The sequence below is a fragment of the Natator depressus genome, chromosome 1 (genome assembly GCF_965152275.1).
Source record: "Natator depressus isolate rNatDep1 chromosome 1, rNatDep2.hap1, whole genome shotgun sequence".
In the NCBI taxonomy this organism is placed as follows: domain Eukaryota; kingdom Metazoa; phylum Chordata; order Testudines; family Cheloniidae; genus Natator; species Natator depressus.
Window position 1 is genome coordinate 322611004 of NC_134234.1, and position 1122093 is coordinate 323733096.

General features: G+C 41.6%; 11 protein-coding genes and 3 long non-coding RNA genes across 21 annotated transcripts; 6 read left to right on the plus strand and 8 right to left on the minus strand.

The window, feature by feature from the left end:
* Nucleotides 1–99165: 99165 nt before the first annotated feature.
* LOC141987323 (uncharacterized) lies at nt 99166–100959 on the minus strand. Its single transcript, XM_074952560.1, has 2 exons — nt 100338–100959; nt 99166–99756 (listed from the first exon to the last, which is right to left on the minus strand). The coding sequence occupies exons 1-2, from the start codon at nt 100771–100773 to the stop codon at nt 99215–99217; spliced, it is 978 nt and encodes a 325-aa protein (XP_074808661.1). The 5' UTR covers nt 100774–100959; the 3' UTR covers nt 99166–99214.
* A 2033-nt stretch (nt 100960–102992) lies between these two features.
* On the plus strand, nt 102993–241246 carry ORC5 (origin recognition complex subunit 5). 4 transcript variants are annotated; one of them, XR_012637614.1, is made up of 16 exons: nt 102993–103080; nt 105285–105477; nt 109294–109386; nt 114991–115188; nt 120602–120676; nt 124224–124335; nt 125677–125807; nt 133291–133339; nt 134739–134829; nt 141686–141738; nt 146178–146290; nt 149234–149281; nt 159063–159173; nt 209814–209926; nt 224696–225226; nt 240864–241246. XR_012637614.1 is itself a non-coding variant. In XM_074942514.1 (15 exons), exons 2-15 carry the CDS (start codon nt 105346–105348, stop codon nt 224739–224741), a joined length of 1365 nt encoding a protein of 454 aa, XP_074798615.1. In that variant the 5' UTR covers nt 102993–103080; nt 105285–105345; the 3' UTR covers nt 224742–229810. The 4 variants fall into 4 exon arrangements, 3 of the variants coding, with proteins under 3 accessions (XP_074798615.1, XP_074798616.1, XP_074798617.1); XM_074942514.1 differs by lacking the exon at nt 240864–241246 and having other exon boundaries at nt 224696–229810; XM_074942515.1 differs by lacking the exon at nt 240864–241246 and having other exon boundaries at nt 125716–125807; nt 224696–229810.
* Nucleotides 241247–264837: 23591 nt separating this feature from the next.
* Nucleotides 264838–269630, minus strand: LOC141980846 (uncharacterized). Its single transcript, XR_012637615.1, has 3 exons — nt 269596–269630; nt 267280–267361; nt 264838–265689 (listed from the first exon to the last, which is right to left on the minus strand). It is a non-coding gene; the product is annotated as an uncharacterized LOC141980846 (long non-coding RNA).
* Nucleotides 269349–721544, plus strand: RELN (reelin). Of its 2 annotated transcripts, XM_074942520.1 has the most exons (65): nt 269349–269613; nt 349331–349441; nt 395671–395806; nt 454719–454789; nt 467487–467519; nt 469737–469815; nt 486485–486581; nt 492947–492998; nt 516524–516620; nt 525028–525268; nt 544074–544219; nt 557914–558065; nt 562704–562816; nt 564766–564974; nt 569316–569444; nt 571186–571295; nt 577234–577300; nt 578264–578497; nt 579094–579255; nt 585896–586132; nt 590744–590936; nt 593610–593722; nt 606908–607045; nt 608571–608757; nt 618654–618859; nt 621718–621889; nt 622194–622394; nt 626255–626490; nt 630433–630590; nt 631506–631713; nt 635856–635932; nt 639451–639609; nt 640709–640897; nt 641130–641403; nt 642593–642733; nt 642833–643010; nt 650469–650553; nt 655561–655743; nt 658817–658988; nt 659085–659187; nt 661801–662030; nt 666054–666274; nt 667642–667789; nt 670726–670984; nt 672327–672576; nt 674615–674783; nt 678919–679059; nt 680565–680742; nt 684200–684393; nt 685535–685791; nt 687102–687256; nt 688420–688634; nt 690545–690722; nt 693130–693305; nt 695055–695161; nt 695569–695811; nt 696295–696470; nt 699125–699198; nt 699883–700044; nt 701706–701863; nt 702870–703089; nt 704097–704294; nt 704723–704821; nt 713479–713614; nt 720438–720531. In XM_074942520.1, exons 1-64 carry the CDS (start codon nt 269370–269372, stop codon nt 713606–713608), a joined length of 10431 nt encoding a protein of 3476 aa, XP_074798621.1. In that variant the 5' UTR covers nt 269349–269369; the 3' UTR covers nt 713609–713614; nt 720438–720531. The 2 variants fall into 2 exon arrangements, with proteins under 2 accessions (XP_074798621.1, XP_074798622.1); XM_074942521.1 differs by lacking the exon at nt 713479–713614 and having other exon boundaries at nt 269350–269613; nt 720438–721544.
* Nucleotides 721545–739484: 17940 nt separating this feature from the next.
* On the plus strand, nt 739485–781637 carry SLC26A5 (solute carrier family 26 member 5). 2 transcript variants are annotated; one of them, XM_074942517.1, is made up of 20 exons: nt 739521–739574; nt 749738–749902; nt 753160–753374; nt 753563–753702; nt 756232–756342; nt 756916–757100; nt 757732–757896; nt 759425–759577; nt 764161–764243; nt 764344–764491; nt 769257–769370; nt 769716–769793; nt 770525–770620; nt 772346–772452; nt 773435–773504; nt 776501–776593; nt 777307–777417; nt 778446–778652; nt 779060–779114; nt 779807–781637. In XM_074942517.1, exons 3-20 carry the CDS (start codon nt 753220–753222, stop codon nt 779980–779982), a joined length of 2247 nt encoding a protein of 748 aa, XP_074798618.1. In that variant the 5' UTR covers nt 739521–739574; nt 749738–749902; nt 753160–753219; the 3' UTR covers nt 779983–781637. The 2 variants fall into 2 exon arrangements, with proteins under 2 accessions (XP_074798619.1, XP_074798618.1); XM_074942518.1 differs by lacking the exon at nt 749738–749902 and having other exon boundaries at nt 739485–739574.
* A 3670-nt stretch (nt 781638–785307) lies between these two features.
* On the minus strand, nt 785308–798323 carry PSMC2 (proteasome 26S subunit, ATPase 2). The gene is made up of 12 exons (XM_074942519.1): nt 798146–798323; nt 795631–795668; nt 794919–795000; nt 791294–791393; nt 790358–790489; nt 789551–789623; nt 789331–789426; nt 788941–789105; nt 787325–787412; nt 786409–786611; nt 785667–785763; nt 785308–785585 (listed from the first exon to the last, which is right to left on the minus strand). Exons 1-12 carry the CDS (start codon nt 798300–798302, stop codon nt 785428–785430), a joined length of 1389 nt encoding a protein of 462 aa, XP_074798620.1. The 5' UTR covers nt 798303–798323; the 3' UTR covers nt 785308–785427.
* Nucleotides 798324–801471: 3148 nt separating this feature from the next.
* Nucleotides 801472–803869, minus strand: LOC141987332 (uncharacterized). Its single transcript, XR_012639500.1, has 3 exons — nt 803784–803869; nt 802808–802925; nt 801472–801489 (listed from the first exon to the last, which is right to left on the minus strand). It is a non-coding gene; the product is annotated as an uncharacterized LOC141987332 (long non-coding RNA).
* Nucleotides 803870–804496: 627 nt separating this feature from the next.
* DNAJC2 (DnaJ heat shock protein family (Hsp40) member C2) lies at nt 804497–827650 on the plus strand. Its single transcript, XM_074942522.1, has 17 exons — nt 804497–804680; nt 806431–806621; nt 807902–807977; nt 811094–811192; nt 813466–813607; nt 815325–815405; nt 816699–816764; nt 820068–820159; nt 820263–820384; nt 821923–822072; nt 822516–822604; nt 822691–822760; nt 823534–823718; nt 824124–824224; nt 825164–825271; nt 825897–826051; nt 827495–827650. The coding sequence occupies exons 1-17, from the start codon at nt 804623–804625 to the stop codon at nt 827567–827569; spliced, it is 1860 nt and encodes a 619-aa protein (XP_074798623.1). The 5' UTR covers nt 804497–804622; the 3' UTR covers nt 827570–827650.
* PMPCB (peptidase, mitochondrial processing subunit beta) lies at nt 827573–837296 on the minus strand. 2 transcript variants are annotated; one of them, XM_074942523.1, is made up of 13 exons: nt 837156–837296; nt 836197–836337; nt 835680–835766; nt 834705–834834; nt 833549–833747; nt 833128–833207; nt 832362–832474; nt 831698–831841; nt 830886–831046; nt 828934–829019; nt 828770–828858; nt 828053–828128; nt 827573–827960 (listed from the first exon to the last, which is right to left on the minus strand). In XM_074942523.1, the coding sequence occupies exons 1-13, from the start codon at nt 837255–837257 to the stop codon at nt 827896–827898; spliced, it is 1473 nt and encodes a 490-aa protein (XP_074798624.1). In that variant the 5' UTR covers nt 837258–837296; the 3' UTR covers nt 827573–827895. The 2 variants fall into 2 exon arrangements, with proteins under 2 accessions (XP_074798624.1, XP_074798625.1); XM_074942524.1 differs by lacking the exon at nt 837156–837296 and adding an exon at nt 836699–836834.
* A 46871-nt stretch (nt 837297–884167) lies between these two features.
* NAPEPLD (N-acyl phosphatidylethanolamine phospholipase D) lies at nt 884168–916617 on the plus strand. 2 transcript variants are annotated; one of them, XM_074942526.1, is made up of 5 exons: nt 884168–884399; nt 903127–903439; nt 908573–909219; nt 912949–913063; nt 915855–916617. In XM_074942526.1, the coding sequence occupies exons 2-5, from the start codon at nt 903143–903145 to the stop codon at nt 915981–915983; spliced, it is 1188 nt and encodes a 395-aa protein (XP_074798627.1). In that variant the 5' UTR covers nt 884168–884399; nt 903127–903142; the 3' UTR covers nt 915984–916617. The 2 variants fall into 2 exon arrangements, with proteins under 2 accessions (XP_074798627.1, XP_074798626.1); XM_074942525.1 differs by lacking the exon at nt 884168–884399 and adding an exon at nt 884426–884759.
* Nucleotides 916618–919074: 2457 nt separating this feature from the next.
* On the minus strand, nt 919075–936962 carry ARMC10 (armadillo repeat containing 10). Its single transcript, XM_074942527.1, has 6 exons — nt 936728–936962; nt 933911–934056; nt 932247–932381; nt 930853–931029; nt 923717–923788; nt 919075–920840 (listed from the first exon to the last, which is right to left on the minus strand). The coding sequence occupies exons 1-6, from the start codon at nt 936960–936962 to the stop codon at nt 920544–920546; spliced, it is 1062 nt and encodes a 353-aa protein (XP_074798628.1). The 3' UTR covers nt 919075–920543.
* Nucleotides 936963–942584: 5622 nt separating this feature from the next.
* On the plus strand, nt 942585–1119798 carry FBXL13 (F-box and leucine rich repeat protein 13). The gene is made up of 22 exons (XM_074942528.1): nt 942585–942815; nt 951172–951275; nt 958011–958104; nt 959226–959293; nt 963721–963875; nt 965618–965727; nt 967957–968076; nt 987271–987366; nt 996261–996393; nt 1027170–1027222; nt 1031504–1031604; nt 1038247–1038376; nt 1054407–1054505; nt 1055369–1055486; nt 1055654–1055816; nt 1062679–1062798; nt 1064496–1064622; nt 1091983–1092066; nt 1102643–1102777; nt 1107332–1107495; nt 1112576–1112803; nt 1119143–1119798. Exons 1-21 carry the CDS (start codon nt 942741–942743, stop codon nt 1112751–1112753), a joined length of 2427 nt encoding a protein of 808 aa, XP_074798629.1. The 5' UTR covers nt 942585–942740; the 3' UTR covers nt 1112754–1112803; nt 1119143–1119798.
* On the minus strand, nt 1010021–1038451 carry LRRC17 (leucine rich repeat containing 17). The gene is made up of 4 exons (XM_074942534.1): nt 1038317–1038451; nt 1020774–1021666; nt 1015124–1015279; nt 1010021–1013155 (listed from the first exon to the last, which is right to left on the minus strand). The coding sequence occupies exons 2-4, from the start codon at nt 1021537–1021539 to the stop codon at nt 1012752–1012754; spliced, it is 1326 nt and encodes a 441-aa protein (XP_074798635.1). The 5' UTR covers nt 1021540–1021666; nt 1038317–1038451; the 3' UTR covers nt 1010021–1012751.
* On the minus strand, nt 1079428–1094746 carry LOC141980853 (uncharacterized). The gene is made up of 5 exons (XR_012637617.1): nt 1094607–1094746; nt 1093576–1093636; nt 1090309–1090478; nt 1081629–1081715; nt 1079428–1080690 (listed from the first exon to the last, which is right to left on the minus strand). It is a non-coding gene; the product is annotated as an uncharacterized LOC141980853 (long non-coding RNA).
* Nucleotides 1119799–1122093: the final 2295 nt, after the last annotated feature.

Sequence of the window (1122093 nt, forward strand, 5' to 3'; positions counted from 1 at the left end):
CCCTATCTTCTTTCCATGGGTCTAGACCAGTGATACTCAGACCTCAGTGGTTCAGGAGCCAAATTAGTGAGCAGCATTCCCCAAAAGAGCCACAGTAGTGTGAATTCATTATTTCATTTACTATAGTACCATATATTCATTCACACAGATTTTTAATATCATGATCTGTAAAGAGCCACAGGAGACACGTTAAAGAGCCACTTGCGGCTTGAGACCCTCAGTCTGAGTATCACTGGTCAAAACCTAACTCATTTTGCTGCTATTCTGTGTGGCTGTGAAAGATTGTTTATTTGTTTTAGAGTCTCATCACAAACATATACAAATCCTGTGCAAATTGTACTGCATGTAGCTATCAGAGATATATTCTAATGAATAAACAGGTTATACACCTTCTTCCCTTATGAGATGTTTGTAAAGAAATTGTTTTGTTTGATTGTATTAAAGATGCTGCAAAATCCAACCTCAGCGCCTCATAGAGTATCAGGATTGGAAGGGACCTCAGGAGGTCATGTAGTCCAACCCCCTGCTCAAAGCAGGGCCAATCCCCAATTTTTGCCCCAGTTCCCTAAATGGCCCCCTCAAGGATTGAACTCATAACCTTGGGTTTATAGCAGACCAATGCTCAGAACACTGAGCTATCCCCTCATTGTGGCACAGTGCTGACCTTGGCTATCTGACAGCTATGGTAGCTGGACATATGCCCTGGCAGGTCTAACCATGCTACAAAGGTGTCGGACTACCCAATCCAGGGAGGGGGATTGCTCTCTCAGAGGAAAGGGCGCTTTTCCTTCTCCTTAGAGGTTGAAGGCTAGCTAAGCTTGAGGAGGTATGCATGCCTGCCTGCCCAGCCAGTGGGGTGGCTTGAAGTCAATGGCTAAAACAACACGAGTAAATGGGCCTCAGTTCCCTGTGTGTCATCAAACCGTTCTTCGGTGGCGGAACAGAAATCGAGTGATGAGACGTTGCTAAAAATATCAGGTGCTAGGCTGACATGGAAAAAGACAACCCTCGCTGTGTGTACTTACAATTGTAGGTTGCTGGCGAGGGAGGAAATGTTAAACCATCGGATGGAGGAGAAGAAAAGGATAAAATGCGACATCCTCGGTGTCTGCGAAACCCGACAAAAGAAGGAGTTGGAAGTCAACTGGAAGGATAGGAGCGCTGTGAGGCTCAGAAAGGGAGATGGAGATGGATCACATCCCAAATGAAATGATCAGAGAATGCAGCAGTGTGAAAGATATTGTCGTGGAAAGCAGACATAATAAGATGCGATGGGCGGGCCACACAGCACGGCTCATGAACAATAGGTGGACCGCAATCATAGCTGAGTGGTACCCACAAGAACAGAAAAGACCACCCAGCCGGCCTCCAAGAAGATGGGAAGATGGCATTGTTAAACGTTTCAGACGAACACGGAGAAGAAAGGTGAGAGTGCGAGAAGAATGGCGGATGTGTTGTGATCGGCGCAGTCTTAACGACAGCTGAAGACTGATCGATCCAGGTGATCCAGATGTTTAAAGATGTTTATTGGTGCCTCTAGATTGTCTTGAGCAGTAGAAATGCTGATTCTCATACAATATCTTTGCAATGCTCTAGGCCTTTCCTTATATATCAGACTGATGCGTTTCACTGGCAATAGCAGATTGCCCTCCAGAATTGATAACCTGAATTGACTATTGCCTTAGGAAAATTGTCAAATGTCTGCACCTATCAATGTGCAGTCATCCACAAACAGTTACTGAATGACTTGTTGCTCTAGGCAACTGCTGGTTCTGTCTCTTTGGCAACGTTGACCTGGCTGACACCTTTCACTTCATCCTGCACTTCTGTTCTCTCTTCCCTATTTCTGTATTGCTCATCAGAGGTTTAGCCCGAGTCTGTTCTGGTGTACAGAAGGAAAGTAATAAAGCGAAGCTAGGGAACATGTGCTTTCATTACGTTTCTAACTACAGCCAGTGCACTCTACCTCTTCCCTAGTAGTATCTTGAAATCTTTTCCAGTCCTTCCTGTCTCTGAAACCTCCATACTCTCCCCTTTCTGCCCCAAATCTTTTCCTGTTTCCAAGCACCCTCCTACTCCTCTCCCTGCTCACCGAAATGATTTCTGCAAATAGACAGTCTCCTCACCACTGCCCAGACTGCCTCTCACCAGGTGCCCAGCTCTACCCTTGATGACGTCCCTGTTCCCATCTCCCTAGCTCTGCTGCACAAAACTCCCTGTTGTGCATGCTGTTCTGTCTCTATGGTAACCGATAACTAAAGGAGGTGCCATCCTGTGAAACAGCATCCAGCAAAGGTGGGGAGACCAGACTGTTGTAGGAGCTAGTGTTAAGCAGCAGCTTGAACTATTCCATAGGAACCTACTCATTTACTTATTGCTACCTGCGCTCTCTCATGTGTCGGTTAGTGTGGGGAGCGCTTTTGTGAGGATCATTCCACTAGTTCTGCAGAACAGGCAGAGTGAGGGGGCACTTTAATAAAACTGGAACCACATACAGGGCCTCAAAGGACTTGTCTAGATTAGGAAAGCAGTCGAGATTAAGTTGGGACTAGGTACCATAAAAAAGAAATAGCTTGCTTCTTAGGTCTGATTCTGATCTCACTTATATAGGTGGGAAATAGTGGTAACTCCGGTTAAACAGTGGTAATGTAAAACTGGTGTTGAGATCAGAACCAGGCCTCTTTTATCTTCCAGAAGTCACCACACCCTATTAGCTTTATCTAACCATGTATATCCATTCCTGTAATGACATGGACAACTAGAGATTCTACTTCCTCAAGGGTTTCGCTGCTGTTATTTGTTTCTCTGCAAATTGTTTTACCTCAAGGATTTGTGTTGGTAGCCTCTAAACAATTAGTCATTTGTAGGGCTGTCGATTAATCACAGTTAACTCATGCAATTAACTCAAAAAATTAATCACCATTAAAAAAATTAATCTTGATTAATTGCAGTTTAATCACACTGTTAAACAATAGAATACCAATTGAAATTTAGTAAATATTTTGGATTTTTTCTATATTTTCAGATATATTAATTTCAGTTACAGCCTGGTATAGAAAGTAGAGTGCACTCACTTTATAGAGTTATTTTTTATTACAAATATTTGCACTGTAAAAATGGCAAACAAAAGAAATAGTATTTTTCAATTCACCTCATACAAGTAGTGTAGTGCAATCTCTTTATGGTGAAAGTGCAGCTTGCAAATATAGATTTTTTTGTTACATAACTAGACGCAAAAACAAAACAACGTAAAACTTTAGAGCCTACAAGTCCACTCAGTCCTACTTCTTGTTCAGCCAATCGCTAAGACAAACAAGTTTGTTTACATTTATGAGAGATAATGCTGCCTGCTTCTTATTTACAATGTCACCTGAAAGTGAGAACAGGTGTTTGCATGGCACTTTTGTAGCAGGCATTGCAAGGTATTTACATACCAGATATGCTAAACATTAGTATGTCCCTTGATACTTCAGCCACCATTCCAGAGGACATGGTTTCCTGCTGCTGATGCGCGTAAAAAAAAATGCATTAATTAAATTTGTGGCTGAACTCCTTGGGGGAGAATTCTATGTCTCCTGTTCTGTTTTACCTGCGTTCTGCCATATATTTCATGTTATCGTAGTCTTGGATGATGACCAGGCATGTTGTTCATTTTAAGAACACTGTCACTGCAGATTTGACAAAACGCAAAGAATGTACCAATGTGAGATTTCTAAAGATAGCTACAGCACTTGACCCAAGGTTTAAGAATCTGAAGTGCCTTCCAAAATCTGAGAGGGATGAGGGGTAGAGCATGCATTCAGAAGTTTTAAAAGAGCAACACTCCGATGTGGAAACTACAGAACCCGAACCACCAAAAAAGAAAATCAACCTTCTGTTGGTGGCATCTCACTCAGATGATGAAAATGAACATGTGTCGGTCCACACTGCTTTGTATGGTTATTGAGCAGAACCCGTTATCAGCATGGCTGCATGTCCTCTGGAATGATGGTTGAAGCATGAAGGGACATATGAATCTTTAGTGCATCTGGCACATAAATATCTTGCAATGCCAACTACAACAATGCCATGTGAATGCCTGTTCTCACTTTCAGGTGATATTGTAGACAAGAAGCGGGCAGCATTATCTCCTGCAAATTTAAACAAACTTGTTTGTCTGAGCGATTGGTTGAACAAGAAGTAGGACTGAGTGGACTTGTAGGGTCTAAAGTTTTACACTGATTTATTTTTGAATGCAGTTATTTTTTGTACATAATTCTACATTTGTAAGATCAACTTTCATGATAGAGATTGCACTACAGTACTTGTATTAGGTGAATTGAAAAATACTATTACTTTTTATAGTGCAAATGTTTGTAATAAAAATAAATATAAAGTGAGCACTGTACACTTTGTATTCTGTGTTGTAATTGAAATCAATATATTTGAAAGTGTAGAAAATATCCAAAACTATTTAAATAAATGGTATTCTATTATGGTTTAAAAGTGCAATTAATCATGCGATTAATCGTACGATTAATATTTTTAATCGTGCGATTAATCACAATTAATTTTTTAATTGCTTGACAGCCCTAGCCATTAGTTTATTATTTATCTACTGTTTGTATTGCAGTATCACCAAGAGGCCCCAGCCAAGATCAGGACACCACAGTCACACATAGTAAGAGAGAGTCCCTACCCTGAAGAACTTACATTCTAGGCCCTGTTCTGCCATTAATAGCATGCAGACAGACTGCTGCACTCAGGCAAAGCCCAATAATATTGACTTCTATGGAGCAGCAGTCTGCCCTGGTGCGGTCAGTTGCAGGACTGGGGCTTAAATAGACAAGACAGAAAAAGGAAGGGCCAGACAAAGGATAAGTTGTTTACTAGGCTTATTGGCACCCACACCGAATTTGTGATTTAAGAGTGCATAGCTCTGCTGAGTTGGTTTGTGGTAGGCAATTCAGTGCATCCCAAGAAGAATTTAGCTGAGCAAAAGTTTTTTGTTGGGTTCATGTGAAAAGATCTCGAGAGCGATATTACCTTTAACTCTAAATCTTTTGTTAACTGCCTCTTCCTTATTCTTTTATGGGCAGAGTGTGATATTATTTGGCCCTCTAGCACAGGTTAAAATGCCTCCCCAAGGAACGAAGGGGATATATCTTCTCCTTTGTTGAGTTCAAAGTATGTCTTTGTTTCCTGAATGACATGATACTTTAATTTTTCATCTTGTAGGTTATTGAACCTTCAGCTATTAAATTGCTATACGTCTTTTTATAACACACCCTTATCCACTCCAAATAAAAGCTTATTTGCAAGATTGCATAAGAGGGAAAAGTATCTGCCTTAGCTAGGTAAACAGGAAATAGACACTGCATTTTAAAAATATGTGAGACTGTGCTTAATTCCTTCAGATCCTAAGAACTGGAATATCCTATTATATGAGTCAGCGTGAGAGGGAAAGCCAACATAAACATAGGTTGAAAGTACCATTATGTTCCACCTCCCTGTTTTCACTCCTTCATAGTTGTCTTTTAAAATTAGCTTTTGGAGTTATAAGTTCTCTTGTTAAATCTCTCTGCCCAAAGGTGATTTTTCTTGGGGAGGGTACATTTCAACAAATTACTTGAGCTGTTTCTTTAATTATTCAGGCATTAGAAAAAAACAGGTACCCCGTTCTCTCTCTCGTGTGTGTGTATTAAATTAAGACTTTATTTCTGATTTGGAAAAAAAACAGGTTGCATTTTAATCATCATACTAAACACTCAGATCTCTTTCACACCAATACAAACCCAGAAACCTTTCATTGAAGTCAGTGGAGCCTCCATAGACCTACACCAGTGTAAAGGAACCACACTCTGGCCCTTCATCTTCAACTACATCACAGGCTTTAGACATGTTTGATATAATTTGTTTTCAAAATTAAAAGCAAAAGGGATAGTAAAAGAATGTAGTACCCAAGCACCACAATATTTCCCTTTTGTTATTGTTCTTTAACATGTACCAATGTCTGGATCTTATCCCCTCCTCCACAGCGGGAGATAAGGAAGAACTTAGTGTGGTTCTGCTGCTCAGAGAGCAGGGTGTTTGAGCCTGTGCAAGAGCACCCTCTGCATACCTGTACAGCACACTTTGGTCGTCAGGGCAGAGATGAGTAGCGAGAGGTGTGTTGGTAGGAATGATGGATCCACCACTATGCAGATATACTGGCCGCTTTACCCTGGTGCAGAAGAGGTAAGTACTGTATCACTACCACTCCAGAGCCTTTGGGAGAAGATTCCTTTCAGCCTTCATTGAATCGTCCTTCATCAAGCCCAGTTATGTGGAGCTGCTGCCAGGAGTAGGATCTGAGCTCAGGTGCAGCTCTCCAGAGGGATGCTATGCAAATGCATGGTTTTGAGGATCTGCACAAGCTGTGGGCCTAGTGTGGTCAACTACGCAGATGGGAAGAATGTAAAATTTAACTACAGATCTATTATTATAAATAGCAAAAATCAACTGGCTACTGCAAAGCCCACTGTTAAAGATAGTACAAGGTTGTGATCTTACCATTTCTTCCTATACCTCTGGACTTGCACCATAGTAAAAATGGTCTCTTCCCAGAGAAATAAGGTACAGACATACCTGAAGTGTGAGGAAGACTAAAAACTCTTCCTAAAAATTTGATACCACCCCTCCAACTATTTTTCACAATCTTCTGCTGCTCATAAAAGAGCTGAGAATTTTCCTACACTCTTATACTGTCATGATAATATATCACTGAGCAGGGTCAATGATTCTTGCAAGCTTCTTTTAAATACAATTGATTCTATGTCTGGCAGAAGCACTTTAGGAGGTCCAAACCATTTTAAAACAGCCTCTAGGCATCTCTTGTCTCTGACTGTTGCTACTGTACCAGTCCTGGTTAGGGCTGAGGCATATGGATCACTGTGGTCTAGTTGATATTATCATTATATCTTTTATGTAAACACATGGATCAATGGGCAGGGGTGAGGGGAGGAGGTATTAAATGTCCTGTTTATTGAGGAGCACCAACCCTTCAATTAGAATTGTCATGAAAGATGCCATTTTTACAGGAGTATGTTGAGGAATATTTGTGATTGTCCAACCTGTTTGGTTAGAATTGTTGAGTAAGGATGTCAGCTACTTGTGAACCTTACAAAAACTCCCAGGGTCAGAGGTTCCAGTTTCAACAAGCATACTTATCTCATTTCTTTAGACACCTTTAATGGGGCCTGATTTTCAGAAAGAGCTGAGCATGGGAAGCAGGTTCATGCACACTGAAACTCAGATCATCTTCTGGTGTCATATATCGGGAAGCCAAAACCTGACATACTCAAAGTTCATTTGGAAAATTGAGGTCCATATTTCCAGGGGGGACTATTTCATACATTTGGGTGTCTGTAGTCATTTGACTTTCGATATTATTTCTCCTCTTGCGTCCAAGATGCACAAAAACCATCCCTAGAATATTGAAAACATATCATATGTTATGCTCTAACAGTAGCTATCATTCATAAGAGACTGGCTGACAACACATTGAAAACTTTGGAAACTATTATATTAATAGCTAGTTCTGGTTAAAAATATAGCAATATACTATGCATTTCCATTCCCCCTCTGTTTCAGATATTTAATAAAAACAGTGTCTTAAGATAGGTTTTAAACATTTATTTCTACTGTTTATTTCTCCACATGCGCTCCTGGTCCAAGAGGTCTTTAGGAAGCCGATGAGATTGGCCCATAGTCCTATATTTTCATATCATGTCCATAACAACCAGTTGTCTCTTGCAGACTAGTTACTGCCCTTGAAAGGGGATTAATTGGATGACCTCAATGGTCATTTCCACTATAGCTGTAAATGACAATACCATTGATGTAGACTAAAAAGAAAAAAGAAAAGGAGTACTTGTGGCACCTTAGAGACTAACCAGTTTATTTGAGCATGAGCTTTCGTGAGCTACAGCTCACTTCATCGGATGCATAGCATATCGTGGAAACTGCAGAAGACATTATATACACACAGAGACCATGAAACAAAACTTCCTCCCACCCCACTCTCCTGCTGGTAACAGCTTATCTAAAGTGATCATCAAGGAGGGCCATTTCCAGCACAAATCCAGGTTTTCTCACCCTTCCCCCCCCCCCCACACACACATACAAACTCACTCTCCTGCTGGTAATAGCCCATCCCTCTTTGAAACCTCTCTTTATAATGCGCATGATAATCAAGGTGGGTCATTTCCAGCACTAATCCAGGTTTTCTCACCCCCCCCCCTCCCCACACACACCCCCCTCCAAAAACCACACACACAAACTCACTCTCCTGCTGGCAATAGCTCATCTTACAATGTGCACAGCAATAATCCAAGTTTAACCAGAACGTCTTGGGGGGGGTTTTGTAGGAAAAAAACAAGGGGAGATAGGCTACCTTGCATAATGACTTAGCCACTCCCAGTCTCTATTCAAGCCCAAATTAATAGTATCCAATTTGCAAATGAATTCCAATTCAGCAGTTTCTCGCTGGAGTCTGGATTTGAAGTTTTTTTGCTTTAAGATAGCGACCCTCATGTCTGTGATTGCGTGACTAGAGAGATTGAAGTGTTCTCCGACTGGTTTATGAATGTTATAATTCTTAACATCTGATTTGTGTCCATTTATTCTTTTACGTAGAGACTGTCCAGTTTGACCAATGTACATGGCAGAGGGGCATTGCTGGCACATGATGGCATATATCACATTGGTGGATGTGCAGGTGAACGAGCCTCTGATAGTGTGGCTGATGTTGTTAGGCCCTGTGATGGTGTTCCCTGAATAGATATGTGGGCACAGTTGGCAACAGGCTTTGTTGCAAAGATAGGTTCCTGGGTTAGTGGTTCTGTTGTGTGGTATGTGGTTGTTGGTGAGTATTCACTTCAGGTTGGGGGGCTGTCTGTAGGCAAGGACTGGCCTTTCTCCCAAGATTTGTGAGAGTGTTGGGTCATCCTTCAGGATAGGTTGTAGATCCTTAATAATGCGTTGGAGGGGTTTTAGTTGGGGGCTGAAGGTGACGGCTAGTGGCGTTCTGTTATTTTCTTTGTTAGGCCTGTCCTGTAGTAGGTGACTTCTGGGAACTCTTCTGGCTCTATCAATCTGTTTCTTCACTTCCGCAGGTGGGTATTGTAGTTGTAAGAATGCTTGATAGAGATCTTGTAGGTGTTTGTCTCTGTCTGAGGGGTTGGAGCAAATGCGGTTGTATCGCAGAGCTTGGCTGTAGACGATGGATCGTGTGGTGTGGGCAGGGTGAAAGCTGGAGGCATGTAGGTAGGAATAGCGGTCAGTAGGTTTCCGGTATAGGGTGGTGTTGATGTGACCATCGTTTATTAGCACTGTAGTGTCCAGGAAGTGGATCTCTTGTGTGGACTGGACCAGGCTGAGGTTGATGGTGGGATGGAAATTGTTGAAATCATGGTGGAATTCCTCAAGGGCTTCTTTTCCATGGGTCCAGATGATGAAGATGTCATCAATATAGCGCAAGTAAAGTAGGGGCGTTAGGGGACGAGAGCTGAGGAAGCGTTGTTCTAAATCAGCCATAAAAATGTTGGCATACTGTGGGGCCATGCGGGTACCCATAGCAGTGCCGCTGATCTGAAGGTATACATTGTCCCCAAATGTAAAATAGTTATGGGTAAGGTGTGTGTATATAATGTCTTCTGCAGTTTCCACGATATGCTATGCATCCGATGAAGTGAGCTGTAGCTCACGAAAGCTCATGCTCAAATAAACTGGTTAGTCTCTAAGGTGCCACAAGTACTCCTTTTCTTTTTTCTTTTTACGAATACAGACTAACACGGCTGTTACTCTGAAACCTGTGATTGATGTAGACTGTGGCATGTTGTCCATGAGACTGGAGTATCCAGCCCCTCAGGTATTGTAAGGTGGCGGCGGATACATGAATGCCAAAAGAGTATGGTCTTGAATTGATATTGACTGAATGAGGTGGAGAATAAGGTCTTTTCTTGTGAGTGGGGGTGTCAAAGGAATCTGCCAATACCACTCTTGACCTGACAAAGTGGTGGCCCCTAATCTCTCCAGCAACTCATCCAGTCTAGACATAGCATATATGTTTAATTCTGATAGTGCATTTATTTTCTGGAAATTGATGGAAAAATGAGTTGATCCATCAAGCTTTGGCACAAGTACAATGGGACTCCTCCACACACTGGGATACAGGCATACATCACCATGTGTGCACTGGAGATAGATGGTATCTCCAAGGATGTCTACAAGCCCTGCTCACTGTTTCCTAACTAATGTGTGGCTGCAGTCCTGGTACATCTATCCAAATAACCTGCACTGGGACTAACCTCTTAGCCAGGCCTCTTTTCCGAGCCCTGGTGTCTGCCGTCTATGGCTGCCAATAATTGCAGTCCGTGAAGGAGCAGTCACGGTGGAAATAACCAGGCTGTCCACAAACAAAGGAGCTTCCCACTGAGATACTGCCTTCAGCCCCCGATCATCTAAGGGAAGATGGATGCCCACAGAGGGCCCTCATTTGGGATCAGGCTTTTCCATGGCCTTATAGTCCATGCGAGGCCAGATTGCCAGGATCTTGCCACCTGTGGTTGTCTGTGGATTTGGGCAAGTTACATGGTTTTTCATAGGCTGCCCTCCTCATCTGGCCCATAGATCTGCAGGAAGCAGTCCCCTGAGATAGGCGGCTTCAGGCCTCAGAGACTCAGCAGCTGCCTTATAATTCGCCACCAGGCTCATCACATCAGCCAATATCTTGGGTCTAGGTCGCAACAACCACTCCTGTCCCACAACCAGGAGGATCTGTGTGAACTGCACCAGTACAACCTTTACAGGCATCTGCTACCCAGATCACCTTTCAGGTTGGAGTCAGAGCCATCAACATTGCTAAAGGATCTGGGCCACCATGCAAGATCAGGCCCTCAGTGGGTCTTTCTTCCAGCAAAAGCACTCTTGGGTTTTCATCCATCCACAGCTGGATGGCTGATCAGCTGTGAAGGCAGAACTGCTGCCAGCAGCAGCAGTGAGGAAGTAAGGTGGCAGGGTATGATACTGCCGCCCTTACTTCCATGCTGCTGCTGGCAGGGCGCTGCCTTCGGAGCTGGGCAGCTGGATAGCGGTGGCCACTGCCTGGCTACACAGCACTGAAGGCAGGGCTGCTGCCAGCAGCAGCACAGAAGTAAAGGTGGCATGGTATGGTATTGCTGCCCTTACTTCTGGGCTGCTGGTGGTGGCGGCCCTGCTTCAGAGCTGGGTGGCCAGAGAGTGCAGGCCACTGGCCAGGTGTCCAGCTCTGAAGGCAATGCCACCTCAAGTACCAGCACAGAAGGTTGGCATGGTATGGTATGGTATTGCCACCCTTACTTTTGTGCTGCTGCTGACGGTGGCACTACCTTTAGAGCTGGGCGGCCAGAGACCGGCAGCTGCTGGCTGGGATATTCATGTTGTTTGCCTCACAGGAGAAGTGTTTTTTTAATCCTGCTCCCATCCTGCCCCACAATACCCACTCCCACCCGCTCCCCCATTATTTGCTGAATTTTTATCCCACTCCTGCTATTATGGTAGTGGGTCCTGCTGGACCACCGGGATCTCCATCCCGCTGCAGGGCTCAAGCCTCTCTCATTTTTTCATCATTTTTCTGTCCCATTTTTCTGCCCCCTCCCCAGATCTGTGCCAGGGGCTGCTGCCCTACTCACCCCACCCTGGTTAGGGCCCGTCCAATAGAATAGCCTAGTGCTCAGGTGACCATTGTGTTGCCATGGCAACCTGGTCAAAGGTGATGAGGATGCGTTCTGGGTCATCTTCAGTCCTCTTCTTTGTGAGTTTTATCAGAATGTTCGAGCTGGAGTGGTGTTTGAAGGTCTTGCTGAAGGATTTACATTTGACACCTGAAGTTGTAAAAGGGATTTGTTGGATGACATGTTGTTGCTGTCCTTATTGCTGCACTGCCAACTCCTGATTAGCTGCTGCTGCTGTTGTGTCTCCTGTTGTTGGTCCTGGGTGGTCATTTGTTGAAACAGCTGGCTGTGGTGCCACCTAATAGTCACGTCACTGGGTATCAACTCTCCCCTGTCGCTGCCCTTCCTTGCTAGCAATCCCTCCAGGGCTGTGGTAGTCCACCTTTTGCTAGACTTGACCTATGGGGCCATTTCACCAATTGAAGTTAGCCCCCTTCTGAATTAACAGAGTCCAATACAATGCATACAGTCCAACATCCCCACAAAAGAAAGGGTCCTCAACCCACATGTTGCCTGTGAGTGGCACACCATTGATTCAGGGTTTAAAACATCTCTATCCTCTCCAAGGGAGGGAAAAGGGGTTTATCTACCCAGATCACCTTTCAGGTTGGAGTCAGAGTCTTGCTGCAGGATTTACATTTAACCCCTAAAGTTTTAAGAGGAAGTTGCTGTGCGAATACACCCCTTCCCCCTCTTGGGCAGGGCAAGGGCATTGCAGCCCCACGGCTAAGTCCAGCTGACTGCCCTTAACCTCAGGGCCACCTGGCACAATGGCCAGAGTCAATATAGGGGCCCTTTCCCTCAGGGCTATGTTACCTAATTGCCAGGGTCAATATGGCTGCCCTCTCCCTCAGGGCGGTATGGCCCGATGGCCAAAGTCAATATGACTGCCCTCTGCCTCAGGACTGTGTGCTAATGGCCAGAGTCAATATAGGGAGCCTCTCCCTTAGGACCACGTAGCCCAATGGTCAGAGTCAGTATAGCTGCCCTCTCGGTTGGAGTAGTGTGGCCTAATCGCCAGAGTCAGTATAGTACAGTTTAACGGCTGTAGGGAGATGGGCCACCACCCAGAGGGGGTGATGGCTGGGACTGAGGGACCCAGGCCCTCCCTAATCCACTAGGTCCCAGCCCAGGCCCCTGTCAGCGATACGTACTCTCGTTACTGTGTCAGCGGGGATCCTACTGAAACATGCTGACTTTACTACTGTTAAAGAACCAAAAGCTACGTATAGTACTCCTGTGCTACCTCCTACCCTGTCTCCCGATATGGCGGTCTGGGTGTTTCTGCGGTCTCCGGTTTCTCGGCCTGTGCAGCTCTCAGCATCTCTGTCCTCCCTTGGGCGTCTTCAGGTAGCTGGGTATCTGCCTGGGCCTCAATGGGCCTGGCTTCCGGTATCTGGTGCTTCCAGCTCCTGGGCTGGAGCCAGCGACGTGCATCCTCCATCCTCAGCGGTCAGCCCTGACTGAGCTGAGCTGCTCCTTTTTATACTGGTGCTTCAGTTAGAGCATGCCCAGAGAGGTGAGGGGGCATGGCTTCCTCAGCCCCCAGTGTGGGGTTAACCCTTCCCTGTTCAGTGCAGGGTGAGTACACCCTGACACAGAGGGTCACTATTTGTTGGACGATGCATTGCTGCTGTTCTTATTGCTGCACTGCCAACTCCTGAATGAGCTGCTGCTGCTGCTGCTGTTGTCTCCTGTTGTTGCTCCTGGGCAGACATTTGTTGGACCAGATGGTCCTGTTGTTGCTCCAGTGGGGCTGCCTGTTATTGTTGGCTGTCTAATAGCCACTTCAATAATTTTACAGTATCTATCCTTTTTCTCTTTTTTGGGCCTCATGGCAACATCCCAGACCTGCTGCCTGCTTTCTCCGGCAAATTGTGCTGGGGGCTAGGCTTAGGTGTGGTGTCCCCTAATAATCATGTCCCTGGGTATCAACTCTCCCCTGTCTCTGGCCTCCCTCCAGCAATCACTCCAATGCTGTGGCAGTCCACCTTTTGGTAGGTAGTGACTTGACCCACAAGGTCACTTCACCAACTGAAGTTAACAGAGTCCAATACAATGCATACAGTCCAACATCCCCACAGAGGAAAGGGTCTTCAACCCACATGTCGCCTGTGAGTGGCACACCATTGAGTCAGGGTTTAAAACATCTCTATCCTCTCCAAGGGAGGGAAAAGGTGTTTATCCCCACTCCATGAAAAGTGCGGTTCATATGGGAGCCCAGGCCTTCCTACTTGGCATATGGTCAAATGCCACATCAGTGATCCTCCAGAAGTTAGAGCCCAGAGTTCCCTAGTCTTAGGGAAGGGCTAGCCTCTTCTCTCGGGCCTGGGGTAGCTGCTGCTAGCAAAACCTTTCCTGCACCCAGGACTCCTGCTGCACCCTTGTTCAGGCACTCCCAAGGTAAGTCTCTCATTCTCTGCTGTCTCTCTTGCTTCTGAGCTGTCTTGCTCCCTTCTAAACTCCTTGTAAACAGGGGACTTGGAGGGTCAGTTGGTCTAGTGGTTGCAGTACTTGGTTTCCTGCCTCCTGCTTCTGTGGTCAAGGTGCCTCAGTGTTTAAGGCAGGGGGCAGTAAGGGAACCCAGGACCTCCTGCTCCACCAGGTTCCAGCCCAGGGTCCTGTGTAAGTTAACTCCAGAGTAGGAGATCTCCCAAGGGGAAGTCTACATTTGGTGCACGTCTGTCACCAAGGGTTCTTCTAAGGCCAGGTGCTCCTAGGACTCTTTCTCCATCTCCTTTGATCCAGAAGACAGTGCTGGGTTCCTGGTGGCTGCCTTGCCTGGCAGGCTACTGATCCTTCCCTCAGGTGGGGAGGCAGCTAGCTCCTGTCTCTTCACCAGTCAGCCCCGAACTGAGTCAGGTTCTCTCCTTTTCTCTCCCCTACACACCTGGCATTAGCTGCAGTATAATGATGCAGGGCTGGCTGGGCCCAAAGGCTCTCCTTATCCCCTTCTGTGCTGGTGGGTGGTTTCTCTGCTTCACCACACTCCCCCTCCATCTGGAGCAGGTTCTACAGTTTCAGTGGGGTGGGATCACAGTGGCCCAGGGCTTCTATCTAACCCCTCATACATCCATCACAGGCGTCCCAAGAGGCACAGCCCCTGCACTACCTCAGGCAGCTGGCAAAAGGAACTGATGGTGTGGAACTGGTGCATTACTTTGGCCATGATGTCCTCCTGCTGCAAGAGAACAAGAACCTGTCAAACTGCAAACAGTATCCTTGCCTCTCTCATTCACATTCCAATACAGGCAATTGGCAAGGATTCATGGCAGGATGACATCAGGCTCTTCATTTTGTAGTCATGTATTTGCCTTTTCCTTCCTAAGTGAAGTACTTTGCACTTGTCTTTATTGAATTTCATTTTGTTGACTTCAGAGCAATTCTGCAATTTGGCAAGGGCGTTTTGAATTCTAATCCTATGCTCCAAAGTGCTTGGTGTCATCTGCAAATTTTGTAAGCATACTCTCCACTCCATTATCCAAATCATTAATGAAAATATCAAATAGTGCTGGACCCAGATTAATCCCTGCAGAAACCCACTAGATACGCTCTCTCACTTTGACAGCCAAACATTGGTAACTATTCTTTGAGTATGGTCTTTCAACCAGTTCTGTACCCACATTATAGTAATTTTATCCAGGCCACATTTCCCCAGTTTGCTTATGAGACTGTCATGTGGGACTGTGTCAAAAGCCTTATTAACACCAAGATATTTCATGTCTATTGCTTCCCCGCATCCACCAGGCCAGTAACCCTGACAAAGAAGAAAATGGAGTTGGAATGATTTGTTCTTGACAAATCCATGCATACTGGCCCTTATAACCATAGGTGCTTACAAACTGATTGTTTAATAATTTGTTCCAGTATCTTTCCAGGTATCAAAGTGAGACTGACTAGTCTGTAAGTCCCCAGGTCCTCTTTGTTCCCTTTTTTAAACATAGGTACTATCTTGTTAATGGATGTGAAGATAATATTTTTCTAGGATCTCAGAAGAGAACTGGTGTAGAGCACCTGGTTTGTTAAGTACAGAAAAGCTGAGTCAGAAACCGATGGTTAAAATTTGTCTCCGGCCATTTCTTGTTTCCTAGACTAGACATTTTAGCAATTTTTAGAATGCCTTGGTGCTCAACACCTTGAAACGACCCTTTCTCATCCACAAAGTGTTTTAATGCCCATTATCTCACCCAGACTCACTACTGCCAGGAGTTACAGCAGTGTCCCCTTCCCATTGAACAGATTGGACTCCTGAGATACAGAGAAGGGGGCAGTAGGGGAACCCAGGTCACACAGCAGACCTACCCCAGGTCACACAGCAATGCGATGGTAGACCCAGAGAGAAAAACTAACAGTTCTCACTCTTGCGCTAACCAACAGACAACAAACCCCCCAGAGGCAGGGATAGACCTCAGGAATTGAGATGGTGGGAAATTTTCATTGAAACAATTTTCTGTTGGAAAATCCTATTAAGATTAAACAAGTTTGTTTTTTGAAATCATAAGTCGATTTGGTTGAAAATTCTTAGCAAAAATATTTTTTTGCAGAACAAAAACATCTCCTCCTGTTTGTCATATACTTAGGGCCCTGCCAAATTCACGGGCATGAAAAACGCGTCACGGACCATGAAATCTGGTCTTTTGCGTGCTTTTACCCTCTACTATACAGATTTCACAGGGGATACCAATGTTTCTCAATTTGGGGAACCTTTTCACTGACCCAAAAGGGAGCTGCGGGGGGGTCACAAGGTTATTTGAGGGGGGGGGTCACAGTATTGCCACCCTTATTTCTGCGCTGCCTTCAGAGCTGGGCAACCAGAAAGCAGCTGCTGTTGGCTAGGCGCCCAGCTCTGAAGGCAGCACCCGCGAGCAGCAGCGCAGAAGTAAGGGTAGCAGTATCACAACCCGCCCCCCACAATAACCTTGCGACCCCCCCCACAACTCCTTTTTTGGTCAGGACCCCTGCAATTACAACCCCATGAAATTTCAGATTTAAATTGCTGAAACCATAAAATTGACGATTTTTAAAATCCTAGGACTGTGAAATTGACCAAAATTGACCCTGAAGTTGGTAGGGCCCTACATATACCGTTAAATTATCTCATTATACACAAAGAGGAGATACTTCGATCTGGAAAACTAGACAAGTTGCTTCAGTCTGGGCTAAGTAGTTGCTCCTCTTAATTATTTAAAATTAATAAAATACAAATGAAATAGACTACTTCAACTATTATACCACTGAACCCCGTTTATCAAATTTAATTGGGACTTGGGCCAAATCGGATAATCAATCATTTGGATAATCCGGAGAATAGGAAGGTGCGAGGCTGCAGCGCCACCTTGTGGTCACAGGAAAAATTGACTGCCTCTGGACCTCTATGTGCTGATTGTTTGGTTAACGTGGAGAGCCGGACAATAAGGGTTGGATAAATGGGGTTCTACTGCATTACATCATAATCTGCCATGATGCAACATGATAGGACACCTCATATTATACACTGCGACTAGTGACACTCTCAAATGGATCTTCATGGCTCCCCAATCTCCATCCACCATGAGGTAGGTATGAGAGGATTGTTATCCCTAATTGACAGAAGGAGAAACTAAGGCTGAGAAAGGTGAAGGGACTTGTCTTACATCACACAGCCAGTCAGTGGCACAGTTGGGAATAGGACCCAGGAGTCCTGACTTTCAAACTAACCATCAATCTTGAATTTCATACACTGTATGATCAGAATAAAGTGATTTCAAAAGAGCTACAAACCAACAACTGTTCACAGTAATTATTCAGCAAGTATTTGAGAAGTACTAGAACATTAGAGAGAATCATGAACTGCTCAGAGAAAATTAATGGAGAGAAGCAGCAAAATTCATCAAGCATATGATTGGTTATGGCTTATTTGCTTGGTCTTAAAAGAGAACAATAAAGTCCTGAGTCTCCTTCCTGTCACTAGATCCCCAGCTCAGCCAATCAGCATTGAAACCCTGAGGGGCAGGAAGCTGAGGGTCCCCTCCAGATGGACCAAAGGATGGTTCAGGTCACCAGTGAGGATCACTGTCAGAGCACTTTTCCATTCCCACCTCCGTCTGAGGGCCTCCCACAGTGAGGGCTGGAGAGTAACCCCCTCCTCACCAGTGGAGGGGGGGAAGCAGGGAAAAGGTAAACCATAAAAGATAAATGCCAATGTCCCCAGTGATTTTAACGGACAAAGGCCTAGGTCGGGAAAAAATTCTGCCACATTAACCTAGTGATTTCTGTGCCTAGAATTTGGCCGGCACCAGATGGATCAGGCTGAATAGGTACCAAACCTTGCTGAGGCTCTTACCTTCCCAACAGGGATGTCAGTTTTCCAGCAAAATTAGTACTGGGAAATGGGAAAAATCCAAAAAGGCTCCTCCTCACCCTCATGTATGGGAACCTGAATTCTCTTTCAGTCCTCAAGAAGAGACCTTGAGAAGAGACTCGTCGCAGCATGCCTTGGGGGTCTCAGAGTGCTCCTGCCCTGCAGCCTTTTCCTGCCTGGCCGTTGTCAGGGTCCCTCTGTGAAGTCACCGCTTCCCGACCTCCTTTGACCAATAAACTGAAATCCTGCAACAGGCTCTTGTGATGTCACTGCCACACCCACCCCTGCCCTGCAGGGCTAATGTCCTGCCCCTGGCCAGCCCCTTTTGATGTTTGAGCTGCTCCCCCTGTATCATGCCACTCACTCATTGTTAGTTTTGGGCATCAAGCAGGCTATATATGAAAACATCAGAGGCTGCTTAGTGTGTCACACTCAGTTTTTCAGAGATTTCTAGACTCTAGGGCCAGAAGAGACCATTAGATCATCTAATCTGACCCCCCTGCATATCACAAGCCTCCTGTATAGCACAGTAGATAGTTTTGGACCAAAGCACACTCCAGAAAGGCATCTAGTCTTCATTAGAAGACATCAAGAGATGGAGAAACCACCACTTTCCTTGGTAGCTTGCAGGGAGGGGAGGGGAATTAACCCCAAGGCCACACTTGGGAATCTGTATCATAACACATATGCACAATGGAATGGTTGTGCAAGCAACCTTCATTCTGGTGTCTGCTAGTGTTTAAAGGCCTGGTCTGCACACAATTTTTTGTACTGGTATAACTATTTTGGTTAGGGATGCATTTCTTTCTTTTCACCAAAATAGTTGTCCCACAATATCTTCTAGTGTGGACACAGTTATATCTTTATAAAAGGGCCCTACACTGATATGGCTTATTCCCCTCCCTGTAATGGACTAGTTATACTGGTAAAGAGCACCTTTATACTGATATGACTGTGTCCATATTAGGGGGATTGTACCGGTTTAACTACACTAGTAGAGCTCAAGCAGTACAACCTTCTAGTGTAAACAAGCCCTACTCTCCCCCATACTCATGCTCCTTTATACTGAATTAAAACAATAAAGTCGGGCTCTTGTTAAGAGGGAAGAGAGATTGCCTCCCCACAGGAAAAATGACACTCTGATACTTTGCCTTCAAATACTATGGTGATAGTAACTGAAGAATCTAGATAAATAGCTCCCATATTCCATGTAGACTAATGAATGTCAGTACAGAGGTGTCATGTAGTTGCTGGTCCCTTTAAGGGGGTCTGGGCCCAGGCTACATATGTGTAAGCAAGTTCTGAATGAGTGCTCCTCTGGCAGCTAGTTTGGGAGGGGGAGAGACTTCAGGAACAAACTGTATTTACATGAACACACCTACTCTGTGTAGGTATCCAGCTGACAGAAGCTGTGTTGCTCAAAGTGATCAACTTTGGCTGGTGTTGGGTTACAAATCACTTTAGTACTGAATGCAAGGGTAGTGAAATGTTATCAATATTGTTATCTTTATTGTATGAGTAAAAGGGAGCAGAACTGTGCTTAACCTGTCCCAATTGAGGGGGTCACCCTGAGGTGAAAGGAACTCGCTAAGCCAGGGGCTCGAATGCCAGACCTCTGTGAAAGTAAGAGGGGGTAGGGACAGGTGTCCCTGCCAGGAAGTGTGGATTCTGTCTAAGGGTCCCCAGTTTGGTTTAATCTGTTCCTCTCCTCTGTTCAAAGATAGAGCTAAATAGGCCCCATTAGGAGTCTTTTGCTTTGTTAAGTGCTCACTAAGAGCTGAAATCACTTGTGGTGGGACAGCATTTCTGCCCAGCCTGCTAAGAGCTGACAAGCACTAAGAGTTGGGTGGAACCTCAGGAGACTGACCTGCAGAGGTCACAGCAGAGAGGCAGGTAGCAGCAGAAGCTGACTGGTGGGAGCAGCCAGCGGGAGAAGCAAGCAGCCAGACTGACCAGGTACAACAACTGTGAATGGGGTGTTAAGGTGGGAGGCATACTACAAGAACTTTGGTGTTGGATTCAAGAATCTGAAGCAAAAGACATTGCCCAGTGTACTCTGGGGTGGGTGTTTTGCTCATGCTTTTGTGTTTATGAATCCTTCTTATGCTGTTTCCCCAAATTATTGCTAAATTACTTTTTAAATAAAAGTAACTTACTACACTCAGACTCTGTGCTTGTGAGAGGGAAAGTATCACCTCTTAAAGATGCCCAGAGGGTTATGTGCAATTTTAGGTTAGGTTACTGGGTGGAGGCTTGAGCTGGTTGTGTGTTATATTGTTAAAAAGGAATCCCTAGATAATGAACCTGGCCCTTCTTGCTGCCCACTCCAAATGGCAGAAGGGTTACATATGGGAAGCTAATTTAAAAGGAAAGAGACCATATGGGCAGTTGATTATCTATCAAACATCTGGCCCTGATCAAAGGTCATCAAAACTCAGTTGCAAGGAGGTGCTCTTGGGGACAGGAGCTCTCTGTTGCTATAGGAAAAGGAGAGTTGCAGCCTGTTAAACTCTCTAAGTTGTCAGGTAAAATGATGGAGTAGAAAGGGGCCAGCTTTAGTCCCTAGCTCAGCCAATCAGCGTTGAGACTCTGAGGGGCAGGAAGCTGAGGGTTCTCACCAGTAAGTCAAATCATAAGAAGATCTGATAATTAAATGAATGTATCAGGCATCATTTATAATCACAATCATCAGAAATGTATTCACTTAAAAGGACTTAATACAAACCTACTGAGCTGCATTCACTATAGTTTGTTTATGTTGCTTTCCGGAGTTGAAGGGCACTCTCCATCTTTTCCTTATTTGTGGTTTAAATTAAAAGATCAGACAGCCCAAGTTTAAAAAAATCTGTAGTCCTGGCTGCTGTAACCTATTGGTCATCCTACTCCTAAATTGTATTTTGGAATTATTCATTCCCTAGAGATATAAAGATCATTTTTCATCTACAACCACTATTCATTCATTTTCTATGGAGACTGCTTGGTTCACTTTCAGCCTGTCAAGTACACATGTAAGATTCCTTTTCAAAGAGGCATGTATCAGTGAAATTCTTCTGCTGGATTTTCACCTACTAATTGCAAGCGGGGAACTAGTTCTCCTTTTTCAAACAAAGCCACAATTTTTAAATCTTCCCTGAGTTTAGCTGTGGTTATAGAACCATATAGTGGATAAATTGAGATCATGATAATGAGAAGCTTTCATCTGAGCTTGAAGTAGCATCTGTCCGTTATAATGTCTTTGAAATCTTGATTGATAAAGGATCTAGACCTCTTTTTAATTACTGCATAATGTGCTTGGCAAAGGTTAATATTTTGCATTGGGAAAGAGATCAGGATACAATTCCTGCAGCTAATGCAGAGAAGGGTGTAGAGTTCAGACTTGTGCTTGCCTACACCTTTCAACATTAGAGAAAACACAAATTTTAGAAACCGAGATATTTACTATTTTTATCAGAAATATGGAATTGCTCTTTTTGTGTATAAATAGAAGGCTTGTTGTCTCTGTGTATTTGGGACTAAAAGGAATTCACATGCATTCATTTATTTCATAAATTCCCACTTCCTAAAACAAAAGGAAAGAGATTTTTTCTAAGTTGGTAATTATAATCTGATTTATATTTTTCTAATAAGTGTACCAAATTCATTGTTGAATCATTTCCTCTAAACTCAGAGGAATTACGCCAGTCGTTAGTTCTCTGATAAAATGAACTTTAAAATGTCGTGCAGGTTCCACATTATGTTGAGAACCAAGATGTCTGCAAATTCTGATTTTGCTATTTGGACTCCTGCCAGTCAAATGAACCATACATTTTATCAATGGCCTTGAGTAATGCTGAGCATGTCCTGAGAAATGTCATCGCAATCTAGATATGGTTCTTTCTTTCTCCAACTTTCAGCATCTTTTGAAGACTTTTTTTTTTTTGCTGGCTGTCTGTGTAACCTAACCTAATAGTATTTTATGTACTGTATAAATATTTACTTCATGTAATTATTCTAGCAAAAGAACTTGAAATATCTTAATTACTAAGACATGTAAGGAAGAGTCGTAGTGTAATAATATACATTTAATTCATTTGCCAGATCAGATTTAAAGTTGGGTATTTTCAGGATCATAAGGGTAATGTTTGCTCTGGAGTGCTTTAGTGTGGTTTTAAAATGTCTAAAGATTAGCAGGGAATGGGTTGTTCTGATGATTAGTAATGGGATATAGTTATTTTTAACTCCTAGGTTTCTGTTTAATATCTACCCCATGTCTCTAGATTCCAAAATTTATTTGATATCTTTTCACTGGTCAGAGCTCTGTTCCAAATGTTTACAGGGAAACAGAAAAAAAAACTTGGAAGGAGTCATTTATTGGTATCATCTGGCCAGCCTCAGCTGAGAGGACAAGGATCAAATTGGCATGGAGATTAAGCTATCCTTTTGTGATGGGTTCCCTCCAGGGTGCTACCTGGAACTGGGGTACCACTGAGACTCCCTGACTCACCAGCCTGGGCTCCCTTTTACACTATACTGCTCTGAGCTAAGCTGCAAAGCCCTCTCTCTAGCCTGCACTTTCACTACCATACAGGTAGGGACACACCCAGCTGCAGTTACATGCAGGCAGGCTCTCTGACCAGTCCCTGCCTGGGAAGCCTCCAGCTAGGGCACCTCCCAGCTCCTCAGGCATGCACCCCCTCTGGAGTGTAAACCCAAAATTATACCATCTTGAGCTGCACAGGGAACTGAACAGCGCAAGCTCATAAAATTCGCCCCCCTCCCTCTATGTGGAGAGGAATATACAATAGTCTTTTGTCCCTGAGTTATGATTCCCACACACTGGTTTAGATAAAGCATAAACAAATTTATTAATTACAAAAGATAGATTTTAAGTGATTATAAGGGATAGCAAACATATCAAAGCAGATTACCTAGCAAATAAACGAAAAATGCAAACTAAGCTTAATATATGAAATAGATTGGATATGAATAGCCTAAGTGATGATACAAGCAGGCTGCAGATTCTTAAGGGGCAAGCTGCACTTGGAATCCCCAGGTACTGCATTCACAGGCTAAAAATCCCTTTAGCCTGGGTCCAGCACTTCCCCCAGTTCAGTCTTTGTTCCTCAGGTGTTTCCAGGAGCCTTCTTGGGTGGGGAGTCAGTGAAGAACCCCAAATGATGTCATTGCCTGCCTTATATAGCTTTTGCATATGGCGGGAACCCTTTGTTTCAAAGCTTAGTTCCCAGACCGCTGTGGAAAATTACTGACATCCCAATATGGAATCTAGAGACATGTGGTCTCATCACATGTCCTTGTAGAGCCATCACTCACTGGCTGTTTGGAGCGTTCACAGGAAGGCTCCCCAGGTGGGAGATAAGTTTCTCCTAAGGCCTATTGTTTTCCTAATGGCTCATTGTCCTGAATAGGCCCATCCTCACCCAGCTATCTAGAATGAAAACATCTTGTCTAGTGGGTGTTACCCAGGTGTAACTACATGTGAAATACAGCTACATAGTCAATATTCATAACTTCAGATACAAAAGTGATACATGCATACAAGTAGGATAATCATATTAAGCAAATGACATAAGCATATTTTCAATGACATCCCATATGACTTATCTTGCATAGAATACGTTATAACTATGTCATAATATCTCATAATATCATTATGAGGAATATGGGATGCAGTGTCTCACCTTTGCTCTCAATAGGTGGTCTCTCTATCCCGACAAACACCAAAGTGTTTTTTAAATTTCCCATTGTGAATGTGACAAAGAAATGTGAAAATCAGACAGTATTGGCCAGATTCTCAGCTGGTGTCAACATGGTTCCATACCATCTGAGGATCTGATGCTGTATCTATTGTAGTCACAACACAGTAATATAAAAGACAAACAAATTAAATACTAGCAGATGTCTCCCTCCCACAAAGCCAACAAAAATACCAAGAATGTCTTGGAAGGTGGAAAATAGTACCACCCACTGGAGTCCAATTTATTACTAACACAAAGTATAATCCTGTGTATTGGGATAAAATTAAATAAAAGCCCTTCATTTAAAAAATGAGCAGCATTCATTGGTAGAGGTGGAAAATGATGGAATGAAACATCACTACATTTGTAAGTATGTGATGATTTGTAGGGCTAATAATACCAATTACATTTCTGCAATAAACGAAATAGTACTATAAATCAGTGTTCCAGGAATCGCTTCCAGGGATCAATTTTTCAGGGACAACAGACAAGGAGCTGCTCTAGGTATTATACATCTAACAACAGGAATGGTTAGAAAATGGTTAGATGCACTTAAAGTAGGCAAAGAACCAGGTCCAGGTAACACTTGGTTCGGGGAAATGAGTTAGCCTTTAATGGCCATTTGAAAAAGCTCACTAGATTTGTGAGACTGAAGAGGTCTGGAAAGCAGTAAGTATAATTCCCGTCTGGAAAGCAGTAAGTATAATTCCCGTCTGTAAAGAATACAAGAGTCTTATTCTCAAATGGGATTACAGTAATGACCCTTTAACAGTAAAACTCAGAAGTAAGGAGAAACAACAATAAAATTCTGTGTAACACTCTCACTGGACACTATGGGCCCAGTAAAAAGAAAAGGAGTACTTGTGGCACCTTAGAGACTATCAAATTTATTTGAACATAAGCATTCATGAGCTACAGCTCACTTCATCAGATGTATGCAGTGGAAAATACAGTGGGGAGATTTTATATACACAGAGAACATGAAACAATGGGTGTTACCATACACACTATAACGAGAGTGATCAGGTAAGGTGAGCTATTACCAGCAGAAGAGGAAAAAAAAAACCCTTTTGTAGTGACAATCAAGGTGGGCTATTTCCAGCAGTTGACAAGAACATGTGAGGAACAGTGGGGGGGGGTGAATAAACATGGGGAAATAGTTTTACTTTGTGTAATGACACATCCACTCCCAGTCTCCTTTTCTTTTTGCGGATACAGACTAACATGGCTGCTACTCTGAAACCTGTCATTATGGGCCCAGTGTATACAGTTGCCCTGCATCCATTCTGCCAGAGAATAAGCTGTCACAGGAGGGAAGCTGGGAGCAGAGGGCTCAGAAAGGGTTAAAAGCCAGCCCTTGGGGAGCACTGGGGCTGCAAGCCAATAAGAAAAGGCTGGGAGGCAGCCAATCAGGGCCAGGCTGGGCCCTATAAAAGGGCTGTGAGCCAGGGACTGGGTTAGTCTCTCTCTAGGTTTGGAAAGAGTTGGACCTAGCTGCCTGAAGGAACAAAGGGTACCGAGGGCGAGCTGAGCTGAAACTTTGCTACAGTTAGGACCACCACAGCTGTACTCTCTTCAACCACCTGCTCTACTGATAAATGGAGGTAGGATAGGCCTCAGGCCCCAAAGGGTTAAGGCATTCTAAAATCCTTGTTATAACATTAAACAATTAAGTGTCAATAATTATACAGAAAAGGCAGAAATGTTTAGTAAATATTTCTGTTATATGTTTGGGAAAGAGCCACATAATGTATTCAGATGATGATGATGATGATTTTTTTTCCCATTCCAATAGTAAATAAGGGAGATGTTAAACAGCAGCTACTAAGTTTAGACATTTTAAATCAGAAGGCTTGGATAATTTGTATCCAAGAGTTAAAAGAGTGGGTGTGGGAGATCTCTGGATCATTAATGTTGATTTTTAATAAATCTTGGAATGCTGGTGAAGTTCCAGATGACTGGAAGAAAGCTAATGTCATGCCAATATGTAAAAAGGGTAAACTGGATGGTTTAGGTAAATTCTAGGCCTGTCACTCTGACTCTAATCCCAGACAAAATGATGAATTGCTGAAAGAGGACTCAATTAATAAAGAATTGAAGGAGAGTAATATAATTAATCCCAATCAACATGGGTTTATGGAAAATTGATCTTGTCACACTAACTTGATATTTATCTTTTTCTTAATGAAATTACAAGTTTGGCTGATAAACATAATAGTGTTGATGTAATATACTTAGACTTCTGTAAGGTGTTTGACATGGTACTGCACAATGTTTTGATTAAGAAACTATCATATAAAATCATCATGGCACACATCAAATAGATTAATAACTGACTACCTGATAAGTCTCAAAATGTAATTGTAAATGGTGAACCATCATTGAATGGAGGTGTTTCTAGTGCGGGTTCCCTATGCTATTTAATGTCTTTATAATGACTTAGAAGAAAACATAAAATCATTACTGATAAATTGTGCAGGTTACATAAAGATTGGAGGAGTGTTAAATACTAAAGAAGACAGGGCACTGTTACAGAACAATCCGGATTGATATATATAACTGGGGAGCAAGCAAACAATATCCATTTCAGTATGGGCAAATAAGGTCATACATCTAGGAACAGAGAATGCAGGTCGTACTTACAGGCTGGGGAACTATATCTGGGAAAACAGAGACTCTGAAAAAGACGAGAGACATGGTGGATAATCAGCTGAACATGTGCTCCCAATGCAATGCTGTGGCCAAAAGGGCAAATGCAATCCTTGGATGTATAAATGAGATTATCAAGTAGTAGCTGGAAGATTATATTACCTCTATATTTGCTATTGGTGTAGCCGCTACTGGAATACTGTGTCCAATTCTGGTGTCAACTCAAGAAAGATGTTGATAAATTGGAGAGGGTTCAGAGAAGAGCCATAAGAATAAAGGACTGGAAAACCTACTTTGTAGTGGTTGACTCAAGGAGCTCAATCTGGTTAATTAAACCAAGAGCAAGCTAAGGGGTGACTTAATCACAGTTTAAAAGTACCTACAGGGGGTACAGAAATTTGATAGAGTTCTTCAGTCTAGCAGGCAAAGGTATAATAAGCTACTGGCTGGAAGTGGAAGCTAGACATATTCAGGTGTGAAGTAAACCTCAAATTTTTAACAGTGAGGATAATTAATCATTGGAACAACTTACAAGGGTTGTGGTGGATTCTCCATCATTTGCAATTTTAAAATCAAGGTAAGATAAGATATGTTCTAGTTACAATAGAAATTCATTCAGGGAAGGTGTCATAAATATAAAGGGAAGGGTAAACCCCTTTAAAATCCCTCCTGGCCAGAGGAAAAATCCTCTCACCTGTAAAGGGTTAAGAAGCTAGGATAACCTCGCTGGCACCTGACCAAAGTGACCAATGAGGAGACAAGATACTTTCAAAAGCTGGGGGGAGGGAAAAACAAAGTCTGTGTGATGCTTTTGCCGGGGACAGAACAGGAATGGAGTCTTAGAACTTAGTAAGTAATCTAGCTAGATATGTGTTAGATTATGATTTCTTTAAATGGCTGAGAAATTAAGCTGTGCTGAATAGAATGGATATTCCTGTCTGTGTGTCTTTGTGTAACTTAAGGTTTTGCCTAGAGGGATTCTCTATGTTTTGAATCTAATTACCCTGTAAGGTATTTACCATCCTGATTTTACAGAGGTGATTCTTTTTATTGTTACTACTTTTTTACTGTTACTTCCATTAAAATTCTTCTTTTCAAGAACTGAATGCTTTTTTTCATTGTTCTTAAGATCCAAGGGTTTGGGTCTGTGGTCACCTATGCAAATTGGTGAGGATTTTTATCAAACCTTCCCCAGGAAGTAGGGTGCAAGGGTTGGGAGGATTTTGGGGGGAAAGACATTTCCAAACAATGCTTTCCTAATAAAATAAAGCCGGATAAATGTTCGGTGGTGGCAGTGGAAGTCCAAGGGCAAAGAGTAAAATAATTTGTACCCTGGGGAAGTTTTAACCTAAGCTGGTAAAAGTAAGCTTAAGAGGTTTTCATGCAGGTCCCCACATCTGTACCCTAGAGTTCAGAGTGGGGAAGGAACCTTGACAGAAGGCCTATGGCCTGTGCTGTCTAGGAGGTCAGACTAGATCACAATAGTTCCTTTTTGGTTTCACAAGCGATGAAAGTGCAGTCTGAGGTTTGCGTACTCCCAGTGCATACAGCCACCTTAAAATTCATTTTAACTCTTTATTAGACAGGATTAAAACATCTGGAAATTAATTATTTAACTGTAGCACTTACAATCCCTCATCTACTAGGATGCCATTGTGCTAGGCACTGAACAATTAATTTTCTGTTTAGCTGTATATGTACAGGGAGACTTTGGCAAACCAGTAAAGTACCTGGAACCACTATGGCTTATTGCTAAAAGCAGCCAAGTCAGCAGGCTTAGCTTAACCAAGGAAGGAGGGGAAGGCGGTCTTTGGGTGCTACAGAGAGGGCAGCTTGGCCCTGCGTCCTTCCTGATAAGAATTGTTGTAGTGGCTGATACATGCATCTTAGAAGAGCAGGATGTGCCCCAGGAATGTCTACTGGGGGGCCTCAAGGCTGAAAACTCTGGAAAAACCCACACCTGGTTAATCAATAATCAGAAGGAATCTTTTGCTGGACCACTGAAACTACTTGTAACAAGTTTTCTTTAAGGGACATGCCTAATGTACAAATAAGGGGGAAAAGTTTGAGGTAGTTGGACTCTTTTTGGACTCTCCCTCTGGATACATCTTGCAGTCCCCACCGACAGACGGATGATTTGGCCACTAGAAGCCTGCCGCTGTGCCACTCGAGAGCCACACTCAGCTTTGGTAATTATCAAGGGTTGGGGGTGTTCTACTAACCTGTTGCGGATGTGTGTAAGTGCTTAAGACTAAAGTTTAGCTTTAAGTGAAAGCACTCTTGTGTTGTCATGTTTGTGCCAGCCATCTATCAGTCAGATGGCTGTCTCCCCTGATTTATTTCCTGACACTACCTCACACAAAGTAAAAGTTACCAAGAGCTTTCGTTGAAAGAACCCCAGGTAACAGTCTTTCAAAGAAAGTCTTTGCTTGACACCCTTTTACAAGGGTATTAAAGATAGTGTTAAATTCCCTCATTGGAGTGAAAAGAAACAGTCAGCTTTAGATGGTAGTTTTGGGGCTGTTGGAGTCCAGTCCTGTTCTTTTTAAAACAAAATGAAAGGACAGACACGATAAGATGCAGTTTCATTTTCTGTCTCTCACTTGCAGTTTAGCTACTGAAAAGTCATAGGCACAGCACATAGCAAGCAACCTTATTAGCCACTTTAGCACCTGGCGAAGTGTCACTAGAATTAGGCTGTTGTCTGGCAAATAGTACGAAGACTCTGCATCTGCTAAATTTTAATGGAAAAACATTGTCCTGCAGTTAGTGAGTTTCAGGGATCCATATCTGAGGAAAATATTGTGTGACCTATACTACTACTACTTTAAGTGGTGTACCAGTGGTCGCCGTGACTTTAGCACAACCAAGTATGACCGTAAGCAAGTAGCACACAAAACTGCCACTCTATCCCAAAGCCTCATGTACAAGTGCTTAAGTGAAAGGCAGGCATCCAGCACGTACACAACTGTGCAGCACAGTGGTGGATTTAGAGTTAGTGGGGCGCTGTACTCAGCTTCATTTTCAGGGCTCCCACTCAGGACCCAGCCAAGAAAAAGAACATTCTCTCATCTAGGAAGTAAATGAAAATAAAGTGAGGTACCTTGATTGGGGTAGGGGTTTGGGGGTTGGGCTCTGGGAGGGAATTTGGGTGCGGGCTCTGGGCTGGGGCAGGGGGTTGGGGTGAGGGGTGCAGGCTCTGGGATGAGGTTTGGGTGCGGACTCTGGGCTGGGGCAGGGGGTTGGGATGGGGCAGGAGTCAGGAGGTGGCGTTTACCTTGGGCAGCGGGGCTCCCAAAGCTACTGGCACACCCCTCTGGCAGCGGCTCCTAGGCATGGAGGGACCAGGGTGTCTGCGTGCTGCTGACTGCAGGTGCCGCCCCTGCAGCTCCCATTGGGAGCTACAGAGTTGGTACTTGGGGCAGGGGCAATGCGCGGAGAGACACACACACCCCAGGGACATGCTGGCCGCTTTCGGGAGCGGCATGGCGTGGAGGGATGGAGGCAGCATGGGCAGGAGCCGCCTTAGCCCTGCTGCTGGCACATCTTGGCGTGCCCCTTAGGGGGAAGGGGCAGTGGGTCTCTGTGCACTGCCTGGATTGGGGGCAGCGCACAGAGCCGCCTCCTGCCTGCCAGGGGCATGTAAAGATGTGCCAGTAGCCAGCTGCTTCTGGGAGCAGCATGGGACCACAGAATGCAGGAAGCCTGCCTGCCTGAGCCCTTCTGTGCCACCAGCCAGATCTCAGGGGCAGGTTGTCAGATGAGATTTGTCCTGCATTTTGGGGGTCCCCCTGTCATTGTGGCAGGGGGGCCATGCCACTGCACTCTTTGCTTCATAAAAAATCTGGTGCGGCATATGCAAAATCTATCACTACAAATGGCACTTGGTTTAACAATTCATTCCAAAACTCTTAGCAAATTCCTCATGTCCCTTACGCACAGCATTGGCTCCTCCACTGACTATAACAAAGTACTTTGCCTGGAGACTGTAGATGCAAATAAGGTTCTTTGCCACATGGAACTGAATGAAGCATTGTACGTTGCCCAGACCTAGTCAAGGGTAAGTTTATATTTTGTGCTGTTGCTAAGTTAGATTTCCTTGAAGATACAGCAGATGGGAAACGTACCCTTCATTCTACTGTTATGGTCTGCTATCAGGAGAATATTATCAGGGACCAGTCCCAGCCTCGAGTGCTGCCCAGAGCAGCAAAGAACCATTCTTGAAGGAGCTTCCTGATTCATTTACTTTTCTACCAGAGTCCAAAAATTAGGAAGCCCAGTTTTCAATGAAACAGCAGTTAAATTGACTATAGTACAGCTTTCTATGTTCACTAACCTTGATCTCACTTGGTTATTGTACAAAAGTGGGATGAACTCCAGAAGCAAAAAATCATTGAGTATGACTTCAGATGAAGAGACTGAAGATGTACTCTCAAATGATCCAGGCATCCACGACATACCGTACCATACCATTTTAGGAGAAAGGTATAGTCCTTTAAGTTGGCATTACACAAGGTGCCAGAGCGAATGACCCACGTATGTATCCCTGCTAACCCCACTGATCACTTGGTTCAGTTAACATTCCTTATGCAGATGAAACGCATGTACAAATGCATACACAGAACTAAATCAAAACGTGTCGTGAGGCTAGACGTGGGTCCTTCCAACCCTGTTCAATAGCTAATAATATCCCATGATGATCCTCATCCCATGTTGCCAGGGCAGCATTCCAGTTTATGCAGAATTTACCATTTGAAGACCAACACTATGACACTTGCAGAGCTCCATTTGTGGATGTTTTTTTCCAAGAAGCAGACAAAGGAGGAAAAACTTCCACTGACAAGGGCTGCATTTATGCCTGTTGTCAAGAGAGCAAATTATCAAGCAATGGAATGGCTCCAGAATGATCGAGTGCATCTAAAACTACCCTCCCCTGTCAGAGCATAGATGGGTCTTGGAAGATTGACTGATTAAATCGGTTGTGTGAAATACCATGCACTCCTAAATCAATCCTTCAGCTAATCAAATGCTTATGTGCAAAGACCAGATGTTCACCACACTGCAAATGGTTGGCCAGCAGCCTACCTTGTACAGAGATGTGCGAGTGCAGCACGGATGAGGATCAGTGTGTCTAGCAGAGGTGCCCTTGATAGAAATGACACTGATGCTGACTATGATAAAATATTTTCAGTCCTACATGTTAAGGCTAACTTCCTTAGGATTACCAAAGAGCCGTGTCTTTTTATGTAAGCAATGAAGCCCTATGTTCATTTTTAATGTTAAAAGGTTGATTTTTAAACACTTTCTTGACTATATATCTACATAATTGTTCTAGGTCTGTCACGTTTGGTATCATGTGTTCATGGGAGAAAGAGCTTTTGAATGATAACATAGCATCATAGAAAATGGATATTAAAATTTCCACCAACTGAAGGACCTGGATCTGGGGGGTGCGAGTAGTGAGTCCCTACCACCATGCCATAGAGGGTGACACCATTGAAATTATGATTAAATATCATTTTATGAATCAAATGACACATCTCTTCCTTTCTATCACTAACGTGCCCATGGAATAACTTTAGTACATTACGCTCCCAGATTTAAAGATAGGAGAGAGAGACAGAAGAAATAAGTTGGAGGAAATTAACACCAGAGGGATGGGGGTGACAGCAAGAAACTTAGGCTCACATTGAAGGTGTTGCTTAGAATTTAGTTGAACCAATTGAGGTGATGTCATCAGGTCAGGTTCCCTCTCAGTGTCTGTTTACATTATCATCCAGGTTCAGGAAGATGGAAGCCGAAGGATTTTATGGCAATTTTGGGGGAACAATAGGTTGTAGTACCCAGAATGGAGAGACATCATTCTTCTTCTTCTTCCCCTATTCTTTCTTGGAAGCTTAAGTTGCCTACTGACCCACAGAAAATCAGTGTCCATCAAGGAGGGTCAAACTGATTGAATTGAAATTGACCAGTTAAAAGAAACACCCAGTAATTCCATTCATGTGCACTTCTTTTTATCCTAACATGTTGACCTGTTGCTACAATTGTTTTGTGACATCCCCAGAAACCTTGAAACCCTTAATCATCATTTTGTTTAAACATTGTCCAGTTTCTACCATTTTGATTGCTTCCAAATTTTGTTTATTTTATTAAGTTTTAAGATGGCCTTTGTCACCTTTTACCCTCTTAGACTTGGACATGCAAAGGCTTGGACATGGCAAAGGCCTAAATTAGCATAACAGCCCCAGCTTTCCACTGGCTATCACAGGGTAGTGGGGGCCATGGGCAGCTGGGTGTGTGTTAGACTAGTGTCATAACCTGTGCCGAGGCCTGAAATGGCCCCTAGTAGAGCCAAGATGGGGGAGGGGGATACAAGCCCCTGTTACTCCTTGCGCTGGACTCTGCATCAATGCAGGGATGAATAGGGACCTAAATAGCCTCTTAAGGTATATAAGAAGCTGTTTAAATCAGTTTTGCTCTCTTACAGAACAATGCTACAGCAATGGATGACTTTGGGAGGATAAGGGGGAATGGCCAAAATAAAAAAAAAATCCCTTATGGGTACGTCTACACTAAACTCCCCTTTCAGCAGCATGAAGCACAGGGGTTCTCAACCTTTTTCTTTCTAACCTTCCCCCCCCCCCCCACAACATGCTATAAAAAAACTCCACTCCCCACCTGTGCCACAACAAAACTGTTTTTCAACATATCCAGTAGATTAAAAGCCAGGGCTGGTGTTTGGTGGTAGCAAGCAGGGCACTTGCCTGGGGCCCCATGAAGCTAAGTTGCTCGGACTTCAGCTTTAGCCCCGGGCTATGGGGCTTTGGCTTCAGCTTTCTGCCCTGGGCCCCAGCAAATGTAATGCTGGCCCTGCTCTCTGGTTTATTTTGGTGGGCCCCAGATCCCTGATTGAGAACCACTGGTGTAGCGTACATAGCCCCTCTAGCATGGGTATAAATAGCAATATAGGCAGTGCGGCATGGCTTAGGGAAGTAGAGGAAAGACACACCTCAAGGATGTAGGTATGTATGTGAGTACAAACCATATGTAACCCTTCTGCCTGTCAGAGTTGTCAGCAACAAGGGCCGGGTTCAGTATCTAGGGGTTCCATTCCAATAACACAATGCAAAACCGGCTCGAGTCCCCACCCAGTGACCTGGGACAAATCTCTCTCTCCCTTCCCCCCCCGCCCCCCGGGCGCCTCTAAGAGGCAATACTTCCCCTCTCGTAAGCACAGAATCTGAGTGTAGCAAAAGCCTTTTAATAACGGAAAGAAACAATGTGGCATTATGTTGGGGAAACACCACCAACAGGATTCATAAAACAACCCATGAGCAAAACCCCACCCCAAGCAAATTGGGCCATGTCCTTTCCCTTTGGTTCTTGAGTCCAGCAACCCAAAACTCACCCAAAGTCCCAAAAGTCCTGTCATAAATATAAAGGGAAGGGTAAACACCTTTAAGATCCTTCCTGGCCAGAGGGTTTTCACCTGTAAAGGGTTAAGAAACTAGGATAACCTCCCTGGCACCTGACCAAAATGACCAATGAGGAGACAAGATACTTTCAAAAGCTGAGGGGAGGGAGAAACAAAGCCTCTCTCCCTCTGTCTGTGTGATGCCTTTGCCGGGGACAAAACAGGAATGGAGTCTTAGAACTTAGTAAGTAATCTAGCTACAGATGTGTTAGATTCTGATTCCTTTAAATGGCTGAGAAAATAAGCTGTGCTGAATGGAATGTAGATTCCTGTTTTTGTGTCTTTTTGTAACTTAAGGTTTTGCCTAGAGGGATTCTCTGTGTTTTGAATCTGATTACCCTGTAAGGTATTTACCATCCTGATTTCTCAGAGGTGATTCTTTACTTTTTCTTCTATTAAAATTCTTCTTTTAAGAATCTGAATGCTTTTTCATTCTTCTTAAGATCCAAAGGTTTGGGTCTGTGGTCACCTATGCAAATTGGTGAGGATTTTTATCAAGCCTTCCCCAGGAAAGGGGGTGTAAAGGTAAGGGAGGATTTGGGGCAGGGGGAAGACGTTTCCAAATGGGCTCTTTCCCAGTAATATACCGGTTAGATGTTTGGTGGTGGCAGCGATAAAGTCCAAGGGCAAAAGGTAAAATAGTTTGTATCTTGGGGAAGTTTTAACCTAAGCTGGTAAAAGTAAGCTTAAGAGTCTTTCTTGCAGGTCTCCACATCTGTACCCTAGAGTTCAGAGTGGGGAAGGAACCTTGACAAGTCCAACAACCCAAAAGTCTCTGTCCCTGGTCAGTACAGCCCCAGAGTTCAAAAGTTTATCTGCAGAGTTTTACCTCCCAGCCTGGGTGAAAATGGGGGGGGGGGGTTAAGGGGCACCTTACATGGTCCGAAGCTGACTGCCCCACCTCTCCATGGGGCTTCACTCCACTCTGCTCCACCAGCTGTCCCATAAATTGCTCTGCTCTGCCAGCCACTCCACTCACCATCCCGCGAGCTGCTCTGCAATATATCTTCAGCCCCCCCACTACTAATTAACACAGAACTCAATGATTTCAGCTTGTAGTAGGGGAGCCTCAGTGCTGGTGCACCATTGACCCAAAGTGAATTCAGCTCAGCAGCCCGTAACTAGACTCCTAATGGAATCAGAACTAGCTCTGATATTCTACAGTGGAGGGAGTGCAATTATCATTTAGGGCCCTCACCTGCAGGCCCACACCACCATGTATTAATACCTGTCCTCAGCCTCTCTCAATTCATTGGGTTTTGGAACCCATGACCCTTGCCTAGCAAGTGCTGCTTGGTTGATGGTGAGTCCCTCCATCATAACAAAAGGCCAAGTACAGTTCCACTGTCCTTGATTCACATAATCAGGATAATCACAGTTTATTCTTCCTGCCCCAATAACAGAGAAACTGGGGCTCCTACAGCAGCCAAAGTGACCATCTAGGCGGGGTGGGTGTGCCTAGGCAAATGAGATCAGCCTCTGAAGTTCTTTTCCACAACCCGCCAAAACTTGCCACCAGATGTCAGGGTAGAGCTCATACTGACTCTGCTTACACATACATGCTCTCTACTTGCCCAAGTGGTGCCTCCCCATCCACACTGCTATCCACTGCTGCCTCCCTCCTGCTAGAGTCTTTCCCAATTGCTGGAGCCTTTCCCTATGGCAGGGAAGAGATCCAGCAAGGGGAGCTGTCGGAGCATTTCCCCTCCGCCAGAGTCTTTCCCGACTGTTGGAATCTTTCACTGCAGTGGGGAAAGGCTCCAGCTATGGAGAACTGCTGGAGCCTTTTCCTCCTGCCAGAGCCTTTCTCCACTGCTGGAGTCTTTTTCTGGAGTGAGGAAAATTTTTGGTGGGGGGAGGCAGCGGGGAAAGACTGAGCCCCACAAAGGGGAAATTAGCCAGCAGACTGCCCCCAGACTTAACCAGCTGAGGTGTCCTCACCAAACTAACCCTACAGGAAATTAAAAGACGTCTTCAGCATATGCATTTCCCCATGCATCAAATACATATTTAATATGCAGTACTGCAACAGAACCCAGCATCTGTATCCATCGTTTCAGATCTGCAGGAACCCACTTTCATTTCTGAAAAACATATCTTAAGACTTGTAGCAAGATAACACAACAAAGAAGTACAATTTGATTAATGTGAAACTTTACTCTTTAAAAATACTGCTGTGGGGTTGTATATTTATTGTCTCTCTGATTCCCATACCTGAGCAATGTTCAGTTTGCAAGGATAATGATACTTTTTCTATTTGCTAGATTTGCAGACTCTCAACCAGGGATCTGAAAGTCATCAGAAAAAGTCATAAAGATTCTTCAAACAGCATCAACTGTTATGACTCTACAAAAAATCTTAAATAACAATTCTGTTGCCATTTATTACTGTTTCAGTTTATTGTAGAGACGTAGATTTTTAAAACTGGAGAAAATATTGATAAGATATTACTTAGCACTTATAGCGCTTTACAGTCATTACAACTGGAGTAGCCCAGGGGTCTGTTTTAGGGCCTCTGATTAATAGAATGTAACAGAATAGAATATCAAAATTATTATACCAGTTATTTTAAAACAATGGCCCCAGTCTGGCTGCCTTGAAACTGCCTTGCACTTTGCTGGTGGTGCAAAGTGACCCTAAAGTCAGTCTAGCCAGCCACAGGAAGATCATCCAATGTAGGGGATCCTTCAGTGGTGTATAGCCAGCATAGAGGCTCCTGTCTTATCCCCCCCATCGGTTTGCACAGGGGGCATAGCCAGGGAAAGGGGAGATTCCCAGGACTTCACTGAACCACAGTGATTCTGGCTACTATAATGGCCCCTTGGGACCAATGACAGCTGGTGTACTTTAGAGCAGCCTAAAGGCTGCTTTGACTTATGCCAGGGGATCAGATTGGTACACACTATGCCTAAGATGGAAGTAGGTGAAGGTGGCTCTCTTAACACCTCCTGCCTGAGTTGTGCTGTCCGCTTCGTGACTGCAGCCAAGAACTGGGGCCAGATTCTCCATGTTAGCAAAGGATGCTAAAGTTGGAGGCAGAGTGAATAATGAGGAATAATATAATCCTATTCCAGAGGATACGGATCATTAAGTTGATTAGACCAGCAGATGGCAAAGGCAATTCAGTGTAGAATTATGTAAAATAATTAGTCCAGGATCAAGGAACCAGCCCAAGAAATAGATGCTAAATGGAACAATCAGACAGCACTGTAATCAGGTAAAGGATATGGGAGCTCTTGTGAAACAAATAATTGAAACTATCAACCCACCCTACAGCTGCAGCAAAAAAGGTAAACAAGATACAAGGCTGTATTAGCAGAAGGATAGGCTACAAAAAAAATGATGCTGTTCCTGTGAAAAACATGTGTCAGACACTATTTAAAATACTGTGTGAAATATCAATCATCATTCACAGAAATGTTATTACCTTGAAGAGGGTACAGTCTAGGGCAACAATGATTACACCAAGTGTGCTAGATACAAGTTATAAAGTGAAGGCAAGGGAGCTGGGTTTATTCTTATTGGGAAAGAGGAGATTTCAAGGGATAGAATAGAAGTTTTCAAAGGTCTGAAATAGATCAGTACAGTCAATATAGATAATCCTTTCTACACTAGTAAGGTGTTAAAATAGTCTAAAAATGAAAAAATTAGGAGTGAAATAGGAAACTCATTCTCCCAAAGGATAATATATGGAATAAATTACTAGAGACGGTGATTGAAAGAAAGAGAGTACAAATGGGTTCAAAGGATATTTTTAAACTTATTTCAAAGGAAGGAATATTGAGGAATAGTGTTAAAATGTAAGTAGATAGAATTAAGATCCATTTTTAAACAACTGGCATGTCAGGTGAAGTTAAATTTCAAATTTCATGAGTCTATATGTAAGTCAGAAAGACCTTCATCTTTCAGTGCCCAGATCCACCATCACATTTACTCTGGCGTGACTATGATATCCATCAATCAACTGGGCAAAAAGCATAAACTGGACAGCTGTGTTCATTTTATGTATGGTCTCCTCCAAAAGGGTCACACAAAATATGTGACCACATTATCCAGGTTTTGGACATGAATTATAACACCACCAAATCTAATTAACATGTAATTAGCAGTCTGGGCTGTTAGAGAAATGTATCCTAAATAGATAATCATCGTGCCTGGCTCCCTATACCCAAGCAGCTGATAAGCCAAACGAGATGGTGTTCATCATACTGTATGTCTCTTTTCTGTTCCCAACACATCTTGACCTTTTTGATGAATACTCAGTTGTTTATTAATAATATAGCACTGATCTCTTTTTCTGCCCAAAATACCACTGAATGGCCATACACCCAAAAGTCCCTATAATAACTACACCTACTACTAACTGATGTTGCACCATTAATCCTAAAGGATCTAACTCATATATTTAGAGCACAGGACTGGGAATCAGAAGCCCTGAAGGCCTATTTCTGATTTGCCATTTACTAATTGAATGACATTAGGATATTAAACTCAGCAGCTCAACTTCTCCATTTATTTACCTGCCTTTGCAAATAGATAACTAGATGATATTCCTGGATGTGACAGCTGACAGATTTCTTCAACATATAGTCATTGAACCAACAAGAGGTGATGCCACTTTAGATTTAGTATTGGTAAGTATAGAAGAACTGGTTGTAAAGGACAACCTTGGTTCGAGTGATCGTGAGTTAATTCAGTATAAATTAAACGGAAGGATAAACAAAAATAGGTCTGCAAATAGGGTCTTTGATTTCAAAAGGGCAAACTTGAAAAATATTAAGGGAATTAGTTAGGGAAGTGGATTGGACTTCAGAACTCAAGGATCTGAATGTGGAGGAGGCTTGGAATTACTTTAAGTCAAAGTTCCATAAACTAGCAGAAGTCTGCATCCCAAGAAAAGGGGAAAAATTCATAGAGTAGGGTTGGAGACCAAACGAGATGAACAAGCATCTCAAAACAGGTTATTAAGAGAAAACGGAAAGCCTACAAGGAATGGAAGAAGGGATGGATCTAGCAAGGAAAGCCACCTCTTAGAGGTCAGAAAGTATAGGGAAAAAGTGAGAACTGCCAAAAGCCAAGGAAAATTGGATCTTGCAAAAGAAATCAAAACTTATAGTATAAGATTCTTTAGTCATATAAATAAAAAGAAAACAAGAAAAAAAGAAATGGAATGGCTAAGCACTGAGGATAGGCAGAGATTAAAGATAATCTGGGTATGGCCCAATGCTTAAATGAATACTTTGACTCAGTTTTATAAGGGTAATGAGGAGCTTGGGGGAAGTGGCAGGGTGGCTAATGGGGACAAGGATATGGAAGTAGAAATTCCCACATGTGAAGTGGAAGCCAAACTCCAAGCTTAATGGGACCAAATTGGGGGGCCCAGATAATCTCCACCCAAGAATGTTAAAGGAACTGGCACATGAAATTACAAGACCAATAGTAAGAATTTTTAATGAATCCATAAACTTGGGGGTCATACCCTAGGACTGCAGAATTTCAAACATAATACTTATATTGAAGAAATGGAAAAAATGTGATCTGGGAAACAGGCCTGTTAGGTTGACTTCAGTTGTATGCAAGGTTTTAGGACAGATTTTGAAAGAGAGGAGTAGTTAAGGACATAGAGGTAAATGGTAATTGGGACAAAATACAAAGTAGATTCTGCCAGACCAACCTGATCTTTCTTTGAGAAGATAACCAATTTTCTAGACAAAGGAAATGCAGTAAATCTAATCTACTTCAATTTCAGTAAAATACTTGATACAGTTCCACATGGAAAATAATTAGTTAAATTGGAGAATTAATATGAGGGATTAATATGAGAATTGAAAGGTGGGTAGGGAACTGGTTAAAGAGGAGATTACAATAGGTCTTGCTGAAAGGTGAACTGTCCGACTAGAGGTAGGTTCCTCAAGGCTCGGTCTTCCATGGGCAAGACAAAGCAAAATGCCCAGGTTGTCCACAATATAGAGAGAGGGTATGTCTACACTGCAATTAGACAGCTGTGGCTCACCTATACCAGCTGACTCAGGCTCATGGGGCTCAGGCTAAATTCAATCTGGTTCACTCCCCCCATTTCCCAGTCATTCTTGTCATCTCCTGGCTCACAGCACACAATCTGTATATTCAATTGGGACATGGGCATGGTCAGTTTTTGCTCAATGTTTTGCCAATAGTCTTGTCTCCCCAAACTCTGTTCCATGCCAGAGGCTATCCATCGTTTAAACCTGAGGAAACCCAGGGATCCTGGTAGAGGGATTAGCCCAGTACCTGCAACTCCTGCAGTAGTCCTGGTTGTACCGGCAAAGTACAGGGATTTGGCACGTATGTCTGATAAGAAGACTACCAATATCCTGCCGCCAGACCATCACTATGATTCCCTCATCAACCTCCAGCCATGAACCAAGGTTCCTTTTGGACGTATCTCTTCCCTCTCAGATCCTGAGCTGCGGGTGCTCTGAGAACATCTCAGACAAATGGTTCATCTGCCCATCCCTGTCCCCAGCAGAAACCTCCATTTCCTTTGTGGCAAAAAAAAAAAAGATGGCTCTGTATGTAGACTATCAAGCCTTGCATAAGGAAACCATCTGGAGTCATACTCTTCATCACTCATCAGTGAGCTCTTAAAGAGATTGTGCTCTGTTAAGATCTTTACCAAACTGGACCTCCACAGAGCTCATAATCTGGTCCATATTTGGGAAGTGGATGAGTGGAAGACTGCCTTCCATACCTGATATGGAAATTTCAGGTTTTGTCAACTTTTGTCAGTGTTTGATCAAGGGGTTTTCCCACCTGGCAATCCCAATGACAGCACTTCTCCAAATGGAAGTCCGATTAGTCTGGTCTCCTGAGGCTCAATCCACCATTGACTAATTAAAGAGTGTGTTCACAGTGGCTCCCATTCTCATCCACCCAGACCTCACCAAGCCATACACTGTAGAGGCCAATGCATCAGATTTTGAAATCAGAGCCATACTGTCACAATAAACAGCTCCACATAATCAACTACACCAATGTGTGTCTTATTCTCTAAAGTTAACCCCTGAAAAAAGAACATTGGATAAAGAGTTACTAGTGATCAAAGAAGTCTTTGAAGAGTGGTGCCACCTCCTGGAAGGAGCCCGGTTCCCAGTTCAGGCCCTTACTGACAATAAGGGGAAATATCTGCACAGTCCAAAACTTAAATCAGCATCAGATCTGCTGGTCACTATTTGCCCAATCTTAGTTTGTCATGGTTTACTGCTCGGGTACTAGAAAAGGAAAAGTAGATGCCCTTTGTCCTGCAAGGATGACTACATTGTATCCCACACAGGACCTTGTTCAACAGTCCTTAAACTGGCCAATTTTCTCAATGGAACAGTGGACAAGAGCCTAATCTCCATTATTTGGTATCTGCTGCCTCATGACCCATTCACTACCCAGATCAGCCATCCCTTGGACAATGCAGATACACAGCCCAGTTCAGATTTCCAATTGAAGACTGGGATCTTCCACCATGGGGAATGCATTTATATCCGCAATGACCCATCTCAACTCAAAGTTCTGAAATTTTGCCATGACATGCTGTGACTTTTGTCCAGACTAAAACAGCACGAAGCTTGGTTTCATGGAATTGTTGGTGGATGGGTATGCACTCTTTCATCAAGAAACATGTTAGCTTTTTTGATCTTTGCTCCTGAACCAAGAATCTGCTCACCTTGTCCCAGCCCTGGTCCATCAAGTTTCTGGACTTGTTCCAATGATTGCACCGTAGTGCTGGTAGTGATCTATTTTTGGACCAAAATGGCACATTTTGTTCCTTCCCGCACTGCCTCTACCACCTTGGAGACAGCCCATCTCTTTTTTAGAACATGTGTCCAGGCTCCATGGACTTCCAACTGGCATTGTGTGAGATCAAGACCCACAATTTGTTGCCTGCTTCTGGTGCAAGTTTTTAAGCTACTAGGTACAGAACTCCTTAACTCATTAGCATACCATTCACAGACTAATAGACAGATGAAATGGGCAAATCAGATTCTAGAGCAGTACTTCCATTGCTTTCTGAATTATCAGTAGGATGACTGGGTCTCTCTACTACCTTACACAGAATTCACCTATAATAATTTGATCCATGCTTCCAGCCAACAAAGCCTGTTCTGTGTCAACTATGGTTTCCATCCACATTTCCAACCAGCGATATCCACAGTTTCCCAGGTTCCTGCAGCAGCGTATCTAGTAACTCACCTGCACCACCTTCAGCAGGAGCTCATGGAACACGTAGAAGCCCTAAAGAGGCCTATAAGCACTATCTCAGTCAGGGCTGCCAGGCGGTACCCACCTTACTGTGGGGGACAAGGTCTAGTTGTCAACCAGAAACGTCAGGTTAACCTGGCTGTCAGCCAAGTCAGACCACCAATGTATAGGTCTGTTCAAGATCCTTGAGCAAATCAACCTTGTGACATTCAAATTGCGGCTATCAGAGTCAATGAAGACCCAGTATTCCATGTTTCCTTCCTAATGTAGAAAACCCAATCCCCAGTCAGTCCAACCCACCTCTGTCACCCATAAAGGTCCAGGGACAAGAGAAATACCTAGTCCAACGGATTCTGGACTCCAAGCAAGTGTGAGGTAAGCGTTACTATCTAGTGGGTTGGGAGGGCCATGATTCTGATGACTGGTCAAGGGATCCAGCGGGGAATGGGCATGCACCAGATCCACCCTGGGACTTCCACCAAACTCATCCAGAGAAGCCTGGGCTGAGGACTCCTAAAAAGCTACCCTGAGGGCAGGTGGAGTGGGGGTACTGTCAGGATTGAGCACATTCAGGTGGAACCTGAGGACTAGATAGGCTGGCCTCCAGATTGAGTGAATTCAGTGGGGTTGTGGTAGGATTGCCTAATGGCTGGCACACCTGATTGGCTGAAAGGAGCCAGCAGGCCTTCTTTTAAGCTCAGAAGCAGCAGCAGCTGCTGGTCACCAGCTGCTTAGTGCTTCTGCCCATAGTTGCAATCGCTCTTGCCTCTGCCTTTTCATGTCCTACTCTTGTCCTGCCCCTGCTTTGTTTCTGTTCTGCTCCAGCCCTGTGTTCCTTTCCTGGCTCCTGACTCTGGCTTCAACCCTTGGCTCTTGTTTTCAACTTCAGCTCCAACCCCTAGCCCCCAGCTCTGGTTCCTGGCCCCTTCTGACTGGATCTAACCATTGGGCAAAACTACTGGTGCCCACCCCTGACATGTTTCTTATAACATTCATTTTTGGACTCTGGTACTTTCTAAATAGGATTACTTTCTAAATAGAGTCAAAGGTAAATGGATACATAAGTACTAATTTTCCTAAAGATCTGCATATGTGTAATACATATATGTAAATGAGGTTCCAAGGTTTCTTCTTTTTATCATTTGCCTTCTCCAATTCAGACTGTAATGCAAAGTATGTTTTCTCATTTAATTATTTATTTTTTAAATTTGTTGTTTGCTCTCCATTTTCTTTTTGGTTTTAACTGAAGATATATTTAATAAATAGAATATTACCCCCAAATGTAAATAGAAAATGGAAAACCTGAGGCTGTTGAAAAGCAAATCCTTTCCCTTTATGCAGCATCTTTTAAAATTATCTTCACATCCTCACTTGTGCTATTTTCAGCTGTCTTATCTCTGGAGATTAGGAACGCTTAGGTACAGAAACAACTTGCATACAGGAACAAATCATTTTCAACACACTTAAAATAATCAGTGAAATCTTGTGATGGCAGAGTTCTGAATTTCTCAGGTTTCATGTTCAGGTTTTCCCTCCTTTGTAGATTTCATAACTGTGTGATTTAATCCTTTGAGACTCATATTTTATTTTGTCTAATCATATTTCATTTTATATTATATAGACTAAATGAAAGCAAACCCAGTTCCTTTCAAAGTTAGTGGGAATAGCACCCACTTATGTCTGGGATTTTATAGGACTACATTTTTCCCTTTTTCCTCTCTCAGAATGTGATCTCCACACTACAGAAGAAAAATAATGATGAAATAACGCACACAATTTCAATTCTTCTTTGTTCTACTACCTGGTCATATAATAATGGATAATTTAACTATTTAAGTTCTAACCTCTGATTATGATGGTTCTATTCTCTCCATAGTTTTGCACAATTCACATTAATTTTAATAGGAGTTGTGTGCTTTAAAAGTTTGAAATAAAAATATGGATAGCAACTTGACTTTTTGAGATTATGATGCAGTTGCCCACAAATAAATTTTAAAGTAATTAGAAATCTTAACTTTTGGGTTATCTTTTTATTCAGAGAATATATTAACCAAAATCTCTTCCTGTAATAAAGGTTCTCTTACTATTTACCTGAAGTTAGTATTAGGAAAACTATTAATTACAAGAGGAAAACTGAATAATTTTATTCAGTAGCATCTACTGTTTTCAAAGTCTTATTTTTTCCACTCACAGATGTGGCTGCAGGATTCCCTCCCTGGAGCAGAATTCTGCTCCAAAATAGAAACAATCATTTTTATAAAAATTCTAGTTCTCATAGTTATGAAAAAAATCTCCAGTGTGTGAACTAAACATAAATGGATATAGTGTTCTCTTCCTAAGTCTGCAGACAGAGAGCAGCTGAAATAATCACTGTAAGAGGGGCCATGAACTAGTGATGAATCCCATTCATCCCATGTGGAATGCTTACTGTGAATCATAATGATGACCATTTAAAAGTTGATACCTAACCATTTTACAGTTGAACTGCCTGTTCATCATTGTTGGATATGGAGGCAGATATTGGAGGCACAGTGAAGCTAGGTAGAAGGCATCCAAGCCCGCTTTCAAATTTCAGGTCCTCTCTACCCCTGCCGAGAAAAATGATGGAAAGAGGAGGTGTATTACCTCTCCAGGACCAAAATCCTCAAATGAAAGTGGATCCAGAAACCTTGACTGCTCTCCACCCCTTTCAGGACTAATGAACTTTCCCCTGACAACTTCCAAAATGATGTATAGTAAATACAAAATTCTGCAGCATGCTGAAAATTTGGGACTGGAGTAAACTGAAAATATTCTAGAACTGAAATTTCTATTGAATTTAATAGCCACATAAATAATATGAGAAATTCTGTGATGACGGGATTCTTCCTTTCCATAGTTAATTCAGTCGAAACCTCTATTTTTTGAATTCATCTGAAGCTGCCATAGAAACCTCAATATGCCTTAGTATCTCTCTGCCATAGAAACATGAAGGCCTTGGTGCATGATTTAGCTTCAGTGTCCCACAGAGTACACAAGACCTTGATTATATGGGAAGTAAATGGCAGGTAATCCATACTTTATAACTACTTTTACTGCTGCCATCTGCTGTGTTAGATTTAAACTACAAGCAATGCTCCTGTTATTCCCAATGTAAGAATGGAGATCAATAATAAAGCCATGCCTACCCGAAGCATTAGATTAGATTAAAGGAGTGGGAAAAAATCCACTTTAAATAATGTATTCTTCAAGGAGTATAATGCTTTAAAATTCAGACTAAAATTTTGTGTCATTTTTATTGTTAAAAATCTTTACATGCACTTGCACAGAAATGTCCCTAGAAATGTTTATCAGGCTTTGAGGTCTGCATTTTAAATTCCGTGTTTCTTGATATCAATATGCAAAATGCAGAGGACTAGAGTTCTGACACAGCACAGACTTGTGTGCTACAGGTGACCTTCTTCAAGAGACAGAGGGGAAATAGTGCCCTTAAAGCACTTTTTCTGTAAGAATTTCAAGCTCTCTCTGGTGATTCACTCAGGAGTAATTGCTCTGGGAAGTTTCAAAACTAACTTTTAAGTGGAGATTGTAAAATCACTTATTAGTGGAGCTGTAGTGAAAGTTGCTGACATTTCAATCAATTTATCAAAGCATGTGTAATTCCCATTTCAAGACAGGTGAAACAATAATAAAGATCATATCAAGAAAGTTCATGCATACGCATACCATATTATTAAATAAAACTATCTCTGGAAAAATAAGTGCAGATTCATTGGCTCATTCCAAAATTTTATTTTTGATTTATTAGGCAATGACATTTTTGTGAGGTGACTGCTTTTGATAACATGACTGGTTAAAGGAAAAAAATTTCTTTCTAACATAAACCTTTGTATGGTTTAAAAAGTGTTTGAAAAAGCTAATTCATTTTGATCTGTCTGCCTTCTGGCAAGGTACAATTTGTTTTGTGCTTGAATTGTCCTAGCCTGATGTTGGCATTCTTCTCCACACCCAGTTCCTTGAACAAATGAATTATGATTCTTCCCTGTGGTTAGAAAGCAGTAAATTTAATACAGGTTCAATTAATTTTCTGTGAAGCATCAGTCATAGAAAACCTCACAAGGTCCAACAATTGCAGCAATGTATAATGTCAGATGTTACTGTTGATAGATGTTTGGCTGTATGTGTGTGTTTAAAATAATTAATTTACTGGATTTATTTAAAGTAAAGTTTTTACACTGTTTTTGTTTTTGTTCTGTTTAATTGCGTTAGCTTTTGGAAGTTTTTGTAAAAACTATAACTTAACTTTTAAAACAAAGAGAGAGAGCAGAAGTGGGGGCGGGGGTAGGGTGTAGATGGGGGAAGAATAACCTAGGAAGGTAGGGAGAGATTAACTTTATCAAGTTTCAGAGTAGCAGCCGTGTAAGTCTGCATCCGCAAAAAGGAAAGGAGTACTTGTGGCACCTTAGAGACTAACAAATGTATTTGAGCATAAGCTTTTGTGAGCTACAGCTCACTTCATTGGATGCATTCAGTGGAAAATACAGTGGTATTTATCAAGGTATTTTAAAGTACAGGCAGCAGCAGCAAGTTTAGCAAACTGAGAAAGGATATAAAAGAAAACTTAACTAGTCTGTAAAAATATTTGAGAAAAAAGGTTATATTTTTAGCTATGAGTGCGCAGTGTGGTTCCGTGGGTTAAAGCAGTTGGGAATCCACACCCCGGTATTTTATCCTGGCTCTGAGAGGTGAGTGGGGGTAGTTACCTGCTTTTGTAAAACCTGAATTTGTTTCCCAAATGTATGTTGCTTTTGTGTGCAAATGGATTGCAGGAGTGCCCTTACATGCTGCAGCTAGCTGTTTTGGGGCAACTCCATATGTTAATGTGTGAATTTTAAGTGTTAACATGCTTAATTTTAGTTTTTTTTACTGTGAAGTTTTTTTTATTTACTTTCCTGCTATTGAGTCGCAGCTCCTGTTTTCTAATGTGCTTTGTAAACTGTTCTATTTTTTCCTTCATCTGATGTACCAATTTAGTGAAAGTATTGTTTGCTACTTTTTCCTTGTCCCATTCTGACAGGCACGAGTCTAGGTCCCGGTTTAGGTTTTACCAGAACCTGGCTTTTATTATATGGTGATGGTTGCAATGCAGTGGACCCAGTTTCATCTTTTAATTTTGCTAAGGCCACTTTTTTATTTGTGTCCCCATTCTTGACCACAAATATTTATAACGGGACGGCTTGTGGTTTTTTTGTCATGTTAGATCACGATTCCTACAAAGGACAGCTCGCTTACTTACCAGATCAGTAGTCAGGGTCACCAGTGTTGATTGATGTTTGGCTGAGTGTGTGTGTGTTTTTTCCTATGTTCTGTTCCAGCTTTGCGCAGACAGCTGGCACAGCAGACCTTGAGCGAACTGCCCAATAATCACAAGATTATTTAAGGTATGCAGGCACCCAGCCAGGTTTATTGCCGACAAAGCATGGTCCTAGCTTCCTGGATCAATGTCTACAGTTACACTAGCACGTGTATGTTTGTGACAATGGACACAGCTCAGTCAGTGGCGGAACTTTCCACTGCCCCACAGGCTGGCCAAAGATACTTCCTCTGAGATACATCTTTATACCCGAATACAAGCAAGTTACATACTACCCCTCTGACGTAGTTAGGTGCCACCTTCTGATGTTGTTAGTTACTGCCCCCTCTGACGTAGCTAATCACCACCCATCACCTTGTACCTGTTGGTTGGATCAAAACATCCCTATCCATCATCCGTCATCCTGATCTTATCTTTAAGATGCATCATTGTGTTCGTTATCTCTGGGGAATGTGCTGGTATCAGGGTGTTCTGGTACCATCCTTCTAGAATGTGTTTGCGTGTATATTCTTGTACTTAATGCTACTTAGGAATGTGTGTTTTTGCAATATCAGCCCTGTTCTTGCCAGATTCTGTGAGCAGGGCCTTCCTCTAGCTTACAGCCTGATTTTGCTTTATATCAGCAAAGTTTTGACCACTACTTTAGCTCAGGCCTCATATCGGGGCTTTGATACAAGGGCTTATGTTTCAGGCCCTCTTCCTCCTACGGTTACCTTAAGGAATTAGATGAGATGGAAGTGTAGACAAGCCTGTGGTGTTTAGATACAGAAAGCTAGAGCCAGTTAGTATCAGCATGGAAGTAGTGGTGAAGTTGTTATATGATTTGCTCAAGTGGGAGGAGGTAGAGAGAAAAAAGGGGGTCTGGAAACGGAGCATTTGGTCACCCTATAAGTTTATGGCTGGATTATCTGGTCCGCTAAGGCCACTTTGTTTTCCGTATATTAGCGGCTTGATTCTCTACTCCACTGAGCTCACAATCACCCTTAGAGATTAAGAAAATATGGTTAGGGAGACAGAAGTAAAAGCAGGTGAGGAGGGAACTAGAGACAGGAGGGTAGTTTTCAGAGTAATAGCTGTGTGTTGTGGTAAACAGTGTATAATGCTTCTCTTAGGCTAAGAAAAATACACAGTGTGAGGAAGGCCTGGTAGTAGAGTGGAGGAGATCACTGACCACTCTACTACCACTACTCCACTACTCTACCACTCCTCCACAGCACTGAGGAAAGCAGTCTCAGTGCTGTGGAGGAGCTAGTACCCAGGCTGGAATGGATTAGGGATTGTGGTAAATCACACGAGTGATGCAAGAGGAGGACTTTCACCATTACTTTGCTGTGTAAGGGTGAGTTAGGTATGATGAAGCAGTTGCTAAGAGTTAGCTACTGTGCCCATTTGCTTGTCTTGCTGGAGTGTTTTGCTCACAAGTCAGTAGTAAGGCTTGCTCCTCTCCGTTTCCGTGATGCAACTGATTGCGACCACATAGAGATGGGCACATTAGTCATTATTCCCTTGCTGCTCTGGAGAAAGCGCAAGTGTGTAAATAAGGAGCGTTTTTGAATAAATGTGGATGTGTTTATGCAAACGAAGTTCTTGCTCTGGTTGTGATTCTCCCATCAGCAAATAGCAGCTGCTCCTCTGGCAGAGGACACCATGGAGCCAAAAAACTTGTAGTAACTTACTCATTGGGCTGAGCTGTTCAGGTGAGCTCTGGCATTTGTATCCCTGGTTTATCCTAAACGTCTTGCCACGTGTCTTTGGCGATTTCATCCCATCATTCACATCAGGGAAGCAGAGGTGCAGCTTAGTACTTAGGAGAATGCTGTGACCAACAAACCGAAAAACCTCTCCACCTCTCTCAGGCAAATGACCACAAACCATCTCTGTGCTGGATCCACAGGCCTCACAGAAGAGCCTGTCAGGCTCACTGACCACATGCTGCAGCTGTGGAGACCCGCTTTTCCCAACTCTGAGTCACCAATATTTTTGTTAACTAGCGGCAATGCTGTGGCGCTAGTACCCAATATAGAATAGGAGAGGTTTGGCTGGTCATTTTAGCACAGTTTATGAAACCACTTGCACTGCTGCTGACCTTGATTTTTATTTTGAGTGCACATTCCTGTCTGTACACAATGAGTGTATTTTTGTTAAGGGGTTTGGATTATTAATTTAGTGAGACATAATCAGTTAAAATTCATGTGTTTATTTTGAACTAGGAGGCACCCAAGCTCTAACACATTTGAGTGATGCTAGTATAGAATTTAAAAGGCACAGTTATTCTTCCCCGAGGATTCACTATAGTCCAAACTGCCACAGTTGATATTTGGAGTGTGACTCCAAACTCCAGACGGATTACATTGTTGACGTCAGTAATACAATTGGATTAGCTAAACTGTCTGCATATCTGCTCATTTCAATAACCAGCACATGCTATTACATGACCCAGATACATGTCCTAAAATGCTTCCCTCACCTTCAGACCAGGCTGCCAACTTACCTTTCTATAGACATCCAGAGCGAAGCAGTGAGACAATGTCAATCTGCCAGACTACTGTGAGTGAGTGGGAACTATAGAGGGTCACAGAGAAGATATGGCGCATCAAGAACCAGATGGGACTGCGGGCTGGGACTGCGCACTAACCATAGCATAGACGACGTTGTTCAGGAGCAATGTGCAGAAACGCTATTAAGACCCTGTCCAGAATATCTGATGCTGCTTTTTTCAAGGTGCAAGAACAACACTCTTTAAAACCCTATTTAATCGAATGATTTATGATTTACAGTAACAAACAGGCCTGTGTCTCCTATTTTTGTCTCCCTTTTTTATCTATTCTTTTTTCTGTACTGTTTCTAAAAACTTTTATATTGCTCTTGATTTTTCCATCATTTCACCATTCTTGTCTCATTTCTGTCATAGATTGTCCCTGTGAGTCTCAGTGATCTCCCTTCAATTTTGTATCTGTATCCCTTTCTCTTTTAATTTGTATTTCTTGTCCTGAATGCTTTTCTCCAGATTTCATCTCTTACAGCACCTCCTGTAAACCTCTGATTGACCTCTCTCCTTTTTGGGACATTTTCTGTCACTGCCACACAAAGGAAAATGTGTCAGGGGTCCCTAAATTCTCTCTTATTCCCCCCAAACTCTTTCCCTCCAACCGCTGCCATGCATAGGTGCGGAAACTAGGAATGTGGTGGGTGCTGCAGCACCCCCAGGTTTTACACGGGGCTCCCAGCTGCCTGCCTTGCGCCTGGGGCTGGGCTCAACACATGGCCCCAGCCTCAGACCCCTTGTCCTGGCCACATCCCCACCTTCCTGGACCAATGGCCCTGCTCCTGGCCCCAGCTCTAGGGGACGGCAGGGGGTGCAGCACCCCACTCTAAAAAGTATTCCAGTGCCACTGCTGCCATGGATATTCCCTGTCTTTTCTCTTCAAGGACCTCTGTTCTTTCCTTAACGCTTCTTTCATCATGTATGTATTCCTCTCCAAAACTGGCAGCTTGCCCTTTCATGTCTTTTGCTCCATAGTTTTCCTTCTCCTATCTATTTCTCTTAATAGTTTCCCCTCTTCATTCCATTCCACCATCCTCCAACTACTCATATAGTGGCTTCAAAGTATGGGGAAGAAGACAGCTTTACTTTTTAAATGTATGAAATAGTACTTATATACCATGACATGCCTTAGTACTGCATACAATAATAACTATTGTACCAGGAGTGATATCTTAGTAAAACTGCATCCACAGCATTTATAATGCTTTAATATTAGAACCCTTAATACTTAAGTGGGACATAATAGAGAAATTTCAAGATTATTTTCACATACAATCAAAGGATATACTGATTGTAACCCGCTTATAAGGAAGTTGGGTGAAGACCTTGTTGAGTTGGAATGTTTAGATCAGACATAAAGGCGGCAAGCGTAACAGAAATGCTGCCATCTTGTCAAAGCTACCCAGCGGAGTAGGAAGAGGACCATATGGATTTGGGAAAGGTTTTCCTATGGAGTGATGTTACTGAAATGATTAAACCGGAACCATTAATGCGTACACTCACACACAGAGGTTCTATGCCTATGCACTCTGGCAAAGAGAAGATAATGAAATGAAAGATGTCAGGAAGAGGAATCCGTAAACGAACAGATGTTATGCTTGATATTGGGAAGAAAAGACAATTTCATAAACCTAGCACAAGAATCTGTGGATTTCTGTACTGGTCTATCCGGAGGAACAACTGAAAGCCACATACCTCTTCATTACATCAGATAGCTCAGGACCTTAAATTTAAGTGTGAAATCTGGCAAATTATATAGTAAATAGGGAAGCTTTTGAAACCAAATGTGGCCATGGAAGCCATTTTAGTATTAAAAGAATGCTGGCAGTAGGGTAGAAGAGCGAATAGTGACCCACACAGGCCAATGACATTACCCACAGGGTATGTAAATAAAAGATGCCTGATAGTTGGGGGGAACTAATTTCAGACAGTCATGTGAGTGTTTCATTTTTTGGAGTTGCACGTACTGCATGCAACTGCCAATGCAGTAATCTGTCTGTCTATTTATAGGACCCATATCACCATGGTATCTGAGCCCCCCCCCGCAAAGTATCAAAAAATAGAAAAAAATATAACAATCCTTTTCTTTCTTCCTTTCATAGCTGTAGGAGAAATGCTTAGTGTTTTTACTGAGAGAAAAACAAGTCAGGTTAGCTACCTGATACAAATGATCTTAAAAGGAAAAAACATCTGTTTTCCAATTTGGTTGTTTGCTGTCAGTAATGACAATTCTAGTTTTTTGGCACCCTTTACCAGGTCACTGTTGAGATAGGTCTACAAAGGCCTAATATTTTATCTGAAAGTTTTCTAATTAGGAATAGTTGTAGATTATAAACCTCTATTTATTTAAAAAGGAAAATCTACCTTGCCAGAAGATTCTTAGAGACAGCATTGTTTTTATGAGGCCTACAAAAAAACAAAGACTATCATGCTAACAGTGTTTCCAGCGATGTGCATGTTCCTGCTGATGACAATGCAAAGCCATTCAAACAAAAGGTATCTGAATTAATTTCTGTTCCATCTGAAAAAGATTACAGTCCCTCTTTGTCAAATGAATGAAGGACAATAAGCAAATGAAAACTCTTGTGCACTAAACTGGCTTCCTCCGAATTGCTCCTTCCTTGAAGCACACTTTTGCAAAAGGTTTTTCCAACTGTTTTTCCAAAATACTTCTAGTCTAAATTAGACTAAAAGAGTGGGGACCATGTCAGCTTTCATCTGTTCAGTGCGGAGCACACTGTTGGCACTCAGCAAATCAGTAACAAGGAACATTTATTTTCAAGCGTAGAAGTTCTGGCAGGATGATCAGGCCCTTGGGGTTATTATGCAATCAGAAAGTAGTAGCTGCTTTATCAAATATTGCCACAACATCGTTTTAGTGGGTGAAAGGAAGTGTGGCTTAGCGTCCTGCGACCTGACTCAAACCCGATGGGACCCAACTACAAGTGTTGGGTCTCAGTGGGGAAACAACCAGATCCTTTTGGGTTCAGGCAGGGTCAGGTTTGCTCTGCTCCTCCTGCCCATGGGGTCAGCATGGTGGCAGCTGTGCACCCCACTCCTGCTGCCCACTGCCACCTTGCTGCGCTGTGTGTGGTGTGGAGTGTGTGTGCCACTGAGTCACAGTGCCTCTCACTCTGCAGCACACACACAGGGCAGCAGGGGGCAGCAGACGGCACGAGCAGGGCACACAGCTGCTGCTGCATGCAGCCTCCACCACACCAACCCCATGGTCAGGAGGAGGAGAGCCAAGCCCATGTGCAGGAGGTGGTGGCAGTGGTACTGGCTCAGATTCGGGGGGAAAGGGTTGGGGTCAAGTCAGAAAATGACTTGACCCTCTGAGGCTCCAGCCTGGTCAGGTTGAACTGCAACTTCAATGTGAAACAGTAGGAGTTCTTGTTTGGGTCCCTGGAGGCAGTCCAACCAATGGTTAGGCCTCTTCGACTGGGGTGCCAACTCCAGACTATTACAAGCAAATAGGAATTTGCAGGTTTCCAGGCTAGGATCAGCTAGTGGTGTCTCTTATGGGAGGTCCCTTTGCAGCTTCCACACATGTTCCACACAGACCTGAACTTGGCTGCAATGTCTGACAGGCATGTCCTGTTCCATATGCATTTCCCCCATTCCTGCTGAAGCATGCTCTGCACACAGTTCACTGGCAGTTTCCTCTGCACCCACCTTCCCTGCTGCTCCTGGCTTGCTACTGGCCAGGGGAAGAAGATGTGCATACATGGCCAACTCGAAAGGTCATAGATCAGTGAGGAGGAGGTTCCTGGGAGTAGCACTTGCCTGTTTCGCTGATTCATTGCACAATCCTTAATTGTCTTCCCAGGTCTAACTAATATTATGAAAGAACTGCTCCTATACAGGGGAAAACTGATTAAGTTCCCAATCACTGCATGTCAAGAACAGAAAGTGAAGAATAGCACAATTTCTAAACAGTGACCATTATAGCCCCCTAGTGGATGTCAGTAGATGTTTATGAACGGAAAGCATTTTCATAGCTGGAAGGGTGCAGACAGTTTCCAATGCACAAAACATGTTCATCTATTACTCTGGATTTTTATAATTCTTTCACTTTTAGTGCTTTAGTCTAAAAACCAGGTGCTGTGTAATTGTTGGCAGGATATTGCAAATACTTCATGGTGTTCAAAAGCTGGTGGCATTAACAGAGTGTGGTGGGTCATGATGACCCATGGGCTTGCTACATGACTTGAAAATGAGTGGATTTGAATGTTATCATTATATGCATGTGTGCTGATCCAGGCTAGGTTAAGCTAGGCTAACTGTGAGGAGAGGCAACAGCAAACCAAGACAAAAGGTGTAATTTTGAATTTTTACAGCTTAATAAGGGAAAACCCAAAGTTGTAGCAGAAGCATAAAAATAGACTATTACATTTTATTATTATAAGGAGTAAATACTTGGTAAGTTACCAGCACATTGACCTCTGCAAGCTTGTACACTCTCTTTCTTACTTTGTGCCATTAATACCAAATGCATCACTATTAACATCAACAAAAGAAATTCCTCAAGCGTATACTGTGCTACTTCAGAAAAGAATTAACATTTCCTCTCCTTGGTTTCAGAGTAGCAGCTGTGTTAGTCTGTATCCTCAAAAAGAACAGGAGTACTTGTGGCACCTAAGAGACTAACAAATTTATTTGAGCATAAGCTTTTGTGGGCTACAGCCCACTTCATTGGATGCATAGAATGGAACATATAGTAAGAAGAGATTTTATATTTATATATATTATATATATATATTGACAAAGTTCCTGCTCTACCTTGGTGGGTCTTGTGCTTATTGACGGATTTGCTCGCCTTGGAGCTTCACAGCAGCCCTCAGCTTGGCCGTTTTTCTGAACCCACAGTCCAGGTTGACTCCTCCTGTGTCTGACCAGGAGTTGGGAGGATCTGGGGGGAACCCGGGCCCGCCCTCTACTCCGGGTTCCAGCCCAGGGCCCTGTGGAATGCAGCTGTCTAGAGTGCCTCCTGGAACAGCTGTGCGACAGCTACAACTCCCTGGGCTACTTCCCCATGGCCTCCTCCCAACACCTTCTTTATCCTCACCATAGGACCTTCCTCCTGGTGTCTGATAATGCTTGTACACCTCAGTCCTTCAACAGTCTGCTTTCTCACTCTCAGCTCCTAGTGCTCCCCCACCCTACGGCCCGAGGTGCTAAGGGTCACTGAGGTCGTGCCGGGCCACCTGCTGCACCTTCGAGCCCGTATGGAGGGGCTCGTGGTCAATCTTGTTAACATCTATGCCCCGCAAACGAACCCAAAGCGGCCACAATTCTACCAGCGGGTGTCCGACTTTCTCGGCACCCTAGATTCGCATGAGTGCCTGGTCCTGGGAGGGGACTTTAACACCACCCTCGAGGAACAGGACCACTCAGGGGCCGAGCTGAGCCCAGCCGCCACAGACTATTCCTCGGAGAATGTTCAACATCACTCCCTAGTGGAAGTCTGGCATGACCATCACCCAGATGACACTTCCACGTTCACTTTTGTCCAGGTGGAGGCCCATCGGTCACACCACTCTCGGTTGGACCGTATTTACTTATCCCGTTTCCATCTTTCACAGGCCCACTCCTCCACCATTCGGCCGGCCCCTTTCTCCAACCATCATTTTAGTCACCATAATGGTCTCCCTCTGTGCAGAGAGACCGGGGCCGGCCTATTGGCACTTTAACAACAGCATGTTGGAGGACAAGAGTTTCGTGACGTCCTTCCAGGAGTTTTGGCTGGCCTGGCGAGAGCGGTGGTGTGCCTTTCCCTCGGTGCGGCGATGGTGGGATCTAGGGAAGGTACGCGCCAAGCTCTTCTGCCGTGACTACACTCGGAGCACCAGCCGATGGAGAAATGCGGCGATAGAGCAGTTGGAATGGGAGGTCTTAGAGATGGAGAGGCGCCTGGCCGCCAACCCCGAGGACCCGTCCCTCTGCGGAGCGTGCCGGGAGAAGCGGGAGGAGCTTCGGGCCCTCGAGGACCACTGGGCCCGAGGTGCCTTCGTCCGGTCCCACATCCGCCTCCTTCGGGAGATGGACTGTGGCTCCCGCTTCTTCTATGCCCTGGAGAAAACGAGGGGGGCTAAGAAACACGTCATCCGCCTTCTAGCGGAAGACGGCACCCCCCTCACGGATCCGGAGGAGATGTGTGGGAGGGCCCGTGACTTCTACACAAGCCTTTTCTCCCCGGATCCGACCGATCCTGGCGCTTGCGGGGTGCTCTGGGAGGAACTCCCCATGGTCAGCGTGGGCGACCGAGACCAGCTAGAGCTGCCTCTCACCCTGGCCGAGTTCTCGGAAGCCCTCCCTCGCATGCCCACCAATAAATCTCCGGGCATGGACGGGCTGACCGTGGAGTTTTACCACGTGTTCTGGGACATCCTCGGCCCAGACCTAGTCACTGTCTGGGCTGAGTCCTTGCAGGGCGGGGTCCTCCCTCTGTTGTGCAGGCGAGCGGTGCTCGCCTCGTTGCTGAAGAAGGGGGACCTCCGCGATTTACGAAACTGGCATCCCGTCTCACTCCTTAGCACGGATTACAAAATCGTAGCGAAAGCAATCTCGCTGCGGCTAGGGTCCATGATGGCGGATGTGATCCACCCAGACCAGACCTATACTGTCCCGGGTCGCAGCATTTTTGACAACCTATTCCTAGTCCGAGACCTTTTGGAACTCAGGCGGAGAGATGGTCTGTCGTTCGCTCCCCTGTCTCTTGATCAGGAGAAGGCGTTCGATAGAGTAGACCATGGGTACCTCCTGAGCACTCTGCAGGCGTTTGGATTCGGACCTCAGTTTGTGAGTTTTCTCTGAGTGCTGTATGCCTCCGCGGAGTGTTTGGTTAGGCTCAACTGGACCCTGACTGAACTGGTCAGCTACAGGCGAGGAGTGCGGCAGGGGTGCCCCCTCTCGGGCCAGCTGTATGCTCTGGCGATCGAGCCTTTCCTCTGTCTCCTCCGCAGGAGGTTGACAGGGTTGGTGCTGCAGGAGCCGGAGCTGCGGCTGGTCCTGTCGGCGTACGCCGATGACGTACTCCTCGTGGTCCAGGACCCGGGAGACTTGGCGCGAGTGGAGGCATGCCAGGCCATCTATTCGGCAGCCTCCTCCACCCGAGTCAACTGGGTCAAGAGCTCTGGCTTGGCGGTGGGGGACTGGCAGCAGGTAAGCTCCCTCCCACCCGTGCTTCAGACCATCCGGTGGAGTGCAGGTCCACTGCTCTATCTCGGCGTTTATCTTTCCGCCACGCACCTTCCCCGCCGGAGAACTGGCAAAATTTAGAGGGCGGGGTGATAGAGTGGATCCGGAAATGGATGAGGCTACTCCGATGTCTCTCCCTCTGAGGGAGAGCACTGGTGCTTAACCAACTAGTCCTGTCCACGCTCTGGTACCGGCTCAACACCCTGGCCCCAGCCCCGGGTTTCCTGACCCACCTCCGGAGATTGATTCTAGAGTTCTTTTGGTCAGGAATGCACTGGGCCCCTTTTGGAGTTCTTCATTTACCCCTGAAGGAAGGAGGGCAGGGCCTGAAGTGTCTGTACACCCAGGTCCGCGTTTTCCGCCTCCAGGCCCTGCAGAGGCTCCTTTACAGTGCAGGTAGTTCGACGTGGAGCATATTGGCGCACGCCTTCCTGCGCCGCTTCCAAGGGCTCCGATACGACCGGCAGCTCTTTTACCTTTGTCCGAGAGGTTTTCCGTGAGACCTCTCTGGGCTGCCGGTCTTCTACCAGGACCTCCTCCGGACCTGGAAACTGTTTCTAACGACCAGGTCTGTGGCGGCCACCGTGGGAGCAGATCTCCTCACGGAGCCCCTGCTACACAATCCAACTCCGTGTGCAGGTGGCAGAGTCCCGCTCGGTGTGCCAGAGGTTGGTCCTGGCGGAAGTCACGAGGGTCGGAGACCTCCTGGACTATGACCGGAGAGACTGGCTGGATCCCCTGATGCTCGCTCGGCGCATGGGGCTCTCCAGCCCTTGTACCCCCCGGCGCGTACTTCAGGAGGTGAAGGCCGCCTTGACCCCCGCTGCTCGGGCTTATGTCAACCGAGCCTTGCGTGAGGGCGCACCCCCCCCATCCTCTACCCCAGGCCCGCCGGACCTTTCCATTGGGCCCCTACCCTGCCGATCCCAACAAACCCCTCACCGTTTCACTGCAAGCCGGCTGCATGAACTGCAGCCGGTCAGTTTTCAAATTGCACCACAGAAATATTTATATACACTCATGCTTCACACCCTTCACGCCCACACCCTGGTGTCCTGCCCCGATACAAAGTGGCGGGACCTCCTGCCACCTTTGGAGGGTGAGCAACCTCAGTGGGCCAGCCTGTACTCCACCTTGGTCCCGAGGCCCGTCGGGGACATCAGTTGGCGGCTCCTTCACGGAGCTGTGAGCACGGGCGTGTTTTTGACACGGTTTACCCCCATCCCGGATAATTGCCCTTTTTGTAATGTGAGGAAAACCCTGGTGCATGTATATTTAGAGTGTGCCAGATTGCAGCCCCTTTTCCGGCTCCTCACAAATATTCTATTGCGCTTTTGGCTTCATTTCTCCCCTCACCTCTTTATCTATACACTCCCCATCCGTGGCCCCACAAAATCGTGGGATCTCCTGGTTAACCTCCTCCTAGCCTTGGCTAAAACAGCCATTTTTAAAACCAGAGAGAGGAGGTTGGCCCATGAAACATCCTGCGATTGTAGGGCCTTTTTCCGATCCTCAGTACATTCACGTATCCGGGCGGAGTTCCTCTGGGCGGCGTCCACCGACTCTCTTGACGCCTTCGAGGAGCGGTGGGCGCTGTCCGGGGTTCTCTGCTCGGTGACCCCGTCCGGTTCCCTCCGTCTGACCCTTTGATTGAGGGGAAGAGCAAGAGATGCCAGCCCCAGCCGTTGCCGCTGTGGATACCATCATTACTGTCATCTAGGAGGGGTCCTATAATACATGGGTGTCTAACCCCCCCACCCCCAAACCGCCCACCCCGCAGCTGCGCCCATCTTGCCGGGCACTCTCAGGAGAGGGATAATCGGTGACACTGGGCGCAGCACTAGGTAACTCGAGGGGGTGGAAGACCACGAGTGTCGAGGAAGCCCCCCCCGCTCTAGGCCACCAGGTAACTCAGGAGGGTGGAAGACCACGAGTGTTGAGGAAGCCCCCCCGCTCTGGGCCCAGGCTAGCCTGAACACTTCTCCCTCCTGAAAGCTGCTGTGTTATACCTTCTGTTTGCGTTGTTTTGTGGCAAAGTTTGTTTATTTTCTTTGGTAACTCCTTGCAAGTGTTTCAAAAAAAAAAAATGAATTTTATTGTGTAACAGAAAACACCTTCCCTGTTCCCTTACCCAGGGAAAAGGGACCTACTTAGCCTGCTCTCCTACTCCTACCCTCTGGCCTGGGCTTTTCTTGCTTTTTGCCCCTGCTTTCGGCTTCTGCCCCCCTGAGTGGGCCAGACGCTCTCCCCCTTTCTTTTCTTTTTGTTTTTGTTTTTTTTTCCTTTCTCTGCTGTTGCTAGAGTGCTGGCCGGCTGCTAGCTCCACCCTTGGACGCTGCTGCCGCTCCAGCTGAAACCCCCCTCTCCTGAGGGGGGGGGCCTGCTGACCCACTCCCCGGAGTGGGGGAGTGGAAGGACCCAGACCCCAGACCCAGCCACTTGCTGTTTGTCTGCGGACCCATCTCCAGCTGAGAGAATTTCTTATCATCTGCTCCGGCATCCCTGGAATGTTTGCAGCTGCGACCCGGAACAGACAGAGAAAAAGCCGCCTACCAGAGGAACACCCCCCAGGGAATCTACAAATCGCTGTGGAGGGGGCCTAAGACTAAGTAACTTTCGAACTGTGCTCTCGTGTGGGGGGAAGCCTTGCCTGTGTCTTAACTGTGTTTGTAAGGACACAGGGGATGTGGTACAGAGCTGCCCCCTGATCCATCTGTGTCCTCCCAACCCCCACGCACCCATCTTCACAACTGCCTCCACCATCTTTGCTGGCTGTCTAACATCTGCCTCTGGACTTAGCTGCTCCCCCTGATTCCACTGCATGGGCCAGAAGCGCCAGCCAACCAAACTCTCTGGACAAGCGTACAGTGGTTCATGTGCCCCCCCCCCCCCCGAATTGTCCACCCCACAGCTTGTTCCTTTCTACCTGACCCCAACTCCTGTCAATCACCTGCCACTGCCCCTGCTGGGGCATCGGCAATGGAGGGCACCGGGGTGACCTCTGCTGCTGCCATGCCCATTGCCCCCCCAGCCTCTAGGGAAGCCCCCCCAGCTGGTGGGAAAGGCCAGGGCAAGAAGAAGGGGAAGGGCCCCGCTAAAACCACCAGGCCCTCTGTGGCAGGGGCCACCCCCACTGCTGCAGCCTTGCCACCGACCACGGCATCCTCCACTGCTGCCCCCTCCACCAGCTCTGCAGATGTCCCTCCCTCAGCCCCTAGGATGTATGCCCGGGCAGCGGCAGCCCCCCCGCCTGCTGCCTCATCATCTCTCCCGCCCACCGCCTCCGCCACCATCAATAGTGGCCGGGGCCCCTTTCCCACCATGACAAGGAAGCACGGAGTCCGATGCCTCCTGGTGCCTGCCTCACCCCACGTGGAGACCTACGTGCGGGCGTTGGCAAGGGTGGTGGGGCCCTCGGCCATTGTGGCGGCCTCCAAAATATACGGGAAGGTCATCTTCTTCTTAGCATTGGAGGCTGCTGCCCAGGAAGTGGTGGAGAGGGACCTGGCAGTGGGGGGGGGTGGGGGTGTTTGTCCCCCTAGAGCTGCTAGAGGACCTGGGCATCCACCTGGTCCTGACCTCTGTCCCTCCTTTCCTCCCCAATGCTGCCCTGTTACCTGTCCTTTCCACCCTGGGGAAACCTGTTTCTGTCATCAGCCCTCTCCCGTTGGGCTGCAAGTGCAGCTTCTACTGCCGTCGGTGGCACGTGACGGAGAGGCACTCAAGTGGTCCTTCCTAGTCCCCCACCAGGCGGCCCATTACTGGGTGTATTTCTCCACGGGGGAAGCCCGGTGCTACCTCTGCTGGGTATCAGGGCATATCCGGAGGGACTGCCCCTTAGCCTGGCAAGGAGGGGCACCTGGGATCCCCGAGATCCGGCAGGACATCGGCCCTGTCATTGCTGACGCCCCTGGCCACCCGATACCTGAACCCGCCCCCCCTCCTATTTGAGCCACCACTTCTCCCACTCAGGCCCAAGGGGCACCTCCCCTACAACGCCCAGACAAGCGGGAGAGCCCCGCCCTCGCTGCTGACAATCTGGCGGGGCCTATGGAGGAGGGTGTGGCAGAGATACCACCAGGCATGGGAGAGAGCCTGCCCCAGGGAGAATCCTCCCTCCCTTATGCCGCCCCACCGTCCCCCCGCCAAGCCCCTGCGCCATCGCCTTTACCCCCTGATACAACCCCTGCTAACCAGCCCCCAGATGATGCCATGGAGGGCTGGGCCCTAGTCCAGGGGAAGCAAGGCAAGCGGAAGGCTTGAACTCCACCTCATCTACCCAAGGCAGAGGCCCCCCGGAAGACCAGGAAGGGGGGCACTGATGCCAAACCTTCCGCTTTGCCCACGAGTGCGTCCCATCCACTGGTGTCAGCCGGGAAAGACGTGGTAGCACCAGAAGGTAGTGTCTCCCCTCCACGGGAGACCCTCCCCTCCGAGACCCTCAAGGAAGCCCTGTCTGTCCTGACACTGCCCGAAGCCCCCGTGAACCCGAGGCAACAGTTTTGGCGGGTGCCAGCGGGGAGAACCCCGGGGTGACGGAAAGTGTCCTCTCCTCCATGTTCGAGGAGATGGAGACCCTAGATCTGACCCTGGTCGTCCAGGGGGAGGATGACCTTTTGCCAGCAAACCTTGATTTGGGCGACCTCACTCCACCCCTTTTCCCCATGCTCCCTCCCCCTAACTGCTGCTTCTGCTCCCACCTCTGAGGAGCTCCTGGACTCCTCCATTGACCTGGCTGCTGATGGCACTCCGCTGACGACCACCGAGCCTGCTCAGGTGACAGCCGGCGCCATGCGACCGGGACACGAGCCGCCAGGGACACCCCCCGTTGGTGCAAAGCAATTGATTTCCTTCCCGGGCAGGGGCCCAACAGAAGATAATCCACCTCCTGATGCTGTAGCCGCTAAATCCACCATGGAGCCCGCGCCCGGTATCACTGAGAGCTCCCTCCCCACCCCCTTAACCCTCGAGCCTGATCGGGAGGCGCCACTATCCAGCTGCTCGCCTCCCAAAACCCAGAACCATACGGATCTGACTGCCGAAGATAGTTGGTGGCTGGAGGAGGGGGACAGGGTTTACTTCAGCCATTCCACGATTTGGCAGGCTGCAGTGGTGACCCTATTCTCCCCCGACCTACGGCCCGAGGTGCTAGGGGTCGCCGAGGCCATGCAGGGTCGCCTGCTGCATCTCCGGGTCCGTATAGAGGGGCTCGTGGTTAACCTTGTTAACGTCTATGCCCCGACATCGGGCCCGGAGCGGCTGCAATTCCATCAGCAGGCGTCCGCCTTCCTTGGCGCCTTAGATTCTCATGAGTGCCTGGTCCTGGGAGGGGATTTTAATACCACCCTCGAGGAGTGAGACCTCTCGGGGACCAAGCAGTGCCTGGCCGCTGCAGACACCCTCTGGGAGATAGTTGAACATCACTCCCTAGTGGACATCTGGCGTGACCACCACCCGGATGACACTTCCACGTTCACCTTTGTCCGGGTGGAAGCCTATCGGTCGAGCCACTCCCAGTTGGACCACATTTATCTATCACGCTTCCATCTTTCAGGAGCCCACTCCTCCAGCATTCGGCTGGCCCCATTTTCTGACCATCACCTAGCCACCGTGACAGCCTCCCTCTGTGCAGAGAGGCTGGGGCCAGCCTGTTGGCATTTTAACAACAGCCTGTTGGAGGATGAAGGCTTTGTGATGTCCTTCCAGGAATTCTGGCTGGCCTGGTGAGGGCAGCGGCATGCCTTTCCCTCGGCGCGGCGATGGTGGGACCTGGGGAAGGTGTGCGCCCGGCTTTTCTGCTGTGACTACACCCGGGGCAGCAGCCGACGGAGAAATGCGGTGATAGAGCAGTTGGAACGGGAGGCCTTAGAGCTGGAGAGGCGTCTGGCCGCCAGCCCTGAAGACCCGCTCCTCTGCGGAGCATGCCAGGAGAAGCGGGAGGAGCTCCGGGCCCTCGAGGACTATCGGGCCCAGGGCGCCTTTGTTCGATCCCGCATCTGCCTCTTTCGGGAGATGGATTGCGGCTCCCGCTTCTTCTATGCCCTGAAGAAAATGAGGGGGGCCAAGAAACATGTCACCTGCCTCCTGGCAGAAGACTGCACCCCCCTCACGGAACCAGCGGAGATGTGCGGGAGGGCCTGAGCCTTCTACGCAAGTCTTTTCTCCCCGGATCCGACCAACCCTAGCGCTTGCAGAGTGCTTTGGGAGGAGCTCCCTACGGTCAGCGCGAGCGACCGAGACCGGCTAGAGTTGCCTCTCACTCTGGCTGAGTTCTCAGAAGCCCTCCGTCGTATGCCCACCAATAAGTCTCCAGGCATAGATAGGCTGACCGTGGAGTTCTACCGCATGTTTTGGGACGTCCTCGGCTTGGGCCGAGTCTCTGCAGAACAGCGTCCTCCCTCTCTCATGCAGGCGAGCTGTGCTCGCCTTATTGCTGAAGAAGGGGGACCTCTGCGATTTACGAAATTGGTGTCCCATCTCGTTCCTCAGCACGGACTACAAAATTGTAGCGAAAGCAATCTCGCTGCGGCTAGGGTCTGTGCTGGTGGATGTGATCCACCCAGACCAGACCTACACCGTCCTGGACCGCAGTATTTCGGGACCTTCTGGAACTCAGGCGTGGAGATAGGAGGGTGAACGACAGACTGTCCCTAGATCAGGAGAAGGCATTCGATAGGGTGGACCACGGGTACCTCCTGAGCACTCTGCAGGCGTTTGGCTTCGGACCCCAGTTTGTGGGTTTTCTCCAGGTGCTGTACACTTCCGCAGAGTGTCTGGTCAGCTTCAGGCGAGGAGTACGGCAGGGGTGCCCCCTCTCGGGCCAGCTGTACGCTCTGGCGATCGAGCCCTTCTTCTGTCTCCTCCGCAGGAGGTTGACAGGGGTGGTGCTGTGGGAGCTGGAGCTGCGGCTGGTCTTGTCGGCGTACTCTGATGACGTGCTTCTCATGATCCAGGACCCTGGCGACTTGGCGTGGGTGGAGGCTTGCCAGGCCATCTATTCGGCAGCCTCCTCCGCCTGGGTCAAGAGTTCTGGCTTGGTGGTGGGGGACTGGCAGCAGGTAAGCTCCCTCCCACCCGCGCTTCTCAAACATTTCTCGATACAGTCTCAAATCATCCGTAATACGACGTGATTTTGAGGCTTCGTTCCATAGAGGGATCATATTCAGAAATTAAATCATTCAAGTGTTTTGCTGCTTGGAACACTTCTGCAAATTTATGAAGATTCCAACTTGCTGGCTCTTCCTGTTCGTCATCATCTTCGTCTTCTGAAGACGATTTTATCAGTTCCTCTAACTCATTAGTCAGTGTTTCTCTATGGCTCTCAATTAATTCTTCAATTTCTTCCTCAAAGATGTCGATGAAGCCATCACCACCCACTTGCCTGGCCACCTGAACAATGTGTTTCATTTCTTTGTCAATGGTTGGGAAACCCTTAAAATCATTAACACATTCTTTCTATAGGTTTCACCAACATGCATTGACTGTTTCAGGCTTGATTGCATCCATTGCCTGTTTAATATAAGTGATGCAATCGGCAGTGTTGAAGGACTTCCATCACATTAAGATTGGGATCAGCATCCATAGCGCTATGTACCTGTGAGAACATAAGCCTCATGTACGTGGCCTTGAAACAGCGAATCATGCCTTGGTAGAGAGGTTGGAGGAGGTAGAAAGACGAGTTCTGTGTCATTATGCGCAAACCGGAGTGCCAGCCGAAAGTTTAGAATCCTCTGCTCCCTATTGAGAATTTGTTGTTTTAATAGACTCCCTTGATTTTTGTAGGCATGTGGGAGCGATGTACCATTTGCTTAGTACTACATGTTTTGTATGTTAATATTCTATTTGCATAAACAGAGCTACCTCTGATACCTCCAAAAACAAAACAAAACTGTAACTCTCATATGTCTTAGCACTGCTAATGGAGTCTGTGATGGGTTGGATCACAGAAACCCCCTGGAAGCTGCCACCTGATGTGCCAAGACTACTTCTGCTCCTGCTTTCCTGCCCTGTCAGCTTAGGACTTCAGTGCCCTGCCTGGTTTGAGCCAGACCTGCTAGCCTGCTGCAAACCCAAACCAAGGTCGAAACCACATCCCCTAACAGCTGCAGGCTTAATTGAAAGCAGATTAGGAAGTGTTCCTGCCTTTAACACTCAGATGTCCAACTCCCAATGGGGTCCAAACCTTTAATAAATCTGTTTTACCCTGTATAAAGCTTATACAGGGTAAATTCAAATTGTTCGCCCTCTGTAACACTGATAGAGAGATATGCACAGCTGTTTGCTCCCCCTAGTATTAATACATACTCTGGGCTAATTAATAAGTAAAAAGTGATTTTATTAAATACAGAAAGTAGGATTTAAGTGGTTCCAAGTAGTGACAGAACAAAGTGAATTACCAAGCAAAATAAAACATGCAAATCTAAGTCTAGTACAGTAATAAAAACTGAATACAGATAAGATCTCACCCTTAAAGATGTTTCAATAAGTTTCTTTCACAGACCAGACACCTTTCTAGTCTGGGCACAATCCTTTCCCCTGGTACAGCCTTGTTTCAGCTCAGGTGGTAGCTAGGGGATCTCTCATGATGGCTGCCTCTCTTTGTTCTGTTGCACTCACATATATCTTTTGCATAAGGCAGGAATCCTTTGTCCCTCTTTAGGTTCCCACCACCTCCTTCTCAATGGAAAGCACCAGGATAAAGATGGATTCCAGTTCAGGTTATATGATCACATGTCACTGTAAGACTTCATTAACCACTTGCCAGCACACACCTATACAGGAAGACTTACAAGTGAAACAGAACCATCTACAGCCAATTGTCCTGGTTAATGGGAGCCATCAAGATTCCAAACCACCATTAATGGCCCATGCTTTGTATAATTACAATAGGCCCTCAGAGTTATATTTTATATTTCTAGTTTCAGATACAAGAGTGATACATTTATACAAACAGGATGACCACACTCAGTAGATTATAAGCTTTGTAATGCTACGTTACAAGAGACCTTTTGCATGAAGCATATTCCAGTTACATTATATTCACACTCATTAGCATATTTTTATAAAATCATATAGAGTGTGTCACAGATTCCATATACCACATTACCTAATTTTTACTTTGTCCAGCTGACTGTGACACTCCTGGTGCCTCTGTTTCCTATGTGTTGCTGATGCCACAGGTACTGTGTCATTACTGTGGTGAATATGAACAGTTTGTAGGAAAAGTGTGAGGACTGATTTGTGTGCAGACAAGTGAGATGTGCAGGAAGGCCTGGATTGTCAGTGTATTTGCACAGTGTAGATGGCCTCCTCTTGACAAGTCTCTGTGTGTAAGCATATAGTGCAGAATCTATATAGCATGTGTTTTCTTTAATGTGGGTTATGTCCATGTTTTCCTGCATGTAACTCATCAGCTGAAGCTGTATGCTGTAACTTTTAGTCAGCTCCAATACCCACTCAGGTTCAGCAGCAGCTGAGAATAGCCAAAGTGCTGTGCACTCAGCTATGTTCTCCACTGCCGCAGGTATGCCCTCTATGCTGGGACCAAGAGGGTTGTTGTAGGGACATTCATTAGTTCCAGTTGGGAAGCTACTTCACAGCTGGGGTATTCTCTGTGGGCATTTCTGTCCCCTTTATGCTGCCAGAGCATGGGGTGGAATGAAGAAGCAGGCTCTAGCATAGGTTACTTCTTGCTCTTTCTGGCCCATTTCTGCTGACCTGTCTTTTTCTACTTTTCAGCAGTCACTCTTTGTTTTCAGACCATTTTTTGATCACTCTCTTTCTAAAATGTAGTTGTCTTTTTTGTTTCATTTTACAGCAGTCTCTAACCTGACATCCTAGATATGTTGGGATACCAACTGTTTGAGCACACTGATTTCTGTCTCTGAACTCATGAATCTTATTAAAAATTCAGGATCTGTTGAAGTTGTTTCAAGAATTCCTGACAGATATAGCCGTATGATTTTAGAGGAAACAGCCACTGGCATGTAGTGGACTAGATTCCTTGCTCTCCCCCCCATGGTACACTCTGATATTAAGAATATTGAATGTGAAAGGAAGATACCTCAAAGTTAATGGGGCTTAATGAGAGTGCATGTCTTTTCTGCATGGAAATTGCATATGATTGCCTTAGCACTAACATGAGTATACTAGTGCTCAATCTATTTTCAGAATACTATACCTAGGGGAAGGAACTACCAACCCTTTATAAATTTCATAGTCAGGTTCCTAACATCCCCCCTCCCCACAACAGGGTTGTAGTGCCAGTCAGGTTTGGCCTGGCCACTCCTCCAACATGATGGAGGGGCAGCCAGGCCAAATTTGATTGATTAGCATTGTGACCTGGTGCAGGGGGTCATAACACCACTCAGGTTTGCTGCTGTGATCCTGTGTGCTGGGTCACAATGCTCAGAGTGGAAAGACAAGAGCAGCTCTGTAGGACAGGAGCCACTGCTGTGGGGTGAGTGCTGGGCAGGCTCTCTCCAGATACCACCTCCCTCAGTCCCCCAGGGCTTCCCTTCAGTGTTTTTTTTCAGCCTGGGTTTTTTGGAAGGGGTGGGGGCTACTTGGTCGTGTGATGTATTTGAAAATGTTGATCAGAGCACAAGGTGGCACAGACAGCTCCTTTCTTAAGATGTATGATGGCTTGCAGGTTAGAACATAAGAATGGCCATACTGGGTCAGACCAAAGGTCCACCTAGCCCAGTATCCTGTCTGACAGTGGCCAAAGCTAGGTGCTTCAGAGAGAATGAACAGAACAGGTAATCACCCAGTGATCCATCGCCTATCGCCTATTCCCAACTTCTGGCAAACAGAGGCAAGGAACACCATCCCTGCCCACCCTGGCTAATAGCCATTGATGGACCTATCCTCCAGGAATTTTTTTAACCCTGTTATAGTCTTGGCCTTCACAATATCCTTGGAAAAAGACTTCCACACGTTGACTGTTCATTGTGTGAAGAAATACTACCTTTTGTTGGTTTTAAACCTGTTGCCTATTAATTTCATTTGGTGACCCCTAGTTTGTGTTATGAGGGATAGATAATACTTCCTTATTTACTTTTTCCACACCAGTAATGATTTTACTGACCTCTATCATATTCCACCCCCTTAGTTGTGTCTTTTCCCAAGCTGAAAAGCCCCAGTCTTATTAAGCTGTTCCATACCCCATATCATTTTTGTTGCCCTTTTCTTGGCCTTTTTCCAAGATCGCAGCTGATTCAAGCTTTCTTTGAGTTCCCAGGCCCGAGTCCCTGTGGCCTTATTCCCATTGTGCACTGTTGTAGAACTGGAGTAAGGCAGTGGTGACTCAGATTAAGTTCTTTGAGCCTGGTAGCAGCATTTGATGCTACTGTTTAGGCTTGTCTTTTTAGTACGATTGCAGGCAGTAGCTGAATTATCTGTTTCAAATTATATTCATCACCAAGGCTGGTGATGGTTCCTGTGGGACAATTGCTGTTATATACAGGGTTTTTTCAATGTGGCAAGAATTTTTGCTTGGACCACTCCTTTGCATTTATAAGCTGCAATTAGGGACCATTGCTAGGAATTGTAGTTGGTTTTCATTTCTGTGCTGACGGTGCTCATATCTATTTAACTTCTCTGCCTTAGCAACATTCATGAAGTCATCAATGGCTGCCATCAGCCCAAAGCAGCATGCACCCTGCTAATGAGTGAGGAGCCAAATAACAAGCAACCCTCCACCCCAAACCAACAGAAAAGGAAACAAGAACAGAGGCAGAAAAGAATAGGAAAGAGAAAATAGGCAGGGAGAAGGAGACTGTAGCAACTGTGCTGGGACATAGTGAAAAGAGACGTAGAGCGAGCCCATCCTCCAAAATATCAATCACAAGTAGGGGAGAAAGGCTCTAGCAGAGAAAGGTTGGGAAGCATTTGCAGAGTGAGGCTTCCATCCTGGTGATCACACCTGATATTGCGCTCTGATATCCATCTTTGAGCCTTAAGAGCTTGGCTGTTTTATTGTCATGGGACTGATCAATAGATAACCTGGTCACAGACTTGAGACACCATCTTTGTGCCATCTCTGAAATATCAGCAGGCTGAGATGCTTGCTGGTGGAGAGGGATTTAGAATTGATGACAAATACTGTGCCTTTTAAAGGCTGGATTATTACAATTCTTTGTTTGCGGTTACCGACTATGTTATCTGCAGAATGCAGCAGCTTGTATTCTTTCAGGCAGTTGGTTATTTCAACATAATATTCCCATTTTAAAATCTCTTCCTGTAAAATTCTGTGTCAACTTTAAAGTCTTGCTACTCACATATAAACACATGTAATGGTATATTTGACTATTTTGCCATGTTGCAGTTTCTCTTGTTGCTCAAGAAGTTTGCAATGGACAGGAAATTTAGTTTGTGCCTGTTATAAAGATGGGACACTCCAGTGGCTAGAAGGGCCAGGAGCATGCGGAGGCCAATCAGGGCCCATCAGGCAAGATAAAAAAAGCTGGCTTCCCCCCACCCAAAAGGCCAGTTCTGGATAAAGTTGTGAGAGGGAAGGGAGACAGGCTGTCCCGTGAAGAAACCTGGCCAGGCCAGGGACTTGACTGACAATATTTTACTTGGAGCAGTGAAGGGCTATTGTTTTAGGTTACTGAGTACAGCCTTTAATGCCCAGGTGGCCATTTTGAGTAAAGTGTTAATTTATTTTCTGTAAATCTAATGTGAGCTCACTGTCAGGGGAGCCCATGATCATTACATTTGGTTCACCCATTGCCATTTCAAAATACCATGAGTTTTTCCTCTCTCACAGCTTGAGCTCTCTACACCTTTCTCCATTTTCCCTTTGTTTTTCCTCAGTCACTTTGTCATTATGAAAATTCTGGAATAGATTCTCATGTGTCCAAGATTTGCTACTGAGAATAACCAACAACTGCTTAATATTTCAAAAGAACTTATAAAAAAAGGGAAAGGCCAAAATGCTAAAGGCACTGAATAACTTTAGTGCTAAGGCAGAGTTTTGTTCCAATTTCAAACAGATATTTTTGTGCATAGCAACAAAATAGATAATTCCTTCCCTTCTCTTCCCCAAACCCAGAAAATTTTAAATATACTAAAGCTAATAGAAAATTGTATACTAGTTTGAGAAATTGTTCTCCCACCTTCTATATAACATAGCTTAGTGACTGAGCAGAAATGGAGCCATTTCTCTATTAAATTCCCCCCCCCTTTTTTAAGAAAACAAAATATTAGAAAGTAACTTTAGTTGAAGCTAATCTTCACTCAAAGTGTCAGGAACTGATGACCTGGAGTTACCTAAGTAGTGGTGCAACAAAAGGAAATTTTAAGGAAAATTCAGCACACACAGAGCTTGTATCTACAAATACAGGTACCTTGTTTTGCTGCACAGCCAGCTATTAGAAATACTTATTAGAAAGTCACTTCCCTTTGAAGATCTTTTTACTCAATGGGAATTTGGTTCCTTCTCTGGCTGATTATACAGGGAGCTCTAACAAATTTTCCACAGAAGAGACTTTGTAGCTAATTGGGGCAAATATATCTCCGTAATTTATGGAGAAGAGATAAATAAGCTTATACATGATGATCAGCTAACAACTGTTCTGTATTTTTGAATATGCCTCAAAGTTGTTACATGGTGCTTCCTAACTACTATGAACTTAGCAAAAATCTCCTGCTCTCATGTAGTTATTCACTGATTCCAATTCTCTGAAGTTGCCCAAGCTGATTCACTACTGGCTATTGACTTATTTATTATGCTGAAAAGGTCATTCAACTCCATGTTCTAGCTACAGTGGAAACATTCTAGATTTCTCTAGTAATCTGTTGTAGGGGAATGATGGTCCAGTGGTTAGGGTCCTTGCTTAGGAGGTGGCAGATCCAGGTTCAATTCTCTGTTCTGCCATAGACTTCCTGTGTGACCTTGGACAAGCTATTTAGCCTATGTCTCAGTTTCACAAATGAAACTATAGTGGGTTAGTGGTCAGCCCTCAGGCTCAGAGCAGCCACTATGGCTCAAAAGTCAATTAGCAAGTCACCACTCTATGGCCCCTTGGATAAAGCCTAGCAACAGATCTGTCTTTAGCTTAGCCTCCTGGCTAGGCCAGACAGCCCATGCAGTCTGGTGCTCTGGGCAAGGCAGAGCCAGGAGCAGTTTTTAACCCAGCCTCGTGGCTAGGGCAGACAGCCAACATAGTCAGGTTCAGCCCTCTGAGCGGGCCAGAGCAATAGGCTCTCTTTGGATGGGGTAGAGCAGCAAACAGTTGATAGCCCACTTCCCTGGCTGGGCAGTCAGCAGACAAACACAGGTTGTTCATACTAAGGTGGGTGGGCTGCCACCCCAAGGGTGGGGTTGGCAGCAGGGGGTAGGATGACCCAAGCCCACCCTACTCCACTGGGTCCCAGCCTAGGGCCCTAACAGCGGAGAAAGTGTCCATCACTGTCGACGGAGGGAATCCTACCAAAAACACACTGACTTGCACTATCGCAGCAAAACCAGACTAAAGTCCGGTTTCCTTGAGTTACTTCCTACCACAATCTGGGGACTGGGCTCCATAGTGCAGGGGTCCTCCATCTCCTCAGGGTACTCAGAGAGCAGTCCCAGCAGCTCCTCGGGGTACTTGTCAGATATCAGTCCTGGCAGCTCCCTAGGGTCCTCCTCCGGGGGCAGAAGTTAGTGCACCTCAGCCCCTGGTCCAGGCAGCACTGGATTAACTCTCCTGTGGGCCCAAGGCTATTAGATTTTGTGGGGCCCCTGGGGGTTTGGAGTGGGAGAGTGGGCTCAGGGCTGGAGCAGGGGATTGGGTATGGGAGGGGAATGCAGCTCCGGGTGGGAGTTTGGGTGCAGGTGGGGGCTCTGGGCTGGGGTAGGTGTGTAGGAGGGGGTGTGGGATGCAGGCTCCGGCAGTTCCTGGTCAGTGGCGGAGCAGGGCTAAGGCAGAATCTCTATGCTCTGCTTCCCAAGGAGGCACAGCTGTTCTTAGGCTGGGATATTAGCCCTCATATCTGTATTTTTATTGATGATATCCCATTGGGAGAATTGAGGGACATATGTATTTATAGTTCAGCTGTATTGAACAAAAAAATCCTACTGTTTCTATGTATTTATCATTCAATTTAGTATAATTATAATTTATCTATTGTATGCATAGAAGCAGTTTCCAGAAACCCCAGTCATGGATCAAGGCCCCATTGTGCCATATGTTGTACGAACACTAAACAGAAAGACTGTTCCTGCCCAAAAGAGTGAGTTTTATAGCTGTGGAAGGAATCAGCTGGAGAGATTTTCCAACCAACTATATGGTTTGGAGTTGCAGTGTGCAAAATTGATCATTTCATCTATTGTCTCCCTTTCTGGCAAAGGGCATAACAGAGAATTGCAGATGTGTTGGTGGTATCTGTGTTGTAGGTGGAATAATGGTATCATATGTAACAGACACAAAACTTAATACGCATGTTCCAAAACATCTGGGGAATGGACAAAATACTATGAAACAAGACTATTTAGTGCTTATATAACCTCCATAGCCCTTTCCCAACACTAAGCCTCAGAGCACCTCATGAAGTAAGTATCATTATCCCCATTATACAGATAGGGAAACTAAGGCACAGTCTTTTCCAAAGAAACACAGCTGAGCTAAGAGGAGAACCCAGGTCTCCTCCTGACTGCTTAGCCAATACCCCATCTACCAGATCACGCTGCATTCCTGACTGACACTGATGCAGAAAGGCAACATGAACATTTTTTTAGAGTCTTAGGACTCAGTCAGGATTATCAGCCATCTGCAAATCCCTGCTGAGGAAAGTATTGACACCTGTAGGGCTCTCAGCAGAAGCACATGAAAAGTAGTTGACCCTCCCTCAATTCTGATTGATAAATACTTGCAGTACAGGAAAAAAAGCTGAAAGATGTATGGCTGGAGTTAATGCTGATATGGGAAAATTTGGAGATTCTCTTGATTCTAAAGTTAAATCTAGAAACTCCTTATTAGAGTTGCTATGTTTATTTCTCAACAGAATGGAGCAAACATGAGATGCTGTTCACAATCTGTTACAGAAAAAGAAATAGTATCAGAATTAGAAAAAGATACAGGCAGATTCCAAGACTAATTCTCTAGGTTCAAACAAACTTCATTTACAGACATTATACAACTAAACAGAAAGGTGGAGCACCCAAAAATATGATTAAGGGTGGTAAGCTAAGGTTAATAAATCCTCCCATAGATTTCAAGACACTCTACTATTAGAGGGGCGTTGGAATTGCTTAAGCAGCATTTGAAATTTCTGCAGCTCTTTCTACTTTTTGTGAAGGCTTTAAAAAAAAAAAAAAGTATTCAGAGATCTCCAGCTATTCAAATGGGTTTGATGCAGGGGATGTTTGATGCTGAGTCTGGGGGTAAAGGGAAGAGACCGATCTCAACATGATGTTACAGAGAAGAAAACCTACAACAGGAGGCCATTTCCAAATTAAAACAGAGCTGAGTATTAGAGGAACTAAAAAAGTCTAGCAAAATAAGCAATGCAATATCTCCATTATTGTTTTGTTCTTGATCTGCACTGTGTTTATGCTTTTTGCTCCCCCGTGCAATGCAGAAGACCTATTAAGTACATCCATTTATTGCTGTTTAGTGGATGTTGCAAAGGCTGGTGAATTAGATACTGCTGATGGTTATTTTTTGCAAAGATTCATGTGAGAATGAACATGAAAGTAGTCACACAGTGTTTATTATAGTGATGATCCAAAAAAAAAAAAAAATGATCTCTGTGAAAAAATGATAGAGATTTACCTGATCTGAGTGGTGACAGGCAAAAACACCTGCTGGCATGTTCAATTGTTTTTTTGGGCACCTGCTGAGTTACAATGGGATGTGTGGGTGCGGATGGTTTCACTTTGAGTGGGTTGCCATAGGGATTCTACAGCTGGGGTGAGGTGAGAGCAGGTTGTGTCTTGCCATTATTTTAGTTTTGATCTTTCAGCCCAGTGTGCATTTTGAATATGTCACTGTTAACCCCTTTATTGATAAGGAAGGAAAAGATGGACTTGTGGGTAAGGCAGAGGCTGACAGCTAGGAAATCTGGGATCTATTCCAGACTCTTTCGGAGACCAGATTTGTGACTTGTGCAAGTCACATAACGTCTTTATGCCTCAGTATCTAGATCTGTAAAATAAAGATCACTAATTATGCCACAAGAGTGTGGGGAGGATCAATTCACTGTACTATGAATTCCTTGGAAAAAAGATGCTATAGACGGGTAAATTACCATTTTTTTTATCCTTCAGATAGGTCAGTGTTACTGTCCTATGGTGTTTGTTTAGGTATCTTGAATATTCAGCATAGTTTTATGAAAGACCATGACCTGGCTACTAATTGCTATGACTGTTTACTTCCTAATGCTGTAAACTGATCGCATAGAAATAACCTAAAGGGGATCTGGACTGTTCTCAGTGGTATCAGATGACAGAACAAGGCGTAATGGTCTCAAGTTGAAGTGGGGGAGGTTTAGGTTGGATATTAGGAAAAATTTTCACTAGGAAGGTGGTGAAACACTGGAATGCATTACCCAGGGAGATGGTGGAATCGGCTTTCTTAGAGGTTTAAGGTCAGGCTTGACAAAGCCCTGGCTGGGATGCTTTAGTTGTGGATTGGTCCTGCTTTGAGCAGGGGGTTGGACTAGATGACCTCCTGAGGTCCCTTCCAACCCTGATATTCTATGAACACAATTTCATATACTAGATCTGGTCTATCAAATCATGTATCCTGCCTCTTCCAGTAATCTATACCAGACACTCCAGAAGAAAGTGACTCTCCCCTATGTCCCATGATGCACCCAGCCAAATGCTGTATGGGCAGCAAGTTGGTTCCTGATCTCTAAAATAATCCTTTTCCAACCTGAAAAATGAGATTTGATTACCAGGAATATTATCAGGTATAGTGGAACTACAAGTGCTGCTAAATGTCATAAGGTGATACAGTAAAATGTATTTAATCCTATGGTCTTCTGTGCCAGTGAATTTTGACCAGCTGACTGTGCTGTTTGAACAAGTATATCCTTTTATTGGTTTTAAATTTACCTATTTTAATTGAGTCATCGATGACAGGATAAAAAGGAGATACCGATCAGTTTCACTATACATGTGGAAAACATACCTACATATGCTATGTGAGAGACTTGGAATGTAATAAACATTAGTCTGTAAGTGGGAATGATCAGTTTTGACTAATAGTTGCATGGTTCTATTCAGTTCATTTTAGTTTTGTTTGCAACTGTATATTTTGCATATTCAACAAGAGATAGGGATGGGCACACTTTAATGAACTGTAGAACAAAGCAAATACACATTCCATCAGTTTCCATGACCACACAATTTGTGCAAATATACTTTTTAAAAATTTTCATTGTGTGTCTCAGAAATTCCAAAAGGTGCTGGAGAAATTACAAGAGTTCTGACAGTGCTAGTGAACAAACAATGATGCTTTGCATTATTAATCACTCTAGTTTCTTGGACATGCAGTTTAAATGTGGATATGTCTAAATACAGGTACATATTTGGGTATATATTACTTTTCTCAACACCCAGAATGTGCAAGTATTTTTACAGACAAAAGAAAACCTAAGGTCTTTGATTCTGATTTTATTTACTCTGATTTTGCACTAGTGAAACACCACCTTTGTCAGGGCAGTTATTTCTGTTATGGCATTATACATGAAATCAGAATCAGGCCCAAGGTGTCTGCCCTGCGGAGCTTACAGCCTAAACAAACAAACGGGGAATGCAATGCAAGGTACCGAGTAAGTGGAGCAAGAGGAGATGCTAATGACATTCTTAGATGTTTAATTTATTTGCTATAGTGTATTTCCCCTGTAAAATACCAGAATATTTATTTAATTGAGCATTAAAGGCTAATACAAGTATTGAATCTTATGAAGTAGAACAGCATTCAGTTAAGTATCCCAAGTAAATCATTGCCTCTATGTATCAAAAGGAAAGTACAAATCCTACAATAAAATATTTACACTCTAGTACAAACCCACATATGTAAGGAAAGCTGGCCATTTCCCAGATTTAAGGCTACCTTTGGTGTTAACTCATCCATTGGCAAGATTTCAGAGTAACAGCCGTGTTAGTCTGTATTCGCAAAAAGAAAAGGAGGACTTGTGGCACCTTAGAGACTAACCAATTTATTTGAGCTTAAGTTTTCGTGAGCTACAGATCACTTCATCGGATGCATACTGTGGAAAGTGTAGAGGATTTTTATATACACGCAAAGCATGAAAAAATACCTCCTCCCACCCCACTCTCCTGCTGCTAATAGCTTATCTAAAGTGATCACTCTCCTTACGATGTGTATGATAATCAAGGTGGGCCATTTCCAGCACAAATCCAGGGTTTAACAAGAAGCTCAGGGGTGGAGCTTCTTCTGCTAGGAGGGAAGGATTAACCCCCTCCGTAGCAATGCAGGGCCGATCCACCCCATCACACATTTGGAATTGCACAGTTGTTTGGCAATGCTCTGTAAAATGGTGTGGATCCAGCACAGGATGATAAATATTCCATACAGGATGATAATAAGGAGTAAGGTTGTGGCTGTTTCTAGGTAGACGCTCAGTCCTTCAAGGTGCAGAGCATTCAATTCCTGATTCAGTAAAGCACTTAATCATGTGCTTAATATAAAGCATGTGAGTATTCCCACTCATTTCAATGTGGCTTTGCTTTAAGTGCTTTGCTGGATCAGGGTCAGAGTGTAGGATCTTGGGGGGTGGGGAAGAGGTGCTTTCTCTTCCCTTGGGCAGAAATGAGTAGTAGCCCCATTTGGGGTGGGTATCCATATCTGTCTAGCACCACTGCAAGCACTAGACTTCCCATAGGGGGTGGTGAGGATACTGCCTTGTGAAACCAACCAGTAGAACTGGCCCCGCACAAGGGGGAACTCATGTTTCATCCTGTAGAAGGGAAGGAGAACTCCTATAAACTGCCTCAGAATCTCTGGAGGAATTCTGGCTGAATCATATGTTCCTTGTATTGTATTTAGCTTAGTTGTGAACTATTTTTCAACAAGACAGTTGATGTAGAGCTGAGTATGGTTAATGCTTTGGCCACCACTAAATGCTGCATCATGTTATCTGCTGTCACACCTAGACATGTTAACAGGAACTACATACAATTTTTTGTACTCCAAGGGTTGCAATCTGGACTGCCAACAATCTGAGTGAAAATGGCATAATGAGAAAATACCAGACATAAATGGAGAGATTATTTGATGTTCTCCCTACATGAATATAACTCAAGGATAATATTATTTTATTAAAAATTGATTTGCAAATATATTTACTAGTACAATATGATTTTCTTTCAGAGTAACAGCTGTGTTAGTCTGTATTCGCAAAAAGAAGAGGAGTACTTGTGGCACCTTAGAGACTAACCAATTTATTTGAGCATAAGCTTTCGTGAGCTACAGCTCACTTCATCGGATGCATACTGTGGAAATTATGGTGAAAATGTCGTTCAGTGGTTGTGACAGAATACACCTCTGTATTCACACCCTACACACGATTGCAATCATCTGTGTACCACGTATGCCTTGTAAGGTTATCATTTGAAAACTCACTATGTGCTGGTCAGTATTGTCCTGATAACATATGTGTGGCAACATTGTATGAGAAGTTATAGGATTCCCCGGAATGATATTATTAACACATGTTCCAAACCCCAGAATATATGGGTCATAGCTCTATGTAGGGGGTGATTGGTCACTAGTACCAAATTTATCCCTTACACCAGTTGAATAGCCAGAATCCCTAGTTATTTTTGACCAGTCTCAATTATTTCCTTAGTCCAGGTGTTTTTGAAATGTATCCACTTCTGAATTTAAAGTATCTCAGAAACTGACTTCTTTTGGGCCTGCCTCTGGCTTATACTTCTTACTGCCAGTGCTTGAGCTATACCACTGTGTACTCTGAGGGTATGTCTACATTGCAATTAGACTGGTTGTAGCCCAAGCTCTGGGACCCTCCCACCTCACAGAGCCCAGGCTTCACCACAATTGAACTGAACATCTACACCACAATTAAACAGCCCCTTAGCCCGAACCCTGTGAGCCCAAGTCAGCTGGCCTGGGCCAGCCGCAGGTGTCTAATTGCAATGTAAACTTACCCTAAGTGGCCACAGCATGTGGAATATAGGCTTTGTCTACCTTCTTCTGCATTGTGAGCATGTTGCAGCTATTTTTTAATCCTTATGTGGCTTTGTTGCATCATGTGTTCACCTGTAATCAGTAAGTTTGAATACAGAGTGTGGGATCAGTCCTGCTGTCTGTACTAAGGGAAAACATCCAGGCTTTATTTTGATTAGACTGGTTATCTTGTCTATGCCATGGGCTAGATTATGGCTTTCAAGCCCCTACCTTGCATGCAGTGGTGGTGAAAAGCACTGCCTTCGGAGGCACACTCTCTCCAGTACTGCTCCTTGCGCATGGCGTGTGTGTGGTGCCCTCTGCACAAGCCCACGTTGATTTACCAGCCCAGTTCCATGAGCTGGTGGTGCGGAGAGAAGTGGGGCCTTGGCTTGCCCTTTCCCACCCCCTTTTCGTCATGCTGCTCCTAGGCAGATAGGATAGGAATGAGCAGTCCCTGTGCTCAGAGGCTGCTCTTTTGTGTCACTCTTGTGCAACATAACTGAGGGGGGGGAGGAAGAAGGGGATTCACCTGTCCACTGCTGTGTCACCACAATCTAACTCTTTATGCTGGGGTTTCAAATATGCTGACGTTAAAATAAAATACCTATATGATCATGGTATTTACTAATAGAGACAAGGTGGGTGAGGCAATATCTGAAGAAGAGCTCAGCGGAGCTCAAAAGCTTGTCTCTTTCATCAACAGAAGTTGCTCCAATAAAAGATATTTCCTCAGCCACCTCGTCTCTCTCTCATATTCTGGGACCAACATGGCTACATTAAATCTGCAAACATGATATTTAATGTACTGATTTCTTAACAAACTGTAATGTCTTTTTTGTGTGTGTGCTTGTTTTTATCTAACCTTCAAATACAGTACAAATGAAACAGGATCAATAGAAAAACCAATGACTGGCAATATATTAATAAACAGGCATCTGCCTCTCCTTGCTTCTCAACAGCAGAATCTCAAGCATTATTAGAAGGCTGGAACAACTCAGCATAGCAGTTTTCACCTCTGAAGAACACACAAGGCAGCCATCTTTAAAAATGAAGAAGCACAGATGTGGCTCTGTTGATATGTAAAATATTTTAAAAGGTACCTTTCCAATACTAAAGAGTTGTTGGGTTATGGTCTGAAATTCCACAAAATAATAAATAATAATTATTTAATTGTTTGCCTTTCTAGGATAAGATTTTAAAAAGTGATTGATTTGGGGTGATTCAGTTTGTGGATACCTAACATCTTTGATGCTCGTTATCTTCTGAAAATCAGGCTCCTTTAAGGTATCTCCAATTGGGCACCAGAAATCAATCATTTTCTGGAAAAGCCATGGCTGTAGTAATTGTCCTTAAACAATCTCAAACTGCACAGGATAAAACAGTAATTCAGTATAATTTAACTTGTTTCTTTTCCCCCTCAAACTATGTAATCCTGCTGGAGCATGGAGCCAGACTACTTAGCAAACTAGAGCAACATTTCATTTTATTGTGTTACATATATTTGTTACGAAAATACTTAGTAAAATTACACCCTACAGTACAAAACCAAGACTTAGCTGACCATGTATTGGTGGGCCCATCTCCAGTAGTGTTTCATAATGGCTGTAACATCAAAGGACTGAGATCTTGCATTGAGGGCCCTGGAATGGAGTGGGGGAAAATAAAATTTCACATCAGTTTTATACCAAACACATTTCTTATCCTGGTTATTGGGGCATGTTGCTAATAATAATCATAAAATTGGATTGGAAAACATATATTCATTGTTATTTGTTACTAATGATCTTGACACCCAAAGGAAGTGGATAAACATTCGACTGCATGGGATTTTTTCATATTTTCATTGGTTGCTGTTGTGAGAATATGAGAGAATGCTGGAGATAAAAGGTGCTGTATAAATAAAATGTAATGAGATGCATGAAAAGGAAATTTATAAGGTTAAAAAATCCAACGATTGACAATGTGGTCAAGTTTCTTTATGGACAAGATAAGATATTTGTCTATGACTTTGTTAGTATTAAGCTTATCAGTGCAATATGTAGTCATATCAAACTGTCAACTTAGTTTACCAAGTGTCTCAAGAATGTGCCTCCTCAAATATAAAATAATTCATGAGGAAAATATGATTTAAAGTAACATTTTTATAGGAGGACGATTTTTGATTTTTACAAATTGTGAGGTAGTAAAACATTATGACCGTGTGTTTATTAAGCTACAGATTCTTAACTTTTTGCTTAGATAGATATGCTAGATTTATTCATAAGCAGAAAATGGATTTTTACTCTAATTGAATCTGAAAAACTAAAGATTCTGCAAAAATGGTCCTAATATGTTCCATGCCCTTTTGGCCTCAAGGCATGATAAAGCAAAGTGTCTGTTTTAGCAAACTGAAATAGACATTAGCTTTGTGTAACTATCTGATGTACAAAGACACAGCTCATTTTTGCATGCTAATACTTCCCACTGAGGGGTTGATCTTTTGATGCGCTGGGCCCTTACAACTTTCATGGACTTCAGCAGGAGTTACAGGTACTCAGCATCTCTCAGTACTGTCTAGTACTGTATCACCTAGATCATCTTCCAGACTGAAGCATACCAAAGTTTGCTTCTGTGAGGATGACAGAGACTGGTCTCCTCAAATCTACCGGAATAAATGCTACAGCTTCGGTACTTTTATTTGACAGTTCTGACTTTATTAACCTTTTCCAGGTGATGGCTGCTGCAGTGTTAGCATTTGAGCTGTCCTGCAGATGAGATCTTTTCTCTTTTATTTTTCAGTTACAGAATCATGTTGAATATCACACCTTTTGGTCATACATCCAGAACTCATTGAGACGCTGTCAAGATTTAATCTACCCTAACATGTTCTTAATTTGCCCCTAAAATCTATCCTTCATAACTCAGACTTCATATAAGATGGCTGATTCTTTCCTGGGTGACTCACCACTACCAAGCCCACATGCAGGGTCCCAACATTAATGGGCGTTACCAGATGGTACTATTACAAAGAATGATACAAGTTCTGGAAATAGAAGCAGTTAGCTCTGGAAGTAAATGTTTATAGGCAGCTGTGATGCACTTATCTTACACGCTGAGCACATTGCCAGTAAAGTCTGTTCTGCCTAAGAGTCTCTCTGGCTGAAAAACATTTTCTTAGATGTAGCAGCAGCCTAAAGTTATACTCACACAAGCAAACACATTATATAGTGCCAAAACATGACAGAACACATATTTACATTTCATACCACCCTTCAGCTCAGACTGTATCTTATGTTTCACTAGAGAGAGTTGGAACTCCTAGCCCACAAGACTAGGAACTCAACAGCAGTGGTGGGACCAAATGAAATGTTTCCACCACTTTCTATCTTGTACCAGCTTCATGGCTTTGTTCATCTTTAAACCTTATTGTTCTATGGCATTCTTCGCTGTGTCTATCCAACACAATGACTCCTTGTTGTTTTTGCTGATACAGATTAACACAGCTACCACTCTGAAACCTGTGTCTATCCAACACATCCTCAGTCATCCTCTATTCCTAGTTCTATGCTCTCTGGAATGTATTGCCATGTATGGTGTCCTTTTTGAGTCCATTTGTGACACATACCCTAACGATCACAATCATCTTTCTTGAATCTTCTGTAATAGTATTATTTTTTGCCCAAGCCATTTGCTTATTTCTTAATTTTTTATTTTCTGCAGTCTTGAAACTCTCACTGTTTCTCTTAGCCAGTTCATTTCTGCAGTCAACATCTATTGTTCAAAGGCAGTCTTCATACACCAACATTTCAACGTCTATAGTAGTATTGGCATGTCAGTTGTCTTATATATGACAATTTTTCGTTTCATTGAAATTTCTTTAGCCTTCCAGAGCTTGTAGAGTTTTCCAAATGCAGTAGCGGATGGTCTGATTCTTCTTTTAATGTCATCTTCAAAATTCCAATTCTTCAATGGTAGGCTTCCAAAGTACACACATTTTTCCACTTGTTCTAGTTGTCTTATTCTTTGTCTTCAAGTTTGATCTTTATGTCTTTCTCTTGTCTTCTAAGTGCCATAATTTTTGTGTTCTCCATACTGATCTTCAGCCTGAATTTCTGCTTTCCCAGTCTACCTTGTTAGTTATTCTCTGTAAATCCTCCTTGGTCAATGCTGTGAGGTCAGTATCATCTGCAAATCTAAGGCTATGTACTGTCCTACCACATACCATGACTCCTGCCATTTCATCTCTCATGCTATCACCATTATTGCTTCCAGTACCAACCTGAATAAGTCTGGTGATAGCATGAATATTTGTCTTACTCCTATGGTCTTCCTGAACCACTCCATCAGCTTCTTGTCCATTCTTGCCATACTCATCAACTTGCTGTAGATGCTTTCTATAAACTTGATCAATTTTTCAGGGATGCCATACGTTCTGATAGCTTGTGGCACAAAAAGTTATGGAAAGTTATCAAAAGCCTGTTTGAAATCTATACATTTGTTGTAACAGGTTTGGTTATGTTCTATGTACTTCTCTGATATCTGTCTTATCACAAATAACTGATCCATTGTACTTCACCCTGGCCCGTTCCTCTCCAAACAGCACTTTCACATACCTCTTCCTTCTCTTCTGCAATGTCTTCGCTGTGACGCTGGCAGACCAAGTGCCAGGTCTTGCATAGGTCCCTAATCTCATTGACCACTGACAAATGCATAGCTGGAAACCAGTCTGGTTCACCTATCTGTTAGCCTTGTTAAAACAGATATTAAGTTAATAAGAATGTGTGTTTAGTGTTTAGACTTGATGAAATGCTTGTAGGATGCTGTATGTTTTGATTTCATATCATCTGTAGCCCATGGCATAAAGTTTTATTGAATGTTTGCATTGTAAACCCCTGTAATTGTGTAACTCACCAAACAGGAAAGAAGCAGTAATTAGTGTAAAGTGCTGGTCCTGCACACCAGAAGGCACACTGAAACCAAATAAGCCATAGTGAAATATCAAAAGACAAAGACTTTGTTGAATGCCCTCCACCCCACACCCATTAAGAGGAGACAGGCATCAACACTTGTTCCATCAGTTTGAACTCTGGGGGAAGGGAATAAAAATGCCTGACCAGAAGGAACTGGATCACTGTGCTGGTTGGAATTTGTAGAGGGCAATATTTCTAAGCATAAGCAAGGGATCCCAAAACTGCTTAGATTGGTTTGGCCTAAAGGACATATAGAGTTTGCACATTACATCAGCTTCAATTATTTTTTGAAACTTAAGACTGTCTCATTTGTGTGTGTATGTTTACCTGCTTTAACCTTGTAAATAGCTTTCATTTCTTTTTCCTAATTAATAAATCTTTTGTTAGCTTTTTATTGGATTGGTTACAAGCATTGTCTTTGGTGAGAGATCTAAGGTACAATTGACCTGGGGTTAGTGACCGGTCCTTTGGAACTGGGAGTAACCTGAATATTGTTGTGATTTTTGGTGTAAGGGACTGTCTATCACAAAGGCAAGCTTGACTAAGTGGCAAGATAGATTGGAGCACCCAAGGGGACTGTCTCTCACTCAATGTTCTTAAAAACCTCCAATGGTGGAGATCCCACAACCGTAATTTGTTCCAGTGCTTAACTACCCTGACAGAAAGTTTTTCCTAATGTCCAACCTAAACCTCCCTTGTTGCAATTTAAGCCCATTACTTCTTGTCCTGTCCTCAGTGGCCAAGGAAAACAATCTATCACCTTCCTCTTTATAATAACCTTTTATGTACTTGAAGACTGAGCAAGGATGGAACACTGCCTGCTGCCAGAAGTAACCAGCAGCCAGGTTCCTTCCTGTAAAGGAGAAGTTTCCTGCTCCCCTTGTAGTGCTACTGCAGTCCTCTGAGCTGGATTGCTTCCTCAGCCCTTGGAAGTCTCCATATGAATGTTTTCAATGAATTTCTCCTGTATACGGATGCTGCCCAAATCCCTAGTCTAGTCAGCTCCTCCTCTAGGTCTCCCACTTGCCTCCTGAGATATTCTACCAGTAGGTACCTCTCACGCTAGAAGGTCCCTCCAGCCTTGCTTTTTATGACAGGAAAGTGCAGGCTACAGTCTGCAAATCTACACTAGGACCTGGGCATCCATGGTCAAGTTTTCTGTCTGGACACAGGTGTAGGTGGAGAAGACAGGAGCAATATTGGTATTGCCAATGGCAACATGGCCTTTCTGAACCATGCTGATTTTATTCTTTCTCCCTCCTGCAAACTCCCTCTCAAACACCTCAGTTTGCAGCCCCCTGTTCATTAGCTCCCCTTGGCCATTTAGGGAATGTCTACACTACAAACTTAAGTTGACCTAGGTTAGGTTGACTTTACTACAATGGTTCGTGTCCACACCACTGTCCTTCTGTTGGTTTTGCATGTCCTCACCAAAAGCGCTTCCACTGACTTAAGAGGGGCAGTGTGATACCCCAGGCTATCAGCTCAGCATGCAGCTCCCCACCAGCTGCCCATTGCTCCTGCCCATGTAAGTTCCCTACTACACCGACATCATAACTCCACCTCCACGAGAGGTGTAGGGCTGATGTTGGTGAAGTTAAGGTGATGCAGTGTCCATGTAGACACTAAACATTACTTACATTGGCATTTAGCTGTCATTCTTGTCAATTTCACAGCTCCAGTTTTCCCTCTGGGGAACGTAGAGCCGGGGGAGTCAGCTGTGTTCCCAATGGGGAGAGTGGAGCTGAGAGCCCAGGCAGCTGGTATTCTCCCAGTGAGGAGTAGGGAGTGGAGAGCGCTGGGGGCAGCCATGTTCCTGGCAGGAAGCGTAGAGCTTAGAGCTTGGGGTAGGGTTGCCAACTTTCTAATGGCACAAAACTGAACATTCTTGCTCCACTCCCTGCCCCACCCCTTCTCCAAGGCCCTGTCCCTTCTCACTCCATCCCCCCTCCCTCTGTTGCTCACTCTCCCCCACCCTCACTCGCTCACTAATTTTCACTGGGCTGGGGAAGGGAGTCAGGGTGGAGGAGGAGGTGAGGGCTCCAGCTGGGGGTGTGGGCTCTGGGGTGGGGCCAGAAATGAAGGGTTCAAGGTGTGGGAGGGAGCTCCGGGTTGTGAGAGGGGGCTCTGGGTTGATGCAGGGGGTTGGGGCACGGGAGGGGGAGGGGGTGAGGGCTCTGGCTGATGTTCCGGGCTCTGGGGTGGGGCTAGGGATGAGATGTTTGGGGTGCAGGAGGGGGCTCCAGTCTAGGGGGTGGGGCTGAGGGGTTCAGAGTGTGTGAGGGGACTGTGGGCTGAGAGGGGAGTGAGAAGGGTACAGGCTCCAGGCTCAGGGTGCGGGCTCTGGGGTGGGGCCAGAAATGAGGGGTTCAGGGTGTGGGAGGGGGATCCGGCCTGGGGTCGAGGGGTTTGGAGTGCAGGGGGGGTTCCGATCTGGGGCAGGGGGTTGGGATGCAGAAGGGGGTGCGGGGTGCTGGGGGAAGACTCTGGGATGGAGTTTTGGTGTGGGGGGGGGCTCAGGGCTGGGGCAGAGGGTTGGGGGGCAGGAGGGGGTGAGAGGTATGGGCTCCAGGCAGCACTTACCTCGGGTGGCTTCCCAGAAGTAGCAACAAGTCCTTCAGCTCCTAGGCAGTGGGGCAGCCAGGGGGTTCTGCGCACTGCCCCCATCTTCAGGCACTGCCCCCGCAGCTCCCATTGGCTGCGGTTCCCGGCATGTGGACAGCACATGGAGTCCCCCTGGCCTCCCCATTCCTAGGAGCCGAGAGACATGACGCCGCTTCTGGGGAGCCACGCGGAGCCAGGGAGGGAGCTTGCCAAACGGACTTTTAACGGCCCGGTCAGCAGTGCTGACCAGAGCTGCCAGGGTCACTTTTTGACTGGATGTTCCGGTTGAAAACCGGACACCTGGCAACCCTAGCCTGGGCAGCTGCCATACTCCTGGTGGGGAGCCGAGAGCCTGGGGGGAAGCCATGTTCCTGGCAGGGAATATGGAGCTGAGAGGCCGGGCAGCTGCCATACTCCCAGCGGCGAGCCGAGAGCCCAGGTGGCAGTCATTTTCCTGGTGCAGAGCTGCGGACAGCTGAGAGCCCTGGCTCTCAGTTCCCCACACTGTCCCTCTTAAGTCAGTGGAAGTGCTCCTGGTGAGGGGGTATAGACATGGGTACACCACTGATAGAAGGAGGATAGTGTGAACATGAAAAACCTGAAGTAATTACTGTGGTGGCTGTAAATTGACCTAACAGAGGTCGACTTACGCTTGTAGTATAGACATGCCCTCAAATTCTGGATGGTGACCTCAGTTTCAAACTTCCTTTTTAAAAGGGCTTTTTCCTTCTTCTTTTCCCCCTACCCTCTTCCTGCCATGGTGATTCATGGTTATTCAGGTGTGGAAATTCTAGCCAGGATGTCCTAGTGTCTTCCCATTAACTCTAATGGCCCATCATTTGTCTTTTCCTGGGTTATACAATGCTAGGTGCATGAAACTAGTCTCCACTGGTTGGGGACAGAGCCCCTCCCTTCCTGAATGCTCACTGCCCCACTCTGAGGTGAAGGCAAAGCTGCCCCACAGATTATAAGCACAGTTTTCTATATACACAAATAATAAATTCATATTCTCAGTCTGTATACATATCTCATAATGACCATTCAGTTTAACATTACCAGCTTTCATAAAAGATATTACTTGACATATTTTTATACTGCAACAACATTATATACAATCCGTTGATTCAACTGCTTATTCTTTGGGGTTCAAATTCCCAGTTCTCCTGTTGGAGTGTCTGGACCCATTGTCACAATAGGTCATTTGTAGTCCTACATGACCATGTGACGTACGTACATGGACACGCACACACATGGACGCACACACATGGACTCTGTAATGTTTGGCATTTATTCCTTGTTTGAATCTCAAAAATCCCAGCTCACGGAAGCCGTGGGTTTGTTTGTTATAAAAGTCTTGGTGAAAGCTGACATCGTAAAAAATATGAACAGTTTTTGCATATTGGCATCTGAATTATACTGGTGTATAGCAGCTTTCCAGTCAGCAGTTCCCTTTTGAATGATAATATTTTGATCAAGCTTTATTCAATATCATGACTTGATTCATAAATAAGTTACATGGATGTTACACAATTTTGTCTTTGATCTTTTCAGAGTGATTCAAAGCCTGCAGTGTGCCTTGATCCAAATAAATAAATAAAACAGAGGTATAAGGAGAATGCATACTGACATGTACGCAGGTTTTGGTAGAGTTCATAGTTTCACAGAGAAATCAAGTATGGTATTCTTAAAGTAGAAAACCATCCCTGGACAAATGCCCTATATTGAAAACTGATTTTTTTTTATTTACAGTTGAGTGAATCCTTCTTGATAAATAGCAACAAGCACATTTCTTTAAACTCCCAAGTAGCAACAAAATGTCAGAAGAAAATGACGTGTGGTGACTTGTGTGGTGAAAGACATAATTCATATGGTTTCTGCTGAGCCCCTTAGGGCTGGAGCAAGTGTAACTGATTTAGTTAAGGGCGCAAGAGGCAGCCCACTATCATCCCCAGTTTTAATGGAAGACTTCTTTTTTGTTTGTCTCTTAACAGCCAAGGACTACTTTGTGCCTCCATTCTCCATCTGTAAAATTGTGATAATTCTTTCCTCATATAATAATATGGTGATAACCCTCCTGAGAAGCAGTGAAGTATCATGGGGAATCAAATTTATAATCCTCGAAGACTCTGGTGATGAGCGGGAACCACATAAGCACCTAGATAGTTTATCAACAATCTTAGTCTCGCTATCAGTCTGGGGTTCATTCTCAGCAGAAAGCAATTCAGTCAGCGCTCACTATTACAAAAGCTGTCAGTGTCTAGTATCTTTGAATCCTATTAGCTTTGTCATCAACCTCTGAAGTTAAACAGCAGTTCTGTTGTGGTCCCAGAAACAGTAGAATCCTGGAAACCATCTTTTGATACGTTGCAAAAAGAAATTATAAATGGGAATCATCATCCAATGGGAGTGTTTCCAGTGGGGTCCTATAGAGATTTGTTCTTCATCCAATGCTATTCAATATTTTTATCAATGATCTGGAAAAAAATATGTACAATTTTCAGATAACAAAAAAATTGGTGAATTGGTAAATGATGATGGGGATGGGAAAGGTAGGCACACTTGAAAACTGCATTTTAATACAGCCAAATGCAAGGACATACATACATCTATTATCTAAGAATAAAATATGTAGGTCACATAAGATGGGAGACTGTATCCTGAATGAAGTGAAAGTAAAAAGGACTTGTGGATCGTGGCAGATACCCGACTGAACATGAGCTTATAGTGTCATGCTGTAGGTAAGATGGCAGATGCAATCCTAGACTGTATAAGTAGACGAACATCAAATAGGACAGGGGAGATGCCTATGTATATGGCATTATGAAGCCATTATTGGAATACTGTGTCCAGTACTGGTGTCCACACTTCATAAAGGATGTTGACAAATTGGAAAGAATTTAGCAAAGAGCTACAAAAATGATTCAAGGTGTTGGAAAAATGCCTTATATTGAGAAACTTAAGAATCTCAATCTATCTAATTTATCCAAGAGAAGGTTTTAGGTGACTTGATCCTGGTCTAAAGTGCCAAGATGGGTGTGATGGGGTGTACTAGGTCTTCGTGGCCCCCTGCTGGAGGCCCCACAGCTTTGCTGCACCTGCACCCCTGTGATGTTATCTGATTAAAATATGACCATGCAAATCATTGTTGCTACCACTGTTAAATAATTACAAAGTGTGATGCATGGCCAGAAAGGGTTAAGCAGCTTACAGGCTAATTGACCAAAATTCACTCTGTGACCTGGCTGGAGGGCTGAGCCACAAAAGTGGAAATTTAATAGTGATGGTAATTAAACATTGGTGCAAGCGTCCTAGGAATGTGGTGGGTTTGCCAACATTTGCAATCTTTAAATTAAGATTGGAGAGCTTTCCAAACAGTATGCTACAGTTTAAACAGATGTTATGGGCTTGATGCAGAAATTCCTGGGTGAGGTTCTGTGGCTTATGTTATACAGAGGTCAGACTGGATGATCAGAATGATCCCTTCTTGTCTTAAAAATCGATGAATATTTTTCTGTCCAGCAGAATGTGTCATTACTTTGGACCGCTGAGTTCTAGAAATCATTTTAAAAGGCTATGCTCTTCACTTCCTTCCTGTGGCAGTGCCCTATTCCTTCCCAGTAAAGCTCTGTGAGCATGGGCAGCATGTGCCTCCCACATTTGAGTAGGCTGGCCCATGCACTGGAAGCTCCCCCATCACCCGGGTCATGGCTCTGCCATGAGGCCCCACCCCCTCTCGGCCTCCTCACCTGAGGGCCCTCCCATGCTCCAACCCTGTTCCACTCCCTCCCCTAGGCCCGCCGCCCACTGCTGGTTGAGTCCCTCCTCTCCTCCACCCCTCCTCCGTGAGGCCCCTGCCGCTGGTCGAGTCGCACCTTTCCTCCACACACCTCTTCCCCCACGGCCCTTGCCATTCGCACTCTCTGCCCCTCCTCCGAGCCGAACGCTCTCCCTGCCCGATTTGAACAAGTACAAAAACTTGTGGGGGAGCATTTGTTGCCTCCAGGTACCCCTAATTCCTGCCTGCTGCTTACCAAGAGGAGGGACACGGTGAACGGTGGGGCCTTGTGGGGGAGGAGGTGGAGAGGAAGGATGCAGTGGGTGGTGGGGGCCTCGCAGGGGAAGGGGGGTGGAGGAGAGGATGGATGCAGTGGGGGGCCTCACAGCAGAGAGGGTGGAGGAGAGGATGGATTCAGCCAGAGGCAGGCAGTAGGAGCCTGGGGGGAAGGGGGAGAGCAGGGATGGGAATGCAGGTGGGGTCACCACAGCCCAGGTGTCTGCTCTCTGAAAGGCGGTGGGTAGGTGGCTGCGCCACAGGGAAGGCTTAGCCTCCCCTGGCCTATTATACCCACCACCTATGTTTATGAGAATTTGTTGAGGGAAAATGTTTTCTTCCTGTTGCTGTTGGGAACAATAGAACAAGTCCCCGAGTCTTGCAAAGGATTGTGTAGCAGCCTTTCTTGTTGTTTCTGCCCCTTAACACCACAGGAGCACTCTGTGCCTCCATTTTTTACTCCTATAGAAAAAAGCAGGTCTTTATCCTATTGCAGATTTCTGGTTCAAAATGATCCACAGAAACAGAGCACAGTATTTCCCTTCCCCTTTCAGTATCTTCAAGCTCTTAGATTTCAACATCTTAGATTTTATATTTCAAAGCAATCAAACAGAAAGTCACCCAGAATCCAATTTGCCAATAACCACTTTTAGTACAAAGTGCTCTTGTGTGGGCTAGAACAGCTTTCTAATTCTTGACCCAGGTACCTGTGGTGAGAAACTGAGAATGGAAGGTGTGGTTAGATTATTTTGAGCCATTACATGAGACGCTAACACAGATACTAAAATCTGTGCCGACACAGATGCTAAAATCTTTTGCAGCTGTAAAAGTCTTGAACTTCATCACCTTGTCAGACAGCATCTAACTCAGTTCCTCTAGAAAACGTTCCCATTTTGGGGATTCTCTAGATTAACTGGATGTACATAGTGGATTTGAGCACCAAGGGTTTCACATGAACCTCATGTCCAGTGCGTCCATGCAGGCTGTAGGGTTGCCAACTTTCTAATTGCAGAAAACCGAACACCCTTGCCACGCCCCTTCCCTGAGGCCCTGCCCCCTGCTAACTCCATCCCTCCATCACTCGCTTTTCCCCATCCTCACTCACTAGCTCATTTTCACTGGGCTGGGGCAGGGGGGTTGAGGTGCAGGAAGGGGTGAGGGCTCCAGCTGGGGGTGCGGGCTCTGGGGTGGGTCCAGGGATGAAGGGGTTGGGGTGCAGGAGGGGGCTCCAGGCTTGGGCTGAGGGGTTTGGAATGTGGGAGTGGGCTCTGGACTGGGGCAGTGGGTTGGGGTGTAGGTGGGGTATGGGTTCTGGGCTGGAGGTGTGGGCTTCAGGGTGGGGCCAGAAATGAAGGGTTCAGGTTGTGGGAGGGGGCTCTGGGCTGGGGCAAGGGGTTGGGGTGCAGGAGGGGGTGGGGGCTCCAGGAGGAAATTTGGGTGCGGGAAGGGGTGAGGGGTGCAGGCTCTGGGCAGCACTTACCTCAGGTGGATCCTGGAAGTGGCGGTATGTCTGGCTTCTAGGCGGAGACGCAGCCAGGGAGGCTCCGTGTGCTGCCCCAACCCACAGGTGCTGCTCCTGCAGCTCCCATTGGCCGCAGTTCCTGGCCAATGGGAGCTGCAGAGCTTGCACTCAGGGGCAGTGCGCGGAGCCCCCGTGACCTCCCTTCCCTCTAGGAGCTGGACATGTTGCCATTTCCGGGAGCTGCGCAGAGCTGGGCAGGGGAGCCTGCCAGCCCCACTGCACCGCAACTCATAGGCTCTGACTCTGTGGGTGCTCCAGGGCACACTCAGGGGAGGAGGCAGGGAAGAGGCAGAGCCGGGGCGGGGATTTGGGGAAGGGGTTGGAATTGGGGTGGGGCAGGGGCAGAGTTGGGGCGAGGCTGGGGGCAGAGGGGGGTCGAGCACCCTCCGGCGCCAGCAGAAGTCGGAGCCTATGCCGCAACTGGACTTCTAATGGCCCAGTCAGCATTGCTGACTGGAGCCGCCAGGGTCTCTTTTCTACCAGTGTTCTGGTCGAAAACCGGACACCTGGCAACCCTAGCAGGCTGGACATATCTCAAAACAAAATGGAGTTGACCACTGATGTAACAGCAAGATCTTCTGGGCTCAAATCAGGAATGAAATTCTTCAGAGTACAAAAGAAATCTAGTCCCTTTTACAGGAAGCAAAAGATCTGGCTTTTTCATTGTTGCTGCAACGTCTGTAATGCCTTAAAATATGTTTGAAAATACTTGCATTTGATTTGCCTCCAGAATTACAGTTTGAAAACTTAATAAAAGCATCAACTCAAGGCAGCAAGGTGAAAATAATCCTTGGGTCATTGCTGCTGTGTAAAAGTTTACCAACCTGTTTTTCAATTTTGCATTGATCAAATTAAATTTTTCTGTTTTACTAGAACAGTCACTTGCTGAGATTTCTAGGTTGTTTTTCTTTCCTTTCTAGTATATGCTTTTCATTTAAAAAGCACCTGCCTCATTCTATCTTTCTGAAATCCAGATATTTGAATAATTTCTCTTTCAAAGATGCTTGTCCTAATCAAAGTGATATTACATAACCTTTTCCACATCTGTTAGCTTCAATACTGCTTACTTTCAGTCGTTTCAGAGAAAGCTGATGTGATATATTTTCAATCTCCCTCAGCCCAATATTTTAAGCAAGTGGTGTTGTCTAATAATTGTGTATCATATGCACACGCACACACACACACACACACACACACACACTTCTTGCTCGAGGAGCCAGATGTAGGACATACAGGTTGTAATGGGAGAAGGTTGTTCATTAGTTGGAGTGTGCTAACAATTAAAAACAAAAACCCAAAATATTTCCCCTTTAACTTCCCTTTTAGGCCCTACATCTGCAAACAGTTAATCACATACAGAACTTTTCTCATAACTGAAGTGAATAGGACTACTCCTAAGGGTTTAAGAGTCCTATATTTTAACATATTACTGAAATTATTAGTTATACAATAGTTACTTATACAGTACAGCTACAAAAGAATTTAATAGGAAATTCCATATAATCATAGGACTGGAAGGGACCTTGAGAGGTCATCTAGTCCAGTCCCCTGCACTCAGGGCAGAACTAAGTATTATCTAGACCAACCCTGACAGGTGTTTGTCCAACCTGCTCTTAAAAATCTCCAGTAAAGGAGATTCGACAACCTCCCTAGGCAATTTATTCCTGTGCTTAGCCACCCTGAGAGTTAGGAATTTTTTCCTACTGTCCAAACTAAACCGCCCTTGCTGCAATTTAAGCCCATTGCTTCTTGTCCTATCCTCAGAGGTTAAAAAGAACATTTTTTCTCCCTCCTCCTTGTAACAACCTTTCATGTACTTGAAAACTGTTATCATGTCCCCTCTCAGTCTTCTCTTTTCCAAACTAAACAAACCCAGTTTTTTCAATCTTCCCTCATAGGTCATGTTTTCTAGACCTTTAATCACTTTTGTTGCTCTTCTTTAGACTTTCTCCAATTTATCCCCATCTTTCCTGAAATGTGGCACCCACAACTGGCTACAATATTCCAGTTGAGGCTTAATCAGCATGGAGTAGAGTGGAAGAATTACTTCTCGCGTCTTGCTTACAATACTCCTGCTAATACATCCCAGAATGATGTTTGGGTTTTTTGCAACAGTGTTACACTGTTGACTCATATTTAGCTTATGATTCACTATGACCCCCAGATCCCTTTCTGCAGTATTCTTTCCTAGGCAGTCATTTTCCATTTTGTATGTGTGCAACTGATTGTTCCTTCCTAAGCGGAGTACTTTGCACTTGTCCTTATTGAATTTCATCCTATTTACTTCAGACCATTTCTCCAGTTTGTACAGATTATTTTAAATTTTAATCCTATCTTTCAGAGCACTTGCAACCCCTCCCAGGTTGGTATCATCCGCAAACTTTATAAGTGTACTCTCTGTGCCATTATCTAAATAAGTGATGAAGATATTGAACAGAACCAGACCCAGAACTGATCCCCTGTGGAACCCCACTCGTTATGCCCTTCCAGCATGACTGTGAATCACTGATAACCAGTGTTCACTCTAATTTTTCCCACCCATGTGCAGAATGAATTTTGTTATGTGCACCAATATGGTGGTGATGACACATCACCTTCATATTGGTGCACATAACAAAATTCATGTGGTGGGGGTGGGCTGAGGGGTTCGGCGTGTGGGAGGGAACTCAGGGCAGGGACAGAGGGTTGGGGTGCAGGGGTGTGAGGGCTCCAGCTGGGGGTGCGGGCTATGGGGTGGGGCTGGGGATGAGGGGCAGAGGGTTGGGGCGCGGGGATGAGGGCTCCAGCTGAGGGTGCGGGCTCTAGGGTGGGGCTGGGGATGAGGGGTTTGCGGTGTAGGCTGCCCCAGGGTTACGGTGGGGAGAGAGGACTCCCTCCAGCTCTCTCTCCCTGCAGCAGCACCTGGGCTGGGAGGGGAGAGGTGCCCCTCCCCCAACTGTGGCAGATCCAGGGCTGGGTTGGAGAGGGGATGGGCTCCCCTGCATGGCATTTAATAGGTGGCTTCGCGGCTGTGCAACTTACAGGGAACTTCGCTGATAACTATTCTCTGGGAACGGTTTTCCAACCAGTTATGCACCCACCTTATAGTAGCTCCATCTAGGTTACATTAACAATTAATGCAGTGAGCTGCCTGCTACCTAAATTTATCCTACACTTCCCTATTTGATTTTCATTTACCCTATAACTATTTTTATTGCTGGAGTAAATTGAAAACGTGAGGTTATTGCATTAATATTAGTCTCATTGGTAAATTGCTCTGGTTTTGCCAACAAACTACTTCAGTTATACCTCAAACAGGAGGTTAATTCTTTGCTTATTGTTATCAAAAATCAGTATTTAAAAAAAAATCCCCTGAGCATGGACTCTTTCTCTCTCTGCATCCACCCCCCTTAATTGCAGGATTATTTTACGGAGATATAAGTATAAAACTGAGACGTCTGTAGAAAATAGGCTGAGGGACCAGATCAAGCTGACAAGGAAACAGGGTTTCCTATTAGTCTCAGTAAGCAGTTAATCAACCCAAGGGAAAATTTATCTGCTTTTTTATAGATTGAGAAGTTTAAGGGTTTGTCCTCAAATGTGATGGCTTGTGTTTTGCTTTATATTGCAGTTTAGATGCTTTGCTGCTTTTATACGTATAGATTAAAAACTTTGTCAACTGCATATTGACAAAAATGCCTTGGGACTTGTCTTTTATATTCTTTCGGAAACTCACAAAAACAGGAATGATGTTAAACACAGTATTAGTGTGACTATGTAACAGCAACAGAATCACAAGGGGTTTTAGCCCAAATCCTAAGGTCAGATGCCACATGAAAGAAAATTTGCTTAAGATAAATTTTTCAGCAGTTCTGTACATAATATAAAGGGAGGAGAATTTTTCCACAGGATTATGCACTTCACAAATACAGATCCCACTCTATGGGCCTTACTATAATACACTAAGGCCATTTTATGCTGCTCTGGCTATGTAAAGGGACCTTAAAGTGGGCAGAAATGGCCTCTGGGGAATATCTCCTGGGCAGACAACCTCCTTTTCTAGTGTACAACTGGTATAAGGGTGGTATATGCCAGCCCTGCTGCCAGTGTCTGGGATAGGGGCAGCTCAGGACATGGCTGGACATTGCAGGACATTCTCTGGAACTATGGAAAGTAGTACATAAATTAGAGTAGCCAAAAGGCTGCTCTAATTTACGCTAAGGACTATGCAGGCCCCTGCACAGCCCCTGACTATAGGGAACACAATGGTACCTGAAAGCTACCCTTGCCCCTGTCCCCTGTCCTCCACTTCCTGACTCAAGCATAGGATCAAAGTAACTGAGAACCAGGCTCTGTGCTTCTGGCTACAAGTTACCGATGACAAGTGGCTGCAGATCAGCATTTCAAATACTCACATGGTCCGAGTCAATAAACTCCCAGTCTGGGCCTAGGTTTGGTGTTTTGGTTTTTGTTAATTCAAGGTGCCTTGTTCTATATAATAAGCTTCCTAAGTAATAGTTTAAACTAAGAACACACAGATTGCCTTAGTAACTGAGAACAGCATTTTTGAAAGGCACCTGTTTACAAAGAAACACCAGTGTCCTCTCTGATAATCTGGGTTATCCTAGGCAGAAATGTTATCACAAATACCTGAAAAGTGGAGGTAGGTTGCCTATGCCAGTCTGCCACTAGGGGAAGCCCATTGTTCTCTGTTCTCTAGGGCTAAAAGAAGATTGCTCATATTTTGTCCTCAGTGTAGTCTATTGCCCTTTCAATATTTCCAACATCAGATACTTAGGAGGCTGCCAAACACTGAATTATACAGGCTGCACCTATAACCGAACAATTCAATTTGTTATGCATTGCAGCATTCTGCAGTAGAGATTGAGGAATTCATGTCAGTGAAATGAACAGCATTTACCAATCATGCCTTTTGGCTATAGTCACCTAAACTGTGCCATGAAAACAATACAAGCCTGTAGTATGGCACAGCTACACACTACATTACACACTACAGCTAAAGCATGTGTGTGACATGCCTCCTATTTCACTGACATGCATGCCATCAGGCACTGTAAGGGTATGTCTACACTACGAAATTAGGTCGAATTTATAGAAGTCAGTTTTGTAGAAAGTAGTTTTATACAGCTGATTGTGTGTGTCCCCACACAAGAGCTCTAAGTGCATGTAGTCGGCGGAGTGTGTCCACAGTACCGAGGCAACCGTCGACTTCCGGAGCGTTGCACTGTGGGTAGCTATCCCACAGTTCCCGCAGTCTCCGCCGCCCATTTGAATTCTGGGTAGAAATCCCAGTGCCTGATGGGGCTAAAACATTGTCGCGGGTGGTTCTGGGTACATATCGTCAGGCCCCCGTTCCCTCCCTCCCTCCTTGAAAGCAAGGGCAGACAATCGTTTTGCGCCTTTTTTCTTGAGTTACCTGTGCAGACGCCATACCACGGCAAGCATGGAGCCCGCTCAGCTAACCGTCACCGTATGTCTCCTGGGTGCTGGCAGACGTGGTACTGCATTGCTACACAGCAGCAGTTTATTGCCTTTTGGCAGCAGACAGTGCAGTATGACTAGTAGCCATCATCGACGTAGTCCTGGGTGCTCTTTTAATCGGGCGCCTGGGCAAACATGGGAGTGACACAGCCAGGTCATTTCCCTTGTTTCGTCTCATGGCAATTCAGTCCTACCGGAAGTGTGCTGTCTTTAACCTCCAGCCAGCAGAAGATGATGGCTAGTCGTCATACTGCCGAGCACCCAGGAGATGATGATGGCTAGCGGTCGTACTGCACATTCTGCTGCCAGCAAGATGTATAAAGATAGATGAAGTGGCTCAAAACAAGAAATAGACCAGATTTGTTTTGTATTCATTTTCTCCTCCCTCCCTCCTTCCCTCTGTGAAATCAACGGCCTGCTAAACCCAGTTTTGAGTTCTGTCCTTGAGGTTTTGAGTTCTATCCTTGAGGGGGCCATTCAGTTTCTCGCAAAGCCACCCCCTTTGTTGATTTTAATTCCCTGTAAACCAACCCTGTAAGCCATGTCATCAGTCGCCCCTCCCTCCGTCAGGGCAATGGCAGACAATCGTTCCGCGCCTTTTTTCTGTGCAGACGCCATACCATGGGAAGCATGGAGCCTGCTCAGATCACTTTGGCAATTGGGAGCACATTAAACACCACACGCATTATCCAGCAGTATATGCAGCACCAGAACCTGGCAAAGTGATACCGGGCGAGTAGGCGACGTCAGCGCAGTGACATAAGTGATGAGGACATGGACACAGACTTCTCTCAAAGCAGGGGCCCTGGCAATGTGGGCATCATGGTGCTAATGGGGCAGGTTCATGCGGTGAAACGCCAATTCTGGGCTCGGGAAACAAGCACAGACTCGTGGGACCGCATAGTGTTGCAGGTCTGGGACGATTCCCAGTGGTTGCGAAACTTTCGCATGCGTAAGGGCACTTTCATGGAACTTTGTGACTTGCTTTCCCCTGCCCTGAGGCGTAAGAATACCAAGATGAGAGCAGCCCTCACAGTTGAGAAGCGAGTGGCGATAGTCCTGTGGAAGCTTGCAACGCCAGACAGCTACTGGTCAGTCGGGAATCAGTTTGGAGTGGGCAAATCTACTGTGGGGGCTGCTGTGATGCAAGTAGCCAATGCAATCAAAGATCTGCTGATATCAAGGGTAGTGACCCTGGGAAATGTGCAGGTCATAGTGGATGGCTTTGCTGCAATGGGATTCCCTAACTGTGGTGGGGCCATAGACGGAACCCATATCCCTATCTTGGCACCGGAGCACCAAGCCGGTGAGTACATAAACTGCAAGGGGTACTTTTCAATAGTGCTGCAAGCACTGGTGGATCACAAGGGACATTTCATCAACATCAACGTGGGATGGCCGGGAAAGGTACATGACGCTCGCATCTTCAGGAACTCTGGTTTGTTTCAAAAGCTGCAAGAAGGGACTTTATTCCCAGACCAGAAAATAACCATTGGGGACGTTGAAATGCCTATAGTTATCCTTGGGGACCCAGCCTACCCCTTAATGCCATGGCTCATGAAGCCGTACACAGGCAGCCTGGACAGTAGTCAGGAGCTGTTCAACTACAGGCTGAGCAAGTGCAGAATGGTGGTAGAATGTGCATTTGGACGTTTAAAGGCGCGGTGGTGCAGTTTACTGACTCGTTTAGACCTCAGCAAAACCAATATTCCCACTGTTATTACTGCTTGCTGTACGCTCCACAATATCTGTGAGATTAAGGGGGAGACGTTTATGGCGGGGTGGGAGGTTGAGGCAAATCGTCTGGCTGCTGGTTTCACACAGCCACACACCAGGGCGGTTAGAAGAGCACAGGAGGGCGCGGTGCGCATCAGAGAAGCTTTGAAAACCAGTTTCATGACTGGATAGGCTACGGTGTGAAAGTTCTGTTTGTTTCTCCTTGATGAAACCCACCGCCCCTTGGTTCACTCTACTTCCTGTTAGCTAACCACCCTCCCCTCCTCCCTTCGATCACCGCTTGCAGAGGCAATAAAGTCATTGTTGCTTCACATTCATGCATTCTTTATTCATTCATCATACAAATAGGGGGATAACTACCAAGGTAGCCCAGGAGGGGTGGTGGAGGAGAGAAGCACCAGAAGGGGTGGTGGAGGAGGGAAGGACAAGGCCACACAGCACTTTAAAAGTTTAAAACTTTAAAACTTATTGAATGCCAGCCTTCTGTTGCTTGGGCAATCCTCTGGGGTGGAGTGGCCGGGTGGGCAGAGGCCCCCCCACCGCGTTCTTGGGCATCTGGATGAGGAGGCTATGGAACTTGGGGAGGAGGGCGGTTGGTTACACAGGGGCTGTAGCGGTGGTCTGTGCTCCTGCTGCCTTTCCTGCAACTCAACCATATGCTGGAGCATATTGGTTTGATCCTCCAGCAGCCTCAGCATTGAATCCTGCCTCCTCTCATCACGCTGCCGCCACCTTTCAGCTTCAGCCCTCTCTTCAGCCCGCCACTTACTCTCTTCAGCCCGCCACTTAATCTCTTCAGCCCGCCACCTCTCCTCCCGGTCATATTGTGCTTTCCTGCACTCTGACATTGTCTGCCTCCACGCATTCGTCTGTGCTATGTCAGTGTGGGAGGACAGCATGAGCTCAGAGAACATTTCATCATGAGTGCGTTTTTTTTGCCTTCTAATCTTCACTAGCCTCTGGGAAGGAGAAGATCCTGTGATCCTTGAAACACATGCAGCTGGTGGAGAAAAAAAAAGAGGCAGTGGTATTTAAAAAGACACATTTTCTAGAACGATGGCTACACTCTTTCACAGTAAACCTTGCTGTTAATATTACATACACAGCATATGTGCTTTCGTTCCAAGGTCGCATTTTGCCTCCCCCCACCACGTGGCTAGCCCCTCCCCCCCCTCCCCCATGGCTAACAGCAGGGAACATTTCTGTTCAGCCACAGGCAAACAGCCCAGCAGGAACGGGCACCTCTGAATGTCCCCTTAAGAAAAGCACTCTATTTCAACCAGGTGACCATGAATGATATCACTCTCCTGAGGATAACACAGAGAGATAAAGAACGGATGTTGTTTGAATGCCAGCAAACATACACTGCAATGCTTTGTTCTACAATGATCCCAAGTACGTGCTACTGGCCTGGTATGGTAAAGTGTCCTACCATGGTGGGTGGAATAAGGCTGCCCTCCCCAGAAACCTTTTGCAAAGGCTTTGGGAGTACATCCAGGAGAGCCGCAAATGCCAGGGCAAATTAATCATTAAACATGCTTGCTTTTAAACTATGTATAGTATTTTAAAAGGTACACTCACCAGAGGTCCGTTCTCCGCCTGGCGGGTCCGGGAGGTAGCCTTGGGTGGGTTTGGGGGGGACTGCCTCCAGGTCCAGGGTGAGAAACAGTTCCTGGCTGTTGGGAAAACCAGTTTCTCCGCTTGCTTGCTGTGAGCTATCTACAACTTCATCATCATCATCTTCCTCGTCCCCAAAACCTGCTTCTGTGTTGCCTCCATCTTCACTGAAGGAGTCAAACAACACGGCTGGGGTAGTGGTGGCTGAACCCCCTAAAATGGCATGCAGCTCATCATAGAAGCGGCATGTTTGGGGCTCTGACCCGGTGCGGCCGTTTGCCTCTCTGGTTTTCTGGTAGGCTTGCCTCAGCTCTTTAAGTTTCACGCGGCATTGCTTCGGGTCCCTGTTTTGGCCTCTGTCCTTCATGCCCTGGGAGATTTTTGACAAATGTTTTGGCATTTTGAAAACTGGAACAGAGTTCTGATAGCACGGATTCCTCTCCCCATACAGTGATCAGATCCCATACCTCCCATTCGGTCCATGCTGGAGCTCTTTTGCGATTCTGGGACTCTATCATGGTCACCTCTGCTGATGAGCTCTGGCCAGCGTGGCAAGCTGCAGGTGACCATGCAAACAGGAAACTGAAATTCAAAAGTTTGTGGGCCTTTTCCTGTCTACCTGGCCAGTGCATCTGAGTTGAGAGTGCTGTCCAGAGCGGTCACAACAGAGCACTCTGGGATAGCTCCCGGAGGCCAATACCGTCTAATTGCGTCCACAGTACCCCAAATTTGACCCAGCAAGGCCGATTTAAGCGCTAATCCACTTGTCAGAGGTGGATTAAGGACATCGATTTTAAGAGCCCTTTAAGTCGAAAAAAAGGGCTTCATCGTGTGGACGGGTGCAGGTTTACATCGATTTAACGCTGCTAAATTCGACCTAAACTCCTGGTGTAGACCAGGGCTAAGCCAGGTTCTGGATAAGTGATTTCCTTTCAGTAGACTCACACATGGTGGTTTGGTAAAGCAATTACCATTTTCATTTTTCAAATGATGATGCCAAATTAAGTGTTCATATAGTTTGTGTCTTATTCATGCTTAGAGGTACTCTTTCTCTTGAAATTCTGATACAAGGCAAAATGAAACAGAAGCAATACTAGACCAAGATCCTTTACAGTTGAAAATGCTATCTTTGTCCCATTTGTAATCTAGTCACTGGTTTATGACTCAAATCCTCCAAAATTCACACAATGCTCTTGAATTGTAGATATTTCATTTTGATCAGCAATTTTGGTGCAGACATAGGTGAGAGAAATCCATGGAGCCAAACAACAGCTTAGCTGCAAATGGAGAAGAGGAAAAGTCATTTCAGCTAAGGCTGACTAACATTCGGTCAATATTTCCCCTCTAAATCCACCTTTTTCTGATGGCAGAATATAGCTAGTGTTGGTATTGTCCACCTAGTCGGTCCAATCAAGCCCCTTTTAGGAGTTATTCCGTCATAAACAAAGACATGAAGAAATAAAGATTCGCCCAGCCTGGAGGATGGGACAGTGTAAGTGTAGCCTCAGTTTGGTGCAAAGACTGCAATTAGTCCATTCAACATGCAAATTAAAACCTAGTTCTCTTGTGAACAATTACTAAAGATCCAACCTTTCTCTTTCAGGTAATTCAAAGTGATCAGGGCTGTTGATTAATTGCAGTTAACTCGCAATTAATTAAGAAATAATAATTGTGATTAAAAAATGAATCACAATTAATCGCAGTTTTAATTGCTCTGTTAAACAATAGAATACCAATTGAAATTTATTAAATATTTTGGATGTTTTTCTACATTTTCAAATATATTGATTTCAGTTACAACACAGAATACAAAATGTACAGTGCTCACTTTATATTATTTTTATTACAAATATTTGCACTGTAAAATGATAAAAGATAGTATTTTTCAATTCACCTCATACAGTACTGTAATGCAATCTCCTTATTGTGAAAGCGCAACTGACAAATGTAGATTTTTTTGTTACATAACTGCACTCAAAAGCAAAACAATGTAAAACTTCAGAGACTACAAGTCCACTCAGTCCTACTTCTTGTGCAGCCAATTGCTAAGAGAAACAAGTTTGTTTACATTTACAGGAGATAATGCTGCCTGCTTCTTATTTACAATGTCACCTGAAAATGAGAACAGATGTTTGCATGGCACTTTTGTAGCTGGCATTGCAAAGTATTTAAGTGCCAGATATGCTAAACATTCATGAGCCTCTTCATGCTTTAGCCACCATTCCAGAGCCTAGCTGCTCCCAGTCTTATCATAGAATATCAGGGCTGGACAGGACCTTAGGAGACCATCTAGTCCAACCCCCTGCTCAAAGCAGGACCAATCCCCAATTTTTGCTCTAAATCCCTAACTGGCCCCCTAAAGGATTGAACTCACAACCCTCACCCCTAAGCTCAAACCAGGGAGCTATCCCGCCCCCTGTCCCAAACACATCTGCCATTCCCGGCTCCTCCCGAGCGGCTCCCCGTCCCATCCCCCCATCTGCCAACCCCCGGGCTGCTCCACCTCCTCCCCTAGGAGGCGCAGTCTCCCCCATTAAGCTCGGGTGTGGGCACAATATGGGCGCCGACGCTGGGAGAGTTCAATTTCCTAACGCGCATGTGCAAACAGTTGGCACGTGCGCATTCAAGGGACCATAGGCGCAAGGTGCGCATGTGCACGGGCGGGCGCTCGGTTCGGAGGCCGCGGAGGGCGGCGTGCCGGGTCGGGGTGAGTGTCCGGCTCCGGCTGCTAGTGGACGGTTCGGGGGCTGGGAGCGCGCCTGCATCTTGCCTGGGCCCCGGGCGCCGTGAGCGGGGCGGTGACCGGGATCCCCCATCAGCGGGGGCGCGTCAGGGCTGCCCCGACACTGTAGGGCCCAGAAGGGGAGGGGCAGGATCCCCCCGAGCGCCGCAGTGTCTTGGGGGCGGAGGGGCGAGGGGCCCCCATGTCCTGGCGCAGCCGGGGCCAGGCTCGGAGTTGTGGGGCAAAGACCTGGCGCGCAGGGGCACGGAGAGTGGGGTGGCCCCTGGCGGGATTGCTCGCTTGAGCCACCTTCCGCTGGCCGTTGGGCCGAAGCGTGGGCAGAGCTGGGGGATGTTTTTATGCTAAATCCGTCTCCCCCCCGCATAGCGCTGGGGGTGTGGGCCTGGGCGGGATTGCTACCTGCTGCAAAGGTGTGGGGGATAATGGCTACTGCGATGGCGCCCCGCGGTTTCCACCTGCCCTGACAATGACAGGGTGCTGGCGGGAGCAGGGGTACACGGTTGAATTCCTTCCCCTGAAATTAAGGGGGATAGTACATCTGTGGCATTAGTAAAGTAGCCGCCTACCTCAAAGCTTGCAGCAAAGTCTTGATATGCAGGGTCGGTTGTCTGGTGAGTCCTGGGCTTATTCTGACTCCTGAGTGGGATATAACGTAGTGCCTTTGGGAGGTGGCAAAATAAGGTGATTGTATTGTCCTCATGCACTAATGCGATGTCATGATAGGCAGCACAAATAGTGTGATGTCAAGATGCACTTTCACACCATGATATTGTTTTTTTTTTTTCATGCTGAAGAAATGGGTGGCAAACCTTGAGAATCAGGATTGTTTGGTTCCCCCTTTTCCAGTCCAGAAACAGAGATGCTGTTCTTTTTTCTTTTGTTGTACACTATGCATAAAAAGATTTGCCTCCCATGGGTATTTTAAAGTTTGTAAAGCACTTGGTGTACCATCTTGACATTGGTAACTCACAGGTCTATCTCTCAGCTAATGAGGTATCTTGCTTCATCTAGTTCTATCTCGGCTTGTTTTTCTGACATCTCTTCCTGAATGTCCAGTCATCATTTTAAATTAAACATCACCAAAACTAAGATACATATATATATATATATATTTTAAGTCTGTCTTCTCAGGTTCTCCCATCTGGCCATTTTCTTTATCAGAGTAGACAACACCGCTATTCTCCCTGTCACTCAGGCACTGTAGCTTTTAGATGTCATCTTTGACTGGGCCATTGTGTTTTTAATCTTGCTTTTTAAAAAAAACCAAATCTCTAAAATCTAGCCTTTTTTCCCTCTCTCTACTAAGTGAAGACTCATCAAAGCCCTCATCCTGACTTGACTGCTGTAACTTTTGCTTTCCTCCAGTCTGTTCAGATTAAAGATCATTTTTCTGGTTTATCGTTCTGATCACATTGAATCCCTCTTTGAGGTGTCCACTGGCTCCCCATTGACTTCCACATCAAATATATGTTTCTTATTGTTACCTTTTAAGTCTCTTCATAACTTAGCACCATCTCCTAACTGACTTAGTAACCTATTATGGTGTCAGCCCCTGCTTTTACTCTGCAAGTGTTCCTATCCCTTATCACCCACCAGTCAGCTGCCTGCTTAAACACCTCTATGCTTGCTGCCATGCTGCCCTTTATGCTTAAGGAAAACTCCCTGATAATATCTGAAGAGCCACTATTTTATCCTTCATATCCTTCTATAAGGCTGGTCTCTGCTGTGATGCTTACTGATAGCAGCTTGCTAATCATGGCTAAGCAGATGACCAGCTGAGACTATTTCTCTCCTTTCCTTTCTCTACTCCTTTACTTCCTATCTACCCTCAAAATATAAAGTAAAAAACTGCAATTCATGTAACTAGCAAAGTTGTGATAGCATATTGATTGCTCATTTGTTGTATCTACCCCTGTCCTTTTGTTTGTGTCTTTAAATTGTAAACCTTTCAGGGCAGGGGTTCTCTTTTTTTGTTTCTATTTCTGTATAAGGCCCAGCACTATTGGGCCCCAGTCCTGAATGGGGTCTTTGGGTTCTACTGTGATATAAGTAATTGATCATCATTGCCCTTGGTTACAAAGTCTGATTATAAGAAGAGATTGTCACCTCTTATTTAGTTTACTTTTATTTCTCCACACAGGAAAAAATAACAACATTTTATTTTCCAGATCATCGCTTTGGTCCTTCTTGCCTCTTGGAAGGTGACATGCATATGCAGTTAGATGACTGATGACAGAAACTGGAATCAAAATGCCTAATTTCGAACATCCAGAGTATCCTGAAGCTACCTTGCTTCACTTGGAAAGTATGGTGCCCTGTCGAGAATCCCAAGTGTCATCACTCATGTCAATATTTGGAGAGGTAGCTCTTTCTATATTGTGTATTTGGGTAGATCATAGATGTTCTACTAAAATGTTTGTTTTTATGGACAGGATGAAAACAAACTTAAATGCATTATTACTCTGCGCTAGGCTAGCTGTTTACATTGTAATTTGAGATCTTGTATTATCTATCTTTCATATCAGCCTCTGGCTAGTAGGTGTCTGATAAACTTGGAAACACAAGATGCTCTAGCTACTGTAATGATGTTGATGTTGATAGTTTGTCTGGTACCGCAATAGAGTTTTTTTTACAAGGTATTTATAAAAAAAAAAAGTGGTAGATATGCTGGAGGGTAGGGATAGGATACAGCGGGACCTAGACAAATTGGAGGATTGGGCCAAAAGAAATCTGATGAGGTTCAATAAGGATAAGTGCAGGGTCCTGCACTTAGGACGGAAGAACCCAATGCACAGCTACAGACTAGGGACCGAATGGCTAGGCAGCAGTTCTGCGGAAAAGGACCTAGGGGTGACAGTGGACGAGAAGCTGGATATGAGTCAGCAGTGTGGCCTTGTTGCCAAGAAGGCCAATGGCATTTTGGGATGTATAAGTAGGGGCATAGCAAGCAGATCGAGGGACGTGATCGTCCCCCTCTATTCGACATTGGTGAGGCCTCATCTGGAGTAGTGTGTCCAGTTTTGGGCCCCACACTACAAGAAGGATGTGGATAAATTGGAGAGAGTCCAGCGAAGGGCAACAAAAATGATTAGGGGTCTGGAACACATGACTTCTGAGGAGAGGCTGAGGGAACTGGGATTGTTTAGTCTGCAGAAGAGAAGAAATGAGGGGGGATTTGATAGCTGCTTTCAACTACCTGAGAGGTGGTTCCAGAGAGGATGGTTCTAGACTATTCTCAGTGGTAGAAGAGGACAGGGGTAAGGAGTAATGGTCTCAAGTTGCTGTGGGGGAGGTTTAGGTTGGATATTAGGAAAAACTTTTTCACTAGGAGGGTGGTGAAACACTGGAATGCGTTACCTAGGGAGGTGGTGGAATCTCCTTCCATAGAGGTTTTCAAGGTCAGGCTTGACAAAGCCCTGGCTGGGATGATTTAATTGGGGATTGGTCCTGCTTTGAGCAGGGGGTTGGATTAGATGACCTCCTGAGCTCCCTTCCAATGATATTCTATGATTCTAAAGCTTAAATACTGGATATTGATGTATTTATTGTAGCTATAAAGGCTGGAAGCTTAATTTGTTTTTAAACAAAAGCTTAAATTCTGCAGAATCTTTATGGCTTAGGCTGTCCGCATATTTTCCAAGGAAAGCTTTCTGCTTGCCACTGGAGAGTGAATTTTTCAAGCATTGCCTTCAGGACATATTGAAGACTTACCTTTACTCGGGCACTTGTTTTGAAGTCATGACCTGAGTGCATTTAGTTTCATTGTTATTCAGAAGATGTTTTCTCTGTTAACTTTGTGTCAGTTTGGGTTTCTCAGGCCTTAGCTACACTTGCACATGATACTGCAATAAAGCTGCCCAGAGCGCTCTAACTCACTCCCCATCCACACTGGCAAGGCATGTAGAGCGCTCTGACTCCCTGGCCAGAGCGCTGCTGGTACTCCACCTCCCCAGAGGGATAAGGTTTGCTGCATATTGGGTGAGATGCTACAGTGTCAGTGTGAATGAGGAGTTACCTTAGAGTACTTTGATTGCCCTCTGGAAATGTCCCATAATTCCATTAACTGAAGTGGGCTCCCTTGTCTTTGTTATGAACTGTGCGGGGGGGCGGAAGTGGCTCTTTCAAAGCTCTGTTTCCCAGAGTGTGGGCTGCTTATCAGCTCTGAATAAAAAACAAACAACTAATGTTTGCTGTGAGTGAGAGAGAGGCGGGGGAGGGAAGGGGGTCTGTACTTATAAGACAGTGTGCTGACATACTTTCAGCACCCCAAAAAGCCACTCTCCTCCCCCCTCCCATACACACAACACTCTCCACCCCACCCCCTCCCCATTTGAAAAGCATGTTGCAGCCACTGGGATAGCTGCCCATAATGCACTGCTCCCAATGCAGCTACAAGTGCTGCAAATGAGGCCACGCCAGTGCACTTTCAGCTGTCAGCGTGGACAGATTGGAGCACTTTCCCTACTGCGCTGTATGAAGGCTGGTTTGACCCAAAGCGCTCTACATCTGCAAGTGTAGCCAAGCCCTCAGTTAATTTAAAAAAAAAAATGTACAGCTGCGTTAAATGGGCACATTTTGACAAAAAATAAAGATATCTTCAGAATGAATTGGATTTGCTTCCAGTCTTCTCCCTCAAATCTCAATTCTCTCATTTTTATTTTATTTTTTTAATTTCCTCCCACTTCCTCCTTTTCATTAAATTTAAACTGCTTTGGGTTATCCCTTTAATCATAGGGACATAGGTTTTAACAGTCGGGTAAAATTTTCAAAGCATGTAAGTGACTTAGGCTCCTAAGATACTTACATGGTTTGGGTAAAATTTTAAATAGCAGCAGCTGAAAAAATGGCTGCTCAGGCTCTGTGAAACAATAGCAGAGCTTCAGATATTAATTTTTTATTAGCCCTTAAAATGATTTCTAAGTTTACCTTGAGAAATATAGCATGAATACTACTATACTGGGTAACAACCAGGGTTTTAGGTATTATGGGTGAGGAGGCTTGCCTCCCTCTCTGTCCTTCTCCCTCTCCTTCCCTGTTCCAATATCTTCTGTCTTAGCCTTTTTGTAACTTGTATTTATCACTACATAATTTAAGAAATTACACTTTTTTTTTTGAGTTGTAAGCCTAAATTAATTGCTTTCCATTATAGAAAATATCTGGAGGGTGGAAGTTGATATTCAGCCTTTTGACTCTAAAAGAAAGTAAATCTATACTGCCAAAAAAAAACCCAAAATGCATAGTAAGACACGGAGCCCAGCTGGGTCTGTAGACTTGGGCTGTGCGACAGTGCTAAAAATAGCAGTGCAGTCTTTCCTGCCTGAGCTCTGCAAACTGGGAAAGGGGTAGGTCTCAGGACCTGAGCTCCAGCCCAACCAGGAACATCTAAACTGCTATTCTCCATCATTGGAGATTTTTAAGAGCAGGTTAGACAAACAGTTGTCAGGGATGGTCTAGATAATAATTAGTCCTGCCTTGAGTGCAGGGGACTGGACTAGATGACTTACTGAGGTCCCTTCCAGTCCTACACATCTATGAGTCTGATTTTTAGTGCCATAGTATGATCTTGTTTTTTGCAGTGTAGATGTACCCTTAAAGGGTCAAAGGCAAATACGACCGTAAGGCCAGTCTGACATCTTTACACATGTTGAATAGTACTCTGCAATTAGTGCCATCATTATCAGTGGGACATCTTGACAAGTAAGTTACTACTCAACATGAGTAAGGGTGACAGAATCCAGAACACTTTTTTTTTCCCCTAAAGAAGACATGATCTAACTTGGGTTAGCTAACTTGAGTTAAAATCCCAGTTGTCATTTTCTTATTAGTTAACAGATTGAAGTAAAGCCAACAAACTGCCTTGTCTTCACTAGAATTTTACCTCAGGTTAGCTAACCTGAGTTAAGAACGCACCCTTTGCCTAATGAAGACACAGCCTTAATGTTCTGGGAGTTTCAGTGGTGGCTTTAGGGCCTTTTTTGAACCCTGCTCTCAGGTTTGGAGGACCACAGAATCAACGTGATAAAATACCATGTTGCATCTTAATTGGAGTGTACTGTATTTGACTCTCAATTTAAAACAAAGCTTTTTTTCTGGCAGAAAACTAGATGAGCCAAAGTTCTCTAAATCTCAGAAATAAAGAGAGTGTTAGATATTAACATTTTTTTAACTTTTTTCTAGCGTCAGCATTTTAGCTTCCCATCCATCTTTATCTATGGACATACATCTAGTGGCAAGACCTATGTGATGCAAACTCTTCTAGAAACGTTAGAGGTAAGAATAAATTCTTATGAAATTCATAAAATACTTTGAGCCAATGAGGAATTTAAAAAAAAAAAAAGTTCCCAAACTAGCTACTTTCAGTTTGGTGGAGAACTGCAAGAACAATTTATTTTGCTCCTATTTCTTGTCTGTTATTCTTACAGTATCTCTCCCACTTATTGCTTGATGCCACATAAAACATCTTCCTTCTCATCAAGGCATTTTGGATGCTGCACAACACAATGCAAATTAAAATAGAATAAACTCATAACATTCAAAATTGATAAAAGGAAATGTTCTGGAGTTGGTGGGTCTAGTACAGAAAGGTGGGTGAATGGTAATTAATAAAGGGCCAATGTTGATCATCATAAGCCTGGCTAGAAATTAAAAAAAACAAGCAAACAAAGACTTTTTTTTTTTTTTTTTTTTTTTTAAAGTGAGGAGTGGTAAACTAAGATGTCTTTGCTGCAGTCAGCCCAGACAGCCATCACTCACTGGTCTGAGACAGTCATTTACAGATCACTTTTTTTGAGCTGAGAAATTCACCTTTAAATCCATTTTATAAAACTGTATTGGTATGCATGCTACAAATACTAAATACCCAAATTTTACTGGTTGTTGGCTATTTGTATTACAATGATGCCTAGAAGTTCTGATCATGTTCAAGGCACCACTGCACTAGGTGCTGTACAGTATATGAGTAACAAATTAATCATCTGGTAATCAGAAATGCAGCATTCACTATTTTCTAACAATTACAAAATTAAGAATCTGAATAACTCATGTGCAAAGCCATATAACTGCTTAAATAAATATATATAGATATAGCGTATCCTCCTGGTTAGCAAAATGAAGTACCAAAATATACTAACTGAAGTGAATGTTTCTCTCTCTAGGAAAATTACTAAAGTACAAATGCAAAATAAGATTAAAATCAATAATTTAAATTAAGTTTTTCTGTTCACTGATTTAATTCATGATTAAAATTAGGGCTCTCGAGCAATTAAAAAAAAACTTTTTAATTGCGTGATTAATTTTAATAGAATACCATTTATATAAATATTTTTGGATGTTTTCCACTTTTTCAAATATATTAATTTCAGTTACAACACAGAATGCAAAGTGTACAGTGCTCACTTTATATTTTTTATTATAAATATTTGAACTGTAAAAACAAAAGAAATAGTATTTTTCAATTCACTTAATACAAGTACTGTAGTGCAATCTCTTTATCATGAAAGTTGAACTTACGAATGTAGAATTATGTATAAAAAATAACTGAACTCAAAAACAAAACAATGTAAAACTTAAGAGCCTAGAAGTCCACTCAGTCCTACTTCTTGTTCAGCCAGTCGCTCAGACAAATAAATTTGTTTACATTTGTAAGAGATAATGCTGCCCTCTTCTTGTTAACAATGTCACCTGAAAGTGAGAACAGGCATTCGCATGGCACTGCTGTAGCCGGCATTGCAAGATATTTACATGTCAGATGCACTAAAGATTCATATGTCCCTTCATGTTTCAACCATCATTCCAGAGGACATGTATCCATGCTGATGATGGGTTCTACTCGATAACGATCCGAAGCAGTGCAGACTGACGCATGCTCATTTTCATCATCTGAGTCAGATGCCACCAGCAGAAGGTTGATTTTTTTCTTTTTTGGTTGTTCGGGTTCTGTAGTTTCCTCATCGGAGTGTTGTTCTTTTAAGACTTCTGAAAGCATGCTCCCCACCCCATCTGTCTCAGATTTTGGAAGGTACTTCAGAGTCTTAAACTTTCGGTCAAGTGCTGTTGCTATCTTTAGAAATCTCACATTGGTACCGTCTTTGCATTTTGTCACATCTGCAGTGAAAGTGTTCTTACAACGAACGACATGCTGGGTCATCATCCGAGACTGCTGTAACATGAAATATATGGCAGAATGCAGGTAAAACACAGAGCAGGAGACATACAATTCATGGAAGCATGTCCTCTGGAATGGTGGCCAAGCATGAAGGGGCATACGAATGTTTAGCATATCTGGCAAGTAAATACCTTGCAGTGATGACTACAACAGTGCCATGTGAATGTCTGTTCTCACTTTCAGGTGACATTGTAAATAAGAAGTGGGCAGCATTGTCTCCCTTAAATGTAAACAAACTTGTTTGTCTTAGTGATTGGTTGAACAAGAAGTAGGGCTGAGTGGACTTGTAGGCTGTAAAGTTTTACATTGTTTTGTGTTTTGAGTTCAATTATGTAACAAAATAAATCTATTGTGAAAACGCAACTTACAAATGTAAAGAGATTGCACTACAGTATTTGTTATGAGGTGAACTGAAAATTACTATTTATCCTTTTTACAATGCAAATATTTATAATAAAAATAATATAGAGAGATCATTAGACTGCCATAACTGAAAGCTCATTTTGCAAACCTGCAGTCGTGAGTTAAGAGTGTTTAAGATCTGATTTGAGCAATCTGATAAGGCAAATAAGATGTCATATAAAATATGAGCTTTGAGAATCTTAGAGCTAGGCCACCCTAACTTTGTCCACCCTGTTGGCTTCTCTTACCTTGTTTTATTGATGTGCCTCTTCCTTTACATGACTTTTTTTTGGCTAAAAATTGCATCCTGTTTGCGCACTTAACCACTTGAATTTTTGTTGCATCGATGGTGGTACTGGAGTAGACCCAGCCCCTCTCCCTTTAATTGGTTAACTGGTTAAATGATAAAATTTTAATCATTTAAACAGTTATCTTTTTAAACTATATATTTACATCTCTAGTTAGGATAAGTCCAAGAGAAGGCCTGAAGTGGACAAAGGTTTTGTATACTTAGTAACCATTACATCCTTGTGGGCATCTCCATATGTGAGGGACTTAGAGCATGTTCCGTTAGGTCCAAAGTAGCCTCTACAGCTTGTCTGAAGAATATCTATGTTGCCAAGTTATGCTACATTGAGTTGAAACCATACACTTAGACATCAGTCACTTGACTTTACAACTAGATCTTTGTGCAGTTTGTGAGAACGGTTCTTTAAATTGTCTTAAACAAATTGTCCTTTGAATGGTGGTTACTGCTACTTAATCTCCCATGAGTGAGACTCTTCTTTACAGTACTCAAAAAAGGAGATAAGGATGCTTTCTACTAAACATTGTTTGCGTAGGTTGTCAGCATGATCCACACTTTCCCACATCCACTGAGCCTTTTATATGGGTTCTAATTAAGTGGGAGGAGTGTAATGAGCTCAGTACCGGGGCTTCTGTATATAACCTTGCATGTGAGGTTTGGTTCTGCAAGGAATGTGTGTGTCCTAGTGACTACTGCTTTCCAGAAGGTTTTGATGTTCAGTGAAGAACATATATTTCCTGAAGTGTGAGGTTCTGTGCCAGCAACCTATTTTAAGAGCTACAGTTGCTAGATAAGTAACCTTTCATTCCTTATATATATGTGAGTGACAGATTGGTTCCATTTTTATTATTCTATGTTGTTCCATTAAGGCAGACAACCTTAACTTTTGAACATTAAAAAGATACTGCCAAAATTGACAAGCCTGAAATTTTACTTAGAAGTAGCAGTAAAATCACCCCCCACACACACACCTTTTTAATTTTAAAGCTCATTTTAGTGCTGAGATCTTTCCTCCCCCAGCCCCCCCAAAGTAATGGCTGAGGCTGTGGAAGAAGTCACAAAACTTGAACTCTTCTGCTGTAAACAAAATAAGAAGAGCTCTGGGTTTTCAGATGATTAGGGGCATGTGTTCTGGTGAAGTTTGTACGTAGATCGTGCTGTCTTTCTAAATGGTCAGTTTCATTCCTCTGACCAGTCATGTAGTCAGGGTGGATTGATTTAAATCGCCAAGTGCAAAGCCTCAATTTAAATGTTTTAATCAGCTTTTCTATTTGTACTTCAGTTATTTTTCTAAAGAGAGGTGCATTCTCATTGGTTGATACAACCATTAAAACATGTTGATTTACAGCCAAATAGAGCCTTAACACTACATTTGGTACTTCGTTTTGCTAGGAGGGTACGCTGTAACTACATACATTTATTTAAGAAGTTATATCTTAATATTTTCAGATACTTATTAATTGTACATTTTAGTATGTTAGAAAATGGTGACTGATTTATTGCTTATTTACTAGATAATTAACTTTTTGCTCATGATTTGTCTCAAGCTGCATTAGGATGGTAAATGGAGTTTGTTTAAACACACAAAACAGCATGTAAAACTTACTTTTTATTAAACAAAACCTTAAAAGTTTTGGATACATAAACTTCTCTAGTCAAAATATGTTTCACATTTACAACTCAATGATTTATTAAACAGAGGGATTAACGGTAGTCAGTGAATTAAACTAATTATTTCAGGTCAGCCTAGAAAAATAATATAACAGGCTGACCTATTGTGCTATATTTATGAAGCTTGGCCACAAAAGTTAGATGTTTTCCCACTGATTCTTTCTTTATATAGAAAAACAGTCTTCAACTCAGCTTTTCATAAAAGCTCATGGTTTCAGAATATTTTTTTATTTAAATGTTTTAAGAAATAATATGTTTAGGCCTTCACATATTTTGTATTAAATTCACATTTCATTTTAAACAGGCTTATTTTTTAAAAGAACTTATTATAATTTAAATAACAAAATAAAAAAGTCGTCATTTTTATAATCCACTCTGAAAGGAGTTAAATATGCTAATAACCTTATGGAAATAAGAATCTTATGTATTTCAATGCTTTGACTATACAGGACTTCACACACCAAAGAAGTACGAGTTGTGTACTGTGTTCACACAGACCTGCAACCCAAAACAAACTGATACAGCTAAATTGTAGCATAACCGCCTTGAAATGTCAATATAAATAATGCTGTGAGGTGATCTCAGGGCTTCTGTTAATGAAAAGTGTTGCAGAAATTGATTTGAGAAATGAAGTGAGGAGATGAGAACCTGAAATAGTGAAGCACAGTCATTGCCACTGTAAAAGCTCATGGCAGGAATATCTTTGAATACACATCATGCTATATGTAATGCTTCCAATCATCAGCACATTTTCACAGATAAATCATGGGTGCATGCTTCTGACAGTGCATTGGAACTATATATCAATACCTTGTCTCAAGAGCGTATGTGGAAGTTGCATTCCAAATATTTTTTTCTATTTAAACTAAATTCTAGATTTATTTACCATGAAACTTTACTGTCAAATGGAAGTCTGAGACCCAGACTGAGTCAGACGCTTTAGACCCAGTAATGTGTAATAGATTAAAAAGTGTTTTTTATCAGAATAACTCACAAGAAGAAAAAAGGATGTATTTTTGAAGAGTTTTTTAAACATAATTTACACTGAATGTTTCATATTAGTAACTCTGTCACAAGATAATATGCTTAAAATCTGTTTAGTTGCCCTTTGTGGTATGTAAAATTTTGAATTGCTACACATATGATAATCCATTATTGATCATATTTCTGTAAATATTGTGTCCTGCTGGGGGTGATGCAGTTTATTCCTATGTCTGGGGAGCAAAGAAATTAGAATATTGAGCTCTGATTTTTAACCATTTAGATTATTTTTTATCATTTTGTATTTCTTTCAATATAATTAAATTGTCTCTCTCTTCTCCTTTTTTAGCTTCCTCATGTGTTTGTGAACTGTGTTGAATGCTTTACTTCGAGGCTCCTTTTAGAGGAAATTTTGACCCAGTTGCAGAACCTTTCATCTGAAAGTAAACATGGTTCTCATGTGCCTTGTGACACATTTAATGATTTTGTACGTCTATTTAAGCAAGAAATTATTACTCAAGATCTACAGAATCAAACAGTATATATTGTAAGTAATTTAATTTGCATGTTTCTCCTGTTTTTATTTTGCTTAACTGTATTTATCAGAGTTCCTGTATGTATGAAAAAATAGGTGTTGCTCATAGAGTTTCTGTACTGTGCTGTGTGAGCCCAAATTGAAACTTATTGAAATAAATGAGAATCTTTCAGTTGATTTCACGGGGTTTGCTCAGGCCCTATATGTCTCTTTTTAGAAGATTATTCACATGCAAATACTAATAGTAAATTGTGCTAAATAGTTAACTAAACATTTTAACAAAAAAATGTTGCCAGTAGTGAGAACGGAGTTGATTTATAATGAGGCAGAGAGTCAACCTCACAAATCTCTTTTGGGAGATAGTTCTATTAGAGAGAAACCAAATGGGGGAATAGGGGAAGCTACATGGGGAGTACCCAAGTGGAGAGGGTAGCTAGGCTAGCACAGGTTTAATCTAGAGGTCATGCTGATTGGTTCCAGTAGTGAGCTGGAGCCGGTTCACACCGGTTTGCATGAACTGGTGGTTAAATTTTGAAGCCGGTTTAGACCCGGTTGTTAAAGGGGTGGGGAAGTTCAGGCGGGACGGACAGGATGTGGCCCGCGGAACCGTCCTGTCCGTCCTGCCTGAGCTCTCGGCTGGGGAGGCTCCCATGTGAAATTTTACTGACCCGGCAGCGCTCCGAGCCTTCGGCGGCACTTCTGCAGTGGGTCCTTCACTCGCTCCGGGTCTTCAGCGGCATTTCGGCAGCGGGTCCTTCAGTGCCACTGAAGACCCGGAGGGACTGAAGGACGTGCCGCCGAAGACCCGGAGCGAGTGAAGGAACCAGTTCTTGAGCTTCTGGCAGCTCATCACTGATTGGTTCCCTTATAAAAAGGGCTGTTTAACTCCCATAAAACTTCAATCTTCAGTAGCAAGATTTAAAACTCAGTTCTTACCTGTAAAGGCAGCCAGTGTGGAGAAAAGTAGAGCAATGAAAAGTTAAATTGGCAAAATTTTGTACTTCATGTGAACAGTGGATGGAGGAAGAAAGGAGTCCAGCAGAAAGACTATAGTTGTATTCCAAGTGAAAAATAATGCATGAAGTATAGTTGTAGTAGCAGAGAACTTCAAATAATATAAATAGTGGACACACTCTCCAGAATGTATTTTCTTTGGGAAAAAGGGAACAAAAGATTTGTTAAAGGAGGCCAAATTGACCATGTGACTAAAATTGAAGGTGTTCAGATCGCAAGTTTGATACCACTGGAAGACTTTTTTTTTTTTTTTTTAAATATTCCCTCTAACCAATTGAGTGTGGTGGTTTGCCTTACTTGAAGTCAAGTAAGGAAGAAGTGAACAAGCGTATTTAAACATCTTCATGTAATTTTGCAGGCACCCGCTAAATGTTTTATATTTTTTTAAAATACGTACAGTATTGAGTTGATGAAGTTCATATTCTGTTTAGTGGATGCATTAATATCTTGTAACTTATACAGGAGTGTTTTGAATAAAGTTTGAATATTTAAAGAACATGGAAGGTTAGTCAGAACTTTTTTTAATAGATAGCTACAAAAGTAAAACGAGTATTCTTAAACATGACTGTAAGGTTGAAATATGTGCCAGGGAATTTTATATAACACCATTGCTTTCATATCGGTATATGACTTAGAGGGGAAAATGCTTGATTTAAATATCCGTAGGAACATTTTATTTAGCATTACTGTCCCTCAGAATATTAGACGTTACTTGAAAATTGATATTGGAAGACAGGGCATTAAATACTGTGAAATGATCAATTGTATTGGGTAAAATGTTGCTAGATGAGGAGAATTACGTGATAAATTAGCGTGTTTCAACTCTGTTAATGGAAACAGACAGGAATTGGGGCGGAAATCAATTTGTGGGAATTAACTTGTCTCCCCTGGATTTATTAAAGGATGGTTTAAATTGAGATTGATGAAAGAACTGTATACTGGCAGCATAAACTGGCAAAACTAATATTATTCTATTTGATTTCTGGGGTAAATCATTTAAAATATTTCAGCCCTAATTAAATCAGAGAACATTAAGATAAATGGTTGCTCTCAGGCAAAGACTTCTAATCCAAGAACAGGTATTGAGCATGAAGACAAAATGATTTGTTCTATCTATTTGAAAGATGGTGCTGATATGACTTGTATTTATTCTTACATTTAGAATTAGTGTTCTTTATAATGTGATTTAACAATGAAATTGTAGCAATATTAAAAAAAAAAAAAAAGCTAAAACATCTAGCAAAAGTTATTCCATATTGCTTTCTGGTTGGATTCATAACATCTGCAATTATAGGCTGTTGGTATTTGAGTGTGTGGGTGATGAGCCACTAGAGGTGCACCAACAACTACTAGCGTACAACTGGTCATGTCATCACTATATATATTATCTGCTACAAAAAAACCCAGTCTGATATGTTGATCTGTTGTTTTTTTTTTTAAATTGTGTACTACTGTGCCAGAAAAAAATAAGTCTGAAGAGGGAATCTCTTCAGTATAATAGATAACGTTTAATATTTTCATTAATAGTTTAGTAAGTCAGTTTGGGATGTTAGCCTTTGGGTATGTATTATGGTGCAAAGGGGCGATATAGAAAGTGACTTGGAGATTCATTTATATATCTTTTCAGTGACCTGGACCCTAGCTGTGCATTGTTAGACGCTATACATTGCTTAGTCATAACTGAAAAGGCCAAACCAACCAATTTGGATGTGGATTTGGACAAAGGCATTCCAATTTGTTTGCTTCCCACTTTATTATTAATTATTTGTATTGCAGTGGCACCTGGGAGCCCTGGTCATAGACCAGGAACCTATTGCGCTAGGTGCTGTACAAACGTGGAACAAAAAGCTGGTTCATGCTCAAAGGAGCTTACAATCTAAGTACAGGACAAGAGACACATGGATCTAGATGGATGGGGGAGTACAAATAAACAGTGAGACAGTGTTAGTCAACATGATATGCCATGGTCTCTCTATGCTAGCAGCCTATGGAAAACAGTTGCTTAACACATGCTTAATTCAAGTTTTTAGAACTTGATGCTCAACAGTTACAAGGGAATTTTGTTAAAGGAACACTAGTGAATATCTGGTGAGTAAAAATACATGTGTTCCCTCTATAAGAAATTCTGAGTAAACTTGAGCAGTTCAGGTTTCCCAGAACAGATATCTTGAGTTCTGGTCCAATCAGACTTCAGTCTGAAATCTTGGGATAATGTAATCTTTACTACCTGAATAAAACAGATTCCAATAACATGAGCCTTTGTGACTGGGGTACTGCTGTATAATGTCCGTCCCAGTATTGTGTGATCATGAAATACCATTTTTTAAATTTGACATTCTTTAATTTTCTACCTAGTGCTCTTCTTCCATGAGCAATGAAGATTCATGCCTTTCAATGGTTTGGGGAAAAAAAAAGCATAAATAAAACTTTTTGAAAAGGACACTCATTAATGAGAACAGAATAATATAATCGTCTACAGATCTGTAGTGTCATTACAGCAACAATAATCCAAAAGAAATAATCAACTTTAATATCAGTAGTTAAATTCAGCGTAGTAAGTGGAACATAAAATAAACCTGTGTTTTCCCTCTTTTATTCTTCAGTGAAGGTATTAATTGTGTTCATCTTAAGAATTCTTTAATGAATTATAATCCGCAATATTTTCACTCTGGGTAAGGCCTCCATTTCTCTCTTCAATATAGTAATTGTTTATATGCAGTTGTGCCCATTTAAAAAGTTGATATTTACTAATAGTTACCACATAGTGTTGTTGTTTTTTTTTTTAGTTATTTCTTGGAGCAGTATTAGACTTCCACATAATAATACAAAGAATCTTGTAACTCTCTGGACCTAATTTTTGAGGCCAAAATACATTATTATAGAAGAAAATCAGACTCTTTACTCCTGGGGGAATTCTGCACCAAAAAATCAATAATTCTATGCACAATTTTGGAAATGCTGCATTTTTATTTGCTAAAATAACGCAATGTAATCATGCTAGTTTCAATTATTTTGGTAATTTATTTCAAAATCTGTCAGCAAGTATGTCTGTAACAATACAGAGCGGGAAAAAGATTCTTGTAATTTTTTTTTTTTTGGACAAATAGATTTCTGTATTAATATGCCAAGTAAGAACTTTGTGTAATTCATTTAAATTACAATACAGAACTGTATTTTCTGCCTCTGTCAGAAACAGTGCAAAGGCTTGGGGGAGTCAGGGGTAACAGAGGAGGTGAGGGAGAGGGAAAGAGCCTGGAGGGTGTTGGGTGTGGGTGGGAGGTTTTTCTCTGGGGCAAAGGCAGATTGTTAGGGTGTTGGGATGCCTCCCCCATGCAGACTCTGGCTGACCCCAAGCCTCTTGCATTGTCAGGCACATCTGCCCGGTCCCTGAATTCCTCATCCCCACGGGTCTCTTCAGCCCCCCTTCCCCATTCCTGTGCTCAGCACTGTCACCCTACTAGCTCCTGAGCCCATGGGCCAGTCTGTACCCCCCACTAGCCATTCTCAACCCTAGTCTGTGATACATACCCTCCCCCCAGCAGCCCTTTGTGACCCACTCTGTCCTAACCTCGCTCCACCGGCAGGTGCTCTGATGAACTTCTACTCCTGCGGGAATTCTGGAGCACTGGGCTTAGAATTTTTGTATTTTCCCACACAAAATCCATTTTGCCTAAGTGCTGCAGTTCTGCCTCTTGCCCACAGGAGGCCGCTGTGGCGCTAGAACAGCCAGCATGAAGGCAGCTGGCTGTTCTGGTGCCCCAGTGGCCTCTGGTGGGGAAAAGGCGGAACTACAACATGTCTTAGGCAAAATAAATGTTATGTGGGAAAATACAAAATTATGTGAGACAGAGGAATTCTGTGCATCATTTCCCCAGGAGTCTCTCTTTATGAACCTCAGAAGGATAGCTACATTGAAAAAATTAAGCAGTTCCTCAAACACATTTAGTAAAAGGTAATCTTGATGGAAAAAAGTATTCTTTTGTAATAACATATTCATGCAATATCCTAATAATGTGTGGGATATTTTAATCTTCTGAAAAAACATAATGCTGGATAAAAATGGAACTTTTAATTGGCCGTTTCCGATGTCATGGCTTTATGAATAATAACTCAAATAATTCACGGATGCATTTCCACTTCATAACTGCAGTAAGACATGACAAAGTTGGTTTCTAGGGGGTTATCACTTTTCTTGGATGGCTAAACTGCTAAGGCTGCTCCTATCACCCTTAAAACAGCAATCCCCCAGACATGCTCTGTTCGTGTCTTACCACTTAAGTAGTTACCTTTGCCATCCAAAGGTATGGGTGAAATGTGGCTCTATCTGCTGGACTAGAAAGTTTTTTTTAAAATCCACATAAAAGGTCAGAATAAAATTGAGTATATAATAAAATTTGTTGTTTGTTAAAAGGTGCTGGATAAAGCAGAGCAGCTGAGGGAAATGGAGGCAAATGTGTTGCCAGGGTTTCTTAGACTACAAGAAATGGTAAGTAACTGGGTAAAGTATTTTTGATGTATATTTCATAGAAGTTAAAGATAAATACAGGGTATTAAATCATCTAGCCAGTCTCACTACCAGTGAACTCCCTAGAGTAGAGAAGTTTGGGTATAACTTTTTTTTTTCCTGGAAGTTGTAACTTTTTGCAGAATTTTGCTCAGCGGCAGAACTCAAATCAGAATTTAAATATCATCATGGTCTTTCTTCTTGTGCTCTGTTTATTATTCCATTTAATATGTTGTCCTGTAAGGTCTGCTCTTTTATGCATTCTTTTGAAGCTGCTTCCACTGTACACTGCATCTTCTAAAATATGTATTGCTTTTTGAGATTACAAAATTCTGCCACTCTTCAAGGTTTTTTAATAGTTGCCAAAGAGTATAAAAATCTTGGAAGGACTGTAAGCTATATAAGGAGCAACTTCTAACTGAAAAAAGCTTACCACAGCTCAGCCTACTGTGTTGGTTAAACGGTAGCATGCTCTTAAAGCTTGGCAACTGGTTGTGTGGGGGTGCAAACCATCCTGAAACAGCTGCTTTAGTGGGAGCTAAACCCAAGTGTAGCGAGTGCGGGGTTGGACAGATGAACCACATTCCTGGAGTGTTTTTGGTTTTTTGCAATTTCTCCAACAGTGTCTGTCTGAGAAGCCTTTGTGATGGCCCTCCTGGAGACAGGTGCAAGGACTCTTGGAACATTGGTTATGCAATTGTGGCTAGCCCTGTTTTTATCACCCGCAGAGGCTCTCTGACTTTTGGTGTGTGTGTAACAGCCTCTTAAGAGTTTACCCTGTTGCAATAAGGCAAAGGCATTACTCTTTTGGGATTTTGTTTGGGATAGGAACAGAATATATTTTTCTGCTGCTCTTGCTAATTAATGATTTAGGAAAGGACTGTGTTGGATCATATTAAAGAAGTTCTGTATTAAAATCACAAATGAGTTTGATTCCCCAGAGTTTACATTCCAGGGTATTACTAATTAAGAGGTCTCTTGGTTTTTGGTACTGTTTCTCTCCCTCTGTGTGAAACTTGCAAGCTGCTAATTGTGTTAGTACATTCTAAGACAGAGTCTGTTCTCAAAGCAATTCACAGAGACTCAAAGCAATACTCTAACAACAGAAACAGCACCCAGAGACTCCTCGCCCTTTTGTTGTATTAACAATTGTGATTAAAATAGAGATAGAGGATGTATGTGGATGGATGCTTGGTGTGGATAATAACTGAATGATCAGGGAGGTGCCAGCCTAAGAATCCAGTGTCCATCGGCTGAAGAAGGCGTCAAGTGGAAATAACCAGAGGACCCCCGGAGGGCAGACTGGAATCCACCCAACAGCCTCAAGAATGGGAGAACCAAAGAACAAGATAACTTCTTGGAGCCGTCAGGAATGTGCTATCTGCTGATTGATTCAGCAACAGCATGATGAAGCAATTCCCATAGACTGGCATAGGAAGAAATTCCTATAAAAAGAGACTCTAAAAAGTGAGAACTTTGGGGTCTGATTCTGCAAACCAACTTCCAGGAGCATCAGATGAGCATCTGACAAGGCCCTGCTCCCTCCTCATGTCCAGGCCACCTGGCCAGTGGCTTGGCATGAGCAACTCTAAGGCTGGTAACTATGATAACAACCTTGCAGAACCTGTGTGTGTGTGTATGAATGAATGTGTGAATAAATATGAGATTGAATGGAATGTTATAGCTGTAACTAACTGCTTACTATGATTCTTTCTGTATTCACAATAAATGTGGTATTTTGCCTTTTTCCCTTTAATAAGATCCTGCTGGTTTATAATTTATTGGTATAACAACTGGACTTGAGTTAAAGCCCATTGAAGTTAGTGGGAGCCTCTCTGTTGTCCATTGGGCTGTGTCGTTTTGTGAAAGTGACTATTCCAATGGCTGTGGAAAGCTGTAGAGACTTGATGATGTGCTTGAGTTAGTGGATGGGACACTTTGTAGCTGTATGTTGATCTTGCTGGCAAGACACTTCTGTAGGTGCGTGTCAGTGTCACTCACTTTCTGCCTCATGTTTTCTTAGCAAATAACTTGTTCAAAGACCTAGTGTAAAATAAATGAAAAACGTGGTTGTTTACATTTTAATAAATATTTTTTAAATTGCTGATTGATTTGCAGCTGTAGAGGTAGATTAGAGAAGCATATCAATCCCCTTGCCTGTGGTGGGGACAATATTTAGGTAATTCATAAGCACTGGAAAATAAATAGGTTGTTCTACCTTTCCCTTAAAGAATATCTTTGAGCAAGATGGAAACTGTATCCTGAATCATTGCACATCAGCCTATTGTAAATCTGTTTATTATATTTGAAGCTACCAAGAAACAGAAGTGTATGTAAGGAAGAACTGCATGCGCTATGCTTTTTCTGATGATCTGTGCTAGTCCCTTATTCAGTTGCACTTTCTGGAATCCATGTGCCACACTACTTTACTTTTCTGTTTACTTCAGTGGTTCTTAATTTCTGGTGACTTTTGTATTGTGGAAGTAACCTGAGGAAACAAAATTTTTTACTTTTCAATTTATGGGCTGCTTCTAGAACTCTGAAATCTCTTCACGGAAGAATCATACTGGAAAGCATCTCTCTCTACTGCTGAGTTTTTAGTACAGTTGCAAAAAGACCTGCAGAGGTTAAAGAATATAGCATTATATTTGTATGGTATAAGCTCAGAATATTTTGAGGATTGATTGGTTTACCTTAACCATGTAGTCTTCATTTACTGAAGAAAATCTTTCCTAACAGTAATGATAGATGAAGATGACCCCCACAATGACATGTGGAATAACGGAATTGCACATTCTATTAAAATTGTATATGATATGTGAATATGCTAGCCTGTTTCTTTTTTTAAAGTAAGCTCTCAGATATTTTAAAAAAAAATTAATGGGGACATCAGAAATATTTCTCTCATTCTTAAATAAATTGTGGGAACTGTGTAAAATTATTTTTCATATAGAAATATTCTTATCTATTGACCAACTTAATATTAAGTTGGAACTTGCATATTGCCACAGACTTCGCTGAGGTGAAGGTTTAGTTACTTACCAGTCATAACCACATTTAAGATGGCAAAGCAATCAATTAAGTACAGAGCTAACTTTGTAGTGTCGTGAGTCAGATGACCTTTATAAATTAAGCCTGAGTGTGTTCCCTTCACAAAATATTGGTCCTCCTTTACCTCCTCAACTTGTTCTGTACAATCTCCTAATGAAATTCTGGGTTTAATTATTGAAGTGAAATGTTGGCTTAATTTTGGGAAGGGAAGCAACTTCATATTGCCTGGTACCCCAGGTCCCTAGTAGCTTAAATGTCAATTAAACGGCAAGAGAGATACAGGAATCCCAGATAATTATGAAAATTGCAAATGTATGAGCTCCTTGATTAGGCCACCAAAAGACTTTATTAATATGCTAATAATTTGTGTTAAACACTAAATTTGATGAAATTCTTCAAATGAAAAATCCTAACACTTGTTCTTCTGATTAATATTTTAATATGCAAGGTGACCTTTTCCCTCTTTCTTCTCTTACAGACAGACAGAAATGTCACTGTTATTTTCCTTAGTGAAATTGTGTGGGAACTGTTTCGTCCAAACACTGGATGCTTGGAGCCATTCACCTTGTATTTTCCTGACTACAGCATAGGTAATTTAATTTTTTTCTACTTTTTTTTTTTTTTTGTTGAATGAATAATATTAGTACTTTGCATCAAGGACTTTCCATCTAAGCATTTCAAACACCCAGGCCTGGTTTACATGGGGGGGGGGATCAATCTAAGTTATGCAAATTCAGCTACGTAAATAACATAGCTGAAGTCCTTGTACTTAAATCTATTCACTGTGGTGTCTTCACTGCAGTGAGTCGACAGCTGACGCTCCCCAGTCAATTCTGCCTGCACCTCTCGTTCCTGTGGAGTACTAGAGTCAACGGGAGAGCGCTCGGCGGTCAATTTATTGCGTCTAGACTAGACGTGATAAATCGACACCCCCCCACGCCCCCCGGGATCAATCGCTGCCTGTTGATCCTGCGGGTAATGTAGACAAGCCCTTAGTTTTTTGTTAAGCAATGAGAGTAGGCTGAAGCTTCAGCTTTAAATCAGTTAGAAAATGTGACAGTTGTGTATGCTGGTTACTAGAATCCAGAAGGCAGTGTTTTGTTTTTTAATAACTAGAGGTGGCTTTGGTAAAATTACAAGCTCTATATTCCCAATCACCCTCTACTTAGGCATCAGAGATACCCTCCTTCTTAATTCATCTAGATTTCCAATATGGATCCCCTATCTCAAACCACACACTGCATGCTAACTAGTGAACTGCCCACCAGGGTCAGAGACTCCAGCCTTCTCCTGTCCTCAGTTTTCCTCCCAGGGAACACCCATAACACATTTTGCTTTTGCATGCAGTCTGAGAACATACCACCGCCAATTATTATGCCACTTTAGTCCGCAAAGCCCAATCTACCTTATCCATTATGACTAGAAATCCCATTTTACTTTTTTGTTCTTGTTTGAGAATTGTTTCTGGGGATCCCCATTAGTGAGATGCACATGGCCCTCACAGGAAGAGCTCAGCCAGCTGATGGAAGTACAAGAGCATCTTGGGAGATCTGAGTTTCTCCCCCACAGCTGTGGTTAGCTGCAGATGTTGAGACTGTTTCTATATCCTTTGCCATTTTGGCAGCATATGGTTTAAGGCTTTTCTTGTAATTAGTTGTCAGTAAAGTTAGTGTGGTTTAGCATTGTAATGGTTAAGTTTAGGGGGGGGGTGTGTTTTTTTTTTTTTTTTTTTTTTATTTTGAGGGAACCGGGCCATTTTTGGTTGTGTTACCCCTCTTGGTAGGGTTTTCTTTTTGCTGTTTTGGGTTCTACTGTACAGCTGACTATCATTGTTTGGCTTGTGTTGCACTTAATTTTTAAAATATGATTAGTACAATAAGACAATCGCCACTTTTTGGGGAAAAAATTCAAACTTGTTTATATCTGAACAGGACATCTACAAAAGATTCTGTCCCATTATCATCCTCCAGAATATTCTGCTGATTTCTATGCTGCGTACATTAATATTCTGCTTGGTGTCTTCTACACAGTCTGCAGGGACTTGAAAGAGCTTCGACATCTGGTGAGGGATCCTCTAGATTTATTTTTCTTGTCCAAAATCTCAAAGGCTAGATTTATTGTTCAGTTTGGATAAAGAGCATGTCATAAGCATATTGCATCAAAAGGTACTGGGCTTATTTAAATCAGTTAGTGAGGTATGGGTGTCCTTATATCCCTGGGGGCTTATATCAGTCTTGTCTCTAAGGAGGGCCTCACCAGAGCTGCAAAGAAACTGATTTTAAAAGAAAAAGGGAGAGTCAGTCTGACAGGAAGAAATACTACTTGCCACATATGACATTTTAAGTAAGGCTTTTGAGAGGTGGATGGCTAAAAATAAAAAGGGACGATTACCTGGATATTTCCCAGAGATAAACAGTCTGCATTGCTCTCCTCAATGAGATTCAGTATTTTTCCAGAGTGCGTCATGTTCATTTGCTGCATACAGCAAAAATCAGCTTTGTTAGTGTAAACTCTATTTAAAAAAGGGGGGGGGGCGCGCGAGAGGGGGGGTTAACCTATAGAAGAGTGGAATTCAGCTTTGAAGAGTTGAATAGAGTCAGACACACCAAATAATCAATGGGACATCCTGATATTCTGAAATATTTTCATTACCATGATACAGATTTTCTATTGATGTGAACATCACACTGCAAGGCAAGGATGTTGCACAGTGGTTACTTTGTGATACTCCATGACTATTTAACAGAATAGCCGTTTTCACTCTCCACTCCTAGGCCTGAGAGGTAAGGTAGTTTCTCCCTTGTCTTAGCTGTTGAGGTATGAGGAGAAGTTGTATAGGAGGGAGCAGCTGTTAGTGGAGGGAAAAGGGCTTGGCAGCAGTTTCCTTCTGATCTCCATAAAACACTGACTAAAAGCTTGTTAATCTGCTTCTGCTACACTCCAAATGTTGCCTTGTGTGCATTAGAACATAGGAACGGCTATAGTGGGTCAGACCAAAGGTCCATCCAGCCCAGTGTCCTGTCTTCTGACAGTGGCCAATGCCAGGTGCCCCAGAGGGAACAAATAGAACAGGTAATCACTTAGTGATCCATCCTCCTCCGTTGCCCTTTCCCAGCTTCTGGCAAACAGAGGTGAGGGACACCATTCCTGCCGATCCTGGCTAATAGCCATTGATGGACCTGTTCTCCATGAATTTAATCTAGTTCTTTTTTTAACCGTTAGTCTTGGCCTTCACAACATTTTCTGGCAAGGAGTTCCACAGGTTGACTGTGTTGTGTGAAGAAATACTTCATTTTGTTGTTTGACACCTGCTGTGTATTAATTTCATTTAGTGACCCCTAGTTCTTGTGTTAGGAGAAGGAATTAATAACACATCCTTATTTACTTTCTCCACACCAGTCATGATTTTATAGACCTCAATCATTTCCGCCCTTAGTTGTCTCTTTTCCGAGCTGAAAAGTCCCAGTCTTATTAATCTCTCTAAATATTGAAGCTGTTCCATACCACTAATCGTTTGTTTCCCTTTTCTGAACCTTTTCCATTTCCAATATATCTTTGAGATGAAGCAACCACATCTGCACTCCGTATTCAAGATGTGGGTGTAGCATGAATTTATGTAGAGCAATGAGATTTTCTGTCTTATCTATCCCTTTCCTAATGATGCCCAACATTGTTAGCTTTTTTGACTGTTGCAGCAGATTGAGTGGATGTTTTCAAAGATCTTTCTTGAGTGGTAAGACCTAATTTAGACCCCATCATTTTATATCTAGGAGTTGAGATTGTTTTCCAGTTTGCATTTATCAAATTTGAATTTCATCTGCCATGTTGTTGCCCAGTTTTGGGAGAGCCCTTTGTAACTCTTTGCCGTCTGCTTTGGACTTAGCTATCTTGAGGGCTTCCCTTAGCTGAGGGTCACTGAGGGAATTTCTAGACTTCCTGCTTGCACTTGCAATAAACTGATGCACCAGAGCCTTAAAACTTGAAATCTCATAACATCCATGTTAAGTACTGTAGCTAGTATAGTAAGTAAAAGCCAAACGTTTAAGAGTCTACTAATTATGCATACCTCAAGTTTTGAATATGTAACTGATTATTCAGGTGAGATCAGTTGGAGTCATGAGTTCTTGATGTGTCTGAGTATAACATTCAAGTCAAGCAGCTATGTATGAAGGCATCCCAAATTAGTAGGCACTTTGAAAAATTGGGCCCAAATGACTTGCTCAGGCAATGTGAGTTATTAGGAGAGCAGGCAGACAACCCCATGAGTCCTGACTTCCAGTCATATCCTCTTACTTCTAGATACACTGCATAGTTTGGAAGCATATCAGGCAGATAGTCTGCCTGATACAGTTAAACTACAATTGTTAGAGGCTATGTTTGTTTTTAAATGAACATTGATTAAAACAGTGGATGAGAGAGAGCAGCACAACTTCATAAAGGCAGTTTTACAGTGAAGAAAACTGCCTTTGTTTCCACTGGAAATTAAATGCAAAACTTCTTACGTTTTGCTATATTGTATAGATATGAAAATGTAAATTTTCACTTCAAAAAAGCAGTACACAGCAGGCAATTAAACACACCTACTACAGACTACATCTGGTGCATAGTTTTATAGAAACATGGTTTCTGAATTTGATCCAAAAGCTTTTCTATTGGTCCTCAGTTCTGTAAATGTTTCTATACTCCTATTAAAAATTCTAATAGAAACAGATAACCCAAACATTGCAGCGGTGCACAGAGGATCTGAAAGTGAAATTTACTATAATTTAAAAATGAAACTGATTCTATTACCATTTTCCAAACTGAGAAAGTCAAAAGCAAACAGGTAAAGAAATGTTTTATTTTATCTGACAGTGACTTGTGTAATAAGTTAAAATTCTTGACTTCAGCAAAACTAATTATTTGATTGAATTCGTTCGTATTCAGATAAGTTTACATATATGTGCATACACATTTGTTTTGAACAGACTATGGGAAAACCACTGAATTTCACAAAAGCTGAAGTAAACGATGGCTTATGGTATAGTGTTCTAAGCTAGTTAATGGAATAATGAATACATGTTAAAATATGGAAAGCTTTAATTCTGTCTGTATTGCTATCAAATCGGAGTTAATTGTTCAAGGAGTGAGATCAGATCATGATCTGCCTGGCAGACTTGGGTTTTTAGGAAATTTGTGCTTCATTCAATTGTCTATCTTGGGAACACTGAAGTAACCAAAGCAAAGGAGCATGGGGGTATGGAATTTTTACACTTCTATTCACCTTTCAGATTTTTATAGATGTATGCTGTATCCTTAATGCTTGACAATCAAGCTTAAATTCTGAATTGGTAAAAGTAGCAAGAGGTCAGTAGTCAGCCATAGCTTACGTTTGGTAATTCCATGCACGTCTTTCAGTTAATTTCCCCCCTCCCTCTTTTTTTTTCCCCTCCCCAACCCTAAATTCTGACTGGGGTTGTGGGAAGGGGAAGAGAGTGGTTTCCCCCCATATTGCCTTCTTCCTTCCCCTCTTTGCTACCAGACCAGCTTCACTGTAAAAGCTCTGAGTAAAGGCAGGGAGGCCATCTTTATTCTGCATAAAACTGAATTGGCTAATAGCTAAGCTAGGCAGAGGTGAGATCTTGGCTGACTAAAGTAGAGCTGGGTGGGAAACTTTTTTCCTATCCCACAAAAATTGAAGATTTCACAAAAATGTTTGCAGTTCTGTATCAGGACAAAACCAAGACCTTTCAAATTTAGAGAGGGAAGGTGTAGGCACTCACCTAGGATGTGGGAGACACAGGTTCAAGTCCGTGATCTGCCCGATTCAGACAAAGTATAAAATGAGGGGTTTATTTCAAAATGCACCTAATCATTTAATTTTTGCATCTCTACATTTTGACTTAAATCTAACCTATGAAACATCAAATCAGTGGTTACTTGTTCAGTAATGAGCTGCTACTTGGTTACTGCCAAGGAGCATGATTGTCTTTACACAATTTCAGTGGTTATGATTGCATAACTTGAATTAATAAAGAAATAAGAGATTATGGATCTTTGTTGTATACAGGTCCCTTGATCTTTAGCTCATTTGAGTTTTGAGATCACTGCATGGTTAAACAAGTATAGACAATAGTAGATAAAAGGATCAAGATCAGACCCAGCTTTTTTCCCCCTGTATCTGTGTATCTATAGCTGTCTTGGTAAACTATTGTTTACTATGTTTCACTGATAAAATTGAAGATTCATGCTAGAGTGTGAAGTTAAGTTAGAAGCAGTCTTTCTTAAGAATACATAGAGAATAAAAATTAGCATAAAGGATTTGTCATTATGCTCTTTTCAGTTCTCATCAATGTTACACACGTAATTTGATTATATGTATGTTTACTTTAAAAAAAAAAAAACCCACAACCTACTATCCTGTTCACAAGACTGTTAAATGAGCTGTTCAAAGAGTGGCTTTTCGCTGTAATATTAGAGTATGAAGCCACTTAATGTGTTTACTGTTTTAACTTTCTGATATATTAAGTTTTATATTCTCATTTAAACACACATGCACACTGTATTTGAACATTACTTAGTATGTTAACTGGTGCATTTTTATTGACACCGACACACTATATGGATGGCACCTAATAAGTTATTTTCCTGAACATCAAGCTAGTTATGTATCTCTTGGTGAGTGGGAGTAGGGAATCAGTGGGAGCAACAAAATAGTCAAGATACAACGCTGGCATACACAGGATCTTGTTGAAAATGTAATTTTTCTGTTAGTTTTGATAACCGTATGCTGCAATTTTGAATGCACCAGAGAAAAATAATCCAGGGTATCTTTAATGTATGTTCTCTTTAATCCTATTAAAAGGAGCAGCATACTGAAAATAAATCTTAAGCAATGCAAACACTTGTGGTACAGTCATTTAATTATTCTGCAAAAATTACCATAACTCAGAAGTAAAAGTGCCCAATAGTGCACAAATAAGGCTGGCTAAGAAGAAAGAAGAGTCCTGTGAAAATAGGAGTAGAGCTGCCACACATACTACCCAGCTAGTTTCCCTAGAACTTCATATGTCCAGCAGTCTGTACAGTGTGTTTCTTCTTCTTGGAGACAGGCTAGACCTGTGATCTTGTGCTGTTACTGGAGTTTATTCCTAATTCTCTACCTGTCAGTACAATAAACTGCAGGATACAGGCTTCTTTTTGTAGTGGCTTTTTTTCCTCTTAAAAATCCACCTAGATTTTTGTTAATTTAAAATTAGATCCTGAGCCTGTATGGCTCTCTGTAAGCTTAAGTTCGGGGGGTGGGATGACACTCTTGAGGGCTTGAGAGAAGGAGTGTATGGCCTGACTCAACCTCCTTTTCTTCGTAGGGGAAAAAAAAAAAGGATAGTTGATAGGGAGGAGAGAGGAAATGGGGAGGCCAGGAAACATTCTACTTGTGCGGCACTCGAACAGCCCCATGCCAATGGGGCAGACTTCCTGCTGTGCCAGGATCCCCAGCAACAACAGCACCAGAGCTAAACTTCATCTACTTTTACACTTTTTTTACCTATAGATACAGTATGCTTGAAAGGATTTGCTACAGTAGTTGAGTCATTCAAGTTTGAGGGGCTCAGCCCTGCAGGCATGTATGTTCTTGAGCAATGGTCCCCAAACTGTGGGGAGCACCCACCCCCCCCAGAAGGGCACAGAGAAACATTCTGGTCTGTGCAGCAAGGCCCAGGCCAGCCCCCATGGGTGGTGGGGAGGGAGTACCACCCGGCCCCACTTGACCCCCTGCTGCAGCTCAGCCCTCATTCCCTCTCCGCTCCCAGGCCAGTTCCGCCTCTAGCCCCAGTTCCTCCCCCTGCTCCACCTTCAGCCCAAGCTCCTGAACTGAGGAAGCCTTGGCTGTGCAGTAATGGGGGCGGGGTGCAGACAGATTCCATTACTGGTAAGCAGGGTGCTTGATAGGAAAAGTTTGGGTACCACTGTTCTTGAGTAATTTTGCTAATTGGAGTTGTCCCAAAGTCATCAACTGGTCTACTCACATGAATAAAGATACTGTCTGTAAGGGTTTCAGGACCCAATCCTACAGGCTTTTGTATGTGAAAGGTCTTTTGCATGGCATATGTTAAGTTTCTGAACTACTCTACATATAATAGAATTTAGATTAATGCACACTGCATTTTACTGCTGCATATGTGTTTTATGATGTATCACTGTAAATATGGTTTTGAAGCTGCATTGAAATCAATATGTTGATGTCTAGGTATTACTATAAATGCTGCATAGAGCTTTCTAAAGATATGGGGGCAAAGTCATTAGTTGGAAAGGTTGCTGTATTACAAAATTCCAAGTATAAGGGTCACAGGGTCCACTCACCACAAATGGCATCTCCTGCTGGCCATCCTGGGGATTTAGCTGTGCCAGCTTGTGCTCTCCCTCCAGCATGGTTTTCTCCCGTCTTGTCTCACTCTGCTGCCCTGCTCACTCCTGGGTCTGTAGCTTCCTCTGTGTGGCTTGGTCCTCTGGCCAGGACACTAAAGTCCTCCCCTTCTAGGGTATTCACAGTCTTTCCAGACCTGCTGTCTGACTGGTGTCTCCAATGCCCTAGCCACTCCCACCGTGGCTGGTAGGGGAAGCCAGGCCCACATTCTACACTGGGTTCCAGCCCCAGGACCCTTTAAAAATCCGCCACAGACCTACCTCTTGCTGCTGGTTTTCTGGGCTTCTTCCTGCATATCTTATCTGCCTGGCTTGCTCTTGCCCCCTCTTGGGGAGTGACTGCAGCCTTTCCCAGCAGCAGCTCCCCTTTCTGCAGTCAGTTACTAGGCTTTATACAGGCCCTGCCTGTTCCTCCACAGGTGAGCCTGTCCTTAATTAGCTGCCTCCAGCCTAAATTGCCCCTGCTTGCAGCCTAAATAGCTGATTGGGCCTACCTGGCTTAATTCAGCTCTTGCGGGGGTAGTGTGGGGAGTCCACCCCATCACAATTAGTAAATATCCAACTTCATAGGCTTATACAAATTGGAAAAAGTATACATTAGATGCCTAGATAGAGTAGAACAAATAATTCTTATCTTAAGCAAAAATAGTTTATTTGAAAGTGGAAGAAGGGTTTCTGAAAATTGTGATTTTTATAATTTCTTCTCTGCATTTGCATGTAAATATATATAATCTATTATTGAACATATTTGCAGCACTGATGAAACAATGAGTTTTAACCAAAAAAGGGTGAAGGAAATAAACTTGTCTTCAGTAAGTTACTTTCTGCACTACTGGTTTAAAAAGACACAATTGCTGTATTGAATTTTTTTTATATATCAATATAGTGAAAAGATTTTTGTGGAGGTTTGTCTTTGCTTTTGTTGTGAATGTCATCTTGTTGTTTGTATTCCTGAATATAACACTGTGAAACATTACGACCTAAGTCAGAGTGAAAACCTTGGAAGCAAAATGCCATAATTAGTAGTTGAAACATATTTTTATTCACTTTACGTCACCCAGACATGTGTTAGATGCTGTACAGTATAGACTGACCATGTCTAATACATTGTCAATTTTTCTGTCTTTTTTTCCCTGCAGGCTGCACTAAATTTTACTAAATATTGTGAACCAGTGGTCAGAGGAGAAGGTAAGTGCTTTGCTTTTCTATTAGGCTGTTTCTATGAGTGCTGCAACAACACCGCTGTAGTGTAGACACTTGCTACAGCAATGGAAGAGGTTTTTCCCATCTTTGTAGTAAATCCACCTCCTCGAGAGGTGGTAGCTAGGTTGACAGAAGAATTCTTTAATCAGCCTATCAGTGTTTATGTCGGGGCTTAGCTTAACTATGTCTCTTGGGGTATAAATCTTTTACACCAGTGAGCGACGTAGCTAGGTCAGCCTAAGTTTAAGATGTAGACCAGGCCTGAGTAGCAGTCCACATTTAAAACGGTGCGGCTCCACCTGTGCCTCTTCTGGAGTGCCCAGCTTTGATTCACTTTCCATTCACTCTGACTATCACAGCAGTGTTGCTTTTACTGTCTAATACGGCTTCCGTATGAGGATAGATTAAGAAGACTAGTACTTTTTAGCTTGGAAAAGAGATGACTAAGGGGGGATATGATTGAGGGCTATAAAATCATGACTGGTGGGGAGAAAGTAAATAAGAAAGTGCTATTTGCTCTTTCTCCTAACACAAGAACTAGGGGTCACCAAATGAAATGAATAAACAGCAGGTTTAAAACAAACAAAAGGAAGTATTTCTTCACACAACACACAGTCAACCTGTGGAACTCTTTGCCAGAGTATGTTGTGAAGGTCAACACGATAACAGGGTTCAAAAAAGAACTAGATTAAATTCATGTAGGATAGGTCCATTAATGGCTATTAGCCAGGATGGGTAGGGATGGTGTCCCTCGCCTCTGTTTGCCAGAAGCTGGGAGTGGACGACGGAGGATGGATCACTGGGTCATTACCTGTTCTGTTTGTTCCCTCTGGGGCACCCGGCATTGGCCACTGTCGGAAGACAGGGTACTGGGCTAGATGGCCCTTTGGTCTAACCCACTGTGGCCGTTCCTGTGTTCTAATGCACACAAGGCAACATTTGGAGTGTAGCAGAAGCAGATTAACAAGCTTTTAGTCAGTGTTTTATGGAGATCAGAGGGAAACTGCTGCCAAGCCCTTTTCCCTCCACTAACAGCTGCTCCCTCCTATACAACTTCTCCCCATACCTCAACAGCTAAGACAAGGGAGAAACTACCTTACCTCTCAGGCCTAGGAGTGGAGAGTGAAAGCAGCTATTCTGTTAAATAGTCATGGAGTATCACAAAGTAACCACAGTACAGCATTGTTGCCTTGCAGCGTGCTGTTCACATCAGTAGAAGATAATTCTGTATCATGGTAATGCAAATATTTCAGAATGTCAGGGTGTCCCATTGATTATTTGGTGTGTCTGACTCCATTCAGCTATTCAATTGAATTTCACTCTTCTATAGGTTAAACACTTTTTCAGAGTTTACACTAAGAAAGCTAATTTTTACTCTACGCAGCAAATGAACGTGACACACGTCGACTCTGGAAAAATATTGAATCTCATTTGAAGAAAGCAATGCAGACTGTTTATCTCCGGGAAATATCCAGGTAATTGTCCCTTTATATTTTTAGCCATCCACCTCTCAAAAAAGCCTTACTTAAAATGTCATATATGTGGTGAGTAGTATTTCTTCCTGTCAGACTGACTCTCCCTTTTTCTTTTAACGGTTTCTTTGTAGCCATAAAATACCACAACTATACTTGTGTGTCTCAGATAGGAAAATGCAAACAAGTGTTCAGTGTGTTTTATGAGATGTTACGAAGCTATTAAGTTAATGTGTGAAGCAGATTTTAAGGCAAAAAGCATATAAAACTGTTTATTAACTGGACACTGAAGCAGTCCTCCACCAATGGAGATTTGCTTAGTCTTTCACCAATGCCCAGGCAAACAGGTGGACGTTGCATCATGCCTGGAAAGTCAACAATAATTCAGACTGTCTGGAAAGGGCCATCTAAAGGAGAGAGCCCCTTATGGATAATGTTCTGTCAGCAGCTCCTCCCTGTTATAACAAAGGTCAGATATCGGTAAGGTGTTTCTGCTGTCATTGGATGTGTTAGGTATGACTCAAGTGTCCTGTCTTGTTCTATAGTCTTTAATTTTTGGTATACTTAGTTGGTGGGTTTTTTCAGTGTTGGGCTTTTGGGGTTTTATTATTGACTTACATTTTAATTTACAAAAATGAAAACCCCTTTTAAACATGCTTATAATCCAATAAATCTCATAATTTGATTTGGTAGGAGATAGAGGAAAAAATATAGGGTGCTTTTCAATAATTCATGACTTCTGAAACATGGAAATCCATCACCAGAATATATAAGGATAACTGAAAATGCTCTTTTAAAAATTGCCTCTGAAGTTCCACAGTGTATCATTCATGTCTTACTATGCAAACCTCAGGATTCTTTAAGGTACTATAAATATGAGAGGCAAACACACAAGCTCCTCAAAATCATCTTATTGGGGCAAGGTTTATAAATCCACTGCACCATCATTGACCTGCAGTTCCTTTCTTTCCTTCACCTCCTGCTTTCATGGAACAAAAACCTTCTTCTCTTCATGGGATTATTTTTAAATAGCATTAAGAATTTATAGGTGGCTGGGTGGTGGTGAATTAAATTCTTGATCAACTTTTATTTGTGAGAGGGGCTAGAGACTGTCTCCATAATGGCACAGGCAAAAAAAAAAAAAAAAGTGCAGAACCAAGATGTATTTTAGAGACAAGCATAATCTGTGTTTGGATGAAGGGTATTTGTTCAAAAATTATGTGTCTGTGTGATTCAATCTGAGTGAAAAACCATAGCCTTGCTCACAGAAAAGGCTTTGGTGGCTAAAGGACCCAAATAAAGCCCCCTCCTCCCCCCCTTGTTAATCTGTTGGATCTGACATCCAAAGACTTTCCTAAAACTATAAAGTGACCTGTGAGGAGTATCTGAGGGGCTCATTTTAAAAAGCATCAGAATCTTTGGATCTGTGCCCATTGGGTAGAGCACTTGTATACTCTCAAGCTGAGAGAACTTCTCAGATCTGTTGTTAGCAGCTTCCAGAAAGAAGCAGCATAGGTGCTCAAATACAGCAAGAAACACTGATCTTCAAAAACTGCTAAAGAGTTCTCTCCCCTTGGGGGTTCTAGAAATAGCTGCTCCAAGAAGCAGTCATTAATGGTGTCTAAAAACTTCATCTCAGAATCCCATACTGAGGGACTGCAGATATCCCCCATTATGATTGAGTTTTCTACTTTTAAAGCCACTCTAATCTCCTGGAGCATTTCACAATCACTATCACCATCCTGGTCAGGTGGTCGATAGTATTTTCCTACTGCTATACTCTTATCATTCAAGCATGGAATTTCTATCCATAGATATTCTAAGGTACAGTTTGATTCATTTAAGAGTTTCTCTATTTGACTCTATGCTTTCTTTCATATACAGTGCCACTACCGCACCACCTAATGTCATTCCTATGTATGTTGTACCCTGGTATTACCGTGTCCCATAGATTATCATCACTCCAAGTTTCTCTAATGCCTATTACAGGGAGTCCTCGGACTTACAACGCAGTTCTGAGGAACGAATTGTGTCGTAAGTCAAAACGTTGTAAATCAAAACCACTTTTACCATAAGAATCAATGGTATGAAGGGGCGACTGGTTCCTGAACCAAGGCTTGATACACTATTTTCACCACAATAACCCAGATTTTTGTACTAAATGAATTATAGATGACCGATGTTGCATCAATGTATTTACTGTACCCTGTATTTTGTAAACACCATTCAAACAAACAAACTCATATATGCTGCTCAGAATGCAGGCAACACAGGCTCAGAAAGCCAGGGAGAACGACACACAAATGAGTAAGGTAGTTAAACGGAAATTAATAGGTACAGTCACAAGAGTGAAATGCCTGCAGGCTGCATGGAAACTTTTTAAAAACATCATAATAGAGGCTCAAATTAAATGTATACCCCAAATTAAAAAACACAGTAAGAGGACCAAAAATTGCCACCGTGGCTAAACAGCAAAGTAAAAAGTAGTTGGAGGCAAAAAGGCATCCTTTAAAAACTGGAAGCTAAATCCTTTTCAGGGATTATTGTCATGAGGGTCTTTTAAGACAGGAAGTACAATCTCTTGCAGTCTTTGTGGTGATAAAATCCAACGGAACTGATTCAATCAGGGGAGGGTTCTACTCCAGGTACTGTACTACTTGGGTTCCCAAGACAAGAGGAGGATGGAGACTGATTTTAGATCTCAGGACTTTGAACAGCTTCATCCTCTCTTTGATTCAGGTTAGTAACCCTGGAAGTGATCATTCTCTCTTTGGATCTGCGGGGGTTGGTCTGTGTATGTGTCTCTCCCTCTCTCCCTCCCTCCCTCCCTCTCTCTCTTCAAGATAAACACTTTCATATAGCTGTGCACCCTTATCTCACGTTTCCTATCGTTCATTCTTGGCAAAGACTACTACCATTACTGCATCCTACCCTTGGGTTTTTCAGCTGCCCCAAGGGTCTTTAAAAGTGCCCTTGGCGGTAGCAACTCATCCTTGTCAGATGGGAATAATAGTCTCTCCCTATTTGAACGACGCACTCCTTTCTCGAGGTGCAATCAGTAACCAACAGGACCCTATCTCTTTCCCACTCCTTGGGCCTCTGCCATTCTGGACACCATTACAGCCAAAGCATATTTGCCCATGGAGAGACTCGCTATAAGGTCCAGCCTCATTTCCACAATACATCAGACCTGCAAACCACAGTGAGGATTTGCCTTCAACTCCTGGCCACATAGCAGCCTGTATATCCATAACATCCCTTGCAAGACTATACACTTATTTTCTTCAGGTTTGGCTGTGCATAAATTGTCCAAGTGGGTGTCATACCTCAGAGGGTCATCAGCTTCCTCAATAGGTGGAAGGAGCCTCAAAAGGTCTGCTTTGGGAGTTCCATTTTCATGTCCCCCCAGATAATCTCTATAGATGCTTCCCTAGTAGGCTGGGGCACCCATTTCCAGGATTTCACAGCTTAATGGAGACCTTTCTCCAGATCAACATTTTAGAATTCAGTGCAGTCCATTAGACTTGCCATCACTTCCTACCCAACATCAAGGCCACTCAGAGTAATGCTGGGCAGCAGGGCTGCAATGTATTTTATAAATCGCCAGGGAAGAGCAATATCCCAGTCCTTATGCACAGAATTAATAAAACTATGGAATTGGGGTACATATCTCACCGCATAGAGATCTTAGCACCGGTCTACACTAATGGGGGGTCGACATAAGATACGCCAACTTCAGCTACGTGAATAGCGTACCTGAAGTTGGCGTATCTTAGGTCAACTTACCTGTCCATGAGGACAGCGGCGAGTCGACCGCTGCCGCTCCCCCATCGACTCTGCTTCTGTCTCTCGTGAGCTGGAGTTCAAGAGTCGACGGGGAGCGCATTTGGGGATCGATTTATTGTGTCTAGATAAGATAGATCACTACCCGCCAATCTGGCAGGTAGTGAAGACCTGCCCATAGTGATTTATCTACTGGGACCGAAGAACACTGTAGCAGACTTCCTGAGCAGGAAGTGGGAACTGAGTGACACAGTATTTCAGACACCTGGGGTTCCCCAGAGAGAGATCTTTGTAACACCATCCATGCAGAGTACTGACACTTCTATTCAAGGGGAAGGCACAGTCACAACTTGTTGTGAGATGCCCTCCTTACGCTCTTGGCCTCACATGTCACTCTGTTTATCCCTCAGCACCGTTGTTTCTCAAGGTCCTAAATAAGTCCACACAAGAGAAAGTGGTGGACATCATCATAGTGCCATCATGGCCAAGGCAGGTATCTGATTTGTCTGTCCCTGTGACCACCACTTCATCTTCCTCTGGCAGCAGATCTCCTCACCCAGCAGTCAGGCACTGTGTGACCCACCTCCGTGCCTGACTCCTAGGTGGCTCTCTAGCGCACAACAGGACTGGTCTTCAGAAGACCAAATGATATGGCTCAATAGTAGAAAGCCTACCTACAGAAATGAAGATGTTTTCAAGCCTGGTGTATCCATCAATCTGTACCTCCTCTTGAGTCTCTCCTCATGCACGTTCTCAATTACCTGCTAAATTAAAAACCACAGGCTTATCACTGAGCTCAGTTCAGGTTCACCCTGCTGCTATTACAACTTTTCACTTCCTCATGAGGTTTTCAGTCTTTGCTCACTCAACCATTGCAGGATTCATTAAGGCTCTGTTTAACTTTTACCTATTTATGAAGAACCTGCTACACATGGACTTCAGCTTAGTCCTCAACGCTCTGAGAACCCCCTCCATTTGAACCTACAGGGAGTTGTCCTTCATTTGTCCTTTTTAAGACCTCATTCCTCATAGCCATCACCTCAGTCAGAAAAGTAGGGGAACTCGGAGCACTTAAGGCTGACCCACCTTACACTCTGTTCTGTGGCAATAAGGTGACGTTATGTCCCCATTGCTGTCTTCTGCCTAAAGTTTCATCAGAATTCCATATTAATCAGGACATTCATCTACCAGTGTATTACCCCAAGCCTCGATCTTTGCAAGAACAAGGGAGTCTCCATGTGCTGGATACACAAAAATATACCTTGGCAGGATTAAGCTTCTTGGCTTTTCCTAGTCTGTTTTTTCCTGTTTCCATGGCAGAAAGAATGAAAGGGCAAAGACTGAAAATGGGTTTCAGGATGCATCCTCACCAGTAACAAAGCCTCGAAGGTGCGTTCTCTACCTAGGGAGATGGCCCGTTCCACCAGGGCTCAGTCTCCCTCTACGGCCTTACTGAAGAACATACTCATCTTGGACATTTGCAAAGCTGTCACCTGGTCTTCAGTACGTTTTCTCAACACTGCTCTTGTCGGTGCATCAGCTCTAGAAGTGGCCTTTGAGCCTCTTCTTTGGCTCATACTGAATCCACCTCCTCAGCACCCTTCCCCCTCAGTTGGGGTGCTCCTTGGGAAACTGCCAACATGGAGCACCCATAGGAGCAATAACTCGAAGGAGGAGAGGTTACTTACCTTGTACAGTAACAGGAGTTCTTCGAGATGTCGGTACTGTACTACCCACCCGCCTTCCCCTCAGCTTCAGAGTCGTTAAGAGCACAAGAAAGACCATATTGGATCAGACCAATGGTCCATCTAGCCCAGTATCTTGTTTTCCAACAGTGGCCAATGCCAGATGCTTCAGAGGGAATGAACAGAACAGGGCAATTATTGAGTGATCCATCCATTTTTTGTCCCAGCTTCCAGTGGTTAGAGGCTTAGGAAACCCAGAGCATAGATTGCATTTGTGACCATCTTGGCTAATAGCCACTAATGGATCTATCCTCCAGGAACTTATCTAATTCCTTTTTGAACCCAAAAAGTTATACTTTTGGCCTTCACAACATCCCCTGGCAACAAGTTCCATGGGTTGACTGTGTAGCTTGTGAAGTAGTATTTCCTTTTGTTTAAAACAAACCTGCTGCCTGTTAATTTCATTGTGTGACTCCTAGTTCTTATGTGAAGGGGTAAATACACTTCCTTATTCACTTTCTCCACACCATTCATGATTTTATAGGCCTCTATCATATACCCTCTTAGGCATCTCTTTTCCAAGCTGAAAAGTCCTAGTCTTTTTACTCTCTACTCATGTGGAAGCTGTTCCATCCCCCTAATCATTTTTGTTGCCCTTCTCTGTACCTTTTTGAGGTTGGCAACCAGTACTGCACTCAGTATTCAAGGTGTGGGTGTACCATTTAATACCAGGCACTCGAATTCACCCGTCTTTAGTATTTAGACTTCTAGCATTTATATACAAACACTTTTATAAAAATTTTCATTTTTTAGCTGTCTGCCATTATGTGATGTAATTGAATGGAACTCTTTTTTTTCATTTGACTTTCTCTTCAGTTCCTACCTGTACTCTATCAACTTCATTCCTATCTTGTTTACTAGGATATAGAGAATTGCCGTTAATAGATACTTCCCTAAGGGATGTCTCCATCCGAACTATGTGCTCCTTTGCACCTGTCGGCTTTCCCTCAGCCCTTACTTTAAAAACTCTTCTACAACCTTCTTAATTTTAGATGTCGGCAATCTGGTTCCATTTTGGGTTAGGTGGAGCCCATTCTTCCTGTATAGACTCTTTCTTTCCCATTCTGTATAGACTATGTTTGAGAAGGAACCGTAGTGGTGGCAAGCCTCTCCCACCCTGTATACCTTGTACCTGAGCACAAGGATGCATAGGGCACAGGTCTGGACCTGCTCACAAAATCTTGGCTCACGAGTCCATGGATTCTGATGTGGAGGACCCATAGGGACAAAACCATCTTGAACTCCAGTTACTCTGCAAGGTAAGTAACTTCTCCTTTTCATTTGGATATAACAGGTATTCTTTCTTTAAACACCTGTCTTTCTTTTTTTAGCTCACAGTGGGAGAGAATACAGCAGGATGATGGAGAACCTGGGCACTTGAAAGGTATCGAATAGATGCAATAATTCTAAATAGTAGTAGTTATGGTAGCAGTTATTTAGTGATATGATTGCTGATCCCTAACAAACACTTGAATGGAATTACTTTACTGAGGCCTAGGTTGTACCTCCTTCCTTGGTGCAGAATATGCCTGGATGTTGAGCCTGGGCATGAGGGGGGAAAATAAACCACTACTCCTACGTGCAAAAGGGTGGGGAGTAGGCTGATCCACAACCCTGTGCATGACCAGCAGAGATGGCTGGATCTGAAGGAGAAATATGCTGCCTCTGGTAATGGGCTTACACAGCATATACCTGAACAAAACAGGAACCCTGGACAAGTTGTGGCTGAGAGGTATGTGAATCATGACTGTCACAATTCCTTTCTACTGCTGCCTCTGGAGTAGTGCAGCTCTGTGCCACCACCCGTTAGGCAGAACTGAGAGTTAAGTCTTAATCTGCTCTTTAGTTTTCAATTACTCTTCAGGGAAGATTAACATAATAACAGCCATACTGGGTCAGACCAAAGGTCTGTCTAGCTCAGTATCCTGTCTTCTGACAGCGGACAATGCCAGGTGCTTCAGAGGGAATTGACAGAACAGGTAATCATCAAGTGATCCATTCCCAGCTTCTGGTAAACAGAGGCTAGGAGATTACTAAAATGTCTTCTTTGAAAAGCCCCTCTGCCATTCAGCAATAGATTCTTGCCCAGTTCTGAATTTTTGGACCATCTTTTCCCCCTAGTCTCCACCATGGTAAGACTCTCTTCTTTTGAGAGGCACTCAGATGCGGTATGTTCTGTCAAAGCTGTGGTGATAGTTTATAGATAATGTGGTAGTGATCAGAGTGAGATTCAGACCTTTACTTTTTAAACAAATATGTTACTTTTGCAGTGTGTCTGGTCAAGGGAAATAGAATCATAGGGTTATTCCTAAACCTCCTATTTTCACCAAATGACAACAATACACTTATTCCTGATTAGCTCAAAAAAGAGAAATTTTACTCAGTTACTTTCAGGATACTTAAAGCTTATACGCTAGGGAAAATGGTTTTGTTGGTAAATAACATTTCTGACATTAGCATTGTTCTAAAGAGAAATTAATATGTAATAAACTGTACTGTGGATGTAATTAAGCAAACAGTTATTCAATGCATAATGCTAATCCCAGCAGGTCAGAAAGATGGAGTAGGAACACAGGCATTTCGGTATTCAACTCAATTGTCTACAAGCAGGAGTTTCTTTTATCTGGGATTGTGTTTTTAATTAAAATACTGTACGAATAAAACAGCTACTTGACTGTTAGTAGAAGCTGAAAAAAATATGCCGTGCTTTCATGACTACCTGAAAGGAAACTTGTAAATAACCCTTCTCAAGTGCTCCACAATTATATTGTGGACTCTGAAATTTACACTAACTTTTAAACACGTTCCACTGTTTTGATCCTTATTCGTTAAACGTACAAAGATTAAAGCCTGCATTTTTTGTTTGAGCGTTGACAGGTACATGCTTGGTATTGTACAAAGCACAGAAGACAAGCTACATAGGGCAGGGAACAGTCTAGATGAAAAGACAAAACTGAGCAGTCACAAAATAAGACCCTCTAGGAAACTGACCTCTCCAGCCAGCAGCGAAGATAAGGCAGCCTGCTGGTCACACACATTTTAAATAAAAAAAAAAAAAATTACAGTGACTGGAAGAAAGTGGGGAAAGAGAAAAGTGTAGAAATGGAAGGGTGAAAGGAAGGAGGAAATACACATCATAGAATACTCTTGTGTATGTAAAATATATGTAAACTTGCAAAATGCATGTATAGTAGACTAGACCAAACAAATCAGGCTGAGAGTTTTGAAGGTAAAAGCAGTGGTGAGCTGGAGTCGGTTTGCACTGGTTCGCTCGAACCGGTTGTTAAATTTTGAAGCAGTTTTAGAACCAGTTGTTAACCCGCTTCCCTGCAGGGGGCGCTGAGGCTTTGATGGGCTCCGACCAGGAAGTGATGTAATTCCTCCTCTGGCCGCCGGAGGCGCTGCGCTGCGGGGAGCCATGTGGGCTGCCGCCTGGCCCTGGGCATGATCCCTGTTGCTGCTGCTGCTCCCCCAACCCCTGGCCCTGGGGCTCCCGCTGCTGCCTGGTGGGTCCCCCACTGCTCTGCTGGGCCTGGGTTGCGTCCTACTGCTCTCCCCGTGAATATCCACTACCCTGCCTGCAGCCAGCCCCTGCCCGCAGCCAGCCCCTGCCTCCAGCCATCCCCTGCCCGCAGCTAGTCCCCGTCTCCAGCTACCCCCACACCTCCTGTCTCCAGCCAGCTCCGCACCCCTTGCTTCCAGCTAGCCCTGCCGCACGCCCATCTGCAGCTGGCACCACGTCCACTGGTGCCCTGCAGTTCCCAGGGCAGTAACCCTGCACACCTGCTTCAATGAGGGGGACATAGAGCAGCTGGGACCCACACATGTGCACACCCTAGGGTGACCAGACAGCAAGTGTGAAAAATCAGGACAGGGGGTAGGGGGTAATAGGAGCCTATATAAGAAAAAGACCCCAAAATCGGGACTGTCCCTATAAAATCGGGACTTCTGGTCACCCTAGCACACCCCCAGGGAGTGGCGGGGACCCACACATGTGAAATGGAGCTCATTTCTAGTTCAGGCCCATCTTTTTAAAAAAGAACTTTAGGCAGGGTTAACATCCGTATTTTCCCAGACAGATCAGGCTTTTTGGTTCTTAAATCGCCATTCGGGAAAATACGGACGTATGGGAACCCTGTTGGTACAAAAAATACATACTGGGGCACATCCCTTAAATCAGAACTTTTTTATAGGGAACCGGTGGTTAAGATTTTGGCAGCTCATCACTGGGTAAAAGGTTTCCAATCCTAAATAAAATTAAAAAACTAAATGTCCAGATGCTGAGTTACAGCTGAGAAACCAGCCACCACCCGGGTGTCGATGTGTGTTCAAAGATGTAATTTGGCTCCCTAGTTGGAATCTGGCTCATTGTGGAGCTGGTTCCTTGAGAAGTTTATAGCAGCCTGAAGGTCAAATCTCAATTGGGAAGAGGACAGATTAACAGTTTTGCCATATCCACACTAGCGAACCAAACTGTCTTAAACCAGATTGGCCTGAAACTGTTTTAAAATGTGAGGATGGTTGGTTTTTTTGTTTTTGTTTTTTTTAAACCAATTCAGCAAACAAAGATCATAGCTCAGTGGTTCCCAGATCATTCATGAAATCTGTCGTCTTCTTAGTAGTGGTATTTGTCACAGTTCAGGGTAACTGGACCTGTATTCCCCCTCCATGGTTCAGCAAGGGCATCCCCTCTACACTTGCGGCTCTTAAGCCATCACCTGTCTTGGGTGGAGACCTGTAACTCTCTTCCTCGTGACCAGGGTACTTCTAGACTGCACAGCTCCTTGCCTATACTGTGACCTCCCCAACAAATTCAGGTTCCCTAAGTCGGTCTGCTTTGCTGTTATGTACATACATACATACAGTAAAGAATGTAATTGCCCACCGTTAACCTACCACACAGCTCTTTCTCAGTAAGCACATTTATTCTTAAGGTGAAAGCATTACAGAGAAAACACTAAAAACAAAACCAACAGCCCTACACGCATGCTAATAAGCTTACTGGAGGTCATCCCCTGACTCCAACAAGGGCTCTGGCTGGTGAACAGTTCTTCAAACCCCACACAGGGGTTTTCCTCTGGTTACTAGTTCATTATTCCTTTTGCACAGAACAAGAACACTCACTCTTATGGGGCCTCAGTAGGCCAAAGTCCTTCCCTAAGGATCCCCGCAACCATGGACCAGAGATCCTGTCCACTTGCTGAATCAGAAAGATGGCCCTAAGTCAGTTTAAACTCAGGCTGTTTATCCAAAAATCCTTTCTGTGCCTGCTGGTTCCTGGAGAATCCAGTTTGAACCAGTATATGTGAGTCTTTCTCCAGGTGGTGGTAGCTCTCTGAAAGTGTTACAACCTGAGTAAATTTGCCTAATAATCACCCACTGTCCCTGGAGGGCTGTTGTCCCTGTCCTCCATGGAATTACGTAAAAACCCTATCCCACAATGATACATACATTCAATGAGGTTTCCCCTGGATATTGAAGGAAATTGTCATCTGTTGCTGTATTTATTTAATCTTTGTATTACTGTAATGCCTGGGAGCCCTAGGGCAGTCCACCAGCAAACTGAGTGCTGGTTTTGTTTTGATTCAAGGGCCAACTATGCATGTCACACTGTTCCACAGCACTGCCTGCTTTACTCTTGGGATACCCGGGTTGTAGCAAATATCCATCTCTGCTGACTTTCAGGAATGGAGCAGGCAGAGAAGAGGAATGCTGCAATATGTTTGCCCTTGAGAACCAGAACAAAACTTACTGGTCTAATTTTAAGCCTCTCACGGTTAGAATGCTCCCTCGGTGACTCATAAACTGTGTTTGTTTTTATAGGACTTTCTGCACATGCTCACGTAGAACTTCCTTATTACTCTAAATTCCTTCTAATAGCTGCATACCTTGCATCCTACAATCCTGCCAGGACAGATAAGAGGTTCTTCCTTAAGGTAACTACTATGTATTTTTTTCTTACTGCTGTATGCCGGAGTCATGCGTACTTCTTCACTCAGGTCAGAACGCCTTTAGGTCATTTACTTTCAGTTCTCTTTTGTATCTTATTTATTTGGTTTGAATAAAACTGACTTTGGATCACATATTGTGGTATGTTGACAATTGTCACATCATTACTGATGTTTAATATGAAAAATGAACTGTTCTGATAATTAAAATATGCATAATATGTATGTAGCACTATTGTCTTGCATGGCATTTATAAGGTGACATAGTCCCCTTCCCTGAAGTATTTGTGATCCTGCAAATCGATGCGCTGGTGTGTACTATTATTCACAGTTTGAATCCCATGGAAGAGAGCAGAATTCCATGTGGATCTAAAGGGTTTGCACTAGTACATCTGTCTGAAGAATAGAGGCCTTAATTTGACAAGATACAGACGGTGGAGGAGAGGAAAAGGTTGCAACAAAAAGCAAAGTGATTGAGCAGTTATGCTTACCATTTATATTAGTAGCTGCAACAGTTTTTATACTGTAAAATGTGTAGGTGTTGTAGGCAAGGATAAGAAATTGGAGAGTGAGAACGCTGAGGGATAGAAGCTTGCTAATTCTTTAAGAAATCTTTTTTTTTTCCCCCTCCATCGCAAAACCTATAAATATACTGTCCATGTTTTGAGATACATATACTGGAGTCCTTAGTGTTGATATACTAATTAAGTAATAAACTTGGACGTGGTGTTCATTTTTTATGGTGGTTATATGTGCCCATAATGAAAACTAAATGTTTCACATTGGTCTGTATCATTTTGTATGTACTTCAGAAGAGGAGAGAATTATTTGTAATAATTTACAGATATGTGTACATAGCCAAATATTTCATTTCTAACATTTGGGAAGAAATATATCACTGGAAGAACTTACTTGCTGAATAATAACTCCACTGTTTTAACTTCTGATTTCATGCGGACTTCTCTCTCTCCTCAGGATCTAAATTTAACTGTGGGAAATAAGTCAACAAAAGCATTTATTTTCTTTATATATACTAAAAAGAACAAGGAAATTATGAGTGGTGAAAAGATATGGCTTTATTTATCTCCGTCATTGTAGCATGTCTGAAATCAGGCTCCAGTCCTTCAGTCCCTGTGCATGGGCATACTGGTGCTTCTCTTCAGTGCAGTGAAATGCGTAGTTGGAACATGCTCCTCAAAGACCTTTGAAGTGCGAGGCCGTGTAATAAATTTGTTGGCTTTTTAATTAGTCAAGTTAAATATCTTGTCAATCATTGATAAAGCATGAATAATCACCATTTCTACCACAAGTATCACCTGAGAGCACTTAATCAGGTGTTAAGGCCAAGTTCACAAATTAGCAATATCTCAAAAGCTAGAACAAATAGCACTTAGGGAGAAGCTTTCTAATCCTGTGTCCGTGTGTCCTGGGAGCTGTAGAAAGAGAACTTATGGTTGGAATTGTAATGAGATCTGATGGGATTTGGGCAAAAAACTTTATATTGGAATCATTAACCAAAGTCTCATAATTAAACAGGTGTGAACCAAAGGAACGTTGGACCATTAAAGGCGATACTACTATTATTAAAATAGTTACCACTGTAGATAAATTGAGACAATGTTGCAAATTAAAAGCAGCAGAATGTTGACAAACAATTACAACATCAAAATAATAAATCTCAGTGATGTCATGAGTTGAAAGAAAATTCCAGTACAATTTAACGTACAATTTTTCCCTTAAAATCTCTTAAAACATTTTAAGTGCCCTTTTGAAAAAGGATAACAGTTGACAGGAGGCCACCGTTTTGTGCAAAGTAGGATTGAAAGAAAAAATGGTCTTGTTCTATTGCATACCATATTGAAAATCTGCTTAGAATTTATTTTAAGAAGTGCGTACATGTGTATTTTGTACTTTATACTAATGCTAAAATGGATGCCTATCTATGTACTGTAAGCAGCCTTGACATAACTTAAAAATATATTACAAATAAGATTTTAATGTAACTACTCAACTGCAGCAGTATAATTCATATAACCCACCACCCGCAATCCAAGTAATTTTCAAAACTCCAATTATCTTTCCCTTACCCCTCCATCAATTCCTTATTTCTTCCCCAGCCCCTGTACTTTGCCCTTCCTTGATCCAATCCTTTCTCCCTCAACACAATCCTTCTAGATGAATTTTATCTGCTCACAGGACATCAGCTACTTTCTTTATTCCAATTACATTTTTACCTGTCTACTCTTGACGTGACCTTCACATCCTGTATGTTGGCCTCTTTTTGACACTTTATTGCTTTATTTTGTGGCTATCCTGTTGTCATCTTAAATATAAATGAAATAAAACTGAGTTCCTTGTATAGACTTCAAAAATGATGTAGGTGCAAACTGGATGCATTTAAAGATCAAGGGGCAGCCGCTTTCCCATTTCTAGAAAGACAAAGGAAACACGCTATGGCCTTTTCTCAAGCTGATTTTGAGGCACGGGATGGGGTGAGGTGGAAGGAGACTCATAGAAATGGCTCTCTGCCTCTTCTGATTAGTGTCAAATTTATTTTCTGATGGCTAAGTATTTAATTTTCTGATTTTTAAATTTGTACATTCCCCCCCCCCCCCCCATAAACCACTTTACAAACATAGCAACACCGCAGGGTGAAAGTTTTCACCTAGTGTTCACACAGTTTATATATGAGGGAGCCAAGAAGTTATGCCTAGAGTGTGTTAGGTACTGAATAAGCAGTATGTTGTTAAGGACAAAGATAACTAATTGGCATGTGATAAGTAGGCAGAACTATGGTAGTAGTACATTACTATAAATATGTAATGAACAGTTGTACGTTCGTTGATTTTTTCCCCCCCCCATCCTATTCAAGTTATATAACATTAACTTTTTGCTGTCATATTTGCTCATATTTTGCTTCTGTGTTTACAGCATCATGGGAAAATCAAGAAGACAAACTTTTTGAAAAAACATGAAAAGGTATTTATTTAGCTTTCAATCCTCACTCACAACTAAATACTGCTTTCACCTGTAGTAGTGGCTATATATTTTCCCCTTGCCACCTGAATGTATGATTTAAAGAGCATACAAGAGCATTGCATGCTATAATCTCTAGTTTATTGGTTTACTTGATGTTTACTTTTCATACAAGGCATTGTTATTATTAATAGACATATTTTTGTTTTAAGAGGACACGCATTACATTTAATTACAATCATGTAGTGGAGATCACTTCTGATCTTGTTAGATAACATCAATTTGTACATTTCTCATGTTTCTACTTTTTTAAACCAATACCACTTTTCCTTCAGATGTGAAGTGGTGCAGTGGTTTTGCTTATAAAAAAAAATACTGATGTGGCTCATGTTAGAAAAGCAGAGACCCGTTGCTTCATCCTCTTTTTTATGTCTGAGACTAAGTTTAAACTTTATGGGCAAAATTCTGTGCACATACAATGTGAGAGGAACAATAGGCCAAAATCTTCAAATCTGGTGCCTCAAGTTTGTCTCCCAAATCCATATTTAGCTATAAAATTAACTGAATAGGCACTAATGTATTAGCTAAATATGGGACTTGGTATTTAGAAGGTGTCAAGGTTCCTCCCCCACTCTGAACGCTAGGGTACAGATGTGGGGACCTGCATGAAAACCTCCTAAGCTTATCTTTACCAGCTTAGGTCAAAAAGTTCCCCAAGGTACAAAATATTCCACCCTTTGTCCTTGGATTGGCCGCTACCACCACCAAACAAATACTGGTTACTGGGGAAGAGCTGTTTGGAAACGTCTTTCCCCCCAAATACTTCCCAAAACCTTGCACCCCACTTCCTGGACAAGGTTTGGTAAAAAGCCTCACCAATTTGGCTAGGTGACTACAGACCCAGACCCTTGGATCTGAGAACAATGAAAAAACCTTCAGTTTTCTTACAAGAAGACTTTTAATAGAAATAGGAGTAAATAGAAATAAAAAAGAAATCCCCCCTGTAAAATCAGGATGGTAAATACCTTACAGGGTAATTAGGTTCAAAACATAGAGACCCCCTCTAGGCAAAAACTTAAGTTACAAAAAAGGTACACAGACAGAAATAGTTATTCTATTCAGCACAATTCTTTTCTCAGCCATTTAAAGAAATCATAATCTAACACGTACCTAGCTAGATTACTTACTAAAAGTTCTAAGACTCCATTCCTGGTCTATCCCCGGCAAAGGCAGCATAAAGACAGAGACCCCTTGTTTCTCTCCCTCCTCCCAGCTTTTGAAAGTATCTTGTCTCCTCATTGGTCATTTTGGTCAGGTGCCAGCGAGGTTACCTTTAGCTTCTTAACCCTTTACGGGTGAGAGGCGTTTTCCTCTGGCCAGGAGGGATTTTAAAGGCGTTTACCCTTCCCTTTATATTTATGACAGGTCATAGTTAAGGCTATGTTTATGTCACAGAGGTCATGGAAGTCACAGAATCCGTGACTTCCAGAGACCTCCATGACATTCTCTGCTTCAGCCCCAGCGGCTGCAGGACTCTGGAACCGACAGCCAGTGGGGCCCTGGCAGGGTTCCAGCAACAGTTGACAGCAGCAGCAAGTGACTGGGTGGGGGTCTCCTGCGAAGTTCTAGCCACAGGTGACAGACTTCTGAAGGGGCCCGCCTCAGGGTTCCAGTGACGGGCGACAGCCTTGCTTAGGGGGAGGGGGACACCTCGGATGAGCGGATGGGGTGTCCCATTTTCTCTCCAGGGTGACTGTTTCCCAAAGCTCTCAGCCGCTGTGGGCAGAGGGGGAACCCCACAGGTCCCAGCCACTACTGTAGTGGGAGAAACCATGGAACCGCAGCTGCAAAAGTCACAGACAGGTCAAGGCTTTCATTAATTTTTGTTTATTGCCCGTGACCTGTCTGTGACTTTCACGAAAAATAACATGACAAAATCTTCACCTTAGTCATAGTACCCGTAAACCCCACTGTTAGTTAGATGTTCAGTAGCTTTGAAAATCAGACCACTTTTAGGTGCCTAAATATGGATTTAGGAACCTAACTTTAGTCACTCAGGGTTAAAGTTTGACTGCTTGTCTGTTGTGTGTGAGGAAAATGTATGTTCCTTAAGGAAATTTTGTAATTATTCCATCAGGAGAAAGGATTTAAAGAATAGTGGCCAAACCCTTTACCCAAATAAGTTGTTGCAACTCCACTGAAATCCATGCAGTTACACCAGTGTACGCTAGAAGAGAATTTGATCCTATGACTGAGTAACGTGTAAATTGGTATATTAAAAAAAAAAAATTCTTAATCCACATAATTTCACCTGTCTAGAATGATGTGAAATGTTAAACTTATTTATATTAACATCTATCTTGTAAATCCTTAACTCCATGGAAAGCAAGTATCCTTTAATTATAGAACTCTCGTGTGTCTTGTCTCTGACATGTGAACTCCAGAGGATTTTCAAAGATTCTAATTATTTTCAGGACTGTTCTCTACCCTGAAAAACATCCACATCTCAAGTTGTGGTCACAGGTCTTGTGGGAGGGAAAGAGAAACAGGAATGAATAAATACTGCATCACAGCCCAAATCTTCATCCTTCCCCTCCAGCTGCAGGAGGTGCCTTGCTCCCTTTCCTATAGGCAGTAATATCTCATTTAAGGTGGCAAGATGGGGAAAGGCAGGAACACAAAGCAACTGGATAACCAGAGATTTGATGATGGGACATAGAGCCCTCCAGTTCATGGTCTCTATTTTGAATTGGATTCATATTGACTGACTGTGACCAAGGGCTAGCACCATTAGCGTCATAGTTTATTGGAGACGGATTGATGTCTCTGTCTAATCCCTAGTGGACAGATGTACTTGCATTTAAAAAAAGTTTTATATTTATAAATATTTTATTTCTATTTGTTTGTTTATTTAAGCACCCACAGGTGCTGTGCAAACACATAGTAAGATGTGGTCCGTGCCACCAAAGATTTTACAATCTAATGTAAAACAAGATGCAAAAAGTGAGTGTAACATGGAGTAAGAAGAGGAAGGAGGTCAATGTAACAGTGACAAGATCATGAAGTGACATAAACTAGTTAGTGCACAAATTGCTGATTCTGAGTCAATTACCTTTTTCTGTTTTTGTTTTTTACAAATTCTTTTCCTATTTTCAATTTTTTTAAATAAAGCCCCTGCCTATTTCTGTTTTCACTGATTTAAACCTTTGCTTACTTCCAGGGTTTGTTAGCCTCTGCCTGTTAACTTGTCACTAACTGGCACACACTTATTAGCAGTATTAGCATGTAGATTTAAACTTCCTATGACTGCATCTGTACCACAAACTAGAGATGTGGTTCCCAGCTCTCATACACATACTTGCACTACCTCTCATCGAGTACAAACAAGCCTGAAACTGATCAGGACGCACTTGCCACGTGACACTTCCTGGGGACGCCCAGAGTTGTGAGGCACCTTCCCTTATGACAAGGAAGCCTTATCTGCGCCTACTGTGGGTCAGTTCCCCAACACTACTAGCCTCTGGCAATACAAGCACTGCCTTCCAGGCCTCTGCAGGCCCTGCTCTGTCTTTACAGGTAACGATAAGGTATACTGCAACCTCTGAGCACTACACTACAAGTGTCCCCCTGGAGTGTCTGCCCCTGTTCCACTGGACACTCTGAATTCACAGATCCACTGCTCCCAAAGGAATAGTGTACACCAGCTTACTGGTTACACTTCAGGATCACCACTCCACTCAGCACACAGTACTTATATATGTTTGTAGGAAAAACAAAACATTAACAAAAAAAATACAGACTCAAGAAGAAGCAAGTAGAATTAATGGAAACGGTTACATATAAAATCATAACACTTTCTAAAGCCTATATTTAACTAACAAGACATTGTCCTATCATATAGAACAAAAATTAATCCAAAATCCTTCTGGTGTATTTCAGCCAGGCTTGGCTGTGATCTTCCATTCATGAGACAAATCACATTGTCCCCTTTTCGGTCCCAGATATATCAAAATAGCTTTTTGATCATATTCATAATCAGGGCATCCCCTGCTAATTGTTCTTCCCTGTGGCCTCCCTCTTGTTGACCTTGCAGTCTTTTAATTAGCATCTGGCTCCGCATGCTGATAGGCTTACCTGTGAGAGAGACGATGCACAATTCACACTTGACCAAACAAAAAGAGATGAGTCTCCAATCCCCTGCCTGAATGAATTTGTCCAAGGCCAGTCACCTCCTGGTGACCTGCTTTTAACTTCAAGGCTTTAAGAACATAATTCCAGTCTGAATACGTATTATCTTAAATATTATTCATTCATATATTTCACAATGACTAAAATGACCAGTGTATTGAGACCTCACATGCCACCCTTTGGCACTCTTATTTTGGAGATGTCAGATGCAGTGGAGCCTTCTAAACCTTATTCACCCCTCTGCCAGTTGACACCAAGATGTCCCTGGGTCACAGCATGGCTAAGCTGTGCTGCTGCCGCCTCTGCTATTGTGGTTTCACTATTCATACTCTTGTTAGCTCAGTGATTGTGTACGCAAGCTGGGAATCACACCCGTAGCTCATAGTGTAGACACAGCGTAAGTGTTACCCTACAGTAGGGTTGAGGCACATGAGTGGTGTGGATTGAAGAAGCTTTTGTTGCTGCCCACAACATAAATGACTTTCAGATAAATAGCGGACTTTTACCAGTTTGTATGGTTAATCTAGCACATGTCATGATCACAAACCATATTTTTTAAAGGAAGAATTCTTTCTCTCAAATTAAAATGAACCTTTTTGAATTACTATTTACATTGAACATTGCCACGTGTACCTAAAATTGTTTTTTTTGTTTGTTTTTTTGTTTGGCTAGGGCATTGGTATAGGGTGACATTTTTTTTCTAGCCACCATTGAGTCAGACTGCAAGCCTTGCTTTGCTAGTATAGGAAGCTGCTCTTAAGACTTGAATGATCTAATTCCTGGGATTCAAGCTACTTCCTTGCAGTATTTAGCTTCAAAGTAAGACTGATTCTAATTAGAATCTCTGATTGGAGCCCCTAAAAGTATTCTACATAATTCCATTTATTAGAATTGAGAAAACACCTTTACTGTATGGAAAATAGCTTGGAGTTGAATGTGTTCCCTTGATACTAAACTTCAGCTCCTGGGTATTGAGATGGTTCCATATAAGAAACTGAGAAGTGTATTCTAGGGTTTAATCTGTATTTAATCTGATCTATGCAACACTTTAAGTGGCTTTCCGGAGCAATTGCAGTATCCTGTTTCTCACATTACATTTCACATATTATTATTCTTTGACCAAGTCCCTTACATAGGTGTAAACATTGGTTGGTAGGTATTCCCATTTTACAGGTGAGGAAAATGAGACACAAAGATCGAAGGCCCAGTCTTTGATGTAAACTCATGGAGGTTCACTGACTGTAATTGAGCTTTGCTAGTTTACACCAGCAAAGAATTTTTCCCTAAGTGGCTTACCTAAGGGCACCAGGAGTCAGGGGCAGAGCCAGGCTAAAAATTTAAGAGATCTTGATTCCTAATTCCTTATTCAGTCTGTTAGGCCATAATTTTTTTTCTAGAACAAGCAAACCTCCCACTTCTGCTTATGTAAGACATACCCCTTTCTAGATAACTGATAGACTGATACTGCAAGCCCTACTGAGAGTTCTGCCAGATAGAGCTGCAACTGCAGCATCTCCCTAAGCATACTTTGTATGTTCAAGTATGTCAGGTGTTGTCTTTGAGACTGAGTCCTGGTCTACACTGCGGGGAGGGGGGGGAATTGATCTAAGTTACGCAACTTCAGCTACGTGAATCATGTAGCTGAAGTCGACGTACTTAGATCTACTCACCGCGGTGTCTTTACTATGGTGAGTCGACTGCTGCCACTCCCCCGTCGACTCCGCCTGAGCCTCTCGCAGCGGTGGAGTACAGGAGTCGACGGGAGAACACTTGGGGGTCGATTTATCGTAATGTGGCGGATAGTGTAAACATACCCTCAATTTTCTATTGGCTTTTGGTGCTGTACCTCTCATCCAGTTCCAGTGTGATAGACTCCTGTTGTGTCAATCTTCCAATTTAAAATGCCCCCTCTCTTTGTCAGTTGAGGGAGTTCAAACATGTTGGCTGGCTCAGAAAAGAGAGAACTGTAGTAGCATGGTGAGAGCATGAAATCCCCAGCCACGTGAGGTTAAGAGCCCATTCCCTTTTCCCCATACAGAAATGAGGTAGATCTAAACCTGATGGGTCCTGGTTGAGCTTCTGTTCTTTTTGAATATTTCAGGCTGTCACTCCTTTAAGAAATCTTAAAGCTTGGGTACATTGATAGGGTTTTGTGAAGCGGTGTAAACTTGTGGTGTGATCAGAGAGTTAAGTCAAATAACCGAGAGGTAGGGAATCTTCCACTGTAAAAGAAGAATGTAAACACAAGTAATGCCAACTAGGAGAAAAGCCTTAGTTGAAGTGGAGGGAGCTTTTCAGGGAAGAAAGTACAAGGTGTTTGTGGTGAAGAAAGCTGGGAAAGAGCAAAATGAATCGGAAGAGCTTTTAAAAAAAAATACAAAGAAAAAAGTATAAAAAATTCTGAAAGGGAAAGTGTCTTTTATAAGTTTTAAAGTATTTCATGTATATTGGAGTTTTTCTGCTTAGCTCCTTGTACAAAAGTCTTATAGAAATGAGACTTGAAAATTTCTAAACTATGCGTATGGGAATTTTCATAGTTTCTGCTAAAGAATTCTATAAACTGCTTTTGAAATTCTTTTGAAAAGGATCTTATTTAATTCCATCCCTGTTAAATTATGGGGCTTTTTCACAAGGTACTGTTTCTAGTAAATAGTCTGAAACTTCAAAGTATGGGAGTCAGTCACAGTAGAGAGACTTGTGAATTCCCAGTACTGTTGAGAAGTATCTGTACTGTGGTTACGCAAATCTTTGTACTCTAATTATTGCTGTTAGCTAATTAAAGTATATGTATATACGTAAAAAAATAAAGTGAAAGTTACTCTTTGAACCAAATTCTACTCTGTGACATTGGTGCATCCCCACCTGCCTGCATTCCTGATACAGACCATCTTAAACAAGGGCTTCCTTCACTAATTTTGTTTTTGTATGGCATGTACCTCAATCATTTCTGTCCAGAATATAGGAACAAGCGTTCACTTCTCCTCTCTCCCACCCGTCTACAGATACTTGCTGCCAGTCTCACCCCTGGACCTGACCCTAATTCTTATTCCATTCATTCAGAAATCTAGAGAGCATTACAGATTCTTGGGTATATTCCTAATTTTAGAAAATCCTGTATAATGAGGGTCTCTTGGAGTTAGTCTCAGAGCAGAATTTCGTAGCTAATTTCAGTATTGTGCCCAGGAAAGCTTCTTTGTTTCCAGCTTCCACAGTTAATCCTACTCCCCAGGAGAACTTGAAAGTTTTAGGTGCAACATAGGGCAAGCAATTACAAAGCTCCTATGACTACTGGTGGTGATTTTTCTTTACTGGAAGGAGTTAAAGTAAAAGTAATGTTACTGACTTTATTCAAATCCTAAAAGAGGAGAGACAGGCCTGTAAAAGGGAGATAGGTGACCTGCGCTACATTAAAAAGAAACGATTCCATCAAGTTATTCAAATGACATCCTAAACTAAAAGGATGTCACGACAGTAGTTTGAGAGATTAGATGTTGCCAGGAACTCCCGAGTTCTAATTCTGGCTCTGACGCTAATTGTCTCTGGGGCCAAATCATTTATCCCATCTACCCTATTTTTCCTCATCTTTAAAATGTTCTCTTTTGGGGGGAAGTATTGGGAGGATTGCTCAAAATGCTACCTGAGTGCTTTTATGATATAGATGTCAAATTAATTCATTACAGCATTGTTTGGGTTTTATAACATGACTTTGAGACTCTTAAATTGTTTAAAATTGAAATTATTTTTAGCACAATTACCATTGGAATGTATAAAAACTAATGTGGTTGCTCTAAGTCAGTGGTTCTCAAAGCTGGTCCACCGCTTGTTCAGGGAAAGCCCCTGGTGGGATGGACCGGTTTGTTTACCTGCCGCATCTGCAGGATTGGCCGATTTTTGGCTCCCATTGGCCTGGAGCAACGAACCGCGGACAGCGGGAGCCGCGATCGGCCGAACCTGCGGACGCGGCAGGTAAACAAACTGGTCCGGCCCACCAAGGGCTTTCCCTGAACAAGCGGTGGACCGGCTTTGAGAACCACTGCTCTAAGTAAAGGGGCTTAGGTTAAGGTACTGACTCTGAGAACGTGACTAAAGTAAAATTCCTAGTAGAATCTCCTTAATGGATGGACCTCTTGGAAATAAAAATGCCAATAAAGCACTTGTGTTCAATAAGCAAAATATACAAAATGTTCTCTTTATGTATTTATATGCTTAAAGTAACAACATATTTGAGGCTAACAGACTTCTAAGAGCCACTTGCCTGGCAAATATAGCTTCTGATTGTGTGGGTGTGTAGTAGGTTATGTGATGACAATAACAATAAATCAAATCCAGTACTTGTGCTCTGGGTGACTTGTTTACTGGGGTTTTTGTTTTTTAAATCAGTTAATCACACTGCCCACTTTTGTATTTAACAGTGTCAGGAGAGGGGAAAAATGGTCTTGTGGCTAAGGCACTGACCTGGGATTCAAAATCTACTTTCAGTCACCGGCTCTGCCACAGACTTCCTATGTAATCTTGAAGTCATTGATCTCTCTGCATCCGCTCTCTGTCCGTAAAATAGAGAGGTGCTTACAGAGGTGTTGTGAAGATAATTTTTTGTGAGGTGCTCTGATGTATGTACTCTCCCTGCTAAAGTACCTAGACAATTCTATATAACAGTTTAGTGTGTTTAAAAAAAAAAAAAAACTCTCTCTAGTTCCTGAAGGACCCATTAACATGGGAAATTTAGGAAATTTTTTTTTGCTAGAGACAACTCTTATTTTCTGTATCTTTCTTTTCCCCTCCCCCTTTTTTTGTTTATAAACATCTTGCAGGAGAACAGTTTTTATTTATTTATTTATTTATTTTTTATTTTAGATGTCATATTCTTCTATTGAAGTCACTATTCTGTGTGACAGTGGTATTATGATTTTTATGATAAGTGAAGAGTAAGCATCAGGTACAGAAGCTCTTGTTAACAGTTCTTAATTGGGATAAAACTGACTTACATTGTTTAGCACTCAATTCTGTTACCCTTAGTGTGAGGGTTGTACCTTGCTCCCTGAGTAGTCCCATGATAATGCTGAATCTGAATAAGCCTGGCACAGTTGAGTCCTAAGTGAGTTGGGCTCTTTATGACTGACAGGAAACTGAAGACCTGTGAGAAAATAGAATTTTTTCCCTTTTGCAACATTAGCTACAGCTAGGGACTGTAGAACATTCACATGAAGGATCCTAGCACACTAACACTAATAAATAATAAAATAAAGCTGTTTACAACTTGAGAATGCCGTGAAATATAGTCTGCCAACTTCTGTCCTTAGGACTAAATAATTCTTTTTTACCTTTAACACTATATATATTTGACAAAATTGTTTTATGTCCTAAATGTGTTCTTAATTATGCATAAAGCATTTTGGACACCTGCCAGATTAAATGGGTCTCTGTGTAAATTCAGAGCTGTGTATCTATTGAATGTTTTCCATACAGTGGCTGTGGGCCTTTGAGAAGGGATACTGTAAATAAATTGCCACCTAAAGACTAACAGGTATAATAAATAAGATCCCGTGGTGCTGTGCTCCAGAAAAATCCATTTAATTGAATGCCTTCTCTCTTACAGACCAGTAATCACCTCCTTGGGCCAAAGCCATTCCCCCTGGACAGATTGTTAGCAATATTATACAGTATTGTGGACAACAAAGTTGCTCCAACTGCAAATATATTTTCCCAGGTGAGTACAGATTTACTTGGGTTTTTTGTTGTATTTTTAAATTGCCTGGAACTTCTGAAAAGATTTACTGTGTTCTCTCAAAAGTAATCATAAGCTTGGGATGTTTTGACTTTGCAGTATAGTTAATCCCCTGGTAAAAAGTGCTTTCTGTCATCTAATGAGAAATGAGCTGTCAGTCAGCAGTTTAAACCTAAGATTCTGGATAATTTTTTTTTCTTCATCAATTATGAATTAAAAAAATCCATCTCTATAAAGCTCTGAAACATTTTAATTGCTAACTTCCTGGATTCTGGAATGTGATCTGCACTGGTGGGTCTCTGTGCCAGCATGGACTCAGTTGAAGTCAATTCGATTACTTGCATGCTTAAAGTTAAATATGTATGTAAGTGTTTGGAGGATCATGACAGTCAAAAGAAAAAGTCCCATTCGATTACATTATGTAATGGCAGACAGCTAAAAAGTGACAAGTTTTTAAAGTGCTAATATACAATGCTAGAAGTCTAAATAATAAGATGGGCGAACTAGAGTGCCTCATATTAAATGAGGATATTGATATAATAGACATCACAGAAACTTGGTGAAATGAGGATAATCAATGGGACACGGTAATACCAGGATACGAAATATATCAGAAGGACAGAACAGGTTATGATGGTGGGGGAGTGGCACTATATGTGAAAGGAAAGCGTAGACTCAAATGAACTAAAAATCTTAAATGAACCAAAACTGTACCATAGATGCTCTATAGATAGTAATTCCATGCTTGAATAATAAGAATATAGCAGTAGGGATATATTCCAGACCACCTGACTAGGATGGTGATAGTGACTGTAAAATACTCAGGGAGATGAGAGGCTATTAAAATAAAAAACTCAGAAATAATGGGGGATTTCAGCTATCCTCATATTGACTGGGTACATATCACCTCAGGAAGGGATGCAGAGATAGTTTCTTGACACCTTAAATGACTGCTTCTTGGAGCAGCTAGTCCTGGAACCAACAGGAGGGGGAGGCAATTCTTGATTTAGTGCTAAATGGAGCACAGGATCAGGTTCAAGCAGTGAATATAGCTGGACCACTTGGTAATAGTGACCATACTATAATTAAATTTAACATCACTGTGGCAAGGAAAACATCTCGGTGGCCCAACACTGTAGTATTTAACTTCAGAAAGGGGAACTACACAAAAATGAGAAGGTTAGTTAAACAGAAATTAAAAGGTACAGCACCAAAAGTAAAATCCCTGCAAGCTGCATAGAAACTTTTTTAAAGATGCCATAATAGAGTCTCAACTTAAATGAATACCCCAAATTAAAAAAACATAAGAGAACCAAAAAAGAGCCACCGTGGCTAAACAACAAAGTAAAAGAAGCAGTGAGAGGCAAAAAAGTATCCTTTTAAAAAGTGGAAGTTAAATCCTAATAAGGAAAATAGAAAGGAGCATAAACTCTGGCAAATCAAGTGTAAAAATATAATTAGGAAGGCCAAAAAAGAATTTGAACAACAGCTAGCCATAAACTCAAAAAGTAATAGCAAAAAATGTTTTAAGTACATCAGAAGCAGGAAGCCTGCTAAACAACTAGTGGGGCCACTGGACGATTGAGATGCTAAAGGAGCTCTCAAGGACGATAAGGCCATTGTGGAGAAACTAAATGAATTCTTTGCATCGGTCTTCACTGTTTAGGATGTGAGGGAGATTCCCAAACCTGAGCTATTCCTTTTAGGTGACAAATATGAGGAACTGTCCCAGCTTGAGGTGTCACTAGAGGAGGTTTTGGAACAAACTGATAAACTAAACAGTAATAAGTCACCAGGACCAGATGGTATTCACCCAAGAGTTCTGAAGGAACTCAAATGTGAAATTGCCGGACTACTAACTGTCATCTGTAACCTATCGTTTAAATCAGCTTTTGTACCAAATGACTGGAGGATAGCTAATGTGAAGCCAGTTTTTAAAAAGGGCTCCAGAGGTGACCCCGGCAATTGCAGGCCGTTAATCCTGACTTCAGTACCGGGCAAACTGACAGTTTTGTTCTTGACTATAGACACATAGATGAACATAATTTGTTGGGGAATAGTCAACATGGTTTTTTGTAAAGGGAAATCATGCCTCTGAGAGGGTCAACAAGCATGTGGACAAGGGGGATCCAGTGGATATATTGTATTTAGATTTTCAGAAAACATTTGACATGGTCCCTCACCAAAGGCCCTTAAGCAAAGTAAGCAGTCATGGAATAAGAGGGAAGGTTCTCTCATGGACTGCTAACTGGTTAAAAGATAGGAAACAAAGGGAAGGAATAAATGGTCAGTTTTCAGAATGGAGAGAGGTAAATAGTGGTGTCCTCTAGGGGTCTGTACTCGGCCCAGTCCTATTCAACATATTAATACATGATCTGGAAAAAGGGGTAAACAGTGAGGTGGCAAAATTTGAAGATAGTTAAATCCCAAGCAGACTGCAAAGACATACAAAAGGATCTCTCAGAACTGGGTGCCCGGGCAACAAAATGGCAGATGAAATTCAGTGTTGATAAATGTATAGTAATTCACATTGGAAAACATAATCCCAACTATACATATAAAATGATGAGGTCTAAATTAGCGTTTTCCACTCAAGAAACAGATCTTGGAGTCATTGTGGATAGTTCTCTGAAAATATCCGCTCAAGGTACAGCGGCAGTCGAAAAAGCTAACACAATCTTGGGAATCATTAAGAAAGGGATAAATAATATAGAAAATATCATTTTTCCTCTATATAAATCCATGGTATGCCTACATCTTGAACACTGTGTGCAGATGTGGTTGCCCCATCTCAAAAAAGATATATTGGAATTGGAAAAGGTTCAGAAAAGGGCAACAAAAATGATTAGGGGTATGGAACAGCTTAATAAAACTGGGGCTTTTCAGCTTGGAAAAGAGACTGCTAAGGGGGGATATGATACACGTCTATAAAACCATGACTGGTGTGGAGAAAGTAAATAAGGAAGTGTTGGTTATTCCTTCTCATAACACAAGAACTACGAGTCACCAAATGAAATTAATAGGCAGCAGGTTTCAAACAAAAGGAAGTATTTTTTCACACAACGCACAGTCAACCTGTGGAACTCCTTGCCAGAGAATGTTGTGAAGGCCAAGACTATAACAGGGTTCAAAAAAGAACTAGATAAATTCATGGAGGTTAGGTCCATTAATGGCTATTAGCCAGGATGGGCAGGGATGGTGTCCCTCGCCTCTGTTTGGGAATGGACGACAGGGGATGGATCACTTGATGATTTCCTGTTCTGTTCATTCCCTCTGGGCATTGGCCAATGTCGGAAGACAGGATACTGGGCTAGATGGACCTTTGGTCTGACCCAGTATTGCTGTTCTTATGTTCTTAAATTAAGGCATCCTTTACTGTATTACAGCAATGGGTAATGGTCAACAAAAGATACGGGGAAAGGTTATGGGTTCCAGCAGTGAAAGATCACACGAGGTGTGTGTTGTGATTATGTGCACATCTTTGTATCTTGGCTCCTTTTCAATGGAACCTTATTGATTATCTTTATCAAATATTGTCTTCAAGTACCTGTTTTTAACTACCCTATACACAATCCTAAATACTTAATGAAATAACATTTCAGTAGATGGCAGCATAACTATAGTATATGGTGTACAGAAAGAAACCTACAGTTTTCATTAGCAGTTTGGATTTATCAAGCAGCAATAGCTGCTCCATTGTTAACGCTGAAGCTAGCTTCATATTATAAACCTTATTCTCAACACTCTCACCTTCACCTTTGAGGGTCACTATAAATCTCTAATACTTTCCTGCTTTCCTCTTTTATTCCTCTTAAGTTGCCTCTTATCATTTGCTTTCAAAAACTGGTTTTCCTTGTGCTTTTTCTGTTTGAGCCAGAGCTGCATCTCCGAGGGAATAAGTTCTAATATGCTTAATTATAGTTAGGTTTTTACATCCTTCTTAACCCCCGCCCGCCAAAAACAAAACGAAAAAACCAAAACAAAAACACAAAAAACCACCACCAACAAACCTCAGTGTTAGGTATTGAACACTTAAGATATCCTTGCTGTCCTATAACCCTTCTTCAATTTTAGACATACAATTTGTACGTAGCATATTTCCCTCCCTAGCTCTCTGTGGTATGTTACAGGATAAATATTTTAAAAACAAACGCATCATGCTCATTTAAAATGTACACTAGATGGCATTGTTGTCAAGTTATATCTTTAATAGTTAAAGTTTTCCTCTTAAATATATGTAGATTAAACTTTAAAAACTGCAATAAATAACAAGGTTGTAATAAACATCCAACAACCAAGAGAAAGCTAAGGGTTGTCAATCAACTTTGAGCTTGAATTTTATGGATTTTCGCTGATTGTGATAACATCTTTTATTACATTAGATTTTCAATTAAATACATTTTTTTTCTTCAAGTTTCTAACTGGAATAATATCAAATACATTTTAACAGAATATAATTTAAGTTTTAAAACCAGAATTTAAAATAGGTTGAACAAGTTTTTATTGTTTTTAAGCATTTATGAGACTATTTCGATATTTCACTCATCACATTGTAAGCCTTTACTCATTAAAGGTTTTGTTCACATTAAAATAAAGCCTTGAGATTTGTATAATTCTTACAAAATCTGATTATTTTGCTAGTCTGTATATATAAAACTTTGTGGAATCCACAAATAAGAAGCTATATGAAAATTAGTCTGTACACTGTTTAAAAATGTTTTTCAAAGTAATAGTTGGCTCTTAGTTTGTTCAACAGCATTTTATTTTATCTACTTTGTGATCCACAGAGGAAAAGCTCTATTTTAGAGCCACTTGTTACATTTAGGTACAGTCTCACAATGAATTTTCAAAAACATGAGCCCATCTCATCTCTAAAGTTTATTAACTTTCAGGAGAAAATGTTAATCACTTGTAAAGGCTGCTGTAAAATCTAGAATATGTCACTGACAATGTCTTGATTCTCATTTCTGTGCCAAATTTTTATCCATGCAGAAATTCTACTCATTAACTTTTCAAAATAAGTCTTTCCATCAATAAAAAATGAATAGACATACAGATTTTTAATTTTCTGTTAATGCTAAGATTTATTAAATCTAATTTTGTTTTTTTACAATATAGACTTTCAAGGTGTAATTTGAAGATTCATCTGGGTTTTGCCTTTTATTGTTAGTCATAGCCCTTAATAAATGGGCCTTCCTTTAACTTTTTATGTGAGTAAATGTGTTCTTTTTTTGTATAAGACTGAACTTTCTGGTTGATGAGATGTATGAGACCAAATTTTTCCTGGTGTAACTCCACTAGAATCAGCAAAGTTACACTGGGAATAAATTTGGCCCGTTTATTTTCTTTTCTTTTCCCTCTCTTGTTAGCATAGACTTTCAGCAAATCAAACTTCTCTCAAAAGAAATTTCTTAATTACCACTTTAAACGTTGAAACTCATTTTGGCCTTAGTACTGTGTTTTTAAATACAGTTTCACACATTTGCAGAGAATATCTAATGTATTTGAGGAAAACTTGAGATTCCCCCCTCCCCCTTTCTATTATTACTGTGTGTGTTTGCCTGTGAAGGCGTTCTGTTCACTAGAAAGGTTTTGAATTATCTTTTTCTTCTGAAATGTTTATTTTTTTTCAACTGGATTGTTCTAATTGGCCAGAGATAAGACATTACTGGAAATGGTAAGATTAATATATTTAGTATAGTTTTAAAATGTTTCCAATAGGTTGCTTTTGTGTCATTGAAGTCATTTTTTGACAAGGCATCAATATTTTTTGAACTTAAGAGGAAAAAAGGGCAGATAGAAAGCAGGCTCCTAAACCACGGAAGTTCTAGAATGAGGAAACATACTATTTTAGAGGTTATTCTTTAGACACACTTTTGTCTAATCATTTAATAAGCTGAAGATTTTATATTTGCCTTTCATAATCCCTTAATACAACTTTCTATACCTGGGTGAACATACATAAATACAGTTGATCCTATTGGGTTGGGTATTTGCCAAATCAACTTTGAGAACAAATGTTATTAATGAAAAATGGGAATAAATCCTACAATTACATAAGGCCCTAAAAACAGTGGAGCCACCATGATTTGCTGGTGCAGATTGAATAAAGGCTGTAGAGGATTCCATCTTCTACACACCACTGAGCCCTGCTTTATAACACATCTGTGACAGCCCTATGGGACAACTGGGGTGTAGTCAGTGTCTATACCTGGATCCAAGTGTATATATGGATCCACTAGCTAAAACCTCAGTGTAGGGCAGGTAATATTACTACAGTTTGGTTGTTGGAGAAGCTACCTAGTTGCTTTATGCGCATTGGGAGGAAGATTCTGTGAGTCCATTTAATTTTGCCTTTGCATGAGGGATGAGAATTTGGCTTTAGTTGTGCAGCATTTAAGAGAGAAAACTGTTGAAGATTATTGTATTTTTCTTGTTCCCTGTTTAAAGCCTAATAGGTATTAATAAAAACCATACTTGTGAATTTATGTATGATTTCTCTGTGTTCTCTCTCACCATACAAAAACAAAACAAATTTAAATACTCTCATCCAGGCTTTATCTTTTGGGTTGACTACTATAGTCCTGACCACTCATATCTTGGACAGCTACTGTACACACATACGCTCATACACCCTTAGGTCCATTCAAAATAGTGCTGCTAATATTATTACCTGGACAGTCAATTTTCTATTCTATTTACGTTCTAAAAGATGGCAAATAATGCTAACCTCCATCTCTTGTTAGTTCTCTTCTCCTGCTAGTTCATAGGTGGTTTCTTCTGTGCCACCTTTTATATATGGTACACCTTCCCTGAACTAATCTGTTAAACCACTACACTGTAGTCCTCCACATCCCTCTTAAGACTTGCTTCTACCATGATCGCTAAAATAAATTGTGACCCAGAGTTGGCTAGGCCAGCAGGTATTACTATTATTATAAAAACATATTTTTGTTCTTTTACTAAATGAAAACTTCCTGCAAATTCTGCATGTAGCCCGTTTACACAGTCCTATCACTCTTGGCATTTTTCTAATCTTATTCTCCCCTCCCCTCCCCTCCCCTCTGATTGTTTGTTGGACCCACTTAGTGTGTCATGCCTTAATTTAGGCCCTGATTCTACAAGTACTTATGCACACATTTAACTTAAGTATATCAATAAACCCATTAAAGTCACTGTCATAAGACTAAAGGCTTTGATGTGAGGGCTGTCTTTTACTGTGTGTATGTTATGGCAATCAGCAAAATAGGGTATACCATGGTAAAAGAGCACAATTGGGTCTGAGAGCTCTACCTTGTATAAATAATAATTGTAACAAATATTGGTTAGAATAAAGAAACGTGCGGAAATGGAGAGGCGTATACCCTTCTATGCCCAATAATTAAGTGTGTTTATAGTTGAAAAATGATTGGAATAGAATTGGGTTTTATTTGTATTTTCACTTTATACTGTCACATAGTATTATAGTAGAACAAACTATGCTGGGTAATTTGAAAGGAGTTTGATGTTTATTTGGATCAAAAAATGAAGATGTCTACTGTCCCCCCGCTTGGGTTAAATTCAAAATAGGAATTATATGTATTTCTGAGTGGAGTAGTATTAGAAAACTGGAGCTCTGCAAAAACCCTGTATCCTCCCGCCATTTCCAGATGTTTTCTGTTTTTGTTTCTGTTGTCAATCATTTCATAAGTCGTGAGCATGCAATATAAAAAGTTTTTTGTGGTTCATTTGTTCCATGTTTCTGGTGTGTTTAACACCAGCAAAAGCAACTGAATTTATACAGGTCTGCCACGGGTATTACTCATAAAATGAGTGCAAACTGTAACATATACATGGTACTGTCTGGGATTCAAGTGTAGAGGAGGAACTTTCTAATATGGCAAAGCAATGGATGTAATTCCAAATGAAACTGACACTGGAGTTTGAGCCTTTTAACTTTGAAAAAGGATATATTTCATATTTACAGTTATCCTTCTTAAAGACTGTTACGCTAAATGCTAATTTAACGTGACGCCATCAAAAAAAAAGCATATTTAATGTGCTTTCAGCAAGATGGAGCCAAAGGGACATTGCTTAAAAGTCAAACTGTCCCCTACAGAAGCATCAAAAATTTATTCGTTTTCTCCATTGTCTCAAGTGGATTGGATTTGGGAATAACTCATTTTTATATATTATTTACATAACACTGTAGGTTTATGTGGCAATTTACAGAGTTTACTAAAAGACTCATTCACTGACCCCAGCAGCTTAAAAGGGTAATTTAAATAAATCTTGTTTATTCTCTGAAGAATAGCTGATGTTTTTTGTTTATATTTTATTCCTCTTTTTTTCTTGATGACAAAGTGTGGCACCTGCTATACAGATTGAAGGAACCATGCTTGTTGCCCGTTCCGCTGTTGAATAGGTCAGCTGGAGTGCTCTTTTTACCATGGCATATCCTCCCCCAGGAGACCAAAGGTAGCAACACTATGTAGTGCTCAGTCTCACTGGTGTAGTAAATTAGATTTCCAAATCTGTTCCTACGCCTGATTTTGGTGTGTTTATTGTTACGCTACTAGGCCAGTCATGCAATACGATCTTAAAGGGACACAGCCAGCTTTTAAAAATCATGTTTCTAACAGCTCAGATTATTGATTTTGTAAATAAAAAAAGAACAAATATTTCCTTTTTTCTTTTAGTTTCTCTTATTCAGTTGACAGCACTTAGTGTACAGTCAGCTTCAATCTTTTCTGTTTGATCAGTTGCACTTCCTTCCTCATGTTCTAGCATGATGCCGTCACTTTCATGCACTGATCTGGGGATTGCACCTGTGTATGTTTTACTCCAGGCCCTCTTTGAGAGTAACAGGAGCAACAAAAGAGCAGTTGAAAATGAAAAGGGAGCATGCAGTCATTCTCACAGACAGGGAGGATTTGGCCAAAGCATACATGGTGGCTTTTCCCCAAAGGGTCTTTCCAGAAAACAGAAACAAGTTAATTTTTTGAAAACTGGTTTAAAAGCAAAAATCTTTCTGTTTCTAGACAGTCCCCATTGGTTTCTGAGTTTTTAAAATTTAGTTTAAAAAGACAGTGCCAACTTGATTTTTTTTAAATATGTTCCTTTTTTTTTTTTTTTTTTACTGGCTTGGAAGTGCTCTTCTCCATGAGGGACCAGTAAGATCTTGCTCATCCCCCTCCCTCTCGCAGTGTAAGGTAGAGCCAGTGCTAATACTTCACCAGAGATTACTGAAATATTTATTGTAAACTTGGGAAATGTGTTGGGCTGTGGGGGTGAAATTCATTTTTATCCTGCTTCATCTTGGTCTCAACTGACTTGTGTGTTCATAACCTGGAGATGATTCTGGTTTTCAATAGAGATTACTTCGTATAGAAATGACGTTTCTTGTTTTCTTGCTGAATGTCAGAAATAGTTTGTGAGATCATAGAAATTTAAAACCCACCCCAGAAAGAATTATGTAGATCATGCTTCCAAATTTGGACATTATATAACAACATCACTAACTTTTTTCCAGTCAGGAAATATTTTACTGCGGTTGCCCTCAAAATTATACACTATTTCTAATTGGCGTGTGTGTCTGAGGGACTTGACCCGTGGGAATTTTTTTCCCCCCAATATATAGAAAAGTGTTAATTCAACACTGAGGATGAAATATTAAGCTTTCAAAAGTGAGGTGATTGTAAAAGTTAAGGATGCGCTTCCTCAGTTTTAATTCATCACAATTTATTTTGCCTTGAGGGTTTCCACCATGCTATAGCTTCTGGGATACAGATAAATAAGTGATCTTTCAATTCCCAGCCCTAGATTTAAATACAAAGATGACACTCACGCTGAGCATGGTCAGATCATAGGTCCTCCAAGTAAAAACTGAACTGTGCTAAAACAGAATTTATATCTTTGTGCAGTATTTAGGGTTAATGTATTTAAACAAAAATATATTTGTCTCGGACGCAGCAAGAAGAAAGACAAGATACCAGGAATGTGGCAGAGTCTGCTGGGGTGGGTGGGGAAGGGCGGTGGATTTAGCCGTGTCATGCTAATGGGCTCTCTTACACAACCAGGGAATCTGTGTCCTTTGTACATCACTCAGAGTCCCTGGCTATGACTGCAGCCTGGTGGTTGAGAAAAAGCTGCACGGTTGCTCCGTGCTCATCAGAGTTGAGTTATTAGGAGGACATTCCTTTTACTGTTGTGTTTACAAGAAACAATACCCCATTAAAAATGTTTATCTGTACTATTGCACTTGGTCACCACTATATACATTCCTTGTACATGTGTATGCACATGTGTCCATGTTTGTGCCGTATTTGTCTAAAGATCAAGACAATCCCTAATAAATGTAAGGGCTTTTAGGAAATAAAGAAGAAAGGAAGGCAGTAAATCAACTGTCCCCTCTTCCCTGCTTCTTATTTTCCTCATAATTTCTTATGACTTGTTTATTAGACAAATCTGGCAGAAATGTGTAAGCAAAAATGGGAACTGTGTATGGAACACAGCAGGGTATCATGGGTTAGCACTTCAACAGAGTATGGCAGTTTGAGAGCCTGCTGTTAAACTAAAGAAAATGAGCAGGCAATGCTTCTCTTTAACTAAATAACTGACTAAACAACTTCAAGCCTCAGCATGGCTGTGAATAAAATAAAACCCTGGACTCAGATCTCAATCAAAATAATGTTTTGTAATTTAAAGCTATGGAGAAGCAGCTACTAATAAGCTCTGTAGGATTAAGAGGTTTTAAAAAAAAGTTTTTCTTTGGGGAAAAATTGGTCTGAGCCATATTTTGTTGAATGGTCTAAATTGGATTTTAAAGTATTGTGATTAATTTTAGATATATAATTTGTGCTGTCGGTTTCCTAAAATATAAAAGTGTTGTCTTACTCAGAAGCTAAATTAAAAAGAAAAATTCCTTTCTAATAATTTAGAGCAGTAAATTTCTGTACCCCTGGTTTGGTTAGTAGGTAGAAAATTGCCAGGGATCTCCAAACATTCCTGGAACAAAGACGCTGTATGACTCTCCAGGTAGTTGCAAACCTTAATATCTTGCTGCTTTTTATTATTTTGTTGCTTGTGATTATATACTGAAGGAGTCTTCAGTAGCCTTTCTTATATGCTGCTTATGATATAACTTGTTAACTGGAAAGCTGAATTCATTCAAACTTTACATTACACTAAGGCTTGTATGTGACTTTGCAAAAGTGAGATGATAAACACCTGTATTATCACATGTTAAACACTGATGATACTGTGTACTATACAGTGCACTTTAAATGAAGACAATCCCTATACCAAGGAGCCTCCAGTGACAAGAGTCCAATTGTACAGTTTCACTTTTCTAAACATTCAGTGGTTTAGAAAAAAAGATGTGATCTGTTTTTTTATCCCTCTCCTAAAGATTATATTAATTTACAATAATTTCAAACAGATTTTCAGAAGAAAATCTTATGATATAATGGAAGGAAGGAGGCTAGGGGGCAGAACTTTAACACTGGTACAATCTATACGGAAGCACAGAAAATTAATAAGTTTCAATGGTAAACGTTCTGTCAAGATTATTAATCCTAAAAGTTGACCTACCTTGAAAGTCTTCCCTTGTTTAGTTTTAGTTTCTTGGCTCCAGTAATTTTTTAAACAAATTTTGCATAGGCACAACATAAATAAGCCAATATATGAACATTGACAGGGGATTGGGGGGTTTTTTTGTACCAGTTTTTGTGAGGAGCGCACAGTATATTGGATTTTTAATTAAGTATTAGGGTATAGTAATGCCAGAATATGGTATATGATTGATCTTTTCAAAGATAACATCAGTCAGATTAAAAATAAAGAGCTTTCAAAGCAAATGAATGTTTAGGCTAGCAATCTTGACAATAGCGCGTAACTGCTTCAGTGCAATATGTTCATTATATACATTCATAAATGGAGCACGTATATTGTGGCCCTCTGAGTAGAACACTAAATACTCTTTCATACTGTGGTAGCACCTGAGACTGCATCAGGTGTAGCGTGGAGGAGGTTTCATATACTGATTAACTACTGATTACTTTTTTTTATTTTCTCCTTGTGTTACTTATACATTTTTAAAACTTTTGCAACATTAAGACTATCAATGAAAAAAATAAAGTTATTTCAATATACAATACACAGTATCTAAAAGTGGTCAATAAAAAAATGTGTTTAAAAAACAACCTCCCTCCATTTGGAAATTAGTTTATTTTTCTTAATGGAAGATGCATCATTTATTAGTCCAGGAACAAGTTCACATTGTTTTTACATCAAGCAGTTCCAGCTGAAGCTTGTTAGTGGTTGCCTTCCAGATTTAAAAAAAAAAAAATCCACACTGTAGTACACGAACTCCTATTGTTTGGAGATAAATAATCTGCTCATCCCCTCTGCAGATGAGAACAAAGAACATAATAGTACATCTGGTTTTATCTGTTAATAGAGCAAAGATTAATTAAGCAAGTACTGCACAACCTCTTAACTTCTGTATCTAAATCCAGCTTGTATATGTGACAGATTTAACGTATCTTTTAACTATTTAGTGTCTGTATACATAATTCTATTCCAAAATGCTCTCCGTTTCATAAAAATAAATTTGGGGACAGTATTAGGATAGGTAGTGATATTTGTGCTTGGATTAGGTAGAATCAGAGGGTTTAGTGGTAGATTTTATAGCTATAAATCTGTATTCCTCTCTGTTATATTCCCCATAAGGCCCTATGGATTTGCAAGCATCGCTGTCTGCCATGATGCAAAGACACAAAATATGATCCAGTATTCCTGGTGGAAGATTCAGATATAGCGTTAGATTCTTTTCCTGGTTGGTTCATTCCCCCTCCTGCTGTCTTGTTACTGCTCCCCACTCCTGTTCTGTACATATATACCACTGAGATACTTGAGTGCCTTTGTTGCATCATATTTAAAATTAGTTTATCTGTATTGGGAGGCACCTATAACAATTTTGGGTGCTGTCAAAAATGAAATACCAATGTGTATATGGACAACTTATTTTAGCACAAAGGGGTAACAAAATGGAATGTTAAAGAATGTATTTTATCACGTGACTAAATATTTGTAGAGAGATGTATTTCTACTTTGTCAAGTACAGTTCTAGTCACTGACTTTTTTACTTGACCCCCCCCCCCTTCCTCCAAAGACCCTTTGCTGCTTTCTATTCATTTAATTGGGAACAGCGGGCTTTGACACAGCATCGTGGACAAAAGAAGCAGCTGCAGTACAGTTAATTTGGAAGGCAGGATTTTAAAATATGAAGCCTATTGACAAAAGAATGCCCCTTCATAGATGGTGAATAGTAAGAATTGGAATAATGTAGCTGTTCTTGTGGGGAAATTAACAAATATATTATTTTGGGGAGTGGACTTCAGAAGATATGGAGCTGGAAATTAGAGTAAATTTTCACTCTGAAAAGTTTATATACTTGGTAAACAGACGCAAAAGATTACAATTATTGTAGCTTGTTTAAAAATATAACATTGTGACAGAATGAGGCTAAGAAAAATACAACTTTCTGGTTTCCCATGACAACCTAAAACTTGATCCAAGAAAGTGAAGCTTAATGGTCTTGTCCTGAATGCAGCAAGGTGCTGATGTTCCATTAAAAGTCCTGCAATACCTGGGTAGCATGTCTGACCAGAGGATGATGATTATTTATTATTTTCAGGGTTGAAAACTCTGCAGAAAGTCTCACGGTACATAGATGCTGTACAAGGACCCTCATCTAAGATCTTGTAGTCTAATTTCACTTATGTAACAAAGGGGCAACAAAACATTGATAGAGATGGAGAGGAGAAATCTAGAGGACTCTGCAATACAGTTATATGGTGACTTAAAAGGATGGGCATAGCATAGTTCAGTAATCTAAAAACTGCCCTCCACAAATCTCGGGTTTCCTGTGAAAGCCATTGAAGGACCAGAGACATCAATGACTTGCACTCCTGACCATCCCCCCCTCTTATGAATTCATCCTGTGGACTGACTTAACCAGTTGTGCTGCAGAGTGTAATTTGGGAAGGGACACACTATGGATGGTGGTGCACTGCTGGCTGGCCAGTGTCAGCCCTCCCTTTTAGGAGGGCTGCTGTTGGTTAACCCAGCAACAAGCACTGGAACTCGGGCAGTTGAGAAGAGTGTGTTGCTGGCAAAGACCTTACTTCTGTGGGAATCCCTGGGAGAAAGATGAGCCATAGCTTTGCTGCTTTTAGGTCAAAGTACAAGCCTTATGTCTTTGCGTAGGCCTTCTCTCAATAATGGTAGCAGCAGAAAAGCCTGGCAGTGTCTCCTGAAAGACAATACTGAAAGTGATCCCACTACAGGAAAACATAGTATGAGGAAAGGGTGGAGAGACGGGTCCCTTAGTTAAACTGAAATGTTATCTGTGTAAATGGGGCATATATATAACTAGTGCACTAGAAATGCATAGATGAATAAAAGGCCAGGCATTTCTCAATTACTTAAAGTTTAGAGTGTAAAAAAATATAAACTTTTTTTATTCATAACTAATTTTTAGGCACAGTTAGCAGCTTAAATAAAAACTGAAATGTTTTAATACAACTTTTGATCATATGGACAGAATGCAAATGCAATCTGTCTGATTTGGAGATTTGTCATGAACATCTGATGGGGCAGCCTTGAATATTTGAATGGAGATAATCTCAGTTGCCCTGCTGCTATCCACATATAGAACACTAATAGCAGATTAATAGCAATAATTCAGTGTTTAATTTTTAAATATTCCACTTTTGTTTTGTTTGTTAGTATTTGTTCTTGCAATATAATTCTAAATACAAATGGTATGTATGGATGTTGTTGTATATGCAGACATTTCTAGCAAGTTGTGATGGTAGATTATTATAACAGTGTAAATTCAATATTAAAAGATATTTATATATCTGAAGAGAGAAGTAATTTTAGTTATTGTAATCAATTTAATGCAAATACAATGTATATATTAAATTCATGTTTATGTAGTGTACATATTTTATAAATTTTTCTTTCTAATAATCAAATGATCAGACTCAGTAGCCTGTGAAACAAGATGTCAGCTTCTTGAAGCGGCAGTGAATTCAAATTCTGATGAATTTGGCTCTAATGGGAGTGATAGTAGCAGGGGCATTGATTATAATTGATACACTAGAGATGTAAAAGCCAAGTTGATCTTGTTTAGTGACTGGATAGTGGTGAGTATAATTCAGGGTACCTGTGACCTAGATAAAATGGACATGTTGGTATACTGCTACCTAGGTATCAGAGCAAGAAGCATGAAAAAGAATGGCCAAGGATAACTTGGAGAATAATGGTAACACTTTACTTATTATAACTTATATTGAAAACAAAAAGATTGACTGAAGGATTGCTGAAAGGACATGGGCAGAAAACTGAAGACTCTGGTTACAAAATGATCTTTTTCAGCCTTTTTCCTTTATTCATAAGCACTTGGCTCTGGAAAACTGTTTGCAGCACCTATTTTCTAGCCTGACATGGTTTCTAGCGGATGCATAATGCTGAATGTATAGGGAGAAGCTTTATAATAATTTGTGTGAATGTAATGCTTCTGAAAGATGCTAGATTGACCACTCAGGAGATTGACATAATCTTTTTATTTATGGAATGCATACAGCATCACAGAGTAATCTCCTCTACATTGTATTTTTCTAGTGTCTAGAAGAATCATCAGGTGAATTCAACCTCCATGCCCATTCAACTTTTGGTTTCTCCTGAGACAGATAATGTGGTTGTCAGTTAGTGACAAATGAGTTGTTGTTGAATGTGATCTGGACGCTTACACGCTACAAACTACTTTTTGAGACTATGAGTAATTTTATAAAACACATTAAGCTGCCATCAGAAATAGGAACTTTTGGTCATACCAGACTCATCTGTCTAAACAAATGTGACTTATAAATGTAAGGTTCTGTATACCACTACCAGTTCCCTGAGCTATTTGGTCCACTAGTCAAAAGCTTAACAGTTACAATTTGGCAACGAATTGTGTAGCACATTGTCTAGGAGACTATGGTCATACCATAATATAGTGGCTGATAGAAAACCAGGAAATACATGGGAAAAGTTAGCATATACAAACCAAAAGGTCTGGACAATATTCATGCTAATACCTGGAGCCAGATTATGACCTTATTCACGTCGACTAGTGCTTTACCCCAGAAGTATCTCATTTTAAATCCATTGCACCTCTTGTGGAGTAGGGTACTACTTAGGGGCTGACACCTGACTTCAGTGGGGCCAGGATTTCAGCCAGTGTGAGTAAAGCTATTAGGATTTTTTATAGTATTCAGCACCATAGTATCAAAGATTCTTTAGCTGATCTCTTAAGAATGTACTGAACATTAGCAGTCACTTAGAAACATTCATGGATTACTGGGACTTCAGCAAAAAAATATTAAAAAAAAAAAAACCAACCAAATGTGGTGAGTTTCAAAATGAAAAGTGATCATTGCAATTAATATCCAATTAATTTGTCTTCATTCCCTAGTAAAACTGTGAATCACATTTTTAAAAATATAAACCAAGTGCTAAGCACCCATCTTCTGGAAACCAGATTCCTTTAATGTGTCAAATTGAACAAACAAAAATCAAGGCCTCCAAAATGACTAGTCACTTCAGAAATTTGTGGCCATAGAGAATAATAGCAACCAGATATATAAACAGCATGGATTTGTAGAGAACTCACACTAGTATGATTTTTTTCATAAATTATAATAAAACACTATTTAATACAGGTTATTCTGTCCCTTCCTTGTGTGTGCATGTGTTTTTTGGCGGGAATGGAAAGGGATAGCTTTGCTTCTGTTTTCTTATCAATATTACATATTGCTGTGAAACTAATGAAGGCCGAAGCTGATAAATTCAAGCAAGATTTTGTAGAGGAAAATAACCTGAAATAGAGCTATTAGTGAGAAATACCTGGAAAGTGGTTATAATGAAAAAAAACCTAGGGATGAAAAGCGGCAAGAATTGGGGACTAGAGGGGACTGACTCTAGTCAGAAGAAAGAGTAAAGGAAATGTGCATGCATACTTATTAATGTGTGCTTGGTGATGTACAGCCCAAGAGAGATGTCCCCACCCCCCCAAATTTTGGCAAAATAGCTACAGAGCTGCAATATAACTGTCTGCAAGTATTTGAAGGCTGTAAATACCAGAAAAAGAATAATTTAGAAGTAATTAAACAAAAAATTAGAGGAAAATAGCTTTTAATACTATGAACAAGCTTCAGTCAGTGGTATCTTAAACTATTTAGTAGTCTCCCATGAGGTTTAGTGGAAGACTCCACTTCTTGAATCATTTAAAATGACACTGGACAAAGCACACACAAATATACTTTTACTAAAGCGTTCTGCATTGGGGGGAGGAGAAAGAAGATGACTTAGATACTTTCCATCTCTAATTTTTATGATCACACAGTATAAATTGACAAAGTAAGCCTCATAGTTTAGTAGGAAGGCATAATTTATGTAAATTCTCTTCAGAATAGGCATTAACCTTGATCCTTACTTCAATTCTGCATTAAGTCTTGCCTTTGATACAGTAATCTTAATTAAAAGTGAATATTTCATGATTTAATTCCATCCTCTCACCACAAGAACAATACTCTCTCCTCTATATTACAAATAAAAATGCCATCTGTAGAAAATAGTATTGCAAATTTCAAATTATAGGTTTGCATAAGGTGATATATATTAATAAAAATATCAAAACTTAGGGTTTTTTAACTGAAAAACTAACTCTTGTCTTTAAGATTTAATTTTTAAGATTTAGGTTTTAAAATTAGAAATATTTTTCCTTAATTTGACCTCTTATATATACTGAATCAGAGAGAAAATGTTTGTTCTACTAGTAGCCCTCGTACTTTCAGTGAGAAGTACCACATTGATTAAGAAGTTTTTTTTTTTTTTTGCTAGTGTTGACACAAACATATGATCATGTTTGGGTTTTTTTAAACAGTCAGTGCCATCTGAGTATTACTTTCCATTTCATGCACTCTTGAGAGTGAGAGAAGGTGGTCTTTTCAGCTTCATTTTATCTTTTTAAGGAGTTTGTGGAATGGCAGGTCAGGGATTTGGAAAGAAGGAAAATGAGCGCCGAAGAGTTTGCACTTTGCTCCTGTATTTTCCTCCTTTGAGTTTCAGAACTCTCACATTAGTCTTAATAAACTAGCACTATTCTGAGTAGTATTGATACTGGTTGTGTAAATGGTGCACAAAGAAAGATATCTTCTTGTCATAAGGGACACTGCAATTGAAGTCACTAATAAACAAATACAGCTGTATTGTTTCAAAACCCACAAATTCAACACTTGGCAAGTGGGGCAAAGACAACTGGGGAAGAGAGATTTTGTTCAAGCTTCTAAAAGCAATTTGCAAGTAATCCAGAAATTACGTACACAAAATTATTTGGCAGAATAATTTGTAAACCTTCTAAAATCTTATTTTTCCACTTATACTGTTAGGAAAGTTGTTAATATGTGACAACATCTAAATAAGTATTGTACTGATACACAAATGAGAGAGTGAACAAACTGTCTGGGTGGCAAAAATATTCAGTCTTGACCATTACAGATATGTGCACTAAGAAAGGTTTAGGGGATAGGATCTGCTATTTAGAAGTGACTATACAGACTTAAAAACACACAAACTTTTGATTATACAACTTAGTTGTAACCCTGTCAGCGGTCAAGGAAACAATCAAACTATTGGAAGTATGCCTGGTATTTCAAAGGATTCAGTTCCACACTAGAGCTGATGATGGTATTCATAGAATCACAGAACAGTTTCTGTAGAAATAAAGTTGTGATTAAAATCTAATGCCTTGATTGGGATGAGTTTTATTTTGCCTCTTTATTAAGTAGCTGATTTGATTGAACTTTTGAACTCTGTGTATAAAAGCCCTGGAGCCTTTGGATATCTGAGGAGTTTGGACTAACCAATATCAATTATTTTGGCCTTCCCTCCAACTAGCAACTAGATTTCTTATTTATTTAAGAATTTTCTGATCGCTTTCAGGACCTGAGAGGTTAATACTTCCTGACCTCATTTATCTATTGGTCAGATTCAAATATTGAGCTACAGCTATGATTGCTTATAGTGGTCACCCTTAAAAACATGTCATTTACTATTACCATTATTTGTACAGTTAACTATATTTAAGATTGGCAGAATGATTTTTTTTTTATAACTTCAAATAATATCAGTGTTTGTTTTTATCTATTTAAATGTTCACTGTTGTAGGAAGTTTTTTGGGGGGTAGATACTGACCCTACACTTTGAGATTCAAAAAGCTAAAGATTCATAAATCGTTAAAGCACAAATTGTCAACACCATATGCCTAAATATCCTTACATCAACAAATCATACATGTTTCTACTATTCATTCACTAGTCAATTTAAAACAAGCCTAGTTCAAAAGCCGCCTATATCACTAGAATTTGCCTATAAAGTCTTCCGTTCCCACAGTTAGGAGGTTTGAGAAATAAAAATTTATAATATATCAGGCTTTTTTTAGAAGTACTGGAATGTGTAATCTTTTGCTAGAGCCAGCAGATTATTCCAGTTTTCAAAAGCTCTCCAAATTTTGAGCTTATGGCCTTATAATAGTACAGAATGTTGAGCTGCCCAGGTCGGTCCTCGGAGAGGCACATGCAGTGTTTGTCTTGAACTTTTTTGAACAGGCTGAATGATCTTTCCACAAACATTAAAGTTACTTGCTCTGTGAGTATATGTAATGCCATGCTGGACGTGACAGGCAATGACTGGATTTTACTTCTGCAGTATTCAAGTGCTGTTACACTGTCATGACAGGTCACTTCACATGCCATGTACAAATCAAAATTGTGCTTGAATTCTTATACTGTGCCAGGGAAAATGCACAGAGTATATTCCTAGTCACTAAAATTGTGTGACATCTGGGCCTTGACAAATGGATCAAACACTTTACAGTTGGAAAAAGTGATCCTGATCCAGTGTCTCTTGGATACATTGCGGGATATGGGTGCCTTTAGGTAATTTTGAAATTCTGATGCAAAAGCATTCATTGCTGATTAAAGGAATTGCCTTTTGAAGCCCATTGACTTGAGTTCCACTTCTTTTTTAGGTTTCATCTAAATCAGCAATAACTTGTAAATATCACAATTAAACAGTGTATCAATGCGGTGTATCAGGGTGCATTTGTGTCCATTTGCAAATGAAACCCTGTGGATTTGTCACAAAAATACATGAAGAAAATATAGTTTGCAGTACAGTTCTCACTGGTTTCCATCGTTCTCAACCATCTGGCAAAGTTTCATTGCCTTCTTTGAGGTGACTGCATCCTCTTCAGTTGGAGAGTCTGACACAGTCCCAATATGCATGATTGAATTTTGCTGCCTTGAAACAGGAAACACAGCGTAAGAGTGCGCACGCAAACCTGATGGGCTCACATTGTTGATCACACAGTCTTTAAAAAACACTCCCCTTGTCCTTGGCAAGTTTAAATATTTCTGGAAAATATACCACAAATTTGGTCACATCATGGGACTCATTAGGTTTGATTGCAATGAACAATAGCTACGTTCAGTAGATGAGCAGTATGTGGAACATGCAGCACATGTGGATACATTTCTTTTGAGCCCTTTACTAAGCATTGCGTATACATCACAGAATCACAGCTAGTTGCCATACTTAAAATCTGAATACCTTGCCAGTCCAGCCAGGAATCAGTTGGCTATTCTGTTGTTTTGCCTGTAGCTCCAGGCCTCATGAGCCACATCCATTTTGGTTTACACAACAGTATACATGTAACCTATTCACAAGAAAGCACGAGCACTATCACATCTAGAACTGCCAAGGCCAAGTATGGGGGAAGTATGTTAGGAAAGGGAGGTGAGCATTAGCTAGGTCTTGAGTTTGTACTTAACCTAAAACTTTTTCTTTTCTTTTTATGTTGCTAATACGAGAAGGTATTGAAAGGGGAGAGAATGGCTATCTCTGGAAGAACCCACGGGCCTACAGCTGGGGTCTGCAGGGTTCGAGACAGACACTGCTTCCTTGTCACCATGAGGGGCGTAGGCAGGGTTGCCCCCAGGAGGCTATGCATTGCAGGAAGTCCTGCCCTAAGGGGACATGAACGATAGCCCTCAATCATTCCCTGATTGGCTGGCACTCCTGTATCCCATAGGATGGTTTAGATGAACAAATACATAGAAGCTAGGTTTTGAGCTAAAGTTAGCAAGTGTAGAAGAGTATGACAAATTGAAGTTGCTAGTGTGGGAAAGTTGGAGATACAGTGTTGTGGGAAAGTTAGAGTTAGCCAGGATATGACCCAGGGTTATGTTACCATTACATTTTGGATATAACTGGTTTGAACAAGGTTTTTAATGTGTGTTTTAAGAATTGTGAATGTTTTATTAAAATTAGGGCTGACAAGCAATTAATCGCACTATTAATAATAGAATACCATGAATTTAAATATTTTTGGATGTTTTCTACATTTTCAAATATATTCAGTTACTACACACAATACGAAGTGTACAGTGCTCAGTTTATATTTTTGATTATGAATATTTGCAGTGTAAAAAAAAAAAAGTATTTTTCAATCCCCCCATTTCATGTACTGTAGTGAAATCTCTTTATCATAAAAGTTGAATTTAAAAATGTAAAATTATGTAAAAAAACCAAACACACCTGCATTCAAAAACAAAATAATGTAAAACTTTAGAGCCTACAAGTCCACTCAGTCCTATCTCTTATTCAGCCAATTGCTCAGACAAACAAGTTTGTTTACATTTGCAGGAGATAATGCTGCCTGCTTATTATTTACAATGTTACCTGAATGTGAGAACAGGCATTCCCATGGCACTGTTGTAGCCAGCGTCACAAGATATTTACATACCAAATGCCCTAAAGATTCGTATGTCCCTTCATGCTTCAACCACCATTCCAGAGGACATGCGTCCATGCTGATGACAGGTTCTGCTCGATAACAATTCAAAACAGTGTGGACCAAAGCATGTTCATTTTCATCATCTGAGTCAGATGCCACCAGTAGAAGGTTGATTATTTTTTTTTGGTGGTTCAGGTTCTGTATTGCTCTTTTAAGACTTCTGACACCTCGTCCCTCTCAGATTTTGTAATGCACTTCAGATTCTTCAACCTTGGGTCGAGTGCCGTAGCTATCTTTAGAGATCTCACATTGGTACCTTCTTTGAGTTTGGTCAGATCTGCTGTGAAAGTGTTCTTAAAGCGACAATGTGTGGGTCATCATCCGAGACTACTATAACATGAAATATATGGCAGAATGTGGGTAAAACAGAGCAGGCGACATGCAATTCCCCCCAAAGAGTTCAGTCACAAATTTAATTAACGCATTATTTTTTTAATGAGCATCATCCGCATGGAAGCATGTCTCTGGAATGATGGCCTAGGCATGTAGGTGCATACGAATATTTAGCATATCTGGCACATAAATACCTTGTAATGCCAGCTACAAAAGTGCCATGCGAACCTCTGTTCTCACTTTCAGGTGCCATTGTAAATAATAAGCAGTAAAGAATATGTGAGGCAGCCATGTGGAGTTCGGTACACACCTTTTCCTCTCACTGTGCTCTAGTACATTGTTTCTGCGACAGATGCCTCATTCGGCACAGCGGTCCTCCGTTCCACGGTTCTGCCATCTTCCTCGCACCCTCCTGCTATCTAGGTACTGTTTGTCAATCATCCTTAGTGGAATACAACATGGGCCGTCACTTGAGGAGGAGGAGATGGGGTTACTTACCTGTAACTGGAGGTTCTTTAAGATGTGTGGTCCCTATCTGTATTCCACTGAGGGTTATGTGCATGTGCCATGTGCCCAGAGCCAGAGGTTTTCAAAGTAGTATGGCTCGGTGGTCCGTGCACATGCCCTTTATTGCCTCAGGCGAAACCATGGGGGAATACAAGGGCGCATGTGCGGACTGCCAAGCAATATTACTTTCAAAAGCTCTGGCGCATGCGCATAACCCTCAGATAGGGACCACACATCTTGAAGAACCTCCAGTTACAAGTAGCTAACCTCCTCTTCCAGTGTTCCTAATGTATACCATTGCAAAGTGTGCTTCAGAAAGAACTCTGTGTCAGAGCAGGACACTTACGCACTGTTTAGAGAACTCAGTTCCATAAAATACTGAATTCAGAGTTAAGAATCATACAGAGCCCATAATATGTGCATAAACTGTACTTAACTAAAGAATTCCACTGAAACCCTCCACAAACCGGTCAAACTCTTCTTTGCCAAGACAAAAATGGATAAAAATAAGTTTGTTTTTAGGCTAAGCCCTTTTGAAGTTATAGTGAGCCAAAAAAGTTGGGAAAATTTTTTTCCAGGTGGAATCACCTTTTTTTTTTTTTTTTTTTAATTTAAACCCTTATCTCAAATGCCTTGTCTAATTATCCTCAAACTGACCATTAGGGGTTTTTTTTTCTTCTGGAAGTAGAATGTATGTGTAATTTCAGGCAGATACATTTGGTGCAAGTACAATTAAATGGGGGTCAAAATTGGGCTTACAGTTGGAAGCTAGTTTTATTTTTAACTAGCTTTGTCTCCACAATAGATATATGGAAATGTTTTTCATAATTTTCTGATTTTTGGGTTTCAACCAGCGTATTATCCAGAGAGTGATTTTTGTCTGTTTCAGGATTGATCGCCTCCAAATGGACAAAAGTTAGGCATCCATGCAGATTCTTTTGGATCAGTTAACTGATTAATACCATTGACTAGAGTTTACAACTCTAATGTAGTCGTAGATGTGCTGTTTAGTCATTATACATTTGAATACTTGGTTGCGTAAATTAGTGGTTTCCCACCACCAGCTTGGAAAAGGGATCTGGTCTGTGAATATGGTGTCTGATGATTTAAGCTGTAAGCAGGGAAGCTAACCTTCAAGAATTTCTGCAACCAGCCGAAAAGCAACATTTAGGGCGATAAATTGCTTCTTGAAACCAGTCTCTTTAAGATCTTAAGCTTTGTATGCATGTTTTGTTTTATTTGCTTAGTAATCTGTTTTGTTGTTTGCTGTCCCTTATAATCACTTAAAATTTACCTTTTAAACTTACTTCTTGTTTATAATATAACTCAGTTTATGCAATTCATATCTGGGGTGGGAGGCAAGAAGCTGTGCATATCTCTTTCCGCATTGAGGGGGAGGGTGAATTTTTATGAGCTTGTGCTATTCAGTCTTTTCTATATAGTGCAAGACAATATTATTTTGGTTTACTCCCCAAAGGGGGTGTGCACGTTGGGCAATTTCCTAGTTGAATCTTCCCATAGAGAGCTGCTTGCAGACTCTGTGATTCTACAGCTGGTGTGTCCCTACCTGTGTGTGTGTGTGTGTGTGTGTGTGCTGCCAGAGGCCGGAGAGCCTGATTCAGCAAAACAGGGAGAGGGAGCCCAGGCTAGTGGAGCAGGTGGGTTCAGTGAAACCCAAGCACATCAGGTGGCATCCTGGACTTGGGGGGTCCAACCTGTCATGCTTTGTGTCTTGTCTTGTTCCAGGCCTCTCAACTTCTATTGGCTGCAATACTTTCATGGCTTGCTCACAGTGCAGCAGAAGCCTAGGTTACCACATCTTTGCAGACCGTTCCAAGAGGAATTGTGTCTGTGATGAACTGCTGGTTGAAGTTCTGGACAGGGCCAACAAGCAGGCCTAGTACCAAAGACAGAGGGACTTATAGCTAGAGGAAAGGCATAGCAAGAGGCCAGCAGGAAGGCTCAGGCTGGCTGTGCACCTTGAGGACAGGGCTGCAGTATGGGAGCAGGTATTTACTTTGCAGTTCCTGGAATAGGCATGGTAGCTAGGGTAGGATGACAGAGCTCAGCAGAAAGAACTGTTTGAGTGGCTCCTATCACTAGTGGCTGCAAGAGTACTGGCTCCTGCTCCACCCACACCACAGCTTGATTCCCCTCGCTGGTAATCTGCGTTGAAGTCCAGGAACAGCTTGGACAACTCCATGGCTGGATGGCCTGTACAGTCGGGCCGTGTGACTGAGTGGGCAGGGCAATTGTACCCCATGCAGTCCTCTATATTTATTCCCTCCCCCATTAATGCCTCCACCCCTCTCCCCTGGTACCAAATGCACAGTAAATATGGAAGGAAGGAAAGGAGAAGGGGGGGAGCAGAGAACAAGCAACAGTAGGGGGCTTCTGTCTTATACTTGGTTTCATTGTGCACTTTTTGTAAAGGTTTTCTTGTTACTGGTGTTTTGGTATGATAATGGCACATGGTAAGTGGTCAGGTTATTCATAAGTATGTTGCATGGCAATCAATCCCCCCTCCCTCCCCACACACACACACTTTCAGCACATTCATAAAGGTACTATTTTCCATTGGCACTTGCAAGTCCATAATGTGAGAGCACACCTTACTTCTGTTGCCTGGGTGCATCGAGCTCCAGCTGTGGTAGGTGCACTTTCTGGCTGAGTGTACCGATTTAGCAGTCCATCACTGTCATAGTTGCAATCAAAGGGTACTATCTTTGGCTTCACAAAGATAGTGAAGAGCACAGCAAGCCATAATAATTTGCACCACATGGATGACACTGGAATCTAAATGTGTCTGTAGATATCTCCCAACCGGATTTAAATCTGCCAAACGCACTTTCAACAACCTGCTGAATATAATTAAACCTTCTTTTTCCAGGCCTCTGATATCAGTGCAGTTTCATAGGCCAAGGCAAAGGAGGGTACACAGGGTCCCCCCAGAATAACCATGGGGACAGTAACTCCCTTTATGACAGTGTCATTTGGTGGAATAGTGTCCTAGCCTGTCCATGAGTTTAGACTCCTGATCGACGACATGAACTTTTCCAATGCAGCCCACTTTGACATTCATAAATTGGCCTCTAGTCCACAAAGGCCTGTATAACAATGGAGTATTACTCTTTGTGGCTTATATTCTCATGTGTTCTTTGAGGAGGGCAAAGTATGGATATGAGTTCATAAGCAGCCCCAGTGTAGTTTTGTAAACCCTGTTATCTCAAATCCAGTAATTACTTCAGGAATATCTTTTATGCCTGCCATCTTGGGGTAAACCACATGCCTGATCGATCCAGAAACCTCCACCACCACTTTACCTACAGTTGAATTTCCAGCACCAAACTGCTTGGCAACAAACCTGTAGCATTATGGGGTAGCCAGCTTCCAAAAGAGTGTAGCAACCCACTTCTGGACCAGCAAGGTTGGCCTTGTGTGTGTTTTTACGCTGGAGAGTCAGTGCAAGCTGCTCACAAAGCTCCAGAAATGTAGCTTTCTTCATGCAAAAGTTTTGCACTCACTGCTGGTCATCCCAGGTTTGCAAGATGGTGCCCCACCAGTCTAGGCTTGTGGCTGTGCTCCAGAACTGCTAGCTGCAGCTATACTGAGAGTTGTGAGCAGTATCAGCCAGTTTGAGTCTGACATGTCTCTCTCCTTCTCCTGCTCCATTAACTCTGTCAGGTGCCTTTGGTGGGTTAAAAAAATACTGTCACAATGTGCTCCATTGTCTCACGGAAGCTCAGCTCGTTTTCTGAAACAGCAAAAGCAGAAGCGAGATAAGTTCTTCAAATGATGCCTTCTCCATGCTGCTGGCTCAGGTTGCTGGGAGTGCACAGACCAAAATGACAGCCCAGAAGAAGGTGTTTGCAGACTGTTCAAACTTCCTGTAACGAGCAGGGTGGAGACTGTGCTGCACTGTGATGCAGTCCCGTGCTGCACTGTGATGAAAGGCCTAGAATGGATACATTTCAGGAGGGCACTAGGTAGTCTGGGACATGGTTAGTTGGACTCAGGTCTGTGTACTGCAGTATGGATGCCAGAGCCCCCAGATTCAAGCCTGGCTTAGAAAATTTTTAACCTAAAGTTGACAATCAGTGTAGACACTCATGCCGTGGGTTCTCTAACCTGGAGTCCACTGACTTGAATCCCACTAACCTTGGGCTTACATTGTAGAGTAGACATACCCTTTGTCACGAGCCATGATGGGAGTAGTGTTTCTGTGTGTGGGACTAGTGACACTGCTCTTAGAATACTGCTTTCAGTTTTGAACTTCTTAACATCAGAAAGACATCAACAAAGAGGAGGGAATTTAGAGGAGAGCAACAAATGGAGGTGGATGGAGTAATTTAGGTGGAGGAAAGAATAAAAGAAAATACATATAGCTTGGTCATGCAGTGCTTTAACTATGGGGATATGACTGCATATACGTATTTGAAGAATATAAACAATTTGGAAAGAGAGAATAGGGCGCAGAAGAAGGTATAATAAAAAATAATGGGATGCAATTAACCAGACAGTTGTAGGCCAAATACTAGAAAAGAATTCCACATTTTGTTAAACTATGAAATGATCTCTCAGGTTAAGTGGTGGAGTCAGTTAAGATGTGACAGTGTTGTTAGGTGATATTCATATTACCCAACTTAGTGTCTTCCAGGGTAAATGTTAAGAACCTGGGGCAAAGCAACATGGAAGAACAGACATCTGACATTGAAGTTGAAAAGTAAATGCCATTTTTTGGTATTATACTGTAATATTCTGACTTGCCTTCATTCAGAACAATAGCCTTTCCTTTTTAAAAGACCTTATGAAAACTAAATTTTCATCTGTTATAATTACAATACTAACTTTCTAAAAGATTATCCTAATTTAAAAAAAATTGTATTATAGGATTGTTACTCATTATTAAGATAAGATTATGTCACGGAGATCACGGATTCCGTGACTCCCAGAGATCTCGGTGACATTTTCCACCTCCGCCCTGGGGTGGCAGGGCCAGAGCTGTCAGGTGGCGGGAGCAGCTCTCAGTGCCATGGAGGTCCCCCACAGCTCTCAGCTACCAGCCCCGGAGCTCGAAACCACTGCAGGCTGTGGGGAGACCCCAGAGCTCCCAGGCCTCACGGGCAGCAGGTGCTGCCCCACCCCCACCCTGCAGCAGGGCTAGGGTTCTCAGCCTCACCCTGCCTTGGAGTTCAGTCATTCCCTGTCAGCCCCCTCCCCATTATTTTTAGCAAAAGTCACAGACAGGTCACAGGCTTCCATGAATATTTGTTTATTGCCTGCGACCTGTCCATGACTTTTACTAAAAATAACCATGACAAAATCTTAACCTTACTCATTGTTCAAATAATTTTTAGAAGGAAGTGCTTCTTTTGGTTTTACAAAGGCTGACATACTTTACATACTCTGGGACTGCTTCTGACTGAATCATTTTGAACAGCTTTTTATGCTAGCATAATTTGTACTGGGGTCATTGAATTTAACTCCATGAGACTAATTCTGCACAGTCATTTTGCTGGAAATGTGTTTTCTAAATGACATCTGGTTTTCAAACTGCCTTTCGTTATATAGTAGTGGTTTTAACATCTATATGAATGTAACTACCAGCAGCAGTGGGTTTTGAGAAAGTGCAGCCAACAATGTTATATTTTTTGCTCTAAAAAAAGCTATGTATTTTCATTAGGCTGCAAAACGTTAGGATTTATGTACATTTTAATATGGTTCAGAAAGAGAACAGTAAGAAGGCACTTACCCAAGTATGTCATACCCTAATTGGAGAATGACCGTCCTTAATTTTTCAATAGGTTTTGGTTTCAAAACCATAAAACAGATGAAAGTTGTGGTTGAAAGTAAGCCAAACTAAAGAGTTATTATTAGTACTCCCTTTTTGGACAGGGTAACTGAGAATTGTAGATTCCAGAGATGGAAAATATCTATTAGATCATCTAGATGCATAGATTCCAAGACCAGAAGGGACCATTGTGATCATCTAGGCCAGGGGTCGGCAACCTATGGCACGCGTGCCGATTTTTAATGGCACGCTGCTGCCTGCCGGGTCCCAGCCACCGGCCCCGCTCAGCCCGCTGTCGAACCCAGGCCGGCAGCAGGCTGAGCGGGGCCGGTGGCTGGGATCCCAGCAGGCAGCAGCGTGCCATTAAAAATCCTGCCCGCCTCGGCCCGCTCTTCGCCCGCCCGCCGATCAGCTTTTGGCCCTTGCACGGGAGGGTGAGATGCGGAGCTGCAGCACGCTTGCTGCTCCGGGGAAGAGGCGGAGAAGAGGTGGGGAAGTGGGGTGAAATCAGGGCATATCCCCTCCAGCCCCCTGCTGTGAGTCGCTCTGGGCAGGGGGCTGGGAGCACCCCCATGACCCTAGTCCACGACCCTAGCCCACACCCCCAGCCCTCTGCCCTGACTCCTGCACCCCCCACATTCCCACCCCCACCCTGCCAGTCTGGGGTTCTGGCTGCCGGCCCCTTGCCAGCCGGGGTCCCGGCCGCAGGTCCCGCTCAGCCTGCTATTGGCCTAGGTGAATGGAACCCCAGGCTGGCAGTGGGCTGAGCGGCCCAGCAGCGTAAGATCAGCATTTTAATTTAATTTTAAATGAAGCTTCTTAAACATTTTGAAAACCTTGTTTACTTTACATACGACAGTAGTTTAGTTATATAATATATAGACCTATAGAGAGACCTTCTAAAAAACGTTAAAATGTATTACTGGCACGCAAAACCTTAAATTAAAGTGAATAAATGAAGACTCGGCACACCACTTCTGAAAGGTTGCCGACCCCTGGTCTAGTCTAATCTCCTGTATAACAGAGGCCGTATATCTTGGTCAAAATAATTTCTAGATCATATATTTTAGAAAAACATCCAATCTGGGTTTAAAAATTGTCCATGATGGAGAATCCACCGTGATTGCTGGTAAATTGTTCCAATAGTTAATTACTCTCACAATAGACAATTACCCTCATTTCCTGTCTGAATTTGTCTAACTTCAGCTTCCAGCCATTGGAACACGTTATATCTTTCTCTGCTAGATTGAAGAACACATAAATAAATATTTGTTCTTCATGTAGATACCCATAGGCTGTAATCAAGTCCCCCTTAACCTTCTCTCTGGTAAGCTAAATAAGCTAAATTGAGCTCCTTGAATCTATCACTATAAGGCATGTTTTCTACTTCTTTAATCATTCTCATGACTCTTCTGTGAACCCTCTCCAATTTATCAACATCTTTCTTGAATTGTGGGCACCAGAACTGGACACAGTGTTCCAGTAGCAGTTGCCCCAGTGCCAAATATAGAAGTCGAATAACATCTCTACTTGAGATTCCCCTGTTTATGCATCCCAGGATTGCATTAGCTCTTTTGGCCACAGCGTGTCACAGGGAGCTCGTGTTCAGTTGATTACTTACCATGACCCCCACATTTTTTTCAGAGTCACCGCTTCCCAGGATAGTCTATCATCCTGTAAGTGTGGCCTACATTCTTTGTTCCTAGATGTGTACATTGACATTTAGCTGTATTAAAACAAATATTGTTTGCTTGAGCCCAGCTTACCAAGCGATCCAGATCGCTCTGAATCAGTTACCTCTCCTCTCCAAATTTTTGTATCATATGTAAACTTCATCACTGATGATTTTGATTTCGTCCTGGTCATTGATAAAAATGTCAAATAGCATAGGACCAAGAACCAGTTTCTGTGGGACCCTAATGGAAGCACATGCACTCAATGACAATTCCTTGTTGACAGTTACATTTTGAGACCTATTTGCTAGCCAGTTTTTAATCCATTAATGTGTGCCATGTTAATTTTATATTGGTTTATATAGTTTTTTAATCAAAATGTGTGGTACAATTTACAGAAGTTTTAACTATATTACATCAACTCGTTACTATTATCAGTCAAACTTGTAATCTCTTCAAATAACGTATCAGGTTACTTTGACAAGATCTATTTTCCATAAACCCATATTGATTGGCATTAATTATATTACCCTCCAATTCTGTATTAATAGAGTCCATATCAGCATCTCTGTTATCTTGTCCAGGATCGATGTCTGGCTGACAGGCCTATAATTACCCAGGTCATCTTATTTACCCTTTTTAAAAATTGGCACAATATTATCCAGACCTGCTGATTTTAAAATGTCTAACATTAGTAACTTCTCTGTAACATCCTCCAGAGATACTAGTGGAATGGATTCAGAGTAACAGCCGTGTTAGTCTGTATTCGCAAAAAGAAAAGGAGTACTTGTGGCACCTTAGAGACTAACCAATTTATTTGAGCATAAGCTTTCGTGAGCTACAGCTCACTTCATCGGATGCATACTGTGGAAAATACAGAAGATGTTTTTATACACACAGATCATGAAAAAAATGGGTGTTTATCACTACAAAAGGTTTTCTCTCCCCCCACCCCACTCTCCTGTTGGTAATAGCTTATCTTAAGTGATCACTCTCCTTACAATGTGTATGATAATCAAGGTGGGCCATTTCCAGCACAAATCCAGGGTTTAACAAGAACGTCTGAGGAACAGTGCGGGGGGGGGGGAAGGAATAAACAAGGGGAAATAAGTTACTTTTTATAATGAATCAACCATTCCCAGTCTCTATTCAAGCCTAAGTTAATTGTATCCAATTTGCAAATTAATTCCAATTTAGCAGTCTCTCGTTGGAGTCTGTTTTCGAAGTTTTTTTGTTGAAGGATAGTCACTTTGAGATCAGAAATCGCGTGACCAGAGAGATTGAAGTGTTCTCCGACTGGTTTATGAATGTTATAATTCTTGACATCTGATTTGTGTCCATTTATTCTTTTACGTAGAGACTGTCCAGTTTGACCAGTGTACATGGCAGAGGGCCATTGCTGGCACATGATGACATATATCACATTGGTAGATGTGCAGATGAACGAGCCTCTGATACTGTGGCTGATGTTATTAGGCCCTGTGATGGTGTCCCCTGAATAGATATGTGGGCACAGTTGGCAACGGGCTTTGTTGCAAGGATAGGTTCCTGGGTTAGTGGTTCTGTTGTGTGGTATGTGGTTGCTGGTGAGTATTCGCTTCAGGTTGGGGGGCTGTCTGTAGGCAAGGACTGGCCTGTCTCCCAAGATTTGTGAGAGTGTTGGGTCGTCCTTCAGGATAGGTTGTAGATCCTTGATAATGCGTTGGGGTTTTAGTTGGGGGCTGAAGGTGACAGCTAGTGGCGTTCTGTTATTTTCTTTGTTAGGCCTGTCCTGTAGTAGGTGACTTCTGGGAACTCTTCTGGCTCTATCAATCTGTTTCTTCACTTCCGCAGGTGAGTATTGTAGTTGTAAGAATGCTTGATAGAGATCTTGTAGGTGTTTGTCTCTGTCTGAGGGGTTGGAGCAAATGCGGTTGTATCGCAGAGCTTGGCTGTAGACGATGGATCGTGTTGTGTGGTCAGGGTGAAAGCTGGAGGCATGTAGGTAGGAATAGCTGTCAGTAGGTTTCCGGTATAGGGTGGTGTTTATGTGACCATCGTTCATTAGCTCTGTAGTGTCCAGGAAGTGGATCTCTTGGGTGGACTGGATCAGGCTGAGGTTGATGGAAATTGTTGAAATCATGGTGGAATTCCTCAAGGGCTTCTTTTTCATGGGTCCAGATGATGAAGCTGTCATCAATATAGCGCAAGTAGAGTAGGGGCGTTAGGGGACGAGAGCTGAGGAAGCGTTGTTCTAAGTCAGCCATAAAAATGTTGGCATACTGGGGTGGGGTGGGGAGAAAACCTGGATTTGTGCTGGAAATGGCCCACCTTGATTATCATACACATTGTAAGGAGAGTGATCACTTTAGATAAGCTATTACCAGCAGGAGAGTGGGGTGGGGAGAGAAAACCTTTTGTAGTGATAAACACCCATTTTTTCATGGTCTGTGTGTATAAAAACATCTTCTGTATTTTCCACAGTATGCATCCAGTGAAGTGAGCTGTAGCTCATGAAAGCTTATGTTCAAATAAATTGGTTAGTCTCTAAGGTGCCACAAGTACTCCTTTTCTTTTAGTGGAATGGAAACAGTGTTATCACCATATGATGAGACTATATCAACTGTTTTTCCCCCAAATACAGAACAGAAATATTTAACTTCTGCCTTTTCTGCATTATTATTAACAGTTCTATCACTTCTATCTGGTAACGGTCCAATATTATGGTCAGGATTCTTTATGTTCCTAATGTAGTTAAAAAACTCCTTTTTATTGTCCCTAACACTGCTGGCCCTAGAGTTCCTCTTGTGTCCCTTTGCTTTCCTTATCAATTTTCTGCAGTTCCTAACTTCTGATTTATATTAATTACCATCAACTTTCCCTTTTGTCCATTTGTTATCTATCATTTTAAAAAAAAGTTTTTATTGTTGCCTTCACTTCTCTAAACAAGGTCAGCTTTTTATGGGATTGTGGCTTTTGGGGCATCTTTTAAGGTGCTCTTCAATGTTTCCCAGTTATCATTTACATTTTTCTGATTAAATTCTTCCTCCCAGCTGATTTGGTTTAATGGTTTTCAGGTTTTAAAATTGGCTCTGTTAAAGCACCAAGTGTATACTGATCTGACTTTATTCTGCTTACACATTATAAATGTGATCAGGTCAGGATCACTTGTACCTAAGCAATCAGTTCCTCTTTATCTGTTAATACAAGGTCTAATAACGAATTTTCCCATGTGGCTGCAACAGTTCTTGCGTTAGGAAATTGTCATATATACTATTTAGAAATTCCAGGGATGTTTTAGTGCTGGCAGCATCAGATGTCCAGCGTATGTCACTCAAATTGAAATTCACAATGATCATGCAGCTTTTTTTCTAAGATCATTTTCTTCGAGTTATCAGTAACTTAGAAACAGGTAATGCCATTTTTGACACAGTGCAGAGATGGGCAAACTACCACCCGCGGGCCACATCTGGCCTGCGGGTCCGTCCTGCCCGGTCTCTGAGCTCCCGGCCAGGGAGGCTAACCCCCCTCCCCCCCCCCCGCTGTTCCCCCTTCCCTGCAGCCTCAGTGCGCTGTGCCGCCAGCGCTCTGGCCCGCTGCTCCTGCCGGGCAGGGCAGCAGCGTGGCTGTGAGCTCATGCCGCTCTGAGCGGCGTGGTAAGGGGCAGGGGGTCCCGGCGGGCAGTCAGGGGACAGGGAGCAGGAGGCAGTTGGATGGGGTGGAGGTTCTGGTGGGGGGCGGTCAGGGGATGGGGAGCAGGGGGGTTGGAGAGGGGGTGGGGTCCCGGGGGCGGTTAGGGGCTGGGGTGTGGATAGGGGTTGGAGCGGGCAGGGAGCAGGGGGGATTGGATGGGGGTGGGAGTGTGGATAGGAGTCGGGGCAGTCGCGACAGTGAGCAGGGGGGTTGAATGGGGGGAAGGGGCAGTTAGGGGCAGGGGTCCCGGGAGGGGGCATTCAGGGGACAAGAAACGGGGGGTTGGATGGGTCGGGAGTTTTGAGGGGGGCAGTCAGGGGGTGGGAAGTGGGTGGAGGTAGATAGGAGGCAGGGGCCAGGCTGTTTGGGGAGGCACAGCCTTCCCTACCCGGCCCTCCATAACGTTTCGCAACCTGGATGTGGCCCTCAGGCCAAAAAGTTTGCCCACCCCTGATAGAGTGCTATTCTCCCTCCCATTTTGCCCATACAGTCCTTCTTAAATTGGTTGTAACCATTGATTTTAATAATCCAATAGTGCAAATCATCCCACTGGGTTTCACTAATATCAACTAGATCGAACTTATGCTCATAAATGAGCAATTCCAGTCCTTTTGTTTGTTACTCAGGCTCCTGGCATTAGTGTGTAGGCAATTTCAATTTTGGTCTGAGTTCTTATCTTCCATCTTTTTACCCTCCCCTTTTGCTATTAGTTTAATGCTGTCCTGACTACTCTAGCCAGTTTGCCCACGAGAAGATTGGTTCCCCTTCTACTGAGGTGAAGGCCACCCGAACTATACAGCCATCTCACCATAGAAGGATGTTCCACAAAATCAAAACCCTACACCGCTTACCTGTCAACGGTTCACTCCAGAATCTTCTGTCTTCTTTTGTTCATGAGTTAGGAATGATCTCAAAGAAGAAGACTTGGATATTCTTCAGCATGCTTCCGAGTTCCGTGAAGTCCTCTGTTATCTGTGAGATATCCCACAAGTCAAGAGCATCTCAACTCTTTGGCCTTACCATCAGTCTCGGTAAGACAGAGGTCTTGTTCCAACCACCACCTCGTTCCAGTGCTCCAGCAGCAGCCATCTCCATCCCAGGCAAATAGCTGAAAAATGTGGATCAGTTAAAATGTTTAGGCATAACCATCTTCCTATTGACAGTTCCCTTGGTAAGGAAATTAGTCTCCAGAATCAGTAAAGCCAGCCTTGCCTTTTGCTGACTTCGAACAAAATTCCTTGAGCAACACAACATTCATCTCTCCACCACACTGAAGATCTATAGTTCAGTGGTCCTAACATCTCTCCTGTATGGTTCTGAGACATGGACTCTTTATAGACAGCACATTAAACAGCTTGAGCAATTTCACATGTACGCCTTCTGCTCAATAATGAGCATTTGCCAGCAGGACAGAGTGACCAATATTAAGGTCCTTGAGAGAGCAAACACAACCAGCATTGAGGAAATGCTACTGAGAGGACAATGTAGGTGGACTGAACATGTCATCAGAATGGAAGACCACCACCTCCCAAAACAGATTCTGTATGGGGGGCTGAGGTAGGGCAAAAAGAAAGGGTTGTCCATATAAGTGCTTCAAAGATAGCTTGAAGAGCAGTCTCCAGTGGTCTGGCATAAATCTCGAAGAACTTGAGCAAATGGCTCAGAACAGGACTGACATGCAACAAGTTCAAGCAGCATCAAACATCATGGATACAGACTTTCCATGCTCTCAGTTCAGCTGACTTTGTGCATGAGGGTTTGAACTTCAGAGTCATATGCATAGCCATAGATGAGAATTGCGACAATATTGTCGTTATCATTAGCAATGGACTACTACTATCCCGCAAGACCATGTCATTAATGCCGATATGAGCCATCACCAATGGAATCTTGCCTGTCGACATTAGAAGCCTATCCAGTCTTAGAGTGATGTCTCATGTCTTGGCTCAGCAAAGCAGCACGATGTCCTGTTGTCCACTTGTCCCTTGCAGAATGTTCTTTCAGTTCTTCAGAGAATTGAATCTCCAACAACTATTGTTTGTTGTCTTTGGATGGTTGGACAACTCTTTGTGGGCAAGCTTAATTTTCTTACAGGTTGGGCCAAGTTGCCATCCACGTGTGTCCTGTACAGCTCTCTCATCTGTTGGATTTGCCTGATCTTGAGAGGTATCTTCAATATTTCCACATTGAGGACCTGGTATCTATTTACATTTACAGCTGTGTGGAATTCTTTCTGGTGGCCACAGCCTGCCCCATCCCCATCTGTCTCCTGCTGTGTAGAATGTCGCCTTGAATTCTTGCCTCTGATGCTTACAAACCTGCTGGCCTGCTTTCTGACTTCCTCTTTCTCCCCGATTCCTTGGTGGCCACCTCCATTCTTCCTTGAACGTGGGGTACTGCTGTTTTCCAACCTGGCTGCCAAGGAACTCCTCAGCTACCGTGATTCTCAATAGCTTCTCAAGGTGCCCCTGCAGTCCAAGAATCATTTCCTCCAGGACAGTCACCAACTTACACTTTGTGAACAGGACATCCCTTCTGGCTGTAGGCAGGAAAGAGAACACGGTACAACCATTTCAGGTCTGTATCGTTGGCCATCTTGATATCACAACACGGCTTACTCTAGAGTGAAAGTCTCTAAAACGCCTTCTCTCAACTTCCTCCAAAACTCTCCTGTTAGCTGCTTCTATTCTTGGCTCATGAGATCTCCTTGCCAGTGACTTTTTATAACAAGTTCTTCCCTGCTTAGAGCAGCTCAGCTCAACCCCCTCACCACCTGAGAGCAATTTACTTCTGTCTTCAAACAGCTGGGCGCTCCAAGGATTAGAGCCTCAGGGCCTTTAGCAAGGCACTGATCAAGCTCTAAGAGTAGAGCCTCTGGGCCCACAGCCCAGCTGTGCAGCCTGTACACAGAATGAACAAACGGTCAACCAAACGAACTAGGCAGACTGCATGCACCACTCACCAAATCCCACTATTTTCAAGCACTGAGTCTGCAGCTACCCCCTCCAAAACTCTCCTTTTATCTGCCTCTGTTTGTGGCACATCTTTTTGCCAATGCAGAATTGTTTTCTGTTGTTTTACTGGTGGTTTGTCTAGCCTAGTTTTGCAAGTACCACTCAGTAGGGCTTCCATCACCCCTCTGGGAAACTGTTTCATAGGCTAATAGCTCTTATGTAAGTGAGGTTTTCCTAATACTCAGCCTAATTGTCCCCTTTACATTCATGGCATTGATTCTATTTATATCCCTCCTCCCCCTTTTAAACTATGCTGAATAATTCCCCTCCCTTCTATCTCATACAGTTGTTATCTATATTGGTGGACTTTTCCTACCATTAGTCAGTCTTCACTTAGCCAGGCTATATATTTCCTTGTAAATCGGTCTATCCAGCCCCTAATCAATTATTGCTTTTCTGTGAATATTCTCCGGTTTGTCATTATCTTCCTGGTAAGAGGCAGGGTCTTCTCAGTGAATGCTCTTTTCTCCTCCACACAGCCCTAATGACCTGACAAAGCTGGTCTTTGTTACCCTTTAAGAAATTATGCAAATTCCATCTCTTAACTATAGCTGGTTGGTGAAAAAGATATTGCCTTTAAGTGTGGCTTCTCTTATACCTGGGAGATAGGCCTCTAAGTTTGACCAGTAGGGCTCAGAAGTATTTCAGAAGGTGTGTTCTCTTCAGGGTACCACCCTCAGCCACTTGCTATTTGTCACCCCTAACCCTTGATAATCCACCTACCCAAATACACACTTTTCAAGGATCATTCTCACACAACTACATTTCAGGGGAAATGTAGTCATTGTTGGATTTCAGCATAGCCTTGACACCTGTTCCGTCATGCCTTGAAGGTCAAGAATTCTTCTCCAGACTTCCTAACTACCCTTTCAGAAAATTTCAGTCACTGGTATGTAACATTTTACTGTTACTGTGGTCTTTTCTACTAAGACTAAATTATAACTACATCCAATTTTACTTTTCTGAACAGTCTTAGAATATTACTTCTAATTTCTTTCGTTCAAAATATTCTTGATAAATGTCCTTTTTTAAAATCACCCACACAGTTTTTCTGGCTACTTTCAAGTCTGTTCTCACCAGATGTTTTTTCCAAGCTTTTGTGACAATGAAATACAGCCACTGTAACACATGCCATGAAGAAAAAGCTTTGAGAACTGAATTTTTTTGCTAAGAGGCACGATTACTTTCATTTATATCTTTCCAAACATGGAATAAATTTTTCTATATTTTTGTTTGAAAACACATTACTTGCCAGGGTTTACGCTGCCTGAACTTTAGAAATAGTGATATTTTTTTCAAATCTACAGTTGTAAAACAGCATTATCACCTTATTAAGATTTAGTAGAATATGGAAATTTTAATGGGAATCTTTTTATTATATATCAAACTGCAAGTCCCCCATCCTCCGAGGAGTGCACAGACCCCAAGTTAACATCCAAACGCATTGCCTTCCTGGGGCTTGGCTTTATTAGTAACCCCAAAACAATAATACAACAGAAAACATAGTCTCTGCTTCCTGTGTGACTAGCTGTCACAGGAATACCTCTGCCTAACTCTCCATTTTCCTCTGTCTAGAAAGTCACTGCCACGTCCCATATGTCTAGAGTTTAAGTTCATAAGCCTGATTTACCCCTGTGATTAAAGCAGAATGTCAGTGCCTTTATGCAGGGTTCTAAAACTTGCTGACAAGACGAATTACCAGAAGAGTCCTGCTGCCCTGTTACATTTTCACAAAGTACTAAACTAGTATAGCTCTGTATTGTGTGGGCAGTAATATATTTAAGGATGTCAGTAATTTGAAATTGTTTCTTTCGAAAACACAAGTTGCAGTGGATTCCCATTCTTTTGTCTTAACTTTGGGGACAAGACTCAGACAGAACTTCCAAAGTGTTTTAAGGGTTGCATACATCTCTTCCCCCTCCCAGCATATGGTACATTCTGCCACTGCTTCATGGATTTCAGAACCCCTAAATGTACAAACTGATGTCAGTTCTCTTTCAGTTTCTACTAGCACTTAAAGGTTTGCCACCCTGTTCTTTTTTTTCTGTGTACCTGGCGCATCAAGTGTAGAACCTGTACATTCTCTGTATCAGATTAGTCTAAAGTAGTGCTTCTGAATGGAGGGCATAAGAATCAGCTAATGTAAGCAGTGTGCTAAGATTTTGGAAAATGTATTTAGGTCTCTGTACAAAGGACTTTTCTTGAGCCCCTACTTAACTTACATAGCCACACGCTATTTGAGAGTCACAGTTTTAGTGGCTAGACTTGCTTGCTTTGGCAGTAACACACTAGAGACTATGTCAAACCTTTTACTGGTTAGCCCTTTTATAAGGGCTGTGGAGTGACAAGGGTTTGTTTCCCTACTTTCTGTCCATTAGGCATCTTTCCTTAACTTGTTCTTTACTCTCAAGTTTTTTTCAGATATTTTGAAAAGTCTTTTTTTCTATTTTCATAGCTTAATCACAAGAAAACTACAAGAGAAGACTGTGTCAGGAACAAAATATTGTTGCATCAGTTTACCGTCACACATCTGGCTTCCCATTACAATACAATTTCTGATGCTTAGGTATTCCAGTGTGGTAGTTACACTATTTTGATGCTTCATGACCATCTTCCACCTATTTCTCCTATGTAGCAGAAGGTCTACTTGGGAAGGGTATGCTCCACCTGTTGGTGCATATAGTACTTAGACTTCACTTTGTAGACATTTGTGGAATTAGACTCGGTCTTCCATATCTTTTTGGCATTATCCCCCCACAAAAAAGCAGCCAGCTTGGTCCTGACTGGTTTGCCCTATTTTCAACCTTTGTTTATGTTCCTCTTTAATCTCTGTCATGAGGCTTCTGTGCTTGGCGTACATCAGTCTCCTCATCCTGAGCCCCCTGCGTCTATTTGAATCCACAGCAAACTCAGGCTTAGTGTAGATTCCTCCGTATATGCTCCTGGAGGTAGGGCTTGTATCCAGCGAAGCACTTGTCTCCTAGTGACCTCCAGGCATTTCAGGGAATGCTTTACCAGCTAGCAGAGGTGTTAAACCTTTCTTCATTTGGGAAAAACACTCATAATAGATTTGATATTTTGCAGTCCAGCAGTAATGTGAATTAGATTGTGTCAAAGAATCATCATAGACTATCAGGGTTGGAAGGGACCTCAGGAGGTCATCTAGTCCAACCCCCTGCTCAAAGCAGGACCAATCCCCAACTAAATCAGTGAGGGGACTGGTAGATGGAGCTTGGCTGGGGAAGGTGAGGGGGATGAGGATAATGATGAATGAAAGAAACTCATGCTGCTAGAAAATCCAACAAAATATTTTCTGCCAGCAGACAAAGTGAGAAAGTGATGGCCTTAGGTGACAAAACACTGTTGCTGCTCATGACTTTCCCCAGATCTGACAGAAAAATTATGCAAGGCCTGGCTGCTTCCACATAATTTATCTTGGACTAGCCACAACACACATCTTTTAGCCCCATGACCATGTCATCATGCAGCAGATAGCTCCACTATGTTCAGTCATGCCATCTTACAAGATTCCTTTAAGAACTGGTGAATGTATTTCTGCTGGATCACAACACAGTGCTAATGGAGTCACCTTCTGAGCCTTTAGCGGAGTGCTTTTTATTTTGCCTGCCACTAAGGAAATTGTAAAATATATGGATAAAAATCACTGGATAAGAGCTAAGTATTATTTATTTTTAGTATTTTGATTTTTAATTCCAATCAGATCTTTGAGAAGAGTGAGTGAAATGAAGTCTTTAATGAATGATCCACCATTCACTCTAAGTTGTCCTTTGTTCTCTTTGCAAATTTATAACTAAATTGTTGTCCGAGTTCCACTTGGTTCAGACCATCATCCTCCAAATATTTTTTACCACACTTCATTGTGATCCAGGGAAATCTAGACTCCATACCTTTTTAGATGTCAAAACATCTTTAGGGTTTTATTTTTTTAGGATTAAAACATTTTAGGACATCACTTACACATTGTCTTTTGGGGATCACTATAGGGGAAATTACATCTGTACACATCTTTCTAAGTGGGTTTATATATACAGTATATCTATAGATATAAAAGACCTGTTTATACATTAATCACAATGACGGTACACCAGGCCATCAGTATCCTTGTATTCCCTCCTGTGTTTTCCTATCTAGCAGCTACCTCAATAGTCTCAGCTTTTTACACCCAAATAATCTTTAAGGAGTATTTATCCAAACCGCCTCTCACATGCATTGCTGAGTGTTTAGAATATGACCCACACTGAGTGAGCATTAGAATTCAGTCATCTGTAGTAAAAGTGGCTCGTCTGTCTGCTTGTGTCTGGTGCAGATATTGGCCAAACTGCCACTTGGAACTCAAAGCACACTTTCTAGAAGCTTTATTGTTTAGAGTTGGAGGGCAGTCAGATGCCCAGTTTAGTAGGGCAGTGTTTGTTTAATTATTGCAACTCTTAATTTCTTAATGGTTGCTGCTTGCTAGTCTTCGGGGGTTGAGAACTGTGGAAGCAATTTGGGAAAGGAAAAAAGGAAATTGCTTAACTGTAATTTGTAGTTCTCATACCTTGTTTCTCCCTTAGATCTACACTCTTTCTCTCTCCAATGTCTTTAGAGTTTGGAATGTCTGTTTGCTGCTCTGCATGAATTGGAAATAGCAGGCTTATCTACCTTTGCTTTTTAAGCATAGTCTCAGTATCTGAACCTGTAGGCTTATAACTCTGTTTAAACATTCACTACAAAGTGATTTTTGACCCCTGTGCATTGCATTAAACTTACAAGATTGAGAATTTATGGAAGAAGCATAGTTGGAGGGCTGCAATTGACCAGGTAAATAACCTTGTTTTACTCTAAAAAAATTATCAAAACTTTCGTATCTTGTAGCACGTTAAGCTTAAAACATTAATCAGAAACTTGGTATCCAGCCTGACAGTATTTCTGATTTATAGGCAGAGGATGTAGTAAGCAATTTTACAATACGGTACTGACCTTCTGTTCCATATACAGTATTTGATGACAGTAGGGGAAATTGGTCAAAATTTGTTATTAATGCATCACTGGAACATTTGTAATGCAACAGCAAGGTCACTTTCGATTTCTACAGCCTACATAATATTTAGATGGGTCCAGCTCCAAGCTATCAAGGCTTATGGTGTGTTCATTGGAAGCTTTTATGAGCCTCATGCCATTCCTTCTGTGGGATATGACCTGCTTTCATTGGTAGTCTCTGAATGTAGGAGGCCAGCTGCAAGCATATCCTGCAAAAATGATTAGCCAATAATGGTGCACTGGGGTGTAAAATAGCAGTTGTAATAACGGATTACTCCATTATGCTTCTTCATTGACTGAATAAAGACCTAATTGAGTGAGGAATGTAGAAAAATGTACTCTTCTGACTTAAACTTAAAGGATTTGATAAAATAACAACTTTAGGGGTAAGGGGAGTGCCATTAAATTGAAACCAGAGAGATTTGCAAATTAGAATTTGAGTAATTTCCTATATTCTCACTTTTCCAGAGTGCTATAGACATTAACAAAAGGAATTGTGAATCAGCTGCCTTTAACATAATTTATAGATCTAAGGTAATTTATGGAATATTCAGGTTTGTGGGAACAAATGAAGCAGTAATCGTATCATAGTTTTCAGACTTGTATTGTCATATGTTATAAACCAAAATTTAAATAGTTACACTTATTTATAAACATTGTCTCATTCCTAGTAAACCTAGTTTTTGCTCACCACAGACTAGGGGTCTGAAGAAATACTAAGGAGATTAGAATAATATTTTAAAGTAATCAATTTTGGGGTATACCTTTAACCAGTAAGGAAGGCTTGAAAGTTCCATATTCCTTTAGCGTTCCTTTGCTTATTTACACATACATTTACTGTGGTTAAATACTTGCTTTCTTGATAGTTTGAATTTGCATGCGGTTGCCTAATGCAGGCATTTACTCTTACTTAAGAAACTCTTTAGTACATTATATTTAATCACATACAGACTTGTTAACATTTTGCTTTTGAAATGTAGGACCATTTCCATTATATCTTTTCTGCCTGGTCAGATCCTGAACGACACAATGTCACTGTGTCATGGTGCATTGTCACCAGCTGAGGGGAAGTAACTAGGAGCATCTTCTTTCCTTCCCCCCAACACACAGCATCACAGAAAGAGGGGGCAACAGAGCAATCAGAATTTTTTTTTTTAAATAAGGCCAAAGTAGTTACATCAGTATATTCTGATGTTCTCACTCTGCTGTGATGTACGTCAACTAAGCAGGACAAATGAGGCTGCATTCTAATGGAATATATTCACAAGTATAAAAGACTATCTTAAATCTGTGTCCTACAGTTCAATATTTGCATTTTGTTGTATTGCACTTCAGGATGAATTTTTCAGAACATCCCTGTGCATTTGCAGAAATAGTCTCCCAGGCTGAAGCTCCCACCTGCTCCTTTAGAGCTGTGGCAGCATTGCACCAATATATTTCTCCTTTCTGCACTTGTTTCGTTTTTGTTTGTTTTTTTCATTCCTGCCCCAGTCAAATGGTTCGCCAATCCTGACACTTCTTCCAGAAGTGGCTTTTTGGAGGCAGCATTTTCTGTGTGTGGCTCATCTGAAACACTTTCTTCTTCCCCCCTCTTCCTGGTGTGTAACTCCTCACTTATTTTGTTATCCTCTTTTCTCATTTTCCACACCACCCATGAATAAAAAAGGCCATTCTGGGCAGACCAGTGGTCCATCTAGCCCAGTATCCTGTCTTCCAACACTGTCCAGTTGCAGATGCTTCACAGGGAATGAACAGAACAGGGCAATTATCAAGTGTAGTATCTGTTCTTATCCGTTTAATGGACTGAATCACTGCATTACTTTGCGTTTATCAACATTGAATTTCCTCTGCCATTTTGTTGCCCATTCACCCAGTTTTGTGATTTTTTTTTTTATAACTCTTTGCCATCAGCTTCAGACTTAACTATCTTGAGGAATTTTGTACTGTCTGCAAACTTTGCCACCTCACTGTTTATCCCCTTTTCCAGAATATTTTTGAACAAGTTGAACAGCACAGGTCCCAGCATAAATCCTTGGGGGACCCTGCTATTTACCTCTCTCCCCTGTGAAAACTGACTGTTTCTTCCTATCTTTTAACTAGTTACTGATCCATGAGAGGACCTTCCCCCTTATCTCATGACTGTTTACTTTGCTTAAGAGCCTTTGGTGAGGAACCTTGTCAAAGGCTTTCTGAAAGTCCAAGTACACTATTTCAACTAGATCGCCACATGCTTGTTGATTCCTCAAAGAATTCTAATAAATTAATGAGGGCCCTTTACAAAAGACCTGTTGACTCTTCCCCAACATATTGTGTTCATCTGTCTGTGATAATTTTGTTCTTTACTATAGTTTCAACTAATTTTCTTGGTACTGAAGTTTGGCTTTCTGGCCCGTAATTGCCAGGATTGCCTCTGGAACCTTTTTTAAAAATCGGCATGACATTATCTATCCTCCAGTCACCAGTTACAGGGGCTGATTTCAACAATAGATTACATAGCACAGTTAGTTCTGCAGTTTCATATATGGGTTCCTTCAGAACTCTTGAGTGAATACCATTTGGTTCTAGTAACTTATTACTGTTTAACTTTTTGGTATGTTCCAAAACTTCCTCAACTCCTCCATCTGGGGCAATTCCTCAGATTTGTCACCTAAAAAGAATGGCTCAGGTGTGGAAATCTTCCACACATCCTCTGCAGTGAAGACTAATGCAAGGAATTCATTTACCTTCTCTGCAATGGCTTTATGTTCCTTGAGTGCTCCTTTAGCACCTTGATCGTCCAGTGACCCCACTGATTGTTTGGCAGGCTTCCTGCTTCTGATGTACTTAAACACTTTTGCTGTTAATTTTTGCTAGTTGTTCTTTAAATTCTTTTTTAGCCTGCCTAATTATACTTTTATACTTGACTTTCCAGGGTTAGCACTCCCTTCTATTTTCCTCACTACAGTTTGACTTCCAGTTTTTAAAGGATGCCTTTATGTTGCTAACTGCTTCTTTTACTCTGCTGTTTTGCTGATGTGGCATTTTTGGGGCCTTTTACTGTTTGTTTTTATTTGGGGTATACATTTAGTTTCAGCCTCTGTTATATTTTTTTAATAGTTTCCATGCAACTTGCAGGCATTTCACTTTTGCGACAGTTCCTTTTAATATCCATTTAACTAGCTTCTGTGTTTAAAAAAAATTCTCGTTTTTGAAGTTAAATGTTACTGTGGTGGGTCTCTTTGGTACGTTTCTCCCTACAAAGCTATTAAATTTAATTACAGTATGGTCACTATTACTGAGCAGTTCAGCTATATTCACCTCTTGGACCAGATCCTGTGCTGCACTTAGAACTAAATAAAGAATTGCCTCTCCCCTTCTAGGTTCCAGGACTAGTGCTCCAAGGAGCAGTCATTAATGGTGTCCAGAAATTTTCTCTCTTCATCCCTTCTGTGACGCCTGGCAGACCAGGTGCCACCTCATGCCAAGACCCCTAGGTCTCAACAGAACACTAACCAATACATAGCTGGAAACTAATCTGGCTCACCGGTGTGTTAGTATTGTTAAAATAGATGCTAAGTTTATAAGTATGTGTTTATACTTTATGAAATGCTTGTAGGATGCTGCATATTAGGGCTGTCAATCGTAGTTAACTCAAGTGATTAACTCAAAACAAATTAACTAGATTAAAAAAAATTGCTATTAAACAATAAGAGAATACTAATTGAAATTTATTATGAATATTTTGGATGTTTTTCTACATTTTCAAATATATTGATTTCAGTTACTACACAGAATATAAAGTGTACAGTGCTCACTCTGTTTTTTTATTACAAATATTTGCACTGTAAAAAAAAAAAACAAAATAAGTATTTTTCAGTTCACCTCATACAAGTACTGTAGTGAAATCTCTTTATTGTGAGAGTTCAACTTACAAATGTAGATTTTTTTTTTTTTATTACATAACTGCACTCAAAAACAAAACGATGTAAAACTTTGGAGCCTACAAGTCCATTAAGTCTAACTTCTTGTTCAGCCAATCACCAAGACAAACAAGTTTGTTTACATTTATGGGAGTTAATGCTGCCCGCTTCTTATTTACAGTGTCACCTGAAAGTGAGAACAGTATTGGCATGGCACTTTTGTATCCAGTGTTGCAAGGTATTTACGTGCCAGATGTGCTAAACATTCGTATGCCCCTTCACGCTTAGGCCACCATTCCAGAGCACATGCTTCCACGTTGCTGACGCTTGTTAAAAAATTAATGCATTACTTAAATTTGTGACTGAACTTCTTTGGGGAGAATTGTATGTCTCCTTCTCTGTGGTTTTACTCTCATCCTGCCATATATTTCATGTTATGGCAGTCTCGGATGACGACCCAGCACATGTTGTTTGATTTAAGAACACTTTCCCTGCAGATTTGACAAAACACAGAGAAGATACCAATGTGAGATTTCCAAAGATAGCTACAGCACTCAACCCAAGGTTTAAGAATCTGAAGTGCCTTCCAAAATCTGAGAGGGTTGAGGTGTTGAACATGCAGACAGAAGTCTTAAAAGAGCATCACTCTGGTGCAGAAACTACAAAACGCACCACCAAAAAAGAAAATCAACCTTCTGTTGGTGGCATCTGACTTACATGATGAAAATGAATGTGCGTCAGTCCACACTGCTTTGGATCGTTATCAACCAGAACCCATCATCAGCATGGAAGCATGTTCTTTGAAATTGTGGTTGAAGCATGAAGGGGCATTCAAATGTTTAGCATATCTAGAATGTAAATACCTTGCAACGCCAGCTACAACAGTGCCATGCAAATGCCTGTTCTCACTTTCAGGTGACATTGTAAATAAGCAGGCAGCATTATCTCCCATAAATGTAAACAAACTTGTTTGTCTTAATGATTGGCTGAACAAGAAGTTAGGACTGAGTGGACTTGTAGGCTCTCAAGTTTTACATTGTTTTATTTTTGAGTGCAGTTATATATAAAAAAAATTCTAGATTTGTAAGTTGCACTTTCACGATAAAGAGATTGCACTACAGTACTTATGAGGTGACTTGAAAAATACTTACTTTGTTTTTTTACAGTGCATATATTTGTAATCCATAATAATATAAAGTGAGCACTGTACACTTTTTACTCTGTGTTGTAATTGAAATCAATATATTTGAAAATGTAGAAAACCTCCACAAATATTTAAATAAATAGTACCTATTATTTAATGATTTGATTAAAACTTCAATTAATCATGATTAATTTCTGTAATTGTTTCACAGCCTTACTGCATATATTAATCTCACTTATAACATCTGCACCTCATATTATAAAGTGATATTAAGTGTTTGCATTGTAATCCTCTGTGATTGTGTAAGTCATCAAACAGGAAAGGAGCATTAATTATTGTAAAATGCTGGCTTCCTACAGAGGGTGTTAGGTCCTGCCCACCAAGAAGGCCCATTGAAACGAAATGAGACATTGTGAAACATCAAAGAACAAAGACTTTTATTAATTGTCTTCCACTGCACTCCCCTCCAAGAAGAGGAGACATGCGGGTGAACTCATCCCATCGCTTGAACTCTGGAGGGAAGATAAAAATCCTGACGAGAAGAAACTGTATCTCTGTTTTGCTTGGACTTTTGGAAGGGCAAGTTTTCTAAGCATAAGGATGGGATCCCCAGCTGCTTAGCCTAGGTTAGCTCTAAAGGACATATAGAGCTTGCATATTACAGAAGTTTCTATCTCCTTTTGGAACCTAAGAGTGTAACTCATTTATGTATGTATGTTTACCTGCTTTAACCTTGTAAATAACCTTTTCCTTGGTAAATAAATCTTTAGTTAGTATATTATAGGATTGGCTACAAGCATTGTCTTCGGTGTAAAATCTAAAGTGCAATTGACCTGTGGTAAGTGACAGGTCCTTTGGGATTGGAAGTAACCTAAACATTGTTGAGAGTATCTGGTGTAAGGGACCATCTGTTACAGAGGCAAGCATGTGTAGGTGGCAAGATAGACTGGGTTACCCAGGGGACTGTCTGTGACTCCGTCGTCAGGCTGTTATAGTGCCTGAGGAGTTTACACTTGATACTTGGTTGGTGAAATTTAAGTATAGAACTCACAATCAGTAAGGGGTTTGTGCCCTGTTTCTTAATGGTCTGCCTTGAAGTTAGTACTCATGCTCTTGAGCCCCTCCAGACAGCTTGACATCTTCCTGAGGTGACATATGGGAATATATCAATATGGGGATAGTTGAAATCCCCCATTATTATTGGGTTTTCTGTTTTTGTAGCCTCTCTAATCTCCCTGAAGCATTTCAGTCATCATCACCATCCTGGTCAGGTGGTCAGTAATATATTCCTACTGCTATACTCTTAATGTATGTATCTTCATCAATGTCCTCCTTTCCCTTCAACCTTTGTCTGCCCCACGGCTGGGCTCTGTGGGGAGTGGAGGGCTGGTGTATGGGCTGGTGGCTGCCTCACGGCTGGGCTCTGGGGAGGAGGGCTGGGGGCTGCCCCATGGTTGGGCTCTGTGGGGAGGGAGGGCTGGTGTATGGGAGGGGGAGACTGATGTTTGGGCCAGGGGGTGCCCCATGGCTTGGCTCTGGGGGAAAAGGGGTGTGGGTGTCTGGGCCAGGGGGTGCCCTGCAACTGGGCTGGGGGGGGATGGAAGTGCAGGTGTCTGGGCTCTGGGGGCCCCAGACAGCCCACTTCAGCGCTCCCCAATTGGAACTGGTTTGTTAGGGATTTTTTTATAACTCTCTACTCCTGGGGGAATATTTTTTGCTGTTGTCTGTATTGTTGACACACTTGTTGACAGCTATTTTGAAATAAATTACCAACATAATGAAACTGGAGTGATTATGTTGTGTTATTTTGACAAAATATGCAGAATTTTTAATATTTTGGCACAGAATTCCCCCAGGAGTAACTGTGACAGTAAGGAGCCAGACAAAGACAAAGCTTGAGCAGCCAGTAATGGTGTGCGGGCTAAAGATGGTGACATAGTTTTGTCTTTGTCTGTCATCCTCTTGTCATTCCGGATGATGGAGTTGGGGATAATGGGGCCTTCATTTCTTCCTTTTCCCCCCAGCAGAGTCCTGATGGCTAGTTGCTACAAAGTCCATTGTGCTCTGAGCAAAAAGCTTTCCTCTTATGACTAGTACCCAGCTTGCTCTGCAGTGGCAAGCAGAGCTAGTGGGACACTGATCAGTGAACTCACCTGCACACCACACCAAGTTCAGAGATGCCTTTGGCAAAGAACTTTTTGGCATCCCGCCCTCAATCTTGGAGTCAGAAGGAGAAAATAGCCACCAATGTGGACAATTTAAAAATAAACCCTGTAAATAACAGTTTGGCTTTAGCCTATAAACCCTTTATGGTATGGATTGTCTCTTTTCTGTATTTGTACAGTGCCCAGCACAACTGGACCTAAATCCTGACTGCAGTCTTTGGGTGCTAGTATAATACAGTATAAATATTTATTACTACAGCTGCTGCTGCTGCTGATAACAATAAAAATCACCCTTGAGGGATACACTTAACACAGATTAGCCTTCAGGAGTTCTATTAAACTAAATGTATTTTCATATTGTATTTCTTGTGTCTTTTTCCCTTCTATTTCTGTATCTCCCAGCTTCACTCTTTTCCTATATCTCTACATTTGTACTTCCGCCTTTCTGTCATTTTCTTTCTCTCTCTCTCTCATTTGTTTCTCACCATTCACACTTTTTCTAGGGTCTCCATACTCATTCCTTTCTTTTATTTTTAGTGTGTGCTTGGGCACCATTTAAAGTAAGTAGCAAAGTGTATTCCCTGTGTTTAATATGGTGTATACCCTCAATACTACAGTGTGGAAACTATCAAGACTTTAATGGCATTGAGTGTGCGTGTGTGTGCGTATGTGTGTGTGTATGTGTATGTATATATGTATGTATTGATACATACATATCCAACTCTGCTAAGAGATCATCTTTTGGAAGAAGGAAAAGAGAGAGAAATGTCTATCTGTACACATTGATCGATCTCTCAAGATAGTGTGTGTGTGCGAGTGTCTATACATGTGTGCACACACACACACATACCTCTATCTTTCCTTCCTGGCCCACTCCCCAAGGGATGGGTTTTTGGCTTAGCACATGATCTTCAGGACCCTTCATCCTGCCTTCCAACCTTGGGGCTTCTTTCTCATGGCAGGGTAGGGTGATTCAATGAGTTTTTGAAATGTGGTCTAATCTGGCACAATGGGCTCTGGGGTATAAAACTCTGAGTATGCCGATTCGAAAAGGTGGTCTCCACATGTGAGGGACGTGAACTTGATGTATGTCTCAGGTGGCTGTCAAGACTTAGAAAGTGCCAGTGCAGGGAGATAATGGAACTGTAGAGGTATTTAAGAAGAATTTCAGGGTAACTTCTGATATGAAGTGCCCTAGGTTTCAACCTATGCATAAGGCTGCTCCTGCTGCAGAACTGGTCATGTGAATTTACACCCTTCTGGGTCAGCTGGTTTCAGAACAGTGGGACAGTATAGCCAAATATAGAACTTCCTTATGAAATATGGAAAATTTGGTGACCTTGGAAAAGTGATGTTGGTGACAAATGAAAATTTGGTCATTGTTATTCCTGTTTGCAAAAGTGAGTAATGTTTCAGTGATGTCTCTTGTTTCTAGATCACCTCTCTTGTGACACTCCAGCTTTTGACCTTGGTTGGCCATGATGACAAGCTTGATGGACCAAAGTACAAATGTACAGTCTCTCTAGACTTCATCAGGGCTATTGCAAGGTAAGATTGTTAAATAGCATTTAATGTTCCATGCACTGACCTGTATAAAAGGTTTAGGTTTCAAAACCAATTATTTGTTTAACCATTTATACTGGCTTCCTGCAGTGCACAGTAGAGGATTGAATAGATTGTTTGTTTGTATTCCAGTAGTAGATAGAGACAACATCCAAAGTTAGGATGTTCATTGTGCTAGGCTTTATACAGATATATAATGAGAGAGTTCCTGCTTGAAAGAGTTTATTTAAATTGGCAAGACAAAAAAAGGGAAAATATTATTCTGTGGAATCAAGGCCCAGAGAGACTGACTTGCCCAAGATCACATTAAAAAGTCAGTAGCAGAACTGAGACATGAACCCAGATCTCCTGAATCCCAGTCTAGTTCTTTCACCTCAAGGCCATCCTTCCTCTTTTCTTTGCATCCATGTTTTGATAGTTGTGGTCTCTGCAACAATGAAAATAAAGAGTTAAGACCCTCTACCAAATTTTTATTGCATACATAGGGAGGTGGCTCAAAATTCATATCCTTGGTCTTGGTGTTATCGTAACTCTCCATACACCATTCAGTGTATTGACAGGTTTGGGATTTTCTGTTGTGTTTTTACTAATTTCCACTGTTATTAGCAAATGCACAAGTACCAGTAGCTTAATAAAAATGGGAAAAGGTTCAAAATATAAAGTAGGGAGATAAAACAGATGTATGAGTCAAAAATATCAAAGAGTTTAAGTAGACATCCCACACATTTTAGCCATTCAGTAGCATCAGGGATAGACCAGCACAAGATGAACAGCCTTTGGTAGGTGTGCAGCATCCTCAACTGCACCGCAGCAATACAGAGGGCTGTTCCTGAGTCACCAGGTGTGGTCATTTCACACACATCTCACCACTCCACATCTGAAATGGTTGAATTTCTACAAGAGATTGCCTGGCATTGAGCTGCCACACTGTCTCTCATCATGCTGAGTGGTGATGGAGTCTCTGACAGAGAGCAGCTCATTCCCATTCTGCTCACCATAATGTGACAGCATCCGCTGTAGAGATGGTCGCTAACATACTCCAGATTGGTCATGTGCTGATGAGTCGGCGGCAATGCACCTCTCATGTATCTTTTAAAAAGTGGTAGTTGTGGCATCTCCTGTATTTTTGCTGCAATACAACACCTGATGTTAGGAGGTGGGATATTAAAAAGGACTGGTAACCACTTGATGTTTTTTGGTCTTATTGTTCCTGTTGTTGTTCTCCAACTGAGTAGCAGAGTGTTTGCACTTTAACTCCCCCAGTTGAGCCTACTAGCTTATTTAGAAGGCCATTTCAGTTCTTAATCTCCTGAACTACCTTGGTGAAGTGTCCTTTTAGGTACTTAAGTGTACAACCTTGAGTTCTTCTTTGAGTGATGACCCTGTGGGAGCTCCACTTTAGGTGACTGTGCGCTCTGAGCCTCTAGTCGGAGAACTTTGACAGCAGTATCTGGCCAGGCTGCACATGTGCTCTCTCCGGCTCTCGCCTGTGGCGGCAGTTGATTAGCAGTGTTGGGCCACCCCCCTTCTCAGTTCCTTCTCAGTTGCCCTTGGTCCCTAGTCAGAGCTCTGGCAGTGCTTTCACTCAATTTACCTCAGAATTAGTTTAGTTAGATTAGTCAATTAGTATAGTGTAATTAGGTTTTTTGATTAAGATCCCTTTACTACTTTTCTCCGCATTTAAAAAAAAATTCTTTCATTTCATCCCCTTAAGGGACATTATTTTTCCTCAGAATGCCAGGGTCTCCTGGCTTTAAATGCTGCCTCTCCTGTCACGAGGCAATTCCAATCTCCAACGGACGCTTGCAATGTGTCCGGTGCCTGGGGGAAACTCATGTACCCCAAAAGTGCACAGAGTGCCACAGTCTTAAGGCCCAGACAAGGGAAGTGAGGGACCTTAAACCATAATTTATCCTGACGGAGAAGTCCCTCCTTCCCGCCTCAGACTCGGGATCTCAAACTTCTCCTGTCGCCCTATCACCACATGCGGTTTCTGACAGTTCCCTCTCCTCTACCCTGCAAGGAAGGAACCTGTCTCCTAAACGACGTGGACAGAGGAGAGCTAACACTCCCCCACCAAGACTGTGTCAGAGGAAGCGTTCCCCGACTCTGTCCACCACATCGGTACCGAACACGCCGCAGCTTAGTACCTTTGAGTCAGCAGGGACCGCCGTTCCCGGCGCTTCTGTCAAAGCCACAGACCCTAAGCAGGCAGGCTCTAAGAAGAGGGCAGAGAAGACTGCCCCCTCCACTTCAGCACCAATAGCACAGACAAAGCGCTCGGTACCGAGCGACTCTGCATGTTAGACAACAATGTCACCTCTTGGCTCTATGATGCACAGCATAGATACTGCACCACAGATTACCACGCCATCCTCTGCATGGTCTACACCGGCTCCGTTCCCATCGGTACCTCGTTGTCTCCCAGTACCACCACAATTCTCCATACCGCCTTTCACACAGATACCTTCATCAGTACTGCAACCTCAACAGTTTCTTGCACCAAAGGACCTGACGAGTGCCCCAGTACCAGAATCACCTCTCCTCGGTACTGATACTGCTTTGGTACTTTCACGGCCACTCACACCACCAACTAGATCTGCTCCTCCTTTCTGTAGTGAGGGGGATAAGGAAGGGGAGGCTTTCTCCTCCCAACACTCTTCACCTATACAAGGCAGTGTTTGGTCTGCACATCAGGAGCACCCTCAACATGTGCCGCAGCCTGATTTTCAGGGATGGTACGGTCACCTGTCGGGGCCTAAGCCTATGCCCTTCCCACGTCAGTGGGCATTCTGGGACCCGCAGGCAGCTTATAGACAGTATTGCCCCAAACCTGAGTGGCACCATGAAGGTACATAGGCACTCTTCACCAAAACTCACAGTGCCAACAGATGCCCCTCCCGAACAGACCTTTGAGGAGATAGAAGTAGTCTTAGATCAGGAGGCAGCTCCTGCTACCACCACTTCATTCTCGCCAGAGGAGACTATCATGCCCCCTCTGCCTACTGCTGGAGATGATTTCAGAAATTTCCAAGAACTCTTCAAAAGAATAGCAGACACACCCCAGATACCCCTAGAGATCTCTAAGTCACATCACGAGCTCTTGGACATACTCCACACGTCCGCCTCCTCCAAGATTGCCCTCCTGATTAACACAGCATTCATGGAACCTGCCACAATCATCTTTCACCCGCTACCATCCCACCCACATGTAAGAGGGAGGACAAAAAATATTATGTCCCTTCAAAAGGGATGGAATTCCTATTCACACACCCTCAGCCAAATTCATTGGTAGTCAATGGAGTTAATGAACGGAGCAAACAGCATTGCTCTAGAACCACCCCTTAAGATAACCCAATTTGCTCACCCAATTACCAAGATTCCTCCAGGGAGTGTGCAACCTCTACCCAGAGCCCCCAATGTCCCTGTAGGACCTGACTTCGGTGCTTTGATCTCTCACAACTGCCCCATTCGAACTTTTGGCCATATGTTCTCTTCTACACATTCCATGAAAGTAGCCTTCCTAGCTGCCATCATGTCCGCTAGACATGTGGGAGAAATAGGGGCTCTTATGGCAGGTCACTCTCAGACCTCACCCTAAAGTTTCGCTTGAAGTTTCTTCTTCCTTCCACATTCATCAACCTAGTCATCTTCCCACGTTCTTCCCTAAACCTCACAAGGATAGACAAGAGGCAATTTTCCGCACCCTGGACATCAGAACAATGCTAGCCTTTTATCATGAACAGACCAAGTTGTTCAGGAAAACTCCTAAATTGTTCCTCTCCACCACGGAACGTTCCAAAGGCAACCCATTGCTAAGCAGAGACTTTCCAGATGAATTTCAGATTGCATCTACCTCTGTTACTGACAACATGACCTACAACCCCTCCCCCCATGGGTCAGAACACACTTCACGAGATCTGTAGCCACACTGGCTGCCTTCCTGAACAACATGACTATTATTGACATTTGCAAAACATCTAGTTGGACATCACCTCCCACATTCATACAACACTACGTCATTGAACAGGTCTAAGCATCTGACACATGGCTGGGACACATTGTCCTCTTGTCTATTCATAACCAACTCCGAATCCCTCCTCCCACCAAGGGGCACAGTCACCTAAAATGGAGCACCCACAAGGACATCACTTGAAGAAGAGAGAGTTACTGACCTTGTGCAGTAACTAAGGTTCTTCGAGATGTGTGTCCCTATGAGTGCTCCACTACCCTCCCTCCTCACCTCCACTTCAGAGTTCTCATCAATACTCTGCAGTAGAGAAGGAACTGAGAGGTGGGGAGGCCGCACAGTGCTAATCAACCACCATCACAGGTGTGAGATGGGGAGAGCGAATGTGTGGCCTAGTTGGGTACTGCTGTTGAAATTCTCTGACTAGAGGCACAGGGTGCACAATCAACTAAAATGGAGCACTCACAGAGGAACACATCTCGAAGAACCTCAGTTACTGCACAAGGTGAGTAACCTTCTCTTACACCTAGATATATTGGCTTTGGGTCATGTGCTAATCATTTTCCATTCAAGATATTGAGTCCTCTGAGGTGAAAACATGAGGACGCTGTCTTTGACACACTGTGTTTAAGACACCAATTATTGAAGTAGCCACTGATAGCTGCCATATTTTGGTTCAGATTGTCCTTAGTCTTTTTGAAGTCCCTGTCTCTTGAAGCTAGGCAGATGTCATCCACATACTTAAATGGCTTCAAGATTGTTGGAGGCAGATCTTTCTGTAAGTGTATTGAAAAAGGTAGGGCAAAAACAGATCCCTGAGGGAATCTGTTCTTCTGGATCCTCTGTGTGCTCAGTTTATTTCCTAGCATCACCTGGAATTGTCTGTTTCAAAAGATCATTTCTGTAGCTATAACACCCTTCGGGGTGACATCTTTGACAACATGATCAACAGGCCAATGTGCCAGACAGTAGTCAAGAAACACAGCTGTGTCTTTTTTCCTTCTGTTGGAAACCATTTTTTGTACAGGTGGTAAGATCAAGAACTAGGTCTGGAACCTTACCCTGTTCATCACTCAGATCCTGTTCTACTGTGGGCATGATTCTTTGCGGAATTAATTGCTCCAAAAGTTTGTAAGTACAGCTCAGAAGTGATTATCGTATGGTAGCTAGCTGGAATTGATTGGTGCTTTCCCAGTTTTGGTATAGCTGTTGACTATCACTTTATGCTCTTCTTATGAAGATGAAACAGAATTTCTGGTGCAATCTTGTCAAGGCCACATGTTTTTCTTGCTTTCGGAAGTGCTCTCTCCACATCTTCAGTGGATAAAGGCTGAAAGATATATTCACATGAAGGTGGGGACAGTCTTTATGGGTGCCATTCCCTCTTTACTGATTCCTCAAATGGCTTGTTCTTGTTGGCTTTTGTCATATTGGTTAGGTGTGTGGTGATGCTGTTTGGGGACACTTTCACTGGTGTGTGGTTAGTGGTTTCTGTGCTGTGCTAAGCTTCCTTCTGAATGACTGTGCTTTCCTGCTAGACCTTGTCACATCTGTAGTTGATGTAACTTATTCCTAACATTCCCTGAAACAGACATAGAGGTAGTCAGTGGTTTGCTGTCTCTAAGTTACCAGATTTTTCACACTGCTTCAGAAGTTCAGTGCATTCCACATCTAAGCGGGATACACAAGTCTTTTGTTAGCCACATGGGATGGATTTAGTGGCTGCTTCAAAAATTGCTCTTGAGAAGCAAGTGTAAGCGTTTTCTTCAGAATATTATGTGGTATGCACACTATGTACTCACTGATCAACTGACAGTTTTTTCCAGTCTTCCCTTCTATAATTCCATCATAATCTAGGTATAGTGGTTATTATGGAGATTGTCACTCCTAGCAGAATAAGAATGGGGCAGAAGGGGACAGGTACTGGCTGTGTGGGAAGTTTTCAAGAACTCCACAGCAGGCTGGTAACTGTTGGCCCCTGTGACGAGTTGGACCCCTCTTCTGGGATGCCACCTGATGTACTGGGATTTCACTGAGTCTCTCCTGCTCAACCAGTCTGGGTTCCCGCTCCCTGCTTTGCTGAATTAGGCTCTTCAGCCTCTTGCAGCACACACACAGGTAGGGCCACACCCTGCTGCAGACACAGACTGAAGTCAGCTCTGTGTGAGAGGACTCCCCCAGCACTCACATGCACACCCCTTAATAACGCAAAATAATACTGTCTTGCACTGTATAGAAATATCTGCATAGCACAAGCTCATAAAAATCTGCCCTCTTCCTCAGTGTAAAAAGAGATGTGCATGACTTCTTGTCCACCCTCCCCAGTTAGAAATTGCATAAACTGGGTTTAATAATAAACAAAACAAATTTTATTAGCTATAAAAGGCAGATTTTAAGTGGTTCAAGGAATAGCAAACAGAACAAAGCAGATTACTAAGCAAATGAAACAAAACACACAAACTGAGCTTAACACACCTAGATAGGAGGATACAAATTAGCAGATTCTCACCCTGAGTGATAAACAGGCTGGCAGATTCTTAAGGCACAAGTTGCCTTGGCTTTTCCAGGTTTTCTTACACAGGCTAAAAATCCTTCCAGCCTGGGACCATCACTTCCCACAGTTCAGTCTTTGTTCCTCAGGTGATTTCAGGTGTGTTGTAGGGAGAGTGAGGTCCTCTCCTGTTGTCAGTGTCCCTCTTTTATATCTTCTCCCCACTTGCTGGAAAGCTTTTTTGCTATGATCTGGGTCAAACAATTCCCATTGTGTAGTGCTATCTGACCCGGATCAAACTGTTCCCATTGTGTAGAGCTATCTCTGAGAGCTTTCTATTGCACACAGTTCCTGGGGTAATCTTTATGCTTGTGTGCATTTCTTCAGTAGGCCACTAACATTGTTTGGCCTCATCCAACATAGCACATTTGACGTGGTCAATATTCCCAGCTTCAGATACAAAAATGATACATGCATACAAATTGGATAAACACATTCAGTAAATCATGACCTTTCAAATGATACCTCACGTGGGCCATCTTGCATAAAGTATAACTTAGTTGTACCATATTCATATCATAACCATATTTCTATGAAAAATATGGAGTGTAATTTCACCGCCCCCTGTTGAGATGTCCCAGATGAGGTCAGGAGAACAGCAGTGCTTCCATCATGGGGAGAAAAAGTGGCTGTCTGCGTAAGGTAATACAACAACTATAGATCATTTATAGAAGCCCAGTCTGTGAGATCCAGTCCATTCTTGTCAGATTCTCTTATAGCCCCAGGAGGTGTGGTGATTGTTGAAGCTCCAACAGATGGATGGATGTTGAAGTGTTTGTAAAGATGGGTTGTTTCAGGCTACATCAGCAGGCTTAGAAACATTCGCAACTTCAAACTGACTAACTCTTACAATATCACAGTGCAGCAAAGTAGTTGGTAGGGCCTCCACATAAATATCAAACTTCACATAAATGGCTCTGCCACATTTTCCATGAAGATTGTAGCTAACAATGTCATAGCCTCTCACTGTCAGCTGCCTGGCAAGGAAGGAATCTGCATGCTTTTCTAAGAGACAACTAAGAAGCACCCTGTGACAGACCATGAGATTCTCTATTGCTGAATGCTTTGCAGCTGACAGCCCCTCAGTACTGAGTTGAAGAATGGAGAGAAAAGAATCAACAAGAACCACTCCTGCATTGCTGTTGCCGGGATTTGGATTGTCCAGAATCAGTCTGCTGTTTTTTGCTTTAGTTTCCCCCAAAGGGTTTAAACAGGGTGCATGATGAGAACATAGCAGCACTGCTTCACTCATTTCTATAAAGCATGCTTGTGTAGTGCCATAAAAGTTTGTCTCTATACCGAGGTGATTGTGAATTTGAAACGTGGGGAAAGGAGCTCTTCTATTAGCCCTTTATTTTCCTCCCTTAAGTTATCTCCTCATCTTGATTGAACAGAATTTTTTCATATTTTGCTGCATATCATTTTCAAAACGTGGTCAATGTGTTCCTATCAAATAATTCTGCCATTTCTATCCATTGAGCCATTACAACGTGTTATGCTAGTTCAAAATACAATAAAGGAAATCAGCCTTATTGAAGTGGTTTGAATTTCTTTAAAAATATTCCTTATATTGTGTTGTTTTATTTTGGAGGCTTTTGTTTTTACTTACAAGGTACTTGCTTTCAGTTGGGACAGAAAGCTTTTGCTTGACAGATGTGGCTCAAAGTCTATAGCTCTCGTTTTTTGCTCCTGCAACATGGGGAGGTCTTATGAAATTTCCAGTGAGCTGTCTTTGCCAAGTTACTCTGACCTTTTGATGTTTGTAGCCTTCTGGGCTTAGTTACCAGCATTTTTCAAAATTACCTTAAAAACAGATAAGGATTCTGAGGAAGTATCCTGTGAATTATAGGAGGTTCAGTTTGCAACATAAGAGAATCTTTAAATATTGACTTGGACTTGTGTAGAAAAATAATAGAGCAGAAATTTGCACAATATCTAATAAGAATACTGGAATATTATCTTTTTAATTTACTTTATAATTATTAGTTTCAAAACTAATGAAAAATAAAACACCAAAGACTTTCAATACCAATCTGTTAACAGATTTCTGGTTACAAATTCTAATTAACCTGGTAATTGTGTCCAAATAGCATCTCTCTGAAATCAAGACTTACTTATTAAATGCAGATATCCTTGGATTGTTCTTAAAATACATTTTGGGTTTTTTCTCTTCTGTTTTTGCAATGGGGAAGGAACTCACTGTAACAAGCAAATCAGAAGCACAAGATGATTGATCATCAAAAGAAAAAGCTATGCAAATATAGACCTTATATCAAATTCAGAATACAACAAAGTACAAGTCTTATGAGGAGTTAAGAAATCAAAGAAAAAGATTATACAAAGAAAAAAGTGAAACAGAAATCCACAATGATAATATACAGACGCCCCCTGACTTACGCAATCATTCCATTCCGGAAAGCCTTGCATAACTCGAATTTGCGTAAGTCGGAAACGTATACCCGTACGTTACGCAAATATTTCCGCAACTCGAAAATCCTATTTTGGGCTTATGGAACTTTTTCCGTAAGTGCGAATTTGTGTAAGTCGGGTCTTGCGTAACCCGGGGAGCATCTGTACTAGATAATCAGGTTATATTGATCACTTAAATTAAAAAAAAAAAAATTCTTGGGCAAGCCACCAAACTTTTGGCTTCATAGATGTCCAATTCTTTTCCTGTTGCTTGGGTTTTAGCTTCAAAGAGCATTTTAGCCTCAACAAAATGGCAGCCTTCAGGTTAGAAACTGCATTGTATTAATTTCTAGTGGAATTACAGAGGGATAAGTTTAGCTCATTCAGTTTTAAGTTGGTTTTATGTTATCAGACTTAAGTCAGAACCCCAATTGTGAATACTGTAATGTATTCTATGTCCCTAATACAGATCAGTGCTTTTTCCATGAAAATATTGCTCTAAAATGGTGATCCACTACATTGTCAAAAAGCACATTATGGTTCTGATGGGTTGGACCCTCCCCCCTTTGGGGTGCCATCGGATGTGCTGGGATCCCACTGAGCCCACCTGTCCTATCAGCCTGGGTTTCCCTTACACTGTGCTTCTGTGACAGACTCTCAAGCCCCTTTCCAACACACACACACAGGCAGGGACATACCCAGCTGTAGAATCACACAGAGTCTGCAATCAGCTCTCTGTGGGAGGACTCAGCTAGGGGATGCCCAGCACTCTTGTTCGCACACCCCCTGGAGTGTAAACCCAAAATTATATTGTCTTGCACTGTGTAGATCTCTATACAGCGTAAGCTCATAAAAATCCCCCCCCCCTCAATGTGGAGGAAGATATGCACCGCTCTTCCCACCCCTCCCCCCCCAGGTTATGAATTGCACAAACTGGGTTTTGAAATAAACAAAAAACAAGTTTATTAACTACAAAAGGTAAATTTTAAGTGATTATAAGGGATAGTAAACAGAACAAAGCAGGTTCCTCAGCAAATAAAACAAAACACACAAACTAAGCTTACACTAAAGAAACAGGTTACAAATAGTAATTTCTCACTTAAATGTTGTTTTAGGCAGATTGCAGAGTTTCTGCAGCTCAGGGTTCCAGTTACTTCTCTTCACAGGCTACCCCTGTCTCCTTGCTGTTCCCCAGCTTTGTTCCTTTGTTTCTTCAGGTGTTTTCAGTAGTCTTCCTTCTTAGGCAGGGAGGTAGTAGAGAAGAGCTCTGATTAATTCAGATACAGGACTGACACATGTGTGGATAATAACATTCAGCAAATCATAACCTTTCCAGTGATACCTCACATGACCCATCTTGCATAAAATGTATCTTAGTTATGCCATATTCATATTATAAGAATATTTTATGAAGAATATGGGATGCAGCATCACAATGGTAGCCCAACCCTAGCTAATACTTAGCACTTAACACAAAATTTGTTGCCAACAATATATAAAAACCAGCATAGATTATGAGAATTCTTATATATTCTTTCTTGTGTGATCTCCAATTTATATAAGCTAAATCAAACCAGAAAAAAAAAAAATCTGTTCCTCTGGAGCCCTCATTTACCTGTGGTCTCTGACAGGGCTCAAGCTCTCCCCGTACTAGTCACTAGCTATACAAAGCAGTTAGAGTTGGTGAAACAGCCCAGGAAGAAGTGTATGCAGTACTTAGACAACAATCATCCCTACGTCTCCTTTGCATCAAATATAAATACCCCTGTCCTCCACCTTTTCTCTGTGTCTAATCAAATACAGAATCAGCTCGTGGATGAGGAGCAGGTAGCCAAAGCTGAACCCAGGCAAGATATGGGATGCTGGCAGGAGGAAAGGAAGCACTTCAAAGATCTGTCCGCCTCTAACACATCCAACGGTTGAGGGAACCTACCTTTAGATTGTGACTCATAGCCTTGGGTTCATTTGGACTTCTCCGTGTTATTGGATGTCCAAATAGTCTTGTCAGCAAAAAACACCCAGTTCCATATGCAACATTGCCTAATCCTATCTGATTCAGGGCCTGGCCAGAGTGTGAGCCACACAATCCTGCCCTCCAGGCTTTATTGTAAGTCACTGTGCCCAGGAATTAAGCCACGTGAATGATGTCTGGAAAAAACTTCCACTGGTTTAAAAAAAAAGAAATACAGCAGCTCATCTGCAAGACAGTTTGCTGTGAACAAAAGCACCCTGGTGCTCTGCTGCTTGTACTGGATCTGAAATGAATAGAATCCAGTTCAAGGACTCTGTCCTGATATTCAAAGTGCTCCATTGGATTGAACCAGGCCACTTGAGAGATTAGCTCTCCCTTTGCAATGTGACCTTCCACCAAACCTACGTTCCATTGGAACTATGACACTGCCCAGCAGCATAGGGAGGCTCGGAGCACAGGAGCAGAACCTACACTGTGGAACTCACTCCTGCAAGAGAGCAGTTGTCAGTCTTCACCACTTTCAGAACTCAATGCAAAATATAACTTGTTAGCCCAGCTGTCTCTCAGTAGGACCTGCATACACCCGTGCATACACAACACTATTCAAGCTATTTTTGTGAAGGGGAGAGATTATGTTTGTTTCCAATTAGTTGGACCTGTTGAGATACTACAGTGATGGGGCCATACCTAGATAGTAATTGATAGGTCTGAAAATGTAATTGTAAACAGGGAATCATCGTTGAGTGGAGGTGTATGTCTGGTGGGGCCCTACAGGGATTGGTTCTTGCCCTATGCTATTTAACATTTTTATTAATGACCTGGAAGAAAATGTAAAATCATCAGTGATAGCTTGCAGATGACAAAAAAAAATGGGGGAGTGGTAAATAATGAAGAGTACAGTTCACAATTCAGGTGATCTGAATCACTTGGTAAGCTACTCACAAGCAAACAATATGCATTTTAATATGGCTAAGTATATACATCTAGGAACAAAGTATGTAGGCCATACTTGCAGGATAGCAGACTCTATCCTAGGAAGCAGTGACTCTGAAAGAGATTGGGGGAGGAGGGGTTGGATAATCAGCTGAACATGAGCTCCCAGCGTAACACTGGGGCCAAAAGGACTAATGTGATCTTTGGGTCCATAAACAGAGGAATCTCAAGTAGGAGTGGAGAACTTATTTTATCTCCATATTTGGCACTGGTGTGACCGCTGCTGGAATACTGTGTCCAGTTCTGGTGCCCACAGTACAAGAAAGATGTTGATAAATTGGAGAGGGTTCAAAAAAGAGCCATGAGAATTATTAAAGGATTAGAAAACATAGCGATAGACTAAAGGAGTTCAGTCTAGTTAGCTTACCAAAAGAGAATGTTAAGGGGTAACTTGAATATAGTCTATAGGTATCTACATGTGGAACAAATATTTAATAATGGGCTCTTCAATCTAGCAGTGAGATATAACATATTCCAAAGGCTGGAAGTTGAAGCTAGACAAATTCAGACTGGAAATAAGGTGTACATTTTTAACAGTGAGAGTAATTAATCATTGAAACAATTTACCAAGAGTCCTGGCAGAATCTCCATCACAGACAATTTTTAAAACAAGATTGAATGTTTTTCTTCATGATATGCTCTAGGAATTATTTTTGATGAAGTTTTAGGTGGTCACAATGGTCCCTTCTGGCCTTGGAATCTGAAAATCTCTATTATGTCTTCTGACATCTTTCTCATTCCCTTTCCTTCTCTGTTTCTTTATCTCATTTCCATTATTTCTATCCCCTTTCCATCCCACTGTCTGTCATGTTTTTCTAAGAATGACAGGCCGTAGTTACAAAAGAAATTGGTTGGTGCTGTAATCCTACACGTAAGAGATTTTTCCGCCTATACTCCATAGTGCCAGCTGCAGGGTGAAACTTATCTCTGTGATCTAGTAAGATTCATTTGCAAACTGCAGCAGATCATGCTACCATGCAAGGGTGCACCTGCCTTTAGTTTCTACTCCCGCTGCTTGTGTCTCCCTCTTGTGGGAAAAGTCATCCTATCAGCAGCAGAAGAAAAGGAGCTTATTCACCACCTTGGCTACCAAGCAGGCTACTGATTTCTTGTGCCTTGATATGATAGTGCTAAAACAAATTGCTAGTAAATAAAAGTCCCAGTTGTGGGAGTCATCTGGTTTCTCATCTCCATTACCCAGCATATTTCCTAATGCAAGCCTGATGTATTGAAAGGATAGAGAGTAATACCTTCTCTCTGTCATTCAAGCCCTTCGGTTTTTATCTTTGGACTTCTACAAGGAAAAATCAAAGTAATTTCCCTTTGTTTTTGAAACAGAAATTAAAGTTTGCAAAGTTACCTTTGTGGAGAGGTACATAGTCACATTTCTCCTCCCTGTAGAATTCCTACATGGTCAATGCTACTTGTGTGCAGTAATTTTCTTCTCTGCCACAGAGATCCATTTATCACATAGTTCTAAAATATTTCAGCGGGTCTTCGTACCTTCTGCAGACAAACTCCTTTGTTTGCCTCGTGCTATTACATTTTTTCGGTTGTTGTAGTTTGAAGGCAAGGGGCACATATGTCATTAGAAGTTTTAAACTATTGTTCAGATACCTCCAAATTTAAGAAGTAGGTTAATTCAGGTCTTCCTTTGCAACTGTAGGAGGAAGCTTTTGTGTGTGTTGAATGTGGCAGGTCTTGTCATACGGTCACTACTGGCACTAATCATGATGACATGATGATTACAATAGTTTTTCATTTAGTAGCTGGTAAGGTTAACGTTTGTCAGAATGTGTGAGTGTTACTTTAGAAAGCCTTATAAGTAAGGTACTTACTTGTACTTCTCTGTGACATTACAGAATATAATATTGCCATAGTTCACTTCATTTAGCTTTATAATGGTTTTAATAAGTAGACTTCAGAAAACATATGATTATATACCTCAGGAATTTCTGGATTTTCTGTGCCCAATACAATACTTTGTAGAAACTTTTTTAAAATGTAGATTGCAAAGTGATGTGTGAGCCAAGAATATAAAATGAGCGGCCTGACAAATAAGACATCCAATTAGTTAATCTTTACTTTGCATTGTGATCAGCTATTTTTGCAGCACTGAATACTTTTTTAATTTTATACTTGTCATTATATCCAGTAATTTTGGTCATTTATTCAAATAGTAACCCCAAAAACCTGAATGTTAGATTGTACAGCAGAATGAGTTTGGAGAAAACAATTAATTACATGTTTTACTCCACTGCTATTTTAATCTCCCCGCCATCAAAGTACAAAAGTATACATTAAAATCTTCTATCCTATTGAGTAGCATTCTTGGATTTTTCAAATTTAGCTATGAACATGGGTCAACTAGTGTCAAGACTGAAAGAATGCAGACTGCAAATGAGTACAGATGAAGGAGTTATGCAGTACATAATGCTAAAACAGGTGGTTTGGAAGAGGAACAAAATGTTTAATAGCTTAAAAGATTGCTGCTCTGCATCTCCAACTAGTGTATCGTGTTTACCAGGCTAAAGAAATAAATTGCTGTCAATTTAGATCTAAGTTTGTTTTTACAGCCTAAAGATTCTTTCTTTCAATCTTTTTAAATCCTTGGTAAGGGATTCCTTTATTGATGTATTAAATTCTTCTAAAGTTTAAACAATCAAAAGACTAATACTATAAATAATGATGTCTATATACAATTTAAATTCTGTAATTCAGTGTCTTATTTTATTTATCTCTGAGGAATTGGTTGCTATCTGTTGCGAAGAGTGTCTTGTGTGCATTGTCACCAAACAGATTACAGTCTGAGCACTCGAGGGTTTATTGTTCTAAAATACTGTATGTTTTTGTTTACAGGACTGTGAACTTCGACATAATAAAGTACTTGTATGATTTCTTGTGAAAACAAGCCTCACAGCCATATGGACACCGTGACAATGACTAAAGCAAGCTGTGTTCCTCTATCTACTTAGCTGGCCAGGGAGAGGAGCATTTTGGCTCTCCTGGATTTGTCCAAACAGGTGCTGGCCCAGCATGCAATCAGATGAAAATATCCTGATTGGTCTGGGTGGATCTGAGCAGAGGACTATTTACCGGGGACCCTGGAGTATTTGGAAGCAATGTGTTAATTATAAACAGCAGGGTTTGAGCACAATCTGTTCTACTCTTAATGATGTTATCTTAACACTGAAATTGACTGAAACCCATTTACTTAGGACTACATTTTGCTCTATGAACTATCTCCTGTGCTTTGAACATGGCAGCAGCCCTTGTTTGAATGCCCAGTCTTTTCACTTCCTCTCTGCAGGAATCTTTGCAATTGCCTGCCAAAGCAGCTTTTCCTAACGCCACCATTTTAAGAGAGTGGAGCAGCAAAATATAATAAACGTAAGTGCATGTTTAAAATCAAGCTGGTGTATGCTTATCTGTGGATCATATATAGATTAGATGTTCAACTCACATATATAGGGATTATGATAGGAAAACCCCAAATTTATCAGCACAGAATTTATCTTGAGACCCACTTGTAAATGTTAACCTTAAAACCTCCTTTTTACCACGTTTTTTAAAAAAATCAAATTTTAAAATGTATGACTGCTAAATCTATCCTTTACATTCTAGATGCCAGTACTGGCAGGGCTTTTCCACTTACCAGCTTTCAAGGAGCTTTTTATTTAAATATTCCTATAGTTCTTTTGAGCTCAGCCAGAGTTTCTTGAGTGCAAAATTCTTGTGCAGTTCTCAGTGGAAATATTTTAGCATAGTGTGTTGTTGAAGCAAAGCAATCTAGTTTGACATATACTTGTAAGTACACTCTAAAGCCAGGGTATATGCTATAGTTTGGTGCAGCATGGGTTCTTCTGCATTAATGTGTATGGAAGATAAAGATTCAGCAAATAACATGATGTACCTGTTGCACGCTTTCTTAGCAGAGAAAACACTACAGTCTGAAAGAAGCAAAAAGTTGAACATATGTTATCATATCGTAAAGCCTTTATCACACTTGCTGAGAAACTCCAACACTTAATTTTCAAAACATCCCAAGTTTTCAGTACTTCAAAAACTTTTTTTTGTTAACCAAAAATCATGTATGATAGGGTAACCGTAGTTTGTAATAAATTCTAAATTCCCTTCTCTTTTCAGAATCAGATGCTAGGCTAACCACTAAATGGCTTTTTTTTTAATTGCACTAGAAACTTGAGCAAGAATGTGCAGTATAGGATTTTGAGAGTTCCAGCATCTATTCCTGGGAGTGAAAGCAGGGGACACTAGGAAATTTTAGCTGGCTGAACACATACTGGATCACCTGCTGTGTAATACATACCTACAGGAGCACATCACAGCTCTGCAAGCTATGTTGTCATCTAGTCCAATTCCAGATAAGCTTTAAGGTCTACAAAGTCCTCCAAGGGCTGGGGCCTGACTCTTCTCCAAAGTCTACCACATCAGGAACCCTGACATAAGCAAAGCCCAGTCTGAAGCTCTCAAAGATGATGGGTAAGGTTTTATTGGTGGCAAATCCAACTTGTGGAATCCCCTTTCACCAGAAATCAGGATGACTCCAAATCCTTAGCATGTTCAGAATAAAATGTAAGAAGCATTTAAAAAAAAAAAGTTCCTAAAATAGAAGTGTGTCCCAGCCACATTTATGTGATTATTCCTGCTATTTCTAGTCAAAAGCAAACTCCATATGCACACGTGAAAAGAATACAAGGGATGGTGGAAAGCAAAGTCCTCTAGACTATATACTCTCTACATAATTTTGCTGGTGCATAGATACTATGGTGGATGGGTTTATTAGAGATACATAGACATCGGAAATGTGAATCTGGCCTCCTATAGGGGAGTACAACTAGTTTTCTTGCCATGATGTTCAACATACAAATTATTAAAGAACATCCTCAAATTGTTGTATGATAAAAGAGAAATGCATCTAATGCCAGCCTGACACTGTTTGGTTCAATGGATTGGGCAAATGTGCTTAAAAGACAGATCAGTAGATGTAGGAGCTGGGTATACCTTTGAGACCATCCTGAGAGTATGGCACAAATTAAAATCCAACTCACCCTTTTTTCTTTTCCATGTGTCATTTGGCAGAATTGTGGGCTACCACCCACCATATGCTATCCCCAAAGCCTTTAATAAAACTAATACACCAAACAATATTAAAAATGTAAGGTTGTTCGTAACTCTGAAATGTTCATAGCTCTGAACAAAACGTTATTGTGGTTCTTTCAAAAGTTTGCAACTAAACATTGACTTAATACAGCTTTTAAACTTTACTAGGGAGAAGAAAAATGCTGCCTTCCCTTTATTTTTTTAGTAGTTTACATTTAACACAGTACTGTACTGTTGCCTTTTTTGGTCTCTACTGCTTCCTAATTGTGTACCAAATGAGATGTGTGGTTGACTTGTCAGCTCATAACTCTGAGGTTCTACTGTACATGTGTTGTACCAGTCTTCTGGGCCTTTTTGGACCTTTGGTTTCCTTTAACATTGGCTAATGTATGTAAATACATTGATCTTTGTAATGTGACAGCAAATTGAGCCAAATCCAATATTTTTCTTGTCATGTGGTTGCATTAATTTCAGAGTCTCAAATTGCACAACAGTTCAAATATAGAGGTTTTGGGGTTTACCTGCAGCTGCTTATTATGTTATGCATAATGAGTGGGGTCCTGCAGGGATCAGTTCTGGGTCTGGTTCTGTTCAATATCTTCATCAATGATTTAGATAATGGTATAGAGAGTACACTTAAAAAGTTTGCAGATGATACCAAGCTGGGAGGGGTTGCAAGTGCTTTGGAGGATAGGATTAAAATTCAAAATGATCTGGACAAACTGGAGAAATGGTCTGAAGTAAATAGGATGAAATTCAATAAGGACAAATGCAAAGTACTCCATTTAGGAAGGAACAACTAGTTGCACACATATAAAATGGAAAATGACTGCCTAGGAAGGAGTACTGCGTAAAGGGATCTGGGGGTCATAATGGACCACAAGCTAAATATGAGTCAACGGTGTAGCACTGTTGCAAAAAAAGCGAACATCATTCTGGGATGTATTAGCAGGAGTATTGTAAGCAAGACACGAGAAGTAATTCTTCTGCTCTACTCCGTGCTGATTAGGCCTTTTCTGGAGTATTGTGTCCAGGTCTGGGCTCCACATTTCAGGGAAGATGTGGACAAATTGGAGAAAGTGCAGAGAAGAGCAACAAAAATTATTAGAGGTCAACAAAACATGACCTACAAGGGAAGATTGGAAAAAATTGGGTTTGTTTAGTCTGGAAAAGAGAAGGCTAAGAGGGGACATGATAGCAGTTTTCAAGTACATAAAAGGTTGTTACAGGGAGGAGGGAGATGAATTGTTGTTCTTAACCTCTGAGGATGGGACAAGAAGCAATGGGCTTAAATTGCCGCAAGGGATGTTTCAGTTGGACATTGGAAAAATTTCCTAATGTCAGGGTGGTTAAGCACTGGAATAAATTACCTAAGGAGGTTGTGGAATCTCCATCATTGGAGATTTTTAAGAGTAGGTTAGACAACAACCTGTCAGGAATGGTCTTGATAATACTTAGTCCTGACATGAGTGCTGGGGATTGGACTAGATGACCTCTCAAGGTCCCTTCCAGTCCTATAATTCTATGATTATTAATTACGTTTATTATGGTAGTGCTGAAGGTGTAACCAAGAATGGGGCCCCCATTGTGCTAGGCACTGTATACGCACAGAGTAGGTAGTCTCTTCCCAAAAAGCATACCGTCTAAGTGGACAAGACAGACAGAGGGTGGAGGGAAGAGATAGAACATGCCAGCAGACTGAACAATGTGATGGCAGCGAATGTCATATTAGTTGCTTGATTTTTTTTTATTACATTTCATAACATCCTTTTTAGAATTACACTATTGCTGAACTTAAAAAAATAATGAAAATTTGGAACTGGAAAAGATGTTTCTGAAAATGACTATATTATAACAATGATTTTTTTCAGTATACCCATACGTGTTTTAGAAAAGTTCTTCAAGGCCACAACCAGGTCAGGAACTTCATTGGGTTAGGTCCTGTACAGAACAAGACCTCCAGTTACTGCCCCAAAGAGCTTATTGTTTAACATTGCACAATTGCAGTTCCTTCTTCCATCATTTTAACTCTCTCCAACCATACTTGGGCTGAACATTTGAGCAGAAATCTGGTGGGAATCACTCAGCCTGAAATTATGAATAAATAATACAGTTCATGGTCCATATTTGGCAAATGTCTGCTGATATACGAGTCAGAGTCAAAAACCTTGACAAATGCCTTGTTATGCAGTAATCCAGCCGTACGACTAAATAGAAGTATTACTATAGTTTGCAACTGGGAAAATATACATTCACTTGCACTAAGGAATACATACGTCAAGGGACAATTTAAATCTCTTGTACAGTGCTAAGCAGAACATTCATTCTCTGGCGCCTCTCTCTTCAATATTTCCATTCTTGCCATACTTCTCAAGCTGCTAAGGCTCAAATGTGGGGCACAATGTATGACAGAGACCCAAAATAAGGGACACAAATTAATTATGCAGGAAACTGAAAATGCTATGGGATTTCTTCCTTTAGTGTAAATAACTCCAGAACATCAGCTTCGTGACTATTTGATGTAAATAATTTTCAACCTAAAAGTGGGAACAGATTCAAATTTGTGAGAGATGTAGGTAATTTTGGGACTAAAATGAGTGATGTCCCTCTAAATGAGGTACATTTTGAGAGAGATGCAGTTGTCATCTTTGCTAAGGACCCATTAGACAAAACAACTATCCTTAAAAACTAATTCCTCTCTCTGCCCTTTTGAAAGACATCTCCCAGTGATATAAAACTTACTGCTAAATCAGCAGAATAAGAATGGGCAAGGTGATTGAAGTGTGGAGAATTGATGTAGACTAACTATACTGACAGGTTGCAGAGTAGCAGCCATGTTAGTCTGTATTTGCAAAAAGAAAAGGAGTACTTGTGGCACCTTAGAGACTAACCAATTTATTTGAGCATAAGCTTTCGTGAGCTACAGCTCACTTCATCGAATGCATCCGATGAAGTGAACTGTAGCTCACGAAAGCTTATGCTCAAATAAATTGGTTAGTCTCTAAGGTGCCACAAGTACTCCTTTTCTTTTTGCGAATACAGACTAACACGGCTGTTACTCTGAAACCAGAAAAAAGCATGGGTTTTTTGTCTTAACTTTCACCATAACCTGTCCATTGTCTTCAGTTAGTCGATCCAGATAAATTGTATGCAGTACAGCTGTTAAACTATATACAGTGTGTGGTTTTATTTCTTGCATTCATTATATTGTGTGTTTAATTTATCAGAACAATTAAAGAAAATTAGATTAAAAAAAAAATCTACAGATACGTTCTGTGTTCCAGCTTCCTTCAAAAGCACATGCATGGAGTTCTTTCTAGGTACACAGTGTGAAAATGTGTGTGCAATAAATTACATTGGAGGGAGGTTTTTTCTGAAAAAAAAAGTCAGTTGAAATGCATTATTTGGACATTCTGAAGATCACCCTGTTCGTTGTAAGTAATATAATTTTTTACACTAGCAATATATTGGTCTAATATAGTGCTGGTTTAATCGCCAAACATATATGAGTATTTAAATAATATCAAAAGGATATTATTAGGGCTGTTGATTAATTGCAGTTAACTCTCACGATTAACTCAAAAAGTTAATCGCGATTAAAAAAATTAATCACAATTAATTGCACTTGTAAACAATAGATTCATAGATATTTAGGTCAGAAGGGACCATTATGATCATCTAGTCTGACCTCGTGCACAACGCAGGCCACAGAATTTCACCCACCACTCCTGCAAAAAACCTCACACCTATATCTGTGCTATTGAAGTCCTCAAATCGTAGTTTAAAGACTTCAAGGAGCAGAGAATCCTCCAGCAAGTGACTCGTGCCCCATGCTACAGAGGAAGGCGAAAAACCCCCAGGGTCTCTTCCAATCTGCCCTGGAGGAAAATTCCTTCCCAACCCCAAATATGGCGATCAGCTAAACGCTGAGCATATGGGCAAGATTCATCAGCCAGATAGTACAGAAAATTCTTTCCTGGGTAACTCAGATCCCACCCCATCTAATATCCCATCACAGGCCATTGGGCCTATTTACCATGAATATTTAATTACCAAAACCATGTTATACCATCTCCTCCATAAACTTACCGAGTTTAATCTTAAAGCCAGATAGATCTTTTGCCCCCACTGCTTCCCCTGGAAGGCTGTTCCAAAACTTCACTCCTCTGATGGTTAGAAACCTTCGTCTAATTTCTAGTCTAAATTTCCTGGTGGCCAGTTTATATCCATTTGTTCTTGTGTCCACATTGGTACTGAGCTTAAATAATTCCTCTCCCTCTCCAGTATTTATCCCTCTGATATATTTATAGAGAGCAATCATATCTCCCCCTAACCTTCTTTTAGTTAGGCTAAACAAGCCAAGCTCCTTGAGTCTCCTTTCATAAGACAAGTTTTCCATTCCTCGGATCATCCTAGTAGCCCTTCTCTGTACCTGTTCCAGTTTGAATTCATCCTTCTTAAACATGGGAGACCAGAACGGCACACAGTATTCCAGGTGAGGTCTCCCCAGTGCCTTGTATAACGGTACTAAAACCTCCTTATCCCTACTGGAAATACCTCTCCTGATGCATCCCAAGACCGCATTAGCTTTTTTCACGGTCATATCACATTGGCGGCTCATTCTATGATCAACCAATACTCCAAGGTCCTTTTCCTCCTCCGTTACTTCTAATTGATGCGTCCCTAGCTTATAACTAAAATTCTTGTTATTAATCCCTAAATGCATAACCTTACACTTCTCACTATTAAATTTCAATCGAAATTTATTAAATATTTTGGATGTTTTTCTACATTTTCAAATATTGATTTCTATTACAACACAATACAAAGTACAGTGCTCAGTTTATTATTTTTATTACAAATATTTGCACTATAAAAATATTAAAATAGTATTTTTCAATTCACCTCAAAGTACTGTACTGAAATCACTCTTTATCATGAAACTAACTTACAAATGTAGATTTTTTTTTTGTTGCATCTCTGCACTGAAAAACAAAACCATGTAAAACTTTAGAGCCTACAAGTCCACTCAGTCCTACTTCTTGTTCAGCCAAATCGCTAAGACAAACAAGTTTGTTTACATTTATGGGAGATAATGCTGCCTGCTTCTTATTTACAATGTCACCTTAAAGTGAGAACAGGCATTCGCATGGCACTTTTGTAGCCAGCATTCCAAGGTATTTACATGCCAGATATGCTAAACATTCATATGCCCCTTCATGCTTCTGCCACCATTCCAGAGGGCATGCTTCCGTGCTGATGATGCTTGTTATAAAAAAAAAGTTCATTAAATTGTGACTGAACTCCTTGAGGGAAAATTGTATGTCTCCTGTTCTGTTTTATCCACATTCTGCCGTATATATTTCATGCTGTAGCAGTCTCAGATGACCCAGCATGTTGTTCATTTTAAGAACACGTTCACAGCAGATTTGACAGAAAGCAAAGAAAGTACCAATGTGAGATTTCTAAAAATAGCTACAGCACTTGGCCTAAGGTTTAAAAATCTGAAGTGCAGTCCAAAAATCTGAGAGGGACAAGGTGTGGAGCATGCTTTCAGAAGTCTTAAAAGAGCAACACTCAGATTCAGAAACTACAGAACCCGAACCACCAAAAAAGAAAATCAACCTTGTGCTGGTGGCATCTGACTCAGATGATGAAAATGAACATGCGTCAGTCCGCTCTGCTTTGGATCGTTATTGAGCAGAACCAGTCATTAGCATGGATACATGTCCTCTGGAATGGTGGTTGAAGCATGAAGGGACATATGAATCTTTAGCACACTTGTGTTGAGTTGACTACGCGGATTCTCTTCCTCCACCCCACCATGCTTGGTGAGGAGCCCCCTGGATTCCTTCCAACCCCTGGGAGACAGAACACCAATGGGGCTCCCAGACAAGAGAATGACAAGGAGCCAGATGGAATTTCAGTCTCTTCCCCATTCCCCAGACCCTCCCCAGATACCAGGACACTGTCCTACAAAGAGGAAGAGAAAGTGGTAAGAAGAAAATTGACAAGGGAGGATGTGGGGGAGGGGAAATGATTCAACTTCCCAGTGGCAAAAGACTTGATTTAGTTCTGCTTTTTCTAGTTGTTATAAAGTGCTTATTACCATGGTATTAAGGGTTGGGTTAAGCCTAATTGAAACTGGTGAGTATACCTACCGCCCTTCATTTAAGATAGTTGCTATAAACTAGTAAGCTCTTTCATGGAAGCTGGTAGCTGATATAATTGAGTCCTCCAAAGAAAGGCATTTATGAGACAAACTCAGAAGTATGTGAGCCGAGCAGCTTCACTGGGTATTGTTTTAATAGAGATGTGTGTGTGAGGAGAAAAAAAATAACCTAATTAATTACATGATCACATGCTATCTCATAAGGCATATGCACAAGAGGTCTAAATTAAGGTTGCACAGGCATCCTTAATTCTGCCATTTTGTAACTTTTAAGTACTTGATGTTACAACCTTTAAAATTCTATTAATGTAGTTTTGTGTGTCACTTCATAGGTTTTTAAAAATTTAAACTGGGAGGAAGGTGGGACAGAGAAAAAGAGGCTCCAGTAGGTGTAGCTATATTGACTCCTACATGGTTGATCAACAACACTGGAGCCTTTAAACCCGCAGCACAGACCTCTGCCACTTGAGCTGAGTAATGGATAGCAGCAGGTTGTCAGGCTCCATGTGGACCAACCACAAGATGGAAATGAGACACAGGTTGCCATGGGTTTTGCAGCTATTTACTGATAGCAGGGGAATAACAAACAACATACAGTACCAACTGAAGTTTGTGATGGTGGAAGGTTAGCACACAGATTCTTCTTGGGGAATTCAGCCATACAAACACTGGATCTGATCAGGGTACAGTGTCAGAATGTTATAGCTGTGGTGCAAGAAACAAAAGGGAGAATCCAGTGGACAATAGAGACAATTTTAAAAGCATACGGGCAACGGCAAATGGGTGCGACTGGAAGTACATCCCACAGTGGAACCTGTGTGCTTAGCATGAAGGAAAATTCCAGTGGCCCTACATAATCCAGCACACAAGGAGCTTGAAAGGCTGCAGAGCAGGGGTATCATAGCAGTTGTAGAGGCCAGTACAGCCTGAGTAAGCAGCATGGTGGTGGTAAAAACAAAAAACCCACATTGGGCAAATTACACAGCTCCATAGACCCATAGCCATTGAACTGGGCACTGAAAAGATGCCACTTCCATTGCCCAAAATTGATGACATTTTGCCAAAACTTTCGGAAGCCAGAAGCTTTACAGCTTGATGTGAGGAATGGGTTTTGGCACTTACGGCTGGATAAAGAGTCCAGGACGCTGACAACTTTTGCAACACCATTTGGGTATTCCAGATGGCTGCGCGTGTCGATGGGCAGAAGCCCAGGACCAGAGGTGTTCCAAAGAAGACTCGCCCAAGTGCTGGAAGGGCTGCCTGGGGTGAAAATAATTGCGAATAACTTCATTGTAGGTGAAGGGAACAATGATACAGAAGCAGAACGAGACAACAAAAAACGACAAGCTTTTCTATGGTGATGCAGGATAAGAACATAAAACTGCATCCAGAAAAAAATGTAACTTAAACACTATGGGGTGACATATGTTGGACATCTGCTCATAGCAGAGGGACAGAAAGCAGATCTCAACAGGATCAAGAAAGTCAGAGACGTGCCAGCTCCAATAGACGTGAAATGGGTACCGAGCTTGACAGGAATGACAATTTTTCTGTCCAAATTCTGTCTACATCTAGCTGCAGTAGCAGAACCCATTGATAACTACTCTTTTAAGTATGGTCTTTAACCAGCTATGCACCCACCTTATAGTAGGAGCTAGACCACATTTCCCTACTTTGCTTATGAGAATGTAATGTTGGGACTGTGCTGAAACCTTACTAAAAATCAAGATAAATCATATCTACTGCTTTTCTCCTAATGACTAGGCCAGTAACCCTGACAAACAAGGAAATTCGGTTGGTTTGGTATGGCTTGTTCTTTACAAATCTATGTTGCCTCTTACTTATTACCCTATTGTCCTAGCTGCTTACAAATTGGATTAATAACTTATTTCAATATCTTTCCAAGAATTGAAGTTAGGCTGACTGGTCTAAAATTCCCCAGCTCCTCTTTGTTTCCAGTTTTTAAAGATGGGTACTTTTCCTGAGGATCCAGCCATTAGAGTGACACAAGGAGGACAGGTCTAAAGAAGTTGTGAGAGGTGCAGTGGCACCCTGGTCATACGAGGTAACTACGCAAGTGGGACAACTGATCCAAAGGAACAGAAGAGACAAGCCAGCAGATACAACACCCAGAAAGAGCCTTCAGAGATAACCACAGAATGGAGAGACAGAATAATAGAAACATAGGGCTGAAAGGGACCTTGGGAGAGCCTGAAAGGGTTAGAACTAGTTGCTCTCTCTCTTGTCTAAATATATAGAAAAACTCAGGCCACAAAAGTGTCAGTAACCCATTTGCTATTTACATGTCAAATGGTTCTGGCTGGTTAAAAATACTGAATTTGAAGTGTGTTTATATCAAAAGAATAAAGCAGTGCATGTTGCTTTAAGAATCTGTGCTTGTAAGTTGCTGAGAAAGTATTTTGTTTTATTTTCAGTAGATTATGCGACAATTTTATGCTAACCTTTTCTGTTTTGAATTCTGTTCTACAGATACCTTCCAGAAATCTTTGGATGTTCAGTGTGATACTGTAGATATATAGTAAAATTTTGACAGCTTCCTTACTGCTCAAAACCTGCACTTCCCTGCAGAGACCTTTTCTCCACTGTAGCCTTATTGCCAAGTTGTCATAACATTAATTAAACTGGAAGAATAAGGCATTGCATGTCATTTCTTATTCTGGATGCCTTCATATGAGGGACACATCTCCATGGCGAGACCCCGTATACAAACAAAAAAGAAATAGCCTAGTAAAAGTACGAAAGCTCATATGGGATATTAAGTGCAAAAAGCGGCTAAGGAAAATATGGAATTTAAAGCAAAGAATGTCTGGGCAAAATGAAGAAGAGTTTCTTGTACACGCAATTTCTTAAGCACTAATTTCATTCAGTTACTATGCATAGAGTAGTGAGATTTTAATCTCCATATTTTAGGCGTTTTAGATATTACATTAAACTTTAGAAGCTCTCATTTTAAAAATTCTACAAACTATAGAGAGACTGAATGCACCTTGGTGAAATTATAGATTTTCTGTGCCAGAACATAAATAGTGTATAGTGAAACTTTATTTTACATTAACTACTAATAATTTGCATAGTTATTTCATTTTGCGTCGTGAATCAAAATGCCTTCATTTTACATGATGTGTTTCATCACACATTTTTTATGTATGGTCAACCTGGCTGTCTGGAAACAAAAAATATAACACATATGTTCATGCTTTGTTGTAGAGAATCTCCCAAAGACATTAATAGATGTTTACATTTTATTTGAAGCCTGTTGGGTCAAAATCATTGCTGACTCTCCCCCCATCCCCCAGCAAGCCCATTGAGTACAGAGATTTTCTTGCTCTTGGCTGCTTTTTAAATAGAAAAGTGTAGTGGTCTCATGACAATGCAATGCGCTGCCATGCTGGGGTCCACAGAGCCAGGTCAACAAAAAGCAACATACACAATCCCTTGGGATAAAGAATGCCTTACATTACTGTTTAGTGACCCCTGCAATATAGTCAAGAAATCGCATTGTTGGGCTCTGGAGAGAGCCAAGGCCAATCTTCCGCCCACTAGAGGAAGGGATGGTTGGGATGTGGGGGCTGTAGGAGCAGGGTGAAGGATGGAGGACAGATCTTTGCCCCTCTGCTAGTTATCTCAGGGATCTTCCCTTTCTCTGTACTGGGATCAGCACTGCTTACCATAAGTAATCTACAGAGACCCTCAAGAGGTGTGAAAGTTGAATGGCTTTCCCAGAGGTGACTTCCTAGTCAAGGGGGACAGGAAGTAATGGGGTGGGAAAGGAAGAAGAGGGAGGGAGAAAAGAGATGGTTGTGCTGCTAGAGACTGAGGCCAGAGGCAGCAATGGTGCACATGGCTAGAGCTCTGCGCGGATACAAAAATTTGGATCCACATCCGCAATAATTAACTTGTACCTGACCCATGATCAACACTCCAACTTTTATATGTATCCACAGCTGCACCCACTACAGCAGCACATCTCCCTGTGTGGATACAAACGTTTGGATCCACATCCGATCTGCAATCCACAAAGATAACCATACAGCCGCATCTGCATCCGCGGATATCCATGGATTTGCAAGGCTTTACGTATGGCCCTGATTCACCGTGCGTGAGAACTGGCCCACAGATAACGATGTTGGGAATAATGGCAGCTGTTTGAGCCTGCTTTTGAAGTTGAGGGTTTTATCATGGGTGAGGCAATCCAATCGCGCAATACTAAATATCAGCTAAACTCCCCATTCCAGAAAAATGAAACCCAACATCCTCCGCTTCTAAGAATCCTCTCAGACAAAGCCTAGGTAATGAACAGATGCAGCATGCCCTGAAGGGCAACAGGCTTTTCCATACCAAGGGAAAGAGACAGTGTCAAGAGCCCTCTCTCCTTAGCACCCAGAATAACAAATCTAAAGACTTCTAGCTCTAGCTTCCTAGCTAACCCCAGCTGGCAGGCTAACATATGAAGAGAAAGTCAATCTTGGATACATGGGACCCAAACCATTAAGGCATTTTGAGATTAAAACCAGGACCTTGGATTGACCCTGCAAACTACCTGGCAGCCAGTATGTTCCACAGAATTTGCAAGTTGTCTCTAAATGAAGCACAGGAGGAAATCACTGGCGGTGGGAGCTAGTGTTTAGCTCAAATGATCCCACTTTCAACCATTTTCAAACAGCTCGGTGCCAGTAGTAGGGCTGTGCATACAGTGATAGAGTGTCCGTAGCGATAAGTTGCTGAGAGAAGAGCAATTCCTCAAAAAATATGCGAGAGTGGCTCTGACATCCTCTGGCTTTACAGGGGGAGGCTTTGAAGTGAAATATCTACCAATAGTCTATTCCTCTGTTGCCTTGCATCTTGTGCTGTCACTTACACCTAAATAAGAAAGAAGCTTACAAGAAGTGGAAGATTGGACAAATGACCAGGGAAGAGTATAAAAATATTGCTCGGTCATGCAGGAGGGAAATCAGGAAGGCCATATCACACCTGGAGTTGCAGCTAGCAAGAGATGTTAAGAGTAACAAGAAGGGTTTCTTCAGGTATGTTAGCAACAAGAAGAAAGTCAAGGAAAGCGTGGGCCCCTTACTGAATGAGGGAGGCAACCTAGTGACAGAGGATGTGGAAAAAGCTAATGTACTCAATGCTTTTTTTGCCTCTGTCTTCACAAACAAGGTCAGCTCCCAGACTACTGCACTGGGCAGCACAGCATGGGGAGGAGGTGATCAGCCCTCTGTGGAGAAAGAAGTGGTTCGGGACTATTTAGAAAAGCTAGACGAGCACAAGTCCATGGGGCTGGCTGCGCTGCATCCGAGAGTGCTAAAGGAGTTGGCAGATGTGATTGCAGAGCCATTGGCCATTATCTTTGAAAACTCATGGCGATCGGGGAGGTCCTGGAGGACTGGAAAAAGGCTAACGTAGTGCCCATCTTTAAAAAAGGGAAGGAGGAGGATCCTGGGAACTACAGGCCAGTCAGCCTTACCTCAGTCCCTGGAAAAATCATGGAGCAGGTCCTTAAGGAATCAATTCTGAAGCACTTGAGGAGAGGAAAGTGATCATGAACAGTCAGCATGGATTCACCAAGGGCAAGTCATGCCTGACTAATCTAATTGCCTTCTATGACGAGCTAACTGGCTCTGTGGATGAGGGTAAAGCAGTGGACATGTTGTTCCTTGACTTTAGCAAAGCTTTTGACACGATCTCCCACAGTATTCTTGCCAACAAGTTAAAGAAGTATGGGCTGGATGAATGGACTACAAGGTGGATAGAAAGCTGGCTAGATTGTTGGGCTCAACGGGTAGTGATCAATGGCTCCATGTCTAGTTGGCAGCCGGTATCAAGTGGAGTGCCCCAAGGGTAGGTCCTTGGGCTGGTTTTGTTCAATATCTTCATTAATGATCTGGAGGATGGCGTGGATTGCACCCTCAGCAAGTTTGCAGATGACACTAAACGGGGAGGAGTGGTAGATACGCTGGAGGGTAGGGATAGGATACAGAGGAACCTAGACAAATTAGAGGATTGGGCCAAAAGAAATCTGATGAGGTTCAACAAGGACAAGTGCAGAGTCCTGCACTCAGGACGGAAGAATCCCATGCACCGCTATAGACTAGGGACCGAATGGCTAGGCAGCAGTTCTGCAGAAAAGGACCTAGGGGTTACAGTGGATGAGAAGCTGAATATGAGTCAATAGTGTGCCCTTGTTGCCAAGAAGACCAATGGCATTTTGGGATGTATAAGTAGGGGCATTGCCAGCAGATCGAGGGACGTGATCGTTCCTCTCTATTCGACATTGGTGAGGCCTCATCTGGAGTACTGTGTCCAGTTTTGGGCCACACACTACAAGAAGGATGTGAAAAAATTGGAAAGCGTCCAGCAGAGTGCAACAAAAATGATTAGGGGACTGGAACACATAACTTAATAGGAGAGGCTGAGGGAACTGGGATTGTTTAGTCTGCGGAAGAGAAGAATGAGGGGGGATTTGATAGCTGCTTTCAACTACCTGAAAGGGGGTTCCAAAGAGGATGGATCTAGACTGTTCTCAGAGGTAGCAGATGACAGAACAAGGAGTAATGGTCTCAAGTTGCAGTGGGGGAGGTTTAGGTTGGATATTAGGAAAAACTTTTTCACTAGGAGGGTGGTGAAGCACTGGAATGCGTTACCTAGAGAGGTGGTAGAATCTCCTTCCTTAGAAGTTTTTAAGGTCAGGACTGACAAAGCCCTGGCTGGGATGATTTAGTTGGGGATTGGTCCTGCTTTGAGCAGGGGGTTGGACTAGATGACCTCCTGAGGTCCCTTCCAACCCTGATATTCTATGATTTATGCCAAGGGAGACAGTGGCCAGCGAAGTGAAACCCAAGGATGATGAGGTGGCTGAGGAAGTGGAGTTGGAGGAGGATGGGGGACAGGAGACAGGGATGACTGGTGGCATGGCAAGCCACCACCTCTTTTTAATTTTGGAGGGGTCTAGCCAGTCCCAGCACTTCATCTCTGGCATGCCTGATGCAGGAGAGAGATGCCCCAGTAAGTATGCATGCTTCAATACTGCAGGGAGACATGAGGTAGTGCTCTTTTTTTTTTTTTTTTTTAAATCAGGGTAGAGGACAGATTGAAATAACCATCACAGGTACCATTTGTATTTGCTTCTCATTCCCCTGTGCAGCTAGGCAGAGGTGGCCCGGCAGAAAAATTTGTTTATGCACACCAGGCTGTCCCAGGAATCCTCCATAGAGAGCTCTACAAAACTTTCCTGGAGGTACTCTGCAATCTTCTGTTGCAGGTTTCTTGGGAGGGAAGCCTTGTTTCTTCCCCCCCGGTAGGAAACTTTGCCATGCCACTAGGTAATTACTTTTGCAGGCACCATAGCAGCACATAGGCAAGCAGCATATGGACCTAGTCTGCAGCCAAATGCATGCAGGAGCTGCGCCCTTGCATCCTCAGTTACTTTCAGGAGCATGATATCAGTTGCTATCACTCCCGTCGGTGGTAAACGGTGCCAGTATTCAGAATAGTGGTCCTAGGTGCTTGTAGTGATACCCCTCTGAAATTCCCCCCACCCCCTTTGTTCCTTCTTTCCCCTTCTCACATGGGCCAAACTCAGCATGGCTGGGGCTCTTGCCGTGCTGTGTGCCTGCCAAGGGAAAGTGAGAAAGTGGTGTTCCTAACTTGTTTGCATCAAGGCTGTGAGTGCACTCACAACAGTGCCTCGGTCTATTGTTTCTTTTGCATCTGCAGATGTGCCGTTGAGGGTCTCCTTCTGCACACCAGCTGAGTGGCTCTGTCTGATCAGACAAAACAAGAGGAGTAAGGAAGACATGTTCTGGGAGGTGCTGCAATCCTTGGATGCTTTGGATTGTGAGCAGAGAGCGGCTATCAATAAAAAAAGTTCCACAGGAGAGGAAACAGGGGCAGGAGTGGATGATACAGCTACTCCAGGACCAAACAGACATGCTGAGGTCCCTGACTGAACTTCACACGGAACACATCTATGCTTACCTCCACCTGAATCCCATAAAGAACTGCCTTCCATTCCTTTGCTACACACATTCCTCACACTTTCCTGGGCCATCACAGTACCCCATGTAGTCCACCCCGAGCGACATGTGTCACAATGACAGCCGGAAGTCTACCCAGCTGTGAGAGCCTCGTTGGCAAATGTGCTCTTTATTTTCATGTTCCTTGCAGAACATAGAAATGTTTGCATCAGTGTTTAATAAAAACGTACTTATAGAAAGAGAATGAATCTGTATTTGTCTCTTACATACGGTGGTTGCTGCTGAAATTCATAGACAGGGGTAATCGGTGCATTTGGATTGTAATCCTAATGTGCACACTGCAGTCATTACAAGGTTTATACTACGGTGAAAGAAGACAGTGCCTGGCTTAATGCATTACAGAAATCCACATTACTGTGGCTCATTGTCAAACTGATTCTTTAAAGCTCCCCGTTAAGCCCCTGTAACAGCCCTGGTATCTGGCTGCTCAAAAGCAGCAGCCAGGCACCCCACCTCAATGCTCCACCCCTGGGGAAACTTCTCCCACTTAGCTTCACACATATTATGCAGAGCACTGCAGGCTGCTATGACCACAGGAATATTTTCCTCATTGAGTTCTAACCTGCCAAAGTGGCAGCGCCAGCTACCCTTTAAATGGCCAAAGGCACATTCATTAGTCATTCTGCACCCGCTGAGCCTGTTGTTGAAGAGCTCCTTGCTGCAGTTAAGGTTGCTGGTGTACAGCTTCATGAGCCACAGGAACAAGGGGTAAGCTGGGTCTCCAAAGATCACTAGTGGAATTTCCACATCCTAGTTGGAATTGTCTGGTCTGGAAAGAAAGTCCCTGCTTGGAGCTTTGTGTACAGGCCAGTGTTCCTGAAGATGCATGTGTCAGGCACCTTCCCTGACCACACTGCACTGATGTCAGTGAAACGACCCCAGTGGTCCACCAGTGCCTGCAATACCATAGAAAAGTAACCTTTTCTGTTGATGTACTCAGTCACTATGTGATCTAGGGCAAAAATGGGGATATGCTTGCCATCTATCACCCTGCTGCAGTTAGAGAATCCCATTGCTGCAAAGCCATCCACTATTTCACACACTTTGCCCAGAGTTATAGTCGTTCATAGCAAGAGGCGATTAATGGCCCTGCACACTTGCATCACTGCAACCCCCATGGTGGATTTCCTCACTCCAAACTGATTCCACCTGATCAGTAGCAGTCTGGAGTTGCCAGCTTCCACACAGCAATCAACATGCACTTCTCAGCCATTAGGGCAGCTCTCATTTTGGTGTCCTTGTGCTGGAGCGCAGGGCAAGCGCCGCACACAGTTCAAGGAAGGTGACTTTGCGCATCCGAAATTTCTGCAGCTACTGCTCATTATCCCATATCTGCATATCAGTGCAATCCCACCACTCAGTGCTTGTTTCCAGAGCCCAGAACTGACAGTCCACTACATGCAGCTGCTCAGTGAATGCCAAAAGCAAGCTTGAATTGTTTCTATCCAGGGCACACAGCAAGGCAGACATCATGGTGTCATCATCAGAATTGCAGCTCATGAAATACTGCAGGATCAGCAGTGTTGTGTTCATAACACTTGTCATAAACATAAAGGGAAGGGTAAGCACCTTTCTGTATACAGTGCTATAAAATCCCTCCTGGCCAGAGGCAAAACCCTTTCACCTGTAAAGGGTTAAGAAGCTAAGGTAACCTCGCCAGCACCTGACACAAAATGACCAATGAGGGGAAAAGATACTTTCAAATCTGTGGGGCAGTGGGGACAGGGGACAAAGGGTTCTGTCCGTCTGTGTGAGACCTTTGCTGGGACCTGATCAAGGATGCAAGCCTTCTAACTCCTGTAAAGTTAGTAAGTAATCTAGCAAGAAAATACGTTAGATTTTCTTTTGTTTAATGGCTTGTAAAATTCGCTGTGCTGGAGGGAACGTGTATTCCTGTTTTTGTGTCTTTTTGTAACTTAAGGTTTTGCCTAGAGGGATTCTCTATGTTTTGAATCTGATTACCCTGTAAAGTATTTACCATCCTGATTTTACAGAGGTGATTCTTTTATCTTTTCTTTAAATAAAATTCTTCTTTTAAGAGCCTGATTGATTTTTCATTGTTCTTAAGATCCAAGGGTTTGGGTCTGTGTTCACCGGTACCAATTGGTGAGGATATTATCATCAAGCCTTCCCCAGGAAAGGGGGTGTAGGGCTTGGGGGGATATTTTGGGGGAAGACGTCTCCAAGTGGGCTCTTTCCCTGTTCTTTGTTTAAATTACTTGATGGTGGCAGCATACTGTTCAAGGACAAGGCAAAGTTTGTACCTTGGGGAAGTTTTTAACCTAAGCTGGTAAGAATAAGCGTAGGGGATCTTTCATGCAGGTCCCCACATCTGTACCCTAGAGTTCAGAGTGGGGAAGGAACCTTGACAACACTTATCACAATACAAGAGAGCAGTGCAGGATCCATGCTTTCAGATAGAGAGGAGGGCATGCAATTTACAGGGGCTGTTGAAAAGTGGTGTGAAATGTAGTAGGAAGCTCATGGAATGATGGGACAAAAAAACAAAAACAAAAAAAACAACTTACATCATGGGACCACCTCCATGAGGCAACCTCCACGAGGCACTGTGATCCCTTCCCAGAACACCCAGTGGCAGATGGTGGTGAGTTGCACAGTGGGATAGCTACTCATGGTGCACTGTTCTTTCTGTTGATGCAAGACCAGCAAATGTGGCTGTGCTCAGCCATCACAAGGCACGTCCAAACGTGGTTTAATTACAGCAGTGGATGAACATCAACATAACTTCAGTTGACTTAACTTTGTAGTGTAGACATAGCCTTAGTCTGATTTGGCAGGATTTTACACTCCCTTGGCCCTCTGTCACACAGGTCTAAGTGATTACACACTGCAGGGCAGCAGACAAAAGCCCTAAATCTCTACCCCATGGTGTGATATCAGAACCAGGCCCAATTTCATGCTGGTGTAACCCCATTGACTTTAATGTAGTTACTCCTGATTTGTTACTGGTTGGAGAACAACAACAAGCCATAAACCCCTACATTAAATCTCAAGGAGAAACTTCCAAAAGTTATAGATAAATGCTCAGTGATTGCCAGTGGGATCTATGCCAAGCCTTAGAATGTATACCACGGAACGCAGACATGTCTCCAGCACATGGGACACTTACTTAATGATCTAATCTGCCAAACTGACTTAATTCAGAAATTTGATGAATATGGCTGAATGCCACATTTCGATTGGCTGAAACATTCCTCCAGTCCTCTCCTTACCTTCTGTCCTCCCTCAACTACATAGCACTATCACTATTAATTGAGCAATCAGATTCCTTTTTTTGAAAAAGGACATTTTGAAAACAATTTTTAATTTTTTTTTAAAAAGGCTAATAAATAGCATTAGTTTCCAATGAGAAGAGCACTCCTGATTACTTGGCTACAGATCTATTTTACTCCTGAGCAGCACTGTAATAGAGCTCTCGGAGAGCCAGGTTACCTAGAGGGTAGTGCATCCAATGTCCCCTCCCAACTGGAAGGCCTTTCAGTCCAGTTCCATACCCAAGGATGGGTTTAGCTTCACTTTGGGTTGCAGTGTCCTTGCTCTCTTCTGATCAGAGGGGCAGTGAGACTGGAATGTGGCTTGTGCCCCTTCCACTCTCCAGGGCTGCAGCCCAGGGCCCTGTCAGACTCAACAGTGTTGGACGCCTTGGAGTGCCCTCTGAGTTACGCTCCCTGGTCACTTCCTACCATCTGTCTCTCCCCACGGCTCCAAGGCAAATAAAAGATAACAAAAGAAAAAGAAAAGCCAACTGAACATTCAGCCCCAACTGGGCTCAGCACACAGTCCTGTTCCTCACCGGGAGGCTTCTTCAGCATCCTTGTCCAGGAGCCCTGAAGTTAGGTCTGTCTTCTTCCTCAGCATCTCCTTCTGAGCTCCTACTGGAGCATGCTCTGCAGATCTGGACGGGCGGGGTATAGCAGACCACAGACTCACCAGCACGGTGCCTCCTGCTGGTCATCCAGGGAATTAGCTCATTTCCAGCCTTGAAGCACCCTCTGCTGGCCAGTGGCTCACCTGCCTCAGGCCCCCCCCATGTCCCTCCTGGACCCCAGTGCCCTTTACCTCAGGGTTCTGCCCCTGCAATACCCCCAAACTCTAGGTCTCCCCTCCCAGGGGAACCCCCAACCCTCTACTCCCACCTTGCCTCAGCAGCTACTGCCAGTCATCATCTAGCCCCCGCTCACTGGGGCAAACTGCAGTCTGTCATGGCCACTCATCATTGGCAAGGCGGTTGGACCAGCTGCCTCTGCCTAACCCGGGCTGCGCCTCCCAGCCCCAGTACCCGTGTAGGCCTTTGCCAAGGCCTCAGCCTGGGGAGTTGCCAGGCTGGAACTCCCCAGCTCCTCTTACCCTTCCCCAGAACTGCTCTGCTCCCAGTACCCTATTCCCCAGCAGCTAGGTCCTTCTCTCTCCACAGCTAGAAAGAGACTGACCTACCTCCTCCCTGAGCCATCATAACAGGGCCAAGTGTGGCCTGATTGGGGTGTGGCCCCAGCTGTGGCTGCTTCCCTAATCAGCCTAGCCTTTTTCCACCAGAGCAGGGTAACTGCCCTGCTACCTGGGGCTACCCGGGCCCAGTACTGTCCTTTAACCCCTTTGGGCCCAGGGTGGGGTTTGTGCACTCCATCAGAAGCATACACCATACATTTAGTGCCTCACTCAAGCTGCTGACATTATTTATGAGAGGAAAAAGCACAAGGGGAAAGTCTTCAAGGAAAATTAGTGTTTCAGGCTACCTTCTTGAAATCAATAATTAAGAACATTCAGTTGGTCTAAGAATTAAGTTACTGTTGGAATTCTATATTTGATTTCTCCTTATAAATTACGATTAAAATGACTCTGAGGTTTAGTTCCAGCAGCTTATGGGCCAGATCCAAAGCACTTTAAAATCAGTGGAAAGACTCATTGATTTCAACGAGGTTTACATAGGGGCCCTAAATAACCGTAAGGCTGAGGAGACAAGATCCCACCTGTGCAAATTTGGTCCCTAAGAATAGAATTGCCCTTTTCAAGGCTTAAGTAGGAATATGTTTATATAAATTTATTATACCAATTTCTTCTATCCCTCCTGGATCAAGCCAGACTATGGAAAATATGGCCTCCTATCAGCAGAAGGAGACAAGTTAGTCTTTCGAATTCATATTTTCAGCTCCTGTAGGAGGGTCAATTCCAGTTGAGAATTCTAGTTCATTTCTTGTTTCAAGCAGATAGAACAGCTCAGTCCAGCAGAACAAAAATGTTAATTAGTTATTTCTCCTTTTAAGCTTTGGTGTTTATTTGTTGTTACCTCAGCTTTTAATTTGGGCAGGATTTTATTATTTTTGTTATAATTTATTATTGTATTATCATAGCACCTAGGAGCTGTAGTCATGGACCAGTACCCCATTGTGTTAGGCACTATAAAGACACAGACCAAAAAGACAGCTCCTGTCCCAACGGGCTTGCAATCTAGATATAATCTAGATACAGACAGGGGAGTACAAGGAAACAATGAGATGATATGTATCAGCACGACAGCGATAGGCAGGGATCAAGATTATTGTAGGCATCACAGCAAAGGACAATTTAAAGGAGGGCTTTTAGTATTTAGATCTTTTCTAGGTTTGTTATTTTTATCTCCCCTATCAGTGCTCAGTCCAGAGTTGTCTGTGACGTGCAGCCAGCCATCCTGTGCCTCAGTCCAACAAAGTACTTAAGCATGTACATAACTTCATGTATGTGAGGAGTCACATTGAAGCCACTGGGTTTACACCTGTATTTAAGTGCTTTGCTGGACTGGGAAAATGGTATCTCCCTCTAGCAAGGGTCATCCCACAGGCTCAGATCCCTGTCTGTTTTACAATCAGAGTGAAACCTCATCTTGGGGGGGGTGGGGTGTTCTTATAGACGCCCTCATTACCCTGAGAAAAGAGATCAGACCCAGTGTATGCAGCCAGTAGTATTTGCTAATGCATAGCTGTTCCCCTCACAAGGCCAACACCCTAGCTGGTGCCCCTGTGGCCAGTGCCAGCAGAGAGGTCAAGGATGAAACGGATATTTTAAATTAACCCTTTAAATAAATCTTACCCTTTGGGGAGGGGTATTAGCTAGCCAGGCTTAAAACACAACGTTAAGGAGCTGGGGAAAAGCTTGTTACAACCTGTACTGTGCTTATTATGTGTCTAAACAGAGGACTCCAAGGGTATAAATCCAAGCCCTTTTATGAGCACTAAAATCGCGAGAAACCTTTTTTTAATCACACCATAACCTTTACATGGAGAGGCTTATTGAACATAACACGAGCTTAGCAATACTGTTCCAAGGAGAACCAGCCACCATCTGAGGTGTTCTCTTGATTTATAGCTGCAGCAGCATGCCCTGCATGAATTCCATATAACATGATAATATTCTATCAAATCTAGGAGCTCTACACTGAACCTATATAGATAACTGGTTGAACCTCACATTGATAAGTAGGATGTGATAATCATGTCTTTCCTTCAGCATGAAATAATGTGATTTCAAATGCCATGCTTTGGGTGTAGAAGCAGTAATCCCATTATCAGTCATCAACAATAACTTACACTACCGTAAGTATTAATTTTGTTTGTGGTGATATATAGGCACTATTAGAGGGCAGGCAAGCTGGGAGAATTGGTTTTTACATGCCAAATATATCTGGTATTTCACCTGTACTTTTCTCTAAATCACCTATACATATATATTAGTTATTGCTACCAATATGAGGATATTTACTTCACATTGACTATGTTCTTGAAAGAAAGAAAGAAAGAAAGAAAGAAAGAAAGAAAGAAAGAAAAGCTGCATTTCAGTGCTGAATGGGGGTGACCCCTGCATATCTTTGAGCATTTTACCTTCATTAGGAAATATATATTCCTGGTCAGAGGACAGAGTCTCAGGAAAAAAGGTGTTATAGAACTGTGAAGTAGCATTATTTTGTAGATATGCTAATAACCTCCACATAATGGAATGGGTGACAAAGAACAGTGAGGGAGCCTGACATAAATTGCCTGCTGGAAATCTTTATAGATTCCCAAGAAAACTGGGTGTGCAGGTAATGCCTGACAGACAGAGCCTGACTGATTGTGCAAATCTGCAGAAGCAGATAGATGGATTTCCATCATCCTTCACTCCATTTCCATCCTTTGAAGCTATGACACACATTTTGATTACATTCTGTTATGATTATTATTTTATCATCATCATTATAAAACATGTATTTAGTGCTGTAAATTTACACAGAGCTCTGAGAAGTCACATTCCTCTTCCATAGATCTTACAGTCCAAATACACAAGAGCTTTATAATTACATGACACAAATTATATTGAGGGAAAAAAGACAACTCATATTCCAGCCCATGACTTTAGAATTCTTTCTTAAATTCAAATATAACTCCATGAACTAAGCATATTATCTGTGTTTAGATTATTGGTGTATGCCTAACACATGTATTATTTATTTTATTTAATTAGATTAGGTTAGATATTTGCCTATCCAAACACTGAGCATGTGTTCAATAAAATAAACACCACAGTTAGAAAACAAAATAGACCAAGAGGAAAAAATACAGATTCTGCCCTTCGTCAATCTACCCCAAACCACCTGGATTATGAATATCCACTTGCCCTAGACTTGAGTAGTGGAACAAAATGAATTGGCTGTGTTCTCTGGAATATCTAGGCCATAGTGCACATCAGCATCACATCACTGTATTCACCAGGTAGGAATCTGGATTGTAATTAACCCAAGCGAGCAGTGTCTAAATAGTTAAGCACTTAAAGACAAGACAAAGTACATTAAAAAAACACAGCCCTGCTCTGGTACACTTAAAAAAGGGGATGTTTTATGAAAACCTCCATTACTCTGCTATACATATTTTCAGAATCTCCTTTTGTGGCTTATTAGTTATTACCAAGATTTTTTCCTCTATAAGTGGAAGCTCTTGCCTTCATCGGGCAGGTTGATCCACCTAGATAAGAGGGCCTGATCCTGTGAACTGCCGAGTGCCTCATGCAAGGGGTTGAGTGCTCCCATTTGAAATCAGCGATTTCATTATTGATTGTGATATCATGAGTGCTTCCTTTCTTCCTCCGGTGCATTCAATTGTTTCTTTCTTTCCTCCGGCTTTCTTCTAAAGGTATGTGCATATGCATGCATATAGGTGTATGCATGTACACATAAAAACTATGTGTCTTAAAGGTAATGAAACTGGAGTAGAGCTGTGAATTTTTTTTTTGATGAATAGTTTATTCACTGAAAAATGCAGTTGACTGAAACTGTTTGTGAATTTGGGTTGAATCCAGCAAATAGTTTTAGATAAAAACAAATGGGGAAACAATTATGAAATAGTCAAAATATCTCCTTTCAGCATTTTCAAAATTAAATGTTTCTACTTTTCATTTCAAAGTGGTGTTTCATTTTGAAATTCAGCTAGATTTAGCAGGGGGGAAAAGAGGGGAAAACACCCAAAACCTAAATGAAACATTTTGTGTTAGATTGGACAAAATGTTTCATTCAACCTAAAGGGGGAAAGGGCTGATTTTTTGTTTCAGCAAGAAAAAACAAAAGAAATTGTCTTGTCAGGACACGCAAAACTGGAGGGGAGGGGGAAGGAGGGATTTTTTAGTTCAGCCACTAAACTGAAAAGTCAATTAATAGTTCTTAAATGGAGGTATAGGATTCTGCTTCATTTTGGAGGGCACTGTGCAAAGAATTTGTGCAGTAGTTTGTAGCACCACTTAGATGAAGTATAAATTTTTCAGTTCTCTGACTGGAGAAAAGCAGCCCTGGCCATTGTTTCTGAGGCTCGGAAGAAGGAAAATAAAAAACCAATATGATCAAGCTGGGGATGGTACAATCCTTAACAAATGGAAAAGCATAACTTAAATTTATGCTATGAAAATGGTTTTTAAAAACATCTGATGCTTTCTGGCATGTCGATGGTGTTCATCAGGGCAAGAGCTGAGTTTCTCACTAATCTTAATTAAACTTTACGATGGAACTGTGTGTATAATTGACCTTTTCAGTTGAGTTGGCAGTTCCAAAGAAATTGGGGAAAAAATGGGCAAACCAAAAAGTTGAAAAACTGTTTGCTTCAGGGTGAACAAAACATTTTATCTGACCTGAAAGGAAATGTATCATTTTAATAGTGAGCTCTGTTTAAGGCTTTTTTTAAAAAAAAATGATTTGAAAGAAATTTCTAAATAAAAAGTATTTTCAAATAAAAACGTTTTGAAAATCTCAAAATGAAACATTTTGATTTTTTTCAGAATTTTTTTTCTAATAAAAACAATTTGGCAAATTTGATATGATTTTGCAAAATGTTTTGGTCAACACAAATCTACATTTTTTGCCGCCCCCCCAAAAGAGAGAGAGTTTTGTTTGAAAATGTTTGTCTAGCTCTACCTTACAATAGCCTTGTGCAGCATACATATATTATCTCCATTTTAGCCATCCTTACACACACACACACACTCAAGAGGGAGAGGGAATTCGTTCTGCATTCTTAAATTTAAGGACTCCATATTCTTCCCTTTCCCCACCCCGCCTGGCCATGGTCATTAATATCACCTCTGGCTAATCAGTAGCACTCACACACAGTGCATTTCTTACACCATGCTTTATGTTCGTGTGTTCAACCTCCATGGCTTGGAATCAAGGAATAAACAGTCTGTCTCAGATGACAGATCTCTCTACTCACTCTACAATATGCTATGCCAGCACCATTCATATGGGCTAATTTACTTTTATAACTCTTGCACTGGACATTGTGTTATGAGTTGACACAATGGATTACTGTGGAGAACGACTTGTCAAAATTACATTTTTGTAAAATCTTCAGTTGTCAATCACCTAAAAATAAACATGGGATCAAAGTTCTGTTTACCACAGGATTAATAATTATCTTATTGATGTGAACCAGAGCACATTGACACAGCAAAACTTTCCTGCATGGTTTGACATCTGTATGTTTAGCTTATAGTGACTTATGATTTCAGTCAATATTTACAAGTATTGTCATTGGATAGTTCCTGCTTGTCGTGTAGTGGGTTTTTCTCAATGGAATTTCCATGGGCAAACTGAAGCACTTAAGTACCTAGGTATAAAAGTATGAAGAAACATTAACAAACTAGTGAAGATAAATTTAGAACCTATACTCTCTCAAATAACTAGTAATAAAAATAGGTGGCCTCCAGTCTCTGTGAGTCTGCAGATAAGAGTTTATACAATCAAAATGAATATTCTGCCTAGGCTCCACTATATTCTAACTGGCCTATATAGTTCTCCATCTTATTTTCTCCATCTTATTTTAGAAAATGTGATAACATTTTTAGAACCTTTTATGGGGCGCTGGTCAATGCCCACAACTATCACTTTAAAAAATAAAGTTCCCCAGAGCCAACGGGGAGTTTGAGCTTCCAGACCTACAAAATTACTATTATGCTTTTATAATGTTACAGATGTCAGATTGGTTCCAGCATGCTAACACCCTTATATCCACATGGGTGGCAACTGAATGGGTATTAATGCAATTCATTTCCTCTGTGGGTCTGCTCAGTTCCTCTTTTTGTTCAATGGAGAAAAATAAGGTGCCCAGAGTGGTGGTTGCACAAAGGGTCTGGGCTATCCTGGTTAAGAGGTATCAATTTCAATCTCACTGTCATGCAACAGCACCTAGCTGGGTAACCCAGACTTTCAAATTGAGAAGAAAAACCACTATAATTTGGAGAACTGGCACCATATGGATTTCCCAATTAGTCAAGAATTAGGGCTCTTCTAACACTAATGCAATGATATGACCTGCCATCCTCAGAGGAGTGGCAGTACTTACAACTAAAACACTTGCTAAAGTATCATTTTGGCCCAGTTGCCCTAGGACTGCCAGAGGGCCCAGAGCTACTGGGAACCTTGGAAATGCTTCATAAACTCCCCAGGCCCATGTCCACTAATGAAGAGGAACGCCGTTGGTCTGGAGTTCTTTGTGAAAGTGTGGGAAGGGGAGTTATCATAGCCCTTAAAAGAACCTCAGGGGCAGAGCATATTACGAAATGTTAAAAAAGGCTTTTGTGGATCTCAGGCTATACCTAATGCCGCAAAAGATTCTATTCAAAATGTCCTGGATGCCACAGAGATTGTACAAGGTGGGGGCCCTGTCCTCTGGTGTTTATTGGCGCAGAAATAAAGAAAAAGGAACCCTGATTCATATGCTGTGGCATTGTCCAACAGTCAGGCAGCTGTGGAAAGAGGTGGACACAAGAGTGAAAATAGTGCTTGGCTTCAGCAACCAAACCTCAAGTGAAAATTGTATCCTAGGTTATGTAACTACTACGATGGGTTTAACTTCATCACAAAGACTTTGGTTCTGGAAGTTTCTTACCAAGAACATGATTTTACAAAAATGAACTAGCAGGCTTATGCCCAGCATTAAGCAGCGATATTTGGACCTGTCTGGGTTAGCAGAGAAAGAAAAAATAGCTTATCAACATAGTGAGCAAGTATATGAATTAGAAGAATTTGAACGCTATTTTGATACATTTGAATAAGAAATGCTGAGATAGCTCAAGTAATGCCAGACTACCATTCCACCCAACTTCTGCAGGGTCTCCACTTTTTCCCTTCCTGTGTCCCCACTTTCCCTTTTTTGCCTATTTGTGTATGTCTTTTGTTTGTTTGTTTGCTTTTTTGTTACCCGCCTATCTAATGTGTTATGTCCGTGTAATATTGTCTGGTGTTGCATTGTCTGGTTTTCATAGAATCATAGAATATCAGGGTTGGAAGGGTCCTCAGGAGGTCATCTAGTCCAACCCCTTGCGCAAAGCAGGACCAATCCCCAATTTTTGCCCCAGATCCCAAACGGCCCCCTCAAGGATTGAACTCACAACCCTGGGTTTAGCAGGCCAATGCTCAAACCACTCAGTTATCCCTCCCCCATAAGGGCTTCCTAGATGCAGGAAAGCTCTACTGATGACTCTTCACCCTTGAATAAATCAGTAGCCTGGGGATTTTTACCCTTCCCAAAAAGGTGAACACCAGACACTAAAGACTCTTTATTATGCACCTGTGTCCAACCGCTTCTTCTGTAGGCCCATGCACTCATTGTGGCAACAGGAATAGTCCTTGTTCCACGAGCCTCAGCCTTTCAAGCTGTTTGTCTACTGCCTGGTCTTGGCAGAATAAACCCACACTGGGCGCTTTGCCACAGTGTGACAGAGAACTGTAATTCGGTCTCCTCAGTTGCAGAGGGATATAGCGATGATGCAAGCTGAGGGATTCTTGGGCCTACAAAGGAAAGCTGACTCCTGCTTGCTTTGCCACTTCCCTACTGCTACTGGAGTTGGGCCCAACCAGATATGTTGGTTGCTGGGATGGCCTCAACCCACCGCCCGCCTCGCCGATCGGTCTCCATGGGACACAATGGCACCCTGCCGACAGACCACCGTGGTCTTGCCCACAAATTCCCCGACCGGTGACCGTTCTGGGTGTCACTTGTACTTGGTCACGGCAAGCCCACTCAGCCGCCTTTGCCGAGAGTCCCTTTTTAACAAAAATTGAACCTTTGACAAGTTGTAAAGTTGCATAGTTGCATAATTTTATTGGATAGCCTGTTAAACGGGTGGCACTAGGTAATATATATAAGCTATATTTTTTGTTTGTTTCTTTATGACAATTAATAAAAAATTAATCACACGAAAACAAATCAAAACAAAAAAACCCAAACAACACCTCCCCACGTATGCACACATCTTGGCTTGAGAGTTCATTACAGACCAAAATGAACGGAGTTATCATTAAAATAAGATGTGTAGAATTTCCCCTTAGAACAGACACTTATTTCTAGAGGAGGAATGAAGAAAAATTGGGATTTAAGGTATGTTGGTGAAATTAAACATCTTTTCCCCTACTTTGTTTCTTAATGACATATTAAGGGAAGGTTTTATATTTACCTGGGTCTAAACATTTATTACTATGGTATGTTTGCTTTAAAAAAACAACCTACAAAGTACTATGAAGAGGTGAAACGGAGGTCACTATTTAACTCACGGATCAATAGATCTTTTGCATCCTTGAACTGTAATGTCAAACATCATTGCCTAAGAAAGCCCCAACATTAAACCAGTTTTGCATTATAGATGCATTGTGGACTATATTCTCCTCTCAGTATGCAAATATTATACATAAAAGCTCTATTAGGTTTAATAGCTGTATGTATAAATCCCTTCTCATCAAGATAAGAATATTCCCTAATTTCAGAGTGTATAAATATACCATATATAATCCATTTTTAAACTTAAATAGGATTCACACTGTTGATGCAGTGTTTATTCTCCTAACCCTGTTTCATTTCTTAATCAAACTAAAATCCTTGATCAAGCTCCTCTTATTCACAGTGACTACACAAATTTAACAGCTTTGTTATTCAAATAAGTGAGATCTTCTCTAAGAACTTCAGGGGGGAAATATGAAGCCTGACAGAATAGCATGATATTCCCATATGAAAATCCTATCTGAAAGTGTCTACACATTTCAAATTAAAAATCAAAAGGCACCATTAAAAAGGAGCCTGTTGTCTAAAATGTGTTGAAATGAGACATGTATTTATTCTTTCCCTAAGGTAAAACCTGTACAATTTTGGGTTTACAACCCATAAATTATCAAGTAATTTCTCACTTATAGAATAAATAGCAGCCTAGTGTGTCTGAGCCCACACATTAGCTGAGACGGGAGAGAGCTAAATTTACAAAACATTGAATCAATAAGTATGTGAGACTTAGTAAACAGCACGAAATTCAATAATTTCAGCAAGAGGGCAATGCAACTAATCAGCTGTTTTTCAGTTTCTCCCAAAGTTTCTCTGAGTGTTCACAGAGCTGCCAGCAGCCTCCTGAAAACTTCACAAAGTCAGCAGAAGAGAAAATATGCCACAAAGTGGGAAATAAGAAAATGCCATTAACAAGATGAAACGAACAGCAGATTCATGAGAGCCAAGCTGAGCAACTCACACAAAAGCTTGTGCAAAGCAAGATTTGGTTGGTTGTAGGTCTTTTTTGTTTCTTAGGAGTCCAGACACTAAGTTGTGAGCTTTTTGTCCTGTCCTTTAAAAGGTTCAGGACAGTCAGGGTCAATGTTCCCTCTAATTTTTGACAGGCCGTGTGCGCAAAAAATTTCTTCTGTGCAAATTGTTGTGGTTCTGTGCAAATTTCTGTGGGCGTGGTGTTTCGCCATGTGTATGGGGTTTAGGATCTGTGTGCACACGTGCACAGGTTAGAGGGAACAGTGGTCAGGGTTATTTTTTTATTTCAACCTCATTCCAAGTCATATATTTCCCTATTTCAGTCTCCCACTGAAATCCATCCATCTTGACAACTATCCTCTGACTGATATAGCAAGGAAAATGGCTTCCCAAATCACGACTTTGTAGACCAATATATGTAACAGATCAATGAAGCAAGTGTTCTCTAGACTGAGATTTTGGAAAGGTTTTAAGGGAGCTAGGTGTCCAACTTCCATTTAATTTCAGGATTAAGTGCCTTTCAAAATCTCAGTCTTATAGCACAGACATAAGTACTGCAAACCTGAGTAGAACTTCTGTGATGACCCAGCACAAGCTACTTTCTATAGAGTAGCCAAAAAAAGGACTATAACAATCATCATCATAAAACTTTTCTTGTACATTGCCTTTCAGGTAAAGAGCTCAAGTGCTTTGAAAGGTGGATAATTAGTATTAATTCTCATTTTACAGCTGGGGAAAGCACTTATGACATACTGCCAAGGCCACACAGTGGCATTCTGATATGGAATCTACTTCTGCTCTGAACACTTCTTTGGAAGGTTGGGGATCATCTGATGGCTTGTTGCTGAAATAAGCTGGTGACCTTGGTCCATTTTTTTTAATGGCAGATGTCCACAATCCATATACAAAAAAGTCTTCATAATTTGGCACTAATAAGCACCCTTGCTGGCAGTCTCGGAAGAAGCCAAGGATTTGAATGGGCATTGAGAGTTAACCCAAATCCTACGGCTGCTCTCTCCATAGACAGACACTAGCTATTGTGTGTCTGTACTCTGGATAAACAGACAGCTTCAGCCATAAAGCCTATCGTGAACAGTGACAAAAGAAAATCTCTTTACAATTTGTTTTTTGGGAAAAAAAGAAATTGAGAAAGATAAATGTGGCTATATGAAATTTAATCAAGGGTGTTAATATAAGGGCAGATGAAGTCTAAAAAACCTTGCACTCAGGATATTAAAATTATATTTCCTTTTGTACACCATCTGCACCTGTGTTCCTAGCATCATTTCTTCTACTCCAGCCTTGAACATGGAAAAAGGCTTTTCATATGTGAAGCAGTCATCGTGCCAATAATATCAACCCACGTTTTGAATGAACTGAAAATATTTTTTTCAGCCTTAAACAAAACTTGTGTCCATACTTAATTAGTTAAATCCTCTGTCATCTAATGTTTGTTTTGTCAATAATATTAACAACATCTGAGTTGTTCATCACCTGATGTATGGCGTAATGCCACTGTTCAAAACATAGGTTTTTTTTTAAAAGAGAAATCTCAATTTCTAATGCTACTTTTTGTACTTTTGGATATTATGGAGCAGATTTTTTAAAACTGTGTGCTGCAAAGTTTGATACCTACTTTGCAATGGTGTAAACGACTGCACAAGATGAAAGCCAACATACATTGGGGTTTGCAAGTACCAGAGTCACGTGCATATATTGAATTATTTTAACAGAATGTGGCAGTAATACTATCTGAGAGCAATGATTTGAGTTTCTGTAATTATGATCCTAAGCCTGTAACCCTTATTCACAGTGGTAATCACCCAGTGCCCAAAAAATAAAGTATGATTGGGACTACTTGTACGAGTAAAGGTTGCAGGGCTGGAACATATGTGATATCATTACAATGTTTTTTCTAATAGGTGGGACACGTAGGAGAAAAAATGTGGTCTACTGGTTAGAGCCCAAGTTCCTTTTTGTATAAAATCTGAGTTGTAATTCTTCCCCTCATTTATAAAGTGCTCAGAGGCCCTGGATAATAGAATCTATGTACATGCAAAGTATTGTCATTATTTATTAGCTTTCTTTAGCACTGTGGGAGTTATATAGAAAGCAAAATATACATTTATCTTGATCCTGCACACCCAGTAGCCTGCAGGAATAATATAATTTATCAATAGTTTCTTTATCGGTCTTATTATAACATGGAATGAAAATAAAATATAGTGTTCTCCTAACACCATTGAGCCTGCATATGCCATTGATCAGGTGTGAACATTAGCTATGCAACAGTCATCTGTTTTTTCCAAGCCAGCTCTTCCAAGTAAATGTCTACATGGTGAAGTGCCTTAGGACACTTAGGAATTGGGTGGAGATTACTGACTGGGAAATAGCTATAGACAGAATATAACTTAATTAAGGTTACTAGAAAAAGAATGAAGTCAATATTTCTTGATATGTGGTTAAGTGATTTATTGTATATCTGATTTCTTAAATAAAGTTTGCTTTGTACATTACTAAACTCATCTGTTGTTACTTTGCTGTTTTATCCCCCAAGGATGCACAGAGGTGAAATTGCTAAATGTATTGAGCTTACTATATATGGCTGAAACTGGCACTCCTAAATTACTTAGGCACTTCTGAAATTTTTCCCTAAGGCTAGGGATTAATTCAGCCATTAACACTCATAAAAGAGGGAGAAACTGAGTACTATATGTCATTGCTATTATTATTCAAATAAAAAGTGAAATATTTAATTATACTGTTAATTTCCATAATTATGGTACTTGACACTGATATATGTAAACGGATACTAGACCAAATAGAGCTGTTCATTTTAAAATTTATTTATTTACTCTATTAAACTGATGGGACTGAAAAATGGGCAGTACTAGCTTAGTGAAAATGATGTAAGGATCGTGACATACGCAACAAGGCTGTGTCAGAAATCGTATACTTTGCAGTCCACATTTTTTAATGCTATAATAAACAAGAGGGTGCAATGGGACATAATACTATGTACAAGCAGATGCTTATGACTCATGCCTATAAGTGTAGATCTTTCCTCAGAAGCGGTAGTAATAAAATGATCTACAACAAACAATCGTAACCCTATGACTATGGCAAATGTTTTTCTATCTGCATGAATTTCCTGCGGCAGTGATTCTTTTGAATACATGAACTCACATATTATAATATTTTGCTCTGTATGTCAGATATAGTTACATTTTTTACCTTGGCTTCATTTGAAGAGGTTTCTTTAAGCTGCTTGTTTCTTTCTTTTTTATTTTTCCCCAATATTTTCGGACATCTTATTTTTCACAGTAAATGACACAATACTTTCTGGAACAATATTCTGCTTTATCTCCAGGAGAAAACAGTAGGTGGCTTACTTTTGGGGATTCCTGCCTTGTTTACTACTTTTCTAGGCCACTTTCCAAAGAAGAAGAACACTGTGCTTTGCACTTCTAGAGTGCTTTCCATTCAAGGCTCCCAAAATATTTGACAAATATTAATTCATTTAGGGCCAGAGAGTGGCCTGGTCTACATGGCTGTGCAAAGGCATAAGGGAGAATATCCCAAATATCCCTGTGCATCCTATCGGGACCTTGTAGGTATCAGGAGGTAAATGCATGCTGCAGACCTCCTATTCCCCTCCACCTGAGCAAGTCTTTAAGGAGAGAGGCAGAAATAGGCAGACCCTTGACTCCATCCCACCTTGCTCCTTCCCAATACTCTGGCAGCTGAGCTGGTAAGAGCCAGTAGCATGTCCGTACTGGTAAGAGCCACTAGCAGATTACTGGTAGCAAAGAAGGAATCATACTTCTCCGAAGCACAATTCATTCTTTGGGGGTGCTCTTGAAGTGGTGATCCAAGGACTGGAAAGCATGCCTGACTGAGAGAATTAAGGGGCTCAGTTTACTAGCTTACTGAAAAGAAAGGTAAGAAGTGACTTGATCATGGCAGTGATCGACTGCTCGATGTCTAGTTGGCAGTCAGTATCAAGCAGAGTGCCCCAGCGGTCGGTCCTGGGGCCAGTTTTGTTCAACATCTTTATTAATGATCTGGATGATGGGATGAATTGCACCCTCAGCAAGTTCCCAGATGACACTAAACTGTGGGGAGAGGTAGATATGCTGGAGGGTAGGGATAGAGTCCAGAGTGACCTAGACAAATTGGAGGATTGGGCCGAAATAAATCTGATGAGGTTCAACAAGGACAAGTGCACTTAGGACGAAGAATCCCATGCACTGCTACAGGCTGGGGACCGACTGGCTAAACAGCAGTTCTGCAGAAAAGGACCTGGGGATTACAGTGAACGAGAAGCTGGATATGAGTCAGCAGTGTGCCCTTGTTGCCAAGAAGGCCAACAACATATTGGGCTGTATCAGTAGAAGCATTGCCAGCAGATCGAGGGAAGTGATTATTCCCCTCTATTCTGCACTGGTGAGGCCACCCCTAGAGTATTGTGTCCAGTTTTGGTCCCCCCACTACAAAAGGGATATGGACAAATTGGAGATAGTCCAGTGGAGGGAAACGTGAATGATTAGGGGGCTGGGGCACATGACTTACGAGGAGAGGCTCAGGGAACTGGGGTTATTTAGTCTGCAGAAGAGAAGAGTGAGGGGGGATTTGATAGCAGCCTTCAACTACCTGAAGGGGGGTTCCAAAGAGTATGGAGCTAGGCTGTTCTAAGTGGTGGCAGATGATTGAACAAGAAGCAATGGTCTCAAGTTGCAGTGGGGGAGGTCTAGGTTGGATATTAGGAAACACTATTTCACTAGGAGGGTGGTGAAGCACTGGAATGGATTACCTAGGGAGGTGGTGGAATCTCCATCCTTAGAGGGTTTTAAGGCCCGGCTTGACAAAGTCCTGGCTGGGATGATTTAGTTGGTGTTGGTTCTGCTTTGAGCAGAGGGTTGGACTAGATGACTTCCTGAGGTCTCTTCCAACCCTAATATTCTATGATTCTATGGTGTATGATTACCTACACAGAGAGGATGTATCTGACACTATAGGGCTCTTAAGGCTAGCAGATAATGGCATAACAAAATCCAATAGCTAGAAGTAGAAGTAAGATAAACTTAAACTGGAAATAAGTTGCAATTGTTTAACAGTAATGGTAATTAACTATTGGAACAATTTACCAAGGGATGTGGTAGATTGTCTGTTACGTGAATACTTAACGTCAAAACTATCCTGTAGTTCAGCCACAAATTACTGGAATTGCTTTGTGAAATTCTATGGCCTGTGTTAAACAGCAGGTCAGACTAGATGATCCCCAAAGTACCCTCTGGCTTTAAAATCCACTGGCCAGATTTTTAACTATACTAAGGCCCTGTTAACATCACTCTGGCAGTGTAAATGAGCCTTACTGTGATTGAAAATCTGCTCTATTTAATATCTGCCAGTACAATCTAGCTCTTAGTTTCAAAACACCCCTGTGAAACAGGTAAATATTATCTCATGTTACAGGTAAAGAAACTGAGACACAGAAGAGTTAAGTGACTTGCCAATGGACACACAGGAAGTCAGTAGCCATGCTGGGAGTAGAACCCAGATCTCCTAATTCCTAGACTCATGCCTTAATGATATAACCATCATCCCTGCCTAGGAATATAATATCATGTCCTGTTGTATATTTTGCACTATGAAGGAGATTTTCATTGACAATCAGTCACTGTAAAAGATTTCTCAGTGACCTTAAAGAGAGGTGGGAGAAACATTTGACTCACAAGTGATGAATTTTATATTTCTAGTAGACAATTTGTAATCAGGAAAAAATATCTGCGCATTGTGCAATATTCTGGCTTTCTTAAAGCTCTGGCTTGCTCTTATATTTAAAATTTTTATTTCATAATAACTTGCAATTCTATTTCTTTAGTCCATCTTGTTTTGTTGCTTGCCAAAGTCACTTTTTTGGGTCAGAACTGGCATAAAATTCTATTCTACTCTTCATTTCCTCACTAAAAACACACACCCTGTGCCACCCTCTCAGCATTTACCACACCCTGGGCCCATTTTATATGGTCTTCCCATATTTTTTGGATTAGGGATTATTATGAAAAACAAGTCATTTGACAATTTATGAATGCCAAAATATGAATGAAGATAAATAACAATAATTCAGTCCTTTTTCTGTGCAATCCTGAGCTGACTTTTTACATAAGTTTCATAATAAGTAGGACCTAAACATGTGGGGGATGCTGGGACTGGGAGAATGAAAAGTGAGAATGAAAAGAATGAAAAGTTATTTTTGTTCTCTCTATTCATGGGTCCTGTTCCTTTGTTGCTTCCCCACCATCTCTCTTCCTGGTTGCTTTGCCATTCTATAAGTATGCACACATACACAAACACACATGGCATCTCTCCTCTCCCACCACTCCCTTTCCCTTCCCTAAGCTGGCAGAGCAGCAAATAAAGGTGAGACCATTGCACTGCTGCACTTTTGTGTTGTTCCTCCGCTTATTCCTGGAGCAGAACCTAGAAAAGTGTCATTGGGCTGTACCTGTGTACGCCAGCCCACTTTGGCCCCAATCTAATTGTACTAGCTGGCCAGAAAGTGCCTGTATAGATGGGAGAGAGTGTTTCTTTCGGGGAACTGTTATAGTCTGCAACAGTTCTCAAGCTGTGGGTCAGGACTCCAAAGTGGGTTGCATCCCCATTTTAATGGGGTTGCCAGGGCCAGCATTAGACTCACTGGGACCTGGGGCTGAATCCGAAGTCCAAGGGCTTCACCCCAGAGCGGCAGGGCTTGAACTTGGGCTCCACCCCTCCACCCTCTGCCTGGGGTCATGTAGTAATTTTTGTTGTCAGAAGGCGGTCACGGTGCATTGAAAACCTGCTATAGAGGACACAGAAGTACTTCAATGCATTCTATACTGAGCTGACTACAAGGCAGATTTGTTTTTACCATTTGTATTACAGTAGCCCCAATAAGGCCCACTCAGGATCAGGGCCCCACTTTTCTGGGAGCTCTACAAATATGTATTAAAAGACAGTCCCTTCCCTAAAGAGCTTGTAGTTCAGAATGCGGCAGCTCAGTTACTGTGCTTGGGCAAAGAGTTACTGCCTACCTGCAGCTTTGCTCCCTGCACTGGATGTTTGTTGATATGCAAATAGAGTTGAAGGTTCTAATTTTAATATTTGAAGGCCCTGATAGGCTAGTTCTCACATAAGTTACCAAGCTTCTGACACCTTGTGTATGTCTCATCTCACCCCATAGGTCAGAGAGCGTGGAGTTTTTACTTCTGGGCGGTGGTGTGTCAAGCTAGAATGTGTGCTGCCTATATCTTTGCTGTTGTGACTCTTGACCCTTGGAACGCCCTCTCTTCTGAGTTGAGAAGTGCTCCAGGCTTAGCCTTATTTCAATGAGTCTTTTAGACTTTCTACTTTCTACTAATTCTCAAGGTTTTGGTATAACTTTAGTCATTTTAAAGAATTTTAATTGACTTTAATCTGTGTTTTTTACATTTAGTTGTCATTTGTATGCGTTTCCTGACAGGCACTATATAAAAAAATGAATTATAGTAATGTGCTCTTCCTGCACAAACCAGTATTGTGTATATGTTTGAGAAAAGTGTTGAATCCTCATGCACAGTTTCACTGACATTTGATTACAGAGCTCATCTTCATCATAAGTCATGCACTTTATATACACTTTAAACACATTGATGTTAAGACAAATTCTCAGCAACAGCAGTAAAGTATATTGGTCGACTGTGTGATTTCTGATGCTCTGTAGGATTAACAGTTATTAGGTGGAACAGAAGGAACATCTTTTACAGACTTCCTCACATTTGAATTCTAGCTTCCTTAAAAAGGTAAACAGTCAAAATTGTCATAGGCTGTTAGTCATGTGTACTTTAGGTCCTTGAGGTTATTTTAGTGGGAATAGTGAAGTGGAGAGATAATTTAGGTTGTAAAATGGTCTAAGGGTTTCTTTTGTGGCCACTGACATTTAAAAAATTCTTCAGATAAAGGCTACTGAGGATAAATATTTGCAGGTTAATAAAAACCTTGGAAGCCTCAGCAGGCAGGTATTACACATGTAAACATCTAGCATTTTTTTTCAGAAATCCTAGGTTACAAATATACAGTAGGAAACAACATTATTGGACATCAATGTTTGTACAGGAAAATGTTTCCTAAAAACACAATTATTCAAATTACACCCAAAAGCAAATTTTTAAATAAAAAATTGATCAAGAGATTTTAAATTACCAGTGTCAATTTAAATGTATTGACATACAGTCTTTGTGATATATTCATAGGGAGCATCAATGCACTGGATCAGAAACAGAGAAGAATCTATTCTTATGCCTATATATAACCTCCAGACCATGCACTGAAGGAAACAAAATCCATGAGTTCTCTGAAGTAATTAAAACTACAGAGAACTCAGACCCCATTTTTAAGAATGGTTGTGTGCCTGTCTGATGTGCACATCTTCATATATGAGAAATAGTCAGAAAGTTTAAAATAAGTTTTATGGTCAGAATCACACAAGGTACCATTGGTTTGTTTTATAAACTAAACAGAGGTTGCTTGTAGTAGATCTGAATACTGAATAGTTTATAGTAGAAAAAAGCAGAATTCAAAACAACATGACAAAACATAAACGTTTCATGCACATTAAAGTTGTAATGCCTAACATTTCCATTATTAAATCACACAGAGGAATGTTGTTGATGTTATTTTGCTGATTTGAAGGCATTTTTTAAATCTTTTTTTTTTGTAAATGGCTACAACATCAATGACAAATGTATGGGAGTGGGCTCGAAACCGACCAATTTTGTAACATTAACAGAGTTTGACACATTAGGAAGACGTGCCAGGTTGTTGTTAAAAGAGAGACGTCATCAATATTCTCTTTTATATTCATAATTCATTAATGTTAATGAGCAATAAGGAAATGTTCATTTAAAATAATTTGTTGGAAATGCAATCTAAGGGAGAGAGAAGGAGAACATATGATGGTAAATGTTATATTTTCAGATGAAATGGTGATATTCAGAGCTGCCAGAAAACAAAATACATATTATACCACTCCACTGGAAAATGAAGCAGGCAAACACTTTCCATTGTTCCCATCACAGAAAAATTAAAATCTCGTAATAACTTAGGCATGGAAGTTGCCTACAGTTTAACTTTTAAGGCTTTGTTTAGAAATGACTTATGCCTCACTTAAGATCAAAGTTCATGTAACTGGCAAGAAAAATTGCATTGCTGTATGACTATGACAAGTACCATGCACAAAAAGGGAATTCATCCAGAAGGATTTTTTGGCATGGCAAAGATGCCCCAGCCCTTTCTGGTAAGTAATTGAGGCAGTTGTTGCATAAATAGGGACAGAGAATAGAAGAATTAATAACCAAAATACTTTATTTTGAAAGGGAAGGCAAATTTGACTAGCTACTAACTATTTCTGATGTGCACAGACAGCACTCATAGGATAGATGCCCCAGCTTTTACTGAACTTTACAGAAGAAAGGAACACATTTTTATCTCGTTTAAGACAGCGACAGAATTCCCATTGACCTCAATTAATGGGATCATGATTTGACCCTGTAAGTAGGAGGTAGCTGGAGAAGAACTTGACTACCTGGAATAGATCTGTCTTGATTGTCCCTAGTTTGTATTCTGCAGTGTGGGGATCTCGGTTTTTCATATTTTCTCAGCTGCATTGCTGAGGCAAAAATGGGTGGGATGGAAAATATATTCTGAGTGACTTGATATGACTGTGTCCTGCAGTTACAATGGAATTCTTTGCTGAATACCTTGTATCCCAATATCTAGACCATCCACTGGCGTGCAGTTAAAAACCATCCCTACTGTCTGAGCTTAATAACATGCCTGAGCTACAGCTCATGTTAAGCCCAAGGGTAAAACTGCCTCTAATAATGTGGTAATATTTTTTCAAGGATGAAGTGTTCATGAGCAATTTTGCCATTGTATCAGGTACAAAGATGGTTTCTCATGAAACCATTTATCTGTATCAAACACACCACTCTTCCTTATCCATCAGTGATTTATCTTCAATGAAACCTTTAAAGAAGTAAGAAGTACAGATGCAGCATATGCACTTTTACTGTGGTCATGGGTGGAATACATGCATAGAAAATGTAGTTTGTTTGCATTGCTGAGTTTTAAATAGAAATATCCAGTGGAAAGAAGATTTTCCACTTTTAACTTTTCACCGTGTGTCTCCATCTTAAAATCCTTATCAGCTGTGGTGAAATAGAAAGTATTTCAACTTCCTGTCTTGTTTCTGATTCTCCTTAAAGACTTTGAGTGCTGTGGAACAATGGATGAATGGGTCTTTGACATCACTAGTTTCAAACAACACAAGACAGATGTGTAGTCATGTTGTTTAATGCACTGCTGCAAGGCGCTTGGATACTATGGTGAGAATATTTCTGTGATTTTTCATCTGCATATGTAGAAGTCTAGTCAGTTCCTTTATCTTGGTGCTATCTGTAAAGAATGTGGAGACGGGATCAGTATCAGAATCAGCCAGATGATCAAAATGGCAAAATAGCTCTCTCCTACTGTGTTCCATGTAACCGTTTATCTGTATCCAATATGTTCTAATGTTGGCTCTTTCTTTATAGGTCAAAAATGTTCAACATATACAGTGGACATTGCACCTTGCAAAACCACATACCATAGCCAAATTAATAAAGAAGCTGCTGTTTACATGCCATTCAATTCAGCTTTCACAAGTCAGTATGGACTGCAGCCATGCCGTGTTGTGATCTCCCACATCCTCTACCATATATCACAATGATGCTGGGGTTTTGTCTGGCTTTATTAGATGGCTCATGAGGATCCTTCGATCAAAGGCCATATAAAATGTAAATTATTTATTATAGCTTTTGTTTTCATTTTGAGATGCATAGGTTGATCTTTAGTCACTTTTCCTATATAAATTGGAGTAATAATAATCTCTCTACTATTATTAAATAGCAGAGTGGTGAATGGGAAATACTGGCCAAAGACACTGGGGCAAACTTATGCTCTTACAAAATGTATCATGGGAGTTTAACTGTCTACACCAGTCAAGGAGTCACTGCACTAGTTGCTAAAATCTCATATGAAAGATTCAACACTCTCACTTTTCTGAAAGCAGACTGCATAAAACACAATGTTTCTAACTTGGAAGGGTGAAGGATGGTTGAGTCCAGTGGTGCTGCTCCTCCTAACCTCACAGCTGCAGCTCCCACTGAGCGGAACCAGGTCTGTAAGGCACACTACTTCCAACATACCCCACAGTCTCTGAGGTCTAACAGGATGTCCAGGTAAAATGCTTTATGCCAACACTCCTGCTAGAGTCTCAGCTAGGTTACTCCAGCCATATCCTGGCTCGACCTAGTTGAGACCCAGAGCCGAGGGATGTTTGTAGGTAGAGTCTTCTTGTTTCCCTGGAAGATTGAAACTCCCATTCAGGAATTTATGAGAGAGCAACCAAAATCAGAAAATTTGATAGGCATGATTCTTGAGATATGTGAGAAAGCAGAGGAAATGTGTGTGGAAGAGGAAGGAGCTGATGCTCTTCAAAGAAAGTAGAGGTAAGAAGACAAGAAAGAGGAATAAGAAATAAAGGAGGAGCTGTGAGATGGAGACAGACAGGTAGGATGGGTTGGACATGGGAGGAGCAAAAAAAGGATAAAGAAATGGAGGAAGGAAATAAGCAAGGAGAGACACCCAGCTTCTAGGTTAGTACACATAATTTGCTTGCAATCCTTTACCTTATTTCACTTACCTGGTAGGTGTTACCTATCTCAGTAAGTTTAGGAAGAAAATTACTGGATGGGCTGTTTTGAGAACCTGCATTAATATTGTTAGCTACTGTGGATTCTAAGCAAATGGAAACAAAGACAGAGAAAATGACCGAAAATTTGTGAGAATGGGCCCTATCCAACTCCCAGTGAAATGTGTGGAAGTACTCCCATTGACATCAGTGGGAAGTAGATCAGGCCCCAAATCCCTCTGGCAGATTAGCTATGCATGTTTATTTGGAGAATTTTCCTTTGAAAAAAATTCAGTGTTGGCAACTATACCTACATCCCAGTAGAAGCAGCTGGGCTCCACTTTTCCTGCAGCAGTGGAAGCAAGTGATGGCCCACAGATTCCCTCTTCTCTCCACCTGCTCTTTTTTAATACATAGAAAAGTCAGTTATGTTTGGCAACACCCCAGAATGAATTTGTTGGCTCCCCCCAAAATTGTAAATCCAGTCCTGCACAAAACTGTACAGCCATGCCCACAGTGGTGAAGAGTTAAGTGTGAATATGTTTGGGGAATGGCTCAGTTAAGGGGCCTAAATCATACAATGTTCACTTCATAAAATCACCTGGCATAATTTGGCACAGTTTGGCATTGCTGGAAATCTCTTCTTAGGAAAAAGTGAGTATTCCATAGCAAGACTCCAAATGTACTGTATTGGCAGAGCAATTGTGAGCGAGCTTGCAGAGCATTTGCCTCCACTGTGCTTGGCTGTACCAAAAGATATTATTAGCCCATCACTTTCATGAGCACTGAAATTCATGGAGACTCATAAAAGTAAAATAAATACATAGATTTTAAAAGGAAGACACAGAGCCAGCTTGAGTCTCATCTGAGAACATCAAGAGGTTCAGCGTCCAAGGCAGTGGCCCAGAATATTAGGTCAGTTGGAATGGGGTTGCAGATTGTCTTCTCCCTTTCATCACAGGCCACCCTCTCTTTATGAGGAGTCTCTATGGGAGTGAGTGTTTTCATGGTCTGATCCAGGCTTGTCAAAAACAATAGTAAAAATTCTCTCTGCTACTGAACAGGACTGAATAAAATGAAAAATTGTAACGAAATTTTGCTAGTAGCGGGTTTGCTTCAGTTTGGTGTAGGGCTGGCACTGCAGCCAGGTACAGCAGATGGTGATGACCTCCCTTGGGTCTAGTATGTAGAATCTACATCAGATGCATGGAGGTGGGCCAGGGAAGCAGGCTGTATGAGGAGAGGAAAAGATGTAGGACAGATGCAAGATATGTTCCATTCTACTTCTTCTTCCTTGAAGGGGGAACCTTTCCCTCTGGCAATGAAATTAATCCAGCAGGGACCCCCTGGACTGTCCGATTTTTGCACTTCAAAACTGCTGGCAGGTACGCTCTCCTTTCCAATTACATCATGTCACTAATGCTCACAGTGGCTGTATCTGGGCACTGGTTGGGATCCAACTGTGGGGTGGGAAGATGCATTAAAGCCTGGCAGGTCTACTCCCATCTCCTGATGCTCTGGTCCTTCTGCCAACCCATCCTCTGTTAAAAATGTATGTTTTTATGCAGTATTCCTGTAGCCAGCGCTTCATGTCCAGCCGCTCATTTCCCCCTGCAGTCCCTGTTGCACTTACTCCTTTGGCCATGGCTCCTCTTTCCTTTCCATTACATAGGTCAGGGCTGAAATATACATTACAACCCAAATGTACCATCCCCATAAACGCTTCTGCTCACAAGAAACGGCTCTTTCCCGTAGATCACGAACTCTCCTTTCTGGGTGATAGTCCCAAGGTGCCAACCCCACTTTTTATTAAATAATTTTAGCAAATGTCACAAGCCCAGGGGAGCAGGAGGAGGGAGCAGCCAATACAGACAAAGACAGAGCAAACGGGCTCTGCCTAACTCTCCCAACCAGCCCCTGCCCGTCTCCTCTTCATTCGCAACAACAACAAAAAGGGGGAGGGATTTCCCCCCTCCCTTCTGCCCAGCCACCCGGGGAAATAAATTATTTCCAGCCCCTGCGTTTTCTGCCTCGTCTCCCCCCCTCGCCTGTCACTGACACCCTGAGGGGCGGCCGAGGCAGGCGCTCGCCCGGCTCCCACCAGGTTGCCCTAGAGCGGGCGGGGAGCGGCGCGGCGAAGGTGCGGGGACTGAGGCGGCGGGCAGAGCGGGGCGGCTGCTCCCCGACCCCCGGCCCCGGGGGAGTCCGCGCAGCTGCCCGCAGCCGGCCGGCGGCTCCTCCCCAGCTGCCAAACTTCCCGGGCGGCCGCCGCGCAAACTTTTTGTTTTTTTTTGTTTGTTTGTTTGTTTGTTTTTTTGCCGCGGCTGGGTTTGGGGTCGGCTGCTCCCCGCCTTCGCCGGCGCTGCCCTGCAGGAGCGTGCGGGGCGGCAGCCGCGGCAGCAGCATGGAGCGGAGGCAGCCGGCGCCGCCGGGTTTCCCTCGCGGGTGGACTGTGCTGGTGGCCGTGCTGGGGCTGATGCTCCCCGGGCGCCAGGGGGCGGCGGGCTACTACCCCCGCTTCTCGCCCTTCTTCTTCCTCTGCACCCACCACGGGGAGCTGGCCGGGGACGGGGAGCAGGGAGAGGTGCTCGTGTCGCTCCAGCTCGCGGGGAACCCGACCTTCTACGTACCTGGCCAGGAGTATCACGGTAGGTGCCCGCGCCTCTTCCCGCTCCCCCACTCGCCTTCTCCGCTGGGGAGCTGGGGGGGGGGGGAGGGGGCTCCTGGCCCCTGGGGGCGGCGGGGAGAGGGGGAAAGTCGGGGACTTGCCGCCCGCGAGGGAGCCCGCTGGGCGACTCGCCTAGTCCGCGGAGTTCTCTACGCCCCTGGGCGGGGTGTGTGGGTGAAAGTTGGTTGAAATGTGCATAAGGAATGATTGATCTGGGCTGGGGAAGCCAAAGGAATCTCCTCCCCCCCCCCCCCCCAGATCATCTGCTTCCACCTCTAAATGCTCATTGCTTTCCCCAGACAGATCAAATATATACTCCCCACTCCTCTCTCTAGTTCTGTTATCTATCAGCTGATAATATTGGGATAGGCTATTTACCTGCCAGAGCTTTTGTGTGGCGAGGAATCTCTTCAGAACATCACTGGGACACTTTACATACTTGGTCCTTGGATTTGTAACCTTGCCGTCTTTTATATATATATAGTGTTGCTTGCAGGTCCAGCCGCAGGGAATTACATGGCTTGCTGGAAAAGTTCACATTGGTGAATGATCCACAGTGGTCTCACATTTTCATGCAATATTAGCCCCCCATCATAATTCTCCTGATGTTCAGTGGTGTTAAACAACTCCATATACCTATTGGAAAATTGCACTGTTTTCTTGTAGAGATTTATTTTCAAATGTCACTATTTTTTTAGATGTTAACATCAGAACTGTACATTCTGTGTTAGACCAAGATGAAATATCACAACAACAACAACGAAAATTAGCTGGTACCTATATTTCAAACTATCAAACTATTAATTTAATAAAACCGAAAATGTGGGCAGAGGTTGTGTGTTTTACAGGACGTATGTATAAATAGAGAGCCTGCTGGCTACTTCCCTGCCATAGAGATTTAAGTACTTAACACTAAGCTATTTCATGGATTTAATGAGGACTTCAAGAACATCAAAATATTCTAGACCTATCCTGATAATTTAGTAGGGCCTGCAGGTGTTTTCAGTCTTTGCTATTTGTACTAACTGTGACATGAAAGGAAAATAAACGATTACTTATAGAGTTTGTATGTCATTTCTGATGTAAATTATGAAGACAAATTAATCCTTGAGGGCTCCCTTCTACTTTGTTCCATTGTCAAAAATATAGTAGCCTAAAGAAGTGAATTTTCATTTATCTGTATTTGAATACAACTTCTCTGGATTACATCTGTGTTGTAAAACTGCCTGGGCATTCTGGTCCCCTTCTCTTAGGAAACACACCTGCTTTTTAATGGAAATTCTGGTTCTGATCATTCATTTAGGTCCTGATCCAGAGCTCACTGAAATCAGTGGAAGTCTTTCCATTGACTCAAGTGATCTTTGTATCAGATCTCTCCCGAACAGAGCCAACACTAGGCATAAGCATGCTAAGCAATTGATTAGGGCCCTGAGCAGCAAAAGGGGCCCCTCTCCTCTATTCACTTTTTTAATACGTGTTGTGTGTGGGGGTGAGGGGTGGAGGGGCTCCCCAAAATATTCCTGTTTAGGGCCCTCAATGGGCTAGAATGGTCTCTGCTCCTGAGTAAACTGTAGTCCCTTTCCTTGATATATGTGCACTGAAAGAGCTGATAGGTGCCATTTGGAGGTCACCAATATCTTTAATTGATTAATCAGCCAATACGATTGTGACACAGGCTTGACATGAGGGGTGATTGAGCTTTGTCACTCAATATGACCCCAGGAAGGGGATTTATCTATAAGAGCCAAAAGTGAGAGTGTTAGGTCAAATGTTTACAGCTTGTCTTGAAGACGGAGCAATCAAGTTTTATTGGGAAATCATGCACTGTCATGATGAATAACTTCATTTTTCTAACTGCCCAAACTGAAGAGAGTTAACAGATGTAAGTAAATTATCCATTCATGCAAAATCTTTACTTCCCTGATTTAATAGTGTGTATCACCTTGCTGACTTCCCCACCACATATACATATGTTTTAGCTCCTGTGAAATAGTGTACATGCTTTTGGTTTTTCCCATAAAGTGACTATGTAAACTAGTAATGGTATAATTTAATGGTATTATAGTAATTTCTTTATACAAGAGGCCTGTATGTGTAGAACCTTTAAAATCCATAGTCACTGTATGTTATTTAAGAGGCATTCACTACATCTCCTTCTCTCTCTTTGTATCCTTAGGTAGTATTTCACAACTTCAGAACAAAAGCTAATTTTAGAATACATTTTAAAAAGTGAGGAAATTAAAAGTAAAAACTTAAACCACCTTGTTAAGAGAAAGATATAACAGCACTTGGTTAAAGATGGAATTAAACTCTTAACTTTGAATTATCTGATTATTATTCTATCTCAAAAATGTAGTTTTATGTAAGCATTTTTGTGTCAATGTTCTTGGTTTTTTAAAAAACTGGATTAAAAGATGTTATAATGTTTTTACTTTATTAATTACTAAACCTCCAAGGGAGTTCCAGTCTTTACTTTTTAAGATAGACAACGTGCTTTTGATCCAATTGCTAAAAATCTTATAGAGCTTTCTTTAAAAAATAGTTTGAGGCCCACATGTAGTAAACTGCATGTGTAAAAGACGCATACTTAGCCATATTTATATTTTCTCCATCATCTCCAATCTATATCATATATTAAAAATCCAGTTTTAGGTTTTAAAAGTTAATGATAAAACTAGGAGGAAAAAAGCTTAAAAGAACACATTTGTTTCAGAAACTCTTAAATACTGTTCGTTTTTCTTCCCCCCAAAAATACATAACTAAAACTTCTTATTCCATGGCTAACACCTTATTTTCCAGGTCTCAGCCTGAAGTCAATGTTTAGACCGAAGCGTGTAACCTTTGAAAAATGTGTTTTATCCTAGACGTGTGAAAGCACTCTTGAGTATGACTGCCTGTTGTGTGGATTCCAAGGCATTAGGTGACCAGGGATTGGACGTGTTATGGAGCTGACAGTTTTAGTCTCCTAGATAGAGACTTAGGGGAGGTGCAAATTTTGTGCTGCTTTGCTCATGCTCTCTCCATAGATGTCAGTGTAGAGCAGCATCACAGCCTCAGAGGAGAATGTTGTACCTCTTGCCTTTGGGGCTTGTGCTGTTATATGTGTTTTGGATTGCAAAGGGAAGTGAGAAATTATCACCCAGGAACAAAAAAATCCAAATCAGAGGAGGGTCCTTAAATTAGGCAGGTATGGCTTTGTCATTGGTGTTTTGAGTTAGAAACAATGTGATCTTTATCAACTGCTATAACTGGTTTCTGAACACACCCTTACATGTCATTTTTGCGTACCCACTTTCAGATGTTGCCAAGCTCCTGTGAATTTTGGACAAAGGCCTGTATTTATCCTGATGAGTGATTGCAGGGGCTCAGGAGATGTGTGAGCATTAGATCCAGACCAAAAATAATGCTTTTGGTTCTGATTCTCAACTGCCTTGCACGTTGTGTAGGCATTTGTGTCCAGACTTTCAAAAGTGCTCAGCATCCACAACCAGGGCCCAGTTTTCACCAGACACCAATACATATACGTGGCTAGATTTTCAACATAGCTCAGTAAGTTATGTGCTTAGCCCTTTGAAAATTTGGACATAGGTGTCACAGTGAGAGTTACTGGGTGCTGAGCTCTTTTGAAAATCTGGCCCTTGCAGCCTGATCTAAAGGCCATTGAAGTCAGTGGGAGGACTCAGATCGGGCCCTTATATGTGTGCAGAAGGGATATAAAATGCAGCTAAATAGGGTTGCTAACCCTCCAGGCTTGTCCTGGAATCTCCAGGAATTAAAAATTAATCTTTCATTAAAGATTATGTCATGTAATAAAATCTCCAGGAATACATCCAACCAAAATTGACAACCCTAAATCAGAATGATAATGTTTTACAATCGCTTTGCACTGGTGTAAATGAGTACACAAGGTGCAAGACAATGAGAGTCAGCTCATTGAATATGCCTTTTGTTAGGCCCACTTCAGTTGTATCATCACACATAATTTATTAACTCTGGCTTTATTCTCAATGTTTTGATTGAACTTTAAATTGTAAGTTGACTCATTGGATCAGATTCAGACCGAGTGCAAGCAACTGCTGCTTCTTTTAAGTCAGTCCTTGAAGTTGAAATTTGGTGCAGTAATTTTAAATTCACAAAGAATTTTAAAGTATCTTTTCATACTATCATAGTAGGGAACAATACATGAATCAGTATTCTAAGAGCTAATCCTATTCTAATGAGTACAGAACAAAGTACATACAAATGATCTTGAATAAATCATTAGTTTATATAGCAATAGTTCTGAGAAAATTATACGTTTTTGTAAAATAATCTTATACAATATTTCCAACTTGTACAGCTTGTTTTTTTCATTTTTGGTACACTAATTCAGTGCTCACTGTTAGGAAAAGAAAGGGAAAGGTACTAATTGCTCTGCTGTATGCGGACCCTGTATCACATCTGAAACATGTTTGTGTTATACACAACACGTACACAGACAATTATTTTAATTATTCTTTTAACAAACACAATACATTAAGAAAATAAATTCATACAATCTGAAGAAATCACATGGGACAATTCTGTTTTTAAACAATATGTTTAATGTTACTGTAAAATGCAAATACACTGTGTGTCACTATTTGTAATGTAAAAAATATCCTTTAAAACTTCTCTCATAAGGAAACAAAAATAGTGGATTTTCGGATGCCCTACTGATGTACAATACAAAGTGAGTTTTAAATATGTGGCAATTATTAAGGACAGGTGATTAAAAATAGTTTACTAAAATATCATAAATATGGTAGGCCAAATTCAGAGAGGAGTGTAATCTGGTGAAACCCACATGCCAAGTGACTGGAAGAGAGGAATGTAGCAGGAGAAGCAAGTAAGAAAGGGTGTAAGAAAGTGTATATTTATTAAAGTGACCCCATTCTTTTACTTATAGTTCATACTCTTACAGCTTGCTCTGGCTTTTCAGTGTGTAAGTAATACCAACTTAGAGCCATGTAGATTCATATACCTGCTTTTACCCATTTGCCCATCTCACACCACCTTACGCATTGAGAGAGAAAAAACAGTCTTGTGATCAAGAAAATGAACTGGGAATCAGGCAATTACGACTGCAGCCACAGGCTTCCTGTGTGACCTTGTGGAAATTGCTTGATCACTCTGTGCCTATGTATCTCATCCGTAAAATGGGAGGTAATAACACCTTTCTGTCTCATAGGGATGTTTTGAAGCTAAATTCTTTAATGTTTGTGATCTGCTCAGATACTCTGATGATGAGAATTATACAAAAATGCCTCAAAATACATGATTAAAAATCCCTAAAAACCACCTCTGAATATGGCCCTGTCTCTGGAATCAATAAATATTTTTTTAAAGTAATTCCTTATTGAATAAAGAGAACTTTAGAATATCTCCTGTTCTTATATGTGATTAATTTTATTTGCTTTGGCAGATATTTTTTCTTTCTTTAGCTTATTTTATGCTTAATTAAGGCCTTGAATTGGCAAAGCAATTAAGCATGTACTTAAGTCCATCCCTACTCAGTAAACCTTGTATGTACTTGCTTAACTTTAAGCACATGCTTACTTCCTGGTGAAACACTGGCACTTAAACATGCGCTTAAGTGCTTTGCTGAATCAGGCCCAACTGATTTTCTACTGGCATGTTGGTAAATGATACTGATCTTTCTTTATATAATTTATATTCCTCCTGGGCCTTCCAATGTCATCTGCAAAATGGGATAATATTTCTTCGGCATCTTATTCAGAACATTTAACTTAAATTTAGATCTCTATGGCAATTCCTGTATTACTTTATTACCAGTCTATCGTATAATCAATTTCCATTCATCATCATACCAATTTTTGTGCAATTGTATAACGGAGATAGGCAGATGGGTGGAAATACATATATACAATCTGTACCTTAGATAGTTATTTTCATTGCACAATTATATTAAATGTTTTTAAAGATACAAAATCTAGAAATGAACATTTATAGTGGTAATTTTATAAATAATGCTAACAAGATAGTTTAATACAATCTTATTTTTTCACTTTTCAACAACATTTTTTTGCTGCCCTTAACTCAAAAGTGCCTGTTTTTTCCAACGTTTGCTTAATCTTTAGATCTCTTAAAAGCAGCATCCAACTGTTTTCGCATGACTGATGTCAAACTGACATGTGAAAGCTCTAATTCTACTCCTAAAATAGTTTTCTTTAATGAGACTTATGTTTCTATTCCACTTTCTATAGTTATTTTTTTCCAGAGCTGGTCAAACTTCTAAAAGTCTCTTCTAATGTTATCAGTTTCCATCAATGACTGTTGCTATTCTTAGATGTACTCTATATTGTCAGGAACTATTCCTTTGTTAGGTACTGAAAAACTATGTCCAGTAGTAGGTAAGTTCTTATAAAATGTTCCTGAAAATCTAACCCTTTTCCCCTTCATTGGTCAACCACATGACTTGTAAAAATAAATAATGTAGTTTAGTATCTCTTTATTTCAGCACTCTTTGTTTTATTCTTAAGGGGAATGGATCATTTTGTTACCCATTTTGTATAGTGCTTATTCTTATAGTAAATTCTTATTTATGTGCTTATTTTTGAGATGGTTATAAAAAAACAAAAATAATATGATGGACTCCATAGCGAGAGGGTAACAGAAAGAAAATGATTGGGGGAAAAGGAGCTATATGAGGTACAAGGGTGTGACAGTGTGACACAGCATCAATTACAACCATTGTTTTCTATAAGCATATTCAATTATTCAAATAATCTAAAGGGCTCATTGGAATATCCAGGAATAAAGTGTGGGGTGCAATATCAGTGGGTTTGTTTTGGTGAAAGTGAGGACAAATTTCCAAATTTGCTTCCATTTCAAATTTTGCCAGACTGTTCTCTTTAAAGCTTCCATTTCATTCATTCATTCATTTATACCAGTGTTTGGTCTGAGAAAGAGTGAAGAGTTCCACCTTTTAGAAGTATCAGTTTCTTCTAAGTTAAAGAAGCATGTAGAATCTGTTGGTCTCAGGAGTCCAGTTAGGCACAGGGATGCAAAGGCTGGAGGGTGGTGGCAGAGAAGAGAAAAGTAATAAAAATAAGGAAAATGTTAGTGGTCAGATCTCTTCTCTCTCCCCTATTTTCAAAAATCTCCACAGTAGTGGGACACTTCCACAGGACATATAAAAGGAATCCTTCTGAGCTCAGCGTTGGCAAAATACATCTGATCTACCAATGTTCACAGAATGCATCCTACTGAGATTCCATTGTAGTCAGAATATATTCTCTTGAATAAACTGGATATGGAGATATAAAATGATTTCTTAATATTCTGCTCTATTCTCTATATAGTCTATATTATGAGTTTGTCATATTTTAGCTTCAGGACATATTTTAAGGCCCATCTCTTCTCTTAAGTTTGTGCCTGATTGGGTTGTTATGGTCTTAGTATAGAGCTGAATGATGTGTGTCTTTTAATTTTGAAATTATTGTATAACTCCAAGACCAAATGATGGGAGCCTTTGTAAATTAAAAATAAAGATCTGCTTTTGAGATCCAGATCCCAAAATTGAACAATGCCGGACTTATTTCTATGAAGTTCATAAGAAAAACATAGACAGCATTACTGCTGACAGCCTTTTACAGACAGTGTTTCACTAGAGGAGATTTAAAACTGTAAGGAGTGCAACTACCACCATTTTTAATTCTGGGTCCAAATATGTGGTCAGCAGATGGCTCATTTATAGATATTGTCAGACTTGGGTTTTGTGGAGGTTCAAGGTCCAAACAGACTCAAGTGATTCATTCTTACAAATTTGCAAGAGAGGCATAATACCCTTTAAATTCTTTCCTCCCATCATCAGAGGGTTGCCTCCTCCTGTAAGGAAGGCTGCATTGTCCCACATTATAGAAATCAGAATCAGCATATAGAAATGGATTGTATATTAAAGCTGGGGTGCCAAAATGATTGCGGGAGAGGAGAATTATTATTGTTTGCATTAAGACAGTGCTCAGTATATACCAGGTGCTGTATACACAGAGAGGAAAATATTATTCCTGCCTTAAAGCAGTCTAAGACCCAGATCATGCACTGAGGTTTGTGTGGCTGCAAAGGCCCTCCCACATAGAACTCATTGCATTATTGAAACCTGTCACACACCGAGATGTAGGCGGTGCGACCTAGTGGTCAGAGCAGGAGTCTTACGGGTGGTAGGAGCAGAATCAGAGGACAGAACTGGAGGTATGGTCAGCAGGCAAAGCCAATGGTCAGAGCATGGGGAGTCAGGAACCAGAATAGAACCAAAGGGCAGAGCTGGAGTTGTGGTCAGGAGACAAGCCAGTGGTCAGAGCTAGGAGTTAGGAATCAGGAGTTCAGAGGTAGGCAGAGACTAGGGATGGAGTGGAGTAGGCAAAGAGGGTGGAGAAAGGGCTGGGCAGTGGAACTCTTGGCATGGAATGCATTGAACAGCCACCGTGCTGCTCTTGCTAGGGCTTAAATGGGGACCTGTTGGCCCTTCTGACCAATCAGGGAGCACAGTCAGTTAGTGAGGGTTTATTGGGCTCTACCAAATTCATTGCGTTGCTAGGCAATGAAGCCCACAGACAGCTGAGTTCTTGATGGTACCTCCCTCCTCCAGGGTTCCTCCCAGGGACCCTCAGTTGGAGAAGGAGTTGTCAACAAATGGTTTAAGGAGAGAAACATGAAAGATGGGGCGAATCTTGAGGGATTCTGGGAGTTGAAGCTTGCAGGCCCCTGGGTATATTTGTTCAGTGATCTGAAAAGACCCAGGTATTGGTGGTCATGTTTGGCTGAAGGATGGTCTGTTCTCAGTTTTTAAGTCAAACGCCAAACCTTATCCCCTACTGAAAGGTTAGGGGCGACTTCTCACTTTTGATCGGTGTAGTGCTTATGTGGGTTTTTTTAGCAGCAAGTAAATGTTCTTTGAGTTCCTGGTGTGTTTCCTGAAGATGGTGGACCAGGTTTCTTCATACCATCTGACCTAACATAGTTTTTAACATCAGTTCATAGGATTGGCCACCAGAAGTACCTAGCAATCAGGGTCCAGGTTTTAAATTGGCCGAAATGTCCCACTGTGGGCATGTCATGGCACAACCGTAGTGCCTGAAGCTGCCCTTGGGAATATAGAGATGATCCCCATGATAAAGGATGTCTTGTTGTAGATGAAACTTTAAATTTGGGGAAGCACTGTTGGTTCTTAGAGTTTGGGGCTAGTGCATATTTGGTGATGTACCTGACATCCTGCTGGAGGGTGCGGAAAGCAGCTTCTACAGTATGTTCTCAAGTAGGGCTATCAAAAATACTTGCGGTTGTCCATACAAAACTCTCAAAATGTTCAAGGAGAGGACTGGACCATTTAGGAGCAAGGATGCCCACTTGAGGACCTGTCTGGTGAGCAGGCTAAGTACTAAGCCGACTCAGGACCAATCCATGGGGTAAGACTGTGGCCGCAGAATGAAGTGGAGATGACATTGGTTAAGAAATCCATAAAATATGGCATGATCCCCATCAAATTTATCGGGTAGGGCCAGCTTGGGTTCACGGACAGTGGATGTGAGAGTTGTTGGGGACAGAAAATGCGGTCTCGGCTTGTACCTGGGCCTGGAGTGCTGCATCTGCTCATGATGAAGTTCCTGCAGGACCCCAGCACGTCTGAGAAGGTGGCTCCTGTTGGGGCTGTTCTGGAAGGGAGCTCCATGGTTTGGGCAAAGTCCCTACTATTTTCTAGTGGGCTGCTCAAACTGTCACACACTGAGCTGTAGGCAGTGCAAGCTAGTGGTTGGCCTAGTGGTTGGAGCAGAATCAGAGGACAGAACCAGAGGCGTAGTCAGGAGGCAAGCCAATGGCTGGAGCCAGGGGGACTGAGCCTGGAGGTAGCTGAGTTTCTGACAAAATCTAGGAAGACAAGCAATATGTAAAGGATGGTGGAGAAGGATATAATTAAAATATCCACACAATTCTTATGTATTTGTATTTGTTTTTAATATAAATATTTACATACATTTTATACATCAGATCTATATATTTCAAATTGATAAAAGAACAGACTTTTACACAACATAATATAGCTGTGGAACTCATTGCCAGAAGATATCAATGGGACCAAAAGTTTAGCAGGATTGAGAAAGGATCAGACAATTATAAGGATAATGAAAATTGTTACAGTTATGTTAGATACCATAGGATAAAAATATACATATTTAACATGATATATAAATCCTTGTGCTTCAGGGCATAAGCCAACTGCTGGCTGTCTTGTGGGCAGGTTTTTCCATTATGATTTTTCTTTTTTCTTCTTGTACTTTCCTCTGCAGCATTGTGCATTGGCCATTCTTGGAGACAGTATAACAGACTAGATGGACTACTGGACTGATTTGGTATAGCAAGTCCTATGTTCCTATTATTGTTAGCTTTTTGGAAATAAATTGTAGCTATTTATCTCTTTCCCCTTATTTTGTGAAGACTGCTTTATTAATAGCAGAATATGCTAGCATGTAGAATAGAGTCTAATGTGACCACCTTTGAAACACACTAAGTAGTCTAAGGGTTTGTCTGCACTGACTAGCAATACTCACTAGGGCTGGGATTTCTAATGCACACTAACAGGTCGTGCTTGGAATGGTCCATGTAGACTCTGTTGATGTGCAATAAAAGTTCCCTAGTGAGCACCAGCAGGGGCTACATGGACTAAATAATACGCCACACATTAATGAGCTATAGTGTACATTATCTCACTATGTAGACAAGCCGTAAGAGGAAGCCAAATACGTGATGCTTACTCCTGAACCACTTTCAGGATTAATTTAGTGGCAGCAGAATCCTAATTTATTTTACCTCCTATTGAAACAGATTTACCAAATTAAGCAGGGATCAGACATTGACCGAATGCCATGTAACTTTCTGTATTTGATCATATATTTCCTCAGTCGGCATTTTTAAATGCCATGGTTTTGAAATGCTGTGTCATTATTTGCATATCACTTATTATCATATCACTTTAATTCTGATAAAAGACAAGGTCAAAAATGAGGGATGCTTCCACATTTACCTTTTATTTATTATGTCAGGGTCATGCCCTAGGTCGGACCACCAGATTTGTCATGGCTCTGTTAGTTATATAACCAGGAAAGAAAACAACACTATCTTACCTTCTAGAACATACGATCTTCCTTAATGATCCTAGAGTTGCTATGAGAATTCCAATAGCCTCTGATGAAAGTTTCAATCTTTTTTACATGCTTCCTTTCTTTTGTTAACATTTCCTGCTTTCTCATAATGCATAAAGTTGTACAGTGTATAAATGTGTATCTGGAATATTTATTTTATTCCAACTTTTTCCAGTTGTCCCTAGCCAATGGTCTAGGCAAATGGCAAACACTTACAATGCAACATTTAAAATCTGTATAATCACAAAGAATAGGCTGCCTGTGAAAGAGACCTTCCCAGTCTCTAGGAAGACTCCCTCTCATCAATCCCTCCTCCGGTCCTTAGTGTCCATCCCTTCCCTAGAAAAATCCTGGAAGAACGGGGAAATCTTACAGAGTGTCCTGCAGGTCACCAAATCCAGTCTCCTTATAGTAATATTAGTCACCCGGGAATATGGAAAGAATAATATCTATGAGTCCATAGTTTTCATTTCCTTAATCATTATCTTCTCCCAGTCTTTTAAAACAGGAACATATGATGGAGAAGGTCCTCAGCTGATGTAAACTGGCATAGCAATAATGGGAACTGAAGATCTGGCCCATGATATTTCTGAACAAAAGGAGGCTAATAAATCTGTCTGATCCATTCCTCCTTTGAAATAGTAGCTTTACCTTATAATGTTTTTTCTTAACAGTTGTTTAGTTCCTATATGAAAAATATATTTGCACTACTTCTTTCTATCTCTACTGTATTAATTCAGTAGCGCTTACCATCATTTTTTATTTCCTAAAATAATGTCTGTCAAGGTATTTATCGCCGATTTTCTTTTAGTGACTCTATGTAGTGTATCCTTAACTCAATTTGAATGTTCTAGGAATTATCCTGTTCTCTACATATCTATTACAATGGGTAGGTATGTCAGCTCTTTGCAGCTTGGGGTCAGAACCAGACCTGGCAGTAGGAGAAGGCTTCCCTCCTCCCTCCAGAGTTCCTTCCTGTGTATCTGCATTCCCAGCAGACCTCTGTGCAGCAGAGCTTTTCTGAGGAAAATTCCAAACTTTGATTTCAAATTTCTGACTAACAGTTCAGCTCAATGTGTCTGTCCAATTCCCGGCCATTTCCAATTCCCGGCTATTTATTCCCAGTTGTTATTTCCTATCCGTTAAAAAGTTACTGAACAATAAGAGGACCTTCTCTCTTGTCCCATGACTGACTATTTTGCTTAAGAACCTTTGGTGAGGACCTTAAAGGCTTTCTGAAAGTCCAAGTACACTATATCCATTGGATCACCCATGTCCACATGTTTGTTGATCCCATTAAAGAATTCTAGTAGATTGGTGAGGCATGATTTCCCTTTACAAAACCATGTTGACTCTTCCCAACATTGTGTTCATCAATATCTGAAAATTCTGTTCTTTACTCTAGTTTAAACCAATTTGCCTGCTACTGAAGTTAGGCTTACCAGCCTGTAGTTGCCAGGATTGCCTCTGGAGCCTTTTTTAAAAATAGGTGTCACAGTAGTTATCTGCTAATCATCTGGTACAGAGGCTGATTTAAGTGGCAGATTACATACCATAGTTTGTGGTTCTGCAATTTCATATTTGAGTTCCTTTGGAACTCTTGAGTGAATACCATCTGTTCCGGGGGACTTATTAATGTTTAATTTATCAATTTATTCCAAAAATCTCCTCTATTGACACCTCAATCTGGGACAGTTCCTCAAATTTGTCATCTAAAAAGAATAGATTAGATGTGGGAAGCACCCTCACATCCTCACCATTGAAGATGCAAGCAAAGATTTAATTTAGCTTCTTTTCAACAGCGTTGTCTTCCTTGAGTGCCCCTTTAGCACCTTGATCATCCAGTGGCCCCACTGATCATTTGGCAATCTTCCTGCTTCTGATGCAAATTCAGTGGGGTTCCACTGGGGTCAGTCCTGGGTCTGGTATGATTCAATATTTTAATTAATGACTTGGATAATGGAGTGGAGATTATACTTATAAAATTTGCAGATAACACCAAGTTGCAAGGAGTTGCAAGCACTTTGGAGGACAGGATTAGAATTCAAAATAACCTTGACAAATTGGAGAATTGGTCTGAATTCAACAAGATGAAATTCAATAAAAATAAATGCAAGGTACTTCACTGAGGTAGGAAAAATCAAATGCACAACTACAAAATGGGAAATAACTAGGTAGGTGGTAGTGCTGCTGAAAAGGATTGTGGGATTATAATGGATCCCAAACTGAATATGAGTCAACAATGTGATGCAGTTGCAAAAAAGACTAATATCATTCTGGGGTGCATTAACAGGATTGCCATATTTAAAACATGGGAGGTAATTGTCCCACTGTACTCGGCACTGGTGAGGCCTCAGCTGGAGCACTGTGACCAATTCTGGGCACCACACTGTAGGAAAGATGTGGACAAATAGGAGAGAGTCCAGAGGAGAGCAACAAAAATGATACAAGGTTTAGAAAACCTGACCTATGAGAAAAGGTTAATAAAACTGGGCATGTTTAGTTCTGAGAAATAAAGACTGAGGGAGAACCTAAAAACAGTTTCCAAATCCATTAAGGTCTCTTATAAAGAGGATGGTGATGAATTGTTTTCCATGTCCACTGAAGATAGGACAAAAAGTAATGGGCTATATCTGCAGCAAGGGAGATTTAGGTTAGATATTAGGAAAAGCTTTCTAACTACAAGTGTAGTTAAACTCTGGAATAGGCCTTCAAGGAAGATTGTGGAATCCCCATCATTGGAGGGTTTAAGAACAGGTTGGACAAACACATGTCAGGGATGGTCTAAATGTTCTTGGTGTTGCCACAGTGCTGGGGGCTGGACTTGATGTCTTCTCAAGGTCCCTTCCAGCCCTACATGTCTGTATTTTTATGAAATAATGAAAGTATAATTTGACTCCCTCTACATGCTTTCACAAGCAATGCCAATGTGGCTGGACGCTTTGTAACCCTGAGCCCTCTCAATGCCATATCCAAAAGTTTCTCTCTGAAAAAGATAGTGACACACAAATCTGTTTCATGAAGGTATATGTGGCATTCATGACTGAGATTAGACACATTGGCAAATTAGTTCTCAGCTTTCTTAGTACTATAGTGGGAAACTTTATGGAAAGCTGAAGCTATTCATGGAGTCATTGGAAAAGTAGATTTGCAGTACTGGCTCCTGCCAGACGCTATAGAAAGGAAGACAAATCAGATGGGAAGTTGAAGCAGTCCCTGAAGTACAAGAGAGAATTGGAAGTGGAACAAATCCAGGGTGCTCAGGTAAGATCAGTAAGTTGGCCTCAGTTGCCTCAGAGCAATTTATATGACCCCGAACCAGCCATACCTAGGGTTAGCCCCCAGTTGGTGCCAGGGTTTTAGTTTGGAAGAAAATGGCTACCTAGAGCATTAATCAAAATGACGTGACTGGACATTGGCCAGAGGCGGTACTCTACACTGCTGTGCAAGAATCCCAGGGACAGTTTTGTCCTATTTCCAGTCTCAAGTAGCCCATGGAACTGCCAGTACATGCATGAAACCTACATCATCTACTTCATGTCAGAGTGATATAACCCATTCCCTATCAAAGGCTCAGAGAATGAGAAACAAATACAGCAGGGCTCCATTTGAAACATCTGAACAAGTTCCTAAAGGAAGCTTATCTTCACATTCCGGTTAAACCATTCCACAGGCCATTTCCCCACTTTGCATAAGTATGGTGGAGTCATTGTCCCCCTCCACTACAACCCCAATTCCGATCATTACTTTCTGATCTGACAAATGCTCCCACGGTCTTTTTCAGCAGAACCTTGGTATTATTAATATTGGCTTTAAGAAGAAGTACAGACGGCATTTTGGGCTGTATAAGTAGGGGCATTGCCAGCAAATCGAGGGACGTGATCGTTCCCCTTTATTCAACATTGGCGAGGCCTCATCTGGAGTACTGTGTCCAGTTTTGGGCCCCACACTACAAGAAGGATGTGAAAAAATTGGAAAGTGTTCAGTGGAGGGCAACAAAAATGATTAGGGGACTGGAACACATGACTTATGAGGAGAGGCTGAGGGAACTGGGATTGTTTAGTCTGCAGAAGAGAAGAATGAGGGGGGATTTGATAGCTGCTTTCAACTACCTGAAAGGGGGTTCCAAAGAGGATGGATCTAGACTGTTCTCAGAGGTAGCAGATGACAGACCAAGGAGTAATGGTCTCAAGTTGCAGTGGGGAGGTTTAGGTTGGATATTAGGAAAGACTTTTTCACTAGGAGGGTGGTGAAACACTGGAATGCGTTACCTAGGGTGGTGGTGGAATCTCCTTCCTTAGAGGTTTTTTAAGGTCAGGCTTGACAAAGCGTTGGCTGGGATGATTTAGTTGGGGATTGGTCCTGCTTTGAGCAGGGGGTTGGACTAGATGACCTCCTGAGGTTCCTTCCAACCCTGATATTCTATGATTCTATGAACTGAAAGAGGGTTTAGCTGCAATGAAGAAAGGGAAGGTGGCTGATGGAGATGGTATTCCAACCCCCTCCCCGATTTTTTCATCAATTTGGTCCCAGAGGACTCCAATAGCTGGTGAAACTGTACACCAAAACCCAGAACCCGGATGCATCCCAAAAGCCTGGCAGGAGGCGATAGTCATTGCCATACTCAAACTGGGCAAACCGACTGATGACCCAGGAAGTTATTATCTGATATCACTCCTGTGCACTTCCTAAAAACTCCTGGATTGTATCATTCTCTGGAGAATCAGTCCCCTCATTGAGTCAGTGATCCCTGAAGAACAAGTGGGATCCCAGCCTAAATGCAGTTGTTGCGACCAAGTTTTGGCCTTTGTAACACATATTGAGGCTGGATTCCAGAAGAAATTTAAAACCAGTGCAGCCTTTGTAGACCTTTCATCAGCCTATAATCCAATCTGGATTAAAGATCTGATGCTGAAGCTCGCAAGGATCATTCCCTGCCACAAAAGACTTTGCCTGCTAGGGATGATGCTGAGCAATAGGCAGCTATTTGTCCACTTGGGCAATGAACTCAGTTCGCCCCAGTTCCTTAACCATGGACTGCCACAAGGCTCAGTACTCATGCCGATGCTTTTCAACAAAGTCGTGCAAATTTGCATATGCGGATGACCTTGCCCTGGCAACGCAAGCAGCCACCTTCAGCAACATCAAGTACAGCTTGAACAGGGACCTAAACACTGTGGAGAAATATTTCCAGAAATGGAGGCTCAAGTCAAATCCTCACAAAATAGTCACTGCATTCCATCTTGATAACAGGAACGCTATGCACACCCTGAAAGTGACCTTCTGTGGCAACACTGTGCGACATGACCCCACTCCGACCTATCTTGGAGTGAAGCTGGATCTCATGCTAACCTTCCACAACCCTCTGAAGAAGGTAGCTGCCAAGATGAAGACAAGGGTCAACCTGGTCCAGAAACTGGCAAGCACAAACTGGGGAGCATCAGCATCAATGTTACAAACATCAGCAGTGGCCCTTGTGTACCCCGTAGCTGACTACTGTGAATGGAACAGAAGTAGCCATGCTCGACTTGGTGCTGTGCAACCAAACACTGGAAGGTGGAGCCCTCAAGTCGACCGCAACACCTTGACTGCCAGTGCTGTTGCATATTGCTCCCCTATCCATTGCCTCCACACTTCAGGAATTCTAAAGGGTCATGGAAAATGAACATCTTCCCATCTACCAAGACTATAACAATGTCCCTCACCACCACTTGAAGTCACGTAAGCCCTTTTGGACCCAAGCATTTAACCTTTAACAATGCAATTTCAATCCTGGAAAGCTGAATGGAATTCACAAGAAGTAACAAATAAACACCTTGTGAAAGATCCGATGCAGAAGATCCCTGACTTTGATCTCCCATGATGCTCATGGGCAACCCTAAATTGTGTCCGCATAAACCATGGCAGATACGGATCCTTGCTGCACAAATGGAAAATTAAAGACTCTCCACTGTGCAAGTGTGGTCACCCAGAACAGACCATGGAACATTTCACAATCAATGCCTGATTCACAAATACGAAGGAGGCATCACAGCAAATACACTCAGCTACTCCAGATGCAAATATCTGGCTTAACCATCTAAATGTAAAATTATAGTTGTTGCTGTACATTTACATCAGCCATATGAAGAAGAAGGAGGAAGAAGAAAATTGTTTCCTATCTCTTCCTTAAAAATTCTGCTGATCAGGGCTCTGTACACAGAGAGGGAGCTGAAGCAAGCTCACAGAGTGTTACAGTTTCTGGAGTATCTTTGAACCATGATAAACAGATATATAGTATCAGGGAAGTCCATCTTAGATCTGAGCTGAGGATGAATCCTACTGGGTACAAGGTGTCATCTCAGAAGAATGTTAACAGAAGATGAAGAGGTCCACAAAGGAAAACAAGTGGTATGACAGAAACAAAACTCGAGTTCTTAGTGAAGTCTGCTGGAAATGCTGATCTCATAAACAGATGTCATTCAGTGAACTAGAGTTCACGAGACCAATCCAGTAAATCCTGTTATCCCCACCACATCTCACTCTATCACGTTGTTTAGCAGAGGTCAAGGTCCCATTGTCTGTCATCATCTTCTGCAGCTGATGGATGCAAAGAATCAGATTTTTCAGAGGGATTCATCCGTTAGAACCAGCTAGAATGATTCTTATGGCAGATACTAGCTGGGAATAATGGAGCGGACTCATTCAGGTCCCACTTCTGTCCAGGGTATGGATACTAGTAGGAGAAAAAGCACAGCATCCACTGGGTAGAATATTGTGATTCATTGAGGTTTTGGAGCACTCCTCTTTCTATGGATAACAGACTTGCTCTAGTCATGACAGTCAAAGTGCCTGATAAGATTTCCCTAAAGGTAGGAAGAACACAATCAGCCCAATCTAGAGAGAAACTTGTCTTCTGTCTAGGCAAAGTAAAGTTGGCTATCTGTCTGTGCACTGCTCCTCAAGAGGAAGATGGACACTGAATGCTGCATGGTGGAAGTTGGATTAAGCAGAGTGAAACTTGCACCAAGAAGTATCCTCCTCACTGTGAATTTGATGTTCTTGTGATTGACCTCTTTGCACCTGGAAACAGCAGTAAAGCACCCTGTGACTTCTCCATGTGTCAGGACTGGAGATGCAAAGTAATATATAATCTCTCATAAAGCTGCACAAAGTCTCTGGTATATGCCTTCCCAGATTTCCCACTGCTCCCCAGGACCATACAGAGATAGGAACTAGAGAGCACCAGTGATACTCTTGTCTTTTTGGCTGAAGAGGCGATGACTTTTTGGCTGAAGAAGTGATGACTGTCAGTCCAGATTAACTTAATTTTGACTCTTCCGATGTGTATACCTCACAGGGGAAGCCTGCTATTACAAAAAACAATCTTCATCCAGCAATAAACAGGTTCAAAATGGATTCTTGGATGAAGTGATTATTACCGTTATGTACCCCAGAAGGAAGTCAACAAATAGAACTTATTCTACTGACAAAGTACATGCTACATGGTTTAGTACATGGTTTAGCTACAAATTAATCAAGTGAAATGAAGGGCAAGCCTACACTACAAACTTTTGCTGAGGCAGTTAGTATATCACTGTGTGTGTCCACACTTGGCTCTTTGCTTTGGCGCTGGGTGTACTCACCAGGAGTGCTTGTTTCGATGCACATTGCGATGCACTGTTAGATAGTCTAGCAGTAAAACTTCTAACAGGTGCCAACTATGTTACCATTTGAAATGGTCATACTTAATTTGAGTAGGCATGAATTCATGTTTTTCTTTGTGCTTTTGTCTAGGTCAAGAATGCTGTGCATTAGTGTAGCCTGTGATAGCTAACTTTGCAATTAGCTGAACAAGTATTTTAGGACCTGATTCTCTGCTGCCTTGTACTTTGTGTAGTCATTTACACCTGGACACAATGTTTGCAAAGTGGGTGAGAAATGCTACCAAATAACACTTCATTGGAACAAGCACTCCTGGTGTGTACACACAGTACCAAAGGAAAGAGCCAAATGTGCATGCACACAAGCTATGTACTAACTGTACATATTTAACAACTACTTTGCACAACTGTAAAGACTACCGAGAGTGTCTTAATTATAAATTTAGGGCTAGATTCTGATATCTTTACTCTCATACTTGACTAGCGTTTTGCTCCATGCGAGCTCCTATTGAAGACAATGGGTTATTGTTAGAGTAAACTGCTATTCATTGTGAATAAGGGTGTTAGAAACTAGGCCTTTGATTCTGAAGAGCATATTAAAAGGTAGAGGCACAACAATGGGGTCCTGGTCCATGACTAGGGCTCCTAAATGCTACAATAATTCAAATAATAAATAATAATAAATGGCAATTAGGTGCTTAATTCCCATTAAAAGTCAACAGAAGTTGGCTGCTTAACTGCCATTTGTGCCTTTGAAAATCTCCCCATAATATCTGGGAGGAACACCAGATTTCTATGGATTAGAGTTGGATTTCTGTTACAGATTTGTAGTCTTTTTTGCTGAGGTATATAGCTGTTGATATGCATACAGGAAGATTAAGAAACATTGGGAAAACACACATTATGCTTTTAAAATAATAGTAAAAAAATCCTTTAATATGCTCCAATATAAAATTACTTAAATTTATCCAAATGACCAAATATGTAACTCTTAAGGAAAAACTCCATTTTATCTGCTTTTTTCCCCCTGGCATGGATACAAAGATATTGAGGGATGTAAACATTGTAATTTAAACATCTGTCATTTGTTCAAAGAGGAGTATCTTTTGTTGAGCTTATAAAGCCTATAAAATATTGTATTAATTAAAAACCTACGAACTGGCATTTTTTCATGGGAATATGGTAGGGAGGGAAAAAGTGTTTCTCTAAATGAAAGGAAGGTTTTTACATAGTAACTATAAATGTCTTGAAAACGTATGATTTGCTTTTAAATAAAATAAAGCGGCTTGCTGTTTCTGCAGAAATGAATTGGAGAAAGGGATTTATCCAGAGTAATTCAGTCAGATGCATGAAGAGATATGTCCATCACCACTATAATAATGGTTATTCCTTCTAAATATAAACTGATAATATTATATATTAGAGGCTTGATTATACCGTTAAGAAGATTAGTATATTTAAACTGAAAATAAAGGCTCATGTGCCCTAAATGTGAAACTAAAACAGGTGATCTTAGAATACAGCTGTAACACAATATTCAACCCTTTTGAACAAGGTATTTTCCCTTCAAAAATATGTGTGAGGAATAATCAATATATACTGTACCTGTGACTCTACAGGCAGCTGTAAAACTGACCTCTCGAGCTGTGATTTAAACAGTCTCAAAGTTATTGCGGGTATATTTTGTTAAGGTGTCCAAACAATTGCAGTATCATGGCCATCTAGGGAATTCTGAGACTCATCCATGTTTTCTGTAGTTATCTAGGGACATATTTATTATTAATTGCACACAGTCTGGAAGGCATCCCAAACAAGATGGTGAAAAAGACAGACAAAGATGATGATGATGATGATGTTTCTGTGAATCAGATCCATACCTTTGAGATATTTCACAACTGCTACCGACTTTGAGGCCTTACAGTGCTAATCTTGACTACTACAGCACAAACTCTAATAAGAACATGATAGTTTGAATCTTTTTTATGGTATTGAATTTATGATACTGAGTTTAAGACTTTGTGCTTATATCATGAGGCTTGTTAGGTAGTGTTTAACATGTAGCCTTTTTCATTTTTATATTTTGAAAGTCTTACTCTTTATGTCATGTTATTTCTCGTCAATAAAAGATTTTTATTATAGGCATGGGTGCACAGTTGCTCATTTTACAGTCACTTTTTTGATATATAGCACTTTTTGATTTATCTCTTTCTCTTGCTCCTGTTTAGACAGTCTATCTAATTCACAGCATCGTTTTACTGTCTTTATCTTTTAAATTTATAATCATGATAGTTTTAACTCATCTCAGAGTAGACCCCAGGATACCCTATCTCAGAGGGCTTATCTCCACTGCATAGTTAACTCAAGTTGAATTCAAGTGTTGCCTCCAATTCATGTCCCATCTACACACAAAACCCCTTAAACTCAAGAACGGGGGTGATTTTAATTCAAGTTGGTTGGGCTGTCAGAGGTTATAGGCAACAGCACAATAGGTGAGCTGCTAACATGACCACTCTGCAGTATGGATGCAAACTAGCTCCACTTGCATGTGGCTGGTCCTTCAGAGCCTTCCCACAATTTCCCATCTGACCAAAAAGGACAGAAAAGTTTTCCCCCAGTTCCCTGGGAAAGAATTAAGTAACTCAGCATACTGCAATGCAAAGAACCATGGGATATGCCCTCAGAAGACTCAGGGCCACACATGAGTAAATACAGAGCCACTGTAGCCACAGCAACTTGAGTGTAATTTCACACTGTGGCCATTCTCAAGTTAGGCTAGCTTGAGAGAAGTAACTTAAGTTCTTCAGTGCAGGGTAAATGTAATTCATTGTAGCCTGGTGGACCTGGTAATTCAGCCTGGACAAATGATCAGTCAGGCCCCGTTCAGTTTCTAATCCTTGCTTCTAAGCTCTATTTATTCTTTAAAACAAAAAACAAAAACAAAAAAGTAGGGTGGGTAGGAAAGTGAAGCTACAGTCCTGTTCTCAACTGGGATTGTGGGGTCTTCTTATCTCCCAGTAGCTTAATAGCCTGGACCTTCCCCAGCCTCAAGGAATCTACAGTGGCTTCTTGTCCTGAAGCCACAGGAAAGCATACTCTTGGCCCTCTCCTCATCACAGGCTCCCTCCTGGAGCTATTGCCCTCTTTTATATACCCCAGCTAGGAAGCATCAGAGTCAATCACTAGATGCTATCAAGCTGTGTTGGATGATTCCCAGCACCTTCCTGCTGGGCTCCTCTCCATAACAGGGCTGACTGCTCCCCAGCCCTTAAAGGGTCAGACTGCCCTGTTACACTCAGGTATAGTCAAATAATTTTGAACTCTTCTCACTAGTCTACTGTAAACAGTACTCTTAAAAAAAATAGCCCTTGCTGACTATTACTTGCCTGCTATGGCTCCAATCCTGCAAACATTTAAGCATGTGCTTAATTTTACTCATGTGAATAATCCCATTCACTTGTAATGACCATAATGGTAAAATCCATTGTGTGCATTTAATGCTTGTTTTCCTGTTGTCCTAATGCTTCTTTCATTAGCACATGGAGACATTGTAGATGCTTACCATGAATGTCCTTCAGGTTCCTGTGTTGTGGTTTTCTTACACTGAATGTTTTGTGCTTGAGTCTATATTTTCCAGGAGTTTTCCTAGTTAGGTGCCTCAGGGCACTTTTTGAGCAAGGCACCTATTTTTTAAAAATACCTGCCGATAAGGTCATTTACTATAGCTCAGTCATTCTGGCAAGTAGGAAGAAAGCAAGGAGAATGAATAACACATAGAGGAGACACAATGGGGAAAACCGAGAGAATGCATTTCAAAGACTTAAGAGGAGAGGAGCAGAATCTGGTCCTGTGTCTAGACTTACTGTGTAAATGTGAAAGGAGAATTTTCACTTTGGTACCATGTCTGTCATTGTCAACCTTTTTACTACACCTTTTTCTCCTGCTTTGTGGTTTCAGTCTCTTCAGTAATCTCTCTAAAGTATACTGTGATTTTGAAATATCTTATTCTATTTCTTTATTTGACCATTCTCCAGGTTACATTTTATCCTTTTATGCATTCCTTAATATTGTTTATTACTATTTACTGTTGTTGTTCTTTACACTATCACAATCTAGTTCAATAATTTACACATTATCAGCTTTTTCAGTTTGCTTTGGACCTTCTGTAATTTCCTACGTTTGTTTCTCTCTGTCTTCAGTGGTATGAACATCTGTATAATGTTTTTAGCAGGCATTCATCTGTCCTGTACACTTACTGAGAAGTACTTCTACTGGATAAAAACATTCTCAGTTAATGTTGCATTATGGATTTAGTTTTCTTAATAATGCTGCTCAGTCATTTCGGATCTCAAACAGTAGATTGTTGGCTTCATAAATTGATTTAAAGAGACGATTTAAATTCTTGTTAATCCATTTGTTGTTGCAGATGGACCTTGATGTGTTGGGAATAATCTGTCAAACCCCAAATGTCTGTTGACCCATTTATCTATAAAATCACTTCTCCCTTTATGTCCTGTCATGACATTTGTCTCTATCGGGAATATTTCTGCTGACTGTCTATAAAGCTGAATTTCTGAGGGTAGGTTGTAGTCATATATTGTGGCAGAGGGCTCTTGGTTCTGGAATTTGTCCCCTACAGCAGTCTGCAGTAGGGAACAATATGGCCCCCTGAACACAGCTCTGATTAAAGGAAGGACATGTTGGGTGATATTCCATACTTGACAGAAGTCTGTAGCCAAAATATTGACTTTTTTCTCTGTTTGCTTACAAAAATTACAGTAAGTTCAGTTTATTTTGTGCAGTGACTTTCAAGCCAACTGTGTCAAACTGTTTTACAGAGTTCAATATTAATAATTGTATTTATTATTTGTATTACCATAGAGCCTAGGAGCCCTAGTCATGGACCAGGACCCCATTGTGCTTGGCACTGTACACAGCTGCAAAACTAAAATACAAAATAACAGAGGGAGAGGAATTGTGACATATAGACAAAAGAATAGAGATATTTTTAGAGGAAAGCTGACAATAGAAAAAGAGATAGGGGAAGAGTGTTTCAAACAATCAGAACTGCAGAGGAGAAGGCTCTCACAGCAAGAGTGGCCTAACAGTGTGAAGAAATAAAGAGGCCAACACTAAACAAACACAGGGAAGAAATATGGATATTGAGAGAGACCAGGTCAGTGAATCAGGATGGAGCTACCCAATGTAGAGTTATAAGAAGGGGGAAAAAGCACTTTCCAACTGGCTCATGAAGTGAGTGGGATGTCAGTGGAATTATTTGAGAAAAGGTGACAATAATGTGCTCATTCAAAATAATTGTGCCTCAGCTGATGATACACGAGACAGTCTCTTGGTAGTATGCTCTTTCCCTCCCTCCAGTTGTGTCAATCCATGCCATCCCCTCTAAAAATACTGATCTTGCAGATACTCTACCCCCCATAATCATACATTCCATACCCTTCTGCCTCCCAAAATCTATCAGTTTTTCCAACACTACCCTCCCAGATCCATCAGTCCTTCCTTCCTCTCTGTCTCCACCATATTTTCCCTTTGTAGCACTGTCTGGTAGCTCCTCAGATGGCTGTGCTAGCTGGCAGCCATCCCTCATAACTACAGTGGTGGTGGCAGCCATGTTGTTTTGTGATTTCTGCCAGCAGCAATGGTGGCTGGTAAGTTATCGAGGCCTCTGGCTGTGGGGTGATTGGTCAGATAGGGATTGGTCCCCACTGGTGTTTGGCTGGCTGTGTGATTGGGGAATTGGATCCCCTTTGGTTCTAGAGTTGGGTGTATCTCCCTAGATTGCTGATTGTCTCCTTTCAACAGTTGATGGCATCAGTTTGGGGAGTGGGTCTCCCCTATTTGGTGTTAGGGTGTCTAGTGGGAGAGCAAGTTTCCCTTAGTTGGTGTAGGAGCTCAAGTAGAGGGATGGGCAAACAGCTGCAGAGCTCCCACTTACTGCAGCAACAGCAGTCTGGGCGTACCTCCTCTATCCCCTTTGTGAACTTCCGAAGCAGCTTGCTGGGGTGGAGAACAAGGTGCATCCAAGCATCACGGGTCGAGTGTGCGGGGGGAAGCAGAAGGGGAATTCCCCTTTACTAGGTGCCCAGGCTGCAGCAATGTTGGGCATACCAGTGGTGTAACAGCTGCCCGAGTGTGCAGCACCTATTTGCTCCAAGCTTAAAGGTGGCTGAAAGTCTTACAAAGCACAGTGGAGCTTTGCATTTTTAGGCATGTCTGTGAAACAACATTTTGCTGACCACTCAGAAATGTAACTGATTGTTTTCCACCCTGATTAAACCACTCACATACAGTGCTGGCCTGAAGATTTTGAGGTGGGCTAGTGAGATGATTCTTTGAGATACAATCCACATATAACTGACTTATTTTACATCTAAAAAGTGTGTTTGTCAGAGGGGCATCTTTAGGTCCCATCCCAGCCTCTGGCTTCAGAATTGGACCCCAGCTGCTTGCTCCTTTCAATCCTGAAGATCATTTCACAACTGTTTATGTTTTCCAGGCTTATTTTAAGGAAAAGGGCTAGAAATATTTCTCTTAAAATGAAAGCTAAAATTCTCTTTTGTGGGAGCACAAAAGTCAGTTCTCTTAACAAGGGGCTTGCCTGTATCCTCACAAGTCTCCTCCAGCCGTCTGTGGAAAGTGAGCTTTCAATACATAGTGGATCTGGAGACCTGGGCCTTGAGGAGGACATAGAGAAGGGAGTCAGGATGAGACGAGATGAAGGGAGATCTCAGCAGAGCTGCAGTAGAGGCAGTGACAAACATGGACATGTTGCAGAGATGGTAAGGACAGTTTTCATCAGAAAAATAGGAGAGGACTGAGGGTTCTTTGTTTGTTTTGTTCCCACATGTGCCACTTAAAACAAATATTGAGGCAGTGTCCCTTCCCTAAAGAGCTTACATTTTTGTTCAGGGACAAGAGTCACACTAAGATTATGGAGTGTGGGTAAATAGGAAGTCTGAGTCAAAAAAGGAACGAGAGGAGATGCAGTTAAATATGTTTTTCTCTTTAGCAAGTAAGTGAATCTAAACGAGTCTGAGCACTTGATTTTTTTGTGTGAGCATTTGAATAGTTTTAGTTTTAGATGTGCAAATTTTTGTAATGACTTTAGGGGGGCTGGGGCACATGACTTATGAGGAGAGGCTGAGGGAACTGGGCTTATTTAGTCTGCAAGAAGAGAAGAGTGAGGGGGGATTTGATAGCAGCCATCAAATACCTGAAGGGGGGGTTCCAAAGAGGATGGAGCTAGGCTGTTTTCAGTGGTGGCAGATGACAGAACAAGGAGTAATGGTCTCACGTTGCAGTGGGGGAGGTCTAGGTTGGATATTAGGAAAAATTTTTTCACTAGGAGGGTGGTGAAGCACTGGGATGGGTTACCTAGTGAGGTGGTGGAATCTCCATCCTTAGAGGTTTTTAAGGCCCGGCTTGACAAAGCCCTGACTGGGATGATTTAATTGGGGTTGGTCCTACTTTGAGCAGGAGGTTGGACTAGATGACCTCCTGAGGTCCCTTCCAAACCTGATATTCTATGATTCTATGATTCATCCTGCTCCCATTTGTATTCCATTTAATCTTTTTCCTGCCTCACAGCATGCCCTGCCTGAGTCTCTCACTGCTCTTATTTAATCGGCCTGAGTCTCATATCATTTTTTCTCATCACTGTGCTGCTTTCTGTTCTCCTCCTGTGATGACTTAGCCTCTCCTTGCAGCTCAGAACAGCTTTGCTATCCTTATGACCCTAATTGCTTAAGATAGTACCTTAAAATACTCTTTTTCAAAAGAGACACTCTTGGAAAGAGCCAAGAGCTAGTCTGAGTAAAACAGAAAAAATTGAGCTGTAGGTCTAGGCTGGGAGAGAGTACACATATCTAAGCCCAGCCTGCTGATATTCAGTAGTGGGTGAAAATTAGCTGGTGGCAGTGGTGAGCTGGAGCCGGTTTGCACCGGTTCGCTGGAACCGCTTGTTAAATTTAGAAGCCCTTTTAGAACCGGTTGTTCCGCTTCTAAAAGGGCTTCTAAATTTAACAACCGACCAAAAGTGGCGCCTTAGGCGCTGACTCCATGGGTGCTTCCCGCTCAGGCCCAGGGAGGCGGAGGTGAGCTGGGGCAAGGGGGGGGTTCCGCGAGGAGGGCCGCCCGCGCGGCAGCAGGTAACCCGGTGGCGGGGGGCGCGTGCAGGGGAACCGCTCCCCGTCCCAGCTCACCTCCACCTCCCTGGGCCTGAGCACGAAGCCGCCGCCTGCTTCTCAGCCCTCCCCAGCTTCCCGCATGAACAGCTGATTCGCGGGAAACCGGGGTGGGGGCAGAGAAGCAGAGCAGGGCGGTGCGTTCAGGGGAGGAGGCGGAGCAGAGGTGAGGTGAGCTGGGGCCGGGCGCGGGGCGGGGAGCTGCCGGTGGGTGCTCTGCACCCACCAAATTTTCCCCGTGGGTGCTCCAGCCCCGGAGCACCCACAGAGTAGGCGCCTAAGGCGCCACTTTTGATGTGATCAGTGGGGGGAGCAGCTGCTCCCGCTGCTCCCCCCCAGCTACGCTCCCCTGTCCCTAGGAGCCAGAGGGACCTGCCAGATGCTTCCTGGGAGCTGCCCCAGGTAAGCACCGCCAGAACTCCCCACCTTGCCCCCCGGCAGGTCCCTCTGGCTCTTAGGGGTGGGGTGGGCACCCACTACGGTGGCCCACGAGACCCTCCTGCCCGGTTCTGGGGGCAGTCAGGGGACAGGGGAGGGGGGCGGATGGGGCAGGGGTCCCGGGGGGGGCATCAAGGAACGCGGGAGGTTAGATGGGGCAGGAGTCCCGGGGGGGGGTGGGGGTGGGCAATGACCCCCTCGTGGGGTGAGGAGGGAACCAGTTGTTAAGATTTTGGCAGCTCATCACTGGTTGGTGGCAATGTGAGATGAGAATCTTCAATTTAATTTTCCTTTTAAAATTATTACTTACATTGTCTTTATTGCACAGAGGGTCTTTATGAGGACAGTTCGGAGGAAACTGCATATTTTATGCCTTTTTGTTTTTTAAGCTTTAAAAATAGTTTTCCCAAAATTTCTATAGCAATTTTAAAGTAAAAATGGATGGAATCATCAGCACTCTCTTTCAAGGTAATATTAGGTTGCTGATGACTTAGGCCTTTTAAAAGAATTCTTTGAACAAGCTCCTGTGTAATCCAGCAATTTTCTCAGAGTGTGATGAGGGTGAAGGGATACAGCCTGATACTCTCTTTTGTCTATGGAGTCCCACTGAAGCATATTTGTTCAGCCACTTCCACCTGGTCACTGGCAATCAGAAGTATCTTTCCCTGTTCTTTGTTTAAATTGCTTGGTGGTGGCAGCATACTGTTCAAGGACAAGGCAAAGTTTGTACCTTGGGAAAGTTTTTAACCTAAGCTGGTAAGAATAAGCTTAGGGGGTCTTTCATACAGGTCCCCACATCTGTACCGTAGAGTTCAGAGTGGGGAAGGAACCTTGTGTCCTTGCTCACATTCTCATTGTCCTTCCTTTAACATACTGCAGGTCCCAATATTTATTTTGTAACACTGTGGCAACACCTGCTTTAGACCTACACTCCACTCCACTTCTCTCACACCAGTGCAAACAGGAGGCAACTCTACTGGAGTTACACCAGCGTAAATGATAAGAGAATCAGTTCCCAAGTCTTTCAGTTCCATTGTGCCATGCTACTTGCACCTATTATTTTTCAGCTTTGAAGACACGTCCCAAAGGCTTTCACAAGGACTTCAGAAATGCCAGTAAATACTGCAGTCTCTGTACTACTGTGCTGTATATTTAAGGTGACTTCTTGCAGTAGAGAAATGGAACCTCTCATTTATATGAGAAATTGCATTAATAAAATAGGAATCCTTTAGTATCTTGTTGGAATTGTATTTATTTATTTATTTATTTTAGAAAAACTGGAATAGACTTCTTCACATCCTGTCCTAAACTGTAATGTAATGTCATATGCACTGTAAAATAGTTACCACAATATACCTTAGTATTTGCATTTCAGTGTCAGATGATTCATTCATATATTCTTTACCCACCTCATGTGAGTGTTGTAAGGACTTACATAACATGTAAAGTGTTTTCAGGTTTTCAGATTAGAAAAAGATCTATTAAAGTGAAAAGTATTATATTGTTTCTATGGTTGTTAATATGCTCAAGTATCCTCTGAGTTAAATGAAATGTTCTGTGACGGGGCAAGGCCAGATGGCTATAAAAAAGTAGTGGGAGATAGCTATATTAGCTCCAGGGTAGACAAATCCCTGGTACCAGGATAAGTTAAATGGTAGCTGCTCCAGGTCAATTAAGACATCTGGGGCCAATTAAGAACTTTCCAGAAGGCAGGGAGAATGTTAGGTTGATTGAGACACCTGAAGCCAATCAGGGACTGGCTAAAACTAGTTAAAACCCTCCCAGTTAGTCAGGTGGGGGTGGATGTCAGGAGCTGTGGGAGGAAGTTGTGTTGTTGGAGAGACTGAGCAGTACACACCATATCAGGCACAAGGAAGGAGGCCCTGAGGTAAGGGTGAAGTGGAGCCTGAGGAAGTGGGGGCTGCTGTGGGGAAGTAGCCCAGGGAATTGTATGTGTCATGTTTCTAAAAGGTCAACTACCATAGCTGACACTATTAGAGTCCCTGGGCTGGAGCCCGGAGTAGAGGGCGGGCCCAGGCTCCCCACTTCCCCCCCCCCCCCCCCCCCGATTAATCACTGAGACTGGGAGACAACAGATACTGTGCAAAGGAGGATAGCTTCTCCTCACCTCCCTTGCTGGCTTATGATGAAAATGGCTCAGTAGACTGTGACCCTTGTTCCTAGAGAGAGAAGGGTTTCATGGAGGGTCACAGTGAGCCTCTGAGGCTAGCAAAATCCGCCAGGAAATGTGGGACCCACGGAGACAAGGACAGAGCTTTGTCACAGTATCAAGTGAACAAACACTTTATATCTTGCTGGTTTCCAAGATAAAAATAAAAAAATTAGGCCAATGATGCTATTAGATTTACACACATGCAGAAACTATCTGGAAGCAGGGGGGAGGGTAGGCAGTGGGGGAGGGAAGAGCACTGCTTGGCAAATTCATTAGCTGCTGTAATGAGGTGGTGTAGACAACATTGAATCTATTCCAGTTCTGAAGCTGGATGTAGCAGCTCTAATTCCACTCCATGACCTGGAAGGAGAACTTCTTCACTCCAGTACTGAAGGAGATTCCCCCAGCACACAGCTCAGCTCCTTGGGCAAGTAAAATGATTAGACGATTTGGAGCCAATAGCTCAAAAATAGCTATGCAAACCTCCAACATGGCCTGTGACTTGTTCTTATTGAGGACTGGTTGCTTTGCCAAATTCAATTTTTGTTTTTTTAAAATAAGTGTTTTAAAAATCCTTCCAAAGTATGCTCAATAACAAAGGTGTTAGCAATCTACAAAGGATTCTCCAATGCGCCTATGTGTCTATAATGGTTGGTTCTCCAATATGGTTGCAGTTGCTTAGTGTCTCCTTCTCGGCATTCACCAGCTCAGCTGTTTGTCTGGGACTGAACATCACTTCTGCTTCCTGCTGGACAGCTATGGTCTGGTGAATTTGAAGTGTTGCAGCAGTATTGGAGTTCTGATTATCTTGGTTGGGACTCGCTCAGCTTCCCCTTGCCAGGCTCATGGGCGTGTCTCTTAATGCCTCTTAATGGTCAGGAAAAGACTATCGGGGTTGAGAAGAAGGAAGGGAGTCTGGAAAAAGAGGTGCTGAGAAGAGAAGAAGATTTTGATTTTTTCTTTCTTCTTTTCTATTTCCTTTAAAAAAAAAAGCAAAAACAAATTAAATACAAAAACAAAACCAACAAAAACAAACCTATGAATGCAATGCTAAGTTTACAGGTCTAGGGCCTGAGTTTGTGATATTTACTCACACAAGGAATCTTTACTTGAGTAGTCTTGTGGATTTCACTGTAACTATTTGAGTGAAAAGGATTACATGCATGAGTAAGAGTTCATAGAATCAGCACTTGAAACACAAAAAATGCCAGTAAATGCTAAAGTTAAGATTCCCATATGTTTGTAATTATTAGATGGTTACACTACTAAATATATACTGGTTATACAGTATGTGGGCAAGTTAATGTCAATGGGATATCCTTAGCTATTTCATTTCCATACATTTGTAATTAAATTTGTATCCTTAATTTTACATTAAAGTAACATTTTTTTTTCATTTAATATAGCACCTATTAATAGAGAGAACCCTATACAGGTTATGTTCAATAACTATCAATTTTACATCAAACATATTTCCCAGAACCCACAGGAAGAAAAAATAAAACTGAGAAAGATTATAGAAACAGTAGATATGAGGATTCATCAAGTAAAATCATCTATATTTCTATGCATGTGTCTACAAATATATTTTAAATATCTTCATATCTTTTTCCATTTTTTTCTGTTCTCCTCCTCCAGGTCTGCCAATTCCCTTAGTATAAGGTACCAGGGCAGGAAATAATAGTGATGACTATTTGAGTTGGAAGTTAAATTAATCCATCTTCATGTTCACATTCTATGTTTGCATATATTGAACATCTCTTCATGATCTTACTCTTCTTTTCCATTGCTTTGTTCTTGGTATGGAAAGTGGTCAATTGATGTCCTGAGATCAGGCAGTCTTCTCTAGACTGGACTAAAAACATGGCTTTAAAATTAGTTTTTGGCTCTTGTGCTTATGCAAAATTATCTCAAAATTCATACAGGATCTTCCAGTCCTTTTAACACAGGTGGTTATCTGTGCAGCACACTACATTCAATTTCATCAAAACCAAAAATGAAACCAAACAAGATCAACCTTCTGGGTGATCAAGCCTCCAGACCCTCTAAAATTTACTATTGTCATCAATTTATGGCAGGGGAAACATATGCTTGACTAGCACATAAAATGCTCAGATAGATGCTTTGGAGACTTTTTAAAAAATCCATGCTCACCAACCAAGCTATTTGTAGCTACAGACTGCGAGTAGTTTAGTAACTTAAACTCAGTTGTATAGAGAGAAGAGTGATGCGTTGGTTAGCAGTAGAGCACTGTGACCCAGAGGCTCGTTAGTTCTAATACTGGCTCTGATACTGCCTCCCTCCATAGGGCTTGGGCAAACTATTAAACAGAGCAGTCTGGAGGATGACAATTCTGTTTTTCCACAGCTTTTGAGGTTTCAAAATGTGTTTTTGTTCCACATTGGAACAAAATCAAAACCTTTTGAAAGTTTTCATGAAACGGAATTGTGCTGAAACATCCATTTCCTGATTGAAGTGGTTAGGTTTTCGATTTGGGTCTCCCTCTCTGTTCAGAAGTGACCAGTGAGCCCTGGAACTCAGAAACCTTCATGTCAAAAACTTCTTGGAAACCAACACATCTCCACAAAACATTTCAGCTTTGATTAAACTGCTTGTTTTGATGAAAATACATTTATTTGAAAATGTTCTGACCACCTCTATTGTTTAACCTCTCTGCCTCAGTTACCCCATCTTGCAGGGATGTTTTGAGGATTAATCAGATAATATTTGAAAAGCAATATTAAATGTGAAGTTTCATAAGTATTAATACTAAGTGGTGTAGATATCTGAAGGCATATTTTTTTAAAGGGTGGTTTTGTGAGCACAAAGTGCAACCACAAAATCTGAGCCTGCAAAATTAATTGCAGGTGTAAATCAAAGTGCTTACCCAGCTGTTTTATTCCTCAAATCAAGAAATTAGAAGTGCAAGTATCCAGATATGTGCCCACAATTCACTTTGCAGACACAAATTTTGCAGCTGCAATTTGTGACCATAAATATGAAACCATCCTTTTGAAAATCTGTCCCTAATTAGTATTCCAAAGCTGTTTTGTTTGGCACTTCTGGGATGCATTTAGTAGGTTTAAAATGATGAGAATGCTCAAACAGGAGAATATGATTTTATGTATGTGCCTAATATGGTTACATATTAAACGTTACCATTCAGATCATTCAGTTTTCCCTGTCCCCACACTTGTCCTTGCGTGGGCTCCTTGTTGGGATTGCCTGGGGTGAAAAGATTGTAGCCTTCTTTGCTCATGGCTTTATGCCTGTTTAGTTACCCACTCTGGATTTTGACTTGCATAGAGTCATCATTTAATTTCTCTTCAAGGTGCTGTACATTGATTTTTCCCAGTAAGAGTTTCCAAGACCCAGTCAGCTTATCTTAAATAAAAATAGACTGACTGGCAAAATGCAACAATAGAGAGAAAACAGAGAAATAAAAGGTAACTAGAAATAAATACATCTATTCAATAACGTTTTTTTATTGCAGCAGTGCCTAAAGACTCCAGTCAGGATTGCCATATGATTGTGCTAGATCAGGGGAGGGCAAACTATGGCCCGCAGGGTGGATCTGGCCCGTCAGGGCTTTCAATCCGGCTCGCAGGATTGCCAGCCCTGTGGCGTAGCAGAAAGTGGCCGGCACCATGTCCTTTGGGGAGGGGGTGGCAGAGGGCTCCGTGTGCTGCCCTTGCCGGAAGGCATTGCCCCCCGCAGCTCCCATTGGCTGGGAATGGAGAACCACAGCCAATGGGAGCTCTGGGGGTGGTACCCACAGGCAAGGGCAGCGCACGGCGGAGCTGCCTGCCCCACCCCACCCCCAGGAGCCACTGCTGGACATGCTGCCCACTTCTGGGAGCGGTGCGGGGCCAGGGCAGGGAGGGAGCCTGCCTTAGCCCAGCTGCGTGCCTCTACCACCCTGGAGCCGCTCGAGGTAAGTGTCACTGAACCCCTCCTGCACCCCTTGCCCTGAGCCCCCTAACTGTTCTCAGTGGTACCAGATGACAGAACGAGGAGTAATGGTCTCAACTTGCAGTGGGGGTGGTTTAGGTTGGATATTAGGGAAAACTTTTTCACTAAGGGGATGGTGAAGCACTGGAATGGGTTACTTAGGGAGGTGGTGGAATCTTTTCCTTAGATGTTTTTAAGGTCAGGCTTGACAAAGCCCTGGCTGGGATGATTTAGTTGAGGATTGGTCCTGCTTTGAGCAGGGGGTTGGACTAGATGACCTGCTGAGGTCCCTTCCAACTCTGATATTCTATGAGTAATCCCCTGCCTTGAGCCCCTGTCGCACCCCTCCTGCACCCCAACCCCATGCCCTGAGCCCCCAATCCCCTGCCCTAAGCCTCCTGCCGCACCCCACACCCCTCCTGCACCTCAACCCCTTGCCCTGAGCCCCTTCCTGCACCCCGCACCCCCTTGCTGCACCCCACACCCCATCCTGCACCCCAACCCCCTGCCCCAGCCCTACATTCATGGCCCTGCATACAATTTCCCCACCCAGATGTGGCCCTTGGGCCAAAAAGTTTGCCCACCCCTGTGCTAGATAGTGTACAAACACAAAAGAAGATACTCTCTCCACCTCAGAACATAGTGTAACCTAAAAAGCACTCCTTGGTGGGCACAAAAATTGCCTACAAAATGGCAGAACAGTGTCCACTCTTACTTACAGCATAAAAGCTCTCTGTCCCAAATTTTCAATTCTGTGCCAGCCTCGGGTGACTCATTTTTTGAGTGTCCAACTCTGGACACGTACGGCTGATTTTTAAAGGTATTGAGCACCCAGAACTCCAGTTGAAGTTGATGGGAGATATGGGTGCTCAGCACTTTTGGAAATTCAGACCCTATGTGTTTCATGTTGTGGACTCAAAAATCCCAAGTTATTAGACAGTTTACAAAAACGAATTGGTTATCTTTCAGTGTCCCTGTCTAATATGTACCATTAAAGTATTTGTAATCAAAGCCCTTTCCTACCCTGTATAAAACCAGTTTTCCACTGCCATGACATTTCATGAAAATGACTATAAAGTATGCCCTGTAGTCAGTTTTCATCTTTTTTGTAAAGATAGTAATTCTCCATTCACTTAAATGGGGTTTTTCTACATCTCAGTGGTTTCATAACTATATTATTGCAAGTCTGTGGTGTCTTTTTTTAACAACGTCAAGATTATAGCAGAAAGATGTATAGTACATTGAAATTCAAGTCTTTTAGAAATATTACAATGTCAAAAGGAACAAAACCGTGTCACCACAAGTCTGTAAAGATTTTGTTATAATGTCAAAATTAAATTAAAGCAAGTTATACTACTGGTTAAAAACCAAGAAATGAAGCACAAAAAATTTAGAATGAGACAAACCTACCCTAACAAGATAGGCTACAGTCATGGCTTAGCCTTACTGTACCAGGAATTGCAGTGCCTATAATAGACGTCCAGAACACTGAATGATAATTAAAAAAGATCTGTGAAAATGTTTATTTCACTAATTTGGCCTATGTACTCTGCTTCTACTTTCACTGCAATCCCTTTGTAAGGAACCATTTGGGTTATGTAACATCACCTAGAATTTGAATGATTTAACAAAACAATAAAGACTCTCTTAATCAGAAATATTTCACTAAAAGTGAGGGGTTATAGTAAAGGAAGGGAACAAGTCCCCATCCTCTGCCAAAGGCATAGGGAGCACTCCCCCACCTTTCCTTATCCATGGCGTCAGAGAGTGCTCCTCTTCTTTCACTGGTGGACTGATGACTTGGCAGGAAGAGGAATGTGACATGGGAGTAGCAGGAAAAGTTCCTTCCCGGTTGAGGAATTTCTGGGGCTCCTGGCATTCCAATCAGTGACTGAAGCACCATCAGCATCTGATGAAGGACAAATCACAGATGGCACTGAGGCAGGACTAAGTATTATTTAGACCATCCCTGGCAGGTGTCCCTGTTCTTAAAAACCTCCAGTGACATAGATTCCACAATCTCCTTGGGTAATTTATTCCAGTGTTTAACTACGCTTACAGTTAGGAAGTTTTTCCTAATGACCAACTTAACCCGCCCTTGCTGCCATTTAAGCCTGTAACTTCTTGTCCTGTCCTCAGTGGTTAAGGAGAACAATCTATCACCCTCCTCTTTACAATAACCTTTTACTTACTTGAAGACTGTTATCATGTCCCCCTCCTCCTCTAATCTTCTCCTCTCCCACTAAAAAGAAAAGGAGTACTTGTGGCACCTTAGAGACTAACCAATTTATTTGAGCATAAGCTTTCGGGAGCTACAGCCCACTTCATCGGATGCATTCAGTGGAAAATACAGTGGGGGAATTGTATACATAGAGAACATGAAACAATGGGTGTTACCATACACACTGTAACGAGAGTGATCACTTAAGGTGAGCTATTACCAGCAGGAGAGCGGGGGGGGGGGGACCTTTTGTAGTGATAATCAAGGTGGGCCATTTCCAGCAGTTGACAAGAACGTCTGAGGAACAGTGGGGGGTAGGGGGTGGAGTAAACAAGGGGAAATCGTTTTACTTGGTGTAATGACCCATCCACTCCCAGTCTCTATTCAAGCCTAAGTTAATTGTATCCAGTTTGCAAATTAATTCCAATTCAGCAGTCTCTCGTTGGAGTCTGTTTCTGAAGTTTGTTTGTTGGAGAATTGCAACTTTTAGGTCTGTAAGCAAGTGACCAAAGAGATTGAAGTGTTCTCCAACTGGTTTTTGAATGTTATAATTCTTGACGTCTGATTTCAACGTCTATTTTCGACGTCTTTGACTCAAAGAATATTTCTAACACACCTCTGAACAACATACTAACCCACAGAGACCTTCCTACCAACACTACAAAAAGAAGGATCCTGGGTGGACTCCTCCTGAAGGTTGAAACAACAGACTGGACTTCTACATAGAGTGGTTTCGCTGACTTGCACGGCTGAAATTGTGGAAAAGCAGCATCACTTGCCCCATAACCTCAGCTGTGCAGAACACAATGACATCCACAGCCTCAGAAACAACTCTGACATCATAATCAAAAAGGCTGACAAAGGAGGTGCTGTCGTCATCATGAGTAGGTCGGAATATGAACAAGAGGCTGCTAGGCAGCTCTCCAACACCACTTTCTACAAACCATTACCCTCTGATCCCACCGAGGGCTACCAAAAGAAACTATACCATTTGCTCAAGAAACTCCCTGAAAAAGCACAAGAACAAATCCGCACAGACACACCCCTGGAACCCCGACCAGGGGTATTCTATCTGCTACCCAAGATCCATAAACCTGGAAATCCTGGATGGCCCATCATCTCAGGCATTGGCACCCTGACAGCAGGATTGTCTGGCTATGTAGACTCCCTCCTCAGGCCCTATGCTACCAGCACTCCCAGCTATTTTCAAGACACCACTGACTTCCTGAGGAAACTACAGTCAATCGGTGATCTTCCTGAAAACACCATCCTGGCCACTATGGATGTAGAAGCCCTCTACACCAACATTCCACACAAAGATGGACTACAAGCCATCAAGAACACTATCCCCGATAATGTCATGGCAAACCTGGTGGCTGAACTTTGTGACTTTGTCCTCACCCATAACTATTTCACGTTTGGGAACAATGTATACCTTCAAATCAGTGGTACTGCTATGGGTACCCGCATGGCCCCACAGTATGCCAACATTTTTATGGCTGACTTAGAACAACGCTTCCTCAGCTCTCGTCCCCTAATGCCCCTACTCTACTTGCGCAACATTGATGACATCTTCATCATCTGGACCCATGGAAAAGAAGCCCTTGAGGAATTCCACCATGATTTCAACAATTTCCATCCCACCATCAACCTCAGCCTGGACCAGTCCACACAAGAGATCCACTTCCTGGACACTATGGGACTAATAAGCGATGGTCACATAAACACCACCCTCTACCAGAAACCTACTGACAGCTATTCCTACCTACATGCCTCCAGCTTTCATCCAGACCACACCACACGATGCATTGTCTACAGCCAAGCTCTATGATACAACTGCATTTGCTCCAACCCCTCAGACAGAGACAAACACCTACAAGATATCTATCAAGCATTCTTACAACTACAGTACCCACCTGCTGAAGTGAAGAAACAGATTGACAGAGCCAGAAGAGTACCCAGAAGTCACCTACTACAGGACAGGCCCAACAAAGAAAATAACAGAACGCCACTAGCCATCACCTTCAGCCCCCAACTAAAACCTCTCCAACGCATCATCAAGGATCTACGACCCATCACTCTCACAGATCTTGGGAGACAGGCCAGTCCTTGCTTACAGACAGCCCCCCAACCTGAAGCAAATACTCACCAGCAACCACGCACCACACAACAGAACCACTAACCCAGGAACCTATCCTTACAACACCATCACAGGGCCTAATCACATCAGCCACACTATCAGAGGCTCGTTCACCTGCACATCTACCAATGTGATATATGCCATCATGTGCCAGCAATGCCCCTCTGCCATGTACATTGGTCAAACTGGACAGTCTCTACGTAAAAGAATAAATGGACACAAATCAGACGTCAAGAATTAGAACATTCAAAAACCAGTTGGAGAACACTTCAATCTCTTTGGTCACTTGCTTACAGACCTAAAAGTTGCAATTCTCCAACAAACAAACTTCAAAAACAGACTCCAACGAGAGACTGCTGAATTGGAATTAATTTGCAAACTGGATACAATTAACTTAGGATTGCATAGAGACTGGGAGCGGATGGGTCATTACACAAAGTAAAACTATGTCCCCATGTTTATCTTCCCCCCACCACCCTCCACTGTTCCTCAGACGTTCTTGTCAACTGCTGGAAATGGCCCACCTTGATTATCACTACAAAAGGTCCCCCCCCCCCCGCTCTCCTGCTGGTAATAGCTCACCTTAAGTGATCACTCTCGTTACAGTGTGTATGGTAACACCCATTGTTTCATGTTCTCTATGTATACAATTCCCCCACTGTATTTTCCACTGAATGCATCCGATGAAGTGAGCTGTAGCTCCCGAAAGCTTATGCTCCAATAAATTGGTTAGTCTCTAAGGTGCCACAAGTACTCCTTTTCTTTTTGCGAATACAGACTAACACAGCTGCTACTCTGAAACCTCTCCAGACTGAACAAATCCAAGTTTTTCAGTCTTTCTTCTTAGACCATATTTCCTACACCTTTAATCATTTTTATTACTGTTCTTTGGACTTTGTCCAATTTATCCACTTCTTTCCTGAAGTGTAGTACCCAGAACTGGACACAGTACTCCAGTTAACACCTTCAGTGCTGAGTAGAGTGGAAGAATTATTTCTCATGTCTTGCTTGCAACACTCCTCCTAATACATCCCAGAATGATGTTCACTTTTTTTGCAAGTGTTACTTTGTTGACAGATATCTAGTTTGTGATCTACTATCGCTCCCAGATCCTCTTCTGCGGTACTCCTTCCTAGGCAGTCATTTCCCATTTTGTATTTGTGCAATTGACTATTCTTTCCTAAGTGTAGTGCTTTGCATTTGGCCTTACTGAATTTCATCCTATTTATTTCAGGCCATTTCTCCAGTTTGTCAACATAATTTTGAATTCTAATCTTGTCTTCCAAAGTGCTTGCAACCCCTCTGCCTACTGAGGTTTCCCACCTCAGAGTCCCCTATTCATCTCCTTTTCTCTATATGAATTGTCCCCTCTACTGCCATTCTTCCTCCTTTCCAGGAGAAAAGGGAGAACCCTATCTCACAATATCTCCATGCCCTCCAGGAAGCAACTCTTCTCTTCTCCCTCTCCCAGTTCCCCCTACCCTCTGAGGGGACAGGCGATAAATAATACTGTAATTATTGGGGATGGTCCATACCCAGAACTCCTAGGGTGCCAGTAGTGTGTCCGGTGCACCATGACTCAGGCAAGTACTGTAGGTACTTCAGCAACTAGAACTTGTAGGCACTAGCCCTGGTGGATCCCAATAACTACTCAGACACATGTCTAAGGGAATGGTTATTTGAATAGGGCTGGAAAGAATGGGGAAGGTTGCAAATGCTCTAGGTACACAGGTTTAACCAGTTACAGTTCAAAATGAGTGACAGTGGTAAATGTTTGAGTCTCTGTCTCTCCAGTCCATGGTGAGGGATCTTCAGGCCCCAGGTACTTGGGGTGCCCTGTTCAGTCTAGTCTCTATTCAAGCAAAGAGGGGTTTACAGATTGTGACTGGGTGCCTGGGATGGACCACACTCAGAATGCCACAATCAGGGCAGATTGCAAGAAATAGGGCAGACAATCCCCCAAACTGGTGGCTTATTCTATAATTAGATTCACCAAGCCGGTAAGAAAAGACCTTCTGCAGTACCACACTGGTTAACCAGAAGCCAAACACAGTCCCCTTTAGGCATTCCAGCTCTTGGTTCCCATTTAGATAAACAGGTATAATATAGTGAGTGGTTATTGAAAACCCATTTCACCATACGTGAGACTCTTACTAATCCCAAAAGATCACTCACTTACCCCCAGATCAATATGTATCTCAGGGCTGGTCGTCAGTATGGAGAGATTGATGCTGCTGCAATTGATACAGCAGGGATCGATTTAGCTAAGTCAACGGCAGAGCGCTCTCTGATCAAACCCAGTACTCCAGCTCTCTGAGAAGAGTAAGGGAAGTCGACTGGAAAGCTTCTACTGTTGACACAGTGCAGTGAAGACAGTGGGGTAAGTCGACCTCAGCTACACTGACTCCAGCTATGTTATTCACGTAGCTGGAGTAGCGTAACTTAGGTTGACTTACCCCCATAGTGAAGACAAGCCCTCAGATCTTACCCAAATACCACCCTGTCAGCCAATCTTCAGCAAACTAACTAAAGATTTATTAATAAAAGAAAAGAAGAGTTATAAATGGCTAATTGATCATATAATTACAAATGATTGCAAAGTCCTTATATCAGGTTTGTAGCAGTGGTGGAATAGACTGCTGGCTTGCAAAACTCTCTCTGGTAACTTCCAAAAGATTGGATGGTCCTCAGTCCATAGTTCAAAATACTCCTTTTAGTTGTAAATCCACTGTCCAGAGAATTAGAGCCAGTAAGAGGCACAGTGGGGATGCCTCAGGTGTTTCTGATATCCTTTGTCATGTGCATGGAAATTTACTGTACCAAACAAAGCCCACGGTCCCTGTATGTGGAAAGTTACTGGCCCACGATGGAGTTCAGAGTCACGTGACCATATCGCATGCCCTTACATATTTTGCTGAATCATAAGGGGTGGCCATTGGCTCCTCCCTGTCTGAAGCAGCCGCAGGAAGGATGGGAGGGATGAGATTCTTCAGTGGCTCATTGTAAGAGCGGAGTGTCCTTAATGGGCCATCAACACATAGCTGGCTAGCCCTGGTGTAAATCTGTCTGAGGGGTATCACCTGGGATACACAGACCATATTCATAACTTCAGATACAAAGATGATACATGTATATAAAAAGGATAATCCCACTAAGCAAAACATAACTTTGCCATTAATACCTTATATGACATACGTTGTACAAGACTTATGGAAATTGTTTAATAATGGTAACAGCAGTGATATAAATGTCACTTTTCTTATACATAGCATCACACAGATTCCAGCCAAGGCTCAGTTAGTGTCTCTCATTGAGGCCCCTCTGCACTGGCTGCCTGCCCAGCTGCTACTACTACCTCATAAGTCTTACACAGACTTGCACCCAGCTGCAATATCCAGCACTCATAACTTGTTCCACACGCAATTCTGCATCCATTCCTGCCTTCAGCTTCTCTCCAGCTTTCTGCTTGTCACCTGGCCACTGCTTTAGTTTTCCTGTAGCTCCTTGCTTTCCTACAGTCGCTGCTCCCAAACAGACCCCAGCCACCTCCTCTTTCAGGACATTTCCCTTTACCTGGCATGGGAAAAGAGAAGTAAAGTGGGGAGGGGCTGCAGGCTGAAGTCCTCTGCTTTCCAGATTCATTACTATAGGTACATTTTGCATCAAAGCTCTTTGAAATACCAACAGTCTTCTAAAATGCAGGGAAATATGAAGAGAGAAGATCTGTCTAGATTCTCTGTTATTCTCTGCTTTTACATCAGTACAGAGTCTCCATCCTGGAGAAGTCTAAATGTTGGCGTTTATAAAAGCGAGGATAGCTAGTATCAGGGATGTGCCCCTAACCAGTTTCAGAGGGGTAGCCGTGTTAGTCTATAAGGTGCCACAGGACTCTTTGCCGCTAATCAGCACACACCCACTACAGTTTGTCCAGCCATGGGCCTGATTGGGACATGAAGTTCTTTCACATATTTTTCTTTTGTTTCCATTCTCATCCTTTTGCTATAAACCATCACCACAAGATGAGGCAATCCTAATTCATAACATGACTAGCATTATAGTCACTTATGGATATCTTTACCTAAAGTCTCAGCTTGTGACCTGCCCTTGTCAAAGCAGACCATACTAGTATAGATTCAGATGCTGAAACACTCTGTTGGTGATAGGTTGATGTCCTTCGATATAATCTGAAACCTGATGGAGAATGGAGCTTCCCAGCTCCATTCCAGAGGCAGACAAACATTTACAAAAGCAATTAATTAAAAGCAAGTGTTGTGTATTGTTAACAGCAAGGAAAATGTTATACAATAATAATAATCTAAAAGTTGTTTGCTCACTTTCCCTTAAATCTAAGAAAGCAGAATAGGAGACAAAGAGTGGTTATCAGTTTTAAGAAGAATTGGACATGGTTAGGTAAATAAAATAGCAGAGTTTGCACATATACGTATGTCTTCTGATGTGATACACAGGAGGCTAATATAAGGCACACACAAGGAGGAACATAATGTGTGAATTATTGTGAGGTCAATTTTTTTAAAAATAAGATGAATAGATATTAAAGAAATTAATGAAAATCTTTGTGTCCAGGATTGTAATATTTACGCTGATAATTGTGCATCTCGCAGGAGGAAACTGATTGAATTTTCTGGTATAGCTAAGTAGGCAGAGGTCTTGAGAGTATAAAAGGAATAGTAAAGCCAGCTTTGCAAAATTGCCATGAAGATTTACCAGTTCAGATACAAAATCTGCTTGCCTGCTCTTTACTGTTCTGACCTGAGATAATGAAAAACCTAATAATATTTTACTCAACCATCAAATGCCCCGGGCAAGTGGGCAAGTAGAATTTTACAAGACTAAGTGAAACATATTGAAAAGGAACTGCTTTCTCATATGAGAAGCAGAACCGTAATGTTTTTTTAAAAAAGAGAGAGAGAACCTTGGCCATATAAACGGACTGAATACATTTAAATGTGTTTTTTTTTTAGAATGCTATAGTGTGATAGATATATTCAGTAACAAAATATATTTATAGTAATTGTGCTTTTACAATATTTTGAGTGAGGCATATGATACTGTAATATTTGTTGGTGGGTTTTTTAGGATACCTTTTCAAGTCTCAGAAAATGTTTTCCCAACAATGTTTGGATAAGCTGCAAATCATTCCTCTGTGTATCAAAACATTCTTTCAATTAATATATTGATGAAACTTTCAAAATGCAGTTCGTTTTTTAAAGTGTCATCGAAATATGTTTACTTGTCTGTTTGTAAAGACATTTCATCCTTATAAGTAGCTAAACTAATAGCTGGTTAAATGCAGGTGGTTTCATTTACTAATCAGATGGATAATTGTTTTCACTGGTAAAAAAGAAGACAGCTGCAATTACTATAGAAGATTGTTAGGAGTTTCTTAGCATAACAATGAACAGCAGCACCTGCCTTTCCAATATGCTTTACAATTGTGCTACTGGTACTATTTCCATGATCCGCCGCAACACAGAAAGATGTATGGAATACTATAGTATCGCTGAGAGACATTTTCATTTTTAATGCATTTTCATTTGCTTTTAACTTTCTGATAATCTTACTTTTCGGAAGGATATTGTTTAACATATTTTTCCCCAGCAAAGTGGTGAATTGTTTTGGGGAGTTTTGGAAGTGTTCTACTGTAATTTTATATGGCCATTTTAAAGTTATTGTTGAATTTAAAACAAACAAAGAATTTTTAACCTGATAAGTGGAAAAAATCTGTTTTTCCCACTCTTTCAAATAATTTTGAAATGGTTTAATTTTACTATCTCAAGCTTGACATAGTCTTTTGACTCAATTCTGCAGCCTTGTAATACGTAGAACTCCTCCTGAAGTCTGCAGTTTGACTCTTGTTCCTTAATATGTCTTTTGATGTATTTGAAGAAATTTGGTTTACTATTTAAAAAAGTCTTATTTGTCATATTTGTGCATTTATATACCCGGTGTGCTACACATGTAGCATTTATTTCAATAGGTGATCATATAAACCCATAAGCAATCACTTTTTGTGTTTGATGTTGTTGGGTTTTTTTTTTGTTTTTGTTTTAAAATGGAAATTGAATTCCAAAAGCTACTACAAGTGAATGCAATGCTATGGCTGAGAATTTAAATGCACAGAAGTCAGGGAATTCAAAATTATGATGTACACAGCAACTGTAACTTGGTTATGTTGCACAAAGATATTAAGACATAAAACTGTATAGCAGATAGAATAACACAAAATGCTATGGAAATCATTGCACAAAGTGGTCAGCTAAATATTGCTAAGACAATCATAACTTTAAATTTTGTATCACAGATGGGAGGCATTATGGTCTAGTGGTTAAGGCTCCAATTCAGCAAACTTCTTAAACATGTGCAAAAGGTTAAGCACTTTAAGCACATGAATAGTGCCACTGAAGGATTTGGAAATCAGAGCATCTGGGTGCTGTTCCTGGGTCTGCTACTTAATCACTTTCAGATACTGGACAAGTCCTTATCTCTTCTCTGTCTCAGTTTTCCCAACTTTAAAATGAGGAATGTTTGCTACCTTTGTAAAGTGTTTGAGAATCCTTCGAATGAAAACTGAAAAATAAGTCTAAGTGCAAAGTATTGTCTTTTGTTTCAGTTATCAACAATAACATTGCATTAACAGGGTTGGGTTTTTTGTTTGTTTTGGGTTTTTCATTAAAATAAGTCTATGCATTTCCAGGTAAGATTTTGGTTAAGATACATTTAATACTCCCAAAAATATCAGTTAAATTAAACCAATATGATTGGAACATTGTACTACAGTGATTTAAACAAAAAGACACATGGAAAAACTCCCATTCCAAATGGTTGAAGTCTTAGTAATTCACTCCCTGGTTTTCAAAAAGAGCGTCTTGAGGTCTGCATGTATTGTAGCCTGGTGGCTCATTATTGGTACAAACACAATAGGCCTAGTTTTTAAAGAAGGCCTTTACTTGGCCCCTGTTTTTGCACCCACATGTAGTTGTGGATGCAATTTTGTAGGCTCTGATGAGAACAGAAAATCCTATAACCACCTGTTTTACAGGATAAATGGACACAAATCAGATATTAGGAACAGCAATATAGAAAAACCTGTGGGAGAACACTTCAATCTCTCTGGACACACAAGAGCAGATTTAACGGTAGCCATCCTGCAGCAAAAAAACTTCAGGACCAGACTTCAAAGAGAAACTGCTGAGCTTCAGTTCATTTGCAAATTTGACACCATCAGCTCAGGGTTAAACAAAGACTGTGAACGGCTCGCCAGCTACAAAAGCAGTTTCTCCTCCCTTGGTGTTCACACCTCAACTGCTAGAAGAGGGCCTCATCCTCCCTGATTGAACTAACTTTGTTACCCCTAGCCTGATTTTTGCTTGCATATTTATACCTGCCTCTGGAAATTTCCACTACATGCGTCCGAAGAAGTGGGTATTCACCCACGAAAGCTTATGCTCCAATACGTCTGTTAGTCTATAAGGTGCCACAGGACTCTTTGCCTGTTTTACAGATTTGTTCATGTAGTTGTATTTCTACATGCCCTCCTTTAAAATTTCTCTCTCTGGGTATGTCTACACTACGGAATAAGGTCGAATTTATAGAAGTCGTTTTTTTAGAAATCGGTTTTATATATTCGAGTGTGTGTGTCCCCACAGAAAATGCTCTAAGTGCATTAAGTGCATTAACTCGGCGGAGTGCTTCCACAGTACCGAGGCTAGAGTCGACTTCCAGAGCGTTGCACTGTGGATAGCTATCCCACAGCTCCCGCAGTCTCCGCTGCCCATTGGAATTCTGGGTTGAGATCCCAATGCCTGATGGAGCTAAAACATTGTCACGGGTGGTTCTGGGTACATATCGTCAGTCCCCCCTTCCCTCCCTCCCTCCGTGAAAGCAAGGGCAGACAATCGTTTCGCGCCTTTTTTCCTGAGTTACCTGTGCAGACGCCATACCACGGCAAGCATGGAGCCCGCTCAGGTAACCGTCACTGTATGTCTCCTGGGTGCTGGCAGATGCGGTACTGCATTGCTACACAGTAGCAGCAACCCATTGCCTTCTGGCAGCAGACGGTGCAATACGACTGGTAGCCATCCTCATCGTGTCCGAGGTGCTCCTGGCCACGTCGGCTGGGAGCGCCTGGGCAGACATGGGCGCAGGGACTAAATTTGGAGTGACTTTACCAGGTCATTTTCTTTAGTCCTGCAGTCAGTCCTATTGAACCATCTTATGGTGAGCAGGCAGGCAATACGGATTGCTAGCAGTCGTACTGTACCATCTTCTGCCGGGCAGGCAAGAGATGACGATGGCTAGCAGTCATATTGTACCATCTTCTGCCAGGCAGGCAAGAGATGACGATGGCTAGCAGTCGTACTGTACCATCTTCTGCTGAGCAGCCATGAGATGTGGATGGCATGCAGTCCTTCTGCACCATCTGCTGCCAGCCAAAGATGTAAAAGATAGATGGAGTGGATCAAAACAAGAAATAGACCAGATTTGTTTTGTACTCATTTGCCTCCTCCCCTGTCTAGGGGACTCATTCCTCTAGGTCACACTGCAGTCACTCACAGAGAAGGTGCAGCGAGGTAAATCTAGCCATGTATCAATCAGAGGCCAGGCTAACCTCCTTGTTCCAATAAGAACAATAACTTAGGTGCACCATTTCTTATTGGAACCCTCCGTGAAGTCCTGCCTGAAATACTCCTTGATGTAAAGCCACCCCCTTTGTTGATTTTAGCTCCCTGAAGCCAACCCTGTAAGCCATGTCGTCAGTCGCCCCTCCCTCCGTCAGAGCAACGGCAGACAATCATTCCGCACCTTTTTTCTGTGCGGACGCCATACCAAGGCAAGCATGGAGGCCGCTCAGCTCACTTTGGCAATTAGGAGCACATTAAACACCACACGCATTATCCAGCAGTATATGCAGCACCAGAACCTGGCAAAGCGATACCGGGCGAGGAGGCGACGTCAGCGCGGTTACGTGAGTGATCAGGACATGGACACAGATTTCTCTGAAAGCATGGGCCCTGCCAATGCATGCATCATGGTGCTAATGGGGCAGGTTCATGCTGTGGAACGCCGATTCTGGGCTCGGGAAACAAGCACAGACTGGTGGGACCGCATAGTGTTGCAGGTCTGGGACGATTCCCAGTGGCTGCGAAACTTTCGCATGCGTAAGGGCACTTTCATGGAACTTTGTGACTTGCTTTCCCCTGCCCTGAAGCGCATGAATACCAAGATGAGAGCAGCCCTCACAGTTGAGAAGCGAGTGGCGATAGCCCTGTGGAAGCTTGCAACGCCAGACAGCTACCGGTCAGTTGGGAATCAATTTGGAGTGGGCAAATCTACTGTTGGGGCTGCTGTGATGCAAGTAGCCCACGCAATCAAAGATCTGCTGATATCAAGGGTAGTGACCCTGGGAAATGTGCATGTCATAGTGGATGGCTTTGCTGCAATGGGATTCCCTAACTGTGGTAGGGCCATAGACGGAACCCATATCCCTATCTTGGCACTGGAGCACCAAGCCGCCGAGTACATAAACCGCAAGGGGTACTTTTCAATAGTGCTGCAAGCTCTGGTGGATCACAAGGGACGTTTCACCAACATCAACGTGGGATGGCCGGGAAAGGTACATGACGCTCGCATCTTCAGGAACTCTGGTCTGTTTCAAAAGCTGCAAGAAGGGACTTTATTCCCAGACCAGAAAATAACTGTTGGGGATGTTGAAATGCCTATATGTATCCTTGGGGACCCAGCCTACCCCTTAATGCCATGGCTCATGAAGCCATACACAGGCAGCCTGGACAGTAGTCAGGAGCTGTTCAACTACAGGCTGAGCAAGTGCAGAATGGTGGTAGAATGTGCATTTGGACGTTTAAAGGCGCGCTGGCGCAGTTTACTGACTCGCTTAGACCTCAGCGAAACCAATATTCCCACTGTTATTACTGCTTGCTGTGTGCTCCACAATATCTGTGAGAGTAAGGGGGAGACGTTTATGGCGGGGTGGGAGGTTGAGGCAAATCGCCTGGCTGCTGGTTACGCGCAGCCAGACACCAGGGCGGTTAGAAGAGCACAGGAGGGCACGGTACGCATCAGAGAAGCTTTGAAAACCAGTTTCATGACTGGCCAGGCTACGGTGTGAAAGTTCTGTTTGTTTCTCCTTGATGAAACCCCCCGCCCCTTGGTTCACTCTACTTCCCTGTAAGCTAACCACCCTCCCCTCCTCCCTTCGATCACCGTTTGCAGAGGCAATAAAGTCATTGTTGCTTCACATTCATGCATTCTTTATTCATTCATCACACAAATAGGGGGATGACTACCAAGGTAGCCCAGGAGGGGTGGTGGAGGAGGGAAGGAAAATGCCACACAGCACTTTAAAAGTTTACAACTTTAAAATTTATTGAATGACAGCCTTCTTTTTTTTGGGCAATCCTCTGTGGCGGAGTGGCTGGTTGGCCGGTGGCCCCCCCCACCGCGTTCTTGGGCGTCTGGGTGTGGAGGCTATGGAACTTGGGGAGGAGGGTGGTTGGTTACACAGGGGCTGTAGTGGCAGTCTGTGCTCCAGCTGCCTTTGCTGCAGCTCAACCATACACTGGAGCATACTGGTTTGGTCCTCCAGCAGCCTCAGCATTGAATCCTGCCTGCTCTCATCACGCTGCCGCCACATTTGAGCTTCAGCCCTGTCTTCAGCCCGCCACTTACTCTCTTCAGCCCGCCACTTACTCTCTTCATCCTGCCACCTCTCCTCCCGGTCATTTTGTGCTTTCCTGCGCTCTGGCATTATTTGCCTCCACGCATTCGTCTGTGCTCTGTCAGTGTGGGAAGACAGCATGAGCTCGGAGAACATTTCATCTCGAGTGCTTTTTTTTTTCTTTCTAATCTTCACTAGCCTCTGGGAAGGAGAAGATCCTGTGATCCTTGAAACACATGCAGCTGGTGGAGAAAAAAAAAGGGACAGCGGTATTTAAAAAGACACATTTTATAAAACACTGGCTACACTCTTTCAGGGTAAACCTTGCTGTTAACATTACATACATAGCACATGTGCTTTTGTTACAAGGTCGCATTTTGTCTCCCCCCACCGCGTGGCTACCCCCTCAACCCTCCCCCCTCCCTGTGGCTAACAGCGGGGAACATTTCTGTTCAGCCGCAGGCAAACAGCCCAGCAGGAATGGGCTCCTCTGAGTGTCCCCTGAAGAAAATCACCCTATTTCAACCAGGTGACCATGGATTATATCTCACTCTCCTGAGGATAACACAGAGAGATAAAGAACGGATGTTGTTTGAACGCCAGCAAACATACACTGCAATGCTTTGTTGTACAATGATTCCCGAGTACGTGTTACTGGCCTGGAGTGGTAAAGTGTCCTACCATGAAGGACGCAATAAGTCTGCCCTCCCCAGAAACCTTTTGCAAAGGCTTTGGGAGTATATCCAGGAGAGCCGCGAATGCCAGGGCAAAGTAATCCTTTCACATGCTTGCTTTTAAACCATGTATAGTATTTTAAAAGGTACACTCACCGGAGGTCCCTTCTCCGCCTGCTGGGTCCAGGAGGCAGCCTTGGGTGGGTTCGGGGGGTACTGGCTCCAGGTCCAGGGTGAGAAACAGTTCCTGGCTGTCGGGAAAACCGGTTTCTCCACTTGCTTGCTGTGAGCTATCTACAACCTCATCATCATCATCATCTTCTTCGTCCCCAAAACCTGCTTCCGTATTGCCTCCATCTCCATTGAAGGAGTCAAACAACACGGCTGGGGTAGTGGTGGCTGAACCCCCTAAAATGGCATGCAGCTCATCATAGAAGCTGCATGTTTGGGGCTCTGACCCGGAGCGGCCGTTCGCCTCTCTGGTTTTCTGGTAGGCTTGCCTCAGCTCCTTCAGTTTCACGCGGCACTGCTTCGGGTCCCTGTTATGGCCTCTGTCCTTCATGCCCTGGGAGATTTTGACAAAGGTTTTGGCATTTCGAAAACTGGAACGGAGTTCTGATAGCACGGATTCCTCTCCCCATACAGCGATCAGATCCCGTACCTCCCGTTCGGTCCATGCTGGAGCTCTTTTGCGATTCTGGGACTCCATCATGGTCACCTCTGCTGATGAGCTCTGCATGGTCACCTGCAGCTTGCCACACTGGCCAAACAAGAGATGAGATTCAAAAGTTTGCGGTTCTTTTCCTGTCTACCTGGCCAGTGCATCTGAGTTGAGAGTGCTGTCCAGAGCGGTCAAAATGGAGCACTCTGGGATAGCTCCCGGAGGCCAATACCGTCGAATTGTGTCCACAGTACCCCAAATTCGAGCCGGCAAGGCCGATTTAAGCGCTAATTCACTTGTCAGGGGTGGAGTAAGGAAATCGATTTTAAGAGCCCTTTAAGTCGAAATAAAGGGCTTCATCGTGTGGACGGGTGCAGGTTTACATCGATTTAATGCTGCTAAATTCGACCTAAAGTCCTAGTGTAGACCAGGGCTCTCTCTCTCTTTTTTTTTTTTTAAAAAGGAGGCAGGCATTGGTTTCTTGTAGGCCTATTTTAGACAACTACTTTCATAATTCTTATAATTTATATTTTAAAGTACCAATATTGCCAGTAATGCAAAAAGCCTCAGAGATGTTTACTCTTAGCAATGAAAGAATTTGTTGACAGATATTTTTTGTTTCCACAGCTGGTGTTTTGGAGAAGATTTACTATACTAACACACTAACACTAATACTCTGTGATATGTAAAATGCCTTTAGCATTCCATTTACACTCTAAGAGATTTAATGAAAGCATGATTTTTAGTAAGCCTTCATAAGTAATCCATCATGCATGGGAGACTTAATCAAATGCCAGATGTACTTACCTTTCGTTTAACATTGTTATTTTCATTGTGATCCCTATCTCATCTGTGGTGAAAGTGTTGAGAATTTCAGTTGCAGCTGAATACATTATAATTATGCCTTCCACCAAATACAGCCCAGCACAAAATCTATAACCACAATTCAAATATTATGTATGGTAAATCCTCTTGGTGTTCATTTTATAAGGGACATAGTAAAATTTAATATTTCTACAGGACTGTAGAAGTAGTATCATTAAATATTAAACATTTAAATGTGCAGTTGCTGATTAATTCAGAATATTTCTGAGCATCTCATGAATGTTTAATATCTGTATTTTGCCTGATTGGATATAATTTAAGCTGTGTGTTTCATCTAGTGCTGTAGGACCAGGTACTCATCTTTTATTTCTTGGTCCAGTTTAAAACATTATCTCTCTTATTTGTAGGTTAATATTAATATTTGAACCTTTTACTGTTATTGTTCATTGTTTCACAATACCTTTTGCAGAATTAATAATTAAAGTCTAGCTGACAGCTGCTGCTTAAAATCCCTTTAAAGTATAACTTCCTTTAAAAAAGTCAAGCTTAAATTTGAACAGACTTAGTATGCCAAAAAATTAAGAAGCTGTGATTTACCTTTACTGACGTTCTTAGTTATTCTGATCTGGTTATCATTCACATGATAAATGTGCGTGAACTGAGTCAATGTTGAAATTATGCTAGGATTAAGCCCCAGAAGATCATGGAAGAGCCTCACTATTTCACAAGGCACAATATGGCCTAGGGAATTTCTAGATGGTGAATTAGTGCACAGCAAGCCAGGGTATGACTCTACAGGACACTAGCTTGCTGTGCATTAACTTGCCATGTTGCTACAGCACACTAAACGTGTTCTGAGAACATCAAAGTGCAGTATGGCACTTTTAGTGCTCTGTGGCAGGAGTTAGTGCATGGCAAGCTAGTGAGCTGTAGAATCACACCCTGGCTTGTTGCTCAGTAACTTGCCTTGTAGACAAGCCCTAAATGAAAAAGCTCAAGAAATAGATGAGGTACCTCTCAGGATGGGAGACCAGGCCAAATGCAAGTAGGGTCTGAGCTAGTCCTGGTGCTGAATTTCAGTGCTGAAGTGAGTTCTAAAATGGACTGTAATACTGTGGTAGCAGGACTATAGTTATGGCTGGGAGGCACTTTTCTGCTTATAAAATGTTCAAAACTTTCTGAAAGGTGACCCTTTTCATATGGTTGCTGTCATCCCAAAGGTGAATATTTTGGAAAGTTTGAAATGGATCCTTTCAGTGTTTCAGGATATTTACATGAGGAAAATCTGTTACCCCAAATAAATACAGTCACTCCTCACTTAACGTTGTAGTTATGTTCCTGAAAAATGCGACTTTAAGCAAAATGATGTTAAGCAAATCCAGTTTCCCCATAAGAATTAATGTAAATGGGGCAGTTAGGTTCCAGGGAAATTTTTTTCACCAGACAAAAGACTATATATAGATATATATACACACAGTATAAGTTTTAAACAAACAATTTAATACTGTACACAGCAATGATGATTGTGAAGCTTGGTTGAGGCGGTGAAGTCAGAGGGTGGAAGAGGTGGGATATTTCCCAGGGAATGCCTTACTGCTAAATGATGAACTAGAACAGCTGAGCCCTCAAGGGTTAACGCATTGTTGTTAATGTAGCCTCACACTCTACAAGGAAGCACGAATGGAGGGAGGGGAGACAGCATGGCAGACAGAGACACAGACTGTGTGTGAGAGAGAGAGATGCGCATTGCCCCTTTAAGTACATTGACACCACTCTAAGTACATTGCCTTTTTAAGTAGATCAGCAACTTGAGACAGCCCCTGCTCCCAGGACGCTCCCTCCATCCTGAGCCCTGTCGTCTGTCCCCCTGCTCTGTGGAAATGGGGTAAGCGAGGGGCTGGAGCAGAGGGGAGGGGGACACCTTGACATTAGCCCCTTCTCCCCCCCCCCCCCCGCACAACAAGCACAACAACCTAAGAAGGCTCGCAGGAGCAGCACATGGCAGTGGGGTGAGGGACAGCTGAACAGCCAGCAATTGATAGCCTGCTGGGTGGCTGCTGCACAGGGAACTTAGGGGAGCGGGGAGCTGATAGGGGGGCTGCCAGTCCACCCTGGTTCCAAGCCCCCACCAGCTAGCTGCAACGGGCTGCTCTTCCTGCAAGCAGTGGACAAAGCAGGAGGCTTCCAAACAACGTTATAAAGGAACATTGTGCAACTTTAAACGAGCATGTTCCCTAATTGATCAGCAACATAACAACAAAACAAAGTTAACCACGATGACTTTAAGTGAGGAGTTACTGTAAGAGCCACCTTCAGTGACAAAGAAAGCTATCTTATCAATACTTTGAAAGCAGCACTAGGTCTTCCTCCATAGCTCGGGGGTTAGCGCAGTGGTCTTGGAATGCAGGAGTCACAGATTCAAATCTCTTTATTTAGTCCTGCCATGAGTGCAGGGGACTGGGCTAGATGACCTCTCGAGGTCTCTTCCAGTCCTACGATTCTATGATATGGAGTTCAATGTGTTGGTTTTAACCTTTACATTTGTAAATAGTTTTATATTCAGTTCCCTGTAAGGTTGCCTCTCTCCCAGTACATGCTGCCTTAATTAAAATCAGCAGAGGTGCTGGAGCTCCCTGGATTAAATGAAGGGGCTGCTGGCAGGGAGATCATTGTCAGGGGTCCTGAGTTCTGGAATTTACTTCCCTTCTTCATCTGCCTTAGCTTGGAGTTATTAACTTCTTCCAATTGTTCCATACTGCATGTTGCATTTGTAAGATTTCTTCAGCAGTGTCATTTTGTCTGCCTACAAAAAATACCTTTTTCCTCAGGAAAAAGGCCTCCTTGGAAGGCTGGCAGCCCAGACAAGCCCACATAGTCAGCTCTTACTTATAGCAGAAAGGTAAAGAAAGCATCTCTGGTACTGAGAGGCCACAGGCTTACTCTGAAGCTAAATTAAATGCACAATTGGCGTCCCTCCCCCATAATGTTTGTTTAACTGCCAAATCCTTGAGAAAACAGTGTTCTTAAATCTCAGTCCAAGTGAGTCAGCAAATTCTACAGGGGCAGGTTGCTACCTATTTTTTCCAAAAAGGCTCCTTCTGAAGAGATGTATTAGCTAGAGAAAGATTTCCTCTATCTTGGAATACTCCAAAAAGGAAGGAGAGATGACATTATTATTAATTATTGTTATTATTGGTGATTTGTACTGCAATAGTACCCAAAGCAGTAACAGAAGTCTACACTAGTGCTTAAATTGATGTAAGTTATGTTGCTTGGGAGTATGAAAAAAATCATACAATCCCCCCTTCCTCCCCATGAGTGACATAACTGACATTGACTTAATGCGGTGTCTACATTGCGCTGTGTCGGCGGGAGATGCTGTCCTGTCAATGTAGCTTTTGCCTCTTGTTGAGGTGGATTAATTAAATCGACGGGAAAGTACTCTCTTGTTGATTTATTATGTCTTCATCAGACCTGCTAAATCAATACTGCTGCACTGATTGCAGTGGCGCTGATTCAGCGCGGAAGTGGAGACAAGGCCTGAATTTATTGGCAAAGCCCCACTGATTGCAGCAAGACTGGTCCTTTAAAAGTGTCTCACATATAATAATAGACTAGCAGATCAATTTACTGTAGTCCAAGGTAGAAATCTGCTTATTCTGGTACAGTTTATGCATTTCACGAGTGCCCTCTGTCCCTGCTTATCTCTAGTCTTGTCTACATTGCAATTCAATACCCGCGGCCAAGCCAGCTGACTTGGGCTTGCGGGACTCAGTCTGCGGGGCTGTTTAATTGCAGTGTAGATGTTCAGGCTTGGGTTTTTTTATTTTTCCATCCAGTAATGTCAGTCCCACAACTTGTTTGAATGACAGCCTTTGGGCTCTTAGTAAGTTACTTTCTGGGATAGTTAGATATAATCTGAATTCATTGGCCTATATTTCTTCTTGGCCATTTCAGGGGTGGATGGGGAGGGGACGAGAAAGCACCAAGTATCTCTTCTTGCACACCCCATGCAAGAACTAGGAACGATCACAGTTCCAGAACTTGGGAGCTAGCCATGTGTGCCTGGAGGAGAAGAATGTACTATCTAAAGCCTGGTGCAGCTCGCATACTCCTCCAATGTACCAGGGAACCCAGGGAGAGACTGTTACTCCTGGAACTCCCCACTGGAACCCTGGGGCTTCACACCATCCCTATGCAGGGAAGTGGCTAAATGACACAATCTAGCTTTTTATTAGACTGGGTTCTTCTGGATCTGAGTAAATGCCAGGCCCTCACTGTCTTCCTAAGGGATAATGTACACATTATCCAAACGAATATAATGCCTAGACTGCTTTATGCACTGAGCTCACTCTCAGTTTGATGCTTTTTGTAGGATAATACTGCTTAGTAATGTTTCTTTGGAGGTAAACTATCTCTTGAAAAAACGTATTTGCCTAAGAAAGCTTTAGATTACCTTGCCCCAAAATATTGTAACCTACTGGCTACAAAGTATGTGTGCCATCCTGTGCTGGGTGGACTCAGAACTGCTCAGCTGTGTGCTACAGACCCTGAACATCACTGCTAGAGCTGGTCAGCAGTGACTTTTTGACAGAAAATGCCATTTCCACAAAATCTAATTTTTCATGGGAAAATGATATTTCAACTTTTCATCCCAATTTGGAATGAAAACAGAAGTAAAATACAATTTCCTGCAGGAGAGAAATTCTTAGCTCAGCTCTAATGACTGATTCTTCTTCAGTTCAAGTGTGAGGCCTGGGCTTTTTGAGTAAAAAGGGTCTTGGTTTCACCTCTGCTGTTGCATGGAGTTATGAGTTACCATGGTGTAAGACACAGCCAAAATAGTGAAGTCCTATGCGGCCACTATTTTACTGCAATATATTCTTTTACCTTTATGTTGAGCCAAGTACTCTTTATAAGTACTCCTTTAGTGCAAGTGTGTTGCACTGTACATCCCAGGGGATGTATAGATAGAGCTTATTAATACCCAGTTGTTTCAGTGTATACTGGCCCCTGCTACATATAGGCTGCCATAATCCTTCCTCCTGTAATACATGCTGTATGGTGACATTTGAGAGACTTAGACCTCAGAGATTGCCTCTTACATTATATGATGAATTGATAACTTTGAAAACTCATGGTGATCGGGGGAGGTCCCAGACGACTGGAAAAGGGCTAATGTAGTGCCCATCTTTAAAAAAGGGAAGAAGGAGGATCCTGGGAACAACAGGCCAGTCAGCCTCACCTCAGTCCCTAGAAAAATCATGGAGCAGGTCCTCAAGGAATCAATTCTGAAGCACTTAGAGGAGAGGAAAGTGATCAGGAACAGTCAGCATGGATTCACCAAGGGCAAGTCATGCCTGACTAATCTAATTGCCTTCTATGACAAGATAACTGGCTCTGTGGATGAGGGTAAAGCAGTGGACATGTTGTTCCTTGACTTTAGCAAAGCTTTTGACATGGTCTCCCACAGTATTCTTGCCAGCAAGTTAAAGAAGTATGGGCTGGATGAATGGACTATAAGGTGGATAGAAAGCTGGCTAGATTGTCGGGCTCAACGGGTAGTGATCAATGGCTTCATGTCTAGTTGGCAGTGGTATCAAGTGGAGTGCCCCAAGGGTCGGTCCTGGGGCCGGTTTTGTTCAATATCTTCATAAATGATCTGGAGGATGGTCTGGATTGCACCCTCTGCAAGTTTGCAGATGACACTAACGTGGGAGGAGAGGTAGATATGCTGGAGGGTAGGGATAAGATACAGAGGGCCCTAGACAAATTAGAGGATTGGGCCAAAAGAAATCTGATGAGGTTCAACAAGGACACGTGCAGAGTCCTGCACTCAGGACGGAAGAATCCCATGCACCGCTACAGACTAGGGACCAAATGGCTCGGCAGCAGTTCTGCAGAAAAGGACCTAGGGGTTACAGTGGATGAGAAACTGGGTATGAGTCAACAGTGTGCCCTTGTTGCCAAGAAGGCCAATGGCATTGTGGGCTGTATAAGTAGGGGCATGGCCAGCAGATTGAGGGACGTGATCGTTCCCCTCTATTCGACATTGGTGAGGCCTCATCTGGAGTACTGTGTCCAGTTTTGGACCTCACACTACAAGAAGGATGTGGAAAAACTGGAAAACGTCCAGCGGAGGGCAACAAAAATGATTAGGGGACTGGAACACATGACTTAATAGGAGAGGCTGAGGGAACTGGGATTGTTTAGTCTGCGGAAGAGAATAATGAGGGGGGATTTGATAGCTGCTTTCAACTACCTGAAAGGGGTTCCAAAGAGGACGGATCTAGACTGTTCTCAGTGGTAGCAGATGACAGAACGAGGAGTAATGGTCTCAAGTTGCAGTGGGGGAGGTTTAGGTTGGATATTAGGAAAAACTTTTTCACTAGGAGGGTGGTGAAACACTGGAATGCGTTACCTAGGGAGGTGGTAGAATCTCCTTCCTTAGAAGTTTTTAAGGTCAGGCTTGACAAAGCGCTGGCTGGGATGATTTAGTTGGGGATTGGTCCTGCTTTGAGCAGGGGGTTGGACTAGATGACCTCCTGAGGTCCCTTCCAACCCTGATATTCTATGATTTTATGATTCTATGATATGATGGGGCAGCCCATAATCTCAGAGCGAAGGGAAGTTGATGATATGGAGTGTATAAGAAAGAATGACTGTATAAAGGGTTTCCGAATTGTATGCCCATGGTATTATTGCCCTTCTCTCATGGAGAGTGCTTGATACAATATCAGCTGCTATAACTAATTTTGGTGTTTTACCATATGTTATTTAGCTCATTTGGATTGGGCAACATTTGATAGTTGCTTCTAAGGGTCCCCTATTGATTATCTTTGTCAAAAAGAATGATTCCTCTAGGGAAGCCATCTTCAGACTATACTGAGACCAGTAGGACCTACTCAGGCTGAATGTCAGGTGCTCCTTTTCCAACCTCAAGTTTAGACTTTATAACAAAGAAAAAAACTTTTAATTATACTGGACCCCAGCCAGACTGCTCAGAATTTGCTTAAAAAAATATAGATGTCGGCTGGTGGAGTAGACAAACACCTGAGATCTCTTTAGTCCGTATACTGTGGAAATGCTCTGTGGTCTGAGGATTTGGGGACCATGTGTGCATCAAAATCAATCGTCCTTTTCAGGTGACTATTCTACCTTCGCCTAGTTTAGTAGTAATCTAAACATGAAAGATGAAGTGGCAGTTTGTGATTTTTTTTATATGCATCTGAGCTGAAGGCTGAAAAAGGAACATCAAAATTCACTCAAGTCCTGGCCTCTTGATCAGCTAGAATATCAGTGTTAGTATCCCACCCTGAATCATTTAGGATTGCCTAATAGACATCTTTGGTAGCCCAATATTTATTCAAAGTTGGAAAGTGATAGCTCCAAGAATAGAAAGGTGCAGCATAGTGGGTGATATGGTAACTCTGTAGAGCTTTGCATATGGTATAAATGACTAGACTCTATATGACTTAATTGAAATTCTCCACATTATGTTGCATATGTCTGATTATTACTGTTCTCCCTGTATAAACTTTGCTAAGTTTGTCAAATTTTGCTTCTTTCTGTTTTTTCTTCTTTGTCTTATTTACTTTGGTCTGACTCAGGGGCTGGTCTACACTTAAAAGTTTTACCAGCATAGCTATGCCAGCAAACTTGTAGATGCAGTTATACCAGCAAAAAAAGGTCATTTTGCTAGTATATGGTATAAGCTAATTGTTTGGCGGTATAAGCTACATCTCCACTAGGAGGATTCACTGTTATAGCTATAGGCCTTACTCTGCTGCGGGAAAGAAACCCCCTCACTTAACATAACTGTATTTTATGCTTTATTTATTTTCACCTGAAGCAATAGAAACCTTTATCATAAATAAACAAAAGTTAACGTAGTTATAGAACTATAGAATATTTGGTATCCCCCACAATTTACAGTAGCGACGTAGAGCCAACATATCACTTCTCTTCAAGCTCTCTGCCACCAAGAACATTGCCGTTTCTCACACACACTCCCACCTCACCACACAGTCCTTAAGAATGAGGCATGCTGTATTTTCATTCCATCCAGTTTGTTCCATGTCTGTGTCTCAGACACACCTGTTTTTAGCTGCATAACTACCATAGGAAGGAAAGTTGCACAGCTGACCACCATGACCAAAATGAAAATGATATAGCTTGTGTAGCTGCAAATAACTATCCTGTTCTCTACCCCTGCTGCCATCTTGTAATACATGTTAGCATGCTGAATGTCACCTTCTACTCTACAAGATACTTCTTCATATTAATTGTCTCCTGTGGGATATGGAAGACCTCTATGGAGCAAAGCAGCTGAGCGTAAACTGATAAACTATAGGCATTTTCGAGCCAAACCACTGCAGTATTTTCTTTTTCACAAAGCCAACAACTGTAACTGTTCTAACAAGCTGTGATTCAGACTATGGACGTGGCTGTGAATAGATAGGAATATCACTGACATTATTCCAGATAGAAACGGTTTTAGTTATGGGTGAGGAAAGAGGGCATAAAGTAACTGATTGATATGTCAAATATTTTCTTTGTTTTTGTCTTTATTTTAATTCATAATAGTGAAAGGAGCCATCATGTTGTCCAGATATTTTAAAGGGGAACATGAGTGTCCTTTATATCTCTAAATATAAGACAAAATCAGCAAAATTATGGATTTTTAAAAACTTTAAAACAAAGTTTCTTAGTACTGCAGCTTACTTTCTCTGTATACTATATACATGTTTGTTTGCTTTTTTTCTGAATTTTGGGCCTGGTTGAGAGGTGACCTTCCATTCTGAATCAGCCATTTTGCATTGCACAAGTAATTGAGGGCATAATTTTGCATCAGAAATCATTGTGGGCTCAACTGGTGTTATTTAGATGTCTACTTACCTGTTTAGTCCAACAAAGCATGTAGTTAGATATCTTAATTGCAACTAATAGGGTTGCCAGCCCTCCTGATTTTGCCAGGAGTCTCCCAGAATCAGGCCCTATCTCCCGGAGGCTACTGAAGCCAAACCGGGAGATTTTAGGTGCTGAAAGTCTGGCAGCGCAGCGGGGCTAAGACAGGCTCCCTGCCTGCCCTGGCTCCGCGCAGCTCCCGGAAGCAGCTGGCATGTGCCTGCGGCCTTGTTTGGGGGTGGGGGGAGGGAGCAGGGGGCTCCGCATGCTGCCCCCACCCCCAGTGCCAACTCCGCAGCTCCCATTGGCTGGGAACTGTGGCCAATGGGAGCTGCAGGGGCGGCACTTGTGGGTGTGGACAGCACGTGGAACCACCTACCCCCCCCAGGGGTCCCAGGCATATGCTGGCCACTTCCGGGAGCTGCATGGAGCCAGGGCAGGCAGGGAGCCTGTCTTAGCCCTGCTGCACCGCCAACTGGGAGCCACCCGAGGTAAGCACCACCCCGCTGGAGCCTTCACCCCGCACCCACTCCTGCACCCCAACCTCCTACCCCAGCCCGGAGCCCCCTCCTGCACCCAAACTCCCTCCCAGAGCCCGCATCCCTCACCCCTGCCTGCACCCAAACCCCCTGCCCTGGCCCTGAGCACCCTCCCACACCCAAACTCCCTCCCAGAGCCTGCAACCCTCACCCCTCCCACACCCAATCCCCTGCCCCAGCCCTGAGCCCCCTTCAGCACCCAAACTCCCTCCCAGAGCTTTCACCCTGCACCCCCTTCCTGCACCCCAACACCCTGCCTCAGGCTCAACCCAGAGCCCCCTCCCACACTCCGAACCCCTCGGCCCCAGCCCAGAGCCCGCACGCCCTTCTGCACCCCTGCCCCAGCCCAGTGAAAGTGAGTGAGGGTGGGGGAGAGTGAGCAACAGAGGGAGGGGGATGGAGTGAGTGGGGCGGGGCATCAGAGAAGGGGTGGGGCATGGGCAGAGCCTTTTGGGGTGGGGCAAGGGTGTTTGCGTTTCTGTGATTAGACAGTTGGCAACCCTAGCAACGATAGATAAGCACAGATGCACTTTTACTTTGCAATTATTTATACTGGTGAAATTCTGGATGCAAAGGAGGTGGGTTAAGTCCCCAGTCAAATTCAGATCCTGTACGTGAATTTAGTTTTTGTTAATGTGAAAGCTTGCTTCTAAGTGTGGAGTAGGCACTGTGCAAATATTCCCCCAGAGCCCTGCCAAATCTTCCTTAATCCTGGCCTGCAATACACCTGCTGCTCTAGTTCTCAGCCTCTCATGCAGACCCTGGCAGTTGTGACAAACTGTGCTCTATTTTTGTGATGTAGATAGATATCTGCTAGTGAATATGATGAGACCAGCAAACTCATTTTAAATGAGACTTAATCCAGGATTTGAAATCAGAGAACAAATTTAACACTGTCAGAAAATGGTATAGCTACAGAGGTACTGCAGTTGCTAATGCCAGCAGTGAATTTGGTCCCAGGTCTCTGAATGAGATGGGTTAGTTTATTAATTCCCTGAGCCACCTTATCCTCTACAATTATACTGTAAAATAAAAATGATAAATATATATACTGTATTTACTATGATTATCTGTGCTTCAGAATCATTTAGTAATGTATGTCTTTATAGATGCAAGAGACATAGACACACTTAAGCTGTAATCTCTCTTATTTTAGAAGTTTTGTTGTTAAAACTCAGTATTTTTCATTATTTGGCCTAGTTTCCTTTAAAGATATTAAAAATATCAAAAGAATAAAATGAATACCTTTTTTATTCTTTGCCATCTGTTTGTGCTCTGACCACTACTACTTTAACAAATTGTTCAGTACTGCACTGAATTGAAGCTTTGATCCATATTTTTTTCATCAATCGGGACTGAGAAGATACGCATAATATTAATATACTGTATTATGGTCAAAAGATTAAATATGCTTTTATCCACAATTCAGCTGTTGCACGTATGGCTAAAAATATGTATAATCACTAATGTATTTCCTTATGGTTATATCTGAGTTTTTTTCTGTGTAAATCCACACTTGCCTGCCCCAACCAGCATGTATTTACAGGGCCAGTTTCTAGGCTATTTTGAAGTACAGTCCCATGTTCTAGACAGATGTTTCCCATTTAACTAAAATGGAAAACATAGGTGGTCCTTGTAGTTTTTTGTTACAGGTTGCATGGTGGATGAACTAAGCAACCACTGTGTGCTTCTGGTAGAATTATTTTGTTTATGAATCACACATACAGTCTGCCCTTGGAAAATTGTCACATGCACTTGTACAGTGTTGTGCCCTGTTCCTATAATCATTAGCTTCAGACGTGCTAGTCCTGTGCCTTCTGTTCAAGGTTCTCAGTAACTCCCATCTCATTGCAATCCCCACTGTCCTGGCCAGATTACTCACTTCCTTCTCTTTGCCCTCACCCTTATTTAGGTTATTCTGCCTCATTCTTGCCCATACTTTCTATGTAGTGTATACCAGGAGACCTTCCAAAAAGAGCTGAAATGGTGTTTTCTCTTCCCTCAAATATTTTCAAGGGTTCAAATTTTTTCCCGCTATTTTTAATTGGGAGGAAAAAGTGAAAATCTCAAAAATGCTCACAAAAGGAAAAACTAAAATTTTTTTTGGTTAGAGTGAATTGACATGTTTTGTTTATAAAATTTTGAAATGTTTTGTTTTGATTTCAAACTTTTTCTTGCTTAACCTTTTTTTAGTCTAATTAGCTTAAATTTCTAAACAAATTGTTTCAAATCAGAAAACAGGTTTTTTTTTCATTTAGAAAATGTTGAAACACAACTTTAAACTGTTTTTTAATGTATTTTTGAGTCTGGAGATTTGTCAAAATTGTCTCTGATTTGTCAACAGTTTTGGTTTTGATGAATTGGCTTTTTTTTTCCCTTCAAAAAACCTTCAGTCGAAAAATTCCCAACCAGCTCTAGGTATCTGTTGTCAGAAAACATGTATACAGTTTGTATTATTGCTGCATTGTGAAGCCTAAGTTGTACATATGACCCTTGCCATCAGAACACCTTTGTGAAGCTGTTTAAAAGTAATATTTGTTAAAATGAGTCAGTGCTTACCAACAGGGAGTTGGATGCTCTCTACCTTGTCAGTAATTTCCCCATTGAGCTCCATTATCTCCTCTTTGTGGCCTCATTCTGTGATTGTTATCTGCTTCTACTTTGGCTCTTCCTTCTAAACTGGCTGGATTCCTTGTCAGTCACTCCAGTACCAAGGTGTCATAGTAATACTGTGCAATCATCATCCCTAGTGGACAGAGCATTGGACTGGGACTCAGACCTGGCTTCTATTCCTGGTTCTGCCACTGGCCTGCTGGGTGACCGTGGGCAACTCACTTCAATCCTGTGCCTTAGTTTCCCCATCTGTAAAATGGAGATAATGATACTGGCCTTCTGTGTATAGCGTTTGAGATCTATGGGTGAAAAGTGCTGTATAAAAGCTTTTATTATTATTCCTCCAACCAGTTAAACTTCATTTCTGTAAAGAAGACTAGAACAAAAGTTAAACATAAATGGGGTCAGTAATACTTTTACTTGTCACTCCTTTCCTTAGCTTAAACCATGATGGAGTCCTAGCTCTTTACTTTAACTCAGGTCTGTGCTTATTTCACATAAGGAATCCCATTGACATGAATGGTGCTTGATGAGGAAGGACCAACATTTTCAAAACAGGGTATGCTAAAATTAAGCATGTAAATCCAAGTGACCTGAAATTCAGAGATTGAGAATTCACAAATCCCATTGAAGTTAGAGCAGGGTTTCAAAACAAGGTGCTGAAAATGCCCCCTAGTCTATACTTGTGCTTACACTATTGCTCACACTGGTGCAGATACACTGATGGTGGAAAACAGGTATGAAATTTTGTAGTGCAGTTGCACCTTAAGCTAAGTAAATAGCTTGGACTTTCTTCTCATTTATACAAGGCATCTTTATGCCACTTTGACAGTGAAAAGGGGCCTTTAAATGAGTGTATAGTTAAGCCCCTATACACTACAGGGTGATGTAAAGAGGGCTTAGCTCAAATGAAAATTTGGCCCATTGTATTTTAAAAAATAATAAAAAAAGAATTGTAGGACAAAGCTGCAAAGAGTTTCCTTTCCAACTAGTAAATCAGAAAATATACTGTAGAAAAGATAGCACTATTATGTATATTTGGAGCTATGCCTCATATTATATATTTTAATTGGTAAATGTTTCCTTATTCTCCAATGTCACTAGAACTGATGCACTCCACTCTATTTGCTTATCATAATCACAGTTCATGTGTCTGTAAGAGGATTTGTATTCTTTTAGTCTGAGATAAACATATTCAAGAGCCTGTGCTTAGCAGACATGCTCTCCTAAGCTAAAAACAAGACCAAAAAAAATTCTTGCAAACATTTTGAGATTACGGGGTTATAATAAATTTCCAGCAGACAAGAATGTTTATTCTCTTCTGAGTTGTCTTTATTTTTTTTAAAGATACTATTGTTAGTTATGTAGACAATAGCTGCTTATCTTTTGAGAACAGGAGAATAAAGGGATTTACCACTCTGCTGAAAATCTGAACACTACACTCATATTCATATCTATTTAATAATTTATTGAGAGCATGGCCAACACTATGAAATTTTCATGTATGGGTATCAAGCAACCAACCTCACATAAACTTGAAAGGCTTAAAACACAGAGGTCAGTAACTTTGCACTACTGTTCCTGGCTTTACAGTACTTAAAAGTTAATCACAATAATTAATTTTTTTCAAAGAAAAATCTAATTTTTTCAATTCATAGAATCATGGCAAAATTCAAATTTCAGACTCAGACTTAGTGTGATGTTGGTATTTGCTGGGTACACACACCCACCACCACCACAAGGTGGAATATAAATAAGTTTACACACTGAGACTACTTTTGCAGTATAAGCATTTTTTGAAACTGACTGTCTGTAAGGCTGCATGTGTTATCACTTCCAACAGATGCGTCTTGATACAGTTGTTATATGCCTGGATACAGCACCAAAATAAATTTGTTGGATTTCAGTACTGCTGTTCCTGCTGTTATCATTAAGGGTCTGTTGGAGTGCCTGTTAGGAATTGTTGTTGAAGTGTTTATGTGGCTGCCCAAAAAATCATTTTAGACTGAAAGCTGGCCAGGTTTCAGTACAGGAACATGTTTTTTTAAAAAGACAATTTGATTTAAAGTGGTTTAGCTGCTTTTAAATTTTAGGAGAAATAAAATAGAATTTTTCTGATGGTTTTAGAACACATTATTTTCATTCTGCTAGTGTCCAATGTGAGCCTGTCACTTTGTGTAGTAAAATGAATGTATTAAAATTGTTGTAATACTGAGAATTTAAAAACCAGATAAAGTACCTAAACATTATAGGCCGGATCCACAGCTCCTTGAAGTCACCGGGAGTCTTTCCATTGACTTTATGGGGCTTTGGATAAGAGACTATATTATGTGGACAACTTGCTATGATTGGAAAAGTCTCTTTCTCAATAATCAGTTGATTTTAGATTGTACATTAGGTCACTTGGAGCTATAGCACAGGCTAATGTCTCGTACCTGGTGTCAATAATTCTCATTAATGGCGTCTGCTAAACTTCTACTTGGGTATTTTGTCTTCCCTTGGTGGGGTTTAGTAAGTGGCATAACATTTTTTGTAATGTACTATCAAAGTGGCTTTGATTTTAGTATTTTTTGCACTCTATAAATAAAAATAATCATTCCACTAATCGTTATAGCAAGTAGTATTTCAGTGGTCACTGTTTTGGTTTCAGTATGCAATACAACTGCATATTTCAATTTTGGCTCTTGACAGCATCTGCTAGTGGCCATTTGATTTCAGGGACAGCTATTGTTGGATATTTTTCTTGACTAAATTTTGTTTCATGCCCATAGTAATTTGTTTATTCCTTATGCTATTTCTAATTTTCAGGGTTCAAAAAGCTGTCACGGAGCTACAAAATCGAGATCCAGACATTTGGCAACATTCTGTGGAACTTTTCAGATATTAAGGAAATAACGTTATTGTGTGTTGTATATCATTTATTAAGCACCGATAATGTTCCTGGCACTGTACAGGACACAAAATAAAGATTGCCCATGCTCCTAAAGCCGTTTACTCTGAATAAGATGTACACAGAGCATATATGATGCACTGGAAGGCCGAGAGCAGTGGTTCTCAACCTATTTATCATTGTGGGCTGCATATGCGGCCGACAAAGTGTTACCTGGGCTGCAGTTTGAGAACCACAGTGCCCCCACTTAACCCCACCCCCCCACAAACCCCTATGCCCAGTGCCCTCCACCCAGAGACCCCTCCACAGAGTGGGCCAGGAACGGAGAGCCGGGTGTGGGGAAGGGGACAGGGACCCCAACCCCAAACCCCGCCGCAACCCTGGACGCTGTTGTGCGGGGCCGAGCAGCAGCCGGGACCCCGGACCCGGACCCTGCTGTGCGGGGCCACGCAGCAGCCCAGACCCCAAGCCTGCCGTGTGGGGCTGTGTGGCAGCCGGCAGCCCAGAGCCCACAGCCTTTAGCATACAGCTGAGCTGGGCTGTAGCTGTGTGCTAATTGGGCCGCATGCAGGCTGCGGGTTGAGAACCTCTTCCTAGAGGAAGGAAATTTCTGGGGTTTTTTGGTTTGTTTTCTTTTTTAACAAATTAATGCTATTTTTCACTAGCTTCTTGTTGGCATCATGGAAATAGAGAGTCTTTGGAAGGTTTTGAATAGTAAGGGGATATTGCCTTGGCAAACTGGAACAGGTAGGGAGTTTTCATATATGAGAAGGGTTGGGAAAAGGCCTAGATACATTTATGGAAGAAATGAACAGGGAGGGGGCGTCAAGACTGGTAACAGTGGAGTGGAGGTGATACATGAAGGCCTAATCCAAAGCACATCAAAGTTTACCAGTCACGTTGCTACTGTGCCTGCCTTCAGTCTGTACATTTTTTCCATACGTAACAATGCTGCAATATTTTTTCCTCTGCTTTTTCTTCATCAATCTGGGGAGAATAAGTACCCAGTATGACTAAGCCTCCCCCTACGTTTATTGCTTTTATTTTTGTTGGATGGGTTCGAGGGTTGTGATTCAGACTATCCTTAGGAAGTGTCTAGAATTCATATTTGGAACTGATGCATCACGATGGGTTCCTATGTTTTTGGATTCTCCTGAAAGCAAAATTATTTCTATATGTAGTCAGGTTTAGTTTGCTATTAGCATATGTGCCACTATTTGTTTTTAAATAACTTTTTCTACAAATGTGGTACTGACTGTAACTAAATTTATAGGGCATCTGGGATCCTTCTAACTACACACACATCACTTTAATTATAAATATTTTATTATCATTTTTATTTGCAGTATTCATGCATGCCTTTAAAACAGAGGTTCTCAAACAGGGGGAGGGAGGACGGCACAGAATGTTTTCAGGGTGTGTGTGCGTGTGAGAAGCTTTAGGAAAAACCTTACTGCTCACATTTTACCCACAGCAATGAATAACTCGCGAAGCTAAAATTCCTCCAGACATATCAGGTCCTCAGATGGCGCTGTGCATTTGACTCTAGATGGCGCTGTGCATTTTGATGGATTTCTGTTAAGCTTGCGTAGCAGTATACAAAGTCATTGCTATCTGTACGTTAATCCGTTTGCTATGATGCGGTGTGCACATTTAATTGTAAGAATAGACCAGAATTGCAGTTTTGCTTTTGCCCTTGTTACAATGAATCGTTGGCTCTGCTTGAATCAATGCCTTCTTGTTTTTAAAATTTTAGTGAGAGTTGCATGTTGATTTTTTTTTTAATTGGTACATGTTCTTGTGTGGCGGGGCAGGGTGGGGTGTGAACTACTACAGACACAAAGAAGGGGGTGTGGTCAAATAAGGTCAAGAGACACTGCTTTAAAAATGTATCTGAGTATTTAAAAAAATTTATCACTGTGGCATCTGAGCACTTTGCCAAACACTTAATAAAGCCAGAAAAACCTGGCAACAATTTGACTGTGCATTTTCTTCTGTTCTTCCCAACAGTTGCGTGTAATCAAAGTGTAACTGGGTGGGCTGGCCCTCAAAGGGATTGAGTTCTGCCCCTCTGTACCTTGTCAGGCAGTTGCAGGTGATGGAATTGGGATTGGGCCTAGGCCAGTGGTTGGGTCAGGTATCATGTGATGGTAGCCCAGAGGCAGGGATTTCATATAGGACAGACAAACAGACAGACAGACCATGGGGGAGGGGTCTCTAGAGAAGCCCAGAGTGGGCCTGGTAGAACGCCTCTGCTCAGAGGGATCTGATGAGCTGAGAATGAGCGAGCTGGGGCCTGAAATCTTGATGCAAAGGCAACAAAGAAGGAAAACTTGCAGGGGACCCAGGGTCAGAGAAGACTGGGAAAGAGACTCTCCATACCAGCCAGCGGGAAATGCCTCAAGGGGCAGGAGCAGAAACCTTGAGAGGATCTACAGCCTTAGAGGTAAAAGACTTGAGGAAGTGCCTGGCAGCAGGACCTGAGTTTTGGGAAAGAATTGCTTCAACCCAGGAAAAACTGAAAAAATTGGGGTATTGGGGGAAGATGTTTTGATTTAAATTGACACTTGAACTGTGTTTTAATAAACTGCACCACAAGAAGGGGTATAATATGACTTGCACAGGAGTCTTGATGGAGTTTTTGAGAACCCCAAGAAGGGGAAACTGAGGCAGTGACAGCATCTGACCCCATATTAGGTAAACCCAGTTAGTCAGAATAGAGTAGTACAGTGCTGGAACACTTCCTTGGGTTCTACAAAATAGAGTACACCATGATGCTCCTGTTTCATGTAGAGCATGCTGAGTAATAACATGGGAGGACTCCATGTTTCTAAAACTAAACTTGTTCTTTATTAAGAGAACTACGTGCAGAGGTGCTGCAACTGCAGTTAGCATTTAGGCCATGTGCAAACAGACTGAATTCCTGGGGTGTCTCATCCAAACTCCTTCCTCCTGCAATCTGTGCACCTCCCTCCAAGTTCCATGCAAATTGCTGCATCTTGCCTTTTTAACTGTTGCTGTGGTGGTGTCTTGTGCAAGTGCTTGCTGGGGCCGGAGGTTACTAGTACATAGCCACCCTATGGACATGGTCTCTACCACCTGCCCATTGTAGCCTGTTAGGCCTCACAGTCCTTCAAGTATGCTGGTCTTCAAACCAGTCAGCCCCTAGTTTGTGTTGTTGCTGTTGGTGGGTGACTTGTTTCCACCCTGTTGCTGTCTTCATTCTGTTGGTTGGTGTCCTGTTGGTTTGCCATGTTGTTCATACACCTCATTTCTTCTGACTCTATTACATCAGGTGAGCTGATGGCTGAGACTCTAGGTCCTTCTGGCCTTTGGCCCTATCCACCTGGGTGTGCTGGCTGTCTGCCGCTACTCTGCAGTATTCTTTGGTTTTAACTCTGTAGCTACCTCATTTGGCCTGTCCCAACTGCAGCTTGGATTGTTGCTTTATGCCATTGCTTTTGGTGGCTGAACCCAAACATGCTCACCGGTAGGTAGGGGCCTCGGGTCCTTAGCTCCTTTGTTGTAGCAGACTGTCTGCCCTAGCTTGGCATTCTCTTAACTGTTTCTGTGTCCTGACCATCATTCCTGCTCTGGGCTGCAATAGATTACCTCTCATGGGTCTTACTTATCCAGCCCATCAGTCCCCGTACTAGGCTACTGTCTTGCCCCTGGGAGGGTGTATTGTGATGATCCAACATTTCCAGGTAAGGATCCCTTCCTCTCTTTTGCCTTTGCCATCAGTCTCTTCTGCTGACTCTCCCTGTTGCTTTGTGGGTACCCAAGAGAAGACATTTTATGCTCAAAGTCCCATTTGGCACTGAACTGTTTGAATTCTGCTGTGGTGTACCCATTGTCTGAGCATAGTGTCAGGCATGCCATACCTTGCAAAAACCTTTTGGTTTCCAGATCATAGTTCTTGCCTGAGTGTCATCCAGATAGTCTACCTCCCAGAAACTAGAGCTGTCGTTTACCGTGACAATGTAATTCCTGCTAAAGTAAACTGATCTGTTCTGATTTTTTTCCAGGGTTGGGTTAGGATTTCATGAGGCTGAAGGTCTCCTTCTGTTGATCATTTTACTCTTTGCATACCTCCACTGTTGCACATATGCTCTCATTTGGAATTCATGTCTGTCAGGTGGATGCGCTCCCTGGCTCATCTCAGGCATGCCTGTATCCCCAGGTGTGCAGTGTGTTTCTCTCTCGTGTCAGCATTTAAATCAGAAGGGATTACTGCTCAATTCCCTTTAAACAAAATCCCATCTTGTGCACACAGCTCATCCCTCACCTGATAATAGGGAATAGCCCCCTATGACACTTGTACCTTGCGGTCTGGCCAGCCCTGGAGTAGGCATGTTTTACTGGCTGTAGCAACCCGTCCTGTTCGGTGCTGTGTTGGGACGCCTGGTGCCTTCCAGAAGAGATGCAGTGATATTTTAGCGTGTTGACAGACTGTCTCCTGTTCCACAGAGCCATCTGTGTTGTACTCTGGAAGTTATGTCCTGCTCAGGGTATCTGCCACCAGTAATGACTTTCCAGGGCAGTACCTTATCCTCATCCCACTGCACTGGAGTCTCAATTACATGCGTTGTAGTCGCTTGCATGAACTCAACAGTGGCTTCTTCAAGATGCTTTTGAATGGCTTGTGATCAGGCTGCACCTCCAGCTTGTGCACAAAGGTGAAATGGTGGAATTGTTCCAGAAAGCGCAGCCAGTAGCTCCTTTTCTGTCTGAGCACATCCCCTTTCTGTATCTGTCAGGGATCTACTTGCAAATGTGATGGGCTTCTGGCTTTGCATCAGTGCTGCTCCTAGGCTTCTTCTGAGGCATCACACTGTAGCTCTAGCTGCTCTGCAGGGTTGTACTACTTCAGGAGTAGTGTCTCGCTTATGATTTTCTTTGTTCTTTCAAGTGCCTGTTCTTGGGTGTCTGACCATTCTCACTCAGCATCATTGTGTGTTAACTGTTTCAAGGCTTCACAGGCTCCTGATAGTCAGGAACAGATTCTGGAAAGCTAGTTGGCATCCCTATAAATCCCTTCATATCCTTTGGCTGGGCATTTCCTTAATGGCTCTGAGTCTTCAGGGTACAGCCAGAATCCCTCAGGTAGCAGATGCACAATGTAGGGGACTACGGTTCTCCTCAGCTTCAGCTTGTCTGAACGCAGCCTAGCATTCCACGCCACCAGGCACCTATTTAGGAGTTGTTGCAGCTTGGTATCGTGGTCCTGGATTGCCTCTTCCTTGACATTTCCTTCTGCTACAATATGAATGTCATCAGCTACAGTCTTGGTGTCTGGGAGTACCTCTAGTGCCTGGTTCAGTTTACACTGGAACACCTCTGGAGCCAGGCTAATGCCCAGAAGCCTTCATCACTGCTTAATTAGTAATGAAAGAGGTGACTAGGATCAAGCAATTTTTATTACTTTCATAACTGATGCAGCAAGCCCAGAGGTGCTGGGACTATGAACTGCCAAGCCTAGAGATGCCAGGGCTCAGCACAATTTATTGGCACAAATTAAGCACTGGCATTCATATCCAACAATAACTGCTAAAATATGCAGCAAAGGCTGTCAGGTGGCTGGATGGCTCATACAGCTTAATATTTCAGAACCCATTCTTCACATCACAAAGAGTGAATGTTTTTGCTCTGGAGAAATTGGGTGTATGTACTCAATCACTGATAATGGGTAGTGACTTCTTTTCAGTGCTATTTTCATTGGTTTTGGGTTGGTGCAAATCCTCAGTTTACCTGAAGATTTTCTCACCACTGAGAGGCAGTTGATCCACTCTGTGCTGGTTTCAACAGGTGTAATGATGCTTCTTTACAGGCTTGCAAGTTCCTTCTTTAGTTTCTGCATCTGGCCTACTGTTTTATTAGTCTCATGGCTTAACGTGGGGGTCTGTTTACAACCTCAGCTTACACTCTAGGTGTTCATCTCTTTGGAATATGCCATTAATGTTAGAATGCTGGACAGGCCCACAGTAACTGTTCTTCCTTCTCTGTCACAATGGCTATATTCTGGAGTTGTACTGCAATCGAATTCATGGCTTGCATGGCCCCGCTGCCCAGCAGTAGGTGGTACTCCTGGTTGTGAACTACTAGAACTCAAAACAATAATGCCTTTTGTTTCATGAGTTTCTTATCAATTGTCTGTGTTTACCCACTGGCTTCTGAATAGTTTTATTGTACATCATCAGCACCAGGTCATACTTCTCCAGCGTAATATTGTTGCTTATCAGTGTTGCTGGGATTACATTGCAGCTGTCTTAGCAGTGCAGCTGGAATCAAACTGATCATTGATCCAATAGCATAAGTGCAAATATGGCAGTTGAGTGCCTGATAGCCTTCTTCTGCAGTGCATGTTCATTGAGAGCCTTTGGATCTGCTAAAGTTACACTGCTGATATCTTCACTGGAAGTCTCTCAATCACTGCATGTACAGTTGCTTTTTTTTCTTCCTGGGGTAGCTGTGGCATTGGACTATAAAGTGGTTCTATTTCCCAGGCCCCTTTCACAGTTGTCCATAAGCTGGGCATTTTTCTTTCTGCATTTTGTATTGCTTTTCACTGTATATAGACTGGGATGCCTGCATTCTCAGTCAGTCTGTCTCTGTCTTGCATCCTGGGTTCCTTTAGCTGAACCATCATACTTGTTCTGCACTAGTGGCTGTCCTTGTTTTGATCCTTTCCCAGACAGTTTTTGCTGCTTTTGCTGTTTTGGAGCATTTTCATAGGATTAGATCAGTTTCTTTCAACAATCTCTCCTTTAAGATGAAATCATGTGTCCCACAAAAGATCCTGTCTCTAATTAGGGCATCGTTAACATCTCAGAGTTACAGAGAGATGCCAGAGTTCTCAGCAGTGTAATATAAGTATCTATCCCTTCTTCTGTTTCTTAGGGCTAGTCTACACTGGCAATGTTAAAGCGTTGCTGTGGCAGCGCTTTAATGTGGCTTGTGTGGTCGTGGCACCAGCGCTGGGAGAGAGCTCTCCCAGTGCTCTGAAAAAACCACCTGCACGAGGGGCGTAGCTCCCAGCGCTGGGTCACTGTCTACGCTGGTGCTTTACAGCACTGAAACTTGCTGCGCTCAGGGGGGTGTTTTTTCACAGCTGGATTCAGACACATCCAGCCAGGCAGCAGGCAAGAGCTGCTGCTCCTCGTAGAGGCCACTGTGGTGCCCAGCTAGCACGAAGCCCTGGGGCAAGGGCAGCAGCAGTAGCAACAGGCAAGGATGGGAAGCAGAATGGAGAAGAGGTGAAGGAGAGAGAATAAGGCAAGGTCTGAAATGCCACAGGATTGGTGTGGGATGATGGCAGAATGGAGGAGGCTGCCGCACCCCTGTCATGTGGGCAGGAATGAGGAACGGGTATGGCAGGGGAAGAATCTGTTGACCAAGGTCTGTTGTAAATGAGTTTGCTCCAGGAACAAGGGGGAAATCAGTGAACTGTGACTCTCACAAAAAGAACAGGAGTACTTGTGGCACCTTAGAGACTAACAAATTTATTTGAGCATAAGCTTTCGTGGGCTACAGCCCACTTCATCGGATGCATAGAATGGAACATATGGTAAGAAGATATATATATAGAGAGAGAGAGGAAGAGGGAGAGAGGCTAATTAAGATGAGCTATTATCAGCAGGAGAAAAAAACTTTTGTAGTGATAATCAAGATGGCCCATTTAGACAGTTGACAAGAAGGTGTGAGGCACAGTTCATTATGTGATCTCTTCCTCGACCACAGCAGATTGTAATGTTGCAGTCTAGTCCATAATAAGTATCCTAGATAAGAGCTTGATCCTGTGGGATGCTGAATAAGGGTGCACAAATTGTTGCAATTCTAGAGGTCAGTGATTCCCAGTAACTGCTGCTGAAAATCTACTGATTTCAGGGACAGCAAAGAGGACTACATGACTCTCAAAATCATTGAACCCAAAGGGTATCTCAGGCCTCAGAAACAAACTAAAACAAAACAAAAATACCCCACCCCCCACACACACAACAATGAGTCTCAGAACCTGGGTCAGGTGACTTGGGCTCATGTTATGGGGCTAAAAATAGCAGTGTAGATGGAGCTTGGGATCTGAAACCCAGTGAGGAGGATGGGTCTCAGGGCCCAGGCTCTGCTACTTTTAGCCCCAAAGTACAAGCCTGAGTGAGTTGATCCAGGTTCTGAGACTTGCTGCTTTGTGTTTTTTGTAGTGTAGACACCCAGAGTCATCTCTGTTTAAAAAGTTGTATATTGGGTAATATACAACATATTGATGAGTCAGTGAATCTAGACATTGAAGGCGAAAAGACAATCAACTGTTTAAAAAAGAATTAAAGGCATGCCTTATCTTTTTTCTTCATAAAATATTGGAAATATAGATGGAGCATAGCTCCAGTACTATAGTGATGAGTGCCTTAGAAACGCCTATGACTAAATACAATTTGAAAATCTGATCTATCTCTTGTGTGATACTGTTACATCCAGATGCAGTCTGCTTCCAGGCAGCTTCTTGGCCATCTGATTGTCCCTTGAGATACAATAGTTGCAAGCGTTGCTTGAGCTTTCTAGTTCTTAATTCCAAAGGAGGCACCAAATTTAGGTCTGATTCCTGCTAACATAAAGGCCGCTCATGGGAAGTCATCTTCTAAGAATCTCCTGAGAGAAGCTGTCAAAAATCCTCTGCTTCCCGTGAAATGTACTCAGCAGCTCTCTAAGGATGCTCAGCATCTTGCAGGATCAGACCTATATGTATACATTTTATTATTTAGTTGCTGTTTATTACATGTTTTGAAGATGTAGAGCTCTGCTTAAGTGCTGACCATTATTGGTTGTTTCCTGGACATTCAGATTTCAGGACACCTTATCAGAAATTGGAACTGATATATTTTATTTACTATAATCCTGTGGAAAAATAGTATGTGATCATGTAATTCTGGCATTTTCTACCTTTTCGAATACTTGACCGTACAACCTTAATGTTCGTCTAACATTGTTTTTTGTGTGAACTTCCTAGGTTTTTAAAAAAAGCAAACTGAAAAAACAAATTCAATTGTGTGGCATCATATTGACACCCACGTGTGTCATTGGCAAGGTTGGAACTTTTATATCCACTACACGGATCTCTGGCATTTGAACTAATAGAGTAACTGTTGCTATAGTAGGTTGTCTTCCTCTACAGGGACTGACACTAGAGGGGGATGAGGTACATGCTTTGCCAGTGGGTTTCATGGCCATTTGCTGACAGTAGAGGAATTGGGAAACTCAGGGATCTTGGGCTAAATGCTTAAAATTTGGCAAAGTTATAAGCAACTGAATACAGGGTCTTTGGGAAGTGTAGAGCAACCTTAATAATCAGCAATGCTACCACTCCTATCTATTCCCCTGGCAGACACTATTGCCCTTCCTAGGGTCTCTCCCAGGATAACTGGGTCAGAGTCATAGGTGCCGACTCTGGAGCACCCACGGGAAAAACTTAGTGGGTAATTAGCACCCAGCGGCAGCCAGCTCCACTCCTCCCACCCCAGCACATCCCGTTCACCTGCAGCCCCACCGATCAACTCGTCCCTCTCCTTCCCAGTGCCTCCCGTCCACCATGATCAGCTGTTCCGTGTCATGCAGGGACGGGGTGTGCTCAGGGGAGGGGGCAGAACTGGGCAGGAAAAGGTAGGGTGGGAGTGGAGTTGGGGCGGGAAGAGGTGGGACGGGGACTTGGGAGAAGGAGTGGGGTGGGGGTTGAGGTGGGGCCTGGGTCAGAGCGGGGCGAGAAGAGGCCAGGCGGGGGTGAGGGTTTGGGGGCAGGTGGGGGAGGGGGGGAGGGAGTTGAGCACCCCCGGGGCCCAGAGGAAGCTGGTGCCTCTGGTCAGATTCTCAGGGAAAGATATCCTGCTCTCAGTCTGTCACTCCCTTTTTGGTCACTAGGCTATCTGAGGGTAGGTGGGGGCTTCCTGTGTGGAGCTATGACCTGTTTGCCTATGAGCTTCCTTCTTCCAATGACTTTCTCACATGACTCTCCTCATTGCCCTGGTGATCTGTGTGTGAAGAGGGAATCAAACCAGCTTCCCCCTCTAGCCCCTGCTGATCTGTTTCCCTTCTAGGCAGGCTGCCAGCAGCTTTTGGCAGCCTGTTCACATTCTCAGTGGCAGCATGTGGTGGCATCCCACCACTCAGCTGGATTGGTGCCTGCAGCACAGTTCTTGGAGGCAGCCCAGTGGGTCCCAATTCCCCAGTTGCAGATCCATGACTCCTCGCAGTAATGTGGCCAGGGAAGTGAGAGGTACATTTCTTGCTCCCCTGGTTATCCCATGAGGAAGAGTATTTTTGTGGGGGTGGTGGGGGGGAATAAAGTTGAGTGACGGGATTTCCTACACTCTTTGCTAGGTACCCACAATCTCTCTCAGGCCACTGTCTCACAAAACAGCTGCCGCAGTGAGACAGCCACCACTTGCAGGGCTGAGGCCAATCCCTACCCCCTAGGTAGGCCTTGGTCTAGGCCAGGGGTAGTCAATTATTTTTTTGTCAGGGGTCCAAATTTCTTGGTTAAGATATAGTAAAGGTTCAGACTCCAGAGAAAATAATACTACTCCCCACCCCAAACAACAATAATGATAGTAATAAGTAAATAAAAAGATTGTGGAGTCTGTTCAGAAATGTCTGATTCAAATTTGGCCGGCAGTCTTCCTGTTGACTACCCCGGCCTAGACTTTAATTCCCACTCCACCCTCCTCCAGGCTGCAAAGAAACACTGTTGACTGTTTAACAAGCAAGCCACTATATGGGCTGAAACAAATGACTGAAAAATGATTATTTTGCTGCTGTTCTGGAGCACAGAAGGCAAAATAACGTGTAATAACAAGTCCCTGTCCCTGATATAAAATCACAGTCCTGTACTTTGGGCTGTACGTTAGCATAGCTTTCGTATTCATGATTGTTAGTACTAATATGTAATACAACATATCGTCTTTCATTTGAGATGAACTATTTGATGTCTTCCCCATTGGATTGAGATAAGTCCTAAAAGAATGTCACTCTTCTTTTTTGTCACTCACACCTTCTGAGAATGTCACTCTTATTATTTTCTCTTATAGAACTAATTCTGAAATTATTCTACAATGTATTACAAATGTATAACAACAATTTAGTGCTCCATTAAAAAGTGTTTCAAGGCAATCTGCAGTTTCCCACAGGCTTAATGGGGAAACCATACTGTGTTGGATACTATTCAGCAATGAAAATTGATCCATTACATGTACATGTAAATTGGGGATTGGTGATCAAGCAAATATGTCCAAAATCAAATATGGGCATTGTAATATATCCCTTTTGTCCCAGAGAGAGTGCTCACCATTTATTCAAGAAAGAATAAGGCTACCTCACAGCGAAACAAAATGGTAGCAGAGGACTGGCCCAGTGCCCTTACTCGATCAATGCTTTTCACCCACTGTTTTTTCTAGTCTTCAAAAATAAAGCTTAAGCATAATTTAGAGCATACATTTTCCTTTTTCCAGACTAAAAAGTACAAAGGAAAGAATAAACCCTGCAAAATTCACTACTTCAACATCAGATGAAAGGAGAATTCATTGTTTTTTATTTTTTATTTTATTTCATTTTATTTTGTTTTCAAAATTATTTTACTTTATGGAAGTCTTGTTGCTTTTGTGGTCTGCTTCTCATTTGTTTTTGTTTGTTTGTTTTGACATGTATGTTATGAGGGGATGCATTGTAGAATGGAGATTAGGGTTCTCAACCTGCTCTCTTTACTCAGGTGAAACTCCTGTTAAACTTCTTGGGAGTTTTTCTTTGTCCTGGAATTATTCATAGTACTATTGAATATTAGAATAAATACAGATAATTTAATTGTAAATTATTTAGGAGTAAATTAAACACACTGGATGTTAATCCTCTAGTTAAAAACCGAAACAGCCTTCTCCCTGTTGTTTTTACAGGTCCAACTAATAAAAAAAACCAAACCCCTCAAAACAACTGGTATGAATGTGTACCACAGATTAACCACTGAAGACTGATGATGATACAGCCAGAACAACAGACTAGTCCTGCTGCTGAATGTACTAGGAATGTCTTAACATGACACTGATTTAAATGGTTACTGGAAAGAACCCTGAACCAGTACCTCACCACCTACCCCCGCTTCAGTTACTGAGTCATCCCCAGCACCTGGCATTTCTAGCAGGAGTAAGAAAGGACTACATTGGGGTGGAGAGTATGTTTGCCCTATCTGGCCAGATATTTAGAACCAAAAAAGTTTGGAGGATAAGGGAGTCTGAAGTGATCAGAGACTACAGTCCATCGTTGAGCTCTGTGTATGAAAAGGTGGGTGGAAGAGGAACCTGTGATAGTTACTAAGGTCTCTATCATGCAAAAAGTTGTGTGGGACATCAATCAACTCAATGGAACTCTTCACTGTTGCAAAGGTCTGCCTGTGTGCACCTCTGTGCAGGAACTGGGCCTTTGATAGCCTCCACGAAATTGCTAGTCTTTGTTCTTTATACACAGCTATAGGTGTAAAACATGGTTTACAGACACTTTAGAAAAACGGATTTTACAAAGTAGATTACAAACAAACACTAAGACACGCGAGGGGGAGGGAATTTACCTGATATATAGTTTAGTTGCTTGCTTTAGTTTTTGTGCTTTACGTTAGTTCCATTTTAAAAAAATATATAGGTATTTGGGCAAGTGTTAGAAACTGTCAGAAGAAATGTGTTTTTGACAATAGATTTTAAAGAGGCAAAGGAGGTTGCATGGCATTACGGGATCAGCGAGGTCATTCCAGGCATAGAGGCTATTGCTATGTATATTGCATTTACATAATAGAAAAAAACTTGTCACTTAATAGTTCTGGCCGTTTTAGGATAGAACATTCAAGCAGATTGTACATAGGATTTTCTGTTTAAATTGATAACATCTGATAAGACATCAAAGCAAAAAACTGAGGATGAATGTTTATAGAATAAACTGCAAAATTTGTGAATTGTTGTTGTTTTTTCAGTGTTCAATGCCTTCCTAAATAATATGCATTTTCAGCTGAAAATTGCAAGTGTCAAGAAAATCAGGACAATGGTTTTAACTGATATAGCTAAGAATATTTTTTTAAAATTATCCAGTGGATTATTTTAATATACTTGGTCTGTAATGACCTATGTGCGTATATGACTTAACTGCTTAATACACTAAAGTATATTACTATTGTCATGTAGCACACATTTGAAATCCAGAAAGAGCGATACTATAAACCTTAATTATTTTATTGCTTATGTCGTTTATTCTGTGGTCTTGACAGCCAGTTGTAAACCACATGTTCTACTGACGATGTTGAAATTTTCTAAAAACCAGTTCATTTCGTTTAATATGAGTTGTTTTGCCTTCTAGGAAAAGGAGCTTATCGGATAGAGATGAGTGACCTCTCTGATGTTAATTTCAAATCCTGATGCTGTAATTCTCAATTGTGTCCATTTCATGTGACAGATTATTACTGATAAATGATTTATGATTAATTTAGGAGTAAAAAAATAACAAACACCAATTGTTTTCTTCTAAATACAGTCTCTTTGCTAAAAATAAACCCTGAAAAAATATTAAAAATAAATTCCAAAATCAGGAACCCTGATTAGATATTGAGCAACGATGTTTGTGAAATTTACATTTGCAAACTAGTTTACAGTCACTAAATCATTTTATATGTAGTGAGAGTATTATTTCAGGACAGTTTCTTACACAGAACTGAAGTTCATTATTTGAGCTCCAAGAGTCTGCTACTCTTATTTATCCAATTGCGCTTCTCCATGAGAAGAACCACTGTGTGCATGTGCGTGTGTGTGTGTGTGTGTGTGTGTAGCAAGGTTTTCAATGAAGTAAGGATGGCAGAATCTTGTCCTTAGAAAGAGTACAGAACTCAGCACACAATTGAGTGGTCCTTACAGAATTTTTATATCTTTCATTTCAGTGACTATTTCGACAAGTACATTCTTCGATGGCTTACTGGTAACAGGACTCTATACGTCTACCAGCGTTCAGGCTTCACAAAGTATTGGTGGCTCTAGCGCTTTTGGATTTGGTAAGTCTAATGTGATTAACAAACCTAGACTTGTATTTGTTGTAATTCAAAATATTCTGCAGCTCAAGATAACAAATACTTAGTTTTGTAGAGAAATTAAGGTGAACACAATTATTTAAATAAATTGACTTTATATTGAGTGCTGGGACCTGATCCAAAATCTGTAGGAGTCAATAACTTCCATGAGCTTTGGATCAGCTCCTTAAACTGTGTGTGTGTGTTTAAAAAAAAAAAAAAGGGAAAACCAATCAGAAAGTCTCCATCCCAAAGACATGCCTTAGATGCACAGAATTGCATGCATTCCACAGAGAACCAATTCCCACAAGAAGACCCTGATTCTCTCACACACATGACACTACAAGAGTGGTCACCTTTCCCTTACTGGAAAGTTGAACAGATACTCCTTACCTCTGGAAATATTGAGCTGCTCTAGAGAGGAAATGATCTCTCCTCTGCTGGCACTGTTTTCACAAACAAACAGACACACACACGAATAAGTGATACATAGCAAAGTGATACATACAAAGCAAAAACTTGAACCTTAGGAAATGATAGATGGGCACGCATGTGCATCCAACCTGTGCACTGAATGAAGCCTATATCCTGTTGGAAAAAATCATTTGTGATCATGTAATTAAAGGCTGTTCCATATTGCCTATGTACAATGGGACAAAATTAAAATTGCATGGGAAGCATGAAGCTAGCATTTCTTAATATTTGAGAGCTTAACTCTGTGACCTAAATAACATTCTTTTAATGTAGCTTTTTATATAATTTTCTAGGGTTTTGTTAAGGGAAAAATGTAGATCAAACTTTTCTTTGCAATTGTAAAAACCTTCCTCCATTGCATATCTGTAGAATTTGAACCCTGAGTTGTCAGCATTGTAGCACAGACTTTTCCCACTTGAGACATAGGACTAATTATGTTAGCTGGTGGTGGCAGATTAGGCTGCTACCCCAGGCAGGAGAAAAACAGACTCTGGCACCATGTGCTACATCCATTGGGTAGTCATCCAGGGGATTATCCTGGATTGGCTCTGTCATAACCATACAGCTAAGGGTAGCCTAGAATTCCTCCTTACCTGTAAGGGGTTAAGAAGCTCAAATAACCTGGTTGGCACCTGACCAAAAGGACCAATGGGGAAAGAAGATACTTTCAAAACTTGGGTCGGGGGGGGGGGGAAGGCTTTGTTTTTGTGTATTCTCTTGGGAAGCAGATAAGCATTAGGTCAGAAAACTCCTTCTCCTATAAACCATCCTAAAAGTCTCTCATGTTACAAAAATTGTAAATAAAATCCAGGCAAGGCGTGTTAGATTATCTTTTGTTCTGCTTGTGAATTTTCCTTTGCTGGAGGGAGGTTTATTCCTGTTTTTTTTGTAACTTTGAAACTAAACCTAGAGGAAGTTCTGCTGTGTTTTTGAATCTTCTGTTACCCTGTAAAGTTATTTTCCATCCTGATTTTTACAGAGGTGATTTTTACCTTTTTTTTAAAATAAAATCCTTCTTTTAAGAACCTAACTGATTTCTCCATTGTCCTAAGACCCAGGGATTTGGGTCTGTGATCACTTTGTAACCAATTGGTTAGGATATTATTCTCAAGCCTCCCCAGGAAAGGGGGTGTAAGGGCTTGAGGGGATATTTTGGGGGAATAGGAACTCCAAGTGGCCCTTTCCCTGATTCTTTGTTAAATCACTTGGTGGTGGCAGCGTACAAGGGCAAAGAATTTGTGCCTTGGGGAAGTTTTAACTTAAGCTGGTAGAAATAAGCTTAGGGGGTCTTTCATGTGGGTCCCCTCATCTGTACCCTAGAGTTCAGGGTGGGGAGGGAACCCTGACAGGCTCTTTTTCCCTTCCACCCCACCCCACAGATGTGGGGGACTCATGCCTCCAGAGTGGGGGATGGGCTGCTGGCACCATGTTTGGGTCTAGGGGAGGGGGTTATGGAGGAAACACCACACTTTTCCCTCCCCCCACCATGAGTTGTAAGGGCTCCTGCCCTATTAGGTGCCACCCAGAGTTGGGGCCATATGTTAGGACCATGAGATTGCTTGGGGGAGCCCAACTCTTTCCCTGCTTTATTCTCCCCTAGCTGCTCTAGGTTCTCCCAGTGCTGCTGCAGTTTTGGAAGCAAGATGGATCCAGTGTTAGAATTTTTGTAGTCAGTTACAATTTTGTCATGCTACCTGAGGAAGGCAAGTGAAAAAAGGGAAATGGTGATACTTTTAACAGTTTTGATCTCAACAAGGTTTCAGAAGAACTTCATGAGCCGAAGAAAAGACACTTTTTTAGCTGGAGGAGGTTCTTATGGGTGAATTTCAAAGGCCTGCAGCAAACTATGGAGGTCTGAGAGTTCTTCAAAGAAAAGGTTGCTAGAATTGTTTGTAATGGAAAGTGTTAGACAATTTGAATAGAGAAGTCACTAACAGCTGCCCCTATGCATATGAAAATAATTTATTTACACCCACATACCCCAAAATTTGTTCTGAATAAAAACAGGTTTTTAGTCAATATTACTGTGTCCATGATAATACAAAAGAGACAGGACCGAGTTGTAGTGAATAAAAAGGTGATTCTGTAGTCGGGCTGTTGATACGGTTAGGTGGCCCTCTAGTTATCCGTAGCAGTGTAGCTCAAATATTAATTAAACACACTGTCTGCTGATAATCAACACATAGGTTTCCCATAAGTCCTGGCCTGGAAGGGACTAGTGATTACACTACAAATGTGAGGGATAACTGTGAAAAGTGAGAACAGTTTTCACATACATTTCACATATATTTATCTAAGGTGGATGCTTCTATTACTGCTGGAGCAATTCTACTTGCTGAAAGAATCATATGAACTGAAAGAGAAGCCTCAGCAGAGTAACTGAAGGAAAACAGTCATTTCTAAATGGTATAATGTGCAGCATTTAACTGGAAGCATTTAATTCATAAAGAAACAGATTGGAAAACCAACTCCGCTGGGCAATAATGTCAACCACTTTTTCCAGTGACTGAACAATAGCTTTCTATTTAAACCAAAACTCCATTCAATATATATTATATGACTGATTGATTATTTTTGTCCAGAGTTTTAGTAAAAGATTAAGGAGGAGGATTTTCAAATGTTCTGAAGGTTTTATCATTGAATTCATTGGTAAAAGTTAGGCCAATGGTAGAAGTAGGCCAATGCAGAGCACTTTTGAAAATCCCGCCCCAAGTGTGTACGAATAATTTGCAGCCACCTGTTTTTGCAGTTCATCTCTTGGAAGCATCTTCTGCATTAATATAAATTAGATTTTAAAAGGAGACTAAGTGAAAATCACAAAGATGTTGTCATATGCAGAGTTGGGAGAAACCCACTGCTAGTAAATCCAGTTTGCATGGTTTCATCTTCTGCTGCCAAAATTTTTCACAATACAAGTCCTTTACCTTTGTTTCTTTGTCTGTTTTACAACTTTTATAAACGGCATGTAATACATAAACTCTCTACATTTGGTCAAGACTTGGTGATTTTTTTTTTAAAATAAGAACTCTTGCTTATTCTCAGATAACAGATGTCTCTACAGTCATTAACTCCAACCAAGAACATTTTGTACAAAATAGAATGGACATTTTTGGTACTATGATTATTTGTGACCTTTAACTTTATCTGTTCATTGAGATGTAGCTGTTGCATCCAATCTTCTACTTTATCTTGATGGTCTTTTACTGACACAGTTACTTACTCTGTAAGACTTAACTTTATTATGGCCCTTGCTTCTGAAAACAAATAATTGGGGCTTAATTTCCTAAAACAGATGTAAAAGCAGTGCCTGCAGTATAAATATATCTCTGATCCGCTAAATGGGTAGTTATGCTGCAGCATATCTGAATGACAGAAAAATACACATTTTGCATTTGCACTAACCTGTTTGTATGTTTGTGTACATTTTATAGCTAAACTGTAAACACCTTGTTTATAAGAATCTTAAATAATTAGGAGGATGTAACACTCTCTGTTACAATGCACATTATTAACATTACTCTTATAACTTCTTGGTAACTTTCAGATAGCAAACACACATAGCAGGTTATTATCATTCTTAAACAAAATCATTGAGTCTGTGACTTATCTGTTTCACCTCCAAAACATAAAATAGCCCAATTTTTTAAAAAAGGTTTTAATACCAAATATTGGTTCATTAATATTCACTGATGGTAGCTACCAAACAGCACCATTTTCACCCATCCCAACTCCACTTAGCTTGTGTGTCTTCTTGCTCTGCATAAGAACCATTCAGAGGGAGGCAAAATGCCGATATCACAGGTACTTTCTATGGTGCCTGAGACAGCATGGGAATCACATACCAAACTGTGAGTCACTGGAAGGTTGAGTACCATTGTTGTATAGTATTTTTATATATCCAGATCCATGATGTAGATGAGGTACCTTCATATTTGATTTGAAAACTGTAAATGATAGAGATTGTACAGGGTTTATGTACATATCTCAAATTTCTGGGATGGCCAGTTTACTGTCAACTATAATATTGCAGTATGAAATGTTAAGTAGTTTAAATCAAACATCAGAGAATATTAGTAATTTCCTAACAACTCACAAAAGTAAGCAGAAAATATTATGTTTAACTAGGTCTAACTAAGAGTGATGGTGAAGTAAGATATTTAATAGGGTCTAAACAGGATTGGTCATTTACAAAAAGGCAAATATATTTTTCCCTAAGTTTCTTCACTGGCATTATCATACATAAAATGTGTGTGTTATGTTGTGCTCCTCACTGTGCCCAGTATTTATAGAACATACACAACAAAACAAAACTTGATCTCTTCTTTATGTGTCAGATATCGTTTTGTAACCTAACTCTTTAAGTGTTAACATATTCTTGGAATAGTAGTTAAAAAGACTCAATAACAAGACTCTCTAAAACATGTGCACTCCTGACCAAAAGGATCTCAAAGCCTAAAGGCCAGAAAAAAATTAAAGCAGAAGATATGCAAAATCAGTCATGCACAGTTTGAAATATCTCATTTTTCTTGTCGATATGAATACTGAAACATGATGCCCTGAGGAAGTCCGCTGTTTAATTATGAATATCCCTTTATGCGTTGCAGAAAAAAGGTTTCCATCTCTGACCTGTCTTTTGAGCTGCAGCTTAACCATGCAAACTGTAGGGCTTATTGTGTTATCTGAGCAGAGTTGTTTAAATGGTATTTTAGATAAAATCTCATTTAATTTTTAATTGCTATTTTTCTTTGCTTGCTCTTAAATTTAAATATAAATTCAAGAAAATCATTGGGATGATCACAATGACCTGATGCTATTGTGCTCTCTCCTAACACTGGCAGTAAAAAAGAACCATGAGAGCAATGGTGATAACAGCGTTTAGTTTTTAGGCTCATTTGGGAACTTTCCCTGTGAAGTGGTGAAGGCCTCCCCAATAGCAATCAGTACACTGTAGGATCAGATCCTAGAGGAATGAAGTAGTTTTAAAAATATATTAGCCACAATGTTTCATGTATTTCAGGGTCACTGGAAGCAAAGTAACAACAGAGACAATGGCATATGTTTACTTTTTGAAAGAAACATAAAGCACATTGCTAGAAAGGCTGATAACAAAAAGAAAAATGAAACTGAATGTTATTGGAGAAGCAGATCTACCTATCTGTCCATCATATGTGGGTGGGATTGTCATAGTACATATGGAACTGAACTTAAAAAAAAAATTGGCTGAGACTGTGTGAGGCCTAAAAACGTCAGTTTGGAGACTTGTGTGTGGCATTTTGTGGAGAAGAAACTTGACAGAAGTTGGCCCTTACAAGAACGGGAGGGATGAAAACTAGGACACTGGGCTTGGTAGTGTTTATCTGTGTAGTAGGATAGAACAGTGTTCCCCAAACTTGGGACGCCGCTTGTGCAGGGAAAGCCCCTGGCGCGCTGGGCCAGTTTGTTTACCTGCTGCGTCCGCAGCTTCGGCCGATCGTGGCTCCCACTGGCTGCAATTCGCCGCTCCAGGCTAATGGGGGCTGCGGGAAGTGGCAGCTAGTACGTCCCTGTGGCCCATGCCGCTTCCCTCACCCCCCATTGGCCTGGAGCGGCGAACCGCGGCCAGTGGGAGCCGAAATTGGCCGAACCTGCGGACGCGGCAGGTAAACAAACCAGCCCGGCCCACCAGGGGCTTTCCCTGAACAAGCGGCCTCCCAAGTTTGGGAAACACTGGGATAAAATTCTCTCTACTGCATGAATTACTAGGGGGAAGTTTAATGGCCTGTGTTATGTAGGGGGTCAGACTAAACTATCTTAATGGTCCTGTCTGGCGATAAAATCTATGAAATCTTTCCAATAGATCTATCTTTCATGCTGTCACGATAATTATCTTTTAACTACCTAACTTAGAAAAACATTTGCTAGAGTCCCAAATGATGTTAATTCTTCTCTGTGACAGTTGGCTCAAGTTACTCCACTCATGTCACTCCATTCAAGCTAGCCTAGCTTGGATGAGAGTGGCCACACTTCAAGACAACTCTGAAGGTACACAGAGTGACTGGATTAGCAGCTGATGGGGGGGTGTAACTCAAGCTGTTGCAGCCCCACTGCATTACTGGCTCCAGCATCAGAAGCAGCGGTGCTTCAGCCCATACCAGCTGACAGGCCAGCTAGCTCAAGCTTTAAGCACCACTTAAAGCTAGAGATTTTTGTGTGTGGTCAGGTTAGGGTCAAAACTCAAGTTGTAGCTCACGGTGACAATGTAGTGATGACAAGCCCTAAGTTAGTTTCCTCTGTTTGGAATCATTGGGGGTGGGAGGGTAGGGGTGGGTTATACTGATAGGTTTATTCCAAAGGGGTTAGGTTTCTTTGTTTATAGGCATAAAAACATATATTCTCTGGCCAAGTGAATGGGTCACTTCTGCTTTCCTGTGTGGACTTTACCATCTTATCAAAATATTAATTTGAAAATTTGTCTAACAATCGTGTTAGGAAGGAATTAGTGAGCTGATTTTGGTAAAATGTAACGAAGGCCCTAAATCTTTGTCCGTTGACCCAAACAGAAGCTTTGGTCAGGCTCAGTTAGACATGAACTGTAAAGCTAAAATCAGAACTGAGAGAAGACAGAAATATGTGCCGTATGCCTGACTAAGCAGGCTGTGAGAATCTTTCAGCACAGAAAAAAGCTTTAAACCTACTTTTTAATATGAATTATTTTCTCCTTGTGAGATCTCCTGGCATATACTAGTTCACTAAAGATATCTCAAGCTGCATCTTTCTGTATCATCACTTATACCATTAGTCCTCAATTAGTGCAGTTGGTGTTTCTGGGCTCAGCTCAATTTTCATTTTAGTGTTGTTTATCTTCAAGTCTCCACTCTCCTTCCTTGTCCTTTCCAGGATTCCCTCCTTGTCCCACTCCCCCTCTAGTCCTCAAATATCCTTCCCTATGGACTCATCTTCATCCTTGATTATATTCCTTACCCCTCTTCAACTGCTATCCCTCTCCCCACGTATGAGGGCCCAACTGACAATTTTCAAATCAAGGTTGGATGTTGTTCTGAAAGATATGTCCTAGGAACTATTTTGGGGAAGTTCTACAACTTATGTTATGCATGGGGGGTCGGACAATCACAATGGTGCCTTCTGGCTTTGGAATCCATGAACATGGCTGATGGCCTCACTGCTACGTCTTAGTATATTTGCTTATTGCACCCTTCAGTTTTATGGTTACTTGTACCCCAGGACTGCACCTCTTATGCAAAGCTGTAAAGCAGGAAATCTCTTCTTCTGACATTTTCCTTCAAAGAGGTGTTGCACTTTGAGGAGCAAAGAACTGGAAGGCTTCAGCATGCAATGAGTGGCCCTATTGGGAAGCTACAAGACCTTCTGCACTCTCTTTTAAAAGAGAAGGAGGGAGACAGCAAGAGGGGTGAAAATTACAGGTAGGAAACTGGAGATTTGATGTGGGGTTTGGTGAGAGTGAGGGACTGGGAATTGGATTCAAGTTATATCAGGGATGGGGGTTGGGGGAGTGAGAGGAGGAAGATAGTGCAGTGCATGAGATGAGGTGTCTGGAGTGCATGCTGCACCCTGTAAGAGCATGCAGTTGGAGTCATTCTGATTTGTGCTCCCTATAGCCATCATAGGAATTGGGCCCATTTCAATCACAATTCATCTGATACTCCCGAGTGAATTCTGCACCAAAAATTTAATATTCTGTGCCAAAAAATTAAATATTCTGCACACATTTTAAAATTCTGCAAAATTCTGCATTTTTATTTGTCAAAATAACACAATATAATCACACTATTTTCAATTATTTGCTGACAAGTGTTTTGAAATAAATTACCGAAATAATTGAAGATGGTGTGATTATATTCTTATTGTGTTTCTATGTTATTTTGACAATTAAAATATTCAAACTTTGCAGAATTTTAAATTTTAAAATTTTTCGATGCAGAATTCCTTCAAGAGTACTGGGGTTCTGTGTGGGGCAATCTGGGTATGGGCAGCTCGGTGGGGGTTCTGGGTGTGGGGGGGAATCTGGGTGCACAGGGGTTCGGTGCACGGTTCTGGGTGCAGGGGGAATGTGACTCTGCAAGGCAGGGCGAGGTGAAGGTGGTTAGGGCTCAGTGGAGGGGGGGAGTGGGACTTGGTGGGGTGGGGGCTCATGATGCAAGGGGTGAGGCTCGGCAGGGTGGGAGTTTGGAGGGCTCTGTGGGGTGAGGTGGTCTGGGTGCTGGAGCCTCCTGATATGGAGGGGGCTTGGTGGGGGGGGGTTCCAGGTGTGCATGTGGGGGGAGGGGTCACTGTACAGGGAGCTGCTCCCTCTGTTCGCCCAACCCTGGTGCATCCAGACCCCCCAGCAACAACACCCCTGCTGAGCCTCAACCCCTGCACCTGGAACCTCCCCCCCCCCAGCCTCAACCCCCCCCCCGCACCCTGACACCGCCCCCACCCCCATGCTGCAGAGCTTCCTGCAGCTAGGGGAAGCACTGGTGCAGCTTCTCTTTGCTTCCCCGCAGAAACCATTTTGCAGGGGGCATTTTTCTGCTGCACTGCAGTTGCACAGAATTTGCCAAGGAGTAATCTGAGAGCTCCTAGTGCAGCAGGGCACTTCCACTGCCCCTACACTGATCTGTGTATTAGGATCACTACCTACCCTTCAGAGACTTATGCTCAAATATAGATATTTGTGGAGTAATGTTTTAGCTTACAGCTCTAGATAAAGGAAAAACATCTCCCGTTACCATTATAAGAGATGGAAAAAAGCCAGCTGTTGAATTTTATGCCTAGGTGAGCCTATGAAGTTTTTTTCCAATGGCTTTACTCACAGCTTTCAAAAGTAGGGAATATTCGGTAAAATGTTATTCTTAAAAAAAGTTTTCAGCTACGCACATAACATTGCTCTTGGAGAGCTGCTTTGTGAACTACTGAACTTGCTTCAGATCCCTGGTTTACTTTGTGACAAGCCAAATAGGCTCCAGGACCCTCCCTTCACACCAGAGATACGTGCCAGAAACCAAACAGATGGTAAACTAGGAAGAAATTACCCTCGGCATTCTCATTAGAACAGTTGGGGAAATTTTAATAGGCCCCCATTTGCCTTGTGCTGTATCTAACACCCTTTGAACTGCCACTTTTTTTTTGTTACAAGTCAACTACCGCCATGTATATTTTAATAGGGATTATCAAACACAATTTGCCCAGAAGATGTACCAGCCGCCCACTGCTAATTAGCCAACTTTAAATAATCACTGAGTTCTGGAATAATTGGAAAGAAACAGTGTTTTTCCTGCCAAAGCATAATTACTAATTAACAGGAAGATAAAATATCTGTATAGCAGTCATATCTGGGAGAATCTGTTAACAGTAATTAAAGTGTGAGTTGATGCCAAGCTGACATTGGTCAAGAAAGTTTATATTTGAATATAGTTTTAAGATTCCTCTCATTGTCAACATTCTGTACCAGAACCATAATGACAGTGAAATCTTTAAAGATAAAATGTCATGGCATTGTCAATTCCTATTTAATGTACTTACAGTCAGAAGTTGACCCTTCCTATAAAAAGTTCCTGTCTCCTGTCATACGCATTACATATAGAATTTGATTTTTTTTAATCCAGTATGTTTTCATAATCATAAAATTGACAATAATTGCTTAGGTTCACCTAATCCACAAATGGAGTACTGTGATCTCTGAATATTCTGCTTGCTAAAAGACTGGAGGTTCTTCCAATGTAATTGTACTTCTAACTGTCCCAGCAATAGAGAGGAGGATAATTGGGGAAAAAAGACTATGCAAAAAATCTAAGGTTGGATTCTTTTAGTTGATTAGGGCTCTAATCCATCACCCTCTCTCATGTTGACATTATTCTGCAAGTAGTCCTATGGAGTGGTGGAGTAAGGTGAGGATGTTAGAATAAGATACCTAAGTTCATGTATGTGAGGGTGATGGAATCAAGCCCATATTTTATTTTTTGTAAAATCTCTCTCTAGCAGTAAAAGCTTTGAAAGTAGTTTTCTATAGTTTTCATATTCCTGTGACTATACCCTTTCATATGTCTTAAGGTAGTGACATCAAAGATAACAAGACTTATCCTTTCTCAAAACGAGGAATGCATAAAATTGTGTTTATTTGTGATCATTGTCATGTTACAGAGTAGCAGGTAAGAGATTAATAGCATTAGGCAGCACTTAATGTTTTACAGATAATTTGATCAGCTGGTTGGACAAATGGGAAGGAGGCAGACTATTTTGTGGGATGATACAGTGTTTGTAAAGGAGCTCCAGGGTTTTCAAATGAGAAAGCGTTTACAAGCAGTTTACATAGCCAAAGCCAAAGTGGTAAACAGTTGTACTGGGGCCAATTCTGGGTCAATTTGGCACGCATATTTATTAGATAGTGGTGCTTCTCCAACTATTTGATACATCTGTTGTTCTCCCTGGGGATGACCCAGAATATATTCAGGTGAACAAATAGAGCATTTTTGAAGTTTTATTGCATTTTAATTTTTAATAAAAGCATTTAATAAAGCACTGCTTTAACATTTGGAATGACTGGAGAATTCCTTTTGCTGTTATACATCTAGTAAAATGATTACAATAAAATGAGGAATTCAGCAACAGGTATTTTACAATGCTTCATTGTAATGGGTTTGTGACTGTCATGTTTTGGGGTGCAGTCCAGATCAGTAAGGGGTTGTGTCACCACCTGCCTTTTAACCCTGGGTGCCTTTAATGCTCTGCTGCTATGGCTCACAGCATGGACACCAACAGCCAGCCAACTAGCATGCAGTTCCCTGAGTCTGTGTGCTGTGCAGCCCTGGTTCAGCACTCTGATCCCAGCAGCCTGCCTATAACACAGCAGTTCCATCCTGGTTTCCACCAGCTTCTGGTTACTACCTGTAGAAGTGATCCCAAGACACTACTAGTCCCAAACTTCCCCAAAGCCATCTGCCCTGAAGTGTCCCACCCTTTCCTGGAACACTCAGAGAAATAGCAAGGGTCATTTGCTCCTTTTAAAAGCACATTACAGTTTATTAACTTAACCGGGATAAATACACCCTTCCCTTCAAGCACAGCACTGAATTGGTTTATTGTAAAACTAAAACAAGTTTATTAACAAATAGGTTAAGTGATACCAAGTAGAAGGAATAAAGTTAGAAAATTTCACAAACAAACTAAAGTAAAAGTATGCTTTCTAGTGGCTAAGATGTGACTCAACAAACTACAGCCTTGGTTCAGGGTAGACTTCTTAATGGTCTTTTTCTTTCCGCCATGGCTGGTGTTCTCTCAGTCAGGACCTTCCACAGAAGTACAAGGTGCTGGTTTCCATTGTCTTCCTAAGTGAAAGATCTTTGCCTAAGCAGGTTTCCCACATATATTCAGTTCCCAGAGACTTCGATCCCCTTGGTTGAATGGCCCATCGTTCTCAGCTTGCAAGAGCTCTGGCCCCTGGTGTCTGTCCAAAGATTAATCCATTTCTCTCTCCTTATTATAAGATTATTATCTTCCCAAACTCATTGTTTTGTCCCCAGAGTCAGGATGACCTCATGCTGTTCTTACCTTTCTCTTTCCCATGCTGGACTTCCCATTCCCTGCTGATTCATATGTAAATAGGGCTTCAATTGTTCTGGTTCCACAATGCTACCTTTCCTTCTATTGGGGGTGGGGCGGGATAACCTGTTTTTCTCTGTGTTTGGTCACAGACTTTAAAGCATAATACCATTGAGTATCCATATTTCCATATTTCATCATATAGTGTTAATACGTACATTTCACAGTCATATTAACCACCACTGTGCCATTAGCTTTTATAAGACCTTACCTGATATACTTTTATAATACAGTAATATTGTATACACACAGTTGATTCAATTACTTATCATTTGAGGTTCAGACCCCATGTTTTTATAGCCCAGATAAAGTTTCTCTCTCCTGCTGAGGTGGAGACACTGTGATAGCTTTGTTTACCTTATGTGTAAATGGCCCTTCGTGGTCTTTGGCTGATGATCAGGCTGTACAGACAAACAAATATACATTCCTTTGTCTAAGGCAGACGGTACTTATACATGGCTTGCCAAACACATTTTAATAACATAATTCTAGCACATATCGATAACTGTTTGTACACACCCCATATATGCATCACACAAGTATATTAATAAGTGACCAGTAGGAACTGCTGATATCTGTTTCACTTTACTGTTTCTGTCTGATTATATATGGCACACAACTATGTTAGTAGAACATTAAGGCTGCCAATTCAAGAACTCAAAAGTTAGGAAACACTAGTATTAAGGTTGCCTGTACAACCCTAATTCAGACCCTCGTGCATATGCATTATCATGCATTCTTTAATTACATAATCACGTACTACTTTTTCCCACAGCAACCTTGCCTCATTCAGTGCAAAGAATGGGCAGAGTTTACTTAATGAGCAGTTATTCAACATTTTATTTTATCCTCATTGTTAATGTGTTAGGCCTTGTTTACTGCATGCTATTCAACAATTCTGCCTTCAGAGCAAAATTTAATTTCCTCCTGGGCTTTTCTGTGGTGCTCATCACTATAATATCCAAATGCTTCACAAATATTAATTAATTTATCTTTCTCGCACTGACGTGAGGTGAGGCAGTATTATTATCTCCATTTTTCAGATGGGGAGTTGAGGTGCAGCGGGATTGAGATAAAAAATATTCACTAGTTTTGGTGCCCAGTTTTACCAATATATAGCACTTTGTATGTTCAAAGTGCAGTTCCCACTGACTTCAGCTGCCGCTGTAACTGCTTCGCACATCTGCAAATCAGACCCCAGGCTATGAAATTAGCCGTCCGGAAAATGAGGAAGACACAGTTAATGGCCCCTTGTGAAAAATATGGTTTATGTGACTTGCCTAGCGTCACACAGGAACTCTATGGTAGAGGCAGTGATAGAATCCATTCTTCGGGGCAGCATTCAACTGCCTTAACCATAAAACCATCCTTTTTCTTCCTTCAGTAGTCCACCCCGTTCACTACATACGTTCCAACTTCTGCAACAAATGGGGCCTCGGTCCAACAGGCAACAGCCTCTTTGGCTGCACAACTCTCATTCATCCCTAGATTAAGACCATCCTGTGCACTGAATGAAGTAGGGGTTCTGGGGAAAATATAGGATGTGATCAGGTAATTAAAGTATATTTCATTATGTTTTTGCACAAGGGGGCAGAATTAATGTTGGCTTTGGTTGCTTAACTTTGCAACCTTAATGTTCAGTCAGTTAATTTCTGCATAATTACCTATCTTTTTAAAAAAAGCAAATTTAAAAAACAGAAATTCCATCATGTGGCATCAGACTAATATCCCCATGGTTCATCAGCGGAGTTGGAACTCTTATATCCACTACGCAGACCTCTGGCACTTGAACTAAGAGAGTAACTGACAGCAATAGTAGGTTGCATCCTTTAGAAGGGGATGAGATACACACTTTGCCAGTGGTTTTCACAGATATTTGCTGACTTCAGAGGAATGGTGAGTCTCAGGAATCTTGGGTTCCGTTCCATGTTCTGGAGGGGAGCGTGCTATAGTAGGCACAGACTCTCATGCCTTTTTCGCCCATAAGATTGACCCCTTCTGCCAGATCCCCTCCGAACTGTGTGTGGGCATATAAGGGTCACAGCTTGGCTATTCTGAAGACAGTAGTTTACTTAGATCAAGTTCCTGCAATTGCAAATGTAGACACCCTCAAATATTTTATGGACAAAAATATGCATTGCAAACAGGCACATGTGCATATGTAACCCTTCTGCCAGGTGAGAAGGACAGCAATAAAGGCCAGGTTCAGTCTGTCAAGGGGTCAAGTCCAGTCCCACATCTGAAGAAAGCTTTTAGGAATCTGTCAGGTGTGTTTGCTGGTGTTACTGCACCAAAAGCATATACAACACTGTAGGGTTACAAGTGGAAGCTGGCATGAGGAAGGTCAGGCAGCTATGTTTGAGGAAGGTCAGGCAGCTATGTTTTTAAAACATAAAAAGTTGCCAAGACTTAAAGTGGGAATGCTGTTCAGTTTATAGTTTATAAGAAATTATAGTAATGTTCATCCTGCTATTTCCTATTCTTGTTAAATCCTTTTTCATAGCCTGTAAACTAAAATGTATTATTACTATGTCTGTGTATAGCACTTGTGAAAAGAACAATTGACTACATATCTTGATGACTCTTAATAAATTGGAGGCGGAAAAACTTGAGTAATTTAGGTATAATTTTTCAACACTATTTTATGCTTAATTTACAAGTTAGTGTATAAGAAAACTGCACGGTAGTTTCTTTAATGTGAAAAGGAATATCTTTGTGTAAACCCTTCCTAGAATTTAGTTTTCATTTCTGTTGAGTAACTGCTGTTGTCCAAGCAGGGCAAGGAACATGAAATCTTTTATTTTAAAACTAATACTCCTCAGCTTTGGAATCAATATATACATATTTTTCATATTTTTTAAATGTATGCTGAAATTCGAGAATAGATGAATGAAAAATAGGCTCAAAGATGAAAATAAGAGGTATAAAAATCCAGCTGTCTATTGGATAAATCTGAAGGTAATCTATATGTCAAAGGCTATGGAATTTATTCAGTGCGTGGAATAAACCATATTAGAAATTTTCTTAAATAAAACATTTTTTACTTTAAAAAAATTGATATTAAAATATAAATTTACTTAAAAGATAGGGATTTATGACACTCAAACCAGGCACCATACTGTAATCCCCATCTGACTTTTGGCAGCAGTCAAAAGTAATGCAGTTATTAAAACCAAAGATGGCCTGTAGCCAAACCATCTATCTCATGAGTTCAGCAGGCTTGGGCTAAGTTAGTGCTTAGACAAGAGAAATCAAGGTGATATAGGAAATCCAATAGTGTTCATTCATCTCAGAAGAGTTGATAAACATATTCCAGTTTTGATCCCTGAAGCACTGTATCCTGATGGTTGGAGTTATTTTTCAGATGTGATGTAAAACTGAGGACTCAATACTATTAAGTACCATGAGTATCAAAAGACATTGGGTGTTGGTCATGGTGTCCTTGCAAAATTCTAACTTGAGTAATTTTACTTGGGTAATTTCTTGCCTAAATTTCCCCCTGTAATTACAACAGTAAAACTTACTCAGTTAGAATATCTAGTGAATTCTGAATTTCAGTGATGGTGGGGAAATTGTTCTTATATCGAGTTTAAAGCTTTTAGAGTGGTTTTGGAACCTTTATGGTAAAAGGTACTATGCAAATGTAAGCAGTTATTAGTAATAGTTTACTAGGAATGGTGGAAAATATAAATAGCATTCTCCATGACAATAACATTGTATCAGACATATAATACAGGGAGTAATGAAACATGTTACATAACAGATTACTAATAAAGTCAATAGTCTGCTTTTTAAACATACTCATGCTCTTTATATATCTGTCTTTGAATGACTAGCAGACACAAATGTATTGTGACATTACAGACATACTGCAGTCAGATGGCATCATGGTCACCTTGACGTTCTTTGACTTACTACAAGGGCAGTGTAATTATCAGTAAAATGAATCAATAAATACTGACACTAGCTTCTGGATGAAGACGATACGTGGTAATGAAGTGTAGGTTAGAAAAGAGAGCCCGGTCAGCCTTGAGCTAGTGGAGCTGCTCCTTTAGCAAAATGGACAGAAATCTTAGGCCCTTTCTACATGGGTATTTTTGGGGGGGGCTGGGGGAATAAATTGCCTTGTGTCCACACACAAGTTTTTTTTTAATTATCTGGCATCTTATACCATATTAATTAATCTGCTTTGGGAGTAAAATAATTTCTATACTGGAATGAGTTTTTTGGGGATAATGTTTATATGGATGCATATAGAGGCTGTCATATTTTAGATGAACAATTTGGCTTCTGGTAATCCTTCTACTGCTACCCCATACTGCATAGCTTCTCACCTGGATTGGCCTGTGTACCTGTGTGCCCTCTGTTGTTACAGTCTCATCTTCAACGGATGTCACCTCCCCGTTTAAATGCTGGCATGCAGCCATGTGGGCATCTTTGTGATTCTAGCTCATGGCAAGTATACAGCCATTATAGCAGCCATGCCCCATGGTTCCACATGAACCTGTAGAACAGTGGGTCTAGTGGTTAGAGCAGTGGGGCTTGGAATTGAGACAATCATGACAATTGATCTGTCAGCACCAAACTCATTAGCTATTGACCGGTAGTAATCAGCGGTAGTAATCTTCCAGGTGGTGATGGCTGCATTTGTCTCCCTTTTGAGAGGCACCCTCATGTTGGATGTTCTATCATGGCAGCCCTGGGATGAATTCTGCAGGCTTCTAGGAAAGTAGCCTTTGACCTCCTGAAGCTCTGTCACCACAACTGGTCATTCTAGGTCTGCAGCACTATCTTTTCCCACCAGTCTGTGCTTGTTGGCTGAACCCAGAAGCAGCTTTGCACTGAGTAAAGCCACACCAAGAAAATGGCCTGCAGAAGTAACTGCTTGATTTCATCCCCATCTCCTCCTCTACTCAAATCATCACAGCATTATGGTGGCTGTCTCCTAACCTGCTGGAATTAGTGTCATGGTAATATCCTGCATGAATAATAATTTAATCATAAATTCCTTTATTAAATCCAAAGGCTGAATGGTATTTATGCAGTTGCTTTAAACACATTTGAAAACCCTAAATAAGCAATTTACTACAACCAAAGAGCGACAAAACATTATATATGCATTTGATCAAAATACTTGCGAAGGAGCTAAACCCAGGGGTACATACTGGTCAACTCCAACTTGATCAGGCAGGTATTAGCAATGAACCTTTTAAGAGTTTACTTTTTTATACCCTTTAACAAACAAATGATGTCATTGCCAATTATCCAACATTAGCTAAGGCCGGAGGAAGCAGTTTCTTATATTGCCAATTATTTACTACACCTGGTACCCAATTAACTGTTTTATTTCTGTTACTTGAGCCCAAATCTTAAATGAGGTAACACTGATATTTCAAAGGGTCACTGCAAGTTTAACACCACAACCGCTCTTCTTTCTCATGATCTCATTCTTTTTGGTCGCATGCTTTGAGCCTATTGCTTATGGTAATATCCCAACACAATTTAACCCCAAAGTTCACCAATATATAATGTGGCCTATTTTCCTACACAACCCATCCAAAGACATCCAGCTGCGTGAACACCAATGCACGTGGAGGAGCCTGTTCATATTAACAATGGTCAGGATTGTGGTGCTCAGCTGTGTTTTCTCTATGTTGCCTGACAGCAGTTCAAAAATGACAATGGTTAAAAAACACAGATAAATTATGGAATGCCAGGAGAGGAATTGTGGGAGTAGTTTAATTTGACCCCAAATCCCCGAATTCAAGTCGATTCAGGTAGGTATCTCCCAGTGCACTGTGAGAAAAATCCAAGAGTGCACAGAGCCTAGCAGTAGAAAACTACATCATGCGGTATCTTCCTAGAATGCTGGGCAGCTATTTTGAAAAAGTACAGAGTTGTGTGGACGCTATGACTCACAAGCTTAAAGCAGAACAAACAAAGCCTGTGGATGCGCTCTTTTGCTATAGATACTCTGTGTTTGCAGCAGAAAAAAACATTAAAAAAGACATTTCCATGTCGACTTGTTAAAAAGCAGATCTAAATTTTAAATATGAATTCATATTCAAATAGTAAATATAAAATATTCCATCTGTGCACTCAGCATATTAAAGTCAGTACTTTACAAGAGGAATGTCATTCTCCCTAGATTCCCTTTAATAGTCTTGGATGGGATTTCTCTCAGTCAATTACCTTCTTAATTTTATCACTGAACATGTAACAGTAATATCATAGCACTCGTAACCAACTAATAGTAATAATTCACTTGTGTGGGACTTTGGGGATAAACTTTACTTAAGAAGGGCAAAGATTTAATGAACTCTTACAAAAATCTTCAGTCTTAAGCTGCCAGAGTTCACTTGAACTAAATTTGAATGTACTAAAATGCATACAAGCTGCTTTCGCTGCAATTTTCTCAACGAATATCAAAGAAATGAAACAGCACTCTGGCATCTAATTGAAGTTTGGCTAAAGATTTAATTTGAATAGAAATCTCAGATCTGGACCTGGGAATTTGTTTTTTGCTTTTTTAATCACAAGTGTGACTTTTTGAAAACACAAGGCACCTTTTGCTCAATAAAGTACTATTATTTTTGCACTTCTGATATACTCTGCTATACAGATACCAAGCAAGACATGTTCCTTGCCCCAAGAAATATTTGTGGTGCATTTGGCCACTGAGTTTCAGACATTCTTAAAATCAGGAATTTTCAAAGCTGACAGTGGGTGGTTCAGCCATTTGGAAAATTCAGCCTCTGCTCTGAGTGCCCTAGCTTCCTGGATCTTCTGCATAGTCAACTACAGGACGTTTCGAAAGGCAGCTGTCACATTCAGTTATGATACCCAGTTACATCTGTGTCCAGTTGCTGGTAAATACAAAACTGTTCCTGCACTATTTTTAGACCTAGCACCCAGCATGGCTCCACAAAGGCTCTGTGTTGTGGTTATTGAATAATATGAAGAATCAGTGCAGGCTCATGGAGCATACAAGACATCAGAACTGCAAGTACTGCTAGGATTAGTAGGGACAATTAATCACATCAGTCATATTCCTTCTGAAACTAGTTGCCAGAGACATTTTGCAGAAAAGGAACATTACGTTGACAAAGGTAGTAGGAGAAGCAACTAGTAAAGAGGGCATGTTAAAAATGAACAAGAAATATACTATATTTAACAACAAAGAACATAGTAATATGTTAGTGAGCACCACAACTATGTAAGTAGTTGGTTAAAGTGGATAGCCCATGAGGTTTCATAAGCTTCTGGTCTCATGGCCATGCTTGTTGGGATTCCCTCTGAGACCTCTTTGCCCTAGGCTACCCAAGAACTCAGTTCAACTCCATATTTCATCACTCAGGTAAGTTTATTTGGCATACAGCAAAGCTAGGCTGAGTTGACCAGACTGAAGTATAGGGGGTGGGTACAAGGTGTACTACATGTCTCATATTGCACAGAAAACCTCTTCCTTTATATGCATTTACACATTGCATTGCATTTACTATCCATTGCATCACACATTTTGGAATTGGCTTGGTTACTTAGTAGGAACCAATCCCTGTACAGCATGCTCTGTCTATGCACTGTTCATGCATAATATGACCTCTACCTTGTCTTACATTTAGGCTTGTTTACTAATACCCGGATGCGCCTGCTGATCTTAGCTAGCCATCCTCACTCCAGCATACTGCTTGTTATGGTAACTTAATCTTCCATTCACCTTCCTTATCATGCCTACTAAGAAATGAAGCAAGTTACTTATATCAAGCCAGGCCTAGAATGTTTAATTTAAGAAATGTTACTTAGAAGCTACAATTACTAATTTGTACTTAATGAAAATTAGCTAGATCTGATAAACTTTCAGGGATGGACCAGACTGGCTGACTAGATTTCTTAAAGTACAATATTTACACGAAGCATTTTGCTTTAATAACAAGCAAGGCAGATGTATACATCTGAGATATTTCACAGACAACTAACTTTTCTTAGTGCTCAAGTCTCAAATGTAGTAATAAGAAACATACATATCTTGTTACAAATAGTATCTGAAAATAAAGCCTGGAACAAAAAGTCACTCCTTCCTTTTAACAGGTTAGATGTACACAAAAGATATAAATACAGGCTATGGCATAGTCTCCTCTGTGAAACTACATAGGATTGCCTCTATATCCTTCCTAGCAAATTTACTTGTATGCACATCTAAATCTTGAATATACAGGCCAATCAGAAGAGGTAGAATAGTACACTTGTACTTCGAGTAAAAATGTAAAGAAGTTCTTAGAGACTGAAAAGACACATCGTGTTCTGTCCCCAAAGATCATTTTAAAAAAAGAACAGGAGGACTTGTAGCACCTTAGAGACTAACCAATTTATTAGAGCATAAGCTTTCGTGGGCTACAGCCCACTTCATCGGATGCATGGAATGGAACATCTAGTAAGATATATATATGAAAGTTTTTTTCTCCTGGTGATAATAGCTCATCTTAACTAATTAGCCTCTCACAGTTTGTATGGTAACTTCCAACTTATCTGTATGTATATATGTATATATAATATATATATATAATATATCTTACTATATGTTCCATTCTATGCATCCGATGAAGTGGGCTATAGCCCACAAAAGCTTATGCTCTAATAAATTGGTTAGTCTCTAAGGTGCCACAAGCACTCCCGTTCTTTTTGCGGATACAGACTAACACGGCTGATACTCAGAAACCGATCATTTTAAAGGCAGTCTGTTTATAGTTGGTTAATTTTCTCTGTTAACTAACTTTTCATATGGATTAGTCTTGCTACACTAAATTTTGGTTGTAAAATTTGGCAATTGGTGCTGTATATGTGCAGTGATATTGTGGGTGTTTTGGCATTGTCACAGCTGAAAGCAGTTTGAATGTAAGCCAATGATTCAAACACATTTCTAAGTCACAAAAGGAAGACTGACTAGCAAAACAATTTCCGATCCTGTTTGGTTTTGGATTCAAATTGCAGGGGCTCTTCATGGTGAACAAGTCCATTTAGTTGAACTATAAGGCCATAACACTTGTTACAGACTATGCAGAAGTATCAGAGTTTTACCATGATGTTGATGTATTTGCTTAAAAATAGATTTTTTGGAAAAGGATCAAGATTTAATTCAGTCATATTTCCCTCTCCAGTAACATCTGGTGAGTAAGGGGCTGTCCATAAATTACATAATGCAGTAGGTGGGTTCTTAATGTTTGTTTGCATGTTTGTTTCAGTGGTACAAGGGGTGGGTGAGTCTTGAAAAAATCACCAAAAAAGCATTATGTAGTTTATGGACAGTCCCTACTATAATTTTTAATAGCCTTTTACATTTGAACTTTGCTTTGCAGTATATCAGCTGTTCCATATACAAAAGCTATCCGAGTACTTTATCATCCCCCTACCTGGGCTATTCCTGCATAAGGGACACAGGGAACTGCAAGTTTGCACTCTTGGGCTACTTCTTTACTGCAGAGTTAACTTGTTATTGTATCTACACTTGAGTTAATTCCTCTAAAGTGAGAATGGCTATGCTTCAGAGCAACATATGAGCTGCACAGAGTGACTGTTATCAGCTGACAAGTTGTGCTAACTCAAGCTGTCGCCCATGCCCCCGATGGGCCAGCCAGCTCGAATTAAAAGCACCACTGCTGTTGAGTTGAGTGGTGCCCCTAACTCAGATGCTGTCCAAACACAACAGCCCTGAAGTTATAACTCAAGGTAACTCTGCAGTGAGGACAAGCCCTCAGAATTGCCTTTATTTTTCTCTTGGAGGTTTGAGGAGGCCCCATACCACCAAATGTATTACACTCAGACAGAAGCAGAGAATTTGCTGTGGTGCTGATTGTCTTGATTCATGTGATATGATCATTATTTAATTACATTGTAGATGTATAAGGTATCAGATACCAACATAGGGAAAAATTTACCTGCTATGAATCAATTTTTTTTCTGCCGTTCTATGTTATTCTGCTAGGTCTGTTTATTTCTTGTTAAGCAGAAATTGGGGTTTTAAGCTAATACTACAGCGATTTCTTTTAATGTACAGTAAGTAATATGTCATTTGATTAACTAAGAGTTCTCCTATTAGTCAGTTGCTTGTGATCAAGAACTAGTCCTTTGTCCTAGATGTCCCACATGGTGCTTATGTGATTTTCTCAGGGCTTCCCTGTCATGATTCTCTCACATAAAGTAAATACTGCTCATTCCCAAGTGAGAATGCTCTTTTACAAGATTCTAGAGATTTTACAAATGTCAATTAGCTGCTTTGGATTTTGAGAAGCATAAACAGCATTATCTATTTCCTATGATGAAAGAGAGTATATACACGTTTAAGATTCAGTCTTTGGAATAACTATCAATTTATGTACTACAACTTTCAGAGTAGCAGCCGTGTTAGTCTGTATCCACAAAAAGAAAAGGAGTACTTGTTTGTTAGTCTCTAAGGTGCCACAAGTCCTCCTTTTCTTTTTGTACTACAACTGTTTTCTTTCAACAAATTACTTATTTTTTCATAATAATATTGCAGAAGTTAGACCTGTTCAGTGAATCTCTGTTCAATGAATTTGTTTGAAGTGTTCTTGATGATTCATGACTAGAAGAAAGGAGAAGTAGCTACTCTTAAGGTACTGTAGATTGTTTTAGTGTTTGTTGTGGAAATTCACACTACCTGAAAGCCTCTGAAATTCTCAGGAGGAAGGAATCTCAAAATAAAAAGTGGCTTTTCATGTGTTGCCTTATTGAGTTACATTAGGTAGTTTCCCATATGTACTCAAAGGCTGAATTCCACCCTACCGTATGTCTCTAGTGAATGACTCAGAAAGTATTTCATTTTGAATTGGTTCATTTACAATGTCCCACTGAGGCTTCAGTTGGGTCAATTGTGAGAGATGGTTTGAGGCTCTTCAGCTTCATTTACCGTAATCTTTCACAAATCTTCACCACATTTTGGAGGAAACACAAGCCTACTATAATTCTCCTTTATTACTGTAATTTAAGAATCTATGCATTCAAGATGGCATCTTGTATAATATTTGGAGACAATTCCACTGATTTGCTGAGAGTTTACAGATTAATATCTACACTTGTGTTCCTAAAGTGGTGTGCCATAATTAATCTGCATGAAAGAGACATCAGTTTAATACCTGTATGTTGTACTGTGTCTCAGATATATTCAGCCTGCTAACCCTGAGCACACAGTGTTGGAAGATGGAGCATATTGATTTGTTGGTTAGTATTTGAATGGATAATGTTCTGGCCAAAGGCAGGTTGGTAGAAAATACTAATAATTACCATATGGGCTTTAAAAGAACAGTGTTTACTATTTAAGTCCCACAAACATATCCCAACATTTAAGAAATCAATTTGACTAGGGGGTCTTTTTGGAAATCACTTCATAGTATTGTGAACTCTAACAAAATATTCTGCTCTGTTTCGTTGATTTTCATTGTCTGTTTAATTGACACACTTCCCTGCATGATTTACTAATAAAACAAAATGTGTTCTGGTGTACTTGTCACAGTACAAAACCTCCTGGAGGCAAACAAAGGCACTAGGGAAGAAATATGTCAAATCTGGAGTAGTGCCCCTGATAAAAATGAGATATTGCCCACTGGTAGCATTTCAGAGGTAACAAAACTGAGGCATAAGTAAGGTTTTATGTCTTCCACAAATCATAAACAAAAATCAGAGATGTTGTGTTTTTCAAGCATTTAATATAATTTCTAAGTCTAGAAAAACTTGCACTTTAATACATTAAATCTCAGTCCAGTTTATTTGCAAGTTAATTTTCTTGGGGTACTCACTGTCAAAATTTACAATTTGGTCTTGTGTTTTTAACTGTGTTACCATTACGAGGGACTACTTTATTAGAGCACTTGAATCATTTAGGGGGGCAAGTGTCAATAGTGCAGTAGGTTGTAAATAAGATAGAAATTACAGTAATCAAGACAAAGGAACATGGGTTCTTCACAGCTGTTTTTTGTATTTTTGTGCCCTAAGGACAAATAACAAATCCCTAGCTTTTCAGGGAGGCAGTGTAATGAAATAATCTTTCGTAAAAGTTAAGTTTTTTTTTAAATGGTCAAACTGGGAAATATAACTGGACAGGAAAATAGTGTTATCCTCCTAATGAAGGAGACACATCACTACATTATATTCAGCAAGAAAGCTTCATGCAGAAACATTTATTTCATAAGATCAAATTAGACAATATTTATGAGAATTATTGTTAATAAATGTCATTTTGTGGCTGTTGCAACTATATTTGCTTCCCCTTCCTCCTCCCCATCAATTATATTCAGACTTAACAAGAAAATATACTTTCAGTTCTAAAATAGTTCTTATTTTTGGCTAGTGGTACTTTATATACATATATTAAGCATGTGTTGTACAACCCATGTAAACTCTGACATTCTTTGCAGAATTTGAGCATTTTGTTGAAAAAAATAAGTTTTAAGGAAACCTTCTGAATATGAATATGAATGGATAACATCTGGATCAACACAGAGCCTGAAACGATAACTTTCAGAGGTGTAAACTGACCCTATTCCTCCTAATGAGGTTTTAATGCTGAATCCTGATCATCACTGCTAGCTAGTTGATTGCTGCTAATTTTAACAGACTTATCTAGCTAAAATGCTAGTCGGGTATGGTTAGTTATCATGGGCCCAACAGATCTACCTTTCCTGGGTCAGTATTAGAAAAAACTATACCTTTGTCACAGGGCTTAGTGATCTCCTGATACTACCGCTCTACTGGCTACTTTGACATCCACCCTTGTGGGAGGCCCCTCTTCCCTTAGCCATGTGAGTTGGGGGAAGAAGAGTACCAGTGACGAGCCACGCCCTTGTGCCAAAGAAACCAAATATGGCAGGAGCAACACAGAAGTAGCAGTTCTGCAGCAAGGACTGATGGATACTGATGATATCATCAGAGCATTTTCTACTGTTTTGATTCTGGACATTTGAATTCTCTTCCCTGCACTGATTGGCTGTTAGCTACAACCTTCTCCAGTCCACTCCCTCACAGTCTCTTCATCTTAGCCTCACTCAACCTGCTCTCCTTGTCCATCCTTCCCTCCTTCTCTTCTTCCCTATCCTGTCCTCCTCACCCTTCTTTCCTTCAGTGTCCCTTCACCCTTCCTTTGCCTTTCCATTTAGCTAATTTCCTGCTGTAGCCATTTACTGAATATTTGTTCATGGCTAGCGTTCACTTTGCAGGCACCCTACTCCTTACACAGTCTCTCTTATGGCTAACAGCATCCCCACCTAGGTTTATGTCTGGTTTAATAACAGAAATGATTCAAACAGTCCTCAGGGTCCCCAAATAAAGTCCATATCCGTAACACAAACATTCATATTCAGCCCTGGTTCTTCTACCACACTTGGAGCTCTTCCTCTGACCCATTCTGGTCCACCCAGAACCACCAGTGCCCGTCCTTTCTGGCTGGAGCCCTGGCGATAGCTTCCTTTTCCTGTCGGTCACACCCTCCAGCTTCCCAAACCCTTGGTATCAGGGTCTTCCCTGCACGAGCCTTTCTTATGTCCTGCAGTTTCCTGAGCTTCCCTCCTTCACTGCAGCCACCTGTTGCCCTTTATAGGTAATTACCTGATCCGATCCAGTAATCAGGGTTGGCTGGTCCTCGGCCCTCCAGCCCTTAGGAGGCAAGTCACTCCCAACAAAACCCAATCTAATTTTATTTTGCTTGCTTGGTTGGTTTTGTTATATTTCTTTCCCCTGCTGCCTGCCTTGCCTGTTTAGATTGAAAGAGCCTGGGGACCGGAACTGTCTACTACTCCGTTGGACAGAGCCTAGCATAGTGGGGTCCCATTTTCACTCCGTCCTTAGGTACTTATTCACTGTAATCAAGACACCTCTCAATCTTCTTTTTGATAATCTAAACAGGTTGAGCTCTTAAAGTCTCTCACCATAAAGGCTTTTTCTCCTGCCCTCAAATCATATTTGTGGCTCTTTTCTGTACCCTCTTCAGTTTGTCAACATACTTTTGTAAAATATAGCCATTGGAACTGTATGCAGTATTCCAGTTTCAATCTCACCACTGCCATATAGAAAGTAAAATCACCTCCCTGTTTCTACTCACTACTCCCCTGTTTATACATCCAAGGATCGCATTAGCCACACATTGTACCTGGAGCTCATGTTGAGTTGCTTGTGTACTATGACCCCCAAATCCTTTTCTCAGTTATGTTTTCCAGGATACAGTCCCCCATTCTATGTCTAGGAAAAAGCCTGCATTCCTTGTTTCTAGATATACCACTTTGCATGTGGCTGTACTAAAACACATTTTGTTTGAATGGGCTCAACTTACCAACCATTCCAGATTGCTCTGCATGGCTGCCCTACCCTCATCATTATTTATCACTTCTCCAGTCTTTGTGCCATCTGCAAATTTTATCAGCAGTGATTTTGCCAGCAGTGACTTCCAGATCATGGATGAAATTGTTGAATAGGGTTCGGCCCAGAAACACCTCTATTCAATCATGGTGCTCTATGGTCAGCTAGTTTTTGAGATCTGTCGGTTAGACGTTCCTTAATCCATTTACATTGCACTTTATAGATTTTGTGGAGTGCAAATTTTTAATCAGAATATTGTGCAGTACTAATTCAAGTGCCATTGAAAAGTCTAAAAGGATTATATGAAGCTAAATGAATAGAAATCAGAAGGCAAGAATCAAAAGTTTCAGGAGCTGCTGTGCACAGAATTGTAGTATGTCTTGGAAAACAGAGTTTCTATCATTTTTCTGCTATGCTAAGTAGCAATGGGAAAACAAAATGAAGAGTGACTATAATATGAAACTCAGCCACTTCAGTGAGTATCAAGGTCATTAACACAACTGGAAAAGTGCCTCTCTTATTCACATGCTGTCTTCTTAATAGAATCTGTTAAGAAGGTCAATAGTCAAACTGGAATTGCTACATAGGCCAGTTATGAAACTGCTAAGGTTCAAATTATGGGGATTTCATGAAGCAATGCCCCTCAACTGTTGTCATGAATCAACTTGGAAGTCTGAAAATTTGACTCTCACTCAAATGTCTGTACAATGTAGAGAAACAGAATGATCTGACATCACATTCTGCCTCAACAGTATTATCATTATCTATTATTTGTTCTAGTGTAATATATTTGCCTGACATATTACTGACATTCATAGAAAAGTTCTTGCTCTAGGGTGCTTACCTGTCTGAAGAGAAAAACTGTGAACCAAGGCTATTTTGCAGGGGGAGCAAAAAGCAATCAGATTAAGCACATATATTTGTCAGGCATCTTCAGAATTCCGCTTCTTTTTGAGGAGGATGGAGAAGGTATTACAATGATTTGCTCTTCTTTCTTGGAAGGACTTGTGTTTGTAGTCTCATGGAAGAAAAGTGAGGAGGAACACAAAGGAATATAGGGTTTAGTGGAGCAAGTCAGGAAGGAGAAAGTTCCGGATGCATGGAGGAAGATAAAGTCAAGAGGAAGAGAACGGGGCAGAGAAAGCTGTTGGAGATGCAGCTTGGGTGAAGTGAAGGCAATGAGGCAGGGGAGTAATAAAAATGAGAGCAGAGAAGCTGGCTGGAGCTAAATTGTGCAGGGCCATGAAAAATAAATTGCTAGTGTTCTTATGACCATTGAATCTGCTGATTCTACTGAGAATTTAAATGTTAATTTTTTATTTGTGGGCTAACAGAAGGTTTATGTAATTCATGAAAGCTTATGGCCTGGCTTCAATTTAAAGCCAAAGGCCTCTCAAGAATGTGATGCAAGATGTGGTATCTCTGCATTATCTAAATTTGCTGGCATCACAACTTCTTGGTGATTCTTCAGTAGAAGGAGTGAAGAATGGCATGATTTGCCTTTCTCAGTAGGTGTGAAGAAAAATTAATTCAGTACCACTGTATCAGACCTTAGCAAAGGCTGTATGGGAAGGATTTAAATGGTCATCCTTGAAATTAGATCACATGGCCAGAACCACTGCTAAGTAAGGCTTTGTGTGAGGAAATCCTAGCTGAATACAGCTGAATGGCTGTCAGGTTTGGTGGCTCAGCAGATCAAAGGTTGTGTAAGATTTGATGAACTTCCAAGATCTGATCCACACAGTTTTTGTACTGCTATTAACTATTTTGACTCTTGAAAATAGCTATATTGGTACAATTTCATGTGGATGCAGTTATATGAATGTAAAAGTGCCTTATACTGGTATAACTTATCCCTCTTCCTGTTCTGTGATAGCGATATAGGTATAAAGCATCTTTATGGCCGTATAACTATGTCCATGCTTGGGGGGTTGTATTGCTTTAGCAGTTGTAGTGATACAACGTTTTGTGTGTAGACAAGACACAAGTAAGCCCCTTCTAACTGAAAAGCATTGATCAGTTGGTATAGCTGAAGACTAAAAGAGGCTCAGTGATCTTGCATTTCTGATGGACATCACCACACAATGAAATGATCCAAATCACAGCTTCAGAACTAGAATCCATCAGTTAAGATATTTTTCTTGCAAGGTAACAGTCCTCCAAAGAAAGCTGAAATTTATTCATGGACAGCTAGGGTTGCCAGTACGTGGTTTTCGAATGGAATGCCCGGTCGAAAAGGAACTGCTGATCGGGCCGTTAAAAGTCTGGCTGGCAGTGCAGCGGGGCTAAGGCAGGCTCCCTGCCTGCCCAGCTCCGTGCAGCTCCCGGAAGCAGCGACTTGTCCCCTCTCTGGCTCTTATGTGTAGGGGCAGTCTGGGGGCTCCACACGCTGCCCCCACCACAAGTGCTGGCTCCACAGCTCCCATTGGCTGGGAACTGCGGCCAATGGGAGCTGTGGAGGCGGCACCTGCGGACAGGCCTGGCCATGCCTCCGTGTAGGAGCCAGAGTGGGGACATGCCACTGCTTCCAGGAGCTGCTTGAGGTAAGCGCCGCACTGAGCCTGTACCCCTGGCCCCCTCCCATAACCCAGCCCAGAGCCCTCTCCTGTACCCCAAATCCCTCATCCCCAGAGCCCGCACCCCCAGCCGGAGCCCTCATGCCCCCCCCACTCCAACCCCCTATCCCAGTCATGATCCACCTCCCACTCTCTGCACCCCTCTGTCCCAGCCTGGAGAGCCTGCACCCCTGTCCCCCTGAGCCAGCCTGGTGAAAATAACTGAGTGAGGGAGAATGGGGAGTGTGAGCGACAGAAGGAGGGGGAATGGAGTGAGGAGGGGGTGGGAACTCCGAGAAGGGGTGGGGTCTTTCAGGAGTGATAGGACAGGGAGCAGGGCAAGGGTGTTTGGTTTTGTGCAAGTAGAAGATTGGCAACAATATGGTTAGTTTATGTGGACAGTTTGGACAGGTTTCTGGTTTGCCAACAAATGGTGAAGAAATAGGAGCATTAAAAGTATCCTATTAAGTTGATCAGTTGGACAAAGTTCAGGTTGTTTGCAGACCTGTTTTCAGCAAAACCCAAAGAAGCTGAGGCCAAAGTTCAGAGACAACTGATTGACCAGGAATTTTCAGATCCACTTTGTTCCAAGTTTCATGTGGGAAACTTATCGAAATTGTTTGTTTTGATAGTTTTAAATCAGTTTTATTTGAAGTCCTCGTTGTTAAAAGTGAGGCTGGTAGCAACAGCTAGGAGAGCTGGTAGTTTAGTTTGCCTAACACTTTCTGTTATAAAACCTGTTTTCAGTTGCTTATAACGTTACCTAACTTGAACTGCTCAAGCTGAAATTAATCCACCCCCCCCCACGCACCAATCATCTGTTTGAGAAGCAAAGATTTGAAATTTGAGGGATAGTTCTAGGGTTTGGGAGATGCCTTTTGCTGTCCTCATGAAAACCCACCCAGATATGTCTGTTACGAGTCTCTGAAAATTGCCATTTACACATGTTCAGTGGAACTCGTTTTAGGCTAGCTGTTAAATTCTCTGAGCATTCCATCTGCAGTGAGTGTACTCCAGCCTCATGGAGCTTTTACATGCCAACTGCACAGAGCATGCTCCCAGTTCCTACTGAGTGTCTTACATAACAGGCACAGAGCTAGATCTCCAGCCTGTGGGGAAAAACTCCCATCCCCTTGGCCTAGGAAAAGGTGTACTCTCTTGGGAGATGAGTTCTTGCCCCTCCTCTTGTCCTGACTGCTGTTAATTTTGTGCACTTCACTGTCCTTATTTCTGAGCAAGGCTTGATGCTCCTACTTTTGGAGGCAACCAAGTATAGTTTGCTCCATTTTACAAATGAGATAACTGAGAGGTTGCACAAGATCTTCCACTAGCAGAGCAGGGAATAAATCTTTAATATAACAAATCTCATCCACTCAGCCATGCTACCTCTGTGAATGCATGTACAAAATCTTAGTGTTTGGCTGTCCTATCTCTACCCACTAGACAACACTTTCCTATCACAGCCCATGAAACATGATTCTCAACATTCCACTGCTGTGTAGTAAATAGTTGTGTAAGCCACTGGCAAAGTGTGTGTTGCATCCTCCTCTAGCAGCTGGACCACACAGAGAATAACAGTCTACTGCTGCCACCAATTACTATTTTAGCTCAAGTGGTAGAAGTCTGTGCTGTGACTTTTGAATTCCTGGGTTAAAACCCTGCTTATGACCCATGCATAGGGGTCAACATGGTTGCACATGCCAGATATTTTTTTCTTTCCAGTTTGCCTTTTTAATAAAACCTAGGAATTTACATATTTTAAACTATATTAAGGAACATTAAGGTTGCAAAGATAAGTATTCAGATGTTAGTATTAATTTTGACATTTCCTACCATGCAATTCAGTCTTTCCATTGTTACTCTTTCTGCTGCTGCTCTCAAAATATATTTTGATTTTATATGTGTTTTGTAAAGTGCTGTCTACCCTTATGGTGCTGTATAAAATATAATTGTCTGCATTTGTCTCCAAATATTTGAAAATAGGTGCAGCCTTTGGGCCTCTGGCATATTGCCAGTGAAAGCCTTCAGTGCTGGTTCATAGAATCATAGAATATCAGGGTTGGAAGGGACCTCAGGAGGTCATCTAGTCCAACCCCCTGCTCAAAGCAGGACCAATCTCCAACTAAATCATCCCAGCCAGTTGTGTACTCTAGTATTACAAAATGTTTCAATCAGATAAAGAGACAAAAGTAATTCCACAAATGCTTTCAAAATAGATTATGACAACTCTGAGATAAAATGCAAAATAAAGACAAGAAATTCATGAAGGTCTCATAAACAGTAATTTAGGTATAGGTAACATCATATTTTGTACAGCACCAAATAACAATTGATGAATTGCTAGCATCAAATTAGGTCAATAGACATGAAATCCCTTTGGTCTATAAAGACATTAAATTAGGAGCTGATGTTATACAATCTTAAACATAAAAAGAAAAGGAGTACTTGTGGCACCTTAGAGACTATCAAATTTATTAGAGCATAAGCTTTCATGAGCTACAGCTCACTTCATCGGATGCATACAGTGGAATACACATACACATACACATCCAATGAAGTGAGCTGTAGCTCACGAAACTTATACTCTAATAAATTTGTTAGTCTCTAAGGTGCCACAAGTACTCCTTTTCTTTCTACGAATACAGACTAACATGACTGCTACTCTGAAACCAGTCTTAAACATGATTGACAATCTACTTTAGCTGTAAACTGTGAAAACTATCTAGTCACAGGACACGTGCCTTGTCCATAATTAACAGAAAATACTTAAAAGTAAAATATGTGTCAGTCTGCTTCAGTGAATATTGGAAACCTACCTTTTTAGTTTTCTGTGCTCCCCAGGATGAAGTCCCCCATCCTGTAAATATGGCCTTCATACATTGTTCCTAGATGTATATATTTATATTTAACCGTATTAAAACACACACAGTTTGCTTTTGCCCAGTTTACTAAGCGATCCGGATTGCTCTGACTCAGAGCACCTGTCCTCTTCGCTGTTTGCCACTCCACAAAATGTTGTGTCATCTGTAACTTTACCAGTGATGGTTTTATATTTTCTTCCAGGTCATTAATAAAAATGTTAAATAGCATAGGGCCAAGAGCCGATCCACTGGACCCCACTGGAAACACACCCGCTTGAAGACAATTCTGTGTTTACAATTACCTTTGGAGACCTATCAGTTAGCTAGTTTTAATCCATTTAATGTGTGCCATGTTAATTTTATATCGTTCTAGATTTTTAGTGAAAAAGTTGTGTGATACCAAGTTAAACACCTTACAGAAGTCTAAATATATTATGTCAACACAAAGATCCAAATTTGTAATCTCATAAAAAAATTAAGTTAGTTTGAGAGGATCTGTTTTTCATAAACCCATGTTGATTTGCATTCATTATATCCCCCTCCTTTAATTCTTTATTAATCCTTTAATTCTTTATTAATTCTAAATTTACTCAGAACTAGCTAGTTTCTAAATGCTTTTTTTTTTTTTACCCATTTCTGTTCTACTGCCTGACCATGCAACTTGGTTCTTCATACAAATAATTACTTCTGATATAGTCCATTTTTACTGTAGTTTTGGGAACCCATGGCCAAAAGTCCCCAAATTCCTGGGGCTCTCTAATTTATGGGAGAGGCCTGACTTTTTAGATGCAGCTGTGGGGTGAGCTGCCATCTCATATGTACTGATCAGTAGTAACCTAGCTGTGCCTCATCTTTAGAAGAGTATAGGTCAGTGAGTTCTGATGGCTCACTATTGCAAAGGTCTGTTCCCTCAGGCTTTATCCCTTCTTACAATAAGGATGAGGAAGAAAGATCCATCCTCTCAGTGATGGAACTGGATGTATTCTGCAATAATTTATGACTATTGTATGTTGACCTTGCTATTGGGATGTTTACTGTGTGAATATATTGGTTTAGTTTAATAGAAGCTTTAGGGAAAAACAATCAGGAAGGGATAAGAATGGCTCAAGATAAGCCAGTTGAAGGTTGCTAAGAGACAAGAAATTCCAGGCTTTTTGATCACTATATCCACCATTGGTCAGACTTCCGAAGAGAAGAACGGCATGAGTAAGCATGGTTGATATACAGGGCACTACAGCTGAAGCATTCCACCCAAGAAGAGGTAAAGGCATGAGGTCTGACACTTGTGGGGGTGCACTCAGAGAGACCATCAAGGGGATGGAGGTGTAGCTAGCTCTGTTAAGTGTGACACCCTCATAACCGGGAGGTGGGATATGTTTGAAACCCCATAGCTAGAAGAATTTAAAACTAGTTTGGATGAAACACTCAAATATAATGCCTAAAAATCCTAAACACGTTGGCCATGGAATGGACCTAGCCCACCAAGTCTAATTCTTAAGATTCAGTCATAAAGTGCGCTTTGGAGCACAAAGCTTTCCATTAACAATGGGCTTCTTTTTAAATGACTACCTATACTGTATGATCATTTACAAAAGGATGTCTGTTCCTGAGAGTTTTATTTTATTTTCCCTTCCCATATCTGATCTGGAATTGCTTTTGCATATTTGGGATTGCTGATATTAAGTCTTAATATGTTTCTAGCAGAGGTATGAAATGCAGCATGACTTTATTTTCTGCCCTCTTGTTTTCCTTAACTGATTGCGTGCTATGCTGGATGGAAATAGCAGCGTAATACTAAGGTTTTCTGTTTGTAGTAAATGTCCATTAATATAGATAATACAGCCAGAAGGACATTATAGCAGATATATATGGTATTCCTTACTAATGAGAATGTTATCAGCAGTGCTATGGAATGGGGAGGGTTTGATTGTTTTCCTGCTGGGTTTTGTTTATTTTTGCTTCCTTTGGTGTGAAGATTTTTGTTATTACTTTCAAGTGACGGGGCGGGAAGTGTCCTATTCTGTGGGTTTTCTCCTTAGTGTTTACTGTTCTATTTTCAATGGTCTGTGGTCAATCTGATAAGTACCTCAGTATGCATTACCAGTATTCAAACACTGTTTCCTCCAGAAAACTGCTAATTTAAATACTAACAAATATCTGATGCATTATTGATTAGTAAAAGTAATACAGTGCAAAGCTAATAAAAGTGTCAGCATTCCAGCTGTGGGTAACCAGAATGCACTGAACTCTGGCCACTCCTCCTTTGGCCCTCCCACATCTTCTGCCCAGGTGTAGAAGTCAGAGAGGATGTGTCTACACTGCAATTAGACACACGTGACTGGGTGTCCTAGAGCCTAGGGTCCAGCTTAAGCCTGAACATCTGTGTCGCAATTTAACAGCCCCTTAGCCCGAGCCCGTCAGCTGGCGCCAGCCACAGGTTTTTAATTGCAGTGTAGACATACCCCTACAGATTTGAGGGAGGTTTCTGCTCCCACTGTACTGCCTGAGCATTAGAAAATTTGTTGATCAGGGCAGAAAATTACTACATAAACTGTGAATTTTATAGGTTCTCATTTACAGATGGAAAAAAACCAACAATATATTTTAGGCTTATTAAAGCAGAGTAATTATGGCACTTTCACACTGCGTTCTGATCTGTACTCATCTAGAATAGTTCATGTGAACTACAAGAGAACTCCTGAAAACTGTCAGTTTGAATAGAAGTTGCTCCATTGACCATTGAACCAACCAATATATATTTTCACTCCACTCCTCCCCGCATCTTCTCCCCCTTTTGTCTTAAATACATGGGACCAGATTCACAGCTAGAGTAAAACAGCATAACAATTTCCCCTCACTGAGAATCTGGCCGTTTGCTGCCAAGAGTGGTGCTGATTCAACAGGTTTTCTTTTGGGTTTTAATTTCAATTTTATAGATGTTTGGGAACTTTTATGTATTTTCCCTTTTTTCACAAGAGGAAAAATATCATCTTCATTATTAAACTATACCAGTGTCCATCTTTCAACTGAATTGACGTGAACTACTGTGTAAACTCCTCCTTTTCAGTATGCCTTATGCTATATCATGCTAAATCCTTTGTCTCTGAGAATAATCTTATAGAAGTGGTGAACTAACCTTGATGTATCTGTAACATATTTGAAGGTTCAGAGGATAAGTTAGACAAAACCAGAATTCATTTACTGCTATTAGTAGTCCTGATCCAGCAAATACTTACATTTATAATAATAACTATCTCTTATACAGCTTGTTTCACCTGTAGATCTCAAACATTAGTAATCTTTACTCATGTGAGTGGGTATATTATCTTCAATGGGGCTACTTCTGGTGCCTCTGACAGTACAGAGGTTCTTTGTCAAACTTGTCACGGACACAAAAACTACCAAATAGTATGTCTGATATTTGAGCTTCTAGGAGAAGCTTTAAAACTTACAAAATGAAAAGATTTAGGCTAATGCAAAGTTTTGAGAAAATTGCACAAAAGCTGTTCACACTGATGAAGGGCTTAGGATCCAGTTACCATAATTATATAAATGGAGAAATTAATATAAACCAGAGATATAATATAAAACAGCCATTTTTCCAAAAGAGAATACCCCGCTAAGTAAGACCTGTGAAGCCAGCAGTGCAGAATGAAGGTGTCCATCTAACAGATTTTTATGAGCAAAAGATATAGTAAAAGACAGCATTAGAAAGCTGGTATGCTAAAGAGAGTAAGGATGCATTTAAAAATAGAAAGTGGGTGAAGGGCAGATATGCCAAACCCATGAAAAAAACGCAGAAATTGGGCTTGTTTTTGGCTTAATTGGCTTGTGAGTTGCTTGTTGGGTAGTTTTTGGCTTGTAGCTTGTTGCTTGTTGTAGCTTGTTGCTTTTTTTTATCAGGTCCTGGCAAGCAGGGATAAGGGGCGGGGGGCAACAAGGGGCAAGGTGGGGAGAGAGTCAGGGGTGCACAGCGGGCCCACCACAGTCCCAGACTACATGCCGGAGGGATGTAGTCACATAAAGTGTTGGGGTTCTTAGGGCTTGGCTTGTTTTGAAATGGGATTAGCTTGATTTTTGGCTTATTGTGATAGTCGAGGTGCTTATTTACAACGTGAAAGTTGGCAGCTGTGGTGAAGGGGCCTGTGGAAGTCTTTGAAAAGTGAATTTTCTCTTTTATGACTTCAGTAGTAAGGTAGCTTATTAACATTTTCTATTTATATTAACTCCTGGTTCCTGTTTACTGTTGTTAAATCCATTTGCCTTAGAGCATTTTATGTCATATTGTTCTCTAAGGAGCACTTACACATCAGCTGTAAATCATTCTCTCACCTCAGTGACAGTGAACACCCTTAAACTGCCAGTACATTGTGTATCAGCATCCCCACAATCCCGTCCTTCAACTCACACAGACATCACAAATTACACAAGGGATCTCATTCAGTGTTTTGGGGAATTATGCAGAGTAGAGGGTATATTCACCTCCCTGTGCACTGGAATTTCTAAATGTGTAACTTCTGTTAAGTTTATTGGGACTTCTATTCATAAATCTGTGAAATGAAAAATGTACCCCCAAGCAGATTCTAACAATAGGCCTCTCAGTAAGTTTTTAACAGTCCTTTAAAAGCAGGAGATTAAAAAAGAGATTAAGCAGAATTTTCAATGTTTCAGAATAAATTTGTTAAATCTGTATATTATGGGCTCATTCTTGCAAACCTTTCCAAGCAAATTGCTTACAACTGTAGTCAGTGTGCATGGTCATAAAGCACTACATTTGTAAGTGTATTCACAATCTGGCCCACTCTAGTTCGTGTCTGAATCCCAAACATGTAATGGATCGGGAGTTGAACTCCTAATAAATTATTGTTTTTATGTATATTAAGATAATGTTTATAATTTTATATCCAATAAAAGATTATAAAGTAGATATTAAAAGTCCTGCAACCTGATTCACACAGATGTAATGGTTCACCTACAGTGGATTCAGTGACTCTGTCTAGGCCCTGGTTTGTTTCTGGATACCAGAATAGTTAAAGGTTTTACTTACAGAGTCAGTTAAACTGTTGTCCATTTATTCACCTCTTTCACAAAATTCATGTTAGCTTATGGGCAATATTTTTCACATCACCACGAGCACTGAAAGGCTTTATTGTTTAATAATGGAGGAGTAATAATAACAGTAAAATAATCCCAAGGCTTCACTGTAAAGCTTGTATATTGATGGGTAGAAGACTGCATCTGCTAGAATTGCTAGTCTATTCTTTTTTCATAATAATCAATAATTTATAAAATCATGCTGACCCTTAGCTGATTGCAAGAGCCAAGAAGTGCTTTAGAAGTCTGTTTCATTCTATCAAACTAGATATGTGTGTTTCCCGTGAAGCAGCATGTAACCATCCAGAAAAAAATCAATCAGCAGCAATGTATTTTAGGTATGAGTGTTCAGTTCACTTAGGTCCGGATCCTGTAACCCTTATTCACTCTGAGTAGCACTTAAGTGAGTAGTTCCATTTATTTTAATGAGAATACTCACATGAGTAAGGATTGCAGGAGGCCCTTACTGTGTATTTGGATGTAGTTTTTAAAAAAAAATAGTTTTTAATAGTTTTTATAGTTTAATAGTTTTAATAGTTTAATAGTTTTTTTTAAAAAGGCAACTAAAAGTTTCCTTACACACATCAGCCCTTTTAGTGAGAACCTTATTAACACAGAATTCTTACATTCTTTTTTAAAATGCATATTTATGTAACAAAAAATTACGCAGGAAGGATTTTAATTTCCTTCCTACTGCCTTACAGAATTATAAAGCAAAGGTTTCTGAATCATGAAAAATGATTGATAATGATCTAAGGTAATGGGCTGAAATATTCTTCAATTGCAGTAATAAAATGGAAATAAAACATTACTTCTTCCATCATAGATAAACAGAGATCATATTCAATGAAAAGACACATTCTGCAATAAATACTGTTTCTATGCACTTTGTGTGTACATTTAAATCTACAGTGTCTGACTTTCAATAAATAATTTCCAAAAGAGCTAGGAGAGATTTTGAAGAGCAAGACATGTACAGCGTCATTTTTTGATATTTTATAGAATTTTTCATTTTTGTGCCTTTGGCTGTCACTCCGAAATATGTCATTGAGAAGGAGCACATATACCTGATGCCCAAGGTTCCCAGCTCAGAAGTAACAAGAACACCTAGGGTCTTTCATTTTACATTCTTATCTAATATTAACCTTTTCATTCATTGACATATTTGGTTTAAATAAAAACCAAGTTCTAAGCTTTCTGCTACCTGGTGTAGCATATAAAATGCAATTAGAATTTTGATTTAATCTTCAAAATGTTTGGGGAGTATGCCATGAATCTAGGTGTGCAAAAGAAATATTTTTTAAAAAATTTGCTTTTTAGAACTTTATTTCCAATTGATCAACGTTACGTAGTTGACACATATGACTCATGACTAATACAAAGACTTTCCTATGACTTTGTAAATTATGGTAGGAGTGCATGTGAATCTCTGTGGGTTCATTAGTGTTCTTTAGGTACTCCCCAAACTCCTCAGGACCCAAGGGCTATTCTCCTTTATAGAGTGCAGCATCCTTCTCCATGTGAGTCACTCAAGAGATAAGGATCCATGCCCCCACTTCCTGCCTTCCCTTTCCTGTTGCTATTAGAACGCTATATAGAGCAGGTTGGAAATGTTCACCAAGTTATATCGGAAAATGGCAAATCGTTGGAGCTAAATGTTTTGGCAAAACACTCACTTTGGCAAAACAATCGCTTGGGGCTGCTCCTGGCCACTGCTGGTGCTTTGGGCCCTGTGTGCTCTGCTGGCCAGATAGCTGTTGGCCCCTGTCCTGGCCACCACCACCTCTTGCCCTGCAGCAGCTGCTTCAACAGTGAGGAGCTCGTCCAGAAAGGTGTGGGAAGGAGGTGCACTGGGGTTTGTGATGGATTCTGGGGGCTGGGCAGTGAGGCCAGGTCGGGGGTACAGAGTGTGGGAACCAGGCAGGTAGGGGGTGTCTGGGTGCCACTGTGGTTGAGCTGAGTGGCTCCCAAAGAAGGTTGCCAGGGAAAATTGCATGCAGGTCCCCAGCCCTGGGGAGTGGAGGATAAGGAGGCTGGATGGGGGAGGACCCCAACCTATTGTACCAGGGCCCTTAGGGGCCTTTTTATGCCACTGCTGTTAAGCTCCCAGTCCTGTGGTACAGAGCCTGGCAGTCTGTGGAGACCTGACTGAAACCGGGGCTTAGTGCCTCTCCATGGCAGGGGCCAAGCCAGCCCCAGGACTCCCTGCTGGATTCATACTCTCCTTCTCATGATGCTGGAGCCTGGAAGTCCTGGGACTGGCTTACAAAGGTCTGCAGTTCCAGATGGCCCCTTAAGACTGACTGTCCTAGGACCAGGAACCCCACAGCCTTAAAATAAGGACTGTTCTGTGTCAGAAGTTGTTTGTGGGATGCATACAGCCTGTCAAGGTTCCTTCCCCACTCTGAACTCTAGGGTACAGATGTGGGGACCTGCATGAAAACCTCCTAAGCTTACTTTTACCAGCTTAGGTTAAAACTTCCCCAAGGTACAAAATTATTTTACCCTTGGATTGCCACTGCCACCACCAAACTTTATCTGGGTTTACTGGGAAACGTAGTTTGGACACGTCTTTCCCCCCAAAATCCTCCCAACCCTTGCACCCCACTTCCTGGGGAAGGTTTGGTAAAAATCCTCACCAATTTGCATAGGTGACCACAGACCCAAACCCTTGGATCTTAGAACAATGAAAAAGCATTCAGTTTTCTTACAAGAAGACTTTTAATAGAAGTAAAGGAATCACCTCTGTAAAATCAGGATGGTAGATACCTTACAGGGTAATTAGATTCAAAACATAGAGAACCCCTCTAGGCAAAACCTTAAGTTACAAAAAAGACACACAGACAGGAATATTCATTCTATTCAGCACAGCTATTTTCTCAGCCATTTAAAGAAATCATAATCTAACACATACCTAGCTAGATTACTTACTAAGTTCTAAGACTCCATTCCTGTTCTGTCCCCGGCCAAAGCATCATACAGACAGACACAGACCCTTTGTTTTTCTCCCTCCTCCCAGCTTTTGAAAGTATCTTGTCTCCTCATTGGTCATTTTGGTGAGGTGCCAGCGAGGTTACCTTTAGCTTCTTAACCCTTTACAGGTAAGAGGATTTTTCCTCTGGCCAGGAGGGATTTTAAAGGGGATTACCCTTCCCTTTATATTTATGACACAGCCATTCACTGTTTTTTGAGAACTGTTGTATAATTAGTTATTTTTATTTCTAATTTTTTGTTTGCAGTGGAAGCCTCCTTTATATTTGTGCTTGTTTATTTTCACTCACTGAGCCAGCATTCTGTTTGGGAAGAGGGTTTCCCATCAGGAGGTGAAATGCTGTTGCTTTTCATAGCAGAGGAACACAAGAACATTGGAGGCAAGTGGGAAATATTCACTGTGCCTTTATTTTCATGAATTTTTAAAATATTTTTTCCAATCCTTTCAACCCCATGTTCATTATTTTCACCACAGTGATTTGTTGTTAAGCTACAGTAAGACATTTAAGGAAGGGGGTTTATATTTTGCTAAAGTTGCAACATACTGGGTTTTTTTTTAATGTTCTGAGGATGCCGACCTCCCTAATGGAGTTAATCCCAGGGAGTACAGATACTGTAAGTAAATAGAATTGGAGATTTATAGAAAGTAGGAGAAACGCTAAAGAATAAATAAAAATTTTCTGTGGAAAAATTGAATGAGTTGCTTTTTCATTTTTAAGAATTTTTCCAAGTCACTGCAAAGTGGTTCCTTTTAAAAAGCATAAAAATAAACTCTGAGGATGTTGTGTGTGCTTGGTGTATTATATGCTTTTTCTGACCGTCAAGTGCCTAAAGCTCAGGGATGTCAGTAACCCTCAGGAAGTGGCTACAGAAGAAAAGAAGGGACAGGAGCAGGTTCCCCAAACTGCTGCTCCTCCCCAACTCGTTGAAGGATGTGCAGTGGTAGATCTTCGTCTTCTACCACTTTCTGTTTGGCTTTCGAAGGGAGTGGGGTTTCTGTCCGTCTCTACTCTGAGTGCTATTACTCTTTTGATTGAGCCATTTAAAGTCTATAGCAGGGGGTTCTCAAACTGGGTTTTGTGACCCCCCCTCGGGAGTTGCAAGTTTGTTATATAGGGGGGTCAGGAGCTGTCAGCCTCCATGCCCAAACCCAGCTTTGCCTCCAGTGTGTATAATAGTGTTAAATATAAAAAAATGTTTTTAATTTCTAAGGGGAGTCACACTCATAGGTTTGCTGTGTGAAAGGGGTCACCAATACAAAATATTGAGAACCAGTGGTCTATAGCTTACTGCCAGTCAGCCAGTGGAGAGCTGTTCCACTTCCAACTGTGCAGGATCTCTGTGCATGTGTGCTACCACCTCCCTAACACCAACTCTAAGGACCCAATCCTGCACCACTGAAGTCAGTGGGAATTTTTAACAGGGACTTCATGAGAACAGGAGTTGACTCAAAGCGTGTGGGAATGGGTCAGAGACATGGACTCCCACCCCGGGCTGGAGGCAAGTAGTTGTATGTGCACAACACAGCCACCCCTAGGGGATGTTGCCCTCTCAGTGCACCCGTAGCACTCTGCCAGTACAGATTCAAACTGAGTCCAGGGGCTGAAGTTGGAATTGAGTTAAGCCTAATGCCAATGGAAAAAAATACTTCTTTTGTGGCACAGATCTTGTTTTAATTAAAAATTGAATTACCCTGGCGGTTGATTTCAGATTCACATATTAAATACATATATGGAGAAGAAAGGAAAAACTCCACACAAGGGCCAGGTGCTTTTAATGAAATGTAACCACAAATGTATAAGAGCAAGCATATGCAGAAAGCTATAACAGCCTGGATATCTCATCAGTAGCGTAATTGTTAGAAAGAACAAGAGACAAGTTCAAAACTGCCAACCAGACTTTCTTTGAAGTGGCTATGTAGTCAGGGAAAATGTCTCTCACAGCTTAACATCTAGGCTCTAAGACTGTCCACTAAGGTAGGGTCTAAATCTAAAACTTTGGTTGACTTAGCTACATCGCTCAGGGTTGTGAAAAATTCATCGTTGGCTATCCCTTGATAGAAGGATGATGTCTGCCAGAGGGGGAGAGGTCACTGATGAGATTTAAGATGGTTGAGGAGCCCAATCCATGCTCTATAGGTTTTTCTACATATATGACAGGTGGTTGCTTGGAGAAAGCACAATGCTGGCTGGGATGCTGTATGCATTCCTTCCTCCTCTGCCGTTTCTCAGCCTTTAGAGCAAGGCAATTCCCTTTAAAATGGACTGAGGCTTCATGTATGATGTGAGGCCATTGCAGTCTATGGCCAGCCAGCTCTTCCCAATTCGTGAGATCAATGCCCCAAAATTCACACCCCTGAGTGACGTACTTAAGCCATCCTAAGCCTCGGTATAGACATTGCGAGGTTGACAGAAGACTTCTTCCATCAGCCTAGCTACCACCACTTGAGGGGTGGATTTACTACAGCGACAGAAAAAGCCCTTCCATTGGTCTGCAGCACTGCAGGTGTACCACCGTAGTACCTGTAGTGTAGACATAGCCTCGGAGGATAAGGAGGGCTAGGAAACTGAGATGATGTAACTGGCACCTCTCCAACTTTAAATTACTGGGAAAGAAGTCCAAAGATAACAAAGATAAAGATTTCAAAGAAACCTTTGTTTTAAAAGATGCTTTTATCAAGGTCAGTATGGTGAGAGAGATTTAATGTAGACAGGAAAGGATGGGGGGAGGTTAAGTGAGGGGGGAAAAGCACAAGACTCCTCCAAAAATGGATAAAACCATAAAGCCTTTCTATCAAAAAGTGTAATTAGCACTTTTAAAAAAAACTGAGAAAATTGCTCAGGGGTCACAGTGTGCATGTTGTGTGTGTGTGTGTGCATGCACAAAAGAGCTAGAATTCTGCAGCAAGCCCCATTTCATTTAATGAAGATGACTGGAAGTGAATTAAAGCCAAGTTAGATCTCAAAAATAATTGTAAATGGGAAATCATCCTATGGAGATTTTTCTAGTGGGATCTCAGAGATCTGTTAAATGTATTTGGCAATGATCTGGAAGAAAAATGTTGCCGGTAAAATTTGCAGATAACACAACAATTGGTGGAGTGATAAATAATGATAAAGACAGGTCAGTCCTACAGTACAATCTTGGTCATTTGGTAAGCTGAGCTCACTTGAACAAGATGCACTTTAATATAGCCAAATGCAAGATCTTACTTCTAGGAACAAAGAAATTACCGGTTTGTCACACTTACAGGATGGGAGACTATATTTTGGAAAGCAATAACTCTGAAAGAGACTTAGGGGTCACTGTGGGTAAACCAACTGGATGTGAGCTGCCAGTGCCATGTGGTGGCTAAAAACTAGTATGGTCCTTGTGTGTATGAGCAGGGATGGAGATAGGGAGGTGCTATTATCACTGTATACAGCATTAGTAAGATCCATATTGGAATACCATGTCCAGTTCTGGTGTCAACACTCTAAAAGGATGTTGACAAATTGGAAAGAGCTTAGAAAAGAGCTACAATAATAATTTGAGGTCTGGAAAATCTTTTGTTCAGTGAAAGACTAAAGAAGCTCATTTATTTAGTTTCTGTAACAGGTGACCTGATGGTATATAGAGTACCTACATGGGGAGAAGATTTCTGATAGTTGAGGGTAGAGCTGGTTGAACAACAGATTTTTTGGTCTGCTGGCCGTTCTAAAAAATAAAAATAAAAATCTTTTCGAGTCAACCCAAAACCAGATTTTTCAAAATTTTCAGTGAATTGAAAAGTAAAAAACAATTTTAAATATTTTCTTCATTCCAAAATGAAAACTTTCATTTAAATTTAAATGTTTATATTTTTTTAGATTAAAAAAAATAAAATGTAAACAAAATTTCAAAATAAAAAGCCTTTTCAAATAGACAAAAATGTTTTGTTTTGAAACTGTCTAAATGAAACATTTTTGGTTTTGTTAAAATTTTATTTGAAGGGCAGTTTGTAGGGGTTTTTTTAAACTGAAATAATTCAGTGACACTGACATGATTTTGTAAAATGTTCTGATGTCATTAAATCTTCATTTTTTGCCAAAAAAGTTTTGGTTCAAAAATGTCATCCAGCTCTGGTTAGAGGGCTCTTTAACCTAGCAGACAAAGGCACAACAAAATCCAGTGGCTGGAGGCTGAAGCTATAGATGTTCAGGTTGGAAATAAGGCACACATTTTCAACAGTGAGCATAATTAACCAATAGAACAATTTATGTATGTGGATTTTCCATCATTTGCAGTCAATATTGGATTTCTCTTTCTAAAAAATATGCTCTAGTTCAACCAGAAGTTATAGGGCTGATTAGGATTTACTGGGTGAAATTCTGTGCCACTTATGGGTAGACTGGATGATTATAATGATGCCTTCTGGTCTTAATATCTGCAAATCTATGATATTTCAAGGATAATCTGTGCCTCTGTGATTGAGGGTGTGTGTGTCGAGTATTTAATACTCAAATTCACAACCTGGGAGCCTGGTCAATTCCCTGCTGCTTTTAGATGTTGCAATAATGGCCTAAAAGGTATTTCCCTCTCTCTCCCCCCACCTCCTCCGCCTACCACCATCTGTTTCTGGGTAGAAGGTTGTGGTTATTTGTTACAGATACACACTTAACTATGATCATCCATGCCTTAGTGTCACCTCTAGATTACTGTTCACAGGTTTATTCCTTGAATTTATCTGGAATTTGAAGCTGGTGCAGAATTTGTCAGCCCACTTATTAAGCTGTGTATCTCGCCCTGAGTCATTGTCCATGATAAGCACTAGCTGCCTGTTGCCTCCTGAGTGGATTTTAAGGTGTTGGTTTTGATCTACAAAGCCCTAAATGATTTACTTGAGAGACCACTTTTCTCTCCGAACAGCAGTTGCAATCTCTGAGGATAGTCAAGTTGAAGCTCCCTTGGTTTAATAAAAACAACGAGGAGTCCGGTGGCTCCTGAAAGACTAACAGATTTATTTGGGCATAAGCTTTCATGGGTAAAAAATCCACTTCTTCCGATGCATGGATCAGAAGAAGTGGGTTTTTTAACCACGAAAGCTTATGCCCAAATAAATCTGTTAGTCTTTAAGGAGCCACCGGCCTCCTTGTTGTTTCTGTGGATATAGACTAACACAGCTACCCCTCTGATACTTGGTTTAATAGAGAGGATGCTGCTGAGTATTCTTCACGAAGGTCTCCCATTTTAAAAATCACTCCATCTCTGGTCCCACATAGCTGGAATCAGTAGGGTATGTTGCAAAGGTCATCTCTTCGCTTTTGAGGAAGATCTAGAATTCTCAGGAGAATGGCAAGGGGGATTTTTGTTTATTTTCTATGCTTGGTCATTGTTGGTTAGGCGAGTAAGAGGTTAAGCATAATTGCTAGAGTTGCATTTCATAAGAATTGTACTTCAAAACATTTGTCAAAGAAGTCTAGAGCCAGTGGCATCTATTCTTATCAGAATTGAAATAAATAGAACTGAGAATAAATACTAGCTCAGTATGAACGTTTTGAAGTATAATCACATAACATCTAACATGAACATTTTTATACATGAATGTACTGCTGCCATTTGCTTTCCTTTTTAATCAGACTCACAATATGCTTAGTCAATGTGACTGTTTTCTGAGTTGAAGGGTCAATATTTGAAGCAAGTAATGAGAAACAAGGTATTTGCTTTTGATAACTACATTATAAAGGACAGCTTAAACATTTATTGTTTAATGTACCATGTATAAAAGATTAAAGATGTAGTAATTCAGTTGAGTAAGAATGCTTTTAGTTTCAGGGAACAATTCCAGTTACTTCAGAGAGCAAGCTCAAAGGTGTTAAAAATAATGGAACTGTGCACTAATTTGTAAGCAACAACAAAAGGGATCTGAGTCGAAAAAAGGTTGCTGCCCGCTAGTGTTGTTGCTTTGTTTTAGTGATACAATTCTTTTATCTAATGATGAACTACAGTGAATTCCAAAGAGTTGTTTATGTAAGACACCCACATTCAAAAATACCTAAAAAGTTGTTGCAACAAAATGCAAATGACTTTAAAGTGATAGAACTCTTATAAACAGTGTTAAATTTGTTGGTAGAGTTTTTTGCATTCTTTTAAAGATTATGGGCCAGATCCTTAATTTGTTCAAATCTGTGAAGATAATGGAGCAACATCGATTCACAAAAGCAAAAAGTTGTAGATGTAGATACATTACATAACACTATTAAAACATTGCAATGAGTCATTGAAATATACTGCTTTTTATCATACCTTTCTGTCTTTCTCTTAGGAATTATGTCTGATCGTCAGTTTGGAAATCAGTTTATGTGCAGTGTGGTTGCATCTCATGTGAGTCATCTACCAACGACAAATCTCAGTTTCGTTTGGATTGCTCCACCTGCAGGAACAGGCTGTGTGAATTTCATGTAAGTTTGTGGAACAGTTATCAAAAACAATAAGGTTCTTTTATCGTTGAATGGCTAAATAAATATAATAAATACTAGTTCAGTATAAACATTTTGAAGTATAATCACATAAATCTACCATGAACATTTTTGTACACAAATATACTATGCTGCCATTTTCTTTCTTTTTAATCAGACTAACAGTATGTTTAGTCAATGTGACTGTTGTTTGCAAATAATTAAACTGTCCAAACTGTCTGCACTATAAACTTGCAACTATAAGGATTATGGGCTCAGTCCTGAAAAGTGTTGAATTCAACAGGAATTAAGAGCACTCAGCATCTTGGAGTTGACCAGCACCTGGCAGAATCAGGCCCTTATACTTTGAGGCCTGAAAGAATTAAGGTAAACATTTTCTCACTTCACTTCTTGATGCCTTTTCCCATTTACACAGGTTTGGAGGTACCCATTAATCTTCACCATTCCTTCCAGTCCATAGCGGCTTTGTAGGTCTTGGGGTTCCAGTCCTTTTTTCTTCTAACTTCTCTTGACAGAGTCTTTCCATCATATCCTCAGTCTTCCACATCTTTTCTTGCTGTTATCTTCTCCCCAAGCTTTCTTTGCTTGTCATTCTTTTCCAATTCATATCACATATGCAGCCCACCTCAAATGTGCACTCTCCAGCCTATCTATCACTGAGAGTCCCAAGTCCATCTTTCTCTAATTTTTTCCATGCACACTCTGTCTACCCTCTACTTGCCTGCCATTCTTCTCAGTATATTACTCCTGGGAGAATTCTGTGTCACTGCGCACAGGCAGAATTCATTTTTTCCCCACAGAAAATACATTCTGCCCAAGAAGTGCTGCAGTTCTGCCTTTTGCCCACCAGAAGCGGCTATAGCATCAGAACAGCCTGCAGCATGAATGCTGCCAGCTGTTCTGGCACCACAGCAGCCTCTGGTGGGCAAAAGGTGGAACTGCAGCATTTCTGGGGCAGAATGTATTTTCTCAAAAAGAAAAGGAGTACTTGTGGCACCTTAGAGACTAACCAATTTATTTGAGCATAAGCTTTCGTGAGCTACAGCTCACTTCATCGGATGCATACTGTGGAAAGTATAGAAGATCTTTTTATACACACAAAGCATGAAAAAATGGGTGTTTCCCACTACAAAAGGTTTTCTCTCCCCCCACCCCACTCTCCTGCTGGTAATAGCTTATCTAAAGTGATCACTCTCCTTACAATGTGTATGATAATCAGGTTGGGCCATTTCCAGCACAAATCCAGGTTTTCTTCCCCCCTCCCCCCACACAAACCCACTTTCCTGTTGGTAATAGCTTATCTAAAGTGATCACTCTCCTTACAATGTGTATGATAATCAAGTTGGGCCATTTCCAGCACAAATCCAGGTTTTCTTCCCCCCTCCCCCCACACACAAACCCACTCTCCTGTTGGTAATAGCTTATCTAAAGTAATCACTCTCCTTACAATGTGTATGATAATCAAGGTGGGCCATTTCCAGCACAAATCCAGGGTTTAACAAGAACGTCTGGGGGGGGGGGTAAGGAAAAAATAAGGGGAAATAGGTTACCTTGCATAATGACTTAGCCACTCCCAGTCTCTATTCAAGCCTAAGTTAATTGTATCCAATTTGCAAATGAATTCCAATTCAACAGTCTCTCGCTGGAGTCTGGTTTTGAAGTTTTTTTGTTGTAATATCACAACTTTCATGTCTGTAATCGTGTGACCAGAGAGATTGAAGTGTCCTCCGACTGGTTTATGAATGTTATAATTCTTGACATCTGATTTGTGTCCATTTATTCTTTTACGTAGAGACTGTCCAGTTTGACCAATGTACATGGCAGAGGGGCATTGCTGGCACATGATGGCATATATCACATTGGTGGATGTGCAGGTGAACGAGCCTCCGATAGTGTGGCTGATGTTATTAGGCCCTGTGATGGTGTCCCCTGAATAGATATGTGGGCACAGTTGGCAAGGTAACCTATTTCCCTTTGTTTTTTCCTTACCCCCCCCCAACCCCAGACGTTCTTGTTAAACCCTGGATTTGTGCTGGAAATGGCCCACCTTGATTATCATACACATTGTAAGGAGAGTGATCACTTTAGATAAACTATTACCAACAGAAGAGTGGGTTTGTGGCTGGGGGGGGGGGGAGAAAACCTGGATTTGTTCTGGAAATGGCCCACCTTGATTATCATACACATTCTAAGGAGAGTGATCACTTTAGATAAGCTATTACCAACAGGACAGTGGGTTTGTGTGGGGGGGGGGGGGGAAGAAAACCTGGATTTGTGCTGGAAACGGCCCAACTTGATTATCATACACATTGTAAGGAGAGTTATCACTTTAGATAAGCTATTACCAGCAGGAGAGTGGGGTGGGGGGAGAGAAAACCTTTTGTAGTGGGAAACACCCATTTTTTCATGCTTTGTGTGTATAAAAAGATCTTCTATACTTTCCACAGTATGCATCCGATGAAGTGAGCTGTAGCTCACGAAAGCTTATGCTCAAATAAATTGGTTAGTCTCTAAGTTGCCACAAGTACTCCTTTTCTTTTTGCAAATACAGACTAACACGGCTGTTACTCTGAAACCAATGTATTTTCTGTGGAGAAAAAAAATTTCTGTGCAGGTGCAGAATTCTCCCAGGAGTTGACGTTCATCACAATAGCTTGCCCACAGATCCAGGTTAAGACAGCCACAGTGGGGCACGTTGGGCTGCTGAGCTGGAAGACCAGCAGATGCAAAATCTGTGTGGAAGAACGTTCCCTGCTGGATTTTTTCACCACTGTCTGCTCCGATGCAGGTTTCCTGTTTCCTCCCTTCCCCTTTCTGCTTGATGACTCTGTTTACTGCTTAAATACAAATTAATGCAAACACATACTCCTTTGTTAAGGACAGGCCTGTTTGACCAGTTTGGTGCTACATGAGTTTTGAACATACATTTTTAACATCATGTGGGGGAAGTTTATAACTTCACATGCAATGTTGCTATGTATATTTCACCATGATAAGATTGACCAGCAAGTTATGAGTTTTCAAATGATACCTCACAAGGCATACATTCTACAAAGATGAGTACGATAGTATGTATAGTGCAGATAGAAGGATGCATTCCATCACAAGCAGATCATCAACATACATCAGTTTTCTCTGTCTCCACAGGCTCAGTTATCTTACTAATTAACTCCATAGATAGGATGAAGAGAAGTGGACTCAGCGCACTGCCTTGTCTCAATCTCAGTCACCTCAAAACTCTCCAAAATTCCATGTATTGTTACCATCTTCGGTCTTGACCCTCAATACGGCTCCTCCATCGTCTCCATTTCTTGCAGTCTCCCTCCGATCCATTTCAGTACTCCAGACACCAGCTCATGTAGAACCAAGTCCTGCTTTCTCAAGAGCAGTTATGTGCGGTGTAGTTGTAGCCATGTCGGCCCATGGATATTAGCGAGACAAGGTGGGTGAGGTAATATTTTTTATTGGACCAACTTCTGTTGGTGAGAGACAAGCTTTTGCACCACACAGAGCTCTTCTTCAGATCCTGGAGAGATATTCCCAACATCACAGCAAAATGCAAGGTGGAACAGATTGTTTAGCATAAATAGTTAGCACATATTGTAAGGGGACCGTTCAAGGTAGAATGGCCTGTTAATAACTGCAGTCAAAGCACAAAAAGAGGGGGTTAGTGGGTTATAGATTGTTGTAATAAGCCATAAATCCAGTGTCTCTGTTTAGGCCATGATTTTTAGTGTCTAGCAAAGTAATGAATTTAAGCTTCCAGGCTCATCTTTTGAAAGTGTGCAGGTTTCCTTTCAGGATGGGGACTGATAGGTCAGATATAGAGTGATCACTTTGTGCAAAGTGTTCACCCCTGGGTGATTGGGTGTTATGCTCTCCATTTATCATTCTTTCAAACTTCTATCTCACTGCAAATATTGCATGTATAGTACCCTTCCCTTCTTAAAGCCATGTGTCCTTTCATATATTTTCCTCCACCTTGCACCTTAACCCTTACCTCCAAAACTCTCTCAAGAACTTTAAGAGGCTGATTTAGCTGGATGATGCCTTCATAGGTGCTATGATTCTTTGCACAACCCTTAACCTTTCAAAGAGGGACAATCAGTCCTGTTCTCCAATCATCTGGTATCGTGAGGATGCCAGGAAATGTGTACTCCTCTGTGAAGACACTTTATTTCAGTATTTCTAACTGCCCAGTTATCTCATCTTCATCAACTGCTTCACCATTCTTCATCTTATTAAGTGCTTTTTCTACCTCCTATACAGAGATCAATACCATTTGAGGCTTCTCCGTAATTGTTGGTGATGGTTGCACTCACAACTCTCTCTTCTTATTTAACAGCCTTTGGAAATACCTTTTCCTTACCTCTACCATCTTTTTAGTGTTCATCACCACACCGTTCCCATCTTCCAGACCTAAACATTTCTTGCGTTTTGTTGTTCTGTTTTTTTGTCTACCCAAAAACCAATATCCTGTCATCTTTCTCCAGCTAATATTTTCCAGTGAAACAAAAATGGGGTGGGGTTGAATTTGTAGGTTCATCCAGGGTTTTGAAAGCCTGGCATTTGAGTAGGAACTGAGTTCTTGTAGCCATCGATCATATTGTGGATGTAAATGATCAACTGATAATTAGTTATCCAGTGACTGTTTATATCACTTCCAGATTTCCACTGACTTTGTGTCCATTCATAATCCTAGGTATTTAGTAACTGACAGCTCTGTTTTGATATTGTCCAGATTCCAAGTCTTGACATAAAACAGAATAAACCTATCATACTGAAATATCAGAAAATCTTAGCCAACAACTTTATATTTTTTTCTTTTGGGTAATGCAGCTTGCTTACTACATGTAAAAAAAAAAAAAAAAAAAAAGGATATTAATTCTCCAACTGATTCTCTCCAGTAATTTTGTTTGAAAAGCCTGAATCATTATTAGGTTATATTGTGTCATATTAAGTGCTGTCAAAGTTGCAAAGCATAACATATCCTCGTATTCTAGCAATGTAATATAATTTTTGTATGTCACCTTAAAAAAAATTAGAAAAAGCAATTTCCATTCATCCAGCCTAAAGTTCTGGTAAATTAGGTCTCTAAAGGGAAACACACCTACAGTAGGGTTGGAAATAGACATATTTCAGGCCTGACTCATTCATAAAAAATATTAAAGCCAGACTGTGCCATAATTAATAGGTGAACAATTCAAACAGTTTGAGGTTTCTAAGGCTTTCTACACGCATGTCTCTTGTCACTCAAAATAGTGGCATCTGTTATGCTAGTCAAAATTAATTGTACTGTCTGTGTTTTAGATGAGGATTTTTTTCCTTTCCATCACCACTGACAAGCTGCGCGTATCAAAGTTCCACATACTGTGACTGAAATCTTAAGTTGTTCTTATATTTAAAACAGTGGGTGGGTTGGTTGTTGGGGAACATAAGTGCAGGTGGGGAATGCAATGACTACTGATAGGCTGCTTTTTAAATTTTAGTCATTAATACTATCCTTTACTAACAGTGCGGCATTCTTTCTATTCTTAGGGCACAGTGAGCATAGATTGGATTTTAATATATCACAAACTGCAATGACAGTGAAGATATATGTCCCTATCCTATTTTTTAAAACCTCAAATGGTAAATTGGAATCAGAAAGTAGTTAAGATTAATGATGGTGGCCTATTCAGAATATATACATGCCTCTTTATTTTCATGATTCAACCAGAGATGTTTCCTACAGCACATAGCATTGCACAGCAGCTGTGCATAGTGACTCGAAGAAAATTTACTGTTACGTCATCGCAACTTCTTCATAATATTTATTATTTGTATTATCATAGTTTTGAAGGTTCCCTTTGTATAATGGTTCCTCCTCCCAGCTATAGAGGATGAATTAACAGTATAGAAACTGTTAATCCAGCTCTAGTCCATGCTCATGTCTATACTTTGAGTTAGCTGGGAGGAGGAGGTCATTATACAAAGAAATCCAGAGCAGGATAAGAAGATGTTTTTTCTTCTTTCTACCCCTATTTTATTTCCTTTCCTTCTCAGATGTTTGTTTCTCTTCTTTTAAAGGATTTCTCATGAAATAATTGTTGGTCCTACCCAAGTCTGGGATTTTCAGGTCATTTATAGGAGTGGTGACTTTCCAAAACATGTTTTTGCTAGCATTTTGCATTGAATTCCTATATTCCTGAATCAGTATTTTGTATAATTTTCACTTTCAAGGAGAGCTGGAGGACAGGTCTATGAAAAGCTAAAAGTTACTATAACCGCAGATTTACATTTAAACAAATTTAGGGTGGGTTTTCAAAAGCCCTCAGTGCTGGCATAAAACTGTTTCCACTGAAACCAATGGGAGTTTTCCCATTAACTTTAATGGGAGCACAGTTAGGCCATCAATGATCACTACTGGAAACCCTACCTTTAATTGTTTGTATAAACAGTTAATGTATACACTAGGGAAGGCACCTGTCCTAGGAAAATGTAAGCAATTTATGTTTCTGAATCATCATCAAACATCCATTGTCTACTGAGCACCACTGCACCAGCCAGAGTGACCACAATGACCTACATCGTGTAGTAAAGTTCCCGGATCTGGCTCAACCCTGTGAATCCATGAATCTCTGGAGCAGCCCGGTGGGCAGCAACAGATAGGAACAGTGCATGCACCCCTTTATCTATTGATGGAGAGCTTTACAGCATGGTGAATTGGGGCATTTTTGTCCATCCTTGTGGCATGTCTGAAGAGCTTACAATGCTGCTTTTCGAATATAATGAGCAACTGAAGGAAGGCCAGATCTCTGCAAGATTATTACATTTCTCTCAAAGTCAAACTGCTGTATGCTCAGGATTTGGTGTTGACTGCACGTATGGAATGTCTCTAACCACTCCAAGTCTGCTTGTAAAAGGGTCCTGGTTTTTGACCAGTATAGTGATAGAGAAAGTATATAGGTTTGATAGAGCCTGAACTTTGTCTCAGCATGAAGACATTTTTGCATCCATAAATGAGACATGGACTTCATGTGAGGGGTGGTAAGATCTATTTCTCAAAGAAAGTCCAGTTTGCTGCAACCACTTGAGCTGTGCTTGGGTTCTGGTAGCCCAACTCTGAGGTTCTGGAGCTTGATCGTCTGCCATGAGATATTCAATTCCATAGTGCGGGCAATGTCTTAAAGACCTTGGAGGATGTGGCTGAAATTCTCTGACTTCTCTGCAAGCAAGGTAGTATCATTGGCGTAGTCTTGGTTGGTGAACACTTCTTGACCAACCTTGATTCCAAGGTGTGAAGCAGCAAATCCTAATATCCAGTCGATAGCTCAGCAGAATAGTGCTAGGGCAAGAATGCAACTCTGCTGCACATGTGAGGCTGTTCAGAAAGGTGGCGAAAGCTGTGATTGAACACACACTCTCACACCAATACCGGTGTGAAGATTACACACCACGCCACTGTTGAAATAATCAGCTTCAGGTGGTCTCTCAAGAAACCTTGGCCTTCTGAAGAGTGCTTGCTATATTAGCGAAAAAGGCAGAAGCACACAAACAGGGAGTTGTCCAAGAACATAAACAGCTGAAAGCCATATTCCAGGCCATGGCAAAACGTGATCATGAGATCTACATCAACTACCTGGATGACAAAGCTTAAAGTACAACAATCTGCATCCTGCCTGAGCCATCACATACCTGCCTGGTAGCCATAAACAGCCTTCTAACATCCCCTAACAAAACCAGACAGCTCTCTTTGCTCATTGATAGATGAGGTCCTGGACTGATAGGAAACACATTATGAAAGCTCACTGAACTACACACCCGCTGACAACTGTCCAGAGCTACACGAACCGCATGGCTGGAGACCCAGGGACAAGCACTGATCCTCTGTCACTTGAGGAATATGCAAGGCCGTCTAAAAGTTATGAAATGGACATGCTGCTGAACCTGATAGTATTCCACCTCAGCTACTCAAAGGTGTCTTGGAACCAGTGAACAACTGGCTGCATCAACTGTTCTTAAAAGTGTGGGCTTCAGGCAAAGTACCAGCATCATATGTCAATGTACAAGGGCAACTACAGGCTGATCTCGTTGCTCTTCATCATTGTTCTGCTTGGTAGGATGTAGCTGTTCCTTAACAGACATCTGGACAAAATTAACTTTTAAACAACACATGCCACCACCTTTAACTGCTAATCTAGTTTAAAAATTAGTGCAAATTTAATACGTTTGAAAGGTGCCAGAATGAGTACCCAGGAGACTGTTTACCAACAGAACAGGAACACCACAGACAGCAGTAATGCAAACTTCTCCATGCTGTTGCCAGTATGTCTGTCTCAATTCAGCCTCTATAGCCATTCAGTCCTTGACCTCTGCTGAGACTGATAGCAAATTGCTGCTAATTAGTGCCAGCTATGTCAGTGGATTTTTTGTAATGTTTATACTTCTGCCCTGAGAACTTGACAGAAACCACCAAACCAATCTCTCACAGGCCACCTAACAGCTGTCCTATAGTAACTTTTAAACACTACTGAACTGGGGTGGAGTTCACCAGACATGTATGTGTAGGAGAACGAAAAACACAATGAATTCAAGTTAGTAGCATCCACACTTAGATTAATGACATGATTTAAAATATTGTAATGTATTTATTTAGAAGTAGAGAACTATGCCAGTTTAAAAGACTTCAGGAGTGGAATATAGAATTAAATAATCTCCAGTTTAAGATTGAGTTTCAACTCATAATTATTGAATTTTGATCATTCTATTAATCCTACACTCTCTATTCATGGGAGCATGGTCTCTCATTTACACTGCCTAGCTTCACCAAAAGGTCATCCTTTCAATTTAGGACCAATATTGTATCTCTTTGTAGCTCTTAATCTTCTCCATCTCTTACAATAACCATCATCCCTTAATCCCAGCCAGGCAGGTATGTGAGGAGTATCTTCATCACTGATATGCTTAAATGCCAAGGTCTGGGGAATGGGAATGCCAAGGTCATTTCTGAATGTTAGGACAGATCCACCTCTTACTTAAACTCATATTAATCAGAAGTAACTTGATTGAAGTCACTGGAGTTACACTATTGTAAAATCAGTGAGAGGAGAACCCAGGCTCTTATAGTGACATCCTGTCCCTATTGAAGTCCATGGCAAAACTCCCATGGACTTTAATAGCACCAGGATTTCACCCTTGGTCTCTCTGTGCTCTGTTAGAGCTCAATCCTAAAGGGGACTGAGCACACTCAACTCTCATTGAGGTCAATGCAAGATTAAGTTTCTTCTCTTCTTTTCTCAGCCCGGTTCTCTTTATAACTGTATGTAGTTTGATATTCATATTATGTATAGGATCATGTGAATACACAGACTTATACTGCAAGTCACATAGGGCTAGATTCTGATACCTTTATTCATGCTCTCTCGACTCATGCTTTACTCTCTTTATATTTTACTCCATAGGTAGTCTCATTGAAGTCAGTGCATACTATATATCATGAGTAAAGGTATCACAATCTGGGGCATAGTGATGACATGCATCAATTTTACAAGATCTGTTCTGTCTCTGTGCAATATCAGATAATGAACTATGCTTAGATTGGCAGCATTTGAGCTATTGCTTATTCTTGTTGTCTAAATATCTCAATCAATCAACAATAAATATATAGTGGCACCCTTTTACAAATACATTGCTTATGAAAATGAAAAGTACAGATATTTCCAAGCAGTAGAAAGCTTCTGATAGCAGCTTAATATGATACATTTGAATATTTCTCTGTCTTCCCACCAGAGATACTTAAAGATGAACTCTGGCAATGTAAATTTTAAAAATGTTTAATGTCGAGTAGAGTAGTTTTGTTGGCAAAATTTTGGGACTGATCCTAAGATGTGCTGAGCACCTGTGACTCCCAACCAATGGGAGTTGTAAATGCTGATTACCTTTCAAAATCAGGCCCTTTATTTGGCCAATAAGTCATTTAACTGTTTGTATGGAAATTTGCATAGCATAATATCTTTCTATTAAAAGTTGCTGTTACAGTTTGTTCTTTGAGCTCACACTAACCTAGTTAAGCCCCTGCTTGTATCGGCTTGACTCCTTTGCAAGGTGATACATAACATTATAGCTTAGATTGTTAAGATGGGTGCTTTTATAGATAGCTTCACTTACCAGTTTGTGAAAGTGATAAGGATGACCTCAATTGCAAAAGCAATTTGTGCTTTAATCTCTGGAATAATTTACAACAGAAGTCTATAAATACAATATTATAGAGCAATATTCGGTGTGTTATAGAAAAATATTCTTTTCTATGTGTTTAGAAGTATATATGTGTCATACATTTCTATTTTTAATTAGCCACTGAAGAAAATATCATTTTGATTGCTGCTATGAACACATTGCACGTAACTTGTATGCTAACCTGGAGATTAACCTGGAGTTGTTACTGCCTATTTAAGTATTTATCAAGCATCCGTGAAAGATTCTGATTGCAGAATGTAAGCTATTATTTAAAAAAACCTATATTTTTAGACCTTGTGGTCATAAAAAACTCCGTTCAAATATGAACTGAATTTGTTAACTTTACAGTGTTGTCTTACTGAATCTGTAGGTAGCATATAACAACGGATCTAAGAGATTTGAACTGCCCCATTCATCTTGATGCATCGTAAATTAAATCTAATGAAATACTAAAAAATACTCTTATTTTCTAATAATTTTGTCACCTAATTCACACAGTTAGTGGAATTGTGTGTACATGCTGGGTACCTGCATGTGCAAATAGCCAAAAAAGGGCAGAAATAGCTGTGGTCCTACAAGTTCCTTACCTCATTTTTTCCCCTAAGTAAACTTGAATGTAACAGTAACTTACTAAGGGATAGATTAGCACCCTTATATTCAACCCTGAGGTGCATATTGTCTGAGGCAGCATGTAGTAGCATTGCCCAACAAAAGTGGGGACTGAATAGTAGTGCAGACAACCATACTGTTGAAGGAGAGTAGAATATGACCCTAATTTTGTAATAGACCTAGTCCAAAGGCCATAAATCAGGAGTGGCCAACCTGAGTCTGAGAAGGAGCTAGAATTTACCAATTGTACATTGCCAAAGAGCCACAGTAATACGTCAGCAGCCCCCACCTTCAGCTCCCCCAGCTCCCAGCGTCTCCCACCCACCAGCAGCCCCGTCAATCAGTGCCTCCCCCTGCCTCCCTGCACCTCTCGATCAGCTGTTTCGTGGTGTGCAGGAGGCTCTGGAGGGGAGAGGAAGGAGCGAGGGCATGGCAGGCTCAGGGGTGGGTGTGGGAAGGGGTGGAGTGGGGGCAGGGCCTGCGCCAGAGCCAGGGGTTGAGCAGTGAGCACCCCCTGGCACATTGGAAAGTTGGCACCTGTAGCTCCAGCCCCGGAGTTGGTGCCTATACAAGGAGCCGCATATTAACTTCTGAAGAGCCGCATGCGACTCTGGAGCCACAGGTTGGCCACCCCGGCCATAAATTAAAATGTAATTTGGCCCTCTCCAAAGAAGACGTTTGGCACCCCTGGTTTAAAGTGAAGTTACAGGAAATCAAATATGCTTTTTCCATGTGGTCATGTTACTATAATCCCCTAATAATACAACTCCCTTCTGGGAAATTTTAAGTACTCTCTTCCAGAAATGAAATTTGCATGTCTATGTGTCCGGGACCATTGCTGTTAGTTGGCAGCTATGTTAATACATGAACCTGAAATATCATATTGTACAAACAATACATAAAATAAAGGCTGTGATTTAAAAGTCTGGTTCCCCATTTAAAACATTTATAGAAACCCCATGATGAGAATTGTGGAAATATTGAACAAACAGCCAAGAAGATTACACAGTCTGCTATATTAGTCCTTTAACCATGGTGGAAAAGTGACATACTGTCTGAGTGAACCACAATCTCCTGGTAAACCACTTAGCTAAACTGTCATTTAAGACAGCCTGTTTACTAACTTTTTAGTTTGTTAAAAATAATTACTGAAAGAAATACAGGAAAATACTTTCAAAGTTAAATATGACAGGTTTCAGAGTAGCAGCCGTGTTAGTCTGTATTGTATTTATTACCCACACACAATAACAACAAAAGAACATTAAAGTAGAAAAGTCAAGTTCTCAAACGGTTGCCCAGGCAAGCTAAATTCAGCCCCAGGGTATGTACATATGCATTATGATAAGAGTCTTTAATTACATGATCACATACTATTTTTTCCATAGGACCCCTGACTAATTCAATACAAAGAATGGATGATATATAAAGCTACGTTTTAGTCACAGGTATTTTTAGTAAAAGTCATGGACAGGTCACGGGCAGTAAATAAAAATTCATGGCTGGTGACCTGTCTATGACTTGTGCTATATACCCCTGGCTAAAATTTGGGTGCTGGGGTGGGGGCATCCTGGGGCACTGTGGGTGCTCTGCGGGTGGCCCAGAGGTGCAGCATGTGCTGGGTGGGGGGAGTGGCGCACAGCCCTGGAGTGTTCAGGGGGGGTGATGGTGTGCGGCCTAGGACCCGCCCAGTGCTGGGGAGGGAGGGCCGGGAAGCAGCAGGCAGGGGGTCATGGCAGCTGTTGTGTCAGCTGAGAAATTTTTATACATCTACCAGCATGGTTAGACGTTTTTCTCCATGGTTGCCACTAGTCAAACAACCAAGCAGGATAATTCTTATGATCAAACAGCAGGATATTGGCAGAGCTGGAAAGAGAACTCAGGTTTCCTCAGTCCTATTGCATTTCCCTATCCACTGGAGGGGCGCCACATTGCCTCCTTGAAAAACAAAGGGTTATCAATTCTGGAAATTCTCACCAGCCTTAATTTGTATGAGATGAGAAAGGGCCACTCAGAATTGGAAGTTTGCCCATGTTTTCTCTAGTTTATTTTTCAACAGCTGGGTACACGTTATTGCTTGGACTAAGGCTACTTTTTCAGCACTCACTTTCTTGTTAGAAATTATACAAGGTTTCAGGATCGGAAGATGTGTTCCACTATTGTCCATATAGCAAAGTACTCTTTCCACCATTGTTGTGCCGGTTTTATGCAACAATAGCTGCTTTCTGATCAACAATATATTAAATCATGTAGTACATAGAATTCTGGTTCTTTAGAACTGGAGTGAGCTACTGCAGTATGTATTTTTTCAAGGAAGAGTCTTGTGGGTCTTTCAATAAATAAAGTTGATATAAATTTTGTGTGGTACACTGTCCAGCTAACACAATCCTTGCCCACAGTTGTTCATCACGGACAAAATGCAGCATGATAACTGCAGAATTACATTTAAAACATTTGGTGAAACACCAGACATGAATGAACCTAGAATACTTTTCCTTTTGCTGCTGTTTGCAATTAAGAACCATGTGCTAGATCCCTAAGAATGAGTCAAATATTAACCCAATATTCCGGCTGTTTTATTTTTCAGTGTTCTTGATAACATGCTTTTTTTAAAAAAAACATGACTGTTTGCTCCTTCTGGTGTTTCAGTTTAGTGGAACTGTGATGCGTCTGACACAAAGCATTCCCTCTTCCCTAGACTCTTCTCTTGAAACAAGCTTTGTTATGCTGCCAATCAACATTATGTGAAGCATTTCTGAAAAAAGCACAGGCCAATAGTTGATTAGGAACTTGGCTCTAAACAGGTCTCATTTTGATGTGGTGCCCAGATTATTTCTTTTATCTTCAGTGTTTGTGCATTTTTCAGTGAATACTAACTGCTAACTACCATACATGGTATCATTATGGCTCTGTTGAATATGATCCCCAAACAGCTTAGACCTCACTGATTCTGCAGAAATTGATCTTGCATCTCTGGTGCACCAAGGATGCTTATTTTACACTGCCTGAAAGCAGCTGGAAATGACCAGTGAAGAATTCCCACAGTCTAGGGTGCCCAAACTTTTTCCTGTTGCACCAGTAATGGAATCTGTCCACGTCCCCCCTTCATTACTGCACAGTTGACTCAGCAGATTAGCTTGGGCTGAAGGTGGAACTGGGGGCAGACCTGGGGATGGAGGGAGGAGCTGGGGCTAGAGGCAGAGCTGGCCTGGGGACGGAAAGGGAATGAGGGAAGAGCTAGGCTGGGGGCAGAGCAGGGGGTGGAGTGGAGCTGTGGCTGGGGGCGGAATGGAGCTGTGGCTGGGGCCAGAGCTGGGCTAGGGGCAGAGCAGGGCTGGGTGGCACTCTCTGACTGCTTCCCATGGGGGCTGAACCAGGCCCTTCTGCACACACCCCTGAATGTTCCTCTGCGCCCCACAATTTGGGGACCACTGGGGAGCTCTGCCAGTGGACCTCTTGCATATGAGGAGGGAAGAGGCATGTTGGGGTGTTCTGAGAGTGCAGTGTGGATGGGACAGGGGTGTGAGGGAACATGGCAAAGCTCCACTACACCTGAACTTCCACTTGCATAAGGGACCTTATACCAGTGATGAAAGTTAGGGCTGCTTAGTAGAGGCAAGGTGGCTCAGAATCATGGGAGCTGGCACAGGCTGTGTTCAGCACACCTCCTCAGATGGAGTGGTGAATCAAGCCCATAGACTATGACAATCTAATTTGTGTATAGTCCTGTAAGGTGATAGCAGTTCTGGTGCTGACAGAGCATGTGGAAGGGATCTACATGTTTGAATTTTGAGAATCAAAACTTTGGCTTTGTTTGGATCCCTTTCTCTAGATGGTTTTAGCAGTTTGTTTTGCTGATTTGTGGAGCTACTAGGCAACATCAGTATGGAATTCACCACCACTCCAGGGCTGTTTATACAGGCCACATCGTTGTCTAGGGCCAAGAGCTTCTAAATGAGCGGAGCAGTTGGCAGTTGCAAGCAATAAAGTAGGGCTGGCTGGGAAAACAAGGATTCCATTTTGTGAAAAATGATGAGGTTTCGCCGTTTCATTTCAGTCACATTGGGATGAAATCAAGACCTTCTGAAACATTTCATGAAAAAACAAAGAGACCCATTGGCGCTGGAACAGTTTTTATAGCGGGGGTGCTGAGAACCATTGAACAAAACTTTAAATCCTGTATATGATGGAAACCACTTTAAGCCAGGGAGTGCAGGAGCACCCCCAGCACCCCTAGTTCCAGCACCCCTGGAGAGACCCCAGAATAGCCTGGGATGTGGGAGACCAACGTTCAGTCCCTACTTTGTCTGACTCAGTGCCCTAACCACTGAGCTATAATCAGTCTCCCTCTGGCCCAATGACTACTTCATTATTTATAAAGTGTAACAGCTTCAACAGAAGAGACTGAGAACAACCTACCCCAGAATAGCCCAGTGGTCAGGGGACTTACTGGGGATGTGGGAGAGTCAAAGCTCCAAATCAAGCAGAGCAGAGACTTGAATCCAGGTCTCACACATGCCAGTTGACAGCTCTAATCACTGAGCTATTGGCTGTTTTTCTCTCAGGCTGATGTTTTGACCAACTGTTCCGTTCTGGACCTGAGAAATCTTTCCTAATGAAAGAGTAATCAAAACTGATACATTTCCGTGAAAACTTTCAGTTTGGATGAATCCACGTTTTCCAACCAAAAAATTTAATTAAAAAATTCCTGATTAGCTCTATGATAAAGGACTGCAAATAAAGGGAAGAGCTGCATGACATTTTACATCTTATTTTGCCTTTTCGCCTGAGGAAGGAAGCTATTCACTTTAGAGTTCACTCTGAGGAGAGGAGGATTGTCCAGTAATTTAATTCTTTCTCAAAGGTCTCACAAAAAAAAAGGCCATTTCGTACCATAAAGTGCATGGTGCTGTCTTGTTTCCGGGGATGCAGTCTGCCAAGTACCTGACGCGACCCAACATGCTCACATCAGCACAAATCAGGAAGAGTGAGCATGTGAAAAATGATTTAAAAGAAAAGGACACACCAGTTCTGCCAAAAGGTTATTTGGACTCTGCTCAAATGATAGGCATAGGTTTTCCCTGTCTCTACTGGTTGTAAAGGATACATTCCTGCTTTCAATTGAGTCATGCAATGCCAAAAATAGTAATTGAAAAATGTCATGACAATGTTAGCAATACCCTGTTTCCCTCCTCTCTCCTTTGTACAGCTACAACTTTTGTATATCACATACTTGTACTGTAGCAGGAGGCTGTTGTTTAGCGTTGCCTTTGGATGTTTTGTTAAAATTTTGGAATATTTCCATATTGGACCTTGGCACCTTCTGCATGAGAGAAAATGGAAGCTGATCATTTTCTGCTGGTACAGTCTAAATAATAAATCATTTGCAATGAGAATACTTCCCTTCTCACAAATGTTCATTGGAGAATTTTAGAAGCTGAGATTAGATTTTAATTTATTCCCCATTGAGAAATGTACCCATTACTTGGGTGGTATATATTTTGATTGATAATTAGGTTTTGAAGATGAGCCCCTGGAAGAATTATGCTCATTGAAATGGACATGAAGTGGAAATTGCTTGAACTGTTGTGGAAATGCTGGGTGTTTCTAATCAGTGGGGTTTGAACATTGAGTGAGTCACACTGTGACATCGTAGAGATGAATAATATATAAAACTATGGTCTATTCCCTTCCTTCCCATCACACACACACACACACACACACACACACACACACACACACACACACACACACACACACACACACACACACACACACAGAGATGTACTAGGAAGGTAGACCCCAGTCCTACAAAAAAAATTTCCACAGCCAGATAGAATGTCTGCACAGAACTCTTTTATAAGATCTCAGCTTTGGGATGAACCTATAGACAGTCGAGTGAGTCAGATAATTTTAATGCAATCTTTGGAATGGAGAATACAGAAAATGTTTAATGCATGGATGAGTTTCAGATAAGAGCATTGTGTGTATGCATCTGCAGGAGGCACTGGACTTCTTGCAAGAGAATTTTGCTAAGTACTTTGTTTTTATAGAATTAATATAATTAGGGGCTCTACCCTGCAAGGTGCCGCAGAGTTTCAATCCAGCAAAGCACTTAAATATGCAATAGTCCTGCTGTAGAAAGAGACTACCAATTTTTTTGTGTTTTTAATGCTTCAGTTTAGACTTTGTTTGAAATTTTGGTTTGATTGTTTAAATAGTCAGTAGAAAACACATTAGGATGCTCTGTTCCTACTCTTGATGTACAAAAGCAAAACTGAATGATATTTCCCTCTCCCTTCTTCTTTGGATGAAGTACAGCAGAGATTAATTTCAAATGTAGTATTCATCAGGACTTCTTATGTGTGCCTGAGGGCTGGGGACTTTGCGGGAAGCAAATAATGCTTGTCCAACACAAATAAGAAAATTAATTGTTTCACCTCAGTCTCTGTTAAAAGGGCATTTCTTTGAAGTTTATGTCCCCCAAAAGTCAAGGAATGAAATATAGGCCCCATTGAAGTTAGTGGCAAAACTTAAATTAGCACCAGCTGCATTGGTTCTCCAATCACTGAATCTCTGCCATGTTTCCTATTCTCCTCCCCTGAAAAATAGGCTTTGACCCTCTGCTGGGTGACCCTACAGTAGCTCAGGGTGGGCATGTCAAGAACAATATGGGAAGTATATCCCATCACATGCTTCCTGATTGTTTTTCAAACTGTAGAAAGCTCTGAGGTCTATTCTTCCCATCTCAATTAAGTTTATTTTAAAAAACCAAATCTATTATTATTTTAAATAATTCCAACCAATAAAAAATGAAATGTTAGCTAATCTGTTTTGCTTCCTCCTATGTAGCTATATTCTGCTACAATCTACATTCTGCTACTATTAATATGTCATCAAAATGGTGTGGTTTCATAATCAAAATAACTGACTGGAGGATTAATTTCAGGGAAAGTCATTAAGTTGTATTGTTGTTAATACTTCTAGCAGAGTGCCAAATCCTAGAGTCCTTAATCAGAGCTTGTCTACATGGAAACTGGAACTCAAATACTGTAACTAAATTGGTTGTTAATCACATCTTTAGCTATTTCGGTGCAAGTCTGTATGTGGACACACTTTATTCTGGAATAAGAGCGCTCTATTTCCATATAATTTAAGCTGGTCAGTTAGCTATTTCAATATATGGCTTAAGTTATATCTAAACAGGGCACTATTGTTCCAAAACAAAGAGTGTTCACACACAGACTTGCATTGAAACAACTAACAGTGTGAATTACAACTATTTTAGTTTTTTCTTTCTAGTTTTCTTGTACACAGTTCCTTTACTCAGTCCTTATTTTGACCAAACCTTCTAGTTACTTTAATGGGATTTTTGACTGAGAAAGATCTGTATAGAAAATGAGCAAAGTCTTTGAGACTTGTCCCAGGATGAACATATTATTGATATTTGTCATTCACTTGAATATTTTTCAGCCGCCAAGAATGTGAAATTCTTCTGAGGCCATTTAGAATGCCCTTTTTCATGTATTTCTTCTAGCAATCTTGTGACACGTACATCCCCACAAATGCTATGGTCCTGATTCAAAGCCTGCTGAAATCAATAGAAAAGACTCCATTCTATTAACTGGGTTTTGGATCAGGTCCTAGAAAATGGTTCCAGCCTTGCCTACAGTGGTGACTATAAAAAAAGTCATCATTTGCAAATAGTGACCATACATATATCTGAGGCATCACAATATTACCTTATTACTGAGTATTGCTTAGATTGTAAGCTCTTTGGGAAAGGAACCATCAGTTGTTCTGTGTTTGCACACCACCTTGCACAATGGGTCTTGGTCCATGACTAGGGCTCCAACATGCTATAGTGATATCGATATTATAATTTATTATTTGTAAGAAAAAATAAATGCAGTGTCTCAAACACCACTTTGTAGCTACCGTTGATAAGTGCTGATGTCCTAATGGCAACTCCTGTAACAAGTATTTTACAGATACTGTAACAATGTAAGATAATTTTTTCAAACATACTATTACTGTTGGCTGACTTGGATCCTCTACTCCTTAGTGATGAAAAATTCTAACATATTATGTATAGTCTTCTAAATAGCCTCCTTAACTCAGCATAATTCAGTTGAACCAAGTTATAAGATATACATTATTTAATATATTTTTTGTGAAATACATTTATAATATCTTGAAAACAAGCAGGTCTCTATTAATCTATGTTGTTTTCCACATAGGCAGGGGAGGATTTAAAACAGTAAGCAGTAAGACATGAATAATACAAAACAGTCGGTCTTCCTTTTCAATGTTTTACTAATTTGAGGTCAAATTTTGGCTACATACAACTCAGGAGTCTTAATCTGGAACCAAAAATGTGCTTCATAAAGCTCATCCAGCACTTATCAGCATTAGTGTTTATGGAAAGGATTATAAGTGATGTGAACAAATTACTTAGCAGAACCTACTTACAGATTTCAAAGAGCAATGTCCTAAGTGTCCTAAAATAGTATACAAAAGATAAACTGGAAAAATGTTTCCAGTTAATGTTGCAGACTATTTTGCAAAGCAGTGAAGATGTTAGGACCACAATTTGAACTATGGCTTTAATTTAAGCAAATATATAGAGAATATGAATGACAACTTAAGCTGTATAAAGCCTTTCTTCCAAATCCACATTTAGGCATTAACTCTCATGTTTGAGATGGCGTGCTTATTTGCTAAGCGCAAAGATGGGTTACAAAAAACCTTACTGACTGAGGATAAAAGCTGAAGTACTCTTTAATTTTGGTTACTGCCAGGCTCATTTCAACAACCACAATAGTTATTTGGCTCCATACCAAGAAGTGGCAATGCAGTACTTACATGTCTATGGATCAAAATTAGATGAAAAATTGCTGTTTCTCATCTCCAAAGCCATTTGCTGCACATTTTATAGGCCTCAAGATGCCTTTTGTAATATGTGATAACAGAGCCAACTGAAGCATCTGCCTGGAAAGAGATTACTTTAATTATGGACTCAGTGTCCTGTTTTCTGCAAGTGATCCCCAGAGAGTATCTTACTGCAGGATGAGAGGTGTTATGATGCACATTAAAACCTACAAGTCAAAAACAAAGAGGTTGTAAAAGTGAGACAAGGACACCTATAAACTCTCCATTCTTTTGGTTGGTTGCTAAAAAACAAACAAACAAACAAACTAATCCCTGAACCCTACAGTGATCACTTTTTAATTATTCTAACAACTGTTATAATGAACTTCTATTTATAAAGGGGAAAAATGAACCTTTAAAAAGAATAAAACCTTACAGTTGTTCCTGACCATTATATATATTGTGAAAGGGCTTATTTTTAAAACACTGATGCTTTCCTTTTAAGTTTTTGAATATATTAATAGTTAGCAATGTAGTAGAATAAGGAAGGTGTATCTAAGTGGCTTTCTTGTCAGTTCGTGTTCTATGTAACACATAAAGTTTCTCATCATTAAGAATTCATTTGTGATTCACTGTAATAACACTGATCATAATGAATTCATTTAGTATTAATGTGACTATCATGTATGTTTCCATTGAAATTCTGTGTAAATCAGGATTGATTTAGCATTATTTAATGGATACTTAAAATAATGTTTTACTCTGTCCTTATTCATTAAAAAACTAGAGCTGCTTATTAGCAGTTGTTGAGCTGATGAGCTAGAAGTTGTTCATCTGTCATAAACTATGATGAAGCATTTTTTTAAATGGCTTAAATGATGCCTCCATGGCATGAGAATTTCCCTAACATGTGGAAGATCACAATTTGGCAAAATGTAAAGAGCAAAATAATAGCCTCTGAAGATATGAAAGTTAAAAACAACAATAGCCATGGAAGTGTATTTTAAATCTCAAAAAGTCAAAAGGCTAGACTGTCTAAATCTCATTGTATTTAGCAGTATTGTCTGTGTGATCCAGTATGATTAGTAGAAAAGTGTATTTTCTTCAGATAATGTAGTGAATATGGTGTTCATCCTCTGTAAATATTATCTGCTAGCATTAGTGTTTTGGAAAGTTGATACATTTACTGTAACTCTCTTTGCTAAAGCAAAAAAGGGGGGCAGAGAGAGAAAGAATGTAATATTAAGATGTAAATAATCTAAGTGGAGCATGGAGTTTTAATGACACATAAATCTCTAGCCCCTTATCCAGAGGTAGGGAGCAGGGCTCCACACAGATACTTTGTGACTACTGTTCCGGTCTAACTTAAACAAATTGACAAATTAAACAGTAATTAGTCACCTGAACCAGATGGTATCCACCCAAGAGTTCTGAAGGAACTCAAATATGAAATTGCAGAACCACTAACTGTGGATGTTACCTATTGCTTAAATCACCCTCTGTACCCGGTGACTGGAGGATAGCTAATGCAATGCCTATTTCTGTAAAAGGCTCAGAAGAGATCCTGGCAATTACAAGCTAGTAAGCCTAACTTCAGTATCAGGAAAATTGGTTGAAACTATAGTAAAGAATAGGATTATCTGATACACAGATAAATGTGATACGTTGGGGAAGAATCAACAAAGCTTTTGTAAAGGGGACTCATGCCTCACTAATCTATTAGAATTCTCTGACGGAATCAACAAGCATGTGGACAACGGAGATGCAGTGGATATAGTGTACTTAGATTTTCAGAAAGCCTGTGAAAAGGTCATTCACCGAAAGCTCTTAAGAAAACTAAGGAGTCACAGAATAAGAGGAAAAGTTCTCTCAGGGATCATTAACTGTTAAAAGATAGGGAAACAAAGGGTAGGAATATATGGTCAGTTTTCACAATGAAGAGAGGTAAATAGCAGGCCCAAAGATCTGTACTGGAACGAGTGCTGTTCAACATATTCAGAAATGATCTGGAAAAAGGCGTAAAGAGTGAGGTGGCAAAATTTGCTGGGGATACAAAATTACTCAAGATAGTTAAGTCCAAAGTTGACTGTGAAGTGTTACAAAGGGATCTCACTAAACTGGGTGACTGGATGACAAAGTGGCAGATGAAATTCAGTATTGGAAAGTGCAATGTAATGCACAATGGAAAAAGGAAAAAGTAAATAAGGAAGTGTCATTTACCCCTTCACATAACACGAAAACTAGGGGTCACTGGGTTAAATTAATAGGCAGCCACAAGGAAGTACTTCTTCACACAATGCACAATCAGCCTGTGGAACTCATTGCCAGGGGATGTTGTGAAGGCCAAAAATATAACTGTGTTCAAGAAAGAATTAGATACGTTAATGGAGGATAGGTCCATTAATGGCTATTAGCCAAGATGGTCAGGGTGTCCCCCAACCTCCACCTGCCAGAAGCTGGGACTGGAGAACAGGGGATGTATCACTCTGATTTACTTTATTTGTTTCATTCCCTCTGAATCATCTGGCACTGGGCACTGTCAGAGACAGGATATTGGGCTAGATGAATCACTGATCTGATCCAGTGTGGCCATTCTTATGTCCTTCCCAAAGTTCATTGCCCCTGTTTCAAGAGGCAGGAAAGCTTCCCCTCAGCATTTGTTAAGTAGTGATCTCTCTCCACTTGCTCTCCCGGTGGCTTTGTTTACCTTGCATGTAAATGTGCTTTTCATTGCCTTTTGTCACACATTGCTTAAATTACATTGGAGATACATTCCAGCAGAAGGAATCTCATTCCTTGTTCTGGAAGAAGCATGGCTTAGGCACTCTTTGCCAAATACGTTTTTAAAAACATATCTCCAGCACATATCTGTAGTCTTTTGTGGTTTTACCATACATACATCATGCAAGAATATTAATAATCAGTGAGTTATTCATTTTCCAGTGATATATTACATGCCAACTTTTGGATATATATCATGACAGCAGTGTGCCAATTGGCATTGAAGTTTTCTTAGGGTCACACACTGTACAGACATATAGAAAGACAAATAGTTCCTCCTCAGAATTTGAACCTCCAGCCTAAGGTTGAACTACCATGATTTTAAAGGCAGCCACTGAAACTCTTTTAGGGCCCAATTCTGAGAAGTGCCAAGCACCTTCAACTGCCATTTAAGCGCTAGATTGTTGCATTTATGCCTGTATGGGAGGCAGTGCAAAGCCACACTACCCAAGGAGAGATTGTGGATGGGGATATGTTCTCTGCTCCATCCCTTAGGATAGAGCAGATTGTTTCTCTTGGAGCACCATTCCTTTTCCTCCCCACCGCTACTCAGGTGAGTGGGTTCCTGGGTTGGAGCAGAAGCAAGCAGTGTTTTCCAAAGCAAAAGAACTGCTATGGCGGAACGCCTTTCTGTGACAATGCAAATAGAAGAGGTTTCTTTTGCAAGCCTTCCTCCACATACACCTCCTCCCTACAACACAGTGCCTGGCTGCTCAAGAGCCATCACAGTCTGGTCCTAAATCAATAGGAGTTGCAATACTTAGCACTTCTCAAAAGGCATTCAGCGCCTCACAGAATCAGACCCTTAGAGTCACTTTGTTGGATTTTATGCTAGCAGGAGCAGTGAGGCCACTGGCGCTGCAAGGTTTATAATAGATCACGGAGGGACGTGCTGATGAATAGTCATAACTCGTCAGTCTGCACCGAGCCGGGCAGTTGAAAGGATGTGGAACACCCCATGGGAAGAATAGCAGAAGGGGAGCATCCTGCTTGCTTTGTAAGAAAATAGCGCTTGAAGTGTGACTATCAGAGGAACTTCTTCCCTACTGGAGTCTGGTGAATAAGGGAGTCCAACCCTCTCTACCTTCCTATGCACACCGCAAACCAGCAACTCACCATGGGAGGCAGAAGGGTCCCAAACAAATTCAGGTACTGTACCATTGTTATTGCTGTTTTAGCCTGCTTTTTTAAAGGCTGGGCCCAGACTGAGTCCTCTGCCCTTTTCCGAGGTGAAGGGTGGGTGGGGCATCTCTAGGGCCATTGTAATTTCCATGCACTAGTTAGCCCTGATGGAGAGATGAATGGTTGTTTTATCCTGCCCACCACCCTTGCCAGGGAAGTTGTGCCATCCAGGCTGTGGAGCTGGAGACTTGGGGGATTTCCTGCCTCCCATGGCAGGCTGACCTTTACTTTGCATGGAGTGGCCTTCTTAGGAGCTAGTGTCCCTAGCCTTCTAGGGCTGGCACTGCTCAAAAGGTCAGTGATATTTTTAGCCAGACCTTTTATTGTGTTTGAAATAGTACAGACTATTAGATCATATTATTACTATCCACTTGTAAATTGTCTTCTTTAGTTTTAACAAATTAAAGCAATTTTTGAGTGACTTTAGAACAAAAAAAGTTTCAAACCAGTAAACTCTCAGTTTAAGTTAACATTGTATAAATATCATTGCACTACACAGTAGTGCTATATCTGACCTACAAAATTAGGTCGACCTAGCTTTGTCACTCAGAGGGGTGAAAAATTCACCCCCCTGAGTGACGTAGTGAAGCCAACCTAAGCCCAAGTGTAGACACCACTAGGTCAATGGAGTAGTTCCTCTGTCCACCTAGCTACTGCCTCTCAGAGAGGTGAATTTATTACAGTGATAGAAGAAGAACCCTTTCCATCACTGTAGTAAGTACGCTACAGAGCTACAACAGCTGTGCCACTGTAGCATTTCCAGCGTAGACGTACCCTTTGAGGAGGAACATTGTCACTGCCTGGAGTTCAGTAGGAGTCCTTAATTTTCTTTTGTTTGATTTGATCTCAGTATAGAAGGGCAAAAGAGCAATCAGAGTTTGATGTTCTTTCTGAACCTGATTCTGACTGGTACTTTACACTAACTGTTAATACATAAGTTGGTGAGAAATGCAACTTCCTCCCATTTGCTGTTCGTTTGAATAATGGAACTTAGAAAGGGCTAGACTGAGACCAGAGTGAGTAGCGGCATATAGGTGTGCTGTTGCAGGAGCAAACTGGGCAGGCACTGAATTGTAAGTCACAGTCAGAATTCAGTGCCTGTCCTCCTTGCTCTAGGCTTACAACTGGTGCAGCTTACTTTGCTCTCCCTGCCAGCTCAGCTGCAATGGCTGGCACATTGGAGGGTAGAGCCATGGCCCCTCCCACTTCCCCACCTATATCAAAGCCATGATGCTGAGCCTATGATGACTGCTCTCTTGGCTGTGCACAGAGCAATAATTAAGATAGCCTGTATAAGGGAGCTAAAGGGCACCTAATTCCCTTTCCTCCCCTGCACAAGTGCATAAAGCATTTCTTGATTAAGGCCCAGTTTTTTAACACAGTAAACATTTGTCCCTGTTGAAAGAACCCCACGAGTCTCAAGGGATTTCTGTGTCACTTTTGTTTTATGTCAAAAATAGAAGTTCTTCTGAAGACAAAGATGACATTTTATCTTGGTTCTGAAGAAAAGATGCAGCTAGCTTTCACATTTCTGGCCCAGACAAGGACTTCAGAGAATGTTTTCAGGATACAATAGTATGTTTTTCCAAACATATTTTTCTTTACAGTTAAGCAGAGTTTTTCCTAATATGTTTCTTCATTTTATGTTCCTTGAATAATCCAGTTAGAACAGTTTCTATGGTGACCTTTCCCCTCATTTTGTTAAGGAGTTCAATTGTGGCTCTCAAGCAAAAGCCACACATTGGGAATGATGAGGAATTTCACAGTCCTGGATGGATTGCAGGAGGCCAGAGGTAAAATGCCTCTTGGAGCTTTAGGAACTTAGTCATTGTACCAAACTTTCGAAAGGTGCAACATTCACTCCCTATACACAAATACTGGGCCTGCTCTCCTGACCCTTGGTTGGGATTTGGTTCTGTGTATTTTTCATCCCCATAGTGCTCTCTGAGTGCACAAAAGGGTGTGGGGGGGAGGTCCTCTCTGCTTCCTCTGCTCTGCTCCAGCGTTCCACATCCACACAAACTGAGTGCAGTTGAGTCTGAGTGTTTAGCATGGAAAAGTTTACTTCTGCATTCGCTGGTCTTTGTCTCTAAATATTTCCTGTTTAATATAATTTAGACATATGTATTCCTGTTTTCAAATCTGATTCCTCAGGTCTAATTGTGGTAGCAAATGTATATGAATGACTTCTTTCTCCTTTTACACTACTGTTATAATATTGAGCCCTAGTTTAGCTACCTGCACAAGAAACTGATGTATTCACTATAAATAAGTTACATTTTAGAAATTAATTTTCTAATTTTTTCTGATTTTATCCTTGAAAGTGAATACAGTCCTAGCATATCTACTGAACAGATTGTACATGTATTTGTTTATATAATACCTTTAAGGAGATCATTAATACCTTAACATGATATTGAGGCCATTGGTCAAATATAAGGACTTAGGGGAAATTTTACTTTGCAGTAATATAGGCGGAGGTGGGCAAACTGCGGCCCACGGGCCACATCCGGCCCGCAGGACCATCCTGCCCAGCCCTTGAGCTCCTGGCCAGGGAGGCTAGCCCCCGGCCCCTCCCCTGCTGTCCCCCCCTCCCCCATAGCCTCAGCTCACCATACCACCAGCGCTCTGGGCGGCAGGGCTGAGAGCTCCTGCCAGGCAGCACGGCTGCGAGAGCTGCCGGCCTGACCCAGTGCTTTAGACTGCACAGTGGCGTGGCTGGCTCCGGCTGGGCGGCGTGGCTGCCAGTCCTGGTGCTCTGAGCAACATGGGAAGGGGGTACGGAGCGGGGGGTTGGATAAGGGGCAGGAGGTTCCGGGCGGCAGTTAGGGGACAGGGAGCAGGGGGCGGTTGGATAGGCGTGGGAATCCCGGGGAGCCTGTCAGGGAGCAGGGGTGTGGATAGGGGTCGGGTCAGTCAGGGGACAGGGAGCAGGGGGGGTTGGATAGGGGGTGGTCAGGGGGTGGTCAGGGAACAAAGAGCAGGGGGGGTTGGATGGGTCAGAGGTTCTGAGGGGGCGGGAAGTGGGAGGGGGCAGATAGGGGGTAGGGGCCAGGCTGTTTGGGGAGGCACAGCCTTCCCTATCCAGCCCTCCATAAAGTTTAAGTTTGCCCACCCCTGAACATAGGACATGACTTTCAGCCCATAAGAGTCTAGGAGTTTGAATTTTAGTTTGTTAGACTTATACAGAAGATAAGCAGAACTGTATGAAACCCATTAGTTTTAGTAGTTACAAATTGCACTTGGCCTTTTTTCATTATTAAGCTTTTAGAGGTTTATTTTTTAGTACTTTGTAATGATGTACAGACCTTAAGCATTTCGGGAGATTGCTTGCTTGCTATTGTTGAGTTTGAATGAATCCAAAACTCCAGCAAGGTCCACTCTCTTTGCCTTTTGGGACACCACAAAATTTTTATGAGCATTTGTAGGGTAATTTTGGGCTTTCCTTGGCTACCAATCTGAAGCCTGACTAATAGCTGAGTAAACCGCTTGCCACTGCAGTCAAAGGATTCTGGGATGTTTTTGGCCAAAGAGCACAATGAACTGGAAAGGAAAAGTGAGAACAAGTGGTTTCCTATTACTGTTTCTGCAGGATTGTGTGGATTTAGGGACCACAGCCTCTGAAAGATGTCTGAAGGGGTGAGTTGCCACCCAGCACCCCAGATGATTTGTGGAAGGACCCAATGAGCCCTCTTCAGTAACATTAGATTGAGGGACGGCAGAAACAGAGTCCCCCCAAACTTCAGAAGTACGGGGGAGTGTTCCAGGATACGTGTGGGGAGGAGAGAGCTAATAGAGGGAGTGGAGGAAGCTTTCAAAGCAGTATGAAACCCAAAGCTTAGGCCAAGTAAGTGACATTTTGTTGATCTTCATTAGAGATTAGTAACATTTTGTTGATCTTCATTCTGGTTTAGTAACAAAACCCTAAGGTGAGTGAAACTCAGGCTTTGCCTGGCTTTGGAAATTTTGCAGTGCTCTAAGGAATAGTGTTTTGCTAATTCCTTTAAATTTTCTTTGAAAAATTAATAAATATAATTTTAATGAGCCTTGTTGCATTTTTGTTTTGAACTGGCAAAATAATAATGTTATTAGGACTTCTTTTCTTTGTAAGAAGTTTCCCCCCCGAATACATTTCACGGTTGATTTATGAATCCCTTGAAAATAAGATTTATAATGAAATTCTGACAGATCCTTAACTAAATTAGCATAATAAATGGCAACGTAATAATACCTTTCAAGCTTGTGCATTCCTGCAGATATACTGTCACTAAGAGAGCATTTGCCAAAGGCTGAAAGTACTTTTAACCACAGCTGGGCAGCATGCTACAGAGAATTCACCAGCTGAAAGTTGACTGCCTGCTGCAGATTCTGAAGCTATGCATTTATAGAGTCTATATGAATGGAGTTAAAACAGCAGTAGCATTACCAAAACAGCATCAAACTAAGAATAAAGAAAAAATAAACTTTTCAGTTATTGACCATTAACCCCTGTATCAAAGTATGAAAAGTATAGCATTTGCTATGGTGAGTTCTTGTATTTTAGCATTTTATTAGAATTTAATGTCATAACTAGAGTAGCAGCTAGAAAAGAGGTAAGTGACTTTATGTTTTGAACATTCTACATTTAGCTTCTTTATATGCTAACGCTTTATTTTGACCAGTTTTACAAACTGGACCAGATTTACATAAGCCGAGGTTCTGGCCCACTGTGTGGATCCATTGTTTGTATACTTTGGAGCAGATTCTGCTCTCGGTCACGCTGCGGAGTGTATCCATTAAAATCAATGGAATGACAGTGATGTTGAACCTATTTAGCAGTCTCAGACTCTGGGTCTTTATTTGGAAAAGTCCTGACTGTTACTATCTCTGATCTAGTGTACATAAAATCAGTGATGAGCTGCCAAAATCTGAACAACGGGTTCCCTCCTCACCCCACGAGGGGGTTGTTCCCCACCCCCGCCCCCCGGGACTCCTGCCCCATCCAACACCCGTTCCTTGACACCTCCCCCAGGACCTCTGCCCCATCCACCCCCAACACTCCACTGAAATGTTTTAGCGCATGAGGCTCTCGTGGGCTACAGCCCGCGCTTCATCGGATGCCTGGAATGGAACATCTAGTAAGAAGATAGATATAGATAGATATATATATATTCATACAGAGAAGGTGGAAATTACCATACAAACTATGAGAGGCTAATTAGTTAAGATGAGCTATTCTCAGCAGGAGGAAAAAACTTTTGTAGTGATAATCCAGATGGCCCATTTAGACAGTTGACAAGAAGGTGTGAGGATACTTAACAAAGGGAAATAGATATGTGTAATGACCCAGCCACTCCCAGTCTCTGTTCAAACCCAGGTTAATGGTATCAAGTTTGCATATTAATTCAAGACATTTTCAAAATTAAACATTTTTGTTTTTCTGATTTAAAACAACTTTTCATTTTGAAATATGCTTCAATTTTATTTTTAAGAAATTTAAAAATACCTTAAAATGCTCAAAATTTAAATGAAATGTTTTGTTTCAGGTTTACCTGAAATGCATTTTTTTCAGAAAGGCCAGCAAACTGAAAAATCAGTTATGTGCACAAATATAATTACACTGCCATCAATCTGAGTTTGCAACTGGTGAAATTAATCACAGATCAAGGACAGTATATAGCCTTTAGTATGTAATCAGTTTGGAAATTATTGGGATAAGAAACAGGGCAGGATCCCAGCAGCTAAACCCAAATATATAATTTCCTTATATTCAAAAATTACAATGTAATCCTTAATCTCATTAATGATGATGCAGGTTTGTGGAAAAATTAAGCCATAATTTTCATATCGGTGTTCATTTATGTGGGATATAATTATATTGATATCCTAACAGCATATTTAAAATGGTGTGAAACTGAATGGTTTGTTCAAAGGGGAAGTTAAATTAGGAGATGTATATATCCTATCTGGACCATTAGAGCAAGCTGTTAATTGTGTTTTCCATTTTGTAGATTAGTAGGTTTATTTTGGAAAACATGAAGATCTGTGGGGGAAGGAAATTTGATCAGGTACATTTTTAAAAAGGGGTGAAGTGGCAGGACATCTAGGTCCTTCAACAAGGCCTAGGGACTTTTTAGCTTTATTGTGTAATCTGTTGCAGTCAGAGAAGTCCAATCACTAGGGCAGTGTTTCCCAAACTTGGGATGCTGCTTGTTCAGGGAAAGCCCCTGGCAGGCCAGGCCGAATCTGCGGACGCAGCAGGTAAACAAACCGGCCCGCCCCGCCAGGGGCTTTTCCTGAGCTAGCGGCGTCCCAAGTTTAGGAAACACTGGACTAGGCGCTTCAGAGTAAATAAGGGTTTGGAAGAGTTCTATATGGAAAATTAGATCCCTGCCCAGGGCCATTAGGGATACAGTAGGAGAAATTATGGAAAGTTATTTTCATTTTTGTTCCAGTAAGGCTCTCTTCAGCTCCTCAAATATTTGACCTGTTTTTCGAGATTCTGAGCACCCGCAATGCTAGTTGACAAGTTTAGGCCTTTCCGTCTTTGTGTCTCCATTCCACTACCTGTTAAATGGGGATAATATTCTTGATTTACATAGGATTATGAGAAATATTTACTTAATGCCTGTAAAGTATTTGATAATATAAAACTGCTAAGTATTATTAAATATCTTTATAACTGTCCCCAAAACATAGACAAAGAGAGACATTTAATCTATACCATATAATTATGGAAAACCCAACACTGAAACTAAACTTCACAAAGTACTAGAAATTATACTGTATGTAACAAATTTATCCTGGCAGAGGGATCAACTATATGACTTTAACATCTGTCAAGTATCTTTAACGTCAGTGATTCTTTGTGTAAGCGAATTTCCTCTATGGTTCCTGCTGCTTAACTTTAATGTAATGCAATATTTACTATGGATCATATTCTACTATCCTCATTCCAGCAGTAGTCCCACAAGGTTAGTTGGAACCCTTGTGGAGTGAAGTGCTAGTCATGTGCTAGTCATGTGACATGGGACCTCTTGTGGAGTAAGATACTGTTACTCAACATGAGTAAGGGTATCAGAATCTGGCCCATTTAGCAAAGTAAAAAGGCTAAAGTAGCTAGCTTAATCCTGATTATTTAGATACCTTCTGAAATAGAAATCTATCTGCAATTTAACTGGTTCTTTACAGAACTGAAAGGATAACTCAGTAATTCAAGAACTGAATAACGGTCCAGTGCAGTTGATTATCTAAGAATTTGAATAACATCAAGGATAGCATTTTTCCACTTTTTCTTTGAGCTCTTCCTCTTGTTTCAAGGAGGAAATGAGGAAGAATCCAAAACAGATTAATTGTGAATTCTGGTCTACACAATTTAATTTGATAGAATTTCTTTATCAGATGTTGCCGATTTCCATCATTGTACCAGAAGTGACAGCCGTTTACAATCTGATACACGCATAGTTTAAGGATCGTAGTATAATTTAGAGTGAATTAATGGCTTGTTATTTATTGCCGAACTACTCTACAGGAGTGATTTATAAACCATGCTATGCGCTGCTTGTTACTTTGCATTCTCCGGGCTAGATGTGTCATCAATATCATTAAATGAATTCACAGTGACACTACTCTGCAACTATAGCTTTTGGTATAAGGGTAACTGAACATAAATCAGAAATTATGTTTAATTCATACGATGCACCAATCTCTCACTGAGGTGTGGGTTAGGTTAGGAGTTGTCACAAATATGTTTTACAGTACCTCTTTGATTATATTGAGGCTCTATCTGCGTGTCCTTATGCTCCATGTAAAAATAATATATGGCAATGCAGTGCAGTTTTTCAGTGAATAACATTTGTTTTTTATTTATTTGGGGACAATTGGTTATTGTTTTACCACAGCACAGAAAAGGAATGTATTTACATGAATATAGTTAAAGTGATACTTTAGGGATATGTATATTTTGAAAAATAAACTTCCTTGCCCATATTACAAACAGCGTCTTTGATTATTAAAATTATTTTTTGAAAAATCTAATACACTTTTCTCTATTTTATTGTTGTTATACTTTTTCATTTCTCTCAATATAGACAATTAAAATAGAGCTTCTTTTCCTTACAATTTTTTTCTACTCCATATCACTTTAAGGTCCTCATGAACTAGCACAATACTGCAATACTTTGGGTTGAAAATAATATAGGGGATTTTTTTAAACTATTTTCATTGTATCTTTTTCTCCTTTTGTTAATTTTATGGAAATATTTCTATACATCCTATGTTTTGTAAACAAATATTTTTATAATGCCTGAATTTTGCGTGAAGTTTGACCTGACAGTGTATCTTAAACTGGATACTCTCAAAAGTGTGTATAAACTCTAATCATAGGCATCGACTCTGGGGGCACTCCAGGGTGGGAATACCCATGGAAAAAAAATAGTGGATGCTCAGCACCCACCAGCCACAGCTGTTTGGCAGCTCGGGGAGAGGTTTTGGGAGAGGGGGGAACCTCAGGGAGGGGGTGGAATTGAGGTGGGAAGAGGTGGAGCAGGGTGGGGCCTTGGAGGAAGGAGGTGCAGAGGGGGCAGGAAGAGGCAGGGGGAGGGCGGGGCCTCAGGGGAAGGGGTGGAATGGGGGAGGGCCCTTGGGGTGGAGCAGGGGTGGAGCACCCCTGGGGAAAACTAGAAGTCGGTACCTCTGATTCTAATATGCAGTGCTTTTGTAGCCATGTCAGTCCCAGGTCTATATATGACCTATCAGTCCTCATCCTCAAAGGAAACCTGCATCCGATGAAGTGAGCTGTAGTTCACGAAAGCTCATGCTCAAATAAATTGGTTAGGCTCTAAGGTGCCACAAGTCCTCCTTTTCTTTTTATAAATTCTAATATCATTCATATATATATATATATATGATAGTTTTGAATCAACAAGATTTAACTATTCATGTTATAACTATGGCTTACTAAAATAAAATATCAGGTTTGTGATAATTATGAAAGAGACTGAGGTTTTTACTCATGTTCATCATTTACTATATGTTTGTCCATTGCCTAGCTGCAGAACTGGGACACTTCTAAGCGCTACCATAACATAAATTTGTTATCGATAACGATCAAGCGTTTCATTCACAGAAGAACGTTAATATTTTCACACAAATCAAAATCAACAAAATTGTCTGTTTTTTAAAAAAAGAATATTTTTGTGTGCTATTTTAAACTTTATTATTTAGTGAACTGTTATTGTGGCAATGGAAACAGGATGTTTTAAAGAATGAAATCAAAATAAAATGTCAGAATTCAGAGTCGTAGAATCATAGAATATCAGGGTTGGAAGGGACCTCAGGAGGTCATCTAGTCCAACCCCTTGCTCAAAGCAGGACCAATCCCCAACTAAATCATCCCAGCCAGGGCTTTGTCAAGCCTGACCTTAAAAACTTCTAAGGAAGGAGATTCCACCACCTCCCTAGGTAACTCATTCCAGTGTTTCACCACCCTCCTAGTGAAAAAGTTTTTCCTCATATCCAACCTAAACCTCCCCCATTGCAACTTGAGACCATTACTTCTCGTTCTGTCATCTGCTACCACTGAGAACAGTCAAGATCCATCCTCTTTGGAACCCCCTTTCAGGTAGTTGAAAGCAGTTATCAAATCCCCCCTCATTCTTCTCTTCCGCAGACTAAACAATCCCAGTTCCCTCAGCCTCTCTTCATAAGTCATGTGTTCCAGTCCCCTAATCATTTTTGTTGCCCTCTGCTGGACATTTTCCAATTTTTCCACATCCTTCTTGTAGTGTGGGGCCAAAAACTGGACACAGTACTCCAGATGAGGCCTCACCAATGTTGAATAGAGGGGAACGATCACATCCCTCGATCTGCTGGCAATGCCCCTACTTATACATCCCAAAATGCCATTGGCCTTCTTGGCAGCAAGGGCACACTGTTGACTTATATCCAGCTTCTTGTCCACTGTAACCCCTAAGTCCTTTTCTGTAGAACAGCTCCCTAGCCATTCAGTCCCTAGTCTGTAGCGGTGCATGGGATTCTTCCGTCCTAAGTGCAGTCCTTATGTCCTTATGTTATGATGTGATACATCCCCCTTCTGATGAACAAGGTTGATTAACCTTCTGAGAAGGAGGGAACATGGCCTTCAGGAAAGAAAATATGAAGAATATGAACACAGGATTCCCAAGAAATGAGAATAATCTGCCTGTTTTAATTTAAAAATTTGATAATTCTAATGAGTGTTTTGTTTTGTTTTCACTTTTGCATTGCAAAACTGTACAGCCAAAGTAACAGCCCACGGGGACAGCTACTGGAAAGGGCTTGGGGTCCTAGAAACTCCAGGAAGGAGTTTCCCTTCCAGGAAGGGAATACATAGGGGAGGCAGTGGCAAGGAAGAAAATCCCTTTCCCCCTCCTCCTGCTACTTCTTCCTGCTCACCCATATCAGGTAGCATGGCTCCTTTGCGAGCCATGATGTAACTGACAAAGTTATTGCACCTGCACAAAAATTGCTCAGAGAGGCAGATACAGGCATAGGGCCTGAGTTAGTACTGCTTTAAGGCCTGACCCAGGTCCACAGAAATCAATGGGATTCTTTCATGGACTTTTAATGGAAGTTTGATCAGGTCCTAAGATAATTTCAGCAGAGACACAGATAGCCACTGCCTAGGGAGGGGAGAATATCATAGCAGCTCTTCCCCTCCTCCGTCAGCACCACCTTCAAAACTGCAGAGCACTCAGAGAAGGGATCTGGTAAAACCTGAGGGAAGAAGGAACCTGCTGGAGAACCTGCACTCTCATCTTCCAAACCCTGCCAGCCAGCATCCTCGGGGTTCTGCCCATGGAACTGGAGGCACCATGCATCCTATCATTTTTTAAAAGGCGGGTAGGGAACCATTTAAAGAGAACAGCTTTAAAAATTCAGGGTCTAAAGAAAAAAAAGATAATAGGGAACAAAGGACAAAAATGGATACGGGGAGAAGGTAAAGGTTATATACCCAAGAAGGAGCAAAGTCATATGAGACAGGATGTACAAGCAGCAGCAGCAGAAGCAACAAAACTGATGTATGAGGCAAGTGAGACAAGGGTACATGCAGCTATAGCATCAATTTAAAAAACAGTTATATTAAACAGACATCAAAGATAATGTATGGGGCAGCATTGCCAGGAGTATGCATAATGAGACATGAGACTCTGTACCTTCAATATCCTGGTATATTAAGAGAATGAATGCATGTGTCTCATTAGAACATTTTATCAAACCTGAGGCCATCCAGAGATAATAAGAATATGAGGCCTTTATTTAAGCATAAATTTAGTATATTTAATTTTATTAATTCTGTATATAAATGTTTGTGCTGTAATTCTCTGTAGGATTATTTTCTCTGGTTTTGCTGAGGTATGCATATTGTTTGATATTTGTATATAGGTATGTTCTAAGGCATATTTTGCACAATAAGAAAAACATTAATTAACCAAAAGAATAAAATTGCACCCTATAAAGAATGATGTCAGTTCAGAAATGGTGCCACAGCACACGCAAGAGTGTGATGAAAAAGGGAACCATAATCCATCTATCTACTGTGCAGATCTACTGCACTCATTGCCATAGTATCAGAGCTCTTATACAGAGGAAGGAAATAGAAATACAGAAATAGCCACAAAGGATTTTGGGTTAGATGCCCACTGGCTGCACTTAGCACCTTTAGTGTACACCTCTGATCTTTAGGGGTGAACCTTCCCCCCACATAGCAGCAGGCATGGAGCCACCAAGACGAGTCTCCCCATTCCATAAGTTGAGTGAATGATTCCATCCCCCTACTACCGTACAGACAAACAATGAGATGCAAGGGAGAGATGTCAGTGAGACCTGGAGTCTCTCTTGACATCCTTGAATAATGAACAGGCCTTCCCCAGCTATCACAGACACTAGAGTTGTCGTACATCAGCATTTTGGAGTAGTAAGCCCAAAGCCATGAAATGAAGGAAACAGAGAAATAGAAAAAAGCACAGGAGACTCCACCAGCTTTTTTCCACCTCAACCCATTCACAACGCCTTGTGCTTGAACAGTAGGCTAGTGCCACTGTCTTGAATATCACCATTACCAGAATTATCACCCCTAATGCCTCGCTGCTAGGAACATCACAATGAACAATGCCCCTGCATGACTGAATGTATAATTTAATTCCTAAAAGCCCATCTCTTCCTGAACTGAAACAAAACATGGCCAAAGTTTTAAAAAGTGGCCATTAATTTTGAAGATGTGCAATCTTTGCCTGCCCATGTTTCAATACCTTGAGCCTTCTTTGGGAGTGATGATTGCTCAGCACCTCTGAAAATCAGAGTTTATGGTGTCTCAAGTTGGGCACATAAAATCACAGTTCACTGGTAAAAAATTGTATCTAAATGACTTGTGTCTTGGGCACACAAAGCAGATTGATATCGTGTTAGTCAGGGCATCCTATTCACCTACATGTGAATATAAACATGCACAGCAGGGGCGTGTACAAGACGGGGCAAGCAGGGGCATGTCCCCCGCCCAATAATCAGCAGGGGCACAGAACTCCTCTGGCAGCAGGGCGGGGAGTGTGAGCTCCTCTGGCCCGTGGGCCGTGATGGGGAGAGAGAGATTGGCCGCAAGCTCCTCCAGCCCGGGGCTGCAGCAAGGGCACAGAATGTGCCCCTCTAAAAGCAGTGAAATTTAAATTCCTGCACACGCCCCTGAGTAAAGGGTTTTATGCTCCTATTTCATTATATGAATGTGTTCATCCCCATAATATCTGTTTCATCCTTTAAGATCAGAGGATAACAGCAAAATGATTACTTTCAAACTCAAAAGTTCACCTTTCATTACTTCTAAAATATCTATTCATAGAGTAATTTCTCTTCATAACTTCACATGTCATCTGTTTAGGAGAGTTATGTTTTAAAATGGGAAACTACTGCGCAAGATGAAGTGGTGATGGAATTCAAATTACTGGGCTACTGTCCAAGTTCTCACTCAGCTGTTATGCTGAACACAGTTTGTTATTACCAGCACCAAAAGGTGTTTATATCCATAAAAATAGGAAGTTATAAACATACTGTGAAATTTTACACATTTCTAGGGCTTTTTGTGCTTTGAAATTCTACTGATTCATTCTGATGTGAATAAGAAGAAACAGAAGTTAGGTGCAACAGCTTTGAACTGTTTGAGAGAATGCTGTTCTCCAGTTAATCAATCCTATTGGGTTAATTTCTGTAGCTGCTAGGTCCATCATAAAAACATATAATTCAACATATTCATACATGCCTTTTGGATGCATATTCATACATGCATTGAGGCTGATTTTGAGAAATCTAAGTGCAAGAAGCTAGTTTTACTATTCACACAGCAGGTTGTGGGAACATATCTGACATCAGGAATATAGGAATCGATTTTTCATGTTATGCTGATTACCAAAAATTTTAAAAATGGATTTCTGTTCTTTATGCTGATTTGCAGTTTTGGTAGCCATATTGGTCCCAGCATATTAGAGAGACAAGGTATGTGAGGGTAATATGTTTCATGGAATCAACTTCTATTGTGGAAAGAGACAAGCTTTCAAGCTTACACAGAGCTCTTCTTCAGGTCTGGAAAAAGTACTCAGAGTGTCACAGCTAAATACGAGGTTCCAGAGTAACAGCTGTGTTAGTCTGTATCCGTAAAAAGAAAAGGAGTACTTGTGGCACCTTAGTCTCTAAGGTGCCACAAGTAGTCCTTTTCTTTTTAGCTAAATACAAGGTGAGATTGTTTAGCATAAGGAGTAAACATGTTGAAAGAGACCATTCAAGGAAATGGAGCAGCCAACACCTCTGCAGTCATAGGACAAAAGAGGGCTAATGGGTTGTAAATTGTTGTAGTGAGCCATAAATCCAGTGTCTGTATTGGCAAAAAGAAAAGGAGGACTTGTGGCACCTTAGAGACTAACAAATTTATTTGGGCATAAGCTTTGGTGAGCTACAGCTCACTTCATCGGATGCATTCAGTGGAAAATACTTTTCCACTGAATGCATCCGATGAAGGGAGCTGTAGCTCACGAAAGCTTATGCTCAAGTAAATTTGTTAGTCTCTAAGGTGCTACAAGTCCTCCTTTTCTTTTTGCGGATACAGACTAACATGGCTGCTACTTTGAAACCTGTCTGTATTGGGTGGCCGGTTCCATGAGGAGATCGACTTCTCTGGTAGAGTGTCCTTGTTTGGTGAAGGCAGTTTTAAGTGTGTTAGGGTGTGTATCCTGGACTTCATACTGATAACAGTTTAAGTGTTGACTTCTATAATAGCTTTCTGAACATGAGTAGTGTTTTAAAAAAGAACATGCAGTACAATATATTAGTGTGTGTGTTTTGTGTGTGCAACTCCTTTAAAATAAAAATCAACAGGCAGTATTTTAGTCATGGGAGAATTATCCTCAATGTTTGAAAAACAAATTTGTTCTGTAATTTGGGGTGTTTTATTGTGCTTAATGTGATGGATGAATTACTCTGTAATAAGAACAATCTTGATAGCCATTTCAGACATCAACTGAACAAAAAAAATGTTAATGTTCATATTGATTGGACAGTAAATACCCATTTCCTAATCTTGAATAGCAACTCCCCAGATCATTGCTGACATTTGCAAAATACAATACAAGAAATCAGGGCTGGCTCTACCGTTTTTGCCGCCCCAAGCAGTGAAAAAACCTGTCACCACCGAATTGCCACCGTGGATGGCAAGAGAGAGAGAAGCTGCTGCCACATTGCCACCGCAGACGGCGGAACGGAGAAGCTGCCGCCGAATTGCCACCGCCGCAGAAACTCTGCCGCCCCTTTCTGACTGCTTGGAATGCTGGTGCCTGGAGCCGGCTCTGCAAGAAATGAACGGTTTCCCTTTTAACTAGACAATATGAGCAAAAGCATGGATGAGAAGAGTCTAGAGTGGAAACTGGGACGAGATCCATCCTGTAGTCAACAGACAGAAGCTAGAGATAACTATGACGACTTTTATTTTCCTTTATGTAAGGAGTTGATTTTTCGATGTCACTTTATATATAGTGCCAAACTGGAAGTACCGGAACGCTTGAGTGCAGGCTGTATATTTGTTAAAAAAAAAAGACGTTTCTGATGCCAGTGTTGCCCCTTTTTGACCCCAGCAGCTACACAAAGTTTGAAACTCTGAGAGCATTCCTATGGGGAGTAGAAATTGAGTCTGGTATTTCTTTTGGTGCTGTCTTGTTTATTTACAAGGAACGTATAAAGTCCTGTGTCTCTGAATGAAGAAGAAACCAAGAACAAAAAAAGAGCAGTTTCTTAGCTTACCAGCCCACCAAGCTCCTTTAGCCAACACCTGACTCCAAAGCTCTCTCTCTATTGTTTTCCAGTCATACTGTGCTCACAGGCTACTGCCTGGATTTCCTTCTTTTTCTCGGTCTCTCTCTCTGTCTCTCTGTTCTTGTCTGTCACCTCAGTATCTGTGTGTTCCCTCACACTCCCACACACACTTACCCAAAACAATGCTCAGCCCAAAACCCCCTGGATGGGTTCACACACACCTTTAGTCTTAGGTGGGGCTTACATTTACAGTTATGTTGATTGAAAGATAAGCTCGCTCCTATCAACCTCATAGCAAGGTTTCACACAGCTCATTCTATCTATCTATCTATCTATCTATCTATCTATCTATCTATCCAAATTTTATATATATATATATATATATTTGGTAAATTCTGAAGTTAAAAAATGTGTGTCCTTTTAATATTATAAGTATATAATATATATGTATATCAGGTCTGCAGTTTCAAATGAACAGGGTTAGCCTGAGGTCATAACAAAAGGATCCGTGAATAACAAAACAAAAAGAGGGAGTAGGGGGCTTCATACACTGCATAGGGACATCAGAACAGTACCTATTATAAGCTTTTTCTATTGAGGGATCCCTGGAAAGTGGGTGACTCCTGAGGCTGCAGGGTTCATAGGTCAACAGCTGTATATTAAGGTGCTTCTTTACTTTTTGTTGTTGACAGATTGTTTTTCACACTCCCTCTGATTGTACAAAGAACAGGAGTATTTGTGGCACCTTAGAGACAGATACAGACTAACACGGCTGCTACTCTGAAATCTGATTGTACAGTATACCAGGGTTAATGCTTGCTGCTGAGAGAAATCTGGCTTTCTTCTTGGCATATCCTAAATTAGTGTGTAGTCATTGCTGTTTTTACAGCTTTGGTGTTAGATGGCATTCACAGATTTTTTTTGTCTACTTCTAAACTGGTAATTATATCTGGATGCCATATGCTTGTTCCATTTAAGAGCTGGCCGCTATTCATTCTGTTTGTTTCAAGGCTCTTGTTCAAAATTTGTGATTCTTAGTCATATAAATTCATAAGTGGGCAAGGTGCCTTGTTGTGTGGGATGTCATGTGTGCTCTGTAATTTTTCAAGACTTCAGAACATATGTTAGGCAAACATGTCAGTTTCTCTATAGAAGGACATTGGATGTGCAAGTATTTCACTCAGAAAATATTGGCGATGCCTTCTTTGGGCAGCCTCCTGGAATTTTACCTAAGTCTAGAGTCAGTTTTTAAGTCCTTCCATAAGATGATATGTGGATATCCAGCCAGATTCACTACAGATGCACCAGAAGGGAGTCATCACCTTAAGGACAGCAGGTGGTATGCTGCTTCTCTTTATCAGGGGATGCTGCCAAGAGAGAGCAGCTTTAAAATCCTGTCAGGGCTGTAGAGAAGTGTTTCTCAGTGACCAGGACCAGTGCTAGCCCCTGAGATCTCCATGACACAGTTTAGGCAAGTAGCAAGCCGATCCCTGTATCAAAAAGGTTGAGAAATATGCTCTGGAGTTCCCTTTGCAAAGGAGAGTGCCTAGGAGCTCCACTGATTCAAAATAACTTCAGGACAGCCAGCCCCTGCCCTCTCATTCCTGAGTTTGCCCAGCTGGTTGTAAGCTCTGATGACATAGGGGCTGCGAGCAGCTTGTGCTTTTGCACTCCCTCCCCAGGTGGACTTTCTACTACCAGGGTGATGGAAACTGGGTTCCATCAGTTCGTGATGGCAGAACGCCAGGCTGAATCCAGCCCACTTTTTCTGGTGTTTCCTTAGTGCATTCGTGTACTTACAGTCCTGAAAGTAAGTAACAACCTGCAAAGTCAATCAGAATTTGAGTGCTAAACAAAAATCAGGTTTTATCATAAAAGTTACCCAGAGTTTATTTTATAACTTAAAGCATGACTGTTGTTAGAAATGTAATTACACATAGATTTCCATGAAGAAAATCAGGCAGGTCTTGTATACAGCCACAGGAATATACATCTTCCTGTACAATATGTCTCTGATAGATGTGCTCTTTTGAGTACTTAGTTTTTGAGGATTTTCAAACAACTTAATTTATGATCCTCAACAATATTTCAGATTTAACAGGATGATATTTTTTGTGTGTATGTGAAAAGTTCACCTTTCTTGCAGCTTCCCAGTGCATTCCTTGTAGCTAGTCATTAAGAAATAAATGAAGAGTGGGAGGCTGACTCCATGTTTGCTAACCTTGACAGTTTCTGCTGTCCTGGAAAACAGGGACTGTGTTGGGTCTGTAATAAAAAATCTCAGCACTACCAACAGGTTTTTCTACAATTTTTTTTCCAGCATTGTGATCACTCTGCCAAAATATTTTAAAACAAATCTATGCTCAAATAAAATATGAATTTGTAGTAATGAGCTGAAACCAACCATCTATTCTATATGTACATATAACCAGTATATTCCCTATTACTTTAATCTAATGTGATTTCTTTCAAGGATAGACTGTGCTTGTTGAATCTATTCATTAATATTCTATTATATGCTTAAAAACGGACCTGAATATTTTGGAGAGAGGGGTTGTTTTTTTTTTATAGCCCCAGTGAATAGTTAAAGCACAGGATACTGTCAGTGTAGCTCATTTGGTAGCTCTCATTTCTGGGTCAGAGAGTCATGGGCCCATGTCTCATAGCAGAACTTGGAATCAAACTCAGTATTGGCAGAACAGCACAGTGTTGATAGGGAAAGGTACTGTCCAAATGACTTGTGAAATTGTGGCCCTCTCTGCCTCTCTCTGATGGATGACAAGATGGAAGTTAGAGATAACAGTGCATTTTTAGTCTAAAATAATCCTGATATCCTTGCTAACGTTTCCATTATCAAGTAAACACATTCTAATACCCAAATTCTTGCGCAAGTGTTGTTGAGCGCACAGGGCAACATTTTCAAAACCCATCCCCCATTTTTGCATGTGCAAACACTTGTGGGTGAAATTTAGATAAATTTAGGCATCTGAATGAACAAAATTGTGGATACAAAAAAGAAGACCCAATTACTACTAGGCTGGAAATCATTTCTACAACATTCTTACTATTTTCCAGCAGTCAGTGAGGTAAATTTTTTAAAAAGTGTGCAGTAACTTGGGACACTTAGGTCCTGAGTTTCAGACGTGCTGAAAATTGTCAGCTTCCATTGACTTTTTTTGGAGTTGTGAGTCCACAGTGACAGTGAAAGTCATGTCGTGGAGGTGGGGTTATGTGTGTCTCAAGTTGAGCACTTAAAACTTGACTCACCTAAAATTAGTGGTCACTTCTGAAAATTTAAACTACAATGTCTCTTTCCCTCAGTTTTTCCATCTTTTAAAATGAGGGTACAGGTTACCTCCAATGGTGTATTAATATATAAATTAAGGGTGCATATAAAAACATCCCCAGATAAATGTGTTTGTTATTAGTTATTTATTTTAGGTGACTTGTTCCTGAAACTAGGATTACACTTCAAACAAGTTGGCAATATATCATATAAGGAGGCAAATAATGACATTCGCATTTTTAGTACCTGAACAAAAGTCCACTGAAGCTAGTGGAAAGAATCCTACTGGCTTCAATGGACTGTTGATCAGGCTCTTAAACACTAGTATATTTACTAAGTGTTACTGCACAGTCCTATACAGTACAGTCCCTTATTTTAAAAGTTTTCAGGCTCATTGCTTCTTTAAGATCCTGCCCCTCAGAGCTATGTGAGGGCCTGCCACTGGAGTCACTGTACTCAAGAGCAAGTTCTGCACTCTTTTTGAAACTTTTAGAACTTCATTCTTGGTATTGAACCGTATCTGAGGCAAGGCAATATTCACATCAGCATTTTATCACATAAACAAAGTTTGAAAGCTTCAAAAGCAGTTCAGGGCTATTCTCTTACCAGATGGATGAAATTCAAAGTAATGGCTGAGTGCAAATCTTCAAGGCTAATTGTAAAGTTTTATAAATTGTTTTGTCTTCATTAAATATTTTGCCATTATTTTCCAAACTCAGGTATTCCTCTTGAATTAAAAAAAACTTAAAATGTTTCAAAAACAGCCATGGAGATTCTCTCCCATGTGCCATGATATGTGAGTTGTCATGGCCACTTTCAGCATTGTCTAGGGGATTTAATTGCTTGTTTGAGCATTGGATATGCTTCAAAGCAGTCATGGAAAAGTCACTTCTCCACAGAGTTTGTACAAGATGATGGCTACAGGTTTTACATTCTGGACTTCGTAAATTCCGCAGTGCAAAATCTCACTTCTGAAGGAACAGTGTCCCATAGCATATTAATACTTTGGGGCAATATAATACTTAACAAATGTGTTATTCTTTCATTGGCTAATGTAATTAATTTTTCTGCTAGTACAATATGTCACCTCAGTAATTCTATTCTTCAGGGTTATATATTTTTCTTCCAGCATATAAACCCATCTGAAATATTAAAAATGGACAAGAAATAACTAACCTTTCTATGATTAGTAACCCTTCATGTTGTCAAGAAATCCACCATGTTTTCAATATGCTGGAGGCAAATAGGAACTGTAATTTCTTCTTGGAAAAGCAGAGAGTAAAATTTCATCAATAACAACTGTCAGAAGCAAATTCTTCCCTAAATTTCTTTTTATTGAATTGTATAAATTTTTCAGAACCCAGTAAGTTTTAAATGTAGCTAAACCATATAGAAAGAATGGAAGAGAACAGAGAAATCTCATAATACAAATATCAATATTGTAATGTTCAGCTGGTATATGGGGGTGGACTGAGGGGTTGTCTGAGTAGTGTTCCATGCTTGGTATATAATTTTCTGATTTTAGGCTGAACAGAAGCTGCTGGTTTTATTTTTCTTTGTATGCTTGTGGTTTTAGTATTATGCAGACACCAGCTGCATACTGTATAGTTAATGTTCAAATGAGTTTTATGTAAAAAGCATGATTAACTTGGATACTGGAGGATTTCTCTATGGGTGATATAGAGCTAGTGCAAGAGGTGTGGTTCAAGCTTTCATCTGGTCCAGCTGATCCATAGCTGCTGGAACAGTCCTTTGGGGGTTGTCGGCAGCTCGTATAAGTTATACAAGGCTGCTCTAATCTGAGCTGGGAAGCTGACTGGAGAACAGAGGGCTCAGGAGCCGTGGACTGCAAAGATGGCTTTAATCGCCTTTGCCCCCACCAGTCAATATTTCACTAAGCCCAATTTGGCTTAACCAAAGGATCTAGCACAGTGTTTCAGATTTTGCTTTAATTAACACTGGGGTTGCCAATTTTGGTTGGACATATTCCTGGAGGTTTCATCACATGACATAGGTTTTTAATGAAAGATTAATCTTGAAATCCTGGACACTCCAGGACAAACCTGGGGAGTTGGCAACCCTAATTAACATGCATTTTATGTGTTATTTGAAACCCCATAAAACCTTTTCATTTAAATGATCCTTTACTCAGATGATGTGTGTGCTTGCTGATTTTTGTAAGCAGTTTTGTAGCAAATGTGTCATGAGTTTGAAATAACTTGAGTGGAACTATGGAGAGGTTCTTAAATTTAGAGAATCCTCCAAACTCTCAGTTATGACTGACAGCACTATGATAGAATGTATTGGCATAATCTCAACTACATAGCAAAGCCATGTTACAAACAACTACAGTATGTCTGCAGAGTGTCACATTTAATGATGTGGTGGATTCTTTAGTATTACATAAAAAGCAGTTGTCAGAATAAGTGTTGATTAACCTAATTAGACACAATTGTATAAGACTTTCTTTCATATATTAATCTGATCTGACACCTAAAATCTTACCAGTTTTGCAAACTTCAGAACACATTCTTGGTACACCATTTTATGTAAAATGTTTTATTTACAGTACAAGCAAATAAAATAGTTATATAATGACAAATCTCTTTAGTTAATGATTGTACATTGCTTTGAAGATGTCAGGCATTAAGTAAGTGCTTAGTAAGTAGTAATATGCCTATTGCTATGATAGGAAATGCCAAAGATTTTTTCCTGAATTATATGAAAGTATAATCTGAGTATTTGAATTAGATCTTAATTAAATGTAGGCTTTGGGAGACTGTCAATGGTGTACCCAGACTCACAATTTAATAAATCTGTTTTTGCTTTTTTAAATATCAAAGAAGTGCAATAGAATCATTAGATTATAATAAGTATGGGTTTTTAATACTCATACTCATTAAATCAGAAATCTAAACTCTATACGGTATGTAACTTCATATGCAATCAGTATTCCAGATACAACTCAAAGGGTAATAGGATAGACTACAGAGGCTACAAACATGATTTCCTGGCTGGAAAAGGTAAACCTACTTGTTGGCACTGTTTCAGCAGAGAGACAATGGATGCTTGTTCTATTATTTATGTGAATTGACTCACTTGACAGATGCCACTATAATAACCCTTTATTTAAAGTATAGAAACATTAGAACTTGCTTTCCTTTAGTCAGACTTATGGCAAAATACTCAAAAATACTAGAATGCCTGTAATTGGGGGGCAAGCTTTGTCAAAAACTGTCTCTCATAATCTGTTTACAGAAAACAGAAAAGTAGTTTCTAATCAGTTTATTTACATATGATTGTATAGTAGAGAAAAATCATCTTTATATTATAGGGATATTGGGGAGAGGGGATATAAGCACCTATACACAACTTAAATTGTCTGATTTCCACTTTCTTCCTTCCCTCTATTATACTATATATTCACTATTCTATCAAACCTCTCATTTCTGCTCCCATCCCCTCAAAAACAAAATCAACAACGCCATATGTTAAAAGAACGTAATAAAGATTGCAAATTCAAGCACTCATAAATTGGGAAGTATCAGAATTAAGGTTGGCTGTGCAACCTTTATTCTGTCCTCTTCTCTGTATCCATTATGATGCAGTCTTTAATTACATATCACATTGTTTTTTTTTACTTTAGGACTCTTGCCTCATTCAAGTCTTGATTTAGGAAAGCACTTAAACATGTACTTAAATACATCCCTATTCAGGATAGCACTTGAGCATGTGTGGGATCCCACTGTAACTTTCTACACCAAACCACAGAAAAACTAGAGCCACTAAACAGAAGCTAGAATATATTTAGAATTAACAAACCTATATATTTTAATTGACCGTACTCTTAGAAATGACTATACCATTTTTGTTTAAACTTTCCAAACAATTAAACCTGAGGCAGAGATAAAATAGGCAAAATGTCAGCCAAAAAGGTTAAAGTTAGTCAGAGTCAACAACAACTGAAAATATGGGCTATAATGGAAAGGGTTGGGCAACCTTAACTATATGCTTTAATGACAGTGTTTCGTACACTAACAAACTTTTGTTAGTACTGCTGGTGGAGCAGTAGCTGCACCCATACTTAAAGTTTCCTAGGTATTTCCTTTCTAAGCCTATATTTTCAGTTGCTCATAATTTTCTAAAATCATTACCTAGTGGCCTGACATTTTTATAGGCTTTGTCTTTCTCCAGAGGTGATCTTTGAGTGGACAATTTGAGGAATACTTTTGCCATTTGAGCTAGGCAAAAAAAACCCAACAACCAAATTTCCCCATTAAAAAAAAAAGCCCTTTTGAACAACTCCAGTTCCAAAATGGCAGGGGTTGAAAGTTGAAATTAGGCAGGGAAATAGTTGTCATGGAGGAGAAGTATTTTGTAATAGAGTGGTGAAAACTGGATTTGATTTAACTCAGTTATGAAAAATCACACTTTGCACCTGCACAATAAATATTTATTTGTATCACTATTTTTAACATTATTATTTTTAATAATGGCTGCCTAACATTCTGAAGAAATATATTTTTGTTACACATCTGTGCATGATAATTTATTCTACACCATTAAAAATGTACTGAAGATTTGTAAGGAATGAGATTGAGGCCCACAGGAACATTGCCCTATTCTCTACACATCTTGTAAATGTGCACTGAACCATGTACACATTCTAAAATCTACAAATCAGTCCAATGCACAGAAGTGTGCATGGACCAATCCACACTTTAAAAGTGCCTCATATAGAGTGTATTTTAAAGATGTCTGTTTTAAAAATGCATGTTTGCATGTGAGTGCACTGAATGAGACAAGGCTCCGTCTGAGCTTGCCCATTCAGGTCATATCTTGTAAGGTATGTAGACTTATGGCCATCTTGTAAAGTGCTCAGTTAATGGGATTTTTTGTTTTTTTGTTTTTGTTTTTTGTCTCAATCACTCGACCAATAGCTCCTTAATCCCAAACACAATGGAGGTATTTGCAAGAGAGACCACCATACTGATGCATATTTTGTTACTGACAACCTAGTCTTGGCTAAAGAAGTCTCTAATGCAGTCTCTCCGTCTCGCCCACACACCCACTCACCCACAACAAGCTTTAAAGGTAGTTAAAAAAAATCAAAGCAACTGAACTGGCATCTGTTTTCCATAGTGATGTCTAGGCTTTAAAAAAAAGGGTTTGTTTTTCTTCTTTGCAACCGGTAAACACCTTTAGATCCATCCCTAACTATAAAACAACTGTTTTAACTTAACCTTTTATGGTAATAACTTGATTTAAAGTGGAACAGAGGTCTAGACAGATCAAGTCTCTGACATTGGACCATTGTGATTTTTTTCCTATTGAATATATAGAAAACAAAAATATTAATTTATTTGCACATGGGGCCTGATCTAAAGCCCACTGAAGTCAGTGGGAGTCTGTTGTGTTTGGTAAATTGTTAGGATAGTAGGCTGGAGGGCAGCATATCCCAAGATGATTGAGAGCAGCCTTCGAAGATTTATTACTATTTGTTTGGTGACATGCTGTGCTTAGCTAAGCATTGTGTGAGAAACATATAGCTGTGTTACAACATATATTATGGTTAATTTAACTATCAACAAAATATTTTCATTACTTTCCCAACTCTGTTAGAGATTTGAAAATATCTCCCTTAATGGATCAGTGTGCATTTAAGACTTGATTCCAGTAGAACTCAAGGGTTCTCGGTAGAGCCTGATGAATGTTTTTGTGGAAATATTTTTTTTGCTGAAAAATGCAGATTTGGGTTGACCAAAACCATTCTTGAATTTGGGTGAATTTTAGCAACTTGTTTCAATCACCGAAAATGTAAAAAAAATTGGAAAGAAATGTCAAAATGGTTCATTTCAGCATTTTCAAAACAAAACATTTTGACTTTTCATTACAGAAAGGCATTTCAGAATTTCACTCAATTTAATTTTTAAAAGCTTATAAAACCTCAAAAAAATAAATGAAACACTTCATTTTGGAGGAAAGAAAACATTTTGTTTGACCCAAAGAATTTTTTAAAAACTTTGTTTTGCCAGAAAAATAAAAAAAATCCAAACCTTTTTTTGTTCTTGTTGTATAGCCACCAAAGAGAAAAATCAGTTTTTCACAAGGGTCCAATTTTCAGCACTTTGCAGGATCAAGGAAGGCCCCAGTGCAGATATGTAGGAAAGCATGAGCATTATGATGATTCAAGTAACGTATCAGATGATTTATTAATGATGAATACATACCTCCCAACATTCCCAGTGGCTAAACCAGGATGGATCCCGCCCTGCAGGTGGGGGGGGAGTTGCAGAGAAAGCCCATCCCACACTCACCCCTCAGAGGTGGCTCCTGTGGCTTCTGTCCCAGCAGACTGGCTGGGCTCAGCTCCAATATTCTGAGCATGTGCCAGACTTGAGGAGGGGACAGGAAAGGCCCTCAAGGAGGCAGGGCTGGGAGGAAGGAGCGAATGGGCGAGGGTTGGGACTGGGAGAGGGAGAGGGACGGGTCTGGGAGCAAGGAGAAGGAGAAGCAGGACACAAATCCTGGAACAGGGACCCGAGCCCAACCAGCCCTGCAGGACAGGAGCTGCTTCAACCAGGACAGCAGGCTTTGTAGGTCAAAGCAGGACAAAAACCCAGGACTGTTGGGAGGTCTGTGAATATGACTCTCTAACTTTGAATACCGCTCAATCATCATTTCCTTAATTTTTCTTCTTTATTAGAGGTAATTTAGGTAAAAGAGTGTTGTGTGTAATTATTTCTAAAGCTAATGATTAAAAAGAAATTTACCTGCATAACTAGTGAACGTTGGGACACCTCCATATCTCAGTCGTGCGCTCCAGCACACAAACTGGGCAGGGGAGAAAACATAACTGCTTCAGAACATGTAGCTGAGGGTTTAGTAGGTGGTGCACTTTCCTCTGCCGCAGTGTTGAACCAATGCCCCAGCATGAGACTAGGGCACACAGCTGCTGAAGATAGCACCTGTCAGATGAGACATAAAAGAACGTTACTATGCTGCTTTCATAGGAATATCTTATAAAAATAGAGGTTAGAGCTGAAAAAGACCTATAAGGTCATTCAGTCAACCTTTCTGGAATTGTAGGATTGGTCCCTACAGTCCATTTTTAGAATTTTGTCTAATTTTGTTTTATGTCTCAAATAAAGGGGCTTTTACCGCTTCCCATCAAGTTTTTCTTGATATTCAGCCTAAATTTCCCCCTTCTCAACTTCCTCTTATTTACTCCAGGTTATACTTTTGTGAATCACACCAAATAAATCTCTCTGTCCTGGGCTCAAATTATAGTAACTTTACTCAAGTGAGTCATACCACTCGGACAAATTCAGAAGTGATATATAAAGTGGTGTAACTCATATTCACTCTTACATTTACTTGGACCCACTCTACTTATGTGTAAAGAAGTCTAAGTAAATGAAAGGGAGTCTAAGTCACACTATCTTACATCTTATTTGTAATTTGGCCCACTGACTTCAGTGGGACTGTTCCCATGCGTGAGCTGGTTCTTGGTGTCACAATTTGGTCCTTGGTGTTTGCAGCTATCAAATATTTATAGACCACTTTAATGCCTACCCAAATCCATTTTCATCTTTTAGACAGCTTTATGAATAGGGGGTTAATCCCAGTTGCCTAGCTAAATTCCCATATGGGGTAATTACATTTTGCTTGCCAAATTTCCTTCTGCAATTTCAGCTGCATGTTAGCACTGATGGTTTTTCATGATAAATCATACGAAAAAGACACAGTCATGGGGGGAGGGAGGGAGACCAAAGTCACAAACTGATATTTAAAATGCCTGAAGTTTATCTTCAAGTAGAAACTGATTAGAACAATTTAAGTAAGTAATAGTTTAAAACCTTTTAACAGTGGTATCCCAGTGCCTTCAGGTTCAGCCCTGCAGCAATGCATAAATGTGAATGTGGAAAAAAACACTGCTGCTTATTCTTCAGAACTGCTTTCCTACCTCAGCCTCTGCCAAAGCAACAAGAGCAGCAGCTCTGCACACATGCCTTTTTTACCCTGACAATGGCCAGAAATATCACAGAATCCATTACCTCCCCTTCTCCCACAAAATGCCACTAGCCCTAATTATGAAGTTCTAAGTGTTCCTTCTCTCTCTTATCTACCGTTCAGCACAGGTTGTAACTTGGCAACTCTCAGTGAGCCAATTTCATTTAGAACATCTCTCAGAAATGTGTCGGGTTTTTTTTATTTTAAACATGAAAAATCTGGGACCCTATCATTTTTCTCACAAATATACACAGTTAGATATGGTATTCATCTTTGTTTTCTGCTTCAAATTGTTGTGTAGTGCTGGTATGTGATGATTCCATTACTTTGGAGGCAGAAATGATACTTATATGTCCCTTTAAGGCCCAAATCCTGCAAACATGTGTGAGTAACTTTATGCAAGTGAATGGTGCCCTAAATCTGTACGTTCATACCACTGATGGGATACTCATGCATATAAAGATACTCGTGTGTGGTTGTAGGATTGAGGCCTTAGATTATTCTTGAATTCTTTGGAATTCTTCAGTATATAAATGCCTATTATTTAAATCATTATTAACCTTTTTTTTAAATCCTAGACTAATGCACAACCCCAAATTTAGGGGCTCAGACCTCAGCTGTGCTGGATTTATGCTTGGTGTAGCTGAGGGAGAGGAGTGGGGAAAGGTAGTTCTAAGCCATCATTCTACTCTTTTGTTCCTGGGCAGGGTGGATAAAAAGTCGATGATTTTTTTGAAAAAAAGTGAAAACAATTGGATTTTTATTTAAATGAGATTTTTGATTGTTATGTAAATTATAGCAAGTTTTAAAAAAATAAACTGGTTTAAAATAAAATCCGAATTCAATACCAAATCTATTAAGGCCTAAATTTATTAAAATCTCTTAAAACATTTAAGTAAAAAAATTAAAATGCTAACTCCATGAGCCTCTATCAGAAGCTTTAAGTTAAAGGGGCTGCTTTTCTATATAAAAAAAGAATCAGAGGAAAAATATCTAACTTTTAAGGTTAAGCTTTATAAATATGGCACAAAAGGTGGTTTGATCCTGTGGAGAAACCGGCGGCTGTATTACTGGGTGCAAGAGACTGTCAAAGTCACCACAGACATAGGGACCCAGCCTCTGACCCCAGGAGACACCATCATGTATCTCATCAGGATCATACACTGAGCCCACTTGGCTAGTATCATACTCCTCTTTTAAAGCTTCTCCCTACTGAACTCTGATTGGCTTCGTTCTCAAATTATGAATGTTTATGACTCCACACACTATAGAAACTTTTTTTTCAGCTCATGGAAAAACACTAATCTGTCCAATAACTTTCAGCAATTGTTTCTGGATGGTTCTGGGCACTTCAAGTAAATGGTCTTATTCTCTTTACACATGTACACAGAGATACAAACAAACAGAAATCCATTAATTTCTCATCTGAGTCCCTCTCTATTTCTAAACAAATAAAATACTGCAGTGCAAAAGGCATGTGGTTTACACAAGCAGAAATCTTGGGCTGCTGTTAGTTCTTTTGTTTTACTAGGGGTCCAGATGGGGTGAGGTGGGGAGTGTGGCAAAGGAGTTCTGTAACAAGGGAGAAGGAGTGCAATGTGCAACCAGAAAGGAGCAACACTGGTGTTAAAGCAGGACACTGTGGGAAGAAGAGACAAAATTCTTCGGCGTGCAGCCTCTAGTGTTGATTTCAGCACCTGTGAACTGGAGACAAATACTAGCATGGGTGCAGATTGTAAAAAAAGACTCTATTTGGGAATATTTTAAAAAAAATACGTGTACCTCTGGGTAAAAAAAGGAACATGTGCCAAATGTTAACTGTGCAACAAAGAGATGCAAAGCCTGGTTGTCAAAATGAAACAGCATTGTGAAAAATTCTTCTCAGAAGGCAATGACTTTGATGATGTTGATGATGATTGATGTGGACATGTCTGAACAATCTGGATCAACTTGTTAGTAAACTAATTTTTGCACCATTCTTATGGGCTGCCTATCATATCTTTCTATGTAAGTAAATGATAAAGCAGTCAACATCAGACTAAAGAGAAATGTAGATAATATGCTGAATATACTGAAACCTATTTCTAAAGCCTTGGACATACTGCAAAAAGATTGCTACTGTGTTGCTGATGCTGTTGAAATTTGGAAGGAACGTCAAGAGACGTTGAAGAAAGAAATGCTCAACAACAAGGTTAAATTGTGGGCAGTAAAGAAGTGGATGGGTCAAGCACTTACTCCACCTCATTTTCTGTGGATAGCCTCAACTTGAAATATTAGGGAAGATGCCTAACTGCTGAAGAAGATGGTGCTATGACATGGGCATCTTATAGCTACCCATCAGTCATGCAAGCCATAATAAATTTCCGGGCTGGAGGTGAACTATTAAATCAGTACATTTGTGATGATGATTTAAAGAAAGTCACGCCACTGAACTGGTGGAAATCACTAGCTAAGCACCTGGAACCAAAGTTTGTTGAAGTGCTAAGCCAGCTTTTGAAAGCAGTAGCCTCTTCTGCAGGCACAGAAAGAATATTTTCTTCATTTGGACTAATTCATTCAAAGATGAGAAATCAATTGGGAGTTGAAAAAGGAGGAAAAGTTGTCTCTCTCTCTCTTCCAGTCTATAAATAAAAACATGGAGGGAAAGGATGAAATCTACTAGTTTTAAAAATTGAGGGACAGCCTAAGTAACTTAGGAGACTGTTGTCTCATTTTCGAGACACTTAGATGAATAGGAAGTAAATCTCTAGTCACTTTTACTTAGGCATATTTGAAAATTTTCCCTAGCTGACCCAAACTAATCAGTTTAATTCACTGAATACAGTTAATCCCTCTTGTTCCTTTAATAAATCATATAGTTTTAAATGTAAATCATGTTTTGATAAAAGACATTTCTGTATCCAAAATATTTAGGGTTGTTCAGTTTAATAAAAATAAATTCCGTATGCTGCGTTTTGTGTGTTTAATTAAATTCCAGTTACCATCCTAATGCAGTTTGACACAAATCATGAGCAAAAAGTTAATTATCTAGTAAATAAGCAATATAGCATTCACCATTTTCCAACATACTAAAAATGTACAATTAATGAGAAGCTGAAAATATTAAGCTTATAATTGCTCAAATAAATATATATAGTTATACTTTACCCTCCTGGGTAGCAAAAAGGTGTACTAAATCTAGTGTAAAAGCTCTATTTTGTTGTAAGTCAACATGTTTTAATGGTTATAACCAATGAGAATGCACCTTTCTTTAGAAAACAACTAAAGTACAAACAGAAAAGTTGATTAAAATCAATTATTTAAATCAAGGTTTTCCATTTGGTGATTTAAATCAGTCAACCCTGATCCTGGTCCAGTCAGGGACCAAAACAGCCTCTGGCATAATTTAGAACAACCTAAGGGCTGCTCTAAATTATGCCACTTGCCATAGTCTTATAGGAATTGTTGTGCTGGCTGAGGGTCAGTTAAAGTGCCATACACTCTGGAAACCCCCTCCTATACCTTCTTGATAAAATGCCGGAGTTCGTGGTGGATAATCAGCTAAACATGAGCTCCCAGTGTGACACTGTGGCCAAAAGAGCAAGTGTGATCTTGGGATGCATAAATAGGGAACAGAAGAACAGAAGAATGGTCACATTGGGTCAGACCAATCTACCCCAGTATTGTGTCTTCTGACAGTGGCCAATCCCAGATGCTTTGTAGGGAATGAACAAGAAAGGGGAATTATCAAGTGATCCATACTCTGTGATTCACTCCCAGCCAGGGCCGCCTCTACCGTTTTTGCCACCCCAAGCAGTGAGAAAACCTGTCGTCGCCGAATTACTGCTGCGGACAGCAGGAGAGAGAGAGGCTGCCGCCAAATTGCCACCGTGGACGGCGGAACGGAGAAGCTGACCCCGAATTGCCACCGCCGCGGAAACTCTGCCACCCCTTTCTGACTGCTTGGAATGCTGGTGCCTGGAGCCGGCCCTGCTCCCAGCATCTGGCAGTCAGAGGCTTATGGACACCCAGAGCATGGGATTGCATCCCTGGCCATCTTGACTAATAATCACTGATGTACCTATCCTCCATCAATTTATCTAATTCTTTTCTGAACCCCATTACAGTTTTGGCCTTCACAGCATCCCCTGGCAACAAGTTCCACAGGTTGACTGTGTGTTGTGTGAAGAAGTATTTGCTTTTGTTTGTTTTAAACGTGCTGCCTATTAAATTCACTGGGTGTCCCATGATTCTTGTGTTATGTGAAAGGGTAAATAAAACTTTCTTATTCACTTTCTCCACACCAGTCATGATTTATTAGATATCTATCAGATTCCCACTCAGTCATCTCTTTTCAAAGCTGAAAAGTCCCAATCTTTTTAATCTCTCCTCATATGGCAGATGCTTCATACCCCTAATAATTTTTGTTGCCTTTTCTGAACCTTTTCCAATTCCAATATATCTTTTTTGAGATGGGGCAACCACATCTGCATGCAGTGTTTAAGATGTGGGCGTACGATGGATTTATATAGAGGCAATATGATATTTTCTGTCTTATCTATCCCTTTCTTAATGGTTCCCAAGATTCTGTTCACTTTTTTGATTGCTGCTGCACATTGAGTGGACGTTTTCAGAGAACTATCCACAATGACTCCCAGATCTCTTTCTTGAATGGGAACCACTAATATAGATTGTCTCATTTGTATGTATAGTTGGGATTATGTTTTCCAATATGCATTACTTTGCATTTATCAACATTGAATTTTATCTGCCATTTTGTTACCCAGTCAGTCAGTTTTGTGAGATCCCTTTGTAACTCTTCACCGTATACCTGAGACTTAACTATCTTGAGTAGTTTTGTATCATCTGCAAATTTTGTCATCTCACTGTTTACCCCCTTTTTCAGATCATTTATGAATATGTTGACTAGGACTGGACCCAGTACAGACCCTTGGGGGACACCACTATTTACCTCTCTCCATTCTGAAAACTGACCATTTATTCCTGCCCTTTGTTTCCTATCTTTTGACAGGTTATCAATCCATGAGAGGACCTTCCCTCTTATCCCATGAATGCTTACTTTGCTTAATAGCCTTTGGTGTGGGACCTTCTCAAAGGCTTTCTGAAAATCTACCCCAGAATGTTCCCGAGTGGTTCTGTTACCCCTTTTGAGCTGTGCACTTAGCCAATTTTCAGGGTCTTGTGGGTTGTTTCCATTAAGGAAAGAAATAAATGATGGAGTCAGGTATTTCTTTGATGCAATCCTGTTTATTTACAAAGAATATAGATAAAGTCCTGTTTCCCTGAACACAGTAAGAATCAAACAATAGGAGACAGTTTCTTTGCTCACAGTTTCAAGATTCATTTAGCCAATGTGCTACCCAAAAAGTCTCTTAGCTTTTTCATAGGGAGATACTACTAGTTTTCCTTTGGCAGTCTCTTGGGCTTCCTTGCTGTTTTCTCTGTCAGCGGCTTCTCTCTGTCTCACACTCATATGCATCCATCACTACCGCCAGTACCCAGCCTCCTGCGTTTGCATTCAAATGTCAGGAAAAATCCCTCAAACTGGATAGCTGAACTCCTACTCCAACCTTGCCATGTGCCTGTGTTTTGGCTGGCATCTCCTATTGTTTCAATTACCGGATCTTTAAAGGAGTTGAATTATGTTTTAAATTTATCCTAAATGAAGGCAGCTCTTATGCCCACCAGCTTCACAGAGGTTTCACCCAACCCCCAACATGACAATTTCCATTCTAGAGGGTCTGTGAAGAGGCCCTGTCCATATGTTGGTTTGATTGAGGAACAGAATCAAAAGGGAAAATGTCTGCCCCACTTCTGTTGTGGCATTTTCCTATGTGTGCACAGGAGCACAAGGAGCCTGATTTTGTCACATGTACAACACATAACTATATATATATACATGTCAAACATCTTTATCTTGGATTTTTAATAACAACTGGCTTTGGAATGTTCTGGTATTTCGTCTATTGACTATATTCACTATATCTAGTCCTTTCAAGAAGGCTGGCCAATTGCTCCTATGGATTGCAAAACATATGTTCTCCAATTTGGAGAATATTTTTTTTGGTACTATTCTAACCTATGTACCCATTTTTCACTGTGAGGGTAAGTGTGTAAATATAATAGAAATAATAAATAATCTCCCTGAATATTCATAAACTCAGAACTGTGAGCCCTTAAAAACAATGTGTGAGTTCTGTACCCAGGATGGTGCTTTAAGAATTTTGAAAGCTTGCTATATTTTAGCTCAAGTTTTTTAAAGGAGTCTGTAAAGTTTTCAGAATTCTTTGTTGTCTTCATGTGCCAAAATAATGTATTTCTTCCTCTTCTTCTCCTCCTTTTCTTTTATACTATATGGCCACTGGGTCACAATAACACAGACAGCATGTGCTAATAAAGAAATGTTATATAAGTTATGCCATATTTCACACAACTGTAAAAAGTGTTTGAAATCCTAAAAGAGTGTGAAGATTTCTTGGGACTTATTTTTTCATTGCATTTGCATTTTACAAATGTGTTGTACAACTCACACTTATTGTTCCAGACACTGCAGGAAGACAGACAAGACATCAGGAATGTGGTTTCATTAAGCTGCAGCTTTATTAACACATCTGGGAACTATCCAGCAATAACTCTCATCCAGTGCAGATCATTGCTTTTTGTAGTCTGTTCCACCTGGTGAAGGGCTGCTCTCAGCCCCCCATCCCATTAGCCTGGTCCTAGTACCAGTGCTGGGACCCCACCGCTCTCCCCTCATTAAGGGCTAAAGGGGATGGAAAAGGGGGTTTTCTCCTTACTGTACCAGATATTAGGAGCCCCAACCCCATTCCCCACTTCTTTAGGTGATGCCTTCTCCTAATCCACTTCCAGTTCTGGTTTATCAGGGAATTGGACCCCCTACTGAACAATTAACTGCATTGGGCTCCTGACAAGTTGTGACAAAATGAATTTTACAACCTAAGCTACCCATTGGCTCCCTGGGCTGCTAAGAGGAAGAAGAAAAAATTTACCCGTCTTGACCAGTTTGGTAGTGAAGGAAACACTCCTTCCCAGTCCCCAAAAGCCAACCAGCAGGAAGCCCACAGCAAGGCCCAAAAACTCAGCCCTGCTCTAATTCAAAGGGAAGAAATGCTGGGGAGGTGCTTTTCTTCCCAGCACACAATGGTGCAGTAGGGCAGGGGGAAGGGTTTATAATTGGTGCCTGGGAGCCAATAGGTTTATGCTGCACTCTTCTGTCGAACCAATCAGAATCAGCCACATAGCTCCCCTCTTACCTTCCTCCAGCCCATAAGGAGAGAAGGGAGGATGCATTCCTTAAAGGAGCCAAGGATTTTCTTTCTCCAGGTGGTCTAGACAAAGACACTGAGGGTGCTACTCTGTTTTTCTAATGATCAAACACTGATGACTACTAACTAGTTTGCCTTTTTAGTGATCAAATACTGTGGCCAATCCTCTTCAAAACTTGATGAAAACAATTTAGTCTATTATTAAATTTAGTTTTTTAAATTCTATTGATCAGTTCACTTCATAAACGTGCCATTGTAACTAAGCTGAACAGAATGAAATGCATTTGTCCTAAATACAATATGTATTGCTTTTATGTGGAAAAAGTACATTTTATACATTATTTTTCAAAACAAATAAAATTATACATTATAGCTCCAGTTCTGCAAACTGGTCCTTGCAGATGAGAGCTGGAGTTCCAGCCCAAGCCCCAATGTGTACACAGCTATATTTAGCACACTAGCAGGAGCCCCCCTAGCACGTCTGTGGACCCAGGCTGGGAAGTTCAAACACAGATGCAGTGTAGACATGCCCTCTGAACCCATTATCAAAATTAGCTAGAGTTTTTCCATTAAAGTCAATGAGAGCATGATGTAGCCCCAGGTTTACAACACTGATATAAAATCCCTAATATCTGCAACTTATATGAACATTTTCCTATTATATCTATTGAGATGACAAGCTTGATACGCATGTGTAACTCTAGTTAGTGTCAGTGGGACTTACATGCATGATCAAAAGGCAAATTAAAGCTCCTGAGGAAGGAGCTTTTTCACTGATGGACATCAGTACTATGGCAGCTTTCGGTGGGCTTTGCCTTGTGAACCCACTGCATCCAAAAGACTGAATTTTACATTTATTCCTTTTTTGTTCTGGCAGATACATTACTTTTGAAGAGTAGTGCAAATAAATGTCACTTTCTCCAGAATTAATATCACTATTGCTTGCTGGATCAGCTGGTAGGGATTTTACAGGGGCTGCTTTGTGAACATCTCTCCTGTGTTCCTCTTACCTTCCACAACAGCCTTTCTCAGGCAAAGCACATCAATTTTGTAACATGCTTAGTCTTATCCAGGTGGTGACCTAAAATCTGATGTCCTCTGCTGAGTTCTGTGCTGGTGAATAGCATATCATGGTGTCTTTTTACTAGTAGATGAATCATTTTGGTTCAGGTAAAGCAAAGTAAAGTAAATAAAATTAAGTAAAGCAAAATAAAAATAAACAAGTTATTCTTCCAAAAACAGGACTGGGGAAGAGAAAAAAAACAGAAACTCATCTTTCATTTGACTGTCCATTTATGTAAATAAGTTTGCCACATTATTTATTGTTGTCTCTTTATATTTCCAGGGCTACAGCTACTCACAGAGGCCAAGTTATATTCAAGGATGCCTTAGCACAGCAGTTGTGTGAACAGGGAGGTGAGAACTACTGCATTTTAAAATTTAATGCCAAATGTACTTTCTACATTTTTATTCATATCAGTTTAATTTATCATGGAACGAGGCTATTTTACTGATCAGAGAAAATCTGGAGTTAGGATCTTTTTATATCCTCAAGTCAGTTGCCCTTTTACATTTGCACCCTCTAATGAGTGATCGGGATTTCATATGTAGGTCCCAATTGTTAAACAAGAAGGAACATACAAAAATTAAAATAAATTCTAAAATACTCTGAAACTTTTTAAACATGCTAACCTCTATTTTTTGTCAGAAATACAGGTTGAATAACTAGGAATGTATTAACTGTAAAAAAAATGCAATAGGCCTACAGCTAAAGTTTCATTTACCATTGATCTGGATGGTATTTTGTAGAGAACCTGCTTTCCCATATTGCAAAAGTAGGTCATCAGATTTCTGCTAGTCATCTACAACATTTGATCATTTTTAAAGCTAAACAGGAGTGTTTGAAGTATACTAACTTCTTCAAAAATCAAATTGTTGCTACAGCTTATCATATAAATCCTTTTGATGAATGATCTGAAAATAAATCTTATATTGCGAAAGTATGTCTACAAACAGGACATACTACACTGAACACCCTTCATTAAAACACTTGGTGCTGAAGTGGGTATTCAACACTTATGGTGGAAAAGCAAAGGAATTTCTGCATTTACACTGACTCAGAATTTTATGCATACAGTGCCAACAATCCCATTTCCATGCTAGAAGAGACAGTGGAACACTGGCCAAAAAGTAGGTCTGTGGTCAATCCAGAAGAAATATTCCAAAATCAGAGATGCATCATGCAGATTCATAAATGAGGGAAAATCCCACAAGATAAGCCCCTTTAAGCATCAGACAGAACTGCAGATATTTTTGATGAGTTTCGGAATGTTTTTATGTTCAGCTTTTTATAGGAAGATGCAGCTGAATATTTGATCAAGAGAATGAAACAAACAGAACTGAGTTGTGAGTGGTAGAGTTATGTAGAGCCTTGAAGGTGAGGACAAGAAACTTTAATTTGATGGGGGGTGGAAATTGGGAAGCAACTAGAGGGATTCAAAGAGGATTGTCAGAATGATGAGCTGGGAAGATGTTATTAGCAGCTGTGTTTTGAATGAACTAGAAGAACATGATTGGAGATGTTGGAGAAGCCATAATGAATTTATAGTTAATATTGTTATTATTGTAACACCTAGGAGCCCTAGTCATGATCCAGAAGCCTGTTATGCTAGGTGCTGTACAAAGATTACAGTGATCAAGATGGGAGATGATGAAAGTGTGGATCAGTGTTTTCACTATGTGAACAGAAAGGAAAGGTTGGATTTTGGAAATGTGGGGAAGAATTGACAAGTTCTAGACATGGCCTTCATGTGCAGAGCAAGAGAGAGGGGGAGTTGCAGGAGGCTGGGAAGATGGTATTGCTGTGAACAGTGACGGAATTTCAAGAGTGTAGCACTGGAGTACAGTTCTGGATATGTTAAGTTTGCGCTGACAATGCAGCTCCTAGGTGAAGACTCAGAGACATGGGCTGAGAGATGAGATTGGATGGTGTCACCGGGCCTTGCTTCTCCCCAGCTCCAAAGCATTTGCCATCACACCCCGGCTTTTGCGGGAGGTTTATTTCTTTAACAGAAGTTAGCCAAAAAACCAGAAAACTGTCTTAACTCATTCCTTAGTCTCAGGGGTCTCTGGCACGCCTACTTCTGGCAGTTTCCTAGTCACCATCAGCTCTGCATCCTCCTTGGAGCAACCACCCCAAAGCTGCTTCCCTGAGCCCCTTGCTACCAGGACCCACCATAGGAGCTAGCTCCACTCTGGTGTGGCTTTCCCTCCCCAGGTCACAGCTTATGTAAGTCCATCTTCAACTCCCCACTAGCAGGCCTTTATAGGCCCAGGTGTAGCCCAGCCCTCTTAATTAGCTGAATTGGACTCACCTGCTGTGGTCTAGGGGAGCTGAGCTTAATCTATCCATGGGGACCAACTACCCTGTGACCAATGGGTGGAAACCAGTCAGGAGTTGAAAGGTAGACTTGAAGAGCCAATAACATAAGGATGGCAATCAAAGCTGTGTGAGCAGATGAGATCCTCAAAGAAAGAGTGAGAATGCTATGTAGAGCAAGTCAAAGACAAAGCCCTGCAAGAACCACATGAAGAGTAGGAGAGGGAATGAGGAGCCACTAAAAGTGATGCTAAAGAAATGATTGAAGAGGTAGAAGAGCGAGGAGAGATCAGCATAATGAAAGCTAAGGAATGACAAGTTGTTGAGAAAGAGCATATGACTGGCAGCAGCAGGGTAGTCTAGGAGAATATGGTCAAAACAATGAGATTTGTCTATGCCGTCAGAGACTTTGGTCAGAGGAGCTGCAGTGGACAGATGGCAATGTGTACTGACTTTAACAGTGGTTTCCCAGGATTCTTTCGCAGTAATATTGTTAGCAAGGAATTTTATTTCTTTCATTCTATATTGCTGCAATCTTGTGTGAAGTCTGAGACTTAATGATAATCTGAAAAGTGTGTGGTGCCTTACAAAATGATCGGTTGTTATACTGCTCAAAGTCCTCTGAATTCATGGCAATAAAGGGGTCAGCTGTTAGTTGAGTCTGGGAGTTGTATGTTAGGTGCACAGAATAAAAGACCTGAAGCTGCAGCACCTCTGCTGGTTCCTCTGCCTCTCAAATCTGAAACTCTGTCATCTGCTGCCAGATGGTTGCCAGATATCAGTACCCTTTTTTCAGCATTCCTGAGATGGCTTCAGGCATTTCCCGCTTCATCCCAGTCTCTCCTCATATCCTCACAGCCATTGAGTTTTCCATCATGTCTAGGTTAACCCTCCCACTGCTTTTTCTCCCCATTACATTTACACAGTCTTTTTACTTATCAACTCAAATCTTGCACATTGGTCTTGTATCGCACATGGCCCTGGAGCTCCATTCTTCCAAACACTTCCTGCCACCTTGATACCTCTACAACAGTAAAAGTAATTAACCATTGGAACAATTGACTCGGGGCTGTGGTGGATTCTCCATCACTGGCAATTTTAAAGCAAGATTGGATGTTTTTCTAAAAGATATGCTGGTGTTGAAACAGGAATTATTTCTGGGAAGTTTTATGGGGTGTTATGAAAGGGTCTACTCCCCACAGACACTGCCAAGTGGTCGGGGAGGGTGTGAAAGATGCTTTTCTGTTTTAGCATCCCCCATTGATAGCCGCTCTTGCCCTGCAGTGGTCTGTCCACTTCTGTGACTCAGCCCTCCAACTAGGCCACAAGTCGTATCCACCGCTTCCTGGTTATGAAAAGAGTCCAACAAATGTTAGTTCTGCAGTCCAGCAAGAGGCTTCAGGCTTCACCTGGCCAAAGTCTCAGAGTCAGGATTCTCTGGGATATGGGGACTTCCTAGTCCTGAGATTCTAGTATCAGGGATAGGCTTTTTGCCTCCAGCCTCATCAGTAGGTGGGTAGGGAACCCAGTCCCACCTCTCCACTGGGTTCCAATCCAGGGCCCCAAAATAGGCAGCTGAGTCCTGAACCCTGGAGTGCTATGCGACTGCCTCCCTGGATCACTTCCTACCAGCCTTCCCACACAAGAGGGAAAATTAACGACATGTAAACAAAATAAATCAAAGAAGTCTCCAGCCTAGCAAATGTTCAGAGTCCTTTTCCCTCAGCAAGTTGAGTAGAGCATCAGTAGTCAGGAACCCCAGCAGCTGGGCCTGTCACACTGCTCCTTTTGCAAAGCTTCAGGGTGTAGATCTGCTCACCTTCACTTGCTGCCTGCAAGTGAGCTACTCTGCTCCTCCTTTAAGCTTCTCCTGCATGCATTGCTGGTGTGGTGGGGTGGAGTTGGTCGGGACCAGAGTAGCTCCTTAACCCCTTCCTCTCCAGTGAGGGATTTGGGCACTCCATCACACCTGTTATACAGGAGGTCAGAATAGTTCACAATGGTCCCTTCTAGGTTTAGTATTTATAACTCTATGAAGCAGCATGTCTCCCTCAGCCGTGGCTCTTCCAGTTAAATTCTTTGTGTGCACTTTTTCTTAACAGTATGTGGCAATCATGGAGTCATTTGGAAAACTTTCCTGAAAAAATTACTAGCTTCACTTGTAGACAGAGAGAGAACATTTTTAGTGTGGGTCCAGAAAATGTAACTACAAATAATTGGATGATATTAACACAGGAAAAAAATAGGTTGAATCTCAGCAAAATCTTCCTGAGATTGAGAGCCGTTAGAGACTGTGGAGCAGTTTCCCAAGAGAAGAGGCAGAAGAACATACACTTGGGTTATTTTCCTCAAAGTTTCTCTCTGTCTTTCTCCTAGAGTTTCTTCAACCATTTCTTCCTTATTGAGTTTGTTGTCTCTGGAGCCCAACCATGTTATGAAGCTGAATGCCTCCATGCTGGCTCTTACCTCCTCTTTGTAGCCATTTCATTTGCTTTCTCTATCCTCACTCAGACCCCTCCCAGTTTTGTTTATTTCCTCAACAACTGTTTTCTTAACCAGTAAAATCTCCTTAGGAATTGCTTAGCATGGTTTAGCACTCACTGCTTCTCTCCCCCCCCCCCCTTCTGCCATTTTTCACTGTCTCTGCAGAGGACAGTGATAGCTTTGTTTTCATTTTCTTCTATGGGCAGTTTGAATTCTTCCTTTATTCTTTCAATCCAACCCATAGTATTATAACTGCAACTGTAAATACAGTATGTCAGTATGTTTTTAAAATATGTATTTATGTATTAATAAGGCCATGTCTGCACTACTGGCTAAATCGGCACTGCTGCAATCGATGCAGAGGTGTCAATTTAGCGGGTCTGGTGAAGACATGCTAAGTCAATGGGAGAGCACTCTCCCATAAATGTCTGTACTCCACCTCTCTGAGAGGCGGAAGCTATGTCATAGAATCATAGAATATCAGGGTTGGAAGGGACCTCAGGAGGTCATCTAGTCCAACCCCCTGCTCAAAGCAGGACTAATCCCCAACTAAATCATCCCAGCCAGGGCTTTGTCAAGCCTGACCTTAAAAACTTCTAAGGAAGGAGATTCCACCACCTCCCTAGGTAACCCATTCCCGTGTTTCACCACCCTCCTAGTGAAAAAGTTTTTCCTAATATCCAACCTAAACCTCCCCCCCTGCAACTTGAGACCAGTACTCCTCGTTCTGTCATCTGCTACCACTGAGAAAAGCCTAGATCCATCCTCTTTGGAACCCCCTTTCAGGTAGTTGAAAGCAGCTGTCAAATCCCCCCTCATTCTTCTCTTTTGCAGACTAAATAATCCCAGTTCCCTCAGCCTCTCCTCATAAGTCATGTGCTCCAGCCCCCAATCATTTTTGTTGCTCTCTGCTGGACTCTTTCCAATTTTTCCACATCCTTCTTGTAGTGTGGGGCCCAAAACTGGACACAGTACTCCAGAGGAGGCCTCACCAATGTCGAATAGAGGGGAACGATCACGTCCCTCGATCTGCAGGCCGTGCTCCTACTTATACAGCCTAAAATGCTGTTAGCCTTCTTGGCAACAAGGGCACACTGTTGACTCATATCCAGCTTCTTGTCCACTGTAACCACTTGGTCCTTTTCTGCAGAACTGCTGCCTAGCCACTCGGTCCCTAGTCTGTAGCAGTGCATGGGATTCTTCCATCCTAAGTTGTTGTTCCTTGTTGAACCTTGTTGAACCTCCATCCTTGTTGAACCTCATCAGATTTCTTTTGGCCCAATCCTCTAATTTGTCTAGGTCCCTCTGTATCCTATCCCTACCCTCCAGCGTATCTACCAGTCCTCCCAGTTTAGTGTCATCTGCAAACTTGCTGAGGGTGCAATCCACGCCATCCTCCAGATCATTAATGAGTGTCTCCCGTTGGCATAGCATGGTGTACACACTGCTGTGAGTCGACTTAAGTTACGTTGACTTAAGTTACTTAACTTACGTAACTGAAGTAGCATAACTTAGATCGACTTACAGTGTTAGTGTAGACCAGCCCTTCAATATACTTGTGGGACAGATAGGCAAATGGATCTAAATGGGTTTCATGTCCCCCTTCTGTCCCAAAATATTACTATGTTAAAGGGCTATAATGAAAGTAATGCAACAAAATTATTTAGACATAAGCTATAGTACATTAAGCAGAGAGAAATAAGACCATAGGGCAATTTTGTGGATTTGCGACAGGACTGCTTTTTAAAAAGTAAATTCAGTAGACATGTTACTTGACTTGGTATTTAATAGAACAGAGGATATAAAGGAAGACAAAAAAGTAGGGGAGAATATCTGAGAAACAGTAATCATTATGTCTGTTCTCCTTGAATAAGCATTGGTAATCCTAATATATTTAATAGGGATTTATGTTTGTGCAAAGAAGAGAGAGAACAGACTCTTTCTTTATTTGTTAGGTTTTTTTTAAAAAAAAAGTTTGAAGACTAAAAGAGAAAAGTATTAAGGGAAGTTCTCCACTGACATTAAACAAAATACACACTTAAAATAAGGGGAAATATGATACCATAAGGAAAGAACACAGAAAAAATTTAGGGTAGTCACTTATTAATTGTATGTGTGTTTCAGCTTATAATACATATTTTAAGAATACAGAATGATCTGTGTGGACCAATGTAAGCTTTAGTGTTTGAGTCTTATTAAAGCTTGAAGAAGAAGAATGGAGATATAAAAATTTATTGCCAAAATTCAAAGGAGTGTAAATGTCAACACATGCATAAAGAAACGAATGTATATCAAGAAAACTAAATCATATAATATAATCAATAAGAAAATGAATAATATATAAGCAAAAAGACAGAAAAGTAAGGAGATTGTAGGTTCACGTTGGGACAAGTAAGAAAGTTAGTGATAAATGAAGTTCTTATCCTTGAAGACTTACATTAATGGTTCACTTTAGTAGCCAAAAGAAGTGGGAGAGAAGATTGGTTCACATGTTTCCTTGATTAGGGTGGAATAAAACTAATATATTAATAAACACTTACTGAAGCAAAATCATGCTGGCAAAGCATCAGACCTGCTGAATTACATTACATAGCTCTAGAAGGGGTAGGATAGTATAGAAATAGTAAAGCTTTTGGTAAAGATAGCTAATAGTATAGTACTCTGGAATAAGGAGAGTATCAGTGGTTAGAGGGGTGGCTAATGTAGTTTCAGCTGACTAGAGAAGTGTCATAGGTAAGGCTATATTTTAGTCAGGGGTATTTTTTAGTAAAAGTCATGGACAGGTCACAGGCAGTAAACAAAAATTCACGGCCTATGATCTGTCAATGACTTGTACTATATACTCCTGATTAAATTTTGAGGTAGGGAGGTGGCCCATGGGTGCTTGGTGGGGGCAGCCCAGGGGATGCAGCAGGTTCTGGGGGGGAATGCAGGTTGGCGGGGCTGGCAGGCTCCCTACCAGAGTCCGGGCCTCCCCAGAAGTGTTGACATCCCTCAGCTCCTAGGCGGAGGCGCAGCCAGGCAGCTCTGTGCGCTGCCTCCACCCCAAGTGCCGGCTCCGCAACTCCCATTGGCCAGGAACTGCAATCAATGGGAGTTGCAGGGACAGTGCCTGCAGGCGGAGGCAGCATGCAGAACCCCCTGGCCGCACCTCCACCAAGGAGCCAAGGGATGTTGCTGCTTCCAGGGAGCCCCCTGAGGTAAGCGCCACTCAGAGCCCTCACTCCTTCCCATGCCCCAACCCCTAGCCCTGAGCCCCCCACCCAAACTCCTGCTGCTGCTGGGGAAGGGGGGAAAGTGGCCCAAGACTGCCCCAGGATTGGTCAGTGCAGCTGGCCTGAGCTGCTCAGGTGGCCCCTGGGCCAGCCACACCAGCCACTGCAGAAGTCACAGTGGTCACAGAAAGTCATGGAATGGAGTGATTTCCGTGACCTGCATGACAAACTCGCAGCCATATTCAGAGGACCATAGAAATTAGAGATGGAAACAGATTATTCCCTGCCAGTGCAGAATTGTCCCTTTGATGCATAATTTCCAGCGCTTGTCCGGTCTAGTGTTAAATGGCACACGTTATGGGTTTTCCACTAATTCCTTAAGGAGACTACTCCACAGTCTTACGGATATCACTGCAGGGAAGTTTATCCTGAGATTCAGCCCAAATTCTCATTTCTCTATTTTCTTCCAGTCACTTTCTGCAATATTTATGCAACATGGGCTTGATAGGCTGATTTTTTCATGCATTGAAACATAAATTGGAGACTTTTCTAGGCATACTTTGAACAACAAATTAAAAACAGAATATAGGCTCCGATGCTTGACCACGATAGTATTTTATAAAACTACGCAGAGGGCTTGAGATCAGAAACGACACAGTGTTCCTTGACTTGTGTGTCCATGTGAGTAAAGCAATCCTACGGCAACATACTCTGGAGAGAAAGGTTCAACCTCAGTGTTTCAATAGTTGTTTATAGTAAATAGAAAGTATTGGCTGCAATCTGCTAGGGAAAAAAAGAGGGAGACTAGCATCTTACATATTCTTCACAACATACCATGAGCATCTATTCATATGCCCCTTTGTGAGGAACTGATGTGCTGCAGCCAACAGTCCCTGGATTTGAAATTCTGGGCAAGACTTTTTCCGAGGAGAGCTGATCACCCAGTAACTCACTTCCCCTGTTGGTCTAACAGAGCCCAAATTTGTTAGCTATTAGAGCTCAGCACAAAGTCAATTTGTTTATTAAGGATTTTGCTTGTAAAAGCGAGGATTATGGGCGGCTCCTTATGGTAGGCTTTGCCTAGCCTGTTTTGAGTTATATACACTATGATGTTTACTTACTGCTGTAAACAGGCTCTGAACCCTCCTGTACATGTCATTTTTGCCTACCCACTTTCAGGTGTCTCTAGTCTGCACTGGCATTGATGGGACATAGTCACATTTAATTTGTGTTATGTTAGCAGTTCAGTTCTGGGTAGTGCTGACTTTTATTTAGCTAACATGTCAGCTACTGCAGTTTCTCACTATCTTATCTCCCCTTTCCCATTTCTCTCCTCTCCTGTTCATCCAAAACACTGCTTCCTTTCCTGATGATGTAATAACATCTTCCCTTTACTTGTGTCTTTCCACTCGTTGTCCACGTAAAATTCAAACTGTTAATTCAAAGGACTCTGTAATTCTGTCCTCTCTTATATATTTGACTTCATTGGCTCCACCACTCCTTTTTATTCCTTTCGTGTTGCTCATGATTCCAGCACAGCTTCCTTTCTCTCCTTCGATCTCTCCTTACTATGTGCCTTCTGCAATGCTGCCCTCTACACTTGGAAAAGATTACCAATCATTGTATGGCAAGCCTCCTCATTTTCCTTGTATTGTTCTGTATTGTACCTGCTCGTGCCTGAGCACTGTTGGGCAATGACTATTCTTTGCATGGCACAATTCATGTGTGGTAAAGCACTGTCTATGCACTATAACTATTTATTATTTATATTAATTGCTATTTAAATAACGTGTAATCAACTCATTTACATAGTTTTTAAAAAAGAGAATGTCATCTCCATCGAAGCCATATGCATTTTTAATCCACACACATATGCCATATACATTTCAAGCTACCCACATGTGTGTCTGAGGGGGATTTGTTAACTGAGAATCACAATTTTAAATAAATATTAAAATACTCTTTTTCCCCTCTCATTTGTCAAGTTTTTTTTATAGTTTATGATACTTTTAAAAATAAGTAGGCATTTTTCATGGTTCTATATTATTACTTTGTTTTGGAGCATATGCTATTTTGTTTAACTTTAGTGCAATAACTTGAGGAGACTTAATTTGCCTCTCAGCTGTGCAGTATTGGCCTGCGTGTAATTTACGTTGCTTTAAAATAAGTAATCCTTAGGACTGATAAAAAGGGAAGATTTGAGAATAGTTAGAAAACCACTACAATCAATTTTGTGTTATGCTCCAAATTTATAACACTTTGGGACCTTAATTATAATACCTGAAGGTCAAAACAGTGCTGCATTGCAATAAAATATAAAATATAATAAATTATTCCTGGGGAGATGAAAGTCTAGGTTCATCACTCATTAAATGGTAAGTTCATAGCCCTTGTATAATTTGTCATCTTTAGCTGAGGAATTTGAATGACAAATTAGGTGAAGGGATACCTGAGGCAAAAATATATCAGCATTTGGATACAGTAGAGATTTGGGAATGTAGTCCCCCTCAACAATGTTTATTTGTCAGAAAAGTATTTTGTTCTACATTTAGTGTTTGTCTAACTCCACATTTTGTTTTTGAAATTAATAATTAGTTGTGCTAATATAAATATGCATAATTATCATCAGTTTGGTTTGATGGGCAGTCCATTGTTACAACTAGATTTGTTTTGCAGTGTGTTGTGTATATAATTGAAAAGCCTGTGCTTTTATTTTATTGAGCCTCTTAGGAACCTAATCCTGAATTCCTTGTCCACACACAAAGAGACACACCGAAGTCAATGGGATTTACGCGTTTAAGGCTATGTCTACACTTTGAGCTTGGGGTATGATTCCCAGTTCGAGTAGACATACTTGTGATAGCTCTCATTGAGCTAGTGCGCTAAGAACAGTAATAAGAAAAGGAGTACTTGTGGCACCTTAGAGACTAACAAATTTATTTGAGCATAAGCTTTTGTGAGCTACAGCTCACTTCATTGGATGCATTCAGAATGATGAAGTGAATGCATCCGATGAAGTGAGCTGTAGCTCACAAAAGCTTATGCTCAAATAAATTTGTTAGTCTCTAAGGTGCCACAAGTACTCCTTTTCTTTTTGTGAATACAGACTAATACGGCTGCTGCTCTGAAACCTGTCAAGAACAGTAATGTAGCTACAGGTAACGCAGGCACCAGCAAGTAGTAACATAGGCTAGCTGCCCTGAGTATGTACCAATGGGACTCGGTCAACTAGCCCATGACACCACTCACCGCTGCCCATGCTACCTTGACTACATTATTATTTTTAGACACTAACTTAATGAGAGATTGCACAGATATGGGCATCTGAGCTGGGAATCACGCTCCCCGCTTCAACTGTAGATGTAGCCTGGGGGTTGCAGCACTGAGCCCTAGGCTGCCTATTTACTATTTACATAGTAATTTAAGATAGCATCAGGTTGTTGTTTTTTTAATACAACATTCTTCAAAACATCATGAGCTGCATTCTCATTTACAGTAAGGCTTGTTAACAGGAGCTTTAGAGAATGTCTACACTGCAAAGGGTCCCTGGAGGGCTTGTTAGTCTAGTTTTTAGCTCTTGCCAAAGCCTGTACCACCACATCCACACTGTTGTTATTACCCATGCTAGCTAGATTAAAGTTAACATGGGTATGCCTACCCATGTTAAAAGCACACCTTCACTTTGCAGTGTAGGCATAGCCTAAGAGTGAATTAGAATTAGGCCTCCTAGCTTCATTTCAGTTCAGGGTATATCTCTCTACTTGGAGCACAGAACCTATTTTATTGGTTTGCTCTCAATAGCTAATGACCTGTTTAAATTCAGATGACACTGGGAAGAAATCCTGCTCAGCCAATTGATCGCTACATCAGTGGCCTACATTATCATAATCTTGTGTCAATGACCAGCAATACAGTGGCTTCTAAACATCCTCTTCCCCAGCTCTGTCCTCACATGTCTCTATGATCTACTGATGATCTGCATCTAGTAATGTGGAAAAGAAAATGGCTACAATGTCAGTGACAGAAGTCTTGTTCTGAGTCTGACTATTTATAGCATAAATTGTTTTTTTAAACCTATACCATATCTGTACAGCAAATGAAGAAAGATTGATTTTCCTCTATCATTGTATCAGCAAAGTCACGATCCACAAAATTTTTCCATGTGGTGATCAACTTGGTTAATTCAGGATGTTCCTATCTAGTAAGAGTCAAGCTCTTCCTCTCTGCAAGTTTTCTACATGCTTTCTGCATAAGATTGCTCAGATTCGGCTGCCCAGCCTGTCTCTGTGGTAGGAGGAACAAATTCAGAATCTTCTCTGGTTTAGTTTCAGATTATCATTACGTAGTGTTAGTAAAAGATCAAAATCTCATAAGATTTGTAAATTTTTGCATATATTTTATTGTGTCATGGAATTCTGGAAATCACAGATGGAAAAGACCTATCAAAGACCCAATTCTGCAAAGCACTTAAGCACTTACTTAAAGTTAAACAAATGATTACGTGTTTTGCTGAATCGGGGCCTAAGTCAGTTGGCCCATTCCCCTGGGAACACAAGATTTTCCTTATAATATTATTTTGTAATTCTTTGTATAGTGCAATTTAAATGACCCAAGTGTGCATTCTTTTGCTTCTTATCTTGGGCAACTATTCCATAGTCTAACAGATCTCAATCTCAGGAATTTTTTCAATTTTTTCCTGTATTAATATCTTCCAATTATTTTTAGTTATGTCTCCTGGCCCCACTTTAAAAATGTTCTCTCTCTGTCTACAAGTGAAACTGCTTGTAATTGTTATTTAGTGTACTTATTGACTTTTCTTTTAAGTAGAGAACAAGTCTACCATCATTTTCTATATGTTTGTTTTTATCATATTATTTAATTTATACCATGTTCTTCATAAATTAAAACTTCTGTATAAATGACTTAATAACATGTATGCTATTACAAGTTATTTTACACTGTACAGAATTTTAATACAGTATTTAATTCCTATTTTAGTCAAAATTCACATATTATGTGTCTTTATTTTCCACAGCTCCGACAGAAGCTTCATTGCATCCTCATCTAGGTATGTGCTAAAAGTGTTTACTATTATTGTCATAAACTTGAAATCACTAGTTTTTTATACATAAATAACCTATAAAGTCATATAGAAATTGTTGCTTTGGGGAAATACAAATAAATATGAGACTTATTTAAAAGGGATCAAATTAAAACTAGTTCTGGTTGGTTTGCTTTTTATCATGATTTTTTCATTCCCACTTGCTTATTGGCTCTGAGTTCTCACAGCATGAATACATAGTGTCTCATAACTCTCCTCTCTAATTATAGGCTAGATCATCAGTTTGTGATTTAGCCTGTAGTAAGAGATACTGTTCTCGTGCACCATCCCTGGAGCAGCCCGATGGGAAGATTGTGCACCTGTTCTTCTTGCTGCTTCAGGGAGGGAGCAAACTACAAAAGATCTATACCTGAGGAATCGTACAACTCCTGATCTGCTGCATTAACTGTGTTGCTGGGTAAATTGAGGGAGGGGTAGTCAAAACTCCGTCCACTCCCACTCCTTCCAATCCATGTGGCATGAAACACTGGCACAAGGGATTAAGGGGCACATTAGCCTGCTTATTACTCTTGTATGTCAGCACAGGAGCAATAGGCCACTGTCTGGCTTTATGTGCTATGAAAACAAATAGAAAAAGATTCAGTTATTCTGTGTTCTAGTTGAATTCCTGATCTGACTGAATATCATAACAGATTTTTTTCTGGCTAGTTTTGTGTGTTCTGTTTAACATAGTTCAGAGATGGTGTCACTCAGTGTAGGTACCTCTGAATATGGACACAGTTGAGGTTCTGGTCCATTGTTTGCAGTCCATTTTGCCTTATATACCTGTGCTAGAGTGCCTACAATGCACTGAAAGAGCGGCTGTTGAGTCCTAAAATAGAGCTTAAAAAAGAGAGACTATAAGGCTGTGTGTCCCACTGTTCAGTACTATCCAGTGATCATACTTATTTGTTGCTGGCTTTAAAAAAAATTTTTGGATATGCCCACAGAGTCTGATTATGATCTCATTTACACAAATGTTAATCAGGAGTAATACCACTGAAGTGTTTGGAGTTATACTGATGTAAAACCATGTGAGGTCAGGATCAGGCTTATCATTTCCAAAATGTTTAAAATGTGGGAATGCACCAAAGGCTTTTTCATAGTGTGTTTATCAGTTTGGGCCAGATTCTGATATCCTTGCTCCCGCTGAGTAGTACCTTACTCCATTGTGGTCTCATTCACTTCAGTGAGACTATTTGTGGAGTACTACACTATTCAGCATGACTAAGGTCAGATCAGCGGGTAGTGATCAATCTATTGGGGATCGATTTATCGCACCTAGTGTAGACGTGATAAATCGATCCCCGATCGCTTTGCTGTCGACTCCGGAACTTCAGCAGGGTGAGAGGCGGAAGCGGAGTTGGCGGCCGTCGATCCCGTGCCGCGAGGACGTGAAGTAAGTGATTCTAAGTCCATCTGAGATACGTCGACTTCAGCTACACTATTCTCGTAGACCAGTGTAGACCAGGCCTAAGGGTATCAAGGGTATTTGTCCATTTATGTCAGCATAACTTTTCCAAAATGACAAAGAGAAACGGTAAACATAAAGGCTGAAAACCACAGAAAGTTTGATTTGGGCAGAAATATACTGTATTTGGTCCACAAAGCAAATCTAGGGGGAAAAATGGTGTTCGATGCTTATAGAGCAATATGTAAAAAAAATTATCATCACTAACTATTAATATACTCCTAAGTATGGTCACAGGAGACTAAGAATCATGGGTTCTGATTCTGATCTTACTTACTCTGATGTAAGCTACCAGAGTCAAGTCCATGGACATTAGAGATGTAAAACACCTGTTAGATCATCTAGTCCATCTCTCTGTCAGTGCAGGAATTTTTCCAACTCTATTTAGAAACAAGAATCAGTGTGAAGGGGAGTTTGTAGCACAGTCCCTTAAAACATTTGTTTTCAATCCTATGAAATCTGTTTGTTTATGTTACATCCAGAGTGAATGAATTGAGACCAGACCACTACCATAAGAAACTTTTCCCCAGAAAACCTTGCATTACAACACTTATGTGCTTAAAGCTGATGTTTGCTTTGTTAGGTTTGTTGTTTTTACATTACAGTTTTGAAATACTTTTGCTCTAGGTAAGGCAACACATTGTCAGGGTTGGTTAGCAAAATGGACCATTACACTGGAATTCTTTCCTACAGTGCTTTATTTCTTTTTTTAGCTGAAATGCATAGTGACAGCATTATCCTACGAGATGACTTTGACTCTTATCATCAGCTAGAATTGAATCCCAGTATGTGGTAAGTTTCAGGTCTCTCCTTCCCTTTACATTTGTTTTAGGAAGTGAATATGCTTCAATTATTATTATGGTTATGTATTTGTATTATGGAAGCATCTAGATGCCCCCAGTGACTTCAGTGGGACTACTCAAAGTATGCAAAGTTAAATAAGTGTGTTGGTCTTTGCAGGAGCACAACCTATATAAACGACACAGACAAAAGGTAAAATCCTAACCCCGTAGAAATCAATGGCAAATCAACATTGACTTCAACAGAGCCAGGATTTCACCCAAACGGTGGAAGAAAGGCTGTACAATCCCCATTATACGGATGTGGAACTCAGGCATTGAGAGATTAAGTGACTTACCAAGGACATCTGTGGCAGAGCTGTAAACTGAACCCTGCTCTCCTGAGTCATAGCCCAGTGCCTTAGCCACCAAATCATTCTTCCTTTGAGTGGTGTCACTGTATCCTTAGTAAATTTAAAGTTCAGTTTATATTTTGCGCGAAATCAAAAACATTATTTTAAACAGATGCAACATCATTACCCATAATGGACCAACTCCTTCTCCCACTGAAGTCAATGGGAGTTTTTCCTATTAACTTCAGTGGGACCAGAATTTGTCTCGATGGATATGCATAATGATTTGCAGTGTAGCTGTAGCCGTGTCGATCCCAGGATATTACAGAGACAAGGTGGGTGAGGTAATATCTTTTTTGGATCAACTTCTGAGGGAGTGGCTAAGTGTGTAACTTCTGTTGGTCCAGTAGAAGATATTAACTCACCTACCTTGTCTCTCTATACATAATGATGACATTTATGCGAAGATAAATGTGAGAGGATGACATTGAGATGATTCACACTGTAACTTCAAATGAGGTAAATAATTATAACAATTGTATATCTACCTTATAACTGGGAACAAATCAGCAATTATTAATAAAGCTCTCTTTTACAAGTGTATCCCAGAGATACTGCTACTGCACTTTGGCTCTTAAAGCCACAAGACTCCATTATAAATTCCCATTTTACAGTACACCATAGGCACTAACATGCAAATGTTCTTAAATTGCAAGATCACTCTTGACAAGGGCAAGTTACTGTATTGATATATAACAAAGCTATATATATTCATCTATATAAAATAGTCTTGTGTGTCCCTCATCCCCCAACCTCTAAAGGTACAAACACAGCTTCACCAAGCCATTGTAATGTCACAGTTCTGTCAATAATGACTTGTTAAATGGATGTCTTTCATGTAATGTCACAAACCCGCTGTCCGGTAAATGGGTATTTATATGGAACCAGGAGAGGAAGATTGGGAGCAGCATTACCACACTATCAGGGCCACACTATGCTACCAAAGGGAATCATGGCACTCGCACAACCCAGTAAACTATAATTCTCCTGGGTACCAGCTAATACCCTTTATTATTATCATATCAGTCTTAAGAGAAAGATTTTAAGTGTGAACATTGGCCAGCTATACCGGATTAAAGACAGGAGACACTGGATGTGGTTTAATTAGGCCACAACTTTATTATTAGATATCTGCGACTACCTGGCAGATAAAAGTGTACAGTGCAGGTAACTCCATGATCATTTCAATAGCTACCTGGGGGCTTCTGTCAGCCTCCCCCACTCTTTTCCATCCTGGTCCCCAGCCAATCCACTGCTGGGATCTTGCCATCCCCCCTCCAATGAGGGTTAAAGTGGGCTATAAAGGAAGGGGGGTGGGTTGGTTCCCAGCCATACCAGTCATAGGTGCCCCAACCCACCCACCCACTCCCATTCCGCTTCTTTAACAAACACCTCCTTTAAATCCTTTACCAAACCATTTATCTGATCACTGTAGCCCCTCCCTATGGAGTACCTGCATTGGACATCCACCACAAAGGGGCACCAGGAATTAGCTTGGCTACTTCCCCCAAAGCAGCCCTTCATTTGGATGGGATTATTAATAATGGTCCCTGCCATTTGCTGCCCCATTCAATTAATACAACTGCCTTATAGGTTGTGTTTCCTTCAAGACAGAGAAAGTTTGGTGGGTTAACTTATTCTATTCAATGAAACTCTTGACAAATGCAAAGCTTCTTCCATGCAATTCAAATTCTGCTTTTTATCTGATGAACAGTGATTGCTTTAGTTCTATTTGTGCTTATGGCTGGTTCTGAAGTATATTTTCCCTGCTGGAGATCTGACTTAATTTTTCTTTTTTATTACAGTCTGCTATATGTTGTTTTCCTCCTGGTGACATCTTTTAGAGTTTCACCTTTTTATGTATCCAGATTGTAGTTTATAAGAATTTCACAGATATTTGTCTGTTGCATATATTTTTTCTAATGCTATCTTTTTCTCTTTTTGTTACATTTTGTATGTTCTCCTTAAGAATTCTGGGCAGATGCAATGGGAATCTAGAATCTCACAATATAAATATCTCATTTTTCATGGGATTGGATAGATCAAGGGCTTTATAATGGGATACAGAGTAGCAGGCAATGAAGATAATTTTAGCTTCAGTGTGTTAAATAGACTTAAAGGAAAGAAATGAGAGAAGGCATTATTTCCACAACAGATGTTTCATCACTCACAGAGGGCCTAGATACTGGGAGCCTCCATAACTTATTTATTCACTGGGCCCTATTCATAAGTCCATCCTTGCTTCTTAGAAGTCTCAACAGAGAGGCCATGGACTGAACTCCTGTCCCCTAGATTTGGTCCCTCTAATAACCTTGAGACATATTGGTGTGGCAGTGTGAAGGGACTTTGCACTAGTGCCATACCTGCTATTTGGATAAAGGACTCTAGTCTTCATTGTGATGTCTATCCCATACTATACATCTGTCCAATGGGGCGCTGATCCTCACAGGTCTTTTGGTACCTTTAGAAATAATAATAAGCCTGATACCTTTCAGCAACAATAAATTAAGTTAGAAAAAAATTAAGGGGAAAAGAATAATTCTTGTAAGGTATCCTGCACTTTGCTGCATAGAGGATTTCTCCAGAGACACTGCCTTCAGTGAAGACCTGCTTAATTCAGAAATCTCATTCTTCCTTGACTGTGTAGCTGGAGTTAAGTCAGGGATTACTAACCGTTTATGCCAACTACCCTAAAATCGCATTTTTCCCCTGGCAGCTGGTGAGATCCTCTCTTTACCACAAACAATTGCTGTAACTGCAACTGCAGTATTTCCCATCCCATTCTTTCCCTGATTTGCTCTGCTCAGAATGTAGTAGCAGCTGCCTTGCATGCAGCTCTAGTGGGGGCTGGTCACTAGGGGCTAGTGAGACTAAGCCCCACTAATAATTAGTTCTAGCCATTATTTGTGTAAAGATGAAAAGAGGTTTATCATGTTTTCTATTGTCTATTCTTCCCAATCCGTAAATAGCAATTCTGATTTGGATGTGCTTGATGCTGCCCCAGCCATCCAGAGTACCTTCATGGCACGTACAGCTGCAGCCAGGGATGCACAGTTCAAGTGCACAGACAGGCCATTTCATGGCTATATGTGTTTAATTTTCTGAGACCCTGTAGAGACTGAGCATGTCACTTCTTCACTTGTAGAAGCCTCACATGAAATAACTGTATTTTGTCCTGGAGCATTGTACTGATCTGGCTGTTACTGCCTATTGATTTATAACTCCTCACATGTGTTGCAAAGGGACAGTGCAACTAAGATAAATTTCTACTCACACACCAAGACTAAATAAGGGTCATTACAGCTAGTATTTGTGTACTCTTTATAGCAGTGATAGTGACCCTATGGCACAACATTCCAACTTTCCCTGAGGAGAATGTTATAGCAAAGTGCTAAATAACCAGAATGGGCTACAAAATTAGAAAGCAGATCCAGAAAAAAAAATTGTTAACTTAAGAGCAATGCTTTAACTTCAGAGCAAGAAAACTGGAGAGAGGAAAAACCTCTAAGATCTATAAATTAGTCAAGAACACCTGTTGTCAGTGATCTATCCTGTGCTGTACAAAAGTTCTCATTCAAACAGTAGGCTGCTCAAGATAAGCAGCATACTCATGGGTATAGTCAGTAAATTTAAAAAATGATTTAAAATAAAAGCTGCTACTGGCTTAAGTCCAGCAGCTCTCATTACCAGCATGAAACTGTGTTTCATCTCAAATCCCATCAACAGTCATAACAGCGATCACTTACCAAAAAAAAACCAAACAAACAAACCACCTCTTAGACGATGACATGAAGAAAAGCAGAGCGTATGAAGTCAATCACTAAGAAACAGACTCCAACTCTTATTCATAGGCTATGAGAAATGAAGTGTTCAGATATATAGTGATATTTTCAGTGGCGAAGAGGTGGGTGAAAGTTCTGTGGAAGGAGACAAAGGTCCTAAAACGATCTCCAAATTGCAGTAAAGCCAAGAATGAAACGTCACAAAGATTTATGTGGCTGTTTGAGATGTTTGTCCCCGTTACATTTCTTGGATCATAGAAGACATCAGGCAATATAACGTCAGCAATCTAGTGTATTCTAGATGGAAACAAGGAGCTGGTAGAAAACAAGATGACAAATGGGGACAAGGTAACAACAGATGTTTGTCTTTCAGCACAATGAGAAAAGAGTAGAAATGGACAGAGGTGGCATTTGTAGAGAGCAGAGGAAAGCAATGGGAGCTCTGCAGAAAGGACATCTAGATGAACATCTATCAATAGTGACACTAAGCAAAAGAAATGAAGAGAAAGTTGAATGAAGATGTAAGGCAAGAAAGTGGCAAAGACTATGCAAAGGGACACACCTAGCTAGGACAGTTAATACTGCTCTCCTGCAGTACAAATGGTATAAGGAATTAGCATTACTGTTTGCACAAAGAGGAAGTGAAGCGCAGCAAATTGAAGTGTTCTTATTTCTATACATGCAAGAGAATAATGATGATCTAGGGAAATACATATCAATTATTTTACTGTCCATATGTTTCTGTCAAGCTACTGAGCAATTAACTCTGGAGCAATACATTTCAAATGGAACATGAAGATTTGAGATCAGGATTACTCATACTTCTTATGAGAAAATAATCCTAAAGAAGATGAATGATCAGATTATTAGAAGGACAGCTATCCAGAGCTCTTCACAATATATTTCATAGATGAGATTATGGAAGAAAAGTATCTGAGCAGCTGAACCACTTTGTATTCATAGTATCTTAGAAATTAGAGAGAGAAAAGACCTGTTAGGTCATCTAGTTTATCCCCTTACTAGTGCATGAGTATTCCTTACACTATATTTATAGACAATACTTCCCTGCTGAGAGACAGCACATACATAAATAGCAAGGGTTCATGCAGGATCTGAGCTATGAAAAACAAAAATCTGGGGACAGAAAATAAAAATAATGCTTATAATCAAGCAGAACAATTATATCAGCAACATAGTTGAGCAAAAATGGAATCATACATCTACTTTGCTGAGGTTACATGAAGTCGATATAAAAAAACTTGAACAAGTTGTCTACAGAAGAACTTTGTGTCGCAATATCTCGGTCAGTTTTTCAAAATTGTACGTAAATATATCTAGTACGTGATCAGCAGTGACTGACTGAGTGATGGCTTTTCTTGATAATCTGGATGCAGTCAGAAACCAAGTGACTTTAACTGAGAAGAGTACTATTACTTTTCTCTTTTACAGTAAATCTCTTATGAGAATTTTGAAGTACTTGATTAATATTCATTACTTCTCAAGATAACCCTCCGAGTCAGGTTAGTATTATCCCAGTCTTAGAAACATGTGAAACTGAGCCACAAGAGATGTTTAAGCCAAAATTTTCAGAAGTGTCTGCTAATTTGGGAACTTAAACTTGAAACACTTAGAATCTGATTTTCAGAGATACTGAGCATCCATAGCTTTCAAATGGATATGTGGGTGCTTAGCACCCTGATAATGAGCCCCTATATGTTTTAAATTGGACACCCAGAAATCAAGAAACTCAATATTAGTGGACACTTGGGGGAAATGTTGGCTTTAGTGACTTACCCAAGGTCATACAACAGTGAAGAGTAAGGAAAACGTATCAGGATTCCTGACTCTCAGTCTGGCTTCTGCTAATTTCCTGAATATACTGATAGCTTCTGGATTGTCTTATTTTTATTATGGAATGGAATAATGAAATTCACAAATAAAGAAAGCAGTTTGATCTGTGTATTTTCTGGACACTAATGTGCTATTATTATAGATACGATACCACTCCGAGCTGGTCAGAAATGTTCAAAAGTCCCCTGAAATTGATTTTTTCTTATTCCTATCTTTTATGCATGCTGACATGATAGACATGATACATTCTTTTTCAGAAGAATCACTGGAAAGACACAAAACAAATATTCTCTACCTTCCCTTCCTATGCCTTTCTCCTGATAATACTCTGACTTCCCCTCATACACACCTTCCCTGTATTGTAAAGAAAAATAAAATTATGGGCCACATTCAGCCCTGGTTTAAGTGGACAGAAATCATAATGAAGTCAATAGGAGGTTCACCAGCTTACATAACTATTCTTTCATAATGATTTACTAAGCTGCAGCAATATTAATTGCTAAGAGTACCTTAATGTGATTGTATAGAGGAAAAACTACTTTCTTGTATAATATATAACTACTTTCTTGTATAAAACTCACACTGTTTTGGAAAACAGAACTGAACCTGACCTTAAGGAGAGACTCCTGTAATAGACTTTGGTGAAAGAAAGCCAGCCCTACAATGAATTGACCCAGGGCCAAATCTGAAGAGACTGAGAAAAACAAATCCAATCAATAATTCACCACATCCAGAAAAAGCATCTGAAAATCTTACATCAATCACTCAGTACATCTTAACGCTCATAAATCTGCAGGGCATTGGGTTCTCATAAAGTTGTTCTGTTCTGCAGAAAGTCAGCTACAATAAAGAACCTTATTTCAGTTACCTCAGGAGAGTTCTCATGGGAAGCCAGAAGAACTGGTAAATGAGAATGCGCAGCTGCATGAAACACTAACCACCAGGACTCAGAACTATCTTCATGTGGATGAACGAGCATTTATATATTGTGACAAAGGTCTGTCCTTGCCTCCATGGGTCCCACATTTCCTGGCAGATTTCGCTAGCCTCAGAGGCTCACTGTGACCCTCCACGTAGCCCTTCTCTCTCTAGAGACAAGGGTCACAGTCTACTGACCCATTTTCATCATAAGCCGGTGAGGAGAAGCTATCCTCCCTTGCACAGTCTCTGTTGTCTCCCAGTCTCAGTGATTAATCATGGGGGCAAAAAGAGGTGGGGAGCCCATGCTCTCCCTCTACTCTGGGCTCCAGCCCCGGGACCCTAATAGTATCTGCTATGGTAGCTGACCTTTTAGAAACATGACACATACAATTCCCTGGGCTAATTCCCCCACAGCAGCCCCCACTTCCTCAAACTCCACTTCACCTTTACCTCAGGGCCTCCTTCCTTGTGCCTGATATGGTGTGTACTGCTCAGTCTCTCCAACAGCACAACTTCCTCCCACAGCTCCTGACATGCACTCCCACCTGACTAACTGGGAGGCTTTTAACTAGTTTCAGCCAGCCCCTGATTGGCTTCAGGTGTCCCAATCAACCTAGCGTCCTCCCTGCCTTCTGGAAAGTACTTAATTGGCCCCAGCTGTCTTAATTGACCTGGAGCAGCTGCCATTTAACTCATCCTGGTACCAGGGACTTGTTTAGCCTGAAGCTAATATATCTATCTCCCACCACTTTTCTATAGCCATCTGGCCTTGCCCCATCACTATTATATATATATATATAGTGATGGGGCAAGGCCAGATATATATATATGTATATATATATATATATACACTATTATACACTATTATATAGTGTATATATTATACACTATTATATTATAATATACACTATTATAATATAGTATTATATTATAATTTATTATATTTATATATTTATATTTATATATTATAAATTATTATATTTATTTTATATATTTATATATTTATATTTATATATTATTTATAAATTATTATATTTATTTTATATATTTATATATTTATATTTATATATTATTATTATTATATTTATATATTTATACTATATTAAATAATTATATTATATAATATTATAGTATAATATTATAATATATTATAATATACACTATTATACACTATACACTATTATATAGTATCTGACTATTGGAAGTGAAGTGAATCCATCCAATAGCTCGATCCTGGTACCAGGGACTTGTTTAGCCTGAAGCTAATATATCTATCTCCCACCACTTTTCTATAGCCATCTGGCCTTGCCCCATCACTATTATATATATATATATAGTGATGGGGCAAGGCCAGATATATATATATGTATATATATATATATATACACTATTATACACTATTATATAGTGTATATATTATACACTATTATATTATAATATACACTATTATAATATAGTATTATATTATAATTTATTATATTTATATATTTATATTTATATATTATAAATTATTATATTTATTTTATATATTTATATATTTATATTTATATATTATTTATAAATTATTATATTTATTTTATATATTTATATATTTATATTTATATATTATTATTATTATATTTATATATTTATACTATATTAAATAATTATATTATATAATATTATAGTATAATATTATAATATATTATAATATACACTATTATACACTATACACTATTATATAGTATCTGACTATTGGAAGTGAAGTGAATCCATCCAATAGCTCGATAGCTCATTTTCACTGGCCCATAACTCAGAACAGGCAGCCATTTGAATGTCTTAATTACTGTGCCATAAACAGCTCCATGTGGTACTCATGGACAGTCTTTTTGCTGACTATGCTTATGGCCATCTGTTGGGACAGCATTATGCCTGCTCACAAGTTGATCCAGGCTGAAGCACTTGCAGTAATGATGCATAAGTTGAACATTATGAGAAAGGAAAATTGTACCATGATGACCATAGGATACTGACATCAAGAAAAGAAAATGGTGGATGCCATGACAGAATTGCATTGGTTCTAAAGCCGAAGGTAAGCCAGCCTTTTATGGCATTTAACCCATTATCTCCTCATATGCTGAAGGCAAGATTCAGTATCAAATCCAGTGCAGCTACAATAGTACAAGTATATGTGCAGTCCTCAGCAAATCTCTGGTGAAAGAAGAAATGAATGTTGACAAGACATGGAATAGTATATAAAATGGGATTATGAGAGTGACTGAACAAGTATTGGACTACAAGCCCAAAACAAAGAAACCAAGTTGGATAGTGGTTGAAGTGCTGCAGTTGAGTGACAAGCATAGGACAATGAAGGAGAATAGGAGGGTGTAAGTCTAAGAGATGAGTACAAAAGGCTGAACAGAGAGATAAAATAGAAAGCAGAGAGACAAACACCTGGATACACGAAGCAGAAAACTGTGTGAAGAGAAATACAACACAACTGTATCACAAGTTAAGAGAACTGAATGAGACATATGAGTTGAAGATGTCAGCAGTGAAAGACAATCACGGACAAGTAATTGAGGATGAACAAGCAAAGAATAAGCAATGGAAAGAATATTTTGAACAGCTGTACAATGTGCAAAACCAGAGTAGATTGAAGTGGTCCTGGAGAAACTTACCCAGCACAAATGAGGGACAGCAGATATCAAAATTCGTAGAAGAAATAAAGATCCTGATAGAAAGTTTGAAAAAGAAAAAGGTGCTGGGAATTGACAACCACAGAGCTGCTGCAAGCAGGTGAGGAACACATGGTAAAGGTGATGCACAAGTTGTCCATTAAGATTTACAAACAAGAGCAAATGCTGAATGAATCGGGGACAGTTATAATAGAACCAGTCTATAAAAAAGGAGATAAAAGTGAATGCAAGAACTACCAAGGAATCAGATTACTGAGTGTGCTGGGCGAAGCATTCACCAAGACATTGCTGAGGAGAATGAAGAGATATGTAGATGTGGCACTTACAGAGGAACAGGCAGGATATAGACCAGGATGAAGTACAACAGATCAGTAATTCATGATTATACAGATACCAGAGAAGTACACAGAACACAAATGAACCTGTTGCAACTATTTTATGGACTTCAAGATGGCTTTCAATAGCATTTGTCAGAAAGAGCTGTAGCAAGTTGTAAGAATGTATGAGATGCCCAAAGAACTGATCAAGCTGACAGAAAACATCTACAACAAGACAGTGTGTAAGGTGAGAGTACACAAGAAACTGATGGAATGGTTCAGGATGACCATAGGAGTTAGACAAGGATGCATGCTATCACCAGATTTGTTTAACTGAGTACTGGAAGCAGTAATGGCTGTAGCACTGAGAGATGAAACAGGAGGAGTCATATTATGTGGTAGGACAGTGCATAACTTTAGATTTGCAGGTGATATTGACCTCACTGCATTGACCAAGGAGGATTTACAGAGAATAAATGACAAAGTAGATCAGGAAAGCACAAAATTTGGATTGAAGATAAAAAGAGAAAAGACAAAAAATATGACAATTGGAAGACAAGAGAAAGAGGTAAAGATCAAACTCTGAGACGAAGAACTAGAACCTGGCAGAAGAGAATACTTGAGAATTTAAAGACTACAAAAATTAAAAATGAAGAGAGAAAAAAAGGCTAGGGCAAGAAATAAAGCTGTTACAGAAGAATCAAGAAAGACGACTGCGAAGGTTTGGACACATGTCAAGAATGGACCCAGAAAGGATACCATACATGGTGATATGGGGAAAGGCCAAGGATATTTTGAATAGACATGGTGAAGAATGACATAAAACAAAAAGATTTAAAGATAAAAGAAGCTATGAAGCTGGTATATGATAAAGTGGTGAAAAGATTTCATTCGGCCCCTTCTGTGCTGTTGAGCTGACAGACAGGAATCAAAGAAGAAGAAGAAGATGACAAGTTGATCAGATGATTTTACAATGTCATAGGCCCCAGTAACTGTGGTTCCATCACTTGAGCAGGAATATATTATTACTACTTTATTGATTTGTTTATGCTAGCACTCAGAATGTGTTAAAGGCTTTTCAGACATTCAAAAAGTGGACAGCCCAGCTTTGAGGAGTTCATATAAAATCTTAGAGGAGACTAAGGAAAGACAGGCAAGTAACATAAGCTAGGAGAAGGGGGAAAACAAATAGGGATTTTTATACAAATCAGTTATGAGCACTGCAGAAGTCCATCTTTTGTGCCAGCAGTGAATCACTGGCATCTCATGTCTCCTTACCTTTCATCTGATCTCATGAAGAATACACCATCAAAAGAATAAATGAAAAGTGGAAGTAAAGAAAAAAAGCCCTAAACAGACTGAACTACAACAGAACGCGGGGAAACCATTTGCATATCATTCTTAATATCATGGAAATGTCCAAGTCTCAGGCAGTCTATGTGAGAGAAACCTATGGGATCAGTCAATGGACAAGCTTAACTATACCATAGTAAATCTAATAGAATCAAAGACCAATTTGTATATCTGCCCTAAAACATAGGCTAAACCAGCAAAGGGGAGCAATAGCCAACTCAGTTGGATGCGCAGTGCTATGTCACAATATACAGAAGGCAAAAGTTACTGTGAACAGTAGCTCATGGTCTTCTGTAAATAAGAGACACCGTTTATGTAAATCTGTAGGTATGACCACCATGACCAAGAGACTAAAAATGCCAGTTATCAGAGTGCAAATTGGTATCAACAAGAAATAAATGGGATGGAACAAATTCATCCTTTGCTCCAATAGAATTATGTCAGGAATGAATGCGAACCTAAGTGTTTGATGTAGAAGGTCTAGTTTCTGTTGGATATTGACATTGCTATCCTTTGGTTAATTGTTCTCTACAGTCAGTATTCTGTCATCAGTGTGAGCCAAATCCCATATGTCATCCCAATCAGCTGATGACTCTGATTGTATATCATAGAATCTTAGAGTTACAGCCATAAGGGACCACCAGATCATCTAGTCTGCCCTCCTGTGTATTTCAGGCCACCAGCAACACCCAGCCACGCACACACTAGACCTACAACCAAAATTAGACCAAAGTATTATAATCCTGAGGAAACTAAGATGTTGTGTGCCACAAGCAGAGAATTGGAGGGGGCAAGATGCACCAATGCCCAAGGCCCCTGCAATGGCAGGGAATTTATTAATTTGAGATATACCCAGATGAGCCCAGCAAGCAACCCGTGTCCCATGCTGCAGAGGGAGGTGAAAAATTCTCAAGGTCACTGCCAATCTGATCTGGGAAAAATATATGTATGCACCCATGAGTTTTATAAGGGAGATTTTATAAGAGGGAGATAAAACTTTGATCTCTTAGTCATCCTTTGGGGAGACTTTTTATTTTCAATGTTTCATTCAACTTTGATTGTGCAGCTTTTCAGCTCTTAGACTCCAGTAAAAATACACATTTATAATGGAAGGCAGCTGAAGCATTAGTCAAACCTTGAAGCATCATTTTGAATTGCCAATTACCAAACGGCATAGTGAAGGATGTCTTTCCACAGTATGCATCCGATGAAGTGAGCTGTAGCTCACGAAAGCTTATGCTCAAATAAATTGGTTAGTCTCTAAGGTGTCACAAGTACTCCTTTTCTTTTTGCGAATACAGACTAACACGGCTGTTACTCTGAAACCTTTGGATAGTCTGTGAGTTCTACTGGAACTTGATAGTATCCACTCTTTAGATCCAATACAGAAAACCATTTAGATCCTGCTAATAAGGCAAAGGTTTCTTCTATCCTGGATAATGGATAGGAATCCTTTTGGGTAATGCTCAGTTTTCAATAATCCACCACCATCCTAAGAGCTCCAGTCTTCTTACACATCAGCACCACAGGTGATGCAAATGGACTATGTTTCCTCATCCTCTCCAAGGGCCACCAATTCGCATAGATTTTCAAAATCTGAAGGCAAAACCCTTCCAGTTGTTCCTTTAAGAGGCACATTATTTGTGAGCTCAATCGATATGTCACTCCTGAAACTCTTCCAAAGTCTAGATCATGAACAGCAAAAGCTTTATAAGCTTCCTTACTGACAGTCTCAGCAATCCTTTCCCTCTCAGCAGCACTGAGAGGGGATCCTTCAAAGTCCAATGTAATATAACACTGTCCCTCTTTTCAGTTGCAACTGCTGAAACCTGGGTTGGTACTGGTTTTATCCACTCAACTGCTTACCCCTTCGCAATGACAATGTGAGGTTTCAATATGACGTCCTTCCTTGTTAAGTTCTTGACTTGTACCCCTATTCTCATACTGGAGCGAGTGACTTTAACAAATTGAGACAGAACTGCTAGCCCACCAGGTCCAACTGCAATACCTGGATCTTCCAGCATTACAACAGTTTCCAATTCATTCACAGCAAATTTCAGAATTCTGGGCACTGTTTTGGATGTGCCAGGTGGAACTGTCACTGATTTTCTTCCTGTCAGGACCACTTCAGCCCCTTCTATCTGAAGTATATTGCCAATAGACTGTAACTTTTGATAAGACGAATACTCATAATAGAAAGTTTCACATATGCAGGTCACTTGAGAAGCAGTATCTATTAGGCAGGTACTCTTTACCCCATCTAGGTAAACATAGCCATGACAAGCAGGTCCCACTAACTGCTGGATGGCCTCACTCACACTCATTTGGGTAGCATCTGTTTCCTGAACCCATTGACTAGCAGCTTTGCTCTGAGAGTTGTTAGTTTCTTTTCTTCCTGGCTCAAACTTGCTCTGAGGTCTACCCATCAGTTGCTGATGTACTAGATTGGGATTAGGCAAATTCTCACAGTTGTTCTGAAAATGTGCCCACAGTTAAAAACATAAAGGTTTTCTTCTGTTAAATCTTGGTATTGCTTGTTTATTACATTGTTTGGGTCTTTGATGAGTGAATAGTGTATTTGAAGCAGATATTTCAGAACTTGGCTGGGTCATCTGCAGTCCCACCAACCACCGCTCATCCTGCAAATATTTCTCCTTCCAGTCTATGGCAGAGGCTTCTTCATGGGCACTGGAAGTATTTTCAGATGCCGTTATCAACTGAAAACTACTCCCACTCAATGGCATTCCTTTTTCTTCTAGTTCTTGTCAAAGTTTTCTCTTTGTTTATGAGAGTGCTCACTTTCAGTGGATCTCACCTCAAAAAGGAATGTGGCATAAGAGATGCTTCTTTTTCTACCACTACAGTTAATCCCTTTTATTAAGAGTGTATTTAATAAAGATTAATTAATGAACAGAACAGGCAATCATCAAGTGATCCATTCCTGTTGTCCAATACTCGCTTCTGGCAATCAACGAGTAGGGACCAGAGCATGGGTTTGCATCCCTGACTGTCTTTGCTGATAACCATTGATGGACCTATCCTCCAGGAACTTATCTAGTTCTTTTTTGAACCCAGTTCTAGTTCTGACATTCACAACATCCCCTGCCACAAGTTTCACCGATTGACTGTATGCATAGTGTGAAGAAGTATTTCCTTTTGTTTGTTTTAAACCTGGTGTCTATTAGTTTTCCTGGATGACTGCTGGTGCTTGTGTTATGTGAAGGAATAAATATCCAGTGGGTATGGAAAATAAACTATAAGTTATACAACAATCCTATAATTGGCTCTGAGCAGGTGACCATAGATCACAGACACTTATTCACTTTCTTATTCACTTTCGCCACACTAGTCATGATTTTATAGACCTCTATCATATTCCTTTTTAGTCATCTCTTTTCCAAGCTGAAAAGTCCCAATCTTTTTAATCTCTCCTCATACAGAAACTGTTCCATACCCTTATTCATTGTTGTTGCCCTTCTCTCTACCTTTTACAATTCTAATATATCTTTTTTGAGATGGGGTGACCAGAACTGCACCCAGAATTCAAGCTGTGGGCATATCAGGGATTTATATACTGGCATTATGATATTTTCTTTCTGATTATCTATCCCTTTCCTAATGATTCCCAACATTCTGTTAGCTGTTTTGAGTGACACTGCACATTGAGCAGATGTTTTCAGATAACTATCCACAATGACTCCAAGATCTCGTTCTTGAATGGTAACAGCAAAGTTAGACCCCATCATTTTGTATGTATAGTTGGTATTGTGTTTTCCAATGTACATTACTTTGAAATTACCAAAATGGAATTTCATCTGCCATTTTGTCACCCAATCACCTAGTTTAGTGGGATTCCTTTGTAACATTTCACAGTCAACCTTGGGCTTAACTATCTTGAATAATTTTGTATCATCTGCAAATGCCATCTCATTGCTTACCCCTTTTTTCAGATCATTTATGAATATGTTGAACAGCACAGGTCACCGTACAGATCCCTGGGGGACACCACGATCTACCTCTTTGCATTCTGAAAACTGACTATTTATTTCTACCTTTTGTTTTATGTTTTTTAACTAGTTACTGATCCATGAGAGGACCTTTCCTCTTATCCCATGACTGGTTAGTTTGCTTAAGAGCCTTTGGTGAGGACTTAAAGGCTTTCTGAAAGTCCAAATACACTATATCCACTGGATCACCCTTCTCCACATGTTTGTTGACCCCCCTCAAAGAATTCTAATAGATTGGTGAGGCATGATTTTTCTTTGCACAAGCCATGTTGACTCTTGCCCAACAAATCATATTCATCTATGTATCTGATAATTCTGTTCTTTACTATAGTTTCAATCAATTTGCCTGGTCCTGAATTTAGGCTTATCGGTCCGTAATTGCCAGGGTTGCCTCTGGAGCCTTTTTTTAAAATGAGTAAAAGCACATAAAATGAGTAACAGCATATTGTTAGCAGGAATATGGATTATTTAAATAAGATCTATTATAGTCTATGACTAAATGAGTCCAGTGTTACAAAACTACTCCAGGAAACATGTTTAAAATGGTCCATAGGTAGTATGCTGATGTTTGAAATATATGTGACCTTAGTTGTTGTTTCCTTTTGTCACATTGTTTATTATGACCAAGACAATTTACTAGAAACACCATAAATAAGCCCCACGCTTTTAGTCTTTGAAAAATGCTACATAATAGCTGAAAAAATTGTTTTCTGTTAAAGATAATGTTTCATTCAACTCAACTGTTTTGGTTCACCCACAAACTGTTTTTGGTCAACCTGAAATTACTTTTTTTACAATTTTTCAGTTTGGCAAGCAAAGCAAAAAATCTGTTAGCTCTAGACCTAAGTGGTATCAGTATCCACATAATCTTTAATAACTCACAGTGAGACCACCTGACATACACAGCCTATCCAATTTTAACAGTTCCTCATTGGTTTGTTCTGCAATGGAAATAAATTGTTGATTGTATGGTGTTGGGTTTGTATATAGTTTATTAAGTGAGTTGTAAAGATTATGAAAGGAATATAGCCCCAGAGAAAATGAAGTTGGAAAACCATAATTAGGGGCACATTTGAAAATAAAGTAGGGGCACTTCTTTCAAATCTGTCAGAGCTTTTTTTGATGGACAGTAGTGGGGTGGGGAAGTAAACGTTTTTCTGAAATTTAGGTTTTGTCGCTCCTAAATAGAGACATCTGTCACGTATGATTGCCCTTTAAATTCAGTGTTGGGATAACTAAATCGTCCCATTTGTCTGAGTGTCAAAATCAAACCTTCTTCTTTTAGCAGTTTAGCAGGTTTTTACAGCCCCAGATGTATGATTTATAATTTTCAGCTTGATGTGTTCTGGTTTTCCTGCAGGTTTGAATGTAGTAACTGTGAGGTTGGAGAGCAGTGCGGTGTAATTATGCATGGCAATGCTGTCACTTTCTGTGAGCCATATGGTCCAAGAGAACTGGTAAGTGGATGTTTGCTAATTTGCATGGGTCATGGGACTTCAGGTTTTGAATTCAGACCTCATCAACCACAGTGATGCTGGGTGTGCTTTGAAAGCTTGGTGTTCAGCAAAGAGAGTCTTAAGCAGTTCAATAATGCATAGGATAGTAAAGTTAAATGTTTAAAACTCCTCACATTTTTTCTAAATATTTTGCTTGCTTTTTGCACATGGCCAGGAAACCTTTTGAATGAACTTTCATGAAAGTTATTTAAATGTTTAGAAAAGGTTGGGAGGCCAGAATATAAAACCAAATTTGGGGCCTGAAATGCTTTCTTCATTTTAGACAAACAAAATAAAGTCTCAATTTTTCCTCTCTTATTTTATTTGGCTGTGTCTTATTTTCTTTATAGTAAAAAAAAATTAATTTGTTTGTGTAAAATATCACTGGGGAATAATGCACTCTGTGGCTTTAAAGCAGTCACATGCAGCCTGGATTAATTACCTGCCAGTTCCATAGACGTCTCTGCCAAAATCAGTGGTGAGGTAAATGAGGTCACAGTTTCAGGATAACTGCACCGATATCTGCCACCTCTCTGGTCCGCTCCAGGACTGTCCAGTCAGGTCTCTGGTTTCCAGCTATCACCTGCCTCTGGGCAGGGACCCCTCTTCTGACTGGGGATTTCAAGGTTGCACAACTCCCTGCCTGCCAGTGTGATATCCCCAGCAAGCCATTCTGCCTAAAGGTCAGTGCCTGTGTGTTGCTTTCTCTCCAAGGGCTATGAACAGTGTATTGCCAGCAATTCCAAGTTACCACACAGCTCTTTCTAAGTAAGCACATTTATTCTTAAGGTATAAGCAGAGAAAACTTATTGAAACATTGAAAAGGTTTAAACACACACTAAACATACCAGGACTCATCCTTCAGTCATACAGGGCCCCAGTAAGCCAAAGTCATTCCAACCCTTTCACAAGGCTTGGGGCCCCCCTTGGACAGAAGATCCTATCAATCTGCTTGATCAGAAAGGCCATGAGTCAGTTCCAGCTCATCCTTTTATACCACAAGCCCTTTCTTTGTTTCTTAGTCTCTGGAAAACCCAGTTTTAACCAGAACCAGTACATGCAAACCACCCCAGTTGGTGTAACATCTCTGGAGTTGTTTAGTCTCAGTTACTCATCTTAATCCCCTCCCCCCACCCTATTTTTAGTTCCTGTAGGAGCTATGGTAACCCTCCCCCATGGAGTAGAACATAATCATATGTAAACCATTTATAAATTTAATACAGTGGTCCTCAAAGATACTGCATGGGATTGCAGTATCTGTCACCATAAATATTACACATTGGGTGTAAATTGGGTGTTAAATAGATGTTAGTATCAAAGTAGTATGATTTGCATTAATTTGGGATCCAGTGGGTATGGAAAACAAAGTATAATTATACAGCAATCCTACAATTGGCTCTGAGCAGGTGACCACAGATGCATGTGCAAAAGAGGCGGGATGCTTTCTGTGAGGAGTTTGGTAGTCAGAAATCCAAGCCAAAATGTAGGCAATTTTAAAATAATCTTAATGATTTTTAAGATTTTCTTGTTTGGGGAGTGGTGGTCTTGTGATTTTTGAAGACAGGGAGTTTTGGTAATATTATATCTTACACAATACTCCTGAGACCAAATTTAGCCCTGGCCTAAGCAGGCACAACTCCCCTTGAATCACTTGTGGCCATTTATGCCAGGGTACTGATAAAATACCATATGGGTGTAAACTACATTCATTTTACAAAACCACTAAATGACACATTGGTGACAATAATACAACCTTGCCAAATATGCACACATTTGAATAGCATATATCTGTTACCATTTATATGCATGCTAAATTTGATCATATTAATATGTGCTGTTAATGTTTGCATTGCCTTGTGGTATTTGACAAACACAATACAAATGCATGTGTTATGGTGACGGGCGAACTCATTTAAAAATATTTCAAAAATTTCATGGATATAGCGGAACCTCACTGTTTCTCATTTCACTTATACCCAAACCTTGTGAGAGAATTCTGCCATTGATGCTGAACTGCCTCTGTCTGCTATTTTAAATGTTATTTGCATGTACCGTGTCTCGTTTAATGCCTTGATATACTTGTGAAGAAAGAGATTCCATTTTTTGTCCATGCAAAAATTGAAGTCACATGTTTGGGATACTTCTTCCACATTTTGTGACCCATTGCTGTTTAGGATGCTTGAAATTCAGCCCACAGTACAGATATTGAGCAAATACACCTAGATGCCATGCTTTTCATTATAATTAATTTATTGTGGTCCACTAAATATGTATAATTTAGAGTACCCTCTGCAATTATAAATTTGGGTTTAAAAAACTGGACTGTAATTGGCTAAAGTGGTCACATGACCTGGTGGTTAACTGGCACTACCATACCATACCCTTTGAAACTGAAAGTATTGATCATTATGCCTAACAGATGTGAATAAATCAAAATCTTACAAGTCTTCATTCTAGCATAATAATTACTGCACCTTATAAAAGCATTTCTATACCTCACCATCCCTGGGAGAAAGGTAAATGTTATCCCATTTTACGCAGAGGGAAACTGAGCTACAAAGAGGTTAAATGACTTATCCAAGGTCACTGAGAGAGTCGTGCTAGAGCCAAGACTAGAACCAGTTTGTTACTCGTTCCCCGTCCAGCGCCTAGGTCACCGGACAGTGCATCTCTGTCGCACAGATGATGAATTTTAATGTAATATTTTATTTTTCCTCTAACTCTTTCTTCTATTTTTTTTTTATTCCATCCCCCTGCTACCACCTGACTCTCACTTACCTTCCTCGGGCAGTTCAGGATTGTTTTTCATCCCTGATGTTCAGGTCTCTTCCTCCTTAAATAATCAGATTTCCTTTCTCCATCCTAAACCAGTCCTTTATCTTGTTGTCCTTACGCATGATTGTTGAAATCCCTGCTCACATCTCAGGCTCAGGGTGCTTGTACATTTTATTTTTGCTTTGAAATACTTAAACAAGATGAGAGGAATTTGCAAAATTAAATGAATTAGCTGGTTTGTTTCCTTGACCTCCCTATCCTCCCACTGATTCCCCCATGAAGCCATTGACCCTTGATCTCCCTATCCTCCCACTGATTCCCCCATGAAGCCATTGACCCTTAACCTCCCTATCCTCCCACTGATTCCCCCATGAAGCCATTGACCCTTGATCTCCCTATCCTCCCACTGATTCCCCCATGAAGCCATTGAGAACAGCAGTCTAGTACTCCTGATATAGAGGATTTTAACGCCAAGCCACACATGTTGTTTGGTTGGGACATCACCACGACTGGAATCATAGGGAAACTGATAGCTGCTGATGTGCTGCAAGCAAAACAATATATGTTCATTTAAATTTCTCGCCCTTCTGGAAAATGCAGGTTTCTTTTTATCTGCAGCCCCCAATCCCTACTGCCTTGATTGGCATAATTAATGTAAGCAGTTCCTCACAACCTGTATTTACATCATTTTATAAAGGGATAAAGCCATTAAAAGAAGATTTAATTATCAAAAAGTACTGGCCAATTAATTTTTGGTAACAGTTTAATTTAATTCTACGAGAATACCTCTTCCATGGTAATTGATACATTTAATCTACTGAAGATATGAGCCACAGAACACTGATAAATTGAAGGCTTTTCTGTTTAAATTAGAACCCATACAACAGAATTAACTGCATGTAAATTAAAATAATAGCTGCTCATAACTCAAGCCAGAAAGCACGTTATTATTTGGCAGGATAAACGTAATGCCAGTGTTGAACCTATCCTAACTAAAAGGACACGAATAAAGAGTTAAAGTTTCTTTAAAGGGTTTTTTAATTATTTAAGCAAATCTTCATTATATCTGTTGAGAAGCTACTGCTGTTCATTAGGAAGATCTTAAAGAGTTAGAGGTATAGTTTCAGCATAGGACACGTACACATAGGGCCAGGTTTTTAGATGCATTTCTAAAAAGTGGATGCTTCACATGATGTGAAAAGCCTTTAATATATAGCCATGAAGTCCTTCTTAGTTCACAGATTATTACCAACCATAAGAAATGTTCCTGGCTTTTTTTACTAAGATCATATTTTAATTATCTATAAGAAATTTCCCCTCTGAATGTAGCATGCATGCATGTGTATGTTCAAAAGCCAGTTCTCAGACATCAACCTCTGTCATTTCTAAGTCTCCCTGGGACCATACTGCTAATCACTGCTGTAGCACGTCCCTGTTTGGGCCGTCTTAACATGTGATCTTCTTTGATACTGACATTAGTTGCATTTCAAGTGGCAGATGGTCTCAAGTATGGATAAGTTGTGTGGCCAAAACTGTAACAAAAACACTGACCTATCTATCTTCCATATCAAATCAGAGTCCTCTTATTTGTCCAGTATAGATGTCCAAATCAAACTTTTAAAACCCTCAACCCTTTAGAACTTTTTAAAAAAAAATGTTGTGGAATCCATCAACAAAGTAGCAGTAGGATTTGTTTTGGTTTCAAGGAGAGAAATCCCTCAGGACATTCTTTCTTCACCTTTAATACCTCTAAATCTGTTGTCTCCATTCTCACCCGCTGGTGTTGTTGCAAGCTCTGATGTTTTAGGGCAGAGTGCACTCTTGGGATATCCACTTGCCAAGATGAGGAAATCGACTGAAATTCCCAAAAGACCGAAATACCAATGCATAGCACTAAGCACTACCAGTTGTTCTGTGGCACTGAAGTCCTGAAAAAGAATCAAAAAGCATCTAAGTTTAGAACAAGCTTCTGTTCTGCATCTTTGCCCTAATATGCTGTCAACGGGAAATATGGGAACTCGGACATAAATGAGAAATAGGATTTACCTTAGGTTGTCCACACTGATATATATTTTTCAAGAAATATTAGTTAATAAAAGAAGGCAGGTGTGCCTGATAACGAAAGAGATCATGTGTACACCTCAAGCCTCAGGTAAATTATACAGAAATTGCATTGTTCATCGTTACAAACTAAAACTATCTTTGTAATACTGCCAAGGCCACTTAAGTGATGGTGACACAGATTCAGATTGCTCAGCAAAACTGGCTTTTACTTGTGCACTTGACTTTTTCAGTAAATATGTTTATAAGCTGCCATTCTTCTTTCCATTGTTGATTTTACTCTTCCTTTGTTCACACCCCTTATTTGATTTCCCCCTATTCCCACACATACAAAAAGAGTTTCTTGTCACATGGCATGCACTGCTTTGTTCGGGAATATCAACTGCTGTGAATTTGATGGAAGAGTCTTGGTCCCTGAGTTTTCTATGATGCATAGGGACCATCTCTTTTTTGTTCTGTGTTTGTACAGAGCCTAGTACAATGGGTCCATGATGAGGGCTCCCAGGCACTATGGTAATACAAACAATAAACAGTTATAATAAAATGATAAATTATGTGAACAAGACACTGCACAGAGTCATTGCCCTCTCATGAAAAACAGGGTTGAGGTTAACTTTCATCTTGTTACATGTTGATCTCTGTAAACAGTCACAGTACTAATTTAGTTCCTTTTTCCCCCTCCCCAATGTGCCAGTCAAGGAGACTTTTTAAGCAATAATTTTGCTTGCTATCTACCAATATAATTAATTACAGGATTCAAAATGAGCCAGAAAGGACTGGAACTTCATTCTGGTACTTCTTGGGTGATACTACCACTTTCAGCAAATGTTAAAGTTTTTAGCTCTCAATGGTTTTCAAGAAAACCTTCTCAACATGGACAGATGAGGTTTTGTGTGGGAGCCATCAGAGGAGGGGGCATGTTGGGTGGAGCATGAATAAAGTTTCTGAATTTATTCTTCCCACTTCAATCCCTGATTATATACACTTCATATCATAACAGTTATTTAGCTATAAGTACAAAACCTAGTTGGTTTATGTTATGCTATATATGTGAAGTTTTGAGTTTAGCTGATAAGCTAGATTTTATTATTCCATTTTACAATTTTAGGCCCTGGTTCTACATTAGGATCTGCTAGTGTATATCCTTGAGCCTATGGAGAGTCCCACTGAAGTTATGGTTTCATTTTTTTAAATCTTTCTGATCACCGATCAAGCACTAACACATGGAAAAATGAACTGGCTCTATAGAAAATTTGTACTGCCACAAACAAAGAGTTTCTCATTGTGACATATTATGAGATACCAATAATCTGAGTGGCATAACTGAAATGTCCATGATCTGTCAATCTGAAAGGTTTAGAAATGAATGATTTATACATGGGAGATCTGGGCATCCACAGGACTCCCATATTTTTTTAAAGGTTATGAATATATTGTTTTGCTGGTTTAATGCAATGTTTCTTCTATTTTTCATGTTTTTCCTCCTCTAGACCACCACTAGCCTTAACACAACCACAGCTTCTGTCCTTCAATTTTCCATTGGTAAGTTTATATAGCAATTTTACTTTAAAAAGTATACAAAGGTCATTGTTAAAATGGAAAACACTAAATTTTAAACATTTTTGACCAGCATTTCCATCTGCCATGAGGGATTAAATCAATCTTAAAAAACTGAAACATTTCTTGACCCCCTGATGATATTTCGAGCTGCTAACCAAAACAAAGGAAGGAAACCATTTTAGCAGTTTGTCTAACCTTATATAATTATTGGTTTATCCTTTCGTGCTTATTTTATTATCTAGTAGATAGTCAGCATTGTGTAGGGTGACCGTATGTCCCGTTTTGGCTGAGAAAGTCCCTTTTTTTAGCCCTGTCCCACCCATCAGTTGCAGTTGGCAAGAGCAAACCGGACAAATACAGTTTTGCCAAAAAAGTGGAGTGCGACCCCTAGCCGGTCATGGAGGAATGTGCTGGGGTTGGGGATGGGAGGGAAGGCGAGTGGCAATGCCAGCCCTGCGTGGGGTGGAGGGCTCAGGCCAGTGGCTCGGGCCCGGCCAGCCCTGCACAGGTTGTTGGTAGAGCGTCTTGGGCTGGCCCCATGCGCACGGAGAAGTGGGGGGCCTCAGGCTGGTGGCGGGGGGCTTGGGCCGGCCATCGACAGCAGGGGAGTTTGGATCGGCCAGTGCGCAGAGAGATGGCAGGGGTGTTTGGGCCGCCCCTCTGGGTGGTTGGGTGGCAGGGGGGCTCCGGCCGGACCTGCATGTCGGGGGAGTTAGAGGAGAGCCCCATGCAAACGGATGACAGGGAAGGCTGGTGGGTGGTGGGGCCTCAGGCCAGCCCCATGCGGTGTCCCATTTTCCCTTTGGGAAAATATGATCACCCTGGCAGTAGGACAATGATTGCCCATTCTTTAAAATGGTTTAAGAAAAATGACTACGTAAAAATGGATCCCTCTCTCTCAACATATTAAAACTCAATGTGTCTTCAAATCATATCTGCTTCATTTAGTGCCAAAAGGAAGTTTTTGCTACTATTAATGCTGCTGTGTCACTAATATACTACCTGTTATAAATAACTACAGTTTGGCACTGTAGAGTATGGGCAGCAGTGTTTTGTGCTGTGAGACTGATTTGGAAGAAACTTAATTTCTTAAGGCATGATTCATTACAAAATATGGAGTGATAATGTTCTTACGGTGAAGATAATTCAGTAAGAATAAACAAACAAGGAATGTTGACTGTTTCTTTTGTGGACTCCTAGAAATGTATTTCTAAATTATATTCCCATTCTAAAAATGGCAATTCTCCTAGCTGAGTGTACATCAGCAGGGTTGTGATTAAACTGTGGAAATCTCTCCTGGAAATGAGAACTATGAGTTAGAATGACGTACTTCAAGTGATTTGGATTTAAAACAATTCTAAGACCAAATTCCAATGGGCTCTCAACTACCTGTCAGTAAGATTCATTTTTATATTATTTTAAATTGTTCATTTGGGTTTTTATTTTATCTCATAATTACTTATGACAATACAAGTAACTGTACTGAGGTTAATCCCTTGTAAGGGAGTCACTATTACTATTCGGGGGTGGGGGGGTGGGGGTGAAGGGGTTATTTTATTTTAAACTATTGTTTTTACAAAACCAGTCAGATGTGCACATGCATAAACTGAGTGACTGTGTAATCATATGGCTATACCCCTAATCCTTCCTCATCTTATCCCTTCTGGTGTCTATCACCCTCACCCATTGTTTCATATCTGCAATTTTAGGCTTTGATCCTATAACTGATAAGATGTGGAGTATGCCTGTGCACTGTTCAGACTGCTGCTGAAGTCAATGGAGTTTGGTTTTAGAACTGTTTGCAACTGGAACTACTAGATGTTTTCTTCTCCAACTGATTGTTCTTATTGCCATGAGAAGTTTCCATAGTTTAATCAAAACCCCACTGAGAGACTCATCTAGGAGAATTACTTTTTTAAAAAAAATGAACATAGCAGTCTGATCACACACTATCAATTGCAGGAACGAGGCTTTAGGTTGTATGCTTTTTGGGATAGGGACAATGAAGCATCTAGTATACTGTTGGGAACTATAAAATAAATAATAATACAGGTGGGAAAAGTCTGTAAAGAGAAATTTATAAATTTAGGGGATGTAGGTGGAGAGAAAGAAGAAGGCACTTTACCTAGAGGGCTCAATAAGATTAACTGGCCCTGGCGGTTTTCACATTCGAAATGCAAAAGAGTTCAAGAGGAGAGAGACATTTATAACGGGTAAGCTGTCATACCACATCTTGGTCTCAGATTACTGAATTAATTATAATTACTTACTGTTTATTTAATATCTTTCATCCAAAAGGTACTTCTGGGTGAATTCTGCACCAAAAAATTTAAAATTCTGCACACAGTATTTTAAAATTCTCCAAAATTCTGAATATTTTATTTGTCAAAATAACACAATATAATCACTCCAGTTTCAATTATTTTGGTAATTTATTTCAAAATACTTGTCAACAAGTATGATAACAATACAGACAACAACAAAAAAGATTCCCTCTGGAAGAGAGAGTTAAAGAAACCCCTACATCAAACCAGTTTCAGTTGGGGAGTTCTGAAGGAGACTGGGTGGGACCCTCCACAGCCCAGGCACCCACAACCCTCTCCCCCCAGAGCCCAGCTGGGGCGCATTCCCCAGCTCAGATACCTGCACCGCTCCCCGCCCCCCCCGAGCCTTTACTCCCTCCAGCTTCTTTACTGTTCTGCTGAGGGATGCGGTTTAGTGAGGCCCTGCCCTTTCTCACCCTTTGCCAGAGCCTGGTCTCCCGGGTCCTCTCCCATCCTCAGAAGTGTGAGGATCAAGTTAGGCAGCCAGAGTGTGCAGGGCCTCCAAAGGTTGGAGGCCCTGCACACTCTGGCTGCGAGCTGAAGATCTGAGATCAGCAGAGTCCAGGTTCCCTAATGGCCACCAGCAGCTCTGCAGCCCCAATTCTGCGGGGAAAACATGGAGTTCTGCGCAGAACATTAATTCAGCATAAATTTTGCATTGCGCAGAAGAATCATAGAATATTAGGGTTGGAAGAGACTTCAGGAGGTTATCTAATCCAATCCCCTGCTCAAAGCAGGACCAACATCAACTAAATCATCCCAGCCATGGCTTTCTCAAGCCGGGCCTTAAAAACCTCTAAGGATGAAGATTCCACCACCTCCCTAGGTAACCCATTCCAGTGCTTCACCACCTCCTAGTGAAATAGTGTTTCCTAATATCCACCCTAGACCTCCCCCACTGCAACTTGAAACCATTGCTGTTTGTTCCGGAGAATTCCTCCAGGAGTAAAAAGGATCCTAAAGCTTGTTATATTAGATTAGTACTACAGTGTACATTCAAACCCCTAAGCAACAATTAAGTGTAGTCTTTTAACCAGTCCTCTTCCACTGCCAACCACCAGATGTTAATCTGGTGGGTTTTAATAATTTGAGTTAGAGAAACGGATAATGACAAATGAATTAAGCACAAAATGGCCCAGATTTCATCATAAATCCCAAAGCTTCTTAAATCATGTGTACAGGAAGGATAATTTCCCACTGACATTTTAATTAACTGAGCTTCTAACTAGTGTCCTTAAAGTGCCAGATATTCAATAGCCATGGGTTCTTTTAAAGGCAACAGTGTCAAACTGCTGAAGGTTTGTACTACTTTCTTATTGAGATCATGAATAATTACTTTGAAGAGTTATTTAGTAAGACTTGCACTTATTGATATACAGCCCCTGTGACATCCTCCCAGGGTTTACAGCCTTTTCAAATGTGAACGATTTTCCTGCTGTGCTGAGTTGTGTTTGAACTGTTCAGAACCATTAGCATTGGTTTTGATCTAAATGTTAGGATGGTGTTTACATTAGCCTACTATCTGCCCAAGCATGTACTTCAGATTTCCTCATCATCCTTGACTGTATTTCTTTAAGACCAAATGCTTCTGTTCCTGATACATGAAAGACAAATTCTAACATTTACTTTAATGTGCAGTGGGATTGCTTTTAATTAAGATATTTAAAGTAATACCTTTGGGCTCTCTCACACCAGAATTTCTAATTCCACAGTTTGGGGCCATGGAGAATCACACACGAGCTTCCAAACCCAGCTGCCATAAAGCATTAGCATGATTCATTAGCTGAAGTATTCTCTGCATCTCACTCACAGACTCAGACTTCCCCTTAGCTACATCTCTGAACTTCCACAGAACATGATTCGCCATCCCCATAGGCCAATATGATGAAGGTGACTCATATTAATGATAGACTGATGACTGAACTGAGCATACACAGAGTCCTGTAAGATAGCTGTAAGAAGGAGGAGTGATGAGAGAAAAGTCTCAAGGTGGAGCAGCCCTGAGGCATGAGTTTTGTAGACAGGCATTGCTTCACTCCTGATGGTTGCAGATTGCTGTGTGTATGTTCTTTTTGAAAAGTGTGTACTCCAAAGCTTCACTGAATGTGTGTTTTGCATCCTGTAACAGTGCGTTAAGCATTAGCAGACTATTTAATTTCCTTTTTCTCTGTGGTGTTCATGAGACAAGTATAAAGCAATAGCATAAAACTCTCTGGTGAGTCCAAAAATGCACACATCCCCCTACTCTGTACTGGAGATGGATGCTACTGGAACTGACCGACTACATGTAAATCTCAATATGAAAATAGTTAACATAAAAACATTATATTATTTTGAAAAAATCGATTACCCAATCTTACTCTCATAACTTATTATTAATGCTGGATCATCTGTTGTACAGCTAGTTATTTTAAAGATGAGTAGGTAGCTTGTAAAATACAAACTACACTTTCTTCACTTTTGCTTATACAAAACTTTTGAACACCTCTAATTTGTTATGACTAACATGACTGTAGGCAACCAACAGGCCAAATACTGGCTAAATAGGAAATGTTTCCTGAAGGCAGGATTCTAATATAATAATTTTGTTTCATCTTGAGTTTCTATGCTGTGATTAAGCAGATCCTCTGTCATTATCCCAGTTCTAACCTAAATCACTTGGGCTGATCTATGGTTTCCCATAGATGCATGGCCATTTTGTCTGAGTTAAATTTGTTTTGATTTAATTCAAAAGAAAAATAAAAGTGAAACTAAAAAGGTGCAAACTCATGTAAAGTTTAACCAGAAAGACAAATTGCATGAACACCTGCAAATGAAACCTCTACACTGCTCCCTGTTCTGCCTACTATACAACATTTCTGATAAATACTAATGGCAAATGATCACAAAGATCATCTGTTTTCATGTTCATTGGGATCTATGTAACCTATATTGTGAGGTGCTGTTTTAAAACAGTCCTGTTGGTTCTTATCAGCTGTGTTGCTGTTTGCCCTGCTAAAAAAATATAAAGAAAGAGAAATGGTGCATCAGTGAAACAACAATTTGGGAGAGGAGGCTTGAGGTTTTTTTAATCTGCCAGGCAAAACTATGTCTGCAATGTGGGGGGCATTGGAAGGGCTTATGTTTTACTACTCCAGAAAAAGTCCACCACTTCTTTAATACACAGTTTAAAGAAACTGAGGAACGGATAGGTAGCCAAGGAAGAGGAAGATGAAAATTAAAACATGGAGGCCACTGAATTTGCAGTGTGCAGTAGAACTGAATATGCACTCATCCAGTTAGAGTTTAATGTGTTTAGTGTAATTGTTTAATACCTGGTTTGAGTTTTATAATTTTTACATATAAATGTTCATTTGAGCCTACTTGGCTCTCTTTCTTTTTTGGATTATATAAATTACTCAATTCAAATAAATAAATGAAACCAATCTGAATAGATATAATTATTTATTTATATACTTATTAATGTCCACAAGAGTCTAGGTATGTGGATGGAAGCACTTGTGAAAGTTCTGTCTGGGTAGCTAAGGAAGTGCAATTGACTTTTGCCACCTACACTTTTTTTATAGTACACTTTGCCTTTCATGGTACTTCTAAATGTTCTTGTTAATATTTTTCTGTTTCTTATAGTGACTAGGTACTTATGCCCTTGGGAATGTTCTCCTGAGGCTTTTTGGCCCTTGCCACTGGTGTTAAAACCATTGGCACAGATTATATAAGAGACGTGTGGTGTAGTGTCTGCATGTTAGTCTGGAGCCAGGAACTCCTGGTTTCTAACCATAGGATGGAAAATGACCTTTTTATTACTGCTACTTCTTTCCCTATCTGCCTTCTTGGCTCTCTACTGCTTCTCCCTATCCCACCTCATTCAACTGCTCTTATCACATGCTGCTGTTGCTCCCTATGTTGTTCCAGCTTTCCCTGCCCAAACGTCCCTCAGATGATCACCCTTATAGAAAAATCCTATGGGATTAAATAGCAATGAAACCTGTAGTATTCTACAGAAATGTAATAGTTTTTATAGAAATTACTCTATAAACCCCTGTCTATTATCATTCTCTATTTATTAAATTTATTCTACTGATATTTTAGCCTTTCTGTATAATTCTCTGGCATGGATAAAATTATCTATTATATTCAATAGGATTGCTTGAAAAAAAAATCCTAAAGAAAAGTTATCAATTTCTATCAAACTCTGTTGGAACTGTCATAAGGACAGGACCCCGCTCCTTGTTTTTTCAGCTGCCACTGGCCCCTCCCCACTTAGGAACTCCCTCTGCTTTCATCCTATTGCCACTCACCTGAATGTCCTCTCCCCTCAAAAAAGTTTCAGGATGCAGGATTAAAATAAAATGTAAAAGGACACACTTTACATTTATATATATATTAAATATACTTAATATAAAGTGTGACTGCAAAAAAAATTAAGCCAACACTTGGATCATTCTCAATTTTTACCTCCCACTGTTATGACTTTTTCTTTTCTCTAATGAAATGAGTCAAGGCAAAATCATCTCAGCCTTCACGTTGAATTTCCTGACTTTTTTAAGGTTATAAGACCCTTGATTTTTCTTAATTATAGTAATGTAATTATTTTGAGCTTGATGGCTTTTATTTTAATAGAAACATTTTTTTAAAAAGAAAAAGGTGTGTGTGTGTACATATATATATAAACTACATGTAATGAAATCTCCTCTATTACGCTATGTACATTTATTCAATCTTCCACAATGCTTGTTTGTTTCACAGTCTACTGGATAAATATGTGTAGAGCACAATTTTAATATGCCTTCGATTAGCATGTAGGTAGGAATCATTAATTTGTATGTGGATCCTTGACATGATAGACTGTAATGACTCCAAAATGCTCTCATGTTGTGCCCTGGTCAGAGATGTTGAGTTAATGAATCATTGACCTAATAGTCTCTCTTACTCTTCCTGAACCATTAAGGTCGATAGGGTCAATGTGAGGACCCTTCTTGCTCAGCAAGTCCGCATACCAAGAATCTGTCTGACGTTTCTCAGGAGAGAATGCACTGAGCTTGTCTAATATCTGTAGTAAAGCCAGGCAACTCACTTGAATTTTATTTATTATTTCATTTTTTCAGTGGTAATTTGTTTTATTACCATCATGAGTCCTGCAGAATTGTATTTTAAAACATAACTTGTTATATATAAGTGATAGGAACTTTTTTTGCACTGTCATAAATTTACACTATCCAAATGATTTTGGGTTTTTTAACAAAATCCTCAAATGCACCCTAAGGATGGGGCCTTATATGCAGTTTTTATACTTGGCTCTTCTATTAACTTCAGTACATGAGAGATCATAATGGACAAATGTGATCGTAGAGAGAGACACACAAGCTGGATGTTCTTTTTCAAGTAGATGCAGCCATGGATTCTACTTAGGTGCGTGCACACCCAGCACACTGGAGCTGGAGAATTTTGCCTAGGAGTTCCCGTAGGGGGCTGTCTTGCACCTTGTGGCCATAACCACTCCCGTGGCTATAGGAGACGCCGCCACCCCGAACCCTCCTCAGCTCCTTCTTACTGCCGGTGGCTGGAATCAGAGCTCTGCATAGTATTTTACCTCACATTCCTCTAGTGATTTTGTTCTCTAATTGTATATAATGAATTAGTACCGCTAATATAGTCAGACTTAGTGTTAGTTAGTTATTGTTTAAGTTTCCCTACTGATGCCCTCACCAGGATTTAAACATTGTCCGTCATTTGGGAGGGCGATCCCAAACAGTGATCCCCACATGCAGTGTTTTCTGTGTCTAGAAGCCCGCATCAACGATCGATTTGCAGATCATCATGAAACAGACGCAAATGGTGAGGGATCTTCGTGAGAAGCAGCCCCTGCTCAAACAGGTCACATGGTCTGCTTCAGCACCGAGGCCCTCATCAGGTCGAAGGTCAGCATGGAGAGTGCTGCTGCTTTGTGTCCCGGTGCTGGCATCTCTCTGAAGAAACAGATGAGTCATCCCCCACCGAGTGCACCAAGGAAAAGATCGTATAATACTGACCAAGGCTGTTGGGTCTCGACTTCTTCCCCCAGAGGAAGTGTGGATAAGCATGTGATGAATGCTGATGCACGGGATGGAGGCAGGTCTTGTCATCTGCTCTCCAGCACTGTGCAGGGATGTCAGAGACCCCGTACCAGTGACTCCAGTTCTAGCCCTGGGGTGTCAGTTGAGTTTGGTACCAACGTGGGAGATGCTGGCACTGGCTGCTTCCACGCCAGCAGCATATCAGGCAGCAGCAGACCTCCCTGTCCTGACCTCTCCCTTGCTCCAGGACTTTGCCAGGGCTGTGTCCTTTGTAGCCACACTGGCTGGCTGGGATCCTGAACCTGTTGGGTCTGTCGGCACCACACCCCAATGATTCCCTTCCACATTCAGTGGAAATGGGGCCAGTGCACAGGGGACCTCCTCGGCACTGGGTACTTTGGTACCCTTATGGCCAACACCGCAATGTTGCTATGGCAGCAGTGACCGACTTCCACTTTGGAACTTTTGGTTACTTTGGTACCGATGCTGATTTCAGGGTCAACACCACTCCTGGCACCAGAAACGAAAGAGATATACTCGGTGCCAGCAGTACCGTTTCCCCCTCTGGTGCCAGCCCCTTTGTCATTCAGGGCTATGAACAATGTGATAAAGAATGGCCAGAGGGCAGCAGGAGGATGATAGAGGGGAGATATGTAAGCCCCAGGATGATGAGAGCCTTATTCCCTGTAGAGGGAAGAGAGGCTGCTGTAGATTAATTAGCGCACCTGAAGCCAATTAAAGCACCTGAAGTCAGTCACCTGATAAAAAAAACCCTGCTTCAATCGAACAGTTGGAGGAGTTGAAGCAGAGTGGTTTGGTGTTGGAGCAGAGAGCAGTTTGAAGGAGAGCAGTTTGGAGGGAAGCAGAGGAGAGTTTGGAGAAGAACTGTGGCGAGCCAGAAGACCAAGATGCTAGGTAAAGGGAAACCCAGCTTGTGCAGAGCAGAGGGACTCCACAGACACAAGGGGTTGGGAGAAACCTGGCCCAAACAGAGAGAGGGCAGGAAGCCCCACAAGCTGAGGGGCCAGAGAGGAAAGTTGCCCAGGGGAAGGAATCGCTAGTTCAAGTGGTTTGCCGCTATCCCTAGGGCTCCTGGGCTGGGACCCGGAGTAGAGGGCGGGCCCGGGTGCCTCCCTCTCCACTCCCCTTCTCTGGGATACTAGTGGGACAGTTAATACCCCAGATCAGGGGCGAGAAACAGCGCCTTGAACCCCCGCCCACAAGAAGAGAAAGCACGGGACCCATCATAATAGTGCCAGCAATTTGCCACAACAAGTAGGACCGGCTGGGTGCACCCTCCGGGCTGGGCAGACCACTATCCCCCAAGGCCTGGACCCCTCGGTGTCTGAGTCCGAATCTTCCTCTTCCTGCTCCCTATCAGCTGAGTGAGAGCCGTTCATGCAGCACTATGGGTACCAGGTTTGGTGCTTGTTTCGCTGCTGGCCTGGTGCTTACTGGCTACCAATGCCCTATCCAGACCAGTGGCCCCCATGGGACACTCCTCAGTCATCAAGGTCCCACTCCCCATCCCACTCAAAGTCAAGATTGGTGGTCAGGTCTGTGGCAGTGACCATCGATCCATCACAGATCCAGGTACCAGTGATGCTTCCCCTCGAGGAGCCTCCAGATCCCTCCCAGATCTGTCAGCCCTGGAGTAGGATCCTGCTCGGTCACACTGAACTGCCTCAACCTTATTCCCAAACAATTCCACAATACCAGGCACTTTCTCCCCTTTGATACCAGAGGATTTCAAGGCATACCAGGATCTGTTGTGGCATATGGGTATTCATGCTGAGTTCCTGCTGGAGAACACCCACAAGTATGACTTTGTCAACTGGACAGCTATGCTCAAAGCATTGAGGGAGCAATTTCAGATGTTCATCACTAAAGGCTGCTTGGTGGCTAAAACAGCTTTGCAATCAGAACAGCTGATTTGCTATCTTGGACCTTTAGGACACCTACATTCATGTGGTGATTTTGCAGAGCCACAGAAAATTCCTTTGATATGTCATGGCAGAGCTCCATTTCCAGTATACGGTGCTTCCCTTCGGCCTCTTTTCTGCCCCTTGGGTTTTTACCAAATGCATGGCCATCATCATGGCATATCTCAGAAAGAAAGGAAACCACATCTTGCCGTAGCTGGACCACTGGTAACTGAGGGGCAGATTTAGAGGGGAAGCTCTTTCTCACATCAACACTACACTGTGCTTGCTTCACCGTCTGTGTTTTATCCTAAACATTGGGAAGTCTACTTTGGTTCCCACTCAGAAAAATAGAGTTCATTAGGGGCCCTAATAGACTCTACAAGCCTTTTAGCTGACTAACGGTTTTCAGGTGATTTGCCACCTTTTCCTCAGTCTGCAGTCTCAGCCTTCCACAACAATTCAGATGTGCCTGGGGCTCTTGGGCCACATCTCTGCTTGCACACAGGTGGTTCAGTTTGCAAGGTGGTGCCTTTGTCCCTTCAAATGTGGCTCAGGAGAGTTTATCATCTGACTCTTTGCTCCTTGGACAAATTGCTCCATCTTCCTCCACTGGTCCTTGTTGGACACTCCTCGAGAATGTTTGCCAGAAATGTCATCTGTTCTGCTCTTTCAGGGGCCTTATTCCGGGTGCCAGGTCCAAAGCCTTCTATCTCAGCTGGCACCCGGAATAAGGCACCCTCAGCTCTCTTCTATACCCTCCCCCAATCCCAATCATTCCACAGGTCATCTTCAAACTGAAGACAGATCGGGCAAAGCTCATCCTCATTGCCCTGGTCTGGCCGAGGCAGTACTGGTTCTCTGACCTTCTTGTATGTCGGCACTTGTGTCTAGTTCACTGAAAGTACATCTGGCAGTGAGATCGGCATTTCATCCCCCCATCCAAGGAAGATCTGTCTTCTCCAATCCCATAGTAGCAAGGTTCTTAAAAAGACTTCTTTGCCTACATTCCCCAGTCTGAGAGCCAGTTCCTCTGTGGGACCATAACACAGTCCTAGCAGTGCTGATAGGTCCTCCACTCAAGCCCTAGTATCTTGTCCCTTTCTGCTCTTGTGTCAGAATAGTGTGTTCCTAGCGATTACATCCGCAAGGAGAGTGTGTGAGTTGCAGATTCTGATGGCAAAGCATCCTTACACACAGTTCTCCAAAGACAAGGTGACTTTATGACCATACCCAAATTTTTGGTCTAAAGTGCTCTCTCAGTTTTATTTGAACCAGGAAGTATACTTACCCATTTTCTTTCATAAGCTCGTCTCTGTGGGAACACCGTCTCCATACATTAGCCTTCTATCTGGATAGGACTAAACTGTTTCATGTGTCACCTAGCCTGTTTGTGTCATTCGCAGATCACATGAAGGGGCAAGCGGTCTCTTGACAGACCATCTCTAAATGGATAACATCCTGTATCAAGACTGCATATGATATAGCTTAGCTACGCCCCCTTAGTGAATAACTAACTACACCCCCTTAGCGAATGCAAGCTCATTTGATGAGAGCAAAAGCAATGTCAATAGCATTCCACAGTGATATTTCCATGTTGGACATTTGCAGGACTGCTACTTGGTCATCCATATGTGTATTTATGAACCATTATGCCATCACTGCGTCTTCCAGGATGGATGCAAGTTTTGGAAGGGCGGTCCTGCAGTCCTTGTTCTGAGCCCTGCCTCCTGGGATGGGTACTGCTTATGAGTCACCTAAGTGGAATACACATCTGCATCTACTCAAAGAAGAAGAAATAGTTACTTCCTGTAACTGTGGTTCTCCCAGATGTGATGCAGATGTGTATTCCATGACCCACCCTCTGTCCCATCTGTATCAGAGTCTCATCTCAGGGGCATTTGGTGCGAAGGAACTGAGTGGGGTCGGGACGGTGCCACCTCATGTAACCAGGGGAGGGGCTACCACCACAAGGCTTGAGCGCCGCCCCTCTTACAGGTACTGCTAGGCAAAATTCTCTGGCTTCAGCACACTGGACACACACACATCTAAGTGGAATAAACATCTGCATCACATCTCAAAGAACAACAGTTACAGGAAGTAACCATTTCATCTTGTTGCATCATCAGTGCTGCTGTAATAATTAGCTTTTCCATTCAACTCTGCTGAAAGAACTTGCTCCATGTATTTCTTTAGAGGAAAGGATGACCTGGGGGCTGTGAAAATTTCTCCAGCCACTAAGAAGGAGTAGCATCTAGAATGGTTCCATGGAGCAGCTGTGTAGGAAAAGGATTCCTCCTCTTTCCCATTCTGTGCATCCCCATAGCATCTAGCTCAACCAGTTGGACTTGATAAGTGAATTTGGCCCTTATTTGTAGCACTTTGTAGATTTTTTTGTGGTTATTCTTTATTGTTTGTGTAATATAATTCTGGTGACAGATGTCATATTGACTGTACTACACTGAAATTATCTATTTATCTACTAGTCATGGACAGACCAGTTATTAGGAGGGCTAACTTCCACACACTGTCTAGCTTTGACCTGGAGGAGCTGCCCTCGGTGCTTAGATTATTCAGTCTCTCTCTCTCTCTCTATTTGGTTTTGTTCACGTTTTAGACAGTGAACAAAGGATGACAATTATGGTGGTTTTATGTGGACATTGGACACATCCATATGCAACTGGACTCAGACAAGCAATTTGTTTCAGATATGTTGCCAAAAAGCCACTATAAAATGTTCACTGTAGCTAAAATGAAAAACAGACCTCTGCTGAAGGGAATTTGGGAAAATTCACCTTTTTGCCAGAAAAGTCCTTAGTGGAAATATATAGGTTGTAAATTACATCTAATGTGAAAGATAAGATGGATAAGTAATATCATCTGACACACTTCACATAACATAAATGGAAATGTTAGATGTTGTTTATTGATTTTATTGAATTATACAAGGGAAGCTTGCTCAAATACCTAGAGTTAAAAGATACCAGGGTTAAAAGTTAATGCTTTATTTGAAAGACATTTTCATGGAGTTGTAGTAAATTATTTGTATGGCTTACTGGTTATTCCAAATATCATATTTATTACTTTTACACCAGTATTTCTCTGCCATTTTTGAGAAATAAACTGTAATTGTTGGAGATTTAGCAAAAGGAGAAAAAGCAGAAAAAACAGACAGGGACAAATCCTAGCATTCTCTTTTAGGGCACTGAGTCTGAGTCGCTTCCTTGTGGTAAAATGGATCGTCTGGAAACAGAAGCAAATGCCATTATGGAATTAGTTGTTTTGAAATAATAAATGCTGGATTAAGGCAGATTTTAAACTTAATCCCGCTTGCTGCATTATATTAAGATAACACTTTTGTATGATTGAAATTGTCCATTTTTATTAGACCATAACTGCTTTGGTCAATATAACTTAAAAAACAAATTTCCACTTCTGAATAGTGTGTTGTAGATTTTTCAAAGAAATACTATAGAAAACTGCAATATAAAAATGTGTTATAGTAAGTAAGCCTTTTCCATTCAATCCAGAAACAGGACTCAGAAGAAAGCTCATTACCCAAATGTGGATCCCACACATGACATTGTGTTTCATTCTCATTAGACCACCAGGATAGCCCCAACCTTTAGCATATGTGGAGCACACAGTGACACCTATTGTAAAAGCTGCACAAGTGTTTCCATTCTAAAGGGCCATTTTCACATGCTTTGTCAAATATTTTTGTTTGGGGATGAAATTTTGCTCATTTATTTTCAGCCTAAGAGTGAATCTTTAAAAAAAAAAAAGGTGAGAAGAAAAAACAGTTAAGCTATTTTAAAAAAACAAAGTAAAAAAACCCCACTTTTGCCAATATAAAAAATGTTGCCATCTTTTTTCTTTTGTACAGTTCTAGCACCTCAGCAGGATGTGGTAGAAAACTGAAATTTGGCAGAGGTGCCTTTCAGTAGGCTGATAAAAATAATTTTTTATTTGGCAGGATTATAAGTGCTTTATATGGGGTGGGGGGGAATAAACATGGGGAAATAGTTTTACTTTGTGTAATGACCCATCCATTCCCAGTCTCTATTCAAGCCTAAGTTAATTGTATCCAGTTTCCAAATTAATTCCAATTCAGCAGTCTCTCGTTGGAGTCTGTTTTTGAAGTTTTTTGTTGAAGAATTGCCACTTTTAGGTCTGTAATCGAGTGACCAAAGAGATTGAAGTGTTCTCCGACTGGTTTTTGAATGTTACAATTCTTGACGTCTGATTTGTGTCCATTTATTCTTTTATGTAGAGACTGTCCAATTTGACCAATGTACATGGTAGAGGGGCATTGCTGGCACATGATGGCATATATCACATTGGTAGATACGCAGGTGAACAAGCCTCTGATAGTGTGGCTGATGTGATTAGGCCCTATGATGGTGTCCCCTGAATAGATATGTGGACACAGTTGGCAATGGGCTTTGTTGTAAGGATAGGTTCCTGGGTTAGTGATTCTGTTGTGTGGTGTGTGGTTGCTGGTGAGAATTTCCTTCATGTTCTCTATGTATATAAATCTCCCCACTGTATTTTCCACTGAATGCATCCGATGAAGTGAGCTGTAGCTCACGAAAGCTTATGCTCAAATAAATTTGTTAGTCTCTAAGGTGCCACAAGTCCTCCTTTTCTTTTTGTGGATACAGACTAACACGGCTGCTACTCTGAAACCTGTCATTATGCAAGGCACTGAATTTAGCCATACGGAGTGGAAATCTATCAACTTCATGAAATAACTCGTACAGTTACAGACAGACATCATCTTCCTTTCCACATGCAAACAGATGGACATCATACAAAAGGACTGAAGGTAAAAAATCCATTACAATCTACATACCACACAGACTACGCTGACAGCTTGTGCCACACGCTCTCAAAGAAACTGCGGAACCACCTGATCAACATCCTCCACAGCAAACAGGGAAAGATTAAGAATGAGCTCTCAAAACTGGATACTCTCATCAAAAACCAACCTTCCACACAAACTTCCTCGTGGCTGGACTTTACAAAAACTAAACAAGCCATTTACAACACACACTTTGCTTCTCTACAAAAGAAAAAGGACACTAAACTATCTAAACTACTACATGCCACAAGGGGCCACAGCAGTGGTTCCCTTAACCCACCCAGCAATATTGTTAATCTATCCAGCTATACTCTTAGCCCAGCAGAAGAATCTGTCCTATCTCGGGGCCTCTCCTTCTGCCCCTCCACCCCCACGAACATGATACAGTTCTGTGGTGGCCTAGAATCCTATTTTTGACGTCTCCGACTCAAGGAATATTTCCAATACACCTCTGAACAACATAATAACCCACAGAGACCTTCCTACCAAGACTACAAAAAGAAGGATTCTGGGTGGACTCCTCCTGAAGGTCGAAACAACAGTCTGGACTTCTACATAGAGTGCTTCTGCCGACGTGCACAGGCTGAAATTGTGGAAAAGCAGCATCACTTGCCCCATAACCTCAGCCGTGCAGAACACAATGCCATCCACAGCCTCAGAAACAACTCTGACATCATAATCAAAAAGGCTGACAAAGGAGGTGCTGTCGTCATCATGAATAGGTCGGACTATGAAGAAGAGGCTGCTAGGTAGCTCTCCAACACCACTTTCTACAAGCCATTACCCTCTGATCCCACTGAGGGTTACCAAAAGAAACTACACCATTTGCTTAAGAAACTCCCTGAAAAAGCACAAGAACAAATCCACACAGATACACCCCTGGAACCCCGACCAGGGGTATTCTATCTGCTACCCAAGATCCATAAACCTGGAAATCCTGGACGCCCCATCATCTCAGGCATTGGTACCCTGACAGCAGGATTGCCTGGCTATGTAGACTCCCTCCTCAGGTCCTATGCTACCTCACTCCCAGCTATCTTCGAGACACCACTGACTTCCTGAGGAAACTACATTCCATCGGTGATCTTCCAGAAAACACCATCCTGGCCACTATGGATGTAGAAGCCCTCTACACCAACATTCCACACAAAGATGGACTACAAGCCGTCAGGAACAGTATCCCCGATAATGTCATGGCAAACCTGGTGGCTGAACTTTGTGACTTTGTCCTCACCCATAACTATTTCACATTTGGGGACAATGTATACCTTAAAAGCAGTGGCACTGCTATGGGTACCCGCATGGCCCCACAGTATGCTAACATTTTTATGGCTGACTTAGAAAAACGTTTCCTCAGCTCTCGTCCCCTAATGCCCCTATTCTACTTGCGCAACACTGATGACATCTTCATCATCTGGACCCATGGAAAAGAAGCCCTTGAGGAATTCCACCATGATTTCAACAATTCCATCCCACCATCAACCTCAGCCTGGACCAGTCCACACAAGAGATCCACTTCCTGGACACTACGGTGCTAATAAGCGATGGTCACATAAACACCACCCTATACCGGAAACCTACTGACCACTGTTCCTACCTACATGCCTCCAGCTTTCATCCAGACCACACCACACGATGCATTGTCTACAGCCAAGCTCTACGATACAACCGCATTTACTCCAACCCCTCAGACAGAGACAAACACCTACAAGATCTCTATCAAACATTCTTACAACTACAATACCCACCTGCTGAAGTGAAGAAACAGATTGACAGAGCCAGAAGAGTACCCAGAAATCACCTACTACAGGACAGGCCCAACAAAGAAAATAACAGAACGCCACTAGCCATCACCTTCAGCCCCCGACTAAAACCTCTCCAACGCATCATCAAAGATCTACAACCTATCCTGAAGGACGACCCATCACTCTCACAGATCTTGGGAGACAGGCCAGTCCTTGCTTACAGACAGCCCCCAAACCTGAAGCAAATACTCACCAGCAACCACACACCACACAACAGAACCACTAACCCAGGAACCTATCCTTGCAACAAAGCCCATTGCCAACTGTGTCCACATATTTATTCAGGGGACACCATCACAGGGCCTAATCACATCAGCCACACTATCAGAGGCTTGTTCACCTGCGCATCTACCAATATGATATATGCCATCATGTGTCAGCAATGCCCCTCTGCCATGTACATTGGTCAAACTGGACAGTCTCTACGTAAAAGAATAAATGGACACAAATCAGACGTCAAGAATTATAACATTCAAAAACCAGTCGGAGAACACTTCAATCTCTTTGGTCACTCGATTACAGACCTAAAAGTGGCAATTCTTCAACAAAAAACTTCAAAAACAGACTCCAACGAGAGACTGCTGAATTGGAATTAATTTGGAAACTGGATACAATTAACTTAGGCTTGAATAAAGACTGAGAGTGGATCATTACACAAAGTAAAACTATTTCCCCATGTTAATTCCCCCCCCCAACTGTTCCTCAGATGTTCTTCAAAAAGAGAGGGAGTACTTGTGGCACCTTAGAGACTAACAAATTTATTTGTTGGTCTCTTGGGTGCCACAAGTGCTCCTTTTCTTTTTGTGGATACAGACTAACACGGCTGCTACTCTGAAACAGTTGGTGCTTCCTAAGAAGCAAAAGCTTCAGTTTAAGAGGTCAGTTGCAATTTGACCACATTATCACACTGAGAACACAAGTACATCTCTCATATGCCCAAAAACATAAAGCCAGGCATGTGTTTAAGATATGTATCCTTACACCTACAGCTGTAAGCAAAGACAATAAAAGAAGTTATAACAAAGCAATGGAAGGCACATTTTTATGTTCTACAAAATCTTTTTTCCCTGCTCAACAACTCCTCCTAGCAACATAAATACATAGGGGTTTTTTTTAACAACCTCAAAACTCTTGCAGATTACTAAGAAAGAAAAATCACAACTTGAAGCAGAGATAATAAGAGGCAAAGGCTAACGTACTGTTGGGACCTTTCATATGGAAAATCTCCAGAGCAGGACAGCTTTAGTAGTGAATTCTACAATTTTTTCCAGGAGTTTCTAGTGCCCAATACACAATATTTCATCACTCTTATGACCTTGTAAAATTGCCTATTTCTCCCTCGAAAGCTAGCATAACCAGACATCTGAAAAAAGGTAAAAATCCAAAGTTTGTATGTCATAACAGCCAATATCATTCATCAATTTGGAGAATAAAAAACAAGCAGAAGTATTACCAAACTAGCTATTATTATTCTGACCAATACTAATTCACTCTACCCAATCTGGCCTTATTCCATGGAAAGCCACAAACCATAATACATTAATCATCATTCATCACATTAACAGGATGAATAAAAGCAGGCTAGCATTAGATACAGAGAAGGCATGTGAAGGGTTCTTTTGGAGCCTCACTTATTTTTCAGACATCAATTTTTAACCATCAAACTGCTCTACAATTTTCCATGTGCATTCCTTTATTTGAACAGCACCCTGTTAGAAATATTTTTCTTGAAGACCAGCACAAGAGACCTCTTCTGTTTGCTCTATCCATTGAGCCACTTGCAAGTGGCTATCCAGAGATTCTCTAGAGGTTCAAGGCACCACAAGCCATGACAAAGCACAAAAAATTGATCTCACAGTTGACATCTTGCTTTATCTCTGTGAAACACAAGCTTCCAATCAATGCTGTGAAGAAGTCTTAGAGGCCAACAGCACTGTATCTGGTTTTTGTATAAATTTGACACACTCCAAGGCAATAGCCTAAGAAGACGTTAATTATTTTTCCCTGCCAGTTATCCCCTGAGGGATTCAAATAGCTATAGGTGAAAATCTCACAAAGTTTCACTAAATTAACAACGCTAAATCTGCAACTTCTTAAGAACTTCAAAATTGGCATATCTTACCATCATCTCTGTTTGACTGAATCACCTTGATAACAATTAACATTCTTCACTGAGTGCTGTACTTCCTTCCAGTCCTCCCCATACTTTATCCACAGCAATTTAATATGGCATTAGAAGAAACCAAAATCACATTATTAAAGCTCCAGACACAAAGACCAAGGGTGGTATTTAACTTCCCCCACCCCTAGTTGGAAACTCTATAACTGGATAGTTCTAGTTTGATATGTTTGGTACTGGTTACATTTTACAAAACCCCCAAAACAGCCCCACGTGACAAAACATGGAAGTAGATTGAAAAAAGGGAGAGAGAGCATTCTTTCCAGTTTGATTTAGGGAGAACACGTTGCTGTTTTGTTCCCCCAGGAGATCAAACAACACCCTCTCCTAAGAATCAGTCTACAAATAAGGCAACTGGGCAGTTGAGGTAGTGCCAACATTTTCATTGCCTCCTGGATATGCAGGCTACCAGGTTTTCCTCTAGGACAGGAAGATACTAATCTAAAAGATAGAATGCAAACGGACTGTCCACCACAGAAGACTTTTTCAAGGGCATAGCTTGCTAAATACATGGATAGTTCTGTACTGGAATGGACTTCCAAGGGACGTAGTGGAATCCCTGTCATTGGAGGTTTTTCAGAATAGATTAGACAAACACCTGTCAGGGATGGTCCAGTTATACTTGATTTGCCCCAGTGCATCATGCTGGACTTAATGACTTCTCAAAGGTCCTTTACAGCTCTATATTTCTAAGATTCTATGATTGCTGAACTTTGAACAGCTCAAAATTAAATTTAATGTACCTTCTCAGGTTTTCTATATGTACCTATATGTTCAGATATTTCCTGGACACTGTTACAAACGGAAACACTCCACAGTTGGGGAAGAATCAATTAGAAGAAACAAATGATATCCTAATTTAATTGAATACATAATCTCTGCTGTGCAAAGTCTTAGATGATGAATACTTGCAAGTCTATACCCTAATTTTTATATCCAGGTCCTTGAGATATTAAAATTCCTCTCACAAATAATCCATGGAAGAAAGAATTTAAATACTCCCTTGAAGCCAATGGATCAGATCCTCTCCAACCCCCACTTGTTTTTGTGCTCCTCTAGTACACAAAGTTGCTTGGAGGCTAAATAGCTACCTGGGGATTCCCCTGATTTCAGAGGCATAGTGCTAACATAGCTGGATCAGTGCTGGCTCTGTCCCTGCTTGCAGTGCAGGAGGAATGTTGAAGACATGCTAAAAGGAAAGGAAGCCTGGTTGGAATATGGCTGCACTTCCCTGACCTCCAGCTCTCAGAAGCGGCCCTTGGTAGCCATTGCAGCTGGGGTCAGCTTAGAGCAGCCCTTCTTTGCAGTCGAAAAATGAGCATTTCAAAATGTGTGTGTGTGTGTGTGTGTGTGTGTGTGTGTGTGTGTGTGTGTGTGTGTGTGTGTGTGTGTGAAAACGAGGTTTTTAATGGAAACTGTTTGGCAGCCATCCACTACCTGTGATCACTTTAATATTATAATCTTAAATATTTTTGTAGAATGAGCTACTTCCGTCTCAATCAATAACAATTTATGAAACATATTTGCAAGACTGGGGAATGGTTTTAAGGCCAAATTAAAAAAACAGTACATAAAACAAAGCAGTGACCTTCTTAAAACCAAACCTGATATCAGAAATTTGTTGTTTTTTTAATAACCCAAGGCAAATTTTTAAAAAGCTATTTTAAAACTCTTAAGGGTAATTTTCAGTCTGTGTTGGGCTTATTTACTTGTCTGTGAAGCTGGTCTTGGTGACTTTCCCAATCTTAATTTGTCCTGTCCCGTTTATTAGAACCGAAAAACCTCTCTCCTTCCCTTATCACCCCTCCTCTATGGCTCTTTTTATACAATAACAAAAGTGAAGCACCTTATCTGCCTTGCACAGACCCTTCCCAGTGTTTCCATTTCTTTCAGGAATTAAGTAATTTGTTTGTTATTTTTGAATATCATCAGACAGCTACATGAGATATGCAGGTTTCTCAGGTAACATTTTTCATTTTTACAGAACTGTTAGACAATCTACATTTCCTGCAGTGACCCTTTCCGCTTTGCTTTATATTTATGAAACAGAATCTTTTCCACTTGCATTTTTTTCAGCAGCATAGTTTCATTTGTTTTGTTTTTTTTACAGTCCAACACATAAAGCAGACTTTAACAATAGTTGAAATTACACAAAGATCATTTCCTTAGGTCTATCCTACTGGATATTTTTATCATGTATGCACTTCTTCCTTTTTCTTTTTCTACCACATCAAACTCAGTAACATTCCTGTTTGCCCTGTCAGCCTCTTGCCAGCTTTGGTGATTATAAACTAGTTGAAGTTCATTGGTTTTGAACTGAATTCCTCTGAAATGAAATAAATGAGTATGATTAAAGTTTGGAACCCCTAAGTGCTACAAACGTAAGAGCCAACAACAGATGCCCATTCAGTAAAGCAGACCAGCCCAGCAGATGGGTACAAATTAAACATTTTTTTACTTCATTTGTTTTTAAAACAGTAGGGGAAAATTGCCATGTCAGTCAAAATAAATAACAGACAATTGCTTTCTAGTCATTTTGGAGTACAAGGTGGCAACTTGGCTTTGCAACATTCATTATTTTGAGCCTTGTTGCAGTCGTACTCATACCAAGCTGGCTGAACATGTTCAACATAGTTGCAGTAGTTTAAAACTTTATCATGGTTTTCATAGTAATGATTTAACAATTTTTTAAAAAAAATATTGGTATGAGAAAGAAATATACTGGATAATTTCAAAGAGACTCAAAAGAGTCTGGGAGAAATCCTGGCGCCCTGGAAGTTGATGGCAAAATTCCCATTGACTTCTGTGGAGCTAGGACTTCACCCTCTGACTTCCCTTCTGGAATGGAGTGTGGTCTAGGTCTTAAGATATAGTACAGATTTGAAAATCAAGATACTTTGGATTCTATGTTCCCAGTTCTACCACTGAATTGCAGAGAAAGTAAATTTGTGTTCTGAGTTACTGTTTATTTGAATGAGAGTGCTTGGTACCTTCTGAAATCAGGCCATTTATTTAGGTGCCTAAATATAGTTTCAGGTGTCTTAGTGTTAGGCAGCCATGTCTGAAAATGTTGGCATTCGCTATGCAGCAATTTACTGATCTGTACATTATTGCCTACATGCTTACCTAAAAATCCCTAAGTAGTTTGGAATCTTCCTACCTACCTATTATGTCTGTCTTTATGTGATTCTATGGCAGCTGGGATCAGAGGAAGCACTCAACAGGGAGTCCCTTTTCTTTAAAATGGAGGGAGCTGATGTCTGAAGCTTTTTTTATAGGAGGTGGTCCTCCCCTTTTGTAACTTACTCTTCATTGTTGGTATAAAATAGCCAAAACTTTGGCCTCTAGAGCACACAGCAAGATTAATCTGATTGGGTTTTTGGGGGATGGTTTTTTTTGGTGGGGTGAGGGTGGGGGAAGATTGTAGATAGTTAAGTTGTACATCATAATTCTGTTCTGGAGAAGGTGACATGTTTTTATTGAATTAGATTACCTGGCTGGATGTTTATTGCATTATGGTGGTTGAGTTGTTGGGTTCGGTTTTTGTTATTTTCATTGTCCTGTAATAAATGGTTATATTTATTTTTGTGTCAGCTCCTAGAGGTACCCATTGAGAAATCATAAATAAATAAATATATTAACCTACCTTGCAGGAGTATCATAGGACTTAATTAATTCATATTTTTAAAGTAAAATACTTTCTGATTCCCAGATCAGTAACAAAAGTTTGTTATTTGTAGGCTTTAGTGAGCTTACACTATGATTTCTCATTTTAATTTTCCTTGTATAGACTTAAAAATCTCTTTTTAATATAACAATACTAAAAAGTTGCTTTTAGGGTCGGTTTTTAATTTTTCTTGACATTCTGCAGCATTTTTATTCTTTATAGTTGTTACAGTACATTCCCTCTTAGAGAACTCAAGGAATTTTGCACATATTTTTTCAACATTTAGTATATTTTGTTTCATGTATTATTCTTTGGGTCTAAAGTAGTCTTTTAATGTTCCCCCTTAAAAAGTGATGCGTGGATTAGTCTCTAATATTTAGGTTTTGTTTCAACAAAACAACACATGCACTTTTTTTTGCAAGGGGGCTGTTTGGCAATTTATTTTGGGTTCCCATGGGAAATTTACAGCAGATTACACTGCAGTGTTGTGCTTTATCATTTCTGCGTTATTTCTGACTCAGAGCATGCATTATTTTCAGCCACAGATCACAAGAAATTTTTTCATCAATCAAAGAATTTAAAATATGGAAAAGTGATAATGGTGACAAGGGCTTAGTCAGAAGCTGCTGTTATTGAAGGATAATGTATCGTTCCGTTGTGTTATAACACATTTAATTTTATTGCTCTTCACAGGGTCAGGTTCATGTCGCTTTAGTTACACAGATCCCAGCATCATTGTGTCCTATACCAAGAATAACTCTGCAGATTGGATTCAGCTGGAGAAAATTAGGTTTGTGATATTTCAAAAAAACCCAACATTTTCATGCATTTTGACACAGCAGACATTTTCTCCATTTTCATTACTCACCATTTTGTTTTCTCTAAATTTTTACTTAATGTTTTTATCGATCAATTTGGGTTGCTAACGTGTCTATTCTCCCTATGTTAGATGTATTAAAAACAAGGGGTGAAATCCTGGCCCCACTGAAAGCAAGGACAAAACTCCATTGACTACAATGGGGCAGGATTTCACCCAAGGACTTTTAAAATAATGGGTTTCTTCATGAGGGAGAATGGATTAACTTGTGGTTACAGCCCTGGGAACCAGGAGAACTTGGTTCTATTCCTGGTTCTGTTGAAGTCTTCCTGTGTGCCCCTAGGTAAATCATTTAACTTCTCTGTTCCTTAGGAAGAGTCTGATCCAAAGCTGGCTGAATGAGTAACCAAAATCAGTGTGCTTTGGATCAGGCCCTAGAATGTGAGTAACACTTCCTTCATGCACAGGTGTGTTTGTGAGCCTTAATACTGCACATTAATATTTGTAAGGTATCTAAATACTACACGGACGAATGCTGTAGAAATTCCCATAGAGATTTCTTCTTTAATGGTAAAAAACCAATATATTCCACATTTTATCAGTGTTTTTATCTATATCAATGCGTTCATTCAAAAGTTAATGAAGATAATGAAATATTTAAAACAAAGTATAAATTGATTAAAGCAAAAATTAAATAGGTTCTCTATTACATTCACTGACACTTTTACCAGTGTTCCACCAAAGAATGAAAAATGGTCTTTTCATGGCTGTTTTATTACAGACCAAAACTAGCACTGGTTTGCATTTTAGCACCACTTTAATCTCAGCAGGAACAATAATTTTCAGCATGGCAGGTTAGTACTTCACTAGGATAAAATGTTCAATAAAAATATTTTATGGTTTGATATGAAGACTTGGCTTCTAACATTGTTATAATATCAAAATTATGGTAATTATGCCATGTTTTTAAATAAATAGGCTTACTTTAAAGTATAAAGGGTTTTGAACGAGGATTTTAAAATATTTTATTGTAATATCCATACCTTTAAATTGAGAATCAATATAAACTTTGAATTTCTGCAAGAGGCAGAGCAAGCACTTTATAAAGTAGTATTGTGAAATGTACTGTATACATTAACTCCTGCCTTGTTCGTTTCAATAGTACTGCTGGGGAAACAGGATACAAGAATTTTGCAGTTTGTCTATTGTGTCCTCTCTAGGGCCAAAATCTGCCACCATTACCATTGAGTAGTACCTTTACTACACGAGTAGTCCACTTGGGCAAAATTTCAGTCCCTTGTGGTTACTCAGAGTAAGGTGGTATTCAGCAGTGGTGAGTGTGCCAGAGTCTGATCCTACGATATCTGACATCAGCTCCTCACTCTCCTGATATGAAAGATTCTTATCTCATTGGCAACAGAGTAACTCCAATGAGATCAGTAGGTCTGATTCCCATCTGACACAGGTGTGAATCATTCATTGAGGTCACTCGTGTTACTCCAGATTAACTGCCCCAAAACTTTGCTAACGCAGTTATGATTGCCAGACCCTAGGCCCCTGCAGAATGTCAGATTCAGCTACACTCAAACCTCTGAAAACCAGGAAACACAAAGTTAAAATATACCCCACTTTGGCAATGTTACCTGAACTGTGCCCCCGGCACTGTCAATAGCTACTGGGAATAGTTCAGTAAGGGTGGTGCCATAATAAGTAGACATGAAGAGGATTACGAGATGGTGTGAATGTTGGTATTGTGTTCCAATTTGAATTTCAGCATTTATCTGCATGCTGCCTTCACTGGGGTAGGTGTACCTGTGCTAAAGGTGGAGGGATCAGTTGGGGTGGGTTAGCAGAGCTGTCATTGTGATTGAGGAGAAGCACATGTGTAACTTGAGGGATCAAGTATGCCTCATTTTGGCACTGAATTCTGTAGGTTGTCTCAGTGGAGGTGCATAAGAGTGCTTGCCTTGGGCATTGTCAGCAATCTAGCGGAAGAGATGGCAGTGGTCTCCAGGGCTTAGTGAGGGGTAAAGTGAAGGCAATTTCTCAGAAGGAATCCTCAGGGAAGGATGACGTGGTGGTAATATTTTGCAAGTCTGGGGTGGCATGTGTGGAGTAGGTGCAGTGTTTGAGTATAGGCCAGGTGTAGGCAGCTCCTGTGCACTAGGCCTGATCTAAGCCTGAGTTTTGCCATAGCAAAGAGGTGCTTAGACTTAATCCTATGGTGCTCATGCGTTCGGTTCCCAGAGTGTTCTGTAGCATCTGTAAAGGTAGAGTGCTAGTATATGTGTTATTGGCACATTTGCTGGTTTTCAGAGGTTTAAGTTTCTATTATCTCAATTCTTCACTTCCTGGTTTTCAGAGGTTTGAGTGTAGCTGAACTAGACATTCTGAAAGAGCATGAGGCACCACCAGCCAAACTAAACTTTGCATTCACAAAGTTTGGGGGCAGCCAATTTTCTTGTATTTTAAACAATAATTTCTCAGCATCCTTATATTCTACAGCCCCAGCTCCCCCCTGCCACTGCCTCTGGATCCTTGGCAATGATTAAACCAGCCCCAGAAAACACTGGATGCATGTCAGTGTCTTCACTACCCCTGCATCATCACCTTGCCTCCTCTCTCTCTGCCTATCCAGTACAGTCTGCTCCTCCCATGCTACCTCTCCTTTCCCCAGAAGGGCAGACTTTGGCAGCAGCCCCACAGGTTGAGGAGCTGGGCAGAGGATTCAGGAACAGTGTGCAGGGATTGACATGGAGTCAGTGGAACCATGTTTTGTAGGAGGGAAAGAAATGGAGGGTATGGATGTTGGGAGCCGAGCTGAAGCCCCCCTACACCTCTCACTGCACACCTCTGACCTCCTCTTTTCCTCTTCACGGTCTCCTCTGCCCTTCCCTTTTGCCATAGAAGCAGCAGCATCAAGGGAAAGCATGAGCCTGGAGGCAGCATGGGGAGGGAGAGGAGTTCTGAGTTCCTTCCTTTGAACAGGGAGCAGTGAAGGGAAGGGGAATCACTGAGCCCCCTCCTTTGACCTGGTGGAGCACCCATAGGGAGGAATTATTGAGGGATGGGGGGGAATTTGTAGGAAAGTGGGGCAGGAACTGAGCAAGGCACACGACTCCACTTCCTCTCTTCTCTAAGTATGTCACTGGCGGGGAAGGTGCCCAACTTTTTTCCACTTACAGTTCTGCTCCATCAGTGCTTCTGAGTTACCAGAGAACAAAGGTTCCTTTGCTAACAATCCCTTATTTGTCAAGGGATCTTAAAAAAATTACACTTTTGGAAACTCATTTCTTTGTCCAAGAGCTAGCCATTGACTCTGTTTTTCAAAAACATAACAACAAAAACTATTACCATAATACCTAGGGGACCTAGTCATGGACCAGGTATACTAGGTATACTAGTCATTGACCAAGTACACTAGGTAAAGTACAAACACAGAACAGACCCCACCCCAAGGAGTTTATAATCTAAACACAAGACAAGATAACAGATGGATACAGACAGAAGGGGGAAAACAAGAAGTCACCGTGGTAGGCAGTGCTCACAGTATACCAACAGCCTAACCATTGTCAAGGTTTTTTGCACGCATCATGGCAAAGGGGAGTTTTGAGGAGGGATTTGAAGGTGGATAATCAGGTATCTTTGCAGATGTTTATGGGGAGCTCCTTATCTGTTACCCTTTCACATAAGTGAGCCTCTCAGCCCACCTGCCTAGGCCCTCAGGTCCAGTGCTGACCACCATATATCCAAGTAGCATAGACACACTCTCTCCCAGAATCCCACTCAAGCTATGAGCCTTCTGGGTTACAGTTTAACTCTCTCAGGAAGCATGAGGTAAGTATAGTACTTAACACAGAGAAACTGAGCCTAGAGTCTAACCCATTATTACTCTTTACTTAGTCACACAAAAATGCACTGATCCATACAAAATTAATAAACCTTACAAGCATTGCCCTTCATGCTAGCCCATCCTTCCCTTGGGAATCCTTGAAGGACCATCAGTGTTCACGTAGGCAGGGTCCCCCCATCTCCTTTGCCTCATCCAGCTCCTGCAGAAGCTTCCCACATCTCAAGCTGGTGAAAATTGTCCAAAAAGAGTGCACAAATGGAGCAGTTTCTGCCTCTTATAAAATTCCAGTTCCTCAGTCAGGTGACTCCCTGGTCAGCCTCCACAGGTGACCAGAGAGTCCTACCACAGAGTCCTACCAAGTGATTTCATTGTAAGGTGATGTCTCCCCTGCCAGCCTTTTGTCTAGAAAGATTTCAGTGGAGGACAAACCAGATTTAACGACCCGCGATTGTCAATCCTGTACCACTACCCTGTTGGAATTTCAGTCCAACATGAAGGTAAAGAGGTAACAAAAAAGGTAAAGAATCCCACATCCAAAATGGAGTCTGCAGTCTGACACAGATGCATATAAAAGGCCCCCAATATCTAACAATTCATAAGTTGTACCAACAAATTCCCCAAATCTTCACAATCTGCACTGTGATTGGAATAACAGAGACTTTGGGATAACTCACAGGACTGGAGTACTGTCATGGATGGATATAAACTGTTCAGGAAGGACAGGCAGGGCAGAAAAGGTGGGGGAGTTGCATTGTATGTAAGAGAGCAGTATGACTGCTCAGAGCTCGGGTATGAAACTGCAGAAAAACCTGAGTGTCTCTGGATTAAGTTTAGAAGTGTGATTAACAAGGGTGATGTCATGGTGGGAGTCTGCTATCGACCACCGGACCAGGTGAATGAAGTGGACGAGGCTTTCTTCCGGCAACTAACAGAAGTTATTAGATCACAGGCCCTGGTTCTCATGGGAGACTTCAATCACCTGATATCTGCTGGGAGAGCAATACAGCGGTGCACAGACAGTCCAGGAAGTTTTTGGAAAGTGTACGGGACAATTTCCTGGTGCAAGTGCTGGAGGAACCACCTAGGGGCAGAGCTCTTCTTGAAGCTGTCAGTCCGCTGACCAGGGAAAGGCTACTCCTCTGAGACTAGATGAAATTATGGACTGGCTACAACAGTGTGGTCGCTTGAGAGTGGGATCTTGAGAAAAATATTTGAAGATAAAACTGAGATAAAAAATATTACTAGCACACATCAAGCTAATTTGCAAGGCTTAGCATTAGGACTAGAGGAAGCCAAGAACAGAATCTTCTCACTATAAAACACAGTGATTATTATAAATATAACCTCAGAGCAACAGGAAATGACTATTAAAGCACTGCAGGAGAAGGTTAATGATCTTGAGGGAAGATCAAGAAGAAACAATCTGAAAATTGTAGATCTCCCAGAGGGGTTGGAAAAAGGGAGGCGAGTGCAGTTTTTATGCACCATTCTCTTCAGGGCTGTCAGTCTGTCCCTCCTGATCAGAACTGAGATATTGAGATAGCCCACTGCTCCCTTGCCCCAAAAGCCTCTCCAAAGCCAAAGCCTTGGCCATGATTGTAAGATTTTTAAAATACAATATTAAGAAACTCATTCTTCAAAAACCCAGTGAACTTAAAAACCTAACATGGAAAGGACACAGGCTAATGATTTTTGCAGATTTTTACATCAAGGACATGATGGACAGGAGGGATAAATTCTGTACATCAAAAGCCCTATCAAAAGGTTGGGCTTGGACTACTTTGTTTACTTCCCTGCTACTTTCAAAGTGAAAAAGGAAGGCAAGATGCTTAGTTTTATGACAGGGGCAGGGCCTTGGGGTGGAGTGGCAGGCGGGGCCTCAGGGCAGAACAGGGAGTGGGGCCATAGTGGGGCCATTTACATCAGGGTGAGTGTTTTCATTTACGAAGATGCCTTAAAGAAAGGTAGGTTACCTCCTTCTCTGAGGGAAACCCTAATTTCTGTACTAAAACTGGGTAAGGATGCACAAAAGTGTAACAGCTATAGCCCCATCACTTTAATCAATACTTATATAAAAATACTCTCAAAAATATTGGCCAAAAAAATTGAAAAAGTAAAAAGAAATATGGTTCACCCCTACCAGGTGGGATTTATTTTGAAAAGGCATGGTTCAGATAACACCCCTCAGCTGATTAATGTTATGGCATTCCATCAAAACTCTGGGAATTTCCATACAATGATTTCAATTGATGCAGCAAGAACTTTTGACAGAGTGAATTGCAGATATCTGTTTCTTACCCTGGATAAAATTTGGGTTGGGGAAATCCTTAATTTTGTGGATAAAGTTGTTATGTTCCAATCCTACCTCTTATATCCTAACAAACAATAGGTAACTTCGGTAAATTCTCTGGCTACAAGATAAATTGGGAAAAGTAGGAAACAATGAAGATCTCATTGAGTTTAGTTGGAAGTGGCTCTCCTGGACTCAGATTAATACCAGTTCCCTGAAGAACAATTACCAGCTATTGTGGCAGCCAAAAATACTTGGTGTAACATCTACTCAATTTAAAAATCGCTCCCTTCTATATAGTGAGGCCTCTATCTAGGGTAATTTGAAACTCTATATAGTGGGCAACACATTCATCTGGCCAGACTAGATCAGGAAAGGGATTTTGACCATCAGTCAATTTATTGAAAATAACTTCCTCTCTTTTACAAATATTAAAAGAAAGGTTCAATCTAGAAAATAAGGAGTGGCAATATATCCAGCCTAAACATGCCATCTCCCATCTGTTTGGCACAATGCCTGCACTGGCTTGACCCACCTGAATTGCTTTCATTTCTTCATATATTACTCAGGTTGCCAAGACCTATGACAACAATATATGGAAACTTAGCCAGCAAATTTAAATTAAATACAGATTCCCTAAAAATGGGAACAGGAACTAGGCCAATTATTCTCTGCTAACCAATGGAAACAAATTTTAGCCAGTGCACCAAACCATTCCTTGGACCTCCATTTAAGATTAACCCAACAGAATATAATATGGAGAATGCATTGGATCCATCCCCGAATCTTCAAAACAGCTGCTAAATTAAATAAATGTTGGCACTGTGTTTCAGCAGGTGCTAACTTAACCTGGATGGTCTGAGAATGCTCTTATACCTGTATGTTTTGGAAAGAACATAACTGCAGAGTTCATGTTTTCCAATTAAATACAATTGTGTTACAAACTAAACGTATTTTTAAACATAATGGATATTAATTGGAAGTTGAATACATCTGAACAACTTTGGCTTAGAAGAGCACTAATAATTGCTAAAAGACTAGTACTACAAAATTGGAAATCCAACAATTGAAGACTGGAGTATAGGCATCATAAGCTTGGCCACCATGTAAAGAATTGTATACCGTAACAGAAAAAAAAAACAAGAAAAATTCTCAGAAATATGGACTGTCTCCCTGGAAGTGTCTGAATGATCCTATTAAATGCATAGGTTCCCTCCCTCCCTTGTTGCCCCCTCCTCGCTACTTCCTTCCTTCCTTCCCTCCCTCATCTGTATCCCCGCCTTTGAATTTTGCTTCTGTTCTTTATCTTATTTTAATAATATAACTTGTTGGATTTTTATAAACCAATTTTGTTTGTAAATTGTGTAATACAAATAATTGATTTATATTTTAACAATTCATATTATATGTAATTAAATGTTTCAAATATAGCTAAGTCTAGGTAGTAAAAGGTTAATATGTTATGAGAAGTTTATGTATTATGACAAATTTATGTTTAGTTCGTTTTTCTGTGTATATGTTTTAAAAATATAATAAACATTTATAGAAAAAATAGTTTTGTACCTTCTTTTAGCTTCCTCCTGCACTTGAAACAGCCGCAACTTTTTATCCCTCATCTCTCTTTCAAAACCCATTTCTTCCATGAGTCCCTCTTTCTATGGGCTCCATGCCCTCTTACACCTATTGCTCTGTGTTTCTTTGTCTGAGCTAATTGTAAATTCTGGTGCAGGGCCTGTGCCTTAGACTATGGCTTTTAAAGCAACATGTTCCTTTATAATCAGATATTCAGTGGTTGCTGTTAAAATGTCAAAATTTGTAAGAGATACCATATGGTTACCACAATTATTTTCTATTCTAAGCAGAGGCTGAAACTGTAAAATGTCAGATCCCACCACGTAAAATCTGTTGGCAAATTCTGACTTTAATGGTGTCCATTGTAAATAATTCATAGTAAAATCAGTTTGGTTTTCCTAGAACATTATGTAACATTCCAGTAAAGTACCGTTAAATTTTTAATGAATGCTTATTTCTCTTCATTTTCTCATGTATTTTGGAGAGGATTATCTTGATTTATGCTTGAACTCCATGCTCATTAAAACTGTTTTCTATTGTGCACAAAAAATCTATGGACATGTTAGGATATGGGTGTAGCTATATCCCATCTGGTAAATCACTTTGATCAGGCAAATCTCCACTGGCTTGATCTCGATCTGATTCTGTATCTTGATGTTCTACAGAGCCCCTTCCAATGTCAGCACCGTCATCCACATCCAGTACCTTCCTGAAGATGCCAAAGGAGAGAATGTTCAATTTCAGTGGAAACAGGAGTATGTACATGCTGGTGAAGTGTATGAAGCCTGTTGGGCATTGGACAACATTCTGATCATAAATGCTGCTCACAAACAAATTGTCTTAGAAGATAATCTTGATCCTGTGGACACTGGCAACTGGCTTTTCTTCCCTGGGGCCACGGTTAAGGTTTGCTTAATTTTGTTTTGTACTTTAAAAAAAAATTAATGCACGTAGTAATAGAAAAATCACTTTCAGCCAAATTCTGATGGAAGAAGTATATTTTGAGCTACCACCACCAAATATTGCAGAATTTGGCTCTTTTTTTCTTTAATCCTCTTTGAAGTAGCATTTGACCTCTTGCCCATCACATCTGACTCAAACTGTTCTGCAATTTACCAAAATTAAACAGGGGTGTGTAACAGTTGTCATGTCAAAGATCATGTAGCAGAAAACGTATAACTATTTCCTTTTAGCAAAACAGTACAGAACTGTTGAAATGAATACAAGTCTCTCCACTAAGTGTTTTCCAGTCATTGTATTTGTCAGTCGAAGTGTAGTATTGCTGCCAATTATAATTGCTCCATCACCTGCCCATGCAATTCCCTTCAGTTTTATATCATTATGACAAAAATGATAATGGTGAAGCTGAATGTGACATTATCTCTCACAGAATCATTGTAAACAATATTTCTTGAAGTCAGTGAACTTGTAACAAAAATACTCAAATTTACACAAATGTATAGTCCATCCCCCCCACTCCCCAATTTTCCTAAATGTGACTTAGGTGAGCATAATGTATCCATTGCAGTATACATACAGATGTAGTGGGTGCAAGCCACTCCATAGACATATGACCTGAAGAATAGATGTCTATACCTTGTGTTCTAAAAATACTGACTTGTGCCACTGGAATTAAATGAGAATCTCCATTAGCTGTCAAGTTTTATTCTCTTTGAGGCAACCTCCTAGAGGGTGACATAATTACAGGATTTCAGCCGGTCTGATGCCATCCAGGAAAGGACACTGATACAAAAATCCTGAAATATCTCATCATATTTACAGAAATATTTGGGGTGTACACAAGAGTGCTATCTACTGAATCATCATCAATACTTCCTGTAGCACCAAATAGCTCCTCAGAAATCTTCCATTCCATCATGAGCCTGCTTAGTGTATGAGATCTGGCCAGATCAGAGCACCTGATAGAAAGGCTGCAGGCTGTTTGGTAGGTACATGAGCATGCTCTCTGTTGGCCTGATTCTACAACCCCTCCATGCACAGAACTCCCATTGACTTCAATGAGATGTCTTTGTGTGGAAAGCTGATAGAATCTTCCCCCACATGCTGCAAAATATACGAAAGCTTGAATAGCAAATGACTTGCTGTTAGCATCTTATTGCTCATTCACAAAAAAGCAGTGGTGTCGTCAAAGTTCACTAATGATATTGGTAGTGTTTTGGCAAGTGCACAGGAAACAGATGTGGAATTCAGGGCAGTGAGGTAGTGTTTATGGCTTCATTCTTTCCCCCCATAATAAGACTTGTATGGCCTCTGATAAGCCTTTGTAGAAATAAATGCTGTTTCTACTATACATTGCAATCTACTCATAGTACATTATAAAGTGCAATCATCTTTTTTGCTTCAGTAAAGTAATTTACATTAAATTGAAAAATTCTGCATATGGGATTTTGGAATGTAATCCTGTCCTGCTTGTTTAGTGTATTTAGTCAAGTCATTTCCTATAGTGGTTTTTATCTTTATTGTGCTCTCAATCTCTTCAGTGATGTTTAAGAATACATAACCCCAGTTCACCAGTTAAGAAGACGTTGAAGTCAAGGAAGGACTGATGTGCATCAGATACTGCTCCTATCAGCTGACGGGAACTAGTGTTTTTAAAGTCCAGTAGCCAGATTTTAATACCCTCATGGATGTTGAATAGTACCTCACTCCATAAGGAGTCTCACTGAAGACAACTGCTCAAGAGTATGGGTATCAGAGTCAGGCAACAAGATTTCTATTTAAGAATACAATTAATTTTTTTTATCAGGAACTAAAGATTCCTTTTCACATATCAATTTAAGCAGTTGTAAAGTTTCTGTTTAAAGGAATTGAACATGGAAAAGATGTGGCCCATAGGTGTAGAATTTTAGAAGGGGAAAAAAGAGCAAAAAGAAAACAATTGGATGCACACTCTCAGTAATTTTTGTTGCAAAAACTCATCACTTACTATACCCGAAAGACACATAACCAGCACATACATGTTTAGCAAGCAAAGCTATATGTTGGTTTTTTAAAAATTACACTTGTGTAGCACCAGCACACAACCATGGTTAAACTTCATGCAAAAACTGGGTAATTTAGCAAATGAAAAGTTATATACCATAGAATCATAGGGCTGGAATCTAGTCCAGCACCCTGCATTCATGGCAGGACTAAGTATTATCTAGACCATCTCTGACAGGTGTTTGTCTAACCTGCTCTTAAAAAGCTCCAATAATGGAGATTCCACAACCTCCCTGAGCAATTTATTCCAGTGCTTATCCACCCTGACAGGAAGTCTTTCCTGATGTCTAACCTAAACCACCCTCACTGCAATTTAAGCCCATTGCTTCTTGTCCTATCCTCAGAAGTTAAAGAGAACATTTTTTCTCCACCCTCCTTGTAATAATCTTTTATGTACTTCAAAACTATTATCACGTCCCCTCTCAGTTTTCTCTTCTCCAAACTAAACAAATCCAATTTTTTCAATAACCTTTAATCATTTTTGTTGCTTCTCTGAACTTTCTCCAATTTGTCCACATCTTTCCTGAAATGTAGTGCCCAGAACTGGACCCAATACTCCAGCTGAGGCCTAATCAGCATGGAGTACAGCGGAAGAATTACTTCTCGTGTCTTGCTTACAACACCCTTGCTATTACATCCCAAAATGATGTTTGCTTTTTTGCAATAGTGTTACACTGTTTACTCATATTTAGCTTGTGATCCACTATGACCCCCAGATCCCTTTCTGCAGTACTCCTTCCTAGGCAGTCATTTCCAATTTTGTATGTGTGCAACTGATTATTCCTTCCTAAGTGGAGTACTTTGCATCTGTCCTTATTGAATTTCATCCTGTTTACTTCAAACCATTTCTCCAGTTTGTCCAGATTGCTTTGAATTTTAATCCTATCCTCCAAAGCATTTGCAACTCCTCCCAGCTTGGTCTGCAAATTTTATAAGTGTACTCTCTGTGCCATGATCTAAATCATTGATGATGATATTGAACAGAATGGACCCAGAATTGATCCCTGTGGGACCCCACTCGATATGCCCTTCCAGCTTGACTGTCAACCACTGATAACTACTCTCTGGGAAAGGTTTGCCAACCAGTTATGTATCCACTTTACAGTAGCTCCATCTAGGTTGTATTTCCCTAGTTTAAGAGGAGGTCACGAGAGATGTATCAAAAGCATTAGCATTACTAAAGTCACGATATATCATGTCTACTGCTTCTTCCCTAACCACAAGGCTTGCTGCCCTGTAAAACAAAGCTATTAGGTTGGTTTGACACAATTTGTTCTTGACATATCCATGCTGACTGTTATTTGTCACCTTATTATCTTCTGCAAGGGTGTCTGCAAATTGATTGCCTAATTATTTGCTCCATTATCTTTCCGGGTACTGAAGTTAAGCTGACTGGTGTGTAATTCCCTGGGTTGCCCTTATTTCCCTTTTTATAGACTGACACTATATTTATCCTTTTCCAGTCATCTGGAATCTCTCCTGTCTTCTATGACTTTTCACAGATAATTGCTAATAGCTCAGATATCTCCTTAGTCAGCTCCTTGAGCATTCTAGGGTGTATTTCATCAGGCCCTGGTGACCTGAAGACATCTAACTTGTCTAAGTAATTTTTAACTTGTTCTTTCCCTATTTTAGCCTCTGATCCTACTTCATTTTCACTGAGATTCACTGTTAGTCGTCCCATCACTACTAACATTTTGTTGAAAACTAAAACAAAAAGATCACCTAGCACTTCTGCCATTTCCACATTTTCTGTTATTGTTTTTCACATAATGCTTCTTGTCAAAAATCCCTTTCAAAACCAACATTGCATCTGCCAGAAAAGAGAGTGGATTAGTTCACTAACTTTCCATTTTTCTAAGTCTGTACTCTGTTTTAGGTGATAAGTTAAATGAATTTGTCAATCTAATCACCAAGCGACATTTGTTCCCATGTGATTAGAGGCTTGAAAGTCTGGTGGTGTAGTGACTAGTGAAGCATGGTAGGGAGACCGGGGCCCTTCCTTTCCACCAGATCCCAGCCCAGAGCCCTGTGGGAAGTAACACTGGCAGGTTCCTCCCCGCAGAAAGCCTAGATCTGCCACCCTGGGTACTTCCTACCTGTATGCCCCTTCTGTTTGTGGCATGGCTCCTGTAGTCCCATCAGTCAATAGCTTCACAAACAAACTCCCAAATGAGCAGTGCGCTGCAACACCTGCTGCTTTTTAAAGTGGGTGATGGTGGGGGAAGGTGCTGCAGGGGGCCTTACCTGCTATGTGGTCCCCTCTCAGGCTCCACCTTCTGTCTGACCTCCTTGGAAAAGGATTCTTCTCTCCTGCAGTCTTCCCACAACCCATTGTCTAGGATTTGGAATACTTTTAACCCACTCCTCCAACTGCAGCGTGCTCAGCAGGCTTGTAGGAGCAGGGCTACCTGGCCCCAGTGTGGGGTTTGTATACCCCATCACACCCCCTCTCCCTCAGACCCTGAGCTATGGTGCCATAGAGCTGCTCTGGGTCTTCTTGGGCCCGTGAAAAGAAATCCACATTTTTATCTTCCACACCTGCACAGTGGGACACCTGGAAGTTATACAGCTGCAGCAAGAGGTACCATTGCATGATGCATGGGTTGATTGTTCATGAAGTTCAGCCATAGGATTGGTGCACGGTCAGTTATTAGACAGAAGAGCTGTCCCCATAAGTAATATCACAGGGCATTGGAATTTCACTGCCAGGGCTGCCTCCTGAATGCCCGAGTATGCAACCTCCTACAGGAACAACTTTCTACTGAGGAAAAGGATGGGATGTTCTTCTCCTCTGAGTTCTGAGCCTGACATTGGATGCATTGGTTTGTAAGACAAACAGCTTTGTGAAGTCTAGATGGAATAGCACCAGTTCCTGGCTCAACTGGCTTTTCAGTGTTCTGAATGCCTCATCGCAGTTTATCATCCAATAGATCCTTTTGGGTGTAGAGTCTTTTATCAGATGTTAAGGGAGCAGCAAGGGTGATGAAGTTTGGGATGAATCGCCAATAGTACCCTGCTAATCCCAGGAACCAATGAACTTGCTTCTCAGTGGAAAGGGTGGAGCAGTCCACTAGGACTTGGACTTTGTCCACTAGAGGGCATAACTATCACCCTCCAACTGCATATCCCAGGTAGGTGAATTCCCGGATGGCCAGTCGGCACTTGGCTGGGTTGGCTGTCAATCCTGCCTCTTTAAGAGATTGCAGTACTGCTGTCTGTGCTCATCCTGGAGGTGTCGCTGCCATTCACATGGCTACCCCTTCTGCTCTGGACTGGATAAGAGACCTTAAGATCTAACTGTAGTCGTGCTATTGCTTTCACTGTTCCACTATTGCCATACAAAAGAAGAAGAAGTAATACTGCTGTAAAGTGCCTTATGGTCAGCCCACCCTTCACTGTAGATGGCAATATCTTTGATATAGGGAGCTGCACGTGATCCAGGCAGCTGCAACATTCTATCCGTCAACCGCTGAAAGGTGGCCACAGCCCCATGGAGCCCAAAGAGCATCATCTTAAATTGATATAATCCAAATGGAGTGAAGAAGGCAGTCTTCTCGTTAGCCTCAGGCATCAAGGGGATCTGCCAATACCCCTTCATTCAGTTGAGGGTGGATATACACTTGTTGTCCCGATGCAGTATCAGCAAATTTCATCATCGTACTGCATTCATTACTTTTCAACACTCTCTTTTAGATGGCTATCTGCAGTTCACAAAATCAGTCTTAATCAGTCCCAAAAATCAGGTCTTTGCAGCACTCCAGTATTTTCCATTTCAAATCATTAAGACCCTTGTCTGATATCCAAACTGCTATGGCCACACGAATATCTCTGCCTACCATTTTTATGCCCTCCCTCCACCTCCTGTCGATTAGCATTTTGTGTGGTTTGACATTAAAATCTTTCTTGAAGTCCACTACAGTCCATCAACGGCTTTCCCCCATCAAATTAACTGACACTTCCGAACATCAATCAGATTTCCTGGACATTATTATTTGTCAGAAACACTTTATTGCACAACTAATTCAGTCTATGTTGTGCATATAGAAAATGTAGGATGAGTGTTCTATTCCTCTCCAAAACTACTTGAAAAATTACACCATAAGGCTGACTAATTTCATAGGACAAAGGGAAAGAAACCCAAAGAGAAATGAGGGCATTTCACATATTCGTTCTTTCTCACATACACTCCCAACCTACAACCCATCCTAAACAAAGCAGCTGCAATATGGCATGTTTTTCAAATAGATGAGCAGTTGCAAATCTACACGTTTGCATATCAATCTGACAAGTGCTTCACCATGTACTTGCTCCTTACAGCAGCCGACATTGGGAGAACAGAAAATCATCCATATTTCTTTCTGATAGAAAAGGAGAGATAAAGACAGGTATCCAGCCACCCTTAATAAACTTAATTAAAATCACTCGGGTGCCAAAGTTGGGGACTCTATCAAACTCAGAGACACTGTCCGGATCAAATAGGCTAATACTGTAAGAGATGTACTGCACACAATGGATTGTTTTAAAAATGTTTCTCAGCGTATTATCCACTTGACAATAGTGTGAGCACCCTGTTGTGGGATACTCTCCCGGTGTGCATGTCCCCTATTTTGTTAATTATAAAACAGCTTTGAACATACATTGCATGCTTTTCCAAATAGTTCTGCCATGTGTACAATGAAGATTGACTTCATTCACGCCAATCTAAATTTTTTTAAAATGTGCCAGTTCAAGGGGATCAAAGTTCACACTCAGAAAAATACCTTGGAAGTACATCTGTAAATCAGAATATCTTCCTTAACGGAGCAGGCATCTGCCGTGTATGACAAAGATATGCCAGCTGCTGTGCCACTTCTGGCGGTTTCATCAACTGACTGGCTAAACTCACGTCCTAGGCCCTCACCCCTAGTGCTTTAGTGATTTGCACAATCCTAGATCTGGGATTTTTTCCACATCTTTTTCCTGAATGTGCATTGCTGGGTGTCAGCAAGCGGAGAAGTCATGCACACAAACTCACAAGACACTGGCAAAAAGACTGGCTAAACTACTCCACAATAGCAAGTCCAGATCAGAATTCCAAATCTTCATTGAACCCCCAGTGAAGCAGTGTGAGTGACACAGTTTTGTCACCATGTGTTCTTTTTCACCACCAACATCCTGGCATTGACCTTTTTAATATATTTTTACCCTTGTGAACTGATTGTGCTCTATTTATTTATTTCAAATGAACAACATTGTATATTTCCTTTGTAGTTTTTAAAAATGATATCAAACAGTAGGTTGAGGAATCAAGTCTCTGGTCTGTATTAACTGTGTTTGCTTGCAAGAAAAGAGTGAAAGGGACAATGCTGACTGAATCTACCTTTGTGCCTCCTGTATTCTTAACCCCCAGGAGAAATCAGAGCAGCCCCAGGACTGCTCTAACTAAGGGCTTGTCTACACACAGTTTTTGTACTGCTTTAACTATATCAATTTGAAAGTGGTGCAAATCCCTAGTGTGGATGCAGTTATACAGCTGTATATCTTATTCCTGTAAATTTATGTGAATAAGCTGTACCAGTATAAGGCACCTTAATACCTGTATAACTGTGTTCACATGAGGGGGTTCTACCAGTTTAACTATTCAGGTTAAAAACATCACTAACTTGACCAAAATAGTTAAATTGGTACAATAATTGTGTGTAAACCAGGCCTTACAGTTGGCTGTCTATGACTCCTTGGACCATTCTGACAGCTGAGAATAATTAGAGTGCAGCATAATCCAGCCCACATCCTGTACACTAGAACTGTGAGGGTGAATGGCATAGACTTTATATTCCAGTTCTGTGGCAATCAGAGAATCCCCTTTCACCGGGGATATCTCCGGTGGCTGGATTCATTAGCTTTACAGTCCCTAGGTTGGGGTTCTCAGGATATTTCGGTGACCTCAGAGTACAGCCACCAACTCTGGCTGCTGGCTGCTCTCACACTTTTTCCTAAAATACTTAATTAGCTTTAGGAAAAAGAAATAAATATGCACATATACACATCCATTTATTTATTGCTATCTAATAAGTCTGTTGTGAAAAGTGATATTAACAAACATACAAGTATCACTTTTCACAGCAGACTTACTCAGCCCCACAAACCTGGGGACAAATTAAGCCCTGGATGGGTGGCCAGGCCAGCGGGGGGAGGGGAAGCAGAGCCTAATGCCCCACGGCCAGGGGACAGGGCCCACGGACGGAGCCTGAAGCTGTGCGGCCATAGCCTGGGCCTCGCCGCTTCACAGCCAGAGCCTTGTGCTGGAGACCAAAGCCCTGAGGCCAGAGACTACCACCTCAGGGATGAAGTCCAAAGCCTGAGCCCCACCACCCCTGGAAAGGTGGGGAACTCACTGGCTGCCTGCTTCTCCAGCGTTGTGCCCCAAGAGGGGGGCAGGGCCCAACCCCTGCTGGTGGCCCCAGCAACCATCACCAATGTGGTGCATCCAGGAGCAACAGGGAGGGGAAGGGGCTCTACTTTGACCCCTTCCCAGTCACAGCCCAGGAGTCTGTGGCCGCAGGAAAACCCCCTGGTGGCTACATGCAGCCACGGTGGCCGCATTTGAGAAACACTGAGTTAGTCACTGTAAACAACAAAGGATCTGGCCTTCCCAGTTCACTGTGTGATACAGCATAATATAAGCAGTGTAAAGTAACACTGGTGAAATGTAAAAGAGATCAAACCACTGGGATTGATTCTCCTTTCACATCATTGAATGCTGGCTTCCATAAAGTTACTTCTGGTTTTTACCCGGGCAAGCAAGATCAGAATCAGGCTCACTACTGTAGAATAACACATTTGGAATACTAGAACATCAGTGGTTCTAACACAGCTGCACACATACCGTTTAAATAGCCATTCAAACCATTGCTGAAAATAGTTTTAATCCCAAGTTTGCAATGTATTAGTTGTACAGTCAATTTATACATGCATCATAAAATACTCCACATAAAGAATTAATGTTGCTTGATTCATAAAAAGGCAAATTGTTTCTAGTGCTACCATTTGAATGACAATCTGTAACAAGAAATGATGAGCAAAATCACACTTTATAAACTGCCTCTCATCACATTACAGAGCAAGTTTCAACCTATTGTTTTGCAAGGGGAAGGTGCACTGTAACCCTGCTTGCACCTGGTCTGCTTTCTTAGCCAAGTTTTAAGTTTTGTAACTTGCTGTAAATTATCTAAAAATCTAACATGTGGAAAATGTTAGAAACTCTATTTACCTAATGGGGAAATGTGTCCAATTCTATTGTCATATTTCCTTTAGAAATAGGAAGGACTTCAACCCAGAAGTCCTCAGAGTCAAAATCATAGAACTGCTTAGTTCCGAATGATGGCAATTATACCTTTAAATACGTTAGCAGGGCAAGAAATTGTATGTGAATTAGAATTGTATTAACATCAGTTCAATCCACCTACCTGCTATCACATTTAAAATCTTGAAGTTCCAAATACCAACATGACTCACTCCCAGCAAGACACAATGTCTAATTTATGACTCTGCCAATAATGCAGCTTTAATTAATTTTCTTCATTCTATTTCTCTTTCCTCTGCTTCTAACATCTCATCTGTTTGCGCTGCCTAGATTTTAATTAAAAAAAACCTCTCCTCTCTAAGGAGCAATCTGAAGTGGCAAAAAATAATCACTTAAAATATTACAGTCATTAAAAAATTGGCTGTGGTCAAAGTAATGCATTTTCAATTGGCCTACAAACAATATTTTAGTTTCCTTTTAAAGTGCATTTTGTATTTGAATTGTGTGCCACCAGCCAGCATGGTTATCTGTAATGTTCTTCCAGCTGGGTGGGCCGAGTGACAACTCCTTAATGGAGGAAATTGATGACTCTGCTTATGGAAAGGTGAGGCATACTGGGCAGATTTCTTTCCATCTGCCACCAGCCCTTTGCAAGCTGGCATTGCCCAAATGCCCAGTATATTCAATCCATTGTAAGCAATGTTGCCAAAAAATTAATTGTGAGGCTTCAGCTATCGGAAAGACTCGTCAGGGCCATTAGGCCCCAGAGAGATACTGCGAAGCGGTGCATCAGTGCTCATCTTTAATAAAAACCTAATTAAATGATGGTAAAGGTGACTGAGAATATTTTAAAAGCACAGAGGTGAAGCCACTAACATTTACATCTGAGTATGGGGATCAACCTCAAGAAGACGTTATCCACAACTGAGGCCAAAAATCTGTTACACTGGGGAATGTAGCACTGATGTTTCCTGTTGATGCTTTCTGAATGGCAAAATTGTATCACTTAGTTACACTGTGTTCTGCTTTTCAAGCAAAAGAAATCCATACAATCAGGGAAACAGGATAATATTTGTTGATTCACAATTTTTGACATAAACAAATAGGAAAGAAGCCTCATTTTTATGAACCCCCCACTTTTTAACCCAAATGTGTGTCTCTCTGTTCCCTTGCCAGTCTTGTAATGGGTTCCTGCATATTCCCACAGTTTTACTGATATCTTATTTTATGAAAGTTTCATATGTCCCTGCAGACCTATGTAAACCGGAGTGTTACTGTGCCACACTTAAAATAAAAATATTTGATTTCAGTTTTATGAGAGGCAGCATGGTCCAGTAACTTGGCCACTGGACTCAAAGTTAGAAGATCTGGGTTCTGTCCTCTGATCTGCTGTGTGACTTCTTTGTACTTGTTTCCCCTCTCACCCCTTGTCTATTTAGACCAGGGGTCTCAAACACGCTCATGCGCCCATGGAGTTATTTCCTGCGGCCCACCATAGGCACCAACTCCGCCCCTAGCCAAGTTCCCCTCTCCCCCCCACTCCCAGCGGACTGCGTCTCCGCTCCTCTGCCTACCTCCCAGCGCTTCCCGCCACCAAACAGCTATTTGGCGGCACTTAGGACTTTCCAGGAGGGAGGGGGGAGGAGCGGGGACACCACGCGCTCAGGGGAGGAGGCGGAGAAGATGCAGGGCAGGGACAGGGATTTGGGGAAGGGGCTGGAATATGGGCAGGGAGGGGGTGGAGTTGGGGCAGGGACTTTGGGGAAGGGTTTGGAATGGGGGCGGGGAAGGGGTAGGGTAGGAGTGGGGCCATGTGTTTCAGACCCCTGTGATAGACTGTTAGTTAGGGGCACCAGGCACCATCCCCCATCACCCAGGGATCTCTCTGTTAGGGGTGCTGGGCACCCAGAGGTCCCCCCCATCACCCAGAGGTCTCTCTGTTAGGGGCTCTGGGCACCCCTAGGTCCCCCCCATTGCCCAGGGGTCTCTCTTTTGGGACACTGGACAGTGTCTGTGATGAAGTGGAAATTTTCTGTAACATTTTTATAATTCCTAGGTGAGCCTCAGTTTCCCTCTCAACTTTGCACTGTGACCAGGGGGGTGGAAAGTGTTACGCAGTGCAGGAGAGAGTCAGCGCCTATGGTGGGCCGCAGGAAAAGGCCCACAGGACGCGTGTTTGAGACCCCTGGTGTAGATCATCAACAGTGTTACTGACCACATAAGGAACAGTTACAGGTGTTTATATTTTATTAAAACCCCTCTTCGCATTTCAGTTTTTAAAAAGTTAATACATTGACTTTTAATAGCATACTATATTACTCTTCATTTTTTTTCATTTTTGACTATACTTTTGTATTGTTTTATGAAAAGTTTTCAGTGATGCGGCCCTCAGGCCAATGTACTAGTCCTCATGTGGCCCTCATAATGATTTGAGTTTGAGATCCCTGATTTAGACTGTAAACTCTTCAGGGCAGGAACTGTCTCTTACTATATATTTTTACAGTGCCTAGCACAGTGGGGCCCAGATTTCAGCTGAGGCCTCTAGATAGTTCTGTAATACATATCATTAATAATGAGTACATTTTTCAAAAGTGCTTAAGTGATTTAGGAGCCTACATCACTTTTGAAAATTTTACCCAATACCTCTTTATGCAAATATGTATATGTCATATAGTGTAGCACTAGGGTTAGGAAGGACGCAGTGATAGCAAAAATCTGGGAATACTTCTTAAGTTAGGTTCTGAGCCTTGAACCAATCCATAGTTATACAAAAACAATTATGAGAATAACCACATGTGTTTTTAGTCATTTGCCTCTGAAATCCAACAGATTAGAACAGTCCTAATTGAAACTTTTCTAACCTTCAGAAGATCAGTAAGTTTTCCTAGAGACATCTTCCTAAATTAGGTGAAAGACTGATACAATATCTAAAAGATGATATAATATCTAAAAACTGTAACTTATAAAGTAATGCAGGATTGATCAAACACAGACGCTTCTCAAAAGCTGGATTCTGAAACCATTCTGTGCTCTTTCCCATAGTCACTATCTTCAAATGATTATCTAATGTCCTCATATTGTGCTGTGGAAGATTTTTTTATTCCTGGATTTGAAACACCCATGGATAATTCAAGTTATAAGCTTTTAGAGGGATGCCTAGTCTATTGATAATATGCCAAAAAGTGGACCAGTATTTGCTAGACAAACTGATAGTTGTATCCACTCCAAAAATGTGTTGTTCATTTAGATTTTAGCCATTGCATATTGCATTGCCATGTGATACAACATAACACAACTTAACATAATACCACAGCTGCAATTTAAAGGACTGATTTAATGGAGCAATTTATGTACAAAAAATAATTCTCAGATAAAACCTAGGTTAAACTGGAGTCAATATTGAATACATGCCAGTAACTTTAGCACTAAAGCATTACAGGGATGTTCTAATTACCCTAAAAATCATGCATAAGAAACTCAGGAAATTCAGAGTTAAGGTTAAACTGAAAAGGAATCCATACGTGTTGAGGTATGAGAATGCACAGCTAAGACACCCAAGCAACCTTAATTTTGCCTTAATGGCATGCAATAGCCATACAGTTGCAGTTAGTATGAAATGGGTATTTGTAGTACCAGATTCGATTAAATTGATTTTTAAACATACATTCGATTTTTTTCATTTTTCATTTTCTTGTGGCTGCCATCTTCCCTGAAGACAGCATGGCTTCACTCTTACTGGCAACCACGGGAGGCAGAGGCCATTCTGAAATCCACCATGTCATAAATATAAAGGGAAGGGTAACCACCTTTCTGAAAACAGAGCTATAAAATCCCTCCTGGCCAGAGGCAAAACCCTTTCACATGTAAAGGGTTAAGAAGCTAAGGTAACCTTGCTGGCACCTGACCCAAAATGACCAATGAGGGGACAAGATACTTTCAAATCTGGAGGGGGCGGGACAAAGCGGTCTGTCTGTCTGTGTGATGCTTTCCCGGGAACAGATCAGGAATGCTGCCTTACAACGCCTGTTAAATTAGTAAGTAATCTAGCTAGAAATGCGTTAGATTTCCTTTTGTTTAATGGCTGGTAAAATAAGCTGTGCTGGAGGGAATGTATATTCCGGTTTTTGTGTCTTTTTGTAACTTAAGGTTTTGCCTAGAGGGATTCTCTATGTTTTGAATCTGATTACCCTGTAAGGTATTTACCATCCTGATTTTACAGAGGTGATTCTTTTACCTTTTCTTTAATTAAAATTTTTCTTTTAAGAACCTGATTGATTTTTCATTGTTCTTAAGATCCAAGGGTTTGAGTCTGTGTTCACCTGTACAAATTGGTGAGGATTGTTATCAAGCCTTCCCCAGGAAAGGGGGTGTAGGGCTTGGGGGGATATTTTGGGGGAAGACGTCTCCAAGTGGGCTCTTTCCCTGTTCTTTGTTTAAAACGCTTGGTGGTGGCAGCATACTATTCAAGGACAAGGCAAAGTTTGTACCTTGGGGAAGTTTTTAACCTAAGCTGGTAAGAATAAGCTTAGGGGATCTTTCATGGAGGTCCCCACATCTGTACCCCAGAGTTCAGAGTGGGGAAGGAACCTTGACACACCATTTTGCTAATGGCAGCCCTGTAGCCTCGCTCTGATTGAGAACAATAGGAGGTGGCCGCTATATTAAAAAAGGTGATGGAATTTTCTGTAGAAGAACATTAAATTGTCAGCCTCTGCTGAAGAAAAATTTTCAGTTATGAAGAATAACAAAAAATGACCATTAATCCTAAAACAAAGTTTTCAGAAGTAGCTTGAACATAACTTCAGTGAGTTTTAACTATATGGGAATAATTATTCTATTATTAAGACAATTTAGAAGAAAACTATGGAATGACACAGGTTTTTAATTTCTTAAAGGATCCATTTTCTAAATTAATTTTAACTCATAAACTAAGCCATATACTTGTAAATTTTCAGAAAAATTGATTTTGTACTCAGAGGGAATGCTGTAATTTGGGAGGTGATATGGTGTATGCTTCATATGTGATTGAATCCCTGCTTTAAATGCAAAACTCAATGCAGCTTTAACTATGGAACTGCAATTGATGCTTCAATAACAACAGAGGGAAATACATTCATGTACTGATGTCATATGGTCTCTTGAATTACAAATATTATTTAGCAATTTAATCTAATGTTGCATACACATTCAAAAACGTATAAATCAAGATATAACTGAGAACGTTGACTCTTAAATTGATCATTTAGATAAAAGATGTCCAGTATCTTAAATGCAAGGCCAAATTAACTTCTGTAAAAAGCAGGTGCAACTCCATTGACATCAGTGGAATTATGCCTTCCCATTATACCAGCTATGGATTTGGCTCATAATACCTTTGCTCACATTTTAGTACTTTTCTTTCTTTAATAGAAAACCCATTAGAACTAGATTTAAATACTTTAAATACTACAAATAATTACAACCTGACACAGAATATTTACTTTGGGAATGAGATGACATAGAACATTAGTAAAAATAGTAACCGTTCACTCCTAGAGGCTTGGATTCAAATCCTATTTTGATCAAAAGAGAAAATGAGCATGATGGTCTTACTTTAGTCCCCAGAGTACACAGTGAGCCCTATCACAAATGCACACTGTAATTCAGCACAGTCAGCAGTCTGTTAGATGATTGAACAAGACTGACATTGTTGGGGGGGATGGTGCGGCTCAGAACTGAAGTGTATCAGTAGAGCTTTGCTTCACTGAAAATTTAGCTAAGTGTTTTTTGTAAGGATCAAAATGCTGTGAATTGAATATAACAGAAATAAAAAAGAGCAATACCAAGCACTAAGAGTAATAACTTGAAAGATAAAAGAAAAAGAAAAACTTTAAATGTAAATCAGAAATGAAGCACAAACTGAGGATGGTTATATAAGGAAAACAAATCTCACAGATAACATGGCAGGTCAGAGTAAGGCTCTTGAAGGCTGAGATCAAGACCAAAAATCAGTAAATCAATGGAGTTCCCATCTTTCTCTGAACAGAATTCTGAGCTGATTTTCAAAAGTGCTGATAAGCACCCACTGCTCCCGTTGTGACTAATAAGAACTATGGGTGTTCAGTGCCTTTAAAAATCAGGCCACTTACATTTAGGTATCCCAGTATGGATTTCTAGGTACCCAACTTTAGACACTCAGGCAGGGATTTTAATGGCATAGGGGTACCTGGCTCCTTTAGACTCTGTTAAAAATCCAAGCCTCAATTTTGAACATCTTTGCCACTCCCTTTCATGGGCTTTGCCTTTATTGGTAACTCACATAACAATAAACCCATAAACCTCAGTTTAACCTTTCTCTCCAGTGTGGCTGTGTCACAGGTAAAAAAGTTGACTACAGCCAAAGTTAACCTGAACAAAGGTCAATTTAACCTAATTAACACAAAATAAGTATGGAATACACACACATACACAACCCAAAACACAGACACAACAGAGCTTTATCTGAAAGTAAAAATATAGTTTTATAGACCTAATTAGATAAGTTATAGCTTTGTGTCCTGTTGAATTTTGCAAAGCTTCCGCACACAGCTGCAGTACATCACAATAAAAATTACTTTTTTTTGACTCTGTAGTCAAAATGACTATTTACTTATCCAGACTACTTTAATGGAAACTCCGTCACACTTACCATAATATATATTACTGTAGACTGCAGAAGGACATACTACCCATTAAATGCTAATGTGGTTACATCTGTTTGAGGTAGATTTTAATTGCTGCCTTTCATCAAGTAAGTAATTACAAACGGTATAGTCAGCTATCAAATGAATGCTTGGTTGTAACTTGCCAACTGAGAACTATACTAGATCTATAAATGATGCTCCAGTGTCTGTATGCAACTATGGTAGATAATTCTACTATGGTAGATAATTCTCTCCACTTTAAGTTCTGACTGTTTAATAAAAGATACAACAAGACCGAAACTTGAAAAGTTGGATCCTGCAGCCTAAGGATTAATTTTCATTCTGTATATTCATTTTCACTATTTCTGAGCATAAAAAAAGAATTTTGTGGCAGATTGAATGACAGATAAATGGCTAGCTTCCTCCCCATTCTGCAAATGGATATACTGAAAATCAAGTAACAAAATAAACAAATTAATTTTACTCTTAAGTCTCAAGTGAGCGATATATGCAAACATAAAAGGTACTAAAATAGATGAGCAAAATACATTTCATATGTAGTTAATAACAGTGTAGTACAAGGGATGCTTTTCAGAGAGGTATAAAATAGAAAACTGTGTTCAGATAATAGTTGCTATCAATACATACTTTGTGTCACAACCCAGTGGAAAAAAAATTGTTCTTTTAGTTGTAGGTATATTGGGTTGTCTCATATTTAATGTGTCGTGGTATTTTCTTGACTGGTTCAAGCTTATTGTATATTTGTGGTAGAATTCTTGTTATTTCTAGAGTAAACATAGCTCATGGCTTATCAGCATTTCTAAATCTCATAATTGCTTTGACCTCTATTTGGGGCTAAATATATTCACAGAAGTTTACTTATTTCAGCTGCTGAAATTCTCTTTATATCTTTATACCATGTTTCATTCTCTAAGTGAAGTTTAGTAGTTCTTATTTTGCACTGAATCTGACTGTCATTCCAACATAAATATAGCAACAATCTGCATGCCCTTAGACCAAAAAGTCAATGGGCTAAATTCAAACATGGTTACTTCTCTAGTAATGAAAGCTGCAGGTACTCTACACCTCTGAATATTGGGTCTCCTATTTACAAGCCTAAATATGAACTAAACTGCCTAACTTTAGGTACCCAAGTTTGAAAATCATTGGCAAACTCGCTTCAATTTTAATTTGCTCTCACAGTATTAAATTGACGATGAGCTGTGGAATGCTACAAAGTATCATCATTTTTACTTTGTTCTTATGAAATTATGAAAAGAAATATTGTGCAATTTTCCATTGCTTTCCATATCCTATATCTTATATAAGTTATGGAATTACCCTGACACTACCTTGACCTTTTTTCATTCTTATTAGTTTAGTTGGGCATCATACTCATTCCCCTTTACAGACAGTCACCAGTTATGAGGGGTTTGAGTTAGAGCAGCCAGCATAGATTATACTGAAAAGGTCAATGTGATTTTGCATCCAGCAATAATTCCCAGAATATGAAATCTCATTATTGTATCTCATTCTTATGAATTGTGATAGTAATGGAAAATTATTCTAATTAACCAATTCTTGTTTCATCCTTCAGTTTTTAATATACCCAAGGCTCTCTTGAAAAGTGTTTTAAACTAATTATTTTAATAACAGAAATTGTATGCTACTAAGTTCCTTGATCAACTTTCTCACATTTTGAAAATGTACCTCCTTTCATCCGGTCACTAAAAATGGGGAAATTTTTAAACTGGGATTTCAGAAAGAAGAAAAGATATATGGTTTTCTTCTGAATTTTTATGCCAGATGAAAAGCATCTTTCACAGACCAAGAGTATTTGTAGAAAGGGATTAAAAAGATTGGAGAAAGGATGTTCTTTCAGACTGGATTCAGGAGATCTGTGTTCTGTTCATAGCTCTGCAGCCAATTTCATGTGTCAGCTTGAGCAACTAAATTAATCTCTCTGTGCCTCAGTTCCCATTTGGGAATAATAATGTTTCCTTTTTCTCCTCACCCTTTCCTCCCCCCAGTCTCTTTAGACTGCAAGCTCTTCAGGGCAGGGATTGCTTCCTGCTTTGCGTTTATACAGAGTTCAGCCCAGAGGGCCCCCATCTCGGTTCAGCTTCTGTGTGTTACTCTAATATAAATTAATAATAATAGAATCTCAGCAACATGGTGCCGACAGAAAATAATATGTTTGAATTAAACATATGCAATAGTTTTTTCATTTATAAATGTCAAAAGTCCAAACGTTATTATGTTATCTAAATCTAATTTATTTATTTAATATCATTTATATGACTAATAATAACAAACCACAACACTCCATTGGCAAATATTCAGGCAAAGAAGATCTGGCATTTGTTTCAAGACATGTCTCTGAACCTCTAAAGGGGCAAAACATCCACCCTAGATTGAATATACTACTAAGTTATTTGAATATAGGAATGTGATTTTTGGTCTGAGCTAGATGCAATGTAATGCTTTAAAATTGTTATTGTTATGAAAACAAAGTTATACACTTTACAGAGGTCTGAAATTGAAGACAATAGAAAATATGATATTGAGAGGCAGTAATAACTGGGAGTTGTTCAAGAAAGATAAAGAAGAATGAACAAACTATTTTTTGTTCTGTTTCAGGTGTGAATGCTAAATAATTTAATGACTTTTTCTGAGCTCTGATTGTACGTGAGCAAGACAGCTGCCATTAAAAACAAAAACCATTTAACAACCACCTCTTGCATGTTCCTTTTATCTATAGCATAGCTGTCAATCAGATGGAAACTCCATTTATTTCCATGGAACTGAAGGCAGTGAGTTCAATTTTGCCACAACCCGAGATGTGGATCTTTCCACTGAAGATAACCAGGAGCAGTGGGCAGAAGAGTTTGAGAACCAGCCTAAAGGGTGAGTGATTGTTACCTCCAGTGCTATAAGTGTGCATGCAACATTACTCCAGGAGATAAGGAAACTTCAACTGAGAATGGCATTTGCTCTCTGCAGTGTTTTTGTAGTATGTCTGCTGCTAAAATAAAAAGCAGTAAAAAAATGTTGGTAATTATAGGTTTTAGAGATGAAGAAGTCAAGGAGAGTCAGTAGGTCCTGTCTGATTCCAGACTATTTTGTCTCTAGATAGCTAAATATACAAAAGTTGTGCGCATGAACTTCATAGTGTTACATTAGAAACTTTCCGTGTTGCAATGTTTTCCACTTCTGCCACATGTTAACATTAAAAATACACAGTTGGACAAAATCAAATTCTTTGAAAAACTCAAACTTTCCCTGGAACAAAACATAATCTTGCTACTGTCAGTGTTGGAGAAAATGGGGGACCTGAGCCATACTCTGGCTGCTCTAGCACAAACCAGTCCTAAATCTTGGGGAAATAGGGAAAATCACTTCTGCATGGGAGGATGCAGAGGTGTTATACAGCAACTGTCACCCCTCCTCTTCGCTGCAAGCATAGGAGGCATGGCCAGGACTTTGCCCTGCCCTAGCAAACCCTGGCAACTGTTATGTTTCCTTGTAGCTGTTGGTAGTTAGTGGAGGTTACAGCAGCTCCGGGTTTAGGGAGATTAACCTGGTGAAGAGCAGTTCCTGGACTGGGGGAATGGAAAGGGTACTTCTGTACCTCTCCTAAGCTGCACTTAAGGTTCTATGGCCATAAATGAGGATCTGGCCCAGTATTTTTACTTTAAATATACAGCTAGTGAATAAGTGAGTGTTTGGACTTCAAACAGGATCCACAGGGCCTGATCCAGTGCCCACAAAGTCAACAGGAGTCTTTTCATTGATAACAATGGGCTTTGGATCGAGCCCTTGGTTTTGTAAAGAGTGTAGAGTAGTGGTTACAAACAGGGAATTGGAAGCTTGACATACACAGTCAGATTTTCAAATTTGGCATGGATACTTACATACAAGTGTGTACAACCAAGTTATACATGAAATATCATAAGTCCAAAATGTTCAGAAGATATTTAAAATCAGGCACCCAAATCCATTTTTGGGCACTTGCCATAAATGAATGGCCTGATTTACAGTATTGAGCACCCAGAGATCCCATTGACTTCCCAGCCATTAAAATCAACCATTTATTTATGGTACATGTCAAAGACTTTGGGAGCCTGACTTTAGACCCATTCTTCACAGCACTCCCAGCAAAACTGCATCGTAATTTAGCCCCAGGTTGGGGGAAATTTAGCTTAAGTAGCTATAGGAAAGAATGGTTTTACATTGTACAGAATATAAAAATAAAAGAAGCTTAGATAGAAAGACAAAAAGATTCATCTTGACTTATCCCGCTTGTGCCTCAGTAAATATAACATGCTGTGGTTTTTCTGTCCCAAGTATCTACTATTTTTTTTTTGACAAGCAGCTTTATCTTAGTATCTTTATGCTTTCTGTTCCCACATTCTATTAACTCACTATGAGAAGAAGAAGAATACTTAGCTCCTATGTAGCATTTTTCGTCAAACGAGCTCAAAGTGCTTTACAAAGCAAAGTAAGTATTGCATTATCTCCATTGTACAGATAGGGAAACTGAGACATAGTAAAACCACTTATCTTACATAAGCTTACACATCAAACAGCCACTATTAATGAAGGACATGAGTACAACATAATCAGGTGTCCTAATCCAGTTCTTCTCCAGGCTTCTCTTCATGACAACAACCATTATAATTAATAATAATTAATAATGAATAATAAATGTCATTATAGATAGTAAAAAGAGAACAGTCAGATCATAAGCAAGCATTATGCTCCTCTGTGCATGTAGATAATTTTTATGTGCTCTCTGATTATACAAACCTATCGGTATGTTACAAATCAACATCTTACAAGCAGTGACAATTAAGTGGTATCTTTGATTACCATAGTTTTTCCCAGTTCTTGGCAGGTAGCTTTGACCACTGTGGTAAATGTTAACATCATTGTGGCTCTCTTCACTTCAGCTCTGTGTTGTATCTCCCTCTCTATGTGTCTCATATAACTTGAATCCATTTACTGAGCATTTGTCCTGCTGGTAGAGCGTCCCCAAATGCATTTTCTTAATAATGAACATCAATTTCCCAACATCTGGCCATTTTTTCAACCTATTCAAATCATTCTGTAATCTCGCTAAATCCTGGGTTCACCTCTTCCTGCCTTTTTATTATTTGCAAAAGTGGACACCATGCAGCCATTGCCAATAGCACTTTGCAGAGTGAAGCTATGAAGCGGGACAAAGGAGATAAATTCTGGGTAAAAAGCAAAATAAAACAGAATAACAACAAATTGGATGCGTTTAGTAAAATGAATTTTTCTGTTTAAAAACAGTGAGGATTATATTAGTTACTGCAGCCCCAGGGCAGCTGTAAAACATAGACTGATAATTTATGTCATTTCTTCTGAACACTGATTTCAACTTCTAAAACACAGAATTTCATTAGCAGCTACAGAATCACATGCTGCTTATGCTGTGTCTGAGATAAAGATCACTGTGTAAGAAATACATGCAAATATGTTATGTGAACTCTTGAGCTTACTTTTGAGTTTAGGCAAAAAAAAAAAATCATTGTAAACTTATTCCCAGTCTAAATAACTAACTCTTGTCTTGTGCTCTTTGCTGTTATCCTTTTCATTTCAGAAAATGTTTTATACAACAACAAAACATGAGTATGTGTGGGAAGGGTTGCTAAGTGAACCATGTGTCCGATGCCCTTTTGGCCTTTATTTTCTTCTTCTTTCAGAGAACAGGAAAATGGTAGCTGGTAGTGCACATCTGTTTTTTTTTTTTTGGTAGATAGGGTACCTAGTAAGCCATATTCTTAGCTGGTGTAAATCAGCATAAGTCTATTTAAGTCAATTGTTCTGATATGGATGCCATCCTAAGTAGGAAAAGAGCCTAATTTTCAAACATATTTAGAAGTGACTTACAATAAAAAAATAGGGAGTACAAATCTAGAAATAAAATGCTGTTCACTATGTGCTAGTTTATGACTACACAATTGCTCTGAGCCAGGGACCATGGGTCTTGAACTCTTATCTACAAGGCTCTTAGGAGCCAGTAAGTGCCAACCTGCCCCCAAGCACCAGAACAAGAAGTTCAACTCCAACAAAGGATTCCAGTCCTAGGATCTGACTGGTGGCACTCTGGGGGTCCTGATTGGGTCTCTGCTGCCAGTGAATATAAGATTTAGCAGTTTGTGTCTTGTAATAAACACAAGCAGCAAAATAAGTGTTTTGATCTTAAATTAGCAGACTTAGTTTAGGGGCTTTCTGGTATATGTAACCACGGAGCAATGGCATTCACGTGTCAAAACTATTGGGAAATGTATTGAGGCAAATAGCTTATGCTAGCAGTTGGACCACTAATTATGGTCCCCTGAAATAGCAAACATGGGCAAAAGGCTGAGACCTAATCAATATGGTTCTAGATGTGTGGGAATGTAAGGGAAAAGGGTTATAAAAGATTGCCTGACCAACCCCGACTTGGGTTATCAGGATGACAGGAGCGTGGAAATCTTATTGTCATTGCCATTTACAGTGCTTCTCTATTTCCTGCTCCTTCCATCTTCACCTCTGATGGTCTCCCTAAAATTGTATGTGCAGTTCTGAAGGCCATTTTGCTTTATTTATATTGCTTTTCTATGGTTGCAGTTATATTTGTTCGTATGTGGGTACTCAGTGAAGTCTTCATGTCTCTATAAATGTGACTCACCAATCTGATTCCCTATAAAAAATTCCAAGTAGCAGCCTAAGTAAAAACAAAACAAAAACCCTGATGTTAATGACTTGTGAATTTTGCACCCTAAATACCATTTAAATATTATGATTTTCCTTAGTGCTGCTACTTTGGAAGAATGTGTCTTTTGATTCCTTAAAAATACTTTAGTTAAAAATTCATTCATCAAAGTGTCTGAAGTTAACAGGGAAGAATATGACCCATTAACTTCCTATTAGTTTGCTACTTCTAATGAAATTCTTTATTCAGAAAAGTGTTCATTTTCATAGGAAGTTTCATTAAGGGATTCATAATCTTTAATATACAGGATTTTAAGGCTTCTTTTATTATGTAATCAGTAAAAGTATTAAGTATCAATTTTGCAGTTCCTTGGGATAAGAAATTCCACACGTATCACTGAGGACATATTAATTGCAGACTTTTCCCACAAATTACCTTGATTTACTGACACATTCTGAATATGTTCAAAACTAATTATTCAAGGTGGACTAAAAAGAGCTCATACACATGCAATTTTCCATGGTTTCCAAATGCAAAGTCCTAGATATATACTGTATAGAGTCTACTTAGTCAGGATTGCTATTTCATTGTGATGCCTCACAGGAAACCAATTTAGCTGAATGACAGTGAATGGTAATGACTGATGTTTAATGGGAACAGTATTAGTAAAAATTTTGCTTAATGGGGATTTTGCAGTGTTAAGGAGTTAATGATGTTTAACCAGGAATCAATTGTAAGTAAGTTACAAGTTCAGTCTTTTAATAAGTAAGCTGCCATACAAAGATTAAAAGAAAAAATAAAAACAAAATACAGGGAGTGTCGTGGGGTAGGTGTACCCCGTCACGGGGTGTCTGGTCACAAGAGATGGAAGAGGCTGTACTGCAGCTGGCTAGGTCCTATGCGGAAGACCCTATTGTGGAACTTGGTATTATGGCCTAGTGGCTGGAGTCAGCAGAGCAGCCCTTCAGCTCAGGGCAGTGTGGCCTAATGGACGGAATCAATACCAAAGCCCCTTACAGTCAGGGTAGCATGGCCCAATGGCCAGAGTTGATAAAGTAACCCTCACTGTCAGGACAGGCTGGTCTAATGGCCAGAATCAACATATGAGCCCCCTACAATCAGGGTAGTATAGCCTAATGGCCTAACTCAATACAAAAGTCCCTCACAGTCAGAGCAGTGAGGCCTAATGGCCAGAGGCAATAAAGTTGCACCACTCTGTGGGGTTGCATGGCCTATTGGCCCATTGGGAAAGTAGGGTGCCACTCGGAGCCCTGGCAGTGGCAGGATTACTCACCACTGAGTCAGCGGGGATCTTTCCAAAAGACGCTGACTGGTTCTTTGGTTCACCCACCGGAGCAAAGGCGAAGTCCCCTGGGCTGCTTCTTACCCTGTCTTCACTGGTGATGGGCCACTGTTCCTATGGGTCTCCAGAGTCTTCAGGCGGCATAGCACCTGACAGCGCAGCCTCTTCTCTGGGTTGGTCAGCCCACCTGAAATCTGTCCGGGGCTCAGTGGGCCTTGCTTCTGGGGTCAGGTCCTGTAGCAGCTCCCTGGAGAGAGCCTGCAGTCTGCATCCTCTCCCTTCAGCAGCCTGCCCAGACTGAGCTTAGCTACTTCCCTTTATATCTTGCCTCCAGGCTGAGCATGCCCAGCAGAGGCAAAGGGGCATGGTTTCCTCAGTCTGCAAAGCACAGTTAACCCCTGCAAATCCAGGGGGAGGTAGGTGCACCCCATCACACACCCTACCCTTCAAGACAGTACTCGGCCGGGGTCTTTCCCCACTGTCCTTCCCTCCCGCCTGGAAGAAAGAGTCCGTGTTAGCGTGGGCCCTACCTGGACGGTGCAACACACTGAAATCATAGGGTTGGAGGGCAAGGTACCATCTCATAATCCGTGCGTTCGAATCCTTCATGGTGTTGATCCATCATAGGGGAGCGTGGTCTGTAACTAGCCAAAAGGGGCTCCCTAGCAGGTAGTACCTTAAGGTCTCTATTGCCCATTTTACCACCAGCGCTTCCTTCTCGATGATGGAGTACTTGACCTCTCGAGGAAACAGCTTCCGGTTTAGGTACAGCACAGGGTGTTCTTCCCCATCTAGTTCCTGTGATAGCACGGCCCCTAGCCCCACTTCTGAGGCGTCTGTTTGTAAAATAAACGGTTTTGAGAAATCAGGGTGGAACAGGACTGGTTCCTGGTAAGTTGCTTTTTCAATCCTCTGCTCACCGGATATTTTGCAGCCAGGAGTTCTTTGTGAGGTCAGAGAGGGGGGCGGCTATCGTGGCAAAGTCTGGCATGAACCGACTATAGTAGCCGGCCAATCCCCGGAATTGCCTTACCTTCCTTTCTGTCGTAGGGGCGGGGTAATCCCTCAGGGCCTGTACCTTGTCCACCAGGGGACGGAGCTGGCCTGCCCCCACCGTATGCCTCAAGTAGGTCATTTCTTTCCACCCGAGGTGACACTTGGCAGGGTTTGTAGTGAGTCCTGCTTACTTCAGGGCTTGCAGCACTGCAGTGAGATGCTGTAGGTGTTCCTCCCAATTTGTGCTGTAGACCACAATATCATTGATATAAGCGGCCACGTGCTGCCTGTGTGGCTGAAATAGTTGGTCCATCAATCGCTGGAATGTTGCCATGGCCCCATGTAACCCAAAGGGCATGGTGATTAAATGGTATAGGCCAAATGGCGTAGGGAAGGCTGTCTTCTCCCTGGAAGTTGGGGTGAGGGGTATTTGGCAGTACCCCTTGGTCAAATCTAGTGTTGATAAAAACTTAGAACTACCCAGTCATTCCAGCAGTTCATCTATCCAGGGCATTGGATAGGCATCAAAGCGGGAGATGGCATTGACTCCCATAAAGTCTATACAGAGCCTCACAGTCCCATCAGGCTTTGGGACTAGGACTATGGGGCTTCTCCATTCACTTCCACTACCCCCAGGGCTAGCATCGCCTCGAGTTCCTTCTGGACCACTTCCCACATTTTCTGGGGAAATGGGCGATATTCGTTGCGAACCTTCTGTCCGGGAATGGTGTCTATGTGGTGGCTGGTAATACTCATCCATCCTGGACAGGAAGATAAAATGGAGGGGAAGTCTTGGACCAGCCGCTGTAACCTCGCTTGTTGCTCTGGGCTTAAATCCTGCCCCATTGTGATTGGTGTTGGGTGAGGGAATCCCCTGGCTACCGGCCCCAATTTGGGCTCCGGGGGATATGGGGTGATTAGCAGGTCTTCCTGGGCCTTCCAGGCCTTCAAGAAGTTTACATGGTATATCCAGATGTCCTTTCATCATCCAGGGAGTCTAACCTCAAAATCCACTGGTCCCACCTGTTGACCAATCTCGAACGGTCCTTGCCATTTGGCTAGCAGCTTAGATTCTGATGACAGCACTAGGAGCGAGACCCAATCCCCAGACTCCAAGATCCATAGCTTGGCCCCCCTGTTGTACCAGAGTTCTTGGGTCTGTTGGGCCTGGAGTAAATTTTCCCAGGTGAACTATCCAAGCTTCCGAAGGCATTCCCGCAGCTGCAGGATGTAAGGGACTGATCCCGGGACCCTCAAATCTTGTTCCTCCCAGGTCTCTCAGAGCAGATATAGGATCCCCCTTGGCTGTCTCCCGTAAAGGACCTCAAACTGGGAGAATCCTGTCGAGGCTTGGGGGACCTCATGCATCGCAAACAGCAGTGAGGGGACTAGTTTGTCCCAATGTTGTGGATTGTCATCCACAAACTTCCTGAGCATGGTCTTCAGGGTTCTGTTAAATTTTTCCACTAGGCCATCAGTCCGTGGATGGTATACTGATGTCTTGAGGGCACGTATGTTTACACAGACGACACAATTAAGCCATCAATTTGGAAGAGACATTCGTTCCACGGTCAGTCAATATTTCCCTGAGTATCCCGACCCTGGCAAAAATTTTCAGAAGCTCTGCAGCTATGGCAAGAGCTGTGATGGTCTGTAGCTGGACGGCCTCCAGGTAGCGGGTCGCATATTTGACTACCACTAGAATATACTGGAACCTGGATGCACTCTTCTCCAAGGGTCCCACTAGATCTAGGCTGATCCGTTCAAAGGGTACTCCCACTTCTGGGAGTGGAATCAGAGGTGCCTGCTGTACCTCCTTTGGGCCTGTGCACTGACATTCCAGGCACAAAGCACAGAAGTCCTGCACTTCCTGGTGTATACCAGGCCAGAAGATCCCCAGAGATACACGTTGCAGGGTCTTCTCTCGTCCCATGTGGCCAGCCCACGACACCACATGGGCCAATCATAACAGCTCTCAACACAACCTCTTGGGAACCAGCAGTTGGCAGAATTCCTCTCCGATCTGTGGAACTTAGGTCACCCGATAGAGGCAATCATTGTGGATCTCAAATGTGTGGTCCCTGGGGCCATCTTACTCCAATGCCCACCTGGTCTCCCACCTCCAGAACTAGTTCCCAGGCTCGGCTCAAGGTCGGGTCTTCCCTCTGTTCCTGAAGGAAATCCCCATCTAGCTCCAGCCACTCTTGGCTGACTCGCTCCGTTGTCTAGGGCGCTGTAGGGCGTGGTGTGAGGTTTCTAGTCTGGCTGGAGGGACCCTCATCCAGGTCATCCTGCCACCCCTGGTGCAGGAACTCCTTCCTTATGGACCCTGACTTCTCCTGCTCCAAAGTCCAGTCCCCCAATGCTCACAGGATTTCGCTGAACCAAGGCCAATCATGTCCTAGGACCACCGTGTACACCGAAGTCAGAGCTAAGCCCGCCCAACACTCTTCCTTGTGTTGGCCTATCTCCAGGCATATCTTGGTGATGGGATATGGCTGCACCTTCCCATGGATGCACTGCATATATATTGGTGCCACCTCTAGATCTGGGGAGTCCACCAAGCTGGCCCAGACCAGCGTCTGGCTGCAGCCTGAGTTAATAGGGCCATCACTGGGGTACCATCCACCTGCCCGGGCACCACGAGTTTGGTCGGGGCCTTTTTCTGGGCCCGGCGGTCTGCTGTCCACACCTGACCATAGGCACGGTCCATAAACAGACAGTCCCACCAAAAGTGCTCCTCTTGTCCACACTCAGAGCCCTTTGGGAACTTGGGCCCTTGAGCTGTGTCCTGGAGTTCCCAACATGCCTGGAGAAGTTCCTTCACCCCACAGGTTTAAGTGTATGGCCCGGCTCCCACTGGTGATCCATGGGGGCCTCGCTAAGCTGGGTTTACTGTGAGGTCTCCCCATTTCAGGTCTTGGTTGCTGAGCCTCAGGGTTCCGGCTTCACCCCGCCAGACCTTCTGGTTTGAGGGGTTGATGTTCAGGTCCTTCAGTGGCCAGGTAATCCTCCATCAAAGAGACAGCTTCATTCAGGGCCATTGGGTGGTGGTGTTATACCCACTCCTTTGCCCCCGCTGGGAGGATCTGTGTGAATTGTTCCAATGCTATGGGCTCCGCCACCTGGGGCCCAGTTAAATTCTCCGGATTCAGCCATTTCCAGCAATAGTCCCGCAAGCATTGGGCCACAGCTCGTGGTCAAGCTCCTGGAGGCTACTGCTCTTTGCAGAACCACTCTTGGTAGGTCTCCAGGCTAATGCTGGTATGGTCTAATATGGCAGCTTTCACACGGGAGTAATCCCAGGGCTCATGAGGAACCAGGTTGTGGTAGGCAGTTTGCACCTGGCTGGTCAAATAGGGGGCCAGTAGGATGGCCCAGCCTTCAGGAGGCCAACATGCAGCTGTAGCAACCTGTTCAAAAGTAACAAGGAATGCCTCGGGATCATCACCAGGCCCCATCTTGGTGAGGTGCACGGGTAGCCTCACCAGGGTATCCCCTGGCCCTACCCCTGCAGGGATGGGCCTTGACAGTACTGCCAGCTGTAGCCATGTCGCAACCTGTTGGACTAGGAATTCCTGGTTGGTCTGATGCTGGGCCGCCAACTCTTGCAGCAGCTACTGTTGTTGCTCCTGATGCTGGGTCATACGGAGCTGGTGCTGACTGGCGATCTGCTGCATCAGCTGTGCCATAAAACAACCCTCACTGTCAGGGCAGGGTGACCTAATGGCCAGAGTCAGTACAAGAACCCCTTACAGTCAGGGTATGTGGCCTATGGCCAGAGTCAATACAAGAACCCCCTATAGTCAGGGTAGTGTGGCCTAATGGCCCAAGTCAGTACAAAAGCCCCTCACAATCAGGGCAGTGAGGCCTAATGGCCAGAGGCAATAAAGTCACACCCCTCTGTGGGGTTGCATGGCCTATTGGGGAAGTAGCACACCACTCGGGGGGAGGGGTGGCACCACTCCTCCAAGCCCTAGCCCAGGGCCCTGGCAGTGGCGGGATTACTCACCACCGAGACAGTGGGGATCCTTCCAAAACACGCTGACTGGTTCTCCAGTTCACCCACCAGAGCAAAGTCTAAGTTCCCTGGGCTGCTTCCTACCCTGTCTTTGCTGGCAATGGGCCACTGTTACCACAGGTCTCCGGGGTCTTCAGGCAGCATAGCTCCTGATGTTGTAGCCTTCTCTCTCGGTTGGTCAGGCCACCTGGAATCCATCTGGGGCTCGGCAGGCCTTGCTTCTGGGGTCAGGTTCTGTAGCAGCTCCCTGGAGAGAGCCTGCAGTCTGCATCCTCTCCCTTCAGAAGCCTGCCCAGACTGAGCTTGGCTGCTTCCCTTTATGGCTTGCCTCCAGGCTGAGCATGCCCAGCAGAGGCAAAGGGGTGTGGCTTCCTCAGCCTGCAATGCACAGTTAACCCCTGCAGAGCCAGAGCGGGGTAGGTGCAACCCGTCACAGGGAGATATTTACTCCACCCTCTATAAAGCTCCTGGATTCATAGATTCCAAGCCCAGAAGGGACCACTTTGATAATCTAGTCCAACCTTCTGTATAACACAAGCCATAGAACTTCCCCAAAAGAATTCCGAGAGCATATCTTTTGGAAAGACATCCAATTTGATTTCAAAATTGCGAGTGATGGAGAATACACCGTGACCCCTGGTAAATTGTTTCAATGGTTAATTACCCACACTGTTAAAACTTTATGCCTTATTTCTAGTCTGAATTTGTTTAGCTTCAACTTCCAGCCATTGGGTTATTCTTTTTTCTGCTAGATTGAAGAGCCCATTATCAAATGTTTGTTCCTCATGTATGCACTTACAAATTGTGGTCGTCACCCCCTGCCCTCCTTTTTTAAACTAAATAGATTGAGTGCCTTGACACTATCACTGTAAGGAATGTTTTCTAATCCTTTAATCACTTTCATGGCTTTTCTCTGAATGCTCTCCAGTTTATCAACATCCTTCTTAAATTGTGGACACCATAACTGGTTGCACAACTGACAAATACAATAGTAAAATAATATCTCTATTCCTACTCAAGATTCCCTTGTTTAGTCATCCAAGGATTGCATTAGATTGTGAAATCAAGCACTGAAAAATTGGGAAATGCCAGATTTACAGTTTCATGCAAAATTTTGGATGCACAAGGAGACATAATGAATCTGTGCAGTCAACGAGGTAGAGATAGAGTTTTACTATTGTCTTTAATGGGAGCAAAGTAAGGCCAATGCTCAGTACTTCTTCTCATTCACAAAGGATTGTTATCCCATTTCTCTTTTATAACACAGATTAGGGACTCAATCCTGCAACTAGATCCCTGTGAGCAGACTGTTGCAGAGCCCTGTTTACTTCCCACACAGATCTACTTGCAGGATTGGGTCTTATGTTTCCATCTGACATAAAGTGTAAACATTTAGATTGATAAACCATCATACCATTTTTGCATATCATTTATCATTCATCAGTGAAAGAAGAATGACTATAGACTGATTTGCGGGATAAATGTATCCCAAAGTTACATTTAACAAAGATTTTCTACATGTTTATAATATAATATGTTTATAATATGATAATAGATGCAGTTTATCCGATTCCTTCTCTATTTATCATTACAGAGAGAATTTGGACTTATTTTTACAAAAATGCCAGAGTCATTTTACATTGTTAAACTTTCTACTTTTCATTTTGAATGTTCCCTAAAAGGAAGTTATCCCTAGAAACACCCATGATCTGCATCATTCATGACCCCATGTTGTTTTGTGGGTCAGTAAAGAGAGTGTTTTAATTGGGCTAAATGGAGCATATAAAAAGACCAATGAACCATTGTGAGATTTCTTTGTATAAATCAAAACAGGCGCAACTGTTTAATCCTGCAATTGTCTTGGTTCCCAAAGACCCATCTTCAAAATTGGTAACTGTATATTTTATCATATCACGTGTTATTTTTTTAAATGTCTGAACCACCAAAGTTCTTTCATCAGAATTAGATGTACATCAAACAAAAATGCTTTGCTACAGAATGTTTAAATTTATTGAAACGTAAACTAACCATACTTTTGCAACCAAACAGATTAAATTCTTACAGAGCGCTTTGTTCTTCAGATGACATATTTATGTTTATACCATAAAAGCATTTCAATAAATGTTAATTTGGTAGATTTTCAAATATTACTTTGTAATCTACTATAAGATATAAAGTGGGATTTTCAAATGCACTCAGTATAGGCCTAACTCTGAGGCCATTGAAGTCAATGTTTGAACTACAATTGACTTAAGTGGTAGCAGCACTGAGCACTTAAAAAAAATCACACCCATACATTCGGATATAGTTTGAGGGGGTTAAAAAAAAATCAGATATAAACTTGATCAACAATCCTTGTGGGGGTTACTGACAATTGTTTATTACTGGAAAGAAACCAGTACTTAGAAATTAGAAAAGGAGACCTTAGGTAGTTGTTAGGTTCTGTTCACTCACTTCTCACTGCTAGAGCTGGGCAGGAAATAGTTTTCCCATTCTGTGAGTGTTTTTGAGATTCTGAATTATTTTGCCATCACAAATCACAATGAAAATTTTCACAAATCAATCATTCAAAGACCACTTCCGATAGGGCCAACCAAGCATTTCATTTTGATCATTTTCAAACATTCCATCTTATTTTGACCTTTTTTATGTTTAAAACTTTTTTTAGTATAAATTAACTAAAACTTTGAAATGAAAAGTCATTTCAAACTGAAAAATGAAAGTTTTCATTTCTAAAATGTCAAAACAGGACTTTTTGACAATTTCTAAACTTATTTTTACCAACCTATTTTTCAATCAGGAGATTTGGAAACCAACCCTTGCCTGTGAACAGTTTTAGTTTCAACAAACACCATTTTCTGATGAAAAAATGTTTCCTTGGAAAATTCCCGACCAACTATATGTACTGCCACTGGCTGGAAAAACAAAAACATGTTTTCTATTAAATTTGAGAAAAAGGGGAATCAAATTAAATTTTTTGAGAAGCATAGTATCTCTTTTTTCCTCTATTCAAGCACTGAATGAAAACTGTTACTCAAAAATGTTCAAATGCTACTCAAAAAGTTAAATAGAGGGCATCCCCTGTTATGGCCTACATGTTCAATGATTGCATAGTAGATATGATCAATGCAGTATTCCTTTTAAAGTTTCAGAGATGTTTAAATGTCTTCTAAATTAGCCAAAATGAAAATACAATGGAGGTTGCATTTACATTACATGTTATTTATTTATATAACACCAAAGTACTGAGAAAGGGTAATATTCAACAGCCAAAATAAATATCTCAACAACTTAAATAACTTTGTACAATTCTGCCAATTACTGTATTTTAAATAATATAATCTACAACTTCGCTGACATACATTAATTGTATGCTGTTTAAGTTGACTGAATTGAAGGAGCTGTTATTTTGTGGTCACTAGCATGTTTGAACAAACTGCTTTTCTTTATACCACATGAGGTTTGAAGACGTTTTTCTTTATAAAATAAACTGTTAGAAACATACAGGCTTACCCCTAGCAGGTATTTGACTCTCAACACATTGTTGATGTATTTAGATGGGACATATCTGGAGCTGTCATTGGTACTGAATGTGGAACACTGGAGTCAGGTTCATCTATGGTATTCCTCAGAGATGGAGAGAGAAAACTATGTACTCCATATATGGACACTACAGGTTATGGGAACCTGAGATTTTACTTCAGCATGGGTGAGTATGTACTTTTAACATATTTGGGACACGCAAAACATATCAGACTAGAATTTGAAAAAAAATTTGAAATCCTACAGTCTGAACCAAAATACGCTAAATATCTTATAAAGATGATAGCTTTGAGTCATTCCACCTCCACGCTGGTGTGGCTTCTTTGATTTCAATAGATTAACACAGTGGAGAATCAGGCCCAATTTGTTCTGTCTGAAGTGGGAGTTGTCTCCAGGTGGGAGCTGTTGTGTTAATTTTCGAGAGAGAAAATGAGGCCATAGAGTCATAGGTGTTAACATAACCCAGTCACTGTCCAGCATTAAACAGTTTTAAACAAGATTCAGGGTTTGGTATACAGAGACCTCAGCCTGCTTAGTACCATAGCAAACACACCATTAAAAATCCTTTTAATCTTTTATTAAAAATACAGAAAAGAAGGAAAAACAGTTAATGCAATTGAAATGTAAAGTATTAAATAAGGCTTTCATTTTAACAACATCCCTTGTTCTCTTTTCCTGTAGCTGGAGAGAGCCTTTACCAGGAATAAAGCCCATTTTTGACAGTCTCTTAGGTGGCAATAACTGTCCTTCTGGAAAAAAGTGAAGTTAGTTGAGATAGGCTGAAGCTCTTGTTGTTGCTGTGTTATTAAAGTCCAATCCCCTTTTCTAGAAGACAAAACAGGACAAACACACATGAATGGGAAAGGAAAGAACAGCAAAGATAAAAATGCAACTTTTTCTGTCTCTGATGTTGACTTTCACTTGCAGCCTCACTGCTGGAAAAATACAGGCCCAGCACATGGTCTTATCAGCCATTCTGAGACCTGGCAAATATACATCGGTCTGTTTAGGGCATTCCTTTAAGCTGCCTCTTTCTGGTCCCAGGCTTACAGCAGTGTTGCAAAATATACAATCCTGGCCAGCTGAGCCGGACTCTGCTTAGACAGAAGGCAAAAGAAGAGGAATAAGAAAGAGAAGAAATAAGGTGGGGAAGGAAAAGGACACATGAGGAATAGAGCTTCACATCCTAGATGGCATTTGGGATTCTGCCAGAGCTAGTGGAGGTGACAGTGTCATCTGGGTCTCTCTCTCTGGCTTAGTCTCGTCAGGACATTTCACAGGGAACAGAATGAAAAAGACCCACGGTCCCAGGAAACATTGGGGGGCAGCCATAATCATGAATCTCCTGCAGTCACCAATTTTTTTCACAAAGTCTGTTTCTTTAAGAAATCCCAAAAGGGAGTGATGGGTGGAATAGGCCATCCCCTCATTATTTTGTTCATCAATCTCACCTAACTTCTGACTTGCTGCATTTAATCCATTGATTTCTGGTTCCACATCTGCCTTGTTGCCACATATGATCTCAACACAGTGCTTCGGTTATATCGGCAACATCTTTTTGTTTAGACTAACTCAGTCATTCTGTATTTCACTTTTAATAATTTTTACAAATAACCTTATGTAACAGTCTGGGTTGGACTTCTGTTACCTTTTTCACATCAAAGTGTGCAAACATTTGTTATTCCAAGTAACCTAACAATGTTACAAACGTCCATCCACTTTCCCACAGTTAGGCTCACAGCTGAGGAAGGCCTTCTAGGCCTCAATTATTACAACAGACCATGTCTCTGTTAACTAACCCACAAAATGGTTTCTGCTCCTGAGCTACTAAGCCATCCCCAGACTCATGAATAGCTGCCACAATAATGTCTTCCCCGAGGGTGAAATTCAATCCCAGAGCACAAGGTCCACACAAGAACTCCACAATACTGAAATACTATACTAAATGTTTAAGTAGTGCTGAGGATTGTGTGCAGGCCTTTTGCAATGGGATGAATTTCACCCTGAATGGTTTTCTTGGGGGGCAATGGTAAACTAGCAAGAATAAAAGATGAAGTAAAAGCAAAAAGTTTCCTCTCCAAATAAGAAGGCTGCTGTCAGTACAACTGTATTAGGCATTCACACTCACAAATCCAAATTCACACAAATGTTTGTTGGGTGTGGGGAAATCATCCAATATTTTGTTGTATTTTCCAGGAATTTAATGCATACATGTATAAATAAAGGAAATTCCACATGAAATTTATTCTCTCAACACAACATTTGGTTTTTAGAAAATAGTGAAGAAAATAATGGGATGATAAAGGAGGAAGCATGGATTAAATTAGTGACCTTCCAAAGCCACCTTTTGAGTCAACAAGAAAAAAATCCTTAATTCATTGATTCAAAGTCCTGTTGTAGTTACTCTGAATTGTCACACATCTCCCCTGTGTTACATGATTTACCAATAAAGCACAGGAAAGGGAGGTTGCCTTATTTCCAGGTCTTCCAGGCATTACAACACCTGCAAGAGAAACAGGAAAGAAACTTTGTCAACCTTCTGAACTTACAGGAGAGGCTGTCAGCTCAGCAAGAGTGGTGGAGAAATTGGGTGATGGCATTGAAAACATAAGCAATGCCTGTTTGTAGCTAAATGCATAATAGTGTAAATATTCAGGTATACAAATAAAGCCTCACAGAAGCAAGTAGAGCTTTCATAGTACAGTGTAAATCACAGCAAAGATGTAAGCCTTATAAGGCTTTTCAGAACACCCTTATAATTGGCCATCTTTGCTTGACAAAGCAATTGAAGAGTTTTATATCTGAAATCTTACACACTATTTAAAAGAGCTTCCTCATCCTGTTTTTCTAAACCAACCTGCAATGTCAGCCTGATACAGGAAAGCATGAAACTTCCTTTTTTCAGTTACAGATACCTTGTTTTAATATTCATTATCCAGGATACCAAATGGAGCTATGCCAATAAAATATACTACCATTAGCATCCATTGTTGTTTAAAGCCATTCTATCTCTATTGCAACATTTAAAGAATATGTCCAGCCCAGATTTGCCTCCACAGCTGCTACTACATGAAAGCTTTACAAGTCTCTTGAGCTCTACAGATATGGAGATGCTGCCCCAGCTGAAACCCTGTTCCTTTGCAGGGGGGAAAAACAAGTCACAAACTCTACTGTGTCCAGCTCCCTTTGAGCCCATGTTAATGACATTAGGGAATAGGGGCACACGGAGCAAGATGCACAGTGCATTTTCCCAAGCAAATTCTTGCCTGCCTGCCTGCCTGTTAGCCAGAGAGGAAGAAGATGAATAGATTCATGGAGTTTAAGACTAGAAGGGACCATTATATCATCTCATCTGACCTATACATCCCATGCTGTTAAATTTCACTGTTCCCCTATATTCAGCCCAATAACTTGTGTTTGACTAAAGTATAACTCATGCTTAGCTAACTGTGCTTCCCAAAGTATCTAGGAAGTGCCACAACTATGGATAAATTGGGAAAGGGAGGAAGAAGGGGATGCGGCAACCTTTCCATGCCCAACTGAGGGTCCACTTCCTGAGGCAGAACTGCTTAGGACCTCACTGCCATAACAAGGCTTTGGGACACAGGATTAGCACCCTCTTCACATCCACGAATGCCAAGTATATTGGGAGAGCCAGCAATAAGGTTGCAATGTTAATACTAGTATTTTTAATGTATATAGCACCTTTCATTCAGAGATCTCAAAGCAACTAGCAAATTCTAATTAGTCCTGCCAACAATCCTATGGATTATATAAACATTATTCTCATTATACAGATGGGCACAGGGAGTCTTGCTGAACTTGCCAGAGTTACACACCAGGTCTGTGAAAGAGGAAAATAACACAGAAATCCTCCTGACTCCTAATCCCATTCTTAAACCACTACACCATGCTCCCTTCCATTGTGCAATGGGAGTTTGGCTGAGTAAAGATGGTCTCTCTTATTCCCTAATGAAAGTACTGTAAATCACAGTTACAAACGGCATATCTTTTACTTCTCCACAATATTCACTAAGGGCTCTATTGTGCTAATATGTATCAGGAACAGTGTAGCACCACCCCAGTCAGAGCTCAGAGAGGCACAAAGGGAGACAGAGAACATATGGCTGCAACCACACCCATGAAGACAGTGCCTGGCATACACCTAGTTAGCCTTGTTAGCTAATGGAGTGAGGGGGAGGAGGTAGGCTCCCTGAACTCCACAGGCTCCCTGAACTTCCCTCTGTATCCTTTGGAGAGGCTAACCCTGAACAGCCCTGCCACTGCCTGCTTGCAAGGACTATTCTTGTGCCCAGGGCCCAGTACAATCTTGCTATATGTCCTCTGTGTTTGCACAGCACCAAACATGATGGAGCCCTGAACCTGACAGAGGCCTTTGGCTCTAACCAGGATGTAAATACTAAATAATAACAATGTACCGATTTCTACCAGAAACAGGAAATCAAACACTGAAAAAAGCAGAACACTTCCATGTGAATAGGGTGTAAGATGCACAGATACAAACACCACTTGTGGCATAACATTGTTTTTATTAAAATTTATTTCAATAAACTGATAAAAATAGTTACTTAGGCTTTTCTATCAAGGCATTGATCTCCAGCATGGCCTATCTGATCGAATGGTTCTTATACATTATTCCATTGGGGCTTGTGTTCTTTTGTTTCAGATCTTAGTTTAATAATAACTAGGTGTAATTGTTTTCATAATTATGGGAATTTAATGTGATTTACTTCTAAATAACATGTGCTTCAGTTATTTTGTTTCTCAAATATGTATTGTAAAGGGGGAACTTGTGATTCTGGAGAGGCCCATGAAAATGATGTCCTCCTCTATGCAAAGATAGAAGGAAGGAAAGAGCACATAGCTCTTGATACACTGACCTATGCTTCTTATAAGGTAGGTGTTATAGACAAAGATAGACAGACAACCTACATTTTTAAGCCAATTTGACCATGCTGAGTATGGCATTCCACTGGGGTAATTCAACAAGAGCTTTTCAAGCAACTAACATGTACAGATCACACGGTTAGAAAGCATCTGAGCATCAAAATTCTGCAATGCCCACTACTTAGCTCATTTAATGCCAGGATAATAGACTAAAAAGAAGGTAGCAGATAAAGAGGTTGGAAGCTTATAATTATTATAGCTATTTTTGAGCATGAGAGCATGCAGCAGCTAGACTGGGGGAATGGGAGTGTCAATAAAGGAGAGGTTTGTGGTGTCCATGTGATCAGGTAAGCAGTCGGGTAGGCATGGTCAGTTTGTGAAGCTAGCACTGGGCAATAATTTTGCAGTCCTACTGTGACAGCGGATGTATCCTTTAAAAAGAGTGTGCTGTTTTTGTTGTCTCAGAAAATATGGGGCTTTCATATGCAATTTCCAAAGAGTTCTCTATTGTGAAAGGAACACCAGAAAAGTTCACCTGGGTTTTGTCAAGCTTATACAACACCAATCAAAATATGAGAAGTCTAGATGAAAGTTAAAATTAGAGCTGAACGAATAATGGATTTTTCGGTTGTCTGGCAATTGTGTGACCTTGCAGTCTCCTTTTTGATTGTTTAGCACAAGCAGACAGACTCCCTGGAATGATGACACAGGCATTAGCTCAGTAAACAACAGACAATGTATTTATTACAAAAAAGGGATACAGAGACAGCTCCATTCCTGTTGCTGGAAAACACTTTTGCCTTCTCACCCAGACAGCAATATTCACTCCTCAATTTCTTCTCAGGATTGCTTCCTGAATCAGGGGTCCTTCCTCCTATGAAGAGCCATACCATTTAGGGGCTGTCTGTGGATGTGCTATACACAGAGCCCTAGCCAGCACGGTAACTGGTACAATATTTGTATTGTGCTGTCTAGAAGGAAGAAGAAAAGACAGGGGTTACATATATACATATGCACACAACATTGTTACAAACTAAACTACAGCATGTTTATACATTACATTACATAGAGAATATTGTATTAAAGGTATAGTCTACTTTAAAAACATTTCTACACTTTTATCACTTTCTTTTGTTAACACCTAAGATTACTATAATGATAAAATTGAGAGAAAAAAATATTTCTTTTTTTCAGTCTGTTTACTTTATGTATTTGAAAGCACTTTGTGCTGAGTCAGTTTTGTTGTTTCACTGTAGTAAAGTTTCTCCTGTTTTTTGCATGGCAATAGGAAAGAACCTACTTTAAAAAAAAGGAAATTATTATTGTAAAAGAGTAGAAAATAATAGGGGGACTCAGAGGCAGGGGTAGTATCTACAACTACATCTGACATGCTTTTTTTCAAATGGACTACATTTACAGCTGAAAGTGTCCCTTTAATATATTAAAAAAGACTAGTCATATAGCTCCAGACACATGAGCTAAATTTCATCAAAAGAACATTTCCTTATATTTCAAACATGATATCTGCTCCAAATTATTCCATTATATTTAAACCAACGGTGCACTTCCATTGCATTTGCTGATGTGAACTGGAAGAGTTGAGAGGCAATACCCGTTTCTAACGCACCATCACTGCTAAACAATCAAGCTTAATTAGTATTTTTCAGAACACAGAAGACATGGTCCCTTCAAGGTGTTTACAGTGAAATACCCTGATCATTGTAGGTGCTGAGCACCCCTGATTTCCAGGGTAGTGATGGCCATGCAGTGAGTTAAATGAGTTTTTGTCTAGATTCTTTTGTAGGGAGAGGGTTAATTTAATAGTCAACATGAAAGAAGCAATGTGGATAATGGGTTAGTATTGTTTGGCCCCTTTGAAATTATTGCTGCTATTTTGTAAACAGTACTTTTCTGAGTAATTTTTTATATAAATCTAATTAATTTAATTTCTGTTGAAGGTTCCATCTTTGGCTTCTGTAGTCATTAGTCCGGAGCTGCAGACTCCTGCGACCAAGTTCTGTCTTAAGCAAAAGAATCATCAAGGGCATAACAAGAATGTCTGGGCTGTTGATTACTTCCATGTCCTGCCGGTACTCCCCTCCACCATAACTCACATGATCCAGTTTTCCATTAATCTGGGCTGTGGAACTCATCAACCTGGTAACAGGTACAACAGGCTAGATTTATCTTGCAACTAACCTGCTTTCTTATACTTTTTATATTATAGCATCTCTAAAATGATTTGGATATTTTTCCCAGAAAGAAAGAAGGCAATTAAAAACAACAAATGTAAACAGGTTTGAGGCTTGCATGCAGCATCTCACCTAGCACCAGTCCAGTCTTGTTCTCCTTGAAGCCAGCAATTAATGGTTATTGACTTCAGGAGGAAGGACAACCATATGCTTAAGGCACTGGACTGGTTCTCAGGAGATGTGCGGTCACTTCCTGGCTCTGCAGTAGATACATTGTGTGACTATGGGCAAACCACTTAGGGCCTGATCCTGTATCAGTTGAAAGTCAATGGCAAAGCTGTCATTGATTTCACCAGTCACAGGGTGAGGGCTCAGTTTCTATTCTCTACAAAGGAGATATTATTGTCTCCCTACCTCACTGTTCAAATCATGCAGTTCTTATTCAGGTCATACTCTGACACAACTCCAGTGATATTAATATGACTTTTGCTGAACTAAGCATTAAGGACTACAGGATTTGGCTCTTCATGCTTTGTTGGGTGAAGATATTGGGTGCAGGCAAGAACCTTCTTGTATCTTATAAAAAGAAATGTCAGTACATCATGGATTTCTCAAGGGATCAAGGTGTGGAAAAGAATAGTTTCCAAAACAGTTTCCAAAATAGGCTTGCACACACTCCGTGCGGAAGAAGGAGCAATGATGTATGAGTGTGCTATTGGCAGCCCCTTTTACGAATCTTCCATAGATTATTGCTGCCAATAACATGAATAATCCACACCGGAGTGGTGCAAAGGGTCCATTGTCAGATCAGAGCTGTGTGGGCATAAACATGAGGACCTCACATCTAGGCCCTGCTCTAGAACATTCCCCTCTGGCTTTTCTTCTAGAGGGGCTGCAAAGAGGTTTCTCCATGGAATCAGGGGAGGAACTTGGATAGAGAAAGGAGGCCAACCGCTGCTCCATGTCTCCACTGCTTTGGGTGGATTTTCTGGTGGTCATCTACATGCAATGACTGCTAGAATTTGTCCTGTCATATTTAATGGGTAATATTAGCAGTTGTAAGTATTTTAACCATATGTACCCAGCAATTTGAGAGCTAAATTTAAAACGATCCTTTAAAGGAAAGTTTTCTTTTAAAAATCAGCATATTTATTATTACATCTGTATCACAAATTTTCTAGTGGAATTTTTTTGTTGTGTTTTTATATGTTTTTAGATTAATTTTCTTCCCACTCACATAGCATTTCTAAGACAGGAATGAGCTCCTTCACAATAAAAGAAACACTAGGTCTTCATAAGCCTGATTTGCATTTCACAAATAATTGGGAAGTGCAGATCTCCTGGCCTACAGTATTATTCATAATGTTTTCATTACTGGGAATGCTAGAGAATATGTGATGTGAATACAACCCTCCAAAGTATCAGTATAGGTAAATCTGAAATGAATTGGCTGAAACCTCATAAACCATTTTAATATATGTTTATAATATCATGGCAATAGATGTATAGTAAGACACTCTTTAAATAAAATCATATTCTCAGTAAATTATTCTGAAATAGAAAAGTCATAGCCCAGCAATGTGGTGTCAGGATAATGAACTGTGACTTTTTTAATCCTTCATTTGTATTATTTAAAATAGAGTGTTAGAAACAAATTATGCTTAGTAAATTACTCTACGTGAATATTGCAATAAAGCAGCAAATCTCTAATAAATGCTTTCTACATTACTTGTTGAAGGTTCACAGAATGTTAGAAATCTACACCCATTCTCGGAGTCATGTATTATAAACACTTTATTTTAAATAATAAACTGCATTGAAATCATGCAAGGGTGGGGGGAACATTCTATCAGGAGCTTCATGGTTGCTGAAGTCCTCAATGAACATTTGTGGATATATTACTGGGAATGACACTGCATTGCCAGGAGATTGACTAGATCATCTGACACAGTGATACTGAGACTGAGGCTCAGGAGCCACAAGTGGCTCTTTAATGTGCCTCCTGCGGCTCTTTGCAGCACATGATATTAAAACGCTGTGTGATTTAATTATAAACCAATCTAAGTTATTAACCAATCAGGATGCTTTTCCTATGTTATTAGCCAATTGTAGAATACGTGGTCAGTCATTTTGCTGTGAGAATAACATATATATATATAGGTAAATGAAATAATGAATTCATACTACTGTGGCTCTTTTGGATAATGTAGATCTCTAATTTGGCTCCTGAACCACTGAGGTCTGAATATCACTGATCTAATGGGTCTTCTCCTTGTCTGATTTCCATCTGTCTGTATTCACTGGTACATTTCAGCTGCTATGTGCAGCTTTGGAGAGACATAGTTTATGGCTCTGTTGTGTCACTAGAGCAGCTCTAAACATCTAGGGTGCTGACTCCAGGTGAGCATTACCTGCTCTGTCACAGTCATGTGATACCAATTGGGTAATGCTGTTCTCAGGGATGGCTGTAGTGACGCCTCTCCATCCAGCTGCTGTGTACATAGACAGATGCACTGAGCAGTCCCCCCACTCCCTAATGCAAGGCATTGGTTATTCCTTTTATGACTGGCATTCAGTCACTGGGGGAAAGACTCTAATGACAGTTGGATCTGATAACTATCAGAGAGTGAAAAGAAAAAAGCATTAGGTGAATGACTAATATTGTCTCCCCTGTCTTCTAAATATATACCTATCTGGTGATTGACAGTAGCAGAGGCCTTGCCCACACTGGATATTTAAAAAAAATAGAAAGAAGGAAAACCAGTCAGTCTCTTCAACAGTGAGACAACCCATTGGAGTTAGTCCAACCCTAAGGCTACTGCCAATCATAGAATCATAGAATATAAGGGTTGGAAGGGACCTCAGGAGGTCATCTAGCCCAACCCCCTGCTCAAAGCAGGACCAATCCCCAACTAAATCATCCCAGCCAGGGCTTTGTCAAGCCTGACCTTAAAAACTTCTAAGGAAGGAGATTCCACCACCTCCCTAGGTAACCCATTCCAGTGTTTCACCACCCTCCTAGTGAAAAAGTTTTTCCTAATATCCAACCTAAACCTCCCCCACTGCAACTTGAGACCATTACTCCTTGTTCTGTCATCTGCTATCACTGAGAACAGTCTAGATCCATCCACTTTGGAACCCCCTTTCAGGTAGTTGAAAGCAGCTATCAAATCCCCCCTCATTCTTCACTACTCCCATGAGCAGTGTAGCCTCAGGTGGAGATGGAGGGACAGATCAAAGACAAGAGGTTTCCTCAACAAGAGCACAGCTGAAATATCCCAATACCTGGGTGGGGGGGAACGATGGGGGGTGTTATCTCCCAGAGGTGTATGGAGACATTCTTTCCTCTGACAGGTTTGCCTGCTTTAGAGCTAGTATCCACAGCCTTATGCAGAATGCATGGATTGGAGAGTCCTGGATATTTTGAGCTATATAGGGTTTTATATAATTTCCAAGTCAAAGCACCTATTGTATGCCAAAAATATTTCAATAGTGCTGTGCTACATTCCCCCAGAAGTAGAGAGTTAAAGAAACCCCTCTGACAACCCAGTTCCTGTTTCTCTGCCTCTTCCCCCCACAAAAAAACCCACCCATGGTCCCCCCAGCCAATATACCCAAACAACCTACCCTCCAGAGCCCAGCCACAGGGTCCCCCCCAGCCCAAACACACATCCCCTACCCTTCAGAGCCCAGGGATCCAGAGGGAAAAACAGCCTGATGCTCGGTCACAGGCTTGTGTGAAGTTTCCTGTGCACCACCCTCTCCTTCCCTCAGGGCATACTGGGAACTGCAGCTGCCAGGAACCCTCTAGCTCCCTCCACCTCCCCTCAGCAGTGTCTTCTATGTGCAAACTGTACTCTGCTAGGTCCAGTGGACTCTAATGGCAGCCAGCAGCACTGCAGCCCATTTCTGGGAGGGAAAGGAAATTCTGCACAAAAAACATTAATTTCTGCAAAATTCTGCATTGCACAGTGGTGCAGAATTCAACCAGGAATATTGTAAGAGTAACATCAATCCCATTAAATACAACATAAAAATAAATGTGTAATGGCCAAATAAGGACTGCAATAATTGGTTTCACCTCTGTCAGTTAAAGGTGTTCTTATATGGTTTATGTTTTGTTGTCTTTAAAATACTGAGCTTGCTTCATGTTTGCATTTACAGTGTTTTGTCCACAAAGGCATTTCATTTTGCAACATCAGAGGTATCAATTATTTAGCAACCAATGAGTTTTAAAGCTTTTATATGTTGGTGCTGCAAATGCTGATGTATTACATTTAGTCTGAGGTGAATACTCTGTTTGTTTGTGTTGTTAGTGTCTACTTGGAGTTTTCAACCAATCATGGCCGTTCCTGGTCCTTACTTCACACTGAGTGCTTGCCTGAGATATGTGCTGGGTCTCATCTTCCTCACAGCACCATCTATGCCTCTGAAAACTACAGTGGGTAAGAGAGTTCTGTGCAAAACTAGCAGAGATTCAAGACTACAAAAGGAAGTCAATCCTTTGTGACACTGGAAAGCAGTGACGAAAGTGTCCCCATGCAACCTTTCATTTCTGATTAACTGGAGACAACAAGCAAAGGAGCTGGTTTTTCTGGCTGCCCAGAAGTGAAAAGTTATGTACCTCAGAATGTTTTTGTTGTATAGCAATATTGCTACAGGAAAAAATACATACAAACATACATACATACACACACAAAATGAGGCAAAATTTACTTGACTTTTTGTTTTGATTAATCTATTAAATTATAATAACAAAGGACTCTTCCACCTATGGCCATGTTTTACATGATCCTCATCTTTTACTAATTTGGAATTATGACATTTGAAATACAATGGAATACCTCTGGATTTCACTAGCCAAAAATTGTGATTATAAATATTTTGTTGGGTAGAACAGCGTATAGAGGTTCAGCAAGAAAAAAATAGCCATTGACTGGCAAAATGTGCTAATCATGCATTAATCTAACAGAAGAAAAATAAAGGGCCAGATCGTGTTCCCAATTAAGTATGCTTGATGCTACTCTGCCAGTGCAACGTGGACTTAAGTGACCATCTGTGGATTCCTCTTGCATAGGGCAATCCCATGATGGCACAGAGCTGACATAACTGCTGTATCCCATCTTCCTTGTAGCCCTCAGAATAGAGGACAAGTCAGAGGCATGACCGTGGAAGGGAACATAGTTGGAGTGCCTTGATGGCCATTACAATTTATCATAGTTTACAGCAGACATGAGATGCTCAGATAATTATAAGGATGACAGCCATACAACTGCCTAGACGGGTAGAAGTTGCACTAGTGGCCAGAGCCATCCGCTGCCTGCCCACCTCAGGATTGGGTGGCTGTAACAGTGGCAAATAGCAGCCTTTATCTCCTCTTCAGGTCCTGCTCCAAGTGGAGTTCAGCCAGATCCAAAGGCTTAACTCTATATGTAGCTTTAGAGAGGTCCACTGTCAGGGAAAGGTTCATTATACTAAGCAGTTCAAGGGCAGTATTAACTTTGATCATTTGAATAGAAACGACAGCATATTTTTGTTTGTTTCATTTTAAATGCTTTAAATAACATATGTAATGTACTAAATGTAATGTACTGAAATACAATGGGCCAAATTCTTCTTTGGGTAGCTGTGGAGTGGGAAAGCGATTGGGGCACTAGCCTGGGACTTGGAATTAACGGTTAAAGATTTTTTCTTTCAGGAACAAATATTTAATATTGGGCTCTTCAATCTATCAGAGAAAGGTATAACACAATCCAATAAATGAAAGTTGAAGCTACACAATTTCAGACTAGAAATAAGGTGTACATTTTCCATGGTGAAAGTAATTAACCACTGGACCAATTGACTAGAGTCATGGTGGATTCTCCATCACTGACAATTTTTAAATCAAGATGTTTTTCTAAAAAGATCTGCTCTAGGAATTATTTTGGGGAAGTTCTATGGTCTGTGTTATACAGGAGGTCAGACTAGATGATCACAGTGGTCCCATCTGGCCTTGGAACCTATGAATCATTTACAGCACATAAATCTGTAGTAACTGCATTTACTTGTGAAAGCAGAATTTAGGCCCATATAAGTATAAAGTTCTTAAAACTCTTCAGTGTAAAATAAATGTCAGCAATGTATACTAATATTTAACAACTACCGTTTAAAAATGTGGGAATTTATGTGTGAAATGTATTTCAGGTGGAACCGAATAACTATTCCCCTTCCCAGTGCAGCATTAACCAGAAATACCAGGATTCGATGGAGACAAACAGGACCAATCCATGGAAATATGTGGGCAATTGATAATAGTTAGTATTCATACCTGTTATCATCATGTACCATTCAGGTACAATTTCCATACACAGTTCCCAATAGACACATATTTCCCAATGTCATAAGGCTGGGATTTGCAGATTGTTAAACATCCATTTTAAGTGCACTTGGTCACCAGTCTTTAATGAAGCTAGAGGGGAATTATATAATCTGAAAAGGCAGTGAAATCAGAAGATAAAATGAAGTATAGAGCTGCAGCAGGCAAAATGTAGATTATCTTTTTTTTTAATTGAAAGCTTTCTAAAAGTAAAATATTCGTGATGAGGGGCTAATATAATATTTCTTCTGGCTGCTTAGATCCAGTTAACATAAGTAGGTACTACAATGTACTATTAAGGATGTGTACTGAACTTCCCTAAGTAACAGCTGCAACATCTGGGATATATTATACCTGCTAGACACAGAAGACTTTAATAAAGAAACCCTGCCACCAGCACATGGAAGACAGCTTTTGCATTGTGTACAGTATTTGATAGGGAGAAGTACCTTCGATAATAGTACGTTTCTCTATTTCCATTTTGGAGGCTTATTTTTACCTTAATTATTTTCTAATACCTATAAATCTTTTGATTTAATTGTGCATTTATTTTGAAAAAAGCAAGGCAACAATAGGAGTCTTGCACTGAGTCAAGCGGTATTAGATCTTACAGTCATGGAAAGGCAGGCTCAGTCAGGATAGGAATATTCAAAACACAAACAAGTACTTTGTGAATGCAAGATTTGTATATCCCTGGATTTATGCCTCATATGTAACAATGACCATATATAAGGATGATACTGAGAGGGCCACAGCTAATTAAAAGAAACACATTCTGCTACAAACCAAGGTGCAGATATGTTTGTGGAGCACAGGAATTGTTTTGCTAGGTATGTAGGTAAAAATGCATTATATTATGAATGCATATTTTATAGTCTGAAACTTCTGGCTAAATTGTTGGGTGCCACAATTCCTAAGATGCTTTGACATGATATTAGGGAACAGCAAGATACGGCACATCTTAATTTTAAGCAAGCTGTGCTCCCAATATCATTACATTTTAAGTTTTACAAAGAAGCCCTTTGACATTTTGAAAACAGAAAAGCCTTTTGAAACTGCCAGGATATTGAAATGTAAAAATAAAATATTGAGCTAATGAAGTAGTTAATTTCCATCACTTTTTTGGTAATGCTATTTCCTTATTCCCATTAGTGTGATTTAGTATCATCTCAATATTCCCAAGGCAGTATTAATTCTTGTCTTGAATATAGTGACATTAGGTCAAAAATTAAGCAAAATGAAGGGTAAGTCAAAACACTGATGTCTATGAAAAGTGAGTTACTATATAAGGAAATGCAAAATGTAGCTGTCAGTGCAAGTTTCTGGAAACAACAGAATGATGCAGTCAGTGCAAGTCTACAGAAATTTTACAATAGGAAGAAAAATGCAGGGTTTGGATTGTTAATTCAAAAATATTATTATCCCTCAGTATTACATCATGGAGATTTTTCTTCTTTTAAAAAAACAGCCTTCACAGCATATAAGACCTTTAAGTATAAAAAGGGGAAAGCTCCTGTCTAAAATTTATCTCCATGAGTCACCAATAAATCCTGATCATTAACTAACTCCATAGGTTTGGGTAGTCAGGAGTCTTGTTAAACCCTCTGCAGAATTCCTGCAGTTCTCTTTTGACTGTCCTTAAACTTCTTGCAGTGCCAAAGAGTGCTGTCTTCTGGAGGACAATGACTGTGATATCTTCCACTCCTAATGTGTTCTTGAGCTGCTCATCCATACCCTTAGGGATTGCTCCAAATGTTTCACGGATCAATGGATCACTTTTGTTCTAGTTTTTCATAATTGTTCCACTTCGTGGCATAGCTCTTCATATTTAACTATCTTCTCTTCTTGTTTCCTTTTTATGTTTGTCTGCTGGCACAGCAATGCCAATTAACATGGTCTTGTTTGTTTTCTTTTCTACAACCACTATGTCTGGCCTCAAGTATCAGAGGGGTAGCCGTGTTAGTCTGGATCTGTAAAAGCAGCAAAGAGTCCTGTGGCACCTTATAGACTAACAGACATATTGGAGCATAAGCTTTTGTGGGTGAATACCCACTTTGTCGGATGTCATGTATTCACCCACGAAAGCTTATGCTCCAATACATCTGTTAGTCTGTAAGGTGCCACAGGACTCTTTGCCGCTATGTCTGGCCTGTTGATAATTGTGACAATTGCCAGATCCCGTAAAATCTTCGCCTCTTCATTCTCTAGAGCACTTTCAAATCAGTGGGTCATAATTTTGCATGTTTCGTTTAAATCCATATTTTCCACAAACGCTCCAGTTCAGACAGTTGGCAATCGCATTATGTCTCTTCATAAATTCTCTTCCAGTCAGGCTCCTGCAGGCGCTCAACAAAAGTTCCACCATCTCTTCTTTTTCAGAACACATTCTGCAGTTCAGGGAGCAGTTCTGTTGCCCAGTTTTGTTTAGAATGTAATCAACCCTTAATGATTGCTCTTGTGCAGTCGTAATGAGGCTCTCTGTCTCTCTTTTGAGGTATCCCTCTACAAGTCATAAGCTTGTTAATCTTTTATCATTAATGGCTTTGATCTCTCTCTATCGCATTGATTTCTCTGTAAATCTTTCTAGTCTTTCTCCTTTTTTATGTTTTCTTAGGCTGAATGCATCCTTGTCCAGCACGTGGTATAGCGACCACATGATCTTTTATTTTGGCTGACTCCTCATATTTTTGGATGTCATTGTCAATTGCTTCCCCCACAGATAGCGGACCTTTTCCTCCATCATGTTGTCTGATGTACATCCTGGCCGTGTCTTGATTGATATCCATTACTCTATGCATTTTCAGGAGCTTTCTTGTTTGGATGTGAAATTTTTCTTCTCCTCTTGATTCCACTTGTTAACTCCGGCAGTGTACCATAATACTGTATCACCCAATTGCTCAGATCAAATTCCATGAGATGAGTTGTGTCTTTAGATTAGTTCTTATTCATCTGTAATACTGTTTCCCCACTTCTTCTTTGACTTCCTAATGTTGTAACTCTGTCAGTTCCATGAGGTATATGTAGGGGCCATGCTGAGAGGTATCTTGGATAATACCTCATTAACTTGTATGCTATCTGATTGTACCAGTTTGCCCCTCTTTATAGATGTGAATGCACATTTAGCCAAGCCAGCCCATAGCTTTATATCTTCACCAAACTTTTCTACGCATACTATCAATCTCAGTATCTCCTTCTGTGACCATCCATATATTTTCAAATCATCCATGTACTACAAATGGTTAACTGGTTGTTGCTCTTTGCTGATATGATAGTCACCATTTATCTCAGGCATCATCCATATCAGTGGCAGCATTGCTACCGTGAACAGCACTGGTGATAAGGAGTCCCCTTGAAAGTTTCCTCTTTTAATTTGGACTTCATCAGTGAGAGTCCCTTTCAGGTGGAGTTGAGTGTTCCCATTAACCATAGATTGCTGCAGAAAGGAAATCATCCTTGGATGAATCTTGTGCATTTTCAGTGTCTTGATGATCCACAAATGTGGGAGCCTACTGTGCTTTTTGGGAGGCTATCTGCCCATCTCTAAACTTTTCCTTTCTTTTTTGTTTTGCATATTCTGTGATCCTCCTGCTCAGCTTGAGGTGGTCTTTTGTCCCTTTCATGTTCACTGTACAGCCTTTTTGCTCAGGAGGCAGCATTCCATTGTGAGCTAGAATGGCCAGATATTCTTTGCCAAAATTGCTATTAGAAGTTTTCCACGTTGTTGGTAAACATGGTACTCAGTCTATAAGTCGTATGATCACTCTGACCTTCTTTCTTCTTTGCATGAGGACAGTTCTCTTCAGCAGTGCTAGGGCTCAGTAGTGCAGACCTTATGCAGGCCAGACTCCCATTGGGAGTTTTGCCTGTGTAAGGACTACAGAATCAAGACCATGCTAAGTATAAATATCCTACTGGTACTTAATGTTTTCCCTTGATACTATGGAGCTAGAAATAAAAAAAGAGTGCAGATGGTGCCAATGGTCTAAGCCCATTTTTCACATGCTTCTCATCATGTTCCCACAAATCTCTGCATTTTTCTGTTCTGTAAAGCCAGGAAGAAAACAAATATATGAAATTATTAAGGGCGTAGTCCTGCTCCTTTTGAGGTCAATAGCAAAACCCCCGTTGACTTCAGGTGGTGTCAGGATTTCACCGTAAATCCATTAAACTATCATTATTTTTAGAACAAAATATGCTGAATTTATAGTAATACAGTAAATATAGTTCTGTCAAAGGATTTTAAACACTGAGCAGTGTAACATGCAGGCAAACTTATCAGCCAGCTATCAACTAAGTACCCAATCCAAAACCTGTTGAAGTCTTTCCTTTGGCATCAATGGACTTTGGATCAGGCCTGGAAAACCTGGTCTTCCAAGATGCTGAGTGCTCTTAACTTGAATAGATGTGGGTGGGATTGAAGACATTCAGCACTTAGTAGGATCCGACCCATATATGTCGACAAATCACCCACATTCACAGCTTGCCAGTTAAAAATGTAGGATGAAGAGAGAGAATAATTTCAAAGATTCAATACACTGACCTTTTAGCTCTCCAGACCTCTTTTCAAATATATATTAAGTCACACACAAAATCCAGAGTTCGACCCTCTTTAGAAAATGTTGCAAACCTTCAACTTCAATAAAGCTTTTCTGACATGATAAGAATGACATTCACAGCACAGCACAGGTAAGCCAAATAAATGAATCAAACAAGCAGATAACATAACACTATCCAGAGCAGAGTTTTTACATTCAAAAAGGGAGAAAAGCTAGAGAGACTCCATGAAGTCTGCAGGGAAGATCGCTATTGCCGTCTGTTTTATGTGAAAAGAGCTCATACACTGCCACGATGGGCAGAAGTTCAAGAAAGAAAGAAGGAACTGATTGTCTCAATTTGGTCTCAGGTGGGTTTTGATAACATTCCAAAAGTCACTACACAAGTGCCGCAGCTCTATGTAGCTGGTAGTCTGCTCAGGAGAGTCTTTGTGGCCATTCAGGATTATGGTGCATTTACAGAGGTATGGCATAAGGGGATATTCCCTATGTACTTGCACTGTCCCTGGCTCCAGTTAATGCTACTAGTTTCCAAACTTCAGGCTTACAAAAATTTACCCCCAAGATAGCAAATGTATTCATTTGGATTATCCCATAAAAACCACACTGTGATGATCGCAACTAATCTTTCCTACCCTTTTATTGTATCACTGAATATGAAAAGCTACTCTTACAGAAGAAAGGTGAGATATAGTAGTGTGTTGTCAAGTGCCTGGAATGGTTATTCAGTGCATATGGTTTTCATTTTTGTTTAATGCAAATGAAACATTAATACAGTTCTCTCACTAAAAATGCATGATATTAATATTTCCCTCTCAGGAGTTGGGGCCAGATCCCAGTGTCACTGAGTCCTACAGGAGTGTTGCCATTAATTTCAGTCAGAGAAGGAATAACCTTCAAAATTTTGCAATTCTAATGGGAGGCCTACATGCCCAAAATAGGGTGGAGGAAGGGGAAGGATAAGAAATGCCCAGACAAGCCAGCTAGATCTATTCTCCTCTTTAGATATCTTTAAACAAAATAGGTGCATATATTAAAACATCTCCAGCACCTCAAACTGGGAGCAGACACAAATATACAGCATCCAGTGTACAATAGGTTATCCATGGGGCTCCTTGATCTAAGTCAATATTTATTTACTCAATCCCGGCAGAGAGGTACCACAAAGGACATCATTACTCCTTCAGGTAGTCCCATTCCTGTCTACAGAGAAACACTAATATCTGTTTGCAAGATCAGACCCATATGCTCAACAAGGTGTTGGTTATCTTTCTTTGTTACATAATATAACCTTTTAATTTAATCAGTTTCTTTTCTCTGCAGTTTATATTGGTCCATCTTGCCTCAGATTCTGCTCAGGGCGAGGACAATGTACTAGAAATGGCTGCAAGTAAGGGCTATAATAATACCAGAGTTGATGTGTTCACTTTTTGTCATTCAGTTTACTTTTTAAACTGAAAATTGAAATTATTTTCATTTCAGCCCTTGTAATTCTATAAAGGCTAAATGTAAAATCAGTTAATATAGCATCTGAAATGCATCAAATTATTAATACAATGTAAGTTTAATAGTAAATTTCTAAATGACTTTATCTAATAATTTTCTTTTATATTAAACCTGGAGAGATTTGGACCACCTATTCATTTTGAAATGTACTATATTACATGCTAGAAATTACAATGATGCTTTTTTATATTTTTTTTTTACTGGTAAATTGTGGCTTTGCCATTTTCCATTAAACTGTGCCACTTTTTAATAGACTAGAATCTTTATATTAAGACCAAAAACAGCCTGGTTTTCAGAGGGGCAGTGATTTTTGAAAGTCAGGCTCCTTCAAGGTGTCTCGCTAAAACTCAAGGCTCTCAAAATCATTAGCCACTTTTGAAGATGATGTTCTAAATATTTTCTGGGCTCTGTTGTATTGTGTGGCATTAGCTGTAATCACATTTGATCTGTTACAGTTACATAGTAGCAAACTAATGATTTGACATGTGGCAGGTGCAGTAGGATCTTAGTACCACAAACAAGAAGTAGACTATCTCTATATTTTTATTTTACAATATGTGGCTATTGACTTCTATTTAGAGGAATAGCAATTTTTTTTGACCCAAAGGGTAAATATTGACCAAAACAAATACATCATCCATAAGAATATTTTCAATACAGTATGACTTATTTTGAAGAGTCTCTCACTTTAGGTTTGAGAGAATCAATGGACTTTATTTTTAAGGTTTTAAAAGTTTACAACTGTTATGTTTGGTTGCAAAACTGTATCTTGATCTTCCACAGGGGAGAAAAAGGTTTAAAACATTTATTTGGGACTAATTATGTTTTTAATATATATTTCTTATAGGTGTGACCCTGGGTACTCAGGACCCGCATGTGAAATGGCTTCCCAGACCTTCCCCGTGTTTATTTCAGAAAGCTTTGGGAGCTCCAGGCTCTCATCCTATCACAATTTTTACTCTATCCGTGGTGCTGAAGTCAGCTTTGGCTGTGGAGTCCTAGCAAGTGGCAAGGCATTGGTTTTTAACAAAGATGGAAGACGTCAACTAATCACTTCTTTTCTTGACAGCTCACAGTCCAGGTGAATAAGAAAGACTAGTAATGTGCTATAAACAAATCTAGAGACTATATTTGTAATAGAATTTACTGGTCCTTTCATCTTCACTTTTTGTTTCGTTTAACCTCTCTTGTGACATGAGCAAAATTATAGAACATTTTGTTTCATATTTTAATTTTGATTGTGTAGAATAAGCTATAGTCCTTTCATTTCCCCTGTTTTTTAAATAGCATGAGTATTAAACAGATATGGGGGCAGTCATTGTATAGCCAGGCTAGAAAATATGAAATGTTAATATCAAAACTGAATGTCAGAGCCAAGTGCTAATTAATTATGTATAAGGTTGTATTTATTTGACAGCTTGTGGCAGCTGATTAGATCCATTCAGTATCTCCTCCTCCCCTCCAGTGCCTAATAAATAATTAAATGCTGTAATGATTGGCATTTTAAAAATATATCTGCCACATTGCATTACTTGATTGTAAAAACCATTTCAGCTACAAACAACTCATAACTGCTGTTTCTCAAAATTTGTCTCAATTTTTAAGATCAGAAAATGTGATTAGGAAAAAATGCTATATAAATGGCACCCTACCAATATTTATGTAATTCTGATCTAGGTTCCTCCAGTTCACTCTGCGCTTGGGAAGCAAGTCTGTGCTGAGTACATGCAAAGCACCTGATCAGCCAGGAGAAGGAGTGTTACTACACTATTCATATGACAATGGGATTACATGGAAACTACTGGAACATTATTCTTATCTCAACTATCATGAGCCAAGGTATATGGATTATAATTTTGAAAAGTGATATCTAAAGACTGCTAATATTGTGAGCAGTAATTTGCAGCAGTATAGAGTATAAATACATTTGTACTGAGATGTAGGGGAACTAATTTATACAATCTATACTGACCAATTTATTGTGTTACGGAAAATCAGAGTATTCTGAGCACCATATGTATCTGAGTCTTGGACGTTGGCAAGGAAATTCAGCCTTAGCGTAAGCAAGTTGGCTTCAGTGTGTTGCATCTGCTTACACCAGCATTCAGTTTAGCTCAAGATTGCTTATCCCAAACAGAACTGAAGTTGTTTCCAGTATATTGGAAAGCTGAGCTAAGGAAAAATGAGGAGCAGATGAGCATCAGAGATTTTTCCTTCATACAATCAGCCGTTGCCACTTTTCTGTTGTTAACACAACAAATATTAAAGTCTATATCATCCCCTCCTTGGACAAGTTCAAACTGTGGTGCCAAACCTGCAGGAGGTCTAGGTATGGTTTGAAATGTGGGTTACTCCTTGCTAACTGAGCATTCTGTGCCTTCATCTCCCTCCACAAACATTTGCACCGATTCTGAACACATTCCTTTTTTGCCCATTCATATAAAAATAGATTGTTAGGAACAACCCTCCAGCTTACATGGCAGAACAAATTGGAGCAGTTGTGGAAGAGTAAGGAGAAAGCTTCACAGTGAATCTCTGGCCTTGCAGCAGATTAAAGGAGGAGGGGAATAATGGCCTCAAAGAAGACCTCAGATTTGCTTGAACCAACCCTATCCCCTCCCATGGAAACAGTCACAGGAAGGGAAAGGTTAAGATAAAATATGCACATCATTAAAGCCACAGACATCCTACCATATAATTCGCTTGGGCTAGGAGTTTGTGGGCCCAAGAAGAAGGCGAGGGCATGGTCTACCCATGAGGATGTCTCAAGTTCTTCAGGGAAATCCTGAAAATCCTGAGCCATCCAAACAGAAAGATGCCTCTTCTTTTTCAGCCCAGTTTATTGTACAGCCATGCTGCCATTGACTAATCATTCTTGTTTGGCTACAGTTCAGGAAAGCACTTAAGCACAAGCTTAACATTAAGCTCATGAAAGCCCCATTGAACTCACTTAGGCACATGCCTGAGTGCTTTTCAGAATCAGGAACTTTTGTGCCTTTCCACCCTGCATCCTAGCTAAGCACTAAATAAAAATTGCTGCTTTGGGTTCTTACACATCTATACGTTTTTCCCTAGTTGCTGACTATTGTTAAATTGTAATTAAAATGTACGTTTATCAAACACAGATGAACCTATATCAAGGAAAGATTTGATTCACTCTTCCCACTAATGTAATAACTAGACAATAGAAAAGATGATTAAGAACATTACAATGGAAACAATTCTGTAACATTAAAAATATTTATTTGGAGTAATACATAGTATACCCCATAAAGTGAGTGTCTTTGATCGGATCTTCTTTATGTAGGCTTTAATGTCTAAAGTTTTAAATATTTCCTAGAGAGTGATTGTATAAACTCTAATACTAATAATCCTCCTTCAAAATTTTCTTTTTGCTTCCTTTATTACGGTCACATATATATTTTATATGGTGCTGTTTCTAATTTTTAGATCCAAAATTACAAGTGAAGGATTTCTATTTCCTCAAGGTTTTTAATATACGGTGTTATTAATTTTTTACAATAAAAAGGGCAATGCACGTCCCAGTAACTGATTTTAATCAAGTTTCATATATAAATGTAGTAATTTACATTGGTGCTGTCAACCTCTTATCTATTTGATCATCAGTATAAGCAGTTTAGTTTCTGTTGTTCTAGCGACACTAAGGACTAAGCTCAACATATACCCGATATATGATCGAAACATGCATGTTGTAAAGGTTTTCCCAAGTTTTTACTATTTATGGGAAGATGGAACAAATGAACAGACATGCAAACCTGAAGGTAATACTGACAATTATTATGATTAAGAACATGAAAAAAGCTTCACCTCTGTATGTTAAGTGGTCTAAAAATATCTACTTTTGGGTAACAGATGGACTGCTGTAAAGTTTGACCATCAGTCTGTATCCAGAAATTTAATTAATCTTCAGTCATATGAAAAAACTACATATTTAATGTTCTGCTGGAAAGTGCATGTAATCTACTGCTATCTGACAGCAACATTTTTCTTCTCAGAAGAACAGCGGTGGTTTTTCAATATTAGGTATGCGCATAGCTTGAAAGAACGAGATCAGAGCAAAGGTCTCTCCGCTAGTTTTAAAATGATGGTGTGTGGTAATGGTACTAAGAACACTTTTCTTCTCTGCAGTGGAAAAGTCATCAGCAAGAATTCCCCTCCTTTTTTATCTATCTCTTGCAAATCAAAGTCAAACAAGAGAAGCTGTTGTAAATGTAAATACACTAGGGTTCTGCATGTTAACATATGCACTCCATAGCCTTTCAATGTTCTATTTGCCCCCTATAAGGGGGTGAGTAGTTTATTTTCACAGGCAAGTAATTAGTTAAGTTTTCCATTATCATCAATATATTAGTGATGAGTATAGTTACTACTTTTAGGATTTTCAGTTACTGCTACTGCCAGCTAGGAATAGCAACTACTTATGTGAGTTGAAGAGATGCAGAAGGAATTAAATAGCAGGCATCAGAGTCAGCCACTAAAACAGAAATGTGTCCAGGGTTCTAAGAAAGTCCTACTTCATGCAGGCAGCTGCTCAGTGCTTCATGTTGTGTGCTGAGCGGAGTGTTCTTTAGTGGCCCATGAGTGTGATCTCTCCTCAGCTTACTTCATTTTTATTGGCTTGTAAGAAACAAAGTATCGTGCTCAACAGCTCTTTCAGCTTTCAGTGGAAGTTCAGCTCCTAACTACCATCTGTGCCTTGAAAACTCTACCCTGAAGGTTGTAGGTTTGATACTCCTTGTGGACAAGGATTTCTTTGGTGGGGAAAGGGCTGGTTTTGTGGTTAATGTACATGAGAGTTAGGAGATCTAGGTCTTATTCATGCCACAGACTTCCTGTGTGACCTTGTGCAAGTCACTTAATCTCTTTGTGCCTCAGTTTCCTCCTTTGTAAAATGGGGATAATTGCTTAGGTTGAACATTGTTTTTAAAGTAGAAAATATGTATTTTCTGAACCCCTAACTTTACAAAGATTGAATAGATTTTTCGCAGACTTTCTCAAAAATGTATCTTTGGTCTGAAACCAAGGAGAGGAAGGTGAGCTGAAGTTAATTCCTTGTTTAGTATGACCCATTTAGTGCCTCTCCTCCCTTATTTAGAAAGTTACAAACTGAAAACAGGGTTTGGAATAGGATACTGTCTCAGCCATTGAAGGGGCAGGGTTCTATTGTAAGGGATTAGAGCAAGTCCTAGCAAAGAGGCCACACGGAGAGATTTCATTCTTCCTGCATGTTCAAGTGCTATGAAGTGGCTAGGTCCTTCAATCCACTACACAGATCCCCTAGCAAAAACGTCCTCTCTCAGAGGGACTGCAGTGTCCATAGACACTATCACAACCCTGTGAGAAGATCCTACAGCATCACTGGACCACTAAGCCCTGGTCTACACTAGGTCTTTAGGTCGAATTTAGCAGCATTAAATCGATGTAAACCTGCACCCGTCCACACGATGAAGCCCTTTATTTCGACTTAAAGGGCTCTTAAAATCGATTTCCTTACTCCACCCCTGACAAGTGGATTAGCGCTTAAATCGGCCTTGCCGGGTCAAATTTGGAGTACTGTGGACACAATTCGACGGTATTGGCCTCCAGGAGCTATCCCAGAGTGCTCCATCATGACTGCTCTGGACAGCACTCTCAACTCAGATGCATGATTGTTTGCCGTTGCTCTGACGCAGGGAGGGGTGACGGGTGACTGGCGACACGGCTTACAGGGTTGGCTTACAGGGAGTTAAAATCAACAAAGGGGGTGGCTTTACATCAAGGAGTATTTCAGGCAGGACTTCACGGAGGGTTCCAATAAGAAATGGTGCACCTAAATTATTGTTCTTATTGGAACAAGGAGGTTAGTCTGGCCTCTGATTGATACATGGCTAGATTTACCTCACTGCACCTTCTCTGTGAGTGACTGCAGTGGAATGAGTCCCCTAGACGGGAGGGCGGGGGTTTGCAAATGAGTACAAAACAAATCTGGTCTATTTCTTGTTTTGATCCACTCCATCTATCTTTTACATCTTTGGCTGGCAGCAGACGGTGCAGAAGGACTGCATGCCATCCACATCTCATGGCTGCTCGGCAGAAGATGATGCAATAGGACTGCTATCAATCCGTATCACCTGCCTGCTCACCATAAGATGGTTCAATAGGACTGACTGCAGGACTAAAGAGAATGACCTGATCAAGTCACTCCAAATTTAGTCCCTGCGCCCATGTCTGCCCAGGCGCCCCTGATCGACCTCACAGAGGCGACCAGGAGCACCTCAGACATGACGATGACGGCTACCAGTCCTATTGCACCGTCTGCTGCCACAAGGCAATGGGTTGCTGCTGCTGTGTAGCAATGCCGTGCCGCATCTGCCAGCACCCAGGAGACATACGGTGACAGTGAGCTGAGCGGGCTCCATGCTTGCCGGGGTATGGCGTCTGCACAGGTAACTCAGGAAAAAAGGTGCAAAACGATTGTCTGCCCTTGCTTTCATGGAGGGAGGGAGGGAACGGGGGCCTGACGATATGTACCCAGAACCACCCGCGACAATGTTTTAGCCCCATTAGGCATTGGGATCTCAACCCAGAATTCCAATGGGCAGCGGAGACTGCGGGAACTGTGGGATAGCTACCCACAGTGCAACACTCCGGAAGTCGACTCTAGCCTCGGTACTGTGGAAGCACTCCGCCAAGTTAATGCACTTAGAGCATTTTCTGTGGGGACACACACACTCAAATATATAAAACCGATTTCTAAAAAACCGACTTCTATAAATTCGACCTAATTTCGTAGTGTAGACATACCCTCAGTAATAGCAACCCAGTTGATGTTGCTATCTTATTTAAATATCCATCCATGTTTATTATAACTGAGCTATTTTTTCAGTGTACCTCTTTCACAAACTGTTTGTGCTTGCTGATCCTGGATGCCATCTCATGAGCCTAGAACCTCAATATAGCTTTTCTTGCAAGTGTTTATCCTGACTCTGTGTGGTCTACATTTCTTTCCCAGTTCTTCCCAAAAGTCACCCGTTTAGTCACACCATTTGATTTTTCCTGCTAATCAATTAACATGTTATTTCTTTAAAATAAATGTGACGTTGCACAGCTGTTTTAATGCATAAATTAGGCTTCACAAAAACAATTTAGCAAGTGGTTTTAACTGTGTGGTTTTGTGCAAAGATATCTAAAGGTACAAGACAATTTCACATATCACAGAGAACAAAAGATTATACCACAAACCTTGAATAATCATAAAATCTGGAAAAAATTTAGTGCTAAGAGTATAAAATGATGTTTCCACTTTATCTGGCTTGTTATTGTATTTAAATTTCCTCTTTAAAAAAAAGAAAACACATGAGCCTCAGTATAAATTTACTGAAAACCCCTTTGCCAGCAATTAATTGTACACTGATGGAGACAAATGTCCATTTTGCCATTCTGCTTCACATCTCACCTTGTATGTTGTACGTGGGCAGCATGGTACTAGTGATTTATGGAACTTTCAAGAAGGTGTCATTGCTGTGGCAATTAATGTATGCTTCCTGCTGCTGTATACAATAATTGCTCCTGGAAATTAGATATTATTCTTAATTTTCTTCACAGTTTGTCAAGTACAGGTTTGTTGTCATAGCTGCCATGACAAATCAAGTGACCTTGCACAGCACAGTAAGCTCATGGGACTGGCCTATGATAAAATTTCTACACAGCAATAAAAGAAATGTGTATGCCACACAAGACTACACATAATCTCTCTGCCTGACAAGATTAATCTTGATTGGTCCTCGAGCTGAGAATTTGCTAGGGTCAGTTCTTCTAAGTGAATGCACAACTTCATTATATGCGGCAATAAAAATAAATTTGAAATTAAAAGTATTCCTACACTACAGAGTAGAGCACACAAACCACATATGTCTTATCAGATTAAAACAAAATACATAGGGATTGAGTCATTGAAGCTGATGGTGGGAGATATATATCGCCCATCCCTGTACCAATAAGGGCCATTGTGTTGTAGCTCAAATCTCAGTTCTAGGGAAACAAGAGCTGTTGCATTCACTTGCCCTTCCTCCAGGTTTCTCACATCACATGGAAGGGAAGCTTTAAAATCTGCCTGGAGCTCCTTAGTAGCAGCATGGCAGAAGCTACTGTGGGGCTGTGCTGAATCAATGGAACCTCTGGCCTCCTTTGCTGCACCTGCTGCATCCAGCGTTAGGGATGTGTGGGTCTCTTGCAGGTCCAAGGTCCCATGGCAGAGTAGATGTTATGGCTGATTTTCCAACTCCAACTCCCTGCCCCTGACTTTTTCTGCCTTTGAGTCCATCTACAGCAGTAGAAACCAGTGTAGACCTCAGGCTGAATTTAACCCATAATTTTTAGATTCTGTGTGTACTTTAAAATAAAAATGAACTATTTTGGATTCCCACAAAACTATTATGTGTAATGACAGTGTGAATAAGAACTTGGATTTGTTTTTCAGAATAATTTCTGTGGAGCTACCAGAAGATGCAAGACAATTTGGTATTCAATTCAGATGGTGGCAACCATATCATTCTTCTCAGGGAGAAGATGTATGGGCTATCGATGAGATCATCATGACCTCCGTGCTTTTCAATAGCATTAGTCTAGACTTCACCAATCTAGTAGAAGTCACTCAGTCTCTGGGATTCTACTTGGGAAATGTTCAACCATGCTGTGGCCATGACTGGACCCTTTGGTGAGAATGTAGATCATTTGTGTTGTATTTAAGTAGTTAATTTTAATATAATAAGTGAATAATATACAAAGTGATTCTTTTCCTTGTACTAGTAAGAGCTAATTAATTTCTGTGTATTAATCTTTCTGGAAACCATCATTTCATTGTAATTATCCCCCATGTACACATCCCTAACAACAATAGAATCAATGACCTTTTCTTAATAAGGAGTAAATTTTACACTGCATTACACAGAGATTTTACATTTGATGAGAACTATGCACATACAATACACTTCCTGCACAGTATGTTGAAAGTTGACCCCCAAATAACTACAAATGATAATATAAATGCATCTGAAAACTTCTGTTGTTATCACTTTAACTCCATAATACAGAATAACCAGTAAAGGACAAATAATTATATTTCTGCATTTGTTTGCATGGACATTACAATTATTCTCTGGAACAGGAAAAAGGTCTGCAATGTTGCAAGTAATTTTGTCTGGCATTACTGTTTATCTAGGCGTCTATACTGTGCTCAGTATTGGTATAAGAATTGCAGTCAGGGCTACATGCTTTCTTGTCAAGGGTGCCCCCAGAATTTTTTAACGTGATATACCCAGAAACATACGAAGAGCAGGGAAGGAGAAACAGCATATGGATTTTTATAAACTGATTCCCACTCATTCCTTTACTATCCAGCCGTTATCAGTTGGTTAATTTTCTTGTAGTCACCATTGCAAAATTTAATCTTAGGGAGGGATTTGAATGAGCAGAAGGTACTGTAGCAGCCTTTCAGACAAGCTCAGGGAAGAGATTAATGCATAGGGGAAGGCATGAAAGAGTTTAAAGTTCACTTTTGAGCTGTTGTTTCCACCTTTGAGTAATTTTCAGATCCAGTAGCTTGGTAGGATCTTGTCATCTTAGCTGGTATGGTATTGCCTAGATATACCAGTGAAACAAGTCTAATTAATAGCAATGTGACTTGAATAGAATCATTTTATTTTACTGAACAGTTTTTTAAATACTCTTTCAAATTTAATTTCATAATACATATTTTTGTGCAATACTAAACAACATTCTTTTTGTAAATCGTTAATATCTGTTCAAATAAAGTTGTGGAGTATCTTAATATAATACAGAGGTCAATGTAAGATAACAGTAGTTTAATTTCTATGCTTTGATCAAACCCCAAGCTACATAGTTTCATCTGAGTCTGAGCAACATTTTTAACCGACTATGGCTTTAATTGGTATAGATACATTTACTTTGCAAAAGTGCAATCATAGTAATTATAAGAACCCTCAAGGAAATATAAATAATTGTAGAATCCCCAAGGACACCTAGAACAGCACCATAGGAGTTTTTTTAACAAGTACATTTGAGCAATCTGATTTGACTTTCTGATCAACTCTCAAACTATAAGGAGTTCACTTGGCTGTGGGAACAACACACAGTGTGCTCTGGCAGTGATAATGAGACTGTAGAAGCAGCTTTAACTACTTTAATAAGGACGAGGAATGTATTCACTGCTCATTAAAATGGAACAACATGGCAGGACTCAAATTGTTTGCATGTTCTTAATCAAAGAGTTAGCATGAAAGCCCTCTAATGACATTGTTCTCCCTCTCTTATCATTAGACATATATAACATATGTGGTTTTTCAAGATTATATGGGAAAGCAAAAGTTCTGCTTTATTTTCCTCTAAGACCACATCAAAATTTTAAAATTGCAGTACTGAATTCAGTGTCTTATTTACAGCCATGTCAGTAGTTTTCTGTAGTGGTAAAAATGTTGATCTTTTCTTGTACCAAATAAGTAAGTAAAGCTTTTGGAATACCAACATTTTGTTGCTGGATAAGTATTCTTCAGGCTCATTGTAAGATATGAACTATGACCTCCACTGACCTTGTTTCTCTCGAGGGAAATTTTTAAACTTATAACAAGTCTGTACAAATGGCTGGTAGTTAAATTAATTATTGTTGGCTTTTCCCAGCTGAGAGTCCATTTGGTTCTCATTTTCTAACTCATGACTTTCCATGAGCATGGGTTGCTGTAGCACTGAGAGTGTTCTCCTGAGAATACTCTGACAATTGCTTTTTCATTAGAAAAACTATAGTCAATATGAAATAAATCATTTTACAGCATGTCATCCGAAAGCACATTTTCAGTGGAGAGAAGATTGCCTCTAATTGTCTGTGAAGCTTTCATTTCTGGCTTGGAATCTATAAATCTGGAACTATTTCTACTTACAGTTTTGGGAAAGTTTCCCCAATAATCCCCAATTTTATTTTAGGAATATTTGCTTTTATTGTTTGAGGTTTTTTTGTGATTATATATAACAAACAATCTAAATTTGCTGTTTATAACCTGTTTGACATCTGAGTCATATACTTTATAATAGTAAGTAGATTCAACATACGGAAGGGATCCAGGAAAACACTGAGTGCAGAGAGTTTCACTTTCAAAAACAAATAAGTTGCATGCTTCTTTTTTGCAGAATGGTCATATACAGGCATGATTAAGCCCATATTTTTTTTATTATAGTGAGAGCATAATATGAACTGTAATATTCATTCACCTCTCTTTGTTTAACTGGAGGTAGTTATCAAACTTAACTTAAAGCCTTTTCTTTGGGATATTCCCATAGGTGTAAATTAAACTAGCTGCATATGAATAAATCACATTGGGCCAGATCATGAAACTATGATTTAGCCCATAAGGGAGAGTAAATGGCTGTGCTGTGCTGGGAGGGAGATTGTTCATAATGGGCCAGATTCACAATCAGTAAGGAGTAAAACTGACTGGACAAATCCTTACAATGTGAGTGCATTATACACGACTGAGATTTTGCTTGTATTTCATTGGAGACTATTCCTTTTATTTTAAGCATCAGTTAAATATAATTAAAATATAATACGATGATATAGTTAGGGATTATCTATGTATATCAGACACAAGGGGATGTAAAATGCTAACACTTCTGTTTTCTTCAGTTCGAGCAAGATTGGGCCCAATATGGGAGTTTGGAGTCTGGCTGTTATGTTAATATTCTAGGTCACTTTATCCTTATCACTCAGTTATATCCATGTGGCTTTCTATTATTCCTGGAAGTACTGGCCTTGAAAGTGTAGTAAATCTGCAAATCCTATCACAGTTTACAAAGACGATTGGCTGACATTCGTTGTGATATAATTCCCAGAAGTACCAATTAGTTCCGAGTGCTTGCAGGTAGAATGATTATTTTGAGGGTACATGTGGGTATTGGCTTTTTCTCTGCCTGCTCATCTGTAATTATATACATAACTAGAAATCAGTTCACAACTAATATTTATAAAACCGTGTTTTTAAATACACTTCATGTAGGTCTCTTTCTATTTATTTTTGTACCAGGTACATTAGTCTATCTTTCTATAACATCTTCAAATGTATTCCAACTGCATGTTTCCCCACACAAAGACCGCATTAACTATACTAGCAGTAGAGTCCAGCTGGAAACAGGTACACTGGAGAATTGTAGGGGAAAGTAGTGGGAAAAGAGGTAGAGATCATATCTTTAATGCTACTGTTGTTTAGCTGGAGGCAATTTGTGGGTGATAAAGGACTCCACAAGTCCATATTGCAACTTCCTCCAAGTGAAAAAAGCTTTGCTTGGACAATCATAGACACAGACTATTCTCCTTTCCTATAGGACACTTCTTTTGGAATTTCATTTTAGTAATGACCTGTGAGTTAGATAAACCAAGATTCTCTTGTAAGAATTTTTTCTGATCTATGTACCAGTATTAACGAAGAGGTGAAGTTTTCTCTGAGATCAGATATCAACTTAAAGGGTTTAACAACGAATCCTGCAGTAGTTCACACAGTCAAGTTTGACACTTGGGTTGGGGGGAGAGGCTTTCATTTTAAATTCCAGGAATGGGGTGCATACACCCATCAGTTTCAGGAAGGAGGATTTCTCAACTAACATGGATAGGGGATCTTCAGATACTTACTCAGACTTACTACTTTCAATGTCTTTATTTTGTTCAATTGAACTATTGTGACTTTGCTTTACTGATCTCAAATTTTGCCAAACTATATATACATATAACCCTCCGGTAATTCACTCAGAATAAATGCAGGATATGCAATACAAATATGCATTGTGGATATTAGTTCTGGAATGTATAGTGGAGAAAGTAACTGTGCTTTTGTCACAAGGTGATGGTATTCAAATGCACTAACTAGTAATATATGTAAGAAAGACATTTTAACTAAATTCATGTTTTGTTATCTTCATTGTCCAGTATTCATCTGAAATTACTTTACCTACATGGTGAGCACTGTGAAGCAGAGACTTTCTTCTTTGTTGTTTATCTGTAGCATACCTGAAACTTGATTAGGGTTCCCAGACACTACTGTAACACAAAAAATATCATAATAACTTATAGTTCAGTGGTTCTCAAACTGGGGGCAGGGGTCTACTAGTGGTCTGTGAAGACCATGCGTGGGTCTCTTTCTTATGTGGTAGTCTGCAGAATGAAAGGTTTGCAGATGTAAAGCTGTAGTTAATACCATAATCTTTCAGAATGTTACCTTTTGAGCTATTTCAGAAATGAATTCTGATTCCCTACCTTATCTCTCAGTTTTACAGGAGATTCTAAATTAACCTCTAGCATGCGTTATGTGGAAACACAGTCCATGCAAATTGGAGCTTCATATATGATACAGTTCAACTTGGTGATGGGCTGTGGCCAGCAGTTTACTCCTCACATGGACAACCAGGTGAAATTGGAATACTCCACCAACCACGGCCTGACTTGGCACCTTGTTCAGGAGGTAAGGCAGATTGGCTAGTAACTTTTATGTTTAGTGACATCCTGCTTTTCATAACATTTGCAAGACCATTGTCTGGAAGTCTGAAATACAAAATTATGGAAGAAAGGGATTAATTTATAGAGGAAAAAATGGGAACGCTTATGACCACTACAGCATAGTGAGTCCCACCTTTCCCATGCTACTATTGTAGTAAGATATAGCTGCTATTTGCCGGAATGTGGTTTTGCATAAATTCTTTCTGCCGTCATGCTCAGTCATTCTGTAGACCCAAAGTACATCCCTTCTGGGGACTAGTAATGATATATGAAGCCTCTTACCTCAAGTCACTGGTTCAAATCAAGCCCAGGGTAATAGTGACCAACAGTGAGCACCACCTCTGGCTTGTTATTTGCTTATGTGAATTGATGTCTCAATCCTTTTCCTGTAACAAAAGTGTGATTATTGCATTGGTCCTTAATTTGCATCCTTGTTGTCCATGTCAACAGAGAGACAAAACTCTGACTAGCCAAGAGAGTAAACTAACATCTTATCCTTGAGCTCCCTAGATGGCAGGTTTAAGGGAGTTTTAGAGAAGCATGTACTGTGCAGTACCGATCCTGCAGTTATGCAGGGAGGATTTCAGTGTCCAGGACTCCAATCCAGCACTTTTCATGAGTAATATAAAAGTTTTTCTGTGTCATGTTGTGTCTTGATACTTTATTTTGGGGGGCAGAGTAGATAAATGGCAGTAGCCTAAGGTTTAAACAGTGCATTATTCTCACTTCAGTAATGTTTCATTGATTGAAATAGTATTCAGAGCAAAGCAATACATACTGTACTTAAATGGTGTTCATGTCACTTCTACTTGGAAAGCACTGTAATAGTCTCTACACATAGATCCTATTGGCAGGTTTTGGAGTTTGTCCTTGTCTTTAAGGAGAGATCAATTCCCTTTAGTTTTCAATGTCCTTGTCCTGTCTCAATTGAGTTGAGTTCAGAGGAAAAGCCTGCAGCTGAATCATTTTTCCCACATCACCAAGTGTTAACATGATGAAAGGATAAGAGTGGAGGTTATTTGTGGTATGCTGCAAGGAGGTAATCTAGCCAGTAAACAAAGCACTAATTAATTAAAATGTCTGAAAGTTCTGTTTGCTTCTCACTAAATGATCAGACTGTGTTTATCAGACCTTTTATGAGAGATGAAACAGAGAAAATGTTTGGAAAATTGCTAGAAGGAACCTCTTTCTTCAGAAGAAGTATTCAAAATCACATAACAGAGCTATGAGACTTTTGGTCAGTATTTTAATATTTTTAATGGATGGCTGGTGTGATTTTAGATTCTCCTATTTCTCTAAAGATGATTGAAAAACAATATATATTGAGCTTCTTTAAACTTTAAATACAAGTATTCTCAGTCACTAAAAGTACTTTCAAGTTATGATTCTATTGTTTGTTATATAGCACCCAAGATGTGCTAGGTGCTTTCCATTTAAGTCAGGTCCCTTCCTTAAAGAGCTCACAGTCTGAGAGTCCACACTGTAATGAGCTCCATGTAGGTGGACCCCTGCACCTGGGCAAAGCTCATTGCAGGATTGGGATCTTCAGATGAAATGAAGACAAAATATTATTAATTATTTCTTAATTTAGCTTTTAAACACATATATAATTACCAAAAAAAACCAAGTTTTAACTCCTACTACAGAGTTACAAGTAAACATCTGAGTGCTATTTATATAAAATAGTCTTCGAGCCTGTGACGTACTTGTAAAGTAGAAATGCATTATACCCATTTTACGTATAAATCAACTGAGGCACAGCAACATTGACTAACTTGGCCAAGATTACACAGCAAGTCAGAGGCAGAGCTGGAAAAAGAACCAAGGAGTACTGACTCCCAGTTTCCTGTTCTTTCTACTAAGAAATATGGCACAGAATAGTGAGAGTAATACTGAAAAATAGAAAAAGGGGTTATGCTGAAAAACAGTGAACAGTAAAAAGTTCTCGGAGAGATGATAATGAGCAGGAAGTTAAACCAATTAGGTGAATTTTCAGCAGCAGTAGAATGAGGAAACTGAATACTTGCATAAATAAAAAGGGAAACAAACAATTTAGAAGATATTGTTTGAGTGCTGTACTATAATAGCGACACCAAAACCACACCCAAGAGTACTGGACACTGATGTGGTCAACAACTACAGGAATGATACAGAAGAACCAGAAAAGATAATGAACTTACATTTATTTTCACTATAAAAAGAGGTGAGGTGAAGGAGGTGCATAACATTGTAAAAAGGAGGCTGTAGACTAAACTGTCTATGAATGTGAAGGAATCACATACAGGAGGACAGCAAAAGGACACTAAAGGGTTTTTGGAGAATTATACCAAAGGCGTCTGTGAACATATTGAAAAATATAATTAGACATCCACACGGAGGAGAAAACATCACATGGTAATAATGCTAGACCTGCTGTAAATGGGCCATATGGTCTCTTCTATCCTAAACTGTTACTATTATGAGGTTACCAAAGAAAGCCTTTGGCTCGTCCTAGGATCCTTCTGGCTTTCAGTTCTTTGCTCTGACATCTGGACCACACAACCTCCGGATTCACTGAATGTGATTCACCTTCCAGAAAGAATTCAGTTCCTAATGTTGCCTCCAGATTAAACCTGATATTGAAACGTTTTATTTTAAGGAATGCCTTCCAAGTATGCCTAGCTGTCAGGAGTTTACATCAGCAAGTATCTACCATTCCAGTGAATTCATGCAGTGGAGGAGAATTACAGCCTTGTTACCACAGAAAACTTGGTAAGAGACTACATATTTTGATGTAATTATTCACTTAACCTTTACTTTTATCACAAGGAATAAGCCAAATCCTGCTGCCCTTTCTCAAGCCAATGGATGTATTGTCTGAGAAACGGCTGCTGGATTTGGCCCAGATACAATACTTTATCATTGACTATCTTTCTAACCTGATTAGATTGTGAAGTATTGGTAAGAACATCAAGTGTTTTTTCAAAGGACATAATACACACTAAAACTCTGATCCTTTAATGCAGTGGTTCCCAAACCTGTTCCGCTGCTTGTGCAGGGAAAGTCCCTGGCGGGCCGGGCCAGTTTGTTTACCTGCCGCATCCGCAGGTTCAGTCGATTGCGGCTCCTAGTGGCCGCGGTTCGCTGCTCCAGGACAATAGGAGCCGCTGGAAGCGGCGCGGGCCGAGGGACGTACTGGCCGTTGCTTCCAGCAGCTCTCATTGTCCTGGAGCAGTGAACCGCAGCCACTGGGAGCCACGATCGGCCTAACTCTGTACTCTCCATAGGCTGGCTGAAAGTCATTTCATCTGTACGTCTCTACATATTTTGTATAAAGTATCGGTCAAAAAATACTAAACATCACCATTCAAAGGCCAATGAACAAATAGTTAGATTATAATAGTCCCAAATCTACAGAGTGCTGAGTGGCCTCAGATGTCAAATTTGGGAGGCCCAAGGGCACTCAGTAGCTTGCAAGAAGCTTTTCACGCTTTTTAGAATTCAGGTCCGAAATAAGTTGTTTTTAAACTCAGTAGTAAGACATACAAAGTACCTAAAGTTATAATGTAAAATGTGCAAGTGATGTTAATACAGGCATTTTTTCATTTTAGGTTTTCTAGACATATATGATGACAGAAGAAAATGATTCCATTTTCAATTTAGGAGACATGTTTAAAGGGAAGAGTCGCAGTGAAATAATAGTCAAGTTACTGGTTTATGCCATGCATAAATAATTAATATATCCCAATTTATCTTGTGTCTGAAAAGATTTCCTTCTGTTAGTAGAGTTTTGTATGAAATTAAGGTACAAATTATCACTGTGTAATGTCGACAGACCCCAATCGGCGTGACCAGCACCAAACCTGGGACCTTGGAAGCTTGATGCATGAGCTAAAGGACCTATCTCTCTTAGCCAAGGCTGTAGCAGACTTATTAATCTCCAGCTGGTCCAGCTGCTATTAAAGGGAGATAGAGTGTCACATGAAGCAGGCATGGGTGCTGCATTTTACTTCCTGTTCATAAAAATGTTTTTTCAGTAAACTATGACATGATATTAAGTATTCCAGTTGAGGGGAAAGGGGAAAGTGATGCCATGGCCAGCACCCAAAAGTAATGTGATACTCTGTACTGTTCTCAGCTGATATTATTTTTTTCCTTCGTTTTCATCAGTGAGGAGTGGGGATAAGACACAACTACACAACTAACACTGATGAGATTAGTAGTAGTTTTTTGTTTGTTTGGGTACTTGCTAGTATAAAGGAAATTTCTGCCCTTGCAAGTGTGAGATGTGCTGTGGGTGGGTACTGGATGTGCAGAGGGCCCGTGAGCCATCTGGACTGTACAGAACAGGATGGCTCAGGAGAAAGGGTGAGGAATATGCTCTGCAGTGCTCTTTACTAATGCTCCAAAAAGGAGCAATGTGCACTGCCCCTTTCTTCCTCCCCCCACCCCTCCCCATGAAGACCAATATTAGCAGCAACGTGTACAAGACAAAAGATTAGCCATACCCTCTTAAAGTAATGGAGAACTGCTAGGCACATTAGCTGGGCCTCTGCCTAGTGCACATAGGAATGCTAGATCCATGTTGCCCTGCTTGTGCACAGGTGTGTCCTGGAGGGAGAGAGGCTTCCCCTCTAAAGAGAAGCCAGAATTTTGCTCAGAATATTGACATGAACTATACTCCTTTCTCAGAGAAATCAGTGAGGATTGGAGGGGGAAGATGTTCCTCAGTAAGCAGTACAGGTTTGGACACCTTATATGCCTCAAATCAAAATTATATAAATAGCTGGTTTCATTTTCCTAATTTCTTCTTTTAAAAAGAGCCAAGGGAAAACATTTATCTGCAGGAAGCTATTAAGAGAGCTGTGAAAAAGAATAATCTAGCATTTATCTTTCCCCCCATCCAGCTTTATTGTGTCCCGAGGCCCTGTATAAGCTGCACAGCCCAGGGCGGAGCCCTGGGAGGAACTGTACCAAGCCCCTCTTCTGCTAGAGGATGAGAGAATATGTCAGTCCTTTCTAAGATGCAGCATAGAGGGAGTAGCTAAGCCGTGGCATCACCTACTCCAGGCCCTTCTGATCTCTCCCCACCCACTTGTTCACCCCCTAGTTGCACTGAGGACTGGACCCAAGCTCTAGGTAGCCCTAGTGCAGCCAGGTGGGGAGGTACCCTTACTCCCCCTATATGGCCATGTTAGTATTTGAGAGCACAATTTAGCCCTTGATAAATACAAATTTTAAATAAATCAGCAGTTCTTTTTATCATTTGACCCCATGTACATATATTTTTATTATTGTAACTGTTAATTCTGTAGGTTTTCTGAGATGAAAATGTAGCAGTAAGTCCATTCAGTCAATCTAGTGTCTCTATTACTTACTTGGGACTAAATCCTTAAATTTGCTCTGAGGCCACAGAAATGCAATTCCACTGATGTTGGCCATTGGTTCAGTGAACTACATGGATCCTCTGAATCAGAGTCTTGTGTAGGTAGGAGCCACAACCTCTACTAAGGCCCAAAGCCAAAGGTGATAGTCAGAGCTGTAGCCAGGGTGTGCAGGGATGCTCTGTGTTCTGCCTCTACTTTCTGAGAGAGGAATTTTTCCTGTAATGCAAAGTCCTTTTGCTCAGGCTTCGAAAAAGGAACTAGAGTTGGTGCATATTCACTGTGGGACTGGATGATTTTCCTTTTCAAATGAGTCATTTAAACAGTGTCTCTCCTTGGCGTAAACCTTTTTTAATCTTCTGGTATTTTTATACTGACATATGCATCTGTAAATGCAGTGCATCCACGTAATCATGGTTTTACAAGGTCCCTGTTTTAGCTGAGATCTGTTGGATTAGAAAATCTGTTATAAGGAATCTAATTGCATTGGGAAAATCAAATGTATGCACCTGTTCTCTGAAATTATATTGTACGTGAATTGAACATTTCTAACACTGATGAAAATTTATTTCAATTTTATGAAAGACATTTACATAAGAACAGGCCTTAATGAGAAACAAACAGCTGCCAGTTTGCTGACTTCATAAACAAATCAACACCTAATGACTGAATGAGAGTTTCAGGATAATTGAGTAAATGTAATTACAGTATCTCAGAACGTAGCAAATATAATTTTGATCAGCCTCAAATTTGCATTGGCTCCTCAAGTTTCCTTAATACCAGGAGAGAAGGCAGCATTATTTTAAATTACATATCACAAAAATTCTGTAAGAAAGAGGAGAGTGTTTTGCTTGCAGTACCTTTTTCTGCATTTGGGAATCAGTATGATTTCTTTCATTTTTCTAACTGTAATGCCATAACAATAACTTAAATTTGACATTAACCTGACTCAAATGTAATATCATCAGGAAGCCAAAAACAGATTTCGAGCCATAGAAAAAGTATAAAATTTGAGAAACAGTTGTGACAAATTGAAGGTGCTTTTCCCCAGTAATTATTTTTATATAAATCTTTGATATTACACTTTTTGTTTTAGTAGGTGGCCAAATGGTGATTGTCCGGACAGCCAATTTTTTATCACTGAGAATGCAGCTGACACTCCGCCTTTTATTGTTTTTTCTTTAATTAACATGGCTTTTTAAAATCTTGATTACCATTTTTAATGGAGTAATCCTTTTAAGCCGGTTGTTACCTTGAGCTGCAGTGTAGCTTTGGAGAGCTTTCAAAAAGTATGGGAGGGACTGTTTTTTCCGTTAACACTGCTCTTGCAACCAAGAGTTTAGTTTAAATACATTTTCTTTAATCCAGACAGACACCTAGATATGTAACAGCTCTTATTATTCAGAGCCATGTGACAGTCATGTTCATTTTCATATGGTTCCTTCCAATCACTTCTATCCAATTTACCACTGTGCTGTGGTAAGGAACCAATCCGCGCTGTTTGTCTTGCTGCAGATCACATTTGCATGAACACTCACATTTTCATTACAATGATATAGCTGGCTTGTTGAGATTCCAGCACAATGGCTGAGAAGCTTTTTAATTTTTTTTCTTTTTTAACAAAAAGACAAAAAAAACCCCAGCATTCTGTTCTAGTCCTAGTCAGTGTAATGAGTCATCTCAGAACCTGATGAGTGCTGATGACTCATCCCTCAGCCTGAGCCTGATGATTCATGCCTGAGCATGATTACCTGAGGGCTCCTCATCAATCAGCCAGGGCTCAGCCACTCCACAGGTGCAGGTCTAACCAGGTGACCCCAAGCCCGGGATATAGGCAATGAGAGCACTCACTCCAGTCCGCTTAACATCACTACCTCGCTAGGAGTATCTCCTGCCACTTGGTGGTTCTGACAGACAGCTCCTAGTCCTGCTCCAGCCTTGTTCCAACCCCGTCCTTAATTCCTGCTCTGACCCTGGCTTAAGTCCCCAGTGTGACCACTAGTCCTGACTGCCACAGTTCCAACCACTAGTCATGACTGCTGCTGCTTTAACTACGAGGGCTGATCATCTATCAGTTTCTGACAGTTTGAGTAGGCTGCCTTCTTTTGTGCCCAACTCCAGAAGCTGAGATGGAAACCCCTGGAATTATGTTTATCATTGAGATCACAGAGATGGTCCAGAGTCTTCAGGATCAAGTTGTCCAATTGCATCTGGAGAATGCCTTCCTCCACTCACAGATCCCCACAGCCACAGATAACCCCGTTACCGTCAGCCATGGTATCTTTGGGACACAGCCCAAAGGTTTCACTGCCAGAAGGATTTGATGGGAACCACCAGAAGTTCTGGTTTTCTTAATCAGTGCTGCCTTTTATTCCTGATGAGTCCTGCGACGTATCCTGATGATCAGTCCAAGGTGGGGCTTATTATCAATTTATTGACTGGTGAAACCCTGGACTAGAGCTAGCCACTCCTGGAACAGGCCAGCCTGATTCTCAGTCACTTTGACAAGTTCATCCACACCTTCTCTGTAATATCTGATTATCTGAATTGTGCCCATACCATCTAAGCCACACTGCTGTTTCTCCAGCAGGACTGTCAGCCTGTGTCTACCTATGCTGCCCATTTTCAGCATCTGGTTGCTGACAAGAGTGGAACATGGTGGCACAGATTCAGCATTTACTCCAGGATCTGAACGACGACAGGAAAATGAATTGGTACAGGTCAAACCTCCCATTAGTTTGGATTTGTATATTGAACTGTGCCTCCAGATTAAGAGTAATTTGTTCGAACGATGCCAAGAAAAGAAGAGGTCGTGCACACAACTCCAGCCTCATCCTGTTTCATTCCAGCCATCCTCTTGAGCTGCCCTAGAACTGGACCCTATGCAGACTGATGTGAAGTGAAGACACCTCACTGATCAGGAGAAGGAGCATTGGCATCAGAACAGCCTTTTGTACTGGGGGGGGCCTACTTTGCCATTGTGTGCCCCTTAAATCCAGACCTTCAGCAGACCCAGGGAAACAATCATGTCCAGCCCCAATAGAGGGTTTGCATCTGGATGTAACCTCACAGTTGAGTTCTCCAACGAAGTCCCCTCTTCTGCCCATATGTGTCTTGGCAGCCATGAACTGTCATCCTCTGCACCTGCAGGTCTTTCTCCATCTCTGGGTCTCTGAGGTGAATTGAACCCAGCTTGTGCTAGTGAATTCTGGTGCCTCTAGCAATTTCATGGATACTGGATTCACTAAGGTTAATCAGCTTCCAGTACAAAGGAATCCCACCCCAGATCTAGTGGTAAAGATTGACGGTAGCATGCTGTCCTTTTGTTCAGTTGTCCAATAAACCATGCCCTTCCAGGCTGAAATCCAAGATCACCAAGAGATTCTGCATTTTAATTTAATTAAGTCACCACATTCTCTGACCATGCTCAATATTCCATGGCGCTCAGTGCATGATCCACACATTTTATGAAAGATGCTCAAGCTATGATTTGAGTTGAGCTATTGCCAGAAATCATGTCTAGCTGAGTCTGGGCCAAACAGAACCAGCACTGAGAAACCCACTGCCTTCTGTGACCAGCAGATTAAAGGAGTTAATGGCACATTAATCCCTGCAAAATATCAAGAGTTTGCTGATGTATTTGATAAAAGGAATGCTGATACTTTACTCCCATGTAGACCCTAAAATTGCCCCATCGATCTCCAGTAATGGGCTAAACTTCCATTTGGACAAATTTATTCCTTATCAGAACCAGAAATACCTTGATGCAAATCTTGCAATGATCTTCAGCCATCCATCAATATCTTCTGCTGGGGCCCAATTTTGTTTATGAAAAAAGAAGAATGGCTCCTTGTACCTTTGCATGAACTATCATGCCTTGGACAAAATCACCATCAAAAGCAAGTATGCTTTATCTTTGATCAACAAGCTGTTGGAAAGAATCAGTTCCACAAAGGTATATACCAAGTTCGATCTTTGTGAGGCTTACAGTCTAGTCTTATTTGGGAGGGTAACAAATTGAAGACAGCATTGCACACCTGTCACGATAATTTTGACTATCTGGTTATGCCTTTTGGTCTCTCCAATGCCCCAGCCACATTCTAGCTCTTTGTCAAGGACATTTTCAGGGATGTTTTAGGCTAGTTCGTGATGATCTACCTAGATGGCATCTTCATCTTCTCAGAAAGGTGCATGTTTCCTGACCCAGGAATATACAGACCATGAGAACCTGGAGTACCTGCAAACAGGAAAGGCTCTCAACCAGCCTCAGATCTGGTGGTCCTTTTTTTCTCCAGGTTCGATTTCACCATGACCTGTTCCCCAGAATGGAAAACCCAATGCACTGTCCACAAGGGTGAGTAGCTGGACAAGAAAAATATGGCTCCTGAACGTCCCATAGTATTTAAGCCTGCCATTTCATCAGTGTGATGGTGAACAATGGCTTGCTTTCTCATGTGAAGCCCCTGCTACCCCATGATCCATTTGCAGTAAACCTTATTTCAAGTGGTATGACTTAGCTCCTAACCCGAAATTCTCTGTCAAGAATGGAATTCTTATGTTTAAGAACCAGATCTATATCCCCAGTGGTGAACCACATCTAGCAATACTCCAGCTATGCCATGACTCATCCCTGGATGGCCATTTTAGCCACTGGAAAATGTTGAAGCTGGTCTCTTGATATTTCTTGTGTCCAAAATTACATTCATCCATTGAGTCCTACATTGAATCCTGTGATGTCTGTGCTCGAACAAAAAACGCCTGCACCAAACCCATTGGTGCTCTGATTCCACTGCCCGAGGATTACAGTTTGTTTCACACTTCTGGCAGGAATTGTTCAAGTTCCTGAATGTTGAACTGTATAATTTCTCAGCTTATCACTCCCAGACTGGTAGGCAGACTGAACGAGTGAACCAAATTCTGGAGCAGTACCTCCATTGCTTTGTGAATTATCATCACCATGACTGGGTTCCCCTCCTTCCCTTCGCCAAATTTGTGTACAGTAATTCCAACTACTGATCAACCCCCAGACTCATTTTTATGCCAACTGTGGTTTCTACCCTCGGTTTCACTGGTCCATGCCACAAGCCTCCTATGTACCTGCGGCCTCTGACCTAGTCAAACACCATCACTGCATCCAGGAAAAATTGAAAACCCATCTAGATTCAGCCCAAAAAGATTAAAAGTGTTTCGCTGACCTTCATGAGCGAGCAACCCCTCAAATCACAGTTGGGGATAAAATATGGCTCTCAACACAATACCTTGACTCTACTCTGCCTTCAAGGAAGTTGGATTATCGATATCTTAGCCCATTCTGGGTCCTCCAAGAGATCAGCCCTGTGGTCTTCAAACTCCAGCTGTCTAAGGTGATGAAAATGCAGCCAGTATTCCACATCTCCTTGCTGAAAAAGCACATCAATAACTCCTTCCCCAGATGAGAACAACCATCACCTCCACCCATCATGGTCCAGGGGCATGAGGAGTACCTGGTGAAGCAAATTTTGGATTCCAAAATTCTCTGAGGGAAGCTCATGCACCTTGTTGATTGGGAGGGTGATGGTCCAGCTGATCGTTTGTGGGAGCCCATTGAAAACATACATGCGCCAGATCCACTTTGAGTATTCTATCAATTAGACCCTTATAAGCCTGGTCCAAAGACCTCTGGTAGACATCTTTTGAATGGGAGGAGGGGAGGAAATGTAATGGGTTATCTCTGAGCCTGATGAGTACTGTCAGCCTGAACCCAATAAGTGCTGCTGAGCTGATTAGTCATCCTTGAGCCTGATTATCTGAGGGTTCCACATCAACCGGGGCTCAGGCAGTCCACAGGTGCCAGTCTAACCAGGTGACCCCAAAGCCAGGGATATAGGTTCCCAATGAGAGCATCCACTCAGTCTGTTCAATATCACTATCTTGCTGGGAGTATCCCCTGCCACTTTGTGGTTCTGACAGACTGCTCCTACTCGTGCACCTTGTTCCAATCCTATTCTTGATTCCTGCTCTGACTCTGTCTCTGGTCCCTGGCCTGACCACTAGGCCTGACCACTGCTGCTTCAACCACTAGCCCTGACCATCCGCTTCTCAGTTTCTGACAAAGTGATCAAGCTGTTTTCACATGAGCTGTTTATGATAAGACTTTGGCCACATTTCTGTTGGTCTAAAAAGTTCAACTCAATACACTTACCACCTGTAAATATGAGAAACAAATCTCATGCCATTGCTAAATGAAAGGACTTCCTTTCAAGTCAATGCACCAAGTTTTAGCCACAACACTCTTTAATAGTTACTGGAGTTGCAGCTATAGCCCAGCACACCATGTTAAGAATAGAGACTATGTACGCACTTCCATTACTCTTGCTCAGTACTCAAACTCCACATTGCAGTTGGCATAAATCCTACTCCACATTCAGAAGCACAGGGCAGGTCACTGAAACAGTTCCATATCCAGGAAGATATGTCTGGAGGAGAGGCTTCTTCTTGTGGGAATGGTCACCTCTGTTTGCAGGCAATGCAGTGGCACCTATTGGTCTGTCACTGTTGGCAAGTTGCAAAGCATCTCCTGCACAGTCCATTAGTCCCGGCTACAGTGCTGTGCAGTGCATGGCCGGATGCAGCATCTCTGCAGTGCTGCCACATAAAATGTGGATGAACTTTTAAATTCCGCATTCCATACATTGCACAACACTCTGCACAACAAGAGATGTAAACTGTTACCAGTGGGTCTGCTGGTCCTGTCACTTGTGCAGAGCAGTTGAGAGCCTGATGGTGTAAAATCTCTTTGCTTTCACCTCTCAGCCCTGTGTGTCATGGTATCCCCGGGCTGTGCACCATGGGCAGCCAATCAGGACAACTGTGGGAAATCAGGAAATGCCTTTTATTCTATACCTTCTAGATTTTTTTGCTACAGGAAACTGTGTCTAGGACTCATGCTTACTACTTACATAATAGAAAACATGCAGTGGAAGTTAGGTGCTTAAATGCCTTTGAAAATGTCCCCCACAGGTTCTAGTGCTGCATAATTGAGTTTTGTGAAGCAATGATCATCATTTAAAAGCAAGGGAATGTAGAGATAATGCTTCTACTCCAGTAACTTGGAACCACAATATGAGTTAAATAATCTCTCAGTGCATTTAAAAACAGTCTTTTACAAAAAATATTCCTCCTTGTGGTCAGTGGGTTTTTTATTTCTTTGAATGCAATAAGAGCGAATACCGATTGTTATGGTTCTTCTTGTGGAATTACAAATTGTGATCTCAATGAAGTGCAAATGATTAAGGTACCTTGAGGAGCACCATTGTTCAATGAGCTTTAGTGTTCCTTGATATACTTCAATGAATTTTAGAAACACAGTTCTAAAAATTTAAAGGATTTTGGGCGGGGATGGAAGGACTCAATGGCACATTATCTTCAGGTCACCGGCAAAATAAACAGTAAAAGCTAACTCGGAATGTTTATGGACAGTTGTGTCTGTATGTACTTAGGGAGTCTTTATTCTGTGGATTAAATGAAGTGATAGGCATTAATGGATCATTCATAGCTATTATGATGTAACTTGTCAATACATCATATCCTGAAGGAATATTTAATCTGCAAACTTGCCCAGGTGCTTTAACTCTATATACTGTAAAACTCTGACTATATTTTTGATGAAAAGTAGTTACTGAGAATGGGGGGGGGGGGCGGAAATGATTCATTTGGGTGAAAAAGCAGTGCCTACAGCATTAAAGGTGAACAGAAACCTTTAGCTGAAGGCTTTAAACCAAATTCTAACTATCACTTAAATCAGGGGTGGACAAACTTTTTGGCCCAAGGGCCACATCTGGGTATGGAAATTGTATGGTGGGCCATGAATGCTCATGAAATTGGGCTTTGGGGTGCGGGAGGGGGTGAGGGATCTGGCTGGGGGTGCAGGCTCTGGGGTGGGGCCATAAATGAGGAGTTCAGGGTGTGGGAGGGGGCTCCAGGCTGGGGGTGCGGGCTCTGAGGTGGGGCTGGGGATGAAGCATTAGGGGTTCAGGAGATTGCTCCAGGCTGGGACAGAGGGGTTCGGAGTGCGGGAGGAGGATCAGGGCTGGGGCAGGGGGTTGGGGTGTGGTAGAGGGTCAGGGGTTCAGGCTCCAGAAGGCACTTACGTCAAGCAGCTCCCAGAAGCAGTGGCATGTCCCCCCTCTGGCTCCTACGTGGAGGAGCAGCCAGGTGGCTCTGCATGCTGCCCTATCTGCAGGCACTGCCCCTGCAGCTCCCATTGGCCACGGTTCCCGGCCAATGGGTACTGCGGGGTCAGCACTTGGGGTGTTGACAGCGTGTGGAGCCCCCTGGCTGCCCCTACGTGTAAGAGCCAGAGTGGGGACATGCCCTGCTTGCCACATGGAGCAGGGCAAATCCCCAATCCTGCTCCCCAGCTAGAGCACTAGAGCGGGGCAAGCCTCAGACCCCATTCCCCAGCGGGAGCTCGAGGGCCAGATTAAAACGTCTGGAGGGCCAGATGTGGCCCCTGGGCCATAGTTTGCCCATCCCTGACTTAAATGCTCAAATAAACTCCCAGAATGTACTAAGATTCCCAATTTTGAATTGTTTAACCTTGTTGCTTTGTTCATTTTTTGAGTATCAGGATACATACACTTCCCCACAAGTGCATAGACATTTTGATATGTCTGGCTATAGCTCTATCACCTTTAAACATCTTTAAGAAAGTGAGGTCTTCCTATGCAAAAGAAGCCTTCACTTTATTGTTCAGTTGTGGGTGGATTTCTGTGGTTCTCACTATTATATATCAAATCAAAGAAAAATATGTTAAAACAACATTATTGAGGTTGCAAAGTGAAGCACACAAAAGTTAAGAAATGCCAAAATTAAGGATGCCTGAGCAATCTTACTTTAGCTCCCTTATGTGTATACATTATGAGACAGTCTTTAATTACATAATCACATATTATTTTTCCACAGATCCCTTGCTTCATTCAGTGTTCAAGAAGCACGGTGCTCAACTAATCAGCAGCTATTCAATATTTTGTTTTAGCCTCATTGTTCAATATGTGTCCTCTGTCTTATTTACAGCACACTATTCAGACTCTACTTTGAAGACACAATTGTTAATTTCCTGAGAGACTTTGCTGTGGAGCTCATCAGTATAGTATCCAAGGGCTTCACAAACATTAATTAATTTATTTTCACAAACCCCTCCTCTGAGATGGTGGAGTATTATCACCATTTTACAGATTGGGAGCTCAGACACACAGAGATGATGGTAAAATATATCCATTAATTTTGGGTGTCCCATTTGAGATGCCTGGGACCTGACTTTTCAGAGTACTTAGCATCATATAGTACTTTTTATTTTCAAGCACAGCTCTGTGCTCATCACTTCTACAAATCAGGCCCAGGGTCTCAGGTTGTCACCTACAAAATGAGGAACTCTCACTTAGTGGCCAACTGGGAAAAGTTTGGTGTGGTGATTTGCTTAACATTACACAGGAATTCTTTGGCAAAAGTAGGGGTAGAATCCAATTCTCTAGGACAGCATTCAGCCATGAGACCCTCCTTTCTCTCCCTACATTCCCCTGCCTCATTCTCTCCACATCTACCAACTTCAGGAACAAATGAGCTAGGGGTCCTATGGACAACAGCTTGCTTTAACATAATCCTGATTCATCCCCAAGGGAGGTCCATCCTGAGCACTAAATGAGGCAAGGGTCCTGAGGGTAAAAAGGTATATGATCATATTGTTAAAGACGATGTCATACTGCATACATGTATAAAGGGGCACAGGCATACTTAATTCTGGCATTTCTTCTTTTTAGCGCTTGACTTTGCAACCTTAGTAACATTCTTTTAATATTTTTTATTTTGTTTTCTTTTGTTTTAATATGGCCAACGCTATGTATTTTTCTCTAGCCTTGGTCTCAGAAATGGCTGAAGTGGAGAAGTCAGATTACCAGCACGACAGAAACTACAACCACCACAAAACCTGGGTTATGGGTGGGGAATGTTACACCTTTAACACAGGGTTTGGATTTCATTTGGGTGCCTAGCCAACAGGGGGTCATTTAAAAAATATTAAAATAAAAGCAAAAATATATTGTGTAAAACATGTCTGCCTCTAAAAACCGATTAAAATGTCAGTAACCAGATCATAAATTTTTGTAATATTGTCTCAACAAAGTGAAACTTTTGTGTCCAGTAAAAATGACACAACTGTTAGTGACTGGAAATAACATACAGAAATTCTAGTTTTATGTCTTCTCATGCTCACAGAATGTTACTGAATAGAAGTTTGCTCCTCTTCATGAAGTTTTTAAACTTAATGTTTCTGTTAAGCATAAAGCATTTGAAGCACCTCTGTAACATTCCTCAGAAACGTCATGAATAATTGGATTGTCCCTCATTTTCTCCTGCACATAAGGGTGCTTCTACCTAGAAAATTAGTTTATCAAAATCTATGTTCAGTTGTGTCAATCTCTTACAAGTAGAACTGTAGAACTAGTTTATTCTGTATTTCTGCTTTGTTGCATTCTAGCTTCTTGCAGAGAGTTGTGTAAAGCATTACAAATAAAACAATTTTGTTATTAATTTTCAGGTCCAGTGCTACACGTTTCCGTTGGAGTCAGTGCTACTACACAGTCCAAGATGAATGGGCTTTAGACAACATCTACATTGGACAGCAATGTCCAAATATGTGTAATGGACACGGCTGGTGCGACCATGGCATATGCAGGTACTGCACGTTTCCCAGTTCCTCTGGAAATGGTGACTCTGAATGCTGCTGGGATTTTATGTATTGTGTTATAAGGATGTTAGTCACCTAGAGCTTTGGAGATGTATCTTTCAATCATTTAAAATCTAAATAAATAAATGAAATAATGTGTTTGTTAAACCATTATGGCCAGAACAAAAGCCAACAAGTGCTCCAGTCCCCAAAAGCAAAGCAGCCATATACCTGGTGGATCCAGGCTGTGGAAGGATCCGTCAGTGGCGTAAGGACCGTTGTAACTGCATCTACTCCAGCATCACCATCCTGTCCCAGACATAGGGGATATGACAGGGGCACTACTGTGACCAGCTGATCCCAAGTTGTCAGAGTGGACCCCGGGTGGGTACTATTTGGCAGCCAGTATCACACTGAGCTGTCTTTAGGCTTCTGTGACTTACACCAGGGACTTGGCTAGTGTCTACTGGCCTCAAGATCATCTAGATACCACAGTGACTGGCATGTTTTTAAATAGCTAGAGACAGAAGATATGATGGTATTTTTAAAAATTATGTAGGTGGTGGATATAGAAAAAACATAACCAATTAATGTTTATCTGCATTGTAAAAACATAGAAAAGTATAGTCGACTAACAAATTTCAAGACCACTTGGACACTGCAAAGTGGTGCTCCACATCATGGCCAGAACTTCACAGGGACAGCAGGGATACAACTAAGATCCATCTACACCAAAAGTAAATGCTCCTGCCATGTGAGCAGGAAGAAAATCTCTGATAGCTGTTAATATTCTAGAACCTAAGACACAGAGTTGAGCTGTGGTACATGTCCACACAAGATAGGTCATTACAGGAGAGATTTTCTAAATCACAAATGGACGTTAGTAACCCAAATGCCATTGACTTTCTCTCCCCACAGTATCATTCATTTACCTTCCATCCCAAAAGAGTGTTTTGACTATATAAATGCAGGTATAACTAACCACTAAAATGTAACCATCTTTGGTGGGAAAGAGACAGCAACACTACGTAACTGTAAGTGGAGGGGAAGTTTTGATCATGGTCACTAGGACAAACCCCTGTTCTTAAATATCCCATAAAACTTTTTGTAAGGACAGATTTTTAACAGTTTATGGTCCCTTCTGTATATGTATTGTATATGCTCCAATTCCAGTTTGCTAATACACCCTCCCGTTTGCACACATGCAAATCAGGGATTGTGCAATACACAGGTCAGAAGATGTACAGAAGTGTGCAGGCCTGTTTGGAAATTTGGCCCTTAATACCCCTGTGAACAGAATAGCCATTACGTTTTTGTCTCATTAAAAAGATCTACATACATAGTAGCTTCTGTGTATCTGTTTCAGAAGGGCTGAACTGACCACGCCAGGACCTGAACTTGTGATTCCAGGGAGTCTGATTATTTCACATCTAACTTAGAAGGGCTGCTGCATTGTTTTAAAGTAATTGTGGATAACATCAAGTAGAATATGTATGTATCTTTAGGAGCCTGGTGTCTTTATGCTTCTCTCCAGGTGTGATCCAGGGTACCAGGGCACTGAATGTCACCCTGAGACTTCCCTCCCTTCAACTGTAATGTCTGATTTTGAGAACCCAAATGGTTTGAAGACTGAATGGCAGGAAGTTATTGGGGGAGAAATTGTAAAACCTGAACAAGGCTGTGGGGTCATTTCTTCTGGATCATCACTCTATTTCAACAAGGTACATCCAAGAGTTGGGTAAATTAGAAACACTTTACATATATCTTTAAATGGAACCTAATATGGTTGTACGGCAACAAAGAAGGAGATTGGTGGTGTGTGTTAGAAAGCGATACAAGAGTAGATGACATGCAGTACGTAAATGCAAATTAGACAAAAATATGGAGACGTGTGCAGAACAAAGCCAAGTTAGTCTTTTTACAGACAAAAAGGATTGGGAATGCAGACATTGATTGTTCACCTAAGAAATACCATGTGTAATGGGAGGAACTAAAGGATCAGTGATGTACCTGAGAAACTTGCATATTAATCCTGCTATTGTTTATAATAGGATTTGTATATATGCTGTATATTCTTTCAAGTAACTTATGACTCCCATTAGTGACTATTCTTTCATTCTTTTTCCTAAGCAAGGGCAGTAATCTTTCTTTCAGAGGCTAGTTCTTTCCCTACACCCTCAAGGCATGCAACTTTTTGTGAAGTCAAAGAACTGGAGCTGGTGAAAATACAGATATGTTACTCCTCCAGCTTTCTGGAAAATGCTTGGTTAGCTCTTATCAGATGCTTTGTTTGCATGACTCAGTTGGCTCACACACAAAAATAACATGAAACAAAGAGAAAATTAGGAAATCTGCAGATCAATAATATCTAATCAGATGAAAGCAAAAAGATACTTTTATAACCAAATGTAAGATTAGGAGAACAGCTTTGTGGTCACAGATCTACTTTTCTTCTTACATTGCTGTAATATCTAATTTTAATTACAGAAAGGAAAACTATACGCATAGTTATGTGGTTTCCTTTTACGAGCCTGATCCAATTGCCACTGCAGACACTAGAAGTTGGATCAGACCCAGAGGAATAAGCTAATATGTTAAGCTGTGTAATTGTATGTTGTTTATCTCATTTACAAAAATCTATCCCATCAAATAATTTTCAGAACTCCTATATACTTGCAGGGGTGCTGGAACAATTTTTATAATGGGGGTGCTGAGAGCCATTGAACCAAAGTGTAAACCCTGTATATAATGGAAACCACTTCAAGCCAGGGGGTGTGGCAGCACCCTCAGTACTCCCAGTTCCAGCACCTATGTATATGTGTACAGCCAAGTCTCCTGGAAATGCAATGCAGTACTGAAAATTTCATAATAGACCAATCAGTCTAACTAGCTAATTGTGATAATTGGATTTTTTATATAATTGTCTTCTCTATTAGATGTTCCTCCTTCTGGCTCATTTTCTCAAGCCAGGTTTCTCAAAGTAATTTGTTAAATTAGAATTAACCTGCTATGATCTGGGGTTCTCTTTTATTATCTTTCTTCTTATTTCTGCTTAGGAAGGGTGAAAATCTCATTTAGAAATTCTTGGCTTCTTTCTATTGATCTCTAAGGGTTAGGTTAGCATTTATTTTTTCAGTAGCAGCAGTCTGAGTGCCATAATTGAAGGTGGCTTATTTAATTTGTGTTTAGATGTTCTGTGTTCAATGCGCCTCGCTGCCATGGTGATAGATGTTATAATAAATTATTTGTAATCATTGGCTGACATTTGTGTGTTGTTTTTAGAGCACATACACATGTGTTGCTATTTCTTTGTATTTGTTCAAATAGCCACTTTGTATTTGAACTTCTAATGTTTACTGCCATTATCAGTCTCTCATTTCTGGATTAATTTTGGCTTTGTTCTGCTGACTCCTTGTTTATCTTTTATATCTCATTTTAATCAGTTGTAGGCATGTTTTCATCATGGAACTCTTTCAATTAGCCCCTTGCATTTCCTTTGTGACGTTGCGTAACTGAAGGCCTGTTTTAATTAACCTAATTCTGTAGCTGATTATTCTATTGGTAGAATGGATTTTGTGTTATATGTATGAGAAGTACAGCAAACCTGTCTGAAATAGTATCTCAGTTCTTCACATGAAGCTTGATTCACCCCTTCTAGTTCAGGGGATGACGTACATTGCACACAGACCATGAGCTTTCATGGATGAATACCCACTTCCTCGGATGCGTGTAGTGGAAATTTCTAGAGGCAGGTATAAATATGCAAACAAGAATCAGGCTAGGGATAAGGAGGTTAGTTCAATCAGGGAAGATGAAGCCCTCTTTTAGCAGCTGAGGTGTGAACACCAAGGGAGGGGAAACTGCTTTTGTAGTTGGCGAGCCATTCACAGTCTTTGTTTAATCCTGAGCTGATGGTGTCAAATTTGCAAATGAACTGAAGCTCAGCAGTTTCTCTTTGAAGTCTGGTCCTGAAGTTTTTTTGCTGCAGGATGGCTACCTTTAAATCTGCTATTGTGTGTCCAGGGAGATAGAAGTGTTCTCCTACAGGTTTTTGTGTATTGCCATTCCTAATATCTGATTTGCGTCCATTTATCCTTTTACGTAGGGACTGTCTAGTTTGGCGGATGTACATAGCAGAGGGGCAATGCTGGCGAATATTACATTGGTGGACATGCAGGTGAATGAACCGGTGATGGTGTGGCTGATCTGGTTAGGTCCTGTGATGGTGTCGCTGGTATAGATATGTGGGCAGAGTTGGCATTGAGGTTTGTTGCATGGATTGGTTCCTGAGTTAGAGTTACTATGGTGCGGTGTGTAATTGCTGATGAGAATATGCTTCAGGTTGGCGGGTTGTCTGTGGGCGAGGTCTGGCCTCCCTCCCAAGGCCTGTGAAAGTGAGGGATCATTGTCCAGGATGGGTTGTAGATCACTGATGATGCATTGGAGAGGTTTTAGCTGAGGACTGTATGTGATGGCCAGTGGAATTCTGTTGGTTTCTTTCTTGGGCTTGTCTTTCAGCAGGAGGCTTCTGGGTACACATCCGGCTCTGTTGATCTGTTTCCTTATTTCCTCATGTGGGTATTGTAGTTTTGAGAATGCTTGGTGAAGATCTTGTAGGTGTTGGTCTCTGTCTGAGGGGTTGGAGCAAATGCGGTTGTACCTCAGCGCTTGGCTGTAGACAATGGATTGTGTGGTGTGTCCAGAATGGAAGCTGAAGGCATGAAGGTAGGCATAGCAGTCGGTGGGTTTTTGGTATAGGTTGTTAATATGACCGTCACTTATTTGCACCGTGGTGTCTAGGAAGTGGACCTCCCATGTAGATTGGTCCAGGCTGAGGTTGATGGTGGGGTGGAAGCTATTGAAATCGTGGTGGAATTCTTCCAGGGTTTCCTTCCCATAGGTCCAGATGATGATGTCATCAATGTAGCGTAGGTAGAGAAGGGGCGTGAGTGGACGAGAGCTGAGGAAGCGTTGTTCCAGGTCAACCATAAAAATGTTGGCATATTGTGGAGCCATGCAGGTGCCCATAGCAGTGCCACTGGTCTGGAGGTATATATTGTCACCACATTTGAAATAACTGTGCGTAAGGATAAAGTCACAGAGCTCAGCAACCAGTTGTGCTGTGGCATCATCAGGGATACTGTTTCTGACAGCTTGTATTCCATCTGTGCGGGGGATGTTTGTGTAGAGAGCCTCTACATCCATGGTGGCTAGGATGGTGTTTTCTGGAAGATCACCAATGCATTGAAGTTTTCTCAGGAAATCAGTGGTGTCACGGAGATAGCGGGGAGTGCTAGTGGCATAGGGTCTGAGTAGAGAGTCCACATATCCAGACAGTCCTTCAGTGAGAGTGCCGATGCCCAAGATGATGGGGCGTCCAGGATTTCTGGGTTTGTGGATCTTGGGTAGTAGATAGAATAACCCCGGTCGGGGCTCTAAGGGTATGTTGATTTGTTCCTGTGTTAGCGTAGGGAGTATCCTGAGTAGAGGGTGCAGTTTCTTAGTGTATTCCTCAGTGGGATCTGAGGAAAGTGGCCTGTAGAATTTGGTATTGGAGAGTTGTCTGGCAGCCTCCTTTTGGTAGTCAGACCAGTTCATGATGACAACAGCACCTCCTTTATCAGCCTCTTTGATTATAATGTCAGGGTTGTTTCTGAGGCTGTGGATGGCACTGCGTTCTGCACGAATTAGGTTATGAGGCATGCGATGTTGTTTTTCCACAATTTCTGCCTGTGCACGTCGGCGGAAGCATCCTATGTATAGGTCCAGACTGTCATTTCCACTACATGCATCCGACGAAGTGGGTATTCACCCACGAAAGCTTATGCTCCAATACGTCTGTTAGTCTATAAGGTGTCACAGGACTCTTTGCCACTTTTACAGATCCAGACTAACACGGCTACCCCTCTGATACTTGACAGACTCTGAGTTATCCAGGACTGGTACACCCTCAGAAGAGTGTGTGTTTACATGTCTTCCCCCCTCAGAGGTTCAGCTTGATCAGGACAGCTTTCAGTTCCAGCTCAGTCGCTGAAGGAAGTTGCCATGGAGGCTCCCAGGGAAATATCAGCCCTTCCCTCCACCCTGGCTATGCTCCCTCCCTGGCTAGCATAATCCAATTTTGGTACCATGCTAGCCAGTTTTGGACCCCACAGCAGAGTTGCTGTTGCAGTCATCTTACCCCATCACCTCCTCATTCCAGGTAGACTTTCCGCATGTGAGGGCCCCATATTATGTCAGAAAAGCTTATATATCTCAAGGTGAAACAATATCACTGGGTTTTAATTTAATTTTGTGAGGATCAAGGGATTTTTTGCATATTAAAAAAAGTTTTAAAGTCAATAAAATCTGCAATTGGCTGCAGAATTTCAAGAACTTAATTTGGTTCATAAATCAATTTACAAAAGATTATTGCTCTAGACATGTAAAGGGATTGAAACTTTGATATACTGCATATACAGTGTATTGTACAGTCTAACTATGGAACTGGATGTATAATATTATGCATGTAATTCCAAAACAAAATGGAAGGATGCAGCAAGGTTTGGGCTAGAATGCTGTAGACATTTGTGTGTTCTGATTTTTCCATGAACTGAAGGAAAGGTTTAAATCAATCTCACTTTTCTTGTAAAGTGTAGCTGGCATTTTAAACCCCAACACTGAACCCTTGTCACTTATGTCCAATTAGATCATGTCAGTTGCCCATCATCTGGACTGGAATTCTGAAGACTGCCATAAGGGAATGCATGATACAAATTTCAAAATTATAAATGTGGTTTGAAATATCTAGACCATCTTTGTAAATTCAACCAAGCTTCCCATTTTAATGCTACTTTGTACTTGGAAATGGAGGAGAATCCATGATTCTATAGAAAATTGAAGATAACATGAGTGCCCACTACTCTGCTCCACTGTGTCCCTAAGTCTTATGTTTGTTTAGTCTACTCTGGAACCCAGAATTCAACTTTGTTGCTGTTGTGGCAGATCGGTTAATGTGATGTTGGGGGTGAAACAAACAATCCATAAATTCAGGTTCAGAGGGTTGATCCATTTTGTAGCCATAATTCAAAAAACAAAAGACTCTTCACAGCTAGAGCCTTGTCTTGGTGGATCTGGTTCTGTGCTTACTCCAACCCAGTGAGACAGTGACTCTCGTAACACTCTTTTTATAAAGAGCAATTAACCCAAACTGAGCTCAGCTCTCTTCCCTCCTGGCTGGATTCTTTGGTGAAGGCAAATCCCTAAGGGGAAATGCTGGGAGTTTCGGTACTGACTTCTGTTGAAACCTATTGAAGATTCTCTGCTCCAGGAAAGGGATTTAATCACCGCCCGACCAACTGTTGGGCAGTCAGGACATCAGGTTACAGCTCTCAGTAAAGTTTATTCAGGTGCTTACCATAATGTCAGTGACTCTCACTGCCAAACTATGTCAAGTTACAGCCATTTTTAGAGCACAAAAATGGTGAAATCAGTGTTGTCTCTACACCTGCACAGATACTCTTGGGTGATGGTTTTTCCTATCACCATCTTACGTATAGTAATGTATGGCAGTGCAGGATTGATCAGTCCTTGAACCTGATATCAAGTGATGAGCTCAACTTCATCTCCTTTTTGCTTCTCTAAATCTTCCTCTAAGATATTTGTTCTTTTCTGATAATTCCTTGTGGCTCCTCCATTATTCTTCCCCCAGTCCAACCCCATTTCCTCTCCAGGTCTCTAGTTCAGTTTCGCTTTGTATCTCTGGACTTGTAATTCTGCTCTTCAAGTATCTTCATTTCTATCAACATGACTGAGACACATTCGAAATCCCTCCGTATCTTATAGCACATAATTACAGTAGCACCAAATCCTCCCCCAATGCACATCTTTACTAGACTGGCTAAGCTCTTGAAATTGCCTTGGAAGCTAGGGGCGAAAGAATCCACCCATCACGCCATAGGGCAGCCATGAAGCCACTCCGTGGCTGATAGTCCAGCATCATGGCTGGAGTAGCCTCCATGCAGAATGCAAAGTGTCGATAAATGCAATGTAATGCACACTGGAAAACATAATCTCAACTATACATATAAAATAATGGTCTAAATTAGCTGTTACCACCAAGAAAGAGATCTTGGAGTCATTGTGGATAGTTCTATGAAAATATCCTTCAATATGCAGCAGTGGTCAAAAAAGCTAACACAATGTTAGGAACCATTAGGAAAGGGATAGATAATAAGACAGAATATCTTGATGCCACTATACAAACCATGGTACGCCCACACCTTGAATACTGGGTGCAGTTCTGTTCACCTCATCTCAAAAAAGATATATTAGAATTGGAAAAGGGACAGAAAAGGGTGACAAAAATCATTATGGGTGTGGAACAGCTTCTGTATAAGGAGAGATTAAAAAGACAGGGATTTTTCAGCTTGGAAAAGAGATGAGTAAGTGAGGATATGATAGAGGTCTACAGAAACATGACTGGTGTGGAGAAAGTGAATAAGGAAGTATTATTTATTCCTTCACATACCGGAAGAACCAGGGGTCACCCAAGGAAATTAATAGGCAGCAGGTTTAAAACAAAAGGAAGTACTTCTTCACACAATGCACAGTCAACTGGTAGAACTCATTGCCAGGGGATGTTGTGAAAGTGAAAACTACAACATGGTTCAAAAGAGAATTAGATAAGTTCCTGGAGGATAGGTCCATGAATAGCTATTAACCAAGATGGTCAGGGATGCAACCCCTTGCTCTGGGTGTCCCTAGCCTCTGATTGCCAGAGGTTGGGAGTGAACAGCAGGGGATAGATCACTCAATGATTGCCTATTCTGTTTATTCCCTCTGAAGCATCTGGCACTGGCCACTGTTAGAAGACAGGATACTGAGCTATATGGACCATTGGTCTGACCCAGTGTCGCCCCTTTTATGTTCTTAAACCACCTCCATCGAGGGGGAAGTTTGGTGGACCTACATAGTGTCAAAGCCAGTGGTCCCACCCTCAAATCCTTGCTGCACAGAGGGGTGTTTTGGGAGTAGGACCCTACAACTCCTGCTCCCATCCCAGCAGAACAGTACTGCACTGGTTCTGTTCCAGGCAGGGCCCTCCATATAAAAGAGGGGTCATGTATCCAGAGTGGAAATACACTACTCTATAAAACCATAGTTGAACCTGATTCTGCCCTCCCCTCCATTGATAACAAGGCGGACAATGATCACTTCAATAGTTCAATGTAGAGAAAGATGGTAAATGTCCTTTGCTGGTACTCAAAGATACAGATAGCAAAACAGACTTCTAAATACTACCAGGCCAGTTCTGCTTTCTGATGGAGTAAATCCAGAGTAATTCATCATCAAACATACATGTCTAATAAGGATCATTGTGCCAGCCAGAGTAATCATGGTTGATGGCATCACACCAGGTGTCATGTACTGAAGTTCCCAGATCTGGCTCAATCCTGCAAATCCAGGAATCTCGGGGGCAGTCTGTGGACAGTGCCACGTCTTGCCAGGATGTCATGTCCACCTCTTTGCACATCAATGGAAAGTCTGAGAGCATGGTGTGCTGGGATGGTTTTGTCCATCCTGGTGATATGGCTGAAGAGCATGTAGTGCTGCTTTTGAACATAATGAGCAGATAAAGGAAGGCCACATCCTTGGGAGATGGTGACATTTTGCATGAAGTCAAACCACTTTATGCTCAGGATTTGGCTCTGGCAGTGATTTCACAGAGTAATTCCACTGACTTGAAATGAGTAACCCCTGATCTATACCAGTGTGACTGGGAGCAGAACATACCCATATGTGCGAGTGAAACATACTTACATGAGAACTGAAGGTAAAATGCCTCTATTTTACCCCTGTTGCAAGAGTCAACTTTATCCACTTCAGTGAATGCTACCATGGACTGTCTCCGTAAGGAGGTAATAGGAAGCTGAGATACCAAACATACTGATTCTAAAGTGTAGAGGAGGACCTGGAATTTGACTCTGCTATTCTGATCACTGGATCCTTGATAGCTGCCATGATGATGATGATGATTTAGGTAGCTGGGTGCCTCAGAAAAATGTGAAGCCTTCAATTCAGATTCTTTTAAAAGATTAGGCTTGCACGTAGGCAAATGAATGAAAAACAATAGTGGAGAGGGTCGGATGGCTATGGATATGTTGAATGCTGTAAATGCAAAAAAGTTTGTGAGTATGAGGTGAACATATGCATCTGTGGTAAGAATGTATCCTGGACCATGGAAACAACCCAGAAGAAAGAAGATATTTCATGGGTAGGTGAAAAAGAGAGTAAATAAGACAAGTGTTCACTCAGTGCTGCTCTGTGTGAGTAGATCCTGGACAAAAATGGTCCTAGATTTTTTTAAGATGCAATATGGAAGGAAAATGCAGGAAATCAACAAGGCTACTATGATAGGGTTTTAGTGTGTGCCAGCCCAGACCCTGCAATATGTTAACCACCCTCACATCCCTTTAAAGTCCGGGGGAATTGAGTGTGTGAAGGGGTTCATTCACTGCTGGCACCGCCTGGTGACTGGATGTTGCATAGCAGCTCTGTCCCCTCTGTCTGCTGCTGATGGCCACACAGCCTCTGTGGTGACCAGCCTCTTCCTTGGATTTGGCCCTCCAGCCAGGTCACTTTAAAGTCAGTCCCCTTCCGGGGTAGTCCACGAACAAAAAGCAAAGAGAATTAATGCAAATAAACGGAGTTCATAGGAAATGGAGGGGAATGATTTCCGCTGAGGGTGCATCAAAATCTAGGCCACCCTTCCCGCAGGGCGGGGCCTACATGGAGTGGTCATCTGAGAGGCTCCTGCCTTCGGTCAGCCCTTTCCTCCGGAGCTGAGGGCTTTTCTTTCTTCTCTGGTCTGCCAACAAGTGAGCTGCTCTGTTACCCTTTTGAGCTCCTCCTCCAGCCTTTGCATGTCTTGCAGATGTGGAGGGTGGAGTTACCTGAGCCCACAGCAACTCCTTAACCCTTTGTTGTCCAGTGCGGGGTTTGTATACCCCATCACATAGTGCTAAACAATTTTCAGGATCTAGCCCTCAGACAAAGTGCTAGTACAAGATTTGACTGGGAAAATTATATGTTAAGGGCCAGGTTTTCAAAACAGCTTAATGCAGTTCCACATGTGTCACAATAGGAGTTGCTAGGTGCTGGACACTTGAAAATCTGGCCCTAAATAGTCCAGGGTGTACAGGGTCTGTTCCCTCCTGGCTCCCCTGAGGGTGCAAGACACCAGAAGCCATGGGGAGGAGCACAGAAGAGAGAGGGTAATTTTCAAAATTTACAAATGTGCGTTTAAGGCCTTGTACTCCTAGTGCTAGATAAATAATTAAAAAAACATGGAATGCTGGGTTTGTGATGATAAAAATGTGTGCAGGGTAGAAGTAGTGATACAGTCAAAAGTGATTACAGTGTAAAGAATGGCTAAAGTAGGGACTGTGTCTTAAAGGCCGATAAGGAGAGAATCACACTTGCACAAAATGCAACTCCTTTGCATTGCAGTATATTGTACATAATTTTCCATATACAACTGTGTTTGACATTTAGACATTTTCAGTAAAAGTGTCCTAGCGCGATGATTAACAATCTGAGTATATTTATTTTTTTCTCATGTGCCTCTGTACTACAGGACGGAAAAAGGCAATTGATGAGCTGGGATTTGGACACCACGTGGGCAGATTTCGTCCAGTTTTACATTCAGATAGGTGGGGAGAGCTCTTCATGCAATAAACCAGACAACAGAGAGGAAGGTGTGCTGTTGCAGTACAGCAACAATGGAGGTATCACTTGGCACCTACTAGCAGAAATGTACTTCTCTGACTTCAGCAAACCTAGGTAAGATATTCGTTCAAACTAAAGCCATATCATAAGACTTTTTTAAAAATCTCTCTCTCAGTTTATTAAAAGGCAAAACAAAAACATTGCAAGTCATAATGCGTAAAATCCATTACAAGGAAACTCCTCCAGGCTTCAACAGTAAAGTACTTTGACTAGGAATGGAAAAAATCTAATAAAGATGGACCATAAAGAAAAACTAGTGAAAAATAAAAGTGTCCAATTATTCAATCCAATGTGCAACATGACCAGATCACTAATACATATACAAAATTAACAGAAAAATATAGAACTTGTCCAAAATGAGGTGCAGAAATTTGTTGTTTCCTTTTATCTCTGGTTTCAGCTCTGATGAATATGTATTGATATTACATGCAAAAAACTACATTAAAAGAACATTAAGGATGCAAAGTTAAACACTCCAAAATTAGGAAATGCCAGAATTAAGGTTGCTTTAATTACATCTATCTATCTTAGGTACTTATTTTGCTTCTGTTACCGTAATAACTCTTCACAGTCGTTAATGTATTTAGCTTCACAACACCCTTGTGAGGTAGGTAAATACAATTATCCCATTTTTATAGATGGTAAACTGAGGCACAGAAGAATTGAGGGTAAAATTTTCAAACTCACCTAAGTAACTTAGGACTAGAACTGGTCAAGAATTTTTGTCAGAATCATTTTCCCATGGAAAATGCTCTTTTTGCGAAATTGAAAATTTCCATAGGAAAATTTTAATTTTGCTTAAAATTTTTCATTTTCCATAGAAAATGTCAAAATGACGGTTCCCCAGCTGCCCGCCTGGAAGGCTCTTATCAAAGCCTTCCAGAAGGACTGCGAGGCTGAGTGCCATGACTCTGCCTCCCTGGCTCCAAGAGATAGTGGTGAGAGGCAGAAAGGCTGAGTGCTTCATGCACTCTACCCCTCTGGCTCTGGAGCTGGAGAGTAGCTGACCACCCTGGCTTGTCTGCCACTCTGGCAGTTGGGCTGGAAGGCTCTTGTCAATTTCACTACAGTGAAAACAAGAGCCATCAAGGTGGGCAACAAGGAAGCCAAAAGTTCCCATGAAAAATGTTACCGTTTTGACTTTTTGTCATGATTCAGGGTGAAAATTTTTTTAAAAAATGCAAAATTTTGCATGGGAAGGGATTTCCATTTCCCAGCCAGCTCTGCTTAGGTTTCAGGTTCTGGAGGGGAATGTTCTCTAGTAGTTATATGCACTTCTGCCCCTGTATTCTCTCCTCCATCCCATCTGTCCCCTTCTGGCCCAGTCACCTCCTATCAACCTCTGCTCCTTTACATTCAAGTCAGGTTGCTTCTTCCTTCTTCTCCATGCTTCCTGGGCAATAGCAAAGGGAGCTCTGAGTCTCACCACTGTCCAATCTGGTGCCTGGTGCCACAGCAGCCCATAGCAGGCAGGAGGAGCAGTTGCAGGGAAAGCCCTGGTTGGCACATGCTCAGTGCAGAGGGAATGTACAGAGAATTTAGCTACCAGCCTCTTGCAAACCTCTACTGAGCAATTTTGAATGGTGACTTTCAAAGTGTTATAAGTCAGCAAAATGTAGTTGGATTTTCAAACATCCCTCTGATTCTTGGCTTCTCTGACCTGTTGCCAAATTTCAAGTTCCTGCTCCAAAGCATGGACGTGTTAGAGCTGCTCATTGAAATAGTTATAAGGATATTTAACATATGCAAAAATGTATTTCCCTAACCTCATTCTCAGAAATGGCTGAACCATTTTTTGCTGAAGTTTCCCTCAAAAAGTTCAGTTTGAGCCAGTCACCCAGCATGGAAAATTTCAGTCTGAATGATTAAAGTTTAGCAAAGTTATATGCACCTGAAAATTGGGTCTTATAATGGAAAATGTAGGGCAACCTTAACTATAGGCATCACAACCAGCTCCACCTGTAATGTTACAAATAGTTAATATGGAAGGATAGATGAAATTTCAATTATATCAGTACGTTACTCTGATAACCCTATTTAGGTCATATGACATCAAGTATTATTGTTTTATTACTTATTTTATCGACATTTGTACCTGCTATCACCATAGAAGTTAGGGGCTTACTAATAACAAAGACACAATAAATTACAAAACACCCACAATGGGTAATGTATGGGAGGACTTCCTGAGTTGCCAAAAGAGAGATCATTAAAACTTATTTCTAACTTAGATTTCAATTAATGTGTTAAAAATAACTCACAACATAGGATTCATTCCTTTAATATGTACTAAACAGAGAACATTTGAAAATCCTGTTGTATTCAATGAAGAACCAGCCAAAATGTGTATCCTGATTAATTAGTTCAAAGTATGACATTGTTTGGACTAAAGTAGTCTATGTTTACCCATAAGACATACTTCTAATATGTCCAAGTCAATGATACTTAATGAAGTTTATTCAAGTAGAACATAAAATAACTCTTTGTGTTACTGTTATTCTTATTCCTATACTTATCAGAAAGATACTTGGCGTAAGGATGTCACCAAAAAGGGAATGCCTGATTTGCTGAAATGGTCTTCTGATATTGCTATGGAGAATTGTTATGAAACAGAATCCTGCTTTCAATGATAGCTTTCTAAATTATTGTTATTTATTGTTTTTATTACAGTAGCTTCTTACAAGCCCTTCTGAGATCAAGGCCCCCTTGTGCTAGACAAGACAAAGGATGTATCATTATCCCCATTTTACAGATGGGGAGCTGATATCCAAGGATTTGGAAGATTTTTAATGATTCCCACCTGTAAAACAGATTTTACCTTTTCTGGCCTCCACTGTCTGGTCTACAGTGTTTCATATGTCTCTTTAAGAACTGAGTGTTCTATAAAGTTCTGCTAAAATCTTGTCTTTTAGATTTGTCTATCTTGAGCTTCCAGCTGCTGCAAAGACTCCTTGCACTAGATTCCGCTGGTGGCAGCCAGTATTTTCGGGGGAAGGCTATGACCAATGGGCCATTGATGATATCATCATTTTGTCAGAAAAGCAGAAGCAGATCATTCCTGTCATTAACCCAACTTTACCACAGGTAATAAGCAATGCCGGTAAATAGGTACCTTAATGAAGCAGGAGATTTAATAGAGTTTTCTTGGAATTTACTGATTGCTTTTAAAGAAAACTGAAGTATTTGCAGGTATATCCTTGTCTGTCTAGGTACTTGTATAATCCTTATCATAATAGATAGCACCTATAGATAGCACCTATCCTGGTGCTAAATGATTTACATGCATAATGCCCCATGCATCAAGAAAGAAAAGAGTGTTTAAAAGTTACTTCATTGTGATTCCATACAGTGTGGTGATGATGTTTGATGTCTCTTTCATTTCTGCCAGAACTTTTATGAGAAGCCAGCATTTGATTACCCTATGAACCAGCTCAGTGTGTGGCTGATGTTGGCTAATGAAGGGATGACCAAAAATGAAAGTTTCTGTTCTGCCACCCCATCAGCAATGATATTTGGTAAATCAGATGGAGATCGATTTGCTGTGACTCGGGATTTAACACTGAAACCTGGATATGTCCTGCAGTTCAAGGTATTCTTTTATTTCAGATCTCTCCAGTTGAGGTTGAGGTGTAGTGGGTTGATCCTGCAACCCTTTCTCATGTAAATATCTCTTACTCACCCAAGCAATCGTAGTGATCTTAACAGGACTGCTCATATGAGTAAGAACTACTTGTGAGATTAAAGGTTGCAAAACATCCTTCCCATTTCTGTCTGTGTAAAAGATGCAGAGGACATAAGTATGTTGTTGTACTCTATTAACTAAGACCCTGCTTTCTGAAAGAAAAGGATAACAACCATAGAACAGGAAAGCTTTGTCTGTTTCACCAAAATAAATTTTAAAAACTTGGTATATCTTAATAAGCCTCTGAAGTGATGGCTTGAAATGACTGTCATTATATTCCATTCAGTATCAGGAAATGCTACTGCAGTGGGGTGTGGGGTATGGAGAGAGAATGTATCCCATTTGGTACCCAGTGACTACAAAGCTTCCATGTGGCATGAGTACATTTTTTTATACTTGAAAGTATTTAAGAATTTACAAGCTGTTCTATACTCCAATGTGGGTTTTTCAAATAATTTACTTTTATTGTGGCAGTGAATATAGGCTCCAATTAGTATTCTCTTCTTTAAAGGGCTTACAAAATTGTCTTTGCTGTGACAGTACATCAGAATATAAACTCAAAAGGAAGTGTATTTGCTTTGACAAGCTGTTGTTTCTGAACCCTAATCAAAATTTTATTGAGTTTATAATGAAATCCCATTGGTGAATTCTGGGGGTCGGTTCCAATGCAATTTTAATGAGCTAGCCACAAATACATGGTCCTTACATAATTGGTGGATACAGATACTGAATAATTTACAAACAGAATTATTAAAGAGATCAGATGTTTACAGGCAGCTTTTCAATATAATTCCCACAGTTATATAAATAGGAAAGTTGGCTAGAATAAGGGAATTTGTAAAATAATCTCAACCCATTTAGAAGTTCTGCTGATAAAATGCTATACCATCTGAGGACTACAGTACATTACATAAATCAGTGTCCATTGTGTTGTGCCTCAGACTGTTTTGCAAAACAAAAAACACTTAAATATGTAAATACAATTTCACCAGAAAAATATGCTAATCACATTTTGACACTTTTTCTACTTGAGTGACAAAATCATTGTTCTGTAGGTGTTATACTCAGCAGGGATCCAAGCATGATGCATAGTCTAAATAAAGCAGACTTACTATTTAAAATGCTTTCCATCCTTGAAACTTTTAGCAAAGTAACATAAACTAAGAAACAAAAAAAGTCTCTGTTGAAGCAGTAATACCTCTTCCTTTTATGTGTGTATTGATTAGGAAATCAATTAAGTAGGTGATTAACTTCAACCTGCTTACGTTCCATTGCCATGCTTAACTTGAATCATATGTTTAAGTGCTTTCCTGAATCAGGTCCTAAATGTTGTGTTTTACACAGTATTAAAATTAACCATAGAAGCTACTCGTGTTCTTTTTCTAATAAGGGAAATAGAGACAGTAATAATTACAGTCTGGATGTGGTATGTATTACTACCTGCTTCCAGTAGATTGTCAGGCATTTGCAGTGGAGTGTTAAAAGTAAGTTGAGCACTCCATCATAGACTTTGCTTAGATTGGGCCCAGTGGTTTTAAGTGTCTGTGATCACTTGCAGTCCAAAAGTTATTGATATATAGGTAAAATTGTACGTCTTCCCCCCATGTGAATCCTTGTGAAATAGCTGAGCGATTTCTGCTTAGCATAATTCAACCTTTCTTTCTTTTTGGATTTAGTATTTTTTGCTCTAGCAAAAATTAGAAACCTATTCTCTCCATTGCCATCACCTATGAATGGTCGGGATAGAACTGGTGAGATAATGAAACATCTTATTTAGGTATAACTTCCTTATTGCATAAGCACATAGAATATAATAGAGAACCATATCCCTTCTATAGAATTCTTTATAGGATGGTTCACAGATCTACAGAAGGGCTAGCATTTTCTGTTTTGTAGGCTTTAGAGTAATTTCTGCAGAACCCTATTAATTTTATCCCTGTTAAATTGTATAGGACTTTTCTATATGGCCTTATTTGACAAAAATGGCAACATTTCACAGACATTTTTTCTTGCAATGAATAATTTAACTAGCTATAGCTGGGAACGCCTCTTCTTGAGAACTACTTTGTTGCGAAAGGTCCTTCTGCTCCATCTTTGGCATGTTCTAGAGGTCTCCCACCCTCCACCTATTATTTTGAAAGGAGAGGTGAGGTTCATACAACACCTTCCTTCCTGTCCCTGACTGACTTCCGGAATGAAACTCCTCTACATTAGTTCCCCAACATCCCCATTGCCATTGTATTGCACAGGCTTTACAGAGGAAGTACTTTATAAAACAGGGAGTGTTCTTTGTAACTGAGGTGCCTGGAGAACTTGTGGCATTTCCATTGTCAATACCAGTATAGGGGATAATTTTGCCTAGTAAACCCAAGCACAGTCACATCTATCATAATTTGTCATAAATGTTTTGGCATTGTCATGTAGAATTTCTATAGGTCAATAATGAAAGCTAATATGAGTTTTTCCAATATTACACTTGTAATAATTTGAAAACTGAAAGTGGTAGTTGAAATTTGTCTCATGTACATTCTTATTTCACATGAACTGGTGGCGCTGTTTCAGTTTAATCAAGCTGCTTATATATTGAGGACTGATCCTATACCTCTTACTCACATACATAATCCAGCTGGAATCAATGGACTAGACTGTGGCATGTGGCTGTATCCCTGAGCATTGGGTGGTATTTGGACCGTTTGGAAGGATTGTGTCTCAGGGGACGCAAATCCTCCCGGTGCTTTCAGAAGTGCAGGTGGAATGTGCAGGCTGCATTAACCTACAGTATATTCTCCTCTCTGTGGCCAGCTATGCAGAGAGATTATGACTATCCTAGCCTCTTGCATAGGGTAAGGAAGGTTTCTTGCACCTTTCCCACCTATCCACTTGCACAAGGGTCATGGACAATCAGGCCTGAGATGATTCATGTGAATAAAGGATCCAGAATAGGGCCTTTTATGATGAAGAAGAAGAAGAAGAAGGATACAGTGACTTTCAGTGTGCATTCTTTTCTATTCTGTACAGGTTTTTATACCAACTCTTACAATTTGATTGCAAATCTCATGATATTTGGTGGTGTTCTTTCAATTCCATCAACTGGAGTCATGGATTTATGTAAAAATATTATGATTTTTAAACCACGCTCATAATTTTTTGGAGCCCAATGCATGATTTTTGAATGTTTGGGATTGGCAATATTGTTGTACTGCCTTCGTCATCATAAGATATGTAATATGTACTCTTCAGCCTGACTCAGTGCTACAACTTGTTTAAGGACTTCTAAGAACCTTTGCTTTCATTTATAAGAGAGAGGAATAGAACACAAGCAACAGAATACTAGTCCAATAATACTTGCTGTCTGTGTCCTTTATTGCAGAAATACAAATACAGTGTTATACCTAATATGTTTTATGTGCATAAAATCCACTTTCAAGCATCACATTTTATGTGCCCAGCAACCTCAACAAAGATGCAGCAAAGATTTTTATTGAGGAATGCCTCATGTATGAAATAGATCCCAAAACATAATGGTCTCTGATTGTCTTTAAATTTGTTAGTCTCTAAGGTGCCACAAGTACTCCTGTTCTTTTTGCGGATACAGACTAACACGGCTGCTACTCTGAAACCTGATTGTCTTTGGGTTTCTATATTTGATAGGAACTCTGCCTCACAAATTTTAAAATTACAGATTAGGTGCAGTTGATAATCAAAAACAAAACTGCAGGTCACTACACCTCATCAACTCTACTCTGCTTTTATCATATTTCTTACAGCTGAACATCGGTTGCACTAATCAGTACAGTAGTTCTGCTCCAGTTCTCCTTCAGTATTCCCATGATGCTGGCCTGTTCTGGTCACTTGTGAAAGACGGCTGTTATCCTGCATCTCCTGGAATCAAAGGATGTGAAGGAAGTTCCCGAGAGCTGAGTGAGCCATCCATGTATTACACAGGAGACTTTGAGGAGTGGACAAGAATTACTATTATCATTCCAAGATCTCTTGCAGCCAGGTACTGTAGGTCTTTAATTCTGTGAAATATATTATGCAGTAGAACCTCAGAGTTATGAACACCTCGGGAATGGAGGTTGTTCGTAACTGAAGTGTTCGTAACTGTGAACAAAATGTTATGGTTGTTCTTTCAACCCAACATTGACTTAATACAGGTTTGAAACTTTACTATGCAGAAGAAAAATGCTGCTTTTAACCATCTTAAGGTAAATGAAATGAGCACAGAAACAGTTTTCTTACCTTGTCAAATCTTTTTTTTAAACTTTTCCTTTTAATAGTTTACATTTAACACAGTACTGTACAGTATTCGCTTTTTTGGTTGTTGTTTTTTTTTGATCTCTGCTGCCTGATTGCATACTTCCGGTTCCAAATGAGGTGTGTGGTTGATTGGTCAGTTGTAACTCTGGTGTTCGTAACTCTGAGGTTCTACTGTACATGTGAATTTGACTTCTGTACTTTGAGCCAATACTAGTAAGATTTAGCATACTACCAAACCAAACCACGTGATCCAGAAAGAATATATTAATTTCTCATACAAAACAGGGCAAAGCTTTTCATTTTAAAGGTGTCAGAACAGCCTATAAAATTAAATTACAAGGCAACAGGCAACGATAATAAAAAACACATTTTAATTTGACATAAATCTCTTCATCATAGTGCTACCTTTCTTAACGCTTATCAATTAGGTCAGAAACACCAGCAAGAGCGTGATAGGTCACATGAATCAAATAAGGTGTCTCAACAGGATTAGTTTTGCAAACAGTTGCTACTGGATGAAGAAAAAAACAGAAGGGTATTTGAGCTGCTATGTCAGGCACCATGTCATCGGATAATGATGAGCATTATAAAGACTCCACTGTGGAGTAGTGCCAAGCAGTCAAATTGTATTCACAGCCAGAAAACCCCAAAACAAAAGAGGTAACTTTATCAGATGGCTTTAAGTCTAAGTTATAGTCCATTACAAATGCAGGTGAAAATCAGCTCTCTTAGATTTTTCAGTAGCTCCCATCAGTCACACTACCCACATATAAACTTGATGAGTGATCTATATAAATGAGAAAACCTCAAAGGTTTAGAAAGATTCTAACAAGCCCAAAAAGTGAGAGGCTTGTCTGAATCCTACTTGACCTTATTTGAATTTTCTCATTTCCATTTCCAGTCTTTTCACATCCTCAAATAAAAACTCTGAAGTCTGGCATACCCCTAGTTTTCCACATAGAAATATCTCTCCTGCTTCTCTCCAAAGCTACCATGCAATTATACACCTGTCTGTCCATATACCACCCACCAAGTGAGATCGCCTGCTCTCTTGTCTAACACTCTCTCAACGCAGCCATGCTATTGCTATCTGCAGTTTTCTGCCCTGTGAGACTGTCAGTCGCTCCTTATGCTTCTCCCACTGCAAAGATTTACCGTACGTGGCATGTTGTGTAGCAGAGGGAGTCTGTGTCTTTACTGTGAGGAGTCGAATTATCAGTGTACCGTAACAAGTTTTTTCAGTAATTAGCCAATAAAAGCAGATGCCAAGTCACACAAATCTGACACTAGCTGTTTTGATTTACTCAAAACAAGCAGTACAGAATCAATAGCAGCAATCTGTTTGGCATTATGTTCAGTAGCATGATCAGGGGAAAAAACAGCACAACTGAAAGAAAAAAGTTACCACCAGTATCATAAATTCAGCAGATTAACATTACAGATGGGACAGTATTATGTGGCTCCTAACGTGTCAACATTGCATTGGTTATGTACCAATTGGGAGTTCCTTCTGGGGTTATTTCTGGAATATGCTGTGTGGTTAGTTGGTGGAATGTGATGGAGAGCTGACAATTAAATTAAAATAAGCCTCTTGTTCCTCAAGAGGTCATGGATAGTAGAAAAAAACAATAGATACATTAGAAAGGGTAAAAAGGAAGGTCATGTTGCTAATGCACTGAAGTAGGAATCAAGAGATCTTGATTCAGTTCCTAGCTCTGCCAAAGACTTCCTGTGTGACCTTGGGTAAATCAGTTAACCTCTGATCCCTGTGGACATTACTCACAGCTTACCTATCCCTTCCAAGCCAGCTTCCAGTCCTATAGGTGAGTCAGGAACTTGGAATGGTTCACATGATGAGCACATTTTGGATGTTAGAACTAGCTGGGGCCAGCATCAGACAGGAGACAAATCAATCTGGAAACCTTCCTGATCCTTTAACTAGCAACTGTAAAACCACTGACAAGGCAAATTCCCAGATGTCATCCTCCTACAAATTGATCATTATTATAAGCATTAAAAGAAGATTTCTTTTTCTATATAGACACCTTTTTCATTGACGAATTTCTTGAGTAATGGGCCAGACCCTGGGCTGGTGTAAATTAGTATAGGTCCACTGAAGTTAATGGAAGTGTGCCAATTTACACTGGTTGAGGATCTGGCTCACTGTTTCTAAAGAATAGTTTTTTGGCCATAATATGATCCAGGACTAAGAGACTTACTGTTCTGTTTCTTGCTTACAGACAGCCCCCCAACCTGAAGCAAATACTCACCAGCAACCACACACCACACAACAGAATCACTAACCCAAGAACCTGTCCTTGCAACAAAGCCCATTGCCAACTGTGTCCACATATCTATTCAGGGGACACCATCATAGGGCCTAATCACATCAGCCACACTATCAGAGGCTTGTTCACCTGCACATCTACCAATGTGATATACGCCATCATGTGCCAGCAATGCCCCTCTACCATGTACATTGGTCAGACTGGACAGTCTCTACGTAAAAGAATAAATGGACACAAATCAGACGTCAAGAATTATAACATTCATAAACCAGTTGGAGAACACTTCAATCTCTTTGGTCACTCAATTACAGACCTAAAAGTTGCAATTCTTCAACAAAAAAACTTCAGAAACAGACTCCAACGAGAGACTGCTGAATTGGAATTAATTTGCAAATTGGATACAATTAACTTAGGCTTGAATAGAGACTGGGAGTGGATGGGTCATTACACAAAGTAAAACTATTTCTCCATGTTTATTCCCGCTCCCCCGCCCCCCTCCCCCCCCACCCCCCCGTTCCTCAGACGTTCTTGTCAACTACTGAAAATGGCCCACCTTGATTATCACTACAAAAGGTTCCCCCGCTCCCCCAATCTCCTGCTGGTAATAGCTCACCTTAAGTGATCACTCTCATTACAGTGTGTATGGTAACACCCATTGTTTCATGTTCTCTATATATATAAATCTCCCCACTGTATTTTCCACTGAATGCATCCGATGAAGTGAGCTGTAGCTCATGAAAGCTTATGCTCAAATAAATTTGTTAGTCTCTAAGGTGCCACAAGTACTCCTTTTCTTTTTGCGAATACAGACTAACATGGCTGCTATTCTGAAAAGTACTGTAAGATACTTTACCTACTTCTTGTAATATCTGAACCTTCATTATTTTAAGCTTTTTGTACATAAATACACTATACCATCAGTTACATTCTGCATCCTTGTCAATACTAGATTCTTTTATTAAGTACTGTAACAAATGGGTTTCAGGAATTTCAAAACTTAACTACCTGCTCAGCAGTGACTACGTGACTAAAGCTATTTGCAGAGCTAAAAGGAGACAAATCACAAAGACAGCATCTATTCAGTTCACTCCTGCTGACTAATAAGCCACATCAGGCACAGTGCACCACATTGGGCGCTGTGCTGCCAGAGAAATAAAGGAGGTCACAATACACAGAAGAAACTGTCTGGAAGGAAAATCCATAAGGAAATTTCACAAAAATATAAGGATGTAAAGAAAATGGTCAGTGTTTTCCAAGCACACATTTGTATCTCATTTATAAAGGCTATTCCAGCAAAGCTTCTTTTAATTTTCAGCATGAAATAGTAGATGAAATATAAAAGGGATATTAAAGCAATCAGCTGTAATGCTGTGCCTTTGCTTATCATTTCTTCACAGTAAGACTAGATTCCGCTGGATCCAGGAGAGCAGTTCTCACAAGAATGTGCCCCCTTTTGGCTTAGATGGGGTTTACATCTCAGAGCCTTGTCCCAATTACTGCAGTGGTCATGGGGACTGTGTCTCTGGAGTCTGTTTCTGTGACTTGGGCTATACAGGTAAGGCTACATTTTTTATATGTGACTGCTGGAAGCATGTTTGTGATGAACTAATGTTTAAAACATATCATCTCGTTATTTTTCTCTGCTATAGAGACAAAACATGATGTCATAAATTTCACAAGTCTGGAGTGTAATCTTTTTTTTTTATTCTGTAAAAGCACATTTGATGAGCTAGTAAATCCAACACAGCCAAAATGGAACATTAGAAGAGCACATACACTAGTGATGTTTTCTGACCATTACGACCTTTGAATGTTGCCATCCATATAAATGGGGAGAGAAAGAGAGAGAGAGAGAGAGAGAGAGAGAGAAAAGAGAACACTGGAGAAAATATTATAAACTAAAAAGTCTGCTTTGAATTTTTTTGGCCAATCTTCAAAAGAATTCCTTCTGTTTTCAGTCCCCTGGCCTTGAGATGGCATGTGACAAGGAATGAACATATGCAATAACAGACCTTCTGTGGAAAATTCTGTTCACTTGTGGTTTCAAGTGTTTTTATAAAGAAAAAAAACCCGAGATTGACACAACCAGTTGCATATAGAACTTTTCTGAACCTCTACAACAGCAAAGCAATAAACTAACATGTTTTACACTTAAACAGAAGCAGTAGGATAACACCTTTTCTGTTTGCAAAAACTGTGTTTGAGCAGCGTAAAATGTTGCAACATTCACCAGATAAGTTGAACATCCTGCTACTCTGAGAAGGGAGGTTAGGGGAGGGAGGCTTATTCTGACTGGAAAAGGTGTTTGTAAAGAGGATTAAATGGAGGTACAATCGTTTCATCAGGAAGCTGTCTCATAAGAGTCTAATATGAGGAAGTAATAATACCGTTTGCCAGTTTACTGCATCTGACCTTTGCTGTTCAGCACTATTTCAACAGAGCATCTCCTGTATGTTTTTTTCTTCTGAAGCCGCACATGGAACCTGTGTGTCTAATGTACCTAATCACAGTGAGATGTTCGACAGGTTTGAGAGGAAGCTGAGCCCTCTCTGGTACAAGATAACTGGAGGTCAGGTTGGAACAGGCTGCGGAACACTCAGTGATGGGAAATCTCTTTACTTCGATGGGCCCGGCAAAAGGGAAGCAAGAACTGTCCCTCTGGACACCACAAGTATCAGGTCAATAGTAAATACTGCTTCTCAGAAAATGTATGTATATTAATATGGTGTCCCCTGGATAGTTCCAGCAATAAAACAAGAGACAGGATGAACCTTTCTTGTTTTTACTGCAACGAGTACATTATTAAGGAGCATCTTAGAGAGGAAAAATGCAGCATGCTCCAGCAGAAATTACTCTTTTTGAAAACTCTTGGCAACATCCTTCCCTTACTTGACAAAAACGCAGAAGGGGAAAAGTTAAGGGAATGGCAGCCTAGAAAATGTGATCCATTCACCGCTCTGGAAGGATGGCTTAGCAGCGGGTTCTAGATGGAACAGGCAGGAGGCATGGCCTTGAAATTGTACAAAACCAGAGAATCCATAAAGAATCTATGCCTCAAAAGTGCAGAAAGCCTCCTTCTTTACATGCTGTCCTGAACCCTCTACATCCTGACAGCATGGCCACGGCGCCCTTGTCTGCCCACCTGCTGCTGTACACTGCCTCCATCTATAAAGGGTGTAGAAATTGGAGTGGGAGTTAATTCTGTAGGGTCAGGAATAAGTAATGCAACAATTTGCCCCATCATTTATGGGTGATTTCTATGGGATCATACTACCTAGAGTGGGCATTCTCTAACACCACTATTATTCAGCCCATTCACTCCCCGAAGGACCCTACATATTGTAATGTGTGTGCTGGGGCTTCAGCGAGATTGCTGGCATCTTGGAGGGGGGCAGCATGCAGCGTGACAACAGCTGCCTTTTGTGTATGTTCCGCTCATGTCTGGCTGGTATTTGTGTGCATTTGCTACTCTGTGAACCATGTGACAGAGGAGAGCACCTAGTTCTGTGTCCTGAAGGGTCATATCAGATTTTTGCAGTTAATAACATACAGCATAATGTCTGAAGTAAACATATCATAGTAAAACTTACATGCAAATTGCGCTTATAATTACTTCTCCTGCCACACAGAAAACCTATTGTAAAGCCCAGAGAATTTCTTCACATTAGTACTAAGCCATTTTTAATTCCAGATGTTCCCATGGGTGGCTTTATGGTTTTACAGAGTTTGAAACTGTTTTAATTTTTTTTTAATGTTTCAAACTTTACAGAGTTGGAGTTGAAGCTCCTTCTTGACCCTTTTAAACTATTATCATTCCTGGTTTGTATGAGAAAGCTGTCGTGCAAGCGTCTCAAAATTGCCCCAGTAATTTTAATTGCCTGTAGTGACACCTACTGGTAAAACTAGTCAGGAGCCCTATTCTCAAAACATGGCCCACTATAGCAGGGACACTGTTTCACCGGCAGTATTTACATCCATTAGGCTGCCAGTATGATACCTGGATGCTATTTTATCACTGATTAGTCACTGCCTCCTGCTCTTAATCTTTTTCCCCTGTGGCTTCCTTCACTATCAGCTCAGCAAATGTAGTCACACATGGGGCCTGCCTGGCAGCTGCAGAAGCTAGATAAAAACTGTGGAATATATTTTTTTCCAAGTGGTGACATCTGGCTCTTTGGTTGATTTGGCTCCCATCTGTGTTGCAGACTCTATTGTTAATGGCTGTTGAATAGTCTCAGAGACTTGTTTTGGGCCAAACTCTTAAAGATTGGTTGGGCGAGCTAGTCCTCCTGCACAACATTTTCATTTTCCTAGTCTGTCTTCATGAGAAATTACTAGTCATAAAAAAATAGAACTGTAATTTTTTTCAAATCTGTCACCAGCTAGTGTTTAACTACCCGAGTACTGTATTATATAGACATATACAGGCCTGGTTGTGGCTTTCAGAACCAAGGCATGGGGCAGAGGGTCTACACTGGTTCACTTTTGGGGATATGGGATTAGATCCAGAATAAGACTCAGATGGACATGACCTTGCTAGTTGCATCCTAGTTCCTGTAGATATACAGTACATAACAAACACAACACACAGTTTGAGACAAATGACCATGAGTACATACTGTGATTTAGAGAAACCAAGAAATAGAGGTCTAGGATTATGGTGATATTCATGTACAATTGTGCAAGTGAAATTTGTGCAGCACGTGCACTGCACTATGCTTGGCTATCGTCCTACTCCTTGATTCTGAGTTCACTGATAGCAGTGCAAATCGGGTGTACCTCCCATGAAGGGAATGGAGTTACACTGGTATGAAACCAGCGTGAGTGGAGGATCAAGCCCTTGGTCTTTCACTTTCATAAGCCACAAATTCACCCACTAAAATAAGTATATTTAAGATAACAAAGTAAAATGTTTAAATAAGTTATGTGAGTGCTTTTCAAAAGGCCTTTCATAAGCTCCCACACAAGCTAAGTAGTCACGGGGGGAGAGGCAAAGTATTGTCAAGGATCAAAACTGGCTAGGAGGCAGAAAGCAAATAATAGGATTAAAAAGTCCATTTTCTTCATGGCAAAAGGTTAGAAGTAGGGAACCTCGTGGTTTTTTACTATGTCCCATTGTTGCTTAATATATTTATTAATGGTCTGGAAAAGGGAGTGGGGGAGGAATGAGTAGTGAGGTAACAACATTTGCAGATGACACAAAGTTATTTAGATTGGTCATGGCCAGAGAGGTCTGTGAAGAACTTCAGAGACCTAAACAAGCTATGCAAATGGGAAACATGACACCAAATGGAATCTAATACTGATAACTGTAAAACAAAGCACATTGGAGGGAAAAAGTTAAACTGCCTTTGACCATACAGGGTTCAAATCAACTGTATAAACTCAAGAAAGGGACCTGGACATCAGTGTAGACAGCTCAGTGAAAACCTCTGCTCAATATGTAATTGCAGTCAGAAATGCTAACAAAATGTTAGGGTGAATAAGAAATGGAATGGAGAATAATATTGAAAATATTATAATGCCATCTTATACCTCAATGGTGTGGCTTCACCTGGAATACTGTGTGCAGAACTGGTCACCTCATCTCAAAAAGAATATTGCAGAATTAGAGGGGGTGCAAAGAAGAGTGATGAGAATGATCAAGGGCATGGAAAAACTCTAATCGGAAGAGAGATTGAAAAGATTGGGATTGTTTACTTTAGAAAGGAGACAATTAAAGTGAGACATAATAAAAGTATTTAAAATAATGTATGGTCTAGGGAAAATAGATTGGGAACTTCTGTTTTCCCTGCCTCATAATATTCAATTAAATGACAAGGTGGGAAATTGAAAATTGATCAAAGGAAATATTTTTTCACAAAACATATAATTAACCTGCGGAACATGTTGCCACAGGAAGTCATTGAGGCCAAATGCTTAAGATTCAAAAAGGGACTGGACATTTATATGGATATCAGGAATATCCAGAGTTATCATAAATAATAACAAAAACTTTAGAAGGGATGTTAACTTCATACGTCAGGGTTTAAGCCAATCTCTAACTATTAGAGATCAAGATCAGAGCTAATGTGTGGAGCAGATTTTCCCACAACTGTCACCAGATTCTTACACATTCATCTGAAGCCTCAGGGACTAGTTACCATCAGGGAAAGGATACTGGAGTAGATGGACCTTGGCTCTGAACTAGTATGGCAATTCCTATGTTCCAATCTGCGCATAAACACTGCACTAGGATTACTAGGATTTTAATTTTATTGCTAAAATTTCAAAAATAATAATAAATGTGTCTTTGTCTTTCTCCCATATCATTCCTACAAGAGCTATAAAATCGCCACAAATGCAGTAGTATTAACCCATCCTTCAAGAAAGCCCAGTATTATGCTGTTAGACAGTAGTTTCTACTAGGATAGAAATCCAGGTGGTTTTATTGCCACACTAGTGAAACCACGTTAAACTGCTTCAGAATGATTTTTTTAATTCTACTAAAGTTTTTTTAATGTTAGTGAATAGATATATTTCGTTGTATGAACAGTGCATTTGTTCAGCATGGTATCAGCTGTCCACACAAACATTGTTTCCTCTGTAGATCCCATACTACTCCTTACTTGGGAAAAACTTCTATGGACCTAATAGGTTGTTGATTTTGGTGGAAACTTTACCTAAATTAAGAAGCGCTGAATAGTGACCTAAATAAAAAATCCTCATGAGTTAGGGAAAATAGAATTGTTTATACTGCATTTGTGCTTTGACGTTTCAACAAAAAAACTAACAGTATTATATTTCTCTTGTAAGAACACTTTTTTATTTTTTTTAACAGACTAATTCAGTTTTATTTACAAATTGGAAGCAAAACAGCTGGTACTCTCTGCAACAAACCAAGAGCCAGGAATGAAGGTAATGTCCCTTTTCATTTGAAACCAGCTTTTAGCCGCGTTTTTGTTCATTGGACCTATTTTACAAAATTAATAAAATCATTACATAGTTAATACAAATCAACTAACTGTCCCCCTTTTATGAAGGGTACAGAAGTCATTTTTAAATAAAAAACAAGCAATCTACTCCTAATTATTGTTCCACATTTTGAACTCCTATTTACCTCCAAGCCACACAAACCTGATGTTAACCTTATTTATAATATGTTATTCGCCTCGTGAATGCAGAATTATGAAACTGAATCTGAAGAAAATATTATTTAGGCCAAAGAAATTAATCTTTCCCATCTGCTTATTTTTCTCATGTCCCTAGGTTGTTTTTTCGGGGGGGAGGAGGGGTCCGAAATTTGAGCTTTGTAAGAATGAGGGAGTTACTCAGGGGGCAGATCCTCAGCTGATGTAAACTGATGTAGTTCCATGGGAGACACTAGATGTGTGACAATTTATGCCAGCTAAATCTGGCCCTATATAGTATAATTTTTATTGTGTCAGGGCAGCTGGGAACATTATGTAATTATTTTATTGGCATTACATGCAAATGAACTCAGCTTCCCATGGAAATGTAAGATACAGTGGTAATCAGAGGTGTTTTTTAAAGCTAGCTTATCCTGCATTATTATGGCCCTGTTCTGCCAATTGAACTGGGTATGAAGCAGGGGGAGTAATGACTGCTGTGTTATGGGCATGCTGTTTAAAAAATAACATTGAAAGTGAATCAAAATTAATTGTTTGTGTATTTCTGAATGCTTTCTAATTTTCCTCCCAGAGTGTAACAACAGGACCACTACAGATTTGTCAGTTACAGCAGTTTGAAAATATGTCTAGGCTTATGCATATGACTACGTACTGATTCCAAGTATAATTGTGTATGGGCTCAAGTAATATGTACTGTAGGAAATTACCTCTGCGTGGTTCTATGCTCAGTACAAGGGCTAACCTCAATTCAAATCAGCACCACGGGGACACTGCCTGACATGACTGGTACAGAAACAAATAACATTGTTTCTGCAGCATTTGAAAAACTTAATGTACAAAAGATCTTACTCCCCATGTGATTTGCATCCCACAGACAGTTCTCAGGCTTAGTATAATACTGGCAGTTTAAATGTAAATCTCTCTAAATCCTTGAACAAAGTTCTTAAACCAATAAAAATAAAGATTCTGGCATAGTCAAGGTGACGTCTTAATTTTCATAGTTGGTTTTAAAATCAGAAATATACAATTTTCGTTTAGGCAGAAAACCAATAATGAAAGAGATGAAAAAGGATGGTCCGGTGGTCAGGGCACTGGGTTAGGCTGTGGGAGACCCACGTTCAAGTCTCAGTTCCATGGACTTCCACTGTGACCTTGGGCAAGTCACTTAACTTCTCTGTGCCTCAATCCCCTATCATTAAAATGGGCTAATAATGCTACCTCACAGGGATGTTGTAAAGATAAATTCAGGCTAAGATTTAGTTACAGGTATTTTTGGTAAAAGTCATGGACAGGTCACGGGCAATAAACAAAAATTCATGGCCTGTGACCTGTCCATGACTTTTACCAAAAATACCCCAAACTAAATCTCTACTTCTGGGGTCCCGCTGCTCCAGGGGGCCCCTGCTCTGGGGGTTGACTGCCTCCGGCCGCTGCTCCCTGGGAACCTCTCTCCAGACAGCCTCTGGGCGCCCCTGGAGCCGCTGCTGTAGCCACCCCAGGACTGGTGCTGCTCGGGCAGTCCCCAGGGCGCCCCCAGGACTTGCTGATTGGGCGCTCCCTGGACCCAGCCACACCGGCCACTGCTCAGGCAATCCCCAGAGCCAACTACACAGGGCTGCCTGAGCAGCGGCCAGTGAGGTTGGCCCTGGGGCAGCCCCCAAGGCTGCTGCTCAGGCGCTCCCCAGGGCTGCCCAAGGAGCAGCCAGTGTGGACTGCCTGAGCAGTTGGCCCCAGGGCCGGTCCAGCAATGGCTGGTGTGGCTGGCTCTGGGGCGGCCCCTGAGACCCTTGCTCAGGTGTTCCCCGGTGCTGCCCCCAGGACCGCTGCTCAAGCAGTCCGTTGGACCAGCTGCCTGGGGCCTCCCAAGCAGTGGCTGGTGCAGCTGGCACCGGGACCGCCTGAGCAGCTGGCCCAGGGTTGCTCCAGCAGTGGCCAATGTGGCTAGCCATGGGACACCCAAGCAGCTGGCCCTGGAGTCAGCTGCACCATCCACTGTGGAAGTTACGGAGGTCACGGAAAGTCATGGAATCCGTGACTTCTGCTACCTCAGTGAGAGAATCGCAGCCTTAAGATAAATGCATTAGAGATTGTGAATCACTCTGCGATCTAATGATAAGAAAGTTACATTATTATCATATAAATATTCTAAAAAAACTGTGACCCCAGTTGAAAGTCAAGCTAAAAGTGTTTGTTAACATTGGGGCTTGAGTCGGATCTCATTTACACTGTAAAATGTATTCAGCTAAGCAGTTAAAGAGGGTGAGAAAATTAAAATAAAATAGGAATATGGAGGGAGGGTCTGAGTCTCCCTTTATGTACACTGGTCTAAATCAAGAGTAAATCCATTGGATTAAATGGAAATTCCCCAGTTTAAATTGAGGGTAAGTGAAAGAAGAAGCAAGACAAGGAAGTTCATTACCTTCTACACAGGAGAGCCTCTTTCTCCTCTCACTACAGTTTGATGCCATTGACGTCAGTAGATTTCCTGATTTATACCAGTATAAATGAGATCAGAATCAGGGCCAGAGTCTCTTTTCATATATTACACTCACAGGGTTTGATTCGCCTCGCACTTACAACGGTGTAAGTCAAAAGTAAATCCATTGACCTTGATGGAGTTGCAGTCGTGCAAAACTGCTTTGAGAGGAGAATCAAACCCAGAGTATCTTAGTGGTGTTTCTTTCATTCTCCTACATGATGGGCAGTGCTAATGAATGACTTCTGTCCCCCACGGCTCTACTGTGTTCTAATATCTACCATGCTAAATCTAAGATAATGGAGATAACTTAACTTTTAAGGATGTAGTATATATAGTAAGGGTGAAATCACAGTCAGGAGCCATCTTCAGAAAGGACTGGGTTCACAGCCTGCAAAAACACAGCCTCTTAGTGAGCCGAACAAGCCACAAGGATTCATTATATGAAATAGATATTAAATGTATTAAAAGATGGTGAGTCAAATTCTTCCCACAGTTGCAGTGGTGCAATCTCTCTAGCTTCAATGGGGCTGCACCTGTATAACCAAAGGGAGAATCTGGCCCTGTCAGCTTACTGCTAATGCAAGCAACATATGACAACCAGTAATCCTGACAACGGTAATAACATCCTGCCAACAAAGGGCTCTCTGCACAAAAAAGTGTGTGCTACATGAAAAAAACAAACCATTTGCCCATATCATGTAGCGTACATTAAACTGATATTAGGATTTGGCTGAATAAGGACTGAAGGATTGGCCTTATTTTTTCTGTGTCGTTTAAATACATGATTTTGTTCATTTTTAATACAGGGCTTGTAGTTCAATACACAAATAACAACGGAATAACCTGGCATTTGCTGCGAGAGCTGGATTACATGTCTTACTTAGAACCACAGATTGTTTCAATAGATCTACCCCGTGAAGCTAAAACGTCTGCAACTGCTTTCCGATGGTGGCAACCCCAACATGGTAAGCAATGCTTTACTAAAAATTTAATAAGCAGCTTTCCAATAAAACAAACATCCAGCCTTCCAGTGCTTGGAAATAAGGTTAAGGGCTATGGACATTTTATTTTAGGAAAAACAAAACTAAAAATGTATTATGCCTACACAGCTATCACAGGACAGTTTTTGCTCTTGGCCTATTCATAGCTTACTGCTAAACAAGGCTTTTCTCAGTCATAATATTATTGTTGTTTTTGTTATTATTGTTATTGTCTATATAGCACCGTAAATGTGCATGGTGCTTTACAGAGAAAATAACTACCCAGTTCCTGCACCAAACTGTTCACACTCTAAGTTTAAACCAAACTTTATGATTGATAACAGACATGAGGGAATGAGAAAAGGAAGGCAGCCCAAGTACGCTTATATGGTTACTTAGATGTGCTCTTTATCATCTTGATGTATGTTTTGCCTACAATTTATAAGCTGAAGCTAGTTGTCATTTTTCCCTCCCTCTCCTCCTGCTTCTCAGTCGATAGCATTAAAGGGGGGGTACAGTAGGAGGACATCCAGTATGCGAGTGCAGAGGGAAATGGATTGATGGGATTGTTGGGCTGACTCAGGCAAGAAGACGGGAACAGAGATGAGGTAGGGAGAAGGTGAGGAAAAATGCCATGAAGATCGTCTGCACCAGTGGTTTTCAACCTTTTCCTTACACAACTCCCTTTTCCAGACCAGGACCCCCATCTTATCTAGTCAGGACCCCCTTCCCATTTAGCAATAGAAAGGGCAGGTTGAGAAACCCAATCTGCATAACAGAGGCTCAGGGAGTACTTCATTTAAAAATAGGAAAATATCATGATGGCACTAGTATTCCAGCTTGAAAAATAAAGGTGGGGAAATGTCTGTGTTCCTCAGAAATAGAGCCACCAACAGGTGGTGGATTATGCCTTGAGTAACTAGTCAGGTATGGTTAGCAAGAAGATTTTAATTGATTGAACTCTATTGTCACAAGAAGGTGGTATTGGAATTGTGAAACAATTTAACTAGTCTGCATGCATAGTACAGACATGATTAAATATCTTACTGGGGCTCCACTAAACTTCCTGTCTTTCCGTTTGTAGGGAAACTTTCAGCACAGTGGGCCTTGGATGATGTCCTTATAGGAATGAATGACAGCTCTCAGACTGGTTTTCAAGATAAATTTGATGGATCTGTGGATTTACAAGCAAGTTGGTACCGGATCCAAGGGGGTCAAGTAGATATTGATTGTCTCTCTATGGATACAGCTCTGATGTTCAGTGAAGATACTGGTATGTGTCACCAAAGGAAGGTCTGAATGGGCCTATTTTTTAGGCTACAGGTAGCTTAGGTCTTTATAGGATCCATTTAAAAAATGGGGGATATCTGTATAATAGTTTATTGGTTAAAGGAGAAATGCTTTCAGGCTATACAGTTGAAAATGCTGAGCCCAAGGAAAAAGCAAACATTACATAATACTAAAACATTACATAATAGGAAAATATTTGTGTTCTCTTTTCTTAGGAAAACCTCGTTATGCTGAGACTTGGGATTTCCATGTGTCAGCCTCCACTTTCCTGCAGTTTGAGCTGAGCATGGGTTGCAGTAAGCCATTCAGCGATTCCCATGGCATTCACTTGCAGTATTCCTTAAACAATGGGAGAGACTGGCACCTGGTGACTGAAGAGTGTGTTCCTCCAAGCATAGGTTGTCAGCATTACACTGAGAGTTCAATTTACAGATCAGAAAGATTCCAGAACTGGAAGCGAATTACTGTCTACCTTCCACTTGCAACCATGTGAGAATTGTTGTGTTGGCTATATATCAAAATATAAGCTTTTCTGAACTAATCTGAACAAATATGCCTCAGCTTGGGAATTTTCTGAATACTTCTTAATAATTAAATATGAAATGTGCCAGAAAATAAATACATCATCCCTATAAACTGCACTTAAAAATATTTCAACAGTTGTAATATGGGCTACAAGAGTCTGTGAGAGAATCAAATTTAGCTGAGTGAATTCTTGAGCCTTGCCTATGACCTAACCATAACAAGGGCTGTAAATCTACTATGGGGTTTCAAAGATGCACCAAATGAAGTGTCAGAAATTAATGCACTCATACATTTCAGAAGAAAAACACCTTAAAATAAAGGCATTTTGCCATGTGCACAGATAGGTGCAAAGTATCAGAGGGGTAGCCATGTTAGTCTGTATCCACAAAAACAATGAGGAGTCCAGTGCCATCTTAAAGACTAACAGATTTATTAGGGCATAAGCTTTCGTGGGTAAAAAACCCACTTCTTCAGATGCATGGAGTGAAAATTATAAAAACAGGCATAAATATATATTGGCACATGAAGAGAAGGGAGTTACCTTACAAGTGGAGAACCAATGCTGAACTACAATTCATTTGCAAACTTAACACCATCAATTTGGGCTTGAATAGGGACTGGGAGTGGATGGCTCACTACAAAAGCAATTTTCCCTCTCTTGGTATTGACACCTCCTCATGAATTATTGGGAGTGTACCACATACACCCTGACTAAATTGGCCTTCAACAGATAAACTGCTAGCTGCATTGAAAAGTTATTTGTGTGTGCAACAAGCTATTGAATACTAATGTATTTAATGCTTCTTGATCAACCTCATTGTGTTAAACAGTGCACACATCTGAACCATAAATCTAAGCAATGAATTCAGCATCATACATGTCCCATTGCAAAGTCCTATGTGTACAGTATTGAAAAGCGAAGACTCAGAGAGTTAGATATTGAAGAGAAATAGACACAATAATCCTAAAATCCTCAATCAGTTTTCACTTAGGCTATAGTCCTGTTAGAGTCAGTTAGAATTTTGCCTGAGAAGGACTTCAGGATAGGGTTCAGTTTCAGCTGGAATACATTTAAGATATTTCTACTTTCTTTCCCAAATGCAGACTAGAATGTTGTTTTTCAAACTGAGTTATGTTTGTTCTGTTTTGCTAGCACTCCCAGAACACGTTTCAGATGGATTCAATATGATTACGCTCCTGGAGCAGATTCTTGGGCTATTGATAATGTAGTCTTGGCTACAGGATGTCCCTGGATGTGCTCCGGCCATGGAATCTGTGACTCAGGTCACTGTGTGTAAGTAGACAAACCTGACATTATGTGCTGTTTTCATAGTAAAGTTGTATTTTTATTACCCGAGATAGATAATCCCTTTTTCCACCATTATGTTGTCAGGTGTGACAGAGGCTTTGGAGGTCCGTACTGTGTCCCTGTTGCTCCTCTGCCTTCTGTTCTGAAAGATGACTTCAACGGTAACTTGCATCCTGATCTTTGGCCTGAAGTCTACGGTGCCGAGAGGGGAAACCTGAACAGTGACACAATCAAATCTGGAACCGCTCTCATTTTTAAAGAGGTTAGATATTATTTAAATTCAAATATTTAATAAAATATCAATACGCTTAATAATAGCAAGTATATTTCCTTTCTTTGTTTCCTGCAAATGATTATTTTAATAATTTTAGACAAGAGGTTATTTTTCACCTTTGATACTATTTCTGGCCTGAGGTATAGTCACTATGTTCAGCACATTTCCTTTTTTGAACATTTAACATATTATTTTTCCAATTATTGCTTTAGCTTCTGCTGTCATTTCTAACAAAGCTGAAAGATCAGAATAAAACTCCACGATTGAGATTTTTCCAAGCCAGTTATGGGGTTTGGGCACACAGCTCCCATAATTGGCTTGGAAAAATTAATGGGACTTGTGTCTAAATCCCCTACTAGTTTTGTAAATCCCATTGCTAATTTTATAAATCTCAGCCTACATGTTTATTTTTGCAAATTTTGTATGATGTAGATTATTTAGCATTATTTCATATTTAATTATGTGTTTAATGTATATTCTTAAATTTCATTTTTATGAAGATAGATAGATAGATTAGATAGAGTAAAAAATCAAATATGTAAGACAAAATAGAGCTTACTTTCCAAACCTTGCACTTCCTTTATAACCTTAAGATATGTCTTTGTTCACACAAGCACTCTAGTTTTGAGCTGACATGCAAGCCATTTTCAGTTAGAGTGCAAATCCACAGCTATGTTGTCACACCATTAGTTCAGTGCTTCTCAAAAATAAAGTGTAAATATTAATTTAGGTGTAATCAATGAAATCTTTAAAAATATTATTTGCACTACTTCTATTCCATTCCGCAAAAAGAAAAGGAGTACTTGTGGCACCTTAGAGACTAACAAATTTATTTGAGCATCAGCTTTCGTGAGCTACACGAAAGCTTATGCTCAAATAAATTTGTTAGTCTCTAAGGTGCCACAAATACTCCTTTTCTTTTTGCGGCTACAGACTAAAATGGCTGCTACTCTGAAACCTATTCCATTCCAGTTAAGCAACTTCAGATAATCAAAATCACACTCAGAATATTAACTGTCCTAAACCTGGATTGATCCTTCCTGAAGAAATACCTGAGGAAGGAAGCCCTAGAAGAGAGGAAAACTCTGTGAGGAACCCCATGCAGAGGCTCGGTTTGCCAAATCCCTGCCGAATTAGCAGTGGTTCTGCCCCCAAATCCACACAAAGTCAGGGCCATCCACTTAGGGCTTGTCCACATGAACAATTAGTTCACAGCAAGCTGGGGTGTGAATCTACCTCAAAATAACCTGCCGCGGACTAACTGTCCAGGTGGATCCTCCTGACATACATTAACAGTACATTAATGTGCTTTGATCTAGTCCCGTTTTAAAAGGATTATGTAACAATATTTACCTCCTTTGTAAAGCACTTTGGGATCTAAATAAAAGCTTAATGGTGGTGACAATGTTGTTGTTAATATGCCAGTATTCCCACAAAGTCCAGCAAATAGTCAGAGCTGAGTATTATAGAAGTTGAACAGAAAGACCTAAAAAAGAATATGGATTCAAATGGATTCAAATTAGAACAGATGCAGAGAAAGGCTACCAGGATGATCAGGGGAATGGAGAGCCTATATTATGAGTGGAGGTAAAAGAGCTTGGATTGTTTAAGCTTTCAAATCATTGCTGAGCATGGATATGACTCCTCTCTATAAATACATCACGGAGGTATTAGGGTCTTTAGGTGGAGAAGAGCTATTTAAACTAAAGTACAATTTTGGCAGAAGAACAAATGGTTGTAAAATGGCCATGAATAAATTTAGGCTGAAAATTAGAAGAACCACCAGAGGAATGAGGTTCTGGAACAGCGTTCCAGTAGGAGTAGTGGGGGCAAGTAACCTAAAATAGAGCTTAATAAATTTATGAATCGGATTATATGATGGGTTTGCCTGCAATAGGAGACTGGATTCGATGACCAAAGAGGTTCTTTCCAGACCTGTGTCCTATGGCTTCAAGGATGTAACAATCTGATTGTATTGTACGCCCTATCCCCAGTACAAGCATCCTTTAGCAAAACTGGACAATGTGATTAAAAATTCAATTGCTTGCTTTTTGATTTCTGCAGCCATCTGTCACCCACAGTTCTGGACATCTGAGCTGCTCTCCTCTCTCTGCAGCTCACAGAGGAAGAGTTTTGGTGCTCCATGGGCTGGCCACACTCCCTCTGTTGCTGCTTGGTGACAGACTCTGTGCCTCTGCAGCAGCAGGCAGTGGTGGTCCTTTTGCTCCCGGTCTTCCTCCTCCTATTTTAACTTTACTGCATAGTTTTTTGGGCAGTGGGGAGCAGCACTCTCCCTCCTTGACATTCCCTCTCCTCTCTGGGTCTGTTAACCTTTTGGGGGTTTAACCCTCCCTGAGCCTCCCCTGCAGCATCTCCCTGCTAGCTCCTCTCCCCTTGCAGATATGGCAGAGCAGCCAAGAAAGCACCAGGTCAAATCCAAGTGGTGCTCTACATGAGGCAGCCTTGCCAGACTCAGCAGATGGTGAGTTGTGCTCAGGCTTCACCCAGCCTTTTGTCCCTAACTCTGTTAGATCCTGAGTTGGACAGGCAAATGGGGTCCCCTACCCACAGAGGCAGCTGCGACTCCAAATCGGAAAAATGGACTGGGAACCCCAGTGCAGAGCAGGGAGAGGCTCCAAAAGCAAGGAGGACCCTTGACTCACGGGATAAGTCCCAGGGGACCCCTGCAGAACAAAGAGGGGAGGCTTGCAGGGCCACAAATCCCCGCCCATCCTCCCCTACCCCCCGGAAAGTCTTAAAATGGGTCCTGAGTGCCCTGGGGAAAGAAGCAGGGTTTGAAATCAGCTTTCCAGAAAGGAGGGCTCTGACAATGAGTTCCCCCTCCCCGTCCCAGGGGAAATGAGGCAGACCTCTCAAGAGGGCTCTAGGTCGTAAGGAAGGCAAGCCACAAAAGGCATCACCAAAGCCACAGCAGAGCTCCTACACTCCCAAAGCACACTAAAAAGGTAAAAAAAAACTAAAAAAGCTAAAAAAGGGAAAGAAAATGAACAAAAACCCCCAGAAGATAAGACTCCTCTGACTCCTCTTTCTCCTCCTCCTTTCCCTCCCCCACTGAGGAAGGTGAGCTGTTTGGCTGTGAAACCTGAGCCTACTCTTGAGAGTAAACTGCAGAGTAAATTTCTCCTCTCAGAATCCTCCCCTGAGGATGCAATAGCCCTTCACTTCTCCTTCAAGGGAGTGATGAGGGATTAATGGAACAAGCCTGATAAGGGCAAGCGTGTTAACAAGAGCAATCTCGGGCTCTATAACATTCAAAAACCAAAGGACTCTATTGCTGAAATACCAAAGGTGACATGCTGTAGCTTCCCTCCCCAGGAATATGTTTATTCCTTAAGAGGGGGAGATCGATCCTAAGGAACCCACAGATAGAAGGACAAAGGCCACTCTCAAAAAAGGGCTTTGAAGCCTCTTCTGTCACCCTTTGAACATCCCTGGCAGCTACCTGCTTTGAAAGAGCATCTCCTTCCTGGCTGGAAGATCTCAAAGCCTTAAAGACAGAGATCACCCTGGCTTTGGCTCCACTTTAAAGAAATTCTCCCTAGCAACAATATTTGTAGCTGACATCTCAGTGGATGCAATGAGGTCCTCAGCCCAAGCTATGGCTTCCAGCTCAGTAGCCAGGCACCCACTATGGCTCCAGTCTTGGAAGGTGGACACTGTATTTTCCACTGAATGCATCCGATGAAGTGAGCTGTAGCTCACGAAAGCTTATGCTCAAATAAATTTGTTAGTCTCTAAGGTGCCACAAGTACTCCTTTTCTTTTCACTGTAAGCAGGTTCTATGCTCAGCCAAGCTTACAAGATCCCTCCTTTTTGGAGAAAAGTTGGTTACGGTGATGGCTGACAGTGCAGCAGATCCAAACTGTCTCTCCTTTCTCCACTAAGTGCCCTCAGGAGGTGATACAAACCAGCCTTTACAGTCAGAGGTGGTTCTTTCACTCCTCATCCTCACAGACGTAGCAGCAAAGGGACAATGGGTTCCCCAGTGGAAAACAGTGGATTTGAAATCTGGGGCGGGTGGCAGAAGTCCAAATGGAGCTCAACCCCCCTCCCAAAATCCACTTTATGACAAAGATCACATAGGCCTCCATCCAGAGTTGAAGTTAGGGAGCAGGATTTTCCATTCCCTAGAGGAATGGGTTGCATCAACTACAGACAATACATCAGGGAAATAGTCAGCCAGGGATACTCCCTCGACCTGTGGGCTCCACCCCTTCCATTCTTCCTCCAGTCACCCAGCTCCCATGACCCCAGAAAACACAATCTGATCCAGAACAAAATATCTTATCTTCTGGATATGGGCGTGAAAGAGAGAAGAAAGAAGAAGAAAGGTTATCTGGGATCTGCTCCATCATCTTCATTGTACAGAAATACGTGTATCAGAGCCATTCTTAACCTCAAAAGGATCAAAAAGTGGATGAAGAAAATGAAGGTTTGGATGTAGACCGTGGCCTCTACAAGTTCATTCCTGTTCCGGGGGAGTTCTTGATTTCAGTAGTTCTAGTGGACACATTTCCATATCCTCCTCAGACAGTGCCACTGCAAACGTCTGAGGTTCGCCTACAGCACGAAACATTAGCAGTACCAAACATTCCCATTTAGCCTGTCCTCGGCCCCCAGAGTTGTTACAAAGATGGTGGTGGTGATAATAGCCAGGCTCAGAACTGACCAGTAACTCTGTCGGGAGGACATCATGATCAGAGCTCCATCACAGTCAGCAGAGCACAGGGCCACATCTTGGACTTTGAATCTCCTTCCGGAGCATGGCTTCATCATCAGTGCCAAGAAAAACTCCCTGGTTCCATCCAGGAATTTATTTCCTTGCTCCAGAGCCACAGGAGGCCCACCCTAGTACTTTGCCTCCAACTCCTAGGACTTCTGTGTCCTGGATAGGAATCACTTCATGGGCACAGTCACACATCAGATGTCTTCAAGCCTTCATTCTGAAGGTGTGAGACCATGCCCTGTAAAATATCAGAGATCAAGGATAGGTTCTGATGGTGTTCAACTCCTTATATTGGTGGTCAGCCCAAGACAATGTCTGCAAAGGCATGCCCATCACCCTTCCAGATCTTTTAGTCCTCACAATCAACTCTCACTTGGAGACCCAAACATGCATGCATCCGATGAAGTGAGCTGTAGCTCACAAAAACTTATGCTCAAATAAATTGGTTAGTCTCTAAGGTGCCACTGGTACTCCTTTTCTTTCCCTGAGAGCGAGTCACATCAAAGGGGACCTGAACTAACAGGCAGACTGGCTCAGCAGGCACAGGGTCAAAAACTCTGAGTGGTGCCTGAATCAGGACGTTTTCGATCTCATCGTTCAGACTGTCAGCCTCTCTCCAACCAGCCTGTTCTCTGATTGTACAAACACAAGGAGGCCAAAATACTTCACGATGGAGGCAGACCTCAGGTCCATGGGGACAGATGCTTTATTGCACAGGTGGCTGCAGGGCCTACTCTATGTATTTCCACCCTTTCAGCTGCTGGGGAAGGTGGTCCAGAAAATAAAAAGAGAACAGGCAAAGGTAAATATTGATAACTCCTCACTGACTGAGGAGACCTTGGGTCTCAGACCTAATGGAGCCCCAACTCCAGCTTCCATGGAAACCAGACATCCTCTTGCAAGGTCCTCTTCTTCATCCAGACCCCAAATGACTTCAACAGCCTTCCTATTGAAAGGGAAGCTCTAGAAAGTCTTGATCTATCTCCAAGAGTTATTAAGACATTGCTTTCCTCTAGGAGAGCACTAAAAGCATACTCCTTTCTCTGGCCCAGATTCAACAACTGGTGCCAAGAGCACAGTGCAAATCCCAGAAATCCAGGAATTCCAACCATTCTGGACTTCCTCCAAGGAAGCGTAGACCAAGGCCTTCAGCCCAGTACCATTGTTTGTCAGGTATCTGTTTTATTAGTGTGCTATTCACAGGGTCCTCCAGCTCCCTGGCAGACAATCCACAGCTAGCCAGATGCCTTCAAGCAGTTTGATTAGCCAGACCAGTTGTCAGGCCGCTCTTCCGAAAATGGGACCTTCCTGTAGTTTTGTGGTCCATGCCTTCAAGCCTCTAACTTCAGTATTGGCCTTTTATTTATCCATTAAGACTTGTTTCTTGGTAGCTGTCAGTTCCTCCAGGAAAGTATCAGAACTCGCAGCCTTATCTATACAGGAAAATTATTGTGTGTTACACGAAAACAAGATGGTGTTCAGGACCTTTCTTCCTAATGTAGATTCCTCCTTGCACACTTGCCAAGAGGTTGTGCTTCCTTTGTTCTTTCCAAAACCACAAAAGCCAACTAAAAAGGTGTGGCACCTTTGATGTCAAGAGAACATTGAAAATCTATCTCAAGCATACAGAATCCACAAGAAGATTGGGCTCTCTATTTGTGTCCTTCCACCCCAAATGCCAGAGACTCAGAACATCCAAGTGCTCCATCACAAAGTGGATTAGACTGCGTAATGATAAATGATATGGACTTTTGAGAGAGCTCGCAAAAAGTAAGGTACTTCTTTCCTATGAAACTTGTTTCATAACCCACCCTGCATCTGTTCACTGCTCACTATTTCCCAGACATCGAGAATTGTGGGAGATGCTGAGTTGCAGAATGGAAAATTTCTTGGTGTTAATTTCCTTTCTGCTAGCAACATCTCCCATAATTTGACCCACCCTGAATGGCTTAAGAGTCAAGGGTCAGATATTAAATGGACTCATTACCATATGACCATTTTCCATGATCTAATATACATAATCATTTAGTTATCTCTGGAATATGTGGTGTTAATGATGTTAGGCAAGTTTTACAGCATGGGAATAACTCATCTGGTAGCAAGCAAGAGCGGGGCAGTGCACCTGCAGCACCAAAAGGCTGATCTGCTTCTGTGAGCTACAGAGAGAGGCGAGCAGCCCAGACATCCAGAATTGTGCGAGCAGAAAGGAAATTATCAGTAAGAAATTGTCCGTTCTCTCTATTTCTGTTTTTTTCCAGCATTCTTCCTTCCATGCATCTCTTACCCTATTTATCACAACAAAATATTGCATAGTGATTTCATGAGTTTTTTTTTAAATATTAGGATCATCACTGATCCATGGTATGCTATTCTTCTCACATTGTGCTGTTTAAAGTGAGATCATATTAAAATATGCTACTATGAAATGGAAAGTTCAAGATCAATGTAAACTCTATTTAGAATACTCATAAAACAGCTATAATAATGCAGATTGCATAACGCAGCTTACTGTCAAGAGTCAGGTATTTCTGTAAAAGTATATATGAACTCTGAAAAAATTGTTTTATCAGTTCTGTTTCTTGATTTTTAAATAAGCCTTTATGGTACTTATTTAGAACTGTGTAGCAAGACTGAAATATAGACACACTAATGTAACATATGGGAAACAGTAATTTTCCGTGTATGTTCTGTATTTACAGGAAGGGCTGAGAATGCTTGTTTCAAGAGATCTAGATTGTACAAATACTATATACATCCAGTTTTCATTTAAATTTATAGCAAAAGGTAGGTTCACTCTTTATTTGTGGGTTTTTTCAGTAGCTTTACTCATATATTATAACATTACAGAGAAGTATGTGGGTTTAAATTTACAAAATTAATTTAAGTGGCCATTAGTTAATGCTAAATAACAATGAAACTTCTATGGAATTTTTTATCGTGCTCATTTTAATACAAAATAGGTTCACCATACTAATTCTGACTCAGAAGAAACATCAAACTAATTTTAGGTGTGCTGTTATTTTTTCTCTTGTTAAAGCTATCACCCCTTCTGTTCCTGCTTCCTTTATCCAGGGTTTTATAACTCGGCCTTAAAATGAAATCCAAGCTCTCGCTCATTATGTCATACGCAGTCTCAACCTAGATACTTGTGCTGCCCAGAAACATTCCATTTTTGAGTACTCTCTACATGCATAAAAGAAAAATGATAATTTAAAGATTTTTAGATTTCATAGGTCAAGATTATTTGAAATGGTTTTTAGCAATTGATTAATTAATAAAATGTCTCTATACTGGATGATTTACGGGATTAGTAACAAACTGTGGAGATTTCATGTGCTCATTGCTTATTTAATCTAACCCAGCTTGACAGAGATCAAAAGTTGCCAACATCTGACTTCCAAGTAGACATAATATAAATGAACATAGGAATTATGATTAATACAATATGAAGAATAATCAGTGTTCACCAGAAATAACAAGCGCCAAACAGTTTATCCAATATAGGTCTGATCAAGCTGGTGATGCAGACTGATCCTCATTTCCAAATTACCTGACTTTTTTTTTTTTTGCTTGTGTCATAACTTTGTTATGAAAAGGAGGTGTGTGTGCAGACCACAGAAGCTGCATGGGACCCCAGTAACTCAGTGGAGCTCCACACAGGCACCGGGGTCCACTTGTACAGAGCTTGAATTCCTGCAATTCTTGTGCATGCAAAATTCCTATTAACTTAATGGGGAGTTACATGCAGCTAAGGGCTGCACAATTGCACCCAAGTTACTAGTTTCTTTGCCAAAGAACAAGACCAAAATAGTTCGGAACCACATTGGGTATTTTTTAAACAAAAGTCTGAAGTCAATTTCTGTTTGGGCAATTTAAAAAAAATCCATGTGGATTCAGCTTGGATCTTTCCAGTCTGTCATGTAATAATATAATTTGGCTGCTTGCTCCTATTATTAAATGCCTTTATGGAAATAAGAGGAAAACTATTATGACCATGCCCAAATAGCCCATGTTAAAAGCAAAATCTTGGTTGATGACTTCTTGTTTTTCAAAATTCCCCCTTCAAAAATAATAATAATAAAAAATATGACCATTGCCAAGGTGCTTGAAAGTGCAGCTTAGTATACTTATCATTCCAATAAGCATGCATAATAAAAACATTACAGGTCAGATTCTGAAGCAGGGCTGTAGACTCCCTGTAAGATCTGCTTTTGGAGCAAGGTGTTAGTCAGCATTAGTAAGAGTTTCAGAATCTGACCCTATGTTAATAACTAGATATTACAGAGAGTTTTTTAAGCTTGGTAACATAGGACAGAAAACCCAATAATAATGGGGGATTTCAACATCCTCTTATTGACTGGGAACACGTCGCCTCAGGATGGGATGCAGAGATAACATTGCTAGACATTATTAATGACTGCTTCTTGGAGCAGTTTGTTCTGGAACCCACAAGGGGAGAGGCACAGGATCTGGTCCCAGAGGTGAATATAGCAGACCCACTTGGTAATAGTGACCACAATGTGATTAAATTTAACATCCTTGTAGGGGGGGCAAATTTCAAAGAAACCCATCACTGTAACATTTAACTTGAAAAAAGGGGAACTACACAGAAATGAGGAGACTAGTAAAACAGAAATTAGAACGAAGAATCCCAAGAGTGAAATGGCTACAAGCTGCATGGAAACTTTTTAAAAACACAATAATAGAGGCTCAAACGGTATGTATACCCCAAATAAAAAAGACAACAGTAAGAGGACCAAAAAAACCCCACCGCCCTGTCTAAACAGCAGAGTAAAAAAGGCAGTTAGAGACCCAAAAAATCTTGTTAAAAATTGGAAGTCAAATTCTAGTGAGGAAAATAGAAAGAAGCATAAACTCGGGCAAGTCAAGTGTAAAAGTATAATTCGGCAGGCCAAAAAAGAATTTGAAAAGTAACTAGCAAAAGACACAAAAACTAACTGCAAAATTTTATGTAAGTACATCATACACAGGAAGCCTGCCAAACAATCAGTGAGGCCACTGGACGATCAAGGTGCTAAAGAAGCACTCCAGGAAGACAATGCCATTGCAGAGAAGCTGAATTAATTCTTTGCATCATCTTCATTGCAGAGGATGAGAGGGAGATTCCCTCACCTGAGCCATTCTTTTTAGGTGACAGATCTGAGGAACTGTCCCAGATTGAGGTATCAAAAGAGGAGGTTTTGGAACAAATTGATAAATTAAACAATAATTAGTCCCCAGGACCAGATGATATTCACCCAAGAGTTTTGCAGGAACTCAAATACAAAACTGCAGAACTACTAACTGTGGTATGTAACTTATCACCTAAATCAGCCTCTGTGCCAGATGACGGCTGATATCTAATGTAACACCAATTTTTTAAAAAGACTCCAGAGGTAAGCCTAAATTTAGTATCAGGCAAATGGGTTGAATATATAGTGAAGTACAGAATTATCAGACACATAGATGAACATGATATTTTGGGGAAAAGTCAACATGGTTTTTGTAAAGGGAAATCATGCCTCACCAATTTGTTAGAATTCTTTGGGGAGTCAACAAACATGTGGACAAGGATGATCCAGTGGATATAGTATATTTGGACTTTCAGAAAGCCTTTGACAAGGTCCCTCACCAAAGGCTCTTAAACAAAGTAAGGAATCATAGGATAAGAGGGAAGGTCCTCTCATATATGGATCAGCAACAGGTTACAAGAGGAAACAAAGGATGGGAATAAATGGTCAATTTTCACAATAGAGAGAGGTAAATATCAGGATTCTCAATTATCTGTACTGGGACCAGTGCTGTTCAGCATATTCATAAATGATCTGGAAAAAAGGGTAAACAATGAGGTGGCATAGTTAGCAGATGATTCAAATGTATACAAGTTAGTTAAGTACAAAGCAGACTGTGAAGAGTTACAAAGGGATCTCACAGACTGGGCATCAAAATGGCAGATGAAATTCAGTGTTGATAAATGCAAAGTAATGCACATTTGAAAACATAATCCCAACTATACATACAAAATGGTGGGGTCTAAATTTAGTTACTGCTCAAGAAAGATATCTTGGAGTCATCATGGATTCTTCTCTGACAACATCTGCCAATGTGCAGCAGCAGTCAAAAAAAAAAACATAATGTTGGAGCCATTAGGAAAGGGCTAGATAATAAAACGGAAAATATCATAATACCACTATATAAATCCAGAGTATGTCCACACCTTGAATACTGCACACAGTTCTGGTCATGCCATCTCAAAAAACGTATATTAGAATTGGAAAAAGTACAGAGAAGGGCAACAAAAATTATTAGAGGTATGGAACAGCCTCCACGTGGGGAGAGACTGAAGAACTGGAACTGGAACTGTTCAACCTGGAAAAGAGATGACTGAGGAGAGAAATGACAGAGGTATATAAAATCATGAATGGTGTGGAAAAAGTGAATAAGGAAATGTTATTTACCCCTTTATGTAACATAGGAACCAGAGGTCACCCAATGAAATTCACAGGCAGCAGGTTTCGAACAAACATAAGAAAGTACTTCTTCACACAACACACAGTCAACATGTGGAACTCATTGCCAAGGGATGTTGTGAAGGCCAAAACTATAACTTGGTTCAAAAAAGGATTAGATAAGTTCCTAAAGGATAGATCCATCAATGGCGATTAGCCAAGATGGTCAGGGATACAGCCTGATGCTCTGTGTGTCCCTAAACCTCTGACTGCCAGAAGCTGGAACTGCCAGAAGCAGGAGACAGGATACTGGACTAGTTGAACCATTGGTCTGACCCATTATGGCCATTCTTATGTTCTTATGAAGGAAGGATGGTCTTGTGTTTAAGGGTCAGGTCTGGTAGTCAAGAGGCTTGAGTTTTACTCTTGAATCAGCCACAGAATTCCTGGCCTAGATTGAAGGTGCAAAGCATTATTTTTTTTTCATTAAAACTTATAAGTAAATACCTACTGATCATTCAATCAGTAAAACAACTCACATGAATAAAGTTGCTGACATGATTGCTTGTAGGATTAGCTTGTAAATGCTTGAGGACGAGGACTGTCTGCCCAATAGGTGTGGATGTTGTGGGTACTACTGTAACACAGGTGATAATACTAATAATTTGTGATACTATGAGATACTATGATACTGTGTTGATATAATTTGTGGTACTATAAACAAATATTGATTTGTTGAAAAATGGTTGTTGTTTTGTAGGAAAGGAAATGGTTTGCCTGAAATAAAAAATGATAATGCTGAGATTGCTTTGGGTCTAAATAAATAAACTATTATTATGTATATCATTAATATTCTTGTAAAAGCAGCAAAGAGTCCTGTGGCACCTTATAGACTAACAGACGTATTGGAGCATAAGCTTTCATGGGTGAATACCCACTTCATCGGATGCATGTCCGATGAAGTGGGTATTCACCCACGAAAGCTTATGCTCCAATACGTCTGTTAGTGTATAAGGTGCCACAGGACTCTTTGCCGCTTTTACAGATCCAAACTAACACGGCTACCCCTCTGATGATTAATATGCATGCAAATTTAACCCTTACATCAGTAGCATTTTCCAGAGTCCCATCCAGGTGAATGCTTAAGAGGATGCATACATATACTATGTGTATTACCTGCCAACAGTTAAAGTTGTTATAAAAAAACAGTGATGCGTAATGTAAAAATCTGTAATAAAAGTACGAGTAGCCTAATTACATTTAAATATGAATATATGTTTATAAAGTAGTGTTTCTTGCAAATCAGATTATAATGAACGTAAATGTATTCACTTTTCTGTAGGTACCCCAGAGAGGTCTCATTCCATTCTGCTACAATACTCCATCAACGGTGGCATCACTTGGCATCTAATAGATGAGTTTTACTTCACTCAAACTACTGATGTTCTCTTCATTAACGTTCCACTACCATATACTGCGGAAACCAATTCTACACGTTTCAGGCTCTGGCAACCTTACAACAATGGTAAAGATGATAAATACACGTTATTCCAAATACATGCTTACATAATTATATTTCTGTTTTGGCTAAATAATAATCAGGACTCTCAATCTTGTACAGTATTCTGTTATAATTATATACAGGATGTTTAATACTCAAATTTCAAGTTTTTTGGACTTGATTTGCTAGACCATTTACAATACCATTACATTTGCACTTTTTATGCATGCAGTTTCCATAATACTGGTGGATGTTTTAAAATAAAAGTATGTAATTTAATATCACTGGGACTACTTGCATAAAATTAGCAGGATTTGGTCCTTAGGGGAGTTTAGAAATGTAATCTATAAAATTAAATTTGTTGAGGTCTGTCTCATTATTCTTAATGGGCCTGATTGTCATTTACACTAAGCACCCTTTACATGATTCTGGCTGTGTAGACAGGGTCATTGGTGTAAATGACAATCAGGCCCAATATGCCCTAGAAGGCATTAAAAGCAGAATAAGAAAAATATACTTCGTGCGTAATCTGCTAGTTAAAGTAGAAAGGTAAACTTCAAAGCAATATATAAATCCAAAGGGATGTTGTCTGTTCCTACTGAGTTTAGGATATACATCTGATGAAGAAGAAATATCTTAGTAACCCCACAAAGGATTCATAACGTGATGTTGACATCAAAGCACTGAAAAATTCTAGTGATAATTTAAACACAATAGTACAACAATTGTTTTATTTCAGGTGGTCTGGTTTCTTGCTTATATACAGCTTTTTGTTATTTCTAGCTCACCATTGGTTGGTTTAACTATCTCAAAGCCAATTCAGACCCAGTCCTAATAATCCTCCCCCAAAAAGAAAAGGAGGACTTGTGGCACTTTAGAGGCTAACAAATTTATTTGAGCATAAGCTTTCGTGAGCTACAGCTAACTTCATCGGATGCATCTTTCTGGTGGACTTCCCGCAAATGTTTAATGACATCCTCCCTTTCAGACAGTATCCTTAAATAGGAAACATCCTAGAGAGAAGGCCCTGCAGCCTCCTCTCTGATAACATCAAGCACACTTTGTGGATTATCTAGAAAGAGGCAATTATGCAAAAGAGCCATCCTACCCAGCTCAAAAGCATGGAAATGTGTACACAAGAAACAAAGAAAGTAGGCCATACTTACAGGATGGGAGACTCTATCCTGGGAAGCAGTGACTCTGAAAAAGATTTGGGAGTCATGATGGGTCATCAGTTGAACACAAGCTTCCAGTGCAACATGATGGCCTAAAACCTAATTCAATCCTTGGATGCATAAATAGGGGAATTTCAGGTAGGAGTAGAGACATTATTTTTCCTCTGTATTTGCCATTGGTGTGATTGATGCTGGAATACTGTGTTCAGTTGTGCTGTCCATGGTTCAAGAAGGATGCTGATAAATTGGAGAGAGTTAAGAAAAGAGCACAAGAATGATTAGATTAGAAAACATGCCTTAAAGTAACAGTGGCAAGGAGCTCAATTTATTTAGCTTAACAAAGAGGAGGTTAAGAGGCGACTTGTTTATATCTGTAAGTACCTGCATCAGGAACAAATATTTAATAATGGGCCTTCAATTTAGCAGAGAAAGGTATAACGCAATCCAACAGCTGGAAGTTGAAGCTAGACAAATTCAGACTGGCAATAAGGCATACATTTTTAACAGTGAGAGTAATTAACCAGTGGAACAATTTATCAAAGGTTGTGGTGTTTTAAATTGTAAAAGATATGCTTGAGGAATTCTTTTGTGGAAGTTCTGAGGTCTGTGTTATACAGGAGGTCAGATTAGACGATCACAATGATACCCTCTAGCCTTGGAATCTAAAAATCTGTTAATCATAATTAAGGCTGTGAGTCTTTCACAGGGTCACGGAAGTCATGGATTCCATGACTTTCCAGAACCTCCATGACTTCCGCAGCTGCAGCGCTGGTGTGGCTGACCCCAGGGCTGCCTGAGCAGCTGGAGCAGCCCTGGGGCCAGCCGCACCAGTTGTTGCTTCATCAGCCCCAGGCAGTTGGTCCCAGCTGCTGCCCCGGAGCAGCAGTCTGGGAGTAGCAGTGGCACCCCGGGCTGCCTCCCGCCTGCCTCCCCCCCCGCCCCCGCCAGCAGGAGTGATGGCAGCACCCTGGGCCACCCTCCCCCTCTCCCCCAGCAGCAGCAGCTGCAGGGCCCTGGACCACCCCTGCCCAGAGGATCAGCAGCAGCAGCGGGACCCCGGGCCGCCCCCTGCCCAGAGCAGCAGCGGTGGTGGTGGGGCCTTGGGCTGCCCCTCCGCTCAGGAGCAGCGGCGGGGCCCCAGGACATCCCCTCCCAGGAGCAGCAGCGACCACCAGAGCATCCCCTCCCCCTGGCCCCAGAATAGCAGCGTCCGCTAGAGCGCCCCCTCTTCCCCAGCATCTAAGATTTAGTTAGGGGTATTTTTAGTAAAAGTCGTGGACAGATCTCTGGCCACGACTTTTTGTTTATTGCCCGTGACCTGTCCACGACTTTTACTAAAAATACCCATGACTAAATCGTAGCCTTAATCATTACCTCTGTGACATATCTGAGTTCCACCGCTTATTTGGGAGTATGGAGACTGCCACCAAAGTTTTCTTTCTCTCAAATGTGTGTTTATCTGACTAGGACTGAAGAGCTCTAAGTTGGCCCAGGGAGATTATTCAGTTCAAGTCACTTGTGACCCATCCACAAATTATACAACTTAATCATCAGTTTTGACTTTTTGGACCTTTAACTCAATGAATTTTTTATTATAGCTTACTTTGCAAAGTAAATATTACTTTACTGAAAGATACTTGCAAAACCATTTTTCACACTTCAGTCAGTCATTACTTTTGTGCAGGTTTCTTATTTTGGAAGAATACTCTATGCTTAGGGGCAGATAGGGCCAGATCGTGGTGCCCTGATGCACCCTGATGAGTACTTTATCATGCATATGGCCCAGTGAAGTCAAAGGGACAGGATACTCATGAAAGTAGCTGTTCACCAATGCAGTGAGACTTTTGTACTCTAGCCCACAGTTATTTGTTCTCACTCTCTTCTCTAAAAGTTAACACAATACATTCTCCCTTTCTTCTTAGGTAAGAAAGAAGAAATCTGGATTATAGATGATTTCATTATTGATGGAAATAACCTAAAGAATTCTGTTATACTTCTGGATACGTTTGACTTTGGGCCTAAAGAGGATAACTGGCTTTTCTACCCTGGTGGTAATATTGGGCTTTATTGTCCGTATTCGTCAAAGGGAGCCCCGTACGTATTAAAAGAATCCACCTCTCAGCAATAAATTGGAAATAAATAGCTATCAAATAAACCAGACCTAAAATACCTCTTTCCTTTTTGTGGTAGGGAGGAAGATTCTGCTATGGTATTTGTTTCAAATGAAGTTGGAGAACATTCCATTACAACAAGGGAATTGAATGTGAATGAGAACACCATAATCCAGTTTGAGGTACTTATCCCCACAATGTTTTCTTACATGTGGAGTTTTAATCTTTCTTGACCTCATTCTGGCATTTTGTTTCCTCTCTGGTGTTTGCCCAATATAGAGATCTGTATAATTTTCCATAATTGTAAACTGTTTTATATGGTTTAACAGCTGTTAGCCATTCTTGTTGTGGATGTGGCTAGCAGGCTTTTATCATATAGCTATGGAAAATTTCTCTCTCCAGTTTTTCTCAGTTTTCTTGCAATTCTTTTAACTGCTTCTACATATATATTTATACTGAATGGTATAAATCAGTGGTGGGCAACCTGAAGCCTACGGGCCGCATGCAGCCCGTCAAGGTAATCCGCTGGCAGGCCGCAAGACAGTTTGTTTACATTGACCGTCCTCAGGCACGGCCGCCCGCAGCTCCCAGTGGCTGCAGTTCACCGTTCCCGGCCAATGGGAGCTGCAGGAAGCTATATGATACAATATGTATATAGCATTTAGCGAAGTCATAGCACATTCCATCATTAAACAACAAATGATTTCAGCTTATAAACTGTTGCTGAAATGATACTTAGAGTATTCTAAGAAAATTAGATTTGGTTGTGTACTAATGCACATTTCAATTTGTCATACAAGCAATTAATAAAATATTGTACACAAATTGTTTTCTATTTTAAGAAATGGATTGAAAGCCTGCACAACAAAAAAATGAGTTCACATTAAGATACTGCAAGTCTTCAGAGTGTTAACCTCAAAAGACGTACATGCATATTTTGGATCTGGTACAGGCATTGTATGAAAAAAGTTAAATGCCTTCAGCTAAGGTTTTTGAGGCTATTAGTATAAATGAAGCTATTATACATAATGCAGTAAAGTTTCAGTCTGTGTCTCAAGAGTACAAGAACTAGATCTAGTCAAGCATCTCTCTTAATTTCCAGATGGGTGGATTCTCTAGTTATAGTAGGTTGACAAGTCTCATGTGCACTGTGGACTGGAGCAATAAGGGAAGATTTATATATGGTGTGTTTTCAACATTTTACATAGTGCTGTGTGTCACTGGCTTTCGGAAATAATTTGTTTTAAGTTAAGAATCAGTATGTTAGAAATAAAACTACTATCCCTAAAAAGATAAGTTGAAACAAAGTATTTAGGTGGTTTTCATCTGTGCTTAGTATTTTGTCTGTAATGTGAGTTTTTACTTACGATATGGTAAATACAACGCAATATATTTTATTCTTGAGGGCCTCCTCATCCTACAAGTGTACTAACAACCCTGGTTCCATCTAGTCTTTTATGTCTTTATAACTGTCACCGTGGCATAAAAGGTTTAAAACTGCAAGCATATTTTTTACAAACACATGGGAGGCAGGAAATCAGATTATTTTACATTATGGGCATGCCAAAATACGTTTTAGGGTTTGTCTACACAGGGACACTTAGGAAGGTTAATCTGAATTAAAATTCACTCCCAAAAAGTGAATTAAATGAAACCACATTAAAGCCACTTTAATTCTAAATGAGAGCATCCACACAGGGGTTTAATGCAATTAAACTAATCCACTTTAAAGTCACACCTTTGCTTAATTCAGATTAGTTTTCCTAAATGTCCTATGTAGACAAGTCCTTAAGGTTTCAGATGTTTCACAAAACTATACATTACAATTTTCAGGATATTAGTAGGACTGTTGATTATATACAATTTCTAGTGTTCACTATGTCAGCGGGATCTCACAAGAACAGCAGGAGAGATTCTGGCGCTGCCAGACTCAAACTACACCTCTTGTTTGGCCTCAGATCCAAACCCTACCCTAGCCATAGATGTTTTGGACACTTCCTCCTAGGCCCCCACTGTTTTATATAAGCAAAAAAGAGAATACCAACTCTGAACAAAAGACTGGAATGATATAGTAAATGCCTTTAGGGATAATTTCTATAGTATAATTCTGTTCCGATAGTATAATTCCCTGGGACTCTGAGAGTAAAGAGAACCACAGTGAGGTTAGGGATCATTTAATCAACAATGAGTGTCTGCATATTTTGTTTGTTTTATTATCATTTCTATTTTTTAAAAATTCACATTTCTCTGCCATCGTGTCTAGTGCATTCTCTGACTAAGTACTGCCAGAGATGTTGCAAATTACTACAGCCATACTGCTAGGGACAGCAGATCTATTGCTTTTTGCTTTTGTTTACTCAGAAACATGGTTTTGCCTTATAGAAATATTTAATGCATCTAATTAATTTTTTATTAGTAGAATTTTTTTAAGATAGCCTGGATTGTGGCATGCCCTTCGATAGGTGGATGGTAGGGGAATGCACAAGAAACTTTCACCTTTTGTACACCCCACACAAAGGCAATCTCTGCCCTGAGGAGTTGGGACCACACACACACAGAGGCATACAGAGTATCAAGAGAAGGAGCAGCCTACAATATCTTAGAACATTGTACAGCCTGCAAAGTGCCCCCAGCACTCTGGGCTGCTCAAAGAGGGATTATGTCTCCCTGAGATGCAATCACTCCTTGAGCTCCCCCTGGGCAGTGAAGCCCTGCACCACACAAAATGCGGGTCAGCAGCTAAATGCCACATTTTGGCCCTCTGTAGTCTTCGTGATTTTATCTTTCTACTCTAGATCAATATTGGATGCACCACTGATAGCTCATCTGCAGACCCAGTGAAACTTGAATTCTCACGAGATCTAGGGGCAACCTGGCACCTGCTTCTTCCACTGTGCTACAGTAGTAGCAGCTATCTCAGCTCCTTATGCTCCACTGAGCATCATCCAAGCAGCACTTACTATGCTGGTACAGCTCAGGGCTGGAGAAGAGAGGTCATCCACTTTGGAAAACTGCACCTATGTGGGTAAGTGTCTGGCTTCTAGTTCTAGTAAGGTTTTTTCTGTATTTGAATTTGCTTTATTGAAACAGTAACCATCTTAGAGGAAATGGAGATGTTATGTCTCACCCTGAGTCACAGTTCTTTCCCTAGCTCACCCTTTTCCCCAAGGGGAAAGTAAAGTGTGCCAGCAATTCATCTGGCACAGATTACTTCTGCCACTATGCTGGTTCAGATCTCATGGTTGGCGTGTTGCACAGGGAGCAAAGCTTCCACTATAGCTACTGCCTGCCCTTCTCTGCCCACTTGTGCAAGGTGGGGTGGAGGAAGTAGCACCCTTGTGAAGCCTACTGTTCCTCCTGTTACTCCTGGGGGAATTCTGTGCCAAAAAGTTAAAAATTCTGCACACAGTATTTTAAAATTCTGCATATTTTATTTGTCAAAATAACTCAATATAAACATGCCAATTTCAATTATTTTGGTAATTTATTTCAAAATACCTGTCAGCAAGTATGTCTCTAATAATACAGACAACAACAAAAATTTCCCCCAGGAATAGAGAATTAAAGAAAGCCTTATGACAACCCAGTTCCTGTTTCTCTGTTATGCTTTTGTTGGGCGCCTCTGTCTGGGTATGTTACATGCCAGCTGGGCACACTTTGGGGGAAAACTCTGTCTCTCCAGTCTGAGACACCAACACCCCTCCTCTCCCCACAGAGCCCAGCCACGGGGCACCCCCCGCCAGCCCAGACATCCACACCCACTACTCCTGAGAGCCCAGGAATCTGGAAAAAGAAACAGTCTGATGCTGGGTCCCGGGCTTGTACAGAGTTTCCTGCAATGCATGTTACCTCCTTCCTTCAGGATGAGCTGGGAATCACAGCTGCTCGGAATCCTCCAGCTCCCACTCCTTCTCTCTCCCCTCTCCCCCACCCCGGCAGTGTCCTGTATTTGCGAGCTGTAGAGATGGGCTCTGTTTGGGTCCTGCAACCCCTAGTCATGGCCAGCAGCTCTGCAGCACCAATTTGGCAGGGGAAAATGAAATTCTGTTCAGAACATTAATACTGGACAAATTCTGCATTGTGCAGTGGTGCAGAATTCCCCCAGGAGTATCCTGTTCACAAACCATCAATCCACATAGCTCAAGCCAGGGGTAGGGATCTTACAACCTCAGTCACCCATCATCCAGATAATAAGTCCCATATTTTGTCTTGAACAATGGCTAATGTTTGGATACTTCACAGGAGTATGTAAATGCTTAATAATATAACTAAGCGTACATTACTGCACTCTTGAAGGAAGTGTCCCTTTGGTCCCAGCCAGTTATCATTTTATGCCTTGAAGCATAAAGATTGATAGTCCCTGGAATTATAGCCCAGTTACTGTAGTATACCTGCAGATACTTTTCTTATTCATCTACATGTCTGATTTTATTTTAAAGCTTACTAAAGTATTTGTGATCCACTTATATTGGGAATATTACTACAGACAAAAGGAGCCTGAATAGTAAAGTCAGTGTTAAATGGCCAACATCGTTTTAGGTGCAGGGCTTTCTAAATGCTCCTACTGTGGATTTGTACAGCAGAAGGAGGTCTGCTGTAATTCACCTAGTGTGTTCTTGCATAAAGCTTGAAATGAGCATTTCCTCAGAAGATACAGAGTATTGTGAAACTAAGCCTTACAATCAGTTAATCAAAGAACTTCTTGTAGTTCCCATTTCAGGACAAGTGAAATAGTCATAAATATCTAGCAAAGAAAAGTAATTTCTGTTCATAGGCTTTTTAATACATATTATTTTAAATGTAAAACAGTATAATCTCCTTTGTCAGAGAAACCTCCAACTATTATTCTCAATACAGTTCACCCAAAGGAGAACTTCTCAGTTCTCACCCTGGATTAAATTGTGACCTGTATATGAGTGAAAATAAACTGTATAACTGCAGGCTGGATTTCTGGATCTGCCGTGGGTAATGGCCATCCCATTAAACAATTGACCTCATTGTGGTGCTGGAACTAGGAGAGTCCTATCCTATGTAATATAATAAAATAGAATCGATTTTGAAAAACACTGATGTTTAGTAATTAAACAAAATGTTTAATTTTTAGGCATAAGCATTCTGTTTTTATGACTAACACGTGAAGCACAGAAAAATCCTCAGCAGCTCATCTGTCCCAGATTTGCCTGACTCTTTCCCCAAGCTCTGATCCCTCCCTTCCAACCAGAGATCTGAACATACATATTCCCAGGTCATTTGCCCTCCCACAAACCTGCCAAATAGATCCCACCTGACCCCTCCCTTTCTGGGTCTCTCTTTCTCATTTTCCTGCCCTCCAGGCTGATGGCCAGTCCAGCTTCCTGTCAGTTCCTTTCCCAATCGTGTAGGCATGCACCCCACCTTGAATAGCTGGGTCATAAATCGGCAGCAAGAAAATGGGTTTCGTGGGGAGTAGTGCATGTTGTGAATTTCTATCACCAAGGAGGTGAGATGGGATTTGCTCCAGGCAGAATCCCAACATCCAGATATCTTCCTAAAGCTCAGGACTAGCTCCCCTAGACCGACCCACCTGTTTTACTCTAAAAACAGACATTCTCTCATCCACCTGCACTTTCTGGAGTTTAAACCAATATTAAAGCAATTTGAAGACATTTTTATCTCTTACATTAGGCTCCCTCTGTCAGAAATCAATGTGCTTCCTCAGCAGATGGGCACCTCTAGCAGTAAACTAAGAATAGCCAGTTGCAGATGCATATTCTGGGTGAAATCCGGGGCCTCAGCAAAGTGAATGGCAAAACTCCCACTGAATTCAGTGGGGCCAGAATTTCACCCTCGGTTTCAAACATATGTCACATTTTATTCATAGTAAAAAGTATTCCTGGGGTTTTTTTGAATTTTCATGTTGGTGGGTTGAGCAAATTGGATGGAATTTTCATTTTAAAAATTAGTCTAGAACACTCCTTGGATACTCTGCAGTTGTGTCTCAGAAGATAAGTGAGGAGGCAATAAAGTCAATTCATTTTACTGACTACAGGAGGAATTATTATTGGCTTCCTTTCTATGAATCAGTTGTTGGTAATTTCACCATCAACCAGCCATCTCCTATTCTCTGAATGACTCCCCAAAATTGCTATACAGTGGGAAATAAAAGCCAAAGTACCTGTGTACCAGACATGTACTACTGTTTATGCAGCTGATTCAGCAGCTGAATTTAGAAATAGTTTAGAAGGGTATATATTAAAGAAAGTCCACAACATAGTTAAATGCTTCTTCCTTATCATACTGCTTCTTCCTTATCATATCATTCTGTTTTCTCTCTCCTTTTCAAGGTTTTCTCATTTTTGAGGGAAGGGGCAGGGAGTGATTTTAAATTATTCTCTCAAGAGCAGTTTTCTGCTTGTTTAATTTGTTCCCCCTCCTTCCCTTGGTCTGTTATTATTTATATGCAGCACAGATGTGCATAGCACTTAGAAGACAGATTAAAAATGACAGGTCCACACCCCCAAGAAGTTTACAATTTAAATTAACATCTTGCAACATGAATTTTTTTTTTAGGATTAAATAGTATAAAGCCAAGTTGACTATGTGTTGACATGTCATATCATTTCTTCTTTCCATCTAATTTAGGGCAAGATTGTGCCGCCCTTATCCCATAACTAGTTTCATTGAAATCAGTGTGATTAATTGTGAAGTAAGATACCATCCAATATGAGCAAGGGTGGTACAATCTGGTTCTAAGTCTGTAAATTAAAGGTAAAGGAAAACCATCCAAGTCCAGCCCCTCCCCCTCAAAAAATTGGTGGTCTGAGGGATGATATAAGTCCATAACTGAGTTTTTTAAGTAATGTAACTGGTGGATCAAGCCCTTCTGTTTTCCTGTAAATATATCTGTGTTGAATGAGTAGCGGGATGTATTGAATATTGAAGGTAGTGGCTATATCTTTCCATTTTTAGGACAAACTTAGTAAGAATATTAGTTCTAGCAAAAAGCACATTGTAATTTCATATGCGACTAATTATTGTTTGACCTGGACATACTATGTACCTGTTTCAGATCAGTAAGATTCAGATGGTACCAGGGATTTTATCCTGCTGGGTCCCAACCAGTGACTTGGGCCATTGATAATGTATACATTGGCCCACAATGTGAAGAGATGTGTAATGGGCATGGCAGCTGTGTCAATGGAACTAAGTGTATCTGTGATCCAGGGTACTCTGGGCCAACCTGTAAAATAAGCACCATGAATTCAGACTTTCTCAAGGACGATTTTGAAGGTATCTCTTTTTTGTATGAACTCTTCATAGTGATTTTTAGCTACTATCTTTCAAAGAACCTAAGAGATCAGACTTCTTATGGCCAAATCCTGCTGACCTTCCTCATTCACGTTAGTCCCAATTACATCAGTGTGACTGTTCACATGAGTGAAGTGATCAGGATTTGAGCCTTAAACAATATTTATGATCATTTGATGATTCCTACAGTATTTATCTAGACACCTTTTTCTATTTACTGACCTATGACAACAGCAACATACATTCTGCACCAAAACGGATGCATGATTCTATGATTCCAAAACTCTACATCTAGAGAAGCACTTCGTTTTATCCTAGTAATGAGCACATGGAATTTCTAGCAAGGAATAGCTCTTAAGTTAAATCACTGAAAGTTGTGAATACATAGTTAAAATGAATATTTTGTCTGGTTTTGAAGTAATTTTACTTTTAGTTCATCCTCTCAGATAAATAGAATAATAGAGAATGGGATGAACAGTTTGACTAGTGGCAGAGGATTGTTCTGCCACACAGGGAATCTGAAGTAAAGTCCTAAGTATTTCAAAGTTCCTCAGCCTTTGAAAACCAGACCATACCTCTCAGCTTCCTGACACTGATAGAAGAGGCACAGAACTTCCAAATGGGAGGCCCCAACCCCTGAAATGAGGGGCACAAAGCAACACTTTCAATACATTGGAACTCTCCATTGCTACCCACACTACTTCCATTTCCACCAATGTCACTGCATTGCCACCTAATCTCCCTTGTATGCCAGTTTTCTCTGACACACAAATGGTGGTGAATGAGGGCTGCAGCTGAGCAGACAAAGCAGATTAAGGAGCCATGGTGGATAGAGCAGCAGGAGAAAGAAGTTCATGTCACATTCCTCAAAACCCCTCACTCCCCACAACAAAAAGTAAAGTGTAAGCTACTCTGTAAACAAACATAACTGAAAGTACTAATTTTGGACAAAATAGTGTCTTTGAGTCAAATTCCTCCCATAATACTTGTAATTATTTATTTCAAACTGAACTAACTGCTAACTGCAGCTTGGACATGACACTGAGCTGTTTCCTTACATGGTTGGGTATTTTTATGCAATCCAAATAAAAGCAGAGGAACGCAATCAGAAGCTCCTTTGACTGAATGGAGATGAAAACCATAAGCTTCAGAGTTACGTTTTTATATTTTAGTAAGTTTTGTTCCATAGCAGTTTTCCAGGAAACATGTTGGGGGTCAAAAAGTTCTGGTACAAATATTTGTTCACTCTGAACATAATGATTTAGATAACTTACTTCTTTTGGAAATAACACTGTTGTAACAGGAGTGTTTCAGGGTAAATCCTAACAATATATGTACTGTGCACTCAGGTCAGCTAGAGTCTGATAGATTCTTGATGGTGAGTGGTGGAAAACCATCTAGGAAATGTGGTATCCTGTCCGGAGGAAACAACCTCTTCTTTAATGAAGAAGGCTTGCGTATGCTGATGGCTCGAGACCTGGATTTGTCACAGGCGAGGTAATACAGTTTTAAAACTTTCAAGATTCCATTGAGAGAATAGTTAAACTATTCTTTATATTATACTTCTGTGATGAAAGCAAATTTGTATAACTATGTCAGGGCATATCCTACAGTCCTTACTCAGGCAAAACTCCTATTTAAGTCAATGGGAAGTCCCATTTAAGTCAAGGGTCATTTTCCAAGAGTGAGGACTGCAGGATCTGAAACAACATGATGTGTAGTTTATTCATGTGGACAATAATATGTTCATTTCTCAAATGCATAACGTGAAATTTGTTGTATGTCAGACACTCTGCTTCTCTTACAGTTTTGTTGTATCATGAATCATTGTTGAAGTAGGAGTTGCCATTATAGCCATTGTATTCATCATCATATAATTCATTCATTTTCTGAAGCTTAATTTCTTCTTATTGCACACATTTGTTTCCAATAATTCACTGACAAATTCCAGTCAAGCTTGTCACCAGCTATACTGAGCACAGTTATATAAAAAAAAACATTTTAAATGTATTTAGAGATTATGGCCTGCAGAGGACGTATTTGGTAGCACGACATGTCTAAAATATTAAACAAGTGGGGAGGGGGGAGTTAAACCAAAGCAAAATGAAGCTGTGTCCTAATTGTTTGCAAGCCACTGAACAGTCATTGTCTTTTGACTTATTCATTATCTTAGCCTATTATCCTTAATACTATTTTACCTCTGAAATGTTGCATTTTTCCACAGCTTTATTCACTGACCCTTAGTAAACACACAACTCCTAATGCAAGACTTATTTAACACTACATAAAGCACTTTTTAACATGCACTTTATCTCTTTTTGGCTTGTAGTCCTCATTAACATAAAGGCTTAAAATGATGATTTCATTGCCCATCTTAGTCTACAATGATGCTTAATTTATACATTTTTCAGAGAAACAATAACCCATGTCTGTAGATGAACCATCACTAAAGTGTCATCACATTTATATTTATATTCCAAGGTTCCTCAAAGCAAGGTAAATGGGGTTTTGCAGCTTGGTAGCCAAAGACATCAGTACTTTTTCAGTAATGTGATTTTCTAGGCTGTTCTAAAATTAACAGCACTATTTCACAAAAGATACGAGAGTCCTTGTATGATGCCCCATTAGACTAATCCACAATGTGTTTTCCTTCTCTCTTGTGTTCAAAGCATTGTCATTTATCTCTTCTCTGTGGTAAGCTGTAGCTGGATTTGCATACATTGACCTCAAGGTGTTATATGTAAAATCCCAATTTTCTCAAAGACTGAAGATAAATGAATGCCATGCTAACAAAAAAAGAAAGAAAAAACAGGGCCTTATATTTAATTTCTTGTATCTTCAGTAGGAAAAGTCTGCAAATAACTACAGTATCTATCTTCTCTTCTGTGGATAAAACAACAATGTAGACTGCAAAGTCATTTTGGATGACTATTCTCTAGCATACCACTATTATTGTAGTTAATTAATTTCCAAGTTAGCTTCATAGACCTCCTGCTAAACTCTGGACCAAATTCATCCCTGATATAGCTGAGCCAAGTCCCATTGAAGTCATTAGCTGTTGTGTCCACTTAAGTCAGACATTAATTTTGCCCTCTGAGATCGGGAATTCCCAATAGATCTTATAAAAGGAACTATTGAGTGTAAATGTAGGAGCAGTGGGGTCAGTAACCATGCTAAAAGTCATGTACTTTCTCATGAGGGATTCCCTGAAAAAAATAGACTGGTAATTCTGGCTGTGCTAGCCTATGATACACAACAGCTAGGAATTGTAGAAATTGTCATACCAGATCAAATCAACAATCCATGCAGCTCAGTATCCTATCTCCAGAAGTTAAATTCCATACACTAAAAAAGTTCATGTGCATATATCCCATTTTATGTGGGTACCAAAAAACCTGAAACTCTACTAACCAAAACAGTAGTAGATGGAGCATGATGGTGTGGATTAATTAATATAAAATATTATAAGATCATAACTGAATCAGTCCCCGACAATTCTTTGTGTACTACATGGAGTTGGTGTACCTGTTCAAACATCGCTGTGGTACCTCAAAAGGAAGGATTCCCTAATTTCATACAAATTTCATAGAGGCCATTAGAAGGTGCATGAAATACTGCGCCCATTGAGGTCAGTGGGAGTTTTGCTATTGACTTCAAAGGGGCAAGGATTTCACCCAGTATATTTAAAGCAGTGTGACTTTAGACTAAATTTTCATATCTTACTAAATGGACAAAAACATCCCTTTTTTCATCAGCTCAGAAGTTAAATATTTTTTGTTTTCACTTCCAGTTTTTCTCTGTTTTTGTCAAAATAACAAGGCTGTTTTTGCAGATGAAAACTATCAGCTCACCCTGGAAGGTTACTGACTCAGTGAATTTTTGCCCTAAAGCAAATTCATAAAAAAAATCATGCTCTCTCCCGGGGCCATGGGTTGCTATTTTGACCATTAAACTCCATGCCGACAGGCTGAAAGGGTAAAATTTCACTCCGGGTCAAATTTGCTGATATTTGTAAAAATATCAGTTTTGCACACAAATGCTTGAAGTGTACCTGAATAGCTTTGTTCAGCTCCCTATACCTAGCACCTCTCCACACACAAATCAAATGTATCACCACCACTACTGTCTGCTTTAGTCTCTATGGCCTATGGAGAGGGAGATGCAAGATCTCTCCTAAAGTGGAGTCTTCCTTCTACCAAGAATACACCGGGCTAGAAAAGAAACAAAAATGTGACCATTTGCTTTATGGAGGAGCTGGCAGATATTTTTGTATCTACAGACACTGTCTCTGTAATTAGAATATATGTTAAACATTATCCCCTGCAATAAAAACCAAAACTGATTGGACGAGTGCTGAGTTCCCTCTAGTCCTTAACTGATTTTATGGGGTTTTCTGTGAAGAAATGTTTTACAGTAATTGTTACCCATGTTAGATTTGTGCAGTTCTTCATGAGACTGGGATGCGGTAAAGGGGTTCCAGACCCCAGAAGCCAACCTGTGCTTTTGCAGTATTCACTCAATGGGGGCCTCACATGGAGCCTGCTGCAGGAATTCCTCTTCAGTAATTCGAGCAATGTAGGCCGATACATTGCTCTGGAAATTCCCTTGAAGGCCCGTTCCAGCTCCACTCGTCTCCGCTGGTGGCAACCATCTGAGAATGGGCATTTTTACAGCCCATGGGTAATTGATCAGGTAATAAATCTTTTGTGCTTTACAATATTACCTAGAATCATAGACTACCAGGGTCGGAAGGCACCTCAGGAAGTCATGTAGTCCAACCCCCTGCTCAAAGCAGAACCAATCCCCAATTTTTGCCCCGATCCCTAAATGGCCCCCTCAAGGATTGAATTCACAACCCTGGGTTTAGCAGGCCCATGCTCAAACCACTGAGCTATCCCCACCCGCAATCAGCCCCCTATGATAGAGGTCTATAAAATCATGACTGGTGTGGAGAAAGTAAATAAGGAAGTGTTATTTACCCCTTGGCATAACAGAAGAACCAGGGGTCACCCACAGAAATTCATAGGGAGCGGGTCTAAAACAAAAGGAAATACTTCTTCACACAACACACAGTCAATCTGCAGAACTCTTTGCCAAAGGATGTTGTGAAAGCCAAAACTATAACTGGGTTCAAAAAAGAATTAGCGGCAAAGAGTCCTGTAGCACCATATAGACTAACAGATGTATTGGAGCATGAGCTTTCATGCATCCGACAAAGTGGGTATTCACCCATGAAAGCTTATGCTCCAATACGTCTGTTAGTCTATAAGGTGCCACAGGACGCTTTTACAGATCCAGACTAACATGGCTACCACTCTAATAAAAAGAATTAGATAATTTCCTGGAGGATAGGTCTATTAATGGCTATTCGCCAGGTGGTCAGGGATGCAACCCATGCTCTAGGTCAGAGGTTGTCGACCTTTTTCTTTCTGAGGGCCCCCCAACATGATATAAAAGCACCACAACCCATCTGTGCCACAATCACTGGTTTTCTGCATATAAAAGCCAGGGCCAACATTAGAGAGTAGCAAGCAAGGCAATAGCCTGGGTCCCCATACCAAAGCTACATTGCTCAGGCTTCAGCATCAGCCCCAGGTGGCAGGGCTCAGGGCCCTGGACTTCAGCCCCATGCAGTGGGGCTTTGGCTTTCTACCCTGGGCCCCAGCAAGTCTAATGCTGCCCCTGCTTGGTGGCCCCCCTGAAACCTACCCACAGCCTCCAAGGTGGCCCTGGACCCTTGGTTGAGAACCACTGCTCTAGATATCCCTAGCCTCTGCTTGCCAGAATCTGGGAGTGGATGACAGGGATGGACCACTCAATGATTGTCTGTTCTGTTCATTCTCCCTGAAGCATCTGGCATTGTCCACTGTCGGAAGACAGGATACTGTGCTAGATGGACCTTTGGTCTGACCCACTATGGCTGTTCTTATGTTCCATCTCTAGGATTCTATGAAATTCCTATGAGTCTGTAAAAACTTCTGAACTTTATATTTTCTTTACATAAAATAAACAAACTCCTATTTTCATGTTTCAGATTCTTATTGGTGGAAATATTTCTGGTAACACAGTCATAGAAGATGATTTTACCACACTGGATAGCAGGAAGTGGCTGCTCCATCCAGGTGGAACAAAGATGCCAGTCTGTGGTTCTACTGGGGATGCACTGGTTTTCATCGAGAAAGCTAGCACCCGTTATGTTGTAACCACTGATATTGTGGTTAATGAGGACTCTTTCATACAAATAGACTTTGCAGCATCCTGCTCTGTCACTGACTCCTGTTATGGTGAGGTCTTCTTCTTCATAAATCATATACTTTATGTTCTCCTTTTATATAGGAAAATATTGCTACTTATTTTCCGTTTCCGCTGTCTACTATACTAAAGTACAGAAACAAAATAGGGGAAATAATTTTTCTATCAGGAAATTGCAATTTTGGCATTTGTTGTTGGTGTCTGAAGGCTGAGACAAACCAAAAGGTTTAGAATGTGCATGAATGTATGCACTGAGTTTTTTCCTTGTGTGCTTTACAAGCATTTAAGATGTAGTTTATAAGAATTCAAGTTTCAGTTTAATTCATTTAGACAGGTTAATAGATCCCAAATGTAGATGCAGTCTAATAGTTTGGCACATCCATTCCTTGCGGTTACTTTGCTCTCAGCTCTAGATAATACATGTCTGATGCCAAGTAGCATGATGTTTCCAGCATAAATCTCTCGTTTCGTAGCTTCACATCCTCCACAATTGCACAATAGACAATGCTTAAAACTGATGTGCTTAGTGCAAATGCAGAGAACAACGTTGTAATTCTGATCTCACTTGCACCAATGTAAATCAGGAATAGTTTACACTGATGTAAACCTGATACAAATTAGATCATAATCAGGCACAAAGGGCTTTTTATTATCATCATTTACATGAAATCCTGAACATGTTTTAGAGCTTTCGTACCTATATAATTCCATGCAGTGAATAAGGTAGGGGTCCTATGGAAAAAATAGTGTGATATAATTTAAAACTGTGTCATAATGCATATGCACAACAAAGAATTAAACGCTGGTATTTCATAACTTTTGTGTGTTTTACTTCGCAACCTATATAACTTTCTTTTAATGTAGTTTTTTTAATGTAATATATATAATTTCATTGAGCTTCTGGCAATTCCTTTGGGATTCTGCATAAAAATGGAAATTGGGTTTTCAGTAAATCCTTAAAGTAGATTAGCTGATTTTGTTATTCTGAAATTTATGGAAGTAACCAAGATATCTAAACCTGGAAATTAGCTACTGCCCCATGCATAATAATTTCTTTCCATTTGGTGTTAAAGCCACTTCAGGATCCCTTAGGTCATCCCCGTTAAGAGTAAGAGTGTTTTGACAGCTTAGTTATATCTTGCCAGGTAAGAATTTCCTTTGTTTTGTTGTTCTGCCCTTAACATTTTTTAACTGAATATCCAGTTAGGCAGGACGCTAACTAATCATGTGCTTCTAGTCCTGATAGAGGAAGGACTTCATTTTGATGAAAAATTAATGTTAAAAACTACTTGTACCAACGTATCGTTTTATTTATATAATGCTCAGTTCTGAGCTCAGATGACTGAGTGGGACTGATTGTGTGATTGAGGGTTATTCAGAATTATTAAGGGTAGCAGAATCAAAAAAGATAAGCAGAATTACCACTAATGTAACTGTAACCACCAACCACTCAGTGTTCCATACAGCCAGAATGCCTGGCAGCTGGAACATTTATTTAGAGTTTATGGTCTGTGCTTATTGTTACTTAAACTTTTTTGCAGCCATTATGAGGAAATAAATTGAAGTTTTTATCCAGTTTGATTACCCATTATTCTTATTATGAAAGTTTATAAGCAATAAACTTCAAATAAGTTTAATTGCTGATTTTTGCTGCATTTGAATGTATTTGTCGATTTGATATGGCTAGATAATGAAATATATAACTGAAAACAAGAGCACTAGATGAAAAACTCAGTTGAAAAGAGTTTTATGTAAAATATTCTAATGAAGTGGCTAGTGTGGAGATGCTCTTCTGCCTTCTACTGGGTAGCATCAGAACTGCTCAACTGTGTGTCATAGGTCCTGTAATGCTACCAGCTAATAGAGCTTCCTCTTTAGCTCAAGAGCAAGCCTGTATTTTTGGTATCAGAGAATCTGGAAACTTCCCCTGCTGCAACCGTAAACTTCTGAGTTGTCAAGACATATATAGGGACAACAGTGAAGTCTTCTGTGGTTACCAGTTTGGTACAACATATTCACTTAGGCATACAAGTTTCTGTATTAACTAATCTACTATCTTTCAATTTTTAGCTATTGAGCTGGAGTATTCAGTGAATCTCGGATTGACATGGCACCCAATACTGAAAGACTGCCTGCCCACTAATGTAGAATGCAACAAGTACCATCTCCAAAGGATTCTGGTATCAGACACATTCAACAAATGGACCAGGATTACTTTGCCCCTGCCTCACTATACTAGGTAGATACATTTTGAATAGAGAAAATCGTAGCGCACAAATATCTGACAAGACCTAATGTGATATAATCTTGAACTAAAATGTATTGCCTTTTTTGTGCTGATTGTGTGTACAGTAGTTATACAGATGAGTAAATGAAAATGCCATTACGCTCTGAGTAAGAAGTACAGAATTACTATGTGCATTTACCACTTATTTAGAAATGGGGAGGTTAGGTTTTCTGCTTAGCATATTTTAAATAGCCAGGATTGATGGGAGCAGACAAAAGACAATTGACTCTCACACATCTATCCTCTCTACAGTATCCATCCATTTGTCCCTTTAGTACGAGCATGGCAGAGGTCCAACTTGAGAAGGAGAGAGTAAAATGCAGATATGCAGAAATAGGCAGAATCACTCTGTTCTTTGGCCCTGATGGGAACATGCCCTTGGTTACATCCTTTTGGCATGGTTACTACCCTTCCCGCCCCTCCACCCCAATCCCCCGCAAGCCCAGACACCTCCACTGGCCACTGTTGAGGGTGAGGTGGAGCTCAGGGGCCCTGACTTCTCCCCATCCTTTCTGGGGTGTCTTATGACCCAAAGGGTGCTAGATTGAAGTAAGTCCTATGCTCTAGAAAGCACAGAGAATGCACTTATCCCCAGTTTGTGGGATGCAAGAGAGGAGGAGGCTACTTGTGCCCCTTAGTGCACGCAGCGGGCAGCTAGGCATAATGTGGTCTTTTGTGGATGAAATATACCTATGATTTAAGAAGAGCCTGTCTCAGTTTGGACTTTGATAAGAATTGCAATGTTATGGTTACCGTCATTACATTCTGTAGCCCTATGATACCGTCAGTGGTTTTGGAGGTTGTTGGTTAATTCTATTGTCTAAATCCCCACCTGCTTCCTGTACTTGCTGTTATTGGCTGCAAATTTATATTTTCAAGTAATATTTTGATGCTTCTTGTTTTTCTGTTGTACTTGTCACATCTGACTCTGCTTTCACATATTGTTCATTGTTTTAAAAAAGTCCCATTATCACCTTCACTTCCTTTTAGTACATTCTTTTTAAAAAAAAAACACCTTGTTTTCACTTTTGGGTTGAATTTTGTGTGTGAAAGAAGATTTTTGTACTGACAGTGCTAGAGACTGAAGTTCTCTATCTGTTCACAGAAAAGGTATAGCAGGGCAATGTCAGAACAGGCTTCCCCATAATGCCCTGCCAACATGCTTCAACTTTGACTTGAAAGGCCCAGATAGGGGCCAGAGGGTAGTTTAGACTCCGATTTTATTTCATTTTTACTCTGTCTGATAAGATTGCCATGAAGCTTGCCACAGTGCCAGTAGTGGTTTCTGTCACATGGACCTCTGTTTACTAGGAATTACCTCATTTTCCATTACCCTAACCTGGATTAGAACAAGCAAACTACTAGTGAAAAACTCCATGTCCCATTATTAACCAACTGAGGCATCCAGTCCCTTTAAGTATATTCATAAGGCAGTATTATTTGTATATCTCACTGTCTGTTGGCCTCTTCTAGTCTGCCTACCCTTTTCTGTTGCTTTACATATATATTTTGCATAATCAGTTGGCCACATTGTTAAATGTTTAAAGTTCACACCTTATTTATTTTTTTTTTAGAAAGGGGTTCTCTGGGGTTGAAGCAAGATAATGGGTTCCATGGACATTCCAGCCTAATTTAATCTGGATCTGAAAGGAACCTCCAGGAATCCTAGGATTAAGTCAGACTCTCTTTGACTGACCCCACAGCTACGATTGCGCTGCTTAGACCAATAGCTTTGCCTCTTGCCATATGCTACAGTCAGTGGTAGGATACCTGCCACCACAATGACACACCACAACATTATCTTTATTATTTAAGACAAGGGTTGGGTGAGAGAAGGGTTACTACAGCCCTAGGATCCCAGCAGGGAGAGGGTCCGGGATTTAGATTAGGAACTAGTACTGCTAGGAGAGTGAGGCATCTCATTTACAAAGACACTATGTTCTTTGAGCTGCTTTGCTCCTTCCAGCAGTTTAATAGATCATTTTTGTGGGCATTTTATGCAACTTGCTAGTCAGTCTATCCAATAATTTGGCCTAGAGCATAGTATCCATATGTGGCCTTCTGGGGCTTGTGTACTCCAGAGTGCTACATAACTTGTGGCCAATATGAGACTGTGAATAGTTATTACTTATGTCTCAGATTTTATTTTAAAATGTAACTCAGAATATAAAAGCTTCTCCCAGGAAAACCATTGATTTCCTAGATTCCATAAAAAGTCATGGAAATTGTCAAACCTGAGACTCAGGGTTCCTGTTTTTTTCACAAGTTCTTCCTCATGATTAAGAAAAAGAAGAAGAAACTCAAACATTCTACATGGGGGAGCTAATCTGTGAGGTTTCTCTGAGAAAGCCCATTTGGGGTCTAAATTAGAGATCATCGCAGTAGTTAAAACCTCTGAACTGTTGTGATTTTACTCATGAGAGAGTAACTGTTGTTTTGGATTATCTAATTCCTTTCCAGTCCCATATGTTACAACAAGTTATTAAATAACTAATATAAAAAAGTTAAAATAGTAGAGATTCAGAAAAATAAAACATTTTCTTGCATGTGTAAACAATGCATTTCTTCATAGATAAGGGATTATACTGAAAAATGGAAGAGTCGGGAAATAAAACAGCCTTTATCTTAGATTTAATGAATATCAGACAGAGCTATAGATTGGAAACGAAACAGACTTAATTTTCTGAAATTGTGGGTGATTTCAAGAGTGTATTGATTATGATCCATGAGACCTTGATAACGCCACATTGAGCTCATCCTCTACAATCTCCAGACTGATACTGGTGAATTCAGAAACTCTGAAACTAAATTTGTTTAATTTTTGAACTGGGAAATCATCAGTACCAGTTCCCAGTAAAATGTTTCATTATTTTCTTTAAAAAGTTAGGATAAAACTGATATCAGTCACTGACCCAGCCAAAAAAGAGTTGTTTTTCTTCTGTACAAACCTTCTTCTGTTACTTGTTAATAGGTGGTTTATTTTTCTGCTCAGAGTAAAGCAGCATGTAGTTTGATGCTGCCATCTACTGCCTAAGTGCAGCAAAACATATACTAAATCAGATTGGAAACTACACTGATGAGAAGTCACAAAAAATGTCTTTATTTTTTAGCATGCACATTGTGTTCAGATTACTTCCAAGCAGGCTGTGCCTACACTAAGGATGAAATCCTAGCCCCATCAAGGTCAGTGGCAAAACTCTGGTTGCTTTCACTGGGACCACAGTTTTCCTCTTGATGTGGATCTAGAGCCAGACTTCTCTCAAAGTCAAGATTGTTTGTATTTGGCATTTTGGTTTGGACAGTTCAGACAATTCTGCTAAACCTACAACATACAGGACCCCACTCCACCAGGAACTGGTTACCGTTTCAGTGTGAAATTCTTTGCCTGTCCCTTCGGCCATGTCATACCGCCATTTGCATACCTCTATTTTCTCCTGAATTCTGCACCGAATTAAACTCGACTACTTGTCTTCATTTTTAAGGACCTTTGTGGCCTATCCCTGCTGTACCTTTTGTTTCTAAGATGCTCTTGATATGTTGACACCCGCCCACCTTTATTCCACTAATGATGCCAGTCTTGATTGCCCATTTTAAAATTTTTCAGCAAGCATCTTCACACTTTATGTCATGCTGCCCCTTATGCATGGGACGAGCTCCCTGTAAACATCCTCCTCATTATTCTCCTTCAGATCCATCCTTAAAACTCCCCTCTGCCGTAATGCCCACAAAAACTTGACAGTGATTAGGCAGCGGGTGAGATGAGACCATTGCTCATTATGATGACCTGTATCATCTCATTGTTTCCATGGGACTAACTCCCTTTGTCCTCCAGACATAGCAGAGCAGCTTTGCAAGGGTGAGAAGAGAAGCTGCATAGTGAACATTTGGCCTTGCAAGCAGAGGGCCATAGTAAGTGGCCTGGTAATTCACTTGAACCAGCCCTTGTTTGTTCAGTTGGTAAATAAATCATCTTTATAAATATGGCCCGGGTTTGGGTGAACATACATGGTTGTATTTCCTTTTAATCAAAATAGGGCTTAGCACAGCTGGAAGTGTCACCTTTGTATTTTTTTTTCCTTTCTCAAAGGTCTCAAGCAACTCGTTTCCGCTGGCACCAGCCAGCTCCATTTGACAAGCAGCAAACATGGGCTATAGACAATGTCTACATTGGGGATGGCTGTATAGATATGTGCAGTGGCCATGGGAGGTGCACACAAGGGAACTGTGTGTAAGTATAGCTGTTTCCCTCTGGTGGGTAGTGCTGTAGATTTTCATTCCCATTTTAGTGTGTGATTTCAAGGAAATTGCTTGGAAGAAGTATTATTTTTAAAGAAAAGCAGAATTTCTTCTTTAAAACAGAGCGAGGCACCAGCATCACTTGGGAAATAAAACTCTAAGAGGAGGGATAGGTGGGCATATTGGAATGTATGAGTGAATCCCCTCTGACTTCCTGAGGGCCAGATTTTCCTTTGAGATACATGCCTGTGCTGATGACAATGTGGTTTGGGACTGCACCAAGGAGAATTTAGACAGAGATGGTGCTAATCCTTCCCCCAGCTCCATGGTGCCCAAAGGCAGTGTACAAGCTGTTCTATCCTCTAGGTTGATGTCATTTACTTCCCTTTCAGCACTGAAATATGTACATGAGGCATTGCCTGGGTAGAGCACAGTCCTCTTTGGAATGATTTGCATCCTCAGGAACAAAGATTATCCCTGGAATTACATGGGGCTTTCACTCCAGTTCCCTATGCCCCAAATCCTGTTCCTTGTACCCAGCCCAAGCAACTGACTGGATGCTGGATATCTCTTTACCAGGCCAGTTTGCAGCTACTCCAGCCTCAGGACTGGTGTAGGCTCAATGATCTAATGCCAAGCTATATGCTGGCGGCTTCCAATGGAGCCCTGCTGTCCCTTCTTCCCCCCAAAACTCCTTGTGTGAGAGTCCATATCAAGCCCCACAGAGCTAGACACGCGGCTACCCAGGCTTCCAAAATTCTTCCGCCCGGCAGCATAACAATACCCATTCTGCTGAATTTGGGACTCTTTCCAGCCACAAATGGCAGCAGAAATTGCTCCTAGCTGCATAATTTTACCATCCCCGTGTTCATTAGAAGGAAAATCCATTGAGCCAAGTGCAACATAGACATTTTCTGTATCTGCCTCCCTGCTTAAGGCACTAAAGAACCAAAGTACATCTCTCTGTTGAGATACATTTATATAATATCAGGCTATGTCTTTATGTTTGTCTACATTTTTGAAACACTGCCTGAAAGGTGGAAAGGTGTTTCAGAGTAGCAAGAATCTAGGATTGTGAAACAAGCTACAGTAAAAGTATCTGTCCTCTATAAATTTGACTATAGAAAATGATATACAGTTCTAGCACCAAAAGATGGTTAAACTTATTTGTTTAGGCTTGGCATGTTATCTTGATTAGATTTGTCTACCAAAATACCATTTCTTTTAATGATAAAGTTCAGTGTTAGACATATCTTATGTATCTGGTGTATTATCAGCTTGAATTAAAACCGTGCACATCCAGGTCTTTACACAATTAACATATCCTGTTTAACAGTAACAGCTTCAGAAAGAGGCAGCAGGGCGACTCCTCCAAGCATTTGCTTGTAGGTGAGACAAATGGCCTCTTGCTCCCCTGGGCTGGAATAAAATTATTTTAAGTCTTGGTGTAGAAAATGTTTTCAAATGAGTTTACTCTGTGTTTGTTTTCCTTTGCAGCTGTGATGAACATTGGGGTGGGCTCTACTGTGATGAGCCAGAGGCAGCCCTTCCAACACAACTTAAAGACAACTTCAATCGAGCTCCGTCTAATCAGAACTGGCTAACAGTAAATGGAGGGAAACTGAGCACAGTCTGTGGAGCTGTGGCATCTGGAATGGCTCTTCATTTCAGCGGGGTTGGTGTTTAACTCTTGCCTGTTGACTGTACCAATGTGGTTGATTTAGGAAACTGAATAAATAAGTAACCTAAAAAAAGTATTAGAAATAAATCAAAAACGTATATTTACTTCCTTGATGAGGGTCAAGTTCTGGCAGACTCTGCATTGGTGCCTGCCAGAAACACTACAGAGAACTGGATACATCTCTTTCAGCTCATCCCATCCCCAGCACCCAAGGAGAGGTCAATGTGCAGGTTCTCTGAAACAAGCCATAGAGGGGCCTCCAGAAATGAGCCTATAGACCAAGGCACAGTCCATGGTATTGAACTGTTTTTAGATTTCAGAGTAACAGCCGTGTTAGTCTGTATTCGCAAAAAGAAAAGGAGTACTTGTGGCACCTTAGAGACTAACCAATTTACTTGAGCATAAGCTTTCGTGAGCTACAGCTCACTTCATCGGATGCATACTGTGGAAACTGCAGAAGACATTATATAGACAGAGATCATGAAACAATACCTCCTCCCACCCCGCTCTCCTGCTGGTAATAGCTTATCTAAAGTGATCACTCTCCTTACAATGTGTATGATAATCAAGTTGGGCCATTTCCAGCACAAATCCATACTATTAATTTAGGCTTAAATAGAGACTGGGAGTGGCTAAGTCATTATGCAAGGTAGCCTATTTCCCCTTGTTTTTTCCTATCCCCCCTCCCCCCCCAGGACGTTCTGGTTAAACTTGGATTTATGCTGGAAATGGCCCACCTTGATTATCATACACATTGTAAGGAGAGTGGTCAGTTTGGATGAGCTATTACCAGCAGGAGAGTGAGTTTGTGTGTGGGGGGGGGGGTGAGAAAACCTGGATTTGTGCTGGAAATGGCCCACCTTGATTATCATACACATTGTAAAGAGAGTGGTCACTTTGGACGGGCTATTACCAGCAGGAGAGTGAGTTTGTGTGTGTGGTTTTTTGAAAAAAAAAAAAAAAGGGGGGGGGGGTTGAGAAAACCTGGATTTGTGCTGGAAATGGCCCAACTTGATTATCATACACATTGTAAAGAGAGTGGTCACTTTGGACGGGCTATTACCAGCAGGAGAGTGAGTTTGTGGGGGGGAGGGGCGGAGGGTGAGAAAACCTGGATTTGTGCTGGAAATGGCCCAACTTGATTATCATACACATTGTAAGGAGAGTGATCACTTTAGATAAGCTATTACCAGCAGGAGAGTGGGGTGGGAGGAGGTATTGTTTCATGATCTCTGTGTATATAATGTCTTCTGCAGTTTCCACAGTATACATCCGATGAAGTGAGCTGTAGCTCACGAAAGCTTATGCTCAAATAAATTGGTTAGTCTCTAAGGTGCCACAAGTACTCCTTTTCTTTTTGTGAACTGTTTTTATCCACTCATTCATCAATGGCCTACTCGTACAGATTATTTGTCCTTCTGGCAAGAATAATTTGTACAGGGTCTGGTGCTGCTGCTATCTAGGCTGCATGTACGTATTAATACTGCTTTAAAAAAGTCTAAACATACTTGTTTTGGGGGCTATTTAAGGTATATTTAGAACTGAGTTTCAGACCTATATTATTTTCTAACAGCAGAAAGCAATAACTTTTCACTGCCTTTTCCCATTAAGAGTTAGTTGAGACCACATGAATGCACTGGGCAGAGTGAGTGATTCATAAAATACAGGTTGTCTTACAGAAGGTGTAAAAATAATCTATGACAATTGTTCTGTCTCCTGAGGGTCTACACATACCAGACTGTTTACTTTCATGTTACTTAAAGTGTTTTATTCCAGCCAGTGTTGAATAGATGGGGATGAGGATTTTTGTAATCTAGATTTAAGAAAACAAAGATACAGTGGATCCTGAATATTGTAAACATATAAATATAGATAGCAATTTGTGACAGTAAATCCACAGTGCACATCTTCCAAGATGGAAAGTAATTGAAATTATGTTCACAGATCAGATCATTAATTATTCTGTTTTAGTATTAATTATTATGTTGTTACATGGGACTACAAATTGAATTGTAGGCGCATGTAATATTTTAAAGCTTTTTTACAAGGTAGAATTAGCCTATTGATCACTATGTAGTCTAGCCATTTTCGTGTCCATAGAGCTTTGACAAATATTAAGTAATTAAGGATTACTGCTCTAAAGCAAAACCATTTTTGTTTTAAAAGAGTAATGAATGACATTATGGTCCTAATTTTCTAAGAGCCTCAAATTGGTCTCTAATTTTCTTGCCTGAAATTTTTCAGCCACAACCAGTTGTGAGCATAAGTAATAGAGTGATGGTATCTAACAACCTTTTCAGCCTGCAATTCAGTTAGTTAGACATGCAAAGCTGCAGGTGCAAAATTAGATCCCATTTTTGGAAATTTTGCTCTGTGTGTATGTACAGAAAATCAGATCTCCTTCACAAGTTAAAAAAATCTTACATATGACACTTGTGATAAAAAAAGGATATAGTATGTTCCATTCTTCTGGCAAAATTGTTAAATTGTAAATAATCATTTATGTTTTAAACGAGAGACAAATTGGAGAAAGTTTAAAGGAGAGCAACAAAAATGATTAAAGGTCAGGAAAACATGACCTGTGAGGGAAGATTGAAAAAATTGTATTTGTTTAGTCTGGAGAAGAGAAGACTGACAGAGGACATGATAACAGTTTTCAAGCACATAAAAGATTGTTATAAAGAGGAGGGTGATAAATTGTTCTCCTTATCCCCTGAGGACAAGACAAGAAGTAATGGACTTAAATTGCAGCAAGGGAGATTTAGGTTAAACATTAGGAAAAACTCAGTAACTATAAGGGTAATTAAGCACTGGAACAAATTACCTAGGAAGGCTGTGGAATCTTCATCCACAGGTTAGAACAGGTTAGACAAACAGTCAGAGATGGTCTAGATAATACTTGGGGCTTGTCTACACTTACCGGGGGATCAACGAGCGGCGATCAATGCATTGGCAGTCGATTTAGCGGGTCTTTACCCGCTAAATCGACCACAGATCGCTCTCCTGTCGACTCCTGTACTCCACTGGATCGAGAAGAGTAGGGGGCAGTCCCTTTGACCTTGCATAATGTGGACCCCGTGGTAAGTAGATCTAAGCTACGTCGATTTGAGTTACGCCATTCATGTAGCTTAGATCGAATTTCCCCCGTAGTATAGCCAAGGCCTTAGTCCTGCCTTAGTGCAAGGGACTGGCTGTCCTATCGAGGTCCCTTCCAGTATTACATTTCTATGGTCCTATGATTCTGTGATTATTTTGGTTCAGTCTTATGAAGCCTTCCTATTAAGACGTTTGGCCTTTTAAAATACCACTTCATTCCCATAAAACAACTGAATAATGAAATAATTAAATGTATTTTTCAGGAATATATTCATTGAAAGCATCACAGCCTTGGTGATTATCTTAACTGACCAGCCACACCGGCAAAAATATGTTTTCTTTTCTTTTTTTTTAGGGATGTAGCCGTTTATTAGTGACAGTGGATTTAAACCTCACTAATGCAGAATTCATCCAGTTTTATTTCATGTATGGATGTCTAATAACTCCTAACAATCGGAACCAAGGTGTTCTCCTGGAGTACTCTGTGAATGGTGGCATTACTTGGAACCTCTTAATGGAAATTTTCTATGACCAGTTCAGCAAACCCGGGTTTGTAAATATATACTTCTACTAATTCGTTCTTTTGGCTTTTTCATAAAGAATCTGCCCTGATTGCTAATATTGCTGTGTGTAAATAATCTTGCAAACATTTATATACCTGATTAACTTGTGTGCTTAAAGATAAGCATGTGTGTAAGTGCTGGCTGGATTGGGCCTCAAACATTAGAGCAGTATACCATCAGTTTAATCAGATGGGGTCTGTGACAGCCAGTTACACTGGTGAATGGTTGACCATTATTCACCAGTAAATGTTAAAGTAAAACTATAGCTAGTCAGAAATGTTAATTTGATTTATAAATGTCCACACTATTTTTAACTTACATTTACTTATAATCTGATTTCTGATTTGCTAAAGCACAAAGTAGATCTGTTGTCTAAACAGAAGGTCTCTGCCACATTTAAGTCTTATTTTAATGCTGAAGTGGGACTTAAATGATGCACAGGCCTTGGACTGGCCCTCAGTGCACTGATGAATTACTTCCTAATATTAGAAGGAATCGGTGCCATTTTAACCCATGTCTGCATTAGTCATTTGCTATAAAGGAAATAAGGTAATTGCAATAAAACATTGTTATATGATCAGTGTCTCCAGCTTTGAAAATAAACATCTTAGTTAACATTAACATCAAATTAATATATTGATTCCACTTCAGCATATAATTTCTTTAAATGGTTATGGCTCCCTGATTCTCTGCTTGGCTCTGGAGCAAGTTAGAGCAGCCCTGGGGCTCCTCTAAACCTGCATCACTGGCAGTGTTCCCCAAAGGGACTGCCCACTTAAGCATACCCAGTACACACCATACTCTGGCTACTCTTCCTCCCTGTCCCTCTCCACTCATAATACACTGCCTGTGCCAGATGCTGCTGGGACAATGAAATAGGAACCAGTCTTAAAGGCTCTGTGTCCATTGAGGAGTCTCCTACAGTGAGGAAATCTCCAGCAGGGAGAGCTAGGGTTAGATTCCGCCCATTTGCACCGTAGGGCAAATAAGATGGACTTGGTCAAAGAATGTGGCCCAACGTTGTTTAAAAGCCCTATTCAGCTTATTTAAAACTTTGTTTTTTCTTTTCAAAATTCAAGAGATTAAGATGTGGGGTCACATGACTTATCTCCATTATTATATTTTAGCTTTGTGAACATTCTCCTCCCTCATGAGGCCAAAGCTCTCGGAACCCGTTTCCGCTGGTGGCAACCTAAACATGATGGCTTAGATCAGAATGACTGGGCTATTGACAATGTGCTGATATCTGGCTCTGCTGATCAGAGGACAGTGATGTTAGACACTTTTAGCAGTGCTCCACTCCCACAACACGAACGTTCTCCTGCAGATGCAGGACCCACTGGAAGGATTGCTTTTGATATGTTTACAGAAGACAAAACGACAGGTAAAAGTTTGATATCGATCAGAGCCAAAGAGCAGGAAGTCAGTACAGCTACTTCTAAATCTGATCTTGTTGGTCTCACCACAATGAATGTCAGAGCCAGTCCCTATACTGTACCTTTTTTTTAACCAACAACATGTAACAAACTGCTTTTAAATCTACAAACTGTGCATGGAGGGAAAGGGTGAAGTAAATATGGGGGGGGGGGGGGAGGAAATAAAATTTTTAAAGAAATCGTGCAGTCAGTTTTTCAAATAACCATTAATTTTTACAAAATGGTTTCTTGCTAATGAATTCATTTATGAGACATTTCTCTTTAAAGAAAAAGAATTGTCTAGATATTTTTTCTTATTACTGCACCCGTAGCACAGCAGAATTTTATGTTATTGTTTCCAAGAACAAATGTTATTTGACTGAATGCCACATTAGTCTAAAAGGATTTCCTACACTGCGTATTTGTTTCCTATTTTGCAGACATTTGCTAGCAACGATTTTTTAAATAGTTACCCAGCAGATTAAGTTGTTGAGTTATAGCTAGTAAAATATAAATAAGGAAATATTTGTGCATGCTAGTGGACCTAATTAGTTGAAGATATTATGGTATTGTGTAGGTCACACATGCTCTGATTGTGCAATTGACTCCACATTTGCAGACTTCTGCATTCACAGATCTCCATTCAACTTACAAGGGTTTGCCCACAGAGTCAATTGCAGGAGCTTAAATTTGTTTTAAAAAGAGAATATTATTTAGTATCTTATTATTATATAATAAGACAGCAATGTCATGTATGCCACATAATTGCAAAACATTGTGAGCAATTCTCAGGTCCTCAATTCTTATGCATTAAAAATTATAAAAGGAGTACTTGTGGCACCTTAGAGACTAACAAATTTATTTGAGCATAAGCTTTCGTGAGCTACAGTTCACTTCATCGAATGCATCCGATGAAGTGAGCTGTAGCTCACGAAAGCTTATGCTCAAATTAATTTGTTAGTCTCTAAGGTGCCACAAGTACTCCTTTTCTTTTTGCGAATACAGACTAACACGGCTGCTACTCTGAAACCTACCATTAAAAATTATGTAAACAGGTTTATGCTCAGAGAATAGCATGGGCTGTTCTGAATGTTAAGTATAGACATATGGGAATGATGAATACTAAAGTACTCTGGAATTTTTTAAAGAACAATACTAAATAGTTTGTACATAGTTAAAGACTTAATCCATTGCTCATCCTTAGTGGTTAACACTGTTTACTGTTTTCTTTATGTAATGTTGCAGTTATACAATATTGACTTTAATATTTATTTTCAAGTGAATGAACATTGGCTGTTCCATGATGATTGCTCAATTGAAAGATTCTGTGACTCTCCTGATGGCGTTATGATCTGCGGTAGCCATGATGGCAGAGAAGTTTATGCGGTCACCCATGACCTAACTCCTACAGAAGGCTGGATTATGCAATTCAAGGTAAAATCTTTATAATCAAAATATTATGCATAATTATTCTACAACAGCCTGTTTTCCTCAGTGCAGGACAGATTTACAGGAAATGGCCTGATATGTGTTGCATAGACCAGGATGTCTGCACCACTGTCCCCTGCTGAAAGGCGTGGCGCTGCTCATGTATTGTTATTGTTACCCTCCAGTGGTGACCTACAAGCAGGCTGTCAGTGTTGGTGTTACTGACAGGGTACAAAGATAATCCTGAGTTCTGTTTCTGATGGTGTAGGTGTGAGAACATGATGCAGCTATGGGATTTGTTACAAATACACCAAGTGTGTTTTGTCATATATGATTAGTGAAGTGTCAGTTAACCAAATTTATACATCAGTATAATTTACTTGTTACCATACAAATTCGGAGTAATTGAGCTTCATGTTGTTTGCTCCTTGGGGGTTGGGTGAGCCCACCAACAGGCTGTGGGGCTAGAATACAGCTACACCTCCTGTATGGTCACTGTTCCAACATGTGGGTTGAAAAAGCAGCCACTTTCCCTCCACATTCCTTTAATGAGCTACTGAATCAGTGTAAGTACAGTTCCAGTGCACCCATGTCAAACCTGCCCCATATGGCCTCCTATATACCAGACTACCTGAACCAAGCATAGAGAGGCTCTACCAACATACAGAAGTTGCTTAGGAGCCCTCTGCAGCTTCTCTGCCCATGTTTCCCACGTAGAACATCCACAAGGGTTAAGTGATGTGAGGGACCTTGCACAGGACTTTTCACTAAGGAGGGAATGTCACCCTTTATTATACATTCCCCTGTGAAATATTAGTATCTTAACTTTTGCTGTAGTGGGATGGTAATAGGATGAGTGCAGCTTGCGTGGGAGGTACTATGATTTGGTGGATAATGCACCAGACTTGGGAGTCATGAGATCAGGGTCCATTGATTTGTAGTAGGATTTTGGACTCATTTTCCCCATTTGCACGTTGGGATTAATGATGAGATCTATGGATGGCAAGTGCTATATGAGTGCTGCTAACTGTTACTACTGTAACTTAAAGCATAATCTCCAGTCAACTTTCTTGCTGAAAAATCTTTAAACTGTAATCATCCCTCCAGCTCTTTATTGATACTAAGAACTGTTACAATACCAACTTACATATGCTTTTTATCTATATTAGATTTCTGTTGGATGTAAAACTTCAGAAAAAATTGTACAGAATCAAGTCCATGTACAATATTCCACTGACTTTGGTGTGAGTTGGAGCTATTTAGTTCCGCAGTGCTTACCTGCAGATCCAAAATGCTCTGGGAGTATTTCACAGCCCTCTGTCTTCTTTCCAACAAAAGGATGGAAAAGGATAACTTATTCACTGCCTGAAAACCTAGTGGGCAAGTAAGTATGAAACAACTACTCACATTACCTTGGGTTCAGCGCAGAATTAAAGGGGGACTAAATAGTCTGAAAACCATGGCTATGTGTACACTTCCTTATGCAAAAGATCTGCTCCATGGCCTCAGGTCAGCAAGATACATAAGCATAGACCTAATTTTAAGAACCCTGAGTAGTCCTGTTAATATCAACAGAACTATTCATGTGCTTAAAGTAAGGCATGTGCTTAAGAATCTTGCTGAATTGGGGCCCCTTTGTCTATTCGGAGTCCTAAGTGCTGACTGATTTTAAAAAGGGGTTTATTCATTATTGGCTCCTGTTTGACATGCAGGGCCAACATTGCTCTGTGAGAAAGGGCTGGATTCTATTCTGGCAACACCAGTGGAATTTTTAACTAGATTCTAATTGCATATGTTTTCAGGCAATAGAGGTGCACGGCTGTAACTAAGGGCAGAGTTTGGCCCACTGAATCTTTATGGTGAGCCAGAAAGAGCACAATTTTGGTTTAAGATACTTGGTTGAGTTTACAGAGCTAGAAATTGGGGTGGGGGGAGTTATTTACTTGTAAGATGAGTAAACGTGACATGGAAACAGAATGAACAGAGACTCTTATGATGCAACCTTTACAGTCACTTTTCAAAGTTGAACCACTCTTCAGGGTGACTGGGTATTTATGTTCCTACTGACATCATTTTTTTTCCTAGGATGTCCTCTGAAGTTCAAGAACTCCCCCCCTCCTCCCATTTTTTCCTGTTCTTTTTTTCAATGTGCCCATACCACAGCAACTTTCTCTCTTACGTAAAAGGGTTGGAAGAGGTTCTCTTCAAACCTGCACTCCAGAAGAGTTTGCTGAAAAGCACTGCAAAATTCTTCCTTCCCAGCAACCGAGTAATCTGCTTTTGCAGCACTCCAGCCCATGCCACCCTAGAAACAAGAGATCCATATCAGATTTCATGTTTCTTTGTGGCTTCTCTCTTCTCCTTAATACAGTTTTGCTGGGTGATGCACTTCCACTCTTTCAAAGAAAGGATAGAAGAGATTTGGCTTTCTATAAACGTAGGGCAACAGAGTGATAATAAAAATCACCTGGGGTTTTTTCTACCAAACTTAAGAATGATTCGTGGTCTGAACAAATTGCAAAATTATCCTTTCTTATCTGCAGTTCAGAGCTGTACTGCATATTCCAATCTGTCCAGAGACCCAAACTGAATTACAGGGGGAATTTTGACTTTAGAGAGTGAAAAATGCTACCAGAATTATCTGTGCATATTGCTACAATAATTTTTCTAGTATTAAGCACTATGAATTGCATTATTTGAATAATCCTTTTAAAATTAAATCATCTCAGAAGAAACTAAAATAGAATATTTTTTCCTGTCACCTTTTGACAGCGGTTCTCACAGATCTAGCCCACATATTCTATGTGATCTTTTATACAGGACATAAAATGGATTCCTACGAAGAATGTTAGGCATCATTTTAAAAGGCTCTGATCCTAAATGTGTCTGATTTTATGCCATGAATAGTCCCATTGTGTTCAGTGGGGCTACTCACAGGATGAGGGCCTAAAACAGAAGATTTATACTGGAGTTCAGATGAAACATCTCTTTCTGGTTTAAAAGAAAATAAAAGGTCTTTAAACTGAAAACAAGAAATGTGCATTTTATTTAGTTATAATCTAGTATAGTTTAAATAACAACATGTTAAAATAGAATGACCAGTGTCAATTAGAGGAATGACTAATATGCCCTATAGAAACATTTTAATTAACATATCTCCTGCTACAAAAGTGTCTTATGATTTGTTACCCCATGAAGTGCTGTTCATAAGCGTATGTATATAGTGTACATTTTTCATTTGTGTAAAGTTATCTTTTTACCTGTATCTGTTTTTCTTCATTCTTGTATGTACAGTCCAGTGAGGTTTAGGTTCTATCAGAAGTACTCAGATATTCAATGGGCCATTGAAAATTTCTATCTGGGACCTGGTTGTTTGGACAACTGTAGGGGCCATGGCGACTGCCTGAAAAAACAGTGCATCTGTGATCCGGGGTACTCTGGTCCAAACTGCTACTTGACTCAAACTTTAAAGGTAACTTAAATGCATATGGTAGTACTGCAAAAGTTTGTTACAAAAAAATTGAATCAATGGAGCTTTAAAAAAAACAGAGATGCACTCCAACTGAAACTTGGGGTCTGACTCCTCTCAGACTTTTGAGATCCTCAAATCTACATTCAGATCTGAACTGTACAGCTCTGGATCATCTATTTAAAAATATATCATTTCTGTATTCTAAAGAAATATTACCTTATCACTAACACCAATAATTACACTATCTTTTCCTTCTGAACTAAAAAAAAACATGAAACTGCTATTTACCAGTTGCAGTACATTGCTATGTGTAAATGAACAAAACAGTTCTCAAATACACTACTAATAAACCTGCTGTTAGTTCCTGGACACAACTGCTGTTGCAAATTTACCAAGACCAAGTATTGAAAACTCATCTTTATAATAAAGAGGGAGACACAAGTAAACAAGGCACTGAACTCCAGACGATATGAACTTAATTTAAGGAACTTATAAAGTTTCATGTAATTTTAATTTTCTGCAGTTGTACTCTACATCCCAGGTTAATACCTTACTGCAACAAAAGGTGAAATGGTATTTGTGTGGCTGAAGATATTTAGATGTGAGATGATGGTGTGTAACAGGCCCAGACATACAGCAAAAGAGTACAGTGTAGGCAAAAATATGCTTTTAGGACTTGAGCAGGTGTCTCCAATTTAAAATACTGTTTTATATTTTGAGGGAAAAACTTTAAGAATTCCCAAACTGTATTAAAATTACAGCATTCCCCTTGCTCAGGTTTCCTGAACCACATTTATACACGATGTTGTCTGTACATAATCTACAGAAGAGAGACGTTGGTTGAACCACATTTTTTCCAAAGGAAATGCAGACCACACAAGATGTGAATTTAAGTGCTACTTGAATTATTGGTATTATTATTTATTACTATTAGTGGTGGTAGTGGTAGTATTTTAAGGTACCAGTTACATAAATGTAAATTAGTACCACATCGCTATAGGAAATGGATCAATTTCCCTCCTTTCCACTAAGATTAAAGCCATTTACTTCTCATATATTCAATTTAAGGATTTACTTGCAGAACATTACTGATACGGCCATTTTACAGGCCATTGCTTTTGTTATCCTGCCAGAAGAGGTGACTCTTGCAACACACCCAACTAACATGGTGGAATGTAGACACAGAGGCAGCTCTAGATCATTTAAGGGTGGCTTGTAAACTAATCCCTTCATCTATGTCTTCATTTATTTGTTATTTTTTATTGATGATGAGTGACTAGTATTGAACATAGGGTGAAATCCTGATTCCATTGAAGTCAATGGGAGTTCTGCCATTGGTGTCACTGGGGCCAGGATTTCATCCCTGATATTATTTCAGCTCCCTGATTAACTGACTAAAACTTTTATAAATAGGAAGATGGAACTTAGAGAGATTCCCAACTGGGCTTTGTACAAATACCCGTGGCACAAACCATTACATAAACATATATTCACAAGTAATCCAAGACTTTCACTTTCCACATTCACTCTTGTGGCCAACACATCAATTGTACAAGTACTTGTGGGAAGAATATAAAAAGGGTCACGAATTCCATCAAAATAAATAATCTTTTATTCAAAGTAATGTTTGTGAATATATATATATATATTTAGTAGCTGCACAGCACTGGTCAGTATATACCTATTTTTAAATATTTAGGGCTCAATTTTCCTCTCAGTAGAGCCTCAACCTGGCCTACTTCAGTGTTGCAGGTGGTAATAATTTCAAGTTTTGGGTTCACAATTGTGCACTGATACAGTCAATGTCGTTTTAGATGTCTGACCACATGCTTATACGCTCTGCAAGGCTGGGACCATGCGTCGCTGTATACTTGTACAGCATCTAGCACTATGGAGCCCTGATTCTAATTGTGTGTCTGGGCACTACCATAAAGCAAATAATTGCAAATAGTAATTGTTCCCATATATCAGGCATTTGAACATCTAAATGACCCTATTTGTGCCCACAAAGCTATTGTGTCTGTAAAAGGCTGGTGACCCTTAACTCACACACAAAAAAAGCAAAAAACATGTTACAGTTTACATGAGTATTTTAAACATACTTATATTTGCAGTGTTATCATAGCCATGTTTAAGAGAGACAAGGTGGGTGAGCTAACATCTTTTACTAGACCAACTTCTGCTGGAGAAAGAGACAAGCTTTTGAGTTACATGAACCTGAAGAAGCGCTCTGTGTAGCTCAGTAGCTTGTCTTTCTCACCAACAGAAGTTGGTCCAATAAAAGATATTACCTCATCTAACTTGTCTCTCTTAAACATACTCAGAAAGTCAGTTCTAGCTGGGTTCATTAGAAAAGCTAAAGAGTATGATGCCTCTTCATGGTTGTTCCTCACATTCCTTCCTGCAGACTTTCCTGAAGGAGCGCTTTGACAATGAAGAAATTAAACCAGATTTATGGATGTCCTTGGAAGGTGGAAACACCTGTACTGAATGTGGGATTCTAGCAGAGGATACAGCTTTGTATTTTGGAGGTGATACCGTGAGGCAAGCTGTCACTCAAGACCTGGACTTGAGGGGTGCCAAGTATGTCATGTTACCCAGTAGAATTTGACATAGCTAATAGATTGTAATGGAGGGCTTCATTAAATAATAACAGAACAGGAGATGAGACAGTTCAGATAATAGGAAATGGAGCCTTTTTATGCATGGGCCACCACCAGAGTAGAGTCAGCTCAGGTAGGCAGTGACAAATCGTTCTTATTCTTACGGTCAATTGGGGACTTTTTGCTGACTGTATGCAATGAGTTATGTTGTTAATATATTATTTGTGTAACACCCGCAGTATGCTTGCTGCTTTGTAGATATATAAAAGAAGGTTCTTAACCTACCGAGTTTACAATCTAAACAGACAATTTACAGACAAAGGTGTGGGAGAGTAGTGATGAATTGGTGGTCTCAGTATAGTCTTTAGTGTACGGGTAACTACATCACAACCTCACCACCACAGTTGGCACATGGGTTGCTAGTCTCAGCAGAAAAGCTCAGAACTAAATGGGTATGCACCTGCAGAAGATTTTGGTCTCCAGGCGTGTATCACCGGCATATTTCACAAGCACTAAAAACAAATTTTTTTAAATAGCCAAGCAAAGTTGTTTACCTCAAAAATACAAATTATGTTTAGTAATGCTGGACTACAGGGGAACTGGATGTAATCCCATACATTGTTGTAGCTGGGAGGGGTATGCATTGTGTTGAAGGAAGACAAATATTCAAAAATAATTCAAGAGACTCCCTCCTTTGCATCAAGGTCTGATACATAGCAGCTAATTCAAGCCTATCATGAGGCTTCTGTAAAGCGAATATGAAGCATTTAACACTTCAACATGGCCCAGGGAACCTCCTCCTGAGGTCTCTCCTCACCCCAAATCAGGGGAGTATGGGAAAGCAATGGATTTGCCAGATATTTAAAGAAACAATTCTCAGTGGTAATTGGTAACAAAGAGCCCAGTCCTGGCAACACTTACACACATGACTGGCTTTTCCTGGCTAAGTAGTCCTGTTGAAATATGGGAACATATAAAAAATAATGTGCTTAAAGTCTTGCAGGATTGGGGTTGGCTTTTAACAGTTCAGATTGCTCAGCAGTATATTTATTGTGATAACATTGAATTGCCCGGTGGCAAGACAGCTGTGAAATATTACCTCTTGTTCATTAGCTACAAAAGTTTTACCTTAATTGTTTAACATACACAAGCTAGATATATTAGATGTGCAGCTTGTGTACACATGTGTGTCCAGAACTTTAGATGGTGTAAAGTAGCATATCTCCATTAAAGTAGGTGAAGCTCTGCCAATGTATGGCAGCTAAGAATATGGCCCATAAGATACAGGAGACAATAGCATGTTAGTTTCATCTGCCCACCTCAGTCTATCACTTTAAATAAGGTCTCACTCCTTCTGCTGAATTTTTTAATTTTTGTATGTAGCTCTTCACTTCCCTTCCTTGTGTTTTACTGAAATCACTTCTTATTTTCATTCAGTTCCCTGGTTTCCCTGTTTAATTGCACACACAAATTAATATTTTTTGTGCACATGATTGCCTGTTTGCACCTACAGATGCATATTTTGCAGGATTTATTCAGACACTTGTTTTTGAAAATTTTGCCCTAAGTAAACATCACTTTTCTTTAATAAAACATTTTAGTATATTGAGCATTTTCAATCTATTTGTTGGCAGAAAACAAATCTCTTGAACTGTGTTTGGCAACAAATCTTCCATATTGTTAGGGTACACGGTATTCTGTGAGTAACTACCAACATTTTTTCCTTCAGATTTCTACAGTACTGGGGAAGAATTGGAAGTGAAAACAACATGACAACATGCCACAGACCGACGTGCAGGAAGGAGGGAGTTCTGTTAGACTATTCAATTGATGGAGGCAAGTCAACATTTTAGTTGCATCCGAACAAACTTTTTGAGTATATTCAAACACCGTCATGTTTGAGAAATATGCAGAATTAGATCTAACTTAAATATTTTAGGGTTAATTATTCAGAACTATAATCTTATATTATATAATCTAATATTAATATTAAAGTGTATTTTCCCCTCATATTAAATTGTCTTTGTTTCAAAAGAAACTAGATCCAATCCTGGTACTTATACTCACATAAATAATCCCATTGACTTTAGTTTGGCTAATCACATGAGTAGCAATAGTATTAGAAGTTAAGGTTTTCCCAGCAGATCGTAGATATTATCTTATGACTTTCTATTACCTTCCATTAATTTTTAGACAATTTCTACCTTATGTTGCTTTACTAATCCTGAATCCTTTCACGATAGGCATATCTTGGATTTTGCTTCATGAGATGGATTATCAGAAATACATCTCGGTCAGACACGACTACATACTTCTCCCAGAGCACGCTCTGACCAATACAACTCGCCTGCGCTGGTGGCAACCTTTTGTGATGAGCAATGGAATTGTGGTTTCAGGCTCTGACCGTGCTCAGTGGGCACTAGATGACATACTGGTTGGAGGTGCTGAGATCAATCCCAGTCAACTAGTAGATACATTTGATGATGGTAAGGGAGGATGTAGCAAGCATTCTCTTATCTGATTTAAGAAGCCTGTGTCAGCCTGTTTATTGAACTAAACAATTGTTAACTGAAGATCTTTCAAATGCACATTTTAATTTATTTTTCAACTGTACATTGTTTTCTTTTTATAAACAATTACAAGGTTGATATTTTATTGCTTATGTTCGTTTTAAGGATTTTTTTTATTTCACTATGATTTTTTTAAAATCCAAACAGTTATAGACAGTTCAGTTTATTTCATCTAACTACCTGGATTTGGAAATTCCCACTATGCCATATTTTTTAAAAAATACCAGTATTGAAATCAATTTAAACTATCTGACTAGGGCTGACACTTTAACTAAGACTCTTGGTTACTTATTTACCATATATCATTAAAATGTTGTACATAATGACTCTGTGGATTCAATACTAAGCCTACATGTTTGCTGAGACATTCCAGTAATTGTATGTAACTCATGTTAATAGAAGGAACTTCCCATGAAGAAAACTGGAGTTTTTACCCTAATGCAGTCAGGACTGCCGGATTCTGTGGCAACCCCTCATTTCACCTCTACTGGCCAAATAAAAAAAAGGACAACACATACAATATCCTGTCCTCCAGGGAGCTCATTATACAGCCAGGATACATGATGCAATTTAAAGTAAGGAAAACATTCTCTTTATCCAAAGTAAAGCATACAATAAAAATTCACCTAATTTGTCTGTGGAATTTATTACAGTTTCAAGTAGAATATAAAATTCAGTAGTCTGTTAAATATTTAATAACTTGTTTGTTGGAATGCCAGGAAATACAGTAATAGAATAAAAAACATGGGGTCAGAATGATTGCATAAATGTATGCAGTGTGGTAGCCATGTTGATTCCAGGGTATTAGAGGACAAGATGAGTGAGGTAACATCTTTTGTTGGACCAACTTCTGTTGGTGAGAGAGACAAGCTTTAGAGCTCACACAGACCTGAAGAAGACCTCTGTGTTAAGCTCAAAACTTGTCTCACCAAGAGAAGTTGGTCCAACAAAAAAGATATTACCTCACCCCTTGTCTCTGCATAAATGTTATTTCAAGCCGGGATGGAATGACTGTCCCTTTCCTCGGGGTTGCTAGAGGTATTGATTGCCTGATTGCTCTCTACTGAAGTGAGTGGCAACGGGGTCTTATGCAGAACAACTATTCTTATTCTCATATCTAAGTGAGATGTCATTATAATAGCAGCTGCTGGGTGGTTGGGACAGGGAGACAAAGACTGACTGAAACTGAACATTAAGGCAAGATTAGTAAGTCCAGTAAGATGGAGATCTGGGGTATGTGCCTGCCATTGCCTATCAAAATGAGCATTGAGAAGAAAGAAACAATTCCTACCAAGGAACAGGCAGAAAAGGAGAGACAGAGTCAGAGTTGGGCAGAAAAATAACTAATGAGATATATTGAAAATCTGAAGGTGCTAAAAGTAATAGCCCTTTTTGTTACTTGGTCATCTGTCATGGAAAAATGGCCCAGAGAATCAGCAAAGCACCACTTGATGTTACTCTTGATTTTTAGCTGGATTTTTGAATGAGGCCAACACATTTTATAATCAATACAATGTAGCTATTAAATTATTATTGCTATTACTTTTTTGTATTGCAGTAGTGCTCAAAATCTGCTAGGCATTTTCCAAACAAAAGAGAAGACCCTGACCCAAAGAGCACACAGGCTTAAAAAACAAAGACAGGATGTAACATATGAGCAAAGCGATAGGCTGATAGACATATGTGTCTTCCTAGTTACATTTGCTTCTTGGTCTTTTGTTGTTGTTTTTAAGTTTTAAATACCCTGTTTTCCATTTCTGCCACAAATTAACACCTTCATCTTCTCACACAGCCATTGCCAGTTTTAGGGCAATTCTACGCTATACCACTACATCGGCACAGATGCACTGATGCAGCTGCACCACTGTAGCACATCTGGTGAAGAACGCACTATGCCGATGGGAGAGCGCTCTCCTGTCGACATTATTACTCCACCTCGGCAAGAAGTGGAGGCTATGTTGGCAGTAGAGCATCTCCCACTGACATAGCACCAGTGTGGATAGCATGAAACTTGCATCGCTTGGGTGGAGGTGAATCTTTTTCATACCCCTGAGCTACGTAAGTTAGATCAACATAAGCGTGGACCTGACCTTAGATTCAATGTCTGCAATCCACTCCCTCACAGCATTTGACCCACACACACACAATCCACCACCTTCAAAGTTACCCCAGGGATGAATTTTACCTACTGTTACTGTTGTATACAAAGGGTGTAGAAAGCCTTGTATATCAGCTTCACAGGTGGTCAGCTTACTGAATCAGCCATCTTTTATCTAGATTTCAGTGGATGTGATTTGTGTTGATTCAGACGAGATGGTACATTCATATTATTAAATTCTCTTCCCTTGGCTAAATTTTGCTCCTGACTTTCCTATATTTTCTGTGGTCTCCTTACTGCTACAGATGTTATTTCTAAACTAAGGATTCAGTTCTCCTGTACAGCTGCAGTGAGGGCACAGGTTTTGAAGCAGCTCAAATTCAGATGTTTCTGTTTGTTAGCCATTCAGTAATATGTCAAGTGTATTGAAGTCTCTGAACTTGAGCATCACATAATGTTAAGAGGAGTCATCTGTTTATTTCCTCAGACATACAGCACATTTCTATTTACAAAGCCTTTTAAAACGATTTAACCCGATGAACCTGAGTATACACCAAACTGTGCAGGCCAAGATTTTCATAAATAGTTACCTAAAGTTAAGTTCTTCAATCCATATTTAGGCACTTAAATAAGTGACCTGACTTTCAAAAGTTCTGAGCATCCAGCAGTTTACACTGACTTTCATAGGAGCTGCAGGGTGCCCAGAACTTTGAAAATCTAACTATTCATGTTAGTGTCTACATGATTTAGGAGCCTAATGTTAGGCACCTCTTGTTGAAAATCTTTACCCCTAGTTCCAAATGCATTCTAAGCTCTAGTACCTGGAATGGCACTTCCCTTTCTATTATTGTACATTAGAATACAAAAGATGGACATTAGTCTCAGGTTACATGGTATAAAAAGACCCAGATATCATTATTAATATTTCCAGTCTTATGCAAAGATCCACAAAGGCAGCAAAGTTTGAAGTGGTGCACACTTTAGTTTTTAGTGTGTTTTTGTTGGGTTGCAGTCTTCTAATTCTGTATCTTTAGAAAGAAAGGGCAACCGACAGTTCATTAGGTATTACATTAAATGTCCGTTTGATCTCCCTGATCTAGCAGTACCTGATCCATTTTATTTGTGTTTCAGATTGTGGTGGGTTGTGAGGCAACTTCTTGTGGTGACCTGCACTCTGTAATGCTGGAATACACTAAGGATGCCAGGTAAGCTGTCTCGATCATTTACTCCAAGATATTGCAAGATCAATGACACTGTACCTGGAGTTACAGCTAATGAGCATATTGCTGGTAAACACACACACACAAATGTCTTCGAAGTATCTCTTGTTTTAGTATGTCGTGCTCTTTGATAAAGGACTATAAATTTTGGGCTAAAGCTATGCTGTACTAGAAGCCTTGTGATGCTAATTTGTAGTTTAACTGGTGACATTATTGTCTTCTGCAATGTAGAATAATAGGATCTATGAATTACTTCAAAAAGTTGGACTGTATTTTGAGCTTAAATGCCTTTTGGGTGAAAACAAGACCATGGAGCAAATCCAGTATAAAAGGGCTCTTCTCTGACCTCTAAAGGGAAGGACTAAGGAAAAGAATTCTCAGTCATAACCTATAATGTCAGGTCACAGGGGCTCCTGGTCTCTGCTTCCCAAATCCCCTTACCTGCACAGATGTATCACAGCATTTCCACCCTGTGGGAGGTTACCATGGCTACACAAAGTTTGCAGACTTTCATACGCTATTTGTGATTACAGTGCATGGAAATTGTTGCTGAAGACCATTTGTGGTTTTTTAAAAAGAAATATTGCCATGACCTCTAGTAGGTTGCTAACTTCCCTTTCATTATTATTTTCAGTTGTTCTAACAACATATTTTCTTTGCTTCCTATAGGACAGATTCATGGCAACTTGTCCAGACTCAGTGTCTTCCTTCCTCATCTAATAGCATTGGCTGCTCCCCATTTCAATTCCATGAAGCTACCATCTATAACTCCGTCAACAGCTCCGCATGGAAAAGAATAACTATCCAGCTGCCTGATCATGTCTCCTCCAGGTAGGTTACCAAAAGGTCAGCTCACTTTGGAGATATCAAACTTCATCTGTCTAGCTGGCACTGTTAGTATGGAACAACTGGTGAATGTAAAGTGTCTCTCTTTTGTCTGGACATGGAAATGATACATAATGGACACCTTTGGAATTGCTTTTCTTTAATAAAAACTGCTACTGCCAAGGATTAAATACCCATGACATTCAGGCTAAAGATTGCCATTGTGACACAATCATAAGGCCTCATCCTGCAAATACTTATTACTTTGAGTAGTCCATTGAAGCCAATCAGGGTAGTCATGTTAGCAAGCACTAATATTGGTAGTAAGTGCTTTCCGGGTTGGGATTTATAATTGTAGACCAATGTAAATCTTTAGACCGGGTATTCTCAAACTTCATTGTACCATGACCCGCTTTTGACAACAAACATTACTTCACGACCCCAGGAGAGGGAACTGAAGCCTGAGCCCGCCCAAGCCCCACTACCCAAAGTTGGGGGGCCAAAGCTCGAGCCTCACCGCTCTGGGCAGGGGGGCAAAAGCTGAAGCTCAAGGGCTTCAGCCCCAGGCAAAGGGTCTGCAACCTGAGCCCTGCTGCCCAGGGCTGAAACCCTCAGGCTATGGCCCTTGGCAGTGGGACTTGAGCTTCAGCCCTGAGCCCCAGGAAGTCTAAGCCAGCCCTGGCGACCCCATTCAAAGGGGGTCCAGACCCACAGTTTGAGAACTGCTGCTTTAGACTCAGGGCAGTATTTTCAAAAATAGAAATCTGAAATTAGGCTTCTAAACCCATCTCCTGGAAACTGATTTTTGAAAGTGCTGAGCACTCAACAGCTCCAGTTTATCTTCCTAGGAGCTGTTGGGTTCACAAAGCTTTTGAAAATCACAAAGGTGTCTAAGTGTGCATTTGGGAGCGTAACTTCTATTTTTGGGGATCTTAGCCAGAGGCTCTGCCTACGGCACAAGCCAGGGGTGTGACTCCCCTGGTTGCGTACACACGTTTGCACCGGGTCTCATCGCGCGAGTATAAATAGCAGTAGAAAGGGTAGCAGCAGTGGCGCACGGCAGAGTTCAAACCTGATTGAAACCGATAGATACGTACTCGGCACAGCTAAGCCGTACCTCCGCTGTCGAACCTGTGCCACCGCAGCTACCCTGCTGTAAATACGCACGCTACTTGATGTGAGCTAGCACAAGCATGTGTACCCAAGCAGGGGAATCACAGCCCTATCTGGTAGCGTAGACGAGCCAGAGTCTGCTATCTAGTTAATCCTAAAGCTGCTTAACTGAAGGCCGTGGGACCACTTACAGAAGTGTGCCCTAGAATGAGTAGTAAATGTTTTCAGGATGAGGCCTATCGATATAAAACTCCATTTCAATGGAATAAAGTGTGCTGGTGTTCTTTAGCGTGGTGTGGCCCTCTGGTGAAAGCTGGGAACTGGGAGCCTGGACTTCTGGGTACTATTCTCTGAGCTCTTTCGCTGACTCAGTGTGCGACGTTGAGCAAGACACTTCAGTCTCCTCTGTGCCTCACCCCAAAATGCAAATCTAGCGTTCTTACCATTCATTTTTTCTGTTTCAACTTGTGTCCATATGGTTGAATGTTTCTGTACAGAAATGTTTAAGTGCTGTCTGCAACATAATATGATATTGTGGTGTTTGGTATTTGTAGTGCAACTCAGTTCAGGTGGATTCAGAAAGGAGAGGAAACAGAGAAGCAAAGCTGGGCAATAGATCATGTGTACATTGGAGAAGCCTGCCCTAAACTCTGCAGTGGTCATGGATATTGCACTACTGGAGCCATTTGCATTTGTGATGAAAGATACCAAGGTTTTATTTCTTATATTCCTTTATATATATATATATATATATATATATGTATGTAAATATGTTAATCTGGCTCAAAATGAAACAAATAAAATAGAGACACAGCCAAATATACTAACTCAGCACTGGAGTGCCTGAGTAACCAGTGACAAGATATAAATTCATAAATAGAAAGACTTTTCACCTTTGAATAACAACTATCCCTGCCCTTTTTACCTCCAGATTGAATTACTGTAACTTATTCTATGTGGAGCTACACTTAAAGGCCACTCAGACCTTACCAAGTGCAGAATGTGGCTGGCTGCTTACTCTCCACACAGAGACCGTGTTACACCTGTGTTCGTTTCACAGAGTACACAGGCTTCCAGTTTGTATTCAAGTTTTTTATTTTGACCGGTAAGGGCTCAGTCCTGCAAGTACAGCACTTGGGTCCTGAGCCATCGAATCTATTAAACATGTGCTTATAAGTACATGAGTAGTCCCACTTAACTGCTTAAGTGCTTTGTTGGATCAGGGCCAGATTGCTCACCATCTTGCAGGACTGAGCCCCATGACATTGGGTCCTGGCTATCTTAGAGACATTTCCACTAAAGCAATTGTTTCAGGCCTTCTGCAGATTAAACAGACATAACTGCTTTGGTTTACACTAGGTTCACATTTTGAAGGTTTTCATTGCAAACAGGAAAGCTAGAGACTTAGGTCCTGATCTTCCTCTCCCTGTTACTATGCAAATCCTACTGGAGTCAGTGTCATTACACTGCTGTAAATGAGAAGAGAATCGTGCCCTTATTTTTTTTAAATGAAACCTTAGATTCTCATGCACAGTCAAACAACAGTTTGAACATAATCTGCAATTAGGAAGCAATGTATGCCACTGTGCAGTCACATTATACACAGGGCCCTGCCTGTGGCAGTAACTACAAGAAGTTGAATCTGCAGTTGAATTCAGTCATTTTTTCTCAATGTTTTGATACTTGTCTGTATTATAATTTCGCCTTGTCATTTTTAGGTGATGACTGCTCTGTTTTCAGCCATGATCTTCCCAGTTACATTAAAGATAACTTTGAATCTGAAAGAGTCACTGAAATAAACTGGGAAACTATTCAGGGTGGAGTTATAGGGAATGGATGTGGACAGCTGGCACCATATGCCCATGGAGATTCACTGTACTTTAACGGATGTCAAATAAGGCAAGCTATTACTAAACCTCTGGATCTCACCCGAGCAAGGTAACAACACTTTACTATTAATTTGAAATACAACCTTAACTGCTCAGGACAGAAATAACTACTTATAAAAATGAAATGGCATGTAGAGTTGTAATGATAATGATGAATAGGGATGGCTCTCCCAGGTTGGCATACATCTCTCAGCAGCAAAAAATTAAGGGCAGCAAAATGTTTAGCAGCTGTCAACTGGGAGTTTGTCTGAATAGGAAGTGACTGTTGGCTGGAAAGGTCAGATGGTTTTAGCACACCCAAGAGAGCACTGTATATGTAGCCAGCACTGAAGATGAGGCCATTGGCAGAGGCTGGATGCCAGACTGTTTGGACCGTTAGTGAGTGAGGATGCTAACAGTAATTACAGACCCACTTCCGGTATTCCTGGTAAACTACAATTACATTCACCTACCAGCTAACAAGAATACCTTTTTCATCTCTGCTGTTTCTCTGGCCATAGAGTACAAAATGGAATCTGTCAAGTTTGGTTCTTAATGGAAGGAATGCTTATAGGACACTGTATTTATCACTGAGGCCAATTGTAAAAGGCAAAATTAGGATTAGGTCCTTTCCACAATTTTGCCAAAATATTATCCATAAAGTTAAGCTTTTAACTTCTTATTCAGGTACCTAAACAAGGATTTAGAAGGCACTTATTTTCTTTTGTCCTTTGTTTTTTCCCTTTTTAATTTTTTGTACCTGTTCCTATTTGACTTTTTGGCATTCTTGATACACCTCACTTTTGAGCAGTTACATTGTAATCATGGATTGATTGCCTCCAATTACACAGATGGATGTTAAAATTCTGTTTAAACAGAAAAGTGTTAACAAAGCATATTCTTACTGAGAAAGGGGGTTGTGTTTTATGGATATTACAGCAGTTTATTTGTTTGCTAATAGTAATTATTCTTGAAGTTCTGTATTTTTAAAAAAGGGTAAGTTCACGTTGGCAATGTTTTCACTCCTACTTTAACATATTACATACATTAAAAATCGTTGTTCCCTGTGTTTTACAGCAAAATAATGTTTGTTTTACAAATTGGAAGCATTTCACAAACAGAGAGTTGCAATACCAACCTGAGTGATCCTAATACTGTAGACAAGGCAGTTCTACTCCAGTACAGTGTAAATAATGGAATTACATGGCAAGTAATAGCACAGCATCAGCCAAAGGACTTTATACAAGCCCAAAGAGTGTCTTACAATGTTCCGCTGTAAGTACCCAATCACACTACATTACTTCTAAATGCATACTATAAATTTCCTGCGGAAAGGAATCTGTGCAGGAAAAGAGAGGAGACAAGGGAAAGTGGAGGAAAAGGATGATAATTATAGCTATAATTAAAACCATAGCCTGCAGTCCTTTGGTGTCATTAAAATAAGTGCAAAATCTTTACTTTAAATTTAAAATATAAAATAAACCATCAAAACCTTGTTTTCATTTCCTGGATCAATTCTGTTTAAGTAAAAAGCATTTATATTGTTTCCCCTTAACTCTTTCATGAATGCTGTATATTGAGGTTTAGGAGCACATGGATAATATTTTGGTGTTGCTTTTCGTATTTTTGGGAGTAGATAGGCAGGCTGGAAAGGGTCCTTCTTAGTATGGAGGTCTAGCTGGTACTTCTGTTTGTAACCATAGGGAGGCACGAATGAAAGGAGTCTTACTGCGCTGGTGGCAGCCCCGTCACAATGGAACAGGTCATGATCAGTGGGCTTTGGACCATGTAGAAGTCGTCCTGTGAGTATCAGATTCACCTCATAACATCTCCACCTCAAAAAGCGTTGAAATTCCTTCAGCATGGCATGAATGTTAAACTCAGTAAGAAATGTTCTCTGAAAATCATTCTTTGCTTATGTTCTCCACTGACTGCAAAGGTCAGCAATTAAGGCAACTAGGAAATAAAGTTACAGACCAGGGGATCATATTGTGCATCATGGAGAAATGCAGAAGGGAAAGCATGGACTTTAGCATCTTTAAATATTGGTGTATTCATATAAATCATCAAGGTCTTTGAAATATTTTATGATGTGATATCTGAAAGGATGTGTGTGTTCAGCAACTACGCTGCCATATAAAGTTGATGTACATCCTTTCAAAGATACAAAATAGTCTATTGTATTGCTCTTTGTACAGAGTAATGTTGTTGAATCAGGCTCTGAAAAACTGCATTAGCAACTAATGTCATATTCATTTCCTTTTTTTAGTAAGAAGGATACTGTTCAGAAACAGGGTTCACTATATCAGGTTCCTATGATCCGAGCTTTATATTCATCCCCTGTCAAGATTTTACCAAGTAAAGTGTCTTCACCATATTGATTTCCCCATTAATAAAATGGGTCTCACTCTCAATATTAACCCATTTTTACTGTATTACATCACAGAGAGATTATCTGCTTTTTCTTTAACAATTTAGTTCCAGTAGAGCTGAAATGCTAATGCCTTGGCGGGCTGGGACTCATCGCTGACAGTGGTTGGCAGAGAGAAGCGTGTCTTCCCAATAGATAGGTTCAAATGTTCATTTTTATTGAAAAACTTAAAAAATCAGCATAGAAATTAGATTTGGATAACATCCAGATTTAGTAATTATAAAAATGAGGTTTCTGTCTTTAAATTCAAACTAGTAGAGGCACCGCAAGTATTGTTTTGTAACAGTAGCAAATTGGATTACTTGATCTCTAGTTAGCCCTGTTCTACTTTCCCCTGAGGCGCACCAGCTTGCATGGCATTCATATCAAGCCCAAGCCAAAAACCACACTGGTCCCAACACTAAGTAGCTGTATGCGCTCCACTGCTTTTACACACCTTGCTGGGCTCTGCCTTCATAACATTAACCCTAAATTTGAAGGAACAGAGGGATGGACATGGTTCTTGGCATCTCCCAATAACTAAGGATGTAAATACCCAAGGCTAACTATTTAGGGCAGTGTTTGAACTGAGGAAAGGTACAGATGCGTATGCAATATTTCCACTTCTCTCTGCTTTAAGGTGGGGTTTTCTTTAAGTTGAAAAAAGGAGAAAAGCAGTTGAGAAAAAAAACAAAGCAATCTGAACGTTAATTATACTGACCATTGAGTATAATCAGGAAAAATGAGATAGAATTTGGAAGAAGAAAATTTAGGCTGAATACCAGGAGAACCTCTGACAGTGCGATCTGTCATGCTGTAGGAGAGTCACCCAAGAAAAGTAGTGGAAGCCCCATAATTTATTTAAATTAATTTAAAACTAGACTGGAGAAAGCAATAGAAAATATACTGTAGGAACAGTATATCTGCTTTGTCCAGGAGAGGAATTAGATATGCAGACCATGCCACCTCCTCTTCCCCATTGCTCCTGTTGAGGACTTTTTGAGGGCCTCTCTGGGTTTTGGGCAAAGCCAGAATAGAGAGAACAACCTTTGCTCCCTGCGTTGGATATTGGATGTAGGTTTTCAGATAAGCACCTATATGCCTGTCAGAGATTTAGCTCTCAATCTCCCAAGGTAGACAGACCATTACAAATGAACTGTTTACTTCCACAGCAGATATTGGTACATACAGAGCTATCGCAGTATGTTAGTCAAAGGCCAGATATAGAATCAAAAACCCTGCTAATCACAATATGGTAAGATATGCTGCTCTCAGGAATTTAAAAATTATACACAATGGCACATATGGCAGGTACTATTTAGTAGTTAATTAGTTCTGACCTCTTTGTATCTCCCTGTAACTGCACTGGTTAGAATTGTCGTTAATCTGAATATTCTCTATATTACATAATAAAAATTTATTTTAAACAACATTCAGCTATAGCACAAACTCAGAACACTCAAAATCCCAACTCTTGCTTAGACATTGCCAAGGGGAGGCAATAGCATGAGGATACAGGAATAGGAGCTGAGAGACCTGGGTTGTCTTCCTAGCTCAGCTGGTACCTCATTGTGTCATCTTGGGCTGGTCACTTTACCTCTCTGCACCTCAATTCCCCCATTTTCAAAATGAGGCTAATGATACATAACCACTTTTGTAAAGTGCTTCGAGAAGTATAGATGAAAAGCTCTATATAAATGTTAATTATTACCATTATTACTATTAATGCTTGATCATAGAATCGTAGAATCATAGAATATCAGGGTTGGAAGGGACCTCAGGATGTCATCTAGTCCAACCCCCTGCTCAAAGCAGGACCGATCCCCAATTAAATCATCCCAGCCAGGGCTTTGTCAAGCCTGACCTTAAAAACTTCTAAGGAAGGAGATTCCACCACCTCCCTAGGTAACGCATTCCAGTGTTTCACCACCCTCCTAGTGAAAAAGTTTTTCCTAATATCCAACCTAAATCTCCCCCACTACAACTTGAGACCATTACTCCTTGTTCTGCCATCTGCTACCACTGAGAACAGTCTAGATCCATCCTCTTTGGAACCCCCTTTCAGGTAGTTGAAAGCAGCTATCAAATCCCCCCTCATTCTTCTCTTCCGTAGACTAAACATCCCCAGTTCCCTCAGCCTCTCCTCATAAGTCATGTGTTCCAGTCCCCTAATCATTTTTGTTGCCTACCGCTGGATTCTTTCCAATTTTTCCACATCCTTCTTGTAGTGTGGGGCCCAAACCTGGACACAGTACTCCAGATGAGGCCTCACCAGTGTCGAAAAGAGGGGAACGATCACATCCCTCGATCTGCTGGCAATGCCCCTACTTATACATCCCAAAATGCCATTGGCCTGCTTGGCAACAGGGGCACACTGTTGACTCATATCCAGCGTCTCGTCCACTGTAACCCCTAGGTCCTTTTCTGCAGAACTGCTGCCTAGCCATTTGGTCCCTAGTCTGTAGCGGTGCATGGGATTCTTCCATCCTAAGTGCAGGACTCTGCACTTGTCCTTCTTGAACCTCATCAGATTTCTTTTGGCCCAATCCTCCAATTTGTCTAGGTCCCTCTGTATCCTATCCCTACCCTCCAGCGTATCTACCTCTCCTCCCAGTTTAGTGTCATCTGCAAACTTGCTGAGGATGCAATCCACACCATCCTCCAGATCATTTATGAAGATATTGAACAAAACCGGCCCTAGGACCGACCCTTGGGGCACTCCACTTGATACCGGCTGCCAACTAGACATGGAGCCATTGATCACTACCCGTTGAGCCCGACAATCTAGCCAGCTTTCTATCCACCTTATAGTCCATTCATCCAGCCCATACTTCTTTAACTTGCTGGCAAATACTGAGGGAGACAGTGTCAAAGGCTTTGCTAAAGTCAAGGAACAACACGTCCACTGCTTTCCCTTCATCCATAGAACCAGTTATCTCGTCATAGAAGGCAATCAAGTTAGTCAGGCATGACTTGCCCTTGGTGAATCCATGCTGACTGTTCCTGATCATTTTCCTCTCCTCTAAGTGCTTCAGAATTGATTCCTTGAGGACCTGCTCCATGATTTTTCCAGGGACTGAGGTGAGGCTGACTGGCCTGTAGTTCCCAGGATCCAGTTGATGGTCTTATATGCATTTCTGTTGCAACATTAAGCATCACAATTTGTATTATGGATACAGTTTATCTTTAATTCTTAATTCTCCTTGATTCTCTAGACATGTACTGTTTGTAATATCTGAGTTTCCTTGGGATTTTCAATAACTGAGAGAAAGAGAGAGGATAAGGAAGAAAATGGGTCCTAGAAGTGTAGGAAAGTTGATATGCTGGGTCAGATTCACAGCCCCAGAACATGGTGATGTAAGTTCTTTGTTAATATATCAGTATAAGCAAGAATTAATTGGGGTAGCATATGTCAAGGAGGTAGAGGGGCAGAGCTGTACCAACCAACAGATGCAATTTTGTGCTGTATTTTATTTCTGAAAGGGTTAAATAAAATATTTTAATTAAAAGTAATGGAGGAGCAGCTTTACCCTAAGCCATCTTCGACTTCTCCGTAGACTGCTTGTCCTGTTACAGCCCTGCCTTTCCATCTCAACTTGTCACTTACACCACCATCTATGTCATCTCGTAATTTGCCTTTACAGACTAAATTCTGCACACAAAAATACCCCACACCAGGAGCATCCATTGGAGCTAAGATGTCAGGAAGCCACAGGGAGTGGCAGAGTTGTGTCCTGGATTGATCCATGGATTATGGGCACAGAATCCCTGCCCACTCTGCAAGCGAACAAAACCTACCTCCACAATGGATCGATCCAAGGAAAAAGCCAAGAGGCAATCTTCTCATAATTTTCCACCCCACTCCAGTCCCCTTGCTAGTGTTTTCTGAGAGGGTGTTATCTGAGTATTAGTCAGCAAATAACTAATGATTCATATGTAGGGTGACCATGTGTCCCAGAAAACCAGGAATATCCCTATTTTCAGGTCCTCTCTGATGGTCCCTGTCTGTTTAATAAAATTTGAGTTTCGCCACGTTTTTGTAACACCTGCAGATTGGCCACCTGAAAGAGACACCAGTTAGCTGAGTTGGTGACAGTATTCACAGGCCAGCTGAGTGCACCTCAAGGACTAGCCCTGGCCAGGCCTGTCATATGTTGACAACCTGTCCTGCTCCCAAGGAGGCCCCCCAGGGAGTCCCCTCTTGCTCAAGTTCTCAAACTACCTCTCCTCAACACATAGAGCTAGAGGCACAGTGTGGTGAAGGAGAGGGAGAGGCATTGCGTGGCTGAGGCACAAATCAAGGAGTGGTCACACTCTTCTCTCTCACCATCCTGTGTACACCTCCCTACCCCGCAGCAAAATCATCCCCTTCCCTGCCTTCTTTTGCTCTACCCCTGGGGGACAGACATCCTGGTTTTTCATTTTAAAAATCTAGTCATCCATGTTGTCAATGTGTATTGAGGGGCTCCCACATACATCTCAAACATCCCAGGGGGAGACGGTATAAACACCATATACACCATCTGATTATAAACCTTACTATTCCAGCCATAATATTAAACCATACTAAGATCATACTTTGTATTCCTTTTTCTCTGGCAGGGGGTTGAGGGCTGCAAATTAAAGACCAGCTCCTCATCTCCCAGGCCAACCCCTTTGTTCTGCCGTGGCACAAAGGGGCTAGAAAGCCACCAAGGAGCAGGTGGGGGTTCCTCTTGCATAGGGAACGCTCTTGCTGGTGTAGAGCAGGCTATTCAAGCTACATGCACCATATTCCTTGTCCAGCATAGAAGGTATGTTGGTGAATTGTGAGGCATGACCAGAGCACCTTGAACTCCGGCAGTCCTGTGCTAGCAGAATGGCCACAGCTAGAGGAGGGCCATTGTAGCAAGCATGGATTAGAGCTTGATGTCAGGAACAGAAACAGTACTTAGCTTTCCACAGGACTAGGGGAGCACAAAGGAAGGATTAAGTAATCTCTAACTCCTGCCCCATGTTCTGCACTGGATGTGAGTCAGTGAGACCTGAGTATCTGGCTCTGACGTTATTAAATTCAAATTGTTGAAATGCTATAAAAGTATCTTAGTAAGCATCTTAATCCTCTGGCTGCTGAGGATGATGATACTTCTCCTCTTGCCGTATGCAGTGCAGTGGTAGCTGTGTTAGCCCCAGAATATTGCAGAGAAAAGGTGGGTGAGGTAATGTCTTTATTTGGCCAAGCTTTCGAGCCATGACGAGCTTTTCTTCAGATCAGCTTTTCTCTCTCGCCAACAGAAATTGGTCCAATAAAAGATATTACCTCACCCACCTTGTGTCTCTGTACATCTCCACATTCTGTACTTAGGTGCCCCCTTCTTACCACAACTCCCCATGCCTCTTCTCTCTAAACCTCCATTGCTTTCACCTCTTTTCCTCCCTAAGCATGCAGACAGCCAGATCCTCCCAGCCCACCTCCAATCACTGCCAGTTGGCCTACATGCACTGAACGACTGTAGGTTCCATACCAGCTTCTCCTCACCCCCAGCATCTGCAGCTGGTATGCACGCCCTGTCCCCGAAGATTCCCACCTTCAAGAAGAGAGAGGGACATATGGGGAGAGCAGGCTGGGAGCAGTGGCATCCTGCAGGGATGTGGTCAATAGGGACTCATTGCAAGCAAGAGTGCTGGTCTGATTCTGCTTTCCAGCAACTACAAATGTTCCCTGCTCCTCCTACAGTGCCCTCTAGTGACCACTTAATCCCTTAGAACAGGAGTGGCCAATCTGTGGCTCTGGAGCCAGAAGTTAATATGCGCTCCTTGTATAGGCACCGACTCCGGGGCTGGAGCTACAGGCGTCAACTTTCCAATGTGCCGGGGAGTGCTCACTGCTCAACCCCTGGCTCTGCCACAGGCCCTGCTCCAACTCTACCCCTTCCCGCCCCCTCCCCTGAGCCTGCCATGCTCTCGCTCCTCTCCCCTCCCACCCCAGAGCCTCCTGCATGCCACGAAACAGCTGATTGGGAGGTGCAGGGAGGGAAGGGGAGGCGCTGATTGGCGGGGCTGCCGGTGGGTGGGCGGCACTGGGAGCGGGGGCAGGAGCTGATGGGGGGCTGCTGACGTATTACTGTGGCTCTTTGGCAATGTACATTGGTAAATTCTGGCTCCTTCTCAGGCTCAGGTTGGCCACCCCTGCCTTAGAAATAAAGCAGTTTCTAGAGTTACGTTTATGAATATTTTTATACTTACATGACTTCAAAATTTCCATTTTGATGCTTTGGCTCTTCTCATCCCTCCAAATATTTAAAATTAATTTTCTCCTGAGCCTCCATGCCAATTTAGAGTCCAGAACATAGTTTATAGCTGAGTTATAAACAGGATTATCATATATTGTTCATTCTGATTGACTCCTGATTCTGATAACACAAACATACCACTAGCCTGTGACTATCAGATGCTGTATGAGCTACATTTCCAGAAGCCTAGCCTAGCCTCCCCTGTTGTGGAGGCAATTTTTTTTCTCCCAAGATAGATGACACAAACAAATATGCCAATATTTGGAACAGCCCCTAATTTTCACATGCAAAACCTATGTGTGCAATCAGGAAGGCTGGAAACAAGGGCCTATCTGTAATACTTCTTTGAATTATTCAGTTAATACAACAGAAATATTGCTAATCCTGTAATGGAGCTGCAAATAGTGCTCAGAGTGAATATAGAAGCTATTCGGAATATAGTATATATTGGTAAAAAGAAAAGGAGTACTAGTGGCACCTTAGAGACTAACCAATTTATTTGAGCATAAGCTTTCGTGAGCTATTATAGCTCACGAAAGCTTATGCTCAAATAAATTGGTTAGTCTCTAAGGTGCCACTAGTACTCCTTTTCTTTTTGCAAATACAGACTAACACGGCTGCTACTCTGAAACCAGTATATATTGGTATGATATTGCCAGCTAATCATTTGTCAAACTATTTTAATAGGGCTGGACCTATAAAGTGGGGGTGAAACTACTATCCAGTCATCTTGTCCCTTTAAGCTGAGTTTTCTTTTGATTCATTTGTTAAGACAGCATACTTGCTCTCTGCACTTTTGAAGAAAGTTTTGGGCAGAGTCCTTGCATGATCAATGAATGTGGCCTTTCTTAGGATAAAAAAGTAATTCTCCCTCACCTCCCATCCCCCGCCTTCCACTCCTACAAGAATGCTTATTCTGTGCCCACGTACCTCTACCCTAAAAGCCTGAATCCAGCTCTGCATTACATTTGCACTTCAGTCTACATATAATATAATTCACAGTCTGTTTGCTGAATAATAAAACCACACACCATTTTTGCATGTGCTTCTTGAAAAGCCATTTCTTTGTAAACAAGGTGGGCCCTCAATAGCCTATAAAGAAACAGTGAACTCTGATCAAATGTATTCAGAACTGAAGGGGAATAAACTGCAAACTAAGGGTCTGATCCTTCATTCTTTATGCACCCAAAACTCCCAGTGACATCCTTGGGAATTTTAGTTGCGCAAGAAATGTAGGATATGGCCCCAAAATTGTGTGTGTGTGTGTGTGTGTGTGTGTGGTTAACTTTGCAATAATAAACATAGAATTAATCCTCCATAAACCATCACTTCATGCTATTCATTGTCAAGATAATCTTACATTTTTGGCACAAATGACTTGTTGAGGATTTTGTGTTGCATTTGTTGCAAAGAATTTTTATGCTTTTTTGCAATATTCAAATACAAATTATATCTTCGAGCCGTAACAAAACATATTCATGTGGAAAAACATTTTCATTTGCTTCATTTCTTCAGCAGAAAGCAATGCTTTGAAACATTTCACTCAAGATTATTAAAAATATTTGTAATAAAGAAAAGGAACAATTTAAATGGTAGGGCATTATCTTTGTATTCACAAGATTTATGCCAAATTTAGTATGGTGCAGACTGTGCTTTTAAGACTGTCTTTTACTATGTTTCTAAAAAAAACTGCATGATTAATTTTTATAGAAAATAAAAATATAAATGTTGATTTTAAAAATCAGGAAATAATTTGTTCAATTTTTATTTTCAAAAGAGATGAAAAGTCCTATATTGCCTCTAAACCTCATCTGGCTTTTATGACTAGTCACAGTGCTGCATGCATTGAAAGGCATTTTCTAATTTGTGTTGTATTTCATTATTTGCTGTCATTGGTTTTACACTAGAGTAAGGTAAGTACTTCCCTGAATTAATATCAAATATATGTTGGTGGTACAGCTACAGTACTTTGAAAGACTCTAACCCTGTATTTTGTCAATGATGATATTTTGCGGGAAAGGGAGCAGCTTCATTTGTACTCTCAAAGATATGAGCATGCATTGCTGTCTCATAAAGGTCCAAACCCTGCAGCTGTTCCTCACAGACTGATTTTGCAGGTTCTCAGTGCCACTAGGAGTTAAAGTTTGCAGGATACGTTCAGCACCTCACTCAAGCAAACTTTCAATTAAGAGAGGGGCGTTGTAACTAAGGATTGAGAGCCCTGATCATGGTGGGTGCTGGGCCCCACCTGAGAGTTCCTGAGTGCTCCGAATAATCCTTGAAGTAGGTCGGAACTGAGAATTCTCAACAACTTGCAGGATCTGGCCCTGAGACCTGACGTAAAATTCCCACTATTTTCAGTAAATTAAAATTACAGAATTAAGGCCAAAATTATCTACTGTGTGTCCGTAAACATGTACAATAAATATATGCAGTGATGCCTGCCAATGTAACTAAAAACAGAATAAGTATTTATTTTTGGTGGGTTTTTTGCTTATTCTAACAGCATCACTTTGTACAGCCATAGTTATGCAGCTAGGCATTTCTAATCACCATAGTAGCTAGAGACATAGGTTTTAATACTGATCCTATTGGAGTTTTGCCGTTGACTTCAGCGGGGCCCGGGTTTCCTCTGGAGTCTGTCACCATTGTTAGGGGGTTTGTAACTCAGCCACAACATTCGCTGCATGCTAAACACTGATATATTTATTTGTCGGACCATGTTGCCTTTCATTTTTTCAAAGGCTTGATTTAGGTTAAAGTTTGGTTTGGCACCCAGAAGCCTTTGTTTCTGATGTGCCATGTCAGTTAAACATATAAATAACAAATAAAAATCATTCATGGTCTTAGCATAGGTACATATTATTTACCAAATGTTCTTATTCGCTTGGCCGTCTTTGATTTAAAACAAAAAAAGTGCAGGATAATAGTCCAATAGGTACTTTATATTTTTAAAAATCATGTTAAACTACTGAGGCTTAAAAGACACATACAGAGTAACTCCTCATAAGTTGTTTTATTGTTCATGCTTACTGAGCATACCCAGCGTGGCTCTTCATTATACTATATCTGCCTGATCTGCTCTCGTTTACAGTGGTGTAACTCCAGTGACTGCATTGGAATTAAAGAATTTACTCATGTAAGTTAGAGCAGTATCAGCCCCCATATTTTTTTTTAAATACAGGCAGATTGCCTTAAAAAGGTGACAGATTGGATTGTGCAATAATTGCTTCCTAGGTTTTGTTACTAGTCATTCTGTCAAATGATCCACAGATAACTAGTCTTTGGGAGATTTTTTTTCATCTGTACTCTTCATCCAATGATCTGGTAAGTGCACCGAAGATGCACCAAAGGATCAGTGCATGCTGATGAACCTTGGAAAGTTTATTGTGCACTTTCACTGAAATTGTAATGGTGTCTAAGTTCCCTTTGTGGTTGAAATGATTCCATTCATAATTTTTGAGGTAGGGATTGTTTCTCCCCATATAGCTTTACAGTGCCTCGCACATTGTGGATACTGTTACATTATAAATAATAACAACAGCATCTCCATACAGTCTTAATGACAAATCTGTTTGTTTTTTTCTAAAAAATAGAAATAAAGTTCAGTATTGCTATATAAAAACAACATTAAAGGGCTTCTTTACAGACACTAAATCCAATAAATGCAGAATTACCTTTTCTGCAATGCCTTTATGATATAGCTATTAAGATGATCTTATAAAGTACAATTGAACTTTTTTCTCTTATCAATGTATGATGTTAACTTCCATTATAGTTAATAGAATTATATGCATATACCTCCACCCCAGCCCACAGAGAGCAGAATATACTCTTATATGCTGCACTAAAGGTCAGATCCAACTTCTATGAAGGCAGTGAGAAATTTTCCATTGACTTCACTGGGCAACCCTTCAAGCCCTAACCAATGCCTACCAAAGTCAGTGGAAAGACTACCACAGACTTCAACGGGAGTGAGATTAGGTCTATCAGCACAACTGAAGGACTGAGCATTAGCTTAATTGTTGTTTTGGTTTTGGTTTGTTTTCATACTTTTTTTTTCTTGTACTGCAGTTTTGATTTCACGTAGTAAAACGTGAACTCTTTCCTTGGGGCACACAACAAATACATTTCACCATCTTGTAAAATACCACTAGTAGATTGAATTTAAATCAAAGACTAAGCAGCTGCTTCTGGCCTTTAACTCACGTGATAACCTTTTCTAAATTTCTTCATTTATTTCCTTAAAATGTCTGCAGCATAATTATTGTTGTTTAAGTCTTGTTCGTGTCATTACATTTAAGGCGGTAAGCAGTGTTAGACACTAGATGATAGTGTAATAAGAATTGTTAAAGAACATTTTGAGCTATTTGTTCTTCTTAAAAATGTGTCTGATTTGCCTTAGATTATAAGGTGGCAGGAAAATAAAGGTGCACAGGAAACATTAGCTTTGCCAATCACTGTGAGTCTCACACAAAACTATAATAAATCAGTGTAGTGCAGAACTTCCCTTTCTGGGTAAAAGCCCGGTGAAATCAAGCTCAAAAGTTAAACAAAAACCACCTCTTAAATGAAGGATGCTCTGGCATAATGGCTACTGTAGCAATGCAAGAGTTTGTATTGTATCCATTACCACCAGACGCTGGATGGCTTGAAAAACTGGGTGGGCAAGGGTTATAGCATCAATTATTTTAGTGTAGTCTAATAAATTAAGTTCTCAGTTAGTTGTTGGAAAGGGGATAATTTTGAAGTCAATTTTATAGAGATGGTTTCTTTATACAACAGTAAAAGCTATTCTTGCCTTTGGAGGTTCATGCTTATTTTTCCTTAGGGGTCATATTCACTAAAAATAAGCGTATGCACTTGGAAGGGAGAGGGTAATTGATTGCAAGCTGAGCATTTACTTTTCATTCACAATGAAAACTCACCACCCTGCCCTAGCTCCCCAAATAGAAAGTTAATTGTGACACCTGCTGCCAGTTTTTTGTTTCATGACTCCACCTTTATAACAAAACTTAGGATTTGCTGCACTCCCTGGGTTGTGGGCCTCCAGCAACAGAGGCCTGCAGTCCACCTGGAGCAGAGGTAAATGAGCCAAGCTGCCAGCATCCTTTTCACCACTGGAGGACCAAAACCAACCCCCACTACCTCCAAAGCAGGCTGGTCAGCCCTGGAGGGGCAGAGCCAAACCAGCCAGAAGCTGCATGGACTCCACCAGAACATATTGTTGTCTTTCCATGGAATCACCCCAGGGAATTTATGATGGCATTCCTTGGACTGAATTTCCCTCTCTCTGGTGCAGTCAGTGTTCCCCTCATGGATGCATAGGGCTGAAAATTGCACCCCCTTGCATCCACAAACATGAATCTGACCTTGAGACTTGATCTTTATAGGCCTGATCCTGCATCCATTGAAACCAGAAAAGATGGGATCAGGTCCTATGACAGTTCATCCTGTGGTGGGTAGCAGTTGTTCTGCTGAATCACTGAGTTTTCTCGTGCTGGCAACCATCAGTATTGTTGGTTGCACATAGGATCTCATTGTGGATGTTGGACTAAGATGGCTTCCAGAGTAGCCTTGAGGGAATATTAATATTTTTTGCAAATAATGTCCAGAAGGGATAGTGCAGTGGCCTTAAGCGTCAGGATTATAATACTTGGGCTTCCTAGAACAGCGGCAAAGCCTGACAGAGTCAACACTGCCCTATATTATTCTGAGATAAATTCGTTCTGTGCAGTTTCTTGTGTGGGACCTCTCTGATGAGACTTTACAAATTGGGCCCTTGCTGCAATGTATAGACATTAAATTCCCCATGACACCTTCTTTTCATTTTTAAAAGCAGGGGTTTCACCCCAGGATTCTGACCAATGTATCCATCCCCTCTCCTCCCAGTGTTGTGCCGTAGTGGTTGCCACGCTCCCCGCCCAGAACCGGTTGCTTTAAAGTGATGTGTGTATATGGAGAGTGAAGTAGTTTGTGATCAATAGGCATGAAAGGTGCTGTAGTAATGTCAGATATTCGCATTCTGTGCTACACGTATTTTTTCATTCTCATAACTCTGAATGGATTTTGCTTGTAGCTTTAAATGAGACTTATATTACACCAATGTGCTAATGAGAATTACAAGCAAACAGAGTTAAACCAAATGTAGCTGTTCAGAGTCCATTCCACCAGCAGAGATGGTAGAGCTTAGAATTGCCATGTAGCCTCAAAAGTGAGTCTCTTCAGGGTTATGTGCAAGTTTGCATTTAGGAGCAGAACTGTATTGAATCGTCATGAAAGCTATAAGCTTCTTCTCCAGAGCCTGTGGCATTCCCAGCAGTTAGGAATGAAGCTGCCAGGAGAAACATGGAGAGACATCTCTGGTGCAAGTGCATTTAATCAGTGGAGCCACACCAGGAATATATTAGCTTGGTTTTATAACTTTTGGCCAGATGAAGATATTAAAAGGCACAGTGTTCAGAAACCAGCCTCTCAGCAGGAACCACTGGAGAGACCTCTCCTTTTTTCCCAGTTCATTCTTCCCAGATTGGTAGCTCTGAAAATGGCCAGTCCTGACACCCAACCTAGGTGAGGGCTTGAACATAGGGAGAAAGGCTTCTTTAGCAAATATTAGCTGTCCATCTGTATTACAACTGTTTCAATGTAGATTATTTTAACTATGTTTATATTTAAATACAGCTCGGCCTTTTTAAGGAATTTATACATAATATGCACCAAAATTCTTGCACCATCTTCTGGCCGTTCTATGTGTTAGGACTGGTGTAGCCAAAGGGCCAAAAATAGCAACAGCCATGCCCCTCTCCCTTAAAGGAAGTTGCAGTCTAGATGGTGGTGCTAGTCTCTAGTGATTAGATACAACAGCCTCCACCCGTTCAGTTGTAGTGTATATTAGGCCCCCAAATACTCCTATCCTATTCAGCCAGTACGGAAATTTACTTTTCATGGTACTTTCCACAATTTTCCATTTGTTTCCCCTGTGCCCCGGGATTTCCCTTTGTTTTGTTTTATTTAGCCTCACCGTGGTGAAAGAAAGAGCCCTATTTGGAAATGGAAAAGTGTCTTGATTTATCATTTAAAATCTGGTCACTCTGTTCCATGTGTTTCTTTGATCCTCTTCTAAAGATTTGTGGGTTGTTGGGGTTTTTTAAGAAAACTTCACTCAGTCAAAGTCACTTAGTTCAAGGGTTTGCTGCTTAGCAAATCTTAAAGTTTGGGAGGTGGAGCAGTGTTTTTATTTTATTCTCAAAAGGAAGTGGCTACTTACCAGACCCTGTAAGGGATCCCACTGCTGGGTTCCATGTGCTTTTAGCCTGTAGAGTCTGAACAGAGTTCAGACACTGCCCCGGCTTGAGGTCTCTGGGCACACTCTTGGGGTGCAAATCCTCTGTTTAGCACCCCCTCCTGAGAGCTTAGACCTGTAGTCCAACTGCTAACCCCTCACTCTCCCACAGTTTAACACACCCTTTCTCAGCACACCAGCCAGGTATGCACTTTGGGGTCATAGGGTTAACGCTTCAAGGGCACATAATAGGTCTCTCTCTCTCTCTCTCTCTCTCTCTCTCTCTCTCTCACACACACACACACACACACACACACACACACACACACACACACACACACACACACACACACACACACACACACACACTGCAGAGCATTCTTTGGGTTGGGGTCAGAATCCTCTGAGGGTGCCCAGGGTCCTTCTTCTGCATTCATGGATTGTCTTCTCAACCATGGAGCTCCTATCTTTCCCTCCCCAGGTCAGTTTGCTTTGATTTTGATTGGTCCTGCAGCTAAACTGGTGGTGTTTGCTATGAAAATCGCTTGTCTTTTCCCCTTTGCCTGCTCAAAACTTCTTGTGTGGTTCTCACATATAAGCCCTTTTCAAAACCCTGCTTTGTCATCTCTGTCCCTTTATTCGGGCTGAGGATTTTCCACTCTCTCCCCTTCACCAGCCTCCTGCAGGGAGGTAGGATAAAATTGATTCTTCTAGGCTTGAGCTAAACCATTGTCCCATGGTACTTCCGCTTGAGTAAGTAGTTGTGGCATTCTAATGACCCCCCCCCCCCCCCGCATTGTGCCTGGTGAGGGAGGGATGTGAGACAGCCCTTGTCAGCAAGGGTGGAACCACATACATATAGAGGTATTCAATGATACAGAAATGTTCATAAGAACAACTGAGCAACATCGGCCTGAATTCACAAGTTGTACAGATTCCCCAAATCATCACAATAGCAAAGCCAGACATTAGGGAGGTGGAGCAGTATTTTTCTGCTGCACTCAAGAGGAAAGGAATTAACAGCATCTCTCCCATTTAGGAGTCTGCAAATGAGGGAGACAAGGATTTTTGGAGTATAAATCAGGCTTGGAGAAATGCCCTATGTTGGGAGGGGATAGAGTGCATACAGCTTGAGTGAATCTGGCCCTAAGCCCCCATCAGTGATAATTAATTTAAACTCTTGTTCTAGTTCTGAAATACTGAATTGTAAGCAAAATCAAAGTGGGCCCGAGTCTCAACAGCCTTGCACCTTGTACGGTCATTGTCATTGTTCTAACATGCTGTCAGATGCAAATGGTAGGATTCTACATCACTTTGCAGAGGCAGAAAAGACTGTGCAAGGCACAAGAGGGTGGAGAATCTGGCCCCCCAGCTTACGTGTCAGAAGGCAATTTCAAAATGGATGCAAAGAGATTGACATTCTTTTCCTCCTCCCTACCCTTTGATTTTAACAGCACTCGCAAACAAAATTACATGATGAATTTTTCACGGCAACATGGGCTCAGGCATTTCTACAACAGAAGACGGAGGTCACTTAGACGATACCCGTGAAGAAACGAGAAATTTATATTTTCCTCCCAACATGTGATGTGTTGCTTTCCATTCTTTAAATCTTAGCACTGCATCTGGTATCAGGACTTTTCTGCAACTGGCTTGGTGAATAACAAAAAGCCTTTCTCAAGACAAAGTTACACCACTTTTTCGCACTGTGAACTAATGAGAAGTGACTTATTTTCTCATAGGTAAATGTTTTAATGTTGACGTGTCTGTGAAAATTGTGATCTGTTGTAATATCAGTTACAGTGGCAGTATGGGAAGTAAGCAACTAATCTGTTTAACAGGAAAAAAGTTTAAGCACAAAGACTTTTTCAGATTTTATGTTTAAAAACTACATATTAAGTACAGTATTTAACATTCTTTGTCACATAGCTATTTAAATGCACTTGTATTTCAGCTCTGTATCATATTTTATATGATTAAGTTATCATTGTCTTCTTTGTATTCTCTTCTACAACATGACACATTGGCACTGTATTTACTTGTTATGTTGTTGTAATATTTTGCTGCTGATTTTGGGGCTATTTACACTCTGATAACATGCATAAAGCAAATTGCAATACCTACTCAAGAAGATAATTGCAAAAGTAGTTGTAAAGATGTTGATCTCCTTCAGTCTTACTCTTTGATATGTCTGTTGATTAGCATTGTTTTGTGGATAAGAAGAATGCTTGACATTTAAACTTTTTTACTAAGCAGCTGTGGATAAAACCCCAAGCAGAAATTCCCATTTCCTTGTCTAAAGGTAAAACAGTTCTCTGTGACAGATTTACTTATAGTAACTGCCATTTGATGTCTGTAGTAATGGAGTGATTTGTAAAGTGAACGTTTCATCGTGTTCTATTTGGTGTTTGTTTCTATTGCGGGTCATGTTTGTATCTTCTGATAAAGTTGTACCTACACCAGCAACATTACAATGCCCCTATAGCCCTAAGCTATCTATTATCATAAATAAAATGTTTCACTATATGGTGAACCAAGCTAAAGATCCATGCTTCAATAAAGTAAAGTTGATAAACAAGTTTGTTGTTAGATTTTTCAGGCCATTGTGTCCTAAATGAAATTATTTGGTAAGGGGTTTGGTTTGCTCACTCAGATTCTAACAACAGCACACAGATGAACACTGTATAATATTTTTCAACATTGAGTACACCGTGCTTCAGTTGTGTCTTTCCTTTGGGAATCTCAGAGTGCTTTACAGACATTAATTGAGGAAGCTTTATAACACCTCTGAGATATATAAGTATTTTACAAGTGGCAAACCTGAGGGCAGGTGAGTAAGAAGAAACATTTTCAAGCTTGGATACCTTAAGTTAGGCACCTAAATCCATATTTATGCTGATCCCATACAATCTCATGGAAAATGTGGGTGTTGAACACTTCTGAAAATCAGGCCATTTGGGGCTAACTCTAGGACTTTGACTTAGCCAAAGTTACATAATGCATCATTGGCAGAACTGGGAACAAAACCCAGAAGTTCAGACTTCCAGTGTCCTTCACTATGGACTGGACCATTCCTTTTTAAGACAGTTACTTTACTCTCAATCTTGTCAATCTGTTTAAAAAAAAGTAAAAGATCTATTCAAAGGAAAGAGTTTTGAGCATCTAATTAAACTATTATTAAATAGAATAATAGTTTAATGGTTTTTTATTATAAGACTGAAAATATTATAATTCAAAGTCCCAACTCCCTCCTTCTGAACAAAGATCCAAGATATTAAAACTCTTTTCTTTTAAGATAATTTTATTTGGCATATCATGTCAACAGATGGACTACATTTCAACATACAGCACATGTAGCTGTTACATGGCAAGAAAAACACTTTTTGTCAAGGACAATAGTATAAGGGAGTGAGGAAGGTGAGTATGAATTAATCACACTCCAGATAAGTGAGACCAGTACAGGCGGATCAGATGCTTCTCAAAATCATAGACATTTATCTTGAATAAATATTTGTGGGTGACAAATTGGTTCAATTGAGTTATATATCTAGAGCCCAGCACTGTAATATCTAAACATAATGTATCATTTCTGCATGCCAAGGTTCATAGGGGATTCCACAGTGAATTCTGCCCTTTTGCCTTTCCCAGGTTCCAGGAAACTCTTTCTTAAGTTTGTGTTTTTATTAATATAACACACAAGGAAGCTTGTATGCACTGTGTGGGGGGCTATCTGTAAGCAAGGACTGGCCTGTCTCCCAAGATCTGTGATAGTGATGGGTTGTGCTGGGAGACAGGCCAGTCCTTGCTTACAGACAGCCCCCAACCTGAAGCAAATACTCACCAGCAACCACACACCACACAACAAAAACACTAACCCAGGAACCCATCTTTGCAACAAAGCCTGTTGCCAACTGTGTCCACATATCTATTCAGGGGACACCATCATCACATCAGCCACACTATCAGAGGCTCGTTCACCTGCACATCTACCAATGTGATATATGCCATCATGTGCCAGCAATGCCCCTCTGCCATGTACATTGGCCAAACCGGACAGTCTCTACGTGAAAGAATAAATGGACACAAATCAAGAACCATAACATTCAAAAACCAGTTGGAGAACACTTCAGTCTCTCTGGTCACTCGATTACAGATCTAAAAGTCGCAATATTACAACAAAAAAACTTCAAAAACAGACTCCAACGAGAGACTGCTGAATTGGAATTAATTTGCAAACTGGACACTATTAAATTAGGCTTGAATAAAGACTGGGAGTGGATGTGTCATTACACAAAGTAAAACTATTTCCCCATGTTTATTTTTTGCCCCCCACCCCCCTACTGATCCTCACATGTTCTTGTCAACTGCTGGAAATGGCCCATCTTGATTATCATGACCAAAGGTTTTTTTTTCTCTCCTGCTGGTAATAGCTCACCTTAACTGATCACTCTCATTATAGTGCGTATGGTAACACCCATTGTTTCATGTTCTCTGTGTATATAAAATCGTCCTACTGTATTTTCCACTGCATGAAGCCAATGAATTGGGCTGTAGCCCACAAAAGCTTATGCTCAAATAAATTTGTTCGTCTCTAAGGTGCCACAAGTACTCCTGTTCTTTTTGCGGATACAGACTAACACGGCTGCTAGTCTGAAACCCGATACCATTGTCTGTTCCATTGACCTTGGCACAAGAAGGAAACTGCAATAACTTTCTGAAAGAACCGCCACATTAGGCTAGTAACTACCCACACGACAGAGCAATATGTGACTCACTAAAGTATCTCACTGTAACAGCAGCATTGCCATTAAACTACACAATGGGCCAAATTCAGTTTGTGACAGAAGTGGTGTTAGAGAAACTGGGTCTGTGATGGGATATACAAACCACCAGACTGGGCAACAAGGGGTAAAGGAACTACTCTGGGCCCAGCCAGCCCCACACCACCACACCTGTAGCAAATGCACCAGTTGGAGGAGGAGTTAAAAGGCAGGGAACAGCTCATTTGGTGGCAGACCCAGGGAGAGAGCAAACCTGCAATTCCAGCAGAGAAGAGCTGAGGAAAGGCAGAATCTCTCCCTAAACAACTGCCTAAAGGCCCCTCCCTGATGGATGGAAGGATCTGCTGCAGAGACAGCCTGAGAGGGAAGCATTCTCCTCTCTCTCGCTCATACGAACTCCGGACTTGGTGAATCTCCTTTATTTTGTTTGGACTACCCAGGGGGGAGCCCTCGGACTCAGGCAGGAGGAGGCAGTTGCCGCCTGAGAGAAAGAGAGCAACCTTGCTGCATGCAGCTGCCGGAAGGTTTGGTGTGTGACAATCAACTCCAAACTGGTGTGCAGTACTCCTCCACCGAATACGAGGTGGCAAGAGCTGACATCCGCAAAGTTGGAGCACGAGCACCCCATGATGAACCTGCCAGTTTGCTAAGAAGATTATTGCGTGTCTTAACTTTGGCTGCTGTCTTCTTCAGGTGGGCATGGTAATGCAGTGTGCTGTCTAAGGTCACACCTAGATAGACCGGTTCTATTTCATGCTTCACCTTCTGACCATTCAGATAAACACTCAGTTCTCGGGTTGTGCTGGCGTGATGAAGATGGAACAAATTGGAGACTGTTTTTATGGAGGCGCCAAGTCTTACAGTAGTCAGCTAACTTTATCATGTCCCTGTTTAAGGTGGCATCAAGCTTGTGGAACGTCCAGGCGTGGGTACTGCAACAGATGTCATCTGCGTAAATGAACTTTCATGACTCCGTTGTTGGCAGGTCATTGATGTAAAGGTTGAACAGGGTTGGCGAAAGTACAGAGCTTCTGTCGTCTCCAAGCACTCATCTTCTCCCCCATATGGACTTGGAACTGCCTATCACAGAGGAACAGCTCAACGGCACCTGTGACCCAAGGTAGCAGGACCCGTGATACCATCACAAGCAGGCCAGTGTGCCACACTGTAACATATCGTATGCCGCTGTTAGATCGATGAAAACAGCACCTGTTTTCAAGTTTCTCTGGAAGCCATTTTCAACAAATGCGGTCAGCGCAAGTACTTGGTCGTATGTGCTACGACCTCGGCGAAAACCGGCTTGGTCAGGGCTCAAAATTCTCTCCATATCGATTAACATGCGCTGTAGGCCCAAGCGCTCCAGTGCCTTGAAGCACACCAACAATAATCATATGGGAAGATAGCTTGATGCTTGATTTGGTTCCTTTCCAGGCTTTAGGAAGCCAATGACTTTTGCGGTGCACCGTATCTTTGGTAGCCTACCTCCACTGATAACCCTGGTGAAGAATTTCACAAGTCAAAGCTGAGCATGGGGGGCCGAGGTTTTTCAGGAATTCTGGAGACACGTTGTCATAACCTGCAGCTGTTCCACACCTGATGCTACCCAGTGTCTGTTCCAGCTCTGTTACAGTGAATGGTTCTGGGCAGCTTCTGATCTGGTGTACATGTTTACACATACGCCATTCATTCCTCACTTGTCTTTGCATCTCTTTTTCTGAAGGTGGTCTGGCCAGTTTAAGTAGGTGTCTGGCTACCTGGTTGGGTGTCACTGAGTCAGCCCTAAGCAGCCCTGACTGACAGACCACTGATAGCCCTCCAGGGACCCTGGGTCGGTGCCTAATGGAGTGGAAGGACCTGGGCTCCCCTATCAACAACCCCCCATGTAGGCTAAAGGCCTAATCCCTGACCGATAGGCGGTGCTCCCCCACCAACTACCCTGAGCAAGGACCAGCACAGCATCCAATTCATCCCTGCATCCGAGCTGAACTCAGCATAGGACTCAAGGCAGGGACAAAGTGGCTATATAAAAATGTTGTACTTTCCCCATCCTGGGCCAGGCTGGGGCCCCTTTGACCTCATTCATAAGGTAGACCAGCCTGTGTGCTGCCTTATCTTGAGCCTGGCTGTTTGTGGCCCCAAAGGGTGGCTGCAGCAGCCAAGAATGTCTGGAACACAATACAGCTTCCCCCAGCACATCTCCATGTACAAGGGCTCCTGTCTGGACTGACATGCCAGCTAGGAAAGACTCCTATAGCAAGAGCATTCCTGGGAGAGACCATATCCACTGATCGTATTGCCTCTTTTCACCAGGGATGCGGCACAGGGCTGAATTGGAAGGAGAGGGCCACAGCGTTAATATCAGTGGGTGCAGTTCCACTTAACCCAATAGAATTTAATGGAGGAGACTTTAAGAAAGAACAGCTTCCTGTATACAGTAGAAATGAGTGACTACATCCATGTAGTTCACCTTTTTGCTGCCATAGAAATGCTCAAGCTGTAATATTCCACATTGGCAAAGTTCCTCAAATGATTAAACCTAGTCTAAGAATATAATTCCTATAAACATGCAAATTAAAACAGCTCACAAAAATGAAATCCTCCCTAATGGACAACTTAAAGGATTTCAAGGTATACCTGTTTCCAAGGAACTGCAATGAGAAGGGAAACTTTATAATGCTTGGTCTTTCACTACAAGAAGTCTTACAGTATTGTTATGGGATTTTTTTTCAAGACTTACTGAGAATAATATATTTGTGAAACAAATGGGGGGCAACCAGTTAGCAGGAAACATTAAGGGCAAAATCCAAAATTCATTGAAATTGATGGAAAAAACTCCTTTGACTTCTAAAGTCTTTGGATTAGGCTCCACATTACTGGCTATAACGTACTCGGTTGTTATGAGCTGCGCTAGGATTTACAAAATATTTCAGGGTCAGAGGCTAGAGCTTTTGTGTTTCTGGCATCTGCCCTTGCATCCATTCAGAGGCTGATTAGACCAGACTTTTGATTTTCCTTTGTAAAAGAGAAAGTCACAATGAATGAAAATCTGAACCACTTGCTAGGCCCAGAGTGCACACACTCAGGTTTCCTTATTCCCAGTTGTCCCTTATGTGAAACTACTGTCCAGAAATTTGCAATTCTGTTTGTTCTAGTTCAGAGCATTTGACATAGACTGGAATCCTGCTACTATTCCATTGGGAAGGCCCCACCAAGAGCTGGTAAAAAAAAATTAAACATTTTATTTTCATTTTCCAAAAGACCTCAGAGAGATGAGCTAGACCTGGCCAGTGAAAACGTGCCAGGAACTGCACAACTTACTTTTCAGGGAAAGAGACTTGTTAAATATTGAATATAATATAAATGTTCCAATATTAGCTCCTGATTTAAAATAGCATGCTTGATTTAAGACACCAAATAAATGGGGCAAGGGCTTAAAGAAACCAAAAACAACATTTAGTCTCACAGCATGGAAATAACTATAGTTCAAAAATGCATAATGATGAGTATTAATGGATTAGTGCTCTCTGTCCTCTCTCACTACAGAGACTAGGGAAAATTGGTCCTACATAATTTGACTGGAGAATTGTGTTAGCCACAGTAGGGAAAGGCTGGTGTTTGAATTTTGGGGGTATCCAATTGGTTATTGTTTTAGCACCTATAGCTGTATCTAGGTACCTAAAAAAGAGGTAAATACAAGACTCCTGTCCTGAAGAGTGAGTGTCCTATCTAAATGTAACATGACACAACAACAATGAGGGTCATAAACAGACAAGGAATGGGGGAGGGAAGAATATACTGACAATAAGATGAACACACAGCTAGTCACTACGGCGTGTACATAGCTGAATGGTTCAATTTCCTGAGTGATTATTTGCCCCTCACGGAAATGGCAGAAGTGAGTTTTTAGAAGGGATCTGAATGTAGTGAAGGAAGTGGCCTAGGGATTTCAAACCCACACACACACACACACACCCCGGAATTTCCCCAACACCCCCAGTGGTCAACTAGTTACATGCAATGTTGCCAATTTAGTCATTGGTTGGAAATTTGAATTCAATTTGAAACATTAATACACGCTTTAAAAGCATGTACTGTGTATGATAAAATACTTGTACCTGAAAAAGTATAATAGGTTTGAAAAGTCTGAACAAAGACTAGCTTCTTCACACAGCTGTTGTTTTTTCTGACAATGTTGGTGTATTCGTTTCGGCAATGTTGGCCAACCTTATAATTTCAAATTATAATTTGTAAGCAAGGTCTGAATGAGCTCTCCCCTGACAGCTAGTGATGACCTGGGACAGGGTGAGGGGAAGGCTTCAGGACCAGACTGTATTTACATGAACTCACCTACTCTGCCTAGGTATCCAAAAGACAGAGCTATGTTGCCCAAGTGATCAATTTTGGCTGGTGTTGGGTAACAAAATCACTTTAGTATTGAATGTGGGGGTCATGAAATGTTGTTATCCTTATTGGCTGAGTAAAGGGCAGCAGAACTATACTTGTCCTGTCCTGATTGAGGGTGTCAGCCTCAGTGCTTAATTTTTGCCAGGGCTGAGCCCCGACACCTTTGGGCTTGGCAGTTCATAGCCCCAGGATCTCGGGCTTGCCACATCAGTTCTGAAAGTAAAAAAGGTTGCCTAAGCCCTGGCACTGCTTTTATTACAAATTAAGCACTGGTCATCCTCAAATGAACAGCACTCGCTGAACAAGGGGTTTGGATGGCAGATACCAGTGGAGAGAGGCGGGAGGGGTTTTGCTTGGTGGTGTGGGCTGCATTATTTGACTTGCCCCTCTCACCTCTTTAAAGATAGAGCTTATTAGGCTCCACAGACAGTTGTTTGTTTTGTTAAGTGTAGGGTGACCATATTTCCCTATGCTGAATATGGGACACCTGGTAAAATTACTCTATTCAAGTGAGTTCAACAGCAATCAATCGTACAAATGTTCAAATTAACAGCAGGTTGACTAAGCCCCTGTTAAAAAGAAATACTGCGTAGCTGGATTCTTTTTATTTACCTTCTTATCTTTAAGGCTTTAGGGTTCACATGGGGAGGGGTGACACACACATACACACCCCTATCCTGCCACACACACACGGGGAGGTGTGACACACAAACACTCCCATACACCTCTCTCACACGGGGGGTTGGGGATGGGGAGGGGGTGACCGACCAACCCAACCCTCTCTGCCTGGGGCTGTCTGCCCTCCATGCCTGGCTGGTCCCTGGGATGTACCCGCCTCTCCTGGTACCTGGCACTGCGTCTTCCTGAGGCAATATATGGGGGGAGGGGGCATGCAGGGTCACATGCCCCCCCGCCCCCCCATCAGATTTCTGCCAGGGTTCACACCAGAATGTGGCCAGCAGCAGCCTTTTGGCACTGTGTGAGAGGGAAGGTATGGGAGCTGCTTCCAGCCACAGGAGAGAAATGACCTGGCCTGTGTCTTTGCGGAGCTCAACTCTTTCCCCGCCCCCCCCCACCCCCACTCCCATGTGGTTGGAAGCAGCTTGTCCCTTCCTGCCCGCACAGTGTTGAAAGGCAGCTAACACCTTCAGGCTTCTCCTGGCCACCGACATAACCCAGCCGCCTCCTGTCCCCCGGCTACAGAGTGGTCAGGAATGGGTTAAGCTAAGGCTGCATTGTGCACCAGGGCCCAGAAAACCTCACTGCAGGGGCTTCAGCAAACTGGCCAGAGAGGTGGCTCAGCAGGGGAGGGTGCCTAGGGGACAGAGCAGCCCCGTGCTCCCTGGGGGTAGGACCCAGGGCTGGGGGGGTGTGTGTGAAGAGGGTGCTAAGCACCTGCCTGGGGCACTGCTGTGGAGCCTGCAGGGTCAGGGTGTGAACAGGCTGGAAATTGCTTCCTCCCCCGCCACTCCAGAGCCTAGCTGAGGGGCAGAGAGGCTTCCCCGTGACAGCGCTGTGTAGGACTTTGGCACATACAGGACTCAGCTCTTCCTGGCCAGCACCCTGGGGCCAGAGAGTCTTGGGCTTTCCCGGGACACCAGCTCAGCCAGAGGCAGTGGGGGAAGGAAGGAGCTTGCCAGCCAGGCTGCTGATGAGCTGAGTGCTCTGACCAGGGGCTGGTTCTCCCCAGAGCGCTGGGAGTGGGACGTGCCCCACCGGGGGCGGGGGGGAGGGGGATATGGAGGAGCAGCAGGGCTGGGGCAGTAGGGGGGCAAAGGGGCAAAGCAGGGAGAGAACAGCAAGAGGGGAAGCATGTAAAGGGCCGATGGGTGGGTAGCAGAGGCGACACGTAATCGGATGCTGCCTGACACTTGCCCACACTCACCAACCACCGCAGGTCGCAGCCAGTGTCAGCCGGAAACGGGATGGGGGGACGTGGCCCTACTGGCTGAGAACCGGCACACAGCGAGGGCTGTGCTGATGGACCAGCAGGGGGAGTGGCCAGCCCTGTGCGCTGCATCTTTGCCCTGCCACCAGCCTTGCAGACCCACACCCATCATCGGCCACTGCACACACACCCACTGCTGGTGGGCAGGCAGCTGGAGCGCAGGGTGTAGACAGCAAATACGGGACAATTTACCCGTTTTCAAGAAAAAGTCAGGACAGTTTAAGTATGGGCCTGCCCCTTTAAAACAGGATGTCTGGTCACCCTAATAAACATAGAGGAGCTTGGTTTGCCAGATGGATCAGCAAGGCCAATGCTGACAAACAATGTGAAAAGGCTGCAAAATACCAATCCTCTGGACTGCATCAGCATGCAGAAAGTCTTGTAAGCCAGTCATTGTCAAAGCCAATTTTAAAAGTACTTTACAAGGCTGTTAAAAATGCTGAAGACACAACACGGTTTATTCAAACAAACATGGCTGTCAAATCACACTTTCTCTTTACGCAAGAGACACCTCACACTACAAACTGGAGGCCAATGTTAAGTGCATTGTCATTTGTTAATCCTGAAGTTGGACACTGGTTCCAACCAAGACCAGCACATGCTCACTATCTTTCTGCAAGAAACTCAACTGACAGGTTAGAAGCACGCAGTTGAAAAAGTGAAGCACTCTCTCACCACATTCAGAAAATGTGCATACATGGCTGATGAATGAACTGATGCAAATGGGCATCAAGTATTAAGTTACTGCATCAAGTATTAAGTCACTTATGTTCATGTCAGTGGTAGGCCAGTAGAGGAATTTCTAGATGTTCATGTGACGGTTTTGGTCACAGAGATCACCTTGCAACTGTCTCCTGACGTGCTGGAATTACCTCTGAGCCTGTTTTCCCTGCCAGCTTGGGACTTCCAGAACCCTGCCTTGTTGAGCCAGACATGCTAGCCTGCTGAACACAGACCCAGGGTCCAGGCCATGACCCCAAAGCTGCAGACTTTAAGTGAAAACAGCTCTGCAGATTACCTGACTCCAGCACCCAGACACCCAGCTCCCAATGGGATCCAAAACCCAAATAAATCCGTTTTACTCTGTATAAAGCTTATACAGGGTAAACTCATAAATTGTCCACCTTCTCTAACACTGATAGAGAGCTATGCACAGCTGTTTGCTCCCCCAGGTATTAATCACTTACTATGGGTTAATTAATAAACAAAAGTGATTTTATTAAATATAAATTGTAGGATTTAAGTGGATATCAACTAATAACAGACAGAACAAAGTAAGCTACCAAGCAAAATAAAGCAAAAACATACAAGTCTAAGCCTAATACATTAAGAAACTGATTACAGGTAATATCTTACCCTCAGAGATGTTCCAATAAGCTTCTTTCACAGACTAGACTCCTTCCTAGTCTGGGCCCAATCCTTTCCCCTGGTACGGTCCTTGTTAGTTCCACCAGCCATCTCAGGTGGTAACTAGGGGTTTTCTCATGACTGACAGCCACTTTGTCCTGCTCCACCCCCCTTTTATAGCTTTGGCACAAGGCAGGAATCTTTTGTCTGTCTGGGTCCCCATCCCTCCTTCTAAATGGAAAAGTACCAGATTTAAGATGGATTCCAGTATCAGATGACATGATCACATGTCCTGTGAGGCCCCAGCCTCCATTCTTCCTGGGCAGGCCCACATGTACAAGGGAAGGTTTGCAAGTAAACAGAGCCATTTACAGTTCATTGATTCTGAAACACCTTTAATGGCTTCCACTTAATATGTTTACATCAATGATACAAGGTTATATCTTATTCTCCTAACTTCAGACATAGAAATAATACATGCAAACAAATAGGATGAACACACTCAGTAGATTATAAGTTTTGTAATGACATCTTACAAGAGACCTTTTGCATAAAGCATATTCCAGTTACATCATATTCACATTCATAAGCATATTTTCATAAAGCATATGGAGTGCAATGTCATAGTTCAGGTTATAGAAGACACATCGGCTGCATCTCTGACAACCCACATCTTAGAAGAGCTAAATGGTTGTAGATTGAACCCCAAAGAGATGGCTACTTGTGCATTTGATGGAGTTGCAAACTTCTCTAGCAAACATAGTGGAGTATAAGCTTTGCTCAGAGAAAAGTGTAACTCTAAATTCTCCTATATACCCTGCAGAGGCTACCTACTCTAACTAGCACTAGTATGAGCTGCAGAATCTTCAAAAGGCATTTAAAAAGCTATAAATTTAATATCTTTATTATACTCCTTTTTGAGCAAGCTTCGAAAAGGACTGAACATCTTGGAAAATACAGAAGATACACTAGGACTGAAGTTCAAATTGGTCCAACCTGGGAAAACCCACTGGCTTTCTTATGAGCGATCCTTGGCTGTTGGCTTAAAATTACTAAAACCATTATTATTGGCTTTGGAAAGTATCTACCAAGATAGGACGGATCTAAGTAGTGAGGCTAGTGGCCTATTTTTGCTAGTAAGTTCAGAGAAAACCATCGCCATTCTCTCTTGTAAGTCTACTGTTGAAACCCTTGGGTCATTAAACAATGCCATCCAGGCATCTGCTACAACAGTGGTAGATCTCTGTCCAGCAATTGAAGCTACGCTTGGATCAATCAGAGAGATATCCACTGAAAACGGAAGAAACAAAGACTTCAGTTCAGAAGTTGACTATTAGGGCACTTATATTGATTCTTTAAGTGAAGAAGACAAGAAGTGCTTGTTAAGCCCACTGAAAAAGTAAAGTACACGGACTTGATTCTTACATCTCTACAACAGCAACTTCTGGATTCTATCAACCTCTACATAGCTTTTACAGAAGCCTGTCTAATAAAACACCAACAGTTGAGTGGAGTGAGCACTACCTACAATGGGGCTGCCATGGGATCAGGACAGAATAGAGAATTTGAACAAAGAATGGAATATCATACGACAAATGAATGAAGATTTGACTTCAACTTCTTTTTTATCATCACTAGTGGTTTGACCCACTTTTTGTGTTATGTTTCCTGGAATTAAATACATAGGAATTCATCTCTTTCTACTCCCCCTCACAACAGCTCCAGTTGAGCGTTCTTTTTCCTCATTGAATAGAATTTTGTGTTCTGAAAGAAGTCGCCTTCTGCATGATCATGAGCATACCATGAAGGACTGGGAGTACCGGACACATGAGAAGACACCAAAGATGAATGCACTGCATTCAAGAAGTTCATTAACGGAGTTGTGCAAAATTACAACAAGAAAGATGTAGATGTAGTGCTTCCTAGTAGACTTGTGTAGCCAACTTTAATTTGTGTGATGATTTAAAAACATGAGTTAAATCTAATAAAATGGTTGTGACACATTATTCAGTTTTTACTATGGTGCCATACAGCCCATCTTCGCCCTAATGGTATCGTCCCTCATCAGTCCTCACACACATAGACACACGTATTTTTTAACACACACCCCTAATTTCAATTCCTGGGGAAAACACTGCCCTGGCAAACAGGGTGTGAAATATATACTGTTGGAGTGACACAGTCAAAGGGACTAATTCTACCCAGCGTGTGACTTTGGAACAGGCTGGATTGCTGACTTTGGGACAGGCATTCTGCCTGAACACACAAACAGCATTCCAGTAAGGAACAAGAACAATCAGAAATGTCAGAAATCCACAGCCTTTCCACCCCTTCAGATGCAGGCAGGTCCAATGGCCATCTTCACTTTTTCTAGTGGTTTGGCTGTAAAATTAAATTGACAATGGATGGGATGACTATCCAACTTCTAGTCAGTGCAACAGTGATGAATCTACCCCTTTGTTTGAACTTGTCTCACAGATTTCCTTACTCTCTTGGGAAACAATGGCTCCCACTGCTTCATTTCCATGTGAACCAGAGGAGCCCCTTGAGACTTACAGTGGGCCCACTGTCATCATGCAAGTCCAAGTGTCCTGTGTCATTAACTGACTTACTCCAATTATCCTCAATGTATGTTTTGCAATCTTCTCCCATTGTCCACATTGTTTATTCATTAGCTTCTACTCCCAGCTTTTGTTTACCAAACAGATTTCTTAAAATCCAAGCTCCTGCTGTGTGCTGGACTGTAGTAATAGCAAGGTATCCCTGTGCTTCCCTCCACTGAACTATTGCGGCAACTCTTGCTTCTTTAGACAATGCTGGAAAGAAGCAATGAAAAAGCAACATTAACTCACTACGTCAAACTAACATTTATAATTAAAATTAAACCCAGCTTCAGATCATATATATTCAGTGTAGCAGTTGATGCAATTATTTTAATGCAATCTCCAATGTTTAAGTAATTCTTATATGGTAACTGTAATATTTGATTTGTAATGAATTATATCTATCAGGAATTGGAATTCCTGGCAAGAAATCTTTACGTTGATGTTCAGTTGTTGTTTATTCCATGTTTCTTTAGTACCAGACTTCCATCCTCTAAGTACTTTTTTGTGTGTGCTTATCTGTTAAAACAAACAAACAAACAAACAAAGCAGTTTGGTTTTAATATGTCAAAACTAACATTTAAACTACAGTAGACGTTAGAGATGGGCCTGAACTGTAACATGGGATCCAAAGTCTCTTGTCAAGACATTCACATCCAGTTCCAAACTTCATAGCTTGAGCCTCGCTCTATAAGCCACTGGACCAAAAGACCTTCTAAATCCCCTGAACTGCGTGGAAATTTAGATTCACAGCCAAACACTATTCTAGGTCTCTATAGTAGTTAATAAGGACACACATTAGACACATTCCGGCTCAGCATAAAGAACATAGAGGGCGTGATACCAGGTCAGATCAGTTAATCATGTGTGGCCTCTAGCAGTGTCAATACTTGCTGCTCTAGGACAGTGGTTTTCAAACTTCGGGCTGTGACCCAGTACTGGGTTGCAGAATGTAAGACTCTGGGTCGTGGCAGCTCTGGTCAGCACCGCCGACTGGGCCGTTAAAAGTCCCATGGGCAGTGCTGCCTGGCTAAAGCAGGCTAATCCCTGTTCTGACACTGTGCTGCAACCTGGAAGCGGCCAGCAGCATGTCTGGCTCCTTGGAGGCAGGGTCACAGGGCTCTGCGTGCAGCCCCCACCCCAAGTACCGGTTCTGCACTCCCATTGACTGGGAACCAGCCAATGGGAGCTGGAGGGGGCGGTGCCTGCAGACAAGAGTTTCGCGGAGCAGCTTGCGTGCCTCTGCCTAGGAGCTGGACCTGCTGCTGGCCGGTTCTGGGGCACAGCATGGTCCACGGTGCCTGACTTAGCACCCCTGCTGCACCGCTGACCGGGAGCTGCCCAAGGTAAACCCGCACCCCAATCCCCTACCCCAGCCCAGAGTCCCCTCCCGCACCCTGAACCCTTCATTCCAAGCCCCACCCTGCAGCCCTCACCCCCCTACCCCAACCCTCTGCTCCAGCCCTGAGCCCCTTCCACACCCCAAACCCCTCATCCCCAGCTCCATTGAGTTGCGGGCATCAACAATTTTCTTCAACTGGGTCGCCAGAAAAAGTTTGAAAACCACTGCTCTGGGAGAAGTAGAAACTTTCCCTCAGTGCACTGAGCCAACTGTGAGGAGGGGAAGGAGGAATAAGTGAAAATACCCTGTCCTCTGAACATTCAGTTCCCATGACTTTTTAACTTTAGATCATGTATCAATCCTTTGTGATATTACCAACAGTCAAACAGGTTGATTGCTAGGAGCATGTGAAAAAAAATTTTCATCTATTCCACAGGGTGTGAGTGGAGTGTGGCATTTAAAAGACCTTACTGTGTTGAAATCAACAGCTTTCCAAATGTTGGGCAAATGAAATCTTTCTCATAATATTTGGTCTCACTTTTCTGAATTATATAAACAAATGTAAACGCCTATACATTCTAGCACTGATATAATCTCACCTGTTCTTCTTTGTTTTGCTATGTGTCCTGCTCAGTACATATGCTTAGATACTTGATTTGAAACTAAATTAAAAATTTGAACAAGTAAAGGCTAAACCAAAAAAAAACCCATGGAGACTCCAGTTCAGAAAAAAACACTAGATTTTAGGCTTAGCAAGGGTTATTTATACAAGACTTTGGGAAAGTCTTCAGGAAACAAGATCCTCTTCTATTTATAAAAGGATCTTAAATTATCCAGATTTATATAAAACAGTAGCAACAAGCACCCAACCTACAGCCCAGATCTGATCTGCTTGATGTTTGTATGTAGCCTGGATGCGATAGTGAAGATTGTGTTCTGAACTCCATATAGAGAAGGAACTAGGTCCTTTTTCAAAAAACAAACAAACACTGAGTCTCATCAAGCTCAAAAGTTCACAACTCTTAGGGGAAGCTGATCACAGAGTTTTTGAGAGTAAGAAGAGGTGGTAAAAATTTGCTGTTTTTAAAAACAAGACTTTTAAAAGCCAGTCTCTTGAAATTTTCAGAAAGAGACAAATGCTGTTTTACACTCTTCTATTTGAACAACTGTAAGACAAAAATATATGAAATTTGGCATGCTACTTTATACACTGAGAGAGCACTGTGATCTGCTATTAAAAATAAATTTGATGCAATGAAAAAAGATGTTTTGAGCCTTTTTCATTAGAATTTATTTTATTTTTGGCACAGAAGCTGCTGCTTTTTTTTTTTTTCAAAAGTCACAGGCGCATAGACACTACATTGATACACTATCATACCACCTGTAGTGGACCTAGGGTATGATACACTGTCTGTACATAGGAATCCATGATCAGATGCCCTGTCTGGAGCCTGGGGCAGAGGGGGGCTGCAGCCACTTATGCGTCAAGGAGGAGTGAGCGGGTAATAGGTGGGGCTCAGAGTATGAATGGACCTGAGGACCACATAGGGAGGTAGTGAGTATGAAAGGTCAGACACCTCTGAAGGACAGTTGAAGCCAGTTATGGGACAGGAGGGGATGAGCAGATAATAGGGACCCAGAGCAGGATCGGGGTAGCTCAGGAAGATAGTGAATATGGGCTAAGGCTGCTACATTCCCCCAAAGAACTGCTCCTCCCTCTAAATGCCCACCTAATATTGGCCCATCATTGCACTACTGCATCAGGGCAGAGGGAAAACCACAGAATTCATATAAAGAAAAGGAGTACTTGTGGCACTTTAGAGACTAACCAATTTATTTGAGCATAAGCTTTCGTGAGCTACAGCTCACTTCAGAGTAGCAGCTGTGTTCGTCTGTATTGGCAAAAAGAAAAGGAGGACTTGTGGCACCTTAGAGACTAACCAATGTATTTGAGCATAAGCTTTCGTGAGCTACAGCTACAGAATTCATATGCCATTCATGCATTCTGCAGTACATTACTGCTCATCTCATTTCCTGTTTATTCCCTTTTCTGGTGCCTTTCTCTGGCACATACAACAGCAGTCTCATAAGTAGCTTTGGGACTGTGGTTACTCACAGTGGAAATGCAGGATGTAAACAATTTAGGAACTTTTGAGTATTTTTTTAATTTTAGCGTTAAGTTCATTAAGAACACAACATGCGAGCATCATGTCCACACAAAAATACTCATACTGTAACTGAAAATTACACAGTCATTTGCCATGCTTACATTAACAGATGAGTAAAGAGACAGTCAAGGGAGGCCTTTAGGGCCTGACCCAAAGCCCATTGAAGGTGTTGGGGACACTGGGGCATGGCCACTAGGTAACTCGAGGGGATGGAAGACCACGAGTGTCGATGAAGCCCCCTGGCACTAGGCCCAGGTGTCCTTGGCCCCCCCGCCTGGAGGCACTCGCAGCAGGTCTGCGTACTAGGCCCAAGTGTCCTTGGCCCCCCCGCCTGGAGGCACTCACAGCAGTTATGCTGAGGATCTGCAACAATATGCTGCAGAGTCAGACTGACTGAAACTAAGCAAGGCCAAACAGGGCAGATATGGAAGAACAATGCTGAATAAAGCAGCTTTATGTATGGTTTAAGAAATGATACAGAGAACAAGGGCACTAGCTGGGAACTGGATTGGCTGGCTATATGGATACTTAGGGCAGGTTCCTATTGGATACGTATGCTGGGAAAAAGAATGTATAAAAGCCTGTGTAACTTCCTGCTCTGGGTGCAGGATTTGAGATTTTATTCTCCCTGTACCTTTTTGCAGCTGCTAATAAACTTTTCTGCTTCTCCACCCCATTGTGATTATTGGGTGTAGCACACCGGGTAGTGAACCGACCTCAGCTGTTGTTTAGCCTCTCAGCACTGGGTGCCGGCAACAAAGGGAATGGAGTGGCTCCAATTGACTTCAGAGGGATGGTGAATTCACATTAGAACTAGCAGATATATTAAAGTGTGCAACCCCAGTGTTTTACTGTTGTGGTGGTTGTATGAAGACCAACAGCCTGTGAACCCAACCCCTGTCTGCCTTCTGAACGTAGCTAACCTCAGCCTGTGCAGTGCTGTTGTACCTGTGTCCGTCCCAGTGGGTGACAATGTAAGTGAGGTGATATCTTCTACTGCGTCAACTTCTGTTGGTGAGCGAGATGAGCTTTGGAGCTACCCCCAGCAGTAAGTAGCCTGAAACCAGGGCTCATTGCAATAATGTCAATAGTATCCATTCCTGTTCAGCAGCAGAAGAGGCAAAGAACTGCGAAGAAGGGGTTTTTTGGGCCGGGAGGGCGGAGGCGACTCACCCTTTTTCATTCACACTAATATTTATTCCAAGAGATTTGTACTCCTAAGCTCTCCAATCAATCAATCAGTAATAAAGACAACCACGCTGTGCACTTACACCGTGCTTTGATGGCCAAAGCACTCCGCAAACATCAACCTAAAGTAAAAAGAAAAGGAGTACTTGTGGCACCTTAGAGACTAACCAATTTATTTGAGCATAAGCTTTCGTGAGCTACAGCTCACTTCATCGGATGTAGCTCACGAAAGCTTATGCTCAAATAAATTGGTTAGTCTCTAAGGTGCCACAAGTACTCCTTTTCTTTTTGCGAATACAGACTAACACGGCTGTTACTCTGAAACCTAAACTAAGTGGCAGAACCGTCCCCAGGCGTCGCCCGAGACGTGACTGGCCCGGGCCCAGCGTCACAAGGCTGCAGTGCGCCACGTTGCCCGGCTGGGGGCCCCCACGCAGCCATTCGCAGAGCCCACGGCCGAACGCAGACTCTGGGGCCGGCAGCAGGCGGGGCGCTGACACCCGCCGGAGACAGCGCGCTGCGGCCGACCGGCCGCCGCGCTCACCTGGAACGCGCCAGCGCCAGCGTTCCGGGGCCGGCGGCAGCTCATTGGTGCAGGGGGAGCCGAGGGCCAATGGGAAGGGGGACTACGACTCCCAGCCGCGCTCGGGGCCGCGCCCGGCGGGCGGCGTGGGCGCTGCGGGGGGGCGGTGCCGGCCGGGTGCTGCCGGCTCCCAGGGAAGGGCGCCTCCGGCGCCGGGCTGGGGGCGGGGTGACGCTGTCACGGCGCTAGCGTTGGAAGCGGAGACTGGCTGGGGAAGGCGGCAGGAGGTGAGTGCAGCCCGGTCGGTCTCGACTCACTGAGCGTGGCGGCCAGCGGGGCCGGGGCGTCCCGTGCGGGGGCTCCCGTCCCCTGGGCTCCGCTGCCGGGCCAGCCGGAAGCCTCCGGCGTGGCGGGGGGGCGCCGGGGCTACTGCATGTGACCCGGCTCCGGGGGCGGCTGGGGCGCAGGTGCGGGCTCCTGGCTCTCCCAGCCTTGCGGCGCCGCTCGCCGCTCTGTCCTAGCGGATCGCCGCCCTCCAGCCTTAGCTCCCTGCCCGGCCCCGCTGCCCGGCTCCCGGGGGTGCGTGCCGCTAGGGGCAGGAGTCGGACCCGGGCCCGGGCTGCCCCTGCTGCCCGCTGGTTCCTGGGCGGGCCGGTGCGTGCGCCCCGTTAGATGGGGCCACGAACTCCTCTCACACCATGCAAACATCGCTGTGCTCCAAACAGCCCCCGGCTGGGTGAGTGTGAAAGGGGAAGCCGAGCGACTGTTGTGACACAGGATCAGTCCCTTCCTGGCAATGGGACCTAGTGACTTTAGATGTCGGAAGAATACAATCTTTCTGCGCTGAAGGTGGCCAGTACTAATACCAATACTCTGCCCTTCAGAGGTGACTTCCAGCCAGGGATCTTAGTCTCTTTACCAATTCTTCAACAAAAAAAACTTCAAAAACAGACTCCAATGAGAGACTGCTGAATTGGAATTAATTTGCAAACTGGATACAATTAACTTAGGCGTGAATAAAAACTGGGAGTGGATGTGTCATTACACAAAGTAAAACTATTTCCCCATGTTTATTCCTGCCCCCCCCCCCCTGCTGTTCCTCAGACGTTCTTGTCAACGGCTGGAAATGGCCCACCTTGATTATCACTACAAAAGGTTTTTTTCCCCCGCTCTCCTGCTGGTAATAGCTCACCTTACCTGATCACTCTCCTTACAGTGTGTATGGTAACACCCATTGTTTCATGTTGTCGGTGTACATAAATGTCCCCACTGTATTTTCCACTGAATGCATCCAATGAAGTGAGCTGTAGCTCATGAAAGCTTATGGTCAAATAAATTTGTTAGTTTCTAAGGTGCCACAAGTCCTCCTTTTCTTTTCACCAGTTAAGTTTCCCAACACTCCTGCACAGTGTGTTGGTACCTGAGGACCCTGGCTATGCCAGGCTTGGAGGAACATATAAAACCTCTAGGTGGTCAAATGAGCTATTGCAGCAGGCCTTGATATGAACATTCATGTAATTCACTGGTGGGGGAAACGTTTTCTGTCATGTCTGCTATAATACAGCTCTTACTCAGCAGGGCTTCTGATCATAACTCTTCACACCCGTGTGCACTGATGCTTGACCTCATCACATTTAGAGTGAACTGGCTTGCACTGGGAAAGCTGGCTGGCTTTCTTAAGAAGGGGGTTTCATTTCAGCCACTTAATTTTTTGGTATTGTTTTCAATAAGAGGGAGAAAAAATTGTCAGAAGGTCCCTTTCAATGCTTGTGTGTACAAATATAGTCTGCTATAAGTGTATCTAAGGCTTGCTTATCTGAAATCCTTAGGGAACAGGGTTCTGTTTTAGGTAAACAGTGGGATTTGGCTAAGTAAATTTAATTGCTGTATTACTAACCCCATTTTACAAATGAGACAATCACTTGCCCAGCTTCAGATAGCAAGTCTGTGAGGGTATGTCTTTGCTGTAGTTAACTCAAGTTATCTTCGTTTGAGTTAGCCTAGCCTGTGTGAGAGCAGCCATGCTAAAATAACACTTGCTTGTCTGTAGTGCTAAGATTTCTGGGGGCATATCCGGCAGTTCTTAGCGCTGCAAAAAGCTGAGCCTCAGTATGAATTCTTCCTTGGTGTATTGTGGGTGAATTTGCCTGGTCCTTTCTGGGAACTGTAGGAAGGTATTGGAGGACTACCAGTACTCAAAAGAAGATAGTTTGAGTCTACACTGCAGAGTGTCATAGCAAACAGGTTGTGCCTGCTTGAGATGTAGCTTATATCCCCTCTCAGGTCAGCCAGCTCAGGTTAAAAGTACCACTTCATTCAAGTTAACGGTTTTTGTGTGTGGACAGGAGTAGAGATCAGGACAACATTCGAGTTATAACCTAAGTTAACTTTGCAGTGAAGATGAGCCTTGAGACAGGTAGGAACAGCTCTACTGCTTCCCAGTCTTGGGCTTCCCAGTCTAGGCTACACTTCCTCTTCCAAAGTAACTAATTTGGGAAGTGCGTGTTGCAATCAGACACAAGTAGATGGTGGTAACAATTCCCCTCAACTGCTGATATGCCCAGAACTCAAAGAAGTTGTTGGACCTCAGAAATTAGACTGTCCGATCGTGCAAGGGGCAGTGGCATGTCCTGCAAGAAGGGTCCTCACTATCTTTCAGGATCATGCCTTTAATTGTCGTAGACCCCAATTACTGAAACACTCATTGTTTCTAGCATACTTTGGGAAGGTGTACTGTATACATGGACTTGACCATTTAAATTGGGAAGTGTAAAAGTCTTTGGGCATAGCTGACACAAATGTATTAGCTATGCTTGTATATTGATTTACATGCTATCCTGCTTTTGTTGTAATTGGTGATATTAAAGACTGGAACTTTCAAAAATGCCTAAGTGGCTTAGGCACTGAGACTCCCACTCTCCAATGTTACATTTAAAAAACTAATGAAATTGAAACAAGAGTTGACTGTCAGGAAATCCGCAAGTTGCTTCAGCAATCTCTTACCTTCGCATATGTCTCGGGTTTCTGGGTTTCAGTTTAAACCAATAACTGGTGGAAATCCAAAACAACTCCTCTGTGTTGTCTACTCATAGCATCCTCTGGTGTAGTTGTATTGTTGCTCTGTCAAGGTTCCTTCCCCACTCTGAACTCTAGGGTACAGATGTGGGGACCTGCATGAAAACCTCCTAAGCTTACTTTCACCAGCTTAGGTTAAAACTTCCCCAAGGTACAAATTAATTTTACCCTTTGCCCCTGGATTTCCACTGCCACCACCAAACTTTATCTGGGTTTATTGGGAAATGTAGTTTGGACACGTCTTTCCCCCCAAAATCCTCCCAACCCTTGCACCCCACTTCCTGGGGAAGGTTTGGTAAAAATCCTCGCCAATTTGCATAGGTGACCACAGACCCAAACCCTTGGATCTTAGAACAATGAAAAAGCATTCAGTTTTCTTACAAGAAGACTTTTAATAGAAGTAAAGGAATCACCTCTGTAAAATCAGGATGGTAGGTACCTTACAGGGTAATTAGATTCAAAACATAGAGAATCCCTCTAGGCAAAACCTTAAGTTACAAAAAAGACACACAGACAGAAATAGTCATTCTATTCAGCACAATTCTTTTCTCAGCCATTTAAAGAAATCATAATCTAACACATACCTAGCTAGATTACTTACTAAAAGTTCCAAGACTCCATTCCTGTTCTGTCCCTGGCAAAAGCAGCATACAGCCAGACACAGACCTTTTATTTTTCTCCCTCCTCCCAGCTTTTGAAAGTATCTTCTCTCCTCATTGGTCATTTTGGTCAGGTGCCAGCAAGGTTACCTTTAGCTTCTTAACCCTTTACAGGTGAGAGGATTTTTCCTCTGGCCAGGAGGGATTTTAAAGGGGTGTACCCTTCCCTTTATATTTATGACATGCTCAATTATGGTTTTATTTCTGCAAGGCCTGAGAGTTACTTCTGGCTCACGGTTTTTATCCTGCAACAGCTGACGCTGAAGGTGACACTTGAAGCTAGTCCAGGAGCGTCAACCCTTGCACTGCTTTCCTTGTTAGTGATGTCATCAGCTGTAAGAGGGGAAATGCCAGACGCGGAATGTGAATTAAATACAAATTAACCTGCAAATAAATACATTTTACATCAGCTTCCTTGCCTTGCCTGGGAAGCTTCAGGTCTGCTGCTTAGTTCCATTAAGCAGGAATCCTCAATACTTCTAGAGAAATGAATGCAAACTGTTTTACTTTGAACTCATCCCCTCCTTGTGTAACCTTGACAGTACATTATTGAGGAAGCTGATTTCCATTGGATGATTCTCCCAATGAGGAACACGCCAGGGTTCAATCCTGAGCAAACAGGAAGTTAGATAATGTAATCTTAGATAAATAGCAAGTGCATGAATGAGAGCAGAACCTATCATGGACAAAATCCCGCTCATGGAGTCATTGAGGTTGATGATATTACTCATATGAGTAGGGCAGTTGGAATTCAGTGTAAGGTGTATTGCACAAAAATATACATTAGAAGTTTAAAAAAGGGGGGGGGCAGTAAGCAAGGGCTGAATATTGCCAATGTCTTTTGTTTTCAGTGTAAATGTAGATTGTTTCCATGACTGGAGAGTTGAATGTTTTTGAAGAGGGAGAGGGGCTCCATTGGATAAATAATAAAATCAGTTCACACACAGTAGACGTAGTTGTTACTACTTCTCCCAGAAATAATCTTCCATAGAATAAAGTTTTCAGCAGCTAGGCCAGAAATGAGTCTCTCAGGGATCCCCCACACCTGAGGTTTGGGGCAGACTATGCAGCCTGTTCTGCTGCATAGGAAAGCCCACCTCCACAATAGAACAATTAGGGAGAAACTATGCTAAGGAATCCTTGGAGAGATTTCCCCTCCTCTCTCAGGTTTTACCATGAGGGGAGAGCACCTCATCTGGCCTGCTCACTTGTTATATTGATTGATTAAATAAATGCTGTAATGGGCACAAGAATAAAGGATGAGGAAGTCCAGCTGTGACTTTTTTTTTTTTTAATCTCCATCCACAATGCATAAAAAGGCTGATAAGTCTGTCTCTCTTGCACTTTCCTTGATAATAGGTCTTAATGTCAGAGCCTGTTAAAACAAAACCTCATACGCACAAGTCATGCACCTGGTTGTTTTTCCACTCTCCTTGCAAAAAATGTATAAAAGATACTAGCGGCTGGCTAGTCTGAGCTAAAACTTCTAAACTCCAGCCCCTTTAAATTGTAAATTCACTTGTCTGTATGTCACATGGACTCTGGAAAAGCATTTTGGGATTGTTTGTGGAGTGTGAGACCTAGATTTATGTTCTCTCCCTCCTAGTCAGTGTCAAGGGGTCTGACTTCAGAATGATTGCATCAGTGGCCTTGGGTTTGGGCCGCTGATACAATCAACCCAGGGATTGTCGTCTCTGGGGAGATGAATCTGGCCCATTGTTTCATGCCCCTGCCAAACCCTGACCAACCCATTTCAGCACAATGAAGTGGACATGAGTCAAACTATGACCCTGATTTCCCCCACCCAAATATTATGAGATTTGACTGAACATTTTTAACGGTTTTACTCCTATTGCGTGATCCCACATTCCTTACTAGGGCAAAGCTGTTGCTGAGTTTAACGAGAGAGCGGTGATGAAGGAAGGGTGGCAAGATCAGGCCCAGAACTGCAAAAGAGAGGAATACAAATGGCCAAATGATTAAATCTCCCTCTGTTTTCGCTGTGATAGGGTTGGTTATGCTGGAAACAAGAGCCCCCTCTTAGCTGAACTTTGTGGGGGAGGGCCTGGGGTACTCTGCTTTTTAAAGTGAGCCGTGATTTGAACTGTCTTATCAACGTGGCATAGGTATCACATGTTTCAAAAATGGATATTAGTGACCTATAATGGGTTGTCATGGAGAAAACAAACAGCAGTTACTGAACGCAAAATAGCGTATTAAAGGGCTAATGAATTTGGTGGTGTGGAACAAATCTTTAGAAGCTAAAATCTTTGACATGGGAAATGAGGTATGAAATATCAATCATCAATTATGTGATCGAGTGTATTTTAAAAAATAGTAAAGTGCAGTGGCTGCAGAAAGATCAAAGGTGATTGTATTTTCTGAGGTAAATGTCACTATTGTCCTTCATCCAAGAGATCATAGGTTAGAAATTATACAGAGAAGTTAATCCTGTATGTCCATGAATTTTATGTTGAATCACTCTAGGGATTTTCTTGTATGTTTTTTTTCATGCAGTTTCAGTTTGTGATGTACAGTGCAAGTGCACAGCACCACATGTAGCAAAACAATTAGGGCATCTCTCAAATAGTCAAGTTATGAAACCCTTACTTACATTGAATATCAGCCTACTCCACAAGAAGTCCCACTGGAGTCAATGACACTACCTGTGGTATAAGCTGCCCTTAGACTGAGTAGTATCACAATCTGGACCTCAGAGAGGAAATACAAACAAGTAGGAACAAATCTTGAGGTCCTTACAGGGTCCCTTCAGTGGGAGTTTTACCTAAGTAAGGGCTGAGTTGAAATTCAGGGCCCTTGCAATAATTCTGCATGGTCAGATCCCATTGATTCATTACAGAGCTCATCTGCTGAGTTCATTGTTCCACTCTAGTCAGCACTGGTGTGGCCTCAGCTTGAATATTGTGTCCAGTTTTGGGTACTGCATTTTAAGAAACATGTAGACAGCTTGGACAGAGTTCAGAGGGTTGGTTTAGGGCAGAAGTAATTGCTGGACGGGGGTGGGTGGATGTGGGAGTGGTAGACACCACCCCCACTTTTTTCACACATCTTAGCCCTGGTCACTCATTGGTGGATTTGACATGGGCAGGCATTGCAGAAGGTGTGTGTGTTAGAGAGATTGGCATGAAGAGAGGCTGCTGGTTGGTAGCTGGAAGGAGAGGGGTTTCTGGCAAGAGGGAGCAACGTGGTAGAATGTACAGAGGAGATAGTGGGGGGAAAGGAAACCATGTTTAATCAGGAGACTTGGGTGGAACAGAGGGAATGAGTGTGGGGAGTAGGATGAAATGAGGGCGATGCTGTAGGCAGGAACAGATTTATGCAGAGCCTTAAAGATGAGGGTGAGAAGCTTGAACTATATTATGGAGGTTAAGAAATCACAAATGGTTTCAAAGAGGGGAGTGATATGATCTGGGCAGTGCATGAGGAAAGTGACTTTGGATGAACTGGTGTGTGCGGCAGAGAGGCAAGTGGGGGAGATAGGGGTATAGCTGGGTGCTTTAGTAAGGGGCTGTAAGTAAACAAATGGATTTTTTGAAACCAATGAGGAACCAACTGGTTTTTAAAATGTGGAATTGGGGAGAGGAGTTAAACGTGACTCCAAGCATGGGAGACAGGAAAGATTTTTGCCTTTCTGTATTGCAGTGGACTGCAGGACATCCAGGATGAAATGTGAGTGGTTAGAGGTAGGTTTGAGAGTCATCTGCACAGAGTAAATGAAGCCATTTGGGAAATGAGTTAAACTGCAGAGCGAGTTAAGGAGGGGACGACGGAGAGTACCCTGAGGAACACAAGGGACCTGATTCTCTATGGCCTAGCAGCTTGTCTGAGCACTTACACCCTTTTTGCACTGCTGTAAAAAGTGATTACTGGTTTTTAGCATTTTACAGACTGTGCACAGGTGTGATAACTGCACGAGTAGGGCAAGGGAGAATCAGGCCTGAGGAGAGAAGAAAAGGGGGTTGAAAAAGAGTAAATAGTAACAAAGTTAAGGTATTTCTTTAAATAACTTTGTTGTTTCCTAAATAGATGTGGGATTTACAGCCTTTGCAATCTCTTATTAACCGTGAATGGTTTAATGGGGCATTTGTTGTCTTGAGCTACAGCATGTTTCCCCTAGTCCATAGGCTGATAGCCATGACCTTCACCCCTATAAACTAAAAGATAACACTTCAAAGGGCTGTAGTCCAAGTTTAACTTAGATTTGTCCAACAGAAAAGCATTCCTGTATATTTAGTGTAACGTATTAAACCTACCTGTACTTCTGGGAGAAGAAGGCTTATTGTGTTGGTAGAGTTAATATGTTTGCTGTGTTTAACGCAGTCAAAAGGTGTGTGAAGACTTGTAGGGGAGCTGTTTCTATGCCTCTTAGGTTGGCTAATCCAGCAGTGCCACTGGATGGTGACAGAATATGTGGTTCTGAAAAAAAGAAACAAAACTGTCCTATTGTGACACTTTTTTTTTTTAAAGTGTACCTATTAAATATCTGAAATCTACATAATTTCACACTTCTGCCTCTGTTACTCTTCATTGTGTGCTGTGTTTTGGCTATGAGGGATGAGCTGCTCCACCACTCGTGTCCATCCAATATGTCTGTACAGTTAAAAACATTCACACAAGGCCAAATCCTGGTCCAGTGAAATCAATGGAGTTTTCTCACAAACTTCAACCAGACCAGGATTTGGTCTGTAATGCAATTTCCAGAAGCCAGTGTAGATTGTTTGAAGCTTCCTGGTGGAGCATCTGAGATTTGAAACACGGATCACTTAGAGCATACCCGGGGGGGTACACAGAGGTCTTCCAAGGGCTAGATATTTGCCAAATTTTATAACAGGCTACATAAAAAGCACTAGCAAAGTCAGTACAAACTACAGTTTCATACAATGACTTGTTTATACTGCTCTATATACTATACACTGAAATGCAAGTACAATATTTATATTCAGATTGATTTATTTTATAATTATATGGTAAAAATGAATAAGTAAGCAATGTTTCCGTAATGGTGTGCTGTGACACTTTTGTATTTTTATGTCTGATTTTGTAAGCAAGTAGTTTTTAAGTGAGGTGAAACTTGGAGGTACACAAGACAAATCAGACTCCTGAAAGGGGTACAGTAGTCTGGAAAGGCTGAGAGTCACTGACTTAAGCTTTGTGTACACTAGCACTTTCATCGTTAAAACTTTTGTCGTTCAGGTGTGAAAAAATATCCCCTGAACGACAAAAATTTTAATGACGAAAGGCGCTAGTGTGGACAGCCCTTCGTCGGCAGGAGCCGCACTTCCGGCGGTGAAGCTACCGCCCCTCATTTGAGGTTTTTTTATTTTGTCACCAGGAGAACTCTCTCCTGGCAGTAAAGAGCGGCTACACGGTGTGCCTTACAACTGTGCACCTGTAGCAGCACAGCCGCGCCGCTTTACGGTACACGGTGTAGAGAGAGCCTGAGAGCATTCTCACCACATGGTGTTCATGTGGCATGAGTCCTACTTCTTCTGACACCTTCCGGTTAATAATAGCATCCAGAGCAGGCCTTTATCAGTCAGATAAAGAACCACTACCTTTTAAGTTTCAGAGTAACAGCCGTGTTAGTCTGTATTCGCAAAAAGAAAAGGAGGACTTGTGGCACCTTAGAGACTAACCAATTTATTTGAGCATAAGCTTTCGTGAGCTACAGCTCACTTCATCGGATGCATTCAGTGGAAAGTATAGAAAATCTTTTTATACACACAAAGCATGAAAAAATGGGTGTTTACCACTATAAAAGGTTTTCTCTCCCCCCCACCCCACTCTCCTGCTGGTAGTAGCTTATCTAAAGTGATCACTCTCCTTACAATGTGTGTGATAATCAAGTTGGGCATTTATTTGAGCATAAGCTTTTGTGAGCTACAGCTCACTTCATCGGATGCATTCAGTGGAAAATACAGTGGGGAGATTTATATACGCAGAGAACATGAAACAATGGGTGTTACCATACACACTGTAAAGAGAGTGATCAGGTAAGGTGAGCTATTACCAGCAGGAGAGCGGGGTGGGGGGGGAGGGAGAAGAGGGGGAGCCTTTTGTAGTGAACACTTCAATCTCTTTGGTCACTCGATTACAGACCTAAAAGTGGCAATTCTTCAACAAAAATACTTCAAAAACAGACTCCAACGAGAGACTGCTGAGTTGGAATTAATTTGCAAACTGGATACAATTAATTTAGGCTTGAATAAAGACTGGGAGTGGATGGGTCATTACACAAAGTAAAACTATTTCCCCATGTTTATTCCCCTCTCCCTGCTGTTCCTCAGGCGTTCTTGTCAACTGCTGGAAATGGCCCACCTTGATTATCACTACAAAACCTACCCCCCCACCCCCCGCTCTCCTGCTGGTAATAGTTCACCTTAAGTGATCGCTCTCCTTACAGTGTGTATGGTAACACCCATTGTTTCATGTTCTCTGTGTGTATAAATCTCCCCACTGTATTTTCCACTGAATGCATCCGATGAAGTGAGCTGTAGCTCACAAAAGCTTATGCTCAAAAAATTTGTTAGTCTCTAAGGTGCCACAAGTCCTCCTTTTCTTCTTATTGCATGGTAATTCAGTCTTTGTTGTTAAGCACATATTATCTGAGAGCAGCCTTTATAGTTTGGACCTATAAAATCCCAAAGATGATTCTCTTCCTCCACCCCCCCCTTATGATCTTTCCTCTGAAACAGGGCCCGCTGCTTCTCTATCAACAGGCAACGGCAAGGGAGTCACCAGAGTGTGGTGATGTAGGGTACTCCCTCTCCGCCAGGGGGAGAGAGAGAGCTTGATATCCACGCTCTCCTTTGCAGGACAGTGTAAAGAGCTGCCACTCAACCATAGAGAGATTTCAACAGGTAACAATGCTACTGATTATTTTGTGGGTGTAGTGGGGAGATGCTAATTGTCTGTCTGTGTGATGTTATGGCAAGATTCTTGGTCCTTGAAATTCTGTGGGCAGCTCTGTGAAAGAGATCGTTTAAGGCAGTGATTCTCAATCAGGGGTATGCATACAGAGGTCTTCCAGGGGGTACATCAACTCATCTAGATATTTGCCTAGTTTTACAACAGCTTACATAAAAAGCACTTGTGAAGTCAGTACAAACTACAATTTCATATGATAACTTGTTTATACTGCTCTATATACTATACACTGTAATGTAAGTACAATATTTATATTCCAGTTGATTTATTTTATAATTATATGGTTAAAAATGAGAACGTAAGCCATTTTTCACTAACAGCGTGCTGTGACACTTTTGTATATTTTTGTCCAATTTCGTAAGAAAATAGTTTTAAAATCAGGTGAAACTTGGCGTACACAAGACAAAACAGAGATACAGTAGTCTGGAAAGGTTGAGAACTGCTGGTTTAAGGGACTCCACTTCCCAGTACGTGAAGCACTGCTTAGCACTCAAAATGGTTAACACTGGAGACAATCGTGGCGCTTGTGTATGCTGGATAGTTAAATCCTGTTAGAACATGTATTCAGCGAATCAAATCCTTTTTAGCTTTGTGGGTGTGTCTGGCTGGTAAATTGTTTAGTCTATGCATTTATGCCCTGATCCAGCAAAACATTTAAGTATAATTTAACTTCAAGCATGTGATGATCAGATTCATTGACTGCTGTGGGACTACTCTTATGCTTAAAGATAAGCATGCGCTTAAATACTTTGCTGCATTGGGGACTAAGAGCCTGATCCAAAGTTCATTGAAGTCAGTGGGTACCCTTCCACTGACTCTAGTAGGCTTTGGATTATACACTAAATGAGATCTTGTATCCACATTTGAACATTTTGGGCTGGAATTTAACAGATTTGTTCCATGTCCCCTCATTGTCAGTGTACTTGCTTCTTAGGTTTGAACCTGCTGTGCAGTATATAGCATATATGTTCCCATTTCAGTGGCAAGGGAAGTAATTGTAACATGTCCTCTTGGGGGTCTATGTCTTCTGCATGAATGAACAGCATTTTATACATGAGTGTCACGAGCAGTCTTTGAGCCTAGCTTATTGGGTTGTAAATTAGTTTCCATGCTATAAAAAAAGTTAGATATAAGTAAGGATGCATACAAAATGTCACTTTAATTCATTTTTTCTCCTGATTAAGTCAGAAATAAAGTAAAATATAACATCCTTGATGTTAGTGGAGTTGCTCCAGATTTACGGTAATGTAAACGTGATACGAGTCCAGCTCTTAGATTGTCAGAAGCAATATGTCTTCTCTAGGACCTGGCCACCATCTGTAATGAGCTGTGACTCATAATCCTCCTAGATTAGTACCTGATGGTGGTTACAGTTCCCTCTGCATTGCTATCAGTCTTTTTCTGTCCACCTCTGGTGTATCTTTGCTTTTGATTGGGGTCTCTTTAAATTTAAAGAGAGTGGTTTAGAAAGTTCCATAACAACCAGTATATTCTTTTGTGGTTTGTATCCTCAGCAGGGGAACTGGTGAGGAAGGAAGGTCATTTTATGACTAAAATGATTATTCCTTCTCCCTCACCATGTCTCGCTCTAATGATGTATCTGTCTGTACCTCAACAGTAGATTCTTTTGCTGACCATCTTAGGCCTTGATCCTGCAAATAGTTAGTCATGTGTGTCACTCTACATGTATGAGAAGTCCCATTGAAGCCAGTAGGAGTACTGGTGTGGAGAAAGCTAAGTGTGTGTGTGTGGCGGAGGGAGATTGGGGCCTTAGTTTGTACAGTTAAAATACATTCACCCTAAAAATTAGACATACAAGAAAAGTAATGCCCAATTGTAATCTAAAATTTGATGAGGCTTCCATAGCAACTCCTACACTACTGTCTGTTCTGGTCACTGGTGTCTGGGGCATGGCCCAACCAAAGGGAAATCCTGAAACAAATGTATCCAGTGATCCCTGCTCGCTGGACTAGGTCTTTGGGGCCTAACTTGAACCAGGGCCTATGCTGGTCTCTGGTAGCCCTGAGACCAGAGCAGCTGAAAACCACTCTTTCCCCACCCCCATGGTACAGCTTGGCCAGATCAGGGAATCTAACTGTAACATGTTGTAACATTTCATCATTCATGGCAATCAGTGCTATCCTATTTCTTCAACTTTCAGGTTACTGAGGTGAAGCAAATGCATGCTGTTTACTTTTAAAAACGAATGTGAAAAAAGTGCTGCTTTTTTTAGGCTTTATCCTGTCCATCCAAGTTCCCTTTCTGCAATCTGACATGTTAACATTGACCAGGTCCTATTTACTTAATAGTTTAATGGCTCTGTCTCATTGTTCATGAATGAGAGTGGAATTTTTTTTTACCCATATTTGCACAAACAAGGTATGCAGAGCAACAGACAGGATGAGCACTGTATGCCTGAAAGGTATTAAGAAACTTGGAAGTCAGGTATTTTTAGTTGGTTGTAGACACTTTTTGTCATTTGGAATTAACTCCTATTGATTTCAGTGAGCACAAGATTGGGAATTAATAATACCTGGCACAGACATTGGGAGACTAGCCTTTTGAAGTTAATGGGGATTGTGCCTACTTCCATCCCCTACTTGCCTGAGACAGTATTGTCAGACTAGCTGAAATAAGAGAGGGTAAATTTTTAGAGGAAGGAGGCAGATGGACAGGCAAATAAAGTGACTGACTGCTTGGAGTAAAGAGAAGTGAATTTCTGAATTTTAAAGGGGAATCTGTATTTGTATTTGAGTTTCAGCTCCCGGTCCTATTAACAATGACCATTTATAAGGAGAGGTAGCAGGAAATAACTCAGAAATAACACATCTCCCTAAACTATTGCAGTCCTCTTTAGAAAGACTGTGGTGAGGGAAAGGGGAAGAACAGCTGAAAGTGAATTTAACCCTCTGTGTTAAATTTGAGTTTCCATACTTGCAAAATAATTGATGCAGGAGATTTTTGCCTGAAAAAGAAATGCAGAAATATTCACTCCTGTGTAATAAAGACCACAACTGTGATTTTACAGCCACTATACAAGCTCTCTGATCAATGCATTTATTACCGCACTCATCACTGTAGTATCTGAGTAGTCAAACTGAGGTCCTTAAAGCTTCTTGGAAGAAAACCCCAAACTAGATGTTTAAGAAATAACAGTAATAAGCTAAACTGTACATTTATGTGTGTCTAGCGTTTTTTTGTAGAGACTTTGGAGTGGTGGTTCTTCCGTTCCTGATAATTGAAATGTACAATGGAACATGTTCAAGAACATGACGAGTGCCTTGTGCAAACCCAGATGTACTGGGTGAAGAGACCGGTATATAACCAAGAGTTCTTACAAGGACAGCTGCACAAGAAGGAAAAGACGCCTCAGTCTCTTGGCCAGAAGATAGCACGTACTTGTCGGTATGAGTTTTATATCTGCTAGTTTCTTACTTAGTTAATCTGCATACCTTGTGTCTCTCTCTCTCTCTCTCACACACACACACCCACCCCAGTGGTCTGCAAGAACTTGATAGCAAGGGGGTGGGCTCTATAATCTTTTTAATTTCCCTCTGCTATGATCTCACTTCTTTTCCTTTTTGTATTTTCAGTTGTTCTTCCAAGAAAGCCAAGTCTCATCTCTACAGTTTTTTACCAGTTTTAAAATGGCTGCCCCGTTATCCGGTGAAGGAATATTTGTTAGGAGACATAGTCTCAGGTATAAGCACTGGGGTTATGCAGCTTCCTCAAGGTGAGTAGAACTGTCTGTAATTTTATTATCGTTCTTAGACCATCATGTGTGTCTTGTTGTGGCAGTGATCTCCTGGATGATTGTGTGGTAGTGTTTCACAACATGCTGAAAACCTGTTGAAAAGGCTGTCATTTAAAGTGCTGCTGTACATCTTGTTAGCCAGTGGTAACAAGTGAAATCCTCGCCTCTGAGCACCCAATCCAAAGAACTTGACCCCAATTCACAGTTTCCAAGGCCAGAAGGGACCACTGTGATCTTCTAGTCAGTCTCCTGTGTAACACAGACCCGAGACCTTCCTCGGGATAATTTCTAGAGCAGATCTTCTTAGAAGAACAACCAGACTTGACTTTAAAATTGCCAGTGTTGGGAATCCACCACAAAGGCTTGGTAAATTGTTTCAACAGTTAATTACCCTCACTGTTAAAAGTTTACACTGCATTTCCGGTCTGAATTTGTTTACCTTAAGCTTCGAGCCATTGGATCATGTTACACTTTTCTCTGTAGACTGAAGAGCCCATTATCAAATATGTGCAAAGTGTGTCAGCATGTGAGTAGTCTTGTTGAAGTCAGTGAAACTACTCACCTGCCTTAAAGATAGGCATGTGCTTAAATGCCATGTTGATAAAAGACCTTAATTATTACTCCCTCCTCACCTATTCATCCCAAGAGTAGTGGCAAGTCTACTCTTCTCCACTACACTTGTATAGGTCACTGGCAGCTAGAGCATCTCTGGAATGCCAGAGGAGTGCAAGATTGGCTTGACTCCTCTGCTTGGAGCAACTTTTCAGCAAGATCAGGTGCCAGAGATTGGTCCTTATCTTTTCCTTCATGACAGTTGTGACTCCTTTTCTTCTCCCCTGCTCAGCCAGTGCAGAGTAGTCAGTGGTGATTCCTGTGTTTCATGGAGACTAATGGAGAGAAGGTTGATGATAGGAGTGAAAATCCATTGAAATGCATTGAAATAACTTGGAAGTCTTACTCCATTTCCCTGCAAGTGGAGTAAAGTCTTCAGGGCAGGAACCATGTTTTGTCCACTCTAGTAGAAGGTGTGTTTTGGAGGGGGTCCATATTTGCTGTTACACTAGCACTGGTACTTCAGCACCAGTGGGAACACTCATGTAGCCTAGACTCAGGTGGCCACCAGCATTTTACCACCAGGTCTTTCAGACCTGCTTAGAAGTAAAAATACTAACCTACTGTCTATGCTAGTATGCAGGTCATTGCTGCCACCAATGGGATTGCTGCAGTGGGAGGCTTCCCAAGGAAGTCTAGTGTAGGCATAGCTTTTTGTGTGTGTGAGATTGTGTAGAGCCCAGCCCCATGGGACCCTGATTCTGGTTGGTACTTTGGGCGCTTCTGCAATACTTCCACCACCACTGTTGTTAGCAAGTATAAGTGACTTCCCTTATCTTTGGTTTGAGATCACACTGCCAGATCACTCTCCCCTCTTTGAATAGAGACAAATCTAGGAACAAGTAAAAAGAGTTAACTGTGTCTGAGGCTTTTACAGGTGTCCTCACTTCTACGTAATAGAAGGTTCAAACCCTAGGTGGTCAGAGAGGCTTTTATTCCTTTTCTGGGTATGCACTCTGTTGGTTTTTGTGCATTTCTCAGTTTAGCTTAAGGATTTTTATAGTGGGTGCAGCCTTTTTATTTTTAGCATATCAAATAAAATCTGTAGCTTTACTTACATTTAAAGATAAACATTCAAAATAGTTCAAATGAGACTCTAGCTGCACATTCAGATATTCTAGCCAAAGGTATTACATGTCTGTTATGTGTTGGAAACACAAACTGCAGCAGCCTTATCTCATAGTAGTCACTGTCTCATGGTTTATAGGTGAGCAGCAGTGAACTTTGCTCTTCATTTTGTGGCTTCCTTTTTTTTAAATATGATTCTAGCTCTTGGCATTTGCAAGTGTTCCTGGGAACACTCCTGATCTTTTCCTTTACCAACAGAATAGAAGCTTCTGTTCTTTTACTTCATTTACTAGTGGCAGTGATAAGGTCAAGAGATTACAGCTTGGTCCTTCCCTTGTATTCTACATTTGAGCCAAATTTGTGTTACTTGCACCAGTGTGCAACACCAGTGATTCCAGTGTGGTGGTTTGAGTGTAAATCAGTAAGGCTGGCACACACATTTCTCAAAGGAAGGAAAGCAAATATGGGATGCTTCAGCAGGTAAGTCCTAGTCTTTTTGTCTTTTATTATTCTGCGAAGCTTCTTGGGGGAGTGATGATTGAAGGTATGGTCCATTAAAAAATACATGCACCCCCCAAAGCCTGTCATTGCAGGCTTCTTGTTTCCTCAGTGGGATCACTCTGTGTTGCGGGATCAGGCCCTAAATTTAAATGTGCAGTTGAAGAATGTTCTTTCCTCATGTCTCTTTGGATATGTGACATCAAATGTTTGCTACATGTATTTAATAGTTCTTATATCATTAAGGGGATGATGTGGTTTTTATCTTGAAACAGACCCTTTCTGTTTTTTCCTAACGTGGCTCCCTTTCTCCCTGATTGTGTTTTCTAGGATTAGCCTACGCTTTGCTGGCAGCTGTTCCCCCGGTATTTGGCCTATATTCTTCATTTTATCCTGTTTTTCTATATACCTTTTTTGGGACCTCTAGACACACATCAATAGGTATCTTTCTTTATGTACAATTGAAGTGTTTTCTTTTCAAATAATACTTTGTAAAAATAAATAAATAGGACAAACTTTCTGATTATTATTTTTCTTCATTAAACTTGAAATTCTTAGGTACTTTCCATAGTCTCAAAGGCCAGCAGGCTGTGTTTGTTGTCATCTTATCTAATATATTTAAGAAGGAATAGAAGCAACAGTAGCTAGTGGAGTAGACATGAGCATGAAAACCAGGAAGTCCAGCTTTGCTGCCAACTAGCTATGTGGTCTTGGACAAATGTATTTAATTTCTCTGCATCTGTAAAATAATTATATTTACCTGCCACAGGAGTGTTTATTCAATGTATAAACCACTGTATTGGTCCGGAGTATAAGGGCAAATTTCACTACTAAAAATGCAACTTTGTTGATTGAAAACTCTAAAATAGTTTGGAGATAAATGTTTAATTCCACAAAAGTGTAAAAACATGAGATAATCCATTGTATAAGGAACCCTAGTTAACAAGCAAGTAAAAGTTTGTCCTAACTGACATGCAAAATTTGCACCTATTTTTCCTCTGTCTTTTATTTGAGGCACGTTTGCGGTGATCAGTCTGATGATTGGTGGAGTGGCTGTCAGAGAAGCTCCTGATGAAATGTTTAATATTATGGAATCTAATTCCACCAATAGCACTGATCTCCTTGAAAACTATAAAGCCAGAGATGCCATGAGGGTAAAGGTAGCTGTGGCCGTCACCTTGCTTTCAGGGATCATACAGGTAACATGCTTGTAGCTTGCTGTACGGCAAGTTCAGGCAATTCTCTCAAACTTGCAGTGGTAGGGGGTCCCAGGTTATGGAGGCTGCCCAAACCCCACAGTAAAATGCTAGTGTTCATGCCCCAACACAGTTCTGGGGGATATGAGCTGCATCATGCTAACTATGTACCTAAGATTAAGGGAGAACTTGGAAACAGGGAATTTCTCCAGACATCTCAGCTTTGGCTGAGGCACATCAAAGAGATCCTTTTCCTCCTTCACCACTACCACCTCCGGTCTGACAGGAAACCTCTTTCCACTATTCCTTAAAAGCCTTCCATAAACCATAGGATACTAGGTCTATATATGTGTGTGACCTATACCCCAACTCCATCCTAGCATTGATGGCACTGAACCCCCTCAGACTGGCCTGGGTCAGTGAGAAGGTTGCTCACTGAAACTTTATTCCTGCAAAAAGGGGGAAGTAGAATTGGTTCTGAGGGGAAGCCTAGATTTGCTTGGACTGTCTCTGGTTTGCTTGATATCAGGGTTGGCAGGAATCTGGTCTGCTCTGTTCTTTACAGCGCTGACTTTTATGTTACAATTGAGCGCACTGGTAAGTTGCATAATTTGACCCTATTGTTCTTCAATAGTTGTCTTTAGGTCTCCTTCGGTTTGGTTTTGTAGCCATCTATCTAACGGAGCCACTGGTACGAGGGTTCACTACTGCCGCGGCAGTTCATGTCTTTACCTCCCAGCTAAAGTATCTGCTTGGAATCAAGACAAAGCGCTACAGTGGAGCCCTTTCAGTTGTATATGTAAGTAAGTAAGTAACTATCTTAAAAGCATGTGACCCCCAGATTCCTTTCTGCAGTATTCCTTCCCAGGCAGTCATTTCCCATTTTCTACTACCCATGTACTACACATGAACAATATAGCCTGAGCTGCTTCTCCAATCTCCACGTCTCTGACACCGCACTCCAGTTTCGAAAATTTTCAGAAGCTCTGATTTCATTATTGTAACTTTAAATGTATGCTAAGCCATTGTGTATGGATCTACACAGCTGAGCTTTGAAAAATCAGATATGTGCACTGAGTTATAAATTGTAAGTCTAAATGAGCATGTCCCTTTATCAGCTGTGTTTCTGTGTGCACGTTGCACATCATGTTGCCCCTTTGTCTGTTCTCATAAACAGGCAGATAGTTGAAATATATTAGAATCTCTCTCTCCCACTAGTTTTGGAAAACCAGATTTTGCTGTAATTCAGTATCTGCCTTTAAGACCAGAGCAAGGAAGTCTGAGCAGAGGAATATTAGAAGCCTCTGATCTCTTAGGAGACCCAATCCTTTGGACTGGTTAATGGCACACCAGTAGAAAAGTTGCAGCACTTAAAAACTACAATGGTATAATGAGCTATAGAAAACCTAAGATAGATTTAACTATCCATTTGTGTAAATGTAACCAGCCTTCCAGAAACTGGGGATATGACACTGATAACTTTTCAGCTTTGATGCTTAGGTGACCTATCAAAAAGCCAGTGGGGAATTAACACTTGAAGCAGTTAGGAGGAAAAAGGATAATATTTTCCAAGCATGCTGTGTAACCTTCATAGTGTATCCCCTTTTATAATTACGTAGCTGTCTGCAGCAAGGCTTTGGATTTGTGTTCCTTGTGGGTTTCTTTTTGTAACTGCTTCTATTAATGCTACAGGGCAATGTTTCTTTTTAAGACGTTTTTAACTTTAAAGAACTTTTAGGTTTTTTGGTCAGTTCAACAGCCGATTTGGAAGATCACTGTCACCCAGCCAAAAAGAATCCATTGCCACGGTACCCTCGCTGGTTGTGTCCAGCAGCTTTAAAACTGTTTATGCAGCTTTAAACAGATTTGACTTGCTAGAGACTGCTTGAGACTATTGAAGTAAGGTTTAACTAGGTGTTTACTTATTTTTTCCCTCTGAAAAAGCCTTTTGTTCAAATTTCGTGCCCGATTCTTGACAAACTCTAGTATTGCATCTTTTGGCCATAAAAAGATGTACATTAATGCCACAAAAGCAGCTTAATATGTCCTGTGTTTTTGGGCCAGTAGTTGCTCTAATAACATACTCTCCTTACTCAGATATTTACTGTTAGGAGTAAAAAATCTAGGTGGAGGAAATCGTATGTATTTTCTCTACAGTTTGTGAGGTGCTTTCATACTCCGGAGATAAGCAAAAACACAGATAGCAACACACATCTTGGCTTCCCGGGGCAGCTTACTGGACAGAAACTATTAAGCAACTGAATACAAATATCTTTGGACAAGTAAAATCATCATGGAATAACTATCAGAATTTTATTATGTTGCAGAGTTTAATTGCTGTACTTTCAAATATCACAAAAACCAACATTGCAACCTTAGTTGTTGGATTAACATGCATTGTTTTGCTGCTGAGTGGGAAAGAAATTAATGACCGGTTTAAGAAGAAACTGCCAGTTCCTATTCCTATGGAGATCATTGTGGTAAGTCAGTTGTGAATAGTTGTATATTTTGTGCATGTACACAGAATATTTCACCTGTGACGCATACATGGAAAAGTCCTGTAAAATTTAATAGTGACGTATATCCCTGCTATACATTCTATAGGATGGTTCTCAAAAGCCTATAGAAAATATTTCATTCTTTATTAAATCCAATAGGTATTGAGAACGGGACTGTCAAGTGATTAAAAAAAATTAATCTCGATTAATTGTGCTGATAATAATAGAATACCATTTATATTAATATTTTGGATGTTCTCCACATTTTCAAATATATTGATTTCAATTACAACACAGAATACAAAGTGTACAGTGCTCACTTTGTATGTATTTTTTATTATAAATATTTGCACTGTAAAAATAAAAATAGTATTTTTCAATTCACTTAATACAAGTACTGTAGTGCAATCTCTTTATCATGAACGTTGAACTTACAAATGTAGAATTATGTACAAAGAACTGCATTGAAAAACAAAACAAAATGTAAAATATTAGAATCTACAAGTCCACTCAGTCCTACTTCTTGTTTAGCCAATCGCTCAGACGAACAAGTTTGTTTACATTTGCAGGAGATAATGCTGCACACTTCTTGTTTACAATGTCACCTGAAAGTGAGAACAGGTATTCGCATGGCACTGTTGTAGATGGCGTTGCAAGATATTTACGTGCCAGATGCACTAAAGATTCATATGTCCCTTCATACTTCCACCACCATTTCAGAGGACATGCATCCATGCCAATGATGGGTTCTGCTTGATAACAGTCCAAAACCATGCAGACCAACACATGTTCATTTTTATCATTGGAGTCAGATGCCACTAGCAGAAGGTTAATTTTTCTTTTTTTAGTGGTTCGGGTTCTGTAATTTCCTCATCAGAGTGTTGCTCTTTTAAGACTTCTGAAAGCATGCTCCACACCCCGTCCTTCTCAGATTTTGGAAGGCACTTCAGATTCTTAAACCTCTGGTCGAGTGCTGTAGTTATCTTTAGAAATCTCATCTTGGTACCTTCGTTGCATTTTGTCAAATCTGCCATGGAAGCATTCTTAAAACGAACAACATACTGGGTCATCATCTGAGACTGCTATGACATGAAATATATGGTAGAATGGGGGTAAAACCCAGCGCAGGAGACATACAATTCTTCCCCCAAGGAGTTCTGTCACAAATCGAATTTACGCATGGAAGCATGTCCTCTGGAATGGTGGTTGAAGCATGAAGGGGCATATGAATGTTCAGCATATCTGACATGTTAAATACCTTGCAATGCCGGCTACAAAAGTCACAAGCGAACGTCTGTTCTCACTTTCCGATGACATTGTAAATAAAAAGCGGGCAGCATTATCTCCTGCAAATGTAAACAGACTTGTTTTTGTCTGAGCAATTGGCTGAACAAGAATTAGGACTGAGTGGACTTGTAGGCTCTAAAGCAGAGGTGGCCAAATTACGGTCCTGAGGGCTGTCCGGCCTGGCCCCTGAGCTACCAGTCGGGGAGGCTAGCCCTCAGCCCTCCCCCCCCCCCCCCGCTGTCCCTCCCTCCCCTGCAGCCTCAGCACACCGCACCAACCGCGCTCTGGCCCGCTGCTCCTGGTGGGCAGCGTGACTGTGAGCTCCTGCTGCTCTGAGCGGCATGGTAAGGTGGCGGGAAGCAGGGGGGTTGGATAAGGGGCAGGGAGTCCTGGGGGGCAGTCAGGGAGTGGGGCGGTTGGACTGGGGGGGTCCCGGGGGAGCTGTCAGGGGGTGGAGGTGTGGATAGGGGTCGGGGCACTCAGGGGACAGGGAGCAAGGGGCAGTTGGATAGAGGACGGGGTCCCGGGGGGGGGGGGTGGTGGTTAGGGGCGGGGGTGGTTGGATGGGGCGGAGTTTCCGGGGGGGTCAGGGGATGGGGAACGGGGGCAGTTGGATAGACATGGGAGTCCTGGGGGGGGGCTGTCAGGGGGCAGGGGTGTGGATAGGGGTCGGGGCAGTCAGGGGACAGGGGTGCGTGGGTAGGGGGTGGGATCCTGGGGGGCAATTGGGGCGGCAGTCCCGGGAGGTGGTGGTCAGGGGACAAGGAGCAGAGGGGGTTGGATGGGTCAAGGGTTCTGAAGGGGGCAGTCAGGGGGTAGGAAGTGGGAGTGGGCAGGGGCAGGCTGTTTGGGGAGGCACAGCCTTCCCTACGCAGCCCTCCATACAGTTTTGGAACCCCGATGTGGCCCTCGGGCCAAAAAGTTTGCCCACCTCTGCTCTAACGTTTTATATTGTTTTGTTTTTGAGTGCAGTTATGTAACCAAAAAAAAAATCTACATTTGTAAGTTGTGCTTTCATGATAAAGAGATTACATCATGGTACTTGTATGAGGTAAATTGAATAATACTATTTCTTTTGTTTATCATTTTTACAGTGCAAATATTTGTAATAAAAATAATATAAAATGAGCATTGTACACTTTGTATTTTCTGTTGTAATTGAAATCAATATATTTGAAAGTGTAGGAAAAACATCCAAAATATTTAATAAATTTCTATTGTTTAAACCTGCGATTAATCACGATTAATTTTTTTGAGTTAATCGCATGAGTTAACTGCAATTAATCGACAGCCCTAATTGAGAGTAATTTCTATAGTACCTTATTGAGTTAATACCTCTAGGACTCTTGCATAAAAGTATCTCTCGGGATTCCGAAGGCAGCAATATATGAACAATATAGAACAAACCCTTCCTATAGTTAGTAGGAGTTGAACGTTAGACTGTCATCAGAAGGGTAATTTTGACCATGTAGATTTGCAATGAAGTCTTGGATTTGACCTTGACAAGGGGAGGTAACCAGTGCCCGGGTGGGTGCTGAGTAGACGTTACCAGTCATCGTCCAGCAGAGGAGTTACAAGTCAATGACTCACTCACAGAAGACACACTGGGGTATTGCTTCACTTTGGGACTCAGCAATGCCCACCAGACAAGCCTGGACTTGTTCTCCAAGCACATGGACTAGGGGTATAAAACAGAACACAGTGGCCACATGCTTGGCCTTTTCTCCTCCCCCCACCTACGCTGCAAGCAACAAGAACGCTCAGAAGACTGAAGACTCCAACAGAGTAGACTGGCCCAGGTTTCAAGGGTGAAACCTGTGTACCATGACCTGCAATATTCAGTGGGGTGAGAGAAGCTGCTTAATCTAAAGGCTAGTCTACACTGGCAATGTTAAAGTGCTGCTGTGGCAGTGCTTTAACATGGCTTGTGTAGTCGCGGCAGAGCTCTCTCCCAGCGCTCTAAAAAAACCACTTCCACCAGGAACACCTACCAGCGTTGGCACAATGTCTGCACTGGCGCTTTACAGCGCTGAAACTTGCTGCACTCGGGGGGTGTTTTTTCACACCACTGAGCGAAAAAGTTGCAGCGCTGTAAAGTGCCAGTGTAGACAAGCCCTCTATGATACCCAGTCTCATAGGGTTGAGAGTTTAGACTGCGTGCTTATGTTTTATTTTATTTTTGGTAACCACTCTAACTTTTTGCCTAATACTTACAATCACTTAAAATCTATCTTTTGTAATCCATAAACTTGTCTTACTATTTATCTTTACCGGTGAGTTTGCCTGAAGTGTTTGGTAAATCTGCTCAGGTTTTCAAAGGCTGGTGATATATCCACTTTCCACTGATTAAGTGGTGAACCAATTAATTACTGCTCATCTTGAGCAGTGCAAGACGGTATATTCCTGAGGTACAAGGCTGGGAGCTGTAGGGATTTGGCTGGTGCCTTTCTCTATGTGATTGATGAGTGGCTCTGGGAGCATTCACGCAATCTAGCTGGGTGTGGTGCTCCACATGCGGTTGTGTTGAGTGATAACAGTGCTTGGAGGGGTTTGCTGCTTGACACTAGCAAACCATTGTGAAAGACAGCCCAGGCTGGAGAGTTAAGGGGGCACAGCGGTCCCACAGTCCCAGACTGCACCCCGGGGATCCCGTCACACCCTCACTGTCTTGATTTACAAAAAAACACTATGTTGTTCTACATTAATAGTTCAAAACACCATTTCCATCTGGACCAAAGCACTGAAATCAATCCATTTTATGGAAGAGGACCCTTCAGGCCTTGCCCTTTTTGACTGATAATCCCATATGGGACTGGTTCCAGCCACATTCTTTCGTTAGGTTGTTTCACATCTCAGGGACAGTCTTGTGTTTAACGTTGGGGCCCTTATTTGTAAAATGGGGGTAATACTGCTTAGCTACCTTTTTAGAAAGTGCTTTGAGTTGTATGATAAGTGCTAGTATTAGTATGTATCTTGTTAGTGTATACTTGGATATTTTTTTTCTTTAGCATATTAGGGTTCATGAGCAATGTCCAGGGTTTGGGTAAGCAGTGGCAGTCTGACTGAGTGATGTGAGACTGTGTTTCCAGAAGCTAATTGACTAATAATTTCCATCACATCCACTTAATGTCCACTCTTAGCATTGGTTCTAACCAATGTTTTCCCCTCAAATTGCACTCTCTCTCTCTCTCTCTCTCTTTTCGGCACTTTTTTCAAATGTGTGCATGCGCCCTAAATAATCTGTACTCTTCTAAACAAGTTTACATGTGTGTTTTTAGGTAATAGTAGCTACTGGAGTTTCAGCTGGAATGAATCTGTCCAACACATATGAAGTGGATATTGTTGGGGATATCCCTAAAGGGTAAGGACAGTGAATGAAGCATATCCTTATTCAAGCTATACCCTTTTTTCAGTGTGGCGGGTTTATTGTTATAGTAACTCTTTATCATTTCATCTTCTAGATTACTTGCTCCAAAAGTACCTGATATAAATCTCCTCTCAGCAGTGTTTGTAGACGCATTAGCAATAGCAATTGTTGGCTTTTCCATGGCTGTATCAATGGCCAAAATCTTTGCACTTAAACATGGCTACACTATTGATGGAAATCAGGTAACCTAGCTTTGGATTTTTTTTTATATGTTGGCCTATGAAAATGTAAACCCCATGAACCTGATCTAATGCCAGTGTCAGTCAGTGGTAGTCGTTACACTTAATTCAGCGGACATTAGTTCAAGCCTTTAATGATCTATCACCCAGTTATCTGAAAAATCGCCTCTCATGTTCTGTTCTATTCTGCATAGGTTCTTATATTGTGCTTGTCACTGTAGCGTCTGAAGCACTTTCAGTAGTGCATTACCAATGTGGCTAACATCTGTCCTTTGTTTGTTCTGTAATCCCTTCTGAGCCATATGTCTCATTGACGGGGGTAAGATCATCCCTCTCACTCCAGCCTCTGTACGCTTGGTAATTGGGTCAAAGTGGCATAAAGGGACCCTAAAAGCCCCAGTCCCTAGTACAGGCCCTCTAGAAGACAGCAGTGTAAGGTCATCCTCTGAGGCCCCCCTCACATGCTGTGGGAATGAGAGGGATGTGTCGGGGACAGGGCCACAGCACTGCAGAATTTCTGGGCAGTGCTGAGCCCCAGGCGGTAGCCCAGGGAGGTTGCTGTAACTTAAGCCCCCAGGGCTGTCTAAATTACACTGGGGTCTCTCCAGCCACAGAAAATCCCAGGATTAGGAGAGCACCAGGTGGCTTTAAGCTGCTTTAGGCCTTGTCTACACTACAGAGTTTTGTCGACAAAAGTTATGTTGATACTCAAAAAGTGCTGTAATAAAAATTGGTATTGCATGTTCACACTCACTCCCTCTGTCAGCAGAGCGTGTCCACACTTGGGGTCCTAGCATCAACAGTATGAGCAGTGCAGTGTGGATACCTATCCCACAGTCCAGCTCAACACCTTCTGCCGCTAGATCTTGTGGGAAGGTGGAGCGGATCATGGCACATCTTGGGACCAGGCTCAGTGTCCCGTGATGCATTGCTTTCTGTCCCAGCATTCCATGGGCTTCTGCCTTTCTTTCGTGGCATTTTTCAACAGCCCTTTGCTGTGCACACCAGCATCTTTGTAAGAAGGGATAGATCCCTCACTGTCATGAACACATCATGGATGGCAGTGCAGTTAATCACAACGTTCCTAACTGAAGAAGACTCCCAGTTGCCTGACATGCTGTGTGATCTGGATAGGAGCAACTTTTTAGATTGCTTTTGGCATTCACAGAACAGTTGCAGAGGGTAGACTGTCACTTTGGGGCTCAGGAAACAAGCACTGAATGGTGGGATCGTATCATCATGCAAGTGGAAGATGACAAGCAGTGGCTACAGAATTTTGGGATGCCAAAAGCCATCTTCTTGAAACTGTGTGCAGAGCTCGCCCCAGCACTGCAGCGCAAGGACAACAGAATGAGAGCTGCCGTATCGGTAGAGAACCATGTGGCAATTGCTGTGTGGAAGATGGTGACTCCAGGCTACTACCAGTCGGTCGCGAATCAATTTGGAGTCAGGAAATCTACCGTTGGGGCTGCAATAATGCAAGCGTGCAAGGCAGTTAATTGCATCCTGCTACGAAGGACCGTGACTCTGGGAAATGTGCATGAAATAGTGGACGTCTTAGCAGAAATGGGCGTCCCTAACTGTGGAGGGGTGATAGATGTTACACACATTCCAATTTGGCCCCAAACCACCTTGTGACAGAGTACATCAATAGGAAGGGGTGCTTCTCCATGGTGTTGCAGGCGCTTGTGGATCAGCATGGGCATTTCACTGACATCAAAGTGGGGTGGTCTGGGAAGGTGCGTGACATGCATCTTCAGGAACACCGGCCTATATAGAAGGCTACAAATGGGGACTTTCTTTCCAGACCAGGGGAGGATGTTGAAATGCCCATAGTGATCCTGGGAGACCCGATGTACCCCTTACAGCTGTGGCTCATGAAACCTTACACAGGAAACCTGGATAGCAGTAAGGAGCAGTTCAACAACATGCTGAGTAGGTGCCGGAGGACAGTGAAATGTGCCTTTGGCAGATTAAAGGGCTGCTGGCGATGCCTTTATGGCAGGTTAGACCTCAATGCGGGCAATAATACCCATGGTCATAGCTGCATGTTGTACGTTGCATAATGTTTGTGAAGCTAAGGGTGAAAGGTTTGCTCAGGGGTGGGGTGTTGAGTCAGACCGCTTGGCTGCTGATTTTGAGCAGCCAGATACCAGAGCTATCAGAGGAGTCTAGCGGGGGCCAATTCAAATCAGGAAGTCTTTGAGGCAACACTTTGAAAATGAGAACCAGTAATGTATATCTCTGTGATTGGTGCTGCTATGTTACGTTACATGTAGTTTTCCTAGGAAGCAATGGCAATTTGAGGCCTTACATTCCAGTAAGCAAATGATGAAACTGCCTGTATATGTATTGGTAGTGCCTGCTATCTCAATTTGTAGGAAATAAATTAAAGATGATGCAGGAAAGTTTCCTACAATGGGGGAAGGAACAAAGCTGCTCTGCCAAGGAATCTTCAGCAGAGGATTATCGAGTACCTCCAGGAAACTTTCCTGGAGATCTAGCTAGAGGATTCCCACGAGATCTCAGCATGCATCAACGCCCTGTTCCACTGTAATGAATAGCTACACAGGGAAATGTCCAGCACACAAAAACACAGCCAGCCTCCCACATTTCTATACCCTGAACCCACCCTCACATGACACAAACCGCAGCCACTTTTCCTCTCCTGCTTCTTCCTCGCTGGAGACCAACTGCTGAGACTGGCTAGACACCTCTGGAGTGGAGGACAGTTCCTGGCTTCCTGCCCCACCGGTCAATCCTGCCAGGAGCTCCACATCATTGTCTAACTCCACCTCTTCATCAATGACTTTGTCCTCCAGGTTTGGTCCTCTTTCCAGTGCCTCCAGGCCCGCTGAAGTATCCAAGGGGCTCTTGGCGATGGAGTTGGGGTCGCCACCGAGAATAGCGTCCAGCTCCTTATAGAACTGGCAGGTCTTAGGTGCAGCACCGGAGCGAGGGTTTGCCTCCCTCACCTTATGGTACGCCTGCCTCAGCTCCTCTATCTTCGCTCTGCACTGCAGCATGTCCCAACCATAGCCCTTTTTGCACAGTCCTTGAGAAATCTGCCGAGAGGTATCAAAATTCCTATGGCTCAAGCGCAGCTGGGACTGCACAGCCTCCTCTCCCCATATACTGAGCAGCTCCGCAGTGGTCCAAGCAGGAGAGCGTTTGCTGTGATAACCTGCCGCGGTCACCTGGGAAGATGCGATGACACCTCTCCACACTCAGCCAGCAGGAAATGGAATTTCAGAAATTCCTGGGCCTTCGAAGTGGGAGGGGCGGATGGTGGTTTACCTGGCTGCAGAGAAGTGGAGTTCAAACTGCTGACCAGAGCAGTCGTGATGGGCATTGTGGGAACCTCCTAGAGGCCAGTTAAAGCAATAAAATCAAGCGTGGTGTCTGCACTGGTATTTTGTTGACAAAAATTTTGCGCAAAAAGCCTTAGGTCTCTCGTTGAGGTGGTTTTACTTTGTCACCAAAATAGGGCATTTTTGCTTTCAAAAGTCTCGTTGCAGTGTGTACGCATCAACTGTTTTGTCGACAAAAGGCAGCTTTTTGTTGAACAAACTTTGTAGTGGAGACAAGGCTTTAGGATCATCTCCCCCTGGGCTGCAAGTTCAGTGCTGAGCCCCTTAGAGACGCAGCACAGAATTTCACCCGGGTTATCATCTGTCTGCTCTCCCTTGCTGTCAGTTCCTTACGGTAAAATCTTTGGAACTGGCAGGAGAGTGCTGTTAGTAGAGGTGTCCTGCGTCTCACTGTGACAGTTCCCCAGGTGAAATTCTGGCCCCATTTGAGTCGGTGGGAGTTTTGCCGCTGACTTCAGTGGAGCTAGGATTCCACCGCTCCAGAGCACAATACTGGGCTTCTGTATTTGGTCAGGTCTTTGCCCTTCACCATGGTGGGCCTTGTCCTGCACCTATTGAAGTCAATGCGAGTTTCACTGCTGACTTTGGGAGCATGATTAAGCCCATCAGTTTGTGGTTTTATGGTTTTCTTCTTTCACCCAAAGAGACCATGGCCCAAATTCTGGGCTGGTGTTACTGGGCACAGTTCCTTTGTCTTCTGTGGAGCTACATCCGTTTATACCAGCGGAAGATCTAGCCCCATAAATCTTATTCACATTTTGTATGTCATGTTAACAGCTCCCTGGTGAAGCAGTGTGCCTTATATATACATTTGCTTTTATTTTTCAAATATTATTTATACACACACACACACACACACACACACACACACACACACACACACACACACACACACACACACACACACACACACACACACACACACACACACACACACACACACACACTAATTGCTTCACCCACCACAGAAATGCAGCCATCTCTGGGATAACACGTGACAACTGTTTTTTAACTACACACAACAGGACAAACTAACTAGGGTAGAGGAAGAAGATGTTGCATACAATTTGAATACTAGAATCATAAAGTTAACCCCAAGTTAAGCCTGAAAATGGACAGTTTTATATAATTCTATATGTTTTACATTTCAGAATTCAACCCATGAATCATTGCTGTGGAAAGATAGGGAAACAGTCCCTCCACACCACCAAATACCATGTTTAATGTATGATTCAATATGAGCCAACTAGTGTGTGCGCTGCTAGCACAGGAGATAATGCCCTGTTAGGAAATTATGTAAATTAGAAGCAGCTGTTAAAGTAATATGTAGAAGTAGCCTACATCTGTATTTGTAGAATTGTTCTGCATGATTCTTTTGATTTTCTCATCTGAAACAGGAACTTATTGCCTTGGGAATATGTAATTCTGCAGGATCCTTCTTCCAAACCTTCTCGATCACTTGCTCAATGTCTCGGAGTCTTGTTCAGGAGAGCACTGGAGGGAAAACTCAGGTGCGTCTGTCCAAATGTTTAGGCCAGGGAATATTTACTTTCTGGAACTGCAGATTTTGGAGCCTGTTGCTTGATAAGATTTCCTGGTCTTCTGGCCTCTGGTTGGTCCAGAGACAGTGAACGGCATTTCTCATGGTATTGTAGTCTAGCCAAGGCCAAAGTAGAAGCACAGAGGATGTATCAATATGAAACTAATGGAGCTGGAATGAGCGATCAGAAAATCACTGAACCTCCAGTATTTCAGAAAGCGCAATGCAGGCCAACCAGTAATGTTTGCATTCTGTCTTGTTGCCTTCGGCAGTTTTTATTCTTCAGAAATGTGATTTCTTGTACCTTTTTGTTCAGATTGCAGGGACGCTGTCCTCTATCATGGTTCTGTTAGTCATTGTGGCTATTGGTTACCTCTTTGAACCACTACCTCAGGTATGGGAACTTCGCCTTTGGATATTGTGTGTATAAGCAGAAGTCAACTAGCTTTGCTTAACTATCACAAAATCTGTATCTAAATGAATTAACAGCTTAGGGCCCAATCCTAAAAAGTGCTGAGTGCCCTTAACACCCACTGAGGTCAACGGGACTGAGGAGGGCACTCAACGCCTTCCAGGATTGGGCCCTGGGATGGTGGGCTTTTGGAGTTTTTTTAAGTTAACTTAGAAAGCAGAGTATAGCAAAGGAGTCAGAGCACTCCTCTTGTCTTTAATACTAGTCATGTTAGACGTTTTGTTCCTTCTGAGAAATGAAAATAAGATCACCCTAAATATGTACACTGTGTACGGAACTGAGAATTCTTGAATGGGATGTTAAGGGAGAAAGAGGCTATCGAAATCGATCAGCGGGGAGGGAAGTGATAATTAGCACACAAATTTATACTGTATTTGTTTCTTTTATTCTCTTGGATAATTGTATCTATGTTTCTGTTGGAATGTATGCAAGATAATATGCAATCCCTAAAGCTTTAATAGGCACAGTATCTTAATGTGTAGCCTGAAAAGTTGTTGTTTAAAGGGAATGTGCATTTAACAGGCTTGCCGGTTGGTTCCCATCAATGGTATAAAGTGCATAAACATAGCCATTTTAATGATGCCTTGGAAAGCTATTTCTGAGTGACATAGTTTTGAAGGGTAAAATAAAAATGTCATAAAATTTGTTCCTAGACTGTGCTAGCTGCGATCGTAATGGTGAATCTGAAAGGAATGTTTAAACAGTTTGGAGATATAACACATTTCTGGAGAACCAGTAAGATCGAATTGGTAAGTGAAAATGCTATCATAGTGTAAATTAATTCCTTTTTTTTCCCCTACTTTTTTTTAAGCAACAGTTCAACATTCCCCAAGAATCTACAAAAGAGTGGAAGCTTTCCAGGCAATTATAAGTGTATTGTTGTATCAGATGAAGAAGTTGCAGTACAAAGGTCCAGCTACGCTAGGAAAATGACCTGTTGCTGACAGCAGTTGTGAACAGCAGATTCCTGCTTAGCTAGTGTTGAAAGTAGTTTGGCTGCAGGTGGAAGCAGGACTGTTTTTCAGTAATGTTATAGAAAACATGCTAGAGATCGGCTGAACGTGCAAAAGCCTTTGGATCCTACAGCTGTCCCTAAGTAACATGAAAAACAAATCCCCTTGTGCTCTCCTCCTTTATTGCCAAGGAATGGTTAGCCTGACAGTGGGCCCAGGCCAGGAGTGACATAGACATAGAATATCAGGGTTGGAAGGGACCTCAGGAGGTCATCTGGTCCAACCCCCTGCTCAAAGCAGGACCAATCCCCAATTTTTGCCCCAGATCCCAAATGGCCCCCTCAAGGATTGAACTCACAATCCTGGGTTTAGCAGGCCAATGCTCAAACCACTGAGCTATCCCTCCCCCTGAAGAGGCATCACTTACTCTTTGTGATTCCGTGGTAGCAGGTTAAGTTGTTACCTGGTTCACTGTTGGGGCTTGCGGCAACAGCTGCTGGGGTAGTGCCCCACTTGTCTATTGAGGGAGCTGAAAATCTGTGCAAGACCTTTTCAACCATAGAAATGCCCACAGACACTGGTTACCTGCTGGGCAGGAACTGGGGCTGCAAGACTGGGTAGCAACCACTATTGTATATACGGAGTAACCCTGGGGTTGAGACTCCTGAAGTCACCTGGACAAGGACTTCACCCATGGAACCACCATCTGACCTTCACTGCCACATGAGACCTGAGAAACTGCTGAGCCCTGGTCCTGCTGGCTCAAACATGCCACTGGGCCTCTGTATGTAGAGGCGCAGGCCCTACCATCCTCCAAACAGCAGGAGCTCCCTTTTTCCATTACAAGCTGCAAGCCTGCTGTGCCTTGTTTAATCTCCCCAGTCCCTCTGCACTTTCCTGATTCCCTCCCACTCAGATAGCACCATAATTCATCACTCTTGAGGGCTTCACTGAGATGCCTGTACTGAGTTCTTGTGCCCATTCTGCTACCTGGGTGTGTTTAGGGTTGCCAACCCTCCAGAATTGTCCTAGAGTCTCCTGGAATAAAAGATTAATCTTTAATTAAAGATAATGTCATGTGATGAAACTTCTAGGAATTCATCCAGCCAAATTTGGTAACCCTAGGTGTGTTGGATGATACCAAACATCAGCACTACTGGTATTTTGCTGTGTAATCAATGTATGGTGAGTCTTCTGCTCAATATAATGATAATATACAATCGGGCTACTTGTAATTCCCCTTGCACTGTTTGTCTTTACAGGACCAGCTTCATAGGAGGTTGAATCTCTAACATATAGTAAAACATGTTCTGCAGTTAGTGCTCTTTTTACAACTCACATGTCAAATTATAAAACACTCCAACGTATCTGTCTCAGAGGGTATTGCCGTGCAGTATATCAAGGAGAAATGTTACAATGTGACCTCCCCTTGAACTGCGGTAGTGTATATACGTGGGCCTGAGCCATGTTAACAAAAAAAACTGGATGCATTTTAATATGTAGCTTTTGTTTGATGTTTAGGCCATCTGGATTGTGGCTTTTGTGGCCTCTGTTCTCCTGGGACTAGACTACGGCTTGCTTACTGCTGTGGCGTTTGCAATGATAACCATTATTTACAGAACACAAAGGTCAGACTTTCTCAGAATCAGGGCTTTGTGGTGGGTTTTTGTTCCCTTTTTAAAAGGGAATGAAATAAACAGAAGTCCCATTTCATGAGTACAGTAGAATCTGCTTAATTGGGTTATCCAGGGGGTGTCCCAGTGTCCCAGTTCAGGGCCCAGTTCTGTTGCTTCAACCACAGAATGTACATAAAAGACAGCAGGTAAAGTCTATAAATACTGTTCTAAGTGAAACTCCAGGAATATGCAGATTCTCTTTCATTTTTAATCTGTATTTGATCATTTTTTATTAAAGCCCTAGAGCTCAGAATTTCAAACTTGTTTAATGCCTGGCATTTGTCAAGTGCATTACTGTTAAGTGGAATTTATGCTAAGACTGGCCCAATTAAGCAGAAGTCACTGTCATGTGTTAGCATTTGATGGGAGATGTCCCAGTGGGGGCAAGTTTGGGTCAATTCTGGTCCAATGTTAGGTCAATTCTGAACCCACATAATATACAGTTAATTCTCTGGGAGCTGAGTGTTCAGCATCTTACAGAATCAGGCTCTTCCCTCTGAGAAGGAGGATGCTTCTTTGAAACTGTGGCCCAAGTTCTCTGCTGGTGTGAGCTGGCATAGCTCCATTGTAGTCAATGAAGCTGTGTCAACTTACACCAGAAGAGAATTTGGCCCTGTAGCATTTGCTGGCCAGTTGCAGCAGTTGGCCCACCCAGCTGGTGCCCATCAGTTGGTCATCAAACAGGCCGGATATTTTCCAAATGCCCTTTTTATTAAAACAGACTTAGTTTGATTCATGGCTTAATCACCACATGGCACCGCTACTATGTTCTTGCTGTAAACTTCCTCAAAGCGTGTTTTGATTAGTCTGTACAGACACTGTGCTAACATACAGTAGCCATATCTGGTGTAGGTTCAAAGCTGTTTTTTAATGTGCGTTCTTTTCAAGTCTGTGAACTGTAATATTGAGACCTTATGCATCCATTTCTCTCCAGTCCACAGTACAGAATCCTGGGTCAAATTCCCAACACAGACATTTACTGTGACGTGGAAGAGTATGAAGAGGTAGGAATGTGTTTTCCTGTATTAAGTTGTTGTTAAATTGCTGTTATAGAGCACAGTCAGATTCCTGGAATGGCTGAACATTCTTAATTCTGTAATTGTATGCATAGTGGTGAGAGCCTCCTGCAGTGAAACTAGCTGCTCTTAAATTCTTCTATGCTAAGGTTACACTGTGGGGAAGCAAACTTACTTTGCTTTAATCATTTTGTTTCAGATGTTAGTGTTTTTATAATAAATGTGCATGTACCCATGTGGATGGTGTGGTTTGTGTTGCAGGGTATTGCATGACAAGTTCTGGTGCAAAGACCACCTATAATAGAGGTCTTGGTCTACTAATTGATTGCTTAGTTTAAGATGCTAGGGTTTATATAAGTACCATTACTAATACCAGAACTGTGTATGAACCCATTCAGGGTTAGCTCCATGAGTCGCTTTAGCTATATTAATGAAAACCTACAGAACCAAAGACCTAATTTAGTCTATTTTTAGTAGAGCTGGGCAAGTGGGTCACAATGGAGAACTTTATTCTGTGAACTCCACCTCTCTCTTTTCCAGTTATCCATGACCAGCCTTATTTTCACAAACATATTTATTATTTGATGAATAATTTCTGTGAGCATAACGTCACTCTCTGGCTTACTCTCACGGCTGTTTTGTATCTGCTGTTCATGCTGTATGAAGTCACCGAAGTTGCATGGTATTCCTTCTGCTCTTGGGGAATGCCTCCCGAGCTTTCAAGGTGGTTGCACAAATACTCCTGGAGCTAGTACTTGTGCATTATTTATGTATTTGCACAGGTGCTAGCATCGCTTTTTTTGTTTCCTCTTCATAAACATGTTTAGGAACACCATTTTGTTGGCACGAAGGGGATATAAATTCATTGTTTTGTATTCAAACACTGGCCAGGAATTTTTGCAGTCTTTGCCCAGTTCTCATCAGGGGAGCTGCTTTTGAAAGGTCCATATGCCCAGATCACTAAGTGGCTGTCTTTCTTACAAACCTGCATTGAACAGAATGATGCTGGAATCCTAAAGCATTCTTCCCACCAGAAGTTGTTCGGCTTTGAACAGAGTGACAAGAAGATGTCTGTGGGTATGCTGACGCCCACACAGACTAGAGCAGTCCCATATCACTGCTGTACTAAATGTCTTGGGTATTCCCTCCCCCAGGGTCTCTAACTCTGTTGTAAGCATGTGCTTGGGCAGCGTATGGCATGCCAGACCTCTGCTTTGGGCCAGAGCATTTCAGTTTAAAGTGTCGGAGAGTCTTCTATTAGTGGGTCTGCATATTCCCATTATGGGTAACTTGTCACCTGATGCTACCTAACTGCTTCGTCAAGCATTGCCCATTAGAGCGCACATACATCCCCCTCATACTCTTCCCTCAAGCGATTCCAAATATTCTGACTTTAGTATTGTTTTTAGTACAAAGTAGTTTTTAAATCTAGGTAGTTCAGCCTATCTTGTAAGGTCGGTTCTGTGTAATGGGGAACCAAAGAAGAGGCTGGGTTTTCAGAGATGTACTTTGTGCCCACCTGTCTTCCTGGCATCAGAGAACCATTTTAGACACCTTAGGTGCATGGGGTAAGGCCACGCTCCTGGGAGTTCTATTTGCCAGAGTGTTCTGTCCTGCCCAGAGCGTACTAGGAGAAACAGAACGGACTGTAGGTACTTCTAGGCTGTCTAATGGTTCCAAGACTAGGATCTTTATCGGTGCTGGCTCCTTCTGTTAAAGCTGTCAAGGCTTCAGTGGCACTGTTCGTGAAAAAAGGCCAACTGCCTACTAAGAAACTTAGAGCCACGTAAGCGCCAGATGTATCTGTTCTGGAGAACACTGTTAGCAGTGCCAGATATCAGACTATTTGGATCTATCCAATTCTGACATGGCCTCTGCAGTTCTGTCTCTGAAAACCAAGTCAGTTCTGTTTTCCCCTTTGAAGACCAGAGGTGCAGAGCAGAGTATTTCTCTGAATCCAGTACTCCCCAAGTCTGTGGGACCAGCTCCTTCCTCTTGTTTCAGGACCATCCTCAAGTCCAAAGAACCACTGAGCTACGCCATTCAGATCGAAAAATACCCCCTCATATAACCTCCCCTCAGAACATTAAGAAGCGTTGCAGGGAGTTGTGGGTTACGTGTGCTCTAACAGGCACTGTTTGGAGAAGATTCTACCATTAGGCAGCACCAAACGGCACTTTATCCATAAGTGGGAATATGCAGGGTCACCTCAAAGAATGGTTACAAGTGAGTAACCTTCATTTCCAGGTGCCTGTGTAAACAGTTGTAAATCTGCTTTCAAGGGGATTTTATTAACAATATCAGCGCAGTAACCAGACTGGGGGGAAGGAGGTGTTTCTGTAGGAACAGTTAAAAACAAAGTGCTTAAAACTGTACAAATCTGAGATCAGGTTACTGTGTTTTCCATTTTTGTCACTGAGGACATCATAAAGCAGGTCAAGAATGGAAGAAATAAAAAATTATTGGAAAAGTATCGATAAAATCAGTATGGAGGAAGAAGAGAAGCATTTCTAGAACTGCATGATTTCCTTATATTAAATAATACCTAGCATTCATAGCAACATCAGATTTAATTCGATTTTAAATTATTTTCTTTCATTGTTAAAAATATAAATGCAAATATTACGCGATATTGATCTCACTCAATATTTTATTGTATTATGACTATGGGAAGGGCCTTCTAATTTACTTTCCATACAGTAGTAGGTGGGAGTATATTTCCCTTTGTTTGCAGCATGCTATGACCATCATTCACTCTGTTTCGTGGCTGTTCTAGAGACAACAATGCCATTGGTATGGGTATCATTCTGTGACGTCCACATGTGCAGTGGGAAGTTGGCTTATGTTGTGTATTCTGTGGTTCGGGCAATGGATATTTGTGATCAGTCTTGTGACCGTGTATGTGGCAGAAATATAAATGTGTGCTTTCCTTCCAGAATAAATAGCACTTAATTTCATGTATTATAATGTTTTTCTTTCCTTAGGTGAAAGAATATCCTGGAATAAAAATATTCCAGGCCAATGCCTCCCTCTATTTTGCCAATAGTGAATTGTACACAAGTGCCCTGAAGAAAAAGGTGAGTAAAACCAATTCCTTAGTATTATCTCCCCTCTTGAATTAGTGAACTGGTCTCTGAAAAGCTTTAAGGTTAATCCTTTTGTGCATCATCTTTCAGCTCCATTGGTAAAGCCTCTTCCCTCCTTATATGAATTGTGGGGTGAATATGAAATGTACTTGTTGTTTGATTCTGTGAAGGGCACTGCATACGAATTATCTACATATACACATTACTTCACCCACCACCAACATGCCATCATATTTGGTGGTCAGGGGTTTAGCACCAGTAACATGTATGTTTAGGGGACAAGACTGCATTGGCAGGGAATGACACACATACTAATCTCTCAAACATTTTTCTGTAGCTTCCCTGATGAATCTTGTACAGTTGAGGTGGGTGGTGCTTGTTTTCACGAAGCAAATGGCATTGACGATTTATATCCGAAAGCACTTCCCCCCTATAAATCTCTCACTCAATCAGTGTTTCTGTTGAAACTGTCACTATTTGATTTAGAAAAGAATTGTGGTTCAAATTTCCACCTCATCGTTGTATTAACATGCTGATTCCAAAGATTATTGCTTCTTTCTTTGTACATTTCCCCTTTAAGGAAAGCTGTATAGTGTAATCTTATGTTATAGTATGTTAAGGTGATGAATTTGACCTTTGAATAAGTAACATGATAGTCCTAACAAGTTGAACCTCATTTGATTATGCCTTGCCTTATGTGGTAGACTGGAGTTGATCCATGTGCTGTATTGGCAGCAAAGAAAAAAGCCGAGAAAAGGCATGCCAAGGAACTTCAGCAGACAAATGAACACAGGGAGAAAGCAGTCTTGAAGCTTGTGAGTGCCAGAGTAAATTCTTGCCTTATTTTTCTTTTTTTCCCCATCTAGCAAACTAGCTTGTTGTATTGGCTCTTTATGCAGCGTTCGTACAAGAAAGTTACTTGAAAAAGGAAGGCTTAGAAACGTGTGTTGTGCAGCACAGACCGTTTTTGTTAGAAAACGACATCAAAAAAGGGAATGTCACTCAGAAGACTTGTTTTAGAGAATTGTCTAAAACAAGGCTTAGTGAGATCTAGGAACAAAGGAATTGCCATGCTGGATAAGACCGAAGATCCATCTAGTCCAGTCTCCTGTCTGACAATTGCCAGAGGCTTTAGAGGAAGGTGTAGAAACTTCACAGTAGGCATATTTGGAGTTATCTGACCTAATGTGGACTAATCTGAAATTAATTCAAAGTAATAACCCTGTTAAATATAAATATTTCCATTTCTGCACACAAGAACAACTTATTGATTTGGTTAACAGAAAAAGGGGGATCTGCTGAAAAGCAGAGTGTGATGACAAGAACTATCTGAAACTTGTGCACATTTATGTACCTATTCTCTGTGGGAGCTGTTAGATGCTCAGTGCTTTTGAAAATCAGGCAGGTGCCTAACTATGGGATCAAGAGCCTACTTGTAGGCTCTTATTTTTCAAGATTTTGGTCCAAGGGATTTTTATTCTTGAATATGTATGTTACAGCAGAATGACCTGCTCGTGGCTCTGCTAGGCCAGTCTGGTTATTTCCATTGCCAGAGAGAGGCAAAAATGCTGATGTAAGTTTTTGAATGCAAACGGTAATTAACAGCAAGGTCATGTCTTAGGTCTACTTGAACTTGCTACATACAATTGGCGCATATGGAGAAGTGGGGGGAGGGCTAGGTCTAAGTTCAGATATAAATCCTGTGAACATAAAAATGTGGGGGCGTGGGAGGGTGGTTTGAAGCCATAAACCTTATCGGAGGCTGAACGAAGCTTGTGGAAAAATCGTTATTGCAAATGTATGTATTTGTCATTAAGCTTTTGGGTTTTATCTTCTCCTATAGACTAGTGACATGGAAACAAGCGTAAAACATGAGGTAATAAATGATGAGCTTCCCCTAAATGGAAAATCTGCAGATGCTAATGCACAAGACACATCTCCTGATGAACTTGAACACTTTATGGAGCCAATGACAAATGTTCACTGTATAATTTTGGACTTTACACCAGTGAACTTTGTGGATTCAGTTGGAGCAAAAATGTTAAAATCAGTAAGTGGTATCTTTCACATTCCCTCCACCAAAATACATGTCATGTTTTTGTAGGGCACTAAGAGGGCCAATCAAGATGATCTTACATCAGACTCTAATTATGACAGGTTTTAACTTTCACCTTTGATGCTAAGTTCTTGCTGCTATACTGGGGAACGTGTAATCACCTTATGCAACTCTCAAGTCAAGTTAAGCTACGCTGTGTGTGTGTGTGTGTGTGTAAAACCTATAGGGATGGAAGAGGCAGAAGATTAATGCTGTGCAAGAGCCATTTTAAAAGAGAAATAACCATTAAGCAGCTGAACGGCTTTTTAAAAAATGCATTATGTATATTGTCTTATACCAGTGAAATTGTGATATGTACAAAGGTATTTCTACAGATTAAACCTCCATTTAAACTTCTGCAGGTTATAGAAGAATATAAAGAAGTTGGTGTTTTTGTGCGTATAGCCGGCTGCAGTGGTAAGTTGTAGAGTTTTGGGGGGATTTGGGTGGGGTTGGCATCCATCCATGGATTTTGTATTGCCAGCCATCACTGTAGGGTCTGAGCGCCTTCCACATTTTAAAAAAAAAATTGGTTTGAGAGGAGAATCAGGCCCTAGTCCACCAGGCCATGACTGGTGCCAGAGTAAAACCCTGATTTAGCAAGTTCTTCAGAGGCTTGATCCTGCTGCCACTGACTTGAATAGTGCTGAACATGTGACTTCAGTGGGACACCTCATATATGCTTCAAGTTAGGAGCATGCTTAAGTACCTTGCTGAATCGGGCCTAACTCACTCTGTTATAGTCAGTTAGTGGAGTCACACCATAGTGTGAGGAGAATCGGGTGCCAGAATGTTTCCTGACATTTGGAAGTTTATCACTGTCCCCTGAGACTGATCATCAGTATATTATGATGGGATGAAGATGTGCTAGTATACACACAAATACATCTTTAACTAGAAATCTGCTCAGCTGTACATTTAAATCTTGTGTATTTTGCCTGTAGCATTATTTGGCTTGCATCTTTTTGTCTCAAATCTGTCTTGAACAGGAAAACTTGAGGTTGAGAAAGCTACAGGCTATCTCCCTCCCCCTTAGTTGATCTAAACAAAAATACAAGGCATGAGATACGTGTATGTCCTGGCGATAGTTTAATATATTTGCTTTACAGGCCCTGTTATGGATGATCTGACTCGACTTAATTTTTTTGAAAAATCCACCACCAGAGATTTGCTGTTTCACAGTGTTCATGATGCTGTTCTCTCCTGCCAGCTGAAGGTTGGCTCTGTTCCACAAACTGCCTCAGACCTCTTTGTTACTACTTCACAATCACACATGGAGAACTGAAATCTGCATAATTCCATGAGAAAGTGAGACTCTACGAACACTTAATTTGCACAGTATAAACAGAGCATAAGACTGCACCTCTACGGGTATACTCTATAGAGATGGGATAGTTTATTTGCTACATGAATAATGAACAAAGTTTGCCGCCTTAATATTTTTGAACTGTGCTCTTCCTTACCTGAATCCAGGTGTAACTTAAACCAACATGCAAACATTTTAGTTGTATGTTGTTGAAAATAATGTATTTTGCTGCGGACAGGATATTAGAGCATTCTGATGGGGGTGGGTTAAGTTTTTAGAAACATGGCATTAGAGGATATTGCGCTAAGCTGTGTATTAGTTCACTTTGGATAAAATATTGAAACACCTGGAGTGAAAGTAATGGACAAATTGATATGTTGCACACTGTTTCCAGCAAAGTGGGATCTTGCAGAAAATGCCTTTTCTGCAATTGCCAATGCAATGCAGTGTACCACTGCCTTAAAGGGTTTTCTTAAACTGCTGCCAGTGTGTATATAGGCATAGTTGCGAACAAGAAATCTACTAGCTGGATTTGTGACATTTCATGCTGCTGTCATTAACTGCTGTTTTCTTGAGCTGGATGGTACAGACCACGTTCCTATTTTTATATTTAACCTGTCTCAACAGTGACCACTTGGTTCTCAAAATATTTTCCCCATTTTGGCTGAATTTCAAACCAAACATAATTAGTATATTACTGTTCCTACTAAACCATTCCAGTGCTACAGTTGAGTCACACCTACTAGAAAATAGCAAAGAATTACCAAGTCATAAATGATTGAGAATAATCTGGTTAAATGGGGTGTGACCAGACTGTCTGAGACAGATGAACCTTCTGCAGTCCCTTTTAAACTGCTACAGGCAGGTAGTCAAGGCCCAAAACATAATTAGATGTGGAAGAAGAGACCTATTCAGTCATCTACACCTTCCTGCTCCCCGTGCAGGCTTGTCCCTGATCCTGCTTTTAAATGCTTTTATAACATGAAGTTTTGCAAAACCTAATATGTATACTTAAATTGATGAAAACTTGTTCAGATTTAAATATTCCGTGACACCAAGGGCAACCCTCCTAAGGCACTGATGTTACTTAAAGTGAAACTCCCTGCTCTCTTTTCACTCTAATTTTAATTGCTATAGCTGAAGTGAAAATTGTAAACCTAGCAGAAAGAACCTGCCTTGACCCAGCTTTTGTATTTTTAGAGCTAGACTCAAGCATTGTTGAAACTCTTGCACAAAGTTTCTGATTTAAGGACAGTCAAGTTTTCAGTTTTTCCTTAACCATAAAATGACCCTTCATTTAGTTCCATCATAACAAAAGTTCTGTGCTCTAGGGCAATACAAAGTATGGTTAGGTCTGTATTTAGTTGGCTTTATACATGAGCCATGCAGAGGTAAGTGCCTTGCCTCTGATCCAGCTGGCAACACAGATGGGCAAAATTTGGCATCAGCAATGAAGCCATGACTGGAAATTAAAAGGATTAAGTGAATGTACTTAATGTATCACAGGAGCATTTTTGTGCCAGGGTAAATTTTGTAGTTTTAATCTAGCTAACATCCTTTTGTATCAACATGCAGTATATTTTTTTTAGCTGTACAGTTTCTTCAGTTAATGTCAAAATTGTCTGTCTTCAACATCCCAAATAAAGAGGGGTTCAATGACTTGTTTTTCTTAATCCTGCAGCAGTGCGTTAGGAGATACACATAAAGAATCTTTATCAGCTACTGGCCATGGTTCCAAAAGTGACTAGTGACTTTAGGTGCCTTGCTCTAACAGGGGTCCCATTGTCAGTGGGCAGGAGCTCAAGCACTTTCTGAAGGTTAATTGCCTTTAACAGGTGCCATGTTGGGTGTTCAAATCTCTATAATCATGTTGGAAAATCTGAACCAGAAATTTAAGAAGCCATAAAGCTTGGCTATAACTCTTCTGAAAGGATGAGAGATTGCAGTAGGAACATAACCTAAGCTCTTCTAAAACATCTGTCCTAAATAATGGACTGAGAAAGTCATCCTTTTTTTAAGTGAGTGGTTACCATGGTGCTGATGTGCCACTGGGAAGGGAAGGGGAGAAGCTCCAGAGGGGTGGGGTGGGCTGGGCTGCCCTATACAGAGTCCTTGTGAAAGGGTAGAAGGAGCCTCACTGTTGACTCTCCTAGCAACCCAAGAATGTTTTCAAGGAATCCTCCTCCAAGGGCCTGAGCAGTTCATTTACATCCTCTTTGCAGAAGTAACACTGATCTTTCCCTACTGTCAAAGCCTGGTATAGCTTTTCCCTGCACATGTCACTGTTTAAGCAGTCTGTAGCTTTCCTGAAGAGGGAAACATCCTGAGTGGAATAGTATTAGAGACCAGTTGGCTGTAATTGCTCTTGGAGAGCAGCTGTGTGAGGATATGCCCTCCCTCAGAGGAGTACTGATTCCCTCTGCCTGGAGCCCTGACTTCTTCCCACTCCATATCCCGAACCCACATTTCTATTCAGCTTGCCCTTTTGAGTGCTGGTTCAAGCAAGAAGGTACAAGGTATAGGCAGACCACATTTACTTTTTGTCTAGTGCCAGAAAGTTCCTGTGCTGCCCTGTTTAAAGTCCTTATTTAGCCATACACCTGCTCTGAGGCAGTGTCCTGACACCCTGCCCCCAACCCCCCCAGGCAGGAGCTAGGGATAATGACTGCTTTAGTTTCCCTAAGCCATGCATTCCTTACAGTGAAGCTGCCTCTGCTAACACAGCAAGCCCAAGTGGATTCCATGTTAAGACTATTTAGTCAGTATTAGAACCAGTTTTCTGCTTTTAAGCTTTTTTAAATGGTGTACTAGCCATGATTTTTATTCTTAGGCTTACACCTCCTGCTGCCACTGAGATTAAATTGATAAACTATGACAAGACTTTAGCCTAAAGCTGGAACTGACCATGATGATTATCAAAGTGGACCAGTTTAGAGTCTTGCTACTTTGCTCTTATGCTTCTGTAGGGGGCTAGCAGTGGTCATTGGTTCTCAGGCTGTGTCAAATCTTATCCCCTGCCAGCCCCTACAAAGCATAAATCAAGCAATTGCTATTTCATGGTGTACTCAGACAGCTTGGCAAGAGACCATTGTTCCCTTCTACCAGCTTTTACACAGCAAGAGGGGAGAGATTTACAACAGACAGTCCAGGGGAGGAGGGTTACTTTAAAAAAAAAAAACAAAAACACAAAACTGCATTTTCTCTTTTACCCACACTTGCATCTGCTTCCTATTGGGATACCACTGCTTCTGCTCTATAGCAAGAATAATGGGGAAGGACTACAGTGTAGAGGGCAAGACTACTGCTGGAGAGCAAGGAATATGGTCAGAAGAGGCTGTACTGTTTGAAAACAGCCTTTAGTCTAAAACTGGAAGGAGCTAACTTCCCAGAAACAGGAAGCATGTTAATTTCAAGGGAAAGAATGGGCCCAGAAGACAAGGTATTAGTTACCTTATCACTGTACAACACTTTAGTATTTTAAAAATACAGAGACCATGGTCTGCTAAATCCTCTGGCAAAAGCACCCTTAAAAATGGATACAGGATACAGAAAAAAAGAAAATTAATATTTCATATCCCTTATTTGCTTCAGCCACAAGAGTTTTTAGGATAATGGCCCTGTCTGACACTCTTAGCTGGTATGAAAGAGAACTCTCTTTTTGGGGGAAGAGGAAAAGGTTAGTTGCAGCAAGCTGGAGCTGTTTTTGTTGCTGCTGTTACTCTGTGTCTAAGAGAAACCAGCCTCAAAGGCAAAAGCAGCAGTTAGAAAATGCAGCTTGTGTGTCTGAGGTTGCCTCATTTGTAACCTCAGTGCTTGAGGAACACAAGCACAGCACAATCTTCTTAATCCCAAGATCTGCCAAATTTGTACCCCTGTCAGGTGACTTACAGTGCTGCTTTAAGCTGCCTCCTGGGTCACATGCTCACAAGCAGTGTTTCAAACACATGGTTTTCAAACTTACTTGACCCCACCACCCTTCTTTATGTCTATAGTAGTTTATGCCCCACACCATGACACAAGTACATATACTGATAAAATTATGCAACTCGCTAAATATTAAAAACAGTACAGCATTGATTCAAGCAGAGCCATTTAAGCGTATAGTGCTCTGGCAGCAGCAGAGAAGGGTGGCAGTACCATCCTTACCTCTCCGCTCTGCCTTCTCACACCCCCTCAGGATACATTTTGAGAACCTCTGTTTTAAACTACACAGTCCTGCTAGTTCAGCCAGGCACTTATTCATCAGAAGGTAAAAGGAGAGGGACAGGAAAGAAGAAATAAGGTGGGGAAGAAGCAGCACACACAAGGTGTGTGACAGCAAGATCTAAAAAGTGGTGTCCCAGCTTTAGGAGGTGGCAATGGCATTGGGTCCCTCACTTTGGTCAGGACATCTCAGGATAAGGAGAGAGGCCCAGCAGTGTAACAGTAGATCCTTCCGAACATGGTGAAGCTCTCACTCCTTCCCATCCACCTGTAGCCCTGACAGCCATTATCATTAACTTTAAGAATGCCAAAAGTGTGATGGCAAAATAAAGAGCTGGGTTACTCTGCCCCACTGACTTTCAGTCCCACATTCCTTTTGTTTGCCAGCCACGATCTGTGTCCTTGCATTATGGCAGGAGGCCTTTTTGTTTGGACTAATTCTATCTGTCTCCCGTTATAACCATGAATGCTGATGGGAAAGGTACTAAGATGACATTTTAGGAACCCACCTTTCAACAACTGAGTTTACAGTTTGCCTGCTATAGCAGCATTAGGGGTTAGTAGTAAGCACAGGCTGGGTACATGACACTCTTCCACTATCCTTGAAGCAGCCTCTTCTACTGTATCACTCCAAGCAGCCAGATTTTAGACTTTCCCTTTAAAAATACAGCTGCTGGGGATGGGGAGACCTCTGACCACTCTTAGGCATCAAAACTAGCTCCTTGGGGTGTACTTAACTAGCCTACTCCTCACCTAAAAGCTGGGACACTGCTCTGCTCAGCTGACATTTAGATAGTATTTGAGCACCACATTTTTATGTTACACCCTCCAAGTGACTTGGTTTGGGTTAAGTTGTAATGATAGGGGGGCACCACCAGAAGCTTGACAGTAAGAAAGTGTTTAAAACCAGTGGATTTGGATTGCATATTAAAACCTTAAAATCTATTTGGTTTTACTGTTAAATTTGTAGCAGGTTTTTCAGGGTCGTAACCATCCCTGACTGAATGAGTCTTGCATCATTTTCCACAGAAGCGATTAGTCAGTGTTGAACACACTTGAAAAGAAAAATAACGAGCTACTAGCCTGTCATTTGGAATGATGTATTTTATTTCTAGACTCAGAACGCGATTAGACAGCAAACACACCCTGAACAGTTATTCAGGCTTTTTGTTTAATAGCAAGATTAACAATAGGAACATATTTTCCTTTAATTTCAGCAACTTAGTTGTAGGTCATGTATCTGGGCGTAGCACTGAATTTGGCATACGACTTAATGACTTTGTTCACAGCTTCTAAGAAGTCTTTCTCTGTAGCAATTTTTCGACGTGCTCTGATGGCAAACATGCCTGCCTCTGTACAGACACTGCGAATTTCAGCACCTTTCAAAGAAGAGGATAGATGGATTTAACACCTGCACATTGCACACTTAAACAGCGTACAAGTCATAGGATTCAACTTACCTGTGCTATTAGGACACAGTCGAGCCAACAACTCAAATCGTATGTCTCTTTCAACACTCATTGAACGAGCATGAATCTTGAATATGTGAGTTCGTCCCTAAAAAAAACAGAAATTGGAGGGTGTGTGAGAGGAGATAGAGCAGTGCTACTCAAAGTGGTGGTCCGGTGCCAGTCCGCGAGCCATTGGCTGCCAGTCTGCACGCACATTGGAAAAACAAATTGCCGGTCCCCCACATCAGATAGCTTGAGAAGCACTGAAGTAGAGTTCTCAGCCTGTGGAACACCCCTTCAGAGGGGGAGACAGTCTTGTTTCCTACTCCACCTACTGGTAGGAAACCATAACACTCTGAACTGGCCTATTTGAGTAATAGAAAGCAAACAGTTTGTGGCACACAGTAAAGAAACGAATTAGAAGTGCTCTGACAAGTCATCACAAGAGATCTCCTCTCTCATACTGCAAATCAAGAGAGGAGGGGGCTAGAACTTTATAACCTACTTCCTGACTTGGTCCAATAGAGTCTGGATTTGTTGAGTTGGGAGTACACTGCAAAGCACAGCTACTGTTCGGGGCTTTGCCTATGGAGATGGACTCATGCTTTTTTTGCACATCTGAACTTCAAGTGTACAGCTCCTGGAGAGGTGGTTGCATTCTCGCTCTCTAAACTGCAGCAGAATATTAAAGTCTGAAACAACTACTGCTTTGCTCTCTGTTTGCTTAGCACTGAACACAAGCAGTTCTAACCTCAAGATCAGGTAAGCTAAATTCAATCTTCCTGTCCAGTCTCCCAGGCCTCATCAGTGCTGGATCCAAAGTATCAGGTCTGTTTGTTGCCATCAGCACTTTAATATTGCCTCTTGGATCAAATCCATCCAGCTGGTTGATCAGCTCCAGCATAGTACGCTGCACTTCATTGTCTCCTCCAGCCCCATCATCAAAACGAGCACCTGCAGAGAAACCATTGCACATCAAGATGTGGAAAAGGCACTTCTGTAGTGAGGATAAATCCCATTGCAGTTACCAAGAAACAAATGAAGGATATGTTATTATCAACGGTCACAGCTGTATATGAATGCAAGACAATTACCAAAACAAAATGGTTTATCCATTCTTATCTGGAATGCATCATCTTCAGCTAAGAGGAAGATAAGCAGGCAAAATATTTTTATCCCTTGTCAGAGAGATGGGTATTGCTATCCTTGATGAGGAACACATCTACTTTTCTTAGGTTTACAAAATCCATATGATTTTCCCCAAAGCAAAGTTTACATTCAGTTTAATTTTTTGTTAAATGTTTAAGAAAAATGTTTAAGAATTAAATTGTACAGTAACTTGCTTGTACCGTATTTGTAAGAGATCCTGCCTTAAGTTTAGTCACTTTGTATTTTGATTATAGAAATAAATGACTTCAGGATTAAATGTGTTCAGATTTTATTAACTATTTCTTGATAGTTCCTTCTGCAGTAAATATACATGAACTGAGGTTAAAGTAACAGTTTTCTTAAGTTTTAATGATTTACAAAGCTGTGATTTATGGAATGCAAGTCCTAATAACAAGGAATTACAATGTGAAGAGAGAATCATAAAATCAAGGACTTGGCATGTAATTTTTTAAAGTTCACTATATAAAGATTAAAAACGATGCATGCTGCAAGCATACCTCCAATGGCATCGATTTCATCAAAGAATATGAGACAAGCTTTCTTAGTTCTGGCCATTTCAAAGAGTTCACGAACCATTCGAGCTCCCTAATAGAGAGGATAAGATTTTGTTACAGACAGGCTGGCTCAAGATTTTAAAGCAAACAGTGAAGCTTTCCAAGTAGTAATCGTAAGTTTCCAATTATGAAACAACTCCTACTTTTTGATTTGCACATATCTGTGCAACTCTGGCAGGTTTGGGTGCCCCCAGGATACTTTACCCTGGGCTTACACAAGCACCAATACAGCGATTTTAGATTTTTTTTTTTAAGTTCTTATGAGTTTTGTGCTGGTGGATGCTTCCAAACCAGCTGCCCTGTAAAATAAAGGTCACTACTTTTGAACTTCAACCAGCAGTAGTACAAGCTGCCAACACTAATGTTTCACTCTAATACACTAATGTTTCATCCCCAGATCTCAATATGCTTTGCAAAGGTGGTCAGTATCATTGTGCCAATTTTACAGCTGGAGAAGTGGAGGCACAGGGAGGTGAAGTGATTTGCCCACGGTCGCCCAGCAGCCAGAAGCAGAAATAGAACCCAGGTCCTTTCGTGTCCCAGGCCAGCATTCTGTCCATTATGCCACATACAATTCAACCCTGAACTACAGAGACCACCTACATGGGTGGGGCAGGTAGTTCAAGTTTTACATCTATCCTCTCTTAGCTGCTACTATGAGCCAGCTATCATGGTGGTTTTTGATAGGGACATTGTCATCTCTTTCATACAGGCTACTGACCAACTACCAAATGATAACTTTTGGCTTCCAACATGACCTTGGAGCAAAAGGCATCATATGTAATCACCAAACCTCTCACCTATCTGGTTACCCTTGTACAGTCTACACCAGGGGTGGGCAAACTTTTTGGCCCAAGGGCCACATAGTGGTGCGAAACGGTATGGAGGGCTGTGTAGGGAAGGCTGTGCCTCCCCAAACAGCCTGGCCTCTGCCCCCTACCCGCTCCCTCCCACTTCCCACCCCCCTCAAAACCCCGACCCATCCAACACCCCCCCCCCCCCGCTCCTTGTACCCTTACAGGACAGTCCCGTGGGCCGGATGTGACCCGCAGGCTGTAGTTTGCCCACCTCTGGTCTACACAGTGGCATACACCTACTTTATCCAGTGCTGCCATGAACTGGTGCACAGTTTGAGAGTGTGGAGCAGCAACCTGGTTATATGTCAAGAACACGTACCCAAAAAAGCCCCCCCAAACCGCTACAGGTGTCACAAATTTTAGGAGTACTCCATTCACTAGAACTGTGTGAGGCCACAGTGGGTTTGAGTCACTTCTGTGAGAAGCTAATGACAATTCAGGGTGGGATTTTCAAACCATTCAGTGCTGACCTAATGCCAATGAACGTTTTTGAAAACTTCAGATGTAGAGTAACCAAGATTTTGAGATTTCACTATTTTAGGGTTGTCAGACTATTACCTGCAATTATTTGTTTGATAGTTTTTAGGCCTCCTTGAGTCTATGAAACTTAGTTCATTCAGCCGCAATGTCTATTAAAATGCTTGGCCTCCACCACTAGGAGTCTGCAGTTTGCTCCACCTTTTACATAGTATTTGGTATTACCTCTCCTACATACTTCTGCACCAATTCAGATCCAATCACTCTGATGAAGCAGGCATCAGTCCTATTAGCAACAGCACGGGCACAGAGGGTTTTGCCTGTACCAGGTGGTCCAAAGAGAAGTACTCCTTTGGGAGGCTCAATCCCAAGGTTAACAAACCTCTCAGGCTGCAAAGGGAAGAAACAGGAGATAGAATCTTTATGTGAAGATCGGTGATAAATCAGTTTTGCGAATGAAATAAAAAATAAACCAGTCCATTTTCACTGAAAAGCTACTTTTAGGTTTGCTGGGATATTTACATTCAGACATCTCAGTACTTGGAAAGGCATGACAAGTCATCATATGAAGAAAATGTTATCAAAACACTGAGTCGCACTCTACGAGTTACTTACATGAAGCAGAGGGGTTTCAACCACCTCTCTCAGCTTTTCAATCTGTTCTTTGCAACCACCAACATCACTGTAAGTGACATCAGGTTTTTCCTCTACCTGCATAAACAGATACGTGCACATTTGAACAACTTGCTATTGCAATAGCAGAATTCAGCCAGAGAAGTCAACATTTTAAGTTAAGCAAGTTTGAAAAAACATAATAAGCAAAGGGAGTTCTTACCTGCATCATAGTAACTGTTGGGTCAATCTTTGGAGGCAAGGGGATATGGATCTGATACTTGTTTCTGTCCACACTGGTGGGAAGGTGTAAGAAGAGCATTATTTTCATTTTAATACTCCTCACACGAACACAACTGAACTATAATTTAAACAAAAACCCTCTGTAATGTGAAGGGGATAAAATCCTGCTGGTTCTCTTTTCTCCAGTATCAGCCTGAGCCCATCCCTACGAAATTGAGATTTCCCACGGAAAGGAATTCCAAAGTCTGTTTTGAAAAAGTAGAAACAGCATTTTGGACATTTGGAAACAGTTCCAAGCTCCCAAAGCCGCAGCAGATCACCAAGCAGGCAGTTGGGAAGCCTAGGCATCCATGACTTCCAGGCTGCTGAGAAGTCACAAGCCTGGAACCCCAAGTGCCAAGGAGCTGCGAGCCTGGAGTTCTCTGCTCTCTATCAGCCTGCTGCAGTGTTTGGAGCCTGAAAGCCTGGGCCGCCAAGAGGTGGGCAGGCAAGCTGGCAGGAAACCAACAGTTTTGAACCCTGCCTGGTTTCTGTCAGAATTTCATCCTGCAGAACATTCCAATTTTGACAAATCAGCGTTTTCCAATGGAAAACATCAGAAAAGTTTCCCATTAACTCTGCTACTGTATATACAATTACATTTCAGTGATATCAGATTACACTTAACCAGTGAATAGGATTGTTCGCAGAAACTAAACCATGAGACTAAATCATTACACCTTAAAGGAAAGGAAGCTTCTGTCTACAGTTAGACTTACTTATCTTAGAAGTCTATGTCTTTACTTACCCAACTCTCATCCCCTCTTCAATGTCAGTAGGTGCTACCTGATCGCTGAGGTCCACCACAAATTTGGCAAATTGTTTGACATTGATAATGTACTTGGGATCCTCGGAATCTGCATTGATTATCTTCGTACACCTAGCAGAAAAGACAGTTAACTAATGCAGGCGACGAGTTAGACACATGAAGCTTCTTGTTACTTCCACAAGCATCAATCAGTTATTAAAGATGCTTGGTTTGTACTCTAAGTGCCTTTATGAAATCATATAGCTACGGCTACTATTTTGTCATGGATATTTTTAGTAAAAGTCACAGACAATTAACAAAAATTCACGGAAGCCGTGACCTGTCCGTGACTTTTACTAAAAATGTCCATGACAAAACGGGGAGGGAGGAGGGTCCAGCACCTTGCCCTGCTATGGCTGGGAGCTGCGGGGGTCCCCTGCATCCACGGAGACTGGGTAGCTGCCAGGACATTCCTCTCCACCGCCCGCGGCAGCTGGTTAGCTGCCAGGGGATTCCCCCCACCGCTGGTGGTGGCAGGGGTACCCCGCAGCTCCTGGCCACCATGGGAGGTAGGGGTACCCTGCAGCTCCCAGCAGCTGTGGGCTGAAGTCACGGAGGTCTGTGAAAGTCACGGATTCCATGCCCAAATTGTAGCCTAACATATAGCTAGTATGTTTGTGATTTGATTGTGTAGTGCTGTAACTCATAATTCTATCACTATTCCAACTATGGCATGCTTCTCATCTTTCACAAAGGTTAACATCTGAGCATTTAGATACCACAATGAGTGGCACCTTAGAAATACGTAAGAATCAATTTAAGTTTTTAACCAGGTGTCATGTGGGAAGAAGACAGGTGCTGCAAACAGAATTATAAATACTATGTATTTTATAATACCACATAGCTCAAATGACAGGATCCACGGAACATACACACCTGGCTACCTGTAGTGGCTGCTCACTTTGGAGAGTTTGCTTATCTGCAGCCAGATCCCAGAGGGCAGGAGGGGCCAGGCCTGTGTCTGACTCCTTGATCCCTACATAGAAGATAGCACAGTTAGAAGGAAAAGCCAGTTCACTGATCACATCAACGATACTTCACTCTCAGTGTTCTACAAACATTACCCACCAGTCACATCAGAGAAAAGAGGAAGCTTTTACAGGTACTTTAAATGTGACCTGCAAAGGGAAAACTGCGGGATTTATGCCAGTTTATTTCATGATGTTCCAGAAACAGAGGCTAAAAAGCTCCCGCCCCATATATATTTTTTGTATTAGAAACTCAGGTCTTGTCTACCTTGTTCTTGCTTGGCAGACTTTATAGACAACTGGAGAACTAGTACAATGACAGTAAACATACCAGAGAAGTTAATCCTGATTTAGAGGGAAAGTGATTTTTCTTCAAACTATTGTGAAATTTATAATTCAACTACCTTGTAAGTAAGTACTTGGAAGAAGAAACCTTTTTCAAATTCAACACTCAGCCCGTCAGGTCAGAACTGAGAGCTCACAAACACACATCCGAGCCCACCACTACGTCCAACATAAAAACAGGGAAGATAAAACTCAATATTCCTGGTATTTTTAATGTATTTAATAAAAAGGGGGGAGGGTGTTTTTAGTGACTTTTCTGGCTTCTTTACACACCATAAAGCAGCAGAAGAGGGCATAAATCCAGATTTCCCACCTCCCCTTTGCAGATCACCTTTAAGAGTCTTAAAGCCAAATCTGGAGCTTAGATACGAAGTATATATGAAACACAAGCATAGTATCCAGTTTTACAGGTGATGGACATTCAATCAAGAAATCAGAAATAAGCCCTTAACATGTAAGAGATCCATGACAGAATATTTTGCTTCATAGAAGATGTGATTTAATGAAAGCATAACATGGTGAACTTAGTTATAATGCACACAGAATCTCAGAGTTTAAGGCCAGAAGGGACCACTAAATCATCTAGGCTGACCTCCTGTATATATCATAGGCCATTAACACCGCCCAGCACCTGCACACTAAACCCAACCACCAAAATTAGACCAATGTACTACAGCCCACAGGAGACTAGACTATCCTGTGCCACAGGCAGAGATTTGGAAGGACTGAAGTGTACCAGTGCCCGAGTCCCTGCAATGGCAGAGAAATGATTACATGAGATATACCCAAATAATATTGGCAATTGACCTGCACCAACACGCTGCAGACAAAGGAGAAAAACACCTATGGTCACTGCCAATCTGACCTGAGGAAAATTCTTTCCTGACACTATACTTGGCCATCAGTAGGACCATGAGCATGTGAGCAAGAACCAGCCAGCCAAGCACCTGAGATAGAGAATGCTTGGTGCCACCTCAGAGCCACTTGCCCTCCCCGTTCAAGGTCATCCCCAGCTGTGGCCATCCCTGATGCTTCAGAAGATGATTTAAAAAAACTTTCACAGAACACATAGGGGAGGGAGTTGGAATTTCTCCCTGTCCCCTGCCTTTGATTGGCTGAAACCCTGAAGGACTAGTTTTAGGACCATAAGACAAACTGGAAGTGAGCCCCAGGGATGTTGAGCCATACCCGCTACCATCACAACCAACCGGGTCATACAACTGCACTCATAAATTTGTCCAGCTGTCTCTTAAAATGAGTTGTTTGCCCCTACACCTCCTATTAGGAAGCTGTTCTAGAACCTTACCCCTCTGATGGTCAGAAAACTTCTAATTTCCAGCCTGAATTTGCTCATGGCCAGTTTATACCCATTTGCTCTTCCACCTCTCCACCCTTCTTGGTATTTACCCCTAATGTATTTATAGAAAAAAATCATACCCCACTCAGCCTTCTTTTTATGAGACTACACAAGCCAAGCTCTTCTAGTCTCCTCTCATAATATAGGCTCTCCATTCCTCAATTATCCTAGTAGCTATTCTCTGCACCTATTCCAGTTTAAATTCATCTTGCTTAAACATAGGTGACCAAAATTGTACACAGCATTCCAAATGAGGTCTTACTAGGGCCTTCTATCGTGGCATTAATCTCTCTCTCTCTCCTGGAAACGCCTTGCCTAATCACACTTCCTAGGATCACATTTGCCTTTTTCATAGCTTCATCACACTGGCGGCTCATAGTCATCCTGTGATTAACCCACACACCCAGGTCTCCCTCCTCTTCTGTGTCTTCCTACTGATGAGTAGAGCCTGCAAATCCACAGATACCCGTGGACGATTTCTGCGGTTAGTGGATCAAATGCAGATACAACTGCACAGGGCTCTACTCACCGGCGGTGCCTGGCCCGTGGCATCCTGCTTGAGGTCATTACTAAAAATATTAAATAAGATTGGTCCCAAGACTGATCCCTGAGGAACTCCACTAATAACATAACTCCAGTTCAATAATTCACCTTTCAGCACAACCTGCTACCTACTCCCATCTATCCAATTCCTTATCTACCTTACAATGTTGTACTGATCCCCTCTTCCCTCATTTAACTAATACTTTCCCATGTGGTGCTGTGTCAAATGCACTTCCCTTATCTAAAAAAAAAAAACTGGTTATTTTCTCAAAGAAGGAAATCAGTTTAGTCTGGCATGATCGACCTTTGGTAAAACCATGCTGCATTAACTCCTCTTTATCAATTACCTCTGTGAATTTAACTATTCTTTCCTTCATGATTTGTTCTAAAACCTTGAATACTACTGAGGTCAGATTAACAGGTCTGTATTTCCCAGATCACCTTTTTCCCCCGTTTCTTAAATACATGTATGATGTTGATTATACTCCAGTATGATCCCCGGATAGATTTATTAAAAATTCTTGCTACTGGAAAGCAGTAACGTATGCCAGTTCTTTCAGTATTCTGAGATGGAAACTGTCTGGTCCCCCCAAATTGAGTACATTAAACTCTTTACATTCTTCTTCCACCTCAGATGTGAAAATTTCCATTTCTAGACACTCATTTCCATCAGCTATATTGCCTTCATGCACATTTCATATTAGCATTGTTATTGAAAACTGAGGTAAAATATTCATTTAGTTTTTGGGACATACATAAATTATCTTTAATCTCCTATCCCACAGTGCATAGTGGCCCAATCTCATCCTTCCTTGTACTTTTTATTTATAACACAAAATAAATAAGAAGAGGGGTTTTTTTATAATTTCCTTGACAAAAACTAATTCAGCTTGGCTTTTAGCAATTCTCACTTTATTCCTGCATTTACTAACCTCCAGGATGTAGCTTTCTTTGCTAATCAACCCCTTTTTCCATTCCCTATAGGCTCTCTGCTTACTCCTAATAACCTTTTTGATATGGTTATTCATCCAGCTGCGTCTTGAACATTTCCATACAAGTTTATTTTCCCCTTTCTTGGGATGCAAATTTTAGGTAGTTTTTGTTTAGTTGACTTGAAAAAACTCAAAGCCTCTTCCGCATTTAAGTGCTTGAGCCCTTCAGTCCAGGGACTTCTTTAACCCTTTCCCTTAATTTCCCAAAGTCTGCTCTTTTGAAATAAAAAAATCACAGTTGTTTACCTGGTTTTGATTTTCTTAAAGTAAAATTTAATAGAAAGATAAGCACTTACCAGTGAGCTCATTAATTTTCTTAAGTAGCTGCTGAATATCATCTTCTACCTGCTTAATCTGCCTTGAGTATGTGCTCTGGCCCTGGAACAGAAGAATAATTGTGTGCACTTCAGTAACTTAAGAAAAACATGTACACATATTTATGTATATTAGACAGTTACTATGTTCTGTTGAGATGGTCAATATAGTTAATTGTTAACCTCAGAGATTAACTTGACCTTGATCTGTAGTTTTTTAAGTCAGTATTTGGCTTGAAAAACAGTACTGATATTAAAACACAGAGTCAAATGGTCCATTGTTACATACACGAGCCAAAACAGACGTAAATTATATTAATTTATTCTCACATTCAGGCCCATTTCATTTACACTAAGGCACATAAAATTCTCTAGAAGTATAAATGAAATTCAGGCCACTGATAGTCAGATATTTTAAAATAGAAATACAAGAAATTGCAAACTTAAGTTATTTGGTCATAGTTCCTTCACAGACCAGTAATATTTAAATCTGTAGGGGTTTTGTTGTTTCTCGGGAGAGAATGCTTTAGGGGAGAGAGGTTGCAGAGATGGAGTAAATTTTAAGGAGGAAGAGGGAAACAGATTTACTGATTTTTTCCAAAGAAGATCAGTTTTGAAGATACTGTTTTGCCTTGATTCAGTTAATTAGATTTTCATGATTTTCTTTACCATTCTAGTTATGTAGGGTACTTACATAGGTTTTCAGCAAGGCAATATCCCCTTCATCCAATGCTGAAACAAGATACACAAGAATTAGCTTTCAGTTGTAAGAACAAAATTAAATGTATCTAATTTTGTTTCTAAAGATATGAATTCACACACCCATAGAACCCCTTTGATGTGGGGAGGAGGGAGGGTTGGTGTTATTTTGTTTTTTTTTAAAACACTAAACCAGAGTACTGTGCAATAAAGCTAGATATCCAAGGACAAGCAAGAGTTAGACAAGTTCTCCAGCTACTTGCAGGGATGAAGTAGTACTGCATTGTTATTTATCACACACCCACAGTGAGTTAGGCATCTCAATGACCAACATGAAAGCAGTCTGTCCAAAAGAGTTTATGAGCTAAAGAGTCTATATATAAACAAGGGACTGGAGAAAAGGAAGTAACAAATAAGCAAACTGATCAAGTTCTGCTTCTTGACAGTCTCAACAATTGTCCAAAATCCAGATGTCATTTGTTCTGACACTAACCTCTCATAGATACTTGTACAACTGTACATACCTAAATGCATACTTAACACCAAGTAATTGATTAACAGCATAACGCTGGATTTCAGGGGTGGGAAGAACAGGACCCTATTTCCAAATCTAAGACACTCTTGTGCTGAAGTTACCAACAAACAAGGAGTAGGAGTCTTTACATCAATACAATAATTTGATTGTTAGAGGGCAGGACGTGACACAAAGGTTTTGCTGGTGAGATACAGAGGTCTCCCCAAAAGCATGATTCCCTCCCAGTTTATTCAGTGCTTGACAGCAAAGTAGATGGTGTTGGTGCGTGAGCACAGCCACAAACATGTTTGCTACACGACGCTCACATTTCTGAGCGATCCTCACTGCAGACAGCACTGGGGGCTGATGTTTACTCACATACTGCTTTTTCCATCAGCAGATCTCCAAGTGCTTCACAACCGTTAATGTAGTTATCCTCCCAATACCCCTGGGAGGTAGGGAAGTGCTATTACCCCTGTTTTATGGCAAGGGAATGGAGGCCTGGACAGATTAAGGGTGGGATCCACAAAGGTACTTAGGTTCCTAAACCCTAGATTTAGGCACCTAAGTCCCAAGGAACTCCCATCAAATCCTGCATGCACCTAAGCTCCAGAGCAAATCATGAACCGGGGAATGATAGGCATTTGGCCTTATCTCACATGAGAGTCCCAATCCACCAAGCAGCCTCTGAGCACACCTACCGGATCAGGTCCCACTCAAAATCTGGCCAGAGAAGGAGGAGGAGCTGGTAGTGCTGCAGCCCACCTTCTCAATACATAGATAAATCATGAAATAGTCACTGGGTTAGAGAAAGTCCAGTGGTTAAGGCACCCACACAGGAAATGGGAATTCTAGGGTTCAGCCCTGCCCCCGTTCCAATATCCAAACTGGAACACCTTCAACTGGAGAGACTGACAGAGCCCCACATGAGAATATCCAGTAGCTCGGTGGTTAGCGCACCCACCAGAAAGATGAGATTGGAACAGGGGTATCCCACCTTTCAGGAGAGTGCTAATACTGGGCTAAAAGTTATAAGGTGCACACAACCCCCTGTTTTGTGGAGTGAGGCAGACACCTAACTCATTGCTGGGTCCACTTTGCTAAGTACTTTTCCCCCAGCCTGGACTTAAGCACCTATCTTTGAGAATGGTGGGGTTTAAGGTCATGCTCTCTGGTTAGCGTCTCCCATTGACTTGGGCAGCAACCTGCCTAGCATGCCGAGTTTGTGTGTCGCATTCATAGCCCCGTCTCTCCCCCTGCTCATGGTATAACGAGAGTAGGACCCAAACTCGAGCTTCGTAGAGTTCAGTGATTTTCTCCACACTGCGATGCCCAACTCCCTTTGAAGATCCCACCCTTGAGGGTACGTCGACATGGGGATAAAAGCCCTGCGGCACAGCTGCCCCGGCACACACCAGCTGACTCCGGCTCCGGGACTCAAGTTGCGGGTCTAAAAATTGCTGGGTAGACGCTGGGGCTCAGGCTAGAGCCCAAGCCCTGGGACCCTCCGCTCCCACGTCTACGCCACCTTTTTTCAGCCCCGGAGCCCAAGCCCGGTGAGCCCGGGCCAGCCGCAACGTAGACGGACCCGAGCGAGCTGCCCCGGGGGGCTGGCAAGTCACACGGGAGACTGGGGAAGGCTGGGCAGCTCCTGGCCCTTCAGAAGTCAAGTGGGACCCGGAGTCCTGGGCGCTGCCTGCACGAGCCGAAGGAAGTCACAGGCTCGCTCCGCGGCTCGGCTCCCTGCCCAGCTCGCAGGCCCCGGGGCGCTCGGCGGGGCTAGACACAGCCCGGCACGGCCGCACAACCTGCCAGCTCGAGGCCCCGCGCGGCTGCGGGTGTCTCCGGCGCAGCGAAGCCCGGGGGGGGGGGGGGGGGCGGGCACCGGGAGAAGGGCCCGGGCAGAAGGGGCGGGGGCGGGATAGAGGCCCCCGGATGCCCCGCAGCCCGGGCTGGGACGAAGGGGGTACGAAGCCGCGGCCGCCCGGCCCCTCACCGCGGATGGGTTTATCCTCCTTCTCCTCCTCCTTGGTTTTGCGCTGATCGGCGCCCAGATAGTCCGGCATCCCGGCGGCCACACGGACCCCCTCAAGCGTCTCCTCCCGGTCCCGACGCACTGCGCAGGCGCCGCGCCGCCCCGCCCCCGGATGCATTACACAGCACCTCACCCGGCTTCCGGTCCGGCCGGGCTGACCCGGGGCCACAGGTCCCATCCCGGAAAGCAGCCCTGCGGGGGGCAGTATTCGGTGCAACCAGCCGGAAGACGGAAGCGGCCCTCGTGCAAGCGGGTTCTGTTCCCCCAGCATCGCTTCCGGTAGAGAGGGAGTGGTGCCGCACGGCTTTCTTCCCCCGCCCTCGAGTCCCAGTCAGCGGGGTTCCTGCGCCTGCTTGTCCACACCCCACACGAGGCAGCCTGCCCTGCTTGCTCCCCGCGTGCCCTGGTCCCCGCTCCAGCCCCTCAGGGGAAGCAGGGCTGCAGGAAAACAAGGCACCAGCATTAGGCCTGCAGGGGGCCCCTAGTATGCAGCTCCCAGTGTGGCCTCTCAGGGACCCCAGCTGCAGCTTGGCTTAAAAACCATGAGCGTTTTAAAAATGCACATTGGGATCTTTTCTTTTGCCTTCTGCTGTGAACCCTCAGGTGCAGGGAGCTTTTGCCTTTTCAAGCCTCCCCGCCGCCCTGGACGTCTGGATTTTTTTTATTTTGGGTAGTGAAAGCTGAGATTCTCCTGTAATCATGTGACTCCAGGAGCTGGGACTTTAAGCAAAACACCAAATATTGTAAGGCATGATAGTGGGCAACGCTGAACTTCATGCTTCGATTCAGTCTCCCACCAACTCCAGCTGCAACTGTTTCGTACTTGACAAAGCTGTTTTTGAATTCTGCATCTAGAAGGTTTTCAGGCCTGAAACGTTTATTGGTCACACACACAATCACCACAGTTTGTGTCACAAGCAGCACAGCATTATTATTTTATGAGAACGCTGGGTGCACAACTGACCAGGCTAGGCCATCACTCACTATGACTCTTCGGGGAATTTGTGGGGCTACCACATGTAACCTTCTTGACCAAAAACTACAGCAGTTGAGACGGGCCTCAAGCTGCACAGAGACAGCATTTGACGCAACTTTATCTTGTGACTGCAATGTTTAAGTGTTTGTGGGGGTTTGAGGGCTTTTTTAAAAAAAATACGTTTCATTATGTTTTCTAAACAATTTTTACTAGCTTGACAAAGTACTTTGTAAAACAGAATGCTAAACTATATTATGATCAACCACTAGTTGGCACCATGTGTAACATACCTTATTTAAGCTCATAACAATTACCTGGCAGTGTATTAAAGAATCTTATAGAACAGGGGTTCTCAACCTTTTTCTTTCTGAGGCCCCCCATAACATGCTATAAAAACTCCAGGGCCCAGCGCAGGTTGTGGGGGGAACTCAGGGCTCTGGGCTGACGGTTTTGGGCATAGATGTAGTTTGACTTCTAGGTCAGGGGCAGGGGCCAGCAGGGCTCAAGCCAGCTCTGCATGGTGGGGTCTGGGGAGGGAGCATCACCTCCACCCCGACTCACCTCAGCAGCCCACCCACCTGTCTGGGTTCTGTGTGCGGGGAGGAGCACAATCAAAAATTATAACTCAAAGGTGGGGTGCTCAGCTCAGAAAGTTTGAAAACAGCTCAGGATGCAGGGAGGGGGTAGCTAGGGACTGTGTGCAGGCAGAGGGGCAGCTCAGGGTGCAGGGAGGGGGGGGTAGCTAGGAGCTGTGTGCTGGGAGGGCTCCCCTGCAGTCCCTGTTCCCTGAGGGCTCTGCCAGCCACAGAGCCGGGTTCCCCCCACCCAAGTGGCTTTACGGGCTGCGTGAACAAAGAGGGCTGGGAACCGAGGAACAGCTTCAACCCCTAGCACCAGCAACAGCAGGAGATGAGGGAACACCGCGGGTGCCTGCTCCATGGCACCAGCCAGAGCAGCAGCTGTCCCGCACTGCCAGGCTCTGGCTTCCCACCTCCGAGCTGACCAGGGGGCAGGGAGAGAAGGAGGTGGAGGGGGGGTTGGAGCTGCCCTGGGACTGCCCTGCTCTTGCACTGTACTTTAAGGTGAGAGGGCAACACCCACGTGTCCTCCCAACTCTGCCCATGACTCAGAGCTTCTGCTCTGTGGGGAGCACCAGGGCTCCGGAATTCAACCCTGCTGCTCCTGGCTTCGGCCCAGCAGGGGCACTGGGGATCAGGGCTTCAACCCCATGGGGGTGCCGAAAACCAGGCTCTGGGTTTTAGCCGTGGGGCACTGCAGCCCACCTGAAAGGGTTTGCGGACCCCTATGGGGCCACACCCACCTGTTGAGAACCTCTGTCATAGAAGACACATCTCTAGTGTCTCTCTTTGGGAAGGAAGATCTGTAGCCAGTCCATATCTAATGCAGAAGCCTGACCTGCTAATAGCAGTCCTGCAACCTACAGTGAAGAAGACATACATGACATGGTGTCAAGAGTAAGCTAGTGCCATAGGAGAAGGAAAACAGAGTTTCTCACTGCCCCAGAGAACTTCAGCTTTGATTGTTCATCCAGAAGGTGACACAGAAGCAACATTTTGCAAGATTTCGCATTACTACAAAACTCCATAAGGAAACTGGAGATATTCAGGTATCATCTTTAATTTATGCTATGGGGAAGCACAGCACATTAAAAAAAATCTTTTACCTTTACTGAAGACAGTCAAAGAGTTTTGCCTATGTTTGATGCATAGTTTATACCTCAGAGAAATGTGGTTTATGAAAGAGTATGTTTGCACCAGAGAATTCAGGAACCAAAAGAAACGTTGACTCTTTTATAAGAGCTTTTCTTGCATTGGCTGAAAACTTTGTTTTTTTGGCTGCAGAACAAGAAAATATCAGAAACAGGCTGGTTACTGAGTTAACAAACAAAAACCTCTCACAGCAACCACAATTAAAGACAGACTTAAATCTAACCACTGCTACACAGATAGCAATGCGGTCAAAACTAGTCAGACAGCAGAACAAGAGACAGGAGCAATTTGAAAAATGTGAAATAAGCTTAGAAGCTGTAAGCAGTCACACCAGGAGTGCTAGAAACCATTACCATAAAAGCCCTGAGGATAAGGACAAATTCCAGGCAGACTACAAATGCTTTCAAGCTAAATGCACAAGATGTGGAAAATTTCATAGCTCAAGAGATGTGTGTCCAGCTAAAGGTGAAATATGCAACAAGCATTCAAAATATGGACACTTTGCAACTGTTTCTCTTATTTGGCAATTAGGCAATTGACTGTTGCAGGCAACCAATATCCATTGTTTCTCAGATCTATCACAAGTGATGACACAGAGCCTGCATGGAGAGAGAAAATGAATGTTCATGGAAACACTGACTTTAAAGTCTACTCAGAAGCAGACGGAACAGTCATATCAAAAGAAACATACAATTCTCCTTTCAGAGCTGAAATCAACTGACACAGCCTTGACTAGCTCTGGAGGTATTCTGAACTGCATGGACTAGTTCACCACATAAACAACTTAAAGACAAAAGCTTTGCATAAAGTGTTCATGTGATCAAAGGTTCAAAGACCAACAACTGCCTCAGCCACAGCATAATAGCCATGATAGTCCTAGTGAGAAAAGTGGAAAACCTCAGGACAATTTAGACACTGGACTTTTAAAAGGAGATCCAGTACCAATAACCTCAACACAATCAGTGGCAGATTAGCCACTGGGCCCACAGGCTTCCACCAACTGGGAGGCCAAAGTATGGCAGGGGGGCTGAAGTGAGATAGGGGGGCTGATGGGGTGGGGGGTATATGATGGTTGGTTCTGAGCAAATGGGGGTGAATGCTAGGAGGGTGAACTGAGGGCAGTGGGGGTCAATGAGGTAGGGGGGATGAACTGATGGGTTAGTAATTATGCGGGCTGCAGGGTTGAAGTGAGGGGGAGCCAAATTGAGAGTGGCTGGGTGGGGATAGAAGTGAGGGGGAACTGGAGGACAGGATCAATTGCTGGGCAGGAGATGGGCAGATGTGGGGGTGAGAGTTCCTGCAACGGGGTCAATATCACTTTATCCAGTACATGTGGGAGAGTGGGCAACACTAATTGTTAGAGCCCTGCAAATCCACAAATATCCACTTTATATCCATGGAACATTTTTGCAGATCAGATACGGATACAAATTTTGTATTTGTGCAGGGCTCTACTGATTGCCACATGCACACACCCTTTGGGGGTGGGACAGGGAGAGTTCAAAAATCAAGAGACTGACCTAAAGCAATATTTATTTTTAAATCTCATGATTTTTTGGACTAATCATGATTTTTGGGGGTCTGACTCATAATTTTTGACGGCTTGAAGTTGACAATACTACATGAACAGAGAAGACAGCTTCTTGGGGCACAGGTTGTCCCAAGCCACTCTGCATCAGCTAAGCTCCTTCCCCACTGGGCTCACTGAGAATGCATGGATTGTTTCTCCCAGCACCGTTACTGGCTCTGTCCCCATGTCTCCTTACTCCTGGGGGAATTCTATGCCATGCACGCATGCAGATTTCATGTCCCCCACAGATTTCTTTGCTTCCCTGCAGAAAAATGACTTCTGATATGGAAGCAGCAAGGGCGGTAACGCCCCCGTCCCCAGCAGCATGGGCGTGTCATTTCAAGTACCTGGAGCAGCGAGGGGGGCAGGGCTATGGAGGCTGTGACTGTTGGTTCATACCCTGTGCCAGGCTCAGCTCCTAGTCCCGGCCCACCTTGGCTGGGGACGACGGGACTTGCTCTTAACCTGCAAGGAGTGGATGTGGCTGGGTCAGACCTACCCGTAGAAACCTCCCCTGGCTGCAGGAAGCTCTGCACACTCACACCCCTATTTCTGCCCCCATCGCTCTCTGTTTGCCCAACCCCCATGCATCCAGACCCCCATACCCAGACCCCACTCCGCTGAGCCTCACCCCTCAGCACCCAGAAACCGTCCCCCCCAACCAAGCCTCCTCACCAGAAGCCCCAGCTCACCAAGCCTCACCCCCTGCATCTGGAGCTCCCTGTATCCAGATCCCCTGCCAAACCCCACCCCCCCACACATCAGGACCCCCATCGAGCCTCATCCCTGCATGCAGACCACACACCCCAGAGCCCTCCGCACTGGAACTCCCACCCCACTGAGCCCCAACCAGCTTCACCCAGATTCCCATCCCACCAAGCCCCACTCCCCCAGCACCCAGACCTCCTGCTGAGCAGCAGTGCTGGAACAATTTTTATAGGGGGGTGCTGATGATGGAAATCATGTATTTTGGTGTTTGTTATTACTACTTTAATCCACGGGGTGCAGCAGCACCACCAATACCATTAGTTCCAGCACCACAGCTGCTGAGCCCCCACATCCAGACATCCTTCACCAATCCCCATCCACCCACACCCAGACCCCCCTTGTTGAGCTCCAGCCATCTTCAACTGGACTCACCTGTAAACTCCAATTCCCCTTACACCCAACCCCCCCAACAAACCCCTATGCATCCAGATGCCCCCTGCACCCAGACCACCCACCAAGATGCCTGCACCCAGATTGCCCCACATAGAACCCACTCATCCCACACCTGGATCCCCACACTTGGATCTTGCAGGGCTGAGCCTGCCTGCGCCACACCTGGATCGGACGTGCAAGCCAGACTCTGTCCCTCTGGCTTGTCATCTTGTTGTGCCTGGCGCAGGGCCCAGGCGTGTTTCTGGGGCAGACCCCAGCCCTTGCGCTGTGTCAAGTGCCGCCTAAGCGCCTGTCTGCTGGGCTGGGGTGGGGGAGCCGCAAGGTGATCTGCCACCTCCGTGCAGCCCGTTGCCGGTGCTCCCCACTGCCATGCTGCAGCCTCCACATTTATTCATTAACAAAACTATGCAGAATTTTAAGATATTATCCACAGAATGGTTATTTTGTTGGCACAGAATTTTTCATTTTTCAGGGCGGAATTCCCGCAGGAGTGCCCCAGCCAGGCCTGGCTCGGCGGGGGCGGGCGCGGGGGGAGGAGAGGGGTTTCGTCTCCGTCACCCTGCTGACTGAGGGAAGACTGTGACAACGTGCCGCGCTGGGTCAGCCTCGTGGCTTGACCCGCCGCAGGAGGAAAGCGCTTCGCAGGCCGCAAAGGCCCCCGCTTTGGGATGGCTCCTGCGGGCCGGCCACGGCCGCTAATTGTGCGCTGTGCCCTGACCCGCCAGAGGGAGGCCGCTTCCAGCGCATGGGAGAGGTGGGGCGCAGAGCGAGTGCCCAGCTGGGAGCTGCCTGAGCTGCAGCGCGGGAACGTCGCTAAACGGGGCCTGTTCCTCTCCGGGGCTGGGTCCCGGGGGGCCGGTTAGCGCGAGACACGCGCGGGGACCCGGAAGTGGTTGCCGGGTATCTCTCCATGCGCCGGCTCCTGGCAACTACCGAGAGGGAGCGAGCGAGTTCGGAGCCTCCGGCCCGGGCGCAGCTGGGAGCAGCCCCCGCCCGCCACGATGCTGAGGGGGGCAGAGGACGGGCAGGTCACCGCAGTCACCAGAGCCCTGTCCGCGGGTAGGTGCCTTCCCTGCCCCGCTCCCCACGGGCACCGCCGCTGCCCCGGCCTCCCCCCGCCCCGGACCTGCCGGAAGGAGCGGGGGGCCCCCGCCTCGCGTCATCTTCCGCGTTCCCGGCCAGCTGCGCAGCGCCGGGTCCCGCCGCCGGGGGGCTCGGGCCGGGGAGTGACCGTGCGGCAGCGCCCCGGCTTTCCCTGGCAGCTCCCTGCTCACGCCCGCCGGCTCCGCGCTAACTCACCCGGGGGACCCTGGGTGTGACCGAGCCGCTGCTTGGGTTACGCCCCGCGCCCAGCAGCTGTACCCGGAGCGCCCACAGCTCCGCTTGTCCGAGCCAGGGTATCCGTACCTCCGCGAAATGTAGAAATCCTTGGGACAGGACTGTGTCCGTGTACAGCGCCAAGCACAGTCCAGCACTCAAATGCCCCTGGGTGCCAGCCAGACACATGCCCCGTCCTCCAACACACACAGACTCCTCCATCCTGAGATATACTACCACCTGCGGCCACCATCCTGCAGACACTTAGGCATGCGCTTCACTTTATTGCCTTTGACTTCATGTAAACAATTGTAGGATCGTTAAGGGGCAAGGCTGATTTTTAGGGTTCTTACAACTGTAACAAACTTGTAGCAAGTATTGTTGCATAGGTTTCTCCAAATAAAGGTTCTGTTTCTGGAAAAGTCCTGTTAGACTGACTGTGCTAGATTTTAAGCAATGATTGTCCAAGCCACTCCTTTAACGGGAAGCAGGACACTGCTAAACTTAAATATGTGCTGTCAGTGCCAAACCATTGGTATTTTTAGGGAATTAATGAATAAGTGTGAAATACTGTACATAGAACATCTAATACAGTATTTCAAGATAGTCAAAAGCGAGTATTTAAACTGTTAGTTTAATTTGGGCATGCTGCACAGTAAGCAGCCCTTCCATTTCTCATAGCTATTGCATGGGGTCAACAGTGTAGGAACTTTTATGGGATGAGGAATGCTTTTGTTTGCTGGCTGACTTTAGGACATGATCCTGCAAACAGTTACACACATTTAACTTTACTTCTGCAAGTAATCCCACTGAAATCCAAAACTAAGCACATGTTTAAATGTTTTCTGGATCAGAGCCTTTATCTGTTTAATTCTGAGCAATTTAATATCTAAAAGAAAGAAGAGGATTTAAAAGTCACTATTATATAGTTGAGGCTTAAAATGAAGATTTTGAAAAGCTATGTTATATAAATAGAAAAGCATTTAGCTCATGAAGTACCGTATTTTATTTGGTTTTGTTGTATTTGAACATTACCCTTTAGTGGTTTTAATGCAAATATTGCATTATTATGACAGTGAGGGCCAGAGAGTGAAATTAACCAATCTGATTTCATTGTCACAAGGGAGTTATGTGTAAAGAGTTAACAACATAAATGATAAGAGTTAATCTAAACTTCAGTATTTTACTGCTAGCAAACCCCCCCCCCCATGTTCATGAAAAAGGAAAGAATGTTGTTTAAAAATAAACATGTCCTTTTAGTTTGATGACATTTCAACATTTGAAAATACAATAACGTACTTGGCATAAACAAAGTAGTGGACTATTTTGCAAGTTGATACAACCTTTGATATAAGTTTTATTAAATGTGAATTAAAATGTCTCCTGGCTGTGGTACCTGATGAGACATTTGGTGAAATAATTCTGGATTCAAGATGGAAAGAAAATTCTAAACCAGAATGAAGCTAAGTTTCTCTTACACTTTTGTTTACAGCTTCTGTGCTCTGTCAAGTTGAACCTGTGGGAAGATGGTTTGAAGCATTTATTAAGAGGCGAAACATAAATGTTTCTGCCTCTTTCCAGGAACTGGAGGATGAAAAAGAGCTCTCTGAAGAGTCAGGGGATGAAGAATTGCAGCTTGAGGAATTTCCTATGTTAAAAACACTTGATCCAAAGGACTGGAAGGTATACAACAAACGGGAACATTGAGTTAGTTCTTTTGCTAGAAGCATCACCACAAATTTATCTAAATACTTGTTCCTTTTCCTTTTCTCATCTGGATTTTCCAAGTTCTTTAGCCTTATAGCTTCCTTTTTGTATTCCACAGGCAGTCAGGTGACTAAGGACTGGGAACTTACATCAGCATAGCTATGTCTTCCAGAGGCGTGAACAATCCAAACCACTAAGAGATGTAACTATGCTGACCTAACCACTAGTTTAGACAGTGCTGGGTTGACAGAAGAATTATTCCGTTGACCTACTTGCCGCCTCTCAGGGAGGTGGATTACCTGCACTGACAGGAGAACCCCTCCTGTCGGTGTAGGTAGTGATTACACTGAATTACTACAGCAATGCAAATGCAACAGTTTAAGTGTAAACATAACCTAAATGAAGACAGTTTTACAAAGTGTCAGTAACTTCCCTATTGTTAAATAGACTGAGGCCTGGTCCATACTGCATTATTAGGTTGGCTTAACTAGATCGCTCACGGCTGTAAAAACTTTCAAGCCCTGTGCAATGTAAATATGCTGACCTAAGCCCCAGTGTAGACACTCCTAAGTCAAATGAAGACTTCTTCCATCAACCTAGCAACCACTTCTCAGAAAGGTGGCTATACTTCAGTGACGGAAGAACCTCTTCTGTCGCTGTAGGCACTATACTACCATGACGCAACTGTGCTGCTGTAGCATTTCTAATGTAGACACACCCTAATAAATGCGCATCAGAAGGAGCTCTTAGCCTTGACGCTCTATTTCCTGCTTAACTGGGTGTGCAATTAGTGAACTGATTGGCTTGAGATCCAGTCCTAAACCCACTAAAATCAAGTGGCACTCAGTAAGAAAATGTCGTTTTTCTTCTTCTGGGGAATCCAGGCACCTTTTCAACATAACATTTCTTGACAAATTGAGGTGCGCACTCATCTGTGTTTTGTAAAATCTTATAGCTATATGAATTTGTGTTAAGCTGGATGCATTTTTATAACAATGGCTTGTTTTGTAACTACTCAATTTGTAGTTAGAAATTGCTATAGTCTGTGGGAGAATTAGAAAAAGGCAATTTGAACAATCTTTACACACAGAGAGGAGATTGCTGCCTCTCTCTGCTCCTCACAAAAGAAGCTATGGAAAGAAACCTTTCAAATAATTATATTGGTCTGCATATGTGGTCTTGCTTTTAAAATCCATAAGAGAATTCTACTAGATTACAGGTAGCTATGGTTATTAATGTTTATATTTCTTTATCAGAATCAGGATCACTATGCAGTTCTTGGACTGGGACACATAAGATACAGGGCCGCTCAGAAACAAATCAAAGCAGCCCGTAAGTAATTGCATTTCTTATTAGTCATGTTAGAACAGAGTTTTTTATCTTGTGTATACAATTCCATATTGTAAATACAAATATATACACTTTAAGGACCAAGAGTATATTCATTTCACTTCAGAGTGCTCACTATAAAGCTGAATTTGTTTCACTTACCAACTTTTTCATTCATCTCAGACATCTAAAACCTGCAGGTCTGAAAGTTTAGTGAATTCCAAACACCTCAGACAGAAATCTTCAGACTCTCAGCTTTCTGATCTAGCCTTGCTTTTCAGAGACAACCTTGACAATATAATCCAACCCACCCTGCAGACTCAAGAAGACATAATCAGCCTAGCTGAGAGAATAGCACTTAGAGAAACAAGATCTGGTCCACTTCAGCTGAATGGGGGGAGGATCTTACCTTTGAAGCCTATTTATGAGTACCTACATTGTAACACTGGTTAACTGTTTGTTTAATTACTGAATGTTATCAGAAAAATCTAGTTACTGCTCTTATTATTCCAGTCATTTAAATTAACGTCACATAGGAATAAGGCTGTAACTACTGAAGTAGCATGTAATCAAAGGTTTTGTTACATATTATTTGATTTTGTGATAATTTAGATTATTGAGAAGTTTGCTTTTCCCTGATTTGAACATAAAAGGGGTGTTTATGTGTTGTCAGCTCAAAAAGTGTTTGGTTCCTGAGGTCTGGGTCTCAGGGATAGAGCAATGTAGTTAACAACCTTTCAATTCTCATATGCTAAACTGATGTTACAACCTTCTTAATATTACAGTTAATTAAGCAATAAGACAAGCAGTTACACTGCTTAGTGACATGACACAAGTATATCATAAGGCATGAAGTGTGATTAATCTGTACAATTCCATGTTCTGGGATGTTTTATGGCATTTATACGTTTAGCAATTTAAAAAGCAGTATCTGTCATACTCTAAAATTGTAATTAGTGCTTTAAAGTAATACAGTAAAGAGAGAACTTTGCAGGACAAATAGTAAAATATTTAGCTGAACAGTATTTAAAACTGTTATGATAACTAGTTAATGACCTTTGTGAAATAAATTGATGGATTTAGGGGTAGATCCTGCAAACACTTATGCATGTGAATAAACTCATTGTCTCATGTGGGTTAAGACAATTTACTCCTGAGCAGGGCCAGGTCTAGGATTTTTGCTGCCCCAAGCAAAAAATTTTTTGGCCGCCCCCGGTTTTTTTTTCTTGCCCCCCCGTGCCCCCAGCTCCGCCCCTTCCCAACCCCTTCCCCAAATCCCTGCCTCCTCCCCCGGTCGTGCCGCATTTCCCCCCCCCCCAATTGCTTCCTGCAGCTCTCCCCCACCACCCGCCGCCCTAGCTCACCTCCGCTCTGCCTGCTCCCCTGAACACGCCACCACTCCGCTTCTCCCCCATCCCTCTCAGGCGAGGGAGAGGCAGCGCATTCAGGGGAGCAGGCGGAGTGGAGGTGAGCAAGGGTGGGGGGGAGCGCAAGAAGTGACTGGGGCGGGTAGAGGAACCGCTCCCCGTCCCAGCTCACCACCGCCGCCTTCCCCGAGCGCGCCGCCACTCGGCTTCTCCCTCCCTCCCTCCCAGGCTTGCTGCGCGAAAGAGCTGTTTCGCACATGGCAAGCCTGGGAGGGAGGGAGGGAGAAGCCGAGTGGCGGCGGTGCACTGAGGGGAGCAGGTGGAGCGGAGGCGAACTGGGGCAGTGGGGGCACGTTTCTAGGGGCGGCATGGCCGGCGCTGGAATGCCGCCCCTAGAAATGTGCCGCCCTAAGCACCTGCTTATTTCACTGGTGCCTAGAGCCAGCCCTGCTCATGAGTGTAAATGTTAGTTATGTTCGCAGTGGTTATGTTCACATTACAGGAACCACCATCCCAATTAACGCTAATTACCATTAGCTGTTTTGACAGAAAGGCCAAGGACTAAATGGTCCAAGGAGCCTGCAATACCCTCTCCTCAGAGGTGGTCCTATCAAAACAGAGTTAGGCCATATTGGATTGAAAATGAGAGAGCTTTCACTCTTGAGTCATGCACTGTTCTGTTCTGTGAATTAGAGGCTTTAATCTGGTTCCTTTCACAAGCCGTAGATTTATGTAATCACTCCAGTACTGCTTCATATATCTGATAAATGGGGTAAAATGCATTTCCTGGGCTGATTCCAGTACAACTTTGAATGCTGCAGAGTTCTACCACTGAAGGGAGGCTGCAGCTAGAGCTTGTAGCAGAGCTGTTAAAGTAACTAAATACGGTTTCCTCCTGGAAGTCTCCACTACAATCCTTTGGTTTTCAACTTCAGTAAATATTTCATATGTGAAAGACACAACTTAGAATTTAGTGCTCTCTCAGTTTAGGCCTTGATCCTGAAAAGGCTGGCACACATGCTCAACTTCATGCACTGTGAATAAAATTAAGCATATACCTAAGTCTTTTCAGGATCGCGGCCTTAGTTATTTTCCTTAAAAACTGAATCTGTAAAGTTCTGCAATGAGACTCCTATTAAGGGACACCGTTGGTTTAAAAGTCACATTCTGTCTAAATTATTTTTACCTACTCTAGTTACAAGTAACACCTAATATTGTAAATTAAAGAATTTTTGTATTTATTTTAGCAGTTTGTTGATTTTTTGCATTTGACAGCACTTTGTACAAAGTTTGTTTTATAGTTTTTCCTCTGTAGTCAGTAAGAGCCCAGTCCTGCAAGTTACTCCATGCAGACCCCTGTGCCCCTGCAGAACTCATTGCAGGTTTAGGGCTGCAATCATTTGGAAGATGCCAGGGGTTTGGAATGTTAGAAGTCCCAGAGAAAGTGGTGCTGGTTCCAATTGATTGGAAAGAGAGAGGTAAAGATAATCATAACTACAGACTATTTTGTGTCCTGGCATAGGATGGATACTAAACATTTTTTAACTAACACTAAATTCTAATATTCAGTGATATTATTATATTCAGGAGGGTCTATTTTCTCATTTCAGTTTCCTTTCTGATACTTAAAAAAAAAAAAATCTGAATAAAGAAATGCAGATCATGACTACGGTGCTGTTTTGTTTATTTTCCAAATTACAAAGTGAAACGTAGGTGGTGTAACGTGTCTGAACTCAACTTATTTGTTGCTAGATAAAGCCATGGTTTTGAAACATCATCCAGACAAGCGAAAAGCTGCAGGGGAGCAGATAGGTGAAGGTGACAATGACTATTTTACCTGTATAACTAAAGGTAAGAGATTTGGAGGAAAATGTAACAGTGCTCATTTAATCTGATGTTAAGTATTTTTACAGTGCTTTAACTGTAGTTCTTCCTCTTTGCACAGTTTGATCGTTAGCTGTAAAACCAAGTTGTTTCAAGAAGTAGAATCAAATTAAAATAGCTTTCCTTCTGTTGGAAACAATTCTAGAATAGCTCCTCTTATTTCACAGCTGACCTACAGAGCATCAGTTTCCCATTTCACGCCAAGTGATAGGAGAGGCCAGTTAAAGTAGATTCTTATAGCAGTATATACTAACATGAACCAATAAAAGTAGCCATGTATCTCCTAAAATAAACTGGCATACTACTATGCAAGGTAATAGACCAATTTAAAGGGGAGAAGTCACTAGCAGTACTAGGACCTGACTTCTCGTGCATCTGCTCTGCCAGCTGAGCTAAAGAAGCCGATACCCTAGCTCAAGTCAGCAGACACTGTTATCTATTACCCATAGTTGGCCAAGCAAAGCAAGGTCTCATACTCAACTCAATAGTATTTCTGTGTCTATAACATGATAGATAACTTTGGAATACGGTATCTGATCAATTCAAAACTTCCAGGGAATAGTCTAGGCATTAATAGGCATAACCTTGTCAAGCTGGTCAGGAGTTTTTCAGCAAAATGTTTTTAGTCAAAAAATGCCAATTCACTAAATCTGAAACACTTCACGGGAAAGAATCAGTCCTGACAAATTTCTCTACTTGAAAATTTTGAAAAAAGTTTTGAAATGTCATGAACATCCCATTTTGAAAACAAAAAATCTTGTTTTTCTGGTTCAAAACAACTTTCATTTTGAAATTTAAGTTAATTACAGTACAAACTTCTGTTAAATGTCAAAATTCAAATGAAACTTTAAGAATTACCTAACAAAATGTTTTGATTGACCTCAAGTGATTTTTTTTTTTTTTGATTGTGAAAATTTATTGAAGTTTTGACTTCTCATCCCAGTTTGAGATGGGGAAAAATTTCTGACATCTCAAAATTTTTTGTGGGATAGGAACATTGTTTCCCATCCAGCAGTATGACTCTACTGATTTTGGTGCAAATTGGAATACCGGAAAAGCCTGATTCAGGGGGAAACTACAGCCCCAGACAGCCTGGAGCTGCTGTATGGGGAGATTGTCCATATCTTGCAGTCTAGTAGAAATAACAAAGCCTAAGAGGGAGGGTTTGTAGAGCGGAAGCAGGACCAAAGGGTGGGGCGGGGAGCAGAGGCCATAGGGATAGGGCAGTGTCTGTGGGAGAAGTGGGGACCTGTGGGGAAGGGGGAAATGAAGAAGGGACCTGGGGGTGAGTGGTGGTGGTGGTGGGGTGACAAAGCAGGGAGCCAAAGGGAATAGGAGTGGGGGTAGATGGTGATGAGGGAAGCAGGGACGTGGAGCAGGGGAGCTGGGCTGATGGGTGTGGAAGCTGGGAGATGATTGGACAAAGGAGGGGGGGCACACAGACTCTGACAGGAGGGAATACAATGTAGGCTGCAGGGATGAGGGAAGTGGTTGGGTGGAACAAGAGGGGGACACATGGCCTCAGGCATAAGGAAGTGGTGGGGCAGTTGCGGGTAGTCCCTAAAATGGAGGGGGATGAGAGGGTGGCATGTAGGAAGGCTGTGAGGTAGAATGGAGGGATGCTCCAAGCCCCTGTCTACATAAGCTGCAAAATGAATGACCCCCTAGGTTTTAATGGCCATGTTAGAATGCTGCTTAATGCTCCATTTTGAAGTCCCAGTGACACACTTGCAGCAGAAGACATAAGTACTCCGGTCAATAGCTCTTGTTATTGCCTCTGATCCTGTAATCAGAATCGCACAGGCAATTCCTAGGGAAGTCCATGGGGCACCACACAGGCACAAGGGCCTGTCTACATAGATGTGGTTGCAGAATTGAGGCCTAACGGAGATTCACCTGAACTCTCAGTGCACTGGACTGAGTTTATCATTACACAGTTCGTTTAACATATAATTAGTTTTGCCATTTATAGCTGTACTTTAAGGGTTAAATTTGTTGGCTGCTTTTTATAAGCTTTTTCCTCCTCTTCAGTGTTTTGTTACTTACCATTTGCAGGAGCTGACAGCAAAGTTCTTGCAATCACAACAACAAAAATATTAGAAACACAGAGGTCTAAAGTGTGGTGATTTTTTTGTTGTTAAGTGTTTAGAATTTTATCTATAACATTTCCTCCAAGAAGCTCCTGTATGTACATTCATCTCCAACCTGGTGTTTTATGGCCTTTAACCTTTTTTCTCCAGCTTATGAAATTTTGTCTGATCCTGTGAAGAGACGAGCATTTAACAGCATAGATCCTACTTTTGATAACTCTGTACCTTCTAAAAGTGAAGCAAAGGAAAATTTCTTTGAAGTGTTTTCACCAGTTTTTGAAAGGAATGCCAGGTGAGCTATGTCACAGTCATTCAGGCTCCCATCGCCATTGCATGGGAATCGGCCATTTGCAGTTCCATATGGCATTATGTTTGTAACTAGTGGGTTCTTTCCCCAAGATTTTAAGTGTGGCTAGGAAGCATAATGATTTAGCAAGAGTTTATTATTATGTCTCAGGATAACGGCTCCTGTATTCCTCCTCCGTGGTTTCCTCAAGGGAACCAACTTAAGGTTTCCATCTCCCAGCCGTCACTTCTCGGGTGGAGACCCCTGTCTCTCTCCCTCTTGACCAGGGTTTTAAGGCTGAACAGTTCCCTGCCTTACACTGATATCCCCAGCAAACCAGTCTGCTTGAAAGCCAGCACCTGTGCTTTTCTTTTCTCTTCTTTCTGAGGGCTATGAACAGTGTATTGCCAGCAGTTACAAGATACCATAGAGCTCTTTCTAAGTAAGCACATTTATTGTTGTGGTAAAAGCATTACAGAGAAAGTATATAAAAAACAATAAACAGATTTAAATACAGACTAAACAAAGCAAGAGTCACCCATCGGTCTTATGGGGCTCTCATAGGCCAAAGTCTTTCCAACACTTCCACAAAGGTTGGGGCCTCTTTTGGGTATAAGGTATTGTCTGTTTGGATCAGAAAGAAGGCCCTGAGTCAGTGTAAACACACCCTTTTCCTATCAAAAGTCCTTTCTTTGTTTGTTGGTCTCTGGAAAACTCAATTTGAACCAGTATATGCAATTCTCCCAGGGGGTTGTATCTATCTTGAAGTGTTTACAACCTGAGTAATTTGCCTTAATCAGCCCCCACTGTTTTTGGTTCCTGGAGGAGTTGTGGTAAGCCTCCCTCCTGAAATTGTGTATAATCCCTGGCCCATAGTGATACATAAATTTAATACACTGTGGTCCCCAAATATATTGCATGAGATTGCAATTAGGGCCGTTGATCAATCGCAGTTAACTCCCACAATTAATTAAAAAAATTAATTTTGATTAATTGCACTGTTAAGCAATAGAATACCAAGTGAAATTTATTAAATATTTTTGGATGTTTTTCTACATTTTCAAATATATCGATTTCAGTTACAGCACAGAATACAAAGTATGCAGTGCTCACTTTATTTTTTATAACAAATATTTGCATTGTAAAATTGATAAATGAAATAGTATTTTTCAATTCACCTCATACAAGTACTGTAGTGCAATCTCTTTATCATGAAAGTGCAACTTACAAATGTAGGGTTTTCTGTTACATAACTGCACTAAAAAACAAAACAATGTAAAACTTCAGAGCCTACAAGACCGTTCAGTCCTACTTCTTGTTCAGTCAATCGCTAAGAGAAACAACTTTGTTTACATTTACAGGAGATAATGCTGCCTGCTTCTTAATTACAGTGTCACCTAAAAGTGAGAATAGACGTTTGCATGGCACTGTTGTAGCTGGTGTCGCACCTCCTCATTCTCTCAGCAGAGTGACACGCTTCCCTTTCGCCCAGATTTAAGCATAGCTGGTGATTTCCTTTGTTGGCTTATTAATCAGTTGCTTCTCTCTGCAAGGTTGCTGTTGCATTGTGACACTGTCTCTATGTGTATTCCAAAAAAACCCATGTAACAGTTAACTAGCAAATAGGAACCTAGACTCAGTTTAATTCACTTGTATTCTATATGACTCAGTTTTACGGCCTTTACAACTTTCATTTTAAACAAGGTTCAGTTCATTGTTACAGATGGTCAAATAAGAAAAACGTTCCTAAACTGGGGGACATGAACTCTTCATTTGAAGATGTGGATGCATTTTATTCATTCTGGTAAGTAAGTTAACGCTTCAGTTTATAGATAAGGTACTGTCACTTTAAAAATGTGGTATAGTGGATGTGTTTGCGGAGCTGTTCATCCTTGGTTGAAGTCTCCTCTGGGCTGGTAGTGGTCTAAAGTGACCCAGGGGCTCTTTGATGCCTTATATGAAATGAATTGGTTTCACTCTAGTTCATAGTTAATGTCTTCCACATAAAACCACCACACAGTTGGCACCCTTGTTGGCAATCTGACCAGAATGGCCAGGGTTTGAATGAATGTGGAGACGAGGCTACCTTCCCACCCCTAGAAAATCCAGTCTGTGAATTACTACAGGCAACTCCACCCTGCGCTCTTCGAGGGAGAGCCACCCCGCTTACACACACTGGCTCTGTAATAACAATTTCAAGAAGTAATGCTGAGTCAGATTTGTAGAAAGGATTAATTAACAGCAATTTGCAACATACACACTGTAATCTAGTTTGAGCTAAAGTTGACTGGCACTTGAAAAAAAAGAAAAAAGGTAACAAATTGCGGTACCAGTCAGTTTATACATAGTCAACTCTGTGTCTTTTCCCCTAACCTGTTCCCCTGATGTGAACATCCAGTGATTTCTTCTTCTGTCCTCTGTTCTAGGTGAAATAAATCTAGTACTTCATTTCTAGGTTGCTTTCATCTTTACTCTTTGTCAGTTTGTGTATGACACTTCAGCAGGGGAAGGGATGTCTCGTTGCTAAAACACAGACCCCAGTGTAAGGAGACCTGGCTTCTATTTCTGGCTTTGCCAAGACTCCCTGTGTGGCATTGAACTTCGCCTCTGTAAAACAGGGATAATGATGATTGTTTGCTTACCAATTGCTTTGAGATCTTTGATTGAAAGGCACAATAGAGAGATATTACTAAGAACAACTACTCTGCTACAACTAGTGTTTTCTTCATAAAACAAAGAGGCTAAAACATTGACGTAAGACTGGGTGGATAGGCAATTTCTATAAATGGAAGAAGACTTAAGAAAACCACAGATGCTAGTTAACTCAGAGGGTCTCTGGCATCTAAGTAAACAGAGCTAAAATACATTTAAACAAATTTAAAAACAATGCATCGCAAATGGACTGACAGCTTTTATTTCTATAATATTTACAAATAGCTTTTCTTGAATTTGGCAAGTTGACAGAAGGCAACAATGTTGGTCTAACTATACTAAAACCTAGCATTAAAAATGCAGACATTTTAAAAATGGCGTTATCTTTTTATTTTATTAGAAATTGTCTCTCACCTGCATTGTTTTAATTTTGCATTTACTATAGGTATAATTTTGATTCTTGGAGAGAGTTTTCTTATTTAGATGAAGAAGAAAAAGAAAAAGCAGAATGGTATGTAAGTAAAAAGTCTTTGATAAGGGACTGATTATTACAGCAAGACTTTTCATCTTGTAGTTAGGCTGTAAATTAGGGGAAGGAAGGAAGGAGAGTCTAGTTATTAGAGTGTGGGACTGGAAGTGAGGAGTTCTGAGTTTTATTCCAGGCTCTGCCACAGGCTTGCTGTGTGATCTTGGACAAGTCACACTCTGTGTCTCTGTTTCCTCATTGGTAAAATGGGAATAATTCTTGCCTACGTCACAGGTGTGTTTATGAAGTGCTCTGAGATCTTCTGGTGTCAAGTGTTTATTTCTTGTACATTTGTGTAACTTCAAGCTCTGATCTCAACAGAGCTCAAAAGCAGAACTGGGCAAGGGTGGTTAGGTATCACTCTCCTCTCTGAATCAGCACTGATTTGATACTCTGCTCTGAGGATGGAAGTAATACTGTTTGTATTTAGACAGCAAGCTGTTGGCATCTTGATGCCACTAAAGATCCCATGTTTCAGAGTAGCAGCCGTGTTAGTCTGTATTCACAAAAAGAAAAGGAAGACTTCTGGCACCTTAGAGACTAACCAATTTATTATAAAATAAATTGGTTAGTCTCTAAGGTGCCACAAGTACTCCTTTTTTTTTAAAGATCCCATGACACTCACAGGAGTAGTGGTATTACTGAATTGTCCTGACCAAGTGCCAATTGTTAATTACATTCTACCTACTTTAACCTTCCTGTAGTTGTAATTCATAGATTCACAGAGTTTAAGGCTAGAAGGGACTCTTAGATCATATAGTCTGATCTCCTATATATCGCAGGCCATTAAATTTTACCGACTTACTCTTGTATTGAGCCCAATAATTTGTGTTTGGCTAAAGCATATCTTCCAGAAAGGCATCCAGTCTTGATGTGAAGGCACTCACATCATTCTGTATGACTGCCCTACCCTAATCCTTAACAACCATTCCACCAATCTTTGTGTCATTCATAAATTTTATCAGCACTGATTTTATATTTGCTTCCTGAGCATTGATGAAAATGTTGAATAGTGTCTGTCCTATGACTGATCCCTGCGGAACCCCACTAGAAGCACCCCCATTAGGTGACGATTCTTCATTGAGTACTAATTTTTGAGATCACTGAGTTATTTAGTTCTTAATCCATGTAAAGTGTGCTTTAATATTGTATAGTGCTATTTTTTTAGTCAGAACATTGTACTGTACTAAGTCAATTGCCTTACAAAAGTCTAAGTATATTACCTTACCCACCTTGTCTCTATTATATTTACACAGTCACCTTTATCAACCAAACTTGTAAACTTGTCAAAGAATGAAATAGGTTTCAGAGGGGTAACTGTGTTAGTCTGTATCAGCAAAAAAAACAACAAAAAGAAACGAGGAGTCTTTGTGGCACCTTAGTCACTAACAAATTTATTTGGGCATAAGCTTTCATGGGCTATAACCCACCTCATCAGATGCATGGAGTGGAAAATACAGTAGGCAGGTATAAATACACAGCACATGAAAAGATGGGAGTTGCCTTACCGAGTGGGGGTCAGTGCTAACAAGGCCAATTCAGTTAGGGTAGATGTGGCCCATTTCCAACAATTGACAAGAAGGGGTGAATATCAACAGAGGAGAAATTACTTTTTGTAGTGCTAACAAGGCCAATTCAGTCATGGTGGATGTGGCCCATTCACAACAGTTGACAAGAAGGTGTGAGTATCAACAGAGGGTGAGGGCTCTGGGCGGCTCCCTGGAAGTAGCAACATGCTCAGGCGGTCCCCAGGGCCAGCCACACCGGCCATTGCTCAGGCGGTCCCCAGGGCCAGCTACCTGGGGCCACCTGAGCAAAGACTGGTGCAGCTAGCTGCGGGGCTGCCCGAGTGGCTGGCTGCGGAGACAGTCCAGCAGCGGCCGGTGCGGCTGTTCCTGGGGCAGTCTGAGCAGCTGGCCCTGGGGTCAGCCACACCAGCCACTGCAGATGTCACAGAGGTTGCAGAAAGTCACGAAATCTGTTACTTCCACGACCTCTGTGACAGATACGGAGCCCTAACTATAATATAGGTGTATATCTGGTTGGAAAACTGTTCCTATACAGTAGTTATCAGTGGTTCACAGTCAAGTTGAAAGAGCATATTGAGTGGGGTCCCACAGGGATCAGTCCTGGTCCTGGTTCTGTTCAATAGCTTCATAAAAGATTTAGATAATGGCATAGAGAGTACATGTATATAGTTCGCGGATGATACCAGGCTGGGAGGGGTTGCAAGTGCTCTGGAAGATAGGATTGCAATTTAAAATCATCTGGATAAAGTGCAGAAATGGTCTGAAATAAATAGAGTGAAATTCAATAAAGGACAAATGCAAAGGTTAGGAAGGAACAATCAATTGCCCATATACAAAATGGTAAATGACTGCCTAGGAAGGAGTACTGTGGAAAGGATCTGGAGGTATAGTGGATTCACAAGTTAAATATGAGTCAGCAGTGTAACATTGTTTCAAAAAAACAAAACATCATTCTGGGACATATTAGCAGGAGTGTTGTAAGCAATACACGAGAAGTACTCCATCTGATAAGATGTATCCAGTTCTAGGTGCCACATTTCAGGAAAGATATGGACAAATTGGAGAAAGTCCAGAAGAGAGCCAAAATAATAATAATAATAATGATGATTAAAGGTCTAGAAAACATGGCCTGTGAGGAATGAGTGAAAAAACTGTTTTTGTTTAGTCTGGAGAAGAGAAGACTGAGGGGGAACATAATAGTTTTCAAGTACATATAAGGCTGTTACAAGGAGGTGAAAAATGGTTCTCCTTAACCCCTGAGGATAGGACAAGAAGCAATGGGCATAAACTGCAGCAAGGGAGGTTTAGGTTGGACATTAGGAAAAACTTCCTAACTGTCAGGGTGGTTAAGCACTAGAATAAATTGCCTAGGGAGGCTGTAGAATATCCATCAGTGGAGGTTTTTAAGAACAGGTTAGACAAACACCTGTCAGGAATGGTCTAGTTAGTCCTTCCTTCAATGCAGGGGCCTGGACTAGGTGACCTGTTGAGGTCCTTTCCAGTCCTTCACTTCTATGAGCCTATGATTGCTGAACTGTCTTTCATGTTAGACTATGTAGTGTGGTTGAGCTGTTGTGCAAGGGTTTGGGGTTTGCACTTGAGCTTTGTGGGCCAACAGCTTATGCTTTTAAGTCTGCTTTTACTACAGTTGAAATATGAAACATCTGCAAATTGGTTCTTGTAATGGAATTCCTGACAGACCATTAACAATGCTGGTGATTGGCAGAGCTGAACTAACACCATGCCTTCCAATTTGTAGTCGAGATGAGAGGAGGTGGATAGAAAAACAGAACAGAGCAGCCAGAGCACTGAGGAAAAAAGAAGAGATGAACAGGATAAGGACATTAGTTGGTAAGTATAAATTCCGCCTTTTTAAGAAGAGGCGTTTGATAACTTGCAGTGAAAACGTTTAGTGTCCCCTTTCATGGACACAATGCTTTGTTTCCTCTGCTAGACACTGCATACAGCTGTGATCCTAGAATAAAGAAATTCAAGGAAGAAGAAAAGGCAAAGAAAGAAGCAGAAAAGAAAGCAAAGGTAGAAGCAAAACGAAAAGAACAGGAAGCCAAAGAAAGAGTAAGTTTGTAAATTATTTATATGGGTTGAGAAACTCCGAGACTTAAATGTATCTGATCGCCTGCTTCAGCTTCCAGATCTGATAGAGGCCACACACTGAAAATTACACCAAGGCCTGAGACTTGCTGTTTTCCGTCTTGTTCTAGTGCCAAAAAGGCACTGCTGTATTGAGGGACCAGTGACCCTTTTAAGACTGAGAGTGAGATGTGGGCAGAACACAGCCCTGGCAGCCAGGAACTTCTAAAATCAAATCTCTGTTCAGTGCAGACTTTCTTTATTGCCCCAAGAAAGTCCCGTTAACATTTGTGGCTTGGTTGCCCCTCTGTAAATTGAAATAATTGCTTACTTTATGGGAGTGCTCTATGGACTGATTGGTCATTATGTATAAATCCCTTTGAAGATGAGCAGCAGCATGCACTTGCTAATGCTAGCAATCTCTGAGATAGCTGCTGCTAAAATCTTAGTGTGATTGAAGAGGTTGGGAAGTAAAAGATGCTAATCCAAATGGTATGATATTAAAAATCCTATTTTGCAGTCTGCCAGCAATAGCACTTCAGAAGAGCAGTACAAATGCTTAAAGAACCATTAGATTTTTCTAAGGGCTGGTCCTGGAACAGGAGTAAGATTTCTTCTAAAATGTAAATCTGCAGTTGTTCGTGTCCACACTACCCTCCTTGGGTCAGTGGGGCAGATCCTCACCAGGAGCGCTTCCACCAACCTGAGAAGGGCAGTGTGGGGAGCTGACAGTCCAGTTTCTCAGCTCTGCTGGCAGCTCCCTGCCGGGAGCCTGGTTGCCCCACAGGCTCCCAATGGGCTTCCCCCCCCTTAACTCCCCATTCCCTGCCAGGAGTTGGGGAAGGCACCCGAGGCTTCTCACCCCCAAGGAGTGGGGTCCAGCTGCCTTGTCTCTCCCCCTCCTACCCGGGGAGCCAGGCAGCCTTGTTATTTTTACTGCTCACCCAGAAGCCCTGGCTCCGAGTGAGGGGAGGAGCCGCCAGGGCTTCTCAAGCTGTTCAGCTCTCCAGAGGAATGGGGGCAGCTGGGTTCTAGCTGCCCGGCTGTCTTGTGAATTTCATGACAGGAGATGTGAAATTGACAAGACAGCCAACAGTGGATGTGAGGGACACTGTGTCTACACAGATAGTGGATCGCCCTAACTACACCAACCTAAGTCTTATGCCTCTCATGGAGATGGAGTTGTTATGGCAGTGTAGTAGGGCACTTTCATCGGTGGGTGGAAGGCTATAGTGTAGATGCTGACATAATTAGGTCAACATAAGCTACCTTCTAAGTTGACTTAACTGTGTAGTGTAGACCAGCCCTCAGAAACTGGGTATCTTCAGTGCTAGTGAGGTATTTGTTAATTAATGCCAGGCAGTGTGTGTGTTTGTGCTTGCGCATTCACCTTTTGTTTATTTCTTAAATGGTCAATCTTCCAAGCATTTAAGTATTGATAGTTTTATTCACCTTGTTAAAGTAGCACATCTTGTGCGTCTTACACCAGAAGACCTACTAATTTTTTTCCCCTTTGATTGCAGCAAAGACAAGCAGAATTAGAAGCAGCACGGTTGGCTAAAGAGAAGGAAGAGGAAGAAGTTAGACAGCAAGCATTGCTGGCAAAAAAAGAAAAAGATATACAGAAAAAAGCAATTAAGAAGGAAAGGCAAAAATTGAGAACAACATGCAAGGTATAGACGTCACTGTAGCTGAATATAGACTGTATTAAGGAAATTGTCACACCCGGTTAGACCAGAACTTTTCCTTTCATGCCAAATCACTCATGTATGTTTATCCTTATAAATCAAGATAGAGGGTGGAAATTGTGTCCATTAAGTAAGTGTTTTTTCTCCATGTATCAGAATAAATGTCATTATAGATTTTTTTATTTTATTTTTTTAATACAGATTCACAACATGAAGAGATGCTTTGGTCTGTAAAGGCAAACCAATGTAGCTTTATGAAGACTATCAACTAAAAAGCAAAATATAAAAGTACACACCCATACTCCAATTTATTTTAAGGCTATTCAGCTCCAGTTATAGTAATAACAGAGGAATGTGTGTGTTTTGAGATGCTCTTTGAATTTCATTGTCCTGTACCTTCAATGGAAAACCTGTATTTCTGCTTTCAGAACTGGAATTACTTTTCTGATAATGAGGCAGAGTGTGTTAAAATGATGGAAGAGGTGGAAAAGCTTTGTGATCGTCTTGAACTGGCAAGGTACGTTTTCCTGACCCTCTTTGCTCTACATTTTGATATCCATCTTTCTACTAGATCTCCAATATAACTTAACAATTTATTTTTAGCCTGCAATGCTTGAATGAAGCACTTACATCCACGACAAGGGAAGGAGGAAAGGCTGCTGTAGAAAAACAGGTAATTCTACATGGCGTCAAATCAATGTAATGAAAATATTTAGATTAACTAAGCTTACCTGTCTGACAGCATCTAAACAAGTTGGATATTAACTTAAGATATGCATCTTAGATTGAGTTCTTTACATGGTAAGAATGGCCACCAAGACCTGTGTTTCATAACACAAAGAAACGAGACTTTGCTGCTGCTTCCACAATAAATAGCATAGTTCTGGGTTAGTCTAATGAGCTGGTGCCAGCAGAGTAAGAGTTTATGCATTTTAGATTAGTACAGTACCTAATCATGACAGTCAGTAACTGGTGTAATATCCCATAAAATTTTAGATAAGGAATTTCATATTCCTCAGCAATAGTGAATTACTCTGGGGAAAATGGCCTGGTCTTTGCTTATCTTCATTATGCAAACAAAATCTAGGCTCTGTGCTAATGACCAAGAGTCAGCAGTCAGTCTAGATTTCCCCTACAATATTGTTGCTCAAATATTGGAAAAGTGTCTAGTTTAATTTCATAATGAGTTTGCACTCGTTATGGATCAGTTTTTTGGCGTGTCCATGAGTATGTCTGCACATAGCTATATCTCTATGTCATCTGCTGGGGAAGTAATGGTAGAACAGGTAGACTCTCTTTCCCCAAGTGTGATGTACAGAATAAGAAAACCAGGGAAAGTTGAACCCCTGAAGCAATTCTAGTAGCTAAAAATGTAGAAGGGACTTCAGTTTTGGATTTGTGGAAGAAAATGTTAAAATTAATTGATGCACATTTTTATTCACCTAGATAGAAGAAATAAATGAACAGATCAAGCGAGAAAGAGAAGAAGCAGAGGCTCGTTTGCGCCAAGCGATGAAGAGTTCAGAGAGGTCAACAAGTGGTGGTGGAGGTGGAAGTAAAAACTGGTCAGAAGATGACTTACAGTTATTGATTAAAGCTGTGAACCTCTTCCCCGCTGGGACTAACTCAAGGTACTTTTTCATGTTTTAAATGTAAAAGACAATTAAAATAAAAAATTGCAACTTGTGGCATTCCTCGTGAGATTTCAGAGCACCTGAAGCAATATTTTGCTGTAGGGCCCCTACAATGTCCCTCCCTGTATGCTTTAGAGAATCCTTTCATTTTATCTCAGTGCAGGGCAGAGACCTTAGTCAGTAACAGGCCAACCCAAACTCAGTGCAATTTAATAGAAACATTCTGTACTCCACTTACTGTGGATGTAAAGTAGCATATTTGGTTTAAAGAATTGAGAGTGCTAAGGATTAGAGCCATGCTATTGCAAGCATAGACCTCACTATAATTTGGGTACAAAACATCTCTCACTGCTATTCTACCCTATGCTATTTTGCATTGTTTGTTTTCCATTCTTGGTGTAGGTGGGAAGTTATTGCCAATTATATGAACTTGCATTCTACTACTGGAATAAAACGAACAGCAAAAGATGTCATCAATAAAGCAAAGAGCCTCCAGAAACTTGGTATCTTTATTATCTTTGTAAGATGGTCTGCGTGCTTCTATATTATTTGTGTAATTTATTTTTCTTTAAATGCAAAACAAAACATTCATTGTCCATTCATGGAAACGGTTTCTATCTTCAGTGAGTGAAAGCAGATAGGGGAAGTAAAATGTCATCATTAGCACAACCACTGGTTTTTGCTCATTCTGAGTGGAAATCATCCTTGTCAAGATGAATTTTTAGATCAGTGCTGCTGTGGTGAAGAGATTTTACCATGAAATACAAACAGGCCTTGTGCAACAGCTAAACCACCATGCTGTGTTGAGATGCAGTTCAGTTTAAGACTGAACCATCACGATGCTATCTGTATTAATCATTACTGAAAATAAAATCTCTAAGAACACCAAGACATTCCTTTCTTCCAGCTCAGTGTTCCACTAGAGAGAGTGTGCATTATTTAAAGGAGTTTCTCAGTCACTTTGTACGAAGCTACTTGCTGGGATAAGAAAAATACGTAAAATGAGGGATAATATCCTGATTACCTGCTGATAGAGCTAGGTATCCACACTAATGCTTAACCGATTTAGAGCCTCATCCTGCAGTCATCACTCCTGGGAATAATCCCACTTGGCTACAGTGGAACTAAGCATGTGATTAGGGCTGCAGGATCAGACCCCAAGTGACCTGGAAAACAGCTTTTATGGTACAGTGTAAACATTAGAATGGGATTGAAGCTTTTGGATATGTCACTTTTGGATCAATATAAATCTCACCTAGTTTTCATCTAACAACCTTTATTGCTAACCTTTGAAATGAAACATTACATTCATCTTCAAAATATCTGAATGCTAGTTTTAGGCTAACTTGCTATATGATGTGTTAGACATTTATGTATGGCTTTTTAAACTTCCCATTGTGGCTTCTGGTCTTGTCAACTAAATGAATCTGTATTGTCCTCAGACCCTCATCAAAAGGACGACATAAACAAGAAAGCTTTTGATAAGTTTAAAAAAGAGCATGGAGTGGTACCTCAGACAGAGAGTGCTGCACCGTCAGAGCGATTTGAAGGTAAGGCTGTAAGAGAACTATTTTCAGCCCTTCACAAACAAAACAATTCTATGCCTATAGTTAAGCTTGATAAAAGATAGTGGCCCGGATTCCTCTTCAGATGTCTGCAGGGGCTGCCTGCAGGTGCAATAAGAACCATAGTTCAGTGAGTGCAGAATATGGCTAAAGAACATGTTGGCCCAGGACACTTATCCATTTGAGGCAGCTGTCCGATTTAATGCAATTTGGGGGGCTCCCTTGTCTCTCCTATAGATCCTTCTCATTTCCCCAGAAGCAACCCCAGCCACTAGAGCCACACTGTCAGGAACTGTGGGGTTCAGGAGATCCATTATAGGGGCAGAGAAGGTATGGGCCCTCTCCACAGATGAACTTGGCTTTGCACAGAACCCCAAGATCTGCACTGGACACTTCCCTCCCCAAGGGGCAGATGATCACTTCCTTACTGAAATGCAAAAGGAAGCAGTTACAGGCTTCTTAAGTGGTTTAAAAGGCACAAGTTTCCTAGGAGCATTCTCGCTAGCTCATCCCACTACAGGGGTAAAGTTTTATATAATTAGAGGACTTTTGGCTAAATATTTAATATTTCATCACTATTCTCATTTATCAATGGCTTTTTATAAAACAGGACTAGTCACAGATTCAGCCCCTTGGACTACAGAAGAGCAAAAACTTTTAGAACAGGCTTTGAAGACATATCCAGTAAATACTCCTGAAAGATGGGAAAAAATAGCAGCTGCTGTCCCAGGACGGTCAAAAAAAGACTGCATGAAGCGCTACAAGGTAGGAAATGCTGTTGTGTCTTCATCCTATGATTATGTAGTTAGCCTGCTGCAATACCTAGTCTCCACAACTGTCAGAGCTGCTGTTTCTTCAAGAAAAACAAGTGGTAAAAATTAGTTGGTCCCAGGATATGAAAGACACAAGGTAGGTGAGGTGGTAATCCTTCACTGGACCAACTTCTGTTGTGGGAGGGATAAGCTTTCGAGCTTTACCAAGCTTTCATTCAAGTCTGGGGAAAGTAACCAGTATGTCTATGCTAAATACTTGTTTCATAATCTATTCCAAATTGTATCAGGGGTAGCCATGGTAGTCTGTATCCACAAAAAACAATGAGTCCAGTGACACCATAAAGACTGACAGATTTATTTGGACATGAGCTTGCTTATGTCCAAATAAGTTAGTCTTTACGGTACCACCAGATTCCTCATTGTTACTGTGAAACAAGGGGTTTGTACGTGCTGAAGGAGACTGCTTAAAATTAAGTGGGAAATAAAGGTATGTTACAAATTGGTGTCATAATGGCTCATAACAATTTGTATCATCATATTGCTTGCTAACCCTTAACTGACCACTTAATTTTAAGCAGTCTCCTATAGCTTGTATTCAGCTTAAGCTATGTCTACACTTAACGCTACAGCTGCAGTGCTTCAGCATAGACACTCACTACAGCAATAGGAGGGGTTCTCCTGTCACTGTCATTAATCTGCCTCTCCAAGAGGCAGTAGTTAGGTAGATAGAACTCTCCCACTGGCTGCTGGGGATGGGGGGTTTGACTTAACTTTTTAGTGCAGCCCTGGTCTTAAGGTTTGGCTATACTTACATTTTATAGTGCTCTAACTTGCTGGCTCAGGGGGCTGAAAAATCACCCACCTGAGCGCAGTAAGTCAGAGCACTTCAAAGCTCTAGTGTAAACAGCCTCCGAGCACTGGGAGCCAATCCCCTTGTGGAGGTGGATTACCAGGAGTGCTGGGAGAGCTCTCTCCTAGTACTTGCATGTGACCACGCTGGTGCTCTGAAGTTTTCAGTGTAGCCATGCCCTTTGACACTCTGGTTACCTTTCTCTAAAGAAGAGCTCTGATGCTCATCCCTTCCACCAACAGAAGTTGGTCCAAATGAGGTGTTTTTTTTAATCTTGTCTCAAATTAAGGTTAACAAGCATGACAAAGCATTAACACAATAATGAAAGGAGGAAGTTAGCTGTCTAAGCTGTACAGTTACTAGGAAAGGGAGCATAACTAACTAACTAGTCATGTCACATCTTGGCTTCAGATATTCAGCCTCTGCTTCCTAAGAATTATGCATGCAAATGAATACTTGTATTTTCCAAAGGCAGGCCCTTGGCTATCCAAAATCCTATTTTGGTTGGCAGAGTTAAGTCACTATATGATTAGTTGTCTGAATTTAAGTGGTTAAATATACAAATTTGTTTCTTTTACTCTGCAGGAACTTGTTGAAATGGTTAAAGCAAAGAAAGCTGCCCAAGAACAAGTGTTGAATGCTGCTAAAGCAAAGAAATGAGACTCAGTGACAATCTTTGTTCTGTTTTATAATAAAAATACAAATACTGTACATGTTTTTATTCTTTAGACAAATCACATGAATAAATGTTAACTTTCTGAAATTAGTTTCTCCAACTACAAAAAGGTAAGGACTGAATAACTGTCAAGGTGACTTCCCCATAAGTGACGTTTGTGTAATTTTTGGACACTGTTTCCCATGGTAGGGCTTTTGGTACTGAACTTGAGGGGCAGGGGGTTCAGAGAAATCAGATGTGTTTGTCTACATGCATTGTGACAACTGCTTTAGAAATCTAGTAGCTTCATTAAAACATTTATCATGTGTTCTTAATCACGTAGCCAGTACATGCCACTATGGATTCTGTTATAATCTGGAAGTTGTTCAATTGGACCTGGAAATTAAAAAAAAAAAAAAGTCAGTCAAGACATCCATTTAAGCTGCAGTTTGGCATAGTGATTAAACAGTGAAGGAGAATAAGCTTACCCACAGCAGCGATGGCAGGGCACTTATCATAAATGTACTTTGTGCAAATCTCTCTTATGCTCTGGGCATCAATAGCCTGAAAAAAGTGTTAAGAAAGGTAAGTTAATATTTTCTTGGACAAAGTCTATTAGAGCCCAGAGCTGATTATAATAAAATGGCTCTACAGCTAATCAACTGGTAAGTTAGCTGCCATGTCTTTCGCTAGAGCAGCAGTTCTCAATTCATGGGCCCATCAGCACACAGCTGTGACCTGTGACACATACTCAAGGCCATACAGAGATGGTATATATATTGTGTGGATGTGGCCCACAATGGTAAGTAGGTGGAGAACCATTGTCCTAGAGGGCTAGCAAAGTTTCAGACAACCTTTCATCCTCTGTACCAGGGGTGGCTAAACTTACTGACCCTCTGAACAGCATATGACAATCTTCAAAAGTTTGAGAGCCTGGACCACCTGCTGGGAATTGGGACTTCAGCCCCATGGGAAGGGGGGCCTCAGGATTTAAGCCCCACCACCCAGCTGCAGAGAAAAATCCCTGAGCTCCCCCCCATTCTGCCTACTGGGGGAGAATGGGGGAGCTCCACCAACCACAGTTCAATTGTAAAAGAGCCACATGTGGCTCACAAGCCACAGTTTGGCACCCCTGCTCTATACCGCATGCTAGCTGCTACGTTAACATTCTTCATTTAAAAATACACAATGCATGCATTACTTACCTCAATTCTTGCTTCAAGTTCAGGAATTGGAATTCTACGGTTGTAACACAACATCTGTCTTCCAATGTCCTCGCAGATGGGGGTGGACCCTAATGAAGGCAAAAAATACTCTAGTTATCAACATACGAGTAGAGTAAGAATAAAAATCCCAATTTTATCCTTACCATCAAGCTGTAACAGCATATTTGTTTTTAAAAGGTTCGTGGCTCGAGATACTTCACTTTCAGTAACACTTGTGCAGAGTCGTATCCTGAAAGACAGTTCGAAGTGCTAGTAGGAAATTTTACAAATTTAAGCAAGCAAGGCATTAGTTACTTGAGGTAGGGTGCCATATTTCATATGCACATTGCTAAGACATCATGCATATTAGTACACCAATACCAGAATGTCATTTCTAGAGAAAACAAGGTTGGTGGTATTCTCAGCATATGTAAGTGGAGCATTAGAGATTTATCCCTGTATCAAACTTCTTCCATACAAGTAGTAGGACTAAAGGGTAAATGTAGGTTGAATCTGAGGAAGCTTTCTAATGGCACGAACTACTTAAAGTTGTTAGTCTCCACAGGAAGATTGGGAAAGCCATATCATTGAGATGTTTAGAACTAAACAAAAAGTACTACACTAGGGCAGCAGTTCTCAACCAGGGGTACATCAACTAACCTGGATATTTGCTTATTTTTACATCAGCCTACAGAAAAAGCACTAGCAAAGTCAGTACAAACTAAAATTTCACACAGGAAATGACTTGTTTATACTGTCCTATATACTGTACACTGAAAAGTACGATCTTTATATTCCAATTGATTTTATTACAGGGCAAAAAATGAGAAAGTAAGCTTTTATTCAGTAGTTGTGTGCTGAGACACTTGTATTTTTATGTATGATTTTGTAAGCAAGTAGCAAGTAGTTTTGTAAGCAAGTGAAGTGAAATTTAGGGGTACACAAGACAAATCAGACTCCTAAAAGGGGTCTGGCAGTCTGGAAAGGTTGAGAGCCACTGCACAGGGAAACAACTCTTAACTGCAAGTGCAGGGAGATGTATTAAAACAGAGGTTTCCAAACTCTGGGCTACACCATGCTGGCTGGTCACACAGGGCTAGCCTCCCCCTCCCCCAACAATGCTCAATTCCATTAAGCAAACAAAACTACATTTAATCAATTGCTGTAGTTGCCATAAACATCACGTAACTAGGTTTGGGAAGAACAGGAGGGGAGATGGGCCACAGAAACCTCTTCAGGATGTAGCCCATCCTATGAAAGGACAAAAAGCCCCTTGCAAAATGTCCAAGAAACGTTCTTATCTGACTTGAATTTTATCTGTGGCTCATGCAGTCCAACTGTACTCAGCCAGTTCAGAAGGTGGGTACTCTGGTGTCAAGATGACTCAAAATAGGCCCTAAGTTAGACCAATCCCCAGCCTAATTTTCAGAGAAATCCTTGCACAATGGCACACCTACAATTTCATTTAGTTACAATGTACTTACTATAATCTCATCAACAGAAGTGGGTCCAATAAGAGATACTACCTCACCCACCTTGTGTCTCTACATCTTCACTGGCAGTCACCGGAACTACAGTTAAGTGCCAGATAAATGTCTAATTGGTCATTTGCTTGTGCAACTAGCCATCATCCATGCCGTTACTGTGTTAGTAAGTTAAGTAATTGAATGTGCTTCTCTGAAATGTAAATTAAATGCCACTGAGTCTGCAGTTGATTGGAGGGTTTATAAAGTTAGAGAAGATGTAACAGACCTTATTTAGTTTGCATCTTACTCCACAGAACATTACATTTTCTGGCAGGAGGAGGGATGGGAAGGGTTATGTAATTTGTAAATCAAATGGCTATTACTACTGTTTTGAGCCAGATTTTGCTACTCTTACTCTTCCAAGTAAACCCACTGCTTTCATTTGAGCTACTTCCAGTGTAAGGTACAGTCAGAGTGAAGCAAGGGTGGGAGAAACAAACATCACAAGCTTCTGAATTTAGTCTACTTGTTCTTTCCCAACAAATTTGGACTGTGATAAAACACAGAACATGTTTTTGAAAAAGTGGCTATTTTTAAATAGCCACTCCTCAACCCAAAACAAGCTACTTGGAGAAAATGTGTTTTCTTACCACTCTCTCTGAACGAAGTGCATCATATCCTGTACAGTGGATGGTTCACAAACCATGTACAGCCCCCACAGTCCAGTATCAGTGTAACAGGTGTTGAAAGACTGGAAGCTATGACACAGGTTGCCATGGCAAGTGATTTGGGCAAGCTTGCTGGATAAATTCTGTTTACACAAGAAGATAATATTTAAAAAAACCAAAACCCCAAAATCCTAAAATTTCTTTCCCCCTACTAAGCTCACCCATTGCTATTTCAAGTGTGACAGATTGGTAGCTTCCTCCACAGCCAACAATACTGCTAGGAGTATGCACCAGATGCTTTTGTATAGAACAGGCAGCTTCCTCTTCTGAAGCTAATATTTCACTCTCCAAGTGACACCCTGAACTTGTCAGTTTTAAACTGCAAAGGTTTTTTTTGTTTTGTTTTGTTTTTAAAAAGTCCTACAAAAATAGCTAGTAAGATTCCAAGAGAGGGAACAGGCACTGGGATATTCAATGCCTACAGCTTTGGAGCCTATTTAGTTTTTCCCCACTTGTTTTCACTATAGGTTGCTAAGCTGTATGAGGGCTCCTCCACTTTGGTTATTCAGTGTGCCATTCCCAAAATGCACCTGCACCCAAATTCTCATGTCACATGGCAACAGAATGCACTCAGAGACCATTGGGCTAGATTTTGATTTTTTTAAATGCTGATAGAAATACCCAGGTAACTCGATTCCATCTCAGACAAGTGTACTGATGCTGGCAAATAACTGAATTCAACACCCCTTACTGGTATAATCAACCCTCACCAAAGTGCCCTGAGGTTCACTCACCACGCCTCCTCCAAAGGAACGATCCCAGTTGCCTATCAGAGTATTTGCTACCATAAGGGGAATTGTATCTGGGTGAGACCAGCCAACTGCTTCGACAGCTATTGCGATGTGTGCCAAAGGCATCTTGTCATCTCTTATACGAATCTGAATCACAAAAATGTTAACTCCAAATGTAATGCAGCGAACATACTGTAGCATGTACATTTATTCATTCAAATAAAGGAAACTAGGAACTTTCAAATAAAATCTAGTGCAAAGTGTAAAAAAACTTTACTCAATAATACTCTTAACTGTCTGTGTAAACCTAAAGCTGTGTGTAAGGAAGTCATTATAATAGTCATTTCGCAGATGATTAAGTGAAGACATAGAATGGCTAAGTGATTTGTCAGAGTCGGGACAGAGCTGGGAACAGAACCCAGGAGTCTCAAGTTCCTCTGCTGTAACCTTTAAAAACCCCTGCCCAGAAATATATCAAGTGAACAGGCTGATTTTCAAGGATAGTGAGCATCAGCTGCTCCTGTTAACTTCAGTGGGAGTGATGGGTGCTTAGCATTGAAAGTTAACACTAGAAACTCAGATCAAACCAGACAACTGGTTAATATTAATCAGTGTTGCTTGTTGATCTGATTAACTTGAAAAGGCAAAAAGCAATCTTACTGCTTACCTCACTACCTGTGAATCTGCAAGGGGGCAGGGCTGGCATTCCTCCTTCCTGAGTAGACGGTAAGTTACCAAAATGATAATTTGCTAAATCAAGCAATTCATCATGAGAGACTCCTGAACAAGAGAGTTTCATATAAAGCAGTTTTAAAAAATGTATCATCTAAGATCATTTTTCACAGAAGTTAAAAAGCTCCAACCAAGATGCCAGAGTTATAACAATCCATCATAACCGTTGGTTCTCTCCCAACTTGATTACTGTACGTTTCCAATTTCCTCCCCACCCATTCCACTTCATTAAATGCCATTGCTAAAATAGTCTTCCTCACCACCTTTCTTGCCTCCTCTATCTTATACAGCACCAAACACAAGCTCCTTGTTCTCAACTTCAAGGCCCTACATAATCTCACCCCACCTTTCTATTTTATCCTATTCCCTCTCCCATTTTGAACACCATCTCCTTCCTACATTTGTGGCTTTGCGGTCTCTGTCACATTGTCCTCTTACACTCGGAACAGCCTCTCAGTTGAAAGCTAAGCACCCTCCTTGCCTAAAGATACATTTAAGGATGTCCCTGGAAGATTACTGAGGGGAAAACAGATGAGATGCAGATATACAGAACTTTGAGGGCTAACAATAGACTTTTATGACCTATTAAGTAGTGGATAAGTCATATTTCTGTGTCTGATCTTTGTACCCTCTCAGAGTTAAAGTGCTGTGTTTTTAAACTTATTTTCAAGTGCTTGCAGCAATGCATGTCTCACACTAACCTCCAGCAGCAGCCAGCACTATTCTGGGTCCTTTATAATGTGTTGTTATGTACTCCACCAAGTCATTGCGATTTATGGATCTGTACCGGTAAAGAAAAAATTACTACACCTCCTGTCAGCATAGGTAGTGTCTACACTGAAGCGTTGCAGCGATGCAGCTGTGCCACTGCAGCGTTTTAAGTGTAGACAAGTTCTACGAAAACAGAAGTTTCACATTGCTTTGGACACTATTCCAAACATGTACGATTGAGTGTAAAGCATTCAGAGGAAATTCCTCTTGCAATTCCACCTTGTACAACCCCAAACACTTCATAAGGCAAAAAGAGAACAGAAATTGTTCCATTTATCTTTAAGTGTGGTTTTCTAATACTGGAAAGTAACCATGAAATTAAGACAAAGGAGAAACAGAAGCTGGATTTACTTGATGTTTTCTGTGGGTCCTAATATTGTCCGTCCCAGTGTAGTGTTCTGATAGGCTGTGGCATGAAGATAATCAAAGACAACTTCCTGCAAATTGGTTTCAACTTCCTGCATCTCTCGAAGGATAACTCCTCGCTCCCGCTCGATCTCTGCTTCCCCCAGTGTACTGTTCTGTATGATGTCAGCAAGAATCTCCACAGCTAGTTGAAAACACAAAGGAATGGGGGGCAAGTGTGCTTCAGCAATACTGAAACTTTCAGCTCACTATATTGTAATCAAATAAGCAGCTCAAATACATATAATAAGGGGGCAGAACTGTTAGCAAAGCTTACAGGAAGATCTAACAGAAAATTGAAAATAAACTTCTACATAGCGTAATCTTATTTTGTAATATTTGTTTTAGGAAAACTTTAGTGCCCTTCTTGGAGAGAATGTGTGTTCTTCAGGGATTTCTAAAACTTCTCATCAAGGAATTGTCAATATGCATTATTTTATTTCAGATGAACACTATGGAGTAAGACAATTCACTTAAACAGACATACCAGGAACAAACAATTCGAGAAAACTAAACAAAAATATAGCTTGTTCTTCAACTGGCAGCCCTTTGTCTCTAAACATATTGTGAAAAACAAGCTTCCAAGAAGAGAGAAACAAACAGCTTAAGTTAACCACAATACAAATATCCAGGGCCCTATTATACCTTCCCAAGGTCAAACACACTGGAGGGGCACAGAATGCTCAAGATACACTGGGAGGTTCACTTTAGAGTTTGAAAAAGGTTCCCTTAGGAGGACAAGAGAGCCAAAGTAAGGGCAGGGAACATGGTCTGAAAACTCTGCTCACTCCCCTACAGATCTCAGAGAGATGAATTTCACATCTTTAGCCCCAAAGGAGAGCCACTTGGTCCCCAGGAGAGGTGCCAAGTATGGGACACAATGGTGAAATGCTCTTCTCCAAACCTGCTAAGCCTCATCCCCATGGAGTTTCAGCAGGGGGATTGCCAAGGAAAGGAGGTGGGAAGCACACTGCAGAGGCACTGTTCTCCCATTTCTGCTTCTTTAGAGGGCTGTCAGCTCATTTAATTCCTTGTTGCTCCCCTCCTCACAATCTTTAGGAAGGATGCTCCTTCAGAAATTCTGTAGAACAGAAGCAGTTACCTCTTGGCAAGTCCTTTGAGAAAGCCTTTGCATAATACACAGTTTGTTCTCTGGACGTGTAGGCATTAAGATGAGCGCCCATGTTTTCAATCTCTAGTTCCAGGTCTAATTGAGACCTCTTTTTTGTCCCCTGAAATTAAAGGGAAAAAAATGTTTACTTGCACTCCGGAAGGTACCTACCCACAAAGCAGCTTTTACACATAGGGAATAGTAAGGGTTTATTTTTTTTTATTTTTTTTAAAAAGCTGATTTGAGCACAAGAGAAACAACTGGTCTGAGGCAGGAAAGGATGGCACATCAGTCTTTCCCCACTGGAAAACTAAGTTTAAAGCCTGCACAAATCCCAAGTGAAAATTAACTTGAGGACAGAGTACCTATTTGTCTCCTACAAGGATTAGTTAAATTCAGTATGACTCAACTCTACCAATCTCAGGTATCAGCAGGAGTGGATCAGTTCAGGATTTAAACATAGCAGCAGAAATATGGAAGGAAGGTTACATATTTCTGACTCAGACCAGTGTTGTTTTGACTGCACCTCAGTAAGCACTCAAATTGTTAACTTTAAAATGCTGAAATAACATGCAGAACTAATTCCTGAAACTAACAGATCTATCATTCTTGAATTCCTTCTGTCAGCCATTTTGTATGTTTTTCGTTTCTAATAGATCGAACATGAAATTTTTCTTTCAGGCAAGGCTAGAGCAGCACATGCAAATGTACAGGTGAAGCCATACAGATCTGAGGTGAAATCCTGACTCCACTGAAGTCAACAGCAACTTTGCTATCAACTTCAATGAGGCCAGGATTGCATCCTTGATTTTTATTTTGGACAAAAATCCAAATTGCTTGCGTTTTCCTGGTGATTTTGAAAAGTGATTGACTGAAATCAGTTGTAAAGAGTCTACATAGTTATCCTTAAAGATCAGTAAACAACCTTAATTTTAAAAACATCTGAAAACTAGTTTTAATACTTGCCTTGAAAGCCATATGCTCCAGAAAGTGAGCCGTTCCGTTGTTCTTCTCATTTTCATACCTGCTTCCAGCATCAATCCAAAGACCAACCTTATTAAAAACAAATATTAATCTAATAGAAGATAGCATTGGCACTGTTTTGCTGGTTCTTACTTTGGCTAAGATTTTACTTTTTATAAATAGACTATACATGGATTTTCAAAAGTAACTAGTGATTTGGGTGCCTCAATTTTGGGGTAAACTAATTTGCAGTTAAAGGGGCACAATTTTCTGAAAGTGCTGAGCACCCATGCTCTGAAAAATCAGACCCCTTTACAGTGTTTCAAGTTTGGCATCCAAAATCACTAGTCACTTTTGAAAGGCTTAGCCCTACCTTCACACAAACTTGTGTTCATTATTTACAAATTGTTGTTAACTACTTCTGCTAAATACTCTTAACAATAATAGTACATCTAATTTCACAATGTAATGAAAATACATGTAGATAGTTAAGTAAAAAATTCATTCACAAGTTACCTACTGTGCATGTTGAGAGTCCAGAATCTTCAGAAGCTACTCTCAGGCCATTTTCCAGAGAACACACTTTAGTCTCAGGAACATTTAAGACTATTTGCGGTGCTGCCTTGGTGGATCTGAATCTGCTTGTCCCAAGTTGTATGGACTGTAAAGAAAAGCCATTAATTACAAATTGTAGCCCATGATGCTTGTCAGGACAGCACGTTCCTGAACTTAGAAGTATGAATTATTTATTTTTGTTTTGTAAAATTAGCATTGATTTGGTGGGCACTGCTCTTCTCCTCAGAAATGCACCAACTCTGCCCAGAAAGGAGGCATGAAGGAGCATAAAATGGACCAGTCTGCAGCTGACCCCTTTTAATGCAATGGCTGTGAGAAACCTGGGTTCAGCTCAAGCCACTTAATCTTTTTGTTCCTCAGTTCCCCATGTGTAAAATGGGGATAATAGTAAAAGCAGTAAAGATTATGAGGGGCTTAGATATTACAGTAAGGGTCCATGTAAGTACCTGAACTAGTCCCAGAAGGGCCAACATCTACAGCTCCTCAGTCTGAACAGATCCATGTTTTTATCCAAGGAACCCAGAGCTCAGCCTGCAACGCCATCCCATGTAGCCTACAGAACTAAGCAGGCTACTCCAGCTTCAGCCAAAAATTGCGGGCCACACGCACTGTGGCTTGCACAGATCCCACACAGTTGGGCTACTACAAAGCTTAGGGTAGGGACGTGGGGTGGGAGAGTCGAGGCAGGTCCCGGGGCGCAGTGCGAGCCCGTGACAATAACCTCAGCTGAGACTACAACTCCCAGCGGCCCCATGAAAACCACACCGAGCTGCGACTACAGCTCCCAGCGTGCACCGCGCTGGAGGCCGCCCATTGCCTTTTAATTGCCGGCAGCCTGTGGCCCCGCCAGAGAGTTGGGAGCCCACTCAGCATCTCCCCAGCGCCCCGATCCCCGTCACTCACCCGGTTCGCCGAGGCCGAGCCCCGCACCAGGTGGCGGCCAGGCCAAGCCCAGAGGAGCCCTCGGGCCGCCAAAGAACCTGCAGTCAGCACCGCCGCCGCCATCTTAGATAAGAGCCGGGGGGGCCGCGCGTCTCGACTTCCGGCGGGAGCGTCCGGGGAGGGGGCGGGGCGCGCGTCATGGCAGATTGGGGAGGGACGGGAGCGGGAGCGGGAGCAGGAGCAGGGCGGGGCGGGCACGGGACGGGGAGGGAAGTGGGCAGGCGCGGGGGAGAGGCGGGGCGGGCACAGGGCGGCGGGAGGGAGGCCGGCCCTGGCAGGAGGGTGTTTGCGGGGCCGGTGTCTGCACGTTGGTGGCGCAGTGGCCTGCGCTGCCCGTGTCCGTCGGTGCCCCACGGCTAGTGGGACCAGAAGGCCCGAACCGTTGGGCTGCGGGGGGCGGAAGAAGAATTAGGATCGGCGTGACCCCGAATGGAGAGGACAAAGCAGAATGAATTTACTGTTGTGTTAAAACCTTCTCTTGGAAAATCTGGCTTTTAGCAGCAGCGCTGTGTTGGTAATCCGTACTGTCTCTGGTTTGCTATTAGAGTACGTACGTGATGGGCCAGATATGTTGCAGCTTTCTCTTTGTAGACTTATAAAAGCCTCTGTCAGCACACAACTTAAGGCTCGGGGAATTAATTACGTATGTTAAAATAAGCAACACAAAATTGCTTTCACTGGCTTCTTTTGCATTTATATTCAGATCAGGTTTTGTAAATTTCACACACCCCCATACCTCCACCATCCAATTCTCTCACAACAGCACTTTATTTTATAAAATTTAAATGAGCCTAAGTGGTTGACAATGTCCTTTTAATAACTAGTATTATTATTAAAATATGAAAAATATCTGAAGCTCATGATGAGGCCATTTATTTTCTGGTTTAATAATTAATGACAGGTATGCAGCTCAGTCCTGCAAATTTTGTAAACAAGCATGTCTTCAGTGGGGCTATTTGTACAAGTAAGGCAAAGGAGATTTGATCTTAATATTACTCAAAATGTTAAAAAAAATAGACTCCTAAATACAGTGAACAGTAACAAGAAGAAATACATTGTCTTCTCCTACAGAAGTGACATGGGAGTTTTGAGTTCAGATTGATTGCAGGATCAGACTCTTTATTATTAAAATAGAATTCAGATAATGCTGCAAAATTTTATTAATAAAAATAGTATTTATTCACTTGAGTAATCCTTGGGTTACTTGCATGAGAAAGGGGTATGCATGACTCACTCACAGGATCATTTCCTTGCTTTTGGTTATTTTTGTGCTTTGAAATGGGATGCTAAGCTTAAATAGGGTATTATGGAATCAGGAAAAAATATTTAAAAATGCATAAGGCAGGGTCGAAAGAGAAATTATCTTTCTCAGCTTACCATTAACGTTCTTTCAAACTCTGCAAACACAAAATGATAACAGTTAAGCCTTGAATGTTCATGATTAGAACAAAAAGCCCAATTATATATAAGTTACAGAGTCTGCGCACAAAATTCAAGAATAAATCTGCCTTTGGATGACAGTTTAAAGGAGTCCAATTTTTCTAAACCTCAGAAGGGGCCCATAATATTTTAGCAAACTCATAGTCTCTGGTGACATACAGTATAGCTATGGATTTACCCATTATACTTCAGGCCTGAAGGTTTTATTGTACTTTACTCTGTTGACCCAAGCCTAGGAAGAGAGCAGACATATGTTGGTGGTCTGGGCGTTTAGAAATATTTACCATAATATTAATGTAGGTTGGATTCTATGCACAATGTATATTTTTGTTTCTTCCCACCATCAAAATGGAAAACAGTAGCTTTTTAATAGCACAACTTACCCATTTCAGTTTCATAAGGCTTTGGGTGGTGCTCTCTCAAACAGGGAACTGAATTCCACTCTTATTCGCACTGGTTTTAAATCCAGTGTAACTCCACTGGACTCTTCTGAACTGGGAGCAGAACTTGACCGTAGCATTTTAAATTATTTGTAAATTTTATTAGAACTATTTGACTTTGTCTCTGAAGTATCTTGTATATCAGGCAGCAGATAGTTTATTTCCTGATGCACTTGATCTGCAGATTATCTCTGAAAACTCTTCACTTTCTCCTGTGGGGTGGGCAAGGATACTCAGTTTTATTCTAACTCTTTTCAATAACTTTTCTTGTCATCATAACTTAAGGTCCTCTGTGTTTCAAGTGTCCAGTAGGAATTTTTCTCTTGGAATGACAGCAAGATGACACCCTGTATTTGCTACCCTTAAATGAAACTCTTCTTGGCATCACATAGAAGTCTTGGGTAAACACTGAGGGCAAAGTCCTAGCTCCATTAAGTCAATGGAGGATTTTCCCATTGACTTCAGGGGAGCTAGGATTTCAACCTAAGGGTGGAATATAATTGTTCTGAATGTGGGATTCGCATTCATGTTGCACGTGATAGCTATGAATTCAGCAGTGTAGGGTTTAAATGGCAGTTCTATATATGCACTAAGTGCAAAAAAATAAGGGCACGAGCCTGCAAACTTTACTTAATCACATCAATAACATTAAACCTAGGGTTGCCAATTTGGGTTGGATGTATTCCTGGAGGTTTCATCACATGACATAGTCTTTAATTAAAGATTCATCTTTAATTCCTGGGGGTTTGGCAACCCTAAGCCCATAGGGTGAATTCTTGTTCCCATTGAAGTCCATGGCAGTTTTGTCATTGACTTCAGTGGAACCAGGATTTCACCCATGATATTTGCTGGATCAAAGCCTAAAGATTTTTTGTTTGTTTGTTTTTGTCATTGGGGACACTTTTTCTAGTTCTTCCCTTACATACATTAGTCTCCCTGTGCTAGTTATGTGGGATACTGAAACCCACGCATAAGCTGATCCGCTTCTCTTGTAGCTTTCCACAATGGGGTATGTGTTGCTGCCATGGAGATTGTTTCTGAAGAGCTGTGCATGTTCCTCTGTACAATTGATAGTAGAGATCCACTCAGGCCCTGCGGGGGCTTAAATAGGAGGACGTTGCACACCAATCCTCTGCACCATGAGTGAATTTCATTCATTGGCTGTCCCGGTTGTTGAAAGTGGGTATTCAAGTCCTTGAACTTTTACACTAACTTTTTTTTTAATGATAACTAAAGGTCTTGATAGCACTTTAATGAGCTAATGTTCAAGAGCCATGCCAAAGAGATCAGTTTTAAGGAAGCATATGAATAAGGAGATTGATGCATCATATGTGAGGGGTGCAGTGCAGCAGAAGGCAGGAAAATGACAGTGGATGAAGAGGCTTTCTCTTTCGCATTGAACGGCCTTCAGAAATGTAATAACAAAAACGGGAATGTTTGTTTTTTAAATTGTAACTGCTGTAACCTGCTTGTCTGGAATCTTGACTTCTCATCACAGCCACAGAGATCCATCCAATTAATTTTATTACATATGTAACCCTTCTGCCAGGTGGAGCCAGCAGCAACCAGGGCTGGTATCAATATCTAGGGGTTCCTTTTCAACAGTACAACACAAAACTGGCTCAAGCCCCCACACAGTAACCTGGGAAAACTACACACCACCCCAGGTGCCTCTGAGAGGCAATACTTCCCCACTCGCAAGCAGAGTCTGAGTGTAGAAAAAAAACTTTTAATGAAAGGAGAGAAGTCACCTGACATTAATTAGGGAAAATGCCACAAGCAGGATTCATAAACGTAAAACTGTGAGCAGGACACCCGTCCCGGAGTGTGTGGGGCAGTGTTTTCTGCCTCATGCTCCTGAGTCCTACAACCAAACGTTCCTTTACTGTGCCCCCCACTGTTCCCTCACCATACCCCACTCACAGTGGTTTTCCTTGACCAGCGTTTCTCAAATTAGGGGTCCTGACCCAAAAGAGAGTTGCAGGGGGGTTGCAAGATTATTTTAGGGGGATCACAGTATTGCCACCCTTACTTCTATGCTGCCTTCAGAGCCGGACACCTAGCTCTGAAGGCAGCACCCCACCAGCAGCAGTGCAGAAGTAAGAGTGGCAATATCATACCATGCCATCCTTACTTCGGCGCTGCTGCCTTCAGAGCTGGGTGGCTGGAAAGTGGCGGCTGCTGACTAAGGGCCCAGCTCTGCAGGCAGCAGTGCAGACGTCAGGGTGGCAATACCATACCATGCCAGCCTTATTTCTGCATTCCTGCTGGCGGTGGCTCTGCCTTCAGAGCTGGGATCGCAGCCAGCAGCCGCTGCTCTTCAGCTTCCCAGCTCTGAAGGCAGCTCCGCAGTCAGCAGCAGCACAGAAGGGTAGCAGTACCGCAACCCCCTCTACAATAACCTTATGACCTCCTCACAACTCTGTTTGGGTCAGGACTTCTACAATTACAACACCATGAAATTTCAGATTTAAATCAGATTTCCTGTGTCCGTGAAATTGACCAAAATGGACCGTGAATTTGGTAGGGCCTTATATATAATACATATTTGTTTCCCATTTCTCCACCTGCTCTTTCGATGACAGTTGTGGAAAAGTAAAAAAGGCTTGTAATGAGTGGTAACTAAGGGCCCGGGACACTGTTAGACCTTCATGACTTGGGAGCCATGCCATCCATGAAAAAACATATGCTCTAGTTTATACTTTACTGTTTAAAAAAGAAAATAAACTGTAGCACATGGAAACCTTTCCATATACACTGGTCAAACTAGGCGACGAACAATGGAACAGTTGTTGGCCCATGTGAATGGACTGATAGTCTCAGTCTAGATCCTCCTGAGCAGATGTCTGTATAGTAAACAAACAAAATCCAGAAAAAATTCCAATAATTGGCACTGTTGTTGGCTGTCTTCTGAAGGAGTCAAAGGCTGTGTGCACATGGATGCTGAACTACCCTTATCACCACTAGGTCACTCTAGGTCAGGGCTGAGGAGCAAATGGAAGCTTGTACAGTTATAACCCATGGTAAATATGCTCTAGGGAGAAACAGAGCACTTCAGCCTCCAGAGCTGTCCGTCCTGCACTGTCCATCACAGAAAATTTGCTACCTTGTTTAATGAAGAGAGAAGCATTTGAAGAGCAGCAAAGGAAGGAAGTAAAGCACCTGAAAGAAGCGTATCCAACTAGCTACATATTTGGTTCTGTTGTTCCTGGAGGAGCATGGACAAAAGCCATCTACACATGACTAGCCACAGTGCAATCTATATTGTATAAATTAGTGACACAGTGTGCACATGGTCTTACTGGTTGTGTGCTCTGGTCATTGGCCATAATCATGAGTGGTTTCAAAGCTCTGCATTGCACTTTTTTGTTCAGTTTGAGGGGGAGGGGAAAGCAGTCTTCATCTAATGAAGAAAGTATATAGTAGAGTAGGAACATATCATTGGTACAGTAGCTCTACTTATTTTATTATCATGCCTTAAATGCTGACAATGTATTCAGTGCTGTACTAGACAATGCTAAGAAGCTAAAAAAGCTGTAGTAATTTTGCTTCAGAATTAGGGATAAGACCGTTGTTTTTACATGAACCATCATACAATGCTCAAACTGAACACACTATCTTTGAACTTGAAAAAAAATTGAGTTAAGTCAAACCTCAGTCTCATTATGGGTAGGAAGAGTTGCAGGCCCCTGGAGTGCCATTACTGGTAAATGTCTAAAAAGCTTAGAAACCAATACCACAAGGGATATTAGTATAGTAATAATCTTGCAGTAGGCAGTAGATTCCAAGACCAGTCCAATGCAACAACATCATCAGAAGTGACTTTTCCTCTTGCAATATGTTAAAGGCAAAATCATTTATCCTACGAGTGCTAGAGATGCAAAACCAATTCTGGGAAGTTAACGTATGTTTTGGAATTGTAAGGAATTGTCACTGGAAGGTACTGGAATTTTTTATATTAATAAAATACTTACTATGAATTGTATCCTTACACCAAATTGTCACCGTGCCTCCATGAGTCACAACTGAGAATACCAAATTCAGGACAAGCTGCTGGGAAAAAAAGTAGACACACCCCAAAACTGGTGGTTATTCTTCCACGAGATATACCAAACCAGCAACAAAAGTAAACTTCTGTCTCACCACACTGGCTAACAAGAAGTCAGAAATGCAGCCTCCTTACATATTCCAGTCCTGAATTCAACATCCAGACACTAGACTTAATGATGAGTGGTTATTTAAAACCAATTTCATCAAACAAAAGTGTTCTTCTGATCCTAAAGAACCAGCCACATACCCAAGTCAATGTATAACTCAGATCTCATTCAATAATCATGCTGTTGCCAATCCTTTAGTATCTAAAATCTAAAGTTTTATTTTAGAAAGAAAGAAAGAAAGAAAAGTTAAAATTGGCTAAAGGAATCAAATACATACAATAATTGCAAAGCTTTTGGATCAGACTTGTAGCAGTGATGGAATAAATTGCTAGCTTGTTAAGTCTCTGGTTGCTTCCAAATCATTGGAAGGTCCTCAGTCCTTTGGTTAGAATGCTCCCATTAGTATAAGTCCATAGTCCAGAGGTGTAAGTGGGAAAGAGGCAAAATGGAGATGTTTTCAGGACATCACACTTCTCCAAGTGAAGGGAAAACCATTATTCTCACAGTGGAAAACTACAGGTAACAAGATGGTGTTTGACAAGTCACATGTCTATGCATGTTTTGCTTAGTCATAGTAGACCCATATTCTAGTTATCACATTCACAGGAAAGCCCATTAAGTGTAGATAGGCGTCTTCCATGGTCCATTGTGAGTTAAGTGTTCTTTGATGGGCCATTCAACTTGAATAGTTCCTTCACAATGTGCTGGCTAAATATCTTGTTGGTGTTACCAAGAAGCAAACATATTTGAAATACAGGTACACAGGGCTGGTGCAGCCACTAGGCAAACTAGGCGGTTGCGTAGGGCGCCAAGTGGTTGGGGGTGCCAAAAAGCGGTGCCCTGGCTCAGCAGAGAGGAGCCGCCTTCCCATCAGCAAATCATAACATTTCTATTGACTCCTTACATGCTACACTTTGTACAAGATTTGTTGCAATTATATAACAGTGGTAGCAATAATGATCTACTCTACATAGTCATATTTTAATCAGATAACATCACACAAATGCAGTCATTTTATGGCATGCCTTGAGTACAGGTACTTTGTACCTTTATATAAATAACTGTGGTTTTTAAAAGCTGCTTTGATGGGCTGATGGTGAAGGAATTAATCTTGGCAATGAAAGGACACAGTCTTCTGCCGTAAGAACACTATTTACTGTAAAGAAAATAGACCAAAAATGTTCTCCAAAATCTGGCAGAAAGCAGTTGAGCAAATTAATAAATTAGCAAGGCTGAGTCACTTCACTGGGTTACTTTTCCAGACCTCTGCATTCGAAGAGTTTTGAAATTGGGATTTAGTTCTTTTTTTCCCCTTCTTTCTTCTCTTCCCCTGCCATGTGTTTCCTCCAATCATGTGTAAGGAGTCCTGCTTTTATACTGATTTTCTATATGATCTTGAGGTTATACTGTTCCCATAAAGTAAGCATGTATTCATGTGACAGGGTTCAAGTTTTGATGATCAACTCTAAGCTGTCTGTAGGGAATTGAACCTGGGATCTCTTGTACTGAAAACATAAGCATCTACTGCTTAAGTAGTTCTTTAGGTAGCATTTGAAGCAAACTCATTATCTCAGGCTAGTCTACACTACACAGCTTTTAGCGACATGGCTGTGTCACCACAGCCGTGCCGCTAAAAGTCACGCAGGGTAGCTGCTGTTTGTTGGCTCTCCTGCTGACAAAAAAAACTTCTACCCCCAACGAGCAGCGTTTGCATTGTTGGCAGGAGAGTGCTCCTGCTGACAATGCACTGTTCACACTGGCACTTGTTGCTGCAAAACTTTGTCTTTCACGGGGCGGGATTTAACACCTCTGGAAGCCAAAAGTTTTGTTGTTCATCTGCCAGTGTAGACATAGCCTTAGGCCTTGTCTACACTAACAAGTCTTGTCAACCCAAACAGTGAGAGAGGGAGGGAAGCAGGGAAAAGGGAAACCAAAAAAGACAAACCCCAATGTCCTCAGTGATTCTAAGAGAAAAAGGCCTATCTGGGAAAAAATTCTGCCCCCTTAACCTAGTGATTTCCGTGCCTAGAATTTGGCCGGCACCAGATGGATCAGGCTGAATAGGTTCCAAACCTCTCTGAAGCTCTTACCTTCCCAACAGGGACATCTGTTTTCTAGCAAAATTAGTACTGGGAAAGGAGAAAACTCGAAGGAGGCTCCTCCTCATGTTCACATACGGGAACCTGAACTCTCTCTCAGTCCTCAAGGAGAGTCCTTGAGAAGAGACTTGCTATAGCAAAACCATGGGGGTCTCTGAGAGGGATTCTGCAGCCTTTCCTGCCTGGCCATTGTCAGAGTCTCTTTCTGAAGTCACCACTTCCTGACCTCCTTTGAAAAGGCCCTTGTGATTTCACTACAGGGCTAATGTCTGACCCCTGGGCAGCCCCTTTGGATGTTTGAGCTGCTCCCCCTGTGTCACCCCACTCAGTGTTAGTTCTGGGGATCAAGCAGGCTACACATGAAAACATCAGATGTTGTTCAACATGCCACACTCAGTTTTTCATAGATGTGTAGACGTATGGCCAGAAGAGACTGTTAGATCATCTAATCTGACACCCCTGTATATCACAGGCTTCCTGTATAGCACAGTAGCTAGTTTTTGACCAAAGCACACTCCGGAAAAGCATCTTATGAGGACATCAAAAGATGGAGAAACCACCACTTCCCTTGGTAGTTTGGAAGAAACTGATGAAGTGAGGGAATTGATCCCAAGGCTACACTTGTGGGTCTTCATCTGAGTGCCAAGTATCTGAGTGTCATTTCTCCTGTGGAGAGGCAATCTCTCTTCCCCCTTAACAAGAGCCTGACTTTATTGTCAATATAAAGGTCCATGAGTATTGGTGAGCAGGGGCTTGTTTACACTAGAAAGTTATAGAATCATAGAACTGGAAGGGACCTCGAGAGGTCATCTAGTCCAGTCCCCTGCACTCAAGTATTATCTAAGATCTAGATGATCCCTGACAGGTGTTTGTCCAACATGCTCTTAAAAATCCCCAAGGATGGAGTTTCCACAACCTCCCTAGGCAATTTATTCCAGTGCTTAACCACTCCAACAGTTAGGAAGTTTTTCCTAATGTCCAACATAAACTGCCCTTGGTGCAATTTAAGCCTATTGCTTCTTGTACTATCCTCATAGGTTAAGAAGAACAATTTTTCTCCCTCCTCCTTGTAACAACCTTTTATGTACTTGAAAACTGTTATCACATCCCCGTTCAGTCTTCTCTTCTCCAGACTAAACAAACGCAATTTTTTCAATCTTCCCTCACAGGTCTTGTTTTCTAGAACTTCAATCATTTTTGTTGCTCTTCTCTGGACTTTCTCCAATTTGTCCACATCTTTCCTGAAACGTGGCGCCCAGAACTGGACACAATGCTCCAGTTGAGGCCTAATCAGCATGGAGTAGAGCAGAAGAATTACTTTTCATGTCTTGCTTACAATACTCCTGCTAATACATCCCAGAATGATGTTTGATTTTTTTGCAACAGCATTACACTGTTGACTCATATTTAGCTTGTGTACCACTATGACCCCCAGATCCGTTTCCGCAGTACTCCTTCCTAGGCAGTCATTTCCCATTTTGTATGTGTGCAACTGATTGTTCCTTCCTAAGTGGAGTACTTGGCATTTGTCCTTATTAAATTTCATCCTATTTACTTCAGACCATTTCTCCAGTTTGTCCAGATCATTTTGAAAGTTAATCCTATCCTCCAAAGCACTTGCAACCCCTCCCAGGTTGGTATCATCTGCAAACTTTATAAGTGTACTCTCTCTGTCATTATCTAAATAATTGATGAAGATATTGAACAGAAGTAGACCCAGAACCGATCCCTGTGGGACCCCACTTGTTATGCCCTTCCAGCATGACTGTGAACCACTGATGACTACTCTCTGGAACGATTTTCCAATGAGTTATGCATCCACCTTGTAGTAGCTTCATCTAGGTTGTATTTCCCTAGTTTGTTTATGAGAAGGTCATGCAGGACAGTATCAAAAGCCTTACTGAAGTCAAGATATACCACATCTACCGCTTCTCCCCTATCCACAAGGCTTGTTACCCTGTCAAAGAAAGATATCAGGTTGGTTTGACATGATTTGTTCTTGACAAGTCCATGCTGACTTATTTATCACCTTATTATCTTCTAGGTGTTTGCAAATTGATTGCTTAATTATGTGCTCCATTATCTTTCCAGGTACAGAAGTTAAACTGACTGGCCTATAATTTCCTGGATTGTCCTTATTTCCCTTTTTATAGATGGCCACTATATTTGCCCTTTTCCAGTCTTCTGGAATGTCTCCCATCTTCCATGACTTTTCAAAGATAATCGCTAATGGCTCAGATATCTCCTCAGTCAGCTCCTTGAGTATTCTAGGATGCATTTTATCAGGCCCTGGTGATTTGAAGACATCTAACTTGTCTACATAATTTTTGACTTGTTCTTTCCCTATTTTAGACTCTGATCCTACCTCATTTTCACTGGTATTCACTATGTTAGATGTCCAGTCGCCACCAACCTTCTTGCTGAAAAACTGAAACAAAGAAGCCATTAAGCACCTCTGCTATTTCCACATTTTCTGTTACTGTCTTTCCCACCTCATTGAGTAACGGGCCTACTCTGTCCTTGGTCTTCCTCTTGCTTCTAATGTATTTGTAGAATGTTTTCTTGTTTCCTTTTCTGTCCCTAGCTAGTTTGTTCTCATTTTTTGCCTTGGCTTTTCTAATTTTGTCCCTACATACTTGTGTTATTTGTTTATATTCATCCATTCATCCAAAAGTTGACCGAGTCTCCATTTTTTGTAGGATTCTTTTTTTATAATATACCATGTAACATAACATCCAGTTCTCAGGAAAAAAAAATTAAAATGAGCAGCAATGGGCATGGATACAAAGAGCCATTGTAATGAACCAAATATCATAATTGCCTGGTCAGGACAGCTACACTGCCATTCATCTGGCAGCATCAGTTTTAGGTGCCAGGGTATTTGTAATTTAAGATTAGAGTTGGTCAGAATACAGAATTTCCATCTTGTGGGACATTCTGGCATTTTCAGATTTATTTTTTTGTCCCGCATTGGGACAAAAAGTTAAAATCTTCAAATATCTGGCAGAATGGAAATGCTGAAATATTTTTATTTTGAAACATCAAAGCATCTATCTCAAAACATTTTTATTTGAGAATGTCAGTACATTGATATAAAATATTAAATATATACTAAATATATACATAGTAAATTTAATATTAAAATTAATATATTATCAAAGACAGGATGAAATGAAAAAGTCAGAACAAAACAAAATACTCAGTTTTTCATTTTGAATAGTTTCAAAACTTTTCCACTGGAAACTATGCCGAAATTGACACATTCCTGTGAAACATTTTGATTTTGTCAGAACACCATATTCCAAAGGAAAACTGTCCCATCAAATTTTTTTTGACCAGTTCTATGTGTTAGTTCTTTGTAGTCTAAGATGAAGCCTACCCAGTCCCACCATTTGCTGATGGAACAATCGATCTTTTCCTTTTCTAACAGTGTACTAGGATTCTGTATGATGCTGTGATGTGAGCAGTGAACAAAAGACAAGCTCTTCAAAACAAAGATCAGCTTTCCCGAAATATTTCAGAGACAAAGAAAGAGGGAACAAAACCACTTGACATATGTGCATCAATAGGCCAAATCGTCTCACTCATGTGGAGGCTACAGAAGTCTCTGAAGTTCAACAAGTGTCTGTGAAAGTCTACACTCCTTATCTGCCAGTGGAACTGTACTCCACAGTAACTAACTTGCCCTAATATGTATATTTCCCTAACTCTACTACAAGTGGGGCAGGGAAAATGATCTGCCACTACTACGAGGAAGCATACAGAGGCTACGGAGATGCTCTATTTTATTGGCTTCATAGTCTCCAGTCAGGAGAGAGAATTCTGTCTCCATGGGCCAGCCAAGTGCACAGCTTGTTGACACAGGGTGTGTCTTGAGGAAAGACATTGGGGCTATGGGGGAGACTTTGAAAAACATCTCAGGGATTTAGGAGCACATATTCCATTGACTTTCAATGGGACTTTCAGTCCTCAATTTCTAAAGTACCTTCCATAAACAAGAATCTGCTTTAATGTTGAAAAGTTTTCCATGAAGCATCATTCACTAGCCTGGGTACCCTTATGGTTAGCTGCTGCCATTCTAAACTCAGTCTGTTAATGTGAAGAAAAATGATCAACCCAATAGTGTAGTCTTCTGTAATCCCTGCAGTGAGGCCAATAAACATGGAATAAGCAGTTTACAAAAATGTGCTGTGAAGTACTCCAGAAGACAAGTGATTCTTGATTGGCTCTACAACACTCAATAGTTCAGATTCTGTTTTGTCAATTGCATCAGGTAACAAGGGGACTGGAACGGTTAAACCAGTTTCGATCTTTATTTTCCAGAGATCTAGCTTTCTCTTGAATGACAATATCTTCTTGTATGGGACAAAAATAGTACTTTCTGCTCCTTGCAATGAGACATTTAGAGAATTCAGTTTGTCAAAAATATCAGCAAGATAAGCCAAAAGCACAACCAGCAGGGATCACACAGCGTCTCTGCGTGGCTGAAATTCAAATTCACTAGAAAAAAGTCAAACTTTGTTTCTCAGTTCATAACATGTTGCAACACTTTCCCCCCGATAGCCACCTGACTTCCATGTGAAACAACAAAATATTGTGCTCCGCTCCCATTTCTGCACTGCATTGCAAAGAGACTTTGTGGGCTGTGTCTTGATAAAGTTTACAATTTTAATAGCAGAACTCAGAATATCCTGATCCATGTTTCCAATTGCAAGGGCTTCACAGCGTATCATACAATGAATCCACGATATATGTGGGGTAATTTCAAACCCACTAGATATAGAAGGGGCTCCCTCCATGCTGATTCTGATGCAGGCTTCCCACTTCAACTTGTGAGAAGTTAGGAAGTCATTTAAAATGTTAACCAGTTCAGATCCAGTTGCATGCATCTTAACTGCCTTGCAGAACAAAAAATCTTCTAGTACTGATGTTTCATGAGAGTACTGAAGATAAGCAATTAAATTAGCTTCTTTCGAGATATCCATTGCTTCATCCAATTGGATTGCAAATAAACTGGATGGCAATGGAGATCAGCTGTGCATTGATATTTTATGACATGTCAAAGATTAGGCAGTTGACCATGTTGTCTGACAGCAGGGTCTTTTAAAACTTTTCTGCCACACTATCACCAGGCATTGTCCTGAAAATGTCACTTGCTGCTGAGAGAATCAGTTTTTCTCCAGTTGTGTAAGGCTTTTTATTTTTAGCAATGTGGTATGCAACTTGATATAATGCTTTTAAAGCACTTGCAGGAATGGATACCACATTTTTCATTGTTTTTATGTTTGTTAATTTCTTGTAGCTTTTGTTTGAAAAAAATCTCTATTCTTTCCTACCAGATAGCCATGTTTTGTTTCTAAATAGCATCTTAATTTTGCTGGCTAAAAGTTTGCTAACGTTACTGCACACATTACACATTGAGGCCTAATTTCTTCTTCCTTAACTGCAATGGAAGTGAAACCAAAGTCCAAATATGGATCATCATATTTTCTTGCTTTTGCAGATTTTTCTCTGTTTTGACTTTAGCCATTTCAGCTGCTGCCTTTTGTTTTGGCGCTACCATCTTTTGGCAATAAGTACTGATCCATTTTTCACAAAAAAAATCAAACTCACCAGCAGAATAAGCACTGAAGAACAGCTTGTTGTATTGGCAGAATATGATTTACTAAACCAGAAGGCAGGAAAGGCAGTTGTTGCTATAGAAATGATGTTCGACTGATAAAGAAATAATCTGTTAATGAAAATTTTAACACACTCCTGTATAATGCACTAGCAGCCTTGTATTGGCCAAAAAAGTCCATTCTGAGTAAATCAGTCACAAAATGTTTACTCATACTATTTCAATGTCATGTTTCTGTTATGTAATAATAATTTTAAAAAGTAAAAAATGCCTTAAGCATCACGCCCCCCGAACATTCCTCCATGCCCCCCCGCAGTACTGCGCACCCCACTGTTTGAAAACCTCTGTGTTAAAACCATGAGTCTTTTACTTGTTAAGTGAGATTGAAAATACAAGCACAAAAGTTGCCATCAAAAAGCCATCATTTGCCAAGAGTTAACATCCCTCCCTACTACCCCCAATATTTAATAGAATGTATTTGGGGGTAATTGTGCAGTAACAATTGCTAGACGGTGACTTTTACTGACATAAGCACTCACAAATGAATTAGTGCTCATTTGAGCCATTTACTATTATGGGAGTGCTATATTCAGGGTATATGTGTACATGACAGACTTATATGCAGTATTGTTGTAGACATGTTGGTCCCAGAATATTAACGAGACAAGGTGGGTGAGGTAATATCTTAGATTGGACAAGAACAGCTAGGTGCACTTCCTCTCTGGATGTCAGTTGAGTTCCTTTTTCTTTTTGGAAAGTGATCTAGGGAGCAGCTTTCACGGATGTTGACGGTGGGTGGGTGAGATTCTGTGGCCTGCGTTGTGCAGGAGGTCAGACTAGATGATCATAATGGTCCCTTCTGACCTTAATATCTATGAATCTATGAAACTAGCAAGTCCAGTGGGTTCTTTAGGTTCATTGGAATCCATTCTTCTATCTATATCAAGGCCATGCGGTACCAAATGATTATAACAAAGGTATCATATGGAGGTTTTTAATACAGGAGGGGGGACACCTTTTGTAGTGATAATCAAGGTGGGCCATTTCCAGCAGTTGACAAAAATGCCTGAGGAACCGTGGGGGGGAATAAACATGGGGAAATAGTTTTACTTTGTGTAATGATCCATCCACTCCCAGTTTTTATTGAAGCCTAAGACAATACAATAGTTAAATTAGTGTAAGCCAAATTGTATGTAGAAGGCAGTCTTTATTTGGAACTTTGGGATCAAGGAGATCTGCCAGTAAACCATAGTTAGGTCACAGGTGGTGATAAGCCAGGTGGCCCCTAACTTTTCTAACAATTTGTCAGCCCTTGGCATTGGTTAGGCATTGAATCTGGACACTGCCTTGACCTTTTGGAAGTCTATGCAGAATCTGATACACCAGTCCTGTTTAGGTACAACACTATAGGGATCTAGCACCTGTTATGTGACTTCTTGAATACCCTGAGATCTAACTTAGCTTGCAGTTCCTGTAGTATCATTTCCCAAGTAGTTTTGGGAATGGCCAAAAGTTTTCTCTCACCTTTTTCTCTGGTTTAGTCTCTGTGATTAAACACCAGGTGAGTCTGGCCTGGAACTGCAGAAAAAGAATACCAAGAAGGACTGGCCAAAATTTCTGATCTGCTGCTTTTCTTCTGCCTGCAGGTTTTCTCCCACTGGCACTTGGTTGGAGCTGGGGGCTACGGGCGCCTGGGTCCCTGAGTTCCAGTTATGAGGGAACTGTGTAGCCTTTCAAAGATAAGAGCCTTAAGAATATCAGTGTGCCATTCCCAATCAGACAGGCTGGGAGAGAGATTTAATGATACCTTGCAAAGTGTGGTGCAGAATTTCATAGCCTCGGGATACCATGCGGCATAGTCATAGGGCTACTCCCATGCAGATCTCCTCATTGTGGTTCTGCACAATCAGTTGCACCGTTTTATGGGATAAGGGCGCATATCCCCATGGATGGACTGCAAATAGATGCTGCCCATGGGAACCATTTCAGGCCCCACCAGACTCTCCCTCACCAGAGTCTGGCAGCACCCTGAGTCTGACCATCCTTGTGCCTCCATGGCATTTACCCATAAGGGCACTAGTAGTTTAACTGGCCCCTTCTTATGGGCCCTGGATTCAGTCACCCGTACTTGGCTGTAGAGGCAGTACCCATGTGGGCAGTCATGGTGAACATGTCCTAGCTCCCTACACACAAACCAAGCCCCCATCACTGAGATGGGGGCCTGTCTGGTTCCCTGCTGCTCCTGCCCTTTTCAGGGAGACGGAACTTCTTAAGCCCAGGTCCTGGCAGAGGCACATGCTTTTGATGTGCAATTCTATCCTTGCTGGGCCCAGGCAGCCCTGTCCTTCTAGCTCCACCTTTCTTGCTCTGTCTTCCGTCACCTCTGTTAATTGAGGCAGTACTGGACTAGCACAAGGAGTCTCCACCATGGGCCTTATGGGAAACAGGTAATTCTCAGCCAAGATTATGGCCTCAGAGAGGGTTTGGGGACAGTGGCGTGTCACTCACTCCCATCCTCTGGGCTGCGAGAATCTGTATGAAGTGTTCTAGGACAATTCTTTCAGCTACTTGGGCTTCTGTCTTTTCATTGGGCTGGAGACACCACCACCAATGTTCTCTCAGGCCCTGGGCCACTGTCCGTGGTCATGCCCCAGGTGTGAACCTTTCTTGTCACAACTGCTGGCAGTATGTCTCAATGGAAATATCAAAGACGTCTAGGATGGCTGCCTTAAGTCGAGGGTAGTCTTGTGCAACTATCACGTTGAGACTCTGGTACACAGTCTGGGCTGTTCCTATCAAATAGGGCACTAACAGAGTGGCCCAGCCAGCTGCCATGGCAACCCTTTCAAAGGTTACCAGGAACACCTCTGAGTTGTCCTCTGGCCCCATTTTTGTTAGCTTCAGTTGAAGACTTGGGGCTGGGCCCAGGCCTGTGCTGCCCACTGCCAAACTCCCTGGCGTACTCTGGACTGAAACAATCTGCTGCACTAGTTGTTGCTGGTGATCTCTTTTCTGGGCTGCTAACTCCCTGAGGAGTTGCTGCTACTGTTGCTGCTTCATGATTTGCTGGTGTTGCTGGGTGGTGAACTGCTGGAGCGATTGGGTCTGCTGCTGTTGTTGCTGTTGATCCATAACCCATTTCAGCAGCTTGTCTAAATCCATCTTTAGCTTGCGCTCCTTTTTTTTCCATAGGTTGCCTGCATTCTCCGCTGCTTTGAAGTGGACTTTGCTTGGAGGCCAGCAGGCCTAGTTGTCAGGCCACGGTAGGTTTGCCAACCCTCCAGGATTATCCTGGAGTCCTCAGGAATTAAAGATAAATCTTTAATTAAAGATTTTCATGGGATGAAATCTCCAGAAATACTTCCAGTCAAAACTGTCAACCCTAGGCCATGGCCAAGATGTCTTTCAAAGACTTGGGATGGCTCTTCTGGGCAGTACAGAGAGGGCCCAATGGCCAAGTCACAGTTCACCGACCGCCCTTCCAAAGTCCTCCGAGGTCTCAGATCAGGCAGCAGGGGTGGGGAGAAAAGGGAGGAGGACCCAGGCCCTCCCTCTCCACCAGGTCCTGGCCAGGGACCAACAGGGAAAAGAGATGAGGGATGGCTCAGTCCCTTCTGGCCACCAATCCAGATCAGCCTCCCCTGGACTGCTTCCTACCTTCCCTGTTTTCCTTTCAGTTTGGAGCCTGGCCCCAGACCTGTGCTTATACAGTGTCAGCAATTCAAAGACTCAGCTGGGAGGGGGCTTCCCAGCTCACTCTCAGGGTCCAGTTGTTCCCCCGGGTCAGAGAGAAGCTGCAGGGGAGGGGGAAAATGGAGGTGGGTATATGTGTCAGGCCTCCCAGATGAGTCTTACTCATTTAGATCTCTCTGTCTCAGCACCTATAGCCTGTCTGTCTTCTTGCAGCCAGTCTCTTCTTCACTGCCCCCCCGCTTGACTGCCAAAGGTCTCTTTTAATCAGGTCCTCCATAGGGACCAGGCCCGGTAGCTGCTAAGGGTGGGGCCTTCTTGGCCCAATATTGCTCCACTATTCCTTTTAATCCTAGTGTTGGGGCTGTAAACCCCATCACATCATCTATTACCTATAGGATACAACTAACGTTATAAGTAGACTACCAAGTCTGCTACAGTTAAGGTTTACATTTAAAGAAATAACTACTACTCTCTGTCAAGGCAAGGCATATAAAATGAGTTCAAAATAAAGAAAAAACCCTCTTCTTGTTTGACTACATTGGGATGATGATTGTTTGTGGGTAACATTATTCAGGGCACCATGTATTCCGTGGCAACAGAATTTGCCATGGAAACTACCTTTTGACACAGAATTGTGCAACAAAACTAATCTTTCATTTACAAAGAATATTTCTATCCCTTATTGTTGTGAAGAAAACCTTGAAAACATGTACATAAAGACCCTGGATTCAGTCTGCAATAAAAACCTTGAGAGAGATGAACTATCAAATTCATTTCATTAGGGTGTAAACTGTGAAATTTAAAGATGACAATTTAAATATCAACATTAATGATTTCACTGATGATGGTCTGAGCAGAAACATTCAGCTAATGTTGTTATGCCACATTCCTAAACTCCCTCCCATGGCTTCTAAGGTTACAAAAGTCTCAGTTACTGTCTAGCCAACTGTCAACAACTCTAGCTTCCCCCCTTGAAGTTATGCATTTCTAGTACCAAAAAAAAAAAAAAAAAAAATCAGTGCAAAATACAAATGATACACTGTTGAAAACTAGGTTTGTGGGACCATCATAAAATAAACTGACTTGTTATAAAAATTAGTAACACACGGGATACTCTGCTGGTTATTTATGTTCATATTTAATTCATGAAAAAACTCAGTTTTTAAATTTACATTAAGCTGCTGCAGTTTCCCATCTGCTGCACTATAATGCTGTAGAATCCAGGCAGGGATCATGCAGAATTTAAATCCAGCCTGCTGTGAAATACATGGCCTATAGTTTTTTTTTTGACTGATGAGAGCCTTGAAATTTGGATTACTAGTGGAATACAACAGGGCTATTAACATGATTAAATTAATTCATTACAGGATGGAGATTGGCCACCTACAAAATCTTATGACTGAACACCAGGTCTAAGTTATCAGAGATAACGTGATTTTCGGAACAATACCAGTAAAGACTTAACCTTCGTGGAGAATATCTGATCAAGGAGCAGAGGGTACAACAGAAACAGCAAAATTCATCCCAGTGGAGAAAAGCCACATTAGACCCTTTGGTAGGGTGCTCAAAGGGCCTGGCAGCCTAGTGGTTAGCACACCCAACTTCTGACCCTTTGATTCTATGACCAGGCAGCAGAAGTGCTTGGTTCCTGAGCTTTGGTGGGTGGAGACCAAAAGATTCCCTGCATCCAGGCCTCAGCCCTGACAAAGATTGGTCGTGGGACCCAGGCCCTCCCTCTCCACTGGGTCCCAGTCCAGGACCCTGGGGGAAGCAACAATGGCAGGTCCTCCAGGAAGAGAACCTACTTCCACTGCCCTGGGCTTCTTCGTGTCTAGGTCCCTGCAGTTTAGGGCATGGCCCCTATAGTTCAAACAGTCTGTAGTGGCTTGCCTGGAGTAGCAACCTGTTGTAGCATCCTGCTATGACCTCAGGTCCTTTGGGATGGGGCTGATGTAAGGCTGAAGGAGCCTAGCTGCACAATGTCCTTTATGTCAGTAACACTCACTGCTGGGTGCTCCGCGGTTTTCTCAACGTTCTCTCAGTCAGGGACACAGTGCTGCTCCTCTGGCAGCTGTCCTGCCTGTCAGGCTTGTACTGACACTCCCTTCATGAAGAGAAGGAGAGCCACGCCCTCCTCTTCACCATTCAGCCCTGTTCTGAGCCAGATTCTCTCCTTTTCTTTCCCTTCCAGGTCTGGCAATGACCGCAGGTGTAACAAGGTAGGGCTTGCTGGGCTCACAGGTCTCTTTAACCTTCTTTTGTACCAGCTTGCTCACTTGGCAACCCAGCAAGCTTACCTGGAACCAGTGAGTCCCCTCCAAATGATTGCACTTCCGGATTGGGCAGGGGAGCCAGTAGTTTGCTACTTGATCGTTGCAACAGCAACAGCACAGCAGCTGCTCAATGCACACCACGCCCACAAACAATTACCCTGCTCTCACTTCTGCTTCCTGCTCCAGCCTGCAACACCAAATACTGAGGTTATAGAATCATAGAATCATAGAATATCAGGGTTGGAAGGGACCTCAGGAGGTCATCTAGTCCAACCCCCTGCTCAAAGCAGGACCGATCCCCAATTAAATCATCCCAGCCAGGGCTTTGTCAAGCCTGACCTTAAAAACTTCTAAGGAAGGAGATTCTACCACCTCCCTAGGTAACGCATTCCAGTGTTTCACCACCCTCCTAGTGAAAAAGTTTTTCCTAATATCCAACCTAAACCTCCCCCACTGCAACTTGAGACCATTACTCCTTGTCCTGTCATCTTCTACCACTGAGAATAGTCTAGAACCATCCTCTTTGGAACCACCTCTCAGGTAGTTGAAAGCAGCTATCAAATCCCCCCTCATTCTTCTCTTCTGCAGACTAAACAATCCCAGTTCCCTCAGCCTCTCCTCATAAGTCATATGTTCCAGACCCCTAATCATTTTTGTTGCCCTTCGCTGGACTCTCTCCAATTTATCCACATCCTTCTTGTAGTGTGGGGCCCAAAACTGGACACAGTACTCCAGATGAGGCCTCACCAATGTCGAATAGAGGGGAACGATCACGTCCCTCGATCTGCTCGCTATGCCCCTACTTATACAAATACTTATACAGGTTGTGCCACAGCTCCACCATGGCATGACATTTTGGCCACTTTAACTCTAGGAATCTGATTTTCAGCTATTTTGAGTGGCCGACATTACAAAAATATATTACAGACTATGTTAGGGTGTCTGACCTCTGCACTGACACTAACAGGCTGTGCACGAGACCAGTGGGCCTTCTCCAGATCCTTCCCATGCTCTTGGTCCACTCTTTTCAATGGACTTCGTTGTGGGACTGCCTTGCTCCCAAAGGCGCTTGGTGATCCTGGCCTTTGTGGACCTCTTGACAAAAATGGCTCATTCATCCGCTGCCATACCTCCCAGGAGTCTATGAGATGGCCCAGCTCTTCTTGGAACACGTCTTCCGGTACCTTGGCATGCCGGAACATATCATTTCTGATCAAGGCCCCGCATTTATCTCCCAGTTCTGGTAGGAATTCCTCTGCCATCTCACCACCAAACCCCTCATTTCAACTGCCTACCACCCTTAGACTGATAGCCAGACAAAAGGGTCAGCCAGACATTGGAACAGTACCAGTTTCCTGAATTTTCACCAAGATGACTGGGTTTCCCTATTATCTTTGGCCAAATTCACCTACAACAACTCAATCCACACATCTACCCATCTCAGGCTGTTTTTTGTGAACTTTGGTTTTCACCCCCTGGTTTCACCCTGAACTAGCAGAAGAGCCTTGTTCCTCTATCTCCTCCAAATTCATGAGGAGCTTATGGAGCATTTGGCCAGTGCCTAGGAGTGCAATAATAGCTATGCCGATTGACATTGGCAAACTACCCTTGACTTCAACGTAGCTCACGGCCCAGAATTTTAAGTCAACCCTTCCCTCTGCCAAGCTTGACTACAAGTACTTCAGCCCCGTCTGGGTCACCCAGAAGATAAATCCAGTGGCCTTTAAGCTCCAGCTCCCCAAGTCACTCAAAATCTACCCCGTCTTCCATATCTGCTTTCTCAAGCCATTCTTGGCAACCCCTGTCCTGGGCAGATGGATTCACTACCACCACTCATAATAGTCCAGGGGCAGGAAGAGTATGAGGTCCATAAAATCCTTGATTCCCAAAGGGAAAGGGGTAAGCTCCAGTACCTAATGGATTGGAAGGGGTACGGGCCAGAGGAGAAATCCTGGAAGCCTTTAGAAAACATCCATGCTCCCATCCTGTTACAAGAATTCCATCAATTCTCCAATAAACCAGGACCAATGGTCCCTAGGAGGAGCCCTAAGGGAGGGGGTATTGTCAGGGGCACAGCTGACTCCCAGCTTGGTCACTAGGCAACCCAACAAGCTCATCTGGAACCAATGAGCCCCCTTCAAAAGGTCTTGCTTCCTGATTGGGCAGAGGAGCCATCAGTTTGCTATTTGAGCCTTGCAGCTGTACAGCAGCTGCTCATTGGAGCACCACACCAGCAGCTGCACTTACCCTGCTCTCACTTCCACTTCCGGCTCCAGCATGTCTCCAGCCTTAGTCTAAGCGCTGCTCCTGCCTTACTCCCAACCCCTTTCCTGTTCCTGCTCCAGCCCCAATCTATACCTGCTGTATTCTGGTTTCTGACATCTGGTTCCAATTCTTGACTTCGTACCTGACCACAACTCCATCTTACCCTTCAGCTTAGGCTTTGGCTTCTGACTCCTGGCTCTGACCTGTGGTTCATCTCTGACTATGACTCCAGCTTACCCTTTGGCTTAGGCTTTGACATCTAATTTGGGTTCTGACCTTTGTCTTGGCCCCTGGACCCTGACCTCAGCTTCACCCTTGGACCAGTGCCTTATTCTTGGAGCTATGCTTGTCATTATCCAAACTGCCACCTCCTCCACCAGGCAAGGTCCTGCTCCATCCACTAGGTAGGCTGCCCATGTCCCAACAGTTTACACTTTTCAGTTGGTGTGAAGTTTCTTTGTTCCATCACACACACACACACACACACCCTTTATGACTCCATTTGGGGTACGTCTCTCCCCCAGCTCACAAAAAAAAATCCACGTTCAGGTGGGCTCTTCCAGTCTGGTGTTGGACATGGAAGGAGAAAGGCTATAGGACCAGGTACTACCTCGTAATTTGGGAGTTAATGTCCTTCCTGGCATGAAGCCAGTGTAGAGGGGCGTGATCCATGACTAAGGTGAAGCAAGTGCCCAGGAGGTAGCATCAAAGTGAGTCTATAGCCCATTTCACTACTCCACTTAGCAGTGCTGCATGTTCGTTGTGAGAAGGTCTCTGTCATGCTGCTGGCCAAGATCCATAAGAACAGCGATCTGCCTTTGTACACAGTCTTCTTCAACCACCCATCACCTAGCCTGTTTTCTAGATGCCCTGTATGTTTATTTATGCCAGCACCAGGACATGATGGTGGAATCTGCTTAGTACTATGAGTGGTCAGCATCAATAATCATTAGTCACTCTCTTGTCACTGACCCAACCATCAGTCCACCAGGTTTTGATCTGCCAAGCCACCATGGTCACCTCTGAACTGGTTTCGAACAGGTCAGGGCAACTGTATGGCCAATCTCTTTAAATGGTTTTTTTCTAATGACCCATGATGCAACTGCGGTCAACTTCGGACTATGTCACATATCCTTGACAAGTACCACCTACTTATTTTGATGGTGGGCTACCGGCTCTCCACCTGTCTGATGATAACGCCATCAAATGGCTGGGCACATTGTACATATGCTGAGAGATTTCACTGCCAGAGCCTCCTTTTCAATTATGGAATAAGCCTTCTCCCTTGGGAACAACTTCCAGATAATGCAGAGGATGAAGTACTCATCACCTTCCACTTCCTAGGATAAGATGACCCCTAATCCTGATCCAAGGTATCCATCTGTAGGAGGAATTCCCTGGTGAAGTCAGGGCTATATAAGACTGGTTCTCGGCTGAGCTTGTTACCTGCACAAAATTCTCTGTTACTCACACAATCTAAGGACACCCACCTTTACCCCATTCCTAGGGCTCAGACATAACCCTGTCAATTTAGACACCCACCCTCACCCTTCTGTGGGCATAACCTTACACTCTGAGGTTTGCGGGCTCTTTTACCAGTGAAAGAGCCTTACACAATAATATCCTACTTAACCCCTATTTATTAACAATCACCAAAAATGATGCACACGCTACACATACAATGCTCACCACTCCCAATAAGACAGATGAAGTTTTCCCTGCTGGCCAGTCAGGATCAGGTCCATCTCAGGGACGCCAGTTTCTGCATGGTGTCATTGGCAGAGTGTTGAGGTCTGGCAGCTCTGTTCTTGGGGTTGTGTCCTGGAGTTGGTGTCCCCAAAGAACTTTATTTTGGGCCCAGTTTATATAGTGAAACTTGAGCCCTGCTTAGCTATACCTTAACCAATCATTATACTACAATTTTACTAACCAATCCTGACTTATTGTAACAAAATTAATTAAGGTGGTGGGGTAGGATTGGTTAATTAATTTACACCTAGCAAAATTAATTATGTAACAGACAGAAACAATCAAAGAACCAGACAGAGATCATACAGACAAACAATAGGGAAGTGGGGACCTTAATGACAAAACAATAAAGAAATGAGGATTTCACAACCACAACTATTGATAAGTGATTTCTTGCCAGACAGAATGCTATCAAACTAAGTTTTCTTTAACCATCTTAAGATCTGTTTCTTTATTTGGTGATAGTGGGTGCCATTAGGACGGGGTCTCCTTCTTAACAGCCCGATATTACATTGTTTAATGTAATTTAGATGGAATGTGAGGATGTGACTTCCTGCTTCTCAGATAATGGCTGCTGCTCTTCTGGCTGCAGACAAAGGCCTTAGGCCTTAGGCCTTACAGTATGGCTACAGGCCTTACAATATGGCTACAGGAAAAGGCATTATCCTTACAAGCTGGGCCTTCAGGGTTTGAAAAGCCCCTTCACGAGCCTTGGTCCTCTGGATCTTCTTTGGGCTATAATTTTTGAGGAGATCTGTAAGAGGGGCCACAATGGTCAAGAACTCAGGAATAAGCCATCGGTAATATCCTGCCAGCCCTAAAGAACAGTGTACCTGTTTCCTTGAGAGGGCATGGGGCACATCAGGAGGGCCTGGACCTTACTCACCAAGGGTTGCACTGTGCCCTTGTCCCAGGTGTACCTGAGACAGGTTGTCTCGTTCTTGCCCAGGTGACCGTTAGCGGAGTTTGCTGTCTGATTGGCTCCCTTGAGTCAGGTTTTGCCAGGTTTTGCCAGTTTCAACTGTAGATTACAATGTTGTCTAGATATGCGACAGCATAACAGTTATGGGGTCATGTTGGGCTTTCCATGGTTTTAAAAAAGTCACATAGTACATTTATGGAAGCTTTTGCACATACAGTTGCTGGATTTCATAATTCACTGGCCCCATCCATTGTATCACCTCATATGGCCCCTGCCAGTGGGCTAACAGCTTTGATTTGGAACTGGGAACTAGAAGGAGAACCAGATCATTGGGTTGAACCACCCAGAGGTGGGACTTTTTATTATAGGCTGCTTCCTGGGTATTCTGGTCATATAAGATGTTCTCTCTGGTGAACAAGCCCAAAGCTTTATGCTCCTCTCACAGGTTAAGGATGTACTGTAGCATGTTATTGGCTCAAGGGGTTTGTTCTTCCCACATTTCTCAATTGAGGTCCAAAATCCCTTGTGCCTCCCATATAATGGCTCAAACAGCTAGAAGCCAGTGGAGGCCTGTGGTACCTCTCTTATGGCAAACAGGAAGGGAGGGAGCAACTGGTCCCCGTGTTGGACATCTGTAACAACAGATCTCCTGAGCATAGTTTTTAGTATTCTATCGGGCCATCTGTTTGAGGATGTGCACCGCCAACCCAAGGAGAGTAGTGTGGACATGCACCACTGCAGTAATTAGTCGATGGGTATTGTTCAGTGGAGATATGTGTTTCTTTCTGTGAGCAGACCCAGAGGCAGCAATAAGCCAAGGAGACAGCCAGAACAAACACATGATGTGTGGCTCTGAGAAAAAGTCTAGAGAGAGCTTTTGGGGCACTGGGGCAGAGTTTTGCTTACAATATCCTTTTGATTCCTGCGGTTTGAGAAAACAGGGCCTTTGTATGTTTTTTCAGAATAAACCCGATTGCATCAAAGAAATACGTGACTCCATCACCAGTTTTCTCCTTCTAACTGAAACAACCTGCAAAACCCTAAGTATTGGCTAACCACTTGGATCAAAAAAGGATAACATTATTAACAAAACCCTGTTGGCTACAGTTCATGCTTCAACAATCCACCAAAAGGCAAATGGGGAGAAATGGAGATTAGGCTCTAAGAGACTGAGAATGCAGAGCTTAAGAAATGGGATGAGAGATAAGATTTTAAGAGAACAGAAGAGACCTTGCCAAAATGTCTTGTTTGTCTGGATATTGGACTAGTATTGTACTATACATTTACTCTACTGGGAGGTTGTCATAACTGGCATTAACAGCCTTTACATCCAAGGGAAGTCCTGTCTTCACTATAGAATCTTTCAGGAAAGGATGCTGACTGCACTGCTGTTGAGAATCCTTTACTGGTTGAACAGAGAAAAAAGAATAACGTCTGTCTTGAGGAAGACTGTGGTTCAAATTCTGATCTCACATTAGTGTAAATCTTGAGTAACTTGATTGACGTCAGTGGAGATACACTAGGGACAATGTGTTTCTTTTCTGGAGGGAAACGTTCCTGTAAAGGGATTAGCAATAGGCTCCTAAAAATGCTGCTTTGCATGTGCTTGGAGGTATCGACATCCACTGTCAAAATCAGAATAACTACATGGAATTGTGCACCAAAATGTTACTCTAGATAGAGGTAAGAAAAGAGCACTTTACAAGGATGCTCCCTTGAAGAAAAGCTCATTTCTAGAATGATTGTTTTACAGCAAGCCCTGTAAATGCCATGGGGAAATCTATTTGTTTTTATGAAACATATGAACTTCCGCATAGTGTTTCAGCTGCTGCATCAGAATGAGTCTTTTCATTTCCCTCTTTTTTTTCTTAGGAAAAGAACTACTTCTATTAGCACCTAGCAGGTACTGAACTGTTTGGTGCTTAATATGACAGATCTCTTTTTATATTATGTGGCTTGCTAATATCCATGAGAAAAAGAGGAGGGTGAAGACAGTGCAGTTTAATACTCCCTAAAGGAAATTCCTAATCACCAGCTTCAAAAGAGAAAGCTCTGTTAATGAGTAACAGAAATGGCATTATAGGCTGAGCCAACAGTCTTTATCTTTTACTTAACCAGACTTCCTTACAATCCAAGAGTACAATGGATCAATGTCAATTGCCTATAGGCCTATGCAGTTGCTGCCCTGTGATTAACCCTGGGAAAGAAAAACTATTTGCAATTTAATTATCTGGAGGACAACCTATAAATAAAAAATTGAATTAATGGAGGCTAATGAACAGCTGTGCAAAGAAATGTAAAGTTACACAACACAATTTCCATAAAGCATAAATGATATATACATTCAGTAGGCCACTTTATTGCCATAAAACTCTTCTACAATAAACTCTCATTTGTTCAACCTGTGTTTTTAGACTCATTTGAACATTGCTTGCTTTGCTCAGTCCAAGGCAATTTCAGGTAGAGGTATTTCACCATACTTATTAAGTACAATGCTATATCATTGCTTTAATAATATATAGCAGATTATTGCTGTATTATTATAGCTGTGTTGGTCCTACAATATGAGAGAGACACGATGGGTGAGGTAGTATCTTTTACTGGACCAACTTCTGTTGATGAAAGAGTCTCTCATCCACCTTGTCTCCCTCATGTCCTGGGTTGTAAGTAAACATCCATCATGGTGACTGTATAAAAAGCAAAGATACGAACAGGTTTAAAAATGTTATTAAAGCTAATGTTAAAATAATATAATACACAGGTTAAGAAAAGCATGTCTGTACATCTGGGTGTAGTGCTTAGATTATCCAAAGTACAAAATTACTAAACAGTATCTTAGCCAAAGGGAATTTAAATCTTTAATGCATTTACTGGGTGCTGTCTTCAGCACTTTTCTATTCTTTTTGGCTGACCAGTGTTGTTTTGATTCCGTGCTGCACTCTGGGGTGATATTAACCTGTCACCCCCACAGGATTAAATCTCTGGCTTTACTGCAGGGCAGTATGTCTTAAAGATAAGAACTTTATTTTTATTTTGGAAGAAACTTCTTTAGGTAGTTACAACATTTAAAGAAAAATCCTCTGTATTTGATCATAATTTGCCAATATCAAGACTGCTGTTCTAGTTTACAGTGACTGTATTTACAGCAGTTCTAGACTGTTAGCCAATCCCCAGATTTGAACATATTTGTGCACGCATGCTTGTGTTCTCTGGTGTGCTTTGCAAGAGAGATCTGGACTGCTTTACTTTTTCCACTTTTAGCCTTTAAACCTTTACTAAATGGGATTTATAAAAAGTGCAAATAATAATCCCTGAATAAAACCCCCATAATTTGGGCCATATTTTACCACTGATTTTTAGCAGAATTCCTGATTTTAATGGGGATTTCTGCTTTAAAAAATTGAAATGATAATCTGACCCTTTTCCATCAACCAATCTAACAGGGATACTAATCTTAAATAGTTGCTACCGTACTTAGGGTGAAATCCTGGCCTCAGTGAAATCACCGGCAATTTTGTCATTTACTTCAAAAAAGTCTGGATTTCACCCTTAGAATCTCATCTATGTGGGCACTGTATCTGAGACGGCTACATGGTCTAAGTGCTTATGAATGCAATATAAAGACTAGGGAAGTATATAGAACTCCCAAGTGTTAATCCCAGTCCTTCCATAACATTCCTGTGTGACACTGGGTGAGTAAAAACCTCTTTGACGCAAAAAGAAAAGGAGTACTTGTGGCACCTTAGAAACTAACAAATTTATTTGAGCATAAGCTTTCCCAAAAGCTTATGCTCAAATAAATTTGTTAGTCTCTAAGGTGCCACAAGTATTCCTTTTCTTTTTGCGAATACAGACTAACAGGGTTGCTACTCTGAAATCTCTTTGACTCAGTTTCCTCATCTGTAAATTGCAGATAATATTATTTACCTAGTTTAAAGGAATTAAGTGAGCATTCATTGTTTTCATAGTCTTTTAAGACTATAAAGTTTCTCAAATAATCTTTTAGAAAAATAGTGTTACATAGGTAAATATCTGTTCACAAGCAAATACTCCCTCTTATGATATCTTCAGTTTTTATTGTTACAGCACAAGTATTCCTTTCATTTTATCGCACTTCTTGCTGGATAACTACATATCTTGACTTAAACTTTTATCTAATTTTTCTGATGACTTGTGCTGCAAGCTACATCTGAGAATATGTTTACATATGAGACACTGCTGTTTTGTTAAGTAGGAGACAAGCTATGACGATAATCAGTTTATCTTGAGCTTTAACGCTGTGTCTAGCAAGCATTCAAATTTCTGGGCTGGCTGATGGCTTAGTGGAGTCTGGTAATATGCCTTGAGGATAAACCCCAGTATAATGAAATAATTTAGACCCACCAGTACAAAAGAAAGATTTACTTAGTTTTAATTTTAAAATTCTACCTTGCACAGTTCAGATGTGCTTTTCTACTTTTTGGTTATGTCCGCAGAAATATATTTAAAATCGGACATGCTAGAATGTAAATGGCTCTTTTTAATTTGCTTTCTTAAACTGTAAAGAAAGAAAAATAGCTTCATATGAGGCTATATTTGTATTGCATCTACATTATTTTATAGGAATTAATTTTCTTAGATTGTAAGGTCTTTGTAGCAGGGATTGTGTCTGCACACTACCTAGCATACTGGATGTCTGGCAATAATAGCAACAATAATTCCATTTCAACCTATGAAGTCCATACATAGCAACAGTTAAAGGGTCATCAACAAACTGAAAATTAAGCATCAGCCTTTGTTGATTGTCAGTATCTTAAAGATATAATGTTTGCAGTCCACTTTTGAAATGTATGCAATTTCTCATGCATTTGCTTATACAGTATTGTGTTATTTTCATGTGAATGTAGTGTGTGTGAAAGATGCTGGATTAGAAGCTCTGGAAAATGAAAACCTCGTTTTCATCCACAATGCAAGTGCAGCACATGTGGACTGCCAATAAACTTCCACCCTGAGCAGGAAAAAAACCGCCTTTATGGTTAAGGGCTTGTCTATACATTAAAGTTATTCTCCAGGACAAGGTAGAATGTGAAGTTAAAGCAGAATAACTATTCCTGAATAACTCCATGTGGGGACATTCTTATTTCTGATTAAATTTAGGGAAAGACACTAAGGGCCCAATCCAACTCCTATTAACATCTGTGGAAAGACTCCCATGAATTTTAATGGGAACTGAAATAGTGAGAACTGAATCTCTTGAACCAAGACTCTCAGATACTACAGTGATGGGCTTGGCATGAAACCTAAATAGGCCAATGTAGAAATAGTCATATAAGTGCTGAAATTATTGAAGGGAAAACTGCTGGCATAATTTCATAATTTGCCCATAAATGCTTATCAGCCTAAATGGCTTGCCAGTATGAGTTTTCTCAAAGCTTCAGCCTATGAATAAGATTCACAGGGACCTTTGAAAACAAGACAAATAGAAGACTAATACAGTGAAAGACATTCCCACAAGTAATGTGGTACCGCCGCTCCTCAGACAAAGGGTTCTGCCAGACAGTGTTATCTATTCAAACCACAAAATCATTACACATCCCTGTTTGTCATGCTTTTCTGAATTATGTCTACAGTAGTCTTCTTTTCTGTGTCTCTGTTCACATTCTTTAAATCAACTAAGCATTGATGTTTCATTCCAAACTACAGAAAGGGCCTAAAAGGACTGAACTAAAGGGGTTACGTATAGTTGAAATCACTACTTAATATATTTTTAAATGTTCATAATACATGATAAAAATAAATATTAAGTATTTTCATAATAGTACAATATCTTAACTCTCTTATAATATAGATTGTTGTCCAAGTCGGCCATACCTTGGTCTAATGACCAGGACACTGGAGTGGGAGTCAGGCATCCTGGTTCTTTTACTGGCTCTGCTACTGAGCTACTGTGTGACCTAGGGCAAGTCACTTCACCTTTCTGTGCCTCTGTTTTCTCTCCAGTTCTTTGGTCTTTTTAGATGCTAGGCTTTTCAAGGCACGGACTGTCTTTCAATATGCATCTGTAGAGTGCCCAGCACAACGGGGCACCAGTCTCAGCTGGTCCTCTGGGTGCTACTAAATCACAAATATTAAAATAAATATAAAAAAATTGGGGCTTCTTGTAGGTGCCAGGGCATGTCTGTGCAGATCTGATTGTAGGAGTGGGACCTATGTAATTAAGTTCCCTATCAGGGCCAGATCCTAAGAGGACCAGAGAAGCCTCAGCTCACATTGAAATCTGTGGACATTGAGAGGACACAGTCTTCTTTAATTCTGCAAGGAATGCCCAAAAGAGACTCCCCAGTTTATGTGCTCTAAGAGGCTCTCTGATAATTTGGGACCATTGCAGGAATTCCAATAGAGTATTTAGTTTAAAACATGCTTTCAATGCCCAGTATTTTAATTACTTTAAAAACCCTTAAATTCCATTTTCTGTTTCTCCTTCATAACTACATCACTAGAGATATTTGAAGCTGCACCTCCATTCAAATGTATGTGACCTTTCTCCTTAATTGGTCCTAGTTTCTTATCTACACATTTATATAATTTAGATTTTGCTTCAATCAGTTTTGCTGTCACAAAAATATGTAGCCTTTATCATAAGATTCAATCTCCATTCTCCAGGATCAATGTTTTTATAACCTCCTTGTATTTAATGATGCTTTCTCCTTACATGTGATATCCATCAGGAGAGTCCATTGCCCTGTTTGGGGTATGAAATGTTCCCCTCTCCTTTCTTTTTTTTATATCTGTGGGATGTGTGTGTGTCCTTTCAATGGTGAAGATTATTTGTGTGTTTGAGTGTTTTTACTGTTATATGGCTCAGTATCTATGTATTTTAAGAGACTGTCCAATTAGGGTGACCAGATAGGAAGTGTGAAAAATTGGGCCTTTTTTTTTTCTTGGGAGGATGAGGGGGGTATAGTTGGCTATATAAGACAAAGTCCCTAATATTGGGATGGTTCTGATAATATTGGCACATCTGGTCACCCTATGTTCAATATAGGTATAAGCTCTACAAACTAGGAAGGTGTTGTGGTAATAAAAAATGTTATGGTCAAAGGAGATGGGAGAATATAAAAAACTTGAAAGGACATGGTCAAAGAAGCGTTCTTACAACTACAATACCCACCTGCTGAAGTGAAGAAACAGACTGACAGAGCCAGAAGAGTACCCAGAAGTTACCTACTACAGGACAGGCCCAACAAAGGAAATAATAGAACGCCACTAGCCATCACCTTCAGCCCCCAATTAAAACCTCTCCAACGCATCATCAAGGATCTACAACCTATCCTGAAGGACGACCCATCACTCTCACAGATCTTGGGAGACAGGCCAGTCCTTGGTTACAGACAGCCCCCCAACCTGAAGCAAATACTCACCAGCAACCACACACCACACAACAAAAACACTAACGCAGGAACCTATTCTTGCAACAAAGCCCGTTGCCAACCTTGTCCACATATCTATTCAGGGGACACCATCATAGGGCCTAATCACATCAGCCACACTATCAGAGGCTCGTCCACCTGCACATCTACCAATGTGATATATGCCATCATGTGCCAGCAATGCCCCTCTGCCATGTACATTGGGCAAACTGGACAGTCTCTACGTAAAAGAATAAATGGACACAAATCAGACTTCAAGAATTATAACATTCAAAAACCAGTCGGAGAATACTTCAATCTCTTTGGTCACCCGATTACAGACCTAAAAGTGGCAATTCTTCAACAAAAAAACTTCAAAAACAGACTCCAACGAGAGACTGCTGAATTGGAATTAATCTGCAAACTGGATACAATTAAGACTATGCTGTTTGGCCTACATGGTGTGGCAGCCACCTTCCAAAGGTCAATGGACAAGGTGCTTCGGCCTCACAACCAGTATGCAGCCACATAGATTGATGACATTGTCATTTATAGCAATTCCTGGAATGAGCATTTAAAAAATGTTGCAGCGATCTTGCAGGACTAACCCCACCAAGTGTGCTAGCCAATCAAGAGGTGATGTACTTGGGGTATACAGTGCAGTGAGGATGACTGCTCCTATTGGTGGGAAAGGGCCAACCTCTATCGAAATGCCCAAAACCCACCACCAAGAGGCAGGCTATTATAGGCAGTTTATTCTGGATTTTGTCACAGTTGCAGCCCTCCTGACGGACCTGGTGAAAAATGCAACCCCCACGACGGTCCGGTGGTCTGGGGACTGCGCCACAGCCTTCAAGAAATTGAAAACTTAACTGACTCAGGAGCCCACCCTGATTTTTTTGAAATCTTTCTTCCTGCAGACGGATACCTCCAATGTCTGCCTGGGGACCGTGTTGTCCCAAAAGGTGCAGGGAGAAAAGCACCCAATTCTTCGTCAGCTGGAAATTGTTCCCCAGAAAAGTGGCACACTCATTAATGGAGAAGGAGGCCTTGGCAGGAAAATGAGCCATTGAAGCACTCCCCTATTACTTATGGGGATGGCCGTTCCATCTTGTTACAGATCATGCCCCCCTTGAACACCATGAAAGACTAGAGTTGCCAACCATCCAGGATTGTCCTGGAGACTCCAGAAATTAAAGATTAATTTTTAATTAAAGATAATGTCATGTGATGAAACCTCCAGGAATTCAGCCAACCAAAGTTGGCAACCCTATGAAAGACCATAACATGCAGATTATGTGCTGATATCTCTCACTGCAGCCATACAAGTTTGAATGGGATGCGGCTGCAAGAACACAGACTTCTTTTCATGGGAAACCCGTACATGCAGACCAACCCTGTGGCACCCAGCCTGAGGGGAAGGGTGTGTGATGGGGTTTACACTAAGCTTAAAAAGGAGTGGTAGAGTAGTATTGGGCCAAGAAGACCTCGCCCCTCAGCAGCTGCTGTACATGCTCCCTGTTGAGGACCTGATTAAATGGGAGCTCTGGCAGTCAAGAAGGGGGGAGAATGAAGGAGAGACTGGCTGCAAGAAGGCCATTGGGACAGAGGGATCTACATGGGAAGGACAAGGATTGAGAGCAAAACTCGGCTAGGAAGTCTGACATCCCTCTCCATTTCTTCCCCTTCTTCCCAACCAGAGGGAACAACTGGACTCAGAGGGAGCTGGGAAGATTCTTTTTCCACCCTCTCCCCCTGGACTGGGTAAACAGAGGGCAGGGGCCAGGCCCCAAACTGAAAGGAAAACAAGGAAGGTAGAAGCAGCCTAGGGGAGGCTGAGGTAACAGCCAGAAAGGACTGAGCCATCCCTTGACTCTCTCCTCTTGGGCTCTGGATCTGGACCTGGGTGAGAGAGAGGGGCTGGGGCCCCATTCTCTTCCTACCCACCAGCTGCCTGAGAGATCCCATAGGGTTCTGGGGAGGAGGCAGGGGATGAACTGTGACTTAGCAGCTGGACTGATTTGAGCTGCCCAGAAGAGCAATCCAGAGACTGCTTCACTGAGGCCTGACCACCACTAGGCCTGCTGGCCGCTGAGCAAAGCCCACAACAGACAAATATAATGTTTTATGTAATTTACCATATACATAACCAACCACAGTAGCCAACACTATTATACTTGTCCTCTGTGTATATTTCTTTGTGTGAAAATCCTGACCAAACATACATACAAGGAAGAATTTTGGTTGATAATACGTCTCTCTGCTTACACAGGAATTGCCCATTTTGGAACCCTACTTTGTCTTTTTTTTGTATCTGATGAGCTACAGTGTGTGCCAAACAAATACAGAGGGATAGGAATCCATATAATCTGTTAAGTAGGTTCAGCAAATTCAGTTTATTGGTTCCTACTTTCTGATTGACTTCAGTTACCACACTGACAATGATTGCAGCTGCATGTGATTATATTAACCCGTATATGGCTATCAATCACACTGACAGTCTGTTTATCTTGACATGTCTACCCTTTCCATTTTATGTAATGTGTTTATTTTATTTTGCAACATTTTGTCCCAGGCAGGGATAATAATTAAACCAGAACAGTTTTAGAACTTCCTGCCAGCTGTGTGCTATGCCAAATCTCAGTTTTGCTTTGTGACTTTCCCACAATTTTCCTGCAAGAATATTCCATTGTTTCCGTTCTTGGCTTTCTATCAGTCACACCATTTACACCTCGTCTTTTGTTTTGCAATAACAATTTGAGCCCTAGAGGCAAGTATTTACTATAATTGTAGATATATAATCACCAAGGATTTATTAATCACCTCTAAACTCCCACAAGTTTTATAAACTGTTCTTTTCAATTATATTACAAGGATTACAGCAGTCCCTGACTGAATGAAGAAAATAATACTTGGCACTTGCATCCAGTTTTTTCGTCGATAGTTCTCTAAGGCCCTGATCCTTTGCTGAAAATTGTACGGGTAGATCCCATCTACATGAAGCCCCACTCATGTCAAGGCAGATCTGCATGGATGAAGATGTCCTCCCACATCGTTTGCAGTGCTGGATCAGGGTCCTACATGATTTACACCTGTGGGTAGGAATTCTTATCCACAGTTTACACACAAGGATAGTGAGACATAAGGCTTGATCCAAAGCCCACAGAAGTCAACAGTAAAAAAAAACAAAACACCCTCCTGTTTACTTCAGTGGCTTTGGCTCAGGCCTCTAGAGAGACAAAGTGACGTGCAAAAGGTGAAGGTGGACAGAAATGGAACATAGTTTTCCTGTCTCTGAGTCAGCTGTTTAATACACTGGATCACAATGCTCTGTAAAGTAAATGAGAGTGTTAAAATTAATTCCATTTTCAATTATGTGATTATGTTAGTAGAAACAGCAGCCTGGGCTCATCCCTACCATCTGCTTTCAGCTCCTGCGCTCATACCGCGAGTGTCAGTGGTGAAAGTCCTGCAACCACGCTGACTTCCTCCACTATTAAATTAGATTTTAAGGACAGAATAGACAACTATGATAATCTAGTGCAGGGGTTCTCAAACTTCATTGCACCGCGACCCCCTTCTGACAACAAAAATTACTACCGACCCCAGGAGGGGGGACCGAAGCCTGAGCCCGCCCAAGCCCCACCACCCCGGGGGTGGGGAAAAGCCAAAGCCCCATCTCCCCAGGCCAGGGGCCCAAAGCCAAAGCCCAAGGGCTTCAGTCCCAGGCAGGGGGCCTGTAACCTGAGCCCTGCAGCCCAGGGCTGAAGCCCTCGAGCTTGGGCTTTGGCCCTGAGTCCCAGCAAGTCTAAGCCAGTTCTGGCAACCCCATTAAAATGGGGTCACGATGCACTTTGGGGTCCTGACCCCAGTTTGAGAACTGCTGATCTAGTCTGACCTCCTGCATATCACAGGCTGATACTTCTGTATCAAGCCCATAACTTCTGGTTGACCTAGAGCATAGCATTTAGAAAGAGACACCCAATCTTATTTTAAGAGTCCAAGAGATGGAAAATCCCCTTCATCCTCGTTAAGGTGCACACTCTGTGTAAGGGCCAAGGACAGCTGCAGACCTTGCATTTGATGGTGAACAAGGACTGTCCTTTCCATATGCTTCCCAAGAGTACATGTTGGTCAACAGGGCAGGGAGGGTTGGAGAGGTAGATTCATGACCCTTCACCTGCCTCCCCCGCACACCCACGGTGGTCCAGATGCATCTAGAGCAGTGGTTCTTAAACTTTTGTACTGGTGACCCCTTTCACATTTCAAGCCTCTGAGGGCAACCCCCCCTTAAAAAATTAAAAACACTTTTTTATATATTTAACACCGTTATAAATGCTGGAGGCAAAGCAGGGTTTGGGGTGGAAGCTGACAGCTCGTGACCCCCACCCCATGTAATAACCTCCTGACCCCCTGAAGGGTCCTGACCCCCAGTTTGAGAACCCCTTATCTAGAGAGAGCAGGCTGCCCCACCCTAAAGGATGTTGCAGGCAATCTACATACTGCAAACCTCAGCAAGGGATTGTCAATGAGGCACCTGATCTCTTCCTGAGCACCCTTAGAAGAGAAGATTCTGTGTTGCCTCAAATGTGTGATGGCGACTAAATGGCATGGTTTAACCCTTGTATTTTACCGTCTTAAGGCAAGAACCGTCTCTTTTTCAGTATTTTTAAAAATGTCATGAATATCTATAACAATTTACATGTAAAAAATATTGTAATAACATTCTTGGTGTGTCCTTGCGCCCTGAACTCTTGTAACCCTCATACTTCTGCTGTATATCTGCAAAATGCCTATTGCTACCTTCACAACATTTCCCAGATATGCTTCAGCTCCACTTCTGCTGAAACCCTCATTCATGATCTCATCTCTCACCTTACCTACTGCACTCTCCTCTTTATAGCTTTCCCAATCTCAGTTCTGCAGACTCCAATTTATACTCAGTCCTGCTGCTTGCTTTCCCATGTGTACAGAGATGTAACCACAATACCCCATCCTTAAAAGTGCAGTGCAAAGAAGGAAAACCAGGGTTTGTGCCTTTTTGTCCTCTTTATGTTGTATAAACAGTCTAAGGGGTTTGGGTTTTTTTCTGCTTGTTTTTACATTTGAAATTCAGGTCTTGTTTTCCCCAGAAGCAGTTGTGATGACTTGGGAGGTAGCAAGATGATGATATTTCAGGTAAAGAGAAAATGAAACAAAATTGAAGATGGAAGTTAATTTTATTTGGATGATGTCGTTTTTGTTAACACATTTAACTTAAACAACTGACTAACACTTGTGCAAATAAGAAGTTTGTTTGCTTGTTTTTTTAAATTCAGCTCCTCACTTCCTTCAATTAAACTCTGAGAATGCTCATAATCTACATTTCTGGGCCTCCAATAAGTCCCCCAGCAAAACTAAAGGAAACCACACTTGAAATTCCTGATATTTCCAAGATGAAACACAGTTTTTATTATTATTTATTTTATTTTAAAGAAAACCCTCTATTACTTGTACACATCAGGAAGAACCAAATACGGCGCAAACTTGTTTGCAGGTCACTGGCTCTCCATTCACTTCAGAATCCAGTTTAAAATTGTCTTCCCAGTTTCCAAAAGCTCCCAGATTACTTCATAAACCTTGTGAACCAGAATCTGGTACCAAATCTCTACACCACACTCTGCTTTCTTAATTTATACTGCACTGAATTCTTCTCTGTGAATGCAATCTGGCTTTTAGTGTAATTGTGCCTTTAAAGTTCCATCTGTCTGGAAACCTTCCTGCAATTTCTCTGTTTTATTTAAATTTTTCTCCCTTGCCTATTCCTCTTAATTACTCTTGCCTGCTTCTATTATCTTTTCTTATTTAACTTTGTCATTTCATTATCTAACTCCTGCAACGCATTTGGGATACACTATTTATGGAAGGTTTCAGAGTAGCAGCCGTGTTAGTCTGTATTCGCAAAAAGAAAAGGAGTACTTGTGGCACCTTAGAGATTAACAAATTTATTTGAGCACAAGCTTTCGTGAGCTACAGCTCACTTCATCGGATGCATTCAGTCAATGCATCCAATGAAGTGAGCTGTAGCTCACGAAAGCTTATGCTCAAATAAATTTTTTAGTCTCTAAGGTGCCACAAGTACTCCTTTTCTTTTTGCGAATACAGACTAACACGGCTGTTACTCTGAAACCTGTCACTGTGAAAAAGAAATAGGATGCTTGATAGTCTTAGGGAAAATCTGACTGAGTTCACTATGTGTAAATATTCAGGTGAGTCAAGAACCATTCTTCGCCTCTCTCTCTGCCCCGGTCCTACAAACTAAAATTTTTCTGGTTTATATCAAAAGAGGCTGATTTACATTGGGAAATCAGGAGGCTTCTCTAGTTTAATCCTGTCTGAGCTACTGACATGCTGCATGACCTTGGGCAATTCTCTGAGCTCCTTGGGTCAAATTAATCTATGGTGTAATTCTATTGACTACAATAGAGTAACTCCAGGGATGAATTTGACTTGTGAGCTGTAGCTCACGAAAGCTTATGCTCAAATAAATTGGTTAGTCTCTAAGGTGCCACAAGTACTCCTTTTCTTTTTCACAGTGGCTCCTTTACAGTAAGTTTTCAGTCTTTCTAATTTAGCAACATGCTGTTTACTACAATCCAAAAGCTGTAGTGTTTTAAAAACATGAAAATTAGCACTTAATCCTGCCTACAGTAGCTGGTTTTTTTTATATGTGACAGTATGTACCCACCTGGCATAAAGCAAGACCAAGTCCATGGAGTATTATTATTGATTTTACATGGTGCTTTACAAGCATATAAGACAAAGAACCTCATTCTACTCACACTTCCACTGGTTTTACCTTGGTATAATTCCATTGACTTCAAAGATATTACCTTTGATTTACATTGATATAAGAGACAGAAGAATCAGGCCCAAGGACACTGACCTAAAGAGTTTACAGTCTAATCTTGTGATGCATTGGGAGCGGGGGAATCAGTGTTTGGTGGTGAATATGGAAGAGTACGTTAAAAAATGGTCTATGTATAAAATTTCGCAGATAGTATTGTAAGCAGGATCTGAATGAATGCTTCCCTGACAGCTAGCTGGGAGGAGGAGAGATGTGGGTGTGTTTATGTAAATACAGTTTATGTAAATATAGTTTGCTCCTGCTCTGCTTATATATTCAGCAAAAAGTGATCACCGTTGGCTGGTGTTGGGTACAAATCACCTTTGTACTGAATGTAGGGGTAGTGAAATATGGGTACCAATGTTGTAATTATTGTAGGAATACAGGAAAGCAGATAGATATTGAACCTGGCCCTTGTTGCTGCTGGCTCCACCTGGCAGAACGGTTACAGTATGTTGGTAATGTCAGGGGCATGGGCAGTGGGTATAATAGGCCAAGTGCAGCCGCTGCCACTGGATGCTGGTTGCGGGTTTGGGGGGGAAGGTTTTGCTTATTATTATGCCCCATGCAGGTTCTGGGATGGCCGAGAATATGGTATCTGCTATACAGCTTCCTGGGTTCATCAGTAATCTCCCTAGATTTCAGGGAGATTACTGATGAATTTAGGAAGCTGAGTAACACATACCATCTCCTCAGCTGCCTTAGAACCTGCATGGTGCATATCAAAAGCTCTGGTTCTTCTCCCAGAAGAAAAAAGAGCTTTTCCCACAGGGTGGCTTGGTATCCAGGGAAGCGCAGCGTGGCTGGGGGGCGCTCCAGTTGTCCAGGGGCTCCTCTGGCCACAGGGGGTGAGCGTCTCAGGGATCTACCTGGCCCAGGGCTCTTCTGTTGGTGGGAGGGGCACTCGTGGCGTCAGATGTCCTGGGGCTCCTCCGCCCATGGTCAAGGGGACCAGACAGTTCTAGCACACCCTTCCATAGTCACAAGGCCTATGATTACAAGCCATACCAGCTGAATGTGTCTGAGCAACCATTACAGGGGCATTATTTTAGATGAGCTGGCTGGTCAACTGGGAAAAAATAGTTTGAGGGTGTGCCTACACTGCACAGTTAACCCAATTGATTAGCACCTGGCACTGAGCACCTGGCTTAGCTTCACCTGAGTGTGAGCATCCCCACTGCAAAGACCTGAGTTACTGGGTCCTCACTCTTTCTGTATTCAAGCAATGTATGTGTGAGGGCATACCCTATATTTTTGTGCTGAGATGCTTTTGGATTCTTTTTCTAGTCAAGTGTGTCAACTGCAGAAGAACTGGTCTGTTTTTAAGGGCAAATTGTGGGAAGGCATTGGAGGGCTATCAGCATACAAGTGATTTTTTGCCTGTGCCCTCACTGCAAAGTAGATAGGTTGCATCCTGAGTGAAAGTGGAGCCAGGTTTCTAACCTACACCCCCAGATGGGTGAGCAACACTGGTCAGGTTAACTGTGCAGTGAAGACATATGGAGTCCCAGGGAAGACTTCACACCTAGGATCTGTAACAAAGGCCTTTGAGCAATATGGAAATGAGGCTTAGGTTCATACAGAGGGTGGCACTTTGAGAAAGGAGAGTTTCCCTGAAAGGGGGAAACAGACTAGAAAACTCTCTGGAAGGTAAACTATTTCGTTCAGGCTGGGTGCCAAGGGTTCCTGGACTTGCTAAAATTTGAGTCTGTTCTATTCCTGTAACTCAAGAGGGAAGATCACCTAACTTAGCTTGTAGTGAAGCATAAGAGCAAATGATTCTAAACAGGTGTAGGCTGTTTTGTTTTAAAATCATTTTCTCTAATGCTCAGTTCCATTTGCTAAATAAAGCTACCCGTTTTAAGCCAATTGTCTCTGTATAGTCCTAGTCACAAGGTCCTGAAAGGAAGAAAGGTGTCCAGTCAGACTGGCATGGTAATACATGGTTGACATGGGACAGCGTATTGTACCTAGATCCTGGTCTAAAAGAGATGGAATTGCAATAATCCACCCCAAGACAGGTAAACACTACAAGGCCTAACACTTGAGGGGGTCTCTCAAAGAGACCAGAAAGGGGACAGAGGTGCAATCAGCCCCATAACTGTGACAGCTCTGATCCCGAAAACAATTACAGATGTGATTATCTTTAGACAGGTGAGTTGTCCCACTGATTTCTAGGGTGAAATTCTGGCTTCACTTAAGTCAATTGCAAAACTCCCATTGACTTAAATGGACTCAGGATTTCACCTCTATAATCTAGAACTTTAATGGGATTGATCAATGCATAAAGAATGTCCCTCTATGCTTTTAGAATCAGAGCCTAAGGTCAGACTTTGATATGGTGCTCAGAGGGCCATACTGCATAGCAGTTAGTGAACCTGACCTCCAGCCCCTTGTCTCTTTGTCAGGGCAGAATAGCTGCCTCGTTCCTGAACCTAAATCAGGAATATTTTGATTTCCATCTGTGTCTGGGTCTTTGGCCTTAAGGGGGACATGGATACCAACCTCAAGGATGTATTTAAGGTCATAATAGTTACAGACAGTCTCAGTCAAGAATTCACACAATCCACAAGAAATACTCCCTTAAATAAATATGATTATTGTAAGCACAATTAACATAAGATTTTGCTTATAACAAATCTAAGGGAGACATCTTCCAGTAATACACTGACAGAAGCAAAGCAGTTTAATTCTCATAATCTCTCCCCCCCCCCGTTAAAGCAGTATAATGTTGAATGATTTATAACTCATAATTAAAACATTCATAACAACCTCGCTGTGCAAACAGCTGGTCTACATTAATACATTTTCTTATTGCTGTTTCCCATATCCTACCTCCTTTGCTTCTTCCTACTGTTTGTTATACCTGTCGTTGTATCTTGTCTTTAACTGTAAGCTTAAGTGCAAAGGGCAGAGGAAATGAACAGAACAGGTAATCACCAAGTGATCCATCCCGTCGCTCATTCCCAGCTTCTGGCAAACAGAGGCTAGGGACACCATTCCTTCCATTGATGGACCTATCCTCCATGAATTTATCTAATTCTTTTTTGAACCCTGTTATGGTCTTGGCCTTCACAACATCCTCTGGCAAGGAGTTCCACAGGTTGACTGTGCGTTGTATGAAGAAATACTTCCTTTTATTTGTTTTAAACCTGCTGCCTATTTATTTCATTTGGTGACCCCTACCCTAGTTCTTGTGTTATGAGAAGTAGTAAACAACACTTCCTTATCTACTTTCTCTACACCAGTCATGATTTTATAGACCTCAATCATATCTCCCCTTAGCTGTCTCTTTTCCAATCTGAAAAGTCCCAGTTTTATTAATCTCTCCTCATATGGAAGCCGTTCCATACCCCTAATCATTTTTGTTGCCCTTTTCTGAACCTTTTCCAATTCCAATATATCTTTTTTGAGATGGGGCAACCACATCTGCACACAGTATTCAAGATGTGGGCATACCATGGATTTATATAAGGGCAATAAGATATTTTCTGTCCTATTATCTATCCCTTTCTTAATTATTCCCAGCATTCTGTTTGCTTTTTTGACTGCCGCTGCACATTGAGTGGATGTTTCCAGAGAACTATCCACAATGACTCCAAGATCTCTTTCTTGAGTGGTAACAGCTAATTTAGACCCCATCATTTTATATGTATAGTCGGGATTAAGCTTTCCAATGTGCATTACTTTACATTTATCAACATTTTGTTGCCCAGTCACCCAGTTTTGAGAGATTCTTTTGTAGCTCTTCACAGTCTTCCTGGGTCTTAACTATCTTTAATAATTTTGTATCATCTACAAATTTTGCCACCTCACTGTTTACCCCTTTTTCCAGATCATTTATGAATATGTTGAATAGGACTGGTCCCAGAACAGACCCCTTGAGGACACCACTATTTACCTCTCTCCATTCTGAAAACTGACCATTTATTCCTACCCTTTGTTTCCTATCTTTGAACAAGTTACCAATCCATGAGAGCACCTTCCCTCTTAGCCCGTGGGATAAGTACAGCAATGTCGGTTAAGGGTGTGGTTGGTTTTTTTGGCAACATTTCTATATAAGTAAAAGCCCTAGTATAGATACAGTTATACTGTCATAAAAGTATTTTTCATTTATTTTGCTTGGGGAACTGGTATAAGGTTTGCTGGCAAAAACACTATTTTGCAGGTATAAGCTGTGACTACATTAGGAGGATATAGCTATATCAGCAAACTTTTTCTAGTGTACACTATGCCTAGTGGACTCTGGGCAATAACTTAACAGCTGCTAAAGATGTGTCTACACTGGCATTAAGTAGGGTTTTCAATTGAGTTAGAATAGCTCAGCTGAGCTAGCTTGATTGAAAAAATCACCTTTTCCCTAGTTTTAAATAAAAACATACTTGCTGTTCTAGGTAATATGGAATCAGTACCCCACCCACAGCATATGCCAAACCACTCAGTTACACGGAATAAACAAGTATTAATACTGTAGTTTGTAGATCTAATCAAAGGGCTGCTGTATGGGACAGTCAAGCCTTGATCTGGGCAAGCTGCATGTGAAATTTGTACTCAGGCTGGATAATCTGTTACACCACCAGCAATACTTCCTCTATCTCTGAGGGAGTAATGCCATTACACAAGAGTATTATTACTGAGGCTCTGATCTTGCAAATATAATAGAGGTGCTTGTTGTTGTGCACAAGCTGGCTGGGCTCAAACACTATCTGGACTATCTATTAACTCAGCTATGGAGTAAATCCTTCCAAACCTCTGTGATTAATCAAATGAGCCAAAATGATAAATAAACTCAACAGAAATATTAATAACACATATTGAACACAGAGATTTTTTTTAAAGAAAAGAAAATGAAGTTTATCATGTTTCAATTATTAAATTAGAGTTTATTGTGAGAAAATGAAACAAATACATTGCCCCATGGAGGACCCCGGATCCACTGTTCCTCTGTTCTTGTGACTATCTGTAGGAAGAAGGAGCTCCCAAGTCTTTCCAGTTACCAATAGGACAATCTAGATCCATTTTGGGCAATAACAGAAAAGGAGATTGCAAAGTGACAACAAAACCCCCTTTCTCAGAGCTCGTGTCAACCAAGACTTCACCTCACATACTGGTTTGGAGACTTCCCCTGATTGACAGTTACTGCTTAGACCCAACTCCATGGAGTCTACTGACCATGCTAGCTGTAACATGAGGTATCCAGGTGTCTCCTGGACCCCTTCCCTGAAAGCTCAGCAGAGGGAGAAGTTTGCACAAACATTTAAGCACATGGAATTACTTTAATTGAACTCAGTGGGACTATTTCTGGTGTGTAAACATGTGCATAAGACTTCGCAGGATCAGGACAGCTAAGCTGGCCTGAGACCATATGAGGCTCCCTTTGAAACAGGGGACTCAGAGCTTCCAGGAAATATAGAAAAGTATTTTAAAGTTCTCTGTTCATTGATTGGGACTTGTGAATATGGGGGAGTCAAAAATACAAAAATTATTCAAGATAGTTAAACCCAAAGCTGATTGTGAAAAGTTACAAAGGGATCTCACAAAACTGGCTGAATGGACAACAAAATAGCAGATGAAATTCAATATTCGTAAGTGCAAAGTAATGCACATTGGAAAACATAATCCCAAATATACATACAAAATGATGGGTTTAAATTAGCTGTTACCACTCAAGAAAGTGATCTTGGAGTCATTGTGAATATTTCTGTGAAAACATTTGCTCAATGTGCAGCGGCAGGCAAAAAAGCTACCACAATGTTAGGAACCACTACAAAAGGGAAAGATAATAAAACAGAAAATATCATCATGCCACTATATAAATCCATAGTACGCTCTCACCTTGAATACTGTGTGAAGTTCTGGTCACCCATCTCAAAAAGATGTATTAGAATTATAAAAAGTACAAAGAAGGGCATCAAAAATTAGTAAGGGGATGGAACGGTGTTCATATGAGGAGAGATTAAAAAGACTGAGACTATTCAGTTTAGAAAAGAGATGGTGAAGGGAGGATACAATAGAGGTCTATAAAAATCATAAATGGTGTGGAGAAAGTGTATAGGGAAATGTTATTTACGCCTTCACATAACATAAGAACCTGGGGTCCCATAATGAAATTAGTAGGTGGCAGGTTTCAAACAAACATAAGGAAGTACTTCTTCACACAATGCACAGTTAGCTGCTGGAAGTGATTGCCAGGGGATGTTGTGAAGGCAAAAATTATAACTAGTTTCAAGAAAGAATTAGGTTCATGGAGGTAGATCCATCAATGGCTATTAGCCAAAATGGTTAGGGATGCAACCTCATGCACTGGGTGTCCCTAAACCTTCAAATGGCAGAAGCTGGAATCAGGAGTGGTGGCAGCTCCCTAAAAGTGGCCCTTTGCCCCCAGGTCCTGTTCTGCCTCTTCCCCCCAAGACCCCACCTCCTGCTCACTCCTCTCCACCCCCTAACCACCATTGCTCACCCCTATGGCTGGTAAAAAGTGATTGATTTTAAACGTGATGGGGCCCTGACTCCTCCTGTTCCAGTGCCCCTGGCTGGGACTGGACAACAGAGAATGGATCACTTGATAATTGCTCTGTTTTGTTCGTTCCCTCTGAAGCACCTGGCACCAGCCATTGTCAGAAGACAAGATACGGAGCTAGATGGACCATTGGTCTGACGCAGTATGGCCATTCTTATGTTGCTATTACACAGGTTGACGTTGCATGGTGCGTGCAGTATTGGACACAGATATCTAGCTGCATGTTAATATGATGAATAACCAACCCCTTTACACCTAAGAGATGTTTCTCCATGGAAAATAAAAACTGCAGACATAGATGTCAACTGTATTTATGGCCTTCAAAAATTGGCCTCTGTATATGTAGTGTACACGGAGTATAGCTCCACCTACAGCAGAGGTTGGCTAAGATAATACTGAGCCCCATGAACTGTGCAGTTGCCAGTGTATACTAGTGTCCCTAGTCATGTTTGAGCCATACACCTCCTGGGTGCTGCCATGCCTTAGGCTGTATCATGCAGGGCCGGATTAATGCAGGGGCTGCAGCCCAGAGCCTTGGGCTAAGGGGGGCCACCAAGGCTGGATGTGGCCCACTGCTTCTTTACATCTGGCCTGTGGCAAGTCTCTGCGCTGTGGGCCGGACACCAGTTCCCGAGCCTTGGCGCCCACCCCCCCGAGCTGGAGCCACGAGCACCGGCTCACCAATGTGCCCCTGCGGCCCCTAGGCAAGGAGCCTTCAGGGAATCTCTGTGCACTGCCCCCGCCCCAAGCGACGGCTCCGCAGCTCCCATTGGCCGCGTACCACAGCCAATGGGAGTTGCGGAGGCAGTGCCTGCAGGCATGGGCAGTGTGAACTCTGCAGAGCGGCCGGGCCCCTCTGCCTAGGGGCTAGACATGCTGGCCACCTCAGGGAAAAGAGCAGCGCAGAGCCAGGGATCCTGCCTTAGCCCGGTTGCGCTGCTGACCAGGAGCCGCCTGAGGTAAGTGCCTCCACCCCAACCCTGTACCCCAGCCTGGAGCCCCCTCCTGCACCCAAACTCCCTCCCAGACCCCACCCCCCGCACCCTACCCCAGCCCAGAGCCCCTTCCTGCACCCAAACTCCCTCCCAGATCCCACCCCCGCCCGCCTGCACCCAAACCCCTTGTCTCATCCCTGGCCCCACCACAGAGAACCCCCCGCAGCTGGAGCTGCATACCCACCCGCATCCCAATCCCCTGCCCAGCCCTGAGCCCACTCCCCGACTCCAGCCCCCCAGGGGCTCCAGAAAATCTAATCGCCCTGGCCCCACAGGAGAGTTAGAGTTAATCCGCTATGTGACTTCCGAGGGCGCTGCACCTCTTCCCCGGGCCCTGCGTGCCTGTCACCACCCAGCACCAAAGGGCTTTGCCTAGCTTACTGATTTGCTGCTGGTCTGGACCCCGTTCCTGGCACAGGGCCTGGAGCCCAGGCAGGCTGCTTTCATCCTCACCAGGGGCACTTCCTTGGGACCAAGTTGGGCCACCCTGTGGCTGCGCCTCCTCCCACTCACAGATTCCCAAGGGCCCCTCCATGGAAACTGGGCTTGTCCCAGGCCCGGCACAAGGACTCCTGGTGCAGAGTTCATGGGACCGGCGGTGGGTGCTTCGGGCGATGTCAGAGCAGCCCTGACACATCACGCAGCCTTCCTCCATCTCACTGAACCGCTGGTCCACTGCCAGCGGCGGGCTGGATGCTTTGGCCTTTACCAAGATGGCCGCGGCGCCAACTACCCTCCGGGGGGCCATCTTGGTAAAGGTAAGTGGTAGCAGAAGCCAGGCTCTTGCATGTTCCCGATGGCGCAGGGAGGCGGCGGTAGCGGGTCCTGCGAGCTCCCTGAGCTGTACGCGGCGGTCGGGTAGGTGATGGCTCCCAGGAGGGGGAGCCGGGCCGCCGGCGCCGCGCAGGCGCCACCATGGTGAGGAGCAGGGCGCTGTGGAGCTGCTGCCTGGAGCTCTTGGCGCTGCCTTCAGCGGCTGGTGGTTTGTCAGGTAGGAGGCAGCAGCCGCCGCGTAACTGCGCCTGCCGGGGAGTCGCGGCGCAGCCGGGGGAGAGGAGCCGCCGCCGCCGAGCCATGGAGGAGGAGGACGACGAGAGCGCCCAGCCGCAGCCCGAGCGGTGAGGAGAGCCCTGCCTGGGGTCTCGCTGTGCTGCGGGCCCCAGCTCAAGTGGGCGCAGCTGCTGGGAGAGGGGGCGTGGGGCCGACATTAGGGTAGGGAGGGATTGGTGGGGACTCGCCCCCCGGCTCTAGGGCTCCCTTCTGACACAAAGTACCCAGGGCAAACCCTGCGCTTTGAGAAAGGCAGCGAAGTGCATTAGATGGCCCGCCTCCCCTGCCCACCTTTCTGCCTCCCCTGCTCGCTGTAGTGTTTCAGGTCAGGCGCTTGCTCAAGCAGTGGGGGGAGAGTTTTTTAAAAACGGTCACCACGAAGCACTGACTGTCCGAGCTTGTGTCTCCCAGCAGCAGCAGTAGTTAGTCCAATAGGAGAGATTGCCTCCCCCACCTTCTCTAACTTTCCTGAACCACCTCTAGCGTGTGCCCTGCATAGACAGCATCTTGGCAGCTGCACAGAATCTTGGTCGGTCTCTCTGGCTACCCTGAAAGTTAAGAAATCAGGAGTAGGGGGCTTGCGGGAAGAAGGCAGAAGAGCCAGCGTATGGTGGTTTTTAGGGTTTTGTTGTTGTTGTTGTTTAAAAAAACCCGTTCAAAATAATTTATTCGTTCTTGCAGCTTGTGTGGGCGAACCTTGTACCACTGGAGTAGATGACGATGGGTGATGTATAGGATTTGCCGCTGTGTCAATGAGTAAATGAGTTGTTTCCTGCTGATGTCCAAAAAAAAAGTTAGAGATGTTTAAGACCTACTGAGTCACTTAAATCCATCTCCTTGCCAGAACATGGTTTACTACAATGTGTTTTCAAGTGCTTTGTCCGTTCTGGTTTTATATACGATTTTGCTGTCAGTTCTGTTTAGTACAGAAAGCCAGCTCCTTAAGAGAAACTGAAATGGATTGCATCTAAAAAAGATACTGCAGATTCTGTGTTAATGAAAAATCTTGATTAGACCACATACTAGTATGCCATTTTTTAAAAATTGGGACCAAGAGTCCTATCTATGGCTGGTGAATGAAATCCTGGAAGAGCAGGTCCTGTTTTCTCAGTTGCTATAGTTTTATTCTTCTTTTTCATTGACATGGTAATATGCTGCAGCGTCATTCAGGAAAACATGTTACATAATCTCCTAAAAACATTTTTATACCTCATAGTATTGTCATTTTATTCAACATTTTCGCTATTAAAAAGAAGCACTGTAAACAGAAACCTTTTTTTCTTTCTTTTGTAGAATTCAGATGTGAAGTAGAAAAATATCAATAAAGTGTCTTAATATAGTGTGTTTAACCAAATAATCTAGATGATCAGTAACTATCTCAAATACAGATTTAAGCAAAGTATTTGTCAAATGTGATTAACTGTATGTTACTAAACTCTTTTTAAACAATAGCAGGAAATAAGTTTTCATGTGATAACTTAAAATCAATGAAATGTGATTCCAATACATTACTTGTACTCTGCCCCTCAGCAAACAGAAAATCTATTTTTTTTTTAAAATGGGCTAGCAGACACAGCAGCACAGCCAAGAAAGTGCTCTCTGTTCATATGTTTTATTTTGTTCTAAACAAGACTGACTAATTTCATATTGGGCTAAGGCAATGACTGGCCTTTAGAGTCTTTTCCCTAATAGACTTCTGAGAGCTGTCTTAACTTTTTTGTCTAATAGATCATCAGTTAAGGGTAAAGTTTGGGGATTGATTTATTGAACAGATGAGATGCTCCGTAAAAAGTATTGTACCAGAAATGAGCCACAACTGAAATACCTGATATGCATATGTACTGAAATTTTCTGAAATCCAAACACCTGATATTAATCTTAGTGCCTGAAGGTGTAAAAGCCTAATTTGACTTTCCCTGGAATATAATCTCAGAACCACTGTCAGAGTATGAAAAGTGGAAGGGAAGGTCAGAGACATAAGAATGTAAGGAGGTGGGATGGAGTAGAACTGCAGAAAGGGAAATAATGGTTAAATCTGCTATGGGCTTTGTCTGATGGATTTCAACCTAGTTTAAATAAAGCAAAAGGCATGTACTGCAGATGAATAAGCAACAGCCTTCACAAAATTTCTGATATCCTAATACAACTGTTGGATATTGGTAGCTAGCTAGACTTTCTGGAATTGCCTAGAGAGAAATCTAGTGTTCTAGCACTTCTCCATACATAGTAAGCTAAGTGACTGAGCCTCCCAGAATCACTTTTAGATTCTTGCCCTTTCTGCAACTGGTTAGGAGATTGTTTTGGCTGGGATTAATAAACACCAGGTGCTGCAATAACAGTTAGTACCTTCATGCATAACACCTGCTGTAACTGTTTTCTATTTTGTTCTGGTCTTCTATAAAATCATTCTTGGTCTTGTGTTTTCATTATTTTGTTTTTGTTAACAAATGTTAGTGAGAAGCTCTGTAGTATGCTTAGAGTACCACTGAATTCTAGCAGGGTCCCAGTTCTAATCCCCACAGCTCACAGTATGGCCTTGGTAAATCTCTTGGCCCAGATCCACAAAGCTGTTTAGGCTCCTAACTTCCATTAGGAAATAGCTTTGTGGGTCTGGGTGCGTGTGCCTAAGTGTAGTTGCAGGCATTGGGCAAAAAGAAGAATTTCACTAAAAAACATATACTGCATTTGATCTGAATTTTCTTGGAAAAATAAATTACAGGAATAACAAGCGAATATTATTTACTGCTTATTTGTGTTACAGAAGCACATAAAATATGCCAGGTGCTCTACAAATATATAGGAAGGTATAGTCTTGGCCGTGAATAGCATATAATAAAATAAAAAGGACACAGCTACACAATAGAAATGGACTGACGCTACAGAGGCTACAGAAAGATTTGGATAAATCAAAAAAATAATAAGGTGAAGGGGTTATCCAGATAGATACAGTATTAGGACATGTGCCATCATTTCCCTGCCTAGAGAATAGGCTGATAGGGTACAGTACATTTAAGAAGTCACATAGTCTACTGTATTAAAGAATAATAGTAAGATGTTGGCATGAACATAAGAATGGCCATACTGGGTCAGACCAAAGGTCCATCCAGCCCAGTATCCTGTCTACTGACAGTGGCCAATGCCAGGTGCCCCGGAGGGAGTGAACCTAACAGGTAATGATCAAGTGATCTCTCTCCTGCCATCCATCTCCCCCCTCTGACAAACAGATGCTAGGAACACCATTCCTTACCCATCTTGGCTAATAGCCATTGATAGACTTAACCTCCCATGAATTTATCTAGTTCTCTTTTAAACTCTGTTATAGTCCTAGCCTTCACAACCTCCTCAGGCAAGGAGTTCCACAGGCTGACTGTGCACTGAGTGAAGAACTTCCTTTTATTTGTTTTAAACCTGCTTCCCATTAATTTCATTTGGTGGCCCCTAGTTCTTATATTATAAGAACAAGTAAATAACTTTTCCTTATTCACTTTCTCCACACTACTCATGATTTTATATCACCCCTTAGTCTCCTCTTTTCCAAGCTGAAAAGTCCTAGCCTCTTTAATCTCTCGTCATATGGGACCCGTTCCAAACCCCTAATCATTTTAGTTGCCCTTTTCTGAACCTTTTCTAATGCCAGTATATCTTTTTTGAGATGAGGGGACCACATCTGTATGCAGTATTCAAGATGGGTGTGTACTATGGATTTATATAAGGGAAATAAGATATTCTCCATCTTATTCTCTATCCCTTTTTTAATGATTCCTAGCATCCCATTTGCTTTTTTGACTGCCACCGCACACTGCGTGGACGTCTTCAGAGAACTATCCATGATGACTCCAAGATCTTTCTCCCGATTAGTTGTAGCTAATTAACCCCCATCATATTATATGTCTAGTTGGGGTTGTTTTTTCCAGTGTGCATTACTTTATATTTATCCACATTACATTTCATTTGCCATTTTGTTGTCCAATCCAATCACTTAGTTTTGTGAGATTTTTTGAAGTTCTTCATAGTCTCCTTTGTTCTTAACTAACTTGAGCAGTTTAGTATCATCTGCAAACTTTGCCACCTCACTGTTTACCCCTTTCATGTATGAAAAGATTTTTGTTATTAGGGGTAAATTATTATAGCTGGAGCTCGTAGCACCATCTATACTTAAAGTTACCTGACGCTTCCCTGTTTTCAGTTGCTTATGTCCCATGCTGGGGGTCTGAGTGTGTGTATGTGATTCAGCCTAAATGCTTCCGCCATTTCCAAGAATGAAATTAGGGAAAAATACATTGTTTGACGATGTGAAATAAATATTTGGTTTCGTTCGCCTTGGTGTTAGCGATGTGCCTTTGTTGTCCTGTGGAAGAAGTGCTACTCCTCCGCTCAGTGATGTTAACCAAATCATACTGAGGGTCCCACTGGAGTGTATGAAGAACAATCCTGATTTGGAGTGATTGACACAGTGAAAATGGCAGGTTTGGTTAGGAAGGGGCAATGGACTGTGGTGTTCCCAGTTCCAGTTGGTATCTTTCTTTTTGGGAGCAGAGGTATAGTTGTGCAGCATGTGAAATGACATTTCATGTCTACATTTCTTGGGGTTTTTTTTATCATTGTGACTTGTTTTAAATGTGATGCTCCTGTAAGGGAGAGATGGGAGAGCCTTATCTCTGCATTTACTGGCTTTTCACTGAGTTTCAGAAATTAAACTGTCAAGTTCAGGAAGAGTATGAGGAGTACAGAGCACTGTTGAGCATCTGCTAGTGTAACTCTCATGAAAAATTTGTATGTGATTTTTTGAATGGTTACACTGGAGAAAAGACAGCATAGTGAAACTAAAATGATAAAAGAAATGGATGGATTTCTTCTGGGGAGAAAGGCAAAATTGGTTGTACTTGGATGCAAATGTGATTAAGAGGTTATATGGTAGAAGTATGTAAAGTAGCTAATGTTTTTTATAAAATTAACTGTGACCTATTTGAGTTAGTTGGACAAACCAGAATTAGGGGACAGGTTTAAATTAAGAGAGAACAAGTCAGAAGAATTTAAGGAGGTATATTATAGAGAGAAGTGAAGAGGTGGAATTGGACTTCAAACTGAAGTGCTGGAGTCCACTAGATCTAAATATTAACGTATATAAGCAAAAATTGAGTGACAACATACATTTAATGAATTGAAGGAATATTAGCTATTCCCAGGCATAAAACTGACTGCTCTTACAAACTCTGATAGGTGGAGGGCTTTTTCTTCCTCTGATTATCTATGGGAGAGGTTTGCATGGTAGTGTGTTTGTCCTCTTTTGTCAAAAAAAGATTTTTTTTAAGGCATAAAAATATAAATTAGAGATGGCAATTGCAGAGTTAGACATAAAAGATCTGAAGTTAAACATAAATGGACTGCTTCTGCTCCTATATTGCTGTATAACGATACCTGTAGACCTAGGTTACAGCACCTTTCCAAGACACTGTTATATAACAATGTTTTCTGTTCACAGTGATAAGAAAAAAAGTTAGAATGTGGCAGAAAGCTGTATACTAACCTGGTTCATTTTATACTATAGATGGAGCCCTTAATTCCATTTCACCTGGGACAGAACCATTTATTTTCTAATCTCATTTAATTAACCTAAAAAGTTAATCGAGCAACCATTAATACAAACTGAGGTACCTTCAGTTATCTTAGTACCTTCATGGCACCCTGTAAATTCACAACCTTTTGTATTTATTTAGATTTTTAATTAGATAAAGCCTAATTAAGTAAAAGCTCTGGGCACCCTAACATCACATTATATATAATAATAATTAAATAAAAATAAAACCATGTGAGTTGGGTAATCAAATAATACAGGTAGGCATTTAATATATGTTTATGCACCATTAAAGTTTGACAGTTAAAAGTACCAAAATCTGCAGTCCTGGAAAGATTTATGTTTGTATTTAACTATATTCACCTGAGTAATTCTGTTGACTTCAGTGAGACTGCTCATATGCGTAAATCTCTGTAGGCCTGGGGTCAGAGTCAGGAAATTTAAAAATTCAGGGCCAGATCTTACCATTTGATCTGTATGGACCGACTTTTATGCTCGTATAGAGCACTATTGATTTTATTGGGACTCCATGCTGGTACAAGTGTTCATGTATGCGGATCCAGTTGCAGGTCGATTCCAACAGCAATGATAGCTTAGCTGGTCTATGTTGCTCATGTGTACTGTTTTCTATTTGTATTTTTCTGGTTAAGTGTAAATCATTAATAAAACATATAGCTTTAGTAAAACACATTAATCTACATATTTAGGACTGAACTTTGGCTTGGCTGCATCAGCGTGTAAAGGACCGTACTCCCGTGTGCAAGCTACACAGTGAGCATAAGGAAGCAGACTCAGGGAAGGGAACCAGAACTGCTGCACCCCCTCCTCTATGCGCTGGTGGGCAAGAGGGAACGGAATTGGTATAGCCTTGGCTCCACAACCCTCACCCCCAGCATGCCACCCAGCATAGCTGCACTGGGGGGAAGTATGCTGTGTTGGATCCTGCTCCTTTTTAAAGCAAGGGGGAGATCAGGAGGCAGATTGAGTCAGAATCACTATTCTGTAAAAGCGGCAAAGAGTCCTGTGGCACCTTATAGATTAACAGACGTATTGGAGCATAAGCTTTTCGTCGGATGCATATAGTGGAAATTTCCAGAGACAGGTATAAATATGCAAGCAAGAATCAGGCTAGGGATAACAAGGTTAGTTCAATTAGGGAGGATGAGGCCCTCTTCTAGCAGTTGAGGTGTGAACACCAAGGGAGGAGAAACTGCTTTTGTAGTTGGCTAGCTGTTCACAGTCTTTGTTTAACCCTGAGCTGATGGTGAATCAGCTATTCTGTCCTTTAGAATGGGTAGATCATAGTGACAATCTAGGTCTTCGGCAAAAAAATAGTAAAATACTCCATATGTGCAACGAGTTAATGTTGCTATAAGAACGTTAACTCAGAATTTCCTGACTTTTTGTGGCTTTTAAATGTTACTTTAGCATTCATTAATATTTTGTTTTTATTAAAAACAAAATGGTCAGAGCTTAATAATGTTAGCATTTAAATGGTCCCAGTTAGACATTAAAATTAATATACTTTAAGTTCCTAGTACAGTAACTTAATGTTCCCTGTACAGGATATAATAACAAAGAAAAGAGAAAATAGCTTCTGGCCAATATGTTTTCTGGTGCACATTTATTTTGATAATAAACGTCAGAAATTCACGTTATTCATATTAATGAAACAGATGTAGATGTAAACAATTTGTAGCCTCTTCCTTTGCATGTCTTAACGATGTATATTCAGTACTTATAAAATTTCCTGAAATCAACTCAGTTACTCCTGTTTTACAGTGTTCATAGTGGAACAACAATTATTTTAAAGTCAAAACACTATGTTTCCCGTCCACACTAGTAGGAAACCAGAATGATGTAAAATGTATGCTTCAAAGTATGACAGAAAATTGTGTGGTACGTTCTTCAGACATTGTGATACGGACATAAGGGCACCGTACACATTTTCTCACTAGTCACTAAAATATGAAATAGCGTGAGTAAATCATTTTGTAACATTTTTTTTCTCCCCTTCTGTGCAGTTTTAAAATGGAACAGTCCAACACACTAAAAGAATCCTTTGAAGACCGGTTAGTTCCACAGCTTGAGGCAAAATCATAAGGCTAGGAGTGTTCAGCCAATCTGCTGTTCTGATTGGTTTGAACAGCTTCAAGTGCTTTATAATGAAAGTTTACCTGTATTCATAATCATCTAATCTCAAACTATCCATTAGTTGCCCTAAGCAATTTCAGTGCTAAAGAACAATGAAAGAAAAGAACACTGTGAGTAAAATCTAGCTGGCAATGACTATCCATAGTTAAGACTGCAGGGGGCATTTCTTTCCACACCCTCTAATGTTTGCAAATAAATTCCTTTTCAGTTGAAAATTTTCATGCTTAGGCTCAGCCCAAAGGTATGTTTTTTGTTTTGTTTTTTTGTGTTTGTGGAATGCTTGAAGGAAAGCTGCTGAATTATATGTTTCCTGGCACAAAGGTGGTAGAACTCCCTCAGCTCGGATATTTGGAGCCCACTAGGGCAGTGGTAGTGGGGTAGAGAACAAGCAGGCCCCTTACTGGCTATTGTGTGCCATTTCTCTCAGTTTCTATGTAATGCCAGGTGCCCCAGAGGGAATGAATAGAACAGGTAATCATCAAGTGATCCATCCTCTATCGCCCATTCCCAGCTTCTGGCAAACAGAAGCTAGGGACAACATCCCTGCCCATCCTGGCTAATAGCCATTGGTGTACCTATCCTCCATGAACAAATCTAGTCCTTTTTTGAATCCTGTTATAGTCAAAAGTTTAAATTGGATTGGTGCATAAGATCTAGAGAACGGGAGCCCTGCTCTCAAATTAAATCTTTTGGGGCCCAACAAATTAATGCTCCACTCCTTCAGATGTTAGCATGTCCAGAGTAAGTGTGTGTGTGGTGGTGAGTTATACCTGTATGCAGTATGGTAGTGGATGGGAGGAGGTTTTTATCTACATGCAAGCGTTAGTAAGAGAGATTCCATGTTCTGTTGCCTGTATTCTCCTGACTGAAGTTAAAAGAAACGCTTTCACACTTGAAACTTTGTAATGTTTAAAATTGCATTTTTAAAGAGAAATACTGATGACAATGTGTATTTGTAATTTTTCACTTCTATATTTCTAAGGTCCACTTGTAAAAGGTGTGAGGTAAAATCCATTTTAAGATTTTACTGAGTACTTCACTGTTGTTTTCTTAAAAGTTAATGGTTAATTCCAACATGAAACTACACCGTGTGCATTTTCAGTTGTTTATCAGCTTTGAACTTGGCTTGCAAAATTGATCCAACACCTAATAGCTCAAAGACTAAATGTGAGGCCAAAATACACAGGTTCTCCAAACCATGCCCCTCCTGAGCCACAACCCCTCTTGTCTGGTAAGTCCCTTCCACCCCCCCTCCTACTGCTTTGGTCTGAAAACCTTGGTATATTGCTGGATGAACTGAGTCCCAAATGAATGCTGGGCCACCACAACATATTTATCAATTAATATTGCCCCTCTCTTCCCTCTGAGGATATGTCTACACTGGAATAAAAGACCCGAGGCACATCCGCAGCTGGCCAGGGGTCAGCTGAATCAGGTTTGCAGGGCTTGGGCTACGGGGCTAAATACTGCTGTATAGACGTTCAGGCTTCGGCTGAGATCCAGGCTCTGGGACCCTCTCTCCTCGCAGGGTCCCAGAGCTTGGACTGGAGCCTAAACCCAAATGTCCTACACAGCAGTTTTTCAGCCCTGCAGCCTGAACCTCAGTCAGCTGACCTGGGCCAGCTGTGGGTATTAGCCCTAGAATCCTCTCCTGGCAGAGTGTGAATGGGGCTCCTCCACACACACATTTCTCCGCTGGGTTGGTTGGGGACCGACCCCTCTCGAAAACTCCTCTCCAGTATTCCCTGCTCTAGGGATGAGGTTGGCAACTTCTCCAGGGCATTCCTCCATCTTAAGATGTCCTGGAGGCCAGGGCTCCCCTGTATAACAGCAGTGGCAGCTTTCTACTCTCTACACCCCGTGCAGTGTCAGAACTGGAGTTCTCTCTATAGACACAGGAAGACATCACTACATTGATTACGCTTGGTTTACAATGAATGTTTTCTTTGCAAGCATAAAGGCTAGGAACTTAATTTTTTAAAACAGAATCTTTACTTCTGCAGAAGCTATTGGCACTTGCCTGAGAGATTTCTGCTCACCTATGTGAGTGGATTTTTCAAACCCTGCTTCTAACGTATTTCTTTTCTAAAGAAGGCTTTTCATCAGACCTTAGCAAGGATCTAATTATAGGTCACTTTTCCACAAACTGATGATTAATTTTTTTATGATTAAATGCACCTGGCTATTAAAATATTTCTTAATTTAAAAAAGCCGTCCTGTTCTGTTTTAAATGTTCATAGCAGTCAAACAGTATTTGCATCCCTTTTGTGCTTTTGAAATATATCACGTTTGCCTACTGGCATAGTGGTTTTGGATGTAAGACAACTTGTGTGAGTAAAGCATCCAGCATTTGATTAATGATTTGCATATATAGGGGCAGATTCTTCACTTTTGTTTAAAAGGGTCAAGCATACAAGATTACCTGTGCAAGTCTACAATTGCAGGATGTCTACACAGGATTTTTTTTAAAGTCTCTTTATTGCTTCCCCACACACAGATAGGATTTAACAGAAGGCTGGTTGATTGCAACATCTAGCTCACTTATACATATTGACAGACAATCCAATGGCTTAAAATAATAATAGGGGGTTGTTTGGTGCTAGAAAATTAAAATTGCCCCCAAGGTGAGCTCTAGAGGATGGGAGGAAGTGTTGACTCATCCCTGATTGAGTACTTTGTAATAATCAAGATATAGATACCAAATCTCAGATTTAGAAGCTTTCTCGTTTAGAATACCAAGAACCTCTGTAGACAGACAACCTGCCAGGTTTTATTTTAAGCCAAAAGTTGAAGCATGCTGGATTTTTAAAAAATGTTCCTCTTTACCTTAAGAAAAAAAAATTAGCTTTTGTTTGCTGTACCCTAAGCAGTATCAAAACTTCTGTACAGAGCAAAATTGCTGCATTTCAGACACACTGCGTTGTACCCACTACATATTTCCAAGAGAAACATAAATTAAGAGGCAAGAGAGAGACTTTCAAGGAATACACAGTTCAGAGAATACTTGACTAGATTAACTGTTTCTAAATTCATAATTTTCTTTATGTATGTAAAAAGGTTAAGTATTCAGTCAGTTCTGGCTGACGAGGTCTGTACTCCCCTCAAATGCTCATGGAATGCTAATGAAAGCCATGTAGGTGCATCAGGTGGAAAACATATTGGCAGATGGATACCTGCAGTGCCTTAAATACCTTGGCACCCATTTTGTTGTCAGTACAACCATTCCCTCTTCCCTTACACTGATAATTTGTTTCAATATAAAAATTTCAGAGCAGGATCAAATGTGTATTTAAGCAAAAATCAAACTCACCCATTTGAGAGATGAATGTAATAGATAAATTAAAACTTTTAAAAATGCCTCAGACACTTTTGGAGCTCTTTTAACGTAAAATTACTTCATAGATTCCAAAGCCAGATGGGACCCTTACGATAATGTAGTCTTTCCGACTGTACAACACAGACCATAGGACTTCCCTGAATTAACTCCTGTTTGAATTAGAACGTATTATTTTTTTAAAAATCCAGGCTTGACTTAAAAATTTCCAATGATGGAGAATCCACTACAATCCTTAATAAATTGTTCTAATGGCTAATTATAATCACCTTTAAAAATTTGCTCTTTATTTCTAGTCTGAATTTGTCTAGCTTCAACTTTCACCCATGGCATCTTGTAATACCTTTGTTTGCTAGATTGAAGAGCCCTGTTATCAAATTTCTGTTCCCTTCGTAGGTACTTACAGACTGTGATCAAGTCATCCCTTAGCTTGTAGTAACAATGGTAGTATGTTGACTTTACAGTAGTTTATGTGGACCACAGTCATTATGTATTTGAATAAGAAAATTGAAATGGGTGGTTTATTGAAATGGTAACTGATTAATTTACTGGGATTAAGTACCTAAATTACTAGAATTTGATACTTTACCTTTGCATACAGTCTTTTAGCAATTTTTCAGATGTGGTTTTATGCTGTTTGTTTGCATGCTTTAATTAAAAAATGATATGTAATGAAAACTTCTGACTTGGCATGTAGTCCTCTGTGAGGAATTTTTTTAAAAAATGGTTATCCCTGAGTGCAAACACTAGCATGTATACTGCATAGTTCAGTACCTGGAAAGACATACTGTGTAACTGCATATATCTGCACACAACCCTTAATTCTCCTTTGTGCTCCCTTCATTCTTCTATATACCACAGTCCTGCATACTTTTCTAGAGTGGCGTGCATAGTTTCAGAATGCACACAATTTGTATTAAATGTTGTTTAATATACAAATGCATTTACTGGACTATGTGATTGTTAATTAGCAAATGTACAAACTGGGTGATCTCTCTAAAACCACAAGAAAATTAATGCAAAGAAACTTAATTTAATCCAACATTATGGTTGAGATTTTACACAGTTAAAAGCCAGTAGCAGTAACCCTGCCCTGCTGTGGATGTATGGAGATATTTCTGCTACCATATGGTGTTGTCTTTAATGCCTTAATAGTCTACGTCTGTGGAACATGGCAGAGTAATGATTGGTGCGGGAACCATCTGTGTATCTCCAACCCTTATCAGCTATGTTATCTGTTATGTCACAGGTAAACAATCTCAATAATTTTCAAATGGCTGTTCCTATAGCAGGAAAAGAGGAATCTACCTTTAAAGTCAGAGCTCCACCAATACATAAATTTTTGATGGGTTGTAGTAACATTACATTCCTTTTGTCTGTGTATAAAATCTCAGCTGTAATGGTACACTAACATAGATTTTTGTATTTAATTGTACAAGGGCAGAGTGAATTCTAGCCACTCGGTACTTGAAAATCATTTTGTCAAAGGAACAACACGTCTCTTAACTAATTTGACTAAAACCATGCTAAGTACAATGGAGAAATTTTTATTTTAAATTGCTTGTAAGTGAGTGGCCTTATTTAAAACCATCCTTTTGAAACTGATCCTTGAGCACACAAAGTTTGGAAATCAGTTAATGTACAAGTATATCTCTAATGGATACCTGAGGTCAAGCTTGATAATTGGGTGAAAAGTGTATGTAGTTCAGAATGTGTGGAGGACTTGTTCCATATCACTAAACAGCACAATTCCCAGCCCATGTGTAGGAATGGTTCTCGACTGTGATAAAAGGTATAGTAGCTCTGGAACTGTAAAGGGAAGTTTGCTGGATACTGGTACCTCTATTGTTACTTCTAGTCAGTACCAATCAATCTTAATTCATGAATGCTAAAATTCCCCCCACATTGTTTTGAAGTATCTAATCAAGACTTTAACCTATAAGAATGTTTCCAAACATATTGAAGACCAATACAAATGCCGTTTCCATCTGGCCATTTAATTTTTTTCTTGTTTGCATATCTCTCTTAACAGTGTTCCACTGATTCTAAACAATGTACAATGCTACTTGTCTGCCTCTGGTCACTTATTGTTTTTAATCATGTAAAGGTCTGAAATCTTTAGTACTTTTCTGTTTTAAATAACTGGACACCAAACCAACATTTGTCTTAACATTGGTTGAGGACTGAAAATGTAATTCAAAATAAGTGTATGACAGAGTTTCTTAAACTAAACCTGTTAAGCCACTCAGGGTATGTCTACACTATGAAATTAGGTTGATTTTAAAGAAGTCGATTTTTAGAAATCGATTTTATACAGTCGATTGTGTATGTCCCCACTAAGCGCATTAAGTCAGCAAAGTGCATCTTCACTATCGTGGCTAGCATCGACTCACGGAGCGGTGCACTGTGGGAAGTTATCCCACAGTTCCCGCAGTCTCCGCTGCCCATTGGAATTCTGGGTTAAGCTCCCAATGGCTGATGAGGCAAAAATATTGTCGCGGGTGGTTTTGGGTATATATCGTCAGTCTCCCCTCCCTCCCTCCATGAAAGCAACTGCAGACAATCATTTTGCTCCTTTTTTCCTGGTTACCCGTGCAGACGCCATAGCACAGCAAGCATGGAGCCCCTTCAGCTCACTCCCGCTGTTGCGAGCATTGTAAACACCTCGTGCATTATACTGCAGTATGTGCAGAACCTGGCTAAGAGACGGCAGCACAAGGACGATTGTGAGGAGGACATAGACACAGACATTCCTGAAAGCATGGGATGTGGCAATTGGGACATTATGGCGGCAGTGGGGCTGGTTGATACAGTGGAACGCCGATTCTGGGCCTGGCAAACAAGCACAGACTGGTGAGACTGCATAGTGTTGCTGGTATGGGATGATTCCCAGTGGCTGCAAAACTTTTGCATGCATAGGGCCACTTTCCTGGAACTCTGTGAGTTGCTTTCCCCCACCCTGAAGCACAGGAATACCAAGATGAGAGCTGCCCTGACGGTTGAGAAGCGAGTGGCTATTTTGGCACCGTATCACCTTGCCAACCAGTACATAAACCACAAGAGGTACTTCTTAATGGTGCTGCATGCACTGGTGGATCACAAGGGACGTTTCACCGACGTCAACGTGGGATGGCCGGGAAAGGTGCATGACACTGGCATCTTTAGGAACTCCAGGCTGTTTGAGCAGCTGCAAGAAGGGACTTACTTCCCAGACCAGAAAATTACTGTTGGGGATGTTGAAATGCCAATAGTTATCGTTGGAGACCAAGCTTACCCCTTGATCCCATGGCTCATGAAGCCATACACAGGCAGCCTGAACAGTAGTAAGGAGCAGTTCAACTATAGGCTGAGCAAGCGTAGAATGGTGGTGGAATGTGCCTTTGGACGTTTAAAAGTTCACTGGCGCTGTTTGCTGACTAGGTTCGACCTCAGCGCAACCAATATTTCCATTGTTATTACTGCTTTCTGTGTGCTCCATAATATCTCTGAGAATAAGGGGGAGATGATGTTGGTGGGGTGGGAGGTTGAGGCAAATCGCCTGGCTGCCAATTTTGAACAGCCAGACACCAGGGCGATTAGAAGAGCGCAGGTAGGTGCGCTGCGCATCAGAGAGGCTTTGAAAACCAGTTTCATGACTGCCCAGGCTGCGGTGTCACAGTTGTGTGTGTTTTTGTCCTTGATGCAAACCTGCCCCTTTGTTGATTTTAATTCCCTGTAAGCCAACCACCCTCCCCCCTTCGATCACAGCTGGCAAAGGAAATAAAGTCACTATTGTTTTGAAACCATGCATTCTTTCTTAATTAAAAAAAAAAAGGGAGATAACTGATAAGGTAGCCCGGGTGGGGTGGGGGAGGAGGGAAGGACAAGGGCACATTGCTTATTGTAGCCACACTACAAATCAAAACTGTTTGAATGACAGCCTTCTGTTGCTTGGGCCATCCTCCCCTCCCCGCGTTCTTGGGCGTCTGGGTGAGGACGATATGGAACTTGGGGAGGAGGGCAGGCGGTTGTACAGTGGATACAGTGGTGGTCTGTGCTGTTGTTGGCTTTCCTGCAGCTCCACCAGATGCCTGAGCATGTCCGTTTGCTCCCCCATTAGCCTCAGCATTGCATCCTGCCTCTTCTCATTGTACTCACTTAATGCTTTCCTGGACTCTGCCACTGAATGCCTCCATGCATTAAACTGTGCCCTATCAGTGTGGGAGGACTGAATGAGCTTGGAAAACATGTCATCACGAGTGCTTTTTTTTTTTCTCCTTTTAATCTGCGATAACCTCAGGGATGGAGATGATAGGGGGAGCATAGAAACATTTGTACCTGCAACGGGATACAAAGGGAGGGTAAAATTTAAGACGATACATTTCTGAGAACAAAAGGGAGACTCTTTCACAGTGAATCAAGCAATTCACAGCAGACAGCACATGTGCTTTAGGTACAAGGTCGTATTTTGCCTTTTATATTGACTGCCTGCCAGCATGGTGACACATCACACACGGCTGGGCAACAGAATTTGGTTTCCAGGCAGCCATGGTAAGCCAAAGGGTATGCGGATTTGGCTTCTAACGGCTTCATAGTATGTGGGAATGTTTTCAAACTGCAGTGTCCTCCTTTCCCATAGCAAGCAATGCTGGTTGGGTTTGCCATTTAAAAGGAGGGGCTGTGGTTTTCGGGTGCATGTGCAGCACATACCTCTCCCCACTCCTCCGCATGGCTATTTGGGATGATCCCTTCACCCCTCCCCCTACCGCGTGGCTATGGGATGATCCCTTTTAGCCAAGCGCAAACAACCCAGCATGACCGGAGTCCTTTTACTGTTCTCTTACAAAAATTCTCCTATTTCAACCAGGTGACCATGAATGATATCACTCTTCTGAGGCTAACACAGAAAGATAAAGACCAAATGTTGCTTGAATGTGACCAAAACCCAGGACCATTTGCTGCCATGCTTTGTGCTGCAATGATTCCAGACTACTTGCTACTGGCTTGGCGTGGTAAAGTGTCCTACCATGGAGGACAAAATAAGGCAGCCCTCCCCAGAAACCTTCTGCAAAGGCTTTCAGAGTACCTCCAGGAGAGCTTCATGGAGATGTCCATGGAGGATTCCTGCTCCATCCCCAGACACGTTAACAGACTTTTCCAGTAGCTGTACTGGCCGCAAATGCACCTCAAGTCTTCAGGGCAAATCAAACATTAAACACTATTGCTTTTAAACCCTGTACTGTAGTTACAAATGTGCACTCACCAAAGGTGCCTTCTCCGGCTTCAGGGTCGGGGATCCCGCCTTTGGAGGGTATTGGCTCCAGGGTGACGAAAAGGTCCTGGCTGCCGGGGAGAACGGATTCACCGCTTGCCTGCTGTGCATTCTCCTCCTGCTCCTCCTTCTCATCCACAAAATCCTCCTCTGTGTTGCGTGAGACTCTCCTCTTGCAGGTGTCCATGGACAATGGTGGGGTAGTGGTAGGGTCCCCCCCTAGAATGCCATGCAACTATTATAGAAGCAGCATGTATGGGGCTCTGACCCAGAGTGACTGTTTGCCTCCTTTGTCTTTGGTAGGCTTGCGTTAGCTCCTTGACATTCACATGGCACTGCTGTGTGTCCCTGTTGTTACTTCTGTCCATCATGCCCTGTGCAATTTTGTCATATATATTAGCATTTCTTCCTTTTGATCGGAGTTCGGCCTGCACAGATTCTTCTCCCCATACAGCAATCAGATCCAGTGTCTCCCTTTCGGTCCATGCTGGAGCTCGTTTGCAATTCTGGGGGGACTGCATGGTCACCTGTGCTGCTGAGCTTGCCATGCCATGCTTTTCCTGTGTACATGGCTAGTGCATCGGAGTTCAAAGTGCTGTCCAGAGCAGTCACATTGGAGCACTCTGGGATACCTCCTGGAGACCAATACCATCGAATTGTGTCCGCACTACCCCAAATTTGAGCCAGTACGGTCGATTTTAGTGCTACTTCCCTCGCTGGGGAGAAGTACAGAAGTCGATTTTAAGAGCCCTTTAGGTTGACAGAATGGGGTTGCTTGTGTAGATGCATTCATTATAAAATCGACCTCACACGGCTAAATTTGACCTAATTCTGTAGTAAGAAGAAAAGGAATACTTGTGGCACCTTAGAGACTAACAAATTTATTTGAGCCTAAGCTTTTGGATCCGATGAAGTGAGCTGTTGCTCACGAAAGCTTATGCTCATATAAATTTGTTAGTCTTTAAGATGCCACAAGTCCTTTTCTTTTTGCGGATACAGACTAACACGGCTGCTACTCTGAAACCTGTAACTCTGTAGTGTACACCAGGGCTCACTTATTACTTTGCATGGGTTTTCCCCCCACCTTGGAATCCTGTTGAGTTTGGATTGTTTTATCTAAATTCCTAAACTGTAGAGGATGCATGTTCAGCCTGACAATAGTGTGAATGCAGCATGGGTTAAGAGCTCTTGGCTCCCATATTCTAATTGCTGCTATGAAATGGACTTAAACTGTAGCTGTAGGGAAATTAATTTGTTTCTCCTGTTGCAAAATAAGGATATTTATTAACCTCACAGTGCTGCTGAAATTAAGCTACTGTTTGTAAAACACTTTGAAGATCTAAAATACTAAATGCTGCAAATAAAACATAAACATTGGACCTATTGTAGACTCCCAAGTCCAGGAACCAGCCTATTTAATGGACACCAGACTTCTGCAGCTCATCCCTGGGATGACAAGTTTCATGGGACTTGGATTGTCCTTCAGACATTTGACTTTATTTTAATTACAGGTATATCAGTTAAGCTTAATTGAATTTTCAGCCTACCTGTATTGTCTAAAATACAGCTAACTTGAGGCATCAGATACCTCTTGTGGTTCGTACATTTTATTCATATTATACAGAGATGCATTATTTGTTGATGTGTCTTTCAAACAGAAGTATCTTTATTGCTACATAATACTGCAGTTTTTATTACAGAACAAAGGTACGATGTCAGGTCATAAAATATTTCATAGTTCAAGAATCTCAAGGATGAGCTTGCTGGATCAAATTACATCAGGTGTTAAATGAACTTTAGGAGGAGTTTGGTACTCTTCCAAAATGATAAAGAGGGAGATGTTCTTTAATTTTATACCTAGTATGTCATAGGGCTGGGTTCTGAAGTTATGCATATCAGGAAGGAAGATTCTGCCTGAACTACACTACTTGCCAAGACATGTTTTTTAAGCTTTCTATGTAATTGTAACTGTTTTAAAAAGTAAAGTTGTATGGAAAAGTAAGTTTAATTGCAAAATGGAAAGGGCAGCTTTATTTTTGTGGTGGTGTGGAAAGCTTTCAATTTTATGAATGTTAATGTTAGTGAAAGAAAAGATTTATTAATTTAAAAAATATATTTTAGCTCTTCACCAAAAGACATGGATGAGAAGGCAGACGAAGAGCAACCTTTGACTGCATGTAACCAGTACCCTAAGGAGGCAGTAAGGAAACGACAAAATTCAAGTCGAGGTTCCAGAGGCAGTGACTCTTCTAGGACGTCCAGAAAAAGCTTCAGACTGGATTACCGATTAGAGGAAGATGTAACTAAATCAAAGAGAGATAAAGATGGAAAGTTTGTAAACCCTTGGACAACATGGAAATCTCCATCCTTGCCAAATATTTTGAAATGGGCCCTTGTGGAAAAAAATAACAGCAACATCCCATCTTCAAAGCAGGTAACTATTTGCATGTTTACTATTCCAAGATATAGGCCCTAATCCTGTGGGGCACTGAGAGCTCTCAATTCCTATCTTTAAAATAAGAGGATTTTAAAATGTCTTCTTAGGCCTCTTTTGGAGACTCTAGACCAGTGGTGGGCAACCTGCAGCCCACCAGGGTAGTCTGCTGGTGGGCTGCTAGACAGTTTGTTTACATTGACCGTCCGCAGGCATCGCCGCCTGCAGCTTCCAGTGGCCATGGTTCTCCGTTCCCGTCCAATGGCAGCTATGGAAAGTGGCGGCTAACACGTCCCTGTGCCCCGTGCCGCTTCCTGCAGCTCCCATTGGCCAGGAACGGCGAACCATGGCTACTGGGAGCTGTGGTGGCCGTGCCTGCAGACGATCAGTGTAAACATACTGTCTCGTGGCCTGCCAGCGGATTACCCTGATGGGCCGCATGCGGCCCGTGGGCCACAGGTTGCCCACCACTGCTCTTGACTGATTTTGGAGTCTCACCAGTGTCACTATTTTATCATATCTTTTAATTTTTTTTATTATTCTTTTCAAAAGCCATCCATTTCTACCTTTGTGAAATCTTTAATTTGGTGTGTTACGCCTATAAACTTGGAATAGATTAATCTAGCCAGTTCAGGTTATATGTTGAGAGAAACTTCAGGAAATACCAAAACACCATTTGTCTGAACTCGCATGGTTACAGGTTATTGCATGTTTCTCTTTCTTTCAATAGATATTGGACATGTCTACAATTTGTAGGATATCCACTACATTATTCAAGCTGGAGTTATTACTCATGGGACATTTAATTATAAAAATGTTACTGTATGATTTGAATGGCGGTGAAAACTTTATATAGCTATGGGATGGTATAAAACACCTACTAAATTGTAATGATAATTTCCTCTTTTTGCCAGCCACAATCCTTAGGTTAGATTCTCTCAGAGAGAGTAAGTTTTTGTACTGAGGCTAATTTGAGCCAACATTTATACTAAGACACTGTCAGATTATTGGGAAAAGACACTATTATTTATTTGTGTTGCATCAGTGCCTCTAGGTCTCAGTCAGTTTCAGGGCTTCATTGTGCTAGTACTGTATACAAACATAATGTAAAAAAAACCCCTAAAAATAAAAAAACTACAAACCCTCCCCCTGCCCTCCCACCCCCCCACCCCCCAACAAAAGAATGAAAATACAGTTCCTGCCACAAAGAGGACTGGATACTGGTCTTAAATGCCTCTGATTGGAGATGCACTTCTGAGCCAGTACAAGTTGCTAAAACTTTTCTGCTCCAGGAGGCAATCATAAGAGTTTATGCTTCACAGTCTGAAGCATGTGGCAGACTTTCATTGCTTGATCTATGAATGAACTGTGAAGACAGCTAATTGACAGCTCTTCTGATGAGAAAATAAGTCTGTATATCGCGTTTTTAGTGGTAGTGGCTCAGAGTTGTTTGATCTCAGAGGGGTAGGGAATCTATTTAAGGAACAGATTAAATCTGTAGACAGTTGGTCTGACAGCACTTTGGGCACTGTTCTCCAGGATTAATTAACCCATTTTAAATTTGCTAGTCCCACAACATCCAACATGCACGCCCAGGGCATTTGGCCAGTATGTGTGCGCCACGCTCCCTGCAAAGGCTCAAGCTGTTTCTTCTGGCTTGCCACATTATTTTATGCGGAGTTCACATCCTGGCTTGCACTGACACCTGGCTGCTCGAGGAAAACCCACTCAGACCAGGCTTCCAAGAAGATTTAGTCCTTCAGAGGCCTAGAAGGGCCAGGAAGGAGAAGACACTGACCAATCGGGAGCCAGCAGGCCAGTTTAAAAGGTTTCCCTGCTTCTTCTAAAGAGCTGTCTGGGGTGACACTTGGACAGAGCAGGAACTGGGTCACTGCTAGCCCAGATCCTTAGGACCAGGTCAGGGCTTTGGCCTCAAGCGCTACAACTAAGCACTTGCCTTTAAAGGCACAGCCAGTCAAATTCTGAGTTTTGTTATCCTTAGTTAACTTTTTAAAGACTGATGCCAAGTTCACAGCTTAGACCGCAGTGCTCTGAGTAGATGGCCACAACTTGTGGACTAAGGCAGGGAGCTCCCACAGCACCACACATGGCCCTGCAAGAGACGCTATGGAGAAACCCCACCTATGACAAAGAGGTGTATGTACTTAAAGGGTGACCACCAGCTTGTGAGTCTGGTTAATGACTGATGACATGGGTCAGTGCTTTGGGGGGTGTGTGTGTGTGTGTGTGTGTGCGCGTGCAACTGAGAGCTGTAATATTGTTTCATTTGAGCTGCAGGATCACTATTCCTGACTTAAGGGAAGGTCAAGAAGGAATTTATATTATGCCTGTTGCAGAGCTAACTGACCCAATTTGTACATTCCAACTCTGATTTCCTAGTTTGCACTTCAGATGGTGAAATAAGAACTAGCAGACAGTAGGAGAGTCACTAAAGTGAGTCAGAAGCAGCAAAGAGACAGATGAAGCATTATTATTTGGACTTCTCAGCTCCTGAGCCATTTCACTGCTTGCTTCACCATTGTCTGCATCACCTCTGAATTAAATCATAAAGTATTTCTGAGCCTACTTAAAATTAAAGCTGAGGGTTCCATGCTGCCCTTGACACTGCTCAGCTGTAGCGTGTCTTTAATACAAACCTACTGCTTCCTCTGCATTCTAGTTTGCAACCCCTTGATTTTAAGAACATGCTCAGTAGCTGACACCCTTAACTGGTTCATCTTATCAGTCAGTATTTTGCATATGGAATTGTATGACACCCATGACGTACTTCATTGTTAAAAACTACAGACTATTGCTAAATTATTACAACAAACCTCCATTTTTAACTGGGGATCCAGACCACAGACTTTCTGTATGTTACTGGGTTTGTTAAGGACTTTTCTAAATGGCATTGAGATGGCTTTAATCACCATGTATTGTAAACGTAAACTGTTGATTTGTGTTGCTCCACAAATCTCAGTTAAAATAAAATCAGATGGTGCATCAATATGTATTGAGCTCCAAAGTCTGAAGCTAATTAACCAATCTTACTAAAGCCAGTCATGCATTTCTTCTTGCTTTGCATTTGGGGCGGGAAGGTGGGGATTTCACATTAATGCAGAAATGAAAATAAGTGAGTAGTAAATATTTATCGCTAGATATCGTTGTCCACAGCCAATTTGTCATTAATGTCATATTTCAAACATCTGCCATTGCTCTTGGAACAAAACCAAACATCTATCGTGCAACTATGTCACCACAGTAATACTAGTATGCTAATACCAAATCTGGATAAGATTGTGTATTTTATCCACCTCATTGTTTACCTTATTGTGCAATTCAAATGATTTAGTATGGAATATATTGCAACAGAAGTTGTGTACACTCTTTTTTTTAAGTACTTGTGATTTGAATAATGAAATGACTTGGAAAAACCTATTTTTTAGTACAAAATTTGAACATTTAAAAAAGACAGTCATGAAGAAATTTTTTCAACACATCAAAGAACAAAATTCTGTTTTATGAAGAAAACCTGAAAATTCTTTGCCCTAACGCCTTTCCATAATTTTGTATTAATTCATAGGTTTTAAGACCGGAAGGGACCATTTGATCATCTAGTCTGACCTCCTATATAATAGAGGTCGGAGAATTTCAGTCCGTTATCCCTGCACTTAGCCCAACAACTTGTATTTGGCTAAAGCATATCTCCCAGAAAGGCATTCAGTCTTGATCTGAAGATATCACTGATGGAGATGATACCACTTCCCTTGGTAGAGAAAAAGAAAATTGTGCCTTATTTCGAATTTGAATTCATCTGGATTCAATGTCCATCTATTGGTTCTTGTTATCCTCTCTTTGCTAGATCAAAGAACACTATAATGCCATGAAAGTAATCAAGTCATCTCTCAATCTTCTTTTTGATAAACTGAACACATTGAGTTCTTTTAGAGTAGCAGCCGTGTTAGTCTGTATTCGCAAAAAGGAAAGGAGTACTTGTGGCACCTTAGAGACTAACAAATTTATTTGAGCATAAGCTTTCGTGAGCTACAGTTCTTTGAGTCTCTCATTGTAAGGCATTTTCTCCAGCTCTCAAATTATTTTGGGGGCTCTCTTCTGCACCCTCATCAGTTGGAAGTGGATCAAATATGGTTTAATCTTCTTTTCAGAGAGCATTGCCATAGTTATTGTGAAAGGGAGATAAATGTCTAACGGCAAATAATACAATGTTTATCACCTCCCTTCTAAGAAAAATACACTCAGGGTGTTTCTGTAACACTTTTAAACGGAGTTCTTTATTCCAGCTACAGCTCCAATGAAGTTCCAGATTAGAATATTGATCTGAAGGGAACTACACTTAATCATTACCTTTCAAAAAAGTTTCAGTAGAACTGAAATCCATATTTCAATTTTTAACTAAGCTTCCATGGGACTTCACATTTAAGATAACCCTCCATAAGTAATGTAGCAGCAGTGGTGCTGCATTATACCTCTCTACTTGGCAGCTCCTTAAAAAAAATTATCAGCAATATTCATTGAATTATTGACTCTGCTGGTAGCATATTAGTGGTCCGCCTAGCAGATTAAAGTCTCTTCAATCTAATAAGTACCTTGTAATAAATCTATCTGTGCTGGGACTCTGGAAGGATGTTGCTGAGATCCACAAGCTATAGCTCTAATATTTAAGCTAAAGGCCAAACTCCAAGAGATGGTGGTGGTAGTAGCAGCAGCAGCACTAAAATCCTCTTCCAGGGCAATAGGGGCAAGATATCAGAATTTGTTGCTAATTCTGAGCAATTCTATTTCATTCCAGTAAAAGTCTGCAAGTTGTTTTCAGCACATCTTTGAATTGTTTCCTTTGTAGAGCCGCAGGCCTAATTCTCCTGCTCTCAAAAGCATGTTCTAAAGACAAGAAAGATTAAATGATTATTAAAAATAAGGTTAATGATTTTAATTTAATAGGAAGCTATTGGGAATGGGAGTCACTGGAAATGGTATCTCTGTGCACCTACTTGCAGGTTTCCTAGAAATTAAAGATGTACACGAAGTACAAGCCTTGTTTTGTGATTGGTGCCTTCTGGGATTTTTGTTCTGTGTGTGCTTTGCTTTCTAACTTTTTTGTTGTTGTTTTGCTAGGAACTTGATAAAGAGCTTCCTGTGTTAAACCCTTACTTCATTCCAAACCCTGAACTAGTTGGTAAGACTGGAACTGGTATGCGAGTCACATGGTTAGGACATGCCTCAGTTATGGTGGAAATGGATGGACTTGTAATTCTTACTGACCCCATCTTCAGCCAGCGGGCTTCCCCAGCACAGTTTGTGGGTCCAAAACGTTTCCGAGGACCTCCATGCACAGTAGATCAGCTGCCAAAAATAGATGCAGTGATGATCAGCCACACTCACTATGACCATTTGGACTATAATACTGTAGAGCGTTTAAACGAGCGCTTTGGCACTGAGTTGAGATGGTTTGTGCCTCTGGGTCTTTTAGAATGGATGCAGAAATGTGGCTGTGAAAATGTGATTGAACTGGACTGGTGGGAAGAGAACTGTGTCCCTGGTCATGACGCAGTTACTTTTGTCTTTACTCCTTCTCAACACTGGTGCAAGAGGACTGCAACAGATGACAACAAGATTCTTTGGGGCAGCTGGTCTGTCTTGGGGCCCTGGAATAGGTTTTTCTTTGCAGGGGATACTGGTTACTGTGTTGCTTTCGAAGAGATAGGTAAAAGATTTGGACCTTTTGATCTTGCAGCTATTCCCATTGGAGCTTATGAGCCAAGGTAAGCAAATTTCAAAGGGTTTGACCAAAAGATATGTAAACTATATCAATGAAATGATATACTGACTTCAAATAACGTTTTTTCTTGTTAGTGGTTTAATACTAACGTATCTACAGCTTCTGAACTTTTCACTTGTCTAAAATATATTTTGGGGACTGTAGAGCAGAAGAGAGATTTGAAGGCTGTGGAAATAATAAGGGAGAGCAAGGGCATGTCTGCGCTACGGGCGGTACAGCTGCAGTGCTGCAGCAGCATAGTGCAGATGCTTCCTACATCAACAGAAGGGGTTTTTCCATCAATGTAGATAATCCACCTCCCTGAATGGCGGAAGCTAGATTGACAGAAGAATTCTTCTGTTGATCTAGTTGTGTCTACACCGAGGGTTAGGTCGGCTTAACTACAGTGCTCTGGGATGTGAATTTTTTTATACCCATGAGTGATGTACCTAAGTCAGTCTACATTTTAAGTGTACACCAGAGCCAAGATGTAGAAAAGAGAGGGAAAGAAGCTGAAATGTGGTGGGTTTTTTTTATCAGACATTACCCCAAAAACTATTGAAAAAATACACACAGCCTGGCATTATTTTAATGTGAAAAGAAAGTAGGAATAGGAAAGGCCACAAAGATCACCCAGTCTGAAATCCCTTTTCTTACATGCACACAATTTACAGTGCTCCTATATTATTCTAATTACCATGTTACTTTCCCGATTTCAGTTCTCACATGATTGTGAATGCTTTATAGCTTTTGAAAAATGTGTTTGTCTGGGCATCTATTTCCTCCTCATCACATGGTATCTGAGCTTTCAGATGGGATAAAGCATTGGTTTTTAGTAGGGTGTCGATTAATTGCAGTTAACTCATGATTAACTCAAAAAAATTAACTGTGATTTTAAAAAAATTAATTGCGATTAACTGCACTGTTAAACAATAGAATACCAATTAAAATGTATTAAATATTTGTGGATGTTTTTCTAGATTTTCAAATATATTGATTTCTATTACAACACAGAATACAAAGTGTACAGTGCTCACTTTATATTATTATTTTATTACAAATATTTGCACTGTAAAAATAAGAAATAGTATTTTTCAGTTAACCTCCTAAGTATTGTAGTGCAATCTCTTTATCGTGAAAGTGTAACTTGCAGATGTAGAATTTTTTTATAGCTGCACTCAAAAACAAAACAATGTAAAACTTTAGCACCTACAAGTCCACTAAGTCCTACTTCTTGTTCAGCCAATTGCTAAGACAAACAAGTTTTTTTACATTTATGTGAGATACTCCTGAGTGCTTCTTATTTACAATGTCACCTGAAAATGAAAACTGGCGTTCACATGGCACTTTTATAGAGGGCATTGCAAGGTATTTACATGCCAGATATGCTAAACATTCATTTGCCCCTTCATGCTTTGGCCACCATTCCAGAAGACATGCTTCCATGCTGCTGATGCGCGTTTAAAAAAAAATGCATTAATTAAATTTGTGACTGGATTCCTTGGGGGAGAATTGTATGTCTTCTGTTTTGTTTTACCTGCATTCTACCATATATTCATGTTTATAGCTGTCTTGGATGATGACCCAGCACATGTTGGTTTTAAGAACACTTTCACAGCAGATTTGACAAAACGCAAAGAAGGTACCAATGTGAGATTTCTAAGGGTAGATACAGTACTCGACCCCAGGTTTAAGAATCTGAAATGCCTTCCAAAATCTGAGATGGACGAGGTGTGGAGAATGCTTTCAGATGTCTTAAAAGAGCAACACTCCAATGTGGAAACTATAGAACCCGAACCATCAAAAAGGAAAATCAGCCTTCTCCTGGTGGCATCTGACTCAGATGATGAAAATGAACACGCATCGGTCCGCTTTGCTTTGGATCGTTATCGAGCAGAACCCGTCATCAGCATGGACACATGTCTTCTGGAATGGTGGTTGAAGCATGAAGGGACATATGAATCTTCAGTATATCTGGCTCATAAATATCTTGCAATGCCGGCCACAACAGTGCCATGCGAACGCCTGTTCTCACTTTCAGGTGACATTGTAAACAAGATGTGGGCAGCATTATCTCCTGCAAATTGTAACCAAACTTGTTTGTCTGAGCAATTTGGCTGAAGTAGGACTGAGTGGACTCTCGGTTCTAAAGTTTTTTATTGTTTTATTTTTGAATGCAGTTATTTTTTGTACATAATTCTACATTTGTATGTTCAACTTTCATTATACAGAGATTGCACTCCAGTATGTGTATTAGGTGAATTGAAATACATTATTTCTTTTGTTTTTTACAGTGAAAGTATTTGTAATAAAAAATAAATATAAAGTGAGCACTGTACTCGTTGTATTCTGTATTGTAATTGAAATCAATATATTTGAAAACATAGAAAACATCCAAAAATATTTAAATAAATGGTATTCTATTATTTTTTAATCGCGATTAATTTGTTTAATCGCTTGACAGCCTTAGTTTTTAGCTTTAGCAGTTCTCAAGATAACAGTTGCTAAAATGTCAGAAATGAAGCCTGGGTAGGTTGGGGAAGCAAAAAAGAAATCAGAATGGTGAGATTAAAGTCCAATATTTCTCATGAACTACCCGGTTCAGAAATAAATGCTAGCATTCTCATTGGTGTGCAAAATCTGCTTCTGTGCTCCCCTTTAGAGAGACTTGGACTGTCACTGACCCCTACACTAGTCATACTTTTTGACATTGGCCCGCATTCAATTATAGCAAATTCTAGAAGTTGAACCAATGTAATTTTAATCCTGTGCCTTATACCCTGGGACTTGACATCTCACTCAAAACACTGCACCTCCAGTAGCAAGCAAAGTGTTCATTCAATACCGACTCAGAGAGGAGTGTGCTATCTACTGAAGCATGTTTCTTTTGGTGTATCCTATGATTCTGCAAACATATTGATTATGGTGATAGCATGAACTTGCTTCAGAGCAGATGGCCCATAAATCCTTAAGCTGAATATATTGGGAAAACTTCCCACCTCTATAAAGAATACCAATTAATAAACAGAACTAATAGCCCTACAAATTCTATGGATGTGAGTGCTGTTGTATACATCTATTGTAATTAGCTGAAGTAGGGGTGGCCAACCTGAGCCTGAGAAGTAGCCAAAATTTACCAATGTACATTGCCAAAGAGCCACAGTAATACCTCAGTAACCTTCCATCAGCTCCCCTGTCCTGCTCCCAGCGCCTCCTGCCCACTGACAGCCCCGCTCATCAGCGCCTCCCCCTCCCTCCACGCACCTCCCAATCAGCTGTTTTGTGGCGTGCAGGAGGCTCTGGGGGAGAGGGGAAGGAGCTAGGGCATGGCAGCCTCAGGGGAGGGGGCGGGAAGGGATGGAGTGGGGGCAGGGCCTGCAGCAGAGCCAAGGATTGAACAGTGAGCGCCACCCGGCACATTGGAAAGTTGGTGCCTGTAGCTCCAGCCCCGGAGTCGGTGCCTATACAAGGAGCCGCATATTAACTTCTGAAGAGCTGCATGTGGCTCCGGAGTCACAGGTTGGCCACCCCTGAGCTGAAGGAATACTGCTGTCATTTCTAGCAAATAGATTTCTACAGTCTCTGTAACTTGTTCACGGTGTTAGACCTTTTTTTTTTTTTATTAAATGAGGATATCTTAACACCTCTTGCCTATTTAAAAACCCTAATAAAGAACAGATATCTTGAATACAAAAGGTTACACTAAATATGTAAGTTATTTTGTGTTTGTTAGATGGTTTATGAAATACCAGCATGTGAATCCTGAAGAAGCTGTAAGAATTCATATTGATGTTCAGACAAAGAAATCCGTAGCGATTCATTGGGGAACCTTTGCTTTAGCAAATGAGGTGAGTTTGGGCTGATCATGAATGCATTCATATTTTCTAAGTATGGAAACAGTAATTAAGCTTAATCATCTCATGTTATAACAAACATCTATAAGTGGATTATCTAGAGCTCAGAATTATAAGATTACTTTGCCTTAATCCTTACATAACCAATTACATATTGTATGTATTTAATTAAGACTAAATTCTACAATCTTTTAAACTAGTTCAGTTTTCTTAATATTTTATACTTTGAACTAAAATTGTTCTCAATAAAGCTGAATTTCTTGTGGATGTCAAATACTTCAAGATAAGGCCGTGAAAAAATATCAGCACATTGGGAGCTTTTGTTATGCAGGCAGATTTGGAATACTTGCTCTATTGGCAGAGGAACTGGTGCACTGAAAAAGGGGCAGGCATAATACGCTTGATCAGGAGAGATCAATGCTGCATGTTAAAAGAGCAGGTCTTGTCATCAGATTTGTGGTACTGGGTTTGCATCAACCTGACATGAGACTGCTTATGTAGTAAATGACCAGAGATAAGTCATACAGGTAATAGAATTCATGACAAATGAGTTGAGGGAGAGAATAAGAGAAGCCCAGAAAGAGAGAGACTATAATTCTAGTCCAGCATTTGAAACTTTGCATCCATGCCTGGAATCATCAAACACTTGGGACACAAATCTAGATCAGATAACAGGACAAAGAAGAGCTTGTGTTAGAAATCCAGAAAGAGAAATTGACACAGAAGATAAAGAATTCTGCAATTGGTCTTCAGATCTGAATGCCCCAAATTGGGAAGAAAATATTTACAATAGTACATCATCAGATATTATAGAAATGTGCTAGATAGCAAGACTAAAACAGATAATCATGGTTATTACCATTATAGATGAAATTGAGTCACAGGGTGAAATAACTTTCTGGAATGGAGGATGGGAGTGTTCTGTTACATGGATAGTAATTTAGGTATACTAAAATCAGGAACAGCAGAAATGTGAATAAATGTGTACTGCTAAGTATCAGAGGGGTAACCGTATTAGTCTGTATCCACAAAAACAACAAGGAGTCCGGTGGCACCTTAAAGACAAACAGATTTATTTGGGCATAAGCTTTCGTGGGTAAAAGCCTCCACTTCTTCAGATGCACGTGTACTGCTAAGTTTGCTTTTATTGCTGTATCATTTGCAGACAGGCTGAAGTTAGAATATTATAGGTGTATATAACACTTTACTAAACATGTAAAATGTGATTAACTGTCTAATCCTGCAGAATTAACAGTTCCTTTTATAGTTTATTTGAGGTACACTTTATTGACAATTTCATATCCTGTTAAACTGCTCAATTTTTAACTTCATAAACAAGTTGCTAATATAGGTAATATATTGCCACTGTTTGTAAAATTGTAGTTTAGGGAAAATTATTGTTAAAACATCTATATGGATTTTATCTTGTAACTAGTAACCTGGCTACTGAGCTATTAAGGCTGCAACATATGTAAACACAGTATCTTTAATACAGCGTTTCACATCCAGGCTACCTTGAATAGTCTATGCCAGGGGTGGCCAACTTGAGCCTGAGAAAGAGCCAGAATTTACCAATGTACATTGCCAAAGAGCCACAGTAATACCTCAGCAGCCCCCCATCAACCCCCTCCCAGCACCTCCTGCCCACTGGCAGCTTGCTGATCAGCGCCTCCCCCTCCCTTCCCGCACCTCTTGATCAGCTGTTTCGTGGTGTGCAGGAGACTCTTGGGGGGGAGGGGGAGAATTAAGGGCATAGCAGGCTCAGGGGAGGGGGTGGGAAGGGGTGGAATGGGGGCAGGGCCTGTGGCAGAGCAGTGAGCACCCCCACAACACATTGGAAAGTTGGCGCCTGTAGCTCCAGCCCCAGAGTCGGTGTCTATACAAGGAGCCGCATATTAACTTCTGAAGAGCCACAGGTTGGCCACCTTCTGGTCTATGCCTTTAGTATCCAAGGTATAAGAAGTGCTTTTTTCATTATTCTGAATACACGTTGAATACTCCCCTAAGCCTTTTTTTTTTTTTAAAACATGCTTTGCTTTGTATTCAAGGTAGCATTGCCTAGAAATGCTGTGCGCATATATACCTTCTTCAGATGAAGAGTTCATATTATCTAAATTTATTTTTAAAAATGTAATGGAGCAACTTCACAGCAGACAGCACTGAAATGACAATTTGCTTGCTTGAACAATTAAACTGAATAACCTTTAAATGGGGGAGGGAAGTCTTTATTTTTTGTTAATGATATGACAGGGAATGCATTTTTCTAAAATTGGGAAAGAAAGTGCCATCTACTGAATCCCCATGATTCCCAAGCCAGGAGTGAGCTGGTCCTGGTTTATTTAAGAACTCTTATCAAATAGGGTGTGAGGTAGTATGGATTTTGAGTGATAGATCCATATTTAGCTAGTATTGTAAAGATTGTAGGTCAGCTGTTGCCTGTTACTAATTGTATAATTTCAGTGGGGTGTTTTAAACAACAAAAAAAACTCCAGTAAGCCTCAAAACTTTCATGTTCACCTAATCTCAGAAAATGTACACCTGGTACACATTACATTTTAGATATAATGGGCAAACAGTTTGTGTAGAGCAGTGGTTCTCAACCTGTGGCCCAGTCAACACAGAGCTGCAGCCCACATGCCATCATCAGGCCCATAGAGGTACTATTGGATGTGGTCCAAATAACATTGTGGGCCACATAAATAGGTTGAGAACCACTGGTGTAGAGCTTGAAAGCCGTCTTTTATCTAATGCTGGTATTGTATCTCTTTCTCCCCTCCATCCCCAGTATTACTTGGATCCTCCAGTTAAACTGAACGAAGCCCTTGAAAGATATGGCTTGAAACCTGAGGATTTCTTTGTCTTGCACCATGGCGAATCACGAGACTTGAATATAAACGATGATGGATTTGAATAATAATTTAAAATCTGGCAATTCTTTGAGCTTTGTTTTGATTGATAATTTCATTATAGGGTTATGAAACTTTCTAAAAATTTGTACTGGATTTTTACACTCCAGGTTTGTTAATTTCAGAGGTAAAAATTGTATACCTGCTTGATCACACAATTGCTTATAAACTGAATGGCATATTGAGAGATGATTTAAACACTGGCTAATGTACAAGACTGTCTATAAATGCCTTGTTTCAACTATGTACATCAACCAAAAAAAATGCTTTATTTTAATTTTTTCATATGGTTTTATGGGGTGGAGTCTTCCAACTGTTATGAAAGCATGTTTAAAGTAAAATACTGATTTTACTAAATGCCTGTATGTTTGCATTTCAGGAGAAACTAAAAATGAGTTTAAAAGTGAGCTAAAGAAATGTGCCTTTTTAAAGAGCTATATTACTTAAGATTTGCATCATTAATGCATAATTATTACTGCTGGCCAGGATATCTGTACTCTTTCATTATTTTAAAATTACTCTATCAGATATATTTCTATTGTTTTGAGATTGGTTTTCCTTGTCAGGTACAGTACATAAACTCATTTTGCTCCTATCTGAAGTCATGATTCAGCCTTTTATTTCTGTATTTTTTTTTTTTTTTTCAAATAAGCAGGGGTACTGATGGCATTATCTCAAATACAGGCGATGGTAGACTTTTCACAGCTTCCATATGGTTTTACTAAGCATGCTGTGGGATTAAATTTGTGCAGTATTGTAAAACTTGGCAAAATGCATCTGTATCAAACTGCCATACTGAGTTACAAAATAAAGTTGTTATTGCCAGCAAAATTGTAACTTTCCCTCACATTTCATTGTAAAAAGTTGCTATACTACTTACAGGATTGTTAGTTATACCAAAACATAAGTCTGACTGCAGGGTATGGATATTTTTGTTCTGGGAGTGCATTGCATGTTAAATTCATAAGAATGGCCAAACTGAGTCAGACCAAAGGTCCATCGAGCCTCTAGCCCAGTATCCTGTCTCTTGACAGTGGCGAATGCCAGGTGCCCCAGAGGGAATGAATAGAACAGGTAATCAGCAAGTGATCCATTCCCAGCTTCTGGCTAACAGAGGCTAGCGACACCATCCCTGCCCATTCTGGCTAATAGCCATTGCTGGACATATCCTCCATGAACTTACCTTGTTCCTTTTTGAACCCTGTTATAGTCTTGGCCTTCACAACATCCTCTGACAAATTTTTCCATAGGTTGACTGTCTCAGGGTGGACTTCCCCCACTTTTTTTCTTGTTAGCGGTTTAATACATTGTAGCTACACCTTCTGAACTTTTCACTTGTCTAAAATATATTTTGAGAAATGTAGAGCAGGAGAGAGATTTGAAGGCTGTGGAAATAGTAAGGAAGAGCAAGGGCATGCCTGTGCTACGGGTAGCACAGCTGCAGTAGCATAGTGCAGATACTCCCTACATCAACAGAAGGGGTTTTTCCATCAACATAGATAATCCCTGTCACCTTCTCTCTTCCCTTCTCATGCAGAGCCTCTGTATGCATATACCCTCGTTGTCCCCTGGCCCTATAGGATTCAGGATGTTCTAGGTCCTTTTGCATACTCACACTTAGCCAACTCCCCAGAAAGAATACTACAGACAACTGAAGAACCACTTCACAATCTCTAAAGTCAGTAGTTAGATGCTGCAGAGTAGGAAAAATGCCAGCACAGACCACCTCTCTTCACTCAAGTGAGTCTGCTGTCAGCAAGCCCATCTGAACATGTCCTCTGTGCTCTTCTGCACACTTCTGCAACCTTGTGATCCAGTAATTAGCCAGAATCCACATGCTGGCAACATGCACATTTCTCTTCCTTCATCAAGCAAGGTATTTGTGCTGTCAGTTCCAACCCTCCATGCTGTGTGGTTTTGGGGACACTACATAAGTCTGCCCTCCCACCACACCAGAGCTATTGAAATAGATGTTTCCCTAACAACCAATACAAGGCTTGCCTATACCCCACCTCATTTCCTGCCCCCTCTGCAGCCACAACCCTTATACCTGCTCCCCCTGAAGTCCTTGGTTTTCAGTTCCTCCCCATCCAATACAACAAAACTTTTGGCTAGACTCCCTGCTGACCGTTCTGCTGTGTTCAAAGTAAACCTCCCCATAAAATAAAAATGTAAGAGCAACTTGTAGCAAGCAAGATGAATTATTAAATCTTTATTACACAGGTGTACAAAGGTTTGGACTGGAACCACCAGTTGGGGGTAGTTCACCAGGGCCATGGCAGTGGCACGTTCTGATGACTGAAGCAAACATGAAGTGGATGCATAGAAACCCTGTCACATTTTTTTCTTTTTTGGTGCACGCTCCCTGCAATCCTTCCAGACTACACATCTACACAAGTGAAAAGGTGAACATGTTTCTAAATACCACTCTCAATTCGGGTCCCTCAAAGATTTAGTGGGTGTCATGCACTACCTTGGGTAAGACTCAAAAGACAGACTATTTTGATTTTCATCACATCAATAATTCAGGTACTAGCTCTGTGCAAAAAACAAACACACACCAAAAAAACCCATCTAAAATTTTTGAAAAATAGCTTTTCAGGGCCTCTCTCTCTATATCCCCTAGATCAAATGGCCCCACATTTGGGTTACTAACCCTACTTTCTAGTCTTCTGGGGCACACCAGATTTCAGAGGAATCTGACTAAGCATGTCAATTTTAGAAGACTTAGAAAGTTTGACCTTTAAACAAATGTGACATAACTTTAAGTACAATGGTGCTCCTGCCCCACTATATGACAGTCCCTGCCCCAAAGAGCTCACAGACTAATTGAAATGGTGGGTGTGTGCAGTTTGTGCATACATTGGGACACACTGACAGAGTTGTGGAGTGTAGGGAGATTGAGGTGCACTGGCAGTTTGGGGGTGCCACACTTCCCTCATCCCCATATAACTCCCTCCCCCTATTCCACTGCCCCTTAATACCTCTCCCCTCCCAGGAAGCATTCACATGTCTACTTCTTCCCCCCTGCCCCCATCCAAAGATAACGATTATATTCCCCCCCCCACCAAAAAAACCCTCAACAACCTGCCACCCATGACTCAGAAATTGTAGCAATTTGTCTTAGGTGGGGGCTTGTGATTTACTTATCCTTGGCTATGTTAATTGAAGGATGAGTGCACAGCCATCAATCTCAATGAGGTCTGTGAGTTATCCAGTCATTAGTACCTCTCAGTTTAACAGAATATGGCAGCAAAAGCAATTATTTGGGGGTGGGGGTCTGTAACTCAGGAACCCCTTGGTCAAATGACTCCAAGTTAGGGTCACTAACACTACTCTGTGCCCCCATGAGCACAGCAAATTTCAAGGCCATTCAAATAACCTTTCTGATTTTAGATCACTTACAATAATTGAGCTATAAAGTATATAAAATGGCAGGAACATTTTTCTGTATTGGTTGCATTTGCACTGTAAATATACATTCTTAAATACCACTCATTTTGGCCTCCCCTAAGACTTAGTGGGTGCCATGCACTAGCTTGTGCAAAACTCAGACTATTTTGACCCACATCAACAGTTTGAGCCCTAGCTCTGTGCAAAAAACCAAAAATACCATTTTGAAAAATGCTAACTTTTTCTGGGGCTTATATCTCCACATCAATAACCCTGCCCTTCATCGCCCAAGGCACACCAAATTTCAGAGGAATCCAACTAAGCATGTTGATTTTAAAGGATTTAGAAAGGCTGACCTTTAAACAAAAGTCAAGATGCAACCTTAACTACAGTGACATAACTGTGCCACTATAATTCTTTGCTCAAGGATTTTTAGTGGCTTTGTTTCAGTACAAGATGTTTTCTACTATATGTTCTACATTCTATATTCAAAGTGTCTGCATTTGTTTTCTGAGTTGATAAACTTTGCAATTAAGAGGGTAATATAATGCTTATAAACTACTTGTTAAATTTGTTTCTAGTTCCCTTCAAAAGATGTTTATATAATTTGACTAATCTCATTATGCTTTCATCCAAGTAATAATGTGGAGATTAATTTTACTTAATAGATGTTCCAGTATTTCCCTGCAAGTGTATAGTAAAATTAATAGAATTACATTGCTAAAATTTAAATGGCCTAACCTTTCTTAAAGTGACAAATTCACTGCTCAAAATCTATCACACATTACAGCCTAGAGTGAATGTTTACAGCTGCATAAGTGAAAATGCTGTTTGCAACATTAACAGGTCACTTTAAGGTTCACTTTTTTAAAAGTTGAGCTCACTGTTTCATAACTTACTGTAAATTTGAAATGAAAATATTTCCATGCCCCAAAGTGCCTTTCCTCTATCATGTACACACACTAGTTTTGTGCTGTCAGGAGACTGTCAGTACTAAACAGACAATTATTTTACATTACTCTGAAAGAGAATCTCTAACAGACTGTGTATTAAATGCATTGTAAGCTGTCTTGCTTACAGTAATGTAATTGTGCTCAGCAAAATAAGAGTGGTGGGTTAAACTTCACTCTTTCATGAAAGGAAATTCATTTAGCATTGAATATAAACACTTTCTATTACTGTAATTTACCAGAGTATTTGGTCTTAGTATCTCCTCTTAATTGTGTTATTATTTTGGCAACTTGTTCTTTCACTTCTGTATCATGGTGATGCAATAAACATATCAGTTTCTTAGCATATTGGGTAGAATGCCCACAGAGCAGAGAAAAAATTGAATCTTCACTGTATTGATCCTGGGTAATGATGCCCTCTTCATTTTTCATATTCTCATTCAAATTTGCAGCAAACGTCAGGGCTCTAAGCAGAATATCTTTGTTTATGCAGTTGTCAAAAAGTGAAAGCAATGATGGTGCCTATGACATTAAATACATAAAAGTAATGCTTAATCACCAATTGAGAAGTAAATGTGTGAAAAATTCCTGATGTAACCCCCCCAAACAGCAATGATTTCTTTAAAAATAAATAAATAAATAAAAAATATTGATCCACACACCAGACAGCTTCTAACTAAAACTCACTAAAATAGAAACCTTACATCTATATACACATTACAGCTACCATGTGCTATAAAAGCATGTCAAAGACTTGCAAGGACTGCACATTTTCCCTTTTGGAAAAGATTGGCTTGTGTTTTGCAACCTGACATACGCTTTGTACTCTGAATCTTTAGAATGTGGTTGTCTGGAAAATTCCCATTTTCATTTATAAGAGCTGGAATACTGTTTTCATTCTGAATGGTATTTCAGTTGCCTTGAACAGTGACTGAATGTTTGTCAAGTATTTAGAAAGTGTTTTAAAGTGCAGACAAGATAAAGATACAATTTTGGTATACTAAAGACTGACCTTGGCTACTTAAATATTGGTTCAGGTAAAAATCAGGGGCAAGACTAAATACAGTTAACTTTTTAATTTAGTTTTCAAAAACTTAAGCCTTAGCATGTAATCACAACTACATACTACTATCCTAATTTGCAGGACTATCAAAAGGTACTGGACTGACAATTCTGCACTGAAGTGTGCTTATCAACAGATCTGACACAGAATGGGCAGTGGCAATGCCAGTTTATCCATCCTGCCCCTGCCAATGAGATGTCATTTAGACATTGAGGCTCTGATCCTACAAACATGCACATTGAGTTCAGTGGGACTACTTACATGCTTAAAGTTAGGTACACGTGTCTTTGGAGGATCACAGGAACAGTCCTTGAATCCACAGGTGCTGACCCCATGGGTACTCCAAAATGGTGGGTGCTGAGCACCCACTGGCAGCTCCCCTATCAGCACCTTTCCCTCCCCCCAGCGCCTTGTATCCACCGGCGGCCCTGCCAATCAGTGCCCCGCTGATCAGTGATCAGGGACGGGTCAGAACAGGGCAGGAAGAGGCGGAGCAGGAAGAGGCAGGGGCCTTGGGGGAAGGGGTGGAAAGGGGGGTGGGACCTGGAGCAGAGCCAGGGTGGGGAGGAGCACCCCCTGGCACATTAGAAAGTCAGCATCTATAACTTCCACTGTGACTGTCACCAAGGTTGCTAATTTATGTTGATTTATGGAGCATGTCCATTGGGACTGGACTGAGATGGATAAATTCATTTCACATACATTATACTGATGTTCTTAAGTGGACAGTCAGCTTAATTTTTTTAAAAATTCTTACTTATGTTGTTAAGAATGCTTTAGATTATTTAAACTGATTATTTGAAAAGTCAAGCGTGCTTTACACTTATTTGACCTTTTCATTTTGGATTAAAAAGAACAGTAATTTTCTCCGAGGTTCTAAGGTATTAGGATCATGTTACAACATTTGGGAGGCAAACACTGAATACAAATATTTATTTGTTGGAAGGAGGTAAACATTGTTTTTAATTAATGGAAACATTTTTATTGGTCTCAGGTTTTATACATCTACTTCATTTTTGGCTCATATTTGACCTTACAATGCCCCTTGAAAAAACTGCAGTCCATAGTCAGATGAAGTGGAAGTTCATCAAGAACAAAAGTCTACTTTTTTTTTTTACACACTTTGACCTGGAGCTGTGGTAAGACATGGTATCTGTAGGGCAGCTACAAATAGCCAGATTTGTGGCTATTTGTGCCCACAACTCCCACAAAGGGGTTTTAAAATAGGAGTACTGAAACCAAATATTGTGATGTCTGATTTTGTTTTGAGAAGCTCATTTGAGAGTAAAAAACAGTACAGCTAAAAGGCAACTTGAAGTGGTTTACATTTCATTTGTTACCATATCGACATTCCTTTGCATATAGCTGAAATGGATGCAACAACCTGCATGCTGAGGGCACCAACAGGTGCTGGAAGGTAAAGTACGTCATGTATTAAAGACCTTGGGACAGTGCCCCCATGCCCCGACCAGCTCCGTCCACCCACCTGGTGCTCCTGCTCCTGCAGGAGTGCTGGGTGGGCAGAACAGGGCAAGGCCCTGCGCCCCGGCCCCATTTCCCTGGCAGGAGTGCCAGGAGGAGGGCGGGGATGGGGAGGGGACTGCAGGCGGACGGGGTGGGAAGGGGCCCCCCACTTGCTCTGGCCCAGGGCCCCACAAATCCATAAACTGCCTTTGCCTTGGGAGCTGCATTGGAAGTGGTACTGTGTTCATAAAGATGTCTTATCAAAACAGTACATCTGTGGATAGAGATGTTTTGTGTATACTGCATTTTCTACCTTTCTCAGCTGAAAAAGTTATGACAGCTGAGACAACAGTTGTTGAGAAAGTGAGGATAATTTGCAACATTGGATGCATTTGAAATGATTTGCAGCACATCCTCAGGCCATATGTTCCTTTTGGAGATGAATATAGGTGAAAAGTGACAATTGGGTATGTTATTTTGTGTCTCATGTATGAGCAGCAACCAATGCCCTTGTTTGGTGGGAAGGGATGGAGAGAAAGGACTTCTGCAAACTGCCACTATCATTCTGCATTATATACAGGAAGCATGATCAACAGTGGCCGTATAGTGAACATGTTAACCATGCACTTGGGTGAATCTTCATATGTGAATGTGATATCTCTGATATAGCACAACCTGGGAGAGGCTTAGCATGCTTTCAGCTACCGTCCTGATTTCAGCCCGCTTTGGCTATGTAAAGTAAAATTCTAACATTAAACGTACAGCTATCTAAGAATCATACAATTTGAAGTGTAGATTTAATAAGAGCATCATGAACTTTTGTACTAAAGTGTTCAGCACTGAAGCAGTTTGAAAATGGCAGAAGTCTTACTTGAACATTGAAAAGATGTCTTGTCATGGCTGGGTTTGCAGATAAGTTCACAAGTACTTTCAGAACTTGAATCTGAAATGAGGAACATAATAGTTCACATGGAAAAACTCTTAAAATAAGGGGAGGGGAATCTTAATACTCACTGTCTCCTTCGCCCATGCCTTCCCTCCTCCCCGCAACTTTGCATGAAACGGTCTCCCTACTAGAATTTGCCACACTATTACCCTCTAGTTCCACATAAAGATAAACTTCTTCAGTGATGTCCACAAGAAAAGAGCCACCTCCCACCCACCTCTAAGCTTCTCAGTGTGTCCTTGCTTTCTCTACATCTGTAAGCTCTTTGGTACCAGGACTGTCTTCATTTACTGCTTTTGAACAGAGAGAAGCAAATTGTCAGCCTTTAACAATTAATTCATTGTAGCTAAAGCAGCTGAGGAGGAAAAATACTTCAGGAGCAAATTCTACTCTTATTTACATTGGTGTCAATCTGTAGTAACTCCAGTGTGCTCTCTCTACTGAGTTCAGTAGAGCTATTCTGGTTTTTACACAATGAAACAGAGGAGAACTTGGCCTTTCATCTCTAAGGGCTTGATCCTCCACTCACTGAAATCAGTGATGTAGCTTCCATTGATTTTAGTAGTGCAGGATTATGCATTAAATGAATCCACTGTTTAGTAAACCAGCTGTGATGCTGTCTAACAGGTTACTAGCTCTCTGATGCTGTCTGACTGGTTCAGATTAGAGCAATAAGGCAATTGACTGGTGTCTTTATACCAAAGAAATGCTAAGAGATCATAGTGTGTTCAAGCCAGTTCACTTGTTAGAACAGAACAAAGGCGGATGTTATCACATTACATTTACATGGCATATGCCCCGGTAATTACATTTACTCTAAATTCATGAAAATTAGTGTAATGTTAATGGCATTGTCTTCACTTAGCAGTCAACAGGTTTATAGATATCTCATTACATACATCATGTATTACTGTGATGGGACAAGGCCAGATGGCTATAGTAAAGTAATGTGAGACAGGGATTTGTTTAGCCTGTGACAAATATATCTATTACCAGGTTAAACAAATGGCAGCTGCTCCAGGTCAATTAAGAAACCTGGGGCCAATTAAGATCTTTCCAGAAGGCAGGGAGGACAGCTAGGTTGATTGGGATACCTGAAGCCAATCAGGGGTTGGCTGAAACTAGTTAAAAGCCTCCTAGTTAATCAGGTGGATGTGCATGTCAGGAGCTGTAGGAAGAAGTTGTGCTGTTGGAGAGACTGAGCAAATACAAACCATATCAGGCACAAGGAAGGAGGCCCTGAGGTAAGGGTGAAGTGGATCTTGAGGAAGGGGGGGCTGCTGTGGGGAAGTGGCCCAGGGAATTGTATGTGTCCGGTTTCTTAAAAAGTCAGCTACCATAGCTGATACTATTAGGGTCCCTGGGCTGGAGCCCAGAGTAGAAGGCAGGCCTGGACTCCCCTGCTTTTCCCCTGATTAATCACTGAGACTGGGAGACAGCAGAGACTGTGCAAGGGAGGGTAGCTTCTCCTCACCTCCCTTGTTGGCTTATGATGCAAATGGCTCAATAGGCTGTGACCCTTGCCTCTAGAGAGAGAAGGGCTACGTGGAGGGTCACAGTGAGCCTCCGAGGCTACCGAAATCCGCCAGGAAACGCAAGACCCACTAAGACAAGGACAGAACTATGTCACAATTACCTTGTACTTATTTAGTTGTAGATCAAACGGATGTATTAGCGTTTAGATATGAGTTCATTTAATATGTAAAACTCCCTGATAAATTATGAAAGATTGTCTGGATGGCTGTAACTAAATGCATCATCTTCAAATTGTCCATTAAATGGGTCTGAAGCCTCAAAACTGTAAATGAAGAAACATTAACTTCAGAACATGGGTCTCAATGTTCAATAATGGAAAATTCACAGACGTTTGCGTGTAGTCAACAAAGCAAGAGCCCATGCTGTGCTGAGAACGCTTGCCAGACTCTTTTCAACTATAAGAAGGGACCCTGGGAGCGATTCTCCATCTCTGGACTGATGAATTCTGACAGGGTGGAATTCTGAGCAATTGGACAGAGGTCCCCAAAGCCATTTTGGGCAACCCTGAGAAACTTAGAGAACTAGCAGATACTACAGCTCTGCTATCAACTGGACTACAAACTTAGACTCACATGTAATGTATTTTACCTGCTTTAACCTCTCAATAACTCATTTCTTTTTCTTAGCTAATAAATTTTTAGCTTATTAGAGAAATTGACTACAGCATTGTCTTTGGTGAGATCAAGAGTATCCACTGACCAGGGGTAAGTGACTGGCCTCTTGTGGTTGGGAGTACCCTAATGTGTGGTGAATCTTGGTTTTAATAATCTTTCATTATAAAGTCCAGTTTGTCTGGGTGGCAAAGAAGGGCTGGAGAACTTAAGGAGACTGTCTGTGGCTCCATGGCAAGACTAATACAGTGTATGTTTGCTACTGGCTTGAAGAAATCTACTTCTTGGATATACCACCAGTTTGGCATGTCTGCCCTGAGACTGGCACTCTCAGCTATAAGCCATACCAGACATTGACACCAGCCTTGCACAGGACAAGTGTTAAATATAGGACTGCAGCTATCTTAGTATTTTAAAATTGCAACCATGCAAATTGGGCTTTTGGGGGGAGGGGAGTAACTCCGACTTCTGTTTACAATCGAAGTAGACAATGAGCAGATAAAGAATGGGATGCAACAAAAGCCAGTGACTAAGTGATGTTCAGCACATATCTCCTAATTCCATATTTTAAAATTCTCTCACACTCACTGAAAGGCAGCTAAGATAGGAATCAATACGCTTTGTAGAAGAAGTGCATTTTCAGGAGGTCTTAGGATGTACTTTTTTGTGTTTCTCTACCCTTCAGTACAGTTCTGAACTGCCCTTCAGTTAATGCTGAAGTGAGCATAACAAATAATTCCCAGCTTAAAACTTTTTCTTCAGTAATTGATATGTATTTACAGTCTTGTTACAATGTTGTAGTATTAAAAAACAAAACTAAATAGGTGTCTGGAAATGCCAAATAAGGCTTAACTCTGATCTTTTCTCCTTTCCCATCACATAACTAGGCTTTGCAGAAATTATTTTTGTTTTTAAATAATTCTGACAGATAATATTCATGTTTAATTTTATTTTTATTAATTCAATTATGAAATTATGGTGGGTGGCAGACCATAATTAAGGTTAAGATTTAGTCATGGGTATTTTAGTAAAAGTTATGGACAGGTCACAGGCAATAAACAAAGACCCGTGACGTATCCATGACTTGTACTATAAATACCCCTGACTAAATCTTAGGTGCTTGGGGTAGGGAGGTGGGGGGGGTGTGGCTTGGGGCACTGCTGCTCCGGGGGCCGAGCAGCAGCCGGTGTGGCTGGCCCTGGGGCTGCTCAAGGAGTGGCTTGTGCGGCATGCCTTGGGGCCACCCCAGCTGCTTGGGCAGCCCTGGGGTCAGCCGCACCAGCAACTACAGAAGTCACAGAGGTCCCAGAAAGTCACTGAATCCATGACTTCCGTGGAAGACTTGCAGCCTTAACATTTGTCATTAATTATTAAGATTCAAAAAGTTAAAGCTTCATAATTGTTAACACATTGTCAACATCACGTCAAAATATACAAAATAAATATCCTTAGGCAAAGTAAAAGAAAATGCTGCTTGAGAATTTATCTAGAAATTTCAAGTATCACTGATGAAAATATTTTTGCATCGTTTGTGTATGTACAGTAAAAAAAAAAATCTACCTTTAATGACATTTCCCGATTAAAATATAATCCTTCCAAGTCCATGCCTATGATTTATGTGGAAATATAAACGTGATTATTTTACAATGTGGTTTTTGTGTATTTTTGGGGAAAGATGCAGATATGCTACATTTCTTAAGGTAGAGTATCTGAGCTATTAACAGGAGCTATACAGGAAAGGATTGAGAGTTATTACATCAGTGATACACTTTGGGCTGACCAGCTTATTATGGAATGGTGGATTTGAGAGTCCTTGGTATTACGAGAAGGGGGTTCATGAAATCCCCAGAATTTGGGATGAAGGATCTAAATTCATGAAATTAGAGACGTGTGTACCTGCACTGAGGTGCTGTGCAACATTTCACTAAGCCAACCTCTACAGTAACACTCCAAGAAGGAGTGTCACAGATACAAATAAAACAGGCTATTTTAGGAAGAAGGTTTAGTTTTTAATATTAGTGAACTCTGATTATATGGGGCGACAGAGCTAAAACAATTTAAGATTCTTGCTGTGTGCTGGATAAGTGAACAAGGAAATCTGACTTGTGCCCAGTGGGTTACTGGGAGTGAAATCACAGAGGTGAGAGATTTGGAAAGCCTGTTTGTTGAAAGATATTTATTCCAGTGATTTACAGTAAGCACCATAATTGGAGACACGGCAGCAACTCCCTTTAGCCTTTGCAGAGCACTTGACAGTAGCTTCTGCATCAAAGGACCCTACCTTCAAAGTCAGCTGTTGCCTTGATAAAGACAAGGGATGTCAGATATTTAGGGCCAAATCTTACTTGCCTTACATATGCAAGTAGTCTCTCTGGGAGACTACTTGCAATGAATAAAGCAAGCTGGATTTGTGTTAGCCATAACTACAGATTATTTAAATAATGCATTTTCAATTCTGATTGAATGCATGATGAGCACATCTCTGCCTTTTATTTCTGAGGCTAATATTCTTGAATTGCCATCTTGTAGCACTGACATGTCACTTTAAAGCATGTACTACTACATTAAGGGCCAAATGTGATTGTCTAACTCATGTAAGGAACCCTGATCAATCAATGAAACTATTTATATAAGAAGAGTGAGCAAGATTTAAATGCTGGTGTGAGTGGATGTACAGATGTCAATAGAATTGCTCCAACTTAGATTAGCTCTGAATTTTGTCCCTAATGGACAAGTGTGACCCAGGAACCTCATAGTGCCAACTGGCAGAGGGCACAGGGCATGCATAGAGTTGTTTTTTTTACCAGGATCCGCTGGATCAGATATATGCATAATTCACTAAAGGGTGTCAGGTGAGGTTTATACCAACAGTAAGAGCCTAGAGCCCTCTGGTCATCATAATCACTGCAAAAATGTATGTATGGATAATATTTAAGTAGTAACATCTGTACAGAAAATTGTCCTTAAAGCAGGTGACATGTTTTGGACAGGTTCCTTTCAGGCAGGAGGTAACAGACAGACCTCTGTCTGGCCATGAGTATATTGGGCATTATATGTCTCACAATGGATGCCTGTTGGCATACTGAGCCAAATGACAATCAAAACATTGCAAAATCTTCAAGAGGAAATTTGCAGTAAGAAATAAATGAGAATGGATTTTTGGGATATATCTGGGGATGCAAAGGTATACCCTGAATCCTTCAACTGAGGAGGCAAACAGTGTCCGTCTTATAAATGGACGGTCACAGCCAAGGCTGGCTGTAAAATACTGGAAGGATTTTAGGTGAGCATTGCTCTATGACATGAAAATGTTGAGTTAAGTCTAGGTTCTGGAGTGCATATTATGATTTTATATGTAAACATTTATTTCCAATACTTTTACTTACTTTCACTTGAACTGTTATACTTTGTTCAATAAACTTACTTGTTTTCAATATAAACATATCTACATGCCGCATGTGAAGCGGAGTAGTGATCTGAATGAAACTAGTAAGCTGGGATGTACTGCTTCTTTGGAAGCAGTGAACCTGGGAATACTGCAAGTGTCTAGTGGAACAAGTGCTGGACACTCGAGGGGAATACTCAGAGGGCTCAGAAGTTAGAGTGTCCATCACTAACCTGTAGAGAGACCGTGAGGCTTGCATAAGCCTAGAAGGGGAGTATTTGCGTTGCCCATGGCTTATGGATTTGGGGATACAGCAGACACAGACAAGGCTTCCTCATGCTAAGGGCAGTTGGTAGCGAGGTGCCTCATAACCCTGGGTACCCCCAGGAAGCATCATAAGGAGAAGAAAAGATTCCCATTATATCTGATAGTAATTTACAAATATACAATTTTCCTTTTTTCAAATACCACTAAGAAGTGGTACATATGCACACAGGTCTTCTATTAGTAGTGGGACTCTGACAAAAATTCAGATGATCCTATATTCCTAGTAATTATGGTCACAGACATACCCAACATAAGGAGTCTTCTGTAAGTCAAAGGGCAAATTTCAGCTCTCAGATCCACAAGATGGCTGTTGACTGTGATGACCTACTCTCCCTGTATATACAACTTCCAGGAGAGCCATATTATAAACAGATGTTAGATAAAGAACATTCATTAAGATCACCATGTAATTCTGAGAGCAAACCCTTGCTCACTATCCCCAGAGATTCATGCAACAGTGGAACCCTCCACATGCAGATCTCCTTTTGCCCTGTGCTGAAGTGGTGGTGGTCTCTGTCTCCTACCTCCATGGTACTATTTACTTACTGGGATCCTACAGGCCAGAGGCAGAAAAGAGCTGAATGGAGCTTTATTTCCCACAGGAGCACCAGAGATTAGTAGGAAAGGTAATAAAGCTTGTGGTGTTGTATATTCCATGCTCTCCCCATCTCTGTACAGACGCAACCCCCTTTATAATGGGATCCATGTGGCAGTTGAAACTGAGAGGCACTGGTAGCATGACTCCATTTTCCCTGACAGGTCAGACAGTGGAAGGGGGTGGTGGGGTTTCTAGAGCCAGTGCAAAGGCAGAGGATTACTGTGTGGATGGCTCTGGTCTCCTAAAGCATCCAACAATACAGGGGCAAAAACAAGGCTTCATCTCCAGAGAGGGGGAATACCTCACCATGGGAATGATTTGGGGTGAGAAACTCTGCAAGAAGATTCTTGTGAAGTACTCTTCCCTCCTGTGGGAATTTCCACTGGAGAGGACAGTTGGGCAATGTTTGCAAGTCCTTTACATTTTCTCCACTAGTTATAGCTACTGAATTGTAAAATTATTTTTCTTTAAATAAATAAATCACACACTACAGAGTACCTTAGAAACTGATGGTTTAAATAAAGAAAGCAAATCTAAACTAGAAGACATGTCAGTCAAAGTTAAGCACCTTGGTATCTGGTTATGATAGTACAATAAACAGTACCTGTGTCCTTTCGTTTCCTTCTGAAAGCAAACGAAGCAAGCACGGAATTGCATCTGTCATCATATGGTGGTAGTCATTGGTAACAGACATGTTTGTTAATAATCTAAGTTCAGCTAGCTGCAGATCAGAGTTCAAAGGTGATAACTCAATCTCCTTACAGACTTGTAAAATGTATACCTTAAAGAACAAAAAAAGAAATGGTTAAATGTACAATTTGTTGTTCCAGCCAAAGAAGTTCAGTTAACATCCCAGTGTCAGTAGTCACGATGGCTCAAAATCATGATTCCCAGCAGCAAGGGGATAAATAAAACTATGTATAATCAGTCTCATCTTCGATCAAGAACACATAAGTAAGACACTAGCAGCTAAATAAGCTACCTTAAATTTTAGCAGAAACTATCAATTTGAATTTTTTGTAAAGACTAGTTTTAAAAAAAAAAATCAGTTTTCTGATGAGCTACTTTAAACAATATTCTGATTTAAACAAAAAAAAACCTGCTCTACATAAATTTACAAGGGCCTTTTGGACAGGCCCAAAGTAACAACACTGAATGGCTCTGTCAGACTAGGCATTATATTCCCATCCAATTGTATCTGAACACACCCCCTACACCAGTATTCTAAAACTGGAACTGAAATGTCTCTTCCTTCACTTCAAGAAATAGGCACTTGGAATTGAATTGCTTATAGGGTTTTGTGTATTTGTATATGTGATAAATTTATGGAGGCAAAGCTAGGCAGAAGAAATGAGTTTTGCATTTAGTTGCAAAAAAGTGGTTAGTTACAAGAGATAAGAATGACCATGTAGCAACAGATTCCATAGTTCAGGTCCAGCTCCTGAGAAAAGCCTCCCTCTCCACTTACTGATCAATAGTTTCCATTTACAATGGAACACAGCTTTTGTAAGGGCTCACAGTTGTAGAGGGATAGGTTTGAATATTAGGAAAATGTGAGTCTGAAATCGACCTTATCCCTTTACATTTTTGCATTTGTATTATTGAAAAAGCAGAACTATCTGCGAATGGATTTTATAATATATATTTGAGATTGAATTTAAAATAATAATCCTGACTCCATCTGATATCTTTTTTCTCTCTTGAATATTGGTATCAAGTTAATTTTCTTTCTGGTCCTCTGGAATCAGCCTGGTTCTCTAAAATGCTTTAGAACTAATTGCTAGTTGTTCAATAAATTTGTTAGCTATTTCTCTTGGCCTTAGGGTTTAAAGATCATTTGGATCTGCTGATTTGTATATATTCATGTTCTCCAAAATGTTGCTGTATAATCCTTTTAATCAACATCTATATTGAAAGGTCTTTATTGCTTCCTAGCTGTCCATACTTCATTCTGTTGTTCAATTTTGCTTCAGTTATGGTGCCTTTTAGTACACTTACCTTTATCTCTTCTTGATTTTTAACATTCATACTCAAGTTATTAAGTGTGTTTAGTGCTTTTTCTTTAACTTTGGGAATGGAATTTGAGAGCATCTTTCCAATAACAGAAAGGCCATCCAAATTTCGAATTATATCCTAAAAGAGAAACAGATAAATATATAAGATATTACTGTTAATCTTAAACCAAATTAGAGTTCTGCTGGAGTAAAGCCTTCAGGATCTGGTCTCTGATATTTAAGCAGAGAATATCAGCAGTTTAATATTTTTTCTTTACATACCAGCCTATACAAAATAAATATGCACAACCTTCATTGTGAAACTTTTATGCCAATTTATAGTATGTACCTGGTTTATCACCAAATTTTTTCATAGATAAAATGAGAACAAATAGGACAGATACACGTTTCTGCAGGGTCACTCCTAAAATTCTCAAATCTTGTAAAAACTATCCGAATTAAGAAAGCTTTGCTCACTTCTCGAGATAGAAAGAAGCATCAGTTATGTTTTTGTTTAATCCAACTTAAACAATTACTGTGTTTTTCATTTAGTGTAGTAAAATATGCCATCAACAGGCCATATTTTGGCTTTGGTTACACTACTTTCATTGAAATCAGTGGGAGCCCTACTTAAACATTTGAGGCTAGAATATGGCCTAATATCTTAAAAGAGCAAAATATCTCTATTATTCAAGCCCTCTGTGTCAGAATTCCACTTTGAATTCAGTAGGATTTCAGCAGGAATTCAGCATGCAGGTTTGCAGAACCAGGTTGAAAATTAGTTAGCAGGTTCTAAAATTTAGCTTTATTTTCCTTTAAATTTACAAAGTTCAAATGCTCTTAAAAATATATTACTCCTCCTGCCAAAACCCTACTTCCTCCTCCCCAAAACTGAACTCAACACAATTGTTTTAATTCTCCTTATGAAAAATCTCAGAACTTCAAGACACCCAAGTCACCTTAGTAGGGGTCTGGGGGGAAAGAATAAAGATTTTTTTAGTAAGAAATAATATTTTTAGTTTCTCATTAGAGGCCAGAGAATAATTGAGAAACTATGGTTACAATTGTGAGAAATACCTCAACAAGAGAAGTGTGGAAGCTTGAAAATTAACCCTTTATGCTTTCCTGTACCCAGGTATCTCCCAAAGAAATTTGTCCTATTGAATTCCCAGTCCAAGGTATACCCTGATAGCAGAGGGGTTAGACATAGAAAATTTCAGGCCTGATAATGGAAGTTGCAGGTGCTCAGCACCTCTCAGATCAAACTCTTCAGTTGACGCTACAAAACTGTTAGTGATAATGCCCACATAAAATAGCACTTTGAAAATATGAAGCTCTGTACCAACATTAGTTATGCTCATAACAGCCCAGTAAAGTAGTTATTCTTCTATCCATTGTAATAATGGGGAAATTAAGGCAGAGAGATTAAATGACTGAAACGAGGTCATGTTGGCCCAGATCCACAAAATTAGGTGCCTAACTCCCTTTTAAATCCATGGGAGTTAGGCACTTAAATACCTTTGAGGATCTGGGTGACAGTCACTAAATTAGGATTAGAACACAGGAGTTTCTAGATCTATCTCATGCTTACTCCTCAGCAAAATGCAGTCTCATTTTCTGTACTGGCTCACTCTGAAATATAATTGCTTTCTTTAGAACATGACTTACTTGATTTACAGAGAAGGCAGCACTGTTGCTCAGAGTGACCAAGGCTTGTTCTTGAATTAACGGATCATCTGTGGACTCAAGCAAATGAATAAGCTTCTGTAGATGATTGGCGTCCAAGTTACTGGGTGATTTGGGAAGATCGGTGTCTGCCAAGGTTTAAAAATTAAAAAAAAAAATTCAAATCAACTTTGAATCATTTCACTGAACCAAAGCACATAACCTTTTACAGAACTGTGTTATACCCACATACTTATGGAGAGCATGTCAGTTGTAGTCCCAGGATTCACTGATCCACCTATGATATTATGGCAGAGCCACTGCCATACCAGTTAAGGCTGGGTTCTATTTTGCATTTAAAGCAGGATTTCAATACACATTTTTAAAAGAATGCATCTGCCCCAATTTTTCAGCATATAATCTGAGTAAAGCCTGGTGGGGTGAGTGGGTAGGGGTGTGTGTGGTTTTTTGGGTTTTTTTTTTTTTAGGTTTTAAGTAAATTAAGTAGTTTCTGATTTCTAGCCAAAAAATTATTTTAAAAAAAGCTTACTTTCTGAGTTGCATGACTTTGAGCCCCTCTAGTTTCAAAACTACAAAAGTGTAGAAAGTATAAAAAAAATTGTGAGAATGTGGGGTTATGTAATGATTTTGCTAATTAACAAAGAAATAATTCTGTTAGCACTATTCATCATAACTGGATCCTTATTCATTGCAGTTATCCAATGGAGATTTTTTTTTTTTAAATGTCTGCTACTTCCATTTCTGACATGGAATGTGACAACTTTTTTTGGACAATTTAGGAGGAGAGTAGAAATTTGACTTATCTCCAATAATATTCCTCCCAGAACTGGGGGGCTAACAGGGTGAATGAAGAATATGCTAGTCCAGGGACATCTGAGCTGAGCTGAACATCTTTGATAAAGAAACAGCTGCTGTGTTAAGGTTACTGGTCTTCATGAAGACACTCAGCCAACTGAAGAGCTCTGCTCCTAAGTCAGCTAACCATAAGAGTGTCATACAGTACCTGGACTTCATGAAAGCAAACGCTACTAATGTCAAAGTTCACGATCAGCCAGATCAGGAGTGAAGCTCTTGAGCTGGCTAAATGGTTTTATGAAGACCAGGATCTGCGATAAAGGAAGTGGTACTCTAATAAATACTACGATTTTGTGAAACTCCCCAGCTTGCCCAGAAGCAGATCCTATGCTTCATGAGATTCTCTCTTGATTTATTAGCATTATTCCTCATTATTGAATCTTTATGCACAATGGTTAGCCATTGAATGTGACAAAGGTTGGGTTTTTTTAAAGGTCTTGAACAATTCTAAATTTTTCAAACTTAAGTGCATGAAGTTAAGCATTTAACTCCAGATATAGGTCCTGATCATGCAGTCAGATCTCCATGGAGGATTCCTGTGCATTTGTGGACCTCCATTGACTTGAATGGCTTCACACAAGGTCAGGTGTCTGCCCAAGTAGATTCAGTAGCAGAACCAGGGCTTTAGCCACTTAAAAAAAGACACTGATTTTCAGTACTGAGTATGTTCAGATCCTACTGACTTTTGCCAGATTGGTGGCAGTGTAAACCGACAGTCACACACACAAAAGATTTCACAAAAAATACTGCCTTGTTACACTCTCACTAGGTTGCAATTATTCTGAACCCTATTTTCCTACATTTTTACCAATATCAGTTATGCTGTCTGCAAATAGTGGCTCATCAGCATCAAACTACAAAAATGGCAAGATAGTTTAGCATTTCAATTGAGACTGTGACCAAAGTGTAACCTGAAATTCTTATGAAAAACAGAGCTCAGGAAACTGAACCACTGCAATTCTGCTGGACAAATCTAGACTTACATTAGAAGTGGCAAAACTTTTTCTACAGGTGTCCAATGCAGTCTCAGTCTGTTTCTTTCATCATTATCAATCCCTTAAAAAGACTGTTGTCAGACTGTGAAGATCCAGAAGTTGGTTAACTTCTTTATATTATTGGTTTCAAAACCTGTGCATGCATTCTTCCTCTCCCTCATAACAACACATGCTTCAACATTCTTTCATTTGAAACAAAAGTTGAAGATAACATAACATCCAAAAGCTAGCCTGCAAAAACACTAATGTTTTCCTTACTATACCAATCTGTGCTTTTATCAGTTACAAGGCTACACAAATCATTAACAAAACAGGGGGCAAGCAAGATACCCAATAAAGCACTTTCAATAAGGCAACTGGTAAGATTCATGATTTAAAGGGAGTCTAGTCAGCTTTTAAAAATACATCAGTGAGAGTCTGTTTGAAGTTTCACATCCATTAGGGCCAGATTTATGAAGGAATTTAGGTGCCTAAAGTTTCAGATAGTAAATCCAGCTCTAATCAAACTGACCTATTCAAGTAGTCTGAAGAAGACTATGAACTAGAAGTGTTTTTTCTGTAAAAATAAATGCTACGCTAGGTGAGAAGAGAGATGTAGAGCACGGCTGGATCCCTAACAGAGACTTCGCTAGCTGCATTACTGTCAGGATACCAGGAAATGCTAACATACAATAACCCAAAAGAGTAACAAAATAAGCTCACTTTCCTACCCCCACAACTCTCCCCTCTCTTCTTTCATGCCACCTCTGGAAGGTCACATCAGCTAAGGCATCAGGCAGCGTTGTTACAAAGCCTAGATTTTGTCGGCAATACAAATGTTTAAAAACGCCCCTGGTGTGTGAGAGTAAGTAAGGGTGTTTTGGACAAAGCCCCCGGCAGTGGGCGGGAGGTCGGAGGGGCACAGCCTGGCTGCAGACAGCCTGCCGGCGTGAGCCCCTCTGCATCTCACCTGAGCGGAGGCTGGAGGGTCCCCGCCAGGCAAGGCTGGACAGCCCGGACACCTGAGGCAGCAAACCGCCCCCGGGGGCCGACCCAGCGCTAGCGGCTCCTTCTGTCCCGGCGGCGGCTCCCGCTCTCCTGTTCCCGGTCAGCCTGTAAACACAGTAACACGCGCCAGCTCCCAGCACCAGCCCCGCCGCCGCCGCCACCGCCCCAGCTCTCGCCGCCCCCCTGGCCTCGCCCATGCCCCGCTGGTGCTCGGCCCCGCCGAGCGCCCAGGCTGAGGCCGGCCCAAGCGCCCGTTTCACCGCCGCGGGACGCGCCTCAGCCTGGCCCGGCGGAAACGGGACACGTCGTTCCCCGTCCCGCAACTGCGCTGCGGAACCGCTCGGCGGCAAACCTCCCCTCTGACCTCTGCCCCCCTACGCTGACGTGCTGCCCCCCCCGGCTCGCGCCGCGGAGGCGGTGACAGGCAGCCGCCCCCGGCAAGCCTCGCCGCCCGTCACGCGCTGTAGCGGTCGGCCCACGCCCAGCGCGCGGGGTTAGGGGGTTTGTGGCCCCCCGTGCAGTCTCTCCCCCTCGGTGCTCCTGTCGGGGAGCGGGGTCGGGGCGCTGGAGCTTCCCGAGGTCCCCGGCAGGAGCGGAGGGCGGCGGCGGGGCCCCGATTGCCCGGGGCCCCTATGGCTAGTCCGCCACTGCTCACACCCAAAACCTAACTACCTACTGCCCAGCCCAGGTGATGGTCCCTCTCCCCCAGCCTAATCAGCACACCAGGAAAAGTACCTCAGCTGTGGGCATGATCCATTATGTTTAAATGCTAACCAAAATGTGGGCATGATTGGAAACTAAAACCACCCCCCCTCAAAATCTCACGAGGGCATCTGATTTGATCTAATTTCAAGCCTAGTCATGTGCAGCCCGCCCCCCATCACAGATTATAAATTATTTGGGGCCTGGACCTTCTTTTTATTCTTTTTACATAGCACAATGGGATCCTGATCAGTGACTGGGGCTCCTATGTGCTACCACAATACAAATAATAACATTTTCAAGGTAGCTCTTACTTAAAAACTCCAACTATAATCATCTCCCCAAAAGAAGAGGGTGGGAGATAATCTCCACATGGGAGACATTGCAATCAGATATAAGAGAGAAAAATGGTAGTAACAACTCCACTATCACCTTTTCATTTTTCACTCAGCCCTTTTTAAAAACATGAAAACTAACTGAAGCTAAGCAGAAACTTTAAACACCTGTCACAGTATATGAACAAAACTACTAATACTACTATATAGTAATAACGAGCTCCTGAACAGCAATTTTTGACAGATCTCAAAGCACTTACAAAGGAGGGCAGCGTCATTATCCACATTTTATAGATGGGGAAATGGGACTTGTCCTAGGTCACCCAGGAGCCAAACTGGGACTAGAATCCTAATTAGTAGAATCTAATCAGTAGGCCACAGGAACACCTTCTGGCTAAGACTCCCCTAGCACTTCACAAAAAATTAATCTGCAGTATAGCTTTGGGAGCTAGGTCAGAGGTTCTCAAACTGTGGTCCGTGGATCACCAGTGGTCCACGAGCTCCATTCAGGTGGTCCGTGGATAGTTCCCTCTAAGGTGCGCTCCTGGGTGGCTGCACACAAGAGAATGAACGGGCCATGCACCCAATTAGTGGAGCCGTGTAGGTGTGGCTCCACTAATTAGGTGCCTCGACCCTGGAGAAGATGCACATGTAAGGTGAGGTGGTGGCCTTGGAGGGAATAGGGGATAGGTGGGAGGGGGCAGTGGGGTAAGAAGAGGGGGTGGGGAAAATTTGGGATGTGAAGGGCTGCAGTGGCCAGAGAAAGAGGTGACTTTCCCCAGCTCCAGGGCTGTGGCTGCCAGGGTGAGACGGCCCTCCTTCCTGGCCTCAGCTCTGTGGCTGCTGGGGTGGGGGGAGACCCTCCTGCTTCCCAGCCCCAGCAGGCAAGAGAGGGCACATCCATTGCATTAGAAAGGTAAGACTACTGATATTAAAATATGAGTTGTGTGCTTTTATTTGTGGAACAAAAAAAAGTGAATTATTATTAAGTTTTTTTTAGATAGTGCTTTTATCCAAAGTGCTTTACAAGAGTTAGCTAATGGTACAAACAACATTTGGAAAGATCATTAAGTGGTCCGCCGAGACCCTCAGCAATTTTCAAGTGGTCCATGAACAAAAAAGTTTGAGAACCACTGATCTAGTCAGTTACAAAATAGGAGTTTAGATCCTGTTTCTATTTTTGAGGTGTTTGTTTTTTTATGAAAAAAGAAAAGGAGTACTTGTGGCACCTTAGAGACTAACCAATTTATTTGAGCATAAGGTTTCGTGAGCTACAGCTCACTTCATCATGCATCCGATGAAGTGAGCTGTAGCTCACGAAAGCTTATGCTCAAATAAATTGGTTAGTCTCTAAGGTGCCACAAGTACTCCTTTTCTTTTTGTAAATACAGACTAACATGGCTGTTACTCTGAAACCTGTTTTTTTATGGTGTTTGCACTGAAAAAACTGCAACTTTAACAAATGGTGATCATAGCTTTTGAACCAAAAAATCACAACTTTTTTACAGCAATAGTAATTAATTAATAAGTAAAGATAAGTTGAAGTCAGAGGCAAAGCAAGGATGTGGGCAGCAGTTACACATACACCTGATGCAATTTTATGAGTATTTCTATTAAAATTCTGTCCATAGCTTTTCAAAATATGGTTAGACGTGTCTGCTTTCAGAAAATTTAAAACCATCAGCTCCTACATCTGTAATGGCAGTGCAGAAGTAAGGGTGGCAATACCACGATCCGCACTGCAATTTCCTTTTGGGTCAGGATCTCTAATTTGAGAAATGCTGGTTTCCCCCTGTGAAATCTGTATAGTATAGGGTAAATGCACACAAAAGACCAGATTTCCCCACGGGGGAGACCAGATTTCCTGGTCCATGATGCCATTTTCATGGCCCTGAATTTGGTAGGGCCCTAGCAATGTGGTATGGATGAGGAATTCAGTGGTGCGTAGAAATGATCTGTATGGATGAGAGCTGCATGGAGGCTCATGGGTAAGGCTGCGAATCATTCACGGAGGTCACAGAAGTCACAGCTTCCATGACTTTCCATGACCTCAGTGAATTTTGCAGTGCTGGTGCAGCTGACCCCAGGACCACCCCAGCAGCTGGTCCCTGGGGCTGCCCTGGAGCAGCAGTCCGGGACCAGTGGCAGTGGTGGCGGGCCCTGCCCGGACTGGCAATGGCAGGGCCCTGAGCCTTCCCCGCCCGGACTGGCGGCGGTGGCAGTGAAGCCCTGGCCCATCCCCCACCCAGACCAGCGGCGGCGGTTGGGGGGTGCCCTGGCTGCCGCTCCCCCCAGACCAGCAGCAGGGCCACGGGCCGCTCCCCCACCCAGATCAGTAGTGGAGGGGCCCTGGGCTGTGCCTAACGCAGACCAGCAGTGGTGGTGTTGGGGCCCTGGGCTGTCCCCCACCTGGACGAGTGGGGGACCTGGCTGCCCCTCCACCCCCGGAGCAGCAGTGGGGCCATGGGCTGTCCTGTGCCCAGACCGGCGGCGGCAGGGCGGCCCCGGGCTGCCCCCTACCCAGACCAGCGGTGGCAGGACCATGGGCCGTCGCCCCCCACAGCAGCGGCAGGGGGCCCGGGCTGCTCCTCCCTCCAGCAGCAAGGGTCCCTGGGCCGCCTCCAGCTGCAGCAGGGCCCCGGTCTGCACCCCTCCAGCAGAAGCATTGCCCCACGCTGCCCGTCCCCCCATCAGCAGCAGTCTTCAGTCTTTACCTCCCAGCAGGTAAGATTTAGTCACAGGTATTTTTAGTAAAAGTCATGGACAGGTCACAGGGCTGTGACTTTTGGTTTATTGCCCATGACCTGTCCATGACTTTTACTAAAAATACCTGTGACTAAAAGATAGCCTTACTCAAGGGGGAACAGATGGAGGAATAATGGGGCTCAACTGGGGGGTAGTGATGAACGTATGGATAGGCTTGTTGAGGAAGTATAAATGGTGCCTGTGTGGTGAGGTAGGGGGCTCAGTGTAGGTGCAAGACTGGGTGTATGAATGGTGTCTGGGAGGGTCTGAGTGGGGAGCTTAGTGTGGTGTGGGGCTGGGGGTATAGATGGGAGTAGGTATGGACGTGTGAGTGGTGGGTATGGTGTAGTGCAAGGCTGGGTGTATGAATGGAGTTGAAATGGGGCAATTTGAGGGGTTGGTATGGACAGGGGGCATGAAATAATTTAGAATGGCTATAAATTTAGGGCTTGGTGTGAAAGGAGGGCAGGTGCTATGAATGGAGTTGGGATGGGGGTTGAGTGAGTGGGGGCTTGGTGTGGAGCAGCCTGGGGCAGGGGGGATGAAGGGAGTTAAGGGGGGAATGAGTTGGCTTTGGAGCTGGGCAGTGAATATAGAGCTGGGATGGAGGAGTGGGGGCTCAGAGCTGCAGGTATGAATGGAATTGGGATGCGGGAGTGGGGGAATGAATGGAGTTGGGATGGGGATGAATGGGGTTTGGGGCAGGGATATAGAGTTGGGAGGGGTGAGTGGGGGTTCGGAGCAGCAGGTATGAATGGAATTGGGATGGGGTGAGAGGATGGAGTTGAGATGGGAATGAGTTGAGTTTGGGACAAGGTATATAGAGTTGGGATCGGTGAGTGGGGGCTTTAAGCAGTGGGTATGAATGGAATTGGGATGGGGTGGGGTAACGAATGGAGTTGAGATGGAAATGAGCTGGGTTTGGGGCAGGGGATATAAAGTTTGGATGGGTGAGTGGGGGCTCAGAGCAGCAAGTGTGAATGGAATTGGGATGGGGGAGTGGGGGAATGAATGGAGTTTGGGGTAGGGCAGGGGATATAGAGTGGGATGGGTGAGGGGGGCTTGGAGCAGCGGGTATGAATGGAATTAGGATGGGGAATGAATGGAGTTGGGCTGGGGATGAATGGGGTTTGGGGTAGGACGGGATATAGAGTTGGATGGGTGAGGGGGGCTCGGAGCAGCGGGTGTGAATGGAATTGGGATGGGGGTTGGAGGGATGAATGGAGTTGGGCTGGGCATGAATGGGGTTTGGGGTAGGACGGGGATATAGAGTTGGATGGGTGAGGGGGGCTCGGAGCAGCAGGTATGAATGGAATTGGGATGGGGGTTGGAGGGATGAATGTGGTTTGGGGTAGGGCAAGGGATATAGAGTTGGATGGGTGAGGGGGGCTCGGAGCAGCAGGTATGAATGGAATTGGGATGGGGGGTTGGAGGGATGAATGGAGTTGGACTGGGGATGAATGGGGTTTGGAGTAGGGCAGGGGATATAGAGTTGGATGCATTCATACCCGCTGCTCCTAGCCCCACTCACGCATCCAACTCTATATCCCCTGCCCTACTCCAAACCCCATTCATTCCCAGCCCAACTGCATTCATCCCTCCAACCCCCCATCCCAATTCCATTCATACCTGCTGCTCCGAGCCCCCCTCACCCATCAAACTCTATATCCCCTGCCCTACCCCAAACCCATTCATCCCCAGCCCAGCTCCATTCATCCCTCCAACCCCCATCCCAATTGCATTCATACCCGCTGCTCCTAGCCCCACTCACGCAATTGGGATGGGGGTTGGAGGGATGAATGGAGCTGGGCTGGGGATGAATGGGGTTTGGGGTAGGGCAGGGGATATACAGTTGGATGGGTGAGGGGGGCTCGGAGCAGCGCGTATGAATGGAATTGGGATGGGGGAATGGGGCGCTGGGCAGGGCGGTAGAAAGTTGGGATGGGCTGAGTGGGACTTGTGGTGTGGGTCATGGGGTGTAGAGGCGGATGGGGGTGACCGGGGCGCGGGTACAGAGTCGGGATGGGATGAGTGGGGGGCGGGACCCCGCCGTACTCTGAGCTGAGGCGCCCAGTGAGGGCGGGCGGTGAGTGGCTGGACCTGTGGCAGCGGGTTGCTAGGCGACCGGGAGCGCCGCTGCCTTAGCCGGGGGAGGCCGCGAACTGCGAGGCCCCGGCGGGGCCCGGCTCGACCATGGCCTCGCTGCGCAACGCGGACCCCGCGCTCCGGGCGTACTTCAAGCGCCACAGGCTCCTCGATGTCTACGAGGTAAAGGGGCCGCGCTGCGCAGATGGCGGCGCGGCTGGGCGCAGAGCTCGGGGTTCCAGCTCCCGGCTGAGTTGGGGAGGGCGGAGCTGCCCCTCCCTTGCCTTCCGGCCCCGCCCTGCCGACGGGCGCTGCGGTTTGCAGCAGTGTTGGCTAAATGTGATGGGGGGCCGAGGCCCGCGTGGGGCCGGGCCCAGGGCGGCGCTGATGCCGGCAGCTGCGTGGGGCTGAGCCCGCGTTGGCGCCGGCTGGGCCTGCAGCAGCGCCCAGAGTCTGTCACACCCTGGCGCCGCCTGCCGGGGTTTGCCGCTTGCAGGGTGACACGGGAGAGGATGAAGTCGCCGGCCCTGGAGCAGTAACGTCCCGCCACCAACGCAGGCCGGAGCGGGGCTGGCCCACTTCAGCTCACCCAGGCTACCATTCTGGGCCCTCTGAAATCATTGGGATGGGAACTTGGCTGTTCACCAGCGGGGCCGGGGCTCACCCATTGACTTCAGTGGGACTTGAGGGTGCTTACCTGTAATTACATCCACCTTAGGGTTTGTCCCATTGTAACTACTCTGGTTGAAAAACGTACCCCAGGAATTGGCAGACTTGGCCCGCCAGGGTAAGCCCCCCTGGCGGGCAGGGCTGGTTTGTTTACCTGCTGCGTCCGCAGGTTCGGCCAGTTGCAGCTCCCACTGGCCATGGTTCGCCGCTCCAGGCCAATGGGGGCTGCGGGAAGCAGCGTGGGCCGAGGGACGTGCTGGCTACCGCTTCCCGCAGCCCCCATTGGCCTGGAGTGGCGAACCGCGGCCAGTGGGAGCCATGATCGACCGAACCTGCAACGCGGCAAGTAAACAGCCTGGGGCTGCGGGCTTCCTCTGGTGGGCCACGTGCTAAAGGTTGCAGATCCCTGACATACTCTGAACAGCAATTCTTATACCACTCCAAAATTTGTGTGGACTGGGCCTTGACTATCTTGTTTTTCTGTCCAAAACTGGAGGGTATTTGTGGCCTCTTGTGCTGTGTCTGCGTTCATGGAAAGCCATAAGCATTTCTGCCCCTTCCATTAAAGCAGGGGTTCTCAACCTTTTTCCCTCCGCCAACATGCTATAAAAATCCCACAGCCCACCACTGCCACAACTGTTTTTGTGCATATAAAATCCAGGGTCGGCCAGCATTAGGGGATAGCAAGCAGGGCAATTGCCTGAGGCCCCACGCCACAGGGGGCCCCACAAAGTCCATGCTTTGGCTTGAGCCCTGGGTGGCAGGGTTCAGGGCCCTGGACCATAGGCGCCAACTTCTATTGGCGCCGGTGTGTGCTTGACCCCCCTCTGCCCCCGGCTCTGCCCCCATTCCAACCCCTTCCCCAAAGTCCCCGCCCCAACTCTGCCTCCTCCCTGCCCTTATTCTGACTCCTTCCCCAAATCCCCGCTCTGGCCCCACCTCTTCCCCGCCTCCTCCCCCGAGTGCGCCACGTTCCCGCTCCTTCCCCCTCCCTCCCGGAGCTTGCTACAGCTGTTTGGTGGCGGCAAGCGCTGGGAGGTAGGCGGAGGAGCAGGGACGCGGCGTGCTCAGGGGAGGAGGCCGAGGACGAGGTGAGGTGGGGCGGGGAGCCCTGGAGCACTCACAGAGTCGCACCTGTGCCCCGGGCTTCATCCCCGCACTTTCTGCCCTGGGCCCCAGTGAGTCTACCACTGACCCTTCTCAGCAGACCCCATGAAACCTGCTCATGGCCCCCAGGGGGCCCCAAACCCCTGGTTGAGAACCACTGCACTAAAGTAGCAAATTTCAAACAGTTTGTGCATTTTAATACTTCAAAGAAAAAGAATAGATAATTGAATTACATTATCTGTATTTAGACCAAACCCAATGGTGTCCAACCTTTACCTAGTTGTAGATTTCATTGGCACCTTCCCTAATTTGCATAAAATGGAGAAGATTGCAGGCTCCTACATCTGTAATATAGAAATGCAGTTGTTAAAGACTTCAGGTGTAAGAGTATAGCATGCTGGGCAGCCTGGTGCTTATCTCAAGTTGGGGCAATGCATGCCGTGTCCTGTAATATTTGTATGGCACATACATAGTTATATCAAAGATGAAGGTGGCCATTGACCATGTTAGAATTTGGTGGGCCATCTGTTGGACATCCCAACAGTAAACAGGGATTGAGGTCTTTTATTAAACTGGTGAGATGAGAACATAAGAATGGCCATACTGGGTCAAACCAAAGGTCCATCTAGCCCAGTATACTGTCTTCCAACAGTGGCCAATGCCAGGTGCCCCAGTGAGAATGAACAGAACAGGTAATCATCAAGTGATCCAACCCCTGTTGCTCATTCCCAGCTTCTGGCAAACAGAGGCTAGGGACACCATCCCTAGTGTTAGTGAATGAAATTGCATATACTAGTGCTAAGAATTGCAGGGGAGAGAAAACTTATCTGAAGTCTTGAATGTTGTAAGGATAGTCAAATGAATATATAATTTTAGCTTTAGAATTGTTACCTGATTCTCTCCTACCCTTTTAATTTTGGTTAGTTTTTTCCCTATGAAAATCATTTGAAAATATGCAGAAGCCATATTTCAATTTCCTTAATAGAAACAAAATAATGACACCATGTGTGATAAAAGTGAGAGACACTTTTCCTGGGTATTCATAATCTACTTCAAACCAAACTTGTAGCCAGGATTGCCATGGAAACTTTAGTAAAGAGGTTTTGAGCAATCAGAGTAACTGTAGAGCAGCTACTCCCCTAGCCCGCTAACTTTGGCATCACCATCATCATGTTCCTATTACACCTCTGGCATTTAGGGCAGTGATGTAGCTCCTCCACTCTTGTCTGTTTCTGGCACGTCTGTCAATGGTTCCCCAGCTGTGCCCCAGGTTTTTCAGCTCGGCTTCCACAGCTCTTCGCCATTTTGTTTTCAGGCGTCCTCGTTTTCACTTGCCTTCAGGTGTCCATCTTATTGCTACTCTGGTGATGGAATCAGTTTCCATCCGAAGCACATGACCAATCCATCTCCAACGCCTCCTGGTAATGATGGTGCTCAGATCCCCTTGGCTGCACTGTGTCAATAGATCTTGGTTTGAGATTGTTCTGGGCCAAAAGGTACAGAGGATTTTTCTGAGGCAGGTTGTATGAAGTGACCTAATATAACTGCTATATTTGATGATACCCTTGGTTTCTTAAACACACATTTTAGGGTACAATTGGTTCACATTTTCAAGCTTTTCTCTGCAGCCCTAAGGGCTAGAAACATGCATTAGAATCTCGGCTTTCATTATTTAAAATGATCTCTTGATTCCAGCAGCTGGGGCTTCAAGTAGAACATCAACTATCACAAGACTACAATTTTGAGAATAGGCATCACTAACATGGTCCCCAGATGGCACGTATTAATTCTAGAATGCTCATGATGTTTGGGACTATTACTGAATTCAAATCTCATTAGAACTGTGTCAAATGATGCCATTGGGTGGAATGATGGAGACATGCAACTGTTAACATTGCTTTTGAACTACCTGATATCTGAAGGACAGACTGAAGTTCCAGAACCCTGAGATCCATTACCTTCAAGAAGGGCGAACAAAAGACTTGTCCGGCTAGACAAGCACACAGTTGGTATCCTATTGGCCAGAACCTGCTAGCAGAGAGAGATTTTCAAAGGCTAAAATGGAAATTAGGCCCTCTAATTCCCATGGAAAGTAAATGGGAGTTAGGCACTAGTAAGGTGACCAGATGTCCGGATTTTATAGGGACAGTCCCGATTTTTGGGTCTTTTTCTTATATAGGCTCCTATTACCTCCCACCCCTGTCCTTTTTTCACATTTGCTGTCTGGTCACCCTAGGCACTAGTTTTTTGTGCCTTAGAAATTTCCCTCAGCATTAGCAAAACCCTCACTAGCTATTTCTCTGTCTGTAGTACTAGTCTTCCCAATGATCTGGAAGACGGTTAGAGCTGAAGAGTTTGCAAGCAAACTATCTGGTCATAAGTATAAAATCTTTTTTTTTTTTTTTTTATCATCAGTTCAGGTGGTGACCTGGCTGATTAATAATATCATTCTATTTAACAAATGTAAATGAGTGAATAAGTGTGTGTATGCAATTTTTGAACAATTACTGAACACACAGAAACGGAGCCTAGAGAAATGGTTCCTCTGTTCCTACACAAACATCTTTAAAGATGAATGAGTGTTATACTGTTTCAAGATGTTAAAAACAAATGTTGTAATCCTAAAAAAGCACAAATTGATTGTTACTTAAGATTAGGTAATTGTAAAGGCTCTATTATTAATTGTATTGGTAATATGCGTTGTGTGAGTATATTCTGGGTGAAGGAAAGTATCATCCACCACACAGTAACTGAAGTTTAAAAAAGAGGCCTTGGTTAACTGACGTTGGAATTGTAGTCTAAATGTTAATGGCTTGAATCTGGGGGCTTGTCTACACTATGGGCAGAGCCGGCTCTAGGCACCAGCAAAACAAGCAGGTGCTTGGGTGGCACATTTCTAGGGGTGGCATTCCGGCGCCGGCCATGCCACCCCTAGAAATGTGCCCCCGCCGCCCCAGCTTGCCTCGACTCCGCCTCCGCTGCTCCGCTTCTCTCCCCTCCCTCCCAGGCTTGCCGCGCGCAAAACAGCTGTTCTTTCCTGGCTTTTTCCCTATGTACAAAACGTAGGTTTAGATGGTATTAATAAAGACCTTTAATTTGTGGAACTGTAAGTTAAACAACAGATGGGCACCTTTCTAGGTTATTGAATAGATAGAGTTCATATAAGAATTAGCCTGATTATTTGACATTGTCTTGATTTTAATTTGATAATTTGAATTCTTTTGGATTGTTTTGTTGTTAGCTAGGTAATGTTATGTTAAGTGAGAGGTAGCTGTTTTATGATGTGTAACTGTGCTTTCATTTGAGTTGTTGAATGTTAGGGATAACTTTCCTAATTTATAAACTTTATTAATATCTCGAGTCTTATTTCTTTAGGTTAAGTAATGGGTCTCCCCTGAATTACTTGGAACCTTGGGGAAATTAACGAGAACCAGCCAACCTTTGTACTGTTTAGGCCCAGTTTTTCTCACATCTGTGTTGGGCATTATCATCATTAAGGATTGCTCACATGAGTAAGCGTTGCAGGATCAGGCCGTAAGACACCATTTCTTGTACAGTTTTTTAAAAAAGAATTCCCAGCTCTAAATTTTTGGTGAGATATTTTACATTTTCTTTAGTCAAATTTTTGTACATATGCTATGCCTAGAAGATCCACTGAAAGAAAAGGAATGCACATTCAAGTAAAAAGAAAAGCTATAAAAGAGCTCCAAATCTATGAAAAATGCAATTGGTTTAGCAGACTGTTGTTGGCTCAATCCAGCAGAGGGAGTATTTGAACAGCCTTAAGTCCTTTTTGGAAAATGTATTAAGGTGAAATCACACATGAAGAGAGTCACTATATTGTCCGCATATGTAGTACTCTGCTTAACAGCGTATTATTTATATTGTAATTATTATAATAAATGATGGATTTATAATACTTGTTGATATTGCTGCATGCACCCAGTTATTGTCATCTGGATACATCTTGGAGATTGTCTTTTTACTAGTGAGGTTCAGTAGCAGCTTAAGTTAGAATCAGTTTATCACTTATTTTACTAAAATATTCAGACAGGGTAAATTTAAGTTGTTCATTGTTTGTTGTTTCATATATTAACGAAAAAGATATTTCGTTACTTATCTTTTGTTTCTTGTATTCCTTAGTTCTGCTTCCCTATGGAAATGTCTTAAAAAGCAGACTATATCTATGCTGACAAAACAGTCTTATTGCACACCCATATTCTGACTGGCAATGACCCTTTATACAACCGTGCTCCTCCCTGGTAAAGATTATTTTGATTTTGAGAATGAATGAATAGTGTGTTTGTCTATTGACATTGGTCAGCAAATATCACCATTGCCACAGTTATTTCCTGTTTTTAAGTATTATTGATATTTTATTTTTAGTCATTTATATTATGATAGTGGGCAAAAGGCTGCACTCAGGATCAGGACTCCATTGTGCTGGGTGCTGGCAGATGGAGACAGTCCCTGGTCAGGAGAGTTTAGAATCCAGAAGACAAAATAGTGAGGATTGGGTATAGCATATAGGCAAGTGAATATAGTGATGATTGACACAGTTTTGTTAGTTACATGTTTTGTTGGGTTTTTATTATTTTTTATTTTGGAGTGAGAGGAATGGCAGGAATGAGATATAAGAATAAGATAGGAAATGAACGTAAAGTAAAGAGAGAATCACAGCTTATGACCTGCCTATCTTTGGTCAGCTGGCAGCCTTTTGTAGACATTGTGACAGAAACAGTCCTTAAGTTTGTTTGCTGTTTTGAGTTTTCCCCATGCACAAGGAAGAAAATGTTTGAAGGAAACTTTGAGAAAGAAGCTGACTGGTGGGCAGTAAAGGTTGGGAACATTGGCAGAGAATATCAGTATCTGGCATTGTGATAAGTTACCAGAGAAGCTATGTAAGGGGAAGGTTCTTAAAGGTAAAGACAAGAAATGTGTATTTGATGTGCTGATTAAGTGAAAGTAAGTAGAAGGGCCTGGAGAAGCGCTTGAGGTATCAGAGTGACAAGCTAGGAAGATTATTTAAACAATAGCATTTTGAATGGACTTGAAGGAGCTGAGATTGCAGGGGTCAAGGCCAGAGATCTGCAATAGTCAGGATGCAAAACTAGGAGAGCCTGAGTGAGAGTTTTGGTGGTAGGTCAGTTCTTAGAGAAGTCATATAGAACGAAGCTGCAAGATTTATACATGGAGACAGGGTTGAGTCAAAGATGACATCCATATTACAGTCCTGTATAACATGGAGAATGGTGTTGTTGTCCACAGTGATGGAGCAAGTGGAAAGAGGAGGAGAGCTTAGGAAACCCGGGTATCCATTTTTCAGCATAGAAAAATCTCCGGTATTTCAGCTATTGCTGTGTGATGACTGTTGACAAATCCTGTCCTCTTAATGGCAAAAGCTATATTTTCCACTGCCAGGCCTGGGGAAATATTTGTATAAAGAGCAGACTGTGCCCTAGGATAGTCATCTGCAGAAGAGTGGTCTCTCCTACAGTTTTAGGAGTGCAGTTATGATGGAAAATTTCTACCCTGGGCTCCTCTCTTTTCATGGGTGTTCTGGGGATATTGCTGTGTACATATAGCCATAATTTGTCCTCATGTGCGTAATGTAACCAGTTCATAGAGTTTGATTTAATCTTTCTTGCCAATGCCATACTTAAAGACAGAATCCATTAGCATATCCTCTAATATGTCTTTATTTTGGCAGATAACTATACATTGCTTCATCAGGTACTTGTTTGGCTGTGCTCCTGAGAAAACCTTGTTCATTTTTAATCTGTGAAAAAATGAATAATTAATTAGTTCCTTTGAGAATTCCAGAGGATCATGGAAAATGAACGTCTTCCCATCGACCAGGAGCTTAAAAACGTCTCTCACTATCACTTGAAATCATGGAAGCCCTTTTGGACCCATGCATTTAACATTCAACAATGCAACTTCAACCCTGATGCAGCTTGGAAAGCTGAACGGCGTTCACAAGAAGTCACAAATAAACACCTTGTGAAAGATTCAATGCAGAAGATCCCTGGCTTTGATCTCCAACGAAGCTCATTGGCCACCCTAAACTGCATCCACACAAACCATGGCAGATGCAGATACTTGCTGCACAAATGGAAAATTAAAGACTCTCCAGTGTGCAACTGTGGTCACCCAGAACAGACCGTAGAACCAAAATAACTCAATGCCCCATTCACAAATACGAAGGAGGCATCACAGCAATACACTCTGTTACTGCAGACGCAATTATCTGGCTTAACCATCTAAATGTCAAATTATAGTTGTTGTTCTACATTTACATCAGCCATATGAAAAATGTTCATTATTCATAAGTGAGAAACGAACTAGCCAGTCCTATAACTCACTGCTGAAAAGCAATCGCCCCCACCCCTCAATGCAATGCAACATTATAACTATTTGATGATAGGATCAGTTGCTGGTGAAGGACCCAAATCCACATCTTCTCTACCCTACAAGGTTATTTGTGAGATATAATTTTGTAATGCTTTTAAAGAAATTTGAGATCCTTGGGTGGAAAGTACAATTGAAGTGCCATAAGTTTTATTGTTATGATATGACCAGAGGCATGAGGGCTACCACTTGAAATATACTGATACATACATTATGGCATTTAAAATAAGAATTAAATAAGAGAGAAGAATTGTATAAATGTTATATTATTTAAAGTTGATTTGGTAGTTGTGTTTAGCATAACAGTTACAGACATATGAAAGATTTTCATTTAGTCCTTTCTTTTTTGCAGACTCTACTATGTGGTGTATTTATTATGTGTCCAGAGGATCCACTTAAGTTTTTAGAAGAAAAGATCAGAGAAATAATGGAGAAGGAACTGGATGGTATTTTATGGTACTTATCAAATGTTTTTGTGTGTTCTATGTGCTGTAAAATATTGAAATGTCAATTTTAAAACAGCACTAATGTTGCATTTACTATCACCCGCAAAATAAATATCCCTCGTGCCCAGAGATTAATAGCACATTACAAATGGACTGATTAATATTGAGATTTTGTACTAAAAACATACAAGATATTTTTCCTTTGTCTATTTTTATTTGAATTGTCCACAGAGTATTTACTAAATGTATTTAATATTATATTTCTGTTTATAATATATATTTATTGAGCTCTTTATTTTGAGATAAACATTATGGGCTATGTATCAGAGGGGTAGCCGTGTTAGTCTGTATCCACAAAAACAACGAGGAGTCCGGTGGCACCTTAAAGACTAACAGATTTATTTGAGCATAAGCTTTCGTGGGTAAAAAACCCCACTTGTTGTGCCCAACAAGGAAAATAACAAAACACCACTAGTCATCACATACAGCCCCCAGCTAATACCTCTCCAGCAGATCACCAACAATCTACAACCTATCCTGGAAAATGATCCCTCACTCTCACAGACCTTGGGAGGCAGGCCAGTCCTCACTTACAGGCAGCCCCCCAACCTGAAGCAAATACTCACCAGGAACTACACACCACAGAAACACTAACTCAGGAACCAATCCTGTTGCCTACTCTGTCCCCATATCTACTCTAGCAACACCATTAGAGGATGCAACCACATCAGCCACACCATCAGGGGCTCAGTCAGCATGGATTCACCAAGGGCAAGTCATGCCTGACTAATCTAATTGCCTTCTATGACGAGATAACTGGCTCTGTGGATGAGGGAAAAGCGGTGGATGTGTTGTTCCTTGACTTTAGCAAAGCTTTTGACACTGTCTCCCACAGTATTCTTGCCAGCAAGTTAAAGAAGTATGGGCTGGATGAATGGACTAGAAGGTGGATAGAAAGTTGACTAGATTGTCGGGCTCAACGAGTAGTGATCAATGGCTCCATGTCTAGTTGGCAGCCGGTATCAAATGGAGTGCCCCAAGGGTCGGTCCTGGGGGCCGGTTTTGTTCAATATCTTCATAAATGATCTGGAGGATGGTGTGGATTGCACCCTCAGCAAGTTTGCAGATGACACTAAACTGGGAGGAGAGGTAGATATGCTGGAGGGTAGGGATAGGATACAGAGGGACCTAGACAAATTAGAGGATTGGGCCAAAAGAAATCTGATGAGGTTCAACAAGGACAAGTGCAGAGTCCTGCACTTAGGATGGAAGAACCCCATGCACCGCTACAGACTAGGGACCGAATGGCTCGGCAGCAGTTCTGCAGAAAAGGACCTAGGGGTTACAGTGGACAAGAAGCTGGATATGAGTCAACAGTGTGCCCTTCTTGCCAAGAAGGCCAATGGCATTTTGGGATGTATAAGTAGGGGCATTGCCAGCAGATCGAGGGACGTGATCGTTCCCCTCTATTTGACACTGGTGAGGCCTCATCTGGAATAGTGTGTCCAGTTTTGGGCCCCACACTACAAGAAGGATGTGGAAAAATTGGAAAGAGTCCAGCGGAGGGCAACAAAAATGATTAGGGGACTGGAACGCATGACTTATGAGGAGAGGCTGAGGGAACTGGGGATATTTAGTCCGCGGAAGAGAAGACTGAGGGGGGATTTGATAGCTGCTTTCAACTACCTAAAAGGGGGTTCCAAAGAGGATGGATCTAGACTGTTCTCAGTGGTAGCTGATGACTGAACGAGGAGTCTCAAGTTGCAGTGGGGGAGGTTTAGGTTGGATATTAGGAAAAACTTTTTCACTAGGAGGGTGGTGAAACACTGGAATGCGTTACCTAGGGAAGTGGTGGAATCTCCTTCCTTAGATATTTTTAAGGTCAGGCTTGACAAGCCCTGGCTGGATGATTTAGTTGGGGATTGGTCCTGCTTTGAGCAGGGGGTTGGACTAGATGACCTCCTAAGGTCCCTTCCAACCCTGATATTCTATGATTCATGGGCACATCTACTAATGTGATATATACCATCATGTGCCAGCAATGCCCCTCTGCCATGTACCTTGGCCAAACCAGACAGTCTCTACCTAAAAGAATAAATTGACAAAATCCCACATCAGGAATGGTAACATACAAAAGCCAGTAGGAGAACACTTCAGTCTCCCTGGACATTCAATAACAGATTTTAAAAGTAGCCTTCCTTCAACAAAAAAACTTCAGAAACAGACTTCAAAGAGAAACTGCAGAGCTACAATTCAGTTGCAAACTTAACACCATTAATTTGGGCTTGAATAGGGATTGGGAGTGGCTGGCTCACTACAAAAGCAGTTTTCCCTCTTTTGGTATTGACACCTCCTCATCAATTATTGGGAGTGGACCACATCCACCCTGACTGAATTGGCCTTGTCAGCATTGGTTCTCGACTTGTAAGGTAACTCCCTTCTCTTCTTGTGCCAGTATATTTATGCCTGTGTCTGTAATTTTCACTCCATGCATCTGAAGAAGTGGGGTTTTTTACCCACAAAAGCTTATGCCCAAATAAATCTGCTAGTCTTTAAGGTGCCACTGGACTCCTCATTGTTATTATGGGCTATATCCCCAGCTGGTGTAAATTGGCATAGCTTCACTGAAGTCAGTGTTGATTTACACCACCTAAGGAAGTGGCTCACAATATATTGAATTACTCATAGACTTATTTTCCATTTTTTATTTCTCACCTCTCTCTCTTTTTGAAACTTAGGCATCACAGTAAGGGAAAAGAAACCACAGGCTAAGGGGCTAATCTCATTCACCCTGCAGCCAAAGGGAATATTTCTACTGACTTTGTTGGAGGTGGGATTGGGCCCTAATAACTAACTATCTAAATATATATTGGAGCTGTCACTATAGTATTTGAGTGCCTTCCAAGTACTTCAAAATAGAAATCACAATTACAGTCCGACTTGCTCTCTTTTACTTTTCTCCTTCCCAGTGTGTAGGCGAAATATCTTGATTAGTTTATAGTTTGTGGTGTGAGAGACAGAGCGTGTATGTGTGTATGATTAGCTTGTTGTGGGAAAGCCAAGTCGACAAGATGAGTTTTGTATTCAGTTTTGAACATGGTGAGGCCCCAGGGCTGTACTTACCTTTTGTGAGAATAAATTCGTAATGTAGGTCCAGCTCCTATGAAAGTCCTGTCTCCTCATTCAAGATCCTTCACTTATAGGTGAATAGTTTCATGGTTCCAGTATAATTCATGTGAAGTCATGCTTGTGAAGAGGTGATCTCTGAGGTACTTAAGTCCAATCTATATGGGCTTTGAATATTAGGACAGATCTTCAACTAGACTCTTCTTTGGGGAGCCAATTCAGAGAGCAGAGAAGCAGTCTGATGTGCTCTTGGTGACCTGTGTTTCTGAGCAGCTGGGCTGCTGTGTTTTATACCAAGTAGAGCTTTTCCAGGTGTACAGCTTCATTCCTTGAGATAATGAGTGCAATAATGAAACCTGGAATGTTAAACTACCATAATGATTAAATTGAGCTATAAAATCTGTAGGAAAGCCTCAGATATTGTATCCCTCTCCTAAGATGGTAGTGTAAAGAAAGAACAGATGTAGGGAAAAAAAGAGAAAATGAACATTTTTGTTGACTAAGATGTTAGTAACACTCTCTACAAAGGCTTACATTCTGGAGGCCAGTGGGAATTTTATTGAAGAAGGAGAGCTGGATTGGTTTTAAATCAATTTGTATTAAAGTTTATCTTATGTAGACAGATTGGATGACTATATAACATGCAGTTTCTCAGGATTCTGCTTCAACGCATCTGCTGTCACTGATGCATCCTATTTACTGAAGGACTGTTCCTGTGAAGTGCTGAGCATGTTAACACCCAGTGAAGTCAGTGGGAAATGGAGATGTTCAGCACCTCAGCATATCAGGCCAAAAAAGACAATGTTGGTGCTCATATTTAGACAGCAGCTAGGGAAGTTAGGGGACTAAAGATGGCAAAAGGAGAGGGGGAGCAGAAGCTAATGGAGAAAAGTGGCTTTGATTTCATAGGGCCAGTCTGCGACTGGCCCATGTGCAGGCGCACAGGCGGGAGAGGAAATATTAATGGAACTTATCTCCCTTACATTCTCTGTGCAAGGGTCACGCACAATTGTAGTCTTTGCACATTACTCCTGGGGGAATTCTGTGTCGCTGCATGTGTACAGAATTCATGTCCCTCGCAGATTTCTTTGTTTCCCTGCAAAAAAATCACTTTCTGACAGGGAAGCAAAGGGAAGCTGCAAGAGCAGTCACACACCACTCCCTAGCAGCACAGGTACCACATTTCAGGCAGCTGGCAGAGAGGTAAATCACTGTGGGGCTGGAGATACCCCCAGCCAGTGGGTCCTACCCTGAGCCGGGATTGGCTGCTAGTCCTGGCTGGGCTGGAGGCAGGAGAGGACGGGACTTCCTCTTCCCCTGCAAGGAGTTGCTGGGGCTGTGTTAGACCCACCCCAAGAAACCTCCCCCAGCTGCAGGAAGCTCAGCATCCTCCCCTGCTTCCTGCCCCCATCACTCCTCAGTTGTGGTGGGGGAGGGGTCACTGCGTGGGGAGCTTCTCCCCCATCTTCCCAACCCCTGTGCATCCAGACCTTCCATACCTAGACACCCCTGCCAAGCCTCACCCGATACATCCAAAACCCCCCTAGCCCTCCATACCCAAACCCCACCCCAGTGAACCTCAAACCAAATAAATTGGTTTGTCTCTAAGGTGCCACAAGTACTCCTTTTCTTTTTGCAAATACAGACTAACACGGCTGTTACTCTGAAACCTGTCTCTACAGCTAATGAATTATTACAACATTACACATATCCCTTAGTTAATACCCTTACTACCTTCATTCCAACTGTGTTAACGAGCCAAAATTTTAAAATTATGTTCACCTACTACCTGTATATCAAAACAGATTACGTACGGTACTATGTTCAGAGATACAGCTGAGTCATTTGGGGTCAAAATGTAAGCCATCTTTAAATGGATGGAAAATGATGGAAAATGCTCAAGTTACAAAATATTTTTCCACTCTTAATGCTGACTTTATTTTCAAACAGCCACTATTTATGTATGATTTACAGAACTTCATGCAATGTTTTCTGCTGCTGCAGAGCAGTCTGTGAGCATTCATAGGAAGTAAAAGTAATTAAAAAAAAACGTAATCCCATAGCCAAATGAACAAAACACAGCCATGTTGATTTATACTTCCATGACAAACACAGAAAAAAAAATAGGGTTTGTCAGAAGATAAAATCAATTGAAAAAGAAATTCTATTTTCAACCTTTTAAGAAGACATTAAAAATAACGGAAAGTAAACACAGAAGACCCCATAATTATGGGCCAACTGTTACATTTAGCTTCCAGTGAACATTAGGGGTGTGCAGAGTCCTATAACCCCATAAAGCAGTGGTCCCCGAACTGTGGGGGGTGGAAGAACTTTCAGGAGGGCGCAGCAGGGCCTGGGCCAGTCCACACGGGGGGTGGGGAAGAGAGCGCCACCCAGTCCTGCTCTGCCACCTGCTCCACTTTGACCCTGGTTCCAGCCCCAGCCACAGGCTCCTGGCCCTATTAGCAGCTGTGGCTCCATACCTGGCACCAGCTGCAGTTCTGGCCCCAAACACGGGCCCGCTCTCGGATGTGGCCCCCGGCCCTGACCGTGGCCAGGTAAGGGGGAGCACAAACCAGGTAAGGGGGGGTACAGACAAAAAAGTTTGGGGACCACTGTCATAGAGAGCTCCAGGAGGGGGTTTAGTATGCAGAGAGACTGCACAAACTGCACCATACCAATGGATGGTGCTATCTGCTCTATAGGTCAACTGGCCCATTCCATGGGCTGGTACAGATGGAGGTAGGGACACGGCCCTATCTCCTCCTCACGTTCCATCCCTTCAGGGACCCTGATGGCATAGGGAAGCAGCAACTACTCCACGTGCTACTCCTGAGGGCATTCTGCTCCAAAAAAATAAAAATTCTGCACACAGTATTTTAAAATTCTGCAAGTTCTATTTGTCAATAAATACATGCAGAGGCTCCAGCATGGCAGTGAGGAGCACAGGCCACTGACTGCACCCTGCAATCCCCACACCCTCACCCCAGGACACGGACTCAGCAATGAGGCTGGACCAGACCCTGACACAGCACAAGGCCTGGGCTGCCCCAGAAACACCCTGGGGCCCTGCCCCTCTGTGCCAGGTGCACTAGATGTGGAGCAGGCAGGCTCAACCAGGCAGGATCCAACTGCGAAGGGGTTCGATGTGGGGGGATCCAGGTGTGAGGTGAGAGGGTTCTGTGTGGGACAATCTGGGTGCAGGCAGCTCAGTGGGGGGTCTAGGTGTGAGGGGATCTGGATGCACAGAGGCTCGTTGGAGGGGGGCCCAGATGCAGGGGCAATGGGACTTTGCAGGGGCTTCCTGGTGAAGGTGGTTGGGGCTCAGCGGAGGGTTCTGGGTGTGGGGGTCTCAGCTAGGGGAGTCGGTGTTGGTGGGGTGGGGTCTGGGTGCAAGTAGTTGGGGGTCAGAGGTGTGGGTGTTTGGATGTGGGGTGGGGGTCTGGAGGCAGGGGGTCTGGGTGCTAGAGCTCACAAAAGCTTATGCTCAAATAAATTGGTTAGTCTCTAAGGTGCCACAAGTACTCCTTTTCTTTTAGCTGTAGAGAGGAGATTAATTTTCCTTCAGTGTTAGTAATGTGGTTTATATGATTTGCTTTTTTGTTTATTTGTTTTGCAGGGATACATGTATTGATTCATCCTTCAGGCCAAAATTAAAGAGGATTTCAGAAACTTATTTGCACATCCTTTTTGGACTAAATGATGAACAGCTGGTAACCATCACTGAGCAATTGCACTGAATCTTTAATTTAAAAATATCTTTCACTACAGAAGGGTTTAATTGTGCCTTCAAGTTTATTTCATGATTCTGCCATTTCTGTTGTAGTTTATGTGAGGGAATGTTGGTACCTTGCATTTGTTTCTATATGCTAGTTTTATGATCTTTCAAAATGTACATCTTCATATTGGCATGTTGTCCATGCATATGGTAGATCACCAAAAATGGTAGCATCTTTTATCAAAATTGGACAGAATTACCAATATAATGAACTTACTTCTATGTTACAATCTTTCCAAGTGCATCTGGACCCACTTTCAGTTTCATGATTTTCTGTGTATTATTTGGTTTGACTGATTCTACTAAATAAGAACATTAAGGTAATTGGCAAAGGAAATGAAGAATGTTTTTTAGAATTGGGCAATGGTCCTGTATAATTTATGAAATTACAGAAAAAATCTTTACATGTACCCAAGATTTTGGAAGAGTGCATTTTAAATAGATCCATATAAATATCAATAATAAGTATAAAATGAGCACTGTACACTTTGAATTCTGTGTTGTAATTGAAATCTATTTGAAAACGTAGAAAACATCAACAAATATTTAAATAAATGGTATTCTGTTATTGTTTAACGGCATGATTAATCACTATTAATTTTTTTAATCACTTGACAGCCCTAATAAGGTTATTAAATTCTAACAAGCCACGAAGTAAAAGAGAAGAATTTAAAAGAAAAGATAGAATGTTTCTAGCAATTTAATATATTTTATCAGTAAAACAGTGAATTTTGGGGAAGAAGTGCTGACATTGAGCTTGATTAATGCCTTCTTTGTACATACAGTTCAGTTCTATATTTAGTTTTTACCTTCAGATTTTATGCCTGTAAAAGCAGGTTTATATTGAAAAAAGTTGATAGGGGAAGAAAGATACAATTTTCTGTCTATTAAATTTTTCTGTGTATCTGAACATGCATTTCTTTGGACTGTACCATTTAATTTGCATTGATCAATATGGAAAATAATACTGCCAGGTTTTTTTGGCTATTTTTTAAGCATTCACTACGCAACACCATTTTTAAATTTGTGTATTAATATAATAAATTATTTGTTTAGATGACTGAAGAGTTATGTGGCAAAGCATGGAACTTTTACAGCAAAAACTTAAAGAAACTGTACTTTCAGTAAGTATACATACTGTACATGGAGAATACTGAATTTTTAGGAAAAAATCCTTTTTGTCTAGAATATTTAGTGTTATTGCAGAAAAAGGTGGTTTTCATTGTAATTAGCTTGAACGTTGTCTGGAGTGGTTCATGACTAAGAATACCAACCTCAGGGCAGACTGGTAAGCAGGGCACACATCCCAAACTGGTTGTGAGTTCTATGCTTAGATTTCACCAACCAAATAATAATTGTAAACTCCTCAGGCACTATACAGCCTTAACGTGGAGTCACAGACCCCTTGGGCATTCTGATCTATCTTGCCACCCATACAAGCTTGACTCTGTGACAGATGGTCATTTTACATCAAAGATCACAACATATTCAGTTTACTCTCAGTCCCAAAGGGACCAGTCACTTATTCCAGGTCAGTTTGCACCTTAGGTCTCATGCCAGAGACAACACTTGTAGGCAGTCCTGTAAAAAAATAACTAAAAGTTTATTAACTATGAAAAAGAAATGAGAGTTATTTACAAGGCTAAAGCATTTAAGCATACACCCACAAATGAGATACAATCTTAAATTCAAAAGGGAATAGAAGCTTTTATAATAAGCAAGATTTTATGTCCTTTGGGGCTAATTCAAGACAAGCATCTTGGGGATCTCTTGTTTATGTTTAGGAATCTTTGCCCCTCAGAGTCCAGAAAGCATAAAGAGACCCTAATTCCTTCTGGTCAGGGATTTTTATCCCCATTTCTCTAGAGTGCCGGCTGATGGGCCGAGCGCTTCTGCACGTAACCTCTTCATGGGTGGGTGGGAGGAGCAATCAACAAAGTCTGTTCCACAGTGGCTCATATGGATTCAATAGTCCTTGCTGATGAGCGGGAGATAACATCTTCTACAGGAATCCAGGATTTTGCATTATTTGAAATTTTTTTCCTGGTTGGTGAGTTACATAGTTTTAGAACAAACATTTTACAGTTATAGAGCAAATACTTAAGTATTTCCTTTTAGCATAGGATACAGATATAAGTAGGATTAATGCATGCAGCATTCTACAAGCATTTCGTAAAGTCTGAGCACTAAACGCATTTTTATAACACTAATATCTGTTTTTAACGATACTAACCCACAGGTAAACCAGACTGGTTTCCAGCTATGCATTTGTCAACGATCAGTGAGGCCTGGGGCCTTGGCATGAGCTGGCACCTGGACTGCCAGCATCACAAACAGAAGCAAGATGACCAAATTAAATTATTTGGTTTTTCTCTTTTTTAGCAATGTTGTTTTGTATTCAAATTGTAGTGAGCTCAGAGTGCCTGTAAATTCCAGGCCCAATCCAAAGTTAATTGAAATCAGTGGAAGTCTTTTGACTTCAGTGGGTTTTGGACCAGGCCTTCCCTGAACAGCCTCTCATACAGATTAATCTTGCCAGAGTACTTAAATCCCAATGGAGACAGGATATTTTGGGGTAGGGTTAAAGTACAGGACTGGGAGTCAAGGATCTGGGTTCCCTTCCTGGCTCTTATTCAGATTTCCTTTGTGACTTCGGGCAGTTTGCTCATTCTCTCCATGGTTCAGTTTCTCTCTCTGTAAAAGGGAGATATATATAAATATTTACCATATATACTCGTTCATTAGCCCGTTGTTTAGAAGCTGACCCCCCAAGATGGATAGGTAAAAATAGCAAAAACTCTATGACTATTTCATAAGCCGACCCTATATTTCAGAGGTTGGCAAACTTTTTGGTTCCTGGCCCATGAGGGTAAGCCCATTAGGGTAAGCCGCTAGTGGGCCTGGACGTTTTGTTTACCTGGAACGTTCATAGGCACGGATCCCCTCAGCTCCCAGTGGCTGCTGTTCGCCGTTCCCTGCCAATGAAGAGAAGAGCAACAGTGGCACGCCACTTCCCGCAGCTCCCATTGGCTGGGAAGGGCGAACCACGGCCACAGGGAGCTGAGGGGCTCCATGCCTGCAGATGCTCCAGGTAAACAAAACGACAGTGTATTAGATATTCAATTCAATGGTTCCATAGAATTTAAAATGATCAAATGTTGGTGTAGACCCTTTTATAAGCTGACCGCCGCTCTTTGATGCGTCATTTTTTTACCAAAAATATTTGGCTTATGAACGAGTATATACGGTACCTGCATTCTGAATGAATTAGTCGTTAATCAAAAATCACTTCACTGTGGCCAGGAATCTCAAATGTCCAACAGTTTTCCATTGGAACTAACATTTAGGGGAGATAAGGTTAGAGGTCCAAAAAAAGCTATTACTTTTTGAGTGGAGAATAGTGCATGTGTCTGATGTATAATTATGATAATCAAAATGGTTAAAAATCTTAGGAAAAATCATAAGACTGCTCCATTATTTCAGGTTTCACTGTTATCTGACTTTACAATGGGAGTTGGATTAGAACCATAAAATGTTACATTTACAGTTGCTCTCAGCTATGTTCAATTAAATTACATTTTGCTTCCAAATTGGGGATTTTTTGGCAAATAAAAGGGCTGTCAGAAAGCCTCATTTAAGTGGTTATCTTTCTTGTTGCTCTGACAAAGAAAAATACTGTACTATAATTAATAAACAATATAGAATCATAGAACTCGAAGGGACCTTGAGAGGTCATCTAGTCCAGTCTCCTGCACTCAAGGCAGGACTAAGTATTATCTAGACCATCCCTGATGGGTGTTTGTCCAACCCGCTCTTAAAAATCCCCAGTGATTGAGATTCCACCACCTCCCTAGGCAATTTGTTCCAGTGCTTAAACACTCTGACAGGAAGTTTTTCCTAATGTCCAACCTAAACCTCCCTTGCTGCAATTTAAGCCCATTGCTTCTTGCTCTATCCTCAGAGGTTAAGAAGAACAATTTTTCTCCCTCCTCCTTGTAATAACCTTTTATGTACTTGAAAACTGTTATCATATCTCCTGTGTCTTTTCTTCTCCAGACTAAACAAACCCAATTTTTTCCATCTTCCCTCATAGGTCATGTGTTCTAGACCTTTAATCATTTTTGTTGCTCTTCTCTGGACTTTCTCCAATTTGTCCACATCTTTCCTGAAATGTGGCGCCCAGAACTGGACACAATACTCCAGTTGAGGCCTAATCAGCGTGGTGTAGAGCGGAAGAATTACTTTTCGTGTCTTGCTTACAATACTCCTGCTAATACGTCCCAGAATGATGTTTGCTTTTTTTGCAACAGCATTACGCTGTTGACTTGTATTTAGCTTGTGATCCACTATGACCCCCAGATCCCTTTCCACAGTTCTCCTTCTTAAGCAGTCATTTCCCATTTTGTATGTGTGCAGCTGATTGTTCCTTCCTAAGTGGAGTACTTTGCATTTGTCCATATTGAATTTCATCCTATTTACTTCAGACCATTTCTCCAGTTTGTCCAGATCATTTTGAATGTTAATCCTATCCTCCAAAGCACTTGCAACCCCTCCCAGCTTGGTATCATCCGCAAACTTTATAAGTGTACTCTCTATGCCATTATCTAAATCATTGATGAAGATATTGAACAGAACTGATCCCTGTGGGACCCCACTCGTTAGGTCCTTCTAGCATGACTGTGAACCACCGATAACTACTCTCTGGGAATGATTTTCCAACAAGTTATGCATCCTCCCTATAGTAGCTCCATCTAGGTAGTATTTCCTTAGTTTGTTTATGAGAAGGTTATGCGAGACAGTATCAAAAGCCTTACTAAAGTCAAGATATGCGCTTCCCCGCATCCACAAGGCTTGTTACCCGGTGATTACCTTGTTACCCTGTAATAAACGATGTGTGATTCTTTGAGAAAATATTTCTCTTTGGGCTCTGAATACTTCTGTGTCACTTAAGAGAGCAAGAACAATGTTTAATATATTTTTGTGGAAGGATAAAATGGTTTAGATGTAAAATGTTGATTTATATTCTTCTTTCATTTTAGTTTTTATTTACATTGCCAAAGAAACTTAAATAACATTTTTAAACCCAAGTTCAGGAAAGCTCTTAAGCATGTGCTTAAATCCATCACTATTTGGGAAATTGCTTATACACATGCTTAACATTAAGCATGTGTTTAAGTTCCATTGTTTTCATGTGCTTAAGTGCCTTTCTTGAACTAGATACTTTCTTGAATCAGGACCTCAATAATCACATACTAGCTGGAGCAAGTAATGAATAGAATCAGATCAGTGAGATATTTTACAAACTGATGATGTAACCTATTAATTGAAGGCAGAAACTTTATTCCAATTGGTATGGCTAGGAGGAACTATTATTAAAATATATCACCATTGAAATGACCACCATCCTGTGACTTAAACTGATCAACATAAACTTAATGGCTCAAACTATCTTCCATATGCTTTGTATTAAGTTACAGAGTTTTATGTATTTTATTCCATCCAAGTCAGAAACCACATTAATACAATTATTAACTTTGCCTTAACATTGCAGTGAATGGATGCAATATTGTCTGTTGCAAAAAAACAGTAGAGAACTTATAAAGCAGAAGATGGCAGTTGCAGCAGACCATTATGACACCAGAATAACGAGAGTAATAGTACAGAAGTGGAGAGCTTGGGCACAGTTTCGCAAGGAACAAATAGTATGTAAGTCTTGCAAGCTGCTTTGCATAAACAAAAATACAATTTATATACTATAAGCTTAATAGTATTTGAGCAACACAGGAGCGGTGAGTCTTTGAACTCTTTTGTGCATGCAGCTCATTAATAACTTTGCATACTCAGTTATTCACAGGGTTTTAGATTATTGTAAGTATTTGCAATTTTCTCAGGACAAAAATAGATCTTGTATGTCTCAATGCAGAGAAAATAAGTTTTTTCTTGTATAAAATTATTTTTGGGGTTTTGAGTTTGGTGAAAAATAAGACATGAAATTGTTTCTTAGGGATATAATTCTAAGATCTAGTGTCAGGACTGCTATAATAGAAGATCTGTTTTTAAACAGTAACGTCAAAATCCTGGTTGCAGAGCTGGTATAATTTAGGTCCATATCAAATTCTGCTGTGTGACATCTGCATGACTTTTGAAAGGTCATTGAGTTATTTATAAACATTTAATTTATAAGAGTTCTTGTGACCCAAAGACCAGGTAAATAGTTTAAAGGTATTCTAAATTGTTCAGTTTATTCGTTTTGATTTTCAAGACTATTTAGTTTGTATGTGTAAAACAGTGACATAAATTTAGTGTGAACATTTTTAGGATATATTTAAAATATCAAAATGTACAATTGAGAATTCTTCTTGCAGGATTAGTCTTTACTTAAAACAAATACTCTTGTTGAGTTAAATGTGACTGCTCATGTGAGCAAGAACTACTGGGGTGAGTTAGAGTTTGCAGGGTTGGAAATCAAATACCAAATTCTGCTCTCAGATACAGGTGGAACTTATGTTGGTACCCATACGAACCAGAGAACAGAATTTGGCTCATATATTTGTACAGTGTCTTCTGTATGTGAAGTATAAAAATTATTTAAAATCTGTTGAAAAATATGTAATTTTAAAGGAAAAATACACTAAATAACAAGCTGCATATAAACCCAGTATAAAAGATACAAGAATTTTTGTTGGAAATGAAAGTGACAGCTTTTAAGAAAATTCTTTGGAGGGTAATCATGATGATACAGAGATAGAATCTACCAGTTTTATAATAATGTGTAGTTCTACAGTCCTTTTTAAACCATTTCCATTCTGAAACTAGTTCAAGTTATTAAAAATCAGATCTTTTAAATCAAAAATACAGACCAGACATACTGGACAAGGAACTATAGCATTTAAAATATGAAATATAAAACAAAACTTTCATAGAGATTAAGTTAAGACTACATTTTTGAATTACCGGTATATTGAAAACACTAATTTGCCTTTATTATTCTTGAACCTTCCCGCTCTCAAAATGTTACATGTAAAGTGAGCGAGTGAGTTATGTCCTGTTCCATTTCACTGAGGACAGTGTACATTTTTTTCTCCACTCTGACAGCCTCTTCAAACTTGCTACTTGTTCTGGAATTTAAGAATTGGTGAACTTACTGGTTTTTGGCAGATCCAACTTGCAGATTCATCATGCCTTTATACATAGCTATGAAAATAAGATCATATAACACTTTTTTGCTTTGCCTGGTAACTTAGTGTATTTGTATGAACCAGTACATATACTGTGAGAGTGTTGTTGCTGCTTGTTTCATTATAAAGAACATAGTTGTGGACAGTTATAAATCTGTAGAGCTGGTTGTATACAGAATTGCATTTCATCAAAGGCATTTAACTGAAACATTTATTCAGAAATGAGGGCCTTGCTTTCATAACTTTTGTAATCGAATAAATTTTTTCTAGTGGCAGCAATGAGGATACAAAAGGTCTTTAATGACAGTTTGTGCAGAACTATCCTAAGGGCGTGGCATGCAGAGGCTCAGAGTTCGGCAAAAACAAAAGCATATTTTGAGGTACATAACATTAGAATTTTAAATATTACATGCTGAATGATTAAACAATATATCTCCATGAACTGAAGCTGCGGTGGGAAAGCAGTCCTAGGTACATAAAATTAAAATGAGCCATTCTACAATGCTACTGCTACCACTGTGGTTACTTAGTACTTAGGTAACACTGTGCATTTTCAAAGCACTGTGCAAAGTTGTTAAACATGAAATCCTGTTAATGCTGGAGTTGCTTTGCAGGGTTGCAGTTTTTATGATTCTTAAAAATTATGTTCTCAGACTTTCACCGCTCTAAAAATATATTCTGAGTGCTTCTATTGTTTGTGATATTATAAACATAAGGGAAATTTTCCATCAACAGAATACTTTTCAACTGCAATTAAAAGGTAACTTAATATTTTTTAAAAAGTATAGGCCAATTTAAGCAAAGCAGGGTCAGGGAGGTGTCAAGTACTCCCCTCTTTGCCAGCAAAACCCATTACTTCAAGAGGGACAGACAGTGTTTCTGTCTCTGTTTTAGTATGTTTGTCTGCATTACAATATTTTATTGTGTTTGAACACGATTCTGAAGATACAAGTTAACTGACATGATGCTGACCATGACTTAGTAGTCACTGTAGACCAGGACAAATCATGCTCAGACATTGTATCAGTTAACCATAATTAAGCCATGATACAATGCTGAATGTGATTTGTCCCAGTCTTCACTGACTGCTAAGTTGTGGTCAGCATTATGTCAGCTAACTCAATTTTTGACAGTCTTGTTCAAACATTAGTTAATATTGACAGAAGGTGTGAATCCTTTGTGGACAGCGTTAGTTTCCATTGTAGCTCCACTGATGGGAATCCCTGGGGTGAGATACTTCGTTAGCTGACTTCTTGGCTGCCCTAGCCAGGAGCCTTTTTCAGACCACACTTTTGGTAAGTCTGGGCTCCTTTAAGTCTCCTGCCTCATTAAGAGAAACTGCAGGTACTTTGTGCTAATAGCCTTTTTAACCTCTTCACATACTTTGCTACCAACGTATTCTGTCGCTGTTTACCTCAGCCCGTGGTGAATTGGGCCTATTTTAGTATATGTAAACAAGTATCTGGAATACTTAGGTCCAGTATCCCAATAGATCACAGTTGGATTTGCATCCATAGGATACTGCCTCATTTGCATTGTGAAACATGAGGCTGGAAACCTTGTATTTTTATCATTGAGAGGTGCACAAATAACCTACTAATGCACAGCTGCTTATGGATTCTTATTATTAGCGTATATCTCCTTTTTTCTTTTTTTTAAAAAGCTTTTTTTAAAAATAAATTCCTGCAATGTATCCTTCCCATGTGAAAAGTAATTCCTCTTAGAAGGGTAAGATAACATGTTAGAGGAAAGATTATAAACACTCCTTTCTTGATTATTTTGAATGTATTTATTGATGCATTCATTTTTGGTTTCTTTTTACTAAGGTTACCTGAATTATTTAGGCCCCTTCTCCCATGCCCATGGTTATCCTTTCAGCTGCAATTTTTGGCCAATCTGCCACTTCAGTTACCGTTTTCTGTTGAAAACATTTTGGCCTCAATTCTTCAATGGATTTGGGGAATGAATGCACAGAGATGGAGCCTCTGCAGGATTGGGCCTAAATTACTGGAAAATCTCAATTTAGGCCCTGATCTTTTAGTCCTTGATGTCAATAACAAAACTCTCATTCCCTTCCATGTTGCAGGGACAGGCTCTTAATTATTATAATAGGAAATAATTTAAAAAAGCCAGAGATACACAAACTGCTGTCTGAAAAATAACTGTGCTCATGGCGGAAAGGCACAATCTAAAACTGCCGCTTTTCCTCACCTGTTCTTTCCTTCTTCCTAATCTCCCTTTCCCACTTTCCTTCTCTTTCTCTTGCTTCCATCTTCCCCTTCTTCTTTTTTACACAGCAAATAATGATATTTCTACTGAACTGTATGTACAAACTATTGTAAAACAGGTGTTCTAAAATGCACAGTACGCATATTTGTAAAATACTTCATGAACTTCATCATGATATTGTTGGAGTAATATTCATTGTTGTTGTTTTATTAAGTAGATTTATAAATCTACATGAATTAAAAAAACTAATTTAATTTAGAAATGTTGATATATTAATTGGGACTTTTTAATATATCTGAGAACATATTCAGTTTACAAGAAAAGATGACACTTTAATCTGGATAAGGATAGTTATACTTCTGTTGTGTTATTTTTTTCAGCGTTTGGTAAAAGGAGACCAGGAAGAATATTTTGATAAACAGGATGATGTACAATATTCTTCTACCTCAGAAACAGTCAGAGATGAAATATCAAATATACCTGAAAGAGCAATCCTACAGGTTGGTAAAAATTTGTGTACTTGATGGAGTTTTATTTGATACAGTGTTTAAAGAAAAGGACTGAATTATCTGTTAGTGATTGTGGCACTTTTTGCCAGTAAAACCCAGTGTGATGTGGCTACAAACCTCACACTGACTAGGAAAGGGTTAATGGACTGCTGTGGGCTGAGTCAGTCCTACCCTGCTGCATCTGCAGGAGGCATCAGGATTGGAGGGAGGGGTTAAAGATGGAGAGCCCAGCTCAGCCTGCAGGGAAGGAGAGCAGAACTCCAGCTCTCACTTCATGAGAGAAGCCTGCTTGAGAGACTGATGCCTGTCAGGGCCTCCCTGAGGAAAGGTAGGCAGGATGCAAGACTGTGTTGTGGTGATTTGCTACCAATGCGTTGCTTGTTGTTGCTGGGTAAGACGGCTGCAGGTGGTGGCCCATCTGAAGCGGTGACAGCCAAATAAAAACCTTTTGTTTTGTTTACATAACTGGGGACCCAGCAGATGTTGGCTATGAGCCCAGGAGTGATCTAGGGTTGTCAACTCTCTAACTGCTGAAAATCGGACATCCTTGCCCCCACCTCTTGCCCGACCTCTTCCCCCTGAGGCCCTGCTCCTGGTCCGCCTCTTTCTCCAAGACCCTGCCCCCTGCTCAGCCTTTGTATTCATCTGGCACAATGGGAGCACCACAATGCATAGTTCAGTACAATTCTACATATTCTGTAAGGATAGCTGGTTTTAAATTGGGTTAAAAAATCAGGAGGATTAATAAAATGCAGTTGGGTATTGTCTGAAAAGTCAAACTTGTATTAAATGTTCCGGATCAAATTAGTAGGAGAAATGCATTGTGGGGGTTATTTTTTTGGATTTTTTAGTTTCTTAGGTTTATTGCTGTAATGACATTCTCAGTTGCATCTTCAAAGCATGCTCCACTCTCCTGCATCATGCGGGGGATATGGTCATCTTGGCAGAGTGGCAAGTCTCTGGGAGCCTGGTGGAGGGGATATCTAAAAGGCTATGAACCTTAGTTTGGGGCATGAACCAACCTCTAATTGTTGCCCCTACTTGGGAACCCCATAAGAGCAATGTGATTTTTTTTCTTTGAACCTTCCTCTCATTGGAAGACAGTGGAGCAGAGAGGGGGGTCGGTCCCTGTAGCAAGGGGATGGGGAGAGGTATTGGGGGCACAGTGGGGCAGAAGGGGGGAATCAGTCCCCAGAGTGGGGGGCCATGGCGGGGACAATCAGGGCACAGCAGGGTGGAGGGGGGATTAGTCCCCAGAGTAGGAGGCTGGGGTGGGGGCACAGTGGGGTATGTGGGGGGGGGGTCAGTCTCCCGGAATAAGGGGCTGGGGCAGGAAAATTGAGGCAGAGGATGGAGGGCAGACTGGCAGTGCTGACTGAACACTTCCAAATCTCCTTTTCGACTGGACTTTCTGGTCTAAAACCGAACATCTGGCAACCCTACCTGTCACACCCAGTTTACACTAAGAAATTGACCCACTGCTATAAACTGTTATCATCAAGGGATCCCCTTGAACTGATGCTGAAAATGTTTTGACCTTCCCCGACACATTTACAAGTTTTAGTTTGGCTTTGCTGTACAGAATCCACTCATTTTACGCAACAAAAAAATAAACATGTATTTTTGTAGGACAACTTGTTTTCTCTCTTGCATGCAGTTGTCCACTCATTTAAACATAAATACAGTTCACAGTGTAACCATGTTTTCAATTTTAACATCTGATCCTGTAAAGATTTATGCAGTAGTCCCACTGAAGTCACATCTGCAAGCCTTTGCTAGATCTGGTCTTATTTTCTAGATCCTGTCCATCAAAACTACAACAAACATTTAGTTCCTCTTTGAGAGACTGTCCACACGGATTTCACTCTTGGTTCCCCTGCATGGGAGACTGGATGCTCTTGGCCTGCACTGTCTGTTGGGGCCATGTCTGAACCCTAGATATCCTTGTGCCGTCCTTCCCCACTCGAGGGCATAAAGAGCAGAGGAGATCCATTTCCTTCTTAGGCCCAAGGCAGTGAGATGGAAAGTTGACTATGTTTGCTTTCTCTGCATATTGTGCTAGTGTAGTTAGTAGTCTTAGTACTTGGTAGTTATTTTGCATAGTTAGATAGTTATTCCCCATTGGCTAAAAGAATAAATTCTTAGTTGCAATTTAGGCTAGACTCCCACTCCTGTACAGGCGTGCTAGCAACATGGCAGAAGCTAAATCTCCAGGATTCAAGACCTGATCCTCAGATGAAGGATTGATGCCTGTGAGCAGCACTTCCACTGCTTGCCCAGCCTAGGAGAGGGACACTTTTTTCTGAGCTATGCTCCATGTATTGTTCCTTCTCTAAGTGAACTCATGAGCTAGAGAGCCTGCATGAAGCCTGTCCTCCTCAAAGATTCAATGCTTGCCTCCTGAGACATTGAGAGGAAGGTCAGAGCTAGGCCATGTCACTGGTCGGTCCCTCTGTTATTTCTCCAGTGAGCCAAGATTTCAGCCTGAGCACCCAGACCCCTCCTTCTAAGAGGCTTCAGTTGTCTACCTGTATTCCAATGCCAATGACATGATGGGGGAAAAAGGACAACTACTCCAGGGATGGGCCAAGGCATAGGTCACTTTCTCCAATGTCTAGTAAGTCAAGGCATGAGTCAGACTTCTGGCTCATCTTGGGCTCAGTCTCCTAAGGGTCAAAAGACTGACAAGACCCCTTCAAGTACCCTGGTACCGATTAGTAAGAATGCCACTGGACCCACTAAAATCGACGGCCAACACATATATTGGTACTGAACTTTGCACCAAGTGCCTTGGTACCTAGAGCCTTGATACTAAGTACCTCAGTTCTTGGTATCTGCCATCTGTGTACTGGACATCTCAGACCCATGTTCCTTCATATCCAGTAAACTCTGCACTGGCTATATTAGTATCCCAATGATTTATGGTACCAAATGACTATAATTGTGGGCCTAGTACTTGAGTCATATCTCCTAGCGAGGCTGAAAGTGGTAATATCCAAGCTACTAATTTCTGAACTGTCAGTACCAGAAATTAAGGGGGAATCTCCAGTACTATCCTCTCCCACTCAGAGGCAGGGCACTCCAGATAACATGGCCTCACCCTTGGATGAGATGTACTGCATAATCAACTGCCTCCAGATCTATGTGCCTCTCCCCAAAGAGGCAGTATAGGCCATTGCAGCTGTGTCAGCTGATGCAGCCTCAGATCCTGGAAAGGCAGGAAGAGGAAAATGAGGAAAAGATCCAACTGCTGCGGGGGGAAGAACACCTGGTCCCTGGTGCAATCTCCTTATCCTCCCCAGAGGATACCTTTCCGTGAACTTTCCCATTCCTTCCTCAGTGGATTAAAGTGTCCCAGGAAGGACCTAGTCAAGCACATGGCAGAGACCCTGGATATATGACTGGAAGAAGAAACATAAACTCCTGCACATCTTATAGCCTTCCAGACCTGGCAGGTTTGCTTTGCCTATAAATGAGGGACTGTCGGAGCCTGTGAAAGACCTGTGGTACACACCAACATGTATTCCAGCCACATCCAAACAAGTTGACAGGATGTACTAGGTCCTCTCCAGGAGATTTTAATACCTTAATTCCCACTTGTTTGATTTTAGTGGCTTCTGTCCAGGAATGGTCAAAATAACAAGGAACTCACAAATCCTTAACCAGAGAGAAGAACCCAAAGAAGTTAGATCTCTTTGCATGTAAGGTGTACTCCTTTGCCACTCTCTAAATGCATGTGACTAATTCTCAGGCCAACATCTCCAGGTATGATTACTTAAACAGGGGGATAAGTTGTCTCAGTTTGTGAACAAGTTACCAAAGGAACATCAAGAGGAACTGATAGAGGAACAGTTGATTTGCTTGCACTTCCTTACGGTATCTCTGTAACCTACTGTGTACAAAGAGTACATGACAGCAAGGGTATTGAAATTTGCATCTACGCAGCAGACAGTGCCTGGACATGTTGCTCAGAGTCCCACAAAAAGTCCTCTCCTGCTGGAAAGACTCTTCAGGTATGCAACAGAGTACTATTCTCTGCACTTCTTCCTACCAAACCTCGAGTGAGAGATGCCTCCACTCAGGAATGGGGGCTACTTTAGGTCACCTCCAGTTTCAGGAATGATGGAAGCTTGTTGTCACATTAACATCCTAGAGCACATAGCCATCTGCTTGACATGCAAAGCAGTCTACATCTTCTCCAGGGGTTCACAGCATAAGTGACGACAGAACACCAAAGCTATATATTGTGTCAACTAGATGATCTCCACTTTGTCAGGATGTAATTTGGCTCTGGAAGTGTCCTTTCCAGATCAAACCACACCAGTGGAGGCTCTGCACCTCCATTCCCTCCCATTTCACTTTATTTACAGAGTTGTTAGACATTTTGGGGAGCCCTCTGAACTTGGTATTCCAGTACAACTGTCTCTCCCTTTCCTTCTCTCTTGTCAGCCCTGTCCCAAGAGCGTCTCCCATGTCTTGAAGAGAGTATGGTCACTTACCTTACGGTCACTAAAGTACTTTGAGAGGTGTTGTCCACATAGATTCCAGGACCCACTCTTCTTCCCCGTACTGTGGAGTCTTGCTTCTCTGGAATTCTGTTTTGGTGAAGGAACTGTGGAAGACTTGGATCAGTCTGCCTTTTATCCGATCAGGTGTGTGTATGTGGTGGGGCTGGGGAGGATGTTTAGAGTGCAGGCATTGCTCCAATGGATATTGCTGGCCAAAAGATCTAAGATCATGTAAATGGTATGCATGCACATCAAGAGAGGAATCCATGTGGACAACACCTCTCAAAGAATAACCGTTAATTTAAGGTAAATAATTGTTCTTTTTGTTTTTAGATCTCATTGTACATTGGTTATAAAACAAAGCCATTGTATAATTTTTCTCTTTATTCAGTTTTTGTTGATTTTATAGCATATATAGATCACCAATACAGTTAACACTTAGCAGCTACTGAATGCCTTCCATTTATAGAGAAATACCAACTCTGAGGTCTGGAGCTGGGACATGAGATGGCTTGGCACAGAGACTGCTTACATCACTTTGTAAATTTTGTCTTTTTATGGAAAGAATAGAGTGCAAAGTGAGGATTCTGTTGCTGGGTTGGAGTCAATAGACTGATGAACTAAAAAAATAGAAACCTGGGTGATTCACGGAACGTTCAGGTCCTATTGCTGAAACATGGTACATACAAATATGATACCATAGTGAGAAAAATGATCAGTTTCATGTATTTATCCTTATTTTATATAGTTACATCTTTTTATCACATATTACCTAAAGTCAGCCCCTTATCAGATTGTGAGCACAATTTGCCAGCAAGATTTTCCTAGGAGATTACAGTTCTTTTGATTCTGTTTTTTGGGATTTGATCTTCTAAAAGATTCACATCTGCTTAATAAACTGAATCTTTATTTCACCTTCCCTTCCTCAGTGATCTGTGGCAATTAACTGAAAATACAGTACCATCCATAAACAGTCTTGTTTTCCTGTAGTAGAGAGCTGTGGCTTTCTCTTTTCCCCAGGCTATGCAGTTGTAAGATAAAGAGCATTGAACATACAATATAGCATCTATGCCTGCTTGAAGGAGGCTAGTGTCTAAGCGATTTCTTATGTTTTCATCAGTAGAACTAGGATTTTTCATGTCCCCCTGTGATATTCCCCAGGGTAGCATCTGGACTGTTGAACAGCTGTGTCCCCTCAGCTCTCCAGCCTGGGATGCCCTTTACGCTACTTTGATCGTGAACAACCACCCCTCCAGGTCCTGTCCACACACAGCCTCTAGTACGTAACTTGCTCCCAGTATGAGTGCTCCTCGCTAGCCACTCATGAATTACATACAGGGTAACACCAGCATATTCTTAGTCCCAGCCTTGCTTTCCAGAAATGTGCATCTTGTACTGCTCAGTACCCTCCTGGACAGGACAAGGTCATAGAAAGTCCATCATTCCATCAAAGGAAAATGATTGTGCACCAGCCTTGTTTTCTCAAGTAGAGATTCCCAAACACTTCAGTCCAAGCATACACTGGTTTATGTAAAACAATAAAACATGTTTATTAACTACAGAAAGAGAGATTTCTGTAGTTAATGGGTTGGGCTAGATTACCTCCTGAGGTCCCTTCCAACCCTGATATTCTATGATTTTAAGTGGTACAAGTGATAAGGCATAAAAGTCAGAATTGGTTACAAAAGAAATAAAAAGATAAAATTGCAAGCTATTTCCTAACTTTAACAAGCGAATAGGTTTAAAAGCAAAAGGGTCTGTCTCACCATAATCTGCAGGCAATTTCATAGGCTGGGTCTTCTTCCAGCCTGGGACCCTATATTACTCTGAAATATGAATGTCTGTTTATTGACTCAAATGGCTAATAGCATATTTTTATGCAATTAAATCATGCATCAGATAGGAAATACAGAAGTAACCTATCTGTCTAACTATTTTTCTGAATTTACTGATGTTTTTAAAGGAAGGCAAATGTTAGATTAACTTTTCAACATGTTACTAGATTTCATTTTTTGAACCCTGGAAATAATTACTTTGCAATATGTTGAGATTTATACAATTCAGCAGACTAATGTTTTCAAGAGATATAATTAGAAACAGCAGTTTGGAAATTGAGACAATTTGATGTTAGGCATAATTTACTATATATATATATATATATATATATATATATATATATATATATATATATATATATATATATATATATATATAATTATAGGTTTGTATTTACTGCATTTTTATATTGTTACATCAGCTTGTGAAAACAAAGTATTAGGGCGTTATTTAACAGGCTAATTAAGTGGGTATATTGTATCTGTTAAGTAATATGTAAATTTCAAAGCCTTCTTAGTTACCAGCTGGTACAGATAATCAGCTTAGCAGTCACAGACAAAGGTCTTTGCAATAAGTGTGATACTCAGGTTCCCTGCCAGATAACTTGGAAATATTGATTTTGTTCCATGTAGTCCTGGCAGGAAACACAACGGAAGGAAATCATGTGTTGATGAATTTGGCAAGCGTGCTCTCTCTTCTGGATGAAAAATACAGCTGTATTAAGAAGACTTAAAGTTGTTATATTGTTTAATACCGTAGGAAGTACAATGTTACTTTTTAGTAGGAATATCACTTCTTTTTCCCATAAAGTATTAAATAATAATGTTACATAAATTTTTCTGATGTGAAAAACTCCACAACCACTAACTACTAATCCTACAATTTCCTATGCTGTAAAAGCAAAATTATAGTTTAGTGGATGGATTTTGCCCCCACAAGAACAAATGGATATAAACTGGCCACCAGGTAGTTTAGACTTGAAATGAGACGAAAGTTTCTAACCATCAGAGGAGTGAAGTTTTGGAATAGCCTTCCAAGGGAAGCAGTGGGGGCAAAAGATCTATCTGGCTTTAAGATTAAACTCGATAAGTTTATGGAGGAGATAGTATGATGGGATAACATGATTTTGGTAATTAATTGATCTTTAAATATCATGGTAATGACCTGTGATGGGATGTTAGATGGGGTGGAATCTGAGTTACCCAGGAAAGAATTCTCTGTAGTATCTGGCTGGTGAATCTTGCCCATATGCTCAGGGTTTAGCTGATCGCCATATTTGGGGTCAGGAAGGAATTTTCCTCCAGGGCAGATTGGAAGAGGCCCTGGAGCTTTTTCACCTTCCTCTGTAGCATGGGGCACAGGTCACTTGCTGGAGGATTCTCTGCTCCTTGAAGTCTTTAAACCACGATTTGAGGACTTCAATAGCTCAGACATAGGTGAGGTTTTTCACAGGAGTGGGTGGGTGAGATTCTGTGGCCGCGTTGTGCAGGAGGTCAGACTAGATGATCATAATGGTCCCTTCTGACCTTAGTATCTGTGAATCAATATTGAAATAGAAATTATTTAAAATCTCAATGAGATTATTTTATTTACATTTCTATTTATTTGTCTTCATCTTTAATCAGTAGAGGCCAAATTCTGCCCCAGTTGACACCTTCTTCAATCTGTTGATTTCACTAAGGTTATAAATCAGGACAGCATTTTTTTAAGGAAGGAAGACAATCTTCTGTACAGCTAGCTCATATTGCTAAATCATGCCTAGCTGATTCTAGTTCTCTGTTTTGTTGTTGTTAGACTTTTATTACTTTTACCATAAAACAAAGTACAGTAGAGCCTGGCTAATCTGCATTTTGCTAATCCACACACTTCCTATTCTCACAAATAAAGTATTCTCTGTACACTTTCTGACCAAACGTTTGATAACAGAGTTTGAATGCAGTTTGATATTAGTTTCTTTGGCAAAATGTATTAAAGATCTTTTCTCTATTATGTTGTATTTTCAATAACTAAAATGATATAGAAGTGTCAAACACTGGAGTTGGTGATGAACAAGTTATCAAAATTCAATTTAAGGCATTGGTGCCCAAACTTTTCCTGTCATGCCCTGCCTTACCAGTAATGGAATCAGTAATGGAGCTGGGGCTAGAGGTGGAGCTGGCCTGGGTGTGGAGAGGGAATGAGGGCTGAGGAGTGGAGCTTTGGCTCTGGGGCGGAGCAGAGCTAGCACTGGAGCTGGGTTGGGGGCAGAGCGGGGGTGGAGTGGAGCTGTGGCTGGGGGGAGGAGCGGAGCTAGGGCTGGAGCTGGGCTGGGAGCAGAGCAGGGGGCAGAGTGGAGCTGTGGGTGGGGGCAGAGTGGGGCTGGGTGGTGCTCCCTCCCTGCCCTCCGTGGGGGCTGGCCTGGGCCCCGCCATGCACCCATCCATAAATGTTCCTCCATACCCCCCTAGGTAGGCACGCCCCACAGTTTGGAGACCACTGATTTAAGGAGTGTATTTTATTTTCTGATTAAGTAATTTTAAACAGTTGTGTCTATTAGGTGGTAACACACAAATCAAATCAACATTAAGAACTTTTGGAATAGTTGCTTAAGCAAGCACTTGTTAATCTTTATGCCTGTTTTATGTCAATTTCATTTGGCTATAACAGGTCAAAAATCTGTCTTAAAATAAGACAGAATTCGAACCTTTTTAGGGTTCACACTGTATTCACATCAAAATGGGGCACAAGTTTAAAAATTATGTTAATAAGTTTGTTAATTATCTTCTATGAATGCTTGCCTTTATAGATGTAATTATAATACTTGGGGATGCATACATCTTGTTGGAACATACTTAATATCAAACTGAAATCATACTTCATATAATGACATACTTAATGCAATGTTGTTATAGTTATGTCTGTCCCAGGATATTAGAGAGACAAGGTAGGTGAGGTCATACATTTTATTGGACCTACTTCTGTTGGTGAGAGAGACAAGCTTTTGATTTTACATAGTGCTCTTCTTCAGATCTGGGAAATGTACTCAAAGTGTCACAGCAAAATACAAGGTAGAACAGATTGTTTAGCATAAGTAGTTAACAAATATTTCAAGGGACCATTTATGGTGAAGTGGCGCATTAATACCCATTCGGTCATAGGAGGGAAGGGAAGCGGCGGGTGGGGTGGGAGAAGGCAGCTGGCTGGGTTATTAGTGAGTAATAGATTGTTTATAAAAAACCATAAATCCAGTGTCTCAATTCAGTCCATGATTTTTAATGTCTTGCAAAGTTATGAATTTAAGCAGCCAGGCTTGACTTTTGAAAGTGTTGTGCAACTTTCCTTTGAGGATGAGCACTGATTGGTCAGATATAGAGTGATCTCCAAGCTGAGAAGCATCTCCAAGCATCAGAAGCAAGCTCCCCACAGACCAGGACACACCAACTCCAAGCAGCACCAGACTCTGCCAGAACAACAGATGCAAAACCTGCAGATGTATCTCCACTGCTACAATGATCAATACCCACACAATACACCTTTCAAGATCCATGGGTCCTACACATGCTCATCACAACATGTGGTGACTTCACCCAGTGCACTAAATGCCCCGATAACTACAGTATGGAATCTCTGTGCTCTCAAATGAACTCATACAGGAAGACGATAAAAGACAAAAACACCATATCATCCATGGGTGAACATTTTTCACAAAGAGATCAGGTATAGAGTGATTGATCACTCTTTATCCTCAAAGGAAACGTGCACAACACTTTGAGAAAATAAACCTGGGAGCTTAAATTCATAACTTTGCAAGACACTAAAAATCATGGACTGAATAGAGCCACTGTATTTATGGCTTTTTATAACAATCTGTATAACCCACTAACAACCCCCTGCCAGCTGCCTCCCCACCCTTTCTCCCATCCCCCCCTCTGACTGATGCCATGTTACCTGGAATGGTCCCTTGAAATGTGTGTTAACTACTTATGCTGAAAAACAATCTCTTCCTCCTTGTATTTAGGTGTGACACTCTGAGTATGTTTCCCAGACCTGCAGAAGAGTTCTGTGTAAGTTTGAAAGCTGGTCTCTCTCACCAACAGAAATTGATCCAATAAAAGATATTACCTCACTCACTTTGTCATACTTAATGAAACACAGTGTATTGTGTATATTGTTTTCTGAAAATTGTAAATGAATAAAACGGAAATATTTTTCTATGAAACATATAACTAGTCTTTGGAATTCACTTCCAGAGCGTATTATTGAGATGAATACCGTAATAGGTTTCTGAGGCATTTATATAAATAACAGCAGAATATTTCGTTACAATAGATAGCTTTTCTAATTTATCCTATCAATTTTCATACTTCTAGGTGTAATTGCATACTTCCGGTTGAAATTAGAATGAATTTTTTGCATCTGGTATATTTTTGCACAATTACAGTAGGTGCATAACAGGCATTATCTCTTCCTCATGTGCTAGTTGCTTTAGGAGACTCAAAGACTTTTTGGACTAGTGGTCTATTTCTTTTAGACTGTTTTTGTGTCTCATTTACACGAGCTTTTTAAGTCTTCAGGTTTGTAGTGGGTGTTTTAGTTTTTTATACCTATTGTGGTAAACCCAGGACAAACAGCTACAAAAGGGGGGGGGGTAGTAATTAGTCCTAGGGGATTAAAAGGCCCCTCCCTATCCACTGAGGAGAGACAACCATGGAGCAATAAGGTTCAGCTGGAAAAGGGGTTGCTAGGGAACCAATTAGGTTCAGCTGACTCCAACTACTTGGGACCTTTTTAAACCCTCCCCTGGGTGGTAGGACTGAGGGGGAGGAGGGAAGTTGCTAGTTGGTTGTTTACAGCAAGACACCAAACCTTCCTAGTAGGGAGGCCGCACTTGCTCCCCAGAAGGGAAGGAAAACAAGTACAAGGGACTGACTGAGGAGAGGAGTAGCAGGACCCTGTGCTACCTATAAGGATTTGCCTTGCCCCAAACCTGAATCTCCAAGGCTAAAAAGGACTGAGCCTACTGAGGCGAACAAGGTATTTTGCCACACTGTATATGTAAGTGCCTATATATTTTAGCATATTATCTAAGGACTCATGTCTACAAATGCTTATGGGTGTGTGAGATAGCCTTCTCACCTCACCCCCCCCCCCGGGGTGCCACTTGGAACTAGGGTACCACTGAGCCCATTTGACACACCAGCCTGGGTTCCCTTCACACTGTATTGCTGAGGGAAGCCAGCCAAGCCTTCCCTCAGGCTTCAGACTGCACTTTACCAGCACACATACAAGTAGGGGAACACCCAGCTGCAGAAACATACAGAGATGCTAAGATCAGCTCTGCATGGGAAGACTCAGCTAAGGAATTGCCCAGGACTCAAGTGCATGCCTCTAGAAGGTAGACCCACAATTCTACTGTCTTGTACTGCACAGAGAACTATACAGTGTAAGCTCATGAAATTTGCCTCTGTGCCTGCAAGGGCCGGGGGGGAGATACAAGTGAAAGGAGGACATTCAGGCCTAAGAATAGTAAACTATGCTTTACTGAAGGAAGGAAGAACTTATGCTCCAATCTGTGTGGGGAGCCCCTAGGACGTGTGGAGGGGCTGCAGGGGACTCTAGCCATTTGGGACAGCTGACCAGGCAGGACTCTGCCAGGGGGAGTCCTCTGCGGCGCTATATTCTCCATGCTTATCTTGGGGTTACATGGGGTCAACAGCTGGTTACATTCTTATATGTATGATTTATGCTTATTGCATTAACTTGTTTACAGGCAAAAATATGCTGAGCTATGCTACAATATCTTTTGGCAGGGTCTGTCAGACAAAGTTCATTGAAACTGCCTGCATCCTCTGCTTACATCCAGTCAGATACTCAGTCCACCACTTAGCTCCTTGCCAATCTTCTGCAACCTTGCCCCTACAGCCTCCTCCCTCAATGTGGAGAAAGATCTGCAACAGCTTTTTGCCTCCCAGTTATGAATTCCACACACTGGGTTTTAGACCAAACAAAAAAAGTTTATTAACTTCAAAAGAGAGATTTTAAGTGATTATAAGGGATAGCAAACAGCTCAAAGCAGATTATCCAGCAAATAAAACTCAATCTAAGCTTAAAATACTAAAGAAACTGGTTACAAGTAGTAATTTCTCACCCTAAATGTTGTTTTAGGCAGATGGCAGGGATTCTTGAAGGCCAGCTGCACTTGCCTGCAGCTTAAAACTTCAGATACTTCATTCACAGGCTAGACAACCTTCCAGCCTGGCTCAGTCCTTCTCCCCTCATTCAGTCTTTTTTCTTAGATGTTTACAGCAGTCCTCTTTGGTGAGGATTCTGTGAAGAACCAACCCTGATTATGTCACTCCCATGCCTTAAATAGGTTTTACATATGGTGGGAATCCTTTGTCTTCCAGGGTGATTCCCACCCCGGTCAGAGGAAAAATACTAGTATTATCATGGTGTGCAGTATCAGGTGAGTTGATCATATGATCCTGCAGCCATAACTCAAAGGCTGTTTTGCAGCGTTGCCAGGAAGGCTCCCTGGTGGGAGATTAGCATCTTCAAAGACCTATTTTCCCTAATGCCCCTTCCCGGCCAGCCATCTAGACTGATTACATTCTGTCCAGTGAGTGTTCCCCAGGTGTAAACACACTTGTAATGGATGCATAGATAATATTCCTAACTTCAGATACAAAAATGATACATGCCTACAAGTAAGATAATCATGTTCAGTAAATCATAACCTTTCCAATGATATCTCAAATGCCTTATCTTGCACAAAATACATCATAATTAGGCAATACTCATAATAATATTACTGTGAAGAATATGGGGCATAATGCCACACCTCTCCCCTTAGATTACAGCCAGAGGGTTATTCACTGACTAATTCAAAGTCAGTGTGCCTAATGTCCTCTGTAGGTCTTTGTTAAACAACTTCCAAGTGTTACCAAACATTGTAGTAAGAAAAGGAGGACTTGTGGCACCTTAGAGACTAACAAATTTATTTGAGCATAAGCTTTTGTAAGCTACAGCTCACTTCATCGGATGCATTCAGTGGAAAATACAGTGGGGAGATTTATATACACAGAGAACATGAAACAATGGGTGTTACCATACACACTGTAACGAGAGTGATCAGGTAAGGTGAGGTTCATAGGTTTTTTTGCAAAGTTCTGTGTTTCTTTTTCCAAGTTGTCTGAAAGCATTCTAGTGTGCAGCATTGTTAACACAATGCCAATATCAATATCCTCTAGAGTGTAGCCACCAATGCCATGAGATGATGTACCTCAGTTTCCCCTTCCACACAGCAGTCTAGGTTTATTATGCTTTTTCTGCTGTGCCAAGCTCTAAGCCCATTTACAGGTATTAGCTGAGAAGCGGTATTCTTATAGGAATACCACTCCTAGCATGTACAATTTTTTTTTCAAAAATTATGCATGTCATTAGCATTATCAATGACACTGCTATCTTTAGGATTCACATTCTGTCTTAAAAAGACAGAATTAGTTTTCACAAGTACATTAGGAACAGCATTTTGCAAAAGTGGAACCTGGATTGGGGCATCCTCTGCCACCCCTCTCCCTGTTCCCAAGAGGTCAGTTGTATGACTGCTCCCCTCCGGGACGTCAGTTACACAGTTCCCTCTTAAAACCTGAGTCACAGGTTGGGTGCCTGGGAGCACAGATGCTGGAACAGCTGCTCAGTTCTGGGCAAACCCTTCTCTGTAATCAGTGAGGAGACATTCCTGTACTCTCCCAAATTCCTTCTGAACTTCCTTCTCTGGGCCCCCCCCAAGACACACCCTGTTCGGCCATGGGCTCACAGCTAACAGCCAGAACAGTCCTGTCACTGGTAAGCGCTACACCCTCCTCCCTCTTTGAATTGGGCTTGTCTCCAGCTACAGAGCCCAAGGAACCCTCACCCACCTCAGTCTCTCTCAGATTCCATCCCCCTCCTCTGGGCTTCCATCTAGGACACATCCTCCTATACATTTTAGAGTGAGGTCTGTCCCTTGCTTAACTGCAAGCTGCTGTCAGCCAGCAACCTGGACAGTTTTCTCACAGACAGGCAAAATGTTCCCTTCCCCTCTGGAGCAAATGCTGCCTTTAGCCACTGGGCCAGGCTGTAGGGGCTGATCTCAACCATACCCACCCGTGGTAGCAGACTGTTTTCCACTGTTGTGGAGGAATTAAAGAGACACTCTCCCATTCCCCCAGCAGTTCCTGATACGTCACCCTTTCCTTCTGGGGTCCCAGCATAATACTCAACAAGATCAAACATTTCTTTAAAGCTTTCAGTCCTTTTCCCCATTAGATCTTTCATCTGGTTCTGCTTCTCTAGCAAGCCCAGTTGGGGTGCGTGCGCTCGCTCGCGCTCTCTCTCTCTCTCCCTCCTACATGGCTAATTTCTGGATCTTAATTATTTTGTCAGCCCTTATCTGTTTTAATTCCATAGCTCTCTGGCATTCTCTGCTTCTGTAGTTCTTCGGTGTGCAGCTTTTTGCGCATTAATTTCCATTTGTTTTAATTCTATGTCTTTTTTTCTTTTTTGTTCTGCCTGAATTCTCAAAAGCTTCAGTTTCACAATTGTTTCACTGTTTTCACTCATCTTGTTACTTTTCTGTCCCTACTTTCCTTACCTGAAATAAGAACACAGAAAATAACAAACTGGTAACCATTTTGACTGATCTCTAGCCAACACACTTAAAAACTTACTTAAACCACCACCAGTGTCTCATAGCAACAAGCTGTGCAAATCACCCTGATCACTGCGCCACTGTGACGGGTTTCCCCCCCGGGGTGCCACTTGGAACTGGGATACCACTGAGCCCACCTGACCCACCAGCCAGGGCTCCCTTTACACTGTACTGGTGTGACAGGCCCTCAGGCCCCCACCAGCACACATACAGGTAGGGACACACCCAGCTGCAGCTACACCCAGCTGCAGCTACACACACACATGCTGAGATCAACTCTGCACGGGAAGGCTCAGCTAAGGCACTTTCCGGTTCCTAAGAACCCCCATCCCCGGAGTGTAAACCTACAATTATAAGGTCTTGCGCTGCACACAGATCTATACAGTGTAAGCTAATGAAATTTGCCACCTCTCTCAATGTGGAGGAAGATATGCAACAGCTCTTTTGCCCCCCCCCCCCATAATGATTTCCACACACTGGTCTTAAACTTGTTTTGTTTTGTCTATTAACTACAAAAGATAGATTTTAAGTGATTATAAGGGATAGCAAACAGATCAAAGAGGATTACCTAGCAAATAAAACAAAATGCAATCTAAGCTTAATATATTAAATAAATTAGTTATAAGTAGCAAATTCTCACCCTAAATGTTGTTTTAAGCAGATTGCAGAGATTCTTGAAGGCAAACTGCACTTGCTTGCAGCTTAAAACTCCAGTTATTCTTTTCACAGACTGGACAACCCTCTAGCCTGGGTTCAGCCCTTCTACCCTAGTTCAGTCTCTTGTTTCTCAGGTGTTTCCAGCAGTCTTCTTTCTTGGACAGGGAGTCAGTGAGGAACGAACCATGATGATGTCACTCCCCTGCCTTAAATAGCTTTTGCATATGGCAGGAATCCTTTGTCTCTCAATTTGATTCCCACACCCGGTCAGTGGAGAAACACTAGTATTATCATGGAGTCCAGTACCAGGTTGGTCCCATGTCCCTGTAGGGCCACCACAGCCATGACTCAGAGGCTGTTTGCAGCAGCCCCAGGAAGGCTTCCCAGGAAGGCTCCCCAGTGGGAGATTAGCAACTTCAAAGACCTATTGTTTTCCTTAATGGGCCTTCCCAGCCAGCCATCTAGACTGATTGCATTCTCTCTAGTGGGCGTTCCCCAGGTGTGTAAACACTTCTAATAGATGCATAGACAATATTCCTAACTTCAGATACCAAAGTGATACATGCTTACAGGTAGGATAATCATATTCGGTAAATCATAAACTTTTCAGTGATATCTCACATGCCGTATTTTGTGCAAAATACATCATAATTATGCCATACTCATATCATAATAATATTACTATAAAGCATAATGCCACAAAGATGACGACCCTTGCCTCAAAAATCCCTTCCCTGAAAGAAGGTGACTGGTTTACGTCCCTCAATTTGAAGGATGCCTATTTTCATATGGTGTACAGGAGAGTTCCACATTTTACGGTGGGCCCAGAGCATTTGCAATACAAAATGCTCCCTGTCAGCCTCTCGATGGCCCTGAGGGTTTTTTATGAGCGTATTGTCCATGATAGCAACATATTTCTCTACCTAGATGATTGGTTGGTCACAGGATGGTAGTATCAGGAAGTACAAGCATTGGTCACCTCCTCACTTGACCTATTTCATGCGTTGGGACTTCAGGTAAATTCAGAAAAGTTCACTTTAACTCACACACAAATTATGGAATTTATTGGAGTGAATCTGAACTCAATGAAGGTAAGAGCTTACTTACATTAAAACAGGTTCCTTGCAATGAGTGACCTTATCACCCAGGTTTGACTCAGCCCTCAGGTGATGACCTGGTACTGCTAGGTCATACGGCCACATGTACCTGCATAACCCATTTGCAAGACTTTACTTGCAGTGCCTGCAAGCCTAGTTGTGTAAGGTCTACTCTCCAAGCAGGCACTCTCAGGACAAATGGGTCTTCCTTCCCTAGAATGTCCTGACACTCCCAACAGATAAGTGATAAGAGAGAAAGTTTATGTAGGGGTTCTTACCATGCCCGCATCACCTACAAAGACAATCATAACGTAAGAATGGCCATACTGAGTCAGACCAACGGTCCATCTAACCCAGTGTCCTGTCTTCTGACAATGGCCAGTGCCAGATGTTTCAGAGGTAGTGAACAGAACAGGGCAATTTATTAAGGTGCCACTGGATTCCTTGTTGTTTTTTGTGGATACAGACTAACACAGCTACCCCCGATACATATAAGTACTGCCCTGAATAGGGGATAGACTTAACTACATGCTTAAGTGTTTTCCTGAATTGAAGCTTGATAGATCTGGCTCTAAGTGGGCTCTGGGCAAACTTGGTGGGCTGGGAAGATCCATGCCTGCAGTCTATGGTTTACTAATGATTGTCTCAGATACAGAACTGCTTGTCTGGGTTTCTTTGTTTGCTCTTTTGAAATGTTACCTCTCTAGGGTTTTAATAGGCTTTTAGATTCTCCTAGATGCTGACCACTTTCAACTCCCATTTTAACATCAATGGGAGTTGGAAGTGCTCAGGATCAGGCCCTTAATACAATACAATTTGATTTCTAACTTGTTAAATTCAAGGGATTATAAAGAATTAATTGGAAAAACTGCTATAAAGGTAATTCAAAGTAGGATTCAAGGAGTTGACTTTATCAATGAAGCCCTTAATGGTTTGGACCAGGGTTACCTGAGAGATCACCTCTTTCTCCGTGATTTACTGCTACCGTAAAGATCAGCAGAGGGGCTCAAGCAGGAGTTCCCTCAGTATTCAACAGAGTGAAAATCACCTCTAAATCTGAGACAAATAGCAGAGACTCTAGGAACACACGAAGACCAATAATAGTGACCACACATACATTCATAAGTACATCTAGTCTGTTTTACAAGTTTTATTAATGACAAGCAAGATTATGATTACCTAAGTGCACATAAATCCTACAAATACCAATGCACAAGTTATAAATATAGTCATACTCACATTCTCAAATATTCTTCGTTCCTGATGGATTCCTCACCTATTGATCATCAATAAAGGGATGATTCCTGTTGGGGTTTTGCCCCTAGGCATTCCATTTTACCCAACCAGGGAGCCCTCTTTTATTTTGTGATTCTGACTACACTTATCTTCATGCACATATGCAGAATGTTATCGACCCTCTTTTCCCTTATCTGTATTTCCAGACCCCATGAATATTGGGGTGCTCCATTTTTCATAGGTTGTTTGTAGTTCCTCTTGTACTTCTCAGCATTTATGCACAACATATAGCCAGTGGTCAGGACAGACAGCAAATGAATAAATAGATGATAAAATAAACTAATTTGCTACAGTGGGTGCCTAGCAATGGATTTTAAAATCCATCAAAGGAAAAAAGCTCTCTAGATCTGGGAAATGTAATGAATCCATCTATGTATATATGGAATCTTTTTAAGTTTTCAGTTGTAGTATGTCATTTCATATTTAAAAATAGAATATGTGAGGGCTGAAATATATATTCAGTTTAATCACATCTCCCTTATGTTCTAGGAGAAATAACTAACTGCAGGCAGAGGACAAGCTGCTTCTTGAAAGATTATTCTAAGTTGCTACTCCCAAAATGTTAGTGGAGATGTAATTTTTGGGAAGCAATAATGTAAGAGGGATGTGGAAAAGAAAATTCACAATTATATCTCTACGATACAGATTGCGACCAAATCACTGAGCTTGTGGAGCCTACTAACACAGTGCATCAAGCAATATCAGGCTCTTTACAGAGATCTGTGGGGTAAATTTCATAGCAAACTTTGCCCTAGCTGAGCTAGTCCTGTGAAAGGTGCTACAGACAAGGAGATCTGATATACTCATTCCTGTGACCCCTTTAAAAATCTTCCTCTCATGACTCTGTTAGCTGAGAAAACTGATCCCTTGATTGCTATATCAGGCACTTGATCATAAGTGGGTGTATAATGCCTTATCTGACATCACATGGCTCTAGAGGGGAAAGTAGATCCTACTTCAGCATAACATACTTCAGTCATATAAAATAGCTGACAGAAGCATTTTAAGTCTGTTGTTTTGGGTTTGTGAATGTATTTTGTCTTTTTTTTTTTTTTTTTGGTCTAGTGATATTTATTAAGCAATAGTTTCTATTTTCATACATTCTGTTTTTCTATCCTAGATTTTCCATTATATCAACTTAATTGATCTGGCAAGATGTGCTCAAGTTAGCCGAACCTGGATGTTGCTAACACAGGCTAGTTCGATATGGACTGATGTAAGAGAGACTACTTGCAACTATGACATAATAAGAGGTTTAATGTTTTACTTCAACTTTTATCCTTTTTTTTTTTTTTTTAAAAAAAAGGATAAACCAAGCCAGTAGGTTACTTTTTAAAAAGTTATAAGGACTTGGGGTGAAATCCTAATGCCACTGAAGTAAATGGCAAAATTCCTTTTAATTTCAATGTACCCAGGATTTCACCTCTCTTTTCTCAATTTTATAAATATAAATTAGGAGTAACTCCAGTGAAATCAATTGTTATATCACTGTAAAACTGGTATAAGTGAAAGGAGAATCACACTATATATTTACAACTTGAATTCATAGTAGGTATACAAATATCAGATCCTTATACTTTCTTGTACAATTTGTATTCATGCCGTGAGTTTGTCTGAATTTCTTACATTCAGGACATGATCTATACACTTATCATTTTAAAATCGGCAATAGTCGTCTACTACTGTCTATCGAAATATAAGAAGTATGATTTAAGAGAACTAAACACTGAAATCCAAAATAATAATCCAGAAACTGAAGGCTAAAATCCAAATAATAAAATATATCAAGTATGTTACTATCATAACTAAAAGAATAGTCAAGTTATGAACATGATGCACAGTGTGTTTGTTTTGTTGTTATTGAAAATTACAATTTTAAAGTTTTGCTTGTCTGCCACTAGAACACTGACAGTAATAACAGAAACTCTGAAGTCTGATTTCATTATTCTTCAGTAAAAACACCACTTACTCCATTCTGGAAACTGCAAAATAGAGAATTTGTAATAAACTCTAAAGTCACATGTACCGTGTCTCAAAATTCTGAACCTTCTGGTTATGTCAGGAACATCAGGTTATTTATTTCAAAGAGTATTCAGTGTCATTGTCTGGAAAAATACATACATGGGGTTAATATGTTTGTAACATGTATACTTCATTTTGTCTAAGTGTTAGCAAACTATCAAAGTTAAGAAACAATCATCATTAGCATCTCTTCTTTCTGTAAGATAAGTACTGTAGGAAGAATTTTAGTGAAGCTGTATCTTAGTATCAGAAACATTAGGAGGTATCACTGATTACTGCTCTTATGTCCAAAAGCAAGCACTTCCGTAGTAGTGGAAACATTCAAGAAATTTCCACTTAAGAGGACTAGACTTGCTTTTTGTGGAAACTTAAAGATAGCTACAAGAACATTGTTATGCAACAAGAACACATTTTACTGTGACCAGAGTATTTTGAATTTCTTATGGGAGTTCAGGTCTAGTGTATAGAGTAGGGGACTTTTTTTTGGGTGGCACTTAGCTCCATGTGTTTTTACAAAATGTTGTACTTGTTCCTTTAGGAGTCACAACTTGCAGAACTCCCTGCAATAGACATGTGGAATGAAGGGTTCAAAGTACATGTTGCCTCTCCATTTCTCTCTTCCTTGTGTAGGCTTTTCCCCTTTCCACGATTGGCCAATCAATTTAAATAGCATCAGTAGTAAAGGCTGCGATAGTACTCATCACCATGCATTTTGACAGGTTTCCACACCCCTTTAGGGCTTATGTCCCACCTTCCCACCCTGTTTCCATTGGCGCCAAAGTTTTGCGCTATTGGCCATTTTGAAAAAAATTTTGTGCGTGTTTGAATGGGGGAAGTGTTGTGTTTAAAGTTTGGGTAAGGCTTATTGAAAAAAGGTGATTGTGTAAGGAGAGCTGTTAAAGGGCAGGTTTAAAGAAAAGAGAGATGATATGCTATAAAAGAATAGAAAATGTGATACATTGAGAGAAAAAGGTTGAAAGACTAGAGAGAGAAGTTTAGGGTTGATGAAAAGGAAAGTTTGGGTAAGGCTTATTGAAAAAAGGTGACTGAGTAATAAGAGCTGTTAACGGGCAGGTTATTAAAGAAAAGAGAGGCTGGTAAAGGTATGCTATAAAAGAATAGAAAATGTGATACACTGAAAGATTAGAGTGAGAGACGTTTGGGTAAGGTTATTGGAAGTGATTGAGTAAGGAGATCTGTTATTAAAGAATAGAGTGTTTGTTACTGAACACATACAGAGCAAAACATCCTACCCCACCGACTGTTGGTAGTGAAACGATAGCTGTTCTGGGCAGCGCTCCTGGGAGCTAGCCCCTCCTTTTGATGGATCAGTCAGAGGTTGTTTTACAGCTAGGTCACAGAATGCACTTGTTGAACCAATCCTGTAATCCCAAGATTTAGAGAGTATCTTTACCTTACATTAAAAGCTATAAAAACAGGATTAAGAAGGAAATTTAGGAAGCACATGATAAAAAAGTGAATAAAAAAACAAACTTTAATTATCAGACCGTTTAAATAGAAGCTCCTCCTTACTTAGAGAGGGAGGATGCATGATACTCTTAGCCAATAGCCGTGATGCCTGCATTTAGCTCTAGGGGCAGAAGTGGTGGACAAAGTGACAGAGGCCGAGGACCCAAACAGTGTTTTAAATAAAATCATCAAACCAACAGATGAATGTTTAATGCAAAATGTTGAACGCCTTGTTCGTTCAGCAAATTACAAAATCTCGCTACAAAAACACACTAACAGTTAGAGCATGTTTTGGGAACTAAACAGGGTGTGTTGTAAAATAAAATGTCAGTTGAAAATAACTGTGTAAAGCGTGTTTTTATGGAGTTCAAGGGGTGTGGGGTTTGTCAATAGGTTGCCCCCGTAGTATACATGCAGTTAGATTACAAAAAGAAAAGGAGTACTTGTGGCACCTTAGACTAGCCAATTTATTTGTGCATAAGCTTTCATGAGCTACAGCTCACTTCATCGCTCATGAAAGCTTATGCTCAAATAAATTGGTTAGTCTCTAAGGTGCCACAAGTACTCCTTTTCTTTTTGCAAATACAGACCAACACGGCTGTTACTCTGAAACCAGTTAGATTACAGGTTGTCAACAACAAGAGGTATATGAGCGGCCTGTTCCTCTAACAAAGGCCCACCCACCTCACCTAGCCCTGGCACTTCTGCATGAGGGTTATAGGCTCCCTATGGACCATTGCAAAGCAGCCCCAGAACCCCTCTTAAATCATATCATCTTCCACTTTGGCTGTACCTTTTCATTTTCCACCCCAGGCCCTCTGCATTAGGAATTAATCATAGCCTCTCTGATTTCAACAATGTCATAGGTCTCTTGTCTACTGCTTCATATTATTTAATGATGTACATCCTCTAGGGTTACAGTTTGCATAAGTGTTTTTACAAAAATATATTCTCTAGGGGCTTAGACAAAATAACAATCAACAAAATTTGTAATTGTTGCTTTGCAGGCACTGCTACAAAGTATCTTTCCGTTTTTTTGTTGTTGTTGTTAATATTTCTAGTAGGCCATAGGATGGGGGAGATAATACCTCATAAAGTGGAAAAGTGCTTCCAAATGACAAACACTTGCCCATGCTGAAGCATAACAACTAACACAGAATGGCTGCCCACAAAACAGTTTCACTAAAAGAGTTATCAACATGCCCCCTAAAACTCAGGACCGCTTTCTTACCTCCATGGTCTGATCTCTGTGGCTTTTTTTAAAGTTTGTTTGTCCTTGGTTTAGGTTTTAAAAAAACAATAGAAAAGAAGGGGAGGGGGGCTTCAGATAGGCTATCTCTAAGCTTCATGCAGTCACAAAGCGACGGTTTTTGTCTTTTACAATCAGTAAATGGAATAAAATACTTTCACAAAAGTATCTTTCAATGCAGTCTCACCATTTGTTAAAACTTTAGCAGCGTTTAAAAAGCTAGGAAAAAAGTCTGTATAAAAATGTTTAAATAAAGGGATCTGTCTTCATATAGGTTTGTCTTTTAAAGTGTTTATTCCTTTACAAAACTTAATATAACTGTCTCTTGTATTTGTTAAGAAGCAGCCTTCTTATCTCTGATCCACTGGTTTACAGAGGCTGTTTTTGCTAACAGCTGCAAAAGCATGCTGTTTCAAACTGTCATTACTAAAAAAATAGGGGGAAAACATTTTTATCGCTATACGTTACAGGTTTTCTGTGTTTTTTTTTAACCCTGGATTGTTTCTGCAGGCTCACATGGTGTTGAATGAAAAATTGTCTTCAGATAGCCTTGTTTTTTCAAAGGGGTCGTCTTTTCTAATCCACTACCTTCAAAAGGCTGTTGCAAGTTGTTCTCACTAAAAGCATTGGGGGAAAAACTTTCTTAGTCAAGGTTTAGGCCCTGGGATGCTTTTTTATTGGAACACCCCTGTAAGTAAAGGGATGTGTCTTTAGGTGGGTTTTTCTTTTAAAGTGTTAGAAAAGAGGGGATTTTAGGCATTACTTTACAAATAAACACATTTTTTAAATTGTTTATAGTGTGTGCTGGTCACCTTTTGTTACAGGGTACTGTTTGTTTTGATGAGAGCAGAGCAAGCGGTTTTTTTTTTTTTAAAGGTGGGGGGGGGGCAGGAATCCGGAGCTACATTCTTTAGCTTTAATGGTTAAAAAGTTTTTATTTTTTATATAGTAAGCTTATTTACAGTTAAAGTTACTGTTCTTTTTAGTACAAGTCTTTGGTATCATTTTGTTTTAAAAGCAGGCCTTGGGCTTTCTTATTTCTGATCACAATGGCTTCTTTTTTCACATTGTTCTTACTGACCATGTTAGTCTAAAACTTTTTATGTTTTTAATTCCTGAACTGTTTCTGCAGGCTTACACTCCTTTTATTTAGTCCCATTGGCATAAGTGTTTTAATAAAAGGTATCTTTTCAAGGGTTTATTCCTTTACAAGACTTTCACCTCTCTTTTTGTTAAAAAGTGGGGGGAAAAAAAATAAGCTTCTCTCTGATCCAGGAGTTAACAGAATAAGGGAAATATAAACTGTTACTAGAAATCTGGGGTAATTCTGCCTGCTCTATTTTATTGAAACACCCCTGTAAATAAAGGACTGTGTCTTTTCAAGTCAATATAAAGAAGAGCTTTATTCCATTACAAAGCTTAATGTAACTAACTTGTGTGTATTAAAGCAGATAAAAAAAGCAGCCTTCTTTCTAATCACAGCTATCATCTGAAAAAGCCTGTTTTATATTGGGCTTACTAAAAAAAACTCAGTGCTAGCCTAAAACCTAGAAAAAAATTTTTAAAAATTGTTACTAAAAGCTTATGGTTTTAACTTTTATGAAAACCCCCTTCTAAAAAGCTACATGGTGGGTAAAATGCTGGGGGTCTGTTTCTTTAGATAAGAATAAGGCAGTTAAAAGGGGAGGAGGTGTTGGACCTATAAAATCGGTTCAGGAAAATAAACTCTAACACCGCTGTAGAACAACCTCTGATAGGCCCAATCCAAAGGTGGGAATAACAAGTCTGAAAGTTTCTGACTAAACTTTCTGTGTAGTTGCCTCATTTTACAGAAAGACAGGCAAGGTAAAAATCTCTCTTGGTCTTCAATTCAACCATGTGCTCTCTTTCCTCTGTTCTTTCTTTTAATCTACCCTCTTACTGAATGCTTTTTTATTCACTTTTTTTATGTGCTTACTAAATTCCCCTTTCTTGCCCTCTTTTTTTTTTTAACCTTTTTTCTTAACCTATCCTGATACTGAATGTTTTTTATTCCCTTTTTTATCATGTGCTTACTAAATTTTCTTTTTAAACCTAGCTTTTAATGTTTTTAAGCCAGTTTTTGGCCATGTGCTTACTCAACAGGTTTTGCCTTAGTTTTTAATATTGTTTAATGCTTTAATTCACTTTTTTATCATGTGCTTCCTAAACTTCCTTCTTAATTCTGTTTTTATAGCTTTTAATGTAAGGTAAAGATCCTCTCTAAATTTTGAGACTACAGGATTGGTTCAACAAGCGCATTCTGTGACCTAGCTGTGGGGATTGGCCCACCAAGAGGAGGGGCTAGCTCCCAGGAGCGCTGTCCAGAACAGCTATCATTTCACTACCAACAGTCAGTGGGGTAGGATGTTTTGCTCTGTATGTGTTCAGTAACAAACACTCTATTCTTTAATAACAGATCTCCTTACTCAATCATTTCCAATAACGTTACCCAAACATCTCTCACTCTAATCTTTCAGTGTATCACATTTTCTATTCTTTTATAGCATACCTTTACCAGCCTCTTTTCTTTAATAACCTTCCCTTTAACAACAGCTCTCCTTACACACACCTTTTTTCAATAAACCTTACCCAAACTTTAAACTGCTCTCAATGTATCCAAACACACATCCCCCATTCAAACACGCACAAAATTTTTTTCAAAATGGCCGGCGGCGCCAAACTTTGGCACCAATGGAAACGGGGTGGGAATGCGGGACATAAGCCCTAAAGGGGAGTGGAAACCTGTCAAAAATGCATGGTGATGAGTACTATCAAGGCCTTTACTACTGGCATCCTATGGTGGAAATGTGGGCACACATTGTGAATAAGAACCTAAGTTAGCCAGTTACACAGGTCCTGCTGTGATAGAAGAAAGAAGACTCATTTTACCAATATGTTCAGTGGAGGAGGAGGATGCCCATCTAGGGCAGAAGCAAGGATTCTCTAGATAAAAGGATAATTAGGGTTTACATGACAACAGGAGGAGTGGCTTACATCTACACCACCTTTGACTGGGCTGCAGAGGCAAGCTGTCTCCAAGATGTACGTGGCAAGACCACTTCAGCAGCATCTAGCAGTAAGAGGGTCATGTCCTCTGGGAGTGGTGGCAACACTACCACAGGAAGCAATGCCAGGCCAATGATAGCAACTGCACATAATCCAGTTTTCAATATAGCCTTGGTTGTCTCATGCAAAGCTTATATGTGTGGGCGAGGAGAGTCCAAGGGGGTAGTTTCTGGGAACCCCTTTGATGTGGTTTACCTGTTAACGTTTGTTTAATGTTCAGTTGTTTTTTATTTTGGTATGGTTAATACTTTCATAAATTGAAAAGGAACAAAATATGTAGCTGGTCTTGAGCCTGTGGCCTTGTCTGCATTAGACTTAAAATTTCCCACTGTTGTATCTCCACTGGTGGAAACAATAGTCAGACATGCTGTGGACATAGCACAAATGGCTGCTGGAGTTTTAGTCACCATGTTGTCTGGACCTGCCTTGACCAGGGGTAGGTAGATGACATGGCAGGTAAATTGCAGAAAGCTAGTCTATATACTAGTGCTCCTTATGTAACTACCACTGGTGGGAGCAACAGTGGAAATTTTTTTAACTTTTTCATTTTAATGCATTTAAAATGTTACAATAAAGATATTTCTGTAGCTTTGCAGTCTTCAAAAATGGTGGAAGTGTGAAGATTTTTAGAGCACTCCCTGGTAAAATAGTGGCTAGAATAGGCTTTGTCAACTTTGTTTTTAAAAAAAAAAAAAAAAAAAAAAAAAAGCCCTAACTGGAAGAAGAGCCTCCAGTACATGAACATACTGCTCCAGGTAGGAGTATAGTCAAATGTGGAGATCTCCAAAAGAAGATGTTTGTTTTTAACTGCCCATCAAATTTGAAGAAATCTGTTATCACTTTATTAATTGTGCTGTTAGCCTAAATTGTTAATGAGTTGACAGGGTCTGCACTGGTTGTGAACCCCTTTTGTTGGGAGTCCCTTCTCCATCTCAAATATAGTTTATAGCAATACATGTGTTTCAAATCAAGGCTGGATGCTTTTCTTGAAGATGTTCTTTAACACAAGTTATTGGGCTCAATACAGGAATAAGTGGATGAAATTCTGTGGCCTGTGTTATGCAGAAGGTCACACCAAATGATCTAATGGCTCCTTCTGAGTTTGAAGTCTATGAAATGATATATTTACTACATGTTACAATACTTTTGCACTGATGCTGTATTGCACATTTCATCCATACATTAAAGTCTCTCAAAACCCCTGTAAGGTGGTAGCATTTACCTTTATACTGATGCACAGAAAAATTAAGTGACTTGAGCATGATTGCTTAGGGTGAAATCCTGCTCTTAATGAAGTTAGTGGCAAAACTTCAGTTGACTTCAGTGTAGGAATCACCAGGCCCTCCATGAGAATCCCAATCTTGTGCTCTAATGACTAACCTACTCTCACCCTCCTTCTGAATTAAAATAATGGTGATTGCTCTTCATAATGATTGAAGTAGAGCACATATGGCATAAAATGGATAGATTTAGTACAGTGGATGTAACATAAGTTACCCTTTTAAAGGTGACCTCCGAAGGAAAGATACATTTGTGATCTTCCTTGTTTTTTATGAAGAACAAGTTTAAAGAAGGCTTGCATGTTCATTTTTTATCTTAAAAAAAGAGGGATTTTTAGATGGGGGGTGTGGTGTGTTTTTTTTTTTTTTTTTTGTTAGAGATATCAGGTCTTGACTTTCCCATGTTTGCTAGAAAACTTTTTAGTCAGACTGTTTTTGAAACTTTTTTTTTTTTTTTAACACTTAGAGTTTTAACTCTGCAGGGAATGGGAGGGAAGGAAGATTAAAGATTCATCCATGCCTAGTTCTTCAGCTTAACTTGGGTCCAGGTCTCTAATCATTCAGCAAAAGAGGGAAGACAAAACTTTATATTCCTGATATATCTAAGGTTAAAAATCTTAAAAAATCATTTACAATAATTTAGGTCTTTAGATAACAAAGGAAAAATCAAAAATGGAAAAAGCCAATAGCGTGTTTTGTGTTGGTCACTTATGTATGTGTCCTCTCTGTGGATTGGTCAGTATGCCAGCCTGTGCATAATAAAGTTTAGGCCTCAATCCTGCAAACACTTATGCGCATATTTAACTTCATGCATGTGAGTATTCTTAATAAGTAGTCTAGTACAGTTTGTATGTAAAGATGAGAATGTGTTTCAGCATTTGCTGTACAATCTAAGACTTTGACTATGCAAATTTCTAACACTTAGACAAAATTATTAAAAAGTACTATTTTGTTTGTATAACATCTTTGATACCTGATATCTGAATTGTTGAATTTCTTTAGATTGATTTTTCTTCAGTAAAGCACAAGATGCAGGACAAAACAGTAATAAATATTCTGAAGAAATGGCGTCCTTATGTGGTACGTTTGAATCTTCGTGGTTGTTCTCTTCACTGGCCAAGCTTTAAAAGTATTAGTAAGTATTTTAATATTTTTTTTATTTCTATCTCTTTTCCCTCTCTCTTGCATCTTTTTCTTTTATCAGATGCCTCACTATGTCACTAGGTTTTTTTTTTTTTTTCCTGCTTTGCAGCATATGAGCTTCCCTACAACTACAGCCATGGCAAAGCAGAATGAATATGGGATCAGTAGGCTCCTTTAAATTGCTTTTCTCCACTACTCCCAGTTTCTAGGCACTGTAATAGCCTTATAGCTTAGCAGTACTAGAGTTGTATAGAATAACTTTTATTATGTTTGAGATACTGTGAGTATAGTCTGACAAATGAGGCTGGAATGCAAACTTGTGCTTAAACGTACATGCCAGAACCAACTGCACTGAGGTAATTAAAACAAAACTCAGATGTACACAATACTTTGATGTATTATCATTTAAAGTTGAAGTCACAATATTCAAAGTCTGGGAAATCCTGATTTCTAGCATCAAACGGTTAAAAATGGAGGCAGGGAGCACACTAATAAAGACTTGTCCAGTTTTTTTATGTTTAGGACACTGTAAGGAAAATTATAACCATGCACGCCTGCCAATAATGCAAAATAAAACCGTAACTTCCTTAGTGCCTGTTCAAATATTTCTTGCTATGGTGCTCTTCAGTGCCACAGTGCAGGGCAACTGCACCTGCATTCCCCCTCATGGCCCACCAAGATACTTAACTTAATTCAGTAAAGTCTTCCAGGGATAAGCAGGAAACTGCCATATCTGTTACATATAGAAACCCACAAAAGACCATGAAAACAATGTTCTGAGTCTAAGGTGGGCTTCAGTTAGCTTTTGTTCTGCTGAACGGATTTTGAAAAATTGAATCTGGCCATGTATAATATTGCTAACTGCAAAAGTGCAAAAATCATGAGTGACCCTCAAAAATCATAATGATAAAAGTATAACATTTTGTTTCTTGGTCTTTCTTTTGATTTTTGAATTCCCCCTGTCCACCTCCAATGTCTGTATGACACTTTAGTTGCCATCTTTCAAATTTATAGTGAGTGAGGTAATTTTGGCCTCAGTTGCAGGAGCTCCTTCTGGGGGACCAAAATAAAATTGAGCACACAGTCCCCACCTGGACTGAGGAACTTCAGTTAGGAAAGTGGAAATTGAATGTGCTTTTGTCTACTGTGAAGAGCTAGAAATCAGGACTGTGTAGTGAATGAAGCTGTTGTCCGTAGCACCATGGTCTCATTTGTTGAGGAATTTGGAAGGTGTGTAATCAGTTAAGGAGGGGATTACAGAAAGAGAAAGGATGATCTTTTGTTTAAGGAAGTTGAATGTCAGGCTGGAAAATGAATTCTATTTCTTCCCCTGCATCAGAGTTCCTGTGAGATGCTAGGCAAGTTGTTTAAACCAGTACTTTCAGTGATGACCACTAATTGTATGTTCTTCTGATTTGCGGAAGTGCTGAGCACTCACAACTGCAATGGAAGTCAACTGGAGCTACTCTTTAAAGTGCTAGGTACTCTGAAAAATGAGGTCCTAGGTGACTTGAGTTGGACACCCAAAATTAGTGGACATTTTTGACAATTTGGGCTTTAATCAGCTCCACATCTGTAAAACAGGGATAAAAATGCCACCTGTTCTCACAGGGGTATTGTGAACATTAATGAACTTGTTTGTGAAGTACTTGAATACTATTTTGAAAGCACCATAGGAATGCCCAGAAGGAAATTATTAGTTCTGTATTCAGTGTAGGGTTTGGTTGGCGTATGGTCTAAGGTCAGTGAGTAATGAATAAGTATCCATGCACTGAATAAGGTAGGATCTTGTGGAAAAATTAGTATGCGATCTTGTAATTAAAGTTTGTATCATGATTAAGGCTGAAAGTTTGTCATGGAGGTCATGGATTCCATGACTTTCCGGGACCTCCGTGACTTCTGCAGCAGCTGGTGCGGTTGGCCCAGAGGTTGCCTGAGCAGTTCAGGCAGTCCCTGGGCCAGCCACTGCTGGGTCAGTCTTGGGCCACCATGCCCCCCTCCCTCAGCAGCAGCAGGAGTTTCAGTGTGGGAGGGGGCTCAGGGCTGGGGGTTGGGGCACAGGAGGGAGTAAGGGTTCTGGGCAGCACTTACCTCAGGGGGCTCCCCGGAAGTGGTGACATCCCTCTCCCTCAGCTCCGGAGGCGTGGCCAGGCAGCTCTGCACACTGCCTCTGACTGCAGGCACCACCCCCGCAGCTCCCATTGGCTGTGGTACCCAGCCAATGGGAGCTGTGGAGCCAGCACTCAGGGCGAAGGCAGTGCGCTCAGCTGCTGGCCGCACCTCTGCCTAGGAGCTGAGGGAAGGGGTGTTGCCGCTTCTGGGGAGGTGCGGAGCCAGGTAGGGAGCCTGCCAACCCACACTCCCAGCACCAGCGGGGGTCCTGGGCTGCATGCCACTGCCCGCCTCCCCCTGAGCACCTACAGTGCCCCCCAGGCCATTCCCCCACCCCCAAGTACTTGCGGCACCCTGGGCCACCCCTCCCTCCCCCCAAGATTTATTCAGTGGTATATAGTACAAGTCATGGACAGGTCACAGGTCGTGAATTTTTGTTTACTGCCCGTGACCTGTCCATGACTCTTACTAAAAATACCCGTGAATAATATGTACCCTTAATCATGATGGAGATGGACAGGCACCCTTAAGTTTTGTATTTCCTAACTTTTGAGTGCTTGACTTTGCAATCTTAATGTTCTTTTCACATCCTTTATTGCATATCTGTATACAGTGCCTGGCACAAACAGTGAGTAACCAATCACTGACTGGGGCATCTAGACATTACTGCAATGTAAATTAGTTGTCCGATCATACGGTATCTTAGAGCCGATCAGTAACTGAAGCCAGGGTCACTGCTATATGTCCAGGTATTGTTGCTATGATTAAGGGACTGTGAAATGCTATAGAGCCCAAACCAACTTGGCAGGAACCTTTTGAGCTTCTCAAGCCTTTTGGGTCATTTTATATTTATAGTTTTTATATCTAAGAGGAAATAAAGGATACTGTATGGCCCCAATAAAAAAAGTGAATAGAGGGTGCTGCTTGAGATATAATAATGACACTTAGTATTTAGAATGAAGATTACTTTGTCTTTAGAAGCTCAGAGTATAGAGAAGTGCGTGGAGGTGTCCTGAAGCCTCTGGGAGTATACTGATGTAAGTAACTCCTGAACTTAGTAGTCGGCACTTGCATTAGGAACTTTTGGGCGGCATTTTAAGTGATTTAGTTTTGTACAACAGTAGCTGAATCTTTCCTTTTACATCAGTGTCCTTAAAAGAACACATTATTTAAGATTTTGTTATCTTTTTCTGGTACATACAGCAGCTCATGTTACAACCCATCAGCAATTAATCCAATCACTCTGCATTGCTAATCAAATCACTCTGTGTAAATCCAGTGTTGTTTTGATGTGCAGTTGCTCTCACTCATGCTAGGCTGTTTCGAGTGAAATAATCACTATCAACTTTGTCTGTAAAACTTTTGTTGGTCAGGGGTGTGAAAAAGAACACACCCCCGACTGACATAAGTTATATTGACAGAAGTGCTTGTGTGGACAGTCCTATGTTGGCAGGAGATGCTCTCCCGCCGACATAGCTACCGCTGCTCATTGGGGGTGGTTTAATTATGTCAGTTGGAGAATTATGTCAATTGCCGTAGAGTGGCTACACGGGAGTCCTTACAGCAGTGCATCTGCAGTGGTACAGCTGTGCCACTGTAAGATGTCTAGTGTAGACATAGTCTACCTTGAGTGTACTAACTTAAGCTACAGTTACAGTGAAGACAAGCCCTCAGAGAAACACTTGTAGCATGACCCTGAGAGAAAGCTACAAGACAGATTTTGGGGTAGAGTAGTGGCTGGAAAAAGAGTAAGAATATTGAACAAGGAAACTGTATCGTGTTTGATTCCAACTATGTTCAGAGAAACAGGACTTTATCTACATTCTTTGTAAATAAACAGGATTGTGTCAAAGAAATATTTGACTTTCATTAATTTCTCCTCCTAGTGGAAACAGCCCACAAGACTCCGACTAATGGCTAACTGCTTGGGTGAAAGGGGGCAACAATTGTAATTACCTGATATTTAATAATATATCTTATTTTGTATATCAAGTATGATCTGTATTTACAATGAATAATACAATTTGAGTGAACATTTTCAGTAAATTGTCTCCAACCTGTTCATGCTGGGAATCTAGATCCTGTCTCTTCATCTGTATTTGTGGAAGGCCTCATTAGCAGCTTAATATTGTGGTTCCATTGTACTGAGGGCAGGAGGTGAGGAGCTTGTAAATAGGAGCCACACCCATTCATGCCACTGAATTTAGTTCTGTGGGGGGCTGCTGTGCAGTGCGATTTGGGAGACAAGCATGGATTGGGGCTTAGCTATTGGGAATGTCTTTATGCGGATCCACTGGCCGTTTCCCCTGCAGAGCAAGTAATAGGAGCTAGTGAAGTCATTGGTGCTATATAGAATATTAGTTTTTAAATAGTTCCAAAGCTTTAGTTCCCAAACTTGACACAGTCTCCTGCAACCTTAGGTATAATGAAGCTAGGGATTCCACTGGAGTTTTGATACTTGGGAACTGGTCTCCCCTTAATAACTGGATAGATGATAACTTGAAGGTTGGTTTCTGTTTATAAGCCCAAAGTACAATTATTACCAAGTTAATACTTATAAGCCTCAAGTAGTTTATGTAATGTGCAGTGCTGAGGAAGAGCCCGTGGTCATGGTACATGTAGGTAACAATGACATGGGGGCCTGGAGGCCAAATTTAGGCTGTTAAGTAAGAGATTGAAATCCAGGTCCTCCATGGTAGCATCCTATGAAATGCTTCCAGTTCCACACACAGGGTCAGTCAGACAGGCAGAATTGCAGGGTCTCAATTCATGGATGAGACAATGGTATTGGGAGGAGGAATTTAGGCTTATTAGGAACTGGGGAAACTTTTGGGAAAGGAAGAGCCTATACAGAAAGGATGGGCTCCACCTAAACCAAAATGGAATCGGATTACTGACATGTAAAATTAAAGGTTGCAGAGAAGATTTTAAACTAAGGGCTGGGGGAAAGCCAACAGATGTGGAAGAGCATGCAGTTTGGGTGGAAACATCCCATAGGGATGAATTTGCTAAAGGGGGGACTCTGTATATTAGTAAAGAAGATGTACAGGTAGGAACTGAAGAGAAACAGTTGAACAAAAAACAGCCCCATTCAGTTACGTCACAACTAAATACTCACTCATTTTATAAGTGTTTTGCATACAAGTGCTATAAGTCTAAATACTAAGATGGGTGAACTTGATTGCCTGATATTAAATGAGAATTTTGATATAATAGGTATCACTGAAACTTGGTGGAATGATGATAATCAATGGACATAGTAATACGAAATATATAGGAATGACAGAGTAGGTTGTGTTCATGGGTGTGGCATTTTAAAGAAAGTATATAGTCAAATACAGTAAAAATCTTAAATGAATCAAACTGTACCATAGAATCTCTGGGGATAGAAATTCCATGCTTGAATAATAAGAATATAGCAGTAGGAATATACTACTGACCAGGATGGCGATAGTGATTGTGAAATGGTCAGGTAGATTAAAGAGGCTACAAAAACAAAAAACCCAATAACAATGTGGGATTTCAGCCAGCCCCATATTGACCGGGTATACGTCACCTCAGGAAGGGATGCAGAGTTAAAATTTCTAAATACCATTACAGGCTGCTTCTTGGAGCAGCTAGTCCTGGAACCCACAAAGGGAGGGGCAGTTCTTGGTTTAATTCTAAGTGCATCACAGGATGTGGCCCAAGAGGGGAATATAGCTGAACTGCTCAGTAATAGCGACCATAATGTAATTAAATTTAAACATCCTATGGGGGAAAAATACCAAAGAAACCCTCTGTAGTAGCATTTAACTTCAAAAAGGAGAACAAAATTGAGGAAGCTAGTTAAACAGAAATTAAAAGGAACAGTCACAAGAGTGAAATGTCTGCAAGCTGCATGGAAACTATTTAAAAACACCATAATAGTGGCTCAAACTAAATGTATACCCCCAAATAAAAAGAGGACCAAAAAAGTGCCATTATGTTTAAACAGAGTAAAAGAGACAGAGGTAAAAAGACATCCTTTAAAAATTGGAAGTCAAATCCTAGTGAGGAAAGTAGAAAGAAGCATAAACTCTGGCTAGTCAAGTGTAAGTATAATTAGGCAGGCCAAAAAAGAATTTGAAGAGCAAATAGCAAAAGGCACAAAAACTAACAGCAATTTTTTTAAAAATACATCAGAAGCAGGAAGACTGCCAAGCAATCAGTGGTGCCACTGGGTGCTCAAGATGCTAAAGGAGCACTCGAGGAAGAAAAATCCATTGCAGAGAAGCTAAGTAAATTCTATAGACTATGTGAGGGAGATTTGCACATCTGAGCAAGTCTTTTTAGGTGACAGATCTAAGGAACTGTCCCAGATTGAGGTGTCAGTAGAGGATGTTTTGGAACACAATGAAACAGTAATAAGATCCCAGAACCAGATGGTATTTACCCAAGAGTTCTGAAAGAACTCAGATATGAAATTGCACAACTAACTGTGGGATGTAAACTGTTGCTTAAATCAGCTTCTGTATCAGATGATTGGTGGATAGCTAACGTGATGATGATTTAAAAAAAAAAAGTGTTCCAGAGGCAATCCTGGCAGTTTCAGGTCAGTAAGCCTAACTTCAGTACAAGGCAAATTGGTTGAAACTGTAGTAAAGAATAGAATTATCAGATACATAGGATGAACATGATAGGTTGAATCAAAATTCTACATGGCTTTTGTAGAGGGGAAACCATGCCTCACCAATAGATTAGAATTCTTCAAGTGTGTTAACAAGCATGTAGTCAAGGGTGATCCAGTTGAAATAGTGTACTTGGACTTTCGGAAAGCCTTTAACAAGGCCTTATACCAAAGGCTCTTAAGCAAAGTAAGGAGTCATGGCAGAAGAGGGGAAGGTCCTCGCATGGATTAGTAACTGGTTAAAAGATGGGAAACAAAGGGTAGGAATAAATTGTCACTTTTCACAATGGAGAAAAGTAAATAGCAGGGTTCCCCAAAGATATGTACTGGGACCTGTGCAGTTTAATTTTTCATAAATGATCTGGAAAAAGAGGTGAACAATGAGGTGGAAAAATTTGCAGATGATACACAATTACTTATAGTTAAGTCCAAAGCTGACTAAGAGTTACAAAGGGATCTCACACAACTGGGTGATTAGGCAACAAAATGGCAGATGAAATTCGTTAAGTGCAAAGTATTGCACATTGAAAAACTTAATCCCAACTGTACATACAAAACGATGGAGTTTTAATTTAGCTGTTACCACTTGAGAGAGAACTTGGAGTCATCATGGATAGTTCTCTGAAGACATCTGCTCAGTGTACAGCAGCAGTCAAAAAAGCTAACAATGTTAGGAACCATTTGGAAAGGGATAGATAATAAGACAGAAAATATCATAATGCCACCATATAAATCCACGTAGTATGCCCATACCTTGAATACTGCATGTTGCCAAAGACCCGGAGCGAGTGAAGGACCCGCCGTCGAAGACCCGGAGCGCCACCAGGTGAGTAAAACTTAAAAAGGCGCCGGCGCGGGGCCTGATTTGGGGGAATCGGCCTAAAGCCAGCCCTGATAATAGGTAATCATGTAATTAAAGAACACACAAGGGGACTGAATTAAGGTTGCCTGGGAAACCTGAATTCTGGCATTTCCTAACCTTTGTGTGTAATTTTTAGGTTTAAAAAAAAAAAAAAAAAGCAAACTGAAAAAACAGAAATTCCTGCATGTGACATCATATTGACACCTACATGAGTCAACTGCAGGGTTGGAACCTTTAGATCAGGGGTAGTCAATTATTTTTTGTCAAGGTCCAAATTTCTTGGTCAAGATATAGTCAAGGTCCAGACTGCAGAGAAACATTTTTCACAGCTCAGTAACAATGATGATGATTAGGGCTGTCAAGCAATTAAAAAAAATTGTGATTAATTGCATGGTTAAACAATGATAGAATACTATTCATTTAAATATTTTTGGATGTTTTCTACATTTTCAAATATATTGATTTCAGTTACAACACAATACAAAGTGTACAGTGCTCACTTTATATTTTTGATTACAAGTATTTTCACTGTAAAAGAGCAAAAGAAATAGTATTTTTCAGTTCACCTCATACAAGTACTGTAGTGCAATCTCTTTATCATGAAAGTTGAACTTACAAATGTAGAATTACGTACAACAAAACCTGCATTCAAAAATAAAACAGTGTAAAATTTTAGAGCCTGCAAGTTCTGTCCTACTTCTTGTTCAGCCAATTGCTCAGATAAACAAGTTTGTTTACATTTGCAGGAGATAATGTTGTCGGCTTCTTGTTTACAATGTCACCTGAAAGTGATAACAAGCATTCTCATGGCACCGTTGTAGCCAGCGTCACAAGATATTTATGTGCTAGATGCGCTAAAGATTCATATGTCCCTTCATGCTTCAGCCACCATTCCGGGGACATGCGCCCATGCTGATGACAGGTTCTGTTTGATAACAACAATCCAAAGCAGTACAGATCGACACATGTTCATTTTCATTATCTGAGTCAGATGCCACCAGCAGAAGGTTGATTTTCTTTTTTGGTGGTTTGGGTTCTGTAGTTTGTGCATCAGAGTGTTGCTCTTTTAACACATCTGAAAGCATGCTCCACACCTTGTTCCTCTCAGATTTTGGAAGGCATTTCAAATTCTTAAACCTTGGGTCGAGTGCTGTAGCTTTCTTTAGAAATCTCACATTGGTATGTTCTTTGTTTTGTGAAATCTGCAGTGAAAGTGTTCTTTAAATGAACAACATGTTCTGGGTCATCATCCAAGACTGCTATAACATGAAATATATGGCAGAATGCGGCTAAAACAGAGCAGGGGACATACAATCTCTCCCAAGGAGGTCAGTCACAAATATAATTAATGCATTATTTTTTTAACGAGCATCATCAGCATGGAAGCATATCCTCTGGAATGGTGGCTGAAACATGAAGGAGCATACGAATGTTTAGCATATCTGGCATGTAAATACCTTCCAATGCCAGCTATAAAAATACCATGCAAATGCCTGTTCTCACTTTCTGGTAAAAAGAAAAGGAGTACTTGTGGCACCTTAGAGACTAACCAATTTAGGGCTGGGTTCAATATCTAGGGGATTCACTCCAATAACACAATGCAAACCGGCTTGAGCCCCCATCCAGTGACCTGGGACAAATATATACCACCCCCGCTGGCCGCCTCCAAGAGGCAATACTTCCCCTCTCGCAAGCACATAGTCTGAGTGTAGCAAAAAGCCTTTTAATAACAGAGAGAAACAATGTGGCATTATGTTGGGGAAACACCACCAACAGGATTCATAACACAACCCATGAGCAAAAAACCCACGCCAAGCAAATTGGGGCATGCCCTTTCCTTTGGTTCTTGAGTCCAGCAACCCGAAATCACCCAAAGTCCCAAAAGTCCAATGACCCAAAAGTCTCTGTCCCTGGTCAGGGCAGCCCCAGACTTTGAAAGTTTATCTGCAGAGCTTTACCTCCCAACCTGGGTGGAGATTTGGGGGGGGGGGAAAGAGAGGTAAGGGGCACCTTACATGATCTGAAGCTGACCACCCCACAGCTCCATAGGCCTTCGCTCCGCTCCGCCAGCTGCCCCACGAACTGCTTCGCTCCGCTCCACTCCCCACAAGCAGCTCCCGCCGTCCCACAAACTGCTCCACCAGCCGGTCCACGAACTGCTCCGCATCCCACAAGCCACTCCCGCCATCCTATGAGCTGCTCCATCAGCCTGTCCACAAGGCACTCCAGCCATCCCGCAAACTGCTCCACAATATATCTTCAGGCTCCCCTGCTACTTAATACAATGCTCAGTGATTTCAGCTCTTAGTCAGTTCAGCTCTTTGGTGACTTCAGCTTGTCATAGGGGAGCCTCAATGCTGGCACACCATTAGCCCAAAATGAGCTCAACAGCCTGTAACTAGACTCCTAATGGAATCAAAATTAGCTCTGATATTCCACAGTGGAGAGAGGAGGAAGTGCAATTAGCATGTAAGGCCCTCACCCAGGGGCCCATGCCACCAAGTATTAATACTTGTCCCCAGCCTCTCTCAATTCACAGAGTTTTGGAACCCATGACCCTTGCCTAGCGAGTGCTGCTTAGTTGATGGTGAGTCCCTCCATCATAACAAAAGGCCAAGTACAGTTCCAAGCACAGTTCCCATAATCAGGGTAATAACAATTTATTCTTCCTGCCCCAATAACAGAGCCAAAGTGACCATTTGGGCAGCTATGGCCTCATTCTAGGCGGGTTGGGTGTGCCTATGCAAATGAGATCGGCCCCTGAAGTTCTTTTCCACAACTTGCCACACCTCACCACCAGATGTCAGGGTGGAGCTCATCGTGACACTGCTTACATATATATTTACCTGCTACTGTATTTTCCATTCCATGCATCTGATGAAGTGGGTTCTAGCCTATGAAAGCTTATGCCCAAATAAATTTGTTAGTCTCTAAGGTGTGCGACAAGGACTCCTCGTTTTTTTTGCTGATACAGACTAACACGGCTACCACTCTGAAACCTTATGAAGAATACTTACTGCTACCCCTACCCATAAAGTTGTATGTCTTTAATTGTTTTTACTCACCTTCTCTGTAAAAATACTATTTTCCACTAATGTACAGTGTTGATTACCTAGAACTAGATCAATGCAACTTGTAAGTTAAAATGCACTTTTGTTTATCTTAAACCTGCACATCAAAGACACTAAATGTTATTCTATATGACTGCACATTATATCTACAAACTATATATCTTTCTATAATTGCTGAAATTCTGTATCTTCAGCAGGCTCAAAATCAAAGATTATAACCATTTTTAACTGTTCACTGTCATTTGTTAAAAGTGATTCATGGTAGTACTGTCTGTGTGATTGTCTGCAAAGAATCTTAAAGAAGTGTATATCTGAAACAGCTTGTTCTAATTATGGATATTCAGTGATCCACTTTAAGAGTGAAAGACATTTCAATCAGTGTTTTTTTGCTATTCAAATTAGTAGCAATAATTTATTACAAATCCACTGATACTGGGCATGCAGCCTGCCTGTGCATGACCTTTGAACTGTTATGGAAGCTTGATTGAAGCAGAGAGTAAGATACAATGCTTTTAAAATTGCTGCAGGCCTATTTTTCCATCCTGCTGTTTTCAGATTGCTGAAGATCATATCAGAGCGCCACTCCTCAGAGGTTTTTCTTGATAACAAACTGAATTGAATTGTCTGTTCAAGTATAGCTTAAAGCAGTAGTTTACAAACTTTTTTTCTGGTGACCCAGTTGAAGAAAATTGTTGATACCTGTGACCCAACGGAGCCGGGGATGAGGGGTTTGGGTGTGGGAGGGGCTCAGGGCTGAGGCGGAGGGTTGGGGTGAGGACTGTGGGTGGGGATGAGGGGTTTGGGGTGCAGGAGGGGGCTCTGGGTTTGGAGGGGGCTCAGGGCTCAGGCAGGGGGTTGGGTGTGGGAGGGGGTCAGGGCTCTGGGCTAGGGGTGCAGGCTCTTGGGTGGGGCTGGGGATGAGGGGTGTGGGGTGCAAGAAGAGGCTCTGGGTTTGTGGGGGAGGGCTCAGGGCTGGGGCAGGGGATTGGGACATGGGGTTGGGGTGCAGGCTTACCTCAGGCAGCTCCTGGTCAGCGGCACAGCGGGGGTGCTAAGGCAGGCTTCCTGCCTGTCTTGACACCACGGACCGTGCTGCACCCCGGAAGCGGCCAGTAGGAGGTCTGGCTCCTAGGCAGAGGTGCGCAAGCGGCTCCGTGTGGCTTTCGCCTGCAGGCACTGCCCCCAAGCTCCCATTGGCCGGTTCTCAGCCAATGCGAGTGCAGAGCCAGTGCTCAGGGTGGGGGCAGCATGCAGAGCCCTGTGGTCCCACCGCCTAGGAGCCAGACCTGCTGCTGGCCGCTTCTGGGGTGCAGTGCAGTGTCAGAACTGGTAGGGACTAGCTTGCATTAGCCGGGCAGCACTGCCGATGGGATTTTTAACGGCCCTGTCAGTGGTGCTGATCAGAGCTGCCGTGACCCAGAGCCTTACAATCCATGACCCAGTACTGGGTCATGACCTGCAGTTTGAAAACCACTGGCCTAAAGATGTTATGAGCTTTCCACTCTAACTGCCATGAACCACAGTTCTGATCTCATTCAAGATGAATCCAAGATTAATAGATTTCTGGCAACTTTTTTTTGTTTTTTTTGTTAATAAAACAGCATTGACCTTGGCTGTTTTTTAGGGCTTGTTGGCTGGCTAAACAAGTTTTGTATTTGCTATCTTGAATGAATCAGTTGCAAAATGTTGGGGTTTTAATTGTGTTTATGCATTCATGTATTACTACATGATGGGTAAGGTATGTGCATGATATGTATATTGTAGCAGTTTGTTTTTGTTTCTGCAGTTATAATATTCTTCCAAACTGACAAACTCAAACTGACTTTGTGCCAAAAGGAAAATAAGCATGTTGGAGGGATAAAATACAACTCACTGTTTGTGGTATTAGTCCACCCACCCAGTGATCTGTAACAGGGGAGAGATCCTGGAGAACTATTTGACCTCCAAATGTGCCTGGGAGTTGCATGTAGAGCTTGCTGCTATTAGTATTCACAGCACTGGAACTGAAGATTTGGCAAGGAGTGTTCTGCTGATTCCTGAGGTCAATGCATTTTAGAAGGCATCCACATTTTGTGATAGTTTTGTTTTTAATAATAATTACAGTTTTTAGGGACCCCCCAGCGCTACACTCATTAAGAGGAAGAGAAAAGCTCTCAGAGGAGAAAGGAATGTAATAAAAAGGGAGAGGTTATAGGGGGAAAAAAGAGAGTAAGGGGGCTGTAGGAGTTAGGAGGGTTGGCCCAAAATTTTCTAACATCATTTGGAGTCAGAAATACTCTTGGGGGCATTTGTAATTAAATGGTACAGAAGAAGAAATTTCAAAATGCAAGTGTGGTTTCTGGTTGTGGTGTTTCAATGGAGGACATGTTCTGATTTATAGCAAATGGCAGATCAACTCTTTTAATAAATAAACAACTCCCCTATAATTCTACAGCTTTTCTTTTTTCCCTGATCTTGCTATTTCTTCTCTTCCATTTTTGTATATCCCTTTTCTCTTTTCTATACATTTCTTTCTCTCGCTTTTTAATTTGGCTGCCCTCTTCTGTTGTTTGGTTCCACACTGTTGTGATCCTTTTAGCCCCAGCCCCATTTCTATTCTTACTATTGTAACTAACCTTTATTTCCCACCACTTCCCTTTTTGGGTCACTACAAACATTAAGGTACATCAAACTCTGACATGTTCCTGGTAGATTGTCAGTTTTCCCAGAGTTCTAGAACCTTGTGGGTTCACAATAACCACTTGCACACATGTCTGTTATATAAAGGTTCTTTAGTGCCATTGGCCTAAGGAAAATAATGCAGTAACCCTAGGCATGAAGGATTACAGCTTATTGTAGTTAGTTATACATGCTGTAATTACTAGTTTAAACCCCTTGAAGCAGTCCAAGAAAAGGCGCACTGTTAATGCTGCTCTTAGAAACTCTTCAGGCCTGGGGTGCACCTTCCAGTCCATCCCTCTTTTGAGGGCAAAGTCTTTTTCTCCCCCCTTCAGTATCGGAGATCTGGATAGATTCCACCTCAAGTTTCCTTTCTTTCTTTTGGTACTGTTTCAGGAGTCTTTCTTGATTATCTTTTTCAATGTAGTGGTGTCCGTGCTTGAAGTCTCCTCCTGCAGGGCAATTATCAAACCACATCCCCCTGAACCTCAATTTGATATGTCCTCTTTTTACTGGGCTCTACTTCCTGTGTTCAAGGATAGGCAGTGTATTCAGCTTTGTCTCTTTAAGAAGTTCTTACTCTTAATTGTCTTCTATGATAGTTTCCAGTCTCTGGAACTCTTTTGTAGCAGCAGCATACTCTCATGCCACTATTTCTTTGAAGAGCATGAAGGGCTGGTCCACCTAACTGTTAATGCCTCTTAATCAGTTGTTTTCCATGTATCACTGCTACTCCCAAGGGCCTTGGCCCTGGTGTGATTACTTGAGTGACAGTTCGATGATTCAGTGTCCTGTAACCTTTAGATTTGTCACCTGCAGCAACTCAGCCACTTCTCAGATTCTAACCTCACCCACTCAGCTCCTTGAGATGCTAACTCTTAGTGGTTACAGACCTTCCACACAGCCTCCCACCTATGCTCTGCTCCTGGCTGGTAAGTTGTCTCTTCTGGAGCCGATTCTGGCTTTTCCCAGCTGCTCTTTTTAAAATACTGCCTCTCTAGGTGGCTGGCTTTTTGTCCATAACAGTTGACATGGGGTGGCTTATAAACTCACTTTTTCCTCCTCAGCTTTTCTTCACTAGCTCTACTGCCCAAAACAGCTGTTCTCTTATGGGTCCATTATCTGTCCTTTTCATCCCTTCTCAGTAGTTCTGCTGTTCTTAGTTGTCCTCTTGCCAGCACAGAGATCCTCAGTATGGTAGGGAAAAGCCCCAAAATTTGGAGAAGAGTTCAGTTGATGCTGGCTACTGTCTGCAAGAGATTTTTTCTTTCTGGAGCTTTTAAATGTTCTAGGAGGTATCGCCTGATAAAATAAATTTTGTTGGCCCAGTGGGAAGGTCTTCCAACCTCCCAAGCTAACCTTTAATGTTTTTAAGATAATTCTGGGGCTGGGGATAGTGATGAGTAGTGCAACAGTGGGTTTGCTACACAACTCTTCAGAGGGTGTGCAAAACTGTCTAAGTTCTTCAGTTTGGCAATATAGCAGCTGTAAGTGAGTTACTTATTACAATAATTGGGGTGTGAAAGAATGCGTCTGATCACAGCACATTTTCTCCTAAAGGATTCTTTGGCACTTCCTCATACTCTTACCGTGTCCCGAATTTCTCTCTGGTTTAATGTTTTATGTTAGAAAAAACGGTTACCAAATGGTCTGGATTACATTTTTAATGCAAAACAACATATGTGAGCTTTTGGGCAGGAGGGAGGGATCCATAGCCACTATAATGCTGTGTAAAGTTTGAAAGCTACATTTTTTTTTTCCTCCATACAGCCTTCCAGATCTTCTGCCATGGTCAGTTGCTTGCATGTGTTGTCAGACATTTCAAATGCAGAGCCTGATTCTGCTTCCTACACAACTGTCAGTGATGTATGAGAGAAAGAGTGATCTGGAGTTTGAGCTGGGACCTCTGAGTCTGATCTCTGTGGTCTTGGGCAACTCACTTAACCCTTCTTTGTCATCGTTTCCCCAGAAAGGATGGTAATGTCTACCTCAAAGGGGAAGTGTTCAGACTGGCTAATATTAACTGATGAAAACTTTAAAAAAGGAAATACTGGATAGATGCTAAATGTTATCAGTCAGTGGGAGTATTGCTATGTAAATGAGTGTTGGATCATTCCCTTTATTGGGAATATTGGGCAGTAAGGATCCTTGCCCTGTGGGGTACTGACCATCTATCTGAGGTTCATATATGGCCGCTGTTCCCATAGTATATGAACACCTCACAGCCTTTAATGTATTTTTCCTCATAACATCCATGTGAGGTAGGGAAGTGCTATTATTCCCATTACAGACGGTGAACTGAGGCACAGAGAGACTAAGTGGTCCTTGCCCAGTGTCACACAAGAAGTCTGTGTCAGAACAGGATATTGGACTTGGGTCTCCTAAGGCCCAGGCTAGCACCCTGATCACTGGAGTGTCCTTTGTTTCTATTCCATGTGCAATTCCCATTGACTTTGTACCCTGTTCTAGTTCAGTTTGCAATTTGATTATTTGGTATAAATATCGCACACAAGAAAACTGCTGCATAAAATGTACAGAACTTTTCCTGGGAACAATTCAAGGAGCCAATAAATATAAAGAAATTGCAATACATTCAATACAGAGGAGCTTTGGGCCCAGTCCCGCATTGAGTTCCATGCAGATGCAGGGTCTGCCCATGCTGAGCAAACTGCAAGATCATGCCTTGCTGTACATAAGATGACTTGTTTCCATTATAGTTCTATATCTATATCTATCCATTTATATTTTGTAGGTTCAAATAGTTACCCAAACACATAGCAAGGGGGACCCAAAACAAATGGTAAGAAACAGTAAATTCTTTTTATAAAAGATGATGTATAACTGATACCATCATGTAGTTAGTAACTTCAATTAAAAAAATCTATGTAGGCAGATATTTCCTTATAGACAAACAACACAAGTAACAAAAATGTAAACAGGATTTTTCTGACATAAAAATATGAAAAATTTGAATCTAGTAATAAAAAAAAAATCCCAAATTAACCTATTACAGTGACAATTACACCATGCTTCTTTACTGTTTGAACTGATTGTTCTTTGTGTCGTTCCCATTCCTCATCATCTTTGTCCTGCTCAAATGTTTCTGGATAAATTGGCAGCTTGTCTTTTGGGCACTCCTCATAATAACTTCGGACATATTTTCCAACATACCACCCTTTGTATTCCTCGGGCATTTTGCATTCTAGGCCTGTGTAGTGAACATTGTAGTGATGCTCTAACCAGTAGAAAAGGTAATGAATGTTGTAATCACATCTCCAAGGGTTCTCTCTCAGCCATAATATTTTCAAAAAGTATAGGTCTTCTAATACTCCATATTCAAAATTTTGCAGTGTGTTGTTTGATAAATCAAGCTCCTCTAAGTTAAAGAGTCCTGAAAAAGCAGCTGGTCAATTAAAAAAACAAGTTATTGAAATGTAGAATTGATAGAATAAAAGAGAAAAATATGCTTGTAACAGGGAAAACATTCTCAAATTAATGTGGATTAAACAGTATTCTTATATACATTGGTCAAAAATCACTGGTTTATATTTTTTATTAAAAGGCTACCATAAAGGCTTCTTGTAAATTGAAACATAAAAGTGTGGATCTACTCTGAGAAGTGGCATGTAAACCTTCACAATGGTTCTGGTGTATTCAAAGTCACTTGCACTTAATTTACTGAGAAATATAAATTTTCTCTGCTTGTTTGCTCCTGTTAGCACAGTAGAGATAACACAGCAAAGAGCCGGTGAGCTGGAATCTAATTGTGCATCATGAGAGAATTGTTCCAGTAATCAGTTAGATTGGTGCCACATCCATTATTACCAGTAATATAGGTTCTGCAGGCCAAATCAGAAATTCACTGACATCTCTGCAACTCCACTGTCTTCAAATTGTACTCAGGCCTTGACTACGCACACGGTTGTACAGCTTTAACTATAATGGCAACAGGGCTGCCCAAGTGAAATGGAGACTGGTCTGTACACAGATTTTGTGCTGGTATAACTATTTTGGCTACGTTTCAGAGTAACAGCCGTGTTAGTCTGTATCCGCAAAAAGAACAGGAGTACTTGTGGCACTTTAGAGACTAACAAATTTATTAGAGCATAAGCTGTAGCCCACGAAAGCTTATGCTCTAATAAATTTGTTAGTCTCTAATGTGCCACAAGTACTCCTGTTCTTATTTTGGCTAGGGGTATGATATTTTGGGGGCTGAAATAGCTATACTGGTTATAATAGCATTCCTAATGTGGACACAGTTGTTCTGGTATAAAGGTGCTTTATGCTGGTATAATTTATGCCCCTTTTCATATGGGAATAAGCAAAACACTTTTATACTGGTATAACTATGCCCACACAAGGGGGAGTTGTACCACTTTATACCAGTAGAGCTGTACAACTTTTGTGTGTAGGCAGGCAAAACAATAGACTTGTGGAGATATCAGTAAATGCCTGATTTGGCCTATCTATTACTGGTAATAATTATGAGAAAGATAATCTAATTTCACTGCTAATTCCCACCCAGGTTAAGTCTGCAAGGCTGCTAGTTAGAAAAAAATCTATTTATAAACTGAGTAAATTTGATAGGGAGCCAATTAGAGACAATAAACATGGCCATTTTTATAGAGTCACATTTCAGAGAAAAGCCCATCCTTTAAATAAACCCACTTTGTGGTCATTATATAGCACAGGTCTTAGTTTAAGGAGTCTAGCAATATATTATTTTTGACCTCTTAAACACTATTTTATTGATGTCACTATTGTTCACTCTTACTAAGCTTCCAGAATGCTACAGCAGCCTACTCTTTGTTTGTGTTCCTTACTTCTGTCTCCTGCCTGATTCTGACTGTTTTCATCATATAAAAATAGCCTACAATATTTTGCATTATATCAAAGCCATTTTGAGATCTAATAATATAACAAAGTATCAAATTTCATTAACTTTTTCAGTCTCTATATTATAGTGACTCCTATAATTTAAAAGCAGCCATATAAACTTAAGCCAAATTTGGTCAGATTTGGCAAGTAGTGTTTAAAGATATATTTAATTACATAACATTTGGGGACTGATTAGTCTTCAGTCCCAAAAATTCTATTTTTGCCCCTTTTCTGCTTAAAATTAAGAGTACACCAAAATCCATGCTCGCTACATTGACTTCATTGGGGTTTCCCAAGATGCATGTCCGCACAGTTTGGCTCTATAAAATCAATGCATCTGAGGGCAGAATTTGGCCCAACCTGTTAAGTTTTCTGATCTTCTAGATTTTTCTAAATGAGAAAAATCTATATATATGATAAAGACGTAGCCAATGCTAATAATTAATAAAGCACACAGTTTACTATTTGTATAAATATATAAAGTTGTTCTTACCAGGATCTATGTAAACTATTCCATTACTGCTAAGGTTTAATATCTTCAGTTCATTAACATCTTCAAACTCCTTGGCTTGTAGTTGGTTGATTTTGTTGTTAGATAAATCGAGTTTAACAGTATCTGGAGGTATGTTACCTGGAACTTTCTTTAACTCTTAAAAAAAAAAAAAATTAAAAGATGGATGTTTTATCATCTGTAGATTATCTCTACCGCTTGCAGGTCACTGTAAGAGCAATTTGTGCCAGGATGTAAAGATGACCTGTGTTCCTTGCATTTAAAGATAGATCGGGGTGTAACTCTCAGAAGAATAAAATTTGGAAAGTACCTACTAAGCATCTGGGAAAACAGAAATACCTTGCATCTTTCTACCTCCTTTTCTGCTCCTTCTGTTCATCTAGCACTGACCACCCCGGGTCCATTCTCAGTCTTTTTACACTGTTAATGTGAAAGTTATTTCTCATGCAGCTCCTGTTAACTGGAAGAGCCTAACATGACTGTCTATTTTACATTTCATCTGAAATAATTTCTCTTCTTTATGCTAGTACATAGTAATATCTCTTCCTATGCTTTAAATTTTTATTTTAACTTGTATACAGCTAAATAATGCAGTTACAATGCCATACAAACTACGGCCTTGATTGTAGTGCACTTCCTCACCTAAATTAAACCAGTGGGGCTACTTGTGTGAGTAGGTGTTCACCACTGTGAGAAAATGTTCCAGAATCAGACCCTAGTATACTGTATTGTACCATTTGTTCCACGCTACCAAAAGTAGATGTGTTCTAAGTATTAACAGCAGTGAAAATAGTATAGTTACTACCCTTATGTAAAGTGCTGAGGCATTTCTAGGCTTTTTATATCTATCTATGCAAAATATATGGCTCACCATTACTATGTTACCTGAGCATCTCACAATCTTTAATATATTTATCCTCACAACATCACTATGCGGTAGGGAAGTACTATTAATCTTGTTTTACAGATTGGGAACTAAGTGACAAAGAGTCCAAGTGATTTACCCAAGGTCACATAGAAAGGCTGTGTCAGAAAAGGACATTGGACTTGGATTTACCAAGTCCAGGGCTAGTGCCCTAGGCACTAGAGTGTCCTTCCTTCAATGAGCTAAATTCTGCTTAGACAGACTTCTTACTCCCTGACTTCTTTTAAGATCTGTTGCATAGCCCACGTAAGGAGCAGGTGGAATTTCAAACCCTGCTTTCAAAGGAGTATATGCTGGCTACATGGTACCCCAAAAATTGTGGGGAGGCTGTGCAAGGAAGATCCAAAGCTATAGCTTTAACACCTAATACACTACATAGAGTGAGAAGGAAATAATGTGTCCCAAGAAAAGATTTAGCAATGTGCCTTTGAGGCATAGAAAACTAGTAGTGCTAGAGGATGCACTTTTAAAATATATACCTTTGTTGGCAGGCACTCTGATTTTTTTTTTTTTTTTATCAAGAGCTAGTTCTATATATATTTTGGGGGAAAAAACATTTTGTTTTGGTGGACATGATGACGTTGTTTAAGAAGTGTTTCAGAGTAACAGCCGTGTTAGTCTGTATTCGCAAAAAGAAAAGGAGTACTTGTGGCACCTTAGAGACTAACCAATTTATTTGAGCATGAGCTTTCGTGAGCTACAGCTCACTTCATCGGATGCCACTGTGCATGCCTAGGGGCAGATCCTTAGCAGATGTAAATTGTTAGAGTTCCATTGACTTTGGAGCTCTGACAGTATAACTAGCTAAGGATCTGCTCCAGTGTCATTACTTTTCTTAATGGTTTATCAACCCAGAGGTTCAGCTTACTTCTTATGGTTTCCCAGAGACTGTTTCTGAGTGTTTAATGGAAGAACTGTATCATATCAGACTTATTTATCTAGTTCTATTGAGATACTGTAGTATCATTATTTCTAACAACGTTTTAAGATCCATATTATAGTGGGTTTTTGTAATATCTCCAAAATTTCCACTGAAATTTGATCATCTACATGGAAAAATGTTTTCTTATCATACTTTGACACTGAACCAGTTTGTGTCTGAGTTCAACAGCACTAACTTTAAAATCAGTGAGATAAAGAGAGTGAAAAACAAAAACAAAACCCTAACAGCATTGTGCATATTTATTGCAGATGTGACCTACACCCATTTGATTTGAAGTAAACCTCAGAGTCCTTTTTTATATGACTCTGTCAATCCTGCTCTGACTGCTATTTTCTGTGATCTTTGGGTGAAGTAATGATATAGCCTTTTCTCAATACCTGTGAGGGAAATTTCAACTTTAAATCTGAAAATTAAGGATAAAAAGTAATATATTGCTCCCACTAGTAGCCTTGCATGGAGTCGGGGGAAATTTGGAGAGGAGGATATAACAGCAAGAAGGGAGGTTAGAAAGGGAGAGGTCTGAACTTTCTAGCCGTTTGTGTATTGCAAAAAGCACCCAAAATGTGTTGGGATGTTAAGAATGAAGTAGGCCCATTTCCATCTGGTATAATAGGATAATGAGGTCCTATCTCTTATTGTTTGAAAAGCTACTTGAAGACAGTACCTTTCAGGTACCAGTAATTTGTCTATGCGTGATATCACAACTCCTTCTCTTGTGAAATGACCTACACTAAAGACAGTAAGCAAGACACAACCTGGAGCCTTTATAATCTAGTAGGCCAGCATATAGAAACAAACACTCCCAATTTAGTCTGGAGACTCCTGATTTTCATGTGAAGCCACAGACAGAATTTATTTGGAGACTTGATGCATCAAAGGGTTTGGTTTTGTTTGTTGTTGTTTTTTAAAGGAAAGACTTGGGTAATACTGGCCACTTAAATACTTAGATAGCTAAGAACCTCATGATTATTTTACAATAACATAATGCAAAATCACATAGGATGACATGTTGCTGCAACCAGGAGGAATCTCAGTTTTATACTCTGAAAAGTTGACAAATCCAGTATATCACTGATTTGGTGAGTGCCTGTTTAGGAAAAAAGACCCTGACTATATACACATTTTACAAAGTCTTCATCGTGCGCTTCCTCCATCATTGGCCTTAAGGCACTTTTCTAAGGGGCAGAGACCTGTCCAGCCCCTTATCTAATGTATTCATGCCTTCTTTGGGGTGTGGAGCACTCCTGGCATTGCTAGTCAGCCTACCCACCTGTTGTAAGTTGTTTGGGTTAAACCTTGTTAGGGTTTGTGCGTAACTTCTGTCTTTCATTTAGGATGAATGTAAGAAAGTGACTGAAATAATAGCAGCCTCCAAACCCAAATCATAGGCAGGTGTCTGCAACTAAAATAAAGCGAAATGCATGGCTGCCCAGAAATTTCAATGAACTGGGCAGAGGGGCTTGCTAGGTATTGCCTGACCAGAGGTATAAGTGTGTGTTTAAGTAAGAGAAGCAGGAAACATTACACAGAGAAGGACACAGCTGGAGCCTAGACAAGCAATGTGTCTGAATCTGAAAGAAGCCTACAGAGGCGGCTTCTGTGTCAAGTGCTGGTTAAAGAGGCTTGGAACCGTAAGCAAAGAAACTGACCCTTATCGTTTAGTTCCTCCTGTGTCCAGAGAAGCAGAGCTATGTACAGTCTTTATAAATAAACAAGACTGCATTAAAGAAATACCTGACTCTATTAGCAATTTCTCATCCTAACTGGAACAACCCTGAATTTGACTAACCATTTGGGTAGAAATCCACGGAACTTTGTGGTCGCCTCTTAAAGGGTATGTGGGGGTAGCGGCTCCGTGTACTTCTGCTACATCCTTATGGAGGGGCAGATATAATAACACACATTTTTAAATAGCCAAAAAAGCCCACGAAACCCCAACCAAGAGTTGACCATACTGCGAGGCTTCAGGCAGCTTGAAGGAAGAAGTCACAGTGCCATGGTGCCTGTATTCTCCTGTTCCTAAGAATTTTGAGTCCATTCAAGCAGATACTCAACTCAGATAAAATCATCTCAAATCAAATTTGCTCCCCTCTGCATAACTTATACAGAGAGGATGCTATGGCCTAAAGTATCAGCCTGGAAGTTCAGCATTCACTCTGATTTTCTCATATTTGTATATTTATACCAGGTGCCTGTCTTTGTTCAGTAGTAATGTTTACTGGAGCCATAAAGAGTAATGATGGCACAGTTAAGACTCTGTGATATCTTATACTGCAAGGGCAAGTGAGAATGAATAAAAATGAGCCAGGAAGAAAGGGTAATAGGGAAAATCAAAAGGAGGAAGTAGCCTTATAGGGAAAGAGTGGGGGAGGGAGGAGGAAGAAGAACAGGAATGAGCACTGGGGAAAAGGAGGTGGGAGGACAGAGGATTTCTCACATGACATACAGATTGTGTAAACCATGTGGTCACAGGCTGAAGCCTTTAATTTATGTACATTTCGTGTCTCCTTATACTGACTTCTGAGTTTGTCTATCCTCCTTCTAGATGACACAGAGAGCAGCAAAGACAGAGCCTCCCTGGAATCAAGGGTAGGGGACAGGAACACAATAAAAGCAGTTATATAAATGTACAGTCATGTAAGGCAAATGGAAGAAAATAGCACAGCAGTTTGGCAAGCATGTTACAAGATAAAAATAGCTAACATAGTACAACGGTCATGCACTACAGTTTGTAATTTGCAAGAATTGGGCAAAATCCTCCCTAAGTAGACTACTTCCACAACTTTGTACTGTTTTTTGTTTTATGTTTTGTAAAGTTGAAGCATGAACTGAATGCAGTTTGCAATGGGTGTAACCAGAGAACAGTTCTCATCAGAACTTTTTTTTTTTTAGTTTTTCTTTGGTAGTTCTCTTGGGATAAAATGTGGGAAATAAAAAGCATAAACAAACCTGGACTTGTATGTTCGCATCTCCCAGATGGGCTATTATTTACTCTTAGGGTTCAATTATGGCTCCTAAGATGCACATGGGGAAGGGAGGAAACACTCTTTCGAGTAGCAGTACCTGGAAGCATTATGATTTTGAAATGCCTCCTGGGCACTAGGAGGAAGAACAGGGAGAGTACCCTTGCTACAGCTGTTCAAAAGGAACAGTGGTACTTTCCATTATGCAGGAAACCTGGTACACAGAGGGTGGGACGACAATGCCTTTCCATTCAGTCGGGCCCTTTCTGGGGCCTCTGAATGCTGCTGGAGGTTCCCTGATGTCAAATTATGGCTACCCTTGTGCACTGGAAGAGGGGGAAGAGCTCCCTGTCCTCTTCCCACTGTCAGTGCAGTCACTTTGAAACCACTCTAATTTTGTTTATAGATTTATTGGCATATGTAAAAGTAGCTTTACTGGAGTAAAACCAGTCAAAACTAGGCTCTGCTGCTACAATAATTTAAGTATGTACTTAACTTTGTTACTAGGAGCACTCCTATTGATTTCAATTGGAGTATTCATGCTGATAAAATTAAATACATGCAGGAGTTTTTGCAGAATTGGGCTATAAAATGGAGGTGAAATACTGCAAGAATTCTAATTACACTCTTTTTATAATCACAAGAACAAAGAAGTTGTTAGTACTATTTAAAGGACATTAAAGCAAAAACTTTCTAGAACCGTACTGATTTTCTATAACCTACTTAACTATAGAAGAAGTATAACAGCAAAGGAGCAAGAACATTAAACTTTGTCACTGAATTAAAAATAAGTAAACAAACCTTTTCTTTTGCAATCCAATGTTTGTTTGGGAAATACATAAATATGACAGAGAGAGGAATCAAATTCTGGTTTGACAACTTCAGGCTTTGCTGCTGCTATATTTTTGGGGTCCAGTCTTTCCTCTTCACTACATAGACGTTCAGCTTTTATCTGCTTTAGCTTTTGATCTTTCAGTTCTATTGGGTGTACACACTTGGCATAATTTCCCAAATTCCTGTTTGTTGGAACCTGCAACATTGTAATAAGAGTTTCCATCTCACAGGTGCAATGCCAAGGATTATCATAAAGACGCAGGTAGTTTAGAAGGGGCATATAAATAAAAACTTCCTCTGATAAAATCTGAATCTGGTTATGCTGAAGTAAGAGTGTGGTAAGTTTGTTTAAACCAAAAAAAGCCTCACTTTCAATTTTTGATATATCATTCTGTTGTAAATCCAGACTTTTTAGTGTTTTATACTTGGAAAACATATTATTCTTCAGTTTGCGAATCCTGTTCCTTGCTAGCAGCATGTGTCTTAAATCCTCAGGCCAATCAGGAGACGCAAAAGTCAGTTTTCTTTCTTGGCAATCTAAGTATTTCTCATGAAGATAAGTATACACATCACAGGGGAGGCCTGGGGCATAACGCTTAACAGTACTCGATGCTTTTCTTAAGCTGTTTGTCCTTCCATTATTTGCTTTGTTTCTCAAACTCCCGTTCCTTGTCTTCCTAAAGTAGGCTGCTTTACAAAATAAAAGTAGTAGTATAATAGTAGCCACTTTCATTCTGACATCCAGCTGGCCCCAATTACTTTCTGTGACAGCTGGAACAGTCAAAGTATTCCTTTGAAATCTGAGTTTGGAGCTAATACTGTTCTGAATCAAGGAGGTACAGCTGGTGTATGTGGAATCCCTGTGTTGGAAGAAAAGAGGAATATTAGAAAGCGTAAAATAGACATTTTCACAGACACTGGTACTTAAAATAAACATTACAAAACCATTCCACTAGATTCACTCAGAACTTGAAAATTTCTCAGACAGGGACATTAAGGTCACTTCTTATGGTTTAATTGTTTTCATGCTCTCTATGATCCACTTTCATTCACTTTGATTAAATTTAGCAAACTGTCAAAATACAAGGCTAGATTCTAGCTGGCTTTCGTTTAGGTGCACATACAGATTCAGGGGAAGGGCACAAGGAGTCCTTTGCCCCATTTGCCCTCTGCAGAATAAAGCACAGTCCCAGTCCCTGGTGTCATGGGCATGCAAGGACTCTCCCCTCCTAGCACACAAGGAGTGCAAATCATCCCAGAGGAACTGGCCAGCTGGGGAGAGTGGAGAATGCCCTCATTCTTAAGGGATGGTAAAGCATGTGAACTTCCCATGTGTTCTGTGGAGGCATAATCCCTCCTAGAGTTCCCTTTGGGGTGATGCAGCTTTGTATGGTCCCTACTCAGGGCTGTGTACTGAGTATACAATGTGGTAAAATCCTGTTTTGGCAGGGACTCATTAAACCCTGAGGTTCTCTCAATATCTGCCGTTTACTCCTCTTACATGATTCCAGCTGTTTGCTGGCCAAAGAGGGCCGGATGTGACTTCCTCTGGATCCTGTTCAGTATTGTTTATGAGTCAGCTGCAGGGCAATGCATGATTCCCTTGGCCTGTGCACGGTGTCTCTGCAGGATGCAGAGTTCTTTTTGGTCTGAAAACTTTGAACAAATCCCAGTTTTCAACACATACCATTGTATAGTAGTTTTGTGTACCACCAATCCATCATTGTGGTCTCAAAGGCCTTGTCTTCACTAGGAAAAAGGAGTGTTCTTAACACAAGTTACCTAACATGAGGTAAAATTCTATTGAAGGCAGTTTGTAGTTTATACATGAGTTAGCAGGTGAAGATAAAGACTATGGGAAAGCCTGTAATGTACCTTGACCTGCTAACTCATGTTAAAACTACAAACAGTCTGGTCTTCAATAAGATTTTACCTTGTGCTAGTTAACTCGAGTGAAGAACCCTCCTTTTTTGCTAATGAGGATGCACCCAAAAAGTACAATCTTTAAAGGGTAGAATAAGTCGCTGTTTCATTATCACTGACTTATTTGTAATTTTTCTTTATTTAGATCAGAAATCCAAAGTTTAAAACTTAGTTTTATAATAGAAAATGAAAAAGGTTGTCTTTAAAAGTATAATTTAGTTGTTTCTTGCTAAAATAAAAAAGATTTATGTTGCTCCTGGATATAATTATTTTGTTGGCAAAGCCTCTGAATAGCTTCTCCATTTTATTTCTGCACCTGACAACTCACTCCTCATATCAACATTCTAGTAAAACACATAAATATCTTTAACAAATGAACATTATAACTAGATCCCTGTGACATTCTTTTTATTTTTTATCATTTTTTGTGAATTCTTTTGTTTTATCCAATAAAAATTTTGTTTTATTTCTTATTACATTTACATTAATAAAAAAGTCACATACCCATATATAAATCAAAACAGTATATAAATCACAGTTTATCTATACAACACATTTTATTAACATTACTCATTATTCCATGCCTTGAGACACTCACCAACCCCCATGACAGCTAGCCACCCCAAAATATCCCAGACAGCTCCTTAGGGTTCCCCTCTTGAAATTTACCTAGTACTACAGCTTCTAAATAACCCAACTTCTCCATGCCCACTCACTGACACAAACCTCATGGGACACCCCGGATCTTCCCAACCCCTATGACTTCCTTCACCAGTCCCCCCACCCCAATCCCCCTCTGTATCCCCAGGTTTCTCTATGGCCCCTTATATATTTCGCCTCTCCCATTGAACCTCAATCTCCCCAAGCTCCAGAAACCCCTCCCCATTATCCCTTAAATATTCCTCCTCATCCATTGTGCACCATAACCCCATCCCCCATTGGTCCCAGGGACACCTCTCCTATTCTCCTCCCCCACTGAGCCCCAACCCTCCCCCCATTAGCCTCTTCCATGAGAAAGTCAGGGTCCTGCCCCTGTGGGGTGGGAGGCCCTGGGGGGGAAGCTATAGAGTAAGCCAGCCCCACATTCACACCGGAACAGCAGCTCCTATCCTGCAGGGCAGGACCTGGCTCCCCACTCCAGCTGGCCCTTGAGGTTACAGTACACTCAGGTTTGGCTCCTCTGTCTTGATGAGAGAGGGGCAACTGGGCCAAATTTGAGTGAGTGGCACTGCAATTCCAATCTGACCAATCTGCCCTCCCATTATGATGGAGGGGTGGCCAGGCCAAAGCTGAGCAGCGTTGTGACCCCGTGTGCCAGGTCACAGCACCTGCAGTAGGGAGCTGGGCGCAACCCTATAGGGGAGGAGCTGCCACTGCAGGCTGAGTTTCATTTTATGTCATTTTTATGTTCATTTTTGTTTTATTTCTTTATTTTGCATTTGCGAAATACATAGGGTTCCAATTATTATTACTGCTTTTGTCCATTACATTCTGTGAAAAATAAAAGGAATTTTATTTATTAGTTTTTGGGAATCAGATGTTGTTCACTCTGACTAGGGTTGCCAGCAGTCCCATATTACAAGGTATGTCCCTAATTTAAATAGAAAGTTGCCTATCCCATACTAAATCAGTATGGAACGCTTTTTATCCCACATTTCAACAGCGGTGAGCCAGTACTCATGGGTGCATCTTTCCACTTTCCTCCCTGGCCCTTCAGTGCTGCATGGGGAAAGCAGATGGGGCCATGCTCAAGGGCCAGGATTGGGAGGGGAGTGGAAAGATGCACCGTGAGTACTGCCCCCTTCTGGACAGGTTCCTCTGTCGACTCCAGCTCTTGAGCACAGCCCCATCTACTTTCCCTGTGCAAGCTCCACGTGGCAGGGCAAGTGGATGGGGATATGTGCCCCGGACCTGTACTGAAGGATCAGGAATCAGGATCAGGAAGGGGCTCTGTCTGGCAGGGTCTCTGCCAATGTCCCCAACAGGGTGCACAGCACTGTAGCAGGCAAAGCAATTGCAGCCTCCAACTCGGCTCCTGGCACCCAAGCAGATCCTGAACAGGAGTCACAGCAGCTGCTGGCTCAGCACCGGAGGCCCTGGGTTCTCTGCTGCATCCAGAGCTGGAGAGAGAGAAACCCTAGGAAGCCTGGGGGTGGAGGAAAAGGGACTTGTCCCCAGAGGTTCAAGTCAAGATTGGGGACATCTGAAGTCTGTCCTGTATTTTTAAATATAATATTGGCAACCCTAACTCTGACTGATTGTTCTAATCATGGCTATTACAACTGGGATGCTCTGTATTATTTGGAACCAAGCTACACAAGCTCCAGAAGGTCTCTGATACTGGCAAATCCAAGGGAAGTCCTAAATGGACAAAAGAGGAATCTGGGAGAAGATAGCTAAGAAATGTGATTTATCTAAGTACTCTATTTCCCTTCAGTCCCCTAGGACTGAATTGGGGAAAAACAGCACAGACTCTCCCCGGGTTACGCAAGACCCGACTTATGCAAATTCACACTTATGGAAAAAGTACTGTAAGCTAGAAGTAGGAGGGTTTTTTTGTTTTTGTTTTTTGCGTAACGTTCGGGTATACGTTTTTGACTTACGCAAAATTTGAGTAATGCAAGACTTTTTGAATCAGAACGATTGCGTAAGTCGGGGAGTGTCTGTAGTGGTACTAAGCTCTGCCTACATACTAAACTTCACTCTGTTATGGCACCAACATGAGATCCTATTCTCAATAGATTGTGCAGCTCTTCCTGACATGATGTTTTATCTTTCTTGTCCTGTATATCAAATGTTGACATTTTAATTGTTTTAATTAGGCTCTGGAGTTAACACTCTGTTTAGATGAAATGGAGCAGTTCACACTGCTCAGAGCTATTTTTTTCAGACTGTCTGCAGTTGCAAGGAGATGTCATTGTGTCAGTTTACACTTAATTCCCATTTAAAAGGTTCTTTGCAACCATAAAGTCTAGAGATTTAATTTTTAAAATATAGGCATAGATTCTGTAGCCAATGATGACAACTAATATGAAGTATCAGCATACCTTAGTTCAGGTTCTGTTTTCCCCCTGCCATCTGTAGAAGCGAGGTGTATTGTGGTTTTAGGATTGGGATATAGGAGCGCATACAGATGGCATGACATTCCTGTAGCTTAGCAATCATGGAGCTAATTTTAACTGGATGGAATTTTTTGAGTTGGCAGGTCCCTCTTAACAGCATTGTGTTTTATTCGTTCAAAGGGCTTTGAGTAAGATAGTATACCAAGACTTTAGTTGAAGTCATTGTTTTCCTAGAGAGGAATGTAGAGACGTAATGTTGGATTAATTTTTGACTGCAGGTAAAAGCATATGTTTGGCGGCCCCTTTTTCAGTTGTATTATGTGAGAATTATTTAAAAGATTTTCAAAATATTTCTTTCAGAGTAACAGCCGTGTTAGTCTGTATTCGCAAGAAGAAAAGGAGTACTTGTGGCACCTTAGAGACTAACCAATTTATTTGAGCATGAGCTTTCGTGAGCTACAGCTCACTTCATCTGTGGTCAATATAAACATCTCATATTGAATCTCCCACATCAAATGTCTGCCTCAGGCTGAATTTATTTATTTAAGTATTTTAAAAATCAGAATCGGATCAGCCATTTCTGAGAATGAGAACAAGGAAAAATACATCGTTTGCCCTTGTTGAAAAAAAATCTTACAACTATTTAATTGAGCAACTCCATGCTTTGGAGCAGGGACTTGAAATTTGGCAGGAGAGTTGTCTTTGTATCAGAGATGTGTCTTTTGCTGCTCCTGTGAAAATCAACCTGATTTTGGCCAAATTTTAAGCCTCTGAAAAAATCATAGTTCACACATTCTTAGAAGAGATTTGTTAGAGTTTGGCAGCTAAATTTTCTGAAGATCACATGCCTTAGGGGATGAGGAGGACTTTTTCTGCAGTTCCTCCTTCTGGCTGCCAGGGGCCGCTGCGGTCTGAGGATCTGAGATCAGGGAGACTATTTCCATGTGCTCTCAATATTCCTGTGGAAAACATAGTATATAATCATGTAGTTAAATATTGTATCATAATGCATATGCACAAGAGAGCTGAATTAAGATTGGATAGGCAACCTTAATTCTGGCATTTCCTAACTTTTGAGTCCTTGACTTTATAAGCTTATCGTTCTTTTAACATAATATTTTAATGTAGTATGGGACATGAATCATCATGCCTCAGGACATAAGCCAGCCACTAACTGATAGGGGGCTGAAAACAACTTTTCTGATGAGTAAGTTATTCCATAAATGTCTTCTGCCTGGTTTCTTGGACTTTCCCCTGAATTATCTGGTACTGGCCATTGTCAGGGACAGGACACTGAGGTAGATGGACTGCTGGTCTGATCCAGACAATTCCAACTGTTAATCTTTAACTCTAATATTAAGTTTATTTTTTATTTTAGGTGAATGTAAAAATTTGCAAGACTTGAATGTCTCCGAATGCCAGGGATTAAATGTAAGTACTACCAATTTTTGTCACAAAATTCAAATTATATAGAGGTGGGGATGGGATTTTCAAAAAAGTGCCTAAATGAATTAGGAATACAAGTTTTATGGGACTTATGCTCCTAATTCACTTAGGTGCATTTGAAAATGCAACTGTGGACTTCAATAATAGTCAGATTTTAGTCAGACTAAATTAGGGTTCTAATTTTGTTTTATACAGTGCCAGAAAAAATGGTTTATCAGACATGGATTCTTTTTAACAATGGCTTTTAAATCTTTATCAGTTATGGGAAAGGTTCACGGTTTACTGTGTGTTTAAAGTTGGCAAGAAATTCCAAGCCATTTTGTAGTATCCAAATATTTACTTACAACTACGCTTTCTAATAATTTACTGGATAATGCATGTGAGTATTTTTTATAATTGTTTTGCCTAAATTGACAAGATAAGTACAGTTAATATTCTTCAAAATTAAGTAATCCTGAATAGATACTCTCTCTAAGATTCTTATTCCATTATTGCATGGAGTTGGAAGTGTCCTCTTAAAGTTCTAAACATTTCTGAAACCCTCCAGTGGAAAGGTGTGTGTATTATATAAACACTACATAGCCTCCAGGCAGTCCCTTCTTTTTCCTGTTGTCTGGAGGAGGAGCATTCCTTGTGGTTCATGGGAAATACATTTTGTCTTTTAGTTTTCCTAAATCATTTTCAAATCTAATTGGCTCCTGTTAGACATTTTCAATACCCCATTCTGAGGAAAAATACTTTCTGCATAAGATTGAGTTTGAAACAAGATTATTTTTATGCCAGTTTGTATTTTCTTATCTTGAAAACAAGGCCAATATTTTCTGTATATTGCATAGTTTATTAATACTGTATTATACAGATATTTTAGTATGTGTAGGTGAAGTTTTCTTATAGTACTTCATTTGCATTGGATAAAGTAATCTGTGGGCCACATTATCCACAGATGGTGTGAATTGGTGTAGCTCAGTTGATTTACATGGAACTATGCCTGTGTACGGCAGCTAAGTATCTGGTCTTATTTGTAAACAAGAACCGCTTAGAAGTGGTCTGATTGCAACTATAAAATATCCTTTACTGATCATCACCAGTGGTATAAAGTCTGTCATTGAAAAGGTCCTATTCTTCGATCAATAATCTTAATTTTTAGAATTAAATATGAGCTCTTGCAATTTAACCTCTCAATTCTTAATTTTATAAGATGTTAATTTTGTATATTCTTCCAAAATTCCTCTCTGACGTGATATGAGAAGTCTACCACGTGATATGAGAATTCTCTTCCTCCTGCTTTTAAGAATATCCTGCAGAGGTCTCGTTACACTAACTGGTTGGAGCATAAAAATATCACTTAGGTTTAGTTTCCTGTGACAATGGCATATCTGATCATGCTGCATGTAAGAGAATCATACTGACACTATTATCTTTAATATGCAATTGCACATTCAGGTCCTTACCTAACCTGACATCTTGTCAGATTGAATTATCTTTCTGGTTTTGGAATATTAGACTCAGGAGAAGGGATTTTATGCAGGATTATTTACCTTTGGAAAACTAGTATGAAATGTATAATTGGTGTTCTTCAAAAGGAGCAGCCTAGTGGTAAAACATTTTAGTTTCGTGTTTACTCACTTACCTGTTTTCTCTCAAGAGGTTTGTTTTTACTATGGTTATAAAGTTAGAGTACCTCATGATGGCTTAGATCGAAAACATCAGATATTTTGTAACTAATAAGTAATACTGTCATAAATATAAAGGGAAGGGTAAACCCCTTTAAAATCCCTCCTGGCCAGAGGAAATCTCCTCTCACCTGTAAAGGGTTAAGAAGCTAAAGGTAACCTCGCTGGCACCTGACCAAAATGACCAATGAGGAGACAAGATACTTTCAAAAGCTGGGAGGAGGGAGAGAAACAAAGGGTCTGTGTGTCTGTCTATATTCTGTCTTTGCCGGGGATAGATCAGGAATGGAGTCTTAGAACTTTTAGTAAGTAATCTAGCTAGGTACGTGTTAGATTATGATTTCTTTAAATGGCTGAGAAAAGAATTGTGCTGAATAGAATAACTATTTCTGTCTGTGTATCTTTTTTGTAACTTAAGGTTTTGCCTAGAGGGGTTCTCTATGTTTTGAATCTAATTACCTTGTAAGGTATCTACCATCCTGATTTTACAGGAGGGATTTCTTATTTCTAATTACTTCTATTTTTATTAAAAGTCTTCTTGTAAGAAAACTGAATGGTTTTTCATTGTTCTCAGATCCAAGGGTTTGGGTCTGTGGTCACCTATGCAAATTGGTGAGGCTTTTTATCCAACATTTCCCAGGAAAGGGGGGGTGCAAGTGTTGGGAGGATTGTTCATTGTTCTTAGGATCCAAGGGTCTGGGTCTGTAGTCACCTAGGCAAATTGGTGAGGCTTTTTACCAAACCTTGTCCAGAAAGTGGGGTGCAAGGTTTTGGGAAGTATTTTGGGGGGAAAGACGTGTCCAAACAGCTCTTCCCCAGTAACCAGTATTTGTTTGGTGGTGGTAGCGGCCAATCCAAGGACAAAGGGTGGAATATTTTGTACCTTGGGGAAGTTTTGACCTAAGCTGGTAAAGATAAGCTTAGGAGGTTTTTCATGCAGGTCCCCACATCTGTACCCTAGAGTTCAGAGTGGGGGAGGAACCTTGACAAATACTTTATGAGAAATCCTGACTCCAACAAGAAGAAATTTCTGGAAACTTTGGGAAAGTACTTACTCAACATATTAGTTAGTGTGAATCTATGAGGTATAATACCTTGAGAGAACAATGAAAATTACTTCTTTTTAGGAGTTCGGGGTTTAAGATTTCTTTAGCTCTGATTTTACCTTTTTTTAAAGACATAAGTTGTAAAGATGCTTACTTTTATCTTTTTACTCTTTAATAGTTATTTTAAAAGATTTCCACTGAAAAATGAGGATCTGAGAGTGGTGAAAACCAGTGTAGTCTAATAGTTCAGATGTGCGCACACTGCTATCGTTACCTCTCAGCTGCATTAAGACATACTTTGAGATGGAAAAGCAAATATTCATTTTATTCTAGCTATTTCTTAAGTGAGCTGAATAGCAGAGATATGAATAGAATAATAAAACAATAAGATCAATGAAGGAATAGTCAGCTAATTGAACTGCTTGATTACACTTGATAACATTCCTAGCCCTCTAATACTGAACTGGGTGGTTGTCTCCAGTGGTGGAACAGTCTCTGGCTAGACTGTTGTTGTTACCATTTTTCAAATTATATGGTGTAATCATGTATTTTAAAAGCACGTGATAAGTTTTACAGACTTCTCTCAGTTTCACTGCTGTTGGATTTAAATGTAAATTAATATCAATATTTTGATAACCTGGTGTCTGCAATAGTTATAAAACACCCTTTAACCCTACCAGGAGACTCTCATGACGATGTAAGAACTAACGATGTGAGTGAGCATGTCCATTGCATTTGACTAAGGAAATGGACATTTGTAAACAAAAATGGTCAGCTCCTCAGCAGGTGTGAATTGGTGTAGCTCCTTTGAAGTTAGTTGAGTTATGCCAATTTACACCAGGTGAGGATCTGGGCAAAAATGTATAATTATATAAGATACTGATTTCCACACAGTTATTTGATTTGCATACAAAAGTGCGGGTTTTTGCATCTCGAATGGATTTACATATACTTTTTCGGGAACAGCCTCTTGCACCAATGTTTCAAGATTTGCCTCCATATGTCTGTATTCTAATGTAGTTATCATATAGATACATAGAACAAGATAGATAGTGCCACTGTCAAAGAATATTAAAGAAAGGAACTGACTCAAATTAAAAAGAAATTTTGTGGACAGTGAGCATTCTATAATTGATGGACTGGTATGACTAATTAATAAAGCACACTCCGTGGATTTTAGAGAGTTGTCTTAAATTATAGTCTATAGATCTGCTAATTTAGGTCTTAATTCAGCAAAGCACTTAAGCATGTGAATAGTCCCATTGACTTCATTAGGACTACTTGGTTCTTAGTGCCTTCCTGAAGTGGGGGCATAGAAATAGTCATGTTTACAATCAACAAAAATAGTTCCGTAAACATTATAATATAATATTTTCTTTAGAGCATTTTAAGAGAAAATGTTTTTGATCAATACTTTTGTGTTTAATACTTTTACAAAATTAATTCAGTTTTTCTGCTATAGTATAGAGGAGACTTTAGGTACACTAAAATACAAACAAATTCTAATTTGACATACTTTGACAAGTGATTTTTTTATTATTATTCAGGATGAATCAATGAGACTTATATCAGAAGGTTGTCCAGCTCTTCTCTATTTAAATCTGTCATACACAGATATTACTAATGGAACACTAAAACTGTTATCAAGGTAAAAATATCTCCTCCTACATTTAGATTAGTAAGAAACAAAAGTCATATGTGCTCTACAAAAATATGAGTTTTAGTTATCATTGCAAGAAAATATAACTTTCTCTGAGTATTTTACAGGATTCCTTTTATTTTGTAAAGAACTGAAAAAAGCAATATATATTGTTCTTAGGATTTTTCTCCTTTGTTTGTCTTTTAGTGTCGTAAAACATTTATACTGGGTTAGTTTATAGGTCTTGCTAAGTTTTACAGAAACTTGTGAGTTTGCTAGTCAAACAAAGTTCCTTTGGACAAGCAACACAGTTGCTCATTGTTGTGCAACTAACTTGCAAGTTTGCAATGATTATGTAGATCTAGGGTGACCACACATCCTGCTTTTAAAGGGACAGTCCCATATTTAAGCCCTCCCACAGGTGTCTCGACTTTTTCTTAAAAACAGGTGAATTGTCCCATATTTGCTGTCTCCCCTGCATCAGTACTGGCGGTCTTGCTGCTGACTGGATCCCTGCTCGCCAGCCACCTGCCCACCAGCAGTGAGTGTGGGGGGTCCAGTGGCTGACAGTGTGGGGGGGTATGCAAGGCTAGTGGCAGGGTGAAGATGCAGCATGTGGAGCCAGCCGTTCCCCCTGCTGGTGCTGAGTGCAGCTCCCGCTGTGTGCTGGCTGTGTGCCAGCAGGGCCCCACCTTCCGATCCCGTTTCCAGCCAGCACTGTCTGCGTGTTGTGAGCTGTGAAGACCGGTGTATATGGGCAGCAGCTGGTTACATGTCGCCTCTGCTCCCCACCCATTGGTTCTTTACGTGCTCCCCCTCTTACTGTCCTCTCCCTGCTTTGCCCCTTCGCTCCATCCCCCCAGCCCTACTTCTCCTCTGTATCTCCCCCGGCAGGGCGCGTCCGCTCCCAGCGCTGTGCAGAGAACCAGCCCCTGGTCGGAGTGCTCAGCGCACCAACAGCCTGGCTGGCAGTCTCCTTCCTTCCCCCACTGCCTCTGGCTGGGCCAGTGCCCTGGGAAAGGCCAAGACCCTTCGGCCTGGGGCACTGGCCAGGAGGAGCTAAGCCCTGCATGTGCCAAAGCCCCATGCAGCGCTGGCACGGGGAAGCCTCTCTGCCTCTCAGTTAAGCTCTGGGGTGGCAGCAGTGGGGAGCGATTTCCAGCTGGTTTGTATCCCGACCCTGCAGGCTTCACAGCAGCCTCCCGGGCAGGGGCTTAGCACCCTCTTCACCCACCCTCCCCCACCTGGGTCCTGCCCCCAGGGAGCGCCTGGCTGCTCCATCCTGTAGGCACCCTCCCCTGCTGAGCCACCTTTCTGGCCAGGTTTGCTGAAGCCCCTGCAGTCAGGTTCCCTGGGCACAATGCATCCTTAGAGCTTAACCCCTTCCTGCCCGCACTGTAGCTGGGAGACAGGAGATGGCTGGGTTATGTCAGTGGCCAGCCTGGAGGTGTTAGCTGTCTTTCGACACTGTGTGGGCAGGAAGGGACAAGCTTCTTCCAGCCACTGGGGAGTAGGGGAGAAGAGATGAGTTCTGCAAAGACATGGGCCAGGTCATCCCTCCTCCACCACCTCCTCTGCGATTGGAAGCAGCTCCCGTCCCTTCCCTCCTGCACAGCGCCAAAAGGCTGCTGCTAGCCACATTCTGGTGTGAACCCTGACAGAAATCTGGGGAGGGGGGCATGTGACCCTGCATGCCTCCCCATGTATTGCCTCGGAAAGATGCAGCGTCAGGTACCAGGAGAGGCGGGTCCATCTCAGGGGCCCAGCTAGGCAAGGAGGGCAGAGAGCACCAGGCAGGAACGGTCGGCTTGGTCGGTCACACCCCCTGTGTGAGAGAGGTGTATGCGAGTGTGTGTGTGTGTGAGTGTGTGTGTGTGTCACCCCTCCCTATGTGAACACTAAAACCTTAAAGATAAGAAGGTAAATAAAAAGAATTCAGCCACACAATATTTATTTTTAAGAGGGGCTCAGTCAACTTGATGTTAATTTTAACATTTGTACTGCATCGTTCTGATGGATTGCCATTGAACTTGCTTGAATATGAGTAATTTTACCATGTGTCCCATATTCAGCATAGGGAAATATGGTCACCCTCTGTAGATCACTAATCAGAAAAGCAGCAACTTTCTGGTTTATAAAGTACAATAAGCCTTTGCTTTCTTTGGCTGGAGAGGAAAACTCTCAAAACTGAATGTGCAGTTTTGAGCTAAAGCATAAGCCCTGATTTGTGCTTTGCAGTCTAGTAACTGGTAAAGTTGCCGACAGTGTATGAAAGAGGAATTTGTCAGTACGCCGTGTGGGGTCGGTTTTTTCACCCATCTCAATGGCTTAGTGGTGATGCACTGCAATGGCAAGTAGAAGAACAAAGTTTAAGCTTTCATCTTGGGCTGTCACCTCCCAGGCCAAATGTGAATGCATTAGATGCACACCTCCTGACAAAAGGCATTCAGCCCTTCGTGTAGCATATCACCAGCCACTTTGGATGATTATATTGTTGACAGCTTCTGAAAGCAGCCCTGTCACTTCAGCAGGAAGGTTAATGACTGTGGTGTAAGGTCTTGGGTATCAGTGGCTTTAAAAGGGGGTGATTATCTGCTCTGAATATATATGACGGACTCCTGGAGAAAAGAAGGAACTATAAGTGAATTTATTATACTGACTACCATTTTCTTTATAATTATCTATTCACCGAGGAGAGATTTTTTTTTTTTGGTACAGATTTTTTGGGGGTAAAGTTTCCGATACCTCAGTAGCATTGTAGTCTAGTGTTGATAGTTATAATTAGGCAGAGGACTAATATTTAGTTTAGATGTGTTCTGTATGTATATATGGTGACCAGATAGCAAATGTGAAAAATCGGGATGGGGATGGGGGGTAATAGGAGCCTATATAAGAAAAAGACCCCAAAATCGGGACTGTCCCTATAAAATCAGGACATCTGGTCACCCTACATGCATATCTATTGAATGAGATGTATTCAGAATTGCTTGGATAGTGATTTTTAAAAAGTAGATACACAGTCAAGCAATCTTGTGATTATTTGTCCTGCCTACTCTACCAAGTTCCTGTTTTGTCCTGTATTTCCTCAAAACAGTCAGTAAGGCATGGTTTTGCTTGAAGCTATCCATTTTGACTTTCTTTATGGCATAGTAGTGGGTTTAAAGAAGTTCAGAGGGAGGGGTTTTTTCAGTTTGTGACTTGAATCCAGCAAAGTTTGCAAATTCCCATTGATCTCTTGAGCATACTCTGGGTCTCGTTAGTCTACAACAGTCATGCAGACACATGTAGAAATAAGGCACTTTGTCTGACAATACGCAAAAAAACACGGAGAATTGTGTATTTAAAGTAGCCATATTTCCTGAACCAAATATTTCTTGGAGAACTACCAAAAAAAAAAAAAAAAAGAAAGGAGCTGCCCAAAGGATGGTTTGAAAGCAAATGCAAAGAATTCACACTATCCAGGTGAACTGTGTTGTAATAGTTCTAGATGAACATCCATTCCTGTTGTGGGAGATGTGTGTTCATCCACCAAACTGGAGGGCTGGAGGACCTACTGTTGGGTAGGTCCAGTCCACTTATCAAAAGAAGCAGTAAAAGAAAGCTGAGTTATTCCAACAGAGCTGTCTCCTTCTTTGATGGTAGTTGTACACGACTTTTCTCCCCCTTGAGAAAACAAAATTTGACTTTTCACAGCAGTGCCACATATTCCTGGAGTGTGTTTTTCTCTGTTGTGCGCATAGTATATGTTGGACATTTGGATTTGCCCTGCAGTAGAGTGATGTCTTGGGAATGTACCAGTCCAGTGCCAGATTCTAGTCTTGCTTCAGGTAGTCTTCCATCCTGCATCCCTGCACGAGTGTTATTCTTTCTATCATTTATGGAAAAGCATGTGGTTTTTTCTCCATATTGGCATAATTTTTGCCTTCTTCTAGTTTCAATTTCTTCATGTTTAAATTTGGAATGGTTTTTCTGGAGTGCCTGCCAGCCTACGTTATCCTGGCTACCCTGGCTTCCTGTTGCCACCAAAAAATTAGAGCCAGCTGCTTCTGTTAATGTGTGGGCAAGACCTACACAGGAACGGATTAGCCAGATTGGTGGATGTCTCCAATATGGGAAACAAAATTTACAAATAAGGTAAAATTTCGTCTTTGTTCGAGTCAATAAAATACTAGAGTTTCATTAATGGCTTTCTCTTGCCTTGCTTACAGTGTTTTTTCCAAAAATGTTTGAAAAATGTCAGTAGCAAACGATCATTCTGAATGAAACTACTAAATGCAACACTTTTTTGCTGAAGACATGTGGACGTAAAGCATACTATAGTTCTTTCTGAGATTAACAGCATGAGGCTTTTGATAGCACTCAAATTTCAGCAGTGTTTCTAGGGATGCTCAAAAAGTGGCAGCTCACAACAGATACTTTCTTTGTAGTTCTCTGAGACAATGTAGCTAACATAAGCGCTGTTAGCGATGGAAATATATGCATCTTGCAGTACTTCCCATACATCTTACTGCTCCATATCAAGGATCCATTATTGGAAAAAACATCAAAAGGGACTGTATTCTTGATGAGCTGGAAGCTGGTTGGCCATTTCACATGTTCCTCTTCCACTCTTTCACTCTATCAAGAGAATTCAGCCTCTGAGTTACACAGCTGATTTAAGATGTTGTGACAAGATGGAATTCCACTTGGTATTTCTCCTTCGATGAAGTTATTTACAGACCTTGCAATATACATGAAGCCTGTCTATCAAGAATAACTATGGAGGATTATTCTGGCAAATTGTTTTAAAACATCACTGTGTTAAGTTCTTGATGCCAAATGATAGACTCAAAGTCACAAAAGCCAAGATTTTAGGATCCATGTCAGATTCAGCCATAAAATAGGATCCAGCACGCAGGCAACTGTAAATCCCTGCTATAAGTTAAAGATCTGTGATTTAGTTTTGTGCTGTTAAGAAAGTTGTCACCTTGAAAATGTCAGAAGAGAGCAGGAAACACACAGATCATAAAAATAGAGGGCAGAGAAAGCGTTACCTAGCAATCTGTAAAGAAAGTTAAGGTGCCTGCAAGAAGTGTTGAGCTGCTACCTGCTCGTTGAAGACATTGATTCCCAGTCTTCAAAATACAATGGAGTGGAAGCTTTCTCTGTGCCTGTCTGAGCTCATTCTGCCTTAGGCAACCAACGCTATAGATGGATCAAAACAAAACTGTCAGAAAACTTCAAAAACATTCTCTTCTTGCAGTGTGTTTCATAAAGACTATGCCTAGGAGTGTATCCTCTGAAAAGCTGATCAACAATGTTGAGCATTTCTAATCTACTTGCTGATGCAGATTACTCCAGTATAATGCAGAAAGGCTTGTGCTTCTAGAAAGTAACTTGGCAATGCTTACATTTCTTTATTAAATATAGAAAGAAATATCTTCCATTTAAAAAGATCTCTGAATTTATTTTCTATTGTCTCTTTTTGATTGTTTTATTTGCCTTTTTTTCTTAATATGAAATTTAATTTTAGCATGTATTTAATGTTTTTGAACAATTACATTATCATTTTTCCTGTTGCTTTCCAACTTCCTATCCCCCTTTTTTCTTCCCAGTTTGATTTAACAGTATGTTTTCTCAATAGACATTCAAAGCATAAAGTGAATTCCCACAACAATGCTGTGAACCACTCCTTAAGTAATCACTTCCAGAGTGGGTATTCCTGCCTCCCTTCAAAATGCCTGGTTTTTGCTGATTTGCCAAACTGGCCTGAGTATATCCCTAAATCTAAATCTCTTACAGAGCAGTATGCCCTAATCCTAATTATATGTTTTGTTTTTTTCTGTAAGCTTTCACTTCTGGTAATTATGGTATTGCAATACTTATTTATTTCCGTTAGAAATTTAGTTCACTATAATTTAGAGTCTTTGATATATTATATGCCTAAGTTTGCATAATAAAAACTTGAATAGATTTAGAGAGTACAAATTCATACAATACACTTTAAATTTTCCATGTACATAGTTTGCCACTGTTCCTTTATCTAATATTTGGTGTAAATAATCAAGTATTTTTGAAAAATAACTGAGTTAAACTTCATTTAGAGAAGATTGAATTCTATGATATGCATTAGTTTTGTATCTCTTTCCACTTTAAATTTGTTTTAATAGCATGTTTTAAAAATGTGAATAGAAATGATTACATGACCACAGAAGGTTTAACAGTATGTTTAATCCCTATATGCTTTTAATATTCTTTGATAGAGTTCTGGTTTTCATTTCCAAGAGAGACAGCTTGTAAAATCAATGGCAAAGTAAATCCTGTAACCTTGCCCTCAAAGGTCTGTTGGCTTCCAAAATATACACATTCCGTCCCAACTTATTACAAAAATGTGTGCTTTTGCAATTAAGTAAATTATCCATAAATTAATATTTATTTGAATATAGTTAAGGATGACATGATATACTGTACCATAGTACTATTTCCAAACAAGTTACAATACTTGAAACAAGGAAACTAAATTCTTTTAAATTTCAACAAGGAGAGAATCTCAGTTAAAATCTAGCATCCCTTCTTCACAGAATTTTTAGAAAGATGTTAGCTATGGAATCTGATTGTATCTGTGTTCTGTAGCCTATTGTAGTAACTGTTTTTTCTCCCTCTTTTGTAAAGGAGCTTCTCCAATTTACAATATCTGAGTTTAGCTTACTGCAGAAAATTCACAGACAAAGGTTTACAGTACCTGGGATCTGGGAAAGGATGTCACAAGCTCATCTATTTAGACCTTTCAGGTTGCATTCAGGTTTGCATTTCACTTCTCTTTCATGCTGTGAGGAAAGGAATCCTTTCGATGACTGGCTGCATCCAGCACTCATGGTATACTAAAGTAGTACAAGCACTGCAGCAAACTTTTCAGAGGTTTTAAATTACATGACCACAGCTGCTTACATTTTTACTGAGGACTAGCAATATAGGCTTTGGCTCATGTCCAGCATAGTGTCATGTCTATAAACAAAAAGTACTTAATTGCATAATGAAAACAAGCATTGTTTTTTGCAGACTTAAATAGACTAATTTGTGTTGTGTTACTTTGTATACAATGTGAAATTTAAAATCCAGAGCCTTGAAAATACAGTTTATACCAAGATATCAACAAACAAAAATCTTTATGGGAGAGCTTGCACAGAATTTCCTGAAAAGGAAATCAATCTACCAGTGAGCTTTCTAATACTGTTACAAAGTAAGTTTCAAATGAAAATTAAAATAATGTGTAATTCTGCAATCTAAAAATGGCTAATAACTTGGAGAGTTTATTTTATTTTCCTACTAAAATTTTTAGTACCAAGTGCTGAGTATTTCGAACACTTTCAAATTTATGCTATATCCTGATGTATCTTTTCTTAAAGCATGGTAAAATGCTAGATGATGGAGCAGTAATATACCGCCAATATTTTAACAAAGGGCCTCCACATAAATTCTCCCCTATATGATATGGTTGCCTACTCTTTCCTTCATGGCTCGATATTTTAATAGAACCATTCTATCTATCCATCTGGGTACTTAAATTGCCGTCATCACTGTAGCATCTAAGAAATAATGTGCTTGTGAATCAGGAGATTATTATCCCCATTTTACAAATGGAGAACTGAGGGACAGAAGGTAACTTGTCCAAGATTACACAGGATGCTTGTGCCAGGAATTAAACCCACATCTTCCAGTCTACTGCCATAATAGCCAGACTGCCTGTTCTCTCAGGCATAGCTTTAAGGCAAGATAGTAATATCAAAGGAATTATAGGATGGGAAAAATTAATTAAAAAGGTAGGTATGGAGATGATATGCCTTGAAGCAGTAGGCACTATTAAAAAAAGTTAGATTTAGAAAATGTAAAATTCTTACATTGAATCAGAATTAATACCCATATCAAAATATTGCTATAGATTGTATTTATCAGATTGAAACTTTTAATGTGCCAAAGACCACAGACCCTGATCCATCAATGCATTTTAAATTTCTGTGCGCTGCTCTTGCCCTCAGGCACTGCCCCTCCCGCCCCCCAGTTCCCACTGGACGCGGTTCCCGGCCAATGGGAGTGCAGACCTGGTGCTCAGGGTGGGGGCAGTGCTCCTGGCCCCCCCTGCCTAGGAGCCGGACCTGCTGGCCACTTTGAGGGCACAGTGCAGTGCCAGGACAGGTAGGGACTAACCTGCCTTAGACCCGTAGCACTGCCGAGCGGACTTTTAATGGCCTGGTCAGCAGTGCTGACCGGAGCCCCCAGGGTCCATTTTCGACCAGGCGTTCCAGTCAAAAACCAGATGCGTGGCAACCCTAATCAAAAGCACTATGAAAACTTGGAAAGCACTTTCTGAAGAACTAGTTAACTCATTTCTTCGTGGGAATACCACAACTAGGGATAATTCCAGGATTACCTTAAAAAGAATGGTGTACGTTTTTTATTTCTGCACCTATATATTCCCTTCTCTGAAAGCATCTATCTACTCACCTTAACTTCATCCAAATTAATACCAAAAGTAATAATTTAACAATTCCAGATTTTATCTACTCTCAGGGTGCACATAGAAACTGTTTATTGGCTTTCCTGCACCTTCCTTAACATTTTAGGGAAAACTGTGAACTCGGTGTCTTTAGAACTGCAGGGCAGTCTAAACAACAGGTTTGAAATACATAGATTCCAAATGTGAAGGGATAAATTCCTCTTTCTCACAACTTTTATCTGATTATGGGATAAAAGACGGAGCAGAAGTTTACTTTTAGGGACAGTTGAATTGAATCTGTGGACTGCACTTTGGTATACTTTGTAATTACGAACTGTGGTGATGTTGGTGAATCCCTGAAAGTGGAGTCCTGGAGAGGGATAGGAGGAGGAGGAAGACCTGCTTTTCTCTCCCTCCCCTAGGGTAGCTGGAAAGTCATATTACTATGAGGATTTGGTTTTGTTTTGCTTAAGAAAACAGGAGTGCTAACCACCTTCCCTATGTGAGCATGTATGAGTATGGAGAGTTCTCTCTTTCTTCTCCTCATTTGGAGGCATAAATAGGCCTTCTCATTTGCAGTGTAAAATGGGCCTCCTGAGGTTAGTGTGAGGTGCTCCTGCTATACGTGGCATCAGCCCAAATGTGTATTATGTTTAACCTGAGATGAGATCTTTTTGATACAGACCTAAATGAAGACATAACAGATTAGACATATTGGAGATTGTGGTTTGTTATTAGGAGAAACTGCAAGTGGGTTGCTGTTACACTATAAGAAAATTTGGTGAGGGGATAGTAGAATTCTATAGAAAGCCTGCTCTCTTAGAAAAAACGTGAAGGCTGTGGCTGTAGACCTCGGATATTCCAGGATTATGAATTGAGGAAGGGGGCTTGGATATTTTGCTAAATAGTTAATTACGGAATACTGCTTGCTTTGCTCTAGGCAAGAATAAAATGTATTTTTTTAATGATACTGATGAATTAGAGACTCTTTATTTGATCCATTCACATAGTCGCTTCTTAACTCTGGAATCCATGAAACCTGGAAAGATTTATGGAGGCCTTCATCTTTCTGAGGTAGATTAATTGAGTTCCTTACAGTTTACTAGCTGAGTGTCTGCATGAGACCTTAAAAACTAAGGTCCTGTCTCCTGTATATGGATCTTAAAGATTTCATGGTATTTTTAATAAAAGCATAGGGATTTTGTTGTTGTGTCCTGATTAATACTTGTCCTTCCATCCCATTGTTCTGTGTTTCCACTGACTCCCACTCCAGAGGTTCCTGTATGTATATAGTTGATAAATTGCTTTGGGATAAGAGGCTTTACATAAATATAAAATATAATTGATGTTCTTTAGAGAAAAATCTTGTCGCTTAATTAAATAATAAAAGGAATGAAGTATACAAACCAATTATTCCATAGAATAAGCTTTTTCATTTTCAAAGTTCAAAAAGACACAGTTGGGAAAGAAGCCAGAATAAAGCTGCAAGTAAGGCAAATAATAGAACAGATCATCACTAATTAATGAACTGACATTCCCAACCAAACTTTGTTAATGGTATATGTTGCTATATTAACAAAGATAACAGTCTGTAGCTTTCTCCTTATATCAGCTAATGTCCACCAAGCAAATTAAGGGAAGCGTGGAGTAAAGAGTAAGACTGCCTTGCTAACAGCAAACTGTGGAACAAGTTGTGCAGAACACCAATAGATCTACCACTGACCTAAAAGTTAAACTCATTCATTACAAAATGGCATGTACCGCATACTGGATACCTGTTAGCATAAAAAAGCAGCAGTACTGTAAATGAAAAAAAAATAGAGAAGAGAATGGAAATCTGTTGTACAAGATATGGAAATATCCTACAGCAAATTATTTTTGGGAGGGAATAATAAGTGGAATATGTATTGTTTCTCAATAGCTATCCAAAATAACACAAAAATCTTCGTCAGAGGATCTTTACACTTTCATAAAAATCACAGAGCAAATTCTTGCTACAATACAGTACATTTGTTGCTTAAGAAAAGGGAGAGCTAACAGAAAGCATACTCAATGGCTGCTAGCCTATAAAACATTTTGGGGCCTCCTGGCTATGCAGTTGTGGATTATACACCCATTCCTTAGGGATACATGCCCTTGGCAGTGTATTGTTTTGCTGTTTTAGGCACTGTGTGACTGCCCAAAACTACTCCTGTTCCACAAGCAAAATTACAGATTCCATACAGGCTAGTTGTCATATATAAAGTCATGGAAAAAGATGTCAGAAAACTCACTGAGTCTCAGGGCAATACTGGATGCATTTCTTTTCTGGCTGACTGATGATCAGTCACCCTGGGATAGTTTTGGCACAGTCCAAAGACTTCCATGTGGCTGACAGCTGTATTTTGGACCTTAGAAAGCAAGAAATGAGGAGTCCATGAAGCTAAAGATTTCTTCTCCCTGCTGCTCCCACAAACCAATCAGTGGTTTTTTGGTAGGAAGATTTTTCACTATCAGGCTCAGTATTGCAGAAATGGCAATGTACAAAAGATTTGAAAGTCATTAATTATCATAGTAGATTGATTTAGCTAGCCAACTCAGAAAAAATATTTTCAGTTAAATAAGAGGCAAGAAGATTTTCAAGAAATTGCCAAGATCTGGTCAGCATGTGGGGAAAAGAAGGTGGCATGTCAAGGAATAACTCATTGATTCTCAGACTGCAACTACCTTATCCATAGTGAAAGTTAGAACAGCCTAGGGGTTGTTTTAACTTACAGTGGTTGGCTGTAGTTCCTAAGAGATCATATGCCATCTGAGAATCAGTCAACATCATCCTTTCCTTCCCCAGCAAGCTGTGCTGCACACTAAGGTGGGGGTGAGCGTGTTGGCTTAGGAGCTGGCTGCACAAGTTCCCCCTCTACTACTCCCACCATTTCCATAAGGGAATTCTCAGCGTGGCAGCTGCAGCTAAGAAATGCAGTATTAAGTTCCAGTTACAGGCTCTTGAAGAATCTCCAACATAAGGGGGTCTATTAAAGACATTGAAATTCAAAATAAATTGACTATGCAATTGTTCTGTGACTCTTTATACAACATTTCCCACACATAGTGGTCTGTCTCTAAAGAGTGACCACCAGATTTTGGTTCTTCTGTAATAAAAGGTACCTTTTCACTACATAGTTGGCAGATACTGTCCAAAAATAAGATTCATCTGACATACTTATTTATGAAAATAAGGCAAAAGGAGTATATATTATAATATTGCAGCAGGCCCTAAACGTGGACTAACTAAATTATTCTAATCTCCTTTTAAAGCCCGTTTCACAGCTGAATTTCCTCAGCTTTGTGCCTTAGAGCTGTTATTACACAGTTAAAAAAATAGTTTGTCAGATTTTGCCGGCCCCCCCCACCCGCCAAAAAAAAAAATAGTTCTGGACAGTGATCTTATTGGCTGGCTCTGTATAATTGTTTTTGGCTTTGTATTGAGTAATATACTCAACTGCTGCTATTTGTAGTATCAGTTTGCCCTTGTTCAGAAAACAATGTTTTTCCAGAGAAATAGATTAAAAGTCTTTTCAGTAATAGTTTAATTTAGTGAAAAGTTTGTTGAACTCCAGAAATTTGTGGGCTACACCCATGCTGCTCCTACCCATCTGCACAGCTAAATTTGAATGCCCCTTACGACTATGCCTAATTTCTGCAATCCTTTTTGTGTCTCTTTACCATTAGTGTCCACTTCTCAGGTCAGCACTTTCTCCACTCCTTCATACCCTGTTCTGAATCACAGTCCCTTCCCAGCTGCTGCACATCCCTTGTTGCTACAACCCTCTCCACTTGCTGTTTTCATCAGTACTGTATGAGTTTTCAGTCCTTATGTCCATCATCTATAGCCTCTCTTCATCCTTTAAGGGAGACTGCTTGTCAGCTTACCACTTTTCCAGCTCTTCCCCAAATCAGCCTTTGCTGTCTTTACCAAACCTGCATTGCCCAGCTGATTTTCTGACTTCTCTAAAATAGGTTCACCTCTCCTAATATCCTCTTTCCCCCTTGCTGCCAGTGACGGATGAAGGCAGACACCGGCCCTTTCCTTCGCTGCTCATATCTTCCATGCAGGTGGAAGTTCTTTGCTGAAGGGCAGTAATTGGTGAAAATTCCATCTCTGTTTTAATGTGGGGGTGTCAGCTGATCTGGCTGAAGGCAGTCTAGCCTAGTGGTGAGAAGGGGCATCAAGAATTGACAACTAGAGTCAGAGCTGAAATCAGTAGTCAGAAGCTGAAGCCTGGGGTCAAACCAGAGAGCAGGAACAGAAGATAGCAGGCTAGCAGGGGTTCAGAGTAAGGGCAGGACAGATGCAAGTCTGGGAGCAAGGCAGGGGCAGCCAGAACAAGGTAGCACAGAAAGCAGGCACAGAGGTGGATGTTAGCATTGAGCAGCCAGTGAACTGCTGCTGGCCCCCACAGCTAATCAGGTGGTGTGGCCAATTAGGCAGCCTACTGCAGGCCCGCTATACAGACCAGGCTGCCTGGAGATTAGTTCTGCTCTGGGGCCTGATTCCTCACAGGAACCCCTACCTCAAGGGTGCTGCTTAGGGGCCTGATTTCTCAGAGTAAGCATGGTGAAAGGTGTGCAGGAGATCTGGGTCATGGATGTGTTCTTAAGCTTCCTATGACTGTTCGTCTGGGCCATACCTGTCCCAGTCTGTCACTGGCTCCTGATGTGGTCTACTTCTGTGGGAATTCTGCACCAAAATATTAAAAATTCTGCGCACAATACAGTGTATTTTAAAATTCTGCAAAATTCTGCATATTTTATTTGTCAAAATAACCCAGTATAATCATGCCAGTTTCAATTATTTTGGTAATTTATTTCAAAATACCTGTCAGCAAGTATGTCTTCCCTTCCCTGCCATGAATGCAGAGGACAGGAGGAGATGACGTCTTGAGGTCCCTTCCAGTCCTATGATTCTATATGTGTAACAATACTGACAACAAAAAGATTCCCTGTGTAGAGAGTTAAAGAAACCCCTATGACAACCCAGTTCTTGTTTCTCTATTATGCTTTTGGGGGGCGCTGCAGTCTGGGTGTGTCACAGTTGCCAGCTGGGCACATCTTGGGGAAAAACTCTGCTCCGCTGGTCTTTTAGTTGATTCTTGTTTTTTTGTCCTGCCCCTGTAGGGTTACCAAATTTAAAGTTTCCAAACAGATGACACTGCTGGGGGTGGGGAAGGGGAGGAGGGGCTGGATGGGGAGTACTGTTGGTGGGTATTGGAGGGGATATTTGGGGGAGTACTGGAGGGGGCTGTGAGGCCTACCCGGCTCAACCACCTACATCCCCTCTTCCCCAGAGCCCAGCTGTGGGACCAGACACCTGCACCTCCTTTCCCCACAGCCCAATCACGGGGTGCCCCCAGACCCCGAGTGCCCCCCCAAGCTCCACACAGCTTCATTACTTTCTCGCCGGGCAGAGATGATTCACACCTGGTGATATTGGGGGGGGTACAAATTAAAGGTTTGGCTGCCCTCAGAACAGCTCAATTAAGAGCTGGCAAGAGCCCCCTCTTACCCTCAGTCTCCCCTCCCTACAGCTCCCAGCTGTTTCTCCTGCCTTTCCCTGCGGGGCACAACCCGCCAGCTCTGGCAGCCTAGCCACACCATGTGACCGAGCAGGGCTGGCAAATCCAAGAACTGCAGCTCTCCCATGCCTCCCACACATGCGCACTGCGAGCTGGGGAGCCGGGCTCTGTCAGGTCCAATTCTGCGGGGGAAAATGAAATTCTGTGCAGAACATTAATTCTGTGCAAATTCTGGCACAGAATTCCCCCAGGAATATTGGGCTAGACTTCACTGCATGTCCTAGGAGGAAACAGGAATGCCTACCATCTTAAACTGTTCACTTACCTTGAAATCATCAGGTATTTCTCTCTTGGGTTCAGAGAGAAATTTGAACCAACCAATCTTGAACCAAGATTTGAATCAAACAGCTTTTCTCACCCTACTGGATGTTACAGGCAGGTTACAGTTCTTAATACACAGGCTGAATTTCCTTCTCAGCCTGGGACCAATCTCCCTAGTTCTTGTTGCCTTCAGAGTAGGTATGGGAGGAGAGAGGTGCTCTTATGGTGCCACTGTCCCTTATATTAAACCCTCGGTCCATGTGCCTGAAAAAATATTGTCCCAGACATGTCCTGGTGGACCTTGCTGAATCACAGAGTTGAGCAATTCCCCTTGTGTGGTGTGTGCTCAACTCTCTCTTATTGAATTGTAAATCTCATTTACAATTCCCCTGCTGGTCAGTGGTCATTTAACGCCCACCAGGGTGTGGGTCACCACCTTTGTTGCCACTGGAGAGTGGGCATCGCCCAGAATCACAACATATTTCAATAACAATCACATGGCAAAAGCTATAACTTCATACACAATAACGACATACATATTTTGACAGAACAATGAGTTTCAGCAAATCATGACCTTTCATGTGGTACCTTACAAGACATGCTTTGTATGAAATATCACAACCATATACAAATGATGAATATGGGGGTTACAGGGTGCTACTTTGAGGCACAATGCATCATTCTGACCCACCTTAAACTGTATTCCATAAGGATCAGATTTTTTTATATATCCACCCTAAATTTGTCCCCATTGTACATTCCTATTTCCACATAAATCAGTCCATAAGCTTACCTGTGTTTTTTCTTAAGCCTCAGAGCACCGTGAAGGAACAGAGACTCCATTCATTGGATGTGCATTGAGCATTGATGTTCTTTCTTCAGAGAACAAAACTCTTTAGGAAATCACCCAGACTCTTCATTGCTCTTACGGAATCATGAGTGAGAGGGCGATCTCCTCACAGGTTTTTCTTTGCTGTGTAGATGTACCCATGGAAGGCATGATTTATCATTATGTATGACTTTAACTTTACCTTGATAGAATCTCATCAGGCTGAAAAACCAGCATAATTGGAAATTACATGAACTAATAAAGTACAGTTCAATTCCCTGCTCCACCACTGGCTTCCTGTGTGATTTTGAGCAAGTCACTTAGCCTCTCTGTGCCTGAGTTCGCCATGTGTGAAAATGGTGATAATAGCACTGCCCTGCCTCAGGGGTGTTGTGAGGATTAATATATTAAAAAGAATGTGAAGCACTTTGAGATCTACTGATGTAAAGCACTATATAAGACGTAGGTATTATTGTCATCACTACTACAAATTCTTTTGAAGTTCTCTAATTTATATTATTAGATGAACCAGTTCTCAGAAGACAGCACTTAAATTCAGAAGAAACTGAAAACATGTTTATTATACTATGGTTTATGTTGTTCAAAAATATTTATTTTAAAAATGGGCTTGAGCCATAAAATTCTGATCTGGTTTTCAAGCATCTCAGGGCTTGGGTTAGGTCCATTGTAGAGATAAGAGAAGGCTGTAAAATTCATACCAGGATTTAGATTTTGAAATTCCCCTCCACTGAAGAGCTAGATCAGGGGTGAGCAAACTATGGCCCGGAGGCCACATCCAGCCCTTCAGATGTTTTAATCCGGCCCTCAAGCTCCTGCTGGGGAGCGGAGTCCAGGGCTTGCCCCGCTCCGTGCCGTGGCTCGGCACGGCTCCTGGAAGCAGCGGCATGTCATCATCGGGCTCAGTGGGTAGTGATCAATGGCTCCATGTCTAGTTGGCAGCCGGTATCAAGCGGAGTGCCCCAAGGGTTGGTCCTGGGGCCGGTTTTGTTCAATATCTTCATTAATGATCGGAGGATGGCGTGGGTTGCACCCTCAGCAAGTTTGCAGATGACACTAAACTGGGAGGAGTGGTAGATATGCTACAGGGTAGGGATAGGATACAGAGGGACCTAGACAAATTAGAGGATCGGGCCAAAAGAAATCTGATGAGGTTCAACAAGGACAGTGCAGAGTCCTGCACTTAGGATGGAAGAATCCCATGCACTGCTACAGACTGGGGACCAAGTGGCTAGGCAGCAGTTCTGCAGAAAAGGACCTAGGGGTTACAGTGGATGAGAAGCTGGATATGAGTCAACAGTGTGCCCTTGTTGCCAAGAAGGCTAACAGCATTTTGGGCTGTATAAGTAGGAGCATTGCCAGCAGATCGAGGGATGTGATCATTCCCCTCTATTCAGCATTGGTGAGGCCTCATCTGGAGTACTATGTCCAGTTTTGGGCCCCACACTACAAGAAGGATGTGGAAAAATTGGAAAGAGTCCAGTGAAGGGCAACAAAAATGATTAGGGGGCTGGAGCACATGACTTATAAGGAGATGCTGAGGGAACTGGGATTATTTAGTCTGCAAAAGAGAAGAATGGGGGGGATTTGATAGCTGCTTTCAACTACCTGAAAGGGGGTTCCAAAGAGGATGGCTCTACACTGTTCTCAGTGATAGCAGATGACAGAACAAGGAGTAATGGTCTCAAGTTGCAGTGGGGGAGGTTTAGGTTGGATATTAAGAGAAACTTTTTCACTAGGAGGTTGGTGAAGCACTGGAATGGGTTACCTAGGGAGGTGGTGGAATCTCCTTCCTTAGAAGTTTTTAAGGTCAGGCTTGACAAAGCCCTGGCTGGGATGATTTAATTGGGGTTTGGTCCTGCTTTGAGCAGGGGGTTGGACTAGATGACCTCCTGAGGTCTCTTTCAACCCTGATATTCTATGATTCTATGTTCCACCTCTGGCTCCTATGTGTAGGGGCAGCCAGGGGCTCTGCACACTGCCCCTGCCCCAAGCGCCACCCCCGCAGGTCCCATTGGCCAGGAACCACGGCCAATGGGAGCAGCAGGGGCAGCACCTGCGGACGGGGCAGCGTGTGGAGCCCCCTGGCTGTCCCTACACGTAGGAGCCAGAGGAGGGACATGCTGCTGCTTTGGGGAGCTGCTTAAGGGAAGCACCGCCTGGAGCCTGCACCCCTGACCCCCTCCTGCACCCCAATCCCCTGCCCTAGCCCTGATCCCCCGCCTGCCCTCTGAGCCCCTTGGTCCCAGCCCAGAGCACCCTCCTGCACCCCCAGCCCCACCCCAGAGCCCATACCCCCAGCTGCAACTCTCACCCCCGCACCCCAGCCCCCTGCCCTAGACAGGAGCCCCTTCCCACACCCTGAACTCCTAATTTCTGGCCCCCCCAAAGCCCTCACCCCCTCCTGCACCCCGCACCCCAATTTCATGAGCGATCATTGCCCGCCATACAATTTCCATACCCAGATGTGGCCCTTGGGCCAAAAAGTTTGCCCACCCCTGTGCTAGATGAACCACTGTTTAGTTCTTTAAAGTGCCAAGTCAAGCATCTCAAGCCTTTACAGTTATAAGTAATGTGTTACACTAATACTATATACATGTTCTTTACTTGTTTAGTAGTTTGAATTGATATGTTTTATAGTTCACTCAGTATGGAGGTACAAGCAATTCTGCAATATTGGAACATACCTCTAGCTCTTACCGTACTGTTCTTTGAGTGCTTGCACATGTCCATTCCAGTATAGGGTTTTGCATGCCCCAAGCACAGACGCTGGAATTTTCTACTCTAGTGATATCTGTCAGGTCGGCTCCAGCACTGTCTGGTGCTGTGCATTCATAGCACTGGTATAAAGGGCCCTGCCGAACCCGTTCCCCTTCATTTCCTTCTTACTGCCCAGGATAGTGGCTGGAACTCCTTTCATTCCAGCAATAGGCAATTCCTCCTAGTGGCTTTTTCTATTTCTTTAGTGTAAATAGTTACTGTAGTTTGGTAGTTAGTAGTTAGTTCAAATGGTTGAATAGTTTTAATAGATAGTTTTGGACGCCTCCGCTCTTCGTTAGCAAGGTTGTTTGCCTTCCCAGAGCCAGGGCATGCCTCAGTCGTCGGGCATCAAGCCTTGCACTTTCTGTGGCAAGTCGATGCCATTAAGTCACTTGCACTCAAGTTGTCTCAAGTGCTTAGGGGAATCTCACAGGAAAGACTGCTGCCAGATTTGCAAGATCTTCAAACCCCGTACCAAGAAGGACCGGAGAGCAAGACTGAAGGTCCTTTTCATGGAGGCAGCCCTAAGTCCCACTTCAGAACTGTGTTTCTAGGACTCGACACCAAGCACCTCAGCTTCGGTGCAGAGCCCTCCTCATAACGGTCGTGATTCCTGGCACTGATCTTCATCTCCGGTGCCAAAGAAGAAACATAGAAAGCAGCAGCAGAAGAGTTAATCTCCAGTGCCAAAGACAAGTAGGCATGATAGAGCCTGCATTGAGCCACTCTTCCTCCCTGGGACTGCAACAACAGCTGCCTTCAGCTTCGGTACCTCCTCAAGGTCCACTGATGCCAGCACAGAAGGCATCTTTTTCGGGCAGACAGCATACAGGGCAGTTTGCAGTACTGTTGACTCTGGAGACATTTACAGTGGCCAGGGACCTACTTTCCCTACCAGTACCTGTGTCCCCGGAGATTCAAGACTCGGCACCGCTGGTACCGCTGAGTGGCAGAGAGCCATCTCCAGGACTTTGCCTGGCACCGCAACCGCCCTCAAGGGAAAACCCCCTTTGGCAGCATCTGCACAATCTTCTCCATGATGCCAAGAACCGGCACTGAGGGGAACGGCACTGCCTTGGTTTCCCCGTCGCAGGTTGTCTTCTTCATCAGAGTCCAAAGTGGGGTCTTACTCTTCCTGTCATCATTGTTGCCTGCACTGTTCCACAGGCCATTCCTATACTACTGTGACCCCAAATACAGGGGAGCTGCTGAATGCTTGGTCACCAGGTCCATGGGGACTGGCGCCTATGCAGTTGCCATTTTGGAACCAATGGTGGTTTCTGCTGGCCCATGGCACCCTCTCAAGGTGACCATACTCTGTGGCCTTGGAAAGTAGCACCCCCAGTACCGTGTCGAGAGACCACTGACCCAGACTCTGGTACCGAACCCGGTACTGAGCCTCTGGAATAAGTCCTGCAGGTCTCTGCTGATACAGAGGAAGTGGCAGAAGCTCCTCAGCCAGTCATAGCCTGACCACAAGGACTACTGGGACTTGTTAAAGTGGGTGGCTTTGAACTTGGGTATACAGGCAGAGGTTGTCAAGGAGACAACTCATAGATTCCTAGATATTTTGTCAGCAGCGGTTCCCTCTAGGGTGGCTTTACCACTCAATGAGACCATTATTGACCCAGCCAGGGCACTGTGGCAAACCCCTGCCTCCCTCTCTCCTACAGCGAAGCATACAGAGCAGGTGGGAAGTTGGGGTAGACAAAACTTGGATGGTGTATTCCACTTCTACTGTACTTACAACCCAATGATCTGAGGTAATGTGGGTCCAGGCATTGAGGAAGCGGGAATGTCAGTTGGAAAACAAGTAGCAGGATCTGGTGTTGAGGGGATTGTAAGGTCGACCTCATGCATCTCGTCAAAATGAGTGCTTTGAGCTCCCCGAGTGTCTGGGATCAGTCTGCATGGTTCTGTTGAGGAGGTTGGCAGAGGAGGCTACACCTGAACCCCCGATCTTCCTCCTCTGTTGATCTTGCCTGGCTGGCTGGGCAAAGTAGCAGCCAATCTGTTGGGACCTCTAGTGTTTTCTGGATACTGCAGGGGTATACAAACCTGGAGATTTTAAAGTCGTCATAGAGTCTTTAAAGCTATGGAGTCTAGCATCTGTTTTCTCTGAAAAGAGCAAGGACCCTTCAAAGGGGAGGACTTGGAAGATTGGTTGCACCTCATGAGGAAATCTCGAGGATTGCAACCACGAGCTCCTGTGCATGGTTACCAGCTGTGGCCATTGGTCTGGCCATGGAATCAGCGGCATCCAGAGCTGCCTGTAGGGAGGCCCTTGCCACTGTTTTCCCTTTCTCAACTAAAGAAGAGAACTCATGTCTAGACTCCTAGAGGAGCAAGTCCTTACGTTTTAGCATGGACTCCCACATACTAAAATCACAGCGGCCTAGCAAGGCTTGCTGGTTCGCTATGTGGAGCTGTAGTGTCGTCCCCCGCCCCCACACCCGCCATGGAGTAGGCCTTTCTGCCGAAAAGGTCCAATTTCTTTGGATCTTTCACCTTGGGCATGGATCCCACTTGACCTTGTTGATCTCTTTCATTGGTGGCCACCACAACCAGGGACCTTGGGGGCAGGTGCCAATCTTCCTGCTTGTATTCTACCCTAAATCGCATACAAACAGAGAGGAACAGAGCCTACACTCTTTGGATGTTACACAGGCTCTAGCTTTCTATGTACAAAGGGCCAAACCATTCTGCAGACCAACTCAGCTGTTCATAGCGATAGCAGAGAGAATGAAGGGCCTTCCCATCTTCACCCAGAGAATTTCATCCTGGATTACTTCATGCATTCAGGCGTGTTATGAACTTGCAGGTGTCCTTCCCCCAGCTAACCTGGCTGCTCATTCCACAAGATTGCAGGCCTCCTTGGCTGCTTTCCTAGTGCAAGTCCCTATTCAGGACATCTGCAGAGCAGTGACCTGGTCATCAGTGCACACGTTCTCAATGAACTATGCCAGGGATGGCCAAACAGCAGCTCGCAAGCCAAATGAGGCTCTTTTACAGTTAAAGTGTGGCTCGTGTAGCTCCCCAGGTCTCCCCATTCTCCACCTACCAGATTGTGACAGGGGAGGAGGGGGAACTCAGGGCTTCTGCCCTGCAGCAAGATGGTGGGGCAAGGGGCTTCTGTCCAGCAGGGATGGGGGTCTAGGGCAGGGGAGGGCAAACAATGGTCCACAGGCCGGATCCAGCCAGTCAGGTTTTTCAGTCCGGCCCACGGGATTGCACCACGTCCCTGCGGCCCCTGGCGGAGGGAGGGGCAGAGGGCTCCATGCACTGCCTTCACCTGCAGGCACTGCCCCCCGCAGCGCCTATTGGCCGGGAATGGGGAACCGTGGCCAATGGGAGCTTCGGGGGTGGTATCCTCAGGCAAGGGCAGCGCATGGGAGTGGTACCCTCAGGCAAGTGGCAACCCACCCACCCCTAGGAGCCACTGCCGGACATGCTGGCCACTTCTGGGAGCGGCATGGGACCAGGGCAGGCAGGGAGCCTGCCTTAGCTCTGCTGCGTGCTGTTGCCACCCTGGAGCCACTCGAGGTAAGTGGTGCCAGGCTGGAGCTCGCACCCCGACCCCCTGCTGCACCCCGCACCCCAACCCCCTGCCCTGAGCCCCCTGCCACACCACACACCCTTCCTGCACCTCAACCCCTTGCCCTGAGCCCCTTCCCGCACACTGCACCCCCTCCCACACCCCGTACTCCCTCCCGCACCCCAACCTCCTGCCCCAGCCCTACATTCATGGCCCTGCATACAGTTTCCCCACCCAGATGTGGCCCTTGGGCCAAAAAGTTTGCCATCTCCTGGTCTAGGGGATTCAGCCCCACAGAGGTGCCTGCTGGGTTTCCAGGGCTTCAGCCCCAGGGGAGGCGCCAGCTGAAGCCCCTACCCCCATCACCCTGCCGCAGGGCAGAAGCCCCAAGCCCAGGAAGGTGCGCCCAGCTCTCGAACTTCTGAAGATTGTCATATGCGGCTTGGAGGGTCAGTATGTTTTGCTATCCCTGCACTATGCCATCACTCAGCAAGCTAGAGATGTTGCCAATTTCAGCCACGCAGTCCTATAGCCAGCCTGTATGAACTCCAAGCCCACCTCCTGTACAACTGCTTGTGAGTCACCTACATTGGAATGGACATGTGCAACCACTCGAAGAACAAAAAACAGTTACTAACCATTCTTTAACTGTTGTTCTTTGAGATGTGTTGCACATGTCCATGCCAAAACCCACCCTTTATCCCCTCTTCTTTGAGTCAGTCAGTAAGAAGAAACTGAAGGGGAATGGGGTTGGCAGGGCCCTATGAGTGCAGCACCAGAGGGTGTCGGAGCTGACCCGATGGATACCACTAGGGCAGTGGTTCCCAAACTTGTTCCACCGCTTGTGCAGGGAAAGCCCCTGGCGGGCCGGGCTGGTTTGTTTACCTGCCGCGTCCGCAGGTTCGGCCGATCGCGGCTCCCACTGGCCGTGGTTCGCTGCTCCAGGCCAAAGGGAGCTGCTAGAAGCGGCGCGGGTGGAGGGACATACTGGCTGCCGCTTCCAGCAGCTCCCATTGGCCTGGAGCAGCGAACTGCGGCCAGTGGGAGCCACAGTTGGCCGAACCTGCAGACGTTGCAGGTAAACAAACCGGCCTGGCCTGCCAGGGGCTTTCCCTGCACAAGCGATGGAACAAGTTTGGGAATCACTGCACTAGGGAAAAAATTCCAGCAAGTGTGCTTGGGGCGCGCATACACCTACGTTGGAATGGACATGTGCAACACATCTTGAAGAACAACAGTTACAGAAAGGTTAGTAACTATTTTTTCTTTGTTGAGTTTCCTGTAAATGCTTTATAAAATCTGATTTCTTTTTTTTTTAATTAGATCTCTGTTGATGGCTTCAGATATATTGCTAACAGCTGCAGTGGGATTAAGCACTTGGTAATCAATGATATGCCAACTCTTACAGACAAATGTATTCAAGTAAGAAATTGAAAACAACCTTGCATTTAGGGGAAATTTCTGCCATTGAATACGTGTGTACCTTTCACATTGACTTCAAAGGGAGTTGTGCACATGCAGTCTAATAGGAGAATTTTACCCTTTAAACACTTTTTACAAGAATATATATTTTTAAAAATCACCAAACAAATTAGATCAATTTTATTCCAGACCAGATTTACAAGTCCTTTTAACACTTGATTACTCTCAGAAACTTTCAACAGTTGTTCCATCTTTTCTCACCTGTGCATTGGCACAATCAAAGCGTAATCTCCTATCTTATAAATAAGACCTATTTGGCTTTATTTTGTATTAAATCAAAGTTTAGCTGGCCATTAGTATAGAATATCAGGCCAATATTGTGCTGCTGATTTTTTGCAGAGAACTTCCTGTTGACTTCAGTGAAGAGTTCTGCATTAAAATCGAAGGTACAATAGGGCCACAGATACGGTAAAAAAAAATTCAAGCTTCTGCAAATCTAATTGTTATACTAGATGTATACTCTTGTGTTTCTGCCCCCCACCCTCCCAGCATCCCTCGGGTCACTGATTTTTCCCCCCTTATGTTTTAAATTATAATAAAAAAATACAAGATTTTAAGTTGAATATCTGTACCATTGGTTTCAGAGTAACAGCTGTGTTAGTCTGTATTCGCAAAAAGAAAAGGAGTACTTGTGGCACCTTAGAGACTAACCAATTTATTTGAGCATAAGCTTTCGTGAGCTACAGAAAACACAATGGTTGTTATTAGATCAGTGAACAAAATATTAGTTAGCTTTTGGCTATGTGACATACCACAAATGTGGATGTTCTGTTTAATCATCCTTTTTTGTTTTCTTTTCAAAGGCTTTAGTTGAAAAATGCCAACAGATTATGTCTGTTGTTTTTCTGGACTCTCCACATCTTTCTGATGTAGCTTTTAAAGCCCTTGCTGAATGTAAACTTGTCAAGGTCAGAATTGAAGGTCAGTGACTTTACAGTATTTCAGTAGAATTATTAATTTATGCTTTTGGAGTCTGATCTGGCTCATTCAAAATCAGTAGGAGCATTTCAATTAATTTCAGTGGGGATTTGGATCAAGTCCTTAATGCACGGCTAATATGTGATTTATACCTTCATGTAATTCAACAGGGAATAATCGGATAACTGATTTAAGTTTCCAGTTGATGAGCAGATCCTGCCCACAAATTAAGCACATTTATATGGCTGATTGCCAGAAGATTACAGATGTCAGTCTTAAGACAATTTCTCCGTTGAAGTATATTCTTGTATTGAATTTAGCAGACTGTGTAAGGTAATAAATTACATCCAGTTTTCTGTGATCTATTTATTTTAGTTAAATCATTTATATTCCTCTTAAGGTGAATTGCTTTCAGATTTAAATGCTCTGACTGTGCTAATAAATATAGTATTAATTTATTTTTTAAAATATTGCATATTTGGTACATTTTTGTTCCAAATATACCAAATATGTACCAAATAAAAATAGGGTTTTTTTTTCTGTAGCATGTTTTGAAAAATACATTGGATATAAATATTGATTAGTACCCATATCTAGCAAAGCACTTAAGCACGCATGTAACTCTAAGCACATGAGTAGTCCCAGGCATGTACTTAGTACTTTGCTGGATTCAGGCCATAGTGAGGATAGTACGAAACAGAATAGAATGTACAGTGGGACAGGGAAATTAGAGATTAAGCTTGTTTTATTAGCTTCTTGAAGATGGAGATAATGTATTCGGACTAGGAAGTACTAGGACATTAACAAAATTACCTTCTTTTTCACAGTTATCAGCATAAAAGCAGCAAGTTGCGTTACTGCAGAAATATAGATTCGATGCAAAATCTGTTTTCAAATTTAAATTTGTATTACGTTATTAGAAACAAAGCCAAATAACAAATAGATTATGGACCAGATCCTGGCCCATGCTCCAGAACAGCACAAAAGAACCCTAAAACTGTCCCCATTCTAGGTTTTGTGGTGTAGTGGATGTGTCAGGAGGGATGAGTGCAAAAAATTATTTAAATCTTGGTAGTGGCCCATTAAATAGTGCCATGCAATTGGATTGCTACTTATCTTGAGATTTCTAGGGTCATCCTAATTTAAGGGGGCTACATTCACAAGCAAAAGGATGGCAACACTCTCATGGTGTTGTCCATCATCCCGTCCAGAATACAGTAAAGTTTCTCCCAAGGCTGTTGTTAATCTTCCTGATCCTGTCCATCTGCTCTCGCTGACACCCAGGATGTGTAAGCTGGAGCATCTCGTCTCTGCTGTGACCTGAGCTAGCTTCCCTGTTTCGTACATTGTCCATATGTTCCAAAAAATGAGTTTGGTTTTTGTCTTAGTGTTGAGCACGTCAGTCTTCATGCCACTGGCTTCCTTTTGGCTTTCATCACTGACAATCATATAGGTCATTGACTCCTGAAGGCCATCACACACAGTAATGGTCGATTTCTCCGCTGCTGTTTTCGTAACATATTTTATTTTGTACGGGATAGGCTTGTTAGCCCTGTGCCTAATCCCCAAGCTGGAGGACCAGAGTGTCTGTTTTGTCTGGCCCCTCCCCCACAGACCAGTCCAGCATGGTTGAACCTGCCAGGAGCAAAAAGCCCGCGCCGACACAGACTCTGGGGATTGTTAGAGCATGCAAGCTGTCCTGCCACGACAAGGTACGGACACCAGAGGACAAAATCAACCACAATAAGACAGATATCATTACCTTTAATATTGCCTCATCACCAGTACAGATAGAGGATCATGTTTTCACCAATGTAGAAATGTTCACATACTTGGGCAGCACCATCAGCCAGGATGGTGGAATAAGCCAGGACATCCGGAACAGAATTAGTAAAACCAGGAACACCTTTAGGAGGTTAAATACAGTCTGGAAATCATCAAAATACAACACCAAAACCAAACTCAAGATCTATCAGAGTTGCGTACTTTCAACACTATTTTATAGTGCAGAATGCTGGGGAATGAGAAAGTATGACATGTCCAAACTGTCTTCATTTCAGAAAAATCCTCCGTATCTTTTGGCCCAGAACAATCTCAAACCAAGATCTGTTGACACGGGGCAGCCAAGAGGATCTGAGCACCATCATTGCCAGGAGGCGTTGGAGATGGATTGGCCTTGTGTTTCAGATGGAAACTGATTCCATCACCAGAATATCAATAAGATGGACATCTGAAGGCAAGCGAAAACAAAGCCATCTGAAAACAACATGGCAAAGAACTGTGGAAGCTGAGCTGAAAAACCTGGGGCACAGCTGGGGAACCATTGAAAGACTTGCCAGAAACAGACAGGAGTGGAAGAGCTTCATCACGGCCCTAAACAATGGGAACATGATGATGATGGTGATGATGATTCACAAGCAATTAAATCACTTTTGGGCTTGTTGATGCTGCATCACAATGTGATAACAATGCATGTAAATATAATTTATGTTGTGTTGAGATGTGCTACTGTAGTGGCATGACATTATTATAGTGGAGACAGCTGCCTGAATTTTCTGCTTTAACATTTAGGCCATGTCTACACTAGAAGGATTTACCAGTAACATTTTTACCTACATAGGGCTGTTGACATTGTAACGTTGCTGCTCTGTGTGCACACTTTGCTGGTGCTTCCTGTCTACACTGTGAGAAGTTGTATTGGCAAGACACACATTGCTGTGGGTAGGTTTCCCAGTGTGCACTGCATGATCTGGCACATTGCCTTGTGGGACATTTAGAAAGTGCATTGTGGGATGTCAGCATTCCTGTCAAGAAAGCGTATGGGAGCTTAGATTCAAGTTCCCACAATTTGCTCTACTCCAGTCTCCATCCCATGATCTTATATTTTTGTGCTGTATTTTTTAAAATTCCCACAATTATTTGCACCAGTTTTCGATCTCTCTGCCATCTCACTGGCAGAAGCATAAATGGTGAACAGAATGCTGGAGTTCTTGTGTCTGTTGTAGGAATAGGGCAGCTGGGCCTGATTCTTCTGTATTTGCAGAACCCCAGAGCTACTACAGTGGCCAGGCATGCAGCAGTGAAAATGAGAAATTTGAGCAGGAGTGGATGCTGCAGACAGGGAACGAAAATCGCCAGGTACTGCAGACTTTCACCAGTTGCACATGGTGGAGTAGTGCTTCTGGGCCTGTGAAATGAGCATTGAATTGTGGGATCACATCATGATGCAAATCTGGGGTACCAGTGTAAGTGTGTAATGCAGAAGGCCACATTTTTGGAATTGTGTGAAGATCTTATCCCAGTCCTCCTGCACAGAGACACCAAAATGAGAGCTGCTTTGACAGTGGGGAAACAGATGGCAATCATGCTGTGGAAGCTAGCAGTACTGGATTGCTATCCATTTATAGACAATCAGTTCCACGTTGGGAAGTCTGCAGTAGGGGCTGTTGTCATCCAGGTGTGGAATACCATTAAACATGTCCTGCTACGCAGGATTGTGACTCTGCGCAATGTGCAGGAAATAATAGATGGACTGAGTGCTGTGGGCTTCCCAGGCTGCACTATGAGAGACATATCCTGATTCTGTCTTGCTTCTGAATATATAAACAGAAAGGAATACTTTTCCAGGTTATGCAAACACTGGTGGATCCCTGGGATGCTTCACTGATATTAACATTGGGCTGTCTGGCAAGGTGCATGATACTTGCATTTTCAGGAACACACAACTTTGATGACAAGCTGCATTCACAGAGATTTTTCCTGGACCAGCACCTTCACAGTGGCGAGACTGCAATCCCAACTGTGATTCTTGGGGGTCCCAATCTACCCTTTGCTTCCCTGGCTTATGAAGCCACAAGTTGGGCTCATGGACAACAGTAAGAAAAGATATAACTATCCTCTGAGCTGGGTGCAAGATGATTGTTGAATGTGCATCTGGTAGATGGAAAGGATGGTGGAATTGTCTCATAACTACACTGGATCTCAGTGAGCCAAATATTCCTATTATTGCTGCAATGTGTGACACATCATATTTGTGAGGCAAATGGAGAAACATTACAAACAAGATGGAGGAGGGGAACTGGAAAATCTGTCTGATTTTGAACATCCAAACCCAGGGGCAATTACAAGAGCACATCAAAGTGCTGGAAAGTTGAAGGAGGCTTTAAGAGCACATTTTAAATGGTGTTCTGTAGTAAGCCAGTATTTTGCTTTGTGTTTATTTGTATCACTTTGTAATTAAATTGTAGCTTGCTTGTATATGAATAATTAGAAATGAATTGTTAATATACTGTTTGAATCTGGAGAGAGGATATTGGTTTGCGGGTCACATGGATGTCTTATAAGACAAAATAAATCTTGATTTTCACAAACCAAACTTTACTGAACGGTTATAAACAATAACACTTCAACAAAACCCCATTTAAAACCATTTTAAAAAAAAGGTGCTGAGTTTTCCTGTATGAATCACCTATCAGAGTAGGTTCACTCACTGGGGTTGAGTGGAAGGGATAGTGTGACACACTATGCTGGGAGACTGGGGGGTCCTATGGGACAGGTCCTGGAACCCTACAATTGTCCAAGCATTGCAATGGCTGCTGGAGTGAAAGTTTTTGGGAGCTTTTTATCTGAATATGCTGTCCCAGGAGCTGCATGATGTCTTGGTGGACTTCACTATGCACCTCCTAGTCCTTCTGCCTCTCCTCCAGCAAGTGATTTCTCTAAACTCCCTTGTTTTGTGGATCTTGAACCTGGAGGTCCTGAAGAGATCTGAGAACATGTCCTCCAGTGACTGTTTCTTTTTCCTTTTGATCAAAGTTAGTCTTTTCAACAGGTGTGTGTGTGGGTGCCTCTCAGGGATACCTTAGGTAAGGTCACTGATAAACAACAAGACAGACAGACATTGTTAGAATTAAAGGCTTGGCCTGCAGAAAAAGATAAATGAGAAAATTCCCTCAAAAGTTCCCCTAAAAATTCATAAAAATATGAACAGGGTCAGACTTTCCAGGCTGCTTGTATTAGGACAATTCAGCAGCTCCCAGTATGATTAATATAATGTGGGCACTTTTCACAGCCTATAGCAGTGAGAGGGTGATGGTCTTGGTAATAAATATAGAGATAGTGCAGTAAATATTGCAACATTTATTACAGGCAATGGTGATTCTCGCTGAAAATATCACTCATGAAGTAGTCAAAGGCCAAGAGAAGGCAACTGCTCAAGGCAACACAAAGCCATTGGGCCCTTATGCTGCTAGCCTCTTCACAGTGATGGTGCTGCCAGAATTCATTGAAGAGTGGCATGGGAAAGTTTCCTATACCAGGGAAGAACAAAAGCAACCCTTCCAAGAAATCTCAAGGCAAAACTTAAAAAATAACTGCTTTAAAACTATATTAAGGTTGTGCCAGATGATAACAGGGAGATCTGTGGCAAGATCAACACAACACTCCAAAAGAGGAGGAGAGTGGTTACTGCTCCTTAGCCGTGCAGGTCAATTAAAGGCCAAGATCCACAGAGCCAAAAACAAACTCTTTCTACCTCCGGATCCAATTACAGCATGCAAATAATTTGTTTTGGGCTTAGACTCTTGGATTGGAAAACCAAAGCTCTGCATGTTTTGATGTTTAAAATACATGTTTACTGTATACTGTTAGCCATAGAAAATCAGGTAGTCTGAATGAGCAGTTCCTGGATTGCTTGCAAGAATTATTTGAAATTTTCTATGTGTTTTTATTTGAATGCTCAGATTTCAGGATCAGTGTTTTTCTTTTTCTGCTTGCAATGCTTTTATTGACATTGCTCTCTTTTTGCATATGACTGCCAGTGCATGTTGTTAAAATAAACCAGCTTTTTTGAAATGCAATTCCTTTGGTTCCTCCCCATGCACTTTTGGATGCTATTTTGAGTGTGCGTAGGAAGGATTTTTGCGAGACGTGAACAATTTATTTTTTAAGCCATGAAACAAGTGGTAGCAGTGAATTTTTCCTCCAGGCTCATCTGGGTTAGATTTGGTTTACACTCCTGGCTCTCCACATTGTCTGCATTCTTCACATGCACCCTCCTCAACAAGCTCTCCATCGCTGGTCACTGTTGGGGTTCTTTCCTTCAGGTCTTGTGAGGTGTCCATGGTAATTTCTGGGGTGATGGTGGTGGTGTCCCCATCAAGTATGGCATCCGGCTCTGCATAGAAGTGGTAGATGTAGGGGCTAGCCCTAGATTTTTTATTGGTCTCCCTTGACTCTCGGTGCAACAGATGCATTTCCTTCCCCTCCACCATGAGTGGCACACGAACCATTGACTGGGGGAGGCTAGCTCCCAGCCCCGCCCCTTCCACCTGAGGCCACACCCCTTCCGTATTCCCCCTCCGCCAGAGACCCCCCACCGCAACCACTGGTCCCTGCCCCAGGCTAGCCTCCCAAGCCCTAGAGCGCTGGCAGCGCAGCCTTAGCCCCCCCTAATTCCGGAGCACCAGAAGGGCAGGTGGTGCATGGCCACACACCCTGCCCCCAGCCCTGGAATGCTGGGAGGGCAGGCGGTGCACAGCCACAGCCTCTCCCACAGTCCCAGAGCACCGGGATGGCAGGCAGCATGTGGCTGCAGCCCAAGCTGGGGCCACTGCCCAGGGGGACTGGAGCTTCTGCACTGTTCCTTCCCTTCAAAAGCTGAGGAAATCCAGGACTTCTTTCCTGAACCAGGCAGCAGCTTGAAGTTTAGCTGGAGTTTTGTGGGGAACCATAACTATGTGGTCACAAAGGTGTGCTTGCCAATGGGGGCGAACCGGAAGGGAGGCACTTCAAAAATATGCTTGGGTCTTCCAAAGGGAGGAGGGGAAGAGGGTCAGCTTTCCAGTCTGTTTGATGCCTGGGCAGCAAAGTTTAGAGCGGTCATTGTTGCTGGAATAGTGGCACTGTGGGACTGTTGCTGGAGGACTATTTTGCTGGTATAGGTAATGCAGTATCCACTCATACATTCTACCATTGCACCTGTGCCATTAGAGGGCTTCTTTTTCATAAGCCAAACTGTCAAATTCTTCCTCTGGCTACTTATTCAAATTCGGCTAAAATAAATGATGTTGGGCAACTACCAGTTTCAGTCACTGTTCATCTGTAATGCTAGTCATCAGATGCAAATTATATATTGAATCATGTGGATTATGAAAGTGTGTGTATGTGTGAATATGTTTTTGTATTTATATTTTAGAATCAGTGATGCAGGTTTACGTCCATTTTTAGAAGGATCTTCAGGGACAAAGCTAAGAGAACTGAACTTCACTAACTGTATCCATGTCACTGATGCCTCTCTCATGAAAATAGCCCAAAGGTACTGTATTATTGTGACACCAGTATTAATCTGGTGGTAATTAGCAATTATTCTCTTAAAATATTATTTTTTAGAAAATTTAATTTGGCAAGTTATAGGGCTCAACACAAGGGTAACTGGGTGAAATTCTGTAGCTTGTGTTTTTACAGGGGTCAGACTAATCTATTGGTACCTTCTGGCCTTCAGAATCTATGAAAATGATCGGTATGACTGAGAGTTCATCTCTACTCATTCAAAAAACTGGAAAGTGAAGTTCAGCAAAGTAAAACTGCTTAAAAGCTTGTTGCCAGGTGGCAGAGCTGTCTTTAATTTTTCTTAACTCAATAAATATGCATAACCATGGTTGCACAAACTAATGAGAGCTGCATGGCAAACCCCCTCCACATCAAGTTATAAATCTAACCTTCAATAGGAACACCGGGATGGGGACTGGAGGAGTGCCTGCTGTATATCTACCAAAAAGTCATCTTGCAGTTGCAGGACAAGATGGCATAATGCAGGCCACTGTTAGTTACTCCTCCGAGCAGGAGCAACATTCATGATTTGCCAGTGTTTGCTGCTAACAGTAGCATGCATGTTAGCAGACTGGGGGATGCCTGTGTCTTTTAGCTGGCAGACAAGACTCCTTTGAGGCCATGGAGTGTGGGCTAGGGCAATAGCTGGGTGTCCCCCTACTGCTCTTTTGAGCACTAGAAGGGTTCCTATCTGCTGACTGTATATGAGGAAGAAGCTCTTAATACTTTTCTCTCTTGTAATGCACCTACCAAGCAAAGAGGGGGTCTAGCACAACATAGTTTATTCAAAAAGAGAATTATTGGATTATTCTCATTTAATGTGTTTAAAATGTACAGAATTATTTTTCCAGAAAAAAACATGCATGAAATAGTAGATTTCATCCATAGTGTAGAATCAGGATGAGCTAGGCCCAAAAGAACTGACATGTAGTTTTGATGTTCAAATATAAGGAAAACTTGGCTACAGTGTTATTTAAGAATATATGTTTTGAAACAGATATTGTCAGTAGTTTAACCTTTGCATTGGATCAATGTTTTTATTAAAAACCTACACTATGTAGAACAGTAAATATTCTGTAGAGTTTGGATATTTTGAGGCTATTATTACATAATCTTATGTCTTGATTACATGATCTTATTGCCACTGGCTGGAGTAGCTCATAACCTTGAATGCCTACCTCAGGGCAGACTGTCAAAAACAGGGCAGGTGCCCCAAATTGGCAGTGTGTTCTATAATTAGATTTCATCTTCAAACATACTCTCTGTGTAAATGTTTAGAATTGTGAGTAGCCCCATTGGACAAAATAGCTACTTACAGTACTGAACACTATTCCTGGCAGTAAGTGTTTCAGAATTAGGTCCTATTTCTTACTTGGACATGTAAGCAAGTGTAAGTAGATAAATTGCAGTCCAAGTTTCTGATTTTGGGTAGTGTTTGATTGCTGTTTGTTCTTCATATTTTGGTTGTAGTATCTGTTGGTTTCTAATTTTTGTAGCTCATACATAATTTTGTATTTTTCAGCAAGTCATGTCCCCAAATCTTACTGAAACTGAATGGGAGCTGGGTGCCTGATTTCTTAGGTTACCTTGAAAATCCCAGCCAAAGGTATTACAAAAAATGTACATAACATAAAACATTTCCATAAAGAAGTGGAAAGCTCACATTTCTGTGTTTTAATTTAGGTGCCATAATCTGACCTACCTGAATATTCGTTACTGTGAAAGTGTGACTGATGCTGGGATTGAGGCACTGGGAAACATGACCTCATTGATGTCTATTGATATTTCTGGAACCACTGTCTCAGATATGGTAAAAACCCCATAAAAGAAAATCAATATGTTTCTTACCTAGATATTTTTCCTTTGTAACCCACACCCCCATTTAAAAAAATCACACAAATATTAAGTAATGAAGTTACCATATCTTTAAAATATTCCGTAAAGCTTTGCAGACTATTTTGTACTGATTAATTTGATACATTTCAAAAACAGTTTCATAACCGCAGTAGTGTTTTAGCTTAAGAAAGGGCAGTAATTGGGCTTTGTGAAGGGATCTCTGTGGGGGTTTGGAATTCAACCCCCTGACTTGCAGGCAAGCCAAGAGTTGTAATTCAGACCCTTGACATTCATTGTTCCATGCCGTGCCTCTCTGCAGCTGCCATGCAGGATTTCTGGGACATTGGATCCACATAATTGTGAACTCAGTGGCCCTGCCCCCAAACTGCCTTATTAAGGGGCTGTGCAGTGACCTTCTCCCTTCAGCACCCATCCCTCTTTGATTCAGACCCTGGAGCATCCAGGGGAAGGCCAGGAGCTGGACGAGGGATATACACATTGCCCAGGGTCTGGAGGGAATTCTGCTGTAAAGGTAATACAGACCAGGGTTGAATTTCTCATTCTGTAGCCCTTTTCCAGGGAGAATTAAGCTGGCTGCAAATCAAAATTTTCGTCCTGTGGAAAATTCTAATATTGTAAAAATTCTTTTCATCCTGAATCAAGACAAAAAGTTGAAATGTTTTATGGAATGGAAAGTTGCCAAAAAAATTTCAATTTGGAACATTTCATTTTGACATTGCATATTGAAATGAAAAGTTTTGATATTCCCAAATCAAAATATTTCATTTTTGATTATTGAACTGATTTAAAATGTTTTGTCTTAAGTTGCCAGGCTTTCCAGGCATAGTGTGTTCCCTAAGACACACATGATCAGATGACTCCTATGCTGCACTAATGGTTGTTCAACCAGTGGAGGAAACTGTGGTGCATCATGGGAGATGTAGTCCAGTCAGGGAACCCAGCCCATGAGGGAGAATGGAGACATGAGACACTCAAACTACATACAACTCCCATGAGGCTTGGCTGCAGCTCAAACTCATACAGATTTATGTTGAACTGATCCAAAACAAAATGTTTCAGTACGGTTTGGCAAATGGAAATGTTTTGACTCAGGTTGATTAAGCTTGAGGGAAAATTGAAAAATTAGACAGAAACAAAATTTGCCAAAGGAAATTTTGAATGTGTGAACACTGCATTTTCCGTTGAAAACACATTTAGATACAAAAATTTGTAACAGCTATAATAGAGAGGCCCCCTTACATTGTGCTCCAAGGTATAGCTGCTAATGAAAGAAGCTCTGGCAAGGTAGCTTCAAAGATGTCAAGTTGCTGGGAGCAGGAAACAACCGTAGAGGGCCTTGGAGCCAAGTTAGATACGTGGGTCTTCGACACAGATGTTCATGGCTCTTGGCAGATCCTCCAAGATCCACAGTGCTAGGAGCCAGGTCATTTGCTTCTTCAATAGGAGTCCAAACCCTGCTCTCCTGAAAGAGAAGTCGGGAAGAAACTGTGAGAGAAACCTCTGCAGCAATTTCTTTCCCCTGGACTCCTTACTGTGTGTTTTAGTATAGGAGATATGCTCTTCAGTGTTGACTCAGACCCTGCTTATGCAAACCTGTGAGCAAGAAAATCAGTGTTTGGCTCTAAAGCAGTATTTGTTCAAAAGCAATTAAAAACTCCTTATCCTTGATGGAGGCCTAGAAAAGAAAAGACTAACCCAGATAACACAAATGGGGAAGAAACAAGGGATTTTAATTTAATTTAAAATATAATTTAATCACTGTTGGTATTTTTTTAGTATATTTTATGTGAGATTTGGAATTCTTGGAACTGTAAACTGTAAAGTTTTATAATAGAACGTAAGAACGACCATACAGGGTTAGACCAAAGGTCCATCAAGCCTAGTATCCTGTCCTCTGACAGTGGCCAAGAATGTAAGTGTAAGAATTTTCTTTGATTTTCTCCTGTTTTTTGACCACAGCTAGCCAGTTAAGATACTGTATGTTGCTTCTTATTCTCATTTACATGCAGCAGAGCCCCATGCTGCAGGCAATCATCCAAACTCTGTTGCTGACACAACAGCATTCAGACATGTTTTTTTCAGACATTCAGTTTTCCCTCCTCCCACAAGACAGATAAGTTATCCCTGAAATTTACCATTCATCATTGTCATACACAGTGTTATTGTAGCTGCATTGGTCTCAGAATATTAGAGAGACAAGGTGGGCGATGTAATAACTTTTATTAGACCAACTTCTGTTGATGAGACACAAGCTTTTCAGCTTACACAGACCTTCTTTAGGTCTGGAAAATGTAATCAGGCCTTGTCTACATTGCCACTTTACAGCGCTGAAACTTTCTCACTCAGGGGTGTGAAAAAACAGCCCCCTGAGTGATGCAAGTTTCAGTGCTGTTAAAGTGGCAGTGTAGCCATGCTCCCAGCGCTGGTAGCTAGTCCCCTTGTGGGGGTGGGTGTTTTTACAGTGCTGAGAGAGCTCTCTCTCAGCGCTGGTGCCGCAGCTACACAGCCACGTTAAAGCACTACTCTTCAGAGTTCAAACTTGAAAGTTTGTCTCTCTCACCAACAAAGATTGGACTAATAAAATATATTATCTCACCCATCTTGTCATTCATCATTGTAGTAATTTCTGAACTAACTGCTAACAGTGGCCATTACACTGTCATTCTCTGTGCTATATACTGTACCCACAGTATACATCATATCCTTACATCTTGAGACATGATATGAAAAGTCATCTAACAATCTTTTGTTTAATTTGTGTGTGCTTTGAGTTTTTGATGAAAGAGGGATTAATATAAACTTCTTTTATGCACTTTTTATAATAATATAAATGAAGTTCAAAGAAGATATATATTTACACTTTTAATTTAGACTTTGTAAGTACTGTGCAGAAGTTAGTTTTGAATACTGTAGTAAAGGTCATCAGGTTTCAAGCCCAGTGGATCCAACACCATTAAATGGTGCTAACAAGTAGAAACCATGAAGGCCAAATTCTTTTCTGCACTCTGTACAGCGGATCTCTATTGCATATTTTTCAAGTATTCTGTCAGAGGGAGTTCAGTAGGTTTGAAACATGCCGAATATGCAACATGCTTTTGCACTGCAGAAGATAATTTTGTTTTGAATTTGGGGCCTGAGCCATTAGCTGTCCTAATGATGGAGGTTAGAATTGCTCCACTGCATACATATATAATACATTTTATATAGTTGTTAAAAATCATATGCAATCTCTCAAAATGTTTTGATTGGATTACTGGGCTGAGATTTCATAAATAGGAGCCTAAATTCAAACGCCAACTGCCATATTTAGGGATTTGCCTGGTTTTCAAAACTGGCAACACCCAACAGCTTCCATTGCCTAAATATAGATATAGAAGCATAATTTTAAGAGAAAAAAATTGCCATTCTGGATAAAGAGGACACTTGACCTGTTGTTTGTATGGATAAATTTGTTGACCCTTGGAATTAGATTTTACAAAAGACACATTTTATATAGAAGAATATTTCAGGATCCCCATTGGACCAACTGTAACGAATAGTGTAGTGCTCATAGCAAATTCATTTCCACTCTGTCCCATGCCTGTGACAGTTTTAGAATCATTGCCTTGTAGTGCTTGAAGGGGCTAAGCTTCTTTCTAAGCTTTTCTTTCCAGATGTTAGGCCAGTTAGTCAAAACAAAAGAAGAGTGCCAATGGAAATATAACAAAAAATAATCATTGCAAATATTCAAGCAGCAGTATTATTCTTAGCAAATGTATGTGTATTGTATGCAGGGAAACAATACTTAATTTGTTAGAAAACTCAGCAAGTAAACTCATGAATAAGGCCCTGATTCCACACATGCTTACAGTTTCACTCTTGCTTAAGAATCTTGCTGATAAACCCAAAACCCAAGCCTGTTCCCATTAAGAGGACATGGGATTTATGAATGCAAGAAACTGATATGATACCTTTGCTTGCTTTGTTACATTTCATAATGATATTGTGGCACCATTCCTATGGAACTTATCTTAATTTGCTCAGTAGGTTTCAGACTGTTGCTCTCACTCACCTGAGGCCCAACTGTATTACTCTTGGTCACAGTATGGAGCACTTACAAGAGTAGTCCAGTTGGGACCACCTGCATGAGTAAGTATTCACTAACATGAATAAGGACGGTGCAGTTGGGTCCATTGAAATCAATAGGATTACTTTTGAAGTTCTAGTTAGCCTGAGACAGAATGACAGAACCTAGCTCCAGATAATTTTGTGATTAAAAACTTAACTGAAATAATTGAGATTTGGTGATGGTTTACTACAGTTTTGATTCTAAAAAGCAGATAGGAGAAATTTCTATTCCCTGTACCTATTGTGTTTTTGTGAGCCTGATCCTGCAAGCCCTTGCTTTCTCATGGGGCCTAATCCAATGCTCAGTTAAGTCAATAGGAGTCTTTCCATTGACTTCAGTGGACATTGGATCAGGCCCATAGTGTTTACCCTTCCCCATAGAGCCACCGACTGCAGTGGAACCTAGCGCAGGAATAAAGGTTTGCAGGATCAGGCACCAAACTGGGAACATCAAAAAATATTGTTAATGTCAAAGGAAAATTTGAATGTATTCACTTATTTTCATTTAATAGAAGACCATCAAGTTTACTAATGTTTAATACACTTTCCATTCAGTTACATAGAATCATAGAATCATAGAATATCAGGGTTGGAAGGGACCCCAGAAGGTCATCTAGTCCAACCCCCTGCTCGAAGCAGGACCAATTCCCAGTTAAATCATCCCAGCCAGGGCTTTGTCAAGCCTGACCTTAAAAACCTCTAAGGAAGGAGATTCTACCACCTCCCTAGGTAACGCATTCCAGTGTTTCACCACCCTCTTAGTGAAAAAGTTTTTCCTAATATCCAATCTAAACCTCCCCCATTGCAACTTGAGACCATTACTCCTCGTTCTGTCATCTGCTACCATTGAGAACAGTCTAGAGCCATCCTCTTTGGAACCCCCTTTCAGGTAGTTGAAAGCAGCTATCAAATCCCCCCTCATTCTTCTCTTCTGCAGACTAAACAATCCCAGCTCCCTCAGCCTCTCCTCATAAGTCATGTGCTCTAGACCCCTAATCATTTTTGTTGCCCTTCGCTGGACTCTCTCCAATTTATCCACATCCTTCTTGTAGTGTGGGGCCCAAAACTGGACACAGTACTCCAGATGAGGCCTCACCAGTGTCGAATAGAGGGGAACGATCACATCCCTCGATCTGCTCGCTATGCCCCTACTTATACATCCCAAAATGCCATTGGCCTTCTTGGCAACAAGGGCACACTGTTGACTCATATCCAGCTTCTCGTCCACTGTCACCCCTAGGTCCTTTTCCGCAGAACTGCTGCCTAGCCATTCGGTCCCTAGTCTGTAGCGGTGCATTGGATTCTTCCATCCTAAGTGCAGGACCCTGCACTTATCCTTATTGAACCTCATCAGATTTCTTTTGGCCCAATCCTCCAATTTGTCTAGGTCCTTCTGTATCCTATCCCTCCCCTCCAGCGTATCTACCACTCCTCCCAGTTTAGTATCATCTGCAAATTTGCTGAGAGTGCAATCCACACCATCCTCCAGATCATTTATGAAGATATTGAACAAAACCGGCCCCAGGACCGACCCCTGGGGCACTCCACTTGACACCGGCTGCCAACTAGACATGGAGCCATTTATCACTACCCGTTGAGCCCGACAATCTAGCCAGCTTTCTACCCACCTTATAGTGCATTCATCTAGCCCATACTTCCTTAACTTGCTGACAAGAATACTGTGGGAGACCGTGTCAAAAGCTTTGCTAAAGTCAAGAAACAATACATCCACTGCTTTCCCTTCATCCACAGAACCAGTAATCTCATCATAAAAGGCGATTAGATTAGTCAGGCATGACCTTCCCTTGGTGAATCCATGCTGACTGTTCCTGATCACTTTCCTCTCATGTAAGTGCTTCAGGATTGATTCTTTGAGGACCTGCTCCATGATTTTTCCAGGGACTGAGGTGAGGCTGACTGGCCTGTAGTTCCCAGGATCCTCCTTCTTCCCTTTTTTAAAGATTGGCACTACATTAGCCTTTTTCCAGTCATCCGGGACTTCCCCCGTTCGCCACGAGTTTTCAAAGATAATGGCCAAGGGCTCTGCAATCACAGCCGCCAATTCCTTCAGCACTCTCGGATGTAACTCGTCCGGCCCCATGGACTTGTGCACGTCCAGCTTTTCTAAATAGTCCCTAACCACCTCTATCTCCACAGAGGGCTGGCCATCTCTTCCCCATTCTGTGATGCCCAGCGCAGCAGTCTGGGAGCTGACCTTGTTAGTGAAAACAGAGGCAAAAAAAGCATTGAGTACATTAGCTTTTTCCACATCCTCTGTCAGTAGGTTGCCTCCCTCATTCAGTAAGGGGCCCACACTTTCCTTGGCTTTCTTCTTGTTGCCAACATACCTGAAGAAACCCTTCTTGTTACTCTTGACATCTCTTGCTAGCTGCAGCTCCAGGTGCGATTTGGCCCTCCTGATATCTTTCCTACATGCCCGAGCAATATTTTTATACTCTTCCCTGGTCATATGTCCAACCTTCCACTTCTTGTAAGCTTCTTTTTTATGTTTAAGATCCGCTAGGATTTCACCATTAAGCCAAGCTGGTCGCTTGCCATATTTACTATTCTTTCGACTCATCGGGATGGTTTGTCCCTGTAACCTCAACAGGGATTCCTTGAAATACAGCCAGCTCTCCTGGACTCCCTTCCCCTTCATGTTAGTCCCCCAGGGGATCCTGGCCATCTGTTCCCTGAGGGAGTCGAAGTCTGCTTTCCTGAAGTCCAGGGTCCGTATCCTGCTGCTTACCTTTCTTCCCTGCGTCAGGATCCTGAACTCAACCAACTCATGGTCACTGCCTCCCAGATTCCCATCCACTTTTGCTTCCCCCACTAATTCTACCCGGTTTGTGAGCAGCAGGTCAAGAAAAGCGCCCCCCCTAGTTGGCTCCCCTAGCACTTGCACCAGGAAATTGTCCCCTACGCTTTCCAAAAACTTCCTGGATTGTCTATGCACCGCTGTATTGCTCTCCCAGCAGATATCAGGAAAATTAAAGTCACCCATGAGAATCAGGGCATGCGATCTAGTAGCTTCCGTGAGTTGCCGGAAGAAAGCCTCATCCACCTCATCCCCCTGGTCCAGTGGTCTATAGCAGACTCCCACCACTACATCACTCTTGTTGCACACACTTCTAAACTTAATCCAGAGACACTCAGGTTTTTCCACAGTTTCGTACCGGAGCTCTGAGCAGTCATACTGCTCCCTTACATACAGTGCTACTCCCCCACCTTTTCTGCCCTGCCTGTCCTTCCTGAACAGTTTATAACCATCCATGACTGTACTCCAGTCATGTGAGTTATCCCACCAAGTCTCTGTTATTCCAATCACGTCATAGTTCCTTGACATCACCAGGACCTCCAGTTCTCCCTGCTTGTTTCCAAGGCTTTGTGCATTTGTATATAAGCACTTGAGATAACCTGTTGATCGCCCCTCATTCCCAGTATGAGGCAGGAGCCCTCCCCTCACAGACATTCCTGCCTGTGCTTCCTCCCGGTATCCCGCTTTCCCACTTACCTCAGGGCTTTGGTCTCCTTCCCCCGGTGAACCTAGTTTAAAGCCCTCCTCACTAGGTTAGCCAGCCTGCTGGCAAAGATGCTCTTCCCTCTCTTCGTAAGATGGAGCCCGTCTCTGCCCAGCACTCCTCCTTCATGGAACACCATCCCATGGTCAAAGAATCCAAAGCCTTCTCTCCGACACCACCTGCGTATGTTACTTTTGGGAAATTGTTTTTTCCCCCTTTTACAAGACTTAAAACGTACTATGATAGTAGCAAGGAAGTACCTGATACTCACATTTTCAAGCAATTTCCTGTCTGCAGTATTTCCAAAGTACATCTGCTGTACTTTAAAAATGTAAATCCCTTCATTTCTGTTACTCCTGCCTTCCATCCATGGGAGATGGGATCCAGTATTATGTCTATGCTACCCTTTTATTGCCTTGATACACAGGTCATAACTACACTTAATGGAAACATAAGCTATAGCCTAACATTCTTGTGTCTAATGTTTTCATTAAAAAGGATATAAGCATTTTTGATCTGTCTAGGAACAAGCAAGTTTCAGACGTATCTCAGCCCAAAGACATATACTGTACAATCTTCTGAAAATAATGGGATATGAGCAAGGACATAGCCTATATTCTAATACCTCTCCGAGGGTAATCTTTCTCTTTTCAATTTTACATTCCAGAATAAATTTCCTTATTTATTAATAATCAAAATGATTTTGATAAATAACATGTATTAAAAAGTCACAAAATGTTTTTGTAACAAAGATGTTGTTGTTCTTCCCCTCATACTCCAAAATGGTTGCTCATAATTTCTCCAAAAAATTTCTCCAGCAGTTTCTGGCTGCAAGCAAGTCTGAGAAATTTCAGCCTAAAGATTAAAGTTTTGGAATGTTCTTCTTTGAGTGTTTGCAGACATGTATTCCACTCACGTGTGTGTGGGCTGAAGATGGAGAACATTGCTGAGTAGTAGCCATCAGGGTGGCACTTGTGCCCTCTGGCTCTCACAGCCCCTCCCCTGGCTATATAAGGGCCATGCTGGTCTGTATAAGTGCGGTGCTGCCCTGACTCCCCTGCATTCCTTAGAAGTTTTTAAGGTCAGGCTTGACAAAGCCTTGGCTGGGATGATTTAATTGGGGATCGGTCCTGCTTTGAGCAGGGGGTTGGACTAGATGACCTCCTGAGGTCCCTTCCAACGCTGATATTCTATGATTCTATCATTCATTCCTTCTCACTGCTTGCAGCTTGGGTCCGAACTTCCTGTACAGATTTTACCTCACAGTTTCTGATGACAACAGTGAGACTGTCTGTAAAGTTAGTAAGTAGTACCTTTGTAGTTAGTACTTAGTTTAGAAATTAGTTGTCTTTATAGTGTAACATGGATATGCCCTCACTAGGGTTTAAGTACAGTCCTTTGTGTGGGGTGGCTATCCCCAATAATGACCTCCACGCGTGGTGTTCGTTATGTCTAAGAGAGGGGCACATTAAAGAAAAGTGCTCCATTTTCTGCTCCTTTAAGAAAAGGACTCAGGGGCTTACATTTAATACAGCACCTCATGGAACTGCCATGAGGCTGGATTGAGCCTTGGGGCTCTCTGCAGATTGCCAGGTCCATCAGTCTTTGGAGCTGATGCTGACCCCAGATAGGCTGCCAGATTCAGACTGTTCCCTTCCTCTGGTTCCCCAAGGAAGAGGATTCATAAAACTAATTGGAGCCATTCCAGAGCTCAGAGAGACTCTCCCTTCTCTTCTAGGAGGAAGGTGGAACATCACCATGTTTCTCTCAATGCCTTAGATAGAGCCGGGTTGTCTATCCACTTTCCGTAGGGTGACCATATTTCCCTAAACCTAAAACAGGACGCATGGGGCTGGCCCAAGCTTCCTCTGAATGTTTGCCACGCCCCCAATTGAGCCAAGTAGCAGAGATGGGGCAGGGAGGAAAAGGAATGGGTATGGGCTGCGATCTGGACAGCAAAGCAAGGTGTGAGGGTGCAAGTGTGTGTGAGTACTTTTGGCTCAGAACCAGAGGTGAAACTATTTGACTATGCCCAAACACAACAAATGCCCAGGTTTGCCAAACAGTCAGGATGTTCGGAAAGGGCTTAAAAAGGAGACTAACTTTCCAGTACCAAGGCAAGATCAGATTGGCACTATACCGTCGACTCCAGCACCATCCGCTGAAGAGCCACTGAATTCAGTACTGACATTACTTTTTACACTGACAGTCTTGTACCCACTGGCTTACCAGAAAGCATCTGATTTACTCTCCCTTTTGGTCCTGGACTCTCCTCTGTTTCAGTTACTTCATTGAGATCTGCCAGAAAGGTGAACCCAGTCTCGTTATTCAGCACTGAAACATCCTTTTTCAGTACCAATACCATTTTCAATGCCCAAGACTTTGCTAACCTGGGATCAATTCCTGATCCAGCACCAACCTCTTCCTCGGTACCAGCTGTGACTCTGGTAACGATGGGCTTCCTGGTAACGAATGTTATTGCAGCTTTGAGTTGCCAGTATATGATGGCAGTGGCTACAGTTCTGGCTGAGATCTCGATGCAGCACTGGACTTTAGTCAGAGCAGAGTGTTTGGTAGCCCTAGCAGGTTTGGCCCCTTCATTACTGGCAGCTATTCAGGGGACTCTTCATACTTGAGGTCAGGATCAGCTGCTTCTTACCCATCTTCTTCCAGGATCTGATGTTGCAAATCTTTTAGATCTTCTATGAAGGAGCATTATTGATAATGAGAGTGACTGGAGGATAGGAGTTCTTGGCTCATTGGCCTCTGGAACCCTACTCATTTCCAAATTAGCCTCCTTGTGATCCGTGGACTGTCTCACATTCTTCAAGAGCCCAGTCAACTGCTCGTTCTAGGCCAAGATCACTGAATTGTCTGGTTGCTTCATCTCCTGCCCAGCCTAGATGGGAGGCCCAACCCATATTGCCCCTGCTGAATTTCCAGTACAGCAAGAGGAACAACTTTTGCCTCATAGCCTTCCCTATATATGAAGTTGTCTTGGAGCTGGCAAGGTCCCTGTGGCATACACCTCTGTCTGTGCCTGCTACACTGAAATGTACTGACAAATGTTACTATGTCCCCGTTCAAGGATTTAAGTGTTTCTACTCACATCCAACTCCCAATTCGCTTGTGGTGACTGCTGCTAATGAGAGAATGTATCAAGGCAGATATAAATCCATGCCTAAAGATAAAGAAGCCAAGAAATCGGATTTAAGGGGGAGGAAGGTTTATTCTATATCTTCCCTCCAGATGTGCATTGCTGATCAGCAGGCACTCTTGTCTAAATATAACTTGGTAAGTTACCTGGGGATCTCAGGGAAGACTTCAAGGCTTTCCTGGCAGAGGGCTGTCTAGTGGCATAGACATCGGTGCAGTCAGCGCTCCATGTGGTGGACGCCTCATTTCAGATTATGGCCTTGGCAATAACAATGAGGAGGGCTTCTTGGCTGCAGAACTCTGGCATTGCTCCAGATATGCAACAGACCATAGAAGACTTACTGTTTGATGGACGGTCTTTGTTTTCTAAAAAGACAGATGAGACATTACATTCTTTTAAGGACTCCAGGGCCACGTTACACTCCTTAGGATTTATATCCCGACAGTTAAAAAGTGACCGTGAACCCATTCGCTGTCACCCAGAGAGCAATGGAAAGGCGAATGTGTAAGATATCGCTCCGTGATCATATCCCGAATGAGGAGATCAGAAGCCGTACGGAGGTGACCAATGTAGTGCGGGTGATGTACGATACAAAGCGAAGATGGACGGGTCAAGTAGTCCGCAGGCAAGACAATAGGTGGAAAGCACATTCAGTGACTGGATCCCCAGAGACCACAAGCGACCGCTGGGCAGACCGAAAATGCACTGGGCCGATCCCATGACAAAACTCTTTGGCCAGAAATGGAAAGAACGTGCTCGCTCATCTGAATTGGATATATGCTTTTTCTCCTATTCCTCTCATCTTTCAGGTTATCCTCAAGCAGAAGTTGGACCATGCCAAATTGGTTCTTGTTGCGCTGGCTAGGACAAGACAGTGTTGGTTCTCTGAGCTTCTCAATTTGTCTATCTGACCTCCCAGATCTCTTCCTCTATTTCCCAAACTACTGACTCAGCACCACAGCCAAGTTGCACATCCAGCTCTGAGCAGTCTACATCTCATGGCATGGATAGTGTATGGCTAGATGAAGAGGAAGGTTAATGTTTGGGAGTAGATAGGAGTGTCCTATTTAACAGTCAGAAGCCATCTGCTAGGACTACCTGTTAGGCCAAATGGAAGCTTTTCAATTTGGTCAATATCTAAGGTAATTCCACTGATGTTATCTTATGTTCAGGACATTTTAGATTGTTACATTTGAAGTCCTTGGGTCTGTCTCGTAGCTGATCGAGGATTCACTTGGCAGCAATCTCAGTGTTCCATCCTTCAATCCAAGGACAATCAGTTTTCCCAAACTCTGTGGTAGTGAGATTTCTGAAAGGTATTGTCTGCCTGCTTCCACCTGTAATTGTGGGACCTTAATACTGTACTGGCTGCCCTCATGGGTTTTCTGTTTGGGTCACTAGCAACTTGCTCTTTGTCTCTCCTTTCCCAAAACACAGCCTTTTTTGTTGCTATAATTTCCACAAAAAGTGTCAGCGAAGTGAAGAACCTTATGGCAGGGCCTCCCCTTACTCAGCTGTTCAAAGACAAAGTGGCCTTGAGGCTACAGTTTCACCTTAACCAGGTTATTTACTTACCTGTATTCTTTCCTAAGCTACACTTGAATGCAGATGAACGGGAACATCAGACATTAGATGTGAGGTGATGCCCAGCTTTCTGTCTGGAAAGAACTAAATCATTTTGTTCTCAACTTTTTGTCTTTCATGCGGATCAGATGAAAGGTCAGCTAGTATCTGCACAAACAATCTTTAGGTGGATAATTTGCTGCATTACCACAGGTTATGGAGTAGTTCAGACCACACCCCCACAGACTTTATGGGCTCATTCAACAAGGGCTCAAGCAATATTGATCACATTTCTCAGTGATGTTGCAGTTTTGGACATTTGTAGGGCTGCTATATGGTCTTCTGTACAAACTTTTGCCAAAAGTTGTGTGTTCGCCACAGTAGCTAGGTCAGATACAATTTTTGGGAAGCAGCTCTTCAGTCATTATTTAAGCAGGCTCTGAGTTTCACCTCCTACCAGTACTGCCTATGGGTCACCTGCGTGAGGGAATACATCTCTGCAACCACTCAAAGAAGATAAGACGGTTACTTACCTGTACAATAATGATTGTTCTTTTAGATGTGGGTGCAGACAGGTATTCTATGATCCACCCTGTGTCCCTCTACATGGGAGTCTTCAGTTTCTGATTCTGGTGCGAAGGAACTGAGGGGGGTTGGGGAGGTGCCACCCTTACGGGAGGGGCTATGAGGATCAGAGGGCATGAGCACCATCCTGATGGGTACTGCTAAGACAAGTTCTCTGGCTTTGGTGCACGCACACCTGAGTGGAGTATGTCTGCACCCACAACTTGAAGAACCGCAGTTACAGTACAGGTAAGTAACCATCTTTTTTAAACAACTGAAACCAGGGGATTAAAATGGAAATGGTTATTCAGCCTTTTCTATGGCAGTGGCCATTAATTCCTCTAAAACATGGATAAACACAACAATATTGTAAAAATACACAGTCCTTGAAAATATGATCTTAAAAATCTTCCTAAAAACTCCTTTTGGGGGGCTAGCCTTCTGCTACTGATCAGCTTCCATGTGTTTTTGCTCTCATAAGGTCTTCAGGGCAGTGCTGGTCTTGTTCTTTGTATGTTTGCAAAGTATCATGCACACCTCTGGCACTGCAAAGATGATAAAATAATAAATACTTTTTGATAAGATTGTAAATACATTTGAAAAATATTTGTAGGACTTTCAAGCGTCCATTATTGAGCTGAAGCATGTGTACTTAGGGCCAAAATCTACTTGCCTAAAAGTCCTGGTCTACACACCTAAAAATTAGATTGACCTAGCTACATCAATCAGGTCTGTAGTTAGGTTAACCTAATCCCCACTGTAGACACAGCTAGGTTGATGGAAGAATACTTCTGTTGACCTAACTATCACCTCTCAGAGATGTGTATTAACTACATTGATGGGAAAACCACTTCCATCAATATAGGAAGCATGTATGCTATGGTGCTAGAGTGGCTGCTGTAGCCACTGTTGCATAGGCATACCTAACTCCCCAAAACTGTCCTAATGATGTCAATGCAGCTGCTCATGTGAGTTAGATGAGTAGTATTTGGCCCTAAGCATCACTCTCATGCTCCCCACAAGTTTGTTAAAATGACTCAATTTTTTTTTATGTCTCTTCAATGTACTTCTGGGAGCTCTGTTCTAAGTCTAAGAGTCTGAAAACATGCAGCTGCGTGATTTTCATCATTCTTACACAGGGCGCTACTGCATATGTGCAGAACCACCCATCTTAAGGGGACATAAAAATAAAGCTATTAAGATTCAGTGCACCAAGATTTGGTAGAATGAAGGACATTTCTGAAAGCAAGGGGATTCAGGCAGAGGGAAAAAGCATATAAGGAAAATAGTTCGAATATCCAACAGGAAATTAATTTGTTCCTGGGTTACACATGCCATCTATCAATAAAAACAAAGAATGTCCCAACTTAGACTCTATGAAACTTAAAATAATGCCAATGGATATGACCAAATACATGTAGTATGGTGATGAAAGGCAAGAAAGCAATCTGGAGTACAAAACAGGTAAAGTGCCTCAAGACTTGGAACAAAAGAACTGTAGTCTATTTTAAAGAACAAAGATAAAAGCAAAATGGAGAATAAAAGGAAGCCTTCTCTTACAGTTGTCTCCACAACTTCTCCCACATATTCCCTTATGCATGGAACACACTCCCTGACCTAATCCGTAAGGCTACTACTCTCTCCTCCTTCAAATTGCACCACAAGAGCCACCTTTCCTGTGGTACCTACCAATTGGCTGGTCAGCCAGCCGATGACAATTTATTGTATCAGTCAGGGGTAGCCAATTTAAAAAATAAAAACACCTACAAATCTAGGATGATTTGTCACCATCAGGAGCAGTACAGTAGCTTGCCCATGTAATCATATAATCTTCCTTTCTCTTGCTATTGTCTGTACACAACAGACTGGGGCTACAAGATCCTACTGCAATATAAATAATAATGTGACAATAAATTGCTAAAGAGGTTATGATAAAAAATACAGGCCAGATTCTGATTTCATTTACATAGGTGTCTATCCAGAGCAACTCCCTTGGCTTTAGTGGTGTTGCTCTAAATTTACGATGATTTGAAATCAGGATCTGGTGCTGCATTTTTAAAGTCTGTTAGAAAATGGGGCCAAAGAGAGAGCATGGCTTGTAAGGGATGAGAAGAGAATTTTATTAACAGAACCAGTAAACATTATCAGAAATGTACTATAAATGAATCATTTGGCCCTGTGATCTCAAAGGAAAGTGCGTGACACATTACACAACAGACATGTATTTCCAAGAAGATGAAATGTTAAAAGAAATTAAATGAATGCCAGATCCAGATGGAGAGAGAGAACTGACAGTTCTTCTTAGAGTGCTTGCATATGTCCATTACACTGTGTGGGTGTGTGTGTGTCCTGTGCTCTGGTGCCAGACAGTTTTCCTTAGCAGTGCCCATTGAGTTGGCCCTGGCCAGCTCCTCGCTCCTTGTGCTCCAAAGAGGATATAAAGGGCGGAGCCGTCCTGCCCCTCCTTCAGTTCCTTCTTTCCTTGTGTGGTTGGCAGTTGCAGTGTCTTTGTTCTCTGTGAACCATCTTATTGCTCCTTGGTTATTCACCTAGTAATATTCTTTTTCATCGTTTTCTATTAAAATTTTCCTTTTATTTTTTTCTTTGTTTCATATTTTATTTTTTAAATTTTGTTTAAGTTTGCATTTTTTCCAGTCAGGTGGACCTTTGGGCCTTGCCTGGTACCAGGTAGCCTATGCCAAGTTTCCTGGGTTTCAAACCTTACTTGGGTTGTCAGAAGCCCATGACTGTCAGTGGCCCTCGTTCATGCTGCCTCAAGTGCTTAGGTGAGGGTGACATTAGAGACAGGAGCTCCATTTGTCTCAGCTTCCAGACCAGGACAAAAAGGCTGAGGGAAGAGCACCTTTGTTGCAACTTGATGGAGGCTGGGTGAAGATTGTCATCTGGCACTGGCAGGTGTTGAGATTGTTCGCACTGGGACTCTCTGTTCTGGACCCATCAACTATAAGCCAGGTACCACCTTCTTCGACTTCATCATCTCTCATTTGGTTCTGCAGGCCTCCTTGGATGCAGTGGACTCTGCAGCCAGGGCTATGGTGATGGCTGTTAGTATGCACTCCTTCCTCCTGGTTGTGGTATTCAGGGATTCCTATGGAGATGCAACGGACTATTGAGAACCTTTCCTTTGAAGTATGTAAATTATTTTAATCCAAAACTGATGAGACTTTACATACCCTAAAGGACTTGAGAGTGGTTCTAAAGTCCTTGGGCTTCTATACTCCAGCTACGAAGAGAACAAAATATCACCCTCATTACCAGACTAGGCAGCAATATTAGCCCTTCTGGCAGCCTGACCAGTATATGAGAAAGTAGAGATCACAGAGGGGGAGACCTATACCTTGTACTTCCTCAGGCCCTTCATCTAGGTATCTCCAGGCTTTGAAGCAGTCCATTTGACTCTTATGTCAAGGACAGTATGCAGTCCAGCTATGATCTCATTGGCCTTTTCCCCCTTTTTAGGACAAGTAATCCCATTTCCTACATGTGTGGCAGTCTATTACTTTGGACAAATGGGTGCTTAGCATGGTGGAATCAGGATATACCCCGCATTTTCTGTCTCACCCCCTTCCCCTTCTCTACTCAGTTCCTCTTCAAGGACCCCTCTCACGAGTCTGCACTAAGATGAGAAGCGTAGACTCTATATTATTTACGAGCTATAGAAGAGGTGCCATCTCTTCATCAAGTATTCCTGATACTACCAGATACCCAGAGCCAGAGGTGGTCTCAGACTGGTGCTCATCCTCGACTGTTGGAACTTGAACAAGTACATCAAGAAGATAAAGTTCCATATGGTGCCCCTTGCTATGATCATCCCTGCCCTAGGTCTAGGGGACTGGTATGCTGTCCTCAACTTACAGGACGCATACTACCATGTGGAAATCCATCCTGGTCACAGGAAGTTTCTAAGGTTCATGATTGGAAAAGATGGTTATCAATTCACCCTTAGGTTTTTCATTTGCACCAAGTTTTCACCAAGTACATGGTGGTGGTGGTAGCCTACCTCCGCCAAAGAGGTGTCCACCTTACCTGGGTGACTGGTTGGTTCAGGGTCAATCCAGACATCAGGTGGAGGCTTCTGTCCATCAAACTCTCCATCTGCTCAGCTTCCTGGGCCTGAAAATAAACAAAGAAAAGTCAATGTTATCACCTCTACTAAGAGCAGAGTTCATTGGGGAAGTCCTGCATTCAACCTCTGACAGAACCTTTCTGCCTCTTTACAAGTTCCAGGCTGTACAAGATCTGTGTGTGTCCCTCAAGGATCACCCACAAACCACTGTGAGGAATTGCCTGAGGCACTTAGGTCACACATGGCTGCACGTGAGCCCTCATGCCAGGCTGCACCTCAGAGTACTGCATCTGCAGATGTGGCTGAAATCAGTATGTCATCAGACAAATTTGTGTGTATCCCAGATGGAGTGTTATCATCTCTGAGCTGGTGGATGAGTCATAGATTTATATAGTCCAAGGCCAGAAGAGACCATTGTGATCATCTAGTCTGACCTCCTGTATAACATGGGCCATAGAACTTCCTCAAAATAATTCTTAAGGGAAAGGAAAACATCCATTCTTGATTTTAAAATTGTCAGTGATGGAGTCCACTACAACCCTTGGTAAATTGTTCGATTGTTTACTCTTACCATTAAAAAGTTACACCTTATTTCCAGTCTGAATTTGTCTTTCAAATGGGGTGTCTGATTTTTCACCTGAATCAGTCTATATACTTACCAATTTTCCTTCTGAAGCTGCATGCTCATGTGTATGAGCAAGGGCTCGATACCCTAGCTTTGGCTTTTTACTTGCACAGGACATTTGGGTTTCTTTTTGTTTCATTTTCAGAGTGTATGGGTATGTCTACACTACGGAATTAGGTCGAATTTATAGAAGTCGGTATTTTAGAAATCGGTTTTATATATTCGAGTGTGTGTCCCCCCACAGAAAATGCTCTAAGTGCATTAACTCGGCGGAGTGCTACAACAGTACCAAGGCTACAGCCAACTTCCGGAGCGTTGCACTGTGGGTAGCTATCCCACAGTTCCCACAGTCTCCACTGCCCATTGGAATTCTGGGTTGAGATCCCAATGCCTGATGGGGCTAAAACATTGTCGCGGGTGGTTCTGGGTACATATCATCAGGCCTCCGTTCCCTCCCTCCCTCTGTGAAAGCAAGGGCAGACAATCGTTTCGCGCCTTTTTTCCTGAGTTACCTGTGCAGACGCCATACCACGGCAAGCATGGAGCCCGCTCAGGTAACCGTCACCGTATGTCTCCTGGGTGCTGGCAGACGTGGTACTGGATTGCTACACAGCAGTAGCAACCCATTGCCTTGTGGCAGCAGACGGTGCAATAGGACTGGTAGCCGTCATCGTCATGTCCGAGGTGCTCCTGGTCGCCTCTGTGAGGTCAATCAGGAGCGCCTGGGCAGACATGGGAGCAGGGACTAAATTTGGAGTGACTTGATCAAGTCATTCTCTTTAGTCCTGCAGTCAGTCCTATTGAACCATCTTATGGTAAGCAGGCAGGTGATACGGATTGCTAGCAGTCCTATTGCATCATCTTCTGCCGGGCAGGCAAGCGATGAGGATGGCTAGCAGTCCTATTGTACCATCTTCTGCCGAGCAGTCATGAGATGTGGATGGCATGCAGTCCTTCTGCACCGTCTGTTGCCAGCCAAAGATGTAAAAGATAGATGGAGTGGATCAAAACAAGAAATAGACCAGATTTGTTTTGTACTCATTTGCAAACCCCCCCGTCTAGGGGACTCATTCCTCTAGGTCACACTGCAGTCACTCACAGGGAAGGTGCAGCGAGGTAAATCTAGCCATGTATCAATCAGAGGCCAGACTAACCTCCTTGTTCCAATAAGAACAATAACTTAGGTGCACCATTTCTTATTGGAACCCTCTGTGAAGTCCTGCCTGAAATAGTCCTTGATGTGAAGCCACCCCCTTTGTTGATTTTAGCTCCCTGTAAGCCAACCCTGTAAGCCGTGTCATCAGTCGCCCCTCCCTACGTCAGAGCAATGGCAAACAATCGTGTATCTGAGTTGAGAGTGCTGTCCAGAGCAGTCACAATGGAGCACTCTGGGATAGCTCCTGGAGGCCAATACCGTCGAATTGTGTCCACACTACCCCAAATTCAACCCGGCAAGGCCGATTTAAGCGCTAATCCACTTGTCAGGGGTGGAGTAAGGAAATCGATTTTAAGAGCCCTTTAAGTCAAAATAAAGGGCTTCATCGTGTGGACAGGTGCAGGTTTACATCGATTTAAAGCTGCTAAATTCGACCTAAAGTCCTAGTGTAGACCAGGGCTATGAGAGGACAGTCAATTATAACACAGAGGGTATGTCTGCCCTAAAAGTGCTAAGGTGCTAGATGCTCAGTACAGCGATATAAGGGGTTTTTCTGTTGCTGTAGTAAATTCACCCCCTCGAGAGGGGGTAGGTAGATCAACATAATCATTCTTCTGTCAACCCAGCACTGTCTACACCAGGGCTTTGGTTTAACTTAACTCATTTTCATACACCTGAGCAATGTAGCTAGGTTGCCCTAAGTTTTAAGTATAGACCAGGGCAGAGACTCTCAAAATGGATCTCCAGCTGCATCGCTATGATTTATGCTGCTAAAAGGAATAAAGCCTCTAGACAAGCTGATAGTGCACTTGACCAGAGCACTTTCAGCCTAGGTAGTGTTTGTGGCACATGTCCCTATTGTGGACATATGCAGGGCAGTGACATGGTCTTCAGTTCTTACATTCACCAGATATTATACATGGACTGCTGAAGCAAGGGAGGATGCAAATGCAGGAAAAGCAGTATTACAGTTGCACTTCTGGAGAACTCCGAGACCCACTGCCTTGGGGGGGGGGGGGGACATATGCAAGCACTTGAAGAAGAAAAATGGTTACTCATCTTACAACTATTTTTCTTTGAGATGTATTGCATATGTCCACTACATGACCCAGTGCATCATAGCCTATCATCGTCTTAGAATCATAGAATATCAGGCTTGGAAGGAACTTCAGGATGTCATCTAGTCCAACCCTCTGCTCAAAGCAGGACCAATCCCCAATTTTTGCCGCAGATCCCTAAATGGCCCCCTCAAGGATTGAGCTCACAACCCTGGGTTTAGCAGGCCAATGCTCAAACCACTGGGCTATCCCTCCCCTTCTGAGGCACAGGAGCTGAAGGAGGGTCAGGGCAGCTTTACCATTTAAGGCCTTGTTTGAAGCATGAAGAGTAGGAGGTGGGCAGGGCCACCCCTACAGGTACCGCTAGGGAAAACTCTTTGGCACTGGTGCACAGGCCGCGCACACACCCCAGCTATGTAATGGACATACATAACACATCTTAAAGAAGAACAGTTATGAAAAGGTGCATAACTGTTTTTTACTATTTCCAGAAGTGCTGAACACCTACAATTCCTGCTGAAGTCAATGAGCATTGCCGTTACTCAGTAACTTGGAAAGTCAGGCCCAGTTTTTTTGTTTTGTTTTTTCAAGAATTTTTTGTTACAACAGACACTGTGCTGTCTCAACTAGACATCAAGAATAAATGTGCTTCTCAAACTGTGCTTAGTCCAACCATAACTTATTGGGTTTGGTGCTGGTATTATTGAGAGACAGTCTCTGCTCTGTGATATACAGGAGGGCAGACTATCTAATCATTACAGTCCCTGTTGACCTTAATATTCATAAAAATTGGTGATTAATCCTAGTTTTCCAATTTTCTGCCCAGAGCCAACTATTGCAGATGAAGTTTAAATCTATTAAAAATGGAGCTGAGAATAGAAAAGGTGACACAACCTTTACTTTAAAAAAAAGTTATAAACAACCACTCTGTAATAACTGACTGAGTCCTGTATGTGTTGTTTAATCATTATTTTTTATTTAGATAATGTATGAAAGAGAGAGTAATTTAGTAACGGTTCAGATTTAGGCTCTATTAATAGTGATCAATGGCTTCATGTCTAGTTGGCAGCCGGTATCAAGTGGAGTGCCCCAAGGATCGGTCCTCGGGCCGGTTTTGTTCAATATCTTCATAAATGATCTGGAGGATGGTGTGGATTGCACCCTCAGCAAGTTTGCAGATGACACTAAACTGGGAGGAGAGGTAGATACGCTGGAGGGTAGGGATAGCATACAGAGGGACCTAGACAAATTAGAGGATTGGGCCAAAAGAAATCTGATGAGGTTCAACAAGGACAAGAGCAGAGTCCTGCACTTAGGATGGAAGAATCCCATGCACCGCTACAGACTAGGGACCGAATGGCTCGGCAGCAGTTCTGTAGAAAAGGACCTAGGGGTTACAGTGGACGAAAAGCTGGATATGAGTCAACACCGTGCCCTTCTTGCCAAGAAGGCCAATGGCATTTTGGGATGTATAGGTAGGGGCATTGCCAGCAGATCGAGGGATGTGATCATTCCCCTCTATTCAACATTGCTGAGGCCTCATCTGGAGTACTATGTCCAGTTTTGGGCCCCACACTACAAGAAGGATGTGGAAAAATTGGAAAGAGTCCAGTGAAGGGCAACAAAAATGATTAGGGGGCTGGAGCACATGACTTATGAAGAGATGCTGAGGGAACTGGGATTGTTTAGTCTGCAGAAGAGAAGAATGAGGGGGGATTTGATAGCTGCTTTCAACTACCTGAAAGGGGGTTCCAAAGAGGATGGCTCTAGACTGTTCTCAGTAGTAGCAGATGACAGAACGAGGAATAATGGTCTCAAGTTGCAGTGCGGGAGATTTAGGTTGGATATTAGGAAAAACTTTTTCACTAGGAGGGTGGTGAAACACTGGAATGTGTTACCTAGGGAGGTTGTGGAATCTCCTTCCTTAGAAGTTTTTAAGGTCAGGCTTGACAAAGCCCTGGCTGGGATGATTTAATTGGGGATCGGTCCTGCTTTGAGCAGGGGGTTGGACTAGATGACCTCCTGAGGTCCCTTCCAACCCTGATATTCTATGATAGGATTATTTTTTGGCATGATAGGCAGATAGTTATACTGCAACCATCTCTAAACAGGTTCATTATTAGCAGAGATTCTGTAATGCAGCAATTACCATGAAAATTGTACAATGTAAGTTAATTGTATAAATTTTCTATAATAATTTAAGGCAAAAAATGTAACTTTCCCTAGGTATTCTAAAAAAAGAAAACATCAAGAGCAGGAAAGGAATTACCTTTATTTAGTAATTTATCATCACATACTTGACATGCTCGTAAGTCTGGTTTCGACTAGAGGAAAACTACTCTGACACTTGTTTATACCTACATAAAAGAATAGATGTTTTTTGTAACCTCAGGCTAATCACACAATGGCCAAACATTTCAAACTTCATTTCCTATTGTTAGGCACCTGAATCGATGTTTAGGGATTACATGTGGCCTGACTTTTAGAATTGCTGAGCCCCTGCAATTTCCATTGACTTCAGCATCTCTGAAAAGCCATGTCACTATTTAAATATGGAATTTGGTATCTGACTTCAGTTTGAAAATTTTGGTCTAAGTGGCTTGTTCAGTCACACAGGCAGTGTGTGTGATTTTGATGGGGGTACTCTTAGGAGTAAGGATTTGCAAGATCAAGCTCTAGAACTTTAACAGTAATGCTTTGTGCAACAGTAGAAATTCTGGACTAATCAGAACATATTTTGACTTATTTTAAAGCACACCAGAAAATGTAGGAAAGCAAAATTCTAAATGATAGATACTATTTGTACAAAGGCAAACCAACATACGTTATAGCTGTTGACCTTTAAGGGTCTAAAGAGATATGTGGATCAAAGTCTCAGCACAAGTTGAAAATAAAGTGGCACATGGTTATTATTAGTGAGAAACAGTAAACTCATATCAGCCTGTATTTGAAGGATTTGAGGGCATAGACTTCCAGTGTGTGGGCATACATAATAAAAAGTTGTCCTTTGGTATTGCCTCCTGCTATAGCCTCAGATGACTTTTGGCTCTAGCAAGTGAAGACCCTCTCTCGATAATCAGAGTAAATGATCACTTTCTATTCTGCTAGAAGCCTGTGCAAAACAACAATAATAAACTGTGTTCAATAGATGCTTGTCCATCCCAATAATAAAGTAAATGAAACACTCTTTTAAAACCTTCTAAAATAAATTGGTTAAAAAAATAAATCTAGGTCACAGTGATAGATTGGAACAGAATAAGAAGGTTTTAAAGATGAACTCTAAGGGAGCTAACTAATACGTATGCTGTGCCAAAGACTTGGGGACACATTCTGCCCCTTCTCTGTGGCCACTGGGGTTCCCAGACACAATGGAACTGGTATGATTTCGCTGTGTAAGAAGACAGATAGAATTTCGAGAGCCCAGGCAGTGGGTGCACATGCTCTGCATGCCGCCTAGCACTACTTTGCAGCAGATTCCTGCTTGGACTTGCACAGTGGAGTTTGGGGGAAGGGAAAACTGGGGGATCCACCAGTACAGATGCATAGACTGTTGCCCCTTGTAGAATAGAGGTGCAGGAAGAACGGGCTAATGCAGCTCTCTTAAGGAGCTCCCTAGTATTGATTAGGAGGTGAAAGTATATGTTGTTCTCTTCACACCTCCTACCTGATACAATCAACACAGCTTTAGTTTTACTGAGGTTTAATCTCAGCCAGTTTCATGTTAGGTATTTTTAGTAAGGTGCTCTGAAACCACTTATCCCCTTCAGAGTTATGAATGAGATAAGCATGTTGGATAGTGGGCAACATTAAAAGATAAGCAGATGCTAAGCAGCAACTTCAATGTAGACCAGCATTTCTTTCAAATGCATATGGCAGCAAGGCATTGTCATTGAACTGTGATAAATATCGACAAGTGGATGAGTAGATTCTGTCATCGTGACAATGATAGTTTAGATCATATTTTCCACAAATCTCCGGGGCCCTGATATAGAGAATGAGGAGATTCAGAGCCAGGAGAGAATTCTGGGGATCACAGCACCATATATGATTCTAGACTATACCAATGAAGATTCACCAAGTGATACTAATGGACCATTCTGTCATGTATGACTGGAGCCGGTTCATCACATTCCCAATTATTCCAAGTTGCTCACCAGGTGATATTATAGAATCAATTCATCCCCAACATCAAAATCTACCAATAGATGTAAAAATTCATATGAGTATAGGCTACTTTATACATTGTGGTAAGAATAACTGTGACTCACAATGACTTCTCGAACCACTTCAGGTGGATTAGACTTGCTGCATTGCTACTCTAGCGGAACTTGGCTGCACAGTCTTGTTTCTTACAAACTGAAGGCATAATAGTCTTGCTATGTAACTATGAGATTTAGTGCCTCTCAAAATTCTTTCCCCCTAAATAGCCTGCGCTCCTTGTTTTGCCAAACATATTATTAATGAAGTGCCTAGCACAATGGGGCTTCATTCTTGTCAATCCCTAGGCTCTATTGTAGTGAAAATAATAATAGAGAATAGTTCTTACACAGTGGACTCTGATGTGTTCATCAGATTTCAGATCCAGAGCATCTTGGATGATCTCTTCTAGATTAATGGGTACTTGTAACATTTTTAGAAGGGATTATAAAGTTTTCAGATGTAAAAAAAAAACCAATAAGGAATAGTACCTGAGACTTTGGTGTTCATTTTGTAAATGGGTGATTTATATACTAGGACCCAATATTACTGTAGTTGTACAAAATAGTTGTAGGTTAGATATGAAGTAATGCCAATTTTAGTTATAGTTTAGTAAAAAATCTTTAATGAACGTTAGTAATTCACTACTGGGTAAAGTAGATTAATGTTGGTTCTAAATGGCAATATAGAAATGGTACTGAAAAAAAGGCCACTCCACAAGTCTGAACCTACCACCAAACGCCTGGGCTCTGATTCAGGATAGCATTTAAGCACATGCTTAAAGCCACCCCTTTTCAGGAGAACACTTAACATATCCTTAACTTTAAGCACAAGCTTACGTCCACTTGGGCCTTAAGCACATGCTTATGTGCTGACCTGAAAAGGGAGGCTTTGGTGAGCAAAAATGAGAAACCCTCTAGCTGTTTGTGACTCCCTTGAAAGTAATGATTGACCCTCAAAGATAGATATGTCCACTGGGGAAAATTCAATTTCTTTACATAACATAAGAATGGCCATACTGGGTCAGACCAATAGTCCATCTAGCCCAGTATCCTGTCTTCTTACAGTGGCCAATGCTTCAGAGAGAATGAACAGAACAGGTAATCATCAAGTGATTCATCCCCCGTCATCCATTCCCAGCTTCTGGGAAACAGAGGCGAGGGAAACTTCAGAGCATGGGTTTGTATCTCTGCCCATCCTGGCTAATAGCCACAGATGGACCTATCCTTTATGAACTTATCCAGTTCTTTTTTGAACCCTGTTATATTCTTGGCCTTCACAACATCCTCTGGCAAAGAGTTCCACAGGTTGACTGTGCTTTGTGTGAAGAAATACTTCCTTTTGTTTGTTTTAAATCTTCTTTATTTTCAGCCGGGGTCAGGATGAAGGATCTTATATTTTTCATTACTATTTTTAGGTGTGGCAGGATTCGATTTAAATAGTTACTCAGTAAATGTTGATTTCACCTGACACACTGAAATCAACAAAAAAAAAATACATCGGTAACAGTGGGCAAGCGCAGCCCGGCCTGCACCTTGTGCTTGCAGGGATCCAGTGTCACTGGCTCCGTGGCAGTGTAGGGAGCTCTCTGCAGGCTCACTCACCAGTTGGGAGTGAGGGGCTGCCTCCAGGTAGGAACTGTTCAGCAGCAGGGCGACCAGGCCTAGTCCTCCTCTTTGCGGTTCTGGCTAGAAGTATCTGCTGTACCCTGCCAGGACCGCATCCTTTGCCGCCTCTTGTACCTGAAAGCATCCAGCAGTCCCGTTGTGAAACTCTGAAAATTTATTTTAAACAATAAAAACCAGAAAAAAAGATTAAAAATAATAATCAATATTAATTGTCGAATTTACCGCACACAAAAAGAATTCTGCCAACCCTATTTTTTTCAGTGGTCTAGGTTTCCAGAATTGGCAAAATCTACGCTTCTGTCATCAGCACAATAGTATCCACATCTGGATCCCAGACTATTTTTACACATTCTTATTTTTCTTTATCACGTTTCCTTCTTGTGCAGCATGGCTGTTCTGAAAGATAGCAGATAATTTGCTGGTCAAAATGTTCACACACCACTCATATAGAAGAAAATAAAAAATTTGTTTTCTGAAGGCTCACTTTGTACTTTGTTTTGGTTTTACTACTGTAAAGTATGCAGGTCCCCAGACATTTGGCATCAGTATAAATTTTTAAACATCAAAACTCTCATGCTCCTTAGGGCTTGAGAACGATGGTCAGTTTGTGCTGGTCCTTGCCCCCAGTGCACAAGGAAAAGAAAATTCAAACTATCTTCTATTCCCAACATTGGGACTTGCCATAGTTGCACTCCTGAAAACAGGAACTGCTCCCTGCAGGCACAATGTCCCCTGGAGCTCCTGCTAGGGTAGTCTGACTGTATACTACCTCTGGCTTGTGCTTAACAGGAACCATTTGGCCCTTGATTTGAGGCATAATTTAAATGTAAAATAATTGAATATAAAGCTTGGTTGAAGAACTGCAACTAATATTTGTTTTTTGCCCACATAGTTAATGTAGACTTGTTTGTGAAAAGCTCTTGTTTCAGTCCAAAATTTTGAAGCAAATCGGTGAAATGGTTCACTTTATGAAAATGCTAATTTGTTTACTGGAAGTGAAAACATACCATGCATCTCTGCTTTCTCTACTTCCTTTTCTCACTTATATGAAAAAGTTCATTGTTGTTGTTTTTTCAACAAACAATTTTTTAAAAGACCACACAGCAATTTTTTCTAACTTGGCTGGAGTGAAGAGATCTGCAGAAAAGCCATACATTTGTTGATTTCCAAACATGAGTGGATACAGATAGGAAATCTACATCAGATGGCAGTTCTCCCTAAGGAACTCAGAAGTATTAATTTAATTTAATTAATTTAAGGAGCTGATATGTAATGAAAATAAATGAAAAGAGTACATATCAACATGATGTTTACTTTTGGACCATGTGAGGATGGCTACATAAAGGGATCATTTTCTGGAGGATAGAACAGAGGAAGGAGACATCACTCTATCTTGAACTCTTTATATGACTTCAGGCAGCTCACTAATTCAACATCTCTGGGCCTCACTTTCCTCTGTAGAACTGAGATAATATCTCACAGAGGTATTGTTTGGGTAAGTTAGTTAATGTCTTTAAAAGGTGTAATCCTCAGATGGAAGGTGCTAGATGCTGTAAGTTTAGGACATTATTATCATCTATCTTAACAAAATGTTATTTCACAGATGTGTTATTATAATATAAAGTTGAAATTTATTTGGCGTGTTTTCAGAGCTTGGCAGCCCTGGCCCACACTAGAAGAATGAAGGAACTTTCTGTATCTGAATGTAGGAAGATCACTGATATGGGAATTCAGGTAAGATCAACCAGACCCTTTTATAGGGATATAGACAGATGTCCTCCTAGAAGTCCCTCTGCTTTCTCAAATTAACAGTGTCAAAAACTGAGCTTATTTTGCTTTAAAACCCTCTCAATCACTGTCCATCACCCAATCCTGCAGCCTTGGTGATATCACTGATTTTTCTCTTTCCTTTTCCCAGCCTATTATGGCCATCAGTGAGTTTTAAATTTTCTCCCTCTATATTATCTCTAAAATACTCACCTTCCTAAATATCAATTATTCTAACCTTCTCCTTTCTAGCCTCCCCACTCTCCTCTTCTGTCAATCCAAAATACGGCAGCTAAATATCTTCCTGTAATATTGCATTAACTGTGACTCTCCTCCACTCATGGAGTCCCTTCACTGGCTCTTATGTATCAGTCTTAAATTCATAAGCCTCACTTTCAAAAAACCTTCACGACTCTGCTCCTGCTTATAGCTTGTCTCTATTTCCACCTATTCTCCATCTCAATCCGACCTTAGTGAGTTTCATCATAAACATTTTTATGTCATAAATGTTTTCCTTTCTAAAATGATTGATTTATTCTGCACTTTTGAAGTTGTAATGTTGGGCTGTATACAACATAAAGATGCTGTTTGGTTACAGCTGTGACCACGAGATGTGTTCTTAAAGATATTGCTTTATATGTTTCTATGTAGTGGTAGTTTAGAAAGAAAACATATCCAATATCTTTGTTTAGAAGGTGTCCTCAGTTAACAACCAATCTAACAGCAGCTATATCAGAAAGGGAAAGTAATTACATGGTATAGAAACAACCTTTGTTTTGAAGCCACCCGCAGTTTGAAGTTACTAAAGAGGGAACTATTTGCATTCATTGGAAACTCTGACCTCTAAATAAAGTTATACAGTAATTAAACATTTTTACTTCAAAGTGTCTAGCAATTGTCATAAAAATACTTTATTTCAGCTCAGTATTTCACTGGAACAGCACATTTGATGAATTGTTTTAAGTTTCGGATTTACTGACGCATGCAGCATCTGTTTTTAATTATTATCGGTGATGTTATTTCCCAACTGAAGATTTGTCACATTGACAGTATGACTGTAAAGGTTACTTGCATATTGAAATTCTGATTTATCATTTTGTTTCTGTCTTTATTGTTTTAATTTTCATCGATATAGCATCGTAGATCTTCATGGTGCTTTTGGAAACAATACACAACTAAGGCCTCGACTTTATATATGTGCATACATTTTTATGCATTCACAAGTTGTGCATGAAGAGCGCCTAAAGTATGATTACAAATAGAGGATAACTTGTGCAAGCAAATGTCTTTGTACATGTTCAAGCATGATTTACATGTGCACACTGAGCATTCTGCACTTGCAAAAGTGCATCACACTTTTCCACAAAGACCTTTAAACGTTTCCACCTAAGTCCCTGCCTGTAGACTCTAACACTCTAATTCTGCAAAATACTTAATTACATGAGTAAATGTTATTTACTTCAAGAACATGCTTACCTGCTTTTCTGAGTAGGATGGGATTACTGTTCTGAAGGTTAATCATGTGCTGAATTGGGCCCTAAATTAGGACAAGAGAAACAGGAGGAAATGACAAATTCTGAGAGAACAATGGCAAAGACAATAAGATTATGGAGTTGCTGTATTGATTTCATAGAATATCAGGATTGGAAGGGACCTCATCTAGTCCAACCCTCTGCTCAAAGCAGGACCAATCCCCATTTTTTCCCCCAGATCCCTAAATGGCCCCCTCAAGGATTCAACTCACAACCCTGGGTTTAGCAGGCCAATGCTCAAACCACTGAGTTATCCCTCCTCCCCGTATTGATATATTTATTGATATAACTATCTAAAGATGATAAGCTTCTTTGAAGAAATGATTTTGAGACAGGATTTAAAGAAGGATGGGGGGAAGAGTGGCAGAAAAGTCAGATAGGCGTAAAAGAAGCTATCTAGTAGGTCTGGTTGAAAACTCAAGTTTTACCTGTGTGAAAAATTGCCAATGATTGCATTTGAAAATTTTCACAGAAAATTTCGGTTTTCCTATAAAAAAAATTGAAATGAAATAAAAATGTGTTTCAATTTGAATTGAAAATTTTGTTTTGTTTAAAAAAATTATTGAAAAATCAAATGTCATTGAAATCAAACATTTTCTGAAACATTTCAATTTCAATAACACTGCATTTTTCTACAAAAAATAATTGGAATCCATTTTTTTTGACCAGCGGTAGTATTGATGTGAGTGTGGGAGAAGGAAATAGAGAGGTTAGTTAGATGAGCATCAAGCAAAGAGGGAGTTTGGGGAAGCGAAAGGTGACAAGGCCAGAGAGGTAGGAAGAAGCTTGTTTGTGGAAGGTCTTGAAGGAGCTTGAATTTGATGAAAGAGACAATAGAGAGAAAGTGTCTGGATTTGCAACAGAAATTGGGCCATTGGGTGTGCAGATGAGATGAGTGTCAGGATTGAGATGCTTGAAAATAGAGATCTTCTGAAATTGACCTTAATTCTTAATAAGACAAACTCCCATGCTCACCTCTATCCCAGATTTAATTAACAAGCAAACACCTGTATTGGAAAGAAAATGGCCTGTGTTTTATTCATTTATCATAAAGAAGGTGATGTGATTACTATAATATTTGATTTGCTGACACTATAAAGATGTCATGTTACTTACCTTCTCCACATTTTCTAAAAATCAATATGGAGACATACATTTCCTTTCCATATCACAATGACATAAATCAACACTAATCAGGAACTTAAGATTGTTGTCATTGCCAGTGGGCAATGAGATGGGATTTATATCTTACTTCAAATGAGAACAACAGTTGGAGTAGGATATAAACAGCAGCTGCAGTTTATACTTTAAACTGCACTTGATAAACACTCCTGACTACATGTGACAGAGAAATGCTGAGATCTCCTATTCACTGGCCATCACACTCATGCCATAAGCAGCGGGGGACCCCATGGCTGCAGGTGTTGGCATTGCCATTGTGTAACCCCAGTCTTTGACTCCCACAGCTTTTTCCATTATAGGACTCCACATGCATAACTTTAAAGCCATATATTATAGGAATGAGTCAGTCCCTACTACACCCCAGGAGACGCATCTGGATTTAATTTTTTTACTCTGCATACACACAAAGATCTACAGACAAGCCACTGGCAGAACTGATGCCTTAGAGAACAATTCTGATTGGACTTTCTTATATGTTCCATGTAATTGAAACATAAACAATGTCAGAACAGAAATAGCTCTTCTAATTTATGAAAGCCAGTATATAGCCATCTGGGTTTTTATATAAGGATCAAGAGGACTGTCACATGATGTTTAGACGCAAAGCTTGTCTTCAGTGCAAAATATTCAGTTTCTCATCTGTATAAAGTCAGCTCCCTAAAATTGAACATGGCTCACAAGATAAATCAGCTTCTTGTCTCAAAACAAAAACTTTCTCACTACCTCTGCAATTATGCCATGAGAAACTCCCCTGTAGGTCAGCTGCCAGTTGGGAGCTCCTGGGTACATAGCAGCTATAGGAGCCAAGTTGCCAAGAAAGCTGGAGGGGTAAGAAAAAAGGAATGATTGTGAAGTGGACAGGCTAGAAATTATTGCAGAGATTGAAATTTCCTGTCCTGTTTAGAGGATTTTCCTATCTAGGGAATGATCTAGACCAATCATATTATGAAATACTTGTAGCAGTGGTGAGCTGGAGCCGGTTCGCACCAGTTCGCTAGAACTGGTTGTTAAATTTAGAAGCCCTTTTAGAACCGGTTGTCCTGCGAGGGAGAACTGGTTCTAAAAGGGCGTCTCAATTTAACCACTGGCCAAAAGTGGCACCTTAGGCGCCGACTCCGTGGGTGCTCCAGGGCTGGAGCACCCATGGGGAAAATTTGGTGGGTGCAGAGCACCCACTGGCAGCTCCCCACCCCGCGTCCAGCCCCAGCTCACCTCCGCTCCGCCTCCGCCTTCTCCCCTGAACACGCCGCCCCGCTCTGCTTCTCTGCCCTCCCCCCCCGGCCCAGCTTCCCGCAAATCAGCTGTTCGCGCAGGAAGCCGGGGGCCTGAGAAGCAGGTGGCGGCTTCGCGCTCAGGCCCAAGGAGGCGGAGTGGAGGTGAGCTGGGGCGGCGGTCCACAAGGAGGGCTGCCCACGCCACAGCAGGTAACCCGGCGGGGGGCCCAGGGGAACCGCTCCCTGCCCCAGCTCACTTCCGCCTCCCTGGGCCTGAGCACGAAGCCGCAGCCTGCTTCTCAGCCCTCCCTGGCTTCCTGCGCGAACAGCTGATTCGTGGGAAACCGGGGGGGGGGGGGCAGAGAAGCAGATCAGGGTGGCGCGTTCAGGGGAGGAGGCGGAGTGGAGGTAAGCTGGGGCCGGGCGCGGGGCGGGGAGCTGCCAGTGGGTGCTCTGCACCCACCAAATTTTCCCCATGGGTGCTCCAGCCCCGGAGCACCCAGGGAGTTGGCGCCTAAGGCGCCACTTTTGATGTGATCAGTGGGGGGAGTGGCCGCTCCCGCTGCTCCCCCCCAGCTACGCTCCCCTGCCCCTAGAAGCCAGAGGGACCTGCCGGATGCTTCCTGGGAGCTGTCCCAGGTAAGAACCGCCGGGATTCCCCCCCTCCCCCCCGGCAGGTCCCTCTGGCTCTTAGGGGTGGGGTGGGCACCCACTACGGTGGCCCACAAGCCCCTCCTGCCTGGTTTTAGGGGCAGTCAGGGGACAGAGGAGGGGGGTAGTTGGGGCAGAGGTCCCGGGGGGGCATCAAGGAACATGGGGGGGTTGGATGGGGCAAAGTCCTGGGGGGCCGGGGTGAGCCACAGCCCCCTCGTGGGGTGAGGAGGGAACCCGGTTGTTAAGGTTTTGGCAGCTCATCACTGACTTGTAGACAGTTATTCTATTTCCCCCTTCCTACCCATTCCTTAGTGCTAAACTATATATATAGTACTTTTCCACCTAAGACCATTCCTCTTCTCTGAATTCCCTCCAATGTGCTGACTAGAGCTGGGCAAATGTTTTCAGAATAATAGTTTATTTGCTGAAAGTTGCAGTTTTGGGTTATGTGGTGTTGTGGGGTGGCTTTCTCTCAGTATTTCCTGTTGAAGCTGTTCCACTTTGTATAAATAATTAAATATTCATTTGACACAGGGACTGGCACCCCTGCCTTGGCAAGTGTCCTAACCCCATGTTAGAGTGCTCTCCATGGTGCAGTGAATATTTCATTATTTATACGAAGAGGAACAGCTTCAAGAGGCGAGACTGAGAAAGATCCACCAAGGATACCCTATAGCCCAGCACTCATTTGCAGTGTGGGAGATCTCTGTTCAAACTTCTGCTCCAAATTAGGCAAAGAGAGGACTCTTCCCATATCCCATAAAAGTGCTCTACCACAGGGGCATAAGGGGGGGCACTACCACCTCCTCGTCCAGTGGTTTTGTGAATGGCATTCCACATTTCCTTTTATTTTAATAAAAAAGCAGCTAAAATCCCCCACTCAAAACAAAATATTTTATTTTACCCAAATCATTTTTTCTTTCACTAAGAAACCCAACAAGTTTTCATTTCAGATTGATGTGAAGCAAATTTTTTTCAGTTCAGCCAGCAAACTAAAAAATTGATGATTCGTACAGCTCTAGTATTAACACGGTGTTTGCACTGAAGTGCCCAGAAAAAATTCAGTCAAGTTGCAATCCAACCAGTGCTATTTAAAATGGGACTGTCCCCTTCCTTGTTTGTGGCGTGATAACTCTGTGTATACGGCCCAAAACTGCATTTTTTCGTCACATCACCACCTTTCAAGCTCACATCTGATTTGCTTTAATCATTATCAGTTATTTTTGTCCTGTCACTGAACATGAAATTCAATGGGAATTGCATGCTGGCAAGGTTGTTTTGCCTTTTGTGTTGACTTGGAGGCCTTGTATAGATTATCTCCCAAAAAAGATTCAGTCTATTAAAGTAAAATGTAATTTACACAAAGGATACAGCATAACAAAATATTCAGATGTTCTGTTATATGCCATTTTTCATGTTATATGCCAGTTATTGTTTTCATTAAAGAAAATAATTCTTGGCAGCACTAAGTTCCCCAGCACTCCTCAACAGGTTATAAAAATACTTTGCTGTATGATTTTTCAGGACTTAAACTGATAACTTGTAAAAAGCTACGTTTGGGCTAATGGTGGTATTCACAGTTAGTGGGGAGTTTTAATGGTAGGAGCAGCTTCAGTACCTAATTTTTTATGGATGTTTTAAATCTGTACACATGACAGACTGTAGCAGCTTGACAATTCCAGTAAAAATGATCTAAGCATATCACACAAACACTGAAATCCTGGCTGCAGCCTGTACTACATACCCTCGCTGGGAATGTAGTAATGACTTAATCACATGTGGGGATCTAATGCTGAAGATAATTAGGCTTCTCTTACATGAGGAGAAAAAAATTTAGTCATTGGGGATTTAGAAGTTTTCTGCACTGCAGTTAACACCCTGCAAAACTGGCATTAAAATATGAAAGCCATACTAGCTAACATTTATAATTTCTGTATTTCCACTCTTAAAGTAAAACAAAAGTGTCTTAAAGTAAAACATTCACAACCAGATATATACTGTACTTAAAAACGGCAGTTGCTGACCTATCATAACCATACTGATCCAAAAAGCAAACTGCAGCGCTAGACACAGATGGTAAGATTTAAAAACTGGTTAATGAAATAAAGTTGAAATTATAAAGTGTGTGCAGGTCTGGCTGTATATATACCCACACACACATGCAGTTCACACTTACATACATTGGTCATCCAAAAGTCAGCATTTACCAGCAATTACCACATCAAAGCATCTGAGATACTACAGTGAATTCATATTTTAAGTTAAGCAGAATACTGCTGTGTCTCAGATACAATAATCAGGTAATTATTGGTAAATACTGTTTTTTAGGGTGACAGCTGTATATGTGATATATTTTATTACTGATAGTATGTACCACATATATGGAGGTGATATCTCTGTGATTAATTGCATTCATCATGCACCTTTACCTGCCACTCTTTTCACTAATCCCTATATCTCAGGACTATTTCTATTACTAGAAACCTTTGAGCAGCTTCAAGCAGCCACCATTTTTTAACTCAGTCTGCCACATAAATGTTTTCTTCTTTCCCTCACAGAGGTAGAATTGCCACTCTATCCCATGCTAAATTACACTTGTGATAGGCCCACGCTGAACAGTCCTGGAAGGCTGGACCAGTGACAAGTTTAAGGTTTGATGTCTTACCACCCTTCAGGGCTACAAATCACTGTAAAGGGGAGATTCCCAATAGGGCCAAGCACTTTCTTCTAGCCATGAAAGATTCAGAGACACTTGACTGGAAATGAAAATCATGATATTTTGATGTATAAAATACTATTTTAGGTCATTTACATTTGTATTGTGGGCCCTGCAGAGAGGACACTAGCTCCACAACGAGCTATCCCAAAAAGGAGTTGGGCTGGGGGCTTGAACTGTGGAGAAAAGCTGCAACGTCCAGTTGGTTGCCTGCACTGATAGAGGTGCTGGGACATCCTCCATCTCCCTTTAGAGAGAGAGAGAGGTTCTGAAATAAACAGCTTTAACCCCTGAAAAAGATTCAAGCCAAAGGATTTCTGAAGATGCAGAGGGGGAAGGAGGAAAGTGTCATATTGTGGTTCTGAATTGGTTTGTCTGTTTATAGCAGCTTCATTGCAAAGACTCAAACATGCCATAGTATGTAGATCTATCTTACCTTGTTTCATGCAAAGTAAGGTTTTATGTGAATTGGGCAGCTGTGAAGCACAGTCTATTTTAAATTACTTATTTAACCTGCAGCTTGTCAGACATTCTGGTTCACATTCTTGGCCATCGTAGATGCAAAGGTTAAATGTAAGGTGTAGTATACACTACATTAAATTAGTCAGGTTTCTTTCTTTGGTCTCTTCAGACCCCATTTTCAAAGGAGGGTGCAACACATGTACCTGCAAAAATGTCCAGATACTGCAAGAACCTGTGAGCAAACTAGACTGTATTATTAGTAATAATAATACTTTGTACTTCTATACCACATTCCATCTGAGAGTCTCCAAAGTACTTTGCAAAGCACTGTACCCAATGACTGGAATGTAACGCCAATATTTAAAAAGGGCTCTAGAGGTGATCCTGGCAATTACAGACCGGTAAGTCTAATGTCAGTACCGGGCAAATTAGTTGAAACAATAGTAAAGAATAAAATTGTCAGACACATAGAAGAACATAAACTGTTGGACAAACGTCAACATGGTTTCTGTAAAGGGAAATCATGTCTTACTAATCTATTAGAGTTTGTTGATCCCTTCAAAGAACATGTGGACAAGGGGGATCCAGTGGACATAGTGTACTTAGATTTCCAGAAAGCCTTTGACAAGATCCCTCACCAAAGGCTCTTACGTAAATTAAGTTGTCATGGGATAAGAGGGAAGATCCTTTCATGGATTGAGAACTGGTTAAAAGACAGGGAACAAAGGGTAGGAATAAATGGTACATTTTCAGAATGGAGAGGGTTAACTAGTGGTGTTCCCCAAGGGTCAGTCCTAGGACCAGTCCTATTCAACTTATTCATAAATGATGTGGAGAAAGGGGTAAACAGTGAGGTGGCAAAGTTTGCAGATGATACTAAACTGCTCAAGATAATTAAGACCAAAACAGACTGTGAAGAACTTCAAAAAGATCTCACAAAACTAAGTGCTTGGGCAACAAAATGGCAAATGAAATTTAATGTGGATAAATGTAAAGTAATGCACATTGGAAATAATAACCCCAACTGTACGTACAATATGATGGGGGCTAATTTAGCTACAACTAATCAGGAAAAAGATCTTGGAGTCATTGTGGATAGTTCTCTGAAGATGTCCATGCAGTGTGCAGCGGCAGTCAAAAAAGCAAACAGGATGTTAGGAATCATTAAAAAAGGGATAGAGAACAAGATGGAGAATATCTTATTGCCCTTATATAAATTCATAGTACGCCCACATCTTGAATACTGCGTACAGATGTGGTCTCCTCATCTCAAAAAAGATATACTGGCATTAGAAAAGGTTCAGAAAAGGGCAACTACAATGATTAGGGTTTTGGAACGGGTCCCATATGAAGAGAGATTAAAGAGGCTAGGACTTTTCAGCTTGGAAAAGAGGAGATTAAGGAGGGATATGATAGAGGTATATAAAATCATGAGTGGCGTGGAGAAAGTGAATAAGGAAATGCTATTTACTTGTTCCCATAATATAAGAACTAAGGGCCACCAAATGAAATTAATGCACAGCAGATTTAAAACAAAAGGAAGTTCTTCTTCACCCAGTGTACGGTCAACCTGTGGATCTCCTTGCCTGAGGAGGTTGTGAAGGCTAGGACTATAACAGGGTTTAAAAGAGGACTAGATAAATTCATGGAAGTTAAGTCCATTAATGGCTATTAGCCAGGATGGGTAAGGAATGGTGCCCCTAGACTCTGTTTGTCAGAGGGTGGAGAAGGATGGCAGGAGAGAGATCACTTGATCATTACCTGTTAGGTTCACTCCCTCTGGAGCACCTGGCATTGGCCACTGTCGATAGACAGGATAGTGGGCTGGATGGACCTTTGGTCTGACCCAGTATGGCCATTCTTATGTTCTTATGTTGTGTTCTTCTGTTCTTAAACATTAATTAATAGGCTCACAATCATCATTTTCATTTTTGAGTTAAGGAAGCTAAGGCACAGAGAGGCTAACATCCAAATGTTAAAAAATGGCCTCTAAGTTTGGATATTTCCTTTTATGGGTGTCCATCTTTAAACAACTAGATCTGAATTTCAGAGGTGCTGAAATTGAAGTGAATGGAATCTTCAGGTGTTCACTAGCTCTGAAAACCAGACTGTAAGTTTGTTGAACCCTCAAAAAACTAAGGCACCCATAATAAGAGGGCCTTTTGAAAAGCTGGATTTTACATGACTTGCCCAAGGTCACACAGCAGGTTAGTGGCAGAATTGGGGCAAGAAGCTAGACCTCCTTAGTTGCAGTTTTGAGATCAAACACCTAGACCATACTCCCTTCCAATTAATCTGCCCAGACACAGTTGCCTATTTTGCTTGCCAAATGCCTTTTAATATGTACAGCAAGGATATCTGAAGCCACAATAGAGAACAGAGTATTTTTGTGGCCCATTTGGAAATGTAACCCTTAATGTTTGGTTATGTTCATTGCAAAAGACACAAACTCAGTCTTTTTTCTATCTTAGTAAGTGCGATGAAACTTAAATGAAAGAGGCTAGGTGTGATCTGAAGAACACACTTCGTGATCTACCAGTGTCAGAAATGAAAAATAGTCACCTGGTGCATTTCCTCCTTTTTTGTTCGGAGTTATGGAATGCAACTGAGTAATCTCATTGATAATATGTATCTTATTCCACATGTTCAATATGAGAAAAATAATAAATTAATCAGTTACAGTGATTGAAGTAAATCAGAAGATTAGTGTGAATGTATTATAGAACTGTAAGCATCCAAAAAGGTACATGAGTTTGATTTGGGTGTTTGTAACTGTGTTTCAGAAGTTCTGCCAGGATGCAAAAGATCTACAATACTGTGATGTCTCTTACTGCTTTCAACTGACAAATGAAACTGTCAAAGCTTTTGCCTTTAACTGCCACCAACTTACATCCCTCAACATTGCTGGTTGCCACAAGGTAGGTACAAGAGCTGGGAAGGGTAGTTCCAGAAATTCTATTACATAAAATGAAATAATGTAGCACTGAGACATTTGACTTGCTGATGTCCACATTTTGCAACCATCCTATAGCTTATTCTTCAACATTAAAAAAATTAACTATGTTATATATAATAATCACCAATAATTAAAACCAGTGAACTAACATTGACCTTTGGAATATTGATCTGGTCACAAATTTTCAAATGCACCTAAATGATTTCGGAGCCATGGTCCTATTGATTTTCCATACGAATTAAGCTCCCAAGTGCCCAAGTCACATTTGTAAATGGGACATAGGCACCTAAGTCACTTAAACATTTTGAAAAATTTACGTATAGTTAGTATATTATTATCTGTGTGTGCATATGTTACTCGTGAGGGAATTCTGTGCCAAAACATTTTCAGTTATGCACACAATATTTCAAAATTCTGCACAATTCTGCAAATTTTATTTGTCAATAAATAAGTGTGGCTCAAGCTTGGCAGTGGGGAGCACAGGCCACTGGCTGCATTGAGTGGGAGATCACCCTGAAGCCCACACCTCCCCCGATACAGAGACTCGGCAGTGAGGCTGCACCTGACCCTAACACAATGCAAGGGCTGGGCCTGCCCCAGAAATGCCCTGGGGCGCTGTCCCTCAGCGCCAGGTGTACCAGTTGTGGGTGGACAGGCTCATCCCAGCAGGATCCAAGTGTGAAGGGACTTAGTGTGGGGGGATCCACGTGTGAGGTAAGAGGTTTCTGTGTGGGGCAATCTTAGTGTGGGCAGCTCAGTGGGAGATCTGGATGCACAGAGGCTAATGAGATATTCCGGGTTCAGGGACAATGGGACTCTGCAGGGGATGCAGGAAGGTGGTTGGGGCTCGGGTGGGGGGCTGGATGCTGGGTACAGGTACTGGGGGAGTGGGGCTTGATAGGGTGGGGGTCCAGGTGCAGCTGGTTGGGGATCAGTGGGGTGGGGGTCTTGGTGTGGGGGGCTCATCAGAGGTCCAGGTGTAGGGGGGTAGGGCTTGTCAGGGTGAGAGCTCCCCAGCTGCTGCTGAGGGGAAGCCACATGCGGGGCTCCTGCTTCCTCCCGCAATTCCCCATCCCCTTTTCTTCTCCATTCCCCTCCCCTCACTCCCACATTCCCCTCCCCCTGCCCTATTCCACCTCCCTTCCTTCCCCACTGCCTCTTCCCCCCTCATCCCCCATTCCCTCATTTTCCTCATCCCCCCCCCCATATCCAGCTCCACTGTGTGTTGCACAGGATAGAAAACTGGAAGGCTCCCAGCACACAGAAGGGGAGCACAACTGGCACTAGGACCCAGGAGGCAGCATTTAGCTGCAGAGTCAGCGGAGTGGAGACAGCCTCCTTCAGCTGGGCAGCTCTGCCCTTGCAGAATTGGGGGGGCAGTGGCATGTAACCCCGTGTGCCCCCCATGCCTCACCTCTGTTTGGAGGGGGGCAATCCCTCCCCCCAAAAAACTGCCTCCATGGTCACCCCTGGCCCTCCCTCCATCACCACCACCCCACTCACGGCTTCCCTTGGCGTCCCTGCCATTTTCCGTAGGGCAACCCAGGAAATCTGCGGGGGAGTCGTGTTCTGCGAGCACACAGTCCCGCAGAACCCCCCCCGGCGTCATAGGTGTTACAGCTGTGGGCTCCGTTGCATCTGATCCATTGACAATGGAATGTTGTGTGTTGTTACACGTACTCCGATATCGACGTTTGCTTCAGTGAAGTTGCTGAATTACTTTTGTTCTGTATTTCTAGTTATTTACACATTTTAATGAAAATTATTTCCAGTTACTAACTCCAGTAACGCCATTCAGCCTCACCATTACCTTGTACAGTGTTGTGACAATTTTCCATATCTTTTACATAGTACCTCTTTAGTTAGACCCTAGCATCGCAGTTGTCTGTTTTGCCCCAACTGAACATGGGCTCCGTTTCCATTTTACTGCTAACACAAATGCCTAGGTCATTTTCATTAGTCCCAGTACTTACTTACTTAGCACATCTGCTCCCTGTGTCTATTCAATCACATATGCTTGCTTGCTTGAGTAATAACACTATTTACTGCATTCTAGCAAATGTAAATTTTAAAAAAAGTTTGTGTCCACAAATATTTCCCTCTGCAGAAAGAGTCCTGCTTCTATGGGTGAGATTTTTAAGAGTACTCATGTTGGCCTAATTTTGCTCCCACTGAAGTCAGTGGTTGATGTTGAATCCTTTTAAAAGCCACCCTCAGCCATTAGCAATTAAATGCAATGGCCAAAATGTCAGTTCCAGAGGTATCTCACATTTCTTCCCTGCTTTTAAATGTTCAATTAACTTTTCAATAATAATAATAATTAATAAATAATAATGCTATACAGGGCAATCTACAGGCAAAGAGATCTTTCCATACTAAGTGAAGATAAACACTTGCATCCCACCACATTTCTCCTCTCCCCACCCTGTGTCTATATATCTTCTCCTTAAAAAGATTATGAAGTAAATCTGGTAACTGTTCACAGTCTAGAATATTCGGTCTCCAGCATCAAGAATCTTTCAGACAAACCCATACTGGATCTTGCAAGCTTTAACCCAGTTTGAAACTCTATAAAGTCCTATCAGTTGGGGGGGCCTTTGGCAATCTTCAACATAAATACAATGTATCTAGCTGCCAAGTAGGAAATATTTTCCACTCAGACACTATTTAAAAATGATCAGAAAAAGACTAAAGCAAGATCTAATCTCCTGTTCTAAAAGGGACAAGTTAGTATGCCTGGCAGAGTCTTGGCCTGCAATATCAGCTATATAAAAATAACTGAATAAACAAAAAGGCCATAAAGAGAAAACATAGGAACTATAATTTAGGAAATTCACTTCCCAGTAAGAGTGTTGTGAGATGTGCTCTGGAAATTTGGACATTCCCAGAAAACAAGCACAGCTGACCACTGTAATCCTTTTCATATTGAAAAACCATAGACTTTAGTGAGAGCACAGTTGGGCTCCCTGTCATCTATATCTCCATACATACATTTCTAGGACATGTAGAACAATCATCTTCCAAACATTGCTCATTTCACAAAAAACCTCAGCATGCAGTTTGCATATAGCACAACCACACCTCCTGTGTAATTTGTGAGTTCATAAAGCCAATTCAAGAAATAATTGTTAAATAGTTTTATTTGAAGAAAGAAATAATGTAATTGTTGTGGGCAGCAAACCACATGAGTGAGAGAAAATAGTGAGGGCTGAAAATGAATCCCTGATTGAATAACTAATCCAATTAAATGATGAATTTCTAAAGATACAATTCAATGGAAAGATGACCTCTGACATGAACAGGATTGGTGTATGTGACTAAAATAGATTTCCCTGAATAGGGCCTGATCCTGCATCTATTTAGCCAAACTTCTGTTTACTTCAATACAGAAGCAGGCCTATTCTGAGTCAATTGTAGGACTTGATGACAGCCCTGAGGAAAGGTGTTATAGAACTGCATCTCCCCAGGTGAAGCTCCAGGAGGGACTGTGCGAAGGGATAGTGCACTGGCTGTCCAGCTTTGTGGGCTACTGTCAATGTGAAGGGGAGACAGTTACAACCTCGTCTCCTCCTTGCCCCTGTTAGACTCCCATGATCACAGGGACTGAGATTGTTCCTGGCCCTTGCACAGGAAGTACAAGGGTGGGGAAGGCTACTCCTCATTCCATTCCATTCGGGCCATGGATAATCTGGGCTTGATTGAATACCTATTATAGGATTTTTTTGTGTTCATCAAGTTTCCTTTAGATTTTAGGCCCCAATTAAACAAGGTACTTAGCCACATACATAACTTTAGGCATAAGTATTCCCTTTGAAGTCAATGGGGCTACTCACATATTTAAAGTTACACACACACTTAAGTACCTTGCAGAAATGAGGCCTTATATGGTGCCCAAAGCAAACTTCAGTTTGCATTACTGGTGATCAGTTCCAGATCAGACTATGGAACTGTAAAGTGACGCTGAATAGTTCTGTCTTGGACAAACTGAAAGACACCTTAGGCTATAAACAAAAGCAGTCACAAGACAACACACATTTATGATACGGTACTGAAATATGAAATAGGTGTTATTAAAATTAAAATTCTTTCTCCCTGTAGTTAACTCTAAAATGGATGAGTCTAACAGTTTAAATGGAATAATCTGAGAACAGTTAATCCTACCACATGAGATATGCTATATGCAAAATTATGGGGTTGGGAGTATTGAGCTGTTTCAGACTTATGATTAGCTGAAACATCCCTACATGCTTTGGAATGTACTGGAATCATATTTAACTGACACCAAATATACTCCCAACATTTAACTGTTACTTATAGTCTTTTTCGTCTCCTATTTCTGATAGTCAGAATTCATCTGTTCCATACATTTCATGTCCTATATGGTACTTTTCAGTATAATCTTCCTGAAATGATACACTTCAAAATTTTGAGTTAGGCTGTTGTGTTTTGGTTTTTCTTTGGAATCTCCAGCAATCTTCTAACTTCTGTATGTGTATTTCTTTTGCTGGATTTACAGATGACGGATTTATGTATTCAGTATTTGTCTGGAGTCTGCCATTATCTCCACTTCTTGGATATCTCAGGCTGTGTACGTCTTACTGACAAAACACTAAAATACCTTTCGAAAGGTTGTACGCAACTCCGGATTCTTAAGATGCTGTACTGCAGAAATATTACCAAGTAAGATGTTGCTTCCTGGGCCAAACTTGAGAGATCAGTGTAAACTTTGAATGAGTACAAATATCATTGTCACTACTAGTTTAATTAAGTGTAGGCCAAAACATGGGTTGTTTTATGAAATTGGAATTGAAATGTAAAGCGATCTATGTTACAACCTGGTCCACTCCCCCTCTGGATGGACACCAGTTTGGTGTGAGTGGCCCCAACCACTCGTGGGAAGAGCCATGTCTTTGTTCCTAGCTCTGAGGCCTCAGAAGCACACTCCCAGATCCAGACCTCATGTCTGCCACCCTTCCTTGGAACATGGGGCTCCACAACCTGGACACCTTCAACCCTGAAACCAATGATTCAGACCTCCTGAGCCTCCAGGTGTTTATACATGTTCCTTTAGGGTCCCACCTCACTGTGGGCACTCTGAGCTTCTTGATTAACACTTTCAGGGACAACATGACAGCCTAGCAAGGAATACAGGCTTAGCCAAGGAATTTCGTAACCACAGTCATTTTTATGCTGAAGAACCCACTAGAGAGTTAGTTCTTTGCTGCGTCCACCCTTAGTCTGATTTTACCCCATCTGTGACTCAGAGGTCTCATCAGCGTTTCAGGCAAGGCAGGCCTTCCTGCTTTCTTTTCAGCCTGGTCTTCTGGCTTGTGGTGGTGGATGGCCTCCCTTCTCAGATAAGCCCCCTTTTTATTCTAGTCTTTGACCCTGTTTTGCCATATGCAGGCTGGGAAATTTTAGCCCCTGTCATGCAAGCCCCACATGAAGATAACTATTTTCCCCTGAGATTGGCCAGTCATTGAGAGTCACTCAAGTTGATGGCCCTTATGACATATCTTGATAGTCCTCTTTGAGGAGTCCCACACACCCCTTAGCAAGATAGGGTCTGGAAGAGAATGACCTTGTCCAAGTCAGGTTGTTTTATTTATTCAACACAGAACACAAAATGGAAGACAGGATAGAGGACAGAGTACAAAAATGGAAGTAACGAAACAAAACTGAGTTCACAGTTTGGTACAGACATATCCCACTCTGTCACAATATAGTTCCACTTTTTTTTTAAACTTAATGTTGTATTTCAATACCTGTACTGGGAAGCTGACAAAAAGCTACATTCAGTTTCTAGGCAATAATCACAGCAAAATCATCATTACAGTACAACAATTCTTCTTCATATGGCTGATGCAGATGTAGATCAACTACTATAATTTGACATTTAGATGGTTACGCCAGATAATTGCATCTGGAGTAGCTGAGTGTATTTGCTGTGATGCCTCCTTTGTATTTGTGAATTGGGTATTGAGTTGTTATATTTTTCCTGGTCTGTTCTGGGTGACCACAGTCACACACTGGAGAGTTTTTAATTTTCCATTTTTGCAGCAAGTATCCGCATCTGCCATGGCGTGTGCCAGTGTGGTTTAGGGTTGCACATAAGCTTTGCAGAAGATTGAAGCCAGGGATTTTCTGTGGTGGATCTTTCACAAGGTGTTTGTTTGTGACTTCTTGTGAACTCCATTCGGCTTTCCAAGCTTCATCAGGGTTGAAGTCACAATATAACAATGATTCTACATTTATTAATCGTGATTTAGATTTTCAGCAGTGACAGTAGGAAGAATGATAGTGTTATCGTTGAATTTCATGGACTATTTTTAGGGTTCCATGCACTTCATTCACCACTTCCATAATTTCAGCTAAGGAATAATAAGCAGAGACTTGTCATACATAATATACCACTCACAAATAGCCCCAAATTCTCTTTCTCCATACTAACCAACTGTTATCATTAAGGAGCTTATTCAACCCCAATGTTTACAAAAACGGGGCAAGGCTGGCTGTTTTTCAAAGTGTGCGATGTCTGTTTTCTACATTTCCTAGATACGTTCACATTTCAGAGACTATTATTAGCGTTTGAGAGGATGGAGTCTGTGTAAAGTGAGATTAGTCTACAGAACAAAACAGGCTATTCCTGCACACTCTACAAATATTAAATAAATAATAGAAGAAATATGGTTTTAGTTTAAAGATGCCAGGGACATCTATAAGCCATGTGCACTTCATGCTGCTAAAAGAATTCCTCTGTTATTTATTAAACACCGCTCGGGCCTACCAGACTTCACTTAGCAGTCAGACTCAGCCGTATAAACATTCAGGCACATTTCATGACACTAGGTTACATCCTTTTTACAATTTTATTTTTATTGTTAGATTTAAAAAAACCCAAACCAATCACGAAATCTTGACAGCTACAAACCCGTAGAGCTCTCTAGTAAGCAGTTACAAGCAAATAGAGGGTCCATCCTTTCCAATCTCAGATATGGTTAGAGATGACATTTGTCAGTCTAATAACATGCTGCAGGTTTCTGCAAATGTTAAAATAAAAAAACCCATAATTTGGAATAAATATGGCCTGCTGCATAGGGCCATATACAGAGATTAACAACCAGTTAACTAATCACATCTGAGTGCCCAGAGAATCCTCATGTAGGCGTGACACTGGTACAGCCTGCTTCAACTACTGGATGTGAAAGAGGAAGAATAGTCCTCAGTGTATGGCAGCATAGGCAGCATAGGGATATTAGCTGTGATTCACTTAGGACTAATGCTGTTTTGTAAAAAGGAAACATTCATTAATATTTTCCATGTGTTTAGTACATATGAGTGACAGGACGGGGGGCCTGGGCCTCCCACACATTCCTGAGGCTCAAAAATCAAGGCAGCACAAAGTGATCACATAAACTGGATTAAGGATTAAGCAGAAGTCTGCAGTTTCAGAAGCAATTAAAAATATCTAACAACATAAAAATCTGTTTCTAGCCACTGTACACTGCTGTTTTTCAAATGTGATGCACACAGAAGCTTATTTCTGGACTGATGCTCCTTGAGCACCAAGTTTCAGCCCACAGGGACTATGTTTGCAGGAGCTATAGAGTCATAAAATAATACAGCTTTGCAGCTGACAAGGCTCAGAAAAGATGAGAGCTTATATAACCCAAATGCTCTTACATCATAGAGGAGATTTGCAGTGTGCTGGGTTAGGTTCCTTCTTACCTTTCCCTTTCTCTCCCTCTCCTTGCTGCACACTCCCATTTCTTAAGGTCAAAAGCTTCGTTCTGACTGAGGAATACCAGTTGTTTTAATTGCATTAATGCATTAATTGCATTAATGCTGATTATTTGTTTTATTGCAGTGTCCTCTTACTCCTCCCCAGAGTGTTGGCTCCAAGGCTCTAGATATATAACTACAATGTAATATAATGCAGCGTTCCTTAACCCATATGTTTTGTTACATGCTGACAGATAAATAATGGCCACTTCTGGCAATCTGGTCGATTTTGACTCCAGTCACGGAGCAGCATAAGCCTCCAAAAAAGTAGTAATAGCTACTATAGTGCAATAAGACCCGCTTTTTAGACATTATCCATTGAAAGCAATTTTCCATAAGCAAAGGGAAAGTAGACCTGGACAAGTGGCATTTGTACTAGATAGCTGTAGCCGATCACCCACCATATACATCTGCACATGGGTTCATCTGTATCATTTTTGCTTGTATAAAAACACTTGTAAACTATTGTGTTCATCTTGTTAACAGGAATGTGTTAACAACTAAGTAATGTAATGTTGGATCTTTAAAATGTGCTTTTGTGGTCAGAAAGGAATTCTTCCTGCTTAGCCAACCTCGTCTCTTATTGCATCAGCCACCCATTCCCTTTTCTGCTGCTAATGATGCCACTCACGATTCTGCATTTGCCTGTTTCTTCCACAGCCATCTTCCCACTTCCTTCCATGTTTCCCCCTGTGTATGGGATTCCTTCCCTGAGCTGGTGAAGAAGCCCATTGGCCCTCTCCACATTCAAATCCTGCCTGAAGCCAAAACCTAACACAAAAACATGCACCAACATCACCCTCTTATTTATTATACTTGTTTATCGTATGAGAGAATGGCTCTTTTATATGGGAAGGAAGAAATGTAAATGGTGGGCGAAGGTGTAAGGATCCTGGATGTAAAGCTGGAGGTGGTTGTGAGGAATGGGGCAGGAGAGAGGGTTGGATGTTAGTTAGAGAAGTTACTGTATTCAACTGAAAATAATGTAATCCGCCTACCACCGCCTACCACCGCCCCTATCTCTTTGCCTGTAGGGCGTAAACATTTCCCTGTGTTTGTCCCTTTAGAGTCAATGCTCTTTTGGGCATAGATGGTTCCGCCTTCTGTGTTAAACATCTTAATATGGGGAGAGCACTCAGAGACCCCAATCATATTGGGGGCCCCATGTGCAAGGCGTTCTACAAGGAGACAGTCCCTGCTCGGGACCTCTGCCTTGCAGCGGGTGGTGGGATAGAGGGTTCTCCCCAATGGGGTGGGGGGTCTTGGGGCTTCTGCCCAGTGGGGTGCACCTGCCAAGGCTCGGGGCTTCAGCAGGAGCAGGGCTGGAGCCCTGAGCCCCGGCAGGCACCTCCTGCGAGGCTGAAGCTCCTAGCTGCGGCAGGTGCGACCCGGCTCTCAAACGTCTGAAGAATGTCATATGCAGTTCAGAGAGTCAGTAAGTTTGGCCAACCCTTCTATACAGACTAACTGTCTATACCCTGTACTGAAAAATGTAGTGGTGCATGTCATATTCCTTTCCCTCCCCCCCGCCCCTTCTATAACCCCAAACCAAAGGCCATGTCCTTGGAATTTTCGCTGTGGCCAAGGAAAGCTAGGCCAGAGCTGTGTCTGGAACCATCCAGGCTAGCTCAGCATCCGCTAGAGCTGTCACGTGACGGCACTACACCAGGTCTGCTCCCCACTAGCAGCTGAGAATGTGACCTCCCAGTAACACCCCCAACTCATCTGGAGATGTCCAAATGACAGCATGAACCATAGAGCCACCCACTGTACTGCATGTTTCATACAGAGTGAAACAGTTACTTTGTCCTGGGACAGAATTTGAGGCTAAGACCATTATTGTATCAACTGCTGCTTCTCAAAAGGCATAGTGGGGTAGGAAATATGGTCACCCTGAGAATCTGGCCCTGAGGGTTCATATTTTTTACAAATGTTCTTGGTAGAAATTGCCAAGTATTCATTTTCATTTTTGTTTCAGACAAGCTGTTTTGAAATATTCAGCCAAGCTAGAGAAGCACGAATATAATGATGCCGACCCGCCTTCATGGCTTGGGTATGATCGCGGTGGAGGTGTACTCCCCCACAACAAGAAACCCAAAACAGGACCTGAAAAAGCTAAAGCCTTGTACCGGAATGAAAACAAAGAAGCTGCATAACATCTTCTGTGTTTCAAGTTTTCTTCAGCAGAGAGTGTAAAAATGAAATGGCAAGTTCCTGTTTCTAAAATAGTCATTTAATAACGCAGATTTTCTAGTTGAATTGTGAAGAGTTTATTCCAAATCTTCTTAGCAGCAGTACTGCTGCCCACATTCACAAATACTGTGCAAAGAAATGAAATTGCTAGCTTGTTTAGTGAGCTTTCAGGTGCTAAATCAATCTAGTGAAATTTCAGATGTGTTCATCATCTTCCAGGCCTGAGCAGCATTTGTACAGCTTGCAAAGCAGTATTTATACTTTCATGATATGTAACTAATAGAGAAGCTGTGTGGTGGTCTTATTTATCGAGAGGGTCTGACTAGGGCTTGCCCCCATGAGGGGAGAAGCATCCTGAGCTCTCACAAAAATCGGGGAATTCAGCACCCCACAGAATTAGTTCATATCAAGGACAAATATTGGTATGAGCATCCGCCCACCTCAACTGCATATGCAAATAACGTATTTGCATCTTCAAATGGTCACTTGCGCATACATTGACGTAATTGCACATTCAGGCCTCTCATTCTAAAAATGTAGTTCTCCACGTTACTTAAGGCCAGATCATTAAAGCTACAGCTTGGGGCTTTTGAAAATCCTACTAGGCACCTTGATGCCTAACTACCACTGATGGGAGTTATGTGCACACACACTTTTGAAAATCCTTCTGGACACCTAGCTGGATCTTTAGGAGGCTAAATAATTTTAAACATGAAGGGTGAGATTTTTACCTTCAGTGATATGAAATTACAGAGTTGAGAGAGCCAGTGCAATGGAAGATAGAGGGACCAAAGAGACTGAAAAATTAGCAGAAAAATCTATGGAGTCGATCCTGCAAAACGTATCCATACGCTTCTGCTGCTGCATGGCGTTCCATTTAAGTCAGTGCAAATCCCTGTGGTAGTATAGGTCTGTGTGGAGCTAATCGTAAGACTGGTCCTAGAACAGTACCAGTCAAGGAACAGAGCAGCGGGACTCAAAACAATAGGTGTCCCCTTTGACTAAAACAGTTAACGAAAGCCTTGGCTTTGACAATTTCTTCAGGAATTTGAACCCCATCGCATGCTTTCGTTAATTTTAGTTAATTTTTTACACCTGCCATTTCAAACTATCAGTGTTGCTCCACCTCAACACCCCTTGTTCCCAGACAAAAAAATACATAGATTAAGGGGAAAGCAATGACCGATGTGGTTTTAATTAAGCGCTATGCAGGGTAATAATATGCAGGCCCTCTGTTGTCACCCTGTTGTGCATCAGCAATGGCACTTACAAGGGGAAGCAGTAGAACAGGGGCTGGCTTTACAACGTGTCCTGGTGATTTAGAGTGCACATGCCCACACAGACAGAGCATCGTGAATTATGAACAGCAGTGGGGCTGTGAACTCTCCTTTTCCTTTCTCCACCGGCTGCACTCAATATGTGGTTTGATGGCCTCAGATTAAATTTCAGTTTTGAGAACCAAACTTGTGTACCTCTCGTACAAACACCACTGTGCTGTAGTCAGACAAAGGCTTTTAAAATTTTAATTTACTTTATTATTTTGCATTTGTATTGTGGCAGCACATAGAGACCTCAACCAAAAGCAGAGCCCTGTTGTATTAGGTGATCGATAAACCGTAAGAACGAATCTTTGCTCCAAAGAGCTTACAGTCTAAACAGCCACCACAGACTGTACATAATTTATTTTTTTATGCTGGTCTTTGTTTACATCTCATGTCCCTCACGCTTAACAATGCAACCAGAATAAAGTTTTCCATGCACTAGCCCAACACTGCAGTACCTGGAGAGCACACACTGCAGGGGAACAGTTACTTGTTAAAGGGATGCTGACAACACAGATTTTTGAAATTAGTTTCTGACTGGCCAGTTAGCTGTTACCACCTCCTTTTTGTTATTCAGGCCAAGGATTGGCTTTGGTGTCCTGATCCACAACTAGGGCGCCTAGATGCACCCGTAGTTGCAATAAGCTGGGACCCCCAAGGGGCGGGCATGGTGGAGACTGGAAGCAGGGACTTGGAAGGGAGGAAAGGTTGTAATGCTGGGGAGGAAGCAGGGATCCATGGGGATGGGGAGGCATCATGTTGATGAAGGAAGCAGGGCCCTGGGGGTGGGAAGCAGGGATGCAGCAGGGGAGGAGAGATGGGGTGGCGGGAGCAGGGACTGTAACCAACCTTGGCTTTATCAGTGCCACCTCTGCAACTATTGACCCGAGAAGAAGCAGGGCCCTGGTTGGGTAGGGGAGTGATTCCCAGCCAAGGCTTGACAGGGTAAAGGAAGGTTTGGCGGGGGGAAGGGTGTGAACTTCTGAGGTCAGGTGGGAAGGGGATGGGGGCAGGGGGAAGGACTAAACAGCTCTGAGTGCAGGCACTGGGGTATCTGTAACTGCCATGATCCCCATCTCTAGCCACTCCTAGTCCCTGTAACCCCTCCCCCATTCCCTGTATAGCACTTTCCCCACCAAACTGCTGAAGGCAGAGGAATCTCTGGCATCCCCTTGTGCCGCCTACACATACTCCAGGCAGCAGCTTCAGCCACTGCTCTTTCATTGGGTGTCCAGCTCCACCTACAGCCGCAATGACGTGGTAAATCCTTTAGTCAATTTTTAAAGTTTTTTTTCTGTTCCACCGCTGCTGACTGTGTAGGGCACATAAGCAAGGCAGCACATGCAGACCTGAAAGCACCATGAAGAGACATGCTGAGGGCCAAGTCTCCCCCTCTCTACCTGGCATGCCTGTGCCTGCCTCTGTTTTACGGTACCCACTCCCAGGTATGCTGTTGCCTCTCCATGCCTGCACCCCACATAGCGAAGAGTTCCTCTTGCTGCTCCCCAGCCCTGGGGAGGGCTCCAGGGACAAGACACAGCATCATTGCCTCCTACTAGGCTGCTACGAACCTTATAAGAAACAACAGAAAAGAAGGTACAGTGTCACATTAATGGTGACATGACAAGTGACTGCCTGTTCACTGAGGCCTACCTTTGTGTGGTTTTAGTGCAGCTGCAATCTAAATATAACTGCCTACAAGATAAGCCAGCCTGAACCAGCAAGCCCACCTTGGCTCTGACTAACGCCTCCCGAGATGTAAGTCAATTTACACTTGAAAAGACTCTTTCCAAAGAAGGGCCTTTTGCCTGGGTTACAGCAAGGAAGGCATTTCCTTTCACCAGGTATCTAACCGCACCCTGGTAGAAAATAACTCTTTGAAGTGGGTCACAGACAACCAGGTTAATGTGAAGGAAATTTGAAGATTATATATTGGTGGCAATGGCATAATGGGAAGTTATGTTTCCTAATGCTAATGAAACTTTGCCCACTTGCCTCTGCTAAGAGCAAAGAAAATCCTGTCTTTACACGTCAGGACACTGAACTTGAGGGAGCGGGAGAGAAAAGACAAGCCAAGGAACACGTATACAGTGTTGGTGTAGCCATGTCGGTCCAGGATATTAGCGAGACAAGATGGGTGAGGTCACTTCGTTTATTGGACCAACTGCTGTTGATGAGAGAGGCCAGGTCTACACTACAGAGTTAGGTTGACATAAGGCAGCTTACGTCAACCTAGCTCTGTAACTGTCTACACTAAAATGTCGCGCCCAATAATGTAACTCACCAAATACACTGACTTAACTCCACCGCCATGAGAGGCGTAGCGTTTAGTCAACATAGGTTGATGCAGTGTCGATGTAAGCAGAGTCAGGATGAGCTCCACCCTGACATCTGGTGGTGAGTTGTGACAAGTTGCGGAAAAGAACTTCAGGGGCTGATCTCATTTGCATAGGCACACCCACCCTGCCTAGCATGGGCCCATAGCTGCCCAAATTGTCACTTTGGCTGCTGTGGGATCCCCAGTGTCTCTGTTACTGGGGCAGGAAAAATAAATTATTATCCTGATTATGTGAATCAAGGACAGTGGAACTGTACTTGGCCTTTGGTTATGATGGAGGGAGTCGCCATCAACTAAGTAGCACCCGCTAGGCAAGGGACATGGGTTCCAAAACTCAGTGAAGGGAGAGAGGTTGGGGACAGGTATTAATATCTGGTGGTGTCCCCCCCCCCCCCCCCATGAGGGCCTTATATGCTAATTGTACTTTCTTCTTTCTCTACTGTGGAATATTGGAGCTAATTTTGATTCTATTAGCAGTCTAGTTACAGACTGCTGAGCAGAATTCACTTTGGGCCAATGGTGCACCAGCACTGAGGCTCCCCTACTACAAGCTGAAATCACAGAAGAGCTAAACTTACTAAGAGCTGAAATCACTGAGTGTTGTGTTAAGTACTAGGGGGAGCCTAAAGATATATTGTGGAGCAGTTTGTGGGACAGCTGGAGCAGAACAGAGAGACTCTTGGAATAGAACAGTTCACAGGACGGCTGGAGCGGCTCATGGGACGGCTGGCAGAGGGGAGCGATTTGTGGGATGGCTGGTGGAGCAGAGCAGAGCCCCATGGAGAGGTGGGGCAATTGGCTTTGGACCACATAAGGTGCCCCTTAACTCCCCCCCCCATCTCCACCCAGGTTGGGAGGTAAAACTCTGCAGATAAACTTTCGAACTCTGGTGCTGCACTGACCAGGGACAGAGACTTTTGGGTTGTTGGACTTTGGGTGACTTTGGGTTGCTGGACTCAAGAACCAAAGAGAAAGGACACGCCCCAATTTGCTTGGGGTTGGTTTTTTGCTCATGGGTTGTGTTATGAATCCTGTTGGTAGTGTTTCCCCAACATAATGCCACATTGTTTCTCTCTGTTATTAAAAGGCTTTTGCTACACTCAGACTCTGTGCTTGCGAGAGCGGAAGTATTGCCTCTTAGAGGCGCCTAGCGGGGGTGGTATATATTTGTCCCAGGTCACTGCAGGGGGCTTGAGCCGGTTTTGCATTGTGTTATTGAAATGGAACCCCTAGATACTGAACCCAGCCCTTGTTGCTGCCAACTCTGATGGGCAGAAGGATTACATCAGTATAAACACTGCATTACTTAAGTCAACTTTAATAGCCTCCAGGAGGTGTCCGACAATGCCCCACTGTGACCACTCTGGTCACCATTTTGAACTCCACTGCCCGGCAGCAAGATGCACAGGTATACGCCCCTCTCCTCTAAATCCCCACAAATTTTTGAAATTCCATTTCCTGTTTGCTTGGCATGGAGAGCTCACCTAGCAACTGCCCTGCTGACCATGCCTGCTTCACACTGCAGACGCGCTCCTGCCTGGAGTACACAGGAGGTGATGGATCTCTGTGGGGAGAAGAGGCTGGGCAGGCACAGCTCCAATCCAGGCATAGAAACATCAATATCTACGAGCAGATCACTCATGGCATGGGGAAGAAGGGCTACAAGAGGGACCTGCAGCAGTGACGCATGAAAGCCAAGGAGGCCAGGGAGGCCAACAGTCTCACTAGTGCAAAACCACAGACATGTTGCTTTTACGAAGATCTGCATGCTATCTGTGGATGCTTAGGAGAAGTCAGAGAACAGTGGAGAGGAGGTGTTGGACAAGGAAGTGGGGGGATGGGGGGAAAGACAGGTGAATAGGGGATACAGTGGCACCGTGAGCCAGGACCTGTTTTTGACTCCAGAGCAGTTGAGCCAGTCCCGACAGTCCAGCCCAGGTGAGCCTGATGCAGGGGAAGGAACCTCCGGTAAGTAGCTGTTTGCTTTGATATTACAGGGACACATCTGTACATTTAATCAAGGTAGAAGAGGTAGTGAAATAACCAATAGAGGCAGAGTTGCTATCTGCTGCTCATTTCCCTGTACAGTTAGGCAGAAGGAGACATGCGGAGCAGCTTGTTTATGTGCAGCAGGATGTCCTATGAATCCTCCATACAGATCTTGAGAAAATGTTCCAGGAGGTGCTCTGCAATTGTCTGCCGAAAGTCTCTGGGGAGGATTGCCTTGTTTCTTCCGCCGCAGTAGAACACTTTCCCACGCTGGTCAGCAATTACTTCAGCAAGCACCATTGCAGCACACAGGCTAGCAACATGTGGACCCGTCTGCAGCTGGACGCATGCAGGAGCTGTTCCCTTCAGCCTCCATTACCCTCAGAAGTGAGATATCAGCTACAATCACCATCGCCTGTGGAAAATGGTGCCAGTATTTAGTTCAATTGCCCTATCCGCATATACTCATGCCCACGAGCTACCCCCCTCCCCCCACACCATTATTTTCCCAAGTCGCTCCCTCCCCCTGGGCCATACTCACCATGGCTGGGAGTGCCACCATGCTCTATGAATCCCAAGGAGAAGTGAGAATGTAGTGCCTGTACCTTGTGTGGATCCAGGGGAGTGAGTTCAGTACACAAACTTCCCATTTATCTTGTGAATACACTCACAATAGTACCTCTGTGCATTGTATCCTTTGCAGCTGGAAATGTGGCCTTGAGGATCCACACCAGCGGAGCGGCTCAGCCAGATAAGGAGGATAAGGAAGAGGATGCAGGATGACATGTTCCAAGAGATCCTGCAAGTCTCTGGTGCTTCGGATACCAAGCACAGGGCTTGGTGGATCACAGTCATGGACAGAATGGACAGATATAGAGCAGAGAGGAGAAAAGCACAGGAAAAGGAGAGAGACATGCAGCAGGAGATGCTAGAGCTTCTCAAGTAGCAAACAGAAATGCTGGAGACTCTTGTTCACCTTCTGGTTCAAAAGACCCATGCTTGCCTCCCTCTATAGCCTATAGAGAACTGCATTTCGGGACCTCTCTACACACACTCCCCACATTGCACATGGCGTCCAGAGCCATTGCACTACCACTCCACCCTAGGGGAGACAATCATAGATAATCACATCTGCACATACGTCAACTTTAATGGCCTCCAGGAGGTGTCCCACTGTGACCACTCTGGTCACCATTTTGAACTCCACTGCCCGGCAGCAAGATACACAGGTATACGCCCCTCTCCTCTAAATCCCCACAAATTTTTGAAATTTGAGAGACATGATTGGTGTATGGGTTTGTGAAATGAAAATGACTGTTCTTTCCCCTTCAAAGGTTCTTGTCCCTGCATTTATAAAGTTTCATTAAGTTATAAATATGTCTGTTTGCCTGGATTTGGAATAAAAGTCTATTTATGGAAAATTAATTCATCTTTATTAGTTCACAACATATGCAGGCTGGGGCTGACATCATTCAGCGATAACAGCAAGAGGTGCATTTGCAATGTTATATTACTACACACAGCACTCATTACAAGGTTCGTACCGGGGTGCAAAAAGCCAATGCCAGGCAGAGTGCACTACAGCAACACACTACTCTGGCTCGCTATTAAAATGGTCTTTCAAAGCCTCCCTGAGACTTATCGCTTTCCACTGAGCTCTTCTTATAGCCCTGGTATCTGGCTGCTCAAAATCAGTGGACAGCCATTCCACCTCCGCCCTCCACCCCGGCGTAAACTTCCCGCCTTTGCTTCACAGCTTTTACAAAGTGCACAGTAGGCAGCTATAACCATTGGGATATTTTTTCACTGAGGTCTAATCTCATGAGTAGACAGAGCCAGCGGCCTTTCAAACAGCACATTTAACTGTCATTCTACACCTGCTGAGCCTGTGGTTGAAGTGTTCTTTGCTGCTGTTGAGGTGGCCAGTGTATGGCTTCATGAGCCATGGGAGTAAGGGGATAGGCTGGGTCGCCCCGGATCATTACTGGCATTTCAACATCCCCAATGGTAATCTGCTGGTCTGGAAAGAAAGTCCCTGCTTGCAGCTTTCTGAACAGTCCTGTGTTCTTATAGATGCTCGTGTCTTGCACCTTCCCTGACCATCCCGCATTGATGTCAGTAAAACATCTCTGGTGATCCACGAGCGCTTGCAATATACCAGAGAAAAGTAGCCCTTTCTATTGATGTACTCTGTGGCAAGGTGGTCTGGTACCAAAATAGGGATATGTGTGCCATCTATTGCCCTCAGGCAGTTCGGGAACCCCATTGCTGCAAAACTATCCAGTATGTCCTGCAGATTGCCCAGAGTCACAGTCCTGTGTAGCAGGAGACGATTAATGGCCCTGCACACTTGCATCACATCAATGCCCATGGTGGATTTCCCAACTCCAGATCGATTCCCCACTGACCGGTAGCAGTCTGGCATGGCAAGCTTCCACACGATCGTCACTTGCTTCTCCACTGTCAGTGCAGCTCTCATTTTGGTGTCACGGCTCTGGAGCAAGCTCTGCACATACACCCAGGAACGTGGCCTTGCACAGCTGAAAGTTCTGCAGTCCCTGTCAGGCCGTACCTACATAACAATGCAATCCCACCAGTCAGTGCTTGTTTCTCAGCCCCAGAACCGGCACTCCATCGCCTGCAGCTGCTCCATGAATGCCTACAACAACCTTGAATTGTTTCTTTTTATGTCCCACAGCAAGCTAGCTTCCAAGGAATAGTCAAGTTCTCCGATGCTCCGCTGGCTGTTCTGCAAATACTGCAGGATCAGGCACACCATGCTCACAACGCTCACCACGATCGTGCAGAGCTGTACAGGACCCATGCTTCTCACACAGATGGTGGATGCATGGGTTTGGGGGCTTTTGAAAAGAGGCATGAAACATTATGGGATGCAGATAAAATTATGGGATGGAGAAAACTGCATCTTGGGACATTGAACCCATGTTCCCAGTTGCCTCTGCATAACTTGTTTGCCCTCAGGAGGCATTGGAAACCCTTGCCAAAACACCCTGCACTAGACGATGCACTGCTCTCTGAATCAATGCAAGTGCTGCTAGTGAGGATGCATATTGCGGACACAAGGAGCATAGTGTGGACATGCAAAAGTGATTTAATTACTGTGGCGGCTGTATGTCGACTTAACTTAGGTCAACTTAATTTTGTAGTGTAGACTTGCCCCAGAGACAAGCTTTCAGGCTTACATAGAGCTCTTCTTCAGGTCTGGGAAACATACCCAGAGCCAGAGTGTCACAGTTCAATACAAGATGGAACAGACTGTTTAGCATAAGTAGTTAACAGATATTTCAAGAGACCATTGAACGTGAAGTGGCCAATTAACACCACTCCAGCTATATGGAAGAAAGAAAGGGGGGGGGAAGCAGCTGGGGGTGGGGAGTTAGTGAGTTACAGATTGTTGCAATAAGCCATAAATCCAGTGTTTCTGTTCAGTCCATGATTTTTAGAGTCTGACAAAGTTATGAATTTAAGCTTCCAGGCTCATCTTTTGAAAGTGTTGTGCAACCTTTCCTTTGAGGCTGAGGACTGATAGGGTAGATACAGAGTGATCATTTTGTGAACAGTGTTCACCCACAGGTGATATGGTGTGTTTGTCTTTTATAATTTTACTGTGAGAGTTTATTCTAGAGCGTAGTT

Bases quoted from the DNA above. Each gene is read 5' to 3' on its own strand.
- SLC26A5 (XM_074942518.1), top strand. From the start codon at position 753,220: ATGGAACATGTTCAAGAACATGACGAGTGCCTTGTGCAAACCCAGATG. The intron at 769,371-769,715 runs GTGCGTCTGTCC...CTTTTTGTTCAG, and splicing joins GCACTGGAGGGAAAACTCAG to ATTGCAGGGACGCTGTCCTC. The intron at 772,453-773,434 runs GTCAGACTTTCT...ATTTCTCTCCAG, and splicing joins ATTATTTACAGAACACAAAG to TCCACAGTACAGAATCCTGG.
- LRRC17 (XM_074942534.1), bottom strand. From the start codon at position 1,021,539: ATGAAAGTGGCTACTATTATACTACTACTTTTATTTTGTAAAGCAGCC. The intron at 1,015,280-1,020,773 runs GTTTGTTTACTT...TTTTTTTTTAAG, and splicing joins ATTGGATTGCAAAAGAAAAG to AGTTAAAGAAAGTTCCAGGT. The intron at 1,013,156-1,015,123 runs GTAAGAACAACT...TTAATTGACCAG, and splicing joins AATAGTTTACATAGATCCTG to CTGCTTTTTCAGGACTCTTT.
- PMPCB (XM_074942523.1), bottom strand. From the start codon at position 837,257: ATGGCGGCGGCGGTGCTGACTGCAGGTTCTTTGGCGGCCCGAGGGCTC. The intron at 835,767-836,196 runs GTAGGTAACTTG...GTTTTTAATAAG, and splicing joins CTGGACTCTCAACATGCACA to GTTGGTCTTTGGATTGATGC. The intron at 833,208-833,548 runs GTAAATCCAGCT...TTACCGGTACAG, and splicing joins GGACCCACAGAAAACATCAA to ATCCATAAATCGCAATGACT.
- NAPEPLD (XM_074942525.1), top strand. From the start codon at position 884,557: ATGGTGAGGAGCAGGGCGCTGTGGAGCTGCTGCCTGGAGCTCTTGGCG. The intron at 903,440-908,572 runs GTAACTATTTGC...TTGTTTTGCTAG, and splicing joins ACATCCCATCTTCAAAGCAG to GAACTTGATAAAGAGCTTCC. The intron at 913,064-915,854 runs GTGAGTTTGGGC...CTCCATCCCCAG, and splicing joins CCTTTGCTTTAGCAAATGAG to TATTACTTGGATCCTCCAGT.
- PSMC2 (XM_074942519.1), bottom strand. From the start codon at position 798,302: ATGCATCCGGGGGCGGGGCGGCGCGGCGCCTGCGCAGTGCGTCGGGAC. The intron at 795,669-798,145 runs GTGAGGGGCCGG...ATCTTGTTTCAG, and splicing joins GGAGGATAAACCCATCCGCG to CATTGGATGAAGGGGATATT. The intron at 791,394-794,918 runs GTAAGTGCTTAT...TCTTCTATGTAG, and splicing joins GAAAATTAATGAGCTCACTG to GGATCAAGGAGTCAGACACA.
- DNAJC2 (XM_074942522.1), top strand. From the start codon at position 804,623: ATGCTGAGGGGGGCAGAGGACGGGCAGGTCACCGCAGTCACCAGAGCC. The intron at 816,765-820,067 runs GTATGTAAGTAA...TCCAATTTGTAG, and splicing joins GAAAAAGAAAAAGCAGAATG to TCGAGATGAGAGGAGGTGGA. The intron at 820,160-820,262 runs GTAAGTATAAAT...TTCCTCTGCTAG, and splicing joins CAGGATAAGGACATTAGTTG to ACACTGCATACAGCTGTGAT.
- ORC5 (XM_074942514.1), top strand. From the start codon at position 105,346: ATGACAGAAACTGGAATCAAAATGCCTAATTTCGAACATCCAGAGTAT. The intron at 134,830-141,685 runs GTAATTGTCCCT...TTCTTTTTTTAG, and splicing joins TATCTCCGGGAAATATCCAG to CTCACAGTGGGAGAGAATAC. The intron at 209,927-224,695 runs GTAAGATTGTTA...TTTTGTTTACAG, and splicing joins TTCATCAGGGCTATTGCAAG to GACTGTGAACTTCGACATAA.
- FBXL13 (XM_074942528.1), top strand. From the start codon at position 942,741: ATGGCCTCGCTGCGCAACGCGGACCCCGCGCTCCGGGCGTACTTCAAG. The intron at 1,062,799-1,064,495 runs GTACTGTATTAT...GTTTTAATTTAG, and splicing joins CTCATGAAAATAGCCCAAAG to GTGCCATAATCTGACCTACC. The intron at 1,064,623-1,091,982 runs GTAAAAACCCCA...GCGTGTTTTCAG, and splicing joins GAACCACTGTCTCAGATATG to AGCTTGGCAGCCCTGGCCCA.
- LOC141987323 (XM_074952560.1), bottom strand. From the start codon at position 100,773: ATGCCAAAACATTTGTCAAAAATCTCCCAGGGCATGAAGGACAGAGGC. The intron at 99,757-100,337 runs GTGAGTGTACCT...TTTCTCCACCAG, and splicing joins AGGCGGAGAACGGACCTCTG to CTGCATGTGTTTCAAGGATC.
- ARMC10 (XM_074942527.1), bottom strand. From the start codon at position 936,962: ATGGGCGAGGCCAGGGGGGCGGCGAGAGCTGGGGCGGTGGCGGCGGCG. The intron at 934,057-936,727 runs GTGAGATGCAGA...AAACCTTGGCAG, and splicing joins ACCCTCCAGCCTCCGCTCAG to ACACCGATCTTCCCAAATCA. The intron at 923,789-930,852 runs GTACTGTTTATT...TCCTCATTTCAG, and splicing joins AAGGAAACGAAAGGACACAG to ATTCAAGTTCTGAAAGTACT.
- RELN (XM_074942520.1), top strand. From the start codon at position 269,370: ATGGAGCGGAGGCAGCCGGCGCCGCCGGGTTTCCCTCGCGGGTGGACT. The intron at 631,714-635,855 runs GTCAATAGTAAA...TTTTTTTAACAG, and splicing joins CTGGACACCACAAGTATCAG to ACTAATTCAGTTTTATTTAC. The intron at 696,471-699,124 runs GTAAGGAAAACA...TTTGTGTTTCAG, and splicing joins GATACATGATGCAATTTAAA to ATTGTGGTGGGTTGTGAGGC.